The 1,153,433-nt window shown below is 39.7% G+C and overlaps 1 protein-coding gene, 3 non-coding genes and 2 pseudogenes across 6 annotated transcripts; 4 read left to right on the top strand and 2 right to left on the bottom strand.

Moving 5' to 3' along the window:
- Window positions 1–345,681: 345,681 nt before the first annotated feature.
- On the top strand, window positions 345,682–1,124,749 carry CTNND2 (catenin delta 2). 3 transcript variants are annotated; one of them, XM_068531918.1, is made up of 21 exons: window positions 345,682–345,813; window positions 529,762–529,874; window positions 689,333–689,367; window positions 690,331–690,447; window positions 706,553–706,725; window positions 719,832–720,420; window positions 742,569–742,763; window positions 756,103–756,358; window positions 865,726–865,858; window positions 899,715–899,928; window positions 939,575–939,758; window positions 983,703–983,820; window positions 989,551–989,736; window positions 1,004,951–1,005,124; window positions 1,018,780–1,018,930; window positions 1,069,331–1,069,541; window positions 1,079,574–1,079,658; window positions 1,106,225–1,106,351; window positions 1,110,232–1,110,363; window positions 1,115,697–1,115,770; window positions 1,122,998–1,124,749. In XM_068531918.1, the coding sequence occupies exons 1-21, from the start codon at window positions 345,682–345,684 to the stop codon at window positions 1,123,253–1,123,255; spliced, it is 3,657 nt and encodes a 1,218-aa protein (XP_068388019.1). In that variant the 3' UTR covers window positions 1,123,256–1,124,749. The 3 variants fall into 3 exon arrangements, with proteins under 3 accessions (XP_068388019.1, XP_068388027.1, XP_068388038.1); XM_068531926.1 differs by lacking the exons at window positions 345,682–345,813; window positions 529,762–529,874; window positions 706,553–706,725; window positions 719,832–720,420 and adding an exon at window positions 1,017,664–1,017,738 and having other exon boundaries at window positions 689,313–689,367; XM_068531937.1 differs by lacking the exons at window positions 345,682–345,813; window positions 529,762–529,874; window positions 706,553–706,725; window positions 719,832–720,420 and having other exon boundaries at window positions 689,313–689,367.
- On the bottom strand, window positions 435,962–436,664 carry LOC137755819 (sialomucin core protein 24 pseudogene; annotated as a pseudogene).
- On the bottom strand, window positions 590,491–590,563 carry TRNAG-UCC (transfer RNA glycine (anticodon UCC)). Its single transcript has one exon. It is a non-coding gene; the product is annotated as a tRNA-Gly (tRNA).
- LOC137755837 (ubiquitin-ribosomal protein eS31 fusion protein-like) lies at window positions 632,259–632,727 on the top strand (annotated as a pseudogene).
- LOC137760337 (U6 spliceosomal RNA) lies at window positions 817,118–817,222 on the top strand. Its single transcript, XR_011073293.1, has one exon. It is a non-coding gene; the product is annotated as a U6 spliceosomal RNA (small nuclear RNA).
- Window positions 1,040,408–1,040,512, top strand: LOC137760308 (U6 spliceosomal RNA). The gene has a single exon (XR_011073272.1). It is a non-coding gene; the product is annotated as a U6 spliceosomal RNA (small nuclear RNA).
- Window positions 1,124,750–1,153,433: the final 28,684 nt, after the last annotated feature.

The following is a 1,153,433-nucleotide window of genomic DNA, read 5'->3' as shown; positions in this document are numbered from 1 at the left end:
AAAGGAAAACGAAAGAAAAATATTTTAAGAAAACTGAAAAAGGTAAGAAAATATGAAGAATTAGTAAGACACAAAAGAAAACAACAGGAAAGAAACACAGATAATGAGGTCCTTAACCTGGTTTTTCCCCCAGAAGGAGCTTGGACATGTATATGAGTAATTTATTTTGGAAATTGACACCATAGGAAACTGGGAAGACTAAGACATAGAAAGTGGAAAATACAATTTAACAGTTTGTCTTTTAAGCTGATCACCACTGAGGGCAACTGGGTCTTGATCCTACTGGGACAGATGCTAGGAGGAGCCATTAGAATGCATCAGAATATTCACAAGCAATGAGACAGAAAGGTGAGTATCCTCCGATACACACTAACGCTTCCCGTTGGTCAAGGGCTGGCCCATGGGCTCACTAACAACTCCAGATACCTGCCTGGGTCACTGGCCAGCTGGATCCTAGGGGGCCCAGGCCTCTGAATCAAAGAAAGTCAAGGACAGGGAGCTTTTGACACGTGGTGCGGCTGAGATAAGACACTGTTGGGTTATCTTTATGAAGTTAGTTGATACAGTTAAGAGTGAACACATGGCAGAATGAGCAGAAGTGAGGTGGCACACAGGAAGTGTCTGGTAGCCTGAGTTTCATAGATGAGACAAGAGAACCACTGCTTAATTATAAGCAAAATTCTCTTAGATGAAGCGCCTAATTAAACTTCTATTACTTAGATAAAATAATTCCAGAAGCCTCCCATAAATTCTTTAAACTGTTTTCCTTAAGAAATTGTTCAAGTTGACTTTACTATAGTTTCTTCTTTCTGGAAACAAATAAAAATGAAACAATTAGAAATAAATAGGCATGAAGATCTAGTTTTTCTTTTTTTAATGTTGTAGTTTGTAAAATGCTTTTTGAAAGGACCAGTGGATTTGTTTTAAGATGAAGAAGATAATAGATTTCATTTTCAAATCTTCACTGAAGTCAAACCAAACTCTTAGAGAGTCCAGTCACTGAGTAGTTTAAATGATTTGGTTTTATGTTTTTACCTAACAAGCAATTATTATGAGACCCAAAATATACAATTATCAAACCAAGTAAAATCAAATTTTAAACTATCAGCAGATTGGTTGGTCATGAATTTCAAGGCTTCCTAGACAAGTACCACACAATATAAGTTAAAATGGTGCTGAATTAATTATTTTGGTCGGGTTGGGGGGTGGATGTTTGTGCAAAGGTCAAAATAGAGGCAACTGATTGCAGGTTTCACTTGCTATATTGGTCGAAAGAAAATTAGATTTAGTCAATTCTAGCCTTTGAAGGTAATTAAAGAATCAGACTATTGTTAAACATAATATAAAGAATTTCAAAGACTGAAGAGTGAAAATACTATCAGATTGGAGTCTCCCTGTAGTATTTTCAATGATCCGATCACAAGTTCTTCCTTATATCCAAATAGTACAAGTAAATTGATAAGTAAGTTGACCATATAACTTATCATCAATCAGGATCCTTTAGAGGGATCCTGGAAAGGGAACTATTAATAGTTATTCCAGGTAAACAACTCTAAACCAGGACTATTTGGGGGAAACCAAATGTGTGATTGTCCTGCTTAGAGAGGCTCCAGAATTTCTGAAGGCAGCTCTCTTGGTGGTCTTTTCTAAGCCAAAGGGGAAGGAATAATCACAACAACCTCAATTATTGACAGTGGTATTGATGGTTGAAACTAGAAGCTGTTGAGTTAGCTGTTAGATGACAGGTACTGGTAGCAGATATTAAAAAAACAGAAACAAAGTGAACACTGCCTTTCTGGGTAAAACTGAATATTCACTAGGTCCTCAAGAGCCCCAAAGAAACTCCAAGCCTGCCTCACTGGAAACTTTGTCCAAATCCAGCCAAAGTAGCCTAAGTGGCAGGTACTCAGACAAAGCTAGGACCTAAGAGCCAAGGAGTCAAGGAATTGAGGAATTGAGAACTGGAAAATTACAGCATGGTGCCTCCTGACTTGTGATCAGCAGAACCTTAGACAAAGGAGTTAAGAAACCAAGGAACTTGTCATTCAAGGCCAAATAAGTAGGGCACTGAGCTGACGTTCAAGGAGCTCATTACTCCTGCTCCAGAGTAATGCATGTGAGTTTCCAGAACAGGCCATTAGTTTGGTGCTCTTTTTTTATTATTGTGGCAAAAAAACCCCACAAAACATGAGATCTGCTCTCTTAAAATTTTAAGTGTACAGTACAGTATTGTTAACCATAAGTACAATATTACATATATATATATATGTATACATATAAAAATCTTGAACTTTCTCATCTTACATGGCTGAAATTCTATACCCATTGAATAGCAACTCCCCATTTCCCCCTCCCCACAGCCCCTAGCAACCAGCAATTCTACTTTTTGTTTGTATGAGTTTGGCTACTTTAGGTTGCTCAACAAATGTTTAGAATGGAAATTGAGTGATGAACTGGAAAAGGACAAATATAAAGGAACCTCTTGGTCTCTGCCAGTCTCCTGTGGTAGACTGAATAACAGGCCTCCAAAAGGGTCAACGTCCTAATCCCTGCAACCTGTGAATATGAATACGTTATTTTACAATGCAAAAGGGACTTTGCAGATCAAAGTTAAAGATCTTAAGATTTTCCTGAATTATCCAGGTGGGTTCCGTGCAATCACAGAGGTCTTTCTTTATAGGTGGGAAGCAAGAGTGTCAAGGTCAGAAAACAGGATATAATGCTGGAAGCAGAGGGAGAGAAACAATGATGACAGAGCAGAGGTTGGAATGATGCAATGCTCTCCTCTAGAAGCTGGAAAAGAAACAGATGGTCCTCCAGGCAATATTCAGAGCCTCCAGAAAGAACACAACCCTACTAACCAACTTAGGACTTCTGACCTCCAGAACAATAAGATATTAAATCTGTGTTGTTTTAAGTCACCACGTTTATGGCTATTTGTTATAGCAGCAGCAGCAGCGGCAAACTAATACATTCCCCCAGGTATACAGACTGGCCACAAATTTGAAAACCTCACTCAGCAAAACTACATACCTGTAGTTTCCAGAATCTACCATTTTAAAAGGAAATACAGCATTCTTTGTCATCACCTGAGAACTCTGACCTCACTGGGTGAGATCTGGAGAAACTACTAACTTCTCCAGGTTATCAAAATAGACCACACTAAAATCTACAGAATTCCCACGAAAGAAGTGATATCAAATACATTTTCTATTTCTCTCACCATGCCCTGTGATATTTTAGAGCCCTAGTAATGTTTTATGCCCCAAGAAGCTAAGCGAATGCAGGTTGATCTGACCCTTAACCTACCAGGGTTGGAAAGTTGCAGAGTAGCTTCACATCCTGCCAGGATATCCTGCTTTTTTTTTTTCCAGTTTGTAAACTATGTTCAGAAACAGAAGCCAATTTGCTGAAGAATCAGGGGTAGAGATTCTTATTTATCATCACCTCCTCCTGTCCTAAATAAGGAGATCATTGCAGAGGTCACTAGACAGGGTCAGAACAGAACTAGAGGAGAACTCAAATGCCATCTCCTCAATGAAGCTTACACTGATGATCATATTCATAAATTGCAACTCTTGTGTCTCTTGCCTCATTGTACTTTTTCTATTTTCCTTAGTACATACTGCCTTCTGACTCTGTATAGTTTCTTATTTACTGTGCTTATTGAGTATGCCCGTCTTCCTGTGCTAGAATGTAAAGCACTGTGTCAGGATGTTTATCTCAAGTCATTGACATATCCCAAAACCTATAAGACTTGAAAACATGGATGAATGGTTAATTTACGTAGAAATTGTGGAGTCTGGCTCAGCCCCTATAGTGACCTTTCTTCACCTCTGGATATAATACCTGAAGTTAACTCAGGATTGTTAACCCTTTGAGGTGAAGGTAAGGGTGAGAATGTACCCCTTGTTACCAGATTATTTTAGGGAGCCTTCTCTGAAGCTGTTTAATCTTGCTGCTTGGCAGACGAATTAGAGTGTGTATGTAGACCATGACAGCTGTTGGAGAGTTAAATCCTCCCTATGTGCGAAAACTCTGACCCCCTCACAACCCAGCCAGAAGTTTTCCTATGCAGAATGTACCTGCCTTGGTAGCACAGAAGCCAAAGGCCTAGGCCACTGCATGATTAGTCAAAGAAGGGAACTTAGCTCAGGTATGACCTGAGAGGAATGCTCTCTAAAGAGGAAATAGATCCTGAATGCTTCCTGGCCAAATCAATTTCTAAGCAAAGTTAAATATCAAACAAACGGAGAAAAAAAGACGCGAACTATAAGGTTGAAAAGCAGCAAAAGGCTGCCCATCAGCAAGGTAGTAAGTAGGATCTTGAGGCAGAGAGAAGAGTCACAATGACTGGCAAAAGCTATCAAAGCAGAAATTGTACAGTTGAGTCACCATGGATTGAAAACACTAGAGCACGGAGTAGGAGAGCCTTGCCCCCGGAGGAGTAGCTTCTAGAGCCATCGCCACGTTGCCAGAGTCTCTATGTGACTATTGTCAGCTAACGTATCCTGGATGATGGGGCCGTGTTCCCTGAGACTCTCTGTGAGGCTGCCAAGATGGATTCCTGTCTCTATTATTTTTATCCTTACTGACAATCATGAAGCTTAAAACACAAAACTCATGTAGCATTCTTAATTATTGTTTACAATAACTGACGTTTATTTTTATTTCAAGTTCCCATTTAGTTGAATCATGCAACTTTAAATTAGGTCAATTTCTAATCCCCACCCCTACTCTTTCTCTGAGGTTGTATTAAATTCCAAGGGACTTAGGAACAACAAAGATCTTGGCAACGCTGCAGGCAACTGCATGAGTGATAACTGTGAAAGGGTAAGTGGGAGTCTATCTTCACTGGCTCCTGCTGATATATATGTGTGTGTGCCTGTGGTGTATGCGTACGCATGTATATAGAGAACCTTGGATCCTGGATCCACAAACTGATATCGTCTTGAATCACAAGATCTCTTCCTGTCTCTCAACTACTTCTAAGTCCTCATTTTTCATTAGAGTCTTTCTACTGATACATTGTTGAGCCTCTGCCTTGGAGAGGCGGTACCTTTCCCTTCTGCTCTTGGATTCTCCAAACACATAAAAGCATTTGATCGCCACCACCCCCATTCCCAAACCTGGGATTGATCCCTCCCTGGAGAAGCGGGGGTGGAGGTGGGTGGGGAGTGCTGAGCTTAGTGTCTCTTTCCCAAATAATACAGGGTCTGTTCAATATCCAGAACTGTTACCTAATCTCAGTCCTGCCAACGCAGGGGATCATTTTCCTGACTCAGGAACAGGAAGCCTTCATTAACTATTCCCTAAAATATGATATCCAAGCCCAGAAACTTGTCCCTAACTCCCTCCTCCTTTGATATCAGGATTTTTGAAGCAAAGACCAATAAGAATTGGCTCTATATTCTGTTCTGTCATCCCTTCCCCGAGGTGATGAAGGTAGAAAACCCAACTGCCTGAATGAGGCAAAGGGTCTGGGATATAAGATAATATTGAAGGAGGACTCTTGATTAGTATTTCAAGAACATAGGTTGAAATAGTCATATTAATTATGGAAAAATATGTAACCTAAACACTACTCTGATTTTCTTAAAATAAAAAAGACCCAACCAATCTCAGATGAACTGTTTCCCTTGTGAATGAATCTTAGCCAAAATTTCAGTGTACACAGTATATTGTTTAAAGTACACTTTTTATAGGTGTGCAATTTTCCACATAATCCTTCTAATACATATGCATATATTCTAAAAAGTATATATGCATACTTAATCTGGAAAAGCAGAGTAATTTTTCTTGCCACCAAAAGGAATAAAGTGTATCAAGGTCATAAATAACAGTGTAATTATTTCATATTCTGTTACATTTGCATACTGTGACAATTTTTACTGACAATAAAAACCTCTCATATTCCAGAGTTTGAGAAATAATTATAATAACTGCAATCAAATGTTAGTGTTATACCTTGACATTTACAAAGCATTCCTTAGTGTATTGCTGCATTCATATTTTATGAGAGAAACTGACTGGAAACTTTAAGTGAGCCAATTTTAAAGCAATAAATCATTTTACTTTTTTCCTAAAATGAAGGATGTACATGGAAGTACCATCGGTTGCCCCAGTACTCACAGCAGTAGTAACTTTATAGCAATTAAACTGTTACAGTAATTTCCAAAGCTGAAGAAATTTACCCTTCACCTTTCAAGGCTTATTTGATATACTAGCATCAAACCCTGTCTCAATTCTACTCTAGTGGTGGCCATATTTCAATCTGTGAACTGTATTAGCAGTCTTTGGTTGACTACACCCATGATCTGGAGGATTGTTTATTGCATGTAAACTATCCATTTTTTAGCAGTTTCCCCTTTGATTGGTTTTTCAAGTAATTATTTCTATTAGAGTCAAAGATTTCATATCTTTTCTTTCTATATCCTTTTTGTAACATGGCTGCAGCATTCCTTCCTTTGTATTCAAGAAGACACTCATTTTTCCCAGGGGTTCCTACATTTCCTTCTACCTATATTGCAACTGTATTCAGAACATAAACAATTCATCAAAAGTCTGACACCTTGTCAGTCTAAGTTGGGAAAGGCAGCCATGTTTTAATCAACAAAGTTTAAAGAGAAAGAAAGAGGGAGAGGGAAGGAGAGAGAGACAGAGAGAGATTCTTTTAGAATTTGTTGCATGTAACTTTTTAAACACAAGTTCTTTCAGACACTCCAGAATTGGTGGTTACATAAGAAACAGATTAGTCTAACAACTACAGTGATAATATTTTTTTAAATGGAGTTTCAATTTGTATACTGAATGTCTTCAGTGCTAATATCAATGAAAGGAATTAATTTTGCATTCATGAACATGAAATATGGCTATTCAAAATGTGTATTTATGGCATAATTGTTTCTCTAAAATTAAAAAGTTATCTAACTCATTAAATCTAATGAATCAGTATAGTGGATGTTTACATGTATATAGTAATTGTAATGGAGAGGACAAAAAAAGAGAAGAAAGAAAGAAAGAGAGAGAGAGAGAGGGAGGGAGGGAGGGAGGGAGAGAGAGAGAGAGAGAGAGAGAAGAAAGAAAGAAAGAAAGAAAGAAAGAAAGAAAGAAAGAAAGAAAGAAAGAAAGAAAGAAAGAAAGAAAGAAAGAGAAAGAAAGAAAGAAAGAGGGAAAGAAATGATGGTATTTTACTTTCTTCCGTGTACTTTTCTTTCCTTACCCTAGATTATTTTATTGTTTTTTATTATTTCCTTTTTTATAGTGTTCACTGTAATGCTAGATTTGCTTCATTAAAGTTCCTTGTGATTCTCTCTCTCTCTCTCTTTCTCTCTCCCTCCCTCTCTCTGTGTGCATGTGTGTGTGTGTCTCTGTGTATTCTTGTGTCAGAGGGGGTAGGAAGAGAGAGACAGAGAGAGGTAGAGAGACAGAGAGAGAGATTTGACCTAGGTATTGGATGCTCATTCTAAAATAATGAGGTCAGTACAATGAAGGAATTCTCTCCTGTCTCATGATTTGGGAGCAGATTTGAAAGCGACAGGAGTGCCAGGAAGTTTCATGGCACATAAACTGACCATTTTTATTTATTGTCTGATAATTCCATATTATATGTTTTAACTTTATTCAATCTACTTCAGTAATCTAAAATGGACATCATATGCATTGACAACAGTCCTATCAGATTCTCAAAAATATATAATTTGATGAGGGCAGCACACGCACAGAATAATTGTGTTTGCAAGAACAGCTTGACTTTGGCCATGAGAATGGAAGATAACATAATTCCTCAAGTATGAGTGAGGGGAATGTAGCAATACTGATTTGCCTAAGAGTCTCCTTGGCATGGAATTGGGTTGGTGAATTGAGAAGAATATTAATTTGATGTTGGGCTTGTTCAGTTTATTTGCATTTTGCTAAACGACCAAGTAGGAATATCAGCCAGACAAGTATATGCATGTGAATGGGAATCAGATGAAAGCCTCCACCGGGAACCCTCCTACTCACAGTCTTAGAAGTAGTAAAAGTAGATGAGCTCATAGTGGTATTGCTTTCCATGGAAATTCTTTCCCATGGATCTAGTGATGAGGCGAATAATTCATTTTAGTATACCAACACATTTCTTTGTTTCTAAGACTAATCTTTTTCTTATTTTGACATCTTCAAAATTATGTCATAAGATTTGTACACATACACCTACATGTATTTATATGTATAAACATGCAGTATATCTTATTTTCCGTGTCACTATAAAATCAAAGAATTACAGTTATGTAAGTTCTATTTCAAGTTGATATAACTTGAAATCTTCATTAGAAGAAACATAGCTCCCCAAACATTTGGGGATAAGTTTTTAACTTGATAAAGGCCATTCCACTGTCCTTATTCTATGGCATGTAAGATTCAAATATTGCAAGGAAAGGGTAGAAATGTTGCCTAAGAAGTGAAAAGACTGAGGCCCATATCCTTTCTCTTTAGCGACTCACTCAAAGCTATTGTGACACCTCCCTAATTGAAATAGTTCCAAGCAAGATGAATAGGCTGAAGATTCATTATAAGTGGTTTTGAGGGAGTGAGGAGGCTGGAGGAAAAAGGGAATATTTTTCTGTTGCACTCAACTTTCTAGTTTTCGTAACTGGGTGAATGATGCTATTAAATGATACAGGGAATGTGAGAGGAGCCAGATGAGAAATTGTGAGGGGAGTGTAATTCAGCCTGAAAATTTTGAATCCAAATGGAGGATGAAAGTTGCTATTTCTAATAATCTGCTATAGATTTAGATCTAAAATGTAACATAATTGTTCATACTTTATACTTCTGGAGAAAGTACACAGCTAAAGTTCACTGATGCTGTCTGAACAAATTTTAGAAATATGTGTGTACCTATCCTTTAGTTATAGAGCCATGAATAGATTTTTGTCCATGCAATTCTGTCTTAAAGTCTAGATCGGTGCTGTCCAGAATTTTCAAATGTCTTATTCTTTATATTCCAGATGTGTGCCTCCAATCTGATAAGATTGTCCTTTAATTAGAGCATCTGGTCCATTTGTATTTAACTAACTTCTTATTTAGATATGAATTCACCTCCCTTTCCTTTAGCCTTGCCTTTCTATCCTTCTTTTATCTGTTTTCTTTGACTTCTCTTGGTTTGATTATTTTTCATTATTCTATTTTACTCTCCTATTAGCTTGGTGGATTTACAAAGTTTGTTTACTACGCTTTTCAGTGGCTACCCAGAAATTATAACATACATCCTTGACTTATCAATATTTAGGACTTTCACTACTTCCCATGGCCGGTCATGATCCTCAACCACTTTAATTTCATTTGTCCTTTTGACTTTACAACTTACCTTTGTCAAGTGATTTAATTCTCTTTATTTTACAATTTTATTTATTTATTTATTTATTCTTGGCTGCATTGGGTCTTCATTGCTGCACGCGGGCTCTCTCTATTTGCGGTGAGCGGGGACTACTCATTGTGGTGGCTTCTCTTGTTGCGAAGCACAGGCTCTAGGTGTGTGGGCTTCAACAGTTGTGGCACGTGGGCTCAGTAGTTGTGGCTCACGGGCTTAGTTGCTCCATGGCATGTGGGAATCTTCCCAGACCAGGGATCGAACCCGTGTCCCCGTGCATTAGCTGGCGGATTCTCAACCACTGCACCACCAGGGAAGCCCAATTCTCTTTATTTTAATCCCACAAGTCATTGTCAACATCATTTTTAATAGAAAACATTCATTCACATTTACTGATACATTTGCCATTTCCAATGCTCTTCCTTTAAATTTGCATCTTCAACCTTTCATCCGGTATTATTGTGCTTCCCCCACTGCAAAAAAATCTATTTATTTAATAAAGTTCTGCTAGTAACGATATATCCCCTTCACTTTTATTTTCCTGAAAATGTCTTCTTTTAATCCTCACTTTTTGAATGATATTGTGATGGCTTTGAAATTCGAAGTTGACAGATATCAGCTTTCCTCCCTTTGAAGATGCCATTCTGCTGTCTTCAGCTTCCCAGGCTTCTGTAGGGAAGTCAGTTGTAGTCTTCCTGTTGTTCATTTAAAGATACCTCATCTTTTTTGTCTGGATTCTTTTAAGATTTCTTAAAGCAAATACATTGACAAATCTTGTGTATATGCTTTCTGGTTAGTAGTTACTTTGGGGTAGAGTAAAACAAAGCTTTTTAGTTAATTCGTAACAAGGTTTTATCCTGTTTTCAATAAATTAGAGAGATCAACCCGAAGTCATGATACACTGACAAATTTAAAAGACACGCTTGACCCGCTAGGCTGATTTCTAACAGCACCTTAGTTCACTGCTCTTCCCTGGCCACCAGACCACATACATGTTCTTCTTTTCTTTATCTTACTTGTGAAAGGAATTCAAGCAGAACCTTGTATTATTTATGTCAACTATTATTATCCCTATTCAAGCCTTCTCGCAAGTAAAATGTAGTCAACATTTCCCCAAATAAAATCACAAATTAAAATGTATGCTTTTTAAAGCTTGTTTATTACAAATTCTATTCATTTCTGATAATGAAATTATTTTAATTAAATATGAGCCGTCTACATATGCCTTCTAGGGTAATTTTAACAGATGTTCCTGATTACAAAACATTAACGTATGAAATATCCAAGTTATTGAAGGGTGTTTGACAAGGAAGGAATGGGATTTTGAGTACTTTGATGATCTTTCTTTCCTCTGGATCATCAGTATGCCTGTGTTGTGTAGGCGAGTGGGCACATACGTGTGGTTGTGTGTTAGTTTCATCTAAACATTTTAAAGATTTTTTTTCTGAGAATTCCACCATAACCTTTAGCTTCTCTGGTATAAAGGAGATGTAAGAACCAAGTTAAACTATCAATGTACAGTAGAGTCATTTCAACATGTTTTTGACTTAAATGTAGAGGGAAGACGTTTATTAAATTTAACGTATTGACATTTATATAATTTATATATGTTGTTAAAATATAAAGAAAATGATTAGATGTACAGAGCACAGGGCTACAGACTTGACTCAAATGCAAATTTTAAAGAACCACCATTTACTCCACCTATATTTCATGCTAGAATTTCCTGTATAATTAACAATATTATAGGTCCAATAAGCAAATATCGAACTAATGTGTAATAGCAATATTATCATATACTTAATACCTACATCTAAACATTTTTCTTCGAAATTCTTAGCAACTAATGTCTGGTAGTCTCTGGCTCTTGAGGTCTACCATTATCAGCTTTATGACAGCTTCCAGAATATTCCCAAGAGTGATTATTTTCTAACAGTTGATTTCATTACAGTAACTAGAATTATCAAACTTAGCATATCAGTCTCCAGCTGAGAGTGGTCCACACTGATTTTCTTATACTTTTGCTTTTTTAAATGATTTAATATCTCTTACTATTTCTGTCATGTCGTGGTCATATACTAAATTGCTGAAACTTAAATGGTTTTTCTTATCTAGTCTTCTAGCTTACCATAAAAACTGTAGCTTTTTCCTACATAATCAACTCATCATTTGGGTTAAAGCAAAGTTTTGCCAAAATTTAGGGGTCCAGGGTTTGGCAGAGTAAGGATTCAGGCCCCAGGAATGGAAGGACTCTTTCGAGATCTAGAGACAGTGTAGCTTACTTATGCCATAAATATTCCTTTAAGGTGAGCATAAAAATTTAACCTTTATTTCCCAAATTGTGTCCCTGACAAGAGGTATTCTTAATCCAAAATAGTAAATGTAAACTTTTAAAGTACAATTTATTCATTTTTTTAATTAATTTATTTATTTTTGGCTATGTTGGGTCTTCGTTTCTGTACAAGGGCTTTCTCTAGTTGCGGCAAGCGGGGGCACTCTTCGCGGTGCGCGGGCCTCTTACTATCGCGGCCTCTCGTTGCGGAGCACAGGCTCCAGACGCACAGGGTCAGTAGTTGTGGCTCAAGGGCCTAGTTGCTCTGCGGCATGTGGGATCTTCCCAGACCAGGGCTGGAACCCGTGTCCCCTGCATTGGCAGGCAGATTCTCAACCACTGCGCCACCAGGGAAGCCCTATTCATTATTTTAAAATAGCCGGTTTGTTTTTCTATCTATGCTAAGTTTTTAGATCTTGTGTGCCTGCTTCAATTAAAAAATTAAATTATATTAATCTCAATAACTTTTTTGAGTTTGAGCATCAGTTTAGAAGCATGAACTACCTGGTGTTATTAAGTTCAGTCACTAGGAATTGCCAGCAATATTACAGAGAGGCAAAGGGGATCATAGGTCTGCACATTTTTCAAAGACCAGAGATGTATTATTAGTTAACATTAAACTCAGAGGAATGTTGGTATCTCAGTTATGTAAAAAACCATCCATCAGGAGATGATGAATCAGAGTCAAAAACATGTGTACAGTCACCATTAAGCAGTTACTGAGTATCTTATCTAAATGTTGAGGGCTTTTTTATATAGTGATTACAAATTCAGAAAGGTTACTAGTGATCTCTAGGATCTAAAGAATGGTGCCATTAAAAGGAATAAAGACTTCACAGAATTCATGGATTTATCTACTTGGGATTTTGTTAAATTAAGGAAACAGCATCATCTTCAGCCTCTACCCACTAGATGCCAATAGTGTCCCTTCTCCAATTGTGACAAACAAAATATCCCCAGTCATTTGCAAATGTCTCCTGGAGGGCAGTATCTCTCAAGGTTGAGAAGCATTGCTTTTAGATAAAAGTCAAGAAAAGTTTCCTAACTTCCTACCATGTGCTTGAGTTTCATTTACCTTATTATGATATTTGACATAGTGTATATTTAACCAGTGCCTATGTTTGCATTTTAAAAAAGGGAATTTATCTACTACAGTTAATGTCTAACTGTAAAATTTATCCAATCCTTCCTGCCTGGACCAGTTCCTGCTCCAACAATTATCACCTACCAAGAGCACCAATCAGTCTTTCTCCAGTGGACATCAGCCCTCTGCTTACACCATATCCAGATTTTACTTATTCTGCACATTTCAAAACACCTCTCCCTTAATATCATAACATGTACCCTCCTATTCCGTGTGCTGTCTTCCAGGTGTTTCTGCAACATTCAGAGTGTTTTCTCCCTGCCATGTACTCCCCAAGCCCTGAGTTTATAACTGTCAGGCAAGAATTGCTGAAACTGAAAAAAACATGCTGTTATCTTAGCTGGACAATAATTTATCTGAGGCCAGAGACCATTCAGTATTCAATAATACATCCGTCAATGCATATCGCAAATATTAGGACATTGTTTCTTTAATAAACAAATTAAAGAGAAGCACTTCAGAGAGTGTAATAAAACCCTTTGATGACTTTGTGCCTTCCCATTACTCCATAAATTAGAGTAATGAACTCACCTCCTGCTCTAATTCACTGTCAGTCATCCGTTGATGGGAGGGCTAATGCTCACCCTTAAAGCTACTCCTGCAATTTCCAGGCTGAGGCAAACTTGAACTTGGTTCTCTGGCTTGGTCTGCAGATTGTGCAATGGCTTTCAGCTCCCACTGACCACATGGGTTCTCCAGGTGCCTTTGGGAAGAGTAGAAATCAAACAACCGATAGTCTGAGATCTTCTACACCCTATATAGTAGCCAAGGAGAATCATATCTTGTCATCATTACCTTCATCGTCATCTCTGTGGAAACCGTGCTATTTGAATGTGGCCATACACCATTTATGTTCTTCTAAATATCACACTTTAGTGAGGTGAAGTCCCAGTTATAGGCATTACATAGCCGTAATGACTCAAAAGAAATTTTAATTGTGCATTATTTATTAAATTTTTTCATTACTCTCAGAAGTCTATGCAATGGTCTATCAAAACATGCTTTATATTTAGGTTATGGATTCATGTGAGCTCAAGATCTGGTCTGCAAGTAAATTCAAAACAGTATTAAAACTCATTTTTTACTTTTGCCTTACTTGTTTTGGGATAAGTCAAAAGATGTCATAATCTTCCAGAAATTCTATGAGAGTAGAAAGAACAAAATGCATAATGTATAATATCCACCAAGACTTAAAATCTGGGTTTTAAAACAGATTTGAAAATCAAAATGACAGAAATTTTGAATAAATATGACATCACGTTCTAGTTTTAGTAATTGAATTGACTATTGCTGAATTTTATGATACTCAACACACAACAATCTTACAGGCGTTAAGTTGTTCCTGTCGTGACATAGTTTGTTAGATAATCGGAATTGCCAGCTCTGACAATAATCACTCTTTCAGTTGTGGAAAGCAGTGCTCCAAAGGGAGGTCCTTTGTGACTACGTAGTCTCTTTAAGTGTAGGTTTATATTTGCTTCACCTGTGCAATAGCTGCTGAAATCTGGAACTTTCCAATGACTCTTGTGAACATGTCCAAGTCTGGACAAGTATCTGCTAAAGCTAACACTGTGCGACGACAGGGAGAAATGGCCCTTTAATCCAGAAGTTTTCCTCTTAGCAGAAAAAAGTATTTGGATCGGTCGGTAACTTAAGAACTTCTAACTGCCTACACTTGAATAATTTAATGATTTGAAAGTTCACTTCTAATTACCATGACTTGTCAAAGGACTGGCATTTCACATGAAGTGAGTCAAAGCTTCAATGCCACTCCTCCGAGTCGGTGGCTACGACCAGGAATTCTTAGTCATGCTGGGGTCCTAAGGATATTGGTAAACAGGACACCTCTGGGAAGGGAGAGATTTATTAGCAGGCAGCCTAGTCACCTCCTTTAATCAACTAGCCTGGATCGTGTGTGAACATCAAATATCTTCTCATTTTTTTAATTGAAGAGCTAAGCGGGCTATCTGTGCATCCTTTTGCAGGGGGAACGACTCCCCTGACTCTATGCCTTTATGTGGTCAGGGCTTCCTAAGAATAGGAACCCCCAACCAGGTCCTGCCCTCCATGCCAGCAAGGGTGACAGCACAAAAGTAAAAAGAGTCACCGGAGGACATCAATGCCTTTCTCCATTTGCATTTATATAAACCCTACACCTCTCTCAAGAAAAGGTCTACCCTCTAGACAATCCCTTAAGATTCTTTAAGAAGTTTATTTTGTCCACGAACTTCATCAATGTTTTTGATTTGTCAGGGTAAAGTGAATGGGCATACAGCATAGGTTCTTAGACTTCTTGGATATGTTAAAGAAAGGGACTGTCTAAAATGCATGTATACTTTGCAAACAGAAGCGTACTAATGAGCTGCTAATATGAGCCTCTGGCCCAGAAAATAGGATTTTTGATGGGCCAATCACCAAAAAGACCACCGGAGTAATATACATACAGACACACATATAAATGTATACCTTGATATATAATCTGTGTATGTGTGTGTGTCCTAAAGTCAAGTTTATTAGACTTACTGCAGTAGGGAGAGCACCATATTGACAGATATCAATATTGTCTAAGAACGGGAGTGTGGATGGAGAGTTATTTGTACATTTGGGGTGTTTGTATTCAAGTGGTGTGAGGCAGGATTATCAAGGTGGGGGACAGATTGTGATTGGGCAATATTTGTGACCTAATAATGTAGGGTTGGTAAACGCAGTGAGGTTAGGTTCTTGCAGCAAGCTCTGATCATTGTCTGATAACTGAGCTGTTTGCCCAGGTGAAAAATCTATTAGAACGTTCTATTAATTTCATATGAGAGCTGTCCCAGAGGATCTAATGGTCATTGCCCAGTTAAATTGAATGGCAAGAATTTCCTGAATCAAAAAGTGAATTTTTTTCCTACTTGAATTATTTTAATGTCTTCCTGGGCAATGATTTCCTGGAACAAACAGATAATTCTTATCTATACTTCTTCCATACCTCAGTCTATAGCACCAGGCTTTTCACTCAGTACAGTGAAACAGCCAACCAAAGCCAACATTTTGAGGCTTATGGCAGAGACTACAGTATTATCTATTTGAAATCCATTCTTCCCTTTTTTTTACTACTACATCATCCTCATATTTTAGAGGACAGCAAATTGTCCTACTAAAACCATACTCCAGAAAACCCTAAAATATACCTTCCCAATCAATATCCACTCCCTGCTCCCAAAGGTGACAATTATCCTGACTTCAGATAATATAAATTAGTATTCTATCATTTTGAAATTTATGTAATGGAATCACACTGTTTATTCTTTTGTGTCCAATTTCCTTTATTCAACATTATATTTGTGATATTCATTCACATTATAACATTATTGTGTCGACTTAAAAAATATGCACAACGTGAGAGTTGAGCGTTAAGTTTTTTGGGGGCAAAATGAGTACTGCAGCCCGAGAGACAGCATTTCAGATAGCTCTGAGAAACTGCTCCCAAGAGGTAGGGGGGAAGGTCAGTATAGATGTGATTTTTGTGAAGGAAGGGTACATGCAATCGAGTACATATTTTTTTGCAGAAGGTTTCTGCTAGTCACGAGGCGCAGTCGTCACCATGAAGGATTTTAGTGTTTTTCTAGATGTGAGGAGATACAAGTGTTGGGCTCGTAAAATCGGCTCCTGAAAATATCTAACTATCTGAAGACCTGTTCTGCCAGTTTTCCCCAGAGCACAGAGTGCCTCATTTCAGCTCTCCACCCTGAACTCCTTTCAGGGGGTGCTGAAAGTCAGTAGCTGCAGCAGAACATGATTTAATCCTTGTAGAGGTAGATGGCAACTGCCAATGGTGAGTGCCAATTGTAGTTGACAATTGCTATACAGTGTCTGATTGCACAAATGTAAAACAATGTATCTATTATATCGATTTAAAGCCTTTTATCAGTTTAGAAAAATTCTCAACCTTGATCTCATCAAATAATTCTGCTCCTCTCAGATTCCAAGTATATAAACATTAGATCTTTGAATATTTTCCCCTCCCATGTCTCTTAAGCTCTGCTGTGTTCTCTTGATTATTGGTCACATTTTTCTTTCGTCTCTTCACATGTCTAGTAAATTTTTATTTTATGCTAAACACTCTTTTAAAATAAAAAGAAGCTCGAGATATTTTTCTCCAGAGGGTCCCCTCTTTCTTCCCTTAGGTAGATAAGGTAAAGAGATGATTACCTCAATCCAAAGAAGTTTTAAGCTGGGTCCAACAAGAACTAAACTTTCCTTAGGATTCAGTCCACATCTGTATCACCCTGATTCTTCAGGCATAGCCTTTTAGGCTTCTGATTGATTTCACAAGAATCTGTTCCTTAAGTTCTGACATTTCAAAGCTTCAGTCTTCAGTCTTTAGCCTCCTGCCCGATGAAGGTTCAAACTCTGTTAGGTGTCTTAAGAAGGGATGGGCTGCGGGTTCGTGGCAAGCCCTTCCTAGAGCACATCTTTGATTCGTAAGCAGTGAAAGACTGTGAAAGATTTCCCTCTGCTTTGACCCAAGCCTAGCCTCATTCCCCATTCCAGACCTTCAGAAATTTCCATGCTAAAAACCAATCTTGCCTCTGCAGCTCATTCTGATTTCAACCCAGCTCCACATAAATGCCAAAAATCCTCTGGTTTCTCTTCCCCCAATGGAAACTGAGCCAAGTCTGATCCTTAATCCGCATTCAAAATTGCCAAATGCTGTCAAGAACGAAAATGGTCAGCATCTATCAGTTCATCTAAAAAAGGCTTTCTCTCTGGGGAATTTTATTAATGCATCTACTGTTCATTATTTCCACAGTTCTTCATGTCTTTAAAAATATGATGTTTACAGTTTATCCTTTTTTTGTCTCTGTTACAGCAGGAATGATGGCCAACTGTGCCTACTGCATCCTACTGTAAGCAAGAGTTCATTTCAAATCTTTTGATAGATGGTACTGCCATTATAATTCATTTCAAAATATCTTGGATTAACATTTCTTTTCTTAATCGGCCCTAGAGACTTTAGAAATGTCTTTGCATAATTTCTTTACATGAGGCATTTTTCAGATTACCTGTTTATTATTGATTTTTAGCTCACTTCCACTGTAACCAGAGGACATACTCTGTATGGTTTTGAGACTTTAAAAATTTTGAGCAGTATTTTATCTCCCAGTATATGGTCAATATTGATAAACGTTCCATGCACAATTAAAATTGCAAATTCTGCAGTTTTTGATGGAAAGGCTCTCTGTATGACAATTTTATCGCATATAAGAGTACTGTTGCAAATCTTCAATATTCTTACTGTTTTTTTGACTGTTGGTCCCCTAAGTTATTGAGAGAGGCATGGTAATATTATTTTTAGATTTGTCTATTTCTCTTTTATTTCTGTCAGTTTTTACTTACATATTTGAAGCCATATTTATTAGGTTCATACAAATTTGGACTTGCATTATCTTCCTTGGGGTATGATCATTTAACACTGAAATATTCCTCTTACATGTTCTGTTTAATGTCTACTTTGTTTTATTTTACTATGGATATATTTTCTTTCTTTTGCAAGGGTTATCTTTTTCCATTCTTTACATTTTAATCTTTTTGTGTACTTATTTTAAAAGTATATATTATTTAAACAGCCATAGTTTAATCCAGTCTGATAATTGTGTTTCCTTTCGTTTAGATTACCTGGTTACTTACATTTATTATAATTATTAATATTATTTTAAATCTACCAATTTACTATTTACATTCTACTTGATTCATATCAGTTCTACATCCTTGTTTCATTTCTTCTCCTTTTAGGAAGACTATTTTGTTATTCTTCTAGTGGTTATTCAAGAGCAGTGCTGTCCGGTAAAACTTTCTGCACTGATAAAAATATTCTGCATCTCTTCTGTCCCAAACAATAGTCACTAGCCGCATGTGGCTCCTGAGCACTTAAAATGTGGCTAGAATGAGTGAGGAACAGAATTTCTTATAGAGTTTAAGTTGAAATGAAATAGACAATATGGCTAATGGCTACTATGTTGGATAGTGCAGCTCTAGAGATTATAAATTGAACTCTGACATATCAATGTCTAATATTTATATTACTCTTCTTTACCACTTCCTGAACAATTAGAGAATTTAACTCATGCATTGATATCTTACATCGTAACATTCAGGTATATTTTAATTCCATATGTATTTTAACCAAACTCGATATTCTGGTTATTGCTTTATGCAGTTATATTCAGTTAGAGTCTCACATATTTACCTGTTGTTGTTTTTCTTCATTCTTCTTTTTCTACACTGTGAATATTTCCCTTTTGTATCAAGACTATCCTTTTGTATTTTGTTTTTGTAGTGATCAATGATATCAGGGTTTGCTTTTTTGAAGAATATTTATCACATCTTCATATTTAAAATATATTTTTTGTTGGGTGTAAAAGGTTGGCACTTGTATTTCTTCAGCGATTTTATTTTCAGGTGTAGAACATGATTTTTTTATTGAAGTATAGTTGATTTACAATATTATATTAGTTTCAGGTGTTCAGCAGAGTGATTCAATATCTATAGATTGTACTCCATTTAAAGTTATTATAAAATATTGGCTATGTTTCCTATGTTGTACAACATATCCTTGCATATATATATTTATGTGTATATACACATAGTACTTTGTATCTCTTAATCCCCTACCCCTATCTTTCCCCTCCCCCAATCCCTCTCCTCACTGGTAACTACTAGTTTGTTCTCTATATCTGTGAGTTTGTTTCTGTTTTGTTATATTCATTCATTTTATTTTTTAGATTTCATATATAAGTGATAACAACAGTATTTGTCTTTCTCTGTCTGACTTATTTCACTAAACATAATACCCTCCAGGTCCATCCATGTTATCACAAAAGGCAAAATTTCACCACTTTTTAATGGCTGATTAATATCCCATTGTGTATGTATATATCTCACGTCTTCTTTGGTCATTCATCTGTTGATGGACACTTAGGTTGCTTCCATATCTTAGCTATTGTAAACAATGCTGCTATGAACATTAGGGTGCATATATCTTTTCAAATTAGTGTTTTTAAGATATTATTCCATTGCCTTTGGATTTCTTTGTTTTAGTTAAGATGTCAGCAATCAATCTTATTATTGCTCCTTTGTGGGTAATGTGCTTTATTTTCCCTCTTTATCTTCTGGCTGCTTTAAGTTTACATTCCTTATGTTAATTTTTGGCAGTTACATTTTAGTGTGGCCCAGAGAGGTTTTATAGCATCATTTATATTTGGGTTTTAAATGGCTTGATTTTGTGACTTTTGTCTCCTGTTTTCAAAAACATTTCAGTAATTATGTCATCAAATATTTCTTCTGCCAGATTCCCTCTCTCCACTTCAACTACATGTATGATTGAATTTTCCCTGTATTCCATGTATGGCTTATGCTCTTTTCCAAGTTTTACAATTATTTTTCTTCAATCTCAAATTATTTTTTTTGGAACTAACTTTCAGGACACTAATTCTCTCTTAATAGGTCTGACCTGTTGTGAAACTCACCCAGTAAGGTCTAAATTTCAGAAATTATAAGTTTTAGTTACACATTTTAAATTTGATGTTTTGTATAATTTCCAGTTCTCTGTTGATTTTTTTTAAAATTTCTTGAACATACTAATTATACTGTTTAAAATCTATGTCTGGGAAAGGAGGAATGAATAGACAGAGCAGAGAAGATTTTTAGAGAAGTGAAAATACTCTGTATGATACTATAGTGGTGGATACATGTCATTACACATTTGTCTAAACCCATAGAACGTACAACACCAAGAGTGAATTTTAATGTAAACTATGAAAGTGATTATGATGTGTCATTTTACATTCATCAGTTGCAATAAATGTACCATTCTGATAGGGGATGTAGACCACAAATCTGGACAGAGAGAGAGAGAGAGAGAGAGAGAGAGTTAGTTCAATAGAAAAAATTAGCAAAGATTTTGATCAGAAAATTCAGAAAAGAAACAATGCAATGACTAGTTAAACTAGAAAGTGATTCCTAACATGATTAGAGTAAGTTAAAATAAAAATAATGTGGTAGCATGTCCTAACATAAAATTGTCAAATATTAAAGTTTTGAGAGCATAAAGCATCTATAAGACTATTTGGAAATGAATATTAGCAGGCACTGCAAAAACATCAGACCATAAAGATAACTATTTTAGAGGTCAATTTAACAGAGTCTGCAAAATTAAAAATCACATAACTTGTAACCCAGAAAATTTTGCTTCCAGATATTAACCCCAGTAAAAATGTGTACATGTACATGAAGAGGCACATACAGAGATTCTTACAGCAGATTCACATGTAAGAATGAAAGCCACCCACATACCCATAAAAAAGAGAATTCTAAATACAATGCTAATTCCATATTGTGGGCTATTATTTCCAGGATTTTAAAGGAAGATACAGTCATGGAAATTTTTCCAAGATGATGTGGTGATGGTGGTGGTGAGTGGGTGCAAATAAATTACGAAGAGTATGGTCCTATTTCAATAACAAGTGAATAAAGGAATTACCACATTCATTAAACTATGCTATATATTTCCAAAAGATCTGGAATAGATAGAAGAAGAGAAACACATGGAAGATCCCCAAGCTAACATCAATCCCAACTGGAGCAGGCGTGAATGGCATTGGTTAAGTGGTATGTAAGCTGGAGCTAAATTGTTCTAGCTTACTTTTTATGTATAGTTAGTTATATTTTATTTGTCTAAAAGGTAATAATTATTTCATATATCAAATAAGGATTGGATATTTTAATAGTAACCACAATAGAAAATCTTTATTAAGAAATTTCTATTTGTCAGACTCTTTTCTACATAGTTTAGATGTGCCTTATTTCAAAATAACCTTATCAAGTAGCTACTCTGATTATGCTTATTGTACAGTTAAAGAAAAGGAGGAGAGAGATGATAAACAAATTGCTCAAGGTCATACTCCCAGTAAGTGACAGAGCCTGGATTCCAGATTATGCATTCCATCTCCAGAATTCTGCTCTTTGCCTCTAGAGTATTCTATATGGTACATTAAAATAATAGTGGGATACAGATCCCCATCACGTTTGTTTCATTTTAACAAATTAAGTGACATAAAAGCAACAAATTATTAAAGAATAATAATTAGCTGACCTTGAGTGAGAGTAATTTTATAGGTGCATTTTCCTGAGTTGATGAATATGATGGAGCAATTTTACTTGCAAACTGTGTGTAACATACAATTATTCAGTTTAACTGAGCAAACGTTTTCACACACTATGAATTTCTAGTTTACAAAATTACACAATTTATTTCCACTCTTATGAAACTTGTATCATAACAGACCTTCCATATGTGTATACAAAGCAGTTAACAATTAATATTTCATATTTTTAGATAGTCATCTGTTACGGTTGATTTGTGTGCCCCCACCAAAAAATATATGTTAAAATCCTAACCCCCCCACCTCAGAATGTGACCTTCTTTAAGAAAAGGGTCCTTGCAGACATAAGCAGCTAAATGAAGTTGAATTCATACTGGAGTAGAGTGGGCCCTGAATCCAATATGACTGGTGTCCTTATAAGAGGGAAATTTGGACACACACACAAACACACACACACACAAGACCCTGTGAAGATGGAGGCAATGATTTGAGTCATGCCATCACAACCAAGGAATGCCTGAGACTACCAGAAGCTGGAAGATGCAAGGAAATGCCCTCCCCTAGAAGCTACTGCAGGAGCATGACCCAGCCGGCAACTTGAGTTGAACTTGTAGGCTCCAGAACTGTGAAAGAGTACATTTTTGTTGTTTTAAGCCCCCCAGTTGGTGGCACTTTCTGACAGCCCTAGGAAACTAATATACCATTCATCACTGACCTAATATTTAGAATATTCCTTCTTTAAAAGTCAGTTTTCCAGAATCATATTGGAAAATGTAATTTCTTGGCTGAATCAACAAATTATTACTTGTTAAAGAAGTTTTCTTTGTATGATGGAATCAATACGTACATCACAATCCTTGGCTCTTAATTGTAGATAAATTATATCAGGCAATTTATAGTGTGATGCATAAACCACTTGCAAGCAAGCTCATAAAGACTTTGTACTAAATGGTCAAAGATGATAGGCAGTGTATTTTTCCCCCATCAGGAATAGTAAATGGCTGACCATGTAGTAGTCCAATTAGTTCCTCCAAGGTTTAAGGTAGTTTTCTTGGACCTTGGAAACCTGTAAAGATACAACGCTTAGCAAGCGATAGCAGAAAACTGATGGCTTATCACCTCTCCATAGTGCTGGGACTAATACAGTTATTCTGTGTACTTTAAAGTACTAATCAAAAAACATGAAATAATTTGGTGTATATGTGGGCTGCTACTACGGTGATAAGTATGATAAAAAATTATTCTATTTATCCAATTAATGCAGTTAAAAATATCAGAGACTGTAACACTTTCTCACTTGAAAATATATAGTAGAGATATGAAATCCAGTAACTTAAGTTTTTTCTAAGGGCAGTATCCACATGAAGAATTCAAAGGCCCTTTATATAGATCATTCCTAAGCCTAAACCAAAATATTTCACTTAGATTTCAAACTAGTGGCTTTGGCATTCCCAATTTACAGCATCTCTTAAATAATGCACTAGTATAGATAAAACTTTTCAACAGCTGAGGCAATATCCTTAAATAGCTCAACAATAACTTGTTGTACATGATATATACTAAAGTTATATAGTGTTGTGTTACTGTGCACGAAAGGATTATCTTTCAATATATTAGCTTTGACATACAAAATGGCATTCTTGCCTTTCAGAAAAGGTTTAAAAAACTCTCTAAATATACACAAAAAGAATTAAATTGTCTAACATATAACACTTGTAAAAAGCAACTGTCCAAATAACTCTGACCAAAATTAATTGAAATGTACTACTTAGCCTTGTATTTCTATGAGAATGCACTTAATGAGCCTATGATTAGAGATTCATAAGTAGGAAAATACCATATGACCAAAGATTTTACTTATCACTATCATGTGAAAACATTGTCATTTTAGATAATGATGATCTGAGAAAAAATACTAAGACAAATAGAATTTTTTAATGGATGATTATTACAATATCATTTTATAAGCTTCAATTGTAAGGACGTGTTTGATGTTTAGATTCGTAGTTAGATCATCTTAGACTTTAATTTATTGGAAATTAAATGCCTGGTAGATAATAAGTACGGACTAGAGTTAAGCTCTTCAGACTTTAAGTGATTGTGTTTAATTTTATAGAAAAGAATCTCATTTTAGATAAAGAAATATTATATCAAAAGAACCAAGCCTTATGTTAATAATTTATTGATGTGTAGAAATACGGCTAGATTTTGAACAAGAGGCTTAGAAAACCAAACTCTTTAAGTCTGCTGGCAAATATCTGTGTGTGCCTGTGTGAGAGACAGAATTACATTACCTGCTCATTTTAACTACTCAACTAAAAAATGAATGTAGGTTTATAATTCCCTCTAAAAGTGATTACCCTAGTTGATGTGTGGATGAATAATGCAATCTAAGAAGGCAAAACTGGGTGCTAAGAGACCAATTAAGAGTCTGCTATAGTTGTATGTAGACCAAGGGTGATGGGTTGGACCAGGATGCTGGTGGAGGTGGCAATCAGTGAAAAGAAGTGAAACACACTGAGAGGATGAATCCAAAGAGACTGATGATCGATGAGGGACATAGAAGAGCCAAGAAAGACTTCTAGACTTCTAGCTAGTGCAAGCAGATGGACAGTGACGCCGTTCCCGGAAATGAAAAGCAGTGAAAACTTGAGTCACCAACATGAACAGTTCTTGACCTTCACTTATAATAAGAGATATGCAAATTAACAGGAAAATGAGTTATCCCATCACTACCAACATCCAACACCTCATCACTAGGTGAGGGCGAGGAAAATGAAACACTAATATACAGAGAGTGAAAATATTAATTGATAAACCTCCTGGAGGAGCAATCTAACAACCCTTAGTAAAGTTGAAGATGCAAATGAATACGTACCTCGAGACCAAGCAATCCAGGGTGTGTCCTAGAAAAACACGCATTTGCCTGAGAAGACACATCCAAGCATCTTCACTGCAGCCCGTTATAGCAAAGCAGGGAACATGCAGCATAATTCCTTCTCAGGAATTACAGTAACTATAATTTTTTTTGAAACAATGGAATATTATATAGTAGCAAAGAGAAATAAATTTGACCTATATGTACTAGCACGGATAAATAACTAAAATGTGACGTTATGTTTAAAAGCTGCAAAAGGGTAGGTACCTTAGCTTCCTGCATATGTAAGTTTTCAAAGCAAGAAACAATACTATAAAGTGTTAATAGACACACAAATTACAAAATGACACCTAAGAACAATTAGCACCATTTTATGGTAGTAATTACCACTAGGGAAGAAAGGCAAGGGGAGTTCTATATATGCAGTGCAAAACATACCAAAGAATTCAAAATAATAATTTCTGGATTGTGAAAATATCAGTGAATTTTATTTCTTTCATTATATTTTCCTGAATCATTTTTATTTTAACAATAAATAAGATCAATAGTTAATAAAAGTACTCACTAAACATTAGTGAAAACTATTTTTATTAGATCATAACTATTGCCATCCTTCACTATGTCATATCATTTTGAACAGTGGTGTTTTCAAAAATGAAATATATACTGTTTCAAGAAATAGACATACTGTAGCACCAGTGTATGCAATGCCATGAAGGCTTATATTTCCCACTAAGCATTCAGAAGCTATGCACTAATAAGGAGTTATTGTTACTGTCGCCTCACTTGTTTCTGTTCACTTCCACCAGCTCTGCAAAGATAACCATCAACGGTAGTTATCTCAGCTTTAGTCAAATCTGCTTTCCAAATCTGCAATGTAACATTATAACACAGTTTAGAAAATCAAAGGCAAGACGTTGTGACTTGCCTAAAGTCAGAATAAAAAGTCAAGTTTTGTAATGTCTTAATGCATTTAGAAAAGTGTGGCCATGGGTGCAATGAACCTGGTTATCTACTCTGCTTCATACATGGTGCAACTTTGCAAAAGTCACTTAGTCTTAGCAAGGTCAATTTCCTCAGCTGACACCAACTGTCTCTCTGCACTGTATGCATGTTTCATGTACTGTTTTTTGTCTCATTTAATTCCTAAGAAAATCTAAGAGGAGATACTTTTGCTACCATTTGATACACAGGGAAACATACGTTTACCAGTCTAAGGTCCCCAAGTTGGAAAGTGGCCCAGCCAACACTTCAACCCAAGTTTTCTGACCACCTGCTTCACATTCTTATGATCAAGACAAAGCATTCAGTCTGTTGAATGCGTCGGCATATATAAGCTTTGTGTACAGAAAATAAAAGGCATTTTCAAAAGTCAGAACTGCAAAGTATACTACAATTATTAGCTTATCAATATTAACAAGTTCTGAAATCGGACATAATCTACTGAAAGCCAGAGAAAATCAGCCAAATCACAGCCAAGGCAGACAATCTGCAATTAGCCAGGAGTCTTCACTGGCCTTCCATGGGAGCTCTTAAAATAAAAATAGTGTTTCTGTGTCATGATTATTTCTTTAGTACCATCCAATTCGTCTGGCTCAATCCTTCATTGTTTTCCCTGTCTTTAATTTTTCCCTGTCTTTAATTTTTCTCCCTGTAAATGTGACTTTGGAGATGTGACTGGTGGAGGAATTACACTTAGGAAATACAAGACTCTGAAAAACTGTAAATCATTTTGCCCTGTAATAAGCCTGGAATCATAAAACTTGCTCTGGGTCATACTCACAAATAAGAAGATCAAAGTGTATGTATGTATAAGCGCTGAGCGGTGGGTATTGAGGTTACATCAAGGACACTTGACATATTACTGTGCTGAATAGCAAACTCTAAGGGAAAACCCAAATGACTAAGTGTGTTATATTTTTTAATGATAATGTTATCTTAAGGCTTTCTTTATAGAAGTATATGCCCTTAGCACTTGTAAAATTATATACCTTCCAAAATCACCATAGCTCATGTCTGTATTTTGAAAACGTTTTACCTCATATTTTGCCTCCAAGAATCTTTGAATTTTTGAAAATGAGATCAATATAAGTCTCTGTGAAATGGATTTTCATAATTTATGGGGTTTTTTGATAATTCCTAAGCAAACAAATTCTGCTCCAGGGTAGATATAGTGATAAATTTCATTGTCCCAGAGAATATTGGTAATTTAAGCTCTCTATACTCTGAAGTTCCTTATTGATTTTACTTAACCCTCAGGATCCAATTTAAAATAAACCCTTCTTTGCTTGTAATTGAGACAGAATTTTGGAGTAGAGGAATCATGGTAATATAAACCCAAATATTATTTCATTTTCTGTTTGTCATTTCTTTTGTAATTCTCTTATCTATCTTTTATTTTGGGCAGGAGTGGGGCTTCAGGTTCCATTTTAAGGATCTTGGGGAAATCAAAATGAAACTAGGGGATCCATCCTGACCCTGAATTTCAATCCTGATTTCTCTGGGCTTCAGTAACTCTCAAGAAGATTGAGCGTCTAAGAAAAGTGAATACATTTGGGGTGCTCTCGGGACAGAAGTTATTTCTAGGTGAGAAAGAGAGTCCTTGTTGATTCCTCTTCACACTGAAATTTACCCTTTGAATTTGGAATCACACTTTTTCCTAGGATGCATTTTATTTTTGTTTAATTAACAAAAACTACACAAGCGCTGTTCTAAGGGCTTTACATATAAGAGCAAACTTGGTTAGCACATGGTTAAGGTAGGTACTATTATAGCCCATTTTACAGATTAAAAACGTAAGGAGCAGAGAGTTTGGGTGATTGACCCTGGTTTGTATAGTGAGTTAGAATAAAGTCCAGGAAGTCTGCCTTTAGAACTTGTGCCCATGACTACTTGTGGTCCTAAAATAAGGTAGGCTTTTCCTTGAGCTTCTTCTGGTGTACAACATTGTCTACCATATTGGAATGATCTAAAATAAAAATAAAGTACTCTCCATGTTTTAAGAATTTTAAGGGACTTCCCTGGCGGTCCAGTGGTTAAGACTCTGCCCTTCCACTGCAGGGGGCAGGGTTGGATCCCTGGTCAGGGAAGAAAGATCCCGAACGTAGCACAGAGAATTTTAAAATTTCACTTAATTTTACCCCATTTATAAAAGACATCCCTTCTTATTCACTAAGGATAGGGTCATCTGCCTCCCTGTCTTTCAGGACTATAACACTGTCAGCCTTGACTGCCCTCCTCCCATCCTTCATCATGATCAGAACATGGGAGATAATGATGCCTGTGCATCTACAATGTATTCAGAATTAATCATTTCAGATTTATGCCTGCTACCTAGTATTAGTCCCATTCACTTTATTTTTCTGCTAGTCAAGTCTCTGTCCATCTATCACAGCTCACTCTTGTTTAAAGATGATTTTAAATGCCGATGCTTGGTTCCTTCTCGATTCAGAAAAATGATTGATTTTTCCTAACAAGAGCCGGTAGCACATCTAGACTCACCTTTCATTGCTATTCTTAGCGCTGATCCTGGCAAAGACAATGAACTGTGTAAAAAGTCTCAAACTTTTCTTTGAGACCCTTCACCCTGACCCAAACCACAGCTCCTCGGGAGACACAGCACTCTTTGAACATGGCCTTCTTTTTCCTCATCATCCCATCTTACCTGTCTACCATCTGACTCTGCCAAAACCACCTTTTTACTAGCATGATCTCAAACTAATCCCAGAAACTAATATCATGGATGTGTAAACAGTCCTGAAACTTACACCCCTTCCAATCCAAATAGAACCTTCCTTCTGACTTTGTCATTTCTCATCATGTTATAAACATCCAAAGTTAGAGAATTCTGAGCCACAAGGCACTGGTCCTTTCTTCTGATGTATATTTAGTTGCTAACTCAGGAAGGATGTTCATTTAAAATCTCTCTCTACCCTATTTCCAGGTTTTACTAGGTTTCTCCTACGTTATTGTGATAGTTTTTACCTGACTTGTTTCAAGGCGTCCTGTCCTTATCCAATTATTTAGTACTTTAACAAATATTGTTGACACCTACTCTGTGCTTATAGCCAAACAATGTTCCGGTAAAACAATCATATAATATATTGTTCTTCTCCTTTAAAAAGCTTAATCGCCTAATTGTGTGTGTGTGTGTGTGTGTGTGTGTGTTATTCTCATCCTTCACACTGAAGCCACATTAACCTTCCTGAAACATAGATTTGATTGTTATATCCCCCTACTTAAAATGTTAACCCACACATATATAGTCAATTAATTTTGGACAGTGAGTGCCAAAAATGCACAATGGGGAAAGGATAACCTTTACAGTAAAAGGTGTTGGGAAAACTGGACAGCCACATGCAAAAGAATGAAGGTGGATCCCTAGCTTACACCATACATGATAATCAACTCAAAATGGATTAGACTTCAACTTAAGACCTGAAGGCATAAAACTTCTAAAAGAAACCATAGGGGAAAAATTTCGTGACATCGGACTTGGCAAAAGCACTGGCAAGGGAAGCAAAAACAGACAAGGAAGACTACATTAAACTCAAAGGTTTCTGCCCAAAAAAGGAAATAATCAATGAAATGAAAAGCAATCTACAAAACTGGAGAAAATATTAGCAAATGATACATCCCGATTAGGGGTTAATATCTAAAATATAAGGAACTCATACAACTCAACAGCAAAAAACAACCTGATTTTAAAATGAACAAAAGGGTATGAATAAACATTTTCCAGAGAAAAAGACATACAAATGGTCAACAGGTGCATGAAAAGATGCTCAAAATCAGTAATCATTAGGGAAATTCAACTCAAAACAAAGAAATATCACCTCACACCTGTTGGAATACCTATTGTCAAAAAGTCAAAAGATAACAAGTGTTGACGAGGGTGTGGAGAAAAGGTGATCCTTGTGCACTGTTGGTGGGAATGTAAATTGATGCAGCCACTATGGGAAGCAGAATGGAAGTTTCTCAAAAAATTAAAAATATAACTACCATGTGATTCAGCAATCCCACTTCTAGAAAATAAAACCACTATCTCAAAGAGATACCTGCACTCCCATGTTCATTGCAACATTAGTCACAGTAGCCAAGATAAGTGTTCATCAAAAAATGAATGGATTAAAAAATTTGATATAGATATAGATATAATGCAGTATCATTAAGCCATAAAAAAGAAGGAAATCCTGCCCTTTACAATGACATGCATAAACCTGGAGGACATTATGTTACGTGAAATAAGCCAGACACAGAAAGACAAAAACTGCATGATCTCACTTATATGTAGAGTCTTAAAAAAAAAAAAAGTCAAATTCATAGTAAGAGAATAATAGAATATTGATTACCAGGGGCTGGGAAGTGGGACAAATGAGTAGATGCTGGTGAAAGTATACAGACTTTCAGCTATAAGATGAATAAGTTCTGGAGACCTAATGGACGGCAGGTGACTATAGTTAATGCTACTCTATTGTATACTTGCAATTTGCTAAACGAATAGATCTCAAGTGTCCTCATCACACACACACACAAAGGGTGGCTGCGTGAGGTGATGGATGTGTTAATTAGCTTGAGAGTGGTCATGATTACATGACATACACATATGTCAAAACATCACACTGTACAACCCAAATATACACAATTTTTGTTTCTCAGTCATACTTCAATAAAGCTGGGGTGGGGGGAAGTCCTCACGAAAAATGGTACTAAAATTAGAGGATTTCCTTGTACCAGAATGCCTCTCAGCTTTCCCAATTCCCTACATGTGAGCCCATAATTGTTCCTCTGTTTATAAAGCTGAGAATTCTTCTCCTTCTCCCTTCCCCAGCCGACTTCTCTGTCCCAGCACCAGGATGGTGCATTTACATCATTCAAACACCGTCTTCCTACAACAAAGACTGCCCTGCCCTGCCTTCATCCTTCCAACTGAAGTGAGCGCCATTCTCACACTATTATGCCCATAATACTCTCTTTCTTAAGACTCGTCCCTGACTATAGCTTGCATTCCCCACATTTAAGGCAAGTAGAACACGTAGCAGAAAGGTGTTGGTTAAAACCTCAGGAGTTTCCTGGGTGAAACCTGAAACCAGCCTCTGTACAGAGGGCAAGGAGTGAGGCAGATCACTCCAGATTGGTAGGTAACAGTTGTAACAAGCAAGGGAACTTACATACCAGGCTTGTCTTGGGCACTGCAAGATGAGTAAATCTCCACAACCAACCATCAGATTCTTAAGATTTTATCTTGAGGCCTTAACTGGGTTAAGTCACCTATGCCATCCAGATGGTCTCAACAACACCTTACTCTCTCAAGGTTACATCCTTGGAACAGTTCCCACTATAGGAACAATGGGCAACACAGACATTATAAAGGACAGGGGAGGGGGTGAGGAACCTCCAGAATTGCCTGGGTCCAGCTTGTGAGCCAACTGGTGGTCATAGCCTCTCAATGACCTCTTCCAGCAAAAGGAAAGGGGGATTGGAGCCGGCTAATTAAGGTTCAAAAATCTAACTCTGCCTCTTGCTCTCCCTGTAATCTGGGCAATTATTAAACCTCTCTGTTTATATTTTCCTCATCTGTAAAATGCAGATAATATATAATGCCCCATCTGAAATTGATGTACCGAAAGTCTTTGACACCAATTAGATTCTCAACGAAAGGTCTCTTTCTCCCTGTGCAGTGGGCTTATTTTGTCTCTTGAATTATATGCTTCTTAAAACTCAGCCACTGCTTCACTGAGGTTTGAATGCCCTGGAGTTCTTCACATGGCACTTTGAATATATTGATAATTCAACACCATGGTATCGATTTAAACTGAACTTAATATTAACCTTAAGAATATAGGCATGAAACCAGGGTAATTATTTTAGTAGCAGAGATTTTGCAAATCTCAACATGTCAAGGAGAGGGAATCTAGTTTTTTTTAACTTTTCAAATCCTACCAAAAGGATTCCCAACCTGTAAAGTCACTACAACTTGAAGTCAGGGTTTCTGGCGCAGAGCTTTGGCTTTATGTCCTTGCCTGTTTCCAGAAGAGGTTGGTCTCTTTGGGATTACTCAGAGTAATGCTTTGACTTGTATTTCCTGCACTTGGGAAGCACAGGGGACCTGTAGACTGCTATGGGAAGCAGCAGGAGAAATCGAAAATGGTCCTAGATACAGATGTGAGACTATGGAAGAGAGGGCTGGCTTGGATTCTGTTCAATAGGATACAAGAAGCTGGAGGTGAAAGATGGACTCCTGGAGACTTGCAATGACTGACAAGCCAGCAACCAGAATGAAGGAGCGTCTCTACAGGCAAAGGGAGAGTCAGCAGAGAGATGCAGAGGGATGTAAATATCACAGAGTTCACTAAGGTGCCAGAAGAAAGTCAGTTCCTAAATCTGCCTGTTCAAGAGGGATCTGACACTCTTCTCATCCCTGCCTGGTTCCTGAAAAGTCAGAAACACTCCCGCAGGCTTGTGGGAGGGAGGGTAGAGGACCCTGGCAGATGGAAAAAATAGAGAAGAGACCAACAACGCCCTTCCCAGTACTGGAGCCCACGCTCGGGTGGCTAGAGCTGGCAAAGGTATAGCCACACGTGGAATCAAGTTCATGGTTGTTAACATCGTAGAATGAACATTCTACTTGTGACATGTGACTGTATTTGTGATGTAAAGTGACAACTGGACTTTTTCTTACTAAAGAGGAAGCAGACAGGTGACGGGCTCTACATTAGTTTTCATCCTCTGATGGGGGAAGTTTTCACCACTGAATAAAAAAATCAATAATGGTGCACTTGGATTGTATCTCTGATCACAATTGTTCAGTATGCTACTTACATTCATATCATGGGGTTCCGTATGGCTGAGAGCTGCCATGTTTTAGTCTTCTCCACTTACACCATGCCCATGTTGTCCCACTAAATGGGCCACACACTCAGGTAACAGGCGCTGGAAGAGGTGAATTATATGAACTCTTCAGTAGGATACAATGAACCCTCCTGTACCCTCCTCTCCATGTCCTTCCTCTCAAAACTGAACATTTCTTCTCTCAGGCCACAGACCACATAGCAACTGAGCCATTATTAACATCAGCATGCTTAAAACTGTATCATTAAATTGTGGGTCCCTGATTTTTTCCCTTTTGAGTTGTTGCAACCTAAAAAGCCTTTTACTGAAAGAGGGGAGAGGGATGCAATAAATCACTCCCATTTAACAGCCTTTGATTTTGCATGCAGCCCTTGGGGACAGCTAAGAAATACACAGCTGCCTAAGACAAACGTTGTGCCCTTACGTATAGTTCCAGAGGACCTCATTCCACCAAGGACAAGGAACATACAGGGGCAGGACTACTAGTTGCCCTGGTGAAGGACCTACCTTAAATTGCCCCCCTTTAGTGTTTTTATGTGACATTTTGTAGGAAAGTTGTCAGCAGCTTATCTTTTGGGGTCTACTTAATCACTGAAATCCTGCAAAGGCTCTATTCTCTTTTCTTGCAGACTCTCTGGCCCTCTGCCCAAACCACCTCTTATAATTCTATGGAAATGTTGACTTGCATTAGGGGTGTAAAATCCCAAGAAAAAATTATGCTTCAATTTGAAATGCTCATGTAACCAGAAATAAAATCCAATGCATAATTCTAAGAGAAAATAGAGGTCAGAGTTGCGGGCATAGATTTGTGGATGTGAGACTTGTTTCCCATCCCCACTTCTACTTCTCACACTCTGCATGTACTCACCCACAAAGATGCACAAACACACATACACATGCGTGTACACACAGGTACACACTGGACATATGCTTGGATTTTACCTAGGCTGAAAGCACTAGGGATTACATGATAAGTGCCAGGTAACTTACTACTGATCTTTCATTTCTGGATTGTATGGGGGTAAATCACAAGGGTCTCCATAACCCCATGAGGACACTCATAGGTCATTAAGAAGTGTGTGCACTTTTTTTAACAATCATAATTGCAAGTCATTTATATATAGACATACTCATTTAAAAGGATTTGCTTCTATTTCCTGTGTAATTTTGAAATATATATAGTAACCATCTCTTTTAGAATAACCAACTGAATGCATAATTTAAAAGAAAGACACTACTAACCATGTTTCTGAGAATAACAGGCCAGCTGTATTTTTTGGTTGTGGGACGAGATGAGTAGTTCCTTGCTGATTTAAACCAGCCTTTCATGATCGGCACCAGAGTTTGGAGGTAACAGTCACAAAGAGAGGGTTTTTTTTAATTAATTTGACCATAAATCCCCAGAATCCTTACAGCCAAGAGGATGTACAGCTCAATCTTCCCACTTATGGGGAAAAAATGAGGCTCAGAAACTGTGGTTTCTTGGTTCAACTGGATTGAATCTAGGCTCTCTGACCCTCTTCTCCATGACTGGTCGGTAATGTTTACAAAACCAGATTAGGCACACATTTAGACTGATTCATACACGTTGTTATGCTCTGCATAATTGTTAAGTTGTTTTTTGAATGTTTTTGATGTACATACATTTTAGCCTGTGAATCTGGGGAGTAAATTGTTAAAACAATAGTTTTCTACAAGTGTGATCAGAGATTTCCTGTGCAATCTGCTACCAAGATGGTAATTTGGGGTTTGTAAGTCTTGTATCTTTTTTTCAACTTACCCAATCAAATATGGATAGTGAAATGTCAAGCAGATTTTAAAACAGAGACATCTCTTCTCTGAATTTTTAAATATTCTATCTGCAAAGCAGAAGAGATTTCATTGTTATGGAGCCAAATGTCTTAGTTAAATACATGACTAAAAGAATTTTAACTGTACAGTGTCACTTAGTAAATGAATGATACTTAAAAACCAAGTGAGCTGTTCCCATTGCAAGTAAATAGAAAAATGTTGGTGATTCCTTTGTGAAAATGACAAAGAAAAGAAGTGCCAGTTAAAAAATAGCTAAAAGTGCACTAAAAAATTGTCATTATAACTAAACTATAGACACATGAATAGAAATAAGTGTTTCATAGCTTTTTGATGAATTATGCACTGACTTAGAGTGACTTGTGTAAACTTTTAATGCAAGGAGTTTCAAAGGATATTGTACTAGTTTTGTATAGATGCTGTAAAGAACCACAAACTTTGTGGCTTAAAACAACACAAATTTTCTCAGAGCTGGAAGTCTGAAATCAGTTTCACTGGGATAAAGGCAGGATCTCAAGAAGGCTGGTTCTAGCTAGGAGCTCAAGAGGAGAATCTGCTCCTTGCTCCTTCTATTTCTAGAGGCTGCCGCATTCCTTGGTTCCTGGCTGCATCACTATAATTTATTTCCATACCACATTGCCTTCTCCGCCACTGTAGTCAAGTCTCCCTGTGATTCTCTCTTTTAAGGACACTTGGGACTGCATTTGTCCACTCAAATAAATCCAGGAGAATCACCCTATCTCAAACACTTAATCGCATTTACAAAGTCCTTTTTGTTATATAAGGTAACATTTACAGTTCCTAGCAATTAGGATGTGGATATCTTTAGGGTTATTATGTTGGAAATACATGGAAATGTATTTGTTCCTTTGGAATTATTCCTAATGTACTGGTTGGAAAATGCAGTTAGAATTCCCTAAAATCTCTGAACTAGTAGGAAGCTGAACCTTCTTCATCCCCATCTGTGCTCAGTAACACCGGTAATGATAGAAAAGGCTTCCTTAGGTTTGTGTCAATAATTTATTGAACCTGTACCATCACCAGAAACAACTTTTGTCCAGGAAAGAGTAGATTATTTATCTGTGAATCTTTTCCTAGACAAGCCCTTGGGAGGAACTCTTAAACTACATTAAGAGAATGCTAACATTGATCTTTAAATCTATTCATTAGTGAATTCATTATTGGCATGTAAACATCCCCTGACTGAAACAAAAAGCCCTAAATGCTGGGCCAAAGTAGCCAAACAATAACAAGGACTGAGAGGTAAACTAGACTTTTGGATAACTAGATGGATGGCAGAAGACCATGATTATTCTTTTTTTTTTAATTAAGCACCAACTAATTAAAAGATTTAATTGTGTGGATGGGTGAGAAATAAAAGATGTTTATTTCATAGACTTGTATACATTAAAGTGAAGTGAGTATTTGAACAGTTGGTAAATTATGTATCAAATTAAGATGTATGATAACTAGAAATAATTATTCCAAGAGAAAAATAACTTTTCGTTTCAATAATAGTTATTATGCCTAAATTTGCTACACCTCTTTACTCTCTCACATGGAAACAGCTTTAGCAAGACCCACTGAACTTTTCCCCAGGTAGAAGAGGCTGCAGATTCTGTATAAAGTAACTTTTGTAGGTATCTATGCAGGGTCCTATTATAACACCTACAAAACAACTGCATTGTTGGAATTGCAGGCTGATCGATCAAACACTCACAGCTGTTTTATAAAAGGGGGCAGAAGATAAAAGAGAAAGAAGGTGGAGGAGAGAGAGAGGAAGGGGTGAAAGGAGGGAGGGAGGAAGGAAGGAAGGGAGGGAGGGAGGAAGAGAGGGAGGATGGGAGGGAGAAAAGAAAGGAAGTGAGAAAGACATGCTCCTTATCATGTAATTAACTAAATTGGAATCTTCCAAGAACACAATCACCTGACTCTTTCGGGAAATGATGGCATCTTTAATGACTTTAGGTAGCCAAATCCCCAAAGAAGAAGGCCTTTTACGATTAGTATGGTAGACAACTCTCTCTACTGATTAAGTAGAGGTATGTTTCTCATATTATCCATATGCCAAGTTAATGTTGGAGGTGAATCCAATTGAAATGTTCAGATGAAGGCCCTGAACCAAGATGGCGGAGTAGAAGGACGTGCTCTCACTCCCTCTTGCGAGAACACCAGAATCACAACTAACTGCTGAACAATCATCGACAGGAAGACACTGGAACTCACCAAAAAAGATACCCCACATCCAAAGACAAAGGAGAAGTCACAATGAGACCATAGGAGGGGCACAATCACAATAAAATCAAATCCCATTACTGCTGGGTGGGTGAGTCACAAACTGGAGAACACTTATACCACACAAGTCCACTCACTGGAGTGAAGGTTCTGAGTCCCACATCAGGCTTCCAAACCTGGGGGTCCAGCAACGGGAGGAGGAATTCCTAGAGAATCAGACTTTGAAGGCTAGTGGGATTTGATTGCAGGACTTCGACTGGACTGGGGGAAACAGAGACTCCACTCTTGGAAGGCACAAAGTGGTGTGCACATCGGGACCCAGGGGAAGGAGCACTGACCCCAGGAGAGACTGAACCAGACCTACCTGCTAGTGTTGGAGGGTCTCCTGCAGAGGCAGGGGGAGGCTGTGGCCAAGGACACTGTCAGGGACAAGGACACTTGCAGCAGAAGTTCTGGGAAGTACTCCTTGGTGTGAGCCCTCCCAGAGTCTGCCATTAGTCCCATCAAAGAGCCCAGGTAGGCTCCAGTGTTGGGTCACCTCAGGCCAAACAACCAACAAGGAGGGAACCCAGCCCCACTGATCAGCAGACCAGTGGATTAAAGTTTAACTGAGCTCTGCCCACCAGAGCAACACCAGCTCTACCCACCACCAGTCCCTCCAACCAGGAAACTTGCACAAGCCTCTTAGATAGCCTCATCAACCAGAGGGCAGACAGCAGAAGCAAGAAGAACAACAATCCTGCAGCCTGTGGAACAAAAACCACATTCACAGAAAGATAGACAAGATGAAAAGGCAGAGGGCTATGTACCAGATGAAGGAACAAGTAAAACCCCAGAAAAACAACTAAATGAAGTGGAGATAGGCAACCTTCCAGAAAAAGAATTCAGAATAATGATAGTGAACATAATCCAGGACCTAGGAAAAAGAATAGAGGCAAAGATCGAGAAGATGCAAGAAATGTTTAACAAAGACCAAGAAGAATTAAAGAACAAAAAAAACAGAGATGAACAATACAATAACTGAAATGAAAACGACACTAGAAGGAATCAATAGCAGAATAACTGAGGCAGAAGAACGGATAAGTGACCTGGAAGACAGAATGGTGGAATTCACTGCTCCAGAACAGAATAAAGAAAAAAGAATGAAAAGAAACGAAGACAGCCTAAGAGACCTCTGGGACAACATTAAAGGCAACAACATTCACATAATAGGGGTCCCAGAAGGAGAAGAGAGAGAGAGAGAACCTGAGAAAATATTTGAAGAGATTATAGTCAAAAACTTCCCTAACATGGGAAAGGAAATAGCTACCCAAGTCCAGGAAGTGCAGAGAGTCCCATACAGGATAAATCCAAGGAGAAATACACCGAGACACATAGTACTCAAACTGGCAAAAATTAAAGACAAAGAAAAATTATTGAAAACAGCAAGGGAAAAATGACAAATAACATACAAGGGAACTCCCATAAGGTTAACAGGTGATTTCTCAGCAGAAACTCCTACAAGCCAGAAGGGAGTGGCATGATATACTTAAAGTGATGAAAGGGAAGAACCTACAACCAAGATTACTCTACCCGGCAAGGATCTCATTCAGATTCGATGGAGAAATCAAAAGCTTTACAGACAAGCAAAAGCTAAGAGTATTCAACACCACTAAACCAGCTCTATAACAAATGCTAAAGGAACTTCTCTAAGTGGGAAACACAAGAGAAGAAAAGGACCTACAAGAAAAAGCCCAAAACAATTAAGAAAATGGAAAAAAAAAAAAAAGAAAGCTGGAGTAGCAATACTCATATCAGATAAAATAGACTTTAAAATAAAGAATGTTAAAAGAGACAAGGAAGGACACTACATAACGATCAAGAGATCAATCTAAGAAGAAGATATAACAATTATAAATATATATGTACCTAACATAGGAGCACCTCAATACATAAGGCAACTGCTAACAGCTCTAAAAGAGGAAAGCAACAGTAACAAATTAATAGTGGGGGACTTTAACACCTCACTTACATCAATGGACAGATCATCCAAAATGAAAATAAATAAGGAAACAGAAGCTTTAAATGACACAATAGACAGATTTAATTGATATTTATAGGACATTGATCCAAAAACAGCAGATTACACTTTCTTCTCAAGTGCCCATGGAACATTCTCCAGGATAGATCACATGTTGGGTCACAAATCAAGCCTCAGTAAATTTAAGAAAATTGAAATTATATCAAGCATCTTTTCTGACCACAACACTATGAGATTAGAAATGAATTACAGGGAAAAAAACGTAAAAAACACAAACACATGCAGGCTAAACAATACTTTACTAAATAACCAAGAGATCACTGAAGAAATCAAAGAGGAAATCAAAAAATACCTGGAGAGAAATGACAATGAAAACACGACAATCCAATACCTCTGGGATGTAGCAAAAGCAATTCAAAGAGGGAAGTTTATATCTATACAAGCCTACCTCAAGAAACAAGAAAAATCTAAAATAAACAATCTAACCTTACACCTAAAGAGAGAGAAGAACAAACAAAACCCAAAGTTAGCAGAAGGAAAGAAATCATAAACATCAGAGCAGAAATAAATGAAATAGAAACAAAGAAAACAATACCAAAGATCAATAAAACTAAAAGCTGGTTCTTTGAGAAGATAAACAAAATTGATAAACCATTAGCCAGACTCATGAAGAAAAAGAGACAGAGGACTCAAATCAATAAAATTAGAAATGAAAAAGGAGAAGTTACAACAGACACAGCAGAAATACAAAGCATCTTAAGAGACTACTACAAGCAACTCTATGCCAATAAAATGGACAACCTGGAAGAAATGGACAAATTCTTAGAAAGGTATAACCTTCCAAGACCGAACCAGGAAGAAATGGAAAATATGAACAGACCAATCACAAGTAATGAAATTGAAACTGTGATTAAAAACCTTCCAACAAACAAAAGTCCAGGACCAGATGGCTTCACAGGTGAATTCTATCAAACATTTAGAGAAGAGCTAACACCCATCCTTCTCAAACTCTTCAAAAAAATTGCGGAGGAAGGAACACTCCCAAACTCATTCTATGAGGCCTCCATCACCCTGATACCAAAACCAGACAAAGATACTACAAAAAAAGAAAATTACAGACCAATATCACTGATGAATATAGATGCAAAAATCCTCAACAAAATACTAGCAAACAGAATCCAACAACACATTAAAAGGATCATACACCATGATCAAGTGGGATTTATCCCAGGGATGCAAGGATTTTTCAATATACGCAAATCGATCAATGTGATACACCATATTAACCAACTGAAGAATAAAAACCATATGATCATCTCATTAGATGCAGAAAAAGCTTTTGACAAAATTCAACACCCATTTAGGATAAAAACTCTCCAGAAAGTGGACATAGAGGGAAACTACCTCAACATAATAAAGGCCATTTACAACAAACCCACAGCAAACATCATTCTCAATGGTGAAAAACTGAAAGCATTTCCTCTAAGATCAGGAACAAGGCAAGGATGTCCACTCTTACCACTATTATTCAACATAGTTTTGGAAGTCCTAACCATGGCAATCAGAGAAGAAAAAGAATTAAAAGGAATACAAATTGGAAAAGAAGAAGTAAAACTGTCACTGTTTGCAGATGACATGATACTATACATAGAGAATCCTAAACATGCCACCAGAAAAACTACGAGAGCTAATCAATGAACTTGGTAAAGTTGCAGGATACAAAATTAATGCACAGAAATCTCTTGCATTCCTATACACTAATGATGAAAAACCTGAGAGGGAAATTAAGGAAACACTCCTATTTACCATTGCCACAAAAAGAATAAAATACCTAGGAATAAACATACCTAGGGAGACAAAAGACCTGTATGCAGAAAACTATAAGACACTGATGAAAGAAATTAAAGATGATACCAGTAGATGGAGAGATATACCATGTTCTTGGATTGAAAGAATCAATATTGTGAAAATGACTCTACTACCCAAAGCAATCTACAGATTCAATGCAATCCCTATCAAATTACCAAAGGCATTTTTTACAGAACTAGAACAAAAAATCTTAAAATTTGTGTGGAGACACAAAAGACCCCGAATAGCCAAAGCAGTCTTGAGGGAAAAAAGCAGAGCTGGAGAAATCAGACTCCCTGACTTCAGACTATACTACAAAACTACAGTAATCAAGACAATATGGTACTGGCACAAAAACAGAAATATAGATCAATGGAACAAGATAGAAAGCCCAGAGATAAACCCACGCACCTATGGTCAACTAACCTATGACAAAGGAGGCAAAGATATACAATGGAGAAAAGACAGTCTCTTCAATAAGCGGTGCTGGAAAAACTGGACAGCTACATGTAAAAGAATGAAATTAGAACACTCCCTAACGCCATACACAAAAATAAACTCAAAATGGATTCAAGACCTAAATGTAAGACCAGACACTATAAAACTCTTAGAGGAAAACATAGGAAGAACACTCTTTGACATAAATCACCACAAGATCTTTTTTGATCCACCTCCTAGAGAAATGGAAATAAAAACAAAAATAAACAAATGGGACCTAATGAAACTTCAAAGCTTTTGCACAGCAAAGGAAACCATAAACAAGACGAAAAGACAACCCTCAGAATGGGAGAAAATATTTGCAAATGAATCAATGGACAAAGGATTAATCTCCAAAATATATGAACAGCTCATGCAGCTCAATATTAAAAAAACAAACAACCCAATCCAAAAATGGGCAGAAGACCTAAATAGACATTTCTCCAAAGAAGACATACAGATGGCCAAGAAGCATGTGAAAAGCTGCTCAACATCACTAATTATTAGAGAAATGCAAATCAAAACTACAATGAGGTATCACCTCACACCAGTTAGAATGGGCATCATCAGAAAATCTACAAACAACATATGCTGGACAGGGTGTGGAGAAAAGGGAACCCTCTTGCACTGTTGGTGGGAATGTAAATTGATACAGGCACTATGGAGAACAGTATGGATGTTCCTTAAAAAACTAAAAATAGAATTACCATATGATCCAGCAATCCCACTACTGGGCATATATCCAGAGAAAACCATAATTCAAAAAGACACATGCACCCCAGTGTTCATTGCAGCACTATTTACAATAGCCAGGTCATGGACGCCACCTAAATGCCCATCGACAGACGAATGGATAAAGAAGATGTGGTACATATATACAATGGAATATTACTCAGCCATAAAAAGGAATGAAATTGGGTCATTTGTTGAGATGCGGATGGATCTAGAGACTATCATACAGAGTGAAGTAAGTCAGAAAGAGAAAAACAAATATTGTATATTAACACATATACGTGGAAACTAGAAAAATGGTACAGATGAACCAGTTTGCAAGGCAGAAATTAAGACACAGATGTAGAGAACAAATGTATGGACACCAATGGGGGAAGGCGGCGGGGTGGTGAGGGTGGTGGTGTGATGAATTGGGCAATTGGGATTGACATGTGTACACTGATGTGTATAAAATTGATGACTAATAAGAACCTGCTGTATAAAAAAATAAATAAAATAAAATAAAATAAAGTGGAAAACAAATGTTCAGATGAATCATTTCCATGCATTTACTATAGGAAACCTGGCTCTTTTAACACTGATAAAACAGAAGTATATAATCGACGGTAAAAATGATGACACTCTGATCACTTAAAAGTAAAATAATAATAATAATAATAATAATAATAATAATAAATACAGTTCTTCACAGTTAGCATTTTCCCCAAGCACACCAACTTTATGAAATTTTGTAGGCACAACAGTAATTTGGAGACAAACCTTACTGAGTTATTTTTTTTGGCCTACATCTCTATTATTAAATATTTAGTTTTAATTAATTACAAACAGAAAGTTCCAAGCTACAGCAGAATAATGTGAAATTTATATCATAGCAAAGGTACCACAATGGTCTCAGAGCTCAAAACAACCATTATCAAAAAAATATTCATAATATGAAAGTTGTGCTTCAAAAGAAGGGAAATATGGAATAATCTTGAAATAAAATGTATATATCAGCTTAACAAATAAAATAGGGAATAATCTTAAAATAAAAAGTACGTATTAAAAAAATTATGGACTCCTACAGTGTTATAAGTAGATTTATACCCTACTTATGACTTTCTTTCAGTGACTCACTACAAACAACTAAATTCCACACTTAACGCTGAATTTATTGCGCCTTAATTTAGGAATGGAAAATAGGGCATTTTTTCTAGAAAACAACAACTTCACAATAAAGATAAGCTGAATTATATGTGTTTTTCCCTTTTATTCCCCCTGCTTATGTTGATGAATATTGCAAATGTATGTGAAGACATATTCTGATCTAATTTCCTTCCCAAAGAGCCTAATATAACCTTCCTTTTATTCTACAAAAATAAGGGTCCCCATGGTTCTTGAGAGCATTAAATTAATTGTTGGTAAAATACTTAGAAGATAAAAAGCCTATCTGTGCTATTAATAGTATTTCTATTATAAGTATGACCTTGAAAGATGAAAATTTTAGTTCACACAATTAAATGTTGGCTGTACTTAGCAGCTATAAATACATCAGTGAAGAATCAGATTCTAGATTGAACAAAGAGAAAATGTTTTCTAAATACATTCCATATTCAGCTTGAGAAGTGAACTGTCCTATATGTATGATATACATATGATATCCTACATGTATATACACACATATAATTTTAGCCATGATCATTAATATTATAATTGTCCAAGGACTGAGGTAAAATACCCAAGCTATAGCTAACCCAACTTGTTATAAAAGTGGGAGGAAAAGGGTATAAATTGCAACAGATATAAAATTAATATAAACTCATCTATACAAAAATGTTATTTCATAATTTTCTGTAACGGAACTTAAGTAGTGTTTTGACCCTTATAGGGTGAAAGAGACATAATTTTGGTCAATTTAGATTCTTCCCATCCGATCAAATTCTGGAAGACCTAACAAATAACTGAGAAGCAGTATGCTATGTGTGTTATAGGTGCATTTTTCTGTTTCTAATCCATCAATCTTGGCACTGTTTGTTATTAACTGATCTACGAGGGCTTCTTCTGAGCATGCTTCTTCCTGCTGAATATATCTTATTTTTGAGAAGAGGACACAGAGTTTCCCTGCTCCAGGAATCACAAGACCTCTTTTATTCAACAATTATTTCTAGCAGTCCCATGAGATTTTGTTTTGAGAAAATTGAGAAAAATATTACAAAACACAAAAACACTATAAAAATTTTATGTACCAACAATCCCAAATTTATATTTGTTCACATTTTGTTACATTATCTTTTTTAAAGTTTTTTATATAAAACATTATAGATAAAGTTCAAGTCGTTTAATCCCCAATCACCAGTTTCATTTGCTTTCCACTTCGCAGATTCAAACTTCCCAGTCCAAGCTGATATGCTCACACACAGAAATATAAAAGTAAAAAATATTTATCACTGTTTTTGTTTGTACATTGTATAAACGCTATCCTACTATTTGCATCATTCTGCAACTTACCTGTTTTTATGAAATATATTTCTGCTACATACCATGATTACAGATGACCCTTGAACAGCATGGGTTTGAATTGCGTGGGTCCACTTATATGTAGATATTTTTCAATAGTAAATACCATAGTACTACATGGTCTGTGTTGGTTCAGTCCATGGATGCCAAACCATGGATACAAAGGGCAGACTATAAATTATACAAAGACTTTGAACTACATGAAGTGTGGGCATCCCTAAATCCCCCACCGTGTTGTTCAATTGTCAACTGTGTGTATTCATTTCTGTTAACTACTATTCAGTCTTCCCTCATATTAAGAAGGTAACATTTGGATATCTGTATTCTTTTCCATATTAATGGTCATTTTTTGTTATTGTTATCACAAGCAACTTTATAATCATGCCACATACAGAAGTTCCATTTGGTTTAACTCAAATATATCAGGGTTTTCCTTTAAAGTTTATGCTTTATATTCTGCATTTAAGAAGTCGTTTTCAGGCTTGCAATAAAAAACATATTTTCCTATATTTTCTTTTAGATATTTTGAATGTAGCTATTCTTACAGTTTGGACTTTTTTATGGGTTAAGTAGAAATCTAGTTTACTTTTTTCCATGTACAGAGCAAATTATTCCAATACCAGTTGTTAAATAGGTAATCTTTTCCCACTGTTTTGTAAAACTACCTCTGTCCTAAGTGCGGTTCACATATATATATGGATTTCTTTCTAGTTTATATTTGATTAATACATTTGTCTATATCTTTTTTGAATCCATTGTATTTCAGCCATTACAGCTGTACAATTCGCCTTGAAATTTGAAATAACAACCTACATGCCTACATGTAGAATTCCCTCTGAAAAGAACCTGAGAACTGACTGAACAGCTACTCCACAACACAGGATAAAGGGCCATATCAACACAGGTAGGAGAGACACAGATGCAGTCTGACCAACGCCTCCCCCCCCCGGCCACCAGTGGGTTGACACACAAGCAGGAGGGTTCTCAGAAATACAGAACTTCTCCCTAAGGAGTAAGGGGTTTGTGCCTCACATGAAGCATCCCAACCCTCAGGACCTGCACCTGAGAGATGAGCCCTAAAAATGTCTGGCTTTGAAAACCAACAGAGTTATGTTCAGGAAAACCATAGAGCAAAAGGGAATGGAGATTCCGATCTTAAAGAGCTTGCACACAGACTCATTTAACCTAGCACCCAGTGCAAAAGTAGCTGTTTGACAAGAACCAAGGCCATACATGAAGGAGATCCATTTACTAATCTTAAAGCAACTGCCAGAGGGGCAAAAGCCTGTTGAGAACTTCTCCAGGGATGGAGACACTGGCAGACATTATTTTTATATTCTCCCTCTACCTTGCTAGTGCCAGCACTGCAGGTGCTACCTCTGCACTCTCACTCTAACCTGCTAACACCTCCTTCTCCATACTGCTTTCTTGACCCACCAGAGGTAGCAGGTAAGCACCCCACTCCATGCATCACCCCTGTGACCATTCCAGCAGCAGCATAAGCCTTAGCCCCCATGGCCTCCCAAAATCAGCTTGTATGCACCGCCCACACTGGGGACACCCATGAGCAGTGGGATCTGGTGGCAGGGAAGGAATGCATTTCTGGCCCCCACAGGTCTGAAACAATCAGAGAGACAGTTCAAGAGGCAACCAAGAGCTCAGGCAAATTTAAATCATAAGGTCCATTGCCCACACAGGCCATCCGTTCAAGACTAGGAGAGGTAACTGTTTTGCCTAACAAATACAAACAAATACAGAGAGTCAAGCAAAATGATGAAACAGAGGAATGTTTCAAACAAAAGAACAAGATAACCCCCTAAATAAAAACCTTAATGAAATGAAAATAAGTAATTTACCAGATAAAGAGTTTAAAGTAATGGTCATAACAATGCTCACCAAACTTGGGAGAAGAATGAACACAGAGAGAACTACAACAAAGGGATAAAAAATATAAGAAAGTATCAAACAGAAGTCACATAGCTGAAGAATACAATAACTGAATTGAAAAATACACTACAAGGGTTCAATAGCAGCTTAGATGAGGCAGTGAACAAATCAGCAACCTGGAATACTGGGCAATGGAACTCACCCAAACAGAGCAGAAAAAAGAAAAAAGAAATTTAAAAGTGAAGATAGCTTAAGTGACCTATGGGACAACATCAATTAGAATAACATTTGCATTCTATGGGTCCCAGAAGGAGAAGAGAAAGAGAAAGGGGCAGAAAACTAATATGAAGATATAACGGCAGAAAACTTCCCTAACCTAGGAAAGCAAATAGACATCCAGATTCAGGAAGCCCAGAGAGTTCCAAAGAAGATGAATCCAAAGAGAACCACACATTATAATTAATATGTCAAAAGTTAAAGACAAAAAAGGAATCTTAAAACTATCAAGAGTAAAACAACTTGTTATGTATAAGGGAACCCCCATAAGACTATTAACAGATATTACAGCAGAACATTTGCAGGCCACAAGGGAGTGGCATACGCTGAAAGAAAAAAAATTCCAACCAAGAATACTCTACCAGTAAGATTATCATTCAAAATTGAAGGAGAGATAAAGAGTTTTCCAGACAAGCAAAAGCTAATGTTCATCACTACTAAACCAGTCCTACAGATATGTCAAAGGAACTTCTTTAGCTGAAAAGAAAGGCACTAATTAGTAACAAGAAAACCTGTGAAAGTAAAAATCTCACTAGTTAAGCTAAATATATGGTAAAAGAAGTAGATAAAACACTTATAAAGCTAGTATGAAGGTTAAAAGACAAAAGTAGTAAAAGTAACTATTATTACAATGATTAGTTAAGGGATACACAAAATAAAAAAATGTAAAATGTGACATCAAAAACATAAAACTTGCTGAAGGGGAGTAAAAATGCAGAGTGCTAGAATGCATTCAAACTTAACTTGCTATCAACTTAAAATAGACTGTTATATATATTATTGTATCATTACCCAGATACAAAAACCAGACAAGGACACCACAAAAAAAGAAAATTGCAGACTAATACCTCTGATGAACATAAATGCAAAAATCCTTAACAAAATATTAGTAAACCAAATTCAACAATACATTAAAGGAATCATACACCATGATCATGTGGGGTTTATTCCAGTTATGCAAGGATGGTTCAGCATGCACAAATCAATGAATGTGAGACACCACATTAACAAAATGAAGGATAAAAATCACATGATAATCTCGTTAGATGCAGAAGAAGTATTTGACAAAATTCAACATCCTTTTATGATAAAAACTGTCAACAAAGTGGGAATAGACAGGAGATACCTCAGCATAATAAAGGCCACATATGACAAGCCAATAGCTAGTATCATACTTAACAGCAAAAAGCTAAAAGCTTTTACCTTAAGACCAGGGACAAAACAAGAATGCCGACTCTTGCCACTTTTATTCAACACAGCATTGGAAGTCCTAGCCAGAGCAATTAGGCAAGAAAAAGAAATAAAAGGCATCCAAAATGGAAAGAAAGAAGTAAAACTACCACTATTTTTGGACAACATGATACTATATATAGAAAACCCTAAAGACCCCACCAAAAAAAAAACTGTTAGAGCTAATAAACAAATTCAGCAAAGTTGCAAGGCACAAAATCAATATAAAAAAAAGTCTGTTGTGTTTTTCCACACTAATAACAAACTATCGAAGAGAGAAATTAAGAAAACAATCCCATTTACTGTTATCTTTTCCAACCCCCTCATTCTTGGTTTTTTTTTGAATTTTTGAATTTTATTTTAGTCATTTTTTTATACAGCAGCTTCTTATTAGTTATCCATTTTATACATATTAGTGTATACATGTCAATCCCAATCTCCCAATCCATCCCACCATCACCACCCCCGCCACTTTCCATTTACTATTGCATCAGTAAAAACAAAATACCTAGGAATAAATTTAACCAAGGAGGTTAAAGACCTGTGCACTGAAAACCATAAGACATTGATGGAAGGATCTAACTCCAAAGACAATGGCAACAAAAGCAAAGATAAACAAATGGGACTACATCAAACTTAAAAGTTTCTGCACAGAAAAGAAACCATCAACAAAATAAAAAGGCAACCCACAGAATGGAAGAAGTTATTTGCAAATTATATATCCCAAAAGGGGGTAATATCCAAAATATACAAAGAACTCAAACAGCTCAATAACAAACAAACAAACAAAAAACAAATCAAACAGTCTGATTTAAAAATAGGAACTGAAGAGACATTTTTCCAAAGAAGACATACAGATGACCAAGAGACACATGAAAAGATGCTTAACATCAGAGAAGTGCCAATCAAAACCACAGTGAGATATCACCTCACACCTGTCAGAATGGTTATTATCAAAAGGGAAAGAAATAACAAGTGTTGGTGAGGATGTGGAGAAAAGGAACACTTGTGCACTGTTGGTGGGAATGTAAATTGGTGAAGCCACTGTGGAAAACAGTATGGAGGTGCCTCAAAACATTAAAAACAGAACTACCATATGATCCAGCAATTCCACTTCTGGGTATTTATCCAAAGAAAACAAAAACACTCATTCAAATAGACTTATGCACCCCTATGTTCATTGCAGCCTATTTACAAAAGCCAAGATATGAAAACAAACTAAGTGCCCATCCGTGGATGGTTGGATAAAGATGTGGTGTGTATATTTATACACTGGAATACAACTCAGCCATAATAAAAAATGAAATCTTGCCATTTGCAACAACACAGACAGACTTTCAGGCATCATGCTGAGTGAATTAAGTCAGACAGAGGAAGACAAATACCCTATGATCTGACTTATATGTGGATCTAAAACAAAACAAAAACAAAAACAAAGGAACAAACAAAACAAAACTCATAGATACAGATAACAGATTGGTGGTTGCCAGAGGGAAAGGGGGCTGGGGGTAGGCAAAAAGAATAAAAAGTTTCCAGAGGTACAGACTTCCAGTTATAATATATCATAGGGATGTAATGTATAGCATGGCGACTACAGTCAACAATCCTGTGCTGCAAATTTGAAAGTTGCTAAGAAAGTAAATCTTAAAAATTCTCATCACAAGAAAAAAAGTGTGTAACTTTGTATGGCGACAAGTGATAACTAGGTTCACTGTGGTGATCATTTGTAATATATACAAATGTCAAATCGTTATGGTGCACACTTGAAACTAATATAATGTTGTATGTCAATTACACTTCCATAAAAACATTAGGAAAAAATTAAGTTAAATTAAATGTTAATACTACTTAAAATGCATGTCAATAGCCATTTAAGACATTTCACTGATTTAGTTCAACTGTACATATTCCCCAAAGTGTTGTGCCTTAGGCTTTGTTCCAGATCATGTAAGATTTAATGTACAAACAAATATACTGCCTGTCTAAAATTTTGTGCTAAAATAACATACTTTTTCAGATGGCCTAGTTATAGAACTGCAGTGATAATAAATAGATAAAAAGAGACTTTTGAGTCTTAAAAACATATGTTTTCAAGCCTCTCAATTTTATGCTTCAAGAATGGAAATATGACATATTTTGAATTCTGATTTCTCTTTCCATAAGTATGTAAGCAATTTATTAAAATATGCTCATATAGAATTGCATTTTTAAAACACAGTGTGTAAGGAATTCATCAAAGTGACACACATTTCAATGTTGAACACTGAATATCCAAGACGTATTTTATTTTGTGTTATAAAACATCAGTGTCTTAAATATGCTAAATTGCTTTTGAGATGCTTCAATGATCTTGAGAGTATCATCTACCATGCTAAATCAATCAATCTCTAGGGAATAAAACTCTACTTCTAATTCTCCTTTAAGTATAAATGTGATGATATTGGTCAAAATAAGATTTCCATGTACATGAATTTAGATTATAACTCACTTCTAAGATTTTTAAATAGTGGTGTTAACATGGAAGTGAATAACATGCTAAAAAGGATTTTCTGCATGTGAGACAATGGTTAAATTAATAACCGAGACAAGTTTAATATTATCTGAAATTATAATATGTAGCAAAAAATATTTATTATTTAATTAGTGTCTAAATAATACAAGTTCAAATTCCATTGGCTTGTTAAATGTGTTTTTTCATCTTTATCTTCTTTTCCCTTTTATGTACTCTAGCAAACCTACAATCAGTCAAAATATTAATCATCTTAGGACAATTCCCTGTAACTTCATACCTGTGTTTATTTGCTGCCACTCTTCCCTCCACCAAAAATACTTTTCTCTTTCCCAATGTTTCCCAGACAGGCTCTGCCCAAATGTCATATCATCCTATGAAAATCCACTACATTTATTAATATTTATAAAGCAACTTTACCAGAATTACTTACTTGTAAACTACTTGAGGTCAGGTTTTAGTGAATAAGAGATATATTTTTTAATTTTATTTTAGAAAATTATAATATCAAGGAGGAGCTTCCTCCACACACACAAGATATTCAGGCTTCTTTCGGTTCCATCATTTGGTGCTTTTGTTCTCACTCTGCAAGCTCCCCGGATTTTAACTGACTCCCCGGTGGTCCTTCTCCAATTCATCCCTGACATTTCCCAAGAGCCCCAGATCCACATATTTGCCTGGTTGTTGCAGAATTCCACACTAATATTCCAGAAGCAACACAAACTTAACATACTTCAGTCAAATTTCACTATTCTTTACCCATATAATTACTAATGTTGGTGGTATCGTTGTGGTTCCAGTAACCAAAGCCCAAAACTTGGACGTCTTTCTAAAGGCTTCACCTTCCCAACCTTCCCATTCATCACCAAAACCTCTGGATTTTCCTTCATGTCTAATTATCTCGTATCTATTCTTTCTATTTCGTCATCACTACTGCCACTGCTTAGCTCAGGATCACAGTGTGTGTTTTTAAGGTGACTGCGGTAACTCTGTCCTTCATTTTCATCTTCATTTCACTATACTCCAATCCATCCTACAGACTGTTTTCATTTCAACCCATTTCTAAGATGCCAATCTGTTATTTAAGAGATCTGCTTCAAACTCTCCATGAACTTTCTGTTGCCCTCAGAAAATATTTAACCTCTAACTGTTATGCATGACTCTTCAAAATCTGACTTCTTGTTTTTACTAAATACTTTCTCAAAAACACTCACTAAAAGCAGTAATTTTCTCAACATTTTGTAATATGCTTTGACAGAATTTAGAGTATAGGATAAAAATCATGTTCTCTTTCAAGGGTGTGGAGTCAAAGTCATCTGTGTTGTTGATTAAGGACAATTCCTTGTATAGTAAGTGTCACAAAGAAGTAGAGTTAATAAGGTTGAAATTATTTTACCAATACTCAACCGTGATGCCCTCCTCAAGTAGGGGGATAGAGGGATAACATTTCTGGGTTCATACCAACTGAACAAATGACTAAAATCTCTAAGGTTTCACACCTGACATCACTACTTAGAGCATTGGGTACAGAAAACTTTCCAGTAAGTGTTACCTATCAAGAGACCTGGGACTAGAACAATCTCATTAATGATCTCATTTAAGTTCTGATGTTGTTCACTGCAGCTCCAAGAGGAAGTCACCAGTGTAATTTACTTGACAACTATACAAATGTACTTAGACTAGACATAAAGTAAGAAATGTGGAGGTAATTTTTACAGTGCTGTTCATTTGGGGTTGATTTTAATGTATTCTTGCTGAAAATATTTAAAGTCATTTATTTATTGAAGACATTCCTCTTTTATCAGTATATACAATAGCATTTATCTTTCTAATCCAGGTAAAACTGGGATATACAACCACATGACCCTAAGCCATTTCAAATGACAAAGATGTATACCAAGAAGAATGTAGAAGAGAGGAAATATTATAACTTTGAGATAATAAAGAAATATATCTATTTATCCTCCTCCTGTCTGCAGACAATGATAATTTATTTCCTTATAATACAAGGACATGAAAAAGAGGGCAATTTATAACCAAAATTACAATATCTATGTAGCAGGACTGCCAAGGTCACTGAAATTATGGGTGAGGGATGGAGGACTAAAGGGAGGATCCCTGGCTTGTGGAATCCAGTAGAATCTCAGAGAAAAGAGCTCTCCAGTAGGTGGCCTCATCTGAAGGACAAAAGCAAAGACCTTTTGTTTGAAACAGGATGAGTATACCAGGAATGCCCATGGGAGCTACCCAAAACCCAGTTGGATGGTGTGGCATGTTTAGGGAGGTTGGTAAGAGGACAGAAACCTCTGGGCAAGCCAACTGTGCAAGACACAGAGCAAGCAGGCCCCCATGCGGTGGTACATAGTATCGCACTTCTTATCTTGGTTGGCTGAGATTTCTCTCACTTCCTTTGTGCACTCAACACACACTTAATGGAAAGTGTATTGTGTGCCAAGACTTAGTCTTTTGGGCAACATGAATAGACACTGCAGACAAATATCTCTGCCTATCTGATCTCTCTCTCTCCCCTACACACACACACACACACACAGAGAGTCACACTGGGTTTTAATGAAAGGCTTGGAATCTTCCTGCAAGCAATCCTGTGCATTATTATTCTTTAAATATCCGTTCCAATAAGAACTCTCATTCATATACAAATCATGAAGCAGGAAGTAGAATAGGAGCTCTATGAATATGCTGTAAGGGAAAAATGATATTGAACAGAAATAAATAAAAATCAAGGCACTTTTTAGGGGGAAAAAAAACACACTTTGTCATGGAGCCAAAAAGAGTGATTAATCAATTCTTCATGGAGTCAAAAACTATGATAAAAATGACCTCTGTAAGTAGAGCTCAAGGCAAATATTCAAGAAGATAATTATAAAACAATATAAAGGGATTTAAAAATAAGCAGACAGAGCTCAGGAAAGAAGTCTAATTGAAATATAAAACCATCAGAAAACTTTTGGCCACTTTGGAGGTAGTGACAAGGAGAATGGCTACATCAGTTTAAAAAGACGTGGCAGGGCTTCCCTGGTGGCGCAGTGGTTGGGAGTCCGCCTGCCAGTGTGGAGGACACAGGTTCGATCCCTGGTCCAGGAGGATCCCACATGCCGTGGAGCAACTGTGCCTGTGTGCCACAACTGCTGAGCCTGCGCTCTAGAGCCCGCAAGCCACAACTACTGAGCCCACGTGCTACAACTACTGAGCCTGTGAGCCACAACTACTGAAGCCCACGCGCCTAGAGCCCGTGCTCCACAACAAGAGAAGCCACTGCAATGAGAAGCCGGTGTGCCGCAATGAAGAGTAGCCCCCGCTCGCCACAACTAGAGAAAGCCCGTGTGCAGCAACGAGATCCAACGCAGCTAAAAATAAATAAATTTGTTTACAAAAAAATTTTTTAAACCCAAAAAAATCTGAAAAATCTGCAAAAGGATAAAAATCAGACTGACTCCAGGCTTCTCTGCACCATCGCCCAACAGTACAAAACAGTGGAGTATTTACAACTACAGTTACAAAAAAAAGGATGTCTCATGAATTTTCTATATTTCTAAATTGCGGCTAGAAATCTTAAAATATTTGGCAAAAGACAAATATTTCCAGGCATGCATTGTCCCAGAAACTATGGTTACCAGGAGTAATTTTTTAATATTCCCCAAGCAAGGAAAAAGTAGAAGTACGTTTTCAAAGCACTGACAGTAAATTCGGATCTACTTCATTGTAATAGTTAGGCATCACTAAGGGAATTATGAATATAAGACAGAAAGTAGATGTTATAAACCACAACAATGTAAATGTAACAACATAACTAAAAGAGTTTTAGAAGGAAAAGAGTGTGAGAGAGTGAGCATCTAAGATTGTGGCTTTCCAGCGTGGAAAAGAAAATTAAACCAAACAAACCAGTGAAAGGAACCTACGCTGAGTTCATACAACCCAGCTAAAGAAACCATTCTAATCTTTGAACCTGTATTCTAGAAATGTCGAGATACTTTTTGTCATTAATACAAAGAAAACAGGCATTACCATTTAATGTTTCTGTAATTTTACGCATATATGAAACCCCATTTATTGGAATATTGAATCCACAATTTTTTGGCTGATGTATATTTCATTATTCCTTAGCAATCTTCCGCCATATCATCTGTTGTATGAGATTTTTCCTAACTCCCTTTAAAGATAGCAGTAGTCACTTTTTCCACTCTAAATATAGATACAATTTTATTGTTTTACTTATCATACTATATTTTAAAATACATTTAGACATTTCTCCCTTCTTAAATTCATTCATTCTATTCTATACCAGACACAGACTCAGACGCTTCAGACAGAGCAGTGAAGAGCCCACCTCTCTCCACCCTGAAACTCACATGCTACTGATTATGAGAGCCTTTCAGAAGTATCCATGTGATATTCCTCTTGGCATCTGTAATACCAGCTCATTCATATGAAAAAGGCAGAAGGGGTGAACAAAGAGAATCTTATCACTTAGTAACATAAATGTCAATTCCTGTTCATCATACTGTTACGTGTTTATGAAACAGAGGGTATCTATTTAGCACTTAATCTATTAATATATTATTTAGTATCTATTTAATATTTATTATCACCTTGTCATATGTCATATATTAAATTATTTAAGCAAATGTATATTATCGCAAAGAAGATAGGAGATATATATATGTATATATGTAGTCTGTCGTCTTATATTTTTTATATTCTTTTTCCAAAGTAATACTTATAATCTGAATAGATAATAAACAGTAAGTATGGAAACATTAAATGATAAAAAGCTAAGTTCTGTAGCAAACTGCTGGAAATACAATGTAGCTGAAAATACAGTTTTATGACATAAATTTTTTCACTCAAAATGGCATATTTAATTACTTAGGGATTTTCTGTGGATCGACAATGCCCTTGTTACACCTCTCCTGTTTGCCATTAAGATATTTCCTGCTTTCTCGGCTCCTCGAGGACAGAGGTACTTGGAGAGGTGAGGACACACCTTTGCTTGCCAGCAGCTCTAGTGGAAGGTTAGGAGGTAGAGACATATAATATACTGACCTAAATGTAACTTTTTGTGCCATTACTACTCAAATTGTAGTTATGATGCAGATTCACAAGGGAATTACTTGTGAATTGCAATTCATTCTACTCTCATACCTCATTTTCTTGGATAATTAGAGTTAGCTGTGTTTTTGTGATCAGGGAGAGTTGGTTTGGTTGTGTTGTTGGTAAATTTATGATACAGAACGTGACAGATATTAACAGAATTTGAAACTTATTATATAACACTGCATTTATTAATATCTGGAACATTTTGTTGTCCTTTACATATATATTTTTTTAAATATACCAATAGTGTTTAACTCTCCATATTATGTAGAAAATTATGTTTCACAAAATGAAGGGTTGGGAATAACAAATTGTTCAGTGAGATGAAGACAAAGTGAACTACCATTTATTTAAGACTCACGTTACAAATTTTATTCAGCTCTTCCTGGATACCACACACTCTTCTGTAACATATGGATACAGCTGTGGACAAGAGAAAAAGGCTCTTCAGTTATGAAACTGACATCCTGGTGGAAACAACATAGATGTAGTGAAGTCTCTCCCAGAAGGCAGCATTGGAATGAAGAGCAGAAATTCTGGGTGAGATGAGGGAAAAGACAGAGTTATTGTTATCTGAATCATAACTACAATTTGAGTAGTGAAAAAAATTATAGTTACCTAAAATATCAATGACTATTAAGAGAACTTATGGTGGTGGTAACTAATCAAATATTTAATAAAACATAATGTACAGAATTAGGTCTTTGCACAATGAAATATTTCCTACAGCTATATAAAAATATTACACAAAGCCAGAAAATACCTATTTATGAGATATGTACTTTTATAAGATGTTAATTAGAGAACAAAATGTAGATGTGATCAAATTATATAGGTTTTATTCAACTTTTATGGGGATGATAAAGAAAACTTAAAAATTTTAAAGAAAGATAGATGAGCTTATAAAAAATATGGGTATAGCACAAATTTACAATGTCTCTTAGAACAAAACCCAAAACAAATAAATATTGCTTGCAAGTAAAACTGTGCTTTCTACTTAGATAATCATAGCTAACAAGCCTGGAACGCTTAATATGTCCTAGGTATCGTTCCATGTTGCAGGTACCACCTCCTTCAGTCTTTATAAAATCTAAGATTGGTTATTATCTTATTCCCATTTTATATGGGAAAATTGAGGATGAATTAACGTTTGTAACTTGCTCATGGGAAAACAGCTACTAAGTGGAACAGAGATATTAACCAAGGCAGTCTGACCCAAGAACCACTTGCCCACCATTAAATATTGCCTAGAGGCAATGCAATTTTATATCCCAGGGAACATCAGCTATCCCATTATTAATGGTGTCCCACTTAACTCTCAAAATTGCACCGATTTGGACAATATACAATATGTTTACTATAACTAGAGGTCTCTCTCCAGACACATGGATTAATAAAGAACATGTACCCCATGGGACTGGGACTTGTCTTAATCACTGAGGATTACCACATGCCTAGAACCGTGCCTTACATACGGAAAGAGGAGGAACAAAAACAACAACAAAAAAAATGGTTTAATTAGCAAGTTCTGTCCTTAAAAATATCCTCAGATTAGAGGCAATTATAAAGTGCATTAAAATACAGCGTAAACTTATGGTTTTACACTCAACATTAATTCGGTAAAAATAGTTCTGGGTATGTGCACTTATATGTGTGGATGTGTGTGTGTGTGTGTGTGTGTGTGTGTGTGTGTGTGTGTGTTTCTTTCTGTGGGACAGAAGAAATTCAATATTGTCCTATCACTCTTTTTTTTAAAATCTGGTTTAATATAGGATTATGTTTTAACTCATCTAGAGTATTAGAAGTATTTCAGTCCAACCATCTTAATTATGATCTCTCTCAACTGAAATTTCAGTTAATACTGATTGTCAATGACTTTGAGAATCAAGGGTACTGCCCTTCCCTGTGACCAATTGAGTTTAAATGTCTTAACATGAGATAAATCTTGAATAATGATGGAGTAACAAGTATAAAAGCTCTTCATAAGAATTATTTTAGACAATAGAGGAATTATTTTCTTTTACAACCAGAATCAGTACTTTGTGCTCAATTACACCACTTTGTAAAACTAGAGGGTTTGGGGATTTTTTGTTCGTTTGTTTCTTTCCTCATTTATGTACATCAGAATAATGAAAGCATTTAGAACAGCTGAAGGTAATAAGAAAAAGAAGTAGCAGAATTGTTTAATCTTCAAAGATTAATAAAAATTCAGAATCAAACCAAATTTTAAGAATTATGTTTTCTTAAAACTGGTGGTGTTGCTTATAACCAACAAATCTGTTCTTCATCTAATAGGATACTCCGAAATTGACACACATAGAAATATTACTAGGTGCTTACACATTTATGATTGTTCTTGACAATTTACCCTTTTATCATTATCCAGCCAATTTTCCATTTTGTTATTTACATTTATTTGCCACCTTCTATGTACTGGGCACTGTGTTGGTTGCTGAAATTTTAAAAATAAATTAAAAGTCAGTCTTTCTCTCAAATAATCCATGATGTAGATGTGGAAGAAAACAGCCAAACTGATCATCAAAATTTGGTGTCAGAAGTCCTTTATTTTCAATTATACATCGTGTAATACGAAAGCACAGAGAAAAATGCTCCTTACAGAGGAATTAACACTTGAACAATCTGTAAGTTTCCTCCAGGGATGTGTGTACAACAACACTTTTCTGGACATTTCAGTGTGTCGCTCTGCCTGATGAGGGTAGCTACATAAATTTTGAGTAAAGACGTTTTATCACTGGTATAATCCAATTTTCTGACATTAGAAGGATTGATGTACTGCCTTAAACTCTTGTTCAGACATAAACACACTTTATCTAATTACACCATTCTTTTAAAAAGTTTTAATGTGCCTATAACCACATAGCGCGGCTAATTAATATGATATGAAGTAATTCCAAATATAGTTTCCCTCCTTTATGCTAGGATGTTCTGACTAAATTGATACCCATCATAGGTACCCCTCAGGCAGAATAGAATTCTGATTTAGTGACTGGGGAATTGTAATCTTGTAAATTTGCCAGTGCAGTGACCACTGCCAAGACCTATACTTCCAATGGGTAGTATAGATATTTTCACCAAGAAGCAGAAAGGTCACCCTAGGCTTAGAGATATCACTGTATCTTACCAAATAAATAAAATGATGGATGAAAGAGTCTCTCTCACAATTAATAAAAGACAATGCAACCTAATTTCCAAGAGAGGTTGTGTCTGCCTTCTCACGTGGGGTTTCGATTTATGTCTAAGGAACTGCAGAAGCATACTGTGAGTTTCGTTGCTTGAAAAAGAAAGTGATGGATAAATATCATGTCGAGAATTTGTGCCTGTCTACAGGCAGTTATAAGCTAGGCAGTAATACAATGAGTCTGTCACCCAAAACCATCCATCACCTGTCTCATCATTAAGATAGCTTCATTTCCATAGTCACCAAATTGCGTAATCACTTCTCAATGCATAATGATTAAGGGCGGTTAACCATCGCATAGGCGAAGTGTCTGGATCGTCAGTTCCAAGCATTTCAATGCCTTAAAAGTGAAGCCAATGGCTGTGTCACTCAGGCAGCAGCATGTTTCTAGAAGGAATTAGCAGATTAAGTGGAAAGCATGATATCTACATATTATAGATTGTATGGGTTTTTGTAAGCTCCAAATTGATACATTTCGGTTATTTTACAAGTCATTTGCTCCTTTCATGACCATTAAAATCCACTGAACTAATCATTCTACAAATCCCTGGAAATCCATAGCTCTCACCTAGATGAAAACTTATGTAAACTCATCTTTCAGAAGTTAAAGGTAGTAATAAAATATAAAACCTATACACCTTTGAAAATTTAGGGAGTATATGAACATGATTATTAAAAAAGATTTGTGATATTGCTGTGCTCAAATAAATATACACTGCATCATAAACGTAATGTGGCCCATTTCCTTTTATCATGGGATCACAGAAGTTCCTTAAACTTTAAAAATACGATGTTAAAAAGGTGACCATTTATAGCCATTACTTTGCAGGACATCAGTAAGTTCTTAGGTTTCTAATCAAGGCTGTCATTTCCCGCTGACTTTTGATGCTTTCTGAGGAAGAAAAAAATATTTTTCCTCTTGATTTATTCTGCCTGTCTAATACACAACCCTAACTCTGAGTTTTTACGAGGCTTCTTTCAAACATACATTGGTATGTGAGCTGATGTTTAGACTAATAATTTTTTCTGTGGGTTTATACAAAATTATTGGGTTCTAGAGATTTCCTTTTGGTAAAATACTGAAACATAATGTTTATATAATAATTTGGGGCGGGAGAGAGATATTATGGGAATTGGTTTAAATTAAATACATCAGCTAAGGAATGCTGTAAAATTCATGTTCTTTCTCAGTGTTGTGAAAACTTCTTACAAACCCATAGATAACATCTGGATGTACCAACCCTAATTAAACAAACACAGCAGGAAAAGATCTCCTTACTGCTAACCCATCTGACACCTGCAAATTCCTCATTAAACCATACATACCAATGAGAAGAAGGTTTTAGACATTAGCAAAGCCTACCTTTACCCTTCACTGCCAAACCTAACAAAAGTCAGTGAAATGAGAAATCTACTTTGTGCTTAAATGTAGACTCTCAACTCCCTTGTTTTACTTTTAAAAGTTAGTGCTAACTTCTAATCTTTTAACATCTAATCCTTTAAAATACACCACATTTTGCATACTAATTTGACCATGTAGCCGTTAAATTCAGTATGTAACTTTATATTTGAACGTACACTATTTTAGGCTTTGCGTTTTAATAAAATCCGAAATAAGGCCAATAATTTCTCCCTTTAGGAATGTGTTATCTCTTCCTCAAGAAAAATAACCCAAAAAGGGCTCCATGTAACTCTATACTTGAGAATATTCCTTAGGTGTTTTATTGACAAACAAGATTTGGTAAACACTACAGTCTTTATCTATCTTGAATGGTCATGTTTCGTATGAACATATTAAAGTCTCTTAGAATTGCTGCAGTAAAGACTCTTGTTTTCATTGATGATAGAACTTTTTTCCCACTAAAATTCCTGTTAAAAAGATAAACTCTGGTACAACCTATCCTAGAATATTCACCGATCTTAATTTCATTTAGTATTTGCAAAGAATATTAGTATTCTTAGTTTCATTAGTATTCTTAGAAATTAGTATTCATTAGAAATTCTAATTCCTAGAAATTAGTATTCATTAGAAATGAGTATTCTTAATTTCATTTAGTATTTACTATCTCATAGAGTAAAGCTAAATAGCCCCTTATGTGATACCAGGTTCCTGTGCCCTGAAAGGACTGGCTTGCCTAGGACGATACGCCGAGATATCATGAAACGCCCACCATCCGGCAGCTGGAAAACTGGAATGAAAGGTCTGAATCAAAACAGGCCATGGTTTTCAACTCCTAACCCCTCTTATCTTCCAACTTTAAAAAAAAAGTGGAAAATGCCCTTTATTCAAATGTAATGCTAAGTAAGTTCCTCTCTAAATAACCATTCAGTCAAGTGGAAAAGCCTATCAGGACTACTAGAATGCCATCATTTCCATGAATCTGTTGGGTTGAAAAACTGCAGAAGTCTCCTCTGGAGCTGCTTCCTTTATTCCACAGATGACACAATAATCCGTCTTAGTAATTCTTTTTTTTTTTTTTTTTTTAATTAATTTATTTATTTATTTTTATTTTTTGGCTGTGTTGGGTCTTCGTTTCTGTGCAAGGGCTTTCTCTAGTTGTGGCGAGAGGGGGCCGCTCTTCATCGCGGTGCGCAGGCCTCTCACTGTCGCGGCCTCTCTTGTTGCGGAACACAGGCTCCAGACACGCAGGCTCAGTAGTTGTGGCTCACGGGCCTAGTTGCTCCGTGGCATGTGGGATCTTCCCAGACTAGGGCTCGAACCCGTGTCCCCTGCATTGGCAGGCAGACGCTCAACCACTGCGCCACCAGGGAAGCCCTGTCTTAATAATTCTTGCACTGTCCTTTTTGTCATGCCATGACAGGACTTCCTTTGATGGAGCACCATGGAATTAAAGATTAACATACAAATGAATTTTTTTTAATTTTATTGATTCTTTTCTCTTCTATTGGGTATAATGTACAGATTTGAAGCGTACCATTGAGTTCTGACAAATTAATACACTCGAATGAATGACACGCCTATAAAGATCAATACACTCATATGAGTGACACTCCTATAAAGATTAAAAGTTCATTTTGGCCTTGCCAGGGGCCCCCATGACCACCCCACACACGTGGTTTAGTGATTGCTAGGAGGATCCCAGGACTCAGCCTATGGTTGTGCTCACAGCAGCAAAAGGATACAAAGCAAAACCAGAGAAGGGAAAAGGCGCACACAGTGATGACTAGAGGAAGCCAGGTGAGAGCTTTCAAGAGTCATCAATCAGTAGAGTCACACAGAACGAGCTTCATTTCCCCAGCAGCAAGCTGTGACGACACATGTGGAATGCTGTCAACCAAGGGGGCTCCCTGGAGACTCAGCACCCATGGTTTTTATTGGGGTTGATCATGTAGACACAATCAGTCAAGCACGTATGAACATTTCAGACTCCGAGAAACAAAGCAGATGTGCAGAATCAACCAATTCTTTGCATAAACAGTTTAGTCCAAGGAACCATTCTTATCAGAGAGTGGTGGGAACCCTTCCGAAATACAAATTCCCAGATGCCAGTCAAAGGCCATTCTTGCAAGCAGCCCTTGCTAAAGTCTAAGGATTGCTATGCTAACTCTTTTATGCATGTGTGTCCATTGCCCGTCAATCCTTCAAGAAATCACAGATCTATTTTCCAGCAAAATAAATTAGTTTTGCCCATTCTATAAATTCATGTCAATGGAATCACATAGAATAACAAAATTTGGTTATTTAACCATTTAATTTTCATGCATAATTCATAGTTCTAAAAGATTTAGGGTTTGATTTAGTCTGCATTTTAAATTGCAACATTTTATATCTCAGGAACCAGGGCCCTCTGCAGCTCCTGGCTCACCTTTACACAGCTTGGCCCCTTGAAATGAAAATGAAGTCTCCAGTCAAGTGCCCATTTGAAAACCTCAGGTCTCTTAGACCATTTGAGCTGCTATAACAAAACATCATAGACCAGGTGGCTTATAAGGAACAGAAATTGATCTCTTACAGTTCTGGAGGCTGGAAGTCCAAGACTGAGGCACCAGGATGGTCACATTCTGGTGAAGGCCCTCTTCAGTGTTGCAAACTTCTTGTGTCCTCACATGGTGAAAGGGGCTACAGAGTTCTGTGGGGTCTTTCTTATAAGAGCACTAATCCCATTCATGAGAGCTCTACTCTCATGACATAATCATGTCCCAAAGCCCCCCTGCCCCATACCATCATCTTGGAGGGTTAGGATTTCAACATAGGAATTTTGGGGAAACCCAAATATTCAGATTATAGCATCAGCGAAGAATTCTGATTGGCCTTTGTTGAGTGATGGCTCACTTCTGACCAAGGCCTGGAGCAAAGAAGGTAGTTCAGCTGGAATTTACAGCTTAAGTAGAGGTTATCGGGGAGGAGCAGTTTTCAGAAAGAGCAGGATCCAGCCGCTAGGGTTGAGGGCATTGAGGGAGACCACCATGCCAATGCAACCATATGATATGAGGTTAGCATTTTAAGATGTCTATGAATTTTCAATTCCAAACCAAAGAATTTTAATTTATTCAACAATGTCATCACTCTGCTAGGCACCTGGGGACAATACAAAAATGAACAGGAGGAAGGTTCTCTCTCACATAATTTGTTGTAGATCATTCTAGAGAATGGCAGTTACAGACAGCCAGGTGAACATTCAGTAGACCATATAAAGTGGACAAAAAGCATTCTACTGGAAACAATTACATCTTCCACTTTAGAATCAAAAATATTTTCCCCATTGCATTTTCATCTTCTTTGACTTCTTGATAAGGAAACTTATCTGACAAGTATTTAGCCAGAAAGCTAAATGCCAGGGTTCAATCCAAGACCCACCATCACTCTGCCTTTCCAGGCAGGCAAGAGACTGAATAAAAAGTACTCCCTAGTCCAAACAGAAAGTAGACTTCATAAGTTATTTATTACCATTTTTTAAAATTATGGTCCTAATAGTAATACTTATTCTAATTGAACTGCATCATGGATTAGAAGATGACATATTGAGTGAATATTTTCCCAAACTGACCTATATATTTATTTCAATTTTTACCAAAATTCCAGCAAAATATATATATATTTTTTAAATATTTACAAGCTTGATCTGAATTTTATTTTGAAATGCAGATGAACTAGAAGAGCCCAAACAAGTTTGAAAAGAAAAGTCTGATTTCAAAACTTTCTTAAAAGGTACAGTAATAAATGGAGTATGCTAATGCAGAAAAGATACACATAAGGATCAATGTAACAAAGTAGTGTGTCCAAAAATAGACTCACACACTGAGTTTTGGCCAAGGGCAAAACCAATTCAATGGAGAAAGAATAGCGTTTTCAACAAATGGTGCTGACACAATTAAATACCGTATGACAAAAAAATTAACATTGATCCTTACCTCATATGTTATGTAAAAATCCACGCAAACTGTTTTGTAGACCTATATGTAAAACTTAAAACTGTAAAACTTTTCAAATAAAATACAAAAGAACATCTACTATGGGTAGGCAAAGATTTCTTAACTATATAAAAACCATGATCCATAGTTGTAAAAATGATAAATTCGTTTTAAAATGATGACACTATAAAGAAAATGTACAGAGAAGACAGCCAGAGACTAGAGAAAATATTAGCAAATCACATATATGGTGAAGGACTTGTACCAAGAATATATAAAGATCTCTCAAAATTCGATAATCAGAAAACAAGTTCTCCAATAAAAAATGGGTGAAAGTACATGAAAACAGGTTCAACATTACTAGTTACCAAAGAAATGCAAATTAAAACCACAACGTAATACCAAAATAAATCTAATAGAAAGGCTAAAAAGAACACCAGAGAAACTTTTGGTGTGATGGAAATGTTCTATATCTTGATCATGGTGTGGTTTCATGACTGTCAAAATTCTGTCAAAACACAAAAATTAAACTAAAAAAGCTGAATTTTACTGTATCTCAATTAAACCTTGATTTTTAAAAAAGGAGAACAATCATGACAGACAAATAGTATTCATACACAGATGAAATTGTTAAGCGAATCTTTTACTTGGCTTTTTGAAGTACGTTCTCCAATTATATTCCAGAAATTATAACTGTTAAGAAAATTGGATAAACACAGTAAAGTTATCACAAGTGAGTAAAAATTATCTTATTTATGTCTATGGATGGAGATATTGATGGATAGATAGATATGACATAAATATGGAGATAAATGTTCATTTTCAATAGATTTTTCTCATAAGCTTTTTAAAAGAGTGATTGTTAAGTAATTACTGACAAGTTATAGTCATCTAAACTAGACTAAGTAACAGAAACTATAATAAAAGACCTAACAACTTTAATTTAAAACAAAACAAAAGGAGCACAGTCTAAAGCTATTTTCCTGAGACATCTAAGGAACTGAGTGATTTCTCAATATTTTGTAACTAAAGAAGTACTGGACTTAAATAAAATGCTTTGGCACGTCATGAAAAGTCTATGTATTAAATGCAACATTTCCTACAGGTGACTCATGATCTGACCTCCATTTACCACCCTTGCAAAGTTTCTATATATATGTCAGGCTGTGTATGCTTTTTCTGCTTCTACTTTTAAGAGAATCGTTTAATGTGTGCTTTACACTTGAACTTAACATTTACAAAAGAGTACAATGAATCACGGAAAATTTTACCAAGATCGATAATTAGTAATAATTAGTAGTGGAGCCAGGCAGTCTGAATCTGAGTCATCCCTCTTAAAGACTATAGAATATCATTAAGGAAAACTCCCTGTGAATTTTGATGTAGATAGATTTATATATCAATCTGTGAGTGCTGTTTGATATTTGACCCTCTGGGCCTAGAGCTTAAGGCAAATACATATCAAATCACATTCATTAAGGATACGTTGGGGATAGGTCATGAGAAAGCATCCCGAAAAAGATTAATTTACCAAGTGGTCCAAGAGGGTGGAGGAGACAATTCAAGAATCAGCAGATGTCTCCTAGAGCATGGCCTGTGGGGAAGCGATCAGTCTTGGACTCTGGCTGGAAACACAAGAAAGCCAGTTGTATGGGTCAAGGAAAACTCTGCAAAGGAAGAAATCAGACTGGGCCAGGTGTCCTTGAGCGCTCCTACTTCTAATTAATTAGGGGGTGCATCGTAAAATGTCATATATATACATATATATATATGAAGAATCATTTTTATCATATTTACTATCATGAATATTTCACGTTGAGCGAAATAATGCAGATATTGTTACCACTAATTAATGTTGAAGAAACCGAGCCTCCCTTGCCTGCCAAGGTTATACATTCCAGAAACAGAGCTCAAACTTGGTTCTTTGAACTTCAAATGAAGTGTTCTTTCCCCTTTCCAAATTGCTTCTTGTTTAATAAATTCTAGAAACACAGAGAGCTAATCCTTAATGTAGAATTAATTCATTATTGAGGTATCTGTGCTGCCACACTTAACTCTGTGTATGAAAAGGAAGGAGTGGTAAAATCTTAGAGTGCTGATGTTTTTCAGTTTTAACATAGGTGGTGCTTTTTAGCACCACCTTTTTAGATAGAGCGTCTGCAGGAGACAACAGCTTGGAGTCAAGGGCTAACACTGAGATTGTGATTAAACCAAAATGGTTTAGATAATCCAGAGTCTAAGATACCTGCATTTATTTTTCATTTGCTAGGAAAATCCAACTACATATATGTATGTATTTATAATTAATCAAAGTGTTAAATTAAGTATGTATATATTATATATGAGTTTATGTGTACGGTGACACATACCGTATTCCCAGCCCTGCTCACCAAACCCACTCAGCACCAGCCTTCAGCATCTTGTCAAACAGAATTGATTAGTTTATTCTGAAAACTTGATTTCTTAAGTGCCCATCTCCAACACCCAAAACATCAGAATGTTCTGCCTTCAGAAAGGGAGCTCAGCTTGGTGCTCTGTGATGACCTAGATGGGGGGGATGGGGAGGATGGGAGGGAGGTCCAAGAGGGAGTGGATATATGTATACATATAGCTGATTCACTTCTCTGTACAGCACAAACTAACACAACATTGTAAAGCAATTATACTCCAATTAAACAAAAAAAGAATATATCCTCCTCTGATCACTTGTCACACCTTGTCAAGCCGGTCCACATTGGGCCAACGTCCGTCATCTCTCACACGGCTTCCTCTAGAAGCCTCTTTCTTTTTCCCATTGTCTCCACTCTTTACTCGCTATAGTCCAATCTCTATACAACTACCAAAGGGAATGTTCTAAACTGTAAATTATATTGTATATGCAATCCTCCTGCTGGTAACTCTTGAATGGCTTTCCATTATTTGTGACATTATATTTGAAATAAATCCCAAACACGTACCCATTGCCAACACAGGCCCATATCATCTACCTGCTAACTCCTCACTTCTTTCTTTATCACTCTTGACCTCTCTCAGGATAAATCAATAGGGCATGCCCTTCTCCATCTCAAGGCCTTTATATTTGCTGCAAACTCTGTAACTCACCCTTTCCCCAACATCTCCCCAGAGCTGGAATCTTTCCCATCCCTCAAGTTTTTGCTCAAATGTTCCCTTTACAGATAGGTTGTCCATAAACAATTTCTGGGGGAAAAAAATACTCTCCCAACTTCCATGTGATCACTATCCAGTTACCCTGCTTCATTTTCCTATGGCAATTATCATGGCCTGAAATTACACAATTTTTGCATTTCTTTACTGTCTGACTTCTAAATAGTAGGCTCCAAGATGGCAGCAACTCATCTGTCCTGTTCCTTACGAAATACCCAATGCCTCGAACAACTTTGGTTTCTCCAAGGGGCTCACAGTAGATGCCAGTACTAGCGGCCCCATCCTTTCTTCTGGCAAGTGCAGCCATCCCTCAGCTGGAGTGAGTATTGGCTGATAATAAGCTGCCTTCTCAGAGGAGTTCCATCACTCTCCCCTGAGAGGCTACACGTTCCTTAGCACATGTGGGACATGGCTAAGGATGACTGACACAGAGGACAAAGGTCTGCCTGCCTTGCACCAACCAACTAAGATGACGAACATTCAGTCCAGTTTGTGCTCCAGAGTTTCTCGGTGGGATTAGAGTGAAACCAGTGCCTAGCTGAGTCCCTAAACCTCATTCTTGCCTAGCCTCTTCTCTGCCATGCTACTCTGCTCCCCTTATTTCCCCTCTGAGAACATGCCCTCAATAAATTACTTAAAATAGAATCAGCATCTCAAGTGCTGCTTCTAGGGAAGCTGAACAAAAACAGCATGCGATAAATTTCTTATGAGTGAATGACTATTGCCCAGCAAGCCCGGTTAATGAAGGCAGCAGACTTTGAGCCCCAAGATTAATTCCTGGGAACCAGAAGAAAGATGTGAACATGAAATGCTTTTTTTATATTGGTTTAACTGAACTTTTCTGAAAGTCTCAAAAACCAACATCTGTTTTTTTAAAAAGAAGAATAAAAGAAATAGATTTCCTAGTCAAATATTTTTGAGAAACATTATATAATCTAATCCTCCCACAAAAATGCTTAGGGATTGATATCAGCATATTAAAGGACCTAAAAATATTTAAGCACCTATAAAATATTCACATACTAATCCTGGAACCTGCAATTCTGCCATGTTAGATGGCAAGAGGAATTAGAGTTGCAGATGGAATTAAGGTTGCTAATCAGCTGATCATAAAATAAGGAGAGTATAATAGATTATCCAGGGGCGTTCAGTGCAATCATAGGGCCCTTTAACATCAGAAAGGAAGGCAGAAGAGGAGTTCAAAGTCAGAAAATGACTCTCAGCCTGCTAGTCTGCTGGCTTGGAAGCTGGAGAAAGAGTCCAGGAGCCCTGCAATGAAGGTGGCCTGTAGAAGCTTGAAAAGGCAATGAGTGGATTCTCCCCTAGAACCTCCAGAAGGAACACAGACCTGCTGACACCTTGATTTCAGACCAGTGAGACCCACTCTGACTTCTGACCTCCAAAAATACAAGATAATAAATTTGTGTGGTTCAAAACTACTTTGGGAGTAATCTGTTACAGCAGTGATATGAAACTAAGAGATGAAGTAAAGAAGCTGGTTTACTTTTGTTGAATTCAACATTCATCAAATACAGTGGAGCAAGAACCATATTTTCTTTAAATGCCTGTTAACATTTTTTGTTAAATTTAACCATCATTATTATTAAATAAATCTAACCACCATTATTATCATACCTAAGTTAAACCTGATTTTCTGAAATGTAGAAAAGCCTTTTTTTTTTTTTTACAATATAATGCTTCTGTTTCTGTAAACTATCTACAAATTGTATCATAGGGACAAAAAAATCATGATTAAATATTTAATCATACTCAAATCTTGGCTTGGCAAATAATGAAAATATGCTTTTTGTATAATTTTTGTAGCATGTGGATCTGGATTGACTCCTTTTAAAATAAATATTTATTCAAAAATGATAGAAAATAATTTTGCTCACCATGTAAAATACAGAGGAGACCTTTAAACAAGTAGTAGCAGTGCTATTAGCTTTCGAAGCCTTAAACATGAAAGAAAGGTCTCAGTAGCATCTCCCAAAACATCCAATACTTTGCCACACACAACAAAACTTCAATAAACGATGAATAAAGTCAGTTTATCCTCTGTGTCCTATGTGTTTCCCATTCCAGAGATTCACTACTCTCATCCTCTAGCCTGTAAAATATACAAAAATAAATTGTCTTTGATCTTCAAACTACCCTACCCCACCTTTCTCTACCACCACTGACATTCTTTTTTTTTTTTAACATCTTTATTGGAGTATAATTGCTTTACAGTGTTGTGTTACTTTCTGCTGTATAACAAAGTGAATCAGCTATATGCATACGTATATCCCCATAACCCCTCCGTCTTGCATCTCCCTCCCACCCTCCTTATCCCACCCCTCTAGGTGGTCGCAAAGCACAGAGCTGATCTCCCTGTGCTATGCAGCTGCTTCCCACTGGCTGTCTATTTTACATTTGGTAGTGTATATATGTCAATGCTACTCTCTTACTTCATCCCAGCTTACCCTTCCCCCTCCACATGTCCTCAAGTCCATTCTCTACATCTGTGTCTTTATTCCTGTCCTGCCCCTAGGTTCAACAGAACCACTTTTTTTTTTTAGATTCCATATATATGTGTTAGCCTACAGTATTTGTTTTTCTCTTTCTGACTTACTTCACTCTGTATGACAGACTCTAGGTCCATCCACCCCTCACTACAAATAACTCAATTTCGTTTCTTTTTATGGCTGAGTAATATTCCATTCTATATATGTGCCACATCTTCTTTATCCATTCATCTGTCAGTGGACACTTAGGTTGCTTCCATGTCCTGGCTATTGTAAATAGACCTGCAATGAACATTGTGGTACATGACTCTTTTTGAATTATGGTTTTCTCAGGGTATATGCCCAGTAGTGGGATTGCTGGGTCATATGGTAGTTCTATTTGTAGTTTTTTAAGGAACCTCCATCTGTTCTCCATAGTGGCTGTATCAATTTACATTCCCACCAACAGTGCAAGAGGGTCCCCCCGTCTCCACACCCTGTCCAGCATTTATCGTTTGTAGATTTTTTCATGATGGCCACTCTGACCGGTGTGAGGTGATACCTCATTGTAGTTTTGATTTGCGTTTCTCTAATGATTCCACCACCGACATTCTTGACAAGGTGATTTATGTTCATTAACCACCTCCCATGCACTGTTATCTGATTTTTACTCACCCTCCTCTTTTGGCACCAGGGATTCAGGCTTCATATTAGTAGGTATCCATGCAGCATTTGGTCTGCATTAGCATAGCTTCAGGTGGCCTTGAGAGTAGCGCTCTAGGTCTAACCCATTACCTATATCTAGAGGTCTTGAGTGGCGTGAAGTAGTGTGAAGGCTAGTGTGTTCAAGAGGGCAGGTCCACTGTGGTGGAGGTGCCTTAGAACTGGAAACAACTTTAATTGACTCTATATCTAGAGGTTCAAAGAATGTCTGTGGAAGAGGGCACGTGGAGAGGCCCTCCAGCCCACAGCCCCGTGGGCTCTCAGCCAGCCACCGTAGAGAGCTGTTCAAGACACCCAGCCCAGTCAAACATTCAGAGGACTCACCCCCAGCCTCCTTCAGACTACACCCTAGGAGACCCCAAGGAAGAGCTTCCTCTATGATCAGTCAACCTAGAGGACCATGAGAGATCATAAAAACTGAGTGTTGAGCACCTATGTTTTGAGCGTGTTGTTAAATAGCAATAGATAACAAGAGCTAGTTCCCATGTTGCATTTAAACGCTGTTTATTTTTGTTCCTCTACCTGACTCCATCTTCCATCCTGATAGGCAATAAATACTTTTGTGACTTTCCTAGGGGGAAAAAAAAAACACGTAGACTGTCTGTGGACAGGTTTCTAATCTTGGTAGGTTTTCAGGCAAACAGTTATACATAGGGAATTATATCTCTTATATAATTAAATGTTTAAAAATTACTCTTTTTTTTTAAATGATGGAATTCTATAAGGAGTAATGGCTTTATTTTGCATCTGAGCTTAATTCAGTATGTTTGCAGCTCTCAGTTTATGCTGGACAGTTGTATCATAAAATGCATAATACATTTCCCAATTCTTTACAAAGCTCAGTAAACATATGTTATTGTGTAAGTTATTCCTTAAGACTAAAGTAAGTACTTAGGTACTCATTGAGAGTATTCAATTTATTAACTAATACATTAAGTAGAAAGCAGTGCTAATTCAATAACAGAATTACTATGGTTTAATAAAATCCACTGATCTCTGGGTTTTGTAAGTTTATGTCCTCTCGATCAATGTGAACATGCAGAATAACCTAATCAGAACACATGTATACTTTCCCAGTTCTAAGAAATTTAAAGTGAAACTGTGTTTTATTCCATATATTATTCTTTTAATCAATGTTTCTTTATGAAATAGCCAAATACTAACTTGCATGAAATTTATACTTTAGAAAACTTTAAACATACTTCAAATTTCATGAGAAAAGGTAGATGCTCGAAGGCATCAAAAGTAGTGATGTTATATAATGGATGATCTTCCAAAAGACTAAGGCACAGCCAGGCATGTAACTTGTAACATCCTTGCTCAAAATTAAAAGCCACATCTTTGGCATGTTGTACCTTTTTCACACTGACATTTTCAAAACAAGCTGCAGAGTTAAAATGTCCAAGCAATTACTCTCTATTGCTAAGGGTTTTATTATTTTCTTTAAATCTGAGTTCTTATTTTTCAAATAAGGAAGTCTGTTTAGTGTAAAATAGTTAATATTGATTAAAAACATCACTGAGTACCTGCATTTAATGACCAGGAAAAAAATCAGATTCCATTTTAGCATGTAAAAGTTTTAACTTTTATAGACATTTTAATTTTATAAATGAACATCCAAAATTAGCTGTCTTTCAAACATACTGAAATATATTTCCTTCTTTTTTGGGTGAAAATGGGATAAACTAGAACAGTGATTCCATTTACTATGGTTTGAATGATAAAACACATTTCTAGAAGTAACTGAATGAAAATGTGAGACATCTAAGTGAATAAAATGTATTAATAAAATGAAGTTGTATTTTTCCTATTTTACATTTGTGTTTTCTTATTACTTTTGTAAGTAGCAGCTACTTGATTAGACATCCTTAAAACTGGTAATATTATTTATAAAAATTTATATAACTTTTGTTTCCAAAAAAGTATTTTAGAAAGGAGATGGTAACTCAGAAGAATTATTTAAACAATACCAAAAGAAAATTAGGTTCCAACCATAATCTGGAAAGTATGAAAGTTTATAATCTAACGACTCCTAAAGAAAATGTGAGAGTGATTTTGTTCACCAAGTTTCTGAAATCTGCAGTTGTATTCCTGCTGAACAGAAGGTAAATGGACCTAAATTTTATAGGCTCTCCATTTCTGTGTAAGAGAGAGTTGGAGAATTGTCATTCAATTGCTTGGGGAGCATGGCTTCAATTGGTAGATTTAATTTATTAACATTGATTTTTGTACCAACTTCACAAAGCCACATGTTTATTTTCCACTCAAAATAAAGTATCCTTTTTTTTTGCAGGTGAGAGGGGGTTAAATTTTTACCTTAAGTTTTGCTGGTGAACCAGTATCAAGATAATATTGAGCTAATATTTTATGAAATCTACAATGTGAGACCCCAGAGAGAAGAAAATGAAAGAGTAATTTCCTATCAAGATGCATAAATTCTAGTGAGGTAGGTAGACATAACTTGCATAAAGGCTTCTAAGCAGACCTGAGTGCCAGGAAACTTGCCGGGGCTGCATAAAGGACAGATTTTAATTCTGATGGTTGGGATCAGAAATAACTTAATGGGGAAGGTACATTTGAGATGAAGCATGATCGGAGCTTCTCTTGCTGTCAAGATGGAGATGGAGTGGCAGAGCATTCTGAGATGAAAAATAACAGAAAAATATGCCAAAGTGGCTGGGCATGGTAAAGCCAGAGCTAACAAATGGTCTGATGTGGCTGGAACGGATAGACAAAACACAGCAAGAGAGATGTAGAAAGACAGTGCAGGTGTTAGGAGAAAAGGATGTAAATTAAGACAGTGTGACTGGTAAGTGAGAACAGGAAATAGTATAGATACCACTGTCCAGAGCTAGAACCTGCCAGACTTTTCCAAGTAGATGCAGATACTATTGTAGGATCCGTGTTAGGAAACCACACAGGCCAGCACCCATCTTTATGTTTTATTTTATTTTATTTTATTTTATTTTTGCCACACCGCACGGCTTGTGGGACATTAGTTTCCCGACCAGGGATTGAACCCGGACCCCCAGCAGTGGAATCGCAGAGTCCTAACCACTGGACCACCAGGGAATTCCCAGCACCCATCTTTAGATCTCCTCCAGCTTCTCACACGTTCTTGGTCTCTTTTTTTCAGGTCCTACATGTTCAACCTACTTTCCTCCCAAAGTCCCATGTGTGGGTCTAGAACCCAAACCCACCTGTAATGTCTATTCTTCAGAACAATGTATAAAACTAAACCATGTGAAGTTAAAAAGGGACTTAAACACCTTTCTCTATTCCTTCATTCTGCTTTAAAAATAGCAAAGGAATCTTCTTTCCAGGAGCCCCCCTTTCTGGCTTCAAGTTTTAATCAGGCTAAAAATGCCCGCAAGTGACTCATTATTTCCTGTGAGTAAACATCATCACACAGGCCTTTCAGCCATAAGTCCAGTCCCCAGGCCTCTGCCTGCTGACAAGAGAGCATCTTGTAGACTCACGTCATCAACCAGGTTTAGGTCCAAGGTTTCCACCTACTGTGACAAGGAAGATAACTGTGAAACTTACCACGAAACAAAATAAGAAGCAAAGAGAAAGAATGGAAAAGAAAAGGGAATACAGGAAATGTGAGAAGACAAGGGAAGAAAATGACTGCTGTATGTGTTTGGTGTAGGCTCTTGGTACCGAAAGCTGGGGTTTCCAAGCTCTTGTTAATCCAGGCCTGTGTTGTGGATCTCAGGGGTGAAACGTTCTCATTCACCCATGCAGCCAACGTCTGCATTATATCAGGAGAAAGATACCTGTCTGCTAGTGTGCTCCAAAGAAGTCTTCTCCTATCTCTAAGTACAGACAATGAAATGTAAGTTTCCTGAGTCTTAGAAGTCTGTTATTTGTTTTTAGAATTGTGAGGCCTGCATTTGTAATAAGGCTAATAAATTTTTTTTAAAACTCAAATTGATACTCATATTACTACTTGAATAAATATAACAATGTATGATTCCATATGAAGTCTTCATACATATGTCAATCTTAAAATTTATGCTCTCTAATTTCTGTCCAAGGTCATGTTTAACGTTACTTCAGTTTAACTATACTTTATAAGTTTACAGGAAATTTTCTTTTTTCTCAAGTATTAATAGTGAACAAGTAGTTGATACTTCTAGATTCTCTATTTGGCATTTCAATTTCAGTCATCATAGGAGTCAGGGACACATTATTAATGAGAGTTCAGGGTTCATCTGTTCAGATGCACAGAACAGAACCTTGATAAAGGAAGAAAATATCAATAAAAATTCAGATGCTTTACATGACTGTCCAAAGCTACAAAACAACTGTCTTTAATTAGAACCTTAAATGATGTTGTAAAGAAAATTTTTGGATGCATTCTTCATAGTTTATATTTAGTGGATAATGCAATAAACTGTTATGTATACAACATAAACATATCTGCCACAAATAAGTGCCTATTAAGGAAATTAATGTTAAATTCTTACTATCAATAAGACAGTGTGCTGTACCAGTAGTGATAATGATATTGTTATAGATTACACATATAACATATATTATTTGATAGTTGCTAGTCTAAGTACTTGACATATTAATTCACAATGATACTATGAAGTAGGCAATATTAGTATCCCCATTTTTCAGATGAGATATTGAAGTTTGGGAAGTTTACTCTGCTTGCCTGAAGTCACATTGTTATTATGTTTGCCAAGATTGGATTCTAGACTGTCTGGTTTCTGAGTCTGAGCCTCTGACCACACTCTAATTGCCAGCACTCTAACACATCATGTCTTAGTGTGCTGACACTATTTCTGTTCCACAAAAAAAACACCAGAATGAGTTCTGCTACTCTTTGTTCTGTAACAAATTAAAATACAAATTAAAATTTTGGAAAAGATTGTTGTGATGGTAATTGTCAATAATAATGATATTTTCCTTCTGAGAAGAAATTGATATGATTAATTTTAAGAGTTTTGGATAACAATTATTCACAAAAATATAATTCAAATTTAGAGAACTAAATCTCATGGATTACAAGTTTATTCATGAGATTTCTTGTTAATGCTGAATCATTTTCTCATCTAAATCAGCACATTATAATAGCAGTTTTAGATATTCATTTATTCAAGAGTATTACTGAATATTTCCTACGTACTAAGATAATTTCTAGGAATATCTGGCCTGGATAAAACAATGGATGTTTAAAGGTATAGATGGAGAGTAAAGAACTTACTAAAAATTCAGAGGAAAAGAAAGTACATCAATACATTACAATTCTTATACTGCTTGCCATAAAAATTACAAGAAGATATTTGAGCTTGGATTCACTTTTATTTCTCAGTGACAACAAAAAGCCATGGGATGAGAATTCAAAATGCAGTTTTAAGCAGCCTCTCATTGTCCTCCACTGAATGATAATTCTTTCATGTCTTATTACAAGACAATATAACTATAATTGCTTAAAGAGGCTCCTGAAGGCATGACATCACCAAGAGGGTGACGTAGGTCATTCCTAACTTCCCTCCCCCTCACAAGAGGAACTAACAACTGTTCAAGAACAGGACACTACTGAGAGAATTCTAGAACACAGGGGTGAGGCTGAAGCACCCCCTGCACCTCAGAGACCAAGAGACCAAGACAGATTCCATTAGAAGGTAAAAGAAGTGCCTACACACTGGCTGAATTGCCCCCCCCCCACCCCAGGCCAGCACAGCATCACAGGGAGAGGCCTCCCCGGAGCCTCCTGGTCCTTCTTCTGGGAAAAGAGAATCTGGGGGGACTAACAACATCCCTTATCTTGTGGGTCAATTTGGGGAGCCCCTACTCTGACCCTGCACCACGAGGGTTGCAGAAGTACCATTGGGACACTTGAACAGAGAGCACAGCCTATTGCTTCCCCACCAGAGTATACAGGCAAACACAGAGCCCATCCTACAGCCTTACTTAGGTAGGGAACCAGGCCAGCAGTCCTATCTAACTATTCTCAGCCAGTGGCAACCCCCCACCCTGCCCTCAGAGCCCAAACTGTTGTCTTACCAAAAAAATAGGCCATAATATCAGGACCCACCTGTCCAAAAAAATTACCAGCAGTTACACCCAGAGACCCAAACCAAGCTGACTGGTGAAGAACTGCTTCTGCCAAAGAAAAACCTGTGAAGTCTGGGAGAAGAGCACCATCATTCAGGTGTGCAAATACAAACATAAGAGATCAAGGACAACAAAAAATCAGGCAACCATCACCAAAGGAAACTAATAAAGATCCAATAACAGATCCTAAGGAAATGGAAATCTGTGAACTGTCAGAAAAAAGAATTCAGAATAACTCTCTTAGGGAAGTTTTGTGAACTACAAGAAAACACAGGCAGATAACTAAACAACAGTAGGAAAATAAAGCACGAACAAATGAGAAGTTTTACAAAGAAACAGCAACCATGAAAAAAATGCAGAACTCCTAGAGTTAAAACATACAGTAACTGAACTGAAGAAGTCAATAGTTTCAAAAATAGACTCTATCATACAGAAGAAAGAATCAGCGATACAGAGCATAGGACAATGGAAATTACCCAGAGTTCCAAAAAGAAACAAGAATTAAAAAGAGTGAAGAGAGCCTATGGTAACTATAGGGAACAAGGAAAGTAAACAATATTTGCATTATGAGAATTCCAGAAGAATACAAAGAAAAAGGGACAGAAAGTATATTTAAAGCAATAATGGCTGAAAACTTCCCAAATCTGGGGGGAGAAATGGACATCCAGACCCATGAGGCCCAAAGGACCCCAAATAGGTTGAAGCTGAAAGGGTCACACTGGGACACATTATAATTAAATTGTCAAAAGTTACACACAAAGAAAAAAATGTAAGAGCAACAAAAGAGAGAAGTTATATGCAGGGGAAACCCCATAAGACTAGCAGTGAATGTCTATACAGAAACTTTTCAAGCCAGAAGGGAATAGAATGACATATGCAAAATATTGACAGAAAGTAATTGTCGACTGAGAAATCTATAGCCAACAAAGCTGTCCTTCAAAAATGAAGGAGGGATAAGGATTTTCCCAAACAAACAAAAGCTGAGGGAGTTCATTACCTACAGGACTGTCTTACGAGAAATGCTAAAGGGAGTCCTTTGAGTGGAAGTAGAAGAACACTAATTAACATCATAAAAACATAAAAAGGTATCATAAATCTCACTGGTAATGGTGAATATATAGCAATGGTAGTAGTGGTGTATAAGTCACTTACAACACTAGTTGAAAAGTTAAAAATAGAATAGAAAGGTTTCCCGTATTCATGGATTGGAACAATTAATGTTTTTAAACTGTCAATACCACAGAAAGTCTCCTATAGATTTAATGTAATCCCTATAAGATTCTAATGGCATTTTTTACAGAAGTAGAAAAACGCTCCTAAAATTTTATATGAAACCACAAAGGACCCTGAATAGCCAAAGAAATCTTGAGTTAGAAGAACAAGCCGGAGTCATCACATTTCCTTGTTTCAAGCTATGCAAGTAAAGATATAGTCATCAAAACTTTTGGAACGGCATAAAAACAGACAAAGACACCAACTGAAGAGAACTGAGAGCCTAGAAATAAACCCAAGCATATACAGTCAACTAATATTTGACAAGGGAGCCAAGAATACTCAATGGAGAAAAGACAATCTCTTCAATAAATGGTGCTGGGATAATTGAACATTCACAGGTAAAAGAATGCAACTGGACCCATATCTTACACTACTTACAAAAATTAACTTGTAATGCATTAAAGATGTAAATGTAAGACCTGAAACCATGAAACTCCTAGAAAAAAATATAAGAATAGGGGCTTCCCTGGTGGCGCAGTGGTTGAGAATCTGCCTGCCAATGCAGGGGACACAGGTTCGGGCCCTGGTCTGGGAGGATCCCACATGCCGCGGAGCAACTGGGCCCGTGAGCCACAACTACTGAGCCTGTGCATCTGGAGCTTGTGCTCTGCAACAAGAGAGGCCACGATAGTGAGAGGCCCATGCACCACGATGAGGAGTGGCCCCCACTTGCCGCAACTAGAGAAAGCCCTCACACAGAAACGAAGACCCAACACAGCCAAAAATTAATTAATTAATTAATTAATTAATTTTAAAACTATATATATATAAGAATAAAGCTCCTTGACATGGATCTTGATAACGATTTTTTGGTTATGATACCTAAATCACAAGTAACAAAATCAAAAATAAACAAATGGGACTACATCAACTAAAAAGCTTCTGTACAGCAAAAGAAACCATCAACAAAGTGAAAAGACAGCCTAGAGAATGGGAAAAAATATTTGCAAACCATTTATCTGATAAAAGGTTAATATTCAAAATGTATAAAGAACTTATACAACTCAATAGCAAAAAGCAAATAACCCAATTAAAAAAAAAAATGGGCAAAGGACCTAAATAGACATTTCTCCAAAGAAGATATTTAAAAGGCCAACTGGTACATGAAAAGTTGCTCAATATCACTAGTCATTAGGGAAATGCAAATTAAAACCACAGTGAGATATCACCTCACACATGTTAAAATGGCCATCATCAAAAGGACAAGAGAAAACAAATGCTGATGAGGATGTAAAGAAAAGAACACTTGTGTACTCTTGGTTAGATTATAAATTGGTACAGCCTCTATGGAAAACAGCATGGAGATCCTCAAAAAAATTAAAACAGAACTACCAAATGAACCAGCACTTTTGCTCTGAGAACATATCCAAAAGAAAACACTAACTCAAAAAGATATCTGCACCCTCATATTCATAGCAGCATTACTTACATAGGCAAAGCTCGGAAACAGCCTAAGTGTCCACTGAAGGATGAATGGATAAAGAAGTTGTGAGGTAGATAGATGATAGACAGATAAATAGATAGATAGATAGATAATAGGTAGATAGATAGATAGATAGATGATAGATAACAGATAGATAGATAATAGATAGACGATAGATACATAGATAGATAGATATGCATAAAATGGAATATTATTCAACCATAAAAAATAAGGAAATCCTATCATTTGGACAACACAGATGGACCCTGAAGGCATTATGTGAAGTGAAATAAGTCAGAGAAAGACAAATACTGTATGACTCACTTTTATGTGGGATCAAAAAGAAGAAATCCAAACACCAAACTCATAGAAAAAGAGATCAGACTTGTGGTTGCCATAGGCAGAGGGTCAGGGGGAGGGAGAAACGGAGGAAGCTGGTCAACAGATACAACATTCCACTTATAAGAAAAATACTAGGGATATAATGTGGCTAACACTGACATACGATCTACAGGAAAGCTGTTGAGAGTAAATCCTAAGATTCTCATTGCAAGGAGAAATTTTCCATCTTTCTTTTCTTTTTATTGTATCTATATGAGAAGATGAATGTTAGCTGAATCTACTGTGGTAATTGTTTTGCAATATATGTAAATCAAACAATCATGTGTACACCTTAAACTTATACAGTGACGTACGTCAATTAGCCTTTTTTTTTTTTTTAAAAGAACTAGGTGCCTCTCTTTTAGTTATTTATTTATTTATTTTGTTGCACCAGGTCTCTTAGTTGCAACAGGTAGGCTCCTTAGCTGCGGGACCTGGGCTCCTTAGTTGTGGCATGCAAATTCTTAGTTGCGGCATGCAAACTCTTAGTTGCGGCATGCACATGGGATCTAGTTCCCTGAGCAGGGATCGAACCCGGGGCCCCCTGCATTGGGAGCACAGAGTCTTAACCACTGCGCCACCAAGGAAGTCCCTGTCAATTACTTTTCAGTAAAACTGGGAAAACAAAGATGTTCCTCAGTCTAATTATTTATAATGTGTACATTGTAAAATTCATGAATTCTTTCAAAATATGAAAGGTGAATATTTTCATCAAATATCAACTGCAAAGTATATAAATCTCTTATACAAAATAACCATATTTGTATGACTTCACTCACGGCATTTTCTTTCTTTTCTTGTTTGTTTGTTACTTGGTTGTTTTTCTTACTACTACTATGGACCATTCCATCAAGAGTTTGAACTAAATAATGGACAAAAAAGAAATAGAAAGTTACAATGTACAACTAAGCCATCTTCTACAGTGAACTCTGCTGTTTTAAAAATAAATAAATACGATTTTTTTTTAAAAAAACGATCTGTGCCTGTGGTATTTCATGGTGTGTCCCAACTACGAAACAAAAGGCAGCATGGAGAACAGGAACTTCTCTTAAATTGGGACTAAGTAACTTTTGTCCTGGTTATACTTCCAAGTCCCTTTCACTTGAATAATTTACTTTTCTTCTAAATTAAGCATAGCAAAATCAATATTTCCTCCTCTTTTCTCTGGAGTACACCAGTTCCTAGAGCTACTAAAATTATTTCTGAAAACAAAACCAGAACAAAAAAATCACTGGGGGGCTTCCCTGGTGGCACAGTGGTTGAGAATCTGCCTGCTAATTCAGGGGACACGGGTTCGAGCCCTGGTCTGGGAGGATCCCACATGCCGCGGAGCAACTAGGCCTGTGAGCCACAACTACTGAGCCTGCGCGTCTGGAGCCTGTGCTCCGCAACAAGAGAGGCCGCGATAGTGAAGAGGCCCGCGCACCGCGATGAAGAGTGGCCCCCGCTCGCCGCAACTAGAGAAAGCCCTCGCACAGCAACGAAGACCCAACACAGCCAAAAATAAATATAAAAATAAATAAATAAATAAAAGATTACTATTAAAAAAAAAAAATCACTGGGGAAATTCTGTGTAAACTACCAAACAGGGTCTTCCCTGGTGGTGCAGTGGTTAAGAGTTCACCTGCCAATGCAGGGCAAACGGGTTCCAGCCCTGGTCCGGGAAGATCCCACATGCCACAGAGCAACTAAGCCCGTGTGCCACAACCACTGAGCCTGCGCTCTAGAGCCCGTGAGCCACAACTACTGAGCCTCTGTGCCACAACTACTGAAGCCTGCGCGCCTATAGCCCATGCTCCGCAACGAGAATCCACCGCAATGAGCAGCCCGCGCACTGCAACGAAGTGTAGCCCCTGCTCGTTGCAACTAGAGAAAGCCCGTGCACAGCAACGAAGACCCAACGCAGCCAAAAAATAAATAAATTTTTTTTAAAAACTACAAAACATATCAGTGATTTGATGGTGTTAATATACAAATCTCTCGATGAGACTTTTCATACCCATGAGCTTATTTTATAGGGAGTCAGAAAAAACAGAAAAACAATCACCCAAATAAATAAAAAATTTTATGTTGTAACTCCCAGAAGGAAAAGCGCCTGGGGTCATAAATATTCATAGAAGTGGGGCATCCCTGTTTTGGGGTGTTCAGACAGGACTCCCCTCTGAAAGAGATATTAGATGAGAGAGTGGAAAAGTGAGGTTCCTTGTTTTTTACCCTATCTCCAACAGTGATTCTATGAACGTGTTGTACACCTTTCCCTGTATATGTCATAGCGTTGCTGCAGGTAATGTACCTAGGGGTGTAATTTCAGGGTTTAAGGCTATGCATATTTTCACATTTGCTAGATTTTGCCAAATTATTTTCCAAATGGTGTATTCCAATTTATCTTTACATTTCCACAATCATTCCCATGATTTGACATCCTCATTGATACTTAACATTATCTAATTTTAAATTTGTTGCCAATCTGATAAACATGAAGTGGTATTTTATGATGGTTTTTCCATCTCCCTGACTACCTGTGCATTTGATAATCTCTCATACGTTCATCAGTCATTCTTATATTCTCTCCTTTAAATTACCTGTTCATTTATGTCTCCTATTTTTCTACTGAGTTACTTATGTATTTTTATTTAGATTTAGATTTTTCTGTCTTAGGAATATTATACATTTCATTAATGTTTTGCAAATACATTTTCCCAACTCTGGCCTATTATTTCACTTTTTACACTTTTTCTTTTTAATTTTGATGAATAGCAAGATTTTTTCACTTTTCAGTTTTGGAGTTTTTCTTCATTTTAATGTTGTTGACAATATTAATCATTTCCTTTGTTGTTTTGCTTTGTGTTACTGGCTCAAGAAATTCTCCCATTAACTAAAGTCATGAATGGGTTCTCTTATTTTATCTAAAATTGTTTAAGCTTTGCATTTTATATTTGAATTACCTGAAGTGTATTTTTTCAATATGTAAGGACAGCATCCAATTCTATTCTTTACATATGGATTACTAATTGCCCCAGAACTCTTTATTAAATAATTCATTCTTTCCCATCTGATCTATATGGACAAATCTGTCATGTATCAGATTTGTGTATACCTGTGCCACTTTCAGCTTATTATATTTCTTTGATCAATTTGCCCATTGCTGGGCCAACAACAAACTGCTTTAATTGCAAAACTTTATGTCTTTATATCTAGAGGACAACTCCCTTCAACCTGTTCTTCTTCCCTTGTGGGGGGCGGGGGGGGGGTGGGGAAGAAGAATCATAGATTTAAAATATCACTATGACAGCCTAGGAAAAGCCAAGGTAACTGGCACTAAGGAGGCGGTGATCTGAGAGATGAATGAACACTATGAATATTTACGAGGTAAGACAGATGCAATAGTTGGCTGGATATGTTTGGTGATGGAAAGAAACATTTGATAGATGACTACAGTATTCTTCCTTGAAGAAATAAAAGAATGATGGTGCCATGTTTAGAGACAGAAAAATACCAAAAGAGGGTAAAGATGATCTGCTGCTTACTCAGGAACTAGCAAATGTGTGACTCAGCCAGCATTAGACTAAGGTCTAACCTACCAAAACAAAACATGGTTGTTATGTATGATTCACTTGGATTTTCTAATTGTCCCTGCACTTGACATACTTGTGTTGAAAAGGAGAGAATGTTACCAGATGGATATTACTTGAATACATGAGGTTGAAGGATAAACTGTTGGCACCGTAGATGCTAGTGCTATTTCTGAATTGATAAATTGGTTTTTATTTTGAAAAATGTATTAGCTCTACAAGATAATCATTTCAGACTTGTCCCAGCTAGATTTCCTGCTTTTTTAGAATTTTATCTTCTAGAGATTTCACTTTCCATCCTATTTTTCTACCTATTGACATTCAAGGGAATTAAGAATTTTGCCATGTTAGAACAGAAAGGAATTTAAAGCTTGTGTAGTTATATTACCTACACTTCAAGGGAAGCAGCTATGACATAGAGGTTTAGAGTTTAGACTCTAAGCTAGATCGTCTGGGTTCAATTCTTCCCTAAAAGTTATATGATTTAGGAAGTTACTTAACTCTCTCTGTCTCAGGTTTCTCCAATTGTAGTGGCAATATTTTTACTACTTCATGTAACTGTGATTACAGTGTTTATGCATGTGACAGTCTGAATGGTGTCTGGAACATAGTAAATAGTCAATAAAAATGCCTACTTTGTTATTAAATTTTACTTCCATAGAAGAGATACATGAAATTCCAAATCACTGCCAATTGCCCTTCTTAATGTAGCCAGCCTCTTGGGCATAGAATATGGACCAGAATCTATTTCTTTTCTTTCTGATTTCAAATTCTTTCCAGAAGTCTGATTTACATTTCTCCCTCCACCCAACATATACATTAAAGTAAAATGCATATCCTATACTACAATATTTTCATTCATTTATGACTTGTTTATTGATCTTCACCTATGTGCCAGGAGGAAAAGAGAAATGATAGTATAAAATAAATGATAAACTATACTAGTGATGCTTTATAATCTAATGGATGAACTGATGCTAGAGAACAGTTCTTCTTAACACGTGCTCCCTTCTGAAGAGTACAAACACCTACCACAAACCTTCCAGAATGGAGCGAAGGGTGAGTATCCCAACCCCAGACACAGAGCAAGTGAGTTTCCAAATCAGGCCAGTGAGGGTGGAGACAATGGATCTGAGACCTCAAGAAAAAAACTTGAAAAAACTGTAGGAATGGGAGAAAATCTTTGAGGTTCCTGTCTTATTCAACTTTGAATAGATTGTATATCAGTCAGGAGACGAAAGTACATAAATATTTTGAACCATTATAACCATCTATGGTAAGTTAAAGGAAATTTTGGCAATGCACTGTACGTGAATGCTTGCCCAGAGTCTCCAGGGCATAATAACGGCTACAAATCTATTACATTATTGCATCATAAGTAGGGGCATATATTTTCAATAAGGTTAACATACTTCAAAAAATAATCATTTTCTGTACATAAAAGTTTAAAATCCAATCTGTGAGGGTGGATTTAAGAGTATGTATAAATTGTTAAACTGAGGGATATAGCGGAATTTCAAAGGCTTGATTGCAAAGTGCATGATTGGTGAGAAGGGAGGGTTGATTGCAAAGACTACAATTCGGGTTAGTCTGAAGTGTTAAAACAATATTTTTATATCCGCTATTATTTAAACGGCATAGAAAGAAGAGTGGTTAAAACTAAGAGGCAAAAACATTAATAATCTTCTACCGGCTTTAATGTAGTAAAGCAAGACACTTTGTGTTCCATAAAGAAAATTTCATTGAGATTATTTTTAAGAGAATTTCTGTTATTAGGAAAGTAAGATAAAAAGCAAAACTCCATTATCACCCCATTACAAAAGTTCTTGCTGGGCTTCCCTGGTGGTGCAGCGGTTGAGAATCTGCCTGCCAATGCAGGGGACACGGGTTCGAGCCCTGGTCTGGGAGGATCCCACATGCTGCAGAGCAACTAGGCCCGTGAGCCACAACAACTGAGCCTGCGCGTCTGGAGCCTGTGCTCCGCAACAAGAGAGGCCGCGATGGTGAGAGGCCCGCGCACCGCGATGAAGAGTGGCCCCCGCTTGCGGCAACTGGGGAAGGCCCTCACACAGAAACGAAGACCCAACACAGCCAAAAATAAATATAAATAAATAAAAATTTTTAAAAAATTATAAACAAAGGTTACTCTATATTTAAAAAAAAAAACCAAAAAACAACTGGCTGTTCTCACTTCTCCCCAACTAAGCAGTTCTCAACCTCAAAAAAAAAAAAAAAAAAAAAAGGTCTTGCTGTTCTATGAACACAATTGTATTTCAGGAGAAGTCACCTGCCCCATGTGCATAGTCACAGACAGTAAACTCTGGCTAACCTCATGGAAAGCAGTCATGGTAGAGATGTTGTGAAAGGTGCGATTCTTGATCTCTTTAGAGGAGTATGGTGTGGCCATAGACCTTAGAATTTAGTGAGAAACATACTTGGGATTTAATACTGACTCCTACTATCCGCTACTTTTGACAATTAAATTGGGGGGTTTGTTCATAAGATGAGAAAAATAGTAGCCACCTCACAACTTTGTTTCAAGGATTAAATAATATAATGTCTGTAAAGCCCCTTACAAAAATCTTACACCTATCCCATTCACCGTTGCAACATAAAGAATAAAATACCTGGGAATAAACCTACCTAAGGAGGTAAAAGAACTGTACTCAGAAAACTATAAGACACTGATGAAAGAAATCAAAGATGACACAAACAGATGGAGAGATATACCATGTTCTTGGATTGGAAGAATCAATATTGTGAAAATGACTATTCTACCCAGAGCAATCTACAGATTCAATGCAATCCCTACCAAACTACCAATGGCATTTTTTATAGAACTAGAACAAAAAATCTTAAAATTTGTATGGAGACACAAAAGACCCCAAATAGCCAAAGCGATCTTGAGGGAAAAAAACAGAGCTGGAGGAATCAGACTCCCCGACTTCAGATTGTGCTACAAAGCTACAGTAGTCAAGACAATATTGTACTGGCACAAAAACAGAAATATAGATCAATGGAACCGGATAGAAAGCCCAGAGATAAACCCACGCATCTATAGTCAACTAATCTATGACAAAGGAGGCAAGGATACAATGGAGAAAAGACAGTCTCTTCAATAAGTAGTGCTGGAAAAACTGGACAGCTACATGTAAAAGAATGAAATTAGAACACTCCCTAACACCACACACAAAAATAAACTCAAAATGGATTAGAGACCTAAATGTAAGACCGGACACTACAAAACTCTTAGAGGAAAACATGGGAAGAATACTCTTTGACATGAATCACGGCAAGATCTTTTTTGATCCACCTCCTAGAGTAATGGAAATAAAAACAAATAAACAATGGGACCTAATGAAACTTAAAAGCTCTTGCACAACAAAGGAAACTATAAACAAGACAAAAAGACAACCCTCAGAATGGGAGAAAATATTTGCAAATGAATCAGCAGACAAAGGATTAATCTCCAAAATATATAAACACTCATGCAGCTCAATATTAAAAAAACAAACAACCCAGTCAAAAACTGGTCAGAAGACCTAAATAGACATTTCTCCAAAGAAGACCTACAGTTGGCCAAGAGACATATGAAAAGCTGCTCAACATCACTAATTATTAGAGAAATGCAAATCAAAACTACATGAGGTATCACCTCACACCAGTTAGAATGGGCATCATCAGAAAATCTACAAACAACAAATGCTGGAGAGGGTGTGGAGAAAAGGGAACCCTCTTGCACTGTTGGTGGGAATGTAAATTGATACAGCCACTATGGAGAACAGTATGGAGGTTCCTTAAAAAACTAAAAGTAGAATTACCATATGACCCAGCAATCCCACTACTGAGCATATATCCAGAGAAAACCATAATTCAAAAAGACACATGAACCCCAATGTTCATTGCAGCACTGTTTACAGTAGCCAGGTCATGGAAACAACCTAAATGCTCATTGACAGACAAATGGATAAAGAAGTGATGGTACATATATACAATGGAGTATTACTCAGCCATAAAAAGGCATGAAATTGGGCCATTTGTAGAGGCCTGGATGGACCTAGAGACTGTCATACAGAGTGAAGTAAGTCAGAAAGAGAAAAACAAATATCGTATATAATTGCATATATGTGGAATCTAGAAAAATGGTACAGATGAACCAGTTTGCTAGGCACAAATAGAGACACAGATGTAGAGAACAAATGTAAGGACACCAAGGGAGGAAAGAGAGGGGTGGGCTGGTGGTGGGATGAACTGGGAGATTGGGATTGACATATATACACTGATATGTATAAAACAGATAACTAATAAGAACCTGCTGTGTAAAAATAAATAAATAAAATTCAAAAAAAAATCTTGCACATAAAACAATGAATAGATATTAAGTATTATTAGTAGTATCATTATATAATTATTACCCTTATAAAAACAATAATATAAATCTACCAGGTTCAAATCATATACTTGGAGAAAGTGTGTCCCCAGGCAGAGCAATTTTTTTTTAACCGCTATTCAAATCTGATACTTTAAAGACGAATCTATACCCAGTTCTCCTAGGAATCCTATCAGTGGATGCTCCAGCCATCGCTCATCATCTCTCTTTGTCTGAGAACTCCAACATGTAATACATTGTGATTTCTTTGTAGGTAATCTGGCTTTTCTCCCTAACAAATTTTTAATGTCTCGCTTTGTCTTTAATATGTTGCAGTTTTACCACTATGCATCTTGGTAAGAATTTTTCATTTATTTTGCTCAATATTCAAAGCACACATTTGACCAAGACAATCAAGTCCTTTTATCCATCCAGAAAAACCGGAGTTTTGTCTCTTGAGTACCGTTTCTGGTAAAGTTTTTACATCTTCTCCTGAAATTCCCGATGGATATAAGGGAACACAGATCATCTCCTCTCAGTTTTCGTTCAACATTTTAGGTTTCATATTTTCCAACTCTCTGTATGCTGACACCACACACGCTTGTCTAGTTCTCTATTTTCCTGGGTGTAATCTTCTGTCCTACCTGCTGTGTCAGGTTGTGTGGTCCAAAGTCCAAAGACAGCCCTGTGGGAAGCTAGCCACGATGTCACATGAATGACGACCCTGGAGGGGCCGGGAAGATGAGACAGAGCACCGTGGAGGGAGAGGCTCTGGGGGCAGTGGGTCCTCCAGCCCCCCAGTGTGGATCAGAGATAAATATTGTCCATCTTAAACTCATCCCAAATTTCCAACCCTCAAAATGTGAACAAAATAAAATGGTTGCTTTGCGGCAGTAACTTAGAGGAGGGGTCTATTTTTACTTGGCCATAGATATCAATGAAACAGCTGTGTCTCTTTTTATCATTTCACCCACTTTAATATTATTTTAGAACTCCCTTTGAAGGTGTCTATGATTTTCAGTTCTTGTGGGACTGATGTCTCTCCTTCATGTTAAGCTGCTCTTTTCTGTAGTTGTTTTGGTTTTGAGTTCATTTCCAATGGAGGATGATTTGATTGATTGATTATTGATTGATTGGCATATATGTGTCCCTGTAGAGCTGCTTTCCCCCCTTTTAGAGCCACATGGTTTCCTTGGTCTTTTCAGCTATTTTCATGTTAATTTGACACACAGAAACTCACACCTAGAGTTTTCCATTTCTTGCAGTTGGCTTTTTCCTCCATTCTAATTAAGGATTTGTTTGGTAGCAGCCATCCTAGCAACTTCCTTGTGCCAGCATACAGAGTTTACCTAGTCTTTTCATTGTGAATTGGGCAGCACTTACAGAAATCTAGCTTTGGGCAAGGGTATTATTTTAAGCGCCCTCCCTGTGGGCGCTCAAGCATTTTCTCTTGTCTCTTACTTGAATAATAAAGTCACCAACACCTGGGCATTATTTAGGTACCAAACAAATATGGTGGCCATGGTGTTATTTCCCACTTATTGTTCTGCATCTCTCTTCATTTCTGCACATAAGGACTTTCAAACTTGACAACATTTTAAAAATAATCTCTTTGGGTAACTTCTTCCACCCAGGATGCACAAATCTGGGATGAGTGTCGCTGCACCCTAACAATCAGAAAAAGCTGGTTATACAATTAAACTCAACCATATATATGAATGTATCTAATTCCAATGCTGGGCAACAACATAGTTCATATATGTAAACTTCTTCTTCCACAGAGAGAACTCTGGCTCCCAAATATTTATATAGTTACTCATTTACTTAAATCTACTCTACAGATAATGTTGTTTAAGAATTTCTTTTTTTTTTTTTTTAATTTTATTGGAGTAGAGTTGATTTAAAATGTCATGTTAGTTTCAGGTGTACCACAAAGTGATTCAGTTATACATATATATACATATATTCATTCTTTTCCAGAAGAATTTCTATTCTATGACATTAATAACAAAAACTTAATAAATTCCAAAGTTTTCAGTTTTTTTTCTTCCTGTGTTTAGAATACATTCTTCCCAGATATATACGACTGAAGGTATAGACTGTTCAAAAATAACTTGGATTAGTTCTGTATTTCTTTTTGGAGATGTTATTGTCAATGTGATATGCAGCTAGAGTTAGCGGTTTTTTTCATATCCTTGTTGATATCAATATATAGGTTATTTGTTTTTGTTCATTTGTTTGTTTTTACACTCCTAAGCCCATCTCTCTTGTAAACAGCTTTATTGAGGGGTAATTTACATACCACAACATTCCCTCATTTTATATGTACAGCTCAATAACTTTATTAAATTACAGAATTATGCAACCACCACCACAATCTAATATGAAACATTTCCATCATTCCAAAAAGAAATATCATGCCATTCGCGCCCATCTTCATTCCCACCGCCAACCCCAGGCAACCATAAATCTTCTTCCTGTCACTACTCTTATTCTGAAACAAAGGTTAACTCTATTAAGAAAAATATTAACTAAATTAATTAAATATTAACATTTTTTAATGTATGACATAAAAAATTTGACAACAAAGAAAACAGTTATAAACACAATTGTCAAATCATTTAAAAACATGGTATGGTGAAGTGATATGATATGTGCTTTATTACTAATGCATTAAAGAACAATATCTAGTATTGACTCTAATAACAACCGTAATTTTAAAGTAATGATGAGTATTAGTGATAATTTGAGTATCTGCAACAAGTACGATATGAAAGAAAGATAATTCCTATTGCTGATAAAGTCTCATTATTCTTATGGTTTTCTACTTAGATTTATAAATGAAGAAAATGTTAAATTTCAGAAAAATAGGATGTACGTATTTTCTATTCATGTTTAATATAGATTCCCCTAAGTTCTCTTCATGGCCCCCTATGAACCATAAAGAATTCCTGTTCTAGAGAAATAGAAGACAGTTTGATACGGTTCAGTCATTGGATGTGACTGACTGTGTGTGTGTAATGTCATGATGGATTCTTTCTTTTTAGAAAGGTCTCTGAAGGTAGGATAAGTGTTCAATAGCCCCAGGAAACCTCAATAGACGGGATTTTCTCCAGGTAAAACTTTAAAGCACTGCCACCACACCCTTACCAGTCACATGGCTTTTAAAAGAAACTCATACAATTAAGAGTCCAATCTCTTTGGAATTTTTATGAATATAGCTCTACTTATGATACAATTTTATTGGATTGACATTATTTGAAAAAAATTTCAGTAAAATATTCTTGAAGGAAAAAAAATTCTCACTGAAAGCCATCTGAGAGGCTTTCCATCTTCAGGTTAGAAAATTTATTTAGTCAAAAAGAGAATCAACAAAAACTATTTTCAGAGGAGAACTTGGCCCTGACATCAGATACTCCTTTGCTCCTAGTTGGCAAATAATTTTGCTGTATCCTCAGTTTTCACAGGTGTCAATTCCACTTCAGTTCAACTAATTTTTAAAAATGTGTTCGGTACTTAGCAAGTACCATGAAATATTATTATAGGTAACTGTAAGGGAATATGATATAGAAATGGCTGCCATTCTGAATCCTCTAAAACTCTGGTTGATAAAAACATATTAATATGGTATACAAGGTTAATAAAGACATGAATTTATTCAATTTTAGATCATGTATATAGAAAAATATTTTTTGTGTTTCCTGCCACCTTTAATTGTTATAAAAAAAGAAATATATGTATGTATATATATATATATATATATATATATATATATATATATATATATATATATATATATAGCTGACCCTATCTCTTCCCAGTTTATTCCAAATCATTTTTTTAATTTATTAGTGTAACTAATTATATTTTCAATAGTTATTCAGTATTATTTAGAGTTTATGTTTTTAAGCACTGTGATATTGAGTTTATGATATTGGTATTGAACATTTGTCTTTTGGGTTAAGGAGTAATTAACATAATCTAGTATGGTATTAATTTCTAAAACCCCTTCCCTACACTGTAACAGAATAAGGAGAGAAAGAAAAAATACACTTCACAGTTCCTCATTGATATCTCACAGAAAGTATTCCTGAAAGCAAACAACATTATATCACCATCCAAATATAAACTCATCATAAATATAGCTAAAGTTATCAACAAAATAAAGCTATAAATAAAATAAAAGGTAATATTACTCTCTACCCGCCTCAGGTACCAGCCCAGATAAAAAAATCCTTGAAGTTAATGCCATTCTGACTTTAATTTCCTTATCACTTAACTGGTTTATAATACAATATACCAGTTATCTCATATATTTAAGCCCTCAAAGGATCTAAGGTCAAATCAAGAGCTTCTCACATGCAAATCAAAGAATACATTATTCAAAACAAGAACATAAAGTATCATTATGTAAGAATGTCTATTCGGAGAAGTCAAAGATTCTCATATTCTATGATCACATTCCTCAGCCCCTTCAGGTTAAAAAATATCAGGGTAGTTAAATTTGAATTATCTTTTCATATATTCTCTACTCTTAAGTAATTAGAAATCCATTAATAACATCAGATTTTTCTTTACCCAGTAGAGGGCAGTGCTACATATGGAAACCAATATATTACTAGGTTCTTCCAGAGTTAGTGAATGAATGACCCCATTAACTCCCATGCCTGGAATTATTTAATTTGGCTTCTTGAAACAGAGAATCAAATCCAAAGGAAATAAGTGGCGATAGAGATATAGAGCAGTAAAATGTACACATAGCTAAGCAATAACTACAGAGCTGGCCAGCAATGATAACACTAGTCTTATTGTTTAATACGAGTTAGAGAAGTGTTTTCAAATAACAGATCAAATAGATAGGTACATGAGAGTCAGAAATTAGACAGGTTTCAAAATTAATAGTCAAGAGTATTAGAAAATATATAAATTATCTTGTATTTTCCTCTTGCTTACTCGAATTAAGATTACAAAAGTCATCCAAGACCAGTGTTCTGGATGACATCATAATTTGGTAGGATGTAAATTATAGCTATTGAAATTTTCACTCCATTTGGATCTCCACAGTGAGTGACTCATTCTTTTGAATCAAAAACCCCAACTTCATGATCCAGTTTTACTTTGCTATATATCTTGTGATGACAAAAATATCCTAGCACCAAAAAAAATTGAAGTATTATTTCCTAATAAACCTTCTTTTCAAAGATACTGAAATAATAACAGAATGACTTTTTTCAGCATTTGAGCACCTCACTATATTATTTTTTTTTAATTTTTATTTTATAATGGAGTATAGTTGATTTACAATATTGTGTTACTTTCAGGTGCACAGCAAAGTGATTCAGTTATACATATACATAAATCTATTCTTTGAGCACCTTACTTTAAAAAACCAAGAGCTGTTATGTGTGTTTGGTCCTTAGAGGAAGACAGCATCTACTCTTTTCTACTATATATAGTTTCATTTGTTTTTACACTATATACATATGAAACCAGCTCCTAAAAATTGCTATGCTAGTTTATCACTTTACAACTTTGTTACATACCACAATGGGTAAAATGTTTACCTTCAAACATTTCCACAATATTTTTCATTTGAATCATTCCTTTAAAATTTATTTGTTTTTTTTATTTGTAAATGTAAATATAATTAACTGTTGAAAATGATTTCATTCTGGATGTTTAGTCCTTAGACTGCCCTCTTTTCAGATGTTACTTTTAGGAAGTAGGAATTGTGTCTTCTGTATTTTGTAAAGTGCTTAGAAATAAATGTTGGGTGATGATAATGATGATGATGATGATGATGATGAAGTGTCCATGGGATTTCTCCTCTAGCCCATTATTGAAATCTTGACTAAGAGGAATGTCTGAAAAAAAGATTTCAATAAGCATGACTTAAACATTTCCAGCTAGTCTATGTGGCAGCACGTGAATCAACAGTGCTATATGCTGACTCTCCTATTAGAGCACTCTGCAGGGAGGAGAAGAAATTGGTAATTTGACAGAAAATTACTATTCGAAATAGTGGCTTTAAAAAAAAGGTACTGCAGAAGGTTTCTGCAGAAATCTCCAGGAAACTACTATAAATTATTCTATATTTAATCGTTTGACCTGAAAAATATGGACCCAGATTATTCTGCTATCATAAAAAAATTCATTGATATAAACTATTAAATGAGGAGAACAGAAGCTAATACGAAAACTATTTTATGACTCACAGTGAAATGTTCTTCGTTTAGTTCTAGTCTCTGACACTCACTTAGCTGGGTTAACGTCTGTTCTCCTATCAGTTAATTGGTAGTAACATTAAATCCCTTGGAAGGTTGATGCTAGCATCATAGGCAGATATATACAGGGCACCTATCTTTATGACCAGGCTGTTTGTTGCTTAGCAAATGCTGATGACCCTCATTAGTTCTGCAAATCACATTTTATTTGATGTTGGGCAAATGATTGACTTCTCTGAATCTTTTCTTCATCCCTCAAATTGGAATTATAATGCCCACCCTTCTTACCAAGGAGTTTCATTGATTTGAAATGAGATAATAATTGTGCAAGTGTGAAAACTTTGCAAGTGATAAAGTGCTGTATAAATATTAGGGTATATAATTAATTGAGAATATACACAGGAATTAAAACTGGCATAAGAGAAGCTCTTTGGCCTGTACCATCTTCTGGGAAATTGTTAGAAAGATCACTCTGAATGAAAGTTTACATTGGCTGTAGAGAGCAGTTCATTATTTATAGCATCATTATAATTTTTGTTTGTTTTGTGGAAATCATGTTTACATGTTTCAGAGTTTTGCCTGAATACTGATGGATTGATTTAGTGGGTCAGAACTAAGTGTTGACTATACGTATGAAGTACGAGACTCCCAAGAAACATTTACATTTACGCTTCTAAGATAAATTTTATTCCAGAAACAGGAGAATTTCACATTTTCACTCAAGGAAAATTCTGTTACTGCAAATTTACTGATAAGAAAAGCCTGGCCAATATTACAAGGATTTGTATTCAGAATTACTGTATATATCTGTTACTTGGGAGTTCCTTAAGAGGCAAAGGACATGGATGCTTTAAACCTATAGTCTCTGAACAAAGCTATGCAAATGTGGAAAAGCAATCTTTTTTTTTTTCTCCTTTTCTTTGTCTTTTAATTTGAACAATAACAACCACAGAAAACCAATTACATTTTATCCACACATAATTATCTGAGCTTAATAACTTGCAATTATGCTATTTAAGGTAGGTTTAACTCACACAGACAGCTCTTCTTCTTTTTGTTTGTATTTTTTGTTATTGTTATTTTTTTAACATCTTTATTGGAGTATAATTGCTTTACAATGTCGTGTTAGTTTCTGCTGTGTAACAAAGTGAATCAGCTATATGCATACATATATCCCCATATCCTCTCCCTCTTGCATCTTCCTCCGACCCTTCCTACACCATCCCTCTAGGTGGTCACAAAGCACTGAGCTGATCTCCCTGTGCTATGCAGCTGCTTCCCACTAGCTATCTATTTTACATTTGGTAATGTATATTTGTCAATGCTACTATCTCACTTCGTCCCAGCTTACCCTTCCTCCTCCCCATATCCTCAAGTCCATTCTCTACGTCTGTATCTTTATTCCTGTCCTGCCCCTAGGTTCATCAGAACCAATGTTTTTTGTTTTTTTTTTTTTTAGATTACATATATATGTGTTAACATACTGTATTTGTTTTTCTCTTTCTGACTTACTTCACTCTGTATGACAGACTCTAGGTCCATCCACCTCACTACAAATAACTCAATTTCATTTCTTTTTATGGCTGAGTAATATTCCATTGTATATATGTGCCACATCTTCTTTATCCATTCACCTGTCGATGGACACCTGGGTTGGTTCCATGTCCTGGCTATTGTAAATAGAGCTGCAATGAACATTGTGGTACATGACTCTTTTTGAATTATGGTTTTCTCAGGGTATATGCCCAGTAGTGGGATTGCTGGGTCATATGGTAGTTCTATTTTTATTTTTTTAAGGAACCTCCATACTGTTCTCCATGGTGGCTGTATGGAAAGGCAATCTTAACATCTCTCTTTTACAAGACTATCATCATCAAGAGCTAAGTCCTTCCAGAGGACTACTGTAGAAAAAAGCGTGTTGAATAGCCTTTAACTTCTTTCAGTATCTCTTCTCCACCAACAACCACAGCTTCCCTGTCTCCTCTGAGTGTCTATTCATATCCATCTTCCTTGGAGGATAGGAAAAGACAAGACTACTTCTACATTTAAGCAAACACTGTTGGTAGTTGTGAGGATATTGGTAAGACCAAATTTTTCTGTCTAATTTATCTACTTACTTAATTAGGATTCCTTAGCCTCCTAAACACACACATACACTAATAATCATTATAAAATTTAAGTAGATGACAGTTGATAGATAGATAGATAGATGATAGGTAGATAGACAGATGATAGATAGATTTTAAACTTGTGGAATTGCCAAGCCAAAGGCTCTATCTTTAACTTATAAGTGGTAATGACTTATCTCTCTAATGGACCATATTCATAAGAACCAAAAGTGAATGCGAAAGATACATTGTTCACCTTGATGAGGAAATGCCCCAGCCGAGGGTAACATTAGAGACCTGTTTGAATTGTTCCCTCCATAGACATCTGAATGGACATCAGATCCCACAGTAAATCCAGCTGCCTAATAAATCACTCAGAGCATCATACTTTAATACACACATATCATATACTTTTTCCTTTTTTACACCTACAAATTCTTGTTTTTTCAGTTCTTAAAACACATCATGCTACTTCCAACCACAGGCCTGCTTGCTCAACCTGGAATGAAATCTCCCTGCATCAAAGTCAGGCTCCTTTCAGATAGGCTGTCCTAGAACTGAGGCCCCTCCCTTGGGAGTACCCCTCTGTAAACAGGCATTGTATGACAATGTCTATCAATGTGTCTTTCCCACTAGATTGCAAGCCACAGAAGAAGCAGGGCTGGTGTCTATTTTCTCATTACTGTACCTAGAGACCCTTGCACAGTGTAAGCTCATAGTAGGTACCCGGTAAATGTTGCTGAATAAATAAAGTTGGGAGGAATGAGCATTTTAATCAGAGAAGAAGGAATTCCCTTCTGCAAGAGTTTCAGATTATAGTGTCTCATTTTAAAAAGCAAAGGATATTATGGGGCTGTTTTATGGTTAGTTAAGGAGAAAAGAGTCAGCATCAAATCCGCGGAGAGGCAGAAAATTATGGCAACGGGGGGGGGAAATGATGTGGAAAAAATAAAAGTACGTTCTGTGGAGAATTTTGTAAACAGTGTTGGAAACAGTACGTACATTGAAAGTTGCTCAATGGAAAGTGAGAGGTGACCTAAGAGTATCAAATGGTCCATACACATGAGAGGAGATGGTAGCAGAGAATGACTATGAAAGATGATGAAACAATAGTTGTTATACGATTCTTGCTGCTGTGAAATCATGTACATTTTCTCCTACACCTAATTAGGTCCTTGTGGAGTTACTTTAATGTTTATCTAACCAACTGAAAGTAATATCATGATAATACCTAAATAAGATAGAACAAAAGAATCATAGAAGGGACTTCCCTGGTGGTCCAGTGGTTAAGAATGTGCCTTCCAATGCAGGGGATGTGGGTTCAATCCCTGGTTGGGGAACTAAGATCCCACATGCCACGGGGCAACTAAGTCCATGCACCACAACTAGAGAGCCCGTGTGACGCAACTATGGAACCCGCGTGCTGCAACTAAGACCCGATGCAGCCAAATAAATAAATAAATAAATAAATAAATAAAAAAGAATCATAGAAAGTAATCCATGGAAAGATGGAAAGTCAGCTAGTTCAACTCCTCCAGTATGAAAACTCAGAGGCAGAGAACTCAGTGTTTTGTTTCAAGTAACCAAGCACTTTAAGGATACGGGTGGGACTGATCAACTTCTTTTTCACCAAATTTTACACCAAATATGACAAAGGCTTATTAGAATTTGTTACGTATTTTTTCAGTATACTTTAAAGGGATACAAAGTAGAAGCTCTTGTTCTACAAAAATTGCTTCTGCTAATTAAATCATAATTAGTTAAAACCATGTAATTTGATTTAATTTTGATGATATGCCTTTATTCTTCAGAAACCGAAAGAGTGTTTCTATAGTTCTGCTTACATTTTTCATTTGGTAGCTATCCAAGTACAGCTCTTTGCAAGTTATGTATCATAAAAGCTAAAAATAATGTCTGGGTATTTGTTTCAGAATAGAAGGAATTCAAGACTAATGTGATAAGTGGCATTCCCCCAGCTGCACCCATCACGATTCCATTTTGGTTATAGAGTCAGCTCCAAGACTGTATAGAGTCTAAAATGTCTACCTTAATGTACTTTAAATTGATGACATTCAGAATTTCAGAGATGGGAATGCATTTGTTTCTGTGTGCTTTAATCCATAGGTATAATAGTGAATTCTAACTCTTATTTTATTTTATTTTATTTTACTTGAGCATCATTTGAATGGCCAACATTCAGAACATTTAAGTGAAAAGTATCAAAAAAGGAGCCATGGGGGGAAGAAAAAAAAAAAATATATATATATATATATATATATATATATGTATTTATGTGTCCCAATGCCCAAGTCTGGTAAGGAGAATGCCAAGGTATATATTTTTTCCTCTTTTTAAAAATTCATTTATGCCCCCTTGAAACCCACATGGACATTGCTGTTATGCCAAGTAAGAAGAGAAAACCATTACTACTTAGAGAGCTAAGAATTTAAGGATGTTACAATCACATTATCAATGATCAGAATTAAATTATTTTCTCTCAATATATTCCTTTCTGGTACAATCATGTCTTCAGTTGGAACCACAGAAATCATTTCTAAATGGTGAGGATTTGATTCTAAAGAATATCAAAAAGAGCAAAAAAAAAAAGTTCCCAAATTCCACTCTCTGATCCATCCTTTTAAACATTTTTTTTCAAACGTGTATTTCCCATAATTACAAACAAATCTTTCCAGCCAGCCCAGAACAAATTCATCAGCAGCAGAGGAATAGACATCATGGCACCCTGAAATATACATACCATCCTATGTGTCAAAGCTATGACCAAGAAATGGTGACTGTACTTATTTGTACCAATTCCATGGAGTAATAGTGGGGAACAGTGGGAAATGGGGTTGAGTAATCACTGGCAATGAGGAAAAGCTCTATAATCACTTGCTGGTTGTGACAGAGGCTTTGTCCAAAAGGAAGAATATTTTACTTTTGGTTAGAGATGGATTGGCAAGAACTTGACTCTGAACTAGCAATACAATGGATACTCACTAATTTTAATTGAATGAATTGAATGTCCAGTCTAGATACAATTTTTCAAACCCAGTTAATAAGGTACTTAAGGTATTGACAAAAGTCACTGCAAGACTTCTAGCTACAATTTAGAGAATTTGAAAGGTGGGCAAGATGCCTAGAAATTATAAAAGAGTCAATGCAGTAATTGTAGTTGAAAGCAGGAGAGAGGAGACGACGCTGTACGCACTGGAAGAGTCAACTTGTTTATATACTTGTGCACAAGAAATCTGAATTTAAAATGTCAGTTTTAAAACACCTGGGTGAGAGCAGAGCCCTAGGGAGCAAACAACACTGCCCAAGAAAGAAAAAGATATGTCAGATTCCTTCTATTTCTCACTGCGCACAGGAGCCAAAATTAACATCTTGTGCTGGGAACACGTTTAATCTCTTCAAATATTATCTGACTTGTTAAGAATATTCATATTTCGGACTTCCCTGGTGGTGCAGTGGTTAAGAATCCGCCTGCCAATGCAGGGGACACGGGTTTGAGTACGGGTCAGGGAAGATCCCATATGCCTTGGAGCACCTAAGCCCGCGAGCCACAACTACTGAGCCTGTGCTCTAGAGCCCACGAGCCACAACTACTGAGCCCGCGTGCCGCAACTACTGAAGCCCGCACGCCTAGAGCCCGTGCTCCACAACAAGAGAAGCCACTGCCATGAGAAGAAGCCCGTGCACCACAACGAAGAGTAGCCCCTGCTCCCCGCACCTAGAGAAAGCCTGCGTGCAGCAACGAAGACCCAACGCAGCCAAAAATAAAATACAAATAAATTAATTAATTTAAAAAAAAAGAATATTCATATTTTTTTCTTCGTTTGGCAAAATGTTTAATATTTTCTCCTCTAAACTGGCCCATTACTTATGCTTAACCATCCCTCTCCAGGCTAAATTTTGCTGAAAGATTGATTTGTACATTCTAGCATGCATTTTTAAAACTGGTTATCACAATATACGCCAATGTCACACGTCACGCTTTCTAAAATAAATACATTCAGATCGAGTTACTTATTCAGTTTGATCTTCGCAAATGTCTTGCATGCAGAGTCCTGTTGGCTTTGCTAAGTCAGTTCTAAGTAAGAGAAGGTTCCCTGGGCTCTGATGGTGGGGCTGAGAGGAAGCTGGCAGCCGGCTGGGGGAGGAGGAGGGGCGGGGGCTGTGGCTGCGATCGGGAAGATTGAGAGCTAAACCCTATGGTGTGGGGCATGGATCCAGAGCTGGCAATGCGGCTCTGACCGGAGAGAAACCTGAATGACAGACAGAGCGGATGCAGGAGGAGGGGGCTGATGCCCTGCGTCAGGTCCAGTAGGCAACTAGAAGCAGCACGGGCAGAAGGAGCCCAGCTGCGGAAACTGGCGGCAGGTCGGGGTGTCAGGTGTAGAATAGGTCCACGTGGGACTCAAGTGGAGCGGCTATGTGGGATCAAGGCTGCAAATCATGTGAGGATGCAAAAGAACTATTTCATGTTGCCCGGGCTCCAGGCTTTAGGGATAGAGTTAATGATTTATGAGACCCTCAGAGTGCAGACAGAAACGGAGGCCATAAGAATGAAAATGCTAATTCTTAACTTACGGAATTATGTATGTTATATTAAGAGAGAGAGAGAAGCTGCTATGTACATAATAACGTGCTAGATTCGGATCATTTTAAAATAATAAACCTACCTTCTGTGTGTGTATGCCTGCTGTTGAATCTAGTTATAATCCAATTGAGAATCGAAGCGAGGAGGTATATACTGATCTCAGCCCTCCCACTGGAGCTGGCCTCACCAGAACCCCTGAAGGGGACACAGGGGAGCCCCGTAAGAGATGACCGAGGGGCTCCAGGACTCAGCAGGAGGGAGGCAGCCCTGCCTCTGGAAGGGACTTGAACCAGTACTGGAATCCCTTCTGATTTTCTTCCTCTCAACTCAGCTCATCTCAGTTCTGTTTACTGAATCTCCTTCCTCATCAGGCCTGCATCTTCTTTTTTTTCCCCTGCCATATGGACGAGAGAAACAAATGTTCTCTCCATTTCCAGACTTACAGATGTTGACGAGATGAATGCCTGAGGAAAGCACTGCTCATTGGAGCAGATCAGTCACCTCCGTGTAGGGCTGGGTTCAGGGCATGAAACGGCAGCCTGTGGCCTCTGCTGTACTGGAGGGGAGAGACTTTAATACAAATGGGAAGTGTCAAGTTTTTTAAATGAGGTTGTTTTTATGTAGATCTCACACATGGTAAATTTTGCTCAGATGTCTCATTATTTGTCTGGATTATGAAGTCACATACATGAATGAAAGGGTCAAATGCTGCTTGGAAACTTGTGGCAACTGGATGGGCTTTGTCAAATCCCAGACTGACAGGGAGACAGTTGCAAAGTTGCAGGATCACTGAAACTATGGTTATCTCTACCTGGAGGTATACTTGTTTTTTCCTTTTTTTCCTTTCCTTTTTTTTTTTCTTTTTCTTTTGTTTTCTTTTTTTTCTGAGGGTAGGCACCTGATGTCTGGTATTTGTGAAACGGAGGGAGGGGAGGTGGGAAGGGTGAAGGAATGAAAACCAGAGAAAAGTCCACATTTTGGTTGGGAGTTTCCTGACTTCGTTTCCTTCTTTCATTAAGAAAGCTGTGGTTGGTTACTTGTTTAATTCTCATTTCCATTGAAGAGAAAATGTCAGTTTCCAGCAGCAAAACTTCCCCCCGGATATTATCTGCAATAAACATCATCACAGCGGGTCCCACATAGGCCATGCGTAGGGGGATGATACACTTCCTTACATAGTGCCATTGCCGGCAGCAGCTCTTCATGAGTCAGTGGGAAACTGCCCCAATGCAGCTGCAATTCTGCAAGCTTTCAGAACCAAATGGTCCCTGGATACAGTGCTCAGGTGATCTGACTTAATTAATGATGAAATCTGAGAGAGAAGAGAGTCAGCTTGGTCTTCCAGAGTCATCCATAATTACAAAGTCTCTCAAATCACCCTCTGATAATGCTAAACAGAGACATTTCCGGGTTGTGTTCTTTGGTGAAGACTTGGATTGTAAGTTAAGCAAATCTGCCCACTGATATTTAACTCTATTTCATTTATTTTATGTAATTTCAAATGATTTTTATGTTTTAATATTTTTTAAGAATTTATCCAAGAGAGCATGATTACTTCCCTTGGAAAGTGGGATCCATACTTTTTCTACCAGGGTTACCAATCATGCCTTACCCTTCTCATGTCCTTTTTTGAATGTATCCCTACGCGTGTTATGGGAATACCTCCACACAGTGGTCTGCGGTCAGTACTCTGTGACTCACCAAGACTCTGTGAATCCATTGGGCCAGAAGTATTGTCGTGCAATGATATGCGACCTGTTTCACAAAGTTAACCTGAGATCATTATATTCTCTACCTTGAGACTCTGGACCCACCCAGCAAGACAATTTGAGGGTGAGGACTTGAGAAAATATGTCATGGAGCTCTGAGATGGGGACAGCCTTCATGGAGCAAAGGGCACAGGAAAGTGGGTAGAATGTATATATCCAGACACAACTGGTAAGAAGAAACAGACAAAAAGTTGCAGATGCACAGAGAAAGGGAAAAGTCATGAGTAAAACATATGGAGATAAAAACTACTTGTCTATGAGCTGCCTGGAGTCCTGCGTTTGCAAGCTCTTCTGCGTTCAACTTTTCCCAGAGTCAGAGAGATGCCTCTACATTTTTTGAGCATCAGAGAAATCTGGGCATAACAACAGCAACAAAAATGGCACGGACCTGCAAAGACCATCATACAAAAGCACAATTGAAAGAAAGCATCAGTGTCTTATGATAAGAGAAAGTTACCTTAAGCCCAGAGATCCCAGGTCTCAGCCCCAGCAATACTCTCCTTACTTTCCTGACCTCTGTAACTCAGATCACTATGGAATCCTTGCAATCAGCCGCCTCCTCGTTTTTCTTGATCTAGCTCAAGAGCGTCTCTTTTCCTGTAGAAAAAGAAATTCAACATTAATTAGCATCTCTTTCTTTTACTAAAGATAAATAATAAATGCATAACTATGTATTACATTTCCTTGTGGAAAATACGTAAATAATCCTAGCTGTTACTTATCCATTGTTTTTCATAGCAAATGTTATGTCTCAGTTAAGCTTCACAAAGTATCTGTTTTGCAATGAGGAAATTGAGACATTAGTTGCTATTATTACTATAATAAAAATTCACCTAACAACAGGCCCTCTTTTTTCTTTTTTTAACATCTTTATTGGAGTATAATTGCTTTACAATGGTGTGTTAGTTTCTGCTTTGTAACAAAGTGAATCAGCTATACATGTACATATATCCCCATATCTCCTCCCTCTTGCATCTCCCTCCCACTCTCCCTATCCCACCCATCTAGGTGGTCACAAAGCACCGAGCTGATCTCCCTGTGCTATGCGGCTGCTTCCCACTAACTATCTATTTTACATTTGGTAGTATATATAAGTCTATGCCACTCTCTCACTTGGTTCCAGCTTACCCTTCCCCCTCCCCGTGTCCTCAAGTCAACAGGCCCTCTTGAGGAGATCAAAGAGATGGCATATAGTTTAAGGTAAAATATCTAAAGGAATAAAGTAGAAAACTATTTACAATTTAATCCCAGGTTAAATGAAACTAGTTTAAATTAAACCTTAATAAAATGTTATAAATAAAGGAATTGACTGAGTTTGGCTTTATGTTATGAAATTTAAAGATAGGGAGTGAAATCGAAACATATTTCACATTATGACTTGCTTATATATATAATTCAAAGCACAAATCTTTATCTTTTTCCCAACTACAGCATATTAGCTGGTTAAGTCTTTGATTGTAACATGTACGTATGTTAAAATACTTGGAAATGCATAAAACAAATTACAGCAACAAATAAATTCACTTAGGCATGTTAACATATAGTAAACATGTTAGTTTTAATCATACAAAAATATTTGTTTATTGTCTATCAGTCTTTTGTGCAATGTAATATAATAGCTTTTATGAATCCATTCTACTTGTTTGCATGGGTTGTAACAAAAACAACCAAAAAACAAACAAACATAAAAACAGAGAAAGAGGAGAATTTGTGACTCTATGAGGATGAGGGAATTTATAAACCAGTTTTCAAAGTCTCAACAGGGCATATATTTTTGAAATCCAAATTTTTCAATTCAGTGGGTTATTGCAGATAACTCATGCAGATAGCAAAATGGGAAAAACATAAAGCATTTATGGGATAGAAAGATATTGACATTACCCCATAAAAATAGAAATGTTAAGAGAGGAAACTAGAAGGATGGAAGGACACTCTACGAAAATGAGAAGCTAAAAACCCAAGAGCTGGCGGAGGCCGAGGAGGAGACTGGCTGGTATTGATCCCACATTAGATGCATCTTGCAAACCCTGTCTGTGTCAAATTCAGTCTTGCACTGGCTCACATGCTTGGCCAATATCCTTGCTCTTTCTCCAGCCTTTTTCAGAATCTTTCTGTTTGATCACAAAGGGGTTTGATGGTATTCTCAGCTGCTAATCCAAAGAGAATTTTCCCAGGCTGATTTCTAAATGTCTAATATGTTAACTGGATCTAAAAGATCTAAGGGGACTTTGGGGAACCAGGAAAGAACCAGAGTGTTTTCTTTTTTCCCACTGAAAATTTAGAGCATTAATATCAAATCAGAGATAATAAAAACCCAAAGATACTCATGAGGTCTCATTTAAACCAGTATTTTCAACTTCTTTCATTTTGAAATTGAGGCCAGCTCTAAAACTGAACAGGGAAATGAGTGCTTTGACCTCCGTGTTCTCTCCTACATTTGTCTCTATGTGGTATGACACTCAAGATTATTGAAAGGGCATCATTTGTGGGCAAGGGAGGAAGGTGAAAGGGAGCAACCGTTCTTTTAACTTCTTTAAGCTTGATAATTAGATCAAAAATATAATGACTGTACTCAAGAATGTTTAATTAATAGAGTAGATTGGGCAGCTAAATATATCATTCAAATATGCTTTTAGCATACATATTTTTTTAATTCATGTACCCCACACTAAACTGTTTATTAGGAACATATTCAATTACAAAGCGTTTGATACGATTAGTACATGTCAGAAATTAAAGAGAAATTAATGCACACCCCATCTCTTTTCCCATGGAAGGATATTTGAATGTTGGTCAAATCGACTAGTCTTATACCATAAAGTAACTGCAGCAACTTCTACCACACGGAAGGGGGTAGAAAAGAAAATAAAAAATAAAGGACTTAAGGTTTTCTGAGTGCCTACTATGGACCAGAAACCTCAAGAGGAACTTTTCTACATGAGGTCTAACTTAATTGTTATAAATATTTTACTGGGTATAATTATTCTTATTTAAAGGTGAGTGAAGTGAGGCTCAGAAAAACCAAGACTTGCTGTAGATCACACAAGTAGAAAGTAGCTAAGCTTTTGTGAAATTAATATTCAGGCATGTCTAGGCCCACAAACAAATTATTTTAAATCTGCCAACTTGTTCATTATGTTCCTTGTTATCACATCAGAGAAACAAGTTTGGCGTTACTGGATCTTTGAAGTCAATTTCTGTTGCTAAAAGATTGGTTGGGAAAGTGGAAATCAAGAGCTACAAGATCCCATCCACAACTTTAACTAATAAAAAGTTAGAATATCTCTTGAAGTACAGATGCATTTAATATATTTAAATCCATGAGTTCATAATGATGGGGAAAAATGCATTGGGTATCTTTAAATTGTACTAAGAAACCAACCAGTTAATTTCAGAACTGGTAGATAACGTAAAGGAATTTGTTTTTCCATGTGTTTTTCCTTTCCTATATGAACTGTACCTTAAGGTAACCGAACAGTTGATGTGGGAAAGTTCCTTACTGTAGAAGTATTCCAGATGATAAATAAAGTACTGATAGAATTAGGATATCACCAGTTAGTAACCTGGTTAAAAGCATATATCAGTTATCCATTATTCTATGATAAATCTTCCCCAAAAATAGTGGTTTAAAAGAACAGTCATGTGTTAGCTTATAGTTCTTTGGAGAGGCAATTCTGTGAATGTAAGGACTCAGCTGAACAGACCTTCTGTTGGTTTCTCCTGAATCACATCTGGATTCAGTCAGATATGCTGGTTTAAGAGAGCAGCACGGACTTCCCTGGTGGTGCAGTGGATAAGAATCTGCCTGCCAATGTAGGGGACACGGGTTCGATCCCTGGTCCGGGAGGATCCCACATGCTGTGGAGCAACTAAGCCCGTGCACCAGAACTACTGAGCCTATGCTCTAGAGCCCGCAAGCCACAACTACTGAAGACCGCGTGCCTAGAGCCCGTGTTCCGCAACAAGAGAAGCCACCGCAATGAGAAGCCCACGCACCGCAATGAAGACCAGCCCCTGCTCACCACAACTAGAGGAAGCCCGTGTGTGGCAATGAAGACCCAACACAGCCAAAAATAAAATAAAATTAAAAAAAAAAGAGAGCATCACTCACACATCTGTCCATTGGTACTATCAGCTGGGCCTCTATCTCTACACATCATCTTTCACATGTAAGAGGCTACTGTAAACTTCTTCAACTAGTGGTCACAGGGCAGCATGAGGGCAAGAAGGTCTCTCTTAGGTTCTCCATTTCAAACCCCCAAATTCATGTCCACTGAATTATGTCAATCACAGCAAGTCACAATACCAGCCCAGAGTCAAGAGGGTGGGAAGTGAATATATCCTCCCTATATCTTAATGGGAGGATTGGAAATGTCCATTGCAGACAGAGCAGGGCTAATGGGATGAGAAGAATTTGTGGCTAATTTTGAAATCTATCAATTTTTCATAGCAGCATTATTCATAATAGCCAAAAATGGAATAATCCAAATGTCTCTCAACTGATAAATTGTTAAACAAAATATAGTATATCCACACATTGGATTATTATTTAGCAATGAAAAGAATAAAGTACTAATACATGCTACAACATGAATGACCCTGAACGACACTGCTATGTGAATGAAGCCAGTCACAAAAGACCACATCGTACGCTACTTTTGTGCGAAATGTCCAGAGAAGGCAAATCTTCCGAGAGAATATAGATCAGAGGTTCTGAGGAATGGGGGATAGTGGAAAATGGAGAGTGACTGCTAATGAATATGAATTCTTTTTGGGTATTGAGAATGTTGTGAAATCAGAGAGTAGTGATCATTACACAAGTCTGTGAATATACTAAAAAAACACCAAATTGTACATTTAAAAGCCTGAATATATAGTATGTGTAGTATATGCCAATTGAGATAAAATTTTTTAAAAATAGTAAAATCTACTTGTGACATCAGCATTACTTTCAATTTAAAATCTCTTTTAGGAATAAATAAAAAGTGCTTAATACTGTATAAATTTTTCAAGGGCAATTTGAAGATATGCCAATTTCTTAGAAACTAGAATAAAAAGTATATTATCACTGCTGAATTTTTAGACCCAGAGTGGGTCTTCCTTATCTTTTCATTTATTAAATTGCCCATTTTAGAATTATCATTCATTGAACCGAGATAAATTGTCTTTTTGCAGATGAATGAACCAAAGTCAAGTGAAAGAATTTAGAACTTTTAAATGATGTCCAAACTTTAAATTACGAAATGATGATATTACCCATTTTAAAGAAATATCATTTCATTTTCCGTTCATGTTATTTTACATTCCTCCTGCTGATAAGCCTAACAGATCAATGAAAAATACTAACAGTATACATTTCAACAGAAGGAAAAAGGAGAGGATCTTGTATGGTGATTATAAAATGCTGATTGTAACCCAGTCATCCCTTATAATCATGCAAACTTCTAGTTTTTGTTTATTATTTTGGGCAGATTTTGTTCGCTTTGATTTATTAGAATGTTTTACACAAGGATATTTGCTCATTGCATATTATTTTAGCTAGCATAAGATATAAGTTTAAAATAGATTTCTACTTTGTCCTTTTAAGTTGTAAATAAAACTTAACCCAGGTTAGCAGTATTGCTGGAACTAAAGAAATAAAGGATTAAATACATTGGACTTGTCTTTGGAATGATTTATCAATATGCCTAGAAATAACTGGGCTGGTTTAAACAGGAGTGTATTGTATAAAAATCATGGGACATACAGCTGTGTACAATGAAATCACTGTCAAGGTTTACTACATTTAAATTCTCTTCTGAAACCATCACTTTCATAGTTGTTTAATTTGTGTATTTAAATAAATTTAGTGATGCCCCCCCGCCATGTTTTATTGACTCTAAATTTTTTTTTAAATAACTTTTTTTTTTTAACATCTTTATTGGAGTATAATTGCTTTACAATGGTGTGTTAGTTTCTGCTTTATAACAAAGTGAATCAGTTATACATATACATATGTTCCCATATCTCTTCCCTCTTGCGTCTCCCTCCCTCCCACCCTCCCTATCCCACCCCTCTAGGTGGTCACAAAGCACCGAGCTGATCTCCCTGTGCTATGCGGCTGCTTCCCACTAGCTATCTATTTTACATTTGGTAGTGTATATATGTCCCTGCCACTCTCTCACCCTGTCACATCTTACCCCTCCCCTTCCCCATATCCTCAAGTCCATTCTCTAGTAGGTCTGTGTCTTTATTCCTGTCTTGCCACTAGGTTCTTCATGACTTTTTTTTTTTTCCTTAGATTCCAAATATATGTATTAGCATACTGTATTTGTTTTTCTCTTTCTGACTTACTTCACTCTGTATGACAGACTCTAACTCCATCCAAATCACTACAAATACCTCCATTTCGTTTCTTTTTATGGCTGACTAATATTCCATTGTATATATGTGCCACATCTTCTTTATCCATTCATCCGATGATGGACACTTAGGTTGCTTCCATGTCCTGGCTATTGTAAATAGAACTGCAATGAACATTTTGGTACATGACTCTTTTTGAATTATGGTTTTCTCAGGGTATATGCCCAGTAGTGGGATTGCTGGGTCATATGGTAGTTCTATTTTTAGTTTTTTAAGGAACCTCCATACTATTCTCCATAGTGGCTGTATCAATTTACATTCCCACCAACAGTGCAGGAGGGTTCCCTTTTCTCCACACCCTCTCCAGCATTTATTGTTTCTAGATTTTTTGATGATGGCCATTCTGACCGGTGTGAGATGATATCTCATTGTAGTTTTGATTTGCATTTCTCTAATGATTAATGATGTTGAGCATTCTTTAATGTGTCTGTAGGCCATCTGTATATCTTCTTTGGAGAAATGTCTATTTAGGCCTTCTGCCCATTTTTGGATTGGGTTGTTTGTTTTTTTGTTATTGAGCTGCATGAGCTGCTTGTAAATCTTGGAGATTAATCCTTTGTCAGTTGCTTCATTTGCAAATATTTTCTCCCATTCTGAGGGTTGTCTTTTGGTCTTGTGTATGGTTTCCTTTGCTATGCAAAATCTTTTAAGTTTCATTAGGTCCCATTTGTTTATTTTTGTTTTTATTTCCAGTTCTCTAGCAGCTGGGTCAAAAAGGATCTTGCTGTGATTTATGTCATAGAGTGTTCTGCCTATGTTTTCCTCTAAGAGTTTGATAGTGTCTGGCCTTACATTTAGGTCTTTAATCCATTTTGAGTTTATTTTTGTGTATGGTGTTAGGGAGTGTTCTAATTTCATACTTTTACATGTACCTGTCCAGTTTTCCCAGCACCATTATTGAAGAGGCTGTCTTTTCTCCACTGTATATGCTTGCCTCCTTTATCAAAGATAAGGTGACCGTATGTGCATGGATTTATCTCTGGGTTTTCTATCCTGTTCCATTGATCTATGTTGCTGTTTTTGTGCCAGTACCAAACTGTCTTGATTACTGTAGCTTTGTAATATAGTCTGAAGTCAGGGAGCGTGATTCCTCCAGCTCCATTTTTCATTCTCAAGATTGCATTGGCTATTCGGAGTATTTTGTGTTTCCATACAAATTGTGAAATTTTTTGTTCTAGTTCTGTGAAACATGCCAGTGGTAGTTTGATAGGGATTGCATTGAATCTGTAGATTGCTTTGGGTAGTAGAGTCATTTTCACAATGTTGATTCTTCCAATCCAAGAACATGGTATATCTCTCCATCTATTTGTATCATCTTTAATTTCTTTCATCAGTGTCTTATAATTTTCTGCATACAGGTCTTTTGTCTCCTTAGGTAGGTTTATTCCTAGATATTTTATTCTTTTTGTTGCAATGGTCAACGGGAGTGTTTTCTTAATTTCACTTTCAGATTTTTCATCATTAGTGTATAGGAATGCAAGAGATTTCTGTGCATTAATTTTGTATCCTGCTACTTTACCAAATTCATTCATTAGCTCTAGTAGTTTTCTGGTAGCATCTTTAGGATTCTCTGTGTATAGTATCATGTCATCTGCAAACAGGGACAGCTTTACTTCTTCTTTTCCGATTTGGATTCCTTTTATTTCTTTGTCTTCTCTGATTGCTGTGGCTAACACTTCCAAAACTATGTTGAATAATAGTGGTGAGAGTGGGCAACCTTGTCTTGTTCCTGATCTTAGTGGAAATGGTTTCAGTTTTTCACCATTGAGGACAATGTTGGCTGTGGGTTTGTCATATATGGCCTTTATTATGTTGAGGAAAGTTCCCTCTATGCCTACTTTCTGCAGGGCTTTTATCATCAATGGGTGTTGAATTTTGTTGAAGGCTTTCTCTGCATCTATTGAGATGATCATATGGTTTTTCCCCTTCAATTTGTTAATATGGTGTACCATGTTGATTGATTTGCGTATATTGAAGAATCCTTGCATTCCTGGGATAAACCCCACTTGATCATGGTGTATGATCCTTTTAATGTGCTGTTGGATTCTGTTGGCTAGTATTTTGTTGAGGATTTTTGAATCTATGTTCATCCGTGATATTGGCCTGTAGTATTCTTTCTTTGTGACATCTTTGTCTGGTTCTGGTATCAGGGTGATGGTGGCCTGGTAGAATGAGTTGGGGACTGTTCCTCCCTCTGCAATATTTTGGAAGAGTTTGAGAAGGATAGGTGTTAGCTCTTCTCTAAATGTTTAATAGAATTCACCTGTGAAGTCCTCTGGTCCTGGGCTTTTGTTTGTTGGAAGATTTTTAATCACAGTTTCAATTTCAGTGCTTGTGATTGGTCTGTTCATATTTTCTATTTCTTCCTGGTTCAGTCTCGGCAGGTTGTGCCTTTCTAAGAATTTGTCCATTTCTTCCAGGTTGTCCATCTTATTGGCTTATAGTTGCTTGTAGTAATCTCTCATGATCGTTTGTATTTCTGCAGTGTCAGTGGTTACTTCTCCTTTTTCATTTCGAATTCTATTGATTTGAGTCTTCTCCCTTTTTCTCTTGATGAGTCTGGCTAATGGTTTATCAATTTTGTTTATCTTCTCAAAGAACCAGCTTTTAGTTTTATTGTTCTTTGCTATTGTCCCCTTCATTTCTTTTTCATTTATTTCTGATCTGATCTTTATGATTTCTTTCCTTCTGCTAGCTTTGGGGTATTTTTGTTCTTCTTTCTCTAATTGCTTTAGGTGCAAGGTTAGGTTGTTTATTCGAGATGTTTCCTGTTTCTTGATGTAGGCTTGTATTGCTATAAACTTCCCTCTTAGAACTGCTTTTGCTGCATCCCATAGGTTTTGGGTCGTCGTGTCCCCATTGTCATTTGTTTCTAGGTATTTTTTTATTTCCCCTTTGATTTCTTCAGTGATCACTTCGTTATTAAGTAGTGTATTGTGTAGCCTCCATGTGTTTGTATTTTTTACAGATTTTTCCTGTAATTGATATCTAGTCTCATAGCATTGTGGTCAGAAAAGATACTTGATATGATTTCAATTTTCTTAAATTTACCAAGGCTTGATTTGTGACCCAAGATATGATCTATCCTGGAGAATGTTCCATGAGCACTTGAGAAAAATGTGTATTCTGCTGTTTTTGGGTGGAATGTCCTATAAATATCAATTAAGTCCATCTTGTTTAATGTATCATTTAAAGCTTGTGTTTCCTTATTTATTTTCATTTTGGATGATCTGTCCATTGGTGAAAGTGGGGTGTTAAAGTCCCCTACTATGATTGTGTTACTGTCGATTTCCCCTCTTCTGGCTGTTAGTATTTGCCTTATGTATTGAGGTGCTCCTATGTTGGGTGCATAAATATTTACAATTGTCATATCTTCTTCCTGGATTGATCCCTTGATCATTATGTAGTGTCCTTCTTTGTCTCTTGTAATAGTTTTTATTTTAAAGTCTGTTTTGTCTGATATGAGAATTGCTACTCCAGCTTTCTTTTGATTTACATTTGCATGGAATATCTTTTTCCATCCCCTCACTTTCAGTCTGTATGTGTCCCTAGGTCTGAAGTGGGTCTCTTGTAGACGGCATATACATGGGTCTTGTTTTTGTATCCATTCAGCCATTCTGTGTCTTTTGGTGGGAGCATTTAATCCATTTACATTTAAGGTAATAATCGATATGTATGTTCCTATTCCCATTTTCTTAAATGTTTTGGGTTTGTTATTGTAGGTGTTTTCCTTCTCTTGTGTTTCTTGCCTAGAGAAGTTCCTTTAGCATTTGTTGTAAAGCTGGTTTGGTGGTGCTGAACTCTCTCAGCTTTTGCTTGTCTGTAAAGGTTTTAATTTCTCCATCAAGTCTGAATGAGATCCTTGCTGGGTAGAGTAACCTTGGTTGTAGGTTTTTCTCCTTCATGACTTTAAGTATATCCTGCCACTCCCTTCTGGCTTGCAGAGTTTCTGCTGAAAGATCAGATGTTAACCTTATGGGGATTCCCTTGTGTGTTATTTGTTGTTTTTCCCTTGCTGCTTTTAATATGTTTTCCTTATATTTAATTTTTGATAGTTTGATTAATATGTGTCTTGGCGTGTTTCTCCTTGGGTTTATCCTGTATGGGACTCTCTGTGCTTCCAGGACTTGATTAACTATTTCCTTTCCCATATTAGGGAAGTTTTCAACTATAATCTCTTCAAATATTTTCTCAGTCCCTTTCTTTTTCTCCTCTTCTTCTGGGACCCCTATAATTCGAATGTTGGTGCGTTTAATGTTGTCCCAGAGGTCTCTGAGACTGTCCTCAGTTCTTTTCATTCTTTTTTCTTTATTCTGCTCTGCAGTAGTTATTTCCACTATTTTATCTTCCAGGTCACTTACCCGTTCTTCTGCCTCAGTTATTCTGCTATTGATTCCTTCTAGAGTATTTTTAATTTCATTTATTGTGTTGTTCATCGTTGCTTGGTTCCTCTTTAGCTCTTCTACGTCCTTGTTAAATGTTTCTTGCATTTTGTCTATTCTATTTCCAAGATTTTGGATCATCTTTACTATCAATATTCTGAATTCTTTTTCAGGTAGACTGCCTATTTCCTCTTCATTTGTTAGGTCTGGTGTGTTTTGACCCTGCTCCTTCATTGCTGTGTGTTTTTCTGTCTTCTCATTTTGCTTATCTTACTGTGTTTGGGGTCTCCTTTTCACAGGCTGCAGGTTTGTAGTTCCCGTTGTTTTTGGTATCTGTCCCCAGTGGCTAAGGTTGGTACAGTGGCTTGTGTAGGCTTCCTGGTGGAGGTGACTAGTGCCTGTGTTCTGATGGATGAGGCTGGATCTTGTCTTTCTGGTGGGCACATCCACGTCTGGTGGTGTGTTTTGGGGTGTCTGTGGCCTTATTATGATTTTAGGCAGCCTCTCTGCTAATGGATGGGGTTGTGTTCCTGTCTTGCTAGTTGTTTGGCATTGGGTGTCCAGCACTGTAGCTTGCTGGTCATTGAGTGAATCTGGGTCTTGATGTTGAGATGGAGATCTCTGAGAGATTTTCGTCATTTGGTATTATGTGGAGCTGGGAGGTCTCTTGTGGACCAGTGTCCTGAAGTTGGCTCTCCCACCTCAGAGGCACAGCCCTGATGCCTGGCTGAAGCACCAAGAGCCTTTCATTCACAGGGCTCAGAATAAAAGGGAGAAAAAATAGAAAGAAAGAAAGAAAGAGGATAAAATAAAATAAAATAAAGCTATTACAATAAAAAATTTAAAAAAATTATTAAGAAAAAATTTATTAAGAAAAAATTTTTTTAATTTTTAAAAATAAATTTATTAATTTTTTATAATAAAAAGAAAAAATTAAGAAAAAAATTTAATAAGAAAAAATTTTTTTTAATTTTTTAAAATAAAAAATAAGAAAAAATTATTAAGAAAAAACAATTTTTTTAATAAAAAATAAGGAAAAGATTATTAAGAAAAAAAATTTTTAAGTTAAAAAAAAACCAAAAAACGGATGGACCGAACCCTAGGACAAATGGTGAAAGCAAAGCTATACAGACAAAATCTCACCCAGAAGCATACACATATACACTCACAAAAAGAGGAAAAGGGGAAAAATTAATATATCCTGCTCCCAAAGTTCACCTCCTGAATTTGGGATGATTCGTTGTCTATTCAGGTATTCAACAGATGCAGGCACATCAAGTTGCTTGTGGAGCTTTAATCCGCTGCTTCTGAGGCTGCTGGGAGGGATTTCCCTTTCTCTTCTTTGTTCGCACAGCTCCCGGGGTTCAGCTTTGGATGTGGCCCCGCCTCTGCGTGTAGGTCGCCTGAGGGCGTCTGTTCTTCGCTCAGACAGGACGGGGTCAAAGGAGCAGCTGCTTCGGGGGCTCTGGCTCACTCAGGCCGGGGGGAGGGAGCGGTACGGGGCTGGGGCCGGGAGGAGGCGGGGCGAGCCTGCGGCGGCAGAGGCGTCATGACGTTGCAGCAGCCCGAGGCGTGCCATGCGTTCTCCCAGGGAAGTTGTCCCCGGATCACGGGACCCTGGCAGTGGCGGGCTGCACCGACTCCCGGGAGGGGCGGTGTGGAGAGTGACCTGTGCTCGCACACAGGCTTCTTGGTGGCGGCAGCAGTAGCCTTAGCGTCTCATGCCCGTCTCTGGGGTCCGCGCTGGTAGCCGCGGCTCGCGCCCGTCTCTGGAGCTCGTTTAGGCGGCGCTCTGAATCCCCTCTCCTCGCGCGCCACGAAACAAAGAGGCCAGAAAAAGTCTCTTGCCTCTTCGGCAGCTGCAGACTTTTTCCCAGACTCCCTCCCGGGTAGCTGTGACGCACTAGCCCCTTCAGGCTGTGTTCACGCTGCCAACCCCAGTCCTCTCCCTGAGATCCGACCGAAGCCCAAGCCTCAGCTCCCAGCCCCGCCCGCCCCGGCGGCTGAGCAGACAAGCCTCTTGGGCTGGTGAGTGCTGCTCGGCGCCGAGCCTCCACGCGGGAATCTCTCCGCTTTGCCCCCCGCCCGCTGTGGCTGCGCTCTCCTCTGTGGCTCCGAAGCTTCCCCCCTCTGCCACCCGCTGTCTCCGCCCGCGAAGGGGCTCCTAGTGTGTGGACACCTTTCCTCCTTCACAGCTCCCTCCCACTGGTGCAGGTCACGTCCCTATTCTTTTGTCTCTGTTATTTCTTTTTTCTTTTGCCCTACCCGTGTACGTGGGGGAGTTTCTTGCCTTTTGGGAGGTCTGACGTCTTCTGCCAGCGTTCAGTGGGTGTTCTGTAGGAGCAGTTCCACGTGTAGATGTATTTCTAATGTATCTGTGGGAAGGAAGGTGATCTCCGCGTCTTACTCTTCCGCCATCTTGCCGCGATTTCCCCCTAGATAACTTTTAATTGGTGGTTGTTATGATCAATAGAATTTTTTGTTACTGTGGTTAATGTTGCTTTCTTTTTTTTTTTTTTGGCTCCTATTTGTTCATTGTGCCATGGAGGATCCATTGTTAGTCTGAGTTTCATGTTTCAAAGCCTCTGTTTAGTGCATACATTATATTTGATTATATTTGATTAACACCTTGACTTGGATAAAAATAAAAATTTCCATCTTTATTTTGTCTTGACTGGCTAAAATACAGGGTCTCACTTTCTTCCCCTCAGAATTTTAAACATTACTCCATTATTTTTTCACACCGGAAATTGCTGAGCAGAAATCCTTTTATAATGAAAAACAAAACACAATGAACATTTTAAAAAATCTTGTAGAAAATAGAATCAAAGAAATTCCCCTACTGATTAAAAAAAGCAACAGTATATATTATATTTAACAATAACAAAGAAAGGGAGACTAGGGATAAATTTAATTAAAGATGCCGGAGAACCTTTTGGAGAAGATTACAAAATGTTATTGAATGACATTAAAGAAAGCCCAAATAAATAGAAAGCTAATTTCTCAGATTGCCCCATTCTTTGCATAAAAGAAGGAGTGATTTGGAATCCAAAAGCTCAGGCTGATTCTTATTCTAGGACATTTTGCTCAGCTGTTGCTAAAGAGTTTTTTATTCCAGGATGAAGAAGATTCACACGAGGAGTTTGAAAGATGGCACAGACTCAGTCAAGCCTAGATAGAATGATTTTCTTAAATTAAGTATAAAGTTAATTCCCCAAATGCTACCCTATTCTAGATGATTTAAAGAGCCATTGCCTGATACCTCCACCTGCTCCAGCAAGCTGGGTTAGGGCCCAGCACCTAATAAATGTATCAACATATGCAATAATGATCCCAATTTCTGCCTCTACTCCACCAGGACGGGGTCCACAGAGGGAAAGAACCCTTTTATATGTGCCTTTCATTACTGTGACTAGCAAAGAATAGGTGCTAAATAAATAGGTGTATAAAAATGTCCTGGATGTAAGCCCTGACTTCACAACTACATATGTGAATGAATTACCAAATGTGCAAATTTGAATTTTCTCATTTATAAGATGAGGTCAGTGATCCTGCCCTTCCCACATTCCAGCATGGTTTAGAGAATCAAATGAGATCATGTGACAAGGTGAGCTATAGATTGCCAGTCAATTTTATTAGTATTGATTTTATTGTTATTAATCATATACCCTCCAACAATCAACTTATATAAACATATGGCTAGTGTTTTATAAATAGTTCTTTTAAACATGAATTGCCTCCAAATTTTAAAAATGTCTTGTATGTTCTAATGCCTTCATACTGTGATGTCCCAAGTGTGACACTTACATTTAAGAAGTTATACAGTCATATATTCAATAAAAATGTACAGAAATGAATTATGAAAAGATAGAACAGCAGGAGTAAATGCCCATTGATGAAGTGATATAAATAGGTTGAACTTTGCCTTCTGAGTTGAGTAATTTATAAATTATTATACAAAGAGAATCAGATGTTTGTGTTGGTTACAAGTCATGAAATTTCACTGTGACAAAGGAACTTGGAGCACTTGCTTAAAAGAAATTAACATATTTATTTTCATTAACCATTAACTAAAATATGCCTTTTCCTTCAATTATGTACTTGTGCAACAAACCACAGTGGTATCAATAGTACTTGTGACTGTCACAAATAGAAATCACAGATATTGTCATATCCTACTATGGACTTCAAGCATCTCAAAATATCACTATTTTGAAATTGTAGAAGTTATCAGACCCAAGGTTAGGCCTTGATATTTAATGTGTTAATAATGAAGCACATAGATTACCATCGAGCAAACTGTTTTATAATAGTTTGATGCTGGTATTTATAATTGCTCCTTTTGTAATCTTATTTATTTTATGAATTTTATTACATTATTTTGAGAAAGGTCCACAGGCTTCATAAACCTATCAAAAGAACCCATGACACATATTTTAAAAAATGATTAAGAACCTCTGCCCTACAGGGTATCTAATCTCACTCCCCATCCCCTGTGGCCTTTTTACTAAGAGTGATGACCAGCAGCATTGACGAGGAACTTACTAGAAATGCAGACCTTTCAACCCCACTTCAAAACCACAGAATCATAATCTTCATTTCAACAATATTCTTTGGTGATCTGGACATACTTCAGTGTATAATTCTATAATCTTAACATATTCCCTAGAGCAAGACCCTCTTATTACCTATATACTTCTCATGACATTACCTAAACTATAGTCAATCAACCAAGATCAAAATAAAACAGAGAGAGTGGAAGGCAGGAAGGCAGGAATGAGGAAGGAAGGAAGGAAGGAAGGAAGGAAGGAAGGAAGGAAGGAAGGAAGGGAAAGAAAGAAAACCAAAAGAACAGCAATACTCTATTACCAATAAACAATGCATTTTCTGGTTTTAATTAGACACAGACACTACTTATCTAAAGTAATTATTTATTACATTAAATCCATGGAGGAAATTATCTTTCTAGGTTCCAAGAGATATGACTCTGGAACTGCCCAAAAAATGAACACACCTTGTTTCTTTTTAGTCCCACTTTGTAATTTAAAAGTCCATGAAAATATGGGTTTATCTTGGGGGCAGGGAAGAAGGAAGAAGAAACAGGTCACGAGGGAACATGAGAGCATTTGTTTAGCAAAAGCATCTATATTAAGACTTGTGAAATGAGAACCAAGAGAGGAAGAGATGGCTAAAGGAAACTGACATTGGCTAATTACTTCAGTTTATCATACAGTTTTGAAAATTAAACAGATATATTAATATACTCATTAATTTAAAGGGTACTTGGAAGTCACAGAAGTGTCTGCATGATTTTCATAGAAATCCAAAATGATAATGAACTTTTGGAAAGCAAAGTTCATAAAGTAAATGATGCGATATCTTTCTACGAAAATTTTGACTCAGTGATTTCCTGCCAAAAATGTCTTTAGCAGTACTGCTTTCCAAGAATATGAATAAAATGATGAAGCACAGAATACCTTTAAAATATGAGATAAGGCAACACGCTTGTGTAATGACACTTTCTGAAATAAAATTAAATGTGCATTTTTATTATTCCTTGGCAGCAGTATTTATTGACTATGATGTCAAAATTCTGAGCAGCTCACGAAGAAATAAGTGGAGAAGCAAACACTGATGCTGCAACTTTCTTTTAACTCCATTTATTAAAGTTGAAAAGCTATAAACAGCCAGTTATTTTTTAAAAATAAATAAATAAGATGCACACACACACACACACACACACACACACACACACACCTACTATTTAACCAGGAGATCTAAAGTGAGGATTTTTTTCTTCTAGTTGCATTAGGAAAAAGTATATTTTTAAAAGAATATTTTTCCTGAGGGAACAATGATTTATCAGATCAGAAACTAAGACATTTTCATCATAAGAAAAAAATGAAAAATACAAGTGAAAATGATGAAACATACACATTTGGAAATAGAATGGAATCTGTATTATCAAGTATAATTACTATCAGAACTCATGAATAAAAGGACATAAACAGTGAGCAAATTTAATTACACTTCTTTCTAGGGAACAGAATTCAAGATTCAGAGTAAAAAAAAAAAAGGACTCTCATTGAACATGAGCCACTTTGGAAACTAGACGATGATGCAAAAATCACTTATCACTGAGAAGAAATAGCCCAGTTGTAAAGAGCAACTACAATAGGGTCCCCTTCCTATCTCACAGTGAGGTTTTACCCTTATGCCTTCAGGTGTGGAAAGTTTCCAATGTAGTCTGCCATCTTGGATTTCTCTCCGCATCCCTGCCCTGATCTTCTAAGAACACTAATTTATACCTCATTGCCTTTATTTTTTTTTAATTTTTAATTGAAGTATAGTTGAGTTACAGTATGGTGTAAGTTTCAGGTGTACAGCACAGCGATTCCATTATATATATATATATATATACTTGTTCAGATTCATTTTCCTTATAGGTTATTATAAGATATTGAGTATATAGTTCCCTGTGCTATACAGTAGGTCCTTGTTGTTTATCTATTTTATACATAGTAGCATGTATATGTTAATCCCAAAAGGATCACATACTTTAGACTTGACAGGACAGAGGGTCTCTGTCTCAGTTACTTCACTCCATCATTTTAACATAAAAGCAGCCATAGGAAATAATATGTCAGCGAATGATCGTAGCTGTGTTCCAATAAAACAATTTTTGTGGACACTGAAATTTGCTTAATAATCAATCATTTTGCAATAATTTGTGAATATGTACCGTGTTTTCAAGGTTTTGAAACTTATCAGGACACAAGAAAAGTAACTTTTGTGCTCGTGACAGGACATGGAGAGGTGCCATCCAGACTTCCCAACAAGGAACGACGTCTTTCCACTGATGCTGATGTGGCAAAGCTGAGAGCCACTTCAAGGACTGCCTCAGCTGCAGAGTCGCCCGTCCCAAGACTGTGGCCTTTGTGGGCAGATCTGCATCCAAAGACTTATGAGGCCGGGCTATAAAGGCGCAATCATTTCATCCAACATGGGACAACTCTTCAGGCCATTGTAGCCCCAGAGCTGCCTGGGAAAGGGACCAAGCTTTTGCCAGTCTCCATTGTACCTTTACTCCTCCCTCTTCCCAACCTGCTCCCTGGGTGATGTTGAACCTAAAGGCACTCCCTAATAAGCACCTTGCTCTCTTGCGGACTAGTACTTTATCTCAGAACCTACTTTCCGGGGAACCCCACCTGAGACGCTGCCACTTTAGAAAACCTAAGCAGGCAAGGATGGTCTTTGTTCTTTTTCTTTTTTTTCTTTTTTTTTTTTTTCCTTCCACCTAATAGACTTTCTCTGTCTAGCAGTCTATTTTTAAAAGTGTTCCAGTTAGCTAACTGCCAATTTAGTTGATGGTTAGGCACCTCCCAAGAGTGCATTTTAATGAGGAGATTTTTGAAGATGATATTGCCTTGACAACCCAAAGGAATGAAGCAAAAATGATAGGAAAAGAGGTAGAGGTCAGTATTTTGATGAAGGCAACTTCTTAGGATCAACTCTTACACCATTAAGGAGCATAGCAATGACAGGAAAACCAATGCTCAAAAGGTCTCTGACCTCAAAAGTAACTCATAGAGAACCAACTAAGAGCAACAGAATGGAGCACATAGCAATACACCAAATGAATCTCTACATTCAAGAATCCACTTGAATTATTCCTTAAGCATCTGGGGGGAACTACACCTAAAAGACCTGGAGACCTCACCTTTACCTCTTCCTAAAACACACTTATAAGGATGTTCTATTGTTTGTTTGGAAATTCTAATGGGTCACAGACGTTAGAATGCTTGCTGATGTCTATCATTCTCATCAACAGCCTTCCCAGAATCATCCTTGGTAATGATCAGAAATCCAGGCCAAGGTGACAAGTTACATGGTGCCATAATTTGGCCTGTACCAAATGCCCTTTATATACTTTATGTAAATCATATAAAAATTATTTATGGAAATGATTTTGGATTTGTTCAGGAGCTTTGTAAATATGTCCAATATGTCTAAATTCTCCATAAATTCATGAGCATATTAACAGATCTGATCTGTTTAACATCCAATACTGGGTAACCTTGAATCCACCCTAAAAAGAAAACTAAGCCCCAAACTACTGTTTTGTTTGCATTTTAATTTATGACTTCAAGGAGGTAGGTGTGAAGAGAAATCTAAATTCCTTCTGGCAGATTTTGTTCCTCCTCTGAACAAGAATACTCTTCTCTTGAACAGGTTCCATTTCTTTCATCCTTTTACTTCTCCTTCTGGTCTCTCCTCTTTGTTATTTTCGTCTCCTTCTTATTAGGTCATAGGTGCTGGGGAGTTTGTGGTGGAGGGAAGCTAATAGTCCAAAAATTTTTTCAGAGCTCAAGGTTTACTTACACAGGTTGTGGACAAAAAGACCTGCCTTTCTTTCCAGGCCCCAATTAACTACATACATTTATAAGCTCCTAATTCAATTAAGCAGGGCACAGGTGGGTCCTCAGCACAAGAATCCCCAAAGATTTGCCTCTCTGTTGCTGACTCCACAAACAAGGTCTATTGCATAGTTCTTTAAAAAGACCGCTGAAAAATATAAAGAACTGTAGCTGGTAAATAGAGTTGAAATTATTTGTAAGTAATAGTATCACAATAGTGAAAGAGGAAAAAAAATCACTCTTTACTGAGGTTCACTTAAGGTAAGTACAGTGGGTGTGGTTGCAGTGTCTCAAAACCTATTACAGAATTCAATTCTAGCAAAACTCACGGAAACTTTCAACCATCTGACTCCAGAATTATGTATATTATTTTTCCAGTGGTATGATTAGTTTTATTTCTTGCTAATTTAAAGAGAAAACAATAAAATTTTATTTTTTATTTCTTGAGAAATTACAAATAATATTTAGTAATGAATCTAAATAACCATTGGTATTTTAATAATGTACATAAAAGCAATAGTGGAATATTTTATCATACATTTATGTATGTACTTATGTACAGTTTCTATATGGATTTTTATTTAAGTAATATAGCTTAAATACTATAGATATTTAGAACTTCTTCTGTTACTTCAAACTGGTATCTAGCCAATTACTCTTACTAACAGTAAATCATATACTTTAGTGCAGGGTCAGTCCCGGTGTGTTATAAACTGTCAATGGAATATACAGCCTTTAAAAATATATATATTATTGGGAATAATTAGTATGTTAGAAACTACTGAATAGTATAATGAAAAGAGACAAGGGCTAGAAGGCCAAGTATTTTATATGTATAAACTCTCAACATGACTTTAAAAATGTCTCTTCCACTGCATCTCATTTTTCTTGCAGGCTCAAACATCCTCATCAGTACAATTTAAAATTTTAAGTAGACTAAATGAGCTCTAAGTTTCTTTGGCCACTTCCAAAAAAGGTCATTATACCAGTGCATCACTTTAATCAATTTTATGATATTCTAAATATCTATTGTTAGGTCTATAAATAAAATATGTAAAATAGTCTGTATTCAACATGTTACATGATATCTATGCATACATATAGCTCTTCAGCAAAAAGCACTCTAGTTACATGGAAATAACTATTTATTCTTATTGTAAAAAAATAGTTTTGCTTCCTTTATTTTTATATTGAAAAGAACATGTGATCAAGCAATAGAAATTCATAACCACTCATTACATTTAACCACTTAACTTTTCATTCAATATTTGTTAAAGCACTGAGCTTTTTATACTATGACGAACACGTGAGTCAATAGATTTTTTCTGAGTCATCTAATACCCTTGAAAAGAATAAAATAAGTGGAATATATATAACTGACTGAAGCCACTTAACTTTCAAAAATATATCCAACAGATGTTTTTAAAGAAAGCATACTATAAGCATTTTTCCATGTAAAAAAAAGTGAAATATTCTCTTTGGCGTAGCAAAAGACATGAAGTAATTTATTGAATGATTAAAATTCCACTTGTTCTGTCACTGAAACAAGATAGATTTTTCCATAGTTACTTTGTTTGGGAATGATATGCTGAAAAAGTAATCAGTTGGACATTTGTAGTAACACAGGAAAATGTTAAATACCTTTAAAATACTATTCTTAGTGAATTTAGAGATAGAATTATATTAATTTCACTTGCTTCTTAAAGTAATTTTCACTATTAATAGAATATTTGATGTAGAAAAAGTGACATATATTTTAAAGCCATCATAGTAATTAATACATATTTTGTGGAGGACACTCTGAGACTGTACAAATATTGTTTCTTGTTAAAATTTAGCCTAATAATTTTAGCATTAATTTGTAGATCTTGCCTGCCACAATTATTATTGTGATGTTCTCATGATGATTTCTATTTCCCTAATTCCTTCTACATTTATGGAATGGAATTCTCTCGTGAGGAAGAGTTGTTCCTTCTATTTATTTCCTTATTTATTCGTTTAATCATTAGTTTATGTCAGTATACTCACAGCATTTGAGTTCTATTCACAGGATTTATTTTATTTTGAGAGTTAAAATCCAAATACTATCATTATTTATTTTGCTACTCAAATTGTTCCAGATTTAGTCATTGAGAGCTCTTTAAGTTTTTTTTTCTTATGTTCTTTGGACATGTCCATCTTTATTTTCTCCTTTCTTACTTCTTTTTTTCCCTTAAGGCATGTTCTTACTTTCTGGTACAAGACACTCTAGACTCAATTATATTTTCCCTGTCTCAACCCCATCTCTCCAAGAAACTCTTCTCTCTTGTGTTAGAGAAGGGGCTTTAGAAACCAAGATCTGGACATTATGTATATTCATTGCTCAACATGCTTAATTTTATGTACACTAATCATTTTCACAAAATCATGACATTTCATTAACTTTATTGCCAGTCCATGTCCTTTTTTTCATTTTTTTCTCCTTGTCTCTGTGCTACTCATTCTTCAATATTTTCTCCTGATAGTGTGATACCAGAGCACACTAAGACATCTTGTTAAAATAAAATAAAACAGAGACCAGGCTTGAAAATCACCCAAGCAGACAAAACCATTTAAGCCACACAAGCAAAACTATATCTAACTTATTTTGTGAACACGAGCAAAACTTAACGTATGCTATTTCTTATTACTGCTCCAATAATCATAAAAGAACTTAAGTCATCTTCCTAAAACGGCATAAGATAAACACCTTTAACCAATCCCCTGCCATCTGGAAACTCCCGTTGTAATGTCCAGTCATTGTAGAGGTCAACAAATTCCTCATTTTCATCTTAGAAGCCATCCTGAGCTTCAACTCAGTTTTGGATTTGAAGACTCCCAATTCTTGAACTGTTCTTTCATGCACAATAAACTCTTACTAAATACTATTTTACTAATCTAGTTTTCATTTTTACTGGATTTTTGACAAGCTCTTACTTTTGGATTTACTTTTCTTATTTTGTCTGTCTAAAAACCCACTACATTCTGAAGGGGTCATACTTCTGCTCTCCTCTTTAGTCTTTAGTCTTTAGTCTTAGAAAGCTTAGCCCATTTCACCGATTCACAATTGACCTACAACGTGGACATCCTTCCATTTCCTATCTGGGCCCTCCTTTCAGGTTAAATTGCTTCAAATGTTATATTTGTCATATACGTCCTCAACTGTCTTCAATAATACTCCATGTATTTTCACTAGAATTTTCATGGTGATACAAAAGAGGACTGCCAAAGAGTAGTTTGAAGAGGGAATTGAATTTTTAAAGGATTTTTTTTGTCTTCCCCCTGGCTTCCTTTCCATTCTTGCAGGATGTCCGCTAGCAATATGAGAACAATAAAGCTGCCTAGAGCTGGATGAAAGCCTTCTCTCTGTAACATGGGTCCTCGGGAAAGCCATCAAATTAGAAAGGGACAAAATCCTGAAATTGTTTAAGAGACAAATGCCTCATCCATTAGGACATAAGTTCAGATACTACTATAACAGAAACCCAAATGACGATGGCTTAAACTAGTTAGAAATTTATCTGTCTCCTACATTAATGTTGAGGTCCAGGGTTGACACAGCAGTTCTGCTTTATCAGGTTATCAAGGGACCCTGGTTCCTTCTGACCTGGAATGTTCTGCAGTCTTAGGGTCCTCCCCATGATTCAGCATTGCTCAACACCCTCTCTACACTTCAGCACACAGGAGGGGAAAGGAAAGAAAGGAGAGGGCCTTCCAGAAGTCCCAACACCTCTTTTCCCTTTGATATGTTTCCTCTCTACTCTATCCTTGCTCAGGTTGCCATCTCCTTAACTCTGAAAAACCTCACTCATAGATGATTTTAACATGCTCTAAATCACACTCCCTAGATGTAGGATTTTGTAAACCCGTTCACGTACCTTCTGCAGGATCCTGTGATATGTAATGTTAACCTGTACTACACACTTCCATGTATATTTCTTGTGAAATTATCCAAAAACTACTACTCCATATTTGTTTTGCCCCCTCAATAAATATCACTAAAATTTTGGAATTCTCTTGATTCCACTGCTCTATTAAAATATTACTTGGAAATATTATTGCTTCATATATTATTAATAACAAATAACAAATTTCTTGTGACATGATACCAGGCCGCCGTTATCATGTCAAGAACCCCCTGTATTCATGATTATTATGAAACACATTAATGATACATTATTTTTCTTTGGAAAAAGTATCAACTGCTTCTCATTGTCTGGAGCCTGGATGAAACTCTTTTGTCTGATTTTTATACTTTTTGGATTTAGAAATTGGATACTTGCTAAAAATTCTATATAGATACTCACGTCACCATTTCTTCCATTCTATAACAGTTAATTTCCATGTCTGAGTTTTTCTCTGGACTGCATTGTTTGCTCACTGGCACAGGGATATGCAAAATTGGTCCCATGGAATATCATATTTGTTTTTAGCAGCCACCCTACTTCTGATTTCCCAAGTCTGCCCATCAACTAAAAAAAGCATTTTCCTACAGAACCAAGAATACATAGTCCTTTGATAAATACAAGAAATTTTTTGTTTCTTTGATCCCAGGAATTTTTTTTTACTTGCTCACCTTATTCTGTCTTTCCTGTATTCTAAGTTGCCAATGGCCTTACCCTCCTTTCCTAAGGAAGTCCTGCTACTTAGGGCAGCCAATGAAATATTTCGATAATGATAATTTTTCTTCCAACTATTCATTGGTCATTATCCTCTTCATATTAATAATGGGAAAGTTTCTCCCCTTAAAAATGTTTTCTATTTTTCCATTCTTTGAGGTACATTATGATTCAAGGTATCACACAATGGTGATTAGATTTATATAAAGAAAAACTAGTGGAAACCCTGCTTTATTTCTAACTTATGATCCATCGTGGAATTTTAATCATACAGCATCTTTCAGCTCTTCATTTGATTCAACTAGGAATCCCATCCATCTTCAATTCATCTGAAAACAAAACCATTTCAGTTTTACTTTTCATATTATTTTTCCCAGGAGGACACCATATTCTTAGAAACTTGCACACACATCACTTTGATTTTACTTTCCCATAGAAATAACAGAAGGGCTGAACTACACTGTATGTATTTACATATATTCGCTCTTTCTGCCTGTCACCTCTGTGCTACCTTCCAAAGTTTATCAGGAGCTCCTCCACTATAGTTGCGCTGTGAAGCTTGTCATACGGCATTTTTTCAGTTGCCTTTCACAAAATGGCACCATTTTCTGTATTAACACTTAACTGGCAAGACATTATGCGATATAAGCAGGTTCCTCCAAGATGAAACTCTCACATCTACCTCCAATTTAAATCAGCAGTGTCAGGTGTGGGTCCTGGTGCTTGGTCTGGATCAAAAGAAGGAAAGAGGGAAATAAACATGGAAATCAATCATTCTGTATTAAGCCATAGCTTGAACCAATCATAAGAATTAGTATGCTTGCATTCCAAAGCACACTTGGCAAAATATAATTATCTGTTACTCTTTCCAAGGTCCCCCTTTCCACAGTCACAGTCAGGAAAGTTCTGAATTATCTGCAAAATGGAAGACTTAGACCAATGGTCTGACGGTAGTTAAAGATGTTATTTTGCTCAGCGGAGTCCCCAGAACCTATCTAATTGGTGCATGTAATTAAATACATCTACAATCATCATCAAATTATCCTCTGTTCCAAGCCATAAACACCTAGATATTCCCACGCTTGAGTGAGAGACGGTGCATCATTCGGAAGAGCATTATAAGAAAGATGGAATAAAGCTCACCTCTGTAATACCTGCCTGTTGTCCTGGAAGTTTCTTTCCAAACTTCTCCTTGTGACTTCCTAGCATTTCATGACCTTTGCCACAAGCATCAAGGTCTTTCCAGACGTGTGGCACCAAGTGTTTTGGATCATCCCTATACATAAAATTTTCAGACCCAATGAGTATTAAGGTTGCATAGATCCTACATGAATGCCGGGAGTACCAGCATTACGAGAAAATAATAGAGGGAAAGCAGTCATCAGACGGACATTAGATAAGGAATTACAAAATGATGTTCAACTCTAATGGTTTAAAAATCCTAGGAAACCTCTAACTCTAAACTCCTGAGGCTAAGGAGGGGCTCTCAGAAGAATGCCACAATCTAATTAAACCATCAAATACCAACTGTTCTCAAAAAGAGCATCAGTCAATGATCTCACTGTCCAGATGAAAACCAATGGATGGTTTTCATAGATTAGTAAAGACAATTGGCAACACTTTTGAATACATATTAAAGTCCAATTCCTGATTGTTAAAAAGACAAAATAGGCTTTTTTTTTTTTTTTTCCAAAATAAAAGTTCAGTGCAAGACATAGGAGAGAGAAAAAGTAGCCGCTGGAGAAAAAAGTATAAAAAAATATTAAAAAGGAAGGGTTTAGTGGGAGCTTCTAAAACATGAATAGAGCAATGAAGCTAAGCAATAACACAGAAAGATGGTAAATTTTGATATGTCATATTTTGGCCAGCAATGGAAGTTGGCTTACTGGTGAAGAGACAAAGATCGCCCTGGGGAGTAATAGAAGCAAAGAAGCGGAGAAAGAAAATATGCTGTGTATAGTTTCATAGTTCAAAATCTGAGTTTAATTTTTAAAAAGTCAGGTTTCATAAGAAGGAGATATACAGAAGAAAATAAAATAAAAATTTTTAACATACAATTGAGTATATCTGAAACTCTTCTACTCTTGTTTCTTATTAAATCCAATCTCAAATTAGATATTTAATTCTAGATTTCACTACACAATACAAATTTTTAAAGCCAAATAAAGAAACTCCCCTCAGCATTTTCTGGAAGACTTAGAAAACATATATAAGGCACCGTGTGACTATGCTTATTAATTTAATGCTGATGAATCTGAAGAGAAATTTATGATTGTATTATCCAATTACGTGGGTCCAGCCTTGTCAGGAAGTAAAATCTGTATACATTCTTAATAGAGAATAACCACCCTTAATGTTCAGATTGCCAATTGTCAGCAACTAAAACACAGTAAGTATACCTACCTCTGTTTTTACAATTCCTACTTTCCTACCACTTTCCTCAACCCAACCTCCACCCTGAGTATATTTTCTTAACTTTTCTTCCATGCTGACAACTACATTTCCACTCCAGTTGCATTTCTGATTTCAGGATTGGAGCATCCAATCCTTTCCTGATGCTCTGCATTAACAAAAATGGTCAGCCATTGTGTAGGTGAGTATGTGATAAAAATTTAGTCCAGTTTAGATAGTGGAACAAGGACCAGTATTCCTATACCATCTGTATTAATATAACCAGAATTTCCTTTACAAAATTACATGGTTTATTGAAGGGGTGTTTTTATTTTGGTTTTTTTTTTAGTTGTAATATATAGTAGATATACAATATTACATAATATTTATTATGTATATATGTTATGTTATATATGTTATATTATGTTATATTTAACTGTAATTACATAATTACAGTTGTACAATATATTGATTCACAATTTTTAAAGGTTATACTCCATTTACAGTTATTTAAAATATTGGCTATATTCCCTGTGTTGTACAATATTTACTTGTGGCTTATTTTATACCTAACAAATTTAAGTTTTTTAAATGTTCATTGCACATGTGAACTTTGAGTCATTGCACAAATTCGTATTCAGTGTTCCACAATATTGTAAATCAAAAGTCATAATCTACATTCATACTTGACTTATACACCATGATTATTATTCATTTCACAATAATTTTATGTTATCACCTATGTTACTTAGCTTTTGCTGCATAACAAATTATCATAAAACTTAGCCACCTAGAGCAACCAGTATTTCTTATGTCACCATTTCTGTGGATGGGAATCTGGCACAGGATTTCTGGATGTCAGTGGCTGCAGGTCTCTCACAGGCTGCAGTCAGGGTGTCATTCAGGGCTGCAGTCTCATCTGGAGGCTCAACTGGGGGAGGATCCACTTCTAAGCTCAGTCACGTGATTGTGGGAAATCACGTTTTGGGTTTCCTTCTGGGTTTTGGACTAAGTCGTCATAGTTTGTCACTGTCTGTTCACTGGGGTCTCCCTCCCTGTCTGTGGAGCACCACAGAGGGAAGCTCACAAGACGGCAGCTGCCCTCCATCAGAGTAAGTAAACTAGCAAGAGAGGCTGCATAAGATGTCTCTTTACACCCTAATCTCAGAAGTAACAGTCTATCCTTTTTTCCATATTCTAAGTGTTCAAAGTGAGTTACTAGGGCCAGCTCACAGAGGGAAATAGATTACACAAGGGTGTGAACACCAAGAGCTGCAGAATTTGGGCACCTTCTTAGGGTTTGCCTGCCACCTTACGTTTAACCACTGATTCCCTGAGTCCATGTGGTAGGCAAACACTGAAATGACCCCAACGAATCTGGCCTGTATAACTGCATCCCACCTCCCTTGAGTAGAGTCTATGAATGTGATGAGATACCAATCCAGTGATTAAGTATATGAGAGAGTTGACTAAAGAAAGGGAGATTGTCTGCGTGGACCTGTCTGAATCACTTGAGCCCTTTGAAAGCAGAGAGCTTTCTCCATGCTGTGGCAGAAGAGAAAGTCAGAGGGAGTAGAAGTTTGAGAGGGATTCAAAGTAAAAGAGATTATTCATTGTTGACTTTTGATGATGGAGGGGGCCACATGGAAATGGACAGAGAGCAGCCTCTAGGAGCTGTGAGGAGCCCCAGGGTCACAGCCAGCAAGAGAGCGGTGATCACAGTCTTATAGCCATGAGGAAATGAACTCTTCAACTGTCAGGATGAGCTTTGCAAGAGACACTTCCCCAGAGCCTCTGGGTGAGAACTTAACTCAGCCAAAATTTTGCTATCTACCTTGAGATACCCACAGCAGAGCATCAAATTGCAATGTGCCAGACTTCTGACTTACAAAGTGTGAGATAATAAAGGGGTGCTGGTAAGTCACTTGCTTTGTGGTAATTAGTTATGCAGCAGCAAAAACGAATATACCCAGCTAACTAACTTTAGCCTCCTGAGGCACATTCTCCCTAGAAACTCTTTGGTGTTCAGACAAGCTTATACAAATATAAGCATCTGTGTAGTTGATTTGACTTTTTGAATTTTTTAAACAGGATATTTAACAGCATGTATTACTGTTACATGCATGCATATCTATATGTCTATATATAGACATACGCACATGAACACATACATATACACATATTCAATATATTATATCAATAAGTATATATATATTTAATTGTTTTTAAATATATCTCTGAAGATTGCCCCCTCATTTATTACAACTTGGCCATTCCTCCAAGTTCATAGCTAGTAATCTAGATCAGTAGTTCTCTAACTTTTGTGGGTGGTTGACAGCAAGGTCAAAAATATTTTCATAATAATACTAAGGCTTTAGTTGCTTTCTTTACGTTCATTCTCTCACAAGTACGTAATGGAGTCTTCCAGAAGCTACATGAAGTGTGATATCACAACAGACTGAATGTAGAAGCAGCTATGATGACACAGGTATCTTCTATTAAGGCAGGCATTGAAGAGATTTTCCAAATGAAAACAATGCCACTCTTCTTGATGTTATTTTTCATTTTAGTAAACATAGTTGTTTTCTTTGAAAATATAATTTATCTTAACATGTAATGAATTTACAATCATTATTTTTAAATGAATGAGTACATATGATTTTGATGTATCCTCAGTATTAATTGCTTCTATGGTAAATATTGATAGGTAACACCCATTTCAATAAAAGCTCTTTGGGTTCTCAATTGTTTTTAAAAATATAAAGCAATCCTGTGACAAAACATTTAAGAAGTCTTATTCTAAACCTTTTCTTTTTGGAGGTGCTTTATTAGCTCACTGAGTGAGGGAACCACATTTTATACTGGGGTGTTTGTTGATTTTGTGACTGTGAATTCCTTCACCTTTTGTTTCAAAGTATTCTAGCAAAATATAGAACCTAAAACATACATACCTTTGATCCAGCAGCCCGATTTCTGGGTATCTAGTCTAGGGAAAACAAGTTGTGATAGGAGAGAGGAGAAAAAAATGTAGTAGCTGTATTAATTAGGGAAGGCTAGGCTAATCCTCTTGGAACAAAGAAACCCAAAATATTAGTGAATTCATACATGAAAGGGTTAAGTCTCATTCATGCTGTATGTCCACAAGGAGGCAGGTGGTCTTTGCTCCACAGGGACCAAGAAAAAAGTAAGAACTATTCCGAATACTAGACAATTTATTTATAGATGTATGAGGTCAATTGTGCAAAAAATAAAGCACTAATGAACTTGTTATCTTAAGACAACACTCACTATGCCACATTAGTGTTGTGATAAAAACATAAAAATAGATGGCTTTATGTGGAGAGGATTAGAAAGAAGTCATAGAAAAGTATTTAAGGTTTTTTTGTAACGACAATTTAAGGTGGAAGTATATATTATCGTCAATGGCTTATTGTCTTATTTCATCAAACTAAATATCTCATTTTCTTTCTCTTTGCATAATATTCTGCAAAGTGTACCCATACTTGTCTTTTACATCAGTTAAATTTTAAGAGAAATGTATTTTAGACAGAAGATTTTGGATGACGTTCAAAAAATAACATTTTTGTGAAGTTGCTTTGACAAATAATTAGATGTAAAATGTGTATTTAAGTTTCAGACTGCTAGCAACTGCTAGCAGTTGCTGCCTAGCAGTGTTTTTTTTAAGCCAATAAAGTGCAAGTAAATTGTATGGATGACAGATCTAAAAGTTCATAGCTTTTTTCATCAAACAGTCTATTGTAGATACAAGGGAAAGTGGTTGACATATTTTTGAACGGTGGTAAGTTTTTCAGAACATGAGATTTTCAATTATTTTTAAATCTGAGATTCCACTTCGAAGGTGGAAGGAAAATATCAACAAGGTTTTTCCTGAGAGTTTGAGTATATGAGTTAGGTGCTCAAATCTGAGAGTAATGCACTAGTCACATGTACATAAATTGAAAAATATATATATACCCCCCAAATAATTCTAGATTTCCAAATCTTTATTTTATTTTTTTGTTTTGGTATCAAACTACCCTGATCAAGGATGATTTATTGCAAAAAAAAAAAAAAATAGTCTTTTGAAGATGTCATTGATATAACCCTTCAGGACTTTGAGATTTTTATGCATATTTATTCATACAGTCTGAAATCTGGCTTCTGCTGGCATGGATTTGCCCAGCAAACAAAATTGCAGCACAAATTATACCCCCAGATTCTGGTTTTTTCTTCATTGTTGTTTTTGTTGTATGAAAAGACCAAAATATAAAAAGCTAACTATGCATACTGAGAACATCTCTGCTGTGACATTCAGTAATCAAAGGCCGTGAAAACTGACAGAGCTATGCATGATGAGAGGCATAATCAAAGAGCTCAAAGTGAATTATTTAAAAAGCTATTCCAAAAGATGCAGATGTAGAGAATGGACTTGAGGACACAGGGAGGGGGAAGGGTAAGCTGAGACGAAGTGGGAGAGTGGCATTGACATATATACACTACCAAATGTAAAATAGATAGCTAGTGGGAAAAAGCCACATAGCACAGGGAGATCAGCTCGGTGCTTTGTGACTACCTAGAGGGGTGGGATAAGGAGGGTGGGAGGGAGACAAAAGAGGGAGGGGATATGGGGATATATGTATATGTATAGCTGATTCATGTTGTTATACAGCAAAAACTAACACAACATTGTAAAGCAATTATACTCCAATAAAGATGTTAAAAAAAAATAAGAAGCTATTCCATACTACTCAGCCATAAAAAAGAATAAAATAATGCCATTGGCAGCAACATGGATAGATCTAGAAATTATGACACTAAGTGAAGTAAGTCAGAAAGAAGAAGACAAATACCAGATGATATCACCTATATCTGGCATCTAAAATATGACACAAATGAATTTAGCTACAAAACAGAAACAAACTCACAGACATAGAGAACAGACTTGTGGTTTCCAAGGGGGAAGAGGGTAGGGGAGGGAAGATTTGGGAGTTTGGGATTAGCAGATGCAAACTATTATGTATAGAATGGATAAACAACAAGGTCCTACTGTATAGCACAGGGAACTATATTCAATACCCTGTGATAAACCATAACGGAAGAGAATATGGAACAGAATATATATACATATAGAGAGAGAAATATCTGAATCACTTTGCTGTATCCCAGAAACGAACACAACATTGTAAATTAACTATACTTCTATAAAATAAATTTTTTAAAAGCTATTCCAACATGGTGTAGGAAGCAAAAAGAAGTGAATTTGGAATATGGAGAAATAGATGCAGACTGTAGGTAATTTTCACAGCACCTCTAAGCAGCTCTATTTGGAGGGAGGAGGATGGAGCCTCCATGGGCTCCCTATGTGGTTACAGCAACTTCCTTGTAGGCACTATCAATCACTTAACCCAAATCAGTCCCACTTGTCCCCTGCTTCAACTTGCTTCAACTGAAGAAAATTCTTCTGGGAAAAAGGAACCATGAGGCAGAAGAAACTTTAAGATAATGTTCTAAACCTAAATAAATATATACAAACAAACATTTGAGGTTAGGGGAAAATACCATGAATCACAACATATAAAACTAAGAACAGAATTCTGTTTGAAAAAGGAAGAAACGAAGGGTTGATTTATGTAGGAAACAAACAAACAAACAAAAAAGATAGAATAATCTTGGAAATGAAGCCTAGACCAAAAGGTTTACAAGGCAAAATTGACTTCAGTGAAATATAATGAGGACCACTGAAGAAGCACTGTAAAATGACAAGAAGAATGAAAATGAGATTTTGAGAAAGGAAGTAAAAGAAGTCACAATGGGAAGTGGTGGCAAAGTGGAAAGCAAGAAAGGAATAATATTCATAGCATCGATGTCTCCGGGGAGAAACACAACACAATGGAACAGACTAATATTGAAACATGAGCCAAGAAAATTTTCCGAAAAACAAAAAAGGGCTAGAATCTAAATACTGAAATAACCTACCCCGTAATCCAGAAAAATTAACTCTGAGACGTCTCCTAGTAAAACTGTAAGATTCTAAAATGAAATCTTCAAGGCTTCCAGGTACAAAGATACCTTCAAGAACCAAGGCTTTGACAGAGGTGCCAAGAATGCACAATGAGGAAAGGATAGTCTCTTTAACACAGCATGTTGGGAAAACTGGATATCCACATGCAAAAGAATGAAATTGGACCCTTACCTTACATCATACCCAAAAAATCACTTCAAAATTTAAGATCTGAAACTATAAAACTCCTAGAAGAAAACATAAGAGAAAAGTGTCATGACAGGTCTTAGCAATGATTTCCTGTGAGTAAAAAGCACAGACAACAAAAGCAAAAGTAGATGAATGAGACTACATCAAATTAAAGATCTTCTGCACAGCACAGGAAACAATTAGCAGAGTGAAAAGGCAACCTATGGAAAAGAAGAAAATAATTGCAAACCATATATCTGCTCAGGGGTTAATATCCAAAATACCCAAGGAACTCGGACGGCTCACAAGCAAAAAAACAAATAACCTGATTAAACCATGGGACAAATAATTTGAATAGACATTTTCCCAAAGACATATAAATAGCCAACAAGTATATGAAGAAGTCCTCAACATCACAAACCATCAGGGAAATACATATCAAAACTACAATGAGATATCTGTTAGGAGGCCATTATCAAAAAAACAAGTGCTGCCAATGATGTGGAGAAATTGGAATCCTTGTACACTGTAAGTAGATGTAAAATAACTAGAAATGGTGTAGCCAGTATGGAAAGCAGTTTGGAGTTTCCTCAAACAATTAAATATAGAACTACCATCTGATCCAACAATCCCACTTCTGATTATTTATCCAAAAGAATTTAAATCAAGATCCCAAATGGATAGCTGCACTTCATGTCCACTGCAGCATTATTCACAATAGCCAAGAGGTGGAAACAACCTAAATGTCTATGGATGGATGAATGGATAAAGAAAATGTGGCATGTGCATACAATGGAATATTATTCAGCCACAAGAAAGAAGGAAATCCTGCCTTATGGGACAACATGGATGTACTTAGAGGACATTATGCTAAGTGAAATAAGCCAGTCACAGAAGGACAAATACTGCATGATTCTACTTACTTAGGTGAGATATCTAAAATAGTCCTTGACAGGACTCTGGACCAGGAAATTTACATAAGTGAGACAATGGTCAAAATTGAAAGTATACAGATTAGTCAGAAATCCTGTGTCAATGTTAATTTCCTGGTTTTATTAAGTGTACTATGGTTAAATAAGATTTTAATATTTGGGAAAGCTAGGTTAAGAGTATAAGGGAAGTCTTCGTGTTATTTTTGTAAGTCTGAAATTTTTTCAAATTAAGAAGTGTGAAAATAACCTTATTTTGAAAAACTGTTGGGATAAAAATATGCATACAAGCATTATGAGGCTAAAATGTATTTACATTTTGAACTAGGTAAGAATAAGCAGAGAGAACAATAAAATGGAGACAAACTCAAGCACAAATGGAAACTGAGAATATGATGAAAATGGCTATTCAAATCAGTGGGAGAAATGATTATTTCATGGTGCGTAGAAAATTCATTTGCTGTTTAGAAAGGGGAAAAAGATTAGGTGCTACAAGATTTAAGCTTATAAAAATAACTATAATTATAAGAAGTATTTATAAGCGTGAGGAGGAGAAGGCCTTTCTGAGCAGGACAGAAATTAAAAACAGAAAATGTAGAATACAAAAAAGAAGTCTAATGAAAGACTATTAGAAAAAATAAAAGGAAAAACAAAGAGTAGCCCAACAGAAGATAAATGTAAGGCCAAAGGCTATAAGTAGGTATGTCACGGAAAAACAACAGGGCACATAAATTTATGAAATGATGTCCAAATTCACTCATAGTTAAATAAGTGCAAATTAAAATAACATTGAGATGCTAGTTGTAGGAACCAAACTGGCCAAAATTTTAAAAGATGTACAGTTGGTGCTCCATATCTTCAGGTGTCACATTCACAAATTCAACCAACCATGGATCAAAAATATTCAAAAAGAAAAAAATTCCAGAATGTTCCAAAAAGCAAAACTCTAATATGATGCACTTCGGCAACTACTTACAGAGCATTTACATTGTACTAGGTATTACAAGTAATCTAGAGATGACTTAAAGTGTATGGGACGATGTGAGCAGGTTATATGCAAATACTATGCCATTTTATATAAGAGACTTGAACTTCAAAGATTTTTGTACCTGAGGGGATCCTGGAACCAAAGACTCCTGGATACTGAGGGGCAATTGTATAAATCACAGTGTGGATGAGGTGCTGGGAAACAGGCAATCCCTTGGATGGCTGATGGGTTTGTCAACAGAGGTAACCATTCTGGAGATCAATTTAACAGTATCTAGCAGAATTTTTAAAGCACACACCTTGTCTTTCAACAATTTCCCTGCTAGGAATTTACAATGTTTTCTACTCTCAACAGTGACCTAAGGATGTTTATTTCCTGATAGCAGAAATTCCATGAGCAAAGGGATTGTCTGTTTATTCCCTATCAAGGTTCTAGAAGAACCTGGCACATACTCAGTGTTCAGTATTTTTATGGAATCAATGAATCAATGAACAAAACAATCAATCAATTTTTGTAGAGCATTGTTTGTACAGCAAAACCTAAAAAGAAATGTCCATTAAATGACCTATGGTACCCCATATAATGTAATGCAGAATGTATTTTTTAATGAAAAAAATCTGTATGTCTGATCTCCTACATCTACAAGTTAAATGCAAATCAGTCTATCAACTATTTATTGAGAAAGCTTTACTCAATACTGTGTCTCAATAACAATTTTATTTTCTTTTTATTGTCCCTTCAACCTATAATGAGAGCTATTTCGTCCTTAATCTTTGAATGAAAACTTGAACAGTTCTTCATGACCTCCCTAGTCACTCACAGATAATAAAAAGGCTTCAGGTCATTTTCAGACAGTGACACTGTTGTTTCTGAATTAAAATCCCCATCCCCAGTTGCATTTGCAACTCCCTCTCTCCCCCAGCCTTGAGTCTACGGGGGAAGAGGCGTGTCTGGTGTCAACTAAAAATTGACACCTGCCATCTGCCTCTACAAGGATTAAGTCACTGGCCACTGCAGCTGCTGACTGTCAACACCCCCTGAAAGGAGTTCAGGGTGGAGATCAGGAATGAGGCACTCTGCGCTCTGGAAAAAACTGACAGAACAGGTCTTCAGATAGGTAGATATTTTCAAGAGAAGATTTTTATGAGCCCAAATTCTTGCATCTCCTCATATCTAGAAAAGCACTAAAATCATTAACGGTGGCATCTGTTCCTCGTGACTAGCAGCCAGCCTCTGCCAACGTGTGTGCTTGACTGCACGTGCCCCCTTCACTAAAATCACATATATACTGACCCCTCCCCCTACCTCTTTGGACCAGTTCCTCAGAGCTGAGATGCTGTCTCCCGGGCTACAGTCCTCGTTTTGCCCCAAATAAAACTTAGCTCCAACTCTCACCTTGTGCATTTTTTTCAGTCAACACTAGGAGGGGCTGAGATTGGCCATCCTTCCTCTCTCCGAAGCTTGATCATTTTCCTTTCCTCTTCACTTCCCTGAAGTGCCTGTGACTACCTTGTGGGGAGGATGGAGGTGGGGAGGGAGAAGGGGTGAGGGTCAGGCTCAGGTGCAAGCCAGGCTGTGCCCTAGGACCGTGGCAGATGCCCCTGCTGATTCCCTTCTCTCCTGTCTTCTTGGAGGCCCTCTTGAGCTCGGATTGGACATGGCCCAGGACCAGCTCTCCCCTCAGAAGCTCCCCTGGCTGACCCTCCTCCCATCAGTGAGTCTGGCCCCCAGCAAGGCACATCACCTAATCCCAGCCCCGCCCTGAAGTACCTTCTCCCATTGCCCACCTCCACCTACCCACATGCCCAGAAGGGCTAATTACTCGCTCCTGTTTCTCAAAGTAAAAAAAGACTAATAGCACATCTAATAGAGTTGAATCTTCATATTCAGAGTCAAATGCAAGAATGAAGTTTACTTGGGGGCATTTTAAATGACCAGATATTAAAAGTGACCTAAGACTTGATGTGCGCTGCTGAAACATAAGGAGTCTCATTCAGATAAATTTCTTTCAAGCTATTTTTCTTCTTTCAGGCTCAGTCAGGTTAAAACAGTTGTCAAATATAACACGTTTAGCCAAGGTTGGCAGCAGTAATCCAGGCCTTTGGGGTGATAATCCATATGATAATAATTCTTTAAAACTGAAGAAATGCTTTGCTTTTAACTGTCAATTTACCTCAACTCTAAAATACAGGTTTTGCTTTTTAAATTAACAATAAGAACCAGGCTCTATATAACTTTAGATTTTTATATACAGTAGTTTGATAAGGGTTTATAAAAATAAACACATGCACTTTTTATAATGCCAAACACTGAAATCTGGCATCATGACTAGTGGATATAGCTACAGACGGAAGTGTAGGATGGTATATGTTTTAAAAAATCTATTTTCGGAAACACTGCAATAACAAACAAAAAAATGTGTCTGAAACTCTTCCTTCTTACGGACAATCCCAGCCTGGACATCATTTCTCTGATAGATCGTGTGTGTTCACCTGGCTACAAGGGCATGGTACTAAGTGAGAGGTTTTTAATTACATTTAAAATTGTTTCACTTACAGAATATTCTTAGCAACTAAGGGATATAGATTCAATTAATTAATAAAGGGACACACACACACACATACACACACACACTCTCACACATAGAGGGAGGATTAACGTATTCCACACTGAGCCAAGAAGACGTCTTCTTTTCTGGATTACATTCCTATACCCAGAGGTGATATGTTGATGAAAGTGTCTGTAGATAAAGAAGACTATAATATTCCTGGAATAACCCTTTCTTTTCCTAAGAAAGTAGGGGTGGGCATATTAGCTGAGGTTATATGTAACACAAAGGCATTAAACAACATGGAAATTAAATTTACAATAACTATGAAGCTCTACAATGCAAATCTAACAGAAATGAGTATTATTTATTAAACTGGATGACATTATTTTTCATGAAGCAGAAATTTTAGGAAGTATATAAAGAAGGTAACATAAAGAGGTAAGAAACATATCATTTCTATTAGCCCAGATTAAATGGGGGAAAACATATAAGCCATGTAATATAATTAATTAGGCAAATCTTACTGATGTATTTATATGAACTACTCTATTTGTATTTATCTGTACAACTTCTTAGCAATTACCCATGAAACATCTGAAAAGCTTACCATTAGCCAAAACTAAAACTTCATGGTATTCTTCAATAAAGCAGGAAACTAAGAAAAATATGAAACATGAATTGCTGTACCACTTAGAGATGTTTTTTAACGATGATCAAGGAACTCTAAGACCAAAAGGAAATCAAACCACAATTCAATAAGATATAGAAAATAATGATGAAGACGTTATCTCCTAGAAATTATCGAATGTCAACAAAGTAGTGCTCAGAGGAATATTCAAGGCCAAAAATGCATTCATCATTTGGCAAAAGTAAATTAAAATAATTTAGACATGAAATTTAAAAGTTAGAACTAGAACCACAAACTAAACCTGTGAAAAGCATACGAATGAATTAGTAAAGATTAAAGCAGAAAATAGTAGCAAAACAAAAATGTTCAGAAAGAACAATACAAAAATCCAGTGGCTGTTTCTTTGAAATAAAATAATAATAGAAAAAAGATAACTAATCAAGAATTTTCTCAAAAGAAGAACAAATTCACATATCATAGTCAGTATCTTACATACACATATATTCAAGAAATATAAATTAAAAGCAGGAAGCGAAATCCAGCAGTGCATTAAAAAATTCATAAAACAAGTTAAAATGTATTCCAAGAAAGCAGAGGTAGCTAAACATTTGGCAATCTATTAATGCAATTCATCATATTAACACATTAAATAGAAAATAACTTATGAAAATGGTAATAATAAAACCCCCATGAGAGGTAGGGAAATCGCTTGGAAATATTCAACACATCTTTAAGATAAGTTGCAAACAAAGAAGCTAAGAAACTTTCTTACAATGATAAGTGTATCCATTAAAAATCTACATCCAACACCATATTTAATGAGAAAAAAGTTGAAGCATTTGTTTCAAAGTTAGGAACAAAACAAAGGTAACCACTCTGGCTGAGAGTATCAGCATAAAAACACAGTAAAGACTATCTTATACAATAAGACAAAAAATGATAAAATATTTGAGATTGGAAACAAAAAATGAAACTATCATTGTTAAGAGAAAATACTATTTAGCAGAGTATTACAGACAAACTGAATTTATCATAAATTTCAACAATGTTGCTGGTTACAAGATCAATGTAAAATAGGTAGCTTTAGATGAAACAACTGCAACAATTAGCAAATTTATTCAATAAAATAAAAATCCCATTCTGACAGCAACATAAAATAGAAGTTACCTAGGTGTGAATCTTAAATGATGTATAAACCTCCATGGAAGAAATGATAAATTCCAAGTATAAATAAAGATGACTGTAACATCAAAATTTATACTATTATGTAGAATTAGACAATGTCTATTTAAAAATCACACTGCCCATCTGGAGCTGGTTTTTAAGTACTATGGTGCTAATAGCCAAACTTTTTAAGCATATTGATTGTTCTTCAAAACTCAAGGATGTTCCAAGATCAAAAAGAGTAGTATTCCAAGGGTAACAAATTAGATAATATATTGTCTAAAATGTACTTAATACACAGATTTAAATATGCAGTGTGTTATTTAACCTACAGGTGGCGTGGCTCAAGGGCCTTTAGAGCAGCCCAAAGACTCTGTAGATTGTTTTTAACTGACAGGCAACCCCACTGGCACTAATTTCACTTGACCTTCATGCGCATATTGCTGAATTTTCCCAATCAGACTGATTATACTGACATCTATTGTGATGTTAGCTTTAACTCCAGCACACAACTGGAGTGCCCACAATTCTGTCCTCCTTCTTTTTAAATCTTTTTCTTTGTTTTGCTTTTCTTTTTTCTTTTTTTTAAACAAAGCTCAAACAGGACTTCACAGTTGGTACCTTGGCTACTGCCCCATAGGGTTGCACAACCTTCTCTCTGAAGAACTGCTATTTCCAAACTGAATTTTCCATTTAATGAGCAAAATTTCATCAGCCCTAAGTATTTAGGCTTTAGAGACAATTTGCAGGGAAAACATACAAAGAGAGATTTTAACCACTGGATTAAAAACACAGGGTTCAAAAGTGGCCACTTTAAAGGGGACAATAGTTTGGATGGGTAATGTCACTTCACCCCAAATATTTTTGGAGTACTTTCTGTTGAAAGCAAGCAAGAAATTCTCCACCTCTGCTGAGCATAACTTTTTAAATACGTTATTTTAGAGTCACCGTTGATTTTTAAATTTAATAATTTATTTAACTATGTATTTTTTTTTACATTTCATTGAAACCAAGGTGTGTTTATTTGTAGAACAATATTTTGTTGCAGGAAGAACTCACGCACCTGCATACAGAACTGTGACATTCTTAGGTCAAAAGTCAACTTGAAATTAAAATAGTTTATTATAGAATTAAAAGATCTAAAATAAAGTCCATCCCAAGATTGTCATCCATATTCATTTTCTCCCCCTTCTGGATGATTGAAATATTTAGAGCACCAAGTTCAGCTACAGGAGGTTTTGGAGGAGATGAAGGGCAGATAAAATCCCTTGAGGCGCCTTCACCACTAGGACTTGCTGAGGTCTGCGAACTATTTATCTAGGGGATCTCTCCTGAGAAAATCGTCCCTCAGCCTCTGTTGCTGCTTTCTCTTGCAAAATTTCTCATCCAAATTAACTAAAGAGAAATGGATACCCTAGTTGAATGGCTAATCATAAACAATAAAGAACAATAGAAACAGAAACAAATGAACTATAAAGACAAAAACAACAATAATATTTATGTGCTTCTAGACCAGTGATGCCTCCCATTTATATGTCTTAATAAAAATTCAGGAACTCTTTTATTGGAAATGGGGTTTTTACAGGTTTACACACTTATAACTCTATTAAAAACAAAATTAATGTATTTAAACTAAAATGTCGAGTAAACTAGAAAACAAAGTTTGTATGTACATACATTTATTCACACACATGAATACTAATACAGCTATCTACGCTAAGGGATCATAAAAATTTAATGATACAAAGCAGGATATTCTGAAACTGTTTCAGACCAATTTTGAATGTCTTTGAAAAGAATAGTCATTTATAGTTAGAGTGATTTTCTCGTTGTTTCTAGAAGAGAACAAATTCACTCTTCACCATTATCACATTTGAGTTTTTTGAACAAAGTAGTCTCTCAAAAAATGAGGTCTCTAAAAAAACCCTTCCCAAAAATGTTTATAATGGTGAATGTTCAAGAAAGAGTTTGGTTGATTGACTTTTATATTTACATAAATTACTTTTTTAAGACTCCTTAATGCCTTACTGTGCTTCTACCCTAAATAATATATTGATAATAATTTGATAATTTGAACAAGATTGTATTAGTCTCTGATGCTCTTACTCAAAAATAGACAAGTGACATAATGGCATTACTAATTATTTTTATGTTCAATTTTCCTAATCTTGTGAATATTATTTTTGAAGCCATGAAAAATAAAATTTCTTCTTAAACAATTTATTTTTTTCCTCTACAGAGAACCCGAAATAATAGTGAGAACAAAGTACACATCGAAGATTCATACTTTGTGAACAATGCTAGTCAGTTTATATTAACTTTATTGGTTTTACAGTCCTTTGATTTGATTTTTAATTTAGAGACAATTTTGGATTTCTAAAACAAGGAAATAAATAAAAACCATTCTCTTGAGATAAGATGATACCTCTGACATATTCTATTCTATTTGATACTTGTCACCTTTTGACGACAGTGAAAAGAAAACATTCTAAGACATTTTTATGAATCATAAATCTTAAAATTCAGAATATCCATATCCCAGGAATCTAAAAATAGTAACCCCCCGACCCTTGTGTAGTGCAATCCAATAGAGTTGGCCACAGGGTGCAAACATCAAAATGATACGGAACTCATTCAAAAGGCAGCTTACAGGTTTCTAGAATATTAATTTAAAACAATTACAATCAGATGGAAGGTATATTAAAAGATGATGGAATGTTATACTTATAGGTGATTCTGAAGAAACTGAATCTTGTGAAGTTTTTTCAGTCTTCAATCTTGAAAAATCGTGTGAAGAATCTTTCATGAATCTTCACATGAAGAATGTGAAGAAAATGTTTCCTTCACATTGTCTTAAAAAATGACGGTTTGTCTCAATGATCTAATATATTTTATGGACCATTCATTAATCTTCTCATGTCTGTGCAGAATTATGTTCAACTAACCCTGGAATTTTTAAAAAATAAAACACTAAATCCATAACATTATTTACAAAGACATTAAAAATTCTAATTATAGAACACAATATTCTATTTCTTGGTCAAATTAAATAGTTTAATAAAGCTAAGGATGGGTATTATTATTTTAATGACAGCATTTTTTGCATAACAACAGTATAGAAGTAAACACATCTAAGATTCTGATGAATGAGCTGAGAGATTATAAAGAGAAATACAAGCTCTGTGGAGAGAGGGTTATTCACGTTTTTTAAAGCATGGAATAAATTATGCTTTGATGACGTTACAGAAAAGGATACTTCTTAAAATTTATTTATTTTTTATTGAAATATAGTTGATTTACAATGTTGGTTAGTTTAGAAAAAAGGATACTTTTAATAAATTAGCATCTCTAGAATATTATGGTAAAAAGTTATCAGGCAAAATACCTATAAAACATGGTAAAATGTTAACTAAAATTTTACTAGCTATCTGCAACAGAGTGGCATGGTCCCCTATGTCCTAATACATGATACTGGTGTTCAGATTCCTGAGACCACTCTTCGAATTCACCTCTTCACTGCCTGATTGCTTTGGATAGGCAATTTCTACGTGACCCGCAGACATCTATGAAAATCAAGAGTTCCTTTGTTACAACTCAGAAACAGGAATCAATTGTTTGACACACAGAAAGGAGTGCCTCCTTTAACCTTCCAAAACTTATGCTGCTTCAGTGATTGCAAGTTAATTGATCTTTTCTCCTCTGTGAAAAGCCAGTCTAAATCCATGGTTTTCTCTAAGGATGCTCTAATGAGAAATGTTCTTGCCTCTTTGGAAGTACGTATTTTAAACCAATCTGAAAAAGATTTTAAGTGTAAAAGTCTCCATCATTTCAAGTATACAGTTAATTTTCTCTATAATTTTATTCAAATCCAACCTTAGAAATATTTTTCTCACAAGGTATTTTTATTTTTTTATTTTATTTAATTTTTTTAACATCTTTATTGGAGTATAATTGCTTTACAATGGGTGTGTTAGTTTCTGCTTTATAACAAAGTGAATCAGTTATACATATACACATGTCCCCATATCTCTTCCCTCTTGCATCTTCCTCCCTCCCACCCTCCCTATCCCACCCCTCTAGGTAGTCACAAGGTATTTTTAAAATGAAGCTTCAAGAGAAGAACTGGGAGAAATAAAAGAACAACCCACAAAAGTATAAAGCTCAGGGCTTCCCTGGTGGCGCAGTGGTTGAGAATCTGCCTGCCAATGCAGGGGACACGGGTTCGAGCCCTGGTCTGGGAAGATCCCCCATGCCGCGGAGCAACTGGGCCCGTGAGCCACAATTACTGAGCCTGCGCGTCTGGAGCCTGTGCTCCGCAACTAGAGAGGCCGCGATAGTGAGAGGCCTGTGCACCGCGATGAAGAGTGGCCCCCGCTTGCCGCAATTAGAGAAAGCCCTAGCACAGAAACGAAGACCCAACACAGCCAAAAATATATAAATAAATAAATAAAAATTAAAAGGAAAAATAAAAAGTATAAAGCTCAGCTTTTTAGTGTTTTCCCTCATGCTTCTTTTGTGAAAAGAAATGAAATGGAGGCGGAGAGTTTTTCTACTGAGAACTTGGGTGTGAGATTTATATATTTGTTTCCTTCCTTTGAGTAGTAGCAGTAGAAGGAAAGCTATCAAAACCAAACCTCTCAGATTGCCAACAAACACATGAAAGGATGCTCAACATCATTAATCATTAGAGAAATGCAAATCAAAACTACAATGAGGTATCATCTCACACCGGTCCGAATGGCCATCATCAAAAAATCTAGCAACAATAAATGCTGGAGAGGGTGTGGAGAAAAGGGAACACTCTTGCACTGTTGGTGGGAATGTAAATTGATACAGTCACTATGGAGAACAGTATGGAGGTTCCTTAAAAAACTAAAACTAGAACTACCATAACACCCAGCAATCCCACTACTGGGCATATACCCTGAGAAAACCATAATTCAAAAAGAGTCAGGTACCAAATGTTCATTGCAGCACTATTTACAATAGCCAGGACATGGAAGCAACCTAAGTGTCCATCGACAGATGAATGGATAAAGAAGATGTGGCACATATATACAATGGGATATTACTCAGCCATAAAAAGGAATGAAACTGAGTTATTTGTAGTCAGGTGGATGGACCTAGAGACTGTCATACAGAGTGAAGTAGGTCAGAAAGAGAAAAACAAATACCGTATGTTAGCACATATATACGGAATCTAAACAAAAGAAAATGGTCAGAAGAACCTAGGGGCAGGACAGGAATAAAGTCGCAGACCTACTAGAGAATGGACTTGAGGATACAGGGAGGGGGAAGGGTAAGCTGGGACAAAGTGAGACAGTGGCATGGACATATATACACTACCAAATGTAAAATAGATAGCTAGTGGGAAGCAGCTGCATAGCACAGAGAGATCAGCTCGGTGTTTTGTGACCGCCTAGAGGGGTGGAATAGGGAGGGTGGGAGGGAGGGAGATGCAAGAGGGAAGAGATATGGGGACATATGTATATGTATAACTGATTCACTTTGTTATAAAGCAGAAACTGACAAACCATTATAAAGCAATTATAGTCCAATAAAGATGTTTAAAAAAAAAACAAAAAAAAAACAAAAAACCAAACTTCCTTGTACAGGGTTTCATGTGAGAGAAGTTAATCTGAGTACCAAATAGCATCAGGCTCTTGCAAGTGTCTGACACTTCTGCCCCAGGGCTATTTTTAAACAATTTTCCCCTTTCCTGTCAATGAAATTTGGCATACAGCTCCACGCACTCCCTTATTACTAAAGGAGGAGGGGTAAATAAAGGTCGTTTTCCCACCTAATGAGATGTCAGAGGTGAAATCAACAAAATAAAGCAAATTCGGACTCCAAGGTGGAAAAAAATATTTCACATGTAAATTTTGTATTATGTGGACTCAGTTCTTCATCAAATTAACAGTAGTCACACAAATTATGGATTAGGATTATTTGGTTTTCTGTGAATTATCTAAGTCCTGATAGTTTCATTTATAAAGATGTATGAACATTAGCAGTATTGGAATTTCACCTGTAATATTATTTGCAGGAAAAAAATTTAATTCCATGATCTCTGTTAAGAGGAAATAACACAACGGAAAAAGTTCCAGAACCATATGTAAAATACATGAATAACTTTTCAGAAATGACTCCAACTCCAGCTGAAATGTTTCTAACGTTTTAAATACGGTCCTTAGACAGAATATGTTCTTTACCTCCAAAGGCAAAAATTTCTCTGATATTTGTTTAGAGATTTTTTTACTTGTTTATTTCAATAGCAGGATGACATTTTTTAAGAAATGTCCTTTCAGCTAATGATGTGACCAAGTTACATTATTTGCTATCAGCTATGATTTTTTTATTAAAACCTACACACACATACTTATAGATTCATGGATATAAGTTTTGCCTTCAAAATAATCTAAAAGTGTTATTTTATTAAAACTGAAGCATAGAGACATTAAACGACTTGAACTTGTACCCAGATAGCTACTAATAATAAATTTCTAGTGTAATGTTTGCTTTCTTGTTCAGTGATAAAATGTGTGCTACCAGTGAAATACTTGTTATTTTAGTATTGGTTGATAAGTATTAATGAGAATAGTCATAATCATTTGTCTCATGCTATTTGCCTTCTGTATTTGTTTTACTTCAAAGTACTTCACAATCATCTTTGAAAAGAAGATCTAGATTGTCTAATGTCAGAGATGGAAAAAATAAGACAGAGAGAAATTGAAGGAAAAGGTCAGCCATAACTAAAGATTCAAGCAAGAATTACAACTTAGATCTCTCTTGAAAAGAAATTCAGTTCTAAGCTACCTATAAGACACTGTCACTGCCTGTAAAATTAGTTTTTTGTTTAACATCTCCATTGTTGAAGTACCTCATTTGCCAGATTTGCTTTCAGTGCATTGTATCATTGTTTTATTAAGGTTGCATATAATAATAGAAGCAAAGACCATTAGAATAAACATTGCATCTCTCAATTTATTTGATAACTCCTTTTTACACATACCAAACTGTAACCTTTCTTTAAAGTAAACTTTTAAGTGCACCAAACATACTGACCCCTTTCTTAAATACTGACATAACATTAATGGAAGTAATGGGATTGTTTCACGGTATTATCAGAGTATTCATAGTGTAGCACATTAAGACTGGAGGTTACAGAGATCTAAAAATAATAATGAGCAATCAGTACAAAACCATATTTAGATTCCCAGGTGTAAAGCTGTAATATCTTCTGAATCCAATTCCTGAAGGGATAGGACACATTTACAGCAATTAAACAACACTCCCTTTTATCTCATGAAATGGTGAAAATCTATTTTCGCAATCAGCGGCCATTATTGGTCCATTATCCCATTTTCCCTCTGAGGATTGTTCATGATCTTGGACCTCCTTAAACACATGAGCTCCCATCACTTTAGCCTTAAGGGAATAGCCATCACCATGTAAAGACAGCTTAGTAACGGCCCATCATGAAATAAAGATAGAGCACTCAGGACAGGTGGCCTCAGAATATTCAAGTAAATATGTAAAATTAACAAGGGCATTCTGAAAATGCACATCATAAAACATAATCAAACATATACTGATTATTTCAATATAAATGGTATTCTCTAGAGCGGAGGGAGAACTCATAAGAATTAAGATTTGGTAATCCACACATAAAAACCAAGCAAGTGCCTAATTATATATGGTTTCAGGGATATCATCCCAGGTCAAAATAGCAATAGATAAAATAAATTTATCAATCTAGTATTCAGGGAGATAAGACATAGAAGGAAGTGATTAATGACAGCAGTTTACCTTTTCCCTTGAAGGATTTCAAACTACTTTGTAAACAATAAAATTACACCTTAAAAAAAAACCCACCATGCAAGTGCCTTTCATATGCAAAGCACTACTGGGGTCTGGTGATGCGGTAGCCTCAGAGTTATAAGCAGAATTCTACCCGCCAAAAAATTTAGTGAGGAGGTCCGACAGGTAATGACTTCAAGGTGAAATGTGATTAACGACCTCTAAGTGGGCAAACCATGCTGGACAGTTATAACCACTTAAATCACTCCTGACTGGAATAGCCAGGGAACATTTAATTTAAAAAAAGGAATATTTCATCTGACTTTTATCCTTTCTGGGGGAATCTCAAATATAGCTGGACAAGTTAAATTTATGCCAATGCATTTTCTGATACAGGGCAGGGTGGAAAGGCATCCCTAAGACCAGTATACCTCTCCGTTCCAGGCTATTATGAAAAAGGAGACATTCATTCTAGGAAGGATGCATAGCTACAGTTCTCAAGCCAATAGGTGTATGGTGGTAAATAACATGGTATCCTTTGGTTCACTAAGGCCTAAAGATTGTTCTGTCCTCCTGTATGCTGTACCAGGTGACCCTCCTTGAGACAAAGGTGAGAGTGATTTTTTTTATTGAAGGTAGTTGATTTACAATGTTGTGTTAATTTCTGCTGTACAGCAAAGTGATTCAGTTATACGTATATATGCATTATTTTAATATTCTTTTCCATTATGCTTTATCACAGGATAGTGGCTATAGCTCCCTGTGCTATACAATAGGACCTTGTTATTTATCCATTCTGGATGTACTAGCTTGCATCTGCTAATCCCAAACGCCCAATCCATCGTTCCCCCATCCCTCCTCCCCCTTGGCAACCACATGTCTATTCAAGGTGAGAATGATTTTAAGTTCCATGACTTAGAACTTCTGACCTCTAAGAAAAGTGACTACATGCTCATAAAATAAATGGAGTCACCTGGGTAAATGCTGTCTGGGTTCACGTGAGTCATAGCCATTTCCACATTTCCTGGAATATGATTCCACTGGTTAAAAATTCCCACCACGGAAAAGCAATCCGAGATATCATAGCTATGCAGTTTGTTTTTACCCAAGAGCTTCCTCTCCAGATATTGATCCAACTGACTCTCATCTCTCCCTCCAGCTAGCAGTGTTCAAAATCATTACAGGCTACGGTAAACGACGGTTCCCAGCATAAGAGAGAAAGCAAGTTTGTTAGGAAGGCTAAAAATTCTCTTATCTTCATGGTACTATCAAGCTTACCCATTTGCTTTACAAAGAAGTAGTCTCGTTCATTAAAGTTTAGTTAAAGAGTTAAGGAACTCTTTAAAACATTTCCCTCTTACTATAAATTAAAGAAGAAAAAAAACCAATCGTGCATATGTATTTTGTTTATGCCAAAGTAAAACACAGATCTCATCAGAAAGTCTCTAAAGTGATATCTTAAAAGCTCTTCCTTACAAAACGTTCCACAGTAAACAAGTGTTTATTCTTGAAATCAGGTCAAGAAGAAACATATGTCTTAGATCCTGCTTTATTCTCTTTCTGTCACTGCGGAGTTAAAGCTATTTTTTACAACTTTAATTACTAACGTTTATCACAGTGCAAAATATTTAAATTTAAATCACATGTTCATATTATTGTGCCAGTTAATTTCTAGTTTCTTATCTGCAGCATTGTTTCTTTCCTGTACCCATCTCAATACTTTAGAAGGAAACGAAGGGATGGGGGAAAATAAGGATTCATTCAATGATACTCAAGATTCTCTATTATCTAACTAGATTAAGGTACTCACTGTAAAGACTTGGAGTTTGGGATTAACAGATGCAAACTAGCATAAATAGGATGCATAAACAACAAGCTCCTACTGTACAGCACAGGGAACTATAGCCAATATCCTGTGATAAGACATAATGGAAAAGAATATGAAAAAGAATAGATATATGTATAACTGAGTCACTTTGCTGTACAGCAGAAATTAAACACAACGTTGTAAGTCAACTATATTTCAATAAAATTTTTTTAAAAAGATGCTCACTGTAACTGATATGAAAACTTTCCTGAAGTTATTCCGAGTCGCTAGCATGGTGTTTTCCCTTATTCCTGTGGAGAAAATCCTATCATTCATTCAAGATTCACCTCAAATCCAAACTCTGTTCAGCATATTCACTATAGAAATTAATCACTATGATACTAGAGCATCTGACGTTGCCACAATCATAGCATTTATCAAAGTTTATATTTTGCCACTATCATTGCATTTTTATGATATCTACATGTTTATTGACTCAATTATTCAATTTTATTGTTTAATAAATGCTGTCCATTATTCTAAATTCTGAAAAGAAGAAAACTGAGTCAGACTTGGATGTGCTACTCGCAAATCTTTCTGTCAACGTGACACTTTGGACGTGTACATAGATATGTGTGATGTGGAGTTGAGATTAGGAAATAACATGCTAGGCCCCAATTAAGTGTTACAGGAGCTCATAAATTGGAAAAGGGAGTATCAGAGGATGATGAAGAAGAGTACAGTGTACCACCTGGTTGCGTAGTTTGGGCTTTCCTCTGTAAAATCAAAGTGAAGTTTTTCAACAGCAGAGTTAAATGGTCAGGTATAGCCTTAAGGAAAATTAACCTGACAGCAATGATTATGCTGAATCAGGCGGAGCATGGCTGGAAGGTGAGAAAGCACGACACTATTTGAAACTTAATGGGAACCCAAATTAAGGAAGTGTCAGTGAAAGAAAAGAGAAAGAAATAGTCTCAAGATAAATGTTAAAGGTAGATTTAGCTGCACCCAGACGCTGATGATGAGATATTGGAGGTAAGGGTGGGAATCAATGTTTTGGGAACTGAACGACTGAAAGGTCTGTGAGAAGAGGAATCAGACATACAAGAAAAGAAACCTAGTCTGGAAAAGAGGGCAATTTCAGATGGGACACTCAAGAATGAAGGTTAGTAAGATATGCATCCAAATTTTAGGAGACATGTAAACAATTCCATTACAAAATATGAGCAGGAATTTAAAATCCACATAGAGATATGTGAAATCGTGATCTAATGAAACTTCTGCGGGGATATATAAAAAGAAAGACAAAGTTGGCCCTTCCTTTTGAGGGTAATTCTTACAAGGAATTTTTTAGTAGGTTATGGTTACTCTGGGCTGAACTCCTACGTGGCGGGGACAGACGGTATTGAGAGATTTTTATAGGCAGACTTTCAAAACGTGTTTACGATATTTAATCATTTCAAAATCTGTGCCAAGGATTTTATGCATGTTTTTATAAGGCAAATTAAGAGGAGTGGATTATGCGCTCCATAAGTTTCTGCTTCCATCTTTGCTTATTTCTGCGCAACAAAATTTCTTTCTTTGCAACATAATAGCTTGCTGATAATATTACTGCTAATGGTGAATGAGAGGCTAAATATACAAATGGACGCTAGTCAGACCACGTATGACAATGTAAGTCTGAATCACCACCCCTGCAGCAACCAGCTCCGGAAGCCACACACCAACCTCTGTAAGCTTTAGACCCAGAAAGATCAGGACTTGGTCAATGACTGCTGGCTTTATTCATTTTTGTCCCCGTTAGGAAGCAGGACCAACCAAAGAAAGCCAAATATGTTCCTCTAAGCAATCATATGAGATGCCCCACTTCTAGTTACCTGTCTTCAGCTTCCCCACACCAACAGCGTCCAGTTAGAGCACATCTGAAGTCTTCTCCTTTTACACTATAAACCTTGCCCACTCCCCTGCCTGCCTCTGAGTCTCTGCCACATGCAAGTGATGGTGGCCAACCCCCTTTGCTTCAGCAAGCTCTGAGTAAATAGCTTCTGTTTTTCTCCTTTGGGTGGAGCTTCATTTATTTCCATTCTTCCTGGAGAAAACTTGTGCACTGCTCATCCTCAGACCCCAGCCTTCAAACAGGTGCAGGACCCATGGCATCCCCTTGTGCCTTGTCTCTCATAGCTTGTCAAGTCTGCATCGACGTGGTATGTCAACACCAGGTCTGAAATCTGCTCTTTGTGTTGGGGTCCTCAACTATTCTCAGGATGCCTGTAAATATCGTAGCAGAAGGGATACTGGAATAAAGATTGTCCTGCCAGTAAAACAAACAAACAAACCAAAAAAAAACCACTGAAGATACTGATTTTTTCAATCAGGACCATAAACAAAATTGTTATCCCTCAATTCCCAGTGGTACCTATCCCAAATATCATCCTGCCTTCAGTTCCTCTGGAGCCACTTATTTCATTGTAATAGAATGTGCCTTTTTCAGCGTGCCTGTAGATTAGGATAGTCAAGAGCTTTACGCCTTTACCTGGGGAGGACAACAATATACCTGGACACTTATGTTCTAGGGATTCACTGAAGGCCCCTCCTATTTTTCTGAGGCCCTCGATCAAGACTTAAAAGACCTAAATTTCTTTTGTGATTCAGTTCTGATACAATAAGTAGATGATCTCCTACTGTGTTGAAAGAACAAGGAAATCTATTAAAAGGATCCCATTTTCTTGCTCTCAAGGTTAGAAGAAAAAAAGACATAAAGTTGCGGAAGATAAATTACAATTTTACCAAAACACAGTCCATTATTTATGCCATGACCTATATCTACGGAATAAAAAAAAATTCTCTCTCGACAGATTAAAGACTATCCACGCTTATCCTAGAGCTCTTACATAACAACAGTTGAGAAGATTTCTAGGTTTAACTGTGTGTTGCAGACACTGGCAGCCAAATTTCTCTGAGACTGCAGCTCTCCTTTATTAATTGCCTCAGTAAGAGACGCGTGGCTTTGGGAACCCAAATATGAACAGGTCTTCTAGAACCTTAGGGAGTTTCTTTAAAAGCTTCCTTAACTACAAAATACTTTTTATTTTTATGTATTTATTTATTTTTGCCTACCTGTGCATGAGTGATTTGGACAACCCTTTCTGCCCTTTTGATGGTTTATGGGAACGATCAAAAATTCATCACTTACTACATATAGTCTCACCTTTTACCCAGTTGCAAAGGCTTATCCTCAACCGCCCCTCACACCCATCTTAGGGCAATAGCTACCACTAAAAACTCACCAATACTTGTGCTAAACTAGCTCTAGGCTCCGTACTTCACCTCCTGATTCTCAGGCAGTAGCCACACAACAGCCAGCTAATTGATGCTGTGAGATTCTGTTACTTTCTTCCTCTTATATTACTATTCACCACCACAACATCCTGAGTCCCACCATTCTCAAACCCCTATCTGAAGAAGAGGGACCTTGGGATTATCTTATGTGGGTTAGGAAACTTTTGGTACCTCACTTAGATGTATCAGAGGCTCCCACTGAGAACACTGAACTAATATTACTTGTTGGTGTGTCCTACTTCAAAACCGAGTCTGAAGGTTATCAAACTATATGCTACCACTAATTTAAACTCTCCTTTAGGGACTTCCCTGGTGGTCCAGTGGTTAAGATTTCACTTTCCAATGCAGAGGGTGCATGTTTGATCCCTGGTTGTGGAGCTAAGATCCCACATGCCTTGCAGCCAAAAACCCAAAACATAAAACAGAAGCAATATTGTAACAAATTCAGTAAAGACTTTAAAAATGGTCCACATCAAAAAAAATCTTTAAAAAAAAATAATAAACTCTCCTTTAGATACAGTCCTCTACCTGAGATAAAATCTGCCCAGATGGAAGAACTTCCTGAACTTGCTAGAACTTTTCAATAAGCCAAAGTTCAGAGTGCATATACATATTGATAGCAGGCATGCTTTTGGAGTAGTACATGACTTTGGGATGCTTTGGAAACAAAAATTTTCTCATTAACTGGAACACCCACTGAAAACAAAAATGGACTGCAAGTCAAGAAACTTTTAGTTGTACTCCTATTTCTAGAGAGATGGCTCTTGTAAAGCTTTAAGCCCATATAAAAAAATAGTAATAATATGGAAACTATAAGAAATTCTCCAGCCAAACAGGTAAGCTTAACCAGTTACAATTCTATCTAAACCCTCAAAGGATAAATCTCTGGAGAGATTCAAAGAGGCCATTATAGAATACAATGTTTAGTCTCTGATTTTGAAAAAGAACAATGAAATGATCTGGTTGTACCCTTCACTCTGGTAATCTCACTCCCAAAATAGACTCTTGGTGGTACCAGATGATTTTAAACGGAGATTAGCTAAATTTCTCTATGAAACTTCTTGTCGTGATATATATAAATTGATTACTTTCTTCAATCAACCTTAGTGGAGAAAGTTTAAAAAGATAGCTGACATATTTTCACGGCTTATGTCAACTGTCAACAGCATAAGTGTAAAGGTGATACACAGTCATGAACCAAAGCTTCTTAGGTCCCTCTGAACACCTTGAGATGGATTTTTATTCAAGGTCATTGTTCAGTAATTGTATATGTATATTTTCAGGATGGGTTGAAAATTTTCATTTCTGAAGATCTACAGCAATTACAGTTGCCAGAAAGGTACTTGATTTTGTTTCCAACCAGGGGCATACCAAGTTTTTATGAAGAGACTGAGACTATACTAACTTTACAGGATGCATTACAAAAAACAAAAACAAAAACAGAAACAAAACAAAACAAAAACCTCTGTAAGGCATGAACACTTACTCAAATACTACACTGCCATTATTACCTACAATCTTCTGGGAAGGTTGAAAGAACCAATGACATCCTTACATTAGAATTAGCAAAGCTTTCAGAAACCCTGAAGCTCCTTTTTCCAAAGGACCGCCCACTAGCCTTTATGGCCATATGGTTCCTTCCCTCAGAGACACATCCATTATCTTCCTATGAATTGGTAGCTGGAAGACTGGTGCCTGTAGGAATTTCAGCTTCTTACTAGACTCTTCCCTGCTGCATGAAGACATGGCAAAATGTTCCAAGGGACTCATGTACTCTAGCCAGTCCCATCACCAACAGGTTAAGCTCAGCTTCCCATAACATCTTCCTGAACAATCTCTTCATAATGTTCAACCAGAAGATTTCATGTACTAGAAGACACATCAGAGAAGAAGTGCTCTTGAACTGACCTTTGAACACCATCAGGTGGATTTTATCCACCTCCCACTCTCCAGGGGATTTGAGCATATTTTAGCTATTGTATCTTATCAGTTAACAACAAATATCTTATTGTTATCTTACTGTTAACAACAAGTACAGCAGTGAAATTTCAGGGAGTCAATCCTTAGGTTGACATTTCACAATTAAAGAATCAATTCAGAATTCCACACAATTCGAAGACTATTCCAAGAGAAGGTCCCATGCTAAGGATTCTCAGAAATCCAATGCCCTCAGTCTTACAGACTGCTGGATCAGTTGTCCATCACCAGACCCCCTGATAAATTGCCTTTGGGCAACTCTGGTCTCATCAAATGAAACCATAGAGAATTACAGCTGATGGTACTTCCACTTGCCCCTCCATGGACAAATGACCTTAAACAAATCCATCTATAACCAGAAAAAAAGCCAATTGTTACAATCTGTTTGTCAGACCCTAGGTAATTCTAAATTTGAATTCAACAACCTTCATAGGACAATAAGCTAATTATTTGCCACCTAGAAGACACTGATAGAGATCCAAATATGTAGCCCAGATAATGTAAGACCTTGGTTCTGACCTTATGTAATAATAAATATCTTTTCTCCTCCATCTCCATGTATCCCGACCAAGTATTACCTTCCTTTGTGATCAAGATACACGGTCCTGTTTGTCTCAGACTAAAGCTTCCTGCACTTCAGGATAGTATTTCAAAATTTGTCTGTACACAGAGACACTAATTCCATAAATAACCAAGGCAGGAGATTCCAAACAAGACACGAGCTTCAAAACAAGGCCATTCTTGACTATGCAGGCAATCTACCTGGGAGAAATACTGATTCATTGTTTCTGCGAAAAATTAGAGCAGTGTTCCCAAAGGAAGAGAATTATACAAACAGAAAAGACTGTAATAAATTGATCGCTAACTTTGACAAATATAATTAATGATAACATTTTGCCATAAATTGAATGCAGATCAGTCTCAACATGTTGGCAAAAGTCATGATGAACAATTACTTTGCTCTAGATTTATTGTTGGCGAGTCGTGGTGGTGTCTGTGCCATTGCTAATATTTTGTGTTGTATTTGGATCAATGAAACAGGTGAGGTATAACAGGCTATACATCGCCTTAAGGAAAAAATTACTTGGCTAAGGTTGATTCTCATGCCCTATGGGGTTTGTTTTCTTGGCCTGAGTTGGGCAATTGGGGTTACTGGTGCCAAAGCATCTTACAGGAAATGTTATTTGTTCTTGGTGTGTGTGTGTGTGTGTGTGTGTGTGTGTGTGTGTGTGTGTGTGTGAGATAGTGGTCCTGACGCTGGTCTGATGCATTCTATCCCAGAATCTTAAATCTTCTGTGCAGTTGCTCTCTTGCCAGGTAATCTCCATGATGACACAACAACAAAAAGGTCAAGAAGATCTCTAAATACAGTTGACTAAGGAGAAATATGGACCACCCCCCCAAGCCATAAAGATCTAGAAATTTAGCCTTCCCTGAACTGTTCAACTTCTCATGAGCAAGAGGGGGGATTAAGACTTGAATATACAAATAGACAATGACTAGACCATATATAACAACAGAACTCTGACCCACATCCCCTGTAACTACCAACCCAGGAAGCCAAACCACAACCTCTAAAGCTCTCAGCCCAAAACATTAAGGACTTGTTCAGTAATTGCCAGCTTCCCTGTTTTCTGTCTCCACTTCTAAGTCAGGCCAGTTACTTTTAGCTAGCTCACCTCCAGCTTCTCCATGTCTACACCCACAATCAGAGCACACCTGTAGCCTTCCCTTTAAATCAATACAGCGTTCCCTCTCCCCTCCCTGAGGGAGGGGAGTCTGTGCCGTATGCAGAGTATATACAAGGACTGGGCATTATGCATGGAGTTAGTCCAGACCCTCTGAGAAGAAAAATGGGATCAGACACAGAAGAGATTCACTAGGGAAAGCAGCTGTGCAAGAAAGTGGGAAGAGAACTGGGGAGGGTCGGGAGAGCCCTCGGGCAGGGATGCTGGTCTGGCCCCTGGGAAGGATGGAAGGAAGGAAGGGAGGGAGAGAAGGAGAGAGGGAGGGAGGAAGAATTTAGCATGCAGCCATGAATGCTGTTCTAAGAACATTTCCATAAAGCTAAAGGGAGTCCTCAAGTCCTGAAGCAATGGCCTTCAGTGTTTCTGTCACGCTTGGCCACTGGCCCAGAGGAGCTGCCTGTTGGAATAGTGGCCTCAGAGTGAACATATTTTGGGTTTCAGAATTGTAGCAGCTTGGGCCTTTGGCCAATTACCTTCTGCAAGGTAGAAGATCCAAGAGGTTAGCTATGGGCTGAATTGTGTCTCTCCACAATTCATGTTGAAGTCCCAGCCCCCAGTACCTTAGAATATAACTGTATTTGGAGATAGGGCCTTTCAGGAGGTGATTAAGTTGGGGTGCGGCCGTTAGGATAGAGCCCTATTCCCATGCAATTGGTGTCCTTATAAAAAGAAGAGACACCAGGGGTGCACATGCACAGGGGAAAGGCCACGTCAGGACACGGCAAGAAGACGGCTGCGTGCACGCCATGGAGAGAGGCCTCAGGAGAAATCAGACTTGCCGACGCCTTGACGTCAGAATTCCAGCCATTAAAACTATGAGTAATAAATTTCTGTTGTTTAAGCCACCCAGACTGTGGTATTTTGTCAGGGCAGCCAGAACACACTAATAATACAAGGCACATTTTCAGGATTGCCACAGAACTGTGAAGTGTGTGTTTGTGTGTGTGTAGATTCATTTCATCTTTACAAAACCCTGTGAAATAGGTACCATTATTATTCTCCTTTTCTGAGACAAAGATAGCTTAAATTTGTCCAAATTTGTGCTGCTAGTAACTGGTGAGGTCAAGATTTGCACCAAGATAGTCTGGCTCCAGAATCCTCTTAAAAATATGGCATTGCACTTCGTGTCATGGCATTAGATTCTAAATCATAGTGTTTCCCCTTTTTATATTGTATGCTTCTGTGTAACTAACTTCAGGGATCTCTCATTTTGCCACAATTTTTTTTTTGAGGAATTTAGCATATAAAAAACAAATGAATGATTCTCTTTTAAAACTATTTTTAACTTTTCAGTAATATGAAAAAGTTACAATTTTAAAATGAAATTATTTGATTTAGCAATCTAATGTGGTTTAATTCCATGCTAATCTGTATACCCAGGAAGATATTTATTTATTGCATGATCAATGTGTATTGGTTCTATATATCATTGTGAATGCTACTCAAGAAGTCTTTATTCTGCTTGAATTCCTCACATTTTATAATATATAAATAATATAAAAATTATAACTGTATATCATAGAACATTTATATGTAATATATAAATGTACTTTATTTATATAGTGTTAGATTTATTAGATTTGTATCATGTATATATATTATATATAATTTATAATATACATATAAAATTTAATGTCACCTTAATTTCGTTTACTTCAATAATGTTTCTCCTGTTAGGAGATAAAACAGCTAGTAGCTTGACCTCTATGTATGTCTCCAAAATGCATCCTAATTGTGGACCTTGGGCTTTCATAAGACGGTAAGGCAGAAAGACAGGCCCTAGAGTGCAGACAGAACCTCAGAGTTCTCCCACTAACTACCTCCTTGTCTTTGGGACAATTCCTTCCCTCCCTGGGCCTCTATTTTTTTTTTTTTTTTCATCTATAAATTGAAGAACTTAGGATCAATTGCCTAAGACAACACATGTGATAGGCCTAAACCAAAACAATATCGCTCCCATCCTATGCTACCAGCACATTTTCTTATTAATTTTCTGTCCCTGGGCAACCTGTAATTCTCCCTGCTGATTCATCAGTTAAGCTTTTGCAACTCATGCAAACTTCTTGGTTTAAACAGGAAAAAGTGAAGCTCTACACCAAGGATTTCAAAAGAGCAGGGGCTTCAATAAGCTCAGGAAACTTGAATAAAAGAAAAATGATTCTCAGGTGAATATTTCCTAAATTAGGTATAAAAGATAAGCTGGATACAAATATGTATAAAATAGGTAACTAATAAGAACCTGCTGTATAAAAAAATAAATAAGATAAAATTCAAAAATTAAAAAAAAAAAAGATAAGCTCGAATCAGACATATTTTTGCCCCAAAAAACTAGCATCATAGTGTTTGAATACTATTGTCTTTATACTAATAAATTAACTTTAAACATGGGCTTATAACATAATTATCCTGTTGACCTTGACACTTTATTTACTGAAACAATTTTGGCTTGGTAGTTATCCAGAGGGCATGATATAAGTATAAATTTTTATCATTTATTGTTCACTGGTATTAAAGGTGGCAAAATATCTTGTGAAAGATGCTGTATCACTAAGTACTCATTTTCAATTATTGTGACTTCTTTTATCAATGTGTATTGGATCCATAAAACTGAATAAAAGCTGAAAATAATTTCATATGAAAAAAATCTATTTAAAAGCTGTTATAGTTTTATAGACCTTGGTTTAGTATCCATGTTCATAACAAAAGTCTGTGTCAAATATTTCTTTTGCTATTAGGAATCATATTTGCTATAGAATTGAGAGCAAAATACAATACTAACTCGTTTGTAATTTGTTCCAGTGTTCCTTTTGATTATGTTGCTTTTTGTGGTAATTTATAGAATAAAAAAATCCTGAAACTTAACAGCTTTTCTTTAACTGGTTGGATTTTTATCTTCTAACTCAAAAGCATATTTAAGTCTATTTTTAGAGACATCGCCTCATACAATAACTTTTTAACTACTAAATGTGATCTAACCTAATTTTCATTTCATATCAAGATCAAGATCGAATATATGAATGAAAAGTATGATCTTTCAGATTGTTCAGAATGTAAAGTTTGGATCCTCTTGAAACCCTTATTCCCCAAGTCTATTTATATGGAAAGGATATAGACACCAATAAACAAAGTAGGATCTTGGATTGTGTAGTTACTGTAGTATCTACTATGGAAAAAATCTGTGTATAAGTGGACCTGCACAGTTCAGACCTGTTGTTCAAGGGTCAATTGTACTGCATTTTGTTTGTCAGCTAATGGCCGTTTGGGTTGTTCCCACTTTTTACCTATTACGAATAATGCTGCTATGAATATTTGTATACATGTTTTTGTGTGACCATGTATTTTCATCCTTTTGGAGACCCAAAACTTGGTCCTCTTACCTAGAGTCCTAGTAGGCCTATGGTAAGTCTGTGACCACATATCACATACAAGAAGTGTGTGAGTGAGTCTGTGTGTGTGTGTGCACGTGTGTGCATTCCCTGTGTGTTGGGGGTGGTACCTGTGGAGGTGATGGGTTGTTTGTTTTATGAGATGAAAGGAATAGAAGAGAAATCCTTAAATGGAAATTAAATATAAACGTAGCCTTATAATTTAACAGCAAATGTGTTTATTTTAGGTTTCTTTACACACAAAATAGACATAGAGACATAGCATTTATAGTTTGTGATACTTTTTAAAATATTAAAAATATTTCTAACTTTACTCTGTCACCTAAACAATATCCCAACCCTAGATTCTATTTATTACCTGTTCTAATGAAAATACGACTTTGAGACATTGAAGTCTTCCTCATTCTCTTATATGTATCTTCATGTTAATCAACAATTATGCCATTGTTTCCTTTAGCCTGCTCACATGCTTCAGTCAGCTGAGAAAGACCAGCCTGCCACTTAATGGTGTAGAATGGATGAGAAGAATATCAGATTCTATGATCTCCAGAGCAGGCAAAGTGGTGCAGCAAAGCTGAGGGAGGGAGAACACGCCTCAATCCGAGCTCATCCACCATTGGCCTCACTTAGAATCTGCTGAGGATGAGCTACTCCTGGAGAGTGGAAAATGGTTAGATCATGGATGAGGAATTAATAAGGTGAGTTAATATGCTAGTAAATTTACTACATCGGATAGCAGATCAATACCTAAATTATATAACAATGTCATTCAATGTGACTTTCCAGCAAGGATAGGCAGGTTTTTTTAATGATAAACCTCTCTTTTATATCCCTTCACTTCCCTGTTAGTTGAAAATGCAAATCCAAGTCTCTGATGATTTTAACCCAGCTTCCTCTCTCCTATGGTGTGCTGTAAAACACACCATCCACTATTTCTGTTCACCATCCACTTTAACTCTATTTTCCTGTTTCAACCACCCATATTTTTCTAGTTATTGTTACATAATATGTGAATGGGATTTATGAACTCTAAGGATGAAAAAATTGTACTTTAAAAAAAGACTGATATTTTTCTCATAAATGAGAGATTATTGGTGCAATAATGCAGTTATTCTGTCTGGTCTGTTGAGAAATCTGTATTAGTCTGCTTGGGCTGCCATAACAAGATCCCACAGTCTGGGTAACTTAAAGAACGGAAATTCATTCTCTCACAGTTCATGTGGCTGCAAGTCCCAGGTGATGGTCCAGCAGAGTCAGTTTATAGTAAGACCTCTCTTCCTGGCTTACAGATGGACACTTTCTTGCTGTGTCCTCTCATGATCTTTCTTCAGTTCATGTGCACACACACAAGACAGGAGAGGGGGAGAGAGAAAGAGACAGAGAGACAGAAGAGTTCTCTGGTGTCGCCTCCTCCTCCTCTTATAAGGACACCAATCCCATCAGATTAGGGCCCCACCCTTATGACCTCATTTAACCTTAATTGCCTCCCTAAAGCTCTAATCTCCAAATACCACGTGGGGGTTAGGGCTTCGACATGTGAATTGAAGTGGTGGGGGGAGGCACAAATTAGTCCATGGCAAACCCAAGCAGTTTTGGGTAATTATACATGAACTCAGGTTGTGAGTTTTCAACTTTATTGATTACATAGTATCGAGGCTAAACACTATATTCTAACGACACATTCTGCCCATTCTAACTATGCGCTGGTTATTTGATTGAGACTTCCATGTATGCTGATACATCAATTCATAAACGAACATCAGCATTCCTGGTAATCTATTCCAATTTTTAAAAGCAGGATTTTAGTCATAGTTTAATTTAAATAATGTAAACTTATTTCTAACAGATCATGAGATAGAGTTGAAAAAATCTCCTTTCACATCAGATATGCTTGAGTATGTTTAGGAGAGAGAGTATTGGGACTTTATCAAACTAAAAAGTTTCTGCACAACAAAGGTAACAATCAACAGAATGAAAAGGCAACCTACAAAATGGGGAAAAAATATTCACAAACCATATATCTGAGAAGAGGTTAATATACAAAATATATAAGTAACTCACAAAACTCAATAGCAAAAAAAAAAAAAAAAAAAGTATCCTGATTGAAAAATAAGTAAAGGACCTGAATAGGTAGTTTTCTAAAAATGTCATATGAAAAAGGTATATGAAAAAGTGCTCAACGTCAGTAATCATAAAGAAAAAGCAAATAAAAAACACTATGAGATATCACCTGTTAGGATGGCTATTATCAAAAAGATAAATGATAACAAGTGTAGGCAAGGGTGTAAGGAAAAGTGAACCCTTGGACACTATTGTGGGAATGTAAACTGGCACAGCTTCTATGGAACGCAGGACAGAGTTTCCTCAAAAAATTGAAAATAGAATTACTATATGATTCAACAATCCTACCTCTGGGTATATATCCAAAGGAAATGAAATAAGTATCTCAAAGAGATATCTGCACTCCCGTGTTCATTGTAACATTATTCACTACAGCCAAGATATGGAAACAACCTAAGGGTCTATTTAGCAGATGAATGGATAAAGAAAATATAATACACACACACACACACACACACACACACACAATGGAATCAGTAGACCATTATTCAGCCATAAAAAGGAAATCCTGCCATTTTTGACAACATGGATGAACCTGCAGAATATTATGCTCAGTGAAATAATCCAAACACAGAGAGCAAATACTCAAATATATAAGCAAACATATAAGTGAATGATCTCACTAATATATGAAACCTAGAAAAGTCAAACTCACAGAACCATAGAGTAGAACAGTGGTTGTCAGGGGCTGAGGGGTGGAAGAAATGGGGAGATATTGGTCAGAGGGTACAAATTTTCATTTATAAGATGAATAAGTTCTATGGATCTAATGTACAACATGGTGAGTATAGTTAATACTGCTGTATTGTGTACTTGAAATTTGCTGAGACAGTAGATGTTAAGTGTTCTCACCACACACAGAAGAAAGTAATTATGTGAGCTGATGGGTATGTTAATTAAGTTTATTATGGTAATCACTTCACAATAAATACATATATTGGATCATCCTAGAATTTTTATTTGTCAATTATACAAAATAAATAAATAAGACAAAGAGTATTCCCATCACTAGGATTAATTTTGAATTTTTAAGATAAATAATATGTCAGTCTTGGAAGGCTGCTATTTTATGAAGTTGTCAATAAAATCCACTAGTGTCCCATATTTTTTCTTATGTGTGAAATATATACAGATTTGACTGTCTTGTATACTACTTATTGTTTGCAACTGTAATCAATTTTACTTTTTTTTTACTATGCGCAATAAAAATGACCATTAGTAGTTTCTTTGTCTTGTGGAAGAAAATTATGTTTGCAAAGATAAATCATGTCTGATACAGAGAAAATGTCTACTCAACTGCTGTTTAATAATCAAAAATTAAAAGACAAACTTGCTCTGGTAAAGCTGCCAACAACATTCAGAAATACCTGTGTATGCATGTGCTTCCCTTCTTCCAGCAAATTTAAACTGCTTACTATATATAGAAGTTCGAGTGGCATTCTGGTTGTAAAATACAATGTTGATGCATCAAATGTCAGGCTGAAATTTACAATATTAACAGCAAATACTTTTCCATAGTTACCTTCTGCAATTATCACCACATTTAAAAATTTTGCATAATCATTTTGACTGATGTTGGATAATGTTCTTCAACAAGTGTCCGCTATCATTCAGTGATGAATCTAGCAAATAATAGGAGGCATGTCAATATCAGCGTGGTATCTTAAAGTGTAATTTCATTTCTCTAAATTTTTTTTAATTAAAAATAAGTTATAATTAAAGCATAACCTTGGGTCTGATGTTTCATCTTAACTCTTGCGACCTTGGCCAAATAGCTTATCATCTTTAGGCTTCACATGCAAAATGAGGGAGTTTATTCAAATGATTTATGATATCCTTTTAGGATAAGACCTTCTGTGATAATCATGTGAAATAAAAAACTCATTTCCTTCAGGCAACAAACATTTTAATCAGACTCAGATTAAAAAGTCTTCTGTTTAGTGGCATCCCTGAAAAAAATGTGATTTCTGCTTCAACCCCCGTTTCCTTTCCAAAAAAAAAAGAACACAATCACTCAACACATACACAAATATTGAATTTAATAAAAACAGCAGTCTAGCACAAAAAAATTAATGATTTACCAGGAACACACTTGCACTGTCTGTGTCTTGCCCTCCTATGGTGTGAACAGGAACTGGGGAGGAGTGAAGGTCTAATGGTTCCCTGTTATCAGCCTTGGGTAAAAAGACTTGGAGTGTGAAATATTCGGCAACATCCAATATTTTTATATAATTATACATTGATGTGATTTTGCCTAAATACAGTAAAAAACCAAAACAAAACAGAGAGACTCATTATTTGTCTCATGGAAGTGATGTCAGGATTCCATGACAAATGTGGTTAAAACACCCACACAGTATCAGGCACACAAAATGCACACTGATGTGGGTTCTTTCATCCCTGTGGGAGTGTATTTTATCCTATCCCTCACCTCTTCTTCCAGTGGGACAGGCACTCTTCCCACAGACAAGAGTGGTCTGTCTCCTCCCCCTGAAACTGGGGTGGGGGGGATTCTGGCCCCAACTGGCCAATGGAATAAAGGTGAAGTGATGCCATTGACCTTCTGAGGCAAGGTCATTCAAAGAACACAGCTTCTTCCTGGTTTTCTCACTCTTTCTCTTTCATTCTCTCTCATTCTCACTCTCTTCGCACAGGGAACCAGCCACCATCTTGCGAGGAAGCCCGGTCCACACGGGGAAACCACATGAAGGTGTCCCAGCTGAAGGTGCCAGCTAAGCTTTCAGCCAACAGCCAGCATCAAACCCAGATTCATGGGTGGATTAGCCTCAAGTGGTCCGAGCTCACAGCCTTCACATCTTCCATCAGAGGCTCCGTGTATGGAGCACAGGACAGCTGTCCTCACTGAGTCCCCTTCAATTCCTCACCTGCAGAAACTGACAGGTCAGTAAAGGATTACTAGGACTTCCCTTGTGGCACAGTGGTTAAGAATCCGCCTGCCAATGCAGGGGGCACAGGTTCAAGCCCTGGTCTGGGAAGATCCCACATGCCACGGAGCAACTAAGCCCGTGCGCCACAACTACTGAACCTGCACTCTAGAGCCCACGAGCCACAACTACTGAGCCTGCGTGCCACAACTACTGAGCCCGCATGCCACAACTACTGAAGCCCATGAGCCTAGAGCCCATGCTCCACAACAAGAGAAGCCACTGCAATGAGAAGCCCGTGCACCGCAATGAAGAGTAGCCTCTACTCGCCGCAACTAGAGAAAGCCCGCATGCAGCAATGAAGACCCAACTCAGCCAAAAATAAATAAATTAAATAAATAAAAATTTTAAAGAAAAGATTACTATTGTTTTAAGCCACAGAATGCTGTGACAATTTGTTACACAGAAAAGATAACTAATACAACTTTAAAAAATTTTCTTCAGTGACGGAACATTTCAAATGGACACCCCCTCAGTACCATTGTTACTTAATAAATGTTGATTGATTTGAATTAAAACAAATTTCATATCACAAGCATACACTAGGGTATACCTCACATGCTGTAATCAGATAAAACTCTTGAGTAATGATTATTATAGTAAAGATAATGATAGTTCTAATATTGGGCCCTAAAAAGATGGGGGAGTAAACATAGACACCATATAATGACAGCTAAAGTCATAATATATATGTTTTACATCTGTTGTCAAATGTTACTGAAAACATACATTTTATAAAAATCATATTATTTAAATTAACTAATTAGTAATGCAAAAGAATATTTTAATATAAATGCTTCGTTTCCCCTATTTTGTTGCCCCCCCCCCTCACTGAGCCTTAGCCAGGACCACAGTGGCAGCCTGTGATCCCACATAATATAGTGTCCCACAAGGGGATCCACTTTACAACAAAGGAGGTGCAGGAAGAGGCCCATTTCCATGGGACCAACTGTTCAGTTCACATTCCTCACCACCCAGAGGCGGCTGGTCCGAAACAGTGCTGGGCTGGGCTGCTAGAGGCATAGCTAGAGTGCCAGCTCAGAGGCGGCATGCCCAAACAATGGGTGCTATTCTCCCAGGACACAGCGTGCACTTCAAGTCAAAGGCCTTTCAATATCGATGTGTCTCTGAGAAGAAGAATACACGGGTCAGGAATCAAGGGGTAAAAACAGGAGGGTCTCATTTTACAAACTGTGTTTTCTGTCCCTGCAGTGCTGGGTTTTTCAGGTTTTGAAGCCCTGGTCCCCAAAGAAGGGACACTTCCACCAGGGACACACCAGCTGTTGCTGTCCTACTGGTCCTTTGGCCAAGAAGAGAAGTGTATTCATTTCCTAGGCTTGCATTAACACAAATCACTGCATACAGGGGGGCTTAGGAACAACAGAAATGTATCCTCTCACAGTTCTGGAGTCTAGAAGTCTGAAATCAAGCTGTCAGCAGGGCTCTGCTCCTTTTGAAGGTTCCAGGGAAGAATCTATCCTTGCCTCTTCCTAGCTTCTGGTGCCTCCATGCCATCCTTAGCTTGCAGCTGCACCTCAAATCTCTCCCTCTGTTCTCCCATAGCCTTCTTCCTTGTGTGTGTCTGTGTGTCCTTTCCTCTAGTAAGGACCCAGCATTGGATTTAGGGTCCACCCTAACCCAGTCTGACTTCATCTTAAGTTCATTGTTGACATCTGCAAAGACTCCATTTCCAAATAAGGTCATATTCTGAGCGTCCAGGTGGAAGTGGCTATTTGGGAGACACTATTCACCCACTCCAAGAAGTCACTGTCCTGGCAGAGTCCACGGACTTTGATCACCAGCAGAGAAAGAAAATACATTGTACAATGGGAGTAGGGAGGAACCTAATAAATACTGGAAAATCCCTAAATATAAGCTATGATTTTATTAATATGTTGTATATATTGATATTTTCTCAGATATATTTAACTGTATATTTTTCTATTAAGGTATAATTTACATTCAGTAAAATTAATTTGGGAGGGGGTACTGGTCTATCAGTTGTCAGAAAGGCATTGGAAAAATTTATTAGCTCAAAGGGAAATCTAACTTCCAGGATTGTATACGCGAAACACAAGTTTGTTCTTCTAAATCATCTTGGTAACCCATATGGTGTTTATTCTAGCAGCTTATAATATTTCAAGGCTGGCGGCTCATATTTCATATTGGTGAAGCTTGCAAAACTGATTCTCCAAATCACAGAGAATTAGTGTTAAAAACTGCATCCACACATGGGGTCAGGCTTCCAGATAATATTTCTTACTGAGATAAGGGATAGCATTACAAATTCATCCTCTTACATTGACACAACTATGCATTTGGATGTCATAAATACACTCCCCTTTGCTCACAAACAGGAGTTTTGTCAACAAGTTGCCTGACCCCAATATCTTCAAAAGAGTGTGAATATGCTCTGGCACTGGTCATGTTAGTGATGTGACAGTTTTCAATGTTTCCTCGAAACAAAACCCCTCCCAGGGCAAAGCACTAGAACAAGTTCACCTACAAGTTAGTCTTACAAGCAGTCAGTCTTATAAGCAGTCACTCTTACAGGCTGTCTAAGCTGTATTACCTCACCCCGTGATCATTCACAGGGACCTGATAGGACAAAGGTTTGAAGAGTGCAGTTTCCTTAAAACAATTTGGTAGGAAAAAGTGTGAGGAGAGTTAGTAGTTAGTAGATAAAGCATAGACCTTTTTTTCCTCTTTCAACTCTGAAAATCCAGAGTTTTATTTTTCCAGTTCAAAAGAGAAATGCAAAAAACAAACAAAAACCAAAAATGACCCCCAAACCAAGGTCATATTTCAAAACCCTGCTCACCTTGAAGTGGTAAATCTATTATCCACGTGCCTCATTGCCCTGAGTAATGTACCCTTCACTCCCCACGTGCAAGGTTGTGTGCAAGTTCCTCGTTACCTACGCTCAACAAGTAAAGGTAGGTTGTTTATTGATTTCTGGGACATTTTGAGATTTCATGGACACAAACGTGAGTACATACTGCTAAAAATTGTAAATGTATATATGACAAATTAGTTAAATTTCCTAATTTGTTAAAATGTAGGCTTTTCCTGAAGAATCAAGAAACACTTTGAAAGAAAAAATAAAAATAAAAATAGAGCTTTAGCCTGGATCCTAACAAAGCGTAGTTATCAGTCGAGGCAACCAAATCGGGTGAGACTGACACTGAGTTGAGGAAGGGCATTCTACACAAAGAGAAATCATGGAAAAAGGGACTCAGAAAACGTTGACCCCATAATGCAAAATCTGATAGAAAAATCTTATATGGGACATCATATTTTATGGGAAAATTTTACGCTCATTAAAATTCAGTGTAATGAGATAAGGAAAAAAGGTATGAGATTTCAAAAGGGAAGACACCAACCTGATGATTTGTTGACAATATAATTGTCTACTTAGAAAATCAAAGGCAGCACTCTTTAAATATCTAGCACCATCTTCTTCACTATTTTTCCTCAGAGACCTTACCACTCACAATCTGGTGGTATAATATGGAAAAATGAATTTCTGTGTTTGCTGTGATGAGGTAAGTAATATTGCTGTATGTTCAATGCCTAGAACATGGTCTGTTGCTGAATTGGTATTTAGTAAATAATTGATGAGCTGATGAACGAATGAGGGAATGATTGGTCCAAGAGAGTGAAATTGAAGGGTGATTGAGTGAAAGAGAACTAAACCCTCAATTATCATTACAAGCAATCAATAGATGGTAGCTAAATAGGATAAACCAAGAATCAGTAGCAGAGAAACTTATTTAGAAATACAGAAGTGAACACAGTAAAAATAGATGAAGGAGCTAGTACTTAGTCTATTAAGCAAATTGATTCAAAATTTTAAATCTAGCCTGAAAATCTTTTTAACAAATTAGGGAAATCACATTTCTGGCAAAATTTTATTAAGAAATTCATGTAAGTTTCTAAGTAAAAGGCATATGGATTACCTATTGTTAAATTTTGCTGGAACTAGAACAGATTTTAGCTTTAAATAAAAGAGACTGAGTTAAATAAGCACAAGTTGGTTGAATACTCCTGATTTAGAGCAACAGCTACTGTAAATCTATCTACTAAAGTTGAAATTTAGTTTTTGGCCACACTTTAGTACATTGATAGTTAAGCAGTGCAGGTAAGTAAGAGTAATTTATGTTTAATGAAGAACAATGTTAAATCATATGGAAAGAGTGAGAATTATGAAACTCGAAGTTAATGGATACATGTCAACCTGAAGAGGTCTCTTAAAAATTGGTACAAGTTAATGAATTTTAATAATAAAATTAAAACTAATTAAAAATAATAATGTAGGAGGGTTTAATTGTGTTAAGCCAAAAATTCCAGAGGAGTACACAGAATGGTGAGAGGGTGCCAATTAATGAGAAGCAAAGTGACCAGAGGGTTTGAATATTACGTGACAGCTGGGGATGGCAGTGCTGAGAGTCACAGCTAAGTGACTCTGAAGAGGATCCAGGTGGCGTCAGAGGTCTGCTAGGTATAGTAGACTGTAATGGGGCTTAATTTTCATGTCCATACTAGGATGAAGATAGCTTTCCAAGCTGGTGGGGAATTAGATTAGCTGGTGTCACTGATGCTCACCTCTGAATAGAATTAGCAGCAGTTTGCAATAGTTAGGAAATGCAATCTTCCCTTGAAGGCACTGGAAGGAAATTTCCCTAAACAGATCGAATGGCATGTGTATCAGTTTGTTCCATGAATACTCATGTTCCCAAGGTCTGGGAGCAGCCAGTGCAGGCCTGGTACAGGGGATCAGTGTCCAGAATCTATGACATCCCAAGCTGGACTTGTTCGTACCATTGTTTTAACCTAAGGGAAGGACTTTATGTTTCTCTGCAGTGAATTTCATTTTGTTAATTTTAGACCACTGTGTTCATCTCCTGAAATATGTCCTGAAACTTTATGCTCTCTTTCAATCCTTTGATTTTTATTTCTTGCATGTCCAACCTCATATTATGCTTTCTGTGCCTTCGTTTACTTTTACGAGCTTACAGTATGAAACAGGGCAAGGTCACTTGCAAATCACTCAGAAACCTCTTTTCTGATTGACATCTATCCATTAAACAACCCCAGAAATCCACTCCACAGCAAAATCATTCTGCTCAGTATTTTTCATTCTTTTTGGTCTGGAAGTGTTTTGCAAAATATTTTATTATATGTCCTGGAAAAATAAAGATAGAAAAGTCCCAAGGAAGTCTCGTGATCTCTACCAGAGCAGAGACTCTGTGACAAAACGAGATAGGTATCTTAATTTTGCGTGTGTGCGTGCATGCATGCGTGTGTGTCGTGAAAGCAGAGGCACTCAAGTAACCTATATTGATAAGTTCTTGCTTGGTTATGGCTAGATGTTCAGAGACCAGGATCATTTCAAATGGGGGCAAGAGTTACAACAAGGACACCGGAGACTATCATGGCCTCTTAAGTGCACTAACATTTAAATTATTGCTCTAAGTAATCATAGAAAGGTTTGACTGTTTGCCATGCTCTGCTTAATAAAAAAAGAAATATGCCCTTCAAAAACATTTTATACATCTTGTCATATACTGCAAACTAACCATGAAAACTGTTATGATAAATGTGTATTTTATTAGCATTTTTCCATTCTAACCAACACTGAATAAGAGTTAGCAAATTTGATAGTGGCATATTGGCATGGTAAAACTGTTTTAATTATTATGCCTATTATTACTAAATTCATTTCAGTGATTACATTTTACATATTTTTGTGTATTTTATATAGCTATATGTGGGTGTTATAAATATTCCATAATCACATGCACAACCAATCATTTTAAGATTACATCCATATACTTTTATTCCTAGTGGTACACACTGACTTTCCAAGGGTCCTGTTCAGTTTAAGGAAGTTGCTTTCCATATAATCAATTTCCATATATGTTCTTTAAAAAATGTTATAACCCCATATTATGATTGTTGTATAAAAGGAGAGCTTTCTTCCCTACTCCCCCTTCCAAATTTCCCTCTTTGCCGATCAGACAGAAGAAAGGTGTATCACTCATTCAGTCCTAATCTTTTTTATCTTTATGAAATATTCCTCTTTATCTCAGTAAATTCTCTTTGTCTTAAAGTTCATTTTATAGACACTATAGCATTCTTTTGCTTACTTTTGTGTGGTAGATCTTTTTTCATCTTTTACTTTCAATATATTTCTACCTTTGTATTTAGTCTCTAGTAGGATCTTCCTTGTTACTCAGCTTTTAAATGGAGTGTCTGAACAATTAACATTTAACGTAATTATTAATATGGTTGAATTTAGATGTACCAATTTATTTTCTTTTTCTATTTGTTCCTTCTTTTTTGTTCCATTGTTTCCCCTTGCCTACCCTGCTTTGGATTACTTAGAATATTTTAATATTCTATTTTAACATGTCTATTGTTCTTCTAGCAATATCTCTTTGTATTATTTTTATTATTGGTTGCTAGGGGAAATAATGCACTACTTCAATGAAGACATAGAAACCTTGCAACCATATAAGCATAAATGCCAACTGACATTTATGTTATAGTTGCTAAATGTGTTACATTTATGTAAATCAAAAAACACACCAGAAAACGTTAGAAGTCTCGTTTTTAACAGTCATATATCTATAACCAAACTTAAGAGGAGAGAATAGTCTTTTGTATTTGTCCAGATATTTACTATTTCTGTTGCTCTTCCTTACTTCCTAAAGTTTCAAGTTTTCCTCTGATATTTCCTATCAGCCTGAAGAACTTCCTTTAACTTTTCTATTAGAGCAAGACTGCTAGTAATGAATTTTCTTGTTTTCTTTCATTTGAGGATATCTTTATTTTGCCATTCATGCCCAAAGGGTATTTTCAATGAATTTCAAAATCTGGGTTGATATTCTTTTCTTTCTGTTTCTTTAAAGACTTGTTCCATTGTTTTATACTTCCATACCTCTTTTGAGAAATCTATGGGTTTTTCCCAATTGTTATTTTCCTCTATGAATGTATTGTTTTTCTCTAACTGCTTTTAAGGTTTTTAAATCGTTTTAGTTTTCAACAAATTTATTTTGATGAGTCCTTTTCCTTCTTTCTTTGTATGGTTCTTTCCCCTTCTTCTTTCCATACATAATGTGTTTTTTATTGCATTCTGAAAAATTCAGATAATATCTTGAAGAGGCACTGGGTTACATTATTTTTCCTCAAAAAATACTGTTTTATGTTGGCAGACAGTTAAGTCCAATGGGATATGTTGATCTGTCATGCTCTGGTTTTAGGCTTTCTTCAGATTATTACAGTTTTACAGTTCTATTACAGGTCTATTACAGTTTTTTCTTTTCTTCCCCCATACTTCTAGATTGTAGCCCTCAGTCCTAACTTGCAGCTAGCTTTGCTTTTTGTATGAGTTTGCTAGGACTGCCATAACAAAATCCCATATACTGAGTGGCTGAAACAATAGAAATTTAATTTCTCACAATTCTGAAGCCTGGAAGTCCAAGATCAAGGTCTCAGCAGGATGAGATTCTCTGAGGTCTCTCTCCTTGACTTGCATATAGTCACCTTCTCATCATGTCCTCACATGGCCTTTTCTCTGTGTGTGGACATCTGTGGTTATCTCTTCCTTTTCTTATAAGGACACCAGTCCTATTGGATTAGAGCCCAATCCCTCTGAACTTATTTAACCTTAATTACCTCTTTAAAGATTCCATCTTTACATGCAGTCACACTGGGGGTTAAGGTTCCCACATATGAATTCTGAGAGAACAGAATTCAGTCCATACACTCTTTAACCTGATATCTCAACTCAATCTTTGATTTGTTCATAAAGATTTTCTACTCTATTTAGGCCTGACCACCCAAGTCTCCATAGTACAAAACAAGTTCCAGGCTCTCTGCTCAGCTTGCTGCCTCCCAGCAGTTACTCTCTACCTAGCTTTTATGCGTCTTGTGCCACTCTAATGAATCCAGGATTTGGTCAAGACACCCAAGAGGGAGCTCAATGGAAAATTCTGGATTTCCCTCTCCATGACTCCTCCTTTTCAAGTACCCTCTCTTCCAGATCACAACCAGCTTAGTAACCCCCGACTCTGATATCTGCCTTTTCTGTCCAGTGAAACTACTGCTCTTGTTTGCATTCTATATAAATGCACCACACCCCAGAAAATTTTCCTAGGAAGAAAACCAGTATAAAAGTAGGACATCCTTTGTAAATATCCTCTCTCTGAAGGACCTCAGCCTCACATTGACTGCTGTCCAATACCTGGAACTTCTTGTAGTTCATATATTTTGTACATGACATAATAGGTTTTATGGATATTGTAAAGATGTCATAGTTGCATCTCACAGGTTTTGATATACATATGCTTATCATTTATGTGAATATAATTCAACCTTCTTAAGTAGATTTATTCTGAAGTAGTATAGATTAATCTCCTAACAGGGAGAATTTTCTGCTTTCTATTTTTTAAATTGAGTTATAATTAACAAGCAATATTATATTCGTTTCATGTGTACCACATAGTGATTCAATACTTTTATACATTATGAAATGATCACCACAATAGTTATTGATTTCTGACTTAATTCCACAACTGTCTGAGAATATGCTGTGAATGATTCCAAACATCTCAAACGTGTTGTGACTTGCTTTATAATCCAGCATGTGATAGATTTTGTCAAATGTTACGTGTGCATTTGATAATATTTTGCATATAATGTGTTAAATTAAATCTATTATTAAAATTAATTTCTGTTGTTATATTTTTAAGTTCTGGAATTCCCAGTGGATTCTTTCTCATAGATTCCAATTCTCTGGTGAACTTCTCCATCTTTTCATGTTTTTCTCTATTTATTCCTACATTCCTATATTTTCTTGAACATACTGATCATTATTATTTTAAAAATCTTGTCTGCTAATTTCAATATCTGGGTCACCTATATTTCTATTTTTATCATAGATTTGTTGATTGGCTATTGGTCATTTATTCCTATCCTTGCATAATAAATTTTACTGAATAATGGACACTGTAGATTAAAAATTGTGGAGTTTTGCCTGAAAGGGTTCACTCTTTTCTCTGTTAGTCAAATAGATGACCTGGTCACCTCTAATGTAATCAGGGACTTTTAGCTGAATTTAGCTGGGATCACAGCACTGTTAAGTGTCCATCTATCTCTGTTTTTCCCAGTTCTCAGAGAGCAAACTTCTAGTAATTTTTAACTTAAAACTTGATGAGTTTCCCAAGACACTATCTCAGGAAGGTCTTGGATGCAAATGTTTTTCTCTTCTGCGTAACAAGACTGTTAAAATTATATTCTGATTTTCAGAGGCTCTTCTCTTAACTTTTTAGCCCAATGCAGTTTCAGAAATTAGCAAATTTTTGAAGGGAAAATCAGCCATGTTTCAGCCTCAGTTCTCTCTCTGTTTCCCCCTTCTCACTGGGATCTTGATTAGGTTTTAATTTGAAGCCCTAGGAGATCAGCAAAGCCTCTGCTTGCATCTGTGTCTCAAACGATGACCCTCTACCCAGGAAAATTCTCAAAACTCAGCCTCTTCCACTGCATCCAGTATTGGTAAAGGTTCCAGGGAAAAAGCAGATATACAGCATCAGTTCAACCCTCCATATCCTCCCCTGTCTGAAATCTTGGAGTCTCTAGTCGTTTTTGCTTCAGCAGATTTCTGATACTTTAGAGAAATATTTTTGGGTTTTATTCACTAATTATAATTATTTTCAGTAGAAGCATTGGGCTGCCACAAGTGATTCCATCTTAATCAGAAATAGAAGTTCGATCTATTTTTCAATTGGGATGTTTATCATTTCCAACAACTTGAGAAAACAGTCTTAATTGAAACTTTATTATCATGGAAGAAATCATGTAATAACAGCCAAATGTATAAAATAGAAGATTGGCTATATAATTAATAACCTTATAATAAGAAAGTATAGTCATAAAAATGAAATGGGAAAATTACAAGAATATAATTTTAACTGAATAAGAGGATGTACATTTGTGGACTATAATTTAAAAAACTGCTTTAGTTCTGGGTCATGTGATTATGATTTTATTTCTTTTTCATAATTTTTTGAATTTTCTAATTTATTTATTATGAGAATTTGTTGCTTTTAAAACAAGCAAAATTTTACACAAACTTAATGTTCAGTTATTTGGAAAATTCATCCCCAACAATTCTGCAAGCTTGATGGGTATGACTGCAGGAAATATAAAGTCTAACCAGCCATGTACATGTTCCATGTACACAGACAAAATCTTAGAGAATGTGGGAACTATTCGATAACATTATTATCAACAGATAAACTAAAGTGATAAATTGTATACAATACCCAATTAATGCATATAAGATATATACCATCATGAAATTTAACAAAGAGGAAAGCTACTTGACTCTGGTCTGGATGTTATGCATCTTGGAATTCCTAAAAATTCAGTGAAAGCAATAAACACAGCCGGTTTACAAAATGAAGATCAGTGTAAACTCTCATCATTAGTCTACAAGATATACTTATCTGCATGTGGAAGAAATGCAGTTAATGCTTATTAGGAATAATGAATATGAAAAGCATTCATTGACAAGAGTGTATCACCTCTGTGTCTTGATGACTGAATAAGATACGAACAATCAGATAATAGGTGTGCTTTGCTATAGCAGCTAAAACAGCAGGAGTAAAAGGGCATTTGAATGTCATCACTCATGTTCTCCATAATTTATTCGTTGCTCACTGTATGCTAGGCATAGAGCCATTTGTTTGCCATAGATTGATTCATTCATGTAATTCTCACAATAATCTAAGAAGCAAAATTTTGCTTATACTACCTAAAAAATAGGTAATAAAATGAGATCTTCAAGAATTTTAATGAGTAAATTGATTTCAGAATGTGAACTCTATACAAACTTAAGAGTAACATTGGAATGGTGAAAAACATTAAGGAGACCCAGAAACTGAAAATCATTATTCATTTTGGGAGATTGTGTTAAAATCATTGGGTTATGTAGGGTGGACTCATTTTGCAAAACTTTGACCATGACTTCATTTATTGGTCAGTGACAAAAATCTCATCCTATATTAGATTTTTTTAATCATTGATTTATCTTCTGATACGTGTAATTTCCAACCATATTCATGTAGTCATTTCACTGAAAAAAATTTAAATTTCATAGAAATATATTGCAAGGGAAATACTTAAAGTGATAACAGCTGTAGTAAGCAGAGGGGCGAGATTACGAACATATGTATCCGAGATTGCATTTGGCTGCACATAACAGAAACCTACTACAATGGCTTAACCAAATAAAGGTTTATTTTTCTCCCATAATAAGAAGCTCAGGGAGTAGAAGTCCCAAGCTGGTACAGCGGCTTCAGGAAACTTTCAACATCCTTCTATTTTAGGTTTAGCCACCTTTGGTCTGTGGCTCTCATTCTATTGGAAAATTCCCAGTTGCAGGAATTTGGACCTGTGGCAGGTCCAAATCCAGCCTGCAGTCTGCATTTCAGACCGTGGGAAGAAGGAATGAACAAGCAACATTGGGGAATTTTCCACAAAATCAAACTGCTCTCTGAACACTCCCTTAGACTCTCATGTTTGTCTTGATGACAGATGACATGCAGCAGCAATAGAAGCTGAGAAGTGTTTTTTTTTTTTCTTTTAATAAATTTATTTATTTATTTATTTGGCTGTGTTGGGTCTTGGTTGCTGTGTGCGGGCTTTCTCTAGTTGCGGTGAGCGGGGGCTACTCTTTGTTGCATTGTGTGGGCTTCTCTTGTGGATCATGGGCTCCAGGTGCATGGGCTTCAGTAGTTGTGGCACGCAGACTCAGTAGTTGTGGTGCAGGGGCTTAGTTGCTCCGCGGCATGTGGGAATCTTCCCAGACCAGGGCTTGAACCCGTATCCCCTGAATTGGCAGGTGGATTCTTAACCACTGCGCCACCAGGGAAGTCTCAGAAGTGTTGTTTCATAGGTGGTCACATGCCTCTCCAAACAAAATTTGGGTCCTGTACAAAAGGAAGATGGGGAAGATAGATATTGGGAAGGTAACCAACAGTGATTTGGACTTAATTAGATTAGTTTGGCTTAATCAGAAGAGTGAATAGAGAAAGTAGAGGATAAATAAATTTGAAAGGCCAAATCAAAGTTCTAAGGCAAAACAACACAATAAATGGTGATATCAACAAATATTTGGGATTCAGAGAAGAAGCTGAATCTGAGGCTGTAAGATTGAGGGAAAATCAGGACTAATTTGTAGATTCTTCCTATGCATGCATGCCAAATTTGAGGCCTGTGTATGTGATTAATCATTAATTATAATTTTTACACTATAAAAATAATAGAATAATAATTAACATGTTTGGTGGGGTCCAAACTTGTTAATGAACCCAGCTTCCCTTCCTGGGGCTACAGCATACATGATTATAATAGATAACTATTGATTTTCCTAAGTGAATCATTTAGATATTTCATTCTCAAACCTATTGAAACCCCATGCCTTATTTCTATAACAAATATTGTATAATGCTTAATTTGCTATTTTGACAAGAAAGTCACAGATATTAACTGATTTTTAAGGGCCTACACAATACTTTAAGATAAATATAGAGAAGAAACAAAAGGAAAGTTATTTAAAATAAAATATTATGTTTTTCTTGATGTAAATGCGTGGTCACAGCTAGGTTTGAAGAGCTAACCAAATAGTCAGATACTTCTCCCTACATGTAGCATTACCAAAATGATAATGGCTATAACAACAGACTGATACAGGAGTCTTCTTTTGGTGAGATGCATACTACTGGTGACACTGTTCTTAATCTTCTGAACAAACCTTGGTCAATTTCTGAACAAAACAATGTTAAATCTTTCCAGAATTTATATCTTAATAGCATTCCTGCAAAATTCAAGTTATATTAAAAGCATGCAAAAATTTTTCTTGCTTCTATGTAAAATGGAGTAATGTAGTAGGCTTAGTTACGTGTGAACAGGTTCTTAACAACATGGATGAAAAGCTGTGAGGGATACAAGATTCCTGTATCCTTCTTCCTGTGGGATTGTCACATATGTTGCAGAATGCTTAAAATGTGTGGTTCGTGACCACAAACTGCTAGTGACAATAAGAAAATACCCTCTTACACATTTCTAAAATGGAAAGAGTAATGCTTCCATTAAGAACCATTGACCTAGATGTCTGGTGTAAAAACTGAAATTTTGTTGATGAAATTTTTATAGTAAATCAACTCTGCCTTAAAATTTATCTAGAAAGTCTGGATGAACCTTGATAAGAACTTCCCTGGTCCACTCTTTGGATCTTATTTTACAGGATTCTCCTTCCTATTCTTTGTCTGTAGGTATCAAGCCAGCCAATTTGGGGAGTCAATTCCTTCATCTTCTAGAGGTCCATTAAATTTATAAGCATTGCTGATAAATCATAGCATAACATTTATTTCTCCTTGTTACCAATGCCTGTTATTAAGATCCTGTGTCCAGGTCCACACTCCATAATTTGATGTTTTCTTTCTGTATATGTAATTCACCAATGCCTGTTGACCTAGACTTCTGACTCATTGCCCAGTTCTGATCAGTAATGCTTGACCTTCTCCACGCCTGACCAGCCTACATTGGATTTAGACATTTTAATACTAGTCTGTAACTTTTGATACATGTAGGGGCCTTCGTTAGATCCCTCACTGCTCTTTGATTCCTTCACTGGGTTCACTCCTGTTCCATTGTATCTCCAAGAACCTCAGCCCTTCCTGAACACACTCGCTGTATCCCTCTTCTTGCTTTGCTTCAGTACTTTAGGTCCTATTTCCTCACCATGCTACTCATGTCCTGGCATAAAACACGAAATTCCTGGAAGAGGCAAAAACAATGAGAAAACATGGAAAGAAAGACATTGATTAAAAAGAATCATCAACACCATAAGCATATAGACAATTAGAAAGAAATGAGGCTATATGAGTGTGGTTACCTCGTCAGTGTTTTTCTTTTCTCCCATCATCTAATAACCCCAATTTATAATTAAATTCCATAATGACAGGGATTTAGTTTTCTTGCCTATTGTGTGCTATTGATTCTCCAAATTTTATCCAGTGTCTGAACCACAGTAGATGCTCAATAAACGTTTGCTGGTGAATGAATGAATGACACCATCACATGAAGAGTAGCAGCAGTAAAAGGTAGTTTGTGTGAAAGGGCGAGGTTTCAAATCAAATAATGAAATAACCCACACATTGGTCTTAATTATAATGGTTAATTCAAATTAGTTAACTTACTTTGAAAGTCTTTTAATAACATTCTCTAGTAACAAATGCATACTTTTATGACCAGTAACAGTGGTTATTAGCCATATATATGTATATATATATATATATATATATATATATATATATATATATATATATAGTTTTGGTCCTATTTTAGAGAATTTGATTTGAAATTTAAATTGCAAATTTTAAAGGAGTATCATTACTCTCTCTGTTTAAATGCTGGACGGCAACAACAGTCACTCACATAGTTTAACTTTCCAACTTGAGAAATTTCCACTTGTTTATCCAGTGGGTAATTCACTTTAAAAATTACAGGAATACTATCTTCTATTTGAACCTCAATGGCAAGTTACATCGCTATATTTAAATCACTTCGAATCAAACAAGAGTGTCACTCTCCTAAAATTGGCATATTTTGAAGTATAAAATATGATACATTAATGTATAAGAATATTTTAAGCTATTTGGTCTTATTCCTAAAAAAATAAGTAAAATTCCCATATAAAATATATTTGCTTCAAATTTTGAAGTGATCTGAAAAATCCAGAGGTAGAACACTCAGTATTTAGATGTGATTTCTGTATCACATAACTCTTTTGATGTAGAAACAGAAGAAACAGTAAAAATTTCCCTTTTAGCATTGAGTACTATAATTCGAAAATAATACGTTAATAATTTTCTGGTCTCACGGTGAACTAGGGAATTCAGAACATTCCTTTTCACAGAAACCATCAGAAGCAGGAGGCAAAAGATGGCAGCAGTGAGTCATTCCAAGATCTAACACTACCCAGGATCATTTTATTTTATTTTTCAATATTATCAAATTGTGCATTTACTAATATCTTCAGTTACAAATTATTTTAGAAGAACAGAAATCATCTGCCCTCTAAAGAAGTCTATAGGGACTGCCTACGGGTCATTTCCAAGGCATGCAATTAGTGAATAGGGTTTGCTATTGCTCAGCTCAAAAATAACTCTCAAAAACTTTAGAAAATTATTTTCTTAACTTAGATCTATACGGGCATAAAAGACACCTGTATTTGCTGTGGATGGTATCTATACACCTACTTCAAATTTAATCCAAAGTGGAACTGACCTACCCTCCAAGTCTGCATTCCCCCCCCCCCCCACTCCCCACCCAAGACTTCCTGAGTTAAAAGATGCAAAGAGGAGTACAGGTTAAAATTTTTTTTTCTAAAAATCTGACCAAAGCTACGGTGAAAACAAAGAACATCCTTTAAAGTATAATGTGGCCTAATGGATACAGCACTGCTAATTAGTCTTGTACCAAATACTCCACAGTAACTGAACTGCCTTTCTGAGAACTAAAATAAAAAATACAGTTCAACATCTGCTGAAAAATGGCCCAGCAGTGTCCTCCCTCAGAGGAGTCAGAAGTATATTTTTTTAAATAAATTTATTTATTTATATTTTGGGGTCTTTGTTGCTGTGCACGGCTTTCTCTAGTTGTGGCGAGCGGGGGCTACTCTTCGTTGTGGTGCACAGGCTTCTCATTGCAGTGGCTTCTCTTGTTGCGGAGCACGGGCTCCAGGCGCACGGGCTTCAGTAGTTGTGGCACGTGGGCTCAGTAGTTGTGGCTTGTGGGCTCAGCAGTGGTGGTGCACGGGCTTAGTTGCTCTGCGGCACGTGGGATCTCTCCCGACCAGGGATCGAACCCGTCACCCCGGGCTTTGCAGGCAGATTCTAAACCACTGCGCCACCAGGGAAGCCCCAAGTCAGAAGTACTTTAACATAGAGCCAGCTTTAAAACTTGGAGCCAGGCTGAAGAACTACTTTTGGAGGTGAGACCACGCCTATATATGCCTATCCAGCCTTGAGGTAGGAGGATTAAAAACATACATTTGCACTGTTGTCAAAAGTCCTTGCTTAATCTTGCCCCTTGCATATATTTCTACCCGTTTAACCTGTCTAAACACTTCTCCTTTGCTCTTACTTCAAATTTTAACTTCCTCCAGAGTATGCTAGAGAATAGCCTGGGATAAATGTTCAGGTCATTTAACTTTGTTGGATAATCTCTTCTGACACAAAAGAGAAGTACTTTGTTTCTGAGAATCACAAGCCCCTGGAATCCCTCTGATGACAACTTCCTGTATGCTGCCATGCTTATCTGTGTCTCGGAAACCAGCTCTGGGGAGGGGAGGAGTGGAGAAGATCACAACCTCAGACAGTCTAGGATCCACAGGGTCAGGGATGGTGCGCGGTGGCATCGTTAGGAAGGGTGTTTGCCCTGGTCCCCGGGCACGCTGCGCTCTGCCTGCCCAAGTCTTGTAATTGCAACAGGGGCGAGCCCCGTCATGACTTCCAAAACCGAGGGACACGGGTGAAGGCCCAGAGGACTTCCTTGGCACAAGGGTCTTGTTCTCTAACAAGACTTTTCACTGTTCACTGCGGTGATGCTACTTGCTGTATTTCACAGCAAAGAGAGGCAAAGAGAAGTCCCCATGGAGCCAACGAGCTGTCAAACCGGGAGGTGACACAGAAAACCAATCTGAAAGTGACAAGAACAATACAGGGGGTATAGGAAGACTTTGGGGGAAGAAACGGGTGAGGGCTTTCATCTTAGCCTGGGAGAGGGGGTAGGGGAGGAGGAAGACAAGGTGGCAGAGGTGCGGAAGTTGGAAGAAAGAAGAGGCGGCGCTGGAGGAGGAGGCGAACTTAGCATTACGATCCATTCAAGATACAGACTAGACAAAGGTCTTTCTCGCAGGAAGTTACATACTTCCAGGTTCAAAACCAGAGGGATTTCGTTTAAGGAGAAAGTCTCTCCACCCGCGAAAAGCATGTTTAATCGAAGCACTGGAAGTGACAGAAATTGGACAGACGCGGTGGGGAAGACGGGAGATGGGTGCCCTGCCTTCTTTGCTCTAGAACCACAGGATTTGAGAGCCTCCATCTCCACCCAGCAGCAGTCACGTTCAGCCTGCCGCCTGCCCCAACGCACACACATGCTATCTTAGAACCCCCTCCATCCCTGCCCTTTGTTTGCACGCTGACATCTGCCAGACCACCATAAACTGTCAGCATCTTGCACGTAAATGAAGGCACTGGCCCTATGAGCACCTTTCTAACCCCGGGTTCCAGGCTTTCCTCGGGTCTTTCCCAGCTTTCGCCGGGTTCGCGAGCATCCACCCATCTGAGGGCCGGAGCGTGCGTTCGCAAGGATGCTCGGCCCTCTCCCAACCCGCGGCCTCCTCCCCTCTCTCCTGCTGCTGCCGCTGCTGCCGCGAAAACCAGGAGAAGTGGAATGCGCGCGGCGAAGCGCGGCGCTCTCGCGGCGGCACTGGGCATGCTCGGCACCCAGGGCAGGTTCGGGCGGCGGGGCGGACGCTGCTTCACTAGCCGGGCGCCCGAGCCGGCCGCTGAGGTATAGGTGGAGGCTGAGGCTGCCGCGCGCCGCGGGAGGAGCCTCGCCCGCGGCGGCGGCGGCGGCGGCGGCACAGGTGGCGCGGGCCGCGCGCGGGGCGCAGCACGGGAGCGCTCGGCGCCGGGCGCCGCGGCGGCCTCAGGCTCGCGCCCGCGGCGGCAGCCGGCCGAGCGGAGCGGCGGGCGCGGCGGCGGCGGCGGCGGCTCTCCCAGCCCGGCCGGCCGGCGGCGGCGGCGGCGGCGCCCGGAGCCCGGAGGAGCCCCGAGGAGCCGGGAGGAGCCCCGAGGAGCCGGCGGGAGACCGCAGGAGCCCCGAGCCCGCGGAGCCCGCGGAGCCGGGCAGGGGGCGCTGCGCTCGCTGCGCTCGGAGGGGCCGCCGGGCCGGGCGCCGCGCACTGGCGTCGGGAGCCGCCTCTCCCCCGCGGCGCTCGCCCCTGCTCCCGGCCGGAATCCCTTGTCCCGCGGCCGCGCTCAGACAACAAAAGCGGAAGATGCTGCAGTTGGGCAAGGTCAGGACCTTGCCCTGAAGCCGGGCGGCGGCGCGCACGCCTTTCCCCGGACTGAGAAGCTGTCGCTGGTGGCGGGTGCATGTTCGCGAGGAGGCAATCGGGCGCCGCGCCGTTCGGTGAGTTGCCTTCCGCCGGGCTGCTGGGGCCAGGCGCATCCTGCTCGGCGTCGGCCTCCTCCTCCTCCTCCTCCGCCTCGCCGCCGGTGGGGGTTGGTCCTCGGCTGCTCCCGGCCGGCAGGTGACGGCGGCGGCTGCAGCGCGGTCCTTCCAGCCGGGGGAGGACCGTGGTCGCGCCGGGTCCCCTCTCGGAAGACGGCTCTGCCTGGAATGGGGGCCGGGGTTAGTGCCTTTCTCGGAGCGGTTACCAAGTGGCTCCTCCGCGTGCTCCCGCTCCCCGCCGCCCATCTCTCCCGGAGGAGGCGTATATAGGGCAACACCAACAATACTGCTCCCTGCCACCCTCCCGAATATACCCGTTGCATCCATGACGTCCCTAATATACGGGAGAAGACGGGTGGGGGTGGGGAGGACTTCCCTCCAGTCTTTCGCCCTTATGTTCAATGTCATTACGATGTTTGGCTAGAACAAAATGGAAATACTTGGTCGTATGTGTCCATGGCTGTTTCTTCAGTCTCCCGCTGCTTGCCAAACCCAGAGCCCCTGTGGTCTATATTTAGCTGTTTCAGAGGAAGCATTTGCAGCTCGATTCACAGGTTTCGGGGGCTTCTGCGTCCTGACAATAGAGAGCGAGGCTCCGGCAAGCGCCGCCTGAAACCCAGGTTCGGAACGCTGTGCATGTGGGTGGGAGGTGGCTAGGCGATATTTGGGTGATCGGTAATTAATGGCCGAAAGCAAAGCTGCTTTTCTTTTTCGCCGACCTTCCTCTCATTCTGGCGTGTACTGTGTTTCCGTCGATTGCTGCTCAGCTGGTTGCAACCACTACGTTCCGAATTAAGTCGCTAGAGAGGTGGTGCAGCCTCCCTGGTCTGTGTGGTAGGAAAAGAGTCTGAGGGGTTTTGGGGTGTGTGGATGTCTGTGTGTGTGGTTCCCACCACGAACAGTCACTTATAAAAATGCCTAAAGTTGTGTTTCCCTGCGAATGTTGGGGTAGTGAAGGGTGTGGAAAAAAAGGTGGGCAGGTTGTGGTTCCAAGATTTTTTTTTCCCCTTGCGTGCTTCTCTTGAACGGATCTGATTCGCTTTGGCTCTGAAAGGTGTTTTTAAGCATGCATGCCTAATGTTACCAAGCAAATAACGTTAGTTTCGAAAAGGGATATGTTACAACCATAGTGTCAGGTCTGATATGTATATATTTTCACTTTTAAGAACTAGGTGACCGATATTTAAGATGCTTGGAATTTTCTGCAACGACTTCTATGAAAATAGGGAGGTGCTGAAACTACCTAAGAGTTATCTCATTGTGCATCTTTCCATCTGCAGCTTTAAATTACCATGGCTACTGATGGTAGTTTAGTTCACCTCTTTGCTGTTAGTAGTTCACCTGCAGGATTAAAAGGCTTTAGAGCTGTACCACTTTAAAAATCTCATGGAAGAGTGTTTGATATGACTCATACCAAATTACAGGGCTGAACCTGTGCCTCATTTGGGGGGCTTGCTCTATGAGAAGTGTGACAGGTAGGGGTGGGTATCCTCAAATATGGACTCAATGCTTTAAAGCTCCGTGAAATCTCTTTGCCACATGCAGAATCCATTTTTAATGTTTTGGGGAAAACGTTCGGTGGCATCCTCACTGATTGGTGGGTTACACGATCTCAGGGCTTGAATGAAGATGATTGCATCTGGAGTTAGATGTTGAAATTTGGGAAGCCTGTAATTATACAGCTAACAAGGCTGAGCGTCGCAGAAGGACTAGCAAGGTCTATATGACTCGAGTTAATAGAAGATTGTGATTAGTTTTACCAATGTTGCTTTAGTTTCACCTTATTCGTATTCAGAGAACTTTCCAAGAGCACTCTGAACACACTCTTGTGCTTGTTGCATTGTTTTAATATCCGATTTCTTGCAGAAAGAAGCAATAGGTGACGTACACATTCATTTCTCTTTTCAATTTTCCTTTTGAATCTAGTGTTTCAGTTTTAAACATGATTCTTAGAGGACTAGTAGAGATTACTCTGTGCCTATGTGTGCACACAGAGAGCAGCTGATGGGCGTGGGGAAAACTACATGTATCGGATGTGTGAGTTTTATGTTATATTGCGGGTTGTAAATGATAGTACTTGATTGAACGGCAATTGTAGTGAGTACAGGAGGTCGTTGCCCTAATAAAATTGTCATAGTCTTGTGGAAAGGAGTTATTTAATTTGGTGTATGTTTGTGTCGTTGTAGAACCTAATCATTAGAGATGTCACTAATGTTTTCGTTGTTCGCAATAATACTCATGCACTGTCAAATTACAGTAATTCCAGCAAATTCACATCTTTCACAATTAGAATACAAGCCACTTCTTTCTTCCACTGAAATAGTTCATCAGAGAGGAAAAAGGAATTCAGATGATATTAGTTGAAAATGGGATCTGTAATTTTGTTAAATAACTTCTAAGGATAATATCACATTCATAGTGACCTTTAAAATTAAAATCAAGTTATCATATTATCAAATATAACATTACTTTTGACATGTAAGTGAATACGCAGTACTTTTCCTGACAGTGTTTTGGAACTTGACAGTTTCTATTGTGCTTTTTCAAAGTTCTGTTTTATATGGTATGCATTTATGTAGAATTGTTGAAGAGTTCTCCAGAGTAATTTCATCAGGTTGTCTTTATGTAAGAAAATACTAAAGTTACATTTAAAATAATTTATTGTAATTTGTCCATAAAGTGAGGGATAGTTTGTATGGACCAGTATTTCTGGTTGTAACAAGTCAGTTGAACTAAAATAGGAACTGTTGCCATTTTGAACTGCCAAAAGTGTTTTTTTTTTTTGTTTTTTCTTTCTTTTTCTGATGATTATCCCCAGAAGATATGAATGCCCATTAATGGTTATTTCTCTGTGTGAACTTTATTTTAATTTATTTAGTGGGGAATTGGTTATGCTAAGATTACTATTCCTAAAAGTTTTTATTTTTTTATAAAGATTTTTATCTTTAAAAGATGCCACGTAGTTGAGAGTACCTAAACTTGAACACACATAATTCAGAGGGTGAACAAATAATCAAGAGAAGACCAACAGGTGTTTTTAAATTCAGTACTTCCATTGAAGGCGTAGTACAGTGGGTCTTTGCTGGGCTGAAATACACCTTCAAGCCAAATTCTTCAGTTGGTTTCCGTGATGGTTTTCATGACTCATATTCCAAAGGTGTTCTCAGGGCTATGGTACATTGATGGCTTTGTGATAAGTGTCACATGGCTAGGGATGAAAAGTTAATTTGAGGGAGAATAGTTCATGATACTTGTTGCTGGCTTTAGTTTATCTGATAATATGCCAAAGCAACAGGTTTTTATATTAATGTAAAATATTAAACATGTCATAGATAAATAATTTCTATCACATTCTGTGCCAGTCTAGCCTACTGATTAATAAACTGCCTGCTTGGCTTTAATGAATCCAGTTATATTTACAAACAGTACCTCCAGCCCAGGAATCTCACAGAAATATTTCACCATACTGTGTTTTTAGGCCATGAAAAATGTTAAGACTCATTACAAAAATGTGTAGTTATGACACCTCCACTTGTTTATCTTTTGATCGCGTAGCAGCTGAGTGTAATTTGAAGTTCTGTATCATGGTTAATTGCTTTGTAGGAAATGTCTTAGCTATATTAGGCTATGGAAGTTACACTCTGTATCAATTAGTTTTTGACACTGCAAATAATGACTAAGTGAAACAATGCTTCCTAGAAGCTTTCCATCTTAGGCAAATATTCACCTGTGTCCCTTGGTGAGATTCCTGAAAAGTTATCTGTGAAATGAATTACATATATTGAAACTTATTATTCCATTAATTGTTATTTCAGGTCAGAAATATATTTCTAGAGAAAAAGTTGGGCTTTGCCCTATAACATATATATGTCATATTTTTACTATTTAACATATTTATATATAATATTAGAATGTATATATCATAGTGTAATGCTATTTTGGATTCTGCTTCGAGTAAGTGGAGAGGTGAGAGAGAGCACTGGCTTTGGATGGATCCCAGCTCTGTCTCTACTAAGCTGTGTGTCCTTGGCCATTTATGTGATCCTCAATTTTTAGCTCGGTTTTTTCAGCTGTAAAATGGGTACGATAAATAAATGTATACATTCAATAAATAAATAAGCAAACAAAATGAGCGAGTCATGGGGATGAAATGTACAGCATGGGGAATATAGTCAATAATAATGTATAATAGATTTGTATGTCTTATTTTTAAAAATGAGTATAATAACACAGGATCTCAAAGGGTTTTAGGGTAAAGTAAGTACATAAGTGGCTTGTAATTATAAATATTTGTACAAGTACAAGAGGTGGATATCTACATATTAGGATGAGTACTTATGCTTCATTTATGTATTATTAAATACGTTATAAAAACCACGACCCTCTCTAACAAAGGCTATTAAATAGATATATTCTCTCCCTACTACTATTGATATTATTACTGTGTTATGTAGATGTACATATAAAATATGTTTTCTTCTCTTCAACATGCCAGTCCTTTACATATGGAAATATATAATAGTTAAGCTAAAAGAGAAGCAGATTATATCTCCTGGCACCATTATTTAAAAAAGATTCTAATCTAACAGTCAGAAATTGCAAAATTTTAATATTCTCTATTAGCGTTATACTAGTCACCTGATTACAGTCAAATTTTCTACAAAGATGAACATTGTACAAAGAATATTATAGACAGTTTAATAAACATCCCTCTCCATGAGGTCAGATGTTAAACATCCGCTTTGTTTAGAACCACAGAGCATGAATCCCGTCATAGAATCATTGTGACAAAGAAAAAAAGAAACTTAAACAGCTATATTTATTGCATAAGGAGAAGACACACCCCACCCCCAATTACAATCAAGTTTTTGGGGGAAAAAAAAAGTGTGAGTCCATTGGTACCTTTTTGAAAATAAATGGTCATTTCCACTTGTCCTTTCCCTCTTAGTTGCTTCAGTGAAGTGCTGAACTCCTCTGGGTTTGATTCTGCCCAGCTCCTGTGAGGTAGAACTGAGATCTTCAGCATAATTTTTATGATAATAGCGCTTGGATGAATCTTAGACTTTGTTACAGAATGTGATCCGTATAACAGGAGGCTAATTTATCTTCAGTCAGAAAAACATTTTGACGATAAATGTGGGTATTTATATTCAAATTTATGTATTGCTGTGGGAACTGCCAGTTATAAGTTACCAGAGTGAAATCCATGTAACCATAAAAGACCGTTCTGCTTTTTGGATCAAAGTACATGGGTGAGCCAATTATGTTTGGTTAAATAACTATGTGTCAAAGTTTCTATAAGTTTTGAATGATAGGGAGTGTGTTACTAGATGGGATGTTTAGTTTATAACATTAGATGATGGGGAACAGTTAATTCTATCATTGAAATTAGTTATTACTTTATCCTGAATAGGTGAGGACTGGAGGTTTTTCATTAATAACACTTTTTGCTTAATAGATGTCATTATAACAACTTTCATTAGACATTTGGTTCGATATATATGTATTAAGAAAAATGCATTTTGTATACATGTTTTGAATAACTTATGATTTGGTTTAGAAGCATCTTCATAATCTTATAATGCTTATTGTCATCTTTTCTCCCTTAAATATGCAACAACATAAATCACAGAAAGGTATGCATTTACCTCAAATTATAAAATGTGCAGAAATGTGGACCGGTGGTGTCTCTAAGGAACCCAGTAAATATCAACCCTCTCTCCAACCCTCCCTGATTCTGAAAAAAGTTGGGATGTGGGAAGAAAAAAGGGATAAAGGGGTGGCCACCATGGGGGAAATATCCATTTTGATTAGGTATAGCTTGGTGTGATGCCAAATGACATCCAGGACCCTGGCCATCCTCCCCTCCTCCCTTCCCACAGGGACAGAGCTGGTTCTGAGCTCTAGAGCCCAAGCCTTGCTCTCTGCAGGCAGGGAGATCTCCAGAGGAAGAAGGAAGAAGCTAGCCAAGCTGCTTCCTTTATTCTTCAGAGGCAGAGAAAACCAAGGGCTGGGGAGAGGCCGGAAGTGTTACGTTAATTAAGTTCCTTTCGCCTGGAAGGAAGTATCACCAGTAGGGAAAAAGTGTTCCTTTTATTGACATGGTTTATAAAGAATTCTGGTTGTAGAATTCTGGATATAGTAGCTTTAATGGTATTTTGCTTGATGGTTGAACTCTTTAAATATCTTATGGTATTTTGACACTATAACAGGAATTACCAGGGGAGTGTGCAATGCCCTGGCTGATTTATAGAGTATGGTCCATGAAATTCAGCTGATTTATGTATTGCCAACTTAAAAGTAACTCATTTCTTCCCTTACTCCCCATGCTAGACTTTGACTGTCAGTAATTGGATGGCCTTGTAAGTGGTGTGAATTGGACATAAAAAGGACAGTGTCAGAATCTGACTTCCCAAACTGTATATAAATGATGACCTATGCTAGCTATTATTCACAGCACTTTCTGCCTCAGTGTAGATGATTAGAGTTTGGCTGTCGTTTCATGTTTTAACTTTGAATAGGAACAATAATGGACACCATTAAGAAAGAAGAAAAAAACTGAATTTCCAGAGACATGATGTTTGATTTGACTTCAAGCACGACTACTCAACCTAAAAAAAACCCCAAAAAACAAAAAGCTCATTTCTTAAAATAAATTTTATTCTTCTCTCTCTCAAATATTTTATTTGGACTTTCAAACATTAGAGTAACATAGCAGTCATTACCTTCAGTAACACAGAATAATTTAATTTCCAGGAAGAGCAACTTCTTTGGCAGCAAACCAAGTCTTCCGAATATGAAAGAGCCAAAATTCAGCCTCTTGTTTCTAACACATTCCTCATTGGTGCTGAGCGTGGTATTTTTAGGCTCACTGGATGAGGAGGCAAGGAGTTCCCCAGAAAGACAGACAGGTGAAGTGGGCATCGTGTAGATAGTCTCAGAGGCGGCAAGAATCATGTCACATTTACCCAGGGCATGGAAGGTAGTGCAGGAAGACTGGGGCTTGTAGTGTGTGGATCAAACTGTTTGGCTTGAGTTGAGTTGGAAAAGAATATAATGTTGAATGCATAGTAGATGTACAGACATGCAATGGCACCTTTATCCAAAAGAATATTATGTAGCTATGAGTTATCTTTTCAAAGAATAGTTGATTATATGGGCAGTATTCATGGTACCGAAGGTGAAGAAGAAAATCCAGACAAAAATCTATATTGAATAGGATACCCATCCTACACACCCACTCACGTAGACACACAAACACAAGAACATAGTATTTATGGCAGAGTTTCAAGTGTTTTGTTCTTTATATATTATCTCTCCACCAAATATATCATAACTTGATATATAATACATCACCACACAGGAAAAAAATCATGCTTTTAAATTTTTGAAAAGAATATTATATATTTGCTTTGGGATAAATTTCATTAATCAGCTGAATGTCTGACTCAAAGTTAACAGAGTTCATTGTTTGTGGAGTGCATCCTACACATATTCTAATCAGTGCCACACCTAGATTTTCTCTGCTTTTAAATTTAAGAGATGTATTGTGTAGTTTTAGTAAGTTGTTGTCTTCTTGAGAACTCCTCAGCACATTAGTGAAATATTTTTCTCTTTTTCAAGTAATGCTTTATTGTTGTTTTCCGTTTTTAAAAGTAATGCACACTTATTAACAATTTGGAAAATAGAGAATTGATTCAAAGAAGCTAAAGTTCATGTATGATCTGAAGCCCCCGAAATGAGTATATTTTTAGTAGAAATGCTATCCCATACACATATATAAATTTAGAAGACTTCTCATATTCTGTTTTGTTACCCTTTTAACATGTAAAATGGTGTTTGTCATATAATTAGTATTCATCCATACCTTTATATAACATCAGTTACTTAAATAACTTGCTGTTTTTGGAGATTGATGGCAGTTTCATTTTGGGGTGGTATATATGATGTTATAATTGAAGCTAAATAGTTTTCATCTGGTTATTTTCTCTAGGTTACTTCCCTAGAACTGGGTGTTTTCAGGACTATTGATATATGTTGTCACATTGTCCTCCAGAAAGATTCTATAATTTATATTTCTTCAGGCAAGGCAAGAGTGTGCCAATTTCCCCATGATTTTGATAACACTGGGTATTATAATTTAAAAAAAAACCCAAAACAACAATTTTCAATTAAATAGGGGAAATATCGTGTTTTCCTGTGGTTTAGTTTGCTTCTCATTGAATATGGCTGAGGTTAAATATTGTATAAGTTTATGACGCACTCCTAATTCTTTGGTGAATTATCTTTTTGTATCTTCTGCATACTGCTTAATTGGTCTATTTGCCTTGTCCTTGCTTTGTGTTCTTGTTGATAGTAATTACATTACCCTTTGCCATGTTTTATCCGTTTATCCCTCATTTTATGAATTTTTATTTTTAAAGCATAATTCTAAAGCTTGTAGTTCAGTATATCCCCATTTCTTAGAAGGAATTCTTCTTTAAGGAAACTTTCTACTGCTCTCCGCTTCTGTGTGTCCCAGAAGTAAAGATACCAGTGGAACACATGGAGGGAATAGCTTAATAGTTGTAGCTCAACATGACGGAGTTCATAGCTCAACTTTTGCATTTTTTAGCGAGTAGATAAGTTACCACTGAGTGTCAAAGTTGATGGAGGGGAAATAAAAATTCCTGTGTCTTCAGGTTTTTGTGTGGGCAAACTAAGATAGTATGGACTTAAAATACATAGCGAGAACGTAGTACATTAGTGAACCTCAATTACTTTAGTAATTTAGTAATCATATATACAGGTACATATATATCTACATATATCATATATACAATGTACAAGTCATAGAGGACCATGCTTCTCCCGACCCCCACCCCATATTGGTAATCAGTCCCTTTTTATCACTGATTGTAAAATCCTAGGACATAGTTGGCCCACGGTAAACACTCTGCTAATCATGGTGAGCTATATGTACACTTTTAAAAAATTTTTTATTTTATTTATTTATTTATTTTACAGCAGGTTCCTATTAGTTATCTGTTTTATACATATTAGTGTATACATGTCAACCCAGTCTCCCAATTCATCACCCCCCCCCCCCCGCCACTCTCCCCCAGTTGGTGTCCATACGTTAGTTCTCTACATCTGTGTCTCTATTTCTGTCTTGCAAACCGGTTCATCTGTACCATTTTTCTAGTTCCACATATATGCGTTAATATACAATATTTGTTTTTCTCTTTCTGACTTACTTCACTCTGTATGACAGTCTCTAGATCCATCCATGTCTCTACAAATGACCCAATTTTTTTCCTTTTTATGGCTGAGTAATATTCCATTGTATATATGTACCACATCTTCTTTATCCATTCGTCTGTTGATGGGCATTTAGGTTGTTTCCATGACCTGGCTATTGTAAATAGTGCTGCAGTGAACATTGGGGTGCATGTGTCTTTTTGAATTACTGTTTTCTCTGGATATATGGCCAGTAGTGGGATTGCTGGGTCATATGGTAGTTCTATTTTTAGTTTTTTAAGGAACCTCCATACTCTTCTCCATAGTGGCTGTATCCATTTACATTCCCACCAACAGTGCAAGAGGGTTCCCTTTTCTCCACACCCTCTCCAGCATTTGTTGTTTGTAGATTTTCTGATGATGCCCATTCTAATCAGTGTGAGGTGATACCTCATTGTAGTTTTGATTTGCGTTTCTCTAGTGATGTTGAGCAGCTTTTCATGTGCCTCTTGGCAATCTGTATATCTTCTTTTGAGAAATGTCTATTTAGATCTTCTGCCCATTTTTGTATTGGGTTGTTTGTTATTTTTATATTGAGCTGCATGAGCTGTTTATATATTTTGGAGATTAATCCTTTGTCTGTTGATTCATTGGCAAATATTTTCTCCCATTCTGAGGGTTGTCTTTTCATCTTGTTTATAGTTTTCCTTTGCTTTGCAAAAGCTCTTACATTTCATTAGGTCCCATTTTTTGTTTTTATTTCCATTACTCTAGGAGGTGGGTCAAAAAAGATCTTGCTGTGATTTATGTCAAAGAGTGTTCTTCCTATGTTTTCCTCTAAGGGTTTTATACTGTCCGGTCTTACATTTAGGTCTTTAATCCATTTTGAGTTTACTTTTGTGTACGGTGTTACGAAGTATTCTAATTTCATTCTTTTACAAGTAGCTGCCCAGTTTTCCCAGCACCAATGATTGAACAAACTGTCTTTTCTCCATTGTATATCCTTGCCTCCTTTGTCATAGATTAGTTGACCGTAGGTGCATGGGTTTATCTCTGGGCTTTCTGTCCTGTTCCATTGATCTATATTTCTGTTTTTGTGCCAGTACCATATTGTCTTGATTACTGTAGCTTTGTAGTATGGTCTGAAGTCAGGGAGTCTGATTCCTCCAGCTCCGTTTTTTTCCCTCAAGATTGCTTTGGCTTATTCGGGGTCTTTTGTGTCTCCATACAAACTTTAAGATTTTTTGTTCTAGTTCTGTAAAAAAATGCCATTAGTAATTTGATAGGGATTGCACTGAATCTTTAGATTGCTTTTGGTAGTATAGTCATTTTCACAATAGTGATTCTTCCAATCCAGGAACATGGTATATCTCTCCCTCTGTTTGTGTCATCTTTGATTTCTTTCATCAGTGTCTTACAGTTTTCTGAGTACAGGTCTTTTACCTCCCTAGGTAGGTTTATTCCTAGGTATTTTATTCTTTTTGTTGCAATGGTGAAGGACATTGTTTCCTTTATTTCTCTTTCTGATCTTTCATTGTTAGTGTATAGGAATGCAAGAGATTTCTGTGCATTAATTTTGTATCCTGCAACTTTACCAAATTCATTGATTAGCTCTAGTAGTTTTCTGGTGGTATCTTTAGGATTCTGTATGTATAGTATCATGTCATCTGCAAACAGTGACAGTTTTACTTCTTCTTTTTCAATTTGTATTCCTTTTATTTCTTTTTCTTTGATTGCCGTGGCTAGGACTTCCAAAACTATGTTGAATAATAGTGGCGAGAGTGGACATCCTTGTCTTGCTCCTGGTCTTATAGGAAATGCTTTCAGTTTTTCACCATTGAGAATGATGTTTGCTGTGGGTTTGTCATATACGGCCTTTATTATGTTGAGGTAGGATCACTCTGTGCCCACTTTCTGGAGAGTTTTTTTCATAAATGCGTGTTGAATTTTGTCAAAAGCTTTTTCTGCATCTATTGAGATGATCATATGGTTTTTATCCTTCAGTTTGTTAATATGGTGTATCACATTGATTTGCATATATTGAAGAATCCTTGCATCCCTGGGATAAATCCCACTTGATCATAGTGTATGAGCCTTTTAATGTGTTGTTGGATTCTGTTTGCTAGTATTTTGTTGAGGATTTTTGCATCTATATTCATCGGTGATATTGGTCTGTAATTTTCTTTTTTTGTAGTATCTTTGTCTGTTTTTAGTATCAGGGTGATGGTGGCATTGTAGAATGAGTTTGGGAGTGTTCTTCCCCTGCAACTTTTTGGAAGAGTTTGAGAAGGATGGGTGCTTCTCTTCTCTAAATGTTTGATAGAATTCACCTGTGAAGCAATCTGGTCCAGGGCTTTTGTTTGTTGGAAGATTTTTAATCATGGTTTCAATTTCATTACTTGTGTTTGGTCTGTTCATATTTTCTATTTCTTCCTGGTTCAGTCTTGGAAGATTATACCTTTCTAAGAATTTGTCCATTTCTTCCAGCTTGTCCATTTTATTGGCATAGAGTTGCTTGTAGTAGTCTCTTAGGATGCTTTGTATTTTTGCGGTGTCCGTCGTAACTTCCCCTTCTTCATTTCTAATTTTATTGATTTGAGTCTTCTCCCTCTTTTTCTTGATGAGTCTGGCTAAAGGTTTATCAATTTTGTTTATCTTCTCAAAGAATCAGCTTTTAGTTTTATTGATCTTTGCTGTTGTTTTCTTTGTTTCGATTTCATTTATTTCTGCTCTGATCTTTATGATTTCTTTCCTTCTGCTAACTTTGGTATTTTTTTTTGTTCTTTCTCTAATTGCTTTAGGTGTAAGGTTAGGTTGTTTATTTGCGATGTTTCTTTTTTCTTGAGGTAGGATTGTATTGCTATAAACTTCCTTCTTAGAACTGCTTTTGCTGCATCCCATAGGTTTTGGGTCATCGTGTTTTCATTGTCATATGTTTCTAGGTATTTTTTGATTTCCTCTTTGATTTCTTCAGTCATCTCTTGGTTATTTAGTCGTGTATTGTTTAGCCTCCACGTGTTTGTATTTTTTATAGTTTTTTTCCTGTAAGTGATATCTAGTCTCATAGTGTTGTTTATTGAAAAGATACTTGATACGATTTCAATTTTCTTAAATTTACCAAGGCTTGATTTGTGACCCAAGATATGATCTATCCTATAGAATGTTCCATGAGCAGTTCAGAAGAAAGTGTATTCTGCTGTTTTTGGATGGAATGTCCTATGAATATCAATTAAGTCCATCTTGTTTAATGTATCATTTAAAGCTTGTGTTTCCTTATTTATTTTCATTTTGGTTGATCTGTCCATTGGTGAAAGTGCGCTGTTACAGTCCCCTACTCGTGTTGCATTACTGTCGATTTCCCCTTTTATGGCTGTTAGCATTTGCCTTATGTATTGAGGTGCTCCTATGTTGGGTGCATAAATATTTACAATTGTTATATCTTCTTCTTGGATTGATCCCTGGATCATTATGTAGTGTCCTTCTTTGTCGCTAGTAATAGTCTTTTTTTTACGTCTATTTTGTCTGATATGAGAATTGCTTCTCCAGCTTTCTTTTGATTTCTATTTGCTTGGAATATCTTTTTCCATCCCCTCACTTTCAGTCTGTATGTGTCCCTAGGTCTGAAGTGGGTCTCTTATAGACAGCATATATACGGGTCTTGTTTTTGTATTCATTCAGCCAGTCTTTGTCTTTTGGTTGGAGCATTTAATCCATTTACATTTAAGGTAATTATCGATATGTATGTTCCTAGTCCCATTTTCTTAAATGTTTTGGGTTTGTTATTGTAGGTGTTTTCCTTCTCTTGTGTTTCTTGCCTAGAGAAGTTCCTTTAGCATTTGTTGTAGAGCTGGTTTGGTGGTGCTGAATTCACTTAGCTTTTGCTTGTCTGTAAAGCTTTTGATTTCTCTGTGGAATCTGAATGAGATCCTTGCTGGGTAGAGTGCTCTTTGTTGTAGGTTCTTCCCTTTCATCACTTTAAATATATCATGCCACTCCCTTCTGGCTTGTAGAGTTTCTGCTGAGAAATCAGCTGTTAACCTTATGGGAGTTCCCTTGTATGTTTTGTTGTTTTTCCCTTGCTGCTTTTAATAATTTTTCTTTGTCTTGAATTTTTGTCAGTTTGATTACTGTGTGTCTCGGCATATTTCTCTTTGGGTTTATCTTGCCTGGGACTGTCTGTGCTTCCTGGATTTGGGTGGCTATTTCCTTTCCCATGTTAGGGAAGTTTTCGACTATACGCTCTTCAAATATTTTCTTGGGTCCTTTCTCTCTCTCTTCTTCTTCTGGGACCCCTATAATATGAATGTTGGTGCATTTAATGTTGTCCCAGAGGTCTCTTAGGCTGTCTTCATTTCTTTTCACTCTTTTTTCTTTATTTTGTTCTGCAGCAGTGAATTCCACCATTCTGTCTTCCAGGTCACTTATTCATTCTTCTGCCTCAGTTATTCTGCTATTGATTCCTTCTAGTATATTTTTCATTTCAGTTATTGTATTGTTTCTCTGTTTGTTTGTTCTTTAATTCTTCTTGGTCTTTGTTAAACATTTGCTTCTTCTTGATCTTCGCCTCCATTCTTTTTCTGAGGTCCTGGATCATCTTCACTATCATTATTCTGAATTCTTTTTCTGGAAGATTGCCTACCTACACTTCATTTAGTCGTTTTTCTGGGGTTTTATCTTTTCCTTCATCTGGTACATAGTCCTCTGCCTTTTCATTTTGTCTATCTTTCTGTGAATGTGGTTTTCGTTCTACAGGCTGCAGGACTGTAGTTCTTCTTGCTTCTGCTGTCTGCCTTCTGGTGGATGAGGCTATCTAAGAGGCTTGTGTAAGCTTCCTGATGAGAGGGACTGGTGGTGGGTAGAGCTGGGTGTTGCTCTGATGGGCAGAGCTCAGTAAAACTTTAATCTGCTTGTCTGCTGATGGGTGGGGCTCCATTCCCTTCCTGTTGGTTGTTTGGCCTGAGGCGACCCAGCACTGGAGCCTACAGGCTCTTTGGTGGGGCTACTGGTGGTCTCCCCAAGGGCTAACGCCAAGGAGTACTTCCCAGAAGTTCTGCTGCCAGTGTCCTTGTCCCAGAAGTGAGCCACAGCCGCCCCCTGCCTCTGCAGGAGACCCTCCAACACTAGCAGGTAGGTCTGGTTCAGTCTCGTCTGGGGTCACTGCTCCTTCTCGCTAGGTCCTGATGCACACACTACTTTGCGTTTGCCCTCCAAGAGTGGGGTCTCTGTTTCCCCCTGTCCTGTGGAAGTCCTGCAGTCAAATCCCACTAGCCTTTAAAGTCTGATTCTTTGGGAGTTCCTCCTCCCATTGCTGGACCCCCAGGTTGGGAAGCCTGACGTGGGGCTCAGAACCTTCCCTCCAGTGGGTGGACTTCTGTGGTATAATTGTTCTCCAGTTTGTGAGTCACACACCTAGAGGTTATGGGATTTGATTTTATTGTGATTGTGCCCCTCCTACCATGTCATTGCAGCTTCTCCTTTGTCTTTGGATGTGCGGTATCTTTTTTGGTGAGTTCCAGTGTCTTCCTGTCAATGATTGTTCAGCAGTTATTTGTGACTCCGGTGCTCTCACTATATGTACAGTTATGTTTTCGTTGTCCAAAATGATTCATGAACTAAGATTCGTTTGCTTTTGGTTCGTTTTGGGTGCTCGGCACTGTGGCTATCTGGAGGGGACACTGGCTTAGAATTCCGAGTTCTGGCATCCAGATCATGCTTGATACTAGCTTTCTATTGTGACTTTGAGTCTGTGCCTATCTTGTCTTCTGCTCATTGGGATCAAAATTCACAGGGCTTTTGTGAATGTGATATGATAATTCACATGAAAATGCTTTGGGAGGCCGAATCATAACAAGCATTTAAGTCTAAAATATATTCCCTGGAACTTTCGATGTGCTTCAAAAATGGAGTAATCTTTTTTTTTTTTTTTTGGCATGAATTGGAATCAAAAGATTTTCTTGTCTGTAAAACTAAGTCTCTGACCTCCGTTACTAATAGTGCCATAAACTGCGCAATTCTCTGATGGTTGTAAAGATAGTGCTACATTTCACGCCATTGGGTATCGCCTAAGGGAAGAATTCTCCTTTATCCATCAGCGGAAGTAATTCCTGTTCTTTCTTTATACCACTTCAAAAATCATATGTTATACCAAATAGGCTCAAAAAAATTCCTTCTATTTTTTTCTTTTTTGCGCAGATATTTGCCGCTTAAAAGGGAAGTAGAATGAAGCCCTATTGTTCCTCAGAGATTGAAGTCTGTAGAAATGTCCCAAGAATATTATTTTCTCTCCTGGTGGGCTGCGGAGTCTGGCGCCTGGAAGGCTTTATCAGAACAGTTTTAGAAGTGTGAACCATAGCTGGCTTCCATTTTTTGAGCAGATTTCCTTAAATACTTGGAACAAAATTTCAGAGAATTCTCATCACTGTAACCGTGGCCTGCCAATAGGAAGAAATCATGTGTAAGTTACAGAAAAAAATAAAAAAAACCCTTTAATTTGTTCCCTATTCTTATATAACTTTTGAAGGAAGGGGAGCTAATATGCGTCACTGAGAACATTTCTTAGTGAGTAGCAAAGTTTTAGGTACTCAGGAGGAGATGCAAATTATGGTTTTGCTCACTGCTTGGATCAGGCTCAGGTATGATCCTTTTTTCTTATAAATATGAAGTCTTCTTTCTGCAGCTGAGGGCAGGTTGGGTGATAAATTGGATAGTGATTTCATATTTCCTGGTTCAGCAGTTGAGATGATTCATGGGGTGCTTTTAGCTTGTACATATGAACCCTAGAAAGAAGCAGAGTGTGAGAAGTTGGGGCAAGAGGATGGCTGGGGAAAATTGACACTTGGCGACATTCCATCTTCCTCCACAAATACAGACTGTGGGCACACAAGACAGTATGTTCTGGAGACTTCTGATAGATGGCGTGGGAATTTGCTAACACCTGGGAAGAAGTGTGGAAATTTTAAGTGAGAAGGAGCAGGCAGCTTAAACTACTTTTGGCGACATAACTTTTTTTACCGGGCTGGTCAACTGTTCACTGATTAATCCATTCAGTCAACAGTGGGCTGAATATGAGTGTTGAAGGAGCAGTAAGTTATAAATAGTGGCAAACAACATGCAACTTCAGAGCCAGATAATGTGCCCTGCTCTGAGTAGTTTAGCCATTTTCTCTAGTTGGAGAGTAGCTACTTCTGTCCTTTTCAGTCTTGGATTTCAAACTCAGGTGGCCACGCTGCTTTGTTTCCCATCACACCTCTGAAATCTTCCCTTCCTCCCTGCCAGTTCTATTTAAAATGCATTCATTGCTGCTAGGACTCAAGATCTTTCAGTGCTAAACATAAATACTTTACGTTTATATAGTGTAATAATATGAGTTCATGTGGCTTCCTGGCAGCCTGACAAATAATGCATTTTATAATAGCAGGTCTACCTACAGAATGGCAGGTGATACAGACCTACAAGGGGGAGAGCTGGGGGCAGCCTGATAAAGTGCTGTCTTGATTTGAACAGGGTGTGAGAGGAAATATAAGCAGAGTTATTCCTTTAAGTTTCATAGCATGTAAGTCATTACAGGTGCTTTCCCATATTTCATCTTTTGAAAGGGAGGATAAGGATTTTGAAAGCAATGTAACAGAGTTTTGAACCAATAGGAGATTTTGTCATTTTTGCTTCTTCTCGGAAGCTTCTTAGGTGATTTTTTTTTTTTTTATCTGAGTTTAAATATATATGCGGATCCTTGCTGTTATTCATGATTTTAGTTATTTGAGATGTGGCGGGTTGCGGGTTTGGTGGCTGGATGAGTTTTTTAGCTCTGACACAGAGAAGATGCTTTTAAACTCAGAACTAGTTTCACAGTTTCTCTCAACGTCTTAATGTTATGCTTACCCAGCTGTGTTTGGTGCCTCTTGTCTTTTCTTCTTCTTACTTTTTAGAACAAGTTGTTTTGTGGACTGTCAGGGAGAATTCTGTTTCTTATTTATTGTACCTTATTTTCAATACGTATGCCCATGATTTACTTTAAAAAGCTGCTCACATACTATAGGAGTAATTTCAATGTTTCTGCTACATAGTTTTTGTATAAGTAGATCATTGTTACCTACATGTTTACTGCTAACGTATCTCTGAAGATAGATATCTTTGGGCATTTGGCAAAGGGTAAGGCTGCTTCTACATTCATTTCAAGGCATTGAGAAGGACAGTGCGGGCAGGTGGGTCATCCCAGTATAACCATATGGTACTCAACACTTTGCAGTGATACTGTTGGCACATGGAAAAGTTGCCACCATCATATCAAGAAGCTAAGCTGTGCCTGCATATTAAGCTAAAAGTGTAGATGCGAAGTGCGATTTCAGGTGTTGAGATGTGCAGATGTGTGATGTTATAGAGAATGTCATGATGTCAGAGGAATTTGTGAAGTTGTTTGCAGATCACCAGGAGAAGATAGTAGAACATTCTGACAAGAGATCTATAGACTCCACTGTAGCACTGAGTGGATAATTGAATACCTTGCTAAATGGTGGGACTTTTACCTCATTCAAAAATGAGAACACACCATGTCCCCTCAGTCACAGAATGATATCATTTCACGACTCACTACTAGCCCTCATATACAACCCATGAAATCCCCAGGATGCACCTAGGGTTAGGGTTGCTAGATTTAGCAAATGAAAATACAGGACACTTAGTTAATTTGAATTGCAGATAATAGTGGGGGTTGTTTTTTTTTTTTTCCCCAGTATAAGTATGTCTCAAATATTGCATTGGACACACTTATACTAAAAAATATTTGTTGTTTTTCTGCAGTTGAAATTCAACTGGACCTACCCATGTAGAATCTTTTGGGCACAATAAGGACCTGCAGTTCTCTGACTTTAATAATAATAATAATAATAATAATAATAAAAAGTTGTTGAGCCTTTATTGTGTGTCATAGACTGCCACACCTTACTTGTGGTAGAAGGCCTTCTTGGTTTACTAATCATTCAACATCATTATCTTAAATGCCACTTTCTTGTGCTAATAAGCCTTTTAGTCTTAACCTCAGGCCAAAGTGAACTGCTACAGAAATTCTGTTTTTCATGTATGGAGTATTTCATGTATTGCCCTTTGTATCAATCATCTAGGAAAGAATCTGTTATAATTCTCTGGGCACCTCATACAAATGAACATAAATATTAAAATATTTTATGATTGAACGAGGAGGTTGTGTATCCTCCTCTAGGATAAGCTAGATTATGCTGCTGTAACAAACAGCCCCGAGATTTCAGCAGCTTAAAAGGGTAAAAGTTGGTCCATCTGCAGCATGGGTTGGTGAAAAGTGGGAATGGAAACTTGGATAATCCTTGTTACTCTGGGACTCAGGCCAATGGCTCCCACATCTTTGCCTATTCTTCCATGATCATTGAGGTAGCGAGAGGGAAATGGAAAATTGTGTCATATATCATTCAGTCCTATTCCATGAGGCAAACCAAATTATGTGGCCATGTGCAAATTTAAAGGGAGGGGGAAGCCCAGTCCCACCATATGCCCAGAGGATGAGGAGAACCAGCATACTGGTGAGCAGCCCTGAACACATCATAGGAAAAAAAATATATATATATTGGTGGAATCCTTGAATGAGAGTTGGACAGCTTACATGTACTTTAACTTTAGGAGTTAGTCTTTGTGAGCCTACAGTTTTTATTAGTGAAACAAATCTTGCTTCAGAATTCTTATACATAAAATAAAAACCGAGGATTTCAGAAAAGTAGGAGAAGGTGAATGTCAAAGTCTCATTAATGGCACAGACTAGGGCGTGAATCATGATGGGGAATAAATATTATGATAATGTGCTCAAATCAAACGGTACATTCCAAAGCCCTCTTGCTGTTTTTCGATATTTCCATGAAAATTAACTCTTTGATGTTGGGAAAAGGCAGATCAAACTTTTCCTATGTATACACACACATGCATATGAATGCATCTGTATCGTTTTTTAAATAAACTTGAAGACCTGATTTTTACATTTTATATTGGTAGAAACAGGGCATCATATCCAGAGACGCTTGCCAATTGCGAAAGTCCCTTTCGCATCTCAGTTTGTTTTCTGCCCTATCATTTCCCCGCCTTCCCGTCCCTGTCGCTGACGTGTCTGGCCCGAGGAGCTCAGGAGGCCGTGGTGTGGCGGTCAGGTTCCGCGGCTCCACTTGGCATCTGCCTAGCCGCCCCCACCTCCTTGCGGGCACCATCTCCATGGAAACCGCAGGCTGCTCGGCAGGCAGCTCTGCGTGCGGGGCGGCTGGAGCTGGCAGAGGCAATCAAAGAGCGAGCAGGCCTTGAAGAGCCCTGGAGAAAGCTTCCAGTGTAATTGCGGAGACAGGACTGAAAAATGTTATTAATTTGAGACATCCAGGCCAGCGGCGCAGCTCCCAGGAGGCCCCATCTGCCCTCGCATCTTGCAGATGTGATGCTGCCAAGCCCACGTGCTTCCTGCTCCCCTGTGCCTTGCGTTCTCTTTCGAGATCGGGGGAGGGCGGCGTCCAGGCTGAGCCCCTGCTCACATGCAGGAAACAGGCATGGCTCTCATGCAATAATAATCCAAAAAGAGATGTAGACACCGAATTTCATGGTCCATGGGTCTTCAGCTGCAAACTTCAGCTCAGGGTTCTAGAAATAACTTCTAGTCACTGTTGCAGCTCTAGGAGCTGTAGAGTTTTCTAATGTACTCAGTTTGAGTGCTGGGTGATAGAACTCAGCTGGACATTTGCTTCTCCTCTTTTCTCTAAGCATTGATCCACCCTAAGGATGGAAGTAGAGAGCAGTACAAATGTCATTTGTTTCTTGAGCTCCTCTAAACCCTGCCTCACTTGGCCCTGACCTGTTCTCTGGGGAGCTGATCCTGGCGACACGTGAGCAAACTTTTACAAGACATAACACATCTTGGTGAGGAGAGAGAGCAAAGAAGACAGAGAAGAAATTCTTCAGGGAAGAGACTGAGGAAAATGTGCGATATCTGTAATAGTTTTTTAAAAAAATATAGCTCTGTTATAACATGTTTGTTAACACACAATGATGTAGTTTTTCACGTATAAAATGAAAAACAATTCAGGAAAAACATCGCATTTTTGAGTAGGTCTCTGATTGCTTCCCAAATTTCTGTTCCTTTGTGTGTGCCTCTGTGTGTGTATATAACATTGTTAAGCTGTTCTAGAAAGCACTTTCAAAAGCAGAAAGCTTGAATAGGAGATAATTGTCTTCTGCATTTCTTTTCTTATATGCAAGATTCGCTTATTTGATTCCCACAGAAAGTTTCAGAATTTTGCGTGCTGCTCTTTGGTGCTTACATACTTTTACTTATTAGGTGGATTTATATATGGTCTTATAGACTTTGATGTTTATGACTTGAAATTGTATTTTTCTTCCCTTTGTACTATAGCACTTCTTCCCAAGTAAAATAAGGCATTAGTCCTTCACATTTGATTCTCTTATGTCTTTGTCCTAAAGATCAGCGACTGTTGCAAACAGAATATGATGATAATGATGTTGATGATGATGGTGATGATATTAAAAGTGAGGAAAATTGTTTCCAAACCTTTTATTTTCCAGCTGTGGATCAAGCAGTAATATGAAGTAAAAGCTTCTCAATAATAGATACCTTAAACACCGGGGATTATCTCCAAACATACTCAAGTGTTGGTAATACAGTTTAAAAATTATTTCCTTATCTTTTGAAAAATACTTCTTTTACAAATTAAATATGATTTATTTCTTATAAGTTGGATTTATAATGATAATTCAAAGTTATTTTTAAAAGCTAACTTTGAGACATCATGATGAATTTTAGAAAATGTAACGGAATGCCAGTTAAAACTGCAAATAGCAACATTCAAAGAATGTACTTAGTGTAGTGCATAGAGACCAACTTTTCGCATTCATTGCATATATCAGAAAAGAAGAATAACTGCTAATTAATGAGCTAAGTGTTCATCTCCAGAAATCAGAAAAAAAAAAAAAAAAGGCACTGGAGTAAAATGAAAGAAAGCAGATAAAAGTCAGCTCTTATACAAAGATCCATGCTACAGTCATTCCTAAGAATCCAAGTATGATTTAGTAATAGAAATTTGTTTCATTAGTCACAGACCGCTTGAGTATTTACAGCAGAGAGAATTTAATGTAGGGGATTGGTTGCCTTAGTTGAGAGAAAAACTGCGAAGTCAAATAAGGAGGCAGAGAAAACTCAAGAGACTAGCCTCAGGAAGCATGACTTCCATTAGCCTAGAGCAATGTTTCCCAGTCAGGGACTATGTGGCTTCCTCTCCGCACCAGGAGCAACTCATAACCTTTGGAGATGTTTTGATTGTCATGACTGGGTCGGGGTGCTACCAGTATCTAGTATATAGAGGCCAGGGGTGCTGCTAAACATTCTGTAATGCGTGGGACAGTCCCCACAGCAAAGAATTATCTGGCCACAAAATGTCAGCAGGGTGGAGATTGAGAAACTATGGCCTTGAAAGATCGGAGGAGGCAAGGCCGCCAGAACCCAAGGCCTGGACTTCCCAGAGGGAGGGAGCCATCCAGCAGGACTTAGAGACAAGGAGGGGATGCAGCAGCTGTCAGAGAGGCTGTGGGAGGCCAGAGGAAGGGAGAGTGATATTCTGCCTCCCCACTCCTCCCACCCAGCCTCCCCCCTAGGGCCTCCTGTTGGCTGAACTCAGCTGGAAGTCGGCTGTTACAGAAGCACAGAAAACTGCCTGCAGGGCAACCCCATGAGGCAGGGCAGAGCCAGGAAGGGGGACGGGTGGATCTGAGGACACAAGGAAGAGACCAGCCAGCAATCACTACATTAACACGTGAAGGAAAGCAACCAATGATCATTTCAATCAATGTTTTTTAAAAATAATAAATTTTAATACTAGGTCATAATTAACAATTCTTAGTAAACTGGGAATTAAGAAGAATATTCTTAAAGTAAAAAATACTGAAATCATAAGTTGATAGTACCATTTTAATCACAAGAACAAAAGAATGCCTGCTGTCACCACTTCTTTGACCTCAGACATCACAATAAGACAAGAAAAGACATAAGAAGCAAAGTTAACTTTGAGACATTATAATAAACTCTAGAAAATGTTTATAACTCAGGGCCAATTAAAGTGGCAAAAGTGCAAAGCAAAACAGTACTGGCTATGAATACTTATTTCAATTCATAACATTTTTAAATGTTCATGAATATGTGGTATGTTTTGAAGATAACTTTTTATGCAGGTTAGGCTCTTAGACTATATCTCTCAGCTTCATTTTCCATGCAAAGTTATCTTTCTGTTTTGTTTAAATATTTATATGCATTTTCATATGTATGTGTGTATACACACACACACACACACACACAGTTTGTTGAAGGAATATGATTATACTGATTTAGCTCTATGAGTAACTCTTAAACTTGTAGAATTTTAGAAATGGAATTCTTCTCTATGAAGTGCATTTGTGACCCGAGTTACCTTGTTGAAAGATTATATGTATAAATTTATAAATATATATAAATGTATAATCACACACATGACATAGTCTTTCTGTTCTTTCAAGGGAATAGGAATAGGAGTGGACCTGGTCTTCTTCTTTTTTATGTGAATAGCACCAGGTTAAATATCTTATGTAACATTATTCAGTCATGATATGGCTGTTACGAAAATGGAGAATTTATATGCTTTCTTTATGACTTTATTTAATTCCTTACCAAGGATGCTCCCTTAAGACTGTTGTGGAAGCAGTAACATTCCTGATGGGGAGCCAGTGTTTGACTTTGATGACCTTGATTGCTGTCTTACCGATGTTTATGGATTGGAAACTCCATGTGCTAGTAGTGATTCTTTCTAGTAAAACCCAGAGTCTAATCCCAAGTGCTAAGGTGCTTTGGGTAGCACTTTTTCTTTGCCGGGTATGAAGATTTTTTGATTGAGTTACATATCTTTGAGTAATAACCATAAAAGCAGCATACTTGCATGAGGTGGATTTTAGGGGGTTAGGAAGCAAAACTTGAGACTGTGGGGTAAGGGCAGTATTATAATTATGAAGTTGGCCACTTGGATAGGACAATAGGCTGGTAGCTAGTGTTTGAAACTCAGTAGAATACAGGTTTCTACCAGAATGATTTAGCAGTTTGGAAACCTTTGTTCTTAAATGGATAAAGGCTTTGTAGTTCTATAGGAAAATTATTTCTAAATTACTCACAAAATTGGAGGATGTAGCCATGAATAGTGTAAGAGGTTAAAAGTCTTATTTGTTTTCCACTTGTACAAACAAATATTGGGGGTTAATTTAATTTTTTCAAGATTGGAAATATCAACTTAAATCACTGGTACATATGCATTCTTTTATATTTGGGATTAGTTAATTTTTGCAAAAGTGAAAATATCAACTTAATCACCGGTATATATACATTCTTTTGTATCTAATGTGAAAGGTGTCTGGGTTCTATTTTCCTCTGAAAATTAATGATGGGCTTTTACCTTGACTTAGTACAGGTTATCTGGGTGAGGGATTGTGGTGCTAATTTCCTAATGTAAATGTTATTACACATCACTGGTTCAATGACATTTGATTTTAATACCATGTTTTTCTGCAGTGTGGAGGTTATGATAAGTTTTTCACAAAGAGATGGTAAGAACGAGAGAATTTTATCATTAAAGGTTGCCGTTTTCACATAGAACTAGGATAGGGCCTCAGTGTATGGGTAATGAGTTCAAAGTTTGCCTTTTTCCCCTCTTTTCCTTTAAAGCAAGTCTATAAAAGTGATCAACTCTATTTACCATAGACTAGTAGGGCTTGAAAGTCTATATTAGTCAAGATATGGCTACTGTGAAAATGGAAAATTTATGCATTTATACACAAACATGACAATTTAACCCAACTTATAATACCTTTCCCACAAGTTGTTCTCTTTGGGACACAGATATCATGAGCAAAAATGAAAATGTAACTAGCCTATTTTTTATAATTAGAAGAAAATAACAATGTCCAATGAAATGAGAAATGTGAGATCTTTTATGTGTTCTTACGCATGAGCTATGAAAGTGTTTCCCTGCAAAGGGAAGAGCCTTATTGCATTGTCACAAAATGATGGGGTGTGCAGGGGGAAGGTGAGATATAAAGTCATTAACTGGAATAACAAACAGTATGCACCTTGGGTGTTAGCAAAAGCAAAGCTAAGAAGTTATAAAAAACATGTGAAATATATACAGTGAAAATGATTTCATATACATCTTAATTTAAAATATGCCATCAGAACCCCGTTGTACGACTTTAACCCGAATATCAAACTTAAGAGTCCAGACATGTTACTGTGGCTCTTCTGCACATGTAACACACACACGGTATCAAAAATAATTTATAAACCCTTCATATTCTTGACTCTAGGTTAGTGACGTGTTTCTCTAAAAATCTTCCAAATAAATAGCTTTAAAAAAGAAAGTATATCTTAAGCCTGTGCTAGTTTTCCCATCCCCTGCACTCCCTGGATGTGGTAATATTAAATGGTCTCTTCTGGGCTCTTTCTCTGTTGTCTTCTTTGTCGCCCGCCACCAGTGAAGGCGTGTCACCCCGCTGGTCCTTCTATTGGAACGAATGTGTTGAAGGTCAGTACTCAGCGCAAGGCTGCTGTCAAGTGCATGTTCTCCCCTTCTTATCACCTCCTCCTTGGGCCGATGTCACAGGACGGGCCTCTGTTCCAACCCCTTGCCCAGTTGGGAAGGTTCCACTCAGAAGGGGAAGTTGTGGAGAGGCTGCTCTGGCCTCTAGTCCAAGCTGACAGTTTAGCTCCGCCAGCAACAAAGTGGATGCTGTGTTTTAAATTCCATCCACTCCTTTCTAATTGGTTCAGAATAGAGAGATGACTTATAGGCAGTGTTGTTTATATTGATTTTAACTTTATGATAAAGTGGTAGTAAACTCATAGACAATCAGTAAAACCTCCTTGTGACCCAGTTCACCTTGGAAGAGAAATAGGTAGGGGTCAGCGAGAAGAATCCTCAGCCATCCCAGGATACGTCTCGGTCCATGCCCTGGTCCTGGGAGTAGACACACTATAGCTCACCTTCCGCTGGCTGCCTTGTTTGGTTTGGAAAAGATGGTCACATTTTAGGGTAACTGTTTCCATCTTAAACTGTCACTTCAGGTCATTTCAGGTGGTATCATGATAGTGATTAACGTTTAGATACTTGTGTCTGAGTGTGCTCTGCCTTAAATACTGTAAACATCTTGGAACTACCTTTGGCTTTTTTGTTGTTGTTGTTATTGTGTAGGAGTTTTGGACAGACATGCAAGAGATTACTGAATAACTATTTAGGAATGAATAGGTTTTCTGCAGGAAATATCCAGAAGTTGTCACATCGAATCATACTGCTTCTTTACCCACCCTCCCCCAAATGGTTATTGGTTTCTCCTTCCCAATAATAGGACCGGAAATTTGCCAGTGACAGCTCTTACTACCTCCATTGTCTCTTACTCTTCCCTAATCTCAGGTCTCAAAATGAATTGTGCAGAGCGGCTTCACTTTAAATTACTGAAACATTACCAGCATCACCAGGAGGAACTACATACTCAGTGGGGAATCATTTAGAGACACAAGTAAATCCTCTAGAGGGTGCCAGAAAGTCTGTCTTTGGTACAGCTTATGAGAACTTGGTAAACTGTCAGTTAAGCTTCTGAAGATTTCAGCTTTTTTTCTTTCTTAAAAAAATAGATTGTTACAAAATCTGATAGTTCTGAACAAAGTGAAACAGTAAAGAGAAACAAGGGGTTCCATGAAGTCAGCCTGCATCGAATGCATTTTGTAGGTTTGCTTCAAAAGCAGTATAGGACATGAGCTCACTTTCCTGTGAAAAGGAGACCTTGCTGGGGCCTGAGACCCACTTGGCCAATGCTCACATGCAGAGTGACTGTGAGTGGAAAAGAGGTCACGGTCAAGTCCACCACCCCTGTCATAATGGTCCCGGTGAGAGGGCCAGAAGGGAGAGCATGGGGGGGGGGCTGGCAGGGGCATTGGGTCTGGTAAAAGCCTCTTTTGATCTACATCATGATTCTCATCCATGGGTGACTTCCCACCCCAACCTCCAGGAGACATTTGGCAATCTCTAGAGACATGCTCATTACAGCAGGAGTGGGGTACCGCTGGCACCTAGCGGGTAGAGGCCAGGGCTGCTGCTAAACGTCCCGCAGTGCACGGGGTGGCTCTTCACAACCAAGAGTTACCCAGCCCGCAACGCCGCGGGAGCTGCGGTGGAGACACCCCGCCCCCGGAGAAAGCTGATCCTGCTCGGCAGTCAGTCCAGCCATTAAAACTGTGCTTCCTCTTGTATCAAACATATCCATATTGCATGTAATATACACACAGAGGTAAGCCCACAGTCATTTGAAATTAAATTAAACTTGTCAATGTCAGGCAAATATCTCTCAAGTTTATGGACAAATAATAGTTTTTATTCGCAAACCCACAAGTATCAGTAGACTGGGTGCGACACTGTAAAGTGATACCCCCCAGCCACTAGCGTCCATCGTTCTACTTTCTCTGTCTCTGTGAATTTGGCTATTTTAGGTACAGCCTATAGGTGGAATCACACAATGTTTGTCCTTTTGTGTCTGACTTATTTCATGTAGCATGATGCTTATAGCTGAATAATACTCCTTTGTAAGTGTAGACCATATTTTGTTTATACGTTCGCCTATTGATGGACACGAGTTGTTTGCATCTTTTGGCTATTGTGAATTATGCTGCTACGACATGGGTGTGTCTCTTTGAGGCCCTTCTTTCAGTTCTTTTGGGTGTATCCTAGGTGGGGAATTGCTGGATCTTGTGGCAATTGTTTCTCTTTGCGTCACTGCTCTATGTTTTCCATGGTAGTTACACCATTTTACATTCCCACCAGCATTGCACGAGAGTTACAATTTTTCCATGTTCTCACCAACACTTATTTTCCATTTTAAAAAAATTATAGCCATCCTAAGGGGTATGAATCTGTATCTCATTGTGGTTTGAATTTGCACTCCCCTGATGACTAATGACATTGAGGATCTTTTCATGTGCTTCTTGGCCATTTGTGTATCTTCTTTGGAGACCTATCTCTTCAAGGCTTTTGCCCATATTTGTAGCTGTTATTGTTGTTGTTGAAGGGGATACTTTTAAAGAACAGGTAAATTCCATGGTCTCCTTGATTCTGACCATCCAGTTGTTTAACAGCAAAGGCCGTTAGTTTGATTCATTTAGTTTACATGGGTTTCATCCCTCATTTGAACTGGTTCTGTGTCCTAATATTAATGTTTCCCATATGAGACTGCCTTGAGGTTGGAATTCACACAAAAATGAGGTCACACAGGAACACACGAAGGCTGTCCTGACAAGTGGTCCGGCCCCAGATCTTAGTCGTGGTCAACCTGGTCATAAAGCAGCAGTGCAGGGAGAGAGGCTGTAAGTGAGGCCGGAAGACCTGCCACACACTTCACGTCTCACTGTGGCAGTGTCTACACTTGACATCTAGCCTTCGTTTAGATCGGAGGATTCGTACCTGCATCCCTTCTCTCCCTGGAACCCAGTTCTCTGTCATGGTGCACAGAACAGCTTGGCAAATCTCGACCTGAGTCATAGGATCCACTTTCCGTTTTATGGTGAGAACTCACTGTAAAGAGGTTCATCCTAATCATTGCTCATCAGTGTGAAGGTGGCAGAGTTTCTAAATATAAAAACCAGTAAAACCCCCCCAGGAACCCAGTGAGCATGGAGGCAGCTCTATAATATCGATGAGAAAGATGCGGATAAGAATGGGGGAGTGACTTGCCAGAGGTCACATGTTGTCATGATTGTCACAGCCGGTCTCTACATTGGGACTCTGTGCGTGCTGTTCCTGCTTCTGCACGGCTGGTTTTTCTTGGATGATCCAAGACGATGCTGAATGGCATCGACCCCATGATGGCTGGGGAGAAGAATCTGATGAGGGTTAGGTCATGAAACAAGGAGAAATTTTACATGTCCAGCTCTGTGTAGATTCCACTTCTGTTTTTCATATATTCTTACAATTTATGAGCAGTCGATTATTTTCTTTAGTTACAACGTAAGTTGGCATTTTAATAGGCATGTCGATTGATCTGTGAAAGTTTTTTTTTTCTTTAATTTCTTTCCTTTATTTATTTACTTATTGGCTGCGTCGGCTCTTAGTTGCAGCACGTGGGCTCTTTGATGTGGTGTGCGGGCTTCTCTCTAGTTGTGGCCCACGGGCTCCAGGGCGGGCCTCTGTAGTTTACGGCAGGCGGGCTCTCTAGTTGAGGCATGCGAGCTCAGTAGTTGTGGCTCAAGGGCTTAGTTGTCCCGAGGCCTGTGGGATCTTAGTTCCCCGACCAGGGATCGAACCCACGTCCCCTGCACTGGAAGGTGGATTCTTTACCACTGGACCACCGGGAAGTCCCTGATTTGTGAAAGTTCTTGTCTTAGGAACAGCTTTGTTACTGATTTGCTGGGTGCTTCAGGGTCCACGTCTGACTATTTGAGACCTGCACAGGCCTTAGAGAGCGTAGATATTATTGTTAAATGAACGAATAAGCGAAGAGTCTCCCTATCTGTCACTAAGGGCATAAGAGACTGTTCTTTCAAGTTACCCTCAGCTTTGATCCACAGTAATTCGAAAAGTGATGACTGATCATCTCTCAAGCGGTAACCTCTAAGTTTTCTGCCAGGGTGACAGAGCATTCTGTTGATGGGACAGAACTGCCATCTCCATAGAGGATAGAGAGAGAGAATCTTAAACAATTCATTAAAGTTCTGATTGGCTGATTATAATAATCTGAGACGTTCCTTTTCGTCTGTAATGTTTTCTCTGATTTTGTGTTTTCCTCCCCCAAATAGAAACAAAAACAGCAATTATTTCTTGCTTCAAATAATTATCGGACATCTTTTTCTGAAATCAGTACAAAGTCTGAGCAAAGGACAATTTTTCCTGGCTAGAATTAACGTGATACAAAATTAGCACTGCAGCCTTTAGCAAGTTCATGCTTCTCTGGAGTAACGTAATTTGTTGAAACTATCCCTGGCTTCACCGTATATTTGCATCAGTCAACCAGCTGGATATTCTAGGCAAGGTCATTATGCCTTGACAGTCTAGAAGGCATTAACCTGCAAGCTTGAATCAGAATCGTGAGGCCTTACATGCAGACTTGTGTTATTAAAACAAGGCTGGGTGGAGAAAATAGAACGCCATATCAAGCATTTGTCACAATGATCGATGTGCTTGCAGACATCCAGAAAAATTGTTACTGCTTATCTACTGCTCCTGATAAGGTGTCAGGGAGGCAACAGCTTGGAGTGAGTTCATGATGACTGGAATCGTGTATCGATCGGGACCACACAGAATAGAACACAGTTATTGATCATCCTGAGGATTCAGAGAGACGCCTAATGGCATGTGATTTCTCTCACTCCCTGTGTGTTTTGCATGAGCAGAAGTGTAACTTGTTGTCAGGCCAACACAGGAAAGACTATTCCATTGTGGCAAAAGCTTTTTCTGTTTGTCCTCAGGGGAAATGTAGTAGAATATCCATGATAAGCATTTATTTAGCACTTAGGACGTGCCAGGCACTGTGCTGCATGCTTTATGTACAAAATCTCCTTAAATTCTCCCAATGGGTCTCTGAGATGGATTTCTTTTTGAATTTCCTGTATCACAGATGTCAGCTAGGGCCTCCTGATTTTCATAGATGATGAACTGTGGCCCACACTCCCATTGATACGGCTGTTGAGATATGGGCATCTTCCACTGTACAGGTTCTGTAAATTCCTGATAGTTCAGTGGCTAAGGCTTCCCTGTAGCCAAGCGCTATGTCCTCCCATGCTCTGTCAGGTAGAGCAGCTGACTGTAGCAGTTTGCTTTTGCTGCTACAAATTATCATAACTTGAGTGGCTTAAAACAATACAAATCTATCCCCTTACGGATTTTTTTTTTTAATTGGAGTATAGTTGCTTTACAATGTTGTGTTAGTTTCTGCTGTGCAACCAAGTGAATCAGCTATATGTATACATGTATCCCCTCCCTCTTGGACCTCCCTCCCACTCCCCTCCCCCATCCCACCGATCTAGGTCATCACAGAGCACCGAGCTGAGCTCCCTGTGCTATACAGCAGGTTCCCACTAGCTATCGATTTTACACATGGTAGTGTTAGGTTAGAAATCGAATATGAGTCTCACTTGGCTAAAATTAAAATGTTAGTAAGGCTTCGTTCCTTTCTGGAGGCTCTAGGGGAGAATTTGTTTCCTGCCTCTTCTGGCTTCTGGAGGCCACCTGCATTCTTTGGCTTCTGGCCCCTCCCTCCATATTCAAAGCCAGAAACAGAAGGTTGAGTCCTTCTTACATCACATCCCTTCAACTTCTTCTTCTGCTTCCTTTGTTCACTTTTCAGGGCCCTTGTGAGTTCATTGGGATAATCCGGGATTATCTCCCTATTTTAAGGTTAGCCGATTAGCAACCTCTGTTCTATCTGTACTCTTAACTCCATTTTGCATGTAACATGAAATATTCACAGGTTCCAGGGATTAGAAGGATATAGACATCTCTGAGGGGTATCGTTTCACCTCCCATAGTGATTCGGGCTGAAAGTGAAAATCTGACTCCATTCTCGTCTCTATTAATAAGCCATTTATCTCAATTATATCAGGAGTTTATTCACTCTCTCAAGGGCTAAAGACGTCAATGATTATACCACCTCTCTCCCCGTTTCTCTAGTTTCCTTTTCTCTCTGGAGTTATTGGTAAATGTCCCTCCTTTCTCAAACCAGAGAATTCTTCCCATCTCAGGCACATCTCTTAGTCACAGATCGGGGGGGGGGGGGGGCGGAAAGCAACTTCAGAACAATAGAATATTCATCCTGAAAGAAACCTTGGTGAATATGCTTTTCTTCATCTCATGTTAGCCCATTTTACAGATTAACAACAGCAGCTGGGACTAGGCAGGTTAGTGATTCTCATCTGGGGATGATTTTGCCCCCCACGGGACACCTGGCACCAACTGGAGGTATTTTGCTTGTCACAACTAGGGGAGGAGTGGGGAGCTACCGACATCTAGAATAGTTTTCTAGAGTCAAGGGATGCTGTTAACATCCTTCAGTGCACGGGACAGCTCCCCCCCAACTCCCCCCTGCCCCGGAAAGAGTTCTCTGACCCATAAGGTCAGCAGTCCCCCATGGTTGAGAAACTCTGCTGAGTCATGGTGGATCTAGGAAAGTCGCCTGAGTGCCAATCCCACATCTGCCAGACGGCCACGCGGGGGCTGAGTGCAGTAAACTGAGCTATCATTCCAGGGAAGAAAAATGACGCTTTTAGATAAACTTCCAACTTTTCTTAATTGTAAGATTGTCGTATTTGTTTTTCATGAATTGTGTCCAGAGCATTTGTAAATATCCAAAAAATGCAGTGTTTTGCCTATGTTCGCTATGGCTTCCCCACTTCTTGGTAGTCCCGTGATGACTACGGCTACATACCTGCCGCAGACACGTCTAAGAAGAGGAGCATCATTTGTCTGACCTTAAAATGAAATGGCTCTGCTTCTGCGAATGAAACCTTTTTTCTTGAACTGGGTGTCATCGAAGGCCCTTGGTGATGGCATCCCTAGGTCAGCTGTTGGGAAGAATGTCTTCCTGTGATTAATGAAGACAAAGCAAGTCAAGGAATAACTAGGAGGTGGAAATCCTGACCTGAGCAGTGAAGTGAAAAAATAGCCAGTATTTATGATCCACTTATGACGACCCGGTAGAGAAGGCCTGAACTATTGAAAGAAATCAGAGTTCTGTTCTACGTGGACCACAAATTAGACCTTAGATAAGTGGACGTCAGGCCTGGGTGTACTTCTTCTGATCTCAAATAATCATCATTCCTGTTTCACAGAGAATGTTAGAGCAAATGCTAGAATTTGGAAGTGTAAAACCATTTCTTTGTCTCAGACAACTGTAAATCAGACTACCCTTAATTATATATTCTATGTAATATGTTGCCTTCAAAAATGTGATTATAATATTATCAAGTTTAGTTTGGACAGAAGTCGTGCTTTAATGGAAGAAGCAAAGTATGGATGTGGTTACAATTTTATGCTGATTATGTACCTGTGGCACTTTGATATTTACCGAGCAGTTGTTAAGTTGAGCTTCCAGTACTCAGATTTTATTATTTTCATGAAAATCAGCACTAAGAAAAAAGAGCTTCCCTCCCCTCCTGCTTTGCCCATGTAAGACATACACAAGCACCTATTGTCCTAATAATTGAATTTACTGCTGGAAGTTATTAATAATGGTAGTAGCCTTCCATGTAATGCTTTTACCAATGAAAAATAATTGGTTTGGAAGCTGGGGAAGCTATTATGCTTGGGATCCAGTTGTGATATATCTGGCTCCATAATTTGATTTATTCCCATTGAGAAGAATCCTTTGAGATCTACAGCTCCGGTTCTGAAAGAGAATACTTTTCAGGATATACCATTTACGGTAAGAAACAGCTAGTGTTTGGCAATCAACAGCTTTATTATTGGATATTTATTTTCATGACAGTGTGCTGGGTACCATGAAGAATGTGTATGGACATCAATATATGATTTATTCTCTTTAAGAGAAAGCTTTCGATTTCATTAGAAAGACATAAAACATGAGCATTTTTAAAAATCAGTTTAAGAGTTAAATAAAAAATGAGAAAATAGATATCATCAGGTTGTGTTGCTAAAATGGGGAGTCCTAGACAATACAAAGCCTCCGGATCAGATCTGAGCTGCACAACTGAGCCTTGAAGTCTAACTAGTCTTCATATTTTATTTTAGCCCCAATTTTTCTTTTGAATGGGATGCAGAAGACTTTTTATTTTTATCTTGTGTCTTCAAATCATAGTCAGTCTACTTAATTCCTATTCAATTTTGATATTCAATTTAATATCAGCCTTGTTTGTATCACATTACTTGTATTCAAAAATGGATGGTTAGTAAATACAAAGGAGTTTGAGAACTGTCAGGAGGCTAAAAACGAGAGTTGGCCCTACGTTAAAGGAAGTAGATTGAAGTATAACCAAGAAACAATGTTTTAATAATTACGATAAAATGAAGACTCCTTTTGGGCCGAAGGGTGGGAGTGAGAAAGAACATGAAGTAGCAGTCGTAAGATGATTATTATTATTTTTTTTAAAAGTTTATTTGGAGGAAGAGGTTGATGTTGGCTAATATGAGGTCTGAGGATGTTCTTTTTTTTTTAAAATTAATTAATTAATTAATTAATTAATTTATTTATTTATTTATGGCTGTGTTGGGTCTTCGTTTCTGTGCGAGGGCTTTCTCCAGTTGCGGCGAGCAGGGGCCACTCTTCATCGCGGTGCGCGGGCCTCTCACTGTCGCGGCCTCTCTTGTTGCGGAGCACAAGCTCCAGACGCTCAAGCTCAGTAGTTGTGGCTCACGGGCCCAGTTGCTCCGCGGCATGTGGGATCTTCCCAGACCAGGGCTCGAACCCGTGTCCCCTGCATTGGCAGGCGGGTTCTCAACCACTGCGCCACCAGGGAAGCCCAGGTTATTATTTTTTAGTAACTCTTCAAAATGTCAACCTATTAGGATTATAAGGTAACTCATTAAAACTTTTATTTTAGTGCTAATGCTAAGGAAAACATCAAGTTTTTGTTTCCTAATGGCATTCTATACAAATGCATGTTTAGGGTGAACTCTTTGAATAGGTGGAATATAAGTTTATTTCAAAACCATAGTGCCTTCAAAGTAAGAAGAGGGCATGTTAATGAATACTCGGACAGATTCCACGATTTGAAAGGAAACTTCCTCAAGATTTGACCAACGGTCCTTAAAATACAATGGCAAGCATGAATGACTGTTGCAAATACCTTCCTATATACTAGTTTATACTGGCTAAAACAGAACAGTCTTTGAGAAAAGTTTCTTAACAATTAGTCCATATTTATATGAAACAGACGTGGATATTTGGTTAAATCAGCAGTTGGAAGAAGTCTTGATTTTTATTTTCCATTTCATTTCATTTCACCCAATTAGAGGAGAAGGTGATAAATGCTATGAAGAAGCATAGAGCGTGGTTAGAGGGATCAGGTTTTAAAAGATGGGGTGACTTATTTGAAATTTTAAAAAGGGTAGTCAGGGTAGGCTAGATTGAGAAGTGTCATTTGAGCTATACTTTCAAGAAGGTGGGGGTGTTAGCCTTGTGGGTAGCTGCTGGCTGGAGAGCGAGGAAGCAGTGGATGAGGTCCCCACGTGTTCAAATGCCCAGTGTCCTCAAGGAATAACAAGGATGCCAGTTGTGGCTGGAGCACAGGAGGGGTAACTAATAGGAAATGTAGTCATGACAACAGAGCAGCAATGGGAGGGCAGATCCAGTGACTTTGTCCTCACCACCGTGAGGACACTTCCACTTTCATTTCTGAAGAGTTTTGAGAAGAGAAGTGACGTGATCCAATCCATGTTTTAAAAGAATTCTCTGATTGCCCCGGAAAAGTTGGTGGGGGGGGGGGTGTTGCCGAGGGTGGAAGCAGGAAGCTCAGTTGGGAGCCTCTTGCAGGGATCCAGACAAGAGCTGTTGGCTTGGACAGTGTGTGTGGAGATGGTGAGAGAAGTGACCGTATTTTGGATATGTTCTGAAGGTCAAAGAACTTGCTGACCAATTGGACAGTGGCGTAAGAAACAGAGGGATAAAAAATGAGTTCAGGTTTCTGACGGAAACTGGAAGAATTGACTTAGTCCTCTGATGAGAGAGGAGAGAGTGAAGGTTGGAATGGAAGTTCAGTAGATCACTTCTGTGATGTTATTATGTTACCGTTATGTTATGTGGCAGCATTTTTTATCCGATATTAAAGAAGTGAAGGTGTCCAGTAGGCTATAGATTATGCAGGTATGGCCTTGAGCTCTCTGCTTAATAGGACTAGGAAACGTGAAAGCATGAGGTTGGTAATCATTATATAGACATAAAAGTGGGCTACATATGGGTTGAGAATATGTGTGTGTAGTTTGTTTTCTGTTCAAGTCTTTTCTGTGGTTTACAACTTAGAGAACAGTAACAGGAAGAACATTCCAGTGCTTTTTAGAACGCTGTCACTTAACAATATTATTTAGATTGTGATTTTCAATATAGAGAGATTTCAGAAGACATTATCTTTAACCTTTAACAACAAAAAGAAACTTATGTTTTATTGAGAGAAAAATTCTACTCTCGTAGTACAATGTAGAGGAAAATTTAGTCAGACCTTGTGGCACGCTCCGTACTTACAACGCTTACAGAGATGGAATGTTTTATGTGAGATTTTGGATTAATGGGATTTGCCAGTCTTCTTCAAGAACTATTATATTTAAATGCCACATCACAGTTGCTGAGGTCACTGCTTGAACTAAAGCAAATTAACGGTTCTAATTGGTGTCTAAATTACCTGGTTTAGCTTCTTTGTGTGTTTTAAGGTAAATTAGAGCACTTGTTTATTTTTTAACAACCAACTGACCTCTGGCTTCCATAGGATGTAATTGTTACAAGCAGTAAAGTTATGTGTGTGTGTTTTACTTTTTCCTGTTGTGTAACTGGAACACATCTCATGTGCATCATAGAATTTTATGTATAATTACCAGAAATCCAATTAAGATTCTAAAACAATAAAATTTACAGATGAGCTTAAAAGTACCTAGCTCTAACAGAGAATTGGTTATTCACCTCTGTGTTAAACGTTACTGATCATGTGTCTTTTGAAACGCTACAGAATATATTATTAAAACGCTACAGAATATATTATTAAAACAACAGCATTCACAACTGTGCTCTAAAATTTTCTGAGAAGGGAATTGCCCAGCAAATGTGATTACAGGATTGACCAGTGGTTGAAACATTAGTAAATCTGCAAAAAGCAGTTGCAGAGAGGGAAGTGTGAGAGCTGTTTTACTTAGAATATGTAATGCTTCTCAACAGAGGAATTGAACGTGAGATTAAACCATTTGTATAGCCAGTACGTCTTGGTTACAGAACATCCCAATTTAAAAGAAAAAAAAATGGTGTGTTATTACAAATACCCCATCTATACGTTCATATTCTCTAAGGATTTAAGAGCATCCCAATGCTATATAATACTTAATGAAATCCCTTGCTATTTAATTCCAGTGTGAGCCAGTATAATAGAGGAAGCATAGTGCTTAGAAAAGTAAGCTTCTGAGCAGGAATTGCTTGCAAAAAGCAGCAATTTTTTCATTCTCAGTACTCCTGCAATTTCTATTTTCATGGGAAATGGAAGTGGCAGGGCTGAAATACTGATAGAATCACTGTTCCTCTGGCATCCCCTGGCAGATTAGAAACCCAGGACGTCTAAAGCAGAGTCCAATTTCTGAATGAAGTTTTACTTCACATTTACTGTCCAGGAAAGTTGTAGAGGTTTTACCTTTTTTTTTTATCCTAGCATAATCCAGTTGAACCAGAAATACTTCAGAGGTTTCGCCTGATTGATTTCGATTCATAAGATGAACCAGTGTATGATTGACATGTGCATAAAAATAGAGCACCGATTCAAGTGACATTTTGTTTGGTTTTGTTTTGTTTTCTCACTGTGACAGTTCTTTGTAAGAATAAGAATATTATACATTCCATCTCTGTGAGTGTTGTAAGTATGGAGCGTGGCACAAGGTCTGACTAAATTTTCCTCTATATTGTTCTTTGTAAATAAGACCAGGGGAGAATCTGTCTATTGCTGGTAGTGTCTACACTGTGCTTATACCGCGGCAAGTGTAGGCATTGAGGACAGCGTGCTCAATCCAGAGTAGCTGTACTACCTGCCCTCGTGGTGCTCGGTCTTGTGGCAAGGCTGAGCTAAAAGCTAAGCGGGAGGAAAGCAGGATGCTGGCAGAGAGAGTACTGGACAAAGGCTAATGTGTGGGGTGTACGTGAGAAACAGACATGTAAGTAGGTCTACAGAATGAACAGTAGTTACAAAGGTAGGAGTCGGAGATAGAGAGTTCTGGGGAGAGCACGTGCAGAGACTCTGGGACAAGAAAAAGCATAGACCCTTCCCTGAATTGAAAGAAGGCCTGTGAGAAGCAGGATGGGGAACAGTGGAGGCCCTCCAGGTCCGGTAGAGATTCAGAAGGGCCAGATCATGTAGGAACTGAATTTCTTCTGAGAATTAGAAATTTATATTTCCTGTAATAATGTCATGAATTGAAATTGGGTCTGATGATCGGCTGAAAGATGTTTTGATGATTTTTGTCATTGTTGTTGGGTTTTTAAAATAAATTTATTTATTTATCTATTTTTGGCTGCGTTGGGTCTTCGTTGTGGTGCATGGGCTTCTCATTGTGGCGGCTTCTCTTGTTGCGGAGCACGGGCTGTAGGTGCGCAGGCTCAGTAGTTGTGGCTCGCGGGCTCTAGAGCGCAGGCTCGCTAGTTGTGGCGCAAGGGCTTAGTTGCTCTGCGGCATTTGGGATCTTCCCGGACCAGGGCTCAAACCCGTGTCCCCTGCATTGGCAGGCGGATTCTTAACCACTGCGCCACCAGGGAAGCCAGTCATTGTTGTTTAGTATGTCTTGTTTTGTTTTTCCAGACTTGTTGCTACATGAAGGTATACATGTGGAACTTAACTCTTGCAGAGAGAGTGTGAACTATAGCTCCAAGCACTATGGGTTAGGTGTGATATCTGTAGCACAGAAATGAACTGCTTCAATTATTTGTAGGAAGCAGACATCAGTGTTAAAGGAAAGTGAAGATTCCATACAGGAATGGAACTTGGGCTGTGTCTTAGCAGACTGTCCTGAACAAGATGCTATCGGAGGGCTTCAGAGTGTGGGTCTGGGGTCAGGCTGATTCCAACACCGATTAGCCTTGTAACCATGGAGCCACCCTTAAGTCTTAACTGTGAAACAGAGACCATCACAGAGCCTACTTCATTGAGTTTTTCAAACAAAGAAGACAATATAGGTAAAGCATTTAACCCAGGGGGCAGCGTATATATCTAAGCTTGTTGACATAGTATTGTAGCTATTATTATCGTTGCTGCTCTACGATTTTTCTTTTATTGTTATTTGATTAAGTTGGTAACGAGAAAGGTGTACGGGCACAGAGTAGTTAATACTTTGGAGCTAAGAATAGGCATCATGATAAATAGATGAAGAAACTGGATACAGGATTCATGTAGAGCAGTACTAGTAGGTGAGATTAGAAAAGTAGGACAGATATTGATGTCTTATTTTATTTTATTTATGTTGTAACCTTACACTTGCAATTCTGGGTTTATTCACTCAACAAACACTTCAGGTTTTCTGTATCACACAACCCTTCACCCCTTCACTCTGCTCCTATCAACTGGATATTTAACTACCTGTAAAACTATGGGGATTTCTTTGTGTGCCTTTCCAATTATAAGGAAGTATTCAGTAAAACCACCCATGCCACCTGTTTCTGTTGTTATTAGATAGTATCCAGGATTGTTCTAGAAAATGTTTAAGAAGGCCCTCAGGGATGCATGCCTAACAACGAAGATCTAATTAAAACTGGAGGGAAACAAGAGTGGACGGCAAGCAGGAGCAAATCTAGTGTAAAGCTACTTTAAAGAAGGGTACATAGCTGGGTTTGAGCCACACCGGCTATAATTTTATTCTGTCACATCATTTTGAGGCAGCAAGTCCAGCCACCCAGACCATGCCGCAAGGAGTCTCAGTCTTGCTGTGGGCCCCAAGCACATGTTCCTAAGGAATTCACAGCGTACGTGTCTCCTATCAGAAAGTTCTCTCTCCTCCAGCCTCGTGTTGACCGTGAGCAGCCCTCGTCAGCCTTTCGTGGATCCCAGTTGGAAGGCTTATTTTGAAATTGTAATATATTGTGTCTTCTTCTTTTTCCTATATGCTTGTGTACTATATCAAAACACATAAGATAGCAGACTGGCATAGTTTCCCTTAGAGGGAGATGATATTTTTTTCTTTAATAGAAGAGGTAGTCAGTGATTAAATATGCACATTTGTAGCTTAGCTTATCTTGATTAAATATGACATTAAGTGGGTTAACCCATACTTAATGTATATTAGCTCGTATGCTTATTGACCCAACAGATACCCTTATGAGTCAGGAGCTTTTTTTTTTTACGTTATTCTGGGTCCGGATGACAAGATTTGCATTACTCATTAGAACATAAGCATAAACTCATTGGCAAAGAGTAACTGGATCATATTATTCTTCTGCTTACCACCCTCCCCAGCGATTCAGTGCACTAGGGAGACCACCTTTTCCGTGGCCTGCAAGGACATGCCCCTTTGGCCTCTGGGTCCCACCTACACGTGGCGTCTCCATTTCTCTCACACACCAAGTATGTTCCTGCCTCAGGGCCTTTGCATCTGTCACATGTTCCTTCACAAATGTCTTTGACGGAGCTTCACACCTTGATGTGGCTGGCTGGTCCTTATCATCTTGGACTCTTTTCAAATTTTCCTCCACAGGGAGGCCCATTTCTATATCTGTTATCTTATACAAGATTTAAATTAATCACATGCAAGTAGAGAACATTGAAATATGAAAACCTATGTTTTCAATGTTTGGAACAAACTTTAGGATTTGGGAATCTAGTCCTGATGTTGGTAGTATAGGAATGATTTTTAAGTACAGATATCTAAAGAAGAACGTGAAATTTTTAAAATGCATGTTCTCAAAACAGCTAATTGGACACTGGTATGTCTTTATCACTGACTAATTTCAGCTGTATAAGTGGATTGTGTGGGAATCTGATAAATTCGAGAATAAACAGTCTTGCGTAGTATTAAAGGGGTTTCCATAATCACGTTTCCATTTTGGTTTGACACTCTAAAGTGCTGCGATTTTGGTTTTGTTTCCTGTGCAATAACCCATCATATAAAGGTCAATTTTTTTCCAGTACGAATATACATTTTAAACATATTGTACATAGCTTAGCCTCAACCACATTATCAGCAGATGCATCATATCCAATGCCACATGCATGTTGAAGGAAAATATATTTGGGGGTTCATTTTAGTTTTAAACCTGGGACCATATCTGACTCATGCAGTAAGTAACTCATCCTGCAGATCTAGCCATTGATGCCCTTGTGGGCTCTATCCTAATTATGCTTTGCGGTTTTTACTTCCATTCCATCCTCATCACTTTTCTTTCTCTGCACAGCAGTCTATTCTTCAAATCTCTATCTAGCCTCTTTCTTCTCTGCACCTCAAATTGCTGCTAAACTGTCATCCTGAACTGAGTTTGGTGGACATGGAGAAACTCTCTTAAGACCTTCAACAACTTTGTACTGAAAAAAAGAATAAAGATCAAACTCCTCAGGATGACAACCAAGTCCCAATCGCACATCCAGCCTCCTCTCTAAGAACATTCTTGTTACCTCCTTGCCTCCTGCCATGCCTGACCAGCTACTGTTGTGATCATTCCTCGCGTGTTTAATCTTCCAGAGCCTTGCTCGGTTGCTTCATAGTTGTGACATCAGGAGCTACATTTGGCTTTGTATTTTTGTTAGTCTTTCCGGGTCTGAATACCTCATAATGTTATAAACTCGCAGGGGAAAAGGCCCATGTTGTATTCTTTTTGTCTCTCCTGTTGTATAGGGTGGTGGCCAGGTAGATATTTGTGAGTTGAAGGTTTTGTGTCCTGCCAAACTAAATACAATTTTACCATGAATACTGTTTACACTTAATGTTTTCTACAGACGTTTTGTTGCAATCAAACGCTGTAAACTAGTCGCCTAGATAACACAGTGGAGAGTCAAGTGTGATCCTTCATTGATACCTTGTCTTCTCTTTTGGGAGTTGATGGCTTAGGGCAGTGGTTCTCAGACTTTGGAGCACGTCCCCATCATCTGGGGGCTCGTTATAACTCAGATTGCTGAGTCCCAGACCCACAGTTTCTGATTCATTAGGTCTGTGCGGAGGCCCAAGAATATGCATGTCCTCCCGGCTGCAAGCTGGTGTGGATCCTGCTGGCCCAGAACCCTGCTTCCTGAGGGAACCTCAGGTTTAGGGTGACCAGGAGTCGCTGGTACTCTGTCCTAAAGTGACTGAGTCAGAGAATGCCCACTCTGTGGGTAATCTTAACACTAGAGGTTCAGGCAGAGTCAAGTCATGTCTATTTCATGTCTATTTCCATATCCCCTTTGGCTTTAGATTTTCTTTGTTTCTCCTCCTAATGAGAAGGTGCTTCTGCACCTCCCCTCCACTGGCCTTTACTTAATTGGCAGGGAAAACGTTTTCACCCGCTGTATACATATATTGAACTTTGTTTTGTTTGCTTCCCCACGCTTGGTTACCCAAGAGAATTCCTTGGTTGACTACAGGTCTTCTAAGTGCTCCATAGGTGGTAGCTCATGTAATCCTCAGGCTAAGCCTAGGGATTGTCTCCATTTTTCAGATGAGGGGGAGGTTAGGCAGTTGGTCCGAGGCCATTTACACAGTCAAGGTAGGTGAGCCAGGGGTTGAACCCAGAAGTCTGGCACAGGAGCCTGGGCATCTCACCCCTCTCCTCCGGTCTCTCTCCAGGTAAAATAAGCTGCTGTTGTCCTTGTCTCAACCTATGGCTTGATGCCTTCTCCACAAATCCTTTTGGCATCTCCAGTTAATCCCTGGTTTAAGGCTGCCTTCTGGGCATCACAGGATTCTCACGCTTGAATGGGAAAACCCAAGTAACCATCACTCTTTAAGGAACTGTGTCTTAATCAGATTTATTTTGGTCTGTGAGTGCAGCTGCACATCACAATTACAGTGTATTTTTATTACTTGCTTTGTAAAAAAATGACAGCACATGGCAAATGGTCCAGTGCAGGGGGAAGAGTGGACCCTCTTATATGATCTTGCACTTTTGAATTTATCGTTTTACATGCATCGTCATATTTGGTCTTAAACGTAAAAACAACAACAAGAAACTGTGAAACAACTGTGAAACTGTATATTCTGATTTTATAGAGGAGGAACTGAGTCTTGGGGAAATTAAAGAAATTCTTCAAGGCCAAGTGGAAAGAACGGGATCCCGGCTCAGCTCCAGGTTTTTAATTCCCAGTTCAGTACTGAGTTCAGTCTACATTAGGAATCTGCCTTAAGTTGAAATATACACCTTTTGTAAATTTTAGGGCAGGTGTTGCAAATATTGCATACAATTTTCAAGTTAGTGCTTTGAGTATTCATTTATTCAACAAGTGTTCACGGAGCCTGTTCTTTGAGCCAAGCACTATTCTGGGTGCTCAGAATATATTAGTGAGCAAAATGCAGAGATGTGTTTGTGGGGAGTTTGTGCTGTCATGGGGGGGACTGACAGTCAGCAGTAAGCATAACTGAGTAAACTATAGTGTATGTTAGAAGCCAACAAGTGCCATGGAAAACTAAACAAAACAAGAGCAAGGCGAGGGAGAGCGGTGAGCAGGGAAAAGGAGGTTATTGAAATTTTGCATTGAGCAGTTAGGAAGAGGTGCCCCTGAGCAGTGAGTCAAGGTGAGGGAGTGAGCCGGGGACCTGTCTGGAAGAAGACTGGTCCAGGCACCGAGAGCAGCCGGGACAAAGGCCACGTGGACGTGGGATTTAGGAACAGCAAGGACGATGTGGCTATGGGGAGAGGGGTAGGGGAATACATCAGAGAGCTGATGCTCAGCCGGATTTTTCTAGGGCATCGTGTCCCGTGGAAGGTGTTGATCTCAGGACCGGCGTGATCTGACATGGGCCTAGATCAGTCTGGTGACTCTGTTAAGAATCCACTGTAGGGAAGTGATGGTGGAAGCAGGGCACCAGTTAGGACGCTGTGTCATGAGCCCGGTGAGTGAAGATGGGTCTCAGACTAGGGACAGAGGACAGTGGAGGTGGTGAGAGGTGGCCCAGCGCTGGATGTATCTGGAAGGGAGAAGCAAATGAATGACCCAAGGGGGGTTGGGCATAGGGTGGGGGGAGGCAAAGCCGGGTTAAGAATGATTCCCAAGATTTTTGGCCTGAGTAACCGCGAAGGATGGAGTTGGCACCACATGAGACGTCGTAGAAGGATGTGGGTAGAGTAGGTGTGAGAGGTGGGTGAGCTTGAGAGATCAGTGCTGAGTTCAGAAGGCCTCTTGGGCATTCAGATGTCAGTGTCGAGTAGGTGGGGGTCGGGGAGGATTTAGGCGTCTGGGTCCAGGCTGGAGAGAGTGATCATCAGCAGGTGCGTGATGTTTGAAGCCACCAGACTGGCTGCGATCCCCCAAGAAGCGAGTATAAGTAGAGAAGAGGACATGAGGCCGGTGAGCTGTGGTGCACGTGTTATAGGGAGGTCAAGGTGAGGAGGAGATAGCAGAAGAGTGAGCTCGAGTATGGCCAGTGAAGTAGGAGGAAAACCATCGGAGTGTGATGTCCATGAAGCCAAACAAAACCAGTCAAGACCTTGGCTGTGGTGAAACCTGAAAACACGGTTGGTGGATGAAGGAAGGCAGGCCTGAGAATCCACCCTGAGTTTACCAAAGGGATGGCCACGCGGGGACCGTGGCCAAAGTGGTTTTGGTGGAGTGACGGGAGCAAAGCTGAATGGAGCGTTTCCCATGGAGTGGGAGACGGGGAGGGGTGTGGGCACAGTGGATGCTTCACACAAGTTTGTTTATTCAGCTTCCAATTTGGAGATGCTTTGACTAGGTTCCTCGGATTGGAATGTTATTTGATTATTTGGGGGAGGTTCAAAAAGAGAAAGAAAAAAACATTGAAAGGTAGATACAGGGAAGCAGATAAGAGACAGAGGAGAAAGAAAAGAGATGTAATAGAATGAATGACTCTCCGATCATGGGGGACTTTCAGCTGTGAAAGTGCACAAGGGCAGATGCATCATGAAATCAGTTTCCTATTGTTCATTTCCAGCCACCTGTTTCTTCTAATGAATAACAGTTGGGTCTTCTGTGAACACGTAACTCAAATACATGTTTTTGGCCTTCTGTTACATTTCTTACCTGGTTAAGCTTTGGATGTATCCCATAAGCCATTTCCAAAGGGTCAGTGGAATTCCAAGATCTAGGAGAGACTGTGTTCAAACCCTGTTTAAACAAAAGTTTTGAGGTTTCAGAATGTAAGTGTAGAATATCTTATCACTAGATGTGTAGTTTTGAACTTGATGCTATTTGGACGCCTTGGTGGTGTTGAGCCTCTAATGTAGTTCCTCTGACCCGTGATATTGTCATAATCTCTGCTGAGGAAAGGGAGTGTCAGCGGGTTCCTTTGTATGATGCTGTACCGTGCGGAGGTGCCCCGTGTTTACTCAAATATGATTTCTTACAGTATCTTCCTCAGTTTTCTATTGATTCTTGTTATTGTTTGTATTACGATTAGACCATCACTGGGGTCAAGGGAGGAAAATAATAGTTTAGAATTGTACTGATCAAGTTTTATCTATCACTAGCAAACAGGGATTCCGTTATCATTTGTTTCTAGTTTGAAGAATGCACTTTGCTTTTTAATCTTTTTTGGACGTTTAAATATCACCTTTGATTATAACGAATGGCTCTGCAGTGAGCCTTTCGAGGTCAGTTGCTGGGTGATGTTCTTAGAGCAGTGCCCATGGTGGGCACTGAAAAATGTAAAGTTAATAACTGGAAGCTAATGAATGAAAAAGGTAAAGGAAAGGGAGAACAAACAACAAATAACACTGGGTACAGTGAAGGAGGGAGCAAGGCCAAGATCTATAAGCCTATTCTCAGTGAATAGAGGGGAACAGAAGGAGATGGAGAGGGAAAGAAGGCTTGTGGTTGACTTGAGAAAAGGCACCATGGCTGTTTGACTAGGAAATCATACTCAGAAGCTTTTACTTACTCTTTCTGGAAAGCGTGGAATGCATTCAGCTGCCCTCTGACCTAACCCATTTGTTTACCGCTGATTAAAATACGAATAGCTTGTTCTGGCTAGGTTTTTGGAAATCAAGACTTAGGTTTTTGAGATTACTTTTACCATCAGCACCTTATGAAACATATTGTGTTTACCAGCATCACAAATGGCATTGTTTATTGCCAAAATGGAGAGCTGGCAGCAACACACAGGCCAAGCAAACTCCCAGAAATGTAAACAGTCTTGCTGGTGGATTCAGGGCTACAAGCAGAATTCAGCACTTATGAGAGAATGTCCTGGTGAGACTCTGTTGAATGACTTTAGAAGTAGGATCACCTAACAGGCTCTGTGTTGGTTAACAAGAAGGCAGAGAGCCAGCTGCTCCTGTTGACTGCGAATGGGTGGAACCAGCCGCCATCAGGCCCCAGAGTGGAGTTGGGAAGTTACCTTGAGAGATAAGTAGAGCTGAGAATGCAGAGCGCCAATTCTTTCAGTCATGCAGAGTAAGGACTTTTCTTCTCCTGATAGGTAGAGTTTAAGCCAAGATCTTTTTTGATGGCATTTAAATCTCATTCCAATAAAAGAAATCCACTCCGTGGTGAACCATGTGACCATATTCTGTTTTATCCTTGAAGATGTAGATTTTCATTGGTAAATGTATTAGTCAGGATTCATTCTCGCTCTCTCTCTCATATATGTTTATAACATATAAGTAATATATGTATATATTATGTATAAAACATATTTACATATATCTAGAGAGAGAGAGATACATATCTATCTATATATTGATTTATATATATATAGATTCTTTAATCGATTTTGAGTTTATTTTTGTGTATGGTGTTAAGGTGTGTTCTAATTTCATTCTTTTACATGTAGCTGTCCAGTTTTCCCAGCACCACTTATTGAAGAGGCTGTCTTTTCTGCATTGTATATTCTTGCCTCCTGTGTCGTAGATTATGTGACCATAAGTGCATGGGTTTATCTCTGGACTTCCTATCCTGTTCCTTTGATCTATATTTGTGTTTTTGTGCCAGTACCATACTGTTTTGATGACTGTAGCTTTGTAGTATAGTCTGAAGTCAGGGAGCCTGATTCCTCCAGCTCCACTTTTCTTTCTCAGGATTGCTTTGGCTATTCGTGGTCTTTTGTGTTTCCATACAAATTATTTTTAAAAGGCTACAAATGAACTTATATACAAAAGCCAAATAGAGTTACAGATGTAGAAAATAAATTTATGGTTAAGAGGGGGAGGGATAAATTGGAAGATTGGGATTGACACATACATACTACTATATATAAAATAGATAACTGATAGGGACCTACTGCATAGCACAGGGAACTCTACTCAATACTCTGTAATGTCCTATAGGGGAAGAGAATCTAAAAAAGAGTGGATATATGTATTTGTGTAACAGATTCACTTTGCTGTCACCTGAAACCAACACAACATTGTAAATCAATTAAACCCCAATAAAAAATTTTAAAACATATATATATAGAGAGAGAGTAATAAAATATACTAGGGTTCTCTCTCTCTCTCTCTTTCCCTGTCTTTATATATAAGAGATAGAGGGAGAGAGAGTGAGAAAGATACATATCTATCTATCTAGATTTATTTTAAGGCATTGGCTCATGTAATTGTGGGGACTGACAGATCCAAAATCTGTAGGGCAAATTGGCAGATTGAAATTTTAGGTAAGAGTTGATGTTGCCGTCTTAGTCCATTTGGGCTGCTATAACAAAATACCACAGACTGGGTAGTTTATAAGCAAATTTATTTCTCACGGTTCTGTAGGCTAGAAGTCCAAGATCAAGGCGTCAGCACGGTCAGGTGAGGACCCTCTTCCCAGTCTGTTGCAGACTTCTCCTTGTATCCTCACATGGTGTAAGGGGCAAGGGAGCTCTCCCAGGCCCCTTTTATAAAGGCATCAATTTCATTTTATTGGCTCCACCCTTATGACCTAATTGCCTTCCAGAGGCCCCACCTCCTAATACCATCATATTGGGGCTTAGGATTTCAACATACGGATATTGGGGGGACATACATTCAGGCCATGACAGTTACAGTCTTAAGTCCAGAATCTGCATGGCAGGCTAGTCAGCTGGGAACTCAGGCAGGGTTTCTATGTTGTAGTCTTGAGGCAGAATCCCTTCTTTGGGAAACTTGAGTCTTTTCCTAAGGCTTTCAACTAATTGGATGAGGTCCATCCATACCTGGAGGGTAATCTGCTTTACTTCAAGTCAGCTGATTATAAATGTTCATCACATCCACAGACACCTTTACAGCAACATCTAGACTAGTTCTTGACCAAAGAACTGAGTACCATAGCCACAGCAAGTTGACACACAAAATTAACCACAGTAAATGGGGAAGCTTTAGGTAGTAATTTACTTTATAAATAAATAGTATGTCTGAACTATATTTAAGGAAGCTTATCTCAGATGGTATAAAGGATTACATCTATTTGAAGTAGAAACTTTCATTTTTCATTAATCAGAGGCAAATGTCTGTGAGTGAAATACTGTAATCTTAGATTTGTATCCAGGTGCTATTATCTTTATTTATTAGTGCCCAGTAGCAGAATAGATTTGAAAATAAATGAACAAAAGAATTCCCCCCTATAAACAATAAATGCTGGAGAGGGTGTGGAGAAAAGGGAACCCTCTTGCACTGTTGGTGGGAATGTGAGTTGATACAGCCACTATGGAGAACAGTACGGAGGTTCCTTAGAAAACTAAAAATAGAACTGCCATATGACCCAGCAATCCCACTACTGGCCATATACCCAGAGAAAACCATAATTCAAAAAGACACATGCACCCCAATGTTCAATGCAGCACTATTTACAATAGCCAGGCCATGGAAGCAACCTAAATGCCCATCGACAGAGGAATGGATAAAGAAGATGTGGTACATACATACAATGGAATATTACTCAGCCATAAAAAGGAGTGAAATTGGGTCATTTTTAGAGACGTGGATGGATCTAGAGACTGTCATACAGAGTGAAGTAAGTCAGAAAGAGAAAAACAAATATCGTATATTAACGCATATATGTGGAACCTAGAAAAATGGTACAGATGAACCGGTTTGCAAGGCAGAAATTGAGACACAGATGTAGAGAACAAACGTATGGACACCAAGGGGGGAAAGTGGTGGAGTGGTGGGGGTGGTGGGATGAATTGGGAGATTGGGATTGACATGTATACAGTGATGTGTATAAAATAGATAACTAGTAAGAACCTGCTGTATAAAAAATAAATAAAATAAAATTCAAAAAAAAAGAATAAAAGACGTTTTCTTATATTAACAACAACAACAAAAAGAAAGGTGTCTTTCCTCAACTGAATTGCTTTTGAACCTTTGTCAAACATCAGTTGTGTAAATTCAACAACAACAACAACAAAAAGAAAGGTGTCTTTCCTCAACTGAATTGCTTTTGAACCTTTGTCAAACATCAGTTGTGTAAATTCAACAACAACAACAACAAAAAGCAACCCAAGTCAAAAATGGGCAAAGGACTTGAAGAGACATTCCTCCAAAGAAGATATACATATGGCTAATAAGCACATGTAAAGATGCTCAACATTACTAGCCATTAAGGAAATGCAAGTCAAAGCCACAGTGGGATACCACTCCGTACCCATTAGGATGGCTGTTATTTAGAAAATGGAAAATAATAAGTGTTGTCCAAGATGTGGAAAAATTGGAACCCTTAGGCATTGCTGGTGAGAGTGGAAAATGGTGCAGCTGCTGTAGAAAAGTTTGGCAGTTCCTCAAAAATTTAAACATAGAGTATGATCCAGAAATTCACTTCTGAGTATATGCCCAAAATATGAAAGCAAACAGATACTTGTACACCAGTGTCCATAGCAGCATTATTCTCAGTAGCCAAAAGGGGGAAACAATGCAAATGTCCATCTATAGATGAATGGATAAACAAAATGTGGTATTACCCATTAAATGGAATTTTATTCAGCCGTCAAAAGGAATGAAGTATCGATACATGCTACAACATGGATGAACCTTGAAAACATTATGCTGAGTGAAATAAGCCAGACACAAAAGGACAACTATTGTATGATCCCACTTACGTTAGGTTCCTAGGATAGAGATAGATAGTAGAACAGAGATTGCCAGGGAGCAGGGGAAGAGGGAAATGGGGAGTTATTATTAAAGGGTATGAAGCTTCTGTTTGGAATGAGGAAAAGGTTCTGGAGGCAGAGGATGATAATGGTTGCATAGCATTTTAAGCATCCTTAGTGCCACTGAACTGTACACTTAAAAATGCTTAAAATAGTAAATTGCTATGTATATTGTACAGTAAAAAAATTTTTTTAAATCAGTTGAGCATAAAAAAAAAAGAATTCCCCTTATTTTTAGGAAAAATTATGTTTTCACATTAGTAGTATTGGCCTTCCTTCTCATCCCCCAATCCAGTTTCTTCTGTCAATTTAATTACTTATTAAAAATGTGCAGTAGGAATAATACTAGTATACATAAAGGACATAAAGCTGGATATTTGGTAGAAATAATGCAAATGAATCCATGCTTTCTGTATAAATGAGCAGTTGATTGTTAGTAGCTATTTTATTGCCAATGTATTACCTTTAGAATTTCACATCTAGGAAATGTGCTTGTCTTTATGAAACAAGATATGTTCATCATTTTTAATTTGACACACAATTTAAGCCTACGTTTTCCACTTAACGTTTCTCCTTTCCTTGGAGTTTTTGGCAAAGTGGAATGAAACATCCTTCCGGTTGATAGTGTCTTGTCTTTGGATGTCATGTATAAATGAAAACTCCTAGTTTATCTTTGTGCCTAGAGCATGCCCTCTCAGCTGCCTTGATATATTTTTTTATATTTATTTTATTGAAGTATAGTTGATTTACAATGTTGTGTTAATTTCTACCATACAGCAAAGTGATTCAGTTGTACATATATATACATTCTTTTTCATATTCTTTTCCATTATGGTTTATCACAGGATATTGAATATAGTTCCCTGTAGGAACTATACAGTATAGATACAGTAGGACCTTGTTCTTTATCAACAAAGACCAACAAAGACAGCCAAAAATAAAATAAATAAATAAATAAATAAATTTGTAAAAAAAAAAACAAAACAAAAAGATGCCAGTATAAAACAAAACAAAACACTGGATGTTCTTTGTTTTTCTTGAAAGATATACCACTTTAGACCAGGTTATATTTTTTCTCCCATAGAACCTAGAGTGTTTGAACATAAGGAGGCGATTTGGTAAATAGTTTACTGTTCAAGTAGAAAGAACAGAAGGCAACCTTTGGCCCTGCACAGGATGAAATCTGTGAAAATTGTGTGTAGCAGTAGAAAAAGTCCTCATTACTATAAGAATCTTGAATTCTCATTAAAATATAGTAAAGTATTGACTCACTTTTTTTTACAGAATTTTAAACAGTGGCCAACTTTTTGCATAATTACTATTATTATTGAAAGATTTTTTTTATAGTACTTGACAGTGTAATCCACAAGTAATTCATTAGGGGGGGTATCTATGAATATGTTACCGCATACATATACACTTCTCATTAAAAATTTCAGAATGTATTTCCACATTGTTATTTCTAATCACCCCTTAAAAGCACAGCAACTTTGCCTTCTGCACAGCATGAGGCAAAAATTTGATAAATACTTCTTTGAAATGTTGAAAATGTCATTGTACTTGTGTTTTTCTCCAGCTGAGGACATATGGCATATTTCTAATTTTTCCATTAGGATTTCTTTTTTAGTGACTGACATATACTTGATTTTTTAAAAAGATAGCAAAATTCTTCAAGAAGAAATGGTAAACAGTTACTTTTTTATCAGCCTATTTCTATTTTCAGTTTTTAATGTTTTATTAAGCATGTTCACCAGTTTGCTCCTGTATTTTGAATTATACTTCTCTGTATTAGCCATTCATTCATTCATTCAACAAATCATTATGGTTTTTGGCCATAATGTGCTAGGCTGCATTGTAGCTACTGCAGATAAGTCAGTGTACAAATGAAAGTCTTTTATCAAAGGGCTGGTTTAGATGTTCTGATTTAATTTAGTTCATCTGTTTATGCTTTTCTAAACCTGGATTAGGTACAAGATTTAGGGATCTAAACATTAAGTATAGTGATAAACACACCTTGAAAATCTGTTTTTTAGCTTTTATGTACTTTTGATTTTATTCAAAGTTAAACTTTCCACTTTTGTTTGTAAATATCGAGGTATAGTTTGTCTTGATCACTGTATTAGTTTTTTAGGGCTGCTGTAACAAACTACCACAGACTGGGTAGTTTAAAGAACAGAAATTTATTATCTCGCACTTCTGGAGGCAGAAGTCCAAGGTCAACGGTATCCTACTGAGGACTTGGAGGGAGATTCTGTTCTGCACCTCTCCTAGCTTCTGGGCTCCTGGCAAACTTTGGTGTCCCATGGCTTCTACTGCATCACCCCAGTCTTTGTGTTCGTCTTCCCATGGCGTTCTTCCTGTGTGTATGTCGTCTCTTCAAATGGGGTTCCCTTGTGAAGGACACCAGTCATATTGGGTTAGAGGCTCACCCTACTCCAGTATGACCTCATCTTAACTGATTACATCTGCAATGACCCTTATTTCAAATAAGGTCACATTTTGAGGTACTGAGGATTAGGACTTCAACAGGTGAATTTTAGGAGAGACACAATTTAATCCATAACAACTACTATATAGTGGATGAGATTTATATATTCATTGAACAGATATTTATTTAGATAACCAACAAGGACCTACTGTATAGCACAGGGAACTATATTCAATATCTTGCAATAACTTATAATGGAAAAGAATATATATATATTTTAAATATATATATTATGTTTGGGGGAACCTGTATATATTTCACTGTGCCGTACACCTGAAACTAACACAACATCATAAATCAACTACATTTCAATTAACACAAACAAAACCCTACACATATTTATTATGTTCCTACAGTGGCATTGTGTTAGGGAAAAATGATACAGAAGTTATTAAAAAAAAAAAAAAAAAAAGACACATTAAGGCCCTTCTTTTATAAAACTGACCACAGGGTCATACTCATGATGGTGGTGAGACAAATGTTGATACCACTGGCTATTCCAGGTCCTAAAAGTTAAGGACAAAAAGCTGCTTTCCACTTGGGAACTGCTCTCCCAACACAGCTGTGGCTCCCTGGTTAGTCCTTCGTCATCGGGCTACTGGGCAGTCAGGTCCTGTGCCATGTCACATTAGGTGACCCGGTTCTGGGCACGCTCCAGCCCCTGTGCATGAGGAAAGTGGCACCCCGTCATTTACAGGGTGACTCCCTGATGTTCACGTTCCCACTTAACTTAACAGCAAGCCTGGTGACCTGCGAATTCGGCTCAGTCGCTTCCCATGAAGATTGATTAAAGACACCAACAAGACTTCCCATGCATGAGGTTTAGTAGTAGCAAAGTAGTTTACCAGCTGAATATAGTGATTAATAAGAAAAAGGACCCAGTTAACTGAGATTTCTGAAAAACCATCAATGCATCAAAAAGCTGGCAACAGGACAAACATGGCATCTCTAAAAGAGGTGAGGTTAAAGTAAACAACAGGTGCTCTGTGAATCCAGCAGTTCTACAATGAAACACAAAGTGATATAGATGTTCTGGGCTATACTACTTTATGCTGTAACCGATTTCTCAATTTGCAGAATGAGTGAAATAATTATAGCTAGGAGATTGCTTTCATTTTAATGGGAATTTGCACATGCATATCCTGATTTGCTTCAGGAGTTGCAATGTTAGACTTCAGCATCTGGCAAGGAATGGTGTGTGTGTGTGTGTGTGTGTGTGTGTGTGTGTGTGTGTGTGTGTGTGTGTATTTCAGTCTATCCATCCCTTACTTAGGAGTATTCATAATGCATTCAAGATAGATGGCTTTATAAATTTTAAAAAGTCTTTGGGGAGCTACTGTACATCCTTCTTAGAAATATGTATTAAAATATTTCTGTAAGGTTATTCAGTCTTAAATATCACATAGGCTTTATTTGGATGCATATGGGTTTTCTTGGGTTAAAAAGGAGATCCTATTTTCCTTCCATCTACATAGGAATATGGACTAAGGAGAGTGGAGCTGGAGGAATGAAAGTTCAACACCCAATGATCTCGTTAAGCACTGAGCAAACTAAAATCTCATAATCTAACCATGATGAGAGCTAGGATTCAAACTGAGTTCTCTTGAATCTAAATCCAAATTGCACAGCAGTGTTTGAACCACTTTGGGCTACTGATATTTTTTAATTCAAAGATAGATCCAGCAACTCTTAAGATTCTTTGTGCCGGATCCAATAATATTTTTTCTCTTTAAAAGCCTGGTCTGTTAAAACCACATAGCCCTTGAAAAAATTTACTTCTTGAGATGTCATTGATCCAAATAGGGTCAGAGTCAATCTCGTAGGACCATAAATAATCACTTAGCATTTTTAATAGGCAGCTAGAAGATGAGTTACTTAAATCCGAAATATGAGCCAGAATTTTGTAGCTTTGTCTTGGAATCAAGAGAGTTGATTGTTTTGTATTATCTTCAGTATCATATTGGTGAGATAGATATTTCATGCTAAACTCTATTGTCGGTCTTCATCATATATTGTTGATCAGATTTATGGAAACAGGGAGACTGTATTCATTTATTTATTTTCTCCTCCTGCGGTAGTGAAGCAGGCTGGCTGGGAAGCTTGACAGTCTCAACACAGCAATATTTGTTCTAATGGGTGATGTGTAATTTATCCACGTAGACAATAGCGAGGGTCCGTGGCACCTCTGGGAAGATGTCCACCTGCAAGCGTGGATATCCGTTCCTCTGATGATGCTCTAGCCTGTCTACACCTCCACCAGTCCTTCTCCAGAGACTCTTAGATTCAGTGATGAATCTGTGGAAGTGATGACATTCCCTAGTGGGCGTGTTTGGAAAACAAGAGATTTCTTTACCTGCTCTGGGTCATACAACATTATGAAGTCCTGGTTCTAATCTTTGGTTCTGTGTGAGGCAGGTTAATATTTCTTCCATACAGTGGTACTCCACACGTTTGAAAAGAACCACCATGTCTCCTCCTGGGTGTCTCTACAGTAGCACTGTCAGATAGAAATAAAATGGGAGCCACATAGGCAATTTAAAGTATTCTAGTAAGCCATGTTAAAAAATGCCCATAGATAACTCCATTTCGTTTCTTTTTATGGCTGAGTAATATTCCATTGTATATATGTGCCACATCTTCTTTATCCGTTCATCTGATGATGGACATTTAGGTTGCTTCCATGTCCTGGCTGTTGTAAATAGAGCTGCAATGAACATTTTGGTACATGACTCTTTTTGAATTATGGCTTTGTGACCACCTAGAGGGGTGGGATAGGGAGGGTGTGAGGGAGGGAGATGCAAGAGGGAAGAGATATGGGAACATATGTATATGTATAACTGATTCACTTTGTTATAAAGCAGAAACTAACACACCATTGTAAAGCAATTATACTCCAATAAAGATGTTAAAAAAAAATGCCCATAGAAATAGATGAAATTAATTTTAGTAATATATTGGAGTTAATCCAATATATCCAACATACTGTTTCAACATATTCAGTATAAAAATTATTAAAGAGATATTTCACTTTCATTTTTTTCTTACTAAAGTCTTTGCAGCTAGGGGTGTATTTTATGCTTACAGAACATCTTAATTGGGGCTAGCTTCATTTTAAGTGCTAAATATTTGCATGTCTTTGGCTAGTGGATTTGTGTATTACAGAGCACATTCTGAACTAAGCATCCCCAGTGCCTTTGAATAATCCTGATAGTTATAGGGGTTTAAGCTTATCCCCTGTCATGGTTTAACTGATCTACATCTCATTAACATGTGATTACAGGTACTCCTGTATTGCAAGCGTGGTCTCCCTAGGCTGGACTAGAGTTTCACCTGGTCTGACCTGGTTAAGAGCTTGGGGTGGCACTTCCTAAACTTTGATGTGCATACAAAATCATGTGGGAACCTTTGTAATCTGCAGAGTCTGCTTACGTATGTCTGGGGTGTGTCCCAAGATTTTGCATTTCTAACCAGCTCCCAGGTAATACTGATATAGCTGGTCCAGAGACCACACTTTAGGTAGGGAGAGCCTAGGGCGACTGCCTGCAAGAATCTCTTATTATAGGTTATTCCAACATATACTTATTACTGCTAAAACTCCTAAGGAGATTTTCTTCATATGTGTTGCTACCCAGTCTCTCCATGCAATTCTTGTTCATTTGGTTCTCTAATCCCTAGTGTAGAATTTTGCATTTGTTATTGATAAATCTTACAGGATTCAGCCCATCAAACTGGACTTAAGAGGTCACTGAGGATCCTGGTTCTTCAGCCAGTGTATTCAGAATTGTCTCCTCCCTTCATGTAATCCCTAGTCGTGGTACCACGTCCTCAATATCATCTTTCATATCATTAAAAAAAAAAAGGTCAGAGTTTCTGCACTGACATTGATTTCATCGATTACAATTTTTCAGGTTATGAGGATTTGGGCAGTAAATAATCAGTAACAAATTAGATATCTTACCTGGTCAACAAGATAAGTTAACATGGAATCCTGAAAATTCCTTGCTAATGTTCAGAAATATTATGTCTGTTCAATAAATGGTACTGGCAAACTGGACAGCACATGCAAAAGAATGCAACTGGACCACTGTCTTACACCGTACACAAAACTTCACTCACTGGCTTAAAGACATGAGTGTAAGAGCTGAAACCATAAATCTCCTAGAAGAAAACATTGGTGATAAGCTCTGTGACATCAGTCTTGGCGATGATTTTTTGTATCTGACTCCAAAAGCAAAGGCAACAAAAGCAAAAAATAAACAAGTAGGACTACATCAAACTGAAAAGCTTTGCAAAGCAAAGAAAATCAGTAACGAAATGAAAAGGCAATCTATGGAATGGGAGAAAATATTTTAAAGTATATATCTGATAGGGGGTTAATATCTAAACTGTATAAAGAACTTATACTACTCTATAGCACACAAACAGACCCCCCCAAACAATCTAATTATAGAATGGGAGGAAGATCTGAATAGACATTTTTTCCAAAGAAGACATACAGATGGCCAACAGGTACATTTTGGAAAGATGCTCACCACCACTAATCATCAGGAAATACAAATCAAAACCACAATGAGGTATCAACTCACACCTGTTAGAATGACCATCAGCAAAAAGACAAGTGATAACAAATGCTGGCGTGGATGTGGAGAAAAGGGAACGCTTGTGCACTGTTGGTGGAATTATAATTTGGTGCAGGCACTATGGAAAACAGTATGAAATTTCCTCAAAAAATTAAAAATAGAACTACCATATAATTCAGCAATTTCACTTCTGGATATCTATCTGAAGAAAATGAAAATACTAATTCGAAAAGATATATGCACCCCCAGGTTCATTGCAGCATTATTTACAATAGCCAAGATATAGAAGCAACCTAAGTGTCTATCAGTGGATGAATGGATAAAGAACATGTAGCGCATATATATATATGAATATTATTCGGCCATAAGAAAGAATGAAATCTCTTCATTTGCGACAACATGCCTGGACCTTGAGGGCATTATGCTAAGTGCAATAAGTCAGACAAAGAAAGACAAATACTATGTGATCTCACTTGTATGTAGAATCAAAAAACAAACAAACAAGAAAACAAGCTCACAGATACGAGAACAGATTGGTGGTTGCCCGAGGTATGAGTGGGCAGTGGGCAAAATAAGTGAATGGGGTCAGAAGGTACAAACGTCCAGTTATAAAATAAATAGGTCATGGGGATTTAAAAAACAAAATTAAAAAGTGTTATGTCTACTTTATAACAATATTTGCTGGTTAAACAGCGTTCTTAGATTAAAAAGAAGAGAGCAGCCCTTGCCTCTCGGCGGGAAAGGTTCATAAGGAGATGCAGCATGGTGGTAGATTGATGATGTTGGTTCCATTGGAATCAGAGGGTCTTTAGTTAGTAGAACAAACTCTTCACTGTAAGGCTTTCTTTTGAATGAAAGGTCTCTGAGTGACAGAACTTCAAAGCCTGAAGGTCCATTAAGTGCCATTCTAGTCTAATCTCTAATTTTACAGATCAGGAAATTTGGAAATAAAAGGTTATGTGATTTGTCCAGGGAAAGCCAGCCAGTTTCTAGATAAGCCATAAAATATAATGTCACCTCTGCTGAAATGTCAACCCCCGAGAAAGGCCATCCCTGCCAGGGTCACTCTCTACATTCCTTGCCCTGCTTCATGTTTGTTTCTTACCACTGTGTCTTTACTTGGCTGTTTATATCTTGTCTACCTCAACTTCTAGAATGGAAGCTCCAAGAGAAGAGGCATTTGCTGTTTTAACTGTTTTATTATTTTGCCTGTCACGGAATGTGTGTGGTCAGTAAAGATTTTCACTGACTTAATCAATTTAAGGCTTAAATTCGGTGATCATGTTCCAAGTTTAATTAATTCTTTAACTGCAGTGACTTACGGGGGTGGGGAGGACCCAGTGTCTCATTAGATCTTTTTGTTTTATTTTGTCTGGGATTAATTGATTGCTGGTCTGGGAACTAGATATCCTGTAAGGCTGATGGTAGTGATTCTGTAAAGGACTGGCATGAGAAAACAGGGGCTTCTAAAATGGACTAGTGAGAAACAAGAGGGCGAAGACTGCCTGTTGGAAGGTTATCTTACTTCTTCTTTCATTATTGTTTGTTGTGAAGAGTTGAAACGATTCCTTGAGCATTTACAGAAAATTGGGTGATTTGTACACTGGGTTTCTTAGATCTAAAATTGAGAGGATATCATTGGTCTTGTAGGTTTGTGGTGAGAATTCAATGAAACAGGTATTTCAGGCACTCAGGATGGTGTTTAAAATAAAATGTGTTTCATTAATACCATTATCATGAAAATATCTTAATTGAAATATTTTGTGTCATCAATTTCTCTATTACATTGAGAACATATATATATATTTTTAACATCTTTATTGGAGTATAGTTGCTTTACAATGGTGTGTTAGTTTCCACTTTATAACAAAGTGAATCAGTTATACATATACACATATCCCCATATCTCTTCCCTCTTGCGTCTCCCTCCCTCCCACCCTCCCTGTCCCACCCCTCTAGGTGGTCACAGAGCACCGAGCTGATCTCCCTGTGCTATGCGGCTGCTTCCCACTAGCTATCTATTTTACATTTGGTAGTGTATATATGTCCATGCCACTCTCTCACTTTGTCCCAGCTTACCCTTCCCCCTCCCCGTATCCTCAAGTCCATTCTCTAGTAGGTCTTCGTCTTTATTCCCGTCCTGCCCCTAGGTTCTTCATGACCATTTTTGAAAACATATTTTTAAAGTTTGTCAGTGGCTGCTTTTTAGGATAGGTATGTACATTAAAAAGTGGAATTTCTAAATTACTTTAATTCATAGCACCTGGACAAACAGATTTTAGGTGTTTCTTGTTTTATAGTTGAATACATTATTTACCAACATCACCTACGTCCTATTAAATCTATGATTTCCCCTTGTGCCTAATTCCCATTGAAAATCAACCTCAAAATGTTAATTCTGGAGACTTTTTACCCTACACAGCATAGATTCTCATTCACATATACTCATGATCTTTAATAACATGAAATAACACAGAATTACTTTGGGGGGCTTGGCTTGCAGCATTTAAATCCGAGTGTGCAGGTTTTTAAAGTTGAGTCTAAATCACAGAGAATGGGTATTGCCCACTTAATGTTTATTTCATTGAAGAATATAAAACATATAGAGCATGTTTATTGTTTTGATTATTCAGGTCACTAGACCTCACATTTCTCCAGATGCAGTTCATAGATAAGAAAGAAAACCTTCCGCTAACCTGAGATAATTAATTCTGAGGGGCACAGATCCTTTCATAACATTTTGAAACTGGTCTTCCACACATGGTAGTAAGCAATGAATATTTCATAAAGAAACATTACTGGGCTTCCCTGGTGGCACAGTGGTTGAGAATCTGCCTGCTAATGCAGGGAGCACGGGTTCGAGCCCTGGTCTGGGAGGATCCCGCGTGCCGCGGAGCGGCTGGGCCCGTGAGCCACAACTGCTGAGCCTGCGTGTCTGGAGCCTGTGCTCCGCAGCAGGAGAGGCCGCGATGGTGAGAGGCCCGCGCACCGCGATGAAGAGTGGCCCCCGCTTGCCGCAGCTGGAGAAAGCCCTCGCACAGAAACGAAGACCCAACATAGCCATAAAGTAAAAATAAATAAATAAATAAAAATTAAAAAAAAAAAAAAAAGAAACGTTATTTATGGTATTTTAAGCAACTTTGTTGAGAGATTTTGTATTGATACAGTTTGTCTTTAGGAAAGGCATGCTTGCAGATCTGTGAATTTTTTTTATGTTGTTTAGAATTGTTTGCCGTGGAAGAATACTTACATGTAGTTATGATATTTTTTTCCTACTAGTCAAAAATATTGCAGTAACTTTTATAACTTTTTTAAGGAAAAAAAACCCAGATTTTTCAGTGATTAACTTTCCCAGTAGAGATTATTTAAAATAGAAGGCTTGACTTTAATGTTCAGAGAATGGTCACTTTTTAAAATTTAAAATACCTCCTTGTGGCAGCTTTAAAACATATCCATAAATTTAATTATCTGCTCCTTGAATATAGACTGGGTTTAGTGATCCAATTCTAATAAATACTATGCAGAGGACTCATGACTACGTAGGCTGCGTCATAAAGAGCTAAGCAATTTCCATAGGCTCTCTCTCCATTTCTGTCTCTCTCTCTGTCTCTGTCTTTGTCTCTCTATATCTATATCTGTATCCCTACCCCTATCCCTGTCTCTACCCCAGCCCTATCTCTAACTCTATCTCTTTCTCTTTCTCTCCCTGGAAACACCCACCTTTGGAGCCCTGAGCCTACACGTAAGAAATCTGACAACTAGAAGCCAGCATCCTGGAGAGACCTCATAAACAGGCCACATAGAGATTGAGAGAGTTGCTCAGGGAACCCAAATGTCCTATCTCCAGCTGTTTGTGTCTTTCCATCCCAGGCATCATATATGTGAGATGCCTCATGAGATGCCTCATGAGATGTCGCTCATGATCTGGCTGCAGCCACATGCAGGACCCCAATGAACTCCACTTAGTTGAGCCCAAAGTAACCCTTGCAGCCATGATAGGTGGCAGTAATTTTTTAAATTGTCATTGTTTTATACTGCTAGGTCTGGGGTAGTTTGTTATGCAGAAATAGGCAACGCTGGAACACTCTGTTTTCTGAAGGGTGCTCATGATGAACCGGAGTTTGGTGACCCACAAGTCAAAAAATTCAGCAATGAAATGTGGTCCAAGTCCCTCCCTTTCATGGCTCCTGACAAGCCAAATTCACTCTTGGAAGGAAAGACTTCAGTTCTCTAGGTGATTAAATACTAGATCACCATGTCAATTTCTCTTTTTATACTTTCATATTTAAATATCCTAGACTGAGTTAAATAAATCATTTTAATATTGTATCTTTCTGCCGTCTTATTTCCATAATATTATTTGAATTGTTTGGTTACAGCTTCTCTCTTGTCTTCAAGTTACAGTAGGACTTCCTTATCTTTAAATTTTGATTGTCAGTTGCACCATTATATTAGGTGTTAATGTGAAAGAAGAGATGCTGACAAATATTTTTAAGATGCAGATTTTAAAACATAATCCCAACATCAAAGACATTAAAATGTGAAAAAAAAGTGTGTCTCATAGATGGATGCAATATAATATTTAATATTGATACTCTCATATTCTAGCAAAGAATACTAAAAACTAAAAATTACATTTCAAGATAGGCATCAGGGAGTGGCACGTGAGTTGGGTGAGTCTATTCTAGGACCTGACTTTCATTCTAAAATATAGAATTTGGTAGTCAGTTACTCAAAACAGAACCTTTCTGGGGCAGCTGAATCATACTACCCCAGATCCACAGTAGTATCTTTCAGATGTCCACATACACCAGAATCCTTGCCAGGAGAGCTGGTAAGTCACAAAAAGGCTGACATTCATTTAAGGAGAGGGCTTGGGCTTCTGCATCTTTACCAAATCTTCCATCTGACTCTCACACACTCCAAAGTTTAAGAACCGTTACTCTGGAACATACTTAACTTCACATCTGGCAGAAAAGAATGCAAAATAAATGTGCCTGATGGTTGTGAAAGCCTTAAGGGACAGCTCAGGAAATCTAAAAATGCAGAGCTGGAAGAAAAGGAGTTCCAAGAAGCATAAGTAAATCCTAGGAATTGTGCTGTTTGGTGGAAGCAAAGGTCTGAGGTTTGGACAACTAGGAAATTCCTTTATGGGGAGAGGAAATACATGAGATATGAGACTGTCTGGGATGTCAGGAAGGGCGGGTTCTCTAAGGAGGGAACGCGAAGATTAAAAATGAAAGAAAGCTTGAAGAAGATGAGTGGTGTTTTCAGAGCAGAAACTGTGTGTAAACTGTCCCAGCACGGGTGAGGGACCAGAGTCAGGGGAACCAATTATACATGCCTCGTGCTGGTCCAGGGGGAAGGTAACGAGAGCTTGTCATGGGGCAGGGGCTGTTGTAGTGGAGAAGAGTCGAGGCCCTGGAAATATTAATAAGAGCAAAAGTATATACGTTTGACTCTTTTCAGAATTGATTTCTTCTCAAAATATGATCCAAAGTCCCAGTAACCAACTGCTTTGTGGATATTCATGACCAGAAATTGTGTACATTATTTTCTCAGTCTAGAACGTGTTCTCAAGTCTTTGAGCTGAAGAAACAAATTCAAGAAAAGATTGAAAAATCTTTGAGCTGGGAAAAACAAGAACAGAAACTTCAAACCTCTTGTCCAAAGGGTCTGTTTGGTCCTCAAAGATATTCATACTATAAAAGTTAAAATACATGTACAGATCCATTTTCGCACAATCCAACAGCTAGGGCAGTGGCATAAATGCCCAGCTATGGATTGTGATTCCAGATTGCCACCTGTTACAGTGACTAGTCTTCTCTGCCCTTGACTAGTCTTCCCTCCGTTATCATATGCTGGTTAAAACAAAAAGTAAATAAAGCTAATTAGTTAAAAATTCCATAAAAGCACTGAAGTCATGAGGCCTTATCAGTTCTGTTCCTCAGATATTGACCACTGGCAATAATGTCCTTATTGTATATTTGCAACTTCCAAAGCATTTAAAAAAGGAACCAGCCTCAAAAGGTTACATATTGTATGGTTCCATTTATGTGGTATTTATGAAAGGATAAAATTATGAGTGACAGAGAACAGATCAGTGGTTGCCAATGGTTAAGGGAAAGAGGAGGGTGTAGTACAAAGGGACCAGGGAGTTTTTTGAGTGGCGGGTATGTTCTGTGTCTTTATTGTGGTGGTGGTTATGCAAATTTATGCATGTGTTAAAATTCATAGAACTGTACATAAAAAGGTAATTTTACTGCCTGTTAATTTGAAAATAAAATTCAAAAAATGTGAACCCTAAAAGTAACGGAAAGGATAGAGTTACGGTAAAAGCTGCAAAAAATATAGAGATGATAAAGATTCTTGAGGGGGGGTACCTCAAGTTCTCCAAGTCCAAGTTTCTCTGGACTTAGAAAAACAGTATTTCATACACACACACACACACACACACACACACACACACACACACGTATTATGTGTATTTATAGCTGAATTACAGTTGATGATATATAACTTCTAAAACTGAAAATTTTAGATTCATTGTCATCTAAAGAAACATAACACTTCTAATATGATCACATGCTCCATGAATAGATTTGGTTTGTACGCTGTTTTCTAGGAATGAATCTGAACTGCTCCATGTTATGTGATAAATAATCATATAAAAATTATACACTCATCAAGGAGGACAATATATATAGAAAGTACTGCAGAAATTCTAGCAACTGGTTTTGATTTTCTTCTACAAATACACAAGCTATTCATCACCAATTTCTGTCTTAAATATTAGATTAACTTGAACGAACCCGTTAGCGCAATTCGTTGGAAATGAATTGTTTTCAACAGGTAAATTATTACCTTCCAGTGGTGGTGTTACCTTTTTATTATTATCAGTTACCAGTATTAAATGGCCATTAATTATGTTTAGTGCATGCCATGTATTTTTTTAAAGTTAATTAATTAATTAATTAATTAATTAATTTTTTGGCTGTGCTGGGTCTTCATTGATGCGTGCGGGCTTTCTCTAGTTGAGGTGAGCAGGGGCTACTCCTTGTTGCGGTGCGCGGGCTTCTCATTGCGGTGGCTTCTCTTTGTTGCAGAGCACAGGCCCTAGGCGCATGGGCTTCAGTAGTTGTGGCACGCGGACTCAGTAGTTGTGGCTCACGGGCTCTAGAGCGCAGGCTCAGTAGTTGTGGCGCACGGGCTTAGTTGTTCCGCGGCATGTGGGATCTTCCCAGACCGGGGCTTGAACCTGTGTCCCCTGCATTGGCAGGCGGCTTCTTAACCACTGCGCCAGCAGGGAAGTCCCGCATACCATGTATTGAGTAGATTCTTTCAGTAGTCTTGCTTCATGGGAGAACGTAGGGTAGGGTAAGCCGAGAGCCTTGTAGAGAGCAGGCACTCAGTACATTTCTGTTCTCTTCCTTTCCTCAGCCATCTGTTTAAGAAGTTCTGTAGTCATGTGTTTCCTACAAGGGATCTCACCTTGAAAGCGGGCAAGTTGAGAGACCTGTGAAATCAGGAGATGTGCTTCTTGTGTTTGTCGTTCTGGTTTCCCCAGTGTCAGAGTCAGCGTTCAGTACTCTGTCATGTAATAAAGCGACACTCAAAGTGGCATCCATCCCAAGGCCCTGCAGGATATAGGTGTTCATGTATATTCCAACTTAGCTGAGTGCTTTCAGATCACCTTTTATCTTATGCTCAAAAATCAACACTGCACAATTACTTGTTTTGGCTTCTCCTGCTATCTAGGGAAGCAGAATTAGAACGCATAGGAAAAAATCTGTGGATTCTAGTGGTTGCAGGTGTTGCAGATGAAAGTAAACATGGGCGGACTGGGAGAGAGAAGCAGAGGAAGAGATCGTGATTTGTTTTGTAAAGCATTTATTTTCAAATGTGTAGGTTTACTAAAGGGGTGGTCTTAATATTTTTGCAGGCAGTTTGATGGCGCAAGGATTAGGAGTATTAGCTCTTTGTCACTGGGTGTGTGCTTTCATTTTATTCCCCGAAGTCCTCTTTGCCTTTAGTTTTTTTTTTTTCTTTGAGATTTTATTTTTTAATTTTTAAAAATGTATTTATTTATTTTTTTACAGTAGGTCCTTGTTGGTTATCTATTTTAAATCTAGCAGTGTGCATGTCAATCCCAAACTCCAGGGGAGGGATAGATTGGGAGTTTTCCTTCGGTTTTTAATCTTAAGCTACTGCCCAGCTGCTCCAAAAACACACTACCCCCTCCCCTCCTCCAGGCTCAACTGCCTCTTCCACATGTGTTGAATTTGTCACGGCAGTAGTCCTTTGGATCTCTGTCATGTGATTCATATTTTTCAAAATTCAAGTATGTTTCAGGATAGATTGAGGCTTTGGTGCATAATATCCATACAATAAAAGTCAATTTTTTAGGTTTAAATCCAATAAGTTTTGACAGATGTGTACAGTCTTATAACCACCACCCGAAGTGAGATATGGAATAGTTCTCTCCTTCCGCAAAGCTCTGTCCGGCCCCTTTGTAGTCATCCCCTCTCTCCATCACATCCCCTGGCAACCACATCTGATGTCTGTCCCTGTAGTTTTGCCTTTTCCAGAATGTCATATATGAGATTCATACCATATGTAGCCTTTTGGGTCTGGCTCTTCACTCAGCATAATGTAGTTGAGTTCCACTATACTGTATCTGGCATCAATAGTGCAATAAAAAGCTACTTCATAGCATTCTGTATGGATGTATCGTAATTTGTTTATCCATTCACCAGTTGATGGACTTCTACATGGTTTCCAGTTATTAGCTATTATGAATAAAGTTGCTATAACCATTTGCTTACAGATATCAGACATATGTTTTCATTTCCCAAGTCCATGCCTCCGAGTGGGATTGCTGGGGCACATTTTCAAGTGTATGTTTTAGCTTTTTAAAAACCATCAAACTCTCCCCAAATTACTGTTGCACTTTTCCATTCCCATCACCAATGTATGAGGGTTCCAGTTTCTCCACATCCTTGTCAGCACTCTGAAGTTTTAATATATATCTCTTTTATACATTTTAGTAAATGGGTAGTGGGATTTCATTGTGGGTTTACTTTGCATTTCCTTAATAGCTACTGATGTTGAACACTTTCAATGGCCTTTTTGCCCTCTGTATTATTTCTTTGGTCAAGTGTAAACACTCCAGTACCACAGTCCATGGTTGGTTGAATCCAGGGATGCGGAAGAACAGAGGGTGTGGAGGAGCCATGGATACGGAGGACCCATTATGAGTTCTATGTGGATTAACCCCTGCATTGTTCAAGGGTCAACTTTATTTCAAAGAGCCGAAGTTTTAGATCTTAGTGAAGTTCTGTTTTGTCATTTTTCTCTTTGATGACTCATACCTTTTGTGTCATATGTATGAGATCTTTACTTAACTCAGGGTTATTTATAAAGACTTCCGTGCTTTCTTTGAGCATTTTTACACATTAAGTCTTACATTAGGTCTGTGACCTTTTTAAGTTGATTTTTTTGTCTACGGTGTTAGGTTCCTTTTATGTATATGTCCAAAAATACAGCATCATTTGTTGAGAAGACTTTCTTATCTCCAATGAATTGTGTTGATACATTTGTCAAAAAGCAGTTGACCCCCTATGAGTGGGCATATTTCTGAAATGTCTTCTATTCCTTGGTTCTGTAAGTCTGTTCTTATGTTAAAAAGATATTGCCTTGATCACTCCAGCTTCATGTTAGGTCTTGAATGAGATAGTGTAAGTCTTCCAACTTTATTCTTCTTTTTCAAATAATAATGAGTATTCCAAGGCATGAGAAAACTACCTTTCCTTTAATTTCCTTACAATTTTCAGTGCATAAATCTTGTTATTTTATGATATTTATCCCTACATATTATGTATGCTTTGATACTATAAATAGAATTGTTCTGTTTCAATTTCCAATTGTTCATTGCAAGCATATACATAAAAAATAAATTTTTCTATATTGATCTGTGTCCTGCAGTCTTGCTAAGACAACTCATTAGTTCTAGTAATCATTATGTAAATTCTGTGGGAATCAGTACATAACCAATTCTGTTGTCTGTGAATAATTACTGTTTCATTTCTGTCTTTCCAAACGATGTATCATTTATTTTCTTTCTTTTATTTTACTGTCTAACTCTCTAGGACAATGTTAAATAAAAGTGGTGAGAATATACATCCTTACTGTATATTCATTCTTAGAGGAAATCATTAACTCTTTCGTCATTGAGTGATTTTAGCCATTAGTTTTTTCCTAGCTCTTTGTCAGGTTGCGATTGTTCCCTTCTGTTCTTAGTTCGCAGAGAGTTTTTATTATGATGCTGAAGTTGGTCAAGTGCTTTTCCTTCCTCTGCTTCCTGCAGAGGTAGGATGGAGGGCTACCCTCTCCCCTCCTCAGGAGAAGGACACTTTTTGCTTCTACTACCCGCCTCCACTACCTCCCTCACTCAGGCCTAGAGTGAAAGCATTCTCTGACCTGCCCCGCCCCCCCCCCCCCCCCCATAATGCTCTTTTTCCCATGTGAGAAGGGTTTGGGGATGAGGGCTTTGTTTTTTGCCTGTTGGTTGCATTTTTAACTGTGTACTATGGACATTTATGAGGCGACTTCTCATTGGCAGAAACAGTGCTTATGTCTAACTCACTTCTTTTCAAGTCTGGATGGATTCTGAGGGACCTGGTGAGCAGAGCATCTGTCTCATGTTTTTTTAACCTAAACATTTTTATTTGTGTTTATAAATGTTTTCTAAAATTCCAAATATAGGTACATATATATACATACACATGCATATATATATACATATATAAAATTATGACATTACACATATATTGAAAGATAGTAAAAACTACAATGAAATGGCATGTATTACCATAGCATCCCTATTCCCTGTGTGTAAGAGCAGTGTAATCTCTTCAAGTTTCACGCCTTTGTTCTCTTCCTTACCCATTCCAAACCCTCCACAAAGCTAATCTGACATTTTATACTTCTCTGATACAGCAGCTTTAAATGCCTTTCATGTACTTCCCTGTCAACATAATCAATCTTTTGGAAATTTCTATAATTTTAAGAATGACTTAATTTAGTCCTATTTCTTGTCCTCAGAGATAACGGTTACAAGTCATCAATTAACTAAAACAAACAATTCACTAATGTTTCTGTAAATGTGTCAGGTGGAGGACTCTGTACATTTAGCTTGTTTTTTGTTGAATGTACAGGTCAGAACAGAAATGCTTGATACCCACTTCCTTTTTGATGCTTTCCAGATTTATTTAAATTACCAATAACGCTTTATTATTTTGCTATTGATGCTTTTGTGCAAAGTGTTTAAGAAAGGAAAAAACTATCTTTATTCTTAAATTGTTTAACTTTATGCTCGTGTGTGTATCTATACAAGTAAAGACGTCTGTGATAAGCATGCTGGTGACAGAGCATAGCAATATACCGTTGCAGCTTAGTGATTAAAAGTGCCTCACATTGTGTATCATACTTTTCATGTAAACACTTCCCGGGATGTCATTCATAATTTCGAATAAAGATTTAATTTTTAAAGTAAAACTGTATGATATAGCACTAAAGTGGTACCTAATAGCGTTGAAACCTTTCACATATCATCGTGAATACCTTCCCCCCAATTAATTACTAATATGAGAACATTGTTCTACCTTATAAAATTTTTGTCGTGTAAAGAAAATATATAACATCAATTTAGTTAATGAAAATGAGCTGCATAACAGCTAAAAATTCAATGGTTTGATAATGACTTATATTTACACCTTCATCATGATTATCTTCAGATGTGAAAATATCCTCCGTGATTAATATTTGGGTAGGCTGCTAGTATATTTCCATAACTGTGACTGTAATGCTTTTAGTATCACGCTAACAATAAATAATGAGATGTTGTATTTGAAAATATTTGAGAACCAAATTGAGTCAATAATGAGCTAAAAATAAATAATGAGATGTTGTATTTGAAAATATTTGAGAACCAAATTGAGTCAATAACATTCCTGATAGACTATAATAATCCTCCCAGTGCAACCCAGCCCAAACTCAACAACACAGTAATTGGGAAAAATTGCAGACATCTTTAGTGGTTTTCCTTAATTTGATCTTTTCATCTTCTTTTTTAGAGGGCAGTAAGTGTCAAAGCTTAAAATCTTCACCATGTGTAGCTCTTTTAATTTTTCTCATTTTAATCAGTGTTTTACTTCTGAACAAAATTTCTATTAATTTAGTTCAATATATATTTGAATTATTGACACAGGTATTAAAATTCTGCTTAGGATATGGATTCAAGGAAATTAGAACTAAATATAAATAATCAATGGCTACAATAATTGAATCATTTTAACATAGCATTATTGAATGTTTCATTGTCTTTTGTTTTGTAACAAAAAAACTAAACATAACAGCTTAAGGCAATATACATTCATCATTGTATGGCTTCTGTGGGTAAGGAATGGCCTTAAATGGGTCCTCTGTTTCATAGTCTCTCTCAAGACCTGAGTCAAGATCTGCAGTCTCATCTGAAGGTTTGACTGAGGGAGGGTCCACTTCCATGCTCCCTCATGGTTGTTAGTAGCCTTGAGTTCCTTGCAACTTGTCAGAGTGAGGTCTTCATATCCTCATTGGCTTTTGACCAGAGACCTCCTCAGTTCTTTGCCATGTTGGCCTCTCCACTATGGCAGCTTGTTTCATCACTGCGTGCCAGCCAAGAAGCAATAAAGAGAGTCTACTAGCAATATGAAGTCACAATTTTAACCTAATCATGGAAATGACATCCCATCAACATTGCCTGCTATTGGTTAGAGGGAAGTTATTCATGGGGAAGGAATTACACAAGGCTGTTAATACCAGATGTGGGGGTCATTGGGGTCTGTCTTCGAGGCTTCCTACACATTGAAATAAGCATTCGTTACACAAACCAGGTATTGTTTGAATCTTTTGTAAGACCAACTAAAGTTCTTTATCCTAATATTAAGTTGCTTTGGAGAATTTGAAACTCATACACTGTTCATGTTTTTTTTTACCATGTCACCAAAATTTCTTCTCAACCAAAATTTTTTTCTGAATTCAAATTGTACTGTAATTTATAACAACCTTTCATTTCAAAACACAGTGTTAGAAATACGGATGAAGATGGTTACTAGGAACATAATAGAAGAAGTCAAGACATGATTTTATTCAAATTCTTTTCCTGCCAGTTTTTACATATCTTTGAGACTCATTTCTTCTTTTTCAAGTGGAGATAGCAATGCCATCCCATTTTATAGTTTTTACAGTTTAACATAAGGTAAGAAAAATAAAGCACTTAATATAGTACTGGTACACATTGTTATGTAAATGGGCTTTCTCAGTATTATGCATATCATTACTTAAAGAATGAGGAAGCCTATTGATGAAAAACTGTTAACTCATCCTTAGTAAACTGAAGTTGTTTGCTAATTTTGCAACATTTTTACTGGTAAGATTGTTTATTTAAAGTGGTATTTAAATTACTGGACTGAATGTCAATATTATGACATAGTATGAGTGTGTTTCATGTTTGGTAATTGCAATCATTGTTGCTTTTGTTGTGGTCATCCATGTACAATGCTTGGTGTCAGTCTATTTATCTCTTGTAAAAATAAAATACAGTGTGTGTGTGTGAAAAAAAAATAAATAAATAAAGTGGTATTTAAGTGAAATAGAATTGAAATGATCAATTATTAAGTAGTTACTGAATTGTGGGCTACAAAGGAGCCATGTCTTATTGAGAAGTTTCCATAAATCAATTACTGAGGTCGTATGTCCAAATTTAATATTGTCAAAATGTCCATATTTTCCAACATGATTGACATTGATGCAGTTCCTATCAAAATGCCAATGGCATTTTTCACAGACACAGGAAAAAAAATCCTGAAATTTGTATGAAACCACAAAAGACTTCAAACAGCCAAAGCAATCTTGAGAAAGAAGAAAAAAGATGGAGGTTTCACACTACCTGATTTCAAAGTATATTATGAAGCTATAGTAATCAAAACAATATGGTACTGGCATTAAAATAGACAGATAGATAAATGGAACAGAGTAGAGAGTCCAGAAGTAAACCCATGTGTATAAAGTCAACTAATCTTTGACAAAGACACCAAGAATACACAATGGGGAAAGGATTGTCTCTTCAATAGAAGGTGTTGGAAAAACTGGACAGCCACATGCAAAAGAATCAAATTAGACCCTATCTTACACCATCCACAAAGGTCAATTCAAAATGGATTAGAGACTTAAATTTAAGACCTGTAAGCATAAAACTACTAGAAGAAAACATAGGGAAAAAAACTCTTGACATTGGTCTTGGCAACACCTTTTTGCACGTGGCACAAAGAGCACAGACAATGAAAGCAAAAATAAACGAGTGGGACTGCATCAAACTGAAAAGTTTCTGCACAGCAAAGGAAACAGCAAAATGTAAAGGCAACCTACAGAATGGGAGAAAGTATTTGCAAACCATTTATCTGATAGGGAACTAATAATAGCCAAAATATATAAGGAACTCATACAACCCAGTATAAAAAACAACAACAGCTATAACAGCAACAACAAATAACCTGATTTAAAAATGGGCAAAGGATCTGAATGGACATTTTTGCATAGAAGATTTATAAGTGGCCAACAAATACATGAAAAGATGCTCAACGTCACTAATCAGTAGGAGAATGCAAATCAAAACCATGATGACATATCACCTCACACCTGTTTAGATGGCTATTTTCAAAAAGTCAAAAAATAGCAAGTGTTGGTGAGGATGTGGAGAAAAGGGAACCCTTGTGCACTGTTGGTGTGATTGTGAATTGATGTAGCCACTATAGAAAACAATATGGAGTTTTCTCAAAAAACTAAAAACAGCACTGCTGTATGATTCAGCAATGCCATTTCTGGGTATATAGGCAAACAAAATGAAATCAGTATCTCAAAGAGATATCTTCACTCCCATTTTTATTACAACATTATTCACAGTAGCCAAGATATGGAAACATCCTAAGTGTCCATCAACAGATGAATGGATAAAGAAAATGTGACACACACACACACACACACACACAAGAATATTAATCAGTCTTAAAAAATAAGGAAATCTTGCCATTTGTGACAACATGGATGAACCTAGAGGATGTTATGCTAAGGAAAGAAGCTAGACACAGAAAGACAAGTACTGCATGATCTCACTTATATATGGAATCTAAAAAAATTGAACTCATAGACACTGAGAGTAGAATGGTGGTTTCCAGAGTCTGGAGGGAGGGAAAAATCAATCAATAGGTGTTAGTCAGAGGGTACTGACTTTCAGTAATAAGATGAAGATTTGAAGATCTACTGTACAGTATGGTGACTATAGTTAATAATAATGTGTACTTGAAATTTGCTAAGAGAGTAAATTTCAGTTGTTCTCATCACAAAAAAAGAGGCATATATAGAAAAAGAGAAAGTTTAACTTAGACATAACCTTTTTTTCTAAAATTTGTTACCCTGCGTGGAGACAAAGTGAAATAATAAAGTAATTTGCAATTAAAAAAAGTAAGTTGTGTACGTTAAGTACTCTATATTCACTGTATATTTAAATACCTGCCAACTAGTGTTTAATATTGTCTACCGTCAACTAGAACTCAGTATTTCTTTATGGTTCCTTCTTAGGTAAACTTTACATAAAATGGTTTGAATAAACGTGTCCATTCAATAAGTTCTGATGAATGAATTTTCCTTCAACCATAGTTTATATGTGATACATATTTTAAAAAATCAGTGTGAGAAAACAGAGACAACTGGCCAAAGTTACCTACAAAAAATCATATGAATTGAAGTTATAAATAGAGATTTTATTTTTATAATAAGTGAGAGACATTGTTAGAGAATGCCACGGACATCAGTAGTTTGACCAATAAAGGGTGGTTAATTTGTGAATTATGAATCCCTCTGCAAGCTTAATTTACCACTGAGGATCATTTCTGTTACTGTGAAAATCCTGGGACTGTCAGACTACTGCCAATTGTGGAATGAACTGAACTTGACATTTACTGTAAGTGCAGAGAGCGAGCATCCTTTAAAACGCACTTCATGCAATGCCCGAAGTTGCAAGGAATTTACTCAACTTGCTTAATAGAAATAGAGCAACTATCTTAGCGAGTGCCATGTTGACAGAAGACCTTGTATCAAAGTAGCACACTAATTTTCAGACCATGTAGGAAAAATCTGAATTGGAGAAATTCTGTAAACTGTGAGAAATTAAATCCTGTTTGTAGGGTCATTGGCCAAGAGAATTTCATTTGAATATGTAAAACTTTTTATGAACACATCTTAGTTTGAGAGTTGGGAATGTTGTCATTGTGTTAATTTACCATAAAGTGTGTGTCAATACAGACTGTGTGATTAATTTTGGAGCAGACACTAATGTAGTATGGATAATATTTTGCAAATATTAGAGGAATGCATTTAAATTTCTACGTGCAGACTTGTTTGGTGCACCATTCTCATTCTACATTTGGGCCTTCAGGTTTATAGTGCTGGGGAAGGAGATAGATATTAGCTAGTGTGGAGAGGCAACTTTGCATGTCAAGTTGACTTTCTTGTCCTCTTAACATGACAGAGACGTGAATAGCATGGGATGTATAGACATAGAAGGATTTTCCAGATTCCCTTAATCCCATTTACCATATAACCAGGATTGGCAGATTAGACTATAGAGTTTCATATCTGAGTCCTGATCAGATGAGGAAGTGAGAGCTCCCATTTTATGCCTGTGGGTGCTGGAAAGAAAGGAGGCGAAGTAGGGGAATCAGGTAGTTGGACATGTGGTCCTGTGTCCCCTCTTCCAACCGGAAGTTCTGAAAAGAAGGAGGTGTGTTAGGTCAATGTAGGAGAAAACCAAAGGCGGATGGTGATTGAGGGCTCTTTATGTAGCAATCAGAGAAGAATTCGCTTTCCATACTGCCAAGTAAGAACAGACTCCTGAAAGTAAATTTGGGGGCTTTTTTTGTTTTTTTTTAAGAGTGCCGGCTTTGTTTAGCTCTCCTGTACCACTCTGAGATCTCTTATCAGGGAATAAGTCACGAAGTGCCCCGACAGGACCCAGGAGTCTGCTGAGATGCCTCCTGGAGAGTTTGCCAAAGGTGTTGCCAAGTCAGAGGGGCCGTGCCATCAAGGATGCAGCAAAGATTGCCTTGGCCTGGATTCATCCGAACCTCAAGAGGATGGAGAGCACCTGTTGGCTCACCTGAGTCCTAAGAGAGGCTGAACTGACTCTGCTCCAGCAGAGCATGAGAAGAGCTTCTGACGTTTCACCTGCTTCCAGCGTCTGTAGCAAAACCCAACAGAATGCCAAGGGAGAGTCCCAGCAGCCCTTCGGCTCCCCAGATGGTGAACAGCCCAGACCAGAGAACGTCAGGCATTTGCAGAGCCCGTCTCCCTATCCACGTACTCCGGGCACATTGAAATCGGGTACCGTCTGGGGAAGGAAAGGGGTTGGCCAGCCTCTGAAATACTGAGCATTGATCCCAGACGTACAGGTAAAGACTGTTACCTTTAGGCTGTTTAAATTATTCAATCTTGGAAGAATCACCTCACTGCAGTAAAATTTAATTTTCTGCCAACTGGTGGCTTCAGCTCAGGGAAATCAAAATTGTTATGGAGAAATAGGAGACATATGTTTTTTATGCTGGCATGTGAGTGTGAGTGGGCAGCTGAGACTTCACTCTGGTGTTTTTCTTACTTTGTCATTTTTGTAGTTAAATTATTCTAAGGTGTATTTATTATGTGGCGATAAAAACTGTAGCCGGTATATTGCATATATACACCCAAAGTCCATAAGAAACAAGGAAAACCGTTTTGAATCCCTTGCTTCACCTCTCTCCACTCCTCAGTGTGTCTTCAAGAAGACCCAAGTGGAGAGGACAATAGGAAAAACTTATTAGTTGCTGCTGCCTCAAGCTGCAGAACCCTGAACAGAGATGGATCCACCAGAGCTAGGATAGTTCCTGTGGGGCTGCACCCCGCAGGCCTGCAAGCCGTATAGTTGTCCAGCCTCAAGACTGAAGAAGGAGCCTGCAGTCAGCGACAGAGACGTCCATGGTTTAATGGCTGGAGGAGCTTACTTGTCTGAAGCAAGGTCCTAGAGCGACTCTCCACCGTGTACGGCAGATGGTGGGCAGGACGTGGCAGTCATGTTCGCTCTCGGGGACAGGGGAGGGGTTACCAGTTATAGGGGGAATTGACCTTGACCTCAGGGTGGCTCATCAGTTGCCAGAGAAACCAGCAGAGGAGGAAACCCCTCGCTGCCCCTTTGATAAGCTATTAGGGTGGAGGTGTTCTGATCCAAAGATTAGCACAATCACTAGTTGGGGTCCGGGGAAAGTGCGTAGGCATTTACTGAGGAGGGAAGGTCAGTCAGGTGAGTAGGTGTAGGTGAGGCAGGGACTGGTCAGGCAGGGGACGCAGAGAGGGCAAGGGAACAGCCATCGTGGGGGGCTGACCATACATTCCCCAAAAGTATCTGAAAAGAGAATTACTTGAGGTTTTGCACTTTTTTTTTTTAAAGAAAATAGAGATTTTTGTCGCTTTTACAATCTGTGAACCTTCTTTCCTCTCATACTCATAAAGCCTGATTTAACAGTATTAATTAAGTATTTATTGAATTCCTACCATACTGGTATGTTTCAAGCGGGGTCTCAGTAACGCACAGCCCTTTCCTACAGCGGGGATCCGCAGCGCGGCTGGTAAGCAGGGCACAGGGAGAAGCTGTTTCCTCTCCTGACAGGTACCCTCTTATATCTCAGTGGGTATCTTGGAGATCCCATCAGTGGCATGAGGGGTGGGAGTGGAGCCTTCCTCTCTGGTCTCCCAAAGTTAGGACCAGACTCCCCACTTCTTAGCGAGTCTTGGAGGAGGCGGACGGCCGCTCATCCCAGCTGCTCTCCTTGGAGGGAGAACCTGCTTTGGGCTTCTGCTCGAATGCCCAGACAGCAGGAAGGGTTCCATCCTTCGTCCTGTTATACTAACCAGTGGTTGGCACAAGCTCTGGTACCTGAATGACACCTGAATGACGCAGTTGATTTGATCAGATCTGTCACTAAGGACCACTGCTTTCATGTAAGGTGTGTATTTACCGCTTAGACAGAATTAGATTTAAAAAATTTGGCATTGTAATCCAGGTCATGTTTGTTATACAACACAAAGAGCAACTGATCTGTAATCAGAAGAATTCAGTTTGAGTCTCATAAGGATTTTACAAGATAAAAGTAATCAGCAGCTGTCAGTTGGTTGAAACAATTTGTCAAATGACATCTTTCATTTAAGTATTTACTGTTACTGGTATAAGTATGAAAGTAGGCATATTGTTGGCAATGTTTCCTCCAACTTCAATATGTAAAGTAAAATAATACAGGTAAAAAGTTCTACATTAATGTTGGTTCTAATTAAGATTTAATGTTAATTTTAATTCATTGGTACAGAAACTTCACCTTTCTCTGTGGTTTTGAATTAATTTAAATTTCCTTATTTTCATTTTCATTCCATTCATGGCAGTCTTTGTGTTATCTCTATATCTGGTTGTACAGAACACCTTAGTGATATCTGTCCTCTTTTAATGAACCTGCATTTTGTAGGGATTTGGGTTTTAGATATAATTTGTAGATATGATTTCTTTAGCAAGTAGGATCCTGGCATTCACAAAACTCTCATTAATGAGAATCCTACAAAATGAGAGAAGAGCTTAAAGGCAAGTTCTTTGAAAAGTATTTACCTTTTATAATATAAATCTATTAGATCTGCCCTGGTCAGTGATAACTTAGCTGCATTTGGTCATAATAATGGAAACACCAACTCACTTATCTTGTTAAGAAATCCTAACTATAGGGACTTCCCTGGTGGTGCAGTGGTTAAGAATCCCCCTGCCAATGCAGGGGACACAGATTCGAGCCCTGGTCCGGGAAGATCCCCCATTGCCACGGAGCAACTAAGCCTGTGTGCCACAACTACTGAGTCTGCGCTCTAGAGCCCGCGAGCCACAACTACTGAGCCCGCGTGCCACGAGTGCTGAAGCCCGTGTGCCTAGAGCCCGTGCTGTGCAACAAGAGAAGCCACCGCAATGAGAAGTCTGCACGCCGCAACGAAGGGTAGCCCCCGCTCACCGCAACTAGAGAAAGCCTGCACGCAGCAACAAAGACCCAACACGGCCAAAAATAAATAAATAAATTTATTTAAAAAAGAAAGAAAGAAAGAAATCCTAGCTATAAATCTATTTTGTAACCTCACAGTGAGACTAACGGTGTTTTTTCTGCTATACTTTTATTTGATGTTTTATTTTATTTTGATCAAGTGGAGAAAGTTCTCTACATTTGGGCGACAGACTGAGACCTGGGAATCTCTAGCAAGATCCTTGACATTTGCCCATTAAAACTGCAACTTGGATACAATTCAAAGTAGCTGAGCCCTAACCAGCAGTAGCTCATCATATGCTGTATAGCTTTCTCTTTTCAACTGGCCAGGTGCCATTCACTTTGCTTTTCATATTTATCGTGCAGTTCTCTCCATTCCATCAGCTCATGTGCTGTCACTGTTGCTTTCAAACTTTTAAGGTACATTTTAGACGGCTCTGCCTTACTGTCATAGAACTATTTAAATGAGCAATCCATTACAGTGTTAATACATCCATCAGTGATCTCCCACCCACATGGATTTGAACTGCCATCTCTACCACATCTTTTAATTAAATGGGTGTCCACTGGGAACTCAGTGTTTCACAACAACAAGACGTCTTCACTGTTAAGTATGAGATTCCCGATTGCTCTCTGTAGGTACACTGAAATGTGTTCTGTTTCAAAGTATAGACACATTTAATATTCAGTTTAAAATCTGCAGTGGCATGATTTGAAATATTTTGGGTACCGCCTAATTGAACTCTGAAATATTTGAATTTCATCAATGTTAAAATAACATATGCTGGAAATAATAGATATATACATTAAATAAGACACATAGATGATGAAAATATTATCAGGTGCATAAGCAAGCATAAATTAAAAAGTCCCCAAATTATAATAATAGCATAATTTTATTAGCAATTTTATGGTAGCTGTAATAGATTATACTTCTCAAATAATTAATCAAGTTCTTACCGGATTTACCTGGAGCAGTAAGTGTGCCCATCAGTGACTTGTGGTAAAGCGTGACGATTATAGCTTCACTTTAAAGCCTCGTTAACATTTCAATTAAAATGCTTATTAAAAATAGTTGTTCTAAAACAGATGTGGGCTCTTTTAGAAAGTGGACGCTGACACAAAATGAGATATATGTATCACCAAAAATGTTGGTTGCTAGGGAAATATTTGGATATTCATGTCAGTTCATACAAGACCCAATTAAGAGCAGCAATACTTGAATACACTTCTATAACAGGTGATGGAGGAGGAGAGTTATTCAAGCTATTAAAATGATAGATTAACAGAGAACATTTCAGATTGTGAAGACATTCCAGGGTTTGGGTAGCTGAGGCAGAGCTATGCTCTTTCACTTTATTCTGGAAGGGTGTAATACAAATGAGATTCTGAAAAAGCCTCATGAAGGTGTATATCTGAGTATGTGTGTACATTTTTGTGTATGTGGGGAGGCGGTAGTTTTGGTTGCTTTGGTCCCATAAAGTAGGAAAAAAAAATAGTGTAGGGATTTATTGCTTGACATATCTGAAAAGTCTGCTGGTATGGTGAACTTCAGGCATGGTTTGATCAGGGCTCCATAACATGTCTATGCGATTGCCTTTACTTTGTCTTCTCCTAAGAGGCAGCTTGATTCCAGGCTGTCTTCCATTATCGTAAAACAGAGGCTATGACAGTTCTGTGTGTCACATTTCCAAATACATCAACCAGAGAAAGGAACCTTCTTTTTCCTGACCACCAAACAAAAATGCTCAGCTTTGTTTGCTCTTATTTTCCTATCTTAGATTTTGTATACATCTGAGTTGTTCACTGAGGTCAGTGGAATGACATGCTTGGGTTAGCTTAGACCTGGGATACTGACCCATCACTACCCCAAGTTTTGTCACAGTGTGCTGATCAAGTCAATCCAAAGCAAAAGCCATGGCCACTGAAAAAATGGGCTAGAAAAAGAATAGAACTCTGCAATGTCTGCTCTTGGGGAGAATGTGAAACAGGAAACCAGAAGGATAAAACAGGGGCCATGCCATGTCAGCCTCAGAATGGTTTCCAGGCTTGCAGTTCTAAAACGACAGAAGAGATTTGGACCTACTTCCAAACTGAACTCTTAACTAAAGAGTATGTTTTTCACAGAATCTTAAAAAAATGTTCTAATATAACCTAATAATAAAAATAGGGCTAGAATAGCAATGACTGCAAACGTGGAGTAATGATAATAACATGTGATTGTAATTAACCTAATTAACTTGATTCCTGCCCCTTAGGTGCCTTCTTGTCTTTTTCTCAGATGTTAGTGTTCTCAGGGAGGACATCCTGATCCACTCTGTTTAAAAAGCAACATCTCTTACCACAATTCCAGTTCACTTTCTCTGCTTGATTTCTCCTACACAACCGAACATCTGTAATGCACTCATTTATTTCAGTGTTTAGTGTTTATTTCTCTCCTCTAGAAGATAAGCTCCATGAGAACAGGGATTTTGGACTGATTTGAACATTGAATGGAATGGTGCTTCCTTTGGTAGGTGTTTAATAAATTCTTGATGGGTACATTATCATGTATCCTTTTATTATGTTACAGTAGCACTTGAAGTTTATGACGATGGCCATTTTAATAAAGATTTTTAAAGAAGATCATTGAATAGAAAAGCACTCACATATCTTGCTCAGGGATGCCATGTCTGATGGTGTTCCTAACGTAAGACACTGCCCACTTCCCTCTGTTCAGCCAAGGATAGTGTAGTAGTCAGCTTGAGCTGCCATAGCAAAATGCCAGAGACTGGGTAGCCTAAAGAACAGAGATGTATTTAGTCACAGTTCTGGAGGCAAGAAGTCCAAGATGAAGGTTTTGGCCAATTCACTTTCTGGTGAGGAGACTCTCCCCAGCCTGGAGGGAGAGGGAGAGGGGGAGGGGCAGGGGAGGGGGGGAGGGAGGGACAGGGGAGGGGAGAGGGAGGGACAGGGGAGGGGAAGGGGGAGGGGGCAGGGAAGGGGAGGGAGAGGGAGGGAGAGGGGAGAGGGAGGGGAGAGGAGAGGGAGGGGGAGGGGAGGGGGGAGGGAGGAGCAAGGGAGAGGAGGGGGAGGGAGGGCCAGGGGAGAGGAGGGGAGGGGGGGACAGGTGAGGAGGGGAGGGGGAGGGAGCAGGGAAGGGGAGGGGGGGACAGGTGAGGAGGGGAGGGGGAGGGAGCAGGGAAGGGGAGGGGGGACAGGTGAGGAGGGGAGGGGGAGGGAGCACACAAGCTGGTTTCACTTCTAATAAGGACACTAATCCTCTCTAGTCAGGGTCCCATTTTATGACCTCATTTAACCTTAATTACTTTCTCTTCCAAATAGAACCACACTGGGGCTGGGGCTTCAACATGTGAATTTGGGGTGAGGGGAAGGGAGTGGAGCACAAACATTCAGTCCACAGCAGACAGCTTACCTGAAGATCTGGGTTTTAAAAAGAGGCTGGCTACCAAGTCTTAACTCACAGAGTGACAGTGGAACTCAGTATCACGTGATTTTACTAATCAGATCCTCCCAGTATTGAAGTGGAGAAATCATGACTAGTTGTTCCCCTTTATCTTTTTTATTTTTGACTCTTTAATTTTTTTTTTAACATCTTTATTGGAGTATAATTGCTTTACAATGTTGTGTTAGTTTTTGCTGTATAACAACATGAATCAGCTATATGTAAATATATCCCCATATCCCCTCCCTCTTGAGCCTCCCTCCCTCCCACCCTCCCTATCCCACCCCTCTAGGTGGTCACAAAGCACCGAGCTGATCTCCCTGTGCTATGCGGCTGCTTCCCACTAGCTATCTGTTTTACATTTGGTAGTGTACATATGTCCATACTACTCTCTCACTTCGTCCCAGCTTACCCTTCCCCCTCCCGGTTTCCTCAAGTCCGTTCTCTACATCTGCATCTTTATCCCTGTTCTGCCCCTAGGTTCATCAGAACCTTTTTTTTTTTTTTTTTTTTTGAGATTCCACATGTATCTGTTAGCATACGGTATTAGTTTTTCTCTTTCTGACTTACTTCACTCTGTATGACAGACTAGGTGCATCCAGCTCAGTATAAATAACTCAATTTCATTTCTTTTTATGGCTGAGTAATAGTCCATTGTATATATGTGCCACATCTTCTTTATCCATTCATCTGTCGATGGACACTTAGGTTGCTTCCATGTCCTGGCTATTGTAAATAGTGCTGCAATGAACATTGCAGTACATGACTTTTTTTGAATTATGGTTTTCTCAGGGTATATGCCCAGTAGTGGGATTGCTGGGTCATAGGGTAGTTCTATTTTTAGTATTTTAAAGAACCTCCGTACTGTTCTCCATAGTGGCTTTATCATTTTACATTCCCACCAGCAGTCCAAGAGGGTTCCCTTTTCTCCACACCCCCTCCAGCATTTATTGTTTGTAGACTTTATGATGATGGCCATTCTGACCAGTGTGAGGTACCTCATTGTGGTTTTGATTTGCATTTCTCTAATGATTAGTGATGTTGAGCATCCTTTCATGTGTTTGTTGGGAATCTGTATATCTTCTTTGGAGAAATGACTATTTAGATCTTCTCCCCATTTTTGGATTGGGTTTCTGCTTTTTTTGATACTGAGCTGCATGAGCTGCTTGTATATTTTGGAGATTAATCCTTTGTCCATTGATTCATTGGCAAATATTTTCTCCCATCCTGAGTGTTGTCTTTTTGTCTTTTTTATGGTTTCCTTTGCTGTACAAAAGCTTTGAAGTTTCATTAGGTCCAATTTGTTTATTTTTGTTTTTATTTCCATTTCTCTAGGAAGCGGGTCAAAAAGGATCTTGCTGTGATTTATGTCACAGAGCGTTCTGCCTGTGTTTTCCTCTAGGAGTTTTATAGTGTCTGGACTTACATTCAGGTCTTTAATCCATTTTGAGTTCATTTTTGTGTATGGTGTTAGGAAGTGTTCTAATTTTATTCTTTTCCATGTAGCTGTCCAGTTTTCCCAGCACCACTTATTGAAGAGGCTGTCTTCTCTCCATTGTATATTCTTGCCTTCTTTATCAAAGATAAGGTGACCATATGTGCGTGGGTTTATCTCTGGGCTTTCTATCCTGTTCCATTGATCTATATTTCTGTTTTTGTGCCAGTACCATGTTGTCTTGATTACTGTAGCTTTCTAGTATAGTCTGAAGTCAGGGAGCCGGATTCCTCCAGCTCCATTTTTCTTTCTCAAGATTGATTTGAGGGCTTCCCTCGTGGGGCAGTGGTTGAGAATCTGCCTGCCAATGCAGGGGACATGGGTTCGAGCCCTGGTCTGGGAAGATCTCACATGCCGCGAGCAACTAGGCACGTGAGCCACAACTACTGAGCCTGCGCGTCTGGAGCCTGTGCTCCGCAACAAGAGACGCCGCAATAGTGAGAGGCCCGCGCACCACGATGAAGAGTGGACCCTGCTAGCCGCAACTAGAGAAAGCCCTCACACAGAAACAAAGACCCAACACAGCCAAAAATAAATAAATAAATAAATAAATAAATTTATATATTAAAAAAAAGAGGTCTCACACTTGCATGGTTATCATCCTTTAAAAAAAAAAAAAGATTGACTTGACTATTTGGGGTCTTTTGTGTTTCCATACAAATTGTGAAATTTTTTGTTCTAGTTCTGTGAAAAATGCCAGTGGTAGTTTGATAGGGATTGCATTGACTCTGTAGATTGCTTTTGGTAGTATGGTCATTTTCACAATGTTGAATCTTCCGATCCAAGAACATGGTATATCTCTCCATCTGTTTGTATTATTTTAAATTTCTTTCATCAGTGTCTTATAGTTTTCTGCATACAGGTCTTTGTATCCTTAGGTAGGTTTTTTCCTAGGTATTTTATTCTTTTTGTTGCAGTGGTAAATGGGAGTGTTTTCTTAATTTCTCGTTCAGACTTTTCATCATTAGTGTATAGGAATGCAGGAGATTTCTGTGCATTAATTTTGTATCCTGCTACTTTACCAAATTCATTGAATAGCTCTAGTAGTTTTCTGGTGACATCTTTAGGATTCTCTATGTATAGTATCATGTCATCTGCAAACAGTGACACCTTTACTTCTTTTCCAATTTGGATTCCTTTAATTTCTTTATCTTCTCTGATTGCTGTGGCTAAAACTTCCAAAACTATGTTGAATAATAGTGGTGAGAGTGGTAACCTTGTCTTGCTCCTGATTTTAGAGGAAATGGTTTCAGTTTTTCACCATTGAGCACGATGTTGGCTGTGGGTTTGTCATATATGGCCTTTATTATGTTGAGGTAAGTTCCCTCTATGCCTACTTTCTGGGGGGGTTTTATCAAAAATGGGTGTTGCATTTTGTCAAAAGCTTTTTCGCATCTATTGAGATTATCATATGGTTTTCATCCTTCAATTTGTTAGTATGGTGTATCACATTGATTGATTTCAGTATATTGAAGAATCCTTGCATCCCTGGGGTAAACCCCGCTTCGTCATGGTGTGTGATCCTTTTAATGTGCTGTTGGATTCTGTTTGCTAGTATTTTGTTAAGGATTTTTGTATCTATATTCATCAGTGCTATTGGTCTGTAGTTTTCTTTTTTTGTGACATCTTTGTCTGGTTTTGGTATCAGGGTGATGGTAGCATCACAGAATGAGTTTAGAAGTATTCCTCCCTCTGCTATATTTTGGAAGAGTTTGAGAAGCATAGGTCTTAGCTCTTCTCTAAATGTTTGATAGAAGTCGCCTGTGAATCCATCTGGTCCTGGGCTTTTGTTTGTTGGAAGATTTTTAATCACAGTTTCAATTTCAGTGCTTGTGATTGGTCTGTTTATATTTTCTATTTCTTTCTGGTTCAGTCTCAGAAGGTTGTGCTTTTCTAAGAATTTGTCCATTTCTTCCAGGTTGTTCATTTTATTGGCATATAGTTGCTTGTGGTAATCTCTCTTGATCCTTTATATTTCTGCAGTGTCAGCTGTTCCTTACCCTTTTTCATTTCTAATTCTGTTGATTTGAGTCTTCTCCCTTTTTTTCTTGATGAGTCTGGCTAATGGTTTATCAATTTTGTTTATCTTCTCAAAGAATCAGCTTTTAGTTTTATTGATCTTTGCTATTGTTTTCTTCATTTGTTTTTCATTTATTTCTGATCTGATCTTTATAATTTCTTTCCTTCTGGTAACTGTGGGTTTTTTTGTTCCTCTTTCTCTAATTGCTTTAAGTGTAAGTTTAGGTTGTTTGTTTGAGATTTTTCTTGTTTCTTGAGGTAAGATTGTATTGCTATAAACTTCCCTCTTAGGACTACTTTTTCTGCATCCGATAGGTTTTGGGTTGTTGTGTTTTCATTGTCATTTGTTTCTAGGTATTTTTTGATTTCCTCTTTGATTTCTTCAGTCATCTCTTGGTTATTTAGTAGTGTATTTTTTAGCCTCCCTGTGTTTGTATTTTTCCTGTAATTGATGTCTAGTGTCATAGTGTTGTGGTCGGAAAAGATACTTGATATGATTTCAGTTTTCTTAAATTTACCAAGGCTTGATTTGTGACCCAAGATATGATCTGTCCTGGAGAATGTCCCATGAACACTTGAGAAGAAAGTGTATTCTGATGTTTTTGAATGGAATCTCCTATAAATATCAGTTAAGTCCATCTTGTTGAATGTGTCATTTAAAGCTTGTGTTTCCTTATTTATTTTCATTTTGGATGATCTGTCCATTGGTGAAAGTGGGGTGTTAAAGTCCCCTACTATGATTGTGTTACTGTCGATTTCCCCTTATATGGCTGTTAGCATTTGCCTTATGTATTGAGGTGCTCCTATGTTGGGTGCATAAATATTTACAATCGTTATATCTTCTTCTTGGATTGATCGCTTGATCATTATGTACTGTCCTTCTTTGTCTCTTGTACTAGTGTTTATTTTAAAGTCTGTTTTGTTGATATGAGAATTGCTACTCCAGCTTTCTTTTGTTTTCCATTTGCATGGAATATCTTTTTCCATCCCCTCACTTTCAGTCTGTATGTGTCCCTAGGTCTGAAGTGGGTCTCTTGTAGACAACATATATATGGGTCTTGTTTTTGTATCCATTCAACCAGTCTGTGTTTGGAGCATTTAATCCATTTACATTTAAGGTAATTATCGATATATATGTTCCTATTACCATTTTCTTAATTGTTTTGGGTTTGTTGTTGTAGGTCTTTTCCTTGTCTTGTGTCTCCTGCCTAGAGAAGTTCCTTTAGCATTTGTTGTAAAGCTGGTTTGGGGGTGCTGAATTCTCTTAACTTTTGCTTGTCTGTAAAGCTTTTAATTTCTCCATCGAATCTGAATGAGATCCTTGCTGGGTAGAGTAATCTTGGTTGTAGGTTTTTCCCTTTCATCACTTTAAATATGTCCTGCCACTCCCTTCTGGCTTGCAGAGTTTCTGCTGAAAGATCAGCTGTAAACCTTATGGGGATTCCCTTGTATGTTATTTGTTGCTTTTCCCTTGCTACTTTTAATATTTTTTCTTTGTATTTAACTTTTGATAGTTAGATTAATATGTGTCTTGGTGTGTTTCTCCTTGGATTTATCCTGTATGGACTCTGCTCTTTTTGGACTTGATTGACCTTTTCTTTTCCCATGTTAGGGAAGTTTTCAACTATAATCTCTTCAAATATTTTCTCAGACCCTTTCTTTTTCTCTTCTTCTTCTGGGACCCCTATAATTTGAATGTTGGTGCGTTTAATGTTGTCCCAGAGGTCTCTGAGACTGTCCTCAATTCTTTTCATTCTTTTTTCTTTATTCTGCTCTGCAGTAGTTATTTCCACGATTTTATCTTCCAGGTCACTTATCCGTTCTTCTGCGTCATTTATTCTGCTATTGATTTCTTCTGGAGAATTTTAAATTTCGTTTATTATGTTGTTCATCATTGTTTGTTTGCTCTTTAGTTCTTTTAAACGTTTTAAACGTTCTTGTTAAACGTTTCTTGTATTTTCTCCATCCAATTTCCAAGATTTTGGATCATCTTTACTATTTTTACTCTGAACTGTTTTTCTGCTCAACTGCCTATTTCCTCTTTGTTTGTTTGTTCTGGTAGGTTTTTACCATGCTCCTTCATCTGCTGTGTGTTTCTCTGTCTTCTCATTTTGCTTAACTTACTGTGTTTGGGGTCTCCTTTTGACAGGCTGCAGGTTTGTAGTTCCCATTGTTTTTGGTGTCTGCCCCCAATGGGTGATTTTGGTTCAGTGGCTTGTGTAGGCTTCCTGGTGGAGGGGACTGGTGCCTGTGTTCTGGTAGGTGGGGCTGGATCTTGTCTTTCTGCTGGTCAGGGCTGTGTCCAGTGGTATGTTTTGGGGTTTCTGTGAACTTAGTATGATTTTAGGCAGCCTGTCTGCTAACAGGTGGGTTTGTGTTCCTGTCTTGCTAGTTGTTTGGCATGGGGCATCCAGCACTGGAGCTTGCTGGCCGTTGGGTCGAACTGGGTCTTAGCATTGAGCCAGAGATGTCTAGGAGAGCTCTTGCCAACTGATATTACATGGGGCCGGGAGGTCTCTGCTGGTCCAATGTCCTGAACTCGGCTCTCCCTCCTGAGAGGCTCGGGTCTGACACCAGGCCGGAGAACCAAGACTCTGTCAGACACACAGCTTAGAAGAACAGGGAGGAAAAAAGAGAAAAACTAAATAAATAAAATAAAATAATTAAAATAAAAAAAATTTTAATATTATTAAAATTTAAAAAGTAACAAAAAAAAAAGGAAGAGAGCAACCAAACCAATAAACAAATCCCCCAATGTTAACAAGCACTAAAAAGTATACTAAGATAAACATAAAAATCAGAAACAAGTCGGTCGCTGACAGCAAAACCCAAGTCTGCAGTTACTCCCAAAGTCCACCACCTCAATTTTGGGACAATTCCTTGTCTATTCAGGTATTCCACAGATGGAGGTACATCAAGTTGCTTGCAGGGATTTAATCCGCTGCTCCTGAGGCTGCTGGGAGAGATTTCCCTTTCTCTTCTTTGTTTGCACAGCTCCTGGGCTTCAGCTTTGGATTTGGCCCCGCCTCTGCGTGTAGGTTGCCTGAGGGCATCTGTTACTGCCCAGACAGGACGGGGTTAAAGGAGCGGCTGATTCGGGGGCTCTGGCTCACTCAGGCCGGGGGGAGGGAGGGGTACGGAATGCAGGGTGAACCTGTGGCAGCAGAGGACAGTGTGACGTTGCAGCAGCCTGAGGTGTGCCGTGCGTTCTCCCGGGGAAGTTGTCCCTGGATCACGGGACCCTGGCAGTGGCGGGCTGCACAGATTCCTGGGAGGGGAGGTGTGGATAGTGACCTGTGCTCGCACACAGGCTTCTTGGTGGCAGCAGCAGCAGCCTTAGCATCTCATGCCCGTCTCTGGGGTCCGCGCTGATAGCCATGGGTCGAACCCATCTCTGGAGCTCGTTTACGCGGTGCTCTGAGTCCCCTCTCCTCGCGCACCCCGAAAGAGTGGTCTCTTGCCTCTTAGGCAGGTCCAGACTTTTTCCCGGACGCCCTCCCGGCTAGCTGTGGCGCACTAGCCCCCTTCAGGCTGTGTTCACGCAGCCAACCCCAGTCCTCTCCCTGGGATCTGACCTCCGAAGCCCGAGCCTCAGCTCCCAGCCCCCGCCTGCCCTGGCGGGTGAGCAGACAAGCTTCTCAGGCTGGTGAGTGCAGGTCGGCACCAATCCTCCTTGTGGGAATCTCTCCGCTTTGCCCTCCGCACCCCTGTTGCTGTGCTCTCCTCCGTGGCTCCAAAGCTTCCCCTCTGCCACCCCTGTCTCCGCCAGTGAAGGGGCTTCCTAGTGTGTGGAATCTTTTCCTCCTTCACAGCTCCCTCCCCGAGGTGCAAGTCCCGTCCCTAGTCTTTTGTCTCTGTTGTTTCTTTTTTCTTTTGCCCTACCCAGGTACATGGGGAGTTCCTTTACTTTTGGGAAGTCTGAGGTCTTCTGCCAGCGTTCAGTAGGTGTTCTGTAGGAGTTGTTCCACATGTAGATGTATTTCTGATGTATTTGTGGGGAGGAAGGTGATCTCCATATCTTACTCCTCTGCCATCTTGAAGGTCCCCCTTCCCTTTATCTTTAAATGTCAAAATGAAAATAGGTCAGAAGCTTAAGTTACTTTTTTATCAATGCATAATATAGGGCATATATATAGGGCATCAATTGGACTCTGTTGAAATTGGGTAGATCTAGCTTTTAAATGGGAACTTTTGCCACCTTACATGTTGGCTTATCCAAAGGGAACTTCTGAAAGCCTACTAGATTTATTTTTGTTAATACATCATCTTAGTTCCTGACAGTCTTTTACAAAAGTCTAATCTAGGATCAGTCAGTTGTGTTACATATGTGCACTCAATCAGGGCAGTTAAGATGGCAGTATCGGCCAAATCCTATCAGCAGTTTTACCGACCCATTAAACTGAGCTGGAGTTGGTGTTTTCAGTTCCCAAGGCAGTATTTAACCACCTTCTCTATAGTTTCCGCTCTCTACCCAGCTGTCAATTATGCAGCAGTGTTGGGCTGGGGAGAGCGTATGGCGATTGGAATTGAAAGACCACGGTCAGATTTTAGCTCAGCTGCAAGATATGTGAGAAGGTTTGTACAAGTGATGCAGTCAATGCTTAAGCTCAATTTCCTCAGTATCTCTTACAGAACCTGAGAGTGCCTGCTTCCTAGGAAATCCAATAAGTATTTGTTGGCTGAATGTCAAATCCTCATATATTTCTAATAATGTTTTTTGAATACAAAATTTTCATTTTTAAGATGATTTCTTAAGGCTTAAAGTATAATGAACATATCTGAACCGTATAAAGGGTAGTGTTATGGATACTGATATACGAACCATTTTCACCATTGTATGTCACAAAGTATGTCTTTCTTTAAAAATAGGTCCTTACCTACTGACTCCAAGTATTGATTAATTTACCCTAGGATTTTAAGCTCACATTTAAAATGATATGACAGTACTTAATTAGCTGACTTAGGAGGTTCATTGCTTTTCATTTTAATCAATAGCATACGTGTATACACACATACACCAGCAAACACACCCAGGTAGTTTGGTTGCTCTTTAAATTACAATCATGCCTTATAAAAAGCATTAGAAACAAAGTTGTTTTTCACGTTAATGGTTTTTCTAACACAACACAGTTGAGGTAACTGCAACTTACATTTTACAGTAAGTGGAAAATATGCTCATTTTTAATTTAGAAATCAACATTTGTTAAAAGTACTAATCCACATTCAGAAATTTAATGCAATGCATGTTTAATTTTCAAAACATTGCTTCAGGCAGTGGTTTGACATTTCTTATAATTTATCAGATTGCTTTTCAAAATTAAGCTAAAAAATTAATTTGCTGTAGTAAACCCTTTAAAAAATTATGATTATCATCCCAAACTCTACAACCATCCTTAATGAAGGCCTTTATTCTTTTTCATCATCAGTGTCATGGTTATTGTTAATTGCTTTTTAAGCTTATGTCATAATCTTAGCAAATTAACTCAAATTAACATGATAGCTCAGATGGCAACTTGAGCAAATGCTCAGGAAATGTACATAACACCCTTTAAAATTACTGTGCTGTATACCAGATATGGATTTTTTAATATAAAAAACAGCATAATATATGGAAATACTTCATAGATTCAAGAATATGAAGTTCAACTTGGGTGCATATGGTCTTAAATTTAGTTCTTATATTTAGGATGCCAAGTTTTTCTGGGCACATGGTTTTTTCAGTATTTGAAATGTAGAGTACTGTCAGGTTCCATGCTTTTGCTTCAGAGATTGACATTTTCTTTGATACATTTACTGGATCACTGATGCCTGCATTTATAGCTGGTAGTGTTTCTTACGTTCTACTCTTCCATTGAGAACTGGTCCAAGTCCTCCCTCCTGAAAGAGAGACTTTTCACGATAGGGTACCAGCGCCTTCCCTCCTACCTTGCACCATTTAACTATTATTGATTGCACCATGCATTTGACAAAAGATACCATTGATTGTTGTTCACAGTTGTTTTTCTGGTTCTCCTCAGCTAAACTGTGAGCCTTCTATGAGCTGTGACCCATTCCTTTATCTTGGTGTAAAACAAGAGCTTTACCTTGTCTCTGTGTACACCTAGTGATAAATCAATATTTGGTGATGATGAGGAAGTATCACCTGATTTTGGAGACCTGGGAGTTTGCCCTCACTGAGTTATTCCTTTGTGTGCCGCAACGTATGAATTTCTTCTAAGGCTCACTCTTTCTTTACCATTTGCTAGATTCATGCTTTAAAGGTGTCCCATGGAGGTGAGTAAATTCAGAGTTGGGTAATGAAATTGTGTGCATGTTCTTTGATTTTTGAAACAAGCTTCCCAGTATATAATCTAAGAAAAGATGACTAAGTTAAAGTCCTGCCAATTTATTGTGACATGCGTATACTTTTTATTTTATTTTATTTTATTTTTTTATTTTTTAATTTTTTTTAATTTTTTAATTTTTTATTTTTTTATTTTTTTATTTTTTTTATTTTTTAATTTTTTTAATTTTTTAAATTTTTTTATTTTTTTAGCATATACTTTTTGAATTTGAAGCTTGATACCTCTCAAAATTCATCTTTTGTGTTCTATTATGTTATGCATGGCTTTACATCACTTTGAGTGGTGTAACTCCATGGAATGCTAGAATAATGGGTAGCCCATTTAGAATTCATTCGTGCTGAGAGGCTTACAATAAGGTTGCCATAGTTGAAAACCTGATTATGAAAACATCCAGATCCCTCATCCTCATCGCAGAAATGTTTATGCTTTCATGTTTTGCGTACACATTTAGAATTTAGCTCGATGCTCAACCTACATCATTCCCAGGGAGGTAAATTCTGGGAACCCTCCACTTCCATTTTACCCACAGATTACAGTAGCCCCCAGCAGCTTCGTTGTTGATAATTCTGGCAGCCTTCCCTTCTTATTGGACTTGGACCTAAGTGGCTCAAGTTAATTTCATTAGTATCTCCTTGGATGTCTTACTGGTAGTTGTCAGTACTCTCGTTTCCACTTCCAAAATCTTTTATAATAATACACATAATGAAATTTATTTATAACCACTGAGCTTCTGATCACGTGAATATTGAGATGAAAATATGCTTTGTATTTCAGTACAAATCTGTTTTGCTGAAATGTTTTTAAAACATGTTCTAATGGATTGGAATAAATAACTAAAGGAGGATAAAATCATTTTAAAGACGAAATCTCAGTATCAGATTTGACATGTGTTTGATTGTTCAGGGGCCAGATAGTGTGGCCAGTGCAAGTATTTGATGCCTTACCCACGATTTGGAGATGCAGAAGGCTTGGAAAACTAAGAGCTCTTTCACGTGTTCATGGAAAAGCCATTGGGGCAACGTCAACCTGGACAGATGCACAGTTATACAAAATCATTGTTTATCCCACTTATTGTGAATACTCATATTTTTGTCTCAGAAATGTCAGCATGTTTGGTTATGAGTACTATCCTGGACCCTGCTGGGGGTGTTAACTAAAAATGGTAGATACAGCTTTCTCAGTCCAAAAGAATTTGAACATGGAACCACATGTGATTCCAAGGATCCAGATAACCAGCTGAGGAGCCTGTAAAAGATGAAGGTTAATAATTTTTTTTTTTTTTAACTGAAAAATTGATGGGGTCATGATCAGGATAGAGGAGGGTTGCTACATCTAGGAAGATACAGCCATGTTGGTCTCTGCTGCTAATTCCGCAGTGAATGACTGTGATTTCTATTTCCTTAGCCTTGGTGCCTGTCATAGATGAAATAACTGGATGCCGGTGAATCCAAGGTGGTGAACTAGAAGGGAAAGATATTAAAACATAAGCCATCTAGTTGTAACAGAAATCAGCTTCTGACAGCTATGAAAAACACCACAAAACAGTTGGCATGAAACTGCTCGAAAGCCCAGAGGTACAGAAAAGCCCTGAGAGGATCTGATTCTAAATTAAAGAATTCCCAGTGAAAGTTAGGGTTAGGTTAAGTAATGATTGATCTTAGTACTTACTGAGCTGCATCGTTATTGCCTGTTTATATCTCTGTACCCTGCTCTAGGCCACAAGCTCTGAGTGTGGTGGTTTCTGTGTTATGAGGGGAGGGCTTCTCAGCTCTGAGCACGTGGCCTGCCAGGTGGTGGGTGTTCATTAAATATTTGGCCATAAGTGGATGAAGTGTCTTTAGTTATGCTCCAGTGACTGTAAGTCTGCACATTGTATTTCAAATCTATGATGTTTATTGTGGTTTGGTGGAGTAGGGGAGAAGGAGGGAGGTGGCCACAGGCTTCTAGAACCTCTTTGGACAGGGAAGTGGGATTTATTTTCAAACTACAGTGCTCATGCCGTCCATCCAAATTCTGATATGTCCTGGCAGCCTACATCTGATGAGAATTTCTGTTGTAAGGAGCCACTATTACTGGCGGAATATTTCCTGGTTTTGCTTTGTATCAAAGTGAAAAATAAGGGTGAGAACCACTGTAGAAAACAGCACATAATTTAAACAGAATCATGAATGATACCAGTTAAAGTATCCGCTTAGCAATTCTAATAATAACGGCTGTTTTAATATATATTTGATAGAAAACCCATGGCATGCATTTCCTTTTGGTTAAGTAAGCCTGTGGAACATGCGGACATAACTGGTATGTCTCCATTCAATAGGTCTCAGTACATGTAAATTACAGACAAAGTACCAAGGGGAAATGTACAATGTGTTACGGTTGGCTTTGCACACACAAATCTATAGCAATGACAGAGTGAACAATTCTAAAGTAGTGTTCGAGATTAAGTCTGTGTTCTTGGATTTCCAATAAATTCTACCATGTAGATCACAGCTCTGAACTGTATGTCATATACTCTCATTTCTCTGGCCTTGGTGACCTTGGTACCATAATTGCTGAAGTAATACTGGGGAACATTGGTGGCAAAAGAAATAGAGGCTTATGAATATTATTTAAATTTAAAAACCTAACCAATACAGGGACTTAAAGTTCTAAGTACAAAAATTGGGAAGCAGACGAGAGTAGGGATGGTTTAAATAAGCTAAATTCTCCTATATTAAAGTAGGAAGTAAAAAGACAATGTCTAATTTGATATAACAAGCATTCTTGAGATATAATTTATAGATGTGGAAGTGACCAGTAGGAGAAGCACAAATAGAAAAATGTTAGAGTCGCCAGCACTAAATGAGGAAATGAATGCAGAAGGAGGTGAGAAAGGAAAGAGTTGCTTTTCATTATAAATCCTCCTGAACTATCTAACATGAAAGTATGTGAATATATTATTTTCATAATATAACATTTAAAAAGAGATAATATAAACATTGACTTAATATATCAAATTGATTCAGAATTTTAAATATTTTTATTACAAGTTAATACAGATTCATTAGCAATTTGAGAAATACAGAAGAGCATAAATTAAAATAAAATCACTGGTGATCCATCCACTCAAAGGCAGTTTCTACTAGCAGTGGTGTCTGTCCTAGCAATTCCACCCCTGCCCCACAGATAACTTAATAAAATGGAATTTTAGAGTAATTACTGATCATTTGTAATGATAATTTCTTCATGATAATAAACATCATCATAATGCTAACTAACATTTTTTGTTATGATAGGTATCCTCTTAAGTGGTTTATATATATTAATTCTTTTTATTTCCCCAGCACCCCATGAAGTAAGTGCTTTTACACTCTCCCTGTTAGAGATAAGGTAACCAAAACCCAGAGTGTTAAGAACTTACTCAAGACGCTAGTAGATGGCAGATTCCGGAAATGAACCCTGGAAATGAATAAACAGGAGTGATAAAAGGTTGTCAACCAAATTTTGATTGAATATGTTCTACCCTATGCGATACAAATTAGATATTAAGATATCTTTGATCCTTTAAAATTCCTTTAGGTATCTACTCTGTATTCGGAGTATCATGTAGACTCTGGTTATCAGTTCCTGTTGCTTTTATTCGCTTTAAGTTGTTAAAGTGTAATACTTTTTTTGAAATACATTTTAAAACATTTTAGAACAGTTTTATTTCTACAGAAAAGTTGATTAAGATAATACAGAGAGCTCTTGTATGTCCGACAACTGGTTTCCCCTGTTAGGCATTTCTTATATTAAAATGGCATATTTATTACAACTAAAGAGTCACTGTTGATACATCATTAATAACTGAAGTCTGTACTTTATTTCAGATTTCTTTAGGTTTTACCTACTGCCCTTCTTCAATTCCAGGATCCCATCCAGGATACCACTTAGATAACCTCTTGCCTGTGGGTATTTCTCAGTTTTCTCTTGTTTTTGTGGATGTTGACGGTTTTGAGGAGTACTGGCCAGGTACACTGTAGGGTAACTCCTACTGGAATTTGATGGTTTTCTCATGCGTGGACCAGCCTTAGTGTACGTGTTAATGTGCTTTTCCATTGGTGATGTTAACCTGATCACCTGGCTGAGGTAGTGTCTATCAGATTTCTCTCCTGTAAAGTAACCCTTTTTCCCTTTGCAGTCATTGTACAGCCCACACTCAAGGAAGGCGGAGCTATGTTCTCCCCTTTTTGAAGCTGGTGTATCTATATGAATTATTTGGAATTCTTTTGAATGAAAGATTTGGCCTTTATTCTCTGTTTGTTTATTTATTTATTTATTCAATCCTTTATTAGTATGGACACGTGGATATTTATTTTATACTTTGGGTTATACTCCCATATTACTTTATTTTCTCTCCCAAATTGTTCCAGCTTTGGTCAAAGGCGTTCCTGCGTGTCTTTGACATACTCCTATTTTTTTTTTTTTTCCAGCACTTCCTTACTTTCTGACACTATAAGATGCCCCAAGCTCATCTTTATTTTCCCCATTGCAGTCCTAGAATCAGCCATGTCTCCAAGGAGCCCTGGTTCCTTTTATTGGAGGGTGGTGTTAAAAACGGAGAGTGGTAGGTGTGCTCATTGCTACTGGGCTGTCCTTGTTTTAGGCCCTCTCAGCTGACTGAGCAACAAATATACAGTGAGTGTATTCACCCGTCAATAATTGTTTGTGTGTGTAACAATGTGTATCTATATGAAGCTATCCATGAGTCCATTTGATGTCTGCAACTCGATTCCCTTACCACATGGATCATTCTAACCTCTTACCCTTGTTTATATGTAGCTTCCCACTCTAAATATGAGGCATCTGGTTCAGACCATCTGCCATCCTTTTACTTAGTCATTCACTGACAGTTTACATGCTAGCAGGAGCAGAACTCTTAACCTGCACCCCTGTGGAAAACAGCATCAACTAGGTGACAGTGCTTTAGACCAGCTTATTTCCCCTTCAGTCTTGCAGACTCCTCATTTCTGAAGTTACTTAGGTCACACCTCTTTACCCCTGCCCCTTCAGTGAGATTATTTCATACATTTGTAAGGCAGTTAGATTGCTTGGTCACATTCCGCATTCCATTCTCGGATTCCCTGATCTCCTACATGATATTTTAAATTTGCATATGTCAGGCTTCACTCTTGTACTGTAAAGTTCAGTGGGTTTTGGAAAATGTATAATGTCATGTATCCACCGTTACAGTTTCATACTGAATACTTTCACTGCCCTAAAATATCTCTTGTGCTTTACTATTCAGCCCTTTTTTTCCTCCCTCTGAACCCCTGGCAACCACTGATCTGTTTACTATCCCTGTAGTTTTGCTTTTCCCGAGTATTATATATTTAGAATCATACAGTGTGTAGCCTTTTCAGATTGGCTTCTTTCATTTAACAATAGGCATTTAAGATTCATCCATGTCTTTTCATAGTATGATAGCTCATTTCTTTTTGTTGTTGAATAATATTTTTTTTTTCTGTGGATGCACTGCAGTTTATCCATTTATCTACTGAAGGAAATCTTGGTTGCTTCCAGTTTTGATAATGAATAAAGCTAAAAACATTCACATGCAGGGTTTCTTACCCCTCCCCCCCGGATTTATTGAGGTATAATTGACATATAATATTATGATATGCATATATCTATTATGTATGTATTTAATGTATATAATGTGACGATTTGGACATGTTTTCAAATAAGTTGGGTAAATACCTAGGAGTGTAATTGCTGGATACTATAGTAAGACTATATTTAGCTGCCAGTTGTCTTCCAAAGTGGCTGTACTGTTTTACGTTTCCATCAGCAATGAATGAGCGTTAAGTTGTTCTGTATCCTTGGTAGCAATTGGTATTATCAGGTTTATTCTTATTTTTTAGCCATGCTAATAGATGGGTAGTGGTATCTCATTGTTTTAATGTGTAATGTATTATCTAAAAGAAACCATGGCTTTTACTTGAAATAGCATCTAGAAGTTCCTAGAAGTCCCTGATTAGAGTCTTTGCGAATCTTACTCCAGAAAGTGTGGAGACTTTGAAAATGCGGAGAACTCATATGAATCCTCAGAATGAATGCCAGCAGTTAAAATTTAGTAAGACTTTTTTTTTTTTTTTAACTGATTTGAGCAGAAAAAAATGAGTGAAAAAAGAAAAAACATAGCAATACAGCAGGACCAGATAAAGGGAAGTGTGGACGCTGGCAATAAAACATTGAATTCCAGGAGGAGTGGTATAAAATTTTATGAGTCCTGGGATCTTCCTTTGAAATAGTAAGAGAAATAGCCTATAGAATAGAAATAAGTTCGTCTTCCATTGGAAGGGCACTAGGCAATGGCAGCCTGAAAAACCCCGGAAAATGAGCTGCGTTTGAGTCACGTATGGCAGGAAAAGGGTTAATTTCTTTAATATTTCACTAGCCTTCAGTTTGGTGGCACCTATCTTTCTCTTACCCCCATTTACTGAATCACCAAGAAGTCCTATTGAGTCCACCTCTGAAATATCACAAAGCTCCCTAGTTTATGTCATCCATTCATAATTGGATGGTGGCAACCGCCTATTCTGCTCAATCTTATCCACTTCAGATCCATTTTCCTCATTGGAACCAAAATAGTCTTTCAAAAACACAAAATTAAATTCCTTAACAGCTCTTCTTCCTGTGAAAGCTGAAACTTCTTGATTTGGTTAAAAGCCTTACGTGAACTCATCCCTTCTTAATAAACTATTTATACATCAAGATACTCTCTTCCTTCTTTTTAAGTCAAGGTCCCTGATCTTTGGTGTTTCAGGAGAAGTCTAGGACACTAGATTGTAAGTTTTTGAGAGCAAAGACTTATTTTGTTATGTAATTGTTCATACAGAGTACTCAAAGGTTATTAGTTGAATGAATATATATTTCATAAAATGTTTATTATAATGCACTTAATAATAATAAGTAAAATTATCCAAATAGCTAATAGTAGGAAATTGTTAAATAAATTAGATAGAGCCGTATAACGAGCTACTATGTACTATTAAATTGTGTTTGGCTTGTATTCTTGGTCAAGTATACGCACTGTAACAAACAATAAATAAAGCTGTTTATATAGTTTGATTCCAGTGTCAGACACATAGGGACATAGAGATGAGTTTGGAAAAAGGGCATCAGAACATTAGTACATTAATATCTCTTGAGTATCAGGACTATTTTTGTTTCTATGCCTTTCCTGTATTTTCCAAATACTCTATAATTAATCATGGAATTGCTTATTTTTTCAAAATTCATTATAAAATGTATGTTTGTATTCTATAGAAAACAAACTTATGGTTACCAAAGGGGCAAGGCGGAGGGAGGATAAATTAGGAGTTTGGGATTAACATATATACACTACTATATATAAAATAGATAACCAACAAGGACCTACTATATAGCACAGGGAACAATACTCAATATTTTTTAATAACCTATGAGGGAAAAGAATCTGAAAATGAATATGTATTTTGAGTCTATAAAAGAACATATATATGTATACATATATATGTTCATATATATATATATATATGTATATTTATAACCGAATCACTGTGCTGTACACCTGAAACTAACATTGTAAAAACTTAAAATAACTGATTATTGTTTAGTGATTTGATATCATAGGATTACTTTTAACTTTGACAAAACAAAGTGCTAGCTTTATGTTCATGCAGTTAAAAGGTCCAATTCTAAGTAATACAGTATAGCCAAGGGTATAGAAGCAGATACAAACACCAAAAAAAAAAAAAAAAAACTCGCACACAAAAAACAATTTCTGCCTATGGTGATTCCCCATTATATACCTGGAATGTTCTAGCCATTCTCATTTCAAATGCTGTTAGATACAATGTCCCCCCAGCAACATTGCAAAAAATGGAAATGATAATTGCTGAATTATCATAGGTAAGAAAAAGCCAGTGCTGCCTTTACACATCTCTGTGCTACTCAAATTAGGTCATTCACAACTGAGCGAAAGCCCAGGTTTCTTTATTAAACACGGAGCCAAAAACAGATGTGAGTTAAAAGAGATCCAAAAGCAACTGTGTCATCATTTCAATGTTCTGTACTTAGTAAACGCAGCTATCACTGTTACTCACCCTAGGTAAGAATTTGCTCATTATTACATTTGTTCTGTATTGGCTCAGAAAACAAAACCACTGTGTGAACTTACACAAAAGCACCATGCTTAACTGGTACCTTTCAGCTATCAAGGCATTTTGCCAGTGTACTGTTTAACTCAGGGAACAACAACAGCAAAAGAATGTATTCGTTTTGGAAGATAAAATTGTAAAAGATACTTGTGGAAGAACACCCCCGAAAGTGTCGAAACCATATATCATTCCTGCGGGAAATTAGCTTCTTAAATACCTTCTTTCTTTCAGCACTGGTAGATGCAAAGAACGCGCTCCTGAAGAACAGTAAGGAAAACACTGTCTGCAAGTCCTCATTAGGTAATTAGCATGCTACTAGACTCAACAACAGTATCTTCTGGAAGTCCTAAAAGTACGAGAAGGGAATTACAAAGTGCATTTTATTATTTATAAATATCATAAAGTATCTACTACTTTATCTTTGGGCTTTAAATCTAATACTCAATTTTAAAGAAGAATCATCAGGTTTCCCCTTAGCTGATTATGACAAAATGCTATTTTTCTGCTAAAAGATACTCTTGCTGCCTGATTATCCCAGTTGATTCCATTTTTATCAATCATTGTTTCATATATTGAAGAAGAGTCAAATGATAATAGTTATAAAATCTTTTTTCGCGGACTGAAGGGTCGGCCATTTTTTTCCACTGTAACGGGTACCCAGCAGAATTTCTGGACCACAACAAATATCCAAAGCATGGATGAATAAATTAAGGAATTTATGCTGTCAGTTTACCTTTGTCAATTCAGCTAATTAGATCATCAGACTCAATAACATTCTTAATATGTATTATGTGATTCCATGACTACAGTACTGAGTATATCATGTCTATTTAGAAATTTGAAGTGTATGTCTCCACGTGTTTATGTTATTAAGCATTTTGAATCACACAGACAATATTAATATTCAGTGCTGGGGGCCCAGCTATCTTTATGCCATACCATATTGAATCATCTTTGTCTTCAGTTCTTCTCAGCAGTTTTATACCTGCTAATAGGTGGTTACATAGGGAAAGCCAAAACTGATACTCTGTGAGTAATTATCTGAAGGTTTAAATTCCATTCAACAACATTTACTCAACATCTATAATGTATCAGGCCTTTTCACATACTTTATTTCATTTAGTTGCTTCAGGGACCCATGAAGTGGATATATTATCACTTACATTTGGGGGAAAATATTGAAGTTAAGAGAAATTAATTCACTTGACATAATAAGTAGCCGGCTATGCAGCCAGTCTAAGCTTCTGTAATATCCAGCTCTACTACCCTAGTCTGTTCCTCCTTGAAATAATTTCAGAGGGAGTTTGGTGTAGTAAAAAATTCATGCAGTATCTTGGCATGAGTCTGAATCCCTGCTTTGCTGTTTGTTCGTTCTATGACTTTGAGTAAATTACATAAACTTTTCCAGCTCATTTTCTTTTTTTTTTTTTTAATTTATTTGATTGAAGTATAGTCGATTTATAATGTATTAGTTTCTGGTGTACAGCAAAGTGATTCTGTTATACATATATATATATATTTTTATATTTTTTTCCATTATGGTTTATTACAGGACACTGAGTATAGTTCTCTGTGCTACACAGTAGGAGCTTTGTTATCCATTCTATATATAATAGTTTGTATCTGCTTGTCCCAAACTCCCAATCCATCCCTCTCCCATCCCTGCCCCTTGACAGCCAGAAGTCTTTTCTCTGTGTCTGTGAATCTGTTTCTGTTTCGTAGATCAGTTCACGTGTGCCGTATTTTATATTCCACCTGTAAGTGATATTATATGGTATTTGTCTTTCTCTTTCTGACTTCACTTAGTATGATAATCTCTAGGTCCATTGGTATTGCTGCAAATGGCATTACAGTACTATCTCTACTGTTAAAACATCGTTTCATGATAAAGTGTTGCTAACACATATGCAACATTAAACAGCCCCTTCTTTAGATTTGGACAGAGAAAGGGGGGTTATTTCCTAGTAGAGGTGTAGTAACGTCTCATATCTTCTCCCATTAAATTCTACATAAATGTCTATAAATTGCCTGAAAGAAAATAAGCACTTTGAAAATAATATAACTTAAAGGGGGAGTAGAAGTTCATAAAAAGCAATGTTGGATGATTAAATGTTTTGAAAACACACATAACACCTCAAAGGTGGGGGCCAGTAAAAGTGAAGAAATGAACTCTAAGCCATGAAATTCTGCCACAAAATAAAGACATCGAAACCAGCAAAGAATCCAGATCTTTACTCCAAGAGATAAAAGAGTAAAACATGCGGTAAAGCAAAACAATATGGGATTAAAAAAAAAAAACACTAGAGAAAGAAAACTACTCTAGAAATTATTAAAGTGACACAGAATGGGAAATTAAATCAGTGAAATAGAAGGTAAAGTCCTGACACAACTGGAGAATGTGGGAAAACTTGTTAAAAAGATAGAGTAGGTGACAGATCACGTAGGACCCAAAGGAAAAAGTACAGAAGTCCAAACCGAGTATACTGGTTTCCAAAGTGACAGAAAGTATGTCACATACTAAATTGCTAAGTATTTCCAAAGTAGAAACAGGAATTAAGTTTTCAATTTGAGAGACATTATAGACTACCAAGAAAAAGATGAAAAACACAAACTAATACAGAGAGAATTATTTACAAAGTTTATAAACATTAGGGGAACATTGATATATGGTGTAAATTGAAAAATGTGCGTTGTGTGTAAGTCAACTCTTTTGGATGTTTCCTCTATTAACTGAATATATAATATATATATATATAATATATATAATATATATAACTGAATATATAATGTATATATTAAGTGTATATATATATATACACACACACACACATATATACACGTACACACATATATATATATGTATACATATACACATATAATATATATGCATATATGAATTTCACTAAGTGATATATACTTGTGTAAATAAGTTACATATCTATTTCCAGTATTATTTTACTGAAATAAATTGATGTTAAAGAAATGAAAAATTCACCTAAATGTTTCTCCACAGTTTCAGGATCACTTATTCTTGAATTGGAGGGCTGTGGCATTGCTGTGGAAATGTATGAATTATGACAATTAGTTATCCAGACAACTTGTATAAAGATACCATTCATTATATAAGCACTAGAGGGAGCAAATGAACATTTAAATAAACAAAGCAAAACTGTAATTTAACAGTATCTGAAATTTAATGCTCAACAGTAGGTCAGTCTTATAATAAGGGAAAAAAAAAGTGAAAATACAACATGTTATTGTTATGGTCTGAATGTGTCCTCCAAAATCCATATGTCGAACACACCCCGCCCCCCCCCCCCCGCCCCCAGTAATGTGATGGTAGTAAGAGGTTTGGGTGGCGATTAGGCTTAGATGAGGTCATAAGGTCTCTTATAAGGATTAGTGCCCTTGTAATAGTCGCTAGAGAGCTTGCTGCGTTCTGCTCTCTGCCTTGTTCCGATACAGTGAGAAGATGGTCATCCATGAGCCAGGAAGTGTGCTCTTACCAGACAGCGGATCTGCTGGGACCTTGATCTTGGACTTCCAGCCTCCAGAATTGTATCAAATGAATGTTTGTTGAAGGTCACTCAGTCTTTGGTATTTAGTTACAATAGCCTGAACTAAGTCACCAAAAGGGATTTGATAATGGCATAAAACAAGCAAACTTCTTCTGCATGATCGTCTGTAAAATCATATGGTAAATTAGAAGAGCTAATAGTGAAGTAAGTGGTAAAAACTTGAGTCCAGTGGGATGTGTGATCTACATAAAGAAAACTAAGAAAGTTTATTTGAAAATATGTGTAATCTTTTTTGTTTAGTAATGTTTTCTGGTGATCTATACTGTTTGATTTTGTACCCACATATTCTGTGCTCCTATTATGTGCCTTGAAGAAAAGGTAGAATATAGTGTTTAGGAAATACTTCTTGATTGAATGAATGGCGGCTCTGAATCAAGACCCCTCTTTCCAGTGGATGCCATTTCCGCTCCAAACTACATGGGTTCATCCATCTTTGAATTCCTTGGAACACATTTACTTGTAGCACACTTGTAGTTAATTCAAGAACTAGTTATATATAGTTGCTAGTGAATTATCCTCCCTAATAATAATGATAAAAATTACAGGTACCTCCATTTAGGAAAGTGTTACAAAATGGAGATCTCACATATTTAAATTTTAAATAGTTGTGTTGACACCAGAGCTTGTTTATTAGGGAAGAATTGCATCTTCACTGATCATGTAATCAACTTGAAATGTGCAATGTGCAGTGATAGTTTCAATGCATTTAGTGCAAAGTTCCTCAGGTAACAATGATAAAAAATGAAATGCATGAGGGGAAGCTAACAAACTTAGATTTGAATGATGCTATTAATATTTTAATGGTTTCTCAATGGTTTAAGAGTATATGGGTTTAAAAAAAAACGTTTTTGAGGATAAGATTATTTTTCTGTGGTAATGTATTTCTAAAATATAAGCCAGCTTGAAAATATGTTGTCCAGTTTCTCAAGAATATCTATCCTAAATTGAAGACAACCTCTTTTGAATTTTATGGATGAGAAGTATTTTTTTAATTTGACCTCTTCCTCTGAATCATTCTCGAAAATCCTCTATTTCAATATAAATGTCTCCTCTGGATTCTTCTGGGTAAATAATTTATATTCTAGCCTCATTTGCCATTTGAATCTGCATACAAAGTGCTGTTGCCCATATTTGTCAGTGATATTCTAATTAGTGTACATATTTATGATGTATTGCTTCATGAAAATATTGAATTGTAAACATAATTTTCTACTTAATTGAATATATTAGGATAGTGTGTTTCATAATTCATATCACCCAGAAATGCTCCTTTGGAATGGTTTTACATTATTATTATTATTTACAAATAAACGCTAGTACATTGAAGATTTTACAAATTAGTAAATTGTGGTTTATAAAGGTTAACTTACTCAAAGAACACTAAACAAGGGAAAAAAATATTGAAAAAGCAAGATTCAGCCTTAGGTAGTTCAGAATTCTGAGCTAGCATTCTTATTTATGAATGAAACTGCCTGCAATCTCCCTCAAATTCTGAAATAAAGATTATCTGTACCGTGAGAGGTACAAACATTTTCTAAATGATTTACACTACATTATATATGCTGTGTATAATGTATTCAGTACGTTTTAATGCAAAGCCTTTTCAAGCAAAACTTTTTCTGCCGAATACTTGCTGCAGAATAATGTTTACACCTATATAAATTATCTACATTTTAGAAAATGTTGTCAAAGCATGTGGTGTTACTTTACACTTTACACACACACACACACACACACACACACACTCACAAACCAGCAGTTATCAGAAGAATGGAAAGATTCTAATATACAAGAAAATGGTTCCCAGTGTAAGAAAGTTATATTTAAAATATTTAATGAAGTACATTCATATCTTGGTTTGAAGAAACATAAGCCATTGAAACACTTTCTCTTTTCTCTTTTGCTCTGTGGTACATTTAAACTGTGTCCAGAGTTAAATAAAAGTTACTTAAAACATACAGAAAAAATAGAATGTTGCATTTTTGCATGGTTACTGATGGGGGAAAGGCAACGCATGAGACCATCTTTTTTTTAAATAAGTCTAGCAACTGGGCTTATAAATTAAATTGTTAAAATGAATTGATACAGGAAAATAATTAAAATTTAAATCTATTGTTAGATAATCTTAAATTTCTAGGGTACTAGCGCATATTTATTGCCAAGCATATTTTGAAACAGTCTATTATTTTCATAATTGTTTGAAAAAATTCCACATGTAGAAATATGATTATAGACATTTATATTTAAATCATTCAGATAAATAAGGTGGAGAAGTAAGTTTAGACATGAGTTACTTGAGAACAGCATATTTAATACTGAACATTTAATTTAGGATAGTATGCTTACAAGTGATTATTAAATATTTATACAATTTATGTTTGATCATAAAGTTATCCTATAATAACGATACCACTGAACCCTCAATCTTTTTTTTTTAATTTTATTTATTTATTTATTTATTTATTTATTTATTTATTTATTTATTTATTTATTTATTTATTTATGGTTGTGTTGGGTCTTCGTTCCTGTGCGAGGGCTTTCTCTAGTTGTGGCAAGCGGGGGCCACTCTTCATCGCGGTGCACGGGCCTCTCACCGTCGCGGCCTCTCTTGTTGCGGAGCACAGGCTCCAGACGCGCAGGCTCAGTAATTGTGGCTCACGGGCCTAGTTGCTCCACGGCATGTGGGATCCTCCCAGACCAGGGCTCGAACCCGTGTCCCCTGCTTTGGCAGGCAGATTCTCAACCACTGCGCCACCAGGGAAGCCCCTGAACCCTCAATCTTGAGATACGTTCAAAATGAAGGAAGAAAATAATCCTTCTTATCCTTTTCCCATTCTGATAGCCCTGGCTGGGGACCAGGACCTTTCGTCAGTCCAGATGAGGCATGGCCTGGGTGCAGGGCTGTGACAGTGACAGGAATGCAGTGTCCCTAGTGCCCTGTGACTGCAGTCAGGCTACTCCAGCTGAAATGATCAAGGATCATTTATTCAATTGCAGCAGTGAACGGAGGGCAGTTTTAAAACTCTTTTCACAGTTGTTTCATCAAGAGAGCTCATTTAGGAAAAATATTTGCAACATCAATCTATATTAAAATTTTTCTTCTCAGTTAATTTTGCCTTTTTTAGGATCTTTTATCACTCTTTTTCTGGTTTATTTGCTTTTTGACTACTCTTGGTAATGAGATAAATGCAGACACAACCCAGTGCGTGGGGGGGCCTTGGTTCTGTAAAAGACTTTAGTCCAGTGCTAAGTCAAAGAAAAAAATGGATAATAATTACAAACTTGTCTTTGATAGTTTGCGTTTTAAGTTTCACCAACTGCAGTATCACTAAATCTCTTTTTGCTAGGAGTTTTCGGTAATTTCTATAGGTATTTAATTTTAGCAGCCATTTGTTTTTCTACTGAACTATTCTGTTACAAAAATATAAGTAAATGCTTTGTATAAATCAACGTTTAGTTTTCATATGGATTTTTGTGGCACTTGACTATTAGAAGAATGAAACCATCCTACAAACGGCCCTAATACATATGATTTTAAGTACAGTATTTCAGTTTTTAAAAAAGGTTGGGCTCATTACCTTGAAAACTGGCAAATGTTTATACTTAAAAATGTTGAAGGAAAGCAGTAAGAAGTGAATTAAGTGGTTCACAGTGTGAGACAGGGTTTTCACAATGCTGTGGCTACAGAAGGACCAGCTACCTGTTACTTGGGAATTCTTTTTTGGTAGGGATTATGCTGAAATATCACTGCAGATGAAAGTCCTCTCAGTCAAGGCTGGAGGGGAGGAACATGGCCCGCAATGTGCTCTGTTCAGAATAAAATAGCATAAAAATAATTTCTAAGGAAGTAATTGGACTGGATTGGACCTCAGGTGTGTGGGCAGAAACCTGGCGTATGTGTGGGTTGGCGGAAGAGTGGCCCCCAATGTTATCCAGGTCCTAGTCCTAAGAAACTGAATATGTGATGTTACATGGCCAAGGGCGCTAGGGTTGCAGTGAATGAATGTTGCTAAACAACCAATTAATGATCATGGGAGGAAGCAGCTGACCTTGAGAGGGGGCGATGAACCTGAATTACCTGGTGGGTCTGAAGATGAGAACTTGTCCCGGCTGTGGTCAAAGGGAGAGGTGTCTGGAAGAAACAGAGGACTTGACCTGCCCTGGTGGGCTTTGAAGGTAGAGGGAGGGGCCAGGAACCAAGGAATGTGGGCAGCCTCTAGGAGCTGGAAAAGGCAGGGAACCAGATTCTCCCCAGAGCTTCCAGAAAATAACGCAGCTTTGCTGGCCCCTTGATGTAGCCGGCTGAGACCTGTGCTGGCCTTCTGCCCTAAAGAGCTGTAAGGTAGTAACTTTGTGGTGTTGGAAGCCACAGAGGCTGTGGTAAAAATTTTCCATCAGCAGTAAAAAATCTAAAAGGTAAGGTTGAAATGTCAGACTTTCCATGCTGAATTGTTCCTTCCTGTAAAGGAATAACATTTTGCATGTTAAGAAATTGCATTCTCCTTCCTGAGACATCTTGGCCTCCTTCCTCTTCAGCTGTCATGTGCCACCAGCCACTGCTGTCTTGCCTTCCACGTTCTGAATCCGTCTCAGATCAGTTTGGTTCTTTCCATTCCCCTTGCTTTTCTTCTACCCCTGCCGTTCCACTTTGAATCTAGATCTGGAAGCCACCTCCTAGCTGGTCTCCATTCTCTAGTTTCACCCTTGCCTTTGAGAGACCCATTAAATCTAGGGTCACGAGCCCTAAATCCCACTTGACCTTGTCAGTTCTCTTCAGGGAAAACTGCTCGGTGGGTTCTCATTACTCACAGGATAAAATCACATCTCCTTCAAGCGTGGTAAATCTTGCTTTCAGACTTTAATTTCTTTGTGGTTTGTATCCTCACCTGTTGGTTTGATGACTCCTCTTTCTTTCGTCAGTGCTCCGCTTAAGTGTCTCTTCCTCCAGAGACCTTCTTTGACCTTCTAAACAAAGGTGAACTTGGCATCTGCTACCTCTGCCTAACTCCCCGCAGTGGTGGGCATTCAAGTTTACCTGGGTGCCACTGGATTCACAGCCCTTCGTGAATTATCTAGCCCGGTAGGCTCACTCTGTATTTGTTTCAAAATTGAATGAGCTAATGCATAAATAAATGGATATTTATTATCCCTGAAGCATATTTTAATTTATTGTTTTTTTCACCCCATTGCATGATGTTGTGAAAAGAGAGAAGTCAAAAATACATGAGAAAACATGAGGCTGGTGAGTACAAATACAGTAGTATTTGGAAAAAGAATAATAGTAAATTTGTTTTCTATGGGGCTTATAACATGGGTTTTCCTGTGTTGAGCTTACTAATAATGAATACAAAAGTTTAAACCATTACAGGTGCAAAAGGGCATCCAAGTAAATATTCCTTACCCAGGAAGACTTGGAGCCATGCAAATGGGGAAAACTCATCTGCTTGGGTCCTAATAAGCATTCATTTCATTTCCCGTCAATCACTCATACACTGGAGAAAAGGAGGTCCAAAATCTAATTTTGTAACTGACTGGTGTTTATAATTCTTGCTCTCCCTACTGCTTTACAAGTTATTGTCTTTCAATTCTGTTGGAAAATCAGCATTCCTCATGGACAAAGATGTTTAAGCACGCTTTCATATTGTGAATTAATTCTAAATACTTAAAACATATCCCAAACAGAGATGAGTGTACAGATGACAAAGCAAACCAAAGAGAGAAACACACACAGCAAGACTCCAGTCCTCTCCTTGATCTAAGCCTTCTCTGATCTCTTCCAGCATGGAACATCTGTCTGCACAATTTAGCACCTAATTACACAGTGCCTCGTATCAGTAGCTGTTGCATTTCAGGTTCACAAACTATTTTTTCTAAGTTTAGCTCGGTTACTACATTTTCAATGGACTGATTGAAAAACTGTAAACCCAATGGATGTATTAAAATACGGTGAGAAATGATAGTGCTTAGTAATTTTGAGGACTTCAGTTGGCGTTTTTGCTCATCCCTTTTCCAGAAGAAAAACGCTTTGGGAAACAATTAATATTGAAAGCTTGACTGTGAATAAAGATGAAGAGAATCTCGACTTGGACCCCAGGTGGGATTGGCTGGTGTGTTGACATGTAGCAGGTGGACGGCTTCCCCGCGATCAGCCAGAGAGGGTGGAGGGAACCACAAACCATCGAGCGTCATACCTTTTCCCATATTCCTTATCAGTCAATTTAAAATAATTTTACGCCATGAGTATTGGAGTCAAGGTGAAACTAACACGATTTCAACAAAAACTTGCTTGTGGGAAGAAAAACCTAGGAATAGCCCCAGTGTTAGAAGGGAAACATTTGCGAGTAATTGTATAGGTACAGAGAGACAATAGGATTGGCTGATGGATTGGATACTCTGTTAGTTTGCCAGGGATGCTGTAACAACGTACCACACACTAGGTGGCTTCAGACAACAGAAGTTCATTTTCTTATGGTTTAGGAAGCCAGAAGTCTGAAATCAAGGTGTCAGCAGGGCACTGCTCTCTCTGAAAGCAATAGGGAAGGATCTGTTCCAGGCTCTTCTCCCAGCTTCTGGTAGTTCCTTGGCTGGTGGCAGCATAACTCCAGTGTTCACATGGCATTGTCGCTGTGTGTGTCTGTGTCCAATTTCCCCTTTTCATAAGGATCGTATTGGATGGGGGGCTCACCCTACTCCAATACAACCTCCTGTTAATTACATGTGCAATGACCCTATTTCCAAATAAGGTCACATTCTGAGATATTGGGGGTTAGGACCTGAACCTATGAATTTGGGGGAGGACACAGTTTCATCCATAACCAATACTGTATGTGAAAATAGAGAGTCAAAAATGAGGCAACTAGAAGAATAGAATTGCCCTTCGATGGGAAAGGGAAGACTGAGAGGACCACATATATGGGGGAAATCGGACGTAGGGCCCTGGAAAAATGGATTTTGATGGATCTATGTGAAGAGTGTATGTTTAGAGTGAGGATTGGGGAGTCCCATAAACCAATAAAACAATAAATGACAAAATATTTAATTCTCTGTGTCTGGAAATTTATATCAATAATGCTTGTGTGGAGAAAAATATATTGATTGCATAAGATAATTTTTAACTATCCAAAGCATTTATCATTTTTCTTAATATGCATCAAGGGGTAATCATCATATGTATTAAAGAGTTATGCAAATGTGGACTGGTGTGGTTTTTTTTTTTTCTCCTAAATAAATGTATCTTATGCATTTTATCCCTGAGTTAGTTTATCATTTCCAGTCTTTGCTGGCAAGAGTTTATGGGCTGTGAATGGGATTTGGCAAGGAAGCCTTCCTTAGGGAATGAGGAAATGGAAAGCAGAATAGAAGCATTGTGCACTGCTAGAAGATTTTTCTTTTAAGCGGACATTGCTGTTTTATTGGTGGAAGTAACCATGGAATTTGATAATTAAAAGAAAGAATAAGGAAAATTCCAGGCAACAAGAAGTGAGACTTTTATAAGAAGCCATGTCAAGCATGAATAATATCTTGAACACTCAATTCATTGGCCTTGATATACTTCCTTTTAGACCCCTGCTGTAATCATATTTAAATTTCTAAAAGCTTTGAAGCTCACACAAAAGGAGACAGGGAAGAAGTGTCTCAGGACTTTTCTCTCTCTTATGAGAAAGGCTATGTGATAATAAAATATTCGTGTATTCTTTCAGTTAACCAATATTTCTGAATTATTTGGAAATGGAAAGTAAAACATAAGGATCACAGCTAATTTGATAGTCATACATTTGTGCTAATAATTATCAATGATAGATTTTTAGTATCTACACATTTAGACAATTGAAAGATATGTGCATATATGTTATAAAGAAAATTGAATCTTGGTATCTATATCAGTCAGCATTGCGCAACAATTTTTGAGGGTAGAACATTGCAATAATTATTATCTGTCCTTCCTAACTATGTAATTAGAGCATTGAGTTTGGCAGGAGGTCTCTCATTTAAATTGATGATCATCGGAGAATAAAAACTTTTAGACTGCATGGTCTGGAAAAGAGAAAAGAGAATTGGTGGTGAGAAATCCTGGTTTTGTTCCCAGATTTAGAATAGCTCCATCATATGACTTGGAGAGCAAGTCAATTAATTGTAGAGTGTTAAATGCAGTCACCCACTTTCTTGGCATGGTATCCACGTCTTTGATCTTGTTTGACGAGAGTGAAACCAGCATGACTACATTTTGCATGCCTAGACTATCTGATCAGATAGAGTAATGATCCATGTAGCCTTAGTCATCAGTCAGGAAATAGGGAATGATGAGGAAGATGAAATTCTGAAGGTTGAGATTGGCGCGATCCAAGAAAGGTACAGAGCTCAAATTTTAGCAGGAATGAGTTGATGGGACAAATGTGAGTTACCAGGCAAGAAAGAGTCTCAGTGCCCAAGATGCTTTTCCGTGAACCACTTTCCTGGCAAAATTACATTGGGGATTATGACTTGTTTAGTGTTACTGTGCCCGCAAGAAATTGTGCTTTATTGCAACATTTACTAGATACATTATCAAATATATTCTAGCAATTAACACTGTAGCCATTACCCAGTGAATTAGTGAGTATCTGATATAACTTTGGTAACTCTTTACCCCAGCTCACCATTATGATAAATGGCCATATTCTTTGCCCCCTTCTAGCCATGTCCACTTGTGTTCTGCTTGGTGCACAGTTCAGAACATGTTCCTATTTTCATCCCAGCTCGAATAACATTTGACTTAATATCAACACTTTTTTGTTACCGGTGCTGTACCATCTTCCTCTTGGTTTATTCCTTTGACAACCTGAAACTCCAGCCATTCCCGGGTTCTGATCCACAAGATACTCCTAGGGCTGCCATAACAAAGTAACTCCAGATGGGCGGCTTAAACAGCAGAGATTTATTATCTTAGACTTCTGGAGGCTAGGAAAGTGAAATCAAGGTGTAGGCAGAGCCACACTCCCTCCAAAGCTTCTAGAGGAGGAGCCTTCCTTGCCTCTTCCAGCTTCTGGTAGACCCAGGTGTTCCTTTGCTTGTAGATGCATCACTCCAGTCTCTGCCTCTCTCGTCACCTGGCGTTCTCCCGGTGTGCTGTTGTCTTCACTGCATCTTCCTTCTTTTTATAAGCATACCTGTCATATTGGATTAAGAGCCCACCTTACTCCAGTGTGACCTCATCCTAACTCATTATATCTGCAAAGGTTCTCTTTCCGAATAAGGTAACATTCACAATCACTGCAGGTGGGATGCCCCTCAACACGTCATCTTGGGGGACACGATTTAACTCAAACGTCGATTTTATGAGTGCTATTTGTGCATTTCCTATGTAAACCCTGTGCATCACTTGACATGCGAAGGCTGACATATCCAAAGAAACAAATGCTATGTCCCTGTTGGTCAAGGAAAATCATCACAGTCACTATTTATAGAAAATCCTGTGTATACCAGATACTCTATGAGGATTAACTTATTCAGTGGTTTCAGCAGCATGCAGGTAGGTATATTCATTTTACAGAGGAGAAGTAGGTCTCATCTCACACAATAATCACGGGCCACATCAGATCTGACTCAAAAGTTGGTGCTCATTCTGCAACTGTATGACACTGCCCTCAACCCAGAGGGCTTATTAAAGTGTTCTTAGAACAAGCAGTGATAAGCATATTGTGGGCACTAAGTGGGTGAAACGTAATCTGGGTCAGGGAAATGGAAAGGGTGTCAAGCCAGTGACACAATGTAATTCGAGTTGATTAACCAAGGGAAGGTTATTTCAGAGAAATTTAATGTTGTATAAGCAATACAGGACCCCAATACCCAAACCAGAAATGGGTGAAATTATAATTATAAATTATTATATATAATAAATTATATAAATTATTATATATAATAAATTATAATTATAAGTGAAATTATAGCTCAACTTCACTTTTAAGCATTGGAGCAAAAACCTTAAATAAAATTCAGTCATATAAATGTGAAAGGATCATAGCAAATTGAGTTTTATTTCAGATATGCAAGGATAGCTCAATATTAGAAAACTAAATAATGAAACCTAACATATTAATATTAATCAGAAGATAAGCCTGTGGCCATGTCCACAGATGCCTAATATGCATTTGATAAAGTATAATACCCTGTCATAATGAAAACATAATTATTTTAGGGGAATAACATAGACAGGAAGGTCTTTAACTTCTTGAGGAGTTAACAGTCAGAAATATCATATTTAGGAGTACAGTAGAAGTACTTCCATAAAAATATGGAATATTATGCCTTCTATCACCTGTAATATTCAGCATTATACTCGAGATATTAGGCAATCTTAAACATAAGGGTTAAAAGGATGGGGAAGCAAGAGACAGGCCATCATGCTTGTAGAAGTCACAGTCATGTACCTAGAAGACACAAGGGAATAACTAACAAGCTATTATCACTAATAAAGTGAGTCCATTATGCTATCCAGATCCAATCTCAAAACACAAAAAATCAATAGTTTTCCTACATACCAGCCATAAATAACTAGAACATGTTAAATGGTATGAAGTCCCTTCTACAAAAATAATAAAAGCATAAGATATAGGTAAAATCCTCACAAAAACATGCAAAACTTATTAGGAGAAAAATATTAAATTTCATAAAAGTCCATAACAAAGACCAGAGGAGAAGGAGGATATGTATCAGATTCATGAATGACAAGACTCACTATAGAATCCTTGCATATAAAAGAGAGAATTCTTTCTAGTATACAAATTCAATGCTTCTCCATTCGAAAACTCCAGGATTTTTCAGAAGTGGGAAAAAATTGATTCAAAAAATCACATGTAAATAAAAGTGAATAAAACAATCCAAGACAATTAAAAAATAGTCATAGTGATAATAAGACAAAGTAAGCACAGGCACTTTTTTTTTACGTGAATTACCTTGTTAAGTCCTTAAAACAATAATATAAAGACTAGAAGTAGACTTCTACATATGTAACAATTTCATATATAGGAGGGAGAGAAAGAAGAGACTGTTTCTATCAGTGCTCTTGCCTGAATGAGGTATCATTGGCTCTCTGTATGGAAAAATGAAGTAAAACTAGATTTCTGCCTGCACGCTATAAAAAAACATAAATTCGGGGTAAAGGCCTAACTGGTTTTTTTTTAAGTTACTTTTTTTTTAATTCTTTTTTTAAAATTTATTTATTTTTGGCTGCATTGGGTCTTTATTGCTGCACGCGGGCTTTCTCTAGTTGTGGCGAGCAGGGGCTACTCTTAGTTGTGGTGCGTGGGCTTCTCACTGTGGTGGCCTCTCTTGTTGTGGAGCACAGGCTCTAGGCGCACGGGCTTCAGTAGTTGTGGCACGTGGGCTCAGTAGTTGTGGCTCACAGGCTCTAGAGCACAGGCTCAGTAGTTGTGGCATGCAGGCTCAGTAGTTGTGGCTCGTGGGCTCTAGAGCACAGGCTCAGCCGTTGTGGCGCACGGGCTTAGTTGCTCTGCAGCATGTGGGATCTTCCCGGACCAGGGATTGGCAGGCGGACTCTCAACCACTGCACCACCAGGGAAGCCCCTAACTGTTTTAAGAGGATAAAATAATAGGTAAAGTCATGGAAATGTTTGTTAACGTTGCATATTTAATGTCCTGATGGTCGTTAAACATGAAATGGACAACACAATCAAGGATTGAGAAATTTAACCATGTCGATCCTTAAATCTTATGGAGAGAGAAAAAAATGTCTTCATAACTAAGGTTAAAAGTCAAGGGACATGCAAATTAAAACAATACCGAGATACCACGACTCATCTATTAGAATGGCCAAAATACAAAATACTGGTGATACCAAATTTTGGTGAAGATGTGGAGTAGCAGGAACTCTCTTTTAGTGCTGAAGGGAATGCAAAATGGTGCAGTCACTTTGGAAGACAGTTTGTCAGTTTCTTACAAAACTAAACGTAGCCACACCATATGATCCAGCATGTGCTCCTTGGTGTTTACCCAAAGGAGTTGAAAACAGCTCCACACAGAAACCTGCACACGGAAATACGCAGCTGTATCCATAATTGCCAGAACTTGGAAGCAACCAAGATGTCCTTCAGTAGATGAAGGGGTAAATTAATTATGGTACAGCCAGACAATGGAATATTATTCAACACTGAAAAGAAATGACCTCTCAAGCCATAAAAAGACATGGAGGAAACTTAAATGCATATTACTACGTGAAAGAAGCCAATCTGAAAAAGCTGTACTGTATGATTTCAACTTGATGTCCTGGAAAAGGCAGAACCATGGAGACAGTAAAAAGATCAGTGCTTGCTAGGGGTTGGGGGAGGGAGGGATGAAAAGGTGGAGCACAGAGGATTCTTAGGGCAGGGAAAATACTCTGTGTGATACCATAATAATGGATACATATAATCATATATTTGTCCAAACGCAGAGAACGTGTAACATAGAGACTAAGCCGTAAGACAATCTATGGACATTGGCTGATTATGATGTGTCAATGTAGATTCATCTGTTGTAACAAATGTAGTGCTTCGGTGGAGGATGTTATAATGCGGAAGACTGCATGTGTTGGGTGGGTGATATTGGACATCTCTGTACTTTTCCCTCACTTTTGCTGTGAACCTTAAACCTCTCTAAAAAATTAATTCTTTTTTTTTTTTAATTAATTTATTTATTTATTTATTTTTGGCTGTGTTGGGTCTTCATTTCCGTGCGAGGGCTTTCTCCAGTTGCGGCAAGCAGGGGCCACTCCTCATCGCGGTGCGCGGGCCTCTCACTATCGCGGCCTCTCCCGTTGCGGAGCAGAGGCTCCAGACGCGCAGGCTCAGTAGTTGTGGCTCACGGGCCTAGCCGCTCCGCGGCATGTGGGATCTTCCCGGACCGGGGCACGAACCCGTGTCCCCTGCATTGGCAGGCGGATTCTTAACCACTGCGCCACCAGGGAAGCCCTAAAAAATTAATTCTTAATACAAAAAAGCCAAGGGACTGATGGGAATACACACTTATAAAAGCAAAGAATGAGTACCGTGAATATGTAAAGAACTCCCATGAATGAATTTTCAAAAGTCACATACACTAATAGAAAGGAAACAGAGATGGGCAATACACATAAGAAGAGACGCTCAACCTTGCTTGCACTCTGAAAGTGCAAATTAGAAGCAAATACAGTTTTCACCCATCGAGTTGACGGTAATTAATGTTGGGTAGTATAATGATTCGCTAAAGGTGTGGGAACTCCGGGACTGAAGCTGAAGAGCAACTGCTTGGGAGGGCACTTTGGCAAGATTATGTTAAATTTGACATCTGCATCACTCATGCTCCAGCAATTCTGCGTCTTTCTCTTTCCTGTATCAGTGATTCTAAAAGTGTCTCCCCATTCTGGCAGCATCAGTACCACTTGGGATAATATCAAAAATGCAGAGTTTCCAGCCCCACCCTGGGTATACCCAATCAGCAATTAATGGTTCAGCAGGTCCTCCAGGTGATCCAAATGCCATAATTTGACAAGCAGGATGAGGGCCGTTATTAGGGAAATAATAAGGGATGACAGAGCCATGCAGTGGAACACTATAGGCTATAATTAAGCAAATATGGGATAGAGCTGTAAGTCTTGCTATGCCGAGTTATATTGTTTCCACAATGCAAGCTATAGAACAGGACGTGAAGAGTAGCCATTTATACAAGTGGTTCAGGTAAGACTTGAGTCTTACCTCAAATGATTCCATTTGTTACGAAGGAGAAAGTATTACGTGTTATGTATGTACATTTAAATGAACAACAACAGAAGGTCTTCCCGAGAGTGACTAGCCCAGCGTAGACCAAATAGAATTCACCATCGCCAAGTGGGCTATGTCTGGCATGGTCTCCAAATTGGGGTATGCCCAAACTATACAGTACACCTTGGGCTCTTGGAGAATACATTAGATATTCTGCTTAAATATGCAGTTTTGGGCTTCCCTGGTGGTGCAGTGGTTAAGAATCCGCCTGCCAATGCAGGGGACAGGGGTTCGAGCCCTAGCCCAGTAAGATCCCACATGCCGCGGAGCAACTAAGCCCATGCACCACAACTGCTGAGCCTGCGCTCTAGAGCCCGTGTGCCACAACTACTGAAGCCCGCATGCCTAGAGCTCGTGCTCTGCAACAAGAGAAGCCACTGCAATGAGAAGCCCACACACCACAACGAAGAGTAGCCCCCGCTCACCGCAACTAGAGAAAGCCCGCAAGCAGCAACAAAGACCCAACACGGCCAAAAATAAATAAATAAATTTATAAAAAAAGGAAAATTTTTTTAAAAATGCAGTTTTTATATCCTGAAACAAGAAAAAACATTGAATTTTATAAGTTTTCATCATGGGATGACAAAAGGGCCTTTGTTCGTACATCAGATGGTTGTCTGCTATTGGTAGTACCCATGATAAACTGAGGGAAGAGTTGATATTCCACTGTGCAATAATGTACCTCTGTGATTTTTCATTGTCTTTGGTTTATTCAGTTTAAAAGGTTAATGGAACATGTTCTTTTAATATCACAGAAACTTGATGATACTTTGTAATGGCTAATGAGGGTAAAAACAAATTTGTATTCGATGTTCACAGGTTAAATGATCACTGATGGGAAAAGGTGCAACCTTCGCATTTCCCAAAGGAAAAGGTTTCAAGTTTTCCTGAATTTTTCTGTGATGACAGGTGGCTGTCAGAAATATACTACATATTTGAAAAGAAAACACATTTAAAAAGTGGATATTTAAAAGTGGCCCTTAAAAAGTGAAGAGTAAGTTAAATGCTTTTATAAGTGTGTCATTGCTCTGGAAAGAGCATTTTGAATGTTTGAAAGGACTTGGAATGTTTGATTAATCATTACACGATTTTGTTGCTAAAATCATGTAAGCCATCATGTATTTTTTTTCGTATTTGCTCACTTCACAAACCCTGAAAAATAAATGTTCTAAACATTTTTGATGATTCAAACATACAATTTTATTTGGAATTTGGACCCATTTGTTCAAAGCTATTAACATGAAATAACTAAACAATTGGATGACAGGAGTGGAAATAAAAAATTACTCCCTCAAGTTCAATAAAATATACCTGAATAATAATGAATAATAGTTAACTTTAGTCAATTACAAGTGAAATTGATCAAGCATGTGCAGAAAGGAGCACTCAGTCTCTTTGCTGTTCAGCTCTCTCTCTGCTATTCTCTTCATTGCTAATTTCTAATAATTCTGTATTGTCTTCCAAAAGCTTCCTTTTCCTTTTCTTGCCTGTCCCACCCATGCCTCTCTCGCTTTGACTGATTTTATGGAAGTTGTTGAAAGATCATCACTGTCTTGTGCATAAGCCCAGTTCAAGGAACTGATTCACAGCAACCATGGTCACCGGCCAGAGCTTCAGAACATTTGGTGTCACATGCATGTGCTGTCAGGTGCAATAATCATTTTTTATGAAGTTTATTTCATTCATTCAAAATTTCAGCCAACACAAACGGGTGTACTTGAGATGAACAAAATATAATTCCTTCCCTCAAAGAACTGGCAACCTAGGGAGGAAACGGTTAATACAACAGCAGTATACATAGTCGTGGGGAGACTCTGGGACCATATGGCTTATGTGACCATCTGGGAGGAGAAAGACATCAAGGAGAGCTTCCAGGAGAAGTAGGATTGGCCAGTTGGAAACAGGGCATTCTAGGAGCATACAAAGACAGGAGAGTGAAAAACAGTGTAGTTTCGAGAGGAAATTACCGCAGTTTGCTCTGCTGGTAGAAAGCTGGTCTGCAGCGGATGAAATCTCCTGGTTTTAGGCAGTTTTTATCATTGCATCATAAACTTGAGTTTCTCAGCCCTGGCTGTGCATCAGACTTCTCTGGGACCCAACCCTGACACTACTGAATCAGAAACTTCAAGTGGGCCCAGGCACTGGATTTTTTATAAGGTTAGTTAATTCTGAGGGGCTGAGAAGCTTGTCTATAGATTGTCTGTATTTAATGCTCTTTTGATATTGCAGACCTCCTACACTATAGTTTATCTGTTCGAGCTTGTATCCATGGTATTCTTAAGTTAGTTAGTCGTTTCCAGGCCTTGGTCTTTGCTGGAGTTGAAGGCAGCACTCTTATGGATTTGAGCAGAGTACTAAGGGTCCTCAGCGCTGACTTGAGCATAGTTATTAGTCTGATTTAATGTGCAGGAATAACATTAATAGCCGGACCGTGAAAGTCTTGAATACCATGCTAAGTAATTTAAAATTTAAATTGACTGAAAAGGTGGATAATCAAACAGAGCAAAACCAACCACAGTTAAAAATTAGATGTGTGGGGGCTTCCCTGGTGGCGCAGTGGTTGGGAGTCTGCCTGCCAATGCAGGCCACACGGGTTCGAGACCTGGTCTGGGAAGATCCCACATGCCGCGGAGCAACTAGGCCCGTGAGCCACAATTACTGAGCCTGCGCATCTGGAACCTGTGCTCCGCAACAAGAGAGGCCGCGACAGTGAGAGGCCCGCGCACCGCGATGAAGAGTGGCCCCCGCTTGCCACAACTAGAGAAAGCCCTCGCACAGAAACGAAGACCCAACACAGCCAAAAATAAATAAATAAATTAAAAAAAAAAAAAGAAAGAAAATGATAATTAAAACCATGATGGAATATCATTAAAGAAAAAAAAAAATTAGATGTGGCCATCAGGTAATGACTTTAGTTTAAAATCTCCTGAAAATACCTTTAATTTGGGTTTGAACAAGAGGAACATAATTGGATTTTCAGCGTCTTCTCCAAACACAGTAAACTCCAAGTGAGCAGTGTTCTACAGATGAGTATCAGCTGTGTATTTGTTGGGAAATTAGGCATTAATTTCTAGAGCCCTGTCAATACATATTCATTTCTTTATGCGTCCATGTAAAAGTGCATTAGAAATGGGACCTGGTCTCAGCAGGAAGTAGAAATATTCTCCCAACAAAATGCAACCGTATTTTAGGATTCACTTTCATCTTTCTTATTGAAACTCCAAAGATAGCTGTATAAAGTAACCTTCATAGAAATAATCCTTCCTAACTCATCTCAAAACTAGAGTCAGGCATGCACACGAATGCATGCACACTCACATGTACACACACTGAGAGCCCATTATTAAGTGATGGGAATTTGTGCAAAATCCAATAATTTCTAATATAAACAGCCAAAAATTTCAAATGAAGTTTCAATAATCCTTTCTGTTAATTAAAAATCTTAAATACTCCCGATTCAGCTTACTAAGAAACAAAAAGTAAACTTTATAAGTGTTCTACATAACTAGATCGATTGCAGATGTAATTAGAATAGTCATAACTGGAAAACCTATTTCACGGTGTAGCTATGGTGGCATATACGTGATTCCCTAGAAAAGTGGCTAAAATACAGTGTTTAATAAATCATGAATTATGATTGTTAATATTGCTGCATTTATTTTATCTATGATTTATGTTCACTCTCAGATCTTTTTCTGAGTTGTAACATAGTTAGAAATATAGGTCTTGATTATGAACAGACTTTTCAATCTAGGTGTGCATATGCATAATAATTTTGCTTAGCTCTATTTAAGCAGAATAGTATATAAAGATACCACTGTTTAAGTGAAGAAAATTTATCTAGTAGTACTGAAGACTTGCATTTACAAAAATTTTGTGTCTTTAATAACTTGCCCACTGTAGTGCAGTCCAGAAATTCTGCGTTGGGGTGGGATAATTCTATCCATAACATGTCACAGATGGAGAGCTGACTTTAGCTCTGGAGCACATGTAAGTTGTTGCTATGACTTTATTGTTTAACCAATTTTGCATCTTTGTGGCAGCCAAGCATTAAGAAGGTAAAGAGTCCCTTCCTCTGGAATTTTCATGGTCTGAGTGCTGCCCTACGACTGCATTCTAATACTTAGAAAAAAAGGAAACTCTTGGGCAATAATAAAATGAAAATGTGGGTAAACCCTAAAATATCACCGGGAATCACAAGCTCAGTATATTAGTTAGCATAACGCGAAAACTTTGGACCATTGAAGATAAATGTTTATTCATGAGAGTTATTAAGGAAAAAGTGCCAAACTTAGAAGGAGAGAGATTTCAAAGAAGAGTTATTCATTTTTTACTTCAGTTCAGTTTCTTTCGTCCAAAATAAACTGATTTACTTTAATGATCCTAGGATAGTTTCACATCATCTTTGTCATTTCATTTTTGTTTTGTCTAGCATCTGTAAATGTTTTATCTGTATCTTGCTCCAGCCTTTTCTAATTTAAGGAAAGAAGTGAATTTCCAACATCAGTTAATTTTCATAACACCTCTCTGGAAAATCAGTAGCATTTACTTTTCTGGCCTGGGTATTGAGGGACTTAAGGTGTAATGCTTTATTTATAACCACTGCAATGATTTATCGAACAGAGAGCACCCTGGGAAGCTACATCACTTTAAAAAGTATTAATACATTAATAGAGTAACAGAAAGCAGTCTCAAGGAAATATGCAAATTGAAGAATTCCCTTCTGAGAGGATTGTCTTATACTTCTCTAAAATACAATTATGACAGTTGTAGAAGGGGCTCGTGATGATAGAGAAAGAAGCGGCAGCCCCTGGGGTCCGGGAGCTGTTCTGGCACCCAGGGCTCCACCTGGGGCTCCTCAGCACTTCAGCAGGGGGAGGTGGGCCAGGCGTGCAGCCCTGAGCTGGGTACACGGAGATGCGCCAGGGAGCACAGCTGCTAAAGGAGATAGCAGCGGGACAGCCGTCCATGACTGCCCAGAACACTTCACTGCCCGGCTCGAGAGGCTGCAGGGACAGTTCGCCTTCAGGCCTGGGAGCCGAGATTCAGGAGGGGGCTCAAGTCCAAACACCATATCCTGGACTTACCAGCATGTCACTACTTCCGCTATGGGGGAGGAGCTGGGGGAGGAATTCTCTTCCCCTCTTGAAAAAGTTGGGGAAGATGCTAACAGCCCACCTCCAAAATTCAATCAAGACACTTTCTTCTGCGAGATAAATTCTGACACTGGTTGCTAAGGTTCATTTGTCTGTTTTCACTGTATAACCTGCAAGTTTGGGATACTATTATATTTTCTATTTTGCAGTTTCCGTTTTTTCTCTGTTAACAATATGTGATTGGAGTATTTTCATTCCACTTCTTCTTTCAACTGTGTTAAATAGTATAGATTTATTTTGATAGAATATGCATTAAGCAACCAATTTGTATTTTATTCACTTTAAAGTGGAGCTTAATTTTTTTTAATTAGCTTTTAATATTTGATGTTAAGGTGTTCAAGGTACTATAAAGTATTTAAAAATGGTTATCTTGTTAAAAAACCACACTGATTAACCTTTCTTTACTTCAGCCATCATTATTTATTATATTTCTTTTAAAAATCTACCTGTCCTACTTCTTTTTTTTTTTTTTAATAAATTTATTTATTTATTTATCTATTTATTGGAGGCGTTGGGTTTTCGTTGAGGTGCGCGGGCTTCTCGTTGTAGTGGCTTCTCTTGTTGCGGAGCGTGGGCTCTAGGTGCGCGGGCTTCAGTAGTTGTGGCACACAGGCTCAGTAGTTGTGGCTCACGGGCTCTAGAGTGCAGGCTTAGTAGTTGTGGCGCATGGGCTTAGTTGCTCTGCGGTATGTGGGATCTTCCCAGACCAGGGCTCGAACCCATGTCCCCTGCATTGGCAGGCGGATTCTTAACCACTGCGCCACCAGGGAAGTCCCTACCTGTCCTACTTCTAACCAGATGGCTTACAAAATTGTTAGTGACTATTTTTGACCCACAAATTATCATAATCTTTTACTAGGTATATGTAAATATTATAATATTGGGATACATTAATTATGTTTCAGTGTGTTATAATTCTCAGTATACACTGTAACTCATGTTTTGTTGAGGGGAAAACAACTATGCATAAATGTTGCAATTAGATAAACAACTGTAATCAAGAATTTTTTGTTTTTACTTTGTGTGCACATATAAGCAAGATAGACATACATGTAGTCACGTAATTTGCATGCACATTAGAAGAAAAGTATGGCACAAATCGTGCCTGTATTATCTGTTGCTGCATAACAAATTACCACAAAGTTAGTGGCTGAAAACAACACCCCTCTGTTATCTCACACAGTGTCTGTAGGTCAGAGGTCCAGCCGTGGCTTAGCTGGTCCTTAGCTCAGCACACCGCCAGGCTGAAATCAAGGCACTGGCCAGGCTGCAGCTTCACCTGCAGGCTCGACTAGGGAATGATGCACTTCCACATTCTTTCAGGTTGTTGGCAGAATTCATTTCCTTTTGCCTGTAGAAGTCACGGGGCTTGCCTGTTCATAGCTGATAACAGAGAAGGATAGTCTGTGGCTTCAAGTTTTTTATCTCTAGACCTGCTTTAAAGAGCTCACCTGATTAAGTCAGGCCCACCAGGGCACTCTCCCTTTTGATTAACTGGAAGTCAGTTGATTAAGGGACCTTGATTCTACCTGAAAAAAAAAATTCATTCATTTTTGCCGTATAATGTAGCCTAACCACTGGACATCCATCGTATTTACAAGTCTTGCCCACACCGAAGAGGAGGGCATAACACCAGGGCAGAGATATTAGGGGTCATTTTAGAGTTCTGCCTCCCATCTCCCCTTTCCCAAGAAAAACCTCCCAAATTCGGTTATTACTGGCTTTCTTTGAGTTACTAGTATATGATAGAACCTGTATTATTATCATTTATTAAGCACTTAAAATCAAGTTATTTTCACAAAAATTTAAAATGTGCCACATTTAAAATTTCTCTTATTTTCCATTGTCCACTTGACTTCCATGAACATTTGTTTGATGGCTTGCGTGTTTTCCAGTATGTCAACAATTGTTGTCACTTTGCCATAGCTTATGTCATTTCCACCAAGGCACCAATAAATTTTACTGTTATCAACATCGTATTCGTTCACTGATCCCAGCAGAAAGTCTACTTATTCTCTAGTGGTTTTTGTGAACTGTTGTTGTTTTTGTTCTACTCTGTTTTGCAGCCACAGCTGTGGGTACAGTGTCTACTGAACGTGGTTGCGATGCCCTGCTGTGTAAGTGGGTTTACGGGGCTCCTCCCTGACTCTCCTAGCTTCTCTGTGAGCGTTCTCTCGCCCAGGGCGCCACGGAGAGCCATCACCCATGAAGTCCTGGGGAATGGGACTACCACGTGGGTGGTCAGGGCCTTAACTACCCCTGGTGGCCTTGGGAAGGAAACTAGGAATTCCCTGAGCAGTGGAGCAATGTCTTTTTTAGAAATAGAGCAGGTGACATAATTGTAGGTGGCAAATGGGAAGCCCTGCCAGGATGAAATAGTAGTGCCTATTTGGCAGTTAGTAGTGGACGTCATGACTGGGTCTGCTTGTCTACCAGTAATTCCATGTGTGTATGCAAAGGGGGAGAAGCTTCTTTTGCCCAGCTTTCTCTTGCCACATGGAGGCCCACCAACTAGAGAAATCATCCCAACTTTCCTCAGCAACTGTGTCACTCCTGTCCCCTTGGGTGCTGCGGAGCCTGCGAACTGGCAGGTGTGATCCCACCCTTCTTTCTTCTCTTTGGGATCTGCCTCTCCATTGCCCTGCTTCTTAATTGGTTAAGTTGGCCAAAGGCACCCTCAGTCCGTCTAGCTATGTATATGCTTCAGTATTAGAATTCCTTCTGACCCACAGCGATAAACCGCATTCACCAAAGTCCACTAGACCAGCACTGAAGGTGAATTTTCTCTGTACATTTGCCTGAATCTTGCATCAGTCTCTTCTTTGGTTCTAAACCTGAGCACTAAACATGAGTGCAATTTACTCAGCTTCCTAAAATATTCACATCATAGATGTTGGGGAATTGTTTTGTAATCACAAGAGAGATCAACATGTAGAAGAGAAATAAAATTCTTATATCATAAAGAAATATGATAATGAAATATGTGAAAGATATTGTGCATTTCATGGTGAACCTAGATAGTTCAAAGATGAAAAAGGTTAAATTAGGCCCAAGCCAATTTTTGATTCTTTTGGGCATGCTGCTTGAAATAAATTTTTGGTAGTGATATGCGACCATTATTAAAATATTCCAGCAGTAGATAACAAAGGATGAAGTTTTAGAAGAAAAGCATACATATATGTAGACTTGCTTTTATGCCGCCGTGTTGACACAGGATTTGCTTGGATGGAGCCTGGATGATGGGTCTACCTTAGCCATTTTGTTGCCTTGTTAGAGGATGACGTAGGCTTAGTCTTCAGTCTTATTCCTTAAAAAGCAAATTCTAAATATCGTAAGTTTACAAAAGATAATTTTTTTCATACTTAGCATTTAGTAGAGCAGTAGCTTTCAAACATTGGTACATATTAAAGTTACCTCCCCAAATCCAGTATTCACCCCAGCTCAATTTCATCAGAATCTCTTGGGACAAGGACCTAGGTATCAATATATTGATATTGACATATCAATATATTGATATTGATATATCAATATATATATCAAATATATATTGATATCAATAAATATCAATATATATTTAAGTCCAGACAATCCCAAAGTATAGACAAGTCTAAGAACCACTGTAGCAGTAATTTAAAAGTAGTACATTCCAAACAGTCAGCATGTAGCAATTAGAGAGAGATGGTGGGTACCAAATACATGGCCACGTTATCAAATGTGGTCATTGTGATACACTGCGAGTGTCATTCAGTGTGGAGAAACTCAAAGGAGAAAAGATTGTGAATAATTTTTTTTGCACCAGTGATAAATCAGTTGTCAGACTGTGTGAATTATCTAATGTGTAAATCGTTGAGTATATTTCAGAGCAAAGCAGACATTTCCCCTTGCATGTTACTCTTCATTTCAAAATCTATCTTAACATAGGTTATGTTCACAAAGCACCCTGCAGTTTTATCAAGTATTCTCCAAATTATAAAACATATTGCAAAAAGACAGTTGAAGTGCAGTAACAAGCAAAAGCAAGGCCCTTGGGGAAAGGAACCCTCAACCTTTGACTGTAAGCTCCCAGAGGGCAGGACCCAGTATTGTTCATTTCTCTGCATTCCTCAGAATCCTTAACGCTTGGTTGTGTTTCCATTAAACTCTGGATACTTGGGAAGTGATGATGGTAGGGAATTTATAGATTGGAATGATGCAGTGAGAAAGGGCAGCATGAAATTGGAAAGGCATGGCCTTTTTTTATTCAGCTGGGTGGACCTCAAGCTGGGTTGTATTTAGTTCCCTCCTCTGTAAATGGGATTAGTGTCCTCTACCTTATCAGCTTGGTTAAGTGAGATAGTATTTGTAAAACTAGGGACTGCAATAACATATGTATGTTAACAAAGTTCTTTTCCATACCTGTCTTGAAAACAGTTTATCAGTGTATTTAGGTAAAGCAGTGGCTATAAAAAGGAAATAAAGTAGTTGGCTTGGGACAAAGGTTAAGGATGTTATCACATTTAAATTTGAAGTAAATGGAGAGCCCTTTATTGGTTAAAGAAACTCTTGTAGAATACAATTCAATTTCAAAAAAAACAAAACAAACAATCCAATCATAAAATGGGCAGAAGACCTAGATAGACATTTCTCCAAAGAAGACATACTGATGGCCAATAAGCACATGAAAAGATCTTAACACTGCTAATTATTAGAGAAATGCAAATCAAAACTACAATGAGGTATCACACTGGTATCACACTGTTCTGAATGGCCATCATTAAAAAGTCTACAAATAACAAATGCTGGAGAAAAGGGAGCCCTCCTACAGTGTTGGTAGAAATGTAAATTGGTGCAGCCACGATGGAAAACAGTATGGAGGTTATTTAAAACACTGAAAGTAGAGTTACCATATGATCCAGCAGTCCCACTCCTGGGCATATATCTGGAGAAAACTCTAATTCGAAAAAATAATTGCACCTCAGTGTTCATTGCAGCTCTATTTACAATAACCAGGACATGGAAGCCACCTAAGTGTCCATCGACAGCTGAATGGAAAAGAAGATGTGGATATATACAATGGATTACTCAGCCATAAAAAAGAATGAAATAATGCCCTTTGCAGCAACATGGATGGACCTAGAGATTATCATACTAAGTGAAGTAAGTCAGAAAGACAAATACCATACGATATCACTTATATGTGGAGTCTAAAATATTGAATATGATACAAATGAACTTATTTACAAAACAGAGACTCACAGACATAGAAAACAAACTTATGGTTACCAAAGGGGAAAGGGGGTGGGGGAGGGATAAATTAGGAGTTTGGGATTAAAATATACATACTGTTACATATAAAATAATCAACAAGGACCTACTGTGTAGCACAGGGAACTGTACTCAGTATCCTGTAATAAGCCATAATGGAAAAGAATATGAAAAAAGAATACATATATATATCTGAGTCACTTTGCTATAACCAGAACTAGCACAACATTGTAAATCAACTATACTTCAATTTTAAAAAATTGTAAATTAAATATTCAAACATTAAAAAAAAGAAATTCTTGTAGAAATCCATGGCCCCAGGTACTTTGCTTTCCTTGTTTTCCACCTAAGTGGGAAAAGACTGGCCAACTCTTGATGGGCTCTTTGGCTCACCGGTGATGTCACTGCCCTGTTTGCTTGTAGGGCTGGCCTTGGGGAAGTCATAGAGAAGGAAGACACCGCCTGCTTTAAGCATCTCCAGGTTCAGCTTTCTGTGCCACCTTCCTTGCACTAAGGAAACACCCCTGCCAGCCTCTCTCCACCTCCCCATCTCTCTCCTTGTAGGAGCCAGTGAGAGAACATCTGTGTGACTCGGGGTGGGCGTGCTAGGTGGGATCTTCTCTTCTCTGAACTGCGGATAGGGGTCCATGGATTCAATCACATTCTACCTTCAGAGGTTTGCCATCTGAGGGCTGTCACTCAGGGGTGATGAGAGGTGCCATTTCACAGAACAGTCATCAAGGCCTCAACACTCCCCGGGGTGGGGGGGGGGGCAGCGGGAGGAGTCATGGTGGCCTTTGGGGGCCAGTGCAGTGTGAACAGAGGCAGTCCCTCCTCATCTTCCCCAGGTGGAGGGGCGGCTCGGGACCCTCCCTTCCCGAGGTCACGACAGTGACTGACAGAGGTGGGCGATGCCAGCACGAGTGGAGAATGACACGCCCTCACCCGGGCTTGCTGAAGTTGACCATCGGGAAGAAGTGTTGTGATGGCTGGCAGGCATTGCTTTGAATTTTGGTTTCTGGGCGGTGTGAAAGAAGGGTCCCACCTGTGCCCAGGGGCTCAGAATTGGGCTGCAGAAGGTGGATGAGATGGGAGCCCTCGGCTTCCCAGGGGACACAGTGGTGCGCTGCTCTCAGGCATGTGACTTGAAGGTTGCAGGTGGGTCATCTGGATGGCTTGGTCCCTCCTCTGCAGGGTCTACTGATGCCCAGAACAGATGCTCTGGTCCGACCTGCTCTCATGTGGCATGGGAGAGCTTCGTCTTTCCAGGAGCTATACAGGTGGGGCCCCTTCCAGAAAGGAGACGTCATACTCAACAGGGAACGTCACATGAAGGCCCCATTAAAAAAAAAAAAAATCCTGCCCTGACCTTTCCCAAATCCTAGAAGAGGAAGAGAGAGAAGAGAGACGTTGCAGCGTGTAGCCTCCACGCTCTGTACAGTAGAAAATAGATGATTGACTTGAGAATGATGTTGGGGTCTTAAAATTGACAAGCATCAAGTCCTATTAACTGAAACAAGACTGTTTTAGTAACCAAGTCAATGAAAATTTAATAAATTGGACTGAGCTGTCTTGAAGCAAACCAGCCACCCAGCAGAAAAGGAAAGATTGACAAATCACAGCAGGTAGAAGTTACTGGAGAAGAGAAAACCATTTGATATTTATACATCAACAACTGGCAACTTCTCATATAACCAAGAATAGATACTTTGAGTCCAGGAGAAGCTGTGATAACAGCTGATCTCCGTCTAAGTGACTTACCAGGTCTGCCGACTCATTACCAATGTTCTAGCCCATGTCAGCACCCTGTTATAAGCCAGTAGGTAACCCATGTTATATGCAGACTGAGATCAGCATCTTTCTGGGCACTCTCTGTACAAGACACCCTATGATTCACCCCCCAGGGCTTGTTTGTGCCCCTCGTGTTACCATGAATTGGTAATTTAGCTAAATAGCATATAAACCAGTGGAACGGAAGGTCAAAGTGAAAGCTGTCGCTTCAGTGAAAGCTACAATAAGTGCTGGAAGGTGAGAATGAAAAGATAGCCAGTGGATTAGGGTGTGTGAGAAAGCAGTAAGAAGTATGGTTAAAAAAATCATAGAAATCCAAAATTGGTCTTCATTCAATCTATTTCACGGTTTTGTTTTTTAATCCGCCCACCATTTTCAAATAACTGAAATGTGAGCTCATAGAGCCCACACCATGCATTACATATAATGCGTGAGGAGAACGTGACCTTCTGATCCAAGGCTCAGATCTCACAATGGCGTGTTCTTCCGTAAAAAGATGGGAGATGTGTATATTATGTTCTAAGATTAAAAAATATTAAGAGATGTATCTATTTCTGTCAATTTTTTAATCATAACTGATTTTTTGGCATTTTCTTCTTATTTTAGAACACTTTTAGACTTACAGAACAATTGTGAAGATAGTATAGAGGGTTTCTGTATGCCTCACACCCAATTTTCCCTATTATTAATATCTTACATTCTTATGTTTGTCACAGTTAATGAACCAATATTGACAATTACTCACTTAAGTCTATAGTTTATTCAGATTTCTTCACATTTTTCCTAATGTTTCTCTGTTGCAGGATCCCATCTAGGATTCTATGTTATATTTAATAGTCATGTCTCCTTAGGCTCTTCTGAGCTATGCTGTTTTTCTGAGTTCTTGTTTTTGATGACCTTGACAGTTTTGAGGTCAGAGATTTTTCAGAATATCCCTCCACTGAGATTTATCTGATGTTCTTCTCATGAGTAGACTGGGGTCATGGGGTTTGGAAAGGAAGACCACAGGGATAAAGTACCATTCCCATCACATCCTATTAAGGGTATGTCCTGTCAACATGACTTGTTTCCATTGATGTTGACCTTGATCCCCAGGCTGGGGTTGCTGCTCAGAATCACCTGGAGAAGTCACTGACCATTCACACCCTTGGGCCTGGAGATTTTGGTTCCAGAATTAAAAGATATTGATGACAGGTGATTGATACAAACAGTGCAAGGACTGGAATGCAACAAATACCATTAAGATCCTTGGGCTCTGAAATTTTTAAATTCTGGGACCATCTTAGAACCAAATGCCAGGTGCCGAAACTTACAAGTTTATGGCATAGACCAGTGGTTCTTAAATACTCAGGTATATCAGAATCACCTGGGAGAGCTAATAAAGTACCCCCAGGGTTCCCAGGGGCCTAGCATCATTGAAAGAGCCAGAGCCTGGGCTTTTGTGTTTTTTACTAAGATTTTCAGGTGAATTTTGATATGACTGCTGTTTGAGAACTAAAAATAAAAATATTGGATGTAGAATAACTTTACTGTGGAAGATGCCTGTTTTTTGGGGTTTTTTTTCCTATCAAGCATTCAGTTCCCTACTTCAGGCACAAGCCCCTAATACTTATTAGAGAAGCCCGCCCTTCCCAATTTTTATGGTGGCCTCTGCTAAGATTCATAAGTGAAGCTCTGACCTGGCTAATCAACCAACTCCATGTTCCTTGTCTCAGAACTTGATCTAGGACTGGAAAGATGAACCAAGTGAACCTCATTCACTGGAGTTAAGCATATTGAGTGGGAAAAATGAATATATACTTTGTTTCTGACACTTTTGATGTATTGAATATTGACATATGAAATACCAAGGTAAACTTGACTCAAGAAGTGTTCTGTAATCAATAGTCAGTGAACTGATTATCTAGTTATAGGCAAAACGCCGTTTTTGGACTCGTGATGGCTATTGTTAAAGTAACTGTGTATAAAGGCCCTGTTTATTGAAGAGAAAGGTGATTCATTTGCGGCTGAGAGGCAGATAGATTCACATGCCAAGAGATGTTTCTTGACATTTTGCTCATGTGAAGGTCAATTATGGTAATTTATTTAAACAATTCATTGAGTATATTAAAACAAAGTAATTGAAAGTGAGGATGTGCTTATACAGTTAATTTTTTGAAATAGCAAAATTATACCACACCTATATATGTCGTGAGCATTACGTATTTGTTGAGACTCGCTTAATGAAGATGAATGCTTTTAAACAAGTGATCATCCCCTAGATAATCCTTTCTGAAAATCTGGATTTTATATACTGTTTTTATTGGAAGCACTGATAGCCAGTAGTATAACTTACCTAATTTTTTATTATGGGATGCTTCCTAGTTCTCAGTTATTCAGTTATTTTGACCTTTATTGTTAAGAACTTGTAACTATAGAATGTTTAAATATAAAATATTTCTATCCTTTAGTATTCAAAAGTATGTCCCTTTTTTTAAAAAAGGAACATGGAATATTTTGCTTACTACGTGATTAACTTGGGAACATCTTGCTGGGGTAAAGCAACCTGTAATCGCTACAATCAGGTATTTCGTGTGGGAATCCCAGATCAGTCACTCATCAGCTGTTTGTGAGGTTGAATATGTTAATCTTTCTAAGTCTCGGTTTTCCCATCTGTGAAATAATTGAGATTTTCAATGTTACATCTCTGATTCTGTGGATAAAAAAATATGCAGTAAGCCTATCAATAGTATGTACTGAAATAATGGTAGCTCTTCTAGAGTCTTCATCCATTGCATCTGTTAACTTTTCCCCATCCCTGTCCCTGCAGAAACACTTGTATTCTCAATAGAGGCTTACAATTCGGAATTACATTAACAGAAGATATTCTTTAAAATGCATTGTTGGTAGAATGGGAGTTGACAATTTCAAGTCCCAGTGTTTTCAACATTGTTTTTCTTGCTCACTGGCTGAGAGGTGAAGTCTCTCAGCTCCCCACACCCTCTGCTCTGCAATCTCATGACCACAGCAAAACCAGATTCAGGCACACTTCTCCCTCCCCAGGTGTGTTTGTTTCCTAAGGCTGCTGTAGCAAATTACCATGAACTGAGTGGCTTAAAGCAATAGAAATTTATTCTCTCTCAATCTGGAGGCTAGAAGTCCTCAGTCAGCGTGTCAGAATGGCACAAATGCTCTTCGAATGCTCTAGGGGAGAGGTCTTCCTTGACTCTTCTAGTGTTGGTTGGTTGCTGGGAATCCTTGGTGTTCCTTGGCTTGTGGCAACATGCTCCAGTCTCTGCCTTCATCATCCCACGGCCGTTTCCCTCTGTGTGTATCAGTGTCCAGATTTTCCTCTTAGAAGGACACCAGTCATTGGATTAGCTCTCACCCCAATCCAGCATGACCTCCGCTTGATTACATCTGCAAAGTCCCTATTTGCAAATAAGATCACATTCACAGGTTCCAGCTGACATAAATTTGGGGGGGACACTATTTAAGCCAGTTCACCAAGGCTTCAGACACATGCTCCCTCCCTAGCCCCTTCTGGAGACCAGGGTCTCTCACATGCTTTGCCCCTTTGACCCCTCTGCAAGCAGCAGCCACCCATAAGAGCAACGCATAGCCCTCCGTGAAATTCTGTAGGAAGGAAAGAGGCCAAGTTCTCCCTGTGATATTATCCATGTCAACTCATTAGGTAAAATAGCTGTAAATCCCCCGTGGGGTGATAGTCTCTAGGAGAAAGTGATGTCAAGTTGCAAGAGAGTTGGGGAAAATGCAGTGGAGGAACATTTGTAGTAGTTACTCGTGCTCAGCCTCTCCCCTCTCCTCCCCTCCCCCCTCCCCTCCCCCTCCCCTCCCCCTCCCCTCCCTTCCCCTCCCCCTCCCCCTCCCCTCCCCTCCCCCCTCCCCCTCCCCTCCCCTCCCCCTCCCCTCCCCCCTCCCCCTCCCCTCCCCTCCCCCTCCCCTCCCCCTCCCCTCCCCTCCCCCTCCCCTCCCCTCCCCCTCCCCTCCCCTCCCCCTCCCCTCCTCTCCCCTCCCCCTCCCTCCCCCTCCCCTCCCCCTCCCCTCCCCCTCCCCTCCCCCTCCCCCCTCCCCTCCCTTCCCCTCCCCTCCCTTCCCCTCCCCTCCCCCTCCCCTCCCCTCCCCTGTTAGTACTTAGTGTTATCTCAATTTCACAGATGAGGAAATGGATATGGAAGTTACCTGACTTCTTCAAGATCCTATAGCTAATACATGGCAGAGAAGAATTGTATGTCCAGTTTTCTCCAACTCAGATATCCAAATTCTTCCCTGTTCTCCAGGAATTTAGGATATGTCTTTTTCCCTTTGAACTGCCCACTGAATTTCTATCATCTTTTCTCATGTGAAATCAGAATGGTGAAATAAGCCCTGAAAAGACGACCTAGTAAAAACTGCACCTTTCCCCACCCTTTAACAGAGGTATTAGTACCCCATGTGTCCTCTTCATCCTCTTTGTTTTGCTGTCTTTGATTAAAAACCCTCGCTGACTGCTCCTTAAAAGTCAGACAAGATGTGCATTTTGCAGGACAGAAGGAAAGCCGGGATGGATTTGGATGTGAGAAATGAATGCTTCTGGAAACACTGCTGACTGCGCTTCAAGCTGAACTGTTTTGTAGTTGGAAAATTGCCAGCATTTGAAGTTAGTTAAGGACTGTCTCTCCTGTATACGGAAAAGCATAAGGTAACACGAAAAGAGTAGTATTCTACAGTTGAAAAAAATCCATTCCTTAGATCAAGACTGAGATACATTATTTCCATTTTGCAAATGAGCATTTAAGTGGCTGTAATAATATAATCAACAAGGCCAGCACAGAAACCAAGTGTTTCGGACAAAAGCCAGCATTGTTTTGTTCTCCATCAACAAATAAGCAAATTGATTTAGGCTTGAAATATATTCCAATGAACTATTCTGTGTATGTATTGAAAAGTTAATGACATAGTAACATTAAGGTTTGTTTAGTTTTTTTTTTAAGTTATACTTGAATTTCCTTCTATTCAATATTATTTGATAACCAGTTTTCTATCCTACAATTAGATTAATGTACTATCACTTCTTTTTTTTTTTAATTTATTTATTTATTATTTATTTTTGGCTGTGTTGGGTCTTCGTTTCTGTGCGAGGGCTTTCTCTAGTTGCGGCGAGCGGGGGCCACTCTTCATCGCGGTGCGCGGGCCTCTCACTATCGCGGCCTCTCCTGCTGCGGAGCACAGGCTCCAGACGCACACGCTCAGTAGCTGTGGCTCACGGGCCCAGTTGCTCCGCGGCATGTGGGATCTTCCCAGATCAGGGCTCGAACCCGTGTCCCTTGCATTGGCAGGCAGATTCTCAACCACTGCGCCACCAGGGAAGCCCTACTATCACTTCTTGCTTTACATGTTCAGTATTTTATCTCCTTTAACAAATTGTTCAGAACAGCAAGTGCAAAATTTAATAGATAATGTCTATGGATCAAACCTATTGTTCATTCTTAGTATTAAAAAAAGAATTTAATGGCTTCTACGTGATGATTTCCTTTTAAAATTGATTGGGTATAAATTTGCATGTGTTTTGCATGCTTTTTTATTAGGTCCTGATATATGGAAACTAGTTATAAAGCAAAACAAAATTATGAGAGTTCTGTCCTTAAACAGCATCTAGGGCTAAGGCTAAGCTTGGCATAACTAATTCTGTATCACAGTAGTTTCCAAATCAGCTGTCTATATTATTCATACAATAAAAATTAACTGTTTTGAGCAGTATTTTAATACTGCACAAAATAGGACAGCTATAAAAACCTGAGTTTTACCGCTTGAGAAAATGATTACATTTGCGTGGGCTTACAGACATATTTAAATTTACATGTGGATGCATTGTTTCCTGTTAACTTTCTCAAATGGGTGAGTGAACCCTTGAAGATTACTGACAGGAAGTTGGGGATTTTCAGTGGCCTCTACTGGTATTTGAGGTTGATTTCATGGTGGGCGGTCACTGTTCGGCACAGAAAGCTCCCTCTGTGATACTGTCAATCCAGTTTTGCGGTAAAGCCAGACAGTCTGATACAGGATGATGACTTGGGTCATCTTATATTCAGCTGTTTGAGATAAGGGTGCACCTCCCTTAACTAGTCCACTGCATAATTTATTTCGGATTCTACGACTGTCACAAATTTGACTTAGGATGAGTCATTTAGAGAACTTCTATTTGCAGAGGTAGAAGATGAATTCATATGGCACATATTTTGCCCCTTGAACCATATTCTAATACAGTATTTTCAAATTCTGCTCCAGATTTCTAGGATCTGTGACTCATCCTTTAGCAGAAGAACTTTGCTGTATCTGTTGGGCTTTGCGTGACATTTCATTGGAACAAAGGATGGCAGTGGCCAAAAGATCAGATGGCTATGTCTGCTCTTCTGAAATTTAAGGGGATTTACCATCTTTTTAAAGAAAAGGGCCACTGTGTGCTTAATCTATATTTTATTCTTTAAAGCCAAGTTCTTCGCCATTTAGGTTTCATATGCCTCACTGAGAATTTCATAGAAGCTATAAGACTTCTTAGTAAAATTCACCAATGCATAGGCATCCAACTTTTCAGAGACAATTTAAAATATTCAAAGTCCACTGTAAGCCCTGGGATTCCAGGTTAAGAACTCTTATCTAAATTTTATATTATTGTTATTAATTCTGCCACCAGAAAACCTGAGACAAAAAGCCCTACCACTTGACTTTATACTCTTTATCAAAATGAATTCAATAGAGGTGTAATTTTAAGTCTAAAAATAAAATTTTAGAAATAGTTGAGAAAATGTAAGTATTCATAGAATATCAGAAAATCAAAGGCAGAAATAGTAGTCAAAGACTGAATCAAGATTAAAACTTCAAACTTCTAAGTAACAAAATCAATACATACATATGCTAGTTAGAGAGTTCATCTCTCTCCTATGTAAGGAACAATCTATAAGAAAATCAATGTCACAATGGTAGAAAAATGGGTGAAGACCATGAATGTGCAGATTATAAAATGAGAAATAAAAATGGTCAAGAGGGGGAAAAATTCATTTTCCCTAGTAATTAAAACTATGAGGTAACTGTTTGTCCTTCAGATAAGCAAAGTTGACAAAAAAATCCTAGTACCCAGCATGGCAGTCTCATTTTCCTACTGAGCCCATAAACCGAACAAGCTACCTGGAGTGAAATTTTTCAGAATGTTGCAAAAGCCCTAAAATGGTACAAGGCTCGAGGCAATAATCCCATCCCCAAGAATTTAAGAAAATGGACAAGCAAGCAAGTTTTCTGTTGCAACCTCTTTTAGTAGTGGAAAATTGGAGACAACGTACAAATTCAAAACAGCAGATGGAGTGGATACATTATAATGCATCAGTTAATTAGATACGGTGGAGTCATTAAGATACTGCAGAAAATGATTACTGATATAGAAGGGGGTCAGGAGAGATATTAATAGAAGACAGCATGTTACAAAGTAACTATAGAATTTTGTGTATCTATGAAAAATATCAGTTTTATATGTCAACATATTAATATTGGTTTTCTCTAAATGATGGTAGTTTAAGTATTTTCACTCTATTCTTTTAAAAATTAGGTTGCTTATCTGTATTTTCTGTTTGCTATTGTAGTGCTGTGCTAATGGGATAATTTTTTTTTTTTTTTTTTTTGGTCAGGCGGTTGCAAAGGTTTTATTTCCTCTGACCCACATATCTAATTGTATAAGTAGTCTATTACCTCTGCTTATATTACAAATGTGTAGCTAATTAACTCATCGTATTCTCCCTGAAACACTCTCTTCCCCCTCCTTCTGTGCTCTCAGTTTCTTTTCTTTTCTTTCTTTCTTTCTTTTAATGGGATAATTTTAAAATTTAAGCAAGTTTATACCAAATTCTAAAAAATAATGCTGAAGATGTGGCTCTATGAAAGATGTAGTTATTTCCAAGATGGTAAGAGATTTGGACTCCTTCCTTTGTTATATCATAAAGCTTTTAATTTCATGTGTATATGTGATTTCATATATATGTATTCCTATTCACATGCATATATTCGTATTAGTAGGGATATGTGATTCTGACGGAATTCAATTCATATATGGTTAAGAAAAGAAGTGGTTTTTGTTTTGTTTTATAATGATATAGTTGTGTCTCCCGAAACCCAAGAAGAGGCATGTGGCTGTTTCAGGAAACAAATGAAACTAATCAACCCTCTGCTGCTTCTTGGGCACTTGCTGTGTCCCCCCCCACGCCCCATTCATTCTCTCTCTCGCTCTCTCGCTTCCTCCCTCCCTCTGAGTCTCCCTCTGTCTCTCTCTTTGCTTTGCTGGCTGACGTGGTGGGAAACGCAAGCACTCACTGCTTTGAAACTCTACAGTCTTAGGGCTGTGTCATTGGAGGAAGATGGCGTAACCACCACCCCCCCCCCACCCCCGAAACCCAAGCCAAGGATCCCAGGCTCTGTCTGTGGCGGCATGGGTCAGATGCCCATGGCAGACAGTTGGCTCGGAGGGAGGTGTGCAGTGTGGTCTAAGAACGTGTCAGCTCTCCCCTGCTCCCTGTGGATTGCAGTGCATGCATGAGTAGTTCCTTGAATATTGGGAAAAGATCAACCAAGTGAAAAATGTATCCACCATACTTAACAGTCTTTTTTGTTTCCTTTTGCGTAATGCCTGACTAGCTAAATCTGAATCTTCACTAGTATTTCATGATCTTTATATATTCTAATTATGTTTACTTGGTATAGTATTAGTTCAGCACTAAACATTCAGATTAAGATTAGAGTAATAAATTGCTATCAAGTTCCGTGAATGCTAGTTCTGTGTTTTGAAAAATATGGTGACCAGGTTTTGGTGCTTCTCCTGCCTCTCTCTAAGTCTGTGTTGCTGGTGAGGTCTCCTCAGCTGCAGGGCATGTCTCTTTTGTCTTCTAGCTCGTGACTATGGCTTCTCTGCAAAGATTTGCCCAACCCTGAAAGCCTAGGCTATTCTTAACGATTTAACCCATGGTGGTAGTTTACTTGAAGAGTTCTCACAGGCTGATTACATTCTTTTACATTTAGCTTTTATGAATTTCATAATTTTCCCCAGAGTTCTAACAGAATATAGTCCTAAAAATATACAGAAAGTTATTAAACCTGGAATTAGACTGCCAACGTATTTTCAAATTGAATGTTTAATTTCATAATTGGAAAATGATACATCTGCGTGGAGAAAATCAGTGGGGTTGGAAAACAAATTATGTGTCGACGGTGTTGGTACAGAAAAATTATACATATTTATGAACGGCCAAATCATCTTATTACTGGAATTTGAAAATATAATTACCAATCATTTATAAGGTAATGATTTCAAGTGAATGCCTTATCTCAGGGCATGTATTTTATGTGTGTGTGAATTTACACATATATGCTATATACTATACAGTATCTCTAGGTACCATCTGATTTGATTTTTTAACTAGAATTCAGATTTTAGGGAATTCAGTGCTATGGCAAATAGATACTATGTGAAATGATTAGTAAAATAAATTGCCACTTTTAAGCTCTAGAAGAATGCTATGCTTTACAGTATTTTAATAATAATGTATAATATACACTTTAAGTACATTGTGTGAATTGTTCAAAGACCATATTAAACTAAGTTCCTTTAAGGATTTCGTTTTACGATCATAAATGTGAAAGGATTGTTCTTCCATATGTGTTTTTATTGTAGTTCATATAATTCTCTCTTAATATTGCTGGGACTGGGTGACATCAACCTTCAGAGAGATACTCTGGAGGCCCCACCACTGCCTCCCACAAAGTTGCCATGGAGACAGCCTCACTGCAGCTTCGTGTCTGGGTTGTCAAAGTGAGGTGCAGGGCAGGTGGTCCCTGCAGTGACCCAGGCCCAGATCCCTGAAGGAATTCTGGAACTTATAAATCTGATTTTCTGGTATGCTGCCTAGAAATCTACATTTTTACCAAGGTCCTCAAGGTGATTCTGTTACACATTGAAGTTTGAGACCCATTGATTTGATTCAGATGGGAAATGCTTCCATTATATAATGTATGGAAATCCAAGCATAGAAAACACTCTTCTTTCCCTTTTAAGAGAAATCGACTTTATTATCTTAGCGGAGTGAGCCCTTTCCTGCAGAAATATAAATCTGGGCAGAAAAACTCCATGCAACTTTCCATCACTGAATTCTCCAAATGTCTGAAAGGCAGAGAAAGGTCCCAGGATCCTGAAGACATGGGGAATCTGGGTCCTTAGTGGCAGTCTGTTTCTCTTGGGAGCATCTCAGTGATTCACCTCTGGTACTGCTTTGTCCTCAGAAGTGACTACAGGTAGTTTTTGTCAATCAGCTCGAGATAATAGTATTTGTTTGCACGATGCAGGATGGCATGCTGCTGAGAACACCAAATGCCCAGTCAGACAACCTGGGTTCCGGGTCTAGCTTAGTCCCTCACTGGTTATATGAACTTGGGAAATTCTCAGGGTCCCACATGCCTTGGCCCTTTACTAATGTCCTGATTGGAAGGAGGCTCTTTGGGTTCTAGGTGGTCCTCACTGCCCATGATTTAGTATAACATGTCCGTAATGTAGTACTGCGGTGGTTGTTAGAAAGGCAATAGACAAATTGAGGGACGACAGAAAACCGGGTTCATTTAGTTTTGTGAAGCTTCATTTAAGAGCTTTTTCATCCCTAATACTGTAATTAGACCAAAACGTTTGGAATGACAAAGCATGTCAACCCCCATTTTGGGTTATTAATAGAAAAGCAGGAGTCTGTAAATTCAACCTAGAATTTTTATATTTTGAGAATTTAGTCAAACATTATTGGAATACTCTCCTAGTTGACCAATAAAACTATGGGTTATTATGCATATTATTTACATGTGTCATATATTTTTGTTTTCACTTAATTTGAGAAATATTATCCAAAAAATGTACAATGAAGTAGCCGGGGGTGTAGCAACAAAGATTCTGTGGACAGAATGTGCAGTGCTGTTTGTCAGATTGTTCGCCAAATAACAAGCTTGCTTCACGCCGCCTTCGGCCCTCCTTTGAAAGTGGTCATCAGTACCTGGTCAGTGGGAAACCAGCGCAGACGCAGGGAGAATTGTGCCTTATGGCAGTCGGCCTTGATATACATTCTCTAGGAATCTATTTTCAGTATACTAAAAGAGAGGCTTAAAACACGCTGGAAGTTTACCAAAAGACAGTAAGATAGAAATGGGCATTCATCGGACTCATTCTGCAGAGATATCATTCTTGTTAGTGGCTCCTTTTAAATCATCTCTTGAGCGTAGCATGTACTCTGTGGTCTTTTGTCTTAGAGACAGAGGTGCTCAGGCTCGCACCCTGAATTTCTGGAAGTGGAATCGTAGAAATTCAGTGGATGTGTATGAACAGACAGGGATAGAGACACAGCACACACACACTCACACCTGTAGTTGTATGGCACCTTAGTCATTGATGGACATTGTGTAGGCAATGGTTTTCCTGCCATCAAAGCAGCATTGAAGCAGTGGTGGTGTTCGAGCCACCACGTACAGCTGCACAGGTTGTACGCTGCACTACTCTAGGAGATGTTATCCATCTATACCTCTGCCCCTCACACGTGCTTATGATCTTGTTACAACGCTCATTCCGTTCAGCTGCCAGGTGATAGCCAATGCTGCCGGGGTACTGACCACATGGAGTAACGAGTACCCAGATGACAGTGTGGATGGTGACCCCCAGAGTTGTGTGGTGGTGCAGCCCTGGGGCTGAGTTAGGCTCACAGTGAAACGCCACAGTCCTGGTCACAGCTGCGTGTTACAGAGATCAGCCAGTTCTTGGTGCCCCTCACCTTTAGGGTATATTACTGTGAATACTTCTGACTCACAGTTGTTGCCCTAAAATACAGAGTAGGTTTGAGATTTTATGTTAACTCTGCTTTAAAATTTAATAGCAAGGAGAGATGAGAAAGAGAAGTTACAGCACATCAGTTCATGGGTGACAGGACTAAACAGCTTCCCTTCATGGCTAGTGTGGGGCTTCCAACACCACCCTGGTCTGAACTGAGGGTCACTTAAGTGTCCCTCAGGCTAACCATTCTGAACATCAAATGGCTCTAAGTCACCAGCACTAATATCATTGTAACTTGCATTATCTCGATGTAGTGTTTTCCACATTCTCCACATGGGATGTGCATTCACTCAGCCAGCCAATGACATGTTGAATACACAAGTATATGTAAATGATTTATTGCTAGAATGTGATTTAATTATTTAATGTAAATTTAATCGAAAAATAAAAATGTATAACTTGAGTTCTCATTACAGGAGTGAAATAGCTAAAATACCTGTTATAAATACCACAGGATTTCCCAGAATTGAATGTTGTAGTACTGGCTTCATGGAACATATTTTAGAAAATCCAAGTCTTTGTTTTCTATCTCTGTGGTGACTCTAGTTATTAAGAAACCATGCAAAGTCCACAATGTATAATGGATCTATTCTGATGCAATAAACACATAACATTTTACTATCTCAGTAATTGTTTTTAATTGAAATATTTAATAACTCATTACTGATGAATCACTTGTTATTGAAAAATCATGATCTAACCCTAAGTAGTTTTGAGTCATTTTGAAAAACCCACGTCCATCAAATGGGCTTCTTGATGTTGATTCCTGGCGTCTCCTGTCTTTGCCCTTCTCTCCACCTTCTTTTTTTTTTTTCACTTTTTTTTTTTTTTAATTATTTATTTTTATTTATTTATTTATATATGGCTGTGCTGGGTCTTCGTTTCTGTGCGAGGGCTTTCTCTAGTGTGGCGAGCGGGGGCCACTCCTCATCGCGGTGCGCGGGCCTCTCACTGTTGCGGCCTCTCGTTGCGGAGCACAGGCTCCAGACGCGCAGGCTCAGTAGTTGTGGCTCACGGGCCCAGCTGCTCCGCGGCATGTGGGATCTTCCCAGACCAGGGCTCGAACCCGTGTGCCCTGCATTGGCAGGCAGATTCTCAACCACCGCGCCACCAGGGAAGCCCCTCTCCACCTTCTTATTTGAGCCCATTATACACATAGATGACTACAAGAGTCTTGTAACTAAGCTCTCCCACAAATACTACATCTTTTTTCTAAATAATTTTCAGGCTGCATTTAGAATAAAATTTTCAAAATATTAAAATCTTATCTCGAAGGTCACTAGCCCATGGATGAAATCTCATTTTTATGTTTTAAAATTTATTTTATTGAATTATAGTTGATTTATAATCTTGTGTTAGCAAAGTGATTCAGTTTTATATATATATATATATATATATTCTTTTTCATATTCTTTTCCATTATGGTTTATCACAGGATATTGAATATAGTTCCCTGTGTTATACAGTAGGACCTTGTTGTTTATCCATTCTATAATGGTTTGCATCTGCTAACCCCAAACTCCCAATCCACCCCTCCCTCACCCCCTCCCCCTTGGCAACCACAGGTCTGTTCTCTATGTCTGTGAGTCTGTTTCTGTTTTATAGATAAGTTCATTTGTGTCATATTTTAGATTCCATATATAAGTGATATATCATGTGGTATTTGTCTTTCTCTTTCTGACTTGGTTCCTTTAGTATGGTAATCTCTAGGTCCATCCATGTTGCTGCAAATGGCATTATTTCATTCTTTTTTATGGCTGAGTAGTATTCCATTGTATATATGTACCACATCTTCTTTATCCATTCATGGATGAAATCTCTTAATTCATGGCCAGGTTCTTCAAAATATCTAAAGAGTGCAAGTTCAAAAGAGAGGACACCAGCCCTTTCTGGCCTGGATCTTCCTTTCTTTCTTGTTACATCTTCTAAGAGTCTTTTCTCTGGGCCTTCACTCCACTTTTCTGATCCATTTGGCAGCCTGGAGACTTGCTCTGTGTATCACTGCCTCAGGCCAGCACGCATACTCCCCATGACTGAAACTGCCCCGCTGACCGACTTCTGCCTGTCCCTCAGGACTCAGCTCAGCATCCTGTCCCCAGGGGTACTCCTGACCTTTCCGTGCCTGCCTGGCCCCGTCAGAACATTTGTCTCACTGCAGCAGCTGTCTCTTTATTCAGCTGCTCCCCGCTCAGGACCACAGAACTGCAAGATCCTTTGACTTCATTTCTCTGCCTGCTGTTCCCTGAGCTCAATGCATTAAATAGGGGCTTCATGAACACCTGCTGTCTGAGCAAACTGAAGGAAGGAAGAAGGAAGAAAGGAAACAGGGAGGGAAGGAAGGAAGGAAGGAAGGAAGGAAGGAAGAGCCCTGCCTGAAGAGAGAGTTAGTGACTCCCTTCTTTTTTAAAAAAAAAATTTATTTATTTATTTATTCATTTTTGGCTGTGTTGGGTCTTCGTTTCTGTGCGAGGGCTTTCTCTAGTTGCGGCAAGCGGGGACCACTCTTCATCGCGGTGCGCGGGCCTCTCGCTGTCGCGGCCTCTCTTGTTGCGGAGCACAGGCTCCAGACGCGCAGGCTCAATAGTTGTGGCTCACGGGCCCAGTTGCTCTGCGGCACGTGGGATCTTCCCAGACCAGGGCTCGAACCCGTGTCCCCTGCATTGGCAGGCAGATTCTCAACCACTGCGCCACCAGGGAAGCCCATGACTCCCTGCTTGAAGACAGATATTACAATATGCACAGTGCTCCGTGGCCAACAGAGTCTTGACACATTTGCAGTCTGAGTTTGTGCCAGTTAGACGATGTTGTTTGCTTTTCATCTAGACATATTTTTCTTGGTATGAATACAACTTTTATTCCTGTGAATTGGATGTGCAATACTGGCTATTAAATTGTAAGCCCTTTGTAGTAGAAACTGCTTTTCCTCTTAATGTCTTGACTCTTTGTGTCTAGCACAGTGTCTGGCCCTTGGGAAATATAATTTTAATAGCACAAGGGACCAGTGGTATCATTGCAACCAGGTTAGGTAGCTGGATTGAGTGAAGTGTATCAGTTAGGGTCGTTGGTTGGCTACAAGTCAAAGAACCACTGATTCGCTCAAGGGGGAAAAATTATTTGTTGGAATAATATGAGATGCTCATAAAAGAAAAGGACACATCCAAAAGCTAGGGTTTAGGAGGGGCAGGACCCAGGAAAACTCCAGAGGTATAGGCAGCAGGGAGTAGCAGATGCCTTTGGGGTGTCCCCATCGGCAGAATCAAATTCAACTATTTTTTATCTCTGTGTTGCTCTCCTTAAGGTTCAGAGCCTAAGAGGAGCTCACTGGATTAGAGACATGCCTACAATTGGCCAGGAAAGCATGCTGTATTAGTTTCCTATGGCTGCTGTAACAAATCACCACAAATTCAGTGGCTTAAAACAACACCGATTTATTGTTTTCTAATTCTGGAGGTCAGGGACCTGAAATAATTCTCACTAGGCTAAAGTCAAGGTGTTAGAAGGGCTGCATTGCTTCTGGAGGCTCTAGAGGAGGATCTATTTCCTGCCTTTTCTGACTTCGAGAGGCTGCCTATATTCCTAGGCTCGTGGTCATCTTCCATCTTCAAAGCCAGCAATCACATCACTCCATCTTATTCCATTGTCCTGTCTCCTCTGACTCTAACCTTCCTGACTCCCTTTCCACTAGTTAGGATCCTTGTGATGACATTGGGCCCACCCAGATAATCCAGGATGATCGTCTCAATTGAGGGCAGCTAATTAGCAATGTTACTTCCATCTGCACTAATCCGCCTTTGCCATGTAACATGACATAGTCGCAAGTTCTGGGGGTTGGAACATGAACATCTTTGGGGGCCATCGTTCTGCCTACCACAGATGAGCACCCTTGATTATGAGCACAAGAAACTTCATGCATCCTAAATGAATAACTCCCCCAAGGAAAGAATCAAGGTTCAACCAACAAAAGCAGGGAGGAGGGCTACAGATCAGACAAAACCAACAGACTTCCCCTGCACATGTTGAAGTTCCATTTTTAGCACTAAAAAGTGCATTCTAAAGATGTTTCTCCTTGCAGTGAAGGTATCTGAAATTAGGTGAGTAAATTTGACAATATGAAATGTTTAAAATAGCATTCAAGTAAGTCATTCTCGTTCTTCCACTGGAAGCTCTTGTAATGCCAACTGGCCAAGTTTGACAGACAATTAAAGCCAAGTCAGCATTTCTTCTACAAAAGTGTTGCCTTGGTCGGTTGAACCATAGGCAGGTGAGACACTAAATGACTGCTACAGAGAGGGTTCCCATCCTACAATGAAATGGCCTGAAGGCTTTTTAATCAATTTGCATGTTTTCAGAGGATTGCGTTGGCCTGGGTAACCGGGCAGATTGTAATAGCTCTGAGTAAAGGTGCGTTTCTACCATTTCTATTGCCTTTCATGAGCCTTTACTGAAAGCGAGTGGAAAGGGATTCTTGCCCTAGATTAAGAATCGTTGTCCAGGCAGGATTCAATTCATGAATTCTCTTTCTTTTGCCAAGTTAAATGTGTGATTGCAGAATCAAACTTGCAGATAAGCAGTAGAAAACAGGACACAGGCCAGTGTTTGGGGTTGGCTGGCCCCTATAGGAGATGTACTTACTTCCTGTAAGGAGTTGCTCCTGGCCATTCTAAGACAGTTAAACTCGTAATTCATGATGCCCTAGACTAAACTCACAAGGTCACTGCAAAGCACATGAATAAAAACAAGCAAAGGAGAAATTCGACTGAACACTGTCATTTATCTTAAAGCAAGCTCTCCTTTGGAAATTGTAGTGCTTCTTTATTTCATCTTTCATTTACTTTTTGATGTAATTCTTTTTCGGGTCATTTCGTTTCTTGGATACCCACGTGTTTCCTGTTACCCATAAGAGGGTTGTCCAGTGCCAGCTCTTCATTTTGGTTCATTGTGCGAGAGTGCAAGATTGGAAGCTTGCTCTGGACATTACAGTATGTATCTAATAGACAAAACGTATGGTTTTATTCTCTGCTCTATTAAAGACTCAGGGTATGACCTTGAAAATATTACATAATTCCTTTGTGCCTCATTACCCTCCCATTTATAAAATATATCTGCAAAGAGTCCTTGCTCACCCAAGCTGCTTGCTCTAGGGCTGCTCGTGTGCTTCTGTACTTTTTGCTGTGTAACAAGAAGAAACATGCATTAGATGTCAGTACTGTAGGGGACTCCAGGATTGATGAAGTGAAATTGAGGTTTCACCTAGTTATATCAACAACAAATGTATTTTTCATATTTAAATTATTACTTTATATTGGAGTATAGTTGATTTACAATGTTGTGTTAGTTTCAGGTGAATCTGAAAAAGAATCGATATATGTATATATATAACTGAATCACTTTGCTATATTTTTCATATTTAAAGGTGAAATTTATCTTCCCCATATCTAAAAACTAAATATATTAGAAGTCACATATGTATGGGAATAACATAGGTTTTCCTCTTACTAATTCGACCAATAACACTTACTCTACATGATGTGATTCAGTCACTTGATTTTTCAAGTCCCACATTCTTCTAATCATGAGAGAGTCCAGTTTCCAAATTTGCCTAACATGTTAGCTAATGTGGTCAATTTGAATTTTAAATAGGAAGTTGTCTTGGTGACCATCACAAGCTACACATTCTTTTGGTATAAAATCCTGTATGTTGGAGGCATTGGTTTTAGATCCTATTCATGGTTAATGGCAGCTGAGTGAGGTCTTCTGCCACCATGGCAGCGTTTCTTATATTCAGACTCAGTTTATCATCTGTTCTGAGGTTGTTCGTTCCTAAATCCTTATGCAGTAACTGTAACAACTTGAATGTATAAAATTAAAATTCAATGCATTATTATTCAGTTTTCTCTAGGTACTTATACAGTGACTAAATCATGACCAGTTATAAATGATCTTGAAAATAAGATCTGTATATTAATTTCTGATTAATGTTCTTCACCCTATTTTGTTCAATTCGTTCAACCTATCACTGGAACTTTAATCCTGTGTTCAAAGTTCAGAGAGATTTTTAAAAAAAGCAGTTGAGAGTGTTTTTTTCTCAATTGCGCAAATTATATGTGTGGTACACAGAAATTAGATAATGATTTTTCCGATAGGATGATGGGTTGATTTGTTATTCTAAATTGAAATTCAGTCACTTGTACAATTTAAATTTAGCATCGTTCTCAGAGTAATTACTGTTTCATAAAAGCAGTCTATCAGACGGCATTGCCTCATGTGGATGCCACGTACAGACAAAAAGTCACAGGGGAAAAGAGGCAGAATCCATGCAAAACAAAAGGTTCTTTCAAAACCCGGCATCATTTTCTTTGGTGGAATTATTGACATCAACAAGTACCAGTAGCCACTTGTTTCTTAATTAAGTTAATAAATGACTAATTGATCTAGTAAGTAAATGATTCCAGGCAAAACAAATGCTCATACAATGAAAAGACCAACTAAATAATCACATACGGACGAATAAGTTAAACATTATCAATTCACTTGCTACTTTATTCATTAATTCATTCAACAAAGCAGTATTGAGCCACTGGTTGGTAAGAAAAACTCTTAACCAAGGGATTGGGACCAGTCAGTAAAGAGAAGACATTTAAAATTAGAGAGTCATTAAAAAAATACATAAAAGGTATATTCATTTGATTTTGACATATTAATACCTGTGTTCACTGATCTTACAGGACCTGGTCCATTTACGTAAATATGGGGCTGCTCATAAGGGTTCCAACTGAACATTCTTGCAGACCTTTCCTCACCCTAGTCTCCCCTCATTGCATCCTCTACGATGTCCAGTTTCCATTTATCTAAAGTAAGAAATCAAGACACTTTTGGAGCATTTTGAAGGAAAAATCCTTCTAGATGTGTATAATTGTTCCCTAGCCATTTACAATCATCCCATCTATAAATCCACGGCATTTTAAATATTTATTTATTTATTTATTATTTTTTTTGTCTGTGTTGGGTCTTCGTTTCTGTGCGAGGGCTCTCTCCGGTTGCGGCAAGCGGGGGCCACTCCTCATCGCGGTGCGCGGGCCTCTCACCATCGCGGCCTCTCTCGTTGCAGAGCACAGGCTCCAGACGCGCAGGCTCAGCAGTTGTGGCCCACGGGCCCAGTCGCTCCACGGCATGTGGGATCCTCCCAGACCAGGGCTCGAACCCGTGTCCCCTGCATTGGCAGGCAGACTCTCAACCACTGCGCCACCAGGGAAGCCCCACGGCATTTTAAAACGGGTTTTCTTAAAGGAGTTTCACCAAAGCATTAAAAAAACCCAAAAAACAACAACCTTTTATGCAGTTATATCTCACTGGTTTACATGTTTAGTTAAATAATAGAATCACAAGTTAAACTGGAATGAATGGATTTGGAAGCAGCACAGTGAGCTCCTGGTAAACTGCTCCTTAACCACTGAGGGCGGGGAAGGCCCACCCTGCTTTGGAGTGGAGAGCTGACCACAAGTGCAGAAGGAGTCGGTCAGCAAGGGTTATAGAATGGAGCCAGTTAAAAGAGCTTCTAGAATATGTACTGCTCATTGTGCTAGGCACGGGGACACTAAAATAATAAGCACTCTGAAGGCATTCTGACTTGTAAACTTTTCCTCTTTAGAACAAAGATCCACACTTTAGATCCAATCTCTGTATTCACCATTTTTTCTCTGGGGCACCTCCTAAGTGGGAAGAGGCCATTTCCTATTTGTTTTTTGCATCCAGTACTCGATGCCTAGTAGTGGGCCTGGCACACTTTGTGGTCAGTGAGTTATTTTTAAATGAATGAACTGTTTTTTAAATTGGTACCAGCATTGGAGCGTCTTATAGATTTGTAGGACAGTATTGTGATTGAGAACCACAGGCTGCGTGGCTTTAAACAGTAGCTTCTCCCTTAGTAACTTAGGGAGGTTAACCTCTCTGGACCTCAGTTTCACCGTCTGGGAGTTGGGGATAGTAAGAGAAGTGCAGTATAGGGTTGCTGTAGTAATTCATCATACTGGTGAAGAGCCCAGGAGAGTGCCTAGTACATAGTAAGTATGCATTAATATTCTTATGATATTGTCTTGTAAAACATATTTATTCAATTGTAACTTAAAATTTTAAATATAACTTCATAGCTATTTCCTCATTTGTACAACCATCCATTTATAGATAATATTCTTTTGTATACCTGCCAGGTTGGGTATGACACTGATATGCATTTTTTATTGCTTTTTCATCTAAGATCAGAAAGTAATTGATAGGAAACTTTTTTGTAGGGAAGATAAATATAAGAGAAAATTTTTGTAGTTAAGTATTTATGGTTTTTCTAACCAAATTCCATATAGCTACAGTGTTTACATAATTGAGATTTTTAAATAAATACCATGTTGATTTATCTTTAGGTAGATTTTATTTTTTTAAGTCTCTTGGACATTTGGATATAAAAAATTCAATTTCCAGTACTTGTTACTATGCTTTTAATAACCCTTACAGGTTAATAAGGTTTTCACATTAGCTAGAACTTAAAAACTTTTTTCACCCTTTTAAAAATAATATCATCTTTGATTGAAATTTCATCTATCAATTATCTTTTGGAGATAGCGAAAGTTTATCAACAATATAAAGATATAAAAGATTGTAATCAAGTTTATTCTTGGACCTCTCCCTCCAGAAAGACCAATAAAAACACCAAAATATTACCCCATAAAAAGTACAAAATTCCTACCTAAGTGGCAAAAATTTTATTTTTCTCTCTGGACATAAAACCACAATTTCATTTTATAAGGGTTATGCTCTATATTTGTCTGTATTTGATCTCTTATAATTGACTAATTTTTTTTAATTGACTAATTTTATAACAACTAAGTATCAAAATGTTTGGCATTTTATTCAGGAATAATTTGTGTACTAGAGAGTGGGAACTACTGATCATGGGAGATATTGTAAATATTTAGGAAAAGGAGAAAGAAGAAGTAGAAAGTGGGAAGCCTAATGCTAGAAAGAGACTTTTTCCCATACATAGAAGGAATTAATTGTGAAAGAAATTATTTTTAAAAATATACTAGAAAAATGATACAGATGTATTTTTAAATGTTAAATATTATCATTTTAAAATCAGGAATATGACATCATCATACCAATCCTATTTCCTCATATCTGAGATTTAAAATAGGATGTGATTGCGTACAATCACAGAACATATGGAGAAAATTTTTCAAACAGCTTTGCTGAAATTTGCCCTTGGAGATTTGAACAAGTTTAGTCTTTTAGAGCATGATGGACTTCATAACATATTAAAAAGGTGTTGACATAATGGTGACTTAAAAAGGTGACATTCTACTTTCAAGATCTCAAGAGTAGTTGGTACCTTGGTGACAAAAACCTAAGGATTTATCTAAAATTAAAAAAAAAAAAAAATCTTCCCTGAAACTGATGAGTATTGTTTTGTAGTCAGATTTTTAATGTAAAAGAACTATGACATTCAAACATTGAGAATCCTGAGGTCTAATCAAAAGGATATGACAAGATGTCAGGTATTTGGGTTAAAATCCTCGATCCCTGTTGACTTCTGACCTCTGAGACTGGACTTGCTATTTATTTTTTCTGAGTCTCATTGTTCTCTACTCGTGAAATGAAGTTATTAGTAATTACTTTTTACATTTGCTGTGAGGGTCAGAATTTTAATCTGTAATCTCAGTACGGTGGATAAAGTGCTATAAGAGAAACATAATAACACCCACTTGAAAAGTCATAGAGTGAAAGATGACTCATATTTCTCTGTGGTTGGAATCAGCTTTTTGTTTGCTGTATTTATTCTACAATTTAAAGTATAATTTTATGGGAAGAGGCGCCGAATAGACATTTTCTTCCGGAGAAGATATATAAATAGCCAGCAGGTACGTGAAAAAGCACGAAACATCACTAGTCATCTGGGAAATACAAATCAAATCCACAAGATAACACCACACCCCTGTCAGAATGGCTGTCATCAAAAAGAGAAGAGATAGTCTGTGCTGCGGAGGACGTAGGGAAAAGGGAACCCTTGTGCACTGTTTGTGCGAATGTAATTTGGTGCAGCCATTATGGAAAACGGTACGGAGGTTCCTCACAAAATTGAAACTCTAGAACCCCCGTGTGATCCAGCAATCCAACTTCTGGGTATATATCAGGAAAAGCAAACAGGATATCGAAGAAATATCTGCTCTCCCATGTTCATTGCGGCATTATTCACAGTAGCCAAGATACGGAAACCTGTGCCCGTCAATGAATAGATAGAGCAGATGTGGTACATGTATGCAATAGAATATTATTCAGCTGTGAGAAAGAAGGAAATCCCGCCATCGCAACAACATGAATGAACCTGGAAGGCATAATGCTAAGTGAGATGTCAGACAAAGAAAAACAAATGCTGTAGGATATCACTTATATGTGGACTCTAAAAAAACTGATCTCATAGAAACAGAGCCTAGAAAACAGAAAACAAATTGGCAGAAGTAGGGCTGGGGATTGATAATCTCCTTTTCATATATCCAATCGTTCATCCATTTAAAATATTTATTGATCCCATACAAAGGATATTTAAACCACTGATGTGTGGTTTATGAATATAAACTAAATGAATATAAATACAAAAATAAGAAAGGTTATTTGCTGTATAACCTTCACAAGTACAATAAAAACCTCTTGTACACATATAATTTAGATTTAATTCTCTAAGCAAAGCTTTCCTTTTTTTCTTGAGGTTGTGTGCTGTAATAAGCTAATTATGTCACTTAAAATTTCAAAATTTCTGTCTGTAGGTAAAAAATGTCAACATATCTTGGCAACTTTCAGAAATGATCATGCTCTATTTAGGTTTTGTTTTATTTTTGTTCTTTTAAGGATAGTAGAGAGATTTATTTTTAAAATTTCCAAGTCTGTGCTAACACCTAAAGTTGTATAGGAGTAGCTGAAACGCTGTGTTCTATAATTAAATATAAAATACTGATTGACAGTTTCCCTGCTGCAGTGGGTTAAATATATCGGCTAAGGAGGACAGATATCTATTTACGGTGTGAGATTTTGTCCTTGAATGCCCATTGATAGTAATTCCGGAAAAAAAATGTGTGGCTGAGCTCCAGTATCTTGAGAAATTGTGAAGTGGCAGATACATATTTGGAATCAATATGAAGGGCAAATTACCATAATTTGAGTAGACACTTTCAAGTACTATGAAGTGAGACCACGTTGCAGGCCAGTGTGTGGCTGGTATTTGGGGACTTGTTTAATAGATTGTGACAGTCAGAGTTGGTACTTCACAGTAAATTGTTGTGGACTGGCTTTAGAGTATGATTTGTTTTTTATTTTTTATTTTTGGGTACCAGACTTCATCTTGTCAATCTATGATTAAGCAAAGAAATATAAAATGGAAAACTGCATGTTTGTGTAAAATATTATTAATGAGAATATTTGGGAAGCCATGTTGTCTTTGCTTATAAGCTTAGACGTTGTTCAGCCTCTTGCACAGATACGATGTAGGAGATGGATGGTAAGTCTTCAGAAGCTGTGCTAAGGGGAACCCCAGTGCCTGGGACATTTGGCAATGACAGTATTTTCTGGGAAGTCACTGTGTGTGATGTGGGGCGAGCACTGGATTAGGAGCTGCGCTCAGCGTACTGTGAAATTTCAGCCAAAAGAATAGTAGCTCCACCACTGAGCCTCTTTATTAGAGAATATATTAGAACTTCCCCTCCTTTTCAGGGGGAGTCAAAATCTAAAGTATTTTACCTGTTTCAATTTCTGTTGAACTTACTGTTACTGTGATGGATCTATACTTGCAGAATCTCAGACTTTATTTCTCTGGCACAAAGAGAAATGTCTCTGTAGCCTAGTAAAGCCATGAAATCAACTGTTAACACGTATTTGTGGTGTCTGGGAGAGCTAGGATGGTTATTGATTCTAGAAGTAGGGTCACTATCTGTTTTTTCGTAAAGAAGAGCCCTAAAATTTTATACTGTTTTTATAATAATTAAAATTGAAAGAATTAATTTCATCCAGCTATATTCCCACTGTAAATGTAGACACAGGTATGATTAGGAGAAATAGATACGGTTTGGCTACTTTAATATTATATATTACCCAAACTCATTAATTTGAATATTCCTATTTTATAAACCCAGGAAGATTTATAGGACATTTATGTACAATCATTGTTGTAAGTGTAAAATTCCCTGACAATTTAAAATAGGGCTGATGATGCATTATAAATATTCTTTCACTATAACTTATTCAGTAAGCATTCAATGATGCCAACTCTTCACTGGGAACTATTCTAGGTACTGAGGTTGTTAAAATGAATAAGACAGTTTCTGTGCTCAAAGAATTCATGACCTAATTAGGAGATATATAATGTAAAATAAAGGGTGTTTCCATAAATCTGAGATGCTGAGCAGTGTATCATTGATTTCATAACACTTTTAGTGGCAAGTGACACAAAATCCATCCCAAATGACTTAAAGGAAAAGGGTGCCAACAGTCACGTAAAGAAGCGTCCCAATTTTAAAAACATTCGAAGTTTTAAAAAATCCCAGAAGAGGTAAGATCATGACAGCTCGTTGTGATAAAGGCACTGCTTGAGGGAGGTTCTAGTTACACAAGTAGCAGTCAGAAGGAAGTGGTTCAGATCGTGGAGTGGTTCAGAAAGGCTGCAGAGAGCAAGAAATGCTTGTGGGGAATTACGAAGGAGGAAGAGAGTTTAATAGCCAAACAAACTCTTCGAGGTGATAAAAACATGCAGGAAGAGAAACCTGCGTGTGCAAAGTTTGATTGGATAAGACATACTTGGAAGTATAAGAAGCTCAGTGTATCCGTGGTGTAAGGTGTGAGGGAAGAAGCAGCCGGGCTTGAGAATGGAGATGTGAGCACTGGCCGGAGCAACGACAGCCTCCTGCGTCAGGCAGAGGAGATTTCACTCCACCCTCTAGGTCACTGGTCTCCAAACTCTTTTGTAGCCATCTATTTAGTGGGTAACCATTAGGATTTTTAAATAAAATTGAATAAAATAGAGTAGAAATATGGTGCATCCTATGTTTTATATTTCCTGAAATTTTGTTTCGGTTAAGATGTGGGAGTCATGATATAAAATACATTTCCTGTCTCTGTAGGTGTTGGAAACCTCTGTCCTAGGTGTTGGGATCCATTCAACTCAATTTAGAAAAAAGGCGCGTCATAATCAGATTGATGGTAAGAAAGTTGACTCTCCCAATAAATAGTGCAGGAATTTGATTGGGGGAGGCACTGTTTATTGCAGGCAAGCAAGACAGTTTGGACAGTCTTTGTGGCTGTCCAGGCGAGAGATGAGAGGTCACACTGAATTTGGTGCATTGGTGGGGTTTTCAGGGAGACATTTGTAATAGGTAGGGAGATATTTGGATATTAGGTGTGAACTGCCGGGAGAAAACATCTGAGTCATTATTTGCATATCCAGTGTCAGGTGTGCATGGCTTTACCCACGAGAGGTATGGATGGTGTTCAGTGAGAAGAAATGGACCATGTGGAGCCTTTGGAAACTCACATTTAAAACAAAGGTTGTCAATCTTGGTGTACTGGCCCACCGGGATTCCACCAACAGTTGTAGAAAATGTCTCAAGTCACTTGTGAATGTAATAAATGCGACAAATCATTTGTTTTCTAAAATTACCAAGTTTAAGTTCATGATCTCCATCAAATTCCAGGTCATAGCCAAACGTCTTACAATCAAGGATCTCCCTCCAGCCCAGCAGCGACCCCCAATTACCCGCCTCTCTGTGTTTCCAGGCTCACCCCGATGCTGCCTGAATCCCAGCCCAGGTGTTCACCCTTCCTGCTCCTCTTATCTCACATTATAGATTTATTCTGACCCTTTCCTCTCTGCCAGGAACCCCCGGCCTTTCCAATGTCCCCTAGTCAAACCCCAACCTTCCTTCAGCTTTTTCTCTCACTCATTGGGTTCTGAGGGGACCCTGCTTGCAGTTGAGGAATCTGCCAGATGTCACTAAACAATCTTACCTGTTGGGAGACACACGTGTAGGAGGTTGAGGTACCTGCCCCTTGCTTTACCTGTGTGGGCTTTGGCATCTCAGGTCACAGGCTTGGCTGGGGCAGGGCTCAGGAGGGCCAAGGACTCACCCTCATCTGCTGACTCCTCGGTCATGAGTACAACCTTTTCAATACTTTTTTAAGGTATTAAGTGTTGATAGAGTGTTTGTTAAGACTAGATGAAGGTGCCTGAGATGATGCTTTAGAAGACCAGACTGTGAGTTACTGAGAGAAAAGAGCCAAGAGAAGACCCTCTCCTGTCCTCACCAACTTCATTTTGCTAGAACTTTCCTGTGTATGTGCCTCCCCCAGGCCTGAGCACTGCTATGCCACCTTGCGCTGTGGTCTCCACAGAAGCTTTCTTTTTTACCTTCAGACATAATTTAGGTCCTTAAGAATAATCATTCAGGTGGGCCTTAAGTCTGTGGTGATATTTAGGTCGGTCCCATTTTCCTCAACAGTTAATAGAGCACGCAGTGACTCATAATGGATTTCCTGACCTTCCGTGTTAGGTTCAGCCTCCTACTGTTCCCTCTTTTCTGAATACAGGTAAAAGAGTCCCCTCATGGTTGACATGTGGACTCAACACTCAGAACTCAACAGCTCTCCACCCTGCCATCAGACATCTTCCACCACAGCAACCAATGACCTTGTGTCTCTGACTCCATGGCTATCTCACACCTTATCCCCAAGTTATCAGGTAGAATCGGACATTTCTCCACCTCCTGGCTTTGCCTGCTGGTGCCCCTGTAGTTGCATGTTCTGAATATGGCTCAGTGCTTCTTCCCATCCTTGCATGGTGCTCTCCATAACTTTTGCCAGATTCTTTTTGCAAGTTGCGGGTTGCAAGTATCAAGTCCCAGAAGCCCCGGAGTGTGCTCGATGGATGGTCCTTATCTTAGAAACCAACAGCCCAGGGTATACATTCTCGGCTAGTGGACTAAGGCAAAAGCCTTACACTCGTTCTAGGATTTGGGAAGAGCAGCTTTCTTGAGTTGAAATAAAAAGATGTCATTTCAAATATCATTTAGAGAAATGTTCTTACTGCAAAGCCCGTTTTACTTATATTACATGCTCTAGTGAGCAACAACTACTGATTTTATAGTAGTAGTTCATGCAATAACTCAACAAATATTTATTAACTGGCTGCTATATACTAGATACTGAGCTAGACGTGGGAAATTGAACATCGACCAAGACAGGTTGAGTTTCTGCCCTAATTGTATTGAGTTTTGACAAATTTTAATTATGATATTGTTTACGTTATTAGGAGAAGCTGAAATTTTACAGTTTTCTTTAAAAGGAAGGAGCAAGGATGGGTATATTTTTATGTGTGCAGAGTGCATGTGAGAGAGAATGATGCTATGCCTATTTCTCTTGGTAGTGACATGCTAGTTACAAATACAGAGTTGCAATTTTGGTGACCAGAGTGATTACACAAATGAGGTGTTCTATAGTGTTGTTCAGGTCATTAGTTTATACTAATTCACACATTCTCTGTACCCTAATGTTAATGAGATGTTTAGGCTTATTCTTCCATTTCACATAATCATAGTCTTTTAAATGTTGCCTGTGGAGTGGAAGTTTATAAAATCAACATGTTAATTACATTCAGTTTTAAAATATTAAATTGCATATGTATTATATATAGATACATATATAAATGATAATATTTGGAGTATTCTAATGGCCAGTTTCATTATTTACTTGGGTGTAAGGTGATGGCCAGTTATGAAAGTGATGCCTAATGATGAGGGTAAAGCTAAAAGTCAGTATTTGCTAATATTTTTGTGTTTTAGAACATAGGAGGGGGACTGTCTTGAAGAGGGTGGGACTCATGAGAAGAGAGTAAGGCTAGGTGTGGCAACATGTGTTTTGCTTGCTGGTTTGATGTGAGGGGCAAGAAGTCAAGAAGGTTAATAGCAGAGAGTCTTGAAGCCATAGTCTAAAGGTGAGGGAAGAAGAGAAAAGTTCTAGAAGTTTCTAGCAACTGTAAAGTAAAAGGTGAAAAGGGACCTGGCTGAAGGGGAAAAAAGCAGTATTTGGAAATCATCAATCTTTACATTCCCTCGTTCACATAAGAGTGTGGTTTCTGGCTAGAGCTGCTGTCTGCTGCCCAGATGTTAGCAGCAAAGAAGACTCACAGGTATATGTATTTGAGGTTGTAATTTTTCAGGCCAGGTCACCTTCCTCCACCCCAAATCTGTTCCACCTACAGTGTGGACATCTTGGCTGGTGGCCGCTCAGACCAAACCCCGGAATCACCTGCACTCCTCTCTCTTTGTCTTACGTACCATATGCAGTCTATCAACAATCCTGGCAGTTCTCAATTCAAAATATAATTATAATCTGACCACTTCTTCCATCTTCTATTGCCCATGACTAAAGCCGAAGATGAAAGATTACATGAAAGAATTGACTATAGGGTCAATTGGGTATAGATCAAGGCCATCAATGGAGCTTTCTCCAATAATGGAATTCTTCTGTATTTTCACTGTTCAGTGCAGTAGCCACTGGCCACATGTGGCGGCTGAGTACTTGAAATGTGAATAGTGCAACTAATAAACTGGCTTTTTAAAATGTTATTTAAATTTAATGGAGTTATTTGTAGTGAGGTGGATGGAGTTAGAGTCTGTCATACAGAGTGAAGTAAGTCAGAAAGAGAAAAACAAATACTGTATGCTAACACATATATATGGAATCTAAGGAAAAAAGAAAAAAAAAAAAAGGTCATGAAGAACCTAGTGGTAAGATGGGAATAAAGACACAGACCTACTAGAGAATGGACTTGAGGATATGGGGAGGGGGAAGGGTAAGCTGTGACAAAGTGAGAGAGTGGCGTGGACATATATACACTACCAAACGTAAAATCGATAGCTAGTGGAAAGCAACCGCATAGCACAGGGAGATCAGCTCGGTGCTTTGTGACCACCTAGAGGGGTGGGATAGGGAGGGTGGGAGGGAGAGAGATGAAAGAGGGAAGAGATATGGGAACATATGTATATGTATAGCTGATTCACTTTGTTATAAAGCAGAAACTAACACACCATTGTAAAGCAATTATACTCCAATAAAGATGTTAAAAAATTTTTTTTAAATAGCCCCATGTTGCTAGGAGCTACCGTATTGGACAGTGCAAGTCTAGTTAATGAAATACTTAGTGAGTCCCACTGTATGCAAGGAATTTGGAGACTCTGGAATTTGAAGCAGGTGGGACTTGCTAACCTAGGAGGAAAAAGAAACAGGTCTCCATGACAACAGAGTATAATTGAAAGGATAAGAGGGTGTGGGTTACAGATTGGGGGTGGGCAGCTCAAGAGGAACAAAGACCATATCATGGCCAAAGGAACTTGTTTCTGACTCAGAGAGGAGGAGATCCAGTAATGCTGGCACAAGAATGCTAGGTGTGTCACTGAATTAGATGATTGTGTGACACAAGGGTTCATCAGTTATTTTTTTGAAGATGGCTTTATTTTGGTATCAAAGTCATCAGTTGCTAGGCAGAAGTGGCTAAAGAAGGAACAGGTTTGAATTACAGAATAAAATAAGGATTTATTTTCCTTCTGTGTGATGGAGGTCAATAAAATATAACATTGAATGGGGTCCTTGAATTGAGAGCAAGAGAGTTTAGCCTTCCTAAGTGCAGATGCGATTTTAACATGTTACCTAGTGTAAATTCATAGTGACTCATGTTTGGGGAATAAAAGTTTAGAACATATATTTGGACCTTACAAAATCTTATTACATATGCATATAAGAGTTCAAGTTGAAAAAGAGTCTCTGTATATGGGAACTACCTGATTTTGCTATTACTGTCATCCTAACCAATTTTCCTGAGTTTCTTATCAGATTATCTACGAAAGTGGTCGTACTATGGATGTTCTTAAGTTAGTGCTTTGTTCTCCAGGCTTATTTCACAGCCCTGGCGCACATCTTTTTGTAAGCTTTGGTTTATCCAGGTGTGCTGATTTGAAGCAGTCCCTGCCTTATCTCGACACCTGTAGTTCATCTGGGATGAGTGTATTAGCAGAGGGCTGTACTAAATAGTACCGCCCTGCTACCCTCCAGATTCCCGGGCCTCCCGTGCCCACCCGGAGGTAATTAAGGGAAAGGACGCTGAGAACAGTCTAACCCTGTTTGTATCAGTCTGTTTGGGCCGCCATGACAAGATATCACAGACTGGGTGACTTAAACAACAGACGTTTATTTCCTCACGGTTCTGGAGGCCAGAAGTCCAAGATCAAAGTGCTAGCCACGGAGGTTTCTGGTGAGAACCCCCTTCCCGGTGGTCACCTTCTCTCTGTGTCCTCATGTGATGGAGAGAAAAGCTCTGGTGTCTCTTCCTCTTCCTCTTTTTTTTAAAAATTTACCATTTACTCATTATTTATTTATTTGGCATGCAGGATCTTAGTTCCCCAACCAGGGATCAAACCCGTGCCCCCTGCAGTGGAAGCACGGAGTCCTACTCCCTGGACTCCTCTTCTTATAAGGACACCAGTACTCTCGGATTAGCACCCCACCCTTATGACCTTGTATAACATTAGTGACCTCCTTGAAGACCCCATCTCCAAATACAGTCACATTAGGAGTTAGGGCACCCCCCTATGGATTTGGTGGCAGTGGTGAAGGAGGGGAAGGTGACACAATTCTGCCCATAACACAGCTCCTGCATGTGAGAGTGTAGAGCAGTGTTACGTGGGCCCAGGGACGGCTAGTCGTGTTGTTTTGTGTTTTCTAGACCTAGAACCTGTGAGAAGCAAATTCTGCCACAGTATAAACCACCCGAAATCTGACATTACGGTTCCCTCATATTGTCTTTTTTTCTCATGCTGATGGTATATTTGTTTAACATGCAGCTTGGGTGTTTGTAGATTCTCATTCGACGACATATATAGAAAGACTTCTTACACAGTAATCGTGTAAAGGGTGTGAAGGGGTACTGTATGTAGGAGGAATAAATCTGTGGGAAAATATTTCTTGTATTCGTGGTAAAATAAAAACAAAGTCAAAGAGATGAGTTTTTCTATATCAAGTTGGTGAAAGCAAGAGAGGGTAATAAAGGCCAGTGTTGTCATCCTCGTGGGGAGGAGACATTTTCATGACACTGCTGGTGGGCAGGTATGTTGATTTGCTGTTGGCTCTCAAAATACGTGCAGATTCTTCATTCCATCAAGTAACACTTTAGGGAATTTATCTATCGAAAATGTCAGAAATGTAAAAATGGGTAAAATGATAAAAAATAAGTGAATTATGATGCATACAATTATTGAATACTAAGTATTTATTACATCATTAAACTATATAATAAGTTTTGCTGATGTAAGAACTAGTTCATTATAATGTTGCTGAGTGAAAAATTTTTTAAAAATCAAAAATATTACATTAATACTCCATTATGTAAAGTTCATTATGCAAAATAAGTCAAATCAAAAAAAAAAAAATTAGGAAAAAACCTATACCAAAATACCAAAGTAATTACTAATGGTTGCTTTTCCGTTTTTTTTTTTTTTTGTCTCTCTACATTTTACAGATTTCCTGGAGTTAGAATAGATTAACTACTAATATTTAATGGATTAGCTCTGTTTAAGACTAAAGTACTTAACCATAGGCTGCACAGTCTGAAGGCTTAAGGCTTTTTATACTTATTAGCAATCCAGGGCTTGGTTCTGGCAGTATTTACCCAGCCCTCCCTCTTTTCTGTAAGCTCTAAGCTAAGGAGGTTGGGAGTGGAGGCCTGACAGTCTTTACCACCCATACGTAGTGATGACCAATGGTTAAATTAAATCTGGATGTTAAAAATTACGAACCACAGAAATTATTCCAAGTCATTTTCACTAGGGCATAGAGGTTGCCTTGGATAGCAGTGGCTCTATGGTGGGAAAAGCCTTAAAGATTTCACTTCTCTTTCTGTTACTGCGATCCGGGGGAAGCGGGGGTGGGGGGGGCGTATAAACAAACCGAATCATTGCTTATACTCTGTGGGTCAAAGTTGTCAAGTGCCTAAGGATATACTTTGATTCGTTGCCTGTTAAATCCCATATTTTATGATGACAAGTGACTATCATACTTTTAAGAGTTACATTTTATAGAAATTGGTGTGTAGACAGCATTTAGAAGGCAATAGAAGTTATGGGAAATAGGCTGAAACATCAAAGCCCACTAAAATAGGGGAAAAAAAGGGAGAAAACTTGAGTTCTAGGTCCACTTATGTTACTTAATAACTTTGGGACCTCAGACAATTTCGTTGTCGAAAAATTGTCTTGATAATAATACTGGCCCAGAGCTTGAATTCAAATCAGCCCAATAACATTTACAAAACACAGAAGTTAAAATAATAATTTGAGGTATGTAAGAACCCTTCTTTCTCAGCGTAAGGCTGTTCTTACATAGAATGCCCTTCGGAGGCCACTGCCATGGATGTAGGTGGAGATGCACGGTCAAGGGGGGGGCTCCCCTAATGACCAGAGGTGACTTTTTCTTCAAGAGCTGCCATTTTCCTTTCTTCTTTCTTTCTGCCCCTGCCCTGTTCTCCCATCTCCCAAACTTCCCCTAAATAGAAGGACATGCCTTTCAGGCTGTTTTACCGGGCATGACATTTGCTGCTCTGTTTATGTCCATCCTTGTATAAGGCTTGATCAAATTAGAAAACCACATATGAAAGTAAATTGAACACACAAAAGTACTTTATTTTAACTTCCCACCCCCAGCATCATAATTACCTAAACCTCTTTCTTTCCTCCTGTTGGTATCCATCACCTAATGTACTTTCCACTTGTTTGCCATGGTTGCATTTGGCCAAATTATATTTCACTTGATCCTTATTCTTTGCTCGCATTCTGCTTGTTAATGTCATTTGCCCAAATCCTCACATATATTCTTTGTTTGTAACAGATTTATTTTTCCAATGATATTCTAATCCCCATTAGTAATATTATAAAGAACTTCAAAAAATAAAAACAAATCAAAACTAAGTTGGAATGTCCAATGAGAACATTAGGTAACCACGTTTTGTCATATATTTAAAGGAAAATTCTATACTGGAGCCCTTTGGGGTTTGCATATCCCTAAATTATTAACTAAATGCCGCTAATAACATAGTACAAGGGCTGCGAAGAAAATTATGTTGCTTAATTTGAAACCCAGGATGCTCAGATACAGTATAATAGGAGATACCTTTTAACATTCACACAACAATGGTTCCTGGAAGGACATGTAATATAATAGCTTAAGGCAAGAAAATAACCTTGATTTACTCCCAGCCTTTTATTTGAACAGTGATTTTTGTTGTGCCTGGGTAAAAATTGCCCTGAGTTACTTATTACTTCCTCTGCTGATGACCATTGCTAAATAATACATGTGACAAATACTTCAGTCTTATTTATTTGTGTGAGAAAGAGAAGTACAGTGGAACAAAATAACTTCTGAGAGTCCTGTTTTTAACCCATACATGTCTGTCCCTTTATGAACTGGGCTGATGTTATTTGAGTCTCTCCTTTCTTTCATCAGTGAACTCAGACAGAATAAACTGTGGCAAATGAGTCTCGCCAGCTTTGGAGCTTTGTCTGCTGTTGGTCTCAGAGTTAAGAACTCAGCAAATATTTGTGGAACAGGCTAGCCATTTACTATATTTTATAATACCAACCGAGCTTCTTATGTCAATTGTGGTGTTTCTTAATTACTTATAAATTATTGATCACTTATTTTGTGTGATTTTCATATCGAGGAGAATATCTTTAGGTTTTTTTCTTTTTGAGGTGGAAGTATGTCAGTGCACAAGTAATAAATGTATCTAAATCAGATAGAAAATGGTAGTTTGACGGGCTTTTCAATACTTCTTTATCCCTCTGTTTTTTCTCATCTTACTTGCCTTTTCTGTCTCATCATTTCTTCCTCCATTTACCTCAAAGACAAAACACAAAGTTGTGAGTATATTTTGGAATTTGGTCGGGGTGGATATAGGAGAAACTGTCTATTTGCTTGCTCCTCCTTCTACAGTTACGTCACGTGCTTTCTCTGTAGTTCATACTTTCCATCTTGCCAAAGTGTACCTCTTAGAGCTGCCTGATAGTTACGCCTGTTTACAGGGCCAATATCCAGTGGCATTGAGCGTGTCCTCTTGCATTGCAGGAGCTATGCCTGTCCCAGACCAGCCTTCATCAGCCTCGGAGAAGACCAGCTCCTTGAGCCCTGGCCTCACCACCTCCAATGGGGATGGCTCGGAGACAGAAACCACGTCTGCCATCCTCGCCTCGGTCAAAGAACAGGTAGAAACATTCCACTTTTCTGACATACATGTGGGGACGTTTTAAACATCATTCTTTCCGGATGAAAGATGGTGATTTAATTATGTTGGGACGAAAATCATGATTTTCTAGCAGAATGTGGGTATTCATTATACAATTGCTATCCACATATGATTATAATAGCTTTTGACTCCGTTTTTATTCGAGATTTAGGCAGTTTTCCTTGAAAAAATATTCTACAGGAAAAAAACCAAAAATTGCAGTCAAAAATCCTATAAGTGAAGTTTTGGCAGATTAAGTGACGGACCTGATGTTTAATACTGTTAAATGTGTGAAGCCAAATAATTGGTCTGTAGAAAACCTAAAGTTTAATAAAATTTCAAAGTATATCCATGACGCTAAAAAACTGGTAAGAGTGAGAGCAGATGAATATCATATCATTGTGGGCCTAAGCAAATTTGTTTTCCCAGTGTTTCCGAGATGGCTCTGGAAGAATGCATTTCAGAACTTTTCCTGTAAAGCTAAAGTCTAAATGATTCTTCCTCTACCGTTTCTTTGCCATAAAAATGAATAAGCAGATAAAATCCGAAGTCTTAGATTTAAAAGTAATTGTTTCATAAAAGTCTTGTTTCTTATAATTAAAATGTCATAAATGATTAAAGAAAGCTGGAAAATAAAAATTTTTTAATTTGTTTCTTTTGCTTACCATGAGCTAGAATACAAATCAATATTTTTTTTAAGTGCAGAAACATCCTGTGTTTGAATTATATGATTCAGGGATGCTGAATTAGCAGCAGTGGGGTAAGAGTGACATAACTTCCCTGATCCCAGGAACCTCTCAACAGAGCAATAGACTAAATGTGGCAATTAAGAACTCAACTAGTAGAAGGGCTCAGTTTTCCTAGAGGACACTGATTTTGTTTAATAAATGGGGAGTGATTTAGGTAAAGGTAGATGGTCAAGTTATCAAAGAGTAGCTAAGGAAAGATTCATTGATGGAAAGGATCAATGATGCTCTCAGTCAAAACTGTGTCACTAGGTCAGGAGAGTGTGAAGCAAAAGGAGGTTCACAAAGGAGAGTCGGATAGATTGATTGGATAATCTAGTTTGTGAAAATGGTAAGTAAGCAGGAAATTGGGTTGAGGCCCAGGCTGTATTGCTTGATTAGTTTGCTTCCAAAAGCCTACCTGTGAGAGTTTTCTGGTTATTTTTCAGGGGTAATGGAAAAGGGGAGCAAAAGTTCATGATGTTCCTTATTCTCCAAATACTGCTTTGTTATATAGGTGGGTTAGGTCGTGGATTTTTATTCTGTCATGGTCTGGAACTCTTGCTAGGCCACTAGCTTTAGAGCAGTGACAAAATGTAAAACACGAGGAACAAATTTAATAAGATAGCCAGACCCGTCTGATGAAAACTATAGTATCTTATCAAAGCACATAAAAGAATTCAGACTAAAGGACAAGGCATGCTACAGTCCTGTGTAGAAGAGCTTGACACCATACCAGTATTACTGTCTCCCAAATTAATGTAACATTTAGGTGATTGTACTCAGGATTCTGTGGCTGATTGTTTCTTTGGCAAATTGGATCAAGCTATTTTAAAGATCATATGGAAGCATAAATATGTGAGAGTTGCAGGGAAAATTTTGATCGAAATATTTTACCTTGGACTTATATATACTACCAAACGTAAAATAGATAGCTAGTGGGAAGCAGCCACATAGCACAGGGAGATCAGCTCGGTGCTTTGTGACCACCTAGAGGGGTGGGATAGGGAGGGTGGGAGGGAGGGAGATGCAAGAGGGAGGAGATACGGGGATGTATGTATATGTATAGCTGATTCACTTTGTTATAAAGCAGAAACTAACACACCATTGTAAAGCAATTATACTCCAATAAAGATGTTTAAAAAAAAAAAAGAAAAGAAATACTTTACCTTTCTAAACATACAGTTGTGTCCAGTTGGCCCCAAAAAGAAAGAATGATCTCTCTAGGACATAACTAAAGATTCAGAACAGATTAAAAAATATAGAGGAGCCTGACTCATTTCACAGTATCTCAGTTGAGTACAAAGCAGTGGTTGAACTGGTGTTAGCATAACTGGCTAAACATCTGGAAGAAAATTAAGGCCCTTAACTCACAACATGTTCAGAAACAAATCTCGAAGGGAAAGCAATATAACTGTCAAAATAAAACTATAGACATGATAGGAGAAACACTGGGAAAATATTCATACAACCTAGAGGTGGAGAAGGCTTTCTAAGTACGTGCAGGAAACTCAGAAGCCATACAAAAATGGTTGGTACAGTTGGCAGTGCGAATACCAACAATAATAGCAAGGAATAATTTAACATAAAAATGAATAAAAATAGACCATGGGAAATAACATGCCACAGATATGACAAAATGTTGATATAATTAATATATGAAGACTTCCTAATGTTGATGAGAAAAAGACAAAGGAATAGAAAACTAGGCAAAAAATATCAACAGGAAATTCAGAGAAGAAAAATGCAAACAAGCAATAAACATATGCAAATATTTTTCACCCTAATGTGCCAATCAAGGACATAAAATTCAGAATGAAAACGTGATTTTCTTTAATCTACCAAATAGACAAACATTAAAAAACAGTATATATTGTAAGCTAGCTACAGTTAAATTCTGAGGAAATTCACATTCTTTTTCATTCCCAATGAAAATGTGCTTTACTGTAATCTTTTTGTAAAATGGTATGTTGCTGTGAGTTGGCGTTTGAAATGCTCCATAGCCTTTGATTAGTCATGCTTAGTCATAGGTTCTATAGAAATGAGTGACCTAGAACATAAGGTATTAAGTATGAGTATGTATTGCAACATTATTTGGGATAGTAAAAAAAACACAAAAAGTATTGATTGATGAAAAGTTGTAAAAATGGTATCTCCTTTATATAAAATCCTCCATATAAAAGATATATCCTTTCTATGCAGTTATTAATAAAAGTGAGTTACAGATATATATCTAAACTTTGAAAAAAATCCATGAAGATTTTAGAAAGGAATGGTATGGTAATGTATTATCCTGTTTTTAAAAAAATGAAATAGTAAACATATTTTTTTGTTTGTACATGTTTATGAGCCTCTAGAAAAGTGTACAAGGAAATAAGCCAAATTATTAGATTTCTTACCCTACGTGTTGACAGTTGGACAGAGTTAGGAATGGGCATAGAGGACATAGAGGATCAGGAAGTGTATCAAAAAAGGGGAAAATAATTGGGAGACTGGAATAAACATTAATTGGGTTTGGATAACAGGAAATAGTCCTTCAGCTTAAATAGTGATGTCTGTAGTTGAGAGAGTGGATAAGCTACTTAAAGGAAAAATACATTACAGTAAATAAAATGGCCTCTCCAAAGCCTTGATGAGAATTTATTAAAAACTTACTGTGAAGAGTTTTTCTCTAATTATTAAAATAAATTCATTGCTCATTTTTGGACAGTAAAGGTGAGATTCTTTGTGGCAGATAAGTAATGTGAGGAGGAGTGAAAATGTCTTGGGAAGCTGAGTTAGAGCAGGTGGGAGCACCCAAGTCAGAGGCGTGGCCGTCAGGTCCCGCGTGTGGTCTCTGCTAACTTGAAGGCAGAAATCAACAAGCGGCTAAGCCCGTGGACTCCCTTGGTGTGGCCTCATGCAAACAACCAATCTCTTCCTTCACTGGGACATTTTTGTCCTAAATTATTCTTAAAACGTCCTTCCTCTCTTTTTCTCACGTACAGACCGTCCTTTTATGGAGTTAAAACTAAGTTAAATATATTTTTAAAAAATATTAGCTGAGATTAAGGAAAAGCGACTTTAGAAATTAATACCTTCTATGATTCTTAACAATTACGTGCATAACCTATTTATAAATCTTTTCACGTAAAGAATATCGTTTGCCTGGTCCTCTTTAGGTGCTCATAAGAGATAGCTTTCTTGAGTAAAAATCCTATTTATTCATTCTGAGAATTTCAAGTAAAAACATTTTATGACATTACAATTATGTACCACTCTAGTCCTGGTTTTTTGGAGGTCAGTTCTGTAGGAGGGAAGTGATTTTTTTTTTTTATCATAGCAAGCATATATTCTGAGCTGACTGGATGTAATAGGTTCCATAATGTAATTACTCATTCATTAAATATATTGCGTACCTTATTTAAGCAAATCACAATAAAGGGTAATAACAGAAATGGATACGTAAAGAAAATTCAATCTAGTAAGAATTCATTAGAGTAAGTTGTTAGTAAGACTAAGAACAGAAGTTCTGGGGCTGGTAGTTGACATTGCATAGAAATAAATTCTACTCTATAACCACTGAGTGGAACTTAAGTCATGCCAAACCATGAACCATGAAATGCATCCCACGTAGCATGTATGGCATGACTGAGACATTTTTAAGCTGAGCCCTAAAGTGTTTGAACACACAGCAGCCATGGATTGCTCAGTGAAAAGGTGTTCATTGATTTTTTTCTTTCTTTGTTCTGATTTCCCATCTTGATTGCTTTTTAACTGGTGAATTTTGTACTTTAATATTAACATAAACAGAACCATGATTTATGCTATACTCTATGGGTAATTTTCTGTATTTCAGACACATCTGTCTCATTGCCAACAGTTACCAAGTCTCTTGTCCCATGGGGCTCTAAGAGAGAGGGACCCAGTCCCCACTCCCTCTCCTGTGAGTGTCCTTCACCAGAAGAGGAAGGGAGGACAGAGTTTGGGCATGTGATGATTCCCATCATGTCATTTGAGCAAATAACTGAGACAGGAGACTGATAACCCTTCGTCACAAAGAGGAGACAGAATGATGTGATGGCTAAAGGGGTGAGAAGGGCCGAGGGATTTCAGGCTGGGAGATCTTGCTATGATGATGGCAGTGACCCAGAAGAAATTAATGATGCTTGGGAGGGGTGTAATTTCAGTGGGAAAATCACTGAGTAGGTGAGAGTGAAGGGGACCCAGTGCACCAGCAGAGGGAATGGCTTTTAGAACAAAGACAATTCATCTATGAGAACAGGAGAGAGGCAAAGTTCATGGCTGCAGGAGGGCTGATGGCTTGGTACTGGAAACATATGTATTTCTCTTCTGCTGTCATCAGGTAGACATGGTCAGTTTGTTTTGAGTTGTTTTGGGGTCTGGAGAGCTGGGCTGAGCCGAGGTGGAGAGGCACTGGATATGATGAATGCAAGAAAATGCTTATAATGACGGATCTTGGAATTGCTGCTGAGTGAAAAGGGGTAAAAGGCAGCAAAAGTGGTAGGAACAGTGGATTCACAGATTGAATATGTAGGTGGTGATAGCATGAGAACTGTGAGCTTAAATCAAGAATTTGAAAGTAATTATTGTTAGTGTCGAGACCTAGGTAATGACTCTGGGAAATGAGATCAAATCAAGAAAAGAGAGAGAGGGGGCTTCCCTGGTGGCACAGTGGTTAAGAATCCACCTGCCAATGCAGGGGACACGAGTTCGAGCCCTGGTCCGGGATGATCCCACATGCTGCGGAGCAACTAAGCCCGCGCGCCACAACTACTGAGCCTGTGCTCTAGAGCCCCGAGCCACAACTACTGAAGCCCATGTGCCTAGAGCCCCTGCTCCGCAACAAGGGAAGCCACCGCAGTGAGAAGCCCACGCACCGCAATGAAGAGTAGCCCCCGCTTGCCACAACTAGAGAAAGCCCACGAGCAGCAACAAAGACCCCATGCAGCCAAAAATAAATAAATACATAAATAAATTAGTTAATTAATTTTAAAAAAAGAGAGAGAGAGAGAAAGCTTGTTGCTGACTGTGAAAGCTGATGTGAGAATGAGGACAGGGCAGTGGCTCACATCCCCATCGCTGGAGAGACCCGAGGTTGCCTCATGACTGCAAGAAATACAACATGTTTGCTTGTGGTTTGCCTGGGAGTAGTCAGCTGATCTTCATTTTCATATTTTCATTAAAAACAAAATTGTTCCAGTGCTGGTCTGTACTATTAGACAAGAATTTACATTTACTCGTGCCATGTGATGTTGACCTATGTATTTTATCTTAAATCAGTACGTGTACTACTTTGCTCTTAAGAAAACCATGGCTTTCCTAAAACTACACTTGTTTTGAAATACATTTCTTTCCCTTCAGTTGACCTATGTCTCCTTTGATCATCACATGCTTCCAAAGTTGGTATCTAAAGGGTCTTCTTATATAAGCTAAAAAAATTATGGGGACTTTAAAAACCATTTTTTAATTGAAGTATAGTTAACTTACAATGTTGGGTTAGTTTCAGGTGTACAGCAAAGTGATTCAGCAAAGTGATTATGTTTTCAGATCCTTTTCCATGGGGAACTTTTTAAAAACCTTTAGAGCTCATATTGATCTTTGTAAATTATTATGGGTCAGATAAATGTGTTTTTTGTAATGATTCTACCAGTGAAATATATTTAATAATGAACAGATTAACTAGAAAATTCTAGGTACATAACAGTATATGCAAATGTGTCATTTTGTTGGGTTTATTTAATAGTGTTTATCAACTGCCTGCTATGTGCGTGAAACTGTGCTTCCCCTGGGTGATACACAGATTTGGAGTTTCATTGCTTGCAAGTAGTTAGCCATGAAGCTAAAAAGATAAGACAAACATACATAAAAAGTTATAAAACTTTAAAAAATTGTAGGTGAAATTTTAAGAAAACTCTCCTCAATATATTATGAAATTCCAAGTGATTTATACCAATAAACTTATTCCTTAAACTTTATAGTGTTTATAACCTTAGATACTCTATTGCTACGGTCATTTCTCCTGTTCTGTACATTCCGCAAGGATTGTACATCATTGCTTTTAGAGGAAATTTTTAGGACCACAATTTAGGGTATTGCTGCTTTTCAGGTAGTAAGACAGAATTCTCTTGCTTTTAATCAGTTTTGTTATTACGTTTAATGTAGAAAAGTAGGAGAAAGGCATTTCTGAGCTCCCACTCTGCAAAACTACGTGCACAGAGGACTTTGTATATGTTTGAACCATATGAAGGTACTAAAAAAGCATTTGAAAGGATTTATCTTACATAAAATCTAAAAAAATTCTGGATCATTTACATTGACTCATGTGTGAGGATAGCATGCCTTTATTTTCACTTAGCGTCTACATTTATAATTTTAAAATTACATAGCTCTGTATAACAAGAATGTTATTGGGAAGGAGTACATTACAAAACGCTTCCTTAATTGGTATTTTTCCAGTGCCACGTAGCACTGCAGAATCTCTCAGTATTATTAGTGTTCCTGTAATGTGCAACAGTAGTTTCTGATAACACAGTGTGGGAAATGACCTGTATAACTAATCAATTTCCCAACTATATTTTGGAAAACCATTTTATGAAAGTAATGACAAAATTATCATCCATGAAAAAGAGGAAATTAAAACACCTTTAGGAAAGGTCAAGAAGACAGAGAAGGATTATCTGTAAAGACTAGTGAACTTTATATTCATTTAGTCAGGGAAGAAAAGAATTAGATCATAGTGCCACAGGTTGAACTTTCTGCATGTATTAGAATTAAAATGAGGATTATTTGATGATTTTCAAATTTCTTTCTTGTGTTAAGCCAGATATAGATTGAAAGTGAAAAAAAGGGCATGATTTTCCCCCTATTTTCATTGCTAGACCATGGACTGGGTTAGGAGCAGTGAATGTCTGTCTGGACACATGGATGGAGATGGGAAGGCGCAAGCCAGGAATCTGTAGACCTGGGTCTTTGTAGATGGTATAGTTCATAGCAAGGAAAGTGAGGAGCCTGGAGTCAGCAAGGATTAGAAAGCCTTGTAGATACCACATACACAGGAGGGGAGCCGGATGTAGATATGGTGACCAAATGGGTATTAGACTTCCAGCCGGGCAAAGAAAGCAAGCACGTGGTGTAGGTAGAGTTCCAGACTTCCAAGTAGGAGGCAAAGGGATGGTCCTGTGGCACCAGCCTGATAGGACTGGCTAGGTTTGAAGCAAGTCTGTTTCTCTGTGGGTCGTGGATCTTTTGAATCACAAGAATGGTGGTTGAAATTGGAGATCAAAGAAGGACAAGGGTCATAAACGACTTGTGTAAGATTTGGGGAATTAATGCTAGGCGTTCTAGTTATGGCTGAATATTCTGGAAGTGTGGATACATCATCTGCCTCCCTTCTCCCCACCCTCCCATGCTCCCTCATGTGTATTCTAGTCTTGCCTGTAAGTTATTTTGACTTTTTTTCCCTAAAGCTTGATTTTTCCCTTAACATTTTACTTTGTAACTCTTCTCAAGACACATGCATACTCATCCATCTTTTTAATAACCCCAGATTCTATTCTAAGAATTAATTCATTTGGTTGATGTCTGCCCCGCCTCTTTGAAGGTATTAGTTGTTCAGTTTTTAGGGGCCTGAAGGCTATAATGGGAAAAATAAAAATGGATTAACCCTTTATATGCTAAGTTAGAAGATAAGCTTTTAATAGGTGGGATTTTGTAACAGGACATCGTAGTGCATTTCTAATGCTTCTTTCATATTTATTGTTAGAATTCATTGTTGAATATTAATATGTGAAATCACATTGACTATTTTAAATGTGATGTTTTAATAGTTTTTAATGAATTTGCCATTATAAAATAATTCATGCACATTGTGGAAAGTTTAAAAAACTCAGAAAGGAATAAAGATGCAAATTTTCTTTGAGAATAACACTGCAGCTAGAGGCTGCTGCAAATATTTGGGAAGATTTCCTTCTAAGATTTTTATGTGACTATATAATTATTTGCGCACACTTTTATTTTTCTTAATATTTTATACTTTGTACATTAACAGTTATATCAAGAGTATTTTTATATCACTAAATATTATTTTAAAACATTTTTCTAATGGCTATATGAGTAGATACACTGAATTATTTAATATTATAATTTTATTTAACTTTTTCCATCTTAATCGAGCTCTTCGGTTGATTCAGTTTTCTCAGATTGAAAAAAAAATGACATGTCTTACTTTCTTGTACATAAATCATTGGGTCTACTTTGACAGAGGCTGCCTGGAGCAAAGTTTTGAGAATGATTTTAAAGACCCTTACAAACTCACTGGGAAAATCTGTCAGAATTAATTACTGATACGAGCCACAGGCAGGACATATGAAGCAGGAACTCCTGGGGTATAACCCTCTACAGGATTTGTACAGAGCCGGAAATTAACAAATAGAATATTCTAGAGGGAGTAAATGGGGAAAACATGTTTAGTATTCAGAGCAACTGAACCAGATATGGTAGAAATAGGCAAAATAAACATAGGAATTATCATAGGACAAGGAGACAATGTTAAATAGTGTCTCAAAATAACAAAAACATTTTTTAAAAAGACAGATATTAAATTTCTTTAAACTTTGTATATTTTAATGAAATATATATTATATATTTCATTAAAATCTGTATGTAAAACTTATTCCATCAGATGTATAATTAAGTAATGACTTTTTTCTTTAGTGATTATTTTGTTCAGTATTTCCTATTTATGACCAAAAGAACTCGAACTTTAAAAAATATTCAGTTTACCTACCATATAGGAAATTGCTATAGAATTGAAATGAGAAATTAGCTTGTTTTTCTCTATGACCAAGGTTTTGCTGAGGTCAAATTAAGTGTTGCGCCTTCCTGTATTGTTCTTATTTAACTCAGAAAAGGGTGGTGGGTCGTTTCACATCAGTTTGATCTGCAATGTGTTTTTGAAATCTGAAGGAATCATTAATGAGACTCCAAACAGATAGAATTCAACGAACTTATACAGCTCAGTGTTAGTTAATTTCTGTGGAGAAAATGTGGGGTGACGGGAGTCCCGTGGGTTAAATACCGTAACATCGCTTTCCTGGAACATTCCTGTTTCTGAGAGTCAGTGGTTTGGACTGACGTTATCTCTGGCATGCATCAGCAACACAGGTAAACATGCCCCAGGCAGCCCATCGATCATGTTCAAGTTGCTGTCATTCGGCTGCAGTCATTAAAGGAACGTGCAGGTTCATGCCCTGGGCTCTAAATGAGCCGGCTATCTAGTGGCTGCCATAGAAAAGTGAAGACCAGCGTCCTCTTTTCTCACTAATGACAAGTTCTGACTTTCACATTCTACTCATGGTCTCTGAAAGCAGCTGGAGGACTCAATATCAATGAGACCAAAACAAAAAAACAAAAATCACTTTTGACAAGTAATCTTCGGCATTTACGTAGCGAATACTAACTAGTTCTATTCACCAAGTCTATAGATTTAGTTATCTGGGGAAGCATTTTGCAGCTTACACCTGGCAGATCTGCTGTATGAAGAAGTTCAAAATTAAAAACTGAATTACATAACAGTCAACCTAAGGTTGTTCCATAGTTGTAGGCAAGTCCAAGCAATTCCATGCACAGTGGGACACTGCCATCTCTTGTGCTCTGGGAAGCAGGACTCCAAGGTATCAACCAAGGGGGTCTTTACAGCTTTGAGCCGATTGGAAGCTTTTGAAGGGCAACTGTAGCTCTGCTGGCCAGCACTCCTGCCCATCACCTCCACAACTGAGAAGCCCTCCACCCAAACAAAAGATCAGCTTTGAACCTAGCCCATTAGCTAACGCAGACACTTTTAAGAAATAATACCGTCCATTCCAACTGCTTGTCAGAGACCTGCAGTTGCCTGCTATAGACCTGTCGAAAGCCAGAGGCAGTTTATTCTTAAAATGAATAATCTAGAATGTAAATTCTCTCTATTTTGGGATCTCTGCTCATATCAGGGATCACACCTCAGTCCTCCGCGGTAGTGTCTTCCAAGAGCGTGGCTTTAATAATGCTGCAGTAATGCGATGACTCCTCCTTTAGGGAGAGTAGAGATCAGAAATTACCATCCTGGGAGCTTTTCTGGATTGTATGGAAACCTGATGTTGAAAACCTTTTGCACAGTGTTGTCACTTGCTTTAACAGAAATGAAACATTTTAGTACTAGATAGATAATACTGTTATTGCTAGAAATAATAATTAATAATGGTTATTTTCTGAGAAACATGTAAGTTTACTGATTAATTTATCGGATAGGTTGTGACCAGGTCTCCTCCCCTTACTGTGTCACCAGCACCCAGGTGAGTGCCAGACCCAGAGGACATGTTTAATATATTTGTGTTGAGGGTGTAAGTTGACGAATAAACTTACTGTGTTTTCCTGTTCTGTTGTAGCTCAAAAGTGAATGCTTTGTCTAATTGTGATGAAAGCCATTAGTTTAGTTGTATGGCACAAGGGTCTCGTCTCCATTGTTACACTGATCATGTCCTTTTACCCTTATCTGAATGGTTGTATTGCATCCGTGTCTTCCCTGCATATTGTTTCAGAATTAGCCCATTTACTTTGATGAATCCCAGGCCCCCAAATTGCAATTTCCTCTATAAACAACCCAAATCGAAACTTTAAAATGAGGCATGTTAACTGAAACATATCCTTCACCAATAAAATATGTAGGCGAGTGCCTTTTTTTTTTTTCTTGAATGGACTTGGGTGCCTTATTTCAGCTGAAAGTAAAAACAAAAAACAAAAAGCCACCAACTTCCGTTAGTACATGAATCAGCAACTTCACACATAAAAAAACACACAAGACACCCAATTCCTTTTGTTTCTATGCAGTTACACCAAATTTCTCACATTTGTTGAGTATCTCTCTCAATCATTTCTAACTATTCTTTGAAAACATACTTTCCCCCAGAGGTTAGAGCAATCCGGCTACAATAATTGTTTGCTGGTCTTGCATTTCCTTCGTGTTTGGGAGATTTTTCACCTATTCACACTTGATGGAACTCAATATGGTCATAGTAAAATCTTCTGATTATTACAGATTTTGACGTATGTTGTTCTGTAGTTGCTGTTTATTTGTATGTTTGTTTAATGGTGGTATGCTGTACGTATTGCATATGTGTGGGGTTTTCTTGTTGTTGGCTTTTTTATGTATTGGCATAAGATACATTGTGTCTTTTTTAAATTACATTAATTTTTTAATTGAAATATAGTTGATTTACAATGTTATGTTAGTTCCAGATGTACAGCAAAGTGGTTCAGTTATATACATATCTGATATATCTGATATATATCTGATATATATATCAGTTATATATCTATCTATCTCTCTATATATTCTTTTTCAGATTCTTTTCCCGTGTAGGTTGTTACAAAATATTGAATATAGTCCCCTGTGCTATACAGTAGGTCTTTGTTGTTTATCAATTTTATATATAGTAGTGTGTATATGTTAATCCTAAACTCCTAACTTATCCCTTCCCCCCATCATGAGCTTCTTTATATGGACTTCTCTGGACACATAGGAAGCTTGCTTCTTCATGACTCAATACAAGAATAATTTCAGTCGTATCTACAGGTTACAGGAAATAGAGTCTTCATATTAAAATGTTATAAGGATTTCTGTTGAATAATCATAAGTGCTATTGTAGCATATCCTGATTGTGTCCCCAGCTCATTTGAGGGTTATTTTGCAGCATTTTCTCATGAGAAAACTCTACAAAGTGAAGATGGCCTTAAAACAGCTTGTTAGTGAAAGCCACTTCACTAAAACATAAAATCGGAGTATACTTTCTATGTCAACACCAGAAGTGAACAGGTTGTTTTTGTGAGAAATGTGGACCCTATATAAATGTTGCCTCATGGTGAATTAAAACAGGTGACAATATATTGACCCTATAATACTCACTGTGCGAGGTTGTATTGTTAAAAAGTGGCCACAGCGTTATTTCCCAGCTCTGTGACCTTCTTCTGATGTGAGTCTGACACTCTCCCACTGACAGATGGGCTCTCTATTCCCTGTCCTTCACTTTATGTGGACTCGAGATCATGGCGGAAGTGACACTGTCTGACTTTTAAGACTACAGTGTGAAGGGCAGTACACTTTCTAGGTGGTTCTCTTGGGATACTCATTCTTAGAAACCAGCCACCATAAAGTGGAGGTGGCTATTTGGAGAAATGCTCAGTCCTTGAGCTCACAGCCCCATCTGAACTTTCAGCTGACACCAGCATCAACTCGCCAGCCTTTCCAATGAGTCATCTACAGTCGAGTCCCAGACAGGTGGCCCCAGCTACAGTCTGATCCCACCGATACTTGAAGATTGATGACCAAGCTAAACCATTGTAGTTTTAAGCCAGTTTGGGGGTGGTTTGCTGCATAGCAGTAGATAACCGATTTAGTTGATTTTCGATGCTTATAAAAAAATCAGTTGTATTAGACCGTCTGTATACTTTTCTCTAAGTCTTACGTTTCTATACATCCTGAGGTAACTTTAAAAGATAAGCTTATTGAAATATAACTCACATACCATACAGTTCACCCACTTCAGTGGTTTTCAGTGTAGTCACAGAGTCAAGTATAGTCACAGATGCAACCGTCGCCACCATCTAGCTTTGAAACACTTTTGTTGCCTCAAAAAGAAATCCCATGCCCATTAACAGTCACTCCGCATTCTCCCCAAGCCTCACAGCCCTAGGAAACAATTAATATACTTTCTTTCCTGATAGATTTTCCTCTGCTGACCATTTCATATAAATGAAATCATACATATGTGGTCTTTTGTGAATAGCTTCTTTCACTTTTCATAATGTTTCAGGGTTCACCCATGTGGTAGTATGCATCATTATTTCATTCCTTTTTATTTCCAAATAATATTCCATTGTATGGATATATTTCATTTATTTCATTTATCCATTCATCTCTTGATGGGCTTTTGGGTTGTTTCTACTTTTTGGCCATTGGGGATACCGTTGCTATGAGTAGTTGTGTATAAGTTTTTGTGTGGACATATGTTTTTATTTCTCTTGGGTAAACACCTAGAAATGGAAATGCTGGGTCATCTGATAACTCTCAGCTCAATATTTTGAGGAACTGCCAAACTATTTTGCAAAGAAGTTGCATCTATTAGGGTACCACATTCTTCACATCCTGCCATCACTTGTTCTTGTCCGTCTTACTTATTTTAGCCATGCTCATGGGCCAAGGCAACTTGTTTAAATGAACTGCTAGACCAGAGCCTGAGGACACACACCAGACAATCCTATGGTAGATCAGTAATACATATTTAAATATTTAAGTATTATATTTTAAAAAATATTTAGCAGTGTATTTATGCCGTAGACAAAATAAGCTCCCAAACATTTGTTATAAGCCCCAGTGTTTCCGGGGCAGCATACTCAGTCCTGTGAAGAGTCCAGAAGCCAAGTTATGTTGAGTTTCAGATGGAAGAGCCAGTGATGTTTGGCTTGCAGACTATGGTGGTAGAGTGGGAGGGATGGGGCGAGGTGGGAAGAAGGGCTATAGGAACTGCCATCAAATATGGAAAAGAAGGAGGAAACATCTATGGAGCAGATGTTGTACGGCTAAGAGAATTAGGACAAAGGATCAACATTTGGAGGAGGCACGTTTCAGTTTTGTATCAGACATGATTCTTAATGGAAACTTAGGCAATTTTAAGCTGAAAAGGAATAACACAAAGACATAGGTAACTCATGAAATATTTTGAAGGTCCAAATAGACTTGGGGTTCATATTGCTAAGGATGATGGCCAGTTTTCTTGCAAGTCTACCTTGGGGATGGGTTCAAAAGGTGGTAACTTTCAAAAATGGAAGGAATGTTCTCAAGGATGCTGGCAAATGACAAATTTAGGAAAGTACCAAAAAGTACAACTAGTTATTACTGCCTCTTCAGGAAATTCACCAACAAATAAGGATCAATGGCAGCCCTTTTGACCAGTGGGTGGCAGCACAGAAATGTACCATGGTTGTCTATAAATGTGTTGATAGTGATCCCTGCAGCCCTGGGCGGGGCTGGGGGGGGGGCCCTTTGCTGCCAGTTTCATCCATTGTCTTTCCACAGGATGCTCAAAAAATGTTATTCTTTTTCTGACTAGGATATAAAACTAGGATATGGAATTTCTAGGATACTAGGATATGAAAAATTGGGGAAGGATATGTGCTGTACAATTACCTAACCCCCCACCCCCCAAAAAATTAGACTTCCCATAATTTCAAAGAAAGAAACATCAAATTCTTGATTATTAAAATTAAGCAAGGAGAATCTGAATGAGTATCTGTCAGGGACTCACTTTGGATAAAAGGTTGAACTAAATGAACTCAGGGCTTCTCCAAATGTTAAATATTTTTGAAGTCTGACATTCAACTTGTTAGTAAATAAAATCTCCTTATTAGTACTCCATCACTAAAGATAAATATTGCAAATTATTTTATAAATATTGGCAAAGTTTGAATATATGCAGATTTGTCATACCTGCTAAGAGTCTTTTCCCAGTGGTCTGAGATAGTCCTAACTTTTAAATATTTGGTATCTATCAACAGACCGATTATTATCACAGAGCATTAGAAACTATTGCCTCCATAGCAAGTCCAGTTAAAGACTTAAGCTAAGACATTTGATGAACTTTGATAATTAGGGGGAAAGGCAATTGGCATTACTGGGCTGAAAGTGTTTCTTCCAGTTTCAAGGACAAATTAAAACTTCAGAGCTTCTGCCATGGCATGGCACCATAGTAAGCCAGCAGTAGCTCCTGAAGGTGAAGTGTGTCATATTGTTTTAATGATTTATTTGTAAGTAGATATGGGATTTGGGCCAATATTTGGCATGATGGGAAAAGTAATAAACTTGGCATCAGTAGATTTGGTTCAAATTCTTCCAGCATTTTCTTATTGAATGGCTTTGGTTAAGGCATGTAACATCTCTCCAAAACTAAGTTTGATGATCTAGTGAAATGAGGACAATCGTATATCAGAGTTACGATGGAATGTATGCAAATTATAACATAAATTGTACAAACACGTGTTAATTAATTAGTTCATTATGATCTCATGGAAATCTATGCTCTTAATTAGTTAATATCAGCTTGGTGAATTGCTCTTCACCAGGCTTTCTTAGGCAGTTAAACATATATGCAATCTCAAACTTTGGATGAGTTCATGAAACCCAAAGGTAAATCTGGAGTTTCTTTAGTTACTTAGGAAATTGAGAGAGAAGAGGATGTTTGACTGAGAAAAAAACTATATTAAATTAGCTTTTAGAGTTTTACTTATTGTCAGATTATTACATGAGATGGTTGATAAATATAATGCTGAAGAGAGAGTGTGGGAGGTGTTTTGAAGCTCCTTGCTGACACATAACTATGTTAAATTTCAACTTGCTGGGAGAATATGTAGATCATTCTTTCTCTCACTTTTCTAAATCAAACTCTTCATAAAGAAATAAAGAAACATGTGTTTAGAACTCTTGATAATCAGGTCATTTTTGTTGCTCTGATTTAAAATCCTCTGAAACCACAGGGCTGTGGAAGTCCAAGCACAGGCCAGTGTCTGATATCAAGGAGTCTGGGGAAAATCAAAGAGAGCAAGTTGTGTTCCTCATATTGGTCTGCACACGGAATGGTTGTTGTGTTTGAGAGAGGAGGGAGCTCTTTCCTACAGACCTGGAGCTCAGAGCCAAAGATGCCTGGAAGAACATTAGGCCCTAGGGTTTGCGTAAATCTTGGGCCAGTGAGGATTCTCACAAAATGAAACCGGGGACCCCAGGTAGTCTACTTAAATATCAAGGACATTAGCAATATTTGAATGATACTGTGGAAAGTGCTCCTTTTTTCTTTTGTGTACTATATGAAGGGCCTTTCATAGTACCTGGCATATGGAGGCTGCTCTTTGCACAGTGGTTACAATGGAGAAAATTGGCATTATTTTGTTAATTAATAATATGAGTAACAGTAGTAATAAATTTCATTCTTAACCACCAAGGTTGAATTGATTGTGTAAAATTCATTCCAGGAGTTCTGATGTTTTATTGCTATTGGACTGTTTTATGGAAGTAAGTGAAATGAATCCACTTATTTCATTCAAATTGTTGGAATCCTTATAGTGTTAATAAGTGAGCTTAGTGAAACACATTTTATGCCTTTTCCAGAATTTTTATTTGATAACAAAATTCCTAGTATCAAGGCTCCAGTACTCTCTAATTGCATAACTGGTGATGATTCAGTTTTTGGTGGAATGAATGAATGAATAATTAAATAACAACTGTTAGGAATTATATGTAGAAAGAAAATAAGTAGATGAAATATAATATTTTTAGATAGAATTAAGAGTTGTAAGGTCCTGATGTGACTATTTCATTAGCAGTAATACCTCACATTTAATTTTAAAATAATTGAACCAAAATAAACCATCTTCCCTACTCACAATAATGTGATATGTCTGGGTATTTGCTTGAATTTTACCTTTCTGATAATGTGCACATGAAGAATGAATGAGAAATTGCATTTTCACCTTGTTAACTTCATTTATGATTTCGTTCTTTAAACTGCTTAGCTGTGTGCGTAACTAAATTGCTATTCTTTTTATTGCCAGGATTTACACTGTTTTCAGCATTATGACTTTATAATGACACAGTGTCACTGCAGGCCTCCAGAAGTTTACTAGCAGAGATGAGACAGCTTAGAGGTGGCTGCCAGGTTATCCTAAGCCCCCAGTTTGTGTGCAGTCCCAGTTACCCGTGTTTCTGTTGGCACAGAGGATTGATGGCCTCTGCGTGGCAACTTGAACAGTTGTGGGCATATTATCACATTTCTCTGAGTCTTTTTGTCCCAGCAGTATATACTGAGTAGAGTCTGATGGTCTAACATACGAAGTTGGGACAGTTGGAGGCCTTGTTGTTGACCTGTGAAGAAAGCCAGAACGCTTGGTTGTTCAACTTTTTGAAAAATTCACTGAGATATCCCAGTATCTTTCCAATAAGTTATTATTATTTTTTTAACATCTTTATTGGAGTATAACTACTTTACAATGGTGTGTTAGTTTCTGCTTTATAACAAAGTGAATCAGATATACATATACATATATCCCCATATCTCTTCCCTCTTGCATCTCCCTCCCTCCCACCCTCCCTATCCCACCCCTCTAGGTGGTCACAAAGCACCGAGCTGATCTCCCTGTGCTATGCGGCTGCTTCCCACTAGCTATCTATTTTACATTTGGTAGTGTATATATGTCCATGCCACTCTCTCACTTTGTCCCGTCTTACCCTTCCCCCTCCCCGTATCCTCAAGGCCATTCTCTAGTAGATCTGCATCTTTTTTCCCGTTTTGCCCCTAGGTTCTTCATGACCATTTTTTTTGTTTGTTTTTTAGATTCCATATATATGTGTTAGCATACTGTATTTGTTTTTCTCTTTCTGACTTACTTCACTCTGTATGACAGACTCTAGGTCCATCCACCTCACTACAAATAACTCAATTTCGTTTCTTTTTATGGCTGAGTAATATTCCATTGTATATATGTGCCACATCTTCTTTATCCATTCATCCGATGATGGACACTTAGGTTGCTTCCATGTCCTGGCTATTGTAAATAGAGCTGCAGGGAACATTTTGGTACATGACTCTTTGAATTATGGTTTTCTCAGGGTATATGCCCATTAGTGGGATTGCTGGGTCATACGGTAGTTCTATTTTTAGTTTTTGTTTTTGTTTTTTTTTTTTTTCACACACACACACTGTATTTTATTTTTACAAGAGATAAATAGACTGACACCAAGCATTGTACATGGATGACCACAACAAAAGCAACAATGATTGCAATTACCAAACATGAAACACACTCATACTATGTCATAATATTGACATTCAGTCCAGTAATCCTCCACTGTAACAGCTCCTTTACTTTGCAGTGAAAATTGATTTGTATATTCTTTGCCTCTGAGTCCTTGTGGGATTTTTTTTTTTTTTTTAAATTCAGACAGAAAGTCACAAAAATTATACTCATCCTCATCAGTTCACTCAGTCCCATGTAATTAATTTTTTTTTCATCTTGATCTTTTTGTTAGCACTTTTATGAGTTCATCAGTTTTTCATTAGAGTTCTGAAAATGCTTATTCATTCAGTTCAGCAGTACAGTCAGTTACCAGAAACCTGTACTTGTCAGAGTCTTTTCCATGAATTTCTTGAAGATGAAACCCTTTTATAGGAACATATTTGCAAAATCATCAGAGTACACCCAGAACTGTCTGTAAATGACAAAAGACTTAAAAATGACCACGCTTAAAGATTTGACAAAAGTTCATAATAATGCAGTTGACAAGAAAATTAGTTATTTCTGAGATATACATTTTAAAGTAATAACTAGGATTATTACTTATAACATTATACCAGAACATATAAGATTTTTAGAAATTTCATGTAATGTCTGAAACATTTATATTAACATATTTCCGTACATATTTCCATACAAATACAAATATAAGATTTTTAGAAATTTCATGTAATGTCTGAAACATTTATATTAACATATTTCCATACAAATAACCCAATGAAAGTTTAGTATTAGTTGTTTTGTTTGTTTTTTTATACTGCAGGTTCTTATTAGGCATCAATTTTATACACATCAGTGTATACATGTCAATCCCAATCGCCCAATTCAGCACACCACCATCCCCACCTCACCGCAGTTTTCCCCCCTTGGTGTCCATATGTCCATTGTCTACATCTGTGTCTCAACTTCTGCCCTGCAGACTGGCTCATCTGTACCATTTTTCTAGGTTCCACATACATGCATTAATATACGATATTTGTTTTTCTCTTTCTGACTTACTTCACTCTGTATGACAGTCTCTAGATCCATCCACGTCTCAACAAATGACTCAATTTCGTTCCTTTTTATGGCTGAGTAATATTCCATTGTATATATGTACCACAACATCTTTATCCATTCGTCTGCTGATGGGCATTTAGGTTGCTTCCATGACCTGGCTATTGTAAATAGTGCTGCAATGAACATTCCGGTGCATGTGTCTTTTTGAATTACGGTTTTCTCTGGGTATATGCCCAGTAGTGGGATTGCTGGGTCATATGGCAATTCTATTTTTAGTTTTTTAAGGAACCTCCATATTGTTCTCCATAGTGGCTGTATCAATTTACATTCCCACCAACAGTGCAAGAGCGTTCCCTTTTCTCCACACCCTCTCCAGCATTTGTTGTTTGTAGATTTTCTGATGATGCCCATTCTAACAGGAGTGAGGTGATACCTCACTGTAGTTTTGATTTGCATTTCTCTAATAATTAGTGATGTTGAGCATCTTTTCATGTGCTTCGTGGCCGTCTGTATGTCTTCTTTGGAGAAATGTCTATTTAGGTCTTCTGCCCATTTTTGGATTGGGGTGTTTGTTTCTTTGATATTGAGCTGAATGAGCTGTTTATATATTTTGGAGATTAATCCTTTGTCCGTTGATTCATTTGCAAATATTTTCTCCCATTCTGAGGGTTGTCTTTTCATCTTGTTTATGGTTTCCTTTGCTGTGCAAAAGCTTTGAAGTTTCATTAGGTCCCACTTGTTTATTTTTGTTTTTATTTCCATTACTCTAGGAGGTGGATCAAAAAAGATCTTGCTGTGATTTATGTCAAAGAGTGTTCTTCCTATGTTTTCCTCTAAGAGTTTTATAGTGTCCAGTCTTATATTTAGGTCTCTAATCCATTTTGAGTTTATTTTTGTGTATGGTGTTAGGGAGTATTCTAATTTCATTCTTTTACATGTAGCTGTCCAGTTTTCCCAGCACCACTTATTGAAGAGACTGTCTTTTCTCCATTGTATATCTTTGCCTCTTTTGTCATAGATTAGTTGACCATAGGTGCGTGGGTTAATCTCTGGGCTTTCTATCTTGTTCCATTGATCTATGTTTCTGTTTTTGTGCCAGTACCATATTGTCTTGATTACTGTAGCTTTGTAGTATAGTCTGAAGTCAGGGAGTCTGATTCCTCCAGCTCCATTTTTTTGCCTCAAGACTGCTTTGGCTATTCGGGGTCTTTTGTGTCTCCATACAAATTTTAAGATGATTTGTTCTAGCTCCGTAAAAAATGCCATTGGTAATTTGATAGGGATTGCATTGAATCTGTAGATTGCTTTGGGTAGTATACTCATTTTCACAATGTTGATTCTTCCAAGCCAAGAACATGGTATATCTCTCCATCTGTTGGTATCATCTTTAATTTCTTTCATCAGTGTCTTATAGTTTTCTGCATACAGGTCTTTTGTCTCCCTAGGTAGGTTTATTCCTAGGTATTTTATTCTTTTTGTTGCAATGGTAAATGGGAGTGTTTCCATAATTTCTCTTTCAGATTTTTCATCATTAGTGTATAGGAATGCAAGAGATTTCTGTGCATTAATTTTGTATCCTGCAACTTTACCATATTCATTAATTAGCTCTAGCAGTTTTCTGGTGGCAGTTTTAGGATTCTCTATGTATAGTATCATGTCATCCGCAAACAGTGACAGTTTTACTTCTTCTTTTCCAATTTGTATTCCTTTTATTTCTTTTTCTTCTCTGATTGCCGTGGCTAGGACTTCCAGAACTATGTTGAATAATAGTGGTGAGAGTGGACATCCTTGTCTCGTTCCTGATCTTAGAGGAAATGCTTTCAGTTTTTCACCATTGAGAATGATGTTTGCTGTGGGTTTGTCATATATGGCCTTTATTATGTTGAGGTAGGTTCCCTCTATGCCCACTTTCTGGAGAGTTTCTATCAGAAATGGGTGTTGAATTTTGTCAAAAGCTTTTTCTGCATCTATTGAGATGATCATATGGTTTTTATTCTTCAATTTGTTAATATGGTGTATCACATTGATTGATTTGCGTATATTGAAGAATCCTTGCATCCCTGGGATAAACCCCACTTGATCGTGGTGTATGATCCTTTTAATGTGTTGTTGGATTCTGTTTGCTAGTATTTTGTTGAGGATTTTTGCATCTATATTCATCAGTGATATTGGTCTGTAATTTTCTTTTTTTGTAGTGTCTTTGTCTGGTTTTGGTATCAGGGTGATGGTGGCCTCATAGAATGAGTTTGGGAGTGTTCCTTCCTCTGCAATTTTTTGGAAGAGTTTGAGAAGGATGGGTGTTAGCTCTTCTCTAAATGTTTGATAGAATTCACCTGTGAAGCCATCTGGTCCTGGACGTTTGTTTGTTGGAAGATTTTTAATCACAGTTTCAATTTCATTACTTGTGATTGGTCTGTTCATATTTTCTATTTCTTCCTGATTCAGTCTTGGAAGGTTATACCTTTCTAAGAATTTGTCCATTTCTTCCAGGTTGTCCATTTTATTGGCATAAAGTTGCTTGTAGTAGTCTCTTAGGATGCTTTGTATTTCTGCGGTGTCTGTTGTAACTTCTCCTTTTTCATTTCTGATTTTATTGATTTGCGTCCTCTCCCTCTTTTTCTTGATGAGTCTGGCTAATGGCTTATCAATTTTGTTTATCTTCTCAAAGAACCAACTTTTACTTTTATTGATCTTTGCTATTGTTTTCTTTGTTTCTATTTCATTTATTTCTGCTCTGATCTTTATGATTTCTTTCCTTCTGCTAACTTTGGGTTTTGTTTGTTCTTCTTTCTCTAGTTTCTTTAGGTGTAAGGTTAGATTGTTTACTTGAGATTTTTCTTGTTTCTTTAGGTAGGCTTGTATAGCTATAAACTTCCCTCTTAGAACTGCTTTTGCTGCATCCCATAGGTTTTGGGTCGTCGTGTTTTCATCGTCATTTGTCTCTAGGTATTTTTTAATTTCCTCTTTGATTTCTTCAGTGATCTCTTGGTTATTTAGTAACGTATTGTTTAGCCTCCATGTGTTTGTCTTTTTTACGTTTTTTTCCCTGTAATTCATTTCTAATCTCATCGCGTTGTGGTCAGAAAAGATGCTTGATATGATTTCAATTTTCTTAAATTTACTGAGGCTTGATTTGTGACCCAAGATGTGATCTATCCTGGAGAATGTTCCGTGCGCACTTGAGAAGAACGTGTAATCTGCTGTTTTTGGATGGAATGTCCTATATATATCAATTAAATCTATCTGGTCTATTGTGTCATTTAAAGCTTCTGTTTCCTTATTTATTTTCATTTTGGATGATCTGTCCATTGGTGTAAGTGAAGTGTTAAAGTCCCCCACTATTATTGTGTTACTGTCGATTTCCTCTTTTATAGCTGTTAGCAGTTGCCTTATGTATTGAGGTGCTCCTATGTTGGGTGCATATATATTTATAATTGTTATATCTTCTTCTTGGATTGATCCCTGGATCATTATGTAGTGTCCTTCCTTGTCTCTTGTAACATTCTTTATTTTAAAGTCTATTTTATCTGATATGAGTATAGCTACTCCAGCTTTCTTTTGATTTCCATTTGCATGGAATATCTTTTTCCATCCCCTCACTTTCAGTCTGTATGTGTCCCTAGGTCTAAAGTGGGTCTCTTGTAGACAGCATATATATGGGTCTTGTTTTTGTATCCATTCAGCCAGTCTATGTCTTTTGGTTGGGGCATTTAAACCATTCACGTTTAAGGTAATTATCGATATGTATGTTCCTATGACCATTTTCTTAATTGTTTTGGGTTTGTTTTTGTAGGTCCTTTTCTTCTCTTGTGTTTCCCACTTAGAGAAGTTCCTTTAGCATTTGTTGTAGAGCTGGTTTGGTGGTGCTGAATTCTCTTAGCTTTTGCTTGTCTGTAAAGCTTTTGATTTCTCCATCAAATCTAAATGAGATCCTTGCCGGGTAGAGTAATCTTGGTTGTAGGTTCTTCCCTTTCATCACTTTAAGTATATCATGCCACTCCCTTCTGGCTTGCAGAGTTTCTGCTGAGAAATCAGCTGTTAACCTTATGGGAGTTCCCTTGTATGTTATTTGTCGTTTTTCCCTTGCTGCTTTCAATAATTTTTCTTTGTCTTTAATTTTTGCCACTTTGATTACTATGTGTCTCGGCGTGTTTCTCCTTGGGTTTATTCTGTATGGGACTCTCTGCGCTTCCTGGACTTGGGTGGCTATTTCCTTTCCCATGTTAGGGAAGTTTTCGACTATAATCTCTTCAAATATTTTCTCTGGTCCTTTCTCTCTCTCTTCTCCTTCTGGGACCCCTATAATGCGAATGTTGTTGCGTTTAATGTTGTCCCAGAGGTCTCTTAGGCTGTCTTCATTTCTTTTCATTCTTTTTTCTTTAGTCTGTTCCGCAGCAGTGAATTCCACCATTCTGTCTTCCAGGTCACTTATCCGTTCTTCTGCCTCAGTTATTCTGCTATTGATTCCTTCTAGTGTAGTTTTCATTTCAGTTATTGTATTGGTCATCTCTGTTTGTTTGTTCTTTAATTCTTCTAGGTCTTTGTTAATCATTTCTTGCATCTTCTCAATCTTTGCCTCCATTCTTATTCCGAGGTCCTGGATCATCTTCACTATCATTATTCTGAATTCTTTTTCTGGAAGGTTGCCTATCTCCACTTCATTTAGTTGTTTTTCTGGGGTTTTTTCTTGTTCCTTCATCTGGTACATAGCCCTCTGCCTTTTCATCTTCTCTATCTTTCTGTAACTGTGGTTTTTGGTCCACAGGCTGCAGGATTGTAGTTTTTCTTGCTTCTGCTGTCTGCCCTCTGGTGGTTGAGGCTATCTAAGAGGCTTGATGGGAGGCTCTGGTGGTGGGTAGAGCTGACTGTTGCTGTGGCGGTCAGAGCTCAGTAAAACCTTAATCCACTTGACTGTTGATGGGTGGGGCTGGGTTCCCTCCCTGTTGGCCGTTCTGCCCGAGGCAACCCAACACTGGAGCCCACCCTCGCTCTTTGGTGGGGCTAACGGCAGACTCTGGGAGGGCTCACGCCAAGGAGAACCTCCCAGAACCTCTGCTGCCAGTGTCCTTATCCCCACGGTGAAACAGAGCCACCACTCGCCTCTGCAGGAGACCCCCCAACACCAGCAGGTAGGTCTGGTTCAGTCTCCCCCAGGGTCACTGCTCCTTCCCCTGGGTCCCGATGCACACATTACTTTGTGTGTGCCCTCCAAGAGTGGGGTCTCTGTTTCCCCCAGTCCTGTCAAAGTCCTGCACTCAATTCCCACTAGGCTTCAAAGTCTGATTCTCTAGGAATTCCTCCTCCCGTAGCCGGACCCCCAGGTTGGGAAGCCTGACGTGGGGCTCAGAACCTTCACTCCAGTGGGTGGACTTCTGTGGTATAAGTGCTCGCCAGTCTGTGAGCCACCCACCCAGCAGTTATGGGATTTGATTTTACTCTGATTGCGCCCCTCCTACCGTCTCACTGTGGCTTCTCCTCTGTCCTTGGACGTGGGTATCCTCCTTGGTGAAGTCCAGGGTCTTCCTGTCAATGATTGTCCAGCAGCCAGTTGCGATTCTCCTATTTTTAGTTTTTTAAGGAACCTCCATACTGTTCTCCGTAGTGGCTGTATCCATTTACATTCCCACCAACAGTGCAAGAGGGTTCCCTTTTCTCCACACCCTCTCCAGCATTTATTGTTTGTAGATTTTTTTGATGATGGCCATTCTGACTGGTGTGAGATGATATCTCATTGTAGTCTTGATTTGCATTTCTCTAATGATTAATGATGTTGAGCATCCTTTCATGTGTCTGTTGGCAATCTGTATATCTTCTTTGGAGAAATGCCTATTTAGGTCTTCTGCCCATTTTTGGATTGGGTTGTTTGTTTTTTTGATATTGAGCTGCATGAGCTGCTCGTAAATTTTGGAGATTAATCCTTTGTCAGTTGCTTCATTTGCAAATATTTATTTTTTGATGTTTGTTTTGTGTCATTTTTTTTTTTTTTTTTACTTAAACCAGTTCAAATTGAGCTTCTGTCACTTAAAATCAAATGAGTCCTAGCTAAATCATGTATTTGAAAATTGATGGGCAAGCTTGTTAAAGACAGACCCATCACTTTTCCTTCACTATTTTAAGACACATAAAAAATGCTTTAAAAAAGCTGTTGATGAGTTAAAGCATTCCAGAATATTGAGTTCCCACAAGACCTCTCAGAACTGAATTCCCAGTAACGAGCAGGAGAAGAAATCTGCTTTCCACATGTAGCTGTGATTTAGACAATATTTTGTAGTTGCTTAAAGGATCTTTTCCTTGGGTAAAAAAAAGACTTGCTAGACTAAGAGGAGAGTTCTGGAAGTAACTATGAAGTCAATTATTTGTGAATACTTGTAAAAAAAAAGTCATCACAAGGAGCCAGTCATGATGCATTAAGGGGCTTCCCTGGTGGCGCAGTGGTTGAGAATCTGCCTGCCAATGCAGGGGACACGGGTTCGAGCCCTGGTCTGGGAAGATCCCACATGCCGCGGAGCGACTAAGCCCGTGAGCCACAATTACTGAGCCTGTGCGTCTGGAGCCTGTGCTCCGCAACAAGAGAGGCCGCGACAGTGAGAGGCCCGCGCACCGCGATGAAGAGTGGCCCCTGCTCGCCGCAACTAGAGAAAACCCTCGCACGGAAACGAAGACCCAACACAACCAAAAATAAATAAATAAATAAATAAATTTATAAAAAAAAAAAGAAAGGCATTAAGGAGGAACTTTTACAGATTGCCTTTTTAAAAAACTTTTTTTCTTTTTCAAAAAATAGATTAACATACAGATAAGAGCAGCGACAATCTGAAGATGTAATGCTTTCTGAGTTCAATAAAGCCTTTGACAGTCTCCTGTGATCTTCTTATGTAAAATGAGGAAATGAAGCGTTTATGCATGACGGTACAGTTCACATCTGCGCTGGCCATGGAAATAAAACTCTTGCCCAGAGAGTACTGAATATTAAATTGGGGCGCTTAAAAAATTCTGCCTGCCTGGATTTATGGCAACAGAGGGAAATCTAATCTAAATTTAATCTAAGACAAAAATCCTGTCTCCCAAAAGCTTAAGATATTTTATTTTTACATAGCTACGATTGTTGCTTTTAATAATGATAATCATAATAACATAATAGCTAAGGATTACATGCCATAATACAAATAAGTATTTGTCACTCTTTAGCTTCCTGAATCCTTACAACTTACTTGGGAGGAAGGTTGCTTTATCCCCATTTTGAAATGAAGATGAGATTGATATAGAATTTGCAACTTGCTCAGATTATATTATATTATATTAAATTATATATTATATTATATTAAATTTCAGAGTGGATCCCAGCCTAAATTTCCTTGCCTTGAAAGCGAGTTCACGTCCACACTGCTCTATAATGTATTTAAATGAAATAAACAATCAGGGCAACAAGTGTTGGGCTCTGTAACTTTACCTGAATAAGGTGTCAGAGAGGAGAGAGAGAAATTCAGGCAATTATTTTTAGAAAAATACAGAGATTCTCATTAAAAAAATCATCATGCCTAAGAAGATAAAAACATTTAAAGATTTGTTGAGGCGTTTGTTTCTCTGTCTGGAAGATCGACTCCAGTCCGTTTTTGCTGGGGTTTCCCTTTTTCATTTTCTACCAGTTTTAGCACCACAGGAACCCTCTTCCATCAGATTTGTTCACTTTGTTTTCAGATATAATCACAAGAAAAATCTTTCAGGTTCTCTTTAAAGATAAACCATCACTCACAGGAAACATATTCTCTCTATATCACGGAATTAAATATAGAGGGTAATTTACAATTAGGGTAATATTTCCTTTGCTGTCAGACCTACAGTCTTGTCAGAGACAAGGGTTTGAATGGGTATAACTTGAAATCCTCAGGGTGCCCCTGGTCTCCTCTCCAGGAGGACAGTAGGTCAAGATGGACTGAGCTTTTCAGACCACTAATTTTAATCTTCAGATCCATCACAAATTTTCTTCCAATTTATACCCTAAGAAAGATGCAGAACTGACACTCTGTGTTAAACTTTATTTCTCCCTATTGAAGTGGAGCTGTTTTAAAATATTTTAATGATATTGAGGTTGTTGGTATAGAAGCCTTATCTTCCTGATGAAAATACTAGGAAAAGAACTGTTCTGGGTATGTGCATATTTGCATTTCTTGTGTATCTAGGTGCTAAATATCTCTATAAAGAGTAAATAATTTTTAACTCAGCCTTCATAATAATAGCAAAAATGAAAAAATGGTATTGGTGAAATATCCGAATCATGTTCATTTCTTCATCCTAAAGTGCAAATAAAACACTAAGTATATTTACTATTTCTGTTTGGTCATAGTCAATGTTATTTTTCATAGGAAGATATAAATATCTGAAGTTCTCATTTCTTCCATCTTTTAATCTAATTTGCAACAGTGTATACATACCACTTTTGCAGTGACTGGGATTATAACTTTATTTTTATTTAGCTTTAGCATGATTTCAGGCTCATATAGAAGAAATTATTATCAAGAAATCACCCTACTTTCATATGTGCTTTGGTACCATTTCCCCATAGTTATATTGCATATAATTAATCAAAAATTAACTTTATACAGCCTTCCCTTCTCAAACCAGTATATTTGTTTTGTGTTGTTTTGAACCTATTTTAAGCCACTGGATATGGGAACTGTGGGAAGTTACTAAAGTCTAAGTTCTAGAATGAATGACTAGTTAGTGTTATTTTACTCTTTGTTTGCTACATGCAAAAGCAATGCTTATACCTCTAGGTTTTAAGAATATTAAATTATACCCATTTACTCAACATCGTTGCAAAATGAGTTTAAAATAAATAAGGGAATTTACATTTTATTAATGTTTGATCTTTGTCAGCACTATAATATTTTCATCTAAATTACCTTATAAAATTATTTTTATCTTAAGATCTATTTCCTTCAGTGAATTAAGAACAAACACTGAAAACATTTCCAAGTTTTCTTGATGCCTGGGTGTTGTTTGTGGGAACACAAAATTTACTGAATTTCACCCATAATTGTAGAAACAAGGGCTATGAAACTTTGAAGAGACAGACCTGTGTCCCAAGACAATCTCAGAGAGTTGCTTTGTTGAATATATTCCTGAAAGCTGTTTTTCTTTTCTTTTTTTAAAAAAATCATCTCCCACTTTGCCATTAAAAAAGATGTAGTGAAAACATTTAGCTGTGTGAGCTCAGGGACCCTGAAACTTTCTGAAGTGGTAATTGTGGAATAAAAGGTCAAAGCAATTTTCTCCCAGTTGATTTAGTAAAAGTGATAGTTTGTATGTATCTAGTTCTTTACATTTGACCAACTGCTTCTGCAAACACTGTTTGATGTGGTTTTGTGCTACCTGATGTAGGCGGCAGAGGAGGTTTAGCTCATTTCACTCCACAGGTAAAGAAACTGGGGAAACTCGGGGCTTAAGTGTCTTCTCCCACATTACACAGATTATTAGCTCCAGATCCAAGGCTAGAAGTCAATGTCGAATCCAAGTCATAATAATATTAAGTAAAAATCATTGAGGATGCACTCTGAGCCAGGCACTGTGCCAGACACATTATCTTATTAATCCTCCCCATAGTCAAGCATATACAATTGCAATGCCCATGTGACAGATGAGGTTTAATGAGGTAAAGTAACTTGCCTAATCCCATGTGGCTAGTATGTAGCAAAGCACAAATGCTCAAGATGTAAGAGTTATTCATAACTGAAAGTGTTGTAAAATATATTTTATTACGTTATTTAACCTTTCTGTGTTTCAGTTTTCTCATCTGTTCATACATCAGTAACACTGTCTACCTCATAAGGGGTTGTGAGAATTTCACAGTTCATATGTAAAGAGCTTCAAACAGTGCATGGTATGTAGTAAACATACCATAATTATGAGATATTACTTTTATGTGATATTAGCCTCAGAATATCTGCTTTTTTTTTAATTTAAAAGACAATCGTAAAACCTGAGCATTTATGTCATATAGCTTGGTGTTAAACCAATTGAAACTGACAGAAATACATTTCTATATGTAAGTGGCAAGTGATAAAAATGCCCTACAGGTTAAAATTAGGACTATGACAATTAAATTATAAACAGTGTCATCAAATAGGACCAGTCACGGGTAAAAAAGAATGTGAATCTCAGTGGTACCACTTGGAAAACTAAATCAATAAGAAAGACATTTGAAAGTAAAGAGTAGTATCTGTATGGGTTATGTGGAGTGACGGGTGATTAAAACTTGTTTGCCTTCATGTGTTTAAAGTTAATCGGCAAGGGATCAGATTGCATTGTATTTTGTTTTGCCATGACAAAGAATAAAAGAGTAATTTAGCAAAAATCTTACTGCTAATAGTTGGCTCATGCCTACCCTTTTGCCCACTGACTTTGCTCTTGTGGTGGCCCGCTGTCCCGAGCTCCAGCTACAGCTGCTGGAGGAGGGACCAAGGTAAAGTATTCAGTGAAAACACTAGATACATGCAGTTAAAGTCTGTGACTGATCTTCAGTTCCTTCCCCCCAGACCTATCCTAGAGGATTTCCATGTATAAGCTAATGAAGGAGAAAGTTTAGACATCCTCTGTGTTGCTTTTGCTATATCTGAGATCAGTTTGCAGGGAAACTATTTTAGGCTTCTTCACAACTATTTGACCTTCAACTCCATTTTTTTAACTTCCAAGAAGTATTTAGTTTATCACATAGACACAGCCTTGGATTTGTATGTCAAATCTGAGGAATAAATTCCTTAGAACTGTTGAAGATTTCACCCAGTTAAAGTTAGACTTAACCCCTGTATCTCTTCAGATTTATTGGGCTGGAATTTTGAGAACATCAGCTGCAGAGCTTTGTAAGAGACATGCTAATTGAGCTCATTTACATCATACAGGAAAAGAAACAGTGAATTAGGTATACGATAGGGTCTTGAGAAAGTTCATTCATTTGTTCATTCAACTATATATAGATTCTACCGGTCAACGAACATTTATTGAGCTATTTATATGCCAGAACTGGAAAGATTAGTGGAAGTTTATGCCTCTTTGAACAAATCACAATTAGAGTGGTGGCAGTGGTTGTGTTTTAAAACAAGGGAGTACTGTAATCAGATTTTCCTTTGGGGGAAAAAAATGACTCCAGGGGCTTTGCTGGGAATCTGATCGAAAGGGTAGGAGCTTTTGCAAAACTCCAGGAGAGCGAAAACAATCCCGTATCCCAAGGAGGTAGCCTGGGGAGTGGAGTGGGATAAGAGAGAGCTGAAGGTGATGGGATTTGGTCGCTGGTTGGATGTTGACAGTCACAGGGAGGGGTTAGTGGATCCTTTTAGCGTAAAACTTCAGGTGATTTAGGACATGGAGACAAAGCAAAGCTGGTTGAGATCCAAATTAATTGTTCTTGGCTCCCCAAAGCCTCCCCAAGGAACAATCATCTCTCCTGTGCCTGCATCTCTCTTGGGACCCATCGTACTTTTCAACTGGTATTAGAGTTATCTGTGTATGTCTCCTCTCTCTTGCTAGATTGAAAGATCCCTCTGGGTTTAGGTTAATTCTACAATGAAAATGTGTTTAAATTCCACGTATCACAGAATACCCAGCATTCATGGATTTTAAGTGAAACACTACGGGCATTTTCCTAAGTAAGTACCTCTTGGTAATAATCTACCAATATGATTTTTATAGTATCTCCATTTAATCTTATTTAAATGAGGATAATTTCTATTTTTTTAAATATACTTAGATGGCAGTTTTACTATAGGATGTTTTAGCTAACAGAACATGACTTTAATATTAAAATATTGTTCTTTACAAAATCTGTTTATTTTAACAAGATCCCGATCTACTAATTGACAACAGCATTTGCGTTCTTTTCACATAATTTGAGTACCATTTCAAAAATGCTGGAAACCGTTCTCTCTGGGCTGCTCTTTCTGCTTTTTGCATAACTTTTAACTTTGTACATTGTTTTTGCAGTTCATTGCATGTTCTTAGTAAGCAGGAAAGAAATTAAAATAACTCAAAGTACTTGGCATTATTGTGTACCATTTTAGAATACAGTATTAGTTCATCATCGTATTTTATCCGACGTTTTGACAAGTGTCTTAACAGATCAGAGAAAAGAGAAGCTTTTACATGATTAAATTATACAAAGAAACACAGACACACCATGTCACAGTGTAGCTGAGAATTTTCCCAGAGTCAGTAGTCATTAAATAAGAGATAATTCATACCTATATGTAACTGGGCCTGGGAGTTAACTCTAGCTACTGAGGTCCTTAAAAATGAAAAAAATGTAAAAACTCTTTGAACTTTTAAAGTCTCTGCCAGTCACTGCAGATTGGCCAAGTTCAGCCACCGTCTCCCTTTCCAACCTCTGCTATAAAAATGAGAAAGCTGAATTTTACCTTCCAGCCTCTTCTACAGCGAGGCTGACATATATTTGACAAATAAGAGCATAAACCTACCGAGTTTTTTTGAGACAGTTCTCGCTTTCTGGATAATGGTTGGTGCACTGTCCTTCCCCATTATCCCTGCCTCAACTGTGGATTGATGCCTGGAACTACAACAGCAGCTCATGGCCCTGAGTTGGCCAGCAGCACACCCAGGATGGGGAAGCATCAGGAAGGATAGAGCTTGGGTCTTCAGCATCCTTGAGTCACAGCATTGAAGTCCTAGACTAAATACCTCCAGACTCATCATGCAAGGAATATAAACCTTTAGTTTTTAGACATTGTTATTCAGATCGTGCAGATGGACACATCCCAGCAGATATAACAGTAGGTAAATAAAAGAGTTATAGTTAGTGTTATTTTAAGTATTAGAAGTACTAAAATCTCTCTGATGTCTGGAAAGAGCCATAATTAAACCCTTGCAGAAAGATGTAATCTTTTCTTACTTAAACCTTTTCGTTGTAGGAGATTTTTCAGCCTCCTCTGATATATCTTGATTGTGGTAGTGCTTATACAACTCTAGACATTTGTTAAAATTTGTTAAACTTTATACTTAAAAAGGGTGAATTTTACTGAATGTAAATTTTACATCAGTGAACTTGACTTTTAAAAAGTGTTTGGAGAACACAGGTCTTGAGAAGTTCTCCTCATCCCTCTCCCCTGCCCTGCTCATGTTTTATCACCATGATTCAGATCATACTAATGGAAATAGTTTCAGTTTCAGAATTTTGCTTTTATTTTGTTTTTGGCCTAAAACAGCACACATATATGATTTCACAGCTTCTGCAGGTCAGAAGTCCATGCATGGTTTAACTGGGTCCTCTGCTCACAATTTCACATGAAGGTAATACAGGTATCAGCTGGGTTGGGTTCTCATCCGAAGGCTCAACTGAGGAAGAATCTGCTTCCATGTTCACTCAGGTTATTGGCAGAATTCATTTTGCCACACCTGTAGGTCTGAGTGTCCACACCTGTTCAGCCTGTAAGAGGTTGCAGGCTGCCTTCAGCTCTTACAGGCTTCCCTGGTTCCTTGAAATTGCCCACAGTTCCTAGCCACGTGGACTTTCCTAACGTGACTGCTTACCTCTCCAAGCCAGCCAGGAGAGTCTCTTCAGCAAGGCTGTTAGCAAAGGGAGTGTTAGTAATGTAGTGTAATCACAGATAGTAATGTAGTGTAATTCTGTTGGTTAGAAGCAAGTCCCATGTGCTACCCATGCTCAAGAGGGGAGTATTACACGAAGGTGTGAACACCAGAAGACAGACATCATGGGGGTACATCCTAAAGTCTTCTACCACAGCCAGGGGGGAGAGAGAGGGGAGTTTGCTGGTTACTGGAGAGGAGCAGTTCATGGCATGACAGAAGTGGGAGCTGGATCGGGACCAGGGAAGTACTGAGTATGTGAGGATGAGCGTTTGGCAGGGGGTGGATAGGGTAAAGGTTCAACTTTGACACAGCATTACAGTACTTTTCTGGAGAGATGTCCACTCTTTCCAGAGACTAAGCTCAGATCTTTTTAAACTGGTATTTCAAGAGAATCAGAATGTACCTGTATGAAGAAAAAGTAGAAGTTTCACCTTCCTTCCTTTAGCTCATGACTCAGATATCTGTTTACATCTTCAGATGTTTCACGTGAGATATTTTCTTCATATGCCTACATATACGTATATATTTATATAAATGGGATCAGGCTATAGAAACGGTTTTGTAGCTTATTGATTTATTTCTCTCATCTTTTCTTTTTCGAATAATTATTATTCTTCTTTGAGTAGAGATCTTGCCCACAATTTGCTCAGGAATGAAATTGGGTGGGGGAAGTAATCTTGGCAGGCGTACTTGCTCAGATATGTTCTGTTTCTCCATATACAATCTGTAGCATCCTTTGGACTGGAGACGCATCTCCAGGTGAAGGAGTGGATCATCCTGGCAGAGGGCCCACGTGGTATTTTCCCCTTACAGGTATTTGACTGGCCATTTGGATAGGGTTTATTTCTTTACCGTTGACAAATGTCAGCTCTTCAAATGCTTGTAGTTATTTTCTTTTTCTTTCCCTCTGGCTTCATCTTCAGTTGCTCTAGTTTAATTGTCAGAAAATGGATCATTGGTTGAGACTCTGAGGATTCTCTTATTTTATTCTAGAGAAATCTGCCTTCTGGTCAAGCACTGGAGAGAAACACTTTGGCTTTTGTGTATCCTTAGTTGAGTTTTGCTGGTTTGCATTTGTGTTGTACATATTTTCTGTTTTTAGTATATGTGATTACATCAGTTATTCTCCTTCATTCCAGCAGGTTCCAGGGAAGAGGGCCAAGGAAATATACTTAGGCAGCTTTTCCCCTTTTCCTAACTCTGAGCTGCAACTAAACTGTAAAAACTACTTCATAACTAGGCTGGACAGAAGGTCTCTAAAGGAATAAGCTGAATGTATATTCATTTAGATGTGAGCTTAAGTGCATTCATCATATTATGGGTTAAAGGTTAGGATGCATCCATTAGAGCTGATACAAATGGACTCCTCTAGGACCAGCACATTCAGTTTTAAACCTCAGTGGCCTCGACTAATGTGTGCTGTTATCTGGAAACCAGAACTTGAGCTGCATCCCTGAGGCTCAGGGCTGGGGTCCAGGATCCCTCTGCGTGACCGTGGTGCCTTCAACACTCCGCCACGTGAGAACTGAGAGGCACTCACTCCTATTTTCATCAAGTCCATGTTAAAGTTAACCATCTGCTACTTGACCTAAGTGAAAAATGGTATGTGTCACTTCAGTTCTCATTAGATAGGCATCTGTATTCTGAGAAGCCTTCTTAATTAATCTTCGTGTAGTGAATGTCAGCCAAGGCCATGCATGGAACAGTTCTGAAGTGTGAGCTTCCTTCACACCTTTGTAGGTGGTCCTTTGAGGTCAAGCCCAAACAAGATTGATAGGAAGGGTGCTCTTGAGACTTCTTAGATAATTAATTTCAAAGGAGTTTGACTACATGTAGTCTTCTAGTCATTGCTATTAAAACAGCATGTTCAGATTTTTGATTCAGAAATCATTTTCTTTCTTCTTTTCTCTCCTCCTAATGAAAGATGCAAAGATTGTAGGATTATGGACTACTGATGCTTTGAGATGAAGATTCCAGTGCAAGTACTAAGATACTATATATTGTCTTTTAAGATTCCACAAGAATCCCTCAGACAAGAGATGATTCTTTTCGTTTTCTCCCTCCAGGAAAATATTCCTTTATTCCTTCTTAACTAGTTCAGTTACTAATTGGTTCTGATCAAAGACAACTTGTTCTAATCAAAGTGTATTTTATATCTTTATTCCAAATTCTAATTCTTCGGCAAATATACAAGATATCCAGATAAATAATTCAAATCCACTTTTTTAAAATTACCTTTTTCAGACACAAAAGACTGAAAGTCATATGTTTCTTTATTTACTAAATACTTCTGTGCAATTATCTCTCTACTCCCTTGAGGGTAGAGACAATGTTTTCTTCTGCTCTAAATTCTTGAGACAACTAAAGCAGTACCTTGAGCTTAACAATTGCTCAATAAGCATTAGAATGAGGGTGAAGATTTTATTTCAATATATACTTGAGGTTGGCAGGAGCTGTGATTTGACGGTGACAATACAGGTTTGCCTGTGTAGCCTGTGAGTACCTCTGTGTTACACCCTGACTCTGCAAAACTCAGTTAAAGGCAAGATGGGAGCATGTTGTTTCCAATAAACAGCATGGTCCAGGTACCTCTCAGGTTTTCCTGCTGGAAAAATCCCCCAAATAGATCAAACCCCTTTGGTTAGTTGCCATCTCCTGATTCAAAGGTAGCAACACTATAGCCTCAATATCTATTTTGTTTGGACCAGGTTAAGATTTTCTTTAAAAATCAGTTGCCAACTACGTATTTTTTATCTCTTTTGAGCATTTGGAAGATTGAAACATTTTTCTTGGGAAGGATTGACAAGAGCTTGAGTAGCTCTTACCTGCTTTGGATGGAGCTAGCAGATTCTGGTCACTTCTACCCCAGCCAGCCCACTGCAACCATGTGCATTACCTGCCTGATCCTATAGGAATTTGCCTTTCTGGGCCCTGAAAACTTCACCCTAAATTTCCCTGTGGCGGGTTTCTCCTGTTGCCGTGTTTTGGAGGTGACATTGTGACTAAAGTTGACATGACGAAGTACTTGGTCTCTCCTCCAAGTTAAGGTAAGGAGCTTGGTTGTCTGGCTCAGGGTGGGGTCATTAGGCCTCATTTTCATCTGCAGAGAGTTGAGCCAGAAGAAATGGAAGAAAGCATCCCAGGAAAAGAGGGACTCAGTACCTCTGAGTAGAGAGAGAGAAACTGGTTTAATAACCTTGATGTTTTTGAAGAATGTCTAAGGGAAGCCCTCCCTATATGAAGGGATTATATTCACATATAGGCAGAACAGCCGGACAAGGTCTTCGCCTTGGATTTTCACCACCAGGATCCAACGTAACAATCCTTGACCTTTGGAGAGTGGCTTGGAGATGGTGACACTTGGTTATCTTTGCAGTTGTGTGTGGAAGGAGGAAGAGAAGATAAGTGATATTGGTGATGGATAGAAGCACTAAACGATGTGGAAAAAGTAGAGCTCGGCGGGGTCAAGGAGAATGACTCATGTTAACGTCTTGGCAAGAAATATAGTAAAACAAGTACTCTCTGATACCGCCTTCGTGTATTCTGCGTAACTCTTGGTCTGTGGATAGGGGAAACTGACACATAGGTGTGGGCTTGCAACTGATTTTAAATGATGTCCATCAAAACAGGAAAATAAACTGGGAGGTACCTTCAGATACCAGGGGATTGATAGCTATGTCAGTCATCTGTTACCAAAATTATGCTGTGTAACAGCAACCACAAAACCTCAGAAGTCCACAGCGAGAAGCATGTATTGCTCACATGCTGGGATGTTAGCTCAGTTCTGCTGATTTTGGCTGCACTTCTTCACATGTTTAGGGTCAGCTGGATGTCAGCTGGGACAACTGGGCACCCAGGTCTGCTCTCTATGTTTCATAGGCTCATCTTTGCTTATTTTCATAGCAGTGGCTGAAGCACGAGAGAGAGGACAAACCCAACTGTGCAAGTGCTTTTCAGGCCTTTGCTTGTGTTGTGTTTGCCGTTACACATTATTTGGCCAAATCCAGAGACAGAGTGGAAGGGCACTGCAGAATTAATCTTCACTAAAATTTTGTTGTGTTAAGCCACTAAGTTTTTAGGATGTCCTTACTGTAGTGTGACCCAGCCTACCTTGGCTGATGGAATTATTAAGTATTTTCTCAGCATTATTTTTGTGTCACAGATAAAAAATATACAAATGACAAATATGTATGGTCATACATTTTACAAGACTTTGTGATGGAAATTCTATACTTATCCTATAGGGATCTTATATAAAGGAGTATGCCATAACACTCCATTCTCTCTTATTCTTTTATTCTTATATTCATGAACAGGTATTTTTTAATGAATTTTAGTACACAGATTATGTTATAGTAAATGAAGTGGAAAAAAATTATGTCCTCATATACTGTCATCACATATATAGTCACCTATAAAACTTAATAATAATTCAGTATCTTATACTATAGTATAGTTCCTGAAGTTTAGCTTAAAGTAAAATAAATATAAATATTGACTGTATAGAAAGCCTTTGAGACATTTATATTGATATAATCACTTTTGTGCAAGATGTCTATTGGCTGAATTTGATGTTATCGTTAAGCTGTCAATTAATTTCAGTTTGGATTCATTTATACTTTACACACTTTTATCTTGAGCATTCAGCTGCCAGTTCCTCACGTCTGTCCAGCAGACTGATTGAATTGCAGTCGTTATCTCTGGTATCGGGTGATGGAATTCCTTACATGGAAAGTTCCTAGCTGATGGCATAGCGCTGGAGTCTCCTCTTAGGAGATTTCATCATGGAGAGGAGAGTCTTATTAAAGCAGAAATAGACACTCAGAAAGCCTGCTGTGCCTTCAAATAAAGAGGAGAAGTATCTACTCGTGGCTCATGATTATCTTAGAAGCCCCCTTTCAGAATTTTGACAACTCAGCTAGACGCCCTAGATAATTATTCTATGCAGAATGGTCTTGGGTGATCACAGAATATTTAACCAAAATAAACATCTGTTTAATAAAGCAACTGCCATTTGATTCGGTATGATATTAATGAAGCAGAGATAATCTTCTCTGAGTAATCCAGAATTCACACAGATTCTATCTTCAACTTCTTAATGTATTCTCTCAACAGAATAAGTTTATATTGTAGACCCAATCCTCTAATTTCAGTAGATCAACATGTTTTAACAACAAATTGATCACTTGTTTTAAAAAGGCCTTTCTTTCTCTTTAGCTCAGTTGTTCATTAGGACTCTTATTTCAGGATCACATCTCTCTCTTTTTTTTTTTTTTTTTTTTTAAGCTTCCAGGCATTGTTGAGTTTTTAAGAAATTCTTGTGAATTTCTATTGGTATTTATATTGACTGTTGGCCTCAGTGAGTGGACAGGTAACAGAAAAAAGGATGCCAGTGCAAGAAGATGACAGAAAATACAACTGTGTAATGCAAACGAAAAGCTCTCAAATGTGTGTCACTATGTGGCAGATTTTCACTGCACGTTATTTTCCAATCACACTTAATAAAACCAAGTGAGGATTTGATTCATTAAGTCATTATCCCACAATAAACTGTAAGCTAAGTGTCAGGGGCCATCACCTTCAATAATTAAATCTTTGAATTGAAAATTAATTTTCAGTAAATATTGAAATGATATTAAACACACACACACACACACACACACAGAGACATTTTAAAACCCAATGTATAAGTGATTTGGACAAAGCCTCTAATATCAGTAAAATGGAGTTGGGAAGCACCCAACTTCCTCTGCTATACAAGAATGAAGCTAGACCAAAGAGGAGGGAAACCACTTTCTAGGAATTTGATTAAATTTACAGTCTGGTGCATTGTATTCTTTTCATGCTCATCCTTATAATTTCTAATTTCACAAAGGACTAATGAAAATTTTGCTTAAGCAAGTATTTTCATTTTGGAAAGAAACTTGTGGACTATACACAATTCCATGCGGCAAGAATTTATAGAGATGCCAACAAGAGAAAGGAGAAGTGGGCCAAAGTTGGGGTTTTTTTTGTTATTTTTTGAGGCTCCTCTTTCTCTTCTTGTCCTTTAAATATTTCTTTTTCCTCTTGTCTCTTTTCTGTCCCTCTCACTGTATCTTTGAAGAACATTTTCCTTCCCCTGTTTTCACTTACATTGCTGAAAATTTGGAGAAGTTTTGCCCAATACTTTCTTCGGTGATTTAGATTTTTTGATTCAACTGCCCATGCCCCATGGACACCTTGAGCTCAGCACACCCTTAACTAACCTCATTTTCCACTCACCCCAATCTTCTCCTCTTGTCATCCTCAATCTAAATCCTCAGAAGACTCAGTTATCCTCCCAGTTCCCAAGCAAAAAGCCCAAGGCCATGACATGTTCCTTTCTTCTTTGCACACAGCCAATTAATTACCAAGCCCTCACTCTTCTCTCTTAACTCTTTTTAATATCTGTTTCCCTCCATCCCTACCTCCACTTAGTTTATGCTTCTGACTCCTTACTTTCCACTTTGTCTCCTGATGGGCTCTTGACCTCTCTTCTGATTTGTTCCAACTTATCCATACAATGATGAGCAAAATTTCTGAAATGCAAGCCTCACAGTATCATTCCAGTTCTTAATATTATGATTGAGTGTGGCAAATCTATTCTACAGATATTCATTGATAAGTATTGACATGATTAGTGGCAATTTTTAAAAGTTTGCTCCCTTTTTAAAAGAATACCTACATACTTCTAAATAATACATGGGTCAAAAAAGAAATCTCAAAAGAAATTTTAAAATATTTTTAACTTAATCAAAATGAAAATACAACTTATGAAAATTTGTGGGATGCAGCAAAAGTGCTTTGAGGGGAATTTATAGCATTGAATGCATATCTTAGAAAAGATGAAAGATCTAAAATCAATAATTAAATTTCTACCTTAAGAAATTATAAGAGGAACAAATTAGATAAAAATCAGCAAAAGAAAAGAAATAATGAGAATTAGAGCAAAAATCAATAAAATTAAAAACAGGAAATCAATAGAGAAAATCAACAAAACACAAAACTGGTTCTTTGAAAAGTTCAATAAAACTAATAAGCCTCTAGCCAGAATAACTAAGAAAAAAAGAAAAAGGACACAAACTACTAATACCAGAGATGAAAGAGGGGATGTCACTACAGACCCCATTGAAATAAAAAGGATAATAAAGGAATACTGTGAACAACTCTCTGCCTCCAAATTTGATATCCTAGATGACATGGACCAATTCCTTGAAAGACAATTTGCCAAAACTTCACAAGAAGAAAAAAAAGATGAGCCAAATTGGCTTATATCTATTAGAGAATTGAACTGACAATAAATAACCTTCCAAAGCAGAAAGTGCCAGGCCCAGATGGGTTCATTGGTGAGTTCTACCAAATATTTAAGGAAGAAATCATAGCAATTATCTCTAATCTCTTTCAGAGGATAGAAGCAGAGGGACTACTTTCTAACTCATTCTATGAGACCAGCATTACACAAATACCATAAGTAGACAAAGACATTACAAGAAAAGAAAACTGCTAAATTTGCCAGAAAAGACCAATATCTCTCACAAACATAGATGGAAAAATACTCAATAAAATATTAGCAAATTAAATTCCATAAGAGTGTATAAAGAATTATACACTATGGCCAAGTGGGATTCATCCCAGTTAAACAAGGCTGGTTCAACATTCAAAAATCAATTAATGTAATCCATTACATTAACAGACTAAAAAACAAAAATCATCTTAATAGATACAGACAAAGCATTTGACAAAATCCAACAACCATTAATGATAAGAAACTATCAGTAAATTAGGAATGGAAGGGAACTTTCTCAAACTGATAGACTATTCACAAAAATACCCCTACAGTTTACATCATACTTAATAGTGAGAAACCTGAAGCTTCTATACTAAGATCAGGTACAAGACAAAGATGTTTCCTCTCACCACTCCTTTTGAACCTTGTACTAGAAGGCCTTACTAATTCAATAAGTCAAGAAAAGAAGCTAAAAGGTGTACAGATTGGGAAGGAAGACATAAAAATGTCTTTGTTCACAAATTACTTGATCATCCATGTAGAAAATCTGAACGCATCCATAAAAAAAACCTCCTGGAACTAAGAAGTGATTATAGTAAGGTTTCAGGATACAAGGTTCATATACAAAAGTCAGTTGATTTCCTGTGTAACAATAATGAGGAAGTGGAATTAGAAATTTAAAACACAGTGCATTTCCATCAGCACCCAGACAAAAAGAAAAACCTAGGTATAAGTCTAACAAATTATGTACAAGATCTATATAAGGAAAACTACAAAACCTGATGAGCAAAATCAAATAAATGAATGGAGAGATATTCCATGTTAATGGATAGGAAGACTCAATATTGTCAAGATGTCGGTTCTTACCGACTTGATGGGTAGATTCAATTCAGTCTCAGTCTAAACCTGAGTAAATTATTTGGTGGATATTTACAAACTGATTCTGAAGTTTATATGGAGAGGCAAAAGACCAGAATAGCCAACACATGTTGAAGGAGAACAAAGTTGACACTACCCGAATTCAAGACTTAGCATAAAGCTATTGTGATCAAGACAGTGTGGTATTGGTGAAAAAACAGACAAATCGATCAGTGGAACAGAATAGAAAGCCCAGAAATAGACCTCATAAATATAATCAATTGATCTTTGACAAAGGAGCAAAGGCAACATAACGAAGCAAAGACAGTCTCTTCACCAAATGATGCTGGAACAACTGGACATCCATATGCAAAAAAATGGATCAAGACACACACCTTACACTCTTCACAAAAATTAACTCAAAATGGATCATAGACCTAAATGTAAAATGCAAACTATAAAACTCCTAAAGATTACATGGAAAAAACCTTGATAATCTTGCTTTTTAGACACAACACCAAAGACATGATCCATGAAGGAAATAATAGATAAGTTAGACTTCATTAGAATTTAAAACTTCTGCTCTTTGAAAGACAATATCAAGAGAATTTAAAAACAAGCTACAGACTGGAAGAAAACATTTGCAAGAGACATGTCTGATAAAGGACTGCTTTCCAAAATAGTCAAAGAACTCTTAAACACTCAACAATAAGAAACCAAACAATGCAATTTAAAAAATGAGTCAAAGACAGCAGACCAAAATAGACATAGAGATGACAAACAGCATATGAAAAGATGCCCCACATCATATGTCACCTGGGAAATGCAAATTAAAATAACAATGAGATACCACTACACACCTATCAGAAAGGCCAAAACCTGGCACACTGACAACACCAAATGCTGGCAAGGATGTGGAACAACAGGAACTCTTATACATTGCTAGGAGGAATGCAAGATGGTAGAGCCATTTTGGAAGACATTTTGATAATTTCTTACAAAACTAAACATACTCTTACCACAGAATCCAGCAATCACACTCCTTGATGTTTACCCAAAAGTGCTGAAATCTTATGTCCACACAAAATCCTGCACATGGATGTTTATAGCAGCTCTTTCATAACTGCCAAAACTTGGAAGCAACCAACCTGTTCTTCAGTAGGTGAATGGGTAAATAAACTATGGTATATCCAGATAATGGAATAGTGTACAGCACTGAAAAGAATTGAGCTATCAAGCCATGACAAGACACAGAGGAACCGCCTGTTTCTAAGTGAAATAAGCCAATCTGAAAGTCTCCATACTGTGGGATTCAAACTATATGACATCCTGGAAAAAGCAAAACTGTAGAGACAATAAAAAGATCAGTGGTTGTTTGGCACTGGGGTTGGCGAGAGAAGAGTAGGGAGACCAGAGAATTTTTAGGGTAGTGAAAATACTCTGAATGATATTATAATAATGGATTTATGTCATCATACTTTTGTCTAAACCCATAGAATGTACACCACCAAGAGTGAACTCTAAGGTAAGCTATGGACTTCGGGTGATTATGATGTGTCAATGTAGATTCATCCTTGGTAAAAAAAAAAAAAATACTATTCTGGAGAGTGATGTTGATAATGAAGGAGGCTATACATATGTAGGGGTAGAGGGTATATGGAAAAGCTGTGTGCTTTCAGTTTTCTTATAAATCTAAAACTGCTCTTAAATCACAAAGTCTTAAAAAATAAATAAAAAGATGATTAGATAGCTAGGTAGCTAGGTAAAATTACATATGTGTGTATGCGTATTATATATATAGAATTATATATTTAGTTAACTAAAACATAAATTGTAATATATTTTAATCCCTTTTTAAATAAAACAATTTTCTCTTTTTCTCTTTTTCTTCCAGTTTTATTGACATCTAATTGACTTATAGCACTATAAGTTTAAGGTGTCCAGCATAATGATTTTACTTACATACATCATGAAATGATGACCATGATAAGTTCAGTGAATATCCATCATCTCATATCGATACAAAATTAAAGGAAAAAAATGTTTCCTTGTGCTGAGAACTCTTAAGATTTACTTTCTTAACAACTTCCATGTATAACGTACAGCTGTGTTAATTATATTTATCATGCTGTACATTACATCCCTATATTTGTCTTATAACTGGAAGTTTGTACTTTTTGACTCCCTTCATCCAGTTCCCCGTCCCTCACCTCCTGCCTTTGGTAATCACAAATCTGATCTCTTTTTCTATGAGTTTATTTGTTTGTTTTTGAAGTATAATTGACCTACAACACTATGTTAGTTCCTGGTACGCACCATAGTGATTTGATATTTCTGTACATTTCAAAATGATCATCATGATAAGTCTAGTTTAATTGCTTTTAATAGCACAGTAATATGTGGCAATAGGTAAAAGGAAATATGTCTATTGATATGAATTATGCTTGAATAATTGTATTTATAGTTTAGAATAAATGATAGAATATATCTGTAAATTCTCTAAAACTTTAGTTTTCCAAAAATGACATGCATAATGGATTACATTTGACAGTTCTTACTGTCAACTTTGTTGTGATACTAGCTCCATTGCTTTTGCAATGTTTTCAATGAATTTACCTATGGCTCAGTTGGATAAGAAAAAAAAAAAATTCTTCCTATTTAAATTCAGTCCCTTATTTCCAGTGCTCCATGGAGAGGGAGGTAGGAGCAAGCCCAGGAGAAAAAGGGAGTGTGTAATTTAGTTTAGGATAATGTATTCCTTTAATATGAGAAATACAGTGATTTATCCTCAGCATCAAGTTGATTTCATGGAGAGTTAGGTTGGGGATCATTGTTTGGAAGCTTTTGAACTGTTTCTTAAATGGGCTCTGGCAGTTTCTCTCTCTACAGCATTTACCCAGGTCTAAGCTGCTATTGTTTCTGGTCTTCAACAACCACTAGCCTGTGTCACCTTATACATTCTTGTCCCCAACCCCCCTTACCCAGTTTTTACGCAGTCACCAGAGTGATTTTTAAAATTAAATCTGATGTGTTACTCTCCTACTTTCAACCCTGCATTGACCCTCCGTTGCCTTAACACGAAAGTCTAGCTCCTAACCATGGCTTCTGGTTTTCCAGGCATATCAGCTTCCTTTCTGTTCCAGGAACAGAGAAATCTTGCAGATTCAGGATCTGAGATGCGCTGATTGGAACGCTTGCCTTTTTCCATGGATGATTCTTTCCCATCCTTTAGGCTTCAGTTTAAATTATCCCTGCTAAGATAGGCTTTCCCTGAAGGCCCCCCTAAGCAACCCTGCCACCCCAAAGTTCCTCCACCTGGAAGTGCAGAGGTTAAGAGCACAGACTCAGCCTCCGGCAGCTCAGGTCACAATCCAAAACCACCATCTTAAGGTTTTATGATGTCAAGAGATTCCTTAATCCTTGAGGATGTCCTTCAGCTTCCTCATCTGAAAGATAGGGATAATAACATCAGAGATAACTTATTTGATAATTTGGGGTTTTGAGCATGTGTCATGGCCTCGGTGCACGAGGCCAATGCTTGGCACATGGACATCCCTACTGTGATTTCTGTTATAATAGAAATTGTGTGATTATAGTGATTATTATGCTACGCTGTTATTATAACATAGAAAAGAATGTTTTGCTTATTTCATTTGCTTATTTTTTAATTCCCTCTTTTATAATAACAATGTCACGGCAGGGACCATATCTTCTTTTTTCTACCACTGTGTCCCCAGTCATTCCTGGCACGTAGGAGAACCTCAGCCAATATTTTACTGAAGTTCTGTGAATTGAGGTTTTTGTAAATTAAATCAAACCATTTTGCTGAGGCACGACCTTTTTTTTTTTTTTTTAAAAACAGCTAAAAGTGGAAGCAGTTCTCAAAAGCAATTCTGCCATGCCTACAGACATTAGTATGACGAACTGATTCTCAAGCAGGCAGGAAAAGAGTGCATCCACCTTTATGTGAGATCAGAGAGTCCTTTTAGGCAGGGCTGATTTCAGCTACTGTGCCCTGGCCCCGCTAAATCGGTTGTTAAATCCTAGTTGTTCGTGCTGGGTGGTATATAATTCCTGTGCGGTTCCCAGAGTTCCTCTGACCTCCCTTAAAATCTATAGGAGCTCAACCTGAATGAGTAAGAAAGGGTTAAAAGCTGGCACTGAATACCACTAATTTCAACAGTGAGAGCTCATTTCTAACATCTGTTATGCTAACAAGCCCCCAATTTCACCACTGACAACTCATCCTGATATAAATTTTAAAAATATCTGCTTAAACTGGGGATCTGCAAACTGCAGCCTGAGGGCCAGATCCAGCCTGCTGCTGGTTTCTCTATGGCCTATGAGCTAAGAATGATTTTTCATATTTGTAAATAGTTGGGAAAAAATCAGAAGAAGAATATATTCTGTGACATGTGAAAATGTTGTAAAAGTCCAATTTCAGCATCTATAAACAAGGTTTTATTGGAACACATTGTTTATGCACCATGTATCACAATTTGGCATTAATATGACTGAGATGAGTAATTGGGACAGAGACCTTGTGACCCAGAAATCCAAAAATATTTCCTTGGTGCCTTTGTTGCTGAACCAAACTTGGGTCCTCGCACCTGCACACACACCTGCACACAGTAAAGCCAGTTTACTGACATGGGGCTGCAGTGAAGGAGGGTTCAGTGTTTATTGTAAGGTACCAGACAAGGAGTCTGGGGCAGCTAATGCTCAAAAACCCTGAACTCCCTGATGGGTTTCAGGAAAACTTTTTTTTTTTTTAATTTTTTTTTGATGTCGACCATTTATAAAGTCTTCATTGAATTTTTGTTACAATATTGCTTCTGTTTTATGTTTTGGCTTTTTGGCTACGAGGCATGTGGGATCTTAGCTCCCTGACTAGGCATTGAACCCACATCCCCTGCATTGGAAGGCGAAGTCTTAACCACTGGACCGCCAGGGAAGTCCCAGGGAAGCATTTTTAAAGGCCAGGTGAGGGAGGGTGGTTGCAGGGTGTGTGGTCAGCTCGTGCACAATTCTCTGGTTGATGGTGAGGTAACAGGGCAGTGTCACAGGGGTTAACGTTATCAGTCCTCTGGCTCCAGTAAGTCTGGGGGCTATGTGCTCATGGTCATCAAGTAGTTAATTTCTTCCATTTAGTGGTGGTTTTAGCATCTGTAAAACAACTCAGGCCATGTGCGTGAGATACTGTTATCTAGGTCCTTCAGAAAAGAGCTAAAGATTCTGTGACCGCCATATGGCTGATTTACTGTTTAAATTCTTACCAGTTCTCCTGGTCCAATTGCTACTTTTGTCACTACCTGTTCGCATGCTTTGGATCATTAATTCTTCAGCCAGGCTTTTGTGACTCAGGGGAGGCCTGCGAGACTACAGCTTTTCTATAAACAAGAGGCAGGCAGGGAGGATGGGGGGAGGGGTCTGTCCCGGGAAGGCCCCATAGGGTCCTGCTTGGTCACACCTTTACAGAAAGAGTTTGTTGATCCTGGCTTAAACTAACACAAGGGCAATATCACGCTATCTGTGCTCAGTATTTTAAAGCAAATTATAGGTATTCGTAAAAAGTGTACAAATACTTATAATAAATGTGGCCAGTGTTTAAATAGCTCAGGCAATACAGGTGTGAACTAAGGCTGTCACCTGCCATATCAGTAAACAAAGGATGTTGCAGCCGTCAGCCAGTAGATCTGCCCCGGGACAGTGCAACTCAGGATGAGAAAACAGAGGATACTGGCCCCAGAGAGCTGAGGTGCATATCAAGGGAATGATTTCAGTGAGCCCAGACTTTGCAGCTTCCCATACACAGAAAAGTGCTACATTCCTTAACTTGAGATGTCTGGTTTTCTTTAATTAACAGTCATCTTTTGGTGTTCTGACCACCTGGTCTTTGTTACAAAAACTCTTATGTATCCTGGCTCCACCCCACCTTGCATCTTCAGAGCCATCTCCCAGTTATCTGAGATGCTGGGTCCCAGGCTTAAGTCCTCAGATTTGTCCATCAAATAAAACATAACTCGCAACTTTGAGGTTGTGTGATCAGCTCGTGCACAGTTCTCTGATTGGTTGATGGTGAGGTAACAGGGCAGTGTCACAGGGGTTAACATCGAGCCACAGGTACTGTGAACTCTTTTGGAAGACTATTTAGTGACACTGGGCAATGCTCATTATGTATTAAATGTTTAAAATAATGCAAGGCTACATACATATTGAGATCACAACTTTAATATTAACATATGTATATGTAATAATATGTACATTTATAATGAAAAAGAAAGCAGGCATATTAAGGGATTATGGATTTTACTTTTCTGTATTTATTGCCTAAATAAACCTATATTTATTGTACATCAGCCTCATCAGCTTTAAAATAAGACTCCATAATAATATAAAACATCAAACTTGTGCCAAAGCAAAGAAAAAGGAAGTTTGCGTAGTCTTTTTTTTTACAAATGAAGTAAACATGAATGTGGCATCATTAGGGAATAAAAATATCTCGTTTATTCTCAAGAGATAGTAAAGCACTGTTATAAGATATAAACAGGAAAGCACCTCTGAATTGCTTGTTATTTGTCCATTGCATTATAAAAGAGGAAGGAGAGGGGCTTCCCTGGTGGCGCAGTGGTTGAGAATCTGCCTGCCAATGCAGGGGACACGGGTTCGAGCCCTGGTCTGGGAAGATCCCACATGCCGCGGTGCAGCTGGGCCCGTGAGCCACAATTACTGAGCCTGCGCGTCTGGAGCCTGTGCTCCGCAACAAGAGAGGCCGCGATAGTGAGAGGCCCGCGCACCGCGATGAAGAGTGGTCCCCACTTGCCACAACTAGAGAAAGCCCTCGCACAGACACGAAGACCCAACACAGCCATAAACAAATAAATAAATAAAATTAAAAAAAAAAGAGGAAGGAGAGATGGTGGGTGCACTCTCTGTAGTTCTTAATGATCCTCTAGAGAATAATTCTACTCTAGAGCTTTAGTGCGGTCAGAAACCCTAAACCAATGCACAAAACACAGAGCTGTCAAGACGAAATATCTTTTCCCCTCATTGCTTGCCAGGAGCAATGGCTTGGATAGATTATGATAGGGTATTAATTTCCTCTAAAGCCAGTTGCTAGACTTTGTCCTGAACAATAAGGGATGTGACAGGATGTGAGAGAATCAGCATTTTTAATAATGTACTATTTAAACCCACTTCCTCCTTTGTGTGATCCCTCATCTTCCAGGCTGCCTCTTCCTGATCTGACCTTTTGTGATTGTAACTTTCTATAGTCCTTGACTGAAGCTAGTGATTTTCTCTATCAACTTCCTCTTTACTCAACCCCATGTAACACATTTCAATTTCTTCTAACTGTTCCACAGCCCAGCAATGTTTGTTTAAGGCAGTACCTCTGTTGGTAACATCTTTCAAAATAACCTGCTGTATAGAATATTTTTTGGATGGCAACTCTACTGTAAATATTTAAGATGACAAGCAAAGTTGTGAGATTCTTAGTCCTGTTGTGTATATAGTTTCCATTGGCCTTAAAAATCTCCCAAACGTGCTCATTTTCCTATTTAGCAAGCGCTGATTGGGTGTTTACTGCTTGAAAAGCAGTATTCAAGATATTGTTGAACAGAGAGAAGGGGAGAGGAGAAAGGTCTATAAAATTAGCAAGTGTGATCCTTATAGGAGTCTCTTATATTCCCCATTAGATATACAGTCAGTCCTCATTGTTTGCAAATTTTGTATTTGTGAGATTTGCCTACTTGCTAACATTTATCCGTGACCCCCAAATCAATATCGGTGTTTCTTTTGCAGTCATTCACAAGACTTGCACAGGGTGGGGAAAACTTTTGGTCACCTGACATGCACTTTCAGAACTGAGGTCAAACAAGGTGACACTCTACCTTTTTTCCCCCAGCTCTCATACTATAAACAAGTGTCCTTTTTGCAGTCTACTTAGTGCCCTTTTTGCAACTTCTGTGCTTTTTTTGTATTTATTTTGCTGTTTCAAATGGGTCCCAGGCATAGTGCTTACGTGTTGTCTAGTGTTCCTAAGTGCGAGAAAGCTGTGACGTGCCTTAAAGAGAAAATACGTATATTAGGTAAACTTCATTCAGGCATGAGTTACAGTGCTGTTGGCCATGAGTTCAAGGTTAATGAATCAACAATATATCCTGAATAAGGGGTCTTTAACAGAAACTCACATAAAACAAGGTGATATATTGATAGGTTGTTGAAAACGTTGTGACCCAGAGCCTTGCAGGAACCTAACCCTTTATCTCCTCTATGAACAGTGGTTCCTTTATCACTAATTCACTGTTCGCATTGACCTTGTATAACATAAGAGAATCTACTGTATTATGTTTAGGTTGGTACCTACTTTTAGGGAAAATTCTTAGAATAATTATTGATAATAACAGTAGTTATTCATTCAACAAATAGTTATTGAGCATCTCTGTGTGCTAGGTGAACTGCAGTGATAGGAAGATGAATATTTCTGCCTTCGTTGTGCTTCCATCACAGTTAAGATTTTTTGATTTCTAAGGGCTGTGCCCATCACTTCATGTATATCACATAATCCCCTCAACAGTACCATGAAGCAGATATTTTTAATCCCATCTTAAAGAAAGGAAGCTGTAATTCAAATAAATAAGTTACCCAAGATAAAACAGAGTATCTTCCAAGACTGAGTTTCAAACTCGAGTTGACTTGATCTAAAATCTGTGCTCTTAAATACTATGCTATTATGTCACCATTTATTTTTAAATTACCGAAAACAACATGCTGAGAATATAGTCATAGAAAATCCACATGACTACTGAATATTTGTTTCATATATTAAATGCCACAGAGTAGCATTTCTTCAGCTTCAGTAATTTAGGTGACTATTCCATCATGGTACTAATTTTGCTTTACCTTTGGTAGATCTTTTTCATCTTGTTCTTTGGAAATTGGAGTTACCTTTTAAAACTGTTCTTGGTTTCTGGATTGTGAGTTTATGTGTAGCAATATGTGAAGATGGATAACCCAGACATTTTTAGGATTAAACTTTGAAGAGGGATGGAGATTTTTTTCTAAAGTTTTGGGGCCACAGGAAGAAGAGATTTTTATCAACCATCTCACAGTTAAACTTCTAAAAATCTTTAATCAATGTCTGCATCATTTTCTAAATTTCACAGTGGCATTTATCATCTCAGCGTCATCGTCTTTTCTGTCTCATATGCCTCCAGCCTCCTCTTGAGCTCTTCCGCATCCTCAGGACCCTCCTCAGTCTTTATGTCCTCTTGTCAACATTTCTTGGCTACCCAGTAAGACAAAGTCCGGACACTGAGATTTCACCAAAGCTGTATCTGTGGCAGCAGGCTCATTATGCCTCTGGTTAGTTTCATTTTAATACCTTGTTCTTTTTCCAATATTTTTCCAATTCAAGTTTTATATTTTTTAAGATGGCTTAGGATTCATATTTCCTTATTTTAAAAATAGGGGTTGTTTTTTGTTGTTGTTGTTATTGTTTTGTTTTGTTTTGTTGTTTTTGTTTTGCTGGAGAGTTTAGAAAAAAGAGCAAAAGGGAGAAAATTAAAATCTCCAGCAATTATATGCTCAATGTTTTCCAACGTTAAAATTTAAAAATATATTGCAGCCATGTTTCCAAATTATTAAATATTCATCTGCTAAAACACAAGGTTTTAATGATAGCATCATCATTCAAAAATATATTTGTGATGTTTTGAGATATTAGGTTGAGTAAACTTTTTTAAACTAAAGTTTCAATTGTATACTTTAAAATTATTAGCTACATAACCTTTAGATTTTAGAGAACCACTTCAAAGAAAATGTTAACATTTTGTATGGAAAAAAGGCACTGAGCACATTTAAAAAATATAGTTGTATAATTGAGAACCAGAATATTTCTTTATTTTCTTTATACTTAAATTTTCCTTCAAAAACATAAAAACTTGTATCTGAACTTTGTATCTTTAAGATGAAAGTCACTTTTCAAAGCATTGATGCTTTTGTTGAGTACTTGTGTGTTTGGGGAACCTATAATTTTCAAAACTCACCCTAAATACCGCATTCTGTGATCCATTCCAAACATATCATTTCCGTCAAGATATTTACATCATTCACATTCCTTTGTCTTTATCTTGTGGAGACTCCCTGTCTAATGGATTTTTTAAAAAAGCATCAAAACAATGTGGCTGTTGACATGGTCAGAATCGTTACGTTTTGTTAACTAAAGGTTTACTTTTTCTTTTCAGTGTGTTTTCAGGTTAGTATGCTACGATTCTCCTGTGTGGAGTTATTAATTTCATGTTAACCCATAGTGTACACAGCGGTGTTTTATATCATAAGTATAAATAGTCTTATATAAATAGACTTATTATTTTGGAAACAGTATTTTGTTAAGAGCACAGATTTCTTAAGTCAGAGCTCCCGCAACCTTGAGTGAGTAAGAGGGCTGTGGCGTCATTTGTGCATTTTCACTTTGTTTCACTTCTCGTATAATTCTAAAAATGAAGCAACATTTGAGGACCATGTGGTCTTCAACAAATACACTTTCTTATTCACTTGTAACATTGTTTGACAGATTTTTTTTTAAATGTTTAGTTGTACATTTAAGCTGCTCAGTTGCTGAGTAAGGATTTGTCAACAGTTACATGATCTTGTGATATGCCAGTGGCCTGATACATTGGATTGCATTCTCTTCCAGCTCACGCCTGGCGCTGATTTTATTTCCCCATCAAAGTGCAATTTTCTTTGACTTTGTCACTTTCAAGTCATTTTACAATTGCGGCAATTTGAAAATCGCCAAACTTGAAATGATTATCTTTTAAAACTTATACTCAGGTTTTTCTTTCTCAAAGAGCAAGACAGATTTCTCCCTGATGTTTGGTGCTACATATTCTTCACAATTTTGTGTAGGAGGGAAGAAGAATGGTGATTCACTCATACTGTACATTTGCCATCCTGCCTGGAGGCCAGGGATTGTAATACTGCTGTGACAAAGTAACTTTTACTATATGACAGTATATACTGTTGCAAAGAGATGGTAGGCTCCTCATATTAAGTTGGAGGAAATAAATTTCCTTACTTTAGCTTTCCAGGTAATTTGATGTAACTCATTCTTTATTTCTTTATGGTCACAAGCTTTTATAGCTACCCCTTGTCAAATGTCACAATATCACCATAATAAAATGTAGAAGTGGTCTTGCTGAATAGCAGACCTATTAGACAATTTCTGCAATTCAGTGATTATTAACTGTATGAAAATGTGGCACATTCTATGTGAAAAAAAAATAGTATGTCTCAACATTTTCTACAGTGACATTCACAAATTGATTTATTTACTCAAAAGTTATGAAAGAGAGTGGAGTGTAATGCTGGTTTTAGGTTTTGCTAGTTATCTAGATGGTAGAAAAATTCTTTCATATATATTTTAAAATTATAATAAAATAAAACCTTAGTATAATATCATGTAATTTTAAGGCAACACAATTAATCCACAAATATATATGGAGAGATTTTCATTATCTCTTACCTTCAGAGAACACATCATCATTTTTAATAACCTACCATATTATTCGTCCTGTAATAAACCTTTAAAATAGACATTGTCACCCCCATTTTACAGATCGGAAAACTGAGTACCAGGATTAAAATAAATAAGCATGTCAAAGATCTCCTAGGTAGTTAAATGCAGAGTCTCTCCTGAGTCCAAGCACAGTGTTCATTAGTCTTTGGTGCTACAGCTGCTCTGCATTATATATTACAGATTATACTACTACGTCAGCATTAGAATCGACAAAAATACAATACAATAAAACAGCAAAAAATAAAAAATAAAAATAAAAATAAAACAGCAATATGGAGAATAGACACTATCGGGAGTAGTTTTGGTGTAAATACTGTTGGATCAAGTCACCTCGGCAGTTCTTGTCAGCGCCTCTAGTTTTGTGGTCCCCACTGCCTCATTCATCAAAAGGGTGATGCCATCTGTGATTAGTAGGTACAGAGTGAAATTCTTTCCTGCTTATGTTCTACCCCCTCACTTTCAAAATTTGCTTCCCTGTCTCAGAGGGTTGTTAGCATTTTTCTGCCCCATCCTAGCTCCCTCTGCTGCAGCCGGTCTGCTCTGATGTGGGTGCTCTTCTGTGCTCTCTGTGCTGCAAGGGGCAGAGCTGTTCAGTACAGGCAGCCAGGCCCTTCTCACGGGACGTGGGTTCCTGAGTTCTAGGACTGGGTCTGCCTCTAGTCACTTGTTATTTCAGGCCTCAATTTTGTTACTTGGAGAACCGAGATACTTCAGTCTGAAAAGCACAGGGTTATTTTTGAGACAGATTTAGAGAACACATGCAAGAATTTTGAAAATTATAAAAATAATTTTCGCAAAGTAGTCTAGTGTCTCTGAACCTGATTGCTGAAATTGCTGACAATCCGAACATGATGTCAGTGGGCGATATATGCTTATTTTCTATCACCGTTTTTAGAATCTTTTTTTAAAAATAATTTTTATTGGAGTATAGTTGATTTACAATGTTGTGTTAGTTTCAGGTGTACAGCAAAGTGAATCAGTTATACGTAATACATATATCCACTCTTTTTTAGATTCTGTTCCCATATAGGTCATTACAGAGTATTGAGTAGAGTTCCCTGTGCTCTAGACCCTTATTAGTTATCTATTTTATATATAGTAGTGTGTATATATCAATCCCAATCTCCCAGTTTATCCCTTCTCCCCCACCCCCCTGGTAACCGTAACTTTGTTTTCTACATCTGTGACTCTATTTCTGTTTTGTAGATAAGTTCATTTGTACCCTTTTTTTAGATTCCACATATAAGCGATATCATATGATATTTCCTCAGCTCACTGTGGCATGGACACTTTTTGTTGGCCTTCTGAAAGTGTGTTGCTTATTGTTCATTTGTTTCTTCACCATTTATTCATTCGTTCTTTATCGAACCATCCCTGCATGCTGAGCACCCAGAAAACTGCTGGTACTGAGGTGAATGACGGAGCCTTGTTGAGTCGGAGATTTGCAAAGGCTTCTGTAATAAATGCCATGATGAAGGTACTAGGTACCCTATGGGAGCAGAGACAGAGGGTTTCTTACCCAGCTTGGAAGATTTGGGTAAAATTTCCCACAAAGATGAATAAGTGCGAATAGCCAGCAGTGGAGTAAAACCCAACATCCTTACAATGGCTCCCAAATCACAGCACAGTCTGCTTCGCCATGGTTTTTTGTTTTGTTCTGTGTTGTTTTGTTTGGCCAAGCTGCACTGCATGTGGGATCTTAGTTCCTGACCAGGGAATCGAACCTGTGCCCCCTGCAGTGGAAGCTCAGAGTCTTAACCCCTGGACCATTAGGGAAGTCCTACCATGGCTTTTCTGATTTTATTCTCACAGTCACCCCGGCAAACCTGGCCTCAGCCTCCCAGGTCTCCCTGCCATCCCCAAATCCACCAGGCACATTCCCTCTGCAGGGTCTTTACCCTGTCCTTTCCTCTGCCTGAATCTTTTCCCCCAGATGTCCACGCAGCTGCTTACCTCCTCGCCTTCTTCACGTCTTTGATCGAATGCCACTTTCTCAAGGTCTTCCCTGCCTGCTGTACTTAAAATGACACTTCTCCTAATCCTTCATTAGTGTTCTTCATAGGAGTTTTTAACTTCCAGCATACTGTATAAAATATTCATCATTTTTTTAAATTGTCTGTCTCCACTGGAATACGTGTTCTATGAGGGCTGGAGTTTCCCCTGCCTGTTCTGTTAAGTGTAATGCATCTTTAGCTCTTAGAATAGGGCCCTGCAAGTATTACCAGTGCGTGAGCCAAGCATTGTATGGAAAGCTTTCCATGCGTTATCTCCTTTGATCCTCACAGCTAAGCTCTGAGTTAGGTCCAATTAGATCATTCCTATTACAGCAGAAACCACAGCTTCAAGAGGTATAGCAGCTTCCCCAGGCCTGTGCTAGTGAGGGGTCGAAGCAGGTTTTGAATTCTGGTAGACGCTGCTAGAGCCCACCTGCTGAATCTTTACCCTAGAATCTAGACAGGAAAGAGAACACCATGTATCGGGGGCACTGGGAACAGTTACAGCGATCAGTGTGATGGCTGTGGGTCAGGAGTGCCAGAAATTGAGGCGCTGAGGCCAGCAGGAGGCCGTGATGAAGGCTGTCTGCTGGCTTCGTGGTGCAGTTCGTTTTTTATACATGACAGTTATTGTAGGATGCTGAGCAGGGGGTGACGTGACCAGACTTGGGTTTCAGGAAGATCATTCCAGCTGAAGTATGAATAAATTAGAAAGAATCAGTGTTCTGTTTGGGAAGCCAGTTAGGGGGTTATCAGAGTAGCCCAGGCAAAAAATGGACAAAGAACTTAACCCGGTGAATGGCAGTGGAAATAGAGAGAGAGGGTGAATTCAAAAGACTTTTGAAGGCAAAATGGGCTGAATTGTAGTAAAAGTAGATACACAGAGCATGTGAGAGAGAGTCTTGGGTGACACATTTCTCGGAGGGATGGGAGATGAAAGTTTCCATTTTCTTACCTTCTTGACTATGTTTTCTACTTTCCTCTATATTCAAAATATATTACTATATAGTTTATATAATTATGTATAATATACTATTATGCAGTATTAAACATTATATATGACTTCCACTAACAAACCATGTTGTGAGATTTTTTAATGAGAATTTTATCAATTTTTTTTTTTTTAAGGGAACGCTATTTATTTATTTATTTATTTTGGCTGTGTTGGGCCTTCGTTTCTGTGCGAGGGCTTTCTCTAGTTGCGGCGAGGGTGCGCGGGCCTCTCACTATTGCGGCCTCTCTTGTTGCGGAGCACAAGCTCCAGACACGCAGGCTCAGTAGTTGTGGCTCACGGGCCCAGCTGCTCCGCGGCATGTGGGATCTTCCCAGACCAGGGCTCGAACCCGTGTCCCCTGAATTGGCAGGCAGATTCTCAACCACTGCGCCACCAGGGGAGCCCCGAATTTTATCAATTAAAAAAAAAAAGTTTTTGGTGAGATGTTTTTTTTAACGTGCTAACATTTAGGGATGTATCACCCTCACACATTCAGCAGCACGAGCTGTTTCATGAGGAGTCAGGGATACTAGCTCTGGGAACCCCTGTCGGGAGCTCACAGATGCTCCTGCGAGAGCCCTTTGAATATGGCAAAAATAAAAAATAAGTATAGTTTATTCATTAGTAATAGTATTATCATTATGATGATGATGATGTAATTTAATAGCACATCCTCCCCCCTCCACCCCCATCAACTGACAGCTCACCTCCAAAAGGTTGCTTCCCTAACTGCCTGGAAAAGAAGGTTGTACTGAATACAAAGGTGGGCTGCTGCTGGTTATAACCAATGCAGCGGTCTGCTGTTGGCAGGTTCTTCTGCCGTGCCTGGCGAAGTTATCCGCGGTCTCTTTATCACTTTATCTTTTGTACTACAGCAGAATTTTCCAAAGTGCAATGCTTCCCATGAGTTTTCTTTTTTAATTTGTTAAGCTTGTATTTATAATATATGTGAACGTTAAGGGGACTTCTTTTTAGGGATTGTGAGGAGTTAATGATAAACACTTCTGATCTTCATTGCCTCGTCTCTAAACTAGGGAAAATAACTCCCATGTAGGCGTGGTGTGTAGGAATTACATGAGATCATGTCTGTAGAGTTTCTCGGAACAGAGATCAATAAAATTGCAAGTGTTCGCCAAATGGCAATTAGGAGTAATAAGATTGGTATTATCATTAAAACGATTATTGCATTATTTATTGATTCAATTTAACCTAGAAAAACCTTCCAGTGTTTACATGCAAAGCTTGCTGTCTTGAGTGTCTTTATTAATAAGTAAAAGGTTGAGTTTAAGAAAATAATTTTGTTTGGTAAAGTAAGTTGTAGTTAGAAGAAATTGCTTTATTTAAATTAATTCTTACACCTAAATCCCCAAATCTCTCTTGAAGCAACTGGTAGGTCATGTAATCCTAGTCTGATTGTTTACATAAAATTGAGTACAACCTGGCACTTGAATAACCAGAAAACTCAAATTTGTTGTAAGAAAGTCATGAAAGATGAGATTGTGAACTGTCCCTGTGTTTATTATGCGGGCTGCCATTTTCATTTCATTTTTAAAGAAATTGAACGAGTTTTGGCAGAACATGGGTTCTTCAGGTCACTTTGGTCCTCATGACTCCCTTAGTTTTTATGCTCATCAACTTCACACATACGCTTCACCTGCTGCCCCTCTTTTGAATGTGTGACCCCAGGTCTAGTGAAGAAAAATGTCTTAGCGGTCAGCATCGTCTTGATATTCCTGAATGCTGTCACCTGGGTTTTGTAATCATCTACTTTTCTGAAAGTGGCAATCCACTTATGCTGAACTATATGGAATTGCTGATACTAGACAGTTTTAGACCCATAAAATGGCACTCTTATTAGGTTCTATCACTAATAAGACGAAGGTAATAAGCTGCAAAGCTTCAGTCTAATGCTAGTTTCATGAGGGTAACAAGTAGGTGATCATTTAACAGAGAAGAGGAAAGACAGTGGATCCTACTTGTTTGACTATAATAGTAGGAAGGATTCTAAGGAAGGAAGGTCAAGGAGTTTCAGAAATGGGGAAACTCTTCTTGTCCTTCAAGCAGTTAAGTAAGGAGATGATTCACATACAAATCTTGAGACGTACGGGTGAGATGCCTCGCCACAGTGCTTGTCCAAGCACATAATAATCACAGGAGTATTCAGCGGATCACATGAGAGTACTATAGTAACAAAGTACTGCAGGTACCGTAGACTCTGCAACATGAAGCCTTTTGATCACCCACTTTGATGTGCTTTTACTGAATATTATAATAAGCCTAATGTGTTCTTCCTTCTTTTTAGTCTTTGTGAAGTTTTTGGTTCTTTACTAGGGGTTCTCCTCCAATCTTCTGTCCTTTTGTAGCAAAATCAAAAACTGTCAACATGTAAAAAAGTTGTTAATATAAGTAAACATAACTGTGGTTTTAAAAGCCATCTTGACATTTATAATTAGAAAGGAAGGACCTTCCAGGGCTGGGGGTGGGAGGGATACTCCTATCTGTCTAAGAAGTAAAGTTCTGTTGGCATCAAGCACAGACTGTAAGATCACAGCTTCTCTCTGAAAGCGAAATTGCCACGAAAAGCCTATCATCACCCCCTGGGACATACTCGATAGTGTGTTGAACACTGGTCAACGTGAAGATCAGACAAACACACAAAGGCAGGATTTTTTTGCCTATACTTCTCCCCAGATGTGGCACAGCTGCAGAAACCTTTCAAAAATGTGTCACTGTCGTCCCGGAAATCATGCGACCCTAGCACTTTTACCGTCATAACGCTTTAGAACTGTTCAGAGCTCAGTTTATTTCCTCCAAACCCTTCATGTTACACATGAGGAAGTGGGGACGTGGGCAGGACACAGCGATTGGAGCTTTGACCTGGAGGCTGTCGCTCAATCATCGTGATGGAAATATACTGGCATCCTGGCTGGAGCTCTGTATGTTGTTTCTCCATGGGGTTTCAGCAGAGATTTCTAGTTTACCCTGTGTGATTTCAAGTGGCATTTTAAAGGCGTGAGATTGGAAACTCACTGCAGCTGATCAGGGTGATCTGTCCCTTGGACCATTTTAGCCATGGCATTTCCACTTCCCAGAGCGTATTTGCCTTCACTTAAAAGTCTAAGAGGATATGCATTCCTTTTCTCTTTGAGCAGTTTAGAAATAGCAGTCTTGTAGAAAAGAAGCAAAGAATGCTAATTATCAGCAGAGTGCCATGTAAATGTACGGGAGGCTTTCAGCAGTTACCGGATCATTAAGTTAGGTTGTCTATGAACCATTGAAAAAGATAAATACGGGTTTTGGGGGGAAAAAAATCATCGTCTTTATACTGGATTATGAGTATTCTACTGGTAATTTTATCATGGATTATAAATCAAGGTTTAAATATGTGACTTAGGAGAAAGTAAACGTTAGGAGCAAATGAAACTTGCTCACTTTCTGCTGCTGTTTAACACGTAGTTTGTACAACGCTGAGAATACTTAAAATTGTTTCAGTGAAATTTTTATCACCTCATTGGAGTTTACATTCTGACATGGAAGCTTAATATTCTGGTTAATGCACTGCATTTCAAGAATATTTAAATGTCTTGAGTCTCCACTCTGTGTCTGTGAATTTCTAAGTGATGTACAGAGAAGGGTAAGTAAGATATGTCAGAAACTAGTCAGATAACCCATAAGAACATGATTAGTAGCAGTGCAAACTGAACCTTAAGAAAATACAGGTGAATTTATAAATCGATGCGTGATTGATTGGCAGATATATGATGGGGAAAAATGGGATTTAAATTATGCTGTGGTGATACCTATTCTATTCTGAGACAATTAATAATTATCTGTATTAAATTATTACATTTTCCACTTTTAGTTTGTAAATTTTAATTCTCCCTTTTCCTCCACATTCATATGTGTTTATTTCTGTGATATTTGTTTTGTTGCTGTTGTCGAATCCTATTCTGAGCAGCAGAATATGTGCTAACATATTTAGGTTCTTGGTCTGATTATTTGTTGCCTTTCTCTCCAAGACTAAGGACCCTTAGTATTACCTGCACTGAATCACTGAACACCTACCATGTACCAGGAACTGGGAATGAGACAGTATGTGTCTCCTTCTACTGTTCACCTTCTGTTTATCGTGAAATGTGTTTGGATATACATTGCACCAAGTTTGTTGACCTTTATAAATATAGCAAAATAAGTAAGAAGGAAAATAAAGGCGGACCCTTATTTTTCTCGTCCAAATTTACTCAAGGAAATGTTCTTCCCGTATACATTCAGTGGAATCCTTTGCTTTTGAACGCATTCACCATCTACACATGCTCACATTTTATGAGTGTATCCAGATGTCACCGGTATAACGTGCAAATGGTCCTGAGTAAATTGTGTTTGGATCATCTATGGAATATTGTGTGTTAGGGCGCAAGGGCAGTCCTCAACACCTGGCCCTATCTTGTCATCCTGCTTCCATCTGTTAGTTGCCAGTAAATATTGAAACCAGCCCAGTAGAAGTGCCCCGGGCTTCAGGTACAGAGAATCACTTTAATACAAAGATCTGCTTATCTCAGAAGAGGATGTACGGCTGCCATACGTTAAACCACGGCGCTGCCTCGGCATGTCTTCTCCCTAAAAGTCAGAGAGAATTCAGATGCTACATGACTTTGTGCTGTGATTCAGTGGCGGGGAGCTACAGAGAGGCCAGTGTGCTGTTCCCAGGTGCCTGGGGGAGAACATGCAGCGCATTTACCTGCACAGAAGGACAGCAAGCTGTTGCAGTCATTTCTATGTAGACAGCTTGTCTGTTTCCTGCTATATGGTGATAATTACTTCAAAAGGTAGCCAGGGGAAGGCTGCTGAGAAAGAGTAACCCTTTCCTGACACGTCAGGAGATTCTCATGACAGGTAATTAGTAAACTTGCAGGTAGCTGGCAAGATCTGCCTTTCTGAGGGGTGTAAGCCGATTTTTTAAAGGAATTTTGCATAAACTTGTAACATGTATCCTGGAATGGTCAGTGGTAGTTACCTTGTGATAAATGACTCTACAATTAAGATTACTGTGTAGTAATAAAAAGTGTTGGCTTATACAAATAAATGAGTCTTTATACTTTTCTGTTGCATTTCTCTTCCCTTCATTAACTTACCCTGTTGGAAATGGAAGGAGAGTGGTTTGTTTACTCAAGAGCCAAGATTGCTGAGAGTCCTTTAGGTAGTACACAGTAGAGGCACTGTGGAATAGGTAGCAAGGTCAGGTTCGCTAAAGAAACCAAACCAATACTGTATGATATCACTTGACTGTGGAATCTAAAAAAGCCCCGTGCATAGCAACAGAGACTAGAATGGGGGTTACCGGGGCTGGCGTGGGAGTGAGGAATAATGGGAGATGTAAGTCAAAGAGTACTAACTTCCAACTCTAAGATGAATACATTCTGGGGATCTAATGTACAAACATCATGACCGTAGCTAATAACACTGTACTAGGAAGATGTTAAGAGAGTAGATCTTAAATGCTGTCACCACCAAAAAAGAAATGGTACACATCTTCCTTGATTTACAACGGGGTTACATCCCAATAAACCCGCTGTAAGTTGAAAATATCCTAAGTTGAAAATACATTTAATACACCTAACCTACAGAACATCATAGCTTAGCCTATTCTACCTTAAGTGTGGTCAGAACACTTATGTTAACCTACAGTGAGGCAACATCATGTAACACAAAGCCTATTTTATAATAAAGTGTTGAACGTCTCATGTAATTTGTTGAATTCTGTACTGAAAGTGAAAAGCAGAATGGCTGTCTGGGTACAGAATGGCTGTAGGTGTGTTGATTGTTGACCCTCGTGATCGCACAGCTGGCTGGGAGCTGAGGCTCGCTGCCACTGCCCAACATCACGAGAGAGTATCCACCACGTGTTGCTAGCCTCGGAAAAGATCAAAATTCAGAATTCTACATATGCTTTTCACAGGATGCATGTCCCTTTCACACCATCGTAAGGTCAAAAAATCATAAGTTAAGCCATCATAAGTCAGGGATCCTCTGTAGTTATGTGATGTGATGCAGATAGCTAACACTCTGGTGGTAATCCCTTTGCAGTACATGAATGTATCAAATAAACACAGACCCCCCCTGAAACTTACGCATTGTTGTAAGTCAATTATATGTCAGTAAAGCCAGGGAAGGGGAAAAGCCAAACCAAGAAAGAAAAAGGTAATCTGAAAAGGCAGGGCTCATATGTCAGTGCAGACACATGCTTTTGACTTTAAAAAAGTAAAGTTTTTATTGAGTTCCAAAGTCTTTAATTTGGGATCACTTAGATTCATTCATTTGAATATTTCTTGAGTATCAACTGTGGACATGGTTCTGTTCTTATTTTACTTCATCTCCAGACTCTATGCTATAGTGTTGAAGACTCCATCCTTCTTGAAATACTTTTTTGGCTGCTGAGTACAAAATATTCTTCTTCTCTGGGTTTACCCTCTGGCTGTTCCTTTCATTTCCTTTGCCCCCTTATTCTTCCCACCTTTTTTTTTTTTTTTTTTGAAGTATAGTTGATTTACAATGTTGTGTTAATTTCTGCTGTGCAGCAAAGTGATTCAGTTGTACATACACATATATATGTATAATATATATATATACATTCTTTTAAAAATTCTTTTTTCATTATGGTTTATCACAGGATATTGAATACAGTTCCCTTTGCTATACAGTAGGACCTTGTTGTTTATCCATTCTATATATAATAGTTTGCATCTGCTAATCCCAAACTCCCAATCCATCCCTCCCCCACCCCCTCTTCCCCTTGGCAACCACAAGTCTGTTGTCTATGTCTGTGAATCTGTTTCTGTTTTACAGATTCATTTGTGTTAGGTTTCGTGTTCCACATATAAGTGATAGCATATGATATTTGTCTTTCTCTGACTTACTTCACTTAGTATGAGAATCATCTCTAGGTCCATCCATGTTGCTGCAAATGGCATTATTTCATTCTTTTTTATGGCTGAGTAGTATTCCATTGTATATATGTACCACATCTTCTTTGTCCATTCATCTGTCAATGGATATGTAGGTTGCTTCCATGTCTTGGCTGTTGTGAGTAGTGCTGGTATGAACAGAGGGTTGCATGTATCTTTTTGAATTGTAGTTTTGTCTGGATATATGCCCAGGAGTAGGATTGCTGGATCATATGGTAACTGTGTTTTTAATTTTTTGAGGACCCTCCATACTGTTATACGTAGTGGCTGCACCAACTTACATTCCCACCAACAGTGTAGGATCCTTCCCACCTTTTAAATGTGAATAGAATTCCACGAGGCTCTGCTGGAGCCTTTCTGTGCATCTCATCCTGGTCTTCCTAGATGAGCTCATTTATGTCCATCACTGACATCTGTAATTAACAACAGCCCCACCTTCCCTACTTCCTCTAAATCTCCACTTCACTGCTTCAGAGGCACCTCAAACTCAACACATCCAACTGAATGTGTGTTTTTTCTCTCTAAAAGCTGGTCTTCCTGGAGCCTCCCCTTGTTGGTGAATGGTACCTCTACCTGCTCAGTTGCAAAAACTAAAACCATAGGAGTCATTCTTGGAACCTTCTCTTCCCATGTACCCCCCATGGCTGATTACAAACAAGCCCCTTGGGCTTTGCTTCATGACATTTCTTGAATATGCTCATACTTTTCACCTCTACAGCCACACCTGTCTGTGCCGTCATTTCTGTCCTGTCCTCCTGGAGCAATTCCCCCTTTGTCCGCCCCACATCCACTCTTGCTGTCCTATTTATTTTCCTAGTAGGAGCTTCAGTTTTTTGTTTGTGTGAAGTACATTTTGTGCACATTTTAACTTAGTACTTCTCTGCCTAAAACCTTTCTAGGGCTTCCCATTGTTTTAAGGCAGGGTTTCTTGACCTCAGCACTGTTGACATTCAGGCCAGACAACTCTTTGTTGTGGTGCTGTCCTCTGTATTGTATGATGTTTAGCATCACCCCTGGTCTCTACCCACCAGATGTCAGTAACACCCCCATCCTCACAGTTACAACAGCCATGAATATTACCTTATGTGGCAGAAGAAATTTTACAGGTGTGATTCAGTTAAAGATCTTGAGAGATTGTCCTGGATTATCTGGATTTTTCACAAACCGTCCTTATAGGAGGGAGGCGGAGCAGGGGATTTGACTACGGAAGAAGGCAATAGGATGATGGAAGGAAGAGGTGACATTGCTGGCTTTAAAGACAGAGGAAGGGGCCATGAGCCCAGGAATGAAGGCAACCTTTAGAAACAAGAGAAGGCAGTTAAATAAAGTCTCCCCTAGAACCTCTGGAAGCAAACAGCCCCGCTGATACTTTGACATTATCTTAGTGAAACTGATTTTGGAATTAAGATCTCCAGAACCTATACTGCATTAAGCCACTAAGTCTGTGGTAACTTATTACAGCAGCAATAGCAACTAGTACATCAAGGCAAAGTTCTAGTGGTGAGAGAATCTATGGAGAGAAGATAGTTTTTGGCATCAAAGATTTTATAATCTAAGTTTAAAAATACACATAATTACAGGACAAGATAAATGGGTTATAATTGAGATACAAAGAATATGCTGTTCTGGTGCAAAGGAAAGATTGGCAATATCCTGTTAGAAAGATCAGGAGAGGCTTATTAGAACATTTGCAGTTTGAGGGGGTCTAAAGGACACATGGTGTTTGGATGCACAGAGATAATGTGAGAAAAGTTCAGGCAGTAGAAACAGCTTGCAGGAGGGAAGGATGGAAATTATGAAGTACATTGGGGAAAAGGTCTAGTTTATCTTGAGTGTTGAATGCCTTGAAATTAACTGAAATTAACTCAACAGCATGAGTTTGCTCAGTAAGGTAGGCTGGGACAGATGATAGGGGATCTTGACTGACAGCTATCCAGTTGGTCACATTGTTCAGTAGCCCATGAGAAATCACTGAAGTTTTTGACCAGGGCATGAGATGATAGAGCTCTGCTTTAGAAAGCAAGCCTCGGTGCATTGTATAACATGTGCTTGGTTAGAGAGAGACTGGAGACAGAAAAACAAAGTAGGTGTCTTATCAGCCGAGGTTAGAGATAACTAGACCTTGACTAAGGGTGGTAACAGAGGGAATAAAAACCAAAGGAACATCTGGAGAGACGTTTTGGAAGTGGGAGCCACAACAATGTAATGAAAGGTCAGGAGAACAAAAAAATTGATGTTGTCACCAAATAGGGATTTCCGTCTGAGAAATGAGGGTGTCAGAGGAATGAGCTAGTTTGGGGTTATGACGGTGAGTACTGAACGAATTTGGCTCATGCGTGGGACGTGCAGGTGCAAATGGCCAAGTGTAGGTCAGAAAGGGCAGCTCCTGTTCAGAGAGCCACGAGCTGGAGATCCTCCATCCGGAGGGTTAGTAAGCGAAACGCTGGAAAGTGGGTGAGATTGCCAAGAAGGTGGGGCCTGTGAAAAGGAGCAGCCGTGAGGGTTTAGGGGAAATTACAGGATGCTTTAGGCTGCAAGAAACAGAAAAATCTCACCTCAGACTAGCTTAAACCACAAGATAATGTGTTATTCCCCAAAGCAGGGTGTATAAAGATAGGTTGGATCTTAAGTCTTGCTGCTCCACTATTCTTTTAGTCTTGCTGTCCTCTGCTCATAGACTCAGTATTCAGGCAGGTGGGAAGCAGGCTGTACACGTAGACATGACGATTTCCAGACAGAGAAGAGGCTAGCTCTTCAAAGGTCTCTTTCTTAGTAGCAAGACAGCATATCACAGAAGCATCACCCGACGCTCACATGTCTGCCTGCCAGTTTCAAACTGGTACATCCCTGAACCAGGCACTGTCAAAGTGACCGGGGTGACCACGATTTGCTTGGTAGACCCTTCCCGATCTCCCCCCTTCACGTTTCTGACTACCCCCTTCAACACACACTGACCGTGTGGAGGAAAAGTAAACTCCTGACCAAATCCTGGTCCTGGGGAGGGATCAGTGTTTGGTAGGCATGCCAACAGTGTCTGCTCATGGTGATGTTTAGGAAAGGCATGGAGGACGAGGAACAAGTCAAGCAAGCATGGAAAGAAAAGTCAGTTAAGAATAATTCGAAGACACTGGTTCATCAAAAAAAAGACAAGAAAGGAGAGTTTCAAGAAACTGTTCAGCAGTACCAGAAGCCACAGAAATGGTGCAAAGTAAGGTGATAAGAAGGTCATTGGGTACATGAGAGGGGACATTTCAGTGAATAGGTAGGGACAATAAATCAGGTTAAAGAGAGGCAAGAGCTTGAAAATAATGAGGATTCACTCTTGGTTTAAAATGTTTGACAACAAAGGCAAGATCAAAAGAAACATGACAGCAGCTTAGAAAGATATATTATGTGGAGTTGGTTTGCCTCTGTTTGTTGACATGTTTATGAAGGTAGTATGTAAGAGTCCTGAGCATATTTAGGTACAGAAAGGAAGGAAGTTGGCAAGAGTGGTAAAAGAAAGGGACCACTGAATTAGCCAGTAAAGCCATTGAGGCAATTATTTCAAAGTCTATCCCTAAAGCTTTGGGTTGTGGTTAAAGTTATTAGCACCTGAGAGGGTGAGACCCAGCCTGGATGAAAATTCCTTGACCTTATCGCAGACTGTGTTTTAGACTTGGTTGTACACTTCCATTGATTACAGTACTTTAATTGGGATAGAAATGGATAGCAGCGTCAGTTTTAATTCCCATGTTTCTGGCTTTCTAGGGCTTTGCGCAAGGCCTGGCCCATACTAGATACTCAGTAAATAGTATCCAAATGATTGAAAAAAAAAAAAAAATGTCTGTAGTAGGCTCATTCTGTGTGGTTCTATTGGAATGGTTGATTTTAGTTGTCAAGGATAAGGATGTGACTCATGTCTGGCCAGTGTAGGACTTCATCTCCTTGATCACAGTGATTGGTTTCTGGATGGACATCACCCCATGAAGGGCCAGAGTCCCTCCATGGAATATGGTTATAAGGATGCTGAGAAACTGTATGTTTGTGTCCCCCACAAATTCACATGTTGAAATCTAATCCTCAACGAGATAGTATTTGGAGACAGGGCCTTTGGAAGGTAGTTAGGCCATGAGGGTGGAGCTCTCGTGAAGGGGATTAGTGCCCATGTAACAAAGACCCCAGAGACCTTCCTTGTCCCTTTTGCCATGTGAGGACACAGTGAGAAGACTGCCATCTATGAACCAGGAAACAGGTCTCACTGACACTGGATCTGCTGGTCTTAGAATTCCCAGCCTCCAGAACTCTGAGAAATGAATTTCTGTTATTTATAAGTCGCCCAGTCTGTGGTGTTTTGTTATAGCATCCTGAACAGATGAAGATACTCTTTCTCCCTCTGGTATCTCAAACTTCCAGCATGTTGTAACCCTAGAACCATCGGTGTCTATCTTGACACCATGTGGAATATGTATATCTGTTAATGGGACCAAGCACAGGCCAGTAAAGGAAAGAAATGGTAAGGAGAAAAGGATCAAACAGACATCTCTTCTTGGTTCCTGGAACCAGCTATGCCAGAAACTCAGGTACCTGGACTTCTCATTTATAGGAGCCAGAAAAAAAATTTTTTTTTTAAACTAAGCTATAATTCGCCACAGTCTTATTAACACAATGCATTAGAATAGTGTTTGTAACTTTTTAGTGAAGGAAGAACAGCCTTAACTCTTTTCATGATCTGCCTGGTTTAAGTTATTTTAACCAGATTAATTTGCAGGGTGGATCGAAGGACACAGAACCTCATGTTAGACTTAATCCACTGCTTGTATCAATATCCAGTAGTACTAGAGTGCTGTGCCTTAATATTTAATTTCCTAACCAAGCCCCATGGTTGTTATAGCATTAACTAATCCTTCTTATTTCATCTGAGATCTTTCATAGACTCTGCTGTGTGCATTGTGGCCTCTTGACCTGTCCAGATGAAGGAGTGCTGGGTTTTATTATCACTCTGGACTCAGTAGAGGCCCATAGTTCTAGACAATTCTATTCAGGTAAAATACAGTCCTGAAATTCTGAAGTCATCACTCAGGAAACCTAGGCTCCCCCCAGTAGATATTGGAGTTGTTAAGTTGCAGCTATTTGAATAGTAAATGAAAGCACATTTCTATCAGAAGAGGAGGTAACTCCAAGTTGGCATACAGAGGATTGATCTGATACGAAAATATCTACTCAGATTATTTTCCTGACAGTGAAGGGAATTCTGACATTCCATATTTGCTTCATTGTCAATGCCAAGTTATTTTTAACTGCTTATTGTCAAAGTTTTGTCTATTTCCTGCTCATCAATGATTTATGATGGAGTGGATGTTTCTTCTGATTTGATGAAGGAATCCTTTCTCTCTCTTGTAGTTCACTATCCATTTATGGAATGTTGGGCCAGAATAGTATTCTGAAAGGGTAGAAAATAAGGAAAAAGAAACATTTCCAACATAAATAGGACCCCTGAAGTGTTCTGCTTGAAATCTCCCGAATCAGGTTAACCTGACCTTTGCCACAAATCTGGACTTCTTGTTAGAAATGTCTTGGACAAGCACTGACAAAATCTAGGTATTTGGTGAGGAAATGATACATACTTATGATCAAAATAGAATTTACTCATAAAATGTACATTTTCCCATTTTTGAACAACAGTGATTGGAAAAAAACGACTTGAACGCATGGGTTTGCCTAAGACTGTATATATACTTTTTAATTGCCCACATTTCTTAAATACATTATTATACCTCAGAGTTTTAAATATTTCTGCTGGAAGTCTTTTCCACCTCTTAATATTTCTTCATATTAACCTCTGTTTCTAGGAATGGCCATCACTATAATAATCTGTCTGGTGTCACTTTACTGGAGAACCACTTAGAAACAAAAAGGTCAGCAGAGAATCAATTAAGCAAGCCAGGAGAGAATGGAAAGATTGGTTTACAGTGGAAGCAACCAATTGAGAACCATCCTTTTAGAGAGAAAATTTTGAAAAAAATGGAATGTTTGGTAAACTTTATATCATTTACTGGTAATATATTAATTTGCACAAAAGGGAAACAGATTCAGTATTAATTGGAGTAGTATATTTCATAGGAAATGTCCTGGGCTTAAGAATTTGCAGTCAAATATGTGGCATCTAAGAAAATGCTACAAATGAACTTATTTACAAAACAGAAATAGACTCATAGACATAGGAAACAAACTTATGGTTACCAAAGGGCAAAGGTCGGGGGAGGGCTAAAGTAGGAATTTGGGAGTAACATATAAATGCTACTATATATAAAATAGATAAACAACAAGGGCCTGCTGTACAGCACAGGGAACTATACTCAATATTTTGTAATAACCTATATGGGAGAAGAATCTGAAAAAGAATATACATATATATGTATAACTGAATCACTTTGCTGTACACCTGAAGCTAACACAGCACTGCAACTATACTTCAATAAAAAATTAAGTAATTTAAAAAAAGAATTTGAAGTCAAGAAGAATAGCAGAAAACCTTAGTAAACATAAAATACAATTTATCTACACCAGTGAGGAATGTCTCAAGTGCCTTCTACCCTTGAGAGAAAAACCCTGTGAAGGAATGATAAAATATGGCTCAGGTTTAGGGTTAAAAGAGTTTTTTCAGGTATTGAAAAAATAACTCCAAGGGATTTGAAAGATGTACATCTTGTTTCTTTTAACTTTTGTGAGCATCCAAAGATTATTTAGACTAAGTTTAGTATTCTGATCGCTACCCTAAAACTTTGGAGATTTACATCACTCGTAAATACTCAATCATTTCCAATCTGCGAGCTTCTCCTTAATGTATTTAATCACTGAAGTTCACCCCACTCTTCTCCTGTGTGACTCCTTGCCCCATAAGTCAGGCCCAGGATTGACAATGCTGAAGATGTGTGAAACATCTATTTCACTTCCATATTTTATGACTCTCTAAGACTTTCCCACCTCTTTTGTCAGTAATTGTAACCCTGTTGAGAGTGACACAGCAATTGTGACAATATTCAGCAATGATGTAGATTTTCTTACCACATCTAATAAGGCCTCTTTAGAAAGTAAGCTGCTAGAGAAAGCTGTCTTTATACCTGAAAGGTGACAGAGAAAAAAGGGAAATTTATGTAAGCCATTGAAAAATGTTATGCATAGGTAGGACTTGGGTTCTTTAAAAAAAATTCATATTTAGTGAATTTATGGATGTTTCATTCACAGGGAAAATTTTTGATTGTTGCTACATTAAAAAAATCTCTTTGGGGTCACCTATGATTTGAAAGACTGACAACAGAAAATGCAGGAGAGAAAGGAAGAAACAAAGAAAAAGAGATAAAAATTGGGGAGGGCTCGGGTGACACAGAGGTGGTGAGAGAAGATGGGGTCCTGGGAGGAACAGGACTAGCCCTTTCCAGTTTCTCCAGGGTTTCTCTGACCTCTTGTGTTTCCCTCCCTTCTGTCCCACTGCATTCCCTGACTGGAGGCCACCATCCCACTTGGATTCAAAATGTCTGTACTCGCCTGGCAGACCACAGGTTCTATTTAGATAAGTCTCTGTTGGCCATGCCGATGGATGTTTCAAAAATGAGATGACAAAATTGAAACAGGGGTTAGAGTAGGTGGTATGGGAGACAAGTTTCTACCTGCTGCACTGATTGGCTTATTCCCCATTTCAAGTATGTGTGTGGCATATCAGGTGCTTTTTGTTGTTATTGTTTTTGTTTTTGTTTTTGGTAAATGCTATACTTTCTTTAGTTCAGTGCCTTTCAGAATAGTTCCATCTGCAATCTTACTTTGAATAGTTGAATCAACTCAAAAATTCTGCCTTCCTTAAGTAGGTTATAAAGCTCTTAATGAAACTTGACACATGTGATATCAAACAAGACTCATTAAAACTCTCTGAAAGTCAGTGGATTATTTCATTAAGCAAAAAAGCTCTAGATACTATTTTACTTTAAAATCTGCTGGTGTACCTTATGTTTGGCATTCAAAAGACGTTCAAAGGTTCAACACGTAGACTAACCATACTGTATACTTGTTTGGGGTCCAAGAAGTCATCACATTTACTCATTTGAATTTATGGATGACTTTTTCTTGTAATTAGATACTTAGATCTATTTCCCAAATCTCTGTGAATATATGTGGCTTCACTTCTTTTTTTAAGGAGATGAGTGTGCCCAGGTCTGGTCAATATGGTTTAAACTGAATTGATCTTCCCTAGATCTTGAATTTATCCAGTCATAATTATGGTCTAGGGGAGACGCACAAATCAGAAACCTTGCCAGGAGCCAACACCTGGGACCCTTTCCTCTTCCTTTCTGTGGTTCTGATGTAAGGACTTGTTGATCAATGAGAGAGCCTCCAACTAACATCAGTATATAGATGTGTGTGTGTGTGTGTGTGTGTGTGTGTGTGTGTGTGTATTCAGTTTTGTATCCCATTCTCTTATTTGAAGTTATGAATAAAGTCCTTCCTAAAACACCACTTTAATTTTAATGTAAAAATCAGTTATTCCTGATATTGAATAAGTACATCAGCATGCTAACATCAACTCAAAACCTTAATGCTTTTGGCTAGAGGCCATTGTAAAACTTCCAGAACAATAAAACACAGCCTTCGGAATAAGATTTTAAAATAACGAGAAAAGGAAGATTAGACTGAATTCCCAAATGTAAAGCCACAACATCCCAAGTTAATTTTAACTCATAAAAACCAAAGCATCTGCATAATTACCTACTGCAATTTGAAATAAGTCTTTGCTCAATGTTGGAAGCAACTTTTCAAAAAAAAATACTGCAAAACCACAAACATGCATTTCTACAGTGACATTTATATCCGTATCTATCTATATACATAGTGAGAGCTATATCTATAAATAGATGGAAAGATAAATATAACGAGAGAGAACTACAGGCAATAAAATCAACAACAAGAAGTACTGCCCTCCTGCTGTTCCCTGCTTGTGTGGGGAAATCAGATTGACCCCACCTAACACTGCATAAGTTCCAGACTTTCTGGAAAATTCAGGAGTGGTGTGTTTCCAAAATGGAGGTCTTGGATTTCCTGATTGTATAACCTGTGGGTATTGAAGCCATCAACTAAAACATTATAAGTGATTTGCCTGATTTGTGTCCCAAATTTGTGGCCTTCATATCAGTTTCATAGAAATCTGATCCTCTCAACTTTAAATGCAAAAGAATTCATTCACTTCACATTACGAAAGAGTGATTAAGACTCGCCAGCACGTTCTTTCTTTTGTTTATACAGAAATGGGCCAGGCAACAAGCTCTGTGTCTACTACTCAGATGCAGAAAGAGAACAATGTGCAACGATGAGGCGCAATTAGTGCCGTTTTACAGTCTTATAACAGTGCACTTTTATTTTTACCCAAACGTATTTCTCCAACTTAATGTGTGGAAACTTTTTTTTATTTTGTCAGTTCTGACTATTGAGATCATCCCATCTATGAAAAGTCTTCTTTAAAACTTCCTCTCTGAAGGGTGTGTGGATCTTTCTAGGCAAAAGCATTCTTTCCTTGGTCTTTGTCCTTTTCTTAAGGTACTTGTTTTCTTCTGAGTATCTAAGATTTGGTTTCCCCTGTGGGATGCAAGCCTGTTGACTTGGGATGTTCATTCTAGGAAGACAGAGCCCTCGAAAAGGGTGCGTAACTCAGCCAGTGTAATGAGGGTCAGATTTCAGCCTCTAGTTACTTATTCCTCCAGCAACTTTTTTGGCAGTGCACAAACTGTGCAACTGGACATGGGGGCTATGATGTTATGTCAGGTTGCAGTTTGTGTAAATGCCTTTATCCCCCTTAACCTTTGGTTTCAGAATCATCTCATCTTTCTTCTCCATCCTTCTATAGTACAAATCCAATTTGTGTGAAGTAAATTTAATAATTGTTTGCTCACTGCATCCAGGTCTGGTGAAGAGTTCACATCTTTGGAAATTGTTTATATTTCTTTGCTCATAATACATATGATTCCTAAGTGATGTTTAGCTAAAAAGTATGCTGTATTTTCTTTTCCTCTGACACATTTCTGCTGTACATCTTAAACATGACACTGTATTTGTGAAGCAGGAGGGTGACTGGTCCATTTGGAAGTACAAAGCAGAGGGATTCAGGCAAGGTGAGGCAGTTAAGGCTGAGGAGATTGACTGCAAAGAGTCCTTTCTTGTCACTGAGCTGGTCTCCGAAGACACATCTTACTCAGTTCTCAATTCTGCATCAACATTTTAAGATAGAAGTTGATACATTTTATTTAATATATGTGCAGTTATGTAAAGCTACCATTTTAGAATGTTAAAACTATCCAGGAAAATAGCCATGCTTGATGTAATATCCCATATAACATTAAAATATAAAACAAATTACAACACCTGAAAAGAGAGAAAACCCTTATATCACGTAGTCTATTTTCTTTTCAAGCGAAATCCCTTACAACAGTAACTTTCTGTCTGTGGAAATATGGTAAGAATTACAGGTCTCAGGAGTTCTGTTTGTATTATGTCGCCTGCTGTATGCTACAACTAGATACTTTGCAATTTATATCAACCTGTACAACAATTCTTAAATATAAGTGTTATTATCCCAATTCTAGCGGCGAAGCCACTCAGCTTAACTTGTTCACTATCTCATCGCTAAGTAGTGGGGCTGAGATTCACAGGCTCAGTTCCCAGGGAGTCTTTGTACTCATCACCATATCTGTGAGCTACATAATTTCATTGTTGATATATACTGTGTGCCAGTTCCAAATATTAACCCAGTTACCTGTACACTCAATCATGACTTTAGTTATTCAGCGGAAATCTGGTTGGGGAAATTAATTTCCATTTCACCCTCGGGCTCATTATTTAACGAGGGCCAGCACCTTGAATACTAGAAAACCAGATGACGCCAAATATAAACATTTCAGCGATTTCCCATTCAGAGGAGCCATTCCTTTAGCTGGGGTTCTTCCTTCAAAGCAGTGATTTCACAATGCAATTAATTTGTTTTCGTTCTACAATTACATACTTAATCCTGCAGTGAAGAGCAACTTCGTACTTCATTCCCTGAACAAGAGCTAATGGAGCAGTTCATTTTGTGGAGAATGGAAAACTAAGTTGTCAATTCCAGCTTTCCCCGATAAGTATCCGTGGGGGGAAGTAGCAAGGCAGATGAATTAGAGCTGATAATTTGGATGAAAATGATCTCAGCCGTCTGAGACTCAGGCAATGAGCACATGTTTTTCTGTGATATTTTAATTTGTTCATGAGTTTATGTTATGAGATTAAGGTATCTACTTTAATTTTTTAAAGTCTCCTTAATACAATTAGTCCTGAAATTGTATTTTTTTTTCACTATTTTATTTATTTATTTATTTATTTTAACGTCTTTATTGGATTATAATTGCTTTACAATGGTGTGTTAGTTTCTGCTGTATAACAAAGTGAATCAACTATATGTATACATATATCCCCATATCTCCTCCCTCTTGCGTCTCCCTCCCACCCTCCCTATCCCACCCCTCTAGGTGGTCACAAAGCACCGAGCTGATCTCCCCTTGCTATGCAGCTGCTTCCCACTAGCTATCTATTTTACATCTGGTAGCGTACATATGTCCATGCCACTCTCTCACTTCGTCCCAGCTTACCCTTTGCACTCCCCGTGTCCTCAAGTCCATTCTCTACGTCTGCGTCTTTATTCCTGTCCTGCCCCTAGGTTCTTCAGAACCATTTTTTTGTTTTAAGATTCCATATATATGTGTTAGCATATGGTGTTTCTCTCTTTCTGACTTACTTCACTCTGTATGACAGACTCTAGGTCCATCCACCTCACTACAAATAACTCAATTTCGTTCCTTTTTATGGCTGAGTAATATGCCATTGTATATATGTGCCATATCTTCTTTATCCATTCATCTGTTGATGGACACTTAGGTTGCTTCCATGTCCTGGCTATTGTAAATAGAGCTGCAAGGAACATTGTGGTACATGACTCTTTCTGAATTATGGTTTTACATTAAAAATTTTTTTTTAAAAATTAAAAAAAATTTTTTTCTCAAAGAATGACCCAGCAGTGATCTTTTTTTTTTTCAAATGCTCTTTTGACAATGATATGGTATGTGCGTAAGTATTTGATAGACATATGATATTTTGAATAAAGAGGTCAACGTTAGCAACCAATTTCTATTAGTATGGAATATCATTTTCATTAGCAGCTTCAGCTGAGGCATTCAGATCTGAATGAATTTCAAGACTAAACCTTTTTTTAATTAACTTCTCTGTAGCTTTGAGAGATGTTGGCAACTACTGGAATTTGAAGATGGAATAGCCATCTGGTTTTAAAATGGTTTCTACCTTCTTGGCTCACTAGGAAGTGCTAATGTGGAACATTGCCAATCAACTCCCTTCTACCATCATTAAAGTTAATTTCACAAACTAACATGATTCAATGATATAACTTAGAGTTACTTAATGCTATCAGGCATGAATGCAATGGTGAAATAAAGAGTATCTTTAAATATAATTATTTTACCTATCTAATATCTTATAATTATTGTCTTATTCTTCCTGAGTGAAATTCTGACTCCTTTCTGGATTATTTTATTAGACATAATCCTTGATTATTCAGGGTCTTTGAATTGAATGTGCATGTTTGAAGACTTCATGAGAGTTTAAACTTTGGCTTCATCATCTCCCATTTATAAATACTGTACTAGAATATAGTCTTTTAGAAGGGTAATTAAGAAGAATGCTTATCCTCTGTTAATTGCAAACAGATACATTCTATACATACACACATATAATACTAATTCATGGTCTTAGGAGCACATCATACTTCAGCGGTCTTTCTGGTTATTATCATAAAGAAATTTTGATTTTCCAGGAATAGGTATCTTTTCTTCCAGCAATATCTCCATCCTACTCATTAAGCACCTTAACAGTTAACTTGACTCTATTTTCCATTGGATACATAGACAGGCTGTATATATTACAATGTCACTTGCAGATAAGAATGGAAATTCAAGTTCATGGTTGAATATTTCCTCTTTAGTGGGAAAATATGATTCTCTTTTAATTATAGATCAACCTATGGACAGAGGACATTAGGATAGTGGAGAACATTAAGATAATCTAATTTTTATTTCAAGTTTATATTTGACATTAATTATGCAGACATGTTTTTCTACAATGCCATGGTCACTTTTCCTCCAGAAAGTCCAGATTCATGGAAAGTCATCTGCAGTGACTCGGTGGGTGCTGTGTTTGAGTCTTGCCTTCATTAAGACCCAGATTAGAGGCATTTCTTTAAAATGAAAATCTTAAAAATAACTAGGAACCCTTTGGTTTCTTCCTGACTCCCAAAACCCCTTTAACTCATGACTTAATACAGTCCTCTCTGGTACTTTCTCTCTCAAGCGAGTAGAGACTGGAGAATTTTGGCTACTTTATTTGTTCACTGGTGGCTTTTGTCTAAGCAGTTGTGTAGTAATCATGTTAGGCTCATAGAATGAATTAAAGTAAAAGCCTTAATTTGCTTTCCTTATTATTTACATCAATTAGAAGGACTTACTCTTTGCTCTGAACTTATTTCTGTCTCCAAAAGGTAATAAGAAAAGAAAAAATATCCATCTCTGAACTAGAAATCTAAAATTCTTTCTTATTTGGTCTTTCCAATCAGAAAGAAGTAATTACTTTCTAAAGAGGGAGGAAATGGCTCTCTTTCCATTTTCAGTTCCATGAGTGGCTTTCTCAATGGCCTAGTAAAGATAAAATTTGCAGCAACTTTAGAGATATACCTTTATAAAATTATCTCATCTGTATATTTTAGCAATATATTAAAGTAATTTTGAGATGATTTAATCATGTTTGGGGAAAATTAATTTTGAGAAATATAAACCACTGAAGAGATCACACTGAAGAAAGTCACAAGACTCAAAAAAGTTGGCATTTCAAGAGACAGGTGATGGATTCCATAAGAATCAGTGCCTTAGTTTAAGAGATCAGGAACTAAGTTTCTAAAGGGTCTGAAGAGGCAGTAAAAAGTTAGAAGTGTAGTTCCAATTTTGCTGCTTTTTTCAGTGTAAACTTTTGCAAAATCTTCTCACCTTTCTGAAACTCAGATTTTCTTCTCTAGAAAGAGCGATCTCTAAGATGTCTTCCCAGTAACATCTTGGGATCTATGTGGCAAAATAGAGAGTATTCTTGCTTTTATCTAATACTCTTTTCAAGTCTAGAGGCTTTTTGCTCACTCTCACTCCTTATTATAATTATAATCAGTTTTTTAAAAATTAGTTGATTTCCTGGTAACTTTTGTAGCAACTGCTTTCTTTGGGTTTAGTAGGAAAAAAAGAACAATCATTATACACTTATATTTATATCCCTAAGAGTTTATTTTTCAGATATTATGGACTGACTTTTTATGTTTTCTTATTTTATATATTTCCCGGGGAAAGTTATCATGGTTAGTAAATAAATATTACGTGAATAATTCTTTAATCCAGGAATCAACTACACATGTTTCAGAAATTCAGGCACATTTTCAAATGCCACTAACATTCTTCTTTACAGTTTTCCATTTATTATTTTTTCTCAAGATTTTAAAATTAAATTTTGCTTTTAATGATACTCATCCTACATAGCTTTGTGTGCTTTAACTGTGCTTTACTTTATTATCACCTGGATAATATTGTGTCATTACAATGATAACCGTTTTAAGGTTTAATATGTCAACTTGGGAAACACAGACACACAGACAGACACACACACACACACACACACACTGGCTAGATTAATACTTTAAATGAAAAGACTTCTAATGGTCCCAAAGTATGAATAATTGAGACCATGTAGGTTTTGCCATCTTCCCTTTCCCAATTTGGGTTTTTCCCCAAATTCTATCTTATGCTAATGACCCATTATCTCTCCTTATGTAACTCATCCATCGCCTACATATAAACAAATATTCTCAAATTAATATCTTGAATTTAGTCCTATCAGGAGACTCTAGACCAATATTATCAGCTGTCTGTTGGTCCTTTCCGTCTTGGTACCTCCTCTTTCAATGTTTGCTATCCTACTAGCCCTCCCACTCAAAATGATAGAGTTGTTCTTGAAATCAGCTACTCTCGGGAATTCCCTGGCAGTCCAGTGGTTAGGACTCCATGTTTTCACTGCTGAGGGGGCTGGTTCAGTCCCTGGTTGGGGTATTAAGATCCCACAAGCCACATGGTGGCCAAAAAAAGAAAAAAAAAAAAAGAAAGAAATCAGCTACTTTCCCCAAATTCCTCATGTCTAGTGATTGTACTTTCCCCCTCCCCCAGATCAGGCAGACTCAAAACCTTTGGCTTGTACTTTTCTTGCACCACACTAGTCTAGTTGTAATCCTTCCAAATGGAGTGCACTACTGTCCTTGCACTAAATTCCTCACTGTCCCCATCCTTGCTTGTGGCCGTACCACCTCAGGTAGCAGCATCTTCACTGGTCTCTCTGTCTATGCAGATCTCATCCCTTTTCTGGTCTCTGCTAAAGCTCAGCTGGATTAAACTCCCTCAAGCACAAACGGTTGACCTCATGCTATTGGCTCAGGATTCTTCAAAGCTTCCCCTTTGCCAATCTAATGGAGTAAAGACTCTTTATTGGCAGCTAAAGAAGTCCAATATATTCAATGGAATATGACTCAGCCATAAAAAGGAATGAAATTGGGTCATTTGTAGAGACATGGATGGACCTAGAGACTGTCATACAGAGTGAACTAAGTCAGAAAGAGAAAAACAAATATCGCATGTTAGAAAACGCATATATGTAGATTCTGAAAAAATTGGTATAGACGATCTTATTTACAAAGCAGAAATAGAGACACAGACATAGAGAACAAGCATATGGATACCAAGGGGGAAAGGGGGCGGGGAGTGGGATGAATTGGGAGATTGGGATTGACATATACACACTATTGACACTATGTATAAAATAGATAACGAATGAGAACCTACTGTATAGCTCAGGGAACTCTACTCAGTGCTCTGTGGTGACCTAAATGAGAAGCAAATCCGTAAAAGAGGGGATATATGTATACGTATAGCTGATTCACTTTGCTGTACAGTAGAAGCTAACACAATATTGTAAAGCAACTATACTCCAATAAAAATAAAAAATAAAATTTTAAAGAATAAAATAGGATGGACAAATGGGGAAAAGAAATCTGTTCTCCTTCTTTTTGTTCTCTTTTATTTCCTTCTTTTGGATTTATTATTATTATTATTGTTATTCTTTTCCTTGCTGGTTTGTAAATTATGTATTCTATTTTCTTTCTTTCAATAACTACTCCACAAATAAAAATATTTACACGAAAAAAAAAAAAAAGAGAAATCCAAAATCTGATTCCGTCTATCTTTTCACTACTTCAGTAAGAGTACCTAATATTCTAACCTGTTTAGCGTTTACTATTCACCTGAAAATGTTCATTATGTTAGTTAAATACTATTACTACAATAGTAACAATTCTTCTTCATGTGTATTTGACTGGAATTCTGCTTCTGGTCATAAAGAAGCAATTAGTAGAAGATGGGAACTTATGGCATTAGCAAATGTAAACACTGAACAATTATTTTATATGATGCCGTCGTTTTCAGGCTTTGGCCAACAGGTTGTGCAGGACTTGATTCTTGAGAGAAAAGAAGCATATGAGGTGTCTCATATTTGTCTCAGCTTTCAGCCTAGGTGTGGTTTCCCAACACTGACCCAAGGAGAGAAAGTGGAGCTTTGTGAGTGAAGGAGCAGATATCAGAGAAGAGGAAAATGTAAGATCCGCATAGGAGGGTCCCTCAGGTCCATCTTAGTGCACCTGAGGGCTGAGTACACATGCACAGGAAAAGACTCCCAAAGGCTTCAGGTAGGACAGCCGCTGTGGAACTAAGAGTTGAATGGAGATTCAACTCCACAATCAAAGGTCATGTGGTGCTGAGTGATGTTGGAGTTCTGGTCTCTCCAGAATGAAACAGCCTTGCTGAGCACAGTGGACATTCAGTTGAGATCCCAGAAAAGCCACATTTTGGAAGTAACCACAGCCAAGAGTAAAAGTGATGTCTTAGTACTAAGGAGAAAAACAGAATACACTGACACTATCATGCATGAAATCAAGCCTGACTCTGGAGTGTTTTCGAACCCTAATAACCAGTTTCCCGATTCTCTGGATACCAACCAGGTGCTCAACAAGTAAATTCTGACACTAACTACCCAGAGTTACGATAGATCCTACAGCTTAAGGGCTCAGGGCTGCAAGACTGCTCCTCACTTCAGATGCCAACTGCAAGTCCCGGAGCCATCTGTACTTCTGATCAACCAGCTATAAGTCAGGGGTTCCCACAACCTCTCCTCAGGTCTAATTTGCTAGAACAACTCACAGAAATCAGGAAAGCACTTTATTTACTGTGACTCATTTATTGTAGAGGATACAGCTCAGGAACAGCCAAATGGAAGAGATGCACAGGGCAAAGTACGTCTTGTGGGGAGGCGTACAGAGTTTCCATGCCCTCTCTGGGTGCACCAGCCTCCCAGCAACCACAGTGTGTTCAACAAGCCAGAAGCTTTCCGAACCCCAACATTTAGGGGCTTGCAGAGGGGGGTTATGGAGGTTTCATTACATAGGCATGATTGAGTAAATCATTGGCTACTGGTGATTATTAACTCAATCTCCAGCACCTCTCCATACCCCCCCACCAAATCTGGGGGCTGGGGCTAAAGTTCCAAGCTTCTAATCAAGGCTTGGTCTTTCTTACAACCAGTCTCCATCGTGAAGCTGTCTAGGAGCTAGCCAAGGGTTGCCTAATTAGAAAAAAAAGGCATGCCTACCAATCACCCTTATCACTCAGAGAATTCCAAGGGTTTTAGGAGCTGTGTGCCAGGAGCCTGGAACAAAAAAACAAATATATATTTCCTGTTATACCACACTGAGAGAATCCAGGTGTTCCACTTGTAGCTCAACTATCTGTTAGAGAAAAAGTTAGCACACTTTACAGGGGAACAACATAATCTTCACTCCCTGCAATGAATCATTAACAAATAGAAAAGTATAGAAATATGGTAGATTAAATTCAACCTTATTAAAAATTACAATAAATATAAATGGACTAAACATTCCATTTTAAAGGTAGAAATTGTCATATTGTGTAAAAAGAAGACTCAAATCTGTCTACAAGAGTTACACTTGAAGTATAAGGTCACAGACATTCTGAAAATAACTTAAAAATTATACAGGCATAAATTGTTTCATTGTGCTTCTTTTTATTGCACTTTGCAGATACTGAATTTTTTACAAATTGAAGGTTTGTGGCAACCTTGCATTGAGCAAGTCTGTTGGTGCCGTTTTTCCAACAGCATTTACACACTTCCTGTCTTTGTGATCACATTTTGGTAATTTCTGCAATACTTCAAACTTTTTCATCATTATGATATTTGTTATGGTGATCTGTGATCAGTGAGTTTTCATGTTACTATTGCAAAAATATTATGATTTGCTAAAGACTCAGATGATGGTTAGCATGTTTTAGCAATAAAGTATTTTTAATTAAGAAATGTGCATTTTTTAGACATAATGCTATAGCACACTTAATAGACCACAGTATAGTGTAAACGTAACTTTTATATGCACTGGGAAACCAAATAAATTTGTGTGACTCACTTTATTACGATATTTACTTTATTGCAGTGGTCTGGACAAAACTTGCAATATCTTCGCGGTTTCCTGTGTGCAGATTTTTTAAAATTAATGAAATCTAAATTGACCTTTTAAAAATTTATATTTAGAGCTTTCGTAGTCTCTCTAAAATATTCTTCCCTAGGTCAAGATTGCAAAAATATTCCCTTATAACAAGGATAATGCAGCAACTGGACTTTTCATATATTACTAGTGGGAGTATAAGGTGATATAACCATTCTGGAGAAAATTCTGGTAGTTTGTTATAAATTTAATCATACATCTACCATATGACACAGCATTCTACTTCTAGATATTTACCCAAGAGAAATGGAAACATTTGTCTGAAAAGAGATTTGTACCAGAATGTCATGGTAGCTTTATTAATAATAACCCCAAGCTGAAAACAACCCAAATGTCTGTGATGATAAGCATATTGTGGTAGAGCCATAGAATGGGATATTGCTCATCAATGAGGTATGTATGTATGTATATGTATGTATACACACTTCTGAAACATACAACAACATGGATGAAACCTCAAAAAATCATTTTGCTGAGCCAAAGACCCTGGACACAATTTATTTATGATTCTGTTTATATAAAGTTCAAGAACAAGCAAAACTACTCTCTGGTGACAGAAATCAGATAGTGGCTGAGGCATGAATAAAAGGAACATGAGGGTACTTTTAGATGTGATAGAAATGTTCTGTCTCTTGACTCGAGTGTGAATTATCTGGTTGTATGTATGTAGCAACTTATCAAATTATATACTTAAGATCTGTGCATTTCACTTTAGGCATATGTTATCTCATATTTTCAAAAAGATAAATAACTACTTTAAGAAATTCAGTTTGACCTGGAAAAAACAAAGAAATGAGAAACATACCTTTGAATGCCCCCTTTTCTGACTTTTAAAATTTTCTAATTTATTTCCTCTTATTTAAATCCTACCAGGCTTCCAAGCCCACTTCAGATGGTTTTTCTAGGAATTACGCTAGATATAGATGGGTGCGTTCATAGAGCAACTATCAGAAATGATCTTGCCTCACAACTGTTTGTATAAATGATATATCAGCAAACATAAATGTACACTGCTTAAGGCAAATAATTCACCTGTTCATTCAAGAAAAAAGAATTGAACCAGACATTGGGCTGAGTGTTGTCGAATCTAAGAAAAGGTACTGTCTTGGGCTTCAAGGCTCCTTTTGTTGTGAATGAATTTGTTCACTAAATGAATCTATTAATAGCATTTATTCCTCAACATTTATTTTACAAAAAGTATTACCTACCATATTCAATAAAACGTTCCCAGGCATTAAGGATAACAGTGATGTCTAATAGAATATGGCTCGTGACTTCAAAGATCTCACAGTTAATGTTCAAGTCAAACAACTGAGTAAGGAATTACAAAAATTTAGACCTGTGCCAAATGCTTACATAAGGTTAAAAAAAGCAGACTGGGGAAATACCCTGGAGGGAAGGACTTTTAAATTGAGACTTGAAGAGAGAATATTAGGGTAAACCTTACAACCTTGCAATATTGCTGAGATTCCGCTATTTTTGACCTACAGAAATGGCAAATCCATATGACTCAAGCTAATACCTACAAGAGCACTGTTTCTAGCAAGAGGACCTGGGGAAAGGCCCCCAAAGAAAACAAAGTATGGTGCATTCAAGGAACTGAACAATTTAGTTCAGTTCTAGTAAGACCAAACCCTAGGGTGAGAGTTGAAACTGCAGCACAGGGTCAAAATTATAGAGTGAGGCAACCATTATTTCAGAATGGCAATGAGAAGAAACAAACATCAGAGAGAGAGAGGAAGAAAGCACAAAAACATCAAGCCTGAGTTCAGGAAGTGATGGTCATGATCACAGCTGCATTTGGCCATCACATCGCCTGAGCTTGATGTTCTGGAAGATCCGTTACAGCTGCGTAGAGAGAACCCACTGAACAGGTCTCGTGAGTCCTTATTCCCGTGGTCCCTGTTCCAATTCTATCTGTAGAGACATTTATGAGCTGGTGCTCCTGCTTTAATGGACCTGCTGAGACTGGGAAGCTATGATGCACTAGACAAACAGAAGAACTATGCCTGGATGTCTAGAGTCTCCACTTACGCTTATTCTTCTATAGGACTTACTGACTCATTCTAAGAGCATATACTACATTAAGAATCTTTGCAAGAAAATAGCCTACCAATTGTGCACAACCTACCAAAGTGAATTTTTTAACTTTTTATGAAAATGTGAAATGATTCTTAAATGCTCTATCTAGTTATACTCACCATTTAATGATAATATTGAATCATTGTAGATCTATACATTCTTTTCACTTATTCTTTGTATGCTAGATAAAAATGTGACTTCTTTTTATTAAAAATTATTGTAATTTTTATTACAATTTTACTACAATTGAAGGACTTCAATTTAGAAAATTCTAAATTCTGTACCTCTTTTCAAAACACATCTTAGCAGCCAATAATGCTAATTCTCAGGAAATGTATTCATATAGCGCAGTGTAAACTTGTAATTCACTAATTTGTCACTTCCTCCCATTAGGAAGCAACCATCATTTATGGAGAGCTTGAGAGCAGAGTGCACAGAGCCAGAGGGCTTAAGTGACTTCAAGATGTTGACTGTAATGTTTTTAGGGCCTTGACAACGATGAGGGATGTCAGGTTTTTTCGGTTTAGCGAGTTTCCCACTGAATACAGCAATTCAGCATAGCATAGGGAGACAGGAAGTAAGAGCTTTCCGATAATGGATTCTGTTTATTTGTTGGTTGTCAGTAACTTGACTTGACTCCTGATCCACTCCAGAACAGCCGATGAACTCATAATGCACCACTGCCATCAAGCTACTGTAAAATACCTGATGTTCAGACAGGTTTTCCTTAATGCATGTTTCTTTCTTTCTTCTTTTTGCTCTTGTTCTTGACCTCTGCTTGCAGTGATTATATTCCTTGTTATCTGTGAAATGTTTGTTGAACCAAGCTCATGTGTCAATATGAACACTCATACATATACATACAAGTTATTTTCAGTAAATATATGTTATTCTCATTTGGTGACAAAGATATAATAATGCCAGTTTCACCTCCTTTACAAAACTTGAAAGTTTATTGTAACTTGTGGATATGGACATTCAGAATATGTTTGTTATGTGAACTAGCAAATAAAAAAGATGAATGCAGTAATTTTTTTTTTTATAAATTTATTTATTTTATTTAATTTATTTATTTTTTGGCTGTGTTGGGTCCTTGTTGCTGCACGTGGGCCCTCTCCAGTCGTGGTGAGCAGGGGCTACTCCCCGTCGCGTTGAGCAGGCTTGTCACTGCGGTGGGTTCTCGTTGCGGAGCACGGGCTCTAGGCGCGAGGGCTCAGTAGTTGCGGCTCGTGGGCTCTAGAGTGCAGGCTCTGTAGTTGTGGCGCACGGGCCCAGCCGCTCCATGGCATGTGGGATCTTCCCGGACCAGGGCTCGAACCCATGTCCCCTGCACTGGCAGGCGGACTCTCAACCTCTGTGCCACCAGGGAAGCCTGCGGTAATTTTTTAAAAAGAAAAAAATTACTTGAATAATAAAATAAAATTCTCTTGGATGATGGTTTTGAGAAGATGATTTTCAGCTACTTTGAAGATTATAAACATCTATATGGCAAAAGTCATGGAGTGAATAAGAAACAACCCAGGTGTTTATGTCATTTAAAATATAAAGCATTAACTTGATGAGTATTTGAATTTTAAGTTCACTAGGGTTATCAGAAATACTTTAAAAATATATTTTGATTAGTATGCCATTTAAAATGTACTTATGAAAACATACTAATTGGAAAATTGCTTTTTGTATGATCAATCTTCAGATTCATTGTCACTAATTGTGTGACTAATTGTCAGAATCACTAGCACTATTTAAATTATTGCCAAATTTCATAAAATCTGAGACACTTTAAATATGCACCATTATTTTATATACAACTAAGAGAGAAAGGAAAAGGGAAGAAAGGAAGAAAAAGAGGGAAGAAAAAAAGAAACAGCAGAGTAAAGGAAGGGGAGGGGGAAAGGGAGAGAGAGAGAGGGAAGGGAGGGAGGGAGGAAGGAAGAAAGGAAGGAAGTAAGGAGAAGGAGAGAAAGAGAAAATTAGGATGCAAACTAGGACACAAAGCTTTTTTTTTTTTTACTTAAAATTTTGTTTCATTCCTATTGGAAAAGCTCTTTTAGATTCATCTAGATATAGATTTTTTGTTATCATATATTATTGTACATTCTTAAAAATGAAAGTACAAGTTCCATAAGTTGGTGAAGTATTCCCAAAACTTTTCCACAGTCTCTCTTACGATTCACTTTTGATGCTCTGTCATCAGCGTCTTAGTTTTCCATGCACAGCCATCCTCAGTGACACTAAAAGTGGTGAGGGTACAGAACCTTTTTAAGAAGGGTTTCACGGTTTCCTCTGTGATTGTCTTTCCAGCTCTTGTGACACATTCTGCAAGTTTTCTTTTCTTGATCTCACCAGAATATGTCCCTGGAAGGTTTTCAGATAATAGTCAGAACTGATATTTCTTCCTCAAAGTCCTTCAAGTGTTTTTTGAATGAAACACAGCAGGCCCAAGTTCCCACCTGTGGCAGTACTTGAGAACAGTGTCATGACCACCGTCTGGCTGAAAGTGATTGTAAGAAACTACTGGCTGGAAAATGCATTCTGATTTCAGAGATGTTAAGATATGAAAAGTGTGCATCTCAGAATTGTTGGAATGCAATAATTTAATCATTGACTTCTTTTTGTCACTCTTATTGAGGTTGTATAGTTAAATTCAAAGGTGTTAAATGTCTATCTTACGGGGCTTTGCTTTAAAGCTCATCTGTGTAGGACAGGTTGAAGGCTTTCCTGTCTGTAGGTTTCTGCGGCTCATAGGTCAGTAAGAACAAAAGTTATCTCTTGAGATGGAGAGCTGGTGGGTTCATTGGTGGAGACAGCATGATACAGGTTTGAGGTAACCTCTGCGGTGACTGGGACAGAGAATCCAGAACACAAAGAACCTTTAACAGATACTCTGAGGACCAAAACGGGGTTGTACAGTGGCTCTGGTCCATGTGAGTATGGCACTTTTCTCTGGCAGCATTCAGCAGAAAGGATAGGAGCAGAGATGTGGGGTTAATCAGAGGTAGAGGCTTTATAAAGCAAGCTTCGAAGGAAAATCTCCTAAGACCCACCCTGCTCTGACTTAGTTGAGTTTTGTACGACCACTGCAAAGGGTGACATTGCAAACAGAATTAAGGAAAGAGCAGAGAGGTAAAACCACTTATTGGTTATACTTCTGCATAAGGTGCATATGGATTAAAACAGAAAAAGAATATATATATAGATTTTAAAAGTTCAGATTTGTCTTGCTTCACCTGCCAGTCTTCTTTGGCTGCAGTTCAGTCTTGTGCCAATTTATAGGTGTTCGCATTTTGTGGAACTCTCTCTAAGTTCTGTAACCGTTTCAATGACTGAAACCACAAGTGTGTGTAGTGTTTACTTCCCGGGTAACCATATGTGAAATGTGTGAGAGCTGCTTCCGGCTGCTTCTGGTGCATTTGGATTGATCTCATTTGATTCCTAAGCCCTGAGTGAAAATAATCATTCAATATAGGCAAAGCCTTCTGCCATTTGGATTGCGATTTCTTTCAATCAAAAACACATAACCTTGGGCTGAACAATGAATGCCTTCCTTAAAAATTACCTCTAAATATAATTTATTATAGAATGATTTTAAATGAACTCAGAAGGATTAATCACGACAAGAATGAGGAATGAATTTCTCCTCTTGCCTTTCCTCTGTATTTACAAATGCCAGTTGTTATCTATCCATATTATGGAAATCAGAGTTCTCCTGGGCGATACATAGCTTTCTTTTCCATCGAATATATAGCCCTATTTTGTAGGATGTGGGAGAGCTTTGGTACCCTATAATAATGAAAAATCCAGGAAATGATAGTCACTGACTGAATGTAAGAATCTCAATGTTATTGTTTTTTAATAGGTTAGACAGTACCTGTCTTAAAAAAAAAACAACCCCCCCCCAAAAAAAAAACCCAAAATAGTAGAAGTTCTTTTTTTTTTTTTTTTTTTTAATCCAACAAACTTGTAGGTTTATTTTAAATCAGTTTGGTACATGATACAGATTGGTTTTGCAGTTTTTAATGAACTGAAATAGAAATTTCTAAATACAGCAGTGTCTGTGCAACAAATATCTGTAGGGATTTTAATAGAACTACAATCTGCATGAACAAATCAGATGAAAAATCTGAAAAGGTTTCTATATACCTTCTGGATTAAAAAGAACCCCAAAATTATTAATGGCTCAAGATACTAAACTGCTAAAGGAAGAGGGGAAAAGGCTGTGAGTTCTGTTGTAAGAGCTCTTTTTGTAAAATCTAATTCCATGTTATCATTCTGTTAGAGCAGTATTCAAAATTACAGAAGATGAGAGGCTTCATCAGCTATATTTTCACAAAAATAGCTATAGTGTTAACATTAATGTGTGGCAAGGTATTCCTATCTAGGTAAATGACAATTATAACATTGTAGCTAATTTTTACCACTTTGGGAGAATGGAAATTCTGTATATTTTCAACTGAATCTTGCATCTTAAAGCACTCACTAAAAACTAATAGCCATGGCACTATAATAAAATTTTTTGTGCGGTACCAAAAGTATTACTACCGAGGGAAGCAAAAATGTGAGGTAAGCCTACCTTTCCCCAAAAACCTTTGAAGCCAGAGATTTTAAAGAATTAAGGCACTTGAAAACATTAGGTATATATACCAATGTGCAAGTAAAACAAACTTTAGCTGTACCAGCAAGTAAAGAAGAAACAGTAAATCTTCATTTTAAGAACCTTTAATTATCTAAATGTAAGGAATTTTGGTTTCTGAAATGGACCAAAGCAACTTGTCATTTCTTACTCTAAAATATTGAAAACCAAGTGCTAAACACAGCCGCTATAGGCTAAAGAAACTAAAACAAAAAACCTTAATGACCTAGAAAAGCAAAAGCTCACTTTAAACTGATTTAAGCCTCTGAACTAATCCAATGTGTCAAAGGCAGGGAAGAAGTATCCCTCTAAACCTGAAAACACTAGTGCTTCATAGGGAAACTAAAGAAATAAAAGTATGCATGCTTAACTATACTACAGGAATTGAAACTAAGAAGAAGAAAGTATGGAAAAGGAGAAAGAAAAAGTACAATCTGTTTATCCAGGGCAAGCATTATTTAAAATCTGCAGTAATCTGATCAACTAAATTTTTTTCTGAAATTACACTGCTCACATTTGCTATCTCAAAACTTAAAATGATTCTTATTGAAAGAGTTAATAAATGATTCTAAAACAACTTCTTTCTTTCTTGCCTTATAGAAGTTACTTTTCCAGAAAGCTTGGTGGAAATCCTTTTAAGGTACAACAGTGTTAGGATACGTTTTTGAAGTACAAAGGAAAATATAATTAAATCGACTTTATACTTTTTAACGGCCATAAGCAAAATGTTGGGAGGTTCAGTAAGTGAAGGCCTTTGACTTTGTGTAACATCCTCTAAGTTACTCAGGCTTGGAATAAAGTAGGTAAGTTTTCAATTAAATACTAACATTATGGTATCTAAAAGCAGGTTTACTACTGCTCACATCAACAGTTAACACCCTCAGTCCAACCTTTCCCTTCATTAATGCGAAAGAACAAATCACCAACATTTTAAGTTCCAGTCTACCTTTCAGTCTGTCTTTTAAGGCACTGTTCTTTACTGTTTCAACGATATAAGGTGCTTTACAAGTATGAACAATAACCTGCTACACTTGAATGTTTTGTATCCTTTCCATTCATTTCTTTAAATCTGGAATGTAATTCCTTGTGTGGCATCTTTTTTCTAATGTAGAAAAAATAACTTATCAAGCACAAAATTCTACTGTAAGGATACTAAATTTATAAATTTATTCCACTTTTGCAATGATAGCCCAAAATCCACCCGATTGCTGTTCATTTGGCACATTTTTCTCAATTCTGGTTACTAAACTACATCCCGAGTTAGGATGAAAAAATGCAGCTTTCAGGCTTTAAAATGACTACATTTGAATTGCTAAGAGTCATGAGGTCGTCTGCGCAGGACAATGTTTTCCATCACTTACAGAGTTACATTTGGCATGTCGAGGAGAGAGAACATAATCACACAGCAGCAGCCATTTAAAATAAAAGAAGACAGCCACAAGGCTTCACGCAGAATATTTTAAATATTCCCGTTGAGCAAATAGATCGAACTGATTTCTCTCCAAGGGCGATGCTCCTATATGCATCCTCTGGAAAATTAAAGATCCTAGAATAGCGTCTTCCATGTGGGACATCTTGAAAGAGAATATTTTGGTTTCAGTGAGTTACACACCAGTCCGGGTTAATTTAGCGGGTCTGTTTACAGAGTGCGGTAGTTTCGTTCTTTCGATTTGCAGAATTTATGGAGAAAGAAAATTACAGCCTGCACACCCAAGACAAGGACAGTTCCTGCAACGAAACTGGCTGCCCCAAAGGTAGACTTGCGCGCAGGTTGTGAAGTCGGCGTTGAAGTGGTGTCCGTTGTACGTGATGTAGTAGCCGTGGTGCAAGCTGTAGACGGGGAAGGCGGAGTTGTGGTTTTCGCTGCAGGATTGGTTGGCAGCGGTGTGGCAGGGAGCCCAGGGCAGAATTCTGTGCTGTTCACCCCCTTGCAATCACGCACTGTGGGATTATCTGAACAGTAGCTTTTACCTTTGCATTCTGGCCCAAGCGGGTAGCATTAGCATCAAAACAGGAAGCCCGTGCTGCGGCTCTCACTGGTTTCTGGGGCTGGAGTGGTGCCCGGCGGGAGCGGCGGCGGCGGCGGCGGCGGCGGCGCCGGGGCTGTGCTGGTGGTAGTCGGTAAAGCCGCGGGTGTAGTCGCGCTCGCGGCCAGGGAGGTGGTGTGAGCCGCGCTCCTCCCGCAGAGCGCGGCCAGGCAGCCGGTGGCCGAAAGCCGCGGGCGCCGGAGCCCGGGCATCGCGGCCGACGCGCTGGGCCTTCGAGCGAAGGCTGGGACACCCAACGTTGCGTCCGCCCCTCAGACGTTCTTTTACCAGAGGAAAACTAGAGGCATTACCCCTAAAGTGGGATAGGATGTCTAATGCAAAATTATTCATTTAAAATTTGGGGGAGGTGCTAACCCAAACAATCTTTTGAAAGCATAGAAAAGGATACATTTTGCATATTGCGAAACAAAACCTAGCTTTATTTTGGTGACTACCCTGAATAACCCAAGGTAATCAACTGATAAATCGTTGGAATTTATAACTTTTCAACAGGTTAGCAAGAAAATATACAAAAAACCGGGCTTCCCTGGTGGCGCAGAGGTTGAGAGTCTGCCTGCCAGTGCAGGGGACACGGGTTCGAGCCCTGGTCTGGGAAGATCCCACGTGCCGCCGAGCAACTGGGCCCGTGAGCCACAACTACCGAGCCTGCGCGTCTGGAGCCTGTGCTCCGCAACAAGAGAGGCCGCGACAGTGAGAGGCCCGCGCACCGCGATGAAGAGTGGCCCCCGCTTGCCGCAACTGGAGAAAGCCCTCGCACAGAAACGAAGACCCAACACAGCCAAAAATAAATAAAATAATAGATAAATAAATTTAAAAAAAAGAAGAAAATATACAAAAACCAATGCGTTCCTGTAGACTAGCAATAACAAGATAAAAATAGACTGAGAAAAGTTTCACTGGTAAATATCAATAATATATGAACAGGTAGAAATATAGTACTTTACCCATGATTTGAGAGGTAAATCTGAGAGCTCAGTAGCCAAAGTCATGGGTTCTGGAGCCAAGAGAGTGTAATAAAAATACCAGCTTTGTCACTCACTGGCTATGTGATACGAAGTCATTTAATGTGAAGAGCCATCTCTGTGCTTCGGTCCCCTATCTGTGAAATGGAAATAATAACAAGGCCAACACCGTAGGGCCATGGTGAGAATTAAAGTAGTTAATATTTGCAAAGCATTTAAACAGTGTCTACAGTGTGGTCAGTACTCTATAAATATTACTTTTATTGACAATATAAAACTTTAATGAAGAACATAAATAAATAATTGGATAAAGAATAATCACAGTACTGAATAGGAAGACTCAGCATTCAACACTGTCAGTCCTTCCCAAATACATCTAGAGATTTCATCCGAATCTGAGCCCAATCTCAACAAGAGTTTTTATTAAGGAAGTGAGGCCGTGTCGTCATACACGGCACAAGTTCTAGAATCAGACAGCCTGGGTTCCTTCCTTAATGGTTCCAGTGATTGTTCTCCTAATCTGTAAAGTCAATATAATGATGAAGTGTATCTCATAAGATTAAATTTGATGGTGCATGTCAATGAAGCCTTTGACCCAGTGCCTGACCCACGGAAAGCAATTTGCAAGTAAAAGTTGACTGTTACTCATATTTGGGGGGAAAAGTGTTTTACTAAAGAAATAATTGTACAAGAGTAGAAAAGTGATTTTTTTCTTTTAAAGGAAGGAGTGAGAGGGGCAATGACTCGGGGAGATTATTCTAGACAGGAAACTGCGTTCTCTTTCTACAGCAGTTAGAACAGTGCGGCACAGGCTCAGAGTTGAGCAGGTGAACAGAGCTGAAGACGAAGTATCTAAACAGATGACCCTGATACTCTACAGGAGCAATTAAAGATCTGCTCTGTGTCAGTCCTCTTTTGAGCACTTTACATGTAAATTAATCACAACACTGAAAGATACTATTGTCGTTACCCCTGAATTACAGAGGCCCGGGGAGGTTATGGGACCTGCCCGAGGACTAGTGAGTGTCAGTGTGGGGTTGGATCTGAGAAGCTGGCCCTAGAGTCCACACTCTTCTCCACGCCCTAGGAGATTTTACTGTTTGGTAGAGCCGAAATGCTAGATCACGGGAGAATATTTAAAGAGTTTGATAAATAGTGCTAGGATAACTAACCAACTGGAAAAAGAAATATGTATATATATATCGCCTTACTTTCCAAATTGATTAAAGGTTTCAGCATGCTAAGTAAATCTAAATAAACTTGGAAGAAATCCTCATGGGAAGGACTTTCCAAAGTGTAGCAAGGTGTAAAGCTGAACCCAGATGGGTCTGTTGATTCCTCGTTGAGAAATGGATGGGTCAGTGGCTTCACTGGCATCAGTTAGCAAGAGTCGATAAGCTTGGAGAAGGGGGCTTTTGAAGAAGATGTCTGTGCAGCCATCCCTAGAAAGTGAGAGCTGAGGCATGGAGATTAACAAGGCAGGACAAAACTGCCTGGCCTTGGTGGCCTCTGTATGGAGAGAAAACCCAGGAAGAATCTAACTCCATCCAGTTCAGTTCATCTCAGTAACATGAGCACCTGCTGTGTGCACTGTGTAGTGTTGCAAATACAGTGTGGAAAAAAAATCGGTGCTTTCTCTGTCCTCATGGGGCCAGTTTACAGTCACCTGAGAGAGACAAAAAAATTCTGTAAGAAATTATAATACAGTGTGTTAAGTGCCGTGATAGAAGTTCAGGCTGTTGTTGAATAAGAGGGGCACTTAATCCAGATTTAGCACTTATAGAAGGCTTCCCAGAGAAAACAATATCTAGGCTAAGATCTAAAAGTTAAGTAAGATGTAGCCAAGCATGCCTGCTCCTTTTCCTATGCCTATTTGTGAACACAACCATATTTCATCCAGGTGGCAAAGGCAGAAACCTGGACTTCTGAGGAAATAGGCAAATAAACAACTAGATATAGAGGCTCCAAATCAGGAGCAAGATTGGATGGATGTGTAGAGTGGAGGCATCATCAAGCCAGCTGCTAGTGATGGAAAACACGTGAGAAGAGGTTGTCAAGGGACAGAGTGTAGAGTTAGCACAGGTCCTAAAGCAACCTCCCGAGTCACCACCAGTTCTGGGACAGACAGAGAAACCCAGAACGTATAGTGGGAAAGGGGAAAAATCATATAGCAAAACACTAGGAGAGTGAGGTGTCCTGGAAACCAGCGGAAGAGGATTTCAGACTTACAGGAGAGGTGAAGTGAGATCATCACTGATGAGCGGAATTGGTGTGAGAGCTCTGTCTGCAGAGGAGTTCACGTGGAAGCCAGACCACAGTGGGCAGAGTGATGGGTGGAGAGGAGGGGCCAGGTGACTGGGGACCTAGAAGTACCGTAGAGACAGCTGATTCCCTGCAGCATGGGTTCTCAGGGACAGCAGTCTGTGCATTTGGGCTATTTCTCCAGCAGAAATCAAATAGTTGGAACTCAGACGTGGAGAAGGCAGACAGCCTAATTGGATGTTTTGCCAGACTAGTAATGAAAGGAAAGGGACCAGGGATTTAGAGGTCCTTGAGGAAAGCTGGCTGAGGGTTTTAATACAGTGGGGAGTTCAGCTAAGGGACGACGGGAGTGAAGAGCACTAGAGATGCCGGATAGGCAGAAATGGTGATGGGACAGGCCAGTCGTCACGGGTCGAGTCACCCATGAGCACAGGAATGATTTTACCAGACCTAACGGATTGGAGGTGCTGGAAGAATAGAAGGCTGAAGTGCACTAGAAGACAGAAAAGGAGAAGGCTGTTTTTACGAGGCTCCCCTGGACTTTGTGACCTGGGCACACACTGCTCTGGCATCCTGGAGACATTGTGAGGGGGGTCGGGAGAGACGGTCAGTTCTAAGGAGGAGAGTACCCAGTGTGCACGGGGACCGAAGAGACCAGACCCCAAGTGTCGACAGCTCTGTGAGCATGGAGGGACAGCACCTGGGGCCAGGATGCACCCTTGGCATCTAAGGGTTTGACTGCATTAGGAGGTCAGGCAGCGTTATCCTTGGACATCCTCAGGAAGGCTGGGTCAGTAGGCTCATTCCTCTGGTGGGCTCAGGAGGGTTGAGACTGGGGAGAAGACTCCTACCTCAGCAGATAGGAACAAAAAGGCAAATTGAACAAAAATGTTGTTAAATATTGCATAAAGAAAATTGGATCCCAAGAAGTGGAAAGCCAAGAACTTCCACACATGTTTGGCAAAATGTGAATTGAAGGTCATTTGAAAATACATGTCACAAGTTTTAAATTAGGAGTAATTCCACTGCGGGAAATTGATTCTGAGAAAAATGTTCTGGCAATTTGAGTTGCAAGGTCTGTTTCAGTGAAATGGTTAAGGGAGGGTTATAGAAAACTGACCCTCCTGGATTTGGATCTCAGCTTTGCCACCTACTATTCTTGATGACCTTGGGCAAGTCCTCTGTCTCTCTAATTCTCACTTTTCATTATCAGTAAAATGGGTGCATTAGTACTGACTACTTAGAAAGTTTTGAGGGAAACTATGATGACACACATAAAACCCTGAACACAGAAGCTGAGATACCACATGGGAAGTCCTCAGTTTATTTTAATCATGCTAAAAAAAGACAAAAAAAAAAAAAAAAAAAAGCAGAGGGAGAGGAGAGAACTGAGAAAAAGAAAAGAGAAGGGAAAAGAAGAAATCATTCACAGCCTACTGGTGAAATAAAATACAGTGTATTGAGAAGATGAATACTATATTATATATTTGTGCATATTGACGAACAGTTGTGGGAAACAGGTTTTTTAATTTTACAAAAGCAGATTACGAAACTAGATAAATAGTATGATCCCATTTTTTAAAAATTTGAACATGGTTAATTTTTATAAAATAAGTATTGATACAGATGTAGTTTTTATTGTATGATTTTCATAGGCGGTGTGATGATTATCTTCTTCTTAATATTGTTTACTTTTCTGAATATTTTATGGTAAGGAGGTAATACTTAGATGATCAGTAAGCACACGAAAATTCTTATTTTCCTGTTTCTAAAAAGGAAACTACTACAAGTGAACGAGTAATACAGAAAATGTGTCTGGAAGTGCTACAGACTTTTTCTTAATTACTGCACCAGAAGAGAGTCCCAATCTATTGAAAGACTATAATGATCATTATTGACACATTCAAATATCTCAATAAAGAATTGTTCATATATGGTTTAATTTAGCAGAAATAACTACAGGAAATGATTTTAATGTCTCTTCTTTTAAAAAATGCTATGAAGAGGAGCAAAACGTCTGGGTATAATTTTATGTTATATATACCTGTTTCATATTCTGCTGGGTCATAGTATAATAAATATATGGAAGGAATCATTATAGCTTGGAGTTTGTATATCAGAGAAAATTAATAGTTTGCTTCTTGATGGTTTTATAGCACATCTACTAGGTTTCTGCCATCAAACTAAATTACTTCTGTTATCTCTACTTGAAAAAAGTACCCATTGAGTTTATTTTAATATTTAACCTCAGGTTGATTTATAGGTGACGAGTATCAATTGTCTAATTTTATGCATGAAGGGCCAATACAATGATAGACAGTCATGACTGATGTCCTCTGTCATTATGTATTTATAAAACCAGCAGAATTTTAAAAAATACATTGCAGGGTATCAGTCACACAATTTAAGTGTTGCTGTAGTTAGAAGTAACAATTACAGTTGTTTACCTAAAACATGTTCCAGATATTTACGGCCAGAAAATAAGTTAATGTATTGCCGTACATATTACACAAAGTGACACTTTGGTATCTGTGTTCTCTATCTGGCATGACGTGTTCCTATCAGCCTTTCAGATCCTATTAGCTAGGTTGTTTTCACTTTTTCCTATTGATCCATTTATTGATTCAACTATTAATGAACCTTTTCCCACTGTGGAGAAGATGGCCAAAAGTAACAGAGTTGGACTCTAAGTGATTTTCTTGAACTTCGTACACTGAATATTTAAGAAACAAAATCGAGGGGCTGCTTCCCATCATCGGTTTATCTTGTGTATTTGACAACTGGAGTGGGTCATTTTTTAACATTCCCTCCTCTAGGCAAAAAGTTATTTCCAATAATAATTACGAAATCAGATGAATAATAGTGATGACCAGAGAAAAGGTGAAATTGAAAATTTCTTTGTACTTTTATGTATATTCAGGCTGGTAAAAAACAAACAAATATAACGGTAAAAAGGAAATACGTAATCGTTTCATATTTCTTAGTTACATTAGTGCATTTTTGAGGAAAAAAATAGAAAAGAAACATATTGCTTTTTGGTGTCTCACAGTAATAGATAATATTACAGTTTAATCAACTATATTTCAGTAAAAAGTAAAAAATAATACTGCAGTTTAATAAGTTATGATATAAGAGGAATAACAATTTTAAAATAATTTTCTAAAGTTGCAGTTGAAAGCAAGTAAAATATTACTTGTATGAACTAAAATTTGCACACACACCCAATTACACCTTACAGTTTGCAATCTGTTTTGCTGTTTTCAATTTGAAACACAAGTAAAATGCCAAGAGCTTACATAGAATATAACTCAAGATCTACTTCTTTGCCATTATAATCACTGTCCTATCCTGACTTTGAATCTAAAGGCAGGATCCTGTAGTACCACAAGGATTGGAGACACAAACTGAATCCAGAGCAAATTCAGGCAATCTGGATCATTACAGACTTTTCTCCTGCAGTGAATACCTGTGGCTGAGTTGGCAGCTTTTAGGGGTTGACTGATAGCAGGAAGTTGTACTGTATGTCTTACATACAATTAAAATTTCACAGTAACCACAGCAATCGTTTAGAACTTAGACCAACAGAAGATTTATGGGTTGAGAAGTATTTTACCTGTGACATTGCTTAGAGTTGCTGGCACGTGATGTAAAAGAAAAGCATAGTGATTCCAGTTGTGTTTTTTTTTAATTAAAAAATGTTTTTTAATTGAAGTATAGTTGATTTACTGTGTTGTGTTAGTTTCAGTTATCAGCAAAGTGATTCGGTTATACATATATATTTATTCATTTGTTTGTTTATTCTTTTTCAGATTCCTTTCCATTACCAGTTGGTTTATTATTATCATTGAATTCTCCACAAAGTGTATCCTTATTGCCTGTACCTAGGTACTCTGTCCCCAATGTCCCACTCAGGGGAACCCTGCTTCCTCTTCTTTTAAGACCTGGCAGGCCCCCCCTATCACCTCTTGGCCCTCACCTGCCCACCTTGCCTAGCTCCCCTTCAGGCCTTGTGCATACCAGTTTGGTTTAACCTCAGGGCCTTTGCATTGCTCCTTCCTCTGCCTGGAAAGCTCATCTACTATTCTTTTTAAAAATACTTGATTAGCATTTCCAATCAAGCATAATACTTGATTAGCATTTCCAATCAAGTATAATACTTGATTATATAATTTGTTATAATAATCATTATTCATTTTCTGCCTCCTGCTGCTAGTATCTAAGTTCCATGAGGACAGGGATTTTTGTGTGTTTTCATCACTGAAGTTGTCCAAACACCTGGGCAATATCTGATACATAATGGTACTCAATCAGTGTTTGTTGAATAGCTACACCTTGATTTTTACTATGTGTAACTGGGGTACAAAGTTGTTTTCAAAGCCTTGTGTCTTTTTTTCACTTTTAAGAAAAATTTTCCCTGATCTTACATGTCAATCTTGTGCAATTTAATATCCACTGAGGACAGCAAACAATAATTACGTTAAGCCTTACGAGAGAAAGATGTGATTATAGCATGCCCCATAAAGAAGAGCCTATTGGGAAGATAATGGGATCAATGAATAGCTTTATCATTTTAAACATATAAATTATTTTATGTTACCTGAATGAATTCTTTGAATAACCTTGTGAGTGAAGGGGAAAAAAAAATTTTTTTTTCCTTTATTCTTGTTCTGAGAAGGAAATAGATGCCAAAAGAGATTGAACGACTTTTCTGATAGGACATGGACAGTCATAGCAGAACTGAGATCGGAGTAGAGTTTATCTTATTCCTGGACCAGTGATGTTTCCAGTGTAGGCTTTTAACCCTCACATTGCACACAGTAGGGCAGAATGTCTGAGAGAATTAAGAGGTACCTAGCTGATGATTCTATACTGTTAAAGAATCAAACTGTTCAGGAATTTCACATGGAATCGTAAAAGGGGAGGATGGCTCTCACCTTTTCCAAAATCCTCTACCTTGTACTCAGAGTGGGCTTGAATCCATTCATGGTCACCTTTAGAAAAACCTCTGCCCAACACCTTGAACTCAATCATGCATCTCATAGTAAACACTTGATTTTTTTTAAATATAAATGCTACACTCAGTAAAAGTTAAGTACTTTTAAGGTTTGCTCCTAATGCTGTGTGGCTCTGGCATTTATCACTCCATTGATCAGCGGAATTGATGTGGTTCATTATCCCTTTATCACACCATTGATTGTCACAGGTGATTGGGCTCATTTTTCCTTGTGGGAACTCTGTCCAAGAGAATGACTTTGATAAACTGAAAATCACTGTTTTTCACCCAATGATGTCTCAGTAGCTAGGTAATATCTCAGTAGCTAGGAAGCCTTAAAAATACAAATTTAAAATAAAATGGTAGTAATTGCTGGTACCACACTGCCTTATTATGTACAAGATCCCTGCTCTGATAGCTCAGATCTCTCATCCCACGTTGGTACAGGTGTTTGGTGAGGAAGGTATAGTGCTTTCTTTTCTGTGGCTGGGGGTGCCGGGTATGGAGAATTCAAGCCTTAATAAGGGGGGGCTGTTGAGGTTTGAACCCAGACATGTGTGACTCCATGTTCTGGTCTTTTAACCCTTATTCACAGATATAAAGGTATGCTTTTTTTTTTTTTCTTGTAGTGTAACGCTGTATCTATTTATAGATAAGTCCATATCAACATTAAATGCCAGGGATTCAAACTTAGTGTGTAGCATCCCTAAGGCATTGTTAATTGCTAAGGAGATGTCCATGGTTTTTGCAAAGCTGTGGCAATTCTATTCATTAAGTGAATCTTATATAACCCTTAACATGATTAGTGATGAAAAGAGACAGTCTGTGACTACACATAATTTATGTGCATAATAAAGTCACCATTGGCCTTGAATTACTTATGTCTTTTCCCTTCTATTTTGCCATTTGTTCCAAAGAATTGCTTGTGAAATGATTTTTTTTTTTTTTTTTACTATGACATTCTGAAGAAAGTGTTATATCACTAGAGCAGTCAGATAGTATGAGGAAAGCATGTGTCTTTTTAATATGATTTCTGAACAAGGAGATTTCATCTTCAGGCCTAAAGTTTGTTTGTCCTTTCAATATGCAGTGCTACCCAGGAGATTCTTCACTGTCAAGGCAGGCCTTGGGTTTTGTCTTTCGTTGAAGCAACATGTGGTATCATAGGTAATAACTCATTCAAGACTCTACTGCGGGAGATCTGAACTTTAATCAATTTCTCTTTAGTTTCCACGCTGAGAAAAGGAAAATGTGTTCTGTGAAACCTTAAGCCTATTAAATGCTCCGAGGAAAAATAGATCCTATGGTTAAGTAATTTTGGGAAATGGTACATATGATAGCTCTCTCTTGGAGATTATTAAGGTACATTAGCCTATTAGAGATTTCAATACATTTAAGTTTGCTCTACATAGAATTTTCCGTATTATTGAGCAATGGATTTTTTTTTTTTTTGTATGTAACAATGACTGATATCCAGTGGAACTAGTGGTAATAAGGGTAATATTGTATTAAAGACAAGATGCTGTAGCAGTGAGCCTATTATTTAAGTTAAGGGTATTCTTTTGGGCTATGAGACAGCTGATCTTTTATAACGCTTAAGGATTGACTAAGTGTTGTATAATCAGTGCTTCTCAAACTTGACAGTCCACGTGAATCATCTGGTGATCTTGCTAATGTACATTGATTGAGTAGGTCTTGTGGTGGGACTCAAGTTTCTAAGAAGCTTCTAGAAGAGCTCAAAGCTGCTGGTATGAGGACAATACTCGGAGTAGCAAGAATTCAGATCAAGGCTCTCACCCTTGGCACTACTGACAACTTGGGCATCTTTGTCGTGTGTGGTGTCCTGTACGTAGTAGCATGTGTAGTCCCGTCGCCGCCCTCTATCCACTAGATGACTATGTGGCACCTCCTCACTCAGTTCTGACAGCCAAAAACGTCTACAGACATTGCCAGATACTCCTTGGAGGAAGAATCGCCCTCTTTGAAAGCCACTGATTATGATAGTTTGTCCTGAGATGATGTGCTGTGTCTGATTTCTCAAATCTTTCTTTTCAGTTCCAGTGGAAATGATTGGCCAAAACCAGGATATTTAAATTGTCACAGATCATGGAAGTGTTTTCTTCTTAAAAAGCAATAAGAAAGTAGCCTTTTGCAAAATTGGGCTTACTGGAAAGAGAGTAGTTGGCACCCATGTTCTGTTCAGTTATAGGGATGGTTGGTGTGCAGTTAACGACTTTTTTCCAGGGAACATGTTTATAATTCAAATGGACTTTGTAGAACTGAAGAACTAAATGGGAATTCAGAAAATTTAAGGACGTATGCAGAGCTAACGAAGGGAATTAAGGCATCCAGTGTATTGCTAGAGTACCAGTTATACCTTAGACTAATGCTAGTGCCTCTTGCTAATTTTTAAAGTGACAGTAGAATTGAGGCATAAATAAAAGATTAGGAAACATAATATAAAATGCCAAAAATTAGTGTTGATAGCTTTCCGAGGACCTGGATTCTCTAGTGAGAGAGTCCTTGGCAGAACTTTTGGGAATGGATCATTCAGTCTGGAGGCATATTCTTTTTTAAAAGTTTTTTTACTATTATTATTTATTATTATTTTTTTTTTTACTGAAGTATAGTTGATTTACAGTATTGTGTTAGTTTCAGGTATACAGCAAAGTGATTCGGTTATACATATATATGTATATATCTATATTCTTTTTTTCAATTCTTTTCCATTATAGTTTATTATAAGATATTATAGTTCCCTGTGCTATACAGTAAATCCTTGTTGTTTATCTATTTTATATACAGTAGTGTGCATCTGTTAATCCTATACTCCCAATTTATCCCTCCCCCCTTTCCTTTTTGGTAACCATAGGTTTGTTTTCTATGACTGTAAGTCAATTTCTGTTTTGTAAAAACGTTCATTTATACTATATCTTAGATTCCACATATAAGTGATATCATATCATATTTGCCTTCCTCTGTCTGACTTACTTCACTTAGTATGATAATCTCTAGGTCCATCCATGGTGCTGCAAATGGCATTATTTCATTCTTTTTTACGGTTGAGTAATATTGCATTGTATATATGTACCACATCTTTATCCATTCATCTGTCAATGGACATTTAGGTTGCTTCCATGTCTTGGCTACTGGGAATAGTGCTGCTATGAATATTGGGGTGCCAATATCTTTTCGAATTAGAGTTTTCATCTTTTCTGGATATACGCCCAGGAGTAGCATTGCTGGATCATATGGTAGCTCTGTGTTTAGTTTTTTGAGGAACTGTGTGCATATTCTTTACAGAGCCATGGAGAAGAGATGTGCTGTAGCCAGACCTGGACATTAGTGTGCTGTAGCCATTAATCTCCAGGAGGGGGCAAACGCTACCCCCTCATCTAATCTAAAGTCCTCAGAATATATTCACAAAACCTTAAAAAGTCTGAAGTGAATTCATTTGAATTAAAAGAGAGAGAGAGAGAGAGAGAGAGCTAGAGAGGCTATTATCTTTTCTCATTAAAATCAAAGACTCTGGAGACCAGTTCTTTACATTAGATTTTACTGATGCCTTGTTCTAAGGTACTACTTTTCTTAAGCAGATTAGCCTATATCCTTCTATGTATTTCTTCTCTGGGCCCCAGTGTCCTTTCCTATAAAGCGAGGCTTTCAATTAGATGATCTCTGAGGTCTCCTCCAGTTTCAAGATAACGTGGTTATTCTATAATGGGTTTTTAATGGAGGGAGAAGAAACCAAAGTGAGTATGAAAAACGAATCATAGATGATAATTAAAAAAACAAAAATGTATATATTTTATAAACAGTGATTATTTGGTGAGTAGTTGGTGGGCTGGTTTTTAAGGTCTATCTTTTTAATGTTTTTAACAGACTATAAAGGTCATTATCATAATTTTCAAAATGAGGACTGAGACATTCATGCGAGTTAGAAATCGATACTACAGACTATTTGTGTGTTCCAGCCTAATTTTGAGTAGTATTGTTCTGAGACTAAAGAGGTGAAATGCTATACTAGAGGTTTTCATAAGCAAATCAGAATCAATTCAAATAAGAGCAACTTGTTGTATAAAAGTTTGCAGGAAAGGTAATTGGGGGAAAATTAAGTGCTAGGTATTGATTTGTATATTCTCAAGGTGGAAATATTTGTGATGCAGATTTTGTTTGAGCAGAAGCCAACTTCTCAACCGCTTTTGGGCATTTGTACTCATTATTTCAAGCGAGCTGTTAGCAAGAAGGTCTTTTAATATATCTCTATACCCCTGACTTGTGTGTTCTGTTACAAGAGTTCATTGGCAAGAAGTCGGTCTACTCAGGGGCATACACTTTCCCTCTATTAGTTACTTAAATATTCAGAGGACACTTAGAAATATAAAAAGTTAAGTATATATTTTCCAAGGTCATGATTGTATTTTGAAGGTGTTGTTTTTCTTTTAAAACTTTACAGCTACGAAATGAAATGGCTGTCTTTTTATTCCGATTGCTATCTGTTTGAGGTAGTGACTCCTTTTTCTGCTGGTATCCCTTTTTTTCCCCATGGTTTTCTAGATCATGATACTATTTATTCCTAGTACAGTCCGCCTGCACCTTGGAACCCAGAGAAATGAATTCTAAATGCATAAAAGTCCATGTGAGGAATTGCCTCCAACTTCTAAACGGAAGGTCATTGCTTAATATTTATGCGGTCTCCACTGCTCTTTCTTCATGCTCTATTCAACACCAGTGTGCAAGTCTTCAGCTTGCTCTCTGCGTGTATTGATAAATAGATCTGCTCCAAGTGGATGCACTCCAGCTGGTTGCTAAGATGACACACTTTATAATGTTTCAGAAGTATCTTCCAAGCTCGAACATTGGACCTGATTTTCTTTAAGAGAGTTCCACTTTTTCAGGCAGTAGGGGTAGCTTGCCAAGTTGTACTGGAGGGTGGGATGTAATCAAGAGGGGGTAGAAATACTCACTGAAGGTTGCCTGCACTGCCGTCACTGCCTCTTATTAGTGGATATTAGTCATTTGCACAACTTCCTCCACCCCAAGTCTATATTCCCTTTCTAGTAAAAGTTTTATCTCCGTAATTACTGAGGACGGGAAGTCTCTGCTATAACCGCTATCTAGATGGAGATAGCAAAGCAGTATGCCCCTTCACAAAAAATTACTTCCTACTTTAATAGATATTTCATCCCAGAATGGGAAGAAGGGGAAGGAAAGCAAAGCTAATATTTCCTGTAGAATGATCCTGGGGCAAAAGTAGATTTGAGATTGGCAGTAGTTACAGCTATAAAAGAGTCTATAGCCAACTTATAAACAGTTGTGTTTGTGTGTGTGTGTGTGTGTGTGTGTGTGTGTAACTTCCATTGGAAGTGTAATATACAATTGATTATGTATCAAAGGATCATTTGTAGTGTTCATTGAAGGGGCAGTTTTTTCTCATTTTTCTTTCATCTCCTTTAAACTCCATTAAGGTGATAGTAGAAACATGAATGAATGGGGATTAAACTATTGATGCTGTGTTCTTCATGTCCTCAGAACAGGAAGAATTTGAACCCAGTTCTAGAAGACCGCAAATTAACAGAAGAGCTTTGATTTATGACATCAAGTAGAGGACAGAGAAATTCAGAATGCTTGCAGAAAAGCTGGCATCCAGGATGAGGGAGGGCTGGGAGCTGGGAGCTGATCTGCTGGCAGAACCCAGAGAGGCTCCAGGTCCCAGACGGGAGGTCTGCAAGGCAAGACCGAAAAGGGGCCTGAAAACAAGGGGTTAAAAAAATAGCCTATCTACCTTATAAGAAGAGAAAGCAAGCTCTTTCCTGTGGGGAATGTCAGGAGCTGATTTACTAAAGTACAGTCATAGAAACAGGAAAAGAAATGAATGTTAGAAATAGGATGAGCATATTAACCGTGTTGAGATGTGGCTGAGTTGTGGTGATTCTGAAAAAGAATTTGGAGAACTGTAGATGTTAATAATAGAAATGCATTATCCCTGGCATCCCTTCGGAAATAATGAAAGTTCCATCCTCCCAATCTCAACTCTTAAAGCGCCTGTGGAATTATTTCAGTACATAATAAACAAGGCCCTGGTGAGCTCCATTCCTGCTCCTCCATCTCCTCCCTCCCACAAGCTTCCTGCTCTCGTTTCCTTCCTGCTTAGGAGGTGACCTTAAGACTCCAATTTCTCATCTTCTATCCAATCATTACCCCTTTCTCAGGGGGTGGTCCCTTCTTTTGATTTATTTATTTATTTAATTTTTGGCTGTGTTGGGTCTTAGTTTCTGTGCGAGGGCTTTCTCTAGTTGCGGCGAGCGGGGGCCACTCTTCATCGCGGTGCATGGGCCTCTCACTATTGCGGCCTCTCTTGTTGCGGAGCACAGGCTCCAGATGCGCAGGCTCAGTAGTTGTGGCTCACGGGCCCAGTTGCTCCGCGGCATGTGGGATCTTCCCAGACCAGGGCTCGAACCCGTGTCCCCTGCATTGGCAGGCAGATTCTCAACCACTGCGCCACCAGGAAAGCCCCCTTCTTCTTTTTAAAGATAACATTTAATCACACTCCTCCACACTCTTTCCTGTCCATATTCTTCTGAATCTTGCTTCATAACTTATTCTTTCTCAAATTTTTAATAACACTCTTCCTATTGCTCCATATTCTTTGCCTAAAAATGTGCCCAAATCATTGCCTCCATCCTATATTTATAGGGGAAAAAAATCTTTGAGTTTTTCTTTTCAAGCTGTCTTTCCCTTGCTGTTACCACCAAATGTCTTGAAAGGGTGCTGTACACTCTTTGCCTCTAATTCCTCATTTCCTATGATCTTTCAACCTCTTGGCTCAATCTTCTGCCCACAGTATAATAGTAAAACTGCTCTAAAGGCTCATGATCTCCAGGCTGCCAAAATAATAGCCTCTTTTTGTTTCTTAACCTATTGACATATTCACAGCATCTAATACTGTGGGCTGCACATTTAGGAAACTGTTTTCATCCTGAATTTTCTTGCACCATTTTTCTTGTTCTCTCTCATTTCTAAAGTTCTTCTCATTTCAAGCACTCGTTCATTTTCTTCCAGCTTTCCCTTAAATATTACAATGCCCGTAATTCTACCCTGATCCTCTTGCCACTATTCACATACTTTCTGGGTCATTTCATCTTACCTTCTCTCCAACTACCACCTACTTAAAACAGTAAAATATTTAACTTTCCTGACCTGTCTTTCAAAATTCAGTGCATAGAGTGCATAGAAACTGCAACCATTGAGAACTCAGCCTCTCTTGGGAGAGAATCCTGGTTTGTCACCTCTCCTCTTCCAGAGTAGCAGGAGGACTGCAGAGATGGTACGCAGGATTGGGACTAAGAAGCAAAAAGACTATCCATGAATTTTACATCCCCATGAAGTGGAAGGGAAAAGTGCTTATCTACTTTCTGCTGCCCAAAGTCCCAAGATGTGAATTCTCCAGAGAATCCATTGTGAAGTTTATGAGTACTTTCAAGAAGAGGAAACAGCCGCCCTGCTCATGGCTCTGTGTATGTGAGCCTGTGGTGCTGCTCTGGTTCCACTGGGGCTAAAAAAAAATTGGAAAAATATGGTACTAGGTACAATCAGATAAAGAAAGGATAAAGTTTTCTTTTTCTGGTGAGGGTATGGTTCCTTGAAGGTAGAGAACATTGATCCCACTGTAGCCAAAGGCCCAAGAGTTGGGAAAGGAAGATAGATGAGACTGGGGGCTACGAAAGCATAAGACAGAGCTGTGTGCAGCAGAAGCATGAGCCTGTTTCTGTCGGCCAGATATTGGACTAACAAGGTACCTGGGTTTCACAAGTCATTCCCAGGGGGTGCTGCCTGGCACCATGTCCCTTATGCGTTCTCAGCCTCCACCAGCTCTCACAACGATATTTCTCAAGTTGCTGGGCGTGCCATGATAACCAGCACAAGGGGGATATCCATCTTTTCACTGTGATTGGAATTCCGTGGTAGAATTGTTCTTGTGGTTGTCAAACCCAAGTTCGTGTGGCCGACACACAGTGAGGCCAAACAAACTGCCACATTGGAGTCTTGTGCAGAGAAAGGTTTATTGCAAGGGCCAAGCAAGGACTATGGGCAGCTCATGCTCAAAAGACCTGAACTCTCCAATGGTTTTCAGGCAAGAGTTTTTAAAGGCAAATTTTGGGGGGAGGGCTGCAGGGTGTGTGACTTTCTTCTGATTGGTTGGTGGTGAGGTAACAGGGTGGTGCTCCAGGAATCTCAATCATCAGCCTTCTGGTTCCAACCAGTCTGGGGTCCACATGCTTGTGCTCAGCCTGAAGTTACCATCCTCCACCTGGGTGGGGGCCTTGGTTCCTGCAGAAGAACTCAGAGATATGTTTCAGATTGTTATGTTTATCCCCTGTGGAGGAACTAGGCCTCTGCTTTATGCTGCATTATTGTTTCTTGACTGATTTTCCTTCGTTTCTGTGTTCCCTCACTTCCCTGATTAGTAACTGTTTGAATTTGCCCTTTAGAACTTAGGGAAGGTCTGCAAACAAGAAATGAGGGACACAGAAAGGCTTTTGTACCTGGGAGGGCCCTACAGGGACCTGCTTGGTTTCAATCCTCTGTTTTCTTTGATACTCCTCAATCTTGAGGGAAAACAGGTGAGGGACAAGAAAGGGAATAACGTTTTGGATACAGAGGTTAATTATAAACTCAGCAGAGAACTTGGCTTTAGGAGGACTGGGTTTCGTTGTGTTTACAAATAATTACCCACTTTCAATGACAGCTTCATAAACAAACACCTTCTTTTTCCCTGGTTAATACCCAAGAGGAAAGATCAGGTATAAGAAGATGGACTTCGCCCCTATCCACTCAAAATCACTAAAAGCCTCAAGTCTAGACCTCATGGGAAGAAGGAAGATATTTGATTCCAAGTGAAGGTTTTACACAAATGGATAGAATAAAGTCTTAATCTGAAAGACACTGTTTTTAATAACCTAATATAACTAGAAAGTTATAGATAGTATTAATACATTGAAGCAATTCTAAATACTGATTCGATTCCTCCCCTGACATACATGCCTGGGCTTGTTGTTTCCATTGTTTGCTTCCTTAATTTTTTAGTGACTTTGGTGGACTAGTTCAGTGAGGTCTGTTTTCCCTGGTCATCACCTGATGTTGTTCCTCAGAGGGTACATCCTTAAGCATACACACAGTAAGTCTTACTGCCTTCCTTCACTCCATGGTTGACTTTGGTTTAGCCAGGCTGTATTTCCCTGTCTCTTTCCTTGATCTCCTGAGTCTTTGAGATTTGCTCCATCCCCAGGAGCTGTCTGCATAGCTATCTGTTTCCTGGATTCTCTCTGGTAAACTTCTAGCTGGTCTGCCACTCCATTTATTGCTATCGTGGAGCTGCCAGCTTTCTCTTAAATGCCTATCACCAAGATCATCTTTGTTTTCAGTATACCCTTAGGCTTGAACTTCCCTGTGCTCTGTTTCTAATACATTCAATCCCATCAGGGAGAGGACTGGCGCTCTCTGTTCTTTCTTACACCTCCCTTTCTGCAGAACATATGCCCCACTGCTCTGGAGGTGGGACCAGGACAGTGGCCCACTTCTTTTGGAGTGACACTCCTGCTCTATGAGCAGAGCGCTGAGCTGGGATGATAATTCCCGGTCTCAGCTTTCCTCTCCCAGTGTGGAACCATCTCCTTACAAGCAAGATGGGGCGAGACCAATCAGAGCCAGCTTGCTGCAGCTGGGATAGAGCTTTCCTCATATACATTGGGCTGGGTGGAGGAAGAGTGCTCCAGACCTCTCGGTCACATTGCCTGAAATAGAGCTTCTGCAAGATGGAGCTGCAGGGGATAGATAAGTAATGCTGGTAGTTTGCCCTTCCTGAGAAGAAACTACAGTCCTAGACTCAGAGGTGGTGAGAGAGGGAACCGTGTCTTCTTGGCCTAGCCACACAGAGTAGAGTTTCCATTCCATTTAAGGGCAAGGAGGGGAGTCTGCGATGGTTCCAATGCCACAGGTTCTCTTCATACCAAGATTTAGTTGACTGTCTTATGTAAAAATTTCTCCCTTTGTTACTTGCCCTTAAGATAATATCCAGAGACTTTAAATGGTTGCCTGTTTTTTTTTTTTTTTTTTTAAAATCATTCTTACCAGTTCGTTTCATTGGAGAAAGGGTTCCTGACGTTTGTCACACCCCCATTCTTGGAAGGGCTTCCCTACCACATTCCGGTTTTAGAATCTCCCTTACCCTAAAAACTTCTATGTCCTTTTCCAGTTAATCCCTGTTCCCAATCTCAGCTTCAGGCAACTACTAATCTGCTTTCTGACTCTATAGCTTTGCCTTTTGTAAACATTTCATATGAAAATGGCATCCTAAATATATCATCTTTTGCCTCTGGCTTCTTTCATTGTTCATAATGGTTTTGAGAGTCGTGCATGTTTTAGCATGCATCAGTAGTTCATTCCTGTTAACTGCTGAATATTATTCCATTGTGTTGATATTCCATATTTTGTTTACCTATTTCCCAGTTGGTGAACTTTGGTATTGTTTCCAGTGTTGGGATATTTGGAATAATACTTCTATGAACATTTGCATCCAAGTCTTTATGAGGACATAAATTTTCATTTTTTGTGGATGTATCCTTAGGAGTATAATTTCTGGGTATGATGAGTTTATGTTTAACTTTTAAGAAACTGCCAAACTTTTTCAAAGTGGCTGTATCATTTTACATTCCCACCAGCCATGTATGAATGTTATAGTTTTTCCACATCCCAGGCAGCATTTTTTATTATCTGTCTTTATTTCAGCCATTCTGGAGAGTGTGTAATGTTGCCTCATTTTAAAATTGTGATAATGAAATAGTTATTTTAATGCCCCTAAGTAAAACTTCTTACATTTTTTAAAATTACTATAGATTTCCTCTAAAATACCTGAAGAAACTCAATTTTGTCTGAGGGGAACACTGGTGTAATTATAAGTTACCAGTATTAAGTGATATTACATATCATATTTTTGAAATAATGATATGTATTAAAAATGATGTACTATTTCCCCCTGAGATCTCACAAAGAAATATTTCAATAAATGTTCTGTAATGTTTAGACATAGAAGGGTGCCTTTTTGTCTCTACGTAAATTTGATTCATAAGAACATATTTGTACAATACCATTTTAGAAATACAGACTTGGTTTGATGAGGTACGTCTAATCCTTTTATCTCTTGTTTTATTAAATTGCTCATCTTCAGTCTTGAAGCATGTTACGTTAGTAAGTATTAATTTAACATAAATTTTCATAGTTCTGTGCTGTTTTCACTATTTAATTTTTAATCAACCTACTTTGGAACGAAGGAGGTTTCTGTACCCTCAGTTGGTCTAGATATGATCTTATGTTTGAGACAAGGCATGAAGGTGAATGCCTGAGAAATCCTACCTTCTAGGAAACTTTTCCAGAAATAGAGATAGATTACCTTTTTCACTGAAATTTCTATTTGGGTGATTTTTATAGGATCATAAAAAATTTAGAGCTTAAACAGACCTTCAACATCATCATGTCCGTTCATTTTATTTTAGAAATGTGAAAACCACGTCTTGGCATCAGATTTTAGTTGTAAAGAAACCTCAAACCTTATAAAACTTTCCCTTATATTAAAACTAAATGTTTATACTTCACAGGAAATATGGTGAACAGAGTCCTTATCAATGAAAATATGTGGATGTCTCTGTGATAACTTAACAGTGTGTCCCTTAATCTAGTATGAATATTATCAAGAACTTAATTTTTTTATTCAATATTGTAGAATATGGAATGGGACTTTTTAAAATTAAGTGTCTTATCTTCAGTATATTAAAATAGTAAGGCCTTTTTTAAACCATATAATAAGAACAGTTTCTTAGTAATAAAGTCTGTGTATACTTGTTCAGGAAAAGAAAAACAGATCTTTGCTTCAGAGGAGTCCAGAAAGGACACCCATGAATATATGCAAACTTGATACATGGTAAAAGTAGTATAACTTGCAAGGAAACTTCTCTTACAATGGGAAGAGAGTATAAAACTTCTGATCTTTTAGAGACCTAAATGTGATCCCTGGTCAGGGAACTAAAATCCCATAAGCTGCACGGTGTGGCCAAAAATATAAGTAAATAAAAATAACAAATAAATAAATAAGTACCTAAACGTGAAAGGTAAACCCTATAAAATGTGTAGAATAAAATGTGGAGAATGTTTTAATGACATCAGGATAAGAAAAGCTTTCTTGAACAGCCTTTTTTTTTCCCTAAAAAGCAAAAGTCATAAGGGAAAACAATTGACATTATAAGACTGTATTAGAATTAGTATTTCTATTCAGTGGAAGAGAACATGGAGAAGTAATTTAAGAGATGTGTGAAATCTCTTACATCTGAGAGATTGGGAGAAGGCATGTTTATTTACCAGCAGAGAATTAATACCTATAATATATAAGGAAGCAATAGAAATAAATTTTAAAAAGGAGAGCTTATCCTAGTGGAGAAATGGGCAAAAGCATTTAGCTGAACAGGTTGCCAAAGTAGAAACCAAAACCTCTTCTTAGTAATTTGTGTATGCAGTTTAATAAAAAGATTACCTCTTTATAGCAGTCAGTTTGGAAAAAGGCAGATGATATCACGTGCTGTCGAGAATAGGGAAAACAGAATCCCCGCTGCGGTCCTGGCTGGCGTGTGGGCTCCTCAGCCCCTCCAGAAGCCAGTGGGACTGAACTGGGTGAAATTCGGTCTGCATGTTGTCCAGTGTCCTGTCCACCGTGGCGGATGTTACCAGGAACATTCTCCTAGCTCACAAGGAGCCCTGCATTGCAGGCACCCATCACAGCATTCTGGGTAGCAAAGAGCGAGAGAGATTCCTCAAGGAATGAAAAAGCAGTGCATGGAGAACTCAGCATCGACCTCAAGTAATGAGTTGTCTCTATACAGGCACAAGGACTCAGAAGCATAATGTTAGGTGAAAAAAAAGGCAAACAGAATTAAAAGACACAGTGTGTCTTTTTCAAAGATACACATATAACTAGATAACCATATGGAGAATGAATTAGAAGAATGTATGTTAAATAAACTTGGGTGAGTTACTATGAGGGAATAGGGATTGCATTGAGGATAGAAGATGAAGAGGAGGAGGATCAAAGCAAACACATACAAACACAAAAACAAACATACAAAAAAAATAGAGTGACCTTTCATAGACCAACAATAAGAGTTTAACCTGGGGGAAAATATGCAGGTACATTTCTACATTTTCTTCTATAAAAAATAAGGTAGTTTAACTTCCCATTAATTTAATTAGCTTTGTTTTCTCAACCATTAAAGTAGGACATATCATAGCATGTTTGATTTGGGGACTGTTGCTACATTTAAAAAGAAATTGAACAGGTGTTCAGATATAAACAACGTGTGCCTTCAAATAAAACAAAAAATGGATAACACTGTAAATGGGCAAGAAAAGCCAGTGGTGTTACTCAGTTCTTGGTCACTATGTCATGATCTCCCTTAATGGCTGCTAGTTTTTCTGTTTTTTTTTTTTTTTTTTTTATTAAGTTCAAACTGTTCTGTTTTAGAGGTAGAAATATTATTTCCACATAAATACTATTATCTCTCTTAGTGATGTGAGCATCCTGGAGAACTTTAAAGAGATGCCTGGAGTCCCTATACCACCTGTGGAGAACAGCTGTTACAATATGTACCAAACAGATCTGTCCCATCTCCTTCTGTATCTTTATTGGCTTCAGGCTTATTGACTCATATATGAGATTTTTCCCCCCTTTTCTGGGTTAGGCAATGAGAGTATAGCCATGTTCAGTAATTCAAAGAAATACTTGATATGCATTTTTCCAAAATACTGACTCGGAACTTAGTTTTTGAATCATAATTAACATTTTCATCTGTTCTGCTAACTAGGTCATTGGTGAATATAGAATTAGAGATACTTAGGGTGGCAAGACACCTCTGGGGTCACCTGGTCAAATCAGCTGGCCTGGTTCGGCTCCCTGAACTTGCATCATGCACCTTACAATTGAGCACTCTCCTATGTAGAGGAATTTCCTATTTCACAAATTAGCCTGTTCTATTTGGGGGCACTTGTAATTGCTAAGTAGTTTTTCCAGTTGGCTCTTGTCCCACCTTCTGGAGTCAGGCCAAAAAGGAAAAGTCCAATTTGCAAAGGACAGTTATCCAGATATTTCAAGATGGCAGTCATGTCCTTCCAAGTCTTCTCAAAAGTTGTAACCATTTTTTGTTTTTTTGGATACTTTACCATCCTGGAAATGCTGTAATTTGGGCAACCATAATTTTATAATGTACAAAAAGTGGTGAAGAACAATCACCCTTCTTAGTCTGGACATAATACATCTATTAGCACAGCATAAAGTTATAATATTTTTAGGGGCCAAGTCACACTTAGACTTCTTTGAGAATCAGTGTAGCCTGTGGATCAAGAGCATGGGCTTTGGACCTGGAGAACCAGGGATCTCACTCTATGTTGTGTCACACATTATTTGTATGTGGCCATTGGGAGGTTACCTAAGCCCTCCTCCCAGTTTCAGCTGCCTCATCTTCTACTTACAGATTCTGATATTACTACCTTGTAATGTTATGAGGATTGAGCTGAGTGATACCCGTAAAATGCTTAGCACTTAAACTGACGAAGAAGAGGTGCTCTAGGACTGTTTGCCACTAATTTGTAGTCTTCTATGCATGTTATGGTATTAAGCTTTGGTGTCTTGATCCTGGACCGTAAAATATTTTAACTTGAGATTAGGACTTTTTCATTTATCCTGATTAAATTCTACCTTTTAAGCTTTAACCCATTGTTCCAGCATCGTGAAAATTCATCGAATTTTTTCTGTCTTCCAAGTAATAGCTATCCTTAGCCAAATCACAAGTTCATAAGAAAGTCATTCGGATACGTAAGATAACTCTCTGTCATTTGATAGTAGATACTGTTTCCATTTGTCATTAAGTATCAATCTATATCTAGTGTTACTCTAGTAAATTTTTAAAATGTTGTCTGAAGGACTTCAGCTACAGCTCTCTACAAATATTTTTGAAACCTTAATGCAGGCCAAACATTATATTCTATTACAAGTCATATTCTAGTAGAGGAGGCTGGTGTTAAAACAAATTATTAAAAACACTGTGAGGCACACCTGATAAAACGACACCATAGAGAACATCTGTCCTAAGGAACTCGTGAACAGCTGCTGGTGACTCTACCTGGATTAACTAGGGTCTGCTTTGCAGACTTGGCCACATCTGGGTAGGTCTTAAAGAATGACCAGGAATGATGAGAGTTAGAAGGGCATTCCAGGATACTATGAACAGACTTCTCAGATGCTGGACTGAAGTCCAGAAACATTGTTTTCACAGAATTCCCTAGCTCTTCCAGTGCTCATACATCTATCAAAAAGACAAAAGATCTGTATTATGGGACTTGTGCTTCATGACCCAATTTTGGAGCCTAGAGATCACCAGTAATTTTTCAAATGCTTTCCAAACACCTCTGCAAATTAACTCAAATTTTATTCACCATCTCTTCTCTACCTGGCAGCTAAAAATAGATGAAACAGGTTCCTGGCTTAGCAGAAATAGTGAAAGATCCTCCAGCACAGCAAATAAGGAGAAAGAAGAACAATTTTGCATGACTTTTAGATGAAAACACCAGTGGGTAATTTGTGTATGTGTGTGTGTGTAAAACTCTTCTTATGTTTTTGCTTTCCTATTTACATATAAAACTTATTGCATAGTCTAGAGCAAGTATTTCATCTTATATAAAGCACAAATGACTGTATTTTTGTGGGTGGCTATGGGTGTCATGGCTTCTTCTATCAAAGGTAGTGCTAATCTTGCTGTCTTTGCTTCTCTAAAAAGAGAACATTAATTACACAGTGGCAACCACCAGAGACAAAGTCAGAGTGTCTAGCAAAACTGCAAACACATTCCGAGACCCAATTACTTAACAACTTGTTAAGTGGCTTAAATACCCTGACTCTTCAATTTGTGGTGGTTGATGGAATATAATTTTGTAATTAGCAATGTGTACATTCCTGATATGATAGTGTGTTATACAATCTCAGTGAATTATGTAAATGTCTTACCTGTAAGCTCATATTTTAGTTTTTACCTAATTACTAAACATCACACATGCTATAGTGTTCACTTTTAAGACAATGCAATTAAAAACTTTTAAGTGAGGTAATCAGGAGGCCACGACAAGCAATCAGCCTGAAATATGCAATCAAATGGAATAAGAGGTGAACGTTAATGAGTGTTTGGGGGAACAGAAGGCTTGGGTGGGAAAAAAGTGTCCTTTTTCTGTACTTGCAGTGGGAGAACTTTCTAACCAATGCTTTCTTAGATTTTAGTTGGGTTTCGTTTCCATTAGGGCCTCAAAGTTTATTTCACATTAGGTATCTGATATACCTAGTACTTTGTATTCAGTCTTTTAAAAAGGCTGATAAGACCATCTTATACTGGTCAGCAGAATATTAAAAAATATATATTTTAGAATATGTGGATGTTCTTTGTCTTCAACTTGTTCTGTATTACTAGATTTTGGCTGTGTGCTCATATTTTTTCTCACTTCTTGATATTACCCAGTGCTTCTTGCTCTAAGTGTCCATGACTCTAAGCCCCTGGTCATTTGCAGCCCTGGTCAGAGATGACTGACCTTCTCGGAATTGTGTCTATAACAAAAAGCAATGTCTGTGGTGGAGAGGGGATGCCAGGGACTGGTCTAAGGGCTGCTTATGATTCATGATTGGATTGTTGTGAGGTCCATTTTGACTGTTTAGCACTTTTGTATTGTATCTAAGATTTTGAGTGTGATTCAAATAAAATTCTCAAGGCAGTGGGCTAGTAGCAAAATCCTCAGATAGGATTGGTCTATCTTATTTCATAAGTTTCTTGGGATGGCTGGTTGCTTTCCACAGTGGAATCCTCCTCAGATGAAGAGGTGGAGAAAGATATAGATCGACTCTCCCTAACATAGATGAGGATAGTTCTTTCTTTCACGACATCATGAGCAAGACCTTGAACTCTAAAGACAGAAACCTAGAGATGCCAGGTCTTTGAACAGACCCGTCAAGAATTGGACACCAGTGATATTAGTTGAAGAGACTAAGTTCCCTTTGCAAAGTTTTTGTTTGTTTGTTTGTTTGTTTGTTTAAATCTCATTCCTGAAGTTATGTCACCAGTCTTCTCACCATCCTCATTATTGGTCCTTATCCTCCCACATCATCACAGAATCCTGTACCACCTTTCATGTCCTCACCTGTGACCCTGCTGCTGACCTTCACCCTGCCTGGGGGTGAGTCTAATTGGTTCCTGGGTGGTCAGTGTACTCATGTCCATCTCCTCCGGTGCTAAAGCTGCACTATAAATCTGGGCCACATTACTTCAAGGGAACTGACTCCTCGTCTTCCTAATATTTTCCCCCCTGTCTTCTATATTGCTGAAAGAAGCTGCGTTGGAACTTTTATATTCCCTTCCTTTCTTTGGCAGTAGCTGCCTAGCTAGAAGACTGACTAGAAGATACATCCACAAAGGAAGTATCCTAGGACAGTAGAGATGATCATGCTTATATTCACACAAATGACAGCATTTTACTCAGAATGTATTAAGCTGTATTCCTCTGGAATATATATTTGGGGCGAAGATAATATGCTTGTAATTTTAAAGTTAAAAAAGTAATTCTGTACCTGAATTATTATCTAAAAAATTAAATCGGTATCTAAACTCTGCAGCAAACACCTCTACTATTAAATTTTTTTGTTAGACTTATTGAAGTATAATTTACAAAATCATAAAACTGGACAATTTTAAGGATGTAATTTGATGAGTTTTGGCAAATGTATTCGGTCATGTAGCCACCACCACAATCGTGACTGGAAACCTTCCCATCACCCTGAAAAGTTCTCGTGTGCCCTTTTGTAATCAGTCCCCTCCTCCACCTCCCTCTGACCCCTGGCAACCATTGATCTATTTTCAGACACTGTAGTTGTGTCTTTTCTAGAACTTCATGTCGATAGACTCAGAGTACTTAGTCTTCTGTGTATGATTTCTTTTAATTAGCAAAATACTTTTGAGATTCATCCATGTTATTGAGTGTATCAGTGATATGTTCCCTTTTATTTTTGAATAGTATTTTATTGTATTTGTTTATCCAATCACCAGTTATTTCCATTTTTTTTGTGATTGTGAATAAAGCTGTTATGAACATTCAAGTACAAGTCTTAACATGGACTTGTTTTCATCGTCTTGGATAGATGCATAGAGGTCGAATTGCTGGATCATATGTTAAGTGTATTTTTTTTTTTAAGGAAACCACCAAACTCTTTTTCGAGTGGCCCTCCCCTTTTGCTTTTCCATCAGTAGTTTGGGAGCTTCCATTGCACTACATCCACACATAGTATTATCAATCTTTTCCATTTTAGCAGATCTAGAGTTTGTTGTAGTATCTCATTGTGATTTTTTTTTTTTTTACAAAGTGTATGTCTGTATTATCTTAAATTTTTATTTATTTATTTATTTATTTTTGGCTGTGTTGGGTCTTCGTTTCTGTGCGAGGGCTTTCTCTAGTTGCGGCAAGCAGAGGCCACTCTTCACTCTTCATCGCGGTGCGCGGGCCTCTCACTATCGCGGCCTCTCTTGTTGCGGAGCACAGGTTCGAGTCGCGCAGGCTCAGTAGTTGTGGCTCACGGGCCTAGTTGCTCCGCGGCATGTGGGATCCTCCCAGACCAGGGCTCGAACCTGCGTCCCCTGCATTGGCAGGCAGATTCTCAACCACTGTGCCACCAGGGAAGCCCTCTCATTGTGATTTTAATCTGCATTTCTCCAATGACTAACTATGTTGTGCATCTTTTCATATGCATATTTATCACCCATATATCTTATTTTTTTAAATGCTCAGTCAAATCATTTGCTCATCTTTTTAATTGAGTTGTTTGTAATATTGCTATGATTGAGTCATAAAAGTTCTTCATACACTCTGGAGAGAAGACCTATGTCAGATGTGTGTACTGCAGATATGTTATTTCAGTCTGTAATTATTTTTTCATTTTTTTAACAATGTTTTTTGGAGAGCAAAAGTTTGCACTTTTGATGAATTCCAATATATGCATGTTTTTATTGTGTAGCTCATTTGTGTATGTCATTTTAAAGAAATCTTTGCCTAAACCATGGTCACAACAATTTTCTCATGCTATTCTCTACAAGTTTTATAGTTTTAGGCTCCATATTTAAGTCTATGATTCATTTAATTAATTTTTAATGGCATGATATAAGGGTAGGATAGAGATTGATTATTTTTCCTTTTTTTATTTTTGCATATCATTTCTTAATTGTTCCGACACCGTTTGTTGAAAACATTACCCTTTCCCCGTTGAATTGGAGGGACCCTTTGTTGAAAATCAATTGACTGTTTATATGTGGTCTTTTATTACAAGTTTTAGACAAAATGCCCTGCCCGCCAATCATCCTAAAAAAAAATTTGGTGGAAAGAATTTTTGAGGATAAAGTCCCTTTCCTATGAAGACGAGAAGTGAGAAACAAAGGACATACTGATTCATAGCTATTTTGTAAATGTCATTGATTAATTTTTTTATCTCCTTTTATGCTCTAGCAATTTCAGCCATGTGGTCATTTCTCTGTATGCTATTCCAATGCATTTTGTTGAAGTTAATTGTAGTTTTGTGTTTTGTTGTTGCTGTTAGTATTGCTGGATTTTTTGTTTGGCTTTGCTCCTAAAAATAGAAATAAAAATAGTAGATTACATGCATCTTTAAGTACAACACCTGGCATTCAGTAGAATCTAAAAAGATGTCAGTTGAATGAATGCACAATTGATAGATACAGGTTTATCAATGGTAGTTATATCTTTGAATTTTATTTTGGACTTTTTTTTTGTAAAAATTTGGAACACCTGCAAATTTCGGGGAGAGAAATGATCTGTCATTGCGAAGTTCCTCCTGTTAATTTTCGTTAACTGGAAAAGAATCATTTTGTTTTATTTTCCTTTTCTAACATCTTCTGAACCAAAATCACAAAAACCACTTTAAAAAAATTACTCTTAATAAATATAAATTTTTCTGAATATTCTTGCTCCATTTCTTTCAAGTCTCCTTTTAATTTTATATTTGAAATTACATCTGTTTAACAAAATTTCATCTGAAATTAAATCTCTTTAACAAAATACAACCTACACGGTATATTTTGTCAATGACTAAAATGTCACAGTTGTCATTAAGTATTAAAAGGAATTCCTTATTGTCTTATGTAAATGAAAACAGTAGTTCGATATTTTTATTCATCCCTAGAGACAGATTTCACATTTGTGCCTCTTTCCTCTTAACAAGCCAGTTGATGTGAGCTATTTCTTTAGTTAAAGGAGATGGCTTGAGAGTTCTCGTATTTCTGAGTGTTCAGTCTTCATCAAGGCATGATCTTTTTTCTTATCCTATAAATTGCTAATATAGTATTCTCCATACCATTCCTACCTAATTTGCATAAGATTTTTTCCCAAATATATACACTTTTTGTTACTCCTTGTTATATTTTCTTTCACTTTCCTGACTGCCAAGGGTTTTTGGTTTGTTTGAATTCATTCCTGAACCCAATTCATATTATATTTTCATCCATATTGTTCCTACACACACATACATACACACACACACACACACACACACACACACAGGAGGAAACACAATTTTGCACCAAGAGAACTCATCCAGTTTTAAACTGGTGGGAATTGAGCAATATAGTTCCCTCTTCTCTTTTAAATCTGAGCTTAAATTCTAACTCTTTAAAAGATCCTCTTGTTATTGTAGATCATAGTGACTTAATGAATTTCTCCATGCAGTTACTCAAATGTGTAATTTTAAAACTGTATTTAATTATTATTCTCTGTCTCTTCCAATAAAATGGAAGGCAGGGAGGGACCATTTCTGTCTTTCTGGGTTTATATCCCCACCACAGAGCTGTGCTAAACTTCTAGTCTTCAAAGGAAAGGGACTTTATCCTCAAAAATTCTTTCCACCAAATTTTTTTTTTAGGATGATTGGCGGGGGGGGGGGGGGGGGAAGGGCATTTTGTCTAAAACTTGTAATAAAAGACTACATATAAACAGTCAATTGATTTTCAACAAAGGGTCCCTCCAATTCAACGGGGAAAGGATAATGTTTTCAACAAACGGTGTCGGAACAATTAAGAAACGATATGGAAAAATAAAAAAGGAAAAATAATCAATCTCTATCCTACCCTTATATCATGCCATTAAAAATTAATTAAATGAATCATAGACTTAAATATGGAGCCTAAAACTATAAAACTTGTAGAGAATAGTATGAGAAAATTGTTGTGACCATGGTTTAGGCAAAGATTTCTTTAAAATGACATACACAAATGAGCTACACAATAAGAACATGCATATATTGGAATTCATCAAAAGTGCAAACTTTTGCTCTCCAAAAAAATCTTTGTCTATAAAAATAGAATAATAGATCCTCTCTGGGGATCCAATGAGATCTTATCTTAAAGCCTTTGGCACTGAATCTAACACATAGTAAGTACTCAATGCATGAAGGGTTGTGTGGTCCTAATTTCACTTCTTTACCAGCCTATAAAGAAATAAATATAATCCAGTGCAAATTCATCAATGCATTCTTCTCCTGATTTGACATTTTTCCCTCTAAAATGAAGTACAGTCTGCCTGGAGGTTAAAAGTCTCATACATGTATGAAGGAAGGAATGTTTCCACTGGAAAATTTTCAAAGAACAACTGGGTAATTTAAGTTTCTCGTTCAGTGGGAGCAGTTTGCCGGTAAATATTCTCCTTATGCTGCCAGAAATAAACCTGTCATTTTGTTGATGTTACTTTGAAGGACATAGTCATTGTAGACTGAAAATAGTGGAAATCGTACATGTTTTGGAACAGCATGCTGTTTCAATCATTCTGAAGTTTAATGTGAAAGATACAAAAGTTATTTGCTAGTTTGCTTTTTCTTTCTTTCTAGGTTTTTTTCTCTTTGATATAATTGTCTCAAGTCCATTTTGAAGTAGACAGGATATAAATAAATGCTTAAGAAGATATGGTTGTATGAGTGTGGGGAAGCTTTCAGATCCATGCTTTTGTGGTGACAAGTTTGCCTCTGTGGAGGCCATGTTTTTCTAGAAAACACTGGACAGAGCCATAGTCAATGTTATCATTTAGCCATTTTAACTGCATGGTCAGTCCAAACAGTTTTGCCATCTCGGATGGTTGGAATAAAACCAAATCAACTGTTCAGTTCACGAGCCGATAGGAATACAACTGAGACCTCTATTTATTGACAAGGACTCTTTTCAAGAAAATAGTCAAAACTATCTTTTATTATTACTGTGTTTACTGCAAAATTCATTAGCTGTATTTGCTTTCTATTGATGTTTGATATTAAGTTGGCTAGTCTTATATCTCCAATCAATAGTATATTCATTACGTTTTATGTTGGTAAGAAAATAAGTTCATCTAATTTTTGGTCATTTAATGTAAATCTTCACTTGGGAAATAGAATCTATTCAGTGTAAGTTCCTATATACAATCATCATTTTAAAGTATATTGAGAGCTAGAGGAACGAGTTACATGATTCCTTAACAGAATTTTATGTTAGGTAATTATTGGTAAATCTGCAAGAAGACACAAGTGTTGTTAATTTCTCTAAGTAAGCATTATGATTTAAACCCAGTATTTGGGGCCCAGTTACTCATATTTACTCATATTTAGAGACTGTTGAATTTTAAAGGATCCATTTGAGCAATTTGAATTTAGTTTTATTTTGAAACGATGATGAATATTTCATTTTTAAAATAGTATATTTTCATTTGTAGATTATATGTGCAGGCCACAGAGGCTTTGGGATGAGGGAAGGAAAGGTGATTAAAGGCAGCTTAAAGAACAAGTCAACTCCAGCAGGCAAACTTTCATATATTTAATGAAGCAATCCTTAATAGAGGACATAGCCTAGGTCCCTGGGGGATGGGAAATATCACAGAACAATTTTAGTAGAATCTTTCCATAACATTAGTGCTAAAGCTCCTTCCCTTCTGAGTCAGACTTTTTACCACGTTCTCTTTTGTTGCATGAAGGAAACTGGGCTGGGTTGATACCTCATCTGTACACAGCTAAATAAAAGAAGCTGTGCCACATTGTGTTTGAAAGATATGTATCATGTTTTTACATTATTTAAGCATATTTATATAAACTGTACATGTGTGCTATTTACAGTTTTTTCTCAATAAAAAATATAAATTCCACATTCAAGGAAATCTACTATCATCTAACAAAATCTCTAAAAATATAAATGAAACTTCTGGAACAAACCCCACATTAATTCTCAATTGTGAAATCAGCACGCAGGCTACTGGAAAAGTAAAATATTTACATTTGTCTTATAGTACAAGCAAAATGTAATGATTAATGTAATCAACATGAAATTTGTATTTAACAGATTTTTTTCCTTTGCCAAAATATAATTACCGTTGTTATCTGCCAATGAGTATGTGTGTGTGTATACACACACATATATTATAAAATTATTTTCTAAGATATGCAAATATGGTAGTCCAAAATCCGACATTGATTTTCCATAGTTTCGTTGATATTGATTTTACATGTTTACATACAGTAGAATTATTTTAAGAAAGATATATGCAAGTGTACGCGTGTGTACATGAACGTGTGTACGTATACACGCATGCAGGCACTCATCCATGGAACTCCTGGGAATGCTGGATAAATAGCAATGAGCCAGGACTTGGGGTTGGCCTGGGTCTCTGGCACGAGACAGTGTCAGGCAGACCAAATGCTGGCTAACACGTTGTATTTTCTGTAGCCATAAACAGTTCATCAGGGCCGTACTGGGCTTGGTATGCCCTGAGCAGCAGAAGAACCATTCAGGCATTTGGCATGAGGAAACGCTGGGAGTCCTATCAGAGCCACTGGGTTGAGTGTCATGTGACACTTGTGCCTGGAACTAGGAACCCAGATAGAGGGGCGGGGATTCATAGTTGACAAACGTGGAAACTTACAAGCAGATATTAAGACCTGGGCCCAGTGACCTATTGTTTTAAAATATAAGTTTTATTATTACTCAGGTATGGTGAGGCCAGCAGATCAGGAGATGGTTGCCATTGAAAAGTCACAGATCCAGAGAGGCAAGGATGTGCCACATTGTGAGGGGCCTTACCGGGAAAGGCCAGGGTCAGTCAGGAGGCAGAGGGAGCAAGGGGGTAAATGTGGGCAAGAATCTGTGTCGTGTTTTCCATGGGAAGGAACAGGTGAGGCAGGGAAAGCAGGTTTAGGATTGGCTAGCTTCCAGAATAATATCAGGGGGCTCGGGGGTGTAGGGGACGCCCCAGCTTGTCTGTTTCTTGGCCCTGGGGGTGATGAAGGCAAGAGAATATTGACCCTGAGGGTGAGAGCCTAATGGAGGATGGGGTGGGGAGCCTGGGCTCTGGACTGGCTCATTTGCGTATGAAAGGCCTGCTCCTGGGGAGGGTCATTTACTATGCCTGGGAGGGGCAGTCTCTCCAGAGGTGTCAAAGCATCAGAATTACAGAAAATAAAAGGGCATGATTCATACACCTATGATACAGGATACTCTGGGGAAGAATAACAACAATAACGATACAGCTGCTATTTTCAGAGTTTTTATTTAAGATGTTGGAGATTTTTAAAACCTAGAAATGCGAAACATCATTGATTACGAATTTCTTTTTGTTAATATTAAAATGCATTTGACACGTTATTTTAAATATTTCTTGAAAGCCTACTTAAAAACAAATATAAAGCTCAATGTTTGGCCTCAAGTTCAAATCAATATAACTGGAAATGAGCTGTGACACCAAGTAGAGGGCACCCACCAGAGATGTTTCCTGCTTTGTAAGGCAATAGAGCCATGTGAAAAATTGAGGCATATACTATGATGATAACTTCAGAATTCAAATAATAAGATGACTCGTGATGTTTCCTCAGTGAAATATCCAAATACCTTCCAATTTGGATGCTCATTCCCTAAGTACCAACAGATGGCACCAGTCGTTAATGGTGAAGGGTTATGACTCTGAGATAAGTGAGGGAATTAGAGGGTCTCAGTTCCTTGTGCAACATTGAGAAACTGGGATATTTTGATAATGTCATTTTTGTATACTCAGCTGAACCAAAAATACTTACACCTTCTGTTTGGAATGTTTATCTAAACTCTACCGTCATGGAAGCAAGTTCAGAAACTTAAAATATATTAATTATGACCCACTTTAAAAGTACAGACAGGTTCTGATCAGCAGAGAGTCTTGCACATGGGAATGAAAAAAGACTAAATAATGAATAACCCACTGGATCACAAAGCCCCTGTACTTTCAGACCACACACAGGGCAAGGCAGAGGAAGGGAAAAATATTGAAAATATATTTTGAATCGTTTCAGATTTAGATTAGGCTTTTTAAAATTAAGTTTGTAGCGCATATAAATGGAACACATACACCACCAGAAAAACCCCAGAAAGGAGATAGTGGCTTTTTAAAATGATTGTCTATTAATTTTTACAAAATTCTTATTTGGATTCATCTCCTAAAATTACATAACTTACAAAAAAATTGGAGGGCAACGTAGTTTCCAGTTAATTGGTAATATGTTTAGTAGAATTTTATTTTATTTTTCACAAAATGAAATAAACATTTGAGAGATAAAATAATGTACTGATAAAGTAAGGATGCAAACGATGCCAAATATATGTAGAGTCTCATCTAATTCCTGAAAGATTGCTTGGGTGATAATCATAGTGTTTCTTGAAACTAGAATAAGCTATAATTATTTGATTATAAAAAAATTATTTATTGTAAATTGTACCACTGAATGAGAATTATTTCTTGTTATTATCAATCTAATGTATTAAGTAGTATTTTTACCAAATGACAGTTGTTATCATTTAACTCCAGAATCTGTGAGGGGTGTGTGTGTGTGTGTGTGTGTGTGTGTGTGTGTGTGTGTGTGTGTGGTGAATATTGGGTTGTGAAGATGTTTCCTGGGACTAATTAGCAGTATATTGCCAGCAAGTTCTTAAGGAAACAAGTGACCAAAAGTTTTTTGCTTTTTGAGTCTAAACCTGACCTGAACTTATACGATGTATTATTATCATATTAGTTAATACAATGTGCCAGAATTATTTCCCCATAACATTTGCGAAAATATTGTTCCCTAGAAGACATTTGCTAAAATGGCCCATATTCCTCAGCATACCAGTATTACACAGGAATGGAGGTCAAGAGCCATATTTTACTCATATTCATATTAATGTGTTCTTGACCTAACAAAGAGCCTAGAAGAGCTGTTCAGTAAATGTTTGTCGAGTGGTCACATGAAAAATAACTCTTATCCAAGTACACATTACAGTATCCACACTCCATAAATGATAAATGAATGGTGTGGATGAGCTAAAAAAATGGCAGCATGGAAGGCACAACCTGAATCAAGTTGAGAGATTATGACATCCAGTGCCTTGCAGGTGTTAGATGAGATGAGAATGAAATGGTACCAGGTATCCAGCTAGTGAGAAATGCCCAGGAATTTCTCTCCAGGGGTGAGAAATAATAAAGATGGTCTCACTAGAAGTAAATGAAGGGTCATATTTGACAGACACTCTTGAACTTGGAAATAAATATAGGAAGCAAATGAGCAAGAAGATTCAAAGCTAACATCATGGCTTTGAGCCTGGGGGGCAGAAAGAATGTAATGTTATAAACCAAGATAGGGAAGCTAGAAATAGGAGCATTTGTGTAAGGGAGAAAAATACTGTTGTGATCATGATTTTCAGTAACCCCTTGCTCATCCATGGAGGTAATGGACAGTTAGAAATATATTCCTGGGACTTTTGAGACAAGAGATGGCTGGAAGGGTGAAACACGTAGTTATGATGGATGATGCTTTGGGGGCGGACAAAATAATGGAAGAAACGTATGGAGAAGAATCAATCCTTGGAGGCAGAACCTAAGAGAATGGCTATGTTTAGAAGGAAGCAAGAGGGGACAAAAAGATTGGCAAAAATAAATGGTGTAGAGATAGAAATTAGGATACTATTAACATCACGGCCAAGGTACGAGAACTATGTAAAGAAGGGTGGGTCGTCAACAGTCAGATATTACAGACATGAAATGAAGTCTCTCGGGAAGGCAGTCACCCTTTAGAATGAGGAAACCATTGACCGTGTTTGACAAAGAGTTTCTGTGGAGGGACAATGGTAGAAACTCTTGCAGTGGACTAAGACGTGGATGGATGGGAAGAATCGAATGCAATATTTTGCGATGCTTGACAAAAAGTCACAGTAGAAAGTGTCTTAACCAAAAAGGTTGAAGGAAACTACAAAGTGAGCATTTCTGTAGTGAGAATGGCCCAACGAAGAAAATGAGATTAAATATGAAAGCCAAGTTAGGGGTTAATTGAGCAAGCCAGCCCTGGAGGAGCCCAGCAGAATCGTAAGCATGAGCCCAAGCAGAGGGAGGAGAAGAATCTTGGCTGCAGGAGCAAAGAAGGGGAGGCTTCCTGAAGACCCGGATGGATTTTGAAGTACAAGGAAGTAAGAAGTTGCTGCTGGGAGTTGAGCGTCTGTTGAAAGTAGAGGTTAAGATCGGAGGGCTTGGAGGCTGGAGAGGCCGTTAGGCCTCAGGGAGACAAGAGGGGCTCCTCAACCCCGTCATTCTCCCCTCAGGGTCTTTGGGAAGCTGGGCTTACTGCCTAAGAAGTTCCTCTCGGACGTATCCACAAGGCTAACTTCCTCCTAGAAGACGTTGCTATATCCCGCCATCAACAATACAGCTCAGAAAGTCAGCTCAACTCTTGTGTTATGTGTTATATTTTTTTTAAATGCATTTATATGACGTACTAGAAAGAAAACTTGCTAGCAGTCCGTACATGTGGTTTCTAGTTATTTTCCTGTCCCCAACTCACGTAATTGTGTTTGGATTTTTGGGTCTCAGTCTTCCCCATTTGAAAACTCAAGGGCTTTGAATACATGAGTCAAAGATTTACTCCAATTTGGAATTTTTTTCTGTTTCTAAGAACTATCTCCATCATTTCTAATTTCGGCTTTTAATTGAAGAATGTATAGTCATGCTAAAGTGCTTATTTAGTGAGTGGCCTTATATTATTTTTAAGAATAGAGAGTATTTTAAATATAAACCCAATTAGGATTGGAAAATACTTTATATTGAGTGTCTGCGTGTTTCCTTAAGTAACTGCGGATGAATAATAACTACTATCCTTCAATGTTTAATAACTGCTATAGTTCCAGTTAAATATATCTGAACTTTTTCGTATGTTAAATATAGCAAATATAGTTACGCTATAAGAAATAGAATGGATCTCTTCTACATGTACTTAAGAGATATGAACATTAAATATATTTGAATTTTACTCAAATCCTATATTCTAGTAAAATATATTCAAATAGTGAGAATAAACACATACGTAGAGTCATTACCTGTTCTAGGTGCTGTGTCTGTATATATACTCATTAATTCTCACAAAGGCGCTGTGAGATGGGTACCATTATTCTCACTCTCGAGATGAGGAAACTGAGAAAAAAAGAGGTTACAGAACTTCCCAAGGTCACACTGATATTAGTGCCAGAGCTGGTCTGGCTCCTTCATCTGGACTCTCAACCCCATGCTACCCACTCCCACAAAATGGTGAAACACAGATTTAGATGCCTGCATGCTGTGCCCAGCTGTAGTTCACTGAATTCACTGCTCTGGGATATTCAATCATGTGACAGTACCGCAATTTGTCCATTCACCCTTCATGGCCATTTGAGTTGTTTCTGAGGTTTTGCTATTATGAACAGTACTGTCATGAACGGTCTTGTACGTACCCCTGGCTTTATTTACAGTTTCCAAGAGTTTCTCTTCATTATATACCCAGGAGTCAAAGTTCATCTTAATAAGTTAATACTAAATTATTTCCCAAAGTAGTTATATAAACTACATTCCTATCAGCAATAGAAGAGATTCTGTTGCTTCACATTTTTCTACATCACTTGCATTTCTTAATCTTGGTAGACTGAAGTGGAAAAACTAATCCATCAGGTGGTAAAAAGGAAGTCGGTATTTGATACAGAGGCAAAATATGGCTTTAGAGGCAACAGAACTTACTGTGTTTGAAATCTTGTTTCTTCAGGCTTATCAGGAGTCATACCTCAGGCGCAATTTTTAACCTTTCTGAACATTATTATGTACTTTTGTAAATGAAAGATATTTTATCACTCAGTTAAACATAGTCGCTACATAACAGGCAGTCAGTATAAATTTGCTAAAAATGTGAATTACGTGTAAGTAATTGGAAGTATAATTGTACCTTCAAAGTAATTTAAAACAAAAGTATAGAAAAAAAGGTATATTATCAAGCAAGAAATTGAGTTTTGTATCAAAATAATAAAACTTTTAAAATTGGCATCCATATTTTGTGTTTCTGTACATAAATACATGTATGCTTTATATACAGTCTGATTTGTCACTGTGGATGCAAAGATGAGCAAGATGTAAAGGAGTTGATAAATCTAATAAAGTGGAAATGGGGATTTGGTTGGTGAGTCAGAGGAAGAGAAGGGGTAGTGAAGTTAAAATACCCAGATCAGTTGTTATTGAGCTACAGATATGCACTATTACGAAAACACAGATTAAGGTCTAATCCTAATTCCAGCCCTAACCAGGCTGTGGAAAGTAGGGGAACAGGTAGGAAAGAGGTGACACAGGAACTGAGACTTCCATGGGCAACAAAGCCTAATTCCTTGGGCTATTTACATATGGTTATCTCTGGGAGGAGTGTGCATGCAGTATTTAATTCAATCCTGAAGCAATCAATTGCCTGTAGCAGAAAGAGCAAATTTTTGTATAAAAATTAAATTCTGAACAGGTCAATTATGATACCTTTGAATGCCCTGATTGGACCTCAGGTTTGGTTAGCTACTTAGCTCCTAGCAGTGGTTTATCTTCTGGATTCTGTATACCATGGCGGTCTTGGTGATATTTTCTTATCATTTTGAAGGAAGCATCAGGGTTTGCTTTTGTCTTTCATAAATGTCACAGGCAATTTTAATAAGAAGGACTTTTAAAAAGATTATTTTAATTTAAGCTTCAACAAATGACGTAGACATACACACACATGCATATGTCTACACAGTTGTGCGAAAGAAGCAAGTTAATCTGTAATTTCATTACTTATACAAGCTACTTTAAACAGGATAATTGCTATATGAATGCCATCTTGACATTAAACTAAAGACAACTCCAAAGCAAAATGGATTTTGATTAAGAAATCTTGACATTGGCAAACAATTATTAGAAAATGTCACACAAGAAGTAGGTTGGTACCATACTCCACAGCCGTCTCGTCAACAGCATCATTCTGTTCAAAGGGGAAAAGATGGGGGAATTCCCTGGCAGTCCTGGGGTTCAGACTCCGCACCTCCACTGCAGGGGGCGCAGGTTCGATCCCTGGTCGGGGAACTAAGATCCCACATGCCATGCAGTGCGGCCAAAAAACAAAAACAAAAATAAACAACAACAAAAGGGAAAAGGTGGGCTCAAGAGACTGATGTCATCCCCAGGACAGAAAACCTGTGACTCTTATCGTAAGGTGTTGTTAATTGACCCTTAGAAAACACTGAAAGTTTTTATGTTTTTTTGTTTTTAGAGATAGGAAGCACCTAGTCTTATTAAACAATATAATCTTAAAGCCATGCTTTCTATGAACAGTTTTTCTTTATATTCAAATTTACCATGTAACGTGTACCATGAAAGAATAGGAAGATGCATAGCTGGTATTCAGTGTATCGTGGCATAAATCTGCTTATTTAGGTCATTAGTAATTTAAGTATATTTCAGGAATACTGAATTGTTTAATATTATTTTTTAAAGATGATTCCTTCTGAAAAATTGTGGTTTCTATAAAGACAAAACTTCCAACTCGGAAGGCATAAGAAGTGGTATACTGAAAGATAAGGATTAAAATCAAACAAAAAATTGCACTTTCATATGTTCCTTTTGCCCAAAGTCAACACCGTTTAAGTGATAGAGCAGAGTGCCCACTCTAATATTTGGGGTTTCCTATCAGAAATGCTCATATATATATACAATATTAGGTTTAAAGCTCTATATTTCTACATTTTGTGACTACAGTCTAGGCTTGGTGAATACCTAGAATTGGGATGTCAATAGAAATGAAAAGGATGTGATATTTTGTTTTTAGTGTCAAACGTTCCTTGATTGCTTATTTGTATTGGGAACACAAGTAGGAATTAGATACAGTCCTTGCCTTCAAAGAGCTCAGAGTTTAGAGAGGACTGGTGGTGAGACAAATGTTTATCATACACTGGACTGAGAGTTGAGATAACACATCTGCCTGGTGTTTTGAGCATGTGGTAGTCCCTCTCCTTGGGGGGAGGAGGAAAGCTTTGTATGGCAGTTGACCCTTGAACTAGGCACGAGCTAACGTTTGCCGGATTGGAGTGGTGATTGCTAAGGGATTCCAGGTGAAGGAACCGAACCTGCAAAGGCTTGTGAAGCAGGGCTGAGTGTTCACTCGAGTGATGCTGTCTATCATCATAGAGACACCTGGGGTACCCAGGGCCTGCATGCTGAGCAGAGCACAGGAAGAGGAGACCTGGTCAAGGCATTCACCTCATCTGTTCTGGGTTCAAGAAGACCTTTATCATTGCATCCTGACCAACAGAGTATAAAGTGAAAATACATAGACTCCATGATTAAGTGTAGACTAACAGGATGGTCCTAAATCTTGCTTAAAATGCAATTTTGAAGGTTTTAGAGTTGATAGATTTTGCTGTTAGAGAGACTTTTTCTACTGACTTAGACCCTAGGTTTGCATCCTAACTCTTGGCTCAAAATTGCAGTCTACCTCTAAGCTAATTGCTTTAGGTAAAGTGTCTCCTTTCAGCAGACAAGAGCTTCCTTTGATAGCTTGCAGTAGCATTTTTTCTGCCTAAACATACATGCAGCTAAAGTTCAATAAGGCAACCGTGTAGCCAGATCTATAATATGTCATTTCTATTAGAAATATGAATTTATTGCACTTCTTTGAGATAAATAGAACTCTGGATGATATTTTTGAATCAACATATTTTTCCCTAGGATTGATTCAGGCAACATTCATGATAATAATATGCTATTGCTTAAAAGTTACAGACCATCAGCTAGAACCCTAAGGGTTTGTTTTCATAAGCAGAGGAAGGAAAGTGGCTTATTGGAAGGTGGGTGCCCCTGGCTGAGAGGAAAACTCTGGACAGCCCTCTGGCATTAAAATGTAGTGATTTATAAACCTGGGAAACACACTTCACTCCTCTAGACAAAAGTTTCTCACCCTGAAGTGGGAATACTCTTTCTCATGCTTTATTGGGTTGTGGTGACTAACACATCGGTTATCACAGGTTTATCTTTTTAAAGTATTTTAGAATGTTCAGCTATTCTTTCTTTTTTTTTTCTTCTTCTTTTTTTGGCTTCATTGGGTCTTTGTTGCTGCGCGCAGGCTTTCTCTAGTTGCAGCGCACGGGGGCTACTCTTCGTTGCGGTGCACGGGCTTCTCATTGCAGTGGCTTCTCTTGTTGTGGAGCACGGGCTCTAGGCGCATGGGCTTCAGTAGTTGTGGCACATGGGCTTCAGTAGTTGTGGCTCGTGAGCTCTAGAGCGCAGGCTCCATAGTTGGGGCGCACGGGCTTAGTTGCTCCACGGCATGTGGGATCTTCCCGGACCAGGGCTCGAACCCGTGTCCCATGCATTGGCAGGTGGATTCTTAACCACTGCGCCACCAGGGGAGTCCTGTTCAGCTATTCTTATAAACACATTCTTCAAGATCTTTTCAACTAAAGAGTTTGAAATCATTAGTATTTTGAAATACAATATACAAAACAAGATGAAGCTTTTGAATGTCATTTCCTTGACGGTACGAACCAAACGTTTGTCCTTCCCAAACTACACAAGGCGTTGGGTTTTTGCTTAGGATCCATTTACGAAAATCACTACTTTCCTTGGGGTGGCTGGTCGTTAGTCAGCTCTGGCCTGGAGACTTTAGTCTGTGCCTTTAGAGGGAACGCAGTGTATGGGGAATGAAAGTCGAACTTTGGGTCCGGAACCAGTCATAAAACTCTTTGTCATGGGCACTTATATTGTTATCATAAATCAACATAACAGATACTAGGACTCAAACCAAATTGCTGTCAAATAAATCAGTTCTAAATTTCTCCTCATGTTTAAAGGAGGTCACTGTGTAGGTTAAAAGATTCTCAGTGTGATTTTGTTAGGAGGAAACTAAAATGATAAAAGGCTAATAGAGTCTGGCCAAGTGGAAGAACTTCATTATCACCATGTTGTGAGGTCAAGATCCCAACCCTTGGGGTGGGGTGAGGAGGGCCCTCAGGTTCAGGCCTCCCCTTGGCAATTGGCTTCAAACCTAAGGACTCCTGGGTCCAGACCAGGCTTTGTCTAGACACATCTTTCCAGGACTAGAACACAGTCAGACCTTCAGACAAGGCATTCCTTTCTGTTATCTCACTGGTCAGTGTTGGGCATTATTAATCTCTACTGGACCAAAAAATAAGTTTCAAAATTGTGTCCATCATCAGTATTATGAAATAGACTATTGTTCTCCCAAAGGTTCAAGAATGTCATTCTCCCATTAGGGTGTCAGTGATTAATAATTCTCCCTCAGTTAAGACTATCACAGTAATAGAGTGTCGACTGAGATCCACTGATTTGGAAGGAAAATTTATACTCTTAAAGAGCGCACATATTCTGTGTTCAGTAGGAAAAAAAAAAATAGCTGCAACCTTAGGTCAACTATTCATAATTCATCAACAAGAAAAAAAAACCTTCCTGTTTTGTAAGTAAATAGACACTACACCATATTGATTTACTGGGGGAGACAATAAAAGTATAAGTAAAAACAACAATCAAAGATGAAAAATAAATAAGCAGTACCTATAGTTTCAGGTAGTGGTCGGTGGTATGAAGAAAATGAAATACATGGGGCAACGAAATTGAGCGTAAATGGGGGAGAGTTGGGCAAGATTAGGTGGGGGAAGACTTCTCTGGATAAGCAACATGTGTGCTAAAACTCAGAGAAAGAGCAGGAGAAGCCAGGTGAGAAAGAATGATCCAGGTAAAGGAATTGCTTCAGGGGTCTAAGGAAGAAAATGCCATGTTTGGAGCTTAGCGAAAAGAGGGGAGACTGGAGGAAAATAAAGTCAGAGAAGTAGGCAGGGACCAAATCCAGGTGCTCTGTGAATGAGATGCTGCTGCTGATGCTGATGCTGATCATGATTCCGATGTTGATGATGATGATGATCACGGGAAGCCATTTGAACATTTTAAGCAAAGGAGTGAAATGATGGGATTAAAACTTGGAAAAAGCTCTCTGACTGCTCTGTGGAAAATAAGACTCTAGAGGCAGAGAGGGATGGGACAAGAAGGGAAAGAGGGAAACCAAGTAAGTTGCTGTTGCAGAAAAGCAGAATAGAGATGAAGGACTAGTTGGCATCAGTAGGGATGACGTGAGGTGGAGGAGTTCAGGATATAGTTTGCAGGAGAGTAGAACAAACAAATTTGCTGATGTATTTTTGTAGGGTTTAAGGAAAAGAATCCGGTCCAGAAGCTCTTCTGTTTTTGTCCCCAAGGACTGGATTGATGGTGATCCCATTTTACAGAGATGAGGAAAGGTTGGGAGAAATGGGGTAGGGATAACGGGAGAAATAAAAAATTCTATTCTGGTGTGTGGACTTATGAGAAGTCTGGTGAACGAATACCCAGTGGAAATGGGCAGAAGGTAGTTGACTAGACTGGTCTAGAGTCAGTGGGGAGGGCAGAGCCAAAGATGAAAACATTGGGAATCATCAGCATATAGATGATGTTTAATGCCTTGGGCGTGGACAAGATAACTGTATGAAATTTCTCCTCCCAGTCATTTGTTTTCTGGGTTTCTATGAATCATAGTTTTTCGGAATTTAACAGGACTTTTCATAGCTTCCATTGCTCTGGGTAGGTTCACATTACATTTAGCATAATACATTAAGTTTGCAGCTTCTATTTCCAGGTTTGTTGCAAATTGTTGATAACATTCACAAGTGCTCTATTTTATAACGGTGCCCTGGGTTCTGTTCTTTTCTTTTCTTTTTTTTTTTTTGTTTAGGATCTTTACATTTATGTTCATCTGTGAGACTGGTTTTTTTCTTTTATTTATTTATTTATTTATTTATTTATGGCTGTGTTGGGTCTTCGTTTCTGTGCGAGGGCTTTCTCTAGTTGTGGCAAGTGGGGACCACTCTTCATCGCGGTGCGCGGGCCTCTCACCATCGCGGCCTCTCTTGTTGCGGAGCACAGGCTCCAGACGCGCAGGCTCAGTAATTGTGGCTCACGGGCCCAGCTGCTCCGCGGCATGTGGGATCTTCCCAGACCAGGGCACGAACCCGTGTCCCCTGCATTGGCAGGCAGATTCTCAACCACTGCGCCACCAGGGAAGCCCATGGGTTCTTTTCTTATGGTTGTTAATGAGCTTGAGAATTTTTTATAATGCATAGCATCAACTTTAAGCACATTTCCTTGCATGGGACCTAATTATGTATAAATTTCTGCTTATAGCAGAAGGTGTGTTCCTTTTAAAATTGGAGGGGGATTGATGCCTGCTGTGTTCATAGACATTCAGCCCAAGTTTTGAGTTTCTTCCACTTGGGATGTTGACAGTTTGACATGTTTAACAGGTCTAAGTTAAATAAAACAGTATTTGAATAAACACAAGGAATATCATGGCGAAGTAGATTCATAACTGAGACTGTTGGGCACCTTTCTTTCCGTAATTTTTCACAGGTTAATAGTCAAATAATAGTAATTTATATCAATTGAATTGCAGTTGATTTTAATATCATCTAATAAAAGAAACTTAAACTTCTAAGTGAATTTATGCATTATAATTAATATGTGTTTGCTGTTTCTTAAAAAATTAAATACTTAAAATTGTATGATTACTGCTGGAATTATTTTAATAGATCATTTCTCCTTGCCATATTTTCAGTGATTTTATTTATTTTAAAATGGGTGATAATTTTATATATGCCAATTTTATATATGGAGACTGTACTCAAAATACACCTCAAAATATATCTATGCAGCTACCTCAGGGGTCAACTTTGCAATATTAAGTGTGTGATTTAGTTAGTTAGGGCTGCTGTAACAAGGTCCCACCAACTCGGTGGCTTAAACAACAGAAATTTATTGTCTCTTTATTCTGTAGACTAAAGCCCTAAGGTCAAGGTGTTGGTTCCTTCTGAGGTTGGAAGAGGGAATCTGGTCCATGATCTTCCCAGACTTCTGGTGGTTTGCTGGCCATCTTTGGTGTTCCTTGACTTGAGGAAGCATCACCCTGGTATCTGCCTTTATCTTCAATGATGTTTCCCCTCTGTGCATGTCTCCGTCCAAATTTCCCCTTTTCATAAGGACACCAGTCATTTTGGATTAGGGACCACCCTAATGACTTCATTTTAACTTGATTTTATCTTTAAAGATGCTAAAACCAGTTATTATCCCATTCACGTGTTCTGGGGACTAGGATGCCAATATGTTGTTTTGGGAGAGATACAATTCAACACGTAAAGGTATGTAATCTCCTTTCCTCCCTAACATTGCTTATTTTTCTTAGACATTTTTAGTGAAAAATACTTAAGATTTTCTAATTTTATCTATATATGTATATTCCTAGGAACACACACGTAGCCCCATATATATGTTTATAACACATTTGTGAAGCCAGTGTACATCTCCAGCCCTGACCACTTCTCTACGCTCCAAATTTGTATTTCTGCCTGCTTTCTTATCACCTCCAACTGGATGAATGATAGACATTTCCAGCTTAACATGTTCAAAACAAATTTTTGTTTTCTATCCCCATCCTCTAATGTTCGTCCATCATTCTTTTCCACCTCAGTAAATGATTCCTCTATTCCCCTAAACTCTGTCCCAAGAGCTAAGTCATCCTGACACGTCTCTTTTCCTTATTCCTTTCTTGTATCTATTCCATTGCTGTAGTAGTTTCATATTGCTGCCGTATCAAATTACCACAACTTAGTGGCTGAAAAGGACACACATTTATTTATCTCTAGTCCACCATGTGTCTCACTGGGCTAAAATTAAGGTGTCATCGAGGTTGCATTCCTTTCTGGAGGTACTGGGAAGAATAAACTGCTTCCAAGTTTATTCAAGTTGGTGGTCAAATTCACTTGCATGCAGTCCTAGCATTGAGGTTTCCATTTCTCTGCTGGCTGGTGGCCGAGAGCCATTCTCTGCTTCTAGAGCCCACCTGTATTCCGTGGCTCGTGACTCCCTTTCTTCATCTTCAGAGCCAGCAGCAGTGGCTTTGAATCTCTCTGACCTGTTCTTTGCCTCATCTCTTGCCTCCTCTATTTTATCTCTCTGGCTCTAGCTGGAGAAAATTCTAGACTTTTAATGGCTCATGTGATTAAATTGGACCAACCTGGATCCAGGATAATCTCCATATTTTTAGGTCAACTCATGTGTGGCTAAGTTTATCTTCAAAGTCCCTCCGTGGTGGAATTTAGATGACTGTTTCAATAACCAGAGCACAGGCATCTTGAGGGGAGAGGGACACCTTTAGAATTCTCCCTTTTACAGCTCCCATGTCCTGTTTGCTCCATTTCAGGACACTTTTGCTTTTTTCCCTTCATCACTGTAACCATATTCCCAACCACCATTACTTTTTCTGGATTATTACCATATCCTCCGCACTGGTCACCCTACATGATTTCTATGAATCATAGTTTGTCAGATCCAAACAGGACTCTTTCTTCATAACTTGTATTATTCCAGGTGGTTTCACATTAGCTTAATATAGTAAGTTGATCTTTTTAAAAACAATGCCTAGATAACCAACAAGGACCTATGGTAGAGCACAGGGAACTCTACTCAATACTCTGTAATGGCCTATATGGGAAAAGAATCTAAAAAATGAGTGGATATATGTATACGTATAACTGATTCATTTTGCTGTACACCTGAAACTAACGCAACATTGTAAATCAACTATACGCCAATAAAAATTAAAGCAAAACAAAAAAGTAAAACAATGCCTGTCACATCATGTCACTTAGATCCCTCCAATGGCTCCCTTTAGCGTAAGATCCAAACCTTAAAATGCTCTACAAGGCCCTGTTTACTCCTGTCAAGTCTTGGTCACTTCACCAGACTACTTTCTTATCCCTGCAAGAAGCCATCTTTGTCCTGTATGGTGGGTGTGAATTGTCTGTGATTCTCTGTTAGAATGTGAGAACCTGATCTGTTTCCTTAGCGCCAAATCTTCAGCTCCTACAGCACACTGACGTTGGGATCGTTCCACATGTTTGTTTCCCTGTAGAATTTAGGTTGCTTTCCATAGCATGTGAGGCTGTCACAGTGCTGGGTGCCCTCTCCTCTTCCTGATGAGGAGTTCCCCTTAGACACTGTATGTGTTAGACAAGTCCTTGACCCCCCAAAACTTGTAGCTTTACTCTCGTTGTATTCCTGTTAGCTTTTCTTGAACCAGGCTGTACAAATTGTATTCTAATTTTATAAATAAAGGAACTTCATTGAAGAGAAGCTGAGTAAGTTCCCCAAGGAAACCTGCTTCTGTGGCTAGAATTCCAAGCAGTTGTTTCTGTGGCAGATTCCTTTCTGAATCATACCAACGTTGTAATTTATCCCAACTTTTTTGAAGCCCAGCTAAATAAATTAATTATTCAATATTTTTTCCAAAAGTGAATATTTTCTTCATGTGAATGTTTAATGTCTTCTCTTTGACATTTTTCTTACTCTCAAACATGAAATTCTATGGAAGATGCCTGAAAACTACTGACAGGGTGAAGCCACACAAAATAACACTTTTCCAGAACCAGAAAGGAAGGTTAGAAAGCGGAGATCATCTGCTGAGCGGTTTGGGATTGGCACCTAAGACTTGTCATTCCTTTATTACTTGGAACCCAGGCCTGACTGTGTCTCCCATATTTCCCGTTACACGTTTCCTAGTTCCTGGGGTAGCCAATGTGCAAGCAAGTCTCCAAACTCTAAAACCAAAAGCTGACAAAAAAGCTCATGAAAATCTCCTCTTCGTTTCTCCACTGATATACTTGGGATTAGAAATGCATCATTTAATTTCCCAATCAATGTGATAACAGCAAAGCGACTTTCTGAGATCTTGGGACACGAGTGTTTAATTGGGGTCTGGGTCATGTTACTGCACTGGACACATCTGGAGAAGGTGAGCCCCAGGCTTTCTAGGAGAGAGGGGAAGAACTAAGATTTGGAAAGCTCGGAGAACAGGGGACACGAGAATAAGGCTGCACACCGAAGAGGGGAGGGAACTTGCAAAACCTGGGGTTAACATGCTTCACGGGGTGGGGAGACTCAAGGCTCGAGAGATAGACTTGTGCTCAGGCTCATGCTTCGCAGCATACCAGACTGGTGCCGTCATGACCCTGGTCCCTCCCATTCCTGAATCTCTCTCATCTTTTTTTTTTTTTAATTGAATATTTATTTATTTTTTGGCTTCGTTGGGTCATCGTTGCTGTGTGCCGGCTTTCTCTAGTTGCGGCGAGCGGGGGCTACTCTTCGTTACGGTGCGTGGGCTTCTCTGGTTGCGGAGCACGGGCTGTAGGCACGCAGGCTTCAGTAGTTGCAGCACGTGGGCTCAGTAGTTGCAGCTCGTGGGCTCTAGAGCGCAGGCTCAGTAGTTGCGGTGCACAGGCTTAGTTGCTCTGCGGCATGTGGGATCTTCCCGGACCAGGGCTCGAACCCGTGTCCCTTGCATTGGCAGGTGGATTCTTAACCACTGTACCACTGGAGAAGTCTCTCTCTCATCTTTAAAAGAGGAAAACAGCGCTTTGTCTGTAGTGGTGAAAATTGTTCTTGATAGAGGTAAAGAACTTTGCACAATGTCTAGGTCATGGTTACCGTCCAACTCACGGTAACAAGGAGAGTGTTTGTAAATTTCCCAGGCCAACCAGTTGGCTGTGAAGACATGCGGGCACAAGTGGCCTCAGCTGAATGCTGCATAAGTGAAATACTGCCTTTATTCCAAAATCTGACCCCGCTTAGACCACATTCCAGCAATTGACACTTCAGTGGTAAAGGGAGAACCAGCCTATGAATACGAATGCTCACCAAACATGCAGAAGGAAATACCTGTGTTCTTCTTTCCACCCTCTTATGTGTGATAGTAAAGTAACATAAAACTTCGGAGTTTCAGAATGTGCCTTAATACTCTACATTTATCAGTTATGAAGAAAAATACCACTCAATCTGTCAGGTCACAACTAAATGCTTACTATGTGCAAGCCACTGTAAGAATAAATAAACTGATATGTTTAAAAGAGATAAAATTGCGTTTCTAGAAGAAGGAGGAGCAGATTGCCGGATGTTAGTATTTCGAAGATAAAGGGGAGCTGTAAGCTGTGTGAGGGTGGAGCCACATCTGTGTATTTCACCGCCCTTCAGAATAGTGCAAAACAGATGTTTAATAACTATCTGTTGAATGCATGAATGAATAAATGAATGAAAATCTAAACAAGAGCCTTCTCAAATTGAGAGATTTCTCAACTTTATTGAGCTATGTAATAGACTTCTCTACAATATTCATCATCTGTCATAAACTCAACCTCCGTCTACATTGGCTTTTATTTTTAGGGAAAATAATCTTCCTGGGTTTTACATTTTACATTAAAATCATACGATTATGTAAATCAACCATACTTCAATAAGAAAATAATAATAAAAGAAGAAAAAATAAAATAAAATCATATGATTATGAAGTGGAATGCAGGACCTGTGTAATTAGCCATTAACCATGGATTCCTTGGGGAATCCAGTCTGTTTCAAAGCAGGTACTGGCAGGTAATCTTGGTTACTTAAGATGAGGCAAGGTTTTTCAGGAGTCCTGATGCAGCACATGAAGTCCTAACAGTAATACCAACAAAGGGTAGCAAAGTTGAAAACCATCAGCTGCTGCAGCTGTGACATTTACAATTATGATGGGGATAACTACGTTTGTTTCATGGTATGGTTCACGTTAAATTCGTATTCTTTGAATCTATTTTAAAAACTAGAATTCACAACTTTCATATTGCAAGAGTAGGTGGCCTCTTTTTTAATACACTAAATGCAGTTGAAAGTTGGCTTCCTAGATTTATGAATCTAGGGCATCTCTCCTTATAAGCTGATGATATTTCATGTTGCATTTTGTCAAGGCATAGTCAACAGTTTGTTCGGTTCTTCAAATGCCCATTGTGAAATACTCTCTTCTCAATGCCTCTTTACAATGTAATAGGGTAGAGAATAAACCAAGAAGCAGCTATACTTTTAAGTTACCAAATGATTAATTTGTGTTATATTTATCAAAATCTTTTCATAAATCATCTCACAGCATTGTACTGGATTTATCCCCTCAATGATTTTAGGCTACCAGTGGCACAGGAGAATTCTAGAACAAGGATTGCTTCATCTACCATTATGCATTAATATTATCAGCTTGGAAAATGAAAAGTAGTATTCTAGATCATTGATATTTTTGTGTGTGTTAACATTTAAAGAGAAAGTGAAACTATCTCTCGCTTTCTGTCTTTTCCAAACCTGGCTATTGTCAGGTTATTCCATTAGTGTCCCCACTGGCTCGGTGTGTTACTCTTCCATCTGGACCGACACTGGATGAGACGCTCTAGTCTCCATGGCCAAAGGGCAGTGCCCTTGTCTCTTGCTGCAACTGCCAAGAAAGTGTTTGAATAGCGCTATCTAATGTCATCGTGTTTATTATGCAGACTGACACATGTCCATGGGGAACTTGCCTGAAAAGAAATAATCGTTTGTGTTGCTTCTTAAATCTTCCCACATGACAAAAATCATGGAGTTATTCTTGGTGCCAACAATGAAAAAAAAAAAAAGAAAGCTGTGCTATCTCTCTACTTATAATGTCCCAATTATGATAAAATTAGTATTGAAGTGGTGATGCAAGGTGTTGTTAGGAGCCATTCACAATGTTAAAAATTAAATTATTATGATGGCATATTTTGCAATAATAAAATAGATTATAAAGAAATTCTATCATTAATTTCCATAAAAAGAGAAATTGAATCTCATAGTGCTTTACACCCCTTTGTTGTTAAGGGACTTAATTACCACACCCTTGGAGAAATATTCCTGTCTGCCGGAGCCTTGGGAACATAGGATAGTGAGGGCGGGCGTCACTTTTTACTACTTGGCAAAAACTTCTATAGAGTTGGGGGTTGGGAGAGATGAGGGTTGAAGGGAATCCAATGACTGTTTTGAAACATAGCACTATCCAAGTACTTTCTTTAATGAGCAGTAGTACCTAAGTATATTTCAATATGTGCCTGAGTATTTTTTGTAATTAGCTTGGTAATTTAACTTCCTAAATAAGAATTTTGATACAAATTCACTTTCTGTTATTAAATTTATAATACCTTTCTGGTTTTAGATATTAATATATAATTGAAAGAATATGAAGAAGATCAGAAGTGATAATTTATGTAAAATTATTATGTAAACTATAAGGCAATAGGTATATTTATATGCTTATCATTATATTTGTCATGTAAAAAAGTATGAGTTATTAAAATCTTAGTGAGTTGTGAGAAGTGAACAATTAAATATCAACAATTAAATCTATTAAACTAATTTTAATAAATCCACACTGACTAAGGATTTTTAAACAGACTCTGTTAGAATTTAGAAATCTAAATTTTATTTTTAATGACCTGAATTAGATCTGTTCCAGTTATTTATGGCTTATTATGATGCCTCTTCCTTTCAGGGCAGTTTTGTGTAGAAGAAAATAAAATATATACAATGTACCACTTTCCATAGTATTGGAAGAAAGAGTCTGTACAAAAAGGAGAGGAGTAGAATCTGATCATTTTAATTAGGTCACAAACAGAAAAAATGTGAAAATTATACTATGGAAAGAAGAAACAAAATATGTGTGATCTTAGTGTTCCTATAGTTCTCAAAGCATGTGTTGGTCAACATTACGTATATGTGAAATGTATGTATGCTTGCTCTTGTTCACACATATCACTGCAAATACATATTCACATATTCTTTATTCTTTCATTTCAGAGATGAGATATTCTAAAATATTTCTACATCCATTTATAGTATTACTAAAGGAGTGTATCATTCATAAAAAATGTTCTTGCTGCTTTACACAAGCCAAATTACAGTATTTGTTAGATTTAGAATTCTTTACATTCTTTTCATTTAATTCAGCCATTTATCTGTGAGCTTTCAATCTCACCCGTAGACAGGCACTCGTGGAAACCTTCACAATGTTGTTTCTATTGCATTTCTATCACCAAAACTCTCATTACCTTCAACTTCTGGGCTGCTGCGGAGGAGCTAATTGCTGACATTTCTTTCCAGATCAGCCTTTCATTACCGACATCACTGTCTGTAAATGTGCTGCCCAATCATTTTGAAATATAATTTCCTGTGCTAGTCTTCATTTTAGAAGATATACACATATATTGTTTTAATTGTGACATATTTTTTCAACTTTGAAAAATAAAACACCATGTATTGTACTTAATATACCTGTAGAAAATATTTGGCACAGATTATACATAGATATGTGTGTGTGTATATATATATATACATATGTATATATATACACATACATACATATTATACATAGATTTTGTATAGCTTTTTAGGGTGCTCCAAATATTGCTTAGAATTTGAGTGTCAGCAAATGCTTTTCACACATTGATACAAAAAACAATGTGCCCACATATTGATATTTTCATGTCGCTATGTAATCAATCCTCCAAGTAGATAAATACCTCGGTGACTGCCTTGGACATCCAACAGTGTCAGATGAGGAAACATAGGTGACTGATAGAGAAGTGGAAGTCTGAGTCACATATTTTAATCATGAGTCATTTACCCTCAGATTCATATTTATATCTGTGTGTCGGTATTGGATAACGAACATTTATGGTCCCAATATTTGGGATTTCCTGAAAGTAGGAAGGAAGTAGTAAGTTGATGCATTTCTGAGTCACTTCTAACTTTGGAATCCTCAGCACGTAACTCAAGTATGCATTCAGTTGCAAGAGAATGCCATCAGCATGTCAGAAGAAACTCTTTGAGATTCCTTTGAGATTCCCATGCATACATAAAATAAGACTCTTAAGAGACTGGGTAGTCATATCCAAGAGCCATTTCTCATCAAAACAATAAACCTCGTGGCTTTATGAACCTCAATAGAAAGGCTAAATTATATTTCATTAAACCCTTTTCCATTGCTCTGATTCGTCACTGAATTGTACTCCCAGGCATAGTTCTCACATTTGATCCACGCCGACCTCATAGGTAAGTAGGGCTTCCAGCCTTTTTGGGTTTTTGGAACTAGCAAAAATAAAACAAAAAGCAAAAAATCCTATGACAGCCATGGATATCACACTTGGGGGAAAAACACTGTATCTGGTAAAAACTGTTGTTGGCAAGTTCAAGATTTCATTCATGATTGGGGATAATGAAAACGAATTGCAAAAATGTCATTAAATAAGCACTCAGGTATGTTGATACCTACAAAAATGTTCTAGAACACGCAAGCTTCCAAAAAAAATCTGTTAGAAATAAAATACCTGTTTGAGATAAAACTTGCCATGATAGGTATTTTCTCCTTTAACACTGTTTCTTTCAGTTTTCCAGGAAATATCCCTGTGGTTTCATGATCTACTAAAGCAGATTGCCCCACACGTTTTAGTTGTTATTACAGGCACTATACTTACTTTTGATATTGATAAGCCAGTCCTTAGTGAATATTAACTTTAATGAATATTAGCATTTTTACACTTGCCTTTATTGATAAAATGTTTTGGTTAAGTCCTGTACTTCTCATAAATTTTCATGGTGAGTGAAGATATGTTTTTTTCAGCTCTTGGTCTTCAATCCGTATATGAAAAGGCTATAAGTAATAGACACTTCTTCTCTCTCCTGATCTTTAAACCATCCCCTAGGAGGCTAATAAAGGAGAAATTGAAATGTGTTTCCTTTCATTTAAAGAAGTACAGCTAAGTCATTCAAATGGAAGAGGATAAGAGATTTTAAAATTTCTGTGTACAATATTGATCTTAATGACCTTTGAAATGGTCCGCAAAACCCTAGTTGGTGAAGGATTATTTAGTAGGTAGACTGGATGGGGGGGGTGGGTAGCTCCCTTAGGAACGTGGCTGATTCTTAGGAGGCTGGAATTTCTCCTCATCAGAACCTTCTTCCTTGGTAGGGGGTAGGGAGATGGATAATCCAATTCTTCACTGCTGTGCAAACCCCATAAGAACATGATACTGTTGTGGTTTTGGGACATGACTCTAGGAGACAAACTTAAACCCTTGCAAATAATGATAGGTATCCTCGTGGTTAATAACACCAGTTCTGAAGTCAAACTGCTCAGGTTTATACACAGGTTTCATTACTTAAAATCTGTATGATTTGGGGCAAATTTTTTAATCTTTCTGAATCTCTTTTCTCATCGATAAAATGAGATTTAACTTGTGCCATTTAAATGCGTGCAGAGACAATGGTAAAATTCCACTCTGTGCTTAAATGGCTTTTTAGTACAACAAAAAACACAGCTCTTCCTTATCACCTGAGGATATGGACTGAGGCGGTTCCGGGGGTGTGGGAAGTGAGTCCTCCTTGTCGTCCAGTGGTGAGTTACCTACCCAGTAAAATGCCAGCTTTTCTCATCTTCATTATTTTTTAAAATATGCCCCAGTCCAGAGTGCTCGATTGTGAATTAAGGGAAGCACACCATTGTGGAGGCCAAATTGTGAATTTAGAGCAAGAACTAGGGAACATAGCACAAATCTGCAGAGCTAAGTGAACCGTAAGCCTTCATCCAGTCCGTTGGATGACCTGAGAAGTTTTGAAAATGCCAGGGAATCATTTCATTCTAAATGAGCTACAGTTATAAAGAGAGCAACCTCAGTCTTCAGGAGCTTTAAAGAGCTGGAAGCTAAGCCTGTAGGCATCCTAACAAACACTTACTCAAATATGCAATATCAATTCTAGAACCAACTTGAGCTGTATCATACAAAGGCCTCCATGTTTTGGATACCCGTGCTTGGGCAACGTTCAGAAATAAAGTTACATTCAAAGCGTCTTGTAGAAAATTCTTCAAAATTCTCAAAAGAGAATTTAACATTTTAACAAATGATAAGGCACTGATCCTGTAGTGATTCACACGTGTTTAAGATACAGAGTTACAATATCTGTGAAGTCCTTTTATTAAAGATCAGTTTGGGCTTGTGTAGGCTAGCTCCCTACCCTGCTCCACACACATCCAAGCCCACCATAGGACAAAGAATGAACTGAGAGATTGTTCTCAGGCATCCAAGAAGAAATGGAACAAATACACTATAATTCAGATTATAGTGAAAGATTGCTGAGGAAATATTTAAATAGTGCTCTCAGTTAAAAAAAAACAACAACTGCGGAGTAGCAAATAAAAAGCACAAAAAGGACACTAGAGTCCTAGAGTTAAAGGAACACCAGCCATATTGAGCCTCTTCACCCATGTGTAATCTCCATCTCCATGACGGAAGTCTCACAGCCACTGTCCTCTGTATCTTAACTTCCCACACAGTTAAATCTTAAAAGTGAGAGGACAGAATGTTCCAGGCTAAATGTAAGAAATCGTGCTAATACCCAAGGAGGATGAATATCTTCTACAGGGAATAATTATACCAAAATACTTAGAGTTATGACTTGATGTATTGAAATGTATGTTTTCAAGAATTTCCTCATTTTTTTTTAAAACACATCCTTCTGATTTCTTTGAACTCTAGTCTTTTTTTGCAAAGAACTATTTTTAAAGTGTTCCCTTTGGCTTGTGTCTTAGCCAGACACATTGTGGGAAGAACTTAAAATGCTTAGTCATGCGCGTTTTCTTATTGGTATTCCTGAGGTGCCTCGGCCTAGGGCAGTGACATCATACCGAACTCTGGCCAAAGGGACAGGGCCCACTGTGTTTTGAGAGAGTATTATTCATGATCACCACTTTACAGAAATGTTAAAGAATATCACATAAAGACATGAGCTAATTATGCAAAAAATCAAAACAAAAGCTACTTTTAATACTGGGAGATGAAGACCCAATAACCTTTAGTAGTCAGGGAAATTGAGTTATTTCGTAGGAGATAGTGCCTCAGATATATGCTTGAGATACGGAAAAGGGTAAAATAAGGTAGACATTTTCCATCTGAGTTCTGCCGTAAGGAAATTTAAAATGTCGCATCATTCTGCCAAGGAGTGTGTGTGTGTGTCTGTGTGTGTGTGTGTGTGTGTGTGTGTGCGCGCATATGCGCAGGCTTGTGTGAGAGACAGAGAGAGAACTTTAAAAATGAGGAATTCTGCTTTTGTTCTTACCAGTATTTGGAAAGCATGTATACTCATTGTAAAACAGTTGCATTGTGGCATTTTAGGAGTAGTCTGTAGAGCAGATGTGTTTCTACCTCTAATTAATTAATGCATTAAAAAAATTGTGTTCTAAATTCATTCTCTTGCAGTCTTTGCAAGCATGTAATTCAGTAACTGGAGATTCCTGTCTTCAGGCTTTGTTTATGCCTAAAATATAAATTTATATGAATTTCATGGATTGACAGTGTACAGCATCAGGGATGCCAGGGGTTTGCTGAACTATAATCGGATGGTCAGTACACATTCTCTGTGAGAAACCAAGAGTGCTTTGAATACAGTGAACTTAATTTCATACCAGAGGAGAGCCCTGAAATCCTTATGTCTTAATCCATCATTGTATGAGCTTTAATTTAAGGCAAAGAGTGAAGGAAGGCAAGTGTCTTGCTCAGTGTAAAAGGTCACAGATAAGAGGTTTTTACCCCAATAGGGCAAACGAGAACCAAAGTATGTTTTATTAATGGGATTTAGTATAAAGATCCTACACTCCTAGTTAGAGGGTTCAAATTTACACCGATTCGCGAACATGAGCTGGTGTGTGAAGGTACGTATTTCCAGCCTCTGAGTTCGGAGAGTCCTACTTCTGAGTGTGTCCCACACCAGGTCACCAGGGTTTAGCAGCAGCGGGCGCCATGGGAGTTTCGGTTTTCTTTGAGTCGTTGTCACTACCAGCGCCCTGGGCAAAAGGCCAGCGTTGTTTGTTTGACTTCCTTCCTCTTCCTTTCCTCCCCTTCTTTCCTCTCCCACGTCCTGCCATCCATTCTGGCCATGGACAGCAGAGGTAACTGCAGACTGCAAATGAAAAGCTGAACTGGCTCTAAAAATTTGACTCCTTGCAACTGTTTAATTGCAAAAGAATCTTTGTGCTGGACCTTCACCATGCCCCTCAGAAGGCCTACTCAGTAATTTGGCTGTCAATCATTTGTAACTTTATACCTTAGAGTCTGGAGGGATAATAAATAGAATTAGAGTTTTCCATTGGAATGCTGATTGTTAGAAAATGAAAAGCCAAAATTGCCAGAAGAGTCTTTAAAACGTCTCTTCAAGAGATCTGGTTTTATCAAAATAAATAAATAAGCGATTCATATTAAACTTATTTAAAATCACTACAAAGTCTGTCACTTATTTATGTTAAAGCAGTCCTGTATTATTACTACTTGTTCTTCTACCCTGCTGTCAGTATTAGTAGATAAAAATAGCCAAGACGTTAAAATGCAGTTTCTTTCTTTTTATTTGGTCTGAGAATTTGGATTATTTGCCCAAAAGAACCACAACATAGTGAATTATTTTAAAATGGATGATAGTACACCAAATAGTGAGTCCTTCATTCTTTGGTTCTACTTTTATTTTTTAAGACTTAAAAAATCCTTTATTTTCTTTTAAAACAAAATTGGTAAGGATATTGCTGGAAAACTCTAAGGTTAAAATGGTATTTTAAAAAATAGAGCACATTAGAAGGTAAATACTATTCCTGTTTTCATGCATGCCTATTATAATGTCCAAATATCTGGGATTGAAGATAACTTAGGGTTTTATTTTTTAAGTATACCATACATACAAAAAAGAGCATATGCCATCAGGTATAGCTTGCTCAAGATGATGTGTATAACACTCGACCACAATATTGCGTTCGGTTATTGGCTTATTTTCTTTGCTCAATAGCATTTCACTGTGCACATATAGCATACTATATCCATTCTTGTAACTGGGCATTTCAGTAGTGTCCAGTGGGGGCTGATATTAATATTGCTGATATGAGCATACTAGGTGATGTCTTCTGATGCACTTAAGAACATTTCTGTTGAGTGTATACCTGAGAGAATTTCTGGGACACAGAATATGCATAAAAGAGCTTTAAAAGAGATAGACAGACATCAAATTTCTGTTACCATTTTATATTCCCATTCACAGTCTATGAAAGTTCCGATAACACCCAACATTTGCCAATATTTGGCATTTCCTCTCCTCTCTCTTTTTTATTTTAACACTTCTGATGGGTATGCTTTGACATCCCATGAAAGTTTAAATTTCATATCCCTTGTGAGTAATGAAGTTGTTCATCTTTTCATTTGTTTATTGGCTACGTGGATATCCTGTTTTATAAAGTGCTTGTCCAAGTATTTTGAAATATATATGTGTGCGTGTGTATATATATATTTATATATATATAAATTTATTTATATATGTATACACACACACACATACACTTGTATATACATACACACACACATGCACACATACACAGAATACAATATTTTCTTCCATTACTGCTCCTTCACTTTTTCAGCGGAGTCTTTGCTAAACTGAATTCTCCAATTAATATGGCCCAACTTATACCTTTTTTATTCTTTTTATGGTTAGCAATTTTTGTGTCCTGTGTAAGAAAGCCTTGGCTACTGTAAGGTCATGCATGTATTCTATATTTCATTTTCAATGCTTTATTGTTTAATCTTTCATATCTAGACCAGCACTTTTCATGGAATTGATTTTTGCATATTTTTGAGATGGGAATCAAGGTGCATTTTTTTCACCATGTAGATATCCAGATGAAAGCACCATCTTTTCCACTGCATGGCAGTGTCATCAGCCTCATAAATTAGGAATGTGTCTGGCTTGGTGTCCAGATTCTCTCTTGTTCCACTGTTCTGTCTCTCCTTACGTGGACACCACATGGTATTAATTGCCACAGCTTTGTAATGTGCCTTCTTATCTGTTAGGTTCAGCCTTCCGGATTTGTTTCTTTTCTTCAAGACTACTTGCTCTTCTTGGCAACTTGCATTTTCATGTACATTTTAGAATCCACTATCCATCACCTCAGCCTCTCCCATGCCTGAAAAAAACAGGCTGAGGTTTGTATTGGAATTGTGTTAAATCTGTCAATTAACCCAAGGAGATTGAAATCTTTACAGTATTGAATCTGTCAATCCATAAACACGGTATTTCCCTCCAATGATTTGGGTCTGCTTTAATTTCAACAGTGTTGTTGTTACCACACTCAGGTTAGGCAGCTTGCTGCTCAAAAGCCAATAATCGAGGGGCAAGTGTCAGTAGAAAGGAAAGATGCTGTATTCAGAAAAGCCGGCAATCTGGGGAGAAGGTGGACTCATGTCCAGAAACCAACTCTGGAGATTGTGCTCAGCCATGACAATTTTTAAAGGGAAAAAGGGGAAACAATCTCAGTTAATCATTAAGGTAGGAGGTCGGATTCTTCATCATCTTTCCATTGCATGCAGACCTGCTGACTTCTCCTGATCTTCCTTTGGATGCTTTCTTGCCTGCATGGTCTGCCTGCAGATTTACTAAGGGGAAGCTGGGAGTGTAGAGTCAGACATTCTTTAACTACTTAATTCTTCATTCACTCCTCTAATCAACAGGTTAGGCAAGGCATTGTGTACATTCAGTAAAGCAAGAATCAGGAGCTAGCCTAGTGATCTCATCTTTATGATGAAGGTCTGAGGAAAACAGGGATGAACAAACAGAAAAGGGCCAGAGGAGCTGCTTACATTGTGTAGTGTTTAGTGTGGAGGTCTTATACCACTTTCACAGATATGTTCCTAGTCATTGGATGTTTTTCTATGATATTTATATATATGATTATTGTTTTAATTTCTTTATTGCTAATGTACATAAAGAAAATTGATGTTTTTTTACATTTCCTTTTTGTTTTTACCCTGTTGCCTAAGACCTCCAGTATGGTGTTAAGAAGTGTGGTGATAGCAGTGAATGACATTTCATTCATATTTAAGGAGATGTTTTCAGTATTTAACTCTGATTGTAATTTTTTCATTATCAAATGGAGGGGACTCCTCTCCATGCCTAGCTTGCAAAGATAGTTTTTTAAATTACAAATGACTGTTAAATTTTGTGAAAAACAAGTATTTATGCTTTTTTAGGATATAGTTTTAAACCATTATTATGAATATTCCACAGTGTTCAGCTCATTCTGCTTCTTTCCGGGAAACACTGAGATCAGCCAAGAATACAAAAAATTAGAAATATGATTCCACTTACATCAATGCTTGGAACAGAATCAGCCACAAACTCATATAAAGAAGGTATGCCAAGTTTAGAAACCGCTTTTCAGATTTCATTCGGTATGCAAATTTCATTTAAAAAGAAGGAAGGAGGGAACGATGGATGGAAGGAAGGAAGGAGGGTCATGACTCAGCATTCTTCATTGGAACACAGAGCCCTGAAGACGTGGGGGAACATGGGAGTGACAAAAGGCCCCAAGGAGGACAAGCTCCAACAAGAGAGAATAATCTTGAGGGGGTGTTACAAGAACTGCATTTTTAGTTTACACTTCCTCCATACTCAGCACCCCTCTCTTCCTCAATCTGTTTTTAAGCAAAAGTCAGGCCAAGATAAGGTTGCCATAATTCAAAAATAAGTAATAAACTGAAGAGTTTAAATAAAGACAGTGGGTTAACACTATCAAAAAATGTAACAAATCAGAAAGAGAAGAAAGTAACACAATAATATACAAAAGGCAGAGAAAGTGTAACTCCAGAAAATAAAATTACCCCCAGGAAACCTAAGAGAAAGTTAGCCATATTCTTTTTTATAGCCTGAAGACATTTAAAATCCTGGGGGAAAAATGAAATCAAAGAGATGATGATAAGATAAAAAAGACATGAAAGGAGTAACAGTGAGCTGGTGACGCTCATGGAAAGATAGGGAAAAATGAAGCCATTTCCTGAAACGAAACCACATTCGAAGCCTCAAGAATAGATAGTGCAGAAGTAAAGAGGACTGGTGTGGGGAAATAAAAGAGAAAAAGACACATAAAAGCAACAAAAAAGAAGGCAATAGATACGGAAGAGAGAGAGCTGGGAACTAATGTATGAGTGAGTGGTCATTGTTCTCACCTGGGAAAGTAATTTTCTTAAAAGAGAGACTATCAGCCTCAGCCAGTGTTGTCTTCTTCAGTTTTCAGTGTCAGAAGAGACCTGAATGACTTATTCACACACATTGTAGAACCTCTAAGTAGGGCCATGAGTTGCCCGACTTCAGGGGTATCTTCACAGAAATGAAGGTGAGCTGAGCTCTGGAGGCACCAGGAACACCCCCATTTTAGGTGAATAAAGCCCCCTGGCCTTACGGGACAGGGATATTTACCAGTCTTGCAGGTGACAGGAAATCTTATCAAATCTGCACTGGCAGGAAACACAGGCACCCATGAAGCATTCTTGCAAAACTGTCTTAGGGACGACATAGTCAATCAAGACCTAGATCAAGGTGCGTGATTTAGGTCTGGACATACAACCGTATTAAGGGAGAGTGGGATTGGTGTTGGTGTGTGGAATAAGAAATACCCTTTACTTTATAAAAGTACGTACTCTTTGAATTTTTAATAGTAAGCTTGTATTGTTTAAAAAACATCAAAACTTAATTTTAAAAAGTCACTGTTTCTACTGTATATAAAATAGATAACCAACAAGGACCTACTGTATAGCACAGGGAACTATACTCAATATTTTATAATAACCTATAAGGGAAAAGAATCTGAGAAAGAATATATATACATATATATAAAATATATATATATAAAACTGCATCGCTTTGCTGTATACCTGAAACTAACACAACATTGTAAATCAACTGTACTTCAATTAAAAAATTAAAAAAGAATAAAACCACAAAAAATTTTTTTCAGTTGTAATAAACCATAAAAAAGTCACCCTGTTTGGTTCTTATTTGAGCTAATACTAACTACAGTCCTTTTCAAATGAGGACTAGTAAGTAGTACTTCCTTTCAACATCATCAAGTATTATCCTAACAATTATAGTTGTATAAACGTTTAGAATTAAAGACAGTATTTCATCAATAAGTTATCACCTTGTTAATACTCTCAGTTACCTAATTACATTGAGCTGTCATCTATGTTTTAAATAACTTGCCCCAGTTTGTATAATTATAAAATGTGACCTGAGTCCCTTCGGTACACTGTTCAATAAAAAGTGTTTAAAACACGTTGTTCAATTCGTGTATTTGTAAGTCATGGCTAAAATGAGGAAAATTGGGTAAAACATTCAGAGGAGTGTCTGAGGTATTATAATAGCTGGGGGTGGATATCAGTATATATAAGTTTAGTTTCAAAGTCAGCATCTAGACAAGTTCTCTTTTCTGTGAGCCTTTTGGGCTGCTTAGACTTTGCCGTATGTTTTATTTCTTTTGAATTACAATCTCATTTCAAAAAATGAAAAACTTTTGAATAAACTTGTGTTGGCTGCGGTGCCCATCTTTGAAATATAACTAGACTGGCTTTGAATGTGCTCTTTAAACGATCTTGAATCTACCTCCTGCCTTTGAATTCACCACGGAAACAAAGTCTAGATTCAGTTTGAGAATAATTTTATGATTCTGTGGGGAATTTTTTTTTTCAGTGTTGAGATGCAGATAGGGATCCAGATACGAATTCAGGGCAAAGCAATGGAAGATCAGAAAACTAGAATTTGCTAGGCAGGCTAGTGGGAGGGTCCTTTTGTGATGAAATGTTGCATAAATAATGCCGATGGGGGTCTAAATTCACTGTTGCCATGGAGACCTTTGTGCCTGGCTGAACTCAATTCTTTTCTCTTTTAAGACCGCAACCACTAGGCTTGTGGTATCTCTGATGCTTCTTGCTTTGCTTTCTCTTCAACCGTTTGCAAGTGAAAGCAGAAATTAAACTATGATAATTTGGCGTCCTGACTTTTTTGAAGCTGCTTTTCCACGCCATTCGTGATTTTTGAGCTGCTCTGGGGTTCCTTTTAGCCCTGGTGCGGGGCGGGAGGAGCAGGAGGGGGGTCGCCTGGAGCCGCCTGCGTCGTTGCTTGGGAAGGAGGGAAAAGTAAGCCCGCATCTTTGTGACTAGTGGACTTGTTTGCCTAGACTACGGTTTTGAAGTATTTGAGGACCATTTATTTCCAAAGGTAACAGAGAAAAAGTGAAAAGTAAACGTATTTGTTTTTTGAATGCTTTCATTGTGAATGTTGTTTTTGTAATGGTTTTAACTAAAGTTTTAAAACTGCAGGTTGAGAGTTCTGTGTAGAAAACATGGATAGAATTTATTTCTGGCTTCACAGTTGTCAGTGTGTTCAGTGTATTAATGTTGAAATTGTAAAAGAAAATTAAATACCAAATTACCAAATACCAAATTAAACAGAAAGCAGTTGTAAGGATCGATGTGCCATTTCCCTTTCAACTAACCATTGTAACTGCTTAATAATTGTTTTTAGTAAAACTTGGTGTGTCATAGATACATACTTTAGATTTTATGAAAGTTACAGTTGTCCGTGTAAGCAGCCATTTATAATTAAGTGCGAATTATCTAGTAATTAAAAGCTAATTTGGAAACTGGGGGTCTTTTTTTTCATCCCTTCGGTACAGAATTAAATGAATAACCTCACCCAGAAAGAAATTATTCATAGAGAGTAAAGGCATAAAAATCACCCAAACACTGACACTATATAAGGTAACTAAAAATTCAGTATACTGGGCAGCTAACTTGTTGCATTGCATACCCTTTCTTATAGAGGTAATTTGGTCCCTTTCTTATAGGGATAATTTAGTTCTCAATGATGAGCTTATATTGGAACTAGAATACAATAATTACATGTTTTGATCATTCTAAATGGTGCAGGTGTAAATGGGATGCAGTCATCCCATAATTATAGAAAACCTTTCCCATAGAAATGTTTCCAGATTGCTTTTATTCGGATAACTCATTGAGAGAATCATTGACCAAATTTACAATGACTTCATAGATTTTACCTGTGTTGTTGCTAGAGTAAAAATATTTGTGATACTCAAGAGATTAAAGAAACAATTTCAGAATGCTGGCAATTTAACAAGATGACTGTCTGTGGGTGTTGTATATCAGACTGTATATTTGTAGGAGAGGTGTACATTGTAGAATTGTGAGTATAGTAAAATGGAATGCCTCGTAAAGTCTTTAGGTTTTTATCTTTAGAGTGTTTCCAAATGGATGGTAATAGCAACAGAGAATGACTCTCAACTTAAGACAATCACAAATTAACAATTCTACATGATTAATATTATTTGAAATTTGAATGACTTTGTAACTCAAATACTAAGTACAAATAATGACCATGTTGACATAAAGAAATGATTTATTTTTATCAGATACATATTGTTACATGTTTTAGTATTTTAATTGCCTAGCATGGATAAATTTTATTTTAAAGAAGCTAACAAAGGAAGGCTTGCATATACTCTGGGGGTACCTCTTAATAAATATTTCATTTAATTAAAGTTAAACGTATATGTTAATCATATTAAGGCTAAGAAATCTTTTCATTTTTAAGGAATGGACGTAAACCTCAAAGGTATAGATTGAGGATAGTGTCTTAAGAAAACTTCGGCCTTTGAAAGATTTTCCATATATTGACTTATTTAATAATACTGCCTAAATATAAAGGTGAATGACTGTTAAGCTTCACTTCAGGAATATAGTGCCTAGGTACTCACTTTGGGTAACATCAGTCTAATGGGTACAAATGACATTAAATCTTTAAACCATAGGGCACAGTATATGCATTTTATCCAAATAGTTTTTTAAAAAAATAAAAAGTTAACTGACATGCAGAGATGCTATTACCCCACATTGCCAAGTATAAATATTTTTATGGGAAGGACATTTAAACTATTTTTAAGTAACTTCTTTTTAAAATCCAGGTATTTATATCATGTGGATATATCTGAAAACACACTAAATAAGTCCTTTAGGTGACATTCTGAAACATAAGCAGAGAGTCAAACAAAATATGATTTAAAAAAATATGCATTCTGAGAATTTCCAAATGCCAAATGGCAAAATCCTTTCTGGGCTATTTCACTCTTAAGTTTTATGCACGCAATTAAGAAAAATATTTTCACATTTACCCAGGCGATTCCAGATTTGGTCCAACTCAGTTGATTATATTGTCAAGTTGCAGAATTACAGTGAATACATCTGACCAACAGTTCCTGTTGGAATGGTTTTGGAACAAAGATTTGTGTTTGTGTTTCTACAAGTAGCTTATTAACATGTGAATTCTGATTTAGAGTTCTGTTTTATAGCCCTTTCATAATTCTTGTATTTCACAATACCTTCTATTCACCAGATCTTTGTTGAGTCCCTTTTAGGTGCTAAACATTGCATCAGATGCCAGGTACAAACATGGAAAGAGGTATTTTCGAGGTTCCAAGAACTGAAAAATCTGGTGGGGATGCAGATGTGAGAACTAGTAACTGTCACGCAGTAGACTCATTGCTCTCATGGAGGTGTGGCCAAGAGACCATGAAACAGCACTCAGGTTTATACAGCACGTTAAAATATGTTTATTTGATCCTCCCAACCTGAGATGAAAAAAGGTTAAGTGACTTGTAGAAAATGACTGTGAATGAATGACTATAAAGATTATTTCTGTGTAGCAGTCAGAGATACCCTATGAAAATGTAAATCCTATCATGTTACTACTCTATGTAGAGTAGAAGTCAGAGGCCACACAGTGGTGGGCAAGCCCCTCCGTGGTCTGCTGCCTGCCGCCCCTGCCTCCCCCGCATCTCCTCGGAGTCTTGCCTCTTGTTTACTTGGCTCCCTCGTACAAAACTCCTTGCTTCTCCTGGAGGGTGCCCCCAGCACAGGGCCTTTGCATTTGCCCTTTACTTCTGCTTAAAAGCCGACAACAGCCTCCCTCCACCCCAAATCCAGCCCAGGTGGACACGTTGCCTCACTCCGTCAGCTCTTTCAGATCTTTGCTCAGCTATCGCCTTGTCAGTGAGTTCATTCTTGATAACTACTTAAATTCCCTCCCCATCTTTTCCTGAATTGTTATTCTCCATCGCCTTTACCAAAGACGGTGCTCTATGTAATCCACCTGTCCGTTTTGTTCAATGTTCATTTTCTCCACTAGATTGTACACCCCACAAGGACAGGGATTTTTGTCTGATTTTTTCATTGATGCTTTCCTAGCACCTAGACCCATGCCTGCCTTTTTTACTGAATGAACAAATGAAGATCTGAATGTTAATTGCCTCTTTGTATTGGTGGGTCCTGCATCCACAGTTCAACCATCTGCAGATCGAAATATTTGGGAAAAAATAATTCCAGAAAGTTCCAAAAAGCAAAACGAATTTGCTGTGCCCTGGCAACTATTTACAAAGAATTTACATTGTATTCACAACTATTTATTGTTACATAGCATTTACATTGTATTAGGTATTATAAGTTATCTAGAGATGGTTGAATGTGTGTAGGAGGATATACACAGGTTATATGGGACTACTACACCATTTTATGTAAGAAACTTGAACCTCTGTGGATTTTGATATCCACTGGGTGTTCCAGAATCAATTCCTCAAGGATACTGAGGGATGACACCAAATATATAGCGTTCTACTTTATTGTTGTTTCAGATTTTTAAAAATAAAGTAGAGGTTATTGAAAGTTATCACTTGCAACCTATTATTGTAGCTGAAATATGAAAGCGGTCAAATACAAGAAGCAGATTCATAATTGCTTGTGCATGAGCATTCCTAGCCAAGTCTCCTGTGTTATTACAGAATAGGAGCTGGGAATTTCCCTTCTGTGGCGTGGTCTGTGACATCAGATGGACTCTTAGTGAAAAAACCCCGCTTCTTCTCCCCTCGTCCCACCCACCAGCTGTGGAAACTTGACCAATGCCTTCAGTTTCTATAGCCTTAGGTTGCTTCTCACCATAAAAGGTGTGGTTGTCACTGTAATAATCCAGCTCTCCCTAAGGTTCTGTGATTTACCTGCATGGTCTCCAAAGTATTTTTTTAATAAGAAACACACAAAGAAGTATGTACAATCTCTAAAATGTTAAGTCATGTATTTCTTGATGTTTCTAATGTCCATTAACATGAGAAAAAAAGTCAACGGCCTGAATTATTTATGAGATCATGTTCAGTCAGCAGCTCGGTTAAATAAAATGCTACTCAAAAGGCAAAATACATTCTTGGGATCTTAAGAATTACCAATCAATATTAATCGTGTCTGTAGTGATATCTTGTATCGTTTGGCCATGTCTCATGCTGGTTCACCTAGAAAACATAACAACATTGGGTATATTTTGTTATTTGTGGATCAGATCACCTGCCTCTGTCTCATCATGTTCATTGTACATTTGACAAGTTTAATTAAACTCAGCACTTGTGGTTTTAAAAATAAACTCCGCAAGCTCTAGGAATTTAATAAACACTACAGTGTGGTTAATTTCATAGTGACCTTCTCTAGCGTCTCAATAGTTTTCGAAGATGTGGAGGTTACTTCCTCTAGGAATAAAACTATTGAGTTTGTCTGTGGATTCCAGTGGTACTAGCTCACTTTTGAAGAAGAAAAACTAATTTTCAGTGACGGTCAACTGTCTGTTTCAGTATGAGGCAGATAGATTATTGAACCTTTCTGTATGCCATAAGCCTCAGCTATTTGCACGTAGAGTGTAATGTTTGTATGCGTGTCCGTCCAACGAGAGGAACTCGGAATGTGATTATTTATTGCATGGCCTCCCCGTTGGTCACATGGCCCCTCTTCATGAATTTCAGCTGCTTCAGTTCATTTCAAGCCCTCATGCTCTTCTGAACCAATTTCTGATCATTTTCATCAGCATTAATAGAGTTTCTGCAGGAGATACTGTATTTGACATGGAAATGTGAGAGGCAATTAAATTTAGGTGGCACGTTTGGGGATTAACTGCACCTACATTGTCACAGAGAACTTCTGCCAAAAATAAAAAACCATCAGTGCAGAGGTGAAGATGAAAAGACTTAATGAGGGAAACTTTGAGTGGGCTGTCGCCTGTGTCTACGAAATCACAGGCCCCTGGGTTGCTGGGCCGTCTGGCCTTGCTGCTCCCCAGCTGTTTGCAGCCCAGGGAGCTGTGCTGGAGCGCAGTCCTGCCTTGTACCTGATATTACTTTGCAGACTCTGTATTGTATTTGGCAAACAAAGTACACAGATATTTGTCAAATATCGTACATTTCCCCTTTAGGGACTTATTTATTCTCTAGGTATATGGACTTAAGCAGGAACTTAGCATTTCTTCATTTAAAAAATGATTAACTTGACCCTTCCTTTTATTATTGCTCTGAAATTATAAGTGATACGCTTACTGAGCACATGCAGTGCTCCTGAGTATGTGTTTACTTACCGTATCTCATTAAATCCTCACAAAGGCCTTATATATGTTAGATATTATCCCTGTGCTATGGATGAGAAACAGTAAGCTGAGTAGTTATTTTGTTCTGTGGTATGTCCAAGATCACAGAGATAAATTAATGTAAGATTTAAAATCCGTGTCTGCTTAACTCTGCAACTCACTCTTCTTCAGCCTTCCATGCAATGGCACTGCTCACTTTTACTGTCTCACTTAGATTTTGGAAAACCTTTGCTGGTTTTTGCCTTTTCACTTATATCCACCCCCCACCCATCCCCCCCATTTCATGTCACTACCTCTGGTTTTTTGTTGTTTTTTTGTGGTTTTTTGGGGTTTTTTTTTACTAGTCACCTCCAGCCCAGGGGCTCCAGTCCGCTATCCCTTTTACTGTAAATGGTTTTACCCACTAATCAGCATGTTCCTATTTGGAATCCTGCAGGGCCTAGAGCTCAGGGGTGGGTAATGGTGTGCTCCGGAAAGCCCTCCCGTATCATATTCAGCAACTGTTATAAATGCAACCGTTATAAATGCAGCTTCCTGACTCAGCGTCTCAAAGGCTGGGCTTGGACATCTGCATTTTTAATAGTTTTCCCTAGAAAACTGCTAGATCCATGAGTACTTGAGAACCACCTCTCTGATTCTACAGATGGAGAAATTGGCTGTACAGGAGGTGGAGGGTCAAGTTCAAGGGCGATCTGACAGTTCTCTGCAGAGAATAGGGAGCAGGATAGAGATTGGAACAGTCCTATCTGCCACCTTGGAGACTCATGCAGGTGACAGATTCAAGGTGATAAGAGATTGGAGGGGTCACCGGCAGGTGATTAGTCTCAATCTTGTATTTTTCCAGGCCCTCTCTCTGCTGTGCTGTATTTGTGCATGCACACATAGACACAGAGAGGGAGGCAATCAGACCGGGGGGCAAGTTCTGTTTGCCTGGATACCAGCTGGGCCACTCAGTGCTAAGAGGGTCCAGGCCTGATCTTAGGAGGTTGTCCCCATTTCTCAGGCCACTTCATTTTCACTCCATTTAATAAGTCTACAGATCTCAATATTTCCAAAGCATCTCACAAGGATGTTTAAATGCAATGGCATACATCGTGCAGTTGTTTTTACAACCCTATTTACTGAGCTTCTACTACTTGCCATTCCCTCTTCTAAAAGTTAGGAATAAAGAGATGCCAAGCCACTGCCATCGTGGAGCTGTCATCCTAGTAGGGACCAGAAGATAAATCAGTGACTACTGTTACTATCACTCCTCCTTTCCAGAGCACCACGATCTAGGAGTAGAGTGTGTTATGGTGACACAGAGCCTATGCCCCTCCTAATGAGACCCAACAAGTTTATCACTGTCAGTGTTCTGTAAGACCTTACTCTTAACTTCCATTTCTAAAAGGAAGCCAGGGCAACTTTTTGTACCGTCCTTGTTTGTAGGTAACATTGATGTTTTGTGGGAACTTCAAGAATGTGTGTTTTCATTGGAGACAAAATTTGTAGTGTATTTAACCAGGTATGAAGTAGCTTTTCATGGTAGCTTTTCACCCTTATCTGGGGTGTAGTAGGAAAAAACATGGGCCTGGAGGTCAGAGGCTTAGTTTCTTGTTTGTTTGTTTAATTTTTTTTTCAGAGGCTTAGCTTTATATGCAGGCCTCGGTACACTCCAATTGTAGGATTTTAAGAAAATGTAGACATACTTTGTACACAACTTTTTCTCTGTAGGAATAGTGACATTCTTCTTATCGTGCTCAGGTGCAAGGTGATGGCATTTATAAAGTATATGGTAACTTCCTTTTCCATCTGCACAGGAACATTTTACTGGATCAAGGTTCCCCTACTGTAATCTTGATTTACTTTTTGGCAGTGTATTATTCATCTTAGAACCATGTGTATGTTCACAGCTTTTGAAGGTAGCCTTCTAAAGGGGTTTAAAGTTAGAATATGAGTCTGCTCACTGAGGGATGAGCTGAAAGATGCCGAAAGATGTAGTTAAGTGACTATCTCCCTCCAATCCCTTCTATTTCTGTTCTTTCTTTATTGTTGTTTTTGGCTTTTGGTTTGTTTGTTTACTTCCTTATTGGGGTAATATATTTGGAGTAAGAGCAATAGAGTGGGATCAGGTCTAACTCTGGTGTTAACCTTATTTCATTTCATTTTCTTCTCCCTGGTATGTCCCCAAAGGGCTCTGAGGCTCTCAATCTAGTCCCTTAATCCCTGTGTACCTCAGTTTTTGTACCTGCGAAATTAAAAGCTTCAATTTTGTGATCCCTTCCGAATGAACAGGGTTTTATTATCTCTCGTACAGGGGCCTCCCAGTGCTGAGTTGTCACCATTTAGCTGTGGAGAAGAGCAGGTTGGCTGAGGCTGGGACCATACTCAGGTTCGCCTGCTCGCTGCTCTAAAGCCAGTACTCGAGAGGCAAGTGTTGGTTGGAAAGGAAAGGTTGCTTTATTCAGGAGGCCAGCAACCTGGGAGAAGGTGGATTCACGTCCAAAAACCTATTCCAAAGATTCACCTCGGTCATGAAGGTTTTTAAAAGGCAAAAGGAGAAGCTAGTCGCAGTTAATCATTTGGGGAGGGGTTCAGAGTCCTCTTCATCTTTCACTGTGTGCAGACCTGCTGACTCTGTGTAATCTTTCTTTAGATACCATCTTGTTTGTTTGTTCATGGGATTATTGAAGGGGAAGCTGGGGGAAAGATCTCGTCATCTGTCAATTACTTATTCTTCATTTCTACTTCTTTAATCTAAGAAAAGAATCAACAGGTTAGGCAAGGTATTTTGTGATCAAAAGATTTGAAAGGTGTGCTTGGGCTGGAGGTTAGTTAAGCATGGGGCGTGGGGGCACCTGGTGTAAAGGTTAGTTAAAGTTTAGCTTTGCTAAACTGACAAGACAGAGGGCCTCCTGCAAAGAGCTGCTTCCTGCAAAGAGCTGCTTACAAGGTCAAGTCTTACCTGGGTCCCTGGCCCAACCTGTGTGTGGGTCTCTCGTCCAGGGGTCTCCAGCCTTTGTCAGTTTCACTCCTTGATTAGCAAAAGTCTTTTGAGCAAGAACGTCCATTATGTGCTTATTTATTTATACATGATATAAATATACTACTATATCAAAACTTGCATGTTAGAAAACATAAAAATCTCATTTAAAACATAAGAAGAACAATAATTTAAAATATAGCAAACCTTTGCTTCCCCAGCTCCGGTGGGTTGTCTGGTGCACCCACTTGAGACACAGTTGCTGCCACATCTGAGCTGAACATCTCAGCAGTGTTGGGAAATTAACAATCAAATTCAAATTCAAAACCTGAGATATGAGAAAGAGGTATACTTGTAAAGCTCAGCCATGTGTCCCTTTAAGACCCTCTGCCTAGACTATAACTAGATTTGATGAAGAAGATCATATAGTTGTGAATGATCATTCATCTTTTGCAAATGAGTGCATAATAACCCCCAGGCATTCTGCAGGTGGGGGGCCAGTCAGGCAGTGTGGACATCACAGCGTACTCCATCTGGGGACTAGAAAGCAATCCAAGGCTTACGCTGTGCTTTGTATGCTGATGGCATGTATTAAGCATGTGTTTATATATCCCTTTGGATACACCATTTAGTAGATTGTTGAGAACTTGAAACAGAGCCTGCATGAGAGAAGCACTGAGCTATGTGTGTTCTGTTCAACACTATAATCAAAGAATGGAGCTAATGTCTTCAAAACAAGCTTATAAAATGCGTAGATTATACAAGGCTAAGAAAATATGCATACATCTGATGCAAATATGCATGCACTAGATTTCAAGAAGAACCTAAAATGCTGAAAAAATTTGAGATAAAAACAAGAAGTTGAAAATTTGGGATATATGTCCAGCCTTGTCTGTAGGTTCAAAGGTATCAACTGCAGACGTACATCCTGTATGGAAACCTAACTTGGCAGCCGTTTAGGGAAAAAAGTTACTAGAGGTTTAGTTGAATTCAAATTTCATATAAGGCAACTATTTGACAAGGTGAAGAAAACTAATGCAATCTTAGGTTACATCAACGGAAGTTCAATTTCAATGCTACAAGGCAAGTGATGCTTAAGTACTTGGCACTTTTCAGACTATATTTGGAATAGTGTGTGAAATGTTGGGTATTAAGAATTAAGGGTGGGGGTAATCTACAAACTAGAGAGACAATACAGAAGTGGGGCGAGAATGATGAGACCTCTAAACACGATGACGAGACTTCTGAACTGCCCCTGTGTAAAGCACACAAGAGAAGGTGAGTTTTCAAATATTGTTTGGTCTATCGTATCAATGAAAAAGTCAGTGTGATGCTTTGGTGAATCAGAAGACAGAACTAGAACAGAAGTCATAGAGTGGGATCAGGTCTAACTCTGGTGAGAACCAGAGTCAATTACTAGAATCAATTACTAGATTTTTTACTAGAAGGCATATTATGGTTTTGACAACCGGAGCTGTCCTTCAGTGGAATGGCATGCCGTCTAAGTTTGAGCTGCTGTCCGTGGTAGCTTTTCAGCCAGCGACTGTCTGAGGGGCTGACTCATCAAGAAGGATGGATGATGAGGTAAATGACCCTCTAGGTCCCATCCACTTATGAAATCCTGTGAGATGTTTAAGACGTTATATGTAGGTTGATTAGAACTAGATGTAGACTGAGTGCATCTAGATTTTGACAAAAATCTAGAAAACTCATAATGATATTTGCAGCACCCATTTTTCTACACGCTAAGGTTTTTGGAGGTAGGAGGAAGGATATGAATTTTGGAAACACTGCCCAAGTGATTCATGTACACCCACTGTTTTTAAGACAGAATAAAAATAGGGAAGTTATACTTTTCATATAAGTATTTATTCATTCTAGACATAAAACTCTATGAAAATACCTTAAACTATATATTAAGTGTCTGTTACCTTAGCTTAGCAACCAGTTAACTTTGGGTAATCTATTGCACTATTGCCTCATCTATAAAACAGAAATAATAATTATTATAATAGTGATATTATTACTATTATTATTATAATTATTGTTATTATTTCCTGAATCCCTAAAGGATATTCACTCCACTATGGGAAGAGGAGGAGGGCATTGCTTTGTTAGGGAAAACAATGACAATGGCCTAAATTAATTAAAATAGGAGGGTTCTCCATGCTGAGTTTAGTAGGATATGGTTTAAGTCATTTTGCTTAAAAAAGTATAAGTTTTACAATATTTATAGATAGGCACGTCTTGTTGACTAATTTATGACTAGACTATTGCTTTTCCCACTTGAATAGCAAGAGGAAATGGTCTGGGAGAAAATTGGCCTAATATGTGCAAAACAGCTGCCGGAATCACGAGCAGCTTGCTGCCCAGCTCTGTGGCCTGGGAGGCTGATGTTGATCAGCTCTACCCTCTCTAGCAGGTAAACACTGCAGCTGATGGGAATTACAGTCCCTAGTTTCAGGGGACACGAGGATAACTTGGCTGTTCCTAAAAAGGCATAAACAAAATACTGGCTAAGCACAGACAGATGTTAAGGTTATACTCTGTACATGGATTCATGTACTTGAATTCCCTTTAATAGCATGGAGCTTATGTTGTAAGATCTTGCAGCTCATTATAACTAAGTTGTTATGGGCTGCTAATTTTCTAGAAGCTGCTGTATCATGAGCTAGCCCAACTACCTTGATGGGTCTCCTGGTAGTTAATATGGACTAAATGTGAATCTTTTCTTTTTTCCCCTGTGGTCTCTCATAATGAGATTAGCTTTGTCTACAGTGTGACAAATTCAGTGTACCAGGAGCATCTGGTACACCCTTCTTTATGACTGAAAATAAGCCTGCAAACTTGATAATGCGCGTCCATTAAGGCACTTGCCCAAATTGGGGAGATGTGGAAGGGATTTATGGGTCACAGTTCATTTTGCTTCTCAACGGTGGTACAGTCATCACCACGGCATTCCTACAAGTTCTTGTTTGAATTTCAGGATGCAAATATGCATATATTCCTTGATGTATTCCACTTGATTCATTTCCAATAGAGAAATTTTGAAAAGGAAAAAAAACAAATAAAAGGAAAAGAAACTAAAACTTTCATAGCTTGAAGATAGGTTTAAATTCAGCCTTTGGAAGTTGATTAGAGAAAGGATCACAATGAGATGTAGCTACTCAAGCCATGAAGCTACTGTAGTAAAGAGGGTATTTTTTAAATCATCTGTGTAGTATGATGAGGAATGAAAAGTAGACTCAACTCCTGTTGTTCTATTTGTATTTAAACAAGTTAATATAATAATGTTCATGTTTTGAATGTATTACTACCTAAGCAATGGGGAAATACATTTCACAGATGAAACAAAAGAGTTGATATGCATATTACATACCTGGTCAAGAATAGGAAAGACTGCTGGGCTGGCTGTCACTGTGTTATTGTCTCTGCGACACCACTAACTGGGTAATCTTGAATTATTCACTTAACCTCTCTGATGGCCAGTTCCTTCTTTACACAAATGGATTGTATTTCATATCCTAAATCATTCACTGGGTCATTTGAAGACAAAATAATTAGAGTAACAGTACAGCTGTTATGCAAAGAGTAAAACCATTATACTATTATATCAGGGCACAATTACGTATAATAATAACTCCCTCTTACCTGAAGTCAGCCCCGTGCTAACCTTGGGTCCCTCAATCAATAGCATATGTAACAGTAGCAATTAAAAACCACTCTGGAGGCAATGAAGAACAGGAGTTCTGGAAGATATACACAAAAGTCACCAGAAAGAAATGTCAATAATATAAATGTAGCGGAAGAGAAATGAGACCACTTCTTTGGTTGTAAGAGCCAATGGCTGTCTGTGTCCACAACCCCAGAGGACTTGACTGTGTCCAGGTAATTATGAAAAAACTCTACAGTTGACAGGGACATTTCAGGACAGGCAAACTAACATCCTTGCAGTGCAATATCCTTATAATGTAGTACAGGATCTATGTTAACACTACTGACCTGCAGATGTTAAAAAAAAAAAAAAGTTAAATTTTGTTAGGTATTTTCTTATCAAGGAAACAGATGAGCTCAATAAAATTTCAAAGGGCTCTTTACTTGGAGTATGGAAATACATGAGATACGGTGCATCACAGTCAATGAATAATGAAAATCAGGATCATTGTTGAAGATAACCTTTTACTTCAGTCAGAACTTCCAAGCTAATTTGCCTAGTATTCAGTCTTGCTCTATATGCTTCAATCAAACTGAACTCCAATTACTCCCTGAAACACATAAGCGCACATTCAGTATTTGCCTACTTCTGTGCCTTAATTTATGCTGTTCCGTCTGTAATGCTTTTCCGCTACCGTTTCACGTGGTCAAATAGTAACCTCTCCCTGTCCGTCTCAGATGCTACCTTCTGCTTGTGCCATTGTCCTTGATTTCTTCATTCTCCCCACCCCCTTCCGTCTTCCCCAAGTGTTTCAAGACAACAGTCTTTGAAATTCATTTAAATCTCTCATCACAGTTTAGTATTTTACTTTGTACTCTAGCTGGTGATGTACTTTCAAAGAATTGAAAAAGATTTCAACAATTTTGCGAGACGTAAATCAACAGGATCTGTATTAGAAAGGAGCACAATGAAACATTTAAGTCACGAAGCTACTTTAGTATAAAGAGCGTATTTTTTTAAATCAACTGTGTAGAATGATAAGAAATGAAAAGTAAAATCAGACTCTCTTGTTACATCTGTATTTAACAAGTTAATATAAGCGTGTCCTTGTTTTTAACATTGTAATTAACACCATCTTGAATGATGCCCGCCTGCATTGGTGAGAGTGATCTCTTCTGTACTTAGTCTCCTGTTTCAAATATCAAACTCTTCCAGAAACACCCTCAGAGATATACCAAGAAATAATGTTTTACCAGCTGTCTGGGCATCCTTTAGCCCTGTCAAGTTGACACATAAAATTAACTATCACAGGATCCGTACATGAACTAATTTTGTACCCATGCCTTTCCTATTTGTGTCATTCAGCACCTTGCAGAATTCTTTGCACGTAAATATCTGTTGCCCTGCTTTTATTTTATTCATTCATTCCATAAATGTTTATTTGGCGTCTACTGTTTAGCAGGTACTAGAGATTTGAATGAAAAAGGTAGTATTGTTCTTGCCTTGGAATCAATCATAAGAATAATCACTCCAAAATAATTGGAACTTGTGGTTTGCTACCAGGCAAGTAAGTGTTGATGGCTCAGTCCCCTCCTTAGGTTGCTGTTAGTGAGAAGTGTTACTTTTGCATGTCATTTATGTGCCAGAGGAGCCTGGTATTCTAGTACTGAAGAGAAATTAAGCAGCAAAATCACCAGATTACTGGAGACAAATTTTGATTTCTAGGGATCTAATGAGAGGACTCTCAAGGAATTTTGGAGCCACTGAAGACACTGGATACATCTCCTAGTTCTGAAATGATGACAGGTGCTCAGTAAACTTCAAAGAACTACCAGTAAATTTCATTAGAGAATTTTGTGCTAAGAAGATGGTAAATCATGGGAAAATTGATTATTCTGCCACACAAATGATATAGCATAAAAGTAACTGACAATGTCAGTTTTACAGTTGAGATTTTTTTTTAAATATGGATTTCACAATCTCTCAAGAGAACTTTGGGGGCTAGGTCACTAGAAAGCAAGTACTTCCTGATGCTTTTCTCAAAATCAAAGATGTGTTCTTTCTTGCTCCGAAAATTATGACATACATTTCTTGGTGGCCAAAGGGAGAATATATTTGAACACGGGAGTAACTGAGTTGTAATTACCACAAAAATTGTTTGATTGTAATTAAACAGTAGTAAAGTTTGGAAGAAAATGTGATGACAGGATTAAGTTTCAGTTAATTATTTTAGGTTATGTCTATAATTTCAAATTAATAGCTATATTAACTTGCAAAAATCTGTTTTTGTGTAAACAAAAGAAAAATATGAGTAGAGACAACCAGTCAGACTTGTTTAACACATTCAAGTCCTCCAATTAATATACAGACTTAAGAGAGACATCATGACACTTGTGGTCAGGAATATTTCCTTTAATGTTATAAAGCTCTCAGCCATTGGAGGATTAAATGTTAAGAACTATTAATTTTTATCTTTAGGAAATAGGAGTCATTGAAAGGTTCTAGGTAGATGAATAACGGAATCACATTTGTTTATTTTTTTAAAGATGATATTTGGCTGTATCATGGAGAAGAGATTGAAAGCAGGTATGAACGAGAGGCAGACACTCTAATTAGGATAATGAGTTTAGGTTTCTGGGCAAGAGATACTGGTGGCCAGAATGAGAGCGGTGTCACTGGGGATAGTGGACAGATTAGAGAGTTATAACTCTGCTGTCAATTTCAGCTTGGGGTTTTCCCCTACAGAAGCAATTCTCTGGTACCTGCTGGATGTCCTACAGTTCAACTCCATTCTGACACTATCTACCTGGAGATGGCAACATCAGATCCCATAGGCTAAAGGCTCAGTCCTACAAGATCCTCCCCTGCCAGCCACCACCCCGACATACACTTAAGATGCCAATGGAAAGTCCAAGTTGGCACTTGTTCTTCTAACCAACTGCCAATCTCCTTGGCAGGTTCAGTGAATTGGCTAGAGTGGCTCACAGAACTCAGAGAAACATTTTACTTACTAGATTACTGGTTTTTTATAAAAGGATGTAATTCAGAAACAGACAAATGGACGAGAGCCATAGGACAGGGTATGGGGAAAGGGCCCAGAAATCTCTCAGAGCAGGCCACTCTCCGCAAGTCACCACGTGTTCACCAACCCAGAGCATCTCTGAACCACATCCTTTTGCGTTTTTATGGAGGCCTCGTTACATTGGCATGGTTGATTAAATCATTGGCCATTGGCACTTGAACTCAATCTCTAGCTCCCTCCCCCTTCCTAGAGGTCCGGGGGCTGGGACTGAAAGTTTCAATCTTTTAATTACCTTGTTGCTTCTCCTGGCAACCAGCCCCCATCCTTAGGTGTGGTCCAAAAGTCACCTCATTAACATAACAAGACACCTTTGTCACACTCTTCTCACTTGGGAAATTCCAAGGGTTTCTGTGATAGAAATGGGGATGAAGACCAAAGGTATACTTCTTATTATAAATCACAATATCACAGTGGAACTTAGTGATTTGTTATGTATATTTGGAGAGGACAAAGTCCAAAATGATACACAAATTTGGGGATTAGGCAACTTGGGTAAACGAAGGTGCCCTTTACTGAAACAGGAAAACAAAAGAGTGACAGCAGGTTTACAGGCTGGCTGTGATTTCAGTTTGGGACAGAACCTCTGGGTTTTCCAGAAGAGATGTCAGTGGACAGTTGGATATACACCATTACTGGTTATCGAAGATGTGGGAATGGATGAGATTATTCAGAGGAAGTTTAAGAAAATAGAAATTTAAAAGAGTTCCAGGGAGAATGGTTGCTTAAGAGAGAGACATCCACTGAGAATCAGGGCAGCCAGAGAGGTGGGAAGGAAAGCAGGGGAGGGGTGTATTGAAAACCATATGAAGAGTTTGCTCCAGGAAGGAAGGAGAGGCCAACAAAGTAAATGCTAACTGTAGGTCAAGTAAAATTCTCATGTGGTTTAGTTATGAGAGCATATATAATTATTCCACTGGTATGAATATTTAGCTATTTAAATTTCAACAAAGAGCAATGAGTGAGAAAGGATAAATATTGGCCTTTTGTCACTCAAACATTTCTGTTCTGAATAGAATTCTTTTTTTTTTTTAACATCTTTATTGGAGTATAATTGCTTTACAATGGTGTGTTAGTTTCTGCTTATAGCAAAGTGAATCAGCTATACATATACATATATCCCCATATCTCCTCCCTCTTGCACCTCCCTCCCACCCTCCCTATCCCACCCCTCTAGGTGGTCACAAAGCACCTAGCTGATCTCCCCGTGCTATGTGGCTGCTATTTTACATTTGGTAGTATATACAAGTCCATGCGACTCTCTCACTTTGTCCCAGCTTACCCTTCCCCCTCCCAATGTCCTCAAGTCCATTCTCTACATCTGCATCTTTATTCCTGTCCTGCCCCTAGGTTCTTCAGAACTATTTTTTTTTTTTTTTTTTAGATTCCATATATATGTGTTAGCATACGGTATTTGTTTTTCTCTTTCTGACCTACTTCACTCTGTATGACAGACTCTAGGTCCATCCACCTCACTACAAATAACTCAATTTTGTTTCTTTTTATGGCTGGGTAATATTCCATTGTATATATGTGCCACCTCTTCTTTATCCATTCATCTGTCAGTGGACACCTAGGTTGCTTCCATGTCCTGGCTATTGTAAATAGAGCTGCAATGAACATTGTGGTACGTGACTCTTTTTGAATTATGGTTTTCTCAGGGTATATGCCCAGTAGTGGGATTGCTGGGTCGTATGGTAGTTCTATTTTTAGTTTTTTAAGGAACTTCCACACTGGTCTCCATAGTGGCTGTATCAATTTACATTCCCACCAACAGTGCAGGAGGGTTCCCTTTTCTCCACACACACCCTCTCCAGCATTTGTTGTTTGTAGATTTTTTGATGATGGCCATTCTGACTGGTGTGAGGTGATACCTCATTGTAGTTTTGATTTGCATTTCTCTAATGATTAGTGATGTTGAGCATCCTTTCATGTGTTTGTTGGCCATCTGTATGTCTTCTTTGGAGAAATGTCTATTTAGGTCTTCTGCCCATTTTTGGATTGGGTTGTTTGTTTTTTTGATATTGAGCTGCATGAGCTGCTTGTATATTTTGGAAGTTAATCCTTTGTCAGTTTCTTCATTTGCAAATATTTTCTCCCATTCTGAGGGTTGTCTTTTCGTCTTGTTTATGGTTTCCTTTGCTGTGCAAAAGCTTTTAAGTTTCATTAGGTGCCATTTGTTTATTTTTGTTTTTTGAATAGAATTATTCTTACAGTTCTTATCCCATAATTCAAGTTAGTTATACAAAAGACATATAATGAAAGAGAAAGAGAGAGAGAGAAATTCTTGGAAAAGATTATAGAAATTTTGCATTGGAAGTGCCACAAAAGTAATTTAACTTCAACTTCTGCATTTTATCAGATGCATTAGTAAGTTTGCTCTATGCATACACACTATTGCACACTTTCTTATATTGACCCAATATAATATATTTGGGTCATCCATTAAGTCATCCATCCATCCATCCATCCATCCATCCATCCATCCATCCATCCATCCATTTACTGAATGCACTCTATGCTTGATGAGAAGAAGGTGATAATGCAAAGGCATGGTCCCTGCCAACAAGACATGTATGTTCTAAGAAAGAAGACAAGTATGTAGTTAAGTGAATTTGATACAGCGCTGTTGGTGCTGTGAATGTCATGGTCAATTGTTGTCTTGTGTAAGGAGTGAGGGGCAGGTCATGAATGTACTTGTATAGAACAGATGGAATTAAATGAGTCAATGCTGAGATTGGCACCGTAAAATTGACGGCAAAGGCATCTTCCCTAGACTTAGAATCAGGGAAAGAGTGGGGAAGAGGAAGTGGATATTCAGAGCAATGGGTACAGAGTGAGAACGTTCAGAGTTCATTTGAGGGACTGCAAGTCATTGATCTTGGCTGAACCTAGGGTTCTGGTACTTCTTCTTTCACCCTTTAAGTATTGGAAGGCTGGTTTCTCCATTACGGGCTAAATATAGACAAGGACATTGAAGTGTAACTCCTCAGCATCCTCACTGCCCTCCTGGGGTGTATCTGAGTTTGGCAGTGGCTCTCTTAAAAGTCAAGGGCGTTTATTAGAAGAAAATATTTCAGTGGTGGTGTGAACTTAAATGGTACAGTGAGCATAATTCTTCCTACAATTGGATGTAGTAATTCCAATATTTTATATCTAGAAAGGCAAGAAAAACTAAGATGAGTGAGCTGTAGTCATTCCTCATTAAGGAGAGTTGTGTTATTGTGTTGGCTGTGTTGTTCCTAGTTCTATAGCTTCCGTTAAAACAATGCGAATAAATACTCAAGGGCTTTGAGGCAGTGGGGTTCTGAACAGTTAGTCTGAAATAGACTTCTAGTCCCAGCTAATCTTTGGGGAAGCTAGTTAACATCCTTAAATTTGAGATGTCTTAGAAAATAAAATGCCTCCCTTTTTGAGTCAATATGAGGAATAAATAAGTTAATGCATGTAAAGCATTTAGTTGAGCATGATACATGGTAAGTAAATACATAAAATATTGATTGCGATTATTGTGGGCTGTGTCGTAAATAAAAGTTATTCCCAAGTAGGTATGGGCATAAAAATCACTAGTAGAAAATTTTCAAGATGTACCTTAGGGCCCCATTACCAAGAAAATTTTATTTTGTAGCTCTGAGTTACGTACCAGGCGTTAAAAAAAGTTCCAGAGATTAGCATGATGTAGGTAAGAGTCACCCTTATATAGTAGCATCACTAAACTTTGTATGCAACCTAACGGATTCTTACATCATCTTAAACTCCCAAGAAATGTGGCCTTCTTTATTTTGTGGAGCCCTGCCATTTAGTGGAATTAAGTAAATTTTGATAAACAAGCTTTATTTGGATATCAAGGCATTGGCTAGAACAAAGCAGATGGAATCTTACAGATTGAAGGAGTTGGTCAGAAAGAGCTGTTTGTTATATTTTATTTTATTGAAACTGTTTTGGAAAGGTGCGTATGATTCCGCTTCGGGGCAGTGATTCCTGTCATCTGCTGTCTTGCTAGGTGACCCAGGATGACCGCGTGATTGTTTAAAACATTAATCTGTCAGTTTTGGAGACTTTCACGGACAGCTCTTTGCCATAGTTTTTGACTCATCGATGAGGTTTACACAGCTTTACAGTTGACATTGATTTGTTCCATTCCATCTCGATATCTGGGCTTGTTCTTTCCAGACTTGTTGGATGCTTTGCTGTAAGCCTCCTATTATTACCCTGTCATCTGTGCCACCTTCCCTTCAGATTTGGCTTCAGAACATGTCTCCGTGGGATGAAATTAACGTTGCCCAGAATTTGTGGCTATGAAGTCAACTTGTTCATATGAAAGGAGAATTAAAAGTGATGTGAGAATAAAGGTCCCCCAGGATCACTTGATAATACAAATCCTTGATGGATGCAGAGATGAAGGAATAAGGGGGCAAAAACTCATCTACACAGTGGAAAACTAGTCTTTCATCTTTCCCGCAGAGATTCAAGCCAGAGGACAGAGAACAATTCCTAGACCCTGATTCTCTCCCAGGTAGAGAAACATCTGAGGACAACATTTATATGATGATAATGACTATAATTCACTCTCTAATAAAATATTTCAAAACATTTGAACAGTCATTTTGCTCCACTATTGCAAGCAGAGGCACTAAGTCAGATTCCCTAAAATCATTGCATCTTAGAGCCTGAAAAGAACTAGCAATGATCTTCCATTTCTCTCCTTTGACATAGAACTGAAGTGATTGTGTTGATATTGGTGCTTCTAAAAACTAGGTCTGATCTGCAGAAAAGATGGCAAGACATTGGGGGGGACTGAAATAGAGAGGGTGTAGTGAGCGTCTGGGTGAAATAGACAATGTGCTGAGTCTCCAGCAAGAGGCAGGGAGATATTAGCCCAACGGGCAGCCTTAGACGGGAGGATGGAAGAGGTCAGGGGAAAGCAGAGTTATCTATTGGGTGAAGGGCTCATTGGACAGGCCAAGGGACCATCGAATGAAGCCAGCAGCAGGCAAAGAAATGGAATATAGAGAAAGGGCATCAGTCCCCAAGAAGGTTGATTCCTTAACAAGATGCTCCTATAAAGGCCCCAGGCCTAGAGCATGATTGCTATCTTTATTACTGACCCAGGGATTTACTCAAAATTAAAACTAGGTATGGACCAAATGGAAGAAATAGAGGACACAGTAGGAAAGTTGACTGAGTCTTTCAACTTTCCTCACAGGACTAGCACCTTGAACAAGACCAGTACCTTCTGTGGCTCATTGATAGGTTTTCCTTCCTCGTCTAACTTGATTCAGCACGAGGGGCAAGTTTTCCTGAGGGCTCGTTGAGGAGAGCCCTGGAGCGTCCACTGTGGAGGTTGCACCCGTCAGAGCCCGCGCCCCTTTCTGCCCTCCGCCCTCATGCCCACCACCATTCCGTTAGCAAACAAGAGGAGGACTTTTCACAGGACCACCGCTGTGTGTCTGGGTCCCTGCTGATGCTCAGTATTCTTTTCTCCTATTGGAGGGGAGGGTGACAAAGAAGCCTCGATGCCTGAGTGTGTATTGTCCACACAAACAGTCTCAGGATGCTTCAGGTACCCTTCCCATTTTGTCTGGCTGGCACAGTCAGTTTTCATCTTGAGTCCTTGGACTTCAGCAATCAGATCAGCACTGTGGGAAACACCTTTATCTTAAACCATCCAACATCTCATCCATTGTCTCCATTCTCCACTTCTGTCCAGTCTCCTTTACATCTTCTCATATGCGTAAAATCAGGACAAATCTAGTTTTACTTAATGCTCTGTTCAGTCTAATAAATTTTTCCACTTTCTCAAACCTCAGACTGATGTTTTGCCACAATAAATACAATATTTATTGAAGGAATTAATGAAACTATGTGTGAGTGTTTTCTGATTTCAGTTTTCATACTGAACTAGCTAAGCCCCCTCAAGGGACTTTATGTGGTTTTATCCATTTAAAAACATTTAACGGGGCTTCCCTGGTTGCGCGGTGGTTAAGCATCCGCCTACCAATGCAGGGGACATGAGTTCGCACTCTGGTACGGGAAGATCCCACATGCCTCGGAGCAACTAAGCCTGTGCGCCACAACTACTGAGCCTGTGCTCTAGAGCCTGTGAGCCACAACTACCAAGCCCGTGTGCCACAACTACTGAAGCCCGCGCGCCTAGAGCCCATGCTCTCCAACAAGAGAAGCCACCGCGGTGAGAAGCCTGCACACCACAGCGAAGAGTATCCTCTGCTCGCCACAACTAAAAGAAAGCCCACATGCAGCAACGAAGACCCAATGCAACCAAAAATAAACAAACAAACAAATAAATAAATAAAAATAAAGTAAATTAGATGAATATAAAAAAACATTTAATGAACATTTAATTAAGTCAAGTGAATTATTAATTTAGGCTCTCTAGGAAAAAGTTATAAAACTATATGATAATTTTTCTTATAATAGTCATAATCTATGATGTGACTCAACAATGTGCTATTCTAGGAGTGAAAATCATTTAAATCTGGCTCTTAGTAAATTTTAATGAACTTTAGTATCATACATCCGCTACTTCTATAAATTTTTATGCTCTCGAAAACAAGATAATTCCCGCCCGTTGGGGAGGTTAAGGTCCTCTGACACTGCTTGCTTTCTTTAAAAACCTCCTTTACTGTAGGATGCCCTCTCTAATCCACGCACTTCTTTTTTTTTTTCTAATTGACGCATAGTTGATTTACAATGTTGTATTAGTTTCAGGTGTACAACAAAGTGATTCAATTACATATATATATATGTTCTTTTTCAGATTCTTTTCCATTATAGGTTATTACAAGATATTGAATATAGTTCCCTGTGCTATACAATATGACTTTATTGGTTATCTATTTTATATATAGTAATGTGTATCTGCTAATCTCAGACTCCTAATTTACCCCTCCCACCACTTCCCCTTTGGTGACCATAAGTTTGATTTCTATGTCTGTGAGTCTGTTGCTGTTTTGTAAATAAGTTCATTTGTGTCATGTTTTAGATTCCACATATAAGTGATAACATATCATATTTGTCTTTCTCTGACTTCCCTCTAGGTCCATCCATGTTGCTGCAAATGGCATTATATCATTCTTTTATGTGGCTGAGTAGTATTAAATTGTACCACATCTTTATCCATTCATCTGTCGATGGACATTTAGGTTGCTTCCATGTCTTGACTATTGTAAATAGTGCTGCTATGATTCACCCACTATTCTTAATTCCCATGAAATCCCAATTCTCTAGACAGTTTCTAAGTCCACATCTTGGGGGTATTTTTTTAACAATTTTATTTAGTATAATTGATATACAACCTCCACCCCTCACCCCGCCGCCTATATTTAATGTATACAGTTTGATGAGTTTGGACATATACATACACCCAGGATACCATCACCACAATCCAGGACATAAACGTGTAAACGTACCCACCACCTCCAAAAGTTTCCTTGTGTCCCTTTCCTTTTTTTTGAGGGGGGTGCTATAGAAACACTAAAAATGAGATATACTCTCTTAACAAAATTTTAAGTTAACAATTTTAACACTGTTGTTAAATATAGGAGATCTCAAGACTTATTCATCTTGTATAACTGAAACTTTATACCCTTGAACAACAACTCCCCATTCACCCCACTCCCTAGCCCCTGGCAACCACCATTCTATTTTCTGCTTCTGTTGTAAGTTGGACTATTTTAGATACCTATGTAAGTGGAGTCATAAAATTTTTGTCTTTCTGTAACTGACTTATTTCACTTAGCATGTCTTCCAGGTCCATCCATGTTGTCGCAAATAGTACAATTTTCTTCTTTTCAAAGGCTGAATAATGTTGCATTATGTGTATATACTGCATTTTCCTTATCTATTTGTCTGTTGGGCATTTAAGTTGTTTACATATCTTGGCTGCTGTGAATAATGCTGCAGTGAACATGGAGGTGCAGGTATCTCCTTTAGATCCTGATTTCACTTCTTTTGGATATATATACCCAGGAGTGGGATTGCCAGATCATATGGTAGTTCTGTTCCTAATTTGTTTTTAAATTAATTAATTAATTAATTTATTGCTGCATCGGGTCTTCGTTGCTGCGCGTGGGCTTTCTCTAGTTGTGGCGAGCAGGGGGTACTCTTTGTTGCGGTGCGTGGGCTTCTCATGGCAGTATCTTCTCTTGTTGTGGAGCATGGGCTCTAGGCGCGCGCGCCTCAGTAGTTGTGGCTCGCGGGCTCTAGAGCGCAGGCTCAGTAGTTGTGGTGCACAGGCTTAGTTGCTCCGTGGCAAGTGGGATCTTCCCGGACCAGGGCTCGAACCCATGTCCCCTGCATTGGCAGGCAGATTCTTAACCACTGCGCCACCAGGGAAGCCCCTGTTTCTAATTTTTTAAGAAACCTCCATACTGTTTTACACAGTGCCTGCACCATTTTACATTTCCATCAACAGTGTACAGTTTCTCCACATCCTCGATAATACTTGTTATCCTTTGTTCTTTTGATATAGCCATCCTAACAGTTATTAGATGATATCATATTGTGGTTTTGATTTGTATTTCCTTGATGACTAGTGATGTTGAGTGCCTTTTTTATATACCTGTTGACCATTTGCATTGAATCTTCTTTGGAGAAATGTCTATTCAGGTACTTAAGGCATTTTTTAATTGGTTTGTTTTTGTTTTGTTTTTTTACTATTGAGTTGTATGAATTCCTTATCTATTTTAGAAATTAACCCCTTTAAATATTTTCTTCCATTCCATAGTTGGCCTTTTCACTCTGTTGGCTATTTCCTTTGCTGACAGAAAAGGAAGCTTTTTAGTTTGATGTAGTCCTACTTGTCTATTTTTGCTTTTGTTTCCTGTGTTTTTGGTGTCATATCATTTTTTATATAGCATGATTTATATCACCACTTCTCCTCTGAAACTGCCCAGGAGAAGCCATATTAGTGGTCTTGTGCCTTATGGCTATTCTTGTACTTATTTTGCTGACTTCTCTTGTTCCTTATCCCTCCAAATCCAGATAACCTGCAAAGATCTTTCTTCACTCTTCTTCTCATCTCTCTGTATAGTTTCACCTTCACTGAATTAATTTAATAGCACGTATTCACTTACAACCAGTATTATAAAGTTCACTAAATATATTTACATTTATTTTTCCCGTTAATTTCTTGGGTACCCACCAGGCCTTATTAGCAACATCCCTCTCTTGAATGTTCTCTCATCTTAAAGTCTCTAAGATACCCAAGAATTATTCAGTCCTGAGAGGTCTGTTCTCCCTCCAGATATCAAACTGAGTTAGAACTGGGGAAGGTCATCTTCCCACCCACATCACAGCCTAAGTATCTCCCAGTGGCATAGAAGCTCATTCACTGTTGTAATGATGCCCTGGAGGATACCACAGAAGCCTTTACGCCACAGGAGTGATCCAAGTTTGAGAACCTCAGTTGCAGCTCTGCTAGTTCCCAATTCTAAGGTCAGTTTTCAATTCCAAGCGTAAAACCATACTAGGACCAGCTTAGGTCCTGGCAGTTCCCATCCCCAACCATGTGCTGTGGCCAAAACAGCCCTTCCTATGAGTCTTAGGCCCTTGGGTTGGGGTAAGGTAGAAAATGGCTGTAAAATAAGTGACAATGCAGTAAGGCATTTTGGAACCCAATCTCTAGAGGTCATACAAATAAAAACGATTTAAATAATGAGTAAATATGAATGTTAATGAACTTCATAGTTTACACTGACATCACATGTCTCTACAGTAATGGACTGCTGTGGTCTCTGAAACAAAATAATTGGCAGTATTGGGAATATTTAGTTCATTCAATATTAATTCATTCATTCAACATTTCCCTTCTCTATGTCCAGATATCCTAAAACATCATCTTTGATCTCATTCTCTTTCCTACTTTTGAAGGAAGAATTTCTTTCCTGGCCAAGGCTAATCCTTTCATCCCGTTACCTTAACATTTTTGTAAAGTAAGGAAAAAAACAGAACCTAAGAAATAACAGGTTTATGATGTTTATATAAGGCAATGCATGTAAAGCACTTAGTATAGGTACATTTATTTAATAGATATTTTTTGAGCACCTACTATGTGCCAGGACTGTCCTAGATACCAGATACAGTGGCAACTCAGCAGGAAAAGTTTCCTCCTTATTTGCTCTCCTAGTAATTATGCACTCAGTAGTAAGTGCTCAATAAATATTTTTGCCTCCAATTTTATTATTATGTTTTGTGTTATTTTATTAATAAAATATAGGATTTTAGGTGCAGAAGAGAAACCTCCTTGCTCCTGGAAGACCTTGACATTTGCTGTGTACTCCTTAGAGAAACACAGAGGGAAAATTCACTTAATTACTTGCTTGTTTCACATATGCAATGACAAAGTAAACATTTATTGAATGGACATTTTAAAAGGCAAAGCATTGATTCAGTTTCCTTAATAAAGAAAATTCCAATTCAATTAAAAAGTCATCATGCAAACTAAAGATACAAGTAACCCAAAAGGAGCTTCTATTTTTAATACTGAAATAGTGAACAAAATTAAATGGGTAAAAACTTCAGTACTTAGCTGTTTAGTAGTACATTTAGTATGAATTTTTAAATACAGTGGAAAATAAGCATTTACAAATCAAGCATGGGGGAAAAATAGTTAATTCTTAATCTTTCAGCTTTCAGCTAAGAAAGTTACAGTGACCCAGAAGTAATACCTTCCCACCTGAAACAACAACAACAACAAAAAACACCAGTTTTCAAAACACTGCACTTTAGGCAATGAAGGACAGTGATTTTTTTTTAAATTTTTATTGCAGTATAGTTGACTTATATATATATATATATTTTCAGATTCTTTTTCCTTTTAGGTTATTAAAAAATATTGACTATAGTTCCCTGTGCTATACAGTAGGTCCTTGTTGGTTATCTATTTTATATATAGCAATGTGTGTGATTATGAGTGTGTGTGTGAAAGAAACATAAAGCTCTGTAAGACAACTTTTATTTCTCAAAAATGCATTGTGTGGGGGGTTCCCTGGTGGCACAGTGGTTGAGAATCCGCCTGCCAATGCAGGGGACACGGGTTCGAGCCCTGGTCTGGGAAGATCCCACGTGCCACGGAGCAACTAAGCCCGTGTGCCACAACTACTGAGCCTGTGCGTCTGGAGCCTGTGCTCCGCAACGGGAGAGGCCACGACAGTGAGAGGCCCGCGCACCGCAATGAAGAGTGGTCGCCGCTCCCTGCAACTGGAGATAGCCCTCGCACAGAAACGAAGACCCAACACAGCCAAAAATAAATAAATTAATTAATTAATTTAGAAAAATGCATTGTGCATATGTTACAAAAACCTATATATATATATATGTTATATATATAGATTATATACATATATATATAACTGAGTCACTTTGCTGTACACCTGAAGCTAATACAACATTGTAAATCAACTATACTTCAATTAAAAAAAAAAAAACTGAAAAAAAAGATTCTTCAGATACACAAAGCAAATGAGGTGAGCCCTACAATTGCCCCAGCTTACTGCCTTGAGAGAGTTTCCCCACAACAGTGGAGAAATGGAAGGGGGACCCAGGCAGAGCCCAGAGGACTCCCTGAGTTGGGGAGAAAGTACTGAGGGTCCAGAGAGGTAAAGGTGGCTGGAATTTGCAGGACAAAATAGAAGAAAGGTGATTGCTGCTCAGAAAGAGAACCCTTGAGATCTGCAGAGGGTTCCCTTGGACTGTTCAGCAGAGAACTGAGCAGCACATGTATGTAAGGAAACCACCAGGGGGCAGGGAAAGAACTACCTGAAAGGATGGGAGGAACTAGTACCTGGTGCTCACACCAGGACCCAGAATATGTGCTTACGCCCTCCAGCCAAGCTGGGAAACCAGCTGGGAACCTGATGCAGATGCTAGAATTAGCAAATCAGGACAGTGAAACAGTTTTTAATATGTATATTCCATATGTTTAGAAAGTTAAATAGAGACATGGAAGATTTAAAAAAAAAGATCCAAGTGAAACTTCTAGACATGTTTGATTCAACAGTGTTTGAGATTAAAAATACACTCCATGGAACTGATGGTAGATTAGACACTACAGAAGAAAAGACTGGTTAACTTGAAGACACCAGTAGGAATTAAACAAAATGAAACACAACGGAAGAAAATAAGACTTTTAAAAGTGGAAAAAGGAATCCATGACCTGTGAGACAATTCCAAGTGGCCTAATGTACACTTAATTGTAGTCACCAACGGAGAGAAGATAGTGGGAAAGAAAAAAATTTTTTTGAAGAATTAATGGCTGAAAAATTTCCAGATTTGATGAAAACTATAAAGTCACAGATCCAAGAAGCCCAATGAACCCCAAGCATAAGTAACCTGAAGAAAACTACACCCAGAGAACTTTAAAATCAAGTTGTTCAGCACTGATGATAAAGAGAAAATCTTAAATGGAGGCAGAGAAAAAAGACACAATATATTCAAAGACATGAAGACAAGGAATATCATAGTTTTGTTTTGTTAGAAACAGTAAATGCAAGAGAGAACAGTGGAGCAAAAATGTCTTTCAAAAATGAGGGCAAAATGAGAACTTTACTAGGCATATAAATCTGAAAGAATTCATCACTGAAGGAACCACATTACAAGAAATATTAAAAGAAGCCTTTCAGACAGAAAGAAAATGATGCCAGATGGAATTAAATAGATGTACACAGAAGAAGAGCACTGAGTATTGTGACTATAAGTTTGGAAGGCAGATTGCATGAAAGAAATGTCTCCTAACACACCCCCCTCCCATAAAACTGATGTGAAGAAAACATTTAGTGAGGCCACAGCCTTCAGCAAGCACATCCAAAGGTAGTGTCTGTCCTAGCAGAAGCACAAAAAGGTTTGTAAATCCTGACTCAGATTGTCTTGCCGTATTGGACTGATTGTAACATATGCAAACATGCAGCAAATTAAAGTCCTTTAGATAATACAAATAATGAATATCTGTTTACCAATGAGGAGCTCTGTATAGTCTTTGTGTTAATGTTTTTAAGGTGTTATCAACTCAAAGGTATGAGTTGGTTTCCTGTTATACAGACATATTTAAGATAAAATATACAGACATACCTCGTTTTATTGTACTTCACAGATATTGCATTTTTAAAAAAATAATGAATTTTTTTTGGCTGCGTTGGGTCTTTGTTGCTGCACATGGGCTTTCTCTGGTTGCGGCGAGCGGGGGCTACTCTTCGTTGCGGTGCACGGGCTTCTCACTTCAGTGGCTTCTCTTGTTGTGGAGCACGGGCTCTAGGCGTGTGGGCTTCGGCAGTTGTGGCACGCGGGCTCAGTAGTTGTGGCTCATGGGATCTGGAGCGCAGGCTCAGTAGTTGTGGCGCACGGGCTTAGTTGCTCCACGGCATGTGGGATCTTCCCGGACCAGGGCTCGAACCCGTGTCCCCTGCATTGGCAGGCAGATTCTTCACCACTGCACCACCAGGTCCCAGATATTGCATTTTTTACAAATTGAAGGTTTGGGGCAACCCTGCATTGAGCAATTTGATCAGTGCCATTTTTTCCAACAGCATTTGCTCGCTTCATGTCTCTGTGTCATATTTTGGTAATTCTCACACAATTTCAATCATTTTCATTATTATTATATTCGTTGTGGTGACCTGTGATCAGTGATCTTTGATATTAACTATTGCCAAAAGATTATGACTCACTGAAAGCGCAGATGATGGTCAGCATTTTTAGCAATAAAGTGTTTTAAATTAAGGTATGAATGTGTTTTTGAGACATAATGTTATTGCACACTTAATAGACTACAGTATAGTATAAACATAACTTCTATTATGCACTAGAAAACCAAAAAAATTCATGCAGTTTGCTTCTTTGTGATAATGACTTTATTGTGGTGGTCTGGAACCAAACATGCAGTATCTCTGAGATATGCCTGTGTTTTATAAAGATTGGAAATGAGAACCTTCTAGAACTTGCATATTTTTAAGGAACTGCCCCCCAAAAGCAGTAGAACTTGCAGGGAGAAGAAGGAGAGGTTAGATACACAAAATGCAGCCAGCAGAGGTCTTGGTATTCATTCCTTACAAATCATCTTTGCTGTCCTTCAAAATATATAAGAAGAAACATTTGAGCTTCAACAACATGCTTCCTTGGTTTTAACACCATAAATGGAAAAGCTGAGCTCTCGCTTCTCAAGTGGTTCTTACTTAGATCCCTGAAATAATGTCAACATAAAAAAAAATCTGCTCTTATAGAGAACAAACTAGTGGTTAACAGTGGGGAGAGGGAAGAGGGAAAAGGCTTCCCCCTAAAAGGGGATTTAAAAAAGGGGGTTATTATGGGAGTACATGAAATCATGTGTGAAACTTTTGAAAACTGTAAAGCACTGAAAGAATAAAAAGAAAAAAAAAAAGAAACCATCACCTAACCAAAATCAAAAACAAAAACAAAAAAACCAAACACGAAACAACAACAAAAAAATCTGCTCTTGTGGAAAAGAGCAAGGGTATTTTTAACATATGTAGAGGACACACCAGATCCTACTTTTTAAAGGTCTCACCCTAGACCATCCCAGGGTAGCAAATAAAATAAACTCATCTTTTCTGGGAAGACAAATCCCTGTAATGCTGGGAGTTTTCGTTCTCCCAAGTTAACCCCTACCCTCTTTTTCAGTGTTTTTCAGCATTCTTAGAAGTTTTCCCATCCCCAAAACACAACTGAGCAAATAATTTATTTTTTAAAAGAAGTTAATTGTGATACTATGAAAACTTTTTCTGAATTTTTTTAGTTAAAATACATAATTTACTATAATTATGTTTATTAAAAACTTAAGTGTATGGAAAAATAAAACATAAAGATTACAATATGGTATGAAAGTCCTGTAGCTGGAACAGCTAAAATCCTTGCCGTACTGACTGAATCATTTTTCATTAAAGTTAATCTTTTAACAGCGGGTGTCAGGCAGTTTTTTAGAAGAAGCATTCTTCCTTGGTTCAGCTGGCTGTTTTTTAAGGTGATGTATCAAATATCACAAAGGTTATTCACTTTGTAATTCACCGTGTAATTAGACCTTTGTAATTAGAATCAGTGTCCTTGTCATTCTGCTGGAATATAAAGAATGAAAAGTGTATTAAGTGCATTATTTTCTTCAATCTGCAATATGTAAGTGATATGAAGATGCAATTAGTATATAGAAGCACCTAGATGGCCAGTAGGGACTAAACACGATACTCCAAATCATATAAAAAATAAATTGTTTATTTATTGTTTCACTTTTGGTTACAGGAGTATTAATATCTGTTGGGTACTGAACATTTGCCCAACATAGCACAGGCTTATTTTTCATGGTCAGTGTCTCATTTAATCTTCACCTCAACCTAATGAAGTAAGTATTGTAAACCCATTTTACAGATGATGAAACTGATCCTTAGAAAGACTGTATAGCTTATTCAGGGCCCTGCGGCTGATGGGTCCCAGGACTGTGATATGAATTCAGGTCTGTCTGAAATCCTCATCCTTCTTCGAGACCACATCAGCAACCTCTGCTTCTCAAATTTAACGTCTTGAGAAATCCTAATTTCCCCTTTGACCATTCTGTCAAATTCTGTCTGATTTCCAGTTTCCCTATAGCTGATAGCATTCATCTTTTTGATGGTTTTCTTTCAGGAATTACAGTTTGAAAGGCTGACCCGAGAGCTAGAGGCAGAACGCCAGATCGTCGCCAGCCAACTGGAGCGATGCAAGCTTGGATCCGAGACGGGCAGCATGAGCAGCGTCAGGTACTGAGTGCACGGCTCCTCGGGGCTGGGCTTTGAGTTGCCAGTGAAAGGGAATTGTGGTGTTTATCTTCTCCTTACAAACCTGCCAGTGGAATTAGAACATTCAGTCAGATGTTGGAAAGGAATTGTAACCGACCCGATTTAAGATGTTCAAAAGGTGTCCGATCTGATTTGTACTTGAAATTCTTCACAAAATGAACGCCGGCCCTGAATGCAAATTACACATCATTTTACACGAAAAGGAGGCTTTGCGTTTAGTCAACTTACTGGAAATGAGGAGATGCCATGTCACAGTCTCTCAGCTTGGTTCTTTTTTCTAAATGATCCAGAGTTGCAGGTTCTGGAAGTGAAGGAGAGAAGGTTTTGGTGTAACTTGCATTATTCGCTAATATACAATGCTAAATTGTAAAATTGCTCCTCAAACATCAACCAATGCGATTCTTGTGTGTGAAAGCATTCAAATCCATAGATAGAATGGATTGCTTATTCAATTAGGGGTTGGTTTGAGATTATGAAATATTTAAAAACAAAACTTAGTCACTTGACCACAGAATAAATTATCTGCCTAAGGACCATATGTTCATATTTAAAAATAGAAGTGTGTGTGTGAGTGTGAACATGTGAGTGTGTGTGTGAAAGAAACATAAATAAAGCTCTGTAAGATGACTTTATTTTTCAAAAATGCATCGTACTTTCCTGTCATCTTGTTCTGTATTGTGGTTTTGACATGCTACATTTTTAGGGAGGTATCTTCGTTAAGGAAACAACAGTTGCTATGGCAAATAAACTCCAACATTCTAGCGACTTAACGCAATAGCGGTTTGTTTCTTATTCATGCAACAGATAGAGGTGGTGGATGCTGGTTGGGGGCTGCTTCCCTTCCATGCAGTAATTAAGGACCCGGCTTCTCTCTTGAGAGCCCTGCCATCCACTACGCCTCATGGTCAATTGCATGTCAATTGCATCACTGCAGCCACAGTCCATTGGTGAGAACCAGTCACATGGCCTCTCATAGATGGAAATGGGGCAGGGATTCCTAGTCTTGGCATCTATAGCCACTCTGCCTAAGAGGCAGGAACATGAGTTTGAGGGTCTCTTAACCAACTACTGCCACAAAAGAACTAAAACATGCTTGAATCCATTGCTCTTAAAATATTCTATCATTGTAAGATTAATTTGTAGTTGGAATGTTTCCTATTGGAGCTACCTGCCATTAATCTTTTAACATTGTTCTTTGCTTTGTCCAACAGTGATAACCTTTAAATGGAAATCATTGCACCTCTTGTTAGACTAAATTGCTTTGAAATATCATTTTCAATAGTAAAGCCTTAATTGTGGTATGTTAAAGCCCATCTGCTTGGGCACCCAAGTACCTAGGCTATGCTAGCTAGAAATAGGTACACTGTAATCTCTTAAACTCATCACAGACTTGTCTGAACATCCACATTAACTAAAGTAGGATGGGCAAGAAAAAGGAGAAGTGAATTGTGTCCACTTGAAATTGTTTTCAGAAGGTTGACTGGTTGAAGTTAGTGAGACTAAAGTATGGGGAAAAATAATCTTTATAAGTGTGTATCTGATTTAGTACATGTGGTTGTACATATTTGAAGAGCTCTTTTTTAATGGTGAACATGGCCTGAGGAGCTGTCTGTCAGGTTTTTTTAGGTCCGTAAACACTGGTTGAGCTGACATCTACATCATTTGCTTTGAAACCCATTGTTTCACCATTGGTCAGATTACCTTTTCAATTTGTATTCCTAATCTTTCTGTGTGATAACTTTGCATACTCTCCATCTTGCATTTTGTTTCACCCCGCTCCAGCCCTTGGTAGCAGCAGGTCTGGGGGACCATGTTGTATCCTGTATCTCAATTCCCAACTTCTCATTGGATCAGAAATGGATATCTGACCCAAGGGTGATTCACCCAGTAACTGGCCTGCAAGAAATTAGTCTTGTGCTCTTGAGAATGTGAACTAAGTGACCCCGAATCTGTGACATCTAATGGTTTGTGCTAGGAGATGGTGGCCATGAGGATTGGGTGCTGGTGGAAGAATCTGTGGTGACATAGAGTAGTCCAACAGAGACTCTGTGGTTCCTGAAAGTCAGAGACCAGTTTAGTTCCCATTAGGACTGGCTGCGTTTAGATGTTGCATCTATGAGATTACCTTTTAAATTCTTAAAAACTTTCCTCCTCCCACATTTGATTTGATTGAGTTGATATCTTTTCTTAGGTCTAATGTTTCATGAATAGAACACATCAGTGAACTGCCAAAGTAGGCAGAAAAAGTATCCCATGACAACTTGTGATTATTTATACTGTCTCTTGTATTCCCAGCTCACAGCCCATGATACATAATCAATAATTCTGTATTAAATATATATTAAATAATAGTGCTGAGTGCAGATGACCCTGCCTAATTATTTCCCCTTGCCATATAGCTATATAATATGTCTTCATCAAGCTTGATTATTTTGTATTTTGGAAATGTCTAATGTATGAATCTGCATTTGAATAATACAAGAAATTTACTGATATTTCACTGGAGAAAATCCAATACATAGCTTCCACTGTTTTTTTGTTTATTTGTTTGTTTGTTTGTCACAACCTAGTTGTTTGCTCAGCTTCCGAAATGCACCTTTGGAAATTCAAGTCTTTATTAAGGGTGATAGACTAACCTAGTTAGCACATCAAAGGGGATGTTTAAAAATAAACAAAATAGAATGTAAACAATTTTTGAAAAAGGAGAACAGGTAAAGAAGTCTGTGATGATTTAGATTTGTTTCATCTTCTTAGGGACACTAGGGAGGAGTAAGAGGGTTTCTTAGAGGAAATGAAACAAAATCAAATATTTTTCAGATTTTTCTATAAGTGGTAAAAATGACTGGTAAATATAGTTTGGTTTTCCTCTGCCTGTATTGGCGTTAGGAAATTGCTCCGTTTCCTAAGACCTTTCCTGGTAGTTACACTGACAATTTAAACTTAATGAAAAGATATTGTTAGGATGCATTTATAACAGCCAACTTTGTAATAGTCAATCAAATCATAAATGAGAATGCCGAGAATTTGGAGAGGGGAGAATCTGGAGATAGCTATTGTTGCAGCAAAGCAACTTCTGCATCCTCATATCTAGTGTACAAGTAGCTGCAAATAAGAACACTGTGATCTCTTAAACTCTTCTCAGAGTTTTCTAAGCAAATTCATATCATAGCTTCCAGAAATCAGATCAATTAGTGGTTGAAGTGTTATCAGTCTTCTAGAATAGAATTATTGTTGCTTCTTACTGTAGCTATAGTTCCACTATGTCCCTTATCGCCTTCCTCTCTTGGCTTTCCTCACTGGTTTCAGGCCAAACCTTTCCAAACTCTTGGATCCTTCTCCCTCCTACAACAAGAGAGTTTGGTTCCCTACCTTCTCCCTAATTCCCCAGAACCAAGCAGATCTGAATCAGGAATGTTATTTATATACAGGAGGCCCTTTATTTAGGGTCATGACCAAATCCTTCTTGCTAATAGCCCATTTCCACCCTCTGGCCAGTTGCAACTACTTGGTTCTCACCCATTCCTCAGGCTAAGACCTGTCAGGGAGGTCTTGATCCGGCACCCCTATGAGCCACCTGGTCCTCTTCTAGATGGGGCCCTGTGTTGCTCTTGCAAGCCCCAGAGGACCTGCCTGTACCCGTGCCCTTGTCATACTCTCTATAGACCCCTGGAACAGCATTCTAACTCATCCCTTTGCCTGCATTCTGCCCAAATCCATCCTCCATGTGGTGTGAAATTGATCTACGTAAACACATACATCAGAACCATGTCTGTGAGGGACCTGTTCCCGCTTCTGCAATTTCATAAATACACCACTCTTTCCCACCTCACATGGTTATAGGCATGTGATCCCTTCCATCTAGAATATCCTGCTTCTTTTGCCAGGTCACCTCTTCCTATGGATCCAGTTACCCAGCTCAGGGCTCACATTCTTCTGAATGTCTTCTTGATCTGTTCAAATTGGGGCCAGATGTCCCTTCCTTGGGAGTTATTAGAACTTAACAAAGTTTGGAGTCTGGGATTCTATTGACCCTTCTAGAAGATCCTTGCCACAGAATGTTTTAACCTTCAGTCAAAGGACACTGGGAATTTTCTCAAGTGCTGCTGAAAATTTAAGGGTACCAGGCTAGATGCCTACTCATATCCCTTGATTCCCATGGGCAGCAGGAACATAATGGGGGAGAAATTGAATTCAAATAATAGTTGGACCTATCTTACGAACTCTTCCTAAAGGAGACCTGACGCTTGGAAGACTGGTGATGATGATAATGGTGACGACGATTTTGACAATAGTCGGTCTGGAGCTCAAAGACAATGTCAAAAAATTCAAAGCTAGAGAGATTTGACACATGATAAATTCTCCTTTGCTGGCTTTAAAGATGGAGCTAAAGACGTGGCTAGCAACACATGTGGCTTCTGGATCCTGAGAGTGGTCCCCAACTGACAGCCGGCAAGGAGAAGGGGACCTCAGTCTTAGGACCAAAGGGAATTGAATTCCGCTTATAGCCTGAATGAACTTGGAAGCAGGTTATTCCCCAGAACCTTCAGAAAGGAAAGTAGCCCAGCAGAAACTCTGATGAGAACCTTGTAAGACCCTGAACAGAGAATCCAGCCATGCCACGCCTGAAAAACTTAGGAAACTTACAAAATTTACAAAACAACTGTTAGCTAAAAAATTTATATGTTTTCTAAGCTGCTCAGTTTGTGGTAATTGGTTATGCAGTAATAGAAAATGAATACAGTGCTTTTCTATTGGTGGTATTATATATTACAACAAGCTGAATTATGAAAGTTTTTTAGAGAAAATAAATTTTATTCTGTGAGCATCTGTATTCCATTCAAAAGTTTAATGTCTGTAGCCAATTTTATTTTTCATGCATATACACATGCATTTGGATTCACATATTAAAATAATCTATAGCTTTGTTTCTAAGAAGTAGAGGTATTTGAATGTAGAGTAGAGTCATTATTTACTGTAGAATAAGGAAAACTAATAAAGCAATCATCTTTAGCCTTGTCATTTTTATAATATAGATACCCAAGACTCCAATTGGAGTAATATATGTTTAAAAAGACAAAATGTAGGGACTTCCCCGGCAGTCCAGTGGTTAAGACTCTGCCTTCCAATGCAGGAGACAGGGGTTCGATCCCTGATCGGGGAACTAAGATCCCACATACCAGAGGGGCGCAGCCAAAAATTACAAAATGTAATATATGTGTAAAAAATGCTTGCTCCACATAAGAAGATGCTCTTTCTTTCCAGCAGATGAATTATTGAATTTCTCACAAACCAGTTTCTTCAAAAGTCTGCCATATTTTGGAGACTGGGATACAAAAGGAATTAATGTTATAAATGTTATCAAGGGTCATTCTCTTTATTAACTAGCCTCTGTGAGTATGCCAACAGTTTTATAAATAGAGTCTAAAAATCTTTTCCAGACCTAAAAAGAAGTCAGGCTTATTTTAGAGAAAATACTGATCTGGTTAAATTAGCAGTGAAGAAACATGTCAAGTAGTCACAAACTTTTTGTCAGAATGAAATGTATTTATTTAAAGGCATTATTTCTGCATTTTCTTAAGAAATCATATATGAATGTAATTGTTTTCCAAAGTAAGGCATATTGTGCATTTCTTCATTATCCTGCAGGATATGATATTGAAACAAGTAGATATTTCCATTTATTCTTTTTAAATAAAGAAGGAAGAAATTTGCCAAAATACTTCATTTTGGAAAACAGACATATTAAATAATTACTTAAAATTTTTCAAATAAAGTTTTTTTAAATTATGTAGATACTTCTACACATACACACATTCCTAAACAGTCATGTAGCCAAAGGAAAAAAATCACTCAAAGCCATAAGATTCTAGATTCTTACCACCAGTGAATACTTTTGCCATCAAAAAAAAAAAAAGAGCTTTTGAATAACTTTTAGTTTTTAAGAATTTTTTTTTCATTAAATGAAGTTTTTATTTAAAATACCTGGACAAAAACTGCTGCCTCTTCCTCCCCTGCACTGAGACTTTGTGAGCCTCCTCAGCCACTAGAAGTAGGTTCTGGGCCTCTTGTTTCTTCCCCTCATCTCTAAGTAATTCCCCAAGGACAGAGCCTCAGAGTCTATGGCAAAGCAGTGGCCAGCACATAACAGTTCAATCAATGCCAAATGAATAAAAAACGAATGAGGGCTTCCCTGGTGGCGCAGTGGTTGGGAGTCTGCCTGCCAATGCAGGGGACACGGGTTCGAGCCCTGGTCTGGGAGGATCCCACATGCCGCGGAGCAACTGGGCCCGTAAGCCACAACTGCTGAGCCTGCGCGTCTGGAGCCTGTGCTCTGCAGCAAGAGAGGCCGCGATAGTGAGAGGCCCGCGCACCGCGATGAAGAGTGGCCCCCGCTTGCCGCAACTTAGAGAAAGCCCTCGCGCAGAAACGAAGACCCAACACAGCCATAAATAAATAAATAAATAAATAAATAAATAAATAAATAAAAGAAATATTAAAAAAAAAATGAATGAGTACACAGTACTTTCATTACTGTTCTTATTCTCATTGCTATTTTTTTTTTTTTTTTTGGCAAAAAAATCACCAGTCTTATAGTGTTATCTGTACATATTTCCATCTCTATACATTACATATAAAATATTGTATATTATTCTGACCTTGCCAGATTCCAAAATAGGACTCTGGAATCCAAGGCCTGTTGGTTTGATGTGCTCTGTGGTGTGGAACTGTGGTTGACCTATTCTCATATTTTCACTCTCATCTTAAGAAGATGATGATAATAGTGATAATTTTAACAATAATAATGGTAGTATTTTTGGAGCAATTTCCATAGGCTGGGCACAATATTAACTGGTTCATATAGGTCATGCCATTTACTCCTAGTTAACCCTATGAGTTAATAAGTCTTACTTGTATTTCATTTTGTAGATGAGAAAACTGAGATTCTGAGTGAGAAATTGCTTTCCCAATATCCAGCAGCTAGTGACCAGACACTGGTTTTTGAACCCATGATTTTTGAACCCAGGTATCTTTACTCCCCAAGTACACATTTAAAATGCCTCGCTGGAATGCTGTTATTATTGTGTCTTAAATGGTGTCTTGAATTATGTTGTAAATAACCATCTAAATGTCTCCAGTCCATTTTCACCCTAAAGGTAAAACGTTTTCCAACTGATTTTCTTCTTCTTCCCTCTCCTCCCCCCACCCCCGCCTCCAATGATTATAGCAGTTTTGAAGTTCTTCATCTGAATATGTTTCTGATTTTATTCTTACATAAATGGCATAAAGAGTGTCAATAGTATACATTATCATTGCTTTTAAGTGCATCCAAAGTAACTGTTCAGTATTCTCTTGCAAATTGCCAGTGGACAAATTACACTAAGTCTATAAAATACTAGTTATCACATTGTCTTAGTTTGTTCAGGCTGCTGTAAATGAATGCTATACATTGGGTGGCTTACAAACAACATAAATGTATTTCTCACATTTCTGGAGGCTGGGAAGTGCAAGATCAAAGCACAGGCATATTCACTGTTTGGTGAGAAGCCGCTTCCTGGGTCATAGTCTTTATGCTGTGTTATCACATAGTGAAAGGGACACGGGAGCTCTCCAGGGCCTTCTGTATAAGGGCACTAATCCCATTCATGCAGGCTCCATCCTCATGACCTCACCTCCCAGAGGCCTCACCTCCAGATACCATCACACTAGGGATTAGGTTTCACCATAAAACGTAAATTTTGGAGGGACACAAACATTCATTTGATAGCACAATTAAACACATTGTTCTAGATTTCTGTGGGATAAGAAATAGTCAACTGTCCTGAGAATTTTATGTAGGTCCTAAAAATATTTAATAGTTATAATTATCTGATACATGTCTTAGGGCAATTATTGTATCTTAACACTTTTGCATCAAATTTGAAGCCTTTCCTCTTTCCAAAGTGACATATCAACAAACTAATATTAGTTTTACATCTAAAAATAATTAATACACCAAATTTTATTTAGAGGTTTTGCATTGTAAAACAGATTTTTGAGGAAAACTAACTCTAATATATTTTGAAATTTAATATTCCAATTGGTAGAAAACTGAAAATCTTTATAAATATAGTTAGTCTAGAAGATGCTTCATGTTTTCTTTCATCCTTACAGCAATTTTTTTTCAGACTCATAGATCTGAAAGGTGAAGTTTGTGGCTCCATAAATTGGACCTAAATTTCATCATTGTGCTTTTATGGTATTGCCTAGCTTTCCTATTTTCTCTGAATTTTACTTTTCTCATCTACACAAATGAGGATAATGCTTTTCAGTAATTTTGTAAAGATTAAATGAGAAATGTAAGTAAAGCATCTCACACAGCATCTTGCATGCTGTTACTAGTGAATCATATATGTTTTTTGTTCCTGATACAGATAAGTTTTTCATTGACGTCTCCTTAATTTTTCTGCAAAAAATTATAAAATAGTTCCTCTCACTAGGAGCTAAAACGATCTATCAGGATAGCACCACTTTTGTCTCTTTCATAATATAGACTAGAGAACCACATGGAAATTGACACAGTGAAATGGAAGAAAGCCAAATCAGATTCCCTTTCACATGGGGCAACTTAATGTGTCTCTGGACCCACTGCTAGAGCTGGAGATGGGACTTTTGATATTGTGTCATTATCAAAAGAAGACCAATAATGCAAGGATAACATATGTATGGCAGGAAATAGTAAATTAAGATATAAAAGCCAGTGACTCTCTGAATAGATGTGTTTCAAACAGGGAACAGCAAGAGATGAATACGTTGACCAAAAGATGCATGCTCATTAGTCTCCTGGTTGTATAAATGTGTTGAGAAGTAGAAGGGCCTGTTGATGAAGGCATTTGTGTGTCCTTCAGGTCCATTCTGCCTTTGCTCAGATGCCGAAGGTCCAAAAGCTTTTCCCAAGTTTACTTAAATTTATATTTGTCTGTTATGCTCATGTCAGAGGACTGGAAACCAGTGATATTTCAACTGACAAAAAAAACAATGAGTATTTGATCCACTTAAGAAGAAAGAACTTCAGTTGTCAAGACTGGATGATGAACACCATGAACCCTGTATGTTCAAATTATTAAGATGAAAAGGCAGTAGGGGCATAGCAGGAAGATCATGGTCTTGGCACTGAAACACTCAAGCTGTGACTTGGGACAAGTCATTTGGGTTTTCTGGGCCTCTGTTTCCTCACCTGTAAAATAGGAAACATTGAGCACCTAAGTCTGTTGCAGATGTGTCACTGTGCCCTTCATCTCCTTCAAACCTTTCATGATACGCAGTAAGTCACGTCTGAATATTTTAACATGGGGACATTTCTTGGACTTGAATAATAGATCCAAGTAATTCAGTCATGAGGATGGCAAGATGTTACCAAATAGATTTGGTGCTTCAGAGGAAGGCAGATAGATGTCTACATGTTTATGTGGGGAGTTTTTTCAGTATGGGAACATCTCCAGTTGGGTTATGGCACGGACTTTATATTTGGGAAAACACAGTCTAAAAGACGTTTGTAAGTATATTGTAAACTGCCTCAGATAGTCTAGGTGTTTTCTACATTGGCTAAAAACGGGGGTAAAGACAGGGAGCTGGAAGCGAGCTTTTCACACTGAGAGATCACGTGGACCGGGACTTTTAAGAAGTAATCGCTGGTTCTATTTATTTAAAAAAAGATGCTTGTGAAGGACTATATGGACCCAACATGTTAGCAGGCAGTCCTTGGGCTTCAAAGGTAAATGAGATGAAGCTCCTGGTCTCCAGGGGGTTACTGTCAAATACAGAGAGAGGCACATAAGCAGGCAGAACATGCTAGAACATGTTGGTGCCATGAAGAGAACAGGAGGCCGTGCCAGTGATGGTTTCACAGAGGGATATTTGTGTGTCAAAGATGTGAAACATTGGCAGGGAAAGAACTGGGATAAAGGCATTGCTCAGAAAGAAAGTACAAAGTCAGAAAGACAAGGGTGGATAGGAATCAGTGTGGTTGGTATGGCGAGCCCATAGGTGGAGTGGTGTTGATTAAGGGTGCAGACAGACGGGACCATTTGGTGAGCAGTCAGGCTAGAGACTTTGGGTTTTGTTGAGTGGGCGATAGAACGTGGAAGACGGTTCTCCCCAAGGAAGTGATATTCTGGAAGGAAGCATTGGTTCTGCCAGCTGCGTGGAGAATGGATTGAAGCCCGTGGAGGCTGGTGACGGCCACATAAGATGCTAGCCTCTGTCCAGGAGATGGGTCATAAAACTGAAACCAAGGTCATGAGCGCTTGACAGTGGTTTCAGAGTTAGAGTTGGGAGGGTCTGGAAACTCACTTGTGTCAAAGGAGACAAGGCAGGATTGCAAAATTACTATTTTTTTTTTTTTTTTTTAAACTTAAACATTTGGGTAGGCTAAGCCAACACTGTGAGCTTAGCTCCAATGCAACCGTTGCCTATTTTCAACAAGGAACCTTTGATTTTTTTATTTCATGGTATGTGAATGTATGCTAATTCCCTTTTATCCAGGAGAAGCTATCATAGAATTTTAAATTTAAGAGATTGCTGTGTTAGCAGCAGGCAGCAAAGATGTTGCCTAATTTGTTGACAGTAAAGTGGTATTCATAAACCCCAGTCTTCGGAAACATCTGTTTGTTTAGTACCTCAAGAGCTGAGGAAGTTTAAAACTTGTCACAAATTGTTGCTTCGTCTTACACACTTATTTGAGAATGTAACTCTCAGCAAGATTTTATTGAAAAGATCTGTCCAAGGAATTGACTGCCAGCTTTACCCCAAATCTAGCAATTAACCTTCTCTTTCTGATGTGTAGATGATGGTCTCCACCTGTTGAGACTCGCTGTCATTTTGACATTCCTCATTTAATGTAAAGAGTTCATTCTGTCTTTCGGGATTCTTGGATTGCCTGTCGTATCATAAATGCCCAGGAAATACTGAAGCTCTAATGTTTAGGAGGTGGTCTGGGTGGTGTTTAAGACAATGCAGTTTGGAACTGGTAAGTTTTGGATTTGAATCTCAGCTCTGCCTATTGCTAAGTGTGTGACATTGGGAAATATTACCAGTCCTCTAGAAACTCAGTTTATCTGCCTGTAAATTGGGGCAAATAGTACTTATCTGAGATGTTGGTTATAAGGATCAAATGTGGAAAAGTGTTTAAAATAAATAAAATAGTGTTTGTCACTGAGAAAATATTTGATATATGTGGACTGGTCCTCTTCTTAATGAATTAATTAATTTTTATAAATATTATAATTATGACTCACTTGTCACGTGCACAAGTAGATAGGAAATGCCCTCATCTTCATAGAGCACTGTTATTTGCTCATACCTTTCCTTCTTTTTGTTTTATTTAATGGATGATTATGATGATATCAAATTAACTGAAGACAGAGTATTCTGACTGTCACCATTTTCTGCTAGGGACACCACAGTATGGTGATATTCTTGAATTAATGTGTGAGTAGTATGTATGTGATCATATAGCCACGATGTACTGAAACATCACACTGTTTGATATGGTCTCATAACCATAAAAATTACACTTGCCTCAGGCGGACAGTTGCTCAAGTCACTGTAGTTTTGAGTGTCTGTGTCCTACTGTTATTAATAAGCTCATTTAATGCCTTTGTAACCTGGTACTAGAAAATAATTTTACCAAAGAGATGAAGGTGGGAATAGAGAAATTCCTCAATGTTACTGAAACACTGGAATTGTTAGCACTGTTTTAAAGCCTTTTGGGGTCTTTGAGGGACTGTGGAAGCTAATAACATCCGTCTGGGACTTGTGTCGAAAAGCTGAGGTCTGCCTGTCTAGTTCCCAAATCAGAGAAGTGTTGCCCTCGGCCATGTGAGTGGGTTGCTAGGGCCAGCGAAACAAGGACAAGTCTATAAGAACGTGGATTTGTGGAGTCCTCTGTTAGGACAGGAAGGAGTGCAAGATCTCATTCATCCACTCATTCATGGCTTCATTAAACACACATAAATTATGGCCCTACTGTGTGTCACACAATGTAATAGACACTGGGAGTACAGCTCTGGATGAGAAAAGCACGTTGCCTGCCCTCAAGTAACTTAGTCTTCATGCTGCCTTAGGGATGTTATTTAGGATAATAGCAAGATCTTTCTCTGCTGTCCTAGTGTCTATAGCAAGATGTCTATCAAGCTAACCTTCGTGTGTGTGATCAACCACTTAATATGAAGATAACGCAGCAAATGCAAGAGTGAAACTCAGGAGACAGAATTAAGTCAGCTCGATTCTATTTAAGCTGCCCTTTGGGGTGCAGGTACAGAGATTTATTTTAAGCTTGAACCTGGCCATTTCAAGCACTTCTTATATTTGGCTAATGAACTAGCATTCCAGAGGGAGAAAATTCATCAGAACTTAAGTTTCCTATGCAGCTCCTAGAGTCAGAACAAAGGAATAATAAACTAATGAAGAAATAAAGCTCCATAGGATATTTGAAAGTTTTTAGAGAAATATTAAAAACTTCAAAATAAGGGAATTTTAGGAAATAAGATATAAAGGAATCAGCAGTGTTTCTGCCAGGGGATTGAATTCATCATTTTTCACGGAAGATTTCACTGGCATCATTATTCCCAGGGAGAATTCTTTCATGTTAAGTCAGAAAAGCACAAAACCAAATAAAACTCTGAGATGCTAATTGAATACAGTGATAAAATAAGGTACTTCCAAATAAAAGTATTCTATTAAAATGTACTGATAGCTTATTTTTTAAATGTTACCATTGATTCATAAGGCTTTAGTTATGAAGTGAATTTTTTGAGATTATGCTATACAAATGATTCTCAGAAAATCTTATATTTTGAGATAGTGGGATATATAGTATAATGAAATATATGATATATACAATGGAAAATATGTGGTATGTTTACATGGATGTTTTCAAAAATGCCACAGCTATACTGAGGAAATAGAATTTGACCAATGGTTGTTCGAGATGCTTTTCTGCCTTTCTTTAATTGCCTACCTCACCGTCTTAGAGATAAACAGTAAACTGAATTTTCATGTTTATTCATTCCCTTGGATTTCTTTGTATTTTCCCACATGCAGACATCCAGATATGCAAAATATTATTTGGTTGGCCTGTTTTTGAATCTTACATAATTATGTTACATATTCTTTGCAACTTGCTTTTTTTTCACTCAACCGTCTCTTTTGCAGATTTATTCATGTCGATATGGGCGCTTGTAGTTCATGAATTTTTTTTTTTTTTCACTGATGCCTCCTAGTTCAGCATCTGACTATGCCAAAAAGCATTTATCCTTTCTCCTGAGAAGAACATTTGCAGAGTTTGCAGGGTTTGCTTTTTGGAAACATATGGCTTGGGACATGGTTGTGTGGGACTCCTAGTGTAGGTGTGCATGTGTTTCTCTTGGGCACGCACAGAGCAGCCCTGGCAGCCTTGCAGGATTTGAACGTCTTCAGCTTCCTATATAAAGTCCAAGAGCTTTCAGAAGTAACTGTACAAATTTATGGTCCCATCAGAGATGACTAATCCACTGCTCCATATACTCAGCAAAACGTGCTACTTTCCAAGTTTTGTTGGCCGTTTTGTTGCAAATCTGGTGGCTTTGAAATTGGCATCTCCCTACCTTCTGCACTAACAGGACTTTTTACATATTTATTAGAGATTTGTGTTTATTTTTGCATTAAATGCCTATTGATGTCTTTTACACATTTTTCTGTTACTGGTTTTCCTTTTTCTTAGTTATTTTAATTCTCAATGTATTTGGACACTCATTTTCTGTTAGTTTAATGTGTTTACCACCATGTTCTTCCAGTTTGAGCTTTTTCACCTTCTTATGGTGTCCTCTGATGAACAGAAGGGCTTATTTTAGTTTTGTTAGATTGATCAGTCTGTTTTCTTTAGGATTCTTGCTTTTTGGAATCTTGCTTAAGAAATCGTATCTACTAAAACAACATTAAAACAGTTTCCTAAGTTTTCTTTTAATAGTTGTAGAATTGTACCTTTTTTTTTTTTTTTTTCTTTTTTTGGCTCTGCCACGCAGCTTGTGGGATCTCAGTTCCCTGACCAGGGATTGAACCTGGGCCACAGTAGTGGAAAGCCCAGAATCCTAGCCACTAGGCCACCAGGGAACTCCCTATAGCTTCTTATATTAAAGTCTTTAATTCACTTGTAATTGATTTCTTGGTTTGTTTTTTTTTTTTTTGTTTGTTTGTTTTTTTGGAGGGGGAGGGCTGGAAAAGGTAGAGATTCAGTTTATTTATTTTTTATCAGGTAAATAACTGATTGTCCCAATACCTGCTGTTGAGTAGATTGTCATTTGCTCCATGAGCTTAGAATGCCATCTCTATCATATGTAAGATTTTCACATATGTGTGGTCTACTTCTGGGATATTGGAGGAAGTTACAGCTTTATTATTTTAAGTCTTCCTACTCATGAACCTGATGTAAATCCATTTTGTTTACTGTCTTTCAGTGAAGTTTATGCATTTCTTCTTAAAGACTTAGCCCTATTCTTTTTCTCATTCATGCTTAGACCCCTTCGAGTTTTCATTGCTCTTGGAAATGTTATCCTTTTTATAAGGTGCCTCTGCTAAGAGCTTCTTTTTATATAGAAATGCAATTGATTTTTATGTATTGATCTGATACCAAGCAAACTTGCTAAAAACTCTTTAAGTATTTCCGTAATTAGTTTTTAGATTCCTTCAGGGTTTTTATATGAGTAACCTGTGAAGATTACTGTATTCTGTTTTCTTTTAAAATCTTTTAACTCTCATTTCGTTTTGTTTTCTTTTTGTACTGGTAAGAAGTGGGCAAGGCTAGGCAACCTTTTATTTAATGGAATTCCTTTATCATTACAAGAATTGCTACAGGTGTTTTTAAATAACAACTTTATTGATATATAATTCATATACCATTCAATTAAAATGTAAAAGTTAATGGTTTTTAGTATATTTATAGGGTTTTACAGCCATTACCACAGTTTTAGAACATTTTTATCACCCCAAAAAGAAGCCTCATACCCTTCTCAGCCCTATAGATTTGCCTTTTCTAGACATTTCATATAAATGGAATCATGCCATATGAGGTCTTTGGGGATTGGCCCTTTTATCTAGCATAATGTTTTCAACGTTCATCCATGTTGTGCCATGTATCAGTATGTCATTTCTTTTTTATTGCCCAGTAATGTTCAATTGAATGGACATAACACACTTCATCCATTAACCAAGTGTTGGACATTTAGGTTGTTTCCAATTTTGGGATATTATGATTGGGCTGCTGTGAACACTCATGTACATAGCTTTGTGTGCACAAATGTTTTCATTTCTCTTGGGTGTATAGCTACAAGTAGAATTGCTTGGTCATGCTATGCCATACAGTTTTTAAAAAAATAGACTCGTTTTATCTAGTTATCTTTCCTTTTAATTCCTAATTTGCCAAGTGTTTTATCATAAAGAATTATTAAATTTTAATTGTTACTGATATCAATAGCTCATTCATTTTTGGTGCTGAGTAGTATTCCATTGTATGAATGTAGCACAATTTATGTGTTCATTCGCCTGTTGATGGACATTTGGGTTGTTGATAGTTTTTGCTATTTACAGATGAAGCTGCTATGAACAAGTCTTTTACACAAGTCTTTGTATGACATATACTTCCTTTTCATTCAGGTAAATATCTACATGCAGAATGGCTGGGTCATATGGCAGGTGCATGTTTAACTTTTCAAGAGAATGCCAAACTGTTTCCCAAAGCAGCTGTACCATCTCCAATCCTATGAGTGGCATATGAGAGTTCTATTAAGCTATTTCTAATATGCTACTTTAAATTATGTTTTTCATTTCTCTAAGTTCAATTTATTCTCATTCATATTTGCTTTGACATATTGAATGCGCTTTTTTAAGTTTCAATTTCAAAATTCCCTTTATATCTTTAATCATATTAAGTATGTTTTTTTTTCATATTCTGAATCTGATAATTCCACTGTCTTCAATCTTTGTGGATTTTATTCTTCTGCTTATTGCTTCTAATTAATCTGGCTCATAGGGACTTACTCATTCTTCTGTTTGAGATTTCTGATTGCAGGTTCATGTTCCTAGGAGCTTATGTGTGGGCATTATATGAGGTCTGAGTTTAAAGGTGGTCCTCCAAGGAAGATATGTCATTTCTTCTGCCAAGTATGAGAAGGCCCTGGTGACTTAAAAGCACTTTAAACTAAATTATTTGCCTGAACTTGGAGAGAGCATCACAAGTAGTATAAACATGGCATTAAACTCAATTGAGTAATGACTTTTCTATTTTTTTAAATTAATTTTTATTGGAGTACAGTTGCTTTCCAATTTATGTTAGTTTCTTGCTGTACAGCAAAGTGAATCAGTCATACATATACATATATCCACTCTTTTTTCAATTTCCTTCCCATTTAGGTCACCACAGAGCATTGAGTAGAGTTCCCTGTGCTATACAGTAGGTTTTCATTAGCTATCTATTTTATACATGGTAGTGTATATATATGACTTTTCTATCTTGTAATGCCTGTGATTCTCCTCTGTGTTTAGATAGAGCTGATAAAGGATACATATCATACTTGTTTTAATTGCTTCAGTACATACTTGTGGCTTTAAACAGAAGTTGTCGACATCATCCATCTTTTTATCAATGAATGAATGAGTAAAACACAACAAAATAAAACAAAGCAAAGCAGGACAACAGTAAATCTCCAAACTATTTAGTTGCAAACATGAATTTTACAAGTAATAATAGGGCTGTTTTTATTTGTAAGTATTCGGTTAAAAGAAGTATCTTCTGCCCTAAACCCCATCTTCCTTACATCACAGAATGCTTCTATATGTGGAGTACACTTACTTTGAGTGGAGAGCATACCTCATTACCTTTCTGATCAGTCCCTACTATATTTCTATGTAAAGAAGCATTATTATGAGCCTGGAATATTCGAAGACTTAATCTACATAGAAAATGATAGGAGGACCCTGCCTGTTTTGGCTGTCCCTGAATAGTTTTCAAAGTTAGACCCGAAAAGAATTCAGTGATTTGACTGCAGATGACTGAGCAGCCTCATAGGCAAAAGAGGGTTTCACTTACTTGAGATACCTGTTTGTAACCCCAGAGTGCAGTTAGATGAGGTATACACGTGTTTATCCGAGTTCTACAGATGCCAGACTATTATGTGTCTTGCCTATTCTGAGATTTTGGTGTGAAAATCCAGTGTCAATAAATGAGAAAACTAGAATTCAGAAATAAAGGGCAGGGACAGACTGTACCCTACCCCAAATGTTTCGCCTCTATTTCCCATTGCTGTGGGTTTTGCAGGACACACATAAATCGGAGGTAGGGTGATGCGTTATTAAGGCTTTGTCATTTTCCAGAAAAGGCATGGGTTTTGATCCACACACAAAGAGTGAAGAGTGAAAATGGAAGCCACTGTTTTCGTAAGTTTATTGAGAAATTGCCATTTCTTTCAAAAGTGTAATTCTAATAACTTGACTGGATTATAGGCCTTAAGTTTATTTGTAAATACATAATCATTTCATCACCTTTCCATTATTTAAATAAGATTATATAGCAAAAGCATTTTTAAATGGTAAAATCCAATGTAAATGAAAGCTGTTATGGATAGTAATAACATATTTTGCATTACTAGCTGCTATACATCCCCAACTTATGTTGGCAGCAGTAGCCATCAAATTGTTTATTTTAAAACTAAACAAAGTTAATACTCAGAATTCTCATTTTGAGAGTTTACTCAGAGAATGAGCAGAAAAATCTAGAACGTTAAGAGAACATTTCAGATAATGGATAAGTGGAGTCATTATTTTACAATTACCCATCAATTTACCTTTCCCTCAGAAGAAGGTGGTATTCACCAAACAGTAGGATTCTGCAGCATGATATGGGTGAGAGGTTAGAACTTGACCCAATTCATTATTGATTATGAGTATTTACTGATTACAAGATTTAAGACTATTCTTTTGGGTTTCCTCTGAAGCTGAAGTGAGCAGCAAGACAAGAGACTTTGAACACAGCTCATTTGAAACCGGAGCCGTGTTATATAGGGGGCTGTCAATTTGTAGAAATGTTTGGTCAAACTTATGAGATTGCTAATATCCAGCCCCTTGACCCACAGCCATAGTAACTTCATATGGTTCAGCTTCTGAGAGAGGGTGATCCCGGTAGAGGGACTAGCAAGTGACAGTGCCGTGAGAGTCCCTGTGGATGCCGACCGGATAGCATCAGCTGGAGAAGGCTGAGACCTCCACTGGCCATTGGCGTCATCCATGGCTTGCTGATTACATCAGTGTTATATCCAGGAGATTCTTGCACTTGAATGACTTGCTCATCTAGACCACAGACCTGTACTGATGGTCCCCCAAACAGCAACAGTACAGAGTGACTCAGAAGTCACTAAGCCCCTTGTAATTAACAAGTTAAAATAGGTGATCAGAAGAGAGTTGGAGTCAATGCTTCCTTCATTAGGGCTGAGAGCTCTCAAGACTGAACAGAACTAAACCAATAAGGCAAACCCTTGGCTGGGTCCTGGTCCTCAGAGATGGGTGAGCTCTTTCCCAGAGCACCAGCCCCCCGGAAGGAGTAAGAACTCAAGTGTGGGTGCACTCTGTAGTCAACTAGAGCAACTTCCAAGTCAAAGAACCGTCTTCACACGCACGCAATGTTTGACGAATCCTGCGTCTCACATCTGCCGTGGGGCGCACCTGGAGAGCAGTGACCTTGACATCTCCACCTTGGACCGCCCCCAAAGTCTGAACATCAGACATGAAAGAGCACTGCACACTTGTAAGCTGAACTGACTTGAAGTATATCTTATGCATTGAGGAAGCAACAATTAATGTTATAAGCCACAATTTTAATTAACTTTAATAACAACAACTTAAGGATTTTTAAAAAATTGAATGTACATGGTACACATCATTTTTATAAGAAATACTTACAGTTTTTGTTGATTCCATTTAAATCTTATCATAGACAGCCAGGTGAAAAATCTTACTAGTGTACTGGAAAACTATTGAGAATTGTTTATGAGAACTTTGTCATTAAAAATAACATCCTGTGACTTGTTGGAGAGCTCTACAAAACAGAATGCATGGGCCTAAGTGTTCCCAGCCAGTCTGATTAGGAAAGAGCTCTTCACAAAAAATAACTAACAAGACACCAAGAAATAGATAACTTACATTTCCCTTCATTAAGCATCGATATCTCAAGTAGAATGCCATTGAGTAACGATAGAATATATAAAGTTGATCAGCTGCCAAGATACTGGATTTCTTAGCATCCAGACAGTGTTATGAAAATAGCAGAAGCAGCAGCATTAATGGCAGCAATTAATCTTGGAAATTAAGATCAGGAAAAAAATTATTGTAATAAATCTCTTTGCCCTATTTTTGCAGCATTCTTTGATAGGCTAAGAATACTATTAAAGATAGTGGGCATTGGCTAAATGAGCAAAGTATTACGTCGATTAAAGTTGAAATGAGTTTAAGTTATAGCTGGGCTTCCTTTGAATGAGCATTGCTTAGTGACAGAAAATTATTACACAATCAGCACAGATGTGTATGCTTTGCTGGGTGTCCTGCAAAGAGCGTGCAGTTTTCTTCCTTTCCCCCCACGCTTCTGTTAGATGAAAATCCTGACTTCTAGACTATTCCATTACAATTGGAAACTGAGTTTATGTAACTATGGTGTAATTCGAGGCTATGGCCAATCTTCCAGTCTCAGGGAAGGAACTGGTTTATGGACACACTGCTACTTTGCTGTTTGGAATAAACCAGTATGAGCATGGATCAGCTGTTCCAAAATGGTGCTCATGCAGGAAGAGTTTCTTCAAATTCAGTTCAGGGTGAATCCAACAAATGATAGATACGCTCTGGAGTGGCTTCAGGATATTCTAGCAATACTGTCGGTGAGTATAGAGAGTCTTAAATTGGTGATTAATGAGCTCAAAAGTAGCACTTGTGATTCCACACTCTATAATATTATCTTCCAGGAGAATATAATGGAGAAATATTTATAAAAGTTTTATGAATATGTATTTAAACAGATTGCTTTTACTTTACTTTTCTGTAGGAAGTTAAGATATGCTTTTCATAATATTATTTACTAAAAATTATGCTTTTAGTATGTATCCTACCTTTCTTCTTGCTCTTGGGAAGAGTACCGTCCTGTATCCCCACTACAAGAGTTCTCATTCCCCCAACCTGAGGGCGACTATCTTTATCATTTGGTCATTGCCTTTCTTTTCCATGTCAAAATAGAATGAAAAGGAAATAGCATTTTTAAGGTAACTATTAACTCTCTGTCTGTAGGATGCTAATGCCCAACTCAAAAGAATCATTAAGCATTGACTTATCATTTATTAATCATTTAATATCTGAGAATGAATGGATTTTCAAAACTATGAGTGCTATGTGTAAGTTCTATTCAATCCCATAATGTTTTTTGATTAAAATAAAGTTTTTAATACTGATATTTGCTCTTAATTTTGTGTGGCATTATATTATAAGAAAGGAAAATTTTAACATTATATTTTAGTTACCTAGTTTGTTAACCTGAGGATGAATTTTGTCTCAGAATGCCTAAGATTCACAGAGATCATTAATTAATGTTAAAGATGCCTGGGTCAGCTGTACTCTAGGTAGTGCTTTACAGCTGTTAACCAACCGTTCCCTCACCACCTCAAATTAATCCATAAAAGAAAACTGGAAAACCATTGGGAATTCATATCTATAAAAAGGGTCAATGGTATATTCTGCCTTTAGCCCAGTGGTTTGCAAACTTCAGAGTGCATTGGAATGACCAGGAGGCTTATTAAAAGACTAATTGCTGTCCCCCTCTTTTCTGATTCAGTTGGTCTTGGATCAGGCCCATCAGTTTGTAATTCTAAGTTCCCAGGTGATGATGGTACTGCAGGTCTGAGGACCATACTTTGGGAATCACTGCTGTCACCTATTAAATGCATTTCGATGTAATTAGCACTGTATTTATTGAGTACTTACTATGAATCAAGGGCTCTTGTGAGCACTTTGCATATAGAATTGCATTTAATTCTTACAACAAGCCCATGAGGGAGGTTCTTGGCTTAGCCCTGTTTTATGGATGGGGTAATGGAAGGTCATAGAGTTCAAGATACTTTTCTAAGTCACCTAAGCAGTAAATGGTGTCTCTGGGATTTAAGCCCAGTAATGAAGGTCCAGAGTTCATGCTTGTAACACCAGGAGAAAATGATCTTTGTAGGTCAACCCTTTCATATATTTTACTAATTGTGTAATTTTCACACTGCACAGTTTTCATATTCCACCAATTCCATTTTTTCTGAGATGTGTCAAGCATGGAAATACCATATTTTTTTTGATAATATTCTGTGAGATTACAGATGCAGTAATGCTTTTTGTTTCCCTTCAATCTATAAATACTCAAGGAATAAACAACGAAAAAAGCTGCCTCTTACAAGATTACACTTGTAAAAAATGCTCATGTTATAATGGAGAGTAATGAAAGCAGGGTAAGAAATTTCACACTCAGCATGATACTACCTATGGGGAAAAATTATGTATAGGAAACAAACAAATTTGAGAAGAAAATACACCATAATCCTAACACACACACACACAAGAGAGTGCTGTTGTATGTTAGTTGGGGTATTTTGAAGCCCATTTTATCCCAAAGCAGGCTGTTTCTTTGACAAGGCAGTATAGTTGAGTAGATTGAGAAAGTGAAATTGTTTTATTAGAATTCCTTTTGTATATTAAATTAGTGCAGATTAATGTACCATAAGAAGTAGATGTAGTCATCTTTACTTTTTTAAGTGTTTAAGAACCAAAGTGAGAGCAGGGAGAATGGTTTGTCAGAAAAGTCTTTGAGGGAAAGATAGCTCATGTGTTTCTTAGAATATTTAGACCACAAACAGCTAACAATCTACTAAAGAAGGAGGCATCACTCCCATTTTCAGACAAGGAGCCTGAGACTCTTATTTTAAATACATGTTGCCATTCATCTGTCAATGTGGTAGGTATACACAATGGAATATTCCTCAACCATTAAAAAATGAATGAAATAGTGCCATTTGCACTGACATGGATGGACCTAGAGATGACCATACTAAGTGAGGTAAGTCAGATAGAGAAAGACAAATATCATATGGTATCACTTATATGTAGAATCTAAAAAAAAAAAAAAAAATACAAATGAACTTATTTACAAAACAGAAATGGACTCACAGACATAGAAAACAAACTTATGGTTACCAAAGGGGAAGGGGGGAGGGATAAATTAGTAAGTTGGCAATTAAAATTTATACACTACTATATATAAAATAGGTAAGCAACAAAGACCTCCTGTGTAGCAGAGGGAACTATACTCAATATCTGGTAATAACCTATAATGGAAAAGAATCTAAAAAAAAGAATAGATATATGTATATGTGTGTGTATAAAACTGAATCATTTTGCTGTACACCTGAAACTAACACAACATTGTAAACCAACTATATTTCAACAAAATTTAAAAACAAAAAAACCCAGCATCTAAATAAATAAAGCATGGTGCCAGGACTGCGGCAGAGAATCAGCCTTAGGGTCTCTCGGCCTCCGAGCCCTATGAGCTACATCGTTTCCTAACTCCTTCCAAGAAAATGGGACTCTAGTGCCTCCCAAGCCTGGGACGCTATGGCGGTTGCAGGTATTTGCAACAGCTTTGTGTTGCGAGTCCAAGCTCGCTCTGCTCAGCGCAAGACAGGCCAATAAATCATGAGACGAGGTGCTGAGGCAAGGAATAGGACTTTATTCGGAAGCCGGCAGACCGAGAAGATGGAGGACTAGGGTCCCCCAAAACCATCTTATCGGGGTCTGGTTGCCAGTTTCTTTTACAGAATCAGAGAGGGAGAGGCGGGGAGGAAGTAAAGTAAAAAAGGGCCATCAGTCTTGCAAAACATCTTCCGGAATGGCCAGCCTCAGGGAGGGGATGTGTTAATTTCTTCTTCCTTGCAGCCGTCCACAGGTGGGCAGGGTCAGGGTTGTCTCCCTTAGGAGCTGAACAGAGGCACTTTGACACTCAGGCAGAGGTGCAGGGTTCCCCGAGGCAGGCCATCACGTGTGATTATAATAACAAAAGCAAGGAAGAACAAAGGTTAAAGTCAAAGAAACAGATCCAGCATGGAGTCCGATTTAACTCGTCCCTGTTACACTTGGGGTTTTCAGTTTTTCCACAAGATGTTCCTGCTCATCAAGGTAATTAAGGAAATGGTTTACAAGAATTCATGTCAATTCAATATTTTTAGCAAAGGTGGTGACTCTTAGGCATGAGAAAGTGAGCTCTCCTAGACTGCTGTTAGCTCTGAGCGTCTTTGTGATGAACCTGCATTTCCTCCTTTCCCCTCCTCGGGCCCCCTGGGGCTGCACTTCACCGTGAACACTAGTGGCTGGTGTTTCCACTAACTGCCTTATCATTTCATAAAGAGGCATTAATTGCTCACATAATTTCCTCTTTTTCTCTGACTTTCATGCTCCTTTGATGCAAAATGACTACTTCAAAAGCTTTGCTATCCCCCTCCCTCTTTTTTTTTTTTTCCTGTTATGAGAGAACAACAAGCGAGCCTTGGGTGGCTTTGGAAGCCAGCCTCCAACTCATCCAGCATCCTCAGCATTTACTCTGTGAAGTAGTGCTTAAAGTTTATTTCCTGAGCTAGCATGATTTTTTTTCTATTTTGAATATATAGAAATAATTTGAAATGATAGAACAAAATATTTTTATACACGGTGGTTTTCTTATTTCCCGTTAATTTCATCAGTTTCATACCATATTGTCAATAATTCTGTTCTCTGTAGACTCTTCACCCCAACTCACATACGTACGTACAACACACACACACACACACACACACACACACACACACATATCAGTAATCTCCATAGGATCTACAGAGCAAGGACTATGTTTGCTTTAATATTTTCAGCCCCTGGCAAGGTGGATACCCTGCATTGGTGCTCAATGGCTCAATAAAATTTGCTTTTTAGTTCAAAGGTCTTAAATATCCTTTTGAGTAGGTATTTTAAAATTTTGAGATTGAAACTGTCTTGTGGAATGCTGTCTCAAAAATAGTTGGAGATTAAAGAGCTTACGTCCCTAATAAATGCTCGTCTTTCAGGCCGGGTTCCCCAGGAAGCTGACTCTGACATGAAAAATAGCATACAGGAGGCTTCCTGGGGTGCTGTTGGGGTCAGCACTGCTCAAGGGACGGGAAGGGGAGGGAACAGGACACTGGACAGGACAGAGGGAGAAGTTGGGCTGTGGTACAGTCACAACAGAGGCCCCAGCTGACCTACAGAAGAGCTGCAGGGCTTGCTTGGGGCAAGGGGGCTGGGCCTACATATCCTCACAACCAACCAGTCAAGGGTTGTAGGCTGCTCTGGAAGGGAAGGGAGCATGATTCTTGGGCTGAGCCACACCCCAGGGGGCTGACAGCTGAGGGTCGTCTGGCAGCTGGGGGAATAGATCCTTCCTTCCTGGGAGGGATCTGATCATAGCACCCACCCCAGTCAGTAGGTCTTGTAATAACGTCACTGGACCTGATTTAGTGGACAAGCAAATCAATGATCAAAATCATTGTTAAATGGCATTAATTGTAATCTTTGGTGACAACAGCAGAATATAAATTCTATGTGGTGACCTAAATGGGAAGGAAATCCAAAAAAGGGGATAGATGTATATGTATAACTGATTCACTTTGCTGTACAGTAGAAACTAACACAACATTGTAAAGCAACTACAATACAAATTTTTAAAAGATAAATAAATTCGTATGTGCAGTGTTTCAACTGTGTAAAAATATTCATAGGAAAGAAGCTTGGAAAATCATATAACAAAAGGATGAGTGTTGTCTTTGGGTGGTATTTATTTTGTTCTTTTCTGAGTTCTCCAGCTTTAATGATACCTTGTGGTAAAAATCCCCCATGGCAGTGGCTCAGCCTAGCTTTTTGAGTTCACCCCTGTGAGCCAAGGTCTCCTACCATCCTCCATGTCCTCTTCCCTTACCTGCATAGATTTGATTCGTTGATATACTCCCCTCTTGTTTGCTTTTGTTCCCGTACTTGACCTGTTGCCATGCCCCTATTCCTATTTTCCTTGGCCAGCCTTGCTTTTTCAGAAACAACTGTCTCATCTACTTTAGCCTGACCACACTGGTTTAGGCCCTTTTTGTAAATTCAGAATTAGTGGTTCTAATAAGGTAATAACTTTTGCCATCACTTCCTGTCCCACCAGTGGAGTAAGCCTGTAACGATGGTTATGTCTGCAGGATGTGTTACATTGTCCGGAGAGTAATTTATTTTAAAGATAGTTCAGTGTGAAATGTGTGTGTTTGCAATTTAACATTACTTTTCACCCTAGGCATGGATGATTTAGCAGTTGAGAATCCCAATCAGGAGTCCATAATCTAGGTATGGTCACTGGGCCCTTCAAAAATGGGTACCAAGATCTACACCAATGGGTTCTGCCAATGCAGAAGGGGTGCTAGAGACATGTAGTCATGGATGAGATGAGCAGGGTCAAGATATATATATGGTTAGAAATGTTGGCAAGGCCCTGCCACCCTTGTGTGACAGGGTGTCAGATTCTGGAAAATTCTGCACTCTAGAACTTTGGGTGCAGCTCTCAGGGCTTGAGGTCCGAAGTCTTGTAGGTCCCACATCTCCCCAGCTGCAGAGGACTCTGTCTCCTGGACTGATTGGAGATTGACCATGGAAATGCTGCTGTGTCCATCTTGGAGTGAACTTCAGCTTTCTCCTGGAAAGTGCTGGCCCCAGGGCCTAAAAGCAGAGTGGGGAAGGAACTCCCCGAAGCCACAAACTCAGGCTGTGTGACTTTTGTATCTACTGGGCAATGATGCCAAAAGGGGTCTAAAACTGGATTCTTTTAAACCACGTGGGTGGGACAGGATTATTCCTCTCCTACCCATTTCTATTGATATTTACCAAAAGAATCTTTCAATTGTTGTTTTCATTATGTGTATAGAGATTATACACCTTTCTGGAATCCTCACCTCACACTTGCTTCTCAGCTAGAATTATAACAACTTCTTTGATAATGAAAAGTTTGAGGTGGGCACTTAGAGAGTGAAAAACCAAAGGAACTATTGTACTCAAGGAAAATCTGGGATGCCCGTTTGGTAGAAACATTTTGGTAGCTGAAACTAAGCTGACTTCAGGGTACAGTATAGCTTAAAGCTCTGGAAAGCATACAGCTTAAAAAGCAATCTCATAGCATATAGTATGCAATTTTCAAGGTAAATTATTATTTCTAAATAATGTAGGGATGGTAGAGTAATCAGTACAAAAGGATTTTGATAATTCTGTTCTAGATACCTAAGTGCATATTGTTCTGAGTAATTTTTGAAGACAATAAACCAAAGCAAGATCTTTTAAATCCATGATTTTAGATTGTTTGAAGTATGATTAATCTCTTTACAGCCCTTTTTTATGAAAATATTTCTAAATCTGTGTGAAATTTTGCTCTGAATAAAGCTTAAGCTATCTGCATAATCTTGGGTTACTTGGAAGTTCCCATTCATATTCATAGTTTTGCTGAAAATCTAGTAAATCCATCGCATGCTTTGTATTTAGGAGACTACAAAACATATTTCCAAACTAAGCTTTATTTGATTATGCTCCCATGAGGATATTGCTTTTTATTGAATCATTTTTTCCCTGTGAGTTTCTCTGGAGCAGGAAAGCAGAGTTAAAAATAGATCAGAGATGGCTCAGGTTATGTAGAACCGGAGTGTATATTTCTTGTTTATGAACTATAGAAGAATTTCCCTTTTTTCGTCGCCTTTTTTGAATATCTACAAATAAAATGTACTTCATTGAAAGAAGATTTTGGATTTTCAGAGCATCTGATTTTTTAATAGAAATTAGATAATCCATTTATTAGCATTCCCAAACATAATGATATCTCTGTTTAAAAAACAAACAAACAAACAAAAAACCTGTTTTTACATACTTGATAGAACATTCAAGCTAAGCATTGTTCCATCCCTGGGCAGGGTATATATAATTAGCATTCCCACTTTGATTTGGGAAGACCTCTTAGTAGGATGGAAACAGCACTGCCTTGGGTCAGACCTTGATTTCCATCACCTTTCGGCCAAGGATAAGCAACCTTTACTCCTCCAGACCTCTCAGTAAGTAATGCAGATGTGCCCAAGCACCCTTGTTTTGCTCATTGCCATTTACTGCAAGCGTTCATTTACCAAAGTTTAGCACAGTGTGAACCTGGGGTTTCTCTTCCCCAATATTTTCATCACCCCACTGATGTCAGCATAGGCCTGCTGCCTCCTGTTAGAGGATCGGAGACTCAGGTGGGCCCCCTGAAGCCGCTGACATAAACTGCCGACCGCAGGCAGCTCTGCCTGGTCCCAGCGGCCATGGGGGCCACCTCCATGCTGATGATAAGCAGCTTGGTGTCCCCACCAAAATCAGGCTAGATGGGGATTAATTCAAAGAAAGGCCTGCCACACCTGACTGCCTTATTCTATTCAGCAAGTTCGTGGGTGCTCACATCCTGTGTGCCCTGGTCCAGACCCTGTCCCAGGTGTTCAGCTGGGAATGGTCATCTGCCCTGAGGTAGGGCCAGGCAGAGTTGGGCGGGGTTTTTTGGCGTCGGTGTGTATCTGACCATTTGGGACGGAGTTGTGAGGACCTTGGCCGTGCTCAGAATCTGGTACCAGACCCCGATCCTGCACCCCCCTTTTGGTGGTTTCCGAGGGACCTTGATTCCCATTCTAGTCGGGGCTGTCCCCATCCCTCTGATACATTTCAATTACTTTGAGTTTCTAAAACCTCCAGTGAGGTGGAGGACTAACTCTTGAATATATTTAGTAAGATATTTCATTTTTAAGTGAATCGTTGGGAAAAGATACTCTTCATTTCTTGGGTTGCTGTGTTTTACTTGATGAACCCAAAGTAAGCATACAAATGAAAAGCTGGCCAGTCATTCTTTAAGAGTATGGCTTTGAAGCTCTGAGAATAATCAGTGTTCCAAAAAGCCTCTGTGCATACAGCCCAAGGCAGGCTTCACTTGAATTTACCGCCATGCCTCCTTGATGGATGATGTTGTCATTTGACACCAAGTACAATTGCGGGAGTAACAATATGTTCATTCTTTCTGAACCCTGTATGAGAGGGACTGTGAAATTGACAGTGATTGATAAGTCCGCTGGGAGCTTTTAAATGTGCCTCTCTTTATATGGATGCTCATATGGCATGCTTTCTTTTTTTCACTGAACCTGTTAATATTATTATGTTACTGTGATGTTACTCAAGTTTATTTACTTTTCTTGAGAAATCTGTTTAATTCTGTTTAGCAGAAAATGCGCCAGACCTGTAATGCATCTCACTCTCCAAGTCACAAACTGTTGCCGTTACCTCGATGACTCCCTAGTGTGTCTGTTACGAAGACATTTGTTAGGCAAATGTTTATTGCACGTCTCTGTGTCCGCTGTTCTCTGTTAAGTGCTGAGGGAAAAATAAAACATAAAATCACCCTCTCTTCTTTAAGAGGACACAGTAAAATTTCGAAGACAGGTTTATAGGAAATGTTAAATACAGTGACGTTGTCGCTTAGAAGAGTGTTATCTGGTCACAGAATTCTTGGTGAGAATCTGTAACTGGAGTCACAAACAAACAAACAAAAAGTCCGAGAGATGTATACCGGAATGTTGTAGAAGATGTTGGTGGAACAGACACTGATGGCTGATGGAACAGCTCCGATCTGTGCTTCAGTTGATCCAAAGTGAAACATGCAGGAAATAGGAAAGGTGATCTTGAGAACCTGGAGATAAAGGGAAGAGGGTGTAGGCGGTTAGCTGAGGTAGGCAGGGTGCTGGGAGACGCAGAGTGTGGGTCAGAGGTGTGTGCGAAGGAGAGTGGGAGCCACGGGCAGGCTGGCAGACGGCCTTGTCAGGGTCTAGTCGAGGCTTGGCAGGTGTGCCAGTGTGAGCTGTGGTCTGCCACGATGTGCCTTGCGCACGAGCGTCTCTGCGCGTTCCCACGACTAGCACCAATGGCAGATGTGGGTGCAGGTATGTGAATCCAGCAGCCACGTACCTAACATGTGGCCTCTGGTGACAGACCCGCTAAGCTCTAGGCCAAGCTCTGCCATGTACAGGCTCAAGGATTTAGAGCATGACACTGCACTTGTACCTTATTTTTTTTTCTTTTCTTTCATGGTGGTAAAATATAAATAACATAAAATCTATCATCTTAACCATTTTAGGTGTGCAATTCAGTATCATTAAGTACATGCACGACGTTGTGCAACCATCACCACTGTTTCTAGAACTTTCTCATCATCCAAAACTGAAACTCTGTGTCCATTAAATAATAACTCCCCATTCCCCCTCTCCCCAGCCTCTAGTAACCTCTCTTCTGCTTTGTACCTCTGTGAGTTTGACTCCTGTCGGTACCTCATGTAAATGGAATCATACAAGATTTGTTCTTCTGTGTCTGCCTTATTTCACTTAGCGTCATGTCTTCACATTTCATCCATGTTGTAGCTTACGTCAGAATGTCATTCCTTTTTAAGGCTGCATAATATTCCACTGTATGGATAGACCACATTATGTTTATCCATTCAACTGCTGATGGCTGTTTGGGTTGTTTTCCCCTTTTGGCTGTGGTGAATAATGCTACTCTGAACATGGTATACAAGTATCAATTCGAATCCCTGCTTTCATTTTTTTTTTTTTTTTGCAAATATATCTGGAAGTGGACATTGCTGGTTCCAATGGTATTTCTGTTTTTAACTTTACACGTTAGTTTTCTTATGTCTAAAATGGGTATAATGATAGTTCCTAGTGAGCAGGCTGTTGTGAGGATTAAATGTATATGAAGTGTTTAAACGTGCTTAGAGGCATATAGCAAGCTATAGGTAAGCGTCGGCTGGTTCATTTTACCTGAAAGCACAGCCTTGTGCAGCCTGCGTGGTGAACACCTGCAGATGAGGTCTAAACGTCAGCACTTTTACTAGCAAGGCAGCGTGCCCCTGCCAGTAGTAACGGACAGTCCTTCTGAGATGCGTGCCGTCCATGGCAGTCCTGCTTTTCCTCCAGCTTTGGATGTTTCTGGTGTCCCACAGGTAGGTGATAGAAAATTAGATCTCCTTACCTGCAAAACCTGAGATCTTAAATCAAAATGTGTAAATTGAACTCCTTCCTAAATTCTTTGGGAAAATCAAATATGATTATGTGTTTTTAATGTGAACATTTTATTCATAATATAAAAAGACAGTGTATCTATTGGTGTACCATCTGTTCATTTTAACTCTGAAACATCACATGTGTTGGCAGGAGCGTCCTGGTGAAGGGGGTGTACCCGGAGAGGTGGTTTCCTGTTGATAATTTAACAATTATTGGCAACTAATAATTCGGTCACCATTTCTTGTTGATAATGGTGCTCTGAGTGCTGTGAGTTGAACTGAGGGTGAAAAATCTCCTTGGATACATAACTCCCACATGGATGTTTGACCATATTTAAAAGCAGTAAAGTCCTCACTGGTGCATTTCTCCTGAGGAAGTTAGTACCTTGGATGTATTCCTCACTGTCCCCAGAAAGACCATCTCTAATAAACACAAAAGCCACTTTCAGCTTCTTTAGACAACCTGCCTTTCTAACTTAGGTAAAATTACTTAAATATTCTGTTGAAATTCCTTTGTCAAATCATATCATACAAACAATTGTAAGCTGTGGATCAATGAACACAGCATATAAAGGATGAGAGTTAAAGGATTCAAGTAAAAGGACACCATTTATATATATATATATATATATATATTTTTTTTTTTTTTTTAATGTTTGCTTCCTTCACATGATGGAAAACAAAGAGAAGCTTTGCAAAATGAGTTGACTATCCATACATAATTGGACGTATGATGCAAGGCCCAGCGTATGTTGCCACCAGAGAACATTCATACTATATTTATTTTGTCATGGGCAATAACTTTGTGGAGGTGTGTCGGTGCTTTGTTGAAAATAGAAAAGGTGGACTTTTTTAGAGACAGGAATTTGCTAAGGAACAGACAGAAGCTATTCTCCACCCGCCCCCCCCCCCCCGAACACCCCATTCGTCTCTAGCACCAATCTTCCTCGTACCTAAAATCCTTTTGGAGAGGGCTTTGTTGGGGAAAGAAATGTGTGAACACAGCTTTCTCTGTGCATGCCATGTCACTGTCACCATTAAAGCAGCAAGGACTGGCGCATCGCTTCAGTGGTCCTTCTAGACCCCAAACAACAATAAAACTGTTCTGTTTGCTGATGCTTCAAATTATGTTAGCCAAAGAACAAAAGCTTTTCATGCCGCAACTTAACAGCAAGAATACTTTGGGTTTAATGCTTTTGTGTGATTGTGTTGAAGTTGGGGTGTAGTAAGTCAAGGAAAGCATTAAAATGACTCTGTTTTGGTAGGAAGAGAAAGGGCACACTTGTGACTGAGTGCCTGGTATTGGGGGTGTGTGGGCAGAGGGGGCGTGGGAAGGCAGAGATCCAGGGTGGGGTACACGGGGGGTGGGATGCCAGGGCGCTAAGGGATTAGAGATTCCAGCAGGGGCTTTATGGCTCCTCCTGTCTGTCATCTTACCTTCAACAGAGACAGTTCTACAAGGAGCTGGCCCTGAAGGGATTTTTTTTTTTTTTTCTTCTAAACAAGCATTTCTGCCCATCATGATTTATGAGGATCACTTTTGAAACATGGCCGAACTTGCATAATCAGGGGATTCATTAGCTGAAGAATCATTGTAACAATAACATAGATAAAGCGCCAGGACCCGGGGCTATGGGTCCATGGGTGGAGGATTGGAGACCAGACAGATCGTGGAGGAAAGGAAAATGGGAGGTGCAGGCGTTCCCACCACCCCCGCCAAGCACAGCAAGGAGAGGTCAGTGTGTGCTGACCAGGTCCAAGGAGGGCTGATGAAGAAGAGTAGGATTACTGGACCTAAATAAAAAGTGTGGGCAGGATTTGGATATGTGAAGAGGAGGCATTCTAGCCAGAGCGGGGAGAGAGAGGGAGAGAGAGAAAGAGAAGATTCAGGAAGCCCTCCATGCATTGGATCTTTCAGACACCAGTGCATAGACCAGTCCATTCTTGTCATTATATTCCACTTGGTGATGCCCTGGCATTTTCACTATTCTGTATTCTGCATTCACCCCAAATTTCTCTCTCAAGAGATGTGTTGAGACACAGATGTAGAGAACAAACGTATGGACACCAAGGGGGGAAAACTGCGGTGGGGTGGGGATGGTGGTGTGCTGAATTGGGCGACTGGGATTGACATGTATACAGTGATGTGTATAAAACTGATGACTGATTTAAAAAAATAATAAAATAAAATAAAAAATAAAAAATAAAATAAATAAATAAAAAAAGAGAGATGTGGACTCCAGCCTATGGTACTTTGCACCTGAACCACTAAACCTGTGGGCACCTAAGAAATGCCCCTTTGTGGGTCTGAGATTATCCTGGTACAGCGTGATAAAATATAAATATAGGATTGAAGTTCCTGATCTGCATGCTGAAGTTCAGGATCACTAATTGTTGAGGGATTGATGGCTATGCAACTATGCCTCAGTACATATACTCTGGGCATTTATGTCTACTGGGAAATTATTTTCAAAGGCATAAAAACAACTCCAAAATAGAAACCAAATATAAAAAGTAATCTTACGTGATTTAAAAATAGCACTGTTACACATCCACTTATTGCTGCAGATATTGTAAAATGATTTGCTTTAGAGCTGGAACAAGCGTTGGAGAAAACCTAATTGTTAACCTTCATCATTTTGTTCTGTATTAAACTCTGAACATGGCCAGTATTTGTGGATTATGTGTGAAATTAGTACCACGGAAATTTTCTTTTTAAATCAACGTATTCAGTAGCAATGACATGGCAAGCCAGCCCATTGCATATAATCATGCCACATCACTCTACTATAACTTCTTGATATCAGAAATATTAGACAGTGTATGTTGAAACTTTCCTTGTTTTCCCACAGAAACTTGATTTTTAAAGTAATTTAAAATTTATGTGTGCTGCTGTACCAAAATATATGTGTATGTGTAGCTTATAGAGACAGTATTTATCGTATCAAATTTTTCTAATGACCAGACATTTCTGTCTGCTCCTCTATTATCCAAGAATGGTGCCTGTGCCTATAGGGAATAATGGGATTGAATTAGTCCTGAGTAATGTGATCTGATACCAGCTATGGCCCAGTCTGCCATCTTGTCATGAGTAGGCTATGGTCAGAATGAATGGGAAATATTGGTTTATGATATCTTTGGACTGTGTGAGATGCTCATTCACATGGAGAAAGAGTCGGCTGGCTGCAACAAATCCTCATTGTGAGCGCTGATTTGATATTGTCTCCCTGCAGATAGAGCCAGGATAGAATGTTGAATTCTAACGTGGAAAATAGAGTTGATTGTCATCTATGGCAGTGCTTCCAGAGGCAGATAACTAACAAAACACCGATTGTGATGACGCGGTTATTATTTGAAACTTAGAGTTTTACAACTGGAAGGGAACGGACAGGTTTCAGTTGTGGAGGTAAAGTGACTTGTCCAAAGTCATGAAATTGAGACTAGACATCTGGATTCCTGTGACTTGCTCTCCAGGACCCTTTCCACTAAACCAACCAGTCTGGAGGCTGAGTAATAAATTGTACCTTCCTCGTGTCTGTCATGCAAAATTTACAATCATAATTGCCACACACACATTCAAAAATCTGTTTCAGTGACGGTATTAAATGGATTACTCTCTATTTAATATCTACCTACCTATTTAATATTTTAAATTCTCACACTCTTTGATGCCAGAATTAATAGCCAATAACCACACAGTGTGCCGGCTTGATGTGAGATGGATCTCTTTCTTCTCTGTGCTTTAGTATCACCACGTGAAGGTGGTCCTAGACAGCTGTGTAGACGCTATAGGTTACAGAAATGTTCTTATACAAGTAATCAGTTAACAGTAAGGAGCAAGAAACGAGAGTTTATAAATTATTCTTGTTGAGAGTGGATCTGGTGTCGCTTGTCACTGTGATGGAATACATAGGTCTCTGCATCATTTCCTAATGGCTGTTGAACGTTGGCTGTGCCCTCTGCATTCAGTGAGTATGTGTTGAGTTTGCTGTTCCTAACACTATATCCAGCCTTGGAAGGGATGCAGCATGACCTTTATCTCAGCAGAACTACAGAAGAGGATGGTACATGAACAACACTCCATATACATTTACTAAATGCTTAATTTCTGCCAGCTGCTGGGTTGGGACCAGAATCCTCATAACGTGTGGCAGACTACTTTGAAGAGTGCTAAGGAAATTCAAAGTAGGTGTTGATTAAGTATTTGTTGAGTGGTGATGGTGACGAGGCTGACGATGGCAAACGTGTGTTGAGCCTTTACTATGAACCAAGCATGCAGTAAATATTCTACCTGGATTATTTCATTCAGTATTCAGAACAAAGGTCAGAGCTATTATTATTCCTTTGTAAGCATGATGATGAGGAAACAGAAGCTTCGATAGATTAAATAAATTGCTCAAGCGTTATCAAGGAAGGCTCCATTAGAAAGACGAGTCCTTTGATAGGCACCTTGATGTTAAGATAGGATTTATTTGACTTGCCATTGCTGGGGGAGGGGACAAAATTAAAAGTACTATTGAAAGGTAAATAGCCTTAAAAATGTATGACCATCTTAATTTTGAAAAGAGCCTTTGATATGTCATTCTTCCTTTGATATGAATATTTATTATATTTCTAAGTGTTAATAAGTATATCAACTGCTTGAGCATTCAAATGACTCCTGTACTTCTCTGTGAATTAACATAGGAAATATAGAAAGTAGGAAAACAATGAAAATTGCATTCAGTAAACTATAAACCAAATAGCACAAAGTAGTCATTTCTTTTCATTTGTGTCTTTAGGTTCAGAGAATCACACTGTTCCCTTGTGAAATGTAAATCATTATCATCATTAGCATTTCTCCTAAACAGAAATCCTGACTATATTAAGTCTATTTATTGCAAACTGCTAGGTGCTGAGCTCTGGCATATGGTAGATGAAATAACACAGCTTCCTACAAAAGCTGCCGAGGAACAGCTGGAGATCGGGGCTGCCCATCTGACTGGGGAAAGCAGAAGCATGATGATTGATGAGTTGACACTGGATGCAGGCCGTCAAAACTGGAAGGACCACACTTTGAGGTCAATCTAGACAGCATCAGACGGGACTCTAAGGAAATTAAATAAAGCCTCGAGTGTCTTGTGAGCGACAAGTCGCTATGACGGAAATCAAGGCCTGATGCTAAACTGTAGGTTTCTCAGAAACACCTGTAAAAGGGATTCTACTATGAGCTTACTCACTTTAGACCTAGTACAGACTTCACTCTGCTTCTCTGAGTTTTGGCTTCCCTGCTTGTTGAGAGGGTGGTTAAATCCAGCATGACAGTTCCCTTCTGGAGAGCTTATACTCATACCATGTATCACAAACTGAACTGGTCCAACTTTAATCTATTTCAATCTTAGGATTCAATAGAGGCAGGTCAGGATAATACTCGGAATCAACAATTCTGATGCAGATTGGCCAAGGAAGTGGAATTCAGACAAAGCCGACCCAAGCTTTGTCAGAAAAGAGAGCCCTTAAAGTAGAGATATTCTATGGTCACTCCTTACCAGGTCAGGTCACAGTTTTTTCAGGAAGAAGAGATTAAAGTTTATACCCACACTGCACTCTCTTCCTTCCCTCCTTCCATCCATCCATCCATCCATCCAGCTATCCATCCACCCACCATTCATCTATCCATCCGTTCATCCATCTGTCCTTTGATCTAGAAAACACTTACTAAATACTTCCTATGTGTCATGACTCATGGATCTTACGTACTAGCGTGGGGAGACAATAAATCAGTAAAGGAGGAAATAAAATCCAAATAATTTCAAACAGTATCTTCTGTCCACCTCTGAAAATGCAGATGCAGAAGCCAAGCTGCCAATGGTATAGGACTGAACCACCCTAATATTTAGCAGTTGAGCAGAAGAAAGAGCCCACGGAAGAGAATGAAAAGCAAAGTATAAGAACCTTGAAGTCATAGGTGACAAGGAGAGAGGATTTCAGTGCTGCTTAGAAGGTGTGGAAGATGAATCAAGACTAGGAACTGTTGGCTTGGCTAACATGGAAGTCATGGGTGACCCTGGCAGATCAGTTTCAGTGAAATGGTAGGCATGAATGTTCTTAGTAGGTGAACAGTACCCAAAGAAGTAGAAGCTTTTGAAAAGTTTTGCTGTAAAAAGAAGCAGTAAATGGTTGCTGTTAGGAAGGTAATAATGATCAAGTATGGGGTCTATAAAATTAGACTGAGTTCAGTTCTGGCTCCAGTGGTTGTGAGCCATGTTACAATGTACTGGTCACTTAGCCTTCATGGGCTTCAGTTACTTCATCTGTATAATGATTTTAGTAATGCCTATTAATCATTACACACAGGGCTAAATGTTTTCTTTTTTTCTTTCAATGTACTTACATTCGTATACGTGTTTGGAGGTAGGGAGGGGCATAGAAAAAAAAGAAGAAGAAACAGTACATGTTTTGGGGGTAAAATTATATTGTCTTAAAGTCGCTTAAGTAATATAATCACTTAAATTAGTGTTCCCTTCTCTTAAATACAAGATTTTAGGCATACTAGGTTTACTTGAACTTGATTTTGTGTGCAAGTAATTTAATTTCAATGGGGATAGATGTAAAGGCTTGACTTTTTTTGTGTGTTCTTCTTAGATTTATTAGTAAGTCTATATCTTAGTCAAAGTGGATGTAAAATTATGGAAGATCAAGTTAAGCTGGTGATTGAAGGCATAAGAAGATAATCCACATGATTTGCGTATATTTTGTGCTGGGTATTTAGCAGCGTGTACTGCACGGATCTTATATGGAACTTACAATGGTCAAGTATGCTTACCCAGATACTAAGACTTCCTGATGTCTGGAATATTGAAATTCCTTTTGATATTGGAAAGTAATTATCATGTACCTGCCCAAGAAATATGTATTTTATATGCAAGATTCATTGTAGATGGTAGTTAACAATATAAACATCAACACCTGTAATAGTTATTACCATTAATAACTACAGTTACTGTATTTATATGAAAGTACAGTGCCTCTAAGTAGATCTTTTTTTTTTTTAATTTATTTATTTATTTATGGCTGTGTTGGGTCTTCGTTTCTGTGCGAGGGCTTTCTCTAGTTGCGGCAAGCGGGGGCCACTCTTCATCGCGGTGCGTGGGCCTCTCACTATCGCAGCCTCTCTTGTTGCGGAGCACAGGCTCCAGACGCACAGGCTCAGTAATTGTGGCTCACGGGCCTAGTTGCTCCGCGGCATGTGGGATCCTCCCAGACCAGGGCTCGAACCCGTGTCCCCTGCATTGGTAGGTGGATTCTCAACCATTGCGCCACCAGGGGAGCCCCTAAGTAGATCTTGTTTTAAATTTATAACGTCTTTTTGAGGTAGGAATGGTGAAAGAAAATCCCTCTTCCAAACAGAAATGCTTGAGTTCCTTGGTATGAACGTATGGTAGCAGACAGATGATTGCAAGCAAGGCCTTCCGATGCTCAGCATAGGGCTTTCTCATCTAGAGAAGCCTCAGCGTAATTAGATTGATACAATGCAAGCAAGAAAATATCAAACACAGCTCATACCAGTGTGCAAGTAGTTGGTCTTCATTCTAAGTACTTTCTAATGGCAGCCAAAACATCTCTGGCCCAATTTATACAGTTTTTCAATGAGCTGCAAATGAGTATTTTAGCTATAGTTACACATTCTCCATGCCAAAGAAGCAGTGGTTCTGTTGCTGTAAAGATGATTTTTTAATAACAGCTTTATTAAGTTCACATGCCATGAAATCCACACTTTCAAATGTACACTTCAGTGAGTTTTAATGTAGTCACCCTGTAGTGCAATTATTACCGCTATCTAATACTAGAGCATTCTCATTAACCCCCAAAGAAATCCGGTACCCATTATCTATCCCTCCTCATTCTCTTCTCGTCCTATCCCTCTTAGCCATGAATCGACTCTCTCTGTATTTGCTTCTTCTAGACCTTTCATATAAATGGAATCATACAGGGTGTGACCTTTTGTAACTGATTTCTTTATCTTAGCCCAATGTTTTCAAGGGTCATTCATTTTGTAACATGTATTGGTACTTCGTTCCTGTTTATGGCTGAATATTCCATTGTATGGATATACCACACATTGTTTATCCATTCTTCAAGTGATGAACATTTGATTTGTTTTCACTTTTGGGCTATTATAATAATGCTACAAGAACATTCATGTACAAGTTTTTATGTTTTTTGTGAGTATACGTCTAAGAGTGGAATTGCTGGGTCATATGGTAACTCTATCTTTAATAATTTGAGGAACTGCCAGACTGTTTTCCCAAGTGAGAGCACCATTTTACATTCCCAACGGCAAATGGATGAGGGTTCAGATTTCTCAACATTCTGGCCGATACTTGTTAGCATCTATCTTTTTTTTTTTAGTTTTTATTGGGGTATAATTGATTTACAATGTTGTGTTAGTTTCAGGTGTACAGCAATGTGAATCTGTTATACAGATGCATATATCCACTCTTTTTTAGGTTCTTTTCCCATATAGGCCATTACAGAGTATCGAGTAGAGTTCACTGTGCTATACAGTAGTAGGTCCTTATTAGTTATCTATTTTATATATAGTAGTGTGTATGTGTCAATCCCAATCTCCAATTTATCCCTCCCCCCCTTACCCTCCTGTAACCATAAGTTTATTTTCTATGTCTGTAACTCTATTTTGGTTTTGTAGATAAGTTCATTTGTAGCCTTTTTTTAGATCCCACATATAAGCAATATCATATGATATTTGTGTTTCTGTGTCTGACTTACTTCACTCAGTATGAGAATCTCTAGGTCCATCCGTGTTGCTGCAAATGGCATTATTTTGTTCTCTTTTATGGCTGAGTAATATTCCATTGTATATATGTACCACATATATACATTTCTCTGTTGATGGACATTTAGGTTGCTTCCATGTCCTGGCTATTGTGAATAGTGCTGCAGTGAACATCGGGGTGCATGTATCTGTTTGACTTACGGTTTTCTCTGGATAAATGCCCAGGAGTGGGATTGCTGGATCACATGGTAGCTCTATTTTCAGTTTTTTTAAGGAACCTCTCTACTGTTCTCCATAGTGGCTATACCAGTTTGCATTCCCATCAACAGTTAGGAGGGTTCCCTTTTCTCCACACCCTCTCCAGCATTTATTGTTTGTAGACTTTTTGGTGATGGCCATTCTGACCAGTGTGAGGTGATACCATCTATCTTTTTATTTCATTTTAGCATCCTAGTGGGTGTGAAGTGGTATCTCATTGTGGTTTTGATTTGTATTGTCCCAAATAACTAGCAATATTGAGGAACTTTTCATTTGCTTATTGGCCGTTTTTATATCTTCTCTATAGAAATGTCTGCTTGGATCCTGTGCTCATTTTTAAATTGGTTTTTCATCATATTGTTGAGTTGCAAATGTTTCCTAAGATTCTGTGGTTTTTCATTTCAAATTCTTAACGGTGTCCTTTGAAGCACAAATATTTTTAATTTTGATGAAGTCCAATTTATCTAGTTTTATTTTTTGTTGCTTACATTTTTTTTTGTCATATCCAAGAAAACCATTGCCTACTTCAAAGTCATGAAGATTTATCCCTGCATTTTCTTCTAAGAGTTTTATAGTTTTAATGTTTACATGTAGGTCTGTGATCTATTTTGAGTTAATTTTAGTATACGTTGTAAGGTTAGAGCTCCAATTTCATTCTTTTGCGTGTGGCTATCTGTTTGTTGAAAAGACTATCATTTTTCCATTGAATTTTCTTGTCATCATTGAAGAAATCAGTTGACTGTAAATCTAAGGATTTGTTTCTGGATTCTCAACTTTATTCCATTGATTTACACATCTGCCATTATGTCAGTATATCACTGTCATGATTACTGTAGCCTTTCCCAGTTTTGAAACTGGGCAATATGAGTTCTCCATATTTGTTCTTCGTTTTTAAGTTTGTTTGACTACTCCATGCCCTTGCATCTTCATATGAATTTTAGGACCAGCTTGTTAATTTCTGCAAGGAAAGAAAAATAACAGCTGAGATTTTGATAGAGATTTTGTTGAATCTGTAGGTTAATTTGGAGAGTATTGCCATCTTAACAATATTATAATTTCCAATCTGTGAACATGGAATGTCTTTACATTTATTTAGATCTTCTTTGATTTCTTTCAACACTAAAACAATTTTTTCACAATGTAGGTTTTGCACTTATTTTGCTAAATTTATTCCTAAATATTTTCTTTCTGATGCTACTGTAAGTGGAATTTTGTTCTTAATTTCACCTTCAGATCACCCATTGTGTAGAAAAGCAAATGACTTTTTGTATATTGATCTCATGTCCTGCAACCTGGCTGAACTTAATTATCAGTTCTAAAAGTTTTTTCTGGATTCTTAGCATTTTCTTTAGGCAAGATCATATCATTTGTGAACAGAGATAGTCTTATTTCTTCCTTTCCAATCTAAGTGCCTCTTATTTCTTTTTCTTGACTAATTACTCTGGCCAGGACTGCTGTTAGCATGTTGAGTAGAAGTGGCTGTAGTGAACATCCTTGTCTTGTTCTTGGTTTTAGGGGTTATGATTTGTTTTAAGATGTAACTTGTAATGAGGTATATTGGTGGTGACTCTGAAAATTCAGATACTCTTGTTCTCTTTCTTGTTTAATAATAATGAAATTATTGTACTTAATAAGTTAAGTAAATATTTTTGACCTGAGAGGAACTATTAACAAGTTTTCTATTTACTAAAAGATTTTTATTATTGACTCTATAGCTATTTTAGGGCTTTTTAGCAGAAACCTGTATCTTTGAATATTTAGATTTTCCTGTAATTAACACATGCACTTCTGCTGAAATTCAAACATGAGTGTTATTTTAAAGCCCAATGTGGTGCTATGCACATAAAAAGACACTTTGTATTTTGAAGATTGTGTAATCACATATTTGTGTTTCACTTATGTCTGGGATTACCAATACAAAGGAATTCAAAGATATATTGATATAGAATATGGTATAACTCAACCTAGTTTGCCCCTTGGTTATAACGTCTTAAATCGTCTTAACCATGAATTAAATACCTATATGTATGTCTATATGCTATCTAGTAAAGTGGAGCCCCTGCTCTGGTAAAAATATGTCATAAACTGAATTTCCATCTGAGACTTTTTTTTTTTTTTTAAAGCAAATTATTTATTTATTTTAATTTTTGGCTGCGTTGGGTCTTTGTTGCTGTGCGCAGGCTTTCTCTAGTTACGGCGAGCTGGGGCTACTCTTCATTGCGGTGCCCGGGCTTCTTATTGTGGTGGCTTCTCTTGTTGTGGAGCACAGGCTCTAGGTGCATGGGCTTCAGTAGCTGTGGCACACGCGCTCAGTAGTTGTGGCTCGCGGGCTCTAGAGCACAGGCTCAGTAGTTGTGGCGCACAGGCTTAGTTGCGCCGTGGCATGTGGGATCTTCCCGGACCAGGGCTCGAACCTGTGTCCCCTGCATTGGCAGGTGGATCCTTAACCACTGTGCCACCAGGGAAGCCCCCCGTCTGAGACTCTTGATCTCTTTTCTAATTTTTTCACATTGCATTACTATGGTCTTGTCAGCAGAAAGAGCATAGTAGCTTCATTTTGCCTGCAGGGTTTCACATCATTAAACTTCCAGTATCATTTTTATTTTATGACGAAAAGAAATGGACTAATATTTGAGGAAAAGCACACAGTATTCTCCATGCTGAGAAAATACACTTTCAGAGTGTGATGACCACAATGCTCTACCAAAGGAAAGCATCCTCTTTTGTAAAAGAATTGATTTTGTTGGTGTGAATTAATGGGATGCATGTTCTTTGCTTGTGTGTTTATTTGTGCGCTTGCCTTGTTTTAAGGAAACTTGATTGATTTCACATTCTTATTATGTGACACAAACATTAGAATACATTCTTTTCTTTACTGCAACGCAAAAAGTATTTGAATGTATTCTATAGGAATATCATTGCCTATGATTTTTTGAGGTGTGTGTGTGCCTGTATGTGCGTGCACGGATACATGTTTGCATCTTATGCAGAAGTGAGGTCAGAGTCTAAACAAATGGGTACTTTAGAGGTTTGTTTTAATATTTCCTGTGCATATGCCTAAAATGCCAACTCCTGTGCATAACTGTCACTGCACATTCATGCAGTGTTGCTTTTTGAGGTCACACTTTGATATTTAAAGACAAGAAAAATTTTATTTTGTAGAGAGTTTAAAGGGCACAATAAAATAATCTTGAAGCTGGTATTCCTTGAAATGTGTTAGCAGTTATATAGAGAGAAAACGATTTTTAAATATTTGTTTTACATTCGTACTCTTAAACATGTTAGTAACACAATATCCATCATGTGAATACAGCCAGCTGTCAGGGAAAGAACATAACTAACTTCTTTCCAAAACAAGACAAATGTATACAACACCATTTTTAAAAGCTGAATTATCTTGCATGTATAGCCAGGTAGTAGGTTTTATCTCAAATCTTTTAGTATATCAATCAAGATGATTATTGCTGAATACTGGTTCATTTCTTAAATTATTTCTTTATTATAAATACATGGAAATGGAATTGCTAGGTCAAAGGCATGCTTGTCTTTAGGGCATTTGATACTTATATCTACCTTCTATTATCTTACGATGTATTTGTAAATATCTCTCTCTTCCTTTTTAGATTATTGAGTTATATGTTTCTCGACTAAGCACAATAGTTAGTATGGACTTAATAAATGTCTATTAAATAAATGGTTCTACTTATAGTTAGGCTATTTTGGAAATTAAGACATACTTGAAGAGATTTTTTTAACTATAGGACTGAATTGCAAAAAAAAAATTTCAATCATTTATATGTATTTGGTGATCTTCAGTTACACACTTTCACCCATCTTCTATTTTTTTCTCTAATAGAGGTGGTTTTTAATGTAATAGTGAAAATCATAATTTTCAAAGTGAAATGGTGAGGTACAGAAAAGTTGAGTGAAGTTAAGTTTCTATTCTTACAGGAACATAAGGATTAAGAAGGTTAATCCTTTCTCCATCCCATTGACCACAAACATTTTACAGCCTATCTTATGAAATAGATATGAAAAGATCCAGAAATATCAGACATGGCCCTTGCTGTCAAGGATTTCACTGTTCGTTGTTAGTTGGGACTAGTTTGTAGAACAAGCATGGTTTGAGGTCACGCATTCAGGGGCATGAGTTCAGGTCCTTTATTCCTTACAGAGAGAAATGGAAAAGAAGGAGAGGGAATTTGGGACTGTTGACAGTCCTGCAGCCCCTGGAAGGGATGAGGTGAGTCAAGTCATGCACAGAGCTAGGAAAACAGCCATGAAATGAAGTAGGCCATGATTTCAAGTGGGTGAGTGAGTGCCATCTTCAGGAAGATCTGGAAGGAAGCATTGGGAGAGTTTTGTACCACAGAGAAGGAATGAAGTCAAGAAAGGAAGGATTTGGGATTTGTATGAAAAGACTAGCTTGAACTGATGCCCTGGAGAGAAGATGCGGTTTGGGAGCATATGTTTTATTCTCCCTCTGACTTTGGTCAAAGCCAAGGTAATTAATTACCTGCCCGAGTTTCCTCACCTATTTTTGTCATCAGCCACGCTGCTGGAAGAAACCGTGGGCTGGAAGAGAGTCATTCCTCATTGCCCTGGAGCCCTAGGTAAATCAGCTGGTAATCACCTCCCGTGCAATACAGTTGACCCAAGGTGAGGGGCCCTACCCAGAGAGAGTGATGGAAAGAGATGAAGAGCCATATACCTCATTAGTAAAATTGAATCTTGAAGGATGGGTAGAGTTGTCAAATATAGAAAGGAAGAAGTGACTTGAAGTCCATGTGATATTGACACAAACACATGAAAGCCAGGGTGGGATGCCCCCTGTAGGTAGGTAGAGGTAAAGATGCTTGGGAATTTACACTGGTGAATTAATTGCAGTCAAGGCCCAAAGACACTTGTTTTAACTTTACTCTTTGGGAAACTGATAGCAGAACTTTAGTCTTTAAAAACAAAAATAGTGGAGGTGAGAAGTGCCTAGATTTGATTTAGGAAAATAATTCTGACAACAGCATGTAGGGACAGATTATAGAGAGGCAGGACTAAGGACAGAATTTATAGGATTTGGGGACACGGCCAGTCATATAATTCAGAGGGCCCAATTCACAATGAAATGTGGAGCTTGTTGTTCAAAAATTATTAAGAATTTTGAGATAGCAACAGCAGAGCATTAAACCAAGCACAGAGTTCTTCTGAGCGCAGGATCCTATTTGACTGCCCAGCTCGTGTGCCCATGCAGCCGGCCCTGGTTGGGGAATGAGTGAGAGGTGAGATAAATCCAAGAAACCTCTGTGTTTATGTTTGAATGGATGAAAGTGCTATTGTCCTATTAAATGAAAACTGAATTCAGAAAGAAAATCTGCTTCATGGGATTGCAAGTAGATTTATCCTGATGATTTTTTTTTTGTACGTTTTTTTTTTTTAAATTAATTAATTTATTTATTTTTGTCTGTGTTGGGTCTTCGTTTCTGTGCGAGGGCTTTCTCTAGTCGTGGCAAGCGGGGGCCACTCTTCATCGCGGTGCGCGGGTCTCTCACCATCGCGGCCTCTCTTGTTGCGGAGCACAGGCTCCAGATGCTCAGGCTCAGTAGTTGTGGCTCATGGGCCCAGTTGCTCTGCGGCATGTGGGATCTTCCCAGACCAGGGCTCGAACCTATGTCCCCTGCATTGGCAGGCGGATTCTCAACCACTGCACCACCAGGGAAGCCCCTATCCTGTTGATTTTGAGCTGATTTCAAAAAAACTCTTTGGTAACATCCAAGGGCAATCAGAAATACGAATCTGGACTTCAGAGGAGATGTGAAATCTTGAATAAAAAGCTGAGTGTTAGAAGGTGGTTTGTGATACCCTCAGGAAAACTATATAAATAAGAGTAAACGTGACCAAGGACAGAAGCCTGTGGGACACCAGGATTCAAAACGGGGGAAAATTTCTTAGGATGTCTTTTTATCTCAAGTTTCCAGCTCAAGCTCAGTGCTTGGCATATAAGAGGGAAATTAATGGGCAGGAGAAAAATCAAAGATGAAATAATTATTTGAGACAAGATGGAAACTTTCACTACATTTCTTGAAATTAGACATCCCGTCCACCGAATGTCCCCAGGTGGGCTTCTTCGTCACCTTCTAAATTTGGGGAAAGCCGAATGGAATGGGAAATCCTTGAAGTTCGGGCTCCTTGTCTCCCCACTCTCTAAGCTTGCCTCCATCATTTACCTTCCTCCTTGAAACCATCTCGGTACTAATGTAGGATTCCTGCCATCTCTAACCTTCCCCAAAACCATGGCTCTGGATCAATTATTCTAACTCCCCAACACATCCTGGGTTAAAACTTTGATTTTGATCTTTGCCTACTGCAGACAGAAACCAAATAAAGTGATATGTCTCTGACTCATTAAATGTTAGGTAATTTTTTCTTAGGAAAGTGAAATGGCCTTTAACATTTTCTGAAAAAACATGATAGAAATGCTGAGAGTAATGATTCCTTTAAAGCAGGGGTCCCCAACCCCCGGGCCGCAGACCGCTGTTAGGAACTGGTCACACAGCAGGAGGTGAGCGGCGGGCAAGCGAGCAAAGCTTCAACTGCAGCTCCCCACCACCTCCCATGGCTCGCGTTACCGCCTGAACCATCCCCCCATGACCTCCTGAACCATCCCCCCATTACCTCTTGAACCATCCCCCCATAACCGCCTGAACCATCCCCCCATGACCTCCTGAACCATCCCCCCATTACCTCTTGAACCATCCCCCCATGACCGCCTGAACCATCCCCCATTACCTCCTGAACTATCCCCCCATTACCGCCTGAACCATCCCCCATTACTGCCTGAACCATCCCCCCATTACCGCTTGAACCATCCCCCCCATTACCGCCTGAACCATCCCCCCATTACCGCCTGAACCATCCCCCATTACCGCCTGAACCATCCCCCCCATTACCGCCTGAACCAACCCCCCATTACCACCTGAACCATCCCCCCATTACCTCCTGAATCATCCCCCATTACCGCCTGAACCATTACCGCCTGAACCATCCTACCCCTCCCCCCCCGCCTCGCCGTCTGTGTAAAAATTTTCTTCCACGAAACTGGTCCCTGGTGCCAAAAAGGTTGGGGACCTCTGCTTTAAAGAATAACTGCAGTCAGCTCTCAGCAAGACAACGTGAAATGCCACAGGGCTTTTACTGTGCAAGGCCTTATTATCCTAAAGTTCAAATTCTTGGACATAGTACCGCAGTATGAGTTTCGTGTTTGCCATGTAGAAACTCTGCTACGTGTTCCCCTTTCATGAAATGATGACGAAAGCTAGAGGCAGAATTTCTATGCAAATGCATTTTAATGTGAGTCTATTTACTTTTTCATTACTTTGAATTCGGTTTCTTACATAATTTTTAATGCCACTCACAAATATGTACAATTAGAGAGAGTCTTCGTAATAACTAATAAAAGAAAAGTTGGAATTAGGGCCGTTCAAATTATATAAACATAACCACGAGGTAAAGTTGTCATAAATGATACCCACCTAAACAAACTCAGTTTATCTCTCATAACAGTTATTTAGACTAGTGCATCTGAAACTACTGGTCATAGGAATCGAGCGTCTTGCTAAATGCAGATTCAGACAGGGTAGCTTGCTGATGGAGCCTGAGAATCAGCATTTTTAACAAGCTCTTAGATGACTCCCATCTTGCTAGGATCAAAGACCACACTTTAAGTAGCAGGGGTTTTGGTCTGACTGCAAAATGCAGGACTTTTTTTAAAAAAATTGTCATTTTTGTACCTTGTAAAGATTTGATTCTGTTCCTGAAAGTTACGACAAGCATTTCTACCTTCCTAAGGAGGGGAACCCTCTCTAGAGAAGGTGAGAAATTTAAACACACTCCCCAGTAAACCCTGTTTGGAACAGCCATGTCTGTGCTATAATGTAAATGCATTTCTGCCTTAAGAAAGGGAAAGGGCTACTACATGGACTCTCAAGATTTTTCCTACTTCAGAGATTTTATATGAGTTGTACCTTTTTAAAAAAATAAACAAACCAAACACTCATTTCTTATTTATTTTCCTTTGGAACTCTTTGTGGCCCTTTTCTCTACTGGTCAATTTATATTTATAATTATAAATATTCTCCTACTTTCAAGCTCTCTTACATGATTCACTCTCTACCGCCACCACCCCCCCCCCATACTTTTGGGTTTTTTTTCTTTTTCTAAAAAATTTATTTATTCATTTATTTATTTATTTTTGGCTGCGTTGGGTCTTTGTTGCTGCACGCGGGCTTTCTCTAGTTGCGGCGAGCAGGGGCTACTCTTCGTTGCGGTGCGTGGGCTTCTCACTGCTGTGGCTTCTCTTTGTTGCGGAGCACGGGCTCTAGGCCCGCGGGCTTCAGTAGTTGTGGCACATGGGCTTCAGTAGTTGTGGCTCGTGGGCTCTAGAGCGCAGGCTCAGTAGTTGTGGTGCACGGGCTCAGTTGCTCCATGGCATGTGGGATCTTCTCAGACCAGGGCTCGAACCTGTGTCCCCTGAACTGGCAGGGAGATTCTAAACCACTGCACCACCAGGGAAGTCCCCCCCCCATACTTTTCTTACTTTTTTCCGTTATTTACTTTCTTTTCCTCCCTGCACCCCCCAAGTCTACTATTGGATGGGAGAATCAGAGGAAATATAAAGCTGTTTCCAAGTAGATCAATGTCATAGGACATCCTATGGGATGCCTTTTTAAATAGTTTTTTTTTTTTTTTATAGTTCCACAATGTCTGTAATTTCTGGCATCCTCCCTCTGTATTACAAGTACCTTTTATAAGTCAAAATGCCTGTATTTACAGACAATTGTTCCCTTTAGCCAATAAAACTCAAACCTGTTCACTGATGCAATCCCTTAGGGAAACCAACAGAACGCCAGACTTTAGAGTTACTGGAAATGTAGTCTTTTTTATTAAGACTTAGTTATTTGATCTTCATGGTACTCTTGCATTTTAAAGCAGTTGATTGGTTTTTGGCTCTAAAAAAATCAAAAGATATCGATAAGTTACCTATGTTAAAGTCAAATCACGTTAATATCATATTAAAGTCACCCTGACTTAATGATATTTCTAGTGATTCCCTTCAGTTCTAACATCAATATTACCTGTTTTGTCATTTAAATAATGACTTGGCAATTGAGCTACATCCTGGAGGAATTTTTTATGTTACATTTCTTTTTTTCTAACTCTAAGCATTTCTTATTTCCACATGAATAGTAAAAATTTTTCAGAGTGCAACATAAAAGAGATGACTTCACTTGATAATGTGTCGATAAATGGTGTTTGGGGCTACATTAAAGAAAACTAATTTTCTCCATTGCATTATCATATCAGAAGCAGAAGGGAAACCCCTTCCTCTCCAGCTCTGCATCTGTTGTTTCAACCTGAAGTCTGATGAACACAGTAATTGTTTGCTTAGCCGACTATCAACATAAACACAAGGAAAACAGGATCCCCTTCAGCCTAAAGCTTTGTATTAAAACGCTATGTGGAAGAGAGAACCTTGGCTACAAAATAGTTTTGTCCCTAAGAAAAGGAAGTGGTTTGTAAGCGAAATTTTTCTGGGCCAAGGAGAGACCAGCAATTTCTAGTAGCTGAATTATTTTCTTAGAATAACTCCTCAGAGATAGTAGAATATTATTTCATATACTTAAAGTAATTCTAAATCCTAGCAGCCACAACATAAAGTTGAGTGCCTGAAGACAAAGAGGTAGAGTAAATAACGTGCCTTCATCTGCAGCTAATGCTGACCAAGTAAAATTCTACGGCTTTGTATGTCCAGTGCATCCTTTCCTGATTTGCTGGAGCTCAGCCCACTCAGGGTTATTTTAAGTATTCCGGAGCATTGGATGTGGAACCTCAGTGCCACGGCTGTGAAATACATCCTGCATCGCTTGCCCTTCGATTCCTCTGGTCCCCAGGGCTCTGTCGATGCCGATATGCCCAGGAGTGTGTGATCTGGGCAACTCCAGGTAGTGGGCTGGACCCTCATCATCCAGTTCTCATAGCACCGATCACTGTAAAGACTTGGGAAACCCCACGAGGAAAGGGTGTACACGTGCTCTCAGACCCGGCTGCTGGCCATCCACGGGCCTGTGACAGGCTTTCAGCAGCCTCGTGGCGGGGGTGGGGACGCTGCGTAGCTCATTGTCACACCCGCGAGCCCACGGGGCGCCACCCTGTGCCACTGAGGAAGAGGATCCCTTCCCCGCTCAGAAGCCCCTCTCCTGGAAGATGGAGATGCTCAGAGCAGAATCCCCTGCCCACCTCTGCAAGGTGGACCCTGTAGCCTGCATAAGACTGTCTTATTAGTCCATTCGAGCTGCTATAACCAAGTTCCACAGACTAGGAGGCTACTAAAAAACCCAGCAATTTCTTTCTCACAGTTCCGGAGGCTGAAGTCTGAGATCAGGGTGCCAGCGTGGAGGGGCTTCTGGTGAGCTCCCTCCTTCTTGGTGGCAGAGCTGTTTTCTCAGTGTGTCCTCATATGGCAGAGTGGGTGACAGAGCTCCCTGGGGTCCCTAAAAGGGACTGATCCCATCTTGGGGCTTCACCCTCATGACCTGGCCACCTCCCAAGGCCCCATCTCCTGAGAGCATCGTGCTGGAAGGTTAGAATTTCAACATATGAATATGGGGTGGGGCGGGGCAGGGCGGGGGGCTTGGGGACACACAGTTCAGTCTGTTGCAGAGACCGTCACAATACACAGCAGTGAGACTGGGCTGTCCTCATCTTAACCCCATGAGGCTCCAACAACAGAATCCAAGTTATATGGGGCCAAACTCCGTCTGATTTCTAGTCACTGGTTTTTTCTTTAACGAGAGTTTAAGAGAGGATCAGACCAGCCCTGATACCCACTCCCCACCCGCTACCCCAGATTTTCTGAGAACTGTGTCGAGTAAGTATGAACGTGTCTCAAACACAGGCATTGAGCACTTTCTTCCACTTCATAGGCATAATCCAGCAGAAAGTACACCCAACTCATATTACTAAGCAGCACTTAAAGTCTCGGGCTGAAGCATGTGCTGGGTTCACAATTGTCTGCCATCTGGGTGCCTGAAAGGGCTCCCTAAAGCGATATCCCACCCAAAGAGAGAAGGGTACCGTGAAGTTGAATTCCATTTGGCATTATCAAAGGCAGGATCTACAATACTTGAAGGAGCACCATTTCAGCTTCAAAAATTCCAAGATCCTTTTCCCCAACAGAACCCCCATCATCATGGAACCAGAACATCATAATTAGCTGAGGATATCACACCGCCATGGCAGGTAAATGACTGCATCTTCCAAAGGCATCTAACTTGTTCCCCAAATATGCATCAGCCACTTGGGGGTTCTGGAACAATTGTCAGGATAAAGAATAAGAACTTATTTTCCAACGTGGAGTGTTGTCATTTAGATGGAATCAAAGCCTTGATTCTTTCAGGTTTGTTCCTTCCACCAACATTTAAGGGCTGATGACTCCAGTTGGGGATTTGAATAGCAGTAGAAGATATTTAATTAAAATAAAAATAGTTTCTATCCTCTAAGCACTCAGATTTCCTAGTGGTGCAGGGAGTCAGATGTTTAATGCATAATGAGGTGATAGATATTAAAATAAAGGTGTGAACTAAAGCACACTGAGAGGAGCATCAAGGTAGGAGATGGCCCTTGGAAGACTGTTGTCTAAAGTGTGTGTTGAAAGGTAGAAGTTATCCAGGCTGACCTCATGGTACGATGACATGCATAAAGAGAATGGGTAGAAGTGGCGAATCTAAACATTGTACATATTCCTGTTATCTAATAAGGTAATTGAATGTTTCCTGAACTATGGACACAAATTATAGTTACATTCTTCTGCAGGGATCTCTTTTCAGTGAGACTTTTGATACTTCTTTTCTTCATGGCTTTTGCCTTTTTTTCTTCTCAAAGGGACTTTCTGTCGAATTGTCCCTTATTATATACAAATGGGAGATCATTCCCTAACACCCAGGAATTGGGTCTCTCACCAGACACTTCTATCAGGTTAATAGACTCCAGGCATCTGTTAAGGAAAGGGTACCAAGTTCCAGCAGAGAATTTGGTCTCTGGAAGTTTGTGTTGGCACAGTTTGCTTGTCCTAGGAGTATAGCATGTGGAGGCAAGGGGCCAGATACATCTAAAGGAATATCTTTAAAGGAATTTAAAGGAATAGTCAAATAAAAGTGCCAGGTGGGTCATCCCCAGACTGTGTACCTGGAGGTCTTACACAGAGAGGAAGAAACTATCAGAAACCCAGACTTAGGACTGGAAGTCGTAAGACAATGGATGCTCAAAGTAGAGAGATGGAAGGATCTAGAAGGCACCAGGGTATTTTATAGGATTTCTGCCCCCTGTAATTGGAATATGTGAAAAATGTAGCACAAAGTGAGTCGAAGTCCATCTGATTTGAAGTCTGATCTTCATTGTTCAGCCAAAAAGTTTTCTTAGATTGTAATAAATTTATAATAGATAACATATAAGCCAGTGTTGACTAACAACTTTGGGGATTTATTTTATATAATCTGGAAAAAAATGTGTTTCCTGCCATATATTTTATAACACATTTCAAAATGCCATAACTCACAGGTAGATATATATATATAGCATAGAATATATTCATACATTCATTCATTCATTTCTGAACCCATCCACTGCTCTGTTAGTAAAATTAAGATAAGTAAAATCCTCAATGAGCATGTAGTCTATTAGTCTATAACATATATGTATGTGTCGAAATATATTTGTATATAATGTATGCGTGTGTATAGCTTATTATTAAACATGGAAAAATACATGGTTTATGACAGTTTTGAGGAAGTAGCACAGAAAGATGGAGAAGGAATTAATTCTTTAATTCCAAAGAAAGTTTATTTAGGAGAACCTCAGGAAAGTGATGGGCTTTGAAATACAGGTAGGACTTTTATGGTCTGAAATGGAAGCAAAGTTTCTTCTGCACAAGGGGGTACAATGATTGGAAGACTGGAAATCTGAGAAAGTGCCACGTGCAGGGAATCACAGGTGCCTGCCTGCCTGCACCTGGGAGAGGAGGTTGGAAAGGTGGGTTGAGGTCAGGCCATTCGTTGCTTAGAATCACCTGGATTGATTCCTCAGGCGGTAAAGAGCCATTGAAAGTTTCTGAGCCGTTTAAAGACAGTATTCCGTAGGGACATTACTGGCAACCGTACAAGGGTGTTTTCGAAGCCAAGGGGAACTATTATGGGCTAGTACTCTACAAGGGAGTCCATTGTACAGTGACCCAGTGAAGGGCCTCCTGCAGGGTCTAGATGAAAGGTGACGAGGGCCCAAAGTAGGTCAGTGACGGTGGGAACATAAAGAGGAACACAGCTCAGCTTTAAGATTTAATTTTTAGATTTTGGGGGAGGTTGGGGGAATGGGCGGGATTTGGCAATTTATTGGATGTGAGGATTGAGAAAGAAGTAGAAAATGACTCAGAAATTGATTACTAGTCTCAATGATTAAAGCTGTGCTAATTCAGTTACTGAAGCAGGGCACAGAGGAAGAGAACCACTTTTTGAGTTTGAGGAAATAGGTTAAGGTTTGGACAGATTTGAGGTGACATCCGTGAGGTGCTATCTAAGAAGCAGTTAACAAAGCTGCTATTTGTGGAGGGCTAGCTATGTTCCCAGCACTTTGTAAGTCCTTTACATGCCTCGTACTGTTTATAATATAATGTTTGTCATTTTATTATCATCAGTGATATTTTATTATCACTTCTGTAGCCCAGATAAAGGAAAAGAGTCTTTTTTTTTTATAGTTTTTTTAAAAATTTATTTATTTATTTATTTATTTATTTTTGGCTGCATTGGATCTTCGTTGCTGCAGGCGGGCTTTCTCTAGTTGTGGTGAGCGGGGGCTACTCTTTGTTGCAGTGCACGGGCTTCTCACTGCGGTGGCTTCTCTTATTGCGGAGCACAGGCTCTAGGCGCGTGGGCTTCAGTAGTTGTGGCTCGTGGGCTCAGTAGTTGTGGCTTGCGGGCTTTAGAGTGCAGGCTCAGTAGTTGTGGTGCACAGGCTTAGTTGCTCCGCAGCATGTGGGATCTTCCCGGACCAGGGCTCGAACCCGTGTCCCCTGCATTGGCAGGCGGATTCTTAACCACTGCACCACCAGGGAAGCCTGGAAAAGAGTCTTAATTAAGCAGCTGTCCCTGTTGGCCACTGCCCAGTGATAGCCCCCGAGTATGTGGATTTGGAGTCTGGGGAGAAGTCAAGGCTGACAGTGGAAGTTAGCCATTTATTCATGGGCTTTACTGAGTCCCTGCCAGTGGCAAAGTGCAGTGCTCTCAGCTGTGGGCACCCGGACACCCTTGGCAACACCCTAGAAGCGTGAGTTGAAATAACAAGGAGTTGTGAGCAAGGGGAAGAGAATAAGCTGAAACAGAGGACCTTGGTTGTGCCCATGAAGGCGCCATGGAAGAAGAGGAAAAATAAGTAGTCAGAGAAAGAGGAAGAAAACCCAGCCCAATAGCACAGGAACCAGGGTGGGCACCCGTGTCATTGCTCCAGGAAGTAACTCGATGGAAAAAGACTGAGGACCTTACTTTGGGGGGCAATGAATTCCCTTCATGGAAACCAGCCTGTCTGACTTGCTGAGGGATTATGAAGTGCAAAAGTGGAGATATAAGTAGACTAGTAGAATTGGGACTTGAAAGAAAAAACAGATAGGGGAGGATGGCTTAAGGGAGAACCAACATGAGAAGAGGTTTTGTTTTTGTTTTCTGCCTCAGATTTTTTTGGGTTTTCCTTTTGTCTCCTGATTCCACCACCTGAGGCAAGGAGACGACAGGGCAGAATGGAAGCTCTGCGTGCCCACAAAGTCAGCAATGGTGGGGAGAGGGTCAGGCAGTTGAAAAACCTGGTTCAAACAGAGAATCATAAATATGATACATGTGTACATTGGGTATTTTATTTTGACATACACCTTGTGAATGTGGATTTCTTCACTAACTTTTTGCTTGGGAGCTGAGCCTTTTCTCTGCATGGGGGCCTGCTGCTTGCATTGCCTCCCCATCCATTCTGTACAAACTGCACCCCTAATGCTACAGTCCTGCCCCTTCCAGGTCTGGTGTCTTTAAAGAGAAGCGGACTTAGAGTTACTTGTGAAACAATTTGAATACAGAGACCTTCTTGACTGATTTTTTAATTTTATGGTTCTTTCCCTCTTTGTCCATTTTTTTTCTCCTAAGTTATTCAATAACTTTTGATAATGCCTTTCCAGAGCATTCAACCTAGTTTTCTTAGAAGCATCAACTCTCTTTTATAGAAATTTTCTTAGAAATGCATCAACTCTCTTTTATAGAAATGTTTTATACTCTGATTCAAGCCTGCCCAGCCTCCAGGCAGGAAACTGACTGGGGTGGCCCACGGCAGCAGAGCGCAGGGCCACGGGAGAGAAGATGGCCCTTTGGACTGTAGGGCGAAAGCCAGATATGGACTCTGGGGTGGGTGCCTTGCTGGGTCATTGGGAAAGAAGCCCACTCAAGAGACCTACCAGGAGCAGGAAACTTCAGCAAAGAAGGCTGCAGGGGCACCCTCAGGTGCTCACGCAGGGCTTGGGGTGGGTCTTAGCAAGGGAACAGTGGAGAGCTACTGCCCACGTCCAGTGCCCAGGCAGTGGCCTTCGGATGTTCACTGTTGAACATCTCTCCCACAAAGAGTCAGCTCCAGAGCATGCAGGCTGGGCCACGACCTGCTCCTGCAATCAGACTCTCCCGTCCTCAGCACTCACTCCCACCCACGGTGACCCCTGCAGAAGTGGGAAACCCCGGCCAGCAAGCTTGGGTGTGAAGAAAAAGAAATGCAAGGCAAGGGGGTCAGTGAAAAGTCGCACACCCTCGACTGTACGACCAGAGACTTCCCAACTGAAGCACGTCCTACCTGGGAAGACTCTTGATGAAACCGTACATATACTTCGGAATTTTGACTCTTACAAGAGACTGGGCATTTTAATTACTGAAATTATCTCACTTTTATGATTAGTCGTGACCAAAAGACTTCTAAAATTATGATCTGAGTAATCAATGTAAGGATAATAAGAATGGGGATAGGCATAGGAATGAGAAGGAGGAGAAAAAGGAAGAGAAGGAGGAGAGGGAGGGGGAGGATGGGAAGGAGGGGGGAGGATGGGAAGGAGGGGGGAGGGGGAGAAGGGGGAGGGGGAGGAGGAGGAGGAGGAGGAGGAGGAAACAAAGACCATCCGCCTAGGATTTTATCCAAGGAGTGGAAGTGGCCCCATAGAGACGGTGAGTGTTGCTATGGGACAAGCAAATGCTGTGTTTATATTCTCTATAGTTATCCTATTCACATGTAAAAGCTGTAAATAGTGACCAAACATTTACCTTCCAGAGAATGTCGATTATAAATGCAATGATTCTCTTGTACTCTCATTCATATCTTTTGTGCTTTGATAGTGATCTTTCAGGATGAGGTAATAGTAAAGCCATTTAAATGCAAATACTGATTTGATGTCCTTCAGGCAGAGTTTTTTCTCGGTGAGTAATTTCCATGGTGTGCGGCTCTCTGAATGTCCCCCACTCCCAAGATTGGAGATTGGAAAAGGAGGTATAAAGAGAACATATGTAGGTTTAGATTTTTTTCTGCCTCCTATTCATTAGAGTATCCTTATTTGTTCCGTAATTAATTGTCACAAAGTATGGACAAGGCATTTTGGAGGTACAAGCATATTTAAGTCAGTTTACAGAAAGAAAAATAATGCCAAATCTAATTGCAAAATACGTTGAGATGTTCAGCTCTCTCTGGCTTCCCTAGAGTTTGGGTGAAAATTTTTCATGTTTTCGCCCACATGACTAAAGCTGTCTTTATGTGAGGTTAATAAACCTGCATGGATCTGTTGCTTTTGAATACAAACAATATCAGAAGGTACTTCCTTATGCCATTTGAATTTCTAACAAAGATGCATTTATTATTGCTTATTTTTGAAATCATGTTACCACATGGTTGGTAGCTTACCGAATTCATCCGAAAGAAATGTTGGAAAGCAAAAACTTAAAGTAATAATATGAAAATCTTAAATAACTCACCTGTGATATCTGGGGGTCACCAAGGCCACTGATCTTTCAGTTGAAGGGAAATATTCCCAAATTAAATGTACTAGCCCAGAAGAAGTAGAGAGCTGATAGTCATGGTTTGTTTTTGTCACAGTAGGGTATGCAAAGAAATTAAGACTTGCAACTCTCATGAAGCATGAAAATATACCCTTACCTCGTTCAGACACTTGATAGCACAGGAGCAATGGTAAGCTGTGTTCTCCCTGTGTGCCATGTGCATTTGCAGGCTGCTGAGGCGACATTGATTGCTGGGGCGACAGATGGCAGTCTGAAGATGCTGAGGGGGGAGATGCAAGCTGACCCCTGTGAAGTCATAAATACTCCCTTGCTGCAATTTTTAGGCTTGTTTCTGTTGCTATGTACAGTTTCATCATCGATACTGTTTCTAATATGAATATAATAATCCAGATGACAATTAAATTTTCATACGCTAACTATGGACATTATTAAAACTTTTATTAGTGCTCATATTTGATGCTAAAATACAAATCATACACTTACACATGCCTTTGCATTTCCAGTACATGATTCATTGTATTTCCTTTGTGTGAAATACGTGCTGCCTCAATTTCTGACTATAAAATTTCTATCGGTATTTTCAAGGTCCTCTTTGTCATGATTTTTAAAAATCACTTTTTTGGGATTGAGAGCTTCCTTCTCCATCTTTCCATGAAGACAAAGTGGAAGGGAACACAGTGGAAGGGTTCCAGGGGTTAGTGAGGATGCAAGATGGACTTAGACAAGAGATGCACAAAGCCTCATGAGGATGATGGTCTAGGGGCTGATGGGCATCCAGGGTTCCTGGGCTTTTTTGGTGGCTGGTGTGAACAGGGATGAAAGCACACAGAGGCTACCCCTAAGAGTTGTCAAGGTAGATGGTGGAGGTGAGACAGGGAGTGCTGGCATGGACAGTGTGGAAAGCAAGGATAGAATGTCTTTTTTTTAAAGAATCTCTTGCAGTGCTATTCACAGTAGCCAAGACATGGAAGCAACCTAAATGTCCATGGACAGATGAATGGATAAAGAAGATGTGGTCCATATATACAATGGAATATTACTCAGCCATAAAAAAAAGAATGAAATAATGCCATTTGCAGCAATATGGATGGACCTAGAGATTCTCATACTGAGTGAAGTAAGCCAGAGAAAAACAAATATCATATGATATTGCTTACATGTGGACTCTAAAAAAATGGTACAAATGAACTTATTTACAAAGCGGAAATAGACCCACAGACATAGAAAACAAACTTATGTTTGCCAAAGAGGAAAGGGGGTAGGGGAGGGATAAATTAGGAGTTTGGAGTTAACATATACACACTACTATATATATTTATTTATTTATTTATTTTTGGCTGCGCTGGGTCTTCATTGCTATGCGCGGGCTTTCTCTAGCTGCGGCGAGCGGGGGCTACTTTCTTCGTTGCGGTGTGCCTTGCTTCTCATTGCGGTGGCTTCTCTTGTTGCAGAACAGGGGCTCTAGGCGCGCGAGCTTCAGTAGTTGTGGTTCGCGGGCTCTAGAGCGCAGGCTCAGTAGTTGTGGTGCATGGGCTTAGTTACTCCACGGCATGTGGGATCTTCCCGGACCAGGGCTCGAACCCATGTCCCCTGCATTGGCAGGCGGATTCTTAACCACTGCGCCACCAGGGAAGCCCCACACTACTATATATAAAATAAATAACCAACAAGGACCTACTGTATAGCACAGGGAACTATACTCAATATTTTGTAATAACCTATAAGGGAAAAGAATCTGAAAAAGAATATATAGATGTAGATGTAGATATAGATACAGATATGGATATATAACTGAATCACTGTGCTATACACCTGAAAATAGCACAACATTGTAAATCAACTGTACTTCAATTAAAAAGTAAACAAAAAAATAAAACTGTCTCATTGTATACACATGTAATTTCTATATCATACGTTTTTGCTTTATAAGTAATTCACAGCCGTGTATGGTCTCCACCACTTCCTACAGTCGTTAAGTAACTAGCCCAGCCACTGCTTAGATCCCACAACCAGCACAGCTGATATTAAATCCCTTGACCAGTCTTCCATCTCCCAACTCAGAGCAACCATCAGCTAGAGCTAGTTGTGTATTATGGGTTGTGTAGGATTTGGTCCCCCCAACAAGACTCCTTGAGTTTAGTTTCTTCGAAGAAAGGTATCAGTTTGTTCAGCACCATATGACCAGCACCTAAAAAAAAATGCACAGCACACAGTAGTTGCATAATAAGCATTTGTTGAACCTATGAGTGTAACGGTGACTTTCAAATTGTGGTATAAGGCCCTTTCAGTGTCGAGAGGCAGGGCTTCAATAGTTTCTGCTTGGACGGTCCTTGGTCAGGTGAGAGGTCCGACAGTCACTCTTTGTTGGCCAGGAGCACAGATTCTAGAGTGCCATTCTCCTGGGACAGTGGGGCTCTTACCTGGAAAGAGTCCATCATGGAGGCTCCTGCCTTCTTCTTGGAGCACAGAAAACTCTGGGGCTTCTCCTTAGTTCCCAGGAATGGGATCAAGAGGGATGCAAAGAAGTAAGTCTGTTGAGGACAAGAACTGTGACCTTTTATCCTGTTCTGTCACGTTGGCTAAGCTTGTAAGCGTAGTGTTTCAACAAGTTGTCTAATGAAAGCATGAACCATCAGATAACCTGTCTTCCTTCAGTGGCTAAGCCAGAGTCATCTCTGCTTTTAAGGAGTTTTGAAATAACGCTTGAGAAGCACAGAAAGTTAAACACCAAGAAAATTCAGTAAGAGAGATATTCCAAGGCCGTTGTTGAGTGATTGCACATTAAGCGGAGCTGACGGCTGACATGCTTATGTTCTACCAAATGCAGCCCTCACATCAGGGTTCATTAGGCTTTGTCTATATCAGTTCTAATAATAATCCTTAGTTTTCTCCGAGTAGCAGATTTGAAGTCTACCTGAGAGAGTGCAAAAAAATCAATTCTGTTTATGTTCTTCAGATAAGATCATAACCGACTTTGAGATGCATTTAACATTGCATACTTCGCAGCCTGGTGTCCAATATCTCTGTTAGAATGTGTACCAGTAGCTACTAGAGGATGAAGCTGGGTGGTTTGTGGGGTGACAGACTGGCGATGAGTGCCTGGAGGATTCATTTTTCCTGTGACTGTATGATGTGAACCAACTACGATACTTTTTTGCCTTCCTAAGTTGTATTGAGTATTCAGCCTTTTCACTGGGTATTTTTTTTTACTGTTTGGTTTATCAGTTTTCGGTACCAGATAAGCACACAATTCTGGAGAAGCTGACGTCATGTGTAACCAAGAATGGGAAGGGGTATTCTTATTCCGTTGTCAATACAGAGAATCTTGGTTTATGTTTTGATGAGTTGTTTTCCTTAATCCAGAAACTGATTATTTATTTTAATGACTGAGATAGAGTTATTGGGAGTAACTGATGAGATTTCTTTCAGTTCAACTTTCAGCCAACATTGAAGACCTGGCCATTTTTAGGGGGACTGTGCCAGATGCTTCCATGCATATTGTCCCAGAGCAAGATGTGGAATACACTTTATTACAGCCCATCTGCTCTTCAAACAGATCACATGCAGGAAAAAGATAGTTGCTTTATCAAGAAAGGCCTGTTCCTTAGAAGAGTAATGAATCAGTAAAATGATGAAAACACTTTTATAAAAAACAGGAGGGAAGTTCAGATTGAAAGGTAGAAATATGTCTTCCATTGATCCTACTCTCCACTGAGTGAAGGGATTCTCATAGACTCTTGCTCCCTTTTTGATTAAACAGAATAAAGCCGAAAAGAAACATCACCTGTCTCTAATTCCCAGATTTTAGGGCCTCATAGGATGGAGGAAGAAATTCAATGAGAGTGCAAGGAAGTTATTGACCAAACCCGGAACGTGGGAGATTCTTTGAGAAAAAAAATTAAAAATTCTTTTTAAAACAAATCAATAAAAAGAACATTCAGAAAGGGACTATTAAATAGAAGAGAGTTAAGAGATAACAAGGAAATTAAATGTGCAAATTTTGGAGAATCTTGATTTAAACAAACCAACTGTTTAAAAAATCTTCAAGATGAGAAATTTTTTTTCAATGTTATATGGTCACGTTATTTATTTATTTAGCTGCACCAGGTCTTAGTTGCAGGATGCGGGATCTTCACTGTGGCACGCAGGATCTTTAGTTGTGGCATGCAGACTTCTTAGTTGAAGCATGCATGTGGGATCTAGTTCCCCAACCAGGGATCGAACCCGGGCCCCCTGCATTGGAAGTGCAGAGTCTTACCCACTGGACCACCAGGGAAGTCCCAAGATAAGAAATTTTAATATGAAGTTGGAATTAGACGATAGGAGGGATTTCTCCTAATTGGGATAATGGTATATCCCCATCATCTAGAGATGCACATTACAGGTTTCATGGATGAAATAGTAGGATGCCATGGATTTGTTTTTTTTTTTTTTTTTCATGGATTTGTTTTTAAAATACCTCAGCCAAAAAAGTGAGGGAGGGGGAATAGATGAAACCAGGTAGCCAGAGGCTGACAGAGAGAGCTGGGCGACAGATACACCACAGCATAGTAAATTTCTCTCTAAATACTTATGAATGTTTGAAATAAACCAGAAGCAAGTTGACAAACAGTAATCCTGTAGTGGTCTGGCCTCTCTCCAAGCCTTCAACCACCACTGAGCCTAAAGGGCAATGGGGAATTAGATGGATAAAACAGGAAAAATGATTCACATCTAGAATGTGGACAGGATCAGAGCTCTTATTCTGGAGACCATGAACTCATGAGATGTCCGTAGATGGGTTTCAGAATGGTCTGAACTCCCTATAGGTATATACCAAGTTTTGATATGAATTTTTTTCTGGGGAGGCATCTAGGTTTCACTAGATCCTGAAAAGCATTCATGACTCACACAATTTGAGATACACTAGGTTACAGCAGTTCCGAAGCCTATTTCAACTCTAAAATTCTGTAAACTCATATATCTACGAACAAGAAATTTAACTGTCCTATTTGAAGAACTCTCTGCGTAGTGGAAAGGACTCTAGATTTCATGAAATCTGTATTTTAATATATTTAAATTCTTAGGATATGAGAATGTTAAGAGCCATCAGATACATTTTTAAAAAAATCACATCTAGATCTTAGACTGGTTCAGCAATTAACACAATGGCCAAATATATCAATGCAATTTTCTCTCTTATAGGTGCCTTTCAATGTCATCCTGGAGTCTATGCAGTAAAACCGCACTGTTAAAAGACTTACTTCAAAAAAACCCTTAAGAAGTGGGAAGCATTATAGCAATGTAAAAATCCCCCAGTTATACACAAGGGAGCGATGTAATAGCTTTAAGTGCCAGCATCTTATTGGCTGTAAAGACATGTGCTAGAAAAGATGGAGATTTCCCTAAGCTGGAAACTGAGATGGTGTATGTACAGCTGCTCAAAGCAGTTCTCTTTTGCCATTGCATTTTACTGATATCCTTCCCTTTTTTTTGAGTAAAATAATTTTGCAGAAGATCTGAAATGTTCTGTATAATGGGTTTATAATGAAGCCAGAGCAGTGCAGTCAGTAGTAGCAGCCTGGTTTACTTCGATTACAAAGTCATAGTCTAACTAGCCATCATTTAGGGTAGAGTCAAGGATAGTGCTTCACATGCTGCCTAGGCTCCCAGACTTTATTTCTATGTTTCTCCTTCTCTTGTCTAGAGGCAAGCAAATGTGTGTGTGTCTATGTGCGTGCGTGTGTTTTTGCAAGTGCACCTGTGCATGTGTGTTGGGGGGTGGACACTGAGGGCAATTCTTCATGTTACAACTTTGTGTTAAGTATTGCTGCAACAAAACCGCATTGTGCACCACCCCAGAGCTCCACAGATTGTTATGCGAAGCATTTATTTACACACTCACAGTTATGCACATCACTTGTGAAGCACGGTTTCTCAGTTCTTGGCTGGATGGCCTTGATTTGCACAGGTTGCTGTCTGCTCTTGCCTCCCTGCTGCAGGCAGGTTCAGATCAGCTTGATGTGTGGTCATTCCGGGCCTAGGATGAACGGGCATGTCCTTCTTCTGGTTGGTGACCCGTCTTCTGAGGCTCACATCCCCTACTCTTCCGTCCCAATGACTGAATCAAGTCACCTGGCCAACCTAATGTCAGTGAGGCACAGAAGCCTACTCCAGCACAGTGGGGTGGGGAGGAAGTCAGCTTTGCTGAAAGATAACCTGATTTATCATAAAACCATTTTCTTACAATATTACACAAGTATGTCATTAATTTTTCTTGCTCAATTTATGTGTAGTTTCTGACATAAAAATGCTAGATTTATGGGTGATTTACACATACAAATCAATGTCTAAAATGTACAGCTCCCTGATCTAGTATGGGTCACCTATCTTTTATTTTCTAACATAAAATTCTTCTGCCCTTTCGACATACTCCTGATCTCACCCCTGCCTATTTTTGCACACTTTCCCCTCACCACTCTTCCCCCCCTCTCTACCTCCAGCAGGTCTTTCAGTTTCCTAAAATGCACCAAGCTCTTTTGTGCCTCAGGGCCTTTGCACACACCACCCCTTCTACTCTACCCATAATTCTTTGCCCCCTAGACATCTACTTATCCTACCTATCTCAGCTTAAATGTTACCCCCAAAGTGGTCTTCACTGACCACTGAATCGAATATTGCCCTCATTAAGCTCGGGGCACCCTACCCCTTTCTTCATATCCCATCATAATTTCTATTTACATAGTTCTTTTTTTTTTAATTTATTTATTTAATTTATTTATTTTTGGCTGTGTTGGGTCTTCGTTGGTGCACGCGGGCTTCTCATCGCAGTGGCTTCTCTTGTTGCCGAGCACGGGCTCTTAGTACACTGGCTCTAGAGCGCAGACTCTGTAGCGGTGGCCCACGGGCTTAGTTGCTCTGCGGAATGTGGGATCTTACCGGACCAGGGCTCGAACCCGTGTCCCCTGCATTGGCAGGCGGATTCTTAACCACTGCGCCACCAGGGAAGCCCTATTTACATAGTTCTTTATGTGACCTGATCTTTCACGTTAGACAAGGAGTGTCATTGATGCAGAAGTGGCGTCTTTGTTCTTCTTTGCATTGGAAGCACCCAGCCTGGTACTCAGAAAAGATAATTTTCTAATGAATGAGTGAAAACAATTAGAACCTGGGGGAGGGGGGAATTTCCACTTTTCAAATGTACTGAGTTTATAAGTTTGGAGACACATAGACAGACATGAGTTTGAGCCCCAGCTCTAGTGGTTAACTAGGCCTCCATCCTTCCCCAAGTGACTTGACTTTTCAGTGCCTGTGTTTACTCCTTCTGTCCTCCCACACTCTCATTGTATGTTTGAGGAGTAATGAGACATACAGTGGATGCAAAGGTTTTGGCCCAGAGCTAGAGGCGGTCAGACTCAGGCACCCAGGACAGGGTTACTGTCTTTCTTCTTCCCTGAGTGTGGAGCCCGCCCCAATCTCAAACTGTGGCCAGCATTTTAGAGCTGAGAGCTTGTTGCAGCTGCTCAAAGCAGTTCTCTTTTGCCATTGCATTTTACTGATATCCTTCCCTTTTTTTTGAGTAAAATAATTTTGCAGAAGATCTGAAATATTCTGTATAATGGGTTTATAATGAAGCCAGAGCAGTGCAGTCGGTAGTAGCAGCCTGGTTTAATTCGATTACAAAGTCATGGTCTAACTAGCCATCTAGATTTCATGAAATCTGTATTTTAATATATTTAAATTCTTAGGATATGAGAATATCCTAAGAATTTAAATATTTAGAGCTCTGGTCATACTTTCCGCTTAGTGTAGTGCAAAGAGTGTGCTTAGACCCTGAGCCCAGTAATACTATGGTTTATGTCAAAGAGTGTTCTGCCTATGTTTTCCTCTAGGAACTTTTATAGTATCTGGTCTTACATTTAGGTCTTTAATCCATTTTGAGTTTATTTTTATGTATGGTGTTAGAGAGTGTTCTCATTTCATTCTTTTACATGTAGCTGTCCAGTTTTCCCAGCACCACTTATTCAAGAGACTGTCAATCTAAAAAATGATACAAATGAACTTATTTAGAAAAACAGGAATAGACTCATAGACATAGTAAACAATCGTATGGTTCCCAAAGGGGCTAGGGGGGAGGGATAAATTAGGAGTTTGGGATTAACAGTACTGTATATAAAATAGACAAACAACAAGGACCTACTGTATGGCATAGGCAACAATATTCACTCTCTTGTAATAACCTGTAATGGAAAAGCATCTGAAAAAGAATGTATGTATAACTGAATCACTTTGCTGTACACCTGAAACTAACACAACATTGTAAATCAACTACATTATACATCAATAAAAAGCTGTTTGTTTTGAAAAAAGAAAGTAATATTGCGAGTGGGACGTGGAACTAATGATCATGAGTGACACCGTTTCCATGGGCAAATGAATTTGGACTTCAAAACAACCGGCTGAGTAAAGGGCTTTTGGAATATGGTACTTAAACAGAGGATTCTCTCTGGTGAGTTCCCTTTACTGGTACTAATGAGGAAATCTCTGTCTCCCCCGATTGCATAGACCTCTCCCAAGTTTATCATCAAGATGTGTAGTATTTCATCCAAGTTCCTAACGTGGCGGGTGGCGTGGGGGACTGAAAATCCCGACTGCAGCTTCCAATGGAATGCAGAATGCCAGTAGCTGCGACCACTGAAGAACCCCATTTTATGCATCATGGGCCTGAAGAACAGCTCTGATGGCGTTAACCCCACGAAGAAATCTGACAGTAAAACCACCAATGCCCTGAATCACTGCTAGGATGAAAACCAAACATGCTGTCGGCGTGACAGTTCTGACCCTGCACTGTTCGGTAACCGGGGACGGGGGGTAGGGAGTGGGGCGCACAGGACGTGCCTGATGGAGAAAGAAGACGGCTGAACCTGGCCTGGCTGTTTGAAACCTATTCGTTCCTGATGGTCCTGAGGTCACCACACACACTTTCATGGTCCCTATTTTTTTAGGGCTATTTTTTCATGCCTTACAACAACAGATAAATAAACTTTAAAACTCAGCCTTGGCGGAATAGCCATGGAGCTATCTTATCCAGGTAAGGAGAGACAGACAGGGAGGCGCCTGGGGCATTGTTTAATGTAATGCTCTCAGTTCAGAATTATCGTGATGAAGGATGCTGAGTGAGTGAATCAAAAAGGAAGAGCTGTGAGGCAGGATATAATAAAGTGAGAAATAATAAAGTAATAAAGTCGTAGGAAATGATTTCAGACACTGTTGGCCTCATGGTTCCTCTCTAGGGACAAGCATCTTTGGGGCCCTTGGGTTGAGGGGCTGTGGAAGAGGTGTGTGGGATGCGAGGGGCAGAGAAGGAGCTGGGGCTCTGTGTGTCTCCACCCTCTTCAGGCCCCTGTAAGGGAGGCTGGAAGTTAGAACTTGGATGAGTTTCTGCTGCAAAAGTCACTTAAGGGCTGAGCTTCATGATGTGGTCTGCAAGGGTCGGGAGATGCGGCAGTAGGAGCTCAGAAGTTGAAGAGCCGGGGATGGAAGCTCTGCTGTGACTCTTGGAATATGCAATATCCAGCGAGGGCCTGGGGCGCCCACCTACCACTGTGCAGTGAAAGCGTCCGAAGCACTGTGTTCCAGACCTCAAGGGGCAGTGATGGTCTCAGCCTAAATATCGGCTGTACACTGAAGGGCAGTTCAAGGTCAACGCTAGTAAAAGAAAACTGGATTAAATCTCAGTTTCCTTGAGTCCTTTAACATTAGCCCATGGCTTACGTGGTTGGGCACTATTCCTTTAGTCTGCAGGTACATTTTGGAAACCCTGTAAATCTTTGGCAGGTGGAATCATTGATTTGAATAAATAATTATTTTAAAGGAATTGAAGAAATATTGTAAGTACCAGCAATGCTACTCGATATTCCTTAAGACAACTGCTCAATTGTTAAAGTGAAATAATTGACATTTAGCATACCATGATTACCATTTCAATTTGTTAAAATATTTTGATAAATAATAAGTATCACCATTTGACTCAAAAAAGTTTCAATTTCAAGTCAGTCAGTTAAATGAAGTCATTAAAAAAATCATGGGGCCTCTTCTTATTATAATTAACTGATTAGACTATAGTAGGAAATTATTTCCTAAGCAGTATCTGTTGCTTCAACCTTAAATTAGCAAATGAATTCCTTAGGAATGAAAGAAATTTTAAAGAACTTATAAGAAAAGCAAAATTTGACCCCTACTCTATTTAGAGAGTGGAATTAGTAAAAAGATACTCACAAATATGAGAAATAATGAATGATGAAATGAGACATGAAGTCTCAATGGAATGCTGAGTACAGAGGGTGTATGTGACCTTTCCTAGTCTTTTGTTCAGTAGAATAAAAATTACCTTTTATTGCCTCAGTTGGTTGGTATGATGGGCATAGCATTAATATGCCTGACCTCAATAAAACTTGGAACGTTCTCCATTTCTAAACTGGATCTTTTCTACTGCTGTATCAACATTTGGAAAAATTACTTCATATCAGCGAGTCTGAAACCTATCAAAAAGAGTGGGAGCCATCTAAGTAAGAAATTCCGGCGACATCACAGAATTGCTTATGATTCGGAAATGTTCAGTCATTTCATTCAGGGCTTCTCCTGACTTCGCGAGCTTTCAGGAACGAGTGTATGCTTCATGGAAGAGCAACCAAAAGGTGGCAGCATGTCTTTGAAAATGATTTCTATTTATTTCATGTCCACATTTCTTTTTCAAATACCACTGTCACTTAGTTGAGCCATGTTATAATAGGCATTTATAGATCAGAAAGCACCCTTCCTTTGCAAATGAGATGTAATGTAGTAATAGCTATTGATACAATGGAACTTCAAAAAATGTTTACTTTCAATGAAGACTTGTCCTTCTCTTGAGCCAAATGGTTCATCCTGTCTGATGATGACGTAGCAACAAAGCCACATCTTCTTCAGAGTCAGAAAATATTAACGGAGTCACCTAATCGTTAACAATGACTATTAATTATCATCTGGAAGATTTAGAATCTTGCTTGGCAGGATATCATGAAAACCGATATATTCTTAAAAACCACGAGTAGATCTTTTATTCCTGAAGGATGGGCACTGAATGAACAATCCTTTAAATGTAAATATTTTCCCTCAAGCACAAATCCTACCATTTTTTTTTTATAAGAAGTTTTAAATCGCTGTGATATTTGGCACTCCTTTAATGTTATGTATTTAAAATTTTTTTAAAAATAATTCAGATGTTCATAAATCTGAATTCTCAACTGCAAATCTACCTTTATCCTAGGTTAATGTTTTTCAGAACCTTAATGTTTCTCATATACTGAAGACTTATAGAGAAAATGAGCAAAGCTGCATTCAAAATTTTTCTTAAGATAATAGTTTGCTCTTCTGAAATAAGACATTATGTAAAACCTCATTGATTCAAATAAAATAAGTTCTGAAGATTAGTATTCTGTTAAATGAAATTTCATTACTGTTGAGCACTTACGGTTAACCTAAATTAAGCAACCTTAGGCAATAGCTCATATCAGAGTCTTGCTTATATATATATATATAGATACACATTATAGATAGGTAACAGTGACTTCTAGACAATTAGATTGTCAGCTCCATTAAAACAGCAATATTAGAGGGAAGAGATATGAGGGCATATGTATATGTATAAATGATTCACTTTGTTATAAAGCAGAAACTAACACACCATTGTAAAGCAATTATACTCCAATAAAGATGTTAAAAAAACCCCAGCAATATTGTACTTTTCTGTATTTTGCACATATGTGTAGAGAGTGAAGATGCCATGCTATATGAGGTCACACTAAATATTAAGATCAATGTGTCTCTTTAAGGAATTAAATGACAAAAAAGTACTGTAAGTGCTATAAGTGGCCTTAAAGATCAGAGATTTTCACACAGGTTTTGATCTTGAATTTCTAGTGAAATCTTCCTCAGAGGTCCAGTCTATAACTCAGCCCAGAGAGGTGGAGTTTTAAGTTGCTTGATGGGTGTGAAGCTTAGAGTCTCACCTCCTCCCTTTGCACCCCAGACACCCTGAGACTGGAAACTCAGGGACTCTGCAGACCTTAGGTTGAAAGGCACCGGTGTCGTCCAGTGCCTTAACCAAATCCCTTTTTTTTTCCAAATGGCAAGTCAGGATTCAATCACCTAATAAGCAAGTGGTTCAAGGCCATTGAGGTCCATAATTCAAACCCAGTCATTGTAAGAATAATTATATGAATCAACATCTATATTTCTTTTTATTTTACTATATTCTATGTTAGTCCATTTTTTCACACACAGAAAAAGGCTGGCAGAAGAGAGAAAATCTAGATATAAATATAGGTATAGCTATATAGACATAGATACAGGTATCAGAAAATCAATTCACAGAAAGCACATATACAGGCATACTGTATATATGTATATACATTTTGTGATATATACACATGCTTATAAACATGTGTAAGACATACCCACACCATTAAATAAAACTTTCCTAGCACTGAGACATCAAGAAACAAAGAATGGATAGTATTCTGTAAAGGAAAGAACAGTAGTCTAGAAGGTGGTTCGCCACAGGGTAGCCATACAAGATTCATGTTTAAACCTGTTCAAGCCTTGAAGAACTTCACTGAGAAAGAGCAAGTAGAAATACCTACTTACCTACCCTACATGGTGGTCGTAGAGATCACGTGAAATAACACAGGCAAGTGTGTTTTGCTAACGTTATAAAGCAACGTATGGATGTGTGCAAGAGAGTATTACAGGTTAGGAGATTTGAAGTTAATATCCAAGTGCTGTACCCAGTTTCCATTTCACGCCTAAAGATACCAACAGCTTATTTCAGGATTCCTCACATTGCAAAGGTTATGATCATTTTTGACAGCTGTCCTTGTTCTTTTTGAAAATATTTTTGCTAAGCAACTTCTCATGCATGAAATAGCAGTATTTTGGCGACAGCAAAGTGTCTACAGAGAACCAAATGTGCGATGCTAATTAGAAAGAATGCGTCACAAGTAGTTGCTGAGTTGCTAGATTCTTTCCAAAATATGTTATTTAAAACACTGACTGGGTATCTGCTTGGAAATCAGACTTGTCACCGTAGCATCTTTGCATTTTGGCATCAGCAACTGCTTTCAGGGTCCCCCGCTCTGACAGGGAACCAGGGTGCTTGCAAAGAGGAGGGAGTGAACGGGATGAGAGTTGGAGGGGGGCTTCAGTCTTTCTAGAGTATCCACTGTAGAAGCGATGTCTGTATTCTTGGGAGGATGTTCTGTGTTCCTGTCTTCCTAGGAGGCAGGCAGCGGTTAAGATTGTGGGCCCCCAAGCCAGACTGCCTGGGTTGGAATCCCAGCTCTGCCTCTTCCTAGCTCTGGGGACCTGAAAAAACTTTTTATCTTCACCATGCCTCAGTTTGCTCCTCCCAGTGTTGGGGATGGTATTAGTAATGTCCTGATCTCCTAGAGTGGTTGAGAAGATGACTGAGATAACAGGAAAGCCCTTAGAATAGTGCCTGGTACCCACCCAGTCAGTGCTGTTTAAGTGTTTGCACTTATTATAATAAAGGATCCAGCCCATTACGCATTCCAAATCCTGTCATCAACGTAAAAGTAGAGGCCTCCCCAAGGTCCTGGAGGCGACCATGCATCACTGGGGAAGCTGTGTCTTATCAGGACAGGTGGACCCTAGGAAGTGATCGTCACCATAATTGTGTAGCACTGTGGAATTTTAAAAGCCACAGGCCTTCTAAAAATGTACTTTTTCTACCTTTTCAAAAATTTGGGAATTAATAGTCACATTCATCTTACTTTTTGATTTTTTAATAATGGTTACATTTTCCATCATAAGCAGCCTCTCGCATTTTTATTTTAATGTGTGTTCTTTCGAAGATTTCATTTCAAGGAGGGAGTTTACTTGAAATTTATTCAAGACTTCTGATTAACTGTGATCGTGCATCCTGATATATTTATTAACACTGAAGAATGTGAGGTTACAGATTATCTAAGCAATGAAGAAACAAAATTAAAACATTGAGAGTGGGTGTGCCCATACACACATATGTTCCATTTTGTTTCTTAAAGCCAACGTTTGTTGTCAGGCACAAAAATTGGAATATAAAATTTTAAATGAAAAGGCTTGAGATGTCTAAAGAGTCCTCATTACATTTGTCTGGCATTTTGTGGATCCTTTAGATCTCTTGGTGAGTGCCTCGACTCGTTTTTGCCCAAGAGTAAATGTGGGATAAGTATGCATTGAATTTCAAAAGCTATGGAAGAAATGAAAGCTATGGAAACTAAATCTGTTTATCTTTTAATGTTTATGTTTTATAAATAGAACATAAGGAATAAAACTCCACATAGTTCTCAAAATATCTTTCAATTTTTAATAGGTAAAACACAAGTGTGAACCATTTTCCTATTCTTTGACTTTTAACATCTGGCTTCAAAACTGCATGCATCATTACTTTTTCATGTGGAAATTTTGAAAACCTCATAGACCAGCGTTTTAAAATATGCTGTTGCAAGCTCTGGGTAGCAAAAAAGTCAACCGTTAACACGATCAGTCTAGAAAGTGAGGTTCTTAAGGAGAGGTTTAGGTTCTGCTTTATTTTGAAGTTTGCACCGCCACCAGTATGAATTCGCATCAGGAATTTTGTGCACCTCCAGTGTAGGCTGGGGTTGCTGCTAGGCTGTCTGGGAAGCGCTTTCTAGAATAAGAATCTGAGCCATTACAGAGCAGGTGGAGCCAGGATGCATTGGAATAAGCACAGTAAACCTAGAACGCAGTTTGCAAAGACTACCTCGTGCGCGTCCACCAAGTTGTCGGTTCATACACAGCTATGCCTGCAGATGACAAAAATGCTCTCCTAATAACAAATCTAGTTTTTAAAAAACCTATAAGTAAAACGAATAACAACTGAATGTGTGTTAGGACACCTCGATGAGCAGGTATAGAGAATAAATTCATGCGAATGTAAAAGTTATGTGGGCAGCTGTGTGCCAGTCACTGCATTACTACTCATTAACTTTGCTCTCCTTTGCATATTTGGTTACATTATCCAGAATGCATCTCCCAACTCATTCTGTTTGCATTTCACTCGAAGGAAGTAAAACTCTGTGTTGAAAAGCTCCTCTATTCACATGTTTATTTCTATTCAGTGATTTTGAGAGCACATTTATGGAATTTATAAAAGCAAAATGAGTTGAAGGCGTAAGGAATTCAAAAGGATTGCCTAATCCAGCCATATTTTTATAGCCTATAGATCTTATCTACAAAAATGAGGAAGAAGAAGTATCTCTGGAGTTTAAAATGAAAGCATATACAGAGGACTTGAATAGACACTTCATCAAGAGGATATGAAGATGGCAAGAAAGCACTTGGGAAGATGTTCTCCATCATTAACTATTGGGAGAAAGCAAATGGGAACCATAATGAGATACCAGAATGGCTAAAATTTAATAACAAACAATTTTTTTTTAAAACCCTGACAATACCAGGAACACACAGGAGCTGGAACTCTTACACATTCCTGGAAGGAATGCAAAATACTACGACTCTGGAAAACGAGTAGTTTCTTATAAGGTTAAATATCTACTTACCGTATGACCCAGAATCAAACTTCTGGGTATTTACCCTAGAGAAATGAAAACTTATGTTTATATTAAGACTGAATATGAGTGTTCGTGTTAACTTTATTTGTAATAGTCGAAGCTAGAAACAACCGAAATCTCTTTCAACAGCTGAACGCTGAAACTAAATATGGTACATCCCCAGAGGGAATACTACTCAGCAGTAAAAAAGAACAAACTGTTACTTTTTCATTTTTACTTTTTTATTTTATTGAAGTATAGTTGATTTATAATGTTATGTTAATTTCTGCTGTACGGCAAAATGACTCAGTTATACATATACGTATTCATTTCATATTCTTTTCCATTATGGTTTATCACAGTATACTGAATATAGTTCCCTGCGCTATATACAGTAGGACCTTGTTGCTTATCCGTCTTATATATACTGGTTTGCGTCTGCTAATCCCAAACTCCAAATACTTCCCTCCCCCTTGGCAACCACAAGTCTGTTCTCTATGTCTGTCAGTCTGTTTCTGTTTCGTAGATATAAAAAAGAACAAACTATTGATACCTGCCACAACTTCAACAAATCCTAAGACATTTGCTAAGTGAGAAAAGTCATGACATTCTCCAAAGACAAAGTTGTAAAGATGGAAAACAGACCAGTGATTGTCAGATTGTCAGGGGCTATAAGTGGGAGGAAGGAGTGTCTAAAGGGATTGCATGAGGGAAGTTTCTAGGGTATTGGAACTGTTCTGAATTCTGATTATGCTACTGGTCACATGAATCTATGTGTTGAAATTCACAAAACTCTGCACCACAAGAAAAAATACCAATTTTATTGTATGGTCATTAAAATTATTTCTTAAAATCATGGGTTAACGTATTTCTAGTTAAACTGCATAAGAAGCTAAAGTCACATATGGAAAAGGTCAAGTCAATGGCAATATCAAAAACTTTAAAATATGTAATGAAATTATATTTTTGGTTAACATGTTCTTTATCAACTTTGTGAACTAGAAATACCCACCTCTCAGGCAGCGCTTTCTAAGTTGGGGGAGTGAGCTGGTGCCCTATGGGATGGTTGCAGGTGGCTCATGGTTGAACCTTTTCATTTTAACAGCTATATATTTCTTTCAGTGAGTACTTAAAAAACACAAATAACATGTCAGATCCGTAATTTCATGGATAATGTTGCCTAAACGTAGGCAAACTACAAAAATGGCAGAATAATTTAAAGTCATCTAAAGATTATATAAATAATCATAATGGGTGATTCAAAGATAGCCAAGAAAATTGTTTGAAATTTAAGAGACTCTGAGCAGGTTAGTATTTTCAGAGATAACGAGCTTTTTGGATCATATACAGTAGGAAAGAAAAGGTTATAAGGAAATGCCCATATAGTCAGGTTTTTAAGTTACAGTAAAAATAGTAGTTTGTTTCTGAAAAAAGAAGAAAACATTATACTGAGAATTTCCATTGCTTAAAAAGTGTGTCTGGGGCTTCCCTGGTGGCGCAGTGGTTGAGAATCTGCCTGCCAATGCAGGGGACACGGGTTCGAGCCCTGATCTGGGAAGATCCCACATGCCGCGGAGCAGCTAGGCCCATGAACCACAACTACTGAGCCTGCGCGTCTGGAGCCTGTGCTCCACAACAAGAGAGGCCGCAATAGTGAGAGGCCCGTGCACCGCGATGAAGAGTGGCCCCCGCTTGCCGCAACTAGAGAAAGCCCTCACACAGAAACGAAGACCCAACACAGCCAAAAATAATAAATAAATAAATAAATAAAAGACTTAAAAAAAAAAAAAAGTGTGTCTGTGTGGGCCTGTGTTGTAAAGGTAAATTCTAAAATGTAGAACAGGCAAGAGAAACCTGATTTCACATTTTACAAAATAAAAACTCATAGTATAGGTAAAAAAATTCAAATAATTGTTCTTTCTTGATTTATCTATTTTAAATTATTTCTGACATGACCATTTATATCCTATATTCCATGTTCAGTCATGGATATCTCAGTAAGGAAAATAAAATCTCATTAACATACAAGTAAATAAAAATATTTAACTTGTTTCATATTTTCACTGAGCCAAGTAAAGAATTGTTTTTACGTGAACATAGCTATGGGCATTAAAATAATTGAACAATTTTATATATTGTCCGAAGATTTGAGTTATTGCTATGTATGTCATCTGCTTCCCAACAAACTGTGGGTATTATAAACTATATTTATAAGCAACAAGAAGGAAAAAAAAAAAACCATAGCTAATCAAGAGGTGATTATTTATATTAAAATTTAAATTATTTAGTAGACAGCCTTGGAAAGATTTTTCTCAAGTTAGAGATTCAAAAAGATAGTTTCACATTGTCATAATACTGTGAAGACTACTTAGGTTTCGTTTCTCTGGAGATAAACTGGCAATGATTGTTGAATTGCTTTTCTTTCTCGGTCAGTCTCTCCTTTAGTTCTTTTTTATTAAAAATTTTATCTTATATTGGAGTATAGTTGATTTACAATGTTGCATTAGTTTCAGGTGTACAGCAAAGTGATTCAGTTATACATATACATGTATCTATTCCTTTTTCCTTCTTTCTCCCTTCTTTCCTCCCCATCTGCTTTGCTCTTCCTTCCTCTCCCCTCCTTCCATCCCTCCCTCCCTTCCAGCCTTCCTTTATTTTTTCCTTCCGTCTTTCCACCTTCTTTCTTTCCTTCTTGCACAAGGAGCTTCCGGATCGAAGAGTAGACACACTGATGTTTCAGTCGTTACTGACGAAACTGATTTCCTGAAGGGTTCTGCCAACTCACCCCGCCTGCTGCTGTGCAGATGAATCCTGGATATTATCAATCAAGGATATCTCATTCTTATATAAATTTGCATTTCCCTGACCACTAATGAGGTTGAGCGTGTTTCCATCTGTCTGTAAACAATTTTTATTTCTTCTCCTTTTTGAGTTACCTCATTGGTCATTTTTCTATTGGGCATTTGTCTTTTCTTGACTGACTGGGCTTCTTTTTATACTATTTTTATTAGCTATGTATATACTTAGCAAAAATTTTTCAGTCTTCTTTTGTATTTTTTTTAACTTTGTTTTATACTGGAGTATAGTTGACTAACAATGTTGTGATAGTTTGAGGTGAAGTGATTCAGTTATACATATACATGTATCTCTTCTTTTTCAAATTCTTTTCCCATTTAGGTTGTTACATAATATCGAGCAGAGTTCCCTGTGCTATACACTAGGTCCTTGTTGGTTATCCATTTTAAATATATCAGTATTTTAAATTGTTTATGTTATCCTTGGACTTACAGACATTTTAATTTGATCACTTCTGCCTTTTGCATCTTGCTTAGGAAGACCTTCCTCAATACAAGATTATAAAATAAAAATAATGGCCTCATATGTTTTCATCAAATTTCATAGTTATTTTTTTCTTCCTTGGATTTTTTTTTGTTTCAAATTTTTATCTAGCTGGGGTGTATTTTCAATATCATGACACAGAGTTCTATGTATTTTTTTCTAAAATGAGTATATAACATTCCTAACACTTATTATTTACTAAATAATATTATTTACAAAATCCTCACATACTATGAGTTTTTCTGGACACTCAGTTATGTCTCATTTGATATAGTTGTCTCTATCTGTCCTAATAACAAGCTATTTGAGTTATTGTCATTTTAGAATACATTTTGATAACTGATAGGTCTTCTTTTTCAAAACTGAGTTTACTGATTTTCTATAGGTGGTATTTCATATGAATCTACTTTGACACTCTAAGTAGAGAAAGGATCCAAATAGATTTTGAGGGGATTGCATTGAAGACATATATATGTTCTAGTGAGAATTGGCATTAAAATAATATTATCTCTTTCCATCTAGGAATATGATTTTCTTTCCATTTTGCATGAAATGTTTTTATTTTGTTTTCACTCCTTCAATGAACTTTTATGGTTTTATTTTTTATATTTACTTCACCTTTTCTGTTAAATGTATTTTTAGGTATTTTATAATTTGATCCTATGGTGACTTTTTCCCCCAATAATATTCTACATTATGTTGTGTTTTTGCCAACATATGGAAAAACTATTGAGTTTTTGATATATAACCTGTCATTAAGCTGATTTCTCTTTTGGAGATGTGGTAATTAAAGATATTTTTTCGGTTGATTTTTTTTTTTGACCCTTCTAGGTATATGATAAAATCAAGTATCAGTAGGGAGGGTTTTGTATTTTAGGGAGGGTTTTGTATTTTTCCTATTACACTTCTTTTCGAAAGTGTTGGTAGGCGCTCCAGGACATGTTTAGATACCCTAGTGAAGGTAAGGGTTGCTGATTGTAGGAGCATTTTCTAGTATACATTGTGCTCGTCATTTTAAAAACTGCTCTATTTGTTTGCTACCATTTTAACTAGAATCTTTGCTTTTCTTTTCATAAATAAGGTAGTATTTATTTGTCTGATTTTTATGAGTTCATGCATGTTCTATATAAATACATACAGATACTCTCTCTCTCTCATTCTCTGTGCTCTAGAATAGCTAAAATAACAGAATATAATATGCAGAATTATCAAGGAAAACTAAAGGGCCTGGAATATAGAATTTCCTCAGTAAACTACAAGGTAATAGTTAAGAGCATAAAGTTTGGAGGCAGATCTAGGTTTAAATTTCAGGTCTGTCACTGACTCCCAGTTTGACATGGTGCAGTTTACTTAGTCTGTCCAAGTGGCCATTTCCTGGTCTCTAAAGTGCAGATGACAATAATATCTATTTTCTGAACTGCTCTCACCTGTCTCTTTGATAATAGCCTCCCCCAACATAGAAATAGTCTGGCCTGCTGTTCCATATCCATCAGTTTTCATGTTCTGAATTAGATTATAAGACTCTTGAGCATCCTATATTTACATTGAGTCCCCTGAAACTCAGAACCTACAGAGCGGCATGCAATGTATTGTCTGATTAATTGAATTTCAGTACTTTCTTATTCTTTTTTCCTCACATCTTTTTCAGGTTATGATTCTTAGTTTTGCCGACATAACACATTTTATTTATTCACCAAATATCAGTCGACTCTGGTGAACTCTACTATTCTAACCAAAACCAGGAAGCTCATTTTTAAACTGTAGCTGAAATGCCTTAAATGCCTTTGAGAAGTGAAGAATGTATTTGTCACCAAATATTTATCCTCCATCAAAGGTAATTATTTTACAGTGTCAGGTATAAAAAGTTAACTTAAGAAGCAAAGGATTGCTTTTGTCATCGAATAATCCAGTACATCGGGTCTGCTGCTCGCCGTGTAATTACAAAGTCGGTACCCACAGATGTTGATAGGAAGGAAGGGTGCCTTTGATCAGAATGCTGGCCATCTGGGGAGATGGTGGACGCAACATCCCCCAGAAACCACCTCCGAAGATTCTGCTGGGCTGTGAAAGCTTTTAAAAGGAAACCGGGAAGCAACTCAGTTAATCATTGAGATGGGGGTCAGGGTCGTCGCCAAACCCCACTGTGTGCAGGCTTGTTGACTCCTCATGATTTCCCTCTAGACGTTATCTTGTTCACACAGTTTGGTCACACAGTTTGTTCAGGAGTTTACTGAAGGGGAAGCTGGGGAAGAGATCTGGTCATTTGTTAATTATTTATTCTTCACTTCTACTTCTTTGATCTACGGAAGGAACCGACACGTTACACAAGGTATCGTGTGATTAAAAGATTTGAAAGGTGTGCTAGGGCCGGAGTTGCGTAGAGCATGGGGGTGCCGGGTTTAAGTTAGTTACAATATAGCTTTGCTAAAGTGACAAGAGAAAGGGCTTCCTGCCGAGGGCGGTTTCCTGCAAAGAGCTGCTTACAAATCCCCACTTGTCAGAGATCCCATTTCTATGGGATTAGGGGCGAAGGTCTATCTTCTGTAACTTCTTCATGCTGACATAGGCACCGTATTCTCAGAGTGGGTCAACAAGGGTCTGTAGCATCTCTTTCCTGACAATTTTAATTGCCCGCTTAAATATACGGGCAGAGCAAGCTGCAATTATTTGACGCCCATAAAGATACTGGTTATTATAAGCAATAATGTTAACCCCATTCTCTTGAGGTCAGTCCTTGGAACAGCTTAGCCATAGATTCAGTACTGCTCAAGATGGAGCAGCTTATGTCGTGGCTACTGCCTGGGCATCACGCAGTTAGCTTTTTTTCCTCTGGTGTCAGTTATAGTAAAACGACTCAGGAATGTGCATCAGACACTGAGCCTGTGACTCTGTCGTCCTAATCATTAACTGCTCAGTTTTGCACTTGGCGGAGGGAGGGGTGCCTTGCAGGTTTCTGCTTGGTTCCACTTTGTGAACATGAAATTAAAAAACAAAACCGAATCCAACATGGGGGCAGGGAAGAGTTGGTCTTGGGTGACCCATCTCAGCATGTTTGGGATCCACGGACTCCTCTCTACAGGACAGAGTTGCTGCCTTCCCTAGTGGGTAGATGTTGGTTCCCTTTGGATATAGCACCTTCCCATGAAAGACTGACCCTTTCTTATTTGTCGGCTCTCTGTTTCTAGCTCTTGTGCTACATCAAGTGGAACACACATTTACTGGCTCTTCCATAGGTGTTGCACTACTACCCATACAGTATACCATGTATGCTTTGATGCACGTGAGCCAAATGACTGATTCAGACCTGAAGTCAACTCTGCACACCACCATGTGACAGATTCTAAAGTTTATATGAAGTAGTGATGGGAGATGTTCAAAAGCAAACTCTTGGTGAGAGCTTTGAATAAGGAGTGAGTGTCCACAGGTAGAACAGTAGAGGAAGGGCCTGGAGAAGAGCCTGATCTAGGAGGTGTGAACAAACGTGGATGTGTGTGAAATGTGGAGTGGTCCTCAGTTTAGCTACTTGAACATCGAGTGTGGCGAAAATGCAACTGGAAAACCAGACTGGGGAGGCTGATTTGTGTTGCCAACAAATTTGTGCCACCACGTTGACCCAGACTGGTTCTAATCTCTAGTTCTAAGGCCTGCTTTTAATGCCCTTCTCAATTCGTCCCTCTTGATTCACTTGTATTAACAATCCGGTTTTCCATCCCCTAGGTCTGCCTGCTAGTGAAAAGTCCATTCTGGGACATTTCTTTCTTCTGAGCCTGTTTCCTGCTTCACTTCCTAATCTTCCCATATACTCCTAGGACTTGACGTTCCTCTAAACTTTGTTGAGCCCTTTCACTATTCTGCACCAGAAATCATTCACTGGTTTGCCAGACATTTACTGAGAATCAACTCCGTGCCAGGAACATGCATCACGGAACCATAGACAGCAAGATCCCTACTCATTCGTGAGGAGCTTACAGGGAGCCTGGGCATCATACAGGTGGAGTAGGACAGGTATAAAGCAAAAGAGAGTGATGGGAGCAAGAGAGAGTAGTCAAGGGTCACATGCTCCATCTAATGACACACAAATTCTCCTTTAAAACAACCAACAGCACAATGAACCAAGCCTGCCAGTTGGGTCCACCCCAACTTTAAATGCTATCTGTTCTCTGCCAACTGCCGAATATCTATCTCCAGCCCAGAATCCTCTGTTGAACTCCAAATTCCGTGAACTCCAGAGCTTCCAACTCTCGTGGCCTCTTGGATGTCTGATGGGCACCTAACACTCCCCATGATGAAAAGTGAACTTCTGCTCTCACCGATCCCAAACCTGAGTTTCTGCACCCACCTCTCCAAGTCAGGAAATAGCAATTCCACACTTCCAGCTGGTCAGATAGGAAAACTCAGGTGTTATCTTTGATTCTCATTTTTTACCACATCAGGTATTCAATTCATTAGACCCATTGGCTCTAACTTCAAAAATTATCCAGAATTCAGACCGTTTTTTCTGCTCCTCTGCTGCCACCTTTGTCCCAGCCACCGCTGTCCTCTGCCCATTTTCACCTTTGTCCCCCAAGCAAACTCATTTCCAAAGCAGCCAGAGGGAGCCTGTAAACAAAAGTCAAATCATTTTACTCCTCCCTCAGATACCCCTCTAAGCTTTCCCATCTCAGAGAAAAGTCCAAGTGCTTACAGGGGCCTCAAAGACCCCATATGCAGTCTGCTTTCTCCCTCTTCCTACTATCCCTCCTTCCCACCCAACTCCACTCCCTGCACCCACCCACTCACCTCTTTTGGTTTCAATACTTTAGTCTCCTTGCTGATAATGAGTCTTCCAGCCAAGCTCAGCGTCAGGGGCTTGCATTTGCTAGAACTTTCCCCCCAACCCCCTAGTTCTCCACTCACCCACTCACCGGATTAAAGTCTTTGTTCAAATGTCACCTTCTCAGTGGGTTCTCGGTGAGACTTTTTTTTTTAATGTATTATTTTTTTTAATTGAAGTATAGTTGATTTACAATGTTTCAGGTGTACAGCAAAGTGATTCAGTTATATATATATATATGTATATATGTATTCTTTTTCAGATTATTTTCCATTATAGGTTATTATAAGATATTGGATATAGTTCCCTGTGCTACACAGTAGGTTCTTGTTGTTTATCTATTTTATATATAGTAGTGTGTATCTGTTAATCCCAAACTCCTAATTTATCCGTCCCCCCTTCCCCCTTTGGTAACCATATGTTTGTTTTCTATGTCTGTAAGTCTGTTTCTGTTTTGTAAATAAGTTCATTTGTATAGTCTTTTAGATTTGGTGAGACTTTTTTTTTTTTAATGACCAACCTACCTAAAATGACATCTGCCCACTATGGACGGTCTCCACCCCATCCCTGCTTCATTTTCCTCTCCAGCACTTCTCTCTCTCTGGCTCACCATCTGTTTTACTTACGTATCTATTTTTTTGGCAGCTTTTCCCCACTGGAATGTTAGCACCTTGAGGGCAGGGAGTTTTGATCCTTTTATTCACTGCTTCACTCCCAGCCTTTAGAAAGGAGTGGGATACATAAAAGGCAGTCACGAATTCTTTGTTTAATGAATGCATAAATGAATGCATTCAGGAAGATTTCCATGCACTGAATCTTGAATACTGTTGGGGTCAGTGCTCAGAATATTTATCATTTAAATGGTGTGTGTGTGGAGGTAGCAGGGGAGCATTTCACAAAGGGGCCTTGCTCTACAGACTGATCCCTAAAAACACGATGTGCTGGGGGGTACACACTCCAGACTGAGGAGCTGCCAGAAAGATGCAAGGTATAGCAGCATGCCCAGGAAGGGCCCTGGGAAACCACCCAACACTGCTTCCTACAATATTGAGGTCTGTGCCAGAGCAAAATCTAGTTCATGTATGAGGCTGGGCTTCCGTGGTAGGAGAGAGTTGGACTTTTGAGCTATATCTTTTGAACTGGTACAAAGACGTTTTCCTCAGACCCGGGGAAGCAATAGCAGGGGGTCAGGCGCTCCCTCCAACCCCCAAGGCTGTATGTTGTTCTTTACCCGTTACAGTCGAAAGGAATTCAGAAAGAAACAGCATAGCTAAACACTTTCCAAACAGTGGGGCTTGTACTGACTGCTGGTGTCAGTGATTCCCGGGAGATTCCGGGAGAGTTTGGTCTCCCTGCACCAGTGGCCTTCCAACTTGTTTGCCTGTGACTGCAGGAAGAAACACATTTTATAGCCCAGGCCTCTCAGTGCAGATATGAATGTTTAAAATAAAAAATACTCAAGCTTCCTATGGATGAGGCACCCAGATGATTCCTGTTTTGTTCCCTTTCATTTTATTATTACTACTTTCTTCATGCTGACTGATGGAGCAGGTTTAGGGTAAAGCAAGTGAGGAACCTCCAGTGGCACAGAACTTAAGGGGGAGCCAACAACCACAGTTAATAGAGAAAAATGCTATTTTAAGTCAATATTTTTAAAAGCCCAGGTTAAGGCAGACAATCCATCAATACGATGTGGAGATTTTACATAAAGGCAGGTAGTTGTGTTTTATGACCCTGATTAGTGGCACCCTTAGTTCCCGTTACAGTGTCCTTTGCAGTCAGCCGCTCATCCCCTCCAGCTGTGTGTACGAGGGTTGACAATGGCCTGGGAAAGACTGAGCAGCATGGGGGCTTTAAAGTCATGCTTTTTTTTAATTAAAAAAATTTTTATTGATGTATAGTTGATTTACAGTGTTGTGTTAGTTTCTGGTATATAGCAAAGTGATTCAGATATATATATATACACACACATACATGTATGTATGTATACATATATATCTGAATATATATATATATATATATATATATATATATGTTCTGTTTCAGATTCTTTTCCATTATAGGTTATTACAGGATATTGAATATAGTTCTCTGTGCTACATAGTAAGACCTTGTTGTTTATCTCTTTTATATACAGTAGTGGTGTCATGCTTTTTGATTGTAGAACGTATATTAACTTATTCTACTTATTCAAAATATGGGAGTGTGTTTTGATGAGTGGATATAGGGGCACATTTCTCCTTTGGCCTCAGGCTCCAACATGGCTCAGCACAGCACTGTGGGTTGACTTACGCCCACATTTATTTCCCACACAGCTACCCTGTTACCTGCCTTCCTGGGGTCTGTGGCTCCACCAGCCTGGAGAGTTCACTTGATGTCAACCCCCTCCCACCCACCAGTCTCCTAGACAGCCCACCACCCCGCACACCTGGAAACTCTCTCACCTGCATGGGGCTCTGCATCCCTGCTTCTCTTCCAAGAACTTTTTTTTTTTAAAAATAATTAATCTATTGAATTATATATCCGTGTAAACACACACATTTTTTTTTTTTTAACACACGCATTTTTAAATCATAAAGAGGGCTCATTATATTTGGGGTTTAGTTAACAGAAACATGTCTAAGTGGTTTCAGCAGAGTAAAGAACTATTACTGAATTGACATGAGACATAATATGCTGGGGCTCTGAAGGGAGTTTTCAGGGTTCTTCATCTGCGCACCTCACTTACATCATGGGAGCAGCAGGTTGGAGAGCAAAGTTCTATAATCAGCTCCTTCAAACAATAACACCAGAGATACAAAGAGTGTGCTCTGTGCTTTGCTGGTGGAAACTTTCAATCGTGAAGAGGTGATTACCCTGCCCAAGGTTGCTCAGAGTGGCATTGAATTAAAATTCCAAGTTGTTTTCCCCCTCTGGTGTTTAGTTTTTTTTTTTTTTAATGTTATGGTTAAACATGTTTGCAGACTTCTCTGGTGGCGCAGTGGTTAAGAATCCGCCTGCCAATGCAGGGGACACGGGTTCGAGCCCTGGTCCGGGAAGATCCCACATGCCGGAGAGCAACTAAGCCCGTGAGCCACAACTACTGAGCCTGCACTCTAGAGCCTGCAAGCCACAACTACTGAGCCCATGTTCCACAACTACTGAAGCCCATGTGCCTAGGGCCCATGCTCCACAACAAGAGAAACCACCGCAATGAGAAGCCCGTGCACCACAACGAAGAGTAGCCCCCGCTCACTGCAACTAGAGAAAGCCCACACACAGCAACGAAGACCCAATGCAGCCAAAAATAAATAAATAAATAAATAAATTTATTAAAAAAAACAAAAACGTGTTTGGACCACAATGTGACTTTAAGCGAGGGAGGTCATCAGAGTGGATACAGTTTTCATCTAGTGTCTCCTAACCTTAGATCTAATCCTATTTGCATTTCTTTATGTTCAGATTTAAGCTTAGCGGATAGACTGTGTTAAAAAGTTCCAAGTTCACAACTAATTGCAGTGCAGATGACTAACATTGCTTTCAGGAAGCCAGAGTACTCATGGACCAGTGCAGATTACAGAGGACTGTGAAATAACATGCATAATTATAGTAGGCCAATGAGAAGTTCAGCCCGTCAAGGGGAAAAATAATGTATACCTTTGGGAAGTCATCAAGCAGCAGCAATATGCCCTATCGAAGAAGATCTTAAAAGAAAAGCTGTTTTCTCTGGTTCAGATAAATGAGCAGATATGGCTGGTCTGATGTGTTTTGACAAAGTGCTCCAAAGACACGGTGCTTAAAAGGCTGAAAAGCCACTGCTCCAGCAATTCTCATCTTCTGAGAGCCATGCAGCCAGATTTCACAGGTCTCACACGGGATATGAAAGCAGTTTATGAAAGTGCAAGGGATGTGGGCAATTTCAGAGCCACGGGTAAAATGCAGGATTTTACATTCAATCAGCTGTGCTATAAAAACTGCTTTGGTAAAATAGACATCAAATTCAGAGGTCCCCCAAGCACAGCAAAGGCAGTGGGTTCACGATATGATGGATACAAATTGATAAAATAGGGTGGGAGAAATTTAAGAGAAATTACAGTCTTCTATGAAATAGAAGGAAAAAAATACGTGCACACACATTCATGTATCAGTCAATTCATACATACAAGAGCGAAAGCCTGGCATGAAGTCTACTATAAGTGGGTAATGAAAAATCGTTCTGATAGGTTAGTTTTTACCAAAGTCATATTGTTTTTTTGACTGAGTTAACTTGAGATAAAACACTTTCACCCAAAGCTGAATGATTTAAGATAACACCTCACTATTTGACATCAGTCATATTTGCTTGATCCTAAATCCCTAAAAACCAGACAGCACAAGAGTACAAGAGTTAATTGCCAGTGGTTCACTCTTTGTACCAATGTTTTCATAGCCTCCACCCAACTTTTCTAAGGAAAAGTGAAAAGCATTACCCAATGAAAAGAAATTCTTCATAGACCATTGAAAACACAATAGAAAGATAAACTGGTAAGCAGTGGTTTTGTGGTCATATCAAGATAGGTGATGTGTACTAACTCATAAACATTGTTCCCTAGGGTTGAATTTACCTCCCTATCAGGTGTGTCTACTCTGTCCAAGATTACCCTCATATAGTTGTTAAAAAAACAAAAACAAAAATAACTTGCTTTTCAAAGACCAGGTCCTATAGAGTTGAGAGTTAGTTGTCATGATAATTGTGGTATAAATCATGATCTGCTAATAAAACAGTGAGATGTAAAAACTCCACCTGTAAAGCTATGGGACTGATTTCACTAATGATCATTCAACACAGTCTCATTCTTCTTGACATTCAACTTGTTCTAGTCAAGTTAGAAAAGACATGACTAAGGGCCAATTGTTTCCTTAGTCAAATATTCTTAAATGTGAATCCACCAAGTTTCTATGTTAAAATGAGACCCTTATATATTGATAAAAAGGGGGACAGTTCACTTCAGGTCATTCGAAGGTATCTTGGACCCTTTCCGTTCTGTACAATGTTATAATTTAGTTGGAAGGAAAAGACAAGCACAGAAATATCTCTAATAACACAACTGTGGCTTCAACATTACACAATAGTTTAGTATTAGTTTTTACTATACAGTGTATTAAAACCTTACATTTATATAGCACTTTACTTTTTTCAGTGTTTGGGGCTATCCTTTAATTAAATTCTAACAATAATCATGTGCGTTTAGTCTATATTTCTTGCTCTACCCAGATATAATGCCCTCTGGGCATGTCCCCATACTGGATAGGAAATGGATGTTATTATTTACAGAAAAAGAAACTTGTGGGAAGCTGTTACAGAGAAGATTGTTGAGTGTGTGGGTGTGTGGAGCTGTAAATATGTGAAGGTGATTCAGAATCAGCTGGAGTTGTGTTCAGTTTTGCCTCCAAAGTTTCCTTACCTATCTGGGCCCTACATTGCCTCACCTGAAAAACATGAATGATAATACTTACCTTGCATTATTATTGAGAAGTTTGAGTGAAATTGTGCATGTAACTCACATAGTGTGTTGTCTGGCACCTAGTAAATCATCCAAGTAATAACTTTTATTGGTAATTGTAGCTGAGCACAGAAGAGTCAAGTGGGAATTTAAAGGCATTCTGAAATTCTGAAAAGTCAATAATGTAAAACTATTGATAGAGTTACAAGTCCGTAAGTGGATAATCCAAGTTAATTAGTTTCCCAAATTCTTTGGTTTGAGTCCATTCAGGTTTAGCAACATGAGGTTGTCTATTTCTTTCCTTTATGTAACTATAGGACATAAGATGCCCAAAGCAACCCTGCATTTAAAGATGGAAAGTAGAAAAATATAAAGGTTTAATTGTTTCAGCTTTTGCTTTCCCTTATCAGTTGACTCTGCAATGTATTACAATATCCAGGTTCTTACTTTAACTTGATAGCATTGGGAAAGCTTAACATATCAATGTTTAGGCATTCCTTCTGCCCTGATTAGAATTCACTCTTTACATGTGTGTCTCCCCTAAATTCCTTGAGAGGAAGAGTCTAACCAAGTGTTTTGCACACTCAAATTAGGCGTATAATAAATGCTATTGGACCCAAACTGATTCAGAATGGTGTATTGGAAATTTTTATGCCATTAGTTGTTCACTTTTAGGTTCTAGGGTGGAGGGAAGGCAGTAGGAATTAGTCATCCACTGCTCCTTGTGTATCTGGAATCCTAAATTTAATTTCTCGCAGTTTGGCTTCTCAAGTAAGCTTCGTAAGACATTTAACCCCTTGGTCTTACTGGACAAAAAACAAACCAAAAAAACAAAGACAAAAACCTTTCATCAATTCTATATTCTCTCACTTTCTGCCAATATCCAGTGTAGCTCACACAGGCTGTGTATGTGAAATATACCTCATGCGCCACATTGCCTTGTTTGCAGTGTGAATGTGAGACTTGCTTAATTTATAACTTCTACCTTAAAGTCTTTCCATAGAAGTCTGATTGGTGGTTCAGAAAATTATCCCTGTGGAAGCAGCACAGCTTTAATAATCACACCTCAACTTTGCTGGGCAAATGTAAATGGCTGACAAGGAGATGCCCCAGAAGCACACAGAGCCAGTGAGAGGCAGACAATAAAAGTGCTGAGGACACTTCAAGGGTACCATGTAAGATACTTTGTAATATAGTAACAAGAGCTGGGAAGCAACCATAGGGAACTTGCTGAACTAATGGGACTCATCTAAGGGGCTCGGTTTGAACATATATAATGACATCAAGACTGAGAAATTACAGTTATCCTGGTCTTCAAAGATACTTCATAAGAAAAACAAAACTTTCCCATCCAATATTCACAATGATGTTCCAAGCCAAGCCATGACTTTGGAGTAGACACGTGCCAGGCCCCTTTTGTCTTGGTGCCCTCTCTCTGATTTTCCACCAAGAAAATCTCTAGTCCCCACCTCTGTCTTTTGAAAGCTACCCAGTGCCCAAGGCCAAGGTCAAATACTACTTTCTCCAAAGTAGTTTTTTGATTCTCACTTCTTGATTAAGTTTTGTCTTAGTCTGTTTGGGCTGCTGTAACAGAAGTACCATAGCCTGGGTGGCTTATAAACAACATAGATTTACTGCTCACATCTTTAGAGGCTGGAAGTCCAAGATCAGGGTGCCAGCATGGTCTGACTCTGCTGGATTCTTCTTCAGGGTTACAAACTTCCAACACATGGCAGAGAGCAGAGAGAGAAAACAAATGGTCTTTTGACTCTTATAAGGGCACTAATCCCATTCATGAGGGCTCCACCCTCATGACTTCATCTAATCCTAATTACCTCCTTTGGGTCTACTACCTAATACCATTGGAGAGGGAGGGAAAGTAGAGCAACTATTTTTTTCTCTTTCTCCTGGGCTCTCCTGATACCATTTTTGAAACTTGATTCTCACTGTTATAAAAATATTTTTTTGTATTACAAATTTATGTTCCCGCTGGATAGATTGGAAGATCTTTGATAAGTCTTGCTTATTTAGAGGAGGGGGGTGGAGAACACAGTATCTTGCCCAATGCATAGAGTAGGGGCTAATAATGAATTTAATCGTTAAATATATAATAAGTATCTAAATAAATAATTAATCAAAGTCTTAACCATACAAACCATGCTTGATTTTTTTTTTTTTCTTCCAATTTCACATGGCCAGAATGCAAAAATCTGCAGTTACAAAGGTTTGGTTTTTCTCTAGACAAATCTCAGTAGAAACCAAATGATCATATACAGATATCTCTCTTGTTTCTGTGCCCTTGGCTCCAAACAGCATCGATGCTTTTCTTAAGGTTCTTTTGTTTGCTGCTTACCAAGGAAGAAAGGGCCCTTTAATTCTAGCCAGACTTGGTCACATGCTCATGCAGGAGCTTAAAATTATAAGAGGGGTAAGGGATATGTTCACAGTTGTCACTGCAGTTTCACTAGGATGGGTGCAGCTCCTTTGCACCCTGAGGGTTATACCCAGCATACCCATTGGAATAGCTGTGTGTCCTACAGAGACTCTTCTTAGATACCCTGACCTCAGACTTTGTCCTGCTATTCATAATTGTCCTTGCTAACTTCCTCCTCAGTTCCTGATTCAGTAGTTGGTCTTCTTACAGCGTTTTGACTGTGTGCATACCTGCTGTATCCTCTTCCTGGTGCACCAGGAGAGGTTTTTAACTCTCGCCTGATATGAACATCTTCCCTGGGAGAGGTGATGGAACCATTCCCTCTCTTGTTGTTGACTGTACCAGTGAATTCTTCTCAGCATCAGTGAGAATAAACCTGCTTGGGCTCCCTCCTTTGCTCTGGAAGCCACTGTGAATGCTGCCCCATCCAGAACTCAATATCCCCTTCTCCATTGAATGGATGCCCTTGGGATGCCAGGTATTGCTTAAGTCTTTATTACTTGGTCTAGAGAAAGCTTATTACTTACAATAAACTATGTGGACATTCAATGCCCAGAGTGGACTAGGAGATGCTACAAGTCACAGTTGCTTCTTATTGATTTTGCATTTTCTCTCCTCCCCCTCTCATGCTATTGGCATGCCTCTGTTGTGTGCCATAAAATCTTTGAGAATGTAATTGTCATCTATTCTCCTTAGTCCTGTACTCAAAGGCTCTGGCTATAAAATGAATCCCATTACTTTAGCTCTTGAGGTCTGGCAATCCATTTTGAATTTTCTGCTGAAGACTTTGACCTGCCACTAAATTTTGAGTATGGGTGACACTGCTAAAATTTAATCAGTAAAGGTCTCTCATCTTAGATGAGACTAGGAAACATTTCAGTTTTATCCATTTCACTCTTTGTACCAAACTTGATGTCACATAACTGCTGGTCAGTCTAACACTTTCATACTGTGCATCTATCCAAATTAGAAAATATGCTATAATAAAAAAATCAATAGCAGCCCTAAATATCTGTAAGAACCTGTTAGAAAACTTAACAGTATAAGATCTCAAATTCAGTGGCTGCAGAACTATAACATTCTTGGAAGTTATTTCAACCAAAACTGCTTGAAGTCTAAATGCAGAAACTTATAGAAGTGATAAAAGTGTTATCTATTGAGAGACTTTGTGTAAAAACTGCACATTGAAAAGATGTAAGTTCTTCCCCAACACACTTATAGATTGAATACAGTTCCAGGTAAAAAAAAACAATTCATTAAGGATGAGGCAAAATATAGGAAATAAAAATTAATCTAAAGTTTATCTGGAAAAAATCAATGGGTGAAGCAAAACAACTTAGGAAAAGGATAATAAGGGGTGAAATTTATCTTCAATTATGCAACAAAGGATGGTACTGGTGCCAAGCATTTTATGCAAAGCTATGGCAAAGCATGAGAGAATTCTGCTGAAAGTTATTGCTGGTTATCCCATAAGCTGTAAAGTGAGAATCAACACATTAGTAAGAGTTCTGTTAAGTTCAATGTTTTCCAACAGTCATAGGACTCAAATGAAAATCCACCATAAAAAAAACCAGGATGAAGTAAGTACTCATATCAGATGAGAGCCTCACACAATCGTACCTTTCATTCTTCAGCATTTAATTTTAAAGGCAGGAAATTAAACAGGTTTGGGGGATGTCTTTGGATATTCAAATGTTTGCTCCTGAAAATAAAGGCTGAGTTGTTTTTCATATGGTAGCAGGAAGGACAAGTCATTTTGCCAGCCCGTATTATAGCCCAGACATAGATTTATTCACCTTAACAATTTTAATAGTTAAATAGTACCAAATTCCAGTACCCTGTGGCTTTATTAAACCTAATTCCTGTTCTTCTTAACAGTTATATTTATTCTCTTTGTCATGAGTAACTCCTACCTGGAAATTAAGTCTTTACAATGACAGGGAGTTCCCATATCAATTTTTCTCAGAATGATTTTGGCATGATACTTAATGAACCCATTTTTGGCCTTTACGGAATGAACTGTCTGAGCTTTTAAAAGTCATCGTCAATATGTGTCTGTCAGGTAGAGAGGGACACGCTGATTAGTAGCATATGTCCCCGATTTGTTTAGCATTTACTGTCAGTACATACCTTTATCAAAAGCAATATTCTCTTCCTGGAATTTATTTACAGACGTTGATGACATCACTAACTGTGCTTTAAAGACAGTAGGAAACAATAAATTCTGAGTATAATCAGTCCTTGTTTCTCCTTGTTAAAGAAAAAAAAAAATGGAAGAAACTTTATTTCAGTAGAAGAGGGTTCAAATGTGTCTAATTTCATTTTTTATACTACAAAATATGTTATAAGATCGTATAAAAAGAAAATAGAAAACAATTAATAGCTAGAAAATGCATTAAAATGATAAACTTTGTACCAAATAGTTAAAATAGAAAGATTTGGAGACTGGGAAATCTAGGTTGAAGTCCAGCTCTGCCCATACTAGTTGTGTAATTTGGTGAAGTTTCTTGACTTAGCAAAATCTCAGTTATTGGGGATATAAGTATCTACCATGTTAGAACAATATAAGCATTAAATGAGTTATAGAATCCAAGTGCTTAGCAAAAATATTAACCCTCAGTACCTTGAAACCATTGTTATTTTTATGGTTTTGTTCAGATAAAGACGGTGAATTTTCTATTTCCCATGAGGAACGTTCCTTCTGTGTTAACTGTCATAAAGCCACTGGAGCAAGCTGAGGTTGTGGGAGGTTCTGCTCTATTCCATAGTTCAGGAGTTAGGTAAATAATAATCACTGATCATTGAAGTAGACCTCTCTCCCTATGGTCCAAATAAGGGGATATAGCGTAAAAGTAGGAACACAGATTTTTATCTTTAGACATCCTGGGTTCAAATCCCTACTCTAGCAGTTACTTATTAGCTGTGCAAGTTTGGACAAGCTTCACATTTTTGTCTACAAAATGGCAGTAATAATCTTTGCTACTTCCTAGAACTATGCAGTAGGACATGCAATAAATGTTCATTAATACTGTTGTTTTATTTTGCCCCATAAGAAGAGGAAACCGTAGCTCTGATGGCCTACGAAACTGGCCAGTGGTCATGCAGCTGGTAACTGGCAAAGATTTAGAGGTTTTACTACCTCTTTGGGGTTTAACGTTAGCGGGGGAGATAGGGTGCTTGGACATGCAGTGAATTAAACAACTAAATTAAAAGGGGTATTTAAGAAGAATCCACAGAGAGGTTGGATTTTGAAAGACAAGTAAAGTATGGATGTGTAGAGATAAGAGAAAAACATAAGCCCATTTAGCTATAACTTATATAATTATGGTTTTTTTATTAGGACCGGCATTGAGTATGATGAATAGTTATGAGTTAATAATAACCCAGCAAACTAGAATCCAATACCAGAGCTGGGTACTTAAGGGAACCTTGTATTTGGTGATCTTGGCATCATAAGTCACAGGATAAAGATGATGTTCAGTGCCTGATGTTGAAAATTGGCTCACTACATGGAGAAAAATTAGTTTTATCTCAATATCAAATCATATAAATTCATAATCTAGAATAGTATATCGACAACCATGAGAAAAATATTTCTTAAACAAGATACACAAAGGCCAAACCATAAGTTGAGAGTTTGAGGTATTTGACTACAGCAAAATAAAAGATTACTGCTTTGAGTAAGGACATCATAAACGTAGGTGAAAGCTGGGACAAGGCAATTGCAGCAGGTAAAACTGATGAAAGATTCATATCCAGAGTATGCAAGAAAGTTTAGTACATCCACTAGAAGGGCAAAATCACACAATACAAAAAAAAAAGAGAAAATGGACAAAGGATATGATTAGGCAATTCATAGGAGGCAAACAAATTGTAAGACTTGTAAAAATAAGTTAGACCTTACTAATTGTGATGGTTAATTCTCTGTGTCAACCTGACTGGCCATGTGGGGTGAGAGAACCCTGACTGATACACTAATAATCAAAAATACAAATGAAAACAATAAGGATAGACTGCTTTATACCCATCAATGTGGAGAATGCTGCAAAGTCAAATAAAATTAAATCCTGGGGAGGATGTGGGCAAAGAGGCACTCACAGCCCACGTAAACAGGTGCAGGCACTTTGGAGCTGGATTGCAAAAAGCCCCAGGACCCAGTGTTTCTACCCCTGGGTAAATACGAGGGGGAAATTCTCCCACAGGACCATAAGGAGACCATCCCAGGAATTAACTCAAGCATTTGGTGTGGACACAGAAGCTGGAAGTATTCTAGTCTCCATCATTTGAGTCATCGATAAAAGAAGATACAGTTAATAAACCCAAAGAGCCATTAGGCAGCAGTCGGAAGTAATGAACTGGATGGTTGCCCAAACCTAACGTTGTTTGAAGAAAGTTTCTTTAAAAAGTTATTATAACATGTATGTGTTTTTAACATTATGCATGCAGAAATACCACCTTTCATCTAATAAGGATAGAGAAGATAAATAGGACGGTTATACATTTAATATGTTAAGAGGATATATTGGGGTAGGCATGGCATGGATGGGTATAGGGATAGAGGATGAAGGAGAAAATAATAAAATAAAATTGAACAAAAGAGGGACCTCACAAAAAGCCTTCTTAAGTGTGTGCCGTGAACTAACGTGTGACCAAGATGCAAGTGACGAGTGGATGCACCAAGGAGTCCTGAAAAGAAGGGGAGAAACCTGACAAATAAACACTACCTTAGCCAAGTCATGAAGATCCACATCAACAGGGATAAGTCACGTGGATGGTGTGCACCCTTGTTCTGATGTGATGAAGTGCTCCCTTCCCTTCTGGGGTCTTCCTCCCCAAAACCTACAATCTCAGTCTTATCATGAGAAAATAGAAAGATAAATCCCAATACTGGACATTCTACAAAACACCAGACCAGCATTCATCAAAACTGTCCAAATCATCAAAAACAAGAAAAGTCTGAGACACTGTCTCAGCCAAGAAGAGTCTGAGGAGACATGATGACCAAAGGCAATGTGGGATCCTGGTGGATGGGTTCCTGGGACAGAAAAAGGACATTAGAAAAAAACTGAAAAGGAAATTGAAGAAACTATGGACTTTAGTTAATGATAATGTACCAATATAGGTTTAATAATTGTGATAAATATGTCATACTAATATTAGGTGTTAATAATAGGGGGAAAATTGGATGTGGGGTATATGGGAACTCTCTGTACTATTTTCTCAATTTTTCTAAAACTATTCTAAAAAGTATAGTCTAATAAGTAAGTGGAGGCAAGGGCAGAATGGGATAACATAGAATTATTATATGCTGTACTAAGCAATTTGGAAGATATTTTGATTATCTTTGGGAGCCTCTGAAGGATTGAATTAAAAAATATAAATTTCAGGAACCCTGTGAAGGCTCATGGCCGAAGGAACAGGTCAGGGACTTAAAAAAGCCAGAGGAGACCAGGCTAGCGGTGAGAATGAATAGGACACAGGACGTAAGACTACAAAGCATTGGAGTTAATAGCACTTAATGGGGTGAGGTGGTAAAAGGAGGGGATGGTCTACCATGGTGGTTTTCAAGGTGAAAGTGGAATGCTGAAAAAGTTTACAAAAGAAAGGAAAATGGTCTAATTAAGTATTTAAAACACTAAGAAAAATCTGATGAGAAAGTCCTGAATGGAAATTCACAGAGGTGGAGAATTTTCCAAGCAACTGGCCTGAAATGTGTGCCTGTGGGGTTTCTGGTCTTAAGCAGACAATACTTAGAAGGCTGTCTTTTGTCAGCCACTGTGACATGACAATTTCTGTTTGTAAGGAGCCGTGTCAGTTGACTGACTGACTTCTCTGAAGATGGATCCAGGTTTCAGTGCCCTGTTGCTCCAATAAATGCAGCAGCTTTACATCTTTCTGTACTGAATTTGAATTAAGAGGGTCCTGGGTTCAGTGTGCTTACTTCAGTATCGATTTATCCGACTTCCAACAGCATGGCTGACCCAGCTGATGTTGGCTGGCTTTCTTCCTGTGTACTCTTAGAAATCATCAATAAAATAAGACCAAATAATATAATACACAGCTTATCTCCAAGGAAAGAATGGGAAATCTCCAGGTACCAGAAATGGAGAAATCGAAGCTGATGGAGCTTAAACTCAAGGCTTTACGATCCAGATATAATCCAAGAGGAAAGAGGACCAGATGCTAAAGGCTCACTACCATAAACTGAATATTTTTGTGTCGTCCCACCCAAGCTGCAACTTCATGTGTTGGGACCTAATCCCCAATGTGATGCTATTTGGAGGTGGGGCCTTTGGGAATTGAATCATCATGAAGGTGGAGCCCTCAAGAATAGGATTAGTGCCCTTATAAGAGAGGCCCCAGAGAGCTTCCTCATCCCTTCTGCTATGTGAGGACACAGCAGGAAGGTGGCCGTCTGCCAGCAAGAGGGCCCTCACCAGAGTCCAGCCCTGCTGGCACCCTGATTCAGACTTCCAGCCTCCAGAACTGTGAGAAATGAACTTCTGTGGTTTATAAGCCGCCACCCAATATATGGTACTTTGTTGTAGCAGCCCAAGCGGACTTAGATATCCACCAAGAAAGAAGGACATGATTTTAAGCTGGATGAGAAGGGAGCTGGAACAGGGTCTCTGCACGATGCCTGGGGGACTGAAAGGGCAGCCCCACCTGTGGAAAGAGCTCAAAACTCCTCATCACTGATTTGGGATCACCAGGGAAGCTTGCCCTCTCTGGTGCTTAAGTGGGGAAATTTGTCTCCTTTGAGAAACCAGACGTGTTTGAGGGCAGGGTCTGAACTTACAGCTTGTCTGTTGTACAGAAACTTGAGCTGAAAAGAATAAACTGAAGACTTGTCTAGAAACCCTGAGGATCCCAGCATTAGGTGAACATAACACTTTTCTGCAAAGCCTTTCCACACAGTGGATCATGCAAGAACCCCTTAAGAAAGAAGAGAAACCCCACTGATGATAAGCTCAGAGTTCAAAAATGTCAAGGACAAGACAAATGAGTCACCAGGAAGGAGTCAGCAGTTTCAGCAAACTGAACGATTGGGGGTCCAGGAATTTGAGTGACTAGAGCAAGCTGAAAGAAATCATAAAATAAGAGACTATAAAATTTTTAAAAGGCCCAAATAGAATTTCTAGAAATGAACAGGTATAGTCACTATAAGTAAAGCCACCCGGGCATGTTTGACTGACTCAAGGATTGTCCCTATGCCCCTTGGCCATTTCCAGATAAACACCGTGCATACTGTGTCTGGAGAGTGATCTGAAATCTTGCTGTTCTTTTGACAGATCACCTCTTCTGTGGTTTACACCATGGAACCACTGAGATGGCTTCATTCTCCCCCAATTTTTATCCTGAGTGAGTTTGCTTTGATTGAAAAGTACTTCATAATCCGCCCCCCTTTTCTTTACAACAAGAATGTCATAAGTGTATTTACTGTTTATCTTAATGACTTTCTATTTCATGATCACACAATGATAAAATTATTTTACCCTTTCCCCTTCACCTCCAGTGGCCGGAAGACCTGGCTGATACTTAAACTCTCATTCCAAAGGATCATATAACCTATTAGGTTGCTGTGATTCCCTCTTCCACGGGCTGGGGATCACCTTGATCCCAGGTTACCTGGCACCCTGGAAATATCACAACAGTGCAGTTTTATTGTTAATTGAGCCTTGAGTTTCATTCTCCCTGCTGCTTTTGCCATTTCTTAGTGTAGATTAATGATTCCAGCTTGGCATTTTACACTGAGACATTTTTAACTCTAATTTGAATTAATAAAAGAAGAAAAAGCAAATACTTTAGTTAAAAGAGAAAGAATAGCACAGTATCACTAAACGCTAACATGTACTTTTAATCCTATTCTTTTTATTAACTAAATTTAAAAATAGGAAGTTTTTCTTATTCATCTTTATGCCCTCTAAAAATATTGTATATGTGTTAGATGCTTAAAGACTTACTCAACGTTTTAAATAATTCTGTATATCTAAAAACATGGAATGTTAGTTGTACAAGACAACTAATTGGTCATAATTCACTGGAACTAAATCCCCAATAACTGCTGCTTAAATAACTTTAAAATTTCTATAAGTACAAAGATACTCCTAGGAACCCAATCACCTTTTTAAAAAATCGAATTAAAATGTACTTATTTGTTTACTTAGTTATTTTTTGACATACCTACACACACAGAGAAAACAAACCAAATTATATTTCAAAGGCCAGAACCTATTACAAGTTATTTACCTTCAGGAATGTTCTGGGTAGCGTCGGGCACCAGCCCAACTTAGAGAACAGGAACTGACACAATAGCCACTCACCCCAGAGGCCTCAGCTGTCAGGACTCTCCTCAGCCTTGGACATGTAGTAAGACTTGTCCCAATGAGGGAAGAGGAGAGAGGGGCTTCTCAGGGTTGGTCCATTTGAAATAAAGCCAGGACAAGTGGAAAGCACACAGGAAGAGGAAGGTGGGGAGAAAAGAGGGAAGCAATCACATGGTCTAGGTGGCCTGTAGTGTCTGGGGTGGGGACAGGTGAGTCTGGAGAGCCTGGCTCTCCTCACCCTCTGATGGAACCCACAGCCTGTGCTGGTTCCAGTGACACCTCCTGCACGTGTGGCCCATGGTTCAGACCAACGGCAGGCAATGACGTGGGTACCAGCCTTGTGGATTAGCTTATGCCTGTGCTCTTTGGATGGCTCCAGTGAGTACCCTTGTGAGTAATACCACCCTTGGGCCTGGGCATCTGGGTCCTATTGTGGGCTCTATGTCTTTGCTGTGTCCAGCCCCTTCTTCTTGACCACACTCGGGATCCCTGGACCCTGGAAAGATGGCCATAACACCGTTATTTTTCCTTGTTAATTCTACCCGTGTAACATTTCTGCTTCTGTACATGGCGTGTGTGGAAACCTGACCAACACATAGAACATTGTTTGCCCCGAAAATGAGCCTGTCACAAAGAATTGGTTGGTTGATGGGGGGGGAAAGCAAGTGGATGAGAAGGCATCAGTCACTTTCATACTGACAGTCTTACAGAACAATGACGAACAGGGGCCTTGGAAATGCTGTCATCTTGTCAGTATCTCAGGAGTCTGGGAATAAGTATGCTCTTTAGCAAGCAATTTTTTGACTGTCGTTATTAGAGGCATGATTTTTTTTTAAATGCTTCAAATTAGAATGCAAGGTGGTAGCTGGTAATTTTGAACACATTGGAAAAGGAAGAGAAAGGAGATAAAATTTTCTTATTGTTCATAGTAATTTTTACACTTGAGTCTGTAAACTTTCCTCTAAATGTGATGCATCATAGTCTAGTGTTGATTTGATTGTAGAGTTTGGAAGACATTGGCTAGTCCATTTTGCCATAATTTCTTCAATTTTTTTCAAAGACAGTGGATCCAAAAGAACTCATGAGTAAACTGACGGATGAGTGTCAGGATATAGGATACACTGATAAAAGGTCTAGAACTCAATGATAATCAGTAGCTCTTCCAAATGAGCTACCTTCCAGGTGAATGGCTGTAGGACAGAACAGTCTCTTTTTAAAAATTGTTTTATCTTTTTAAATTAGGAAATAAAAGTCCCATGAAGTTTATTTTTAGTTGTACTCCCAAACTGTTTCCATAAAGTCTGCTGTTAGGGAAGGTTACTCAAAAATGGCCATCTGTACCTGTGGATTGAAGTTGACTACTGTCTTCGACCACATTCTGTGTGAGTTAGTCCCCGTATGCTGTAGCAGTACCCACATTCTTATAATGAAACTCCAAGAAATATCAACAAACTCCAGATGGATTTGGTCATCTTTTCTCCAGTATTTTCTGAGAGGCTAAACTGGGCCACCCTGCTAAATTTATTTAAATCACCTTAATCGGTTTTAATATTTTCAGGGTCTGAACGATTTTGGAGGGAGAAACAGATGTTGTGTGATAGCTCTGAATTTTTCAGGAGTTGCTCCTGAAATAATTACAGATCGGGAATCATACAGTCAAAAGTCATCTTCATTTGAGTCAGTTTGGCAAAATAAAGGTGACAGGAAAACTGTCTCACTTTTGTTTGCTTAATCCTTGCATTTCAAAATTGGGACAGAGATCATGTGAAAATGCCCAGGTGCACAGCTGCTACACTTATTATGTTTCAGATTTTTTACCATTTGCTGAAACATGCATATCCATCTACAATAATTGAGAGCAACCCATGAATTGTATTCACTTTGTGAAAGTAACAAGACGGACTGGAAGAGCATGCAAAAAAAAGAACAGTCTAGTTTGGGGTATCTTCTACTAGTTCAAGAAAAACTTTGAGTACACATAGTGAAAGAGTTTTCTAAAAAAGTATTTTACAGTTTAATGGGAAAAGGTATGCAGATTAATAACAATGTGAGCAGTAACTATGTGAAAATATAAGATATATTTAGTAATTTTTAACATAATTATTTAAGAAAAATGTGTGCTCTGAAAGACAAAAAAACGTTAAGATGTTTATGAAGTCTAAAGAAAATATTTGGCGGGGGAGAAGAAAGAAATATCTTTTCAATGAGGGAAAGCAAAGCATAAAGGGAGAAATCATTTTGGGATCCCTACCTGTACTCAAGGTAGCTTAGAAAGATTTCCTTCTTTCATGTTGTTAGGAATTCATAGTAAATATGGTCACAATGAATGAACACCTACATGAAACCCATGATTGACTATTCCTATAATTTTAGTTAATAAAGCATATGAGTCAATCTTGGCTCTTTTTATCTCTTAAATCCCATATTCTAACCAATAACCAATCCTGCCACCTTACTTTCATGATCTAGCCAGGATCAACCACCTCTCACCACCTCCTTACCTGCCTGGTCCACTGGCCCATTGAACCTAAATTGTTACCTTTACCCCATTACCAGCCTCCCAGCTTCAGTTCCCCAACAGTCTGTTCTCTACACCAGAGTCAGCATGATCTTTAAAAGCATAAATTAGGTCAGTTCACTTCCTAGTTCAAATACTTCCTACCGCCTTTCAGATACTCAGAGTAAACATCAAAGTTCCTACAGTGACGGACCATTCTCCTTCTTGCTGGAGCCCTGTCGCTCCACTGAGCTCGTCTTTTGATGCTCAGCCCCTTTCTGGGCTGTAGGCCACTGTCCTTGGGGTGCTCTCTCCCCTCAGAGACATTGAAGAGGCTCCTCCCTCACCTGGGGCTCTCCTGACATCTCATCACCTGCCTGCTCCCTCTCAACATCCACTCAGTGAAGACCCCACGATATTTAGAGCTGAACCCTTGACACTACGTATCCCTGTTTCCTTTATATTGCCTTCTAACATACTCTATATTTATTTACTTATTTACTTTATTATCTTTCTCTCTCAACTACAAATGAAGGAATTTTTGTCTGTTTGGTTAACTACCAAATTTCCCAGTGCCTTAAAGAGGCGTAGGCACATTGTAGGGTATCAGTAAATATCTGATGAATGAATGAAAAATCCAACATATTTACAATTTAGTTTTAGAATCATTTACCTAGATATCATCTCAAAAGTAAATCTTAGTTCTGGATCACCTCTAGTTAACAAAAATTAACTCGAAATAATTAATTAAAATTGGTTCTAATTAATTTTGGCAATCTCTGTAGAGCTTGCCACACTAATCAGTTGAGAGTGGAAAAGAAAACCAGAAATCTGTCTCTCTCATTTACAAATAAAATCATATTTATAAGGAACACTTTTCTGGCTGCCAAAGCTTAGCTCGACCTGGAGTTCATGAACATCTGTCTCCTTCACTCAGTGCTTTCCAATTCATTAAAAAACAAAAAGAAAAGAAAAGAAATTGAGTCAGTGTTTGCTTTTTTGCATGACAAAGGAAAAAAAGGATCCTTAAGATTAGTTTTTTTTTTTTTTTTTATATTATAAACACATCCATATATGCTTTCTCGAGTATCTAGGACAGGTAGAGCAAGGGGTTTGTGCTCTGACTTAATCCTGGAGAAGGATAAGTCAAAAGCTGGGACATAGGGAATGATGCCAGGAACTGCTTCTCTCTCTAACTCATAGCATCGACTAAGCACAAGTGATTTCTCAAAACACATAACTGGGAACCATATTCCCATTATGCATCTGTTTATAAGCCTGAGCAGGCAAATGAATGTGATCTCTGGTGTAAATTTCTTATTAAAAACACAAGTGAGGGACTTCCCCTGTGATCCAGTGGTTAAGGCTCTGCGCTTCCACTGCAGGGGGCATGGGTTCGATCCCTGTTCCGGGAACTAAGATCCTGCATGGCGCACGGTGAGCCCCCCACCCCCAAAAAATCACACACACACAAGTAAGAGATAGAAAAGTGGTTGTACAAAAAGCCAAGACACCCAAAGGGTAAATAATTAGCCCTTCTTATGGATTTGTGGATATTTACATAACCACACAGTTTAAGGGATGGATGGATAGATAGATGGATAGATAGATGATAGATAGATAGATAGACAGACAATCTTACTTCTTTAGACACATAAATACATTTTCAAGTTTTGTGCATAATTAACATGAGAAATAGTGCTAAGAGTGTACCATATACCAAAAATAGGATTATTATTTGAATAAATTTTCTAACTCGACCAGAAGCAATATAATATAATTACAATACACTTGAAATGAAACGGTAAAGCAGGAGCATTTTAATTGGCAAAGCTATCATGTTGGACTTGTGTGATTAATCTTTTTGAGGAATTGCAAACAGATTTTTAATGAGTTTTAAATGTAGGACTGAGATTGATGGATAGTCCACACTTAATCAAGACTGAGGAGTGAGGAGTATTCAAATACAGAGAAGGAAGGGCACCCATGCAGAGTCCACATGGGACAGAGGCAGTTTCTGGGTAGTTAATTTGGTTGTCCTTTTGCTTGCTTCTTTACACTGTGGCGGTTTATTTGCTGTAAACCAAAGTTAAGAAACACATAGATTGGAATGGTAGCAGCTCATTTCTTTGCTGAATCTGTAATTATTTAAACAAAACACTCCATAATATAAAAGTCAGTTACTTTCCAAGACCCCAGTAATGGAATTTATTTCCCATTTATATTTCTAACTTCACTTTTTATTTGAATTCCTTTGCTTCAGTTTTCATGTTGACATTTTTTCTCATTGTAGCCTATTTCAGTATCCAGCTTATCATTCTGAAGAATTTCTTCCATAAATGCACTTGTAATATCCTAAGACTGAAGCCTATGGCCACAAATGGTGAAGTGTCCACTGCCACACCAGGAAGTGGGCAATGAAGAACAGGGAAGCCAGAAGAGGCCAAGGCCAGGACTCAGGTTGAGAGAAGTTTTGCAGATATCAGTGCTTTGTAATAGATCAAATCCAGACTGAATGCCAGGGATCCAGGACATGCCTGAAGTGGGAGAGGCAGGTTACCTGAGTCCTCTGCCTGACAAATCATTAAAAACGAGGCATGAATAGCCTAGACTTTAAAACTAGAACTGTGATCTCTCTAGTCCTCAGCTCTTTGCTCTTAGCCAGGAATTATGCCCTCTGTTTGGTCCAAGTGGCCACAACTTGCAGAAGTGTGTTTAGATATCTTTGGATTATAATGAGGAGAGGGGCGTTCATTTGTCAGCAAGGTCAAATTTCAGTGACCCTCTGTGGACACCTTGAAACCATCCACTATGGTCTGAATGTGTCCCCCCCAAAATTCATATGTTGAAATCCTAACCCCCGAATGTGATGGTATTAGGAGGTGGAGCCTTTGGGAACCACTTAGGTCATGAGGATGGGGCCCACAGGAATGGGATTAGTGTCTTATAATAGAGACCCCAGAGAGCTCCCTCATCCCTTCTGCCATATGAGGACACAATGAGAAGTCTTTGACCAGAGGAGGTTCCTCACCCAACCTTGCTGGCACCTTGATCGCAGACTTCCAGCCTCCAGAGCTGTGAGCAATAAATCTCTGTTGTTTATAAGCCACACTCTGTGGGGTATTTTTGTTAGAGCGGCCCAAATGGACAAAGACACCACCATGGCCTGGTCACTCACCTGGTTACCTCCTGCCCTTGTTTTCCTCTGTCACCTTTTGTTAGTTCAGCCCAGACCACAGGACTCAATATACCTGGGTATCAAATAACAATGTAGCACACTGATAGTAACATCACTCTATTCTTCTGTAAATTTTTAAGCTTCACCAGGAATTTCTGTGGATGCTACATAGCATCTCTCAGAAGCAATGACTCAGTCCTTATTTCTTTCTAATCTAAAATTATTTCTCAGAAGATAGTTTCCCCAAGCCTTGAGTGCAAACATTTGAATTTTTAAAAATGTCACTCTAGCTTTCGGATCCTCCATCTGCAGTGGCACCGCTGCCAATATGCAGATTTTCGTGAAGACCCTGACGGGGAAGACCATCACTCTTGAGGTCGAACCCTCGGATGCAATAGAAAATGTAAAGGCCAAGATCCAGGACAAGAAAGGAATTCCTCCTGACCAGCAAAGACTGATCTTTGCAGGCAAGCAAACTGGAAGATGGACGTATTTTGTCTGACTACAACGTTCAAAAGGAGTCCGCTCTTCATCTTGTGTTGAGACTTCATGGTGGTGCTAAGAAAAGGAAGAAGAAGTCTTACACCACTCCCAAGAAGAACAAGCATAAGAGAAAGAAGGTTAAGCTGGCTCTCCTGAAATACTATCAGGTGGATGAGAATGGCAAAATCAGTCGCCTTTGTCGGGAGTGCCCTTCAAATGAATGTGGTGCTGGAGTTTTTATGGCCAGCCGCTTTGACAGACATTGTGGCAAATGTTGTCTGACCTATTGTTTCAACAAACCAGAAGACAAGTAATTGTATATTGGTTAGTAAAAGACATGAATTAGTGAAAACAAAATGTCACTCTATTGTTTACTCATTTATGAGGCGTGTTGGCTCAACTACACAAAAATCCATTCCAGCTTTGAAATTCAAGGATTTTATAATACTAGTTCATTGGCGCCAGAACATGCTCTAGATGAGTTAGGTCATCCACATTGAAGGGCAGGGGAATAGACTCCACACTGATCTTGACCCCTTGTCTCTGGGCTTAATCCACCCCTGAGAAAAGCCAATCACAGAATTCTTGAAGCTGGACTAGCAGAGACATTCTTAGTTCTGATAGCTGAGAGGTTTGTGAGCAATCTCTGACTCTAAGTCTTAGTGGGTCTACTCCCACCTGGCCTGTTTCTCACTCCTTGGGTTTATTTTTACATTTAGTCTCAGGTTCTTATAAAAGGACTGGGTTTGGCCTGACATGGGGACTGTTGTGCCTTCTGCACTCTGTTTGCATATTTGGCCATGTGCAGATAAGATTTGAAAATGCTTCACTTATTTATTCACACAGTTGATCCAATGAATTTTTATTTAGTGGCACTTTTATTCCACAAATTTCCAGGGCTTGAGATTCAGCAGTAAACAAAACAAGCAAAGTTTCTGCCTTCATGAAGTTCACACCTAGTGAGGGGAGAAAGAAAATTGAAGAACCATAAAGAACAATGAAGCAGAACAAGGGGGAAAAGAGTGAAGGGAAGGGTGCTATGGTGAAATGATGCTTGAGCAGAGAACCCTACAGGAAGAAGAGAGGGAGGAAGCTGTGTCCCAGGGTAAAGTACTAGGAGTAGCAAGTGCAAAGGCCCTGAGGTATTTACAGGAGACCAGCATGGCTGGAATGAGGCCAGATTTAGGAACAGATAGAGAAATGCAGCAGGGCCACTTTTGGGGGTAGAACATTAATCAATTAATGAGGATGGCATAGTAGAAAACAGTAGAAAGGTACATTTCGGGTTCTCATGCACACATTTCTCAATATGAAAATATGAGTGAAATTTAGTGTCTCAACTTCTAAGCTCTTCTGATGTAAGTTAAATTCAGAAATTGGCTGGGCAGGGCTTCCCTGGTGGCATGGTGGTTAAGAATCCACCTGCCAATGCAGGGGACACAAGTTCAATTCCTGTTCCGGGAAGATCCCACATGCCACAGAGCAACTAAGCCCATGCGCCACAACTACTGAGCCTGCGCTCTAGAGCCTGCGAGCCACAACTACTGAGCCCGCGCGCCACAGCTACTGAAGCCCATGCACCTAGAGCCCGTGCTCTGCAACAAGAGAAGCCACCGCAATGAGAAGCCTGCGCACCGCAACGAAGAGTAGCCCCCTCTCTCCTCAACTAGAGAAAGCCTGCGCATGGCAATGAAGACCCAATGCAGCCAAAAATAAATAAATAAATAAATTTATTTTTTAAAAAAAGAGAAGAAATTGACTAGGCAATTAAGGAAACATGACAAATATTAGACATCAATTTATTGTCTGCATTTTTCCACTGAATTTCTTCCTTAGGTCATCCGTTTTCTATTCCTTCTTAGATTATTGTTTTCTGAGACAGCCCTATGCTGAGTGAGATGGGAAGCTTTTAGCAGGCTATTAGTGAGGAATACCAGAGTCTCACCTATGTTGGAGGCACCCGCTGACTATTGTAGAATGAACTTCTGAGGGCAGAATGTACTGGAAGCAAGACCATTAAATCTTTTGTCAAAAGGGCATAAGAGCTGTGTCCATTCCAGTTGGATGATCTTGTCAAAATGATGGGTAAATATTATTGTTTGAGAAAGGTTCAGCTTCATCAAAATTCAAAGTGTAAACTTTGCAATATTGCAATATCATTTGATCAGATTGCTTCAGGTATTAACCGTCATACCCTTTGTCAGTACACAGACCACAAGGTTTGTGAGAGGTGAGGAGAAGAATGTAGAATCTGATTTCATCTGAAGGTACTTGCAACATGATATTGACCTAAATGTACATGTAAAATCATAAAATATAAAGCAAAAATACAATACTGACTAAACACACTCTGGCAGGTGTACACATGACTCCTTCCACATGGGTTAGAAATTATATTAGAATAGTTTTATCGTTATTGTCATTTGTTTTGAAGTTTTAAATGAAAGTATCTTTCAATATCTTTCTGCACGTTTGAGGATTCATGGTCTGTGGAGAAGAAGTGCTTTCCTTGCCTGGTGGAGGAATAAAAGAATTATCTGGAAACATTTTCCATTCTGAGATCAGATACCTCAGTTAGCGCAGTGTGTGCTGACGAAGTACGTGAAGGTCGGGCAGGTTTAAGTCTCTCACTTTATTTGTTGTTTTTCTTCTTGGCTTTTAAAAAGTGCAAAAAAGATGAATATCATTCTTTTTCAATCTATTGTAGTTAATAAGACAAAGCAAAACCTTTCCATCGCCTACTGTCAAGAAGAACTTAAGGCGCAGTTTTCATATTTACGACACTACTTATTTTTCTAAATTGGCAAAGTTAAGACTGCTTCCAGAGATAAGATTTCAGTGAAAATCTAGGATTCTGGTCCTCATATTTGGAAGACAGAGTTCTTTTTATCACTAACAGTGTTGTTGTACTCTAAATAGTTTAAGCTTTTTTTAAGTTAATTTTTATTGGAGTAGAGTTGATTTACGATGTTGTGTTAGTTTCAGGTGTACAGCAAAGTGAATCCGTTATACATATACATATATCCACTCTTTTTTAGATTCTTTTCCCATATAGGTCATTACAGAGCATTGAGTAGAGTTCCTTGTGCTATACAGCAGGTTCTTATCTATTTTATTTATAGTAGTGTGTATATGTCAGTCCCAATCTCCCAGTTTATCCCCCCTCCCTTCCCCCTTGGTGACCATAAATTTGTTTTCTGCATCTGTGACTCTATTTCTGTTTTGTAAATAAGTTCATTTGTACCATTTTTTTTTGGTTCCACATATAAGCTATATCATATGATACTTGTTAAATAGTTTAAGCTTTTGAACTCTGTAAACCGAGGAGTAAAATAACAATAATAAAAGCAAAACTTGTAATATCTCCTTTATCTGTGTCAAGCCCTCTGCTAAGCACTTTCCATGCATGGTCTCATTTAACTTTTACCTTCTTTCTTTTTCCTTTGAGTCAGACCAGCACTATAATCTCTACTATATAGATGAACAAAGTGAGATGGCAGAGTTCAGGGGGTTATCCCCTAGTATTTGCATGGAGAGCTAGTTTTTGGAATCAAGGAACCCAGTGTTTTTCTCTTATACACGTGAATCACTAAATCCAAACCATCTCTGCAAAACTGAACTTCCTAGAACTGTGTACTCTGGTATCTTTTTCTAACATGGTCTTGTATCTTGTCCTTTATTTTCTCCACGGTAAAAATCTCACATCTGATCTCCTGGATTGGGGTGCAGATAAGATGAAAATAGGATAAATAGAAGTTAGGAACAGGAGAACCAGGCTGCAACACAGTTAAGCTTACTGGTTTACAACAGGAGTTCTAAGAAACTTCAATATGTGAATGTGCCTTAGGAGTCTCCAAGGTACGAGGTCACGTCCGGGAACAGCTATTACTGTGTTCCCCTTCTCCCAGACAGAGGAATAATGAACTGGAGAGGGAGATTTGCTTGCTCTCTGATTCACTTCCCAGTCTTTTCACCCGTTCTGCTCAGATACTGTTTTCTTGAAGGGAATTTCACATTCACACATTCACCTGGAATTCCCCAGCCATCAGGCTTGTGTGAAAATGTGCGTTAGGCCGACTCATCCCTGCCTATGTTTCCTGGGCTCACAGTGTTCCCAGTTTTCTCATGTTACTCAGAATCCAACAGCCAATCTGGACTTTGCTCCCATCCCTGTATCTGTAAACCCCATCATTTGTGCTTCTTTCCATGCACCTGTGTCTTCCATGCATCTATGTCGGTCTAGGAACCACTCTCTCATGGAAAGTTAGCCAGCAGGTTTCCATTCCTTCACAGATTCGCAGTCACAATTCTCAGGGATTTCCCCCAGTATACACATTAGTGAAGGCTGGAGAGAAAGAGGGGGTCAAATGTTGAAGGGCTTAATAAGATGCTATTTATTCAGCACTAACTAAATGCCAGATTGTTTGGCTCTTTACATGTATTACTAACCCTTTTAATCTTATCAACTTTTTTAGGACCATGACACTAAAACTTGCCCCGCTAGTAAACTGTAGAACTGGAATAGGGTTGAAGTCCGGGGGTCAGATTCCAGAGCCCATGAAAGTAACACTGTGCTGTTTTGCCTCTCATCAGGTAACATGATTAAGTTTCTAAGGGGTTACAGTCAGAGAGGTGACAGTGGATTCCAGGAGGTGGCTCAACTGGTGGGAAGCAGATGTCTCAGCAGTGGAGACAGGCAAGGAGCTGAAGGGCCGTGTTTTGGCGTTTTGGAGTCACCCAAAACGATGGCAAGAATCTGCTCTAAGGGAGGCTATGAAAGCATATCCTGGCATGAATTGAGAGGTGACCAAAAAAGTCCACATCTGGGGAGTAATCAAGCATGACCCTTAGGAGCTGAAGATACATTACCTCTTCTTTACCAATGATGAATCGATGAGTATTCCAGTTTCTTAAGGAGATAAAGTGGAAATAATGTCAACTGTGGAGTCAGAAGTCCTGGTGCCACCACCAACTAGCTCTGTGACCTTGAACAAATGATGTCACCTCTTTTGATCTTAAAAATGTGGATAATACTATAAAGGGTGTCACATGAATTAACATGATGACATGTCAATTGTCGTGCAAATAAAATGTGGTGAATTAATATTGCTTCTCCATGGTGGAGCTGATATATATAGCAATTCTGCTTCTAGGACATTTTACATTTTGAGATTATCTGTACAAAATAGCTCCTAGACCTGTACTCTGGATAATATTTTGGGCAAAAATAATTTATGATAAAATTTTTGATTAACAGAACATATTGAAGGCTGCCTTCCCAGGTATTAGGACTGAAATGTAGAAACGTACAACTAAATGCATGAGCAGAATTTTCTCTACTCCCATGTGATACAGCTCTCTGCTGGGTCACAGCACCTATGTCTAGCCACTGATGTGAGACCATAAATCTGTGTATAACTTCCTGTTGCTATAAATACAATATCAGGTAAAATTGGAGGGTTTCCCTAAAATGAGTCTCTATTCCATGCTCACCACGCCCTCTTTTACACAGCAAACATGCAGAGCAAGACTGTTTTTACAAGTGGGTAGAACCAACACAGTCTCTTAGATGCAGGGAGGAAAACCAAACAAAATCCTTTGTCCCTTGGGGCACATCAAGAAGTAGCAGAACCCATTAAAATCTATTGCCCAGATGATTGAATTAGATTCTAAATGAATGGCGGTAATAAGTGCACATTTGGCCAAGTGGATAAAGACAGAAATATAATTTGCAGTCTTGTGGGTGCTGTGCTGTGCAAAGACTAATTCATAACAGTGGATAAAAGTTCCATTGTCTTTAATTGTATTCATTTAATAGCATTCATTCTCCTGGCATAGGAAAGGTTTCTTTTTTTTTTTTTTTTTTTTTCCTAAATAAATAAATAGATTCCCGTTGCCAATAGGGAAGATTTATGCTGACAGAATCTAATAGCCTAAGTCATCTTGTGTTGTTTCTCAAAGGCGCTTGAGCAAGCAGTCTTGGTTTGGATGGAAAGCAAAATGCTAAACTCCTATTATATATGATGACTTTAATTCTGAGCCAAACAAACCTTCCTTGATAAGCATTTGTTACCATTATTTAAAGTAAAAAAGTCATCTTTCCTCATGCCCTTACTTTCTCTCCTGTTAGAAATGTATGATCACTTCTTGAATGACAAAATGATTGATTTTTAAACCAACACATCCAAAACTGAAAGGCAAAGAGGAGGAAGGAGGAGGGAATGATTCCCACAGAACTTTCTAAGCGGTCTCTGGAAGAGACTTTTAAAGGTCACCTCTTGCCATTTAATTTGAAATTTCCAATGGATACTTGGAAATCTAAATCAAGAAATCTCACCATGAGACAGTAGGGGTGAGCCACCTCTGTGTAACACATTGTTGTTCATACAAATATACGTGGTTTGGATAAATTATTTGCGCTAACAGTAGGAGGACCATGGTCATAATGTGTATGCCCTGCAGTAAGGTGATCTGGAAAAAATTAGAAGGGGGTCAGGAAAACAGTGTTATTATCCTTCTGCCTGGCAAAACCGACAGGGTTCTTTGCACCATGCTTCACCTTGGAAGCAGGGAAAATAATACTGAGTATCTCTTCCTTCTCTTCTGCATCAGAATAAAAGCAGCTTTTAAAATCTACATCAGTTCCATGTATCATTCCTACACTTGGACTTTTTTACTACCAGTGTTTGAATAGTGTACAGAACCTGGTGCCATGCATTCTTCCTGAGTCTACCAAAAAAAACAACAAAAGCCAGAAATTCATCCCTACCTTGTCCAGCTTAGGCCTGGAAGATGTTAATTACTTCCATCTTCAATGTCATTATGCAAAAGGGGAGTTAAATTATTTGCCAGTATTCAGTTTCCTAATCCTCAGAAAATTTCTCTTATTTGTAAGAAAAAATCCAAAAAAATACTCTTCTCAGAAAAACCACTTTCTATCATAGATAGTCTATTATATCTTAAGGGTGCATAGCATGGAGAAATCAGAAGATTCCTCTAAACAAAAATTATATTTGATTTGAATATAAATAAAATTGATTTAGAACCTAGGAAAAACAAAATAAATATCACGCTAATCACATTTGTTTTTCTTCTACCAGTTGTATTGAGATATAACTGACATACAGCACAGTACAAGTCTAAGGTGTCCAGCATAATGATTTCAATTACATCCATCATGAAATGATTATCACGATAAATTCAGTGACCATCCATCATCCCATAGAGAAATGAGATTAAAACAATAGAAATAACATTTGTGTATGTGACGAGAACTCTTAGGATTTGCTCTCTTAACAACTTCCACGTATAACACGCGGCTGTGTTCATTATATTTGTCACGTTGCACGTTACATCCCCAGTACTCGTTTATCTTATAACTGGAAGTTTTGTAGCACCCTCTGACTGCCTTCATCCAGTTCCTCCTTCCTCCGCCTCTGGTAACCACAAATCTGATCTCTTTCTGTGAGTTTGTGTGTATGGTTGTTTGTTTTTGAAGTACAATTGACCTACAGCGCCATGTTAGTTCCTGTTATACAACATAATGATTTTTTTCTATACATTTCAAAATGATCACCAGTGATCTTGATATGGCATCACAAGGATATTACTTAGTTATTGACTACATTCTACACACTGTGCATTTCATACCCAATGACTCATTTATTTTGCAGCTGGAAGTTTGTACCTCTTAATTACTCCCCTCATCCCTCCCTTCCTTCCTTCCTTCCTTCCTCTCTCTCTTTCTTTCTATATTTATTTTTTATTATATTTTTATAAGTAGAGTCCTAATATAATCAAGGAAATGTTACAGAGAATACAGGACAACCCATATGGAGAGAATCAAATTAAATACTTTGCTATTTAATAGTTCACCCTGTGGCTCATTTTAAATATGTTAAAGCTTATAAAATGTTAATGTTGATAAGGTAAATTTTTATTGATAACAGTACTCAATAAGAGAATGAGTCTCAATTCTCCATAAATCAGTCCTGTTTATTATTTATTTATTTATTTATTTATTTGGCTGCTTCGGATCTTAGTTGCGGCACACGGGATCTTTCGTTGCGGCTCACGGGCTTCTCTCTCTAGTTGTGACGCACAAGTTCCAAGAGTGTGGGCTCTGTAGTTTATGGCACGCAGGCTCTCTAGTTGAGGCACAAGAGCTCAGTAGTTGTGGTGCGTGGGCTTAGTTGCCCTGCAGCATGTGGGATCCTAGTTCCCCGATCAGGGATCGAACCCGCGTCCTCTGCATTGGAAGGCAGATTCTTTACCACTGGGCCACCAGGGAAGTCCCAGTCCTGTTTATTTTTAAAAAGTTACTTGTCATCAAATTTTAAATGACTTTCAAACACAGTAATATAAATTTAACAAAAAAGATAGAATGATCTTCAAAAGGAAGAGTACAAGTATGCATGGAAAGAATAAAAAGAGAATCATGTTATATTTTTACCTAATGAAAAACGAAATGCTTAAATTGCATAAATGCGATTTTGAATTTGTTTTTTAATGAGGTGTTTGTTTGTTTGTTTGTGAGGAGGGCTACATCATAGCTGGTAATCCTGGGTTATATATTCTTTCAATATACTAGAACTAAGATAGAACCTTGCATAGATGGAAAACTCTTCCTATTTGTCATAAATAATTCTGAGTCTCATCCTTTTGGTTCCAACTCCATATGATTTACAATAAGCAATGACAAATTTTCCAGTGATTAAAGCATTGCAGGACAATAGGAAAGAGATTGTGATTAGGTCTCAATAAATCTACAGGTGACATAGTTTCACAGTCTCTCCAAAGAGAGCTAAAATATTTTGCAGAAACGTTGGGACAGCTTATAGTGGCTGGTGATTTCACTCTTGATAACACGGTTTTTAGTGTTAGAAGTCAGCCTCTGATATTAGCTCTCACTGACATGTACCCATTAACTTAGGATGGTGGTGAAGATTTATTGATACAGTAGTTGTGTCTGTTATAAGTAAGAAGCAGTGTTTTAGGAGAGAGGTGTAGTGAGTGGAGAGGGCACAAGTTTTGAAGTTGCTGAGATCTAGGCCAGCTTCCTTTGTCACTTTCTAGCTCTATGGCCTTTGGCAAGTCACTTCAGTTCCCAAGCCTGTAAAATGGAGGTGATGCCACTTGCTTTTCTGGGTAGTTGACAGAGTCTCAGTTGTATATGTAAAGAACCTGAAACAGGCAGGGACTCATCACTGGTAGCTGTTGATGAGTAGGACAGAAGATTTTTCTCCAGACATTTCTTTCTTCATCCTAAAGTTGATCAGTGTAATATACTTACATTATGATGGATTTCAAACATATGCATTTCAAACAAATGTTGCACATAGTCTGCAAACCACAAAATTCTTCAAATTTTCACTCAAATGAAGTATTTCAAAATAAGTTTGAGTTTCCTGTCTGAGCTTTTTTTTCTTCCTGAAAACAGCCAATATTGTAGAAATTATTGGATACCGGTCAAAATGCTCGTTGGTGTAACAGGCTACAGAGAACAGATAGAATTAATAGAATCTTGAATAACTACACATCACTCAGCATCTAGCTGTATTTTGCTTTTTTAAAAAAATATGGATCAGACGTTGTCAGATAATGGCATCCATTATTGAACCCCAAAGCAAAGTCTTTAGAAGTTTCAGCAGAGAGTTGTAAAAAGTGAATTTTCTGTGAGAAAAGAGCAGCTTTCCAACAATTTCCCAGCTCCTCCCTAAACATCAGTGTTTCCAGTCACATATATATATATTTGGAATTCTGCAGTAAACTTGTTAAAATTGTATGACCTAAAATATTTGCATTTCTGAAAAACTTGAGACTTCCCAGCATTTTAAAAAGGTTTAAATTAGTTTTTGGGTTTTGAATTTTTTTTTAGAAAAAGTATAAAATTTTATCATTATTTGGGGGTATATTTTTCCATAGCAACTCAATTTCCCTTTGTGGAGCATGAAATGCATTTCTGTTTACCAGTATATTCTCTTCATTAATTCAGAGACTTGCCATAAACTATATCAGCCATAATAGTTGAAAGACTAGGATTAAAAAAAGCAAACACTGAATTCCGTTTGCTCTTTTTATTGATATCCTATAGCCTGGCTTTCCATCCTGTCTGTGCCAACATTGGGTTCTTAGCCCAGAGGGATGTGATAGTTCTTAACCACGCAAACGTGTAACATCGTTAAAGTAAGCTAATCCATTATTTTTAAAGTTTCTTCCTGAAGCATGCTTAGCCATAGAATTTACAGTTATGCCTGGGATTATCCTTGTAATTACCATAGAAATTATCACTGTAGGGGCAAACAACAGAGAAAAGCAATCTTTGGAGTGCTGTGGTTGCCAGTTGTACTTATTTGGGTATAAATAACTAAAGGATAATGCTAAGTAGAAGGATATGCCATTACTTTTTTTTTTTTTTAATGAAAGAATGTATTATTCACATGTATTGTTTAATTTGAAAAAGTCCTCATCGGTTTTCTGTTACAGATTTAAAATAGGCATATTATAGGATCTAGGCAAACATATTAGATCTTTAATATGTGAATGATATAAGTAAAAATAAGTTGAAAAAGTCTTTCATCATAAATAATGTGCCGTTAGAATTTAGTATTTCAGCCTGACGCTATTGTAATATCACCATTCTTAAGATAATTGGGAAGGACATTTTTCAAAAAATACAAGGCTTGTATGTGTCATTCGCATACACAGTTGGGGGAGAAGAATTTTGCTGTACTTGATTTGTTTCTAAAGCCCCTGGTTCTGGCTATGACTCTGCAACAAAAGTAGGGTGAGCTTAGGGAAATATATAATGCCTCTGTTGTAGGAAAAAATGGGGTGCGAGAGGATGGACATGTCCCAAGTCTGGAGTGAGTCCCTGGGTCGGGCTTCCAAGTGAGCATCCTTGGCTTCGTGCAGGAAAGAATTCAAGAGTGAGCCCTAGTGAAGTGAAAGCAGGTTTATTTAGAGAGATACACACCCCACAAACAGAGTGTGGGCCATCTCAGAAGGCAAGAGCAGGCCCCAAAGTGTAGGGGTGGTACGTTTTTATGGGAATTGAGCCACCACCCACTTTTTGGCCTTTTATGGTGGGCTTTGGAACTGTCATGGCACCTGTGGGTGTGTCATTTAGATGCTAATGTGTTATACTGAGTATATAATAAGGCTCAAGGTCTCCTGGAAGTCAAATCTTCCAGCATCTTGGGCCTAGTTGGTTCTAGCCAGTTTATGTCATATCCTGTTCTTAATGGTTGTGCCCTGCCCCCTTCCTTCCTGTCTCATCTCCAACCTTCAACTCTTACGTTAAGTATGGCTTTTCTGTTAGCTGAGCTACAAAGCCTTTTTTTGGGGGGTCCAGGTTAAAAGCTTATATACTACTTCAAGACTGTGATTATTACCCCAAAGGTATATTTCTAATTCAGAAATGGGTAGGTATCATAAGTATACGCCTAATCTGCATTACAAGAGACTCTGGTCCTAAAGTTAATATTTCTGTCCTTTTTAAAAAAGTTTCTATAAGCCTCAGAAATTTTGCAACATTAAACTACTCCTTTGTATTAAAGACTGCTCCTATATTTCCTTGTTATGTCTACCCTATATGTTAACTTACAGCAATGAGAATAGTGTATTAAAAGAGACACCGGACATTTGAAATGGGAATAAGGAATTATTAGTATTATTAATAAAGAAAGAGCACTTACAAATAACAACAGAAAAATAACAAAAATTCTAATGGAAAAGTGTGCAAAGGACATGACATAAAATTACCAAGAAAAAAGTAGATATTTACAAGATAAATAAAAATGGAGTCAAGGTTTTAAAAAATCAGGGAAACCAAAATTAAAAGAATTGTTAATGGGATAATATTTGTGACCCCCTCCAAAATTCATAGATTGAAATTCTAACTCCCAGTGTGATGGCTTGGGGTGTTAGATCATGAAAGGGGAGGCTTCATGAATGAGACTACTGCCCTAATAAAAGGGACCCCAGAGAGCTCTCCAGCCCTTTCTCTGCCATGTGAGGATATAAAAGAAAACAGCTCTGCAACCAGAAGCAGATCATGATGGCACCCTGATCTCTGGTTTCCAGCCTCTACAACTGTAAAAAATAAATTTCTGTTGTTTATACGGCACCTAGTCTCTGATATTCTGTTTTAATAGTCCAAACACACTAAGACCAGAAGATATACTACTTTTACCTACAAAATTGAGAAATACATGTTCTGAAATACACAGTGCTAGCTTGGATGCAGGATCCCAATAACACTCATAAACTACAGGCAGGGCAAGAATATAGGTCTCAATTTTTTTAAGTGGCAATATGTTCGCCATCCTTAAAAATGATTACAAACACTGACTATTTAATTCAATTTGCAGAAATCAATCCTAAGGGAATAGAAAAAAAAAGAATATGCATAAAAGTTTAGATATAATTTAATAAGAAAAATACAAAACTAACCCTTAATGTATGGTGAATAGTTAAAAAAAAAAAAATCACAGTGCATCCACTGGTTAGAGCATTATTAAGCCATTAATTTTTAATGAGATGATATAAGAAAAAAATTGATAATAATATTGAGGGACAATATCACATATGCCAATAATACACTCATAAAAAACAGGATACCACTGGTTAAGTTGTATGTTAGTATAAATTTTATATTTCTCTCTCTTAGCTGTGGAATATGGTTAATTTCTATATTAAATATAAATTTACTATTTCTGGAATTTCAACAATAGCATATATTGACCTGATAAGCTGAAAAAAGGAGACAGTCTGGACACAATTCACTCTTTAATACTGGTAAATTATTGAACTCATTTTCTTGTTCAGAATTATGAACTTGAATAAAAGGCTATTTTGGAACATATTTTTAGGTTTGAAATCCATGTCTTTCCAGAAACTCATGTTTTGTCTTGAAGCTTTGATAGGACAAGGCCCTTTGAAGAAGCCAGCTGTGAGCTGGGCATTAGTGGTGCAAACCTGGAGACGTGCTGGCTTCCCTCCCTAGTACTAACATGTTGGACCAATGGATGTGATAACTGACGATACAGCTCTCTCCAGTGCCGTTAGTCATTCTTAGGAGCTTGAAGTTCTACCCACTGACACCATCACTGGAGACATGAATGTTCCATTGCAGAGTCCTAGAAATGGTTAGGATGACATGCAGAGTAACATCTTCTGTAGATTTGATGATAAAATTTACCAGTAGCAGCTTTGACTGATCCAGATTTGACAAGTATGGTGGCCCAAGGGTAGAATCTTCTGAGCGGAATTTACAGTATATATTATAGACATGGAAGAAGTAACCCATTTTATAAAAATGATATGTAGTCAAGATCTGCAGAAGGCAAGGAGTGTGGGCATGAGATGTGTGGGTCAGTGGAGACAAACTATGTCTTTCCTAAGAGCTAAGTCTGAGAAGGGCTTTTCCATCACTCAGCTTATGCTAATTCTGTAAAAAGAAGGGCTCTTTCCAAATCTCTCAGAATAAAACTATAGCACATCATGCTTTCAGGCAACTGTAAAGGTGGAGAATTCCTTGGACTAACATTATATTCATTGGATCCAGCAAAAGCTGTCTTACATTCAGTCAACATTTATTCACTGTCTGTGTGCCAGATGGGGTAGATATTGGGGATACAGCAGTGAACGAGATAGAAACTATCTTCACTCTCAAGGAAGGTATATTCTAGTGAAGGATACAGATAGTGGGTGACTGAGCAATAAGTAATATAATTTCATGTTACACTAAGGGACATCTAAAAAATAGTAATATCATATCAGGGTGCTTTCAGCTGCAGGTAGCAGAGAAACCAACCAGCACAACCAATTAATTTAGTATCTCACTTCTCTTGAAGTGACAGTCAGGATTGGTTGTGACGCAGTGGAGTCATGAGGGACTAGAGAATTTCAGAATCTGCTCTTCTGTGTACCATGTTGTCCATATCCTGTGAATGCACAACCTCTACCTCCATTTCATAGTCCTCAGCTGGCTCCTGGCCTCTATAAGGCCACCTGTTATTTGTCCATGTTAGATGGGAGAGACCAGCTTCTTGATGAATAGCTGATCTAAATCTTGTTGGCATCACAATGGCTATTAACCAAATGGGTTTTGGCTGCAGTATTGTAGCTACATGTGCGCATTGTCAAAGCCTAAAGATGCTGAGTTTTCCATCCATTCACTATTCATTTGAAACAGTTGATCAATTAATTTGCCTTCAAATACAGGGACAATGAAATGCTCATGAGACAAAAGCTTAGCTTTCTCTTCTAAACAATCATATTATATATCTATCAATAACCTTAACATAAACAAATGGCATTTTTATAACAGCATTGAAAACATTTATTTGACCTCATAATGAGCCAGAACAATGAATTGTTTGTGTATTTTTACATTTATTTTATTGAAGTATAGTTGATTTACAGTGTTGTGTTAGTTTCTGGTGTACAGCAAAGTGATTCAGTTATATATATATATATATATATATATATATATACACACACACACATATATATATACACATATATATATAGTTATTCACATTCTTTTCCATTATGGTTTATTAAAAACTATTGAATATAGTTCCCTCTGCTATACAGTAGGACTTTGCTGTTTATCTATTCTATATACAATAGTTTGTGTCTGCTAGTCCCAAACTTCCAATCTATCCCTCCCTCACCCCCCTCCCCTTGGCAACCACAACTCTGTTCTCTATGTCTGTGAGTCTGTTTCTGTTCCGTAGATAAGTTCATTTTTGTCATATTTTATATTCCACCTATAAGTGATATCATATGGTATTTGTCTTTCTCTTTCTGAATTGTGTTTTGATTAGAATTAACTTTAAGTGAAAAGTTTAGATACCTAGACAATTGTGTTTTTCTTTTTCATTCTTTGGGCTTTATTAGAATCAGAGCCCAGGTACTTCCCTGGTGGCACAGTGGTTAAGAATCCGCCTGCCAATGCAGGGGACACGGGTTCGAGCCCTGGTCTGGGAAGATCCCACATGCCGCGGAGCACCTAAGCCTGTGCACCACAACTACTGAGCCTGACCTCTAGAGCCCGCGAGCCACAACTACTGAGCCCGTGTGCCACAGCTACTGAAGCCCGCACACCTAGAGCCCATGCTCCGCAACAAGAGAAGCCACCGCAGTGAGAAGCCCGCATGCAGCAACGAAGACCCAACACAGCCAAAAATAACTAAATAAATAAATAAATTTACAAAAAAAAAAAATGAATCAGAGCCCAAATTCTAGGATTAAAAATTATGTATCAGATAAGAATGGGTGGGTAAGCATTTTCTACCTTTCAAAGGCACTTGAGTAAAATAAAAACTTAAAAAAATTTAAATTAGACCCTTTTACTTGCATTCTTGTAGTAGCACTTGTAGAACTAAAACCTGATTCTTTTCTTGTTTGTTAAAATACAAAACAAAGCAAAATCAAATACACTAATAAAACATTAATAAAGCAAGAAAATCTAACCTCTCTGAAGGTTTTGAAATATCCTGATAATATTCTGTTTTGTTTTATTCTTGGCTCATGGGTAAGGACACATGTATCCCACCTGTCACCTACTGATTTAAAAAAAAAAAAAAAGAACTAAATTTTTAAATAATTTTAATAAGCCTAGAACAAAAATCCATAAACTCAGTGTTCAAACTGATGATATTCTAGATCACATATCAAATGTTTTTAGAGTTATATATTATTGTTGGCTGTTTTAAACCATTTGGTTTGAACAATGTCAATAGCAGTAACAACTGGATGGCATGGCTAATCCTTAAATGTACACAGCTAGGATAAAATTACAATGTGATTCCACACAGGGACTAATCCATCACCTTTTTCCCACCATTCAGAAGATTTTGCCTCTCTCTCCTCTTGCTTCCCAGAACAATTGCTCATTGTTTTATTTGGGGGCCAGTTTCACCTCCTAATTTCTACAACCTCACCCTTAGGAAATTGAATATGGTACAGTTGTAGATATCAGACCATCTCTAATCAGCTCATTAGTTAATATAAATAACTAGTATATCAGTCAGTCAAGATTCATGGGATGCAATCACAAGCATTTTTACTTAGTTCCCATTATCCCTTTAAAATGTATTCTGTGGGAAAACTCGTTCCTTTGCCCATGGTTTTCAGGCGGCCCTTGACAGCCAAGTGGTTGTTAAAATATCAACACACTGCTATGTGGGTTGATAACAGCCATCTGCCTTGAATATACCTCACCCATCCACTGCCAGCCAATGACAGGGCAATACACGGCCAGCCAATGACAGGGCACCCTGACTTCTCCCCTGTAACCCGCTCTCCCCAAATTTCTCATATCTCAGCAGCTTAAAAGCACAACAAAGGGCCCTCAAGACTCTGCTCCAACACCACTGGTACCCATTCTTAGTGACTGGTGCCCATGCCATACTGGTTGTTAACTATTTTGAATATTTGGTTAATAAATATTTTTTAAAGTTACTTTAATTTTTAAAACAGAGCTGCAGTTTGATACTAATAATACCTACTCCCTTATAATAGTCAAAGCTTCCAGTTTCATTCAAAGTTACAGCTCTTCAGTCTCCCTCCAGGGCAGGTGTCCTATAGGAAGGGTTTTCTTCCGGCTGCCTGGGAAGGGAATGATGAACCCCTTGCGAGGAGCACGTGTGTATGTTTGTGTGTATAGGTAGGTGTGTAGGTGTGTGTATGACTATGGTGGGGAAATAGGGAGGAAAGGACCCCAGAGAGTTGAGAGGTGCAGGAAAGTCTTGCACCGCTGGCACTGGTCTGAGCTGGCTTCTCAACATCAGCACCCCTAGCACCACCCTCTCTGAAGAACTCTCACCTGCAGTTCCCTTGCTGCGGACGATGTGCTCTCCTGCAGCCTTTCTGCTCTCTCTGTGGCGGTCTGCCTGTCAAGATGCCCCTCATCCCCGACTCACTGTCTTGCAACCCACATCAGGTCCACGGAATCCACGTCCCTTTCCCACCCCTCTCTCTCGTGCAGCTTGCATCCTATGTAGCCACCTCTCCTTCAGACCATCACTCAGCAGCCAGACAGCCTATCTCTTGCCCTTGTTAGATTTTCCAGTTCAGACTTAGAATATGAGTCCCTTGTGTTCCCACAAATAGTCACCACAGGCTTGAAGGCACACAGGAGCATCTGCCTGAAAATCTGTGAGCATGGCAGGTGGTACACTGGCCCCATAAAGCTTCTTCCTGTGGCACACCTCACCCCTACCCACATGTGGTCGGCCAGAGGATGTCACGTGACTGCTTTTAACCTGTGGGGCTAGGAAATCCCAACCCTCCCCTGCATCTGGGAGGAGACCAGAATTTTTGTCAGCATCACTGATTAGTACAAGTCAGGGAGCCGGATTCACTGAAAATTTGCATCTAAGTTTGCAACTCATTTGGTATCTGATCCATGCTGTCTTATGTCTGTGCCCAAACTTCCATTTAAGTACTCTGTTGCATTTACATTTAATGGTTGAGAAATAATACGTTGCACACTGACATTGTATTTTAGAAAATTGGTTTTCGTGTTATTATTTATAGAATTCGCTGCCTAACAAAAAAAAATCTCCCGTGCCTTGTAGAGCATTTGCTTTCCCGTTTTCAACTCTGTCACCCAGCACTCGTGCCTCACCAGCTCTATGATTGATTGTTTTTCCCAAATTCCCTCCCTCTGACATCACGGCTCCCATAAATGGGCCTTCATTAATATTGATTTTTTTCTGTTGGTTCCCTGGGGTTCAGTCTTACTGTTTGGGTATCATCAGCGTAGGGGTCCGAGACATGGGTGCAGAAAAGCATACAGAGCCTGGCAGTGTGGCAAAGCCAGGCTGCCAATCCCTGGTGTGGCACCTAGGAGAAGACTCTTTGCTCTTGGGCCCCCAACTCTCACAGACTTAAGGGAAAGGGAGGTACAACCTGCCATTTAGTTCTGGTTCTGACGTGTTGAAGTCCTAACCCCAGAAACGGCACGTGACCTTATGTGGAAATAGGGTCTTTGCAGATGCAATCAAGTTACAATGAAGTCATACTGGATTAAGGCGGGCCATACCCCAATGTGACTGGTGTATTTATAAGAAGAGGACAATCTGGACACAGAGACACACACGGGAGAGTGCGACGGGTGGCAGAAATGGGAGTGACGCCTTTGCAAGCCAAAGAATGCCAAGGATTGCCGGCAACCACCAGAAACTAGAAGAGGAAAGAAAGGATCCCCTCTAGAATATTCCAAGAGAACATGGTCCTTCCAACACCTTGACTTCATACTTCCAGCCTCCAGAACTCTGAGAAAATAAATTTCTGTTGTCATAAAGCCACCCAGTTGTTGATAGTTCGTTACATCAGCCCTAGGAAACTAAGATAGTTCCCTCTTGGCTTTCTGTGGCAAGCAGACCCTCACACCCACTTGGGGTTGAATGGGTCTTCTCTACCCTAAGCAGACCTCTGCTTGTCAGTTCTTCCTATATTTGGACACCCCATCCGTGCCCCTGAGTACTCCCACATCCACAGAACCTCAGTGCAGCTCAGGGCTCTACCCACACTCGATTGTCCACAGCCCCCAAGAGGCCCCCAGAACAGGAGAGGATAAGAACCAGGGTCCTACAAACTCCTACAAACCACCAAGTTCCCAGAACTGCTCAGTTATTTATATTTACTGTTTCAAATACATGGACTCGTTCCATCTTATACGCCTGATTTTCCCATTGCTCTTAGCATAGCCACTGGTGCCTTAGAGGAAGTGAATTGAATACTTTTTGGGCATTTTAGAGAATTGCTTTGTCTATATGAGGATCCACAGTTCTCTCCTGTTTTTTACTTGAGTCATTTAAGGCAATGGTAGGAAAAGTCATATTTTTGTGAACACTTTTCAGTGTATAAGGTTCTAAAGAAGAGAAAATGCTTTGTCTGTTTTCCACATAATCCCAAAAGTTATTAGGTGATACTAGTTCTCCAGTAACCTAGTGATGTATGCAGGACACATATCACTTCCACAGTGTATTAGACCAGTTGTTGAGTTGTCCATTGCTTACTTCTAAGTGTCTTAATTCTCCTGAATTCTGGCAGTAAGTCAATGTTAGGGTAGATCCTTTAGCTTTTTTAGTTACTGTTAATGAACTGAGTTAAACAAAGCCAATATTCTGCACTACTGATGGAGAGTAATTAATCACTTTATTTATCCATATGTGTAGATGAAATCATGCCATTGCTAAGCACCCAATAAACAGTTGGTGTCAGTGTGGAATAAATAGATTAAGTGGAAGGAAACTAATGTTTATCCAACGCGTACTTTTTGTTAAGCCCACCCATTAAGGTTGATATTATAATGCCTTCTTGGAGAAGAAACCTGAAACTCAACAGTGTTTAAAAATCTTACTCAAGTTTATGCTGTTGAGAAATCACAGATTGAATTTGAACCTGATTTTCTGTGATTTCCAAATGAAAAATGTTTCCTTTGTTGTCCAGCTGTCTCATTCTCATTATTTAGAGTGCTGGTAAATGGTCACATTTGGTTTAGTTTTTCTTAGGGTTAGCAGTACACAACTTAAGGGAATGTAAGGACAAATACAAAAATAGATCATCAAAATAGAGAGGAAGATAAAGATAAAAATTTGGAAGAGAATTTCTAAGTAGGGAATTTAAATTAATCTGTATCTATCTGCATGTGTGGGTATATTATATATATTGAATAATATAAAATAATAATAAAATATTACATAGTTGAAGACTGAAGTCAAAATCTGGACTTGTCATAAAACAGAAGTGCCTGTGTTGCGTACCAGTGCCATAGTGCCAAGGTATTCTCATTGGGTCACATCCATGGCTTTTCTTCACGTGCAGAATAAATCAATATATACTTTGTCTATATGCATCGTGGTAGATATCATGATTGCAATCCCATAAGATATTCCCGCCTCCCTGTTATGCTGATTCAAGTGCTTTTCTTTCTGCAAACTTCAGAAATAGTTTAGGTTCAAAGCCGGAACACAACACATCTGAATTTACCCTACGTTCACCTCTTCAGCACTGAGCCTTCAACAAAGAGAAACACATTTCACAAAACTATTGATACGCACAATAAGGAAATCTTGAAGTTTCTGCAGACTAACTCTTCTTTCTTCTACAAATGGTGATTGAATAATTTTTTAGTTTTTATGTCATATGTTTTTAATCAGCTAATGCAGTTGATTTTCTGTGTTTATTTATTCAGTGTCAGTGTTAATTTTATTTCCACAATAAGGAGCCGCTAAGCCACATCTTTAACAGACTAATTAGATAACTCTTTTGTATATGCATAAGAAATACTAATTTGGCAATCTATCCAATATACGTCTCTATCTTTTTCTATATATTTTTATACAAAACTGAGTTAGAGAAAAAATATCAATACACAAACTATTTTAATAACATACACATGTGTTTTTTCCCCCCATATTCTGTTTAACAGAGTACTGGTGGCCCACGTAGAATGTTATCTGTTGGGTAGATGTGTAGTACCTTTTTCGTGGTTATTTCATGGAAGCTACAGCAGAGTATTGCATGGATATCTCTTCATTCAAAGAAATATTAAGCTATTGTTAAATAAAAGAAGAGATTGATGGGATTTTTGCACTCATAAAATCTAGATTCAAATTTGAGATACTGTAATTGTAAAAACATGAAAGAATGAAAAATTATTGGCACCATGTCAACTGTTTACCTGTAAGCAGTGTTATAAAGAAGGAAATGATAACCCTGTGGAAAATTCAGTCGTTCTCTCTTGCTAAATTAAGTTGAATTTGATCAGAACAAAACAAATTCAGCCAGTTATATATAAGCATGTGGAGTTTTAATATTAGGGAGTATTGTTTTTATAGTTCTTTTGAGGAACATAGGGATAACATAAAAGTAGATTTATTGTGTGCTTTATAAAGGGCAGAGTGTTTTTTCCACATTTTAACCTATTTGGACTTAATTTGTATATAATTTATTGATCTTATATATTCCTATATTTTATGAAATTAGGAATTTGACCTATTGAGAATTTTCAGTTTGTAGTTGAATATTAATTTAATCTTTTTTTTTAAGATTTTTTTTGATGTGTGCCATTTTTAAAGTCTTTATTGAATTTGTTACAATATTGCTTCTGTTTTATGTTTTTCTGGTTTTTTGGCCATGAGGCATGTGGGATCTTAGCTCCCCAACCAAAGATCGAACTCGCACCCCTGCATTGGAAGGTGAAGTCTTAACCACTGGACCGCCAGAGAAGTCCCTATGTAGTTTAATCTTAATATGAAATTCAGATTTATTTTAAAAAGCCGTATATGACTTGAACTTTTGTCAAACTAGCTGTAAACAGTATTTTTGGAAAGGAATTTGTAAAATTAATTAAGAACACTAAAAATAGTTTGTGTTTGTCCTCACAATGCCACCTCTAGAAATCTGATTAAGGAAAACAATCGAAATTTTGTAACAATTCATTATAACCATATGTATACATTTTTATATATATATAATGATATATCTACAGCATTTATGAAAATAAGTATATAATCACAATAAATTAGAAATAAACTAAATGATCAAAAATAAGGTAACTTTTAAGTGCTTTAGTACATCTATAATGATGTGGTATGTAGCCATTACAAATTATTTCCTTAAGGAGTAAAGACTAGGAGAAATGCTAACAAAACAGTGGCAAATAAAAAAGGAGTATGATTTTAAATTTGTAAAGTATAAAATAAAAAATAAATATATGTTAATGGATAATAGAGGAAGAAAATGCAATGAAATGTTCACAGTGATTGCCTCTGACTTACGGGATTAAAAGTGATTTTAATTTTTTTTAACTTTACTGAATTTCTCACTTTTTTACCATAAATGTGTATTACTTTTATTTTTAAAAAGTCTTAAGAAGTAATCAAAAGAAACTGGATTAAAAGGCACACAAAAGAATGTCATCCCTGACAAGTTTGGAAAAAGACTAGATGAGAAACCACATGGGTCTATTTGCTACTGCAATTTTTTTTTTTTTTTAATTTTTTATTTATTTATTTATTTATTTATGGCTGTGTTGGGTCTTCGTTTCTGTGCGAGGGCTTTCTCTAGTTGTGGCAAGTGGGGGCCACTCTTCATCGCGGTGCGCGGGCCTTTCACTATTGGCCTCTCTTGTTGCGGAGCACAGGCTCCAGACGTGCAGGCCCAGCAATTGTGGCTCACGGGCTTAGTCGCTCCGCGGCATGTGGGATCTTCCCAGACCAGGGCTTGAACCCGTGTCCCCTGCATTGGCAGGCAGATTCTCAACCACTGCGCCACCAGGGAAGCCCGCTACTGCAATTTTTATGTCAGATATTTAAAGATGAAAAAAAGCATAAGGTAATTAGGGCCCAGAATTATGCTAATGGAAGCACATATTGGAGAAAATATCTTGTTAATAGTCACATTAACTGATGATTAAGGGAGAAGACAGTTTGACTGATAGACTTTCCCCCAGACATGGTAACAGAGCTGATCTGTTGCCCCAGCTCCCATCCCTTGTTGGAGATTTGCACCATTTTCCTTGTTTTTAATTGTGAATATAATGACCTCAATAATAAATGGCTTGATGAGCAGTTTTTACACTTATACCAACTCTGCTCTATGCAACCGAAATTAAACATTACAAGATTATACATAGTTGTAAGAAAAATTCTAAAATCTCACTAGTTTATTCGTTATTAATTCTATGACATATTTCAGTAACAAACATAATTAATTACCAAGCATGATCTTGATGTCGTATTTTTTTAACTTTGCCTCACAGCAAAACTATCATCCTTTTAAAAAAAATCAATATAATTGTAATACATTATGTTTTCAGCTCTCTAGATGAAAAGAAAAACATATTATTCTCAATCCAAAACTGTCTTTCTGGCAACTGTGGATATTCTCTATATAGTTTATATCTTTTCATGAAGGACAGTCAGGCGTTGACAAATATATATTCTCTCTCTGTGTGATTATATTCACATTATATTTGTTTGCATACTAATGTGCTTAGCATATAAAAGCTAAAAGGTAGTTGACAAATGTGTAGATAATAGGGCTTTAGGAATAACTTTATCTGTGCTCTCTGGAAGTTAAATTTTAATTTGTGGAGGGAATAAATCTGTGCATATTATTTTCCCAACACCTACTTACTTTAGCATAAATATGTAAAAATATTCATATTAGCCCTCTAATGTCATTCTAGCTTTGAATATTGGTACATATATTTTATCATGTTGTGACTGTGAGCATTTCCAAATAGTAGTTACAATTCAAAATATACTTGAGCCTTCTCTGTTTCTGAATATAAGGCTAGATTATTTCCCAGTATTCCTCATTTGGGGATTCTCTAGAGTCAACATGGTCTCATCCAATAATAGTACCTAAGGATTTAAAAATACATTTTATTTGCTTGGAGCTTTTCATAGGAGTTCCAGTATTCTCAAGGTGAATTGCCTGTCTTATTAAATAGTTTTAAGAACCCCACACAGCTAGGATCATATCCTATCACAGCTCTCTGCGGCCAGTTTTCTAGGAATGTATCAGTAAAATTGAGCTTGAGGAGAATAAAAACCGACATCATTTCTTTTTAAATTTGAGATAAGATGAAGCATCGCTTCCAGAGAATTTTAATGCAGGGGGTGAGCCAAGTTTCTCCATTGACTAAAATTGTTGCAAAGTTGCTATTTAGTATACATTAAAATTAATGAAAGAATATGTAGAGATGAAGGGACATTTGTTAGATTGAGCGAATAATCATCTAAATAATACTTTTACTTGAATATTAACAATGAAATCCTTAAATTTCTGGTTAATTATGGCGAGAAGGCCCTATTCCTTGTTTGTCCAGAACAGGCTAGTTTATGCCAGTTGTCCTGACATTATTATTAAAAACCTGCCCTCTAGTCTTTCTCTCCAAAAATGTCCCAGTTTGGTTCTACTATTAGTAATAGTTGCTACTATTCACATTCATTTATCCCATCCTTTTCCATGGAGCCCATTAACAAGAAATTATAGGAATAAAAGGGAAAGAGTGTTTGACTTCCCCTTTTTGGCTAATGAGGGTGCCACAGAGCTTCTGGCTAACTCATGGTCAGAAGACCCACTCTTTGCAACCATTAAAGTCTGTGGGGACCCTCTGTCCCCCATCACCCCCAAAAGAATCCTCTGTGCAGTCTAGGTGTGATTTGCCTAGGGAATGATTTGATGCCAAGTTAAGCATACTGAATGGTAACTAGGAAGAGCATCGTATGGCTTGACTTTCAAGTTGAACAGTGTGGAAATGTGTGGCTCGTCACGGAAACCTGAAAAGCCCATGCCTTGGGTCCCAGGCTTGGCTGGCACAGAAACTGAGACCTGATTAATGAGCTGCCTCTCTGCCAGGTAAATGCCCTCTGTGGGAGAAGGCGTGTCTGCTGCTAGTTGTAGATACACACCAGTCATGGTGGTGTGATTCATATTTCACAATCAGCATTGGATATTTCATTGAGTGCTATTGCGAGTTGTTGAACTTGTGTAACTTTTAGGTGTAACGACTTTTTCGCAGCTCTATTCACTTGCTCTGGGAGAAGGAATAAAGAATAAAGAGAATTACGTGTAGATTAGATTTGCCATAAAGGAAGTAAGTCCCTTAAGCAAGGCTATGTAATTTATTTCCTATAAAGTTAAAATCGAGACATGTCTTTTGGGAAGAAGTTAATCATGTTTTTCTAGACATTGATTAAATAATCTGATCTCAACTGGCCTATGTAATAAGGACATGTGTGATAATGCGAAAATGTTGTTTCTCTTGTATGTGAGACCATCCAAATACTCTCCCTTTATAAACCATAGATCACTAAGATTAACTAGTATTGTGTTCATTCTTAGTAATTTGCTGCTTCTTACATTCTTTATATCTTATAACTCAGAACCTTTTATCAAGTGTGATTGTGAAACTGGGTACACATTTTTAATATGGGACCATATGTTTTTCTCAAGACCACGGGTAGTTCATATATTAGAACTTGGAAACTCCCTACCTACTCCCAGAATCTTCCCCAGACAGCTCACCGTATCCATTCCATATGGATTCTGTATTCACACTGGCACTTCCTTGTCTGTTCACCATTGAATCCTTGACTTCCAAAAGTACCTGGTGCATTGTGGACACTCATATATATCTGTTGACTGATTGAATGAATGAATGAATGAATGAAATGAAAAAATTTTAAGTGCGTGTACTTTGGTAGTTGTATATTCTCTATGAGATGCCTTTACCATACTGGTACTGAATGTCCTTTGAACATGAAGATCCTGCTCTCCCAGTTTTGTACATTTGGTCCAACATTGAGCATCTGGCTATTCTGTGTACCTTTGAGATGCTCTTAACCTTCCTCCCCGACCAAAACTCATCAGCATCAGTTATGGATGGACTATGGCATCTTCCCCCGTGTTGCTGGTGTCTGACTGCACAGACACCCTGGGATTGCTAAGTTGAGATACCACATAGCAGCCTATACTGAATCTGCAGTGAGCCACACAGGTACCACTTTTGAGATCTAGAACCTCAGACAAGACTCAGCCACCCCTAAGCTTGTGATGCTTGTGTGAAGGTGCTTGTGGGAAATTCTTCCCTCCATCTTCTTTCATCAGGCCATTCTACTGCTCAGAAATCTTCAGTGGCACCTAAGGCCTTCCAAAACAAATGCCAAATATTGGCATTTGGGGGTCTCTCACAAACTGGCTCCAGTGTATCATCTGGGACCATCTTCTACTACCCCTTCTGTCCTTTCTTTCCCTTCTTAAAGGCACCTCCTTTACTTCTGGCATACCAGGGTATTGTCTGGGCCCCAGACTTACCCTTTAGGTTCACACACGTCTTTATTTATCCCAACGTACTCTTTCCTTCATGTACCCAGTCCCCAGCTGTAATCACACTCCCACTATTTGTTCCTCAAAAATCCCCCTCAGCTGTACAGTCCAGCTCCCACACCATGTCTCCTTGGACGTTTCTGCTGTTTATTCCCTCACACCAAATCCTTCCTAACACTGCGCTTCTGATGCCACAGTATCCTAGACTTGGTGCCACCCCACGCCTGTTCTTGCCACTGAATCCCGAGCACCCCAAGGGAAGGAACGCTGTTTGTTATCTTTTCCCTCCAGTGATGGGCACAGTGTTGGGTGCAGATGAGGCACGTTATGGTGATGCTAGATGATCTGGACTCTTATTTGTTCCCTCCTTGGAGAACACTCTCTCAGAAGAAAGCAATGAATCTCTAAACCTAACTTGATGTCTTGTCTGAGGAATCAAGAACTGCTGTTATGAAGGCACAGGGCTCCTGGACCTCAGAGTTCAATAAAACAAACATAAGGAAGCAGTTTAATTGTCTTAGTCTTAAAAGGTCTAAAATACATAGTAATAATTCAGTAAATTTTCCACTTGCGTATACTGACAAGTGCATTACTGAGTTTTTAGAGTGCTTCAGTATTTCCATTTGGAACTCCAAATCATTTTTTTACAAATGATGAGTTTATTTCAAAATATTAGGAAAATGTATGGCTTCAAACATGTTGTAAGTTTAGTATAATAGACTAGCCCATATTTTTAGATATCTATCATTTTCACTTGTAAGTTAACATTTTAAGGCATGACTAATAAACTAACAAATAAAATACAGTGTCAATTAATTGAGGTGTTATAGTTACTTAATTTCCATTACTTTTATCTTTCAATTCGCAAGGGAGTCAGTATCAGGGAACTAAAAGATCTTAAAAGCAGTCAGTCTCACTTGTGTCATTTTGAAAGTGTCAGCAAAAAATAATGGGTGAAATTTTGTTAAATTCCATTTTCTAAATAAAATAGCTTGCTGTAACCCCTGATTTGAGATAAAGAGGCAGATGGTTTACAAATGTTTCGTTCTTTTTTCTAAATCAATCAAACCTTAGGAAAATTTAATGAACGTCTTTGGAAAGGAACTGATCACTGTAGTCTGCTGAATTCTAGGTAAAGAAAAAAGTTGGTACATGTAAAAATATCTTCAAATACTGTGCACAACGAGTAACAAGGCCCTGTTACTAAGTATAATCTGTTTAATCTGATATTTTCTCTCTTCCAGTAACAAATTAGATTTGTAAATTGTGACCATATGTGTCCGCTTCTGGATTTAGTCCTTCTAATTGAGGCATTGTTCTAATATGCATGCCTGACTGGGGATCATTTGCTTCTCCTTGATTAATTCCAGAGATGGTGAGCTTCCTCCATCCCCAAGTATAAAACTCAAATCAGATGACTGCAATTATAGGAAGGCCTTTTTAATGGATGAATTTTTCTCCCATTCACCTCTTATCCGTTGTCCTATTCCCAGAAGTTAACTAACAGTATCAGTTCCTGAAGGGCAGGAACTAGGTCTTCGTAGAGGTTGGTTCTCCCACGTTGCCAGCACTGACTAGGAGCTAAGTAAAGGGAGTGAACCTACTCTCCCCTGCAAGGACAAGTCCTTTGAAGGCCCTTATTCTATGCAGCCAGGTCTGCTTTCTCCTACCATGATTCTCTCAACACTCCTCCTAGTTATATCCAGTACTATTACTTTATCCTCATCATTATACATGAATAATAAAAACCCCAAGCACTCAAGGTGCCAGGACATGTGAACATTTGACACCCAGTGAATCTGAAAGCAAGACCTGGGGTGCAAAGCAAACCCAACCAGAAAAATATCCTGTAAAAAAAAAACCTCATCAGATAATAGAACTATGTCCCTAAAGTTATTTGAATTAGAAGACTTGAAAAAAGTAAGGTTGGCATACTAGTTGAATGTACTCTCAGAAACCAATATTCACATTATAAATTCTACAATATCTGTGATGCAGGGTTGCAGTATAATTCAATTATGAATACTCTTCAAATAGAACAGGAGTTGGCAAACTACAGCCCGAGGCCCAAATATGGCCTGCTGCCTGTTTTTGTAAATAGTTTATGGGAACTCAGCCCATTTGTTTAGGTGTTGTCTGTGGCGGCTTCTGCACTGCAACACCAGAGTCCAGTAACCGTGGTACAGACCTTGTAGCCCACGGAGCCTGAAACATCTGCCCCTGACCCCTAAGTAGAATATCAACCAAAATAGACGTTCCTCTCATAGCCCTGAATAACTCAGATATTTCTGTAGTAAAATAGAATATTTTATTTGGATTAGCCTTGGAGAAAAACCATCTCAAGCATGTTGTCAGTGATTGTACGTTACACTTGTGCATTCTATATTTTCTATACAGTTATCCAGTTAGATTAGATTAGATACACTCTTTACTTGGGGAATTTGCTTTTTCCATTCATGTATACTACACAACATGTTTGAGCCAGGAATATAGGATTCATTCTTTTCCCAATTATTTTCTAACATTTAATTATGAAAAAAAATTAAACATGCAGGTAAGTTGAATCTGTTTTACAGCGAACATTCATAAACCTACCACCTATATCCTACCACTAACAGTTCGACATATTTGATTTATCATATTTATTTATGTATTCATCTATCCATTCTCTATTCATGTTATTTGTTATAACAAACAAATGTTATTTCCTGATGCATTTCAAAAAAATCACAGACATAACTACACCTCCCCTCCAAAATACTTCAGCATGCACGTCAACAACTAGAGTTTAATATTTATCTCCAGTTCCTATTTTTTCCTTTGAAGTATAATTTATATGCAAAGAAATGCACAAATTTTAAGTGTACCATTCATCAAGTTTTAATAAATAACACAGATGTGTAACCCAAACCTCTGTCAAGGTGTAGACGTTGCCCATCACCCCAGGAAGTTGATTCATGCCCCTTCCCAGTAAATCTGTAAACCTCCGCCCTACTATCTCAAAGGCAGCCTTGTTGTTACTCTGTTGTTGTTTTTTTTCCTGCCATCAGTTAGTTTTGCCTGTTCAAGCGTTCCATATTAAATGAAACCAAGAGTATGCGTCATTTTGCCTGAATCTTCCTTTATTAAGCATGGAACTTTGGGATTCATCATTACTATTGTGTGTATCCACAGGTCTTTCTTTTCCATTACTAAGCAGCATCCCATTGTATGAATGGACCACAATTTTTTTTTTATCCATTCTCCTATTGAGCATCTGGGCTCTTTCCAGTTTGGGGCTATTATAAATAAAGCTGCCAAGAACATTCTCGTACAAGTCTTTTTGTATATATATGTTTTGATTTTCTTGGGAAAATATCTAAGCTTGGAATCTCTGGATCATTGAGTAGGTCTATGTATAGTTTTGTAAGAAACTGGCTGACCTTTCCCCACAGTATTTGCACAGTTTTGCAGTCCCACAAAAATATATGAGTTTCAGTTTCTTCGCAGCCTTGCCAACTTTTGGTAGTATCAGTATTTTAGAAATAGCCATTCAAGTGAGCATGAAGCACTGTCTCATTTTGGTTTTAATTTGCCCTTCACTTGTGACCAAGGGTATTGAGTATTTCTAAATTTTCTTACAGATAATTTTAACATAGGTATTTACTGCTAGTACAGCAATCTTAAAACTATGAAAAACTTGATGTGGGGATAATGCACATACACTTTCATTTTTTTTCTAAGAGCAGTTTTCCCTATAAAATTTCATTACATAACTAATTTTAACCCCCTTCTTTCCAAGACACCTAAGATATTAAAATATTTGCTGTTGCAAAACGTATGTGCATGAACAGAGAATTATTGTCATTTCTTCAAAGCAAGGTGCCCATGTAGTAGTTTCTCATTACTTTGTATGTCTTTCTATTTGTTCGTTTGTTGGTTGTTTTGGGGGGGGGGGGTTGTTGTTTTTTTGCCTATCATTTTATTTGGCTTATTCTCTCACACTCTTTCTCCTTCTGATAGATCCCAAATATCAGTGTTCAGTTGAAATGACCAATCTCCCCCCTGACACTTCCCTTTTACCACCACAATAGCATTAGAAGAAATATTTCCCAGGCTGAATTACATTCTGCAGAGCTGAGCTAGGATGTTGTCTAGAAATGACTTACTTAATGACTGACTTAAATAAGTTACTGATGTTTATTTTTCTTTCATCTTTAGCTCCTATTAGAAACCTGCCACGTCAGTACTCCCTTGGAGTTCCCCTCCATTCTGTTGTCTAATTTTATCCTATCATTTTTTTTTAAGATCTGTTCAAACCACATTTCTGCCCAGATAGCTTCCCTGGTGAATTTCTTTTTTTTTTTTTTTTCTAGTCTATGCGGTTATATGCGGGTGTATGCTAAGTTAACAGTTTCTATGTTACCCACTATTAATTTGTAATCTTATACATTGTTTCCATTTCAAACTGTATTTTTCCTCAAGGTAACAAGCCTTAAGTGTTTTACTTTTTTTTGAATCTCAACCCCAGAAGCTTATTATATGGAGTCCATCTAATGTGTATTCACTTTCATTCAAAGTAAAATTAAATAAAATACAAGATTAATTTACTCAGGATACAATGAAGCAGATAGTTAAATGTTTGACCCTGTATTTCTGCAAGTATTCTTCTCTTCAAAACAAAATGAATCAATTTTATACACATCACTGTATACATGTATACATGTATACAGTGATGTGTATAAAATTGATGACTGATTAAAAAAAAAACCAAAAAACAAAATGCAGAAATACGTTATCCCTTGTAAATTTAAAGTCAATCATTAGATCAGTTTCCTTTACTACTGTTGGCTGCCAAGGAGTGTTCTGTGCTATGCACATTGTTTTGATTATCTGTTACCTTTGATAAACTAACCCAAACCCTAGTGGCTTTAACAACAAACCCCGTTTTACTTGCTCAGGGTCCTGTGGGTGAAGAATCCAGGCAGGGTTCATGTGGGTAGTTCTCTTGCCTGTGGCATTAACTGAGGTCATCCATTCTACTGGCTGGGCTCTCAAAAGGAAGCTCCAGGAAGGACCTCCACGTGCCCCCCTCTCTCCATGTGTCTAACTTGCGCTTCCTCCCAGCATGGTTGTCACCAAGTAGTCAAACATCTAATATAGAGGCTGGCTTCCGAAAGGAGCGTTCTGTCATGAAGGGATCTACAGCTGTGTATCTCTGAAGGCCCAGCCTTAAGAAGTTAGGAGGTTACAAAGCATCACCTCTGCTGCATTTCAGTGGTCTAAGCAAGTCATGAGCAGTCCAGATTCAAGGGGAAGGGGAGTGAAATCACTCCTCTGTGGATGCAGTGGCAAGAATTTGCAGCTAACTTTATCACTCATCTTCCTGACATAAGTGTGTCTAGCTAGTTTAACTGGCTAGACTTGTTTAACCAGGATTCACTGCTGCACTGGAGCTGTAGAGTATTAGTCTGAAAGCTCTCTTCTGACCTCCCTGTGAACTTGTGGTTTTAGCTGAATTCCCTGCAAAAGCTCTTTGTCACCTTTCACCTCTATGTGCAGAACACAGGCTTGGGGTGTGACAGCAATGCAACACCTGCCACCAAAAGAGGGCTCAGGAAAAAGATGAAGAAATTACATAAAAATCCTCTAAAAATGACATAACCTCAGGAAAGAATAGCTACCTAATGCTGTTTTATTTTGCGTAAAGGTATTTCTAATGACCAATTCTCAATAGGTAGTATATGCTAATTATTTTTTTTTTTCAAACAGTGATGATACCTTTCAAGGACCTGGACATGTTAAACTGCTTAACCCTGTTGCAATACGGAGCCCACATTTATGGCACAACAGGCTAGAGTTCTTTACTGGATCTCTGGAAAGGATAAAAAAGGGGAGATACAAAGTATGACCCCTATGCTTAGCTTATTTTGTACCAACTTTACATTTTCCTTATGTTAATGCTAAGGTTAGATAATGGCATTTCTGTTCTCTACTCCCTGACCTCCCTGACACAAAATACTGTTCCAACATCCAAATTAGGACAAAAGAAGCTTGGTGCTTTTGGTGGTAACGGTGGTGTGAAAGGTGTGTGTGCGTGTGTGGGCACACACACGTGCAATTATATGACGATGGCAAGGGGACAGGAAATCTAAGTAGATGATGGGAAAATAAAGAAACACTTATTTTCATGAGTTTAATAAATTGACGCTCCGAGTCTAGCTTGTCTAGTCACCATGGGGAAAATCAAGTCATTTTCTAGGATAGTGCGTTAATTATATAAAATTCTAAGTTTGGGGGAATTGAAATTTTTGGTATTTTCCTATATTTTGAGGGTCAGAAAGGACAAAAGAAAGGAATTATGATGTTTATTTTTGTTTTGACTTTCAGCTTCCTTTTTAAAAATTTCAAATTATTCTTGCCTAATAATTATTTGTTTATTTTTCTTCCAGGTTTATTAAAATATAATTGACAGCACTATATAAGATTAAGGGGTACAGCATCATGATTTGACTGACATACATCATGAAATGATGACCACAATAAATTTAATGAATATCTGTCATCTCATCTAGATACAAAATCAAAGAAATAGAGAAAAAAAATTTTTTTTTCCTTGTGATGAGAACTCTTAGGATTTCCTCTCTTGACAACTTCATCTATATCGTACGGCCGTGTTAATTATATTTATCATATTGTACGTTACATCCCCAGTACTCATTATCTTATAACTGGAGGTTTGTACCTTTCGACCACCTTCGTCCAACTGCCCCTCCTCACACTCCTGTTTGTGAGAGCCACAAATCCGATCTCTTTTTCCATGAGTTCGCTTGTTTGTTTTTGAAGTATAATTGAGTTAGAGCAGTATGTTCATTCCTGGTACACAACATAGTGATTTGATATTTCTGTACATTTCAAAATGATCACCACGATAAGTCTAGTTTACTATCTGCCACTGCACAAAGATATTACATAATTATTGATTACATTCCCCACACTGTGTGACTCATTTGTCTTTTAACTGAAAGTTTGTACCTCTTGATCTCCCTTACCTATTTCTCTCCTCGCCCCACCTCTGGCAGCTACCTGTTTGTTCTCTGTACCTATGACTCTGTTTTCTGTTTAGTTATGTTTGTTCATTTGTTTTGTTTTTTAGATTCCAATTATAAGTGAAATCATACAGTATTTGTCCTTCTCTGTCTGACTTATTTCATTTAGCATAATACCTCTAGGTATTATTATTTTTTTTAAGTGAAGTAATTTTATTTTATTATTATTTTTATTTATTTATTTATTTTGGCTGTGCCAGGTCTTAGTTGCAGCATGTGGGATCTTTAGTTGTGGCATGAGAACTCTTAGTTGTGGGATCTAGTTCCCTGACCAGGGATCGAACCCAGGCCCCCTGCATTGGGAGCGTGGAGTCTTACCCACTGGACCACCAGGGAAGTCCCTTTAAACTATTAACCATTTATACAATAAAGCAAGAGAAGTATGTCTTCCTTGATTCTGGAGGAATCATTTTATTCTGCTTATGTTCCATTCCAACATTTTACTCCTTTTCATATATATATATATTTTTTTTTTTAAGATTTTTTTTTTTGATGTGGACCATTTTTAAAGTCTTTATTGAATTTGTTACAATATTGCTTCTGCTTTATGTTTTGGTGTTTTGGCCCTGAGGCATGTGGGACCTTAGCTCCCCAACCAGGGATTGAACCTGCACCCCCTGCATTGGAAGGCAAAGTCTTAACCACTGGACCACCAGGGAAGTCCCTCATATATATTTTTTAAAAATAACTCGTGTTAATTTTTAAAAAGTCACTTTTTAAAGTAATCAGTAATGCAGTTCAACCCCACCAATAACAAATAAAACAAAACAAAAATTACGTTTGTTCTCCTGGTTATCTCATTCTGAACAGGAAAAGAAAATGAAGAAAATCTCTCCTCTGGTTGGGATAGCATTTTCTCCTAGGTTGATACTGACCTGTGCTTTGAGGGGTGTGATAACCTGCTTACTGAAGACACTTTCATTTTACTTTTTTGATGCTTTTAAAAAATCTATGCAGAATACCAAGATCTAGTTTCCATGGTACATTTTCTGTGAGAAGAGCTCATTAGAGTAATTTATCGGGGCTTGTATGACTTAGAAATGGGTCCAATAGGAACTAAACCAATACCACCAACTCATTTCATGTAGACCATTAAGCACATTAGGTGATGAAGATTTTGTCAGTTCCCCTCCAGCCAGATTAAACCAACAAATTAAAAATGAAAGATGCCCGCATTGCCTGCGAATTTCCTGAGCTGCTTTATCAAGGCTTCCTCTGGGGTCCTGATTTGCCCTATTGCCTTCGACCAACATGGAGGCATCTGAAGCAGAACAGGGGCGTGCTAATGACAGCGGCCACTGTTGACTTCAGATTGATCTTCATATAATTGTCCCCAATTAGCAACCCCTAGGAACACATTATGGAACATTTATAAGTGAAAATAATGTTTCATTTAACAGGAAGCTTGAGTGAATGAAATATGACAATGGGCTTAATTAGGGAGAGGAAAATTAGTGTGTTCAAGTCTGTAGGATAAGTAGAATTTAACAATTAAAAAAGAGAGATATTACTACATAGTGACATTTTAAAAAGTAGTACTTCTGGGAAAGGGCGGATTTTCCTTATGTGTGTGGACACCACCCTCACTCCCTACCCCACAGAGGAAACATTTTGCCCACTGTGGCCTTCCCTTGAATCAAGATATACACTGAGTTTTAGAAAAAAAAAAAAAAAAGTTATATGTAAATTTAGATATATAGAAATGTAATAAAAGTTTTGTTGTTTTTATAAAAGGATTTGTCACGGTGCAACATTAGATAATACGTACTCTTTTTTTTTTTTATAAATTTATTTATTTTATTTACTTATTTTTGGCTATGTTGGGTCTTCGTTGCTGCGTGCGGGCTTTCTCTAGTTGCGGCGAGCGGGGGCTACTCTCCGTTGCGGTGCATGGGCTTCTCATTGCGGTGGCTTCTCTTGTTGTGTAGCACAGGCTCTAGGCCCGCGGGCTTCAGTAGTTGTGGCACGTGGGCTCAGTAGTTGTGGCTCACGGGCTCTAGAGCGCAGGCTCAGTAGTTGTGGCGCACGGGCTTAGTTGCTTCGCGGCATGTGGGATCTTCCCGGACCAGGGCTCAAACCCGTGTCCCCTGCATTGGCAGGCGGATTCTTAACCACTGCGCCACCAAGGAAGCCCAATATGTACTCTTGAAGTACTTAATATTTGGGGCGACTGATAGCCTAGCAGCCGATTAGTGAATGTTTTAATTCCAGTTGAGGTCGTACAAGTCAAAACATCCACTCAGGAGATTACTTGCTTATTCCAGTGATGCTTTATGACAGAAGTATAATAAAAGTGTTAGCATTCCCTTTTTTCACAGTGCAGTTCTAAGGAAGACAAGCTTCAGGGAAATAAAGGATACACTTAGAATACGAAGTGAATGTCCTGCCTTTTACTGACTGTGCTCATCTCCATGTGTGAACAAATTTTTTGAGTACCAGGCACAGAACTTCCTATTTTGAAGTACAGAGATGTGAATGCTATTTGGTCTCTGTCCTCAAGGAGCTGACAATCTGGCAAAGACAAATATTAAAAACAAATCATCGTAGCATGTTTTGATAAGTGATAAAGCTGCTCTGGGGTCTCCAGGGATGCAGAGCCTTGATCAGCCTAGACATCTAAGGCAGGTGGCTGAGACTGCCTTCTTAAGGTGGGCACAGGGTCCTCGCAGACGGAGCGTGCTCTGTAGAGGAGTTTGCTTGGGTTTGATCTCACAGACAATGGGAAACCACTGAAGGCTTTGGAACTAGGGATTGTCATGATCAGACTTCTGCTTTAGGATGTTGATTTCAGTGAAATGGAGGGTAATTTATTGGAGCAAGAAAAGACTGCAGACATGAAGAACAGGAGAGAGGCAGTTGGGTGGAGTGAATCGGGGAGAATTAGGAGGCACTGGTTGATGTTCTGTTTGTGCCCGGGACCTTCATATACATTATCATTTCATCCCACAGCAGCAAGCTGAGGTAGCTCATGTGTAGAGCTGGCTATATAATCTGCAACGCCCAGTGCAAAATGAACATTTCAAGCTTGTTGTTCAAAAAGCAGGAAGGGTGGACTTCCCTGGTGGCGCAGTGGTTAAGAATCCACCTGCCAATGCAGGAGATACGGGTTCAAGCCCTGGCCCGGGAAGATCCCACATGCCATGGGGCAACTAAGCCCGTGTGCCACAACTACTGAGCCTGCAAGCCACAACTACTGAGCCCGCGAGCCACAGCTACTGAAGCCTGTGTTCCTAGAGCCTGTGCCCTGCAACAAGAGAAGCCACCGCAATGATAAGCCCACGCACCACAACGAAGAGTAGCCCCTGCTCACCACAACTAGAGAAAGCCCGCACGCAGCAACGAAGACCCAACACAGCCAAAATATTAAAAAAAAAAAAAAAAAAAAAAAAGCAGGAAGGGAAATGCCATTAAAAGTACTAAAAAGATACTCAAGCTTTTTTCTTTCTTCCATGGTCTCTCTCTTGACTTGTCTTGATTTTTTTTTTTAATTTATTATTTAACATCATTCTAAATAGAGAAAAATTAAAATTTCAAATTATTTACATGCAATCTACCGTTTATCTGTATATTTTGCAATGTCAGATTTAAATACAAATACAAGAGCATTTAACTTGTATGCAGAATCACAGAAATTACACAATTCATATTTTGTAGTCTATACATGCATATGTATTTCATTCTTACCAAAACAGTAGAAACACTGCACCAATCTACCTCAGCTGGTTTTGCTTCACTTCTTAATATGAGTGTATTCTACCAAGTTCTCTTACTGAAGACTGAGAAAGGACTGGAAGGAAACAGAACTGTGGGTTGACACAACTTCCCTTTCCTCCTAGGTCATCATTTTCAGTATAAATAGTTGGCTAACCTAGGTGAATAATACGAGTAAGAAAGGGTTACTCTGTGATAAGGTTCCTTGATCATTCATGCTTCTTGGAACGTCATTGCCTTCTTCAATCAAAGGCAGTTCTGGTTCAGAGGGAGCATGGGGGCTGTTAGCCCTCTTGCTGTCTCGTCATAAATGTAACACACTTACACTGTGCTCGCCCCGAGTCTTACTCAACTCCCGCAACACGTCATGGCCCCAGTAGGGCTGGATTGCGATATTCACATATTACAAATGCTATGTGTGAATGAGGCAGCAGGGAGCAGAGGAGTCTACTCATGCGCGTGTTTCATTGTCCTGTTAGATTTCACTTGCAAAACACAAGTTCAAAGATAGGATTATTGGGAGTTCCAAGATGGCAGCGGTAGAGAGTTAAACCAAGCTTGGGGTCCTCTGAGCATGGAGCCCTATATTACTGCACAGATCTCAGACCCATGAAGCTGGCCCTGGTAACATTATCTCAGTACATGGGAGGAGACTGAGGTTAGAGAGGGCATGGGACTTCGTCCATGTTCCTCTCTGGCAGGGGGAAATTGTGATGAGTTTAAAGAAAAAATTATTTGATGACACCTGTTAAGGAACAGTAAGGCAGACTTTATTCAAGTGGGGCTACAACAGTGGGGTTTTGTCGTAGTGGGGAGAGATTGGGCTCAACGCCAAACATAAGGAAAAAAGGGAATTTATTGCTAAGGAACAGGGTGGGAGTCAGTGGATGGAAAATCACGAACAGAAAATATCAGGAGGAAGGGAGAGATTCTGGCTGAACAGACCTAACAGGATTCTTACTGAAGGCAGGCCAGCGATCAGACCTCATCACCTGGGGGAGGAGGGTGAAGGATGAGGAACCTGACCAGATGTCAAGCGTGATCAGATATCGAGAGTGGGGGGTTCTGGTTGACCTGACTTAGCAGGATTCTTGCTAGAACTGGACTTTGCCAAGAAAGACATGAGAACCCAAGATTGAGCCTAGTTGAAAAGAGAGTCCAGAAGAGCCAAACCAAAGTTTGGACAAGGAGAATGTCATCGTCCATGGGAAGAGTTACTCCTGTCCTCTGGGTGAGAGATAACAAAACTTGAGTTTCCAGGGACATTTACAGTGGAGAATGGATAAGTAGAGGCTAAGTATCTTAAAAATGAGTTAGGGGAAGAAATGCTTTAAATATTTTGAGAGCATTAGTAGATATTTCGATTCATTGCTTTTTAAACAATTTTATACATTTGACAGGCAGTACAATTGTTTAGTGACACCTCACATTCAAATCCTCATTCTTTCTTCAAAGGAGGAAAAATACAGCTGCCATGTGATGGCAAAATAAGAGAAGGTGGGGAGGCTGATCTAGCTTTTCATTTTCAAATATCTGATGTTAAATGTTGGAAAGAAAGTGATTTTTTTTAATGCATGATTTTTTTCCAGTGCAATAAATATGGAAAGAAATGGCCAGATGTAGCCACGTAGACCAGTTTCCAGGAGTCAGGATGAGGGTAGGGGATCATGAAAGTCGATTGGCACTACTAGTCCCACTATGAATTAGCGGGAGGAGAGGTGCATTCCTGCCAGGTGAGAGCCTAACTTGAATGAACTTGCTTCCCAGAGAGCCAGTGAATTATATCGTGTAAGGTCTCTTAGACTCACGTAGAATGCATTAAGACCTATGCTTTGCTTTAGTACTGTCAGCCAAAATGCCATTTTTAATTTTCCTCGAAAGCATACAATGGTAGAAGTGAATGTGGGGATGAGCAGGAAGCTGAGATATAATGGATAAGTTTTCATTGAGAAGCAGCACAATTCCTTGCATCTGATTGGCAGTGGGCAGTATGATTGGTATATTATGCTCCAGGGATAATGCCTTCATTTACAGAACAAAGCAGAAATGAGCCGAGAGCAGGGCCACTTGAGCTCTGCTTGTTAAGGATCGAGAGAACAAAAAGGATAATCACAAGTGGATACTGGTGTGTTTTTTTCTTTTTCCTTTCTCTTTACTCCACTATTCTCCATCTTCTTTTAATCCTAATTTAATTATTACATGAGAATAATTAACTGATTGCATGTAGAAAAATCAGTTCAGGGCAAAGAAATAAAGTGACACCAAACCATACCCCACTGAATTGTTTTTTACCTTTTTATTTTGAAATGATCCTAGATTCATAGGAAGTTGCAAAATAAAATCCACAGAGAAGTGTACTATAACTTCTCCCAGTTCCCGCCAATGGCAGCATTGTGCATGACTATATATGTAGCACAGTATCAAGACCAGGAAATTGACATTGGCACCATCCACAGATTTCCCCAGTTTTACATGCACTCATCTGTGCATGTGTGTTTAGTTCTATGCAATTTTATTACCTAAGTAGCTCCTGTAACCACTGCCACAATGAAGATTCAGAACTTTTCCATCACAAGGCCCCCTCCTGCTACCTCTGTTATAGCCACACCCACACTCATCCTCCTGAAGCCCTGATGACCACTAATCTGTTCTCCACTTCTATAATTTTGTGATTTCAAGAACGTTATTTATCTTCTTCCCTCAGCATAATGGCCATGAGATCTTTCCAATTGCTGCTTGTTACATATATCATAATTGGTTCCTTTTTATCGCTACCTACGTCTCCTTGGTATGGATGTTTCAGCTTGTTTAACCACTCACACGTTGCAGGACATCCGGTTGCTTCTAGTGTTTGGAAATTATGAATAAACTACTTTGAACATTTGTACACCCATTAAACGTTTGAACTGAACCTTCAAATGGTTTGAAGACCACTCGCTACTGGTCATAAGGAAGTAAAGATACGATGAGCGCCGTTCATGAATATTACATGGTTCCTGCTCTATACGGGCACTAAAATTGTAATTTATTTTCACAAATCATCTGTTGGTACTCAAAGTCATAAAACAGAAGATTCAGGTTTGTCTTTCCTATAAAACAGGCAATGGTGATTTGCATAAATTTTCCTTAAATATCTAAGGGGTATTAGCTTCACTTATATTAATAAAATTATATCAATTCCAGTCAAACCCAGTACCCAGGGTTTAACATATCTGCAATAGTCCACACACTTATGACAGAAGAGCAGGTGAAAGAAAAACTTTGAGTACATCAGTGTGTTTTAGAGGAAAGGAAAGGTGAGATGGACCCACACGCACATGCACGTTCACACACGCTCACACATAAACACACTTTTCACCCACTCACGCACACGCAAGATCACCCGATCACAGGAAGCTAGGAAACCTTAAACCTGACCCCTCCTTTTGCCCAGCAATGTCCCCGAGGTTAAGGTGCTCGCTTCACTGAGGGGACCCTAACAATGGGCATATTTCTGGGAAATTGAATGCAAAAGACTGAAACTTGGAACATCTAAGAACCTTGGTAGGGGCTCCACCTCTGTCAGCGAACACACCAACTAACCTCCTCTTGCCTAAGAAATCAGTTATGAATGATCAGACTGCAAAATACAGAGACTTTCTGTTCACACTCAGGATCAATGAATAGGGCGTTCAGGTTAATCAGAGACCTAACTGTGAGTTACGATGAATACCAAAGGAGATTATTAATATAACAACGTATAACACGGTAGTAAACACTGAGCACATAAACCACCAAAGCTATTCAATATTTGATGGTTTGGAAAGCATTTGAAAATATTATAAGATCTCAGAATCATTTGATTAACAGTATCCCTGGTCATCTGCAATTGCGATTTATATATTCCAATCTGTGGAATGCTCACAGACAGAGATAATATAGTACTTTATTGCCTAGTGTGGCTGGCATTCAGAAATTTTGCTGCAACTACTGTAAAATTCTTGTGTACTTGTATAAGCATCTTAAAAAACACCTAGTCCGTGCGTGAGAAGTCTCCCAAAAGACTGCAGAGGGAAATATAACGTGAGAATTTTCTAGTTTATAATTCACCATTTGTTCCTTCTTCTGGTATTGAATTTTACACATAATATGTCTATTGTAGTATAACTACAATCAACTCCAAAACTGTGAAAGCATTTCCAAAAGAGAAACTTGACAGTATGTCTTTCCCATGGTAAGAACTTGGCTTTATTTAGATAGTACATTTAGGGTGATTGAGCCTAGGGCTAATTCTTTCTGGTTACTAGAAATGGGAGTATGTATTTTGAAGGGATCAAGACAACACAGAATTCCTGTTTGTTCCCCCTCGTTTCGCTCTAGCTGGCCAGCTCACAAACCTGACAGTGTTGTGGTGTTCTGTGATAAACACTGGGGCCATCTGTATCCAGGCCATGGCCTGGGAGCCTTACGGCTTTGTGGTATCAGTTGCCTGGATAACTGGTCAGCCTCCACGTCCAACAAAATTAGCTTAGGAATATGAATTTCCCCTACCTCAAACTAAAAAGAAATTACTAATAGCAATTTGGGTCTGATTCATTTTCTTCCAGGGTTTTGAAAATAGCAAGTGGTCTTTATGCTTTTTACTGGCAAGAACAGTAGTAGTTGTCAGGTGAGGCAGCCTGTGTGGGGTTTTTTAAGCCCTAGGAAAACCTAGGGTTTGAAAAGCAAGTCATCTTTCTTTGGAAATCACAAACTGCCTCTTTTCCTTCCCCAGTTTAGTGTGGAAAGAAAAAAAAAAAAGGTAGACAATTTAAATTCTGCAAAGCCTGTAACATATATGCGTGATAATATTCATTGGCCTCCAACATTGACAAGTGGGATTCTGTAAGATGACTTATTGAACTTTCAGTTCTGTGAGTTATTCTCTCTCAGGCCTCTATTCTTTTGCATGTGATCATGTTAGCTTCCTTTGTTTTGTTTTGTTTTTAACATCTTTATTGGAGTATAATTGCTTTACAATGTTGCATTAGTTTCTGCTGTATAACAAAGTAAATCAGCTATACGTATACATATATCCCCATATCCCCTCCCTCTTACATCTCCCTCCCAGCCTTCCTATACCACCCCTCTAGGTGGTCGCAAAGCACCAAGCTGATCTCCCTGTGCTATGCGGCTGCTTCCCACTAGCTATCTATTTTACATTTGGTAGTGTATATATGTCCATGCCACTCTCTCACTTCGTCCCAGCTTACCCTTCCCCCTCCCCATGTCCTCAAGTCCATTCTCTACGTCTGTGTCTTTATTCCTGTCCTGCCCCTAGGTTCATCAGAACAATTTTTTTTTTTTAGATTCCGTATATATGTGTTAGCATACAGTATTTGTTTTTCTCTATCTGACTTACTTCACTCTGTATGACAGACTCCAGGTCCATCCACCTCACTACAAATAACTCAGTTTCGTTTCTTTTTATGGCTAAATAATATTCCATTGTATATATGTGCCACCTCTTCTTTATCCATTCATCTGTTGATGGACATTTAGGTTGCTTCCATGTCCTGGCTATTGTAAATAGAGCTGCAATGAACATTGCGGTACATGACTCTTTTTGAATTATGGTTTTCTCAGCCCAGTAGTGGGACTGCTGGGTCATATGGTAGTTCTACTTTTAGTTTTTTAAGGAACCTCCATACTGTTCTCCATACTGGCTGTATCAATTTACATTCCTACCAACAGTGCAAGAGGGTTCCCTTTTCTCCACACCCTCTCCAGCATTTACTGTTTGTAGATTTTTTGATGATGGCCATTCTGACCAGTGTGAGGTGATATCTCATTATAGTTTTGATTTGCATTTCTGTAATGATTAGTGATGTTGAGCATCCTTTTATGTGTTTCTTGGCAATCTGTATATCTTCTTTGGAGAAATGTCTATTTAGGTCTTCTGCACATTTTTGGATTGGGTGATTTGTTTTTTTTGATATTGAGCTGCATGAGGTGCTTGTATATGTTGGAGATTAATCCTTTGTCAGTTGCTTCATTTGCAAATATTTTCTCCCATTCTGAGGGTTGTCTTTTCGTCTTGTTTAAGGTTTCCTTTGCTGTGCAAAAGCTTTTAAATTTCATTAGGTCCCATTTGTTTATTTTTATTTCCATTTCTCTAGGAGGTAGGTCGAAAAAGATCTTGCTCTGATTTATGTCATAGAGTGTTCTGCCTATGTTTTCCTCTAAGTGTTTTATAGTGTCTGCCCTCAAAACTCCATTTTGAGTTTATTTTTGTGTTTGGTGTTAGGAAGTGTTCTAATTTCTTTCTTTTCCATGTAGCTGTCCAGTTTTCCCAGCACCACTTATTGAAGAGGCTGTCTTTTCTCCATTGTATACTCTTGCTTCCTTTATCAAAGATAAGGTGACCATATGTGCATGGGTTTATCTCTGGGCTTTCTATCCTGTTCCATTGATCTGTATTTCTGTTTTTGTGCTAGTACCATACTGTCTTGATTACTGTAGCTTTGTAGTATAGTCTGAAGTCTGGGAGCCTGATTCCTCCAGCTCCGTTTTTCTTTCTCAAGATTGCTTTGGATATTTGGGGTCTTTTGTGTTTCCATACAAATTGTGAAATTTTTTGTTCTAGTTCTGTGAAAAATGCCAGTGGTAGTTTGATAGGGATTGCATTGAATCTGTAGACTGCTTTGGGTGGTATAGTCATTTTCACAATGTTAATTCTTCCAATCCAAGAACATGGTATATCTCTCCATCTGTTTGTATCATTTTTAATTTCTTTCATCAGTGGCTTATAGTTTTCTGCATACAGGTCGTCTGTCTCCATAGGTAGGTTTATTCCTGGGTATTTCCATCTTTTTGTTGCAGTGGTAAATGGGAGTGTTTCCTTAATTTCTCTTTCAGATTTTTCATCATTAGTGTATAGGAATGCAAAAGATTTCTGTGCATTAAGTTTGTATCCTGCTATTCTACCAAATTCATTGATTAGCTCTAGTAGTTTTCTGGTAGCATCTTTAGGATTCTCTATGTATAGTATCATGTCATCTGCAAACAGTGACAGTTTTACTTCTTTTCTGATTTGGATTCCTTTTATATCTTTTTCTTCTCTGATTGCTATGGCTAAAACTTCCAAAACTGTGTTGCATAATAGTGGTGAGAGTGGGCAACCTTGTCTTGTTCCTGATCTTAGAGGTAATGGTTTCAGTTTTTCACCACTGAGAACGATACTGGCTGTGGGTTTGTCATATATGGCCTTTATTATGTTGAGGTAGGTTCCCTCTATGCCTACTTCCTGGAGAGTTTTTATCATAAGTGGGTGTTGAATTTTGTCGAAATTTTTTCTGCATCTATTGAGATGATCATGTTTTTTTCTCCTTCAATTTGTTAATTTGGTGTACCACATTGATTGATTTGCATATATTGAAGAATCCTTGCATTCCTGGGGTAAACCCCACTTGATCATGGTGTATGATCCTTTTAATGTGCTGTTGGATTCTGTTTGCTAGTATTTTGTTGAGGATTTTTGCATCTATGTTCATCACTGCTATTGGCCTGTAGTTTTCTTTCTTTGTGACATCATTGGTTTTGGTATCAGGGTGATGGTGGCCTTGTAGAATGAGTTTGGGAGTGTTCCTCCCTCTGCTGTATTTTGGAAGAGTTTGAGAAGGATAGGTTTTAGCTCTTCTCTAAATGTTTGATAGAATTCACCTGTGAATCCATCTGGTCCTAGGCTTTTGTTTATTAGAAGATTTTTAATCGCAGTTTCAATTTTGGTGCTTCTGATTGGTCTGTTTATATTTTCTATTTCTTCCTGGTTCAGTCTTGGAAGGTTGTGCTTTTCTAAGAATTTGTCCATTTCTTCCAGGTTGTCCATTTTATTGGCATATAGTTGCTTGTGGTAATCTCTCATGATCCTTTGTATTTCTGCAGTGTCAGTTGTTACTTCTCCTTTCCATTTCTAATTCCGCTGGTTTGAGTCTTCTCGTTTTTTCTTGATGAGTCTGGCTAATGGTTTATCAATTTTGTTTATCTTCTCAAAGAACCAGCTTTTAGTTTTATTGATCTTTGCTATTGATCTTCATTTCTCTTTCATTTATTTCTGATCTGATCTTTATGATTTCTTTCCTTCTGCTAACTTTGGGTTTTTTTGTTCTTCTTTCTCTGATTGCTTTGGGTGTAAGGTTAGGTTGTTTATTTGAGATTTTTCTTGTTTATTGAGGTAGGATTGTATTGCTATAAACTTCCCTCTTAGAACTGCTTTTGCTGCATCCCATAGGTTTTGGGTCATCGTGTTTTCATTGTCATTTGTTTCTAGGTAATTTTTGATTTCCTCTTTGATTTCTTCAGTGCTCTCTTGGTTATTTAATAGCGTATTGTTTAGCCTCCATGTGTTTGTATTTTTTACAGTTTTTTTCCTGTAATTGATGTCTAGTCTCATAGCATTGTGGTCGGAAAAGATACTTGATACGACTTCAATTTTCTTAAATTTACCAAGGCTTGACTTGTGACCCAAGATATGATCTATCCTGGAGAATGTTCCATGAGCATTTGAGAATAAAGTGTATTCTGTTGTTTTTGGATGGAATGTCCTATAAATATCAAATAAGTCCATCTTGTTTAATGTGTCATTTAAAACTTGTGTTTCCTTATTTATTTTCATTTTGGATATCTGTCCATTGGTGAAAGTGGGGTGTTAAAATCCCCTACTATGATTGTGTCGATTTCCCCTTTTATGGCTGTTAGCATTTGCCTTATATATTGAGGTGCTCCTATGTTGGGTGCATAAGTATTTACAATTGTTATATCTTCTTCTTGGATTGATCCCTTGAGCATTATGTAGTGTCCTTCTTTGTCTCTTGTAATAGTCTTTATTTTAAAGTCTATTTTGTCTGATATGAGAATTGCTACTCCAGCTTTCTTTTGATTTCCATTTGCATGGAATATCTTATTCCATCCCCTCACTTTCAGTCTGTATGTGTCCCTAGGTCTGAAGTGGGTCTATTGTAGACAGCATATATACAGGTCTTCTTTTTGTATCCATTCAGCCAGTCTGTGTCTTTTGGTTGGAGCATTTAATCCCATTTACCTTTAAGGTAATTATTGATATGTATGTTCCTATTACCATTTTCTTAATTGTTCTGGGTTTGTTTTCATAGGTCTTTTCCTTCTCTTGTGTTTCCTTCCTAGAGAAGTTCCTTTAGCATTTGTTGTAAAGTTGGTTTGGTGGTGCTGAATTCTCTTAACTTTTGTTTGTCTGTAAAGGTTTTAATTTCTCCATCGAATCTGAATGAGACCCTTGCTGCATAGAGTAATCTTGGTTTTAGGTTTTTCTGTTTCATCACTTTAAATATATCCTGCCACTCCCTTCTAGCTTGCAATGTTTCTGCTGAAAGGTCAGCTGTTAACCTCATGGGATTTCCCTTGTATGTTATTTGTTGCTTTTCCCTTGCTGCTTTTGATATTTTTTCTTTGTATTTAATTTTTGATAGTTTGATTATTATGTGACTTGCTGTGTTTCTCCCTGGATTTATCCTGTATGGGACTCTCTGTATTTCCTGGATTTGTTTGACTATTTCCTTTCCCATGTTAGGGAAGTTTTCAACTATAATCTCTTCAAATATTTTCTCAGACCCTTTCTTTTCTCTTCTGGGTCCCCTATAATTCGAATATTGGTGCTTTTAATGTTGTCCCATAGGTCTCTGAGACTGTCCTCCATTCTTTTCATTCTTTTTTCTTTATTCTGCACCCTGGCAGTTATTCCGACCATTTTATCTTCCAGCTCATTTAACTGTTCTTCCGCCTTAGTTATTCTGCTATTGATTCCTTCTAGAGTATTTTTGATTTCAGTAATTGTGTTGTTCACCACTGTTTGTTTGCTCCTTAGTTCTTCTAGATCCTTGTTAAATGTTAGTTGTATTTTCTCCATTCTGTTTCCGAGATTTTCGATCATCCTTACTATCATTACTCTGAATTCTTTTTCAGGTAGGTTGCCTATTTCATCTTCATTTATTTGGTCTTGTAGGTTTTTTCCTTGCTCCTTCGTCTGTAACATATTTTTTTGTCGTTTCAATTTTTTTTTGTTTTTTTGATGGGTGGTGCTCTGTTCCTGTCTTACTGGTTGTTTGGCCTGAGACATCCAGCACTGGAGTTCGCAGGCTGTTGGATAGAGCCAGCTTTTGGTGCTGAGATGAGGAACTCTGGGAGGCCTCACTCCAATTAATATTCCCTGGGGTCTGAGGTTCTCTGTTAGTCCAGCGGTTTGGACTTGGAGCTCCCACCACAGGAGCTCCGGCCCGACCTCTGGCCTGGGAACCAAGATCCCGCAAGATTCGTGGCACAGTTAAAAAAAAAAAAGAAAGAAAAAAATGAGGAATGCAGTATCAAGGAATAAAAAACAAAATAAAATTAGAAAGATAAAAAATATAGTAGGAAAAATAAAAGTGTAATTGAAACAGCTGGTCTCTGGGTGTTCCTCCTGTTCCCTTAGGTGTCCGTGGTACCCCACCTGTGCCTGGTAGGTGCCCTAGTTGTGCGGAGACACGAATTCCACGTCCTCCTAGTATGCCATCTTGACTCTGCCCTCCGCCTACTTTGTTTTTAATCGCTCCTGTGTTCCCAGCACTGTTTTATGGGTTTTACATACATTACACACTTAACTTTTACAAGATCCTGCTCAATGTTATGTAATAACCTAAGTGGGAAAAGAATTTGAAAAAGAATAGATACATGTATATGTATAACTGAATCGCTTTGCTGTACACCTGAAACTAACAAAACATTGTTAATCAACTATACTCCAATATAAAATTAAAAAGTTTAAAAAAATTAAATTAAATTAAAAAATACAAGATCCCTATGGGGAAATTTCTAGTAATAGCCCCATTTTACAAATAGGGAGACTGAGACTCGGAGTAAGTGACGTGCTCAAGTTCCCATGGACCTGAGTGCAGTAGTGCCTGAACACACCTCTTCCTGAATGGTCCTTCCTGCTCTGTGTGCTTACCGTTACATCCCCCATGGGAATGCCAAAACATGGGGCGCTGTCCCCGTGTCTCTCTGTCTGCAAGCCCAGAGTCATGGTGAGCACTCACCTAGGGTTTGTGGTGACGTTGTTTTACAGTTTCTCCAGGACTGGGTGTGACCGAGAGCCTAGGCACGGTCACACCATTCCTGGGTATTTCCTTAATGTCCCCTGTTCCCTTTTCTTCCCCATGTCTGTCCCCATTTTGACCCTCCCACAGTGCCTGCAGTGTACACTAAGGGATGAAATAGATTAGAATAAGCGAGAATCTATAAACCATAGAAACCATTTTAACAATGTATAATAAAATAGGACACAGTTGCATACTTACTCAACATGTGCTGGGTCCTGATCACTTGATACATAAATCACTTGATATTCACTAATTTCTTTAAGCCTCAAAATGTCTCCATTTAGGCCCAGAGAGTTTAAGTAACTTGCCAGACGTGTCCTATATAGGACAGAGCTGGAGGGAGTCTGGCCTTTGAGCCCACACACCTGGACACCATGCACACAGCCTCCTAGTTTGGGAGCTTTGTGGTCCTATGACTACCCACTGTATCCCTGTAAACATTATTATAAGAGCTGTAAAATTACATGTTGATGAAAATAGTTAAAGCAGGTAGAAGATGTGTGACTTAAGAAAGAAATAAACGTTCTCATTGCATAGTGGAGATATAACCTTCATTTGGAAATATATCACAGATACTTACAGAGACTACAAGGCAATAGACTGAAAGGAAGTCAGTTCTGCAGGAAGTTCTGGGGAAGCACAGTTACTCACCAACCAAACTAATAAGGGTTGGATACAGAGCACTAAAGTTCAAGGGCAACAGCAGCCTAAACAAAGCTCCAGGGGTACCACTTCTCACTATTTTTTCTAAATATGTTTTATTTCCACGGTATTCGAGACTTGACCATGGTCATTTGATTTTGCACCAATGCCTATTTTTGTGATATGGCTGCATGCAAAAGCCATATACCAAAAAAGACTTTATGTCATAATACAGTTTCAGGTCATATGGACATCATAAATATAAGGCCCTTTGTTCCTGTGACCTGAGAATCGAACATCAGTTTGGAAACAATTTACTTCACAGTAGTTTCTCTGGCTTATGTTTTAGGTACATTGCTTAACTTGAAAGCCAACTAACCAAAAACTCATAGTTTCTTTCCTTTATTTCATTTTGAACGATATTGTGAGCAGTAGTATGCCACACGATACAGTGCAGAGATTGATGCCTTGGACATCAGAAAGTTGAAAAAGAAAATGAGAAAATGTATTCGAGCAGGTTCATAACAGACAGAGTAGCTGTAGTAATGGTTTGCTTTGTGCCTTTTCCTGATGTTAAGAAAACTCTCTGAACTTTCTTATTTATTTATTTATTTATTTATTTATTTATTTATTTATTAGAAATGGCCCAGAGGTGGATAAGGAGACTATCATGCTAAAAATGATGAGGGTGAAAGTCACTTCTCGAGACCCTCAAAGTTTATTCTTTGGTTTAAACTAATTTTTCCCCCCACCTCTTGCCCTCAGAACTTGAAAGTTATTGTTTTCTTACTTGAAATGTTCAAGCTATGTCAAACTTGAACCACAGTAAAAGTGATGCTGTCATTTTTCTCATGTGCAAAACAGAGGAAAAAAGTAATTATATTCAAAACCATTATTTTTCCTCTATTATTTATACTTATAAATTTCAGAATTGTTTTGCATCATTTGAGTTTCAACTATGAGTGACTCCAACAATGATGAGAATATGATGTAGAATTGAATCACAAGGTTTTACAAAAGCATTTAACTAAACGTGTTTCTAAATGTAAGATTCGTGATTTCCCTATTTCAAGCATCAGAGACATTCTTAAAGTAGTGTTAACATTTTCCCTCATCTTTCATAACATAAAAACATAGAGATAAAAGTGAAATTCCCTTTTTGCCCCTCCTTAGACTTATTTCTCTCTGTTCTCCCCCAGAAGCCACCACCATCATGAATTTGGGTGTATCTTTTTAATCCATGTTTGTTTGATCTCTATGTCACACACATATATGTGTGTGTGTGTGTGTGTGTGTGTGTGTGTTTGTATATATACACAATATTATTTAGTTAGTGTTTTAAATATTTTCATAGTTGGAGTCCTGCAGTACATGTCCTATGTGCAATTTACATTTTCCACTCTTATTTTGCTTTTGAGCCTGACCCATGTTGATACATTGTGTATCTGGCTAATTTGTTTTACTTGCCAAATAGTGTTTATTCCATATTATGTCATATATGATATGGAATCATATTATTATATTTATCTATTTTCCTATTGCTGATCACTTAGGTTATTTCTCTTGTTTTGCTACTGCCAACATAGGGGCATGAACTGTCTTGTACAAGTCTCCTGGGCACAGGTGCACAGGTTTTTCTCGAGGCTCTACCTAGAAGCAGAATTGCTGGATGATTGGGCATTTGCTCATAAAACAATATCAGGTATTGACTGATAGCTCACCCAAGTGTTTCACTAATTTACTCTCCCACATACAACGTATGAGAGTTCATATTTCCTCATCTCCTCTTCAACACTTAGTACAGTCAGACTTTCTAATTGTTCTACAGCCTATGGAGTATAAAGAGGTATCTTTCTATTTCTATTCTTTCAATTCCTAATAGGGTTGAGTATCTTTTAATGTGTTTGGTGACCATACATTCCTGATTTTTCTGCTCTGCAGCCGCTTTACGTATATTTGTTGACCTCTCTTCTATCTGATCATTTAATCTCTATTTCATTGATTTGTAGGAGTTATTTATTTGTTCTGGAAACTAACCCTTTGTAAGCTGTATGCATTGCAAATATCTTCTCTCAGGATGTGGCTCATTTTTTCAACTTGGTTTCTGGTGTTTATGTTTATGTTTTCATTTTTAATTGCATAGGAGTTCAATTTTTGAGCCAAGTGTGTGAATAGAATATTAGTTCAGAATGTGGCCTCTAGAACCAGATGACCAGGGTCACAATCCTGGCTTCATTATTTGCTGGCTGTGGGATCTCCAGCAACTTCCTTAAGCACTTTTTACCTTAGTTTCATTATCAATAAAATGGGAAAATATCACCTCTCTCAAAAGTTTTGTCATGAAGATTAACTATAAATCAGTTAGAATATGTGAGAGCTATCTATGCATTAGCTACTAGGATTTTTGCTTGTGATATATTGTTTTAAAAATTCGTTCCTGGGTACCACAGTGGCTTTGGGACAAGTGCCTGCGTGTGGCCACATCTGCAGGAAAAGAGTGTTTCCTGTCTGTGCCCTGACATCTGAGGAGAGGCGCTGCCGACTTTTTTTTTTTTAACATCTTTATCGGAGTGTAATTGCCCCACAGTGCTGTGCTGGTCTCCGCTGCACGACGAAGTGAATCAGCCACATGTATACATGTGTCCCCATATCCCCTCCCTCTTGCGTCTCCCTCCCACCCTCCCTATCCCACCCCTCTAGGTGGTCACAAAGCACCGAGCTGATCTCCCTGTGCTACGCGGCTGCTTCCCACTAGCTAGCTATTTTACATTCGGTAGTGTATATATGTCCATGCCACTCTCTCACTTCGTCCCACACTGACAACTTTTATCCAGGATATTTTTTTCTTAAATAGCAGCACGCAATCTTCCTTTTCTGGAGGCTCCCACGTGGTTTACTCTCTATTTTCTCAGGTTTTAATTCTAGAAGGAAGAATGTTTCCACCTGCTAATATAACCATGATTCCACTGAACTGGAAGTGAAAGCCGCCACTCAAGAACTTCAGATTCCTCATGCCTCTGGCGCAGCAGGCAAAGGAGGGAATTATGGTGTTAGCTGGCATAATTGATCCTGATTACCAAGTGGAAATTGGTCTACTATTCCAAAATGGAGGAGGGTTACCTGGCATATGAACACTTCTGCTACTTGAAATAAGTCACAAATTGAGTGGCAGGATTCTACTTCCCATTTTTAAAAAAAAACTGAAAAGAGGATGTCTTCTCTTTCCTTCTCCCTGGCTGTGGGGATGTTTTAAGTTTAGTCAGCTGGATGCCTCCACCTGGGACTTGAAGCTTGACCTGGTGACGCAAAGAACCTGAAACAGTTGGAGACTTTTAGGGTGGTAGCAGCAGAACCAAGTGGTTTCCCATTCATACTGCTCCCGGAGCCTGACCTCGGCTGTGCTTTCAGCTGCCTGACCTCTTCACTCTTGCACATTTTTCATGGTTGGTGTTTCAGCTTTCTTGTCAGTTTTGTGAGGTCCCAGAAATCCTTCCAATAAATTTCTTTTTTGCTTAAAAAAAAAAAATTTCTTTCCTAGCACTACCAGGCTTATGTGTATATTATGTGTATGTTTAAAAGGTAAATGTTACTTATGCTAGTTTTTGTTACAAATATATATATTTTTTTCATAATAACTGAGTTCTGAAACTTATACAAAGTTATGTTTAAATATAGACTAAATTACATCTACATTTTTATTAATTTTAATTCTTTAGGAACTATTTCTATTTAAAGAAACAGAATTTCAGTAGTGAAAGCAAACTTTATTTCCTGAAATTGAACATGAGTGGAAGTTACAGCAACCTCAGAAATGACTTTATGTTATATTAAATTGAATGATATAATTGGGAGAAAGCCACGAGTAATTCCTAAACACCTGAAATAAGAGTGTGTGATCCCCGTACGGGCCACCAAAAAAAAGAAAAAAAAAAAAAAAAAAAAAGAGTGTGTGAGACATAGGCATAATTTGTGTTTATTGAATGAATAAAGAGTTTGCTTTTTATAAAAGCATCCACCTTAGAGCAGTCTTTAAGAAAAAGAATCAAGTGCACAAAATATGCAGTTGTATAGAATCCCCTAACAGAGAGAGTAAAGTGTGCACTTAGAGGAAATAAAATCTAAACCCAGTTTCTCTTGGGACTTCTATTTTCTGTGATCAGTCATACTTCTAATGCATTTTAACTGTGCTGAAGGAATCAGGAAACCATTTAAGTGATTACTGCTCCTTGTCTACTCAAAAGGAGGGTGCCCGTGCTTTGAGAGCATAGTTTCATATTCAGTGTCGGTGGTATTTTTTCAATTTTAATAAAAAATATTCCTTCTTGTTTCTGTTGCACGTAAAATCGAAACACTTTTGAAAGAGACGAACAAAAAGTAAATATTATTTAACAGTGTGATGTGTAGCTCTGTATATAAAATCACCCATTATGGTGGATGAGTGGATAAATCTCAAAGGATGCGTGAAAGTGGTGGCACCACCTTGTTTGTGCTAGGGTGACCCGAGACATTGTCTTCCAGCTCTAAACTGTGGAAATGAAAGATGGAGAAGTAGAAAATGCCTTATGAACTCAAATAATGGTACATTTCTGTATTAGTCAGTGTGACATTTATTCTACCAAAACAAACAACCCTCCAACTTCAGAGTTTCAGTAAAACAGTGGTTTATTTCTCACTGGCGTTGTGTCTTCTCTGGGTTGGCGGAAATCTTCCCTTCGCACGGTTACTCAGAGACCCACCTCAACTCAGGGCTTGACAAGTGAGAGCATGGAGATCGCGTCCCTGCCCTTCTGTGCTTGGGGCAGGAGGTGGCACATGCCCCCATCTACATGCAAGGGGGCAGGGAAGTGTGCTCTTCAGTGTGCCTGGAAGGAGAAGAGAACGGGGCTTTGATGAGACATGGGAGAAGCTTCCAGTGACTTGGGCATTCGTATTGTTTCAAGTGGGAAGTAACAAGTGTGTTTCCCTCCGTGCCTTTTTTCTTGTTTTCATTGAATGGAGGATTCTTTAAATTCTGTGGTGCTTTACAATTTTCAAAAGTTTCAGGCACATGATTTTATATAATTCCATAATAACCCTTTTTTCCCTCTACCCCTTTCTTACCCCTCCCTTCTTCCCTCTCCCCACTGGTAACCACTAGTTTGTCCTCTACACCTGTGAGTCTGCTTTTTTCCTGTTTTATTCTCTAGCTTGTTGGGTTGTTTTTTTTTTAATTCCACCTATAAGTGATATTATACAGTATTTGTCTTTCTCTGTCTGACTTATTTCATTTAGCATAATGCCCTCTAAGTCCATCCATGTTGCTGCAAATGGCAAAATTTCCTTCTTTTGTATTGCTGAGTAGTATTCCATTATATATCACATCTTCTTTATCCATTCATCTGTTGATGGACACCTCAGTTGCTTCCATAGCTTGGCAATTGTAAACAGTGCTGCTATGAACATTGGAGTGCACTATCTTTTCAAAATAGTAGGGTGTTTTTTGGATATATACCCAGGAGTGGAATTGCTGGGTCATATGTAGTTCTGTTTTTAGTTTTTTGAGAAACCTCCATACTGTTTTCCACAGTGACTGCAGCAATTTACATTCCCACCAACAGTGTACAAGGGTTCCCTTTATTCCACATCCTTGCCAACATCTGTTATTAGTGTTCTTTTTGATGAAAGCCATTCTGACAGGTGTGAGGTGATATCTCACTGTGGTTTTGATTTGCATTTCCCTGATGACTAGCAATATTGAGCATCTTTTCATGTGCCTGGTGGCCATCTGCATTTCCTCTTTGAAAAAAATGTCTATTCAGTTCTTCTGCCCTTTTTTTAATTGGGTTGTTTATTTTTTTGATATCGAGTAGTATGAGCTATTTGTATATTTTGGAATTAAGCCCTTTTTGGTCATATCATTTGCAAATACCTTCTCCCATTCAGTAGGTTGTGTTGTCATTTTGTCGATGGTTTCCTTTGCTGTGGAAAAGCTTTTAAGTTTAATGAGGTCCCATTAGTTTATTTTTACTTTTTTTCCCTTTGCTTTAGGATATGGATCCAATAAAAAAATATTGCTGAGATTTATGTCAAAGAGTGTTCTGCCTACGTTTTTCTCTATGAGTTTTATAGTATCTGGTCTTAATCCAGTTTGAGTTTATCTTTGTATATGACGACAGAGAACATTCTAATTTCATTCTTTTACATGTAGCTGTCCAGTTTTTGCAGCACCACTTACTGAAGAGGCTATCTTCTCTCCATTGTATATTCTTGCCTCCTTTGTCATAGATTAATTGACCATAAGTGTGTGGGTTTATTTCTGGACTCTTTATTCTATTCCATTGATCAATGTGTCTGTTTTTGTGCCAGTACCATACTCTTTTGACTAGAGCTTTGTAGTATAGTCTGAAGACAGGGAGAGTGATTACTCCAGCTCTGTTCTATGACTTTTGGGGTTGGACAGATTAGTTTAAATCCCTGCTGAGTTCCTTATGATGTGTGTGGTCAAGTTATTTAACATCAATAAGCCAGTTATTCCCCATCTACCAAAAGATGTTAGTGATTGTTGTGAATTAGCAGAGCCTTGGTACACAGTAAGTACTCAGCAAAGGACTGAACTGGTAAAAGGAATGTAGTAACATAGAGATAGTAGTAGATCTTGAAGGATATAGCATGAGAACATTTTTATTGTTCTTGAAGGATATAGCATGAGAACATTTTTATTGTATCAGAAAAATAACTGTATGGGCTTCCTTGGGCTGCCATAACAAATTACTACAACTGAGTGGCTTAAAATAAAAGACATTTATTATCTCACAGTTTGGGAGTCCAGAAGTTCAAAATCAAGTTCTGTTGACAGGGCTATGTCCCCTAGGAAGGCTAAAGGGGAGGAGTTTTTCTTAACTCTTACAGGTTCTGCTGGCTCCAGATATTCCTTGGCTTATAGATGCATAAATCCAGTCTCTGCCTCTGCCTCTGACCTTCTCCTCTGCATCTTTCTCCTCTAAGGATCTTTTTTAAGGACACTTGTCATTGGATTTAGGATGATCTTATCTGAAGATCTTTAACTTAATTACATCTGTAAAAACCCTTTTCCAATAAGTAACCATTCACAATTTCTAGGGATTTGGTGTGGACATATCTTTTGTGGGGGAAGGGCACCATTCAACTCACTACAATTATGAAAGCATTTTCCACCCCTATATTAAATGCCACTTACTAAGTGAACATGCTTTGTAATTTTTAAAATATTAATTATAGGATTACATTTCTGTTTTTAAGTGTTAAACTTCGCAGTTAGACGTTACTACTCTATCATGCTACATCTTTTTGAAGCAAGAAGTGGCACTGGACTGAATTTGTAATGTTATCATTTCATGTATCAATTGTCTATAGCTCTCATCATTGCAAAACCATTTTCCACTTTGCTAAAATGGATTGGCTGAGGAGAAAGATAGCCTAAAAAAGTCATATGTCTCTTAAGGGACTACTCTTATATTCATGTATATCAATCATGGCTATTCTGAATGCTGATTTATACCAGAATTTCCTTTTCCCCCAGCAAATGTATTCAGAAGCCATCTCTAAGGTACAGATTAAAGTTCTAAAACCTACTTGCTGTTGTGAAACTGATGAGCTATTCATAGAAGCTGCTTGATCAGAGTAAAAGATCTAGTGAAATAAGGGTAGAAAGTCATTCTCAAAATGATACCTGTGAGTAATTGGCATCTAGATTTCTCACAAATTATTGACATATTAAAAAACGGTATGCTGGAACTATTTGCATATATAATGAAAGAGCTGTTCATATTTAGAAATTTTAAATTTATTTATATATTTTAATAAATCATTCAGAATAAATTTATGTGCCTACATCGTTACAATCTGCACAGTATCTTTGGCATATCATTTAGATGAGCAACCCTTTCTACCTGGGTCATTTTATAAGATGTACTTATAAAGTGAGAATTTGGGAACTGTATATTCAATTGGTGTAAAGTGTTATAACTTTTATATTACTTAATTTAAAATATAATAAACAGCTGAAAAGAACTCCTTATATGATATGTCTAGAAGAAGGTATAGATTTATTTTATCTCTTTATAATGAAAATGGAGAAAGTTATTTCTTTATTAGAATACCTTACAAAGTCTACATGAAACTATTCAGATTTGTATTTTAAAATGACTAAAGTTGAATGGAACTGCATGTATGTAGAAATTATTGTAAGGAATAAGTATGATATGTTGGGATTTGTAAAAAATGAGCTGTTCTTCTGAAAATTACTGAATGATGTCCATTTATAACATGCTAATACCTGTGATTCAGAAGAGGTATACATCAAATATATTAAAGTTAAGATCGTGTCAAAATGGGATCCCTTTTCTCAGTCAGAAATTAAAGGGAGTTCCATGGAGCCACCATTACTACCCTCATGTGCCTTTGTGTCTTATAGTCTAGAGTTCTTTTGTTTCTAACCGATTCATTATACCTATGTATTCTCTCTTTTATAGTTCAGCAGAAGAGCAGTTTCACTGGCAATCACAAGGTAAAGTACAGCTTCTTTTTTTTATTGAAGTATAGTTGATTTACAGTTTTGTGTTAGTTCCTGGTGTACAGCAAAGTGATTCAGATATACATATATATATATATATATATATATATATATATATATATATGTATTCTTTTTCATATTCCTTTCCATTATGGTTTATTACAAGATATTTGATATATTTCCCTGTGCTATACAGTAGGTCCTTGTTGTTTATCTGTTTTACATAAAGTAGTTTGTATCTGCTAATTCCAAACTCCTAATTCACCCATCCCCTACCCCCTTTCCCCTTTGGTAACCATGACTTTGTTTTCTATGTCTGTGAGTCTGTTTTCTGTTTTGCAAATAAATTCATTTGTATCATATTTTAGGTTCCACACACAAGTGATATCATATGGTATTTGCCTTTCTCTCTTTGACTTACTTCACTTAGTATGATCATCTCTAGGTCCATCCATGTTGCTGCAAATGGCATTATTTCACTCTTTTTTATGGCTGAGTAATATTCCATTGGATATATATACACACCACATCTTCTTTATCCATTCTTCTGTTGATGGACATTTAGATTGAAAGTACAGCTTCTTGATGAACATTTATACTTACTGCTACATATATCTCTATTGATTAACTTTCTTGTGAACTTTAGGAAGAGACTTATGAAAATGAATATGACAACACATGACACTAAAATTAGATGAAGTTGTTCTGATAGCTCAAGATTTCGTGGGAGTTAAGTTCTCCCAGTTCCCTAGGAACTTTATGTTCTTCATGGATACATAGACTTGGCTGGCCTTGGTTTTTAATGGTGGTTGACCAAGGGTTACAATGTGATATCTAATGAGAATTTCAAAAATAATATCTTTGGTTAGGATATTTTTGATTATTAAATGATAGTCTTAAGCTTTAATATTGACATTACCATGTATTTGTTCATGTCTTTAAAATATTATATTTCAGATGGTCAAAAAGATATCGAAGATGAGCTCACAACAGGTCTTGAATTGGTGGACTCCTGTATTAGATCACTGCAGGAATCAGGAATACTTGACCCACAAGACTATTCAACAAGTGAAAGTAAGTCAAATGACAGTTAAGCTTGAAGACAATTAAAATATAAGAGCATTATGTCATTAATATTATAATATTATTCTAATTAATATCATGAGTCATGTCTAATAGGACTTCAAGATGTGTTTATACTTGTTTTATCCATTTCACTCCTCTCTCACCTACTTCCTTCCGACGTTACTCCACACTAATTCACATTTGATTAGAAACTCTCTTAAGTCAGTAATTATCATCTAGATTTCTCACCAATTATTGACATATTGGTGATTCTCACCAATTGTCTGATATTCTTTTTGGCATCTAGAGTAGCACACTGTACGAACTCATCATTTAGTTGTTTAATCAACACAGTGTCTGCTTTAAAGTTAACTATCAATGCTTTACTCATACAGATTATTGTTGGTAGAGATGTTAAATGGTAGAGCAATTATATAACAAAATAGAAAAAAATGATGTAATATATGCAGTACTATTTAGTACCATGCTATAGTACTATGCAATAACTCCTTCTATTTCTATGTTTAGCTATCTTGCATAGCTATATTAATCTCAATAGAATATTTAAAGATTTCTTTCTTTTACTTAATTATATATTTTTCAACCAGAGTAGCTGAGGCTTTGAAATTAAAGTTCTATGAATTGAAATGAGCCTCATTTTAATAAATTATAAAATTCTCTTGACCTATTTTAATAAAATCCCACAAAAAGCTAAAAATTAAATCATTAAAATGTACATTACCCTGATAATTTCTACATGAGAAATCAGTGGAGCATTTTATTCCTTAATTTAAAAAAATGAAATTTCCTTGAATACCCATCAAGGTTTGCTATATAAAAGAAAGATAATAAGAGTAAGATAGCATAGTGATCTCAAAACCATTTAATTTATATATTAGTTCATTTCTCTATGGTCTTTATAATACCACGACTCTTAGGGTAACATCATCATGAATATCCAGATTTATTTTAACCATATGCATCCCCTTAATAAAACTCCTAAAGTAAGATGCATGATTTGTATTATACTTGTTCTCTGCGTTTTATATTTTAAAATGTAAGATTGTTACCTCTTTTTTCTCAAAGTCTATAAATATATTTCTTTTGTAGGGGTAGTTGTAGTTAGAACTATATTTAATTAATATTTGAGGCACATGTACTCATTTTATTATAGAGTAAGGAAAGCAGAGATAAAATAATGTGTCTGGGGAGGATGATATTGGCTATCTTATTTTTTATAGAATAACAGAGAAATATATTTTATTATGATTTTAGGAGGGGGATAACCTTTTATTCATAGAAAGTACAGAAAAAAGAAGGAAGAAAAGAGTAACTTATGAAGCAAATTAAAATAGAAGTGATAAATCAAGTATATCAATCTAGCACTATATGTAAGGACTGAATTCTCTGAAAAGAATGAAAATTCAAATTTGCAGTAAACGAAAATAAAATAGTGATGTTATGTTTAATATACACACTTATATTAATGAAATAAATGTTGAAATTAAAGGAATTGACAAAGTAGTGACAGCAAATACAATGAACACAAGGAGTGGGATTGGGAAGAATAATGTGAGGTGAAGTGGAATTTAATGCAGAAGCACTAAACAGGGTCAAAAAGGAATTATACAGTGAAAATATTTTAACTTATAATTATGTGGTAAAATCTGGTGAATATGTATGTGCCAAACAAAATAGCATCTGAATATTAAAAATTATTAAAAATGAAAGAAGGTGATGAAAAATATTGTGAACATTTCTCAAAATCAGACTGACTACTAAAAGAAAAAGCCACAGAAAGTTGGAATAAATAATTAACAAATCAATGCATTAAATAAATTAAAAAAATTTTTTGAATAATAATAAATATTTGTTATATATGTCCAAGGAAAATTTATAAAAATTGATCAGCTGATGGACTGAAAAGACAATCCTAAAAATTAAAAAGGGTAGAAAGGCCACATTCTTTGATGATAATTCAGTACAATTAAAAGTAAATAATAAAATGCTAAGCAAACATATAATCACATTAAAATTAAGAGACATACTTTTGGCTACTGTGAATCAAAACGGAAGCAAAAAGAAAATTCCATACTATTTACAAAGCAAATAGAATAGCAACATTTTATAATGAAAGCATAAGTGTATGGTAAAACTGCACTCAGAGGAAATCATAATTTTATTATTAAAAATAAAAGACAAAGTAAAGAGATGTGTATTCATTATTGGGACACCTTAAAAAGAGTTAAATAAACCAAAAGAAGCTAGGAAGATGGAAATACTAGAAGCAATGCAGAGACAAAGTAATATAAAAAATAGTAGAAGAAATAAATAAATGAATACTAAAAGAGATAAATAAATAAAATAATAGAAAGGATAAGTATATGAACTTCAAAAACAAACTTTAAGTCAACTAATAATCCTGAATTTCTGAATTGAGACACTCTGCTACACCCAGGAGAAATGGAAAGAACTTTTAGTGTTCACTTTCGTATTTCTGCAGAATGTTTTCAAACACTGTCTACAAAAGATGTATCTTTATTATGGGAAATTTAAATACTCCAGTAAGATTTTTTTTTTTTTTTATTTGGTTATGCTGGGTCTTAGTTGTGGCAGAGGGCTCCTTAGTTGTGGCTCAAGGGCTCCTTAGTTGTGGCATGTGAACCCTTAGTTGTGGCATGCGTGTGGGATCTAGTTCCCTGACCAGGGATCGAACCCAGGCCCCCTGCATTAGGAGCGTGGAGTCTTAACCACTGCACCACCAGGGAAGTCCCTCCAGTAAGATTTTTTTGAAATATGTTTGCTAACTGCTGAATTGGTTGGTTTTCAGAAATATTACTTAGTTTATGTTATTAGGTAGTGAATTATCTTTTTGAAGACTCCTAGGAGTTTAGTTAATTATTCTTTTTGGAAGGCCCTGCTTCCTTGTTTGAAGATAGGAAAAGATACAAAGCAAAATCAAAAAACGAACAAACAGACAAAAAACACAGGTGATGAAAGTGCCACTTGAAAATTTTATACCAGAAGATCTGAACCACAGTGAAATGTGGAATATTCGTGTTCTTATGAAATGTTTGTTCTTAACATTTTCAGAGTCAGTTTGAGACTGAACGAATTGAATAAAGTTTAGGAAGTTAATTTAAAAATATTGAGTAGACAGCTATCATTTGGGGGATCAATTATTGCTAATTTTAAGTACTTAGACTATCATAAAATAAAAATCCTAATTGCTGTTTGTATTTGCATCAGGGTCCAGATGGGAAATAAGAGTCTACTCAAAAAAATGTTTAACTGAAGAGAATTTAATTAGGGGGCGATTTACAAAGAAGTGAGCAAGATTCAGGGAGCAATCAATGCCTGCAGAGGTACTCAGGGGGTAGCAACTGATGGAAACCCTTGCCACCCTTAGTCCCGAAGGAAAAATCGAGGGACTAGTGCCAGCAGGGTCAAGAGGCGAGGCTGGCGGGAGCAGAGAAATAAATATCCTGGCCTCTCTCTCCTCTAACCTCTGATGCCCTCCTCGTGCCTCTCACTGGCCAAGTCCAGTCGTAAACCAAGTGCCAAGTGACCCTTGCGATGCAGTCTCTGTGGGGAGAAGGGTAGAGAATGAATATGTGCAGCAAAGAGAATAACCAGCACAACCTTCTACTCAATACTAGAACAATATACGTGTTTATATTTCTATAAACACAACGCATATAATATGTAATGGCTCTTTGACATGTTTCATATAATTAGCACAAGCCCATGAGATTCTGCTCGTCCCTTGTTTGTGTGATGATTCAATCAATGGACTCATTAGCTAGAACAGACATGAAAGAGCTGATGCTAAATTGGACCTGGCGCACTGCCCTTGAGAGCCAGTGTCTTAGTCCTAACCCGAAAGAGACTAAAACAACACGAAATACAGTCTAAAACCAGCTTGAAACATTACTACAATGGCAACCAGTCTCAGCCCCTAAGCACATAGTATGTAGTTTGTTGTTTAAAAGCTTTTGTTTTTCTTCTTTCCAAGATCTGTTTAAAATAAAATTTGAATCTTAGTAAACCCATCTTCTTGACCCTAAGGCAAGCAATAACTGCTCTAGTATACAGACTGTAGTGTCCTACAGTTATCAGTGTTGTCCAACACTTTGCATTTTTTACAAAGTGCTATCGTAAACAGTATGTAAATCATGTGTACAACCTCTGCCACCCCACCACTATTTTGTGACTGCCAGCTGTGTAATTTCAGTTCTAATAAATACGTGTCACCGAGTCACCAGAATTGCTGCTGCTTTACTGGGAAAAAAAAGTTATTGACAGAAGCTCAGGGCCATTAGCTTCTCATATAATATACAGCTTGACCTAAACTGCCATGGACCAAGTGCCATATTTATTCCATGCATCCTTGGCGATACAAACTCAGAAATAAGGGTCATTATATCTCAGCCAAAAATTAGTGAAAGTATTTGTCAGTCGAAATCAGAAAGGGAATGGACAACTTGGGGGAAAAGGGCCTATATGTTTATAGAGATTGTTAATTTGTTTAATTATTATATTTTGAAATAGCAATTATTTTTCTATAGCAGCTGGACAAATTGAAATTCCACCATATCCTAGAAAATCCCAGCATTCAGTAGGAAGGAAATCTTAGGAACTTAAGATATTCTGAGTATTATGGCAAAGAAAGGAGTGTTATCTTATTGAGTTCTCAAATCAGAATATATTCAAGAAATCAAGAATCAATCATGTAAGTTACCATTCTGAGCAGGTAAAATCCAAACAGAATAATCATATGTAGTTTGACAGACTGGAATATATTACTTACTCTTGATTTACAGTCTGTCATTTTCATTTAATTACTGTGAATATACTTAATTCTATGCGGTGAGAAAATTGTTGAGAGATCAGGTTATTAAAATGCTATAAAATATTATCCCATATATTCTTATGTAATAATAACAAAGGTAAGAGACATCCTTGTGAAGTGAATATTTTCATAACTCCTGCAAGCATGGCAACAAAGGATTCAGAAGTGGTTTAAGAGTATAAGATTTTTATAGTAATTAGAATAATCAAAATAATAGATATATACATAATGTGGCTCACAATATTGATAAGCTGTTATGGTGGAAACTAGGTCCTCAGTTAGACCCGATGGGGTGGAAAGCCTCTGGGTAGGGGTTCAAGGTAGCCCATCCCGCCCTTGGAACCATAAGACCTGGATTCAAGTCCTACTGTTCCCCTCACTCTACCAGTGGTTGTCGACTGTCACCTGGGCTCTGGAGACCCCAAGTCCTTTCCTGGACATGCATTTATTCAAGTTAGTTGAGTACGTCCTTGAATTGTTCATTTCTTGTGAAATTACTTCATCATATGCCCTTTGGTCCAAATTTTTGAAATACAAACACAAGAGTCTCCTCTGCAGAAGTTTGTCATGGTTCAAGCCTAAAGTTGTCTGATGCTACATGTGTCCTTTTGTTTCCTTTCCAAATTCTCTCACACCCACCTCCTCCACTGCCTTTGGCGTTATAGAGCCAATGGGAAGTTAGCAGTGGAAGGTGTGAGCAAAAGGTGAGGGAAATCACCCAGGTAGCACACAGGCTGTAGCGATATCCTCCAGGGAGCTATCATTATCTTTCCCTCCAGATTGTCTCTCCACCTGTTTTTCAGCTAATGTTCACTTCTTTCTCTTAAATTTCCTTCTTTCACATAGACATTTAAGAAGCATGCTATACCTTCTCCAAAGAGGTCACCAGCTCAGAGGCAGACCTCGGAATTGAGACCTTGTCTTGTTCTTGTGGCTTCAGCTTCCACCACTGATGTGCAAAGACGTAAAATACCAAGTGCTCCTTATCCATTCCCTAAGCAAGAGAAAACAATGCAAATTTCTCACTAAAAACATCATTCTTATCTGTGTTATCCGTCCGGGTCTCCTGGAATCAAGCACAGAGTTTAGAGCCTGGGGAAATTTTTAATGAAAATATAATTGCGTTTTGAAATTGTCAAGGCACTCTAGGTGCCCAACACACAAATATGAGGGTCAGATGAAAGCTGGTGGAAGCGAGGAAAAGTAAAGAGGCAGAAAGCTCTGGTGAGAAAGTCAGATTAAGCAGACTTTTCCCCGGGGCGCAGTGGAGGGAGGGGTCTCCTGGTAATACCTTATGGAGATGTCATATAGGATTCCCCCAGAAGTTAAAACATTAAAACTGCCACTAATCAAACAATAAGTCACTTCAACAGCAACTGATAAATCAAATCTTAACATACTGGCTTTTTATTGTATCACTATAGACACAGGTAGGTGTTACATTCTTTTTTTAAACATCTGTATTAAGCACTTATTAACAGTAGCACAGAGAGTCTCTGCCCTTGTGGCATTTACATTCTAGGCAAAAAAGACTGAAATCAAGCGCTCTAAATACTGTAAAGTCAGGTAGGTAGGTAGTTGCCTCCAGCAATGACAAAGCCAGTGGGGGGTAGAGTAGGGCAGTGTTTCCCAGAGTGCACTTGGGATTCCTGGGGGTCCTTGAGGACCTTTCAAGGGGGGCTGCCAAGGCACCCATTTTCACAGTAATCCCATGATGCTCTTTGCCTTTCCATGCTCATTCTCACACAATGAGAGAGAGAGTGAGAACGAGAATCACATAGAGAACAGACTTGTGGTTGCCAGGGGCGGGTGGGGGGGGGTGCGGTGGGAGAGGGATGGATTGGGAGTTTGGGGTTAGCAGATGCAAACTACTATATATAGGATGGATAAACAACAGGGTCCTACTGTATAGCACAGGGACCTGTATTCAGTATCCTGTGATAAACCATAATGGGAAAGAATATGAAAAAGAATGTGTATATATGTATAAATGAATCACTTTGCTGTACAGCAGAAATTAACACAACATTGTAAATCAACTATACTTCAATAAAATACATTAAACAACAACAAAAAAAGACTGAGAGTCACACATGATGAGTGTTCAGTGAAGCTTCCCGGGTGCTACGTGGCACTTGAAAGCATCATTGCTCTGACGGCTCATGGAAAGTGTGTGACGCAGCCTTCTCTTTTAAACACTTCCCAGTTTTAGTATCGTAAATAGTATCCTATGTCACTCATATGGTAAATAAAAGCTCTTTGGGGCATGTGGGGTCTTAGTTCCCCGACCGGGGATTGAACCCGTACCCCCTGCAGTGGAAGCGCCATCTTAACCACTGGACCGCCAGGGAAGTCCCAAAACCACTCTAGTTTTGAGAGAATGATCAAAGGGCCAGGAAGTCATCCTCTGTGAGAAGATACTTGATCAGGGATCTGAATAAATGTGTGAGCAAACCATGCAGGCATCTAGGGAAAAGTCTGTGATTTGCGGCAAATCAAAAACTGGTTCTTTAAGCTAGTGTAATTCCATAAATACATTGTAATGTTTTCAGAATTTAGCTTTTAAATTTTGTTTTCTCCTAAACTGATTTGTATTAGATTTCTATTTCTTTTCAGTTATTGATAGTGAGAAATATGAATCTATTATCTTTAGACGGTTAATTTATAAAGAAATATATGTAATGCTTTTCCTCATTTTGTGCTACATTAATTTTTTTAAATGGTAAATAATCCAAAGACAAAACTGTTCAAGGAAATAGTTGGGGACTAGAGCAAGCTATAAAAATACCATTCTATGATTAGAACATTATGTAAAAATCCCATGCGCAATAAAATTCTTGAGCTGTACATTTTAAACCAAAGTTTTATATTTGAAGTTTATTTTTTGTGATAAATGTCATTTTGCTCATTTCCCTCCATTGTATACAGATGTAAAGAAACTGAGTTATTGTATTTAGTGTGAAAGCTTTACCCATCTTTGGTTATTTCACATAAAGTAGTCAAACTTGAAAAAGCAGACTAGTTAGGCCAGTAGCATTGACTGAATCTAAATCAGTTTAAAAACTAAATGAGTGGGCTTCCCTGGTGGCGCAGTGGTTGAGAATCTGCCTGCCAATGCTGGGGAGAGGGGTTCGAACCCTGGTCTAGGAAGATCTCACATGCCGCGGAGCAACTAGGCCCGTGAGCCACAACTACTGAGCCTGCGCGTCTGGAGCCCGTGCTCCGCAACAAGAGAGGCCGCGATAGTGAGAGGCCCGCGCACCGCGATGAGGAGTGGCCCCCGCTCGCCGCAACTAGAGAAAGCCCTCGCACGGAAACGAAGACCCAACACAACCAAAAATAAATAAATAAATAAATAAATTTTAAAAAAAATAACAAAACTAAATGAGTACTTCCGTATTCTTGGGACCATTAAAGTTCTCACTTTTACTAAAGCATTATACACTGAAAGGAGCTGATGAGATGAAACTGATATTCTGAAGAAAGAGACTTAGAAATCAAGTTTAAGAACACATCTGCCTACGGAACAACCACATCAGCCCTGAGCTTTCTTACATAAATGGGCCGCTCGAGCTTTTGCCCTCAGTTAATTTTAGGGATGGTAGATTTTAGGTTAGTGAAACTCCTACCTATGATCTTTTCAAGTTACTAGTGAAGATCAGGAGAAAACAACTAGTTTATCACTACTAACTACCTCTTATTCCAAGTGGGTTTGTAAATTGGCAAGTTCATCCAGAGCCCATAAAGAAGAAACTGCTGCTATGAATGAAACCGATTAATAGTGCAACTTAAGCAAAAGTCAGTACTTTTACGCTGTAGAGTTAACCTGTAGTTAGATATGACTAAAATGCTTTAAGCTTGATTTAAATCAGTTCAATCACCTTACAAATAATTGACAATTTTTCTCATTGATTTTGGAATTTATAATAGCCCTTTTGTGTGTGTGTGTGTGTGTATATATATATATACACACATATATATATATAATTTCCACTATCTATTTCCTTTCTTCTTACTCAACATTTTCCACTAAAAGATTTCCCCTTTCTTTTTATGTGTTGCTGCTCTAAGAATTTATTCTCATTTAAAATAAAATAATACTTAACCTTCAAATTATTCTTAGCCTTCCACAAAGATTGGATAACAAGAGGGTGGAAATGAACGCGAATTCTCTGACGGTTATCGATGTGTGTGAATCTTATTGGCTTTATTTTTCATGGTCTACGTAAAGATAAGATTTTATATTATTTTGAAAGAGTCAGTTTAACCTAAGAGTAAGTAAAGAATGTTTCTAAACTTCCTGACAAACGGAAATCTAAACAAAGCTGCCTTTGTCAGTTATTCAGTCCTGAATTTGTCTGTCTCAACTTGTGTGTTTATTATTCCTGATTATCCTGAATTAACAACCTAACAAAACATTCATTGAGCGCCTATGCCAGACATTGCCTAGATCTCATAGCTGTTTATTTCAGTGCATTCTTGTCAATAACTCTTTTGATGGTAAAATAATCCCTCGGAATTAAATTGATATCTTAGTTACCACTTAGAGACCTTGTCTTGTTCTTGTGGCTTCAGCTGCCACCACTGATGACTTGGATAATTACATCTCTGTCCTAAAATTTCACTAACATATAACCAAACTTTGATCTTGGAAATTTTTTAAGATCTAGAAAGAGAGTCAGGTCTGTTAGAGCCAGTATTAAAATCAAGCCCAGACTCCCTTTCTAACTATGTGAACTCCCGCCATCTCCAACAACTCTGTAATTTTAAGATTAAGCCTGTCCTTCCGCAAAACACGGGGTCCCCAACATATGTCTCTTGCTAATCCTTCCCTTGGAATGACATGTGAGGGGAGTTTTTGCTTTTTTCACACTCCTTTAGTGAATATTTGTTGAGTTCTGGGACAGATGTTCAACTGAAGCAGACCAGAATTAGCAACTGCCAATAAATCACCTTAAAACTTGTAGAAACAGAGGGTGTGCACCTGACCCTAAGAGTGCTGTCTTGTCTGCTCGGCTTTCTAGAAGGACTTACTCTGCACTGTGGGAATCTCCCCAGCACCCACTGCAGTGTCAACGAGATCCTGCTAGAGATCAGCTGAAGGGTGTCCAGTCCTTTCGGCTGTCCTTCCCTTCCTGTCTACTTAGTCCCCAAGTACCGATGAGCTTTTTAAAAAGAATGCCTCTTAAATGTGCACTGTCTCTTCCTTCCTACCGTGGCCACTACCGCAGTTCAGGTTTCCCCCATTATTACCGGTTTCCTTTCTCTGCACTCCAGGAAATCCCTGGCCTCTAGTGTCTCCAAGTATCTAATTCCAGAGTCCTGCTGCCTTCACATAAATGTTCAGACTCCCTGTTTTTATCCTATTACTCTCCTTCTGTGTAATACTGTATACATGTCTCTGTTGAAATTCCTCAGAGTCTGGTCTGTGCAGAGTGTTAAGGTAGCATGATGGGGGTAGGGTTAATTTCCCCAGGGCAATCAGGCATCAGGGCAGGCTGCATGGAGGAGGTGACATTTAAACAGCACTTGAAGTTTGAGAATGTTTTGAGGTTGATAAAGACGGGAATTTCAGGCTAAGAGAGAACTTTCTCTTCCCCATCTCTTGGCTCTGACACTAGGTTTTATTTGGTTTGGTTTTAATTGCAAGCCATTTTAATGATCTATGCCTTGTATGTCTCCTTTGCAGAATGAAAGCTCACAGGCTGTTGAAAGAAAACACTGATATATGGGACAGTACTATAATAAGGTTTTCAGGACAAATTCCAATCAGGGTTTTATTCTCAGATCATGTGGCTCAGTAATTAGATAATTAGATAATAATACTAATAACTGACATTTGTGTAGCAGTTTATATTTTTCCAAGCACTTTCACATCCATTATCTCATTAGGTACTCAAATTTGTAGATATTAAAATTTTAGAGAACGAATAATGAAGCGTGGAAAGAACACACACTCTGAAGCCAGACTGCCTTGCTTGCACCAGGCGTCTGTGTGTGTGGTCTCAGTCATTGGGACCTTCAGCTCTGTCGTCATAAAGGGGGATAACGGCACGTTTATTGGGATCTTGTTAAGATTCCAGGGGTTAATAGATGTAAACTGCTCAGGACAGTTCCTGGAACTTAGCACTCAGGAAAGGTGAGCTGGTATTGATATCCTCATCATCATTTTCATCATCATCATCATCATCATCTTCTTCTTCTTCTTCTTCATCCTCATCTTCATCATCTTCATCATCATCTTCTTCTTCTTCTTCCTCCTCCTCCTCCTCATCATCATCTATGCTTTCATAAACGTGGAAGTGACCTAGAGTCCACCAGGTCTGCTGAGTTCCAGTCCTGGATTTTTTTCCAACACACACCTGCTCCAACTGGCCTGATTGTGACCCAAATAATGACTTGGGAATGCCACTCTGTAGACCTCTGGCCTTTTCTTTGTTATTGCAAAGTATGTAATTTAATTAAGGTTTACAGTTTTCTGGGACCAATATTTAGCTAAAGGAGACAAGAATAAGCAATTCCAAATGAAGTCTTTTTTAAATCTAGGTAAAGATAATGAGTGCACATAATCAGGAAAACTCTAAACTATCTAGTTAATTTAAGGAGAAACTGACTATATGTTTTAGTGTATGTTAATACAACCTATAAGTGAGTTTGAATTTTTATACAAGAAATGAACACTTCAGCCTTTCCATCTGCTGAGGTTGACTTCTGCCCTACTCCTGGAGGACAGCAGACTTCCTCCAGCCAACACCTGGAATCTCTAAGGAGAGGTTTTTTGGGGAAACAGTACCACAATCTGAGGCATGAAGATCTCCCCCGCAAATAAACTGATGAAAGAATTTTTCAAACTTAAAATGTTGATGTGTGTATATGACTTCAATATGCTTTGATGTTAACCAACCACAACTCCCAGAGCTGAAGGTGGAAGACAAGAATAGGGTCTCATCTTCATTTTACGGAGTGTACGACACTGGCTGACCGCTTAACCTCTCCACACTCCTGTTTACACTTCTCAGAATAATGACAAAGATACAAGGGCATTTTTTTTCACGGGTTGCTAGGTGGTCTTTAGTCAATTCATATATTGATATTTGAAGACATATTAAGATATTGGTATGGCACCAAGATGCTCTCCAAGGATCAATGGTGGGTCCCATGTCCCTCAACTCTGTAGTTCCTTTGAAATTTCTCCCCTCTGTCCATTTGGAACTAGTGTGTCTTTTTTTTTTTTTTTTTTTTTTTTGTCCACACCATGCAGAGTGTGGGATCTTAATTCCCCGACGAGGGATCGAACCAATGCCCCCTGCCTTGGAAGCGTGGAGTCCTTAACCACTGGACCACCAGGGAAGTCCCTGAACTAGTGTGTCTTGAGCAGATCAGGGGCACATACTCTTTTGACTTTTATCAATTCATCAGTAAACAGTTTCCCCTCTCCTTCCTAGCCCCCAGGGCTGAGATATTTTGAATAGGACTCCTGGGCTTAGCTTTGAGGACTGTCCCGAGATGGAGAAGGTCCAGAAAGGTCAAAGAAGTCACCTGTGACCTCTTAGGTCAATGTCCTGGAAGCATACATGGGAGAGGGTGGCCTCTGCTTTTGGTGACCTAATAGGACATGGTGATCAACTGTTACTCATAGTTGAAGTTTCTTCTGGAGCAATTACTTACACTAAAGGCAACATTCCATTTCCCTGGGTGGAATTTTAAATCCCAGTCTCTTCCTGTCCCCACCGAGCATCCCAAGAAATCCTCTTACATTGTCCCCATCCCCCAGTGGTGGACATACTTCATGTCCTCAGGAATACAGCCTAATTTTACCTCTAGCCCAAACAAGACTTGATGGAAAGTCCTAAGTTCTTGAGAAAAAAAAAAATCATCATTTAAAGCCCAAAACTCTAAATGTTTTTGAAATCTCTGGAAAATTGTATTTTCTACCCCAAGGCACAGTAATGTTAGCAAAGCTAATCAAGAGTTAGTTACATGTAAGTTTTACTTTTATTATAAAGTAATTAAGAATTGTCCTATAATTTTAACCTTTTTCATATTCTCGTATATCTGTGCTCTCTAAAATTGGAGTGAATAAATGCCATTCATTTGAAACCTAGTAAGCAATGGGAAAATCATTCTAAAATGCATGTGGTGTTTTGGCTATTGTCCTGGCCAAATAGCCAGGGTTGTAATATTATGATATATTGCTTATTGTCGCAATTACCTTTGTCAAAGTACATCTTGGTTCCGTGCTTGACATGTGTGAACAAAGTAATGAGACAGAGAATCTTGGTTTGTTTTCATGGAGTATTAATCAAATACACGACTGATTCTATAAAAGATGCACAGATTTGATTATTTCATGATGCATATTTCAGGAGCACATAAATCATATTTTTGATTGAAATTGCTTCAAAATGGAACTATTTGTAGTGAGGTGGGTGGACCTAGAGTCTGTCATACAGAGTGAAGTAAGTCAGAAAGAGAAAAACAAATAGCGTATGCTAACACATATATATGGAATCTAAAAAAAAAAATGGTTCTGAAAAACCTAGGGGCAGGACAGGAATAAAGACGCAGACATAAAGAATGGAGTTGAGGATACGGGGAGGGGGAAGGGTAAGCTGCGATGAAGTGAGAGAGTAGCATGGACATATATACACTACCAAGTGTAAAATAGATAGCTAGTGGGAAGCAGCTGCATAGCACAGGGATATCAGCTCGGTGCTTTGTGTCCACCTAGAGGGGTGGGTTAGGGAGAGTGCAAGGGAAATGCAAGAGGGAGGAGATATGGGGATATATGTATATGTATAGCTGATTCACTTTGTTACAAATCAGAAACTAACACAGCATTGTAAAGCAATTATACTCCAATAAAGATGTTAAAAAAAAAACCCAAAATGGGACTCTCCAGTGCCACCTTTAGATCCTGCCTGGAGAGCATTTGTAGGTTTCTAGAGACTATTTTATGAATCTATTCAGAACTGACAAGTTTGTTTGACTTGCTAGCTACATATGCAAGTTCATCAGAGCAAAGTCACATCATCTCTTTAAAAAGGCAAATAACCAGGACATGCAATGTTTTTGCTTTATAGATTGTTAAATTATTTATATGACACTAAAGATTTTTTTCCATTTTATTGACATCTCCAAAAGTCTTTGCACTATTGTATCTGTTTCAACTTTCATTGCCCTGGAGATGCATTATCGTGGAGGAGGGGACATGGCCAGTGCAAACCATTGCGTCAGGGTGGACTGTCCTGAAAGAAATAGCCAAAGAAGTCTCAGTGGGAAGCTGCCCATTGGTAGGTAGAATGCTGACCACTAACCTTAAAGGCCCTCTCTTATTCTGCCGTGACTCACTCCCCTCCATTGAGCAGTGACCTTCAGGAAGGAGGGTAGGGACCAGGGGGGAAAGCCCTGGGCTACAGTTCATCACTGTCGTCCCAGTACCTACCTCATCCTCCTCCGTTTTGCAGTCAGTTCCCATCTGCCTCTGCCCCATCATTGGTCCCTCTTCCCTTCCAGAGGCTCTCCCACATCTCAGCCTGCCCATGGCCTGGGCATCAGAGACCACCCCTTGACTCCGTCTCCATGCCTGACAGTTTCGACAGCAGCAGTGGGGAAAATACGTTCTTGGTATCCAGAATGAAACTCTGATTGCACTCCCCATAGATGCATTATATTCTGGTGATTAGCCCTATTATACCATTAGTATGGATTAAATGATTTTTTGCAAGCTATCGCAAACTTCACCATCTGGTATATACTATTTTCTTGGGACTCTATTTTCTAAATTGCAAGAAAAAGGATTACAACTGTACTTTTGTTATGCCCTCCATGATGAAATTGGGACTGGATGGAAATGGTTTTATTTCCTTGCTTGACTTTTTTCCAGAAACTGTATAGATTCTGAAATACCAAGTCTTACCTGTTTTAGCTAATTGACTTATTATCCAATATCTGATGATGAAAAACTATTTTTGCATTGTTTAGACATTCCATCAGGGAATTAGAGGGAAGCGTAGGGTCTTGAAGGCAAAGATTATGTGAACCTATGAGTATTAAGAGAAGACATGTTATTTTCCCGCAAAAAAAATGGCCCATGTCATGTCAAATCTGCAGTCTCATTTGAAATAAAAAGCCATGTTCTGTCCTTAGAAAGAAACAAGTAAGGAACTTGAAGTTTGCATACACTTATTAGAAATTATACTATTGTCTAAAATAGCCAAAGAGGCAGATTAAGGATGGGATAATGATTATACCATAATCCATGTGTATATAATTACCCTCCTTCAAAGAAGAAGTGACTTTGTACTATGGTTAAGATAACATGAGAAAACTTGTGATGCCACGTCCCCCCTCCTCCACCCAACTCACTCTACTTATCCCAGTTCCCTCTCAAACACACACAGTAGAAAATAGTAGTATACTTACACTCTTCTGTACCTCTTTTCATTCCCAAAGTGAGTATGAAATTTGATTAAAGAAAATTTGCTTACAAAGGAAATGGGCAAACTGTGGCAAAGATCCCATCTAAAAAGAAAGTAAGAAAATAAACCACATTTTCTCATACAAAGTATAATTAAATAATGAGACCAGGAACTCCTTCCTCCATCACTTGTAGTTATCAGCCACTTTAGCGGCACCGATTTAAACACTGTATCTCCTCTTTGTTCTCCTGCTGTGCACTGCTGGGATGGCAAAGATAACTAGCCATCAGAGATCATGTGAGATCAGGGTGAATTCTACACTGTATGAGAGCTATTAATATTTTACATACTGTCTACCCTTCAGGCATTGAGGTATTACATCACTATTTATAGAATAGAATGTGTTACTGATTGGAAGGTTTTGAGTGTTTTAGCATCCTGATAATTAAGTAGGAGATATAATTATATTAACACAATTAACATGTATCAAAAGGTAGACCTTTCAATTATTTCAAATGTTTCCAATATTGTCTGATATAAAAACAACTGCTTGATTAACTAATTTGTCTTGTAAGAAATGTCTTTATGTAGGTCAGGATGAGATCATTTGAAAAAAATCTACTCTTTGGAGAACTTTTAAACCACCAAAAGAAAAAAAAAAAAAAATCCCACTTAAGACCTGGAGTCGAATTATACGGTCATTTTAGTTCTCAGAAATCAAAGCATAGATGGCTGGAATCATGTGCGTGTGATAATTCTAGGCTACTCTTCAATAAATAACACATGTCATTTCTGCTTCACTGAAGCTGTCACTTACTGCTCTAAATGACTTTCAATGCAGGGCCCAGCCTGCTCTCCCAGAGTGCACTCCAGCTCAATTCCAAACCTGAAGGGTCCTTCCAGTATCCAGCCAGCTACCATAGCAACCAGACCTTGGCCCTGGGTGAGACAGCCCCGTCACAGCTCCCTGCCCGCAGCGCACAAGCCCGAGGTGCAGGCCAGAGTTTCAGCCAGGTACGTGCGGGGATGGGGCCCTCTGCTGTGTTGGTCCTTGGGCTCCAAGGAGCCAGGCAGGAAGCAGGGCTGTCAAATGGCTATGGTGTCCCCTCCTGCCTTTTTTACGAGTGTTCTACAACTTTGGAGAGACGCCCTCTGTGCTGTGAGTGAAGGAAATGAATAATACAATATGATTATAGAGTAACTCGGAATTATAAGCATATTTTCTGCAGGAATGTCTGTGAATTGCTCATGTTCTATCTGCTTTATATATACTTACCTATGTAAATATGCAAGTGTGTTCCTAGTTCCTATTTCCGTGTTGATATGTGATATAAATATGACATACATTCTGAGTTTGTAAGGGCACCTGGAATACATTTTCTCTCCTTAAAAAAAAAAAAGCATGAAATTATTCTTTGGGGTTAATCGTATAAAGGAACACAGTATAAATGCATCAACACATATACAGAACTGTTCTGAAGATAATTGTGATTAGGGTAGGAATAGTTACACTTTGTCAAGTTTGATTTTGAAATGTGCCCTTAGTTATTTCTTTAAGATATGTACTTGTTCTTATAGTTTCAGTATACACATTTATTAGCTGCAGTTAAAATCAGCTCTTGGTAAAAAGTGGCTACCAACCTCAATTTTTTTTCAAAAACATGTAAATGTTGTAATGTGTGTGTGTGTGTGTGTGTGTGTGTATACCACTTAATACTTCAGTTTTGATAATTTTTGGGTTCAGGCTATATTCAATCAACCCTCCAGAATTAATCTATTGGAGGCCTATCTTGTTTTAAGCTGTTTTATACTTCTTTTCAGTATAAAAGGGCCTGAGACCTTTTAATCTCTGTGCATTCATTCCTGGAATGAAGAACCCACAAGCCCAAAAGCACTCCTTAAACTGAAGAGCTTAATTTCATCCTTTCTGCATTTATTGGGCAGTGCCTCTGGGCCAGAAACCCTTCCCCAGGCCCACTACCTACCCCAGGCTCCTGTAACAACAAAACTCATACCTGTCACCAATTTATGGTTATTATGCATCCATATGTCTTTCCAACTAAACTAAAAGCTACCTGAGGGCAGGGCCATTTTCATCTTTTATCACTAGCCCCTAGCCATCACATGGCCCCCAAGAAATGTCTGCAGACAGAGAGGAGGCAGGGCGAGTTAGAATGGCATCATGCATTCCCTGGTGGCGCAGTGGTTGAGAGTCCGCCTGCCAATGCAGGGGACACGGGTTCGAACCCTGGTCCGGGAAGATCCCACATGCCGCAGAGCAGCTAAACCCATGCGCCACAACTACTGAGCCTGCGCTCCAGAGCCCATGAGCCACAACTACTGAGCCCGCATGCCTAGAGCCCGAGCTCCACAACAAGAGAAGCCACTGCAATGAGAGGCCCGCGCACCGCAACCAAGAGTAGCCCCGGCTCAGCGCCACTAGAGAAAGCCCGCGCGCAGCAACGAAGACCCAGTGCAGCCAAAAATAAATAAATGAACTAATTTTTTTAAAAAATGGCATCGTACGGTCACCGTGAGATGGTTTTCATAGGTGATATGCACATAAATGAAGCATAAGCTGAAAAGTCTCAGCGCATTTCAACTATTCAAGTTAAATGATTGTCCCAGCTAAATATTAAAAACATGATTGTCTTTTTCAGGTAAAACCCTGATCCCTCAGTGGCTTTGTAACTTTTACCTTCTTGTGATGCCAAGGTTATGTGGATAAAAGGGGATGGTAAATAAAACATCCCACTGAGATGGGCCCGCCCCCCCGTGGTGGTCTAGTGCATGACCCGGTTCAGAGGTTGCACCCACTTTAGATGGAGAGCTGGAGGTGTATGGTGCTTGGGAAGGGGCGGACCTCGAAGTCGTTGAGTCCAGGTCCACGCACACAGACTAACCCTGGAACTGTGCTATTTCCCAGCTCCTGGGTCACTGCTCTTTCAAAGCACTGGTCTGTTCTACCTCCCTTACAGAAATGTTTTAGGACACAGGAGGGAATGTCTAAAAAAAAGGTTTTTTTAATTAATTAGAGAAAATTATTCGATATACGTGCATTTATCATATATACAAAACAGTCCTTATTGTTCGCTTACGTAAGAGCATATAACGTTTGAAATACTGAGTGATGTTATTAGCATAGCAAACGTTATTAGATTTTTTAATCTCATTTTGTTTTATTAAAAGATGTAATGGAAGCTATAGGATTTTTTTTCTCTAGGTATAGTTTTTTTTTTTCTCTCAAAAGCATCCCATTCTCGAAAGGAACTATTTTTCATCTTCCCATCTATATTGACTCTCTTTGACAATGATACAGTGATCAGGGTGGAATATATGTAATTTTGAATCCTTTGGAAGCAAACAAGTGGATTACAGCCCTTTTTTTACCCTTCTATCTGTCCACACGTCTAGGTCCAAGAAGCCAGAAATATTCAGAAATAAGGAATATTTTATACTCAAATTAACCTATGAAAGGTATGAATTTAGCTTTTACCAGTTTTCTAGAACTTCTAAGACATGTAGCTAGTAAAACAATAAAGTTCTGCCTTTCTTTTATTTTTATCTTGAACTCATTTAATACTCATCCTTGGCTTTTTCTCATAAATATCTAAGACCCCTATAATTTGAGTTGAAAACGTTAAGTCAAATTAAAAAAAAAAAAAAAATCAGATTTCCCATAGCTGAGCATCATGGAAAATGGAACTATCAGTTTCAAAAGAAAAAAATCAGTTAATTATCAGCTTGATTTGTGAACATCTTATAAGCTCAATTCACACATAGGACTAACGGTTAAATCAAAGCTTTCTTATTTATAAAATTTTATAAAATTCATCATTACCATTTATTGAGGCCCGGAAGTAATCTGTTTTACATACATCCTCTTATTTAATCCCCACAACGGGGCTGTACTAACATTTAGATTTTAAAGATGCAAAAACTAAAACTCAACACATTTAGAGAAGTTGTACCATTTTAAGGCAGCAGTAGTAAGAATGGGGACAGATTCTTGACTGAATTGAAGTCTAATCATTTCGAAAGAGTGTTTCGTAGGTTTCCTTTTATATGTTGACTGTTTCAATTAAATACACCTACAGCTTGACCCTATTAAGAGCTCTATACATGTGGACAAACAATATGGTGATTGATCTACTTCCATGTTGCTGGAGTTATTTCTGTCATCTGCCAGTCGCCATGGAAGTGAAACAGTGGAAGCTCAAAGGACAGATTGGGCCTCATGTTAAAAGTCTGCCTTAAAGTTTAATCAGAAAACTTGGCTGTAAAGATATCAAAGCTCTATATTTGAAGGCATCTATAAATGTGCATGTTCAAGGTGATAACTTCAGTTTGAGCCAAAGGTTACTGGCCTACACTCATTTACCTGCCAGGTGGGTGGTTGAAGTCTGAATATTCAAACCAGGGGGTTATTCTAATCCACTTCATTAGCAGGAGGGAGGCTGCCAGTGGATAGCTGAATCCTGTTTATTTCAGCAAAGTGGCGGATCTGGTACCATGATTCACTTTCAGCTTCAACATGCTGTAGTGTGAAAGGCGTGTTTTATTGTGACTTCAAAATCATGTCGGAGAAATGCTGAACTAGTAAATCAGTATTTTTACTCAGCATTTAGTGTTATACCCTTGAAAGTAGGGAGGCTACATCCCATTCCCGTAACATCTCCTTTGTTCAGATTGTCCTAAGAATCCCTCTCTTCCAGTGGTTTTGCACAGCCCTGTGACAGTCTTTTCAATATTCTGAATGGCTCATTCCTTCCGGGCTAGATTCATTTTTAGAATATCCTATCGTCATAAAGTGCCAAAAGGGCCAGTAAAGTTCAAATAATGGCTCACAGATGCCAGACCAGGTTAATAAGGTCAATAATCAAGTAACACAAAAACACTTCTTTTTTTTTTTTTTTTTTTTTGGCCTAAAAGAAATGTGTAATTCTAAAGTAAAGCAAATGGTTTTCTATCTGGCTCATAAATCATGTCAGAATATAATTTCAAAGGAATATCATGTTCAAAGATTCTACTTTCAATTTTTAACAAACGCTAGTTTATTCAACATAATAAATGTTTGCTGGGTGATCATCACCAGGCTGTACTCCAGGCCCTGGTGCATAGCCTGCCTTGCCCTACCATGTCAGTCTGAAAGAACTGTGAGTCACAAAATTGCCATAAAATACTAAAATCCTTGAAAGTCATTCTCTTCGGACTCTAAGATGAGTTCACGGGACTGGGCTGGAGGAGAGAGCGAGCGTAGGATCCTTCCCATCAGACCCCAAGGCCTTTCCAGAAAGTGACGTGAGCTGACTCATAGTTATTCTTTGCCCCACCCCAGCGCTCTGCTTAGCCGCCCTGCAAGCTCGCCATCCCAGCCTCTAAACAGGCTGTGTGTAGACCACCCCTGCATCCTTCTCCTCCTCCTCTGAGTCAACCTGGGGCTTTGTGTGGCTCCTGTGAGGTGCCCCAGTCAAAATAGAGCTGCTTTTCCAGTTGCATTTCTGTATCTCTGGGCTATTCTTTAATGCCTTCAAGATGTTATGTGTGCTTACTGTATGCCATGAGCTATTTTATGTGCTTGGGATGAAGAAGTAAAGAGAACAGACATGATGACCCCTGTCCTCAAGGAACTTATATTCTAGTAGCAGCAATGGGAATTCAGAAAATCAACACAGTGAATAAGTAAGCGACATAGTTTGTTAGAAGGTGATGAGTTCTATAAGGAAGGAACGAATGCAGACCAGGTTGAGCAGGCTCCAGAGCCCAGGATTGGGGGGTGGCATATGGGGCCTTTGCCGCAAGTTTGGGGCAAAGACATGAAGGAGAAGAGAGGGAAGCTGTGTGGCTGTCTGGGGGACAGCAAAGGCAGAGGCTCCTGGATGAGGTGACCTGGCATGTTGACAGGACAGCAAGGAGGCCCAGGTGGCCAGAGAGCGGAGCAGGAGTTTGCAAGTAGATGGGAAACCAAGTTGGCCATCAGTTGATCATCATGATGACCTTGACCTTTCCTGGAAGTGGAAAGAGGAGCTGGTAGAGGCTTCTGGGCAGAGGCACAACGTGGCCCGACCTATGTGTTGAAAGCATCATTTTGTCATTTCACATATAATATCCTATAGTTAGTTGCACATAAGTCTATCTCTTCCTATCAGGTGGCCTTGCTGCAAGAAAGGAAACCATACAAAATTAATCTCCATATCTTGAGTGACTGGCCCAGGGTTCACCAAATATTCATCACGTTCCTCAAACCGCAGCCTTCTTCTTGATGCTCATACTGCAAAGGCTGTGGGTGGGTGCAGAAGTTGGGTCTTCTCCAGGTTTTGCCTGCTTCCACTCACGTCCAGTTTCCTGTGCATTATATGAAATGCCGAACATAAAACTTCTGGCCCAGAAGAGTCCCTCTAAAAATGTTGGTTTCTCCCCATGTCCAAACACAAAGTAGTCTTATCAAGTGTTTCCTTCCTCAAAGAAACGAAATAAGCAAGAAATAGGAAAGTATACACCTGTACAAAGAAGTACAGGAACCGAAAGATTTTAAAACCACTTTCATGTCCAGCAGAACTGAAGTGAGCCTGTGTGCATTCATAATCCTAGGAAATGCCTGCTTACTGCAGGAAATTAAGAATTATATGATAGTTTACTAAAATAAAGCTTGAACAGTGGCAGATACACTAAAAAAGCAGTAAGCTTTTCGAGAAGCAAATTGCCATTTCTTTTTGACCTGGCCTGTCTATTTAATGTTGCACTGACTTTTATGTCTTAAAAGTTCTCATTTGTGCTATATTATAATTATAAATACACCATCTGCTTACTCCTGCCAGAGGCTGATGTGTTTGGAACATTGCTTATTGGTGCACTTTTACATCAGGTAGATGTGAAGGTCAAGGGGATGGAGAACTCTGTGGATGGTGGTGGGATGGACACAGAGACACACAGGGCTCAAAGGAGGCAGCAATCCCCCAGTAAACACCTGCTTCTTGATTATTGAATGCAGAAGGTTATACAGAGAGCTGGTGTGACATCACTCCAGTTTGTTGAATTAGGAAAGAAGTTGTTGCTGGTAGCACCTGTAAAGAGAAAAGTCATTAAAAAACTTGGAAAACACAAAATTGGTGAGATGTCTTTAGTGTAGAATGTATATATTATGCTGCATTTAGAGGAGAAATCATGTCATTTTGTATACTTGGTCTGGTGTATCTGTGAGAAACTGGCAGTTTATTTGTTTTGAAGATAGGTCTCAGAAGATTACCTATGGGAAATCCTTTCTCAGTGCTCTGCTTTAAAATCTTATCCATTTTCTCTTTCCAGTAGAAATACGTTTAATCTGGTTTCAATAACTGAAACATTTCTCATTGTGGGGAGGGTGTGTACGTGTTTTACTATAACATTTCTTCTGAGCAAATGTTTGGGGGTATTAAAGTTATACAAGTGAGCCTCTTGCCGAAGTAAAAGTTTTACATAGTGTATTTTTGCCAAGGCTCATGTGTTTTTGGAAAGAGTTGCCATCAAAAAATCTCTCTTAAAGATAAATTTATATGACATTCATGTCATTGTTTTAGTTTTTTCTACTCTATTTTCTTTCCACTTGGTAGACTATAGAAATGGTCACGTGAAATACTTTTGAGAATATTTATTGATGATGACCCTAATCATACTTTTATTAAAGGGATGTCAGAGGGAAGGAAAAACCAGTACCCAGCGTGCAAAAGTCTGCACTACCCTGTTGATACTAGTGACTTAGGGGTCCTGGGCAATGGATACACTACCACCCCCTTCTCCTTCTGCCTGCCTGCAGTGACAGGGGGGATGTGGTTTGCAAGATATTTCTCTCTCTCTCTTTCTCTCTCTCTCCATCCCTCCCTCCTGATCCTCCATAATTTGGGGGCCCTCATGCAAAGAGAAGGCAATAAGGGTGGTCCCCATCATTATCTCAAAAATTATAGCTCTTATTTAATTGAGATGTTCTCATCCGAGGAAGAATTTTTTTTCAAGTGTCTTCATCATTTTGCAATTACTTAAGTTTAATTTGCTCTGGGTACCACCTTTCAGTGTTAGTGTGACTTCACCACCAGGTAAACCCAGCCTTCCTTTCCTCACCTCATCCCAGTGGTGATGACCTCAGGGATGGTGTGTGAACTGCACACAGAAGCTGTCTCTTCATTTTATGTTTCATATGAGTTTTCGCCCAAAGCAGCACTCCTCAAAGGAACTGCTAGACAAGGCACTTGATTTTATTTGGCTATTTCCAAAATCAAATCTTTTTCACAGAACCAGGATTTTCTATCTTGGGAATTATTTAGAGAGTGGCCTTTCTTCTGAGGACAATTTCAAAAGAGAAGTTATTGAGATTTGGGGAGCCATGATAGTAGTGTTCAAGCAAATTGATTTCATCCCAGAGAGTCAAGGGCACAAAACTTACTTTGGGGGTGTAGATTCATTTTACTTGCATTGTATTGTATTACAGGCACATTTCATAGAATACCGAAATGAGACTTTGGCGTTTTGGAGTTGGTGGTTTCTTCTTGTTTCCAAGTTGTGAGAGTAGATGGCTTTGTCCATCTTCCTGTGCAAGCCTAGAACCCTGTGCCAACTTACCCTAGAAAGTTCAACACATTCTCAGACATTTTAATCAGCAGTGCGTAGCTGATATTACAAAATCATGTTACCAGATCGTTCTGGTTTAGCAGTGGATTTCTTCAAAGATGTCATCTTAAAGCCATGTCCTCTTTTTTTTGTTTGTATTCAAAAGTTATTCAGGCTTCTTAACTCACTGAAAGCATGTTCTCTGGTCATTGCTATTATTTTCTCGCCCCTTACTCCTATCTGCATTTGCATTCCTTCAAACACCAGCCAGACTCCTTCCCACCAAATCCACTCTCCATTCCTGTGTTTGGGCTCTTCTGTGGCCCTGGCCCTGATGCCTCTGCCTTCCTTTGAAACGTACTCTCCAGCTCTGCCTCTGTGACACCGTTTTCGCCCAGGGGCACCACTCCTGGCGGTGACCTCAGACCCTACAACCAGGGTGGCCTACAAAAGGGAGAAACCATGAGATGAGCGATGCCAGGAAAATGAAAAGTGATGAATACGGCTGCTGGGGGAGCAGACTGCTGATCCCAAGTCATTAGGCTCCCATCTGGGAGGCCACAAAACACAGGCTCCAGCTTCCCATTCCTGACATTGCTGGCCCGGCTGCCCAGCATTCTGGGCAGATATTCCTCCTGACCCAGAGTTAGGGGCCTCACTGACAATTCCAGGAAACTTGGCAGGTCTAAATGCATCTTCACAAGGACTGCTCGTAAATCATGGGTCTGCTCTATAAAAGGTGCTTTTGCTCGGTGACAGTGCTAGCTCATGATCTGAAGTCACGATTCCTTAGAGAGTTCAGGCTGTCAAGTCCCTGGTTAACTGGCTGTAAGCATTGGGTTTTTGTTTTGGTCTTCTGCGCTGCCAAATCGAGAGTGAGGCTTAAACAAGTTTCCAAGTTTGAAGAATTTTTCCCCCTTGTCACCCTTATGCTGTCTCTAACCCTCTTTACAGAAGATACAACCTGAAAAGGTCAGGAAACAACTACGCTGGGTATTCAGGCCTAATGCCATGTTCTGGTCCAAGAGAGCCGTATTTTGGGGGTTGGAACTTCGCAATAACAAAACAAAACAAAACAAAACAAATAATGTAATTGTGAGCCAGATATTATTCTGTAACAACAAAAATACAGCAATTTTAGATCTCCAAAATAATGTCAAGATAATGTGCACCAGACTCTGCCTACTGGAAACTCTTTAATCAGAGCATCTACTTAACAGTGTTCTGCTTCCTTGCCAATTTCACATAGATGGGTTCGCCACTTTGGAGGGGTGAGAAAGACAATTAAAGTAGTCCTTTGGTTTGAGACTGATTCAAAGAGCTGGGAATGACAGCCCCAGTAGGAATTGTCCTGGTCAGTAGCCCATACTGTGTGAGCCAGGACAGCATCGGGGCTCCATCTTCTCCAAATGTTTCCAAAAAATCTTATATCATCATTTATCTTTTATTTATCATTATCAGTAAAAAAATTTTCAATGCTCATCACTTGTACACACACATTTCCAAATAGTAGGATGTAGTAGTCATTAGTTTAAAAAAAAGTTAAGTTTTGGAACTTTAACATTGGATTTACAGTTTTATTTATAATTCTAACATATGTTTAAGGTAGAATTGAGCTTCCATGACAGTAAAGTAGATGAAATTCTATGTGTGTTGAGATGTGCTTGTATTATCTTTAATCCAATGACCTAGGTCATAATAAACCATCCTATGAATCATGCAGCTGTCTTGAAATGTATCCCTAAGAGTTGCTAAATGAAATTACATAATGGAACAAAACATAAACACAAGAATGGAGATAAGCTCCCAAAAGATGACTCTTTGTTCAACTGATGCTAAAAATAGATTTTTCTGTTTAGCCAAAGGACCATTCTTAGGTACTTATTATTTTGTAGACTATTGGAATGGAGTATAATACCCCCAGATTATTTATTAAAAACTGCAGAAGGGCTTACATAACTGTGCAGTCCAGGAAGGTAGCCACTAGATACATTCGACTGTTTAAATTCAAATTAATTCAAATTAAATGTGTGTTAAAATCCAGTGCATGTGTCTAGGGCCCATGTGTCTAGTGGCTACCATATTGGACAGTACAGATATAGAACATTTCCAACATAGACAATACCCATCTTAAAATGCATATACAGTTTTATTGTTTATGTTTTTCTTTTTTTCTTGTAAAAAAGTTACTGGCAACATTTCACCAAGATCCTACCGTATTTTAAAAGGTTTTTGAATTGGTTGCTACCTGGAAATAGTTTGGCGGTTCTCAAAACTTTTATAGATTTGGGGGCCATTTAAGAATCCTTACGAATAATATTCAGCAGAATTAGCACTTCTCCAATTGGAAGTTCCAACATATTAAAGGGAAAATAAATTATTTGCAAAATGTATTCAAGGTTTCCCTAGGATCCATGTTATTCTAATACTTAAAGACTAGAATACTACATGATATTGTTTTAATTTATATTAGTGTACTTTAATATTTATTTTATTGAAAAATATGCTACTAGGGAATAGGATCTTTGATGTCACGTAGGGTTATTAATATTATATATCCAAGACATACCAAAAAGTATTTGTTCTGTTGTAAGCAGGGAACTCTCCTTAGACCCTCCGGGGTTCTTTCCCCTCCTCATGCTCCTGTGGGAAAGATTTCCAGAAATTCCTATTGGAGGCTTTTCTGTCACTTGACAGCTGGGTTCTGCACAGTGGAATGTTGCTCAGGCCCCAGGAGAGCTTCCAAAGAAAAGTGAAGAAAGACAGTCCCTATCTGTACCTTGCAGCATCTTCCGGGAGATTGTTAGCAATGCAGACCCTCAGGCCCACTTCAGAGCCCTGAATCAGAATCTCTTCTAGATCAGAGGCTTGCAAACTTTAAACAAGCATCATAACCACCTTGAGAACATGATAAAACACAGATCCCTGGGCCCCTCCCCCAGAGTTTCCCACTCAGTAAAGGTGGGGTGATGGTGAGGCCACTTCTGATGCTGGCTGATGGAACGGGGACCACACTTGGAAAACCACTGCTCTAGGGATGACTTGTTCTTATATTCGATTGTACATTAGAATCACCTGGTGAGCTTCCCCAAAGCCTGCTGTTTGCGTCCCACCTCCAGAGATCCTGAATTAAATGGCTAGTGGATATAGCCTGGGTACTAAGATTTTTTTCAAAAGTTCCCCATGGCAATTATAACATGCAGCCAGGTTTGAGAAGCCCAGGCTATACATTTCATGCTCAGAACTTCTACTGGGAGGGAAGCACAATTAGATGGAAGCAGCTCTCCCCCAACCCCCATGACTCTGGATGATACTAGACTATATCTCTGGGGTCCAGGTGAGCGCACCAGCTCTGCAGTGCTTCTCCACCATGGATACCCTCATGCCAAAGCCTCGGGACCAGTTTTATTAACCATTCCTTCAGTGATTCCACAAACATTCGTGGTATCTCTGCTATGAATCCTTCTTGTTCTCCTTGCTGGAGGCGCATTACTGAACAAAATCATGGAGCTTACGTTTTACTTCCACTCCTACTGTTGGACTCAAAATAATTGCTTTGTGATGGTAAAGAAAAACCAGAACTGGATAGTAGTTAAAGCGGTAAACACCGTTTCGATTCAGAAAAGAATTTAAGTATTGCACTAGAGGAAGAGAGACCTCAGTATAGAACTGGGCTCAATTTTGAAAACAACAAGGAAAAGGAGGAATGTTTAGCCAAGGAGTAGGTTGGGGGTCAGTGGGTGGAAAATCACTAAGAGGAAATGTCAGGGCTGGGAGGAGATTCTGGCTAAACAGACCTAACAGGATTCTTGCTGAAGGCAGGCCAGAGTGATGCGACATTGCCCGGGAGATGGTGGAGAATGAGGAACTGGAACAGGTATGGAGGGTGACCGGACACTGAGAGTGGAGGATTCTTGCTAAGACTGGACAGTGCAGAGCCATGTTGAGAAGGGAGTTCAGAGGAGCCTGGCTAGAGTTTGGTCAAGGAGAGAAACTTTGTCAGTGGATTGATAAATACATACATATACACACCCACATATGCAAATATGTGAAATATATATATCATATATAAATACACACATATATATACCCATGTATGCAAATATGTGAAATATATACATCATATATGAATAAATACACACACACACGCACACACACACACACACTTCCCACAGAATGTCTTTCAATGGACTCTCTTCCTATACTCTTAATAGAGGATTTTGATATTGGTCGATTAACTCCCTCAGATCTTCACATGAACCTGACATCCAGATAAAATTTGGAATGCTGTGTGTGCGGTGGAAGTGCCTGGTCTGTTATTTGCCAATTGCCGTTCCAAAGCGAGTGGAGAGGCAAAATTGAAACTCTTAATGGAGAGCATCTGTTCAGTCTCTCTACCCCTTCCCTCCATCTCACCCGCGTCCTCTTCCCCACCTAATTCCCACCCCTAATTTCAGAACCTGCCCTCCCCACTTTCTCTTTTTCTGTGTACAGTCCTACCCCCTTTTCATACCAGCCTGCTCTCAAAAAACTTTTCTGCTCCTCCGGGAAAGCCTGGAAGATCCCAGAGCTCCTGCCCAGAAGTGGTTGACAATGTAGTGTTTTCATTCGAATGCAAATTTGTCTCTGGACCAGATTCAAGGAAAGTGCTTTCCCCTCCAACTGTCTCTCCAGCTCCACCCCAGCCCTTGTTGTCTTTTGTGTTCTTGAAAATAGACGAGAGGCAACTGGTTTTCAATTTGAAGACACAGCTGCAGGGGGCTCTTAAAAGCGAGCTCGAGAGAGAGATGCTGAAAGATTTGGAGCCCAGCGTTAAAATCTAGAAAAGGGAGGCGTTTTTAGTCTTTTCATTTACAATTGCTCTGCTTCCTCTGGAAATGCTTTTTCTTTTAAAGCCTGAAAGCCCAAGCATATTCATTCCGACTTCATATTTTCCCCTCCTTTTAACTTATCCACAAAGAAGAACCAACGGGAAAATGGCAATAGAATAAACTCCACGAAGTATATGCTTATTTCTTACGTTCTCCAGATAAGTAGGCAGCTTGGCCAATTTCAGAGGTAGAAACTGTATCCAATGAAATGCCCGTGCGAGGGGGGGGCGGGGGAGGGGAGAAAAGGCTGGACGCCTGAATTTCTCGTTAAAACGAACAGATCGGGATTGCCTGCAAGCAGATCCCGGTGGCCCCGCTGGCTGGCCTTTTCAAAGCGTTCGGGGACTGTTGCGATGCCTCTGGTCTTCCAGAAACCTCTGAGATTTGTGAGCAGCATACGTGTCCCACTTGTCAGACGGGATCCCCATCCCCTGGTCAGCCGCCCTTTGCTCTCCGGTGTTTGTTTGTTTGTTTTCTTTCGGTCGGGCAGGAGCCGCTCCCGAGCGGCCGGAGGGGCGCGTGCGTCTCCACCCCCCCGCGCGGTTCTGCTTCCCGGGGACCCCCGTGCGCCCGCGCCGCCCGGGGTCGCCGGGGCCGGGCGGCGCGCGCGGGGGGTCCCTCTGCTTGCCGCTGGCTAAGAGCGCGTGTTCTCTGCTCTCCCGCGCACAGGGCACCACGAGCCGCGCGGGGCACCTGGCGGGGCCCGAGCCCGCGCCGCCGCCGCCGCCGCCGCCGCCGCCGCCGCCGCTGCGGGAGCCGTTCGCGCCCAGCCTGGGCAGCGCCTTCCACCTGCCCGACGCGCCGCCCGCCGCCGCCGCCGCCGCCGCCGCCGCGCTCTACTACTCGAGCTCCACGCTGCCCGCGCCCCCGCGCGGGGGCTCCCCGCTGGCCGCGCCCCAGGGCGGCTCGCCCACCAAGCTGCAGCGCGGAGGCTCGGCCCCCGAGGGCGCCTCCTACGCCGCGCCGCGCGGCTCCTCGCCCAAGCAGTCGCCCAGCCGCCTGGCCAAGTCCTACAGCACCAGCTCGCCCATCAACATCGTCGTGTCCTCGGCCGGCCTGTCCCCTATCCGCGTGACCTCGCCCCCCACCGTGCAGTCCACCCTCTCCTCCTCGCCCATCCACCAGCTGAGCTCCACCATCGGCACGTACGCCACCCTGTCGCCCACCAAGCGTCTGGTCCACGCGTCCGAGCCGTACGGCAAGCCCTCGCAGGAGCTGTATGCCACGGCCACGCTCCAGAGGCCGGGCAGCCTGGCAGGTAAAGGGCTCGGCCCCGGGGGCGCCTGGGCGCGTGCTGGGGCCCCGGGCAGGAGGCAGGCGGACGGCCGGGCTGGAGCCGGCTCAGGCTGGGCGTGTCCGTGGGCGGGTGTGTGTTCAGTATCCGCTGAAGGTAGGGAAGGCCAGGGTGTCTGTCCCTAGGTAGGCTTGGTAGCATCTGAACTCAAAGCTATGGGTTGCTTCTGTTTGGAAGTCATGCAGTCTCTCAAACTCTTAGTGTCCTCTCTCTCTCTCTCTCTCACTCTGTCTCTGTGTCTCTCTCCCTCTCCCTCTGTCTCCCTCTCCCCTTCTCCCTCTCCCTCTCTCTCTCCCTCCCACCCCCCGCCAATCTGAAGACGAAGATATACATCCTTAAAGTCAAGTTTAATAAAGAATCACATAGACCTGTTGATCGTATCCAGAAAAAGAGTGCAGAGAATAAAAATAACACTGTTTCTGTGATCACCCAGGTAGTTATCTACATTCAGTTGTAGAAAAAAGTACGGAGTTTTCCCAAAGCAGACATTCACCTTACAAAGATTTCGATAGTAGTGAAAAAGTAACCCATGATTAATTGCCTTGAATTTTTACTACTTTGTGATGGCTCGAATTTATTATATTTTGTCTAAGTTTAGTCACTGGGAAAAGGAAAGGACGCTCCCATACCTGTCATTGAAATTACGTAGTTTCCAGCAATGGGGAAAAAGTAACCAGTGATGAAGTCCCTGGAGTTTGTTGCCTGCTTATTAAAGGGACGGAGGAGCTGGGCTGGACTGGGGTTTTGGGATGAAGGCTGCTTTTCTCTGACAGTTCAGAGGAGGTGACATTTCTGTGGTCGTTATGCCTATCAAAGACCAGGCTGAGCTGGTGATTGTCTGCTGGTAGCACCATATGTTCAGCTTAAACGAGACACTATGATTTAACGACTAAAGTTTTGTCTCCTCAGACACCTGACAACCAACCCGGATTTATTGTCTATTTTTTTTTTTTCCTGTTATGAAAGTATTTGGTAATTGTGTCACTACAGTAAAATGCTGCACTCATATGGTTCCCTTCTTGACATAAATGGATGACTGTGAAGTTAAATAAGATTTAAAAAAAGGAACTTGGAAACATGCGAGAGGCATGTCCAAGGGCCTTTTTAATTCAACACAGTAATTGCTGGTGTGGACTGGCCCCGCGTAGCAGGACGCAGGCTGCAATTCCGCTGCCCCCCAAATCTGTTAAGAATGCTTGTTCTCTCACTCACTCCTTCTCTCTCTATAGTAGAATTTGGGAAGTGACACTCACTGATGCCAACCTAGTGCCAGTATCCAAATACCTATTATGTAGGGACTCAGGAGTGGCAATCTAGTTGGAAGACAGGGCTAGGGACCTGTATGGAATCTTCTTTTATATAAGTTTGGAAACTTTGTTTTAGAAGTTTGTAAAATAAGTTACTAGATCGTGGCAAGGAGTGGGAACCTGGGGGAGCTTGTGGGAGACTCAAGCCCCAGGACCCCCTTCCCAGCCACCAGAGAGAAGAGGCAGCTCAGCCCCAGAGAGGCCCAGGTGACTTGCTAAAGGCCATTTCGTTCCCTGCACAGACCTGGGGAAAGAAACTAGGAGTCTTAGCTTGCAGCTCTTTCTCCCAGTGATCATACATGCTAAACTTGGGCATGTTCCACTCTATCACTTTAGTAAAAATAGGGAGTGTGGGTCTGGTGGCAGGGGGATGTGAATGGGGCGGGGAGAGAGCCTGACAGCTCCTTATGTCACTGAATGTAGGAAGAGGCTTTAAAAGTAAATGTGTTGTGAAGATCGCTTATACTCTAATATCTGGAGTGAATGTTTCTGAGGATATGATGCATGTGTGTGTGTGTGTGTGTGTGTGTGTGTAGGAAGGCTTTGGCCAGAATTAAGAGAACTTCAGTTGTTCAACACAATCCCATGTGCCTTCACTTCCCTCCTCATTTCCATCCATTCCTCAAATTCTCTGTGATGCGATTTCATTTTTGCTCCCTGGTGGGAAAAAAAATCATGCCATTGAAAATTCTTGATTTTTGAGCTACAACGAGCACTTTTAATGTTTGAATTACTTTGTTTCAAATGCATACTTTTAAATATTCATTTAAAGGTTTTTTCATGCAAATCGCTGCTGGCGGGTTTTTGAGTTCCAAATTATTCTATAACTCTGCATAAATACTTGGGTTGCATAAGATCGTTGGCTCTATTTAGAATTTAGCAAACTATGGCCCAGGAAAGGTGTGGGGACCGATTCTAACCTTTGTGAGAGATCAGGAATCCTGGAGCTTTTGGCCTCCATACCTAAATCTGTATGCTTGGTACCATTCCAGGCATCGTAAAGTTTTGAGCCACCTGGTTTGCTCACTGAAAGCACCAAGTCAAGACTGAAAAATAGCTTTTGCGTTTTCAGGATTGTGATTTTGGAGATTTGTCACTGATAGCTAGGAAGTGTGAATACAGGATAGACGGTGACTTTCACTGTTGGATGCATTCATTCCTTTAATTATTTATTAAGCACCTCTTAGGTACTGGCACTGATTTCGACCCTAGGGATACAGAATTGATCAATATCAACCAAAATCCCTGGCCTCATTTCAGCTGGAGAAGACAGAAAAGTCACAGGAATTTTTAGCAGAGTGGCCAGGGAAAGCTCCACTTAGAAGGTAACTTTTGAGTCAACTATGAAGGCAGTGAGGGTGCTGGCCATATTAATATCCAGCGGAATGGTGTTCTGAGCAGGAGGGACAGCAGGTTCAAAGGCTGGTAAATGGAGGTGTGTCTGATGTGATTGCAGAAGAGCAAGAAGACCAGTGAGGGTGCATCAGAGAGAAAGAGGGCAAAGAAGTGACACAGGGTCAGCAAAGTGACTAGCAAAGTGGGGCTGGAAGGCCTCTTATCGTCAGTCTTGATGAAGATTTCAGGGTGCTGGCTGTACCCTCCCTGGGAGCTGTTGAGGGTTTGAGCAGAGGAGTGACACAATGTGGCTTAGTCTGTAACAGAATACACTGTAGGGGATCAAGGGCAAGAGCAAGAATACGTGTTGGGAGGTAATTACAGTAATGTAAGCAAGAGACAGTGATGGCTTGGGCCAGCATGGTAGCACTGGAGGTTATGAAAAGTAGTGTAATCCTGGATATGTATATATGGTAGAGCTGACCGGATTGTCTCATGGACTAGGTGATGACGGTAAGAGAAAGAGGGCTCAAGGATGCCACCGACTCAACAACCAGTAGAATGGAGTCACCATTGACTGAGATGGGGCAGGATACAGAGGGATCTGGTTGGTTTGGGGGCAGTGCTGGTATATATTAAGATCATGGATTTGGACATGTGATATCTGTCTATCAAAAGGCACATGTGAAGTAGACAGTTGGATACACAAGTTGGAGTTCAGGGGAGAAGCCCAGGCTGGAGATAAAAATTAGGGAGCTATCAGCAAGTAGATGGTATTTGAAACCATGAGTCTTAGAAGATACTACATAGGAAATAAGTTTAGAGAGAAGAGGTCCAAGGACTGAGCCCAGATGCCTCCCACAAATGTAGAGGTCTAGGAGCTGAGCAGGAACCCAAACAAAAGAAAGATAAGCCAGAAGTGTAGGTCAGTGTCATTTCTTAGAAGCCAAGAGAATAGCATGTCTCATGTAGTTTCAAACAAAAACTTAACGAGGTAGGTGTGATTCTTACCCCCATTCAGCAGATTTGAAAACTGAGGCTTATTATCAATGATAAGTCCCTTGCCCAAAGTTATATATACTTTGGCTGGAAATGACAGGGATACAATTTGAACCTAGATCACTTTGAATCCAGCATCTCTATACTCTTCAATACACATGATACATGGATAGAGGTAGTGTATTTTGTGTTATTGAAGAAAAACACCAAAGATGTAGAAATACAGTATAAGTTTTCAACTTATTTAAATGACCAGTGATTTATAAGAAGCAAAAATATCTCAAAAATGTGTCAACATCCTGTTGAATATGACCAACAGTACCAATTTTTGTTCAATTTCGTAAAGCAGATAACATCATCCTTTCATTTTCCGGTTTAGAGCAAAATTAATCCTGTTAAAAATAGAAATCTGAGTTGTAAATATGCATTAAAGTTAAGTCAAACATCAGAAGCTTATTTTTAGGTAAAAATGAAATGGATTAAATGAAGATTCTTAGCCAACGATTGTAATCAAAACTGACCTAATATGGAGAGGAATTTGGTCCAGGCGTGTCTGTCTTGTAACCCTGCCAAAGGGACATCAAACGCACTGTTTAGAGGGATCACTATAAACCCCACATTCCACATATTTGGAGATCTGATTCATTCCCTGATTTGTTAATACTTTCAGGTGCACCTGTTATAAGAAAGAAAAAGAAAAAAAAAAACGTCTAATCCTGGATAAAAGCTTTGCAATCTGCACTGTCATGTTCTCAGAGGAAACCTGAAGTCTCCTCAGGTGATGAGCGAGTTTGTTTATCCCACAGCACTTGGGATGTGGTCGGAATGTAATGTGATACCTGGCTGCTTCAGCCCCTTTAAATTGCATTTCCTGAAGGCGATCTCTCCCTGCCTGTGGACAAATGCTTGAACAACTCTTGTGAACTTTCTGGCTCACGCTCAAGTAAAAAAAGAAAATAAAAAATCCCAGTTTAGATTTACTAATTAGAATGTGATCAGCCTGTGATATCAGTCAACACTTTCATCTTCTTTCCAAGGTGGTTACAGCTGGCTGTCAACCAGAACTTCCAGGGGTTCTTTGGAACTGGACCTCCCTGGGGACCCTTCCCCAACTGCAGAAGCTCCAGTGCTTTCCCCGCTGGCCACGCCCCTCAGCCCCTTCCCCCTCCTCAGAAGCTCATGCTCTCAGAGCCCCAGCCTTGCCCAGGCATCTCCTTCTGGCTCAGAAAGTAAAATAGATCTCTCTCCTGCACTGTGCACTCAGCCATCCTGCACCCCAATGCACTTGGGGAGTATGGGCTGATTCCCACTCATTGACTATCTCCAGCTTCCACCAACAAAGTGATTATTCAGCCAGCCATTTACCCTCTACAACTCTGGGATCCCATTTCACAGCAGGGAACCCACGTCTGAGTGGAAGCCCGCTCTCTCCAGGCTCTCTCTCCAGAGAGAGCAGGTACTAAAATCTCTTCAGCAAACCTCCTCTGTACTTGCTGACCCCTGTCTAACAGCCTCCGTGTGCCTGGAGGCCCGGGACTCCCAGACATTCCTTTTAAAGTCACTCTGCGCAGCATCTGATTGCAACTTACATAGTATCTGATTGCTGTCCAATTGCTGTCCATCCAGGTCAGACAGCAGCAGGCAGAGTGTCGTTTTAATATCCCGTTTCTGTGAGTTAGTTAACAGCTGGATCTGGAAATGTTTGGGATGCTAGGGACCCCAAAGGCTTTCCTGATGCCTTTCTTTTTTGTTGATTCACAGAAATTAATATCTTCCCTTCTCTCCCTACCACATGGCGACCTTGCTAGTTAAAATGGGGTAAACAGGTCTTTTTTGTTCTGTTGTAAGAGAGTGGCATCTTTATGTAGACTTCTGTGCTAGGCTTTCCAATGTTATTGATACTTACATGATTTTGATCATGCTTTAATTTAACGGGGAACATGTAAATTTAAAAAATGACAGCGTGTCTTGGACAGCAGTTAAGCTAACATGACTCTCTCAGCTCATTTGCCTCCCCCAGTCTCAGACCCTCTGAAAAATAGAGTACAGAATTACAACGGGGAATGCAGTCACAAAAGAGACAAGAACACAGAGGCCAGCGGGTGGGTGTCGCCAACAAGCAAGCCATTGAAAATTTTCTGGAAAGCAGAGTAGGTAGGAGTGATAAGCAATGAAAATGTAGACGTTTCTCCCAAGAATCTGCTATGTCAGCGTGGCTGTCTCGCGTGAGTGTTTGGCCAGGTTCAACCTTCAGAGTTCGGCTGGGGGGCTGAAGAGAAGTGAGGCTTAAGGTGGAGGGATTCACTGGAAGCCAGAGCTTGAGACAGTGGCTCCCTCCTCCCATCACAGCCCCTCCCTCCTACCGAGATGGCGACCCTGTGGCCGGTGTTTACTGCAGGGAGAAGACCAGGTGTGATCGCTTAAAAAAAACTGAACAAACTGCCTGAGGAAGTGAGACTTCAGTTATGGCTGTTAGTGGCCTAGATAAAGTTCATTGCCTACAGGCTTGTGGGGTGATGGGCTGGCAGGGGGCTGAGAGCTGCCGCCCACATTCTCATTCTGCAGGAAGGCTGCCAGCCCATATGCCCACCCTCCTCGTCATAAATTCTAATACAGGGACGCACAGTGGAAAACATTTCTGTTGATGTCGTAGCAGAAGACGCTGCCTCTGGGTTTCTCCTTCTCAAATATGAGAAATCAGCAAGGATTACTGAAGGATTTGGGTGAATTAGTGGCATTGAAAAAAAAAACAAAAAGAAAAATGAACTGCCTCTCAGAAGAAACAGAGATGATTTACAGAAAAGGGGGAGATTAAAAGAAACAAGATAAAACTTTAGATTCAGTACTGAGAAAGATTTAAGAAGATCTTGTATTTATTAAGTAAGAACTGGGTTGATATGTGAAAGGATCAAAGAACAAGAAAATCTCTTTAGGCTGTAAAAAATATAACTACCCATATTAAAAATTTGATAGAATGAGTGGGAAGTAGTCAAGGAAATCACTGGGAAGGGAGAACATAAAGGGAAAGAGACAGAAAATGAGAATAATGCAGCAAGAGCCATAAAGGACAATTCTGGGAGATCTGACATATTACTACAGCCCCAGAAAGAAAATGGAGAGAAGCAAATTATCGATGAAGTAATGCAGAACAATTCCTCAGAGCTGGGGGGCCTGTGTCTTCATAGGAAGTACCCTACGCTTGGAATAGAAAATATTTCGTCTTCTACATCATGAAATTTCACAGCACCGACGTAAAATAGACCCTGAAACCTAGGGAGAGGAATAAAACAGTTGCCACCTGACTTGCAGTAGTGATACGGGAGGAAAAAAGAACACTCAGGTGATGCTCTCAAAGTTCTGAGGGGAAATAAGTTTCAACCTAAAATCTGTACACGGCCAAATTATCCGTCATCTATAAAACGAGTATCAGATATTTTCAGACTTGCAAGTACTCATGAAATCTATCTCTTAGGCACCCTTTCCTAGAAAGTTACCACAATTGGAGGATGTATTCTAGCTAAATAAGGGCATAAAACAAGAGGAAAACATGGTACCCAGGGAAGCAATGTATACTGACCAGAAGGACGATGAAGAGAAATCCCTGGGGGGTGGAAAGGTGGGACTCAACACATGAATGTTGACAGTCAGGAATGGAATGTTGGGGAAATTCCAAAGGAGTCTGAGGCATTTTAATATTGATGGACAGAGCAAGTAGAAGCATGAGTAAGAGTAGTGAATTTACTTGCAATTGTAGAAGAAATCATTGCATTCTGTTGAGTTGCACAAATACAGGATGCAGTGATTAACAGCATGGATTGAGGGGCTAGACAGACATGGGTGCATATCTTGGTTCCGTTACCAGCTCCGTGACCTTGGGTAGTTGGGTTTGGTTCAACAAGTCTTTACTGAGCACCTGTTTTGTGCCAGCCCCTCTTCTAGGTGCTGGACACACACCTGTGAACAACAGAGGCCAAAGCCCCTTCCTCTTAGAGGTAATGGTCTGATGCTGATAGGATATTAGATGGTGAGAAGAGCCAGGTGGAGAAAGACTGAGAGAATTAGAGATGTTCTAGGGCAGGGTGGCCAAGCTCTCCACGATAAGGTGTCCACTGAGCAAACACCTGAAGCCGGGAGCCATTGCGGATGGACCTGGGGAAGGATGTACCAGGCAGAGGGAATAGCCAGTGCAAGGGTCCTGAGGTGAAATCATGCTTAGCCTGTTTGGGGAACAAAATGGGGCTTCTCTGAGATTGCATATCCTATTGTGGGGATAACAATACTGTAGCAATTATACAGAGTCCTTACAAAGATCATATGAGATTGAGATCATGCCTATCAGTTGTTTATTAGCATGTCTGCATGTTAAAAGGGCCCAATAAATAACTATCATTACTATGGAGAATCATGATACCAGCCCGGCTCTACTGGGCATTCACATATACATACAATGAAAGTCATGACTCCGGGGATCTCCCTTGACTGGAAGTGGGTAGGAGTGACGTCAGTTCAGAAGTAGCTTGTGATACCAAGAGCTGTGAGAGAGGACCAAAGGCTGGGGGCATCCGTGGAGGGAGAGGCACATCCAGGTAGGAGGATCAGGAACGGGATCTTGAAGAAGGCAGCATTTGAGGGGGAGTTTAACGAAGTGCAACCGGACAGGGTCAGTCACGTAGGAGAACGAGGTGTAGCTGGGGAGGGACGGGCTGCATATCGGTTATGGGTAAGTGTCCAGTGGTGCCCTGAGTCCATGCAGGTTTAAGGTAGAGCTTAGGGCAGGCACCGGGGATGTACGTGAGGTCAAAGCCACACGTGGTCTGAGGTCTGCTCTCCTGAGCTTGGCTCTAAGGAGGTCTGACCACATTCAGGAAGCACGGGGGAGCTAGGGATGGTTTTTCTGAATAGAGACTTTTATCCCACTTCTTTTTAATAAGGGTCCATGAGATTTTTTTGAAAGAACAAATTCACCAGAGCACCTTGTTAGCTTCTTTTCACTTGGGATTAGGACCCCAGGAGTATGGGAATGACTATTTGAGACGATGGACATGGAGGCAAGGTGAGGGTGTGTGGGGTTTGAAGAGGAACGGATTAAAATAAGGACCCGATGCTGCGCAGTGAGGCCAAAAATAGATGGGTGGATGGATGGATGGATGGATGGATGGATGGGTGGATGGGTGGGTGGATGGATGGATAGATGGATAGATGGATGGATGGATGGATAGATAGATAGATAAAAATAAGAACCTACTGTAGAGCATAGGGAACTCTTCTTAATACTCTGTAATGACCTATATGGGAAAAGAATCTAAAAAAGAATGGATATATGTATATGTATAACTGATTCACTTTGAGGTACACCTGAAACTAACACAACACTGTAAATCAACTATACTCCAATAAAAATTAAAAAAAAAAAAGGGACAAGTTCTCCAGCTCCAGAAATGAGCCAACTCTCAGGACAATCCCCTTTTCCCTCGTTGAGAAACAGGCTAGGTAATGTTCAGTCAGATGTTTCTCTGGTCCTGAAGTCTAGAAACCCGTCTTATTTCTTCAGTGCTGCAGATCACATGGACGGCTGGTAGAAATAAGAGTCTGCTGGCAAAATGCTTTTAGATATAATGTCAAATCAGAGCAGGAAGTGATAGGATGGGAAGAGAGAGAGACACGGAGACACACGCAGTCCTGCCTTGGTTGGTCACCGGGACTGTGGCTTCCTAGGGGGTCCCCAGCACCCAAGAATGAGAAAGCCTAGCTTGTGTCTGACCCCATGGTGTGAGTTTCTTCCACTCTTCAGACTCCATGCCTCTGAACTTAGGGTCCATGGGACATCGATGGTAAAATATGCCTTGGTTCCTCGGCAGTGCTTACACATTTTAGATCACCGGTGTGGGTTAATTTGGGCAAACAGGTGTCTGTGGTAGCCACTCACTTTAAGTATCAATGATCCTAGTTAACCAATATCTCTGCCTTAATAAGTATGAGGCTTCTTTTAAACATTTTTTCTTTTTATCTAAGCAAGAGGGATTATGGAGAGACCAATAGTTTTAGTAGCTGTGAAAATAACCTTCAATAATTAATAACTCAAAATCTCTCAAAATGGAGTTCATTTGCAACCAAGCCTTCATCAAAATCCCTCCCACCACAATATTTAACCAATGTGCATTTTATAATTTTTTAAAATTTATTTTATTGGAGTATAGTTGACTTACAATGTGTCAATTGCATTTTGTAATTTTTAAAAATTTGTCATATTTAGCCCATGTTACACATAGTATATGTTATGTATAATACATATTTCTGCTTATTATCTATATTCTAAATGTATGACAAAAATCACTATGCACACACCCATGTGTATGTATATATACATACACATATATGTGTGTGTATATATATATGTGTGTGTGTGGGTGGGTAGTTTTATATATGGATAAGACTTTGCATTTGCCATGGGATAACTAAAGTGAAATACCTACAATCTCTAAAGGCTCATCTCAAGCAGATCTATTGATCAATATATGTATTTTTTGTGCTGTGTATTACGAAAGCACTGACTTTGCTACAAAGAAGAAAGTATCCTGAATTTTCCTGCAATCAGAAGAGGCAGAGCATTTAAATAAGTGGGTTTATGGGCTCCCTGAGGGCAGCTGAGCCCTCTGCATATTTCAGAACTCCTCACCACGCCTCATCTAGTAGATATTCAACAGATGTCTTCAACTAGCTATTATAAAGCTAGCTAGTTGGTGAAAGTGTTACATCCCATTGATAATTGGAAATCATCCTTAGTACAAAGCGAAGCATGAACACAAAGAGATACCAGGTTCTCCCCAAAGTGAGTGAACTATGAAAAAATTACCAACAGCTAACAGAAAAACTTGGCTCAATGGGTATTAAAAATCTGAAGGGTAAAATGCCTGTCCTCTCACCTCTGAGTTTCCCAGTGCTTTAGAAAGTGGCTTCCTATGTCTTTAGGTATCACAGTATTAACAGATGCCCAGACAGCAGTCTGTGGAATGTCATAGGCTCACCTGGAGAGCTAGCAGTTCCCTGTGTGTAACTCCAGAAACGAAAGCGATCATAAAAACAGACTGCTTATTGTGTGGCGTCTGAATATGCTAAGGACCTGCCCAGGAACCTGCAGGTAGAGACTTGGCAGCAAAGGAACCAAAGAAAACCATTAATGGTCTTGACCCAGTGGACTTGAGCAGCACTTCCAATTTCTATTTGCTTGTAAATATCTTCACACATACTTGATAGCATTGATTTTTCCTGTCTGGCTTCCTGGATGGTGCCTGGGCCCACGGGTGCCAGGCTATTAAAGAGGGGGAGCCCGTCCTGATCTGGAATGATACCTGCCTGCATTCCTTGGTGTTTCTGGCTTCAACCCTAGCTCTCCTTGAATAGACTGGCAACATGTGAAAGGGGTCAAAACCTCCCGTAGGAGATAAGTGCACACATATGCGCGTGCGCGCGCACACACACGTATTCATTTAGGTCACAAGCTCAGCTGGTTAGAATCAGATCATGCCACAGTCCCTTCTGTGGCTGAGTCAGTAGCTGATAGTGGTTGACACTGCCACACGCAGACCCTTCACCTTGACAGTCTTCTAGCATACGTAGTATTTGTTCTGCACTGGAAGAATCAATACAAATTTCTGTACTAGGAAAGCTCAGGTAACATCACCACTGTACCATAGCAATTGGTGGTTAGTAGTAACTTCTTTGGATAACGTAACAGACCAAAAAAAAGTGGGTGGGAGAATTAATAGGCCTCATCAATCGTGCATTTATTAGGGAGTTAATGTTTTAATATAACTTGTATTCAAATAGTAATTATTCACGTGTAATTAATTCAGTGACTAACTGGATTCTAAAACACACACATACACATATTAAAGCTTTTACCGGAAAAGAATCAAGGAAGAATTTTAGTCCTCGGAACTGTTTATTACACAGCATAGTTCCTCTCCTCTCAAACTCCTTTTTTTGTATGCCAAGTATTATGTTGAGTAATGTAATAAAACTTTAATAAAAGTGTTGATATACAGAAATTATAAAATGTAAATATAGAGAATGACTAATCTATGAAACAGCTTATTTGCCATTTTTCCCCCCAAAATTATGTTGAGAGTTAATGGTGTCTTTTGCTTCTGGAATTATCACTAAGGCCATTCCATGGGTATTGGTGAAACATAGAAAGCAGTAGAAAAATGATACAGGGAGAATACATTTGAAGTTTGCATTTTATCAGCTAAAAATCAAATTTTTGAAAAGGAATGTATACATCTATCTATGGTATATCTAGTACAATCTGAGTAAAAGGCCGCTGTTTAAGATGCTGAGATGCAGAACATCTTAGTTCAGATATTTTTCAAAATATTTAAAGCAATTTATGAAGAAAATTGCATACCTTAGCCTACTTTTGACTGATACAACCCTTCTCCTTATCCATACATTGAGAATTTCCTCTGTGCCCTTTGATGGGCAAACCACATGCACAAAAATGAAAACTGAGCTTCAGTCCCCACAGCAGTCAGCTCTTTGGAAAGCAGAATGAAGATTTCCCATCCCTCCCAGCCGAAGTCTGTCTTTGCATCTCGATATAACAAAAAAGATGGGTCAGGAGCACCTTGTCCTGGATTCTTTTCTTGGAAAGATTCGTAATTGTCCCTAGCGATTGGGTCTGGAAGCCAGACTCCAGATGTACTGTTGGCACATTGCACTGATGGGGTATTGAGAAGCATCTGTGGAGAGATAAAATGACACTCGTTGAGTGTTATCCGCCTTGTTGATAAAGAAGAGTATCTGTGTGGATGTGAGACTATCTCCGGGGCTCCAGAAGGATGCCAAAGTTGAAAACGTCTAGCAACCAAGATATACATCCACAGCTAAATCAGTAAGTCCTGGCTTCTCAAAGGGTGGTCTGCGGACCAGCAACAGCAAAATTGCCCAAGACCTTGTTAAAAATGCAGGACCTCAGGCCCTTCCGCAAACCTGTTGCATCAGAACCTGAATGTTAATCAGGGGACTCGTGTGCCCATGGCATTTTGAGAAATACTGAAACACACAGCTAGTCCACTCAGAGCTACTCTCTACCTACCCTGAGATAAGAAACCAAAAGCAGACGGGCGCCAAACCACCACTGTCTATCTTGCGTGTTTCACTAGTACTAGTACCATCTTAGACAAGTAGGTTTCCACAGGCTCTTTGCTTGGAGCTGTGTGTGAGTTGACACAGAACATCATCCAGTTCAGTGTGGACAGGGAGCCACGTGACCCTGGACTGAAAATAGAAATGGAAACGGTCCATCCCAAGAAGGCAAAGATGTCCGACTCCACATCACTCATGCTTCATTACCACTGTCTCCTCACTTTGTGTAGTCCTGCCTGTCACAAAAGGAACTGAACAAAAGAAGCCTATTTTTCTAACAGCTTGGGAAGAAATGCTTGTGGTTAGGGAGGAAAGACAAGGGGATAAGATCACGGGGGCACACTTACTGCTGCATCCTCACCAGGGATTTTGGCCTTTAAATTATTCTCACTGGAAAGTATTTGAGCCCCAATAGATGACAGTATTCATTTGGTAAAAGGTGAGCTAAAGTGTCGTAATTACGATAAGTTGTATTGGAAACTTTATCAAGAAAATTGCAGAAGCAAATGCTTCTGCGTTTATTCATTGTCAGAGACCGTGTGAGCGTTCAAGTTCTTCGTGATAGCAGCAAAGCTGTATTACGTTGGCAAAATATAGGAATGATTTATGAAAAAGATGAAACAGGAGGAAATTTTTTGCTTTCCAAAACAGTCTTATCATAGAATCATTTTATATCATCAGATGGCCTGTTTGTTACACTGAAATTATTAAGCTTCAGTACAATTTTACCACTGAATACAAATGAATTAATAATCTCCCTTCCAAACAAATATGGCTTGTAGCCTATAGTATAGGAAATGTGTCCATATATTGTAACATTTATAACAATATGAGATAAGATGTCAAACTAATTCAATGAATGATGATCATTTGCAAATGAAATTTAGTGCATGGACTTGACTCAAGATATACAGGAGATATTTGAGGGTCCTTTAAATACTGAAATTAATATGTGAATTGGCATAGGAGTAGGAAGTAGATTTTGGAATTTCGATTTGTGTCAAAAGCAAAAATCAAGAATAAATCAAGTAGGTATCATGGCGAGCATTTCTTACATCTAAGGTGTAATATTTACATCTCTTGGCCATTTACTTAGAACCCATTTATGATATTAAAAAGTTAACCAAGATTATGTGACCTTTTGTATTTCTGAAAGTGCTTTTGCCGAGGTCATTTTTCTCCCAGGAGTGTAATGGTAACAAATATCAAGCCGGACTTTTTAAGAAGTTCAAAGTGCACAAAATAACTAGTTCAAAGCCATAAACTCTCACAGATGGAAGGCGTTCTGCCTACACAGGCCATGCTGCTTGGCCACGTCGCCTAGTGATGCCAGCATATCTGCAGGGAACATACCCTGAAATCAGAGCATTCAGCAAGGAGGAGGTGCAGTGGGGATTTGCGAGGGCAAATCTGCTTTTATTCCAGGCTCTATGTGTCTCTGTAAAAGTCTTATTTTGCCCTTCAAAGATGTGGTTTCACTAATAAATAGCAATGCATGAACTGATTGCACACAGAATTTTTTTAAAAAAACCCTGAATTCTTAGATTTTACTTTGGACTTTACGTCATAGCGCAAGAAGGTTATAGCTCTTCTTCTGAAGACAGCTCTTTATCTCAGAAATGAAAGCACTCAGCTCTGCCACCTGGTCACAAACTCATCGAGTCAGCTTGCTCTGGTCCACTGACCGGTATGTCATTTAGGTCCTTCTTTTCCTCCTTCCATTTCTTTGCAAATGAGCATGTGAAACTGGCTCCCAAATTTGAAGAGAACAGGTCAATGGCAGTGTGTCCTTAAGAACCTAATATTGATATTTCCAAATGAAAACCTGCAAACATTTGTTTCTTTGCAAAAGCAAGTGAATTCACGTTGAATTAGAGAGCCAGAAATTGTATAGTATAGAAATAAGAGAATGTGAATGGGTCCCAGTGAAAAACAGAATGAATTTGTTTCGTTCTGTTCAGTAAAGTAATTGGCATAATGTGGTAGTAAATGATATTATTTGAAGAAAGCAAGAAATGGTAAATTGAGGGTTGTAACACATTAGATATTGATTTCTTTCGGATATGCCTGTCTCCTCTCTCTTTGATTTATCTGGCACAGGGAGGCTGTCAGGGTGATTCCTGTAGTAGAGTGACGAGGCATGGGGTGCCCATTAAATGCACCTCGCTGCTCCGCGCTTAGATGGACTGAGTTAGAATCTTTTCGGGGTTGTGTTCTGGAATCAGTGTTTCAAAGTCTCGCAGATGATTCTGCAAGGGAGAAATGAAGATTTGAGAACTAATCATATTCTAAGCAATGAAAATTCAAATGCAAATATATATATAGGTATGTATGTGTGTGTATATATGTGTATGTGTGTGTGTATATATATACACATATATATGTATGTGTTTGAGCTGAATCTTTGGTCATGCAGTTCTCATGAGTTCCTTATGTGTGATCTCCTGTTGAATATTTCAAATCCTTTTGCTGAAGATATGGTTACTGTGATTGTGAAATTGTGAGTTAAAAAATATCTGTTCAGTTTTTATAATCAGTTGTGGTATGAACTTATAAAGAGTTCGTATACTAACTGGCATTTCTTTTAAAAGACAATATGGATTAAATAGATAATAAAATCACTTCTGTAAGTATTCTGAACTGACTCTACTACAGAGGGCCATTGCTCTCACTGCTGGTCCCCTCTATCTGAGAAACACATGAATCTTCCTCCAACACAGCTCCCTTAAATAGTCTTCTGCTGGAATGTCAGATCCTCATAAAGAACTTTCTTGACCACCGTATGAAAACAGTATACCCTCCGAGACTGTCTACCCTCCCCCCACCACTTTATTTTCCTTCAGTACCTTTATCTCTAAATGTGATGACTGACTTATTTTCAAGGCCAGGGACCTTGTGTGTCGTAAGCATCATGGTGTCCAAAACTTCGAGAAGTTGCTCACTCAGTAAATATGTGTTAAATGAGTGAACGTATCAATCAATATGGATTAACTGGCATGGGTAAACGCTCTATGTAAAATCTAGCAAGTAGAAATTTATTTGCAAATCAGTCTAGAAGTGTTTTCTATTGCTGGTCAAATGGAACAGAGCCTGTTGGATTCTCTCTCTGTGGATTGGAGGCGTGAGACGAGCAAGGCAGTGAGGATACTTTACCCTTTCAGCTTTGTAATTATTTTCCATGTCAAGAACTCCCTGCAAGTCCGTCACTGGCTTTCCTCTGGATCTGCAGATGTTTGTTATCTTCGCTCAGCAGGTTTAATTTATGCCATATCCCTTTCTAGAAAGGATTCCACCTTCTCTTGGTTATTTCAATATTTCTTTCCCTTTGAACTTCATTCATTCCTTCATTCTTTACAATTATCCATTAAAAGGCACCATTAATTTTTTAAGAAAAAATAAAACCTTAAAATTTACATTTTCCAATAATACTTCACAAAATTATCCGGTTTTTTTCCATTTATAATATTTCACAATTAAATCTCTTAAGTTGTTTTTGATATTTTGATAGTTTAAATTATAGTGTTTGTGTTTTAGAATCAAAAGATGTATTTTCATGAAATAACAATTTCTTGATTCTAAGATCGAATGACGTGAGAATACCTATTTTTACGCTGCTTTATCAATTGCAGAGCCCTTCACACAGATTTCTCTGACCTTGATCCTCCCACAATGCCATGTCATACAAACACATGTACTATTATTTGTATTTTTACACTAGAGGTAACCAGGGCTCAGAGAGGTTCAATGAATTGCCTTGATTTGCCCAGCTGGTTAAACACAGATCTGGAGCCCAAATCATGTCTCCCTATTTCAGTTTGTTTGGGAAAAAAATGACACAAGAAAAGAGCAGTAGAATTAATACTTTAGATGCTATTTGAGTTTACTTCAAACTGCTGGGCATTATACGTCTGTGCTCCTAAGGCCCCCTTTTGTGTGCAGAATCAGGGGGGCAGCCATGCTTTCAAGCTTCTGTTCCCCAAAAACTGGGTTCACTTCTCGGTGGGTGTCGAGCCAATAGCCACAACCAAGCCAAAGAACAGGGAGAGGAAAGATTTATTACTTGCAGCAAATAAGGAGAACACAGGGGATCTTTGCCAAAGCAGTCTCCCCAAACAGCAAAATTGGGGACGTTTTAAGCTAAGGGTCCATGCATATTCATGAGGGGGCTTGAGCAGAGGAGAATTCAGCATAGAATTGGGGCACAGGTTGACAGAGGCCAAGCTTTAGCTGGTTGAAGTCAGGAAGGTCAGCATCATCCTTCCATCCTCTACCTGGGTGAGGGTTTTAGTTTCTGCAGAACTCAAAGGTATATTGTTATGTATATCCCTTAAGGAACCAGGACCCTGCCCCAAGGCTGCACTGTTGTTTCTTGAATGCTCCTCCCTTGTTTCTGCATTCCCTCCCTGAAGATCACTAATTACTGAGACCTGTTCATCGGCAAGCACTGTAGCCAGGCGTAGATCACAAAATGGCTTAGGCCAAAATGGGTTCTCTTCTGTCAAGAAAGCCATTCCTGGTTCTCTTTCTCCAGGGACCCCCTAACCTATCTGCTTACACTTCTGTGTAGGAGTTGCTCTTGTAAGTGGTGGTGCTGGAGTGAAGGTACCTACAGAGCTCCAGGGGATGTCCCAGGTCTAGGGCCCCTCTACTCTCCAGGGTCCAGTCTGCCCTCTGAGCCCCTGGAGACCATACCTCCATCTGTTACCCAATGCAAGTTCCTGTGCCCGACGCACAGTGAGGCCAAACAAACCCAAACGTCAGCGATTGGATCAGAGAAAGGTTTATTGCAGGGCCAAGTCCAAGCAAGGAGAATGGGTGGCTCGTGCTCAAGATACCCTGAACTCCCTGAAGGGTTTCAGCAAAGCGTTTTTAAAAGCCAGGTGAGGTAGGGGGTCACAGGGTATGTGATCGTGCACGGTTCTCTGATTGGTTGATGGTGAGGGAACAGGACAGTTAACACTATCAGTCCTTAGGCACCTGTAGGCCTCAGGACTCACGGTCATCCAGTAGTTAATTTCTTCCATTTGGTGGTGGTTTTAGCATCTGTAAAACAACTCAGGAAGCGTGCATGAGATACTGTTATCAAGGTACTTCAGAGAGGAGCTACAGCAGAGGACATGGGGGGAGGGGTCTGTCCCAGGAAGACCCCATAGGGTCCTGCTTGGTTACACGTCTCTGCCACAGAACTGAACCTCTCCTCTCACCTCCCATCACCAGCACCACAGCCGAGTGGCCAGGAGTGACCAGTTCTGAGCAATCTGAGCATCCAAGTCAGCCCTAGCAGCAGTGGGCCAGTGACTGAGGTCCTAGGACACATGGTAGCTCTTGTGCAGCAAGTGTCTCAAGCCTGTTCCTGCATCAATTTGCTGGTTCTTCCCAGTCCTCCGGGGCTCCTGGACCTGCAGGAGGGCCTGGCCTGCACAGAGCACCCATGTGGTTGTTACACTACCCTTCAGCCCTCCTGGATCACAACCTCTCTTAGCCTGTAAGCTGAGCATTCATGCTTCAGATGTGAGTCTTCAAACCCATTGATTTCAGGAACATACTATATATGAACACTGCCAGGGCCTGGGCTCTCTAGACCCAAACTTTGTCTTCTGAAGAGGAGAAGTAGGATGAGTAAAAGCATATGATAGCATTGAAAGGTTAACATTGGATGCTGGAAGCGTTGCGGCAGAAATTGGTCATAAAGTCTGGACACAGGTATTATACTTACATGACCTGGGTCTGCAATGGCGGGGGACCGGTTGATGCAGTTGGGCTGGTCCGTGGGGTCTGCTTTCCCTTTTCTCTTGGGCCCATCCATGTTTCCATTGCCCTTTGTCACACTGCTGTTCTGAGCCCTCAGCTTGGTCAAGGTGAGGTTCTCAGAATTGTTCTCCACCAACATAATTAGCCTGGACATCCGTGACATTTTAACGAAGTCAGAGTTTCTCTAGCATTTTCTCTTGTTAACATTGTTCCAGTTTCTGGCAAAGATGCAGATGTTTACTAGTGGTGTTTTGAGTCCAGTGTTACACTGAGCACTCACTGTCAAATAGACCGTGATGGTAAAAGAAAATTACTACTAAAGAAAAGCGTATTTTCTTTTTTTTCTTGTTTTTAAATTGGAGTCTAGTTGCTTTACAATGTTGTGTTAGTTTCTGCTGTGCAGCAAAGTGAATCAGCCACATGTATACATATATCCCCTCTTCCTTGGATTTCCTTCCCATTTAGGTCACCGCAGGCACTGAGTAGAGTTCCCTGTGCTATACAGTCAGTTCTCATTAGTTATCTGTTTTATACATAGTAGTGGATATATGTCAATCCCAGTCTCCCAATTCATCCCACCCCCAACTTCCCCCCTTGGTGTCCATATGTTTGTTCTCTACGTCTGTGTCTCTACTTCCACTTTGCAAATAAGTTCATCTATACCATTTTTTTAGATTCTACATATATGTGTTAATATACGATATTTGCTTTTCTCTTTCTGACTTACTTCACTCTGTATGACAGTCTCTAGGTCCATCCACGTCTCTGCAAAGGGCACAATTTCGTTCCTTTTTATGGCTGAGTAATGTTCTATTGTATATATACACCACGTCTTCTTTATCCATTCCTCTGTTGATGGACATTAGGTTGCTTCCATGTCCTGGCTATTGTAAATAGTGCTGCAATGAACACTGGGGTGCATGTATCAAGAAAAGTGTATTTTCTTTGAATCAGCAAATATATACACCATCTCATGAAATTTTGGAGCCTATTCAGAGAAGAGGTGTGTGAGATTTTTTTTTTTCTTGAAATTGCCCCAAATAAAACAGGCCTTGTTAGTCGGGGCCTGATATGTTCTTTCTTGAGCAAGAGTGGTAGAGGGCATGAATTCCAGAAGTTTCACTTTTAACCTTTAATTCCTTGCCCCTCTTTTTTCTCCTAGTTCTGTCTCTCTTCCCATTAACTGTGCCCACCCAGCCACGAGCAACTAAAACCTGACCACAGTGAATAAAAAGGGTGCAAACAATGCTTGGTTTAAAATGCCTTATCTCAGCTCTATGCATAATGCTTAAATATGCAAAGGTATTTTGCACAAGTGTCTCCACAGGGAAACACTATGAACTTACAGTTCTGTCAAAAGCATGCTAATAAAAAAGTGTAGTATACTCTCCAAATATTTAATAATTGTACTATTGCATTTTTCTTAATACCAGCACATAGAAATTCTGCTATCCACAGAGGTAGGCCTTATCTTAAGATTCTTGCTCCTCACCTAGGACCCTTGGTCATTAATTTCTGATTTATGATACTAATAAAAATTTCCTAATGCCCAGTAAATGCTTATAAGAAGAGGATTTTCACACATACCACTTAAAAGATCAGCAGGTCCTTTTACTGTTCATCGTTGGATATTTTTAGCTGCTTAGAATCGAGGAATGGTGATAAAGTTACACCTCTAAATCTACCAGGGACGGATAACTTTTATTTAACTATATGACATTTGGATGTAATGACTGTTTCCTTGTTTTTTACATTTCTAAGTTCTTGGCAATATTATCAAAACCTTCAGAGGTAGAAAGAACTGACAGCAGGAACTCGAGGCTTATTGTACTTAAATAGATTCCTGGAAAATACGAGCATGTGATAATATTCAGTGTGATGTTGGCATTTGATAAATCAGATGCAATGAACCTAATTATGTAAAACAGTTATTTTGAATCTATCACTCATCTGAACGCTCTCTAAATCAGAACTTATTTAATTACTAGCAAAGGGAAAGGTATGGAACTTGCCTACTTGATTCCCTTCCTTTCCTCAAAACATTCAGTGATTGTTATCAAGACTGAACTCATGGAAGTCTTAGCACTGCCCCAGTCCTTCGGAATTGCTCTGTTCTCTGTTGATTTAAATGTAAAGCAGCCTGTGTAAAATATACCAGTAAAACATTTATCTGTTGGCAATTTCAAAACTTTTGAGTGGCTTTGTCCTCAAATATACTAGACAAGAATATCAAAATCTTTGGGGTTAGATCATTCTGAAGAAGCAGCCCAGTCTTTGAGCACTGAAGATGTTGGCTTTAAGGTGGCCACCGGTGAAGGCCGGGGAACAGCAGGACCGAGGGAGAACTGTCCACAAACACAACCAAAATCAAGGAATTCCAACTCCCTCTAACTTTAAGCTGGAATGGAGGGCTCCCAGTTGGGACTATTCAAAGGCAGTTGACTGTTAAATCCCAGCGTGCCATGCGGGTTATTAGCTTTGGAGAGTTAGCTGAAGGGTCTTTGCTAAAATCATCTGTAGCCTTGTTTGGGTTTCGTGTGTGTCCTGTACTCACCATTGTTAGATAACCGTCTCTCCTTGATGCCCCTTCGCTGTCCCTAGATGTCCTCCACCCCATCTGTCCCCGTGGAGATGATTCTCCTGGCATGTCTACTCCTGTGACTCTGGCTTTCCCTCGGACGAAATATTCGCTCTCAGTCAACATCTTCTTTTTCGTGTGTCAGCTCAAGCTCTTAACCCTCTTGAGAGTGTTTCCTCTTGCGCAGAGATTCCCTGGCCCACAGCACTGCTTCCAAGCCACACCTCTTCCCATACAGTGCAAGAAAGAAAAGAAAAAAAAAAAAGACACAAATAAGGATTTACGAACACTACAGGCACATGCTGTGTAGCCTCGATTTATAAATTAAACCAGTTTGTGGCAACCATTTGAACTGTTTCAGAGGAAGGTAGACTAAATGCAGATCCTTTAATTTGGAGGGTAAGAGTAAAGGAAAACGTAACTTGAAAAGCTTTTTCTTTAAAATCTGCTTCTCTCAGGGGTTTAGACTACTGTTAAGTCCGAACATTTTGGTTCATTCATCGTCCAGGGAAGAACTGCTGATGAGAACAAATTCTGGTCCACTTTTCAAGAACAGCATCAAGACGGCTTGACTTGCCACCATGGCTTGTGCATTTGCTCATCGTTTTAAATGAGAATTCCTGTTGTAAAATTTCAGGTGCAAGGACTAGGGGATAATAAGAGCTTTTTAGGTTTGACTTCAGTCTGCCTGATTTCTTTAGTGAGGAAACCTGCTACATTCGTTAGGCTGGGAAAAATGCTGTTTCACTGGCCCTGTTCAATGCGGATTTATCTCAGAATCATTATCATCCTTATACAGAGATCAGGTTTGGGAGCAAAGCAAGGCAGCTGGGTGATGCAGATAAGCTGATTAGCTTGACCTCTTGCTGCCATTCATTTGATTTTCTGCAGATTTCAACACTCCTGTCCCCCCCAAATTCAAATATGTCTTTGTTCAAACAAGTTCTGTTTGAATGTCGGTCGGGTCTTACTGTCTCCTTGTCCATTCCTTTCAGCTGGGTCCCGGGCCTCATACAGCAGCCAGCACGGCCACCTGGGCCCGGAGCTGCGGGCCCTGCAGTCCCCAGAGCACCACATAGACCCCATCTATGAAGACCGCGTCTATCAGAAGCCCCCCATGAGGAGTCTCAGCCAGAGCCAGGGGGACCCTCTGCCGCCAGCACACACGGGCACGTACCGCACGAGCACAGGTGTGTATTCAGGACCCCCGGTGGGGGACCTGTCCACAGAGGGTGGGTCTGACCACAGAACGGGGGCCTGTCCACAGTGGAGTGGCCTGTCCACAGAGGGCGGGCCTGTCCACAGAGGGCGGGCCTGTCCACGGAAGGGGGGCCTGTCCACAGACGGGAGTCTGTCCACAGAGGGCGGGCCTGTCCACGGAAGGGGGGCCTGTCCACAGTGGAGTGGCCTGTCCACAGAGGGTGGGCCTGTCCACAGACGGGGGTCTGTCCACAGAGGGCAGGCCTGTCCACAGTGGAGTGACCTGTCCACAGAGTGGTGGCTTGTCCACAGATGGGGGACCTGTCCACAGAGGGTGGACCTGTCCACAGAGGGGTGGCTTGTCCACAGAGGGTGGGTCTGTCCACAGAGGGCGGGCCTGTCCACAGAGGGGTGGGCCTGCTTGGAAGCTTAAAGAACACTCCCTTGTGAAAGGGGTGTGTGTGTGTGTGTATGTCCTGTTTCCTCAGAAGCATTATGATATGACCTGCTTCTCTCATTAATGTTTGTGATGAGGATAGAAACCAAATATGACTCCACTTTAGCTCCCTGAGTAGATTGTAAATGAAATAAGTACAGGGGGGTTGTCAGCTCATTTTGTCACACAGGCAAATTGAAGGAAGCAGTACCAATTTTTTGTACATCATTATTAATGTATTTAATGAATATAACTACTTTAGGAAAGCACAGTCACTATACAGGACATATAAAGGCATATGCCTCATGCTGGTAAGTGTTTTTTTAATGACACAGTCTACCTGTTTGGCAAGCTTGGTGGGAAAGAAGCATATTTACTAAAAAATGTAGCATATTTTGTAAAGCCAACTGAGAATTTATTTCATACACACTATTAGGTTGAATCATATGAAATTATTTCTGAACAGTCGGTTATTGGCAGTTGCATATGGTTCAGTCACCTGTATAGCTTTCCTGGATTAAATACATATTTTGAATTGACACAACCTTAGGCCACGTGAAGAAGGACAAGTGTTTTCCAGAACATGAAGCCATTTGCAAAATAACTGGTTAAATGTCATGATTAAATGTGCTAGAGCACATTTATCTTAACTGTAAAATCAATATCATTAAGAAGATACTGAGAATTGCACTTCCTGTAAAGCCTCCCGTGGCTAAGTTAACTTAGAAAACAGTATGCTGCCGGTTTGCAGACAGTAGAGCTGTCTCCTTCATTTCTAATGATACACATTATCCCGGGCAGGGGCCGAGGTGTGGGGACGCGGAAGCTCCGGTCCAGGCCTTGGCACCGGGCACTGCATCTTCAGACTGTCGTAACTTCCAGTTCCCAAGAAGTAGATCATAGCAATTTTGTTAAACTACATTATGATACTAAATTATATGTTTTGAAATCCAGGCAAGCTATGTTGCTTTTCTAGCTGATTATTGATATTTACATTTCAGTATTTCACTGCATCATAGGAAGAAAAGCACAAGATGCTCCTTGATTTTACTCTTGACATTGTAAATGCCCTCCAGTGTTAATAGTACATATCTTAGTTTAGGCAGAAAGAATACCCATTTATTCTTCTGTCAGAGTTTCTCTCACCTTCAGCCTGCTAAATCTACTCCAGTCTGAGGCTGGGCTATTTTAACATTTAGCTTGTTGCATATTATTAACTAGGGTAATTTTATTTCCACCCACTCCTTATAAAAGACAAAGATAACAATCTCGGTGACATTCAGTATCTAATTTGAAGAAAAACTGACAACAAAAGGGATTATGTTGATTCTCTGTTCTATATTCATAGGCTTTTAGAATTAGCTCTCGTTGATAAACTTCTGGAGGTTTAATGAAAAATTAGCTACAATAGGAAAAAAATATTTCATTCATCGATCGTAAATTAAGGACCAGGAATGATGTTCACACTTAAAAAAAAAAAAAAAGAACAATGACAACAACAAAAGTAGTGTTTTCTCTAAGCCTGGGGTTGGCAAACTATGGCTCACAGTCTAAACCCAGCTCGTCACCTGTTGTAGTAGTGCTTGTGCATTAAAAACGATTATCACATTTTTATTTATTTATTTATTTTTAAAATGTATTGGGTCTTTGTTGTTGTTCTTAAACTCATTTTTAATTTATTTATTTGTTTATTTATTTTTGGCTGTGTTGGGTCTTCGTTTCTGTGCAAGGGCTTTCTCTAGTTGCGGCAGGCGGGGGCCACTCTTCATCGCGGTGCGCGGGCCTCTCACTATCGCGGCCTCTCTTGTTGCGGAGCACAGGCTCCAGACGCGCAGGCTCAGTAGTTGTGGCTCACGGGCCTAGTTCCTCCGCGGCATGTGGGATCTTCCCAGACCAGGGCTCGAACCCATGTCCCCTGCATTAGCAGGCAGATTCTCAACCACTGCGCCACCAGGGAAGCCCGATTATTACATTTTTAAATGGTTTGCAGTCAAAAGATGGATACTATTTGGGGATATGTAAAAGTCATATGAAATCCAAATTTCAGAGTTCATAAACAGTTATTGCAATACAGCCCCACCCTTTTGTTTCCAGATCATCTGTAGTTGCTGTCACCCTGCAGCCGCCCAGTTGAATAGTGACAGAGACGATATGGTTGGTCAAGCTGAGAATACTTACTTACTGGCCCTTTACAGAAGTTTGCTGACCCCCGTTCTAAGCCATCAGTGGAGAGCCAGGCTGAATGAATAAACGAGTGTTTTTCTTCTCTCTCTCCTCTAAGAGAAGGCAGGAGTGTCCTCTGAGTGCTTCAGAGGGGACAATCTGTTTGCCCAGCCCTTTCCCAGTATTAGTAACCTCTGCCCTGGCCGAGATCTGTTGAGGTGTGCCATCCAGATGCCCAAGACACCCTCCCTGCCCGCATCTTTGAACTTGAGGCACTTTTGAGGAAATATGCTGATTTCCACAACACTATGGAAATTTCTAGAAGTGCATGGGGTGGTCTCTTGGGGACAGGTGGGGAGAAGCCACCTCTCCAGTGCCTAAGCATAAAGCCACAAGCCCTCTCTCCCTCACACCTGCTCAGGTTACTCCCTGTTTCTATCCTGAATTCATTTCAAGTCCTTACCCTTTCCCAGCTAACCCTGCACCTCCAGGAACTGTCTCTGTCAGAACCCACATGTTTGAGAAAATGCTTTTAATACGGGTATATATCTCTCACTTATAAATTACATACATATTATACAATAGTATTAAATTATATCTAGTAAAGGCAAGATTAAACTTCAATTAAAGAAACATTTTAAGATCGCTTTCCCAGGAATTCCCTGGCGGTCCAGTGGTTAGGACACCGTGCTCTCACTGTCGGGGGCCCCGGTTCGATCCCTGATCGGGGAACTAAGATCCCACAAGCCGTGCGGTGCGACCAAAAAAATAAAAAATAAAGTTAAAAAAAAAAGATTGCTTTTCCATATCCAGAGGGTTATTTTTCACATCCCCTGTGCTATACGCACCCCACACTTAGTGCCACCACTGGTACAGACCTTTAAGAAGCTTCCAGAGTCAGAGCAAATACCCTAATTCCTTGGGAGAAGAGGACAGGTTCTTACGAGGCCTGTTAGACCTGAACTGTTCCGGGGTCACTGGCTTTTGGCTCAGATCGGTGGCCAAGGTGACTCTTCAGCCTTACCTCTCTGCTGTGAAGTAAGGCCACTGGCCGGGGGTCCTTCAGTTCCATCTGTAGAGCATTTCCAGAGGATACTTCCAGAAGAGTGGGGCAGGGGAATTGAAGGCCACTTGCTGCTCTTGAGGGAATCCCCACTTGGGAGTGAAGTCAAGTGTATTGGCCTTAACAATTTGGGAATTACTAGATGGTGCCATAGCATCAAGCAGGTGAGACAGGATGACAAAGCATATAGCACGTCGCCACTTTCAGCGATGGTTCTCAATGCTTTGAATGTATTTACTAATCCTCAGAACCGCCCTATGAAGGAGGTGCTATTATGATGCTCACTTTACGAATCAGAATACTGAGGCACAGAGATGTTGAGTAATCTGCCCAAGGTCACACAGGTTGTATGGAGCCAGTCTTTAAACCTTCACACCCAGGCAGTTTTGCCCTGGGACCTGGGCTCTTAACAGTCATCTTGGTTGACCCTGCATTTGTAAAAATCATCATTCAAAAACGAAATAAATATACACCCATTTTCATCTAGAGAGCGTTAGGATTTCCTGTGTCCTGTGTTAATCAGATAATGTCTGTTGAAGACAAACCACGTGCTTGATGGGCTTCGGGTCCAAAGAAGCTTAAACCAACTCCTTGTCCTCACGCATGCTCATTTTAGTTTCAGAGAAGGACCTAAAATAGGAAAAAATAACTGGTAATGGAAGGTAATATATTAAAAGCTAAATGAATATTCCAGACAAAAATGAAGACAGAGTATTAAGAAAAGCACCAAAAAAATAGAACATATTCAAAATTAAGCAAGCAGGATCATTACAAAAGAGAAAAGGACATCCCTCAACTGGTGACACTGGACTCAGAGGCTCAAAAGTAACTCCTTTGAACGGTCAACCATTCAAATTAGTTTCTTGGATGCCTGACTCACTTGCTTAGATTGGGCACAAATTCAACTAAATTGAAATAATTTTACTTACTAATATGTATTTTCCTCTCACAGGAAAAACAGGGAAAAAAAAATCCCGTCTTCTTTATACAATTGCAAAATTAAAATGACCTTATCTGTTAAAAAAAAAAAAAGCACAAAACCCACACATACTGTCGTTTCTTTCCTAGATAACATGTAACTCAAGACTGCACTATACACGATTCCTGACGCCCTGCCAGGTCATCCTTTAGTTTCTCAGCAGGGAGTGGGGCTGTGGAGTGGTACCTGCCCTTGGTCCCTCAGTGCTTCAGCTCTGCTTCCACCTGGCTCGGGGTCCCGGGCATTATCTCCTGTGGCCACTCTTCTCTCCCATCCCTGCTCAGGCCCATGCTGACCCCATCCCTGGGCCTCCCTTTCCAAACACCACTAAGGCCATCCTGAGTTATAGATTGTGCTAGAGCTGAGAGATACACCGAGATAACTATACCGAGAAGAGCAGGAAACAGCTGTAGTCCTCGAAGGTGAGACAGATTGAAGCTCCCTAAACTTCCCCTCCAAAGGCGATTTCTCAGTTAGCTTCTCCCCCTATACCCAACCTATCGCCATCTTTTTTCCATCTCTCTGTCTTGGACACCATAGTTACCCTCTCACCCCTGTTACTTTATTATGAAGACTGACTTAGATCCCGATTCAGACAAGGAGCACAGTCTACCTTTGGGTGTTCAAAAAGGTCCTCGAGCCTTTCCCAAACCAAAAAGCTTCCTAACCATAATGTCAGAGGCTTATGTATGTGCATTTGTATACATTTGTGTGCGTGTTAGAGAATCAGGGTTGACAAATCCCACTTCTCCCCTCTCCTGCTCCAGGCTGGTGGATGGTAAAACGTACAACAGGGTTCACAACTCACACACAAGAAATCAATCGGATTTTATTCAGCTGGGCCAGCACTCTGTGGGCCACGGCTGTGCCAGGGAGCATGGTCTGAAGAGGGTCTTCTGCCCGCACCTCAGACCTAGCTCTGACCCTTCCTGCTCAGGTACCCCAGCCAGTGCTGGACAATGTCAACTGAAAAAAAATGCACAACGTTAGAGGTGTGAGTTAAGTTTTATTTGGTGCAAAATGAGGACTATAGCCTGGGAGACAGCATTTCAGATAGCTCTGAGGAACTGGTCCAAAGAGGCAGGGGGGGAAGGTGAGTATAGATGTGATTTTGGTGAAGAGGAGTACATGCAATCGAGCACATATTTTTGGCAGAAGGTTTCTGCTAGTCACAAGGAACAGACGTCACCATTAATGATTTTAGTGCTTTTCTAGATGTGAGGAGATGCAAGAAGTGGTCTCATAAAATCTTCCCCTGAAAGTATCTAACTATCTGAAGACCTGTTCTGCCAGTTTTGCCCAGAGCACAGAGTGCATCATTCCTCATCTCCACCCTGAACTCCTTTCAGGGGGTGTTGAAGGTCAGCGGTCGCAGCAGCTTGTGATTTCATCCTTGTAGAGGCAGGTGGCAAGTGCCAGCTTTTAGTTGGCAACAAGAACCACAGACCATTTCCCCCACGCAGTCCCAGCAGAAGGGAGCGGGCTCGGAGGATGACCCCCCAGCCTCCCTGGGCCCAGATGTGACTTTGTAGGGTGGCAGAGACAGTAGAGCAGCTGCCCCTAGGGGCACCAGGACAGGACTGAGACAGGAGCCAGCATGATGGCCCTGGAGATCTAGCAGCGCGAGAGAACATAAAAGGGTCACTTCCTGAATCAGCAGTGGTCACCACTCAACAGGGCTCCCCAGAGGGGACCCTCTTATCAGGTGCATCCGTGCTGTCTCCCTGGGCAAGGAGACAGGATGCTCTGGCCGCAGCAGACGACCAGGCCACTGAGCGGTGAGTGGGGCAGTAGAGCGAATATCCCCACCTGCTCTTCCAGGACCATCCACCCAACGTCTGAGTCTTTACTTCTTGCACAATGAAAATTTAAAGAGGCACACTTTTAATGAGGGCGTCGGTTTAGATAAAATGTACCTTTTGTCCAGGATAAGCCTTGTCCAAACCAGAGCTTATATAATAAGGAGCACGGCCAGACAAAGAACTTGTGACTCTCATGGATTTGCTTATGCTAAAGTCTATTAAGATGACACAGATTTTTATTTCAAACTCAAACATATCAATGACTGTCAACTTAGGAGTCATTTGATGAACGTAAATACTTGACTCTGACAACCCCCCAAACACATCTTTCTAAACTAGCAAAAATGGCCAACATCAGCTGCGTTGATAGTCACATGAATTTCCTTTTGGGTAAATGTGATCCTGAGTGGAGAAAACAAGCTTTCTGTGATGAATGTGTCAGCTTCTAATAAAGAATGAATTAGGGGCTTCCCTGGTGGCGCAGTGGTTGAGAATCTGCCTGCCAACGCAGGGGACACGGGTCCGAGCCCTGGTCTGGGAAGATCCCACATGCCGCAGAGCAACTGGGCCTGTGAGCCACAACTACCGAGCCTGCGCGTCTGGAGCCTGTGCTCCCAACAAGAGAGGCCGCAGTAGTGAGAGGCCCGCGCACCGTGATGAAGAGTGGCTCCCGCTTGCCGCAACTAGAGAAAGCCCTCGCACAGAAACAAAGACCCAACACAGCCAAAAAAAAAAAAAAAAAAAAGAATGAATTAGCGTAGGTACGCTGCAAGGAGAAAACCTTCTAAATATCCTTATGAGGTTGACAAATATTGCAACATAACAAGAAATAAGAATGGGATGAAAATATTTGCCCATATGGAGAAAGCATTTTTTAAAAAACTTAACTTTCTGCAGTAATAGCCAATACTTCATAAAGTTATAGAGGGATTACATAGAACCTTCATATTCATAAAATTTTATTGCTATTCTTCAATAAAATATAAATAACATTTTCAATGAAATTCATCTTTTGAGTCCACAAAAGGTGGAATATTAACAGTTTATTACTTATTAAAGGCTGTTACTTCAAATGGTGAAAATGATTGCTTCCCCCTGGAGCAAGTCAAATTAGATCCTCCATAACCTCTTAGTTAAAATTTTTACCTCTTTTAAGTCTAAAAAGTTCAGGGGCACATGATTACCCAACTGGAAATTTTTAATGAGCCCAGTGATAAATATCATCTTAAAACCAAGAAGAGCTTCCAGATGCTTACCTATATCAATTCACCTAAAATGGTGTAAATACAAAGTCTAATTACAGCTGAAGGAGAACAAAGTGTTTGCTGGTGGAACAGTCGATACAATTTAGAAGCAGCAAAATCAACACCAGTAATCAACATCAACACTAATAATAATCCCTCATGAAATGCGTCTCCCCCACAAAAATAATGACATATGAAGTTAAAAGATGATGTTAAATTTACCCTTGAATATTTTTCCATTGAGCTTAGCTTGGATCAACCTGTGCAGAGTGCAGAAAATTGGAAGACATGTATAATTCAGTTCTAGAGGATAATACTACTGGGAATATAGTAGATTGGGTGGTGAAGGTTCCTCATTCCTGAAATGATAGAGTTGTTATTATTTAAGTAATAACTTTAAAGGTATATAGGCCATGTTTTTGGACCCATTGTCACCTAAGCCATTTTTATTCTCTGAGCTTGCAGAAGGAATGTTATTTAATTAGCTTATTGTTTGCTTACTTTGTATTCTGTAACATGCGTAAAAGTATTTTATGTTTTCATATCTCTCTATGTACAAATATACATAAAAGCAAAGATAAATAATACAAAAACAAATGTTTTTTTCTTTTTTCTGTTGAACCCTACTTTATATTCCATCCCCCAAGTTTCTTCATGTGCCAGAGTCTTGTATTTTATTCTGTTCTCCTTTTTTTCCCATTGTCAGTAAATAATGCATGTAACCATCTATCCTCATCAAAATAGAATGTTTGCTTTTATTAAAAAGGATCTCCCTTCCCTTCTTTCAAACAAAATACAACACATAAAACATCTATTTTTTTCCCTTTACGCACTAGACCTTTATTTGTGTAGCTCTTCGGAAAACAGGTAATTTCATGAACAGCGTGAAAAGGTGAAGTATCAGGTCAACTGCTGAAGAGGCTACTTTTAAAATCTCCCCGAAGAGACTACTTTTAAGCTCTCCCCAAAGAGACCAGCAGTGTGATTCACTGAGTTGGAAGAGCTTATTGAGGGGAGAAGGGGCTGTTTGCAGAGCAGGTGAGAAGAGAGAGGAGTGTTTACAGAGCTGATAAAAGCACCTTTTACTTCAAATGTTTGCCATAAGAAAGTTCAGTTGAATAGAGTAATCCTCCAAGGTGGGTGATTTGGTCAACTGAGCTCTAAAACTCAAATGAGAGAAAACGTAGGCCATAACGTCCTTTCGGGTCCTCCGTACCATCTTAAAAACCCGAACGCACTTTTTGGCCAACCGAGTATAACAAGACAGAAATTAAGGGAAAATTTGTGTTAAAGAAAAGTCTTTTAATCGTGTGATCAGTATCGGCTTATCTGTATTAATAGAGAGCCACAGTCTGCATCAAGCACACCGCAGTCTGAACAGACAAGGCAAAAAGGGAGAAATCAGTTTTAATGTGTTGAAATCATTCTTTTACCTCATGCTTAAAAAAACATAAGGTATTACATTGTTACATTACCGATGGCTACTTTGAGATCTCTTAGTTTCTCATGCATTTTCTTCTATATGATCATATAACCTACCCTTTAAAATGGTGTATTTTTCTCCCCATTTGTATTGCTATTTTGCATTATTTTCCTTGCATTGATCAGTCTCTAATTTATTTGAATTTGGCAGTATCAGTTTGAGTTCTAATTTTATATTTTGAAATTCTCATCAGGTACTCTATTTATTGTGACCTAAAAAAGTTGAAACTTATGGCTTCAGGAATACTTCTGAAAGGCCATTTGTCAAGTGACAGAAATGTGATTGTGATTTTTTTTTTCAAATGTGATCTTTCTGGAAGTTGTTCACCCGTCTTAAATTTCATAGTCCACCGTCTTTTTTCTTAATATAGTAGTATCACTGATTAAACGAAGACTCAAAACACTTTAAAATAAAATTAAGATAACTATATGTATCATATTCTTGATTTTCCTATAAATGAACAAAGTTAGATTTTTCTGCATATCTCAATAAATTCAATTAAATGAGAAATGTTGTAAATTAGTTAGCCCACCAAGGTGTAGTAGTTTTTTCCAGTAGAATATTCAGATTGTTGATTCCTATTATAAATCTGTCTCTTCTCTGTACTTTTGGTAGACATTACCCTTAATTTTAGGGCTCTCATCATTTTTCTAAGTTTTCTCACTGTGTTAGGTAATTCAGTAATACACATATTTGAGGTTATAAACCTAGTTCAGCTTATAAACCTGTAAGCATAAACTCTGGAAGCAGGGTGCAAGGGCTTGAATTCCTTCTCTACTAAATATAAGGCAAACTTGGGCAAGTTATATCATCTCTCTGTGCCTCAGTTTCCCACCTGTAAAGTGAGAATGACATGTTTATTCTTCTATAGAGTTGTTGGACAAAATATGAGTCCACACAAATGAAGTGCTTACAGGAGGTATAAAGTCTGATATCCAGTGGCAAGGGCCTGTCACTCCAAAGCAATATGTACAATCCCTTTTCTAATGTGAGCTCATTTCAGCATTGTTAGGCAATAATAATAGCTCATTTGTTTAACATTTTGCACATATTAGGCATTAAACGATTTCATGCATTTAAAGCAAACAATGATCCCACGGGGTCATTGTCTTCTCTTCACTTTACAGTCAGGAAACTGGAGCTTTGAGAGCTCAGTTTCTTGCTTGATACAAACAATTGACCAAAAAGCCCAGATGTGGACCTGATTCTCTAACTTCAGAAGCCAGGCTCTGAAGGCGTTCCCTGACATTTCATTTGGCCCCTGAAAAGGCCAAAGTAGAATACATATCTGAGCCTAACAATGTTCATAAACTTTCCTTCACCTTTTCTCCCTCCTCATACACTGAGATGTTGCCTTCTTGTTTCTGCTCAGTTAATTGCATTTCACACCTTATTTTCTCGTTTTGCCCCAGTCTCCCTTATCCTCTGCATAATTTTTTGTTTGCTCCTGGGATTGTTTTTCTTAAACTCCTCTTGTTATACTATATTATTTTTTTTTTAATGCCTTTTTTTTTTTTCCTTTTTCCTGGCCGTGCCACGCGGCTTGCAAGATCTTAGTTCCCTGACCAGGATCAAACCTGTGCTCCCTGCATTGGGAGGGCAGAGTCCTAACCACTGGACCACCAGGGAAGTCCCTATTCTTTTTAAATGTATAGTCCTTTGAGAGTTTCTGGTGTGGCTAGTTAGCTTGTTTCCCTTACCTATATTATCAGTTTTTTAACAAGAGTGTTTCTTCACGTTTCATTTTTTTTTTTTTTAAGAGAATGGCTGCATTGTCAGTGAGGTAATGAAGCCCGCGGTATTTTTTTTTTTTAATAAATTTATTTATTTATTTATTTATTTTTGGCTGTGTTGGGTCTTTGTTTCTGTGCGAGGGCTTTCTCCAGTTGTGGCGAGCAGGGGCCACTCTTCATCGCGGTGCATGGGCCTCTCACTATCGCGGCCTCTCTTGTTGCGGAGCACAGGCTCCAGACGCGCAGGCTCAGTAGTTGTGGCTCACGGGCCCAGTTGCTCCGCGGCATGTGGGATCTTCCCAAACCAGGGCTCGAACCCGTGTCCCCTGCATTGGCAGGCAGATTCTCAACCACTGCGCCCCAGGGAAGCCCACGTTTCATTATTAAATCCTGGTCTCTGCCATTTTGCCCTCCCTTCCTGTTAATCACTATATCTAATGTATTAATAACAAATAATTTTGTATAGAAAAGGATTGTTTTCTGATATTAGTAACCCTTTTCAGCAAGCTTAAGCGCAGATATTTAGTTCCTGAATGGAAAAAATGCATTTATCTGAAAAATGTCAGGTTATAGTTAGTTTTCCCCGTTTGCCCTTGATTTGCTGGCTGGCTTTTCACAACTCTTCTAGAAAATGAAATTTTGTTTACCTCTTTGCATTTGTTCTTCCAAGAGCATGGTTATGCCTGACCTGAATTTTTAACCCCTGCCCCCATGACATAAAGCACATTGTTCATAAATTTTAAAACATGAATTTTAATTAGACATGCTTGTAAAATTTTGGAGACAATATAAATGCTCCATAAATTGCATAAAGACGTAAGACAGATTTTCTGGTTGTGAACTTAATGTTTATTAGTCTAATCTAATGACTTTGAAACTTAATCCATCAGGGCAGCCCTCATCATTTCAAAATACTGCTCTTCTGGGAAAATACACACTTTTTGATTAGAAAGTTTTCTTAAATATTTTTCTAGTCTTCACCATGTCACAGTGCCTAGTCTCCTAATTTTGGTTATTATAAGATTAAGTATTAAAAGTTCATTGGAATGAGAAGCCCTGAACTCTGTTAAAATCAGCTCTCATATTAGGATATGTTTCTCCAGTTCACTTTGCAACTTTTTGTCATTTCGACAGGATACCCTTAACTTTTAACATTAACATTGTTTCCTCAATATGACATAATTTCTTTTGTATTTGATTTCACATATGTCTTCTAATGAGAGAGAGGATAAAATAAGCTCTATCACCATCCACTATGAAGCGCTCAGAAAGTCCGAGTTGTGGGGTGTGATTCGTAATTGGAAATTAATTCCACGTAGAGCTCGCATGGTATAAATGGCCTTATCTAGACACTGGCTGTATTTGGGATATATTCTGATCTACAATGCTAGAAAGTAAAGGTGCTATCTAATATTGATCATGGCTAAATATCACAACAGTTAATAACAGGTCGCATTCTATTAATATGGAAGATGCTATTTTCATTGTATATGTCAGCTAAACCTTAGACGTCGAGTATTTTTGAGAACTGGATAAAAATAATGACAGGAGACAAACTCCAAAGAACCCAGGAAGGAAACAAAAAACTGAAATGCAGTTTGGAAATAGTCAAATCAATTTTAGTAACTGGTGTCAAATCTTCTCCAAACAATTTAGGTGTATTGAAAAGATGCAAATACTTCTGGAAAAGCCAAGTCAGCTCCTTATTTTGTTTGTGTTGCAGTCGGGCAGGTCTTCATCTCCTCTCGCATGCCCACCCTTCACCAAATGTATTTGTTACTATGACAGCTCAAGTTGAGAAGAGGCATATAAAAATCCTGTGGGTGTTTGTTAAACTTTACAAGAACTAGGACAGTCCTGCATTTAATGCTCGAGTACTAACTCTGGACCTGTGTCCACCTCCACCCCCATCCATACACATCCTCTCACGTTTCCTTATTTTCTTTTATTTAGGAGAAATTAACCACATTACTAAATTTCCTTCACACCCTTAATAGAATTAACGTAACATCACCTGAGCGAGCACTTTCTGAGTTTTCTCCCTAAACAGTAGAGAAGTCCCTGTCCACGATTCCTTAGAAGATATTCCTTACATTTCTTCTGGGTTTTAGCTCCGCACAGAGTTTACATTTCCGATTAACAAACCTTCTCTTGGAGGTTGGTAAGCAGTAAACACAACCGCAGATGCGTTTTCGCCCTAGAGTGGAAAGGTTTATTCCTGAAATAACATGCTAATGATCATTTTAATGGGTAACATCGAATGTGTTAGTTCAAATATGACAGAATTTTTTTTTTTTATTCTTTCAAACCCTTGTTTTTGTTTTTGTTTTCGTATGTGTGTAATTTTCCCCCCTGCCTAGACCTGGTTAACCGTTTCTGTGAGCAGGTCCTCAATTTTTTACTTTGTCCCTACTTTCCTGTCCTAGCCCCGTCTTCCCCCGGTGTCGACTCCGTCCCCTTGCAGCGCACAGGCAGCCAGCATGGCCCGCAGAGCGCTGCCGTGGCCACCTTCCAGAGGGCCAGCTACGCCGCCGGCCCAGCCTCCAGCTACGCGGACCCCTACCGGCAGCTGCAGTATTGTCCTTCCGTCGAGTCTCCGTACAGCAAATCCGGCCCTGCCCTCCCTCCCGAAGGCACCTTGGCCAGATCCCCGTCCATCGATAGCATTCAGAAAGATCCCAGGTGGGTACCAACCTTTTTCTCTTCCCGATCACTGCTAAAGAGGTTTTCGAACCAGGCCTTGTTGCTACATGATTTCTTTTTGCGTCGTGTTACTGCATCCATGTCACTGGCTGAGTATGAAAGGGTTGACTTTGGTTGGGTTTTATAATCTTCTGTTTGATTGGGAATATTGGTATCGATCATGGATCCCTAGTATCTTCTTGGTTCAACAGCAAAGACGATCTTTTGATCAGAACATTTGTAGGTGCTTGAGGGTTTCAGCTATTTGATGAGATGTTGAACAGTTTTCTTTCATGCAATAGAAATGGAGGATTGGGGAGTTATATCATTTGACTTCAAATACTGTGGTCTAGGTATTTTCATGTCTCAGTAGAAGCATGCTTTGTCGCGTTGTATGTTTCCATTCATCAGAGTGGAAAATGGCACACCTACCAGATTATACTAAAAATTGGAAATTTAGAAAACCCTTATTACCTTCATTTTTGTGTCTGAAAATAAACATTAGGCTGAAGTTGATTGGCCATTGATTAAAAACTTGAATATAATATATTAAAGAAATTGTTATTATTGAGAAGTGTTTCTTTTTTGCTTTCTTTTTTCAGCAGTGGTGAGGGATTTAGTGATACTTTACTTCTGAAATTGGAATTGAATTCCTGTAGAGTTAAATGATGTTTTATTCATAGGCATTTGATTTATGCAGAGTCCCACAAATATATATCTGCATCTGTGAATACTATAGATATATCAGATTCCTGGTATGTCTTTGTAACAGGGCGTGTGACTTGAATCTGGTGGTGTACTTAAAATTCATCTCAAGGAATTTTGGGATATTTTCTCTGATAGAGCACACAAGTGCGTGTGTACTATATTGAGGGGTTTGCATAGATTCTTTTGTAAAAAGAAATCGCTTCTACATACATAAAAGGCAGAATGGGACCATTTTATGGTATTCTTTGAGATAGCTTCTTTAGCACAATTCAAACCTGCTTGGAGGGTTTATGTTAAATATTGTATGTGGTAGAACCTCCATTGTAAAGGTGAATTGTAATAAGTGCTCACTGTTAGCTACTAGAAATAAGAAGAATTCTTATACTTACATTGTCCGGCATCCTGCTTCTCTAGATTTTCAGTCAAAACAGGGATCTCTATCATCTTGGTCCTGAAATCTGCCCCAGATCCTTCAGTATTCTTGGCATGTGTGGGTAGAATGTTCTTCAGATAACAACACCTCAACACTCTCTATTTCTTTCTTTCTTTCTTCAATATTTATTATTTTTTTATTGAAGTATAGTTGATTTACAATGTTGTGTTAGTTTCTGCTGTACAGCAAAGTGATTCCGTTATACATATATATGCATTCTTTTTTATATTATTTTCCATTATGGTTTATCCCAGGATATTGAATATAGTTCCCTGTGCTCTACAGTAGGGTCTTGTTGTTTATCCATTCTATATATAATAGTTTGCATCTGCTAACCCCAAACTCCCAATCCATCCCTCCCCCAACACTCTCTATTTTTAAATAATTTTTCTAGACATGCTATTGAAAACATGTAGAAATAGAAGTAAACTCTTAGGAAATGCTAAATAGAAAAATACATAATTGTATTGGCATCGCTTTATTTAACACTGTATACTTAAATTGAGGCTAAGCGTTTAATCTTTGGTGGAAAGGTTTTAAAATTTCATATTAGAGGAATTTGGCTTGATAGGAACCCAAATTTATGTTTCTCTAGCTACAGCTTCGCTTCTTTATTTTATACTGTGTATTAAATGCATTTTATTTTATTAAATGGCATAGCCTTCTCATTTTATGTTACTGTCACTTTTATAGCCTTTTTTCTTCTTTCAGTGTATCATCATGGCTATTATCTTTTCAAGTTATGGATTATGTGACATATATTTATTGAGTGCCTACTGTAAACCAAAAAACAGAAACACCAATAAGAAATGTGAGAATGAATAAGAGTATACTGGCCACTGACCTTTTGTAGGTGTAAACTTATATACAAATCAGTGTTATAGGAATTACAGTTTACTATGTTATTTTTAAGAATGCTAAGCATTGGCTTTAAATATGTGTTAATTCTGAAAAAAAATCATACCACCATCCTAAGGTCAGGTATAGAAGCAAAACAAACAGAACCAGATCTAGAACCAGAACTGAATTATTATGGCTTAATATAAAAGGAACTAATAATAATAACCTGGCATTATGCAAAATGGGTATATAAAATACAATAATGCCTTTCTTGTAGAGTTTTTTTTTTAAATAAAGGAATATGTCAAATTGTTCAGATTTAATTGAGACAGCCCAAATCTAATCTAAAATTCTAGTCCACAATCTAATGCTTCTTTTATTTTAATTTTTATTTTTTTAAAATTTTTATTTATTTATTTATTTATTTATGGCTGTGTTGGGTCTTCGTTTCTGTGCGAGGGCTTTCTCTAGTTGTGGCAAGCGGGGGCCACTCTTCATCGCGGTGCGCGGGCCTCTCACTATCGTGGCCTCTCTTGTTGCGGAGCACAGGCTCCAGACGCGCAGGCTCAGTAATTGTGGCTCACGGGCCCAGCTGCTCCGCGGCATGTGGGATCTTCCCAGACCAGGGCTCGAACCCGTGTGCCCTGCATTGGCAGGCAGATTCTCAACCACTGCGCCACCAGGGAAGCCCTAATGCTTCTTTTATGGTAACATTTTTGCATCTTCTTTTGAATAATGAATTTTGGTTCTTCCTAGGTGAATATTACTAGAACGGGTATCTTTTACTTTGGGGGTTCAAAATTGTTTATTTCAGCATTATAACTTATGATTTAAACTTTTCCAGCTTTTAGACTTCTTTCAAGCTTTTATACATACATTTTTGAAGAGAATTTGTTAAAGTTTTATTTATCATTAAATACCAGACCATGTAAGCCTCTTTGCCATTGCAAACATGTATTTATAGCACATTACAATTCTCAAAGCACTTTTCCTTACATCTTTAACTTAATTCTCCTTTGTGGGAGGAAACTGATATCCCATATTTTGTGCCTTAAATAAATGGAGAATTGGAATAAATGACCCGTGGGTACACAGGCTAGAATCCACACTTTTAGGACACGGGGCACGTATTGGCATGGGCATTTATATTTCTTTATAAAAAATAAAAAGGAAAAGGAAAGACTATATTCACATCTTTTATGATTTTCTTGGAGGATGAGTAAATGATAGCACCAGTTTTCTGTGTGTAAGAGTGAACGAAGGAATGAAGGAAATGATACAAATTGTCTAAATAGGTCTGGTCTCTCTGATAATTGCTTATGGATATGTGGTCTTTGTTTTGTTTCTCCTTTCTTTTCTCTTCTACTATCTGCCTATCCATCTTTTTGCAGACCAGTATCTTTTCTCTATTAAGGAGCTTCAATGAGGAGTTTTCAAGCAAATCATACATTTTAAAATAAGAATTTGAAATGAAGGTAGCCCCAATTCAGTCATTAGACTTGAAACCAGAAACTCCCTGTTATCTTTTTTTTTTTTTTTGATATTTTGATGACATTTATTTATTTATTTATTTAGGCTATTTTATTTTATTTTTTTAATTTATTTTTTTAAATTGAAGTATAGTTGATTTACAGTGTTGCATTAGTTTCAGGTGTACAGCAAAGTGATTCAGTTATACATATATATATTCTTTAAAACAATTTTTAAAAATTTTTTCTAAGCCATAGGATATGAAAGGATTGGTTCTGAAGGATTAGGTTTTTCTAGCTTACTTGGCTGAGTCATATAGATCGGGGCAAAACTTTGGACTTTTCACTTTTAATTGCCCCTACTGTACTCCAGCAAAGAATGCACAGAAACCTTTTATACAAGGAGATGGTAGAATCTGATTGCCTTTTTAAGTCAGCAGTCACTTTGAAAGAAAATTTTATATATATAATGTTTGCTTTACAGCCACGTTTGCTGAGAACTTTTTATTTGTTAATTGCATGTTATCTTCCATAAAATGTGAATTTCTTAAGAATTATCACAGCTAATACATTGTTGGCACTATACCAGATATTGAGTTTTATACAGTGCTTTTAAACATGTAGGTCAAATATAAATCTTTAAATTATATGAAAGGACTCATCCCAACTCAGTGATGTTGGGAGTGATAAGTCATAGCATCCTTATTTTGAAAATGTGATTGATGAAATAACCAGAAAAAAAGCAAGACTGATGTACCTGGTGTACTAATGGTGCTATAAATGTTCTTTTCTATAAAAGAAGAAAAGTTATGGCTAAGACATTTACTGACATAACTTAATGTGTAGGTTGCAGCATGAATGGCATCTTTTAATCAAGCTGGATTAACCCCTTTTCAGGATATTGTAATCCTTGATGTAAACTACCTCAAAAGCAGTTTTTCGCACATGCTAAAGGAATCTAACTTACTGTAAACATGATTCACAATAAAATTCTATCTTCTTTTTGTTATTCAGTGTAACAGAGAAGTAAATGCAATGACACATCTTTATGCTGAACTTGAGGCCAAATTAGCAACTGCATTTTCAGTTGGCTCTATCAAACTTGTTCTCCATGTTTTGTTTCACGCCACAGTATTTGACCAATAATCTAAAAATATGCACTTTTAAGGAATTACCTAGTGTATTACTAAAATTATTTTATTATTGGATGTTGTATTAGTATATATTATTAAGTAATACTGCTTATAAATATCATTAGGTAAACCTAGGTTAAGAATGTTTTCCAAATGCTGTTTTTTTTTTTCATTGCTTACCTGCCCACTCCATAACCGCACATAGCATATAGTGAAATGAATGCTCAGGAAACAAAATATATACAAAGATGCTTTTTTAAAGGTGAAGATTTAAAAAATAATTTTAGAATCTTTATTAACGTTTAAAGCGCCATTATTATGTCATTTAGGTAGCATATCTGAAGTGTTTGCAATAAAACAGTCATAATATTCTTCCTAGTTCAGTTCTGGGGTGGTGAATCTCTGGGGAGTTTGTTTTTCACTTCAAATGTTCAATAATCATTTATTTAACTGGGGAAATGTCAGAGGGGGAAAAAATACAGCATCTGCAATTTAAAGACCCTCAGTGCGAAGAGCACTTGGACGTCATTTATTCAGTTAGGCCAAAAGCAAGCCCAACAATTGGCCATTCAGTCTCTGTTGGAATGCCTCTCGAAATGGGCCACTCACCATCTCTTGAAGCATTTTATTAATTTCTTGAATAATTCAAGCCTTGTACACTCATTTATATTGAAATCTTCACCCCTTGTAAGTTCACTCCCTGATCTTGTTTCTGACCTTTGCAGTCACGTTAGAATACGTCTATCGCTTCTTCAGAGACAGCCCTGAGGACAGTTATTACTCCTCCCCCCAGCGCCTTCTCAGTGAGACTTTTTTTTAATTTATTATTTTTTCATTGAAGTATAGTTGATTTACAATGTTTCAGGTGTACAGCAAAGTGATTCAGATATCTATATATATGTATCTATATTCTTTTCCATTATGGTTTATCACACGGTATTGGATATAGTTCCCTGTGCTATACAGTAGGACCTTGTCGTTTATCTATTTTATTTATAGTAGTGTGTATGTGCTAATCCCAAACTCCTAATTTATCCCTCCCCCACCCCCTTTCCCTGTTGGTAACCATAAGCTTGTTTTCTATGTCTGTGAGTCTGTTTCTGTTTTGTAAATAAGTTCATTTGTGCCATATTTTAGATTCCACATATAAATGATATTAAATGGTATTAGTCTCTCTCTGTCTGACTTACTCCACTTAGTATCATAAGCTCTAGGCCCATCCATGTTGCTGCAAATGGCATTACTTCATTCTTTTTCTTAATGGCTAAGTAGTATTCCATTATATATATAATGAAATTTTATATGTGTGTATATATATATATATATATATATATATATATATACACACATATAAAATTTTCTTTTTAACTTAAATGAGGGGCTTTACATTCACTTCTTGTTGGGTGATTCCATTATTTGATACTTCAGACTCCAGTTTTGTTATCCAGCATGATTATTATAATGCACTGCTCATGCCACTTGGAAATATGAAAAGCACACATATATGTCCTCCGCGAGGTTTTATCAACACATGGCCGCAGCTGGGCTGGGACACAGCCCTGTAGCTCTCATTCCTTTAAACTCTTCCCTCCAGGTCCATCTGAAGGCACATGTGTTCTCGGTGACTTTTCTGGGGAATATTGTAGGGTGAACTCTGCAGGGGCAATGATAGCATGAAAAGAGCTTCATTCTTTAAGGAGCTGTTAAAGGTATGTGAGAGAGAAAGGTATATCCACAAATGACTGTAGTGCGTTGGGTAAATAAGACAGATGTGATAGAAGAAGTACAGAGGCGGAATTGAGTGGTTGGCCGGAACCTTGAGGAATAGTTGATATTTACATATGAAAAAATGGGAGAGAAAGCTCTCTAGTTGAAAAGAAAAGAGGGCTGGAAGTCGGGGGTGGTGCCTGTTTGAAGTACTCCAGCCTGGTTGGGCTGGGATGGGAGGGCAGCTGTCCACCCACCGAGTCAGCAAGAAATGTTAGCTTGCATCTCTGTATGCGGATTTTTTTACTTATAAGTTATGAACATGGTATGTTAGTTTCCTAGGGCTGCCTTGCCATACAAATTACCACAAACTGGGTGGCTTCAACCAACAAAAATGTATTCTCTTACAGTTGTGGGGGCCAGAAGTCTGAAAAATCACGGCCTGAGCAGGGTCATGCTTCCTCCAAAGGGTCTGGGGTGGCCCTGCCATCCCTTGAATGTGGCTGCAGAGCTTCAGCCTCTGCCTCTGTCTTCACTTACACCTTCCTCTCTGTCTCACGTCTCCCATCCTGTTCCTATGAAGACACCAGTTGCTGTATTTAAGATCCACGCTAATCCAGGATGACTTCATCTTCACCCAATTACATCTGCAAAGACACTATTTCCAAATAAGGCCATATTCTGAGCTTCTGAATAGATATGAATTTTGGGGAGACACCCTACTCAACTACCTACACGTTTCAGTGTACTATTATACTATTTACACTGTAAAACAGATGTGCACTAAAGATAGAACTTGAAACAGGGGATGTTAAAGATAAAACACCACAATTAAAAGTTTTTATTTCAGTTTACATTTTTAAAATTTCTTTTATTGAAGTATAGTTGATTCACAATGTTGTGTTAATTTCTGCTGTACAGCGATGTGATTCAGTTATACATATATATGCTTTCTTTTTTATATTCTTTCCCATTATGGTTTATCACAAGATATTGAATATAGTTCCCAGTGTTGTACAGTAGGACCTTGTTGTTTATCCATCCTGTATATAATAGTTTGCATCTGCTGATCCCAAACTCCCAATCCATCCCTCCCCACCCCCTCCCCCTTGGCAACCACATGTCTGTTCTCTATGTCTGTGAGTCTGCTTTGTAGATAGGTTCATTTGTGCCATATTTTAGATTCCACGTATAAATGATATCATATGGCATTTGCCTTTCTCTTTCTCACTTACTAAACTTAGTGTGATAATCTCTAGTTGGATCCATGTTGCAGCAAATGGTACTATTTCATACTTATTTTATGACTGAGTAATATTCTATCATATATATACCACATCTTCTTTATTCATTCATCCGTCAGTGGACATTTAGGGAGCTGTGAAAGACCAGTATACACTTTTAATCGTAAAAACCTGTCTTTAGAAAGAGCAATATGGTTGAATATGTTAGATCTGAGTATATTATTGCTGTTTTTGCTGGTTAACATGTCTGATGTTCATCACTCCAGGTGTGGATAGATGGGTGAGCATAGCTATTTTCTTAGCCCTTGGCCATGCTTGAATCATTTGTGCTACCTTGTTCGTATTGGGAGGGTTAGTTTAAAGCTAGATCATATAATCTAAAACTTCTCATGGACCGGCACACATCGCATGGACCGACACACGTCAATAGCAATAAGGAGCCCTAGTGGTCAAATTAGCAAGGGTGTGACTGTCATCCTTGCTGTGTTGTGGCTTCCAGTAAAAAATGCACCATCATCTGAAATGTGGGCCCAGTGAGAGGGCCAGTGCCAACCTGTGGAGTAAGTATGATCGTTCTGAATTGCTTTATTTTGTTTGGTTAAGTAAATAAGTAGAATTTCAGATGTTCTCCCCTCTCAGCCCAGGTGCTGATCTTGGGCAGCCCTGCAGTGCAGGCTCTCGTCCAGCACAGGAAGAGTAGAGGAGGTCTGGGCTGTAAAGGGCGTCCAGTACCCAGGGGAAAAGGATTCTCAGCAAGTCATGATTCGAGGCGTGATGCTCACCTGCTCTGCCTTCAGTGCCCATGTGTGTAAAGCGGAAATGATAAAAGCACCTTCCTCATGAAGGTGTTGTGAGATGACATGTGTTCAGACCTCAAGGTCTTTGGGGGCGTTTCCCGGCATAAGGACGGGCCCACTGTTGTCACCACTGCCTCTCTGCTGCCAGCATGGCGCCTGCCGTCAGGAGCACCTGTGGCCCAAGCCTCGAGCTGAGAATGGCACTTGGGAGTCAGAGACGTGGAAGAAGTGGGTGAAGGCACAGAGGCCGTGTGCTGCCGAGTGGGAAAGACCGAGGAGCAGATCCTGGGGGGATGCCCTGCTGGGAGGCCAGGGATGGGAGGGCATCTGAGGAGGCCAGAGCACAGGCCAGCGGGGGCAGCGAGGAGGGAGAACTGAGACCTGGGCCCTCACGGCCAGGAAGCAGAATCGGAAGATGGAAGGGAAGACTCCAACTGCGAAAGGATTTTGTTTGTTTTACAAAAGCCTCCTTTTCAGGATTCCTTTTATCAGCTGAAAGGAAAGCAGTGTTTACACACAGTACTTGTCTCTGCCCATCTTGATTCTCCCAGAGCCCAGGTTACTCATTTTGCCTTCTGTCTTCGGAATCCCTGGTAGGAGTGAACAACTGCATTTCTAAAAGAGCGACTCATTTGTAATACTACGCCCTCAGCTCGTTTATACCAAAGCGGGTTCTGGCATAGGGACCTCGGCGACATCGCAGATGCATCCTTCTACCCAGGGTACTAATTAGCTGGTTAATGAGTCATTAGCAGACACTCCATCAGTTGTGATGGTAGAAATCTCTGCTTTTGTGTTTTTCTGGTTTACAGGCTTTCCTCCTGAGAACCAGCCCCGTCCTTCCCCTCAGTCCACGTGCTTTTGGTAAAACAGGCTCTACCCCAGGTTCAGAAGGTGAGCCTGTAGCTCACACCTGGTCCAAGAGCCAGCCACTCACTGGGGCCTCCACCCACTAGCCAGACCCCCAGGGGTGCAGAGGAACCTGAGAAAGTCAAGTCCCTGCTCTCGAAAGTGGGCCACTGGACTTTCCTGCCTCATTTAGGGCAAAAAGCCAAATCCACGCTACCTGGAGCCTACCACAGGAGCAGAGGCTATTGTACACCCTCCCCTTCTTCCCAGCAGAGCTCCCCCTCCTCCACCCAGCCTCTCTGAAGGTGGCCGTGGTGATCCTGGGTTTGGTCTCCATTATGAAGCCAGGAATATTTGTCTTTGGTCCCTTAAGTTGTGTCTCTAATGATCTACCAGTGTGTCTGTCATATATCCTGATGCAGTCTTTCCACAACTTAACTTTAACCCCTCTACTGAAAGCCAACTACACTCATTCCCTGTTTTAGGAACAGAAATAGCATCTTTCCCCTGATTCAAAGCAACTGAGAAGTTCCATTCAATCATTTAATTATCATGAAATCTTTACCAAATCCATTTCTAGGAGAGATGAACTCTGGTGATACCATTTAACATTAGGGGACCACCTCGGCTCCCTAAAAGTCAGAACTCTGAAACATCAAGCATCTTTAGTCTTAATATTAAGGTCCCCAGTAATGATAAGTACAATGATAACATCAAAATAAAGATAATTGATGGTTTAAAGGAATGGCATATTGGATTCCTAAGTAAAACAGATAATTAGTTTTCAGTGTCGTTATCAGCCCTCAGTGTATTACTTTTGCTAGTAATTCATATTACTTCCTGCCTTAAGGTTAATCTCTATCTTCTCACTGATAACCAGGTTCATATGTTTGTGTCTGTGTGTTGTCTGTTGGACTTAGATATTCTCATGCTGAAGAGAGAGTAGTATCTTGCAGGTGAAGTCATTCTTTGACAGTCATTTAGGATGAAGCAGAAAGCTAAGCTACAGGTGGGAGGGAGGAAGTCAATCTCTCTCTTCATCTTCCTTGTGAAAGAAATGATCAGAATATTGAAGAGCCCAAAAGGAGTGCGAATATTAAAAACAGTGCCCCTTAGAAACAAGCTGAGAACCAAAAATGAGGCCGCCTCTTTCCTTGGAATCTCAAGGAGGGTTAGAGAGGCCCACAGACCTGGAACAGAAGGTCCTAAATCTCAGGGCTCCGTTTTGGGGTCTCTGCCTCTATTTCCCTTCTGCGTGCTCTCCTTTCACTTGCCACTTGACACTTTCTAGAGTTCTGGGAAGTGGTTTGAAGGAATCAAAAGAAGGGTTTGTGCTTCAAAAGGAATCAAAGGAAAGTTTTGTGGGTCCAGTATTGAATAAGATTATAAAAACGGACAAGAGCATCCCTCTTCCCCAAGGTTGGTTCCCACGAGTGGGAGCCCCCCAGGAAAAAAGAGAAGCCAAGAAAATCCAGGGTGACAGAACTGGCTTCCTTGGTCAGTCGTTCCTCAAGGACTGTCTTCTTCTAGGGGGAACCTTGACAGCCCTACATTTGATTTTATTAAGGAAAGTGGCATCTACATATACTCCACATAGATTGTGTGTATACATATACATATATTATGTGTGTATATGTATAGGTACATAAATAAACTATCTGTTAATGGGCTCTGCACACAGTTACCCAGAGATAAGATTTGCAAAGTTTACGTAAGAACTTGATTTTTAATGCGACAAAAGACACATATTAACAAGGTATTGATTTTGCTTCTTGTCTGTTTATCCATCGGTCTGCTTTCCCAGCTTTTGTGCTTTGCCTTTGTTTTGTTTTACCATTTTAAAAAAGTCATTCTAAACAGGTTCCATTCTTCAAGTCAATGTTGATAGAATGTTGAAAACTAAAAATATAAATTCACGAAACTAGAGAAACGCAACATTTGTTTTCCCTTCCGAAATCCCAGTAGCTGTGAGAATATTGGAAAGCACATCCTGGCTGTTTATTTCCGTCTTTAATCGGCACCCACGTTGTTATGCTCAACCTTTTGAAATTATGTGCTCCTTAAAGGGCTCTATGCTTCTCAGAGAACCTGACCGTATTATGAAAAGAATTTCCTTTCTTCGTTATTCAACTTATGCTGCTGTAACTATGGAAAGCCAATCTCAGTCTATCCTCAAAACCTCCCTGTTTATCCTACCACAAGCGAGAATCTGAAATCCCCTTTGGTCATTTCACACACAAACCAGTTTTAATATTTTTCTGGATGGCTTAAGTCACTTTTCTTCACCATCTGACTTTGAACATTTAATTGAGGACAAAAATGGAGCGTTCAAAGCTTTTATTGTCTTACAAGGCAGGTGGTAGTTGACTGTCAGTTTGTAACTAATGGAAGTTAATTTCCGGTGCTTCTTGAGACGTTTTGCAGCCAACAGTGCTCATTAATTTGAGGCACTGACATCTGTAGAGAGAAAGTGAGCATTTTACAGTAAGAAAAAGTACATTTTGAACTGATATTTCCATTGTTCATGATACATTATAAATCTAGTAACTTAAATTCTTTCATCTACTGAAGATCACGTTCAGCTACCTTAACTGGTTTGCTGAACTCAGTGTGTTCTAACATCCACTTAATTCTATAAGAGTAGAAGGATGAGGAGGGGGAAGAGTGGAAGAGAAGAAGATACCCAGTGGGAAATCCAGCGCGCAGGGTTCCTGCAAAACAATATTTTATGTATTGAGAGACATCTCATCAAGTGAGATGAGACATGTGCCCTCCTTCTTTTCATTGTTTTACCTTTTCAGTTTTCTAGGGGCATGTCACTCTGTGCTTTGCTCTTTTAATGTGCCTATTGCTTAAAATTTCATGCTAGAACAGGGCCCATGGGCCACCAGTTTTGGAAGCTCTTTAGAGCTGAAGCCACCACACCAAGAAAACTCTGACTGTGTTTGATAACTGGGCCGTTTGCATAGAGGCCCCAAAAGTGAGGGCCTCCATCTACCCCCAGCTGCTCTGTACTGACAGATGCTACAGTGAGCCCCCGGGGTGACTCCCGATGACTGAAATGTGACACAGTGATTCCCAACATTTTTGGAATACAAACACTAGTTCCATTCCAAAAGCCATGTGGGTGGGTGCCAGCCCAGGGTAGCTGGGCTTTTACTTTGCAAATAGTCTCCTCCAGCCACTTCTTAACACACAGGAAAGGCAGATGTGAAATAACCTTGGAATATAGGACAGTCTTTTCAGTTGCATAAAGGGGCCCCTATGAAAAAAAATCAAAGTTGGTTTCAGACAAACGTTTGGGAACCATTGGCTTCGAAGCCACAATGTAGCAGAAATCATTTCTCTGAACAGGTGGGTAATGTAAAATTAGCTTCAGATGCTCACGATTATCCAAGTGAATGTGAAAAAGAAATCCTGGCCTTTTACTTTATTTTCTTTGCTTGTGTATACTGGTGTTTTTTTCTGTTTTTGTCTTTAATTTTTAGTTTTTTATTGAAGTAGAGTTGATTTACAGTGTTTCAAGTGTACAGCAGTGACTCAGTTATACGTGTATATATATATATTCTTTTTCAGATTCTTTTCCATTATAGGTTATTACAAGATATTGAATATAGTTCCCTGCGCTTTTCAGTAGGTCCTTGTTGTTTATTTATTATTTATTTATTTACTTACTTATGGCTGTGTTGGGTCTTGTTTCTGTGCGAGGGCTTTCTCTAGTTGCGGCAAGCGGGGGCCACTCTTCATTGCGGTGCGCGGGCCTCTCACTATTGCGGCCTCTCTTGTTGCGGAGCACAGGCTCCAGACGCGCAGGCTCAGCAGTTGTGGCTCACGGGCCTAATCGCTCCGCGGCATGTGGGATCCTCCCAGACCAGGGCTTGAACCCGTGTCCCCTGCATTGGCAGGCAGACTCTCAACCACTGCGCCACCAGGGAAGCCCCTGTTTATCTATTTTATGTATAGTTGTCAGTGTCTGTTAATCCCAGATTCCCAATTTATCCCTCCCCCCCTTTCCATTTTGGTAACTATAAGTTTGTTTTCTATGTCTGTGAGTCTATTTCTGTTTTGTAAATAAGTTCATTTGTATCATTTTTTTTAGATTCCACATCTAGGTGATATCATGAGATACTCATCTTTCTCTGTCTGACTTACTTCACTTAGTATGATCATCTCTAGGTCTATCCATGTTGCTGCGAATGGCATTATTTCGTTCTTTTTTATGGCTGAGTAATATTCCATTGTGTATACACCACATCTTCCTTATCCATTCATCTATCAGCAGACACTTAGGCTGCTTCCATGTCTTGGCTACTGTAAATGGTGACACTGTGAACACTGGGGTGCATATATATATACAGTTTTGAATATATTTGCTGACTGACTAGAATTATACATTTCTTCTGAATATTTTCAAGTTTTTCAAAGCAGTAATATTCTAAAATATTAATCATTTCTGAAAAATCTCCAAATATTTAGCCTACTTTATATAATGAACAGTAATAAGGTTTGTAGTAGGTGGTGTCCAAGATGTGCCCAATCACACTGTCTCCTGGTGCTCACACCTTTGTGGGGCCGCTCTCACTCTGAATCAGAGGTGGCCTCTGTGACCAGTTCAACATCCTAAGGCTCTCAAGCATCCCAGGGGAGAGGCCTGCATGGGGAAGAACCAATTTGCCCACCATGTGAGGGAGCCACTTTCAAAGCACATCCCCCAGTGCCAGTCAAGCCTTTGGGTCTCCCAGCTTAGCTCCCAGACATTGTGGAGTAGAGGCTAACTGTCCCTGCTCTTCTCTGTCTTGAATTACTGCATAGTGTAGCCATGAGATAATTAACGATGCTTATTGTCTTTAGCCTTTGAGTCGTGGGATGATTTGTTATGCTTAATCTGACTGGTCATCTCACCAAGGTAGCCAGCCTTTCCTTCCAGTATCTTCTGTGAATCCCCCTTTCCCCTTTTCTTGTTTAAACCCAAGCAGCCATCAAAGGATGAATGGATAAACAAAATGTGGTCTGTACACTGGATTGAATATTATTCAGCCTTAAAAAGGAAGACACACGTTACAACATGGATGAGCCTTAAAGACGTTATGATAAGTGAAATAATCCGGATATAAAAAGACAACTCCTGTATGATTCCACTTGTGTAAGGTCCCTAGAGTAGTCGAAAGCAGAGGGACAGAAATTAGAGTAGTGGTTGCCAGGGGCGAGGAGGAGGAGGGAGTTGGGAAATTTGTGTCTAATAGATAGAGTTTCTGTTGGGGATGGTGAAAAAGTTCTGCACAGGGATGGTGGTGATGGTTGCACGGCAGTGTACGTGGAACTGTAGACTTAAAAATGGTTGACATGGTAAATTTTATGTTATGTTTATTTTACCACAATAAAAAGGAAAGAAAATAAAACAGCCAGCTAAAGGCTGCCCAGGCACTACTAATAGACAGAAACCAAGGTCATCTGGAAGAGCAGCAGATGCGACCATGGGGAAGAAGAGTGAATGGAAATGGCTCCGTGGCTCTTGAACGTGAACCCTTGCAAAACAGTGCCTTCCACCACTTTGTGGGAAGCTCTGAAGCCCATTTGTAAGGAGAACATACTCAGTGTCCTATAGCATTTATTACTTGCCAAATATGTTAACCTAATATGAGCTCTTTAATCTCTTGCTAACATTTTCTTTTCTTTTTTTTATTTTATATTGGCACATAGTTGATTAACAATGTTGTGTTAGTTTCAGGTGTACAGCAAAGTGATTCAGTTATACGTATACTTTTAATATACATAATATACACTTATACATAGATATTTAATCTTATGATTAAATAAAATAATAATATATTATAATCATATATTAGCTAATATATTAGCTGTAAGACTCACAGTTAAAATCATGAATGTGAAGGAGCTTCTTCTATTAGATGGCACAATATTATTCTGTAGAATAAAGCTAGTTATTAATATTATTTGAGAAATACTGCCTAAGGATTATAAGTTTGAAATGTTTTCATTCAGTCATTTAACAAATATTTATTGAGTACCAACAGCCAGCCAGCACCGTTTTGGACACTAGAAACTTTTGGATAGGAGCGATGAGGTAGGAATATTAGCTAGGAAACAAGTAGGAAAAAAATCTCATTTGAAATCATATAAATTTAAAAATAAATCAAATTTAGACAAAAACTCTCTGCTACAGTTTTATTAAAAATTTCCCTTAGTAACTGGTTATACCAGCTACCACATAATTCTGTTTTAATAACCTCAGGAGCTCCTACTGTGGTTTTTGCTTTCAGAGCCAAAGTTCTATTTCATGGCTTCTACTGGGGTTCGTTTTCCCTCACACTGAAGATGAAGGCGGTAACTCAGACCTCAAAGGTCCTAAATCAGAAAGCCTGCAACCAACACAAAGCAAGCAGACAGAAAAGAAAAAGCGTCCCATTTTTCCCAGGAACCAACAGACCTCCTATTCCTGTCTCTTCTTGACAAAAAAGTCTGCTGTGTTTCAAGCCAGGCTATTTTATATCAGAAAAGAAGTCATTAAGATAAGTGGCAATTAACATCTCTACTGCAGTAAAAATGCTTCTGACTTTAAAGAAGAAAATGTAAAACATAGGCTCTTTTAGATAAACTACCATGTTTCTGCAGGGGGCCTTCCAAGATATTTGCTGGGCTTTGTTTTGAAGATTATGGAAACATTACCAGATTTAAATACACCATAAATCAGCGTGAAAGTAATAGGCAATACTGCTAATATTGTCAAAGTGGCCATTAGGAACACAGAATCTGGGCGTGTCTGTGAAGCAGTGTGCACACACACACAGGCCAGACCTGCCCTGTTTAAGTAACTGCGAATCCTTGATGACTATAAATTTTCATTTGTATCCATTAGAAAGGAAAGGAGTTTCTGTTTGATTACCCTACACTGTTGCTTCAATAAAAATGAAGGCAAAGCATGCAACATATAACGAGACCCTTATGTACATCTCCATAGAACATACAGGTCATTCAAGCCGTACCATCTACTGAAGCGCTTGTATGTAACATGCAGCATTAGCTCACTCACTGCAATAAGCACTTACAAATTGCAAGGAATAAAAATGCTCTCTGGTCATCTCAGTCAATAGGAGCTTGTTGTAAGTTTCCAGAGGGGAATGAAAGAGACAGGAAGCTGTTTGAGCAGCCCCAGCGAGGCAGGTCTCATTGAAAACCAGATCACGGTTCTGTATACAAAAGCTGCTTTGGGGCCCTGGCAGGAACTCCCGAGCATGGCCCTGAGAAGTAGGCATTTGCTGGGGCCTCGTGCAGAGCTTTGGGGTGCGGGGCCTCGGCCACTCTGTCACTGCCCCCTGTCCCCCTGTGACCCCCTTCCCTTCTCCTTCTTGTCTCTTAACACTGACTGCCAGGACTGCCCTGTCTTCTCTCTGCATCTCTCTTCAATTGTGTGTCACTCTACAGTGCCTTGAATTCAGATTTGAATTCAAGAGGGCTGAAATGTGTCTCCCCAAATTCATATGTTGAAGTTCCAACCCCCAGGACCTCAGAATGGGACCGTATATGGAGAGAAGGTCATTGAAGAGGTCATTAAGTTAATGAAGCCATCAGGATGGGGCCCTAATCCAACAAGACTGGTGTCCTTATAAGAGAAAAGGCCATGTGAGGACACAAGGAGAGGGTGGCCGTCTGCAAGCCAAGAAGAGAGGCCTCAGGAGAAACCAGACCTGCTAGCACCTTGATCTTGGGTTTCTAGCCTCCAGAACTGTGAGAAAATCAATTTCTAGCCTGTGGTTTTTGTGATGGCAGCCCTAGCAGACAAATACAAGAGGCTGTGTTTGGATCTACCAGTGGGTGTCCAGGGTAAAACACATTGGATGGAGCTCTTAGGCAGAGCTGCCTTTGGTTCAGTGGGAATCCCAAAGGTATTCAGCTGTGGTGAGATTTTACAATAATCTAAGTTATATGTGTCCCTAAAGGAGGGCTTTTGGGGGTATGATCGCCACTCTCAGAAGGCCCCAAAGGAGACAGTTTACCTGGCCAGTCATTTTGCTCATATAGATGTACCTTTTCTGAAGATGAATTTTGTATAGTGTTTAAAATATCACATGTAGGTCCACATGTATACTTTATCTTCTGTAAACTTGAAAAGGTTTGTGTAGGTTATGGAAAATGAGATTCCAAATCAAAGAGTAGTTTTACTAGCTTTACACGTAAACCATTAAACCTATGACCAAATCAACCTCATATAATAAGTCACTAGTGCTTTGATAAGTTGATCATACCCACTTATGGAATGGAATAATTTCTACAAAATAATCACTGTCTTTTCTGTTTCATTCCATCAGTTTTAAAATCATTGAAATAAAATATCTCGATCCACCACATTTTGAATCTTATATTAGACTATATCTTTGTACTTAAAAAATTACAAATGCTAAAATGACCAAAACTTACACTTTCTAGCTTCTTCTCTAGAGCATTGTTATCCAAACTGTGGTCCAGGACCTGGGTGCTGGTTAGAAATCCATTTACTACATGAGAATCTGCAATTTAACAAGACACCAAGGTGATTTCTGTGCATGTGAAAGTGAATCACTGATCTATAGTGAGAAACTTCTCTCAAATATCACATCTGGTTTATTGCAGAAGTTAGAAATCAAGCTATGACATTAAGATGTTAATCATATTTGACCTTGCAAATGTGCTTTTTATTGTATTGGAATATTAGTGGCATCATAAGGCACTAGGATCATTTGACTTTTGCTGTCAGAGTTTTCTCTTATTTGATGAGAAGTCTGAATTTAGGAACCCACGTGTTCAAAATATATAGTTGATCATATAATCAACAAAATTTAAAGTCGCCTTTCAAAACGTTGCAGCATGAATTTGTAGAGACATAATTTACTTTTTAAAATTTTCTCACAATATCTATTCCCCTTCTTTTGTATTTTTGCACTAATTGTATCATATCTTTATTATTTGTAGCTTTCTTTTATTCATGTGATATGTCTTGGTCATCTTTTCTGTCAAAATATGTAGGCTGACTTTATTCAGTTAACCATGGCATCCACAGTCTAAGTTGTAAACAGTTTACTTCATCCCCTCATGGATTGTTTTCAAGTGCTCTCTTCAAGGAACTCTTTTCTTTGATTATTATCCAAGTACTGGAATTTATGAGATGGTGTTGTTCCCTTTAAAACATCAGAATTTTCAGCTTGCCTTTCAAAGATACCCAACACTTCCTTCCCTTTCCCTAATCCCAGCCAAATCCTCCTAATGTCTCTTTCTTCTCCTCTGGAGCCTTCCTCAGCTAGCTGAGGTCATCTGAATGAATCGTGCCGGAATCGCTTAGATTTGCTCACGGCCTTGTTATTTCTCGTCTCTTTTTCCTTACCTGCCTGCCCTTGACCTCCAGCAGACCCATCATCATACTGAGCCACATCCAGTCTCTCTGATTAGTTTCAGCCCAGAGCATTCCCCTGTAGCCTGAGCCCCCTCATCGTGGAGGTAGGCATTTCATGCTCTTTGGGGATTCAGCCTTGCCTTGTGCGCTGCTCCTACCAAATCAGGTGGCCAGCATGGAGGTGCATGCAAGACCATGCTCTACAGCCAAAGTGCCTCCCAAGCAGAGCCCTTTGGAAAATGCAGAATCCCGGACCCCACCCCAGACCTGCTGACCAGAATCTGCATTTTAACAAGATCCCCGGGGATGCATTTTGCACTTCAGTTTAGGAATCCCTCATCTGAAGGTCAGTATTGCCCAGGCATTTTCATTCTGCCTCATTAAGAAAAGGCCTTGATATGTTGTCCCACGTTGTTGTGGAGTTTGCACCCCCGATGAAGAGTCTGGGACTAAGCTGTCGGGAAGCACGGGGACCTGGAGCCCTTGGGAGGGAGGAGAGAGAAAGTAAGACACACCCGGAAGGCAGCAGCAATACTGTCTCTGTTGTCCTGATGCTTTCTGAGGTTCAGAATAGGAGTCGTACCCCCTAAATCCTGGGCCGGGAGCTTTGAGGCTGAGGTGGCGTGTCCCAGGCGGGGTGAGGAACACTGAGCACTCCAAGGCATCAGTTTCAAGATGCTCATCTTCACCGACATCTATCTGCCTTTAACCTATTCTCCTTTCCACCTCCCCTTCTCTCCACCTTCTTTACAAAGACAGGCCAACCTCGCACTCATCCAGGACCTCACTGTATAGTTCTGTGAACACGGTTCTCGAAACTGGCATCTATAAGAGCCAAAAACAGAAAGGTTGGTCCTGACCTGTGTCATCCTAGCAAAAAATAACATTCGTTCATGGAGTCATAAACTAATTTTTTAAAACGCTATATCCTTCTCATTAAAGGAAGCATTTTAAATAAAATTATGTCTTATATTTAATAATAGTGTATCAAATATTGTATGCTCTAATCATCATATGTTTTGATCATTGAGTACTATTCATATCCATGATCATAGCTCAAACCTTATATAGGAAATAAAGGATATCAAGATATATGTATATATGGACCTGTTTATACGATATTTTAATGAAATAACCAGGCACTGTCTTTTGATCTCCTACAGATGATTATTTTAAGGGGAAAGATCATGGAGGTTCCTTCAACATCTGAGTTTACTTCATCATCTAGATTTTACTGGGTCAAGCTCTGAGCCTTTCATTAAGCCTGCAAAGGAAAATAAAACTTCTGAAGACTTCCATTAGGCTTGACCTTTGAACTAGTTTCTCAGAAGAAAGGAAATGCGTAGTGTCGGCTCTTGTTAAACACCAGTTCAGGCAAAGAGGGTTAGTTCTTGTGCTTCAGACTTCGATTTCCATTTAAGGCTTTCACTCTTTAGAAAAAAAGGATAATGTGTCCTAGGTTGAAAGCTGGAAAAATTAAACTTGGCTTTGAGTTTTTTTGAGAAATCAGCACCCATTCCTTAGCAGATTTCAGAAGCAAACTATTTTAGCCACAAAACAAATGGTTTCTTTCAATTAATACACAGCCAGTGAGGATGTGCGGAGTCCCTTTTAAACAATGGGCCAACTATACTTTTTCCCATCCTTTTACCCTCTCCGCGGTCAATGGCACACTGTGGCAGCGATGGCAGGCTGCCCTCAGGCTGAGACGCCTTGGGCATTCCATCTTTTCAAGGAAGCCAGAATTCTCCCCTGCCAGTCACCTGATGTGCCCCCGACCCTGTTAGGATAGACACCATTTAGTTTTTTCATATTATTAAGAAAAGAGAAGCAAAAGGAGATACTCTCAAATACTTGCAAGGTGGTTAATGCAAGCAGAGAGCACATTTTCTTTCAATGATCCTTGCAATTGATGGGAAAAGTCTCGTTAGTAAATTTCAACAACAAAGAGAACATGAGATTACCTTCTAATACACACCTTTTAAGGTTTTCCCAGGTGGGTTTCAAGTGGTTACGCGTGGCAAATGATAGGTAGGCTGTAGCCTGTAGCCTGGAGAACACCGCACGCACGGAGGCAGTTGCATAGGTGTCATGTAGCAGGATTTCTGTCTGAGGGGAAACATTACCTGTAAAGGGGTTTGGGCGTTATTCTTTATTGTTGCTTTGGAACCTGTGGATATTTGGCATAGGGACTTAAGAACAGGGTTCCTTGGGCTTGTCCAGAGTCCCTTCTGCCCCTATCAGCAGGTGTAGCCCCTCCAGGCCCTGGAATGAGAAACGATGAAGACAGTGCCAGTCATTTTTGTAGGATTCAACAGCAAGTTGAATCAAGGGCCTGAGCCCACCTTGAAAATGCAGCATCTCAGCTCAGCGCCCCTAGAGCGAGGTGCTTATCTGCTCTGGTGATTCCCATCCCTTCGTGGAGACTGGAATCCCATCCTGGGCTCCTTGCTGGTCAGAATTCCCAGCTGCTGTCTGCTTAACCTGCCCACAGCCCACCTGCCCAGACTATATCCCCAACGCCAGGCTCCTCTCCTGAGGGCCATGTTTGCACACATTGGATAATTGTTCCGGATACCTCAGAAGGCCAAAGACTCTAAATCTGTTCTGGTTCCTCAAGTATGTGCCCCCTGCAGCCTTCTACGTCCTAAGCTAAAAACCTGGACAGAGTTGTCAAGTCCCTCTCCTCCTCCCAGATCACAACATTGGCCATTGGCCTTATCTCTGACATCCCATTCATCTACACTTCCCCCTCCAACCCCACTGCTTTTCCCTTAATGCAGACCCTTGTCATCACTTACCTGGAAAGACTCAAAGCCTTTCACCTGGTCCCACTGACCCCAGCTCTCAGTTCTAGGCATTCTCCTTCCTGCCCCCAAAACACCATGGTCAAAACTACCTTGATCACATCATTCTCCTTCTTAGGAGCTTTCACTCATGCTCTGTGGCCTACGAATAAAATCCAAATCCGCACTCTGAAATAAAAGACTTTCTGCAACTTTGTACCACCTGAAGTCCTGGACCCCATCTCTACCCTTCTCCTCCATTCCACTGTCTGTGTGATCCAGCGCTCCGCCTTTACAGGAGATTTTGTGCCCTTTGAGGCTGCTGTGCTTTTTCAGTCTCTTCTCTCAACGGAAAGGCCGTTTTCCCTTCTTACTTCTGGAAAATTCAAATCCTTCTTCCAGTATCAAGTACGATCTCTTTGCCTCTCTCTGTGCTCCCCCTGGAGGGTCTACAGAAACCTGCAGACTTGTCTAAAGAAAGGATGGGAAGGGAAAGGAAAGAGAGAGAGAGAAATTTGGAAGCAAAAAAGATTTTCCAGAGGAATGGAACCTTGGCAAATACCCAATTTTCACACACACACACACACACACACACACACACGGAGTTTAATTCTGGAGACTAGAGATCAGTATGCCCCAGATTTATCTTTTAGGAAAAAAAAATCACGAAAATATTAATAAATACATTAGCACATTGAAAAAAAAGTAGGGACTATTAAAGACCACCATATTTTTACGGAGATTGAGTAATGGCAAGCTAATGTCAATTTAGGTTTTTAATAAAGTTATTAGATTTAAACATTAGGAATGATTCAAAGATATGACATTTATTTTGAAAAAGCCCTTGAAAGAGTTTCATATGTTGTTGTAAAGAAGCGATAAACTAGTTGATTATACAGTGAGATAGTTCGAGGTCTATATTATGTTCTTTTAAACTACCTAGAGGTAGTAGGTCTCCTGCAGGAACTTACTTCTTGCCACTGTCTGAGTCCATTTACTAATAGTACAGGTGACTTTATAGCTTCTTTCTTACTTCACTTTTACTAATATCTTATTTGACAACATTCATAGTTTTTAAAACTAGAATAATATGAAGTGTGAGCCTCTTCCCCAAACTTGCCATGGTTTGCTGGGCTTGGGGTGTTTGAAAAGATGTGGAAGAATCTCATCCTCAGAGTCGACAGAGACCTTTGTGAAGCAGGTCTTTCTAGTGGAGAAGTGAAATGGATTTCTGATTTTAAAGTCTTTGAATCCAAAGAGACTTGTCTTTGTCGTCTGCCATCTTTTAAAACTCTCCTAACGATGATAAGGAAAAAGTAAGCATAAAGCATGAAGTATTTGGAAGAAACGTGAAATGAAGTTATCAACCATGAGTCTTATTAGTTGCCCTCAGGAAGTTTTCAGCATGTGATGCTTTTTCTGTGGGGGGGGGGGGGGGGCACGTTCAAAACCAGGGAGGGCAGATTGATTTCAAACCTTTTCAAAATGGCACCACTGGGAGGGAAGAACTTACCTAGTGGCCGCCTCCTCTCTGATGGCAGACTGACTAGTTGCCTTTCTCCACTAGTTTGTCATCCTAGATCATGTGACTCACTGACTTTCAAAATGCTTTGAATATAAGAGTCAGAGTGTGTGGAAAATAATCAGAAGTATATCTCACGTGCTAAAGTGGTGTCTCATGTATTCATGAAATAAACTACACTGTGGACAAAGATTGTTGACAGATGATCACATCTGCCCACTGAACTAAAGACCGTGTTACTTTTGCCCTCTTATCGCTTAAGTTTACACATATATCTTTCAACAAAATGCCCTGTAGCGTTCCCCAGAGTGCAGGTATCTCCATGCACAGAGTAGGTATACATAGGAGCTTTTTGACAGTACTTAATTCCTCAAAAAATTACATACATGTGCTTTGTTACCTGCCAAAGGAGAACACCTATACTTGAAGAGAAATCTATTTTGACTTGGAGTATGTTTCATTCTATACCATACACATTATTCAAGTCTCTTGCTTGTAGTAAAATAACTTTTTATCTTATAGCTGTCCAGATGAACAGAGCTTACATAGTAAACGCATTCAAGAGGCCACTCAAAATACATATATATTATTGTGCAATTCCATAAAATATCAAAAACAAGTATCACCCCAATGTAATAACTTTGCTGCTTTTTTACATACAAAAATGACACTTCAATGAAACTTTTATGGGGGATAGTGCATTTATGTCACTAATCTTTTTGGAGGCAATTCACAAATACTTATTACATATTATTCTACAACTCTGCCTTCCTTATGTCATCAGAGATTCTTTGCAGCAAATACTGCAATATCATTAAAATTATGGAGATGATTAAGATGTATACACATTTTCAAAAAACTTTGATATGTCTGTGGAAAGTGACAGATCTCCAGTTCCATTCCTATAACATGTGCTAGTAAAATGCTGAGCTCTGAAGCAGGAACATTTAATGACAGGAGGTAGGGAAAGCTTTTTTTTTTTAGCAATGTTTGAAAACATTTTTTCTCTTTTTTTAAATTAATTTATGTTTTGGCTGCGTTGGGTCTTCGTTGCTGCTCACGGGCTTTCTCTAGTTGCGGCAAATGGGGGCTACTCTTCATTGTGGTGTGTGGGCTTCTCATTGCGGAGCACAGGCTCTAGGCGCACAGGCGTCAGTAGTTGTGGCACGCGGGCTCAGTAGTTGTGGCTTGTGGGCTCTAGAGCGCAGGCTCAGTAGTCGTGGCGCACGGGCTTAGCTGCTTCGCAGCACGTGGGATCTTCCTGGACCAGGGATCGAACCCATGTCCCCTGCATTGGCAGGTGGATTCTTAACCACTGCGCCACCAGGGAAGTCCTAGAGAAGACTTTCCAGAGCAAATTGCATGAGATGCTTGGAGAAGAGGCAGTTCCTAAGGCAGGTTGATGATGAGTTTCACATGAAAGAAAAGTATGGTGCATGCAGGGAGCAAAAGTTATCCAGCATGGAAGGTGCAGATATACGGAGGAGAGGTGGGGACAGGACACCACCAGGGGGCACGGTGTGTGAGCCTTTGCATTGGTCAGAAGGACTTGGGGCTGGGAGATGGTGTAATCAGATTTCATTGTGTCTCAAATCAAGGTCATAAAAGGTGGGGGAATGGAGCTGGACTTAGGAAACTGGCCTCCGCTTTAGGATCAGACATGGGAGACAGTGCTAATAGCCAGTCTTCTGTGTTCAAAATCTCTTCACCAGTGACCACATCTTGACCCAGTACTTGTTCGTTACACTTGTGTGTGTGTGTGTTTGTGTGTGCGCACACATGTGTGCATGCGTGTGGTATTTCTGCAATCTCTTTGAAACTAAGCAATCTGTTCCCGCACACGTTTCCCATCTTTCTCTTTCAACTGTATTACTTTCCATTTTTTATGAACTTATCACAATTGCAACTTTACATTTTTATTACATCATTATCTAAATGTCTTGTGTTGATCAGGCCATAATTTGGGATGGCTTTTGCAAGTGATGACAGGTCTTTCTTCAACAGTGGTATGTGCAGGTGTGATGAAGAGTATAATATTAGCAGTAAATCAGAGCGACTTTCTCTGGCTTGATGACTGTCGTCTGAATCTTTAAACCTGTGTCCTGTTACCACTGTCACCTGGGTAGAGCATGGAGATGAACCCAGAACAATGGGCTGGCAGCAGCCATACTGCAGAACACAGTGGGTGATCTATGGAGGGTAATATTGATTTGACCTAATCATCTTTATTATCATTCACGTCTGCAGGTGACAAAAATGGACAAGTAAATCTTTTCAATGCAGCAACATGCGTATATAGAAAATCACTATTTTATAAAATATTATCCACCTTTCTGTCGAGTTTTCTGATAGCTCAAACTGTTTGAATTCTACTTTGCTTGGTGGTGGATCCATTACCATTTCAGTTTTATGTCACATGTATTAGAAAGATGATAAACTGATTTTTAGAATGCACTGTTAAGCTCTGCATTTATCTGAGAAAGAAAGGATACTGTGTGTGAATTTTTAACATAGTAGATATTTTTAACATAGTATAATATCTACTACATAATATCTACTATAATAACTACTGTAATACCTACATAATATCTACTATGTTAAAAATTATATGTCATATAAATATGACATCTTCATATTTATCAAGCTGGAAAATAGATTACATAAAGCTATGTTACATTCTGTTTCTTTAATCTTAAGCATTGGTGTTTCTTTTCAGAATTTTTGAAGATTAAAGAGTACCTTTTTTTGTTTCGCTTTAAGATACTTTTCCTTTTCAATTTGTGGGCTGATTAAATGTTTAGTATTCTATACTATTTCCTCACCCACAGAGGTTTTTTTTTAAAACTGTAATTTAGTTGCTGGTTTGTCTGAGGGCACCAGTATTTAGATCAACAAAAAAACTGAGTGAAAAAAAATAACAAAACCTGAAGCAATTTTACTTCTAGGAGTGAAAGTGAACTAAATTAATATTCCCAAAGAACTCTTTCCTGCCAAAACCTGTCAACTGACTTGACAAAAACTAAAGAAAAAAGAGTTACACAAAATGCATTTGAGCATCAATTTAATATCCTTTTGATACTTGCTTCTCTTGTAAGTGGACTGTGCCAGTTGAATCGAGTTAGCAATGCATGTGACTTACGAGCTTGAAGGTGAAGTCCGTGTAGAATGGTACAACTGTTCGGTTATACAATGGTACAACACTCGGTATCATTTCCATTTCAAGTGTGATTAGTGTTTTCAAATGCCAGGTCGGTGCACGTGCATCTACAGCTGTAGGCATAATGGCTTCATGGAAATAGGAAACATGCTAATCATTTCAGAGTAAAATATGATCTACTAAAATATTCTGACCATCAGTTAAAGAAAATCCAAATATGAAAAATTGGAAAGAACTGTGGACTTAGCCTGTGATTTGTCATGCAAAAAATTTTGCAAATGACGTGGCAGGATTACTTTAAGATGTTTGTTGAACGTACATTTTTTAATTTATAAATATTTATTTGGGGTCTTCTTAAAAATATCTATATTGCACAAAATCATGGTGTAGGTATTTAACATTCTTTATTTAACAAATACTTATATGAGCATCAACTGTGGACCAGGCACTTTTTCAGGTGTTGGAAAACAAACACAGTTTCTATTCTGTTGGAACTTACAGAGTAGTCAGAGGAAAGAGATGTTAAACAAAGAAATACAATCACAGGTAGATATAGAAAATGAAGCAAGATAAGGAGCTAGAGGATGAAGTGGTGTGCTGCTTTACACAAGGCAGTGGGGAAAGCTTTTCTGTGGAAGTGACGTTTGAATAAAGACTGAAATGAGAAGTGGGTGTCATTCAGCAGACAGCTGGGAGAAGAGTATTTGAGCCGCTGGGAACTGGATGTGCAAGGGCCCTGAGGCACAGGCCTGGGTGGTACGTCTGAAGTAAAGTATTTTGAAGGTGGAACCCACAGGGTGTACTGGTGAACTGACTTTAGGGTGTTAGAAACGAGGAGGTAAGGACAATTGCAGTGGTTTTGTCCTGAGTGGTGGGAAGAATAGGAATTCCATTTCCTAAGATGGGAGATTCCAGGCGATCCGCAGGTTGGGGGGAGGGGGGAGAGGGAAACAGTTTGGGGCTTGTCCATTCTGAGATACTATTTTATATCCAAGTAGAGACTGGAAACTGGAGCTCAGAGGATAGGTGGAAGAAGACTTTGGGAGTCATCAGTATGTAAATCCCAAGAGATTGGAATCTCCCAGAGACAAGCGAAGACATGCAGGAACCCCTGCAGCTTGTAAGGGCTGCGCAGAGAGGAGGGTCCAGCAGAGAAAACTGAGCGAGCTAGAAGACCCAGGTCAATGCCGTGTCTGGTATCAAGAAGACAGTAGCCAGAGAAAGAGGAAGTAATCCTGATGGTCCTGTGCTGCTGACAGGACCAGTATGATGAGGGTTGAGAATTAACCACCGGATTTCACAGCATGGGATTTTGGGGGTGAGGTGCTAAAGCCCGATTTACTGGCTTCACCAGAATATGGGAGAGGAAATGTAGGCATGGAATGCAGATAAAATTCAGAGAGATGGTTGAGAGTATGAGTTACCATAGTTCAAATCTTAGCTCATCTGGGTCTTGGCTGATGTGACCTGGGACATTTAACGTCTGTGTGACTCCGTTTAATCACATGTAAGATGAGGATGATAATGGTCCTTACTTTATTGTTAACAATTACAGGATTGTTGTGTAGAGTCATTAAGTTAATACGTGCAAAATACTGAAAACAGTGTTTGGCATTACATAGGTGTTTGCTATCATTATTAATATTTTATTTTTGGTACCATTATCATTTTAAGCATTTCTAAGGAGAGCAGGGAAGGGAAAATAGCATAGCGCTAGAGGTCAGCGCGGGGTCAGGAGTGTTTGTGTGTGTGTGTTTGCTTGCTTTGTTTTATTTCAGATAAGAGATTGTACAGCATGTTCTAATCCTGGTGGGAGTACCCCAGAAGAAGGATTAAAAATTAGTGGTGCAGGAGGGAGAGGAGAATTGTAGGTAAGGATCTTACATATGGAAGAAGCAGTGGATTTAGCGGTCCCAAAGGGAACGGGGACACTTTTTTAATTTGAAGAAAAGGAGAGGCAGAGGGGATTGGTACAGACATAGCTGGGTTGGAAGATCTGGTGAAGAAAGGGGGGCTGATTTTGCTTTCTAGCCGGGGTAAAAGCCTGCTTCTCAGTTGAGCATGAGGGGAGGGGGCGGGGGACTGGGGAGCAGGCGTGCGCTTACCATCCCAGGGGGTGGGAGGGTGCAGGGACTCGAGGACAGATGTGAGATTTCAGGGCAGGGCTGAGAGCCCACTGGAGGTGAGTGGTCGTAAACTAAAGGGAGACCCTGTGGCTTGGTTTGGGATTTGTCTTCAGTGATGTTCAAGGCCCTAGGCAGAGCAGGCAGTGAGCCCAATGTCACCAGCCTAGAGGTTTTGCCAGGTGACTCAGTGGAGGGATGGAGGAACAAAGGGGTGGTCTCATCTCGGCTCTGAGTGTTGGCCAGTGGGGAGAGCCAGGGTGCGGGAGCAACGCATAGGTGACAGATGGTGAAAAGGTGAGAGGGTCTGTGTGTTGAAGGTTTCCTTGAAAGAAATAACAGATTCCCTGAGTCTGCAAAGTCAGGGGTCGTGAGACTCAAATCCTGAATTTCCACCGGGAGTGACAGAGGGCTCCCTGGGCACCTCTGGGCACCTCTGAGCATGCCACCTGTGCCCCTAGCAGGTGTACAAGGGCTGAGGCTAACCCTTAACCCAAGGACTCTTCTCAGCTGCAGCAGGAGCTCCAGTACAAAGAAGCATCAGAATTCAGGTATTATTTTAGTACCGTAATCCACTGTGTACTACACTTGAAGTCATGGACTTTTTAAAAAAATAATCCGATGAAAGCTATGAACATCTTAACATTACCAACTTTGCATGTACTCAGATAGCCTGGCAAAATTCCATATACAATTCCAGTGTTACCTGAGGGCTAGGGAATTCCATCCATAGGCCTGGGAACCCCAGGTTGAGAAGCCCTGCTTTAAAACTCTGCGTTACATATTACATAAAATAATAATTATCATTTGAGTGTAAAGCAATGGTGATATTCAGAATTTAAAAATGCTTTGTGTAGAAGATATGCTCTTGGCTGAAAGGAATTCGTTGAAATTAAAAGATAATTAAAAATTACTTATAATTAGCTCAAGAGCTATACTTTAAAAGGACAAAGTACAATTAGGCATACATAAAGGTTTATACGATGTTCAAAATTCAATCCAGTGGGTAATTTGGAATCTATTATATATTGTAGGGAAAAAGCAAGATGAGTAGTAATAATATTTAGAAATTATGCAAGAATGTACCTAACTAAGTATGCTCTCTGGGTATTAAAGTATTATTTTTCTAGCTGACTATGCTACCAGAGGCACCAAGAAGCTGTTATCAGTGAAAAGAGGATGTAGTAAATGGTGTACAGCAGGTAAAACCAGGGAATCTACAGTGAATGGGTTCAAATCTTCATTTGCTACTAATTGGCTGTGTGACCCTAAGCTATGTAATAAACCTCAATAAACCTCAGTTTCTTAGCCTGTGATATGGGGATAAAATAATAATACTTACCTCATGGAGATGTTTTTAAGGATTAAAAGAGATAATGCATCTCAAGTGTGTAGAATATATCTAGCAGCTAATAAGGGTTCAATAAATGGTAACTGTTGATCTTGATTTTCACCTTTAAAAAGATGTAACTTAATGAGATATTCAAAAGGTAGTATTTTTTTTCCCCTTGGCTGTAACCTTCTAGTTGAGGTCTGGAATCAGTTTTAACATTTAGAAGTCTTGTTAATAAAAAGAACTGTAAAAAAAAAATCTTAATTAATGGGATCAAATGCTTCTTACCTCTTGGTCTCTGGAGGCACATTAGTCCAGGTGGGTAATGGCCAAAAGTGGTCTTTTTTATTAACTGCTCGAGGATTATCTGAAATTAATTTCTGTCTGCTGGCTATGGGAGGTCTGAGTGTTCCAGCCCAATGTTATTTATAAATTCACTCAAGTCAAACTCTGCTGTCAGGCTTACTGTGTAGGACCAACAAAAGATGAGGAATTTTAACCATCCATTTCCATGGCCAAGGCAAAGCCTGCCAATCTCGACCAGTGAGTAGGTCATTGAACTAGAACACTGAAAACTGAAGTTTTTAATAGGAGAACTCCAACACGTTCTACAAAATTAATTAGCTCTCAGAACAACTGAGAGGAAAAGTTGAAAAGCTGTGAATTTCTGCTACCCAGCCACAAGGATCAATTGATCTCTGAATTTCCTGTGTTTAACATAGATATTTCATTTATGTGTGTATTAATAACATATTTTAAATCAAAATATTATTAATTATAATTTCCAAGTTATTTCATCAGGTGGTGCTAACAATGATAATTCTAAAATAAAAACTTCCTTGATATAAATATTTACCATAAAAGCTGGTGAAATGCAAAAAAAAAAGTCAACAGTATAGAATTATTTATAAATTAATTTAATATTTCAGAAACACGGAGTATAAAGTAATTTAAGGTCTCCACTAATCTCTAAATTATATCATCTTTAAACTAATAAAATGATAACAAAAAGCCCTACTCCTCTATTAAAGAGATTGTCATATGGGATTATTGCTTTATCTGCTCCACTTTTTATAGTTCAGTGTAGTGTAAAGAAGACCATCATTTTGAAAACATTAAACTGATGTATTTCATTCCTGGTGAATCCTCTGCTACTAGCCACACCTGTTTCTATGTAGAGTTCTTACTGTGAACTAATAGAACCTAATAGAAAAGCTGGGAAATTAGAATTAATAATTATTTTTAGAGGTAAATGAAGATACATGACTCCCAGTTAAATTTAAATTTCAGATAGTCAATCAGTTATATTTAGTATAATATGATTTGTGCAGTATTTTGGACATACTCATACTAAAAGTTTGTCAATATTGTTTATCTGAAATTCACATGTAACTGAGCGCATTTAATCTGTAACCCTGCCAGCCACACCTGACTGGCCTCTCCCACACTGCAGCCAAGGCACTCACTTCTTCAGGGAGACAGGAATCCAAGAACTCGAAGATTATCCCTCAGCTCTAAGCTTCAAACAGACATTGGAAAGCGGTTAGCTAAATTTTGGTGTGCCAACAAGATTCTTTGATTTTAAAGAGCCAGGCTGTGATGTAGTTGGGGGAAGACTTACGGGGTCCTCAAACCACAGCTTGGAGGTTGTCCAGAGAGCAGGCAAGAAACCAGAGAGAACACCAAGCAGATTTCCTGAATTCTGGAAAGAAGTTGAAAGATGGAGCAAAAATCAGGAAGTCAAGAAATTCAGAGAAGGCGGGTCTGGGGTTTGCCGCTGCGTGGGACCTTCATGAAGTCACCCGGTGGATCCCACCTCCTGAGGTTCAGCCAGGGTGGGTAGGAGTTGACACATCAGAAACCCCAGAAAGGGTGGTTCTCCTGTGTGGGCTTCTGGAAGCTCCCAAGTAGTTAAGCAGGAAGGCAGCATGGCATGGTGGGACCTCCCCTTTCTCTCAGCCTACAGGAATTCCACATGTTTCCCCAGGATCCCTGCAGAAGCGTCAGAGTGTCAGGCACTTGAAGGAGGGGGTCAGGACCAGGAAGGGCAAGAGGGGCGGTCCTTGGGTCTTTGTTGCCGGGGCTTGTGCTGCCCTTGGACCTGAGCACCATGGAGACCCTAGCCTAGCTTCCTGCCCATGACCCAGGTCTTGCTCAGGGAGGAGAAGGAGGCAGGGGAAGACACTCTGAACAACGTGAGGATTTTCCTCTGGGTAGCAAGGTTGAAAATCAGACACATCTCTAGGAGGTGACTGTAACTTATGAAGCACCAGATTCTAAAGGGAATGGAGGAGAGTGTCAGGCCCAAGCAAATAGAGGCTCTGGAACCAATAGGAGCTTATTTAGAGGAAAAGGAGGCAGTCCCATTTCTGCACTAGAGATTAGTAATGTTGAGATTTCCACCTGCTCCAGCAGGATGTGATAAGGACAAAAGGAGCTGGAAAGCACAGGCCCTGTAATTCTCCATGGAGAAGGGGGAGTGGAAATTGATTTTTACCCGTGTTTTGAAATGCAGATAAAGTTATCCTAGAAGGATGGATGAAACACCAAGCAAAAAGTTGTTGAGAAAATACAGGAGTATGCGCAAAAGGCAGGCTGTCCAGGGGACTGTGGGGGGATTTGAGGGTCTGTGTCTCAAAGGAGGGGCCTGAGAGGGATGTGGGCTGGGGACGAGGCACCCCACACTCAGAGGGAGCTCACAGGTAAATCTGGGTGCTGAGGGTGATTTCCACATCGCAGAGCAGTGGGCCTTTGTTTTTGAAAGTAAAAGACAACTCCCCAGGTGTTATGAACGAGGACTGACAGAATCAGATCTGAGTTGTAGGAAGATTTCGGTGATTATAATGTGTAGGATGGAGTGAACGGACAGATCCCGTGAGCTGTCACGAAAGATGACTTTGGGGTTTTAAACCTTAGACAACAATGTTATAAATAGACGGAATGAAGGCAGAAGGAGAAATTAAGTTTGAGGGGAAGATAAGGATTTACTTCAGATGTGTCAAATAGGATATTGAAGTTCAGTTTATCAACAAAGATGTTTTGAACACCTACTAGGCACCAGCCCTGCCTCAGTGCTGAGTTGTAATGAACAAGGCACTGAAAGCGTTCAGGCTCCTTGGAGCAGGAACCCTATAAGGGGGTAGTTTGATTTATTTCTGTTTAGACACCACCTTGCACAGGACCCAGCCCACTGGAAGAGCTCAACTATTTGTAATAAATGAAGCAGGTAACAAACAGACTGGGGTACACTCAAATGGAAAAATCTAAGCAATTACACATGTTGCCTAGATTTGCATCATTACTAATTGCTTCTGATTACTTTTGCCTTGAATGAAGCTAAATTCATTTTTCAAAATAAAAACAAAACCAAAAGCTATTTGAAAATTAACAAAGACTTCACGTTGCATGGAGTTCATCACTAATTTTCAGTTTTTGATTAATGGAGCCCGGGGGAAAGTGAACCTACATTCCCTAAATCAGGGTCGGCAGATCCAGCCCACAGCCTGATTTTTAAAGTTTTATTGTAACACAGCCGTGCTCACTGTTGATGTATTGTCTGTGGCTGTTTTTGTGCTACAAGGAGGAACTGAGTAATTGTGAGACTGTCCTGCAAAACCTAAAATGTTTACTGGATCTTTACAGAAAAAGTTTGCTTACCCCTGCTTCTAAACCAGTGTGCGGTAAGTTAAAAGCAGGTTTGCAAATGCAATAGATTGACAGCTTGCTTAAAAAAATGTAATCTAAGCAAAGGGTAATGTTTCTTAGGCATGCAGTTGGTAACACTGATTACCGAACATCTTTACACGTAGTGATTAAAGTAAGGCTCTTCATAGGCAGTACTATGAGTCCAATGTAATGAATATACTTAAAAGTAATAAATTTCCTTTATTCTGCAAAATTTTCGATAATCCACGGTTTTTATATAGTTAAACCAAACTATGTACTGATGTTTGTTTTCTTAGGGAATCGTGATATTTTTCCCCTAGAAAATTGTTTAGTGAGCGCCAGTTAATATGAGCATACAACGATCTCATTAGACAATGAGTTAATATAATGCAAATTATTATCAGTGTGAACCTCTTTAAAAATATAGGCAGCACTCAACTACTGGAGTGTCCCTTAGCCCCTTGGCCTCTGTTATTTGTGTTTACAACACGTCCGTCACAAATCGGGTCTCACGTGGTCTGTCTCACGCTGGAATAAGAAGACTTTCCTTCCACCAGGCTGCCTCCACCAACTGGCCCCTTTACTTTGCGCTCCGTGCCCGTGAACACACGCGCACACACATGTACACACATAGCCATATGTTCACACACACAGGCACACACCCACTTACATACTCCTCTGTGGTTTGGGTATTATCTCAGCGACGTGGGCCTCTGATCTGCCCTCACTTTATGATCGACTCAAAAGCAGAGAAGGAGGGTGAACATACTTCTGAGTGTGGCAGGTGGAAAGAATCCCTATGGCCATAAAGAACACTGGTTAAAACTCCGCCGCCAGGCCGCATGGATGAGCCCTATGGAAGACCAAATTGTATGAATTTAAGGTCAGACCTGGTCCGCTGTGCCTTTTCCTTTGGGCACAGCGTGAGCCAAACCTTTGAGGCATTTTGGCATTTTGACTCAGCAACATGGTAAATTATCAAAGCATCAAACAGTCCTGTGCATACATGTGGATATAAAAGCACACCCCTACATTTTAAAGATAGCTGTGCCTTGCGTAACAGGGCCCAAGGTGAACCTGTGCGTTCTGAAAAGTTAGCAGATCAAGAAACCTAAATTCTTCCTGTTTCCAAGGCAACTGAATGACAAGTAGCTTGATTCTCAATCAAATGGATAATATGATGATGCTGGTACCTTTTCAATTAGAAAATGGCTGTAGGAAAACAGACATCCCTGGATTCACCCCATGCTGGCCCAAGGAGCCTATTTTCCAAACAACATTGATGGAAGCATCCGGCTTATGATCTGTTGCCAAGAAAACTGTAGGCAGAAAAAAGAGAGAGATAGTTTGATAACCATATATTGTGCGTTATCATACTAACCGTATGGGATCAGTTCCAGTGCCTTACTTACTTGGTTTATATATTCTTGAGAAAATATGCTGGTGGAGAAAAGAGGAGAAAGATTGATGACCCCACACTGGGGAATTAGAAAGGCTACAGACTAGGCCCACGGAGCTTTGAAGGACGAGTAGGATTTGGAGGCAAAGAGGTAGGGGAATGCGAACCTGGCAGACGTGGAATGAGAAGGATGATCAGTGATGGCGGCAAGGGGTCCATTTAAGGAGTGCTGATAATTGACGGTGCCTTGATCCTGTGATGGGAAAGAAAGACACACAGGTTGGAAGAGGATATTGAGGTTTTAGAAGTTACCATTTTCAGAAATGTGGGTAATATCTTGCAGGCAGAGTGCTATCAGACTTTATTTTAGAAATAGAAATCTAGGAACAGGATGAGTAAAAGAAGGAAAGGATGAGGCCAAGAGCCCATTCTTTAATTCACATAACAGATGTTTATCGAGAACAACCATTTGCCCAAGGCTACCCTCCGACTTTAGCACAAATCCATTCAGTCATCTTCAGCAGCACCTGCGTGTCCTTGCCCTGAGCTGGCATCGTCTCCTGCCTGGACCACTGTGGACCAGCCTCCTAACTAGCTTCTTCCCACTTCTTGTCTTACTGCCTTCTAACCCATTCTTCTCACAGCAGACGGAATATTTATTTTGCAGTTATGGAAATCAGCTTCCCTCCCTCCCCAGTGCAAATCCTTCAGTGTCTTCCCATGGCATTTAAGATCAAGGTCTGAAGTCGTCAACAAAATACCCCCTAAGACTGTGCCTGGTCCAGCCTGCCTGGATCTCATCTCATCCACGTGTCCCATCCCCCTTCATCCTGTACATCGTGAATCAGCCTGGGAGGCCTTCTTTCCGTGCCTTCAATGGGCCAGTCTCATTTCCACCTTAAGCCCTTCCCATGGGCATCCCTCTGCCTTGGACACGCCCCACCCTTCTCACTGGACCAACCCTACTGGGCTCTCAGGTGTGCACAAGAGAAGCATGTTCTTGACTTCACCACCACCTGCCCATCTAAATCAATCACATTCTTTATTAAAAGCCTTCCTGGCATCCTTAACCTTTCCTCCCGGACCCCTCAACCCTTAAAGGGGAGGGACAGGGGTCTCTGGAGGAGAAAGGGCAGCTGCAGTAGCCTCCGTGACTTCCCTCTGCATTTGTGAAACCTGCCAGGGGATGCCTCAGGATACAGGCATCATATGCCAGGCATTTTCACCTCCTCCCTTTGCCAGGAGGTGGATTTCACCCCGCTGCTATCAGTGGTCCCAGGCAGCTTGGCAGAGCTGGGGACCAGAGGCCGCCTTTGTAATCACACGTAACTCTTCAGCATGGTTTCCTCTCCGTTAAGTGTTAGTAGAGAGCAAGGGAAGTATCATCAGAGAAATTGGGGAGGCTTTGTTTTTTTCTGCCTGTCTCTAAGTCATCCCGAGGCTGGTGAGCTCAGTTCTTCTCACATTCAGTGTTTATGGGATTTGCTGTGGGCCTCCAGCCTCGCCCCTGATGCAAGAAAGGTATGCACTATTCCTTTCTCTCTCCCACGACCCCATATAAATAATTAGCACAGGAGTGGATGTGAAAACCAGCACGCACACCTCCGAGATTTCAGCCCAGAGGATCCCAGGGTGAGAACAACCATCTCCAGATGGGGGAAGGCTCTGTACAAACAGCACCGCCTCCATCTCCCTTGACCTTTCCCTATGCCAATGGCCTTCCTTCTGATCGGGGGTGACGGTCATACCCAGCTGCTAGGAGAGCACTGCAGAGAGAAATACAGCCCTCCATCCCTTCATCCTTCTTAGAACAAATGAGACAGGTCAACCTTGGGGGAAAGAATTTTATCCAGAAACCACAGGGAGCAGAGACCGATTAATGACAAAGCAAAAGCCAGAGGCACAAGCCTAAGAAAGCGAATTTAGTGTAGGTTTCTGATTCGACAACGATCTAATTCCCACGCCGGTCCCAGCTACAAGCGCTCCAAGGATCTGGCTCCCGGCTGCTCCTGTTCTTTCTAAGGACTGTCCCTGCCCTCCTCTGATTTGCCCATTTTCCTGAGGACACACTCAGTTATTCAGGTTGAAAGCAACGCAGGATAGAACATAACGGGACAGTAAAGGTCTTCTTGTTCCAGGAGAAGTATCATTTTCTCAGGAGAGATGATAGGAAAATCTAGGGCAATTGAGTTTGCAAAGAATGGAATATTTTCTTCTTTCCTGGGGTAGGAGGGGCAGGACCAGGTAGAGCTTCCAGTGTTTGTAATGGACACGAGGTATGTGATTTTAATGTAAAAACGCACACTTTAGGATTGAAACAAAAGTGTTTTAACTCACTCCCTGCCTGCCTGCAGACTGTCCTTCATTGTGGTGCAGAGTGGAGAGTGAGGAGCTAGAAATGTGATTTCTTCTCTCTCAGTGATGAATCTTCAGAGGAAAAAAAATACATCATTTTATATTTTTTGGTGTCTTGGAAAGGAGCCAAATAGGGGAAAGAGCATAAAGTTTGAGGAAGTCCTTTAAAAACAAGCCATTCCTGGTTGTTTGTATTACATTTTTCCAGTGGTGATACAGACCCTCTGTGGTTCACCCCTCAGCCCATAGTCTTGGAACCACAGGCTTTGTAATCTACTCTGTGAATCTACTTTACCTCCTAGTTCATTTCAGCTACTCTGCTTGAGAGGATCAAAGCTGCTTCCTGTTTTCTGGACCCTAGATAAGGAACGTGTGGGAGGATCATATACTAAGATACTAGTTACTGTTTAGCTCTGTTTTATCTTCCTCCCCCGCCGTTATCTGTAATCCCAGGGGAAGATTGTGCTGCAGCCCCATGTTGTCTGAGGACAGCGTCCCTGCCTGCTCCCCATTTCCAGAAACCTGTTCCCTTCAGGGGATGGGATGGAGAGGGCAGGGCCGCTTCAAGGAGGAGGAGGAGGGGCTGAGCAGGTAGTGGGGTGGGGCTGGGGGCGGCCAGCTAAAAGACAGGACGTCCAGTTAAGTTTAAATTTCAGATAAACAGACACATTTTAGTATAACTATGTCGAAAATTGCATGGAACATACTTACACTACAAACTTGTTGTTTGTCTGAAATTCAAGTTTAATTGAGCCTCCTATATGTTTATTTGCTAAATCTGGAAACTTCTGGGCTGGAGGGGGCTGTGGACGACTAGGGGGTTCTGTAGTCAGTGGAGCTCCTAGCCTGGTCCTCAACACTGGAAACGTCCAGCAGGGATGGAGCAGGTGGGGAGACTGACTGGACCCAGGGGATCATGAAAATATGACAGTGCGCATCTCTGAGGTTGCCGGTGATGACCAAGGACCAGAGGGCCACCAGACAGAATAGTTTCCTCCACTTGTCTCCCCAGATATGATGTAGCCTTGTGCTTCCTACACCTACCCTGCCTTTTGGTGGAGTTCCCACCCACATTCCCTTCTCCAGGACCACCATCCTACTCTCTTCTCACAAGAGCAGGGAATCTTGTCTATTTTCCCCATGCAAGGAATCTCAGTGTTATCCACAGGATTTATGATGCCATGGGCATAGGGAATTGAGATCCCTCCTGAACGGGGGCCTGTGCTCCCCCAGAGACCACAGACTCCATAGCATTTAAGATGATCAAACTTAGAAGTGAACAACTGAATGACAGCAACCAGGAAAGCTGATTATTTCTTTTGAAAGCATCATGTGTAATGTTTTCACATGTATGTTTTATTCCCATCAATCAGCAAAACATAAAGGCCACTGTTTTTACATGATGCATCAGAGTAATGAGACACCTACCCTTGCTGAATCTCCCTCACCAGCCCCATGACTACTTAAGGACCCAAGCTATCTGCAGATGCCAAGGTCTTTTCATGGCTGGCCAAGGCCCCCTGGCATTCTGACGGTCAAGGCTTTGCAGTTGTCTTCCTCAGTGGCCTTAGTCTGGAAGTGCCCTCAGCGAGGGATCAGACCCATCTCAGGGCCACACAACAGTATGGCCCTTACAGGTGTTTCTACCCTGGAGAACCCACAGACCCTGCTGGTAGGCTGTGATAGCTTCTCAAGAAGTTTCTCTCGAGATGATGAGTGTGTAGAGTAGAAACACCTGCATGGGGACCGTGAGATGTGACAACAGGAAAGACTGTAGCTCTTCCGGAGTATCATCCCAACAAATGTGTGTCCTTGGCGAGTGTGGAATTGGGAGCCAAAAAGTTCGAGTTCCGTCTCGCCTCGGCTACTTTGAGTTTTGTGACCTTGGGCGGGACCCTTCCTGTGCTGAGCCTCACTTTCTTCAACTGTGAAATGGAAGTGACTGTGTTGAGGTCTCAGCTTGTTGAGATAAAAGGTATGAAAAGAGCTTGGCGTGTGCTTGTGTATGATAAATACACAAGTGGTAGTTAAACCTTCACAAGTCGAACATCTAAATTTAGACAAAACAGCACAGAACAGTCAATCAAAACCCTACGAACTGGTAGGTAAACAAAACAGATACTAAAGATGAGAAAAGAAGCAAAGAGAAAGACAACCTGAAGAGTTGACTTAGACCTGATGGAGATGCAATATATCATTTTATTCTCTAATAACATAATCCACTAAAGAGACCCTTAACTCATATCCAGAGGGAGCATTTTTCCATTTGTACCACAAGAGCTTCTGCATGCTGGTAATAGAAAGATGACCCAAGTAAACAGATTTATCAGCTATATTATAATAAGTGGCCACCACACATCAGACACTGTTCTGAAGTGTTCACCAAATAGAACTCATTTTAATTCTCACCAAACTCTCTGAAGTACTATTACTAACCCCATATCGTAGCTGAGCAAGCTGAGCCATAGACACATGGGTAATTTGTTCAGCATCACTCAGATGTATATGGTGGAGTTTGGCTTCATCATTATAGCCTGTGCCCTGAAACATATTTTTATACCGACTGTGCAAACCGGCCTGGCAGAAGCAATTTAAAAATTTCCCCTAAGAGGGAGACTTCCCTGGTGGTCCAGTGCTTAAGAACCCGCCTTCCAATGCAGGGAACGTGGGTTTGATCCCTGGTCAGGGAAGTGAGATCCCACATGCTGCGGGGCAACTAAACCCACACGCCACAACTACTGAGCTCGCGTGCCACAACTAGAGAGAAAGCCCGCGCGCCGCAACGAAGATGCCGTGTGCCACAACTAAGACCCGACACAGCCAAATAAATAAATATTTTTTAAAAAATTCCCATAAGGAACGTTTATAGATAAAATCACCAGAAACAAGATCATAGAATTCATAGAACTAGCGTGATGAGAGACATAATGAAATGAGAGATAATCCAATTACTCAGACGTTTTCAAAGTGAAGTATAAAGAGTTCAGGAGAAAAGGAATTTTACCCTTCTGACAGTCTGGAGGACTGTCAGGTGTTTTGTGGGACGCTGCTCTATTGGGATTTGTCTGCTCTTTCCAAGCTTTAGCATCTAGTTAGGAAACAAGAGACAACCATTTATTTCCTAAGCATTTTGTTATAATTTTAAAATTGTCGTGCTTTTGGTAAGGCATGAAGCTTTGATGACGGGATGCAGTTTCAGTGGCTTAGTGCCTTATGTAAAAGTTACTCACTTAGAAGTGCAACTTCCTTGGGCAGATGGAAAGAAAGGCAACTTTGTAAGGCTGTGCTTGGCACCAAAGTCCTTTGTCAGCCAACTTGTCCAGGGTATAAGGTGCTAATTGGGATTTAAACATTAGGATGGATGGTGTTTTCATTTTGTCTCAATTGTCACTGTGCATTTTGAGCTGAAAGTAACTAAAAATGTGATGCTTGGAAATTTGTTTGATGATGGGAGGTGAAATACATTTCTGCATCTTGGAATAAAATCCAGACTCATGCATACTTTAGCCTGTTTTTTCATCGTCCCCACTCCTCCCACCCAAATCCTTTGGGACAGTGGTTCTCAAACCCTCTTCTACAGGCTTAAAACATACAGAAAAGTTCAAAGAGCTTTTGTCTATGTGAATTATGTCTATTAATATTTACTGTGCCAGATACGAAACATGGAAATGTTTAAATATGGAGTTCAACATGTTCATGCCACTGGTAGTTTGATAGGGATTGCATTGAATCTGCAGATTGCTTTGGGTAGTATAGTCATTTTCACAATGTTGATTCTTCCAATCCAAGAACATGGTATATCTCTCCATCTGTTTCTGTCATCTTTGATATCTTTCATCAGTGTCTTATAGCTTTCTGCATACAGGTCTTTTGTCTCCTTAGGTAAGTTTATTCCTAGGTATTTTATTCTTTTTGTTGCAGTGGTAAATGGGAGTGTTTCCTTAATTTCTCTTTCAGGTTTTTCATCATTAGTGTATAGGAATGCAGGAGATTTCTGTGCATTACTTTTGTATCCTGACACTTTACCAAATTCATTGATTAGCTCTAGTAGTTTTCTGCTAGCATCTTTAGGATTCTCTATGTAGAGTATCATGTCATCTACAAACAGTGACAGTTTTACTTCTTTTCTGATTTGGATTCCTTTTATTTCTTTTTCTTCTCTGATTGCTGTGGTTAAACCTTCCAAAACTATGTTGAAAAATAGTGGTGAGAGTGGGCAACCTTGTCTTGTTCCTGATCTTAGTGGAAATGGATTCAGTTTTTCACCATTGAGAATGATGTTGGCTGTGGTTTGTCATATATGGCCTTTCTTGTGTTGAGGTAAGTTCCCTCTATGCCTACTTTCTGGAGGGTTTTTATCATAAATGGGTGTTGAATTTTGTCGAAAACTTTTTCTGCATCTATTGAGATTATCATATGGTTTTTCTCCTTCAATTTGTTAATATGGTGTATCACATTGATTGATCTGTGTACATTGAAGAATCCTTGCATTCCTGGGATAAACCCCACTTGATCATGGTGTATGATCCTTTTAATGTGCTGCTGGATTCTGTTTGCTAGTATTTTGTTGAGGATTTTTGCATCTATGTTCATCAGTGATATTGGCCTGTAGTTTTCTTTTTTTGTGACATCTTTGTCTGGTTTTGGTATCAGGGTGATGTTGGCCTCGTAGATGAGTTTGGGAATGTTCCTCCCTCTGCTATATTTTGGAAGAGTTTGAGAAGGATCGGTGTTAGCTCTTCTCTAAATATTTGATAGAATTCGCCTATGAAGCCATCTGGTCCTGGGCTTTTTTTTGTTGGAAGATTTTTAATCTCAGTTTCAATTTAAGTGCTTGTGATTGGTCTGTTTGTATTTTCTATTTCTTCCTGGTTCAGTCTCGGAAGGTTGTGCTTTTCTAAGAATTTGTCCATTTCTTCCAGGTTGTCCATTTTATTGGCATAGAGTTGCTTGTGGTAGTCTCTCATGATCCTTTGTATTTCTGCAGTGTCAGTTGCTACTTCTCCTTTTTCATTTCTAATTCTATTGATTTGCGTCTTCTCCCTTTTTTTCTTGATGAGTTTGGCTAATGGTTTATCAATTTTGTTTATCTTCTCAAAGAACCAGCTTTTGGTTTTATTGATCTTTGCTGTTGATCTTTGTTTCTCTTTAATTTATTTCTGATCTGATCTTTATGATTTCTTTCCTTCTGCTAACTTTGGGGTTTTTTTTGCTCTTCTTTCTCTAATTGCTTTAGGTTTAAGGTTAGGTTGTTTATTTGAGATTTTTCTTGTTTATTGAGGTATGATTGTATTTCTATAAACTTCCCTCTTAGAACTGCTTTTGCTGCATCCCATAGGTTTTGGGTCGTCGTGTTTTCATTGTCATTTGTTTGTATGTATCTTTTGATTTCCTCTTTGATTTCTTCAGTGATCTCTTGGTTATTCAGTAACATGTTGTTTACCCTCCATGTGCTTGTGTTTTTTACAGTATTTTTCCTGTAATTGATATCTAGTCTCATAGCGTTGTGGTCGGAAAAGATACTTGATACTATTTCAATTTTCTTAAATTTACCAAGGCTTGATTTGTGACCCAAGATATGGTCTGTCCTGGAGAATGTTCCATGAGCACTTGAGAAGAAAGTGTATTCTGTTGTTTTTGGATAGAATGTCCTATAAATATCAATTAAGTCCATCTTGTTTAATGTATCATTTAAAGCTTGTGTTTCCTTATTTATTTTCATTTTGGATGATCTGTCCATTCATAAAAGTGAGTATTAAAGTTCCCTACTATTACTGTGTTGCTGTCAATTTCCCCTTTTATGGCTATTAGTATTTGCCTTATGTATTGAGGTGCTCCTATGTTGGGTGCATAAATATTTACAATTGTTATATTTTCTTCTTAGATGGATCCCTTGATCATTATGTAGTGTCCTTCTTTGTCTCTTGTAATAGTCTTTATTTTAAAGTCTATTTTTGTCTGATATGAGAATTGCTACTCCAGCTTTCGTTTGATTTCCATTTGCATGGAATATCTTATTCCATCCCCTCACTTTCAGTCTGTATGTGTCCCTAGGTCTGAAGTGGGTCTCTTGTAGACAGCATATATACGGGTCTCGTTTTTGTATCCATTCAGCCAGTCTATGTCTTTTGGTTGGAGCATTTAATCCATTTACATTGAAGGTAATTATCGATATGTATGTTCCTATTACCATTTTAATTGTTTTGGGTTTATTTTTGTAGGTCTTTTCCTTCTCTTGTGTTTCCTGCCTAGAGAAGTTCCTTTAACATTTGTTGTAAAGCTGGTTTGGGGATGCTGAATTCTCTTAGCTTTTGCTTATCTGTAAGGGTTTTAATTTCTCCATTGAATCTGAATGAGATCCTTGCTGGGTAGAGTAATCTTGGTTGTAGGTTTTCCCCTTTCATCACTTTAAATATGTCCCACCACTCCCTTCTGGCTTGCAGAGTTTCTGCTGAAAGATCAGCTATTAACCTTATGGGGAGTCCCTTGTATGTTATTTGTTTCTTTTCCCTTGCTGCTTTTAATATTTTTTCTTTGTATTTAATTTTTGATAGTTTAATATGTGTCTTGGTGTGTTTCTCCTTGGATTTATCCTGTATGAGACCCTCTGCACTTCCTGGACTTGATTAACTACTTCCTTTCCCATGTTAGGGAAGTTTTCAACTATAATCTCTTCAAATACTTTCTCATACCCTTTCTTTTTGTCTTCTTCTTCTGGGACCCCTATAATTCGAATGTTGGTGCATTTAATGTTGTCCCAGAGGTCTCTGAGAGTGTCTTCAATTCTTTCTATTCTTTTTTCTTTTTTCTGCTCTGTGGTAGTTATTTCCACTATTTTATCTTCCAGGTCACTTATCCGTTCTTCTGCCTCAGTTATTCTGCTATTGATTCCTTTTAGAGAATTTTCAGTTTCATTTATTATGGTGTTCATCATTTTTTGTTTGCTCTTTAGTTCTTCTAGGTCCTTGTTAAACATTTCTTGTATTTTCTCCATTCTATTTCCAAGATTTTGGATCATCTTTACTATCATTACTCTGAATTCTTTTGCAGGTAGACTGCCTATTTCCTCTTCCTTTGTTTGATCTGGTGGGTTTTTACCTTGCTCCTTCATCTGCTGCGTATTTCTCTGTCTTCTCATTTTTCTTAACTTACTGTGTTTGGGGTCTCCTTTTTGCAGGCTGCAGGTTCGTAGTTCCTGTTGTTTTTGGTGTCTGCCCTCAGTGGGTAAGGTTGGTTCAGTGGGTTGTGTAGGCTTCCTGTGGAGGGGGCTGGTGCCTGTGTCCTGGTGGATGAGGCTGGATCTTGTCTTTCTGGTGGGCAGGACCACGTCCGGTGGTGTGTTTTGGGATGTCTGTGAACTTAGTATGATTTTAGGCAGCCTCTCTGCTAATGGGTGGGGTTGTGTTCTTGTCTTGCTAGTTTTTTGGCATGGGATGTCCAGCACTGTAGCTTGCTGGTTGTTGAGTGGAGCTGGGTCTTAGCGTTGAGACGGAGATCTCTGGGAGAGCTCTCATCTGTTGATATTACGTGGGGCCGGGAGGTCTCTGGTGGTCCAATGTCCTGAACTTGGCTCTCCCACCTGAGAGGCTCAGGCCTGACATCTGGCCAGAGTACCAAGACCCTGTCAGCCACATGGCCAGGTATGTGGGGAGTTTCTTGCCTTTTGGGCAGTTTGAGGTCTTCTGCTAGCATTCAGTAGGTGTTCTGTAGGAGTTGTTCCACATGTAGATGTATTTTTGATGTATTTGTGGGGAGGAAGATGATCTCCACATCTTACTCCTCTGCCATCTTGAAGGTCTTCCCTCTTTTTTATTTTTGAAAATCTCTCTACTTTCTGGCCTTTTTTTTTTTCTTTTCTGCTGGTATTCTTATAATAATTTAATGAAGCAATGACTAGTTTTCTAGGGTTTTACAATTTATGTGAGTCTTTCAGAAGCATTCCATCCTTGAGTTTCAAATCATTCCCTGTGAAGTTTTCTAGGGCTTATGAAGGGACCTCCCTGACCAAAGAGGAAGAAGCCAAATTGGGGTAATATTACGACCCCCCAAAATTCAGTCTATTGACTTTTAAAATTTTATATTGGAGTGTAGTTGATTTACAATGTTGTGTTAGTTTCAGGTTTACAGCAAAGTGATTCAGTTATACATATACCTGTACCTATTCTTTTTCAGCTTCTTTTCCCATATAGGTTATTGCAGAGTGTTGAGTAGAGTTCCCTGTGCTCTACAGTAGGTCCTTATTATCTATTTTATATATTCTACTGTCTGGCTTAATAGAAGGTAGCTATGTTCTCATGCCTGCTTCTTTGTTTAGTCTGTTGTGATATATTTTGTTTGAAATATGGGAAGAAAATCTGGCCTCACATAGATATGTAATTGGAAAAGGAAGGATTATTTTCGTGGCTTTTTAGATAATTGTGGATCTTCTTTGATACTACACCAAAACTCTATAAGTTGTAGTCCCTTAATTTAGTAGAAATAAGGAATTTTCAAATATAGCAATGAAATTTTTGGACTGTGTTACTTAAAATCCATTGCTCTATCTTGAATGGATCATGAATGTGTTGAATGGATCTCTTGCCCTTAATGATGTTGGCATATGTTGCTGATTATGAAGATATTCTACATGTTGATACATTTTATTAAATGATATATTTTTTCAAGTTGTATTCGTTAGCATTACCAACAATCTCATGAGAATGTCTTTAAGTACTGGGAAATGTTTAAATTCAAGGTGGCTGGTCCAGGTTTTCCCACATTCTAATGTTTTCATGAATCTTTGAAGACTGTCAGTAACTTTCCTTGAAGAGGGAAGCTCCTTGTCATTGTGGTCCATAAGAAAATGCCTGCACAAACCCAAGTCTGAGTAACTGTAGCTCGTCTGTCAGTCTTTCTTTCACGTAAAATTAGTGTCCCACGCAAAGAGCAGCCAATTCATTTCACAACTCAACACACAAATATGTTTCTCCAGGAGAAAACCATTTTAAAGCAGAAGAGCTTTATTTGTATTTTCCACTTTATCACCCAGAATATTAAACAGAAGTGCAATCAAGGGTCAAGATTTAATAAAATTAATCAATTTTTACTGCTATGTCAAGGACAGTCTTAATTGGAACTGGCTTTTTTTTTCACTGTGAGTATGTGACAACAAAGAATATAACAGCTACAAGAACAGTTTGATGTCACTGGCTTGAATGCTGCAAAGGAAGGTACCAGCAATTTTACCCACCGTTGCTTCTGCAGCTTCAGTGGAAATGTCAACAAAGTTGAAAGTACAAATAAAATCTTAGTGGCAATCTGACAGTAGTCTTATAGAGTCCCAGAATGGGGTTCCTGGACCGGATTTTGAGAACTGCCCCTCTAGATTAGCCCCGGTCTGTACTGGTGTGAGGACTGCTTTCCCTCAAAGAGAATTTTACAGAAAAACTCGCAACTCTCCCCTGGGATATTTAAAACAAACAAACAAAAAACAAACTACACATTTCTTTGAGTAGTGTTTAATGCTTAAAGAAAAGGCAGTTATGTTCTATATTTAGTAGTTTACATCATTCCTCTCTTTGAAATAGCGCGCAAATGTTTGGGTTGTTGGTTGCTTTTTCATTCATTCACACACTCCATATTAAGACCAAATATAAATTTTGAAATGTGTTCAGAATTTAATTTTCCTTATTTGTGCACAGCGTGATGCTACCATTTTAATTTCTTTTAGCAATAGCGTGTTTGCCTCATAAAAGAAACAGTAAAAAATGTACAGCCATCATGTTTGGTTTGTTTATGATTCATTTCAGTTTAAATAATACATCTGATAAATTAGATAAAGATAAAGTTGCCTTTGGGACCTTTCAGTGAACGTGGGCTTGTCTAAAATAAAATGAATTATTTTATTCAAGTTTCTATTTCCATGCAGCACCTACCTGAAGGAATATCTTAAGTGGAAACTCTATAGTGTAGAGAACTGAAGCTGTGTGAGTGCCACCTGTGTGACCTTGTCCCAGCCTGGGAAGGTGTCGGAAGAGGTCCTCCAGGGGCCAAGAGTAGAGTGGATATGAGCTTGAGTTTTGGAATCACAGATGCTTTGGTTTGCTCTGCTATTTATATCCGGGAGACGGCCTCAGTACTTAATTTTTCTAAGCATTTGTTTCTAGCTGTAAAATGGGGTAATGGTGGTGTGAACCCCTAACTGTAGGTGACCCCCTGGCTACTATGAGCATTAAATAACTGTCAGTCTGAAAAGCCTCCCAGCACATTGGCTGGAACTCAGCGTATTAGTTTACTAGGGCTGCCATAGCAAAGTGCCACAAACTGAGGGGCTTCCATGATAGAAATTGACTGTCTCCCAGTTCTGGAAGCTGGAAGTCTGAGATCAAGGTGTTGGCAAAGTCACGGTCCTTCTGAAGGCGCTAAGGGAGGATCCTCTAGTAGCTTCAGGAAACTCCAAACTGCACGTGGCGTTCTCCATGTGTGCACATCTGTGCCCGGATGGCCCCTTGTTACGAGGACTCTAGCCAATCATACTGGATTAGGTGGACTCCATCCACCTTACTGCAGGATGACCTCAGATTAACTAATTGTGCCTAATAAAGACGCATTCTGAAGTACTGGGGGTTAGGACTTCAACGGATGAATTTGGGGGGATACAGCTGAACCCATAACATTTAGTAAACCCTCAATAAATGTAAGGTTTTGCAATTGTTGTTTTGTTGTTATCTTGCAATGCAGGTAACTCTTAAATGGTGAGTAGGAGAGGTTGGAACTGAGGACAATTCTGAGGTTCTAGTTTTGACAACTACTGGATAGATACATAACTGCCAGAACGACCGATGGAAACTCAAAAGGAGGAGCAGAGTCGGGGTGGGGGGGAAGTGGATGGGTCAAGGGTGTGCATTTTTTTGTAATTTAGGAACATTTTATATATCTGGTTGGTATATCAAGTAAAAATTGTAATGAAATCCTGAAGAAGAAACGTGGGATTAAGGTAAAATTTTGCCAATCATCAGAAAATAAAAGTTTTGTCTATGTATTACGTACAGATGCTTTCATTCATTCCACAGACACTCATCAACTGCTTATTCTGTACCAGGCATTCAAATAATTTTTGTTGCAAGTTATCAGGTATTTGGGGGGGTTGGGGGAACTAACAAGTTGTAAAACTAGAGACATGTTTGGAGAAAAATGAATAGACTAGTTTGACAGTAGCCACAAGGGAATTCCAGAGATTGATCTGGAGAAGTAGGTTGGAGCCAGGTAGTAGAGGACCAGATTTTTTTTCTTTAATTGTTTCCCTAAAGGCCATGGGAAAGCATTGAGGGCTTTGCGCAGGTAATTGGCATGCGCAAGGCTGTATTTTCGGAAGACTAATCTGGAAGTAATTGTGTAATGGATTGGAAGTGGTGGGCACTGGCACGGGGAACTCAGGAGATGATCAGATTCACCCACAGGAAAGGGATAAAACAGGGACCAATGAATACGAGAAACCCATGGAGGAAATCATGATGGTATTTGGAGACTGAACGTAAACAGGGAGAGGGCAATTGAAATTTACTCCAGAATTTCTAGCCTAGGATAATGGGAAAACCTGGTATTGCTGAAGAAGAATTGAGAAAGGGAAGTCCAGAGGGGAAACAGATTTGTGGGAAGAAGCCATTTGCCTTCAGTTGACATCACACACCGGGTGGAGGAATACCACTCAGGGGGAACCCGGGGCAGAAGCAACGACCCCGTGATGTCAGAGAAGAACCTGACACCAGCCATTAAACACGTCATTCCCTGAAGATGGCTCATACTTGATGCCTCTGTCTTAGCTTCTCTGCTAAGTATCCAACTTCTCTCTCTCCAGTAGCTTAACTTCGTCTGTCAGGACCCTAAGGTAGGTGAAATGTTAATTCCCTGGGACTCTGCTCCAATCGACAGCACCATTAAACCACATAAAACCAGCTGCCATCACACATCCCATATTTGGGGCCCAGCGTATCCTGCTTTACTTTAATAAGTTAAAGTAACAACTGAGGTTACTTTTTGTTAAACCCATAAGAGTCTTTTAAAAAGACTCAGATTTTCATTCATCTCTTTTCATGTGGAAGAGGGGTCTGAGCATGAGGGATGACGTCAGAGATTACGTAGAAAGACCAATGTTGGGTAAAACAGATGTTCTCAATGGAACGTATCCTTTTATATGATCCTTTTATAGTTTTTAAAAAGCCCTCTCTGAAGGTCAATTCTGGTTGCATTCAGGATCATTTGTTCATCTGACATCATGAAATTAGGGGTGTTTATTCATATGAGGTCATGTATGTATGGATAAAATGTAACTCAAAATAAAAGTGATTATTTGAAGGAATAAAGACATGGTGGAAGTAGAAATGGTCCAAGACAAGTCATCATCTTTATTGTGGAAACTGAAGGTGGGTGTGGAATGCACTATCATTGACTACGTGAGCAGCAAATCCAAAGTGCTGAGAAGAAAGACATAGTCACGTGTGGTTAATGGAGCTCTTCTTGGGCCAGAGCATCCTGTTAGGTACCTCACAGGCAGTTCTAAACAAAATTAAAAAGCTACTTTGGTTCTCATATAGCTTAAAATCTGGTTTAAGGGATGAGATGGAAATTTGAATTACTTCAAGAGACTTAGGCAGTAAGAGAGTGGATCTTTGCTCACGAGTAGGGGAAAGTGCTACAAATGAATATTGTAAAACCATGTGAAAATGGAGATACACTCCAGGAGTGTGCAGTAGACACTCATCAGTTTCTGTGTCCAGAATAATAGCTCCCTCTCTTCTGGAAAAGGTGTATCTCTGTGCTCCATCCACGTGGTTGCCAGGGGAGCAGCCGTTTTCTGAGGCTGCGGGAGGATGGCGACTTGTTCCAGTGGCGACCAATCAGGGCCTCCCCCCTGCTGACAGTGAAGCGCCACGATTCAGCACCTCACCCAGGCGGAGCCATGGCAGCCCTTCCCTGGAAATTCTGGACTTGGGACCAGAAAGGCTGATGTGCATTTATCTCTGCTGGTGAAAAGTGAGGAGCCGGAAGCAGGGGAGTCCTTAGAAGAGATGAGGGGCAGCCTTTGGAGAGAAGCAGCGATGGGGACCTGGGGGAGAGGGGCCCTGAGGCTCCTTTGGAGCCTGCTCTCTTGGAGGTTACTGAAGCCCGATGATAAAGTCCCCTGGCCTGGGGAGCCACTGTTGTTGTTTGCTTGCGTGTTGTTTTTTTCCTCTTGTGCTGTTGTCACTTGCAACCAAAGGATTCTGATTAATACAGAAGCGCACCTCAGAACCTGATCTGCAGGAGAATGAGTCTGTCCTCATCATGCACTCTTTGGAGAGCGAGGGGTTGCTCTCTTGTGAGTGGGCTATGAATAACTTTCCCAGGGCTCAACTGGTGTTCTTTTGACCGAATCCAGTTTGATAAAGAAGATGCCAGATGCCATATGCATTAGAATGTGTAGAATGTTTTCATTGTGCTACTAAGTAGTTGCTCTCCCTTTGAGAGATGGCATCAGAGCCCGAGGTCAGGATATGGGCACCTAGGAGCATCTGAGTGAAAAGGTAACAGACAGGATATATTTTATTCCTGTCACGGACATCTGATGGTCCCCTGCGTTGTGTCAGGTACTGTGTGAGGTGTTCCGGATGCTAAGAATAACACAGGTTCCGTTCTTCAGACACTCAGAGCCACGTAAACAGATGACAGCCCCAGGATCTGATGAGACTAGAGGTGTGCAGACAGTGACGTGGGGACACGGCCAAGGAGGAGGTCAGGCTAGGGAGGCTTCCGGGCAAGGGGGAGCATCCGGGCTGAGACTGGCAGGTTGTCTCTAGCTAGACGGAGGGGACCATTAACTATAAAGGCACATGGTCACTTTTAGGGCAACAGAGCAAGAAGAATGGTGTAAGAAGCAGAACTGATGATTTTTTTTAAAAGCCTAGAATATATCAGAGATAAAGAAATTAAATTAAAGCTATATCGTTGCAACTATTTTATGACTTTATATCCTAATTCTGTATCTAAAAGTATGATATTGCTGAAAGGATATACAACATCTTAGCAAATGTATTTTCTGGAAAAAAATATAACACAACACATAGTTTTTCCATTTAAACTGTGTCTTCTGTTAACTACTAAAATTAATGGAATATGGACTGTATAATCTGATACTTTATTATGAATCTGACATCGACACGTAAAATTCTTTGAAAGACAGAAAGGACTTCTGTCATCGGATCATCTCCTCTTCATTATTTCTTACTTTTACCAAGTAATAAAAGCAAGGCACAAAGAGCACGGATGGTATCTTCAAGCTCCTAGGAAGACTGGTCTAGACGAATGATTTTTAAGCTGCAGGTTGCAACTGATAGGTAAGGGTTTTGAAATCAATTTTGTAAAACAAGAGTCAGAGAGAAAGAGAGAATATGACAGAATGGAGGAGGTCAGATTTCATCATGTATAGTAGGCATAAAGTTTCATGACCTTTTTGTTCATTTATATACCCAGTGAATATCTAATAAATATAAATATGCCTATGTACGTGTGTACATGTACATAAGCTCTGGCTGCCAAGCAAAATGTATTTCTTAGCAAAGGTTGCAGGAAAAAAGTGGCGAAACCAGTAGTGGTCTGGGCACTGTGTCCCAGCGGAAGTGAGGTCAGCTGACGGCTCAGCTGCTTGGGAAACAGCAGGATTCTTAGAATTCTGGATGGATGCTCAGGCCAGGTGACTCCTGACCGCCTTCAGGCCAGCATCTCGGCATCTCATTACCGCACAGGCCCGCGGCTCACCTCCCCACCGGCAGGCTCCCCTCCTGCTGGTACCTCAGCCGGACTTGTCCTCCTTCTCCCCTCTGACCACCCTGCTTTCACCAGGCAACCTGGCGATTCAAACCAGTTTGGTGATCTCTCTTCTCTAGCGCTGGCCAAAGTTGGGACCCCTAAGAGCCACACCTGAGACAAAGACTTGGACGCAAGTGGGAGAGTGAGTCAGGGAAGGAGGGAAAATAACCTAAGCATTGACCATCAAGGTCACTGCCTTTGGCGCTGAGTGAGGGGTTGAATTCTAGGAAGCAGATGAATGCTTCCCCTAGTGGTCCAGGGCGGTGGGCTGTTTATCCACCAGCTTTCATTGGTTGTGGGTTGCCTGCGGTCATTAACTTCCCTGCGCTTCTGGGCTGTGCTTACTTGGAGCCAAGGGGGCTGCCAGGGTTTTGGTAATGGCCCCAGGCAGAAAGTACAAGACCATGGCAGATACTCCTGTGTCATCTGAACTCACAGAGAAACATCCCCGGCAGAAGTGGCTGAAATTAGAGGTGGGCCATGAGACACCGAGAAGCTTCTGCTCTGCCCGGTATGGGTCTCATGTCTGTCACACGATTTGGATTCGGGCGCTTTTCATCTAGTGAAATAACAAAAGGGGAGTGGAGTCCAGCATCCTGAGTCCTAACACAGCCTGCTCATTCCAGGATCGCCACACTGACCGCACCGCGGATTTTAGTTTGCAGACTTTCTGGCTTGTTCTTCTTCAGTTGGACTAATTTATCTGATACTCCCTGGAGTGTCCACGTTTTTGTAGTATTAAAAAACTGTATTTACAAGTGAAAATTATTTGTTTTCTACACAAAAGAAACATTCTTTCTATCTGACTTGAATTATTTATGTCTCTTGGAAGAAGGCTGAACATAAAGGTTCATTTACATCCCTGGCTTCTCATCACCTAGGAATCCAGTAGTAAAGGCAGCCTGGGAATTGCAGACGCTGAGAACGGGAAGGATAAATCACCAAGAACTCTGGTCCCTCATGGAGAAGAGGCCCATACTGAGATGAGCTTTTCCAGAGCACACGTCTATCAGGCTGGTCTATTAGGAAATGAGGATTCGAACCCAGGTGTTTCCATAAACGTAGAGAAGATTTAGTGCCTTCGTGTCTGCCTCTGGTTTGATTAGGTTTCAACATTTTCTTCGAACCTCAGTGGAATTTAGAAGTGGCGAAATCCTAATTATAGACTTGTCAGATTTATAAGCAAATATGTGCCATGTGTGGTTTCCCAGAATTCACTTTTTTAGGCATAGATGGTTTGACTAATTGCACACACGTAGTGGAGAAGCAGGGAGGTTTTCGTTATCCTAATTAGCCCTCCGTGTCTCCTGGGACCCATGACAAGATGACGTCTTGAGCTGATTGCTGTTGTGGATGTGAAAATAAGTGCTTTGCCATCCACTTCGCTACCTGATCCATCATTGAAATAAGTGTTTGCTCTTTGGAGGTGTCAGGCCCTTTTCCCATCTATTCTCTTCCTACACTATGAGGGTGGCAACTTGGGAGCCTGAAACCAGGTGTTACTTCTCTACCACCCAAGAGCCATTGCTGCCTTGCAAATTCATTTACAAATAGAAGAGGAGAATTTTCAACGTAAAATCCTCTGTTTGGTGGGCAACAAGCTCAGTCATGATCTTATTCCTGTTTCTCGTTGCAGCCTTCTCTTTTATTAACACCCCTCTACTGCAGCGCTAAGCTACACCCACAGACGATCGATATCAATCCCCTCAGTGAACCCGCTGTCTCTAATTTAGGAGCCTTTAGGCAATGCTGCTTCTCTATGTGAAATGCCTTCCTGCCCCCTCTTTGTCAACAACCGTGACATTTAGAACTGTGCTCAAATGCCATCTCTTCCAGGAAGCTCTCCTTGATTCTCAGCCTGGATGAGGTGCCCCTTATAGCCCAACACACTCTGTACTACACTTTCTGGCTTACTGCTACTGTCCCTGCCAGGCAAGCATCCTGCTTTAAAGCCCTGTCTGTGTCTTATTTAGTGGTGTTCCCAGAACCTAGCACAGGGCCAGGCAAGTAGTAGGAACCGAAATGGACATACTTGCTTTGCTGGGGTTTCCACATTTAGCAGCGTCTGAAGTTACAATGTCCCGAACACCCCCCAAGGAACCCTTATATCTTACAGCATAGAAGTTGCTGTAGATTTATATATTTTTCATTGTACAATCGCGTATAATCAACCTGAAATATGATAATGTCCAAATTGCCCTATCCACTGTTTCTGACTCTTTTTAAAAAAGTTAGTTCTTACCCCTCAGCCCCTTCCTGCCTTCCAGGATATTTCATTTCCCTAATGAGCATCAATTAGCCTACCTCCATGGTACCTTAAATATTAGGCTATCACCATTAATTTGCCCAATGCTTATGGCAGGCAGAACTAGATATGTCAAAAGAGCTGTATACAGCCAAGCCCATTCTATAGGTTCATGTAAACTTAATAAGTATCTGATGGCTGACAGCCTGTATAATAATTAACACACATACACACGTACAACACACAAAGAAGGACTGATTTACATCACAAGGATTTTAATTAGAATTTTATTTGCATAATTGACATAGTGTTAAAATTAAATAGCAATTCTTTTTCCTGAGTCATCTTTAAAGAAATTTCTTGAAGGCACACTAGAAAACATTTTATGAGCTGTTTCTATACAAAAACAAGAGCATGACTGTAGATGATTTTTAATATATCAGTGTCACTTAGTATTTGTGTTTCTTTTGGAATTCTGATCTCATAGGGCTTTAAATATACAGCAGGTGGTTCCCATGCCACATCATCTTAAAATATTGGCATAATGTTTCATGCAAAAAGAGAAATGGCCTGCAGCCATGAATCTTGCTTACAGTAACATAATAACTTAGAATGCATTGAATTATTTGTGTCATACCTGAATGATGTCTGACATGGTCCAGAAACCAGCACAGCATATTTTTCTCTAATTCATAATGAAAAAACACATTGTAAAGTATAATACACATTGGCAGGTAAATTATTTTCTGTTACAAAATAAAAATAAAAATACAAACGACAGCCCAGGAAAATGGGTAATTTGCACTGACTGTATCAATTGATTGATGTGAAGTTTTTATTCTGATATAACACTTCAGTACCGTTTTTAGAACTGGTCCAGTGATTTAAATTATAATTGAGGAAAATCAAGTCATCTTAGTCTCATGCTGGAAAATGAGGCATATTCACTTTCCTGAAAAATGAAACTCACTTGAAATGCAACTCTCGGAATTGTCTGTCCCCCAGCACTTCTTGCATGTTAATGGGAATTTTAAACCATCCTCTGCAGTGCCATGAAGGTTGTGTATGGCCCACTCTTTATTACACTGAGAAATAAGCAGGACATCACCGTACAGCCCTAGGAATGTCATTCACTTATGTGTGTCCATAAACTGCTTTGTGCATTTGTGACATTTATATCATCATCTCTATGAGTCAGGCTTCTCCAAAGAAACAGAGCCAACAGGATGTATAGATAAAGAGAGATTTATTTCAGGAATTGGCTCATGTAATTGTGAAGTGTGGGCAAATCCAAAATCTGCAGGGTAGGTCATCAAGCTGGAGACCCAGGGAAGAGTTGTGATTTGAGTCCGAAGGCAGTCTGCTGGCAGAATTCCCTCTCCTTCCCAGAAAGTCAATCTTTTGCTTTTCAGACCTTCAGCTGATTTGATGAGGCCCACCCAGATTATGGAGAGCAATCTGCTTTGCTCAAAGTCTGCTGAATTGAAAGTTAGTCTCATCTAAAAAAATACCTGCACAGAAACATCTGGGATAATGTTTAGCCAAATATCTGAGTACCATGTTGACACATAAAATTAACCATAACAACATCATACTACATAGATATAGATATGGATATATGGATCCACCTAAACCTTGCTTTTTTTGACTCAACCTTGTTGAGATTTATCCACATAAATGTATGTATACATACTTCATGCATTTTTTTCTGCTGTGTCGTATTCCATGGCATGCATAGACTGCAATGTATTTATCTGTTCTCTGATTGATAGATATTTAGATGGTTTCCACACTCTTCTTGGTGAACATTTAGCAAGTAAAGACTGTCCTTGTATGTGTGTCCTTGGACAAATGTGGGGCATTGAAATTGTTGGACCAGAGGGATGTGCATCTTCAAATTTAAGAGCTCCCTTTCATTTGTCGTCTGAAATGGTCGTGCCAGTTGACACTCTCACTATCAGTTAGCAACAGTTCCCGTTTCACCCCATATGTGCCAACTCTTGGTATTGTCAGCCTTTTAAATCTTTGCCCATTTGATGGGTCTGTTGTTTCAATTTGCATTTCCTCAGTTATCCCTGAAGTTTAGCATCTTCAGAGTTGGTAGCTGTCTGAGAATTGCCTGTTCACACCCTTTCCCATTTTACTATTGGATTAAGAGTGAGGGTGCTGGAACCAGCACCTGAAGGTATTTTTTAGATGAGACTACTACCTGGGTGTAGATCCCACACCTCTAATTGTGCGCTCTTGTACAAATTTAATCTTGATTGTCTGTAGTTATAATCTTTAAAATGAGACTAATACAATTATCTACCTTGTTAGAGTTGTATGTTCTTAATAAATTACAACACGTACAGTACTTAAATGGGCTTGGTGTTCAGTAAAGGAAAGCCATTATTAATAAAAATAGGAGATATTTATACATTCTTGATGTTATCTTGATTCTAATATATTCTCCCAACTTATGACATGTCTCTTAATGGGTTTTTTTTTTTTGCTTTTAAATTTTAATGTATTCATATTTTGTTCTTCCTATCTCTAAGAAATCCTCCCCTCAGCTAAGTTCATAGTATCATTCTTTATTTTCTTATTAAAATATTTAAGATTTAATTCTTCAGATTTGTTCTCTAATGGATCTTGAACTTATTGTTGTGTATGGCGTGAAGTAGGGATCTAATTTTATTTTATTTTTCATATTAATATCAGTTTTTGGAAAGGCCCTTATTTTTCCAGCACCTTTGCCCCCTCTGATTTGTAATATTACCTCTGACTTTATAATGTGGCATCACATTATTTATCGGCATCCACCTATGCTCTCTTATTAACACTTACATCATGGTGTGTATTCGTAAAGATTTTTAAAACCACATTGTGTTTAACATATATGTACAGGTCTGCCTCCCCTCCCACTCCCAGAAATACACCCCAGCTTTCAGTTCCCAGCTACCTTCTTCATTCCTGTGGGCAGCAGGAGAGACCCCAGGGCTCATAAGAACTACTGAGGACCCAGGTTGGGAGGGGAGGGGAGGGGAGGGATGGATCAAGAGGAGGGAGCTTTATCTCAGGCCCCCCTGCTCAAAGGCACCAGTTCTAATGCTGTCATGCCCCGTCCTTGGAGAGTGGCCACCTGCCTACTACTCCCTGGAGGGCAGAGGGGAAAATCCCCCTCTTTTGGGGTCCCTAAACCTAAGGGGCAGAAAGTATGGTCTAGCACCTCACACTAGCAGCCATATCCTCCCGGTTTTCTCCTCTTAGTCTTTTCTAGAACTCTTTGTCCTGGTCCAGAGAGAGTTCTGGTCTCTTCCTGGCATGATGTCAACTTGTGTTCCTCCCGGTTCTGTGGCTCTCAGTAACTTCTCTAAACCAGGCTTGTGTTTGATTTACAAAGCCAAGTTTTTGTTTAGCATTCCAAAAGTCTTTTTTTTCTGTCTCTTCTTCCAGTGAATGCACTCTGGCTGTCAGACTAGTGTATCCACTTCAAAAACTGTCTTTTGAAACCCAAAGTGGTTGTGAGCTTACATTGCACAAAGGGTGTAAGCTGTGTTCTTCCCTAATGCTCTGAAGCACCTACCTTTCAGTATCTCCTAAAGTTCTTAAATGTCCTAATATTTCCAATATTTCCTAAAATTCGAGGATGGACAAGTCATCCAAAAATTAAATAATAATGATACGCATAAGAATACATTGCAAAGGAAAAAAAGCATACTAGAGGAGCATTACAAGCCATATAGATTTTATTTGGTAACAGAATCAGAGACTAAAAAACTTATTACCCATTATGTGACTTTCCAATTCTAACCATTACAAACGAATTCTAAGATAGTGTCTTTTGATTTAATCCATACATACCAATGGCCACCTTATACTTCAGTCGTTGTTTTTAGGCCCAATTTAATTCTTTTCTTCTGCCACATGCTTGAACAACAAAAGGAAATACTAGTAAGAATAGTCATTTCTTTTTCAAAGGAATGTGAAATTCAGAGGATACAGATATGTGAAGTCTGTAACTGCAAAACTGCTCACCAAATAGAAGGCATTCCTCCCTAATTCGGTGGGTGGGCAGAGGGGAGATGTACATGGCAGGTGGGAGGGTTAATAAGCATAGGTGAGATCTACCAAGAGTCAGACATCAGATGTACCTGTGAGCTTTGGTCTTCCTCTGTCCTTGTTCAGGAAAACTTTTAGACTGGGGCCTGTCAAAGGGAACCAGAGCTGGACAGCAGTTAAAGTGGCAAAACCAGATTTTATTCAGGAATTATTGCAACAGGGGCAAGGAGACCCCAATATAGACCTGAGCTCAATCCTGAATCCAAGAAATAGTGGGTATTTATAGCCAAGGAGTGGATGAGGAGGTCAGCGGGTGGGAAATTACTAAGAGACTGTGGAAAAAAAGAAGAAAATTGTAAAGGTAACCACATTTTTGGAGGATTTTAAGACTAGCCATTGAAGATTAAATCAGGTGAGCTTGTTAGGCTGGCTCCAGGGACTTCATTTTTCACTCTTTCATCTTACAAAGATCTGAGGAGAAAAAAATGCTAGATTGCAACAAGTTTTAACATGAGTCTCCTGAGTTGCGAGTAAAAGTTCTGTGGCAAAGATATATTAGAACTTGGAGGGCACAGTAGCAGGGATATTAATTGTTGTTAGTTAAGGTTGTAGTTAAATCTATATAGCAATTAAAAAGTAATAATGTGTCAGTATTACATTTACTCATGGTTCATTGTTCTATAAGTGTTAAATGCAAGTCCACTACTCATGAAAGTCTGCTTTTTATCACAATTAACCGATTCAAAAAGAGATTAAGTCACACCCACCTGGGTGCCCTAAGTCAATGTTGATTCCTAGCACCTTGGAAGACACAACAGTCATACCATAAAAGTGGGCGCCTGGGAGTGCTGGCTTCAGGTGGTCACTACTGGTCTTCCATAAACCAAGACCACAGTGGGGGCTTGAAGCTTATTAGAACCATTTTTTTTTCATTTTTTTATATAACTTTTATTGGAGTATAGTTGATTTACAGTGTCGTGTTAGTTTCAGGTGTATAGCAAAGTGAATCAGTTATACATATACATACATCCACTCTTTCTTAGATTTTTTTTCCCATATAGGTCATTAAAGAGTATTGAGTAGAGTTCCCTGTGCTATACAGTAGGTCCTTATTATTTATCTATTTTATTTTTTTAATTAATTTTTATTGGAGTATAGTTGCTTTACAGTGTTGTGCTAGTTTGTACTGTACAGCAAAGTATATATATATATATATATATATATATATATATATATATATCTCTGTCTCCCCTCTTTTTTGGATTTCCTTCCCATTTAGGTCACCACAGAGCATTGAGTAGAGTTTTCCCTGAGCTATACAGTCAGTTCTCATTAATTATCTATTTTATACATAGTATCAGTAGTGTATATATGTCAATCCCAATCTCCCAATTCATCCCACCCTCCTCCTTTCCCCCCTTGGTGTCCATACATTTTTTCTCTACGTCTGTGTCTCTATTTCTGCTTTGCAAATAAGATCATCTATACCATTTTTCTAGATTCCACATATATCCATTAATATACCATATTTGTTTTTCTCTTTCTGACTTACTTCACTCTGTATGACAGTCCACCACTTTTTAACAGGTGCTTTTAAAAGAGTGCTTTTTGAAAGGACACATGATTCTCTGGCTCATAACATTCCCCACATCAGGTATTTCTTTCTAGAAGGGAGAGTAGTATACCAATGCCCAACCCTCTTGAGTCTCCCTATTAATATACCTTCTTTGGTGATTTAAAAATCAGTATTTTTAGGGCTCTGAAACTACTTGGTATGATACTTTAATGGTGGGTACATGTCACTATACATTTGTCGAAACCCATAGGTTGTACGTCATCAAGAGTGAAGCCGGGTGTAAACTGTGGACTTTGGGTGATTATGATGTGTCAGCATTGGCTCAACATTTGTAACAAATGCTGCCACTCTGGAGGGGACATTGATAACCAGAGATGCTATGCAGGGATGGGGGCAGGGGTCGTAGAGGAAATCTCTGTACCTTCCACTCAGTTTTGCTAATGAACCTAAAACTCTCTAAAAAACAAAGTCTATTAAAAAACAAAAACAATTCAGTATTTGTTTAATATCTGCTTCATGCCCGTCACCCCGCTGGGTGTTGGTGTAGAAAGGTTGGAAACATCAGACAGAAGGCTTGACTTGCCACCTCTTGAGCATCCAAGAGCGTTGACTGCTGCTGCTGCTGGGACGGAGCTCCCTAGCCCATAACCCCCGCCCCATGCTGAGTGCCCAGCTCACAGCCAACCCCACCAGCTTGTCGGCCGTGGTCATGAACCATCTGAAGAGAGGATTCTCCAACCCCAGCTGAGTCTCCCCACATTACACAGCCTGGAGCAGAGATGACCTTTCCCTGCTGAGCCCTGTCCAATTAGATTTGTGAGCAGAATGAATGATTATTGTTTCAAACTACTGAGTGTTGGATATTTGTTAGGCAGTATGTTATGGGCTGAATTGTGTCCCCCCAAATTCATGCTTTGAGGACGTACCCCCCCAGGATCTCAGAATGTGACTGCATTTGGACATAGGGTCTTTGAGAAGTGATTAAGTTTAAATGAGGTCATTAGGGTGGGCTCTAATCCAGTAGGATCGGTGTTCTTATAAGAAGAGGAAATTTGAACATGAAACACCAGGGATGCACAGACCCAGAAGAAAGGCCGTGTAAGGACGCAGAGAGAAGACGTCTATCTACAAGCCAAGGAGAGGGGCCTCAGAAGAAACCAACCCTGTGTTCGCTTCAGCAGCATAGATACTAAAATTGGAAGGATACAGAGATTAGCGTGGCCCTTGGGCAAGGGTACCCTTGCAAATTCATGAAGCATTGCGTAGTTTTTGGTGGTGAGCATGCTGTAGTGTAACCAGAAGTCAAATTATAAGGTACACATAAACGTACATAAACCAGTGTTACCTCAATTTAAAAAGAAGAAGAAGAAGAAGAAGCCAGATCTGCTGACACCTAGGTCTTGGCTGGACTTCCAGCCTCTAGAACTGTGGGAAAACAAATGCTCATTTTTTAAGTCTGTGGTATTTTGTTACGGCGGCTCTTGCAAACTAATACACACGATAGGAAAACAGATTCAGTCTCCAAGGTTTGACTTTATTTGTACACTCCTTCAAGTGTTTGCTATTGGCCATTCGTTTCCTGTTGCTTCATGGATGTGTTTCCTATGATTGAATGATTTCAGTAGCACTAACACCTTTCATGGGGTAACAACGTCAGTCAGTTAAAGGGAACATTTTATAAAAGCTGGTGGATTTTCTGAACTTCTCCTAACACGTGGCTTACCCAGACCTCTTCTAGTCAGTAATGTAAACATGCATGACCTTTCCTTTCCCTCACTGAACTTATCTCCTTGGGAATTCACTGGGCTTGTGTAATTATTTCTGAAAGGTGAAGAAAACATTTGCCCCAAGGAGCAAAGAGCTGCTATTAAAAGGCTAAAGAGATAAAATGTTTGATACAATGTTTTTTGCAGTCAACTAGCTACACGTTCATTAATTCTGATTTATCTTGAGGATTTCACATGTGGTAATCGGTAGGTACTATTTCAAAGAGGATAAATCCTGATATTCTTGTTACTTGTTGGCCACCACTCTCTGGGTGACGCAGAGCTGTTTCACCTGCTCCGAACCTGGGTCAGGAGTGAACCTTTCTCCAGCCAGCGCCACCCACATCCATTCCTGTTTGCTCATTGCTGTGTCCTGGGAGTTGAAGACACACAATTGAAGGGGGGTGGGGGTCTGCAGGAGGAGGAGACTGGGCTGGTTAACAGAGTATTCAGGGCAGAATGAAACCTCCAGAGAAAAACTGGGGGGAAGGAAGAGACCCAAAGGACACAACTGAAAGCATTTGGTGATTGTAACAGAGTGTGTAAGAGAGGAACATTGCAAGTAGACACTTTAACCTATTGCTGTGGACTGAATCGTGTCTTCCCGAATGTATATGTTGAAACCTAAACCCGCCTGCATGTGACTGTATTTGGAGATAGAGCCTTTGAAGAGGCAATTAGGTTAAATGAGGTCATAAGGTAGAGCCCTGGTCTGATGGAACAGGTGTCTTTGTAAAAGAGGAAGAGACACCAGAGCTCTCTCTCTCCCCACCCTGTGAGGATGCAGTGAGAAGGCTGCCGTCTGCAAGCCAGGAAGAGAGCCCTCACCAGAACCCAGTCAGGCTGGCACCCTGACCTTAGACTTCCCAGCCTCCAGAACTGTGACAAATTATGTGTGCTGTTTAAGTCACTGAGTCTGTGGTCCTTTGTTAAGGCAGCCCAAGTAGACTAAGACATCTATTATTCCACCCATGATACTGGTCTGCTTTTAGTACATTGGTATTAATACTGGCTGGCCTCTGTGTGTCCCTCTCCATATGCAGTAAGGTACTTCTGGATTGTAAGTATCTGAAATTTACAGTAAGTGCTGCTTATAGAGATGAGGGGGAGGGGAAAGCAGATATAAGTTACATAATAGAAGACACCAGACTTTAAGCTGAGTGTGGCTGGGTCTCTTCCTCCGTGTGAGATGAGGCACCAAAGGGATTGAGCGTCAGAAGGGCAGGACCTTACTTAGCTCTGGGGTGGATTGCTCTGACTACCTTGAAAGTAGACTCCAGGGGGAAGATTCGAAGCAGGGAAGCTTGCTGTTGAGGAGGCCGCTGCAGAAATCTGGGGTAGGGATGGCGGTGGCTTAGGCCAGTGTGGTGCAGGTCTGGGGGTAAGGAGTGCTCAGGTTACAGGTATATTTTGAAGGTAGAGGAGACAGACTTGGCTGGCATCTCAAAGTAGGCTTTAGGCCCAGGCGGCTGCGAGATTGGGGCTGTCATTCACTGAGATGCCAGAGATGGTGAGGGGAACAGCTCTGGAGGCAATTTCACAGTCACCGTTGGGTCACGTTAAGTGTGAAATGTCACATAAACGTCTGCGGGCAGAATAGCAGAGACTCCAGTAGCCAGTTCTGGAAGACAGATAGTTCTGGATTGGCAGTGTAAACCCAAGGGTCATTTGTGTACGGAATCAAGCAACCATACTTTCTCAGATGCCCAAGATAATCCAATGCCATTTTTACCCGCAGTGTAATTATCCAACAAATTTCATCATCAGTTTAATCTACCCCTAGTCTGATTAAAATCATGAGATGAGATGGGAGCGCCGTGGCAGGGGGTGAAGATAAAGAAAAGAAGAGAACCGGGATGAGCCCTGGGGATGCCGCCATTTAGAGGTCAAGCGATGAGAGAGGGCCAGCAAAGGAGACCGAAAGGGCCTGTGAAAGAAGGTGACCAGGAGAGTGTCAGGTCCCCGAAGACAGTGTATTGAGAAGGTAGGATGACCCGTGTAAGGCCCCCCCCCACCGCCCAGGCACAGCCCTTGGGCGTCTTCTCTGTCCATCTTCATTCATTTCCCCGTGAGCTCATCCAGGCTCGAGGCTTTCATGACCAAGGTGTGTGTAGACTCATCTGCTTACACCTTGAGCTTCCTAACTGGCCTCCCTACTTCAATCTGTGCCCCCGCCCCCGTCTCCTCTCCTGACAGCAGCCACGTAAGATCTCCACGGATGTCACCTCCTCATCAAAGGCTCCCCTGGACACTGGCTTTCATGGCAGCCCTTTCCCCATTTCATTTCCTGTTCGTTCTCTTTAGCACGTAGGAATATTGGAGGTACTTTCATGTCTCCCCTACTGCTCGCCTCCCGCAAAGGATGTGAGCTCCATGGAGGAAGGACTCTTTCTCTATTTGTTTCCTGCCTGGCACATAATAGGTGCTCCATGAATATTTGTGGAATAAATGAATGACAGAAAAAGAAACAGGACCTGTGAAGGAAGCCCAGCGAGTAGTCAGAGGGGGGAGGGAGACAAGGATGGTTCAAGTGCGGACACTGATGGAAGGAAAGCTCATCCGTGTTGCGAAGAGGTTGAGTAGAATGACGAGTGCATAGAAGCACTGGGTCTGCTGGTCCCTTGAGACCACTGATGGAGATGTCCAGGTGGAGTGGCACCGAGAGAACTGAGCTGATGAGAAATTAAGGAGCACATGATGGTTGAAGGGGCCGGTGGACGATGCGGGGCCGTTTTGAGAAGATGCTGGGGCAGAACAGAGGCGCTGGAGTGGAGGGGAAATTAGCAAGCAAAGCGGTGAACCGGGCGGGATGCAGGGAAGTGAGGACAGTCTCTCGGCACAGGTGCAGATGTGGAGGTCCACTGAGGGGGCGGGGAGCACGGGTGAGGCTGAGGTTGGGTGTCCAGGGCGGAGGGAGCACAGGGGAGCTGCCATCTCCCAAGTGCAACAGCTTTGAAGCAGAAAGGCCCAGAGCAGCTACATCACGGCCGGCCACAGCAGTACCTGGAAACTGGCCCTTGCGGTTTCTGGGACTCAAGCTGTTCTACGGTTCTTTTCTTTTTGTAATTAACACATGAGTTCAACACGTTTTATTTTTTAAGTCAATTATTTATTCTTCCTTAAAGAGGGAAACTATAAAAGCAGAAAAAGAAAAAAACCCCAGTAATTTCTGTTGCTCATAATAAAAGCGATAGTTTTAAATGCTTACGTTTTCTTAAAGAATGTTAGAGAACCAGCATACCTGTTGAGTTGTGTGCTTAGATTATGCTCTTAGGATTATTGTTTAAATCTTTTCTCCCACTGCTCCAGGGGAGGAAAAAAAGGCAAGGGGCACTTTCAAGTAGTTCTGTACATTAAAGAATATTTTCATTCCGTGGTTTTCTTTTTCTCTTCAAAAATGTAGTGTATTTGTTTCATAGGGCTGCCATAACAAATTACCCCAGAGCTGAGAGAACTATATTCTCTCACAACTCTGGAATCCATAAATTTGAAACCACGGTGTCAGCAGGGCCACACTCCTGCCAAAGGCTCTAGGGGAGGGTCCTTCCTCTCCTCTTCCAGATCCTGGAGGCTCCAGGGGCTGCTTGGCTTGGGGCTGCATCCCTCCCGTCTCTGCCTCTGTTTTCACGTCACCTTCTTCCCTGTGTGTCTGTCTCAAATTCCTCTCTCTTTTCCCTTATGAGGACACCAGTCATTGGACTGAGGGCCCACTCTAAATCCAAGATGGTTGTGTGTTGAGACCCTTAAATACGTCTCCAAGGACCCTATTTCAAATAAAGTCACATTCATAGGTACTGAAGGTTAAGACTTGGGCATATCTTTTCAGGGGCCCCTTTGCAACTCACTATGTGTCGTTTTGTAATTTGAGATGTGATTTATTTCTTGTGTTCATTGTTATTTTGTGTTCTGGAGAGTTGCATCAGTTAAAATAACTATATAAATAAATAAAGTAGTTTTCAGTTTCAAAGAAACGACTAAGTCCATTCTTTAATTGTATTATCTAGATCATGTGTAAGGAATGGATGACTTGGGAATTAAAATCAGATATTCAGCAGTCTGCAAATTGTATGTTTCTCTTGCTGATGGTAAATCGACTAGAAAACACAGTTAGGAGAATGTCTTTTGAAGAAATATATTTTGTTCAGCACATTCTCCACGGATTGGCACAAAATAGAATCCTGATTAATTTGAAGTCATGTCGAACTTCAGTTCTGCTTGTTTCAAATGATCGTTTCCCTTGAACGTTAAGCTGTAGGAGTTTGTGAATAAGCTGGGAACAGAGACGTTTAAGATGTTTGGTGTAAGGGGGAGGGAGTGATGTTTATTAAGCATCTACTGGATGAAAAGTGCTCTCACCCTGGAATTTCATTCATTATCAGAGCAACTCAGGGAGATGGATTGAGTCTGTCCTGTCTCATTGTTGAAGTGACTGAGAACCAGGATGTGTCCAGGACACGGCCCAGCGCACAGCTAGGAACCAACAAAGGCAGGATTTGGAGTGTGAAGGCAGAGCAGAGGTCAGTTTTGTTCCTGTTCTGACTTCACCACTTACCCGCCCGTGAACCTGAGTGCTGATCAAGAGATGGGGCTGTGAGGGTGTTGAGAGCACCCGCCTCTGGCACAAGATGCCAGGTTTTGAAACCCGTCTGTGCTGCTTGCTTGCTCTGTGACCTTGGGTTACTTCCTATGTGCCTCAGTTTCCCTGTCTGTAAAGTGGGGATGATATTAGCGCCTCCCTCATAGAGTTGTGTGAGGATTAAATGGAGGGATTTATACATAAAGCCCTTGCGACAGTGACAGGCACTTAGAAGCCCTGTTGAGCACACCTGGTCCCACCCTTCTCTCACCAGGGTACATTTATTCAGGTAAAGAGTGTGTGAGTCGGTCCTTTCATCTCACCTTCAAATCCTGTATCATGAGATGGCTAAAACTGGTGAAACGCCCTACGAGGACCAAATGCCAGTTAAGCCCAACAGGTACTGTTTTTATTTCAATACAAAGATTTTTGAGCTTTGCATTAGCTATTAACAAACAAATTTTTAGTGCTTTTTTTTTTTTTTTAGAACTTTCTTGTACATCTGTAGTTCTAAATCTGCCTAATTCTGTCATTGAAAACCAACTCTTTGTTCGACAACAAAAACAACCTTTGCTTGGAAAAAGAAAAAAAAAAAGAAACACTATTTTTATCAGAGGCTTAAGGGCAAAAATGAGCTTTAGCATTTTATGCAGGGAGAAAATAATCATTAATTATTAGACTTGATTATTTGAGTTTGGAATCTATTTCCAGAGGGATCATATTTAATTTAATCTATGTGCCAAGACTGTGCTAAATAAACCTTGAACAAATCTCGTTCCAGGGAAATTTTTAACATGTTCTGTTGCTTTTTTTTTATATCAACTAGCTTTTTTTGTGGAAATAGTTTTATTTGTTTCTGAATGTTGGTTTTCAAATCACTTTCCAAAAGATGTTTGTCATTTGACATTGAGGATGCTTTTTTCATGCATAGTTTTCTCTAGCATTTTTACTGATGAACCTCACTGTGGGTTCACATGAAATGGGGATTTAACAACATAGTAGTTTTATAAGAAAAAGTTATTATGTATTGTTAAAACAGACATACAACCAACAAAAATTTAATAAGGACCCTAAGCAGACATACAAATTGCCACACGTAAATAAACTCAAAGGCCTTAAAAACAAGGCTTTGATTAATATGTCATGTGAAAATTAAGATTTTCATGAAGTTGTAAAATATTGTCCACAGGATAAGTAAAACCATCAATGATCATGCCAGTAAGGTACACCTTGGCTCACCCCCTAGTTAAAACGCAAACAAGGGATGAATATTGATGAAGATCGTTGTTTAAGGTTTTCCATTAAGCGTGTTCTAAAGAGAAGTATTTATGATGATTGGAAAGAGGGAGAGAAAGAAACAGGAGCAATCAAGGTAAAACATGGCCAAAATTAAAAGCAGAAAATGTAAATACTCCCCAGAAAATCTTTGTATTTATTCAAATTGTGTTTGTCCAGTGCTAAATTTTAAAACCTTAATACCCAAAAGGGCAACACATCTTTTTCAGGGAAACTTCCTGTGTATCAGGGTAGAGTAAAACTTTTTTTTCTAGTGGAAAATGTACACAGAGGGAGCTCAACCATGTTCCTTCATGTCCGCCTAAAAACAAACGAGAATTTCTTAAATGTAATAAACATGAGGTTGTTCAATAGCCCCATTTATCTGGACCCAGAAGTGGCAGTTATCCAGAGTGCAGTTGCTATGGTGAGGAGACAGGAAGTGCTCCTTTTACTGAGATGCTTATTAAGTCGACCGTCTCCTGCTGCAGCTCTGTGCGCCTCCTGTGACATCTCCGGAACTAGGCGAAAAGTGATTTCATTGAAAGAAAAGCCCAATTTCCCTTTGAGCTTATGGATCTTAATAAAACAAAAGCAAAGTTATTTTTAACAAAGGCGTCTGAGTTGCCTTGGCTATAGAGAGATTCTCCTCTTCAGGGGAATGGTTTTCCCTAGAACCAAAGGGATAATTTCACATCCGGAGCTGGGGAGTGCGGTGAGGTAGGGTGGGGAATTCCTGCACTTGGTCATGAACCTGGAGCATCTGTCACCTGTGTGCTCACCTGGGTACCAGAGTGTGGTTAAGGCTGCAGTCAGATCACTGTTTAATTAACACTGATTAGTATTAATATAAATCATTATAACAATTTAAAAATGACACTCTAATGCATGGGTCAGCAAAGTTTCTGTAAAGGGGTCAGATAGTCAATATTTTAGTCTTTGTGGGCCAAGGGGCAAATCGAGAATATTATGTAGATACTTATATAAGAAGAGAGGAAATAAATTTCTACAAAATTATTATTAATGAAATCCAAAATGTAATAAAATATTAATAATAATGTTTTTTAATAGATGTCTGTCAATAAGAATGAGATTATTTGGGGGAGATAACATTTCGTGTAATTGGACTTCAAGATTTTAATGTTCCCTCTCATCAAATTTATTGTAACTGCCTGTCTCTTAAAGCCATTTCTAGCTGGCAGGCCATACAAACACAGGAGGTGGCCTGGATTTGGCCCAGGTACTAACCCTGCTCGAACATATTGTTGATTTTATGTGCTCATGGTTATAATTCAGGTATTCTTCTCGTAAATATAAAAGTTGATATTTTGCCCTTACATGTTTTAGTAAGGTAGCACTTTGAGTCTAAGTGATTAAAATGAATTTCTATATTTTTATGAAATAGATGCATCCTACCTATAGAATCTCCTATATCTATCTATCTCTTATAGAAGTCAGGAGTCCATGGCCTGATTGGATTAGTACAGTTTTGTTTTCCAAATGGGGACCACCTATGAGTGAGTAGTCAAGTCAATTTAGTGGGTTTTGACCAGCATTTAAAAGATTGAATAGGACAGACTAGAATGATTACAACGCCCATAGTAAGGAAAGTTTGGTTTGGTGTCTTGGAAAAGGGGTGTCAGACATGTGAGTGTGTGTGTGTGTATGTCTGTGAGTCTAAGATATATTTTTACTGTGGGTCTTAATGCAAAATATATGCAAAACGCTGAGAAGTATTTATTTCCTTTCCCACAATAATACGTTCAAAAAAATCTCCTAGATGCTGACAGAGTAACAACATTATCAGATACCTCCAGCTATTTGATGCTAATAAATTATGTCATAACTGATGAGTATAAATTAATTTGTGTGGCTGTGGCGTAGTGTTTTCCACAGTAGACGATGAGTGAGCAGATTAAGAAATGACATAATTCTGTCAAGAAAATAATGTCACATTGCTGTAAGTGTTTTCTGAATCAGTCCACAAGTTTGAGTGCAAAAATAACCTAAACTCTTCCTTTATTTGTCAGGAATTGGTATTATAACTGCATGTCCTTGTTAGAAAATGGAAATTATAGTTGTAAAAAAAATATTTTTAAATATTTTAGTTCGCATTCTGAAAACAGCTTAGGCATCGTATTTTACACAATTTTTCTCTTTCCTTGTAAAATTTGTTTTCTCCTTACGTTAAGTGGGATGGTTTGTATCTCAGAATGAAGTCTCTTCTCTCCGCCTCTTTATTTCAACCTCCCATTCATTTCTCATTCAGCCAGTCCTTGGTAGGGACTCATCCAGTACTTGGAGCCGAAACTGTAGGTGACATGAGATACTCAAAGGGACCACGTGGTCCTTCCCCGTGGATCATCGAAGCCCAGTGTTCCGTCTTCATTTGAATATAAAATATTTCATAAGGGCAGTAGGGCCCACCTGAGAACTGAGAGGAGCGTCCAGGTGGAAGCGGGCGGTATTGTCACTGTCACTATCGTTCTCATCATCTTCATGTGTTTCTGGAAAGTGTTTCATATGTGTGAAAGAAGGCAAGGGGCAAAGTGCTGAGTAGACCAGGAGTTTAAATAAAATTAAAGTCATCTTTCCCCCCAGTCTAATTTTAGCCTTTAAAGTTAATTATTACCCAAATTGTTAAACAAGTATGATTTTATATGCAATACTTTATATGTGATGTGTGTATGCAAGATTATCTAACGCTCATATATTAATATGTACATATATGTATATACATGTATTGTACATACTTATGTACATAGATGTGTGTGTATATATGTGTGTCTATATACATATATATGTGTATATATGTGTGTGTGTGTGTATACACACTTTTTTTTAAAAAATTAATTAATTAATTTATTTATGGCTGTGTTGGGTCTTCATTTCTGCGCGAGGGCTTTCTCTAGTTGCGGCAAGCGGGGACCACTCTTCATCGCGGTGCACGGGCCTCTCATTATCGCGGCCTCTCTTGTTGCGGAGCGCAGGCTCCAGACGCGCAGGCTCAGTAATGGTGACTCACGGGCCCAGTTGCTCCGCGGCATGTGGGATCTTCCCAGACCAGGGCTCGAACCCGTGTCCCCTGCATTGGCAGGCAGATTCTCAACCACTGCACCGCCAGGGAAGCCCACACACATTTTTTAAATTGCGGATTATGACCCCTCAGTGGGTAGTAAAATCCTTTTATTGGTCATGAATAGTGGTTTGGAAAATAATTTAATGGAATCGAACAGAGTAGAACAGAACAGAAGCTATCTAAATGCATGTATCTTAGTCAGGATACCTTTTCCCCACTGAATTAGGTACACATTTATGTGTGTTTGGGTTTGTATGAACTGAGTTGTAAATATTTCACATTGTGTTTCATTGGAAACAATCCTGAGAGACAGCACTGAAGTCTCAGTGACAGCAGTGATTAACATGTGCCTTTTATTCTCCTAGATAGAGTGTATTTTATCACCAAGTGCCAAAGCATAATAATTAGTAGGTTACTTCCTGGAAGTGCATCACATAATTTAATTTAGATAAATATTTGTATGTTTGGTTCCACATGGCATTCACACGAACTATTATTTAGTTAGCTTTTTCTATCTGCTGGTTATTGTAGGGTTTTTTTAATCTGCTATTTTAAGCTTTCTTTCGATAATAAGGCTAAGCATTGTGTTGCAGTAATCCAATAACGCCAATCAAAGAAGGTATTAAGAGACATAACCTGGTGGTGTGCTGAATTGAGAGATTGGGATTGACATATATACACTAATATGTATAAAACGGATAACTAATAAGAACCTGCTGTATAAAATAAATAAATAAAATAAAATTCAAAAATTCAGAAAAAAAAAAAGAGACATAGCCTGGAAGTATAATGTTGAACACTGATTTAGGGAGAAAAGAGCTTAATCCTCAGTAATACTGCTTCTAATGACACCATGTGTTGAAGCAGGTATCCTGTATTTTTTATGAATGTTACATAATCTATTGTCTCCCTGTTGCATAAAAATCAATCCAGCCAGAAATCTGACACTGCAAAAGTGTGAGAGTTCTCACAGTCCAAATATTACAATGGATTTTTTGTTTGTTTTTTACCATATTGTTTTCCTTTGAATGAATACAAAGAGTAAGCTTATAGAAATCACAGTAATGTACCTGATAAGTGGCATAGTTGTTATGTGTGGTATTTCACCAACTGGTATTAGCCAATGTATACTAACTACATATAAATGCATTACTTAATGTGTGGGTCTCTGGGTATATAAATTAGTAGTTGCTTGTTAGAACTTGAGAAATAATGTAGAGGCAAAAATTCTACCATGCTTGAACTTTTTGTTTGTGAGCAAAATAAAAATAAAAACAGCCCCACGTTGGGGAAGCCTTCTAATAGGAACAGATTCTAGTAAATTCCAACACTGTGGAAAGTGAACTTGAAATTGAGGACTTAAATACAAATTTCATTCAAGTTCATCTTGAAGATTTTGTTTGTACCTTGGAATTCAGAAGTGGTGAAATACAGTGTTTGTGAATGTCAGTGTTTTACACACATGGGAGCTTTTGGGAAATAGTTATTATATGATTACAGTCCCCAAGGTTGACATAATCATGCAGTTCCAGGCTCCATGTGTAATAATTTTCCATCACTGCTGTATTTTTTTATTCTATAGTTCATAGATAGACATCTAACTTTCTGAACATTTCTGCCTTTTGGTTTATGTTATGTGAATGTGAATATTGGTGATGTCCTGCATATCCTGACGGGGAGGGCTTAATCCTGTGAAAATCATCCTGCAGGGTTCCCAAGGGCAAGCGTAGAGAGGAACTCTGCCAACAGTTTCAAAAAGAGGCACCCTTTTTGTAAGTATTTACATTTATGCCAAACATGTACTGTGAACTTCATGTACATATACACTTTGTTGAGACCAGAACACCAGTTTCTTTCATTACACATGTAAACCTGCGTCAGTTCATTCGGCCGTCTGACAACACTCCGAGTTCAGTATGTGCTGTGGTCCAGTTGGACGTGAGGCATGGACGCAACATGAATGTAGGTTGAAGTTTTTAAGTGAAGAAACAGTCTGCTCTTTTTACATTGAAGACTGTATCTATTTTGGTCAAGAACAGTAAACCAGAGAAAACATTTTTCTAACGTTTCCATTATAGCCCAGAATAGATTTCAAATTACTCAGATTTAAGAGCCCAAAGTGTTATAAAGCTGTTCTCTTATATTTCTCAAGGCCAGGGAACGATGAAAGATGAGTGAGCTGGTATCTCTTGCTGGGGCGGGCGTTGTGCTAATAAGCTCTCTCCCTGCCATACCTCCCTGACTTCTCTGTAACCCTCTAGGCTGGATGCTGGTATCTCCCCATTTTGCAGATGTGCAAACCAAGTCCCACGGAGCCCATGTACCTGGCCCACGGTCTCACAGCCAATAAGTAGAAGAGCCTGGCTCACCCCAAGGCAGGTTGCCTCCAGAGGCCGAGCTCTTAGCCATGATGTATTTTTAAATGAAACATTTGATAAAAGAAAGAAAAGGAACAGAGTAAGTGTCAACGCCGTGGTTGAAATGAATATAGCTTAGCTTGGTTGACGAACACCCCATATGTCTTCAGACACCTGTGAGAATACTATTGGGAAAAAGGTCAGTATACGTATTGCTCATTATTATGAACATCCTATTGCAAAGGAAAAGACACTTATGCATAATTTTGAAGAAATAAGTACAAATTTAATTTAACTGTTCACCAGACCCATGAGCTCTAACTGGTTGAAAAGTGACACTATGAGAAAAATACAGATTGCAGTGTCATACATGAGCCTTCATTATATAATTTTCATTTTGTTTAGTGTAAATAGTGTGATAATGCTTGACATGCGTTCGTTATTTTTAAGTTGTACGTTTGGTGATTGAGAAAGTAAACAGGTATCTTAATGAAATGACTCTTTAAGCTCCCTCAGAATTTTCTTTAAAATAGGCTTCAAGATTCTAATATACATCTGGAAAAGGAAATGTGGAAATAATTGAGGTAGAGGAGACACATGTCCTGTGGCTCATGGAGCAATCTAGATTTTCCAGAAACAACACTGAAAACCCCTACTTCGTACAAGACCCCTGAATCATGCCTTCGGCCGTCAGCACTTTCACATTACAGGCAGTGTGTCTTGGGTTTCATTGTCATCGGTTAGATCCACCTGCTTCCTCCAGACTTTTCTTTTTTAGAGTTTTTCTGCCTAACAGCGACAACTTCTCACCCCTCTCTAGACTCATCCTCTTAACCCTTCTCTGATACTGTCCCTTTCCTTTCAGTGTTGCAGACTCAGAGGGAGCAATGCCCCAGTCTTCCCTCTGAGTAACAAATAGAAACAATGCAGGGCTTGGTTAAAATGTTAACACCAAAACCATTGGCACACGCTCTTTTGTGAAGTCATCTGAATAGTTAAATATCCATGCAAAATGTAATGAGCTACTAGAACTGAAGATTTTCCTTTAAATCAGATGACTTTGGTTATTATTAGGACAAATTTGCAATACTTGCACAATGAGTGCGGTCCTACTAAATCACACAATAGGTATTTGCCGGTTTAGTGCCAGAGGGGTGGGACGACTCCCTCTCATGGTTGGTTGGTCTCCTGCAAGGGAGCCTTGGAAGAGGGTCTTGCAAGTTGGTAAAAATCTCTTAAAGGCCTCATTTATCTGTGTCTCAGTTAATAACTGATGACCTCTGGTGGTGGGTGGATTTGAGGCATTCAAATGGCCATCCCTTGCAGATGAAGATCCAAAATAAACTGCAGAGATGTTTTCACACCTCGGACTAGACATTTACAGACTGATGAGGGCAAACCCCAGCACCGCGTGGCCCAGTTGACAATTGGTAATTATGAAAGGTGAACCCTCTAAGGGCTGCTTCTGCCCTTAGAGGACCATGGCAGTTTGGGAGATTCCATCAGGTCCCCTCCATGCCTTTCCCAAGACTCATCTCTCATCGAAAGTAGCCTTCAGGTCATCTCAGTGCCTTTGTGGCCATTCACGAGCAGGAGGCATTTGTCTCTCCTCGTGATGTTCACTGGAAGAGTTTCCACGTGGGGAGCTAAGCCATCGTGGCAGCTTCTTTATTCAAATACGTGCAGTGGAAATTATGCTAATTAAGCTGGAGTGTAATTATAGACCAGAAAGATTCTTTGCAGTCTGAATTGAATTGTTGTAGATAAATGTGCATTAAGTTAATAGTGTGCAGCTAATTATGAAAGGTAAAGGAGAGGAAGAGAGGTAATCAGTTTCGTGATGTTCTAGAGATGCCGCTATCCCAGGCGAACACTCCCATTAAAAGCCCAGGTAACCCTGATGATGAGAATTCTTCTAGCATTTGCCTCTGATTTTCAATACTGCAATTAAAATAGCCACCAGTGACTAATTAACCCATTTAGCTCTATTTGTCTGTGGCATTTATTACAGCAGAGAGTTAATGCAGTGACACTCTGCCACTTTATGTCCTATCCCAAGTATATGTGTGAAGTTAATTCTTTATTCTTTATTTATGCTTCTGTGTGCATTTATGATAATTACGAAAATGAGGCGGGGATCCATCGTCCCGATGTGATTTTGCCAAGCTCCACTAAAGCTGTATTCTGGGAAATAAATTCTTTTTACTTAGAATCAAAACAAGCTCAAGTGGCAGTCATCTGCCTTTTGTTCCAAAGCTGTCAATTCAAAGGAGCTGAGAGATGTTATCATCATGCTGTGAGTACATGAAGAAATAGTTAGTCATTTAATCCTTTCAGCTGGAGTCTTATCAGTAAGGTGGGTTTCCTGTGTTCCTTGATCAAAGCCACCTGAACCAGCTAAATGAGAGGCACTGTTTTTTGTTTTTTTTTTAACATAGAGAATACATACAGTGATGCTGAGTGATTTTTCAGCTAATTTGGGAAAATGTCATGCTCACGTGTCTTCTGAGCAGAGTGGCCTGGCACCCAGTTGAACACTGCTAGAGAGTCTGGAAGAATCTAGCAAAGCCCTGAGTGTTAAATGGACCTGATGAAGAGGGGTCCTTTACATAGGATGTGACCGTCCAGTAAAAGGAGGGGGCTGATGTCGTGGGACGTCACACCTCTCTGTTTCTTCTGTGTTTCCAGGGAACTTTAAAAAATCCCTTGAATTGGTTTTTTTCAGCTAGAAAACCAACAGAAATGTTGAGATGTGCATCAGAGTTTTACTGATTCCTTTAAACATCTATTTTCTCTCATTTCTCATTTACAGTATTGCTGAGTAGTCTTACACATAGATTGTTTGAGACACTAACCATCAATAACCCTGACTTTTAACTGGAACTTCCTAAACCTTTTCTGACATATCTGTACGTTCTTTAGAGCATTTATAGCAGTTTCTTTTTTGACTTCATAAAATTTAGCCTGTCTTTGTTGTACTTCTAACGTGTCGTTACTTTTCTTTATGCCAAGATAGTACTGGCAGCAGAAAGTTTCTTAAAGTTCATTATTTAATCAATACACTTTTGAGGGAAGTATGAAACTTTTCTTGCCTGTGAGATGAGACAGTGTTGCTGAATGATTACAACCATAGTTTCTGAAGATTTGATGTCAGGTGGAGACTCCAGAGCTACCCCATAGTAACTGTGTGACTTTGCACAAAGTTTTTAACTTTCAGCCTCAGTTCCCTCACCTGTGAACCAGTAAAATCATCGATTATCTTCCTCAAAGGGTTATAGTAGCAAGGGTCAGCAAACCACAGCCCAAGGGCCAAGTCCGGCCCACCACCTGTTTTGGTTTTTTTTTAAATAAATAAATTTATTTATTTATTTATTTATTTATTTTTGGCTGTGTTGGGTCTTTGTTGCCGCGCGCGGGCTTTCTCTAGTTGCGGCGAGCGGGGGCTACTCTTCGTTGCGGTGCGTGGGCTTCTCATTGTCGTGGCTTCTCTTGCTGTGGAGCATGGGCTCTAGGTGTGCGGGCTTCAGTAGTTGTGGCACGTGGGCTCAGTAGTTGTGGCGCACGGGCTTAGTTGCTCAGCAGTATGTGGGATCGTCCCGGACCAGGGATTGAACCCATGTCCCCTGCATTGGCAGGTGGATTCTAAACCACTGCGCCACCAGGGAAGTCCCGCCCACCACCTGTTTTTGTAAATAAAGTTTTATTGGAACACAGCCGTGACCAGTTTTTACATTTCGTCTGTGGCTGCTTTTGAGCTACAACTGCAGAGTTGAATAGTTGTGACAGAGACCGTGTGGCCAGCGAAGCCTAAAATATTTATTTTCCATCTCTTAACAGGAAAGGTTTGCTGATCCCTAGATGGAACAGTAAATTTGGGTGTTTGTGTATACAACATAAAAACCTTTGTGTGTATAATATGACCTACATACATGTGTGTGCATATACGTATGTAATATGCATATAAAGGTTTCAGCATAATGCTTGGCACATTGCAAGCATTCAATATATGTTGACAATTTTCATTATTATTATTTAAATGTTATTATCTTGTTAAATCCACTTTTACTTCACTGTTAGAGAATTAGTTATGAAGAGGACATTAGATGAGATATCATTAAGCCCTCAAATTAATCACAATTAAAATACTTTTCTTTAAAAATATTTTCTAAAGTAAAAGCATTGTTTATCACTTAAGCAGATGTTGATTATAAATACATATATCATGGCACGTTCCCTAATGTAGTAGTTTCCTGGAATGGCCATAAAAAATTACCACCCACTTGGATGGTTTAAAACAACAGAAATTTATTGTCCCACAGTTCAGAGGCTGAGAGTCCAAGGTCGTGGTATGAGCAGGGCCATACTCTGTCTGAAGAATTTAGGGGAGGGTCCTTCCTGGTCTCTTACAGCTGCTGGTGGTTGCAATCCTTGGTGTCCTCCTTGGCTTGCAGACACACCACTCCAATCCCTGCCTCTGTAGTCACAGAGTGGCCCCTGTTTCCGTCTTCAAATGGTCTTCTCTCTATGAGTGTCTGTGTCCAAATTTCTCTCTTGCCTTAAGGATGCTGGTCATTGGGTGAGAGCCCACCCTAATCCAGATGACCTCGCAACTCTATTCCATCTGCAAAGACCCTATTTCCAAATAAGGTCACACTCACAGGTTTTGGGGGTTAAGACTTTAACATAGCAACGTATCTTATCAAAAAATATAGAATCCAACCTATAATATCAAGTAACTACCCTTTAGAAAATGGATAATTGTCCTTATATTTTAGAATATATGTTAGAGCAAAAGAGATGATTGAAGTAAATATTTCAGTCAGCCATTTTGACGCCTGGAACTAATAATAAAGACTAACCAAACTGCTGTTAGCAACACATTTTTTTGAAAGGACATCTCTGTTTAGTTGATTGAAAGGTAAACATGAGATTTCAGATGCCAGGCTACCAGAGACAACATGAGCTCAGATGCCTGGTTAGAAGGACCCTGTCCAGGGCAAGGGGGACCACATCCACGGCACCTGAGCCAGGCAGGTCACACCTGGGACACTGTGTCTGCTGTTGGCAGCTTGTGAAGAAGGCAAACCAGAGTGTATTCAGAGGAGAGGGCAAAATACTCAGAATCTCACCAAATGAGGAAGACTTGGTATTTGATGTAAGCAGATATGAAGGGTATGGAGTGGGTGTGAGAACAGAGAGGCAGGCAGTAATTATAAGAGCCATCGGAAATTCCCGCTGCAGCGTCATAGGCCATATGTAAATAAATTAAATGACTCGGACTGGAAAGTCTTCTTTCAAGAAACAGATTTTTTATAACCTGTTGTTGAAAGGAGTTGGAAGGAGCAAGAAAATCGGCCTGTGAATGTAAAAAGTGCCCATGAAACTCTTGATATCTTTCATAGACAAACTGTGATTTAAATAACTAACATGTGGGATAAGTTCTAATACACCTTGATTTCTTGGTTAACTTAGACCTTTGACGTAAGATTTTTGTTTTGTTTTGTTTTGTTTTGTTTTTTTAACCTTAAATCGTTATGAAACATTGCTGGTCTGGGTAGTCACTGAGTTGTTTTATGTTGTGTCATCCTAGTACTTTAACTTCAGGTTGACTTTCAGAACGGAAAATTGTGAGCCAATTCATTTGCAGATATAGCTACAAAATCCATCCGATTCCCCGCTTTTTCTTTTTTTTCATTTACCAATACTAGTTGTAGGTTGGAAAGACCAAAGGCCGCTGGAGGTCCTCACACATTCTATCTCTGCTTCAGGGCCAGGAGAACTTACAGGTCGAGCCCGTATTTGTCCTTCGGGTGTCCCACTCTAAAGCTGGAGAAACAAATGGCCCTTGGTTTGTCCAGCAGGATTCTGAGGGGCTGTTTAGTGTCTGAGACAGAGGCCAAATAAAAATGCTAAGTGACTCTGTCGTGGGGAGAGTTAACTGCCTTTTCAGCTGGTGGATTTTATAACTGGGTATCTGTCGGTCTCCCTTGCCAGCCATGCAGGAGGATACTGGGTCGCTTGCCAAAGCCTAAGCATTGAGTCAGCATGCACAAATAACAGATGAAGTAGTCTATCAGCAAGCTCTGGAGGAAGGAACCCCCCAAATACAAAGAGTCTCAAGCCTCACCTCCTTGTCTAACTTCAGGGCAAAACCAAGAGACGGCATGGATCCATGAAAGGCCAGGACCTCGTTTCTAATGCTTACTGGATCATTTGCCTCCATATTTAGAGCCTTAATTTTAATTTTTAATTTTTTATTAGAGTAAAGGAAACCACCCTAAATCCCTTCTGGGTCAAGGTGAAGTGCAAGTACATACATGCACACACATGACTGTGGCTCTGTATCATACTGAAAACGTCACAGCCCTGCCTGCGTCAGCCTGCACTTGGAGCCAGACTCATCCCTCCAAGATGCGTGTGCCAACGGCAGTGAAAATCTTCAGCATCCTGCTCTTGGGCTAGTTGTAATTATGTCAGAGTTAATTTAATAATAATAATAATTTAATAATAACCTTTATACAGATCAATTCTCTACCCACTGACTCATCGAGCCCACTTCCCAGTAACGGTAAATTTAATGTTACTTCCTTAATGACCACCAGGAACATCATAATCTTTATTTGTCACCTTGCTCTTTTTTTCAGATTATCGACTGTCCTTTTTGTATACGTTAAAACTCCAAATTACATGATACCTTAAAATATTTTTAGATTAACAAATTAGTTGTGTGGTCTTCTCACTGGGTTTTCACTTGAGATCTTGTGTTTTTGAAGCCCCCCCCCCCTTTTAGATTGTAAGTTAGAGCCTTTAGAAGACGTAAGACTTTAAAAATGTGTCGTACTTTATACAGTATAGTGGTCATTTGTTACTTAATAGCTCCGTGGGCCAGACCTTCCAGAGAGGTCTGACCACCGGGAAGGACCGTTTTGTCCTTTAACCGCTCTGCACGGGCGAGCGGTTGCCTGTGTAACACGTTTGTACACCTGCTCTATCCCTCCTTCTCGTTCTCATCTTCTGTTCCTCACTCCTAGCAACACACATCAGGCGGTAAATATTAGACATGCACACATCACTCCAGAAAGGGCCCTCTCCGCTTGAAATGAAACGGCCCGATGCAGCCAAGTGCCATAGAGAGAGGCGCAGGTGAGGAGGAGAAGTTAGGTCGCATCTGCATTATCTCCATTTTAGGACAATTTCCAAGTGGCTTAAAGAGCGTGTGTTTTTTATTCTTTTATGAGACCGTCGGTCAGGTGTGGCCACATGAGGAGACAGAGGAGAGTCTGTATTATTCTCACAGATCTGAGGACAAGAGGCCCGCACACCCCACAGGGCCACGTGGAGACACCAGAGCGCTCAGAGAAGGCAGGAGGAGGGTAGCACACAGGCCCCGGCCTTGAATAGGGTTTCCGTGGCAAAGGCAAGGCAGGACAGAGAGAACAGCTTCGGACTGGCTGGTGGGAATAAGCCCAGTGGGCTCTCAGCTAGAGGGATGCTTCCTAGTGGCCTGGCCTCTGGCCCTGGGATGATCAAGGCAGAGAAATACTGCCTTAATATTAACATCCCGGGGTGCACAGGCCAGACAGAGGTGTGGCTCTGGGTTAGTTAGTTCGCTGGGTCCTTGGCTACCCTAAGAATTGGGAGCCCCAAGAAGGGGCAGTCTCTCCCCACCAGAAAGGTTTCCTTAAGATGTCAAAACGTAGCGTACAAGAAGTTAAAAATACATGCAATACAGTGAGTTTAGCCCTTTAAAAATGTTAGTGAGAAGGCTAGGAGATGAACTCCCCTCCAGACCCACCCACAGGCTTTTTCTTTTTTTAAAAAAAAATTTTGTTTATTTTGGGCTGCGTTGGGTCTTTGTTGCTACGCGCGGGATTTCTCTAGTTGCGGCAAGCAGGGGCTACTCTTCGTTGCGGTGCGCGGGCTTCTCATTGCGGTGGCTTCTCTTGTCGTGGAGCACGGGCTCTAGGCACGCGGGCTCAGTAGTTGTGGCTCATGGGCTCAGTAGTTGTGGCTCGCGGGCTCTGGAGCGCAGGCTCAGTAGTTGTGGCGCACAGGCTTAGTTGCTCTGCAGCATGTGGGATCTTCCCAGACCAGGGCTCGAACCCGTGTCCCCTGCATTGGCAGGCGATTCGTAACCACTGCGCCACCAGGGAAGTCCCCACCTACAGTCTTGATACAGGTGAGGCAGGTCCACTAGTGCCGTCTTCTGGGTTTTTAACAACAGACTGATGGTCTCAAAATGGTTCTCTCAGACCTTTTATTCCTGTCTGATGGCAAAGAATTTAACAACATCAAGGCACTGTTTGGATACATTGCATCCAGCTGCACCTTAAGAACAATGTGACAAAAGCTGTTCCTATAGGCTGTAGTTACCTGTTGCCTTATAACAAACCACCACAAAATTGAGTGGCTTAAAACAACGATGTATCATAACCTCTTGGTTCTGTCCACTGAAAAAAGAAATGCACAACCTAAAAGTTGAGAGTTATGTTTTATTTGGCAGACATTCTTAGGACTTCAAGCCTGGGAGACAGCATCTCAGATAACGTGGAGAAAACTGTTGGGGGATTGGAGGGGTGGGTCGGGTAGGCCAGGATATACAGGAGTTTTTGTAACAAAACCAGGTAGTGAGAACAAAAGATCATTGTCAACAAAAGAAAATGAGATATTTCAAGTTAAGGAATTTAGTGCTTTTCTATGTATAGAAAGACGCAAGAGTCTGGGCTCACTGAAATCATTCCTTTGATATGCACTTCAGCTCTCTGAGGCCGGTATCCTGTGTTTTCTCATCCTGAGTTTCCTCAAGCTGCACCTTCGGTTGCGGGGGCGGGGGGGGGGGGGGTGGTGGGTGGTGGTGGTGGTGGTGGTGGCGTGGCTGCAGTCTGATGACTGCTAGATGGCAGGCATTTCCTATTTCCATCCTGAGTTCCTTCAGGGCTCACCCTTGTGGGTGGCTGAAATCACTGATGGCTGCGACATCCTTTGTTTACTGACGTGGCAGGCAGCATTCTTGGTCTCCAGGTCTCTGGGTAGACTGGGCTTAGCTGCAAGTTCTGTGTATCTTCCTGAGGATTTGATGAGAGGCTGGTGGGACTCCGGTTATGTAATGGCCTCACAGAGGGCTGGATGTCGTAGGGGAGGGAAAATAATTCTCCCTCTGCCCTTCTGAGTTATTGGGTGAAACTCCTCCACCCCTGGTGATAAAAGATTAACAAGAGAAAAAAGAAACAAGTTTATTAACATGTATACTTCATATATACGTGGAAGATCCCCAGGAAAAATGGGTAGCTCCCCAAGATGGCCCAAGCCACCATTTAGTAACCACCTTCAGCTAAAGACAGAAAAGACGTTGAGGGTAGGACTGGTGGGGGGAATGGCCAGTTATGGGAGGGTACCAGGAAAAGCATGGTAAATTAGGGTAAGGTTTGTTATGCAGATTTTAAGTTTCTGCCTTCTCCATTGACAAGTTTCCTGTAATTTAGTGTCATCTTACTCTTCCTGGTACAGAGAGGAAGACACCGTTGCAGGCGGAGATCTCTTTTATAAAATGTGAATGTTTGTGACAAAAGAGTGGCTTCTCCTCTGTTTTCGGAGCATCTTCTGTGTCTGTCATTTCTCCAAAATATTCAGCTCAAAGTAATACTTATGCCAAAGCAGCCTGTCCGGGGGTGGCCCACTCTGCCACCCTTTGGCCTCCGAGGTGGTCCCCTCTCAAACAGACAAGTTGATTCTGGATGCCAGCTGGAAGCTCAGCTGGGGCGGTTGACCAGAACACCTGCGCCGTGTGACTTGGGCTCTCGGCATGGTGGCTGGAATCCAAGAGGGAGTCTCTAAGAGCAAACATCCCAAGAGACCAAGATGGAAGCCGTGAGGCTTCTTATGACCTGACCTCAGAGCCATACTCTGTTAATGCAGGCAAGTCACTTAGCCCAGCCCCAGTCATGGAGGGGGGCAGGGGGGAGACGACAGCACCCCACCTCTTGAGGTGAGGAGTAGGTGTGAGGACAGGACAGGGAAGGAACTGGCGGCTTCTTGAACTTCCCGCAGCACCAAATACCGCCACCATTTGAGATCTGACGTGGAGAATTCTTATTTTCTCTTTCAGTCTTTATATAAATGTATGTGAGTGTGTGTATACGTGTATGTCTAGGTACTTGTCTACATCACACACACGTACACAACACACACACACACAAACACACACACTGAGAGAGAGAGAGAGAGAGATGTAGATTTTAAGAAATGGTCTCATGAGATTGTGGTTAGCTGGTCTGAAATTTGTAGGACAGACCAGTAGGCTAGAAATCAGGCAGGAGTTAATATTGCGTTTCTGAAACAGAATTACTTCTGGAGGCGTGTTTTTACTCTTGTGGACTTTCAGTTGATTGGATGAGGCCCACTCTTGTTAGTGAGGGTGTTGTGGCCTGGGGGAGAATCTTCCTGAGTTCTTTTGGCTGGTCTGATCATTAAATTGGCACAGACAGATTAACAGGAGAAGAAGAAATATTTGGATGTACAGAGGTCTTATAGATATGGAACCCAAGAAGTGGCCAAAGCAGGAAGCTTTTATAATTTTTAGACAAAGAGACAGTAAATTTGTGAAGAGCTGACAAGACAAAGAAGTTTGGGCTTGGGCAGTAAATTAGTGAAGAAGTAACACGGTTTGTTTATACAGGCTTCTCAGCCCCAAATTCCTTATCTCTGGTGATAAGAATGTCTCTCTACCTCCTGCTGCAGGGAGGGGGGATTTATTTCCTGCTCTCAGGGAGACAGAAGGGAGGCTCAGGGTGTCCTTCTGGCACTGGCTGTTTCTTAGGCAATTTTAATTCAAAATAATCCATATGCCACTTTGGCATATTTGGGGGCAGCTTGCCCTGAGCCCCAATAGTTTCCGCCTCTGAAACGTCCCTGGAAGTTTCACGTGTGAAAAGCTGAGCTGGTACGTTGCTCCGTTATTTCATTGAATCCCTTTCCTAGTCTTGAAAGTAGGTCAGTTCAGTTCAGTTCAGGAGGCAGTGATAGAGTTCGGCTACATTACCCAAGCAAGCAGGTGTTTAACAAGAGGCGTATCTAGGGAAACAGAGGAAAACAAAGCTTAATGATTCGGAGCTGACTCAGCTCCAGTTTCTGAGCCCAGGGGGCAGCTAGTCAAGAGATTTCTAGATGTCAGGGTCAAAGCATCTTTTGCAGTTTGAAATGTCCCTGAGGATGGCATCAGGTGTTCAGGCAAACTTTTGAGTGGCTCACACAGCAACAGGCACAAAGAAGGGTATCGAAACATAAACTGTGGTGGCAGTTTTTCTGAAGATTGAATTAAGTCAGCCAGCTTCGGTTTGGAGGGCTTCTGGAAAAAGGGCAGTTGTAGCTCTCAGTGATTCCAAGTTAAAAGGATGGGAGCGAAAACTGGAAACGTTAGTTTGGAGAGTTGCAGCCAAATATGTAGGAAACTAGAAGAATTCGGGATCCAGTCCAGCTTACAAGTAGAAAACAAAATCTCAAAGACATTTAATGGAACTAGAATCTGATATCCACAAGTGTATAGTATTATTTCTATAGGAACATAATTTTCTTCTATAAAGTCACCTCCGTTTTTGCCAAAGATACCCAAGTTAAGACTAATTTGTTTGCAAAATAAGTCTAGATTCAATAAGCTTGGCCTGGTTATTTACAGAAGTGCAGCATGAATAACGGTTGATCGTATAGGCTCCTTTAAATTTGCTTTGCTGGAACCTTTTATGAAGAATCTCCAGATTGAACTTTCAGTAAGCTCTTAAAGCTAAGAAGTCAATCGAAATATTTGCCATCAGACTTTGCTAGCAGTACCTATAAATTTGAATGAATTCCTTTCTTCTTGAGGTTTCTAAGATACCCTGAGGTTCCTGGGCCTGCCAGGAAGTGACCTCCCTTATTCACCTAGTAAGGCTGCTGGGAACCCTGTAAACAAGGTACCAGGCCGATTTTCCAAGGGGCTTTATTGGTTTCATAAAGTCAATATTAGCTTCGGAAAGCTGTCTGGTCATATCTGAGCCTATGTTTGTCTCTCTCAAATATGACACTCTGGTTAAAGCCTTGATAATATAACCAGTTTCCAATTGTGTTGTGTTATAAGGAGAACAGATTTGTATTGAATTTATGTAAATAAATATATTTTCAAGAAAATAAGAACGCTCACTGAGAGTTTCTAAGTTCTGGAGGGATCGGATAGGGAGAAAAAGATAAATGTTTCTATTCCACTTACAAAGGTATAATTTACCAAATTTCTCCAAGTCATAGTTAGTTTAAGAGAAAAGAGCAGGAAGTTTCTTTAAATCTGGCGAAATAAAACAAAACAAAATCAGCAGTTTCAAATTTGAAAAAAAACATTAAAAATTATAATCATCCTCATCAGTTCATTCAGTCCCACGTAATTAATTCTTTTGCTGCTTGTTGTTTTGTTACTAAGTTTTGAAGCCATAACGTTTTTCTTTTTTTTTCACTTAGGGTTTGTAGATGTTTACCCGGGTCAGTGTTACGATTTAAAGGTTACCAGAAATTTGTATTCTAGAGTACTTCTTAGATTCCTTTTCATGAATTTCTCTGAAGATAAAACACATTCGCAAGAAGCTTTTGTAAAAACATCTGAGCAAGACAATAACGGTAAATGATAAACTTTCATTTTTGAAGATCTGATTCTCTAATGATGGAACTGACAAGACAATTCGGTTATTTCTGTGACATACAGCATTTAAGATAATGACTACAATTATGAATGATAACATTATACCACAACATATACAAATTTTAGGAATTTCGTATAATTTCTAGAACATTTATGTTACTAACATTTACCCATACAATATAACCTAAGACAGCTTATCATCACTTATTTGACAATGCTTCCCATGTAATTTAACATTCCAAATAAGCCTAATTAGTTTAATATCTCTCCTTTATAAGGAGGTAAAGCAAATCCTTTGAGTGTTCCAGGGGCCCTCTGGAAAACCCCAAAGTTATTTCCAGGTCAGTAAGACTTACTTAGAATTTGATTTGGGGAAGTTTGTCCAAAATAGCAAAAGGTTTTAAAACACTTGGTCAGATAGGATGGTCGGTCACTGTGAAACAGTGCTTAGTTATGCGTTAACCAAAGTGGCGCAGACATCCTAGGCAAATTCAGAAGGTTAAATAGTTGTAAAAAGTCTTAGCTCTTTTAACATTGAAAAGACTTGGTTTACTAAACTAATCAAAAGCCTGATGAAGACAGCAAACACAGGATATTGTTTTGATAAAACAGAATCTTTGTTCTTGTTTTCTTTTGTTTATAGGCAGATTACTTTAAAAGGTAAAGAAAACCTTTATAATTGCTTACCAGGAGCAGACCAATAGTCCAAGTAAACTTTGTTCTTTCAGCAGATGAAAACAATTAAATTCCACATTTACATAAGTACACTAATGATATTAAAGCTTGTTTTTAAAACCTTTATAACAAATGCATTTAATCTTATCCAGCTTGATCACATAAAATTCCTTTCCCAAGATTCCTTTTCAATAAAACTTCTATAACTTTCTGTGTTCATATTAGTTTGTCCCTTGTTCTTTTTCCTGTTCTTAAAATAACCAGCTTTAGTACTCTCTTTTTTCTCAAGAAAACGCATCTCCATACCTCATACCTTTTCTTATCCCCAAATACATTTTATTTTCCTTGCGTACAGAATTGCTTCCCTTATTATTTCTAGGAGCTTTAATCACATATATTAGAATTTTTAACCCTTAGAAACATTTAATTTCTAGTGGTAACTAGAAAGTAAGCAATTACGAACTGTCTTTTCCATTAACATTCTTTGGGTTAGCAAATGTATAAATGCTCTTTGTAATTTCTAGAAACATGTCCTTTCTCATAGAAAATTTCTCAGTGTGTCATAAAACATGCTTACTAATAGATCTAAATATGTTTATTTCTGTTGGGAAAGGAAGCCAAAAGTAGATAAACCTGTGTTGAGGAATTAATGTTCGAATATTTTATCTTTTTTAGAAATGATCTAGATATCCAATGAAATTCTATCATTTAATTTAACTTAGCAAAATTCTTAACAGTGTAAGTCACCAGAGAGATTTGGGTACCTATTTTTAAGTAAACATACCATAAAACAATTATTGTTTAAAAATTCACCTAAAAAGTTTTATTCCACTTATGTCTATTTAATTTATTTGTTTTCAACAATTGGGTTTAGATTACTCACGAACATTTCATCATACCAAGTTACTTTTTTTTTGCTGACAGATTTTGTAACGTGAACTTACTTGATTAAGAAGCTCGGGTACTATAAAAGTTGCATGTTTGCATTATATTCAATGTTAATAACTTTAAAGTATGCCTGCTTTAATTAAACCAACATCCTTAAACTAGCTTCAGCTTACTAAAGATTAATCTTAGACCAGGTGAACTTGAAAAGCATTTGGGTTGGTTTCTCTTATATTTTAATTCATATAAGCACTTCTTTATTTTTAAGTCAATTAAGTAGAGCTCTTTTACAAAATAATTTTGGCAACACCGTCTGAAGGTAGAAAAACACCATACCTGTAATGTACATATATAGACGTATAGACAGACACAAATAGAGATCTCTTAACTTCCATTTTAAAATTTTAGCCATGAGTCAGGTACAATACAAAATTCACCAGTTTGTAACTAACAGTTGGACTAAATTCAGTTTACTCACTGAGATGGCTAAAGTCTTTTATTGTTTGTGGAGAAGACTTTTAAGATTTGTGTTTGTCCTTGACAAGCAGTCTTAAGGAGGCTGTGATTTAGAATTTGAGCAAGAGGGCACTTTAGCAGTTTGTGTTTAAAAAGGCTCTTTTCCCTTTTTTTTTCCCTTTCATTATCAGGTGATTGTGGGCTGTGTTTACATTTTAAAGACTTGGTAAGATTTACACCTTCAAGAGACAGAGGAAAAAAATATGTTTTCTTCTAGGAATGTTGGAGCATATTTATCTACTATCAGAAGTCTCAGGGGAATTACTATTTTTTTTTTTTTTTTTTTTTCAGTAGAGGACAATTTTGTTCCCAGTATCTTGGTCTTTTACAACATCTACTGGCATTTTGAGAGGAACAGGCAGGGTTTGAGGATTGGTAAAGATCGGTGGGCCTTGACTTGCATTCTGGTTTTGTGGAGATTTGCAAGACAAAGACAGTTGCTTCTATTAGCCTTTGAATACTGGCTTCCAGCTGATCCATTTTCTGATTATTTGTAGGCGGGCCTGGGGGAATTGCTGAGGATATCAGGGTGGATTTCAAGAAGGGGAATTTACATTGGTTTTTTTGGTTTTGTTTTGTTTTGTTTTGTTTTGTTTTGTTTTAAACCTGATTTCTGGGACTTCTCTGGCAGTCCAGTGGTTAAGAGTTCGCCTTCCAAATGCAGGGGGTACGGGTTTGATCCCTGGTCAGGGAGCTAAGATCCCACACGCCTCAGGGCCAAAAAACCAAAACATAAAACAGAAGCAATATTATAACAAATTCAATAAAGACTTTAAAAATGGTCCACATCAAAAAAAAAAATTAAAAAAAAAAACTAATTTCTCTTCTTTCATCTTGTTAGGGCATCCCTAAGGCTAGCCCTTATGTACTATATATATGTATAATATATATATTTTTTTTTTTTAAACAAATTTTTTTTTAATTTATTAATTTATTATTTATCTTTGACTGTGTTGGGTCTTCGTTTCTGTGCGAGGGCTTTCTCTAGTTGTGGCAAGCGGGGGCCACTCTTCATCGCGGTGCGCGGGCCTCTCACTATCGCGGCATCTCTTGTTGCGGAGCACAGGCTCCAGACGCGCAGGCTCAGTAGTTGTGGCGCACGGGCTTAGTTGCTCCGCGGCGTGTGGGATCTTCCCAGACCAGGGCTCGAACCCGTGTCCCCTGCATTGGCAGGCAGATTCTCAACCACTGCGCCACCAGGGAAACCCCTATATATATTTTTTTAACCCACTTTTTAATTTGGTTTTAGGTGAAAGCTCTCTATATTTTTTCTTTTTAAATATAACCTATTCTGGGACTTCCCTGGTAGCACAGTGGTTAAGAATCTGCCTGCCAGTGCAGGGGACACGGGTTCAAGCCCTGGTCCGGGAAGATCCCACGTGCCACGGAGCAACTAAGCCCGTGCGCCACAACTACTGAGCCTCGCTCTAGAGCCCGCGAGCCACAACTACTGGAGTCCGCGTGCCTAGAGCCCGTGCTCCACAACAAGAGAAGCCACCGCCACGAGAAGCCTGCGCACGGCAACGAAGAGTAACCCCCGCTCGCCACAACTAGAGAAAACCTGCATGCAGCAACGAAGACCCAACGCAGCCAAAAATAAATAAAATGAAAAGTAAATTTATTTTAAAAAATATATATGTATATATATATATAGCCCATTCCTAGGATCCATCTTCTGGCCATTGTTGAGTAGGATCTAATAGTAATCTCAAATAGTGACTCAAACCAATAAGCCTTTTTATGGCTTAACTGAAGATCCACGAGGCGTCCCACAAGAGTAGGCAGTCCTCAAAAGATCCAGAAAGTTTACTCTCAGAGTTAGTCTAAGAAAGTGAAAGCCCTTCATTGTTACAGGTGATAAGAATGGTATAGTGAAAATGGTATTTCCAGTTTCTCAAGGAACATGAGATGCCTCCAGATATAAACCCGCTAATCTGTGACACCTGGCAGAGCTCCTGGAATGGGATTTTTCCAGCATTAACAAAGCAACGGGGGGTTGAGACAACAAAGGCCCCTTATGGCTTGGAGCCCCTTATGGCTTGGAACCCCTTATGACAAACTCCCCTGAGAGCTGTCACAGCTAGACAAAGTGCTGCTTGTGACTTCATGTCTCAGAACCTTAGTCTCTTTGGCCACCAAAGTGCACCCTGCTGAGTGCACCCTCCGGATGGTCATAAAGCCAAGCTCTCAGGACATAGAACAAGATGACAGGGAAAAACCTCATGTGGTTTTTTACGTAGGGAACCCACCGCAAAGTTGGTCTAAATGGACACCTGTCTAGTGAGAACCATTAACTCGCCAGCCTGTGAGGCTGGCTGGGACAGCAGATTTATGGGGACTTTTCTTGCTGTTCAGCCCTGTGGTTCTTCCTTCTTATGACAAATGACATAAAAGACAAAGAAAAACAGTGACCGTCTCTGGGAGGAAAAGTTCAATGCCAGAGTGGTTATGTCTAAGAAACTAGTTCCCCAAATATTTTCTCTTGCTAGTATAAGTTCAGAAAGAGGGAAAAACGATTCTTACCACTTTCCCTTACACTGGGCCCTGCAGGCAGAGATCTGGTAAGAAGTCTTACCTTCTGCAGGCCTTTGTCAGATGTCCCAGGATTTCTAAGCTGCAGCAGACTCACGGGAAAATAGGGTCCAGCCAGTATCCTGCTGACTATGCCAGCTGTCGGGGAGGGGGAAGTTACCCCCGCCCTTCTCAGTTCTTTTGACTGGTCTAATAATGAAATTGCCACAAGACAGAATAACAAAAAAGAAAAAATCAAATTTAAGTTGTACATACAGAGGTCTCATGGATATGGAACCCAAGACATGGCCAAAGCAGGCAGCTTTCTACTTCTCAGACAAAGAAACAATGAATTTGTGAAGAACTGACAAGACAAAGAAACTTGGGCTTGTGTTAGTAAATTGTGAAGAACTAACCAGGTTTGCTTTTACAGGCTTCTTGGCTCCGAATTCCCGATCTCTGGTGGTAGGAATGTCTCTCCACCTCCAGTACAGGGAGGGTACATTTTACATGGGAGCTTTGTTTCCTACTTTCAGTGAGACAGAAGGGAGGGTCAGCGTGTCCTTCTTGCACTGGCTGTTTCTTAAGTCATTTTAATTCAAAATAATCAATGTGCCACTTTGGCATATTTGGGGCAGCCTGCCATGTGTCCCAACAAGGGTAATCTCCTTAAAGTCAGCTGCTTGTAAATGTTAATCTCAGCTGTAAAATATCTTCAAGGCAACACCTAAATTAGTGTTTAGTTAAATAACGGAGTCTGTAGCCTAGCCAAGTTGATGTATAAAACTAACCTTCACAGTATCTATGAAGAAACAGCGGTTAAGGTAGTGGAGATAAATGAAAAACAGGAGAAGGACACGAGAATCTTCTAATTGGCTGGTCTTTTGTATGCAGAGGGAAATCAGAAGTAAAGAGTAAATAAAAGATTATGGAGAATGTACAGACCTTTTCTGTTTCAGTGCACCTTGGTTAAAACCTTATGAAATCTAAAAATAGGAATACTGTTTTAAATGACCTAAAATTCTTGGGAGTTTATTTTTTTTTTTGAATTTCCCAAACTTCAGAAGCATGACTGCTTTTTCTCTTGATCATGGTGAAGATTGTTTCCTTTCTTTTATTTCCTTTATCTCAGATACAATGACCTTCTTTCATTCCAAAGATGAAAAAATTACTTAGTGTTTTGTGTAACCTCTTCAATTAAAATTTTAAAAATCTTTTTTTGTACAAAAATGAAGAGTAGCCAAAAAGTGAAACTTACCAAGATTGGGTGATTTCCTTTTAATAAGGATGAAGTGATGACCAGATGCTCTTGACTTGGAGGAAGAATTAAAACGTGGAAATCTTTTTCAGCTTCTTTAAGATTTTTCTGTGTGCCCTTGAATCATTCGCCTGCCAAGTTGGTGCCTGAGCATACGCTTATTTTACAGTGTTGACAAGTTAATGTTTGAAAGGGTTTGAGGTAACCAGATGGAAGCCACTATGTTTCCAGGGGGATAAAGTTAAGGAGAGCAGGGTCCGGAGCCAGCCCCTCCAAATGCTTTCAGCTTTACCAGCTTTCCAGCCCCTCTGGCCCATATGTCTGTTGCCTGCCTTGCCTGTGGTCCTTGTTACAAGGCAACATATGACGGGATCCCTGGTGGGAAGGGTTTTGTGCTGCTCTGATGTCTGGGGTTTTGTTACAGGAAATCCATTAAGCCTGAGGTACCAGGCTGGCTTCCTGCCATCACGGTGCTCATGGAAGCGGGGCTGAAAGGATCTGACTTTCAGTGAGATCTCAGTTTGACTGAGACACCAGATCAGTTGCAGAGCTTTATTCACCCCGGGAGTGTAACGACTGAAAATGCTACCCCAGCTCTAGTCCTTGATGGAGGAGGATCTGGCAGGGTAACAGGAGAACAAGGATGAGGTTAAAAGGCATGAGGAGAGTTATTTAGTACCGGGGCACCCAGGTACCTTTTCTTGCAAATATATGCACAGACTGCAGAGCAGCCTGTGGGGAGCCAGCATAAAATAGTCATCCCTTCAGCCCATGGTTGTATCGAGCTCTGAGAAGGCAGGCCGTGCTGTAGAAGGCCGGGCGGCCATCAGTCTGCCGCCGGGGTGGCTGTCGAAGTCCTGGAACGTCCCCTCTCCACCTGCCACCTGCCATGTGGTCCTCTGCCCCTCATGCAGGGCGGACGCCTATTCATTCACTCAGGTGCCTGAACCGAAGGTAAAAGAGGTATTTACTGTACACCTTCCCCCTACTCTTTCCTTCAGACCCACAATCTAGACCAGAACTCCCTGAAATCCCATACAGGAAGCCTGCTCTGTCTTTCGGCAACTTTATCAGCAGGAAAGGAGTTGGCGGAGACCCACGTCATAGGACCAGAGCCGATGAGTTTCCTGTGGCCTTTCTCCGGTGGCATCAGAAATCTTCCTTACACCAGTGGTTCTCAACAGGGGGCGACTCTGCAGCCCCACTCCCCAAGACATTGGGCAATACATGGGGACATTTGGGGTTGTCACAGCTGGAGGGAGGTACTGCACATTTCCCCCACTATCATGACGTAAAGTGTTCCTAGGGAACCTTTCATAAGCCGAAATGGTGTGAAGCGAAGAAGCAATTTTCACTTTTTGCCTTTTTTTTTTTTTTTGTAAAAGGGGAAACCCTTTCCGGATTTCTTTCGGTTAGCAAACACAGATACTAATGTAGGTCTTTCCTAAAAGCAAAGTGGTGTAAGGGGATACCTGTACTGGCATCTAGTTGGTCGAAGCCAGGGATGTTGCAAAACCATCTTACAATACAAAGAAGCCCCTCGCTTCCCTAACCCAGAATTTTCCAAGCCCAAAAGTCCATAGTGCGGAGGGTGAGCAGCCCTGCCTTAGTCGTGTGTCTTCCCCCCTCCCCTCAGTCCTCAGCCTCCCAGACGGAAGCTCCTGGCGGCCCCCGTGATCTTACATTATTCGCTGTGTCTCCTTGACACTCGGTAAATAGTGAAGAATGCAGGAATGGGGTCAGGGAGGTATGGCAAGCAAGGGAGCAGGTAACTATTAAGTTAGCACTTAAATGATATTTGCATTTATATGCTTTCTTTCGTTGTTACTGTTTGTCCTTGAGATGTTTTTACCTTGGAATAATTTCATTTGTTCACTGAGTACCTACTAAACATAAGCCAGTGTGCTTATGTACACTAGGAGCGTTGTAATGAGTTCAAAAAACCCATGACCCCTGCTCGCTGGAGTTTACTTCGCTAGTGAAGAAAACCATCATTAACCAGTTACACAGATAAGTGTAAAATTTCAGGGTGACAAGTGCTACAAACTCTGTTGGCTTGCCACAAGAGAAGCCAGAGAAATTTCCATAGTGTCAGGAACTAGATACCATTTTTTCCATAGTCGTGTGACCCACAGGTGATAGTTTAAGTATCTAGGCTGACATACTAATATCGCTATAGATATTATCAACTTCTTTGTCATCAGAAAAGGGCTTTTCCAGGTGCTAATGCTGGTGCAGAATAGCATTTGCCAGGCAAATGGGAAATGAGCCAAGTCAGCAGTGGAAGAAGTGGCGCTGCCAGGCCTGAGTAGGGAACTACAAACAGTACAGCAGTGGGAGGAAGCAGGGGCCGGTGTATGGGGATTTTTCTGGAGCAAAGTCCTGTGAGTGATGGAATGCAAGTGGAGGGTTTCTAGAAGGTCCATGAGACGTTCGGGTTTGCCTTTAGAAGCATTGCGGCTTCTAAAGCTTCTAAAATACAGCAGTGGTAGTGTGCAGGATAAACTGGGGGTTCCAGCCTGGAGTGAGGGAGCCCATTAGGAAACGTCACAGTTTTCAAAGCAAGGGGTAATGAGGCCGTGGGCCACGGCTCCAGCAATGGGACTGCTATGGAGATTGAATTTACGGTTCTCGTGTCTGATTGGATACTGCGAGTTGAGAGAGAAGGAGGAACTTAATAACCACTCTTTTATTTGCGGTAATATTTTCTTCCCAAATGTTAAAGAAGAAAGAGTCCCTTGTAAATATTCGTGTTCTTATGGGATAATGGTGCCTGCCTAGCCCTTCATCAGCATCCTTCTCGATTGGGTAACCGTCATGCTCATGGCAGCTTACGGAGTTTACATTTCAGAGAACATGAGACAAGGTTGACTTCTTCTCTATGTTATAATATTATGGTGATTTTAGTTCTAGGAGTCTTTTCCCGAAAATAGTTGCTATCTCCCCAGCTGCTACATGAACAGAAAAAGAGCTAGCTAGGATCCAAAGATGCTTCTTTGTCATACATTTGCCTGCCTGAAGTTCTGGTTGGGTTGTGTGTAAAACCAGCAGATGCAAAGTCTGCTCTCTGGGAAGGGTGCTCTGAGAGAGCTGGATGCCAGACCTTAGGAGGAAGGAGCCCAGACCTGGGAGTCTCGGCTGCAGCTGGAAAGGCCCATGTTTTCCATAAATAAGGTTTAGTTTTGTTCCATCCCCTCCCCTACATTACTGATTCCAGCCTCTAAATCACACAATAGGCAGTAACTTACAGTCTCAAGTGCTTCAGAGACTCAACGTAAATAGGCCAAGGCACAGTTACAAGCACTCATCAATGACGCATACATAATAGGGGAAGAAGGGAAGGTGTTCAAAACGGATCCCTAAACTTTGAGTTCTGGCATCATCCAGAATACAGATCTTAAATTAAAACCACCACCCAAACCACTTGGCACTACTCTGAGCAATGAAGATACTCAGCTGACTTGTCAGTGTTTTCCACCTAAAGGAGTGCCTTTTACAGCTGATGTCTGGACTATCAAACTGAACATAACATTTTAGTCAACCGTTAAGTATTTTCAAATCTGCGAAGGAGGGTGATACTTGCTGCTGTTAACTCCGAGAAATATTTCGTAGATCTTAACACCTTCTATTTGGATTTTAAAAACAGAAAAATCTAGACCAAGTCTTCTGCTTTTTCATTTTTACATCCCCGGTAGGATGAATCTCAGTGCTCTCATAACTTGAGGAAATGTGCATCTCCTGTGACCTAGTGGAAGAAAGCCTTCTTTGAGATCTTGCCTCTGAGCACAGCCTGCACCTCTGTTACTTATTCAGATGGAAGTCAGGCACTCCCTACAGAGCACCAAAAAACTTGAGTGTGTTTAACTTTATCTTGCAAAATAGCAACAGTATTCTTTGCACCACCTGTGAATAAATTACTCCTCTGTGCCCAAAGTCCGGCTTCCTTAACCATCCCTGAGAACCACAGCCACGAATGGGATGGGTTCAGCTTCATGCAGTGAGCATATGGTATGGACTTATGGAAACCTAAGGTGACTCTTGGGGCTTCCTTCTACCAACTTTGGGCAAATCACTTAAACTCTCTGACCTCGGTCTCCTCATCTATAAAGTAAAGATAATCATAGACCCTACCTTACAGAGTCCTTGGGAAGAAAACTCAATTGACTACTAATATATATATTTTTTTAATTAATTTATTTTATTTTATTTTTGGCTGTGTTGGCCCTTCGTTTCTGTGAGGGCTTTCTCCAGTTGCAGCGAGCAGGGGCCACTCTTCTTCGTGGTGCGCGGGCCCCTCACTATCGCGGCCTCTCTTGTTGTGGAGCACAGGCTCCAGACGCGCAGGCTCAGTAGTTGTGGCTCACGGGCCCAGTTGCTCCGCGGCATGTGGGATCTTCCCAGACCAGGGCTCGAACCCGTGTCCCCTGCATTGGCAGGCAGATTCTCAACCACTGCGCCACCAGGGAAGCCCTGACTACTAATATTTATTTAGCAACTACAAAGGCCTATCACTCTGCTAAGTCAGATATATTAAAACTGGGGTGATTCATGTAAATTTAAAAGATCTAGTCAAGGTTTTAGCTTATTAGATTTAGACAGTCATCATATCCTGAACGTCCCCGCAATGAAAAGCTTTTAGCTGGTCCTCTTAGTGGATTTTAAGAGAAAATACTAAATAGTTTGGGGATAAGGTAATATATTACATCAGGTAAATAAATATAAATAAATGAATATACTGAGGGTAAAGAAAGAGAACTAGTTTATATCAGACCTTTTTTAAAGAACCTATCTGGATTTAATCCCAACCAGCAGATTTTGATTGGCATAGAAAATCCCTTATGGAAGACAAAAACGGGAGAACACTAAGGTTAGTAGAAGAATAGAAATTAGGAAAATGTATTATATCTGGAAAATGTTATTGCTTTTTCTCCGGTAAGACCCCTCATTCTCTGTTCCATCACTTGACTCTGGGACCTGGGATACTTACAGTATTGCCTGAAATTGTAAATAGAGGAAGCATAACAGACATGTTTGCTTAAAAATAATGTTGCCGCTTTGTAAAAGTCAGTGATATAACATGTCTTTGTGTGTGTTATTGATAATTTTAAAATGATACAATTTGTGATTTAAAGAGAGAAATCAATTGCCATTGGAAAATACATAATAAACATGGTGTTAGTCCTGATTTAGATGAATTCTGTCTTCTCCTAATGAAATTTCTAAGGGATAGATATGCATTCTAACTTCCAGTGGTTTGTAGAAATAGTAATGAAAACTGTTTGGTTAGACAGTGTAGCGTCCTGGTTAAGACTGTGGGCTCTGAACCGAATCTCTCTGAATTTTGATTCTGGCCCCGTCACTCGACTGTCTCTGGGACTTCAGGCAAGTCGTTAAAGCCCTCTGTGCCACAGTTGCTACATCTATAAAATCAGGATATTAATGGCACCGCCCTGATGGGACTGCAGTGGGTATGAAGTAGGTAAGGTGTCCAGAACAGCTCCGAGCACGCAGGAGGGGCTCAATAAACGTGAGCTCTTAACTGCGCTGACTTCTGTTTGTGCGAAGGACAGTCATGTCAGTGCTTAATGTCAAGTCATGTTGTGTAAGGAGATATTCTCTCTGATTATTAAATCTATAACGGTCTCTAGAGGTAGTGGATAAAATATTTTCTCTGTACAATCTGTGATCATTCCAGTGCCGTCAAATCTAGAAAGAGTGCCTGTTACATTCACCTGAGAGCAGAGTTTTCACATCGCTGACCCCATTTGCTTTCCGTGGCTCTCTCATCCCTTCTGTGATTTCTTATCTGGCAATCTAAGTCCATAGGGCCCAACAGAGACCCTGGAGCAAGGGCAGGAAGTGTGTATGCAGGGGGTCCCTCAGAATCAAGCGCACGAATGAAAACTTTAACGGCAATTCGAGACAGTAAAGAACGTGTTGGATACAATAAAAGAAGTGTTTACAGTAATGCCGCTGGCACTAAAGTGGAATTTTTGTTGTGAACATTTCTCATGAGTCCATTTACTATACTCTTTCTTGCTAAAGAGAAGAAAAAGAAAGAGAGTGAAGACAATTTTAAATGTTGGTACCTCCCCAAATTCTGTTGTAAGCATCTTTTAAATACTTGAAGAATCATTAAGGAATGCTGATTCAGGCCTTAAAAAGTCATAAAATAATACATTTGAAAACATTTACAAAAGGAGAAGTTGTTACAAATGAGTAAGAATATTTTCCCAGATGACAGGTGTTTTTGTTCATTAAACTTATACTCTGCCTCACTTAATTGAAATTCTATATTTAAACTTACAATAGAAAGTTCCCCTTCCCCAATAATTCTTTGTTATGCTAAAATTCCTTATTTAGGTTTAGGTCAGAGCTATTGGAAGGACCATTCATTTACTGCTGTTCCCAAGCTGTGTTCCAAGGAGCCCCAGGGCGACACAGCAAAAATCACAGGGGCTGCTCAGGATCCTTTAAGTTTTTGAGGGAAACACAGCATCTGTCAGACGCCAAGTGAAGCATGAGCTTGAGTTAGTTCAGTTTCGAAATTCAATTATACCCAGACTTCCTTGGTGGTCCAGCGGTAAAGAATCCGCCTTCCAATGCAGGGGGCGTGGGTTCAAGCCCTGGTCGGGGAACTGAGATCCCACAGGCTGTGGGGCAACCAAGCCCGCACACCGCAGCTAGAGAGCCCGCATGATGCAACTAAGACCCATCACAGGCATAAATAAATAAATAAATAAATAAATATTTTAAAAAGAAAAGGTAACACCTACTGGTAGAAAGGATATAAAGAAGAAAAAAACTGAATCACTTTGCTGTATGGCAGAAATTAAGATAACATTGTAAATCAATGATATTTCAATAAAAAAAATTCAGTTGTACCACGTTGGATGATGTCATAACTTTGCAGACCTGGGTTTCCAGAGGTTTCTGTCATAAAAAGCAAATGCTAGGTGGAATGGGGGGGGGGGGGGGAGGGAGGTCCCAGAGGGAGGGGGTATATGTATAGATATAGCTGACTCATTTCACTGTACAGCAGAAACTAACACAACATTGTAAAGCAATTATACTCCAATAAAAAGAAATAATAATGAAAGAATAAATTAATTAAAAAAAAACAAATGCCTTGTGAACATTGATACGAGAGGAACCAAAGATGGAAATGTTTGATGTCAAGGTTTGAGAAGTGTGCAGCCCGGAAGGCACTAGCTCATCAGGACAGAGACAATTCTTAAGTTATTTGGACCTGACTCCTTTTTTTTTTTTAATTGAAGAATAGTTAATTTACAATGTTGGGTTAGTTTCAGGTACACAGCAAAGTGATTCAGTTCTACATAAATATATATATGTATCTATTCTGTTTCAGATTCTTTTCCTTTATATGGTTATTACAGAGTATTGAGCAGATTTCCCTGTGCTCTACAGCAGATCCTTGTTGGTTACCTATTTTACATATAGTCGTGCCTGTATGTTAATCCCAAGCTCCTGACTTATCTTTGCCTCCACACCCCGACCTGACTCCTTAGCAAATGAAATGGTCAGGCATCTCTTTGGGCCCAGGGACACCATGCGAAAAACTAACAGACACAAAGGGCCCTGTGATCTATGAGGTTTGGGAGCCTCTGAAATGATACAAAGTCAAGCTCTGCCCATTTATTGTGTTCAGTCACTTCTCACGAAGAAAAAGTATTTGATTCAAAAATTGAGTTTATACAATTAAATATTAAATTAGTTTTCTTCAAGAGCCAAATTATTTGTTTCCTTGTGGCTTCAGTTCGCTGCTGAACTTAAAACAATGTTTTTCTAGTGAATAAGGAAATGCTTGATGGAGAAACCATAATTGTTAATTAGAGGAAAAATGTAAAAGAAACATTGTATGCTTTTATTATCTGCACAAAGGAAACTATATTTATCTGCCATTTGCTCTTTTTTTTCTGTAATCAAAACTATTCCATCAGCCCTGTGCACCCATCTACCTCGGTTTAAGTTGTAAGAGTCTGTGGCAGCGATAACAATGTCTTTAAACTCATTGCAGTTTTCAATTAATTTGCAAATTAATCACAGCCATTCCACTGAGAGTTAGGTGGACACAGAGGTAATAAAAGCCTAGTCTAAGACTTCATCAATGTGTAGAAATTAAAGGTTATTGAACACTATCATCTTGAAAGAAATACTTTCTTCTTACTTTTTTTTTTTTTTTTTTTTACTATGGCACTTTAAAAAGAAGCTTTAATGTATTCAGTTGCACATGTATGGAATCTTTCAGTATAACGGTATGCAGCTGGCCGGTCCCTACCCCTTTCACCCATCATCTGTAAGACCTACTAATAAATAGCCAGTGTTGGTTATTTTATTCAAAATAAAAGGTGATTATATCCTCTGCATTTTATATTTGGAAACATCCAGACACCAGAAATGGAGGTAAATTAATAGTTTTGTAGCAAAAGTACTGTGAAATATGATGAAAGGAAATATCTATGGTTGGAATTCCTTTGCTCCTAATGTCTAGTCATGAGAAATAATTGTGAATGGCCACTTGAACACTGTATTCTTTTTTTTTTTTTTCCTAACAGTAAGAGTTTACCCAGAGCATTCACAGCTTCTTTAGAATCCCTTTAAGAGCAAAGTGAAGTAATAGACCCAGATAGGCGTGTTTTTGATATGGACACTAGTAACAACAGACCTAACTGAATGTCGATAGTTTGGGTTTGTTTTTTTTTTTCTTCCCTATTTTAGCAGCTAAACAACGACTCCCAAAATCTTTCCTTCCATTCCTAATGCATTTCTTCAGGTAACAACAACAAAAATGCTAAGAGGCATGATACATGAAGTCATTCATCAGGATTTTATACCCAAGTGTCAGACTTGCTGTCTATAAGATTGCAAAATAACCAGTCAACGATACAAAAAGAGGAGTGTGGCTTCATGGAGATGGAGCCACTGATTTCCTCTCTTTTCTTTCCTTTTCTTGTCACTTGTAGTTTTGGTATCATGTTGACAGAGCTTAACAACACCATTTAACCCCCAGAGTGACACCTCTGCAGAGGCAGCCAGGGTCAGAAAAGGACGTTTGTCTTTAGCACCTTCCCTTCCCTTTCTGTGACCCCCTGGTTCTCCTCACTGGGCAGCCCAGGCCTCGTGGCCAAGAAAGAGAAGAGCTGGTCAGGCATCCACAGTGAGGCCTTGGTGTTTTTCTCTTGAGCATAAACAATTTCACAGAATATAAACATCTCATGAGGCCACTCTGATGAACCACAATGATGGTTCCAGACAAAATCAAGTCCCCCTTATGATCATGTCTGAACACAGACAAAACATGAACATTGTCTGAACCACAGAACTGATGAAAACAACCACCTTTCCTGGATCATTTGAATGACTGCTGTTTCTTCACCAGTCGTGGTTTGAGCCTTGCTCAGTTCTTCATTCTTCTCAATAAGAATCTTTAAGATACTCAGTCACAGAATTTCCCCCTCATCCTGGCAGCAACCAATCCAGAACAAAGTCCTGCTCCCTTGAATCTGCCCAAAGCACGAAGCCCAAGTCCTGGAAGTATATTCTAACACCATCTTATTGAAATGCCCCACAGTCCCGTGATGTAGGTTCTTTCATGGGAGCAATAAGCCATGGGCACGTGTGGTCCTGATGGTCTTGGCTGGATGGCATCAACATGCTAGCAACTTGGTTTTTGAAGTTTACTCTTCCTGAATACCACCCCCTTACACCACATGACCCCCCGTGTCCATCAGGAAATTATCCACAAAACCATAAGAATTAGCGCTCTCTTCCTTCTTAGGTAACATGCTTTTTCTACTAGATAATAATGCTCCCACATTACTGACTGCTGCAATCCAGAGGCTGGAATGTTTGGAACTAGAGGCTGAGTGCATTGCAGCACAGACTGATGGATGAGTTAGCTTGGGCAAATGTCACTTTGATTGAGCTTTGAATCTTGACAATTGGGCACTAGGTTCCATTCACAGACTCATCTGTGCCCTTGGCCAAGTCACTGAACTGTCTGACCTGAATTTCTCTGTCTCCACAATAAGCACAGGAAATGCTAGCTAAGGCCCCTTCCCACTCCAAAATGTAAAGAAAATCAAACAAAAATACATATGTGAAAGTTTTGGAAATTATAAGCCATCATTATGGCTACTCGTGATGGTATAGTTATTTATAAATGTTAGTAATAATGTAACTGAACTCAGGTTTGGCCACTCACCACTCATAAGCCAATAACTCGAGAGGCAAGCGTCAGTAGAAGGGAAAGGTTCTTTAATCAGAAAAGCCGGCAGTCTGGGGAGAAGGTGGACTCGTGTCCAGAGACCAACTCCGGTGATTCTGCTCAGCCATGGCAGTTTTTAAAGGCAAAATGGAGGGGCAGGAGGTTGGGTTCTGCGTCATTTTCCATTGTATGCAGACTGGCTGACTGTTTCTTCAGATGTTATCTTGCCCACGTGATCTACCTGCAGGATTGCTTAGGGGGGCTACTGGGGGTAGAAAGCTAGTCTTACTTTTTATCTAGGAGAAGAATCAGCAGGTTAGACAAGACACGGTGTACTTTCAGGAGAGCATAAGTCAGGAGTTAGTTTCAGTTGTTTAGGGATCTCATTCCTATCATTAGGTTCTTTTAAGGTTAGAGGGGAACAGAAATGGGCAAACAGGAAAGGGGCAAAAGAGCTGCTTTCAATTCCTATTTCTGTTATCGTTTAGACTGATTTGAATCCAGCACCATCCTGAAGGAGAGGGGTCACCTACAAGGGCTTTAAATGCAGCTCTTGCATTTTCTGAATAATGTCTCTTACTCAGTGTATGATCATTACCTATTTATAGTCTGTCTTCTCCACTAAACTATAAGTGGTTTGTAGTCAGGACTCAATATTCGTATACCCAGGACCTAGGACTAGTCCTAATTCATTAAAAGCGCTATCAAATACTTCTGGAAGGAGACAATGCATGGGTGCTATTTTCAGACAATTGGTTACCTCATTTTAAAGAATATCTTCAATTAACTTTCTCACTTGGTACCTCTTCTAAGACCAAATTTTGTTAGAAATTAAGATTTTACTAAGATTTTATTGAAAAGGAGGTATCTCTGTTCAGTGTTATCTGAAATAAATTAAGTCGTCATCCTTTGGAGAACTAAAATAAGGTGACAAAGATGTACTTGTATGTGTGAAACATGCTTCAAATATTTGCAGGACTAAAATCAACAATGGATATGGTAAAGTAATTGCTATCGCCCAGACCGGACTCTGTTTAGCAATCAGCCCTGAAGTATGCGCTCACAGCTTGCATTGTAAAGACACCATGACAAGTGCCATGGGACACGTTCTCACGTCCAGAAACGTGGAGCCTCCCATGGAATCTTAAGAGATGGTGTCCCTGCATTTAGAATATATCTCCCAATACAATGTGACTTCTGTCAGAAGTTCAGAAGTTTTCATCAACAGAATCATTAAAAGCACCGTTTTAATTGTTTCACAGAGAATTGTCAGATGATACAGTTACCTGATTCATAAGTGTGCTGCATTCTATGATTTATACACAGTACATTTCTAGTCCATTATTTGCTATTATTTAACACTAAGCCCTCTTTAATACACACACACGTGTATATATAGTATAGTAAAACCTCTTGAGGATGATCCAAGCCTTTGTGGCCTTTTCTCAAATTCTTAATCTAATCCTGAGGTAGAATCCTCATCATCTCCTGATACTGACAAGGTAAAAACTTGCTTAAAAATACATGAATGATATACTCCTAACCAGGATCTTGGGCATCAAATCCCTTCCCTCTTGTTGCCACTGAAGGTTCTACAGGACCAGGTGATTTTCCTAAGCATAATGGATTGTTAATTTTAAAATGGGTACGTAGTCGTAGAATATAAACATTTTCCATAAAGTCATTATGGCTTACAAGGAGAAGTTTATGGGTACTAATTTGTCATTCTTTTCCCTTGGGCTGTTATCACTAAGCACACCCTTTTAGAATTTCCAGGGCAACTAAATTCTTGTAGGTATGAAGTTAATTTTTTATTGTGGGGCATATTTTTATTGAAAAAGTCTAGTTGCATTAATGAATAAGTAAACAGTATTTAAAACTCAACTGTTACTGAATAAGTATTACATAAAACAGATAATATTCTTTGTAATCTAATGCACTTTTAGAAGTCTTCAATAGAAGCAGAAATTCACTGGTACTTAAAATACATTGATTAAAAATGGTAAATAATGGCATAAATTTTGCCTGAACATTTTTACATTAGTTTCACCTCTCAACCCCTAAAAGCCTATTGCTGGGCTAAGATTTACTTAAGGTGCCCAGTATCCGTAATAGTTCAGAAATAACCGATTTCTCCATTATTTTACTGTTTGTCTCTCTGCAGTCCAGCCCAGTAGAAAACCTGCTAGTTGAAACTGCTCCCGCTTATTCTGAAATAATAGACGTCAGTCCCCAAGAGGGGGTCCTAGCCTAACCCGTCCACCCCACTGGCTCCAGGCTGGGCCTGAGATGTAAGGCAACAGGGGTCGCCAGTTAATGTGGACCAGCAGATGGGAGAAGGAGACGGGGCTTCCGGGAGGGATTCACTGGGCATCTCTTTGGCATCCATCCTGACCCCTACAGTCTGTTCTCAACCCCACAGCCAGAGGGATCCCCTCTGTAGACCCAGCGTTATCAAGGTATAATTATTAGACAATAGACATGCCATTTTAGGCCTGTAGTTTATGAGTTTTGACAGATGCATACATCCTTGCAACCACCGACAGAGTGATCCTCTAAAAACAAAGCAAAGATGTGTTTTTTAAATGTGATTAACCATATAAAGGGCAGCTTTTTGTTTTGGCGACAGACTATTCAGCGATGAGAATTAAGACATTCGTGCTTCCATGTGTTTATCATTGGATAAGTTCTTATCTGTCAACAAGCATGAAAACATCTCCATTTTAAGAAAAAAAAAGAAATCTTTCCACCTAACTTATTCTTGTGACCACTGTCTCTGCATCCCGTTAACCCCGTCATTTCAACAAGACCAAATCAAAAAACAAGACACCCCATCTCATTGGCTCTGGATGGAAAAGTTAAAGCAATATGGTCTTTAAAACTTTTAGCTGGAGTTCAAAAGATTATAAACGGTTGAGATTTTCATACCCTTAAATAATGTCCCTACAGTCCCTACAGCTACCAATGTAGCTTATTGACCTTGCAGTCAGTGAACTCTGTCCCTCCGACATAAAGCTTTGCTGAAAAATCACAGTTGGAATTTCTGAAGACTCTGATTGTCCTGGGGCTCTTTTCGACACGGAAGTCAACTTGATAAAAATGTTGTGACAGTACATCAGCTCTGTTTCAGCGGCAGCCTAACACAGTAGCAAATTTCAAACTGTTTGCTATTTAGCTCTGTGCTAAGCGCCTTGTAATTTTAACAACTCAGAGAGTCCTTATAAGAGTGACGGTTTAGTCACAATATTGTCGGTCTGTGTGACAAGTTTTAATGGAGAAAAGGTTACATTTGCATAGTCTCCGGTTCCATGAACATTTCTCAAGTGAAGCCCAGTAACAAATGCGAGTTATGAGCTGGGCTTCTGTAGAAAATTGTAGATGGTTCTTATTTTTCATTCTTCTCTTCTTCATCTAGTTATATACAATACCTGACATTTCTTGAGGGCCCACACTGTGTGGCAGACGTTGCTCTAAGGGGTTTCCTATATATTACTTCTAATCATCCCAACAATACTCTAAGGTAGAAATTATTATCTCAGTATAACAGATGGACTCCATGGACGTTTACTCAGAGCAGACCTCGCATGCCAGCCAGTGGAGATTCAGCAGCAAACAAGACACAGACAGGAGGAACGCTCACAGAGGAACAGGATCTGAACCAACTCTGACTGTATCCAAAAAACTTTGCCCTTCCTAGGACTCTGCCTCTGAAGGGAGATGGGGGAAAAATCATTTCAAAATGGCACATTTTAATGCACAGTTTTTACTACAGGCTACAGTAGTGTCTCTTCTTACACTTATATTCCTTCAAATAAGTCTAATGTCCAAATGAATACACAACAGTAAAAGGTTATTTTTTTTAAATTAAATGGGTATGATAAAAATTTTAAAAATATACAGATATATATATATATATATAACCCTTATAACAGTCTTAGAGTAACAATTAGTAGTATATATCTAGCTTCTAATAGTTTACCAAGCACTTTCACTTTCATATAGATTATTTTATGGTGTCTTTTAAAAAGAAGTCCCATGAAATAGATGGTATTGTTCTCTATATTTGATCCATGGAAACCAAGACCAGCAAGCACTAAGGGACTCTCCTGTATTTATAGTCTAGAAGGGAGAAAGCCAGATGCTCAAGTTCTGAACTCTTTCCTAATTATCCTGATGCCAAATCCTGTGCCAGCTCTACTACAGTAATCACGGAGTAAAAGATTCATAACATGCTGACTCAACAAAAGTGATCGAATGCAGTCCATGTTTAGACCGGGGTATCTCAGTCCTGGCTCTAATGATACTTTGGGACGGACGGTTCTTTGTCGCAGGGGATCGTATCTGCGTTGTAGGATGTTGAACAGCATCCCTGGCCTGTGCTTCCTGGATGCCGGTAACATCTTCCAGTTGTGACAACCGAAACTGTCTTCCGGCATCGTCAGATGTCCCCTAGGGACACGGGTTTAAACGTGTTTATTTTTTAGACATTGTCTAAAAAAAATCACGGTTTTAGACAGTATTTCTGTTTTAGACATTACTTCAAGACAGTGATTACAGCAGGCATCATTGTTAGACGGTTACATTTATCTATTTGAGAGCAGAAAGCTAGAGTTTTATTTCCGCCCCGCCACTTCAGTTCCTGAACATCTCTAAGTGTAAATTTCCTCCTGCGTGAAATGAAAGGAAACTACATAAGGCTAGTTAAGGAAGCGTGAAAGCATGTGAACAGGGAACCTTGGCAACCGACTTTTGGTTTGTACTCGCAGTATTACTTAAGATTATTTTTTTGTCTGTTCTATAAGCCTAAGCATATCTAAATGTCCTTAGATTTCTTTGTCACAGTACTGACCACAGACCAGGCCCAGACTTTTTTGTATTTGAGTGAAAGGCTCTTCGTGATCTCATGCTAACCTTGCTTTCCAGCTTCATCTCCACCACCCGCCCCGCAATTCCCAGGCAGCCCTCCCCAACCCCGCAGCCTCCTGTCCCACAGCCAGCCCGGCTGAATGCACACCTTTCCCAAATCTGTCAACCCCTCTTATGGCCCCATATCTTCCCTCGTGCTGTTCTTCTGCTGGTTTGGTCTTTTCCAGAGCTTTTTTTTGTCTTGTGAGCACTCTTTGTTCTTAAGGATTAAGACCTCGTGTGAAGGATAACCAACAAGGACCTACGGTATGGCACAGGGAACTATACCCAATGTTTTGTAATAACTGTACGGGAAAAGAACCTGAAAAAGAATACACACACACACACATATACACATGTATATCTGAATCACTTTTCTGTACATGTGAAACTAACAACACTGTAAATCAACTATACTTCAATTAAAAAAAAAAAAAAGACCTCATGTGAAGAATCCATGCCTTGTACTGAATTCTGGCCCAAATAAGACAGACATTTTATTTCCTCTAGCTCTTCCCTAGAAGCACATGGGCAGCACAAAACCCAAGCAGAATCTCATCTAGGTAACACAAAGCTTTTCTAGAAAAAGAGGCTTGGATGACTCTTTGGAATTTTCCTCCTTCTATTGATTTTGGGCTCTGTGTGTGTGTGTGTGTGTGCGCGCGCACGTGTGCATGCGCGCATGCACTCTCATGTGTGCATCTGTGCATGCATGCATCGACACAAGCAAGGCCATGTGTTTGCATGTGTGCAGAGCCCCTAAGACTGTTCCTCTAGAGCTCTTGTTCAAAGACGTTCTTGATCTATGCCGTATAAGCCTAATAGAGCAATTCCCATCTGGTTAATAAAATAGGCTGAAATGAATTCTTTACTAATCACTTTCCAATAGCACGGGCTTACCTGAATTCATCTTAGCCATCCAGTGTCTTTACATGACACTTCTAATTTTAATTTACAGGTGTTCTGTAGATTTTGATTTACCTTGAACAAAGGATATAATTTTAAGAGGCTGCTATTATAAGAAAAAAGACTGTGCTTTCTGGATGTTGCACATTGAGGTGGTTTAGAATCATGCAACGGAAGGAAACGAAATTAAAAAGAAAAACAGGCTTCCTGTGTTTTCATCCGTAATTTTTTTCTACTGTGATCACCTAGCCAAAAAAAAAATCCGATAGTTTGTCCGTTATCAGCAATCCCTTAAGTATGTTTTGTGGCAAAGGTGCTCCTGTACCATATGCCCTTTTGAAAACGGGTGTCTGCCTAAGATTTTAGGTAAATTTATTAGGTACTCACTGCACATCAAGTCGAATGCTTTATCTTTCCCATAAAAACTGAGCCAATTTGAAAGGAATCCTATTCCATATTGTCTTCAGTAGCTGTAAGGAAGCATCAACATGCTTCACGGTTTGCTTGACAACCTCTACCAGTCGTGATAAAGAAAAGATAAAGAGAACAGGTTAGAATCTATGAGGAAACTTTTAACCTTTGTCTGCTCCGTCTCTGTCCCATTTTTCATGCCTCCTCTTCTGAGATGACAACACTGACCTGGCATCAATAGGATGTATGCTTTTGAGTTGTTTTTCTAGGAGTCGAGTGATTGCTGCAAAGCTGTCTCTCTTCCAGCCTGGCCTTCGGAGAAATAGTACCCTTTCGTGGCTCGTGGGGTCAGGTTTTTATCTGTGGTCTCAGAGGTTGCTTTTTTATGTCTCTGTTAAAAATTGGCTCCCTGATACAAGAATGCAACCCATACATCCGGCCCTGTTAGCTCCATGCTCTAACTGGTTGAGCTGATCGATTTCACGAAAGAATATTCATTTGCATAATGGTACAGTTAACCTTGTGTTTTAGAATGGATTTAAGTATCCTGGAGCATATTTCTTAAAGTTAAATAAACAACCAGCTTCTTGGAGTAGCTCAGATGTAAACAGGAGAATACAGGAAAAGAATGCACCATGCATAAGATTTATTAACATTGTTTGAATAAACCTAACTCTTTAAATAATTTCCTTGTATAAAGGCTTCTTTGTTTTTTTTTTTACAAATGTATTTATTTGTTTTTAATTTATTTTATTTTTGGCTGTGTTGGGTCTTCGTTTCTGTGCGTGGACCTTCTCTAGTTGTGGCGAGCAGGGGTTACTCTTCGTTGCGGTGCATGGGCTTCTCATTGCGGTGGCTTCTCTTGTTGCAGAGCATGAGCTCTAGACCTGTGGGCTTCAGTAGCTGTGGCTCCTGGGCTCTAGAGCGCAGGCTCAGTAGTTGTGGCTCACAGGCTCAGTAGTTGTGGCTCACAGGCTCAGTAGTTGTAGCACACAGGCTCAGTAGTTGTGGCTCACAGGCTCAGTAGTTGTAGCATGTGGACTCAGTAGCTGTGGCTCACAGCCTCAGTAGTTGTAACACGTGGGCTCAGTAGTTGTGGCTCACGGGCTTAGTTGCTCCGCGGCATGTGGGATCTTCCCAGACCAGGGCTCAAACCCGTGTCCCCTGCATTGGCAGGCAGATTGTTAACCACTGTGCCACCAGGGAAGCCCTATAAAGGCTTCTTGTTACAATACTTTTATCCCTAGAAAATTGTTACATTATGATAATAACAATAATAATTATAAATATAACAAAGATGGCACTAACTGCTATTGTGACATTTTAGATTGGACCCATCCAGTTATATTTTCTCTTGTCTGATAATTTAACTAAATGCTGTACCTGAACAAGACTGTTGAAATAACATATTAGAAAATAAATGTGATCTTATAAATTATCTACTGAAGCCTAAGTGAAACATGTCTATATTAATAAAATCATGTGCCATTTTAAGTCATTTTTTTCAATCTTCATAAACATGTAACTTCAGTTGATACATTTAAGATTATATATGTATATGTGCACATGTATATACTTACAAACCATTTACTCAAGGAAATCTTTTCAAATCCTTTTTTAAGTTGGTGCATGGGTAAGGAAACCAGAACAATCAGTTGTGAAATATTCCTGTGTAAACTCTCATAGGCGTTACATAAGTGAGTTAGCCATAGGTTAACAGTATTGCAGGATTTCCCTCTCATGTTCTCCTGCCTTCCTTTTGTTCAGAGAATTTGGATGGAGAGACCCGGAACTGCCTGAAGTGATTCAGATGTTGCAACATCAGTTTCCTTCGGTCCAGTCTAATGCTGCAGCCTATTTACAACACCTCTGCTTTGGAGACAATAAAATTAAAGCCGAGGTAAGCACTACTTGGAATCGCAAATGACTGGTGTCAGATTCATCACCTCTTAGGTGTTCAGAGTAATGTTGAAAGAGAAAGGAACGTGAAACTTAAAGTTACGTTATCAAAACTTAGATCCACATTTATGACTGAAGCATAGCACTTTTCATCTAAGTATTTGGCATGCCTATGTATACATTCTTCTTTTTTATATTTGAATACTGAAGGAATAGAGGACCAAGGATATATGCTAGTATCACAGAGATAAGATTATGAAACGCTATACTTTTGGTGTGATTTGCCTTTTTCTTCCCAATTCCATCTCTGGAGTCATCTCTGCTCCTAAATCCTAAAGAAATACAAAGCATCTTTGTTGTCTCGTCAAATTACAGCAAGATTCCCCCATCAATGTATGGTATCCTCTGTCCTTTCTGGAAAACTCATTGGTAGGTGGGAACTTTAGGCAATAAACCAGCTTTGTGTTATAACCAAGCATTCTGAGCCATTTACGAAGATGCCAGTGGATATCATACAGATACATGTGTTCTGTTAAAGAGACTACTATCTGTGTCCAGCATGTAAACAATTGTTAACATGCTCTAAGTTTCTGGAATACTTTAAAGTGCATAAATTGTGGTGTGTGATATTTCTGGAAAATCACAGTGGTCAGCACAGCTAACTCTGATTTTCTAGACGAGGGACAAAGCGTTTGCATATGAGCAGCTGAGTAATCAGATTTTTAGAAGAGATTTTATAAGCTACAAAGAGTCATCTCCATAGCATGTAAGCAATTTTGAGGATGAGTCTAAATTAGTTTAAGAGTGGAAAGAAGAGATTTGAAGATATAATTGCAATTTATTATAGATTTTGCTGGCTTGCATTGAGATGTATATAGCCTAGCAGCTTTTCATCTTTTTTCTTTCCTGTCTCTCTTCCCCCGTGACTACGGAGGGCTTGACCCATGCTCGTTCTTACTAGAACAGTAATATTTCTTTACGCAATGAATATAGGGCAGTGGTTCTCAAAGGTGTGATTTTGCCTCCCGAGGGACACTTGACAACATCGGGAGGTATCTTTGGTCGTTAGAACTGAAGAAGGTTGTGGTGGAGGCTTCAGCATCTAGTGGGTAGCAGTCAGGGTTTTAACCCAACTCAGGTTCAGTTTCTCACCGCTCAAAAGCTGATACTTGAGAGACAAGTGTTGGTAGGAAAGGAAAGCTTGCTTTATTCAGGAGGCCGGCAACCTGGGGAGAAGGTGGACCTGTGTCCGAGAAGCAACTACCAACTGCTGATCAGGGGGCAAGAGCTTTTAAAGGGGGGTGTCGGGGGTGTACAGGTGGCGGACGTGGCTACCTGCAGAACAGCACAGTCAACTCTGACAGTCATCTCGAAATTGGTCATGCCATGGTCTGATCAGGGTCATCTTGATTATTTTAAGTACAGTTAGTCTTCAGTTCCAGTGGCGGCTTGTTCCCATGTCCTTGAGGCCAGTTCTTGGAATTGTGCAAGATGGAGCAGCTTATGTCACGGCTTCAGTCTGGGCATCATGTAGTTAACTTCTTCCGCCAGGTGGGTGTTTCAGTATCTACAAATCAGCTCAAAGAATATGGCTCAGAATATTATCTATAGCCCTTGGGGAGGAACTAAAGGTCTTCGACTTTGTTTAATGGCTAAACTGTTATTACTTTGTCTTGCTTGACTGTTTCCCTTTCTTTCTGCATTTGCTCACTTCTCTGATTAAGTTTATTCTTTGGCTAAAGTTTTTCTACAGACAAGAGACAGGTGGACAACACAGAGGGTCTGTCCTGGGAAGGCCCCATAGGGTGCTGCTCGGTTACGAAGGATGCTGCAGAGCAATCTATAATACACAGGGCAGGCTCCATAACGAGGAATTGTCCAGACCCAAATATCAGTAGTGCCAAGGCTGAGATAAAAGAAATTACTGTTCATCTAAGATAACCTTAAAGTGTCAAAAAATACTCTTAAAATGATCTAAGAATAAAGTTATGTGGCTCCTGTCCCAAATAGTAATTTTTGTAATCATTCTCTGCCTTTAGTAAAAAAACAAAATAGCCATTCAAAATGAAGGACAGATTTCTGATTAAGGGGTAACATACCATCATTTTTGGAAGATTATGCCTTTGAGGGTTTCTCTAAAGACCATGAAAGCGTTTCATCCCATGACTGGCATAAAGTTGATTCCGAAGTGGCGTGGCAATCCCTCAACAGCAGGACTCCTCCCCCAAATTTGGTTCCGATGTCAAGACTGAGGACACTGCACACGCCCCACGAGGGTGTGAAAAGGTGTGTGACTCACATAATGAGGCTTATGAGGGTGAGCAGGGCAGCTCCCACACGGGGCTGAACTTGGCTGGAGAGCACAGGAAAGAAGAACGGCTCAGGGATTTGGCGGTGGTTATGGGCTGTACCAGGGTGGGGTTCGTACGTGCAGACAGGGACTTGCATGGCTTGAACCTCCTACTGGTGCCAAAGGAAGAGGCATGAGAGCTTTGTTATCAGCTTGCTCAGCTGTGGGCAGAAGAGAAAGAGCTGTCAGAGGCCAAACATGAAACAGCACAGTCAGATGCCATGACTGGGCAAGTTCAAAGTCGCTGCCTCTGTCTGCATGACCCATGCATGACTGGCCTTGAAGCCTCTCCTTAGCAATGGCGCCCAACAGCTAACTGACTTGTGGACTTGTGTATGGCCGCATCAGAAGCGTCCCCGTGCCCTGTGGGAGACAAAAGGTGGTGTGAGGAAAGGGGTGACCAGCACACACATCGGTGTCGGAGAGATACATCTTCCCACGCCGCTTCCCTACTCACCAGCTGTGTCTCCTTGAACAAACTGTCGACTCTTATCTTTAAAACAGAGATGCTGGTACCTCCCCTGTAGAGTCTCTGTAGGGACTAAATGACTTAATGGATGCAAACTGCTAAGTGGTGACGTGCTCATTTATTCGTATTCTTTTTTGGCCAGGAACACAGCTAAGACACTTAAGTTACTATTTTATGTGTGTATGTATATGTCTGGGTGTATGTGTGATCATTTTTGAATTTTGCTGTGGGTGCCCCCAAGGTTGCCTGTATCACCTCTCCCGACAGCTGGTCCTTAGAGCTGTGGTTCATGTGGAATTCATTCCTCTCCTCCACCTCCCAGAGGCTCCGGACGCAGACGGGACCTCATGATAATGTCCCCCGGGTACCTGGGAGGCTGGGATGACAGGGAAGGAAAAGGTATGTAGGGCACAGCCTGATGTCGTGTTGACAAAATGAGATCAAAGTTAGTAAAAGTGAGCCAAAGGAACCGGGCAAATGTAGGAGGCGTACATAAAATGCAGAGTGAGCCATCTGGAGTTTCTCTTCGTCTCTCCTTCAGTCACACTGGGAGCCCACGTGTGTGCTTGTGTATACGTGCGCGCACACACACACACACACACACAGATACACAGATGTGTAGGGATTTTGCACAGACCTATTTTGTTCTCTCATTCTAACTCAAGCCCAAACCATCATTAATGGTTCTCCCTTTGTGACGGATGGTTGCCTGTCATCTCTTCATATACGGGCATTGATTTTTGTAATTACCTATTGTCCAAATACTTTCCAGATTTACTCAGTCTTCTAGTCTTTCTATTGCGTTTTATTGAATTGATTTAGCCCTTCCGTCTACATTTCATTATTGGTATTGACTTTGTCCACACAATGGATAGGCCGCTGAGCAAAAGGCAGAATTAAATCTCCTGTATGTGGAGGGTCATAAATCATGGCTTTCTCATTCCTTATTACAGTGCTTTGTACAGTTTTCATAGAATGAAGCCAAGAAATTCAGTTCTGTTCAAAATGATGCCGGATCTCATAGGTACAGAGTTGAGAATTCACTTCCATAAATCAGCAGACAGAAAAACCCTGTCCCTAACTTTTCCTACTGGTCTAGTGAACTGAGATTTGAGGCATTCTCCTGGTTCCCTCCCAGCAGGGAGGTGGAAATGAGGGGAGAAGGATGGGTGTGGTTAGTTCAGCAACCACCAGTGACTATGGGAGAGTCTGCAATCCACTGGGTGCCCTGACCCGGGGCACAACATTCAGTTAGGAAATGCTTTGAAGACCAGCAAGTGTCCAAAAATTGGGATAGGAGGGTGTCATGCAAACAAGAGTTCAAAGGCAGACTGAGATAAGATCAGAAGAAAAGCAGGTGAGGAAAAACGAAAGAGGAGGGGGAAAGGAGACAATGGAAGCAGAAGATCCAGGCATTGTAGCAAACACACCACAGCTTATCTGGTGCAGCTCATTTCCGTGGGCTGACGAGTAGCTAAGATGTAGGCGGGTCCCCCAGCTTTAAAGAGCAGAGGTGTGATTGGCGTGGATGGTTGTCAGTAATATTTGAACTATGTCTGCCATCCACGCTGCCTCCAAAATTGTTGGGAATGTCATAATAAAATGAGCTTTAGATAATCTAGGTAGTTTTTAGACATGAAAACCTGCTCGTGTGTATGTACTATAGGCATCTTTTAGGAGGTGCCTAAATGTTGATAATTTTTTAATGGTTTTTCAAAAATCCTTTTTTCATTCTTTCTGGGAACCTTCATCAGTTAAGAACATTAAGGACATCCCATTGATTTAGGGATAAAACTAAGTGCCTCTCATGGGTTATAATGATTTGGATTTATTTACGCTCCTCCCTCCTGTGTTTTCCCCCATTTCTTCTCATGCATAAATAGAGTAGGCAGGTGGGCACCCCCAGTTCACACCGGGCAGGCATACACAGACAAGGGCATGTGTATCCATGGGTGTGCTACATGGTGGCATTCAAAGCAGTATGTTGTCTAGAGATAAAAAGGTATTTGCACATTTTTTATGTGACAAGAAGGGATTATTTTTAAATGTTTGAATACTTTATTTCATTATAAATTAATAAATTAAATTTAATAAAAGTTTAATACAATTAAATCTAAAAATTTTAATAATTTTAAAATGTATTTTTTAAACATAAGACCATTTACTTCAATAGAGTGCCTTCGTAAAAACTCAGACTTTATCGTATGATGTTACACGTGAGAAGGACTTATATCCATGTCTCTGTAACGGATGAATGGCTGGTGACCACCACTGATTTAATTTAGATTTTGGCCTGATGGCCTCTTTGTATATGAAAAATTGTCTTCAGCCATCAAATGTGTAACCCAAGTATTTGAAGATCTTAGACAGTAAACGTATGCAATCTGAAGATAAGAACAATTTCTCTAAGAAACCAACACTGATTTTATTTTGCTAACTCCCAACGAAACTCTTCCCAATTATCATCATCCTAACTCCAATAAAACATTTCTTGTTTTTAAAGAAATGGAATTTCCAGTTCTAGTGGAAAGAAGAGTTTATTGACAGCCTGTTCTGGGTTAGTAGGAGAATCAAATATTAATAACATAGATCCTACCTTTAAGGGATCCACAGCCCCCTGGAGGAACAACATGTAAACAGGGCAATATAACACCTTGTGCAAATAAGCTCCATGGAAAAGCAAATCCCCATCCTGTGAGACTGTTTGCAAAATGCTTAAAACCTAGCCTTGTGGAGTCAGAGAAAAATTCCCACTTCCTACAGTGATGAGTACACTGGATTCTAAATTAGAAGTTGCCAGAAAATATAGCCGAAGTCACACTCACTTAGACTTGATGGAATAGGGGTTAGACTTAAGGGTATCAGTCCTTTGGAGAGCGTGTGTGTGTGTGCGCGCGCGCCTGTGTGTGTGTGTGTATGAGATCATGTCCATATAGTTTCCATATATTTGTACCATTTATACTCATTTTTTCCCAGTAGCATTATTTTCTTTAGTGATGTTAACTGAAACATAGAAATTGACTTCTCTGTATAAAAACATGCATACTGTCCTCCCTCCCATAATTTTTATTCTACTCAAACTGATTTAGAGCATTTCATACGTTAAAAAAGAAAATTCAGACTTGTTCCTATCTACTACACTTAAAGTGCTTCGTAATTTCTATTTTATTCTCTGTTCTTTCTACCTCACAGAATTCAAGAGAAGGTGCTATCCATCTTTTCAGTTGATTAGTTTTGAATCATTTCTTCTCTTTCCTTTATGATAAATTGTTTCACAGTTTTTAAAAAAGAGCCTCTATGAGTTACTAGATGTCAGGAGACAGCACACCACTGAGCTGACAGCACGGGCCCTGGAGCCGGGCTGCCTGCCTTTGAACCCTGGCTGCTCTCCTACCTTCTAGCTCTGTGATCTCGGGCAAGTTTCTTTACCTCTCTGAGTTTCCGTCTCCCAGACCGCAAAATGAATCCGCATCGCTGCGGAGAAAACGCACATAGACTGCCAGTCAGAGTAAGTGGGTTAAGACATGTGGGTTATTGTTAGTATATGTGGAAAATATAAATTAAGGAACTCTCTTCCTGACAATCTCATCGTGTTATAGACAGAATGTCTATATGTATCTGCTTTACTTGTATTGTTCACGATCCACATTTTGAAATCCGTTATGGGCTCTAGTACACATTGAAAGCGTGCATTGTGTGTGACTCTGTGCTGAGCCACTGTTGAAACAAATAGATTCAGCCACTGCTGCTGGGAAGTTAGAATCAAAGGACCGTTTGCACATGCCAGCATAAAAGAACAAGCAAACAGGTCCCAATGATTAATACACTGATAGTATGTGGAAGTGGAACTCATGAGTATATTCATTCAACAGATATTCATTGGTCAGCCATACAGTCCCAGGCTCTGTTCTTGGCCCTGGCAGTACAGCAGTGAAGGAACTAGACCCAGATGAATGGGGGGAGGCAACAGTAAACAAATAAAGATGTCGGTCTATCACATGTCAGATGGTGGTGCTGACCATGAAGAAAACGTAGCAGGGAAATGAAGGCAGAGGGTGATGGAGGGCGGCAGGAATCAACTGCCATTTTGTGTAAGATGGTCAGGAAAGTCATCTCTGAGGAACAGCGTTTGAGCAGAGCCCGGAAGCAGTGAGAGGGAAGCACAGACTTGGTCTCTGAGGAAAAGTGCCCCGGGCACAAAGCAGCCCGAGGCAGGCTGGGCTCTGTGTACTCCAGGAGTGTGTTGGTCCCCTAGGGCTGCTGGAACAAAGTACCACACTTTGGGGAGGGCCTAAAACAACAGAAATTGATTCTCCACAGTTCTGGAGCTGGAAGTCCAAGATGAAGGTATGAGCAGGGCCAGGGTCCCTCGGAGGCTCTGGTAGAATGAATGCTTCCTCGCCTCTTCCTGGCTTCTGGTGTGGCCCTCGGTCCTGGCTGTTCCTCGGCTTCTCCATGCATCACTACGATGACGGCCTCTGACATCCCATGGCCTTCTTCTCTCTGTGTGTCTCTGTCTGCGTCTCTTCTCCTCTTAGAAGGACACCAGTCATATTGGATTAGGGCCCACTCTAATGACCTGATGTTAATTTGATTACATCTGCGCAGACCCTGTTCTTATTTTTTTTATTTTTATTTTTTTCATTTTTCTTTTTTTTAAAATTATTATTTATTTATTTATTTATTTATTTATTTTCGGCTGTGTTGGGTCTTTGTTTCTGTGCGAGGGCTTTCTCTAGTTGTGGCAAGCGGGGGCCACTCTTCATCGCGATGCGCGGGCCTCTCACTATCACGGCCTCTCTTGTTGCGGAGCACAGGCTCCAGACACGCAGGCTCAGCAACTGTGGCTCACGGACCCAGCTGCTCCGCGGCATGTGGGATCTTCCCAGACCAGGGCTCGAACCTGTGTCCCCTGCATTGGCAGGCAGATTCTCAACCACTGCGCCACCAGGGAAGCCCCGACCCTGTTTTCAAATAAGCTCACTTTCATAGGTAGCTGGGGTTAGGATTTCAGTGTATCTTTGGGAGGGCACAATTCAACCCATAACCCTGACTAACAAGGAGTGTGTCTGGAAACTGGTAAGTGAGGGGAGGAGGGCTGAAGATGAGAGCAGAGCGGTGAGTGTCCAGGGCTGGGTCACATAGGCTTGGCAGGTTACCTTCAGAGAAGAGAAATCTGGGGCCCACTTTTTGGCAGGGTATTTTGGGAAGTAGCACATTTCAAGAAAGGATGCTTAGGGAGATTTTGGAACCTATGAAATGGTTCAGAGGAGAGGGTAGCCGGTGATATGAAAAAGCATGAGGAGAAGCATGAATAGAGACAGTAAATGGCTAAATGGAGTGGGCAGGATTGTCCCAGAAAATGTAGAAAGGTAGACTTCTGAGTCAGAAGAAGCCAGAAAAGGAAGGGAAGTAACCTCGGGTAGCCTCTTGTGGCTATCTCAAAGTGATTGAGAGAGTGGGAGAAGAGCAAAGTGGCCGCTGGATCTGAGGGAAGTGTGGGTAGTTTTGGAGAGGACAGGGGAGCATTTGGAAAACTCTGACATAAAGGAGGAAGACTTAGAAATGAGAGGCTCTCCGTCCGTAGGAGGGGTGGCAGGACAGCTAACTGACAACCTTCCCGAAAACACTGTGGAGAGGTGGCCAGGAGCCAAGCGGCAGATGAGGGAAAGTGAGGAGGTGGAAACGGCTGGTGATAAGTGACGTTAGATCTGCATAGAGAAAAAGGAGAAAGGCAGTGACTCTAACAAGCTACGCTCTAAGACCTTGTTGTATTTGGGGGTCAGGGGGTAGCAAATTATGCTCAGAGACTGATATTGTCTTTGCCTGTAGTTTATTTAACGCAGGTGCACAGCGGGATTTGTAATAATTTCACAAGCTAATAGCAGAGAGGATGAAGTCTCTTAATGAACCAGTAGAGAAATAGCATCCTCCAAACAAATGACGGATCAATTACGCTTCTGTTCCAGGCAAGGAGAGATGACAGAAGGAAAGTCCCAATTAAGCTGAGATGCACCTTTTATGCAAGTTTGGTTTCTCAGGAGAACTGGCTTCACAAAGCCGGATCTGACTTCTAGCTGCCAAGGCAAAACCCAAGTCCCTTGTTGCTAAGGCCGGTTGCTAGGGAACAAAGGCACCTGAGTGGGCGGGCCGGCCAGGGTTATCACTCCAAGGATGGCTGCAGAGCTTGGGCCACTGCCTACAAGGAGTGCCTTGCCGAGGCAAGAACAGTGTCCCTTCTCTTCCTGGAGCTGCTGTTCATCTCAACACCACTGCTGGCCCACGGTAGCCCGGCCTCAGCAGGAGCAAGGGTCTCAAGACCTTCGGAGGGCTAGAGCAGCCAAGGGTGGGTTTGCCCAGACCGAAACTCTCAGGATATTCCTCACCAGCTCCCGGAGTTTATAGTCTAAACGTCCACTTGCTTCTCCACGTGTTCTTACTGAGAAGCCCCCAGCAGGCCCCTCCGCAGCTGGGCTACTGAGTGCTTATCAGTGACAACAGATGAGAGGTTAACATCCTGACATGAAAATGACGAAAGTCATAAACACGTGAGTTTGAGATCATGTCACACCATACGTAACAGACCTGTTTCCAAAATATGTGATCTCATCATTTTTCAGTGCCATCAGGGCAGCAGGAGGAAGAGTACACAGCGTGACAAAGGCCAGGAGTGCTGGTCACTCACAAAGGAGACTGCTTCTGGGTGTTGGGGAAGTGTTGGCTCGATGGAGAAGCTCAGGCTTCTCAGGGACCACAGCCTTTATGAACGCAGGAGCCATGTGATATGTGATCCATGCTGAGCTACATCGCAGCCGGGAGCTAAAACAGAATGGATGAAGGAAACAGCCAGAGACCTCTCTGGTTTGGTGGCCTTTTCTGTTGAGAAGTTTAACAGGAGAAGTGGGAGAAAGAAGGAAACCATGTTGGGGAAAGAGTGGTCATACGGATAAAAACAGGCCGTAGTTTGTAGGTGGCAGCAAAAAAGGAAGACCGGCATCTTCTTCCCAGACTGGCTGTCAGCTCAGCTTCAGAGCTGGTGACTTGCCTTGTGCCACCAGAGCACAGGGGAGAGACAGCATAGAGGTATGGTCAGACGTAGTGGGCAAGGACCGTGTTCCCTCAAGTTGAAGGTCCCTTCAAGGAAAATGGGCCACTGCAGGAGAGAGGAGCCCGGGGGTGTCCCAGGGGATGTGGGTGTGTTCCTGCAGGAGTCTGGAAGCTCAGGGTGAAGCAAGATGGGGTCAGAAGATGCAGAGTGAGGCCGTCCACTTGGGGCAGCAGAGAGCTACAGCCACCTGGTCGCAAGGCTTCTACAGCCATGGACCACATAGGCAGAGAAGACCAGCGTCAGAGCTGCGGGCTGCTTCAGTGCGAGGAAACATCTCTTCACCCTGCCCGCAACAGTACAAGAGAAAGAAAGAGGAGGAAGGGGAGGGGAGAGGAGCACCAGGGGCTGGAGGTCACGGTCCAGCCTGCTCCCTGAGGCTGGGATGTTGGAGGATGGGTAGGAGACTAGGACTGAAGTAAAAATGGTCAAGCATCATTCTTTGTAACTGGAGTGAGACCATTTTAATAACCTAAAGTGAATGAAAGTTAAGCAATCAGACTGATGTGGTGTTGAAATAGAACCAGCCTGCCGCGAGAGTCCTGATTAAAACCACCAAGTACAGAAGATTCTCTTGGCAAGACAGGGATGAGTCAGAGAGCAGTTTATGGGGTCAGGACTCAGGAACAATGATGTAGCAGGTATTTTTCTAATCTTTGAAGTTTCCTTGCTGGGATTGCTAAAATTCGCCTGGGTTATTTTCACTTCATTTCGTCTTGGGGCCGCGCTCTCCTTCTATTTTAATGAATTTTCTTTTTATCTGCCCACCCCCTGAATCAGTTTGTATTCTTTCCGATAATTAACAAAAGAAACAGATGACCTATCTAAATGTCAACCTATTTGCATTTCTGTCACAGGTAGAGGACCCCGGGTGTAACCTAGCAATTTCTCACCAGGCTTTTTTTTCCCTGCCACATTTCCGAATGAGAGCTCCTATATCATATTTTAGAAAAGAAGACCTCTACCTGAAGAACGAATCCCTCATTCAGGGGCGTAGTCCAACTGTATATCCACCCTAAACTTCTTCAGCCTGCATTTAAGTCACTTTTTTCCTTTGGCCTTTAGGAGAGACGGCAGAAAACACCCGGCCTCTGTCATCCTGCTAACACTTTGCTTCTTACTGCTGCTGATTTATCAGCATTAGACCTTGTTTCTAGGTGAGAAATCTCTAAATCGTTGAACCAAGGAAGAGACATCTTGTTTATCTGCCATCCTTTTGATTTTTTCCCTTCTAAACAGTCTCTAGGTTTTCCAGGCACAGAGAACTAGAGAGAACATTTTGTCAAAATACTGGTAGAAACAGCACAGAAGCTTCTATGTCAGATTAGGCTCATACATAGATTATGGTGCACACTTCTCTTTTTTATGATGTCCTTGTGGCTCTGTGCTTGCCTATATTTCTGCTATCAGTTTCCTTAATCCACTCTTAAGTAAATGATTTTGCTCTCACCTCTTTTGAGCCTTTGATCACTTCTCCAACTTCACCAAGGTTATTGTTCCAGTTCATTCTAAGTCCATCAGACCTCATCAACCTGATGGCACTTGTATATTCATTAATGACCCTGCTCTCTGCGTGCTTGCGTGCACCATCTTGGAAATGGTTAACACCACTGGAGCCAGATACCATGCAGGACAAGAGCCTCTCTGACTTATTTTAAGCATATGTGAGTTTCTAGCTCATATTTCAGTCATTCAGAATCAGATTCTTATTGGAAGAAATGTGTCTTTATACCCAAACTATCCTGTAGATGTTTTGTCACACCTCTTCCCTATTAGGTGCACTTCATCATTACAGCTGTTTTTTAAATGTTTCAAGGAAAGCTACCAGTGATCATTATATGATAACGGTTCACATTTCGTAGCCCCAGTGCACTTTTCAACCAAACCTTTAATATATGTGAAAGAAAAAAATCTCTTTTGTTAAGGGCTCTTCAGAACTCAAATTGGTCTCCTGTATTTACAATCCTCCTTCATTAATTTGCCTCTTGAACAAAAAGTAAAACACTGAGTGGGCATTAATTCTTTTGTTACTTGTATTTAAGTTCTGGATGGAATAATTTGTGCATTTCCTTTGGATCTATACAAGCTGTCCTCAATTTCTAAAGATTGTTTGAAAGAAAGAATCTTATGATTGAAATGTATTTTCCATTAACATAGTTGTATATAAGGAGACCAGTCTCCCCAGGCCAGCTCAGAAAAGCTTCACTATCCCAAAATGTCCCTGAACTATAACAGTGGGTGAAATTGTAGCAGTGGGTGAACAGTACTACAATATCCAGTCTGTATTCATGAGGAAAGGCAAAAAGTGTTTCAGTGGGAATGCGAGGATCTCACCTCCAGTGCTCTGCTTAGAAGGCAGGTTCACCGTACCTTCCCTGTGGGTGTTGGGGTGGGAGTGGACACCATCCTTGCTACAAACCACAAGTGATGGAATCTGCTGTCTGGGGCAGGGGCTCAAGGAAAATAGAGACAGATGAAAGGGAGCAGGAAAACAGTAAGTGTTATTTGGGGGAGGGTGGGTAAGCTCTGAGACTTCGTGGTGTGGACCGAACGAAGGGGGATTGGGGATGGGTCAAAACTGGATTCTAGGAGGTTGCAAACTGAAAAGATGTGGGGAGCAGGAGGTCTGCTCTGAGTTACCCTTGTAGCCCAGTGAAAGTCCCCAGACCTCACCGACTCCCTGACACTGGCTTCATTTGCTTCTCCTTTAACTACTGTCCTTTCTACTGCCACCACCTATAGCTCTTAAGCCAGTGTCTCTCCCTCCTGGTCCACTAGAGAAGAAGAGGATTATCTTCCCAGCCATCCCCTATTCTTTTATACATAATGCAAATACGCTCAATGTTGGTGCTTTATATAGATTTTACTGCCTTCACAGGTGATGGAGAAGCATACCAGGAATAAAATGTTTCCCTCATAAATATCACCCCTCTGTTTTCCTCTTACATCTTAAAGGCACAGATAATGTCACATATAAATGGTAGAATGGCGGCTCGTACATTTGACAGAAAGCTTCCCTCGGCGTCTCGTAGCGTTCTCCTTTCAAGATGGAGCTGTTTGGGGACTCCTGGTGAGAAGCAGGGTGGAGCTGGGGAGGTGGGGTGAGAACTGGGCCCCCTATTTGCAGGCTGAAATAACCCTATCCTGTTCTAAGAGATACTGAAATCAGATCACAGGAGAAAGAACTCTCTGTCAACGGAGACTCTGAAATTCCATCGAGTTCTTTTAGTCAGGCATGTTTCTGAATTCCTGTTTCACTGGATATTTCCTCTTTCTGCTGATAAAGATACTCCAGAGTCACCCCTCTCCCCGCCACATACACATCCAGTTATTTCCAATGGTCACCTGACAAGTATCTATGTTCAGAAACATGCCTATCAGCTGTGGGATGAGAGGCACCATTTCTTTCCTCTCTTGCTGCTGTTGGCTGCGTGGAGAGGGAGCCCAGTGCTCTCAGGAGTCAATGGTGGTGATTATAAGCAAGCCATCCTTAGCTGGTACCCTTATTCCAATTGCTCCCTCCTGGCCTGGCCTGCCAAGCACCTCTGACACTCTCCATCACTGTATTTCACCAAACCCGGCCACCCTTGCCAGACACTGTTGCCCCTTCTCGTGGGTATCACCATCTCCTTGCATCAACCATTACCCGCGCCATGAGTGTAATAGATCTCTCAAAGCCTAAAAAATGTCAAAAGTGGTGAGAATGTATCTGTACTACTCCTGATTTAGTGTTTCTGTTTCTTATATGGATCAAGAAAGCAACAAAATAAAACAGATACCACCAATTTTACTTACAACCTCCATATTTTGTATGGTCCGTATAGGACTCCAAGAAAGGCCAGTTAATCCAAGAGTTAAAAACCAGGCTGTACCCAGAATTATCCCTCTTCTTAACCATTAAGTCTTTGCTACTGGATCCAGCTGCCCAACTCCCCCTTTTTTCAGTCCCCAAAGCTTGTTCGGCATGCCCAAATAGGTCTAAGGAACAGCAGTTCACCATTTAGGCTCAAACTCCTTGCCATGTTCTTTAATTTACAGAGAAACTTACCTGTACCAAGCCGAGAAGGTGTCTCATCTTTAGTGAGTGGTGACTGTCCCTGGGCTCCCCAGCCTCTCAGTCTCTCGTGGGAACACACAGCACCATTCAAATCAACCATGCAGATTGGTGTCCAAAGTGGGATTGATACACAGACTTCAGACTTTGTTAAGATGGTGTGGAGCACACATATGAAAACTGAAAGGGATGGAGATAATTCTGTAATACCATCTTGGTGGCCAGATGATTCTTAGTATGAAACCATACAACTTTGCATCTATGAAAGAAAGGAACTATTTCAGTGGAATATGTCCACTATCCCCTTGATTCTGGGTGTCACAACATTATATTGTGTAGAAATTATAATCCAAAGAGAAAGGATTGTTTCCATTGGGTCTTACCAAGCAAGCAGAGATGTCTGAGGCATTTAGCAAGGATATAAAATCCAACACGTAAAAAATATGAAAATTGTACTTGTTGTGCTAGTATCTCTATTGTAGACAGGTGGGGCAGATGTGAAAGGTGAACTTGGCTCTTGGTAAAATGTTCTCTTCAAGGAGTAATGTCTCTCTTTAGTCCCATCTGTCATTATTAGACGTGTCCAGAGAGCCATGGACTTGGGACTGTAGAGGTTTGGGCGCAAAAGAACTGGGAAATTTTTCCAATGAATATAAGCAAGGATTCAGGTAAAAATATTACCAGGGATATTGATAATGAACCAAAGACTAGTAGTCTCCAATGGATATTAGTGATATCAGGCTTTAAGTAGAGTAAGTATTAATCATAGATAGTAGCTATGCAGCCTAATGCTTTTGCCTCTAATCCAAGGTTATGTCCCTCTGACCTGCGTAGAAAACACGGTGTATGAGGCTTACCCCAAAAGGTAGAATTATCTATATTACCTCCAACCCCCTCACTGATCCTGAAGAGAGGAGGTATGGACAGATGAAGCCAACTTGGATTGATCTGTGACCATGCCCCAAATCAAATGGCACCAAATATCTTTTTGGATCAAACAATGGATGGTGCAGTGATTTGGGGAGCCCTCTTTTAGAGGACCCCCATATTTCTTGATTTTTTAATTAGTTGAAGATGTCCAAGAGGAAGTTAGGGCACTCTTGCCTGACTTACCATGAAAGAGGCTAGTGGATTCTTTGGTTAAGCTGGTGCAAACAGCCATGAAAAGATGAGGAATCACAGGCAACAGAAAGGCTAGACAAAAATGGGACAGGGCAGCCTAGGACAGATTAGATTTGGGAGGTGTTTGTATGGTCATTAATGAAAGAAATGGAAAAACAGTTGTCATATAGGTTGTATTAGTTTCCTCTTGCTGCTATAACAAATTACTGCAAGGGGGTGGGGAGGCTGAGCTACTCTTGTGACATTCCCAACAGGGGAGTTGAGGCCACATGCTGAGGCTTGTTTGATTGGCAAGAGTCTGGGAAACCATATTTTCTGGGCTTAATCAATGTAATTTTACCTGGCCATTGCACTAAAGAATTTGAGGTTGTTTGGAAAGAGAATGGTAAGGTAGCTGTTCAGAAACAAAGGGTAATTTTTCATACCCACTGGCCTAGACATACCACATGTGCAGACCACAGTGAGTTTACATCCCATAACACACAAGGGGAATAGGTATGGTAAAAATGGTGGCATAATCCAGTTGTGATTGTATAAACTAAGTGAAAGCCCCTTGGCCAACCAAGGTCTAACATGCTCAAAACTAAAACAAAATAGATTTGCTAGAGATTTTCTAGAAATAGATATTGCTAGCAATATCTATATTAACAAAGGAGGTAGTAGGAACTGGTCCCCTGGCTCCCAACACCTCCTTATACAAAAGATTTATTTTACCAAAGCAAGTCAGCTTTTCTAGGTCAGCTTTGTAGATTATTAGGGTCTAAATAGAATGTTCTCCCTATGGCTTTGACAGTATCCAATATAGTTCAGGCTAATAAGGAAACTCAGTGGGCACCAGGGATTTCAGTGCTGTCATTGATCTGGAAAATTCTTTTTTTTTGCCTCAATTCCAATTTCTGAGAAAAAGCCAATCTCAATTGGCCTATACCCGAGAGACCATACGGTCTATTGTAACAGTTCTCACACAGGATATGTTAATTCTCTTACCCGTGGCCAAAATTCTTGTGAAGGGACTCACTGATGATAGAAGATACTCTGATATATGACTTTGATGGTGTAATGATTATCAGGCCTATAAAAGAGCAGGCCAACAGAATTGCAACTAGGGTGACTCATGACAAGGTGAAGCTGGCTTGTAAATTCTGCAGAATTATGAGGGGTGACCCAACAAGGAATATTTGAAGAATCAGGGCTATTTTTCAATTGATGAAAAATATTCTCCTGATGCCACCCTGAAATGAATAAGAAACATAATACTTGGTAGAACTCCTTGGGTCCTGGAGAAATCATATCTCAAATCTGGGGATATTATCAAGTCCCATTAGAATAAAAGAAAAGAAGGGAAAAGAGAAGGAAAAAAAGAAAAGGAAAGAAAGAGAGTCGCTTTTGAAGGTCGTCCCAACAACAAAACTTCTTAAGGTCTTCAGTGGATAAGAGTATCGAGTATAACTTCAGATGCCTAAAATCCACACTTCTTTATCCAAACAGTGACAAATACCCAATGAGACTGGAGTTTATGGCAAAATCGAGTAAGGGCAGCAGAAAGACAAACTTAAGGTTTTGAACATACTGACTGCCTCACTCCACCTTTAGGTATTTACTTTGTAGAAGGTGATCTGTGGCTTGCTCTGGGCACTAGTAGAGATTGCTTGCATCTTCAAGAGACATTTGAGGCCTGAAATTCCTGTTGAGCCTTGGAGAAAACACTGACATAGAAAGGGTCTGTCCCAGAACTCTCTGATTAAGTGCAAGGATTTGCTCAAGAACCTCTAGGTTTGGCTTACCAAAGGTGTCCACTAGATGCATGAACAGGATGCCTTAGATGCCTTAGAACCTGGGTTCCCTGCTTTATCTCTTTTTCATCCTCTTCTATAGAGAAATCAGAGGCCCAAACTATGCCTCCTTACCAGAACAAGTCCAGCAAGAGCAGGACTTGCAGACAAGAGCATTAAAACGATGGAGGAGGAACACTTTGGGAAGGCTGCCTCCTTCCAACCTAGTTTTTCAAAAAGTTAATGTTAACAGGACAAAAACCAAAACCAAAACACCAGAGTTTATCTTCCTAGTTGGCCATGTTGTAGTCTTCTGAATGATCATCTGAAATACTAGTTATAGAGAGTCATTCATTACTCATATAGACAGGGTCAGCCATCCAGTGTGCAACCTGCCCCATTAGGAGGACTCTGTCTTTCCTCATTGAAGTTATCTCAAGAGAGAATCATGTAACACTGACTGGTGTGCAGTGGCCAGTGGATTAGCCATTGAGTCCAGAAAATGGGCAAAGAGCGATGCCCTATCCTTGGTACTTCTTTATACAGAGCAAATATACAGAGAGATATGAGACTGCCTTGGTCCTACCAGACTTAAATTTGTCCAGGTGATCTAGATACACGTCAACCAACAGCCAAAGAATAAGCCCTGGTGGTAAGGCAGGAGGTGATCTGTTGGTCCTGACTATGTAGACAGTAGCTTAGGCGTTGGAAATGGCTGGGCAGAACAGCCCTGTGCTCTTCCACAAGTGGGCTGATAGAAGCAGTGAAGCCTGGAGGGCAGCTCATGGACACATGATAGATCAACAATAGATCGACAATAGATTGACTGAGTCCAACTATGTATGGGCTTCGTATTGCTGCTGTAACAAATTACCAAAAACTTAGTGCTTTAACAGAATGTAACTTTATTATCTAATAGCTCTGGAGCTCAGAAGTCCAAAATTGGTCTTACTGGGCTTAAATCCAGGGCTGCAATTTTTTTTTTTTTTTTTTTTTGGAGGCTCTAAGGAAGAGTTCGTTTTCTTACCTTCTCCTGTTTCTAGAGGCTTCCCACATTCCTTGGTTTATGGCACCTTCGATCTTTAAGGCCAGTGGTAGGTCGGTGAGTCTTTCTCATGCTGCCATCCTTCTGATTCTGACTCTTCTGTCTCCCTCTTCCTCTTATGTAAAAGAACTTCATGAAGACACTGGGCTCACCTAGATCACCCAGGATAAACGCTTTAAGGTCAGCTGATCAGCAGCCTTAATTCCATGCACAGCCTTCATTCCCCTTTGCCATGTAACGTGCATATATGTAGGCTTCAGGGATTAGGATGTGGACGTCTTTGGGATGGGATGGAGGCATTATTCTGCCTACACAACCTGTTAGAGCAAAGAAACCCTGGGAAGCCATACCTCTGACTGAAGGATGCCACGTGACCTCCGGCTCTGTGGAGCTCTCTGCCTGCAGATAAGATTCTGGATTCTTCCCACTAAGAAAGCATTTTTCCCTTGATTAGGTTGGCTTTGTCACATCAGTCTGTTTCATCTTGATGGCCACGGGGTCTCGAAAGCAAGTGCACTGATCATGTGTTGGGCAGGTGCCAATTCTTGTTATGAAAATTCCCTTCCAAGTATTTTAACATAAATCACAATTTTCTTCATTTTGTCATTCAAACTTGCCAGGTCCCCACCCCTGTGAGCATGGATATCTATATTAATAAATATCCCACAGTTTTTCATATTACCTCGCAGAGTTTCCAAAGCTAACATTTTTCTCCTTTTTGCTAGTCTTCCAGGCTCTAGATTTAATTTTTTTCTGCAATAAGCCTCCTAAGAAATGAATCAATAGATGATAATTTGCTTTGCAATTTAGATTTTTCCATTTTAGTGTCTTAAACCCTGAAGAGTGACAGCGGAATGTGAAGATTTTGAATTTTGAATAATCTTCCTTATTGTTCTGACTTTTATCTGTCTCTTTACTGTTTAGCCCAAGTTCATCTAATGGAAATTGGATATTCAACTATGGGCCTGAGTGCTACACTATTTCACATGCTTTTATATGTTTTTTTTGCATTAAAGAAGACAAATTTGCATACCTATAATTAGCTAATATATTCAGCATTGGCTCCTATAAACAAGATGCAGGTGTATGTAGTGCAGAAGCATTTTATACATAGTGTTGACTTTCACTTGTGGGAAAAAGTACTCTCACTTCATGAAGTGAAAAGATAAAGTTATAAGAAAAACATTTTTTAGGGCTTCCCTGGTGGCGCAGTGGTTGAGAATCTGCCTGCCAATGCAGGGGACGCGGGTTCGAGCCCTGGTCTGGGAAGATCCCACATGCCGCAGAGCAACTCGGCCCGTGAGCCACAATTACTGAGCCTGCGCGTCTGGAGCCTGTGCTCGGCAACGAGAGGCCGCGATAGTGAGAGGCCCGCGCACCGCGATGAAGAGTGGCCCCCGCTTGCCACAACTAGAGAAAGCCCTCGCACAGAAACGAAGACCCAACACAGCCATACATACATACATACATAAAAAGAATGTAAGCAGACAAGAATAGCATTAAAAAAAAAAAAAGAAAAACATTTTTTAAATGTGCATAATATTTGCTGGTCCACTCTCATATTTACAGTTGTACCATATTCTAAGGTTCTAAGATCTCTTTTTAGGCACCAGAAGTTTTTGTTCTTAAGTTTTAATTTGCTTGCTTGGCATATGACATTTCTCCTGAAGGGTGGACTGTAAAAATTGGCTTTATTATTTCAAAATTTCAAAAATTTCATCATCAAAACTGCATTTGCTCAAAAAATAATATGGATCATCTGTGTGCCAGGTAATTCTCTCAGCCCTGGGGATTCAGTGTTGAACAAATCAGGCAAGATTTCTGCTCTCACAGCTTTATATCCTTCTGGGCAGGAGTGGGGCAGAAGATCAACAAACAAGTATGTATATGAAATGTAGCAGGTGGTAAATGGGAGCGAAGAAGGAATCCAGAGATGGGGACGTGGACCGAGAGAGGAGGGGGAGGGGTGTAGAGTGGACGTGCTAGTTTTGATGGTTTATCAGGTTGAGTGGATTCTGACTGACTGCTGTGTGTACAGAATTTCAAAACAAAACAAAATTCTCCCCTAAGTCCCTGCTTTGTTATTAGTGCTCCACATCTACCAGCCTGTTAACAACAGAATATAACTGTTGATTTCCTTCTAGTCTGGAAAAAAAATGTATGCAATAGCGCACGTAACTCGTGTGAAAATTCTTAAAGAATTAAAAATGCAAACCAAAGCATTTATGTATCCAGCATGTTTTAAATGCATAATTAGAAAATCAATAAATAAGACAGAAAATAAGGAAGCTTTTTAAACCTGGGATATTGTATGTTGAAGATTTTTAAAAAGAGTGTCGATAAACTATGCGGAGAACTAAAATCTGAAAATAGGGTAAAAGCATTTTATTCTTTAGAATCGGGGTTCTTATCATTTAACCTGCTACACTCCAGGACTGAAGATCTTTGAACCGAAATTATTAATTTAGAGAAATAACAGTCTTCTCAGTCTCTGTGGCTGTTTTGTTTATTAGAAGGTAGAATACCTACTGGGCAGGTCCTTTAAACCCACAAGTGTGAGTTATAAAAACAAGGAAAATCAGTGCTACAAAACTTAAATTGGAATAAAATAATTGAAAGAACTGAATGAATCCCACGTTGGTAGGGGCAGGGAAAGGAGACATTTCTGAATTGCTTTCCCTTTTAAATATGTACATATAGGCGTAGCTCAGAGATATTGTGGATTCGCCTCCAGACCACCACAATAAATGGAAGATCGAAATAAAGCAGGTCACACAAATTTTTTGCTTTCCCAGTGCATATAAAAATTATGTTTACGCTATAATGTAGTTTATTAAGTGTGCAACTGCATTATATCTAAAAAACAATTTCCATACCTTATTTAAAAAATACTTTATTGCTAAAAAATGCTAACCATCATGTGAGTCTTCAGCGAGTCACAATCTTTTTGCAGTTGATTGCTGATCAGAAATCACCAGAACATGGTTACCAGAGGGCAAGGGTTGGGGGGACGGATAGTTAGGGAGTCTGGGGTTGACATGTACACACTACTATATTTAAAATGGATAACCAGCAAGGACCTACTGAATAGCACAGGGAACTCTGCTCAATGTTATGTAACAACCTAAACAGGAAAAGAACTTGAAAAAGAATAGATACATGTATATGTATAACTGAATCAACTTTGCTGTACACCTGAAACTATCACAACCTTGTTAATCAACTATACTCCAATATAGAATAAAAAAGTTTAAAAAATAAAAAATAATTTAAAAAAGAAATAACGATAACAAATATAATAGTAATGAAAAAGTTTGAAATTTTGCGAGAATTACCAAAATGTGGCACAGAGACATGAAGTGAGCAAGTACTGTTGGAAAAATAGCACCAGTAGACTTGCTCAACACAGGGTTGCCACAGACCTTCAACTTGTAAAAAAACACAGTATCTGCAAAGCACGATAAACCGAAGTACAATAAAACGAGGTATGCCTGTATAAATGTATATTTATTTGTTTATACATATACATTTATTGGTAACTATATTTGTTATATATTATTATATGTGTGTAACACTCTAGTGTATATGTATGTCAAATTATAGACATGGGTGTGATTTAGTACTAATCACTTACTAAAATTACTAGGGCAGTTGTGATGCTGTTAGAATTTCTAAGGTACCATCCACCTGATGCCTGGAGTAAAGTCTCTTTCTTCATAAAGGATGATATACGGGTTTAGGCTGCACTGCATTGCACTTGACGGGATTTCTTAGTACCTAATTTTTAAAATTTCAAAGGTCACAGATGCACCAAACAAGTGTGTTTTCTTATTACACCAAGATCCAAGTGTCATATAAATGTTCTTCTTGGGCTGATGGACAAAATGAAGAGTGAATAACATTTAATCATCTGAGCAGTATCATTGAATAACTCATATTTCAAGATGCCATGTTGCAGACGGATTTCCCTGGTAACAGCTTTCTTTGTGTTCAAGAGAAACATGGGGGGAAATGAGGTTGACATGTTCCGGTTTGTGGATTCTCAAAAGCGCTGGTCACAGTGGTTGAACCCGACAGATGGGGAGCTCTGAGTGGTGGAACTTATGGTTTTACCTTTTACTCAGCTTCTGGGATCCCCTGCAGCCTCCACTCTGATTCTGGAGGCAGAGCTAACTGGAGAAGTATGAGATGGGCTTCTCCAGTTTCCTTGCTGGGGCTCAGAGCACAGAGCTAGCAAAATAAGAAAATCAAAGTTAATTTAAACAAATGATTGAGAGATGCAGGAAACCCAGCATGCATGTTACACTCTATAAATTCCCAGATGCCAGGAAAGTGGTCAGAAAATGTTTGATATCTAGGATATACTTCTGCACGACACATAATGCCTTCTTTGTGACACTGTCAAGTTAATTCTCTTGCCTCATTGCTACAACTATCATCCCTCTGCTCTAAAAGCATGAGTGGGTCTCCACATCCCAGCACCTGAAATTTTCCTTGTTCTTGTGGTTTTCAGTGCCAGCCCTAGCCTGGCCCCTTGCCGGCATCCCAACACTTCCTGGGTCCCGCCTCTGGGAGGCGCTCTATGCAGACAGATGCTCCTCTCCACGTGCCTCCCATGCTCTCCCACCTCCACTGGCGATCTCGCTCTTCAGAGCCATCATCCGTGTGAGCTGCAGGAATCCTGGGCTATTGGCCAAAGAAACTTCCTACAAGCATACCATTCCCTTAAGTTCAGCGATTTTTCTTTAAAATCCCACAGGTCTTATATTCTACTTCGTAAAGTGTCCAAGTCTGATTATAAAATAATAGTAGTAGTAATAATAATAATAATAATACCCCCCAATCTTTGGGTAAATTTAAGGGCCAAGAAGATGCACCGCCATCTAACACACTGATGCCTACTCTTCCCCCCCAACCCTACCGTAACTTGTCCCCCACTTTATAAGCATGGATTATCCCAAGCATTTTAGAATTTAATCCTGTTCTACACTGTATAGGTCACCAGTTTCAAACTTCTTAAAATCAATTCAGCTGTTATTTCTTCCAGAAGTAATTCCCCCGCTCCACTTCCCAAGGAGGCTGGTTTCATGCCCTTCCTGTGGGCTTCAGAGCACCTTGTTTTTTCCTGTGCGTGTCTCCTGTCAATGAGATCCTCAAGGAGCATAGAACGGTGCTTAGTAAATATCAACTGAACTGAACAAAACTAAAATTCTTTTCTCAACCAATGTTTACTCCAGTAAATGTTGGCTTGTTGCTACCACAAAAGAGCCTATGAGCAAATATATCTTCAGGACATATAGGTGACTTTGTCACCTAAAATAGAAAAAAAAGAAAGAAAAAAAGACATATGCACATCAGGAAAACACTTAAGCAAATTTTATATTCTGTACAATTTTTGTAGGTATAATGAAAGTTTTACTTGATATAGTTTAAATTTTTAAAAATTTAGATATTTAACGTAAAAATAAAATAAATGCATAGGAAAGTTTTCTCTACATATCTATCATAACTCCTTTTGATGGAATATGTTAGGTTTACTTTAATATTCATTATTTGTCATAACCATAGGCTATCTAAGATATGAAACAATTTCTCTGTTATTGCTATGTCTGTATTTAGCATAATTTTATATTTTAGAAAGATGTTCTTTTCCATCTGGCAATAACAGAAGAATCACAATTTTTTAAATGTGTGCTTTCGTAATGCCAGTGAAATAGAAATTTAAATGAGAGGCTGTGTCTTTCATAAACACTTTGCCATCTGTCGGTCAACCAAGAACTACTATTGTGATGATTATCAACATACTTGTTTTATTAAAAATGAAAGGCCAAAAACCTTAGTCACTAGTGATTCCTTTCTTTCAGTCAGACCCCATATTTTTCCCATTTTTCTACCTGCAACACAGATCTAGAATTTCACCATTTCTTGTCACTTGCATTCCCATCATTCTGATCTAAAGCTACCGAGTTTCTCAAACCTGGACAATCTCACTGGTGTCCCTGCCTCTATCTTTGGGCCCTTACAGTCTGTTCTCCACATGGCACATGCAACAGTCTTTAAATAAGCGTGTTAGGTCAACTCTCATTCCCATCTTCTTCAGAGTACACCCAATGCCCTAGTGGCCAAAAGGCCCCAGATCCAGCCCTGCACCACCTAGCTGTCACCCCATCTCGTCTCTCCTTCACTCTGCTCCAGCCACACCGACCTCCTTGCCCTTACTTGGGACCCTCCATCACTCCCTCGTGTCATTGGTCTCTGCTCAAACATTCCCTGATCATGGTACCCGGACTGGCCCCGTGCAACACCTTCCTGCATGCTCCATCCTCTTTTCCTCTCTTCTATATGGTTCTTATCACCAGAGAAGATCTGGGTTTTGAGGGGCTTAAAGCTTGTACAATTTGATGGATCCTCTTTAAGGATCAAAATTATAACTAGAAAATTGCTAGGTCCTCCTTCAGGTAAAGCTGCCTCTGTTTTTCACTACTGAAATGATCTTATTAGCTTCTTTGCTGGTTTCTTTGGTTTCTGATTCCTCTACAGATATTTGGACACCTTTAAAGGAAGGACCTGGTCCATCTCCCCCACTCTGAGCCCAGCACCTGAACAGACTAGCCATTCCATAACCATGAGTCAAAGAGGGACTGTCCAATCTGTAAAACAGTGAAAGCTTTGGGGGTAATATTTGTGGGCTTCCTGCAGTCACATCCTGAGATCCTTTAACAATTTTTAAATAGTTAAGTTATACATCTGCCTTACACAGGTTTGTGTTTTCAAAATTTATGTGCGCTCATCTAAAATTCTCTTTTGAGATGCTAAGTATCGGAGTTTAGTGTTGCCACTTACGATATGTTAGACTGAGTTCAGTTTGGAACACAATAAGGGAGACTTTTATTGGAGGCATTCTTTGTAATTGTCACTACTTAGTGATTTTGTATCTTGTATCTGCAAGAACAGCTCAAAACTTACACCAGGTAATGGAAACCATTAGCCATATTTAGAACATTTGAGTGTGTCTGAGTGGCATCTTTAGAAAACGAATTTGTGGAATCGCCTGAAATTCTTGCTTGTTAAAAAAGAAAAGAGGGGCCTTTCCTGAGTGCTCTTACAGAATAATGTTGAAACTCGCAGCAATCCTGAGCGCCCGGGAGTGTTTGTGGAGGGTGTCAGCTCCCAGTCTCCAGATGCACAGTTCTGAGGCCCCTTTTGACCTCCTGCCTGCTTCACGGGTGGCAGCACGTTTTTCAGTAGAGAATCCTGCTGCTGGCTTTTCATCCACTTAGACTGACTGTATTTCATTCTGCAATGGGGGAACGTCTAGAAAACTTCTCTGTTTATGATATCAGTTAACAAGAGGGGAATCGAAAGGGCCAAGGACTCTGGTATATGTAATTTGTTTGCAATGATTCAGGTGTTTTTTTCCTTTTAAAGTGTCTTGTAAAATGCGTCGCTGGGTGGAATAATGATTCACGTTCAGACCAAAAGAAAGGGCTTTTCCCCTTTTACCTTTATCTCTTTAAATGATAGGATAATGAGGGTGATGAGAACGTGAATGTTCAAACTGCTGTAAAACAGATCATTTCAGAGATTTTGATGGGAAATAGTTTTCTTTAACCAGAGATATGGACAGGAACATTTTACTAATACATAACTCGTACAATATCAGCTACTTCTCTTAAATTGAGGATAGTTAAAAAAAAAAAAAAGGTGGGCTTCCCTGGTGGCGCAGTGGTTAAGAATCCGACTGCCAATGCAGGGGACACGGGTTCGAGCCCTAGTCCGGGAAGATCCCACATGCCGTGGAGCAACTAAGCCCGTGCGCCACAACTGCTGAGCCTGCGCTCTAGAGCCTGCGAGCCACAACTACTGAGCCCGCGAGCCACAGCTACTGAAGCCCGTGTGCCTAGAGCCCGTGCTCGGCAACAAGAGAAGCCACCGCAATGAGAAGCCTGCACACCGCGATGAAGAGTAACCCCCGCTCGCCGCAACTAGAGAAAGCCCGTGCGCAGCAACGAAGACCCAACACAGCAAAAAATAAATAAAATAAAATAAATAAATTTATAAAAAATAAATAAGTAAAAATTTTTTTTAAAAAGGGAAAACATGTTCAGATTCTCCCCTACCATTTTGTTATATGTTCATGCGGTTACCTCTGTGATGGTCTTCACTGCCAGCTGAGGTCAAGTTCAGTGGGGTGGGAGCTGGATTTGGAAATCTGTCCAGGGTGACAAAGAATCTAGGAGTGTAGGGGCCTTTGGATTGGAAAAATAAGGGAACTCACATAACAATAATAATGTAGTTGTAGACTTGTTTATTCTTTCCATGTCAGTTTCAAAAAAAAAAAAAAAAACACCAAAGAGCTTTCTGCTAGACACAGAGATGAAACCGAAACCCCTACTCATCCTACATCATGGCACATGAGTAGCATCTGGGAAAATCTACATGAAACTAGAACCTTCACAGTCATTTAACTTGTTACTGGTTATATGTTTTGCTGCTGGTTGCATTTTTTTATGTTTATTAGAGGCTAATTTGTTAAAATCAAAACATGGTCCTTCTCTCTTTTTGCCTAATAATTCTCTCTATATTTCAGGAAAAAAAAAATTCTCTTTTTCCCAGAACTAGTATCACCTCAAAATTATTTTGAATGCCTTATTTTTTTTCCTGGTCAATTCAGTTACTCTAACAAGAAAAACTATTGCATTTCTGTTCTTCTTAAAATATAGATCATTAATTCACTGTACTTCCCTTGGAAATATATCTAGCAAAATATCTCAGGGGTTCAATATTGATACAGCAGACTTTGATATTATTTCTTAAACATGACCAATACAATTCACACAGCTCATTCTAGAATAAATATATCCCTTATATAATCTCATTAGTTGTATACCAGAATGGATTAATGACATATTCAATAATATTCAGTTTATACACTCAACGAAATTGGTGAAGTTATAACTCTGAATTATATGCCTTTCACTGATTCTATCATATGTTATATAAGCATATTATTAAGTTGAGTCATATATTGACCAGGTAATAAGTCAATTAAGAACATCCTTTAACAAGTTGATACAGTGGGTAGTTCCTTGACAGATATTTACTGAGCTCATTGTTAAACAATTCACATTTGAGATTTCATTTAATCCTAAAAACAACCCTATGAGACAGGTTCACATTTTGTTCATGTTTTACAGACATTTAAGTAACTTGCCTCGGGGTACACGGGTTTTAAGAGAAGGAGGGATGATTTGAAGCCAGTTGCTCCAGCTTCATAGCCAGCACCACCAAAACACAATAGACCCTCTTTCTAAAACATAATTTAAAAAGAAACATAATTCATCTTGGTTTACCTGTTGAATGGAGAAAGTAGATCGTTTCCCACAACTGTAGAGAGAGATGTATTTTCTCTCAAACTTCTCAAAAATAGTTTCTATCATAAAACCGAAAACGATTTTAGCCTTTAAGAATTGTCCTTCTATTTTACTCAGAGGCAACTGCATGTACATACATCAACTCAAATTATACAGAAACTCCAATGGCTTAACTATGAGGACGAGAGGTGGAGTTCGTTGAGGTAAAATATGTATTTTACAAACTGATAACCTTGCAATTTCTGCATCAAAGTTGACAGTGAGATTCAGTTACCTCTGGTTAAGCCTCTGGTTTCAGATCTACAAACTTTGTATCTTCCAGTAGCTTTTTAAGCAGAGAAAGTTACTTAATTTTTAAACATTCATAAGGAATATAAAACAACTGTATCTTTTTTGCCAATTTTTCTAACCAACACCATTGAAAAATAACAGTTAATTGGAAATTTACTGAAATCACTGAGTACTTCTTTTTAGTCAGCTTTCTATAAACCAGTTCCCAGACATTGTGCCTTGATCATAAATATCTAGAGCAAGAGGAAGTACTATGTGTTCTTAGTCCTGCAGACTAGGATTTAAATTTACTTTGCACCTCAGGTCCAGCCTAGTTTCTTTTAGCACGAAACCAGAGGCACGAAAATATATCCATTTTGCTTCCAGTGGACTAGATCCCAGAGAGGCAGAGAAATGTATACCCAGGTCCTTAGCTGTTTGAGGTCCTTATCTCACCAACCAGAAGGTTAACAAAAGGCTACTCCAGTCTCTTCTCTCTTCTAATCCCAGCTCCAAATTCCTCTCCCTTTTAAATGCAGAGTAGGCGAGCAATCTCTTTTGTTGCCATGAACACCTGTAGCCCATGCCCTCAGGGTCTCACTATCCTCAAACTAACCTTTCATACTATTTTTCTAAATGAAGACAGGTACCTCCCAAGAGGAATCCTGTTCCCTGATAACTTTTCCACCCGATAATGCGTCATCATCGTCATTAAAATTTTATGAAGGCTGTCATTAACATACACACACTGCTTTACTTGGGTATGTTCTAAATTATTCATCGATGTTGATATCAACTTAATGATAATAGCTAATTCATTTGGTAAATATAGTTTCTTCTCAATAAATGCAGATAATGTTAAGAGCACCAGATCCATTAAATGGTGAGGCCCCATTTTTTGCAATGGGTGTTATTGCATTACTCGCATTTTTCTTGTATTTAATTTAATGGCCCAACCATTTGTTTTCTGAATTAAAAGGGTTTTATATATATTATATTCTGCCTTGTTATGAAAGGACAAAGAAGAAAACCATTGCATCCTACTCCTGAATGATTTTTAGATAATCTTAGTTCCAGAGTTTAAATTGAAAAAAGCTCTTTTAAACAGTGGACTGGATAGCAAAGGTATGTAAGCTCTTTTCATTCTTCCCTGGTGCAAACTGGATGAGCTTTACTGATTCTTTGCGCATACATCCCAGCTTTCATCCCCAAGAGACTGTCTACATTAGGTTTAAGGAGGTTCTCTTTGTAAACAACCTAAAACGACAGGTAGCAGGGCGAAGTTTTGCTTTGTTTGATTGGTTAATTCATTTTTATTTCCCCTGGGTATGGGGTTCATCAGCCTCCAACTTTCTTACTTCTTATATAGATTACTCTCTCCATCTAAATTCCTGAAGTTCACAGCTTAGCAGAGAAATAAACATGAGCTATTGGCACAGGAACTAAAGTGGACCATGTATCAAAGAATCATTTAATAAACTAATTTAAGATAGTCTAATCAGATTATGTATGAAAAGCCCTTTCCAGTCATTCCCTGTCAAGTTCAAGAAAGTAGGAGATGTGAGATTTGTTCAGTCCAGATCCAACTCAAGCTATTGTTTCCCTATATGTATTTCAGTATTGATAGTTTTTTTTCAATCATTTGTATTAATGTAAATAAATTGGAATCACACAGTCAGAATGAAAAGAGAAAGAAACACAACAATAAGATACTACTACAACCTAGTAGAATGGCCAAAATGCAGAGCACTGACAACACGAAATGATGGCGAGGAGGTGTAGCAACAGGAACTCTCATTCACTGCTGGTGGAATGCAAAATGGTACAGCCACTTGGAAGAAAGTTTGGTGGTTTCTTACGAAACTAAACATCCTCTCACTGTACAACCCAGCAGTAGCTCTCTTTGGTATTTACCCAAAGGAGTTAAAAATTGATGTCCTCACAGAAACTTGCACACAGATGTTTATAGCAGCTTTCTTCCTAATTGTCAAAACTTAGAAGCAACCAAGATGTCTTTTAGTAGGTGAATGGATCAACTACGTTACATCTAGACGGTGAAATGTGATTCATCACTAAAAAAACACGAGCTGTCAAAACCGTGCAAAGACATGGAGGAATCTTAAATGCATACACTAGGTGAAAGAAGCCAGTCTGAAAAGGCTGCTTACTGGATGATCCCACTCGATGACATTCTAGAAAAGGCAAAACCGTGGAGACCATAAAAAGATCAGTGATTTCTCCAGGGGTTAGCGAGGAGGTGGGGGGGAATGAACAGGCAGAGCAAAGAGGGCTTTTAGGGCAGTGAAATTATTCTATGTGACACTATAATGGTGGATACATGTCATTATACATTTATCAAGACCCACAGACTGTACAACATCCAAGAGTGAACCCTAATGTAAACTGTGTACTTTGGGTGATAATGGTGTGTCAGTGTACGTGCACAGATTGTAACAGATGTAGGGCTCTGGGGAGGATGTTGGTAATGGAGGAGACCGTGCATGTGTAAGGACAGTGGTACATGGCAAATCTCTGTACTTTCTGCTCGAATGTGCTGTGAACAAAAAACTGCTCTGAAAAATAACGTCTATTAAAAAAAACTTTTTAAAGAGAGAGAAGGAAACTGACATACGATAAGCACTGTACCATTCTACCACTCATCTGATCCATATTTATGGACTCAGCACTCTATGACAGGCATTCTGCTAGTGGATTTGATTTTGTTATGATTTGTAGAGATTGGATATAATATTATATAGTATTCTATTGACTTGGTTTCAATAATAGTAAACCTAGAATTTTTTAAGGTTTGACTTTTGAAGAATTCCGCATGAGGATAATGAAGGCAGGAAGAAGAAAGGGTGCACTGGCCTGAAATGACAGCACGGGGACCAAAACAAGGGCCCCGCCTCTTGGATGTGGAGTGATCGACGGGGAGGATTAAAGAAAAATAGACTGCTTTAAAGAAAAATAGTGGGAGAGGAAGTAAAGGTACCTTTTTAAAAAGGAGAGTTTCCCCTGATCATCTTTCAAAGAGAATTGTACTTTGTTAATGTTTACAGTGGGTTTGTTTGGAGCCTTATAAGAGTTTAAGGTTGGACACAAGAAGAAACTAGAAGAATTGGATGCCAGGAGAAGTTGAAGAGAGGGAGGATCCAGGGGAAAAGCAGAGGGGAAGTGAAGAGGGCAGCATTGGACCCATCCATACCACCAGAGGTCCTGCAAGGAATAAAGACCCTGCAAGAGAATGGAAAGTCTGCCCTATGGCTCTCTTTCGGGTCCTGCTGGGAGCGGGGAGGCTGCAGGAGGGGGCAGAACCAAGGATCTGACCATCACATTCACGTCTGTGACGGTCAACTCTGACGAATGTTTGGCTTCAGAAAACTGAAGTAGGATTCTCATATGCTTAGGTAAAATTCAGTCCCAATAAAACAAAAGTTTTTTTATATTGATGATCCGGTGACCCTCAAAATAAGAGCAAATGAAAAAGTTTATCATCTTATTTGTGTTGCTCTAAATGGGTTAAAATAGGATTGAAGGTTTTATTATAAATTTGGATATATGGCATTCATTAGGGTCACACTGAAAACAGCATTTTCTCATACATTAAGAATTGATATTGCCTTCATTTTGAATACATTTTCCCTTTTAAAGCTTTGGAATAGTATTTTAATAGCTTAATTCATTAAGTTATATAAATGGGAAATATATTATCATAAATTAGGAATCTTAACTATAATATACAGAATAACTAAGGTAGAGAGATGGATTTACTGTACCATTTACCTTTAATACGTAACCAATTGGTGAACTGTAAGAATGGCTTTATAACCACTTTTATAATAGTTTCATCATTATTAAAATAATTGAACCTAGATAATTTTAACGTACAGCACATACATGCAAACACAAACACATTGAGAAAATGACATTCATAGTTTAACCTTTTTTGTACAAATGGAAATAAAAATAAAATGCATGTGTTAAAGCTCAGATGTATTTACGGGACACGTGTATAGCAATAGACTTCATCTCTCTTGGGTGAGTGCCAAGCAGGCCCTGGGTCAAACTGTAAGTTGAGAAAAAGTGGTTTTCTGATCCTTTGGTAGCTTTTTCTAATTGCCCCAATGGTCCCTTTAGCCACCTTCCACCGGTGCTGTCACCAATGCAGACTGTACAGGCACCTTGGGGACATGAACGCCTGTCTCTACACCCCTGCCCCCCTCTGGGGGTGGAGGTGTGTGGAGGTCTCCTCTCCTCTGTCCCTGGTCCTGATCTCACAGGAGGTGTGATACCACAGTCATATTTTCTAAATTAGGGACTTAGAGTCCATGAGTTCTGGGAGGATTTCAGCTTGCTCTGTTTTCATTTGGTTGATGGGTGAAAATAATTCCTCCAGGCATATTCTGAATCATGAGATGGTCCACTTTATGTGTGAGACATGCATCCTCATTTTTTTGTAAGCTGGTCCCAGAAGAGCTGCAGTAGCCCCTTGGAGACATTCTTAGATGTTTACAAAAGGGCTTTTTGTTTGTTTTGTTTTCCTTTAAAGAGGAATATTACTCAGTTTTGAGTTAGCTGACCTGAGAAAGAAACACTGCTGTAACAAGTAATCCACGCTCCCTCCGCATTTACTCAAATACTTACTGAACTTCTACTATGTGCCTGGCATTGATTGCACTTGGAAGAGGGACGGGGATCTACCAATGAACAAGACAAAGAGACTTGCCTTCCAAGAATATACATTCTAGCAGAAGACAGACAATAACAAGAAACGTAATAAAGAAGTTAGGACAAATGCTATGAAGGATTCTATGATAGATTAAGGTGAAACAAGACTGCTGGATTAGGGAGGTGGTGTGATTCAGATGGCAATTTTAAATAGTGTAGCTGAGTGGCCTCCTGGAGAGCATGGCACTGGAGCACCGTTGAAAGAGTCTGGGGATCCAGCCCTGTGCCCCTGCACATCTATGGGATGAATGAGTTTTCTGTAATCAGAAAACTAAGTAGGGAAGGTGTCAGATTATATCCATTCATGCCAAATTATAATTCTTCAACCCCTGAGGGATATTGAGGTTAAAAAAAGGAAAGAATATTACTGAGTATTACTGAGTGAATTGTATGTATTCTTCTTCCAAATGCAGAAATATTCAAATACAGCTCTGCTAATGAAAACTCCATGAAATGGTCTGTATGTTAACTAGACAATTTGTTTGCAGTCTAAATTTTGAAATGGGTCTGGCTATTAAAGGACAGCAAGGAGAAAACACATCTGGAAACATAGCGCAAGGGCTTCTTTTTTTTTCATTTACTTATTTAAAATAAAAAAAAAAAACATTTTCTTTGGGTAAAAAGAACACCCAAATGTAATATTATTTTACTGTTGTTATTAATCAAATACCTACGTTACGCAGAACATGACTTGGTCCTAGTGTTCAGACCAGCTGCCATTGTGGGTGACATTCTTAGTTTCCAGGTCTTCTCAGATGAAAAGACTTGTGTCATTTCTGGTTTTTCATTTGGCTTCTGGTTCCTTTGAAAGGTTGGGAGCATTCCCCTATTAAGCATAATTTTCACATTTTGTACAGCAATCCTGCGGCCCTTTAAGACAGCGGTTACATTTAATAAGTCTTAGGAGTGAGAAGCATTCTTTTGCCCGTCCATCTGCTTCATGTCCTGAGTATGTGGCATTTTTTTTTTTAAAGATTTATTGATTGATTGATTGATTTCTATGTTGGGTTTTCGTTTCTGTGCAAGGGCTTTCTCTAGTTGCCGCAAGCGGGGGCCACTCTTCATCGCGGTGCACGGGCCTCTCACTGTCGCGGCCTCTCTTGTTGAGGAGCACAGGCTCCAGATGCACAGGCTCAGTAGTTGTGGCTCACAGGCCCAGTTGCTCCGCGGCATGTGGGATCCTCCCAGACCAGGGCTCGAACCCGTGTCCCCTGCATTAGCAGGCAGATTCTCAACCACTGCGCCACCAGGGAAGCCCGTGGCATATTTTTATAGAGAGAAATGGCTGAGACACCCATTGGGAGGTTAAAATCACCTTTTCAAAATTCTGCGCCTCGAAAGGAAATGCATTTGAATTTTTATTGGTAGGATATTAAAACAAGTAAAAGCAACAGAATCTAAAGAGAGCAATAATTTGTTTTCTTTTCACTTTGTAAAAGGCCTTCATTCAGTTCAGCGTAATTAATTGTATTGATAGCAACTACCTCATATGGGAAACCTGTTGGGGTTTAAATAGTGAAATCATCCTCTCTAAGGCAACCTTCCTTTCTCCTTTGCTCTTTCAGATAAGGAGACAAGGAGGTATTCAGCTCCTGGTGGACCTGCTGGACCACCGGATGACGGAAGTCCACCGTAGTGCCTGTGGGGCGTTGAGAAACTTGGTGTATGGGAAAGCCAACGATGACAATAAAATCGCCCTGAAGAACTGTGGCGGCATCCCGGCGCTGGTCAGGTTGCTCCGCAAGACCACCGACTTGGAGATCCGGGAGCTGGTCACAGGTCAGAATCCTTATTAACGGCATGACTGACTCTCAGATAAATTTCCCATCATCCAGCACGGTCACAATGTGCTCACCAAGTATTATGGTCCCGGCCTCTCTGAGAGCTAATAACACCAGTCGTCCCGATGTGTCTCTGTAAATAACAAACGTGAATGAAAGGGTATCAGGTGTCACGCCGGTAGATGGGTCATATTAAATAACTAGCATCCAGTAAACATAACCCTCCTAAAATTCAATGACCGTATTTCAGTCTTTGTCATTTGATTTAGAAGTAGTTGACATCTTACAGTGCCCATGGGTCATGATTAGAATGACATTAATCATAATTGGTGAAAGGACAGGGCATGTGAGTTATTGGTAATCAGGTGTATATTTCTGGCTTGGAGTGTGGTTAACGATAGAGAGCTTATTGTACTTAGCAGTTAATTTCTTGGATAAAATATTTATGCCTAGTAAAAGCCCCCAGGTTATATAATATTACAGATTAAGGAATTTCTCACAAGTGATCATGAGAGAAAGCCTTTCCATGAGCATAGGACTTTGGAGTTTTGTGAAATGGACATAATTATGGTAACTACCGTATAGAGCCATAGGATTAATCAATGAAAAAATGTAAAGCATTTAGCACATGCCTTTGTGGAATATGTATGGATACAGGAAACATTAGTCATTTGCTATCGCCCCTCACTTTTTAAATGTGCAGTTTTACTTGTTGGAGGGCTATGGGTATCGGTGGTCTCGGTACAGAATTTCAAATCACTCTTCTTGATTATATATATAAATGCATATATTGCTGTTCTATGTGATAGTTGTTTTCTGGCTCATCAAAGTACTCCTTCAAGTATTTGGCAAGGGGATTGCAAGGTTGACTCTCAGAGAAGGATCTTTTAATTATCCATGATTCCACTGACCTTCTGTCTCGACTCTAAAAGTTCCTTGAAACTATGCTGATGAGCATATGCACACCTGCTCATTTAAGAAAATACATTACCGAAGCTAGAGTCATAAATATTTGTTCATTCTTGGGTCAGGACTCCCAGCTGCAGCATATTTTCTTTAACTTACACCCTTTAAGATTATTGTCACATCTCCTTTGCACTCTTAGCTAAATTAGAACTAGACTCCCAGTTTTTTTTTCCTTTTGTTTTTTCTTTTTTCTTTCTCTAAGTGGAGGATTGTCTTTGTGGGGAAAAAAAAAGTTGTCAAAGGTTGTGTTGTGATAGTAATGTTTCACACTAAAGTAGCATGGGGTGACATGGTCAGGGAAGGAAAAACTGTTGTTATGCACATATTATGATGTGTAGGATAGTTTGGGGATGAGTGAAATAACTGAAAGCATACCCTGCCATTAAAGTTATGAACACCTGTGCTTATTTTTATGGATCATGTTTAAATTGGAAATGCCTGCAAGTGAAAGGACTCAACGTGCTTGATGGAAAACAAACACCATGGTGCTTCTGTGCATTGGTTTCCTTGCCAGTGGATGTATGAGGCCAACACAACTAAAGGAACACCCTGCTGTGTACTTACGCATCCATTTCATGATTTGAAAAGAATTGGACTCTACCAAAATTTGGATTTGCTCCAGCACAAATCCCTTGTCTTGAAGCACTCTCTGTGATGGCTTATCTCATTGCCAGAGAAACTCAGCCCCATGCAAAAGGTTGAGGTGTTGATGGCTTCAATCAGAAAGGAGATGGCAGCAGTGCCTGTGCCCCATGACGCTGTCTACCACAGCACGTCCTGCGCTTCTTGTGATATTTGAAGCTGCTATGAAAGAAACGAAGGCTGGCTCCTCCCTTGCCTTTAGCCCTGCTTCTGACAGATGCTGGGTGTCACTCATTATGTGCCCCTGAGCAGCATCAAAAATTTCTCTGTGAGCCCCATTTGGAAACATCAAAGGCAGATAAACTCTTCAGAATGTCCACAAGTTTCCTTTCCTGGTGAAGCTTCGGCTGTAGGAAAGATGCTTGGACTTGTTATACCTAGAAAACGTATGCCTCTTATTCTGCTCCTTTTGAGAAGAACAAAAGTTTGCACCCATTATCAAATCATGACCCACTGTTTCCTCATCAGCATGAGCTTGTGGCCCAGACTCTCTCCTACAAAAAATGCTGTCTTCTGCTATGACGCCATCCAAGCCATCAGAGCCGAATGGATTCAGGGTGACAGTGGTTGCTACTTCAATAGATGTTTTCTGCCTTTCCAGAGGCAGGGTCTTATTGTGCCCGGCTGAACTTCAGGCATGAATTTCACCTTTTTCAAAGAAAACTAGGTTGTCAAAACATTTAGACTGGCTGAAGCTCCTGGTTTTGGGAATTGCCATGGTGGATGCTGTTGAAAAACAACAAGCACGTTGGCCAAGCTACCCCTCTAGGAAAGGAAGTCCGAGGCAAGCATCTAGGAGAGCAATCCAGCATGGAAGGAATCGCCGCCGCAGGTCAGTCTTTAGTGACAAAGCCTTCTAAGTTTCCACGCTGGTGGAAACCTGGGGCCGCCTGGAAGCCTGCCAGGCTCGCTGATTTCCATTTAAACGGAGCGGCAAGATGCAAATCTAGCCAAAGCTGACTCGACTGCCTGAAGAAAAAGTCAAATGAGGCGAAGGGATTCACCGCCGAGAGGCTTAGAGAGTCATTTTCATCCTCAGCACCAGCCACGGTCAACCGCCAAAGTGAGCTGCGAGAGCTGGGATTCCGCTGGCTCCCGCAGAGCTTTGAGAAGCCACGATTTTAGTATCGCCAACCCAATTTAACTTCAAGGTTATCCAGTCCTTCATTTCTCTTATGCGTTATCCTCTTTCCTCTCCTCTGAGAGTCTTGGACTCAGCTTCTGTGCACCGGTGCCGAATCGAATCTCGGAGACAGAGTTTTGGGTGAAGTAGAAAAGAATAGCTTTATTGCTTTGCCAGGCCAAGGGGACACAGCAGGCTCCTGTGTGTCCCCGTGCATCCTAACCCAGGGGGATTTGGTGAGGAGTTTTATAGCCATAGTTCAAAGGTGGGGTTGCTGATAAGATTAGGGTGTGTGCAGGGCCTGCACTCCTTTCATCTGGTCTCAGGTGATCTTCTTGATGAGCTTCTCTGGTTCCTTTTAATCTGGCCTCAGGTGGTCTTCTCTAGAATGAAGAATGCTGGCATCTTCCATTTATTGGGGGTTTTAGTTCTATAAAGAGCTCAAAAGATATCGTTATGTATATTCCTTGAGGTGAACCAGTGCCCTGCCCCAATGCTGCACTCTTGATTCTTGGCTGTTCCTCCCTTGTCTCTATGTTCCCTCCCTTCTCTGATTAGCAAATGTTTGAATCTGCCCTTTGGGACCCAGGGAAGGTCATGGAAGCTGCAGTCCGTTCCCTACAAACAAGGAACGGGGCCGGGGCGGGGAGGGGGGGACACAGAAAGGCTTCTGTGCCTAGGAGCCCCACAGGGTCCTGCTCGGTTTCAGTCTCTGCCCAAGTGTGATGAACTTTCTCCTCCAGTAAGCCTTCCTCTGTGAGTGCGGGCCTTTTGCTCATTCCTTAGCTGCTCGTTTCTCAAATGCTTTTGGATGTCTGTGGGCATCGGGTGTGTGCTAAGCCTTGGACATCTGCACGTGCAGGCTTGGCGGTCAGCTAACCCACACCAGCACAGCCACCTTGATGCTTCTGCCAGCGCCTGCTGTAATGGTTGGGGACCCTGCTGTGAACTGTCACACCCTGGCGTTACTGGCTGCTAATCATTAAAAGAGATGTCCTGGCAAACGTGTCCATGTTTTAGAAGCTTAACTAGACGAGCATAAAAAGAGGTGATGGCGGGCTTCCCTGGTGGCGCAATGGTTAAGAATCTGCCTGGTAACGCAGGGGACATGGGTTCGAGCCCTGGTCCGGGAAGATCCCACATGCCGCGGAGCAACTAAGCCCGTGTGCCGCAACTGCTGAGCCTGTTCTCTAGAGCCCGCAAACCACAACTACTGAGCCCGTGTGCCACAAGTACTGAAGCCCATGCGCCTAGAGCCCGTGCTCCTCAACAAGAGAAGCCACCGCAACAAGAAGCCCGCACACCGCAACGAAGAGTAGGCCCCGCTCGCCGCAACTAGAGAAAGCCCACGCACAGCAACGAAGACCCAATGCAGCCAAAAATAAATAAATAAATTTATGGGGAAAAAAAGAGGTGATGGCTTTGGAGGGTGGAGTAGAGGGTAAAAGGATCACTTCACTTCTGTTGTCACAAGGACCCTCCTCAAAAGCTTTTTGGAATTAGGTTAGAGACTTGTGCATGAATCAAAAAAACAGTGATTCAAACATAACAACTCTGCCCATTACTTCCTTTGTAATTCTTCAGCAGACCTAATCATTCAGCAAGGAATAAAGACATCCCAGGCCCCTCCCTCTAGTACGCGAAGTTTTTTCTGTTGTATTTTCCTTCCTGCCTGTTAGTGAATTTGTGAAAACAGGTGTGCATTGAAAAAAAAATTATAGAGGAAGGGAGGGTGACAGACGCTTTGAATTCGTCTCTAGATATTTACAAACTAGGATATTTTGTAAACAAATATTCGAAAGAACAATTTTAATGATTTAAAAAAAAAATAAAGCATGTTTATAAACCAGACTTTAGATTAGACTTAAGCTCTATATCCAGAAGGATCGAGAGCAACAAATTATAAACAATAAAAGACTAAAAGAACTAAATGACTTTGCAGAACTTTACATTATTTACTGAGTATTCCTTGGCAAACAGTTTGAACAATAATAAAATGTTAAAAATTGAGGTATTTACATGCATTTACATTCAACACCTAACCATGCTTGCTTAAAAAAAACAGCTGCCTGTTTGCACTTCAGTATCTATTCATAGCAGAATATATTTTGCCACTGCCTGTTAGGCCTTGCAATAAATAATTTTCTTCCTATGCAATAATTACTGTGAGATGATGATCAGAATTTTATTTAAATCCAGTTGAAGCTATTTTATGCTGGCCATTACTTGAAATGTTCCTAAGCAAATAAACCTTGATTAGAACTGCTGCCTGTTCTCTGGGCTTGACTAATGCAATTTTTCTCTCCCTAAAGATGGAAATAACCTAAATTTTGAAATGCCCAACTAAAGATTTCAGAATGCTTTACAAATCATAATAAAACAATCTTTATTAAACCATAAAACTTAATAAATAAGTTTTATTTCGGTTGAAAGCAAGTGTCCTTAAGAGTTCTACTTCTCCAAGAGCAGAGTATATTTTTTCATTTTATGCTTTGTGTACCCAAATAGTCTTTTCTTTTAATTAAGGAGACAGGCCTCAGTTTAACTATTTTACTTACTAGCATTAGGTCATTTGATTTAATGCCTAGTCTCCACAGGGCTCCAAAGTTGAGTTATATGCCCTCAAAATTCGTATGTTGAAGTCCTAACCCATAGACCCTCAAAACGTGACTCAGATGTAATTAGTTAAGTTAGGATGCTAGAGTAGGATAGGCCCCTAATCTGATATCGCTGATGTCTTTATGAAAAAAGGAAATTTGGACACAGACACATACAGGGAGAATGCCATGTGAAGATGAAGGCAGAGATCGAGGTGATACTTCTACAAGCCAAGGAGCACCAAAGATTCCCAGTGAACCACCAGAAACCAGGAGAAAGGCATGGTCAGATTCTCCCTCACAGCCTCAGAAGGAACCAAGCCTGCTGACACCTTGATCTTGGATTTCTAGCCTCCAAAACCATGAGTCTGGTAGACAAAGTGTAAATATTACTAAATATTATCTCTACTGCCGATGGAAGCCAGGTTGGAGGCACTACTCTGTGTCTGTTAGCCAGTGGGCTTACTATTTCAAAAGAACTCTGGGGTGTAACAAACACCCTTTATGGAAGGAGACATTGGAACAGAGGAGAAGCATTTTCCCCACTAACATCCTCCAGCCTTTTTTTTTTCTCTTATTTTATTCCTATGATCAGCCAGAGGCGTGGCTCATCTCTCCAAAGCAGGAGGCAAGCATTTTGTCAAAGTAGCCTTTCTTCCATCTTCCTGGGGCTTTTTGGTCTTCACCTGGGACTCCTGGTGGGCATTTTATAAATTATACCAAGCGGTACTGAAATGGGTCAGAATAGCACATGATTTCAGTCAATCCGGGGTCACTGTCTTCCCAAGATTTAAAATTAAAACCCAGATTTATTTCTTATCCCACATAATGTCCAGCCATGTTATCCAACATAGCATATCAGAGGTTTTGCAATAATGTTAAGCATCATCATAAAGATAAAAATGAACAGAGACGTTCAAGTAATGAAATGCCAGCAATGTAGAGATGCTTTGAATTTTAATATAATCCCCACCAAATACCAAATTCCCAAGGAGAAATTAAAAATCAAAGTTTAAATCCACTTTCATGTTGGAAGTCCAAAGACATTAAAGTTCAAAGGAATTAAAGCCTAAAAATCAATATCTCTTGGCATTGTGAGTTAAAGTTCAAAGACCACAATTCTTAAGTTAACTAAAGTGTAAAAACCATCCTCCCCAACTTCTTTATTCTGCATAGTCTCTGCCAGAAGGGTTCTCTGGGGTTTGGTTTCTTCAGCAACAGGGGCTACCTCACACTGGAACTGGTGACATACTTGCAGGGGCCTCAGAAGATGCATTATTTCAGTGTCAGCTCCCACTCATCTCACTGTTTAAGGATGTGAACCCTGGCGTGTGCCCATCACCTTTAAGAAAGAAGCCACCCTCGGCCCTCAAGAACGGTTATCCCAGACACAGGTGGGTACCCAGGACCAGCCAGAGTCAAGGCCATGGCAGTCACTTACTGAAGTCCTTATTGATTATCTATTGCCGCTACAACAAATTTCCACAAATTGAGCCCTTAAAACAATGCAAATTTATTATCTTCCAGTTCTGGAGGTTAGAAGTCCAACACAAGTCTCACTGGGCTAAAATGGCTAAAATCAAGGTGTCAACAGGACTGTGTTCCTTTCTGGAGACTTTAGGGGGGACAGGCCTTGCCTTTTCCAGCTTCTAGAGGCCATCCACATCCCTTAACTGTGACCCACTTCCTCTACTTTCAAAACTGGCAACATGGCATCACTGGTGAGTCTTCCACAGTCACATTTCCCATGACTGCTGCCTGGAATGGTCCCCTGCTTTTAAGGACCCACGTAACTAGATTGGGCCCACCGGCATCTCCAGGAGACTCTCCTCATCTCAAGATCCTTAAATTAATCGCAGCTTCAGAGTCCCTTTTGGCATATAAGGTAATGTATTCACAGGTTCTGGGTGTTAGGATGTGGACATTGTTGGAGGACCATTATTTTGCCAACCAGAGTATCAGAGGAAAGATGAGTAAATGAAGATCTCCTTGGATTCAGTGAGTCCGATGAGGCCAGTCTGGTGGTACCGGCTTCCAGAGTCCACAATGGGTGAACTTAAATTGACTCAGGAGAAAAAAATCCCAGCAAAAGGTTAATCTAGGTGTTATGCATTCATGCATATAGTCCCCTCTTTGGGAAATTGGAATTGTATACGTCGCTGCCCTCTTGGAACATTTAGATGCCTTCACCAGGTGTGTCAGGTGGGGTTTGAGCAGAGAAGCATGAGCAGACTGAGTGTTATGGAGAAAGGGATTCATTATCAGAACGAGACCTGACATCCCAGCAGGAGCTGGTGAAGAAGTCTGCGGAAGGCTGTACCTCTGTGTCTGGTGCTGGGGCTGAAGTTAACGTAGGTCGGCAGGTAAAGATGAGGAAGGAAAGCTGATTATAAAGCAGGGGAGAGCGAGGGCCAGCGGGCACCCGTGAGGACAGCCTGGCACCCTCTTCTGCCTCTCCTTGGCTTCACACTGGCTACATGAGAGACGCACGACAGCTGGCACCCTTTGCCATAGCCCTTTGCCTGGCCCAGGACATGGGGAAGCACGGTGACCCCCAGCCTCCAGAGCTCACTGCCTGCTGCTTCCCCGAACCTTCCAGGTTGCCTGCAGATTTCTCCCCTGCCGACCTCAACCTGGAACGTGCAGGGACGGGACTTCTGGGAGGCGTGGTTGCAGCTCTGCGGGGTAACACAGCACAGACCCACCACAGCACGTGTCATCAGAGGGGGCTCCTTTCCCTTCCTACGTGCTTGAAACCTTTGACTGTTCATTTCCTCTTTGGGAGTTGGGTGTCTCAGCTCTGCGCCGAGGGCGTGCGTGCCGTCTGATGACATGCCTTCCGCGCTCACTTGTTCACAGATGTCTCTCAACCCTGCGCCACACAGCTCTTTCCCTGCTGTGTACTTTGTGAAATCGCCTAGCCCCAGGCAGGGTGCGGAATCACCCTCCAAAGATTCCCAGGCTGAAGACACTCTTTCTTTTTTTTTTTAAGTTTTTTTTTTTTTTTTGATGCAGACCATTTTTAAAGTCTTTATTGAAGTTGTTACAACGTTGCTTCTGTTTTATGTTTTGGTTTTTTGGCCACGAGCCATGTGGGATCTTAGCTCCCCGACCAGGGATCGAACCCGCACCCACCTGTATTGGAAGGGGAAGTCTTAACCACTGGACCGCCAGGGAAGTCCCTGAAGACACTGTTGATGTCGCTGAAAAGGGTGCTTCCAGGAGCACCTCTGCTCTGTGCTCCTCAAGTCTCTGTCTCTGTTCGTGTTCTGGGCCCTGAGATCCACGTCTTCCTTTTAACCGCTGTGATGGGATGCATGTCTGCGAAGCATTCCCCTCTGCTCGTGCCCCATACCTTTCAGGAGAACTCAGCTGAGTTTCCACCTGTTACACCGGCTTCCTCGGTTGGACACTCTGCTTCCTAGCGTGTGTAGGGAGAGCATGGCTTGCTGGAATTGAGTTCTGCGTTCCCTTGACTTTCCCTTTGCCCTTGAACCTGAAAGCACTCTAGCAGTGACGTGCTTTTCTAACATTCCTCTAGATTCCAGAACAGGAGTTGGCAAACTTTTTCTGTAAAGGGCCAGATGGTGACTGTTTTAGCTTGTAGGCCATAGAGTCTCTGCTACAACTATTGAGTTCTAATACTGGGTGAAAGCAGCTGTAGACAATATGTAAACAAATGGGCGTGGCTATGTTTTAATAAAACATTATACATAAAAGCAAGTGGCTGGCACCCAGGTCATAGTTCATAGGACCCTCTATTACTCCGTCTCTTCCACAGCCAAGTTCTGAAGGCAATAAAGAGGGAAGCCACCTTATCAACTCCCTACTGTAAGGGGTCAGGTTTGAGGCCAGGCTGCAGGTTTGTTTGCCCAGCAGGTTTGCTAATCCAGAAGCTCAGAATTAGGCAGAGGTATCCACCAACGCACAGGCTGCAGAGGGGCCAGGGCAGCCTTCCTCCCCCTGCTACCAGCCTCCAGGGACCCATCCCGTGGAGCCCAGGGGAACCAGAGTTCCCGTGGCCACTCATTCCCGAGAGGAAGAAGGACGGAGCTGATCCAAGCCCCTTGTGCCCACTGACTATTTGAATCAGTCCCCTGCACTCCTGGGGAAGAATGAGTGAGGGGTGTGGTGTTTTACATTAATTGGGCTCCATTCAGAGAAAGGAAACAACAGCCCTGGGGAAGACTCATTCCCCACCAACCCATTGCTGTGAATTCTAATGGATCCCTGAAGGCGAGAAGAAATCAGTGTTTGTGCTTCGTCTGCCTCTTGACCCCAGCTCATCTCCTAACCAACTTTGTATCTCACACATTTTTTATAGAGATGTCTGCTCTTATCCTCTGTCATTTTAACCATTTTCAGGGTTACCTCTCTCTGTAGTAGATTGCCCAGTTATATCCAAATATATATATATCCAAAAGACAAAAACAAACCTCAGCACTAGTTCTGATTTCTGATTTCCTCTCCAACCAGACCTAATCAAATTAGGAAATTTAGACCATTAACTTCTTGCGCACCCCTACTCTTAGTCCTAGAGATTGAAGGAGGTCTGTAGGCCGTGGGTCTAATTTATTCATTAAACAAATGCTTGTGGAGTGTCTACTATGTGGCAGTGAGGTTTAGGTGCTTGGGATATAGGAATAAGTACCCAGGTACCTTCTAGCCAGAGACCATCTCTAGGGTATGTCATTCCTCCTAATGGCCAAGATGGTGGTACCTGTGCTCCAGGGAGCTGGATGGAGAAAGAGAGCAAAAGGGCACAGTTGGGAGAGATCGTGGATTTCAGTTGATTTCAAGGTAAAGAAGTGAACTATAGCAAGACTTTAAGTGTGATTTCAATATGCATCAACAGAACCATTGCAGAATGTTTCAAGCTAGGAACTCAGAGGCCTGCCCCCATAGAGCTTATGTTGCAGTGGACAAGACAGATAATAAACCTATAATTCAGGGAGTGGCAAGTACCGTGATGAAAAATGAAGCAGGCTAAGGAGATCAGAAAGTGATGGGAATTTATTACTTGGAATGAAGCTCAGCTTAAAAAAATGAAAAGCCCCAAATAAAGCTGTGTTCACTAAGATGGACGTTTCTTTCTCTCTCCCGTAAATGAAGTCTGAAGGTTGTAGGTGATGACACAGCTGTGTCCCATAGTCTTTAGAAACCCAGCCTTCTTCCCGTCATAGATCATATTCTTTAGAGTGTGGCTGTCTTATTAACGACCAAGATAGTGGCACCTGTGTTCCAATGAGCAAGACATTTTGATATACAGTGTTTTAAAGGAGTTTATGCTTCCTTATGTTATGGTAAGATAAGACGTTGACTGTAAATCAGTTCTACAACCCTTCTTTATTACACGTTCCATAGGGCAGAACACCAGTGAGTGTATCTAAAGCTGTCATGTCACATTATTTCCTGTGTATTACATTCTTCTTGCTCCTCAGTGTGCCTAACCTAAGAATCAGGGTGTTCTCTGCATTCTTGTATCCCCGAAAGGGATGAACGAACATTCCTCAGTACCCACCACTTACCAATCATTGTGCTGGGTCCCCTGAGCCTGGAATTAAAGGAGTTGCTCTGTGTCACCGCTGGGCTCTGGTACATGCCTGGTCCTCTATTTCCCGTGCCTGTCTGCTTTACAACAATGATTTCCCAATCCCCACCCCCAGCAATCAAATGCAGATTTCCAGGCCCAGGATCTCTATGGTAATAGCCTGGGACTTCACGTTTTTAATAAAATCCGACAGCAGTTCTCATGATCATGGATGTTTCAGGAGTATCACTTTCTATTCTCTCCAGGCCAACAGTTACCAGTGTGGGTTAGGAGGCATGGATGTAATTTGAGAGATGCCAGAACAGTTTGTTGCTAATAGTAACTGAGTTATGAAAACATGTGGCTTATTTAGCATTTTTTGCAAATTAGAAAGAATTTGAGGTTACCGCTTATTCTAATGTGCTTGCCCATGTGAGAGAGAAACAGTGGGGTGACTTCTAACAAACATAGCAGAAATGGCCTATAACAGTTCCCTAACTTACAGCCCGCAGTAAGCAACTGTTGTTGCTGGTACTGTGAGCTGGGATGGGGCTTGCCACTGTCACAGCCCTCTACTTCCCTGCATAACCTTTTGGGGTTTCCTCAGGACCTCTGTGCACCCATCTGAGCCTATTGCATGAGTGCACCCCATTTTCCATGCTGCCGAGGTAACGTGTTGGATGTTCCCAGACTGTCTGAGGTTGTCTTCATTTTTCACTGCCATGATCACTGGTTGCTGATGACGTGAAACATACCCATGCTTACCTACAATTAAGTTTCAGAGCACGCCAGCACGTCGGAAGGTTCAAAGGAAAGTATTGCCAGGGCCACTGTGTCTTGCTTTGTTTATTTGTCCGGATGGAAATGTACAGTGTGTTTTACTTGTTAGGTCTGACAGTGCATAACTGATTTGTGGCTCTACTTTGCAACCCACGAGTTACAAGTTAATTAGAAGCACTTTTCCCTAATTATATTTGAGAGTTTGCTCTATTTGTTCTACAATTATCACAAAAATTACATTAACTAGTGTTAACGAACACAAATCCCCACCTGATCCTGGAGGAGAGGAGAGTATTAAAGAATGTCTGCATCCCCAGCCCAACACCTGGTTTCCTTCCCAGCAGATGTTTTTATTGTTATTCTCCACGAAATGGTCAAAACAAACTTCCTTCCTGGTTGTCCCTTAGAGCAGCAGTCCCCAGTCTTTTGGGCACCAGGGAATGGTTTCGTGGAAGACAATTTTCCCACGGACCGGGGGTGGGGAGGAGGGGGATGGTTTTGGGATGATTCAAGAGCTTTGCATTTATTGTGCACTTTATTTCTATTATTATTACATCAGCTCCACTTCAGCTCATCAGACATTAGATCCCAGAGGTTGGGGACCCCTGCCTTAGAGGATGAAACTCAGCCTGGCAGGGAGAAGCTTCTGTTTGGGTTTGCGTGCACTGAATTATCTTCACAGAGCGAGTTTCTCTTCCAGTGGGCTGCCCATCATGACTGAGGGTACATTTGCCATCACGGCAGCTGGGTGCCATTGACGAGGTGCCCCCCACCCCCATGGGAATGCCCAGAAGAAGAATCTCTGTGAAATGATTTCTTAACACTGGGACCTGTATCATAGAGACCGGTAATCCCAGAGAAATGAGGAAATTGTCCTTAGCAGGCAGGCTTCCCGTCCATCGCTTTCTTTCCTGGGTTCTCCAGTGTATACCTGAGCAACCCTGTGTGCAAGGTCAAGTGGATGACATGAAATATAAAAATGATGTAGGTATGAGCTGTGTCCCCAAGGAGTTGTCAGTCAAGTATGAGAGAGAAGACACATGGGTACAAAGTAAGCACCGAGAAAGAGCCCTAAGAACTTACAGGAGCAAAGCGAATTCTCAGGCGAAGAGATCAAGAAAGACTTACTGAGGAAAGTAGTGTTTGAACAGTAGTCTCCCCTTATCCGAGGGTTCACCTCCACAGTTTCAGTTACCTGCAGTCAACCGTGGTCTGAAATTATTTTAAAATTCCAGAAATAAGCAACTGCTGATAAGTTTTAAATCGTGTGCCGTTCTGAGCAGTGTGATGAAATCTTCACGCCCGGAAGTGAATCGCCCCTTTGTCCAGCGTGTCCCGCCCATTAGTCACTTAGTAGGCGGCTGGGTTATCAGATGGACCGTCGGGGTATCGCAGTGCTTGTGTTCGAGTCACCCTTATTGTACTTCATAGTGGCCTCAAAGTGCAAGAGTAGTGATGCTGGCAATTCGGATATTCTCTTACCGTGCCTGACTTATAAATTAAACTTTATCATAGGTACATATGTATAGGAAAACAACATGCTCTACGTAGGGTTCAGTACTGCCTGCGGTTTCAGGCATCCATCGGGCATCTTGGAACGAACGCATCCCCCTCAGACAAAGGGGTACGAGTCTCATGGGTTCTAAAGATGGGCATGAGTTTGGCTTTCAGATAATTGTAGCAGGAGAATAAAACACGAGGCCAGAAGGTAGTGGGGTTAAAGCTCCCCCAGGTGATCCTAGACTCACCTCTCCTCCAATAAGAATGAACCGAGTGCGTCACTCCCGCGCACGCGTGGGAGAGCGTGCGCGCTACCCCACACACGCACCGCAGAGTCAGTCCCTTCTGTATCTCTGTTGTTGCCCCTCTCCTCGCCTCAAGGCCCAAGGCCGCCTGCTTCAAACAGTTCTGGTTTTCTCTCTCCATCCATGTGTACCTTTTAATCTCTTACCCTTCTAGAAGCCGAGCGCCTTTCGCGGGGAGGGCATCCTCAGGATGGTGCTTTACCATTCTCTATGTAACTTGATCTGCTTCACCTGAATATTGATGGAGGTCCTCCCAGGGCCAGCATTGTTCCCTTCAATGAGAAACAACGTGCACACGCTCTTAATTCACAAACAAACAGTCATCAGGAATTGATTTACTATGCAAATGACAGCTGTCCAACTTAAAAGTTTGGAAATTTTTTCAAATAACTTTTAAAACACGGAAACTTGAGCATAAAAGTATTCAGTACTTCACCTTGAGCAGTCCCATAACAAATACATGTAGTACTTAAAATAATGAGAGACATTAGCTGAAAGAGCCACTTGCCCTACATTCCATGGGGCTTTCATGCATGTTGGATTTTTTTTTGTTAGAGAAAATGGATTTTAATTCATAAACTGATTTCCATCTTCAAATGGCATACCTGCTCTGTTCAGAAATATAGTTTTGAAGCTTATCTTTGCAGTTACTAACTAAAAGCAAACATGAGCAGGTATTCTAATCTGATTTCCAGATATATTTAATAGTTATAGTCATATTTTACATTCATAAGTATCAGTAGTAAAAAGGCTACTTCCATTCCTCACATTTTGTGTTGAGATTTTTTTTTAGACTAAAAAACATTATCCTCCATTTTTTATTCTTCATTCACAATTATTTTCCTGTAAAGTTAGTGAGAGGCTGTAACAAGCTTGGAATGTAAGGCTGGGAAATACGAACTCCAAAGCAGTCAGAAAATGTTTTTGTTAATAAAAAGAGATCTTGGATATTAACTGTAGCAGTTTTTGTTTTGTTTCAGTTCTTTGTTTGCTTTTTACGTGGCTTTATAGTCTGGATGGAGCAGATGTTGAATTTTATATTGGTTCCAAGCATGCTCAGGGCAATGAAAGCAAAGAGTTTAAAAAAGAGAGAGAGAGAAGAAAAGTACATTCGTTTCTCTTTGGCAGTGGAGACTCAGCTCCAGGGTATCTTTTCCAGATGCTCCCCTTTTTCCTTTGACTCTGAAGACGTTTTCTGATATGTGTAATCACTTATACACCCCCCATCACACGTATCCTTCACGAAGGGCATTATAGGCGGGATGGTGTTAAATTGCTTTACCCTCCATGCCATTTTCAGGAGACTTCCCAATGCTTTGTTAAATTAACAGGAAGTAGAAATTTGTGTTTAACCCTCAGTTGTGGTTATAAGATGAACATGCATCATTTAGGATTTTCAAGCAGTTTGTCAATTTAATAATTTTCTGCAAAACTACCCTTGATATGAACTTAGTTATTAGAGTATGTAAACACGATGTGAAATTTTATTGTCATGTATAAACTTCACATTGAGCACAACTAGGTGTTTATGACTTGAACCTAATGAAACTAGGATCGAAAAGAAAGAAATGACCGTGTGATTCCAGGATGAGAACTTTCCTATAGGCAAGCACTAAGCCACACAATCAGTGAAAGGAAAGGGATACCTTGCTACAGTTTGCAGATGAACCTCCAAACATCGGGGTCTTATTAAAAGTCTTTTTACCCCAGGGAGTCCCCTTGCCATCTCTAGGTAGCTTTGCTACAGCTTCCGTTAGGGCCGAGATGTAATGAAACAGTATCTGAGTTGCGGTCGAAGCAGCTATATCTATGCAAATTTTAAAAAATCATTAGGCCACAAATTGTCTGACAAATGAAATTTTCAAGGACCCTAGCCTACAGCCACTCTTGGCATCGTGTCTTCCAACTGTCCCCAATTTCTTCTGCTGTATCTGTTTTATACAAACACTGTTGAATCCTTGGCAGAGATCACCAGTAGTAACAGCTGAAGGCAGTAAGTTGAGGGAATCACCTGCAGTTAAGTGTTCTGAGAGCTTTGGGAGATGTGGAAGAATAAAGTTACCCAGACACGGGTGGGGGAGAGAGAGGCTGAAGTTAAGGTAAATCTACTTAAAATGCCAACTGTCTCCCATTCATCCCTCTTCTCCAAAAAACAAAAGGCGCTGCCATGCACACGTCTACCTAGGCATACACACACTCATGCAAGCGTGTCTGTGCCATGCAGGCGTGCTTACACAGACACACGCTGACACACACACGTGCGAGGAGCCCCGGGTTTGTCAAACATTTAGGTCCCTTGCACAGCCCTATCCTTACTCTGCCAGGCTCAGTTCTGCCTTAGAAGGACTGCTGTCCCCAGCTCCCTTTGGGTAACTGTTTTATGCACTGGACTTAGCAGGGACCTTTTAATTCTCCAACAGAGCTTTGCAGTTTCCTCCCCGCGGCTCACCGCAGCTTCCCTGGGCGTGGCATGCACTGCTCTCCTGTTGGCATGGGCTCGGCTGCTGCCCGCTGGGAGAAGTACCCCCAGAGGTGTCTGTCCTGAGCCCCCAGGAGGCTGTAGCTAAGAGGTAGTATGTGACCCAGAGAGGAGGAATGACCGGCTGCCCTTTGCATTATAATTTGTTCTGGAATCCCCTACAGAGTTTCTTATGCCCCAGGCATTACACAAATACCTTTTTTCCATCTTTACTTCTGTGCCTTTCTGCTTGCTGGGGGGATCCAAGTAAAGGCTTCCCCTCTGGTCCCTGAGTCCACGTTCCCCATCACGGCATCCTGCTCATGGTATCTGGTGGCTGGTTCTCACTCAAGTCAGTTCTCTCCTAGGAGGCTTTCCCGCCCCACTGGTCAGTTACGGCCTAGCCTGACCGACCTCCCCAGATACATCTAGGTCCCCACGGTGCACAGGGCTTGAGTTTTTCCGCAGAACGTCCTGAGCCTCTGTTCTAACAGATTGTGCCAGCTCCATGTCTCCAGGCTGCCAGGAGTGCCCAGTCCTGTCTGAACTCAGCAGTGGACACAAGTACCAGCTTAGATTTGTGTCAGCATCCCTGCCACCCATGAATCCTTTACGGCAGTAGTCAGCTCGCATCGTAACAAGTGTGCATATTTCAGCTGGGTTCTCCGAGGAACCAGCCTGCATCTCCATGTTTGCTGTGGAGTAGCAGGACCAGGGGTGTCTTGCCCAGCTGAGCCCTTGGGCAAAGACGGAGAAGGGACAGGTGTTACCTGCCTTGGGGGGTCAGGGACCTCAATAGATCAGCCCACCTTCTGGCAGGCGCCGTGATGCAGAGATGCTACAACATGAGAGGCATATGAGCATCATTTATGATTCAGTGTCTAAAATTTTAAGGTGAGTTCTCACCCAATCACAATTATCTTTTTTTCTTTTAATGCTTTAAATATTAACCTGGAATTCTACCTTCGAAATAAGTGTGTTACAGTTTAAGCCCACATTATCCTACTTTCTTTGCTAGTTACAGAATGAGCGTCCTAGGCTCAGCCTTCCTTCCATGAAGATCAGTGTTGTAAGTTATTTCCTCAAAGAGCAGAGTCCTTAGTTCATTGTTCCCAGCAAGTGAAAAGTGTGTCATTGTCATTATCGCCACGTTGGGATGAGAAGGGAACATTGAAAGGCTAACATCATATGTCCCAAACCAAAAGTTCTTTCTTATTTAAATAGAATCAATTCTTAGAATACCAATACATGCTTTCTCCAAGCCAATTACATGTATTTATAAAATTAGATATTATCCAGGCTTACCTATTCTGAGAATAATTTAAACCTTTAATTGGAGGGTATAAATAAGATGAAATGTCCTCAGACCTCAAACTTACTAACTTTGAGGAGTGAAGGTCAGAATATGATTTCATAAAACCACATCTCTAACAAAACATCCCTTTGTGAAAAGAATTGGAGGTATTATAGAGTGTCAGTGTGATGTATCTGTAAATATACATATATATATATATATATATATATATATATACACACATGTATTTAAAGGCATAGTCCATATTTTAAACTATAGCCTTGTTTTAGAAAATACAGTACAGTGTTCTGCTTTTATCTTTAAAATGAATGTCCATGTGATTTATCTTGAAATGTTTCCATCGAGGAAAATGTGCCCATCTGAAATGGAGAAAACTTAATCAAGCTATGAAAAATTGCTTATTATGGAACGTACCAACCAACTCCATAATTAATAAATAATTGTAAAATGTTCGAGTTATCTCTGTGGGGTAATTTTAAATAAGAATTTTTGAGCTGTGAAATATAGTAGTTATGTAGTCTCAAAAAGAACACTAAAACATAGGTCTTTTTTTTTTTAAGACATATCTTTCTAACAGCTAAATTTAAATAGAGGATTCATGATATATTTGTCTTCCTTGTACACTAACTTGATAACAATCATTATATTCTTGTCTAGGTTGAAATGATTTAAAGTTGCGACTCCTCTGAGTCTAATTAATTTTAATGACGAAAATTTATATACTATAAATTTCTAATTTTACATACACTTTTAAAAGTTGTAAAATTCTACAAGGCTCCATCGGCTCCTCTCATCTCAGATATACCAGGCTTGCTCATTTGCCCTTCCTTTCATTTTGTACCATCTTCCATCGTGAGCCATTTTTAATCATACTTTCCCCAGCCAGTGCTGATAGGACAGATTTCCCATTTACGTTGCATAGCAGATATTTGCTATCATCTTCTATTGTGAACATTAACCCATAAGCTCCTTAAGGGCAGGGACAGTGTCATAGTCATCTGTGTATCCACAGTGCTCAACCCAGCACATAGTTAGAGCTCAAGAAACCCCTCCTGGATTAATTTGGAAGCTCTGTTCCAGCTTTTCCTTATTAAGCTGCACATCTGCTCTCAAACATATTCCTCAGCTAATAACCACTGTTCTCCTTTCAGTTGCTAAGAGAGAGGATTAGAGCAGTGCTGGACTTACTCTGGTTCAGTGACTGCTCATCTGTCTCTGATTTCAGAGTCGGAGCTTGCTAGGTGAAAGTATGTTAACCCTTCTGTAGAGAATACCAGAACACTATTGCAAGGGTCAGAATGGGCAAAGAGATCTCATTACCACCTCAAACAGTATAAACCCAGCTTGAATTCTAGGCCAACTTTTTGTCTTTTTCAACTCTTCCTTTTCTACTTCATTACTTTCAATGCCATCACCATCACCACCTCCACCACCATCACGATCACCACCTCCATCACCATCACTATCACCAGCATCATCACACCATCACCACCATCACCTCCTCTACCACCATCACTATCACCACCTCCATCGCCATCACCCCTCCACCACCATCACCATCACCACCTCCATCACCACCTCTGCCACCACCACCATCACCACCTTCACCACCATGATTATCACCACCTCTACCACCATCACCATCACCACCCCCGCCTCCATCACCATCTCCAGTTCCACCACCATCACCATCACCACCACTACCACAGTCTTCACCACCACCTTACCAGTAGCTACCTGGAATCAATGTGTTATCTTATATACCTTTATCTGATATAAACAACTTAACATAGTTTTTAGATAAATTGATGCATGTTTTCCTGTAATAAAATCAAGGATACCTTCCATTGAATGACATGTTTTATTATCACAAAGCATAATTCACTTGGAAAAATAATTGACAATGCTATCTAAATATTGCCATAAGGAGCAACTCAATATCAAAGATCACAAAACTTGTTTTTGCAAGATATTTTTCAGAATGCAAATGGATGATACAAACATTTCTAATAGCTAATTCCATGTAGTTTAATGATATTATGGATCTAATTACTCTGAGCAAGATCCAAAGAAATGATGACCCTCAATATCTTCTCATAAATATTTTTTTCAGTCTCTAGGAGATGATAGTTAAGAGTTGTTCTTAATCATTTGCAGTGCATATATGTTTTATGTATATTTTGATTATTTTTCTCTTAAAATCTTTGGAGTCTAAGTAGTGCCTTTGATCCTTGAGTAGACAAGGATTTGTTTGCTGTTTTTATTTTTTAATAACAATGTGAATCCTGACTCACAGATAGTTTGTTAGATATCACATATTGTAGATATAGAGATGGCAGGAAACTGAAAATCCAATGCCTTGAATTTTGTAATTGAACATCAGTTTTCCTATCTCGACACCTAGAAACAAAAACACAAGGATTTTCCTTGAGTCTAAAGCACAGAATATCTACAACCCACTCTTCTTAGAACTCTAAGCTCTTCTTTACTCCGTGCTGAAAATCTAAGTGCTTGGGAATTTGTTGAGGTTAGCTAAGAGATATAATACTCACCCAACTTTACAGGTGTTAGAAACTCCATCTGTCTATAACGTTCAGTCACAGAATTGTGTACCTGTACCTCATTAGCTCAGACCCCAGAAGAGAGCTTGTCTTTTAACGTTACCATCCTTAACTCTTGTTAAGAGCTTATATGAGAAACCAGTATGGAAAACATATCAGCAAATCCTACCACCTTGCTCTTATGTCATTTGCTGTCTTATTCTGTCATTTTTTCCTTAAATCTGTTGGTGACGGGGCCAAGCAGATGGTTGTTGAGTAAGGCAGTGACATGAATCCCTACTGCTGGGTAGGAACACTAATCTGACAGCAGTGACATGATGGATTGGAATAAATAGCCTGGTTTGGGATAAAGAGAGGTGGTGAGAACAGTCAGATTATCGTGGTATTTCAAGTTAGAAATGATGTGGGATTTTAAGCTAGAAATAATGAACCAGAATTGTGACAATAGAGTCCAATTAGGATGATACTGGATCCTGAGTTCCCATTATTGCAAGTTGGGGTAAGGAAACTGGGCTTCGCAGAGTAGCATGGTGTGGAGAGAGGGGTAGAAATTACTAGATAGATAAGAGCTCATTCCATGGATTGAGTTTATCCTGCTCTTCAACCATACCAATGCTACCATCTTCAACCTACAAACATGATACAACGGATATACTTACTAACGTGGATGACTAGAGCTTTATGGCCTTAGACTCTGGCAACAGAGAAAAGAGTTTGCCGTTGAAGCAGTGTATAAATGTTAACATCCATTGTCAACTGTACATGTCCGTTGGCTGCAGGTTCTCAAAGTCTGTTTACACATTCTGTTTATAATTGCGTAAGCTTGCTCCTAGCAGGACACAAGGTAGACAAGTCATGTCAGGGGGAAACAGCAAAGACAAATGTCAACTGGATTTTAAAAAGAAGTATTAGTCATAGAAAACAAATGAATTAAAAGGTGCCATTAAAAGTGAAATGTAGGCATCAGTAGACTAAAGGTCACAAAAAGAAGAAGATTAGAAATAAAAAGAATAAATCATGGTTGTGGGCATCAGTACTACTTCTGATACCTTTTAAATTCTTCGGGATCTTTACAGCTTTGCAACTTTTAGTAGCTTTGTTTATGTGTTTGTTCCCATGCATGACCCAATTGGGAAGTACAATAACAAAAAATATGAACTGGCATTTCAAAAAAACAACATGCAAGTAGCTCATATGCTCATAAGAAGAGGTTTAATTAAAAGGAATGCCAATGGGAAGGAGACACTGTGTTTGGTATTGGATCTCCAAAGGTGAAAATGATTGCTGGCATGCAGCGTTGGCTAGGGCTTGCAAAACGGGCACTATTGGTGAAAGTGTCATGACTACTATCTTTCTGGAGAGCATTTTGGCAATATGCCTCAATATTTAAAATGTAAAGACTCTTTATCCAGCAATTCAAGTTTTAGGAATTTATATTGAGGAGCTACTAAGAAAAATCTTCAGAGCAGATGAGTTAATATATAGCATGTATTTAAAATATTCTCTGGCACACAGTAGGAGCCAATGTCAGGCAAAAGAAAAAAAAATCAGAAATGATCTAAATGTCCATCAGTACCCAATTGGATGAAAGCAGTCCATCAAATAGAACATTACCAGGCGTTAAAAATTAACATGGGTCTAGATATTTGTTGATATCAAAATATACCCATGACATATGTTGAGTGCAAAAAACATATTAAACAGCACTTGTCCTGTGGTTCTGTTTCTGTAAAGTGACACACGTGTGTGCATGATAAGCACAGAGAAATGTGCAGAAAAGTGTTCCCTCAAATCTGAATATCTCTCTGTAGACTTTTTTTTTCTCTTTATCCTTCATCCTTTTTTTTTTTTTTTTTTTAAATTTAATTTTATTTATTTATTTATTTTTGGCTGTGTTGGTTCTTCGTTTCTGTGCGAGGGCTTTCTCCAGTTGTGGCAAGTGGGGGCCACTCCTCATCGCGTTGCGCGGGCCTCTCACTGTCGCGGCCTCTCGTTGCAGAGCACAGCTCCAGACGCGCAGGCTCAGTAGTTGTGACGCACGGTCTTAGTTGCTCCGCGGCATGTGGGATCTTCCCGGACCAGGGCTTGAACCCGCGTCCCCTGCATTGGCAGGCAGACTCTCAACCACTGCGCCACCAGGGAAGCCCCCTTCATCCTTTTTTAATAGACCGTTTTTAAGGTTACCTTGTGTTAATTTTATAATCAGAAAAAATAGCTATTGTTTTCTTAGAAAACTTTGAAATATATAGCAAAACATGCACTTTGGGAAACTTAAAATCTGATAAGAATTAACTATACTGTAAAAGAGAATTCATTTTATAGTCTATATATCAATACAGAGAAATTGCTAATGTCAAAAAAATAGATGCATTCTAAAATTTGGTTTGAAATAGACAAAGCCTAGAAACTCCAAAGTTTTGGCATGATGACTCAGGAAAAGTTGCCTTCAATTCTCAGGAAACAGTGTAGTTTTTACACTAACCTAAGGGTTAGTCAACAGATAAATCCGCTACATTTGTTCAGCATATTCAACAGTATCTCTAAAAGTCATTTTATCAATTTTGTAATTTTACCTGAAGGAATAATACTGAATGTCACATAGCATTTAAATAAGCAAGATTGTCACTTTTCCTAAATTGTTTTCTGAAAATCCTATTACATTTTACATTCCAATCATAACAGAGGCTTTGCCATTATGCATGCTTTGCTACACTCTGGTTCTGTTGCTACAGCTTTGATTCGGGAAATACCTAAAATAAGTGATTTTTATCCCCTCATGTCATTTGTTCTACCTAAAGCCACTGAATACATGCTGTAATGATCATCTGGATAACGCGTTTTCATTTGTCCGCAGTCAACCCACTGATAGACCTAAAACAGATGCTTTTAAATGAGAACTGCGGCTGTTTTTCATGAATGCGCGGAACAAAAGAACTTGAACTTTCCGATTACCTGTGATTAAAACAAAACACAACGAAACAAAAACAGTAACTAACAGAGGAAGGTGTCAGCTCAGACTCTTGGGAGCAGTGTTTCCCAAGGTTAACCATTTGTGCAGCTAAATTTTTTCTAGTGCTTTTCTTCTTCGTGCCAAAATGCCTTCACCACCAGACTCTAAATGTAGGCGTGCTTAGGACCAGCCCTGGACTTTCGGTTCTTGGTTTGAACGCTATTTCTGTGACGTCATCTAGTCCCACACTTTCAAATCCCATCTAAATGTCTCTCTCGGGTGCTGCACTCCAGACTCCTGCATCCAGCTGCCTCTTGACATCTCCACCAGGTGTCTAATTGGCGTCTCAAAGATAACACACCCAAGGCTGCGATCTGCACTTGCCCTCCAGACCTCTTGTCCTGCAATCCTCCTCACCTCTGTTGCACAAGGCCGGAATGTCTCTATTTCCTCATTCCCTCCACCCAATCCATCTGCCAGGTCTAGCTTGACCGCCTCCATCTCTGCCGACCTGATCATGTCTCCCCTGGAAATCCGAAGTAGGCTTCTCACTGGTCTGCTCACTCCTCATCTCATTTCAGCCCATTTTCTGCTGAAAACCTCCAGAACGGTGTCTTTAAAAACCAACTGTCTTTTAGGGGTGATGGAAATGTTTTGGAATGCATAGACGTGATGGTTGCACATCATGGTGAATGCCCTAAATGCCACTGATTGTATACTTTAAAATGGTTAATTGTATGTTATATGAATTTCATCTTAATAATTTAAAGAAAAATTTTGAAGTTACCCTTGTAGCTGGGCAACCAATTGGGAATTTATGTTGCACTTCGTGTTTTCATGCTGCAGATGCACCAGGAAAGAATGAAACCTTGTGAAACAAAGATCCGATCATGACAGTTACCTGCTCTTGTGAAACAAAGATCCGATCATGACAGTTACCTGCTAAGTGATGTCCCTCTGCACTTACTGATTCAAACAGAAACTCTGATCGTGGCCTCCAAGGCTCTTTTTAAGATGTGCCCCCCCTGCTCACCTGCTCTCGTCAGGGTGCCAGCAGGACACGGAAGGCACATTCAGCTAGGATGCTGGAGAGACTTATACGAAGGGACTCTTTTCCAAGGTGTGGGCAGCACGAAGGGACCGAGCCAGAGGTGGTCAGGCAGCTAGTGGCTATTATCAGTGGAAGCAGTGGGAGGAAACAGTGTTTCCAGAGCCCAGGAGATCAGGAGCCTTGGACTGGGGGTGCTCTAGTGACTAAGGGTCTCAGCTCTGCAGGTATAACCGAGGAGGGGGGAGCATGGGGAGGAGAAACACCCCAGCCCTCTCACCTCGTGCCTCCTGACCGCCCACAGATTCCTCCGTTGGCTGAACCCAACTGCATGTTTGAGGGCGTGGGTGCCTGGGGGGTTCAGCACAAGGGCACAGGTGATTTTTTTTAAAGAGCAATGTGAATCCTGACTACAGACAGTATTAGACATCATAGTGCTGGACTTCCCTGGTGGTGCAGTGGTTAAGAATCCGCCTGCCAATGCAGGGGGACACGGGTTCGAGCCCTGGTCCGGGAAGATCCCACACGCTGCAGAGCAACTAAGCCCGTGCGCCACAACTACTGAGCCTGCGCTCTAGAGTCCGTGGGCCACAACTGCTGAGACCACGTGCCACAACTACTGAAACCCACGCACCTAGAGGCCGTGCTCCGCAACAAGAGAAGCCACTGCGATGAGAAGCCCGTGCACTGCAATGAAGAGTAGCCCCCGCTCGCCGCAACTAGAGAAAGCCCATGCGCAGCAAGGAAGACCCAACGCAGCCAAAAAAAAAACTAAAATAAAAGACATCATAGTGCTGTAGACACGGATTTGGTAGGAAAGTGAACATCAAATGCCTTGACTTTATCATTGAACATCAGTTTTCCTATCTAGACATGTAAAAGACAAAAGCACAGGGATTTTCCTTGGATCCTAAACACAGAACACCTACACCCCATCCTCTTCTCATAGTCTTGACATCAACGATATCGTCCTTTCTGGAAATCACTTAGTGCAGCGGGAGCAGGTGGAGTGCCCGTTACGCCCCCCCAAACACTGTCTAACCACACAGACCTTCCTTCTGTCTCCTAAAGAGGATATTCTCTCTGTCTGATGTGACTTTTGCAAGACCTTTGGACATACCACTCTCAGTAGCTCCACCAAATCTCCTTGACACTTGAGACCTCTGCTGCCGCATTTTCATTGCTGTCTCCCCAGCTCAGCTCCAATAAAATTGCTGAATTTTGTGAAATTGAATTCTTAGGTGGCTTGCTCGCTCTAAGGCTTGAAACAGTTCTTCCAGACAAAGAATATTCTATTGACTGGATGGACAAATAATCCAATGAATGAACAAATAAAGGATTGAATGATGCTGTTGGGTCATGATGATGTTCAAGTACCAAGATCTCAAAGTATGAGGCTCATTAATCCCTTTCCTTTAGTCATAACTGGTAGTTTTTTTCTGTGTTCTTCAGAGAGAAGTCATCATGGAAGAAACTGACCGTAACTCAGTTAAGTTCACCAAGGCTAAGGTACAATAAATTCCAGTAATTCTTCACTCTGGCTACTTTAAAAAATATGCTGGTGTCAGGGCCCACCCGAGACCACTTATATCAGAATTTCCAGAGATGGAGACTGTGCATCGGTATTATTCTTAATTTCCCCATGGTGGATAGCATGACAACTGCTGTTCTAATGTAAGACTATGATTGTCTAAATGATAAGTATCCATTTGATTGTTGAGAAATGTATTTTTTTTACTCAGTGACATTTTAGTGGGTATCTACCATACAATTAGGTCCATGGGCATTGACTGTCATCTGTTACCCATTCACACCTGCAAGCATTTGCTTTCTCTTTCTGGACACCTGGATGCCTTGCTCAGATTCCCTGGATAATTCTTCTCATCCCTCAAGGGCTCATTAAAGACCCGCCCCCCGCCATATAGCCTCTCTGATCCCCTCCCTTGGTGATCTTTTGTAACCTGAATTTTCCTGGCATATCATCTCTGGCAGTTAATGGGTTTTATTGTATACAATTCTATAGTGTAATTTCATTTTTCATCAGGCAAGTGTGCATTTTATCTTCCCAAGTAGACTCTGCTTAATTTACTATATACTACCCAGAGTTCCTAGCAATACCTTGTTTTTAGGCACTCAGAATGTCTGCTGAAAAATTAGAACCGTAGAAATGACACAAAGAAATGCACATTTTCCCAAATCTCTGATTTGGGTAATAGATTTTCTTGAGGAATATAAGAGAGAAGAAAATATGTTTGAAGGAAAGTATGCAATAATGAATGTTCGAACTTGGAGTTATGCAAATGAAACTCAGAAATATAAATTTGAGAACGATCATCAGAGATTATAGTTGCGTCTTAATGTTCTAATTCACTGTCGTCATATTTTCCGTGAAAAATAAGCTCTGAATGGAGTCTCTCTAAGAGGCAAGATAATTTGGAGTGTGAGAGCCTGTATTTATAGCCCAGCTCTGTCTCTCTTGTTTGTTACCTGTCCTTGGGAGATTGTGTAACCTCTTAAATCTTTAGTTATGAATCTGTAAAATGAAATCAATAGCAGTACCTCCCTCCCAGGCTTGGGTTAAGGATTTAATAAAACAGTGCATGGGACCTGATATTGGCCCTATAAATGAGGGCTTATGATTACCATTAGTATTATTACGATGGAGCGCCAATGTCAGACAATTTTGATGTAACTGAAAGTAAGACCTAGTTTTAAAATGAATATGGTGGACAGAGGAAGGATTGAGTTTTTTAAACTACCCTTCATCTCAGTCTGATTTTTCATTCAGTATTTTCCATGGACGATTGTAGCTATGTATGTATAATATTTTTATTAGAGGTCAGCAGAATTAAATGTTTGCAAGAAAAATTATTTGTAAAAGTTGTCTCAAAACTGAATGTTCTTCATTCTATGAACTTAAATGACTTCCTGAAATTTCTCAAGTTACATGACCTGAGGCTAAAAAGAAACTGGCAAGAGATGAAAAGGAGAACATTCTCTCCTGTTCATGTATTCTGCTTCAAAAGACTGCGTGCCACATCACCTCTCTCCAATTTCAAGTAGCAGATTTGTATGTCTGACATTTGTCTGATTGTTCTTACATATCATGGTCAGACTCTTATCTGACCTTCACTTTCACCTACAAGTGCAATGCCATTGGATGAGGGACTCACTTTCTCTGTGTCTGTTTCCTCATCTGTAAAATGGAGTTGGTTGAAGTTTACCTGAGTTAATACATACTAGGTGATTAGCAAAGACCCGAGTGTATAACAAGAACTCAGAAATGTTAGGTATTCTTGACTATTATTATTCTTGTTTTTTTCAGTGTGATCTTATTTTGGATGCCTGACTCAGCCATGCTCTGTGAAAATTTGAGATCCTTGTACATCATCATATCCCAGTAACTTCATTCATTTACTTGTTCATTCATTCAATTACTCATCCATTCAGGAATGCACCTATTGCAAGCTTACTAAAAACTAAATTCTCTTCAATCCTGATTATGTGAGAGCTGAATTAAAACTTCAGTCTCTGATTCCCAGCTGTTTTTACTCTACCCATCTGTGTCTTCATCAAGACTGCTTTTTTTTGAGAGCCATAGGAACTAAGGGTGTGCTTTTTAAAAAAAAATTTCATTGAAGTATAGTTGCTGTACAGTATTATATAAGTTACATGTATACAATACAGTGATTCACAATTTTTAAAGGTTATACTCCATTTCTAGTTTTTAGAAAATATTGGCTGTATTCCCTGTGTTGTACAGTATATCCTTGTAGCTTATTTTATACCTAATAGTTTGTACCAGAAATTATGGTGGTTTACTTCCCACATTTTTTCCCAATCATTATATAATGAGAATGTTTGCCTTTGACTGTCTCTCCCTGCGCGCACATGTATGTGCGCACACACACACAAACACACACACACATAGTCTGTCCTTCAGTCTGTCTCTCTTTTACTCCCTCCCTCTCTCTCCCTCTTTTCTCAGTCATTTACGAAAGGCCCAAACATAAGCTACTTTATTTAATACGTATAATTTGAGGGTACAAAACTGCCGAGAAACACAACCAAAGTAATAAATTATTTTTATTAGCACGTATAAGAATATGATAGTTGTCAGAAAAAGGACATCATCTTTAACTGCCGTCACTTTTAGAAAAAGAGGCCCAGGGCCAGTTTCCAGAGATTACAAAATTTAGCCTGGGTGCTTTGGTGACATTTTTCCAAGGCTCTGGCATATCCAAGGTCATTGGGGAAGGCTATAGTTTCAAGCAAGCCCACTTTTAGATTCCCAATTTGATCACTTGGGAATTGAGAAACAGAGAATTCTATGGTTCATTTACAAAATGCTGTGATCAGACGTGAACCCATGACTGTCACTGATGGTTACTATCAGACATTGACATCTGTAGGGGAGGAGATTTTTTTTCCTGTGCCCATCTTAGGTTGTCCAGCTGAGGTCCTGTAATTTAGACAGGCAAAAGACAGATTAACAAGAGAAAAACAGAAGTTTATTAACATGTGCATGGCACATACCTATGGGAGCATCCAGTGATGAATAACCCAAAGAGGTGGGTAGACCTTGGGCTTATATACCAGCTTAGGCTAAACAAAGGAAAAGGAGTGTGGACTTCTAGGAGGGGGAGATAAGTTATGGGAAGATGACTCGGAAAAGTATGGTAAACAAGGATTGTATGTTTAGGTTTGTTATGCAAATTTAAGTCAGTGCCTTCTTCATCGATGAGTTGTTAAGAATATTCCTCTTCCTGGTATAAGAGAGGTAGACCTCTTGACAAATGGAAATTTCCTTTATGAAAGGAGAACTTGTGCTGATTTGAGAGCTTTTCCTGCCTCTGTTGGTGCTCATTGGCCTTTAGCTCAAAATTATATGTATGCCACAGAGGCATATTTCAGGGCAGCACATTCTGGTACCCTTCACATCCAAGCTATTTTCAACTACAATTTAATTTTTTTTTTAAATTACCCTGGGAAGAGCCTCCCCATTCTTAGACAGGTGCTACATTGCCTTGTCCCAACTGGAGACAAGACTCAATTCCCATGAGTAGACGCTGGCCCGTTATTCCTTTGTTGTAAACAATGAATAGAAGAATTCTAAAGAAACTAGAATCTGCAGACTCCAACATAGACACACCTGAGTCTTGATTCTTTCTTCAAAAAAATTTAGTCATCATCTTTTGTCTGTAAAATTACCTTGTTTTAAATGAAATTAGTTCAGGCTCTGAAACAACAGTAAAGATCAGTTTCTCAGCTACTCATCAAAACTTTAAGTGAACATGGGCCTTTTTTGCTCAAGCTCATCTATACCAGCTTGATTTAAACTTTTCATATAAGCTGGTGGTGCTAAAATTTAAATATGAGAGTGTTGCTGGGGATCAGATTTGGCTTTGGAACAAGCCAACACCTCAACATTGATGGCTGTATCTTGTAACACAGTTGATTTAGTACTTCAGGAATTAAAATGTCTCAGCGGGACCCAGGTGGATTTAATCGGCTTAAACCAGAATTTGCCTGGTGTGTCATAGCGAAGATCTGAATTGCTTTCTAGTGTAAAGAACAGCCCATTCTTCATCCATCCCGAAGTTAACCACATTCTGTACATATTTTGAAAATAAGCAAGGATAAATCTGTTTGATCTCCCAGTGTTTCTGCATATGTGATTATTTTCAAAAGAATTCTGTATTTGGACCAGAAGCCGTAGGTGGCAACAGTAGGGTGACAGTTTATGGTTATTGACCGTTACAACCCAGTTCCACTGCCCGCTCACCACAGACATTTCCCAGCCCCTGCAGCCCTCTGATCTCAACTTACAATGATTCAGTGAGTCCGATTCTAAGAGGGTTAACCTTCACCTAAGCCCCAAGGTCACCGCAGTTTCCTCCCCGGGAATATTAAAGAGGAGAACTCAGAGGTCACTTTTCTGGTCAGCCAACTCCTGGGACCCCTAAAAGAAAACTTGAGGAGTTTTGGTCTAAGGAACTACCCATTTTTTAATTTTTTAAAATTATTTTTCGATGGTCTCAGGTTTATTATAAATTGGTGGGATCATTTATTGTCAAAGAATGAATTGGTCTTGAGAGAAGGTTTACAAAGGAAGACAAAAGTTCAAATAGAACTTATTTCCCCACACATATCCTGAAAATACTTATATTCCATTGATAAAGTCCATTAAGGCTCTGTCACTATATCCATCATCCTACTCTAATTTTCTGAAACATTAATATATACAATTATTTTTAAAATTTCCTAAGAATCTGGAAAAAATAGATATATGTCTATGTATAACTGAATCACTTTGCTGTACATCGGAAACTAACACAACATTGTAAATCAACTATACTCCAATATAAAATAAAATGTTTTAAAATAAAGAAAAAATAAAATTTCCTATGATGCAAGACACTAGGTATTAAAATAAAATTCTTTTTCTTTGTTTAATGCACTCATAACCATCTTTATTACATGTATTTTTAAACACTTCCCTGCATGCATTACACACACATTTCTTATCATATCCATTACCTGAAATAACCCACTTAATCAAAGTGGTGTTTACATAACACACTTTTAAAAAATAATCTCTATTTTTTTAATGAGATCTAATTGACATGTAACATTGTGTAAGTTTAAGGTGTACAGTGTGTTGATTTGATTCATCTTTATATTACAATATGATTACCATCTTTGTGTTAGCTAACATTTCTATCATGTCACATAATTATCATCTTTTTTGTGGTGAGAGCAATTAAGATCTAGTCTCTTAGCACCTTTGAAGTTCATAATACAGTAATGTTGACTGTGCTGTGCATTAGATCTCCAGGACTTATTTAACCATTAGTTGCAAGTTTGTACCTTAAACAATATCTCCCCAATTCTCTGACCCCAATCCCCTGGTAACCACCATTCCACTCTCTGTTTTTATGAGTTTGGCTATTTTAGATTCCACATGAGTGATATCATACAGTATTTGTCTTTCTCTGTCTGACTTATCTCACTTAGCATAATACCCTCAGGGTCCATCCGTGTTGTCCAAATGGCAGAATTTCCTTCTTTCTCATGACTGAATAATATTCCATTGTACCACATTTTCATTATCAGTTCATCTGTTGAGGGACATTTAGGTTGTTACCGTATTTTGGTTACTGTGAAGAATGCTGCACCAACATACATTCCTACCAACAGTGCACAAAGGTTTCCTTTTCTCCACATCCTCATCAGCACTTGTTATCTCTTGTCTTGATGATTAGGCATTCTAATGGGTATGAGGCAATATTTCATTGTGACTTGGATTTGCATTTCCCTGATGAGTAGTGCATTTCCCTGATGCTAAGCATCTTGTTATGTACCTGTTGGCCATTTGGGTATCTTCCTTAGAAAAATGTCTACTCAGTTCCTCTATTTTTTAATCAAATTGTTTATTCTTTTTTTTGTTATTGAGCTGTATGATTTTCTTATATATTTTAGAGGTGAACCCCTTTTCTGATCTATGGTTTGCAATTATCTTCTCCCATTTCATAGGTTGCCTTGTCATTTTGTTATTGTTTTTGTTGCACAGAAGCTTTTTAGTTTTGATGTAGTCCCACCTGCTTATTGCTTTGAACTATCCATTATTATAGCAACATTTTGGTAAACTTTAGCATTGTCTCAAGATCAATGCTTTCATTTTTAAAAGCATTAAGTGAGCGTGATTTATTAATCTTTTGAGGCGATCACATATACCGTCTGGAAGGATTCTCAAAACAATTCTCATTCAACAATTGCACCTTGAAGGTCATGATGTCTAAGGGACAAGGTGAGAGTATTTATGTGATGCACTCAAATACTCCTATTACAGTGTGCACACACACATAGACACATGCTTGTGTGTGCGTGTGCACACATGTACACTCACGCATATACACACGTGCATACTCTTGCCTGTTTGTATATTCATACACATATGTGCTCACACACAGATGCACACAGTACAAGTTCAGGGCCCCGGTTTTGATCAGCCACCCTCTACCCACCCATAAATCAAGGTGTAAATAGGTGGGGATGGAAAAGATAGTGGTAGCCATCCATTCCCCCCCCCCCCCAAGTCCCTATATCCAGGCCTGACCTTGACTTTTTTGTAAGATAAACTCCTTGGCCTTCTTTTGTAAGATAAACTTCTCTCTTCTTTCCCTTTCCCGGGTGCACAAATTTTCACTCTCCGAATAAGATAAATGATAGATTAGTTTAAAATAAATCTTCATATATACATTAAGTTTATTTTAATTAGTTGATTAAATAAAAATTCAAAGTATTCATTTAAAATGAATTCAACCCAACTTTTCTTTGGTTTGAGCCTCACCTATGTTCAGGGATTGTGTTTTAGGTTTAAAAATTAAAAGCAAATGAGGAGGTCATAGGAAAGTCTTACATAGCCAAAAGGCAATGTTTGATTTTATCATGATTTAAGACTTGCAATTATTAAAATCCTTTTTTGTGGTCAATCTGAATTCCTTTTTTTAAATATAGTCTTTATCTCTTTTAGGAAGAAAAGCCCCACAATTACCCTCTATTAAAACAGAGTAAAGGATCCAATGAAAGTAATTAAGATTTTATTAAAGAAATTTTAATAAACCAGTTACTGCTCGTGCATATGGATGATCTCAAGGAAAAAGCCGTCCTGTGCCTGAAGTAAAAATAAACTATATTTGAAATATATCTAGCATACATAACTAGTTATTTAAATGTCTTCTCAACGAAACCTACTGTCAGAATTATGTTTGGAGCAGCAGTAATTTTATACTGATAAAGGAAAGTTATTGAATACATATAATTAGAGGAAAGATGCTATAAAACAATTTTATTACAGATTAAAATCTGGAAGAAATTAGCATATTTTCATCAGGTAAATTAACATTTGCTAGTGACCATCAACCATAATACTAAAACATATTTATGTTACTTTCAGGTAAGAATAAATGAGCTGGCTTGTTACGGATGCTGAGTAACACTGTGAATTCAGTTTATTCCGCAGTTTTTCCACAAATTGAAATTTTAGTATTACCTTGGCTAATGTAGAATTATCAGGGAATTAATATAAGAAAATTGCCCAAATGATGCACTAGAAATAAGCCTTCTAATGCTAAACTGATCAATGTTTTTTAGTGATAAAAATTTTTCTCTACTCGCTAAAAGTAGAATTTCTATAAAGTCAAGGGTTATACTTCCATGTAAATAACATTTTTGTGTTCTCATTGGGATTTGTTACTTTTTAACATTACATCTCGCATCTGCTATTTTATTCTTTCAAATCATTACTTCATTTTGCTAACAGTAGAATACTTTAAAAATGTTCACTGCTTGGAGCACGCATCATCCTATAAAGGTCATATCAGCCAATTATTAATTCCTGTAATCATTTAACACCGATTAGGTGAGCACCTAGTGTGTGTCAGAGCATATTCTGTGTGCTGTACGTGTTCTGTATGCTCTGAACACTCAGGGTCCTTGCCTTCTTGTCTTGGCTGGGACCTTGTGGGGAAGAGCAGTGAGTGAATGATAGAAAAGCAAGTAATGAAAAAGCATGGGAACGGGGGGCTGGGGGAAGGAGAGAAATAGGTGAGGGAGAGGGTAAGAGATACATACAAACTTTCAGTTACAAAATAAATGAGCCGCAGGCATGAAACGTACAGTGTCGAGAATATAGTCAATAATTACGTAATATTTTTGTATGGTGATAGACGACAACTAGGCTTATGGTGATCATTTCAAAATGTATGGAAGTATCAAATCACTATGTTGTATAACAAGAACTAACATAGTGTTGTAGGTCAATGATATTTCAAAAACAAACTCATAGAAGAAGATCAGATTTGTGGTTACCAGCGGCAGAGGATGGGAGAAGGGGGAATTGGATGAAGGCAGTCAAAAGATACAAACTGCCAGTTATAAGTACTAGGGTTATAACATACAACATGATAAATGTAGTTAACACTACTGTACGTTATATGTGGAAGTTGTTAAGAGACTAAATCCTAAGAGTTCTCGTTACAAGAAAATATTTTTTTTCTATTTTGTTAATGTTGTGTCTTTACGAGATGTTGGATGTTCACTAAACCTATCGTGGTCCTCATTTCATGGTGTGTAGAAGTCGGATCATTAGGCTGGACACCTTAAATTCACACAGTGCTGCCTGTTGATAACATCTGCATAAAACTGGGGGAAAAAAGAAAAAGCATTGGAAGTATGAGATGGTGATGCGGTCTCTGCTGAAAATTAAAATAGGAGATCTGAGAGCAAGAGTCTGGGAAGGTAGTTTAGACGGATCCAGAAAAGCTTCTCCGAGTTTAGCACATTTAAGGTATATGTGAACAGAAAGAAGGCTCAGCCTTGGAGAGTGTTCCAGACTGAGAGAGCAGCAAGTCCGAGAAAAGTGAGTTACCAACGAGCTTGTTGTCCAAGGAGAAGAAATAAGGCGACAATGACAAGAGCGTAATGAGTTGCGGCGATGGCAGAGCCATGAGGGCAGGGACTTTTTGTTTTGTTCACTAATGTTCCTACTGTATCTAACAGAGCTTGGTCCTCAATATGTGCAGACTGGGTAAATGAATGAACCAAAGGATCTGATTCAAGATGAATTTAGAGAATGAGGGAAAAGGGCCTGATCATGAAACTACAGTCAGAAGTTTAATTTTATTTTTAGCATGACAGAATATTTTAAGGGATGTGTGGTAGACTGAACAATGGCCCCCCAAAGATGTCCACAGTCCTAAATCTCAGAGCCTGTGAATGTTATCTTCCGTGGTAAAAGGGACTGTGCAGATGGGATTAAGTTAAGGATCTTGAAATGCGGGAGGTTATCCTGGATTATCTAGCCAGGCTCAATGTAATCACAGGTGTCCTTGTAACAGGGAGGGAGGAGGGTCAGTCAGAGAAGAGGGTTTGATCATGGATGCTGAGGTTGGAGTGATGCAGGCTTCCAGCCATGGAGCAGGGGGCAGCCTTTAGAAGCTTAAAAAGACAAGGAAATTCTCCCCTGGAGCCTCCAGAAGGAGCCCTGCCTGCTGGTCCATTATAGACTTCAGACCTCCAGAACTGTAAGATAACAAATGTGCCTTATTTTAAGCACTACACTTGCGGTAACTTGTTACAGCAGCAGTAGGAAACTAATACAAGATTATTCCAAATTAAAGAAAGCGTATTCCAAATTAAAGAAAGCGTTTGGCCATCTCATAAGTCACAAACATGAAGAGGGATACCTTTTTAAAAGTTAAATATCATTTGTCACCTAAATTAAAATGCATTTTAAATTTAGTTACAAGGTTGAGCTGGAGTCCCTTCCTGTATCTCCTGTACTCTCACAGTAGACTTTAGGAGAGCATGGAGGGCGTGTAGGGAAGGAGAAAAGCAGTGAATCTAAGTCAGAATGAGAGGTGTGACTAGGAAAAAGTGCTGTCAAGGGAAAAGAGTCCAGCAGACAGAGGGAAAGGGGAGGGAAGGGAAAGGAAGGGACATTAATTACCATTGCTGCATAACAAATTATCCCTCCCCCCTCCATTTAACAGTTTAAAACAACAGGCGTTTATCCCATGCAGTGTCTGAGCGAACCCAGGAGTGGCAGGGCCCCACGCGGGGGAGGCTGTATCCTCCGAAGGCTTGACTCGGGCTGGAGGGTCCACTCCCAAGACGGCTCCCCGCTGGCTGCTGGCGGAGGCCTGCGCTCCTCTCCCCACAGGCCGCTTCTCGTACCGCTTGAGGGTCCTCACAGGGTGAAGCAGGCGCCCCTGCAACAGGCAACCCCAGACGCAGCTGGGCGGGAGCCGCCGCGCCTCTTCTCTGACCTCGTCTCAGAAGTCGCTCGGTTATCCCCTCCGCATTCTGCTGGGCAGAAGCGAGGCACTAAGTGCAGCCGTCGCTTGGGGGGAAGGATCGGGCTCCTGCATCTGAAGGGAACGTCAGAAAACCGCCCCAGAGGACGGAGAGGGAGGAGTGAAGAGAAATTTGAGCAAAACACCTACTTCTCCCCTGTTCACAGAGAATGCCTAGATGTGTCCGTTTTTCTCCACTAATCTCTCTCCCTTCGTCGGGGACTAATGGATGTGTGTGTGTGTGTGTGTGTGTGTGTGTGTGTGAATGTGTGTGAGCGTGTGTGTGCGTGTGTGTGTCAGTGTATGTGTGTGAGTTTGTATATGTGTGTGTGTGTAAATATATTGTGTGAGTGTGTGTATGTATGTGTGAGTATATGTAATGTGTGTGTGTGAGTGTGTGAATGTGTGTGTGTGTAGATGTGAGTGTGGGGTGTGTGTATGTGTGTGTGTAGATGTGAGTATGTGTGAGTGTGAATGTGTGTGCATAGATGTGAGTGTGGATGTGTGTGTGAATGTGTGTGTAGATGTGAGTGTGTGTGTGTGTGTGCATAGATGTGAGTGTGGGGCATGTGAGTGTATATGTGAATAGATGTGTGTGTGAATGTGGGTGTAGATGTGAGTGTGAGTGTGTGAGTGTGTGTGTGCGTGCATAGATGTGAGTGTGTGTGAATGTGGGTTTAGGTGTGAGTGTGTGTGAGTGTGTGTGTGCATAGATGTGAGTGTGGGGTGTGTGTGTATGTGTGTGTGTGTGTGTGTAGATGTGAGTGTGTGTGTGTGTGTGTCTGGTAAGGCAGGTGTAGGCTTCCCAGCTGTTTCCCACTTGTGACTCCTGCCAGACATACCCACCTTTATCTCAGCGTCCCCAGAGACTGCTGATTCTACACTCAAGCTTGTCTCTGTGTCCAGATAATCTAACCAAAACTCCAGGTTTGGAGGGCACCCTGCAACCAACTGGTTTGCTGAATTCCCCCAAAGGAAATTCTGCCATGTTGCATCCACTTGACCAAGTCCTCATCCAAGCAGACGTGGTAAAGCTGCCCCGGACCAGAGATCCGCTGCGGTTCTTGTAAGTCCAGGAAGCACACGTGGGCTGCAGATAGAAACTGGGATAGAAAGTTCAGAGATTTGGGTCAGGCACTGTGGTAAGTTCATTGGAATGTGAAACACAGATGGAGCTGTCTGGAAAGGCAGAGGGAATGTGAATAGGAAACTTCTCTCCACGCCTGATTCGGAATTAGTTTACACTACTTAATGAATTGAGAAAGGTAATGCAGAGAACAGCCCGATAAAGAGTTACCTGAAATGCCATCTTCTTTCCCATCCTTTTCACTTCTCGTCAGATATTAGATTAGGCCTTTACCTTTTCTTGATTTTCCCCCTTTCCTTTCCTACCTCTCTTCTGTTTGTTAGGAAACAGTAAAAATTGCTTTATTATCATAGAATGCCTTTAGATTCTTTTAAATTCATTGCATGGAAAAATGCAAAAGTCTTTTACTATTTAGTCTTTAGAGGAAATGTATTTTATAGCAAAATATGCCACCCATATTTTAAAACATTTACAAGCCTCAATTTTCATGTATTGGCATTTTCAAATCAGGATTTAAGAATGAAAAAAAAATCGTTTTGTGTCTGCATAGGTGTGTTGTGTACTTAGAAAAACAGAATAACCTATAATGGAAAAGAATCAGAAAACATATATATATATAAGAGAATCACTTTGATGTACACTTGAAACAAATGCAAATATTGTAAGTCAACTATACCTTAGTTAAGAAAAGAAAAACAGACACAAACCCTTTAATGTGATATTTTTAAAAGTTATCCTCATATATGGTGTAAATAGTAATTTCATTTAAATGTGCTTTTTTTTTTTAACAAAGCTTTTTTTTTTTTTTTTGGCTGCGTTGGGTCTTTGTTGTTGCACGCCGGCGGCCAGCAGTGGCTACTCTTTGTTGCGATGCACGGGCTCCTCATCATGGTGGTTTCTCTTGTTGCGGAGCAAGGGCTCTAGGCGCACGGGCTTCAGTAGTTATGGTGCACAGACTCAGTAGTTGTGGCTTGTGGGCTCTAGAGCACAGGCTCAGTAGTTGTGGCGCACGGGCTTAGTTGCTCCATGGCATGTGGGATCTTCCCAGACCAGGGCTCGAACCCGTGTCCCCTGCATTGACAGGTGGATTCTTAAACACTGCGCCACCAGAAAAGTCCTAAATGTGCTTTTTTTTAACTGAAAACTGATTATTTTACTAGGAAAAAGAATACTGTCGTGAGACTACAAGTGAATGAAAGTATTCATTTTGATTATTTTGATTACCCAAAATTCAGTAAAATGTTTCCTAATGGAATGAATTTTTAAAAAGCTTCATATATTATTTAATTCAAAATAAATGCATATGATAATACTCATAGCATTTCACATCTGTCCAAGTCAGAATATATTTTGAGCAACTTCTGTGTACCAATAAGCATTTTTTTATGCAGTCAATTCAGGGTACTAATGGCAATGTAAACATGCACACAGAAATGTATAGAAAATGATCCACATACTAACACGGAGGTGCACAAGATTTTTCTGTAAAAGGCCAGACAGTAAATTGTTTAGGCTTGTGAGCCATACTGTCTCTGTCACAAAATCTCAGCTTTTCCCTTGTAGGACAGAAGCAGCCATAGATAATATGTAAATGAACAGGCAGGGCCATGTTCCAATAAAACTTTATTTACAAAAACAGGCAGGCAGGATTCGCCCTCAGTCCGACCCCCTGTACTGAAAGACTGATTTATACATTCTCAGCACCAAAACCATTTTGTTTCCTTTGCATTTACCTAAATAAAATTCCCAGCAAATGTTCTTTTGGAAGACCAGTGGAAAAGTTTGTCTCTAAAGTCACATATTTTATAGAACTGATTTAAAACTGTTATTTTAGTTATTAACAAGCAAATATCATTAACTTTCAGGTTAGTATTATTATTGCCTTTGGATAGTTCAACATATGCAACGCAAGAGACTAATAAAGCAAATTTCAGAAATAAGTGAGTTCTGTTTATTCATAACATGATAAATGAAACACAACCTCATTTTAAAATCTATTGAAAGCTTATTAAACAAGTAAAGTGGAAGTTGTGTTTCTAAAGACGACTATGATATTTTATTCTCAGTATCTGCAGTGATGGTGTCTATTTAGGTTAGTCTTGAGGGAAATGCAGTCTTTCTTTCATACGAAAAGAGAATATTATTCTTTGTTGTAGTTTTTTTTACCTTTAGGTGTACAATTTTGAACAACAAAAAGTAATTATTTTAAAAGCATCTTCAAATGATATTATAATGTATATGTAATTCTTAAGGCCTTTTCTAAAGTTAATCCCACTTTAAAGTCTCTTTGTCTATTGTTGACACGCCCTCCCCTTTCTCCTGCTCTCTTTGTTGTTAACAATCTGTAGGTCCTCCGTGAGCATTGTTTTCAGAGAAGAGCTTACAGAAGGTCACAAGTGACAGTAAATTTACATTTCATGTTGAGCTTGTTATCATCAGACCTGATACTAGATTCTCGTAAGGTCCTGCACAATGATGGCTGGTTCTATATGGAAACTAAGTGAATCAAACAGACCACAGGTGCATACTGAGGTCCTGGATAAAACAAAGATGTCTCACTAGTCTATTTCAGATGTCTTACTAGTCCATTTCAGATAACTTTCACAGCTCTTTGGTCTTGGTTAGAATTTGGGTACTTGGGTCCATTGTACTAGTTGTGCACGGAGGCCTGATTGGTATTCTCAATTCCATCAGCGCTCTCAACCTCAGTTACTCTCCACAATGGAACAAAGATAATCATGTTACAGTTCCTCTGCCTACTTGTCAGATTTTCACAGCACTTTTGTAATGGCTTCACACAGATGCTCTAAAATGAAGGGCACGCCCTAGCACACGTGCTTACACCATCTTTGTCCCTCCTGCCTGTGCTCTTAACTGGGGAAAACAGTGGCCATCCAAAAGCTCTGTTTGTGTGTATCTTGCAGGAGTCCTTTGGAACCTTTCGTCTTGCGATGCACTCAAAATGCCGATCATACAGGACACCCTGGCCGTGTTGACCAATGCCGTGATCATCCCCCACTCGGGCTGGGAAAATTCACCTCTTCAGGACGATCGGAAAATACAGCTGCATTCCTCACAGGTGCTGCGAAATGCCACTGGATGCCTAAGGTGAGTCGTTGCTACCTCCCTCTGTCAAGAGGTGCTTTTTATTTCTGTAACTTTAATTGCTGTTTTGCTAAGGATCAGTGTGTTTTGGAATACTGATATGGCCACAGAGTGCAAGAAGCTGGCGAAGATCATTTCTAATGAGGTACTGAGGAGGTATATGCATCTTCCACTGTCCTCTACCTACCCCAGTATTTGACTTATTTAACATGTTTTCTTAGGTCTTAGGCAAAAAAATAAACATTTTCATTCCAACCAAAAATAGTTTTCTTTGATCGAAAACAATAGTTAACAGTCATTTCCCTTGTTGTGATATATCATGCATCTTGAATAACCAGGCAGACCAATTGGTTAGAAGAAGAAGAGTCTATGACAAATACATAGGGATCTAGTTAACTGTCTCCAGTAGCTATTATTATTTTTTAAAAATTTTCGATGTGACTGCAAGAGCCTGTATTTCTTGAAAATAGCTCTTTAATAAGGACTGTGGTGTGAAATGTCTTTTTTAAATAATAAAAGTAGCAAATGTGTTGTAATTATCTCCCAATGCCTTCTTACAAAACTCATCACCCAGAAATCTCTTGAGATGTTTTAGATGTTTTGTTTAGTTTTTGCTCTCAGAAAAGAATGTAATAATCAAGGTATACGTCTTCCAGACTCTAGAAACTGTGTTTCCAAGGATGTTGTACGTTGTACCAAAGTGGGAAATCTCTGCCGGTTAAGCTTAAGGATAGGATGGGTGTGATTTAAAATACCTAGTCAAATAATCTATATTTCAAAAGTAAAATGTACAGAATTGCTTCAGCTTGGCTGCCTCAAAGCTACCATTTCTCTTACAGTTGATCAGTTTCTAGGTATAAGAACCAGTCTCTACTGGAGAAGGAACAGAATCGCCTTGGTGACATTAATAATAATGATCTCATGAATATTTATAACAGTGCTCTCAGCCTGCAGTCTTGAGAGGGGTGTGTGTGTTTGTGTGAATGGGCATGCATAAAGGGAGATAAAGAGAGTTGGCCTCCACAAATATCAGTGTGCATTCATGGGCAGGAATAGGAAACCCTCTGACAATTTTGCTTGTCCTCAAGGTCACGAAATAATGATCTTTTGACATGATTTCTCTGGATAGGCTCCTCCATAAGTCAAATTTACAGTTCTCTAAACCCCACTTTTGAGACGTCCATTTTATAACCTCTTAAATTCTATTATCCTTCAGAAACCTCCTGCCCCACCAGCAGAAATATAACTCTTGCAAAGCTAAAACTGTAAGCACTTCTGACCCTTCTTACCTGATTTTTCTATTTCAGTTATATGCAGCTGTTACAAGTAGTTTTCCTTTCTTAGCATCCTTGACTTGTAAAGAGTGTCATTGCTCCTAATGAAAATTGTGGAAGGAAGTGCCTCAGAATCAATTGTAGACATATAGCCTGTAAAGATCTGCTAAGTTCCATCAGTTAAAATTCTCTCTGAATAATATAGTAACATAATTATATATTCATGATGTTTGACATAAGGATGAAGGATACTGATATATGAGCATTCAGCTTCATTTGATGAAAAGTCAGATGAAGAAACCAGACGAGTGTCGGTTCACGGGTCCCCTTTGTAGGTCATCTGGCCAAGTTCACACACACAGAGGCTTGACCGGTGTTGCTTCTGCTGCCCGCCAGGATTGACCACGTCACAGGAAGCAAAAGGGAGGACATCTGATTTAGAAAGTGTTTCATGTTGCCTAATCGGTTTTTCTTAGTCCAGTTGAAACCAGGTTTAGCGTTTTCCCACTTTTCAGAGTTTATCATGTTAATGACAAAGCAAGATCTATCAAAATATGATGAATATTTCACTTCCCTCTTAATTCATTGAACTCCTTCTGTTGCGAAAACTTGGCCTTTGTTCACGGGTGCCAAATAGACACTCAGGGACAGAGTTTTGGGTGAGGTAGAAAGAAATAGCTTTATTGCTTTGCCAGGCCAAGGGGACCACAGCGGGCTGCTGCCCTCAAGACAGTGTGTCCCACCCGGGAGGGGGTAGTGAGGAGTCTTATAGTGTTCAAGGAGCACGGCGTGATCAGCTCGTGGACATTCTTCTGATTGGTTGGTGGTGAGGTAACTGGGAGTCAGCATTATCAACCTTCTGGTTCCAGCCAGTCTGGGGTCTGTGTGCTTTGTGGGCAGCGTACAGTTAACTTCTCCCACCTGGTGGGCGTTTCAGTATCTGCAAAACAGCTCAAAGGACATGGCTCAGAATATCATCTATAGTCCTTGGGGAAGAACTAAATGTCCTTGACTTTGTTTAATGGCTAAAGTATTATTATTTTGTCTTGCTTGCCTGTTTCCCTTTCCTTCTGCATTTTCTCACTTCTCTGATTAAATTTATTCTTTGGCTAAAGTTTTTCTACAGACAAAAGGCAGGTGGACGACACGGGTGGGAGTTTATTCCGGGAAGACCTCACAGTGTCCTGCTCGGTTACGCTTCCCTTCTTACAGAAAGAAATACAATTTTTTCTCTCTTATTTAAATGTGTTTATGAATCAGCCTACATTAATGAACAGGTTGGGCTAAGAGAGGAAGAAAATAACCTTGGGAAGGGACCAAAATGAACTTCTCAAATAAAGACTCAGCAGATGAAAGATTTCAAGAAATTTCTACTATTACCATTTACTTAGAACCAAGTTGGAAACACACCAAAACAGTCGTAAATATTTATATCATGATGGAAGATTCTAGATATTAGTCTGTGAGGTTGTAGTTACATTCTTAATTTTTTCAACAGAACCTAGATCTTTATTTACCATAAAGAAATTACTGTGTATGCTGTTCCTGCCTTTCAGCAGTTTCATCCATGAGCGTTTGCTAAGTGCCTGCTGTGTGCCAGGGAAGGGCCAGGGAGGCTGAAACAAACATGGCAACCTCTTCTTCCCTTGAGAAACTCCTCTTCTAGTGGAAGACAATGGTACCCATACAATGAGTCCTAGTATTATATCTTAGTATAATATAAAGCTATGATTAGGATAGTATAGAAGGAAAACCTGGGGAGGGAGTGGCTAACTCAGTGAGTGTGGTCACAGAAGGTTTCAAGAACCAGGTGAGACTGGGGTCAAGCAGAGAAAGGACATCACCAATCAACCCTTTGGGAGATGCTCGAGGCCAAAAGGAACAGCAGGAACACGCTGACGCTGACATGGGAGAACTAACTCCAGGATCCGCAGGCAGTCTACAAACCTAGCAGAATTTAGGAAGTGCAGCTTGTTTAGTTGTTCCATTCCAGGTGATAAAGGGCGTTCAAAGCAGAGCTAAGAAGAATAGACTTGAGTCTGTGAAGAACAGAGAGCTATAGCAAAGCTTTGACCAAGAGAACACAATGATCAGCTATGTCTGGGAGCAATTTTACAGGACAGAGTAGAAGCGGGTAGGGAGGGGAGAGGTGACATTAAGAGCAGAGCTGTGAATTTATGGGCTGCCCTGCAGGCTTCATTTCTAAGGTACCTCCTGTAGACAACAGTAAATATCAATATTTTGTTCCATTCGATTAATTTAACCATCACTGATTTGCAGCTATGAGAACTATCTCCATAGCTGTTGTAGTTCTGCTTTTTATCTTGGAATTGTTTTTCTTCTTTTTAGTCATACTATTCTTATTAAAATGGTAGCTTCGATATCTTATCAAATGTTAGAGAAGTTTTATGGCACATATCATTATTTGTATGTAACTGAGGTTTAATAAATCAAATCCCCCAAAACAAAAGGATTTCAAACACACATAACTATGCTAAATTATGGATAATGCAGTAGACTAAGCAAAAGTCCTCCTGGAACTGCAGAAATGATTTAAATATAGTCCTTAAAATGTAAATTAATAACCAGATCATCTCAATTTATAAATCAGATCCGGTCTTATACCTTTGCAGGGAACAATTTTTTTTCTATCACAATATTTAGAAAGAATTTGGTTCTTTGGTGCTTCTTAAAGCAGAAAATAAACTCACAGCACGTGTTCTTCTAGTCATTTTTATGTATTAAATATATATTTTATATGAAAAATGATACAGTGAATTTGTACAAGAAGATGATATAGCGGGTTTGTGTAATATTTGCATACCTTGATCTGGTCCATTAATTTATAGCTTTAATCTTTTTTTCACTTTTAAAGACATTTATTGTTTTCTTTCAAATTTTATAAGCAATACATGTTTATTGCTGACTACTAGAAATACATGCAAGCGTAAACTAATAATTAACAGTCACCCATAATCCTCACCCCCCAGAGATAACCATCGTTAGCATTTTTATACATTTCCTCCCATTGTCTACATATCTTTTTACTCTTTTTTTTTTAACATCTTTATTGGAGTATAATTGCTTAAAATGTTGTGTTAGTTTCTACTGTATAACAAAGTGAATCATCTATAACTATACATATATCCCCATATCCCCTCCCTCTTGAGTCTCCCTCCCACCCTCCCTATCCCACCCCTCTAGGTGGTCACAAAACACCAAGCTGATCTCCCTGTGCTATGCAGCTGCTTCCCACTAGCTATCTATTTTACATTTGGTAGTGTGTATATGTCAATGCTGCTCTCTCAGTTCGTCTCAGTTTACCCTTCCCACTCCCCACGTCCTCACGTCCATTCTCTATGTCTGCATTTTTATTCCTGTCCTGCCCCTACGTTCATCAGAACCATTTTTTCTTTTTTTTTTTAGATTCCATATATATGTGTTAGCGTACGGTATTTGTTTTTCTCTTTCTGTCTTACTTCAGTCTGTATGACAGACTCTAGGTCCATCCATCTAACTACAAATAGTTCAATTTCCTTTCTTTTTCTGGCTGAGTAATATTCCATTGTATATATGTGCCACCTCTTCTTTATCCATTCATCTGTCGATGGACACTTAGGTTGCTTCCATGTCCTGGCTCTTGTAAATAGTGCTGCAATGAACATTGTGGTACATGACTCTTTGAATTATGGTTTTCTCAGGGTATATGCCCAGTAGTGGGATTGCTGGGTCGTGTGGTAGTTCTATTTTTAGTTTTTTAAGGAACCTCCATACTGTTCTCCATAGTGGCTGTATCAATTTACATTCCCATCAACAGTGCAAGAGGGTTCCCTTTTCTCCACACCCTCTCCAGCATTTATTGTTTGTAGATTTTTTGATGATGGCCATTCTGACCGGTGTGAGGTGATGCCTCATTGTAGTTTTGATTTGCATTTCTCTAATGATTAGTGATGTTGAGCATCCTTTCATGTGTTTGTTGGCAATCTGTATATCTTCTTTAGAGAAATGTCTATTTAGATCTTCTGCCCATTTTTGGATTGGGTTGTTTGTTCTTTTGATATTGAGCTACATGGACTGCTTGTATATTTTGGAGATTAATCCTTTGTCCATTGCTTCGTTTGCAAATATTTTCTCCCATTCTGAGGGTTGTCTTTTCATCTTGTTTATGGCTTCCTTTGCTGTGAAAAAGCTTTTCAGTTTCATTAGGTCCCATTTGTTTAGTTTCGTATTTATTTCCATTTCTCTAGGAAGTGGGTCAAAAAGGATCTTGCTGTGATTTATGTCATAGTGTGTTTTGCCTATGTTTTCCTCTAAGAGTTTTATAGTGTCTGGCCTTACATTTAGGTCTTTAATCCATTTTGAGTTTATTTTTGTGTTTGGTGTTAGGGAGTGTTCTAATTTCATTCTTTTACATGTAGCTGTCCAGTTTTCCCAGCACCACTTCTTGAAGAAGCTGTCTTTTCTCCATTGTATATTCTTGCCTCCTTTATCAAAGCTAAGGTGACCACATGTGTGTGGGTTTATCTCTGGGCTTTCTATCCTGTTCCACTGGCCTATATTTCTGTTTTTGTGCCAGTACCATACTGTCTTGATTACTGTAGCTTTGTAGTATAGTCTGAAGTCAGGGAACCTGATTCCTCCAGCTCTGTTTTTCTTTCTCAAGATTACTTTGGCTATTCGGAGTCTTTTGTGTTTCCATACAAATTGTGAAATTTTTTGTTCTAATTCTGTGAAAAATGCCAGTGGTAGTTTGATAGGGATTGCATTGAATCTGTAGATTGCTTTGGGTAGTATAGTCATTTTCACAATGTTGATTTTTCCAGTCCAAGAATATGGTATATCTCTCCATCTGTTTGTATCATCTTTAATTGCTTTCATCAGTGTCTTATAATTCTGCATACAGGTCTTTTGTCTCCTTAGGTAGGTTTATTCCTAGGCATTTTATTCTTTTTGTTGCAATGGTAAATGGGAGTGTTTCCTTGATTTCTCTTTCAGATTTTTCGTTGTTAGTGTATAGGAATGCAAGCGATTTCTCTGCATTAATTTTTTTTTAAATTTATTTATTATTATTTATTTATTATTTATTTTTGGCTGTGTTGGGTCTTCTTTTCTGTGCGAGGGCTTTCTCTAGTTGCGGCAAGCGGGGGCCACTCTTCATCGCGGTGCACGGGCCTCTCACTATCACGGCCTCTCTTGTTGTGGAGCACAGGCTCCAGACGCTCAGGCTCAGTAGTTGTGGCTCACGGGCCTAGTTGCTCCGCGGCATGTGGGATCCTCCCAGACCTGGGCTCGAACCCGTGTCCCCTGCATTGGCAGGCAGATTCTCAACCACTGTGCAACCAGGGAAGCCCCTGTGCATTAATTTTGTATCCTGCTACTTTACCAAATTCATTGATTAGTCCTAGTAGTTTTCTGGTAGCATCTTTAGGATTCTCTATGTATAGTATCATGTCATCTGCAAACAGTGACAGTTTTACTTCTTTTCTGATTTGGATTCCTTTTATTTCTTTTTCTTCTCTGATAGCTGTGGCTAAACCTTCCAAAACTGTGTTGAATAATAGCAGTGAGAGTGGGCAACCTTGTCTTCTTCCTGATCTTAGAGGAAATGGTTTCAGTTTCACCACTGAGAACGATGTTGGCTGTGGGTTTGTCATATATGGCCTCTTTATGTTGAGGTAGGTTCCCTCTATGCCTGCTTTCTGGAGGGTTTTTATCATAAATGGGTGTTGAATTTTGTGGAAAGCTTTTTCTGCATGTATTGAGAGGATTGTATGGTTTTTATCCTTCAGTTTCTTAATATGGTGTATCACATTGATTGATTTGCATATGTTGAAGAATCCTTGCATTCCTGGGACAAACCCCACTTGATCATGATGTATGATCCTTTTAATGTGCTGCTGGATTCTGTTTGCTAGCATTCTGTTGCAGATTTTTGCATCTATGTTCATCAGTGATATTGGCCTGTAGTTTTCTTTTTTTGTGACATCTTTGTCTGGTTTTGGTATCAGGGTGATGGTGGCCTCTTACAATGAATCTGGGAGTGTTTCTCCCTCTGCAATATTTTGGAAGAGTTTGAGAAGGATAGGTGTTAGGTCTTCTCTAAATGTTTGATAGAATTTGCCTGTGAAGCCATCTGGTCCTGGGTTTTTGTTTGTTGGAAGATTTTTAATCACAGTTTCAGTTTCATTGCTTGTGATTGATCTGTTTATATTTTATATTTCTTCCTGGTTCAGTCTCGGAAGGTTGTGCTTTTCTAAGAATTTGTCCATTTCTTCCAGGTTGTCCATTTTGTTGGCATATAGTAGTTGGCTTGTAGTAATCTCTCATGATCCTTTGTATTTCTGCAGTGTCAGTTGTTACTTCTCCTTTTTCATTTCTAATTCTGTTGATTTGAGTCTTCTCCCTTTTTTTCTTGATGAGTCTGGCTAATGGTTTATCAATTTTGTTTATCTTCTCAAATAACCAGCTTTTAGTTTTATTGATCTTTGTTATTGTTTCTTTCATTTCTTTTTCATTTATTTCTGATCTGTTCTTTATGATTTCTTTCCTTCTGCCATCTTGGGGCTTTTTTTGTTCTTCTTTCTCTAATTGCTTTAGGTATAAGGCTAGGTTGTTTATTTGAGATTTTTCTTGTTTCTTGAGGTAGGATTGTATTGCTATAAACTTCCCTCTTAGAACTGCTTTTGCTGTGTCCCAGAGGTTTTGGGTCATCATGTTTTCCCTGTCATTTCTTCCTAGGTATTTTTTTATTTCCTCAGTGATCTCTTCATTATTTAGTAGTGTATTGTTTAGCCTCCATGTGTTTGTATTTTTTACAGTTTTTTCCTGTAATTTATATGTAGTGTCATACGGTTGTGGTCAGAAAAGTTACTTGATATGATTTCAATTTTCTTAAATTTACCAAGGCTTGATCTGTGACCCAAGATATGGTCTGTTCTGGAGAGTGTTCCATGAGCACTTGAGAAGGAAGTGTATTCTGTTGTTTTTGGATGGAATGTCCTATAAATATCAAATAAGTCCATCGTGTTTAATGTGTCATTTAAAGCTTGTGTTTCCTTATCTATTTTCATTTTGGATGATCTGTCCATTGGTGAAAGTGGGGTGTTAAAAGTCCCCTACTATGATTGTGTTACTGTCTATTTCCCCTTTTATGGCTGTTAGCATTTGCCTTATGTATTGAGGTGCTTCTATGTTGGGTGCATAAATATTTACAATTGTTATATCTTCTTCTTGGATTGATCCCTTGATCATTATGTAGCGTCTTTCTTTGTCTCTTGTAATAGTCTTTATTTTAAAGTCTATCTTGTTTGATATGAGTATTGCTACTCCAGCTTTCTTTTGATTTCCGTTTGCATAGAATATTTTTTTCCATCCCCCCACTTTCAGTCGGTATGTGTCCCTAGGTCTGAAGTGGGTCTATTGTAGATAGCATATATACAGGTCTTGTTTTTGTATCCATTCAGCCACTCTGTATCTTTTGGTTGGAGTGTTTAATCCATTTACATTTAACATAATTATCAATATGTATATTCCTATCACCTTTTTCTTAATTCTTTTGGGTTTGTTTTTGTAGGTCTTTTCCTTCTCTTGTGTTTCCTGCCTAGAGAAGTTCCTTTAGCATTTGTTGTAAAGCTGGTTTGGGGGTGTGGAATTCTCTTAACTTTTGCTTGTCTGTAAAGCTTTTAATTTCTCTGTCGAATCTGAATGGGATCCTTGCTGGGGAGAGTAATCTTGGTTGTAGGTTTTTCCCTTTCATCACTTTAAATATGTCCTGCCACTCCCTTCTGGCTTGTAGAGTTTCTGCTGAAAGATCAGCTGTTAACCTTATGGGGATTCCCTTCTATGTTATTTGTTGCTTTTCCCTTGCTGCTTTTAATATTTTTTCTTTGTATTTAACTTTGATCGTTTGATTAATATGTGTCTTGGTGTGTTTCTCCTTGGATTTATCCTGTATGGGACTCTCTGTGCTTCCTGGACTTGATTAACTATTTCCTTTCTCATGGTAGGGAAGTTTTCAAGTATAATCTCTTCAAATATTTTCTCAGACCCTTTCTTTTTCTCTTCTTCTTCTGGGACCCCTATAATTCGAATGTTGGTGCATTTAATGTTGTCCCAGAGGTCTCTGAGACTGTCCTCAATTCTTTTCATTCTTTTTTCTTTATTCTGCTCTGCTGCAGTTATTTCCTCTATTTTATCTTCCAGGTCACTTATCCGTTTTCTGCCTCAGTTACTCTGCTATTGATTCCTTCTAGAGAATTTTTAATTTCATTTATTGTGTTGTTCATCATTGTTTGTTTGCTCTTTAGCTCTTCTAGGTCCTTGTTAAACGTTTCTTGTATTTTCTCCATTCTATTTCCAAGATTTTGGATCATCTTGCTATCATTACTCTGAATTCTTTTTCAGGTAGACTGCCTATTTCCTCTTCCTTTGTTTGGTCTGGTGGGTTTTTACCTTGCTTCTTCATCTACTGCATATTTCTCTGTCTTCTCATTTTGTTTACCTTTGTTTGGGATCTCCTTTTCGCAGGCTGCAGATTCATAGTTCCCGTTGTTTTTGGTGTCTGACTTCAGTGGGTGAGGTTCGTGCAGTGGCTTGTGCAGGCTTCCTGGTGGAGGGGACTGGTGCCTGTGTTCTGCTGGGTGGGGCTGGATCTTGTCTTTCTGGTGGGCAGGGCCGCGTCTGGTGGTGTGTTTTGGGGTGTCTGTGAACTTAGTATGATTTTAGACAGCCTCTCTGCTAATAGGTGGGGTTGTGTTCCTATCTTCCTAATTGTTTGGCATGGGGCGTCCAGCACTGGGGCTTGCTGGCCGTTGGGTGGAGCTGGGTCTTAGTGGTGAGACGGAGATCTCTGGGAGAGCTCTCACCGACTGATATTTCATGCTGCCATGAGGTCTCTGGTGGTCCAATGTCCTGAACTTGGCTCTCCCACCTCAGAGGCTGAGGCCTTACACCAGGCCTGAGCACAAAGACCCTGTCAGCCACATAGATATGTTACAGGGTCTTTTTCCTCCTAGGGACTCGGCCAGGATTTCAGGCAGTGGGCTCTGAGTCCAAAAATTGCCTCTATTTGGGAACTTGCCAAACACGACACCGGAGAGGCTTCAGTATTTTCTTAGAGTTGGATTTGCTCTCTTGTACTGCTCCCATTGCCACAGAAAAACCTTCCCTGAGTAGCTGCTGCTCCTTTATCCTTAATTCTCCAACTGAACACTCTTTCTACTCTTGAAAGTTACCTAAATTGTATAAAAATGCCTCAGTTGCATGTTATAAGTCTTTTCCAGTGTGTCATAACCATCACTATCATATTCCATGAAATCAGGCTAAAACATAAGCACGTGATTTAGGACCTTGTTTGTCTGGTAAAAGAAAACAATAACTTGCATTTGTTCTACAGAGTGTGCTGTGTGTGTGTGTTTGTGTGTGTGTGTTTAAGGAATTCTTTAAAAACTCTGGAAGTGAAATTTGACTACTTTGGTATAAACCAAGTGAGCTGTCACAACTGGCAAACAATTCAGTTCCCTTGGTGTGATTTATGGGTATTCCACTGGGTCAAGGCAAAGAAAATTAGTAACTGTAAGAAAATAAACTGTGTACAAAATATTTCTTACTACTGAACTTCTCTTCCTTTTTTAGATCTTCTTTATTAGGGAACCATCTTGAAAACTAAGGCATTATTGTCAAGGACCATTCTGTTGTCTGAAATTCTTTTAAATTATTTCCTTTTATATGCTTCAGTTATAGAAATTCTCCAAAGCCTTTGTTGGGAGTTAGGTATAATTCAGTCCTTGACATAATCATACATTTTATAAATTTGTTTTGAGATTGTATTTTTCTCATTACCATTCATTGTCAAACAATACTTTGTATAAAAAAAGTACAAGTAACAAGACAGCATGAGGTCACTATTTAATATATTTAATATGTGAGATGTCAGTTAAGTTGGATTCAGTATCTGTCCTCAGGTGATGTTATCCCTGATATTGAGTTGGAATAGGAAGTCTCCTTTCTCAAGAATTGCAGAGAAATTGAAGACGGGAGCTGTGTGTGTGTGTGTCCGTGTGTCTGTGTTTTGTGTGAGTGTATGGGGGGGGCAGTTTGTTCATTCATTCATTGCAAGTTGTGACCTGGCAACATAGCAGATATTCATTAAATCATTTTACACACTGTCCATAGAGACGATTTTTATGTAAAATTAAAATGAGTATTTTTATTCATAAAATTCCTGACTTCCAAGGACCAGGAAGTTCTGCTTTGAATACATCATTCATTCTCGTATTTATTATAAGTTCAAAAGCTCATGTGTAGTAAGTCGTGAAGCCAGTATTTTCACCCACATCCTGACTCCTGATCCACACCATCCCCACTATACCACACTGAGGGGAAATATAATGTTATGTGAGATGAGATTGCAGATCTGTGCTAGAGCAACACAAACAAACACACGACCAATGAATGAATGGACAGCACTCTTCTTTGTGCCGGTTCTTTTGATTTGCTTCTCAACATTTACCAAGTGACATCCACTCAGCCAACATCCCTTTTGCCTTTAATTGTCATCTGTCTTCTCCCTCCCCCTTATTTCTTACTTTCCCTTCTCCTCCTCTAGGATCCAAGGTATGGATGGCAGGGGACCCAGACAGAGTTAGTCACAAAGCCCCACCTAAGTCCCTTCTCTCCACCTCCATCTTAAATCTTAATTTTGACAATTAGAACGATGAGTGTCTTTTTTTTTTTTAAGACTACATTTTAAGGCATGTTCCAGATAGTAGAGTTGACATTATTTTTCCAGTCTTAGATTCCTCCATCCTTTTACTGATGACTTAAAATGAGTTAATATTTTTGGCTTGTTTCTATAGCTACAGTTTCAAGAATATATAAAGAAAATGAAATGTAAAAGAAAATAAAACTCTTTTCCAAGGATAGTATTTCCTAACCTAGTGTAGCTGATAACTCCAGTAGGAGCATATAGTAGGTAAAAGTAAATTGATCACATCATTATCGGAGAACATTATTCTCAATTTTTGTTCCTAGCAGGATTCAAACTTGTTTATGTCATTTCAAGGTGGGAAGCTGAGGTTAGGAATGTAAGCAATTACTATTCTGAAGGAGTATACCTCTTTATTTTTCAGAAAGAAAAAAAAGATTATAAATGCAAATTGTACCACTCTTAAATATTCAAAAGCTTATCAGAGTGAAATTTAAGTTGGAAAAAAGGTCTATGCCTTAGTAAGCTAAAATCTAGAACACTAACATTGTCCAATCTTTAGACAAATTAAAATGCCTTAAAAGACTGTCCAGTTTCTCAAGTCTTCTCTTCGGCAGTACGTGTTGTACCAATATCGATGGTGGTGCCCACCCCACCAGCCTCAAGAACAGGACATACTAACTGGGAACATTCTAAAGACAAGAGCCTCTTGGCTTTGCCTTTTCTTTCTTTTTTTTTTAACATCTTTATTGGAGTATGATTGCTTTACAATGGTGTGTTAGTTTCTGCTTTATAACAAAGTGAATCAGCTATACGTATACATATATCCCCATGTCTCTTTCCTCTTGCGTCTCCCTCCCACCCTCCCTATCCCACCCCTCTAGGTGGACACAAAGCACCGAGCTGATCTCCCTGTGCTATGCAGCTGCTTCCCACTAGCTATCTAGTCCATTCTGTACATCTGCGTCTTTATTCCTGTCCTGCCCCTAGGTTCTTCAGAACCATTTTTTTTTTTTTTTTTTTAGATTTCATATATATGTGTTAGCATACGGTATTTGTTTTTCTCCTTCTGACTTACTTCACTCTGTATGACAGACTCTAGGTCCATCCACCTCACTACAAATAACTCAATTTCGTTTCCTTTTATGGGCTTTGCCTTTTCTAAAACGGCATGGTGAATCTTCATAGGAAGATGGCATATCACATTGACATAGCAAAAATTTAAGCACATATAAAATATAAAATGAAAAGGTAAAGCCCTTAGTCCTTTTCCATTTAAAATTCATTTTGGGGTAGGAAATGAAATTTTTCAAAAGCTGACCTATTTGTTCCTGAAATATCTATCCATCACTGAGAAAAGAGGATAGAAATGGAAAAGCAGATCTCTTAAATTTTGTTGGAGGAACAAGTTGGTAAGAATGATGGCAGCTAGATTATGGGATTCTGGGAGGTGGTGGCACGTGGGGCTGGCGGCAGTTGGAGCTGGGGGTGCTGGGCAAGGGGTGGGCCTTGTCTCTGCACACTTCCTACCAGCCCCACCCTCTCCCACCCTGTCCCCAGTACACATGCCTCATTTGTCCCCCTTTTCTAATTTTGCCTTTTGTTCCAATTCTGCTCAATTAAAGCTTTAATTTTTAATAAAAAATTATAAATATGTCCTAAAATAAATTTGGGAAAATGATAGATCAACCTAGGACTTAATTATGCATGAAGTTATTGTGCTAGTTTTTTCTTTTTTATGCTTAAGGATGCCTCCAGGGAAACCACTTTTCTGTGGCCTTAATCAGGTGATTTAGACCTTGAAATTGATTCAGTTGTGTACCTGTGATTGTTTCACTGCACAGTGTGTAATCAATTGCCTTCCAATAACCTTTGGCTGGAATAATTATCACCTTCAGACAAAATGTGTGTTGACCAACAGCACACTGAAGGCTCACTAGTGAAGGTCACACTGACTCAGCCTATGGACAAGCTCATTTTGGCTGAGGTCACTGCAGTAGGTTGGATAAGTGTCCCCCAAAATCTGTGTCAACCAGGAACCTCAGAATGTGACCCTGTTTGGAAATAGGGTCTTTGCAGATATAATTAGTTAAGTTAAGGTAAGGTCATACTGCAAATACCATATAACTCATATGTGCAATCTAAAATACGACACAAACCAACATATCTACGAAAGAGAAACAGACTCACAGACATAGAGAACAGACTTGTGGTTGCCAAGGGGGAGGGGTGTGGGGGAGGGATGGATTGGGAGTTTGGGATTAGCAGATGCAAACTATTATATATAGGATGGATAAACAACAGGGTCTACTGTAGAGCACAGGGAACTATATTCAATAGATTGTGATAAACCATAATGGAAAAGAATATGAAAAAGAATGTGTATGTGTACAATTGAATCACTTACCTATACAGCAGAAATTAACACAACATTGTAAATCAACTATACAATAAAATTATTTTTTAAAAAATGAGGTCACGCTGAATTAGGGTAGGCCCTAAATCTAAAGTGTGGTATCTTTATTTATTTTTTTTTTAATAAATTTATTTATTTATTTATTTCTGGCTGTGTTGGGTCTTGGTTGCAGCACGCAGGCTTTCTCTAGTTGTGGCAAGCGGGGGCTACTCTTCATTGTGGTGCGCGGGCTTCTCATTGCGGTGGCTTCTCTTGTTGCGGAGCACGGGCTCTAGGCACACGAGCTCAGTAGTTGTGGCTCGTGGGCTCAGTAGTTGTGGCACACAGGCTCAGTAGTTGTGGCTCGTGGGCTCTAGAGCGTAGGCTTAGTAGTTGTAGTGCATGGGCTTAGTTGTTCCACAGCATGTGGGATCTTCCCAGACCAGGGCTCAAACCTGTGTCCCGTGCATTGGCAGGCAGATTCTTAACCACTGTGCCACCAGGGAAACCCTAAAGCGTGGTATCTTTATAAGAAGAGGACATACACACAGAGACACACAGAGAGGAAATCCGTGTGAAGACAGAGGTGGAGACTGGAGTGATGCAACCGTAAGCCAAGGAATGACAAGGGCTGCCGGCAACCACGGGAAGCTAGGAGGAGGCAAAGGGTTCTTCTCCAGAGCCTTGAGAGAGATCACAGCCCTGCTGACACCTTGATTTTGGACTTCTAATCTCCAGAACTATGCAAGAATAACATTCTGTCGTTTAAGCCACCAGACCGTGGCACTTTGTTCCGGCAGCTCCAGGAGCCTGATAAGGTCACCCTAGTAAGGAACCCAGTGGAGTCTGCCAAGGAGAGCAGCCGCCCGAGGACACAGCACCAGAAAATAAAGGGGTGAATAACTCAGGGAAGCTGCCTGTCCCCAAACAGTGCCCACATCCTGAACAGATACAAACAGATCCAGATAGAAAGCCGTTTTTCCCTAAGCCAAGGCCATTCCCCTCCATAGCTCACGTTCAAGGCAGCTCACCCCCTGCGGCAGGACTGGCTCTGCAAGCCCAGGTGAGGCTGCCTCCGCCAAAGAAGTTCAAATCCAACCTCTTTGATGGGTGGCTGTGAAAGAAGCATCTCCCCATGTGTGGATCCGAGGCTTATGTTTTCTGCCCATTTATGAGCCAGCCTCCCTTTCCCTCCTGACTTTGAACTTGCTTCTGAAAGTTAGGAGGACTTGTTGGCTGTGAACTTGTTGGGTACCATGGACAGCCAGCAGTCATTCTCGGGTCTCATGCAGAGCACGTGACATGACTTAAGTCTCATTTAAGGAAGTCGGCTCCAGCAGCTGTGTACAGAATGAATAGAATGCTCTCTGGATTTAGTGTGAAACGTGACGGTTTTTCCATTTAAAATATCACAAATCAGGGACTTCCCTGGTGGTGCAGTAGTTAAGAATCCACCTGCCAGTGCAGGGGACACGTGTTCGAGCCCTGGTCCGGGAAGATCCCACGTGCCACGGAGCAACTAAGCCCGTGTGCCACAACTACTGAGCCTGCGCTCTAGAGCCCATGAGCCACAGCTACTGAGCCCACGTGCCACAACTGCTGAAGCCTGCGCGCCTAGAGCCCGTGCTCCGCAACAAGAGAAGCCACCACAATAGAAGCCCGTGCACCGCAACAAAGAGTAGCCCCTGCTCGCCGCAACTAGAGACAGCCCACCCGCAGCAATGAAGACCCAACGCAGACAAAAATAAATAAATAAATATATTTTTTTAATGATAAAATATCATAAATCAATATCCTAAAGACCCCTTCCTGGCCATTATTATCATTTTCAGTGTGAACTGTGGGTAAAGCCTCCGATCCTTTTTCACTTTTTAAAAATCTGCCAGCGCAAAATGGCAACTCGGATCGGATCGGCATTACTGTCTGGCTGTGTTACATTTCGTCGTGAGCACGTAGGACTTTATCTCCAGCGGAAATAATTTGCATAAGCTGGCATTGCTAACTAACATCCACAGCTCATTTCCTGGTGCCACCCAGTCATTTCTTTATTTTTATTATTCTGTTCCCACTTCAGCATCTTGTCCTGAAGGACGACAATATACAACCCTAATTTTTTCCATCTCTCTTTGTGTACAGAGAATGTTATTAAGGCCGTCAAAAGGGCTGCACTGTGCCTTTGCTTATGAGTATAATTAAACTCAGACCCTCAATTAGTCATTTTAACCCATATAACGGATGAGCGCTTGGTCCCGTGGTGCCACTAATTGTAGAGTGACCTTGAGAAAACCCCATCACAAAGTCATACTAGTGATAATCACACTCTCCCTAGAAAGCTCCTAGGAAATTTATTTTATCTGGTTTACTCTTGCGTTAGACGCAGGAAAGGAGAATTATTATTATTTTTATGTTAAGTTCAGTTGGTTGCCAATGTTATGCATCTAATAAAAAAGAATCTGTCTTTTAAAGTATTTTTAAGTCTTGTAGAATGAGCTCTGGATTTATCCCAATCTTGTGTTGCCGCTGAATTGAGTACTCTTACCCAGGCCCTGAAAAGGGGAGGACCTAGTCTACGCGGATGCTATGCACAGGCACGACACCACTCACCCCACCCACACTCCGTCTCGACACCACTCACCCCACCCACACTCCGTCTCGACACCACTCACCCCACCCACACTCCGTCTCCCCACACCTGCTCCTAAAGCAGAGGGTGCTCCCCACCGGAGCGGCTCTCCACTTCCTGGTCAGTGTATCTATTATGGAGGCAAAGTGGATGGTTTTCTTGAGTCATGACTCAATCATAAAGGTCCTCTTTGAAGGAAGGGGACAGAATTCAGGGGGGCAGAATGAGTAGGGGGTCTTAGGAGTCCATCAGAGAGGATGGTTGGGCTGCCCATCTCTGCAGCTCCATCAGTGATGGGGGCTCCAGTTTCCATGGTGCCCCCCAATGCCTCTAACTCACTTCCTCTTACCTAATGAGAAGGAGGTGTGGTGGTTTGTACCCTTATCACTTTGCTTGGGCTGTCATAACAAGGCACCACAGATGGGGTGGCTTAAACCACAGAAATGTATTGTCTCGCAGTTCTAGAGCTTAGAAGTCTAAGATTAGGATGTTGGCAGGGCTGGTTCTCCGAGGCTTCTGTCCTCAGCTTGCAGGTGGGCACCTACTGGCCATGTCCTCACTTGGTCTCCCCTCTGTGCGTCTGTGTCCTGATCTCCTCTTCCTCTAACGACACCATTCATATTGGATTAGGGCCCAGGCTAAAGACCTCATTTTATCTTAATTACCTCTTTGAAGACAGTTTTTAAATACAGTAACATTCTGAGGTACAGGGGGTTAGGACCTAACATCTGAGCTTGGGAGGGACAAAATTCAGCTCATAATAATAGTCCAATAGTTGGCTTTCACTGTTTGTTCTCACTTTGGGAAGCAATTTTTAATAAATGAAAACATTCTTCTAGCAAGGTCACGTTGACCAGTATGAAGCCTATTTTAATTTATTGTATAATAAAGCCAAAATCATACTTATTCCCTAGGCAAAAAAAAAAAAAAAAAAAGCTAATGTTAACTTTCTGTCTCTATTTCCAAGTGGAAGTAATTGTAAAAATATGCGACAGGCTGACACTTTCCTTTTCTTACCTTCAAGGAGAGGTGGTCACCAATGGAACCTCAAGAAATTATATAGCAACATAAGAATTATAAAAAGCCAATTAATGAATTTGTTCTTGAATTGGGGTTTATGTACTGAACTACTGACATAGTAAATTCTTGTACTTTGATGAAATCAATAAGTTAATTTAACAACCAAAGAGGGATCTTAGAAAATCTATTCATCTTAAATTCTAGTTATTGAATGTATATGACCTTTGATTTGAAATTAGGAGATCTGCATTTGAGCTTTAACTTTAATAGTCTTGCCAATTGTCCTGAGGGAAACTAGGCTACATTATCTTGGTGTCAAATTCCATGGCTATAAAGGAGTGGTTTGGACTAAATGTCCTTGATGAAATGTTAAAAAAAAAAAAAAACAGAAGAAGTAAAGCATGATCAGGGTATTTGCTAGCTGACCCCAAGTTGGAATCCCCAAAAAAGGCATCCCTGAAGGAGGTATCCTCAAGGAAGGCATCCACAGGCTCTAGGGCCTGGCCTTTGGCCTTACCTGGTAAGAAACTTGACCTTCAAGCTGCAAGACCATCAGGAGAAAATTAGCTCTTGGCTTAGCACCAACTAAAAGCTCATCATAATGCTGTGCTTCTTTAATATGCATGCTGTTTAATGCAATTGTCCCAATAATCTAGTGAGGTAGGAGTTCCTATCCCATTTTACAAATCGAGAAGCTGATATCCTTAAGGGCAAGAGTAACTTGTCCCAAGTCATACAACTAGTAAGAGACTGAAAGGTGATGTAAGTCCCAGGTTGCAGGATGCCACAGCTGGGTTCCTCTCCCTTCACCATATTCCATAAGCCAGAGATGAAAGGCAGCTTAAGAACACGTGTCTATTTACACAGAGGAGAGGTTGCTGACTCACTTGGGATCCTATGAGAAGCATTCACTGAGGTGGAATTAGATCCATGCACAATATTTAATTAAGGAAAACCCCCGAGAGGAAAGATGGGTGGGAACCAGAGGAGTTGGGAACCATGAAACCATGATGCAGGTCTGACCCCAAGGGAAGGCAGGCAGGCAGGAAGGAAGGAAGGGAGGGAGGAAGGAAGGATTGAAATGTCTTAGACTCCAGGGGAGTTCAGCAAGACCACTGGAGACTTCTCCAGCCCAAGTCATCCTTCAAAGGAGTCCCCCATTTCCCAGGAACAGGCTTGTCTTTTCACTGCCACCAAGCTCAGTTGCTGGCTGGGAACCTCTGTGTGAGGTGAGGCCTCTGCAGGAAGGCAAACACTGACAGATTTCAGGGCACAGCAGCTGGGCAATTGACATCGATCAGTGACACTCCTGCAGTTAGAGATCTGAGCGGGTGCACGTTCACGGATGTTCCATCAGCCTAATCTTTTACCAGCGCTCTCATTCGCTCTAGGCTAGCCGCTAAAAAGCCACACTTTCATCAGAAAGTCACTTGGTAGTATGGAATCCAAACAAGAGGAGTTAGTTACTTATATTGACTGCAAGTTTTATTCTCTCAACATCTATTCTTTTTACTACGTGTTAGGCCCTCTGGTAGGCATGAGGCTACAATGATGAGCAAATGCTAGACACAGTCGATGGAGTTGGCCATCAAAAGCAGTGGACAGTGTCACTGAAACAGCCTAATGCCTCTAAGTCCCATTAGGCTGCCGCAAGACTGGACAAATTGGAGTGTGTTTTTCCTAAATAATGCCTCAGAAAGCCATATTTTTTTTCAACATTTTCATGGCTGAACAAGCTCCCTCTGACTGATACATTCTTTCTTTACATATGAAAAGCTTTTTGCCTTTAATTGGTTTATTGTTACATCTTGTAGCCCTGAAGCTTTCTGTCTCTTCAGGATTTTGCATTTCTCTTATCTTTTCTATGAGGAAAAGTCTGAAAAAAAACCTTTACTTTTCAGTTCTTTCAGAAGACCTTTCTGTGTCCCAAGAAGACTATAATTTCACCAAGTTCTTCCTGGCATTTATGTTCCACGAAATAGTATTAGAGATCATTTCTCCCAAAACATTATTTCCCTAAGCTAGAGAAAGTGAGAGTTTAACGATTTCACCTTAAAAATAATTGATTAATATAAAATACCCCATCATGCTATTCCTTCTTAAAGTTTCCATCACTTATTTCTGCAAAATCTGATCTACTTAATTATGAAAACTTGCAGGATCTAGCTAAAACTTGTTTTTAATTATTCTATAATTTTCTTGCAAATATGGGCTTCTTTTAAAAGGACAAGCAAATATTAAATTTTATCTTTTCAAGGTCTACAAACAATAAATGCTGGAGAGGGTGTGGAGAAAAGGGAACCCTCTTGCACTGTTGGTGGGAATGTAAATTGATACAGCCACTATGGAGAACAGTACGGAGGTTCCTTAAAAAACTAAAAATAGAACTACCATGTGACCTAGCAATCCCACTACTGGGCATATACCCTGAGAAAACCGTAATTCAAAAAGAGTCATGTACCACAATGTTCATTGCAGCTCTATTTACAATAGCCAGGACATGGAAGCAACCTAAGTGTCCATCGACAGATGAATGGATAAAGAAGAGGTGGCACATATATACAATGGAATATTACTCAGCCATAAACAGAAACGAAACTGAGTTATTTGTAGTGAGGTGGATGGACCTAGAGACTGTCATACAGAGTGAAGTAAGTCAGAAAGAGAAAAACAAATACTGTATGCTAACACATATATATGGAATCTAAAAAAAAAAAAAGGTTCTGATGCACCTAGGGGCAGGACAGGCATAAAGACGCAGACGTAGAGAACGGACTTGAGGACACGGGGTATGAGTAGTCATTCTTCCTATCAGAGTATGAATATTCAAATCTTCCACTAGTATGAACAAATTACTTCCTTTAAAAAAAGGTTAAATGAGAAAGTTTAGTTAATTCCCAATTGGTAGACAATGGTGTTTAATATTTATTCCTGTAAACCATTGGGTTATAAAGCGTTAGCTCCCTGATAAATAAAAAGCAAATTGTAAGTGCTGGTTCCTTCTTAAAATCCTTCATAACTTCTTGATATTAAAAATATAATTTTCCTCCTTCCGCCTCCCAAATTATATTACATTGCTTCAGAAGTAGCTTCCCTGGAGGAAAAGCTAAGAAACAAGTCTATTAACCGTAAATTGAAGAAGAAAGAGCTCGCCAAACAGTTTTACTTATTGCTTACATACTAAGCTTCTCCAATACTTCAATGCATCTGTTTTCATACCATTTCTCCTTTCCCTTTTCAAAGTGACATTTATCTTGAAATAGAGCCAATATTTACCAGAGTTGGGACAAAACAACCAAGGAGACGGTACAATTCACAGAAGAACATCAGCACACACACAGAGGCTAGCCCATGTTCAGTAACATTGATGAAGATCTCCAACTTGCAGTTATGATTGCTCTTGGAGGAAAGAGAAGCATAGTCAATGAGAGCCACGAATAACATTGTCCAGAAGCACCAGTTCAGAGAGTGCCCTCCTAGCCACCACGTTCTGGATTCAGAGTGAAGAGCTGGACGTGCAGCTCTGCCCCGCCCAGCCTGTCTCTTAATTCTGCCGCTCTCCTTATTCTCTTCCTTGAGTCTATTTGAAATAAATTTAATTTCTTCCTTAGGTGACCAAGCATATTTGAAAAAAAGAGTAGAAAATTTTCCAATTGCCCTCCTGCTCTCACAGGCCCCCTTTCCTGGGTTAGTGATTTCCTTGTGTCCCTGTGCAGGTGTCCACGACTGTTCACTGCAGGGCATTTGACAGACAGCTGCAGGGGAGGCTGACCGGGATGTCTGGTTCCCTGGGTTCCTCTCCATCACCCTCTGAAGCTGCGATAGGGAGGGATGAGAAATGGGGTCTTTGTACTCAGAGAGCTATGGCTGCATGAGGATCATAGGAAGCAGAGGTGCAGGTGGGCAGAATAGAGACTCCCCACTGGGGTGCCTGCATTGTGGACCTCCATGTTGCCTCTCTGCTACGCGATCCTCAGCATCTCATAGAAAGTTCCCCGAGCACTGGGGAAGCTACTGAAGGTAAAAATCATTCTTTAGTGCTTATTAGAAAGTTCTCATTCTGAGCTGGCAGAAGCTTCTGGAAGTACCAACCACAGTGTTCTTCTTAAGCAGAGAAAAGTCAAAGAGAGGGGAGCCCTGTCCAGATTTCATGCTTGATCTACATTTTCTTGCCTCCAAAAGGTTTAAGCAAAAGAAGCAATAGTTAGGAAAAACGTGACAACCTTCACACTAGATTTTCAGGACCCTGTGCTTTTCTAAGTCTGTATCATAAATTCACTTTCAGTTTTGCAGTCTGCTAAGTAAAAGGACAAACATGCCAGGACTTCAGACTAAGCCTACGTCCTTTGTTATTGTCCCATAGAAAGACAAATACATCATTATTCCCCATTAACAGGCACTCTAGTAGCAGGGAGATGCCGTGCTGTGGATGCACTGACTGGGGCTAATGAATCCCAACAACTAATTACATTTCTCTTAAGGTAACTGATTACCAGAAGGGAGCTGTGTTAGCACAAAGATGTTACGAGAGAACGGCGATACCCAGGAAGAGGCCAGCTAATTAATGATCCCCCATAATTCTCCATGATAGCCCTGTCTGGACTTTCGTGTCCAGACCATTGTTCTTCCCAGCATTACATTTGGCCTGACCTTATTTTGGACCAACAGCGTTATAGGTAATTGCAGGCTAATTTATATAAACAAATGAGGGCCCTGCCAAATAAAAGCATCGTCATTGCAGTTGGCACTCACTGCTCCAAGAGCTCTCTATTTTGCTCAAGTTTGGGTCAAGTGGTTACAGCCAATGAAGCTTACTGCAAAAAATAATTATTTCAGGGAAGAAAAAGCACTATGTCCTTGTAAAACCTGCCAGGAAGCGTGGCTTGTGGTCTGTGGCATAGAGTGGGTCCTCCCTCCCATGTTTTGGAGGAAACTGGTTTCAGGTCTTAGAATCTTAACAGGACCTGAAAGGCTATTTTTCCTTAGCACGTATGAAGGGAGTGCTGATAAGTTTCTTCCTAGAACATAAAGGAACTTTACTTATTTCTCCTCTGCCGGCAGCGCCACCATCCTGACTAGCAAACCTGATTAAATGTCATTTGTCCTTGACCCCTGTCACTTTCAAGCAGCTGAAATAGATTAAGAGGCCGGTGCTTCCCAAATCAGAGGGAGCCAAGTGTCAGCAGCCAGAACCCCTAGCAATAGACTCACAAAGGAACTGATGCTGGGGTTTATTATGATTTTCCAGGGCTCGTTTCTATTTGAGGGGAGATGATTGAGACAGATTATCCTCCTGTTTCCTCTCAAGCACCCAGCCTGGATCCCCTGCAAGCTTAGACAGAGACCTTCAGAAGACAAGTGTCTGAGCATCCTTCCACCGAGGCCAGCAGGGGACCACAGCTCAGAAAGGCAAAGCTGTGGGTCTAAAGCACCCACGTGGCCACTGAGACAGGAACACTGTTGGAGAAAGGGAGCCCTTACCTGTCACCTCTCAAGGACTGTAAGATTCCTCTTCTTTATATAGGAACTTTTTATGCTCCGAAGGCTTTGATTTAAGTGAAGCCAAAGGTCGAGAAGTACGATGAACCACAAAGATCAGATTCACCTCGCCCGTGGGTCAATCTGACCAGCCGCAAAACTGCATTCCTCTCCTCAAGGGCCCCCTTCTATTTTGACTCTGGCATGACCCCCTACTTCCCCAGCATTTCCTTCCCCCCCGCTTATTTTTCTTTCATTTAACATAAAATGAACCATTTAGAAGTGAACAATTCAGTGGCATTTAGTACATTCCCAGTGTAGTGCAACCACCTCTATCTAGTTCCAAAATATCTTCATGACCCCAAGAAGAAACTCTGAACCCATTAAATGGTTACTCCCCATTCTCCCTCCTGCTGGCCCTGGTGATCACCAGTCTGTGTTCTGTCTTTTTGGATTTACCAATTCTGGATATTTCATTTAGATGGAGTCATGTAATGTATAGCCTTCTGTGACTGGCTTCTTTCACTTAGCATAATGGCTTCAAGGTTCATCCATGTTGTAGCTTGGATGAGTACTTCATTCCTTTTTATAGTGGACTGATGAATATTTCTTTGGATGGATATACTACATTCTGTTTATCCATTCATCCACCAATGGACATTTGGGCTGTGTCTGCCCTTTGGGTACTGTGACTAATGCTGCTATTAACATGTCCCTCTATTTGTTTGAGCCCCTATTTTCATTCTTTTGGGCATACATTTGGGAGCAGAATTGCTGGATCGTATGGTCCCTCTTGGTGTAAGTTTTTAGGAACTGTCAAACTGTTTCCCTACCTATTTTATGCGTGTCCATCCCATTACATTTTCTGGGCTAGACTATTCTCTTTTTCTCACCTTGTTTGCCTTTTCTTTTGTCTGTTCATTCCAGAGAAGTTTTCTCTCCAACTGTTGGATTATTAAGGCCATTTGTCTTTATAGCACTCTGCCTGAGTCCTTAAAAGAAAGGCACTACATTAATGTTACAGTTTTCACTTTAAAACTCTGAGGACTGGGAACAACTCACTGCAGCTACATGGTCAGAGCTGGCCAGACACTCCGAGTCTCCAGCCCCACACTGGGCTCCTCTGCCTTCACTGTGTTTGCAATGCTGGCCTCTTTTCTGTTGCTCTACACACTGAGATCTTTTCTACCTCAGGACCTTTACGTGTGACTCCCAGCACCTGGAGGACTTTATTCTCTCCTCTTTACCTTTAGGCTCAGTTTAAATGTCTTCTATTCAGAGAGACTTTCCTCAACACCTTCCCCTCCCTAATGCCTTTGCAAAGCATACTGAGCTCTTGATCAGACCTTCTGACAGTTTGGAGTGATGTCCTTGCCTGTGTTCTTGTGTGTGTGAGGCCAGTTGCTCCACAAGCTACGTTCTTATCTACATGAGGATTGTGTCTTTTATCGTCATAGATTTCCCTGCCCCAGAACAGCCTCTGGCCCTGATAGACCCCTATAAATAGCTCTTAACTGAATGAATGAATGAATGAATGAATGAATGAATCAGTGAACAGTCCTTCTCTTGCTGCTTTGCTGACTGCCTAAAAAGTGTCCTGTACTAATTTTCACCAAAGCAAGGAACCTTTTAACTTTCCTGGCTACTCATAAAATCTTCCCAGTTGCAGAGAGAATGTTACTTGCATGATCACCAGTTTCCCCGTGAGATCAATTTCTTGGTTAGAGCCACGTACCTGCTTATTTTCCAGTGTGGGTGTTTGTGATATTTCTGTTAAATAAAACCACCACATCAATCAGTTTCACCAAATGGCAGAATATATTTTCTCCTGTTTAGTTCACTTTGTCCTTGCAGTTTGGTCTTATTACCCCTGGTTCTTAGGATGCTGAATTCTTCTTCCACCTCATTGAAAGGAAGCTGTAGGACTGTTGGTTTATCAGCGCAGTTAGATAATGAATATGGACAAAAACTCTCTAATATCACTAATCATCACTTAATTCTCACAACAGCTTTATAAATGATAGGTTACTGTGTGGGGTTTTATCCCCCAATTTTAAATAAGAAGAAACTGCAGCTCAGAGAGGTTCAGCACTTTGTCTCAGAGCTCGTGGTAGAAAGCTGTGAGCCAAGATTTAAACCTGGGCTTTCAGAATCCAAATATTGACTAGAATGCTCTGCCATGATGTCAGCCTTGGCGTCAGCCTATCAGCACTCAGCACTGCAGCCAGCCTGCCCCACTCGTAAAGAATTAGGACAGCCATAGCCATCTCATCATCGGCTCCTTGGTCAAGTGCTAAATCAACAGCGTAGATAAAATGGGTGACGTCTCTTGTTCCACACAAACAGATATTGAGTTTCTAGTATGTGCCCAGGACTCTGCTAGGTACCAGAGAAACACACGTGAATAAGACATGAGACTTATGGCCTAAAAGGGTAGAAGGGAATCTGAGCTATATAGGGCATGATGTGTGCACTTAGTGCCATAAAAAGTTTATGCAGAATTTCTAGAAGACCTCTGAGTGAAGGAATCATAGATTCCACCTGCAGGACTCCAGGAAGACAGCCCAGAGGGCTGCACTGGGAGGAAGGAAAGCTTCCAGGGGAAGGGGGTAGAGGAGCGGTGTGGTCCAGGCCATAGGGTCCGTATGCAGGAGGAGCCCGAGGCCCACTGGGGCTGCAAGTGGCTGAGGGGGCCTAGTCAGGGTGTGGTTGGCGGGGAAGGACCTGAGAGGCTCCTGGGAGGGGAAGGGTCTTTTGGGAGCTGATTGTTAAGATTGTTGGGAGGGAGGCTCATTTTGAAGAGGTTCCTTTATTTTTGTAGGCCACGGGGAACCGTGGAGCGGTAAGCTGTTAGAGACACGACGTTCCCTGTGCCGTAGAGATTCAGCCATGCCCACAGGGAGGAGGAAGGATGCGGGCGGAGGAGAGGCAAGGGGAGGGGACTGTGGAGCCGGCAGAGGGGCAGGTGGGGCCGTGATGGCACTGGCTCTGTTTGCTGAGCCTGGACCAGCCCAGGCCACGCACTAGAAGCTTCGGACGCCCTGTCTTTGAGATAGGTGTGATGCTGTTATGGGATGCCATCTTAACTGTAAAGTCCAAACCTAGAGGAGCTGGCCTTCAAACCCAGATCTGACTGGAAACCCACTAGCTGTGTGATCTTGGGCACCAGAGGTGGCCTCTCCAAGCCTCAGTTTCTCCATCCATGAACGGCGGTGATGGTGTTGATGCAGGGTGAGGCGGGGAAGGCTGAGCTGTGCAGAGTTGGAGCCCTCTTTTGTTTAAAATGTTGATATTTGGGGGAATTCCCTGGCAGCCCAGTGGTTAGGACTCTGTGCTTTCACTGCTGGGGGCCCGGGCTCAATCCCTGGTCAGGGAACTAAGATCCCACAAGCCGCATGGCGCGGCCAAAAAAAGAGAATTTTTTTTTTTTATTAAAAAAATGTTTTTAAAAATTAAAAAACAGGAAATGATCTCATTAGTACCAAAGTTCTAAAACTCCAGTGCCTATAAGCACCAGAGAACTGACGTTAATAACAGACAGGCATAGTTGTTCCATAAGGACTACTTAATTTAAAAAACTTAAAAGTAAGTAAATAAAATAAAATTTTGATATTTTGTTCATCATGGATTTTTTTCATTAATTTTGATGAAAAAATACTGTGTTAAAATATTATTTAGTGCAACAATGTAAAGGTACTCAACACAACTGAACTGTACACTAAAAAATGGTTAAGATGATAAATTTTGTTATTTATATTTTATCACAATTAAAAATTACCTATTATTTCTGATGATCAGTGAATTTTTGGAGTACCCCCCCTAAATTTTGCACTGAGTAAAGGCCTCATTCACCTCACCCTTATGCTGGCCCTGCAGCCATGCACATAAATAGCTTGGCACAGGGCCTGGCCCACAGGAAACTCACTTTAACTGCTGGCTGCTGGCTCTGGACAGCAGCCATCATGCAATTGGAATGAAAGTCTTGGGAGCTACTGGGAATGATCAAGGGACAGTTAAGGGCTAAGCGTTGGGTCCCCTCTGGCTCGTAGGTGCTTCACAGACTATGCCTCGTCTAATCCTCTCAAATATAAGCCCACTTTACAGATGGAAAAACTGAGGGTCAGAGAGCTTAAATGTGTTGTCCAAGGCCAGGCTGATAATATCAGAGTGGAAATTTGACACCAAAGCTTTTCTACTCCCCCAGGCTGAGTTTCAGAGCATAAAATACTTCCATTCTTTACAAATGAATGCCAACATTTCACAAACACTGTATTACACAAATCAGGACCTGCTAAGAGAAGGGTGTGGAGGTGTTCATGGCATGTCCCTGTGCATATCCTTCTCCCTGGCTCCCCAAGAAGCCCCACTACCTGCAACTCCGGAGTGTCTTGCCTGAAATTCCTTTAACGAGATAAGAAGGTGGCCTGGTCTGTCTCTGAACTCTCTATGGACCAGGGCTGGAGAAGGAGCGGGCGGCTGGAGGCCGCTTTCCAATTTTATATCCTTTCTGTGGCTACAGTACATTAGTATTGCTGTCACTTAGTCCTCTGTCTCCTTCCCATGCTAGAAAGTTATCATGCACTTGACAAGCAAAGAAATCAATCACAAGCAGCCATGCATATTTAGTCACAGACCAAAATCGGCCCTGGGTGGAGACACAGGACCATCGAGGGCTGCCTGCTACCGGCCTGTGCTTCTGAGTGCAGGAGTGCAGACACGCTGGCCGAGGGCATCTGTCTGCTTTCTCCTAACCCTAATCAGAGTTTGTCTTCACTTTGTCAGCTTGCATGGCTGCCCATCCTTCCCACAGCTGCCCTTCTTGGAGGCCAGCTGCCCAGCCTCTAGCTCTTTCCCCGAGTAGCATGATGCTCTGTGACCTCAGTGTGGAATGACCAGATGCCAGGGGGCAGTAAGCAAGTAATATAAGTGGGGTGAGAATTATGAAAGCGTACAATGAATGAGCATAGAACAAAGGGATTTCACCCAGTCAGGGGAACAGGGAAAGCCTTCCTGTGAAAAAGACAAGAAAGATGAGTAGGAGTTGGCCAAGTGACAAAGAAGGAAGAGTGTCCCAGATGTGTGCCACGGGCAGGACCTTGAGTTTGACTCTGAGTACAATGGAAGGTCTTGGGGTGGTAGACTCGTGCTCCAATGTACATCTTAGAAGAATCACTGAAGCTTCCCTGGGAGGTGGGGGAACTGTAGCCAAAATTTGGCCTCTATACACTGGTACCTAATTGAATCTCGGAGACAGAGTTTTGGGTGAAGTAGAAAAGCATCGCTTTATTGCTTTGCCAGGCAAAGGGGACACAGCAGGCTAATGCCCTCAAAACTATGTGTCCTGACCTGGGTGGGTAGTGAGGAGTTTTATCGTAATGGTTTGCAGAGGGCGTGTTGAGCTTGTGGACATTCTTCTGATTGGTTTGTGGGGAGGTAAGTGGAATCAGCATCATCAACCTTCTGGTTCCAACCAGAACCAGAAGGGATGTGTGTGCTTGTGGGCAGCAGACAGTTAACTTCTTCCACCTGGTAGGGTTCTAGTATCTGCAGAACAGCTCAAAGATATTGTCACGTGTGTCCCTTGAGGGGGAACCAGCACCCTGCCCCAAGGCTGCACTGTTGTTTCTTTTGACTGCTCCTCCCTTGTCTCCACATCCCCCCACTTCCCTAATTAGCAGCCAACCGTTTGAACCTGCCCTTTGGGACTCAGAGAAGGTCATGGAGGCTGAATGAAGCCTATTTCCCACAAACAAGAAACAGGGGGACACAGACAGACTTTTGTGCCCAGGAGTCCTACAAGGTCCTGCTCAGTTTCAGAATGAGGGCAGAAGCAGAGAGACCGATTAAGAGACAAGAGATGCCAGTGCTGTGGACCTGGCAGGAGCCATGGAGGAGGATTCTGGAGATGCTTTGACATTGGAGCTGACTTAACGTGCTGGCTGATTGGATGTAGATGTGCGGGTAACACAGGATTCGAGCAAGAGCGACACCATATTTATCCAGCAAGTTAAAGCGTTCGGTGCACAGCAAAATAACATTTAAGGAAACCCTCTGAACAGGTCCCAGTTAGCACTGCTTTTCTTTTTGTCCATTACATTTTTCTGTCTTTTTTTTTCTCTGCTTTTAAGATTTCTTCTTTAGTCACCTCTGTTGATCACTGTGACCACAAATATACTTCGTAAAGGCTCCTTGTCACCCTCATTCTTCCTATTCTGTTCATCCCCAGTGTAATTCAGGGGCTCCGTGGTGAGGGAAATCAGAATTAACACCAAACTAACAAACCAAGGACACCACCACTGATTTAGAGTTAAGTGTCTCTGCCCATCCGCTGTGATGCAGACCAGACGGAGAGCAGGGGTAAGGCTGTGGCTGGCTGCCTTGTAACTGCTTGTTACCCACAAGCCCCCCCGACATCTCCCCACACTGCCAGTGGCCAGTGCTGATGGGAGGGTGTCGGTCATGGGCACACTGTCCTTGAGGTGTGTCCATGTGGGAGAAAAAAAGAAAGAACTTTTGCTTTACACCTGAAGCAATTCTCAATTTCTTTGATGTAGAAATAAACTATATACTTGATTTTTAGCATGTTCTGTAAAGAACAAATTCTGTGGTGAGTACTTGTGATTAAAACTAAAGTAGCACATTGTGTTTCTCGGGGAATTTTAGGGGAATATTGGATTATTGGAAATAATGGATTCGATCACTGCGTCTACTGGTCTGATAGCTGGTGAATCTGTATAACATATAAGGATCCTCTCCTTGCTTCCCTTTTGCACAAAAATGGAATCGTTCTATCCTGTCTTTGCTGTAACTCTTTTTCTTAGTTGATTAACAGATGAAAACCGTCCCATATTAGCACATATAAAAGGATTGGTAATAAGAGTAATTATAATAAAGGGAGTGTTAGAAAAACCTTGTGTTTCCAAATTATATTTTCTAGATTGTTTTTATGGTGCATTGATGCCTTGACATTTTTCCCATGAAGTCGTTTTGTGTGTCTTGTGCCAGAATTCCAGGAACTATTATCGTTTACAAAGGGCAGTGAAGCCAGACAACACACGTGCCCTGGGCCCGTAGTGAAAGGTACAAGTCTTGTCTTTTGTTTTTTAGTTATTCTCAGGGTGGCCCCTGAGCTGGTTAAGGGTACAGTTTTTAAATAAAACCTTAACATTTGTTCAGCATCAGGAGAATGGCACCAGTACTGTAACAGGTGAGAAGCCCTCTAGTTGAAGAACTTATTTAGAGTGACGAGGAGAGACAGTGAAACCAGACTCTTCACGGGCAACCTGTGAGCTGTTTTTAACAAGGCTCTGTGGCTGCTCGCAGTGTCTTTGCTGTGTGACCTTTCTATGCAGCATTATAAATCTTGGATTTTTTTAAAGCATTACTCGCTTCACCCCTAAAGCACTAAAAGGAAATTTGCACCCAGCGGTGCCATTATCCTGTACTAATGTTGAGGGCAAGCCATCTGATGGGAGTAAACCAAGAAAAGTCACATTAGGTTATCTGGAGTTGGTGAGAGATGCATTTAGCTTACCATTCCTGCAGCAAGAGTCATCTAAAAATCCTAACGACGGTATCTCATCATTCAGAACCTCTAAAATGCCTCCACTGGAAAATGCAAAAAGTTTGTCTCAGAGTTTTGAAATACTTTAGCAGAAATGTTAAAATGAACATTTATGAAAGATAGGAATATTTTTTTCTTCTGTGGCTGCGCAAACGAAGTGGTTTTCCCATCGCTGCCATATCAAATTACCGCAGATTTAGGGGGCTGGAACAACACAAACTTACTGTCTCAGAGTGGTATACATCAGAAGTTCGGGGAGCTTGGCTGGTCTCTCTGCTTGAAGTCTCACAAGTCCAAAATCAAGGTGTCTGCCAGCAGGCTCTTCTCAGGAAGCTCTGGGGAGGACCTGCTTCCTGGCTCTTTTAGGTCGGTGGCCACATTGAGGTCCTTGCAGCTGTAGAGTGACAGCCTCATCCCCTTGCTGGCTGGAGGCTGGGAGGTGTTCTTAGCTTCCAGAGGCCACCACCTGCCCTGGATGGTGGTCCCCTTCCTTCATCCTGCTGAGTCAGCAATGTCTGGCCCTCTATCCTAACCTTTCCCCATCTCTCCTAGCCCCTCAGTCAGCCTGGACTGACCCTCTGCCTCTCCCTCTTTTGCATTTAAGAGCTCACGTGATTACACTGAGCCCAGGAGGATAACTCAGGACCATTGCCCTGTCTTAAGGTCAGATGATTAGTAACCTTAATTCCGTCTGCAAAGCCCCTTCACAGCAGTACCTAGGTTAGTGTTTGAGTGTTTGATTGAACCACCAGGGGGGCAGCCATCTTGAAGAGACTTTTTTTTTTTTTAAGTGGATTTTTGTTTTTTGGTTTTTGGTTTTTAATTTTATTGGAGTATAGTTGGTTTACAATGCTGTGTTAGTTTCGGGTGTACAGCAAAGTGATTCAGTTCTGCATATACATGTATTCATTCTTTTTCACATTCATTTCTCATATAGGCTATCACAGAATATTGAGTAGAGTTCCCTTGCTCTACGGTAGGTCCTTGTTGGTTATCCATCTTACATATAGTAGTGTGTCTACGTTCATCCCAAACTCCTGATTTATCCCTCCCCCCCACGTTTCCCCTTTGCTAACCGTAAGTTTGTTTTTGATATCTGTAAGTCTGTTTGTTTTGTAAATAAGTTCATTTGTGTCATTTTTTTAAAATGAGATGCCACATGTGCGTGATGTCACGTGATATTGAAGAGACATCTTTAGAATTTGCCCTTCCCACAACCAAGAAGAAAAAGTCCAGTCATAGCAATAATGGAGGCAGACAATTAAACTTGATTTTAAAATGTGAGTTTCTTTGAATTGTTCTGATACTGATTTTTCCAACATTATTCCTAAATTGCGATTAAGACCAGTGCGTAAACTTGAAAGACCACATTGGCACGCCTCTTTAAGAAGCTGGCTCCTGCTTTCTTTTAATAAGTCTCTCAGAAATTTCTTCCAGAAATTAAAGATGTTTCAGTATTTCAGATTAGACGTATACTGTTCTCCCTTTCAGAAAAAAACTAAAAGACACGTGATCTTAGTTTTACTGAGTTTTCTGTATGTTTTTCTCGCACAAATTATATATGTATTCTTAGAGTTTCTCCTCCTCCCTGTCACCCCCAACTCCTACACTAGATATTTCCATTCCAAACCAAGAAGAAAAGAGAGTGGTCCAGAGATACCTTCTGCAGCTTTAATTCATTTTTGGCCAAAGATTGGCTTTCTTTGTTCGTTTCACTTAGCTAGAACTATACAATCATCTCTGGCCAAATGAACTGGAGTCTAGATTTTTCATCATTTATCATGTTCTTTGGCCCAAATAAAAGGCTGCTGCATGAGTCATCCAAACGTCTAAATTCATGAAATAGCAATTAGGAGAGATGGGTACATTTTAAGAGATGAAAGGAAAAGTTTTTTTTTTATTTTTAATCACTTCCTTCTCATTTGGACATGAGGCTTAAGCTGTTTTGATCCAGGGACTATTTTTATTAGCATTTTGGCCACAAATTTAAGGAGTCGTTTTTCAAAAAAGAAATGTAAGAAAACAAACAAACAAAAACGTTTGAAGCAGAGAGGGATGTTGTTACCAGCAGGCATCTGGCCTGGAGCAACGGAGTAACAGGGGCTTTTGCCTTCTGTTTCCGGTGTCTCCCTCTTCTAACCCCTTAACCCTCCCATGCTGGGCAAGGACAATGAGCCCTCAGCTTAGAGAAGTGCTGATGGCAGCAGTCGGACAGTAAACACCCAGAACAAAGCCATATTTGGGAGGGGCTGGGGAATTGCACGGAGCATAGCAGGGTAGAAGCAGAAGGAAGAGGGAAGACACAAGAGTAAATGCACTTCTTTGCCTCTGATGATACTTTGAGTGTTTTGATTGTTGTTACTGGGACTCAGTATGTTATACGTGAGTGATCAAAGCAATTATGAAAACAAGAAATGCACCTCAAGGAAAATGTATCATCTAGATGAGTGAGCTTTAAAATAATCACATGGATTCCCAGCTTTAATAAGTGTTTGAAGTATGATTTGTTAAAATTTCCTGTAAGTAAATAAATTGAAAGACTACCTGACTGCATATGGAGAATTAGGTGATGGATTGGAATGAAAATTAGAAAGGTGGTTTTCATAATAGCGATTAATAATCCAGAACATAATGCCAAATCTTGAAAGTGTTCAAACCCACAATCTGACATTCAAAAGGCAAGCAGCCAATTACCTATAATCCCTTATCAGTCAGCTTTGTTCTCCTACTTCTTAGAAGACAGAGGACTCAACATACACGGAACTGGATGGCCTCAGCATTACTCATTTATTTAGCCACGATGCTCATTTTCCTGGAAGCTGTCTGCTTGGTGAAGTGAATACTGCATTTCTATTTCACAGTTTCCTAGCATATTTATTTATTATATGTGTTTTAAAACTCAGGTTTTGTGATTTGTGTTAACTCGATCTGGTTGATCACTGGTTTAGCAGAAAAAAGAAGAAAACACTGTTTTTAATTCATGTTTGAACTTCATTTGCGTTTTGACCCATGGCATTTTCTTTTTGCTCTTGTTGCATTTGTAATCAGGCGAGGGCTGGCAAATGGTTTCATTCTATGGAAATGCTCATTGCAGTGGTGATGGTGGTACGTAGACTTGACGGGCTGCCGAGGTGCCAGGACGGAGGTGGGATCTGGGGGCTTCCAATGTGAGTTGCATCCTGATTCTGAGTCTGTGCTCCAGAAAGAAGAGCCCACCACAAATGTACCTGAGTGAAATACTTCAGGAGTTAGTGGAAAACAGGGCAGGTGGGCATCGATCGGGCCACATGGCACCGCTCCAAGCTCACGATGTGGTCCAGGAGCTACAGTCTAGAAAACAATTGTGGGTGTTCACAGAGCACAAAACAAACCACAGGCACAATTAGGTTCACAGGTAACGGTTTTAGCCACACAGCATTCACCCTTTTTTCCCTACAATTTCCTTGTAATTTAGCCCAACAGGAAACTTTGAGCAGACATTTCATAGAGCACTTAACTCTGTGGCGTCCATCAATTTTAATTGGAATCGTGGAGCTGAAACCCTAGGTAGTACTTGACAGCGATAGGGTGTCTGTTAACGCGGGTGTTTCTGGTTCTGCTCTGGGCATCTCCGGAACAGCGTGTGGGACGCGTGGCTGACTTCAGAAGGCACGCATCTAGGTGGTCCTCAAAAGGGACAACATTGAACAGTCAACGTCAGAGGGGCTCCTCCGTCTCTCTCTGCTGGTTTACATTCATGAATGGAGGTGGCAGTGTCAACAAGGGGCCTTCGCTCTGAGGACAGCACAGCAGCGGGGTACGTAGTTGTTCTTTAGGCCACTGAAGCATTCTGTCTCTGCAGCTCAGCAAAGCAATTACTGAGCTATCACTGTCCTGATTTATAAAGAAATTGCCTTCCTTGGGAGAAGACAGTAAGGTGCACAGCAGGAATCTAAGCAGCAAGACTGTGCTAATCTTGAAAGAAAGAGAGAGAGAGAGAGAGAACGAGAGAGAAAGAAGGAAAGAAAGAAAGAGAAAGGAAGGAAGGAAGGAAGAAAAGAAAGAAAGAAGAAGAAAAAGGGAAATAGATTTCTCTGGAAATTGTTCTGACTTGACTATAATGAAGTACCAGCTTTAAAAACACATATGCAGAGAGAGAAATCAAGAGCTTTTCAAGTAAAGTCAACCTCCCATTATTTGTACCCAGTAAAATTTGTGGCGGTGGGGCTATTCCTAATGCTGTTCCTACCATTTGGTAGTTAGGGTTAGCATTTCAGATGATGTTCTGGGAATTCTCTTAAAGCAAGGAGGCCACACTACAGACTTCACTCAATCAGAGCTAGGAAGCTGCCTCATTTCTCTCCCTTACAATCCACGCACTCGTTTCCCACACAGTGTAGAGTACCAGCTGCTGCACTTTCTGTTGCCTGGAAGCCGTGAAGACTGAGGTTTTCAGGCAGCTCTTCTGCCAGAAGGATGACTGGCAGAAGTGAAGGATTTCAGCTAAGCAAGGGAGCAAGCTGATACCCACTGACCTGGTGGCGCTCTTGCGGTTAATCAGATCAGAGATGGGGGGAAAAAAAGCAGCATACTTTATGGTGTATCATCATATCACATCAATATTTCCTGTGCAGAGGGCCTTAGTATGCTCTGAGTTACATAGAATATCTCCTGGCCTTGCACAGTCGAGGGCAGCACCTCATCCCATTAGGAAGAATTTTTATTGTCTTATATACGGGGTATTTGGGTCTTGATCAAATCAATACAATTATTTGATCATCTGGAAATATCTTCTTAAAACTTGCATGAGCCCATTGCAGATAAGCAGTTTTCCAGGGAAGGGATGGAGTGTGAAACATTTAGGGATGGTGTTGAGAAGAACTCCACTTACCCTTGAGTAAAAGCTAAATGCTGTGTATTTGTTTCCTATTGCTGCTGTAACAAATTACTATGAACTTAGTGACTTAGAACAACACAAATTTATTATCCTACAGTTTCTGTGGATTGGAAGTCTGACTCCAGTCTCACCAACTTAAAATCAAGGTATGGGCAGGGTTGTGTTCCTTTCTGATGGCTCTTGGGAGAATCTGCTTCCAAGCTCCTTCAGGTTCTGGCCAGAACCTAGTTCCTTGTGGCTGTAGGACTGATGTCTCTGTTTCCTTTCCGGCTGTCAGCTGGAAGCCAGCCGCCTCTCTCTCATCTTTACATGTGGCCCCCATCCGTCAGAACCAGCAACAGGAAGTTGAAACTTCATGCTGGGATCTCTCTGACTTCCCTTCTGCTGCATCTCTCTGACTCCAGCCAGAGAATGTTCTCTGCTTTTAAGGCTCATGTGATTAAATTGGGCCCACAGGGATCATCCAGGACAGTCTCCCTATTTTAAAGTCCATAACCTTAATTCCATCTGCAAAGTCCCTTTTTCCATGTAAGGTAATCCATTCAGTTTCCAGGGATTAAGACATAGACATCTTGGGGGGCCATTATTTGTCCACCACGGTCCACCCTCTGGTCCCCAAAGATCCACATCCACCCCACGTATTTTCATCTCATCCCAAGGTCTCATCCCAATTACAGCATCAACTCAAAGTGCTAAATCTCTTCAGCTCAAAAGTCCATAACCAGAATCATCTAAATCCAACGTAGATGAGTAACCCATGAAGTACAGCTGCTGGGGAACAATTTCTCTTCACCTGTGAACCTATGATTCTAAAGAAACAGGTTATCTGCCCCCAACATACAGTGCTGGGACAGGCACAGGATAATAGTTATAGACATTCCAGTTCCAGAAAGGGAGACATGGAAAATAAAATGGAGTGCTGGTCCAAAGCAACTTGGAAACCCAGCCAAGCAAATCCCAGTTGCAAGGTTTCAAAGCCAGGGACTTATCCTCTGTCATCCTTAGCTCTGCTCTCTGGGTAGGATGTCAGAAAAAGGCAACACTGGAAATACTTCTGGAATGACTTGAATTCACCAGGCAGGTGGGGGGGAGCCCAAATGTCATGTATGTTCACCTGCGTGTTCCTGCTGAGCTACACCAGGCAGGAGGAGAAGGTCTGGTGATGCACTGCCTGGCACTCAGAGCAACCCACCTGGGCTGCCAGCAGCAAGATGTCAAGGAGGACTTAGCACAGGTTATGTGGTTTGGTAAGAGCATCAACAAGGTTACGCTGGTGAACCATGAGCCCACCATGGTTTTAGTAGATACAAGGGGCTGGCTTAGGATGCCAGGCTTAGTAAAAATGTATCAGCTATGTGCCAGAATTGATATTTGCCATGGAATGCCACCTCTCCCTGCCAGGTCCTATCCTCCGTCCATGCCGAGAGTGGCCCAGAGACCCCACCTCTGCATGGCTGTGCTTGCTTGGTATTTACACAGGCTGTTCACCTAAAAGTGCCCCTAAGCCCATGTGTACCCTTCAAATTTGAAGGTACTTTCCACTAAATTTGCACGAAATGCTTTCTTACTAAGAACGCATGTAGTGTACTCTGTGTTCTTACTTCTTAAGTCCCAACCCATGACTTGATGCTACAAATGTTAAAGAAAACAGTTGATGTCCAAGTTTACAGAATTATAACTTAAGCAAAGATTTTAATTACACCTTAAATAAAGGTGAGTCGTAAAACTTCCATCTGTGTCATCCTGTGTTCGCTTTCTAGGAACATCTAGATTTCACTGGAAGTGCCTGGACATCACTTCCAAAGGGGATTGGTTCCCAAATTCTTCATACTGCTGGTTTCATGCTGATGATATCAGATTCAGGCACATCAAATGTATGTCTGCTTACTCTCCTGGACGGTGAGCTCCTAAGGTCAAGGGCCAGGCGTTTTCCTCTTTATCCCAAGACTTGGCACTGGGTGTGGAGCACAGTAGGTGCCAATCAGGGTGGGTCGTTTTGTTGGTTTGAACTGATTTATCTCTGCTACCCTTTCTCCCTAAAATGGTTCCGCAGGGTCCACCTGGCAAAACTCACAACTCCTCCACATTTCAGCTTAACATTACTTACTACACTAAAGAGTTTAAAATAACTTGGATGTCTATTAATAGGATAATAATTTTAAAAAATAGGCAATGATCCGCTTTTGAAGGACACAAGCACAGTGCCTGAGGAATCGCTGTGGCAAAAAGCAAAAACATTCCTACGCGTTTTATTTGTATGAGTAGAAAACAATCTTGAACGATAAACACCAAACGGTCACAGTGATGTCCTTGGACAGAGGAGAAGGAAAGTGTGGATGTTTACTTTTACTGATACATTTCCCCCGTTGTTTTAATGCGTTTACATTAGTTTGAGATTGTTTACAAATCAGTGATCAAAGTTAAGAAAATGAGGTTGTCAGCGCGGCTGTGAAACCTTGCATTCCTCCCCACCCTCCCTGAGTGCTTGCGGTACAGCACATCCCCCGCGGTGCCCCAGTGGTCCACATGGGGTCCCGCTCACCCCTGGGTGGGAGGCTCTGAGCGAGAAGCAGCTGAAGCAGTAGACATTTATCTCTAGGACCCCGCCCAGGCCCTGAGCACCTGGCTGTGTGTCCCTGTGATGCAGTGAGGTCAAACCATCCCTGTAGGCTCGTTCCGGATGAGGAGACCGAGAGAAGGCATTTATGTGCCTTCACCCCTAGGTAGCCCCATACCAGCTACACAAGAGCATCCATCTTCATTGAGGTTACTGAGTGATAAGAAGGAAACAAGCTGCTCCCTTTCTACAGAGAAGCTACAGATCAAAAGGATGACCCCTAGTGGCTTCTGTGGCCCAGCTCCTCTGAGTGAAGAGAGAGGGGAAGGACAGACGTGGCAGGGCTCGCGCGACACCCAGGACCCCGTAACTGTCGCACCTGGAGTGAGAGGATCTGGCTGGGTGGCTCTTGCTGTGTTGACCCAGCTGGCCGGACAGAGGACCCCTTCCTCCCAGGCCCTGCACACTCAGCTTTCCCAGAGAGGAAAAGACTGGGGGCTTCTGGTCGGTGATTTTGGAACCCAGAGACAAGTTCTCCCAAGGCGTTTTGTAGGAGAGAACGAGGCATCCTGCTGTTTCCCCAAGGAGACAAGTACCCTTGATTCCTGGAACCCAGATTTGGGAGCAGTGTCCTGCTCACAACCACGGCACTGCTGATTTTGATCGGAGGTTCTTAGTAACACTCCCTCCCTCCGCATTTGTGACAACCAAAATGTCCTTTGGTGCCCAGACATCAGTAAATGTTTCCCGGTGGCAAAATCACCCTGGCAGAGTACTTCTGGTCTAGAAGGAGACAGACCTGAAAACAATCGTGCATCATTTCATTCAGCAGTCACTCACTGAGTTCCTATTCAGTGCTATGCACTGGGGACCAAGGAACAGACCACCAGAAAGAGGATGCATCCCGTCCCTCCTCCACATCATGGAGGGACCAGCTAGAACATCAGGTCTGCTCTGTGCTGTCATCTGTGGTGGATTCTGCCTCTCCCCCTGCCTGTCCTGATGGGTTGACATCATATTTCAGCTTTGCCTCCAGACTACCTGTGTTTCTTGAAACGATCTCTGCTCCGCTCTCTAAAGCCCTCTGGCAGCCCCGTCCCACTCTTGACACCTGTATATAGTCTCAGGAACCCAGCCCATATCCTGCAGAGACCCAGCATCTGGGCTCTGCTGATTATAAATTGGGAAATGAGACAAAGTTGCCCAATGAGCAGCAGCGCAGAGTTGTGTATGGCTGTAGGGAAGGATGGTTCGGAGTTTTAGCAGGGCTGGAAGCCAGGACTCCAGGGGCTGGGGGTGGGCCAGGTATGAGATGACCCCCTATGGAGGCCAGATTATAAAGGCCCAAGGATCAGGTGGGGTGGAGAGGAGAGAAGGTAACAGAGAGCACAGCAAGACAAACTAATCTCAAACCAGAAAACTCTTCCTACAAGCCCAAGGGTGAGGTGGGTGTGACACTGGGAAAGCCTGATTGGCTTCAGGTGGCGAAACTGTGCACTTCCCTCCGCACACGGTGTGGATGATCAATATTATTAACAAGCATAAGAAACTTCAAACTGAACAAGTTTCCTCCCCCAAATTATACACTTTGCAACTGCTTTATCTTTCTTTGCAAATTGAGACAGCCCTGAATAATCCAGGATGGGGGTTGTAGTGGTAGAGCACAAACCACAGGGTAAGAAGGCTGCACTGATGGTGTAACAGACATCTGATACTTCCCCAATAAGCGTGGAGCACAGAGGTCAATCGGTCATGGACTACCTGTGAATTCCAATCCCATGGACGAGCTGAATGCACATGTAATAGCCAACTGGCAGTGAGCACCTTGGACGTGTCGGGCACTCAGCTGCATGCTGGGTATACAAATACCCTCCTGAAGGCCCCAAGGCAGCAATAAGGTCACAGCCTAAATAGTTCCAATTCAAAATCAATGGTGATCAATAATGGAGATTCAAACGGCAAAGGGAGTACGGAGAAGGGAGAGATTAATTTCAAATAGATTGATTACTCAAAATCTCATCCCTTGGTTTTCTATGTGATTTGATCCTCCGTATCCTGACCATCTGAAGTGGCATCATGCAAACCAAAGTCTTTCATGTAAATTCCACTTTGGATCTTATGAGCACTGGATATTGATTTTTTTTTTTTTTAAATGAGCATAGTGAGTGATGAAGTCTCTGAGAAATGAGATGTGAAACAGCACTGAAGATAGGGAAAAATAGAGCAGTTTAGCTAGTTACCTTTGAATAAGAGAGACTGTAAGAGATTTTATATCTTTTAATTGTAAGATATAAAAATAAATTGTATTTATTTTCCATCTATTAGATAAAAAGATTATAGAATCTACTTTAAGCAGAAATTTCCAAATGACATAGCAACTGACAGTTCAATCAAGATTACAGAGATTATTTCTAAGGAGTAGATATTATAACATCATTGTGCTTTTTACGAAATAATTACAAGTCTTTGTTTCAGTGTTACGTTTATGCATAGAATTTTGCTGCACCAGTTTCTAGCCAGACGTGGAAATCACCTCCCTCGAGGCGAGCAGAAGATGATTTAAGTACAACAGGAGGGAGGGACTTTGTAGGTTGGACATTGGCTCTTTATCAGAGACCTACCTGGGACCATAATTACAACTAACTGTTCAGTGACCAACACATAAGGCTATTGGGATTTTTATTTTTAAACAGTGAAATGCACAAGTATAGTAAATTTTGTGTTGGGACAGGGGGGAAGGAAGGAAAGGAAACCTCCTCTCCTCCAGAGTGAAAAACCAAAGGTAATCTTGTGATACGTTTCACTTGCTCGGGAATAGTTGCTAAAAAGCGGAAACCCAACCCCAAAGTCTTGAAGGACACTGTTACTCATTGAAAAAGAGACGTGTTCACACCTCAGTTCACTTAAAAATATACATGGAGTCTCATCCTACCTGCAGACACTGTGGTAACTGCACTCTCCCCTCTGTATCATTGCGAGGGGTGGTGTTTATGTGTGCGTCCTAATTACTTCCTCTTCCCTGCTGGGACCTTAACTTATAATATTAGTCTTTCTCATTTCTCAGTATCTTACACATTTTAATATGTAGTATCTTGCATATTTTAATATAGTAGGCAGTTAATAAATTTGTTTAATTGTGGAGGAGACTAGACTAGAACAAACCAGAATAAGAAAATGCTCAAATTAATATTGAAAACATGTAATGTTGACAAAGTTGTTAATTCCTGACCTTTCCCATCGGTTGCCCCTGCCCATTCATTGACTACCAGTGAAACTAGGGCTGATCATGAGGATATTTATTTGTGAATCAGGAGGCAGCCTGCCCCCATCGTGAAGCCACTCAAAGGAAAGACTGAGCATTCGTGGATAAGGGGAAAGGCTAGAGGATATTCGAGACTAAGGTGCACATGAGCTACCCCTACAGTTCTTTCAAGTCCAAATTCCATTCTTCTGTCTTTGGAAACATGACCTCATCAAAGCACAAAGAGGCAGGATTTAAGAGTGACAATCATACGTTGCCCCCAGTGTTCTTCAGACCAAAGAGGTCTGATTGGATTTTTTTTTTTTTTTGAATGCTATGATTGGAATTTTTGACAAACCTAGTACGCTAACAGTGTCAGAGCTCAACCTGGTGAAAATCATTTCAAGGAGGAATGGTCTAAAAATGCTCTTTTACAAAGACCATCCTTCTAATAATAATACCAGTGTGCCTCTCACCACTTTTTCTTTTGCAGAAAGATTTCTTTCCTCCCTCCTAGAGATGCTGTCAGAACGAGGGCTGGCCACCCCAAGGCAGAATCTATGACACTTTCCATAAAAATGCTGCCAGTATTTGCTCAGTTATGTTATCTAAGGAACTGAGGAGTTTTGTTTATATTTTAAGATCAGCAAATGCCAAAAATACTAATGTGAATTGAATAACCTTTCCCAGTGTTACACTAAAACACTGATAGATCGTCTTTAAACATGTCTGCAGAACTTTTTAGATATTAAAGAAAACATTTATGTTCAGTAGCATTTTAGCATTGAGCCTATTTTATTTTGATTTAATTCCTAAAAGGCATAGTCCATACTGTACACCAAGCCTGAAGCCTTTACTTTCCCGTCCTTCACAGACCTGGGTTTGTTCTAGCTTCTCCACTTACTACCTGTGTAGCCTTGGACAACCTCTCTGAGCCTCAGTTCTCTTATCTGTAAAACAGAATGAAGTATAACAGGGAAAGATGTTGGAAAAATGAAATGAGAAGACTTGTGTCAGTTACAGCATGGGTTTGAAGATTCATTCAGTTCAGCTACTCCTATGTGCTGTAAGGCCACAGGTTCTTGGAATCTGCCCCATGGCTGGCCCCAGCAGGCACTGAAGAACACTACCCTCCCCAACCAAACCCTCCCCCTAGAAGTAGAGTTAGAGCTACTTTAGTTTAGGTCTTCAGTGTGAGCATTACCAAGTATGCAAATTACCGGACTCCACCAGTGATCTCAAGGTGAGGCCCAGCTATCTCCATGAACACGCCCTCCAGGTGATTCTGATAATAGCCATAGCTTGAGAACCATTGCCCTACCTAGATCATTCTCTCTTTCCATCACCCTTCCCCACAGTTTCTAAATTTTTTCAGCCCCTTTGTACCTTCCATTAACTCATCTCCTCCAGCATCCCTCTAATAGCCTGTGCTGTCTCTCATTCAGTTACTGCAAAAGTTCTCTGCTGGAACTGAATCCTTAATCATGGTTGGAGAGGAAGACCAGAACACCCTCTCAGGTGGTGGAATAACTAAAAGCACCCAAAAGATTCACCTTTGACTAAATTGTCTCATGTCTTTTGTACCTTCTGGAAGCTCTCTCTGTCTCCCAGCTGTGCATTTCATTACAAGGGGCCCCTTCTGTTGGCTTTAGCTCAGCCTGTGCCATTGTAGGAAGGAGTTTGGGCAACTCCTACCCATAAAAGGTGCCATAGGCATCCCGAAGACTAAATTTTCACAGAAATCTCTGTGTTCTTAGAATAAATTTCTAGAAGTTTACCTCTGGCAGGGCCAAGGTAGGTATCTTTTTGAGGCAGGTGAAATTAGATCTCTAAAATACTTCAGTAAGTTGAAAGCTTTGTGTTTGAAAAATATTTCAAACTTCTCAAAGAAGAAGAATGCTTTGAATCAAAGAGCTTCTGATTCCCTGGTCGATGCAGGTCGAAGCAGACCTTGAAGACTTGGCCAAAGTCTCCCTTCTTAGCGGTCACAGGACTCTCATGGATCACGTGTTTGGAATTCTGCATTCTCCATTTAGAGAGTTTCCTTGCAGATATCTGTGACTCACCTAATTCTAGGATGCTTTTGTGGAGGCCATCCCCCCTGATTACATTATATTCTTGGTAAACCTGAAAAGGCAAGGAAAGTGTTTTGATTAAAACTATGAGAGGAGGTGACCACCGTGAAGGGCGCTGACACATCCTTTTGCTTTGCAGGAATGTTAGTTCAGCCGGAGAGGAGGCCCGCAGGAGGATGCGGGAATGTGATGGGCTCACGGATGCCCTGCTCTACGTGATTCAGTCTGCGCTGGGGAGCAGCGAGATCGATAGCAAGGTTTGTTGAATTTGCATAGGTGAAGCATCTTAGAGAAGAAGGTTGCCCAGGGGGCCAAACAGTGGCTAACAAGGATGGAGAGTTAATGCGATGTTTAATACTTTCGCTCTGAGATCTATATCGACTTTTAATCCTAGCCTAGAACTAGACACTTAATTCTTGATTAGTAGTGAATAAAAATTTAGATTAAGTTATTGTAACTACAGGTGTTCCAGATGAGTGTATAGACTCTCATATACCAGGTTGCCCACGATCTTCTAGCTTTATTTTCTAAAATCCATTGGCAAAAGAAAAAGAAATATTAAAACTACCTGAGAGTCGAATAATCCTATATTCTTACAAGACAGCTTTTGAACAACTTAATTTTGTCCAGTGCCATGTAAGGAATGCCTGATGAAGTGTAAATAAATGCTGTCAAAATGCTGCATAAACGAGCCTGTCAAGACATTGATCATCGATGTCCATTCAGTGCTTTAGTTCGCAAACCAAAATAGAATTGGGCGGGCTTCACCAGTGTTTGAGCTATTTTGTTTTGTCTTCACTTGTCTTTTGATTAGTTTTGGTTCGTTTTCAATAAGAAATTTGTAATTTCATAATATCCTGGTATCAACACAGACTTTACTGATGCTTTCAAGTAATAACATGTGATGAATGTGATACCTTAATAAGACCTTCTCCAGAGCCACTGTGTTGACATTTGGGTCCAGTTCTTTGCTGTGGGCTGCCCTGTGCACTGTAGGAGGTTGAGTAACATCCCTGGTCTCCACCCACTAGATGCCAGTACCATCCTTCCTGCAGCCCAGTTGTGACAAACAAAAATATCTCCAGATATTGCTAGATATACCGCGGGGAGCCAAAAATTGGCCCTGGTTCTGAACCAGAGCCTCAGTCCCATGGTTTTCAATACCAGCTCTTCATCGGAATTGCCTTTGGAACATTTAATAAATGCATGTGCCTAGACCCCATCACAGCCCCCTGAGTGAATCTGAGTGTCCAACTCTCGTCTCCGATTTCTATTCCTCTGAAAGTTCATCAGGTGATTCGATGTGCATCTTGGATTGAGAACGGCCTTAGTAGATACAGCTTTAAAATGGACACTAGTAGGGAATACAATATAATGTAACTTAGTTGTCAGGTCAGATAAAGAACAAATAAGAGTGATTTTATCCATTTAGTTACTCATTGGCATGGGGATGATTTGACATGGCACTTCTCAACCTTGACTACACATTAGAGTGACTGAAAAATTTAGAAAATTACTAAAAAACTAGAAAACTAAATTACTAGAAAAGCTAGAAAATTACTGATGCCTGAGCCCTACTCCCTAAAGTTTAGGACCCATGATATTTTCTGGGACTCTGACCCTTTGAGTACCAGCTGACTCCAGTCATGACACTGTCTGTCATCTTATCACTGCCACTCAGTTACATTTGCATCCATTCATTTACCGTGTACGACATCAATTTCAAAAGTGAAATATGATAGAAAAGATTTAATCAACCTCTCTTGTAAATGCCCTTAACAGCCATTTTAGACCTTTTAATATCATTGACAGGAAAATTAAGTCCCTAAAGAAGCAACCAGTCAAGATGTCTTGAGTATTTACAGATACCCATTAACACAATAGAGGAATTTTGAAAAGAGCTACTGAAGGTAATTCATAATTCACAGAAGCCTCAATGCTAATGATCTTAATATTCAAAGTGGTAAAGACTAAGGCAGGGGATGCTAAGCCTTATGGATACCAAGCAAGCTTTAATACTGTCTGGGCCTTGCAGTTGAGAATAAAATAAGAGTCAACAGCCTCTGGTCTTGGCCCAGTGCCCACCACTGGGTGGGTAAGGCAGCCTTCAGGAGCATGGTCCAAAATCAGAGTGCTCTGAGGCACGCACATGTTTCTTCTGACGTGTCAGAGGACCAGACTCCTCAAACTCTCGGGAGACCTTGGAGATTCTCCTTGTTAATGTCCACATTTCCTCCCAAAGAGGAAACTGAAAAACTGAGGACCATTTAGGGCTGGAGTCGGAAAACTCAGATATTCCTTGAAATAATGCCATTTGCAACAACATGGATGGACCTAGAGATGATCATACTAAGTGAAGTTAGTCAGACAAAGACAAATATCTGATACCGCTTATATGCAGACTGTAAAAAATATGACACAAATGAACTTATTTACAAAACAGAAACAGACTCACAGACTTAGAAAACAAACTTATGGTTACCAAAGGGGAAAGGTGGGAGGGAGAGGGGATAAATTGGGAGTTTGGGATTGATGTACACACCACTATATTTAAAATAAATAATCAACAAGGACCTACTGTACAGCACAAGGAACGCTGCTCAATATTCTGTAATAAACTAAATGGGAAAAGAATTGGAGAAAGAATAGATACATGTATATGTATAACTGACTCGCTTTGCTGTACACCTGAAACTGAGACAACATTGTTAATCAACTATGCTCCAACAGAAAATAAAAATTAAAAGAAGAAGAAACAGAAGACTCAGATATTCCTGATTGAGCCGCAAGAACACTAAGCTTGGCCCCAGGAGCGTGCTGGAAAATGTGCCATCTCTTCCTCCTGATGACCAAGGACAGGACCCGGGTGACCTCAGCTTGGAGACAAGGAGGGTCCTTATAGCTGTTGAAAGGATCAAATGTGATAAACTACTCAGCAGTGCTTTGCTGGCCAGAATGTGCCATTGAGTTTTAACGTATTATTATTGTCCCATCACTTTCCACTCAGCCCTCTGCTGGGCCACTTCTGAGCTTTCTCAGTGACAATTTAGAGGAGGGAAAAATGTGTGCACGCTGTCTTTGAGGCCAGCGAAGTTAATGAGTGAAAGAGCCTGGATTCCACGCACGCTCTCAGCTCAGCTCCTGTAACTGGAACAGTTTGTTGAAAGGGTAACATATGGTGGAGCGTTCTACAGACACCTTCCAAATTAGCCCTTTCTAATAGAAAATAAGGAGTCAAAATGACCCTGGTGACCAAGAGTAACTACTGAAATCTCTGTTGACAGCAATGGATATGGAAACCAAAACCACCAGCTGCCACCCACCTTCTGCTGGTGTCCCCAAGGAGGGCGGTGGCTGTCTTCTTTTATTTTCTTTTTTTCCTGCCCCTGCAGAGAAAAGCTCTTGACTTGGTAACCCTCCCAAACCAAGCTTAAGGAGAGATAAGTTCAACCCCTGGGGCCACCCCCATCCTTCCCTCTCTACCACTTCCTCCGTCTCCCTTCCCCCCTCCCCCTCCCCATTCTCTCTCTCCTTTCTCTCCCCGCCATCCAGCTTCTCTCAAAATCATCCCTCAGCCACAGGTAGATTATAAAACATTTCTCAAAACGGCGGATTTACTCCGCAGTAGTCATTTGTTAAACAGAGGCGTGGATGTGCCCCCAGGGAAGATGAACAGCAGGATGAGAAAGAAGTTTGTTCTCCCAAGTCTTTGATGTAAGAAAAATCAGTTTGAGCTGATTTAAAAATCGTTCTGACTTTTGCAATAACGTTTTCTTTTCAGGGAGAGACTATTCTCCCTTTCATGCATTGTCCTGTGTTTACCTGCTTTCATGCCGGTTCCTTTTTCGATGCTGAGAGGATGCTTGAAATAGAAAATCAAGTTTGACTCAAAGCTTGTGGGATTAGCAGCCCATGAAAACTTGAGAAGCTGACAAGAAAGGTTTGGAATGGCAAAGGTCCAGAAATATACCCTGAAAACTGGTTTTCCTGCCCCCAGTAGTCATGTCAAACATATACAGTGCCTTTTGGCAGATTCCAGTCATAGGTGGGAACAGTGCAGGATCTGGACCCTGGCAGCCCTCACCGCCCTTCCAGTCCCAACCTAGGACTAGAAAAAGTGGTGCAATCTGGTATAAGTTACTGAAAACGTCAGACCTCATCTGTAAAATGGACCGATCTTCCCTGCCTTGAATGGTGGCTTTCACACAGTTGGTGCCTGAAAAATGATAGCCAAGTTGGCATGCTTCTAAAAAGACAACTTAACCTCTTCTTTTTCAGATTTTGTACGCCTGAAACTGACATGACATTGTAAATCAACTATACTTCAATAAAAAAATGTAAACTTAAACTTAAAAAATAAAATAAAACTTAGTTCAATTTTTTTTCCATCATTATTTTGTCCTTTGTAAAAATGTGGTATTTTTTTTCCTCTTCCCTCGGTTCCTCAAATCCAGGACAAAGGTCAAAAGGTTGATGCACTGGTCTGAATGTTTGGTTCCCCCAAAATTCGTATGTTGAGACCTAATCTCCAATTTGACAGTGGGGACTTTGGGAGGAATTAGAAGCACAGAGAGATTTCACACTTTGGCCAAGGTCACACAGCTCATTAAATGGCAGAGCCAGGACTCCATCATGGACCCATTAGATCTAGGTCACAAGCTCTGGACCTCCCAGCAGTACCATCTCCACCATTGTTATGATATAAATCCTTGTATAGCACTTGCTGTGTGCCAGGAACTCTTCTCAGTACCTACATACCGGGTTAGTTTCCTGTTGCTGCTATAACAAATAGCCACAAACATGGCAGCTTAAAAACACAAACTTATTATCTTACTTACTTATTATCAGGAGTCCAAAATGGGTCTTTTTGGGCTAAAATCGTGTCGACAGGGCTGCATTCCTTCTGGAGGCTCGAGGGACATCTGTTTCCTTGTCTTTACAGCTTCTCGAGGCCGCCCACAGTCCTTGTCTCATGGCCCTGTCCTGCATCTCTAAAGCCAGCAATAGCAGGTCACGTTTTTCTCACGCGGTTTCACTCTAACTCTTCTGTCTCCCTCTTTTGCTTATAGGACCCTCAGGATTCCATGCCCCACCCCCCGGATAATCCAGGGTAATCTCCCCAACTGATTAGCAACCTTAATTCCCTCCACCACATAACCTAACGTATTCACAGCTTTAAGAGACTAAGATGTCGACATCTTTGGGGCAGAGAGCTTTATTCTGCCTATCACATGTAAATACTCTAATTCCCCTATTCCACACAGCAGCCTAAAATGTGGCCACTATTATGGCCGTCTTACAGAGGAGGATATGGTCACGGAGATATTGGGTGCACTGTCCGAGTCACAGAGCCAGTGGTCATAGACCTAGGGTTCTACAGGTATCCAGCTCTATGTGTGTCCTTAACCACTGTTTAACACCCCTGCCAGGAAAATAGGAGCACCAGCCGTCTCGAAGAAAATCAGCATGGAAACATTGATGCCCCCAGGTGACCACAGAACCTGGCTTGCCTGGGACGACCCTGGTTTACACCTCTTGCCCTGTTTCACTCCCAGAAAGTGCCCTGGTAGATGGTAAATGTTAGTGTCGCCCTCCCAGAGCTGACAGAAATCCAGTTATCTGTGCTCTTGGTGGTTCTGAGCCCTAGTCCTCATGCGGCTGTTGTCCGTAAGTGGACGCCATCTGGGACCTCTCGTGGTTGTGGGTTCTTCCTCACTCACAAGTGAATTTCAATCAATGACAGCTGCTTATAAAAGGACCTCTTGTTGATAAGTAGTATCTTTGGGGGGAGAAATGGTCTTAAGACTTTTCCAAGCTTCTCTAAATTCTTTCCACTGTGGCTGTCAAGGGAGCCTTTAGGGGCAGCGGCTACATGCATCAAAAGAAAAATGTGTGTGTGAAGATGGATTGCTTTTCTGGGTAGAGGAGTGCTGGTTAGTTTTTATTCACTCCTCCTCCTTTTTTTTTTTTTTTTTTGGATTCTCCAGACCGTTGAAAACTGTGTGTGCATTTTAAGGAACCTTTCGTACCGGCTGGCAGCAGAAACGTCTCAGGGACAGCACCTGGGCACAGATGAGCTGGACGGGTTGCTCTGCGGTGAGGCCAATGGCAAAGATGCAGAGAGCTCCGGGTGCTGGGGCAAGAAGAAGAAGAAAAAGAAATCTCAAGATCAGGTGATGTGGGGACTCGCAGCTGCATGCAATCAGCCCCTGCCCTAATCACAACATGCATGTTTCGTCTGTGTCTGCAGGTGCAGGGCTCTGCGTTTCTAACACGCGGTCACATCACTAACGCGTCTGCACAGGCTTTCCGTGGGGATTTCACAGCTGAGACAGTGGAGCATTACATGACTCCCCTCAGGTTCTGCAGCCACGCCAAGATAGGACACTTCAAAAAGGGAAAGAGCCGCTAGAGTCCAGGGCAAGCTCTAAGGTTCCAGCTCACACAGTCGAGTCAGATGCAGGCGCTGATTCTTCTGTGGCGATGCACACATGTACTGCGGTCCTTGCGGGGGGCCAGGCGGGTGCCTTGCAGGTGGTACAGTCGCACAGGATAGGTGTGGTCTAAGAAGGGAAGCTGAGGAGAGAGGCACAGAAATCCAACATGTATTGTATAGGTCATTTGGGAACTTTTGGATATGCAATCTCGCACTTACTGTTGGAAAACGGAGTAATTCACAGCCCTCCCAACAGAATGACATTAGAAGCTTGGCCTTGGGGGACAATTCCGATTACTCCAGATAGCTGTCCGGCTGGAGAGGCCTCTTCAAAATGGAACGGCCTTTCCCCCAGCAGCTGTCGGTTGCCCTGCAGTGAAGTGACGGCCCACAGGCTGGGATTCTCAGCCTCGGCAAAAATACAACAGCCTCCAGCCCTGCCCCTCGGGAGCCTCTGGGAGGTAGAACCCCTCCCCCACCAGGCCCCCAGGTAAGGGAGTAATGAGAAAAAGTGCCCGTCCTGCGGCTGCCAGAAACCCCTGCCACTGAGATCTTCCCGTCTCCTCCGGACACTGTGGTCATGTTCCCAGCCTTCCCCTGACACTGTGGTTATACCTCCAGCCTTGCCCTGGACGCTATGGTCGTACCTCCAGCTGCTGAGGGTCCCATAAACCCAAGATCTGACTGTCCTCAGGAGTGGATTGCTGAGAAAGTGGGACAGAATCCCCAACATGCTCTCTTGCCAGGGTTTTAATTCAAAATAAATTTGCAAAAGTATCTGTTTAGATCACAGCACACTATGTTCTAAACTATTTTTGGAATAGTTTAACTCCGAGCGAGGGTTAAAGGAACTATTTTCTTCACGGTAAGGATTAATGGGAATGTGTCCTTAAACATAATTCCTACATTTAACCTGAATGTGTCAGTGTTAGCATTTTTGTACGTGACAGTTCTCAAGCTGTTTGTAGCCCCTGAGGCTCCAGGTCTTTCTACAGCTTCTGGATCTGCGTGTTCCAGCTTAAACATGCCTATAATTTAGGAGATACAGGCTTGTTGCCTCTTTGACAGTGACCTTCCACTCAGAAATAAATCCCCAGCCCTGCTTTTTCTCCTGTCCTGGATCATTACTCTGTGTCTTCCATCTCCCCCTGAATTGGAGGAGCCTTCTGGGAGGATTGGGCCGTGGTTCTTAAGGGTTCTGCCTCTTAGAACCCTCCTACCAGGGGGGATGCGGTGGTTAGCCAGCACCTGCCATGCGCCAAGTATTATACTAAGTGATGTCACACACTTCAGTTATCCTACCTGGTACTTAAGGGCGCCAAACTATTATGGGTTCTGAATATTTTTCAATATCAAATAAGTTAAAGATGGCCTAACAAAGGTACATGGGTTCTTCTCATGGTTTCCTTTTGTGGTATCGTATACCATGGGGCCCAGTGCCTACACTGCTTTACCCTGGAAAGCAAGCTCAGTAAAGTTGAAAGGAAGAAAAGCCTATGGGCAAGAATATAGTGCTTTACAGTCTGCCCTGTGATCAAAATCACCTGAATCTCACCTACAACCTAACGATTCAGAACCTCTGGGATGGGCCCAGGCAACTTTGGAAATCAGATTTGTGGAAGTCCATTCATATGACATTAGCCTTGGCAGGCAGAATGAAAGAAAGAAAGAGAGAAAGAGAGAGGGAGGGAGGGAGGAAGGGAGGAAGAAAGAAAACAAAGAAAGAAAAACTTTAAACTGAGGTTAAATTCACTCTGATTTCATGGTTTTCTCTTTAGTCTATGGCTTAGATTTTGAAGCACACCCTTCTGATAGCTTCTGTGCCTGGCCCTGGTGTCTCCTTTAAGTAAGATTCTGCCCCGACACTGAACCCTTTCCCCAACTCTGCCAAGGTGTGCTCACGTGGCTTGAGGTCTTTGAAATGACAGGTGAGATTAGGAGTTGATTTGGTCCAGAGAAGCCAGGGGTCAGAAGAGAACATTCATGGACATCACCCCAAGATAGAAAGCCCTTCTTCCAAGGTGTTAGCTGCTTCCATGAAACCTCCTGGTGAGCGATATTCCACCTCAGAACGCTGTACTTCAAACCATAATTTATGACGTCAGTAAGCTCTCTTCTAAGTTCAGTCAGCTAAAATGATGAGTAGAATCTTATGATTTTTGCCTGAAATCTAAATGAAAATGTGTACAGTCTGTTCCATTTTTCTTCTTACAATATTCTTTTAAGGGAGAAAAAAAAGAATTTCTTTAAGAATGTTTTGCTGAAACCACCGTAAGTTAAAATACAATGGAACTTTGTTGTTTATAAAGAAGCTTCAAAGTTATTTCAACCAAATGATAGTTTTTTAAAATGTTTTCAAACTGTTCTCCTACATAATACAAAAATATTTTGAAGTGCCAGGAAATTCAGTATCAAGCTTAATGAGGATGTAAACAGATGGAGTTCTAGGTTTGCAGCTATAAAAATGGTCAGATATAATACATCCCCTGGAATCTCTACTGCTCATAAAGTCAGTCTTTTTAAAGAATAGGTAGTGATTATAGAAAGTGTATAATGCAAAGTGAAATGAAGAAAGAGGTATATAGATATAGATACAATGCAGATACAACCTGACCAGTTTAGTAAACTATGTGTCATACGCAAATACAAAATATATGCATGTACAAAAAATATGTTTTTTTAGAAAAAGTGCAGTACATCAAAGATGATAGAAGATAGTGACTGATTCTTCTTATATGTATTTGTAAATTTTCTACAACGGGCATTACAATTGTAATCTTTTCAAATATTATTTTAAAATAATATTCAAAAAGGAACTAACTGACCAAGTCAGTGTTTGTTTATGCAAATGTATATGTTTTTTTCTCTTAAATTTGAGTTGCCTCAGAGAAAGGAATAAGATAAAATGAAAAGTTATCTAATCCGTGGCAGATCTTTCCCAGGACAGAGGAGCCAGAGATTTTACCAGGAAGCAAAAGTGATGAAAATCATAATATTGGTTTAGTGATTGACTCTGTCACTTGCTGAATTCCAGAAATTTATGTTGACTTTCACCTTGGGCATTGGTATTCTGTACCTTTGGAAAATACTATACTTTGCAGGTCAGATTTAGTTATAATAAAAATCTTGGAAACTTTTTTCTTTTAGATCCTTGATAGGGATAATTCAAGAAAATATATGATACAGAACCATCAGATGTAAGCCCCTGTGTGTGGCTGTATTGGACACTTCCATGCATCGTATTCTGGTCCAAAAGGACGTTGCAAATTCATTAATTTCTGACTTTGTGCTCAGTGCCTATCGCTGAATTCTGAGAAATGACTGGTTTCTCTAGTAGCTCTTTTCAATTAGACCCTCCGCCAAAGCAGTCTACATGTCGTGTGCCAAGAGGCATATCTCACCCGGCATGGTCCTCACCGCCACTGGCAGGGCTTTGTGCCAGCAGCCTGGCAGAGCAGGGCAGGGGTGGCAGTCCGAAGATTGAGGCCCAGGGAAATATCAGTAGACAAAATTGATTTATCTGCTTTCCCACCCTTTGTAGAAATAAGCATTTTTGTTTGTTTTTCGATTTGGGATGTGGCCAAGGTTCCTGCGATGGTGTCTGGGGTCAGTGGTGCTCAAACATGGATTAGAGGTAACAGGGTGCCGCTGGCTGATGGCCCGAGCAGACCTGGGCCTTCAAGACCTACTCCGTGTGAACTTGACTGTGTACAGAGAAACCCGCAGAGAAAAACAGAAGTAAAACAAGCAAGATCCCCTAGAGTTCAAAAATCTCTCTTCTGCTTGAATCACCTCTGAATTTTTTAGTTCACAGGGATATTTATATATCCACATGGGTGCGGATGTAAACCTATCAGAATTCAAAGATGATTCTGATCCAGCATTTTTATATGATCAACTTTCTCTCTCTCCTGATAATCTTTGTTTAGTGAGCTGGGATCAATTTAAGAGAAGTATTATTACTCTTTCTCATCTCTTTTCTAGGTTGTTGATGCCAAATGCATAGATTGTGGGAAGTTTCACTTAAGATATCAACATGATATCTTATCCACAAAAGCAATAGTGTTGGGCTTCCGTGTAAAACCTTTAAGGCCCCTTAATTTCTTCCATGACTATAGACATGTCTTCGCAGAAGCTCAAGGCCTTTACCCTGCACACTTTCCCCGCCCATCCCAGCATCCCGCAGGCCAACTCCTCACTTCTGCTCACGCTGCTTCTCTGTCCAGCGTTCCCCTTCCCTTCTTCCACTCCTTGGAGAATTATCCTTCAAAACCAAGTAAATACATCACCTCCACCCTTTCAAGAGTTCTCCCAAGTAAAAAGTGAATCCTTCTCTAATCTGCATCTGCATGGTCTTATTTATAAATTTATTTATTTATTTATTTTTGGCTTTGTTGGGTCTTCGTTTCTGTGCAAGGGCTTTCTCTAGTTGCGGCGAGCGGGGGCCACTCTTCATCGCAGTGCGCGAGCCTCTCACTATCGCGGCCTCTCTTGTTGCGGAGCACAGGCTCCAGACACGCAGACTTAGTAGTTGTGGCTCACGGGCCCAGTTGCTCCGTGGCGTGTGGGATCCTCCCAGACCAGGGCTTGAACTCGTGTCCCCTGCATTGGCAGGCAGACTCTCGACCACTGCGCCACCAGGGAAGCCCTGCATGGCCTTATTTAAACTTCTCCTCCAGTGCTCATCACATTATCAGTCACATACAGCAGTTGATCTCCTAGAGGGAGAATTTTCTGAGGGGCAAGACTGTGTGGGTCTTCTTTCCATCTTTGACATCTAGCCCAAGGCCCAGCACCAGCTGTGCTGAATGGCGGTCCAGCTGTGGTCCACTAGGGCCTCTAGCTCTTGCTGTGAGGTTATTGCCAGTTGGTGGTCCCAGCCTCATCCATTGTCTTCTTGGGACACTTGGCTTCCCAGGGCTGCTGTGAGCCAGGAGCACGGCATAGCCCTTCTCTTTCCATTTGTGGTTCAGGCTGTTCCTCAGCTTCTCATGGCAGTGCTGCATTTTATTACCTTCTGACTCTGCGATCACCAGCAAACCTAATGAACATTCTAGATCATGATAATCATCTGAGAACTTGCAGTTCATGTCAACAAGTGTAGATGCATGTATCTCAGAGTACCCCTGGAGAAGCAGTACTTTGATCACACCAGACTAAAAGATGCTTAGTTCTGAAGATGTCAGTGTGTGACATACATAAATGGGATTAGATGCCATGAAATCCCATCCCCTGAAAAGTTTCCTTGGAGTTTCAGGACTTTGTATTGGGGGCCGCCTCAAGAGACTCACACATAGCCCACTGTGTCCCATGGATGCTGTTGGCCCAGAAGTGGGACTCTGAGAATAAATAGCAATCAATGTCCCAAAGCACAAAAATGAATTTTATTGCTAGTTTAAATCAGTACATTGCAGATCTGAATTTTAAACTTACTTAAATTTTAAATAAGTTTCTCCTTGAGACAAAATATGTATTAATTATAAGTAAAAATATTATATCTATAAAAATATTTTAAATAACTTCAAAATTTTTATAGATATTTATATTAATAAATACATGCACACGTAATATGTAAATAATATACGAGTAAAATAGCAATAAGCTACAAGAAGAAAATAATGCACACACCCCCATCATCTTCCCTTCTAGTGTGAGCCACAATAAAAATGTATACCTGGGCCTCTAATCCTTTCTGATCTCTTTCTCTCTGTATTTATGCATAGCTTTGTTTAACCTTTCAAAATACAATTATACGATATTGGTTGGAGTGTGAGTTAAGACACATCCTACCACATCAGACAGCCAAGTTCATAGTGACTTAGAGAAGACAAGTGTATTTCCCGCTAATGTTAAAAGTCGGCACTGCTGGCGGCTCTGGTCTGCAGAATCTCCGGAGGCTCCTTAGATCTGCCATGCTCGCCTCTTTAGGATGCTGCCCTCCTCCTCATGGTCCACAGATGGCTCTGTATCCAGAGTCCAGGAGCAGAAATGGAGCCAAGAAGACAGAGGGGAGTACCCTTTCCTCTAGAACTGCCCCCGCTGAACGTCACACACATCACTGTTGCCTACACCCTCTCCATCTGGATGGGACACATTAGCACCTGAGTTGCAGGGGTGACTGGGATGTGTAGTGTTTTTGTGGGGCAACCGTGACCCTAGGTGAACCTTGGGCATTCTCTTAACCAAAGGGAAAAGGGGTACAGTGGCATACTAAGGGGGTGCAGTAGGAGTTCTCTACCTCAGTAAGAAGGGATATTTTATCATTGAAATTGTTTAGAATTGTCTGCACATGCTAATAAGAAAGACCAACTTTTATCCATTTTGCTGTTTGCAAATTCTCTGCAGACAGTGTAGCCCCCGATTACCTGCAGCCAGGTGACTGGCACACCACTGAAGGGAAGGACAGGTGTGGGTGCAGCACCCACCCTGCCTTGCTCTGCAGGCTGTTGTAGACACTATCACTTGGCTCTGCATGACCTCTCTCCTTGCCAGTAAAGAGTCATCTACACCAGAATATGGAAGGGCTACCAAGAATTCCATTGTAGGGGTCTGCCATGTTGCATGAACCAGTCCCCGATGATCAGAAAATTAGGTTGCTCCCAAATTTTAACTAACATAAACTGCAATAAACGTCTGTGTAGTTAAATCTCGCCTATACCCTTAATCACTTCTCAAGGATAAATTCTTAAAAGTAAAACATCTAGTTTTACTTTTACAAAGAATGCTTTTAAGGCTCTGGCTACATAGCCAAAATTTGTCTTAATCACTCTGGATGCCAGTGACAGACAGTGTGAGTACATTTTGATTTGCTTTATTATCACCTGATGGATCTGCCCCTTTGTGACATTCTTGATGCTTTGAAGTCCTCGTTTCCTAATATCACAGGTTGTTTTTCTTTCTTCCAGGCAGTTTCCGTTTCCTTATTAGTAACCATACTTTCTCGTTTGTGGCTTAATACCAGTTCCTTTCTAACCATCTGCTGATTTCAGCTGCCGCTCATCCCTCACGGCTGGTAGCAGTGTAGTCTCGCTCTGCCGTCACCTCACCATATGCCAGGAGCTTGGTGACTCAAGACATGCTATTTCATGTCCTCAAAGCAATAAATCGCCTGCGCCCACAAAGATCACGGCTGCACATTTTTGTGTGGTGACTGTCCTTTGCCACTCCCTGTGAATGAGTGAGATGCTTCTCCTTCTTCTGCACCTCTCATGTAAAATTTATCCCATCACCTAGAAATGCTGCTTTTCCACTTTCAGTGGGTTTATAGACTTGACGCTCAATTTTTGGTGTCTCATTTAGTTTGTGTTTACATTTTACCATTCAGTACTCCACGCCATCAGTCAATAGTCTGTGTCTAACAGACTAGACCTGGGTTTCTCAACCTTGGCACTGTTGACATTTGGAGCCGGGTAATTCCCGGCTGTCCTGGGCATTGTGGGATGTTTATCAGCATCCCTGGCTTCTACCCAGTAGACACCAATCAATAGCACCGCTTTCCCTAGTTGTGACAACCAAAACTGTCTCCAGACATTGCCAATTGTCCCCTTGGGTGTTAAAATCACTCCAGTTGAAAACCACTGTATTAGATAGACTGTCTTTGAGGGATGTATCACCAAAGATATAAACAAACAAGACTACAGGACTACCTCAAGGAAGTTGGCGAGTCAGGGACAGAGTCCCTTGACAAAGCAGGTAGCGGGGTGGGTCATAGCCCAGATTTCCCTAGATGTGGATGAGAAGTTAGGAGCAGAGAGAATTCTAGGTGAGCATTACTGGTGTTCCAGTTGGTTCCATCAGGATGACTTGGGGAAACGGCAGGCGAGCCTGGTGATGCAGACCAGCCTTGATAACACTCCTCTGTGGTCACAACACAGTGGCCACCTTGTGCCAATCTCTGGAGCTGGCAGCATCACCCACCTCCCTCCCGGCCTTCTCCTGAGGGGTGTGCGCCCACACAGGCACGGAGGTGAGTCAGCAAGGCTGTCCCTGAAGGTCTTTTGTTCTGAAGCCTTGTTTGGAAAACACCGTAGCTGACCTCACCTTTAAGACAGGTTTCTAATCTCTCAAATGCAAAGTTCCCCGTATCTTTTGCAAGGAGAGCCTGGAGACGCGTGTACCACATGAATAGGAGTCACTGGCCATCACCTCTGTCCTCTCTTTCCCTAGGTCCAGCCTCCCTGTAGTCGACGTCTTCTGAACAGCTCCCAGGGGAAGTCAGACGCCCGAGCTACCCTTTCCTTCCAAATTCCCAAGCGTCAACACAAAAATCCTTTCTCTTTTGGCTTTTGACAGTTGCTTGGAGTTTTTTTTTTTAATAACCATTACTTCCATTCCCTTGCCCTCCTCCTTTTCCTCCTCCCCTCCCCCCATTAGCTGAAAGTGATGATGAAACACGGTCAGGGCAAAAATCAGTTAGTAACTGCTGTTCAAACCTAATCAAGCAAAAGTGGCCAACAGTGGATGGACTGTGTTTAGGTTGCAGCCTAATTTACCCAAACCCTGCATGAAGGAACATTCCCTGACAGTTTACCATTTTAGACATCTTCTCTTCCTACACTCTGTGATGTGTAACTTCAGCGGGGAGGCAAGAGTGGGATTTTAACATCAGACTGTTTTCCTGTCACTGCACATCCACTCCCTTTCCCTTGCAGTATCTCTGGCCCATTTGTGTCACTGAAATCCCTTTAAAAGAGAAATGAGCCTGCACACATGCTGACTGTCATTCTCTGTCATTGGTAGAGAAATTTAGGCACTAGAGATGCATTCCGCTGGTGAAGAGGCCTTTTCTATTTGTGTTCCAAAGATACAGCAGCGAAAGCTCTTTTCCGTACATAGACTGGAATGGCTGTGACATATGCGACAGGAGGAGCTGTGTATTTTAGCAGCGCTCCTCCCAGAATGTAAATCCTTCTTCCATGTAGGCAAGAACGTCTTGTTAGCATGTCCGTGGTACCCAGCCCGGTGCCTTGGAAGTAGAAGCTGGGGTAGTTGTAAGCTCCTTCAGAGGGAGGAGCTGAAATTCCCTCGTTAATTCTTCTCATTCAGTAGGGGCTTTAATGAATGTAATAATTAATCTCGTGAGCCACCATCCCCTAAAGAGTCCATTTACACAGTCTCTTTGTAAAGTGTACAGACATCTTTACTTTCTGGTTTTTGAACTTTCTGATTTTTTTTTTTTTTTTTTTTTTCACGGTACCAGGCAGCATGTGGGATCTTAGTTCCCCGACCAGGGATCGAACCCACACCCCCTGCATTGAAAGCACACAGTCCACTGGACCTCCAGGGAAGTCCCTGAACTTTCTGATTTTTATCCTTAAGTCAGTCCTCTCTTTTCGTATAAGGAGCAAACGACTTCCATGATTCCATCCTCAAACCAGCTAAGAGAGAAATCTTTAAAATAGAATTTAAGCCCTAAGGAGAAGTAAAAGTATTAAAAGCCAGTCTAAAGAAAGGCTTTTTTTAAAAACCCACACATTGAGCCCATTCCCACAGCTGTGTGATTTTCTTCCTAAGCAGGCATTCCTTACAGTCAATGGCCAGTGTGTATCTCCTTCCCTGACCGTGACCACATCAAAAACCACTGTGTCCAGATTTCAGCAGACCCTTGGCTTCTAACATGGGAGCATCTTATTCTCTTCCTTTTCAAAAATGTTTGAGCACTACCTTCTTGGAGAGAGAATATATATTTTCAATTCTAACAATTTTGGATAGTGAATGATATAAACTGTTCGCTCATTTGTTTTATTGATATTAGTTGTACAGTCATACATTTAAAGCCAGTCAAGCAAAGTACTGATACATAAAAAAGAATGAAATGATGCCATTTGCAGCAACATGGATGGACCTAGAGTTTGTCATACTGAGTGAAGTAAGTCAGAGAAAGACCAATATCATATGATATCGCTTATATGTGGAATCTTAAAAAAATGATACAAATGAACTTATTTACAAAACAGAAATAGACTCACAGACATAGAAAACAAACTTATGGTTACCAAAGGGGTAAGGAGGAGAGGGATAAATTAGGAGTATGGGAGTGACAGGTTCCAACTATCAATACTACAAGTAAAATAGATAAGCAATAAGGATTTACTATATAACACAGGGAACCATGTTCAATATCTTGTAATAACCTATAATGGAAAATAGTCTGATAAATATACATATATATATATAACTGAAAATATATATATATATATAACTGAAAAACAAAAGTGCTGATAATATGTTAGTGAATATGGCACTACCTGGGATGACAAGTCAGTCTATTGGTTTGTTCTGTGATCTACTGTCAGCATAATCCTGCCTTACACACTCCTTCTTTGCTGCCAGCGCATCCCCAAAAGAGCTTCCAGGGCAGGACAGCCAGGGTGTAGCTGGAGGGTCCTCCTACCACTGACACCAAACTTTCTTAGTGCTTACTGTGACTACTGTCTTGCTCAGCTCAGGCTGCTGTAACAAAATGCCCTAGACCAGGTGGCTTACACAACAGACATTTCTTTCTCACGGTTCTGGAAGCTGGAGGTCCAAGGGGCCAGCAGATTCGGTGTCTATTGAGAGCCTCTTTCCTGATTCACAGATGGCCATCTTCTTGCTGTGTCCTTACATGGCAGAAAGAGAAAGCTCTGGCCCCTTCATCTCTTTATCAGGATACTAATCCCGTCATAGGGGCCCCACCCTCATGACCTCATCTAAACCCAATTACCTCCCAAAGGCCTCACCTTTAAATACCATCACATTAAGGGTTAGGCTTTAACATATGAAATTGGGTGGGACACGAACATTCAATCCAAAGGTTTTGTTTTTTGTTTTTTTGTTTTTTTATTTATTTTTGGATGTGTTGGGTCTTTGTTGCTTCGCGTGGGCTCTCTCTAGTTGTGGCGAGCAGGGGCTACTCTTCATTGCAGTGCGTGGGCTTCTCATTGTGGTGGCTTCTCTTGTTGCGGAGCATGGGCTCTAGGCTTGTGGGCTTCAGTAGTTGTGGCTCACGGGCTCTAGAGCGCAGGCTCAGTAGTGGGGCGCATGGGCTTAGTTGCTCCGGGGCACGTGGGATCTTCCCGGACCAGGGCTCGAACCTGTGTCCCCTGCATTGGCAGGCGGATTCTTAACCACTGCGCCACCAGGGAAGTCCCAATCCAAAGTATTATCTGTTGAAAAAATCTAAAATACTCTGATATAAGCCACTCAATCCTTAATTTCCTAAACTCGAAGTATATTTGTAAATTCTCAATTCCTATAAATAAGACAATGAATAAGAGGAGCTTTAATGCTAGAGATTATCAGGGTTTTTTCCTATTTAATAACATGAATGACCTGCATAAAGTATAATTTGAACACTTAAGTACTAACTTTAAGAATCAAGAACAGCTAGAACTTTTGCAAGTTTTATTCGTTAAAATATAACAGATAAAATTTTAAATGTGCCTAAAATTAAGGAACATTTATTTAACTCTCAAGCCTAAGTAGTAAAACTATGAGGAGGAAGGGATATTTTCACTCAACTTTTCCCCTGTGCTGGAAGAAAACTTTTTAAAACCACAAATGCCTTTCTCCTTTTTCTTTTGCTTTCCCTTTGTCTAATTTCTGTTTGATTTTTAAACTTAACCCTGATAAATGAAGACATATAAACACACACACACACTTCTGTGTGTATGTGTGTGTGTTTATATGTCACAACTTGGCAATAATGCAGCCAATATAATCAAAAAATACTCTGCTAGCATTGCCCCTGTTGGTTTACTGGAAATACTTTGTTGGTTGTGCCTTGTCTCTATTACGTAGAAAGTTCTCCCTCCTGACCTGACAACATTTTGTTTCTTTATATATTATTTTCATATTTCAAGTTCTTAGAAAATTTTTGGTAATATGCCCTCAAGGTACAGTCAAAATCAAATACAGTTTGCATAAGGCTTTTTTATAAATTTAAGTTCTGTGTTCTTAGGGCTAAATAGCTGGGTGATCAGTGTTTTGACTGAGTTAAAGATTTAGCCACTGCTTGCCTTCAAGCCATGTGGCAGTTTTGAAGAAATTTTAGGATAAATTCATCTTGTATTTAAATTTATAAATGATGTGTTTCCATTTTTTTGGTAAAAGAGTTGCATATCCCTTGATTTCTCGTGGATCCTCACTCTAGAAGAAGGTTGGCATTCAACGTTTTCACGTGCAGAACTGTTTCACAACTTCAGTCTGATCCTGATGTCACCATTGCCCTGTAGTCCTGTTGGTATTGATTGGCTAGGCGACATGACCTCAGGTGTGTTAGCACAACTTTTAAAGAAGACTTCCGGTCTTTTATAGGTGATGAAAATCTGTTTTTTAATGGACAGTTGATAGATACTTCTTTCCCTATTAACTCAATAAAAGTTTGAATAAAGTACCCAGATGAAGGCAGGATACACTGACTGGCTTTGAAATAGTTCTTTATCTTCTGTGTCAATGTGCCAGGGTGCCATCAGCGTTCTGAAATAGCAGAGAATCCCCTTTGAACTTCTTTTGTTGCCGTCAAAGGCTATCCATAGTCACATCAGTTTTCCTTTTATTTCCTTCAGATTCTCTCTGTAGCCACTAAGAAAGGATTGTAATAAAAGGTATTTAAGAGCTACATAGATCACATGTCAGAACGGAAGAAAATTGTCTACTGATTTAGCCATTTGTCCTGTTTTATTTGCCCAGAAGTTAGAAAAAAAGAACCAGATGAAACCCAGCAAATGATAACACAGCTTTTTTTTTTTTTTTGCTCTTTTTACAGTTTGTCTGTCACATGTTGTAATGAGCATGCAAATAAAACTTCTGTATACCTCACGCTGTTATGTTGGCTCTTACATGAGAGGGAAATTCCATCCGTGTTGAGTTCTAAATCTTTATATGAAATCTAAATCTTTATATGAAAATGATAGCTTAAAAGTATTAAGGAGATAACAAAATGAAAAAAATAAAGAAATAATTTTGCATTTCCTGTTGCACTAGCTAGCCAAGAGATTCAATACCCCCAGCTGGTTTCCTTTGAGAAGACAATATCACTCCTGTTTCGTCATCAAAGTCATCAAATCTACAAAAGGGCTGTTCTCTTTGCCTAGTGCTCTCGTTCTATCTGGTGCAGTGAGCCAGTCTCAAATAATGAAGCAGGAGCAATGTGACAAGTCTGGTTCACTTTCAGTTTTGTTTTGTTATGTATTTAAAAGAGATGGACTCGTTTTATTGATAGGCTGTGTACAGGTGCAAAGTCCGCTTTGAAGGGTTTAGAAGTGGCTTTGGTTGAAAGAACAGGACGATCCCCACATTGAGTGTCCTTGTTATAAAGTTGAGATAGAGTGACACTCTGAATGAAAATGACCTTTAATGGGATGGCCATCACCCATCGATGGGATGTCATTCATCTCTGAGCTTTAGCCTTGAACTAAGTTAAGCCGTATCATAATTGAGAAAAAGAAGGCGTGACTTTTTAATTTTTCTTTTGGAAAATAAGTGATAGAATTCTTGAAATTATTTGTGACTGTTAAACAACTTTTCATTATTTCTATCAACACTTCTATTTTTGTTGCGAGGATAGGACGTAAGCTATATTTTCTTCCAGGTAAATTTTCAGAACTAAGGAACTTACACAGATTCTGAAATACAATTTTGTTTTCATAGGTATACATACATATATATGGACACAGTTGCACATATATGTATGTACATAAAATATCTGTGAGAAAGCTTAGTATTGATATATACGTCTTTTAGATTATGTTTTAAGCGATCATTAATAAACACAAATAAGCAGTTAAGTAACTTAATATTCCCACTCTGATACTATAAAGTAATTCTTTTGTTTTACTATGATTTCTCTCAAAAATGAATATGGGAATATTTTTTCTACACATATTACTTTATTTCTACCCTCATTATACTCATTGCCTTTATTTTTAATGAAAGAAAAAGGCTATGTGTGATCAAAGATCAGAATCATTATTGGAACTTTTAATATTTTTTAAATTATAAGGATAATAACAGAAAATTAGAAAGGTAGAAAAAAATGAAAGACAAACACTTTATTAATAAATTTTTATTATCATTACATTTTTTTACTATGCATTTTATTTGGAATCAAACACAAACCCCCTACTACTTTGCATCCTGCTTTGTTTATTTAACTTTTATCATAAACATTTGTCTAAATTGCTACATGATCTTCATAGCTATCATTTTTAAGGTGCTACTGATATGCCTTTGTGCATATAATCCATAACTTAAAATGTATATGTAATTAATTTTTAATTACATATTCTGTTATTTATTAGATTCAATTCAAAGCAAACATCAGAATTTCTATAAGATCAAAATTTGCTTATAGCTCATGTCAATGTATGTAGTAAACCGTAACAATTTTCTCTCCTTTGTCCATTCTGTCATTTGTTTGATGCCCATAGATGCAATGACAGAATATGTATTTTACAAGTGATATAGGAATTTATCACAGTTAACACTTGTGTATAAGAAGTGAGGGCATTTGATAGTTACTATTAACACTTGTGTATAAGAAGTGAGGGCATCTGATAGTTACTAACTACTATGCTATGCCTATAGTATGCTTACTGTAAAGTATGGTGCCTTGATGTTTAGCTTTCTTCCACCCTGACCGATTAAAATTAACCCATCTCTTCTCCTTCCTTCCTGTAGCAGTGTGCTAGAATTGTTCTCAGAGGGCTTAGCCATTCTACTGCCAGTTACATTCTCTTATGTACATGCTCCAACCCCCTCCACCCTCCATCATAAGCTCTCGGTGGGCAGGAATGGCTCTCCCATTTTTGGTGGTCCTTGGACTGCTGATGCAGTATCCTACCTACAGTAGATGCTCACCAAATGTCATGACACCCTGCTTTTGTTTTTGTCTTTGATGTTTGCCGAAGGCAATACTGGGAAGTGTAAAGATGTTAAAGATGTTTACTCTCTCATTTCTCTTCCACCAGTGGGATGGAGTAGGACCTCTTCCAGACTGTGCAGAACCACCAAAAGGGATCCAGATGCTGTGGCACCCATCCATAGTCAAACCCTACCTCACACTGCTCTCTGAGTGCTCAAATGCAGACACGCTGGAAGGGGCGGCAGGCGCCCTGCAGAACTTGGCTGCAGGGAGCTGGAAGGTATGATGAGTTTGTTACAATAAGAAAGAAATCTGGAATGATGAGACAGTCCTTAGGAAATATGAGAAGTCCAATTTTGAGAAGTGCAATTCTAATAAAGTTTCTAAGGATGTTAGAGAAAGACCAGTTCCATTGCACTGTTGGACTTAGAAAGGTATTTCTTTTAAAAATTCTTCTTAAGGGCTCAGGGGTCGTTGAAGATCGCTACAAAACACAGAGGAATAGACGTAAGTATAGTCATTGAAGATGCTGTGAATGCTTTCCGTCCTATTTGTGTAGCTGAACTACTTCATTTTCAGGGGAGACTGACATGTTGCGACTTTTCAAAGCACTGTCATTGACAGTTAAGGGAGCTGATACCCAAACATGTCATACGAAAACCCCTGTGAATCCTGTAATGTTGTAGCTGGTCCTGTCCCCAAAGGAAAAGAACCTCTTGCATTTTTAAATTACGGGATTACAGAGGAAAATAGTTATCTTTGGCAAAAGGTTACAGTAAAGCAATTGTATGATTGGGAAAGAGATTAGGAGGGTCTTTTTCTCTAGGTCTTTACAAATACACACTGTTCCAGGTCAGTTCTCACCAAAAATTTTTCATGACCTTCTTTGTGGGTAGAAATGGATTCATGATAGCAAAGAATTCTTGAGTTTGGTCACTAATAGTTACATGGGCTAACTTGCCTCATTGCACAAGAGAGTGTAACCTCTTAGAGGAACTGAGGGCATATAGGGAAAATATCAAGACCTCCACCTTCAATTCCTCATTCACTTAATATCAATGCCTGGGGTTTGGGATATTCATAAATCACTCTTTTCTTTACCATTCATTTTCTTCAAAACAGTATTAATATAGACACATAGCTACAGATAACTCTCAGAAGCTCAGTACCATGGGTAGCACACGTATCGGCTTCAGTATCGTGTAATAATACATTCCCTTCTTATTATACCTTCCAACACCTGCCTCTCGTCACTTCTCTCTCTGCCATCTTCCTTTCCATTGCTATAGTGTCAGCTGCAGCATTTTCTTTCTTGGATGTGACATCCCAGCTCTTGGGACTCAGCCCCTGATGATACTTCCCAGGAGCTGGCTACTTTCTCATGCATGGCGGGCTCACCTCTTCTCTTGAGAGTCTTAGGAATGAACATAATTATCCCTTTCCCTCCCTGCCCATAAGGCATCACTAATGTTGTACCTGAAGAATTCACTTTGGGCTGGGCTTGAAGTGAATTTGTCTCTTGCTTTCAACCAGAGAAAAGCTTCAAAAGTAGAGTCTCACCAGGAAGAATGCCAGAGTATAGCCTTGCATAAGTAGGAAAGAGATAGTAATGGAAGTCACTTCCTTGAACTTGCCCTTAGCATTAACTTCCCTCTAAAGTTAGGAGGCTTCAACTCAGATCACAATTCAAACCTAGGCTCTAACTTTTCTAAGCTTTGTGGTCCTGGGAAAATTAAAGCACCTCAGTGTTTCTCAGATGCATCGTCTTTAAGCAGAGGAGGAGATCATGGCGGCTTCACCCCACATCATGCAGATCAGTCGCAACACTAGATGCAAAGATGCAGGATGTTGTAGGCTAAGGGGTTGTCACTGTATATACCCAAGAGCCCTAAGTTGCTGCAAGTCCCCACCCAGCTCCCTGGCCTTGGAGGATGGATTAGAAGGGGATGGGAAGAGAAGCTCTGGGTTCCAGGCCTGAGTCTGACCTGAAATGCAAAGCCATCTAGATGGTGGCAAGTCAAGTTTGCCATCTCTTGATTTTTTTTTTTTAATGAATTATTGCTTTACTTGAGAAACACTTAGGTTTTTATAAGAACAAGTTAAAAATGGAGAAATGTCTTTGACCTCTAGAGGATTTTGAATGTAAGACTTCCACCTTTGCTTTAAAAGTTAAACTCTATGTTCCATGTGCTGAAAAAGTTAACTGGAAACATGGAAAATTTATAAAGATGCCAATAAAACTTCTGGAGTTGAAAACAACATCTGGAATGAAAAATACATGGAATGGGATCAACAGCAGATTAGACATTGCAGAAGAAAAGATTAGTGAACTGAAAGATAGCAACTGGAAACTATACAAAATGAAACACAGAGGAAAAAGAAAAAAAAATTGACAGTTCATCAGTGAGCTTCAAGTGGCCTGATGTATGTGTAAATGGAGAACCAAACAAAACAGGAGAGAAAGGAGGAAGAGAACAGAAAAAACTATTTGAAGAAATAATGGTTGAAAACTTTCCAAATTTACTGAAAACTGCCAACTCACATATCTAAGCAACTCAAGAAACTCTAAGAGAAACATGAAAAGTTATACCAAGTTACATTATAATCAAGTTGCTCAAAATCAGTAGTAAAGAGATAATCTTAAAAGCAGCCAGAGAAAAAAGACATGTCACATACCAAGACTGTACCACATCTCAACACCACATTCAAGGATCAGTGTCACCAATCATTCATTTATTCATGTGAGTCCTTGTTGAGTTACTAAATGTGCTCTAGAAGACAATCTGGTCTATAAGGCTTCTAAGGGCAGAAACCCGTTCCATTTATTTCTTTGTACCCCACTGCTCAGCTCTATGCTTGGCTGAGCAATAATGCTCAAACACGAGCTTTTAACTGAACTCGTGTCTATGTCCAGATGTCTTCCTTGTGGATAACAGTCTTTTATATTTATAAACATCTATCAGTCACTAAGCAGTTAATAGCACATATTGTGACCAGGCCATCTTCAAATGGTCACACTTTATGATTCTTTATTTGGTCCTTCGATTCAGATGGGAATATGTAGTCAGTACAATCTAAAATTGATAGAAAGGAGGAGTTTTGGGAGAACTATTTTCATTCCAGTTTCCAGACTCATCAGTGCTTTTCAGGATGCAGATTTTGATATCATTGCCCAGTTCCACAATTCCTGCTGCAGTGTTGGACTTGCTGTTTAGAGTGGTAATTAAAGACACAGGCTCTGTATCTCAAGGTAGCCAGGTCAGCTGGGCAAGCTGCTGAGATATGTCTGGGTCTTTAGGTGTTTAGAGTAATAAAACAATAAATTTATAGTTTATACTATTTTATACTAATTTATTTTATACTGATTTATACTATTTTGATATTCAAAAATTCTCTCCTACTTTGGGTTTTACAATGAGAATTATGGAAGAAGTCTGATAAAAATTCTCAGTATTTTCTAGCAATAACATCTTGCTGACTGTTTTCAGTGCATAACCCTGAACATTAGTTCAGGACATTTATCCCCACATATCCAGATGCACTGATTTGGTAAATTTTTCTATTACTAATAGAGACCACTGAGAAAGAGGCAGAATGGTCTGGAACAGCTGAAATCAACATCACAAAAGCTGTTCTGTACTTTAGACAAAGTTTAACAACTATGACTCTCAGATTTCCCAGCCCTCATCAGATTTCAAGCAACATATTAAAAAATACAAGGAGTTACTCTTGTGAGCAGGCACACAGATCTGCCTTAAGAAGGTAGGGTAGATACCCTGACGGCAAAGTGAAAAGATAGAAGAGTTAGAAGAAGTAAATACAAAGATGCAAGAAAGAAAAAAATGTCAGAGGCCATTCGATGTTTCAGCTGTTTCATTTATTCTAATCACGGATGGTCATAATGCTGACCCTCTGTTATCAGAAAATGTTTAATTATTACTAGTAACTTTAGAAGACAAAGCATTTTAGAAAGACTTTTATCCCAATGGTTAAGGTAGAATTTTGAGTCTCAGGATGTCAACCTTACTTATAGGAAACGCTGGCTTTCCTGATAACTCTAGACAAATGGGATAGTCCTCAGGCAGGGCAAAGGGCCGTTAGGACATATTTGTGCGTAGTTATAAATATACGTACTTATGTAAGAATTTTCTTATCAAAATACAGATACACAAGTATGCATAAAGGTCAATCATGTTATCATCATCTTTTGTATAATTTATTAATGTACCATATTAAATGGTAAGGGAATATGTGGGAAGGAAAGATAGATAATCTATAGGAATGATTTGAGAAGATTATCATTAAGCCAAACAGTGATAAATAGTTATAATTTTTTAAAGATCGAGAATAAATTGTATCAAAACCAAAGAAATCCTTACTTTAAAAAAGCTTGATTTAAGTAAAAAAAAAACAACTGAACAATTAAAAGATTGACTGAGGACACAGAAACAGCATCAAATTTCATGCAGACAGCATTACCATCTAAAAGCTAGGGTTCTAAGAATGTGTTTTTATAGCAACTGTTGAAATTTAGTGGCGTTTTTTAAGTGTCCTTAATGTTTATGGCCCAAACAAAAGCAGACATGTGAAGGTAAAACACCAGAATTTTGCATGGAGAGAGCTTTTTATAGACCTCATCATCTGAAACAATAACTTCTCTTTATGGGGAGATCGTGCACACTCTTTTTCCGTGACAAATTGACTAGCAAGCTAGATCTTCATAATGGCCCAAATACTTTTTAAACTTTAAAACACTCATTACTTGGTTTATGAGCATCAGAAAAACATAATGGCAGAAGCAAAGTGAAATGTTTTTATTAGCTAACATGGAGTTTGGTTACGTTTTTCTCATTTACAGTAAAATGATTTTGTTTGTCACAGAATATTAAAACAGTCGGTTATAGTAGTTTGAGGAGTTCCAAAATGTGAATGAATGCTCTTTCAACTCCCATTTATGGGTTATTTTTATTGTAATTGAACTCTCTGAAAACTCAGGATTGGAACTGTAGAAATATATCTGTACTTGCTATTAAGTCAAACATTTTAGATATCTTTGTATGGTCAGTTTTCTCCCTAAAATGTGACTATTCTCAGAGAGTCTATTAGTTGCCCGTTTATGTTTAAAGTAAGATGGAATATAGAGATACTTGGATATTAATCTGTTAACATTTAATGAAGTAACATGATAGCAACATAGATTTACTGAGAAGGAAACAGAATCTCTGGCCATGTGGCACAAATGAATAAAAAATAAGAGAACTGGGAAATTTGAGACTTGTTCCTAAGGACAGAGGCAATGCTTTGAAGGCACTGAATTTAGTGTAGCTTAGCAATTAGTGTATCATTAAAAGTGAACCAGGGCAGATGAGTGGAGTGCAAAAAATAAAATTAAAAATCATGGTTTAACATCCAAGACAAAGGTCTTGGTCCTAGTTAACAGTGTGATATAAAGCATAAGGTTTAAATGCAAAGAAACAGGGTGGTGAAAGATCATGATGAAAATGGGACATGAAGCATCATGCCTAATGGGTTAGAAATGGGGCCAAAATAAACACAGAGGTTATCTGAGGACTCTGCCCAATCAGCAGGCTCCTAGAGACAACACATTGAGTTGGACCTGATGCCCAGCCTGAGGCAGAATGACGATGGGCCCAACCTCAGGAGGAGATGGAGAGGAGCCAGGGTCACCACCAGGTCACTGGTTCTAATCACACAATATTTAGTGGTTTCTTCTAAGACCCCAGTAAATAGTACTGATGCCGAGGGCTGTATTAGAAATGCCACATGCATCCAAACTGACTAGAGAGTAAGCCCATTTTTGGATAGTTTGGCTCTACTTTCATCATTGTCATTGAATAGCAAAGTGCTAAGTTACAGAATTACATTCAGAAACTGTAGAAACAGCTAAAGCTGAGGGATTTCCACTTCCACCCAAGATGGAGCACCAAGTTCCTTTAAGTAGTAATAATAACAACAACAACAGCAACACGCCAGAGAAATATATGAAACAATGGTTGTTAAAACACTAAGCATTAGTCAATGAAGAAACTGATCTCTGAGAAACAGGAAATAAACAAGCTGAGCCCTATGATTGTCCCAGCTCACTGTCTTGAGAGGGTTTCCAGACCACAGCACAAAGATTAGGAACCCAGGAGGAGCTCCTCAGACTCTCTGAGCTAAGGAGATGGAACTGAGTATCTAGGGAGACCAAGGTGACTAGAGCTCATAGGACAGTGCACCAAAGAGGAGAAAGCCACACATAGAAAGAACCCTAGAAATATGCAGAGGATCCCCCTCAAATATTCAGCAGAGATCTGTCAGTGCATGCATGTGAGAGAAATACCCAAGGCTGAAGAAACAACCTCCTGAAATGATTAGACAGAATGAAACTTGACACTTACACAGGAATGGGCATAATGTGCATTTCCAAGAGCCAGACAGGAAAACCTCATAATTCATGGATCACTGGGAAGAATACTCTCAGGGTCTTGCCTCAGTATTGAGGTATAATTAGCCATGGATAAATATGCTCTAGTCTTTCCTGTCAAATCTTAAAAGTAAGACCCAGAAGAATCAATAGTTTCCAAGTAAATTAACTGCATCCTTGAATAAAGTTTAAAAATACCTATAGGAATACAAAAATATCCAGCACCCAATGCATTAAAATTAATAATGTCTGGCATCCAATTGAAAATAACCCTACAAGCAAATAAACAGGAAAATGTGATTCGTAATGAGGAGAAAAATCAACCATTCAAAACCAATTCAGAACCAACAAAGATGTTAAAAATAGCAGGCAAGCAGTTATTGTAACTCTACTACATGTGTTCAAAAAGTTCATTAGAGTCGTGGAAAATATATAAAAGGCCCAAATAAAATGTCTAGAGTTGAAAATAAACTGTCTGAAATGAAAAAAAATGCATGGAATGGGATTAACAGCAGGTTAGACATTGCTGAAGAAAGATTAATGAGTTTAAAGATGGCAGTGGAAACTATACAAAGCGAAATGCAGAGAGATTAAAAAAACCCTACAGATCATCAGTGAGCCTTAAGTGGCCTAATATATGTGCCATTAGAATTCCCAGAGGAGAGGAGAGAGAAAGGAGAAACAAAACAGAAAAAAATATTTGAAGAAATAATGGTTGAAAATCTTCCAAATGGTTCCAAATTTTTCCAATTTAATGAAAACCACAAACTCACATATCCAAGCAGCTCAAGGAACCCCAAGCCCAAGAAACATGATGAAACTATACCAAGGTGCTTCATAAACAAATGGCTCAAAATCAGTAATAAAGAGAAAATCTTAAAAGCAGCCAGAGGACAAAAGACATGTTCCATACAAAAATAAGGATGACAGCTGATTTTTCACCAGCAATAATGTTAGTGAGAAGACAGTGAGACAGCATCTTTAAACCTCTTGGGCCTAATAATGTATAAAGTTGATTTTGGTTTGGTATCTAGCAGGTACAACCTGTCTCTATAGGAAATTCCCAGGATTCCTAGAGCAGCTGTAAAACTGTCTGTAGAAGAAATCCTTTCCGAGCCCAGTTTAAGACATGGGCTACCCTGGAAGCCGGCATGGTTAATCACCTGAGCAGGGGGGACACAGAGGAATTCTAATATGGAAACTTCATTTTAACTGTCCCAGCATGATCAGAGCTGTGGTGGCCCAGGACATGCCACTCAGTATTGTGTTCTTCCAGCACTGAGGGCAAGCTAATATTCATAAGCCCTGCATCAAAAGTTCTGTTCCCACACACAGAATTGAGGGATGAGTTTGGCTTTAGGAGAGACTCCCAAAGAAATGTACGATCTCTTCAAACCCTGATTACACTTTTGTGGAAGTGGTTGGAACTTGCTGATCCTAGCTAATTGCAGTGGCTTTGATCCTTTTTATCTAGTGCCTTTCAGTGGAGAATGCTGTTCTTAAGTAATACACATGTGGTACTAGAAATCAACCTGACATTTTCTTTCACCAGTTAAACATTTTTACTCTCCAGCTGTGAGCCAGAAATTAGAAGACAGTTGACATAAAGAGATGAATGTGACTTGGTAACTTCCCTCAGGTACCGACAATAAACATGTAAACAAAAAGCCCAGAAAAAAACATGATAGATGCTATAATAGGAGTATATACACAAGGGTGTATACATTCATATATATATATATACATACACATATATATATATACGCACACACATATACACACACACACACAAGGCACAAGGGTGTCCCAGGGGTCATTTTTACAAGGAAGAGGTCAGGGATGAGGAACCCCACTTCCAACATCACTAGTTAAAACCTAGGGCTAGGAGTCAATGATTACAGTTCATTTTAACACACTAGCACATCTCATTAGTTAGAGAAATTCTAGCTGCTGTAACAAAGAGACCCCCAAATATGCAAGGGCTCAAACGAGATAGGAGGTAGAAGCTATTTTCTCTGGTGTAACAGGTAAGGGAAGGTGCGTGAGGAGGAAAGCTCCCCTCCATGAATTATTTCACCCAGGCTGACAGCTGTTCTGCCATCTTCAAGGTGTGGTAAAGATGTGATCTTCCAAGGCTACTCTTAGGGTCATCATCTGCTAGCGAGAAGCAGAAACATTTCCACAACCAGAAATGTTCTCTTTTGAAAGTCATCTGGAGCCCTCGTTTTGCCTGATGCAAAAAAGGAAAAAAAGAAAAAAAAATCACATAATCTAGACACGTCTAGCAAACTCAATCAAATTCAGCTATTTCCCAGTCCCTCAAGGTTTAGCACTTGGCCACATTTATGTTTGTCAGCCTTCATCTTCTCCTGCCCCCCTGTGATTGCTGCTAAACTTGGGGGTCTTACAGGCATTCATATCCCTGCGGGGGACGGAGATTGGGTATTCATTTCCGTCTGGAATCATTTCTCTCCTATGCTGCCTCTTGCCCAGGACAAGCCTTCTTGTCCTGTTGGTTTCCCAGCTGGGACAGGGCAATTGGAGATTGGACCGTCTCTGGTCCAAGGTTCTCTCCTGGCCCACACCTGCCTTCCCCACTGTTGAGCTTCCTTGAGATGCAGGCACAGTCCATGCCTGCCATTCTGATGCATCCCAACCTCCTGGCCAACTAACCCTTCTGCAGCCCTGGATCCTTAGCCTTTTTCCCTGGCTAACTTACACAGCCCACCCACTCAAGACCACAGAAACACTCAGGGGCTACCCCGTGCCACACTGGGGCCACAGGAATCCTCTTCTGCCCAGCAAGTTCTGTTGTCATTCCTACTGTGCAGCCCCTGCTCTGTGATGGTTCATGGCAGGACTTCCTGAGTCTTGTGCAACCAGCACCGAGGTCCAGGAAGGGCAGCAGAGCTTCTGTCAACTCTCTGCTCTTCTATCTCCCAGGGGGTTTTATCACCAGCCTCTCACACACTGAGGAGGACCTGTCCACAGGCACTTCAGATGGCAGCCCCCAAAGATACTTTTATATCTGTTTCTTCCTCCCCAACCTGGATCCTTTCTCTCCCCTGCTAGGAAGCTCTGTGTGGGATCTGAGGAGGGGTCATAATATTTTCTGTCTGTTCTCATTCCCTTTCAAGTCTATCCCGTCTTTCACCTGCATCTGTGCTTTCTACCCTTAAACACTAACTGTTTGCTGCTTTGTTATCTGTCCCATCCTGACATCACCTCATTGGGCCAAATCATGGTGGAGCCTCTCTCCAGGAAGAGCCATGGGCAAGGAGGAGAAGAAACAGCATTTATTATTTTGAATTGTTGTCCCATCACATGCAAGTAGAAGACATCCTTTCCTGACACAAGGCCTTTCTCACTGTCGTTCCAATTATACATGACTTCTTGTCTCAGATTTGCTAAATCCTGGCAGGTAGTTCTCAAGAACAGACTGAAACGTCCAGTAGCTCCATTGACAGTACTAGAAGGCTCTTTAACTCGGGAGTTTAGAGGAGTGCCAGATGGGTTATTGGAAGACTAAAATAAAAACATGAATTGTTATACCAAAGTGAATCGGTGAATTTGTAAGGGATTAGATCAACTATGAGTGCAGATTGTCTAACTTATCCTGTGTTTCTGAGAAGCATATGAGAGTGGTGGTCAGTCACACCAACTGTGGAGCACTGCTCCCTGGGTTCAAGACCTGGCTGAGCATCTACAGCGTGTGACCTTTTCTCATCTGTCTAATGCAAGTAACAGTAGTGCCCACTGCATAGGGTTGAGATGAGGACTAAATGAGTTAGTACAGGTCTAAGTGTGAGGTTGTCTCAGCCGAGATTATTTTGAGGGATCATAACTCTCCTGACGTCCTCATTGGGAAAAAGCATCTCACCAGGAGCCATCTGGGTCCTGTTTCTGTGCTGTTTCCTCCTGGACCAGAGCTTCCTCCTCCCCCCCCTCCCCTCTTCTCCTCCTCCCCCCTCCCCCCTCCCCTCTTCTCCTCCTCCCCCCTCCCCTCTTCTCCTCCCCCTTCTCCTCCTCCCCCCTCCCCCCTCCCCCTCTTCTCCTCCTCCTCCCTCCCCTCTTCTCCTCCCCCTTCTCCTCCTCCCCCCTCCCCCCTCCTCCTCTTTTCCTCCTCCCCCCTCCCCTCTTCTCCTCCTCCCACCCTCTTCTCCTCCCCCCTTCTCCTCCTCCCCCTTCCCCCTCTTCTCCTCCTCTCCCCCCTCCTCCCCTCCCTTCCCTCTTCTCCTCCTCCCCCCTCCCCTCTTCTCCTCCTCCCCCTCCCCTCTTCTCCTCCCCCCTCCCCTCTTCTCCTCCTCCTCCTCCTCCTCCATCTCTTCTTTCTCATCCTCCCCCTCCTCTTCCTTCTCTTCCTTCTCCTCCTTTTGAATCATCAAGGATCCTCTCTTCAGCTCATGGACCATTCTTCTTAAAGCCATCCTGGTCTACCGGCTTTGTCCCTTCCCTTCTCGCTGGTGGGCTCAGTGCATGACGCTCTCTTTCTGTTTGCAAAAAGTCAAGTTCTGTCCAAAGATTTTCACCTCAACCACAATGAGTTAAGGTACACTTATCTCTCTTGTTCATCTATTTTCATGCCAGTGATACTTCTTCTTTTGTTTCAATTACAAAGCTCTTGGCAACTCATACACATCGCTAACCCCAGGGGCTGCAGTGCTGTCCAAGGTAACTCACTTCTCTTTTGGAAAAACTCTGTATGAGCCTCACACTTCTGTGTTGAGTGCACTTGGGAAATACTCCTCATCTCCCCAGTACTGTATCATGTCTTTCTCTCTTTCCACCTCTGTGCTGTCTTTACTCCTTCTTGTTGGGTTACACATAGGTTCACATGTGGGTTATACATGACCTATTCCAAGACTGCTCGGCTGCTACTTAAAAAGCATCAGTATCCTTGCATGTTAAGAAAACTTTGGAAACTTGCATCATCTTTCGAATGAAATGTAAATAATTCATTCTGAATTGTCATATACTGAGCTAATACTGGGGATTTTCCATACCCACACAAACACACACACAACTAAAAGTTTCAAAATAAAGGTTATTTTCTGTATATTGATAACGTAAGATCAAATCCATTGTCTGGTTTTCCCTTTTCACTTAGAACCTATCACTGTTGACCATTTTCTCATAGCAAAAAGATGTATCTACAACTCATACACATTTTTGGCCATGCATAGCCATTTTTGGTTACTCTCAAATCAGTCCTCAGCAAAGCTGAAGGACTCTCATTATTTTCCAAACACCAAATCATCTTTCCATCCAACATGAAGGGATAAAATAGCTAGACTTCTAAGGAGGAAAAAGTTATAGCCTACCTTTCCTGGTTCATTTCAGATATAGTCAGGTTCTCCCCTCTCAATGTTTGGAAGGATGGAGGGGAGGGGGAGGCAGTTTCTGGGAGACTGAGCCCAGAGGTGTAGGCAAGAGAGAATGAGATAATGGCAGAGGAGAGAGTATTGTCAGCATCACAGAGCAGATAGAGGAAGAAGACTGGGGGCCAAGGGCACAGGTGACACCTGTGGGCAGGTTGTTTAAAATCTTTGTGTCTAGATTTTCTCATCTATAAAACAAGAACAGTAATGTCAGTCTCCCAGGAGTTTGGGGGATTAGAAGAGATCACTAATGCACAAGCCAGCATCCGGGGTCTGGGAAGAGGTGGTTCTGGGAAAGAGGTCATTTTTGGGCCCATGCTTCAGCCTGCCCGAGTTCCCAGAACATCCTGTCTGGTCTCTCAAAAGTCCCAGAATATCTCCCCAGTGTTCAAATATATTGTTGATGTTTACCTTACAATATGGAAATGTTGACCCCCCCCCCACTCTGATTTCCATTTTCTTCCATTAGTTTCTTTTCCATTAGCTTCCCTCCTTAGTCTTAAGGAAGAACCCAGCAATGAATGGGCTGCAGAAGCCCAGGTGTCTAGTCTTTTCTGGGCCCTGGAGACCAAAAGGTTCACAAGCAGGGGAGGAAGTAGATGAAAATCATGTCTCAGCATATGCCAAATTGCAAATGACATTTCCTGTGGACATGACGGAGGTTTCGAACTGTCTTCATGAAACGCCTTCCCCTGGAAGGGCTATCCCACAGCCAAATTTCAATAAGCAGCTGCCAAAGCTCAAGCTTTTTCCATGTCTAAGACTTTCTGACCATCCATTTCTTTGCTCCCTGAGGTTGGGACTATGAAATAGTTAATTGAAGACAAGAGATGCTCTAGTGAGTTCCATGAGCGTCCCCACCCCCTCAGGCTTCGTAGAGCTTGAGGCGCAGAGTAGGGGCAGGAGGAAAGCACTCGGTCTGAGTTGATGGTGTTAAGAAACTATGTGAATGTGACTTCTCTAACGTAGGACGGGATGAAGTTGTGTGTTTTTTTAATCTCATATTTCATGCAGGGCTGGGCTGAGGATGTGGCAGGCATGGCATATGCCCTACGTTCACTGCCAGAGGGGGCTCCCTGCCTGCCACAGGTGAGAGCCAGCTCTGGGGTGCCTGCCCCAAAGGGGAAAGGGGGTGGAGGGACCTGGCGGGGAGGGGTGGGAGCTTTGTCCACCTTTGGTGGTCCCCAGGAGGACCCTGCCACAGAATCCAGAACCTCATGTTATGAATTTAATTCTCTTAGATCATAACTGAAATTTCAACAGAGTAAACCCTTATATTGGTTGATTTTTATGGTGCATGCTCTTCTCTGGAACACTGTGCAGGAGTATAAAGTGTATATATGCAAATGTCTGGAAAACCTGAGCCTACCTGTATTCCGTTAAATGAATCTGAATACTTTATGGTCCTGATACTGCAAGTACATTTCTATAAAGAGCCTTAGGTGTGTTCCACTAAGGCCAACGACTGCCAACCCACAACAAATTGTATGCTTACTTTATAAGTTAGACATTGAATTATGGCCCTAGGTACAATATTATATATTTCGATTTTTTTAATTTTACAATTTTCACCCTCCATCTTCGATGTCATATTTACCTCTCCTCACCCCTACCATTTTCTGACTTATTTCCTCCTAATTATTCAGCAAACAACTTAATTGACAGTACTTTCTGTAACTTATCTCTCTGCCCCACCTCCAAATTCAAGTCTCTTTTTAAGAAGTCACCTGTACTCTACCTTTTATCGTTTTCTACTTTTCCCAGGATTTTTTTTTTTTATTCCTCTTAATGTCAATAGCCAGCCTTTCCTGTCCCAGACCTCCATATCGTAAAGTACCAAGTATAGACACCACGCAAATGGCTTCCTAACTCAGGGGCTGAGAAGGCTGGCACCGGCGAAATGAAGAGTGCTTAACTGATTAAAGCTGAAGCCTTTATCCTATGTTGGAGACAAAAATAAAGTTAAAATGTTTAAATACATGTCTAACACACTCAACCCATTCCACAACGAGGTCTTGATCATCCAACCTTTCTGGCACCTGTAGACGGCAGTGTGAAAACCCACACGTGCTGTTTGCTTGTAGGGGTTCCACCCCAGCTCCTAATGTCTTTGCTTCCCCTCATTTGCAGTGGTCGGTGTACATCCGAGCTGCTGTCCGGAAAGAGAAAGGCCTGCCCATCCTTGTGGAGCTGCTGCGGATAGACAATGACCGAGTGGTGTGTGCAGTGGCCACGGCACTCCGGAACATGGCCTTGGACGTCAGGAATAAGGAGCTCATTGGTATGTTCCCTCCGATTCACAGTGTCTGCATTTTTTTTTAATTGAAGTACAGTATACTTCCTGTGGTTGAATCCACGTGCAGAACGTATAGGCGTGTACAGAAACAGAGCATGTGTTAGAGGCCTTGCTTCTCCGGCTCTCCTTCTAGCGGAAATCAGTGCGCTAATTTATCTTTTAGACTTTAGAGGAAAATGCAATGTTTGTTGACATTTCTAATCTTTGCAAATTAAAAATGACCACAGTGCTCAGCACTGGATACCATCGTCCTGATCCTCTAAATCCTTGTCGGCTGTTTGTTTGCTTTCCACGTTGTGAACTGAAATTCTAATGGGATGCAGGCCACTTTTCTTCCTCTCTCTCTGTTAAAATTTACTTTGGATTAGACTATACTGGCTCTTTAATCCTATTTTTAAAGAATCATCTCCCTTTCGTTTGGTGTTCAAGAAATAGGGAGGCTCTTTTATTAATGAAACATTAAAGAGGCATACATTCATCTATTTATTCAACAAATTTTTGTCCATGACCTACTTTGTTCCAGGCCTGTTCTGGGCCCAGAGATGATATCAAAGCAGCCAGGAAGCCTTGCCCTGGTAGAGTTTACATTCTGAAGAGGGGAGATGTACAGCCAACAAAATACACACATGAATCCCACGGTGTGGTCGAAATGTTCTGTGGGGGAAAATGGAGGTGGGTCAGGCACAATGTAATTAGTAAGGTTGCGATTTTTTTTAAGTGAAGTGAAATTTACATAACATAAAATTAGCCACTTTAAAATGTACCATTTAGCATCTTGGCGATGTCATACAACCAGCACCTATGTCAAGTTCCAAAATAGTTTCATCACCCTAAGGAAAGCCCTGTACCCATTAGGTAGTCATCCCCCAATTCCCCTTCCTCCCAGCTCCGGCAGCCACCAGTCTGCTTTCTATGGATTTTCCTATTCTGGATATTTCCTATAAATGGAATCACACAAGACGTGAGCTTTTGTGTCTGGCTTCTTTCACTTAGCGTAAGGGGTTGTGATTTTAAATGAGAGGTCAAAGTCAAAATAGGAGATGTTGGGAAGGTAACGTTTGAGCAAAAACTTGAGGGAGGTGAAACAGGGCCCTGTGGCTCTCTGGGGGAAAGAGCATCTAAGCGGAAGGGGCAGCCTCTGCAGACAGCCTCCCAGAAGGGGATCTGGAAGCAGGCGGTTGGGTTCAAGGCCTTTGCAGGGCCTGGTGTGCCTGGTGCAGAGTGAGTGGTGGGAGCCCAGGTTGGAGAGACCTTCTGGTTCCTCCCTCTGTAACTGGGAAGATGCGAACCCAGGCCAGGTCGATTGATGCTTAGAGAATGATGAACCACAGGGACCTGCCCGGGGAGAGGCACAGCCTCCGCACGTACCATTGTCCTCCTGGGATCGAAGAGGTGACTCTGGTAGGGTGGTTGATCAGTGCAGCATGAAGGTTGCCCACAGTAGCAGGTATCAGCGGAGGTCAGGCAGCAGGGAGCTGGACCACCCATCGTGGCAAAGGTTCCGGTTATGCAGCTTCTGGGGGATTTGGGAAAAGCAGTTGAGAGTGGGTAAAGGGGGAAGATTCCATTCCTGGGGCAGTTGGAGTACCAGGCGTGGGTCCAAGTCTCATATACAAATTATGCATAGATACAACGGTCTACCTCCACTATCCAAATTCCTGAACGTGGCGTACCAAGCCCTTCATGACCTGGGAACCAGCCACTTTTCTCTTGACGTTTCTCAATACCCATCATATCCTCCAATGAATACCAAAGTATTTGCAGGTCTCCAAGCCATTTATTTATTCACAGGGACCAGATTTCAAATCTACGTCTAATAAATGCAATTATTTGTTATGCTTGCAGTACATCATAAGGCGTGACATAAACTCACGATTTTATAATTATACTTAGTTTGAATTTAATTTAAATGGTGGTGGTGGATGTTAAATATTTAAGCTACACTATTAGTCCTCTCCATATCCACTTTCCTTTTCCTTGCATAGGTGTTTTAGACAGGACAGAGCTGGGGCTTGTAATCAAATCCTAGGGCTCCTCTATAAAATGCAGGGAAAATCAATAGTTAATCAGTCTGCTGCTTGGGTACGAACTACTAGGTGTTGTGCATGTGGATGTTTTATTTCTTTTGGTAGATTAAAATATAACAAAATAGGGAACTATTGATTTGTTTTCTAGCTTCAAGGCGTCTCTTCTTCCTGAGAAGCCAGTTATCTAGAACTGTCTCTGAGGCAGGAACATTTGGAAGTCCATATTGCCCATGTTAAATTAAGCCTTTACTATCAAATGTCACCAGACAGGAAAGGGAACCAAACGTTTAAAAATAGGAGTGAAAATATCTCAGCCATAGGCTTTATGGAGTCAATAACTTTTTTCTTGAGTAAGAAAAGCAGAATTGAACCAAAAAACACTCTTCTATTCTATCTAGGAGAAAGGAAGTGTGACCTTTGCCAACTCTTTTGCTTTAAATATTGTATCAAAGTAGTGGTTCTTTATAAGAAAATGCTCTACAGAACTTTATGTATTGAAAAGAAAGATGCAACGACTTTGAACCAAGAACAAAGACAAAATTAAACTTGGAGTTTTCTATCAACTCTCAATCAAAGCTTTGGTGACCTCGTATGGTTTCCTGGTGTTAAAGATCATTTATATTCTGAAAACTCCCCGATAGATATCTCTGGTATGAATCTCACATCTCTGTATCCAATAGTCTGTCCACCACCTGCACCGGATGTCTGACAGGCATCTCAAGTATAACATCTTCAGACCTGAGTTCCTTGTCTTTTCCCCCAAAACCAGTCCTTCTGCAGGCTTCCACATGGCAACCTGTCCCTGCAGTGGTCCAGGATAAGCACCTTGCTGTCCCCTTTGATTCTTTACTCTCATATCCAGTCCATCAACAAATCTGGTCTTCCTTCTGAATTTTCCCAGAACCTGACCCTTCTCACCTTCATTGCCTTGTCCCCCCAGATCCCATCCTCTCTCACCTGCGTTATTACCATGGCCACTTTCCTGGTCTCCCTGCTTCTACCCTCACCCCCTACCATCTACTCTCAAAGGAGCAGCCAGAGTGGTCCTATCAAAACCTTACAGCATGTCTTTTCTCCACTTAAAAGCTTCCATCAGCTCCTCATTTCTTTCAGTGTAAAGTTAAGTCTTTGCAAGGCAGACACGGCTCTATACAATCCAGTTCTCTGTTCCCTCTCCAATCTCACCTTCTTCCTCACTGGCATTAACCTTTCTGTGACCACTGCTTCACTGCAGTTCCTTTATGACCTGAGCCAAAAGCCTGCCTCAGGGCCCTTGAACACGCAGCTTCCTCTGCCTGGACTCCTCTTCCTGCCGATGTCCTTGTGGTCAGTCCTCACCCTCTCAGGTCTTTACTCAAGTGTTACTTTCCCAATACAACCTTTTCTGGTGCCCATTCTTAAAATTCTATCCCCTTTTCTGCTTTACTGATCTTCACAGTACTAATCACCCTCTAATATACAACATATTATTTATTTATCTTGTTTCTTGTCCATCTCTCCACACTAGAATGTAAACCCATTAAGAGCAGGAAGTTCCACGTTGTGTGTTTACTGATGTAGCTCGTGTACCTAGAACAATGCCTGACCCATACCAGGGATTCATCAATATTTGCTGAATGAATAACTGAATTTTTTCCTGTCTGGCCTTTATCTTATAATGAACTCCACATCAGCAAAACATTAAGTAAGCAAATGAAACAAAACATTAACTAAAGAAAAGGATTTTATATTAATAAAGAAAATCATCCAAAAACCAGTTCATTTTCCTGCTAAAGTTTACTAGATGTATGCAGACACTCAGAATTTCAGAAGGAATCCAGTTGTTTTCATCACTGGGGTCCAGTTTAAATTACATCTCTTCTTAGATCATTCTTTTAATTGGGGGGGGGGCAGCTACCACAACTCTGGTTAAGGAAAGGTTCATCTTCCTTGGACTCCATGATAAGGAATAGTCCAAATAAGCTATTGAACAACAATCAGTCCACCCCATCAGCTCTAATGAGGTTCAGGTAGTAGCACACATGATCCCACTTGATCATGGTGTATGACCCTTTTAATGTATTGTTGGATTTGGATTGCTAGTATTTTGTTGAAGATTTTTGCATCTATGTTCATCAGTGATATTGGTCTGTAATTTTCTTTTTTTGTGGTATCTTTGTCTGGTTTTGCGGTCAGGGTGATGGTGGCCTCATAGAATGAGTTTGGGAGTATTCCTTCCTCTGCAATTTTTTGGAATAGTTTCAGAAGGATTGGTGTTAGCTCTTCTCTAAATGTTTGATAGAATTCACCTGTGAAACCATCTGGTCCTGGACTTTTGTTTGTTGGGAGTTTTTTAATCACAGTTTCAATTTCAGTACTTGTGATGGTCTGTTCATATTTTCTATTTCTTCCTGGTTCATTCTTGGGAGATTGTACCTTTCTAAGAATTTGTCCATTTCTTCCAGGTTGTCCATTTTATTGGTGTATAGTTGATTGTAGTAGTCTCTTATGATCCTTTGTATTTCTGTGGTGTCCATTGTAACTTCTCCTTCTTCATTTCTAATTTTACGGATTTGAGTCCTCTCCCTTTTTTTCTTGATGAGTCTCGCTAAAGGTTTATCAATTTTGTTTATCTTTTCAAAGATCCAGGTTTTAGTTTCATTGATCTTTTCTATTGTTTTCTTGGTCTCTATGCCATTTATTTCTGCTCTGATCTTTATGATTTCTTTCCTTCACTAGTTTTGGGTTTTGTTTGTTCTTCTTTCTCTAGTTGCTTTAGGTGTAAGGTTGTTTATTTGTGATTCTGCTTGTTTCCTGAGGTAAGATTGTATTGCTATGAACTTCCCTCTTAGAACTGCTTTTGCTGCGTCCCATAGGTTTTGGATTGTTGTGCTTTTGTTTTCATTTATCTCAAGGTATTTTTTGATTTCCTCTTTGATTTCTTCAAAAAAAATTTTTTTTTTTAAAGATAGTAGCACTAAAAGTAGTGTCACATACTGTGCCTCTCCTTGTCTTTCCATTCAGGCTGTTTCCATGGTTCTGTGTATGTCTCTGCCATCAGGTGATAAGTAGCTACAGGTAGATCTTTGTGTTCTTCCAAATGACATGGTGCAGTGGTCCAGGTGAATGCACATCCATCCATTTCTTTGCAGCCTTCCAAAACTGTTAATTATCCTTCGGCATAAAGTGTTATTTCATCATTCAGAAAGAGTTTTTTTTTTTAATGGTAATAATTAGCTTCAGAGAAAAGAACAAACAACACTGTATTGCTCTAATAAGTTTACCAAAATGCCATCCATTTCAGCACATTGACAGTTCCTGATGAAGATGGCAGGTATTTCTTTTGCCAGATTCCCTATCCTCTCTGCCAACAAGCAAACAAACAAAACTAACAAAATAAAAAACTTCAACACCTATGAACACTGGACAGGAGAAGTACTGGGTGGTGTTACCAAACGGCCTCTTACCCCTAACCACTCTTTTTGATGAATTATTCAGCCAGACCGGTTTTTGTACCATCATTCCCACTCACAAACCTTTACGCAAGCTGTATCCCTCCCTGGCACGCTCTTTCATCTCTGTGCATTTACTCACCCCCCAGCCGTCACTCAGAGCCCAGCTCTGGGTGGCCTTCCTGATGAACACTGCTCCTTGAATACAGAAAGGAGGTGGGTAATACCTACTTGATAAAAAATCTTTTAATTTATCTTGGATTTCCATTATGTAATTTTATTTTTGTGTTGTCTTTTTTTTTGTGTGTATGTATTGCATTTCCCTCCAATGAGATAAGAAGCGGGAATCAGGTTCCTTATTTATTTGTATGTCTTACCATGCCTAGCCCTTTGCTATGCTCAGTACATATTTGCTGCATTAATTCTCTGACGGGAGAATAACATGGGTTTTTTATTCTGGAGAACAGATCTAGAGGAGGTTTGGGGAATCCCACAAAGAGAGAAGGAGGGGGTAGAGGGGAGGTCTGTTTCAGCCTCTTTCCACAGCATCCAGGGAAGAGAGGAAAGAAAGACAGCTCGGATGCTGCCTGAAGTCCTGGACTCTAGTCAAACTCATTCTGCTGCCACTTTGGAAGAGGTTTAGGACTGGGTAGGAAGTAGTAACACTTTCTGCGTATGCCCAGATAGCTATCAGAGATTGGCAGAGCCACTGCACCCCTGCGGGTGGCACTGGCGGAGCTCGCAGGGCACCCTCCCTTCGCTTCCCTGCGTGGTGGCTACGTGCCACATTTTCCGGCAGGCGAGCCAGGGCTGGGGCGCTGGAAGCCTCCTCCCGGCTGCCTCACTCCCCTCCCCGGACTGAAGAGAAGGACCTTCCACTGCTTTGTGAACCTGGCCCTTCCTTCCCCAGCTCATCTCAGTCCTTTAGCCACGCCCCCTCTGCCCTGCGTGACCCTTTCCCTGCACTCTGTTATCGTCTGGAGGCCAGGTCACCACGTTTGGAATTGCAGAATGCTGCCTCCATACATTCGTATGATATGACCCGTTCTTCGCATTGGGCTGACCTTCTTTTCACGTTGTCAACTCTCTGAGCTTCTTGTATCCAGGCAACACCCTCTCAACCCAATCCAGCCTCAAAGGGAGCACCAGACAGAATCCGGACTCTCTGGCATCAGGGAGGGCCGTTTCCCAGGGGAGCCTGCTGGCTCCTAAGCACAGCTGTCCCCCAAAAGGGACAGAAGAGAAGGGAGCCCCAAGTCTCCAGGGGCACCTAGCAGTGCACGTCTCACGCTTTTCCACACCCATGAAATCATGAACAAAAGAAGGGCAGTTTCTTGCCCGGGAGTTAATTATGATTTAAGCAACAAGCCCATTGCTGCTTCTCTCAAGGTTTTCAGATCGTCCCTTTCATTCATTCTGGGGAGGAGGGGGCAGCGGGGCTGACACAAGGGACATTCCCTTCCTAGCCTTTTTTCTTGCCACAATCTATTTTAAATATTCAAATAAAAGATTTTAGCTGACCACTCTAATGATTCTTTATAGACAGTGGTTGCTCATATTTAAAGGATTACATAAAAACATTCTCTATTTAAGTGAAAATAAAGACGGAACAAAGGAGAAGGTAATGTTGATGGAATGTTAACCACCCCTCCCCCGCCAGCCCCTGCCCCTGTGCCAGATCTTTACTTGGTGAGAAATGTGTTTTCCTTTGCAGAACTGGAGGGGGAAAACGGGCGGGGGGGGGGGCGGGGGGGGGACCTTCATTGTATCCATACTATCCTAAATGTGTGTAGCTTTGTAAACATTCTCTTTTGTTTAGTCATCTCACAGCTGAAATTTTGAGATGTGTATCCATGGAATTCCACACCTGGCAGCCCTGATCTTCATCCAGACTTTGGGGTCTATTTTACCCAGTTCTCGAATCATGAGAGCTTGTTCTCTCGGGGAATAAACAGACATCTAAGCCTGTGTCTCAGTCTCCATGAAGCAGCATTCCAGATGTTACTCAGGAGATCATTTCTCAATGTTTGTCTCAATTCTTTGGCCTAGGAATGAAACACATCCTGGCCATCATCCTCTGAGTATTCAGAATATCACAGCACTCACAGTGTCTCCTAGGGCTCTTAAAACGTATGGCACTACCATCAGTTAAAATACACACGTGCGTGTGTTTTATTACATTCTCATCTCATGCCAGTGGCTTCCGTGTAGCAGAACCCGCTGGGATGCGGACACCCCATTCTGGAGGGCAGACTTTTCACAGGCCACTCATCACACATGGGCACTTTCTTTATCTGTGTTCCTGACCCTGGGGAATCCCACCTGTGCCCAGGGAAAGACTTGAGGCTCTGGAAACCTCAGTGCAACCTGGGAGGCAAAGTAATATTTTTATTCCTGGGAATGTATAAGCATTACTTTAGTAGGTTTGAGGATATTTTTAGAGACATACCTTCTCTGCATTTCAAAACATGTTTCTTCAGACCCTGGCAGATGTTGTTTTAATTAAAACACATGTAGTTTCAATTAGTATTTTTAAAAGAAGCCCGGTTTCCCAGACAAGGTGATTTTTCAGAGCATTCTTTGCTGACTCACTTTAATAACTTGATTTCACGAGCCAAATTCTAGGCAGCCGGAAAGCTGTGTGCTTTGGCCAGAACTTGGTATCTTCAGATTAGGTGCCTGTGTTAGAGCTCTCATCTCCCAAACCCGAGAGCCTAATCTCATGATTGCTGCCCTCCTTTCCAGCAAAGACATGGGTTCTTTGTTAATGAACTTCAGACACCTGTTGGGGAATTTTGGCGGCTGGGTCTGGCAGATAGGAATTCCCTGGAAGGGGAAGTTGTAAATAAATTGAAGGGCCAATAATGGTTTTATTAAACAAGACTTCATGATTGGCCCCTTGGAAATACTCCATGTGGGGAAAAGGCAAAACTGACTGAGTCAACTGAAATTTCCAGTTGATGATGCAGATTTCAGAACCTCCACTGTAAGAAAACAGGGAAAAAAACACCTAACTTTATTTGGACCATTTCGGTATTTATTTTAATGCCTGGTCAAACAGTTTCAGAAGAAAAGCTTTAGAGAAGAGAATGCATAAGAAATGGAATGGCTCTCCCAAATACCCCCACTCTTGAGAATCGAAAATAAAAAAGAGGATTTTAGCAGAATAATGTTTTTAAGTTATATTCCTTCTCCATGTTAACTGCTAGCTCTTCCCCTTGCCAAAATCGGGGAAAGACATTTAATCATGTGGAAATAAATTGTTGTTTTTACTTTCTAATACTAAGAATAATGGATTAGAAAGTAGTTTAAAAGTTTTAAAATGAATACTTTTTTAGCCATTCTGCCTTACGTTTGATTGTATTTATTATGCTGGATCTTGAGGAATTGCAGAGCAGGCAAGGGTAGATGTAATTGGGGGTTCTGCTAAAAAAAAAAAAAAAAAAAAAAAGGGTGTATAGGCTGGTGCCATAAATTGAATGGTCCAGTGGATCTGACCTGGAGGACACATAAGGCAGTAAGACGAAGAGAAGGCAGACACTGTAGAGAGGTGAAGCAGCCATCCAGGACGAGGGACACAGCAAGCCCCAGAAGAGGCCGGGGACCCAGGAGGTGATGGAAGATTGGCAGGGCAGCTCCCCTAGCATCTGGGCAGCTGAGGCCAAGAGCTAGGATGCTGGTCTGTGAGATGGCACAAAAGTAGATTTTGCTCCTTGAGAAGAAGCAAGCTTCTTGAGATGCTTTGAGAAGAGAAAGCCCATCTGTTCATCCTGCCAGACTGAGGTCAAAGAGGAGAAGAGAGGCAAAGAATCAGACAGTTCCCCACAGCTCCTCCTCAAAATGTCCCAAAAGTTCTTTCAAGACACTTAGTTGAAATTTAGAGATTTCTTCTCTTATAACCAAGAAAGCCCATGAAAATGTACTGTCTCTGAGGCAAATCTGTTTTTTCAAATTTAAAATGGAATTCCCTATTCAGTTTTGTGTATGATAACATCTTTGAACAATGTCAGGTAAAATACTGGCTTTGGAGTGGAATGATAAAAGACAAGCGGCTTGTTTCCTAAAGCGTGTAATATCCTTTGAATCCCAGATTTGATCATCCTTACTATTTAATGTAGGCAGTTGAACTCGAGACAGTACAAACCAGAATGGTGCAGGCGTATGGTAATGTACAACGTGCTGCTTTTCATTAGGAGTTACTAATATTCCAGCATCAACATTAGAGGGTATATTCAATGTGCAAGGTAGATCAAAGGATAAGAAATTCCCATGGTCCTCACTTGCAGGCTTGAACACTTAAATTACTCATCAGAGAGGAATGTCATAGTTATGAAATGGAAAGTGATGTTAAACTTTTTAACTGAATATTAACTCCACGGACTAATACCGACTAGTGTTTGTGTGAGAGTCAGGTCCATTATAAGTGACCTTGCTACTCTTTTTCTTTTCTTTTTTTTTGGGGGGAGGGATGGGTACTTAATCTATTTTTTTAATTGAAGTACAGTTGATTTACAATATTGCGTTAGTTTCAGGTGTACAGCAAAGTGATTCAGTTATATATACATTTTTTCAGATGCTTTTCCATTTTAGGTTATTATAAGATATTGAATATGGTTCCCTGTGCTATGCAGTAGGACCTTGTTGTTTATCTATTTTATATATAGTAGTGCGTATCAATTAATCCCATACTACTGATTTATCCCTCCCCCACATTCCCCTTTGGTAACCGTAACTTTTTTTCTATGTCTGTGAGTCTGTTTCTGTTTTGGAAATAAACTTATTTCTATTATTTTTTAGACTCCACATATGGTGATATCATATAACATTTGTCTCTCTCTGATTGACTTCACTTAGTATGATCATCTCTAGTTCTGTCCATGTTGCTGCAAATGGTGTTATTTCATTCTTTTTTATGGCTGAGTAATATTCCATTGTATATATGTACCACATCTTATTTATCCATTTATCTGTCTATGGACACTTAGGTTGCTTCCATGTCCTGGCTATTGTAAATAGCGCCGTTATGAACATTGGGGTGCATGTGTCGTTTCAAATTAGAGTTTTCATCTTTTGGGGGGTATATGCCCACAAGGAGTGGGATTGCAGGGTCATGGTAGCTCTATTTTCAGGGTTTTGTTTGTGTTTTTTTAATTAATTAATTTATTTATTTTTGGCTGTGTTGGGTCTTCGTTCCTGTGCGAGGGCTTTCTCTAGTTGCGGCAAGCGGGGGCCACTCTTCATCACGGTGCGTGGGCCTCTCACTATCGTGGCCTCTCTTGTTGTGGAGCACAGGCTCCAGACGCGCAGGCTCAGTAGTTGTGTCTCACGGGCCTAGTTGCTCCGCGGCATGTGGGATCTTTCCAGACCAGGGCTCGAACCCGTGTCCCCTGCGTTAGCAGGCAGGTTCTCAACCACTGCGCCACCAGGGAAGCCCTATTTTCAGTTTTTTGAGGACCCTCCATACCATTTTCCATAGTGGCAGCACCAGTTTACATTCCCACCAACAGTGTAGGAGGGTTCCCTTTTCTCTGCTCCCTCTCCAGCGTTTATTATTTGTAGAGTTTTTGATAATAGCCATCCTGACTGGTGTGAGGGGATACCTCGTAGTTTTGATTTGCACTTCTCTAATAATTAGCGATGTTGAGCATCTTTTCATGTGCCTGTTGGCCATCTGTATGTCTTCTTTGGAGAAATGTCTATTTAGCAACCTTGTTACTCTTAAAAAGTGAGAATAGAGGCTGTGTGTGAGAGACGAGCCACAGGCCTCACTCAGCAGCAAATAGTTATGGAGGGACCACTGGGGCTACTGCAGGGAACAAGGCCTCAACTTGCTTCCTTAGACCAGAGTTCCCCACACTGTGTACCACGAGTGGGTCACAGATGTGCCGCAACTTTGATGCCCTCAGCCCTCAGGAAGGTCTGGGGAGCAAGCGCCTGGATCCGTAGCCCCCAGCAGGGCACAGCTCTGACCCCAGGACACAGTACAGGTATTAGCATTTTCTATGTGTGCCGTGCTGAGGAAGCAATTTAGAAGTTCTACCCAAGACAGGCCTCCCACCTCCACAGCCCAATGTGAGATACCTGTGCTCTGTCACTCTACCTGAAACTCAAAAGGTTGAACTTGCAGGTCATCCTCCCCTTTACTCCTCATATACTAACCCAAACCCTAGTTTTTTATTTGCCCCTATTTTTCCAGTGACAGAAATGGATAGACACTTTGGGGTTTTTTTCCTTCTTTTCTTTATCCTTAGACAGTAAATCCATCAGGATATCTTGTTGACACTTCTTTGGGGAGTTTCTTGAATTCCTTACTCTTCATGTGTATTTCACCTTCCAATTTCAGCCTGCAGCATGGCAAGTCCAGGGCACACCCATGGCATCCTACCTGGGTCACTTTGTCCCTCTCACCCTTTCTGAGCTCCCACCCCCAAATCACTACTGCCACCCTGATCTTCGTAAAATCCTCCAATAAAGGAATATTCGGTGTTTCCATGATATGCATGATACAAAGTGAACTCTGCCACCTGATTTTATTTTTCAGTAAAACAGGTTGTATTAAGGCCCCTGCAAGAGTCTCCATGCTTCCTAGTATGGGCATGTCTCTCTTCTGATCTTGCTGCAACTTCTGAGAAGCATTTGAGATATTCATACATCTTCATTCCCAAGAGAAAACTGTCCTAGTTTTCTTCCTTCCTCTTTTATTTCCTTTGGCTTTTTCTCCTCCACTCTGCCTCAAGGCTCTGTCCTGGGTCAGTCTTCTATAGAGCCCATCACATAAATTCATTATTTCTGACATTGTATTTTCCAGTTCTAGAATTCCCATTTGGTTCTTTCTTATAGTTTCCATTTCTCTGCCGAATTTGTTCATTTTTTAATCATGCATGTTGTCCATTTCTCCACTTGATATTTAACATTTACATCACAGATCAAGTCCTTGTCTGCTTGTTCTAGTGTCTGGCTTATTTGTGGATTTGCCTGTATTGGCTAGCCTTTCCCGTCATTTTTGGCCACATTTTCCTGCTTCGTTATATGTATTGTGATTTCTTGTTTATGCTAGGCATTGTGTGTTAAAATATTAGAATTGACTGAAGTAGATAATACATACCTCCAACAAAACACCCCATTTCTTCTATCAGTCTGCTAAGGTGGAGGGCTGAGTTGATGAAACATGTATTTTAGCTGTATCTGGGCTTTAGTTAAATTCAGTTTTTACCACTGATTCAAATGTTTCAAGAGCATGATCAGTATTTAACCTACTGTTGGGCTTAGAAGCTGAGCACATGCAGATTCTGGAGATGTCTCTGTGCATCACAGCCCAGTCATTACTTTCTGAGTCAGAGGAGATGTTTAGATCCCTGCACTACCTACATTTTTCAGACCTTAAATAATTTTACTCTCACTGTCTCTATCCAACCTCAATACTTACTCTTTTTTTTTTTTTTTTTATAAATTTATTTATTTATTTATTTATTTTTGGTTGTGTTGGGTCTTCATTGCTGCACGCGGGCTTTCTCTAGTTGCGGCGAGCGGGGGCTACTCTTCGTTGCGGTGTGCAGGCTTCTCCCTGCGGTGGCTTCTCTTGTTGCGGAGCATGGGCTGTAAGTGCGTGGGCTTCAGTAGTTGTGGCACATGGGCTCAGTAGTTGTGGCTCACGGGCTCTAGAGCGCAGGCTCAGTAGTTGTGGCGCACGGGCTTAGTTGCTCCACGGCATGTGGGATCTTCCCCGACCAGGGCTCGAACCCATGTCCCCTGCATTGGCAGGCGGATTCTTAACCACTGTGCCACCAGGGAAGTCCCAACCTCAATACTTACTGTTCCCAAGTTCACAGCTGTCCTTCCAGTTGGGCTCTCTCCCCACTGTCCCTGCTCTTACCCTTCTCTTTCCACTTGAGCTATTCTATCCCCCACTCCCCACAGCTGCTCTTTCACCACCTCCTTTCTATCTACTCCTTACCCGTCCTCCAAGACAAATTCTAGTTCCACCCCTTTTACAAAGCTTCCCTGAGAACTCTTTCTTTAATTTTGTGCTCTATTTGAACTCTTTCATGTTTATCAATGTATCTTCCCAAATTTAGCACATAAGGAGTATTGTGCACAAGACACATATGAGTGCATAATGCTAATGGATGCAGCAGTACCGTCTCCTCGGCCAAGCCAGTAGCTCTTTAGGAACAAGAAAAACATCTTTCTCTGTTTTCTCTTTTTATGCTTCTTTTGAAAGTCCTGGCAATGCCTAGCACCGTATGAATGTGATGACAGCCACAGGGAGGTGTTGCATCGTTCTGCTAGAATATGAACTCCAGGGGAGCAGGGGGAGTAGCTTCCTTGTTTGCTGCTGGAACCCCCAGAACAGGGCTGTTCCAGCATCTGGCAGATAATTTTTAGGTTTTATTTGAATGCACAGTAGGTTGAAGTCATAATATTGTGGTTTCATCAACCAAATTACCATTGTTATCTGTTGATTTTCCTAATTATTCAAAATTGGTTTGCAGTGATAACCTATAGCATAACATCGTGGACAAATGAGACCTACATACCTACCCTCACCCTCCTTCCTCACCTTGAACACACCACCACCACTACATCCCTAAAAATAGAGCTCCAAGCCTTATTTTTATTATGTAAACAAAAGCAGATGAAAAACACTTTTTCAGACCATGATTCTTGATCTCAGTTGTATATTGGAACCACCGGAGCCCATCCCCAGAGACACTGAGTTATTAGCACTTATTTTTAAGCTCCCTGGGAGGTTGTAATATCTAGCCAAGGTTGAGAACTACTGCTTTAAATCTCTGTAAGACCCATCGTAAATAAAAACAGCCTGCTAATCTCCTGGAAAACTGTCTTCTTCCAATTTTGAAATGTTTTATAATGACTACAGTCTAAACCTGAAGTCATTATCTCTGAGCATTTTTCTCTGACACATTCCATTTCTTTGATTGCAACAGACACAGAAATTTTCTCCAGAAATTATTCTGATTCAAACTTCCTCTTCACATTATTGTATGTAATGGATGATGGCTTTGAAATAGCTGATTTCAGTTAACATTGCCACTAAAGGTACTGATAGCTAGAGTCAAAACAAAGCATGAATTCTTGCAAATGTATTTATACATAGTAGGAATATCAAGTGGGCATCAGCTCCCTGTTGTAGGATAATCTTTCATAACACACACTTAGGTGAAGATGTCCTGAGTCTCTTCAGTTTGGCAAAGGATTCTAACTTTACCTTTCCACTTAATAAAGCCCCTTATGGTTAAAGACTAATTGAATCAAGAGGATGATTGTAAAGAGCTTTTTGGAAACATCAAATTCAAGGGTAAGGCTGACAAAAGAGTTCAGGGCTGAGAAGGCTACAGGGACTGTCTTGATTTTTCTGATGGAAGCAGGGTGTCCCCTTGATGCCATCCTTCCTCACTCAGGGTGTCTGAGTTCCCCACCACTTGGGAAGCCTGCCAGTTAGTTCCCAAGGAAAAAATGCCCGCGGGGTACCAATGAGCAAGCAAAGAAGGAGAAAAATAACCAGAAAATATACAAATCAATACTTTGAGTTATAACCCTGCCTTACAAGCATCCTTCCAAAAAAACGAGAGTATTAGCATTACCTTTCTGAGAGCTGCTTTTCTTGAGTTAAAGCTACTTATCACTTCCCAAATATACTTTTCTTTGCTGTGACCTTATACCTCTGCCTGGATGATTTATAAAAATGTGTTTTCTTTCATGTGCAGAGGTGATGCTGGGCAGTGCGTGCTTTAAGTTGCTTTTGAATCTGGTATCTCTGGGGTTTGGTATGGGGGAGGCTGCATCAGCTACGGGAAGAAGCTAATGGCTTCCCTTGAGGATCAAACCTTTGACCTTGCTTTCTTGGCTGGATGCTAATCTGCCGAAGTAAGGAAAGTCAGACAATGGGGAGACCCAAGGAATCATTCCATTGGCTTCATTGAACATCCCTTAGTTGACCTGATCCTGTATAACCTAGTGTTAAGTGTCGCCTTCTCCTGTGACACCTAACTTACCCCAAGGAGCAACACTGGACTTGTATTCCATTCTCACCAGTTTTCACTACTGGCCCAGGCTGGGGGAGAAGAGCTAGTGGATAAAGAGATGTAGGGTAGGTGATGAATATTGACAAGGCTATTTGTTGAATGAAGGTAAAGGGTATTGTTTCTGAAGCATCATTATAGGGGAAAATAGAGGATTGTTCAGTTACCTATTTTCCATTAGGCAAAGGACTAGAGCTAGCTAAAAACATTTGAATTACAAAGTAGAACACCTCCCTGGATCAATGTTTTAAATGGTAAGCAAGTGACTGTGCTACTCAGTTGGATAGTAATGATCTGTGAGCAACAGACAATGAATGCCGAGCATTCAGTAGTTAAGTACAGTTTGCCACAAAGCCCATCTTAAATGGGTAAGGAAGTGACCTCCTATGTGTAAACATGACTGCATCCACGGTAATTAGGTGCAAATGGGAAGGGACAGACTAAGTCAGGCTTTGTCTTCTTCCCACATTAGCTTAAAGCAGCACATATAGCCACCCTGCTTTTCATCTTTCCAGCTGGCTCCCTGGGTCACCCCCAGCCAGCTGGGCTGGTGGGCTCTGGGCAAGAATGGAGCAGAGGATTTGGGGGTTTGGAATGAGAGTGATCCTTGGAGAGCAGTGCTGGGGAAGTGGAGGAAAACGAGAACTACAGACAAGAGACAATACCAGTGACAGTAACAGCTACAGCCTAGCCCCCATGCCTCATCTGCAAACACCCGCTCCTGCTTGGGGCCGCTGGAAGGAAGCTGAGGGCCTGGCATAAGCTGGATGCAGAATAAACAAATGGCAACTGGCAACTGCCTAGAACTAACTAGACAGACAAATCAGTGAGTCCAACTATTTGGGTGTCTTCTTTGGAAAAATGTCTATTCAGATCACTTTTAATCAGACTGAGTTTTTTTTCTATTGATTTCTCTGAGTTCTTTATATATTTTAGATATTAACTCCTTATCAGATATATGATTTGCAAATATCCTCTTCCACTCCATAGGCTGCCTTTTCATTTCCTTGATGGTTTCTTTAGCTGCACAGAATCACATGTTTAAATATAAACTGTTGCCAAAGATGTAGTTTCCTGTGTGGCATTTCAAAGGTAAATCTGACACATCCCTCTTTTAGATATACCTGATCTGAATATCATAGTGGTTTAATATCTACCATCATCCTTTTAAATAATATGTAAGGAAGTTCTTCATTAATGTTAGAAATTATATATAATTTCTGTTGCTTCTTGGGCATGTGACCGTTCGACATTCCCCAAGAATTTTACTAAATGCTTAAAAGTCTCTTATTAAACATTCTTTCTGCAAACAAAAGACATACAAATTTAAAAAAATTTTTTTTACTATTTCTTGTAGTATTAGGCTTTAATTTTCTCTTATGTATTGTTACTACTGTAGTTCTTAGTAGGACACGAGCAAAACAGCAACATATATGTGTCATATATCTTGATTAAAATTTTTAGACATAAAAAATAAAATTGTATTTGAAATGTATCCCTTAGATGGATGAGCCCTTTTATTCTAATCAATTCAGATATTCAAAAATGAGTTTTACTTCTTGCTTGAGTGAACAGGATTCAGTATCTTTCTATTCTCATTGTGTATGTATGTTTATAGATTTAAATACTGAGAAACATCACTCAGATAAGGTGAAGGGAATCAAAGATCTTTATAGCAATATCACTTGATTCCTTCGACTTCTTTTGGATTTTAGTTCAAAATCTCATTGGGATCCATCACCAGAAGTTAGTTTTAGTTACCTATCCAATGGCAACCTGAGTAAGTTCTCCTTCATTTTGGAGAAGGTAAAGAATTGGAAACTACCTCTTTGGGAAAAAAAAAAAAAAAAAAGGATGAACTGCCCGTCATTAGAGTTGTTTCCTTGTCAACCCAGACACTAACACTGTGCAGAAGAGCACCTTGGTTCGGACACGAGCACGTTTGCCACTCAGGAGCAGGGAGGGACTAGACTTAGGTTTTGTACAGTGAGGTAAGGAAGGCTGTGAACATGCACATGGGAGGGTTTTCAAGCAGATCAGTTTTGTTGGAAGAGTGCATAGGAAAGCCAAGGATCTGAAAATGGGATCCCTGAAAACCCCAAGGCCCTGTGTTCCCTCAGAGAGTCTTCATGAAGTCCCCGGGCACACAGGGCCCAGTTTGGAGACCACAGCCCCAGGGTAGCCTGACCCTGACGGACTCCAGATATGACCTTCCCGTTGCTCCCACATGGCCAGGGGTTGATGTTAGGAGAATGTGCTTCTCTGATGGGTTAGCTGTGTTTTCACAAGCTGCTTCCACATGCGCCATTTTTGAGCTGCAGTTCCTCGGGGGGGGAGCTTTACCACATAGAGAAAAGCAGCCAACTGCGTGGTGAGAAACACCAGGCAAGATTTAAGGATTACATTTGAAGCTAATTAAGACTACAGTATGAATGGTATGCTCAATCATAATTTCTTGTCTATGTATAAAGTATCATTATTGAGACAATGGGTAGAGTATCTGAAACTTCCTGGAGACTAATTAAATAGAAAGAAGTCTGGCTTTCAGACCTGAAGCTCCACAGTTCAGTTCTCATACCATAAATGTCTGATGTGATGGTTTAGTACAGTTGCCAAGATATTATACTAAGAAATAGCTGGATATTTCAAGGGGTTAGTGTATTTCTGTCCTTGTCTGCTGACTTCAAAAATGTGGAATTAATTATCTCCTCATTCTTTCATTCATTCATTTGACCAATATTTATTGAGTGCCTATTATGTGCTGATCCCAGTAGAGCACCAAAGTTTCTGCCTCCTGGAATGTATGGTCCAATGATGGAAAGAGTTTCAAAAGGAAGCAAAAAATATTCACTTTCTGCTTTGGATGTGAACAAAATATTGTAGTTTAGGGGATTAGGGCATAACAGGCGGAGGAAAGTGTTGGATGGGTGGTCAGGAGAGGCCTCTACCAGGTGACACCCAAGCAAATCCTGAGGGATGGGCAAGAGCCACATGTTAAGCCAGCTGGAGAAAGAACTTTCTGGGCAGAAGGAGCAGCGAAGCAAAATCCCTGCTGCAGGATGGAGCTTGGCATATGCCTAAGATGGTGAGAAGGTCAATGTTTTGCAACCGGTAAATGAGGCAGGAACGGTTGGAGATGGTGATGGTGAGTGAGAGAAGCCTTTAAGCCTAGAGAAGGAATCTGAAGACTTTGGCTGGGAGAGCATGATGGGATTTACACTCCTTGAAGTCCTCTCTGGTTGCTGGTCAGAGGCTAGACTGTAGGAAAGCAAAAAGGTCAGTGAGGGCTTGATTTCAGGAGTCTGGGAAGGAGATCATGTTATCATGGTCCAGAGCTGTAGCAGAGGGGTTGGGAAAAGTATTTTGAAGGTGGAGCCAACAGGACTTGCTGATGGATAGAATGCAAAACACTATAAATAGGAAAAGGAAAGAGAGGACACAGGCTAATAGAATCAGGAGTTTGGTTTGGGGTTGAAAGTTTGGAATGTCTATTAGATATGAAAGGAGAGATGTCCAGTAGAAAATGGGGAAAAATGGCTTTGATGCTTAGGACTGATATATTCATAGGTGTATCATCAGTGGGAAAAAAAAAGATATTTAAAGTCATGGTCCAATTATTTTAATTCTCTAAATACAGAAACAGCTATAGGAAGCCTAATCTAAAAATAAAATGCCTAGCCACAGGTAAACAAGCATTTCTTGGCTCATTAACTAAAGATAGGTTTCTTACATAATTGTATTCTTTTTCTTTCCCTTTTAGTAAAGCAGGCAAGAGATAATGTTTCTTTTGTGAGTGCTACTGAAACATATAAGACCACATACGCACAAATAATTTTAGAATTATCTGTAGATCACATTGTGAGCACTTTTAAGTTTGTCTTGTTTAAGTACAGTAAGCAGAGCTTATTCATACACTATAGTTGAGGCATCATGCCTGTTGATCCAACCCAGGAAAGAATATAGCAGTGGCGTGGAGAGAGGGTCAATCAGTTGAGATTGATGAGCAGTGTGGATTTCCATTCACTGGTCTAGACTCTCTTCTTGGGTATTATTTGTTTTACTTTGATTTCCTAAGGCTCATTATTCTGCATAGTCACATTTTACTACTGCAGTTTTCGTCTGTCAAGTAGTCTGTGTGTGTGTGTAGTCATCCCTTATTATAGTGCTTCTGGGAATTGATGAATCCCTGAGAACAGGACAGCGTCCCTAGTCATTCTATCTTGTTCAGTTTGCCATGTGGCAGAAATTGTTCTAGGGGTGTATATGTGAAATGCCAAGTTATTTGAATGGAAATGCTTCTTTGCTAGTACATTTATAAGCACAGCTGGGTGGCTACCTCCCCTTGACCCACTCATACAAATGGTCTGGCAGTGAAGTTATCTTCAATTTTTCACCTGTGCGCAAGTCTTGGCAGGTGACTTTGTCAAACATTTAGAAGTGAGAATAGCCTGCAGTGAGGGAACCGCTTCCAGGAGATAAAAATCTAATTGATAGAGGACCATTATAGACACCTTGTAGTCAAGCTTGCTTTATTTTGCAGGAAAAAAAACATTTTGCTTCCTCCTTCTTTTGCAATTCTAAGTAAGGCTCAACTAAATTACAATTCTATAGATAGATAGACAGATAGAGATACAGACATGAATATAGATATTGGAAACAGAGAGTTTTGTGATACTTTTTCCTATAAATTGAATACTTTTTCTTCATTTGTTTGAATTTTAATTGACTGTGGGTGAATGATTTTCCTAATCTTATATATAACTGCATGTTCGTATGCCACCGGAGTTTTGTTTTTTTTTTTTTTAATAAATTTATTTATTTTATTTATTTATTTTTGGCTGCGTTGGGTCTTTGTTGCTGCGCGCGGGCTTTCTCTAGTTGTGGCAAGCAGGGGCTACTCTTCATTGCGGTGCGTGGGCTTCTCATTGCGGCGGCTTCTCTTGTTGCGGAGCACGGGCTCTGAGCGCATGGGCTTCAGTAGTTGTGGCACGCGGACTCAGTAGTTGCGGCATGTGGGCTCAGTAGTTGTGGCTCACGGGCTCTAGAGCGCAGGCTCAGTAGTTGTGGCTCACGGGCCCAGTTGCTCCGCGGCACGTGGGATCTTCCCAGACCAGGGCTCGAACCCGTGTCCCCTGCACTGGCAGGCGGACTCTCAACCACTGCGCCACCAGGGAAGCCCGCCACCAGAGTTTTTGTAAGCAATGAGATTTTTGTCCCAAGCCAGTTTTAGAGATTTATGTGACTTGTGAAATGGAAAACCGTGGTGGTTCTGCTTTCAAATTCCCAACAGAATTTGTACATTTGTTTGCTCAAAATGGAGACCCAGCTCCATTGTAGTATGGATGATCCACGCAACTCACGCCATTAAACGATCAACATTCTTCCTGTAAACTTACTGTTTCCTCTGGTTTCCTAGCTGCTCCATGAATGAGGCCATTTTCTGGTCTTGATAGCATCCTGGGACAGCTGCCCTATACTCAGAGGCATTGGCGAAGGCATATGGTTGTCCATAATGCCGGTTAAAGGATAGTTACAGGTATATAGATAGACCTGTGTCACAGCAATACAGCACAAGCAGGGACTCCATACACAGCGAGTAAATGAAAAAGGCTCAACACGGAATCACCTTTGGAAATATTCGGAACGACACATGTGCTGACTTGACCCCAGACCCCCTAAGTCCAAGTCTCTGGCATGGGACCTGAGCATCTCTATGTCTCCAAAGCTTCACAGGCAATTCTGATACCAGTCAGGGTGGAGATCATGTGCACTGTACTGTGTTTGCTCCCTCACAAGGCCAGCCATTGCCTCTTATGAGTGCATACTGCCCTTTTTACAATTACGGGGCCACTTCTGACTGAACTCTAAATTATTATTTACAAAGGGTATTAGCATCCTTAAAAGACTCAAGTGCCACTAAGATTGTTCAAGGAGCCCATGAATTTAAAATGCATAAGCAGGGCTCACTTCAGCAGGGCATCTACTAAAATGGGAAGGATACAGAGAAGATTAGCATGGCCCCTGTGCAAGGATTACACACGAATTCATGAAGCGTTGCTTATTTTTATAGAAAAAAACTTACGATTACCAAAGGGAAAGTGGGGGAGGCATAAATTAGGAGTATGGGATTAGCGGATGCACACTATCATATATAAAATAGATAAACAATGAGGATTTACCGTATATCACAGGGAACTATGTTCAATATCTTGTAATAACCTATAATGGAAAAGAAATGAAAAAAGAAGACTATGTATATGTATAACTGAATCACTTTGCTATACACCTGAAACTAACACGATATTGTAAATCAACTATACTTCAATTTTTAAAAAACTTAAAAAAAAGAGAAACTTAAGAGACAAATTGACAAAATGCAACATGTGAGTCTTAATTCAAAGAAAGTGTAAAAAAATAAAAATAAATGAAACAATCAGGGAGTTTGAAAAAAATACATAAGCAACTTGAAGAGGAAACGTCATTATTTTGAAGTAAGTTATAAGAACTATGTCCGGTTCTCTAACACACAAATATAGGAATAAAACTAAATTTTTCCCAGATTCATTTAAATGTATTTATTCTACATCTCATCTGTCAATATTTCTTTAGTAATGATCTAAGTTAACTCATTCAGTGAACATTACCTTATTCAAGGCATCATGCTAGGTGCTGTGATACAATGATGGCATTTATTTAGATTCTCAAAAGATGATTTACTAATAGTATTGCGATGTGAAGGACTTATTCTCAGAAAAAAAATCTGTTGCTCAAACACCTAAGTTTGATTCCAGCATGTACCTAGTAAAGGCCCAGTGGTGGGAGGCGGCTCTGGCCCAGGGTCCCAGCACAGGACTCAATCCTCAGGAGCTGGTGTATCTGAGAGCCCACAGTACCACGTGGGCTATGGCCTTGGGAGACGACTTCTTTCTGCAGCCAGGTAGCCAGCTCAAACCCAACTCGGTGGTGCAGGTGGACCTCCCCTGTCTTCAGCAGACGCAGGTAGCCCACCGTGAGCCCTGTCTGGCCAGGTGGCTGTAGCGTGCCCCACTGTGATCCTGTCACACCTCATCATTCACAACAATCTCAAGTGTAGGCCAGTAGCAGTTCAGTCTCTCCAGCCTTGCTCTTCACGGTAGGGTTTTCTTTCTCCACAGCCAAAGACCACGTACGTACAGTACCACCAAGCACAGCCAACCTCTAAAACAACCCACCACTGGCATGACCTGGCACACCCAGCTCCGGGCTTCAGATCAGACTGTGGGAGGAAAACTTCTTTTCTACCAACTTAGGTCTTAGTGGTCTGGGGTGGTGGGCGGGAGTGCAAATTAATTGACAATAGAGTCACATGCAGGCGGGGTACTCAGTAATCTGAGTAATTCACTGAACAGCCAAGAGTAAAGGCTTATATACCAGCTTAATAGTGGAAAGGAGGGGGAACTAGGGCTTCCAGGGGAAATAAATGGAGGGTATGGCAGCTTCTATAGAGTTTATTTATGCAATTTCTCATCACTGGGCTAATGGTCGGTCTCCTTCTTGGCTGGAAGCTCCTCAGAGAGAAGATTTATGGCATCTACCTTCTCAGGAAGCTCTGCCTTTAGTCAGATAAGGGGAGCTCAGAAAAGCCTTCTTTCGGCATCTGCTGTATCTCAGATGTCTCCAGTTGAAAATAATCTTATGTCATTCTGTTGGGTCCTTTTAATAGTTTGGGAGTATTTGTTTAGGGAGCCTTGCTTATGGCTCCAGTTCTATGTCCGTAATCCTACTTTCTCAGACCTTTCCACTTCCTTCATTCCTCAGTCAAGCCTGTGGTGTGAAAAGAGATGATTCAGGTCTTGCCAGACCTCAAGCCAGCATTCACATGACAGTGGCAACTCTGACCCTCCGCATTGCTAAAGCTTCAGCCAGGCAAGTAGCTGGCCTGAAGCCCATGCCTTGTTCTCAAAAACCAGGTCAAAGATCTCAGTCTACTGTTCAACTTTGGCGAGTACATTAAAAATAAACCAGAAGTAAACAGGCAATATTATATGATGGCAGTGTCACAACTCTTTGGATACTTGTAAACGTAGAACTAACTGGGACCGCTCAGTGTGGGGAAAGCAGCTCTTCATGAGAAGACTATTCTACTACAGAAAAATAAGTGGTGCCTGCACAAAGACCCTGAGTCATCTAGAAACTACTGAATTGTGTTTACTATGTAGCAAGCCTTCAGCTTTTACAAACTTCACTCACAGCAGTGCCAGGCCAAGGGTAAGTTCTCTTTTCAAGGGAGGGAGGTGTGATACATGGTGTGGGAGGTGAGAAATGGGACGAGCTGTAAGGTTGGGGCTGAGCCGTTGATACATGTGGCCTGGAACCACGAGGTGGGGTTTGCAGGGAACTGCTGATGAAGGTAATAGGAAATGTGTTTCTTGCCCTTGGTATCTCTGATATTCCTTTTAGTATCTTTTCCCCTTGCTGACCTTTTTTTTAAATTTTTATTTTATATTGGAGTATAGTTGATTTACAACGTTGTGTTAGTTTCAGGTGTATAGCAGAGCGATTCAGTTATACATATACATATATCTATTCCTTTTCACATGCTTTTCCCATATAGGTTATTACAGAGTATTGAGTAGAGTTCCCTGTGCTATACAGTAGGTCCTTGTTGATTATCTATTTTATATATAGTAGTGTGTATATGTTAATCCCAACCGCCTAATTTATGCCTCCCGCCCACCTTTCCCCTTTGGTAACCATAAGTTTGTTTTCTAAGTCTGTGAGTCTGTTTCTGTTTTGTAAATAAGTTCATTTGTATCATTATTTAGATTCCACATAAAAGTGATATCATATGACATTTGTCTTTCTCTCTCTGACTTACTTCCCCTTGCTGACGTTTTATTTCTGGCTCAGTGATGGGTGTTGTGCATTTTCTAGCTTGAATCACTCGGGCAAGTTACTTACCTTCTCTCTGCCTTTGATTCTTCATGTTTAAAATAGAGATAAAAATAGTGCTGACCTCATAGGACAGTCGTGAGAAATAAATGAAGACATAGAGAGTACTTAGAACCGTACTCGGGACATGTCCCGAGCTCACCACTGGCCCTGAGTTCACCACTGTTATCATTAGTCTTATGCCTCATGGCAATAGCAGCAGGACTAGTTCTAACTAGTTCTAGTTCTAGTAGTAGTGTCTGACTTGCTTATGCTTCTGCATAGGTTTCCCTTGGTCCAGTGGAGACTCCCAGACAATGGTTATTCAGTGCACTTGTTCTGTGAGAAAGAGATTGAAAACTCTCAGTATATTTAAAGTTATCTCAGGCCTATTGCGATGAGGCCTTTTCTCCAAAGCCCACTTTTCATTTTATTGCAGGCACAAATCTTTTTTTATGCAGATGCTTAAAATTTTTTTTCCCAATAAAAAACACTCCTTTCATGAAGACTTTCTATTGGGCCATCGTATCTCTATTCTTCTCAGAAGCCCACTGGCAAATAATGGAACAGTGAGGGAAAGTGTTGGCAATAAAGAACTATCTGCAAATGACACAAGTAGCTGGAATCCCCACTACCTGTAATTATATTCGCCTGCACATGTGCAGAGCTTGATAAAAAGAAAGAGCCTGTTTTGTTGTTCCTTAATTTCAAGAGGAAACAACTGCCAAGAACTCTAGTCTTTAATGACCAAAACAAGCTTGCCTGAAACAGATTCAGACACATGAACACAAAGTAGCAGATCAAATACATTTTGTGACCTGGTGCACCCTCCAAGGGGTTCCATCCATGTCTCTCTTTGATATGCCATTGTCCCTGTACCATCTACATGGTGCAACAAAAAGGGCCATCTCACGGTGTCTCCAGTTAACCACGAAAAATCTCAGGTAAAAAGTACATTTTTAGGCAAATCCTTTGAGATGAGGATTCGCCGGAAGGATTTGAGTGCAATATCCAGTGTAGTTGAATTCCTCCTTTGGTATTGAATCTGCTGTGCTTTATACCAAAGAGCTCAGCCTCTTCCTACAGACATTGAAATACATTTATTTCACTCATGGCACCATTTAAGCTTTTTTTTTTTTTTTTCCTCTGAAACTTCTCTGATAAGCTTGCCTCCACTTACAAAAACATCAAAGCCTGGAAAGAAATTGTTAGACAAGAAACAAGAAAAACACCTTTAGTTTAAACTTCAAATGAGACCAAATTGATTAGTCATCTGAGATTAAGTTGGCTTGGCAGTAAGCTTATAGCCAATCATATTTATCACCCTGTTCCTATTCTAATTTCTCTTTTGAAACTTTAAGAAAACTGCCTACATTCAGGCATATGGTTAAGAGAGGCTGATTAAATCTAAAACCAAACTAGCCGTTGCCCTATTCGTGTCTTGTTTATTCTAAATAAGAAGAAAATAAACCAACTCATGGAAAAAAAGCATTATAGGCACAGACCAAAAGTAACAACTTATTAACGAAAATGTAAGTGTTATTTAATAATTTTATAGCATGTCTAATGAAGGGCAAAGGCAAAAGGCTTGTTACGTCAAATGCCCTTCCCCACGTGAGTTTTGCGTGAGAAAAAATGGTCCTTGATGGCGTCCAGTGCTGGTTCCCCCAAAATCTCATCAGAACAGCCTGTTGCTAAAACCAAGCTGAGTTTATTGTTCACCTTGGCAAGGGACATCACCACTCAGTGGAGCTTTGCCAGTGTCTCAGGGGGGTGAGGTGACGTCAGATTTTGTTGAAGTTTGTTTTAAGGCGGGTCTTTCAATGCTGGGACTTGCCACAGTTCAGGATTGGTAGAAACGGGAATTCAAGGCATCATAGGGCACAAACCGTCTGTTGATGTTTCGTTCTGTTGGGAAGACTTCATGGGTCTTTCCCAAAGTTTCTGTATCGAACAGTCAGGTTATTTGCCCAGGCAAGAGTCTCCTGGAGTAGTAAGTGTCGTTCATGAGTACAGTGAGATAATTAAGTGATGTTCGTGAAGACAGTCAGCCCGTACTTGGATCCTCCTTGACCGAGTTGTGTGTGTGCAGGAAGTGGGGATAGGGAGTTGGGAGTTGGGGGCAGAGGGTTTCAGTTCTCCATGGCCTGAGAGGGTGCATGCATCTCAAGAACTGCTCTGTTTCATCGTGGACAGGTAACCAGATGATACTGAGAGGAAATAGAGGGGCAGGTCACGTAAAGCTGTTGATTATTCAAAATTCATTTTCATTTAACTTTAATAGCATTTGGGCTCCAGTGTCCCTACCTCTCCAGCCGCACTCAGTTACTCCCTCCCAAGTAGGCGTAGAAAGTGTGACAGGGTCTCTGCTCTCAGGGACTGGGTCATCCAGCTAGAGACTTGAGACCTGGCCCAAGAAACCACCCTTATGTATTTATTCACAGACATTCAGATTACAGCGTACGCTTTAAGTACTGTGGGAGTTCATAGAAAATAAACATAATGGGGTGACAAGGCTTATTAAATACACGGGTTTCAACTGTGAAGAAAGAATAAGCAAAAATTGAGTATGTTTAATGTAAAATTTATTTTAAAGTTTATTCTCAGTTGCTTTAGAACATAGGTCTGATCATGTCACTCCTGTTTGCCTTTTGAATGAGTCCTAGGCCAACAAAATCTCCGACTGTCAATCAGTATTTGTTGAATGAACAACTGGTATTCATGCTTTAAGTTCGTAGAGAACAGATATTACAGAATCTGTAGCTAAAAAAAAAAAAAAAAAAAATCTAGTTCTATAAAAACAGAGGGAAATTCTCAATTCTCATTAAAAATCTCTTGCAAGTCTGATTTTCCAGCATTAGAACATTTTCATATATCCTACAGACTTATTTATTAGTGTCAAAGGTCTGGATTTTTCTATTTCTCACTTTCTTTTTCTGCTAGAGGTAGACATGCCAAGAGAAGTTCCAAATGCACAAGATGAAGTCGGTGATTCACAGTGGCTGGAGCTCCCGTCCATCAGGGCCCAGGTTCTTGTCAGTTCATCTCCACTCCCTACCATGATGAGTGAAGTTAGCCACGGAGTTGCGTGTCCATTTTTCACAGGCTCCTTGTCCTGGCCGAGTTGCTTGCTGTATGGCCGATTGCATGTCTCTCATCCAGAATTCTCTTCAGTTTCAATTTGCTCTTGTATCCCTCTGCATGTTCTACATCTATCCTAGGGATGGTAGCATTTTTTTAATAAAGAGCCTCCGTTGGAATTCCCCAGTTGTCCATTGGTTAGGAGTCCGTGCTTTCACTGCTGAGGGCCCGGTTCAATCCCTGGTCGGGGAACTAAGATCCCACAAGCCAAAAAAAAAAAAAAAAAAAAAGAGTCTCCTTGAGACCCTTGGGAAGGAAAGCAGCTGATCTGGCAGTTTCCGTAAGAATGCACACCCGCTCATGCTGGAGGGGTGGGTAGTATAGAAATGAACAAAGACCATCTGAAGCTTCTGTCTCTTCTGAGCCTCCTGTAGCAGGGAAGTTGGCCACCATCACTTATGTGTTTGGCAGAGACTCATAGGCAGGCAGGGGAGAGGGAAAACTTCATAGTGGAGGAAAGGGGAGGCTTCCACTGGGCCCTGATGCGAGGTTGTTGGCCTGGGAAAGCTGGGGGAGGGCTAAGGAGAAGCAGACCATCCTATGTGATGGTTAGGGGTGCATGCTTGGCTTTCTCTGGTTGGTTTTCAGTTGGTCTCCAAATTAGGGAAGCTGCCAGTTATTAATCAAGTACTAGCCATTTGGGGACAATTGTTACAGTTATTGTGTAGCTTCCTGGATTGTCACTAGAGGTAATGTGACTTTCCCGATAAGTCTGCCTTAGAGCAGGCTGGCTTCCTGTGTTTGTTGTATAAGGGGCTGGTTTCCTGGGCAGGTTGCTGCAGGTTGTGGCTCAAAGTTCTATTTTTATACATGGTCTGGCCACTGCCCATTTGTATATTCCATCTCGCAGTGGGGATATATGTGAAAGTTATAATGTAACAGGGCTCTGATTTTTAAAAATACTTTATTTTCAAATTGTATTTAGTTAACAGTTGTAATAAAACTAAACGTAAAATCACAGCAAGACCCTTTTTGACCCACCTCCTAGAGAAATGGAAATAAAAACAAAAATAAACATGGGACCTAATGAAACATAAAAGCTTTTGCACAGCAAAGGAAACCATAAAAAAGACGAAACAACAACCCTCAGAATGGGAGAAAAGATTTGCCAACAGAGCAACTGACAAAGGATTAATCTCCAAAATATACAAGCAGCTCATGCAGCTCAATATCAAAAAAACAGACAACCCAATCCAAAAATGGGCAGAAGACCTAAATAGACATTTCTCCAAAGAAGATATACAGATTGCCAACAAACACATGAAAGGATGCTCAACATCACTAATCATTAGAGAAATGCAAATCAAAACTACAATGAGGTATCACCTCACACCAGTCAGAATGGCCATCATCAAAAAATCCACAAACAATAAATGCTGGAGAGGGTGTGGAGAAAAGGGAACCCTCCTCCACTGTTGGTGGGAATGTAAATGGATACAGCCACTATGGAGAACAGTATGAGGCTCCTTAAAAAACTAAAAATAGAACTACCATACGACCCAGCAATCACTACTGGGCATATACCCTTAGAAAACCATAATTCAAAAAGAGTCATGTACCACAATGTTCACTGCAGCACTATTTACAATAGCCAGGACATGGAAGCAACCTAAGTGTCCATCGACAGATGAATGGATAAAGAAGAGGTGGCACATATATACAATGGAATGTTACTCAGCCATAAAAAGAAACGAAATTGAGTTGTTTGTAGTGAGGTGGATGGACCTAGAGACTATGATACAGAGTGAAGTAAGTCAGAAAGAGAAAAACAAATACCGTATGCTACCACATATATATGGAATCTAAAAAATAAATGGTTCTGATGAACCTAGGGGCAGGACAGGAATAAAGATGCAGACGTAGAGAATGGACTTGAGTACATGGGGAGGGGGAAGGGTAAGCTGGGACTAAGTGAGAGAGTGGCATGGACATATATACACTACCAAATGTAAAATAGATAGCTAGTGGGAAGCAGCTGCATAGCACAGGGAGATCAGCTTGGTGCTCTGTGACCACCTAGAGGGGGGGCATAGGGAGGGTGGGAAGGAGACGCAAGAGGGAGGAGATATGGGGATATATGTATACATATACCTGATTCACTTTGTTATACAGCAGCAGCTAACACAACAATGTAAAGTAATTATACTCCAATAAAGATGTTAAAAAAAAAAAACTAAAACTAAACCTAACCAGGTAATTTGGAGTAAATTATCTACCATAGGTTTTTCTCTCCCTTCAGTATTAAATAGATAGACCAGTCTGTAGCAGTGTGCACTAATTAATTGTAAAGAAAATATAAGAACCAGGGTGTTAGCCAATGACAAAGATTTAACATAATTTGTTGTCTCCTTGGATCTATTTTCCATTGGGACCTGAGTTGGTGGATACCCCTGAGTGTGTTTCTTGCAAAGAAGTGTTCATGAATTCTTGGTCTAAAGGTCTAGGGACCAGCAGACCTGGGTGAAGAAAGAGGAAAGAAATATATGGCTTGAAAGAAAAAAGAAATATATCAGAGATTGGTAGAGACGGAAGAAAAAAAGCCTTCATTTAAAACTCGACCAGCTGAGAACACACACAATTCTATTGTCTAAACCACTTAAAAAACAAATTGCTGGGACTTCCCTGGTGGCGCAGTGGTTAAGAATCCACCTGCCAATGCAGGGGACTTGGGTTCGAGCCCTGGTCCAGGAAGATCCCACATGCCGCAGAGCAACTAAACCCGGGCACCACAACTACTGAGCCCACGTGCCACAACTACTGAAGCCGGCGTGCCTAGAGCCCGTGCTCCGCAACAAGAGAAGCCACCACAATGGGAAGCCCACGCACCGCAACGAGGAGTAGCCCCCGCTCACCACAACTAGAGAATGCCCAAGCGCAGCAACAAAGACCCAACGCAGCCAAACAATAAATTAATTAATTAATTTTTAAAAAAATTGCTAAGAAGAGGTTATTGAAAAGGTGCTTTATGGAACTCGTGAGATTCTTTCATTGAACATTTGTTGGGCCCTACTATGAACCTGGCACTGGAAATATCTCCACTATTATTTGCTAACTATAGTCTGTAATCACACGGAGGAAAACACTATATATTTTCACTAAGACAGTGAATAGCTTGTGGCTTCCAAGTTTAATATTTAAAAGAAATGACTATCAGGAGAGATAAAAGGTGAGATAATTCCTGCTTAAGGAAAAAACACTCTTTATGTTACTTTTGCACAAGTGGTATTGAAACCAGTTATTTATTGAACACACACCGTGCACAAGGGACTGGGTCAGGTGTCTGGAAAATGGAAAGTATTTCCAGAGTTGAAGGAATTTCGGGAAGCCTCGTAGAAAGGATGGACGCATACATCTGCAATGCATTGGTAGATAGTAAATGCGCCTCCTGAGTGGTATAAACTCAAGGGCTCCCTGGGGTCTTCTCTGGGAGGGTGCTATTTCCTTGCAGCTGGTGAGCAAGGGAGTTATCACAACACATTTGACAAGTCTTACAATTTCATTTGTCAGGTTGAAAGTTAGTACAACGTCCATGCCAGTGCATGTTTAGACATTTATTTTTCTTATATTACACTCTGCAGACAAGTGAGAGAGGAAATTTGACAAGCAATTTGTGTTATGTCAGTTACACCAAATCACATCCCTCGTCTGCCCCTCTAATCGCACAAAGCCCATGAGGCATGAAGTTCCAGGGGCTTACGATGTTACTGAGAAGTATGGAAAGGACACAAGGAGACGTCAGCAAAAAGAATCTTCCCATCAGCAACTTGATACGACTGTCCCGTGACTTTCAGAAAATGACTTACCTTCACCCACTTCTAGTAGTTACCTGGTGTTATGAGGTGAATATTTGTGTCCCCCCAGAATCCATACAGTGAAGCCTTAACCCCCAATGTGATGGTATTCAGAGGTGGGACCTTTAGGAGGTGATTATGTTTGGATGAGGTCATGAGGGTGAGACCCTCCTGATGGGATTAGTGCCCTTATAAGAAGAGGATGCACATGCACCAAGGAAAGGCCATGTGAGCACACAGAGAAAGTGCTGTCTACAAGCCTGGAACACCAGGAACCCAATCTACCAGCACCTTGATCTTGGACTCTCCATCCTCAGCTTCTGTGAGAAACAAATATCTATTGTCTAAGCCACCCAATCTGTGTTATTTTGATACAGCAGCCCAAGATGACAAAGGCCCTGTCTCTCCTCACTGTGAATCTCTAGAGCAGTGACTCTCAAAAAGGCACAATTTTTCCCCCCAGGGGATATTTGGCAAAGTCTGGAGACATTTTTTTCTTGGTATAATGGGTTTGCTACTGGCATCTGGTGTGTAGAGGCCAGGGATGGTGCTGGCCATGCAGCATACAGGACTGCCCCCCACGGCAAAGCATGATCTAGCCCAAAATAGCAATAGTGCCGAAACTGAGGAAATTAGCTCCAAATTCGGTACAGACATCTCCCGAGAAGCCCTGGAAACCTGACACCTCTCCCCAACAGCATTATTAACTCCTGTCTTTTTCTGATAATTCCGAAAACCACCACGGCTAGGAAACCCATCAAAACACTACTCTTGGGGCCAGATGCCATTAGCTGGAATGTGTTCCCTACAAATGATCGAGCTGGGCCCTCTCATCCGCTCTTGAGTCAGCACACCTTCCTCTCCCTGTGGGCTCACCCTGCGAGCTGTGCAGAGTGACGTCTTCCAGCAGCTCAAGTGTGTATGTTGGGCATCCGTGGGGCAAGTGATGACACCGAGAGAGGACAGTCCAGAAGCAGTTCTGTGGCTAGTTTTCTTCAAACCATTTCTCTCACTCTGCATAGACCCTTTCCGTTTCCCAGGCAACTAAATGCATTACCGAAAAATATATGCATGCAAGATTTGTATGGTAAAAATAAAACAACATAATGTTAAATTTAGGACTAACATTTGAGATCATTCAGATCTCTGAAAGCAACTCCCTTCACTTGGGGAATAGCTTATGCTTCAGTTTTGTTTTTTTTTTAATGAAACTCTCTAGGAGTTAAGCCAGCATTTTATTTATTTATTTATTTTTGTCTGTGTTGGGTCTTCGTTTCTGTGCGAGGGCTTTCTCTAGTTGCGGCAAGCGGGGCCGCTCTTCATCGCAGTGCGCGGGCCTTTCACCGTCGCGGCCTCTCTTGTTGCGGGGCACAGGCTCCAGACGCGCAGGCTCAGTAGTTGTGGCTCACGGGCCCAGTTGCTCCGCGGCATATGGGATCCTCCCAGACCAGGGCGCGAACCCGCGTCCCCTGCATTGGCAGGCAGACTCTCAACCACTGCACCACCAGGGAAGCCCCTATGCTTCAGTTTTAAGTACTGTCTTGGGATGCCTGACTGGTGTTTGCATTGGTTGGGGTTCGGTGGGTTCTGCTTTTTTTGTTCCTGGCTACCATATAGGCGGAGAGATTGGAAGGTACGTCATTCAGTGCAGTGCTTGTGGAATGCCTGCCTTGATCCAGGCCAGTCCCAAGTACCAGAAGCTCAGGTGTTAAGTGCCTCAAGGACATTACTGAGATGAACAGACCCTCACATTGTGCCAGAGATAGGCCTGGATTGGAGGGTGGGGACGAGCCAAAGCATCTTCGGGAGAAGGGGATATAGGAGCAGCCTCCTAAACGAAGTGACCCCCGAGCTGAGCCCGGACAAGTCGGAGGAAACCAGACAAAAGAGCAAATAATGGAGAAAGCAAGAACACCAGGAGTTATACCCCAGTGACCCAACTCCTGTGCATAATTCACAAAACTACAACCAGGGCCACCTGGTGGGAGGAGAGGGCTCCCGAGACCTGCAGGGGCGCTGTTTGCCCATCCCAGAGAGCATGTGGTTAATCTGGTAAGCGAGGGGCTGCCGTGGATGGGGTCAGAGGATGGTGACACACACTGGCTCGTGCTTCCCAGTTTAATTCTGCTGGGATGAAAATCTGACCAATTTGCATATGTTGGGGCATATGCAGACCTATTCCACGGTATCAAGCGATAGGATAGATTGACTTTCCTGTTCTTATTGACCTCCCAATGAACAAAGTCACAGTATTGAAGTCAGTGTCCCAAATTCCCCATCCTCCTAACTCCACTCACATTCTGTCCCTCCCGCAGGTAGACAAGAAACCCCTTGGTGGATAATGGCCTTTTTTTTTTTTTTCCTGGAGCAAGTCCCCAGCTTTATTTCTACCTTTTCCCAAAACAGCTGAGGGACCTGGTCCCACTGGGACGGGCACGGGCTCCTGCTTCCCTTCTACCCCAAGCGTGCCCCGAGAACAGCCCTCACCGGGGAGGCCAGGAGCCGATGAGGAGCGGGCTTGGCTGAAGGCAGAGCATCAGGGGAACCCGACAGCCCCTTCCCACCTTCCGGGGCCCCCTCGGGCCAAGTCCCCGGGAGGGGCAGGGGCGTGGGGTGGGTGTCAGATACAAACAAGTTTCCTGGAAACGGCAACGCAGGGTGACAGCAGCTTTGAGTCCTGACTGCAGGGCCCTCACGTTCTTGCCGAGTTTCCCAGCATAATGCCTTTTACATGGAACAAAACCAAAAAACATTTTTTTTTTTTTTGTCATTGCCGTTGGTGGTAAACTGTATGGGCTGAGACTTATTTCCCGTGTTCCTTCAGAACAAGTGTCCCAGCCCCTTCCTGGGCCATCACCTCCCGGACGGGGGGGAGATGTGCCCTGGCAGTTTCCCCTGCTTCTCTGCAGCATGCAGAGCTGTGTGTGGGAATCATCTTTCATTTCCAAGATAGGGAGCCTTTCCGGTCACTGATTTCCCAGAGAGAACCACGGCCTTCTCCAGGTATTCTCCGTAATAAAATCTACTAAAGCTCCTGAAATTCACGAGGAGACTCAGTTGAGAGGAGTAACATAGGACAGAATTTAAACTTGGTCTTCTGTTCCCAGTAAAGTGGGAGATTGTCCCCAAGGAGACACCTGGGCGGCTTTCTGTTGCTGTTCAGAAACTGGTCTGCTAGTCTTCGCATCCTGAGTTGGGACTGCGTGTTGTTGACTCTGGGGAACACGGAGCGAGTTTTCCTTCTAATAGAGTAAGATGAAGCAGAAGTCAGTGGTAATGACATTTGATGATCACAGCTGGTGTCGTGGGCTGAATCATCATTTTTATTTAAGTAAGTCATGTTTACTTGATTTTGCTTATTTTGTCTCCACGCTAATCTTAGGGACCTAGAAGGTGGGGAGGTGATTCAAGGGATTTCCAAGTGTGCTAGAAGTGGAATGACAGATTACATGGGATCACATGTGACGGAGGATATGAGAATATTTGTCAAATAAAACGAAAGATAGCCAACTGTTGTCTGTGGTCTCCTCTTCAAAGGAGCTGCTCTAAACATGGGCCGAAATCCAAATGTTGCCCAGTATATTCACTTGCTTCGGCTGCTCTAACAAAGTACCACTGACTGGGTGGTTTAAACAATAGATATTTATTTTCTCAGGGTTCTGGAGGCAAGAAGGTCTCGGCAGGGCTGGTTCCTTCTGAGGCTGGGTGGGAAAATGTGTCCCATGTGTCTCCCCTAGTTTCTGGCATTTGCTGGCCATCTTTTGTGTTCTTTGGCTTCCAGAAGCATCACCTTGATCTCTGCCTTCATCTTTACTTGGTGTTCTCCCTGTATACGTGTGTCTGTCTCCAAATTTCTCCTTTTTATAAGGACATCAGTCATACTAGATTAGGGACCTACCTTGTTCCCATATGACCTCATCCTAAAAAATGACATCTGCAGTGACTTTGTTTCCAAATAAGACTGCATTCTGGAGCAATGGGGCCTAGGACTTCAGCGTATGAATTGGGGGGGGGGGGGGAGGGGAGATACCCAGTTCCACCTGTGAACAGTAGCATTCTCGTTTCCACCCTGTTTCACCCGAAGTAGCCCCATCGGCTGCTAAGCAGGCAGCCACTCTGCCCTTCACCACAGGATGGGGCTCAGCCGCTTAATTTTACTGGTTAGAACCAGCAAGGATGGCAGTCCTGAGTCTCCAACTAAAGAAGGAAGGAAAGAAGAGAAGACAGAAAGCCCTGCCGACATCTGGATTTCAGACTTCTGGCATTAAGAACTGTGAGAAAATAAATTTCTGATAGAAATAGATTTCTAACACCCTGAGTATCACCAACAGTGGCTAAGGGGACACCTCCCTGAAGTTCCAAAGTCCTCTCCAGCTTTGCTCTGGCCTGAATTCCTTGATGAAGAACAGAGCCACCAGATGGTTCTATGCTCTTTCCCAAGTCATGGTTGCCCTTCCTTGAACCTGGCTATTTATTCCAGTCCCCGCCCACCTCTCAGCTCCTGTACTTGACCTTTGCAATTTGTCACTGGAAGGAAAGTAGTTGCTGCGAGACCGCCAGGCAGCTGGTGGAACTATGTTAGCCCTAACTAGCACCACTGAATCTTCACGCCTTCAAACAGGCTAATGGCCCATACATTCTAGGAAGCATATACTCCAGGTTTCTATTGACTTTGAAAATAAGGTAGCAGAGACTGTTCCTACTGGATTATAAGATGTACACAGAAAAACTTTTCTGTAACATGAAGACTCCTAATTGTTTTTGATTGATGCTTGGCGTGGATTTGCATGGATTGTTTTGGTTTGTTTCGACGGTGCTGACCACAGTCACTGCATTATCATAATTAAGTTGTTTGTACACCAGAGTTCAGGCTCTCGGGTGATCCTTTTAGATTACGCCAAGTCAGCTTGACACAGTGCCGGGGCAAAACCTGCAGTGTCCGTTCTAGAAGCTGACACTGCTAAAGAAGTCATCCTTACCAAAGGAATGGCCCTCTCATCACCACACCTCACTGCCATGAGGGCAGACAGCCAGGAAAATCAGATTTCTGAAGATGAATGCATACTTCAAGTTTTCAAAAACTGCAGCTGTCTAGATAAGAAAACTCAGACACCAGCCACTTTGCTGGGCTTTAGGGCAACTGATCTGCAGAAACCTTGTGTCTAATATTTTCCTGCCTTTTTTAATCTTCCCTACAATCTCTTCCATTCACCGTATCTTCCTCCTTTGCTACAAGTGAAATCCCATTACAATAAAGAAATTGCCAAAGGACTATCCAGTTTTTTTCCTTTTCCTAGAATTTTGCAGAATTAAGTGTTGCTTGTAATAAATGTGTCATCAGCTGGGCTCAGATCTAATATTTAGTCATTTTGATTGAGTGGGATTAGTGGAAATAATCTTTGGTCTATATTTGGTCCTCTAGGCTCATTTTTTGCTTCTGCCTTTATTCTCTTTTATTCTTTTATTCTTTATCTTCATGCTTTATCTTTTTTCTATTTATCACCTTATGGAGAGTCCATATAATTATAATAATTGTTGATTTTTATTTTAGTATAGCACAAACACACCAAAGTTTTAAACTCATCAAAGTATAAATACTTTAAGTTTTAGTTGTACACACGGAGCATAAGCCTACAATATAAACACTGGAATTCTAGATACATTAATAATGCCAGCAATTCCATACAAAACGTCCACTGTGGTTAATTAATAAAGAAACGGGCAGTATTATATAGCCCAAGATATTTTTACAGTTCATAGGAGGAATGCTTTCACTAGCTAGGGAATCTGGAGAAATATCTAAAACATGACCAGTTTTTATTAAAATAATTTAACATTATCTTTGGGTTCCAATAATGAACCCAAAATTGAAATTGGAATTCTGTCTACTATAAAACTATAAAAGATGCCACAATTCTTTATTCTGAAAAAAATTTTAAAATACAGGCAGAAACTAAAAAAAATAAGCTTTGACCTAGACATTGAGTTTTATAAATAAATCCTGTTAAAAATCTATCTCAAAGTGAGGACAAATGAAGAGAAGGTTTTTTTTTTTTTTTCAGAGTTGCTAAAAATTTATTTTCAACCCAAAATTACTAGATATGCAACAGAGTGATGTGTCTCATTCACAGAAAAAAAGGCAGTCAATAAAACCTGACTCGTAATGGGCCACATGCTGCGTTCAGCAGTGACTTTTAAGAGGCTACTATAAAGAGAAGTTTTTTTTTTTTTAAAGAAAAGGTATCTTTACTGTTGTTGGTAGGGGCTGCTCTAAATCATCTTATACCCATGGAAGGAGATTATCTCCTAAGCATAAGGAGACAAGGATCTTTTAAGACCTGGAACAAGTGCAGGTCCCTGGCATATAATTTAGGGTCCCATGATGTGTGTTAGAAGGTTAGAGTGATTGATGATCCAGACAGCCCCAAGATGCCTCGAGTTACCTGCAGTCTGAAGTTTATTTCAGCTGCGAAGGTGGATCTTTCATGCCCTGGTTTTATAGAAGCAAAATCAGACCCTGGGGAACCAGTCACCTAAAGCCAGATAAGACCTACTGGTATCCAAAGCTCAATTCAGTAATATAAATTAGAATTAGAATTGCCTAGTAGAAACCAGTGCTTGGCTTGGCTGGTAGGTACTGGGAAGAAAATCAACCTGGGACACAAAATTAAGTGAATTTCAATCAACGGACGTCCTCATTTGAGAACCTGCACGGGGCATTCATCCATAAGCAGCTCATTGGTTAATGAGGAAAGTGGAATTGTAGGCAAATAATTATAACTCCTTCTTCTGTGAGATTTATCTCTCTGGCTTATGAAGTCCTCTGTGAACGAAGTATGGGGGTAGGGGGTGAATGTATGAAATCAGAACAAGAAAAATGCATTTAGGAATAAAGTGTATTTAGAGTGGCTCCTATCAGACAATGCCTAAAATACACTACCATGCATTCTCTCCAGCCATCCTTTTGCGTAGTCGGAGCATTTCTTTTATTTCTGATTTTTATCAACATCAAATCAAGTTGCTGTGAAATTAAGGTGTCTTTGGTGGTACGGATCTGTGGGTATTTGGTGACATACAAGCATAGTAACAGGAACAGAAATGTAGCCTCCCTTATCCACCAGGATCACCCCAAGCAAGCCCCCCAGAACCCCAGTCCTCTGGGAAGGGAATGGGTGTCATGCACGAGAAGGTTTCTCTTTGCAGACAAATTTGGGAAACTCTAGGTTAAACTAAATTCACCAAAGGGTTTCATTTTGTCTAACCAGCAGGACTGCAAGAGGCTTCACTTTGCTAATATACATTGTAAATTTCTGAGTTAAGCATCAGACACAGCATTTCCCACGCATATGCTACAATGAAACCCTTTTTAGAATACAGCATCCTGTAGGACTAGAGTTCCAGGGATCTGTCACAGAGGTAGGTAACAACAGCAGGATAAATGTGAATGAATTCCCATCAGAGTCCTGTGGTTGCATTGTGTAGTCAAAGAGCTCATGTAAATTGTTTATTCATTTATCAGTAAACATAAGGTTATTAGATGTCATCCTGTCCTTGGTTTATATTATTGTTGGAAAGATTAATTACATATATAAGCTAACTAGAGGAAACTTCAGTGAATGTCTATAGAACAACTGAATAAATGAGTTACGGGGTAGGTGTCATACAGGTGGTACAGATTATACCTGTGAAAAAAGCTCAGAGGAGGGAGTGAGGAGGGCTGGTTGGAGAGAGGAGTTTCTGGCCAAGAGACCCATGGAAAGATACCAAAGCCAGGATACAGTCAGCTCTGCAGCCTTACACACATCATTTAATCTCTTTGGGCTGCAGTTGTCTTCTATACAAATTGGAAATTGTACCTGCCTTTTCTATAGCCCTAGGGAGATACAAAGTAGAAACTGAAATAGATGTGACTTTTCTTGAAAACATTAAACCACTCTCTAATGTAATCTATGAGTAGCAGCCCTTTGTGCCCTTTATTGAAACTCTTTTATTTTGGCAGAGGGGTAGATCAGTTTGAGAAAGCAAGAACTTGGGAATACAATGTTAGAATTCTTCATTAGGCTACTTGCATTAATCAATGAATTACTCTTATCCCAATGTGCTAATATCAGGCCAGAGGACTAACTGCAGGTTCTATTACTGAAAACAAGCTTTTCTTACAGAAATACTGACCTCACCTTGTCTCAGACACACTATTGTCTGAAATTTTCATCCTAGGAGAGTTCTTGGATCTTTGTTAGACAGAAATCTTGACCTAAAAATAAAAAGCCTTCCTAGGTTTCTCCCCTGAAACCAGAATCAGTGTTTAAATTTTCACCTCTACTTCCTTTCTGCTTTTAAAATGAGGCAATGAATTGAGATAATAATTTTTTTTCCTATCATGCTTAATATTTAATCAAATTATTTAAATCTTGTTAAAATGTATTATACCAGTTACTTGCCTCATTTTCAATATTTCTCAAAAATCAATTTATTTCTAGTTCAAAAAGGTGCTTCAGCAAACCTCCTGTTAATTAACTGTGGTTTTTATTTTTAGAGTGATTCTTCTACAAATTACGTATGCATATCTTAGCCACCTTCTTGTCCGTATTTCTACTCATTACCTTACTTCTTGACATTTCAACAATGTGAGAATTTCTCAGAGCCTAATTCAGTGAAATCCTCTGCATAAGATCTCAAGGTGCTAAAAAATACAATTCCTCTTGTCTTCCAAACAGATGGAGTAGGTTATTTATTTGGAGATGGTAACTCTTGAAAGAACTGCATACCATATACCGCAAACCTACAAGATTTGCTTTACTTGACATTATTTCTATTCACAGGGTTGAGTTACTGATTGCCTCATTTTCTCAGACCAACTGCTTACCAATTCTGGCATGTGAAATAGGTTCTGATGTGTGTTATAAGGCTGTGCTTGTTTTTTCCAAATCATAGTTATCAGAAAAAAGCATAAGGAACTTTAGTGTTTCTTCCAGAATTTGTCTCAAGCTGTACCCACCGCAACCACTGGCTGATTCCTTGCCTCCAGCTGATCTCTTCTTACTATGACTTTTCCTCTCTCTTTCTATTTGGATAAATCGTTAATTAAAGCAGCTAGCAGATACATAAAAGAAGGTTCGCTTTTTTTTAAAAAACCAATGCATTTCATTAAATATTGATTCTAATCTGGCAGGAGCAAAGGGGCAGATGTAGAGATGAACAGGTCCCATTTTGGGAAAAAGGGGCCGGCGTGATGAAACCAGAGGGTCAGTGTTGTCACACCCATTTTCCAATCTGAGAAAGGAAAGCATACAGACAAAAGCATCAAGAGAAAGGGATTTTTACTAACAAATTGTTGCAAGGGATCCAGACTTAAGAAAAACCAGCCTTCCACCTTTAAAATAAAAAAGCACAAATGTACCATGGTTTGTAAGGTCACACTTAGTCCATTCATGGTGGACAAACAGCAGTTTTCTCACAAGATAATCATACCGTCTGTCACATATCAGTGTTGCAAACATCAGAGATGAAGTTGATTCAAAAGTCAGCAGCTGCTAGAAAATTACTCAAAGATTCATTCATTGGGATTAGGGCTAGAAGGGCGAGCCTGTGTTTCTTTCCCTTTCTCTGTTTTGGATTTGTTTCCCTGAGCTGGTTTCTAGTTTTGTTCTGTCTTCCTGATTCTGGATTGTGTTGAGCACATGATGTGTAGACAGTCATGATGGAGTCAGAACAAGGTACCAGTTTTCCTTCCTGATCCCTCCGATGTTGAAGTTCTGCCCCTACAGTGGCAGTGCAGATTTAACCACCGATGTTTGTGGTTTAGCAGTTTTCTGATTTGGGACCATTAATTTGGTGGTTGACCAGTTGTACAGACGTAAGTATATCAAGTAGTGTGGATTCACTCACAAAGACCTCTGTGCATGGTTATCAAAACTAGACCTATGTGATAATAAATCTTGAGAGTTAACTTTTGTTTTGTTTGTAGATCCTAGGTCTGTAATTTTGTTTCCTTTATGTAGCAGAAATAATTTATTCCCTTTCACCTCATCTACTGGGATCAATGACACAGCAGTGGCCGAGGCATTTCTGCCAGTCTTCACCTTCATTACCTGTAACTCAGGGATTATTCCATTTCTCTGAGCTCCAACTTTTCAGTACTCCTGGCCGTGCTGCCTGTAGGGCTAGGATTCCTTAAGCCATACAACACGAGCCAAGCCAGTGTCCTAGGAGGATACTGTAGACCTCAATCCCACATATTAAATCTACTTGTTTTTAATGGGCTTGTCATGCCTAATTAAATGATATTTGCCTTTAAATGTGACATCTATGGCATGGTCATGGGTACAGATTTGATTTTTTTCAATTATGTTCTAGTAGAAAGGAGGACAGATTCTAGTTCAATCTATAAAAACCTATGGTCAAAGAAGGGAAACAGGTTAGTCAAGGCATTTTTATATTATTTAACTATTGTTTTAAGCAGTGTAGACAGGACCACTCAACATATGTTGTTATACTAAAAGGATTATTATTATTATTAACTTTTCCTGATAACTTATTACCTATTTTACAAATTTTCAAGAGATTTTTTCTGAATTCTGAAGAATTAATTAGAACAAGATTCCATTTAAAGAACGTTTCATCTAGTTTTTATACACATAACCTGTTAAATCAAGCATTAAAGAAAGAGGAAGTAGAAAGAAGAAGGATTTTATAATAAGCCCAACTCAAAATAGAACATGAACCACAACTAAATTTGTGTCATTTACTCTAAGTAATTAATCCTTGTTGTCTTGATCTTGGGTTAGTTCGAAGTCCAGATTCTCAAAGTGAATGAGTTCTGGAACCCTGACTCAATCCCTTGGTAGTCTGAAAGATGTTCATTTGTTTCGAGGATTTCAGCTTAACAGGAGTGTCTGTAACCAAGAGGCTATTTTCTATGGTATCAAGTGTTAACAGTACCCGTTAGAGTTCTTTGATCAGGCTCTTTTGATGTTTCTTCCAACAGACCCAATTATTGATCTGTGGTTCTGGCAGGGTCTTTAGGAGAGTGTGGGAGAAAATCAGAAACCACCTATTGATGATATGGCTGAATTGCTCTGATTATTTGTTCATTACAAACAACAATATCAAACTTGAGACGAGTTTAGTTTTGTGAGAAGTTAGTCAGTGACTAGCATTACAGTAAGTATATATTACGGACAGTGAGGGTAATGAAAACTCTCCAGGATCTTTTAATTTATTCCATAAAGAGTGTGTTAGGATTCCCACCAACTGAAAAGGCTCTTTTAAACCTAAAAATGGAATCTTTCTTTTATTGGCCATTATTTTTTATTTATTTAATTATAATTAAATAATAAATAATTATTTATTGTTTTATTATAATCTTTCTTTTATTGCCATTCTTTAACATGAAAGGGAGCATGTTTCTAACTGAACTGAAAGGTTCATAACTGCTGAAGTATCATCCTAAGACTTGTCATCACTAAGGAGGTTGGGTTTCTCTTTTTTTCATTTGCCAGGTCTTTTTTTTACTGAAGGCTTGATAAACAGGACAGCTCTTACAACAGTAATAAACCAAACAAAAACTTGCAGAATGCCAAACATTCCTAGTTATTTCTAACAAACATCCCTTATTTCATAAGGTGATGAAGAAAACTCTTTGATGTTACCCAGCAGCAGTCTGGGAAATGGCCAGAGACCGTTTAGATATAAAAGACATTTTTTTAAAGTTTTATTAGTTTGACTCTGGGGTGTAGATTTGGAGAAGGCAATTTCAAAAAGAGCTATCAATGCAGCTCAATATTAAAAAAGCAAACAACTCAATCAAAAAATGGGCAGAAGATCTAAATAGACATTTCTCCAAAGAAGACATACAGATGGCCAAGAGGCACATGAAAACCTGCTCAACAGCACTAATTATTAGAGAAATGCAAATCAAAACTACAATGAGGTATCACCTCACACCAGTTAGAATGGGCATCATCAGAAAATCTACAAACAACAAATGCTGTAAAGGGTGTGGAGAAAAGGGAACCCTCTTGCACTGTTGGTGGGAATGTAAATTGATAGAGCCACTATGGAGAACAGTATGGAGGTTCCTTAAAAAACTAAAAATAGAATTACCATATGACCCAGTAATCCCACTACTGGGCATATACCCTGAGAAAACCATAATTCAAAAAGACACATGCACCCCAATGTTCATTGCAGCACTATTTACAATAGCCAGGACATGGAAGCAACCTAAGTGTCCATAGACAGATAAATGGATAAAGAAGATGTGGTACATATATACAATAGAATATTACTCAGCCATAAGAAGGAACGAAATTGGGTCATTTGTAGAGACGTGGATGGACCTAGAGACTGTTATACAGAGTTAAGTCAGAAAGAGAAAAACAAATATCGTATACTAATGCATGTATGTGGAATCTAGAAAAATGGTGCAGATGAAGCGGTTTGCAAGGCAGAAATAGAGACACAGAGGTAGAGAACAAACGTATGGACACCAAGGGGGGAAAGCGGGGGGGTGGTGGTGTGATGAATTGGGAGATTGGGATTGACATATATACACTAATATGTATAAAATAGATAACTAATAAGAACCTACTGTATAAAAAATTAATTTAATTAAATTTTTTTTTAAAAAGCTGTCAGGAGACACAAGGTATAAGTTCCTAGTGCCTAAAGACAGAAAGTAACTGCTGTTTTGTTCAGAACTTTCCCATGTAAACAAGCATTCAAACTTTTTCAATAAGCAAACACTACCATCTTGAATGCCTCACCTCTTTGGTCGGAAAGCCACATAAACCAGTTTTAAAATATAGATTTTTTGCACATGTTTTCTCCCCTTTTGTGATAAACTGTTCCTATTAAATGTCCTTAAAGTGGCAGATTTTTATGAAACATTAAGCTCTAAACATTGCCAAAGAGAGAAAGGAAAGAGAAAAAGGAGCTAGCCGCATTGCAGAAAGAGCTGTGACCGCCCACAGAGTACTGCGCTGGGGATCCTTGGTAAGGGCTAACAATTTTCCTTTGGCAAAGGAGGAAAAGGCTCTTTTCACATTTACCCGTAGACACACAGTCACAAGGAAATCAGTGCCTCACTTTTACATCTTCAACCACTGAGCAATGTAAATTCAGTGTGGAGAGAAGATTCTGGAAGATGGTGGGTAGGAAACCCAGGAATCTGCCCCCCCCGCACACAGACAGCAGTCTCACCGGCAGAATCTGTCCAGTGTAACTATTTCGGAACTCTGGAGTCTAATGAAGGCTTGCACCTGTTAGAGGAAAGCTTGGACGGTGAATTATGGTTAATTTTGGTCATCTTCAGTTCTTAGCCCAGTAACAGCTACCCATTCTCACACCCAGCCCTTGGCAGGCAGCTATACACGTGTTCATGGGGAGCTTGTATGTAGCTGGTGGGAGCTAGGGTGGGCAATAAGGGATCCGTCCTCCAAATACTGGGCACTCTGTGTTCAGATTGTTGCTACTGATCATGGAGTTGCAGACACAGAGGCAGCTGTTGTTACACACGCTCCCCAGTTGTCGAAAACCCCTCCCCCTCCGGCTGAAGTGACTTCCAGGGAACTTAAAGGGCTGGTGCCCTTCCCTCCCCCTTCGTTGTTCTCTTTTTCCCCTTTTGGGAGCCAGATATTAAAGATTAGGACATTCAAAAGCAAATGTGTATGTGAGGGAAATTAGAAAGTCACCATGTAGGCCCAGGGAAAGGCACAGGTTCAGAAAAGACCTGAGGAGACCTTCAGTGTACACCTCAGCACACAGACATCCTACAGCAATTAAAAACAAAACCCAGCAAACCCGCACAAGGGAAGGAATCTGAATTCCAGGCTTGCTAGGTTGTTAGATTGCAGTGTCCAGTTTTCAACAAACAACAACAACAAAATCACAGTGGATACAAAGAAACAGGGAAGTATACCCATTCCAAGGGAAAAAATGAACCAACAGAAACTTCCCTGAGAAAGAGCAAGTGGCAGAAGTGCTAGACAAAGGCTTTAAAACACTGGGTAATTATAAAAGCTAGTCTTATTGTAAAAACAGTTTGTAACTCCACTTTTTTTGTTGTTTACATGATTCAAGAGAATAATGCATTTTTAAAAATTATTAGTCTAAAAGCTAGTATTATTGTACCTTTGGCTTACAACTCCATATTTTGTTTTCTATCTACTTTAAGAAAGTGACACATTAAAAAAAGTTATCATTTTATGTTTTTGGACACAACATATAGAGATGTAGTTTTGTGATATCCATAATTGAAAGGGTTGGGGGTGGAACTATAAAGGAGCAGAGTTTCTGTCCATTACTGAAGTTAAACTGGTATACATTTAAATTGGAATGTTATAACTTTAGGACATTAAATGTAATCCACATGGTAACCACAAGTAAAATGGTTACAGAATGTACACAAAAGGAAATGAAAAGGGGGTTAAAACATTTCACTGCAAAAAAAACAAACAAACACAAAAGAGAGAGTAATGTAGGAAATAAGGGACCAAAAAAGCTACAAGGCATGTAGAAAACAAATAGCAAAATAACACAAGTTAAGTCCCTCCTTACAATAATTATTTTAAATATAGAGGGGTTAAACTCTCCAATCGAAAGACAGAGATTGGCAGAATGGAAAGAAAGAAAAAAAAAACATGATCCAAATATATGCTGTCTACAAGAGACTCACTTTAGATCCAAAGACACATAAATCGAAAGAGAAAGGATATTTGTACACCTCTGTTCATAGTAACATCGTTCACGATAACTGAAATAAGGAAGCAACCCAAGTGTCCACCAACAGATGAATGGATAAGCAGAATGTGGTATATGCATACAGGGGAGTATCATCCAGACTTTAAAAAAAAAAAAGGGATATTCTGATATATTCTACAATATGAATGAAGCTTGAAGACATTATTGCTGAACAAAATAAAGACACACTCTATGGTTCCACTTATATAAGATACTTAGAGTTGTCAAAATCATAGAGATGGAAAGTAGCACGTTGGTTGTTAATGGATGATGTGGGGAGTTATTGTTTAATGGTTTAATAGAGTTTAATAGAATTGTAGTTTTGCAAGATGAAAAGAGTTCTGGAGATACGTGGTGGTGATGGTTGCACAACAATATGAATTTAATCAATATCACTGAACTGTACACTTAAAAGTGGATAAGATGATAAATTTTTATTATGTGTATTTTACCACCATAAAAAATGGAAGAAAAAAATTAGTTTAGAGCAACTCAGCAAAAACTCACAGGTCAGTTTTAGCATCTCCAGAAATAGGGAAGCCAAAGATGTGCTAAGACCTCATAGACAAAGGAGTTGTAATGTTCCTGATCCAGGGCTGTTCTCGGCTGACATTTTTTTTAACCTCTTTCCTCTAATGTTGGTTTGAGAGATTTGAGTTTACCAGAGTGCATCACAAAGACCAGCTATACAGAGGACCATATGAACGATCCAGAGTGATATACAATCAGCTTAGGAAAGGACTCAAGATCACAGGTGGTTAGCCCATAAAACCACTCACTACTCAATATTGCCACCACCAGTGGAGAAACCAAGGGGTAGTGCACAAATCAATACCAGGAATAGGCTTAGTGCTGAAACAGAAACAGAAACAGGCACAGTCAGTGAGAGCAAAGCTCTGTTATCTCATCGTGAAATTCCCACCAGCTCTTATGTGTACAGGAGCTCAGCAAGGAGCTCTGCTCTAGGGCAACACAGTTTGTTAGGTCCCCTGAGTCCATCCACACACCTCCACATGCCCACCAACTCTAAACAGAAGACCCCAAAAAGAAACATAAGGAGAAAATAGTTTTTAATTGTAATTTACAAACACACCTGCCCACACACAGGGCAGGAAGGGTAGCAAAGTTACAAGGTTACAGTTAGTCCATCACTGATAGGAACAGTAGTTGTTTTTTTACACAATTGTAATATGTCCAATAGTCATCTCATATCAGTATTACACATGTCAAAGATAAAGTTATTTTCATGAGAGGCTAAGTAACTTCAAAGAAATGGCCCGAGGATTCATTTCTGTTGACAATTTGAGCAACACAGAGTGACCTTTAGTTGGTGGTGGTGGTGGAGTTGTATTTGTTTTGTTTTCATCTCAGGGAGCATCTGTCTTAATCTCGGAGCAACATGCTTTTCTTTTGTAACATGTGATGCCAATGAGAGTGAATAATGGAAAGCATCTTGGTTCCCAATGGTGGCAAGGTATTCACTTTGTTTTCACCAATCTAAGTGTCTTTTGAACCTGATGACCTGTTTGTCTCTCCCATGGGATTTTGCTCTGTGGTTCTCCCGTATGATGTTCACTAGTTGTGCATGTTTTTCTTTTTTCTTTTTTTTGGCCATACCGTGCGGCTTGTAGAATGTAAGTTCCCCGATCAGGGATTGAACCCAGGCCCCTGCAGTGAAAGCGCCAAGTCCTAACTGCTGGACCACCAGGGAATTGCTAAGCATGTTTTCCTTTGTGTGGAAAAATAAAATAGAAATCCAACTTGCCCATTATTATTAAGTTTCAGAGTTCACTTGATTTCCACTACCCACCTCATTATCCCCGCTAGAAATTTCTGAATCCTCGTCCCCTGCGTTACCGCCACCGTTTCACTGGGCTCGAAGCCTTGTCTGAGGACTCTCCATCATGGCTGCTCTTCTGTTCCTGATCCCCTGAGGGCCAGGTCTTTGTAGGCACAAGTTCCTTGCTCTCGTCCTGAAATATTAGTCACCTGCTAGGTGGTATGGTCAGCATGAGTCACTCTGTGATGTTAGGCTGTGTCATGTTATTTACTTATTTTTAACCCAAGTTAAAGCCAGAGGAAGGGGGAGTGGTCTTCAGTCTGCAGTGGTTGGTGGCACCCGTTCTAAGACAGGAAGCTCCTCTATTTCCTGGCAGGCTTATCCACAGGGTGAGGCCTGTACTCTTATGCTCTCCTCCTCTCCATCCTCACAGCCTCCCAAAGCACTGCTGAGCCCCAGGTGCCCTTGATGTCCCTGTGCCCATATATATATGGCAGTGACTCCTGCTGTTTTCCACACTGGGGAGCACATGCAAAATGACAGTATTTGTCCAGCACACTGGGGCAAGTCGAAGAGGCTGCTCTGGGGAGAGTGGTGGTTCCTGCCACTTGAACATCATGGGGACACCTTGCTTCTCATTCAGGGCTCACGGGTTGGGAAGCTGTGTAAGACGAAACCACACTTTCAAGTCTGTCGTAATTTTTTAAATGATGATAACAAAAACTAAAAAAAAAAAAAAATGCTCTAGCCTAATCCTCTCCCTCTCCTCATTTTTGCTGTCAACGTTGATGATGTCCAAGGCCACACAACCAGTCTTCTGTGCTCATTCAGGAGTGGGGTTGCCCCTGTATGCACAAGGATTGAGAGAGTGTGCTGCTTCCTTCCTCCATCACTTCCCTGATAAAGAATGCGCCCATCTTCTCGCTTCTGTGAATTCAAGTTGGTCTGACAGTGGTTTGTGCGGGGTTAATGATACAGTCTCCAGCCTGCTGAGCTCAACAGAACTAAACTCATAGCCCGAGCTGAGTGTGATTTAATGATGAGTAGGTAAAGCCAGGTGCTCAGAGGACTATCTTGTACAAAGGATCTTCTCCAACCTGTCTTAGGTGCTGTCATTGGAAAATAAATATGCTACATTTGGGGGTTTTCAGGCAAACCATTTTTGTCAGACACTTCTCGGCTGTCGTCAAGTGAATGAAGACACTTTCCTATTTTGGTAATTTAGACATCAGCATTTTTTTTTTTCATCCAAGCTAAAATAAGCCACCTAAACATAGGATACGAGCAGATACCAAAATTACGAAGTCTTATGTTTTATTTATTACTGCCTAGAATTAAGATGTCATTGCCTCCTTCCATGGTTCCATTTCCTGCCCCCCAAGCACCACATGCCAGAGAATTAAACAGCAAAAGAAGTTATCCTTTAGAGACCTATAAGGAGGAAAAATATTTAAATGGCTTTTAGGAGCTACCTAAATATGTCTAATTGGGGGATGGGAGACAAGACAGGAATTTAACTTCGGACACATGCCGATTCCACCTGAAAAATTTAAGAACAGGCAACTTTGCTACAGGCATTTCTTTACTTAGTTCCAGAAGTAAATTAATGGAACAGAATTGGAAGCTGCAGGTGGGATGAATTAATTGTCTTGCAGGGTTATTGGCAATGCCTAAATGGCTTTGTAAACTAAAAGTATTCCATAAAGATGTCATTATAAGTACCTCTATCATGGGGAGTAGCATAATTAATAATGATAAAGTGAATTAAGGAAGCAAAGTTGCATTTTATCTTATTTTTTCCACGGGAAGTAAAACATGTCAAATTAGTAAATGTTATATGGTAGAACCATTCAATAAAATCCCATCAGAGAGACAGATCGATCATCCAGTTACCCTAGTTCAAAGGACACCTAGTTTTATATATTGTTTGTAAAGTTTCTCTCCCCTGCTTTAAATGTTTCTCTTTGCTTTATAGGGACCAGAATGCAGATGTCATATATACACAGATTTTTGTGTTTTGATTCTTATTTGTTAAATAATACAAGTCCCAACATAGCTCCCGTCAAGGCATTTTTGAGGTTATGTTAGAATTACCCTATGTTTTCCTGACTTCTGTGAATAGCAAGCAGGAACCCACCGATTGCTAACCTCTATTGAGTCCTGAGTCCAGGGTCATCGCTGTGTGTTAAGTGCTTCCCACACATTTCTTCGCAACAGCCTTGAAAGGGAGGTACCATTATTCTTGCTGAGGCTCAGAGGCATGAAATAACTTGTCCAAAGAGTCAGTCCCACATCCATGCAGCACCAAAAGTCCAGACATTCGCTGTGAAGAAATACCGTTTTCTCTGTGTATGTGTCCGCAGTTACCCCATAAAGAATAATCAGTGATGGGGAACAGACAACATTGCATTAACGTGGCCTCTTGTGTTCTCTTTCTCACCCCCATCTCCACCTCTCCCTCCACCCTCTTCCTCTGTTTTGACCGCATTTCAACTCTTCCCTTCGTTTTCTTTTCCAAAGGCAAATACGCCATGCGAGACCTGGTCCATCGGCTTCCAGGCGGGAATAACAGCAGCAACGCGGCGAGCAAGGCCATGTCGGATGACACGGTGACAGCCGTGTGCTGCACCCTGCACGAGGTGATCACCAAGAACATGGAGAATGCCAAGGCCTTACGGGACGCCGGCGGCATCGAGAAGTTGGTCGGCATCTCCAAAAGCAAAGGAGACAAGTAAGTCAGACGGTGACTTCCTATCACGTAGAATTGGTATTGGTAGAATCGGTTCTAAGTGTGCCCAGCATACCCTGGGTATGGGTAACACTACGGGACGTCACTGGGAAGCACTGGTGTCTGATAATCAAGAGAAGGAAAACAGCAGATGGTTTCCAGTCTTCCCACCCCACAAGGAAAGCTGATCTTACTAGTAATTTTGATTTGATAAATAACTCATGACTTGGTGAGTCCTGGGATGTTAGTAAGATAGGCTTGACAATCCAGCGTCCAGTCTAGTGACTAGCATGTTCCTTCCATACGGAAGAGACGACCCTGATTCATGAAGGTGTTTGGTGGCAGCTGTTCCTCTGCGGCTGCAAGTCCAAGTGTTGATGACAGATCCACATCCTTTTGTTCTGTGCCTCTTCAGTTCTGCATAGCAAGTCAGGGAGGATGGGGGAGAAAACGGTGTGACGGAGTCAGAGAGAAATCAGCGTCCAACCAGCACCCTCCCTTACCAGCTGTGCCTTTGGGACAAATGATTGAATTTAACAAGTCACTGTGCTCATACTTTCCAATCTAAAACTGAGGGAGGGGCTGTCATAAAATATTTCCTGAAAGAAGTAATAATCAAGTCTTAAAGACTGAATAGAAATTTCCGGGGCAGAGGGGATAGAGGCAGTGAGGAAGGAGGGCTTTTATGCCAATGGAATAAAGAGAGAAAAGGCTCATGTCAAAGGCGCGGCACCGCCAGAAACAGGAATGTCCCCAGTTTGATTTAAGAATCGATGGTATCTTACAGTATGTAACCAAAACATATCTTCACAAGCCACAGTGTCAGTATATCAGCGAGCTGTCAATTTTACAAAAACATTCACTAACCTTAATTCAGTTTTGCCTCCTGGAAGTCCCTCAATGTAATCAACTAAGATTAAAAGGGTAATAAACCTTTTGTTATCAAGGGTCTACTTCTTGACTTTGCATTCCTGGCCGCACCGCCCCCCTCCCCATTCCTTTATGTCTAAACGCTGAATAATTTTTCTCCTGTTATTAAAGGCTGTGAAGGATGCACTTTGAGACTTTTTGGAAATTCTCTCATTTAATTCAAGATATTATCATTGCATAATAAATGAAGTTTCAGGGCTTCTGTTTAAGCCCCCTGAGACCTCCAAATAGGTTCAATGAACAGTTCAGGATTAGGATTTGAATACTTTCCTATATCAAATATAGAGAAGCCCCTCTGGACTCGCGTAATAATTGTGCAATGTAGATGGATGGCTTGAATTATATCTTATAATACTTACAGTAAAATGCTCTTCTACATGGGCAGGAAGCCACGTGGTTTTCTTTTTTATATAGCTTCAGTAGACCTTTGGAATCTCTAATTGAAATGCTTACCTGTTTTGAGCATTAGGAACTTAATATGTTGATGCTTTTCTTAAGCAAACACACATGCACACACAGTAAAACCATAGTCCACAAAAACTCTCTGATATATTTGTCTATATTCATGGGACATTCCAAGAAGAAAGTGTTTTCTCTGAATCGTAAGACAGTAGAGCTGTGGGAGGTGGTTACATTAATTCCTTCCATCTGTGTGAGCATCCCTACTGGACCTTAAAGAGAAGAGATGCTTTTATCAGTCCTATGGTCAAAGAAAATTATTTGATGAAACTAATTAAAAACTCATTTGAGGAAACCACCTATGAAACAGTATATATCCACATTGCCAATCCAGAAAATAGTCTTGTTCAGTCTGTTCCCATCTGGATTACTGTTAATGGGAGATTCCTTTCACTACAAATAATCTCAAATCTGTGCTTTAAACTGACTGAAAATGTCTTTATGGGATAGATACTCGTTTCATGTCATTGTTTCTTTATCTCTTTTCCCCAGTGTTAGCAGTCTGGATTTATGAATTTAATAAGAAGTGTGGAATTGCTTTGAGTCAAGCATCTTCCCAGTTATAATTCTCCTGCTTAGTCAGCCTCATCCATTATTTTATGTGGTTTATCTCTTTTATATTTAGTGACTAATTTGGGGATCAAAACAAGGTTTTTATAACTGGAGATAACCTTGTCAGCCACCTACACTTCCATTTGATTATTACTTCTCACTGCTCTTAAAATGAATCCCGAAGAAGTGCTCTGGATCTTACCACTAAACTCACCATTTATCACTCAATTCTGTCATGATAGTAGGCACTGAGACTCCCATGGCCTTCTAGACGGGTTTTAACAAAATAGAAACACTTTATTGAAAATAGAATCTTTGGAATTGGAGATGCTTTAATAATTGGAAAAGGGAGGAATATCAGTTTGGCTCTAGTTAAGTTAAAAAATGCTTGCAAACTTGCCCTCCTCAAAAAATTATTCAAACTTTTAACTTGAGATCGCGTGAGAAAACACAGATGAAAAAACCTACGTAGCTATGATTCTGCCTTTAACATATTTATAGGTTTTATTTCTAAACATACACAAGCTTAAATGTGCCGTGATACTAATGAGTCAGCCTGGCACGTTGCCAATCGCAGTCTGTTTGAACTGTATAACTCACCATGTTTTGCCAATACACTGGAAGAATTATTCTGGAATCCTGCGGCTGGAATGGCCTTGCCTAACACCCACAATGAATGGCATCAACTGAAATTCTCAGTCGCCCCTAATTTGACACCTCTGGTGAAGATCAGACATTGTGTAATCGTTAATGACTCTTACAGGAGCCTTTTATAACTTACCATTTTAAGTCTTGATAACTTACTCTTTTCACATCATTTGAAACAGGCAATATGGACAAGTCCATCTGTTTCAAAAGTACATTTGTATTTTTTCAGATTTTAACAGTTATGTAGGAAATAGTGTTGAGTGTGTCACTGTATTTTGTCATAAGACAGAAAAGCCATTTAACAGCCTCGACTGTTACTTGTCAGTAAGGAACTCTGTTTGTGGCTGAGGTTATAATCACTTGTCACGTTAGAAGTACTCAGTTGTTCAAGTCTTTCAATCAATAGTTACAGTTTTTCAAGTAGACGTTGCATGGGACCAGTCTAGTGGATGAATCAAAATTAAAGTCTAAAAAGAAAGCGATGTTTCTTTGACCTTCATCAGTTTTTTATAACGCTGTGATGTATTGGCATTTTAATTGAGAGGTTAAAAGCTGCTATTCATTGCATATTCACAGTCTCTTTCTATTTTGTAACTAAGCAAGGAGTAGAAAAAAAATTACACCATCAGAGGAATTTTTGCATACTAAATATGTTTCAACTATATTATCGCTACCTGAGTATTATTAATATGTATTCCTCTAGAGTTGCTTGACTTTTGTCATGGATACATATCTAGCTAGTGGTGATAAACTACAGCAAAACATAGCATTTAATCTTTGCTCAGCATTGATTATATAAGAATAACATGTGAGGATCATCACAGTTGCAGAGGTTCTCCCCAAGGAGCCTACATAGGGCTCGCCAGCACCAGGAAGACCAGCCCCCAGATGGGAGAGCTGGAGGGACGCCATAGGAAACACAGACTCCGCTCTTAGAGGGCTCACGCAAAATCTCACATACCTCAAAACAGAGAGTGCAGAGGCAGCAGTTTGAAAACAGCCTGGGTCAGACCCCTTGCCGATCTTAGAGAGCCTCTCAGAGAGGCAGGAGGCAACTGAGACTCCCCCCTGGGGACCGAGATGCTAGCAGCAGGCATTTTGGGGAGCTAGTTCTACCACGAGGACACTGGTGCTAGCAAGTGCCTTTTGGAGCCCTCCCTCTAGTCTGTTAGCACCAGAGGCTTATCTGCCCACCAGCCAGTCAGCCCCAGTCCCGGGACCCCCTACGTCGAGCAGCCGGCTGTGTCAGGACCCAGCCCCACCCACCAGCAAGCCAGCAGCCTCCACACAAGGCAGGGCCTGGCAGCCATCCGGACCAGGGGCCAGCCCCCCTACCAGTGCACCCACAGTAGTTGGCCCTACCACAAAAGAAGGACCCACACAGACCACAAAGGGGGCACCCCGAGAGCATACATCTCTGTGACCAGAGGAGAGCATGCTCCTGGGCCCCATGGGACATCTCCTACATAAGACCACTTCTCCAAGATCAGGAAACGTGGCAGACCTACTTGATACATAGAAATAAAAACAGAGAATAAAGCAAAGTGACAGAGGAATGTGTTGCAAATCAAGGACAACTAAAACTCCAGAAGAAGAACTAAGTGAAATAGAAATAAACAATCCACCCAATAAAGAGTTCAAGGTAATGATCCTAAAGATGCTCAGGAGAAGAATGCACACAGTGAGAAGTTTAACAGAGAGCTGGAAAATATAAAGAAGAACCCAACAGAACTGAAGAATACCATAACTGAAATAAAAAGTACACTAGAAAGAATCAATAGTAGATTAGATGATACAGAGGAATGGAACAGCAGACTGGAAGACAGAGTAGTGGAATTCAACCAAGCTCACCAAATAAAAGAAATTTTTTAAATGACGATAGTTTAAGATACCTTTGGAACAACATTAAGCATACTAATATTCGCATTGTAGGGGTCCAGAAGGAAAGAGAGAGGAAGGGGCAGAGAACTTGTTTGAGGGGATAATAGCTGAAAACTTCTCTAACCTGGGAAAGAAAAACAGACACCCAGGTCCAGGAAGTACAGCAAGTCCCAAATAAGATGAACCCAAAGAGGTCCTCACCAAGACACATTGTAATTAAGATGGAAACAATTAAAGATAAAGAGAGAATCTTAAAAGCAGCAAGGGAAAAGCAACTAAGTATGTACAAGGGAACTCCCATAAGACTCTCAGCTGACTTTTCCACAGAAACTTTGCGGACCAGAAGAGAGTGACATGATATATTCACAGCGATGAAAGGAAAAAACTTCTACAACCCAGAATGCTCTATCCACCAAGATTATCGTTCGGATTTGAGTTTTACAGGCAAGAAAAAGCTAAAAGAGTTCAGCACCACTAAACCAGCTTTGCAAGAAATGTTAACGGGACTTCTCTAAGTGGAAAAGAAAAGACCACAAGTAGAAGTATGAAAATTACCAAAGGAAAAATGTCATTGATAAATATACAGTAAAGGTAGTAGATAAACCACTTATAAAACCAGTAGGAAGGTTAGAAAACAGAAGTAGTAAAATCATCTATAACCACAATAAGTAGTTAAGGGATACACAAAACAAGAAAAGATACAAAATGTGAAGTAAAAAGTATGAAATGTGGAGGAGGGAGATCAAGATGGTGGAGTAGGAGGAAACCAAGCCCACCTCCCCCCAAAAAACACATCAAATCATCTTCACGTGGAGCAACTCTACTGAAAACAACCTGGAGACTGGCAGAAAGGCTCTTCTTCGACCAAGTCTGTAAAGAAAGATACACACGGAGTCTGCATCTACAGAGGAAGGGAGGAGTTGTGGTCGGTCAGGACCTGTGCCCTTAGCAGGGGACACAGAAGAAGAAGGAGATATCGTGGCCTTGGGGATCCTCCCTGGGCAGCGAGGGGTTCAAATCACACACTGAGCACCCCAGCCCTGGGGTCAGACACCAGGAAGACAAGTTGCCTTACCTGGTTAAACACCAGTAGGATTTACAGAAGAAGAAAACAAGACTCGCTTGTTAACAGCCCATGCACAGACTTGCTTACTCCTGGGAATAGCTCAGAGGAAGCAGATTGAAAACTGTCTGGGGCTCTAGCTGGTTTCCCAAGACCATGCCAGCCCACACTGGGCACCTGCTCCAGCCCCTCTTGCTCCAGCGCTGCTCTCCACTAGAGCGGAGGCCACCATGACCAAGGAGAGTGTGCACACTTAGAGAGAACAGAGCCAGCTCGGACTAGACCCTCAGGGCTTCTGCTCCAGCCCCTGATAGGGTGGTAACTGCCCCTGAGCACAGAAGAAGCCCTGGTTCACACCTGGCTCTGACTCTAACCCCTCCATCTCCAGCCATATCATCCAACAAGGTGGTAGCTGCCAGCACCCCCCAGGGGAAGACGTGACCCATGCTCACTTCAGACCCAGCTCTCCCACCAAATCCACTGGGCACACACGCAGATGGCATAGGGATGCTCCCACACAAGGACACCCCTTCAAGACTGGGATAGGTAGCTCCTGCACCTAATTTCATAGAGACAGAGAACGTTAAACAAAATGAGAAGACAGAGGAATATGTTTCAAACGAAAGCACAAGAGAAGATGGTGGAAAACAGCCCTAATGAAACAGAGATAAATAGTTTACCAGACAAAGAGTTCAAAGCAATAGTAATAAGAATGCTAACTGAGCTTGGGAAGAGACTACATGAACACAGTGAGAACTTTAACAAGGAACTAGAAAATATAAAAAATAACCAGTCAGACAAAGCTGCAGTCATCAAAACAGTATGGTACTGGCAGAAAAACAGACACATAGGTCAATGGAACAGAATAGAAAGCCCAGAAATAAACCCATGCACTTATGGTCAATTAATATATGATAAAGGAGGCAAGAATATATAATGGAGAAAAAAGACAGTCTCTTCAATAAGTGATGCTGGGAAAACTGAACAGCTACATGCAGAAGAATGAAACTAGAACATTCTCTAATACCATAAACAAAAATAAACCCAAAATGGATTAAAGACCTAAATGGAAGACTGGAAATCTGAAACTTCTAGAGAAAAACATAGGCAGGACACTCTTTGACATAAGTCATAGCAATAGTTTGAGAGGTCTGTCTCCTCAGGCAAAGGAAACAAAAGCAAAAATAAACAAAAGGGACCTAATTAAACTTAAAAGCTGTTGCATAGCAAAGGGAACCATCAACAAAATGAAAAGACAACCTACTGAATATTCACAAATGATATAACCAACAAGGGGTTAATATCCAGTTGTATGTATCCAAGATACATATATGTATCTAACATACAACTCAATATCAGAAAAACAACCCAGGGCTTCCCTGGTGGCGCAGTGGTTGAGAATCTGCCTGCCAATGCAGGCGACACGGGTTCGAGCCCTGGTCTGGGAGGATCCCACATGCCGCGGAGCAACTGGGCCCGTGAGCCACAATTACTGAGCCTGCGCGTCTGGAGCCTGTGCTCCGCAACAAGAGAGGCCGCGATAGTGAGAGGCCCACGCACCGCGATGAAGAGTGGCCCCCGCTTGCCACAACTGGAGAAAGCCCTCGCACAGAAACGAAGACCCAACACAGCCATAAAAATAAAAAAATAAAAAAATGTAAAAAACCCAATTAAAAAATAGGCAGAAGACCTCAGTAGGCATTTTTCCAGAGAAGACATACAGATGGCCAACAGGCACATGAAAAGATGCTCAGCATCACTAATCATCAGGGAAATGCAAATCAAAACCACAATGAGATATCACGTCGCAGCTGTCAGAATGGCTGTCATCAAAAGGACAAAAATAACAAGTGTTGGCGAGGATGTGGAGGAAAGGGAACCCTCGTATGTTGTTCGTGGGAATGTAAATCGGTGCAGCCACTATGGAGAACAGTATGGAGGGTCCTCAAAAAATTAAAAATAGAACCACCATATGATCCAGCAATTCAAGTTCTGTATATTTTTCCAAAGAAAGCAAAAACACTAATTAGAAAAAAATACATGCACTTCAATGTTCATTACAGCATTAATTACAATAGTCAGTATATGGAAGCAACCTAAGTATCTATCGATAGGTGAATGGATAATGAAGATGTGAGATAGATATATATATATATATAGAGAGAGAGAGAGACAGAGACTATTACTTGGCCATAAAAAAGAATAAAATCTTGTCATTTGCAACAGTATGGATGGACCTAGAGGGTATTATGCTAAGTGAAATAAGTCAAAGAAAGACAAATACCATATGATTTCACTTGTATTTGGAATCTAAAAAACAAAAGAATAAACATAACTAAACAGAAACAGACTCATAGATACAGAGAACAAACAGGTGGTTGCCAGAGAAGAGCGGGATGGTAGGATTGGGGGGGGGTGAGTGAAGTAGGTGAGGGAGATTAAAAGACACAAAATTCCAGCTGCAAAATAAATGAATCATAGGGATGAAATATACAGCACAGGGAATATAGTCAATAATATTGTAATAACTTTATATAGTGACAGAGTTATCACGGTGGTTATTTTGTAATGTATACAGATATCGGATCACTAGGAACTAACAGAGTGCTGTAGGTCAATTATAATTCAGTTTTTTAAAAAAGAATAAAGTGTACCTGTGTCTGTATCCATGACAAGATCTAAAATTCTCTAAGTCAAAAATATTTAATACATTTAGAGCATGATACTAGCATAAATGTGAGATCATTTAGCAACTGTCCATTTTAGTGAAAGAAAACATGTATATTACTTAAACACAGCTTATCTCTCAAAGAGAAAAAATCTTGAAATTTATAAGAACTCTGTATTTTTTTCTTTTAAAAGTACACGATATAACTAAGAGATTTTCAAACACAGCCAAAGTTGAATTCCAAGTCAGCAATAATAATGGTAAGAATGACTGTTACTGTTTCCAGTAAGTAACCGGATGAAGAATACTTAAACGTAGTTGGTCTCCATTGCAAACGTGAAGACCCAGGAAAATAGCAGACATTTAACTGATCGTGTATTAGCATCCCGTCATTTCATTTGCAGGTCCTCACACATCCATTCGCTCTGGCTTTCAAATCCAAGCTCAACCTGATCCCATCTACCCATCTGCTTACTTTGCATTTTAAGAACTATTTTATGTCAGAAGCAGTTTTGATCTCAATTCAGATGTTCTCTTTGAGGGATCTGTGGGCCACTGCACCGTGGGTCAGCTTCAGGGGTGGACTTCACCTTGGAGTCCTCATGAGTGGTCATGTCCTGCCCAACTCCAGGAGTCACCACATAGACCAGGGGTCGGCCAACTGCAACCCACAAGCCAAATCCCACCCACCACCCGTTCTTGTAAATAACACTTGATTAGAACACAGCCACTTCCATTCTTTTGTCTATTATTTATGACTCCTCTCGTCCTGCAATGGCAGCGTTGAGCAGCTGCGACCGAGACCATATGGCCTGCAAATCACAGAGTATTTATTATCTGACCCTTTACAGCAAAAGTGTGCCAGCCCTTGCGATCAGGCACAGTGTCACAGCAGCCACTCAAGTTGTGCAGCTGTTGTGGACCCAGCCCGTTGGAAAAAAGAATCCGCAGGTAGTTAATAGTTGCCCTCACCACTAGTCAAAGTGACTTCCAAGAATTGGATCGAATTTAATCAACACGGATGTATTGACCTAGTGTCTGTTCTGAGATGCAGGTTGGCACTGAACCAAAAGGCGAAATATTTAGCTATAGTTTCATAGGGATTTCAAAGCCATGACTCGAAAAAAATGGTAAGAATGCCAGTCCAAAGGTTTTCGTGACCTTGCTTTCTCACTCTGATCCAGAGGACAGAACTTTAATTGCATGAAGGGCTTTGTTTATAGATGCTTATCCACGCGCATCCCTCCATATAAACGTGAGCGAGTGTGTGTGCCAGTGTGTGCACACGTCAGCGTCATGCCGGTCACTCGTGCTCGGCGTCATCAGCAAACGGAAAACAATTGCCTGTAATCCCTCAGGTGTGTAGAGCCAACGCTATACGTGCTCTCACGCTTCAGCTGAGAAAATGAGTATCTTTTTTCCCCCCCTTACTTACTACACAGGTGTTAAACAACACGGCCATTAAAACCCTTTAATCTGGCCTTTCCTAGTCGCTCTCCTTCTCTTCTTTCTGTTCCATTTTGCAGTCCAGCGCTAAATCTGCATTCTGACTCTTGGGTTTGCATTTGCGACGCACAGCTCTTGGGTTTGCATTTTGAAAATTCTTTGCCAAATTGCGTTGCCTTCCTGTCTGTCCCCCTCGTGGGTGTGTGGGTGAGAATGAGGCTGGAGACTGGTGACAGCCATCCCTTGTACTGTCCAGTCTGGAAAAAAGAAAAGAGCCAGAAAAGCCATGAAGCTTTTATTCTTTTTATTCTTGCTGTTTCCTGACAAGTCAATTTGAAGCCCAGCTGTCCCGCTCACCATCTTGCGTGTCCTGTCTTTTCTTTATCAGACACTCTCCGAAGGTAATCAAGGCCGCATCTCAGGTTCTGAACAGCATGTGGCAGTACCGAGATCTGAGGAGTCTCTACAAAAAGGTAAGGCTTGCTTTACCTTCTTGGCTCGTTAGCTGCACACAGGCCCTGAGCCCAAAGACACAATACTTGGTCCTAACGAGATGTGTCATAGATATGAAGGGACCTCGTCTGAGAGTCTGAGCAATTGAAACACAGCTGAAACAAGAGATCAATGAAGAAGCAAAAGAAAAGGGTCACTAAGTGTCCCCTGAATATATACTAAGATTCATGAACTTTCTGGATTGGACAGACCTATAGCCATAGAGAAAATAAGCTTGTTTTTCTGAGCTTCTATATTGTATAATAGACTAAAAAGTAATGAACAGAGGGAATTTGCCAAAAAAAAAAAAAAAAAAAAAAGCAGCAACAAGCATCAATAAATAATGTAGTAATAGTAGAGAGGAGACAGAAAAAAATGTAAAAAGCAGTTCAGGAGGTTGAGAAGAATTGCAGCCCAGGAACATTGAGTAGAGACCCGACAGCCTGCCCCGTGTTCCTAGCCTGAGACCCTGACCTAGTTACTGATCAGGTTGAAGGGCTGATGATCCTAATGACAGCCGTAGATCATAGCAAGAGGCTGGGCATTCGTTCAGTAGACTCTCCCCAGACCGGCAGGAATTTATATCATACATTTCAAAGGAGACTTCGTCCCCAAAATGGTTTAAAAATAAACCTTAAGAGAAAAAGGTCACATCTAGAAATTTTAATTCTACACCTCCTTCCCAAATGCTGCTAAACAGAAGATGCATACTTTTCTTTTTTGCTTGGGAGGGGAGAGAGTCCTTTAACAACATCTCCCAGAAGTTGTCGTTTTGTTGTTACCAGACCAGCAAATGTGAGTCGTTTAAATGATCGGAGATCCCAGGATAGATTTGAGTTAACAAACGGGGCAGAGAACACCACTGACAGATTGGCAGGGAGAATAGCCTAGGCATTGATCTCCGTAGGATTTCAGAAAACGTGAACAGGGCTTCCATCGACAGCTGCCCAAAGCACCTCCTTGCAGCCCCTGGCAGCCTGCATGGAGGAGGAGGGGGAGCCGGAAGTCATTGCCACCTTGGTCCCCCGCCTCCCAGTCTTGGGATCGGGAGGTGGGGTCACAGCAAGAGGCTCACATCAGAGGGGGCAAGACCCATCTTGCCAGAGGGAAAATTTGTCATTTTCTAAGCCAGTGGGAAAAAGTAAATATTTAATACTGGTCCTACTAAGTTAGTCTATTTCTAGATTTCCCCGAGGTCTTTCTGTTTCCCGTAAGCATTCATTACTTTGTACTTTAAAGTTTAGCCCGTATATTTCAAAATTCTCTTTCAAGATTTTTCTGTTCCTTAAGAGGAAGTATGTTTAGGCTGAAACATTGCAAAATTAAGGGTTAGGGGAGTGTTCTGGATTAATTATATCCTTTCCTACGTATCTTGCCGTTCATCGAAAGTGTTTTGGGTTCCATTCTGTTTGAAATGCACATCCCAGCATCCCTACGTGGTTCCTTCCGGGACTCTTCCAGGAGACAAATGAATTCTCTCCCAGGACAGGATCCTTCAGCTAAACAGGCAGCCAGACATGAAGAACACGCTATAAATTAGAAAAGAGCTGGTCGTTCTGAATCGGTGGCTCCAGAAGTTCAATGAAATATTACTGCCTCAAATAAACTCCACTTTCCCTCGGATCCCGAACATCTCTTTGCTGAAATGCACCTTCTCGTACTTCTGTGCGTTGAAGGGAAACGGCTTTTAGAGACTCTACAAGTTATTTGTGGAATAGTAGTATGAGTTTTCCATCTTAGTTTTTTTCTGTGTTGGTAGTAGGGTTCAGAAAGTGTAATTGTCTCTCTCCGTGAAAAAAAAAAAAAAAGAATGTGTTGACAGAAATTTAATGGAGCTAAAACTCAAGAGCTAAAGAGGGTTTAAAATGTGGTTCATATGAGGAGACTCAAGAAAGATGGGCTGGAGAAGCTGATGGTGATGTTTTTCATTGACCCAGGATTTGAAAATATTGAGAAAGAGTTTTTTTTTTTTTTTTTTTTTTTTTTGGTTGTATTGGGTTGCTGTGCGTGGGCTTTCTCTAGTTGCGGCGAGCAGTGGCTACTCTACATTGCGGTGTGTGGGCTTCTCATTGCAGAGCACGGGCTCTAGGTGCGCGGGCGTCAGTAGTTGCAGCATGTGGGCTCAGTAATTGCAGCACCCGGGCTTCAGTAGCCGTGGCTCACGGGCTCTGGAGCGCAGGCTCAGTAGTCACGGCACACAGGCTTAGTTGCTCTGCGGCATGTGGGATCTTCCCGGACCTGGGCTCGAACCTGTGTCCCCTGCATTGGCAGGCTGATTCTTAACCACTGTGCCACCAGGGAAGTCCCAAGAGATGTTCTTAATAACTTCCATATTATGCAGTCGTGATATGGAATGAGGACTTTGTGCTCAGTATAAGTGCTGCTAATCACAAAGCTCAAAATGCACAGAAGCTTTTCTTTTTTGAAAGGTCCTTTGGTGAGAAAACCCAAATTCATTCATCCTTATGAATTGTTTTTAATCAGCAGGACAGTAGATTTCCATTTTGTTCTTCATTGACAATTAATATATCATTTAAAAAATGCCTGATCCATGTCTTTTAATTATCCATGCTTCAAATCTATTTACTAAACACCTAGTACAGGCTTAGAAAAGGAAGAATTCCAAAGAAAACATGACACGTAGAGCAGCTACTGTGGATAAAAATGAAATGTGGAACAACGATCGGCAACTACATTAGATTCAGAGTTACGTACCACAGGTTTACTGGATAAATTAAGAGAAGGAAAATTATAGAGCAAAACCTTGAATCTGTAGAGTGTGCATAAGTTAGGAGGTAAGAGGAAAGGGCATTATGTCTAAGAGGAAAAACATGAGTAGAGAGATGGAAATTGAAATAAAAATGGCGTATCTATGAGACAGAATTAAAGGTCCATCTGGCACTGGCTTATTTCCTCCTAGGACACAAGCACAGAGGCCACAATCACAATTCATTAGCTCAGCTACTTTATTTTACTTAGAAATCCATTTAATACATCAGAATATTCTTTTGGCTGGGAGTGCTGACCAAATTATGTTGGATTCCTGATACATTGTGAGCCAAAACATTTGCATTATCCAAATCTTCAACTTCAGTGAGGCCTGGACTTCTGATTTTTCTCCCCTAAGGGAAAATAAATAACTGAAGAAGAATGTTATCACCAGCAGGCTAAATAATGCATCACGTTTTTGTATTTTTTTTAAACCAATCCTTAAGATTAGATAACCACAGAGAGAACTTTAAAATGTCTTTATCATCTGTATTTTTGCAGAGGATGTTTTCTAAAGGAAAAGAAGATGAGCCTTGGAACAGACTTGATAAAGGGATAAAAGAAAAGCAGGACATCAAAAGTTCTTGACTTTTTTGAACATTGGTACTTTAAAAAAACGAGGTCACTGACATAGTAGAGTGATTATGTTTGACTATGGTATGGTCTGTTGGGACAACTCGTTTTGCAAGGAGATAAATTTGCTGGGGGTGTGTATGTACAATTATTATAGAAATCATCTCTTACAAACCCTTATGTAATACCTTAACCCTATGTACCTCTCCAAAAAATCGTGTTTGGTTAGGACCCAGGCTAAGCCACTCTAACAGAGAGACTCAAAAATACAGAAGCTCCAGCTAAGCAGGTCTCTCTTTCCCTCTCATGGAACTGTAGCTGGTTAGGCAGGTGGTCCAGGGTCAGCAGGTAACCCTGGGACCCGTCTTGTTACTCTGCCTTGTACTAGGGTGTCATCCTTGCCTGTGTGGACAAAGCTCCCTAGCTTATCTCTTCCCCTCTCATTCCAGCCCATAGGAAGAGAGAGAGGACGAGTGAGGGCAAGTCACGCTCTTCTTTTTTTTTAATTAATTAATTAATTTATTTATTTATTTATTTTTGGCTGTGTTGGGTCTTCGTTTCTGTGCGAGGGCTTTCTCCAGTTGCGGCGAGCGGGGGCCACTCTTCATCCTGGTGCGCGGGCCTCTCACTGTCGCGGCCTCTCCCGTTGCGGAGCACAGGCTCCAGACGCGCAGGCTCAGTAGTTGTGGCTCACAGGCCCAGTTGCTCCGCGGCATGTGGGATCTTCCCAGACCAGGGCTCGAACCCGTGTCCCCTGCATTGGCAGGCAGATTCTCAACCACTGCGCCACCAGGGAAGCCCAAGTCATGCTCTCTGAAGCAAGCAGCAAACTCCTGCTCTCCTCCCAGGAGCAAGAACTCAGTCATGTGGCCACGGCCAGGTACCCAGCTGTGAGGGAGGACAGGAAAAGTGGGCCGCCGTGATACCTGCTAAAACTTGGTAGCAGGAGGAAAGGAGTTACTTTACTAAAAGAAGAAAGGCAGTATCAGCTGCAGTAGTCATTTGCTTTTGTTCAAATATCTTAAATATTCATTGTAATCACTACCTCATGGGGCATTTTATTCCATTTCAGGGTGACCATGATTTTTCAGAACTTCTTACGTTAAGCAAAAATCTCCCTACCTGCAACATCTGCCCTCCAACCGCATACTAAAAAGTCTAATTTCTCTTCTCTATGATAGCCTTCCTGTTTTCGAAGCTAACCAACTCTGTACAAGGCCATCCCTTCTCAGTTGTAGGGATAGCAACATTTATTATTATTACAACTGTTGACTGAGAAAAAAATGCACAACCTGAAAGTAAAAAGTTATGTTTTATTCGGTGTACAAAACTGAGGACTTAAGCCTGGGACCCAGTACCTCAGATCACTCTGAGGGACCGCTCCAAAGAGGTAAGAGGGGAAGCCAGGATACACAGGAGTTTCTGCAACAAAGACCAGGTGGTTGGAATATCAAAAGATGGCTGTTAATTAAAGAAAACCAGACATCTCAAGTTAAGGAGCTTAGTGCTTTTCTGTGTATGGGAAGACGCAGGAGTCTGGGCTCACTGAAATCTTTGCTTTGATTTGCACCTCAGCTCTCTGGGGCCAGTATCCTGTGCTTTCCCATCCTGAGCGTCCTCAGGGGGCACCGTCAGGGGGTAGCTGCCACAGCTGACTGCTAGATGGGGGGCATCTTGCCTCCATCCTGAGTTCCCTCGGGGCTCACCGTCAGGGCGGCTGTAATGCGATGGCTTGATGGCTGCAGCATCCTTTGCTTACCGATATGGCAGCAATATTTTTCACTCACACAACTCACGCTCAGTTGTAATATATCAACGTTTCCGCGACCTTCACCACTGCCATCACTTTTTTCCACGTGCGTGCAAGTTTATCAGCATCCCTTTTGTAATGTAGCACCCCGAAATGAATATATTCTTCCAAGTTTATTTGCAGGAGAAGAAAGAGAATAATGAGACTATACTTCCCTGGTGCTGGGCACTGAACTTCAACTAATGAAGCCTGGGAGTGTATTAGTTCCTGGGGGGCTCATTGTACCAGCTGGTGAAGTACACAGAGCACAGGACTTAGAATCAAACAGCCAGAGGTTAAAGGCACAGCCCTGCCACTTACTAGCAGCATGACCTTGGGCAAGTTACGTGAGCCTCTCTGCCCATCGGTGCAGCAGCTGACTTCGGGCAGTCCTGTGGCCCACTCCTCAGAGGGACAGGGAGAATTCACTGGGCCTCACAGTCGGGGCTCAGAGATGCACTGGTGTTGTTTTTGTGTCCAGCTATCTGAACCTGGTGGGCAGGTTCCTGACACAGAGTCTCCAGAAAAGTAAATAACCTCTAAAAATGGTCTAAAATGGACCTCCGTGATGCCTTCCTTCTGCTTTATGTATCAGAGCCTGGAACTTTCCTCAACCCTTGCATCCGAGAACCTTCACATCTTTTCATGGAGACTGCGGGCATCTCCCCATTGGTCCCATTCCCGTCCCTTGCTTTCCTCATCCGTGAAGTAAACGCCATACACCTGCCTGGCCACATCGCTGATGACCTCAAAGGGGACAGCGGTCATCTCAGAGCTTTGTCAGCTGGAGAGTCACACACCAGTGGGAGTTAACTGCTGTGAATCCTAGAACCGTTTTCATGCCGTTTGGCTGACAAATGCTCTGTGCCGTCCTGTCCACAGGCAGCTGGACATTTGGATCCTAGTATTTCATTTTATCATCGTCATCGTTGTTCACCTCCACCTGCATTTTCACGATCCCCTTTCTTTGTTCGTCTTCCCTCTTTCCAGCCCCTCGATGCCTAATCCAGGGCCCCCTTCCCACAGTCTTTCTCCTAAACAGCTGTGCCAGCCAACGATGCTGGCAATGTCTGCACAGCCCCAAAGGGAAGACTCTTGCGTGGTGGGGTGTAGGTAAACCAAACTACACACATAGGGTTTTGTAGGAAGCCCAGTAGTGACAATGAAAGTTGTCAGGGTTTTAGAGGTAGCTGGAACGCTTTTATTCCATTTTAGTGCGGAATTTGTGTACGTGGCAGGTCGAGCATGCTGAAGACATGCTCTTTGGATTGAGGGTGGTACAGAGGGTTGGAATGAGAAGGGGTGAGGTCAGGCCCAGGCTTAGGAGACGGCATGCCGTGTCCCTCCGATAACAGGCCCTGCCGTGACCCTGTACGTTGATAGTTTGAAAATGTGATAAACGGCGTCACTCGCAGAAAGTCTCCCGACTCCCCGTGACACCATCATCCCCTGAGTTGCCTCAGGCTCTCTGGTTGTCCCTCCTCCATCCTTTATGGGCTCGTCTTCCTGTTCATTCCCTAGATGTTGGTGTCGCTCAGGGCTCTGTGTTTAGATCTTTCTCATCTGGCACACGGCCTCTTGCTGGGTGTCTGGAGCCCTTCCCTGGGTTCAGTTACCAGCCACGTGTAGTGGTCTCCCGCATCTCTTTCTCCAGGCCCGGCCTCTCCATATATCTAGCCATCCGCTAGATGACCTACTCAGATGCCTGCAGCGCCTCACACGAGCCCACTGTTCCTGGATCCAGCCCCTCTCCCTGCGTTCTCTGATCACAGCCCTCCACCCGTCACCCTAGCCAGGACCCAGGAACCACCACTGGCTCTTTCCTCTCCTTCACACGTCTGCGTCAAACCCACCAGAAAACCCCAGTCTTCTGTCTCCATCCATCTCTCTCCACGGTCATGCCCATGAAAAGCTGCTTCTGTCTTCTGGATCATCAACCCCCATCCTAACTGGTCTCCGCGCCTTTTGGCTTCCTCCACTCCTGTCTGTTCTCCAAAGGGCAGCCGGGGTGAACTTCCTAAAAAGCACGTCTGATTAAATTACTACTGCACCTCTCAGTGGCTCCCACTGCCCTCAGGAAGAAATCCAGACATCTTCGCGCAGCCCGTGAGACCTTTCAGGTGCAGCCGCAGCCTAGCTCTCCATTTAATTCCTGGCTCGGCCTGCCCTCAGCCGCCAGCTGTACCTAACTTCCGTGCTCCCAGTTCCCTCTCCCTCCTTCTCTCCCACCCTGTGGAGCCTTTGCAAACATCTGTACCCCACCTTCCACCCTACCCGCCTCCCTGAATATTCTTTTTAATATCACCTCCCCTGAAAATCAGTTTTCCGACCTCTTCACCACATCTGAATTAAGATCATTCCATCTGAAATAATTGTAGAGCAGATTAATTTAGGTGAATGATAACTGAATCACTTTGCTGTACACTGGAAATGAACACAACATTGTAAATCAACAATACTTCAATTAAAAAAAAATATTCAATTCAAACTTTTAAAGAATGACTTGTAAGCATCATAAAGAGCGTGAACTTAGAGCTAAAAATTGTGCAACATAACGGTGCTATAATATTTAATAACTAGATGAGATTTATTTGTACTTTTATAGAAAAAACAATTTTCCTCCGTGGTTCAGATATTAATTTGGGGAGGATGTGTATTACAAACTTACACTACAAGTCATTTCTTCATAGAAATTGCAGTGAGACTTGCCCCCAACTGTAGCATAATTAATGTCAACTCCTAGTGAACGGAATTCTGAATGGATACCTTAAATGTATATTATGCAAAATGAACAAACGCTCCCTGAAAAAGACTGTGTGACTATGTGCTCGAAAACAAGAATGAAGTAAATGAAATAAGTTAAATGAAGCATGTCTACATCTTTGGCAAAAATAATGTAGATGGTTTAACTTTTTTAAAAATTGCAGTTTAGGGACTTCCCTGGTGGCACAGGGGTTAAGAATCCGCCTGCCAGTGCAGGGGACACGGGTCCGAGCCCTGGTCTGGGAAGATCCCACATGCCGCGGAGCAACTAAGCCCATGCGCCACAACTACTGAGCCTGCGCTCTAGAACCCACGAGCCACAACTGCTGAGCCCACGTGCCACAACTAATGAAACCCATGCACCTAGAGCCCGTGCTCCACAACAAGAGAAGCCACCGCAATGAGAAGCCTGCACACCGCAATGAAGACCCAACGCAGCCAAAAATAAATAAATAAAATAAATAAATTTATAAAAAAACAATTGCAGTTCATACTTACTTTGATTTCTCTGTTTCTGCAAACTTCTAAATTTCCCTCTTGGCTACCAGTGTCCGTGAAGGTTGTCAATGCAGCCATCAGCTTAATGACAAGAAAAAATGACGTTTATCTCATTCCCAGCCAGTACAGATCACTGCCGGTGTTCGCGAGACGTTAGGTCCAAGACCAATATAGTGGGGCTTCCTAAACACAAATTCCATTAACAGGCTTTGGTTTTAAAATTGGCGTGGCCCATTTTGCTTTCAAATGTTATTTACATAGCAGTCACTTAAAATGTAAGCTTGTTTATCACTTGAACTCAGACTTGAACAAGATTTAGCATATGATTTTTAGGCTTTGAATCAAAATCTTCTTTCAATTCTAGTTAAATAGCTTTAGGTTAATGTTTAATTATTAGAAATGCAAACAAGATCTTCACATTTGCTCTCATGTTGGGGCAAAATAACCTCTTATTAAAGAATTACAGCCAGCATGCCTGAATGTTGCACTGGATGGTGGTTAATTCCTACCTGGTCATGTTCGGCTCCTAGGTCAAGGTGCCAGCCAGGAGGTCCCCTGCCAACGCCCATGACATCTGCCTTATGTAGGACATGTTCCTAGAGTCCCAGGGTGAACATGCCAGCCCAGCACAGCAGCTTTTTGTCCTTTCCCGGCTACCATCTGCACCTTCAGACAAGCACTGGTCTCTGGGTCTCAGTGGGACTCAGCGGGTGAGGCCCCTCTGCCCCAGCAAAGACCCTTGGGAACTCCAGGCCACCCTAGAAGGTTCTGAGAAAAGCCACAATAGCAACATGGAGTCATCCCAGGCCATCCTGTGTGATACCATGGGAACCCTTCTCAGGGTGATGGATCTACGGGAAGTCGTGGGGCTCCAGGTACAATGAATCTGCTCTGTCCTGAGGCACAGACGTGTCCTGAGATGGAGTGAAGAAGTAGCAGGAAGCCTCGGGGCATCACGGTGAGAATGCCTCTGAGCATTGGGTACCAGAAGACGGTGATGTTAACTGAGGGGGTACCACCTCTGTTCTGCTGTCTTGCTTCTCCATGGGCTGCTCGCCAAGAAAACACGCTGAGCCTTTAAAACAGACCCTGTAAAGTCATCATGGAAAGGGACAGGGCAGTCCCTATTGTCAAGTAGACAATTTGTCCAGTGTTCGGCTTACAATGCTGAGGCTCATTATTTCGCTCTAAGTATCTCAGAGGGCTTCAGAGACAACAGCATCTACTCAACCACTCTCTGAGCGAATTAAAACCCTGCGTTCATAAATGCAGGGATCAAATCAAAGACAAATCAAAGGTCAGAATCCAACCTGTTGACAATCACCAGGGTTCGAAACCAGACTCATTTTACCCCGACTAATAGTCGTGCCCCCGTGTTTCCACAGTTGTGTTCCTGTAGGGCACCCCATCCCCCTGCCCACCACGTGAAACGTTGGGATCTTGCACGATGAGCTTGTCTCAGAGGATGCCCAACCACCTGTGCTTGAAACGGAAAAAGGTGGTGTCTCTGCGGATAGCGATATTGTATTCGCCCTTGCCATTTGGATGAGAGAAACAAAGCATAAAACTAATCTTTAAAGATAGACTCTCAGGTTGCAAGGTAACCATTCAGCCAGTGAGTAATGAGCTTTGATGGGGGTGGAGTCATGCCCTTCACGGCCTGAATTGCGCAGGACTCTCTTTTCTTACTGCCATGGGATTCATTTCATTGGCCCTTGCCACCACTGCGCTCACAAAACAAGAAATCAATAAGTAGTTATGGATCGGGAAGGGCGTGCCTGCAGATTTCCTCAGATGTCCAAACTACAGTGGATGAGAGCGTGGACACGTGCCTAGATGAGCCAGTGGTCCTGATCCCTGCGAACTGAAGTCACATTTCATGCCTCACATCCCTCATCACCCTCACCTGCTGGATATTTAAAAATCAATACTGGATTGCAGCGAGAACGAGAAAGATACTTTGAAATACTGTCGAGGAAAAAAACACAACATGATCAAAATTCAAAAGTTTGACCTTTAAGCTTTGCAGCAAGAAGAGCAAGAAATACTTTGATGCTTGCTTTAGCGTGTTGCCATTTTGAAAATTAAGAGATTTTTACTTGGGGAGTATCTAAGATGGTGATAGAAAGGTGGTAAATCCTCTACAGAAATAAATTAAACGACTGAATGTGGAGCTGTCATTTCAGCAAGGAAATTACCTACCAGGAATTTATTAATCTTTCTACTGTGCCGGAAAATTCTTCACCAAGAGATGACCGGAAGGACGTGAAGACTTTTGGCCAGACTCTTAAACAACCTGAGTGCAGTGTCCTCAAGACTCAAAATTGTAGCTCCTTGAGTCCTTTCTTTTCTAAATCACTGCGTGTCAAGCTGGGGTAGGAAACAAAAAGGCTGAGGTTAAACTCAGCTATGACACACATTCGCGTGTTGATTTTTTTGTATTGACAAATAAGGTCCTCCTTCATGAGGTCCCCTAACCTCTCGGAGACAATTCGCAGACACCAATCGTATGATATCTGTCCAAAAACAAAGGCGCAAGTGGGAACAGAAGCAAAAATCAATTGTGCAAAAGTGGAAATCGATGCACATGGCAGTTTCTAAACAAGAAGTGAGTAGCTAGAGCTGTTGTGGGACTGGACCTCCAAGCTGGGGAAAATCCTCCTGAGCGGTGTCCAAGCTGAATGTTTCCTTCCTGCCTCTGCTCTGCCAGGTGGCTTTACTGTAACATTTTAAATCAGAACCTTCGAAAATACCCCAGAGACAAAAGGCAGAGGAAAAGGATTGAACCAGGAACTAGAAAACTCACTAAGCTTTTTTTTTGTTTGTTTCTTGGAAGTGTAATTGATTTACAATGTCGTGTTAGTTTCAGGTGTACAGCAGGGTGATTCACTTATACATATATATACAGTTATATATGTATATGTATGTATACATACACATACATACATATATATGTACATGTATGTATATTCTTGTTCAGATTCTTTTCCATTATAGGTTATTACAAGATATTAAATGTAGTTCCCTATGCTGTACAGTAGGACCTTACCTTGTTGTTGATCTCTTTTATATATATTAGTGTGTATCTGTTAATCCCAAACTCCTAATTTATACACCCCCCCTTTCCCCTTTGGTAACCATAGGTTGTTTTCTATGTCTGTGAGTCTATTTCTGTTTTGTAAATAAGTTCATTTGCATCATGTATTTAAATTCTACATATAAGTGATATCAAATGATATTTGTCTTTTTCTGACTTAACTTCACTTAGTATGATCATCTCTAAGTCCATCCATGTTGCTGCAAATGGCATTATTTCATTCTTCTTTATGGCTGGGTAATATTCCATTGTATATATGTACCACATCTTCTTTATCCATTCACCTGTTGATGGGAGAGGACAGATCTATCATCTATCATCTATCATCTATCCTTTAGGTTTCTTCCATGTCTTGGCTACTGTAAACGGTGGCACTGTGAACATTGGGGTGCATATCTCTTTTCAACTTAGGAAAAAACTCACCAAGTTTCATGTAAATCTACCACCATTCTTGTTATTTACTTTGGGCAGTTCATTCAAACTCACCCCACCTTTTCAGTGGATCCCAGTAGATGGGATGAACTGCGTCTAAGAGAGCCTTAATTTGCCTGGGGAGAAAGAACATGATCAATTTCTTCGCTCTTCCTACCTCCATCTGCCCCCCGCCCTCTCAGAAGCTGTTCGTTCCTGTGTCCCAATGCCCCCTACCCCGCCCCCCCCATCAGGCTCTGGCAGGGGAGGGGGATTAGCAGAGAGGAGAGAGAGCCCGGCCCATGCGGTTGTAGCCTGGCATTGGTATCGCGCCTATGACAGATGCCCACGTGCTGGCTCCTTCTCTCATGGGGGCAGTGGTGTGGTTTGCTCGCCGGTACCAGCCTCCACCTGAGGACTCCTGGCCTGGACCTGGCGCCTCCAGCTAAGTGCCCCGCACTCTCCATCCACCTCAGGCTTCTGCTTCTCCACTGCACATAGACCAGAGCGGATACAGATTTTGCGCCCTGGAGCTTAGGTAGTTTGGGTAATCCTGTTTAAGAAGAATATACTCTATGAATATAAAATTTCCTACAGGCCTTGGAGGGGGGTCATGCAGTGGACAGGCCTGAGACCTAAGCTTCTTAAGCTCCATGGTCGGTCCACCTCTGGCACTGAGTCTGTGCATCACCCTGATAACGGTACTGCAGACACCGGTCCCTGCAACGCCCAAACTCCAGAGAGCCTGTGGTCAGGCGGAATAAGGAGTTCACTTCCCGGGCTTCAGGAGAGGAAGGATGGGGAATGCCCAGCCCACTGACTGCCTCCGAGGAAGCCCTCCCCACTGGCATTCTCCACCCGCTAGTGAATTCTCAGCCTAATCTTATCTAATCTGGAGATGGAGCGTGTCTTAATGCTGCAGAACCTTATTTTGTTCTCCAGTTTCACAACTATGAATGGATGATCTAATTCTTTACTTTGAGGATATATCTGGAGCAATGGGGCATCTGGTATTCACTGCTTTGGGACCTTAGCCGAAACACAGACAATGGAAGAAAATTATATTCACATCCTGTCGCAGTACCTTGTTGCAGGTATTTAATCATCTTAAGTTGTCCACAAGTCTGATCAGTTGTGTCTAGCACGCCCCAAATAAACATGGCTTTAAAACAAATTAATTGCTCTCTGTTAGTTTCCTATTGCTGCATTAACAGATTACAGCAAACTTAGTGGCTTCAAGAAACACAAATTCATGATCTTACAGTTCTCGAGGTCAGAAGTGCAAACTGGGGGTTTCACTGGGCTGAAATCAAAGTGTTGGTCCTGGATGCACCCCTTCCTGAAGCTGTCTAGAGAATCCATTTCCTTTTCCAGCTTCTGGAGGCCGCCACTCTGCTTGGCCAGTGGCCCCTTCCTCCATTTTCTAAGCCATCAGCATAGCTTCTTTGATTTTCTTTCTCTGCTTCTATGGTCACATCACCTTCTCTAAATGCCACCCTCTTGCATCTCTCTTTCAGGACCCTTGTGATTGCACTGGGCCCACTCAGATAATTCGGAGTAATCTCCCTCTTTCAATATCTTTAACTTAATCACACCTGCAGAGTCCCTTTGCTACGTAAGGTAGCCTATCACAGGTTCTAGGTAACTAGGACATGGATATCTTTGTGGGGGGGGGGGGCGCAATATTTAGCTGGATCTCCATCACATGGCCATACAAACTGCAAGGCAGGCTGGGACATGTGGTCCAGGTGTGTGTCTAGGAAGAAAAGGAAATGGATTTGTAGCAGTTCTGGCCACATCCTCCTCCCTTACACGATCTTCTCCCGGGCTTCTCCACTGCCGCTCTCCCCTGGGTGTTCTCTGAACTTGCAAGCCTCCATCTCAGTCTTTTTTGCAGACTCCTGGTCTTCCCTGAGGCATCTTTGCTTTTCATCCTATTCCGTCTAGTGGAGATGATCTCATCTGGCCCATGGTTGTTTTCTTGTTTGTTTGTTTGTTTGTTTTTTAAAATAAATTTATTTATTTATTTATTTAATTTTGGCTGCGTTGGGTCTTCGTTGCCGCGTGGGCTTTCTTTAGTTGTGGCGAGCGGGGGCTACTCTTCATTGTGGTGTGCGGGCCTCTCATTGCCGTGGCTTCTCGTTGCAGAGCACAGGCTCTAGGCGCACGGGCTTCAGTAGTTGTGGCACGTGGGCTCAGTAGTTGTGGCTCACGGGCTCTAGAGCGCAGGTTCAGTAGTTGTGGAACACGGGCTTAGTTGCTCCGCGGCATGTGGGATCTTCCCGGACCAGGGCTCGCACCTGTGTCCCCTGCATTGGCAGGCAGATTCTTCACCGCTGTGCCACTGGGGAAGCCCCTGGCCCATGGTTTTTAAATACATTTGAAGGCCAATGGCATCCACATTTATTTCTCTGTGTGGTCCTCACTCCTGAACTCTAAGCTTACACATACACAACAACCCACGTGACATCTCCACTGAACTAGCTCACAAGCTCTAACCTTCCACACATCTAACACGTACCTCTCAATATCTTCCCCAAATCTATTCTTCCTCCATTGTTGCCCATCTCTATAAAGAGCACCTAACCCACCTGGTTGTTCTTTCCAGAATTCCAGGAGTTATTTAATACCTCCTTTTTCCTTATCTCACTACGTTTGGCACCAAGCCCTGCTGATTCTGTTCTCTGAATATCTCTCAAATCCAGCTACCTCTCCCATCTTTATTTTCACATCATCTGTCCCTAGGCCTGATGAGATTGCTGCCTGCTTGGTTTCGTGGAATCTCCTTCACCACCTTCAATCCCTTTTCCCTTAAAAGTTCAGAATACACTTTTATAAATCCAAACCTGACCCAGTCAGTCTCCTGATTAAAACTCCTCAGTGGCTTCCCGTTTCTTTCACTTTCCTACCCTTCTCTCCAAGCTCACCTTCCTCAACCTCAGTGCCTTTGCACTGCATGGGCGAAGGTTCATTCCTCAGCCAAGAATGCCTTCCCTCCTCTCCCACCAAGCCTGGCTATTTCAATCTCAGTTTGTCTCTTCCTCAAGGTAACCTCCCTCTCCAACTCTCCAAGGCTAGTAAAGATCCCTCTTAATAACCTGTGCCTTTTTCTTCCTGGCTCTTTCAGAAATGCAATGTGATATAATCCTATTTTAAACGCCCATCTCCCCTTTATCTTCCCCTCAGGAGCCATGCCTACCTGTGTCTCTGTTCTCGCCCCGTACCCAGCACAGGTACTTATTAATGTTTATTAAACAAATCCAACCATGTAGCTACCCCAGAGTGTAAGATCAGCAGAGGGCTCATTCCGTGACTCCGCTTCCATTTCCATGGTTTAAGGCATTCTGAAGCAGCGCGGAATGTGCAGACATTGAGGTTGGGACCCAGGGTGAGCTTTGAACTTGTTGGCCGCTGATGAGTATAGATGCAAAATACCTGGCTTTTCAAATGTCAGAATGACTTTGCTGCTAGAAGCCAGACATTTGGATTTGTCGACCTGAAGATGGGACTTTGTTCAGTTTCACCCCAAATGTAACTTTGCAGCACTAGTTGGAACACAGAGGCCATTGTTCAAGATCATCTACATCAGATCTTTGTTTTAAGGCCTCCAAAGTGATGCCAGGGAAACAAAAGGCCTGAGCTGCTCTTATTTCAATTTGCCAGGTGGTTTTCTGCATTCCGTTTGGCACCAGTTAACTACTGGTAGTTAACCATGATATACTTTCTTCCACCAAATTATATCAATTTCTTTCCAACTTGTCAAATCTTCTCAGTAATATTGGTTCTTTAGAATTAGTTCAATGGTAATAAATGGAATTCCTAAAATGGATTTACTCAGTATTTGCTTTTAAAAGATGGTACATACTGCAGAAGACTCTTATCCTTATGTGTCCTGTACCTTTAAGTAGCCAAATCAATTTAATTAAATTTCATTAGAAGCACCAGAGCTGAAACAAATTAGTGAAAGTAACCGGGTATGTCAGGTGGTATTTACTTCTGCAGATACTTCCTTTTGGCCCTTAAGATTTAGTTTAAATATTTAACTCTAATAGCTTTTGGAATTGTTGATGGAATTAGTTTTAATGAATCTTTTAACAAACAGTTTACCTTAAAAATAGATGGAAGCTTGTTTTATTATAGCCAGGAGGAGCTGTGGTTTCATCGACAGGCAAAATCTGGCTTGGTCTTCAATCACACAGACTCTGAATATTCTATTTCCATGTTTTTCTCTATAATACCTTTCACTGAAGTAAGGAGGATGTGTGTGTAACTACCGCTAATTTGGAATCTTTTCTTTCTCTTCATGTGATTAAATCAATAGGTTTATTCCACTTAAAAAATGACTGGAAAACTGGCACAATTTTGAGCAATCAAGTTTTTCTTAAGTGAGCAGTATCTCAGCTGGTTACCTTTTTGAGCGGATGGCAACAACTCAGGTTTTAACTTTCATTTGAAAAATAGGTTCCTGACGAAGTGATTGAAGTACAAGCTGTAAGTGTTCTGGGTTGAATGCGTGGACGGACTTGGTTTGCTTAAAGCCCCAAGGATTTTCAGCACACTTTCTTTATATCTCAAGTCATCATAGCAAATTAGAATTGACAAGCTCTATGGGCCGAGAGACTTCAAGGACAGCTAACACAAAAAGCTTGTATTTGTTACTTCAGAACTAAAGAGTCTCTGCATGGCCCCTGAGGAATCCTTGTTTAGATGCCAGCTAAATCTTATCAAATTAAGGAAGCTCCAGAGTTGTTTTCAAAGAGAGGAAAAACATATACTGGCGTAACAGTGTCTTAGTATCTATTTCGGGGGCCAATTAATATCCTCAGTGGAAAGAACAACTATTCTCCATTTTCAAGGTTAATTATTTTCTGAAGCTTTTGTCCGAGTCAGAGATGTCACTTATCACCAGAAAAGATTTGTTACATCTAAATTCTTAGAAGATAAAACTTCCAAAACTCACTTTGAAAACAGAACTGCTAATGGGAACCTCCCCGTTTAACTTATCCATCACAGCTGTAGATATTCACTAACTTTGTCACTTTCCACCCCACCGTTGTCTAGTCACTGAAGGGCGCCTCTTCCAGAGGTCAGAGATCACAACATAAGTAATGTGAAATCCCATGCCCTGTTTGTTTGGTTTTTTAAAAATTTTTATTGGTGCATAGTTGATTTAAAATGTTGCATTAGTTTCTGCTGTACAGCAGGGTGAATCAGTTATACGTATACATATATCCACCCATGCCCTGTTAATCTCATCGCCTGAAGCACGTTGATGAAGATTTGGTATTTAACCCCTTTTCTCTAACCTCCCTCATCAGCAGATTCTCCGAACAGCCCTTGAGATATTCACTCTTCCTCTCCACTTCCGGCCTAAGCTCTTTGTTACACAGATTGAACAAGTTCTCTCCCTAATCTCTTTTCCCTCCTGGTCCAGCTGGCAGTGTCCTCCATCCCTTCTCTGATCCAGCGCTAGGGGCGGGGCCCACTGCCCTGCTCCGCTGGCAGTGACAGGATGCTCTTTGGCGGTCAGGGAGGAGAAGGTCTGGGAACACTCCCGCCTGGCTCCTTTCATTCTGTCACAGCCACATGCCCTGCACACCTCCTGTTGGCACGCACAGCGCCCTGTTCCCGCTCCAGAGCAGCGACCCTGGTCATCAGTGTTCCCTGCCCAGTAATGTTGCCACAAGGTGACCCCCTCCAGAAACCTGCCCATCAGTCCGATGGACACGTGTCACACCTCCCAGCAGGTGTGGGCTCCTGTACCCAAACTAAAGGACATTGGAACATATCTAATGAGAAATGTGATGCGCTCTCCCTTCTCCTCCTTTTTCTCCAGCTCTCCTAAGGATTGTTTTTGGGGAAAACTGAGCGTATTTGCTGTGGACGGGGGCTCGTGGTTTCTGAGCTGCAGGATGCAAGAAGCAGTAGAGACTGGGGGCGGGGCATGTGCAAGAGGTAAAGATGTACGTGCTCCGAGGGCTGTGAATGGAATCAGCACCAAGCCAGGCCCAGATGGTGGCAGGTATAATGATGCACCAGAGTTATTTACAAGATTGGTTAAAGAGGAGACAATTTTATATACCTCACATTGAAACACGGGGAACAGAGAGAAATTACCATTTCACGTAGAGTAGGCAATCCGTAGGTACCAGTTTACCTAAACCAACACTGCCTTCAGCCCAGCAGTAAGTATGTCGTAAAGGACGGATATACCAACAGCAGCAGAATAGACTGATGAGGTTACTCTAAGCTAAAATTAAGAAAACAGAAAACTGTAAGGCTCCGATAACCTTCATTTGTTATAGAACTGTACGAGTGTAAGAACTGTGGAGTTAGCAGTAGAGACTATGACATTGATTATCATTGCGTTTATAACAATCAGTGTGGTCATCTTAAATCACTGAATCCATCTAGCAGCACTTATTAGGCACTTCTGTATTGCAGCTACTAGGCTAGAGACCAGGAAATAATAAGGCCCAGCCCTGCCTCACAGCTGGGCAGATGGACGGGCTTGCAGCAGACATAAGTGTGAGGTCTTAGCATTTTGTTCATAGCAGGCAAGGAAAACCATAGCTGTATTGCTAAAAGCTCCCCTGAACCTCGGAGGCATGATTCATTTAGCAAGAGCGATTGAATGAGCACGTGCTGCCTGCCTTCAGTTTACCTAGCACAAAACTGAGCCGGGTGAGTAAGATTTGACAGAAAAAGAGAAGGTGTTGTGTCAGGTCTCAGAGCTGCCTGATCAAAGGTGGGAAATTGGATCACGTGGCGATTGCTGGGTAATCGGGTGTGATTGGGGCTCATTGCGGCAGGCGGGATCGGGGGCCACCTCTCTGCTCTGAGGTTGGACCTATTTTTGTTCCTGTAGAAGTCAGTGCCTCATCTGACTCTGAGAAATGGAGTCGAAGACCTAAAGGCATCCTAGGATTTAGCCCTGTAAAATGTATTCTGTATCCCTATTAGTCACTGCCAAGTATGCATGGAAACTCCAAGCCAGTGGTTCCCAGCCACGCTATTCATTAACGTCACCTGAGTGCTTTTGAAAATACCAACGCCCAGACCTTACTCAGAACAATTCCAACAGAATCTCAGAGCCCGAGGCCCAGGCAGGACTATATTTAAAACTCCCAGAGCTGATTGAATCATTTTGCCCTTAATTTATGGAAAAGAAACAGAGACGGAGCTGACCAGTCAACGTGGTCCTAATGGGTCGTGGGACAGAAGGCCTGACTTGAACAATTGTCTAATTCCACCTCTCTCAACAGAGACACCCAAGGTGAAAGCAGGTTTGAGCCTTGACAAACAGCTCTATTCATTTCTTCGCACACAAACCTAAGATATTCACGTGCTGATCTGAATTGAATGTCCTGCACGGTTTCCAGAATAAGAGGCTATGGGGCGGGTGTGTGTTGTACTAGCCTCGTGTAGACCGGTCTGAAAACCACTTAGCCCCTTCCTCTGGGCTCTGTTGGTGGAAGTCTCTCCACCAACTCTCTCTTCGTGGCGATGTTTATAGGATGGTAAAATATATATATATAAAGGAGATGGTTATAAATTCAGGGGCCTCAAAACACTTAAGGGAAAGATCTGTAGGAAATAGTGACCACCGTGTAGTCAAACTGTGAGGACCCAATGGTCATGAGGCTGTGAAGAAAGTTACCTTGATTCTCGCACTTTCTGGACCATTGAGAGTAATGATGAGGATGAGAGTAGCTTTGGGGAATAAAACAATTTCATAAAGAAACACGCCGGGAACTTTCATACAGAAGCTGAAACTGGTGGAAGGACAGTAAAAGGGTAAGATAAAGAAAATCAGATTATTTCTGGTGGCAATTTAAAGTTCAATGACTTTGAAATCCTCTTCTCTTTTGGATTTCTATTTCTTATACTTGGAACAATTTAACAATCTCCAGTTTTAAGTTTAATGTGTTAAAAATAAAAACCAATCTGAGGTGCAGATATCGTATCACATTTTTGACATCTTGGCTGTGTCTTGAGCTGAAGGGCACAACTTTGCGGTCATTTTGCTGGAGGTGAAAGACAGATATTAAAAGAGTTCTTTATCATCAATATTAAGGATTAACGGCCCTGCCCTAGTTAATGTGGCTATTCTTCATTCTGTTTCCTTCCTTGAACTTTCTTATCTAAGCCAAAGGGATGGTATGAAGGGGAACTGTGGTTAAGCACCCAATAGAATTTGGGGAACAACCTCTGGTCTACAGAGACTTGAAATGTTAAAGAGAAAACGTCGTCATCAAAGAGGCAAATAGGGCTTCCCTGGTGGCGCAGTGGTTAAGAATCTGCCTGCCAATGCAGGGGACATGGGTTTGAGCCCTGGTCCGGGAAGATCCCACATGCCGCGGAGCAACTAAGCCCGTGGGCCACAACTACTGCCTGCGCTCTAGAGCCCGCGTGCCACAACTACTGAAACCCGTGCGCCTAGAGCCTGAGCTCTGCAACAAGAGAAGCCGCTGCAATGAGAAGCCCGTGCACCGCAACAAAGAGTAGCCCCCGCTCGCCGCAACTAGAGAAAGCCCGCGCGCAGCAACGAAGACCCAACGCAGCCAAGAATAAATACATAAAATAAATAAATTTATTAAAAAAGAGGCAAATAACGATTTAAAAGCTATGTGCCCAAGTTGTGTGTGTTTCTGTAAACCACTTTCAAGTCTTTCTGAATGACAGTGGGAAGTAAATGAATAATAAATTTATTGCAGGCTGGCTAGATAACAAGTATGTCCATGGCTGGTTGGTTAAAAGAGATGTTAGCTCAGCAATAACTTTCCCAAAGAAAATATATCTTCATGTCCTTCTTCTTTAGAAAGCAAAACATTTTTTTTTTTCAGTAGAATGACTAAAAATTTCATGCAGTAAAAGATGTCAAGGGTCATGAGATCTACCCTCCAGGTAATCATTCAGCATCACTAAAACGAGTGTAGATTTATCTGTACCCTGGTCTCTAGCATCCAAGGTTACACTTTTCCATGATGTGTGGAAGGATGTGCCATCAGAATTAAAACTGAGGTCCCTTCTGGGCGTTGGTGACGGTCGTGATGGTGGAAGTCTTTGTTGGTCATCACACCTTTCACTCTGCATCCGTGAATGAGGGGGAAGATGGATGTGGAGCGGGGACCAGGTCACCTTCCTTGCTCCTCCAGGGGGTCCCAAGCTGTGGCTCAGGAAACTGCTCTAATCCAGAGCCTTAACTGGGTTTCCACCCTGCCCTGTTCCCCAGACTCCCCATTCCCACCTCCATTCAAAGTTTCTGTGCCCACATGCATACGATCACTGGCCACAAGCAGAGGTGTCTGGCTGGGGCGACATTCTCGGTGCCTCTGACACACTCCCTGCCATCCTCAGGTGTCCGCTAATCCCATCACCCACAGACAAGTCACCTGCAAGACTCACCTCTGTCACGCGATTGTATTCTCAGAAATGGGTCTTATTAAGGATTTGAAATCTTTTTCTGGTGCTTTCTTATGAGTTTCTTCCTTCATAAGAAGTTTTATTATTACATCCATTTTGCTGACACTTCCAGAGATGTAAGTACTTACCTGGTCCCATTGGAATCTAAGCGTCATCAATTGTGAACCGTTGAGCAAAACATGTCCACTCACCTGCGTAAGAGGGAGACGCTGAGTACAGTGCCGCTCGCCAAGCAAAACCAGACCCGGACTTATACCACCTTCATGTCTGGTGTCTCCTTTGGTCTTAGGACATATCAGATGTTAGCCCACATTCTTATTATGAAATACCTTGCCCACCTTTCATGACATATGGAGTATCATGACTTATTCATGACCAAAGAAGCCAAGGGTTTGATTAAAGCAATTTCCTGAGCCACTCCTTGGAACCCTGCCCCCCCTGCAAAGAATATCTTCTAAATTGCAAGTGAGACAAACATAAAATGATCTGCCTCTGTTTGATCATATTTAAGGATTTTTGCTGTCAACAAAGCATTCCCTTCACAAGAAAGGAACGAACGTCTTCTTAAAGCAAATTTTTTAACTGTTCCCGTATGTGAGTCATGGGTCCATTCACTTCTGAAGTACTTTACAGGCTTTTGTAAGACTGCTCCTCCCCTGTGCCTGCTGCCATCCTCTGGAGGGTTTAAGGGAAACGCCCAGAATCCCTCAGAGACAGTACATTTTCTCCTCCTGCCCTGACACCTGCCTGTTACCACGGCTCCCACCCTTCCTGGGAGAGGTTTTAGCTACTTGCCCTTAGACCCTCCTTGCCTCGGTCACCACCAACTGCCCAGGACTCCTGGCTCAGCCATCATTTCTGGACTCTTCTCACTCAAAGGCTCTAAATAACCAGTAATCCGCCCCAGTATTCCCCCTTTCTCCCTTTCTCCTACCCACCTCTCATCCTTTCCCCCTTGAACCCACAGGCTACTGTCAGTAAGACCCCCTGTATCCAATACCCACCCCTTCTTTTCTCAGGCTTCTTGCTGTGACGCCGGCTGTCCCCAAGGACACCCCCCAGCCCCCGGCAACCCTCTCACGTGGTGGCTTTTCATGTCCCGTCCGCTCTGCCCCACGTCACTAGGCTTGGAGGCGGACTGGGTATCTCCCTTGCTCCTCTGTGCTCTTTCTGGGACGTTCTCCTCTCCTCCCTCAAGGAAGCCCCTAGCATCTGTGAAGTGCCCCCTTCCAATAGCTCTGACCCTCTTCCCATCCTCAGTCCACTGGCTAGCGTTCATTCCCCGTCTCCTCCCTCCATCTTTACTTTCCTCTCTTAGATTCCGTGGGCTTCCGTGACATGCCCTTTGCATCCCCTTGTCCCTGTCTCCTTCCAAGTCACTTTTCTGACCACCCCCGATCCATCCGATTCCATCTACTCACACCTGCCCCAGGGCAGCTGAATGTGGCTGGAGGAAAACAAGCCACCGTGGGGATGAGTCTTCTCCTTTTGAATTCATTGCCACGAGCCTCAAGTCACCTCTCAGCTCCTGGCCACCAGACTGCATGGCCACGGTCAGCCTGCACCCCGCCCACCTCCAGAACTGTCTCACGCTTCTCTTCTTGCTCTCTCCTTTCCTCCTCCCTCCCTTGCCCTCGCCCCTTCCATCCTCTAAACTCCAACTCCTTCTCACTCTCAGCGGATGGGTGACCTCACTTCTCATCCCCTCGCCCCCTCCAGAAAATGTCAGAAGACAGAACAGGACATCTTCATCGTCCCATCACCAGACCAGCCCATCTCCTTGCTGCGTCTGTGGCTGTGCAGCCTGTCTGTCTTCTCTCCTGATCCCATGGCCCACGACCCCACAGCTCACTGAATCCCATCAACCCCTCCTTTCTTAAGAAGTGTTTCCCACTCTCTCCTGCGTCCCCAGTTTTTCTTCCTCTATGTCGAGTCATTCCCATCAGCATGCGAAATGCCGCAATCTCTTGCAGGTGATGTATTAAAACTTCTCTTAGTCGCTCTAGCTCTTGAAGCCCCATGTCTGGGCTCCCCTTAATCATCAGCTTTTGCCAAAGGCTGTCTGAACTCACCATTTCTCCACCAGGTCTCACTCTCTTTTGAGCCTACCTGAGTTAGAGGTTTACCAACCAGACCAAAGAAAGTACTTTCGTTCCAGTCACGCTGACTTCCATCTTCCCAAGGCCAAGGGACTGTTCGTGGTCCTCCTTGTGATTCAGCTGGCCTCCTTCTCCTCCTTTCTGCATCTTCTTTCCTGGTCTTGCCTGACGTCACACCCTCTGGTTCTGCGCCCAGCTCACTCTGCTCGTTCTGAGTGTCCTGTGAATTTTCTCCTTGCTCTCTGTGCCCTCTAAGTATTGGAGTGTCCCAGCCCTGTGTCCTCTGCTTTCCTCTATTTGCGTTCACGTGCAAGGCTTCCATCCGTTCTCTTAGCTTCAAGTGATATCTGTATACTGAACTGCAAAAGTTTACCTCTAAGTCTGACATCACTCCTGAAATCCCAGTTTTCGGGTTCTGCTTTATTCTCTCTCTTTTCTTTCATGTCCAGCAGGCATCTCTAACCCAGCACATCCCGGATGGCAGTACTGATCTCACTTTCTAAAGCCACTCCTCTTCCAGTGGTCCCCTGTCTCAGTGAGTGACATCTCCAGCCCCCGTTGTTCACACCAGCAGCATCGGGGTCAGGCTTGATTCCTCTCTCCCACACCCAGTAGCTGAGTCATCAGTAAACCCAACTTAGATGCAAACTCTGCACCTTGCTCACCACCAGCCCACACCCAAGCCAGGGTCATCTCTCCCTCCCTCTAGTGGAATAGCTCCTTAACTAGTCTCCCCATTTCTGTTCTACTCTCCCCAGACTGTCCTAGACACTCAGAAGGCTTCTTGTCTTCCTGGTCCCCCTTGCTCACTCCCCTTCAGTCACAGAAACTTTCTGCTGTGCTCACATCAGCCAAGCGCTTTCCCACCCCAGGGTCTTCACCTCTGCTCTTCCCTTGGCTCGGAAACCCCAACCTGTGTCTTCAGTGTCTGGCTTCTTGTCATCTGCCAGGTCTCTGCCACAGTGTTAACTGTTCCCAGAGCGCTTGCCCAATCACACGCCGTCAAAGAGCATCTCAATCCCCTCAGCTTACTTCCAAGGACTTATCAATATGCCACATGTTTTTATTGACGTGTAGTTGATTTACAATGTCTCAGGTGTACAGCAAAGTGATTCAGTTATATATATATATATATATATATATGCGTGTATTCTTTTTCAGATTATTTTCACTTATAGGTTATTATAAGATATTGAATATAGTTCCCTGTGCTCTACAGTAGGTCCCTGTTGTTTATCTGTTTTATAAGCAGTAGTGTGTATCTGTTAATCCCAAACTCCTAATTTATCCCTCCCCCCTTCCCCTTTGGTAACCGTAAGTTTGTTTTCTATGTCTGTGAGTCTGTTTCTGTTTCGTAAATAAGTTCACTTGTATCAGTTTTTTTAGATTCCACATATAAGTAATATCATATGATATTTGTCTTTCTCTGTCTGACTTACGTAGTATGAGAATCATCTCTAGGTCCATCCATGTCGCTGCAAATGGCACTATTTCATTCTTTTTTATAGCTGAGTAGTATACATACATTGTATGTATGTGTGTGTGTGTGTGTGTGTGTGTATATATATATATATATATATATATATATATATATATATATACACACATACCACATCTTCTTTATCCATTCATCTGTCGATGGACGTTTAGGTTGCTTCCATGTCTTGGCTAATGTAAATAGTGCTGCTATGAATGTTGGGGTGCATGTATCTTTTCAAATTAGAGTTTTCATCTTTTCAATATGCCACATTTTAGTGTTGACATGAGTCTTCACTTGTTTACTGTTTGACTTTGGGCGGCCCATTAACTTTCTACGGCTCAGATTCTTCCTCTGTAAAATGGAGCTAATAATAGTATCCAGCCCATGGGATTGTTGAGAAAATCTTGCCATGGAGTAAATACTCAATAAGCACTAGGTAGTAGCTTTTATAATAGCATACTTCTAATTTTGGCTTTATCCTACGGGTCAAATAGAACAGGAATAATGAGAATTACATAATGAAAGACACAAATATTGAAATGGGTTTAAATTCTGTTCTTTGTTAACTTTCGTCCATCTATGTTTGCAATGATTCTTTATAGAGAATTGAGTCCCTTAAAAAGGTCAGAAAATGAAAAAACCAAAAGAGTTAAAAATGGTTGCCTCTGTGAAGCAGGAACTGGGAGTGGAGCAGGTGTCTGCTCTTCCTTGATAATGTCAGTACTCTTTGACATCTTGCTCTGAGATAACTAAACTTGAATTAAAGAAGAAAAAAGACTGAAAGGAAATACTGTGACATCTCAACAGAAGTTCCCTGGGGAGGAGGAGAGTGGAATTGTTGGCTATTTTTGTTTTCTTCTTTATGCTTTCTAAATTCAAAAAATGATCCATAATGTATTTATATGGCTTTCATGATGAAAAGTGGTATATATGCTTTTCCTATATTAACCAGCTATTAGAAGGCTAATGGAGGACTGATTGGTAGGAGGCATTTTGAATATGCTCTACATTGAAAAATATAATTCCTGGGGCAAATCAGAGAACGTAGCAACCTGGGTGTGCATACTTGGCAGCAGTCATGCTGAAGGCCTTGAGCTGGTGGGGACGGGGCATTTGAGGCAGAGAGGGACCTTGAAACCATGTAAGGGAGATAAACGGGAAGGGACGAAGGGAAGGGACGATGCTTCCCGGCATTCTGATCACTAACAGATTTGGTCCCGAGGAAAGAAGAGTAAACACTTTGGAAAACTTGGAGGTGGTTGAAAAGAGGGCCAGACAGAGCTGGAGCCAGGCAGGCAAAAAATAGACAGTTTCAGGCTCATTCTGAGCAGCATGTTTTCATTTAAATACAGTCTTCAGGCCAAAGCAGGTTTGCGAAGAGACCATTTATCTCACAGCTGGGGAGGAAAGCAAGCACTAAGGGCAGGCCCTTCCCGAGTCAGGCTGTCTGGAGGGAGCAGGGGGTGGGTCTCACTTGTCACTCCTCTCTGTTGACCTGGATGATGGAGGAGCAGAGATCTGAGATCTCTCCTGACAGACTGGAGAAATGTTTTGCAAATTCCAATGCTTGGAACGTCCAAGTGTGAGGAGGTGAGGCATCTCTCTGCCTTCCCCAGTTAATAGGAGCTGCTGTCTATTGCAGGATGGATGGTCACAATATCACTTCGTAGCCTCATCTTCAACCATCGAGAGGGATCGGCAAAGACCCTACTCCTCCTCCCGCACACCCTCCATCTCCCCTGTGCGCGTGTCTCCCAACAACCGCTCAGGTAAGAGGGGCCCCGGGCCAGCGGCTGCTTCTCTTGGATCCAAGGCCCCCCTCCCCGACCCCTTAGCTGACCCCACAGACAGGAGGGCCATCCCGACTGGGACATTTGCTAGAAATATCAAATGAATCTGTTTTCTTTTTATAGTGGTGGTGACTTTGTTTCATACATACACAGACTCAGAACAAACATCTTTCTAACAGGTTTCTAACAACCTCTAACAGGTGTCACAGGCATGAAATGCACATCCTGGACCTGCATTCAGGGAGGAATAGGAATATATAAAACCGCCAAGTGTTTGCAAGTCAGGGTTTTCCATGGACGTTTTACCCACTTAAGATAGTTTAGGTTGCATTTTATTGATTAGATTTGGGATAACAGAGTAGGGGAGAGAGGGTGTGCTCTCTCCTCCTTGAGAATGACCTACGTTTGAAAACTGTCATTGAGGCTTTCGTTACTGTTCCGTACCTGATTTGCTTTTTATTATTACCTGTAAACCAGCAGATAAATCATTTCATATATTCATATTACAATCAACTGTAACTTTTAAATCATTCAATTTCATTTTTTCTAATTTTATTTCATTCTTTCTTTTGAATTTTTTTATCAAAGTATAGTTGATGTACAATATTATGTAAGTTACAGGTGTCCAATACGATTCACAATTTTTAAAGGTTATACTCCATTTATAGCTACTGTACAATATTAGCTGTGTTCCCTGTGTTGCACAGTATATCCTCATAGCTTATTTTATACGTAATAGTTTATACTTCCTAATCCCCTACTGCTATATTGCCCCTCCCCCCTTGTCTCATTCTTATTAGATTTGGAACTAACTTCTCTTATCTCCTTGTAAAGATACCTTATTTTTACACCCTTTTTCAGTGACATTATGTAATGCCAAGGATTAAAGACATAATTAAAGGCAAAATATGAGCACACTGTTAGTATATACGTGATATAGATTTTATTGTTCTTTTATTCAATGTGTAATAAATAATTTTACATGGGCGAACGCACACACGCACAGATAGAGGCTTTTATTTAAGAAAAGTTTCTCCTTGCTCTTCGCTGCCCTCCTCCTGCTGAGGAAACTATATTTTCTGGAACGGAGTCTCAAGGGCATGGTACGGAGCACTCCCCAGCAGGGTGGCCCCCCTGCCCTTGAGGATGTTTGTCGTAAAACTTTGCGCCATACTTTACTGTCATAACGATGGGGAGAATCGGAAATGAATGGGGAATATTTGACTGAAATAAGTTTCCCCTCTCCCAGCCCCGTGAAAACTTATATTTTTAGTGCAGTGTTATCACTTCTAACGTTTAGCCGCACGCTGAACGAGAATTAGGAAGCCCCGTGTAACTGGAGGAACTTCCACCTGCCTCAGAAGCATGGAGGTGGCCTTTTACACATGTTATTTTCACAGTTCTTAAAAAGATAAAGAGCAGTGAGTCTTGGAAGCTAAAGGACAGTGTCTTTAAGAGCTCTAATTATGAAGAACCAATCAGTGTCAGGAAGATGGAATAATATAATAGATTGGAAGGCGTCCAGAAAGAGAAGCAGAGCCTTACAGGATGTCAGCATCCCAGGGATGCAGGTGGGGCACTTCCTGGTGGTTCCCAGGCAAGGCACTTCGAAGACACCTAATAAACGCTTGTTGGCGTGTTGTGATTTTTCCAGGAGTATCCTCCTGGTTTACTGGAGACTCGGACCACTGTGTGTGAGGTCTCAGGAGATAATTACACACTTGACATAGTTTAATAAACCCCACCATCTGTGCAATATCGGATTCTCATTTTAAAAGCTTTGGTCAAGAGGCTGCAAAATATTGTCCCTTCACGATTGCCTGGCAGTGACTCATAAAAGGCCAATCTTTATGCAGAAGACCTAGGAGCAAGGGCAGGAGGGGACTCTCCCCAGAGAGGAAGATGGAGAGAGAAGAAAGGAGATGGGGCAGAGGTGGAGGGGGTGAGCGAGACGCAGCAGCCCGTGTTCTGAGAACACGCAGGAACTGGACCCAGAGCCCAGTTGAGTTACGTGGAGCAATTGCAGGTTTCTTCCCTGCCTTCCCATTGGATTTACACCCAGAGATTCTGGTGCAACTGGCTGGGGGGCATGTTCAAGCATCAGTGTATCTTTAAGTATTCTAGGTAACTAATTCTGATGGTCAGCTAGGATTGGAAATCTCTGAGGGTTTCAAGATCTCAGCAGCGAGCCTCGATTTTATTTGACAGGTCTGAGAGGTGGGTAGGGGGCCTTTCAGGAAAGGATAGGCAAAGGCCCCCTCTGTTACCTTCCCAGCGCTTGGCTAAGGCATCCACTGAGCCGTCTTCTGGTTTCACTTCCTCACCCGATGAAGAGCTCCTCAACTTCAGAAAGTGTGCTGAGACTCGTGTTTTTGTCCCCCGTGTCTAGCACGGGGCTTTGCACATAGAAGATACTAAGTTTGGTGAAATGAATCAAGTGACTCAGATAGGCAACAAGCAGGCCCAGTGGGCTGGAGCTGGGGGACCCTGCAGAGGGTGTGAACGAACAGCTGAAAGGTAAACTGAGGCTTGACTGGGGAGGGGCTTGGACACTAGTGAAGGAAAATGAGCTTTATCCTAAAACTCGGAGTTCCCCAGAGATTCACCAGGCATGCTTGCTAAATTTGGATTCCTAGGCCCAACTGAAAATTCAGATTCACAAGGTCCAGAGTCGGGTTTGTGATCCCCAGGTTCTCAGGTGAGTCTTAAGGTTAAACAAGCTTATGAAGCACTGCCCTTGGGCATGGAAGCTGGGGAAGGCTCTGGGACCGAAGAGTAGCACGGCTGCACCCAGAATGGGTGAGACGCAATTGACTAAGCTCGGGATGCGAGTGGCCTCGCTGAGGAGCATGGAGACCAATGTGAGGTCAGCCCATAGGATGGGCGCATGGTAGCTGCCTTAGCGCCGGCACACACACTTGACCCCCACTTCTCCCAGCACATCTCTGCACTGGCAGGGCGGCTTAGTTGCTCGCAATCCATCCTATCTTTAAAGAAAACTAAACCTCTTTTTGTTTGCTTCCTTAAGTCCAAGTTCAGCTTTTCCTCTGTTCTGGGCCCAGTTTGTTAAAGAATCGTGGAATTCCTAAGGGAATCCTCTAATCACAGCCCATCACTGAAGACATGAAGACACAAACGGTTGACAGGGCTCAGTCCCCAGGTCCGACAGGCAGCGAGGGACCAGGGTGCAAGGTGTGTGTGGGAGATTGTTAGGGGCGTTTGAGTTGGAGCAAGGACCCCCATCAGGAGACAGGTGCTCTCACGCCACACCCCCAGCCCAGCCCCCAGGCTGATGGAGAAGACCTCGGTGGGTGGGGCTCTACTGGTCCCCCCACATCATCCTCTGCCTTCCTTTAGGGCCGTTTCTGCGTGAAACGTGTTTAAGTAAAAGCTCATCTGATTTCATCAGGGATTCTTCAATATCAGTAATCGCTCCTCTGAAAGACATCTAATTTTTTCAAAGGAAGGAAGGAAGAAGAAAAGAAAGGAGGGAGGGGAAAAAAAGGAAAAGAAAAAAGAAAGAAAAAGCAACCAAGACGGATCTCATTCTTGAAACTGTCCTTGAGCAGGTCACATCCCCACGAGGATGTCTCTGTAGGGGAGATGCTCCCGGGATATAGTCCTTAATTCCCTGCCTCCAAGTTGCGTGTCCCCTTAACTCTAAAGCACCAAGTGACATGGAGTAAGGGAAGGGGGAAAGACAAGAACCAAAGGAACAAAAATAAAAATCGGCAGGTCCACGTACACATACTGACCTGTATTGAGCCAGGTGCATTTATGACTTTACCTGTTTGTGTGAAAAGCTATACGTGCTGTGGAATGAGACACAGAAAGTCATCCTTCCAATTTCTTTATGTAGCAAGTGCCCCAGCTTCACCTCGAGAAATGATCAGCCTCAAAGAAAGGAAAACAGACTATGAGTCCACTGGCAGCAACGCCACTTACCACGGAACTAAAGGAGAACACACTTCCAGGAAAGACACCATGACAGGTGAGCTTGGCTGTGCACGGTTCCTCTGCAGAGTTGGTGACAGGACCTGGGACAGGGCAGAGGGCTGGGACATCAGGCTTCAGCTGTGCTTGGCAGCTCGGCAGGACTTGAGAGCTTGATAGCGAAGATTCCCAGGGATTGGCCATGTTGAGATGAAGCTGGAGGTATAAAAACGGAGCGTCTTATGCCTGGAATAGCTAAGAGAAAATGCTCTCTGCACAAATTTTTTCTTCTGTCTTTCTTTCCCTACCCCTCTCCTTCTCACTTGCCCAGTTCGTGATATTTTCTCAAATTAGAGAACGAGATCACCATAGATTTCTTCTTCGTTGACATAACCCAAGATGGTGGGCCAAGCTCTGCCCATTAGGACGGGGAAGAGAAAGAGGATAAGAAAAGGAAGGGAGGGCAGGGGAGAGGATGGGAGAGAAGCAGAGGAAGAGAGGATTTCAGGGAAACCCACAGAACTGCTGTGGGCGTTTTCCCCTCTTGACATGAAACCACTCTCTGGCCATGACAAACTCCCAGGAAGATTCATCAGAACCACTGACCTCAGTTTCCCTAGGGAGGCATTGATCTTTCATGCCCTTCGTCCTTCACTCCCCCAGTCACACCCATTGGCTCATCAGCTGGGACTCTGTGGAGGCCAAAATTAGTGCCGTTGCCCCCCAGCGCGCCCGGGCCAGCCTGCCTCGTGGCCAGCCTTGACTCAACTCTCCTCTTACTCTGTACCACTCTCCTTGGGGTGGGGCTCGACGTCCTCATTCATCGTCCCCTCCAGGCTCCCCCCACACCTCCCTCCTGCCCCGGTTTGCTCCTCATCCAGGAGCACGATTTGGCGGTATTGATGGGGGGGCAGGGCGGCGGGGGTTATGCCTTGAAAGCAGAGCTGCCAGGACCATCAGGATCTCTAACCAGCGATTCCACACTCTTCTTTGCCACGTGGATGTGGAGATGGGCCCCTCCTGAAAACAGACCACAGGGGCTTCAACAGAACAGGGTCAGATTAGGGCATTCATAAAACTGCAGTACAAGGGTGCAATCCTAAACAGACACTGAGACCCTCTTATTCAGAAGAATCTTAAAAGCGTGTGGTAAGTCTCCCTGATATTATTTAGGTGTAGACCTGCAGGGAAACAGAATAGACAAATGGGATGATTTATTGACATGTCTTTTGGACCCAGGACATCTAAGATAAATTTTTCTCGTGGTAACTGTATTTACCCCAGAGGCCATGGTTTCCATGGTAACTCTCCCCGGCTGCAGAATGGAAAGCCTCATAAACAGATGCTCGTGGTACCCAGCCCAGCTCAGCGCTCTGCCTCCACGTACACACTCCACCAGGGAACGCCTCACCCTCACGCCTGACACGTCCCCTGAATGGAGAACTGAACGCATGGCGTAGGACATACCTTCTTTTTTTTTTTTTTTTGGCTGTGCCCCGCAGCATGTGGGAGCTTAGTTCCCCGACCAGGGATTGAACCCACACCCGCTGCACTGGAAGTGCAGAGTCTTAAGCATTGAACCGCCAGGGAAGTCCAACATAGGACGTACCTTCTGATTCTCGTTCTCTGGTTCTTTTTTCCCCAAAAGTGTTGTCCCCTGTTGTAGATGAGCATGAACAAAGAAGCTCATGGGTCTGAATGCCAAGTCCCTAGAGTTGAGATATTCAGTGGAGAATCTAATTTGTACTGATTACTCCAGAGCAGTGGTGACACCAAATTCACCTGACCCCTTCGTTTTTCGATTATTATCGCCCTAGGTAGCCACATCATCAGCAGGCAGGGATAACAAAGTGAGACTATAATTACAAGAATAATTGTGAAATCGACTGCACTGTTATTATTTAAGTTGATCTTTTCTCTTTAACTCTCTTGGCCGGTAGAATCATTCAGAAGGTTTTTCACTGTGGGTGTGTTTGTGTTGAAGTAGTTCCAGTGATACATGATCCTGCTCTGCACACGTCAGAAAATAAAAAATAAAATCTAATACGTTTCTAGATGTTTAATCTTCCTAGAAAATGGCAGGGATCTTGACAACTGCAGCACTGAGATATATGTAACTTTTCAAACTTATTTAGAGGCTTAAACGCTTTGCTCTAACTTACTTAAAAATGCAGTTCAAAACTACACTGTCAATCATGTAGCAAGCCTAGAAGAACATGAGGTCATTATTGAATAATATGTTTATACAAGAAGGTTCCCTTTAAGCCAAAAAGTACTGGGTAAAAGTTAGTTATTAGCATCACAGTGATGTCGATGGTGATGGAGGAGGTGGGGGCAGTGTTGGTGGTGAGACTGGTGGGTGTGTTTGTCCCTGTCTACGATGGTGTGAGTAGCCCCCCAGCCATGCCGGGTGGAAATCAACATTTCATGTAGGGATGGAAATGATGAATTGCCAACCTCTGTTCTGCTTCCCTTTAGCAAATGTCCATCATTCCAGCGTTTACTGGCAGATCAGATTTCTTGGGACCTCCATATCCGAAGCAGTACTTTTTCTCATTCACCAATAAATCCAGCGGGCATTTAAAGTTCAGTGCATTGAAAAAACATCTGAAAAACGGCCGTCTTCCTTGTTTCTAAGGCATCAGGAGATGTCTTATACCATTTCCCCCACAGGAAACATTCCCTTTGCTGTGGGAAAACCATGGGAAACGTCACCCTCAAAATGCAACACGCAAAAGCTTTGAAGTGAAAAGCAGTTCCTTGCCTGGGTCATCATCTCCTCTCCTGAGCTCTCAGAAATGCAGATCCATCTGGGTTTATATTCCAGGCTTCCCCTCCACTCGCCTTCTCTGAATTCATTTTCTAGCTTAGACGTCTCTTAAAATGTGTTCTCTCCTTACTGTTTCTCTGCCTCTGAGGAGCCCTCAGAAAGCCAAAGGCAGCTGTTCATTCAGGCATGCAGCACTGTTACAGCTATTTCTCGCGGTCATGATTCCCTAGGAGCGTTACGTGCTCAGAAGCACGCATCAGAGGAGGGCTGTGTGATCCCAGCAGCTACACAGCCTGACTTGAAAATTCACCCGGGGATTTTGCCCTCCCACCTGAGCTTCCCAAATACCTTAACATCCAGTGGTCGATTCTGTTTCTGTCAGTATCTCTCTTATGCCTTTTAAAGCTGCTCTAATCTTCAATCTATTGATATAGTTGGAAATTGGGGCCTATAAAAGAAAAAGAAAGGCATTTCCCTACGAGTTGACTCTCTGCTCAGACACATACATGGCAGAGCACCTGTGAAGACATGTGCTTCATGTATCCAGAGAGGCCACAAGTTCAATGTCAGCCACACAGTCTCCTTTAAACAGGTGAAGTGTGCCAAAGGGCAGGAGGAAAGAACTTCCAGGAGAAACATCTTCAGCTTGGAAGCCACAAGCACAACGGGGAGGGAGGCCAAGGCTATAAACATGCACGTTCTACCAAAAACAAAAAATGCATTTTATTCTGAGTAATAGAAAAAAATTTTCACCTTGTCCTTGGAGTAACATTTTCCATCAGCAGCTTATAGCTCTGAAGGCAGACTTTTCTAAGGTTTAGTCAATCATTCATTCACTCAGCAAAAATGCACTCCCTCTGTGAGCATCCCTCAAGGCCAGGCACTGTCCCAGATGCTGGGGCAGCCTACAAAGGTGGCGGGACAGACGGATCTCTGTCCTCATGGAGCTTCTTATCTCCTAGGTGAAGGGAGGTAATACACAAGGTAAACATGAAACAAACTCACTAACAAGGTAATAGCACTTGGTGTTGAGTGTGATGGCGGAAATAAGTGGGGTAATGAGATAGAGGGCCCCAGGTGGGCAGGGTAACTTTAACTAACATGGTCAAGGAGGAGACGTTTGAGCTGAAACCCGAATATCAACAAGGAGAGGTAGTCCAGAGTCTGGGGCAAGCAAGTTCCAGGGAGAAGCATCAGGAAGTCCAACATCCCTGATGCAAAATAAATTTGGATGCTCAAGCCAGGAAGGAGGGCCAGCACAGCTCCCTGAACTGTGGGAAGAAGAGCAGGAAATTCTGCAGGAAGTCAGGCCGGGACCAGATCACACGGAGCCTCAAAGACCATAATGGGAGCTCAGCTTTTACCATAATTACAGCGGGCAGGGCATTGAGTGACATAATCCGGTCTGTCTAGCATGATGATCGCTCAGGTGATGGGAACAGGGTGGATGGAGGAGCAGGTTGGGCAGAGTGGAAGCCGGGCCGTTGAGAAGGATGCCGTAGCGGTGGTCCAGGCGAGGGACGGTGGTTTCCGCAGTGATGCAGAGACAGGAGTGATGGGCGTTCAACCAGAGAGTCTATCAGAGTGGTCTTTAAAATGGGAAGTGGGCTCTTAGCTCTCACATTCTAAGCAGAATTTCCCAAGAAGAGTTTTATTGCACAGCTATTATGTGCTTTTAGTAATAAACATGGGTGGAATGATAGATTATACTGACTTGGTGGCCTGTATCTCTGAGAGAATAGATGGTGTGTCATCCTATTTCATGATCCCATAGATACTGGAAGCAAAAGATAAATTTTTCTTGATATCTAGAGTGTTTTAGATACCCGCTGACACTCGACAGACAACGTTTTCCAGAGCTTTCTTAAACCAGGACCTTTTAGCAGCTATGAGGGGAGTCTTGCCCTGGGCCCTTCCTCTAGGCCTGTGACAGCAGCCTCAAGGGTCCCAGGTGAGGAGGCAGGCAAGTGAGCATCTTGCCCAGAACTTTGGAAGCTGCTGGCAACCAGAGGAGACCTTCCTTCCTTTTGTCTAGAACACAGGCTGGTCACAAGACAGGGTGGGAGTCTTCCGTCTCTGTGTTGAACAGGACTCCGAAGCCGCAGCCGCCCAGATGCACAGGGCAAAGGCGGGTGGTGCTTCCCGCCCATCCTTCAGGCCGTTGAGAAATGAGCTGTCTCAAAGATGATCAAGCACTTCTGTGAGCTCAAGTTAGAAATTTCATTCCTGTCATTCCCCAGCTAAAAACTAAGCGGCCAATCCAGATTCCTGCATGCTTCAGTGCAGGTGACAAGCTTTTATTATCTGCCAGTTTTCACCAGAAAACAAGGCCATAGAACTGGCAAGATGACCATCTGTTTGCTGCACCTGCCTTGACCCTGTCTGCAAGCTGAATGTTATTGCAAGAGGCTGACGTGCAACGGGGATTTTACAGAATAACTGTTCTTCTTTCTTAATATCTGTATGTAAAATGAAGTGTTCAGGGCTAACGAATTTCTTCCATCTGGAATGATCCATGAGACACCAAGCTTTGTCAGGGCAAAACTGGCCTCGATAACCATCATTCCTCATTTGAAGTCTGGCGTTCTGTGCTAATACTTTTGTTTCTCTTTTGCTTTCAGCTCAAAATACTGGAATTTCAACTTTGTATAGGAATTCATATGGTGCGCCCGCTGAAGACATCAAACATAACCAGGTAAAAGAGAGGTAGCACGTTAGTGTTCGTTTCTCCCTTCGACTCCTGTGAAATATCTTGGAAGTGTAAAAAATAAGTTAGTTTCTATTTAACATGCATAAAAAATGGAGAAAGAAAATAATGGTCCCCGCTGCTGTCCGCCCACGTGGGACACAGCACACACGTGGGTGGTGGCAGTCACAAGGGCAGCCTCAGATTTGAGAGCAATCTTTTTTTTTTTTTTTTTTTTTGGCTGCATCAGGTCTTAGTTACGGCAAGTGTTAAGATGCTGGTTACTAGACAAATTGTCTAATTACTAGACGTGTAACCCAGCCGATTCTTATTCGGAAGAAAGCATTCATTACACATGACAGTTACCAATAAAATAGACACATCAAGTTCAATGTAAACAACTGAATAGAAGGCATGGTGTTATGCCTCGCCGCTCAGGCTAGCGGGGGAACCAGCAACAAAGGCATCCCTTTCTAACAAGGGAGCTTGTTAGAAACACAGAAGAGATGTTTCTCTGGCCCCTAACCCTAACCCTAACCCGTTCAGGGTCTTCTGTATCAGAGTTGCATTTTATCAAGGTGTCTAGGTGATTCGTGTGGATGTTGAAGTTTGAGGAACCCTGGCTGGTAGATACTCAAAGAATCCATCTGCGTTTGTGCGTGTGTTTTATTTAGCAGATATTCGTTGCAGGCTCGTTTTCTCTCTGGTTCTGCGGGGACCTATAAAAGCAAGAAGGTGCCGCCTCTGCTCCTTTATAGATGAATAACCTCACCCTTTTCTTTCCCCATGGTGGTCATCACAGAAAGACTGACATTCTTTATAACTCTTGGCTACTGGTAATCGTTTCCGGAACTGGCTTCTGCTGATGCTGTAGATTCCTGCCATGTGTCATGAAAATAGTACTGAAAAGATAAACCTGAAAGCTGTTTGCTTGATCACAGTAACCAGATGAAAGTAAACATGGAAGGGAAATGTGTGTTTTTGATGAGTTCTCACCACCCAGCAGGGCAGCATCTTTGAAGAGGAAAGGGACTCCCTTCCAGCAGGTAGAATGTCTGGTGCAAGACCGTTTCTAAGGGAAGAAGGAGTAGGACACAGTTCTGGTCTTTGCTAAAAGCAAAGAAGTCAGTGAATAAATAAAGAGGGGCATGAGTTCTAGACAAGAGGTCACCAGGGGTGGCCGCCAACTATTTCTAGATCAACATGCCTACCCAAGCATAAAGGAAAATGGAAATGCCATCTCTATTTATGGAAATCGATGCTTTTTCTTTCAGCAAATATCAGGTACAGTGAGCCAGTGGTCTCCAGCTCTTAAAGATATTTGTCAGGATGTGATAGGACCCTGGTTTTGCATCCAAGAGCATAAGATCAGTCTTCAGCTTCTATAGGTCAAGAGAAGCTCCTCATCAGAATCAGCCTGTTCTACATCAGCCTTTATCTCCAGGGAATCCCACTATTGTTGGCAATGAAGAAACACCCTGGTGTGGCCCAGGGGTCCTTGGCATCGCACAGTGTGGCTTCAGTAGGTTCCAGCAGACTGCTTGCAATCTAGATTTAGAGGACAGTCCACAGTGGTTCTAAGAGGCACATTCTTTTCACCCAAGCCTATTCTGAGCATTTAAGAAAATTGGAATTAATGCACTAAGATGGCATCCCTGCCCCAAGAGAGTGAGCACAGCCTATTGTATGCAGCCTTTTGCCCAGGAGGCCCTAGAATGAACTCGCCTCAACCTCGGTGTGAAACATCAAGGCCACGGTGTCTCAGGTGGATGTACTGAAACTCAGTCTGGATGGAGAGCAAGCTCTGAGGCACTTGTCAGCACAGGGGAGATGTTGCAGGCCGGCCCCCAGCAGAGCTGAGTCCTGTGGCCGTAGCTCAGTGCCATCATTATTCCCTGAGCTGGTCCAGCCGAGGGAAGGGGGCAATTGGACTGTTAACTCCATTCTAATATCAAGCAACATTTTTGAAATGTCCACCAAAGAGAGTGGTTTTTTACCTAAAAAGAAATTTCCAAGAAAATCATTATGACACTCCATTGACTTGAGAAAATAATAAAGCTTTTACTTATTTTGGACTCTTATCAGAATACACTTTGACTTTGCTTACAGCCTTCCCTCTTGGGAATTCGGTAAAGGAAGACCATCCTAACCATCCAAAAAAGTTGGCCATTTGGTCCTCTTCCAGATGGGTGGTTCTGGAGATGACCTCGTAAACAGCATCCATGATTTGCATTTTCTGCCCATGTGAGCCTGGTTGGTTATCACAGATGGCTTTTGTTTTTGGAACTTCTCTGGGCTAAAAGCCACCTCACAACCTCGTAGCTAGTAAACGGCCAGCTTGAAAAATTTAACCGGGAGGGATGTGCTGGGGTCCATTCAGTTTCAGTATCAAAGCTGGGCCTCATGAGCTTTGCAGAGGAGTCTGGATAGAGATTCATCTTAGAGAAGAAGTGATTCACCGAGGGAAACTAGTTTCAGGGGGCTCTCTGGTACGAGGCAAAAGACAATGAGATGTGAAAATAAGGCAACAGCCCTGGATGCGTGGCCAAGCAAGGGAGGGGCCGGGGCAGGAGCTGGGAGGCGGGCTTCCCCTGACTCAGCAGAGAAGCAGCCAGGGAGCCTCTCAGCTGGGGCACAACCCACAGGACTACCTGCCACTCCAGTTTCGAATCAGTGAATTCCGAGCGTAAGGACTCCTAGAAGAAACAACCATGAGTGTGAAATAAGATTTGTGATCCTTGGTTTTATGTTTGGGGTCACAGATATTATTTTAAGAGTTAAGTACTCAAACCCTTCAAAACCCCTGCTGAGCTTCTATCAGCCCATCCCATACTTATAAAGAGAAACAGCATATTTAATCATATCCCGCTGGCAATAGGATTTTTGTTCATAAACTAGAAACAAAGGGTTTTGGTGTTTTGCTGACTGGTTTACAGATTATTACTGACAGCAATAAAAATGGCATATTGAGTTCCTCAGTCTGGCTGCCAGGTGGGCAGGCAAGTAAGATTATCCCCAGAGCTGAGGAAATTGGGATTCAAGGAGGGTCAGGGTTTGCCCCCAGTCACCTGAAGAAGCTAGGAAGAGGCAAAGGCTCCAGCCTGGTTCTTCTGTCCCCTTGTCCCATGTGCCCTCCTGTATACCACTGGTTCTCAAATTTGAGGGTGAGTCAGGATCCCCTGGAAGACTGTTAAACACAGATTACTGGGCCCCAACCCCAGATGTTCTGATTCAGTAGGTCTGGGATGGAGCCCAATAATGTGTGCCCCTAACGAGTTCCTGGTCTTGGGACCACACTTTGAGAAGCACTGATCTTCACCACGGCCTCATTCATTGTATAGTAACGACCTGAGTCTTCAGCTTTCACTGCGCAGTAGACTTTGAAGGTCTGTAGTGGGCGGCTATTTCCCTTGCGTTAGGAATACATTCAATTTGTGGGCGAACTCAGTGAGGAATACAAAGAAGTCTCCTATCAGTGTGCTGGGATGGGAGGTGGAGAAGGAGCATGTCCTTCATAATTTAAACTAAACATTCTGCTGCTGAGGAACGCTTTCAGCAAGGATGGCTTTGTGGGGGCAGGATCCACAGGACAGAGCACCGAGAGCATGGACCCCAGTGATGGCCACGTGAGCCAGCTGGTGGCACCTTCCCTTCCCAGAGAGGACGCTGCCTTAAGCAGAGCAGACAACAGCCTCAGGCTCCTTGGATGTGCCAGGGCTCCTCGGGACCACAACAGACTCAGATTCAGAATACACCAGTGTGGCATATGAGCATCATTCCACCTCCTTTACAGAAGTCTGGCTTGTCCACACTGTGTGATGTTAAAAAAAAAAAAAAAAAAGCATTTATTTTAGCTCCTCTATGGGGAAGGCTGGTATTGGGGAGCATTTCACCTGCCTCATCTTGAACACTGTCAGATAGTCTCTTAAAGTAAATGACAAAATACAGCCAACATACCTCCGCGGTGAATGCATCTCACCAGCTGACATCCGTACCACTGGGCCAGGGAGCAAATTTAATCCCTTCAAACACAGCTGTGCCACCATCAGCTGTTCTGGGTGGTTCGTTCACACAAATTCTCCGAACTGCAGAACTCAACCCGAGAAGGGGTTGATATGGGACCTTATGAACAATACAAACGAACTGAAGAAGTTAACTCCTGATATAAGAGACTAAAATAAGCTTGTGCTCAACCCAAAAATGTCCACCAGCAGAGAGAACATAGCAGCAGTAAGAAATTTGAAACAGGCTGTGCCAGAAAAGAAAAAAAAAAAAAAAAGAAAGAAAGAAAGAAGCAGCCACCGTGGAGGAGGGCCACGAGCCTCGTAAGTAGCTTCCCCTGAAGACCTCCCAAGCTCTAGCACTGCCCCTCCCCTGGTTACCGAGACCAGCACAGAGAAGTCAGGCCTCGTCTTGGTTTCCTTTGTCCATGGCCCCCCTTCTCATCACAGGGTCTGGAGTCAACTCAGTGAGGCTGCCCGCCCCCCGAGGTGGAGCCAGCTCGGCTCAACTGAGACTGTGCTCCTGTCTCGGAGAGAACATGGACTTTGGAGTCAGCCAGGTGTGCATTCAAATCCCAGCCTCACCCCACCACGAGCCATGGCATCCTGCACAAGTTTCTTATCTTCTCTGACCTCAGTTTCTTCATCTATAAATCGGGAATTGGATGGATAAATGGATGGATGGGAAGGAAGGAAGGAAGGGAGGAAGGAGGGAAGGAAGGAAGGAAGGAAGGAACGGAGGAGGGAGGGAGAAATTGAGAGAGAGGAAGGGTGGAGGGAGAGAAGGAGATAGATTAGATAGATAAATAGGTAGATGATAGATGGATAAATGGATGGATGGATGGATAGATATACACAGACATAAACATGCATCCATATATGTATGCATGCATACATCTACAAGAGTAAACAAAGAAGAATTTGTTAAATGTTGAAGATAGGGCCCACTGAAATAGAACCAGTAAATTCTAGTTCCCTCCCTGTGTAATTTTTCCAAACCTCCCAACTCTAATCCTTTGTATGCTCCACGCTTGGGTAGCAGCACCGGGTTGGAGTGGAGAAGTTCCACGTAGCGCTCAGCTCTTCAAAGACCAGCAAAGGGCACCTTAGCCTATCCCAGTGATCAGGTAGACGTGGTCTTAGCAATGTGTAATTGCAGATGTTGAAGTTCCAAATGTCCCCCTCATGCCCAGGCTCTTAGGCTAACACACATTTACGCTCTGAGGACTTTCACAGGTAGACAGAAACCTCATTCATTCAGCCGCCACTATCTGGAAGTGTGAGGCCTCCTGGATGGCAGCTATGATGAAGTTCACCACTTCTTTGAAGAGCAGGTCGATTACTAATGTAAATCAATTACATATAAAAGAGGGAGTTTCGCTTACTTGAGAGAAGAGTTACGGGCAGGCCATTAGAAGCATTCATTCACACACAACGTGCTAATTACAAATCATTATCTATTAAAACTAAGACCAATTTCTAGAGGATGTTTCCATGCTGAACCTTAGTTAAATTAGTAGGGAATTACCGAGTCCACTGGCAGGTGATCAAACTGTGCTTCTTGAGGAGTGTTCCATCGTTCCCCCCAGACCTCCCGCACAATCATTGCACTCGAGGAGCTTTGTGGATGCCATTATGCAGTGGCTGTGGGGATGGCCCTTCCCCCACGCCTTGCGGGTATCCTCACTTTGGGAGCGTGATGCTTGGGAAGGGACCCCAGAGGCAGTGGGAAGGGGATAGCTAGGCCCTGACGTATAAATGCTAATTATCAGCCTATGAACACTGTCTGTTTTACTGTCCTTAAAGCCAAGCGGAGGGAACTAACTCTAGACTTCACGTATCCCGAAGAATCCTGTGGTCCCTTTAGCCCCTGAAGGCCCCCTGCATCAGACAGTAACCTGCAGAGAACAGGAATGGAAATGGGGAGCACTGAGGTGGGCCGGGGGACATGGGACAAGTCTGAAGACCCCTCTCCCCTAACCAAAGTCTTCATAATCCCACATTATTCTCGAGTCCCATCAATTCTTAATTGAACCAAGTTAGGAAATGGTTTGGTTCTCCAGAGCACAGAGTATTTGAAGTGGATTCCCTCTTCTTCTTACTTGCTTCTCTGTATCCTTCTAAGGCTGTGGTACCTGGTCATTTAGGCAGGTGTGATGGAATGGCCCTATTACCGAGAAGCCTCCATCCTCCAGAGAGGTATTGATCACAGCAGCCCTCCGAGCTGGCAGGAAGATGCCGAAGTGACCATTAGACCTTGTACATCTTCACTTTCTCTTTGTCTGGGATTACAGCACCCAGGCGTGATGGAGAAAATGCAGGAAAGATGAATATAAATTACTTGTGTTCTGTAGTGTCTAGTGTATACCTCTTTAATTTGAAAAAGGTTAACTAGTAAAATGGTTCACCTGTCATGGCAGTTTTGGCAATTTCTCAAAAAGTGAAACATAGAATTACCATCAGATCCAACAAGTCCACTTCTTGGTACATACCCCCCAAAAATTGAAAGCAGGGACTCAAACAGATACTGGTGCACCCATGTTCACAGCAGCGTTATTCACAATAGTCAAAGGGTGGAAATAACACAAGTGTCCATCAGTGGATAAATGGATAAACAAATGTGGTCTCTCCATACAATGGAATATTATTTAGCCTTGAAAAGGAAGGAAATTCTGTCACATGCTACAACATGGATAAACCTTGAGGACATTATGTTAAGTGAAAGAAGGCAGACCCAAAAGGACAAATACTCTATTATTCCACTTCTGTGAGGTACCTAGACTAGTGAAGTTCATAGAGATGGAAAATAGAACGGCGGTTGCCACAAGCTGCGAAAAGAGAGGGGGATGGGGACTTAAGCTTAATGGATGCAGAGTTTTTGTTTGCGATGATGAAAAAGTTATGAAAATGGATAGTGGTGACGGTGGCACAGGCGACGAATGTACTTAATGCCACTGAATTATACACAAAACGATTAAAATGGTCCATTTTATGTTATGTATACTTTACCATAATAATAATTAAAAAAAAAAAAAAAAAGATTACCTAGAATGATAGCGCATGGACTCAGGAACCAACTTTAAAAAGGAAAGTCCATCAGGAGAAGCTCAATGCTGGTGTCTGCGTGGAGGAGTTCGGAGCCTTGACTTTGAGAGAGGGTTGAGCGCATCGGCGGCGGGGGAGGACGGGTCAAGGGCAAACGCGCTAACCCAGGTGGATCTTCTTTTCTGGGCAGGTTTCAGCACAGCCAGTCCCACAGGAGCCCAGCAGAAAAGACTACGAGACCTACCAGCCGTTTCCGAATTCCACGAGAAACTACGACGAGTCCTTCTTCGAGGACCAGGTCCACCACCGCCCTCCGGCCAGCGAGTACATGCACCTGGGACTCAAGTCCACGGGCAACTACGTCGACTTCTACTCCGCTGCCCGTCCCTACAGTGAACTGAACTATGAAACGAGCCACTACCCCGCATCCCCCGACTCCTGGGTGTGAGGCAGCCGGCACCGGGAACAGTGCATGTGCATGCAGACCACAGACATTGCTATTTTTCTTTTCCCCTGCAAATTTAGTTTGTTAAAGCCTGTTCCATAGGAAGGCTGGGATAACCAGTAAGGAAACATTAAGAGCTATTTTAGAAAGCTAAATGAATCGAACGTTAACTTGAAAGTCAATAGGAAGTGATCCTCAATCTGACCTTGTACAACACCTTTCTAGTGCAGGCTGGAGAGTCTAAAAAGTGCTTTCCACTGAATGTGGCTGAAAGCACAGAAGGCGGTCGGGGTGACGGTTGTAAGCACAGAGGCGCGTGGTTCACACACTTCAGAGGGACGGCTTCTCACGCTTTGTTTACTCTCTTCATCCGTTGTGATTCTAGGCTTCAAGTTGCACTGGGGTTCCTCTGTACAGCAAGATGTTTCTTGCCCTTTGTTAATGCATTGTTGTAAAGTATTTGATGTACATTACAGATTAAAGAAGAAAAGCGCATTGTGTATATTACACCAATGCTGCGGCGTTTCCTCATCTATGGTTCTAAATATTGCTTCAATTTCAAACTTTTGAAAGATGTATGGATTTCCAGTTTTTCTTTTCTTTCTCGCAGTATGTTTTAACAGAAAAAAAAATGGGAAAAAAAGGAATATTTAGCAGTATTGTTCGTTCTGATATGTGAATTTGTTTGTGGCAACTAAGCAAGGCATTCAGCAGTTTCTGACAATTAACATCCATCATTCCACACTCCTTGTCAACAAAGTGCTTTTTCACTGCCTAAAATTTTAGATGTAGATATTTGAAATAGATTTTTTCATTTATACCAGTTTTCTTTATGATGATACAGTGTTAAAAGAAAATAAATTACAATTGATCTGTCATCCATATTTGCTAAGAATGTCTATTTCCAAGGACCTATCTTACCAAACACACATTCTTGCTCGTGTGTCTGTGCGTGTGTGGGTGTGTGTCCACGTATGTATAAAAATGACCTGTGTGAGATTTTATTTGGATAGAAGCTATTTCATTTGCTGTTCATCTTGTGCAAACTTTGTTTTTGGTTTTTAGTATGAATGTACATCAGCTGTTCCTTTTGTACTCTATCTATACTTCTGACCATCTAGTGACTCAGGATATTAGGCCAGTGGAGGTAAAGTTATAGGATTTTCACACATTCACACATTCTTGGATACCAGCCCTTTCTACGGGCCCATTTCCTTCCATGTTTCATGCCCTCAGAACATGATAAACCATGGCCAGCTCAATAATTTCACTTTGGAGCCAATTACTTGAAATAGCCACAGAAAATGTAAACTGCTCGCCTTATTCCCCCCAAACTTTTTTGTTCATGTGGCAGGGAGCAGTAGACGATTATGGTTTAGATTATTAAAATTGAACTTGAAGCTAATGGTAGAATAGTTGTTAACAGAGCTAGGAAGTAAGGCTAACCATTCAAAAGAACACGGGCTGTGGGTAAATTAGCTTTGCTCTTTAGATGCAAGTGACTGAGGCCAATAGGTGCCTAGTAAATGTTAACTGTTCTTGAAAAAATAAAACATTAAATAACAAAAGAAATTGGCTGCCATCTTCCTTTAAAACTTTCTCCCCTTCGCTCTACGTAGTTTAATTCAGCTCAAAGTCTAAAATTCATGGTTCTTTCTCCAAATTCAGCAACAACCAAACGATTTCTTGTTCATGCATATTTGTGCAAATGAGAAGCTCATTTCTAGAGCAGCGTGGTAGACAGGCATTTTCATATGAATTGTCCTACAGTTACTTACAAGTTGGCCCTTCTCGCCCTGTTTACTATAGGAATACACATTTCTGGGTCCCCTCCCAGGAATGCTCCAGCCCCTGAGAGAGATATAAATATGTAGCTCTGAGGACAGCGTTTCCACTTCATTCCTGTCATAGAACGAAACAGTAAAGTTCATCAAGGCAGAGATACGGCACAGACATGATTTGTCCATAACCAAATAGCTGGTTTAACTTTTCCAAAAGTAAGCAGTAGGACTCATTCCCTGGCTTGAGTTGTGCAGGGGGAAGTTAACGCATGTCAAAAAGTCCTTATCATAGCGGGAGCTTTATATTTCCTCTGTGACTTTGAGTCTGTGCAAGCCCAACATTTGCAACCCTTGGAGACCAAGGAGGTCTCTGCTGCCTGTGATTTTTTTAAGAGCACATTGCACCAGGCTGACATGAACGAATTCAGCCAGAAGCCTCTGGAATCAGAGTTAGAGCTAGGAGAAAGTCAATTAAAAGTGTTCATAGTTACTCAAGTTGATTCTTTTATCCTTTTCATACACGCGCACACATTCACACACACGGAGGTAAGAAGTAGGGAGAGAGAGAAATGACAGATGGTGATTGTAGATAGATGATAGATAGATGGTAGATAGATGATAGGTAGATGGTAGAGAGAGAGATAGATATAGATGATGGTGATATATGAGATAGATAGATAGATACATAGATAGATAGATAGATGATAGATAGATAGATAGATGATAGATGATAGATGAGGTTTTATCTGAACTGTGAAGTGGCCTAAAGCCAGCCCATCTCCTTGGCAATAAAGGTTGATCAATGGGTGATTTATTATTTATAACGTGTGCCTGGGACAAAAGCCAAAAGTGGCCAGAAGCGTTGTTTTTGCTTTCATTGTACTGAAGTGACCAAGTGTGACCCTGTCCCCCTAAGTGGCTGCCTCTTGGGTCTACAAGAGCCTCCAGATCTTGGGTTTTCTACTGAGACGGGAATGGTGTTTTTCAGAGAAAAAGAGGGAAAAAAAGAAAATAGAAAATTTCTTTTTCCTCTCAATCCTTATGGTGGACCATACATACACCCAATGTATTTAATAGGATGTGAAATCCACACGTTATGTATGAAAAAGGACCCATTGTTTTTTTCACTTGAGAGCTTTGATCACCAGGGCCTAAGTAAGGAACACTTAAACTATATCACTATGAATAATATTAAATCATATTTTTAATATTGATTCAATTTTAATGCCACAATTAATACGTCAATCCTCATTGTCAATCGTTAGTTAGACAATAAAATGTCAGACAGGTTTATAAGAATGCGGGTTACGCAAGATGTCACATCATACTCGGTGCTAACTAAGGTTAACCAGTGACAATCCATTTCTTGTTGATAAGACTCAGGCATTACAGAAAACTGCTATGAAAAAAAGCAGTGTCTAAATTCAGTGTTTATATATATATATATATATATATATATATATATATATATATATATATATATATATGTATATAAATTTATTTAGCCTGTTTTGTTTCTCTTAGTTCAGCCCTTCTTCAGTGACTGATACTGTCCCCCTATATCTGAGAGCTGTGCCCCTGAGAAGTGAGGTTTGACTCTCTGAAGACACGGTATCTTCACTCAAGAGATTTGCAGTTGGGTCTGGGCTCCCTGAGGACAGATCAGCTCTGCTCCACTCAGAATCAGCCGCTGAGGCTCAAAGTCTGGAAGCTGGAATCACTTAACGACTCAGTCACTTAAATGTCTGGCACCTGGGCCTGGAAAACTCCAGTAGCTGAGGGCAGGAATAGCTGCAGCTCCTCAGACATCCTATGAGGTCCCTCCACAGGCTCTGGCCAGCAGGGATGCTTCAGGGGGGGCAAACTTCTGACATGTCATCTCAGGGTTCCCAAAGTCTATGTCCCAAGAGAAAGAACCAGGCACGAAAGTCAAGAGGCATTCCATTACTCAATGCAATTGCAAAATATTGCTCAGTTCCAGGGGGCAGGGGGCAGAAATAGACTCCATCTCTTGATGGGGGCGGGGGAGAGGGGGCAGTAGTGGCAAGATTATGGAAGAGCCTGTAGCATTGGAAATACCGGTGTTGCCATTCTGATACAATCTACCAATCTATCATAAAACTGATAACATTTTGCCTTAATAAATTCAGTTTCTTTAACTTGTAGCCAATATGTCTTAATAATGGCAAAAGCAGTGAGTTTTATCATAAGTAAAAAACAAATATTAACTAACAAAAATGAGAGAAAAATCCACGTCCTTATGTCAGAAGGAAAGGTTTGGGGTCTTGGGTTTGTGTTTCCCTCCAGCTGAATGCAAACATGGAAGCAAATGGCGACTCTGGTTCCTGGCAGCCATCTAACAACCATGAGGGGACCAGAATAACTTGAAGCCGAAGCTGAGAACAGCAGATTAGAGAGACTGAAAGAATTTGGCTCTCCTCTGAAATCACTTGAAGAGCATCTAATTCCCAAAATATTCCAAAATGGACCATCATTAAGCACTTATACCCACATTCTGGAGACTCTCCCTTGCCTACTCCTAGGAAGTAACAGAACGCTGGACTGATGAAAAAAAATCTCAAGGTAAAGACTTACATATTCACATCATCATGTCCTCAGAATAGGAATATGCTTTTCTGAAGAGTCAGGAAAATAGATTATAAAAAATAACCCCATTATTAATTTTTGGTAAGCAGAAAGGCATTCTGTAAACACTTTCTCTACTCATCTTTCTATCTTATTCTTTTAACTACCAGTAATATATGCTATGGATTCATAACTGAATGGGTCTGAAGTTGTGTTATTGCCTCAATACACTATCAGTATAAGAGGAATTTTAGGTTCTTAAACAATTACACTCTCCATGGGCTCATGCTCTATATCCAACGAGAGCAAAGGAAAGATGATTAAAGGGTTGAAAAAGCTAAGGAGTAAAACAGGTCTGATGTATTATTGAACGTTGATTGATACAGCTTCCTTCTGAGTCACACTGTCTTTGGGAATGCATAGTTTCTGAATGGGAGTGTCTCCAAGTTACATCGCCCTTTATCACTTCCTCTTCTGGTAACACACGCCACCTGAATTATCAACGTGATGTCATGACTGCCTTCTCTGTTTCCACAATTCCCAGCCCCACACCTTCCACTCACTGACACTGGTCCCTGGGCCCCATGAAGGTAAAGAAGATTCAGAGCATTCACAGCGATTGAAACGTTGCTACAGACGAATGGCTCTGGCTTCCAATCTCCAGCCATCCAATCACAGCAGCTCTGCCAACAGCTGCTTCACCGGCCCAGACCTTTCACAGGCTCCATTAGGGAAGTATCCCATCCAGATGTTCTGTTCATTCAAGACCCAAGATTCTGAAGGGCAGAATCTTTACTTACCGAGAATTTACTATAAACCTTGAAGAAGAAGAAGAAGAGGAAGAAGAAGAAGAAGAAGAAACTGTGATGACAACAGATAACAGAACTGTCACCAGATGTGCTCATGGCCGTTAGGACAGGAGGAAATGACTAGTGAACTGCCGTATGAAATGGACACGAAAGGACAAGGAAAGCTAGGTTTCTTAATGGTTCTATTTTGCTTTAGACTACTCCACAGATGTCTAAAAAGCCAGAGAGGAGATTGGCAGTCCCTTTTGGGTGGAAGTTCACTGGGACAGCAGTCGCTAACCCAGTTACTAGGGAATCATAAGCATTTTTCTGCAATTAATTTTGGCCCTAGTAAAGTTTGAAAGTTAGAGCTATATCTTTTAATAATTTAATAGGACTATAGCAAGAAATCTTCCCATCTTGTTAATATGTAAACAAAGAGTATTTAATTAGGCTTACCAGATTCAGCAAATTAAGGTACAGAGCGTCCAGTTAAAATTAAATTTCAGTGAAATAGCCAATAATTTTTTTAATATAAGTATGTCCCATACAATACTTGGAGCATATTTACACTAAAATTTGTTTTCATTGTTATCTGAAATTCAAATATAACTGGCACCTTGTATTTTATCTGGCAATCCTAATTTAACCTATACTTCTGCCATTATTTTTCTAAGGAGTAATACTTTATAGAAAAATTAAAATAAATTCAAGAATTCATTACTTGATTAATCTCCTTATAGATGTATACATATATACATAATTATATATATATATATATGTGTGTGAAAATACAGAGTTAGGACTCAGAAACCCTGTTTGAATAAGCTAGGTGATGTTTGGGTATCTCTTCCCTTATTAGTAAATGGGGGTGAGTGTGACAATATATGTTATGCTTCCACTTTACAATTTTTGTGAAGATCAGATTGGGCTTATGTGCTAGTGAATGTTTAACAACTGACTCTTAAAAAAAAAGAAAAGAAAGACAGAAAAGAAAAGAAAAGATTTACACGAGATTTCCTCGATTTACAGTATTTGCCAATTTCTGTGCTGTAAATAACACACACCATGACCAATTTTAAGCTACCAATATGATGTCACCAAATGCAGAATCGAAAGTGGCGCTCAGTGACAGACCAATATATTATTTCCAGGATACAGATAAAATAAACATAAATAATTTAGGTAACCTCAAGAGCATAGGTAATAGCAAAAATGTAGTAAAATAAGTAGGTTGTGATGGGTTATGAGTATTTATTACCATCATTTTCTAAATAATTCATTTAATTGTAAATCTATATAATGTGATACTTAATAATGGCTGTATTTAACCATCACCTTGCAAATTCCTGCTGACGCAGGCCAGCTCTAGGACACCACGTATGACTGCTTATGACACTGTGAACTGCTGTCCAAACGTAGGTTATTAACGTTCACTCATTTACCAACATTGATGGAAGTTACCACGCAAGAGGTATGGTACAAAGCTTCTTGGAAAACAGATACAAGGAAAAGAGTGCTGTGCAGAAGTGTGGCTAGCTTTCTAAGGTGGCAGGTCCGAGTGAAGGAGACTGTTTTCTGAGGGATGGAGGGCAGCGCTAACTGTCACCCATGCAAGTCGGAGTAGGAGCCAATGCCCTGCCCTGGGAGGAGAGAGGGCCTAGGGGGGTAAGGGCTGGGAACTCTCGGGGTGGGAAAAAGAGCAGTCAGCAGGGTTGCAAGCTCCGTGGAGGACCGAGGAAGGGAAGGCCCCCCAAGCTGAAGCACGTGGAGAGGCATTGGGGAACAGAGCGGTGCAGAAGAGGAATCCATGAATTGGAGGGCAAGGCGACCGCCCTGGACCATCTCCCCACCCAGACCCAGACCAGGGCCAGCAGCAGCTGGAGTGGGAAGAGATTGAGAACCTGGGCCATTTTGTTGGACCCTTTAAGCCTCGGATTCTGCAAAAGCCCAGAGGAGAGAAAGCAGCCATAAAAATGACAGCTAGGGCACAGTCTTGTTTTAGAAAAATAAAGAAGTAGAACACTGTTTCCCACCATGGGCGTGTTGAGGCAAATATTCCCTCTACCCAGTAATAACGTTACACAGTTGCTTCTGGCTCCTACAGTAAATTAATTACAGTAGCCTATTAGTTTTGTACAGCTGCTATAACAAATCACCACATATTCAATGGCTTAAAAAACAAATTTATTATCTCTGGAGGACAGAAATTCAAGATGGGTGGGCAGAGTTGTGTTCCTTTTGGGGACTTTTGGGGAGACTCTGTTTCTTTGCTCTTTGCAGCTTCTACAGGTCACCTGTATTCCTAGGCACCATCTTTAAAGCCAGAAACACAGCATCTCTGTCTGATGTCTCTCTCTCTCTTAACTTTACTCTCCTGCCTCCCTCTCTCCCTTATAAGAACTCGTGATTACGTTGAAAATCTCCCCAGCTCACTCTCTCTAACTTAATCACATCTACAAAGTCCGTTTTGCCATGTAAGGCAACATATTCACCAGTTCTGGGGATAAAGATGCAGGTATCTTTGGGAGGCCTTTATTCTGTCTACTGCATCTGGCTTTTGCTGTAGCATCAACGCAGAGTCCATACAAAAAAAAAAAAAAGTCTTAAAATAGCTTCTTGCTGTATTGATATCTAAATTCCTAGAATAAGACCCTAAAATAATCTAGCTCATAGTACGTTTCTCGTGGGGGGGAGGGGGAATGAAACTCATTTATTTCCTGTAGCTGTACGCTTCCAGCATCCCTAAAGCAGTGGCAATTCTCATACATATTTCTGGTTTTGAAAAAAAAGATTTCTTTTGCTAAATTTATTTACATTACTTAACAATATTCATACATCTTGAGGTGGAAGGGGCAGGATAGATTAAATCCAAATAAAACAAAAGGAAGAGGAAGTGGGAGTAAAGGTAAGCCCTCGCATAACAAAAGATCAGTGTATGAATTTTTTTCCAGCTTTACTGAGGTATAATTGACAAACAAAATTATAAGATGTTTAAAGTGTACGATGTGATGAGTTGATATACGTATACATTATGAAAGGATTCCCCCCGAGGTAATTAACATAGCTTATATTAATCTCTGCTCATAGCTTATATTAATCTCTGCTCAGTAATGGGAATTACAATTATAATGAGGCCCCTTGTATTTTTGTCTCATACAAAGAAATAGGCTTATTTGCAACATGGTCTGCTGATCACAGGTGGATGAAAATTCCAGCATAAGTGGAAGTCAGGTATAAATGTCCAGACGGGGATCCCTACAGACTGGGATTCTCTCAGGGAAGATGTCAAGCTGTTCTCCCAGCAACCCCGCGAGCCCCCCTCCCCATTCATGCAGGTCCAGGCTTTCGGAATTGAGTCATGATTCTGAGGTCTCCTTCTGGCTTTGGCTCATGGCTCTGCCATCTCACGTCTAAACATTTCTTGAAAGACAGTCGTAACTTTCAGAGAAAGAAATGTGTCAACAAAGAAGGGCACGTAATTTGCTCACTCAGCACCAAAGTGTGAAATGCATTGTTTGTGGCTGGAATATAGCACACCCCCAAATTCATATATTGAAGCCCTAAACCCCAGTACCTCAAATGTAATCTTATTTGGAAATAGGATTGTTTAAAGGGCGATTAAGTTAAAATGAGGTCACTAGGGCAGATCCTAATCAGGTATGACCAGTGTCCTCAAAACTGGAGGAAATTTGGACACAGACATGCACAGGGGGCGACCATGTGAGGACACAGGGGGAAGACCGTCATCTACAAGCCAAGGAGAGAAGCCGCAGAAGAAACCAACCCTGCCAACACCTGATCTCAAAATCCCAGCCTCCAGACTGTGAGAAAATAGATTTCTGTTGTTCAGGCCACCACTCTGTGCTACTTTGTATGGCAGCCCAAGCAGACTAACACAGAGATCAAAAAGCAGCCTCACTGAAGCCAATCAGCCTATGGAAAAATTTAACTCAAACATGCCAGCCTCAAATCTCAGTCTGGGGGTACTCGCCATGAAAACTGGATTGAAAAGCACTGGTGACCACACAGGAGGCAACAGAAAGACATCCACGCTTCCCAAACTGGGCTTCATGATGCTTCTCCAAACGTCACAGCATTTCCTGACTCAGCCGCGTCCCCGCTACGGAAACAGGCCAGCGCAGTCACTGACGCTCTCCACCCCCAGCCCACGTGAGCACTGAGCCATGGCATCCTGTCTCTTCCCTTCCCTTCCCACTTGCCTCCACGCAAACCCTTCCTTTTGGTCTCAGCCCTCTTTAAGGAGCATGCCTTTCCCAGGACCCCAGGAGCCTGTAAAGGTTCTCTCCAGTCCACTTGGGAGTGCACAAATTCAGCAATCTGATAAGCATGGTAAAGAATGGGACTTTAAATTTGTTTAAGTGCCTTAAGTTTGTGTACTGAATTGAATAGTGTCCCTAGAATTCATATCCCCCTGTGGATATGTAAGCTCAGAATGTGACCTTATTTGGAAATAATGTAACCAAAGTAAGGATCCAGATGAGGTCATACAGAATTAGGGTGGGCCCTAAGTCCAACCGGCACATCCTTTTACAAGACAGAAACCCAGAGAAGAACACCACGTGGAGATGCAGGCGGAGACTGGCGTGACGCATCCACACGACAAGGAACACCGAAGATTGCCAGCTGCCCCCGGAAACTTAAAAGAGACGTGGAATAAATTCTCCCTCAAAGCGTCCAGAGGGAACCGACCCTGCTGACACCTTGATTTCTGACTTCTAGCCTCCAGACTGTGAGAGAATACACCTCCACTGTTTTGAGGCATTCAGTTTGCTGTAACTTGTTAGAGCAGCCCTAGAAAACTAACACACTTTGTTCAGGCAAGATTACATCTAACTGTAATTAAGTCTGACCTTGCTCTTGATATTTCACTGCTTTCTTTTAAGTCTCACTCTCCCTTCCCCTTCGGCCCTATATCTGGACAGACTCATAGGAAGACCCTGAGCTCACTTCCTCCTCTGGAGCCAGCGGGAAATTTAACCTTCCCACGCTTGGGAACTTTTCCACTGTCCCACCCCTTAACCATTTATTGGAGATGCCTAAACCCACTCCCTCTGCCCGGCCCAAGTCAACCTGGACTTGCTGGTGTCCACCCAGCTCTTCCTGGAAGTCCTCTGAGTGAGTAATACTACCTTCTCTGAAATTCTCTGGTGCTTGGAGAGCCATCAACCTCAATATCCAAACCAAATTTTAGGTGGGGTGTTTGCTGCCTTTTTAAAATAGTGATTATACTTTTACTATCCAGTGATTAAGGAAATGCATAATGACAAAGTTGCTCTGAATTTATTAATGTTTTGAAATAAATTTGTACTTTTCGGTTCAACATGATATATGCATTTGAATATAGTAAGTATATGTGACAGATGTTGTATATTCACTCTAAAGACAATGCTCATTTGGTATTCCAAATTCATTTTTTAAATCATTTTTTAAATTGAAGTATAGTTGATTTACAATGTTGTGTTAATTCCAAATTCATTTTAATTCATTTTAATAGTGAATTGCCAGGTCAGAAGTCAGGGCACTAGACTAGCTCAATCCCAAAGACTTTTGTGGAACATGATAGATTCTCTCCAAAAAGTAAAAAATTTTTAAAGTTTAAAAAAATTTTTTAAAAAGCTTCCATGGTGAAAAAAATCTAGGAAATACTGCACATTAATCTTCTTCCTCTTGGAGTCACAAAGCAAAATAAGTTATAAAATTTCCGAGAAGTCCTGCAATAATGACAGCTGTTTACTTTTGTTTACCCTGGACTCTAAATCCTAGAGTCTCCCAGTCATATTTGAGTACAAAACCCTTTCTTCCCATCAGACCTGTTGGGAGCTTGGTGCTTTTGCAGAGGGGCTATACAGCACTAAAGAGGGAAGCGGCACCTCTGGGAAAGACACTGGCATTGAATGACTGACATCTACGGAAACCAGCAGGACCCTAAAGTTCTTCTCCAGCAACTGGGACACCAACCTTCACATTCAAGTTCATCAGCAGACCCACTTCTTTCCTCGGAGTTCATGAGAAGAATTCCAGAGGTCATTAAGACAAGCTGACATCAGAAAGAGCCAGTCAGTGTCTCTGAGAACTTTGTCCATGATGGCGCCATTGACTTGATGGCATCTCACTTCAGCTTTAACCCAATTTTCAGCAAGTTTTGTCAAAGTTAGCTTAATTAGCAAGCAGACAACGGCAGCAATGCAACATAAAAGAAAAAAAAGAAAGAAAACTCCTATGGATCTACATGGTGACGACATATTTCTCAGCATCTCTGATTTGGTTCCAACTTTTGCTTGCCATGAGACACAGACTTGGCATTCACCTCCTCAGGCCAGATGCTAAATTAAGTTTGAAGACATTCCAGGTATTCATTATTAATCAGGCTTTTGGCAGCAAGAGAGGGAACTAAAGAAGAAGCAGCTGTGGTTTGAAAGGTACCATCTCTAAGTTAAGAGCTGCCAAAGATAACAAGCAAACTTTTCAGGACGTTGAGTCTTTGATGCATCAAAGTCTGCTGCCCTGGGGTCTCAGCAGAGACGATCAAGGAAAACAATGCCCCCAGTGTCTCCATAGCTCCCTGCATGGAAGAAAGGAGTAGCTGCCAGGTTGAGTGTTCACATTAAGTAATAATAATAAACCTATAAAGAAGTGAGAATGTCTCTCTCAAGGACCACATCTGTCACAATTCTTTGGTGGCACGTGACTGAAACCTTGACCCACACTGCAATAAGTAAAATGGAATTAATTTAATCATGTCCATGAAAAGTCCAGAAGTCAGCAGGCTTCAGGCATGGCTGGATTCAGGGGCCAGATAAAGTCACCATGGACCTGTTTCTCTCTACCTCTCAACTCCGTCTCCAGTGCTCCTGGCTGTAATAACCAGGTGCAGATGTCATAAAATCTCCAGGAAGTTTATCCTCTCAGCTTTAAATCCGTTAAGACAGAATAACTCCAAGAAGCCTCAGCAAAGGTCTCAGGGCATCTCATTAGTCATTATGGGGTCACATGCTCATTCCTGAATGAGTTACTATAGATGGACGAATGGAAAGGTCTGAAGATACAAACTGTTTAAAAATTATTATTTTTAAATAATAATATAAAAATTTATACCACACTAAGAGTTTTACTGTGTATTTCCTAAACTCTTTTTTAAAAAAATCCTAATATTAAAATATACTTTGAGGGCTTCCCTGGTGGCGCAGTGGTTGAGAATCTGCCTGCCAATGCAGGGGACACGGGTTCGAGCCCTGGTCTGGGAAGATCCCCCATGCCGCGGAGCAACTGGGCCCGTGAGCCACAATTACTGAGCCTGCGCATCTGGAGCCTGTGCTCCGCAACAAGAGAGGCCACGACAGTGAGAGGCCCGCGCACCGCGATGAAGAGTGGCCCCCGCTCGCCGCAGCTAGAGAAAGCCCTCGCACAGAAACGAAGACCCAACACAGCCATAAATAAAAAATAAATAAATAAAAAAAAATAGACTTTGAAATATTTTTTAAAAATTTGATTTTATAGCCAAGGAAAGAGAGGCTCAGAGAGGTTAAGTCACTTTCAAAGGTCACACAGTAAGTGGTGGGATTTAGAGAGTTATGTTGGTGTTTGGACTCATATACTTGAGTTACAGTGGGGCTTGGGGGGCATCTAGTCCAAAGCAGAATCATGTTTCAGCATCCCTGACATATGTTCACCTAGATCCTCCCACCCTTCCAGGGAAGCACACAGAATAACGTCAGCCCAATCCAACCCAGTAAGTAGCAAAGAAGTTCCCTCTTATACTGAACTTGCATCTATTCACCCTGTGAGTTCCTTCCTCAGGGTTTCTTGGACACTGAGCCTTAAGTTTTCCTTTAGTTTGCTCGACAGTCAAATCACACTCTGTGCATCTGAATCTTGAATCCATTAAAGCTCTAGGTCACTTTTACCTGAGGGGTTTTGTTGTTTTTGTTTTTGTTTTTGCAAATATGAATTACTATCATCAGGACCATCTTTCGTTGCATCTACGCATTTGATCTTTTTAATTGCACTTGGATTTCACCTTGATTGTTTCAACCCTGTCTTTCTGCATCTGATTCAGCAATGAAGCAATCAAGCGCCTCTCAGTGCCATAAAACTGACCTTGCAGGGCTTCATTCTGATCCCCTATTCCAATAGGAGAGAGCCCTTCAGCGATATGGAAACCCAGGTGACTTTTCAGAGTCAAACAATTTTATCAGTGGGGAATATTGCTCACCTTGCTGTTTGCAGCTCGGAAGAGCCGTGCACCTTAGCTTGTAAACGTCGCCCAGATTTTTACTCATCACAACGGACACATTATAGAGATATTAGCATCCTAGTCTAACCTTGTCCCATGCTCTGCCCTTATGATGTGGCCTTTTAAACTTGCACTATCTCACTACCTAATAAGTGACCTTGGGCCGACCCCTTTCTTGCCAGGGACTCTGTTTCCTCCATTGGCAAAATAATAGTATTGCACTAAATGAGCATCAAGGGTCCCTTCCTGCAAAGTTATTCTCTGGTATCTCCGGCTTTGCTTCCCATACAACCAAAAGCTCAACAAAGCTTTCACTTCTGGTTCTAATGGCTTGGTTTTGAATTTAGACACTATTTTTAAAACACCCTCAATTTACTGCAGGGTTAGACAACAGCTAGTTCAGTGTCTCACCTATTACGTTCACAGCCCATCCATTTACTTGCTTGTAGATTTTTTTCATTCTCTCTCATCCCCTTTCAAAGGTTTGCGCAACAAAGTAGCTTCCTGCCTGTCCAGAAAAATCTCTCTGAGTAATTCTTGGAGATAAGTGAAGTGTACCATTCAGACATCTGAATGTATACCTCTGCTCGAAGCAATTCCCACCAGAAACTCCAAGTGATATGCTTTCAATTACAGGCCAGGAATAGGCTATTTTCTGTTAAAAAGACAAGGAGTCAATGGTACTTTATTAAAATAGCATTTCCTATCTTCTGTGACCACATCTTGTCTAATTGACTCCTGGGAGCTGTGTTCTCTATTAGCATCCTGGTTCAGTTGACATATTTAGGAGTCTATCAGGATTTCCACTATCAGCTACCACTACCCACACTGCTTTAAAAGCATGAGCATTTATTCATTTATCTCTGCACCATGCCAAGTATGCTCATCTTTCAAAAGAATGAACTACACGTGTAGTGGGTACATGTTTAGCTTATGAATGTAAAGGAATGAGAAGTTATAAAAGGAATGAGAAGTTATAAAATTAATGAATCCAGATGCTGTTTCTAAATCTCCTATTAGAGAAAGCCATTTGTCAACTGAATACCTTGATTACAAATTACCTTGATTACAAATGTCCCAGCTATGGAAATGTTGATGAAGCCTGGAAACTTGTTTCAGAAAAATCTATGATTTGGATAGGGCTGACACAGGTCGTTAAAATATCCAATAACAATCACTGTTTCTCTCTACCTTGGATTTAGAGAGAAATCCAACAATCACTAGACTAACAGGAGAGTTTATTTCAAACAGGAAAATTAATACAGTTGATAAGAGCAAGAGATAAGACCCTGAATAAGTAATGTCTTCACTTTCTTCTGGTCTTGGGCATCCATCCATGACAGACACAGAGAGCTTTTAAGTAAGGACGCTGATCTACTTGGAAGAAGCTATTTGAATTTAGCTTTTCCTTTTATGGATAAAGTGATATCCATTTTTTTGTGTACATCTTTGTTTATAATCCTCTACTAAATCAAGCAATAATACAACGAAGGCAATAAGTTGTCCAAATAAGAGTAATTGATTCTGGGGACTTCCCTTGTTGTCCAGTGGCTAGGACTCCGCACTTTCACTGCTGGGGCCCAGGTTCGATCCCTGGTTGGGGAACTAAGATCCCACAAGAAGCCGCGCAGCACAGCTGAAAAAAAAAAAAAAAAAATAGGAGTAATTGATTCTGGCTGATGGAGGAGGAAAAAGGAGGTTTTTATAGGACTGTTGGGAGGGCTAGTGAAACAGAATTGAGGGTAAAACTGCAGACATGATGCCTAAAACCCAGCCACAGAGCTGCCTAATGAGGAACCCATGCTTTTGCTGCTGCCTCTGGGCACAGAGGGAACTAGCCCTGATGTCACCTATCTATGCTGCTTCTGTATCAGAGAGGGATCTTGCCTGACAGCTGTGCAACCACCCACTCTAGGAGAATGGATTCTGCCCAGAGCCTCCCTCCTTGAGCCACTCACTTCCCAACTGAAATACCCTGTGACGGAGGCTGGGAGTCAAACTCAGGTCACATATTTGCCTCAAAGACAGCTCAGGATCCGAATGTTCCAGTCTCTCCTTGGAAAGGCTGGACTCGGTTCAGGCGAAGATGTCTGAACAGTGCCACACCTCCAGAAAACATGATAAACACCACTAGGACATCCTTGGGAATTAAAATTCCATCTACCTGTAAAAAACTAAAAATAGAGTTACCATATGATCCAGCAATCCCACTCCTGGGCATATTATCCAGAAAAGATGAAAATTCTAATCCAAAAAGATACATGCACCCCTATGTTCATAGCAGCACTATTCGCAATAGCCAAGACATGGAAACAACCTAAATGTCTATCAACAGATGAATGGATAAAGAAGATGTGGTACATATATGCAATGGAATATTACTCAGCCCCAAAAAAGAATGAAATAATGCCATTTGCAGCAACATGGATGGACCTAGAGATGATCATACTAAGTGAAGTAAGTCAGACAAAGACAAATGTCATATGATATCACTTATAAGTGGAATCTAAGAAAATGATCCAAATGAACTTATTTACAAAACAGAAATAGACTCACAGACATAGGAAACAAACTTTTGGTTACCAAAGGGGAAAGGGGAGGGGGAGGGATAAATTAGGAGTATGGGATTAACAGATATACACTACTATATATAAAATAGGTAAACAACAAGGATCCACTATATAGCACAGGGAACCATATTCAATATCTTGTAATAACTTATAATGGAAAAGAATCTGAAGCTGTACACCTGAAGCTAACATAATATTGTAAATCAACTGTAGTTAAAGTTTTAAAAATTACATCTACCCTTTGTCATTCATCAGCAAACTAGCAGAAGCTGTGAGGAGGACATCCAACAGAACTCTGCTGCCAATCAGATCCCACTGGCTCTTCTGTCCATTCCACGTGTCCTCCTTAGGCCTGGCCTCCCTCCCAGCCAGACTCAAAGTATTCCAATGTCAAAGGCTGAGATGGAGTAACAGGAGCCAGATTTGCCCTCCCATCTTCAACACATGGAAGACTGGACAAAATATGTGCAGCCAGGGTTTGGACAAAGGGCTGCCCGGCATTATGGTCCATGAGAGGAGGGAAACAAGGTGAACCCAGGATTGCACAAGCACACCGTGCAGGGCAGGGAGGGGAAGAGAACCTGGCTGAGCTGAGGAGAGCTCGAAGTTTGGGAAGGTCAAGGAGACACGAGTTTGTGGCCCAGATACAGGACAGAAGGGAGCTGCACAAGTTAAGTTGAACAGGGCCCCTCTCCCCCATCATGAAAAGTTCTTCCCTTGTCCTCCCTTCCTAGACTCCTCCTAGACCAATACACTGATTTTCTGTCAGTCTTCAGGCATGTTAAGGAACAGCTATTGGGCTACAGATTTCTTCAATTAGCACCGTATGGTCTCAAAACTGTACACATTTTAACTAACTGGACATGAGTGTTTCCCAAGCATCCCAGCACCTACTTTTAAAAAAAAAGATCATCCCTTGAGTTCCTTCTGCAAAAGTATTAATTAATTCAGTCTAAAATGGTCTTCTAACCAGCCCTTCAGCTCCAAACATTACACTAAGTGATAGAGAGATTGAGATAACATCCTTAACCCTTAAGGAAATCAGCTTGGTAAGGAACACACCTCTGACTCACTCTATAAGGTATATTTTGGAGGATCATGTTTTCAGAGGGTAACCTTTGCTGCATATCCTGGGAACATCTTCTTTCTCTCGAATTTTCTGATAACTGCAGGCATCTTGACTACCTGCAGCACCCTGAGAATCTTCAGTAAAAATTTTGTACTCATCTATAAAATTGAACTGCTTTAAATACATAGAGACCAAGATGCATGCCGGCTAATGTTTTCCTTTCTGTCGCAGCGGATATTTGTTAGGTTCTGGCCACCAAGCACCCACTCATTCTGCTTTGGGGAATAATGACAGTTTTCTTCTTTGGCACTGCTACCTTCCCCACCCTCTGACCCGCGCATTGGGTAGGGAGCTGGCCCTTCGCGTGGCCCAGGACTCAGATTTGACCAATCAGAGTATGGTATCTCCCTAGTCACTATGATTGGTTAAGAGATGATCATGTCATCCAATCAGAACCAGTGAAATACAAGAAGACTTTTCCTGATGGCTCTTTAGCAATAAGGAAGATGAGAGTCAGCTGCCAGCAAGACCACCACATGGAGCCCTGAGAATGAAGCCAAAGATGCAGAATTCAAAACCAGTAGATGAAGAGACATAAGGTTCTCCATGGCCATCTTAGAATGCCTTGGCCAAGTCTCACCTTGAGGATTTTAGTAAATGAACCAATTACTCCCCCTTTTCTGCCTACGGTAGTTGACTTTCCTATTGCTTGCTATTGAAGCACCAAACCCTACCTGAAGCAGATCTAATCTTAAGCTTTTAAATGAATGAACCTATAATTTCCCTTCTTCTGCTAAAGTTTGAGTTGCACTTTGCAGTACTTGCTATTAAAATCCTCCTGATACACCAGCTGAGTAACTTCTCTGCCTCATTTTGTGCCGATTCTCCAAACTGCTTTATTGCCTGCTCATCGCTGAGGAAGACAGATCGTTTTTTACAGATCCTTCCTTTTATGTGTGGTCTCTGGTCATCCCTGGTTCTGTGGAAAATATGATGGGAAATACTGAACAACATTAGACAAGTTATTTGGGGCATTTTGTTTTCACACATGCCAATGTGCATTATGAATTTCCAAAGTTTATTTGGCAACCTCCAACTAAAAATTGGCACTTACCATCTGCCTCTACAAGGAGTAAGTCACTAGCCAGTGCAGTCGCTGACCTTCAACACACACTGAAAGGAATGAGGCACTCTGTGCTCTGGGAAAAACTGGTAGAAGAGGTCTTCAGATAGTTAGATATTTTGAGGAGAAGATTTGTATGAGCCCAAATTCTTGCATCTCCTCATATCTAGAAAAGCACTAAAATCATTAACAGTGACATCTGTTCCTCGTGACTAGCAACCAACCTCTGTCAACGTGTGTGCTTGACTTCACGTGCCCCCTTCACTAAAGTCACATATATATTGATGTTCCCCCCACTTCTTTGGATCAGTTCCTCAGAGCTATCTGAGAGGCTGTCTCCCTGGCTATAGTCCTTATTTTGCCCCAAATAAAACTTAACTCAGAACTCTCATGTTGTGCATTTTTTTTCAGTCGAAACAACTGAACCTATCTTTCATGTGGCAATGATTACATGCTAGGAAACCTGTGTTCTAAAGAATTCTAGTTAAAGCACTGCATTTCCAGCAAGCCCAGAGAGAATAACAGAGTAAGGTTATGAGAAGAACCAGGTTATGAGATGTGTGACATTTGGAAGGAACCTGATGACATTGCTCTCAAGAAAAGACCTTCAAAGCTTCATGAAAGATTCTGGAAGGGAGTGGAGGAGTTAGGTGGGAGAGCCAGGTGAGGCTCTGCCTCGGGAGGCTTTGAAGAGTCTGCAAAAGAGCACTGAGCACCAAATGAAGTAGGAAAAAGGGCAAGTAGAGTTAGAAAAAGCAGGAAAGCGTAGGTGGGGGAACACGTGACACTGTGCTTAGAACAATCTTTGGGAATAATAGATGACTAGAGATGGACTTGTTCTATAAATATGTATTGGTAATGGACAAGCCTCTCTCAATTTGGATTTAAATTACTTGAAAAAAACCACATATTAACAGAGGTCTTTCTCATTCCAATAGAAACTCTTGCAAATGAATTAACACTTCCAGATCATCTCTGTGGGAAGAATTTCTCCAGCATCAAGTTTTTGTGTGATTTTTAAAGTGGTTGTCCTTGGGAATTCCCTGTGGTCCAGTGGTTAGAACTCTGTGCTTCCACTGCAGCGGGCACGGGTTCGATCCTTGGTCGGGGAACTAAGATCCCACATGCTGCACTGCGCGGGCAAAAAAAAAAAAAAAAGTGATTGTTCTTAAAGTGGACCAGAGCACTTTTATATTGTTTACTAAAAGATGAGAGAAACAGGAAGATAACTGAAAGTTCAATTCATTTATAAATACACTTGTAGATAGTGACACAATTCGATACTGCTTTTTAAATATATTGTAGGACTCATTTTGTCTGTTGGAGTTTTAACTTATTTTGGTTGTGCTTGTAACATTAAATATGCTACTTGAACAGATGAGACTTTTAAACATAAAAATCAATAAAATGCATCTGCTGTGGGACTGTGTTGAAGTCATGGCGCGATGCTACTTATTCTGCCCTCTGCCCAGCGCACAATGGGGCATTTCTCAGGCTGCCACGATCCCTTGTGTTCTCTCCTATCTTGTCTCATAACTTATCCAGAATTGAGAGCTCATGTTATCATGTGCAGGCTGCATATTCCCCTGATATATTAAAGGTATATAATCATTACTCCTACGTCGGTCCTTTGAAAGTGACTGAGTCAGAATAAAGCACGTGCAAAAGTGGAAGACAGAAGAGGAGAGAGATGGAGAATACACTTGGCCTCTAGAATCTAGAAAAGGGAAGGCAATGGGTTCTCCCCTAAAGCCTCCAGAAGGAATGCCATCCTACCGACGCATTCTGTCCCTGTAAGACTCATGGCAGGCTTCTGATCTCCAGAACTGGAAGATCATCAATTTGCATGGTTTTCACCCACTGAATTTGTGGGGATTTGTTACAGCAGCAATAGGAAACTAATACAGACTCTATTCCATCTGGGTCCACTAGACCTCTTTCTCTCTTACAAGCCTATTTCAATTAATAACTTACCTAGAAGATATTAAAACACTCTGATTATTAGTGGGAAGTATTTTTATACCTCTATTTTAAATTTTATTTAACTCACTCTGTTGGGGTCAAATATGTTTGAAGGGTACATTTTCTTCTACATATCTAAAACAGTGGATTTCAAAGATGAAGGTCAATGTTACACAGTTTTTAAAAATATTCAATGAGAGGAAAAAACCTTATAACAGTAAAATTTATGTCAAGCTCTTTTCTTATCAGAAAGAGACCCCTCTTGAGATGTTCATATAAACCAGCATATCTTAGTATCTGATTTTGTTATTCCATTTCTGCTGGGTCTGAAAATGACTCAAGTAGCAAAGAAAGAGCTGGAATCTCAGGAGAGCCAACTGGTCATTTCCCTGATAAGTTGTAAGCAATCAAATTATCATACGATGTAGTCGTTGATCATTTCCAATAGAAAGGATTGGGTAAGTACAAAGAAGAACGGTGCCTCAAGGAGTAGGCAATATAATGTAATTAGAGCTCCCCTGATATAGTAAAAATGCAAGCAAATGAAAGCAAAAGAAAAGTTACAAGGGCATTGGCACCTGGAAAAACTGATTTAGGGTCTTTCAATAAAAAACAAGTGCTGAAGAATAAAATCATATCAGAGTGAATGAGTTCTTCATAAACTTGTAACAAAAAAGAACCATGCTAAGCAGTGATTGACAAAAGTTATGTTAATGAAAGATATCTAACTGTAGCTGAGTTTCTTATTTGTTAAAATTTTCTCTAAAATGTGCACCATTCTTTAAAAATACTTATTGATGATCGGAAGTTGGTATGCTTTGTTCCCGAAGAAGGTCATTTTAATTATATCCTAAGTCTAAGAAGAAGTAGCCTTTCTTCAGAACATAGAACCAAAAGAACTAATGATGCATGGAGCCACATAATTCATTAGGTCACTGAGAGACAGGGCCCGTCATTATAAGAATGTGAACCAAATGTGGGGACTTGTACAGTGAAAGGAAATATTTCCATTCATCTTGAGGAGTTCACAAGAAGAAAGGAAATGGAGCTGACAGCAGTGAAGAAAAGCACGTCAACTCTATGGTAATCTATCTGGGATGTGAAGTGAAGATTCTGGAACAATCCTGGTCCTCCCTCCATCTCCCTGACGATTCCTTTCCTGGCGTTGCCTTGGAGTCTTCTTCCTCCATTCATTCCCTAAATGATCATCCTCTAACCTCTCCTCTTCTTGCTCTGTGCCCTCCCTTTATATAAATCAATGATTTGAGCCATCAGCTGTTTGCTAAGTACCTACAAGTTTGTATCTCGAGTCAAGACCTGTGCCCCAAGGTCCAGACCCAAATGTGAGAGTCTTCATACTTCTCCCATGAACCTCTCACATGAACCTGTCACATGTGCCCACTGATTCATTTTCTTCCAACCCCCTGTAAACCTCCCCTTCTCTGCATCCCCCAGCTCAGAAGATGTCCCCACTGCCCATGCAGCAGTGACAGTCTTTCTAAACCCTCCTCCCTCCTCTGCCCACATCAGTAACTAGTTCCAGTGCCTTGATATTTCTCAGTCCTACACTTTCCTTTCCTTGCCACTGTCTCTGCTTGTATCAAGCCCTATTTCTTCTCACTGAGACAGCATCCTCATTGGCTTCCCTTTCTCTATGCTCCCCCTCCAACCTACACTCTACACTTCAGCCACATCTATTCTTGTGCGACATAAATCAACTCATATTGCTGCCCTGCTTTTCAATTCCTTTCTGAGAACTTTCAGCATAAAGTTTGAATTTCAAGACCCTTCGCAATCAGAAATTGCCTCCATGGTAGCTCCTGAAACTTTCTGCCATACCTGTCCTTACAACCATCCCAAACAATTGGCCATGACACAAAGTCCCCATGACGTGATGTCTTTTACGTCTGGAATGCACATTGCCACTCTTCAAGTCCCACACATCCCTCAAGGATCAGACTAAACACCGTTGCCTTTAGGAAGAGTTCTCTGGTGCTGTGATCTGATTTGGACCTCTCTCGCTTCCCACAACGCCTACTGCGTACCTCTGTGATGTCCTTCCCACTCTGTATTGTAATCATTGGTTTGCTTTGCTGTTTCCAAAACAGAAGGCAACTTGACAGGCAGGGATACTCACCACTATACTAACGAGGAGAGAAGGCAATTTGAGGTCCATACTGGGCATCTCGATGTCTTGAGCTTCTGGCACAATGCCTGGCACATAATGGGTGCTCAATGAATGTGGTGACCCAAAAGTGTGCTGGGTAATTGTCAGGGGGAGGGAAGTTATTGAAATAATGGACGAGTTACACAAAAATAGTGAGATGGGCCTCTGCTCAGAAATTATCCCACGCTTGGAAAAGACTTGGACGTATCAATGGAACCAACCAGCAAGAAATTGTACTATTATTTAATTGAAAGTGAAGCATATAGAATTTGGGGAACAGGAGCAGTATTTGACAGAGAAATTGGCCAGGTGACAGTTCTTGGGTCCCTAAAATAGGAGAGATTTTTGGCGAGGTAACAGACTGAAAAAATGATGATTTAGTACTTTGGTTAACTTATTTTGGCTCACTCTCCATTTTACTCAGACCATTGATCAGAAATCATATGTGGAGGCAACACCAATAAAGTGACCTCTATTCTATGAACAGGGTGTTTTATAAGACTCTGTAAAATGGTAAATAAAATCTTATGTGAAGTCTTTTCAAATAATCCCAAAATACTACTCTGCCTCTATTTGGAGGATACAAATCTTTCCTTTGAAGACACAATATCTCTCCTATTATAAACCATGGAAACTTTCCTTTTTTTAACTGTTTCTTGATTTATGAGGTACTGTCATCCATAAGATCTTTATTTCCTCTAATATAAGCATTTACCCGACAATATCTCAATGTACCTCAATATCTCAAGAGACCAAAAAAACCCTAATGCAATGTGGATACCAATATAGGTTCGGTGGTTAACTGTTTCTCATTTAGTAAAGAAAAGCTCGCCAACCTTCCACTCTTCAGGGGCATTTTCCAAACTCCAATAACCACTGGATGTCAAGGCCATTTCTTTTATCCAGTTGGTAGCCTCACACGTAAGAACAGAGGAGTTTAGACATTAAAACGCTCTTAAGATCACGTTGGTTGTAAGATTCCCACAGGCTCAGCAAATTTGGGCCTAATTACTGCCACCTTAAATGTGAAAAGAGGATATTCTGAAGTTGCTTACAGGAAGATCTGGCACAATTTAGAAGAATGAAAATCAACAGTGAGACAGTGGACGACTTTAACTTAATTAAAGAATAGCTTCTGGTGAGAAAAGCAACATGTACTCAGAATTGCTGTTACAGAAACATTGAAATACCTGAAGTGCTCTGATAATTAAACAAAATTCTTCAGCAATCCTGTTTTCTTCCTCTACCACTGCAGGAGAGTTCCTTGCTTCTCTTCTCTTTTTAAGAAGGAAGGCAGGAAGGAAAGAATATGACCCCATGAAAATGAGTTTTAGATAGGAGGGGTGACCAGGAAAAGGACCTATGAGAAATGTGTGACCCCTTTCGAGGCCAACCAGAAGAGACCACGATTTAGATCCTCTTAAACCTGCAACCTTTTTTTTCCACTCTCTTTCAATTCCAGAAACACCCATCTTCTCTTTCAATACAGCCTCTTTCTAACCTTCACTCTTGTACTCACCTCTCTCTTAATTCATTCTTCATTTCCTTCCTTCTTCTTCCATCACTGTTGGTGATACAGATTGGACAGCTGGGAGATGGGGTGCAGAGGTAAATAATTGTGGATTTTCCAATATTAATGTTGGCTTGCGAGGGATAGTAAGAGTCTGAGTCCACATTCTTGCAACAGCAATTCTATCTCAGTGTATCCAAAGTACAGTGAGCTTTGAACTGGAATTAAGTTAAATATAGAAAACCAGTTTAAAAGACATTTGAATATCGTATCAAATCCTCTGGATCCTCATTTACAAGACACCTCTGTGTGTCTTTCATTTAGTTAGGCACTAGGTAAGCTTATAGGTTTGGAAGAATACACAATCTCTGTGCGACCTGGAGATTGCTAAAGAGATTTCGATCTTCTCTCCGTAGACCCTGAACCTCCTCCGGACCTCCCGGGTCGCCCCCGTGTGGGGCTTAGAGCTACTGGAAATAGCCACACAAGAGGCCGTGCTATGACCCACCCATGGAGCCAGGGCCCTCCTCTTCCCCTTTCTCTTCCAGAACCTAGAAGGACAGTGAACTGTAGAAGGCCCATCCTTCCATGGTCCACTCAAATCCCCAAAGCCAGCACACCAGACCACTAAGTATATAGGGATGGATTACCTCGGTCCGTAAGCTTGATGTTCAAGAGCTGTAGCAGTGTTTCTGCATCCAACCTAATTTCAATTCAAAGCACCCCCCAGTTCCTCAAGTGTGTGGGCGAGGCCTCAGTCCTCAGGCTGCCGAACATCTCTGCTCTCCTCTGGCCCATCTTAGGGACAGATGGAATCAGAGATAGGGGCTGGAGCAAGGTTGAGGGGGGCGGGTAGTGGGGGAGGTGGAGAGTGCTCCAGACCTAGTCCCATTTACCCAGGGATGAGACCTGCCCACTGGCTCATGCCCTTACCAGGTGAAGGTCAGAGTCAGCCTTCTGGGGAAATCAGGACATTTTTAGTTTTGGTGATGTGGCTATGGGTGGTTGGCTTAGGGGTATCCTCAAACTGTAGCCTCCTTTTTGGTTTTTCTTTAACACATGTATGTGTACTTCATTCCTTTTTGTTCAGAGTGGTATTCCATTGTAAGGATACACCACAATTTATTTATCCATCCACTTCTTCATGGACATTTGGGTCTCTCACAGTTTGGGGCCATTATAAAGTAAACATTTATGAGCACTGTGTACTAGGAATTTTGGGGGGGGAGTGGTAAATACATATTTTCTTTCCTTTTGGGTAAATACCAAAGAGTAGAATTTTAGGGTTAAATAGTAAGTACATGTATAACTTTATAAGAAACTGCCAAATTATTTTCTAAAGAGGTTGGTAGTGTACCTCTCAGAGGTATCTGAGAGTTCCAGCTGTACCATATTCTCACCAACATTTGAGATTGTCAGTTTTAGCCTTTTTCATGGGTGAGTAGTAATATCTCATTGTGGTTTTAATTTGCTTTTCCCTGATGAATAATGATGTTGAGTAACTTTTGGTGTACTTCTTGGCTCTTACAATATCTTTTTTTTTTTCCTTTAAGAAACTGATGAAATATTTCACCCTTATTTTAATAGGTTGTTGGCCTTCTTACTGAGTCATAAGAGTGCTTTACAAATTCTGGAAATCTGCCTACCCCCAAGGATATGTAGATTTTCCCCCCTCATTTCCTCTCAATGTTTTATATAATAGTTTTGGTTACTATATTTAGGTTTTTGATCCATTTCAAGTTAGGGTTTTTTGTTTGTTTGTTTGTTTGTTTGGGGGTTTTTTGGTTTGGTTGGTTTTTTTATGTTGGAAGGTAGAGGTCAAATTTCAGCTTTTCCCATATGGATGTCAGCTGTTCCAGCACCGTTTGTTAAAAGACTATGCTTTCTCCATTAATTATGTTGACACTAGGACCTCTACATCTAACCATGACGAAATGATAGGAATGGACTTACTCCTAAATAATTAGGAAGCTGGACAACATAAATGAAACAACGGACAATAGGCAGTTCAGGACAGGGGTCATTGGAGAAGGGAAACAAATGAGGCGGTCTCTGCATTTGTGCCAGCTGACTGCCTGGAGAGTTGCCAGGCTGAAGTACAGGAAGGAGGTACCCAAATAAGTAGCCTCCCTGAGTTGAGAAGACCAAAGTTGGAGTCCAAGGAAGCCAGAGCTGCTAGAATTTACAGAGCAAAATACCTAAATGGCCAAGAAGCTGAGGTAGTTATCCTCTGTTCCCATCCATTATCAGCTGAGGAATGTCCCGGGGTGTCTACTCCCAGGATTCCTGAGCTGCGAAGGTAAGCCAGGAGAGAGCCCTCAGGCTGGGACATGATGGGGCTCCATCGGCGTTTTCCAGAACGGTAACTACAGAGGCCGTGTGGGCGGGGAGCTAGCAGTCTCTGCCTCAGGGGGTCTTGAGTCCCTTCTGCAGGGAAACTAGCCCAACTGACAAGCCCTGATGAATGGAAACTTCAGGAGCAATCATAGCCCCGCCGCTGCCGCCACCTGGGCCCCTATTCCATCTTGGCCAGAACGGAGGTGGTGCCAGAGTACAGACTTTCCTAGGAACTTGGTGGGCCGTGGTGTGGGCATCTGGGAGCCTAAGTCAAAACAGAAAAGGAAGAACAGGGCGAAGATGGCATGGAGGCGGCTGTGAAAACCTGTGCAGACTCATGGGAGGCGCATCAAGGGACTTGCTCCCAGAAATAGCTGGCTGTCTTTGGAGGGGGTGACTGAGGTTCTGCGACTACAAAAGCTGGGGCCATGGTGCCGTTTAGCAGGGGGGTTCCCGGTGAGTTCCAGCTAAGCGACTAGAGCCCGAGTTCCTTGACCTCGTGTGTAATGACCTTTCACCTTTGGACCCATGACACCACCCACCTGTCCAATGTCAGCTCTGTGATACTGACTAACATTTTGGAGCAATTGTAGAGATCAGCTCATTTGTTTCCCTTCTCCCGTGATCACTGTCCTAACATTTTGGACCTCCGGGAAAGTAGGAACTTGTCCATTTCATTTGCCCAGCGCTTAGAATGGTATCTGGCATATAATAGACCGCAAGACATATTTGGTGAAGAAATAAGTATGAAACAGTCTCACACCGCACGCTCTTCTCCCCCATCGTTCCCTCTGTTACATATATTCTCCCTCCCCCACCCCACCCCTTAACCCCATCCGTACTTCTCCACAGCCCACGTCCAACGTTGCCTCCCGTTAAGAAACATTTTCTCCAGGGCAGAATTAGCAAGCATATCTCCCAAAAGGCAAATGAGAATCAGCTCGTTCCTGTACTTAGCACTTACCCTCTTGGTCCAGAGATGATTCTAAACCCCATCGCTGGTCATGAGTTTCACTTAAAGATGACACATTTCGTTGCTGCGGCAAAGAAACTAAGCCTTAATTTAATCCACCTTCAAGATGCACCCTTCTTCTTTAAACCATGACTGAAGTACTGGTGATGCCAAGAGCCAAAAAGGGCTGAACAATATATGCCAGGAGAAAAATGAAAATGACGAGTCCCCATTTCTACCCCCTAATTAGTTAAGAATTACAACTGCCTTCAAGTTGCCGTAAGGAGTCACGATTGTTGTAGAGCTGTGACTTCTCCTGAGAGGAATACGCTGCTGAGTGTTCCACTCCTGGCTCTTGAAATTAAAAATCTCATTATTCAAAGAGCTTCTAGCAATATCTCAACATATTAAATTCAAAAGTTCATTCTCAAAAGGCTTATTCTACCGGATGCTGTGTTAGGCGGAAGAAAAGGCTCATGAAAAAAATGGAACAACAAGGCTGGAAAATATCTAAGTCATGAATTCCATCCTCTTTTCTTCAAGTAAGGCCCATTTTAGCTGCTGTGCATGGAGGAAACTGACCCCATGTGATCCTTAAAGACCTTCGGAGAGCATGCCACCAGTCGAGGCACTGTTACAGTTGAGACAGTACTTACATTAAAGTCAAGCCCAACTATCTCTTCTTGTGCAGCCCTCTTCGGTTTGGGCACCATGATTGGGCATGAAAATTCCAAATGCTACCAAACTAGGGACATTCACTCTTGTGTATTTGAGACATTCACTCAGACTCAGCAAAATTCTACTACAGCATGATTCAGAATCAGATATACTGCCACCCAAGCCTTACCTTCTGAAACATAAAAGTTCCAGAATAGTCTTCACGTAACACAGTTACACACATCTGCACATCAGCAGTGTCCAGAGTCTCAGTGGAGATGCATAAACTTCAGTCTGCCACGTGAGGACCATTGGTTACCAAAGAGTGAAGGGAAATAGCATGGAGACTTGTGGCTGACGCACAAATCCCCAGATATAAGATTAACTGTCACACTTTAAGAATTAAGGCCCCCTGGGACTTCCCTGGCGGTCCAGTGGTTAAGACTCCGTGCTTCCACTGCAGGGGGTGCAGGTTGGACCCCTGGTCAGGGAACTAAGATACCTCACCCTCCACATTGTGACCAAAAAACAAAACAACAACACCAAAAAAAAAAAACAGAAACACTTTCCTCAATAAAGTGAAGAAAATATTTTTTAAAAATAGTATTAAGGCCCCCAATAGGTGCATGAAAAGATGCTCAATGTCACTAATTATTAGAGAAATGCAAATCAAAACGACAATGAGGTACCACCTCACACCAGAATGGCCATCATGAAAAAGTCTGCAAATAACAAATGCTGGAGAGGGTGTGGAGAAAAGGGACCCCCTCCTACCCTGTTGGTGGGAATGTAAAGTGATACAGCCACTATGGAGAACAGTATGGAGGTTCCTCAGAAAACTAAAAATAGTGTTGCCATATGATCCAGCAATCCCACTCCTGAGCATATATCCGGACAAAACTATAATTTGAAAAGATACATGCACCCCTATGTTCATAGCGGCACTACTCACAATAGTCAAGACATGGAAATGACGTAAATGTCCATCGACAGATGATGGATAAAGAAGATGTGGTATATACGTATACAATGGAATATTCGCCACAAAAGAGAATGAAATAATGCCATTTGCAGCAACATGGATGGACCTGGAGATTATCATACTAAGTGAAGTGAGTCAGAAAGAGAAAGACAAACATCACATGATATCATACATGTGGAATCTAAAATATGACACAGATTAACTTATCTATGAAACAGAAACAGACTCACAGACATAGAGAAGAGACTTGTGGTTGCCAAGGGGGAGGGGGGTGAGGGAGGGATGGATTAGGAATTTGAGATTAGCAGATGCAAACTCTTATATATAGGATGGATAAACACAAGGTCCTATTGTATAGCACAGGAAACTATATTCAATATCCCGTAATAAATCATAATGGAAAAGAATATGAAAAAAAGAAAAAGAAAAAAAGAGAATTAAGGCTCTGAAGACAGAAACAATGGGGAGTCACCTCTTCCTTTCTCCTTCTAGTTTTATTGCCCTAACCACCTCTGATGATGTCTATATGAGACATTTCTAAGTAGATCTAGAGAAGCATTCTACTTTGAGTCAATTTCACTCTATTAAAAAAAAATACACAGACGATGTCTTTAAATTTGGCCGAAACTCTCATAACTTCACATCATGATTTCCCTGCGGCCTGAAATTAAAGAATCAATAATACATTCAATTGTCCTAATTGGTAGTTACAGATCTTATCTTCAATTCATAGAGGCAATCTCCTCCGGCATATTTTAAAGTCAGCTTTTACAGTTCACTGTGCAATTTGCAAAAGATTTTTTGACTAACAATTGTTTTGGCTTGGTTGAGGCCCTTATCACATCTCCCCTGGATCCTTTCAAACCTTCCCAAGGCTCTCAGTCAGCTTGTAGGCCAAGCTGTTCCCATCCTCCATCTCCTCCTTGTAGCAGACCAGATGGAGTCACACCCCTGCCTACGATCCTTCAGAGGTTCTGCTCAGACTTTGGGAAGAAGTTGAAACACCTTACAAGGCTCTTTATCCCCGTGCCCTCACCTCTCCCATGCTCCTTGCCTCCCTCTGCCCTTCTTTCCAGCTGTACCAAAAACTAACTGTTGCCCTAGATGTCACTGTACTGATGGTCTCCAGACCTTTTCATATGCTCTAGCCTCTGCCTAAAATTCTCTTTCTTGAGCTTGAAGCCTTAGGTTAGCCATTCCCTTCTCCAAGGGTCCATCCTCCACCACGGTGCTTCCCGACAGCCATGTCATGACATTAGAGCTACAATAACACTTCAATAGCACCAAGTAATGAATGGATTGAGGTGAAAAGAGAGGCCACCAGAGATGTCTCTGGCCAGAGAGAGCAGACCCTGCCCACTGGTCACTCCATGCCCAACCTGGCTGCTCCAAAGCCAGAGGACAGCTTGGTACCTCTCCAACCTGGTGTTGGCATTCCCA

Source organism: Eschrichtius robustus, chromosome 2 (assembly GCF_028021215.1).
Source record: "Eschrichtius robustus isolate mEscRob2 chromosome 2, mEscRob2.pri, whole genome shotgun sequence".
Classification (NCBI taxonomy): domain Eukaryota; kingdom Metazoa; phylum Chordata; class Mammalia; order Artiodactyla; family Eschrichtiidae; genus Eschrichtius; species Eschrichtius robustus.
Note: the sequence above shows the minus strand (reverse complement) of the source record. Positions and strands in the feature narration are given on the sequence as shown.

Excerpts from the sequence above, each read along its gene's own strand:
- CTNND2 (XM_068531918.1), top strand. The coding sequence starts at position 345,682 with ATGCCTGTCCCAGACCAGCCTTCATCAGCCTCGGAGAAGACCAGCTCC. Across the intron at positions 690,448-706,552 it reads AGACTATTCAACAAGTGAAA|GGCCCAGCCTGCTCTCCCAG; the intron begins GTAAGTCAAATG and ends CTTTCAATGCAG. Across the intron at positions 983,821-989,550 it reads GCAGCGAGATCGATAGCAAG|ACCGTTGAAAACTGTGTGTG; the intron begins GTTTGTTGAATT and ends TGGATTCTCCAG.